The 1,153,433-nt window shown below is 41.9% G+C and overlaps 2 protein-coding genes across 8 annotated transcripts; both read right to left on the bottom strand.

Annotated features, from left to right (window-relative positions):
• Nucleotides 1-276,536: 276,536 nt before the first annotated feature.
• TAFA5 (TAFA chemokine like family member 5) lies at nt 276,537-931,442 on the bottom strand. Of its 7 annotated transcripts, none has more exons than XR_007772060.1 (6): nt 930,301-931,442; nt 568,057-568,206; nt 391,225-391,352; nt 295,606-295,739; nt 281,346-281,438; nt 276,537-280,031 (listed from the first exon to the last, which is right to left on the bottom strand). XR_007772060.1 is itself a non-coding variant. In XM_050936406.1 (4 exons), exons 1-4 carry the CDS (start codon nt 930,410-930,412, stop codon nt 280,023-280,025), a joined length of 399 nt encoding a protein of 132 aa, XP_050792363.1. In that variant the 5' UTR covers nt 930,413-931,442; the 3' UTR covers nt 276,537-280,022. The 7 variants fall into 7 exon arrangements, 1 of the variants encoding a protein (XP_050792363.1); XR_007772062.1 differs by lacking the exon at nt 930,301-931,442 and adding an exon at nt 732,414-733,620; XR_007772063.1 differs by lacking the exons at nt 281,346-281,438; nt 295,606-295,739 and adding an exon at nt 385,970-386,089.
• On the bottom strand, nt 440,352-443,360 carry LOC127042861 (uncharacterized). Its single transcript, XM_050936345.1, has 2 exons — nt 442,615-443,360; nt 440,352-441,601 (listed from the first exon to the last, which is right to left on the bottom strand). The coding sequence occupies exons 1-2, from the start codon at nt 443,168-443,170 to the stop codon at nt 441,126-441,128; spliced, it is 1,032 nt and encodes a 343-aa protein (XP_050792302.1). The 5' UTR covers nt 443,171-443,360; the 3' UTR covers nt 440,352-441,125.
• Nucleotides 931,443-1,153,433: the final 221,991 nt, after the last annotated feature.

Genomic DNA, 1,153,433 nt, shown 5'->3' with positions numbered 1-1,153,433 from the left:
GCCCGTTCAGTCCGTCCTGGGGTGGCTGAGAACAATGGGGTGAAGCTAGTGCACAGCTTCTTGATCTGTTGCCGCTGCAGACGTTCCAAGATTGTGGAGAGGTTCATCTCTTCCACGGGACCGTCACTTTTTCCTTCGTAGTAGACACCTTCAGGCCACTCAGCGTCATCTTCTCCCTGGGCTGAAAACTGACAAACCTTTAAGTGTCTGGAATAAAAGGGCTTGAGAGAATTAACATGGTACACTTCAGGCTTTAGCGTGGAGGTGGGAAATGCTATGAGATAGTTAACAGCTCCCAGGCGCTCCTGGACCGTGAATGGCCCTTCCCGTGACACTTCCATCTTATGGGCCTGTTGCGCCTTCAGGACCATAACCTAGTCTCCTACTTTGAAGGAACGCTTTCTGGTGTGTTTATCATACCAGGCCTTTTGCTCTTTCTGAGCATCCTTTAGGTTTTCTTTAGCAAGGGCTAAAGAGTGTCGGAGGGTGCTTTGTAGGTTGCTTACATAGTCTAGAATGTTAGTTCCTGGAGAAGGCATAAACCCCTCCCATTGCTGCTTCACCAACTGCAATGGCCCCTTAAGCTCATGGCCATACACAATTTCAAATGGTGAAAACCCTAAACTGGGATGTGGTACAGCCCTGTAGGCAAAAAGCAACTACTGCAACACTAGGTCCCAATTATTGGAGTGTTCACTGACGAATTTTCATATCATGGCCCCCAAAGTTTCATTAAACCGCTCCACCAGGCCATTGGTTTGATGATGGTAAGGGGTGGCAACCAAGTGATTCACCCTATGAGCTTCCCACAGATCTTTCATGGTCCCTGCCAGGAAATTAGTTCCTGAATTTGTAAGGATGTCGGAGGGCCAACCTATCCTGGCAAAAATGTCTGTTAAGGCCTGGCACACAGTTTTAGCCCTAGTGTTGCTCAGAGCTACTGCTTCCAGCCATTGGGTAGCAAAGTCCACGAAAGTCAGTATGTACTGCTTTCCTCTGAGCGTCTTTTTTGGGAAAGGACCCAGAATATCCACTGCTACTCACTGAAATGGGACCTCAATTATGGGGAGTGGCTGGAGAGGGGCTTTGACCTGGTCTTGGGACTTTCCCACTTTTTGGCACACCTCACAAGACCGGACATAATTAGCAATGTCCTTGCCCATGCCCTCCCAATGGAAAGACTTCCCCAACCTGTCTTTGGTTCTGTTCACCCCAGAATGGCCACTGGGATGATCATGGGCTAAGCTTAAGAGCTTTCCCCAGTATTTAGCTGGAATTACCAACTGTCTTTGAGGACGCCAGTCTTCCTGGTGTCCACCAGAAAGAGCCTCCTTGTATAAAAGTCCTTGTTCTACTAACCGGGATTGGTTAGAAGAGCTGAGAGGCAGTGGGGTGCTCTGTACTGCCGCCCAAGCTTTTTGAAGGCTGTCATCTGCTTCCTGCTCAGTCTGGAATTGTTCCCTTGAGGCTGGAGACATCAGTTCCTCCTTAGACTGTGGACTTGGGCTTGGTCCCTCTGGAAGCGATGTAGGTGATGGGGTTGTTTTCATTGATGGTGAACCGCTTTCCGCTGGTGCACTATGCGATATTTCAGGCTCTGGCTGAGCCTTTTGGGTAGGGTTGTCTGCTGCTTCTGCCAGTTTAGGCCCGCTGATGCCCTCTGGCGTTGGGGTTGGAAATGGGTTTGCAAGCGCTGGCATCAGTGCTGGCAATGGTTCTGGTGCTGTTTGCTTTTCCAGTTCTGGTTCTGGGACTGGATGCACTGTGGCTGTTGCTGTCGTTGGCAGGGGATCCAGGTCCACCACCTCTGTCTGGGTCTCTGGTAACACAGATGGGGCCCTTGTGGACGTCTCAGGAACAGGGATGGGTCTGGAAGCTTGCCTGGCTTGGCTGCGTGTAACCGTTCCCACCCTCTTGGCCCACTTCACCTGATTGGCCAAGTCTTCCCCCATAGCATGAGGATGGGATAATTGTCATAGACTGCAAAAGTCCACATTCCTGACCAGCCTTCGTACTGGACAGGCAGTTCAGCTGTAGGCAAGTTTACAGATTTTGACATGAATGGGTAAATTGTCACTTGGGCCTCTGGGTTGATGAATTTGGGGTCCACTAAGGATTGGTGGATAGCTGACACTTGTGCCCCCGTGTCTCTCCACGCGATAACCTTCTTTCCGTCCACTCTCAAAGTTTCCCTTCGCTCCGAGGGTATTTGAGAGGCATCTTGGCCTGGGGATCTTTGGTGTGATGGTGGTGTAATGAACTGCACTCGGTTGAGGTTTTGGGGGCAGTTGGCCTTTATATGTCCCAGTTCATTACATTTAAAGCACCGACCAACTGACTGGTCACTGGGCTGAGGTGGGTTGCTGGAGACTGGTGAGGTGGGACAATAGGGTGTCTGGGGCTTTCCTTGGGTTGTAGGTGGGGTCTTGGGTTGCTCCCAGTGATAGGGTTTATTTTCTGTTTTCCCCCTGTGATATTTGCTCCTCTTGCTAGTAGCTTTTTTCTTTTCTGCCACTTCCACCCATTTGGCTCCAATCTCCCCCTCCTCAGTTACAGTTTTGGGCTTCCCATCTAGGATGGACCTTTCTATTTTCTCAGGAGCACCCTCTAAGAACTGCTCCGTTTGCATTAGGAGGAGCAGCTCGTCCAGAGATTTAACATTTGCTTCTGATATCCAGGCATTCCAATTCTTTCCAATCTGATAGGCGTGTCGGGTGAATGACACATCTGGTTTTCACCTTAGGGATCTGAACCGCCGACGGGCATGCTCAGGTGTTAGCCCCATTCTGATTCTGAAAAAGTTCATAATCGTTCATGTGTTCCTTAGGCATTTCAGCCGCCACCTCTGCTAAGAGTCCACTGAGCTGTGGCCTCAGCTTTATCATGTACTGGTCTGTAGAGATGTTGTACCCATGGCAGGTCCTTTCAAAATTTTTTAAGAAGGCCTCAGTGTTATCACCCGCCTTGTAGGTGGGGAATTTTCTGGGATGGGAAACAGTACTGGAGAAGGGTTGTTAGGGTTGGCTGGAACATCTGGCTTAGTCTTTGCTAATTCCATGGCCTGCTGGTGGACCTCCCTGTGGATCTCCAGCCCTTTGTGTTTCATCTCCAGCTCTTTTTCTTTCATTTTCAGCTCTTTTTCTTTCATTTCTATAGCTCTTCTCTGGGCAGCCTATTTGGCTTTTTCTTTTGCGTCCAGCCTAGCCATTTGCTGTTTAACTGCTTTCCTGGCACTAATTTTTCTGCTTTCTTGTGCTGCCCGCACCCCTCTGCAGCTCAGGCTGCTTGGTTAACAGAGATTTTCTAACTAGCTATACCCGAGAGCTAGAAAGAAAGAAAACAATTCACTTGTAAATGCCTTTTGCTGGCTGTCTGCTGGCTCACAGCTTGAAGCCTCCTCTTAACAAAGACCCTTGTTAAAAAACGTAACCTCTGCCCTCAGGCTGCTTTCCAAGCAGCTAGAAAGGAGAAAAAATATTCTACTGGCTTTTGGGTCCTAGAAATCCCACTTCTGCTCACCATGTCAAGGTTTTTTTCCCCACTTTGAACTTTAGCGTCCAAAAAGTGGGGACCTGCATGATTACTTTTAAGCTTAATCGCTAGCTTAAATTTGGTACGCTGGCACCAGCCAAAAATATAGTGTTGGTACAGTTCCTGTTCCCCCAAAACCTTTCCTGGGGAACCCAAGACCCAAACCCCTTCGATCTGAACACAAGGAGAAATTAACCTTCTTCCTTTTTTCCCCCCCAGACCTTCCCCTCCCTGGGTTACCCTCAGAGGCTACACTGATCCAAACTCCTTGGATCTTAAAACAAAGAGGAATTAAGCTTTCCCCATCTCCTTTCCCCCCACCAATCCCTGGTGAGTTCAGACCCAATCCCTTGGATTTTAAAACAAGGAAAAAATCAATGAGGTTCTTAAAAAAGAAAGCTTTCAATTAAAAAAAGAAAAAGTAAAAAATTATCTCTGTAAAATCAGGATGGAAAATGCTTAGAGGGTATTCAGATTCATATAGACTAGAGGGACTCCCTGCCCCAGCCTTAGATTCAAAGTTACAGCAAATGGAGGTAAAAATCCTTCCAGAAAAAGGAAAAGCATTCATAAGTTGAAAGAAAAACAAACATAAGACTAATCTGCCTTGCCTGGCTACTTACAAGTTTGAAACATGAAAAACTGATTCAGAAAGATTTGGAGAGTCTGGTTGTACGTCTGGTCCCTTTTTGTCCCAAGAGCGAACAACCTCCAAAACAAAAAGCACAAACAAAGACTTCCCTCCACCGAGATTTGAAAATATCTTGTCCCCCGATTGGTCCTCTGGTCAGGTGTCAGCCAGGTTCACTGAACTTCTTAACCCTTTACAGGTAAAAGAGACATTAACCCTTAACTATCTGTTTATGACAGGGGCATGAAAACTAGGACAAGACTTCTGAGTTTTACATGAAGCACAATGGGGAGCCAATGCTTTTTTACTATGTGTTTACTGGATTCACACAAGACACAAAGCACATAGCTAACAATTTTCTCTTCCCACAGATTCTAAATATACTTTCAATATGTTGGATTTTCCTAGTTTTCTAAGGTTATTAAATATGCAGAAGTAGTTTATTCATATTTGAGCTTTGCAGTCTACATAAGACAAATATAAAAAAAAAGTATCATGTGAATTAAAAGCACCTTGGAGCAGGGAGCAGGCCTTTTTGTGTCTAAAAGACCCTGCATACCTACAGCAAGGTGCTATACAAATGGTAATAATTAATGCAGATAATGCTTATTTAATGTAATGCCTTTACAGGCACACTTTATTGATGTAAAAAGCAGACCACACCTGAAGAATTATGGTGAGTTAAAAGTCTCCATCCTCTCATTAAGAAGTAGACATTTTATTCCGGTTATAGCTCTTCTTGTTACTGATGATCTCATGAAATCACAGTTTGAAAACATGGTGGATTTTGTCACTGAGTGTGATATACACATTTGCATTGTTATGTCATACTTATGGGCTAGACTGTAACTTTGACTATGCAACTATGCAGAGTCGCAGAGTAAGAACCACTTTATACTTTTGTGTGAACCAGCCAGACTTTGAGGTCATTACCTTCTTTCCACCCTGAACAAAGCCCTAGTTCCATACCATCCACCATGCAGCCATCACAACTGAGCCACAAGGAGTCCCATAATTTGCTGCTTTTATACCTTACTATCAGATTACTAATGACAGGGAAATGGGTAGGATTTTTTTTAAATCCTCACAACACACCTGTGAGGTAGGGAAGTGCTATTTTCTTCATTGTACAGATGGGGATTTGAGACACAGAGAAAAACTAAGTGATTTGCCCACGATCATATAGGAAGTGTATGGTAGAGCAGGGAATTTAACCTGAATCTACACCTAATCATAACCATTGAAGAACTCTTCCTTCCAATATGGATTCATAGATTCAAAGGCCAGGAGGGACCATTGTCATCCTCTACTCTGACCTCAGGTAGAACAGAGACTATAGAACTTCTCCAAAACAATTCTTAGAACATATTTTTTTGAAAAACAACCAATCTTGATATAAAAAGTCCTGTTGATGGACAATGAACTGTTTCAATAGTTTATTAACCTCACTGTAAAAATATTTACTCTTTATTTCCAGCCTGAATTTGTCTAGCTTCAGCTTCCAGCCGTTGGATTGTGTTATACCTTTCTCTGCTAGATTGAAGACCCCAATATTAAATATTTGTTCCCCATATACCTGAGTCACAACTGTAAACAGCTATGTGAAGTCCCTGATTCTACTGTCTTTGACTCAGATGTAAGACAGGAGTAATTTCACTGAAGTCTATGGATTTTTCATAGGAGCAAAGCCACTCCAAGTACAACCAGGCCTGAAATGCATAGATGTGCAAAGTCCGCCAATATTATTCTGAGCAGGAGAAAAATTTGACTGCCTGCTGTTTGGTGGGTAGCAGGATAATTTGCTATTCACAATCTGCCCTAGCAAAAAGAGTATTTATTATAAACTATGTATTTTGTGAGATTCTCAGGAAAGGGCAGTGCTGGAGTAAATAACATTCTGGAATAATCCTCATTATAAGCTTGTGTCACTGGAAGGCAGGTATACAATATAATTTAGTTTCTTGCATTAGGATGTCACTCATAAAATTGCTTTCTGCTTTGTACTTAGGAATGTAAGAACTGCCTTACGAGAACTGCCTAACAGCCCATTGAACAAGACCGAAGGACAGAAAAATTATGCAAAACATGTTTGTGAAATTTGATTTATGAGTTGTTCCGACCACCTTTGTTCCCTCTCATTCACTTTTCCACAAATATTTGCAAAGCTCCTCTTGACTTCAGCGGTACTAGGACTTGGCCCTAAAAGCAACAAAGCAGAATGACCCCAATACCCAAAACAAATAGTTTCATGTTCTATACATGAACCAGTGCACTTCGTTTATTACATTCGGTTTGTGAAACACTAAGGTATTTTACTCATTGCAACATTAAGTCCTTAATTTTAGGGCCTTTCTTTGCTTGAGATGTGCATGATTATCATGGAGCCTTAGGAAAGCTGTTTGCTTTACTTCTATGCATCATTAACACACAAATAATTCTAATTAGAAATCACTTAGTGCAAAATATGAATAAATCTTTATGATTTAGGGATTATGCAGTGGCAGAATTTATTTTATTTGATATGCTTGACAGCATTATGCCCAGATCGATTAGTGTTCCAATGCCATCCTGTCCCTAAAGAATTCATGCCACTTGCTGATGCTGCAGTACTTTTGGAAAGAAACCAATTGTTTTTTATTATTAGAGGCCTAAGACCAGAACACCTAGGTATCCCTCAGATAAGGCCTATTCCAGAACATTTCCAAGAGGTTGCTTTGTGTAGCTGCTGCTTCCATAACTAGCTCCTTTACTACACAAAATTTACCATCCTGGCTTATCCATGTGCCAGATCTCATACAGTGACCACCCTAAAAAGGATCCCAGCAAATTACTCTGGAAAAAGACCTGAGCATCAGTGCGGACAGCTCAGTGAAGATCTCCAGATAATGTGCAGCAGCAGTCAAAACAGCGAATAAAATGTTAGAAAGAAAGAGGAATGGGATGCAGAATAATACTGTATTAGCATGCCATTACATAAATCAGTGGTATACCTTCACCTGGAAGTCTGTGTTCTATCACAAAAATGATTTAGCAGGAACGTAGGGGGTTTAGAGCTGTGTGAAAAGAACGATTTGAGGCATGAGAACACTTCTGATTAAGGAGACATTGAAAAGATTAGGACTCTTTACATGAGATTAATAAAATAAGACATGATAAAGGTACATAAATTAATGAATGGTACAGAGAATAGGACTGATTGGAAATTTTCCATCAAAATATTTTTTAATGAAAATGCTGTACAGACGCCCTCTGGGTTATGCAAACCTGACTTTGCAAATCTGCTTACTTATGGAAAAAAGTTCCGTAAGCTAGAAATAGGAGGGGGTTGGTTTTTTGTTTTGTTTTGTTTTTTGGTGTGTAATGTTTGGGTATACGTTTCCAACTTATGCAAAATTAGAGTTACGCAAGGTGTTCTGGAATGGAACACTTGCGTTAGTTGGGGAGCATCTGTATCTGCAAAATTGAAATTCCATAGGAAAGTTTCAATTTTGCAACATTTTTCCCTTTGGCTTTGGGAATCAAATAAAATTGACCCAAATCAAAACATTTTCCTTTGTTGAATTGAAACCTCTGTGTTTGCTAGAACTGACATGGTGTCTTATAGAAAATGTATTTCAGGTGCCTCTTGCTCCCATTCTCCTTTATGGGCTAGTCTTCCTGGCTGGATTGTATCTACCATGATACACCATAGTCTGCCCTCTAGATGAACTGGGAGTCACATGACCATGATGTATCACAGTAGATGTAGTCCAGCAGGGAAGAATGAGGGTATGATTCATCCTAATTACAACACTTATGACATACCACAGCAGCTCAGGGGGACACAGATTAATGTCAAACCAAGCCAAATTTACGTATAATAACTAAAACGTATTATTGTATCACCAATATGACTTTTGTGAATGAGATTCCTCTGCTAAAATTTTGGTGAGATCCACTAAGTTGTTCAAAAGTTCATTACAATACTTATTGCAAATATAATATCCCATAAAGAATGTGTGTGTTTCACTAGACTAGAATAGAAATGACTTAGCCAGTGTCAGGAGCCTGTTCTTTGAGTCTCATTACTATGTTACCACTACACTTTGTAGTACTTTTAATCTTCAATGAGCTTTACAAACATGAACTAGTCAATCCTCGCAAGGGAGGAAAATAATTATTATCCCACATAGGAGAGAAGAAACTGTGATAGGGAAGGCAAGAGACTTTTGTAGGTTACAGAGGGAATCAGGATCAGAGCCAGGACAGAATATCAAAGTGCATATTCCAAGTCTCCTGCTTTAACCACCAGACCACACCTCTGTTCATCTAATTTGAAGGACTGACAGCTTTTTCTTTCCTTCTATCCATCTTCTCTTATTTGATTCCTTGTCTACCATAAATTTCCAACAAACATTAAATATTCAATAACATGGATATATAGTCTGCTTATACCTGTTAGGAAATTCATATATTGTAGTAGTTATGCAGCATGATCATACAGTTTGCAGAATGTCTGATGCCATAACAGGTCACTCCAAAATATTTATATCTACAGGCCATTTTGAGTTTAATGACACAATCTTGAGTTTAATGAAAGTAGATGGTCAGTAATTTTCCTATATTCTGCTGAGATGAGACATTTCAGAAAAGATAAACTGACTCAATTTCCACAGCAAAAGTAACTCAAAAATAAGTATTTTTAAATATGTTTCAAAACTCTTCCCTTCTGAAATAAACATATCAGCAGGATAAGTTCTAATTTACCACTTGGCCAATCACTACCAGCAGCATCTCACTGGCACCACAGAGAACATGTGTCTTGAGTAGGTATTTGAAGGAAAACAGGTAGAATCATAGAATCATGGAATATCAGGGTTGGAAAGGACCTCAGGAGGTCATCTAGTCCAACCCCCTGCTCAAAGCAGTGCCTAATCCCCAACTAAATCATCCCAGCCAGGACTTTGTCAGACCTGACCTTAAAAACGTCTAAGGAAGGAGATTCCACCACCTCCCAAGGTAACCTCTTCCAGTGCTTCACCACCCTCCTAGTGAGCAAGTTTTTTTAATATCCAATCTAAACCTCCCACACATACAACCTCCCCAGTAGTGGCTGTGTGGATGAGTTCAGTGGAGTTGTTCCATGTATAAGGGCAAGACAGGAGAAAACACAAAGAGACTTATGAGAGAAAGGGATAAATAGATAGTGAAGAATAACATTAATGGCAGTAAGATGTAAACACTGCCTCGATGAGTGCATCTAGAGAAAGAGCTGAAAGACGATTCCCACATTACAGGTTTGAGTGATTATGAGGATGGTGGGCTTGTCCACAATGACAAAGAAGTAGGAGAAAAGTAAGTGTTTGAGCAGAGATAGGAAACTCAACTTTGGCAATATTAAGTTTAAGTTGATGGAAGGGCATACACATGATGTCAAAGAGAGGCCAACATGCCAGTTGAATGAGGGTGAGAGGTCAGGAGCAGACAAATAATATATAATATATTATAATATATTATTATATAATAATATTTATTATTGTATAAATAATAATGTTGTTTCCTCCCAGGGAAATAAGCAAATTCTCAATCCCATTGCAAGGATGGGTGCAACCTTAAAACTGTCACTATTGTAGGAAGGAATATTGCTCATTCTGGACCTTGGGCTGCTGTAAAATCTGGGAGAAAATTCTGAATTTGGGGGATGGGACAAAGGAATCTCTGGAAGGTAAGACATTTAAGATGTATACATAGCTAATCCCACTGAGGTCATTGGGAAACTCCTTTGAGTTCAATGGGCTCAGGATTGGGCACCCAAAGTCAGTCACTGTGCCAGCTGAATGAAATGGGAAAATACTTTTTAAAACCTCAGATAAATAGTGGAAAGTAATTTAGGTTTAATGTTTATCTTTAATGTAATAATCTAGTATAATTCAGATACAGAAAGTTTGTGGGGGTGGTGGATTAATAAAAAATGATGGGATCAAATTCTGCATTCATTGTGGTGGGGTTAATAAAAACCTGGGTTCAAAATCTGCATTCATTGTCTGGCCTCCAGCTCTTACTCACAGGAATTGGCTTCAATGAGACTACTTACTTAGGGTAAGTCTACACTGCAATAAAAGACACGTGGCATGGCCGTGGCTGGCCTGGCCCAGGCTGCTGAGCTATAAAATTTCAGTGTAGATGATCAGGTTTGGTCTGATCAGGTTTGGAGCCTGAGCTCTGAGACCCCACATAGGCAAGGTTGGCCTCAGAGCCTAGACTCCAGCCCAAGCCCAAATGGTTATTTTTAGCCCCGCAGCCCGAGCTCCACGAGCCTGAGTCAGCTGACCCTGGGTCTAAGACTTAGATCTAAGACTTAGATCCTGGATCTAGGTGCTGCAGGTTTTTATTGCAGTGTACACTTACTCTTAAGAGCTGCAGAATGAAACTTTTGTACACACATGTAATAACAATATCTAGTTCTTCTGTGGTATTTTTCATTTGTATGTCTCAAAGCACTTTAACAAAGGATGTAACATGCAATACGTTTGTACCCAAGTTACTCAATATTAAGAATTTGTACCATGCTTTTTATTTGGGCAAACTTGAAAACTGATTGGACTAAATTTTTCAGTGGTCTGTGGTCAGGGAGCGAAAACTAAGGGAACCAATAAAATGACAAAGTATCACTGGCTCTTACACACAGTACATAGCTATTTCAGAGGGATAAATACCAGGGAGGGAAAGAAGATATTTAAGCTGAGTACCAATGTGGACACAAAACAAATGGATATAAACTGGCCATCAGGAAGTTTAGACAGAAAATTAAACAAAGGTTTCTAACCATTAGAGGAGTGAAGTTCTGGAACAGCCTTCCAAGGGGAGACATAATTGGCTTTAAGACTAAGCTTGATAAGTTTATGGAAGGGATGGTATGATGGAATAGCCTTGTCTGTTACAGCTATCCCCCTATTCCATTTTGTTTCTTACAGCTGTTCTCATACTCCATTTTGTTTTTGTTCTCTTCCTGTGGCCGCCCTTCCCTGGCTGTTAAGTTGGTTACCAGGGCCACTGCCCTTCTCAAAGGGAGGGCCCCTTAAGTTGTTAACCAAGAGCCATTGCCCTTCTCAAAAGGATGGCCACTTGTGCTGCGTGCTAAGTGGGACCACTGCCCTGTTCAAAGGGTTAGTCCTGTTATCACCTTGTTGAACCTGGGCTTGGTGTAGGGCAGGCAATGTCCAGAGCTGCATGACCTATTGTGTTTTTAAGATCTTGGGCATGAGTCATAGGCCTCATGTGCTTTTGAGTAACCTATTGCACAGGACTCTGCCCAGGCATGTTTCTGTGCTTAACCTGCAGTTTTTCCCTGTGTCTCCTCCCCTGTGACAGAGGGAGCCTATCAGGATTACTGGCGGGAAACTGCCTAAGTTTGCCTTTAAAAACAGACATTTTTGAAACAATCAGAAAGGTTCCTGCATTGCTGCCTCGTCTGATCAGCCAGGGGTTTTGGGGGGTCCTTTCTCCACTCTCGTTTTATTTTTGAGTGTACCCCCAGTTTTAAAAAAAAAAAACCCACAAAGAACGAATTGCTGCCTGAGAGATCTCCTGATTATCAAGACCCTACCGAGCCCTCCTTTCTTCTGCTGATGTTACTGCTGCGTCTGCCTTTGCTGCTGCCTTGGGGACTGGTAAGAATCCCTCTGTGAAACTTTCCATACTTTTATTTTATTACTTTAGCTGCTAGCTCTGTTTCCCCAGCACACAGACTCAAGCTAAACCTTGGTCTGTGTCTTAAAACCTCTCTTAAACTCAGCGGCGCTTTGCTGCTAAAAATAAGCTTGTGCCAGCTGCTAAGCTCTGCTCCCTGCTTTCAGCTGTATCCACTGCTGCAGCCGCCATCCCTTGGCTTCCTTGGGGGCTGCCTTGGGAGCTGGATCCTGGGCACATACCACTCTGCCCTCTGTGACTTCCCCATAGCATAAGGTGCACTGTAGGTTTTGCTTTTTAGTTTAATAAGTCATAGTTTGCTAAGATTGTAGAGCTTGTAAGTTTCACCTGCATTGTTATAGTTTGCTGCTTTGTTGCTCTGTATAGTTGCTTGTTATAGTTTGCTTAGAATTGTGATACTTGTTGTTTTGCCTAGTCGTTGATTAAGATAGATTTTTAAAAAACCATTGCCTGGTTGTATTCTGTACCTGTTTTGTTACTTTGTATAAGCTGCTTGTAATTTATATAAGTTTAATTAAGTTAGAGGATAGATACGGTTTTTACTGCTTGAATTCGTCTTCCCACTGTCCCAATCTCTCCCTGAACTTTCCTGTGTCTGTTTTTCCCCCGCTCCAATCTCCCCCTCTGTGTACTTCTCCGTGTCTCCCTGTGGTAACCCCTTGCTGCTCCCCCACCCCCGTGTAACTTCCCAAACCCTTTGCCGCTTCTTTCCCTTTTTTGGGGGGTGTCCCTCTAGCCCTTCTTTACACCTCTCTGCTGCCTCTCCCTGTATCCCCTGTGTTCGTGCCCCCGCTCCTCTGCTGCCCCTCCCCTACCGAAGATCACCATCACATTGCTCCGTTTGTCTTCACCCCACTGCTCCGCAACTTCCCTGAAGTGCTCTTCGCTGCTGCAACCTGCTTCTTCCCTCAGCCGTCTCCCCCATTCTCCACGTGCCTTCCCATCGCTTGCATGTTCAGCGCCCTCCCCTCTTGCTGCTCCCAGACTCCCCTTAAGTGCGCTCCAGCTGCTCGTGTCTCCCGTACCTCCAGCCGGCAGGCTCCTGAAGACTGCTCTGGGCTTCACCCCACAGGGCTTCAGTCTCTCGCTGCTTGCAGCTGCACTCTCCTCTCGTTAGTTACCACTAATCACTCACTCCCCTCCCCCTCCCGCTTCTTGACCCAGCTTTTAGGTACACTCTTACTATCACAGCCTCACAAATTAAGTCAGTAATTTTCTACATTGCATAATTTTACTTATCACCCATATTGTATTATTGCACTGTGACTCACATTTTACTTGTGGTTATAACACCCCATTAGTTGCCTCCATTTTTCTAATATACTTTGTATACCATTTTTATATAGAAGCTACCATTTTATTTTGCATTCCACACTGTATCTAGAGTTGTTCCTATATAAAGTTGAGTTGTTTATTAACTGTACTGTATCCCATTGTGCTGAACCCCACTTACTGTACCCCACTGTTAAAACTCCCTACACTGTTCAGTAAGAACCCCCCCTTATCATTGTCTATTGTAAACACCTTATATACCCCATCCCATCGCATTTCATTGTTAAATTCCTACCACTTCCTTTTTCCTTTAATAAAGAAATTAATTGGCACCCCACCTGTGTGGTAATTGCTCCCCAAGATCCCATATACCTGCAGGCAGGGACAAGCCTAATTATGGCAATTAATTGATCTTTGACTATTAGTGGTAAATATGTCCAATGGCCTGTGATAGGGCACTAGATAGGGTGGGATCTGAGTTACTACAGCGAATTCTTTCCTTGGTGTTTGTCTGATGAGTGTTGCCCACATGCTCAGGGTTTAGCTGATTGTCATATATGGGGTCGGGAAGGAATTTTCCTCCAGGGCAGATTGGCAGAGGCCCTGGGGGGGGGTTCACCTTCCCCTGCAGCTTGGGGCATGAGCCACTTGCTGGAGGATTCTCTGCACCCTGAAGTCTTTAGAGGACTTCAAAAGCTCAGACATAGGTCAGGAGTTTGTCACAGGAGTTGGTGGGTGAGATTCTGTGGCCTGCATTCTGCAAGAGGTAAGACTAGAAGATTATAATGGTCCCTTCTGAATTTAAAGTCTATGAGTCTATGAGCTAGATGAAACGACCTACTTTTAATGGTCCACGTAGCAACAGATTAAACCCTCATTAATTTCAGTCAAATCAATAAGATTGGAAGTGAGGAAATTCTTTCTGGTGGACACCGGGAAGAATGGCAGCCGCAAAAACAGTTGGTGGTTCCAACTAAGTACCGGGGGAAGCTCTTAAGCTTAGCCCATGATCATCCCAGTGGCCATGCTGGGGTGAACAGAACCAAGGACCGGTTGGGGAAGTCCTTCCACTGGGAAGGGATGGGCAAGGACGTTGCCAAGTATGTCCGGTCTTGTGAGGTATGCCAAAGAGTGGGAAAGCCTCAAGACCAGGTCAAGGCCCCTCTCCAGCCACTCCCCATAATTGAGGTCCCATTTCAGCGAGTAGCTGTGGATATTCTGGGCCCTTTCCCAAAAAAGACGCCCAGAGGAAAGCAGTACGTACTGACTTTAGTGGACTTTGCTACCCGATGGCCGGAAGCAGTAGCTCTAGGCAACACCAGGGCTAACACTGTGTGCCTGGCCTTAACAGACATCTTTGCCAGGGTAGGTTGGCCCTCCGACATCCTTACAGATTCAGGGTCTAATTTCCTGGCAGGGACCATGGAAAAACTGTGGGAAACTCATGGGGTGAATCACTTGGTTGCCACCCCATACCACCATCAAACCAATGGCCTGGTGGAAAGGTTCAATGGAACTTTGGGGGCCATGATACGAAAATTCATCAACGAATTCTCCAATAATTGGGACCTAGTGTTGCAGCAGTTGCTGTTTGCCTACAGGGCTGTACCACATCCCAGTTTAGGGTTTTCACCATTTGAACTTGTGTATGGTCACGAGGTTAAGGGGCCATTACAGTTGGTGAAGCAGCAATGGGAGGGGTTTACGCCTTCTCCAGGAACTAACATTCTGGACTTTGTAAGCAACCTACAAAGCACCCTCCGACACTCTTTAGCCCTTGCTAGAGAGAACCTAAAGGATGCTCAAGAAGAGCAAAAGGCCTGGTATGACAGACATGCCAGAGAACGTTCCTTCAAGGTAGGAGACCAGGTTATGGTCTTGAAGGTGCAACAGGCCCATAAGATGGAAGCATCATGGGAAGGGCCATTCACGGTCCAAGAGCGCCTGGGAGCTGTAAACTACCTCATAGCATTTCCCAATTCCTCACTAAAGCCTAAAGTGTACCATGTTAATTCTCTCAAGCCTTTCTATTCCAGAGACTTACAGGTTTGTCAGTTTACAGTCCAAGGAGAGGATGCTGAGTGGCCTGACGGTGTCTACTACGACGGGAAAAAAGACGGTGGCGTGGAAGAGGTGAACCTCTCAACCACCCTGGAACGTCTGCAGCGGCAACAAATCAAGGAGCTGTGCACTAGCTTCGCCCCATTGTTCTCAGCCACCCCAGGACGGACTGAACGGGCATACCACTCCATTGATACAGGTAATGCTCACCCAATCAGAACCCCACCCTACCGAGTGTCTCCTCATGCCCAAGCTGCTATAGAACGGGAGATCCAGAACATGCTACAGATGGGTATAATCCGCTCATCTACCAGTGCATGGGCATCTCCAGTGGTTCTGGTACGCAAACCAGATGGGGAAATACGCTTTTGCGTGGACTACCGTAAGCTAAATGCTGTAAATCGTCCGGACAACTATCCAATGCCACGTACCGATGAGCTATTGGAAAAGTTGGGACGTGCCCAGTTCATCTCTACAATAGACTTAACCAAGGGGTACTGGCAAGTACAGCTAGATGAACCTGCCAAGGAGAGGTCAGCATTCGTCACCCATGCGGGGGTGTATGAATTCAATGTCCTTCCTTTCGGCCTTCGAAATGCACCCGCCACCTTCCAGAGGCTGGTAGATGGTCTACTAGCTGGACTGGGAGAATTTGCAGTTGCCTACCTCGATGATGTGGCCATTTTTTCAGACTCCTGGCCCGAACACCTACTACACCTGGAAAAGGTCTTTGAGCGCATCAGGCAGGCAGGACTAACTGTTAAGGCCAAAAAGTGTCAAATAGGCCAAAACAGAGTGACTTACCTGGGGCACCAGGTGGGTCGAGGAACCATAAACCCCCTACAGGCCAAGGTGGATGCTATCCAAAAGTGGCCTGTCCCAAAGTCAAAGAAGCAGGTCCAATCCTTCTTAGGCTTGGCCGGATACTACAGGCGATTTGTACCACACTACAGCCAAATCGCTGCCCCATTGACCGACCTGACCAAAAAGACCCAGCCAAATGCCGTTAAGTGGACTGATGAGTGTCAAAAGGCCTTTACCCAGCTTAAGGCGATGCTCATGTCTGACCCTGTGCTCAGGGCCCCGGACTTTGACAAGCCATTCCTAGTAACCACGGATGCATCTGAGCGTGGTATAGGAGCAGTGCTCATGCAGGAAGCAACAGATCACAACTTCCATCCTGTCGTGTTTCTCAGCAAGAAACTGTCTGAGAGGGAAAGTCACTGGTCAGTCAGTGAAAAGGAATGCTATGCCATTGTGTACGCCCTGGAAAAGCTACGCCCATATGTTTGGGGACGGCGGTTCCAACTACAAACTGACCATGCTGCACTAAAGTAGCTTCATACTGCCAAGGGGAACAACAAGAAACTTCTTCGTTGGAGTTTAGCTCTCCAAGATTTTGATTTTGAAATTCAACACATCACAGGAGCTTCTAATAAAGTTGCTGATGCACTCTCCCGTGAGAGTTTCCCAGAATTCAGTAGTTAAAAAGTGTTCTTAAAATGTAGAAGTCTGTTAGTTATATACTTAGTAGTATGTGTAAAGGTGCATGTGTTGTATTAATCTGTTTATTTTCAAGTTCTAGAAGGAAATCGCCGCCAGTGAGCTTCCCCACTGTCTGCAATTTGGGGGGCGTGTCATAAACAGATAGCTAAGGGTTAATGTCTCTTTCACCTGAAGCACCTGACCAGAGGACCAATCAGAAAACCGGATTTTTTCAACTCTGGGTGGAGGGAAGTTGGTGTCTGAGTCTTTTGTCTGTCTGCCTGCTTTCTCTGAGCTTTGGAGAAGTAGTTTCTACTTTCTAGTCTTCTGTTTCTAAGTGTAAGGACAAAGAGATCAGAGAGTAAGTTATATGGTTTCTTTTCTTTGGTATTTGCATGAATATAAGTGCTGGAGTGCTTTGATTTGTATTCTTTTTGAATAAGGCTGTTTATTCAATATTCTTTTAAGCAATCGACCCTGTATTGTATCATCTTAATACAGAGAGACCATTTGTATGTATTTTTCTTTCTTTTTATATAAAGCTTTCTTTTAAGACCTGTTGGAGTTTTTCTTTACTTCAGGAAAATTGAGTCTGTACTCACCAGGGAATTGGTGGGAGGAAGAAATCAGGGGAGATCTGTGTGTGTTGAAGTGGCTAGCCTGATTTTGCATTCCCTCTGGGGGAATAGGAAAGTACTTTTTGTTTCCAGGATTGGGAACAGAGAGGGGGAATCACTCTGTTTGGATTCACAGAGCTTGTGTCTGTGTATCTCTCCAGGAGCACCTGGAGGGGGGAAGGGAAAAAGGATTATTTCCCTTTGTTGTGAGACTCAAGGGATTTGGGTCTTGGGGTCCCCAGGGAAGGTTTTTCAGAGGGACCAGAGTGCCCCAAAACACTCTGGGTGGTGGCAGCAAGTACCAGGTCCAAGCTGGTAACTAAGCTTGGAGGTTTTCATGCTAACCCCCATATTTTGGACGCTAAGGTCCAAATCTGGGACTAAGGTTATGACAAATGGTTTAATCACATGCCATGTTGGCTTGATGTCATGGCAGGCTTAATTTCTACAGGCAAGGAAAAACCTCCAAAGAAGCTATTGAATTTGGTGTATAATAAGAGCAGTGGTGTCTTGCTAAGTGTTACTTGTTACAGCCAAGTCAATTGCTCCCTTGGAAGAAATGTTCTTTAATCTTTTTTCTAAATAGTTTTCTAAACAAATTACTGCAACAAAAACTGTACTGTTATAAATGTAGATCTAAAGCTAAATCCTAGCAAATGCTTCCTTGAGTATTTGGGATACCTGCTAAAATCATGGGAATGGTAGGTACAAGGACCTTTTCTATCTCCGTAATGAGATATGTGGTGCCAAAATGTGACCCTTTTAGCACATAAAGAGAATGTAAAGGTTAAAATGCAAAAGATAAGAAAAGAGAAAATTGGACTCTAGAAATAAAATAAGTATCACTTATTTGTGGGAAGAGACATCTCTTTCCATTGATGAAAATTAACAACCTCTGCTGTTCATGAATTACAGCCTATTCATTAGTTGAATACATTAAAAATCATTATTTTTTTCTTCACACCTACAGTGAATTACGAAAAGCCATTCTTATTAGCTAAAATATTCAATTTTATATTGGGTTTCTCTTTGGGGCTTAACTTTGAACATAAATACTAATTTCCATTTTGTTTACTTTTGGGGGGCGGATGCATGTCTTTATTAGGCTTTGCAAAGATGCATAAAAATGCTTGTAGTAAACTGCCTGTAAAGTGTCATTGTAACTGGTTGAAAAGGTCATACAATATGTTGTCATAAAATAAACTGAAGCCACAGTAAATATTAACCATGATCTTTTTTCAAGGGCTCAGCTTGCAGTAAATTCAAGATTTTGGGGCCTAAACCTGCAAATCTTACTGAGTCAAAACACTGGTTGAAATGAATACTGCTAGGTCATGGGGATTTTTAGCTAATTTTAATTAACAGCATTAAAAAAAAATTCAGTGGATGAAATCCTGACCCTATTGACGTCAATAGGAGTTTTGCCATTGACTTTAACGGGGCCAGGATTTCATATAAAATGAAGTCTACTGACATTTTCATTTTCTCTGACATCCCCCTTTCATTCTTTCTCCTTTGAAAATGTTGCACTGTGAATCTCAATTTCTGGTAGAATCCCTCAAATTCCTCTCTATGGGGATTTCCCTTTTCAATTGTCTCTGCTGTACTGGAATTTTTGGTTGTAAGGTTAAAATAATATATTTTTAATATTTACTCAAGTTATGGCCAAAATCATGAAGGCTTAGTTTATTGAATAACCACTGGGACTACATGTGTGCTTAAAGTTAGGCTCATGCTTATGTACCTTGCTGAATCATGTCCTGCATGAAAGAATATGGAACCAAACAACTCAAGTCTTTTCTTTTACTGTGATATGAAATATTGAAAAACAGAAGGCCTTTCCTTTGACTATTATATAAAAGTGAATGGTGAAGGAAGCAAAAACACTGTTGAGATTTTTGTTTTCTGCTTCTGTCCTAGTGAAACATACATTCTCTCTCTTAGGTGGGGACTTTGAACCAAACTTTCTGGGGAACACTTTGATATGGAGGAGATGCAACATTAAAAAATAAAGGAAGGTTTACCCATCTTCTGTAGGAAAAATAACTGATTTATAAGTATGATTAATAATGTAGGATTCTGGATGAGGAGCATAGACACAAAAACCTTTTCATTCAACAAGAATATTAAATCAAGTAGTGTGAGTAAACTTGAGAACAAATGAAGTGCAATAGCATATATATAAAAAACCAGTGGTGTTTTTCAACACAAATTTTAGACTCTGGAGGATAGTTGAAGAATCCATAACCACTTTTAACTCTCTCTGTAGGCCCAGGAGGATGGCGACATTAGGATGTTTTTGTCTCTCTGTTTACCAGCCTATTCAATGTACATAGCAGTTGTTTTTTAATCTCGTTCTCAAGCATTTAGAATTCTCTCTCATGTCCCAAAACAAGAACAAACTGAACAAGTAAAGACATTTAAAGTGTGAAATTCACTGTCTGATCAAGACATTTTCAAAATGTAGGTCTATGTTTAAGGAGGGAAATAAGCAGACTCTCACTATACAGGTCCTGATCCTGCAATCAAATCCAAGTGGAGCCTAGGGGCTCCATGTTGAATCCATGCAGGGGACCTCCTGCACAGGTTCAATTTTGTGATTGGCCATACGCTCGTTCAAATTCAACCTTGCAATTGTCCAGTCAAGTGACAAATAAGAAGGTGACATAGTAAGGTTTATCAAGTAGAAAATATTTGTCACTTGTAAGAAGATAAACTTTCCTTTTTTAATATTAAGGACTTGTTTTTGCTCCCTTATATTCTGTGACAAAATGGAACTGGAGAAAATACATTTCTTTGGTCAACTGAAAAAAGCCAGTTACTTGGACGAGATACTGGTCTAGACCAGCTGTAGTAAACAGTAATAGAATACAGCATTCTAAACAATCAAAAATCTGCCATGAATGAACAGGTACCCTCAACAGAAACATCATTCATATCAAGAATGGAGAAAAATGCTCATATAGTGCCTGATTGTCAGCTGACTTACGTACTCACATAAAGAGATCTCTCAGTAGTGTTCAGCCACCTCAGTTCCTCCTGTATCTTCTTCCTTTCAGCCAATGCAGGTTGGGTAGTTAGGAGACAGGGGACATGTCTGGGAACATGTCTGATATCCCTTAGACCCCTTTTGATTCCTGAAAGCCAGAACAACCTCTTGGAGTCAGACAGCCAGTGCAACTTACAGCAGTCTCCAGGATGCCTAAGCTGTACCAGGAATGGAGTACAAGCACACGCAGGTCAGCCCAGTATTGAGGAGAGCCAAAACGTGGTTTAAGGCCTCCTTTTCATCCCTAGCCTGAACTGTTGTGAGCACTCTTCATCTATAATTCAAGATCAGACCCTTATGGTTTCATTCAGCTATCATATACACCAGTACACCCCCATCAGCTGTAGTGGGTCTGTCCTGTTGCAGTTGACATCAGAATGTGGCCCACAAAGTAGAACAAACCTGGAACATTTAAAAACCCCAGAGTAGCTGCAGTGAGTCAATAAGGAATGTAGATTTGTCCTGTGGCTTGCATTGTTTTAGTCTTGTTATAACATAGGTAAAGGGAAGTGATCTATAGCCTAGTTAGTAGTTTAAGTGATCAGATTAAAAAAGGAAGCAAAGAAAAAATATTGGACCATTATAAGGTTTTTTATTAACTTTTTAATTATTCTTCCTTATAGCCTGATTTTCAGAACTCACTTTCAATTTAGTGAGCACAGTTGTGTGCCACAAACTACTCAACTCAAGTTTCTGGTGAAAATTATAACACATTGACAGACCTATTTACCTGATCTGCAGGCCCAATCAGGCAGTTAGATGTGTGAATGTTTTCTTTACACCCACTGTTTGTTGGGGCAATAATGAATACAGTTGTTTATGGGTGCAAATTTGGCAACAAAATTGGAGGCTGATTTAAAGCCCTCTAAATAAAGTTAGATATATAATCTATTAAATATTTCCACATAATATTGAACAATAAAAGAGATAGTTGCCTCATCCAATACCCTAGAGCTACACATGGATCCCTGGATTCTATCACGCCTGATGTTAAAACATGGAGATTGAAAACCCATCATAATTAAAATTGACACTTCCTTTCAAGAGAGGTTATCACCAAGGGAAAAAAAACAAAAAACATTTACAGCTTGCTCTGATTACATCTTGTTCTAATTTTCCATTTGTTCAGTCTCTATCCAGTGGACAAACAGCACTTATTGCTCACAAAAGCTCTGCGGAGTCTCTTGGGTTATATAACCAGAGATTGCATCTGTTTCCTAAAGATTTCTTAGAGGATTGGGCCTTCCTCACAAGTTCAGGTCATACCAGTTTCAGCATTGTTCTTCATCTTTTTCACTCTTCAGACTCTAGCAACAGCATTAACAGCTTCACCATACACAGAGAATCCTTGGCAGCCCCAAAACTCACATACCTACCTCTAAAATATGTTCCTTGCGAAACATATGGTAGATAACTTGGGTGACTTAAGTGCTGGCTGTAAGGCTGGTTTTGCTACTTGTAGGATTCTGGGACTCACTCCTGTAGGGTTGATGCCTCCACTGAAAATCACCTCTTTTATGACTCAGCTTTATAATTTTGAAGAAGTGGGGGGGGGGTTACAAGTTTCTCCAGGGAGAATTCATCGAATCATAGAATAGCAGGACTGGCGGGGACCTCGAGAGGTCATCTAGTTCAGTTTCCTGCAAGAAGAAATGTACAAGAAGAGCCTTTCATTCTAAAAATAAAAGTAGTTTTCAGTAGTCACACACACACACACACACACACACACACACACACACACGAGGGGTTCTTGTTGCTGCTGATACCTTTGGGAAATTATGTACAGTCCTTTTGGATCACTACCATCTCCATAAAGAGAGACTATCTGAGTTCCTATTTCTTTTGTGGAAGCCAGACTAAAAACTACAGCCTTCTCTTTGTTTTACTGCTACCTCTTCTGGTGACATCTTTATCTTGGCTGCCTTCAAAACCTGTACTTGCTCAATTAGTAGTCTTGTTGCAAAGCTCTCCAGAATAAACTAACAATATTTCTGTTACAATAACAGTAATAAACAGCTAAGAAAATTAAGGCATGTGCGGCTTTGTCCTGGGTTATCCTTCTTGCTGTTGAATAAACATGATGTTTTTAAAAAATAAATGAAAAATACATTTTTTTTATTTCCCAAACTACATCCTGCTGAGAGAAGCAAGGAAATGTTGTGCTTGGTAAAGTGAGCCAATGTACATGAAGACACAGCTAGCATCAGGCTTTATGAAGTCCTATGTGACACCAAATGGGCAGGGTGAGAAGAAGATTTCAATAAGCCACTGTGGTGGGAGAGGGTTTGGCAGGGAATCAAGGCACTTGTGATTGAAGATCTGGGAGAGGCCATCACCCAACCCATGTAGTGATGGCACTCAATGGAGATCGAAGGATCATTTGATGATTGCCTGTTCTGTTCATGTCCTCTAGGGCACCTGGCATTGGCCGCTGTCAGAAGACAGGATATGCGAGCAGATGGACCTTTGGTCTGACCCAGTATGGCTGTCCTTATGTTCTTACATTGCCACCTCAAGCAACAACAGCAGAGCAGGTTTCCTACCTTCACACACACCCTCCCAATGTGTGTGGCATTTTTGTTCTCTTGTGTTGAAAGGGAGCATGAACCTGATTTTAATGTTTTACTTACAACAAATATAAACTATATATTTTAAATAGTTTAACATAACTGTTAGATAACCAAATGCCACCAAAATATTCATGCTGCTAATGGAACCTATGACAGAACATCAGGATTTCACACAGGAATCAAAACTCATCCTCATAAAATTAAATGGGAAGTCAAGTCTAATCATACAATTTAATTGTAGTTCTGAGATTCAAAAGGGGGGGAAATTAAAATTCTTTAATTCCTGCAAGAAACTATCTTTGGATTCAGGATTTTTTTTTAAATGAAATAAAACTATTGTAGAATTATGTGATGGGAATTTCACAGTTTTTTAAGCAGTTTTCAAACATAAAGGTCAAATCCTGCTTAATGTTCTATAAGAATGTTTGCATTGTAACAAATATTCTCACAACAGATTATAGAACCATGTGGGCAGCAAACTGCAGTGGCTTTCATATAGTGTGATATATTAATATCCAAACTATACCTATTTTAAACAATTTTACTCTATATGCATACATTTATGAAATGCAGTTCCTTACATATTAATAGACTACAGAAAACATAATATATTCTACATTTTGAATGATTAAGTTAAAAAAAATTCATCTTGCTCAGTTTTGGAGGCCAGAACTTGTCCCTTAGTATCTACCTGCTGCCTGGGGAATCTCCTGAAGGAACAAGGGTTTTTTTTGGAATATAAAGCAGTGATTCAGTTCAAGACTTCAGTGTACCTGGGAGGCTTGCCCTAAACAAGCAAAAAAAAACAATGGAATATATTTTGCAGCACTTAAGATTTAGGTCTATGCATATAAATATAAACATAGAATGAAATGTCCGTACAGCTCTCTATACAATGGATCCTACATAATATGCAGGTAGCACAATCAACCTAATCTCTTTCAGAGACCAGAGAGGTTTATTGCTGAATTCCAGGGCTGGTATACACTAAAAAGTTAGGAATGACAAATTCACACTTCTGAGAGACATAGTTAAGCTGACGTAAGCCCAAGTGAAGACATTGCTAATCAAAAGAAGAATTTTTCTGTCAATCTAGCTACCAACCCTCAGAGACTTGGATTTATTACAGTGATCTAAGAACCCCTTCATCGCTGTAGTAAGCATCTACATTACTTCTGTAGTAGTTCCGATGTGGACGTAGCCCCACTCCGAGCTTTGTGGTCCCAAAACAAAATTCCAAATGCATTGCATATGTTTAATGGCCTGTCCTCACAATTTTCCTTGTCTGTTCAACCTGTAAGCTAAAATAAAGGTTAATTGGGTATCCCAACAGTCTACTGTTCTTGATCATGAATTTTGAAGATCGTTACTCACCTATGTGTCCTTACTAAGCAGGAGGGGCATGCTCTCCGAAACAATACAGCCTGTCCCTGTGAAAGGAATCAGGTCCTCTGAAGGGAGACTTACATCTAGGTGTGTAGCGAGGTGCGACTCACTGATGTGGCACCTCCTGCTGGCCATTGTCCCTGCCCGCAGGTATATGGGATCTTAGGGAGCAATTACCACACAGGTGGGGTGCCAATTAATTTCTTTATTAAAGGAAAAGGGAAATGGTGGGGATTTAACAATGAAATACGATGGGATGGGGTGTATAGGGTGTTTAAAATAGATAATGATGGAGGGGTTCTTCTTATTGAACAGTGTAAGGAGTTCTAACAATGGGGTGCAGTAAGTGGGGTTCAGCACAATGGGATACAGTACAGTCAATAAGCAACTCAACTTTATATAGGAACAACTCTAGATACAGTGTGGAATGCAAAATATACCAAAAAGAAATGCAAAGTAAAATGGTAGCTTCTATATGAAATGGTCAACAATCTCAGATAGAATGTATTAAGTGGTTAATAGCTATATATATAATGTAACACAGTGGCATCAATGCAAATACAAAGTATATCAGAAAAGTGGAGGCGACCAATGGGGTGTTATAACCACAAGTAAGATGTGAATCACAGTGCAATGATACAATATAGGTGATAAGTGAAATTATGCAATGTAACAGCATAGAAGAAAATTAATGACTTAATTTGTGAGGTTGTAATAGCAGATAATCTGCAAGAGTGTACCTAAAGGCTGAGTCAAGAAACAGGAGTGGGGAGGGGAGTGAATGATCAGTGGCAACTGATGAGAGGAGAGTGTAGCTTAAAGCAGCGAGAGACTCTGAAGCCCTGTGGGGTGAAGCCCAGAGTAGCAGTCTTCAGGAGCCTGCGGGCTGGATGTATGGGAGACAAGAGCAGTTGGAGCGCACTTAAGGAGAGTCTGGGAGCAGCAAGAGGGGAGGGCGTGTAAGCGATGGGAAGACACGTGGAGAATGGGGGAGACGGCTGAGGGAAGAAACAGGTTGCAACAGCGGATAGCGCTTCAAGGAAGTTGCGGAGCAGCGGGGTGAAGACAAACGGAGCAGTGTGATGGTGATCTTCGGTAGGGGAGAGGCAGCGGAGAAGCGGGAGCACGAACACAGGGGATACAGGGAGAGGCAGCAGAGAGGTGTAAAGGAGGGCTGGAGGGACACCCAAAAAAAAGGGAGAGAAGCGGCAAAGGGTTTGAGAGGTTACACAGGGGGAGAAGCAGCAAGGGGTTACAAAAGGGAGACACGGGGAAATACATAGAGGGGGAGTTTGGAGGGGGGATAAACAAACACAGGAAAGTTCAGGGAGAGATTGGGACAGCGGGAAGACGAATTCGAACATCAAAAACCTTATCTATTGTCTAACTTAATCAAATTTATATAAAATGACAAGCAGCTTATACAAAGTAACAAAACAGGTACAGAATACGACCAGGCAATGGCTTTTTAAAATCTGTCTTAACCAACGACTAGGCAAAACAACAAATATCACAATTCTAAGCAAACTATAACAAGCAACTATACGGAGCAACAAAACAGCAACTACAGCAAGGCAGGCGAAACTTACAAGCGCTACATCTTAGCAAACTATGACTTATTAAACTAAAAAGCAAAACCTATGGTGCACCTTATGCTATGGGGAAGTCATAGAGGGCAGAGTAGTATGTGCCCAGGATACAGCTCCCAAGGCAGCCCCCCAAGGAAGCCAAGGGATGGTGGCTGCAGAAGTGGATATGGCTGAAAGCATTGAGCCCCGAAGCAAGGCCCCCAGGAGCAGAGCTTAGCGGCGGCACAAGCTTATTTTTAGCGGCAAAGCGCCGTGGAGTTTAAGAGAGGTTTTAAGACACAGACCAAGGTTTAGCTTGAGTTTGTGTGCTGGGGAAACAGAGCCAGCAGCTAAAATAATAAAATAAAAGTGTAGAAAGTTTCACAGAGGGATTCTTACCAGTCCCCAAGGTAGCAGCAAAGGCAGAAGCAGCAACAACATCAGAAGAAGCAAGGAGGGCTCGGTACGGTCTTGATAATCAGGAGATCTCTCAGGCAGCAATTCGTTCTTCGTGAAGGGGGGTTAAAAAATGGGGGACCGCTCAAAAATAAAATGAGAGCGGAGAAAGGACCCCCCAGAACCCCTGGCTGGTCAGACTAGGCAGCAATGCAGGAACCTTTCCGATGTTTGTTTTAAAAATGCCTGTTTTTAAAGGCAGACTCAGGCAGTTTCCCGCCAGTAACCCTGATAGGCTCCCTCTGTCACAGGGGAGGAGACACATGGAAAAACTGCAGGTGAGCACAGAGACGTGCCTGGGCAGAGTCCTGAACAATAGATGTGAGTTCACACCTCAGGACTCAAAAGCACATGAGGCCTATAACTCATGCCCAGGATCTTAAAAACACATTAGGTCTTGCAGCTCTGGACATTGCCTACCCTACACAAAGCCCAGGTTTAACAAGGTGATAACAGGACCAACCCTTTGAACAGGGCAGTGGTCCCACTTAGCACGCAGCACAAGTGGCCATCCCTTTGAGAAGGGCAATGGCTCTTGGTAAACAACTTAAGGGGCCCTCCCTTTGAGAAGGGCAGCGGCCCTGGTAAACAACTGAACAGCCAGGGAGGGGCAGCCACAGGAGGAGAACAAAAACAAAATGGAGTATGGGGACAGCTGTAAGAAACAAAATAGAGTAGGGGGATAGCTGTAACAGACAGCCATCTTGGGAATTAGCTTTTTCCAGCTCTGAGTGCCCTCTGCAGGCTGGCTCGGGTCTTACCGGCCGCTGGCCTCATGTCCCTCTATGTCAGGGTCCTGCCCCCCGCAGTAACCCACTCACTCTGGGTCTCCCCTCCCAGGAGAACCTCCAACCCCCTATCCCCACCTTGCCTCAGTGATTACTGCCTGTCATCATCTAGCCCCTGCTCCCTGGGGCTGACTGCAGTCTGTAAACCACTCATCATCAGCAAGGAGGGTTTGGACCTGCTGCCTCTGCCTACCCTTGGGCTGCTTCTCTGCAACCCCCAGTACCCTTCTTGGCCTTTAACAAGGCCTGCAGCCTGGGGGGTTTCCAGGCCAGAGCTCCTCAGCTCCTCTGGCCTTTCCCCAGCCCTGCTCCACTTTAGGTACCCTGCTCAGCTCCCAGCAACCAGGCCCATCCCTCTCAACAGATAAATAGAGACTGTCTTTTGGCTTTTGGCCCCAGCCCTCTTATAAGGGCCAGCTGGGCCCTGATTAAGCTGGCCACAGCTGTAATCAGCTACCCCCTCGGCTTCCCCAGCCATTCTTAATCCCTCTGACCCTGCTGCAGCCCTCTTCAGGGCTGCTTTCACCCTTCCAGGGTTGGAGCAGGGTGATCACCCTGCTACAGGGTGTACTACTCCCCTTAGGCTGGGGGGGATCCTTTATCAGTGGGCAGGCTTCCGCCCGCCCACTTCCCGGAAACCCAATAGATACGGGGTGTACTAAGACTTTTTTTCCCTCTCCACTGTTAATAAATATTAACTCTTTATGATTTTTATATGTTAAACTCATAATTCTTTTATAGGCTAACCAATATCCTTTTTAAGTTGTGTATGTGTATATTTAGTGTCTTATACCTTTTGAAACCTTCAGTTGAACCTAGTGGGTGAAGGGGAAATGAACTCAGTGATAGAATATGTGTAATCTTTTACCCTGCTTTTTGTCCTGACCTCACTAATATAGCCCAGATATCCAAGGGACTCCTCATAATTAAAAAAGGGACCTTATAGAAGAATAGTATAATAGACAAGACTCAGTAACTGATAAGGGGGTGCTTATAATTCAAATACATTCTGTAATTGGAAAGAGATATTGGCTATTGAACATGTATTCTGTGATTTATGAAATTATGAAATAATGGCCTATTGAATTATGTTTTTAACTCATTAGGAAGTGCTTGTTACAAGAGATGTTCCTAATAATAATTGAATTAGAAATCCCTTTAGCTTATCAGTATCATAAACTAAGGTATCATAAATGTCATTCTATGAATAATAAAAGTAAATTAAGATATTGAAGACAGTACACATGGTGGGATCAATTGTGGTAAAGTTAGTTTTCCCTTTAGAAGGAATTTCTTTGCTTCACATTGTATAAAATGAAAGAGTTTTAAGGAGTTAAATTGGGACTGAATACTTCCAGAATTCCACCAGTTACAGAGAAAGGAAACCAGGGTGCCACCTCTTCACCGTTCTCAAAGAGTGAGATAGTAAGTATTCTGTCTAGTGCTGTATGAATGTTTGATTGATAATCTTTGATTACATAATTCCATTTGAGCCTATTTTGACAATCTTGCATTAATATTAATAAATTCAAACATACACCACAACCATCCTTTACCACCAGCTGTTGCCTGATATAATTTCCAGTTGTGAGTACAGTTCCTGGATAATTGGTCACCCACTACTCCAGCCATTACAATGACTTTGCCAGCCCTGTGACAAATAATCTCACACAACATCCCAGTTCTTTAATGTTGGATCCCAACTCCTAACTAACCAAAATATATCTTCCAAAAAAGAGGCTAACAACATTGCACTATCAAAAGCATAAACATCCTTCAGCTGGAGCCAGTCTTCCAAAGAGGGAAAGTTCCTTCCCAACCCCAAAGATGACTGTGTAATCCAGAGCACAAGATAGAAAGCACAGAACCCCAAAAAATCAGTGAGTTTAACACAGTAAGACTGCAGTAGGTCATTGTCTGCCCTGTTACATTCTTATAACTGTAATAGCATTGCATGAGTGTAACACAGCAGAATTTGGCCCAATATTTTTAATACATAGAATAATCTGAGGAACAAAATATCTTGATGGAATCAACAAACATCTACATTAAAGTGACATTTTTAAAACATGTCATATTTGCAAATTGCTAAGTGACAATCCAATGTCACTAATCTGATAAGGTCAGATTTAATACAGAGTGACTTTATATGCTACAAAGTGATATTTTGTTATCTTGAACATTAAACCTTATTTAGACACTATCATTCATATATTCGCCATTGTTGTGAAACAGGTGAGAATTATATCTCTATGGGTTGGGTTAAATCTCATTGAAACTCTCCCATCGACATAATAAATCCATCTCCCACCAGCATAGCACTGTTCACACCACCACTTAGGTCAATGTAACTTATGTCGCTGAAGGGGGTGGTTTATTCACTGACTAAGTTATACCGAAGTAAGTAGTAGTGTAGACCTGGCCTAAGAGCACTTTCAAGTTAAGTGCTAGCTGAAAGAGGTTTAGGGCCATGAGAAAAGAAACAATCTCCTGTTGTTTGATTCAAGGAAACTGGACTTTGTACACGTTTTGTAAATGATCAGGATTGCATCAAGGGGCTATTATCCATTACTCCTCCTAACGGAAACAAACCACAGTATCCTGAAAATTGGCTACCTGCTCAGGTCAAAATGGGTAACATTATTATTTAAAAGTAGATGCTATAGTTATATTAGAAATTACAGGATTATAGGTGCTAGAATGATGAGTCCATTTGAAATGGAGAGATATTGTTCAGATTCTTCTCTGTTTATTCAAAATAATAAATACTGATTGCTGGGCTGGGCTGAAATTGGCAGTGGACATTTTTAATCTCAGAGCTCCTCCTGCTCTTGCAGTACACTGGCCAAATACAGACCTCATACACACAGATGAAACTCCCAAGGAAATCTCTGAGCCACATTCTGCAGCGATGTAAATGATGGTGTAGGTTACATGCCAGATTTAAACTCATTTGGAAATTGCTAGACTGTGTTAAGTGTGGAGCTGGCATGCAGCTCTGCTGGACAATGTCAAGGATAAAAGACCCATATCCCCACTCCTTGCATTCACCCTAACTTACACAGCCAGTGGAGACCAGCTACAATTTGGTCCAGAAGTGGGCATACAAAATGAGCATAATTTGCACTTCAGAAGAGTATACAACAAAAAAGCAACTAACATGGGGATGAAAGATAAGGAAAGTTGATAGCGTAACTGCAGCAAAAATGTATATGTAATTTCTGAATCCTTGGAGATATAAATCCAGTTTCGGCATGGTGGGAGATAACTGGGAGCAGCATCTCTAAACAACATTCTGCCTTAGAAATTGGAATAATTCAATAAAAGGAAAAGTAAGGAAGAGCATTAGCCTCCGTTGTACATTCCATCTCAGGTAATGGTGGGAACTCTTGATAAATATTGATTTTTACTGGCAATCACAGTAGATTATTGTTAATTAGCTTAATTTTAAAAAGCATTAAAAGGCTGTAGGATCCTGAAAATCTTGAAACTCGCAGTGCAAACTAACTGCCCCAAAAGTTTCAGCCTCAGTCTCAGATCTTTGCATTTTTTGCACTGACAAACAATCCTGGAATCATGTTCAACCTAGACAAAATGCACCCTTTATAAAGCCTGGCTGTGTGTACATTATAAAGTACTTTATAATTGTTAAATTGTTTAAAAAAAGCTCCCACAGACAGTTCAGAAGGATGAATCATTAGAGAAAGTCTGCAACATTCTCCTGCCTTTCAAATCTTCGAAGTGTCCACTGCAAAAGCTTTCAGCAAACAGAAACTGGCAATTTCTTTTTTAAATATAGCCACCTAGCTGAAAGTAGATTTAAAAGGTTATTTTTCTGAAATACCCTATTTGTTTTGCTGAAAATGGCTCCAGCTTCAGACTATACCACAAAGACCATAAACCCCACAAGTGGAACTGAAGGCCCCAGTTCTTCAAGATGTTTCACAAGGATTCCTACACCAGCACATAAATGGAGCTTCATGACAGCACAGGGTGTCTATCCACACCAAATAGCTCACATGATTGTGGCCCATGATGCCAGTTTAGGCTCTCACTGGAGTTGTTTAGTATCTTGCACCCACTTGCACACAGTGAGTATTATCAGGCACAAAATCCCAGCTTTTTTTCCCCTTTGCACCTGGAGCCACAATCCAGACAGGTCTAATATCTTACTTCCCGCTGCATTACTGTGCAAGAAAGCATCATGATTTACCTCTTGGTAACTTGTCACAATATAAAGGTTTTTTTTAATCGCTTTCTATAATTATTGTTAAGGCTAATATTTTCAGGGCCAACTCTATTCCATTTTGGGACCGGCTTTACATATCATAGACACATATGCAGAAAACCAAAGCCATGTACATATTCCTGAATTCTATCCATATTTAAGAACCTAAACAACCAGTGACCTGATCTTCAAACATTCTGATTACCCAACAACTCTGAATAACATCAACTGGAGATGCTGAAGGCTCAACACTTTGGAAAAATCAGGTTCCTGAAGGGACTAAGTGTGGATTTCAGAAACCCCACCTTAAGCACAATGTTTTTAAAAAATCTTGGCCTCGCTTATTGTGGAATTGTAAGCAGGGCATTATTGGGTGTGCATTGCCATACTTGGCTTCAGTGAGTAAAGTGTTTGGTTGGCTGGTTTTTGCCTTATTCTACATTTTCTCTCTGTTTTTATCTTTTGACTAATTCAAGGACCTTTGTCTATTTTGTAGTCACAATCTTGCAAAGATCTGGCCTCTTTTCAATCATTTAACATATTCAAAATGGTGCTGCTTTTTGGCCATGTTGCTACGATGGACAAAAACATCCCAGCACACCACGCTCCTAACCTTTCCATCAACATGTGCAGGGATGAATACCCTGACCCGACCTGACACCACCTGTGGGACCTCCCCAGATTTTCATAGATTCATAGCATTGAGCCAGCTCTGAGAACTTTGCTACGCAATGCCAGAAGTAATGCCATCTCCTGTGGTTGCTCTGGCCGGTGCAATGATCCTTAGTAGACTTGGGGGGGGGGTGTGTGTGTGTTACAAAATATGTTGACGGATTGAATTGTTTGCTATTTTGTTTGTTTATGTCATGCACAATTATCTTTTAATTAAAATTTGGAGCAATTTTTTAAAAGAAAAAGTAATTTAAATCTCTATGTTATATTTAGAATAGCATAAGGCAGGCTATGTGGATGTTCTGATATACTAGTACAACTTGAGCGCTGGGTACACAGCTTCATGTAGTATCAGAGGTCTGTAATTAATACACATGAACATGCCTTGTCATGTGCTATTTCTTACTTATCTTCTGCCATAGGTAGAAATAGCAAAGAAGACATGTCTCCCCAGAGTTTTACTATCATTGTTAATGCCCCCACCCACTCACCAACCCACAACAGCTGCAGGACTAATATAGTCTCAGCTTCTGGTTACTCTCAATATTTCTTGTTCTGTGGCAACTTTTCAACTATTTGTGGTAACGTTGCAACTAAACAATTTTATAAAGTCATATGAAGTCATTGCTTTAAACACTCTTGTGTGTTGCTATAGCATAAACCGGACAAAACACAAATGCAAGCCAAGAAATATTTCAGCATGCATTTTCCTAGCTAAAAGAAAGGGGCTCTGTAGCAAGGAAAAAACATTTAAACTGTGGGCTATGACCATTGCAAGTCAGAATGAAATGTCTGAACAAACTGTTTTTAAACAAGTAATTTCTATAAAAACAAAGGAAGAAGACTTTCTACTTATGTTAATTAGACATTTTAGCTAAAGTTATATAAATGGTTGTTCACAATTTTATGTGCATTTAAAAATCTTAAACAGAATAAAGTTGCATTAATTTCATTGTCAGCAATAAAGGTAAAAAGAAAATAAACTCAAAACTTCCTTAGTGGAAGCAACTTAGAGAATACTTTTAAGTATAGATCAGGGAAAGGTCAATCTTTACACATGAATAACTTGAATTTGTATTTTAGATTCATATGCTGTAGTCCCTGCAGCAAAACTTTCAACTAAGCAGAAAATATTTTTCCAATGAGCCATTTACTAAAACAATCACATAAATGTAGTTCTAACACTGCCTGAACTACCACTGTGACAATTTGCCATGATTTAACTTTCAAATTTGAAATCACTGACATGATGGCAAAAATGACAAATAACAAGAGCAAGCACATTTCAGCAAAGGGCAACATTCTTTTTTGTAACTGTCACAGAATTTTGTCAAATGGACATATAGCTCCTGTTGTGGATAATTGTCTTATACCTTTGTTCAATCCTCGTTTCACACTCTGTATAATAATTTACAGCTCTTTGAAAATGTGTTTCACCCCTTTAAAATGGTGCATTTCCAATCCTATTTATTCCCTCCTGTTATTGCTTAAAGGTTTCATTCCCAAGGATTTGTTTTTTTTCACATCAGTTACTTTTTCTATTATGCCCTCCCTTATAGAGTTGCAGCATATCTAGAAATGATGCAACCTCTGCTAACCTCAAATCACTTTCAAATTTCTTTTGCATATTAAAATGTTCTTTTGAAAATGAGTTAATAAGGCATTTTATGGAAGCTAAAATTTTCAGATTGTACTACAATACAAACTGCCTTAAAATAGAAGGACCCATGTCATTTAATTTGTGGTACAGAACAAAGATCCAGTAGACAAGACATCTGAGAGACCATCAGCTGACCTTTAAAATATAAATCTTATTGACTCACAGAGCATCAACTTGGTAGGTCACGTGAACTATGGAACTATATAGATTGCCCTGGAAACTATCATTCTTTCTATAGCAAGGTATAAAACTTCCTATATAAATAAAGGAGAATGCATCTGATTAACTGCACATAACCTAATTCATTTTAGAACCACATGTATGTGATCAAAGTACTTAGATAAGAAACACAATAGAAGCCATTAAACAGTCATTTGCCTAATATTACCTCAAACACCCTCTGTTCTATGTAGAATGAAAACCTACAGTGATCTCATAGGTCATTGTGGTTGATCCACTGGCAAATGTTGACTTTTTAATGACAATTGCTGAGTTACTTCAGAAGTATTTACAGCATGATTTATTAGTTGACATTAAGATACATGTAATTTCTGTTAGGAATGGTCAAAACGTTTCCACCAAAACCTATTTTTTGACAGAAAATTGGGTTTCTGACAAAGCAAGATTAGTAAAAAATGTCTGCTGTGTGGAAAATTTTGATTTTTCATCAGAAACATAAATGCCAAATAACCAAAATATTTTTATCTGTATATGCTGCCATGATACCTCATGGGAGCTGTAGTTCCATTACTTTATGTCTCCATTGTCTCTCCAGAGTGACTCTACAGGCTCTCAGCAGAATTACATCTACTCTGATGCATTAATTGGGTGTATATAGGAAATGTAGTCTAAACCGGGCAACACAGCCCATAGAAGAGAATGGGAACATGAAGTAGCCCAAACTACAATTGCTATGACACACCACAGAGGCATATCAAAATCTAAATAGTTCATTTTTCATTTTAATATTGAAAAATGAAAATATGAATTTCTTTTAATTTACATTGACATTTTCCATTAAAGAACCCACTACTTTTCCAGTCACCTCTACCTTGGAGAAAAAAGAAACATAGTGATATTTGTTCATCTTGACTTAGTAGTGGACATGTTATTCCACAGAGAAATATTTGTTTGAAAAATTGATAGTAACTATTAAAAATTAAATTCATACAGATGGTATGAAAATTGAATTAATTGGGTTTTTCCCCACTATCCATTGTTTTACTTATCTGTATTTAAGGTAAATAATAACCCATTCTTCACTCATCCAATATACTAAATATTAGGCAAATAAAATATGTTTTTTTCATGTGTTGAAGACTAGCAGGAAATAAACTTTTAAAGAAATGAATCTTACTGTGATATTCACCTTTTTTGCAGTTTATGACAATATAATGATGAATTGTCTTGCAGTAACACTCACTGAAGTCATGAAAGGTTAATAACTCATTTAAACATTCATTACATGTCCCTATCAAAGTCATCTTAATTTCACAAAGACGTCTAAGTTTCTCTTTAGGGAAACACTCTCTCAGGATTTGAGTGTGATTCTTTATTAACAAAATGGCAAGTGCAAAGTTACATGTCAAAACCCTGACTGATGATGCTGCAAATTGGTTCTTCCACCAAAGCAGACTTTAAATTACTGCTTTTTAAAGGTGTGCTCCCTCAAAGGCAATTAATGTGTCAGTTGTCAGTCAGGATTATTTAATTTCCCAGTGAGGACTAAGAAAATGGGCATAGCGGATTGATGAACAGAACATGGTGCTACCCACAAGAGAATTCTAATAATGTTGCTGTTTTTGTACCTTTATCTTGTCTAAAATTTAAGGATTGAAGGTTCAGCATGGCTGTAATTCTTGACATGTTCTTTAGTACAAAACATATCCCTAGCTTACTAGCAGCATTTTTTTCCCTGCCATTATTAAATTTTCTAAGCCCAGGTCTAGGTTGAATTTAGCCGCTTTAGGTTGATTTTATAATGAATGCATCTACACGACCAACTCCATTCTGTTGACCTAAAGGGCTCTTAAAATCAAATTCTGTACTCCTCCCCGGCTAGGGGAGTAGTGCTAATATCAACCTTGCTGGGTCGAATTTGGGGTATTGCAGACGCAATTCGATGTTATTGGCCTCTGGGAGCTATCCCAGAGTGTTCTAATGTAACCACTCTGAACAGCACTTTCAATTCTGATGCACTAGCCAGGTACACAGGAAAAGCCCCTGGAAATTTTGAATTTCATTTTCTGTTTGGTCAGCATGGCTAGCTCCTCAGCACAGGTGACCATGCAGTCCCCCAGAATCGCAAACGAGCTCCAGCATGGAGTGAATGGGAGACACTGGATATGATTGCTGTATGGGGAGAAGAATCCATGCAGGCAGAACTCTCATAAAAAAGAAGAAATGCTAATATATATGCCAAAATTGCACAGGGCATGATGGAAAGAGGCTACAACAGGGACACACAGCAGTGCCGCATGAAAGTTAAGGAGCTCAGGCAAGCCTACCAAAAGACAAAGGAGGCAAAAGGTCACTCTGGGTCAGAGCCCTATACATGCCACTTCTATGATCAGCTGCATGGCATTCTAGGGAGAAACCCTACCACACAGCAAGCAGTAATAACAATGGGAATATTGGTTGCGCTGAGGTCTGACCTAGACAGCAAACAGCACCAGCGAGTTTTTAAACATCCCAATGTACATTCTACCACCGTTCTGCACTTGCTCAACCTATAGTTGAACTGCTCCTTACTACTGTTCAGGCTGCCTGTGTATGGCTTCATGAGCCATGGAAACAAGGGGTAGCCTGGGTCCCCGAGGATAACTATTGGCATTTCAACATCCCCAACAGTAATTTTCTGGTCTGGGAAGTAAGTCCCTTCTTGCAGCTGATCAAACAGCCCAGAGGTCCTACAGATGTGAGCATCATGCACCTTTCCCAGCCATCCTACGTTGATGTCGGTGAAACGTCCCTTATGATCCACCAGTGCTTGCAGCACCATTGAGAAGTATCCCTGTGGTTTAGGTAGTGGTTGGCAAGGTGGTCCGGTGCCAAGATAAGGATATGGGTTCCATCTATCACAACACCACAGTTAGGGAACCCCATTGCAGCAAAGCCATCCACTGAGACCTGCACATTTCCCGGAGTCACTACCTTGATAGCAGAACATCAGTGATTGCACTGGCTGCTTGAATAACAGCAGTCCCCACAGTAGATTTGCCCACTCCAAACTGATTCCCAACTGATCGGTAGCAGTCAGGCATTGCAAGCTTCCACAGGGCTATCTCCACTTGCTTCTCAACTGTCAGTGCAACTCTCATCTTAGTATTCCTGTGCTTCAGGGCAGGGGAAAGCAACTCACAGAGTTCCAGGAAAGTGACCTTAAGCATGCGAAAGTTTCGCAGCCACTGGGAATCATCCCAGACCTGCAACACTATGCGGTCCCACCAGTCTGTGCTTATTTGCTGGGCCCAGAATCAGCGTTCCACTGTATCAACCAGCCCCACTACTGCCATGATGTCCCAATTGCCACATCCCGTGCTTTCAGAAATGTCTGTGTCCATGTCCTCCTCAAACTCATCCGCTTGCTGCTGTCTCTTAGCCAGGTTCTGCACATACTGCAGGACAATGCTCATAACAGCAGCAGTGAGCTGAGTAGGCTCCATGCTTGCCATGCTATGGCATCTGCACAGGTAACCCAGAAAAAAAGTGTGAAATGATTGTCTGCAATTGCTTTCATGGAGGGAGGTAGGGAGGGGAGACTGACGACATGTACCCCAAACCACCCGTGACAATGTTTTTGCCCCATCATGCATTGGGAGCTTAACCCAGTATTCCAATGGACAGCAGAGACTGCACCCACAGTGCACCACTCCGTGAGTCGATGCTAGCCATGCTAGTGAGGACACACTCTGCTGACTTAATGAGCTTAGTAGGCAGATACCCAATCGACTGTATAAAATCAATTTCTAAAATTCGACTTCTATAAAATTGACCTAATTTCATAGTGTAGACATACTCTAAGAGGATGGCAAGAGGCAATTTTAAATTTGTGTATGTACTATGATCTGATTTGATATTTATTTTTCTGACAGGCTATATCTCCTGTTAAGACAGATGCTGACTCAAATTTTCTTTTTAGTCAGTGTATTACCAATGCATTGCTAAAAGTTGAATATTCCATGAAAAGGTCTGATCCTTCATTGACCTGTAATGTGGTCAAAGTGATGCACAAAAGTCAAACTCTAGATGAGTAACTGTGGAGTACATCATCTTGACATTATTTCTGCATCACAGAAACATTCCCTGTGTGTCCACGATATATCCCTAGTTTGCTAGTTCAACAAGAGAGAAAGGGAAACAGATGCTGATGAATATGATGTCCTATCTTTTAAATGTTATGGGGGCTCTGTACTCTCCCTGCTCCCCAGTGCAAAGCCTCATTTTCATGTTGGTTTCAGTCTTGCATTCGGAACAATAAAGCCACCACAACAGATAAGCTGTGTTTCCATTAGCTCCCTCTGCGTCTGCGTGTTTATCTTCTTCTCCACTGGTTCCAGAAATGTAACAATGAGGAAGACTGGAAACACGGTAGCACCTGTACATGGGAGCAGCCCCACTGCATCCTGCACTTTTCCCTAATGCAGGCCCCTGAGAGCTTAAAAATGAAAGAGCAGCACACTTGGAGCATATTCTTTAATAAACCTATTTAGTGTTGTGTACTCTCTTAGACTCTGATTCAGCAAAACACTTCAACATATTCTTAAATCCTAATGGATTATATTACAGTTAATCATTTTGCAGAATCAGGGCCATGTATTTATTGTAGATATATCCATCAACTCTGAAATCAACATACCATCTCACCTTTGCCAAGATCAAAAATTTAATGTGATATTATTTGCTTTTATTATTTCAGTTTAAAAGAACAGCCTGTGATGAATAAAGGGATCATTTTAATAACTGAACCTTTATTCATTAAAATGCAAGTTTGCAGCCTTCTGATAACACCAGTTCACAATTATTCTATGTATAATAAAAAAGAACTAAAAAAATTCAGTTCTTAGAGAAGCTATACTAATATCACAAGAATATGCACTTCTGTAGAATTTATAGGAGTTCTATATTGGCAATGCAGGTAAGGTTTCTTTCATTATATCCGTATTTTCTAACTAGATTCCCATATCAGGATATGATGGAAGTCACCATAGATACAATTTTCCATGTAAAAACATATCACTTGCTAGTAAGTGACATGTAAAATTGACATTAATATTAATTTTGTAGTTACCTACCCAATAAGGCTATGTAAATAAATTGTTTTGGCTACAAACTAATAAATAAAATAGATTTCCTTACATGACCTTCATTTCTTTATATTAAAGCTTCCAACCCAACTGAACCTTTTAACTGAAGAAATAAATACAATCTTTTTTGTAAATTGTTTCTCCTAATATGCACATAAGGGCACTTGGATGCTTGAAATCTGATTAAAATGCCTGATATCCCAAATTTGAAAGTTTTTTTTCCTGTACTCAGCAACTCATAAGGAATGAGTATATCCAATTTTAAGACTAGCTCAAAAAGAATATAGACATTAATGGTCCAATCCTGTGACCTAATCCACACCTGTAAAGTCCCTGTACCTTGCAGAGCCAGACTTCAAGGGCTCCATATGCATAGATCAGATTGAAAACTCTGAGCCTAAGCATGTAAGTCAATGAGTGACTGACCTGTTACAAGCATCTGTTTATCTATCTAATACATGCACTGATCACACTTCAAGTTTCTTCCAATTTAAAATGATGTCCTGTACTAGATTGAGAAATAATTCACAGACTTAAAATAGGGAATGTCAGTAGAATTGAGAGTATATTTCACAAATGAATGGTAATTTTTTAGGTGTGACTGGTGTGTGTGTGTGTGTGTGTGTGTGTGTGTATACAATTCTTCATAAATAAGTCATTTTTTGCATATTGACTGTAGGTGATTATGATGTGTATTTAGTGAATGCTTCCACAAGAAATATGGTTTATTTTTGTACAAACTTCTCTTTATTTTCAACTTTGATTAAATGGTTCCTTTTTCATTGATGAAATCACCAAATGAAAGCCAATTATGCATCCTCTTAAAATGTTAAGAGTTGTGCCCACAAAAAGTTCATTAGTTGTGCCCAGGAACATTTTAACGATCTTTATCAGTATTTCATCCCTGACAAAGACTGAAGGCCAATAACAATATGCTCCAGCATTTGTTTTAAAATAAGCTTTTTTCCTTTTTAAAGAAAGAAAACATTTTAAGTTGTTTATTTGACATCTGAAACTTGAGGATGGCAGTTACTCTGGATCATCTTTACTGTGACAATTGTTCATCTCAGAAATCTTTTGGTTTTTTTGTAACTTGAGGGAACATCCGTCAGCACAATTATAACTTAAAAAACATAAATATAGTTTTCATCATTTTTCCATCTGAAAACCATCTTTGCTCAAGGAAGGCATTTTTCTTTTATATCAAAACTAGATAATGCTCTTGTTTATACTTGTAATATTCCCATACATTAGAGATATTTTCCACATGAATGGCTGGGTTTCATATTTGTAAGAAAAGACAAACATTTCTCAATAATTCTGCACCTTGTTATAAATATTTTCCACTTTTCTAGTAGTTACCCAGGTTCCACTCACTTTCTGAAAAGCAAATTTGACTTCATCAGTCAAAAGGGAGAAAAAAGATTATTTGCATAGAGCTGGAGCTGAAGTTGACAGCCATTGTACTCTGAAATCAGATGAATGGAAGGATTGTTCATTTCATGACCATATAAGAGACTTGCATGTCATTTAGAGTGGAAATTATTAACAATCAGCCAAGCAGTTTTGGAAAAACTAGCTTTCTCCTAAGAGGGTTATCTGAGGTGCTTAGGTAGGAGAAGTATTTTGTCAATCAGTGTCTCTCCTGGGTAACATGAGCTCTGCCAACATGTCTTGCATCCGACAAAGTGGGTATTCACCCATGAAAGCTCATGCTCCAATATGTCTGTTAGTCTATAAGGTGCCACAGGACTCTTTGCTGTTTTTATGGATCCAGACTAACACAGTTACCCCTCTGATACATGCCCTAGTAGTTCATTATCTCCATAAATTTGTCATAATAGTAGGGAGACTGAGTGAGGACAGTGCAGTTAATCAGAAAAAGTGAAATTTATTCTCACCTCAGAAAACCCAAGTAATCAGGCATTGTAACAAGGGTTCACTGATGGTGTTGTGGGCTAATGGAATCAGTTCACCATCCCAATAGCAGGAGGGTACTGGAACTGCAGCATAGCTCCAAAGGCCCAGTTCAGCTCCCAAGAAGGCCAATGAACATTTTGTCACCAGTTTCCGTGGGAAAGATATCAGGCATTTGAATATGTGGCAAGGCAATGACTCACCAGCACAGCACCTCCTGCTGGCCGTCTTGGAAATTAGCTCTTTCCAGCCTGCAGCCCACTCTGCAGGCCAGTGTCTCACCTGCTGCTGGCCCCTGTGTCCCTCCCAGACCCCAGTGCCCTTCAAATCAGTGTTCTTCCCCCACTCTGGGGAACCCCCCACCCTCTATCCCCACCTTGCCTCGGTGGCTACTACCAGTCCCCTTTTACCCCGCTCACTGGGGAAGACTACAATCTGTACCACTCATCATCAGCAAGGGGGGTTAGGACCTGTTGCCATTACCTATCTCTGGGCTCTGCCTCTGCAGCCCCAGTGCCTTTCCATAGGCCCTTTTTCAGGCCTGCAGCCTGGGGCTTTACTAGGCTGAAGCTTCCCAGCTCCCTCTGCCCTTCCTCAGCACTGCTTTACCTCAGGTACCTTTCTCAGCTCCCAGGCAGCCTGGTCTTTCTCTCTCAGGAAGCTAGAGAGAGAGCGTGTCAGCTGGGCCCTGATTAAGCTGACCACAGCTGTGGCTATTTTCCCAATCAGGGTATGGCTACACTTACATTTGTGCAGCGCTGGGAGTTACAGCTGTCTTCATACAGCTGTGTAGGGAAAGCGCTGCAGTGTGGCCACACTGACAGCTACCAGCGCTGCAGTGTGGCCACATTTGCAGCGCTGTTGGGAGTGGTGCATTGTGGGCAGCTATCCCACAGAGCACCTCATCCCATTTTGGCGCTGTGGGTTGTGGGAAGGGGACAGAAGGGTGCGGGTCATACCACTTCCTGTCCCAATGCCCCGTGGTGCATCGCTACACACCCCAGCAGTTTGGTGCCATTTTGAGTCTGCAGCACGATTTCTGTTAGAAATGGAGCCCGAGCTACTGAGGACTTTGCTGATGAATGTCGCCAGCACATCACGTTTGGCAGTTGAGCTATTCCTTCAGCTCTAAAGGGACAGTGAGGAGTCCAACGATGATATCGATTCGCCTGACGCGCGTGACAATAAATTGCTTGTGGCAGTAACGGACATGCTCAGCACTGTGGAACGCTGCCTTTGGGCTCGGGAAACAAGCACTGAGTGGTGGGATCACATCATCCTGCAAGTCTGGGATGATGAGCAGTGGCTGCAGAACTTTCAGATGAGAAAAGCCACTTTCATGGGACTGTGTGCTGAGCTCGCCCCGACCCTGCAGCAGAAGGATACGAGATTGAGAGCTGCCCTGTCAGTGGAGAAGTGAGCGGCTATTGTAATCTGGAAGATGGCAACTCCAGACAGCTACCGATCGGTCGCGAACCAGTTTGGAGTGGGAAAGTTGACCGTTGGAATAGTGTTGATGCAAGTTTGCAGGGCCATTAATCGCATCCTGCTAAGAAGAACAGTGACTCTGGGGAACATGCAGGACATTCTGGATGGCTTTGCACAAATGGGTTTCCCTAACTGTGGAGGGGCGATAGATGGGACGCATATTCCTATTCTGGCACCACTCCACCTGGCATCCAAGTACATTAATTGGAAGGGGTATTTCTCTGTGGTTCTCCAAGCGCTTGTGGATCACTGTGGGCGTTTCATTGACATTTACACAGGATGGCCTGGAAAGGTGCATGATGCATGCATCTTTCGGAACAGTGCCCTGTTCAGGAAGCTGCAGGCCGGGGCTTTTTTCCCAGACCGCAAGATCACAGTAGTGGACCTCAAAATGCCCATTGTGATCCTTGGAGACCCCACTTACCTGTTAATGCCTTGGCTCATGAAACCGTATACAGGGAAGCTTGGCAGGACCAAGGACCGGTTCAGCTACAGGCTGAGCCGGTGCAGAATGACTGTGGAGTGTGCTTTTGGCCATTTAAAAGGGCGCTGGAGATGTCTTTATGGGAAGCTAGACTTGGAGGAAAGCAGCATCCCTGCGGTTATATCCGCTTGCTGTACCCTCCATAATATTTGTGAATGGAAGGGTGAAACATTCAGTGAGGAATGGACCTCTGAGGTTCAACACCTGGAGGCTGAATTTGCACAGCCAGAGAGCAGGGCTACTAGAGAGGCCCAGCACAGGGCTACAAGGATTAGGGATGCCTTAAAGGAGCAATTTGAGCCTGAAAGCCAACAGTAATGTTTGGTGCCTTGCACGGGAGTAAAGTGCAGTGGTTACAATGATTTACAGTGCCTGTTTTTCCCTTGGGGTACAGTATGTTTCACTTTCTGCAATAATAAAAACTTTTTAAAAGCCAAGAAATCATTTATTCAAAATACAGTACATAAAAGGGCAGGGGGGTAGGGTGCTGAACTGTACAGTCAGAGGTTTGAATATGTCCTGCCTGGAGTGCTGTGCAATGCCTGTGCACTTCAGGATTAATATGCTGCATGGCGATGGGGGTTGAGTGCATAGGGTAAGGGTCATAGTTCTCAGGGCTGGTAGGTGAACGTACAGGTGTTGGAGGCAGCTGGTGGTGGTAAGAACCAGGATGCTGGAGAAGGGGGTTTTGAGCAAACAGTGGGGCACAAGGGAGAGAGCTTTGGGATGGGGGTGGGGGTTAGCATGGTAGTGATCTGCCTGCATGGCTACGAGTGACTGCATACAGTCCGTTTGGCGTGCCAGGAGGCTTATCAGCTGCTTTGTGCTTTTCTTGGTAGCCAATTCCTTTCTCCTGATTTGTGTTTCCCTCCACTGATGCATTTTCTCTCTCCAGTCCTGCAGCCTCTTATTCTCTCTGGCATACTGATTCATAACTGCTTTCACCAAATCTTCTTTGCTTTTTCTTGGTTTCCTCCTCAAGTTCTGTAGTCTTTCAGCAGGCTGTGATAGGGCCCGAGGATTCAAGGACACTTAAAAAAAAACAGAAATAGAAACATTTATTACAGAGGCTGCATTGTTTATAATCACAGTGAAGGAGTTTGTAGACTATTTGTAGCATCATTTACACATAGCAAACATAGCACAGAGAGGCCACAGCAGCAAAGACATGGTGAGTAATGGGGAATGAATGATTAATTAATCTATGTTTCTGCCGCTACTCACCTGGGAAGGGGAGCTGCTTGAGTCAGGGCTCACTGGGATTTCTGTGCATTGGAGAAAGCAGAGAGCAGCTGAGGGAAAGTGCACTGAACACCACCCCCACAATTACCACAGCAGTTACTCCTGGAATCAATGTTTCTGCCGCGACTCACCTCAGAAGGGGAGCTGCTTGAATCAGGGCTCACTGGGGTTTCTGTGCATTGGGGAAAGCAGAGAGCAGCTGGGGGGGGACCTGCACCTATCACTATCCCTACATTTTTCACAGGATTTTATCCTGCCAGATATCTCGCTGCTGTGGGTTACCTGGGAAGAGCGGGAGGGTCTTCTACAGCAATGTGGATTCCGCCCTGGTCCCTGTGCAGCTTGCCTGTGTGCAGCAATGGTCCCCCCACCCCTCGCGGCACAGTGGTGTGGATGCATTAGCCTGACTGGGACAAGGACCACAATGGCTCTCCCTATAAACTTGCGCAAGCACATTGCTCACGCTCTGGCTGAAACTTTTGAAGAGATTACAGAGGCCGATTACCGCGACGTGATAGACCAAATCAATGGGCTATTCCACATCTAGGCATGCATGCAGCCATAACCCTCCCCCAAAACATTTCCATCCTTAAAATAAAAGCTGCTTACCGGGAACCCGCTCCTCTGCTTCTTCTTCACCAACAAGTTCTAGCTGCTGCGACTGGCTAGCTTCCTCCTGGCTTGAGAAGAGCTCCTGGCTGCATGCCTCCTGGGACTCCGGGGTGTCTCCCACCACCTCAGTAGCCTCACTTTCGGTTTCTTCTACACCCTCCCCCTTCTCTCCCTGCTCTGAACTGTCCATCATGGTCCTCGGATTGGCAGTGGGGTCACCCCCAAGTATCGCATCCAGGTCCTTGTACAAACGGCAGGTTGCAGGGGCAGCTCCTGATCGGCGGTTTCCCTCACGGGCTTTGCAATAGGCACTCCGCAGCCTTTACTTTAATCCTGCACTGCACCGCATCCTGTTCATGGCCCCTTTCCAGCATGGACTTTGATATCTGCCCATAGGTATCATAATTTCTATTGCTGGAGCGCAGCTGACTGCACAGCTTCCTCACCCCAAACACTGATGAGGTCCTGCAGCTCACAAGTGTTCCATGCTGGGTCTTGTTTGGGGCGTGGAGGCATGGTCACTGATTGATTGATTGATTGCACTCCACACCTGGCTGAGCAAACAGGAAGGAGATTTTTAAAATTCCCGGGGCATTTAAAGGGCAGGTCAGCTGAGGCCAGGGCAGTGGAGTGCGAAACGATGAGCAGAGTGGCTGAAAAGGTATGCTGGGATACCTCTTAATACCCTGGAGGCCAATTACAGCGCTTTTGATGGCCACACTTGATGAGCAGCGCTGCATCACCAGCGCTGGAATCATTACACCCCAAGCAGATCAGGTGTACAGCCAGCGCTGCAGTCAGGGAGTTGCAGCGCTGGCCGTGCTTTGCAAGTGTGGCCACAGAGTAAGTTGCAGCACTGTAACCCCATCACCAGCGCTGCAACTCTCAAGTGCAGCCAAGCCCTCAGCCTAGCTTTCCCTGCTACAGTCCTCTCCACGGCTGCTTTATCCCCTTCAGGCAGGAGCAGGGTGACCACCCCTCTACAGAACAGGAAAAAGAAAAAATTTATTGCCTAAGATTACTTTGACATTGACAAAGCTAAGGGACAGATCTCAGCTGGTGTAAATCAGTGTAGCACCATTAAGGTCAATGCTTCAAATACCCCCTCACTTAACAGTCATTTTACATCAATGGAAGTCAACTTACTCCAACTTACTCCAGCTTAGTTACCCCTGATTTAAAGCAATATAAGGATTTGGCTACACTTGCAGCTGAACAGTGCTGGGAGTTAAAGCTGTCTTCGTACAGCTGTGAAGGGAAAGCGCTGCAGTGTGGCCACACTGACAGCTACCAGAGCTGCAGTGTGGCCACATTTGCAGCATTTGCAGTGGTGTTGGGAGTGGTCCATTATGGGCAGCTATCCCAGCGTTCAAGTGGCTGCAACGTGCTTTTCAAAAGAGGGGCATGGGGTGGAGTGTGACAGGGAGCGTGGGGGAGAGAGAGAGAGTGGATTTTTGGAGCTGACACTGTGTCATCTCCCTGCCTTGCAAGTTCCAACCCCTTCCCCCACCCCTCTGTCATTCACTAAATGCAAATAGCCTTCTTTGTTTTTTTCCTCACAGACCAGATAAGCAGCTGCTCCGAAACGGACCCTCCCTCCTCCCGCCCACCCGCAGTGCTGCTTCTTTCCTCAAGCAAACACTAGCTGTGGACATTCCAAAGGGATCCCCTTGCCTGCCTCTGCTCATTCACTGCAAACAGTAGCTGTGTTTGTTTTTTAGATAAGCAGCTCCGGGAGCCCTGAGCTCACAACAAAGCGAAGAGAGGCATCACAACAAAACAGAGAGTGTTATCTTTACTTAAAAGCATTATGGGAAAGTTCTGGAGTTCAGTTACAGCGTAGTAAGATTAATCACTGTTTACACTGGCACCACAGCGCTGCAACAGCAGCGCTGTTCTCTTTATTCCTCTTCTTGAGGTGGAGTACATGCAGTGCTGTAGCCAGGGAGATACAGCGCTATATGTGCCTTGCCAGTGTGGACGGGGAATAAGTTACAGAGCTGTAAAGCCACCACCAGCACTGTAAGTCTCAAGTGTAGCCAAGCCCTAAGAGGAGCAATATCAAGAGCATGGTTTAATCCGAATATAGCTGCCCAATCCCCAGCCATATGCTTTTGCATGGCATCTAATAGGCACAAAACATTTTTGGCATAGTTTAGACACAAATGTAAAATTAAAATTAAAACTGTGAAAATTCCAAATGGAAGTCACTTCAGGGAAATCACACAATATGTATGCATATTAAAATGCATTCTGTTAAATTGCTTAATGTTCATGACAAATTTTTAAAACAAAGATTTGCCTTATATGCAAACACAAAAAAAAGAGAGGCAAACCTTTGAGGATTTAATAATGATGCACATTTTCCCCTCAAACATTTGATTTAATCCATTAAAAATTTACTATAATAAAAATTATCTTCATATATGTTTTAACAAAATGCAAAGAAGAAGAACAGTGAAGCTGACATTTCTAAAGGAGACGCAAGAGAACGTTCCATTACAGCAGCAATTTCTCTGTGAGCCAAGAGATGATGAAAATAATGAGGCTGGGAACCAGACTCTACTCTTTCCATCATTGTTACCAATGCCACAGAAAGAGAACACTTGTAAGAAAACACATACACTTTCCTCCAGTCTCCCATCTTTAGAAACTATAGCCACTGGCAAAAGGAACATCAACTTTAGCAATCACAGGATACAGCTGCTAACCTAATTATTATGTCCATTTCATCAACATAGTAGTTCTGCTGCCCCTGCTCAGATTAAATAGCACCTTACCGTGCAAGTAGACTCATTAATTTCAATGGACTACGCATGGAAGAAGGTACTGCTCAAATAAAGGTGACAAAATCAGCCCTTACATACAGTAGTACCATAGATAGAGATGGCTAGGGAATGACAATTCCCTTTCATGGCAACTTTTGAGGTGTCCCATTTTAAATTTGTTTTCCTTTCCTCAAGAAACAAAAACAATACTTTTTGACTGGAATTTTGTTTTCACAAATTGGAATTGTGTTGAAACATCCATTTTCAGATTGAAAAGGTTAAGTTTTCACGTCATCTCTGTCTCTCTCTCCTCGCCCCCTGTCTCTCTCTCTCTCCTTCACCACTCCCCCTAGAAGTGACAAGAGAGTCTACCCTGGACTTCAGAAACATTCCTGTTGAAAACTTTGTTTAAAATGATACATTTCTGTGAAAGATTTCAGCTCCTATGAAACAGCATATTTAGATGAAAAAGTGCTTTGTCAAAAATGTTCCAACCAGCTCTAGCCAGAGATTAAATGGCACCTCACAAACATGACTGTGTAAGGTATTTATAAGGCTCACCACCCTGCACTTAAGCAGGGAGGAGTTTGTCTGACTGGCCAGGAGAAGAAGGCAATGCTTTCTGGCTTGGGGAAGGAGGGGAGATGTAAAGCTGCTGAAAGACCAGTCAGTGTGGGGGATGACTCACCACCTAGGAATGAGGGGGTTAAAAAGGTCAGCTGGGGCTGGTCCCTCCCCTCTCCACTCAGAACAGGCAGGGCCACTCAGGGGGCAAGTGGGGCAATTTGCCCCAGGCTCCTCAGGGCCCCCCCATGGGTCTTCGGCCGGCATTTCGGCGGCGGGGGGGCCCTTCAGTGATGCTGAAGACATAGAGTAACTGAAGGGCCCCCCGCCGCTGAAATGCCCTGCAAGCCCTAGCCTGGTGGCGGTCCGCCCCCGGGTGAGTACAAGCACCGCAGATCCCCTACTTTGCCCCAGGCCTCCATAACCCTTTGGGCAGTCCTGAGAACAGGCTAGGCAGCAGGCATGGAGGCTCCCATGCATGGCTTGCTGCCTGACCACGTGGAAGCCAGCATGTGAAGCAGCACGTGAAGCAGCATGGCTCCAGAAAAGCAGCAAGCAGCACTGGAAGCAGCATGAATCCAGTGGCACGGAGAGGTGAGCTCAGGGAAACAGGGACCTATTACCTCTTTCGCCCCAGTGTGGTGTTTAGATGTTGCTTGAAATTATTAGAACTGGGAGCACTGGTTGTTGGGAGTCTGAAAGGACAGGAAACAGGAAGGAGGGGGGAAGAGTTGAGGCAGAGTGAAGTTACAGAGGTTGCAGCAGCAGCTTGGTAAAGAGGTTTCCACGTTAAAAATAAAGTTCTGTTGAAGTTTGTTAGTACCTTGTCTGGTTGATACAACACCCAGAGACGGGGAAGGGCAGGCAGAGGTAAATTACACAGAAAAGGGACAGTGGAAAGAAGGGCATCCCCCTGCCCCAGGTACTTCCACACAGGCAGGCTGCAAGCTTGGAGGGTGAATTTGCAATGCAAGCGAGGCTAGTCAGCATCTGAAACAATCAAGGTGCTTTGGTTGGGAGGGGGTGGGGAGAGGAAAGGCAAGGGAATTTAACTGTTCCATGTACTAGCAGTGCTGCAAGTGGCTCTATCAGGCTTCAATTCTTTTTGCTGCTCAGGTGCCCGTACCTTTGCTTAAAACAGAACAAGCAGAGGCAGCAGCGGCAGTGCAGGGCAGTCCTAATGGAGACCAAGGGTTGGAAGGGGACCCAAGGCAGACAGTATTGCAGCAAGGGCAAGGGGTCTCACAAGTACTTGGGCTGTTAATGCCCAGGGTGGTGTATTTAATAACCCAAGGCATAACCCAGGGCAGCCTCATGGACTGAGGAAGGGGAGTGACTGAAAGGAAGCATCCACACATGCAGGTGGGCAGCCTGTGTGTGCATTAATGGGGTAGCCAGTGGAGTTGTGCAGCAAATGGTCAGTGAAGTTGTTTCTGAGGTTTTCTCCACAGCATTACAGCACTTCCAAAGGGCACAAGATCACCCATAACCAGGATGTTCTCTTCCACCGAATATAAGGGATAGCAGTAATGCTGATCCCGGGGTGAGTATGATCTGAACCATACAGAGGTTTGGGGCATGGGTGGCAGAGGTGGTATCCAGCCTGGCAAGGGGTGGCAGTTGCAGGAGTCACTGCCAGGTGCAGGGACCATGCTGAATCAGTCACTCAGTGACTTCACCTGAGGGGACAGCAGTCAGCCTATTGGGGTAGTAAATACTCTGGGCCCAGGAGTGGGAGGTCCAGAAGCTGCACCTTCAGTGTGGGCACTGATGGTATTACAAAGCTGCTGCATGATAATTTGCATTTACTACAGCAGCTTCAGGCAGTTAGGAGTTCGGGGTCTGCACGGGGTCAAGTTTGGGCAGCAGGACAGGGGCAGCCCACCGGCAAAGGTAGTGAAGCCCATGTTGGAAACGAAGCTCCTGGGCACATGGGGACTCATTGGCCATCAGGGCATGTAACCTCATGGGACAGAGTAGAGACTCCAGGGGGGATCTCTGTGGAACATCCTCCATGCAGTCCTGAGTACGGTTATGCCGGCATGGCTAATCCAATGGGAGTTCACCTACTCAGGATAACTAAATATAAAATCCTGAGAGGAAAATACATAAATATATTATCCCTAATGCACAAGAAGGCGTGACAGACAGTAAACATGGGCAAGGCAAGCAAAATGGCAAACTGCCCAATAGGCCAAGGGTCCCTAAAACATGAGAAAACTGGGAGGCTGCCTTCCTCATCTACGTGGGTGTTACAGTACAGGCCTACCCACACCGGAGCCCTGCCTTGGTTAAGTATACAAATATAATTAGGCGGGCACACAGTATGTTTGGGGGCATGTCCTGGTTTAATTATAATTAGCAGTTTGAATTAAGGGCAGCAACACAAACTGGTATAACGTGGCATCACACACTATGGTTACAGTGGATGACATCAAGGGCACAAGGGGTTTGTTCATACTGCAACAAGCTCGGGAGGGTCCCCAGGTACATAATAGTATTTGCTGAGCATTTAATGATAGTGGTTGTTTTCGCAACCCCTGTAGATACAGGCATATTTGCGAGATGACTACTGCTGGCAATTATATTTTGACAAGGCTATGCCTATGGGTTGTTCAGTATCCTGTGCAGCTTTCCAGAAATTCAGTACAATGTTGCACTGAGCAGTGGTGTGGTCAGTAGGACTAAACCAAGCAGTGCATTATTTGCTTAATTTTTGTTGCAGATGGACACATTTCAGGCCCTGGCTAAATAGTTGGGGGAACCCCTAGCGAAGGAGAAAACAAGGCCCTAGCACTACATTGACCTACATGGGCATTCAGCTAAACACCAGGGAGTGCGTGTCTCTGCTCCCTCAGGATAAACTGCAGGAGCTATCATTGTTGATCCAGAAAGCACTGGGGGCTTAAAATAAAAATACTCAGGCTACAAGAACTGCAATCTATTCTGGGGCACCTGAACTTTGCTTGCAGGGTTGTTGCCCTGTTTTGTGCCCAGCTGGCAATGGCTGGCTTAGCCAGGCCACACCATTACATACCTGTCACTAGGCATGTGAAGGAACACATGAGGGTGTGGAAAAAATTTCTGAGTCAACTTAGTGGGGTATCATTGTTGAGGAAGCAATGGTTATTACAAAGGGGGTTAAAAATCCACTCAGATGTGGCAGGGGGTGCAGATTTTGGGCAAGGCAAATGATGTGCACAAAATGGCCCTCCATCTTGACGCAAAATGGGGTTGTGCGTGACATGACCTTCTTGGAATTTTTTCCCCATTTTAGTTGCAGTGCTCATTTGAGGATCGGAGCTGGCTAATATAATGGTCTGGCGCGACAACATGGCAGTGGTACAGATTATCAATCATCAAACTTCCAGATCGCACAGGGTTATGAAGTTGGTAAGGGCATTTGTTCTACAATGCTTAACCTTCAACATCTGTTTTTCTTCCAAGCACGTGCTGGGCATGGATAATGGCATAGCAGATGCCTTGTCTCATTTCCAGTTTTGTAGATTTCATGCAACAAGAGCTAGCATGAACCCCAGCACATGCTGTGGGCTTTCTGGAACCTCGGAATGTGATGTGGTCTGTAGAATGGAGATTTTTGGCTCCACCTTACAAGTTATTTATTTTGTTTTCTTTTAAGGAATCTTGTCAATTCAAGTATCCAGAGAATGGGTCGCCTATGCAGCCTTCCGTGGAGGGTGGTTGTTGCAGTATTGGGGCAAGGATGATGCAGCTGCTGGTGCCCCTCAATGATCACATATGGAACAATGGGTCCTTTATCCCCAGTAGGGCTGCTAGGCAAAAGGCCATTTGGAGATGTCTGGGAACCCAGCTGGGTGTGGGGAGGAGGCAGCCAAGCTAATGGCTGGCACCTCCTTGTGGCAGATGTTCAGTGCAGGTACTCCATAAATTAAGGCACAAAAGAATGAAAAAATGACTTGGAAAAAGAATTAAGGAGAGGTGCTTGGTAATTGAGCAAGCTGGGGACAGTTGGGGACTCCTGTGATTGATTCAGCAGGGAGCCAACTCCCCTCCCCCATCATTATAGTCCACCTTAATCCCTCCTATGACTGGGCATGGATGGTAATGTCCTGGCAAGGGAATTGCTGGAGGGACCTGGATGAAGGGGGGGGGAAGCTGGTGAAAGCCCTCTCCCACCCAATATTGGCTTGAAGTGGTAAGGTCCTGGCAAAGGAATTGCTGGAGGGGCCTGGATAAATAGGGGAGAGCTGTGGAAGGTCCCTCCGCCCCACCCCGCTCCCAAAATGGCTGGAATTGGTAGGGTCCCAGCAGGGAATCTGCTGGAGGGACATAAATTTTGCACCTGCACTGCACACATTTTATCCGGGTTAGTCCCCAGACATCTGTCTAATAATAAAATTGCAGCCTAATTAAACCCATATCTAATGTCTCCTGTCATTCTCTCAGCATAGCCAAACAACCACGTCATTGTCATACCTTATCACCTCACAATGTTTATTCATCCTCATAACGTTCCTGTGAGGCTGTGAGGTAAGGAAGTTATTAGATCCCTTTTACAGAGGAGGCACTGAGGCACAAAGAGAATAGGTGACCCAAATCCCAGGCTAGCACTCTAACCACACAATTTTAAGGATCTTACAGTGTAATAGGTAGTCATGGGTGGTATGGTACAAGCCTTCCCTCTGCCTCTCTCCCAATTTATCTCCTTCACAATCTATGTTCTTGCACTAACAGGGTGAAATTTACCCAAGCAGCACAAAACTTGTGAATCACTTAAGCCTCCAAAATAGGATGATTTAAGTGAATCATCTTGTGCTATTCTGCCCTAGCAGTAAATTTCACCCACACCGTGGAAGGACCAGGACAGGCTAAAGTGGACATCTGGACTAGAAATCATATGTAGTGAAGTGGAGCTTGGCAAGGACAGGGGGAGCATATCCTGCACCTCACACATTAATTCAGTGATCCCAGTTACCCCATTGTGCCTGGCTCAGGCTTGATGACTCTAGGACTTGCTGTCTGTATAGAGCCTTTCTTCATACACACCACCTCTCAATACAGGTGGTCACTTAAAGTTACAGTCTTTATACACATCAGAAAAACCTGGTTCTATTCATCTAGAGCATGGATTCTTAACCTGGGGATCACAGCTCACTAGTTGGGGGTCTCAAACAGGTGTCAGAGGGTGTTGACTGTATTCCCACATTGCTAAATTAGGCTTATGATGGGATGGAATGCTTTCAAGCATGGAATATTCAAAGACTATTATACTGAGAGGTTACAGATGTTTTGGACACATGGAATATACAGAGACCTTTGTATCAATATTATAAATGTTAAATGTATCTATATACGCTAGTTAGTGATTGAATTCTTGGCTCCACAGGGAAATAAAAGATTTTCTGCAGGAACTAAAACCATTGCAGAGGAGGCATAACTAATGCATATCCCTAGTGCAGGTAACAAGTCTGGGGGAGTTTCACCTCTGGAGAAAATAGAACATGCTGGTTTGACCTGGTTCAAGAGGCAAAGAAAGAATTGTAGATCAAATAAAGAAACTGCCCAGATTTGAGAGAGATCATTCACCACAGATACAAGAACAGACATGAGACTGTGGCCAAAAGGGATGAGTTCTGCAGAGGAACCAAAGTCCTTTGGAATCTACCAGGGTTTCCATGGGAACATGAGTGACACCTGGTAAGCTAGGCATGCTGTTTACTGTTCTTTTTGCTGTATGTTTTCTCTGTAACTTTTTTCCTAATCAAATAGAACTTTGTTTTATGAAGATTGGCTCATCACTGGTTGACTTAGTCATTGTCCCTTAAAGAACAATACTGCAGGTACTTAACTAAAGTCACAGTGGTCTGCAGCAATCTGCAGCCTAAACTCCTGTTCTGGGGGAATGGATTGCATGATCCTGCCAAGAAAAAAAAAGATGCTAGAGGCCTGAGTGGGGTGTCTCAAGGAATCCACAAAGAGGTTCAGTTGTTTCAACTACTGTGACGGACAGTGTCACAGCTGGATCCCAGCTACATGGGAGTCATTCCCAGTATGGAATACCTTGAGGACCCCTAATCTAGCACTTCAACTCTAAATTTAAAGATGAGACAAAGCACAGTGCAATGTTTCAGGGGAAAGAAAATGTGGGAATTAAGGCTGAATAGAAGAGGGATGGCTTCAAGAAGTGGGTTTAAAATTCTGGTGTGAAGAGGAGACTTGGTACTTGGCAAATGAAAAATAGTTCAGGTCTGAAATTGGGAGCAGACCAGGCTAAAGAAGAGATCAGAGATAGAAGGCAAACTGAGAGGCATGAGCCTTCAGGAGAGAACTAAAAAATTGGGTTATTTGCCTAAACTTGGGTGGTTGCAATCACTGATGGAAGTAATCAGTCAAAAAGGCAGGTACTCTACAGTTGTAGGTACTCTATACTGTTCTGCTACAAGTAGCATTGCAGTCTATTAGTGGTTTCTATTGCTTTGTGCAGTCAACCCAATGCCACTTAATTGTAAATATTGTCCTTCACACAGATGGTTTCCCAAAACTTTTCGTAATATTAAAATTACAAGACAGTGAACAGTATATGAAACATAAAGCAGTTATGTAAAGATATGGTAATTATTTTTCTTTCATTGTGACATGTACTGCTTCTAAGAAGTGTGCTTCTAAAATGTTAATATATTATGGCCACAGTTCAGAAAAGTACTTGAGTACGTGCTTAGTTTTAGGTGCATGAGTAGTTCCACTGAAGTCATTTGGAAAACTCAGACCCCAAGTCAGTTAGAAAAATCTGGGCATAGTGAAGTATACTGCCTCTCCACCACTTCTCAACACCCTGGACTTTAGAGGTGCTTAACATTTGCCTATCAATGTCACTTCATATCTACAATAAGCCTTTTCCCCATTGCAGTAATAAGTCTTGCATAAGTGCAGCTGAATGCATTTTTTCTGAAAGTGTAACACATGGTTTTGCTTATAATTTAGTGTTAAAGAGGTAGAAACTTAATTAAACTGGAAAACAATGTGGACAAATGAAATCCCTTCTCCATATGTGTGATTACTTATTTCTTCTGCCTGCATAATGAAATGGAGATGACACCAATTGTGCAAAGTTTATATGCATCATTTATAGGAAACAACACACAACTTCTCTGTAATAAATTTTTAGGATGCTTGAGACAACAAGATTATCCACAGTTGTACGCAAGGGAAGCATAATACATGGAAGAAAAGATATCATTAATGTTAGATAAATTATGTCAAAGCAGCAAGTAGCATGGTGTAATGATGTTAAAATGTTATTTTATTTTATGAAAATGGATTCTTATCTTCTGATGCTCAAGCAGATCAAATGAAAATCAGGGATAATCAAAAAGGAAGTGAGACATTTCATAACAAAGAATGGATTAAGAATCAGTTTAAATAACTCATTCAAGTTTGTTTGTTATGAATGTGAAACAAAATCATTAGAACACAAATGCAAAGTAGTTTTCCTTGGCTGATGTTCTAGATTGACAGATTTGCTTGGCTGAGGTATGTAATATCACATGGATATTACAAGTTTAAATGGCCTAGTAATTAGGGTTTTTCCATGCACAGGCATATAAACCAACCAAGGGAACCCATGTGGAACCTGTTTTGGAACCTACGTGGTTTCTATCTATTTAACCAAGATGACTAAAACTCTTAATTTCATAAGGCAGCCCTACGATTTAAAAGCACCAGAAGCTAGTTGTCATTGAAACTTAGGAAATTCTGAAACGTACATCTATAAGACTCAAAAATGTGAATAAAAATCATTCCCTTCCCCATATACAATATTATTACTGCCCCCTACAGAACATGGGCCTCTCTATCAGACTCTACTGAAGAATCAGCTGATACCATTACAGGGTGATAGTTCTTTGAGACTAATTGACAGCTACTCTATCTTTTCAAGTTAATTATCCACAGAGCTCTTTAACCCCTTGATGTCAGGAGGCTGGGTTTCCTCAGTGTAATGGGATGTGCTGCAAGCTTCAGTAATGGGAGATTAAAGGAGCCTCTCTGTTAAAAGAAAAAAGCAAATTGGCCGTCAACAGACTGCTAACCTCAAGCAAAGATGCTAGAAAAGATTCAGGAAAAAGCTGATATTTGTAGAAAAGATCTCTAATTTTACTGGACAGGGACAGTGACAGCAATGAATTAGTGAGGAGAGTCTTCTAGGGCAGATTCTGGGTAAATCGATATTCAGGTGTAAAACAAATAAGGGATTTGGCTCTTGCAAATCAGGCAGAATCAATCATATGAAGAGTTCTCTTTGTATAAAATGTCCATTGACTTCACTGGGAGTTCCACATACACAGAGCTGGGTCCTAAAGCATCTAGTCATAGAAAAGCTAAGCCAAAACAAAATGATGAGCCTGATCCCGCACTTAAATCAATGGGAGCATTATCTGGATAAAGACTAAATCAGACCTGTACTGTTTAGTCAATATCTTCAAAAGGCAAAAAAACTAAACTTTCTCTAGTCAGCCTAATAATTCCCTTTTAGGAAGTTCTTGCCAGCAAGAGCATTGCTTTCCACTTCATAAAACCATCACCATTAGTGCTGTGAGGCTGGTAGGATGCCTGCTCTTGAATTCATTTAAAAATAAATAGTTAACTTGCACTCCTGTTGAACCTTGAATTGTGTTTCTTATGCACTCACTGAAGTCAACAGTAGTTTTGGAAGGAATGTAGTATTGTGCTGCAAGTGCTGTTGTGTTCTTCACCCCAATCCCATCTAGAGGTCAAATCCTATTTGCTTTATTCACATGACAATGAAAGGAGAATCAGGCTAACATTCTCTATTATACCTCATATTATGCTATAATAAAATACATAATCTCTGAATTGGAGGTTGATAACATAGAGAATAACAAAGAAATAAAGCAGGGCAGCATAAGGATCATTGAAAAGGATAAAGAGTGTCTGAACAACAGGATAGCAAACAAAAGAGCTGTAAACTTAGTACATTACACAAGATGGCAGAATCTGAGAAATAAAAATAGAAGCCTGATTGTGTGATTAGGGAAACAGATGTTGGTTAAGAATGGGAGTCAACTTATTCTCTAGCTATGGATTGAAGCTAGCACACTTCTTCCCATCCAGATTTAATCAGTAGAAGTCAGCTGGGTGTAAACTGTGTTGATTAGGGTTAGCTGAAAATCTTGAACTAAAAGCAACAGCCCCAAGCACTCTCTCAACATGCATAAGATCAAAGGCTCATGAGTACAAAGTGAACAACAACCAATATGAACACAAAGATTACTGGTCTTCTCTGGCAGGTACTTATTTTAACTCTGTGACCTATGAGTAAATACTATCTGTATGATCTGTCTGTCAAGAGCAACCAAATAGCAGTATCTGTGGACTGCAGGGCAGAAAAAATCAATAGGGAAAAAAGAAAAAACATTTTAACCTTGTTTTCCAAAATGTCTTGCTCTCAGTTTACTTTTGTGAAACCACAAACACTGAGAAATTAATTTCTTAAAAAGAAGTTAAGGAATGGAAAATCCTTAGTGAAAATCATTATTAATGGTTTTATATTCAAAATAATTAACTGAATGTGTGCATAAAATAATATTTTAATATTAAAATATAATGCTTTAAAGGAGGAAGTGGTATCAATGAAGTTTATTTTACTGACTTATTAAGCCCCGAGTTCATTGTTTTCTTTTTTCTCTGTGAAAATTGATGGTAATCCCCAACTACCTACATCATGGCAGAGAGTGTTGTAATATAGTCAGCTCTGGCAAAACAAGCATGGAATTCAGAAATCATGTTCTGAGAGGGAAGTAAAAGAGGAAACGATTTTCAGTGGTTTCATCTTTAATTCTTAAATCTTATTTACAATGGACTCAAAGGATTCTGTAACTTTAGGATGAAAAACAGTATAATGGGCAATATATTCAGCAAAGACCACGAGCAAGACAGAGGGTAATGGTGGTAGGAGGACATGCCTTTGAGTTCTGCAAATTTCATTGCCTTCTTGTATTACTGTTTCTGAATGACCCTTCTCACCTTCACTTTCAAGGACCTGCACAACCTGCATCTTTCCTCTAATTTTGTTCTATTCTCCTTTGTCCCTTCCCTCTTTCTTTATTTCTCCATTAATATGCTCCCACTCCTCACTTCAAACTTTCTTCCGTGTTTGTTAGCCCAATAGCCAGAAGCTCAGGAAAAGAGATCTCTACTCCCTCTATCGGTGAAAAGGGAAAAGTGCTGCAATAGAGAGCTGGTAGCATACCTCTTCACAACTTGAGGACACTTTGCCCTGGTCTACACTACGAGTTTAAGTAGCTTTTTGCAGCATTAGGTCGATTTAAACCTGCACCCGTCCACATGACCAAGCCTGTTTTGTCAACTTAAAGGGCTCTTAAAATCGATTTCTGTACTCCTCCCCGGTGAGGGGTTTAGTGCTAAAGTCGACCTCGCTGGGTCGAATTTGCGTTAGTGTGGGTGCAATTCGACAGTATTGGCCTCCGGGAGCTATCCCAGAGTGCTCCATTGTGACCACTCTGGACAGCAATCTGAACTCAGATGTACTGGCCAGGTAGACAGGAAAAGCCCTGGGAACTTTTGAATTTTATTTCCTATTTGTCCAGCATGGCAAGCTAATCAGCACAGGTGACCATGCAGAGCTCATCAGCACAGGTGAACATGCAGTCCCAGAATCACAAAAGAGTTCCAGCATGGACCAAATGGGAGGTACTGGATTTGATTAGTGTAGGGGGAGAAGAATCCATGCAGGCAGAACTCCGTTCCAAAAGACGAAATACCAATATATATGCCAAAATCTCCAAGGGCATGATGGACAGAGGCTACAACGTGGACACACAGCAGTGCCGTGTTAAAATTAAGGAGCTTAGGCAAGCCTATCAAAAAACAAAGGAGGCAAATGGTCGCTCTGGGTCAGAGCCCCAGACATGCCGTTTCTATGCTGAGCTGCATGCAAATCTAGGAGGGGCCCTACCACTGTCCATGGACACCTGCAAATGGGGAGTCTCATGCAACACAGATTTTGTGGGATAAGGAAGATGAGGAGGATAGTGCACAGCAGGCAAGTGGAGAATCCCTTTTCTTGAGCAGCCAGGAATTGTTCATCACCCTGGAGCCAATACCCGCCCAACCCTCCCAAGGCGGGCTGTCAGACCATGAAGCCAGAGAAGGCACCTCTGGTGAGTGTACCTTTGTAAATATAAAATCAGCAAAGAATCCTGTGGCACTTTATAGACTAACAGTCATTTTGGAGCATGAGCTTTCGTGGGTGAATACCCACTTCTTCAGATGCATGTGGTGGAAATTTCCAGGGGCAGGTATATATATGCTAGCAAGCAAGCTAGAGATAACGAGGTCAGTTCAATCAGGGAGGATGAGGCCCTGTTCTAGCAGTTGAGGCCTGAAAACCAAGAGAGGAGAAACTGGTTCTGTAGTTGGCAAGCCATTCACAGTCTTTGTTCAATCCTGAGCTGATGGTGTCAAATTTGCAGATGAATTGAAGCTCAGCAGTTTCTCTTTGAAGTCTGGTCCTGAAGTTTTTTTGCTGCAGGATGGCCACCTTAAGATCTGCAATAGTGTGGCCAGGGAGGTTAAAGTGTTCTCCTACAGGTTTTTGTATATTGCCATTCCTAATGTCTGATTTATGTCCATTTATCCTTTTCCGTAGAGACTGTCCAGTTTGGCCGATGTACATAGCAGAGGGGCATTGCTGGCATATGATGGCGTATATTACATTGGTGGATGTGCAGGTGAATGAACCAGTGATGGTGTGGCTGATCTGGTTAGGTCCTGTGATGGTGTCGCTGGTGTAGATATGTGGGCAGAGTTGGCATCGAGGTTTGTTGCATGGATTGGTTCCTGAGCTAGAGTTATTATGGTGCGGTGTGCAGTTACTGGTGAGAATATGTTTCAGGTTGGCAGGTTGTCTGTGGGCAAGGACTGGCCTGCCTCCCAAGGCCTGTGAAAGTGTGGGATCATTGTCCAGGATTTGTTGATGATGATGCGTTGGAGGGGTTTTAGCTGGGGGCTGTATGTGATGGCCAGTGGAGTCCTGTTGGTTTCTTTCTTGGGTTTGTCTTGCAGTAGGAGGCTTCTGGGTACACGTCTGGCTCTGTTGATCTGTTTCCTTATTTCCTCATGCGGGTATTGTAGTTTTGAGAATGCTTGGTGGAGATTTTGTAGGTGTTGGTCTCTGTCTGAGGGGTTAGAGCAGATGCGGTTGTACCTCAGTGCTTGGCTGTAGACAATGGATCGTGTGATGCGTCCGGGATGGAAGCTGTAGGCATGAAGGTAGGCATAGCGGTCGGTAGGTTTTTGATATAGGGTGGTGTTAATGTGACCATCACTTATTTGCACCATGGTGTCAAGAAAGTGGGCCTCCCATGTAGATTGGTCCAGGCTGAGGTTGATGGTGGGGTGGAAGCTGTTGAAATCGTGGTGGAATTTTTCCAGAGTCTCCTTCCCATGGGTCCAGATGATGAAGATGTCATCAATGTAGCGCAGGTAGAGAAGGGGCGTGAGTGGACGAGAGCTGAGGAAGCGTTGTTCCAGGTCGGCCATAAAGATATTGGCATATTGTGGGGCCATGCGGGTGCCCATAGCAGTGCCACTGATCTGGAGATATATATTGTCATCAAATTTGAAATAGTTGTGTGTAAGTATAAAGGCACAGAGCTCAGCAGCCAGTTGTGCTGTGGCATCGTAAGGGATAGTGTTCCTGACAGCTTGTATTCCATCTGTGTGTGGGATGTTTGTGTAGAGAGGCTCTACATCCATGGTGGCTAGGATGGTGTTTTCTGGGAGGTGACCAATGCATTGTAGTTTCCTCAGGAAATCAGTGGTGTCACGGAGATAGCTGGGAGTGCTGTTGGCATAGGGTCTGAGTAGAGAGTCCATATATCCAGACAGTCCTTCAGTGAGAGTGCCAATGCCTGAGATGATGGGGCGTCCAGGATTTCCAGGTTTGTGGATCTTGGGTAGTAGATAGAATAACCCTGGTCAGGGCTCTAGGGGTATGTTGATTTCTTCTGATGTTAGTGTAGGGAGTGTCCTGAGTAGATGCTGTAGTTTCTAAGTGTATTCCTCAGTGGGATCTGGCCTCCAGACAACTCTCCAATACCAAATTCTACAGGCCAAATTCTACTTCCCATCATCATCAACAAATCCTGGACAATGATCCCACACTTTCACAGGCCTTGGGTGGCAGGCCAGTCCTTGCCCACAGACAACCTGCCAACCTGAAACATATTCTCACCAGTAACTGCACACCGCACCATAATAACTCTAGCTCAGGAACCAATCCATGCAACAAACCTCGATGCCAACTCTGCCCACATATCTACACCAGCGACACCATCACAGGACCTAACCAGATCAGCCACACCATCACTGGTTCATTCACCTGCACATCCACCAATGTAATATACGCCATCATATGCCAGCAATGCCCCTCTGCTATGTACATCGGCCAAACTGGACAGTCTCTACGGAAAAGGATAAATGGACATAAATCAGACATTAGGAATGGCAATATACAAAAACCTGTAGGAGAGCACTTCAACCTCCCTGGCCACACTATTGCAGACCTTAAGGTGGCCATCCTGCAGCAAAAAACTTCAGGACCAGACTTCAAAGAGAAACTGCTGAGCTTCAGTTCATCTGCAAATTTGACACCATCAGCTCAGGATTGAACAAAGACTGTGAATGGCTTGCCAACTACAGAACCAGTTTCTCCTCTCTTGGTTTTCACACCTCAACTGCTAGAACAGGGCCTCATCCTCCCTGATTGAACTGACCTCGTTATCTCTAGCTTGCTTGCTAGCATATATATACTTGCCCCTGGAAATTTCCACCACATGCATCTGAAGAAGTGGGTATTCACCCATGAAAGCTCATGCTCCAAAACGTCTGTTAGTCTATAAGGTGCCACAGGATTCTTTGCTGCTTTTACAGATCCAGACTAACACGGCTACCCCTCTGATATTTGTAAATATAATACAGGGTTTAAAAGCAAGCATGTTTAATGATTAATTTGCCGTGAAGACTTGGGATGCATTCGCAGCCAGTATAGCTACTGGAAAAGTCTGTTAACATGTCTGGAGATGGAGCAGAAATCCTTCATGGAGGGACATCTCCATGAAGCTCTCCTGGAGGTACTCTAAAAGCCTTTACAGGTTTCTGGGGAGGCCTGCCTTATTCCATCTTCCATGGTAGGACACAAGCCAGTAGCAAGTAGTCTGGAATCATTGCAGAGCAAAGCATTGCAGCAAATCGGCCCAGGCTTTGGTGGCATTCAAGTAGCATCCGTTCTTTCTCTCTGTGTGTTAGCTTCAGGAGAGTGATATCATTCATGGTCACCTGGTTGAAATACAGGAAATTTGTTTAAGGGACCATTCAGAGGTGTCGGTTCCTGCTGGGTTGTTTGCCTTTGGCTGAAAAGAAATCATCCCTGCTGTTAGCCACACAGTGCGGGGAGGCCCATTCATGCTGAGCTGTTCGGTTTGGCTGACAGGGATCTTCCCTGATACTAGCCACTTGGTTGGGGGGGGACAATCATCCCAGAGAATTGTGGAGGGGATTGTACTGCACATTCACCCTAAAACCGCAGCTCCTCCTTTTAAATGGCCAACCATTAGGCTTTGCTTGGTATGGGAAAGGAGGGTGCTGCTGTTTGAAACCATTCCCACATGTTATGAAGATTGAAGAAGCCGAAACCCTTCGCTTTATCATGGCTGCCTGCAAGACGAATTCTGTTGCCCAGCTGAGCATGTGTGATCTCTCACACCAAACTGGCACGCACTCAATATAAGAGACAAAATGTGACCTGGTACCAAAAGCACACGTGCTATGTAATGTGAATCACTTGATTCAGTGTGAAATAGCCTTCCCTTTGTTCTCTAAAATGTATCTTTTTAAATACTACTCTCCCTTTTTTCCTTCCACAGCTGCAGATATTTCTACGTCTTCCTATCATCTCCGTCCCAGAGGCTAGCGCAGAAAAAACGCACTCGCAACGACATGTTCTCAGAGCTCATGCAGTCCTCCACTGAAAGAGCTCAGCAGAATGCATGGAGGCAAACAATGGCAGAGTCCAGGAAAGTGTAAATGAATGTGATGAGACGATGGAGAAGCACGATGAGAGGAGGCAGGATGCAGTGCTGAGGCTAATGGGGGAGCAACCAGACATGCTCAGGTGCCCAGTAGAACTACAGGAAAGGCAGCAGGAACACAGAAGGCCGCTGCAGTCCCTGCAATCGCCTGCCCTCTTCCCCAAGTTCCATATCCTCCTCACCCAGATGCCCAAGAACACGGCGGAGGAGGCTACAGGCACTCAGTCAGACACTCCACCCCAGAGGATTACCCAAGCAAGAGAAGGTTGGCATTCAATAAGTTTTGAACTGTAGTGTGGCCTTGTATTTCCCTCCTCCTATCATCCACCACCCCACCCAGTACTTCCCTCCTCACCCACCCGTCCCTGGCTATGTTGTGAGTTTTCCCCCTATTTGTGAGTTGAATTAATAAAGAATGCATGATTTTGAAACAATAAAGGCTTAATTGCCTCCGCAAGTGGTGATCAAAGGGGGGAGGTCGGTTGGCTTACAGGGAAGTAGAGTCAACCAAGGGAGTGGGTTTTCATCAAGGAGAAACAAGCAGAACAGTCACACCATAGCCTGGCCAGTCATGAAACTGGTTTTCAAAGCTTCTCTGATGTGCAGGGTGCGCACAGTGGTGAGCTGGAGCTGGTTTGCACCAGTTAGCGGGAACCTGTTGTTAAATTTAGAAGCCCTTTTAGAACTGTTTGTCCTGCGTGGGCTTCTAAATTTAACAAACAATAAGTTGAAGTGACCCAGGAGCATAGTTGTGGGGGAGCAGAAGGAGCAGCCATTCCCCCTGAACACATTATCCTAAAGTGGTGCCTTTGACACTAATCCCGTGAGTGCTCCAGCTCTCCCCCCCACCATCCGGCACCAGCTCACCTCCACCTCCTCCCCTGAACACTCCACTCCCAGCTCACCTCCACTCTGCCTCTGCCTCCCTGGGCCTGAGCACAAAGCTGCCACTTGCTTCTCAGCCCTCTCAGGCTTCCCACACAAACAGCCGATTCGCAGGAAGCAGGGGGGCTGTGAGCTCGGCCTGACCCGGTGCTCCAGGCTCTGTACAGCGGCGGCATGGCCCAGCTCCAGCTGAGCAGCGTGGCTGTAGCAGTAAGGGGGCAGGGAGTGGGGATGAATAGGGGTCGGGGAAGTCAGAGGGTGGGGAACAGGGGGCTTGAATGGGGGCAAGGGTCCCGGGGGAACAGTCAGGAAGGAGGTGGGGTTGGATAGGGCAGTCAGGAGTTCCAGGGGTGGTTAGGAGACAGGGAGAAGGTGTGGTTGGATGGGGCAGGGGTCCCGGGCGGCCATCAGGAATGAGAGGAGGGGTTGGATGGGGCAGAGGGGGTCAGTCAGAGAACAGGGAAGGGGGGTATGATGGGGCAGGAGTCTGGGGGGGCAACAAGGAACGCAGGGGGGTTGATGGGGCAGGAGTCCCGGGGGTGGGGTTGGGCCACGACCCCCTTGTGGGGTGAGGAGGGAACCAGTTGTTAAGAAGTTGGCAGCTTATCACTGGGCACGCAGCTGTGCTCTTCTAATAGCACTGGTGTCTGGTTGCATGTAATCGGCAGCCAGGCTATTTGCCTCAACCTCTCACTCCACCATAAATGTCTCCCCCTTACTCTCACAGATATTGTGGAGCACACAGCAAGCAGTAATAACTATGGGAATATTGGTTTTGCTGAGGTCTACCCTAGTCAGTAAACTGTGCCAGCGAGCTTTTAAACTTCCAAATGTACATTCTACCACCATTCTGCACTTGCTCAGCCTATAGTTGAACTGCTCCTTACTACTGTCCAGGCTGCCTGTGTATGGATCCCCAATGATAACTATAGGCATTTCAACATCCCCAATGGTAATTTTATGGTCTGGGAAGTAAGTTCCTTCCTGCAGCTGTTCAAACAAACCAGAGTTTCTGAAGATGCGAGCATCATGTACCTTTCCCAGACATCCCATGTTGATGTTTGTGAACCTTGTGATCCACCAGTGCTTGCATCACCATTGAAAAGTACCCCTTGCAGTTTAAGTAGTGGCTGTCAAGGTGATCCAGTCCCAAGATAGGGATATGCATTCCGTCTATCACCCCACCACAGTTAGGAAACCCCAATGCAGCAAAGCCATCCGCTATGACCTGCACATTTCCCAGAAACACTACCCTTGATAGCAGTAGCTCAATAATCACATTGGCTACTTGGATCACAGCAGCCCCCACAGTAGATTTACCCACTCCAAATTGATTTCCAACTGACTGGTAGCTGTCTGGCGCTGCAAGCTTCCAGAGGGCTATCACCACTTGCTTCTCGACTATGAAAGCTGCTCTCATCTTGATATTCCCATGCTTCAGGGCAGGGGAAAGCAAGTCACAAAGTTCCATGAAAGTGCCCTTACACATGCGAAAGTTTCGCAGCCACTGAGAATCATCCCAGACCTGCAACTATGCAATCCCATCAGTCTGTGCTTGTTTTCCGGGCCCAGAATCAGTGTTCCACAGCATGAGCCTGCCCCATTGCCACCAGGATGTCCACAATGCCAGGGCCTGTACCTTGAGAGAAGTCTGTGTCAATGTCCTCATCACTATCGTGATCGCGCTGTAGTTGCCTCCTCACCTGCTTTTGCAGGTTCTGCACATACTGCAGGATAATTCACGAGGTATTTACAATGCTCACAGCAGCAGTGGTGAGCTGAGTGGGCTCTATGCTTGCCGTGGTATGGCATCTGCAGGAGAACAGAGTTGCAGCGGAAGTGGTGACTGATGATGGATGCCAAGAGAATTGATATTTATACAGAATGATGAGAGAACCTGCGAGGTGGATTCATGGCACCAGGAAAGCGGTGGATGATGACAGTTTAGCAGTCCTACTGCACTGTCTGCTGACAGCAGCAGACAGGACACAACAGCAGTGGTGATGGTGAGCTGAACTGAGCGGGCTTCATGCTTGCCGTGGTACAGCATCTGCATGGAAAAAAGGCGCGAAACGATTGCCTGCCATTGCTTTCATGGAGGGAGGGTTGACTGACGACATGTACCCCAAGCCACCTGCAACAATGTTTTTGCCCCATCAGGCACTGAGAACTTAACCTAGAATTCCAATGGGCAATGAAGACTTCGGGAACTGTGGGATAGCTACCCACAGTGCACTGCTCCGTAAGTCGATGATAGCCATGGTAGTGAGGACGCACTCTGCCGACTTAAGGTACTTAGTGGAGATATGCGCAATTGATTGTGTAAAATCGAATTCTATTAAATAGACCTAATTTCACAGTGTAGACATACCCTTAGGAAGTCACCATAACTATACATGTAATTTGATTTTGGGTGGTTGTGAGTTCCCAGAGAGGCTCAGTGAGGGGAAAGAACTCTGATCTTGTGGCAAGAGTTCATTTCCAAGGAGCCAAGACTCTGCTTATGTGTCCTAAGTATTTTTGAATCCCCTCTTGTGGGGACTTCAATGCAAGAGACAATGCAGACCAATGATTTTGCTGTAAGAGACAACTCAAAGGACTTCTCAGCAATTGACAGTACAGACTGAGGACTCCACAACAAGAGATGATGCAGAAACAGGCATTCACTGTGAGAGATGGTCCAGAGAATGCCACAGCAAGAGACAATGCCAACTCAGGGCTTTGCTGAGAGAGCCATCTCAAACAAGTTCCTAGCAAGAGACAGTATAGAAGATAGCGGCAGAGCTAAGTGGAATCCAGAGAGTTCCTACCAGCACAGCACCTTAATAAAGCTGAATCACTAAGCGGTGGTAAGCTGGGGAAAGACCCACAAAGAGACACGTAGGACCACCGCTAGTCACTGAGCCAAATGTGAGTAGTGTTGGTGGATGAGTGAAATGGTGAGGTAAAAGGACAATTCTGCAGGCTATTCTCACTAGTGGAAAGAGTTAGATGGACTACTGCCCAAGTTACTGGAAATGGGGAGATACTTAATTCTTATTTGCATATATATTCTACTGTTGTGTTTTCCCAAGTTTCTGACTGAGTTTCCTTTCCCCTAATAGAGATTTCCTGGTTTTTACAGTCTCAAGTGCGGGCGAATGGGGAAGTTCTGCCTGTTAAGGACACCTAGAGAGTGTTTTTTCCCAAAATTTACCCAGGATTGTGAGTGGATGCATGGTTTAGTTATTCAGGGTGGACTGTAGATATACTGAACCCAGCCCTTTTTGCTGTTAACCTTCTGGCTGAAGAGTTACCTGTTCTCCCCACCCCCACCCTCTATGCTTGCAGTAGTCTGCTTCCTATGCCAAGTACCCTCTCTTTGCTTCCAAAATGCTTGTTAAAACCCATTTATTTCAAATATTGTATCTTATTTTCCCCATCAGTAATCTTTGCTGAATCCTCCCTTACCTTCAGTGTTTTCTGAGGTCTTAACTTTGTTTGTCTTGACCGAGCTTGCAGTTGTTTAAACAATATGATCTTCAAAGCAGGTAGAGTGTCTAGTTCTATGTTTTATAGAGCATCGTATATGTTTCTTACACTACAATAGATGGTACTAAAAATTAGACATTTTTCATGGTGTTTGCACTAATTCCCAATCTATTCACAGGGGTAATACTGCAGATTCCACAGTAAAGGTATATACCATAGTGTGGTGAACATCCATTTTTAGAGGCCTTACCTTTATATAAATATAATTATAAATAATTTTATATAAACATTATAATTAATGCTAGCAGTAAAAAGATATTGGAAAACAAGGTAGTCTTTTAAAAATACATAGTATCCTGCTTTCTTCATCTTATTGGCCAAGTTGTCTGACATCAGCATTCTAAGCCCTGGTCTACACTACAAGTTTATCTCGAATTTAGCAACGTTAAACCGAATTAACCCTGCACCCATCCACACAATGAAACCCTTTATTTCAATATAAAGGGCTCTTAATATCGATATCTGTACTCCTCCTCGACGAGGGGAGTAGCACTGAAATCGGTATTGCCATTTTGAATTAGTGTGGCCACAATTCGACGGTATTGGCCTCCAGGAGCTATCCCACAGTGCATCATTGTAACCATTCTGGACAGCAATCTGAAGTCAGATGCACTGGCCAGGTAGACAGGAAAAGCTCCGTGAACTTCTGAATTTCATTTCCTGTTTGCCCAGCCTGGAGAGCTGATCAGCACAGGTCACCATGCAGTTCCAGAATCAAAAAAGAACTCCAGCATGGACCGTATGGGAGATACTGAATCTGATCTCTGTATGGGGAGATGAATCTGTTCTATCAGAACTCCGTTCCAATAGATGAAATGCCAAAACATTTGAAAAAATCTCCAAGGCTATAATGGACAGAGGCCATAACAGGGACTCAACACAGTGCTGTGTGAAACTTAAGAAGCTGAGACAAGCGCACCAGAAAGTCAAAGAATCAAATGGATACTCATGGAGGGAGGGGCGACTGACGACTGTAGCTATCCCACAGTTCCCGCACTCTCCGAAAACCATTTGAATTCTTGGCTGAGCTCCCAAAGCCTGAAGGGTCAAAAATATTGTTGTGGATGGCTCAGGGCACATGTTGTCAGCCCCCCTACTCCCTCCCTCTGTGAAAGCAAAGGGAAAAAATCATTTCTCACCTTTTTTCAGTGTCACTGTAGGTCTAATGGATGCTGCAGCGCTACACAGCAACATCCCCTTGCCTTCCCTTCCCTTCCCTTCCCTTCCCTTGTGGACAGCAGATGGTACAGTAGGTCTGGTATCCGGCATCGTCATCCCGTGAGTGCTCCTGGCTGGCCTCGGTGAGGTCGGCCGGGGGTGCCTGGACAAAAATGGGAATGGCTCGAGGTCATTCTCTTCTTTAAGTTTTGTCTAACGGAGATTCACTCCTGCCTGGAATATCATGGTAGCTGGAGGCTGCTCTCCCCTCCCCCCTTTGATCTCTGCTTGCAGAGGCAATAAAGTCAGTGTTGTTTCTTATTCATGCATTCTTTATTACTTCATCACACAAATGGGAGGTAGCCCAGAAGAGGTGCGGGAGGAGGGAAGCAACGGGTGGCGTTGTTGCAGGGGCACCCCCTAGAATGGCATGCAGCTCATCATTTCTGCGGGATGTCTGGGGCTCTGACCTAGAGCAGCCATTTGCCTCTCTGGTTCTTTAGTAGGCTTGCCTGATATTCTAGGCAGGACTGACTCTCCATTAGACAAAATTTAAAGAAGAGAATGACCTGGGGAGTCATTCCCATTTTCATCCATGCGCCCCCGACCGACCTCACCAAGGCCGGCCAGGAGCACCCATGACAGCAGCAGACGGTACAGTATGACTGGTAACCATCATTGTCAACTTGCAAAGCAGCAGATGGTATAGTAGAGCTGGTAACCGTCTTTGCTAACTTGCAAAGGCAAGAGGATGTTGCTGTGTAGTGCTGCGGTACCGCATCTGTTAGCAACATCTAGTAGACATACGGTGACAGTGAAAATAGGCTGAATGGGCTCCATGGTTGCTGTGCTATGGCATCTGCCCAGAGAATCCAGGGAAAAAGGCGCGAAATGATTGTCTGCCATTGCTTTCACGGAGGGAGGACTGACATTTACCCATAACCACCCATGACAAATTTTTGGCCCCATCAGGCACTGGGATCTCAACCCAGAATTCCAATGGGAGGGGGAGACTGTGGGAACTATGGGATAGCTTTGGGATAGCTACCCACAGTGCAACGCTCCAGAAGTCGACGCTAGCCTCGGTACATGAACACACACCACCGAATTAATGTGCTTAGTGTGGCCGCGGGCACTGGACTTTGTATAATCTGTTTCCAAAAACTGGTTTCTGTAAAATCGGAATAATCCCATAGTGTAGACATACCCTAAGCCAATGCAATTGCTGTCTGCCTGGGGCCTTTGCAGTAAAAGTCATCTACACATGTAGTGCCCGCACATGCATTACCTTGAAGGAACTCAAGGTAATGCCTATGCTGGGTACAATATTGTTTCCCACCTTGGCGGTGATACTTTCAGGTGACTCTGCATGTATATCTGGATCTGCACACAGCAAGCTTTTATTGCAGAATAAAACTCAGCTGCTAGTGAGAAGGTTTCTGAATATGACCTGTTTAACTCAAAGCTGTGGTAGCTTTTGATACCGAGAAGACTTGGTTTCTCAAGAAATTTTCAGAGATGATCACTATAATTAGGTCACATGTTTACCCTCAGTTAGAATTAAGAGCTATCTTTAGCAGAAATTCAGTGTATTCAGTAGAAATAGACACATCTCCTGTCTTTCATCTTTTTGTAGCAAAAAGATAACTATTAGCAAACAATTTTAAAACATGTACATAGGATTGTAGTTGGTGACTGGACATAGAAGATCTTTCTCAGTTAGTCAACAATATTCTCCTTCATTCAGTTGTCACCAACCAGTGACAGGGTGGGGACATGAGAAAATGTTGGGCTAATAAAGGATTACTTTTGGAAAACAAAACATGTATGACTTTCACACTTCAAATGGACAAGATTAGACACTTTAATCACAGGGTTGGAGCCAAGATTTTTCAGAATTATGGATTCTGTGGTTTTCTAAGAATGAGATATTTAGGAATTAATGTTTCACAAAACTTTCCTGTCTTGTACTGGCCTAACTTTCCTAAAATAATTAGTGGTATTAAATCAGGCACAACTAAATAGCAGTTTCTCCTTTTTCTTTTCTTATACCTGGCAGAATACTCTTTTCAAGATAAATTCTTGCCAAAGGCTTTGTATCTTTTCCAGACAATTTCTGTACTGTCCCAGCTGCTAGTCATTAAAGAGTAAAATCAAATGTTCAGGAAGTTTGTTTGGAATAAAAAGTCCAGATTGTGGCTGCCAATTTTATGGGCACAAAGGAAATTGATGTTTGAGGGGGACAATGACTCATTCTTTCTTATCTGGATCTATTGATTTTTTACTTCAGTGATTAATTTCAACAGGTGGGTAAAGAATTAATCAAGCATCATATGATGCCAGATGGAAAATAAACTAAGGCTATGTCACAACTACATTTAGGCACTTTGCCTTTGGATTCTGCCATTGCATTGTCTAAGGTTTTTAAGACGCACATTCTACAAAGTATTTTAAAATCTTGTGCCAATCAGAGTGATTGTGAGGTCTACAGACATCACTGAGTTATCTCAGTTAATGCTAATCATTAGAAATCCTGGTTGAGCACTATTCATTATTGTCAAGGTTTTTTCCCCCACTTTGAACTTTAGAGTAAAAATGTGGGGGACCTGCATGGACACTTCTAAGCTTAATTCCTAGCTTAGATCTGGTAATGCTGCCAACAGCCAAAAATATAGTGTTTGGTACACTTCCTGTTCCCCCAAAACCTTCCCTGGGGAACACAAATCCAAACCTCTTGAGTCTTAAAACAAGGAGAAATAAACCATCCTCCCTCCTTTCCCCCCCACAGACTTTCCCCTCCCTGAGTTGCCCTGGGAAGCTTCACACCGATCCAAACTCGTTGGATCTTAAACGAGGAATTAACACTCCTCCCTTCCTTTTCCCCCCACCAATCTCTGGTGAGTCCAGACTCAATCCCTTGGATTTTAAAACAAGGAAAAAATCAATCCGGTTCTTAAAAAGAAAAGCTTTTAATTAAAGAAAGAAAAAGTAAAAATTATCTCTGTAAAATCAGGATGGAAAATGCTTTACAGGGTATTCAGATTCATACAGACTAAAGGGACCTCCCCCCCAGCCTTAGATTCAAAGTTACAGCAAAAATCCTTCCAGCAAAAGGAAAAGCATTCACAAGTTGAAAGAAAACAAACATAAGACTAATCTGCCTTGCCTGGCTATACCTACAATTTTGAAACATGAAAGACTGATTCAGAAAGATTTGGAGAGCCTGGTTGTACGTCTGGTTCCTCTTTGTCCCAAGAGCGAAAAATGAACAAAACAAACAACACAGACTTCCCTCCACCAAGATCTGAAAGTATCTTGTCCCCCCCATTGGTCCTCTGGTCAGGTGTCAGCCAGGTTCACTGAGCTTCTTAACCCTTTACAGTAAAAGAGACATTAACCCTTAACCATCTGTTTATGACAATTATACATACAGAATTAGAGGAATACCATATTAAAGTGTTCACTCTATTTCCACATTGTTTGTAAATTACACTCTGCAATCTCTCTCTCTCTCTCTTTCCTGGTACAGAATTTGGACATATCAAGCATATCTTGGCTGAGACATTCCCAAGTGTGATATTATACAAGCACAACATCTGAAAGTACATTGACATTTTTTCCAGAGTAGAGATCTTGTTTTTTTATCTTGTCTGAAAAGTGCCTAGCTCATTATAGGCACTATATAAATAATACAAATAGTAACGATTTATAAAATTCCATTTCAGAAACATAATGTGACCACTCACTCCATGGAAACATAATGTAATATTGGACTTTGAGATACATTCTGAAATATTAAGATTGTTATATATTAACCCTAAATTATGGTTCTAGAATGGTTCTACTTGAAGTACCAGAATGGTTATACTTAAAGGCACAAATTTGCTCCATCAATCTAATATAACATTTGTCCAGTTTTGTGTCTATATTGGAATCAGTCACAGAAATTCAATGGCATAAGAGCAGAATAACACAGTGGTCAGCCAGACCCATTATGCATATTCTTGTATGTAACACTGCTGTTTTTCCTTAAAAATAAAATAAACTAAATAAATAAATTCCTGTGCTAGTGGCCTCAGCACTCAGGAACAACTTTACAGTAACAAAATAGGGAGAAGACTATTCAGAAAGGGAACAAATTTCAGTTTTAAAAATCTCCAAGTGCTAATATAAACACAGTGAACAAATTAAATATTGAAGTAGGAAAATACCTCCACATGATAATTTATTATTATTGTTCAGTAATAACTGTACTTGGGTACATATCCAAATCCACAGTCCTTGTAAACTTCATTTAATGAGCTCCAATGGAGCATAGCCTCCTCTATCCTGTAATAGAGCAAATAACATTTATGTTACAACAAAGCCTACTTGGAATTTTAGGAGCACTGTGGCATGGCACCTCCTGCTGAACGTCTGGGGAATTAGCTCTTCCAGCACAGAGCATCCTCTGCAGGCCAGTGTCTCTCCTGCCGCTGGCCCCCGTGTCCCTCACAGACCCTAGTGCCCTTTGTCAGGGTTCTGCCTCTGCAGCAACTCACAATCTGGGTCTCCCCATCCAGGGGAACCCCCAATCCCCACCTTGCCTCAGTGGCTACTGCCAGTCATCATCTAGCCCCCGCTTCCTGGGGCAGACTGCAGTCTGTAAAACACTCATCATTGGCAAGGGGGGTTGGACCAGCTGCCTCTGCCTATATCTGGGCTTCCCCTCTGCAGCCATGATACCCTCTTGTAGGCCCTTAGCTTGGCCTGCAGCCTGGGGCTTTGCTACAATAAAGCTCCCCAGCTCCCTCTGCCCTTCTCCAGCACTGTTCCACCCTAGGTACCCTCCTCAGTTTCCCAGGCAGCCAAGTCCTTCTCTCTCATAAGCTAGAGAGAAACTGTGTCTTTTCTCTGGCCCTCAGCCCTCTTATAGGGCCAGCTGTGGCCTCAGCTGTGTCTGTTTCCCCAATCAGCCTTTCTTTTCCCCAACTGAAGCCCTCTTCAGGGCTGTTTTAACCCCTCTGGGCAGAAGCGGGGTGAGGACCCCGCTACAAGCACCAATATGAATTTAAAAAAAAAATTGCCATTTTTGTCAATCAGCAGAGCTGCACTGAAGTCCACACATCTTTGCTAACTTACCACGTGAGGCTATGGCCCATGGTTTTGGGGTTTTGTTTTATTTATTAAAATGGCTAACTATATGTTGGCTTTGGAATATAAAGGTCTTGGAACCTCTGCCTCTCTCCCCAAGCCCTACTGTCAGAGAGAGCAGACGCTCTCAAGCCAGAACAGTGTCCGTTTTATAGGGAAAGAATGGAATGATGCCAGAATGTTCTTTGAGGGCTCAGGACTTGGAAGCGACTACCTTTGTTGGTCTGAAATAGTCTGATTCTGTTGCTCTTCAAGCCATGTTTCAAGGCCTGTTCCTTTTCTCAGGCTTTTGTGCAGGGAGGAAGCAGCTAAGTGCTGGGCATTGTACTGTGTGACTGCGATTAGTGGTTACATTGAGGGATTTTGAATCTTTTAAAAAAAAATTACTGCACTTATTTTTGTGGTTTAGGGTTGGGATTCTTAAAGGGGCTTACAAGAGTTAGGTCCCTGACTCCCATTAAAAGTCAGTGAGAGTAGAGGTTGTGCTCCTAAATTCCCTAGGCTACTTTCAGTCTCTCAGCCTTATAGGTTTTGAACCATTAAAGATTGTTAAATGGAAAGACCTTTTAGAAAGGCACTTTTTATGTTTTAAGAATTGAAATAAATAAAATGGTGAACTAACCTAAAATGGGATAGAATGATCAGCACTGAGACTAGAGACCTTGATCCAGACTCCACATCCTCTCTGGGCATGAAACTTCCATTATCCTCCAAGAGAATTCATGGAATTCATGGACCAGTCTTTCCATTAACTTCAGTTGGGGGGAGGTTGGATCTGGCCCTTGAATGTGCTTTATTTCAACACAAAGAAAATTTTTACAGCTAAGTTATGGCGCTCAACACAGCAATATAATTACAGCTGCAACATAAGCAGAAACAGTAGCCAAGGAATTAGCTAGTGCTTCCTGAGAAGTGCTGAGTAGAGCAAGGCAAAACGTCACAATTTTTTTTTTATTTTCCAGCATAAGATGAAGATTCAACAACACCAAAATATTTTGAAAATGTATTTCAAAAAAATTAATCCTTTCAAGTTTTTCTAAATAAAATGTTTACAATTTTTGATACAAAATGACTTTTTTTCAAAATTCTTTAAATTTTGTTTTAACAGTAACCAAAAATGTTTAAAAAACAAACTGAAACATTTAATTTTCGGTCAACTAAAACATTTCATTTGACCTAAAATTATTTTTTTCTCTTTGAATTGCTGAAATTTTTGAAAAATTTTGTTTTCAATTTCACCTGAAATGATTTTTTTCCCCAATTTTTCAGAATTGCCAATAAACCACAGTGTCCATTATTCACATTGCTCTAGTACTGAGCTTCCCGACTCCTGTTGATTTCAGAGGAACTGGGGCACTTAACATCTATAGAGTTCTAATCTATGTAAAGAGCAGTAAAAAAAAGTCTAATATTTGGAGAGAGGAAGAGTTGGAGAAAACTTTAGTGGCTATTTTGTGAGGTCAGTCTAACTGTTTTACATTTCAAAACCCAAGCTGTTTAACAAGATGTTGGCACATATAGAATGCAAGCAGGAAGAATTTTTATTCCCTTCTTTTTTGTTTGTATGTTTGTTTGTGGAGGAGGCATAGGGTAAACACAGCAGGATTACTGATAGCACATAGAAGGTAGCATACTATCTCCACAGCAATCTACCACTGAAATGTACAGGGAGTACCAAAATGCAATTTTTAATTGGGTTTGACAGACTCCTGAGAATAGGAAGCATCAGCAAATTATCTGTCACAGTGTTCAGGAACCATAGCCAGAAAAGAAAGTCTCTGTAAGCACATTAGCATTTTCTGAAGTTCTGCAGTCTTGTGATTTTATTTATTTCTTTATTGATATTGCTCATTATTTTGAGGAGCACTCTTTAGTTGGCTATGTAATCTTAAAAAAAGACATTTGGGATGCTACTCAGGGATATGCTTGGAAACTTTTCCACTAGAGCAGGGAGATAATTGCTTGCTACAGAGAGTTAGTATTAGGTTCAGAGGGGACTGTATTCAGCATTTGAGGTCAAGGTCCCTTTAGCCCAACAAGCTTCACATTCATGAAAGGAGTAACCTGGAGTCCACTTATATCAAAACAGTGCTGTGATGGGAATGTATTCATAATTCACTGCTGGTGAAATTCACCCCATATGCGGAAGGCTAGTAGAAGTGTTATGTACCACTTTGTCCCATTTAACCCCTTGATGGCTTAAGTGAGACTTAGGTGATACACAGGCCTTAAGTTGGACTTCTGTACAGGAATAAGTCTCTCAGACTATGATCAATGACACACTAATGCATTTAAGAGAAACCACATTATTCCTAGAGTCATGAGAGTGATATTAGTAAAGTGGAATACACAAATGGATTTCAGAATGACTGAGTCCACCAAATCAACAAGTCAACTTCAGAAGACTGGGACACAGATATGCCACTTCCAGCTAGTTAGTTATATGAAAAACCATAATAATCACCAAATCAAAGATGAGGCGGTCAATCATCATTTCATCACCATATACCAAATTTTGAATCCTTATTCACTCATTTCTACTCAGTGACTAAAGCAATCTAATACTCGGGGTTTTGTAACTTGCACAAGGTAGCTAGTATCATCCAAGCTGAGTTATATTGAGGTACTGTACCTCATCAGAGAGTTGGTTCTGCTGATGTATTTGAAACTGTAGAAAATTGGTACTGCTGCACCTGTAAAGCCTCCACAGCTATCTGTGTTGATACATCTATAAAATTCTCAAAATGTGGCATATGCTCTGGCCTTTCATATCTAAGCATTTAAGTAGCTACCTGGCTCTCTTTAAAAATCTGACATTGCACATCAATACTGCAGTTCGTTAGCCAATAACTTTGATATTTTTATATCTGAGTTTCAAGCACAAGGCCATGGAATCTTTGCTGATGCATGGCTGTCCACAAAAATACAATCTAGCTGAAGTGAGATAAGAACATAAAAATATAAGATTGCTCACATTGGGTCAGACCAATGGTCTATCCAGTCAAGTAGCCTCTCTTCCAACAGTGGCCAGTGACAGATGCTTCGAAGGCAATTAACAGAACAGGGCAATTATCAACTGATCCATCCAGTCATCCAGTCCCAGCTTCTGACAGTTAGAAGTTGCATCCATTAGCATATTGGCTAACAGCCATAAATAGACCTATCTTCCATGAATTTATCTAATTCTTTTTTGAACCCAGTTATACTTTTGGCCTTCAAAAGATCCTCTTGCAATGAGTTCCACAGATTGATTATCTGTTGTGTGAAGAACATATTTCCTTATGTTTGTTTTGAACTTGCAGTATATTAATTTCATTGTGTGACCCCTGGATCTTGTATTATGTGAAGAGGTAAATAACACTTCCGTATTCCCTTTCTCTACACCATTCATGATTTTTAGACCTCTCTCATATCCCCCCTTAGTTGTCTCTTTTCTAAGATGATCAGTACCAGTCTTTTTAATCTCTCCTCATTTGGAAGCTGTTCCATACCATAAATCATTTTCATTGGCCTTCTCTATATTTTTTCCAATTCAAATATATCTTTTTTGAGATGTGATGACCAGAACTGCACAAAGGACCCAGAATATGCACAGCTACTTGCTGAAATGGGACCTCAATTATGGGGAGTGCCTGGAGAGGGGCCTTGACCTGGTCTTGAGGCTTACCCACTCTTTGGCATACCTCACAAGACCGGACATACTTGGCAACATGTTTGCCCATCCCCTCCCAGTGGAAGGACTTCCCCAACCGGTCCTTGGTTTTGTTTACCCCAGCATGGCCACTGGGATGATCATGGGCTAAGCTTAAGAGCCTTTCCCGGTACTTAGTTGGAACCACCAACTGTTTTTGTGGCTGCCATTTTTTCCGGTGTCCACCAGAAAGAATTTCCTTGTATAAAAATCCTTGGTTTATAACAAACCGGGATTGATTAGAAGAGCTGAGAGGCGGTGGGGTGCTTCGTGCCGCCGCCCACGCTTTTTGAAGGTTGTTATCTGCTTCCTGCTCAGTTTGGAACTGTTCCCTTGAGGCTGGGGTCACCAGTTCTTCCTTAGACTGTGGACTTGGGCTTGGTCCTTCTGGAAGCGATGTAGGTGATGGGGTTGTTTTCGTTGCTGGTGAACCACTCTTCGCTGGTGCACCTGAGGGTATTTCAGGCTCTGGCTGAGCCTTTTGGGTATGGCTGTCTGTTGCTTCTGCCAGTTGTGGCTCGCTGGCGCCCTCTGGCGTTGAGTTTGAAGATGTGGTTGCACTTGCTGGTGCTGGTTGCTGTTCCAGTTCCGGGCCTGGGACTGGAGATGCTGTGGCTGTTTCAGTGGTAGGCATGGAATCCGGGTCCACTACCTCTGTCTGGGTCTCTGGTAACACAGACGGGGCCTCTGTGGACGGCTCAGGAACAGGAATGGGTCTGGAAGCTTGCCTGGTTTGGCTACGTGTAACCATTCCCACTCTCTTGGCCCGCCTCACCTGGTTGGCCAAGTCTTCCCCCAGTAGCATGGGGATAGGATAATTGTTATAGACTGCAAAAGTCCACATTCCTGACTAGCCTTTGTACTGGACAGGCAGTTGAGCTGTAGGCAAGTCTACAGCTTGTGACATGAAGGGGTAAATTGTAACTTTGGCCTTTGGGTTGATGAATTTGGGGTCAACGAAGGATTGGTGGATAGCTGACACTTGTGCCCCCGTGTCTCTCCACGCAGTAACCTTCTTTCCGCCCACTCTCAAATTTTCCCTTCGCTCCAAGGGTATTTGAGAGGCATCTGGGCCTGGGGATCTTTGGTGTGATGGTGGTGTAATGAATTGCACTCACATGGTGTTCTTTGGACAGTTGGCCTTGATATGTCCCAGTTCATTACACTTAAAGCATCTTCCATCTGATGGGTCACTGGGCCGAGGTGAGTTACTGGAGACTGGTGAGGTGGAAGAGTAGGGTGTCTGTGGCTTTACTTGGGTGGTATGTGGGGTCTTTGGCTGTCCTCGGTTGTAGGGTTTATGGTCTGTGTGTCCCCTGGGGTAATCGTTCCCCTTGACAGTAGCTTTCTTGCTTTCTGCCACTTCCATCCATTTGGCTCCAATCTCCCCCGCCTCAGCGAGATCTTTGGGTTTTCCATCTTGTATGTACCGTGTGATGTCTTCAGGAACACCATCCAAGAACTGCTCCATTTGTATGAGGAGGTGCAGTTCTTCCAAGGTTTGAACATTGTTTCCTGTTATCCAGGCCTCATAGTTTTTTGCAACGTAGTAGGCGTGTTTGGGAAATGACACCTCTGGTTTCCACTTTTGGGTTCTGAAGCGCCGACGGGCATGATCTGGGGTTATCCCCATTCTGTATCTGGCCTTGGTTTGAAAAAGTTTATAGTCATTCATTTGCTGCTTAGGCATTTCAGCTGCCACCTCTGCTAAAGGTCCACTGAGCTGTGACCTTAATTCTACCATGTACTGGTCTTCGGGGATGCTGTACCCAAGACAGGCTCTTTCAAAATTTTCCAAGAAGGCCTCGGTGTCATCACCTGCCTTGTAGGTGGGAAATTTTCTGTGCTGTGGAGCAATAATTGGCGCCGGGTTGTTAGGGTTGGCTGGCACATGCAGCCCAGCTTTTGCCAAGTCCAGTTTATGTTTTCTCTGTTTTTCCCTCTCTTCATTCTCTTTTTGTTGTTTTTCCATTTTTTTTGTTGTTTTTTCATTTCTTGGCGGTGGTCCGCCTCTTTGGCTGCCTGTTCTCTTTGGTAGGCTGCCTCTCTTTCTCTCTCTCTTATTTCCATCTCTGTTTGTTTTATTTCCATTTGTCGCCTGTGTTCAGCTTCTTTGATTTGTTCTTCGGCCTCAATTTTTGCCTTAGAAGTCATGGTTCCTGTTTCCTTGGGTTGGGGTGCCCTCCGGTGTTTATCTTCTGCACTGCAGGCTCTGTTGCCTCCTAGAGTCTGCCTAGCAACAATGCTTTTTTTCCTTTCTTTCTCTAGCTAATGTTCAATGAAAGGAAACCAGAAAAACCACTTTATTTGCATATATATAGTGCTGGTAATGACTCTTAATGGGAGTGCTATTGTGTGACAAAAGACTTTTAATAGCACCTTAATGGTTTCTTGCTTATTATGCAAGCCACAAACTGCCAGAGAGAGCAGAAAAAAAAATTCTCTCTGGTTCCCTTTTAAAACCAAACTGTTTCTCTCTGCTAAAAAGCCCTTAGCAGAGAAGAGAAAAATATAATATTCCTACTGGCTTCTGGATTCTGTCTATATCCCACCGCTACCACCATATCATAACCTTAGTCCCAGATTTGGACCTTAGCGTCCAAAATATGGGGGTTAGCATGAAAACCTCCAAGCTTAGTTACCAGCTTGGACCTGGTACTTGCTGCCACCACCCAAAAAATTAGAGTGTTTTGGGGCACTCTGGTCCCCCTGAAAAACCTTCCCTGGGGACCCCAAGACCCAAATCCCTTGAGTCTCACAACAAAGGGAAATAATCCTTTTTCCCTTCCCCCCTCCAGGTGCTCCTGGAGAGATACACAGACACAAGCTCTGTGAATCCAAACAGAGTGACTCCCCCTCTCCGTTCCCAGTCCTGGAAACAAAAAGCACTTTCCTCTTCACCCAGAGGGAATGCAAAATCAGGCTAAAAAATCCAACACACACAGATCTCCCCTGATTTCTTCCTCCCACCAATTCCCTGGTGAGTACAGACTCAATTTCCCTGAAGTAAAGAAAAACTCCAACAGGTCTTAAAAGAAAGCTTTATATAAAAAGAAAGAAAAATACATACAAATGGTCTTTCTGTATTAAGGTGATGAAATACAGGGTCAATTGCTTAAAGAATATTGAATAAACAGCCTTATTCAAAAAGGATACAAATCAAAGCACTCCAGCACTTATATTCATGCAAATACCAAAGAAAAGAAACCATATAATTTACTATCTGATCTCTTTGTCCTTACACTTAGAAACAGAAGATTAGAAAGCAGAACTACTTCTCCAAAGCTCAGAGAAAGCAGGCAGACAGAAAACAAAAACCTAGACACAAAATTCCCTCCACCCAAAGTTGAAAAAATCCGGTTTCCTGATTGGTCCGCTGGTCAGGTGCTTCAGGTGAAAGAGACATTAACCCTTAGCTATCTGTTTATGACACCCCTGGATCTTGTATTATGTGAAGAGGTAAATAACACTTCCGTATTCCCTTTCTCTACACCATTCATGATTTTTAGACCTCTCTCATATCCCCCCTTAGTTGTCTCTTTTCTAAGATGATCAGTACCAGTCTTTTTAATCTCTCCTCATTTGGAAGCTGTTCCATACCATAAATCATTTTCATTGGCCTTCTCTATATTTTTTCCAATTCAAATATATCTTTTTTGAGATGTGATGACCAGAACTGCACACACTATTCAAAATGTGCGTGTACCATAGATTTATGTAGTGGCATTATGATGTTTTTTGTCTTACTGTCTGTCCCTGCCTGCAGATGTATGGGATCTTGGGGAGCAATTACCACAAAGGTGGGGTGCCAATTAATTTCTTTATTAAAGGAAAAAGGAAGTGGTGGGAATTTTACGATGGGATGGGGTGTATAGGGTGTTTACAATAGACAATGATGGGGGAGTTCTTCTTATTGAACAATGTAGGGAGTTCTAACAGGGGGGTACAGTAAGTGGGGTTCAGCACAATGAGATACAGTACAGTCAATAAGCGTATCAAAAGAAATGCAAAATAAAATGGTAGCTTCCATATAAAATGGTCAACAATCTTAGATAGAATGTATTAAGTGGTTAGCGGCCTTATACACAATGTAACACAATGGTATCAATGCAAATACAAAGTATATCAGAAAAGTGGAAGCAACCAATGGGGTGTTATAATTACAAGTAAAATGCGAATCACAGTGCAATAATACAATATGGGTGATAAGTGAAATTATGCAATGAAACGGTATAAAAGAAAATTAATGACTTAATTTGTGAGGCTAGGATAGCAGATAATCTGCAAGAGTGTACCCAAAGGCTGGGTCAAGGAACAGGAGAGGGGAGGGGAGTGAATGATTAGTGGCAACTGATGAGAGGAGAGTGCGGCTGGAAGCAGCGAGAGACTCTGAAGCCCTGCAGGGTAAGGACAATGGAGCAGTGTGATGGTGATCTTCGGTAGGGGAGGGGCAGCAGAGAAGTGTAAAGAAGGGCTAGAGAGAGGTTTAAGCAACAAGCGGACACCAAAAACAAAGGAAAAAAATGGCAAAGGGTTTGGGAAGTTTCACGGGGGAGAAGCAGCAAGGGGTTTGGGAAGTTCGGAGGGTAATACAGATGCGGGGGGGGAGCAGCAAGGAGTTGGGAAGTTCGGAGAGTGCAGATGCAGGGGAAAAAGCAGCAAAGGGTTATAACGGAGACACGGAGAAGCACACAGAGGGGGAGATTGGAGCGGGGGAAAAACAGACACGGGAAAGTTCAGGGAGGGATCGGGACAGCGGGAAGATGAATTTAAGCAGCAAAAACCTTATCTATCTTAACCAATGACTAGGCAAAACAACAAATATCACAATTCTAAGCAAAACTATAACAAGCAACTATACGGAGCAACAAAACAGTAAACTATAACAAGGCGGGTGAACTTACAAGCTCTACAATCTTAACAAACTATGACTTATTAAACTAAAAAAACAAAACCTATGGTGCACCATATGCTATGGGGAAGTTACAGAGGGCAAAGTGGTATGTGCCCAGGATCCAGCTCCCAAGGAAGCCAAGGGATGGTGGCTACAGTAATGGATACAGCTGAAAGCAGGGAGCCCCGAGGCAAAGCCCACAGGAGCAGAGCTTAGCAGCGGCACAAACTTATTTTTAGCAGCAAAGCGCCACGGAGTTTAAGAGAGGTTTTAAGACACAGACCAAGGTTTAGCTTGAGTCTGTGTGCTGGGGAAACCGAGCCAGCAGCTAAAAGAATAAAATAAAAGTAGGGAAAGTTTCACAGAGGGATTCTTACCAGTCCCCAAGGCAGCAGCAAAGGCAGAAGCAGCAGCAACATCAGAAGAAGCAAGGAGGGCTCAGTACAGTCTCAATAATCAGGAGATCTCTCAGGTAGCAATTCGTTCTTTGTGGGGGGGGCTTAAAAAACCAGGCGTACGCTCAAAAATAAAACAAGAATGGAGAAAGGATCCCCCAAAACCCTTGGCTGATCAGACCAGGCAGCAATGCAGGAACCTTTCTGATGTTTGTTTCAAAAATGTCTGTTTTTAAAGGCAAACTCAGGCAATTTCCAGCCAGTAATCCTGATAGGCTCCCTCTCTCACAGGGTAGGAGGCACAGGGAAAAACTGCAGGTTAAGCACAGAAACATGTCTGGGCAGAGTCCTGTGCAATAGGTGACTCAAAAGCATATGAGGCCTATGACTCATGCCCAGGATCTTAAAAACACAATAGGTCTTGCAGCTCTGGACATTGCCTGCCCTACACCAAGCCCAGGTACAACGAGGTGATAACAGGACTAACCCTTTGAACAGGGCAGTGGTCCCTTTTAGCACGCAGCACAAGTGGCCATCCCTTTGAGAAGGGCAATGGCTCTTGTTAAACAACTTAAGGGCCCTCCCTTTGAGAAGGGCAGTGGCCCTGGTAAACAACTTAACGGCCAGGGAAGGGCAGCCACAGGAGGAGAACAAAAACAAAATGGAGTATGGGGACAGCTGTAAGAAACAAAATGGAATAGGGGGATAACTGTAACAGACACTGTCTATCTCTTTCCTATGATTTCTAACTTCTGATAGCTTTTTTGACCGCAGTTGCACACTGAGCAGATGTTTTCAGAGAACTATGATGACACTAAGATCTCTTTCTTGAGTAATAACACCTAATTCAGATTCCATCATTTTCTATGTGTACTTAGGATTATGTTTTTCAATGTGCACTACAATGTATTTATCAACATTGAATTTCATCTGCCATTTTGTTGGTCAGTCATCCAGTTTTGTGAGATCCCTGTGTAACTCTTCGCTGTCTGCTTTGGACTTACGTATCCTGGGTAATTTTGTATCATCTGCAAACTTTGCTACCTCACTGTTGAAGCCTTTTTCAAATAATTTGTGAGTATGTCAAACAGGAATGGTTCCAGTACAGATTCTTGGGGGACTCTGCTATTTAACCATCTTAACTGTGAAAGCTGTCCATTTAGTCCTACTCTTTGTTTCCTATCTTTTAACCAGCTAGTGATCCATGAGAAGACCTTCTGTCTTATCTCATGACTTCTTACTTTGCATAAGAGCCTCCGGTGAGGGACCTTGTCAAAGGCTTTCTGAAAATCCAAGTACACTATATCCACTAGATCATTTTTGTCCACATATTTGTTGGTACCCTCAAAGAATGCTCACAAATTGATGAGGCATGACTTCCCTTTACAAAAGTCTTTTGATTCTTCCCCAACATATTGTGTTCATCTAAGTGTCTGATAATTCTGTTCTTTATTACAGTTTCAACTAATTTATCTGGTACTGAAGTTAGGCTTACTGGCATGTAATTGCCAGGATTGCCTCTGGTGCTCTTTTTAAAAATCAACATTACATTAGCTATCCACCATTCATCTGTTACAGAGGCTGATTTAAGAAACAGATTACACACCATTATTAGTAGTTCTGCAATTTCATATTTGCTTTCAGAACTCTTGGATGAATACCATCTGGTTCTGGTGACTTCTTATAGTTTAATTTATCAATTTGTTCCAAAACTCCTCTCCAGAGCAGTTTCTCAGATTTGTCATCTAAAAAGAATGGTTCAGATGAGGGATACTCACTCACATCCTCTGCAGTGAAGACCAATACAAAAAATTCATTTAGTTTCTCTGCAATGGCCTTGTCTTCCTTGAGTGCTCCTTTACCATCTCATTCATCCCTGCCCTTCACTGACTGTTTGGCAGACATCCTGTTTCTGATGTACTTAAAAAATTGCTGTTAATTTTGTATCTTTTGCTAGTTGCTCTTCCAAACCTTTTTTGGCTGCCTAATTATACTTTTACACTTGACATGTCAGAGTTTATGTTCCTTTCTATTTTTCCTCAATAGGATTTGACTTCCCTTTTTAAAAAGATGTCTTTATATCTCTAACCATCTCTTTTACTTTGTTGTTTAGCCATGCCATCATTTTTGATCCTCCTGCTGTTTTGTTTATTATTATTATTATCTGGGGTATACATATTGTTTGAACCTCTATTATGGTGGGGGGTTTTAAGTTTCCATGCAGTTTGCAGGCATTTCACTCTTGTGACCTTTTCCTTTTAATTTTTGCTTAACTCACCTCCTCCTTTTTGTATAGTTCCCATTTTTAAAGTTAATGCATGCTACTGTGGTAAGTTTCTTTGTATTCCCGCCCCTACAATAATGTTAAATTTAATTAAACTTTGGTGCTATTATTGAGAGGCTCAGCTATATTGCCCTCTTAGACCAGATCCTGTGCACCATGCAGGACTAAATCAAGAATTGCATCTCCACTTGGGGGTTCCACAAATAGATGCTCCAAGAAGCAGTCATTAGTGGAGTCTGCATGCCATCCTGAGGTGACATGATCCCTGTCAATATGGGGCTCATTGAAATTGCCCATTATTTCTGGGTTTTCTGTTTCTGTAGTCTCTCTAATCTCCCTGAGCATTTCAGAATCACTGTCACCATTCTGGTTGAGTGATCATTAGTATATTCCTACTGCTAAATTCATTATTCAAGCAAGAAATTTCTATCCATAGAGATTCTGTGATACTGTTAGATTCATTTAAGATTTTTATTATATTTGACTTTATGCTTTCTTCCACACATAGTGCCACACCATCCCCATTAATGTGACCTACTCTGTCATCCTTATATATTTTACACTCTGGTACTACCATGTCCCATTAATTATCATTGTTCTGTGATGCTCATTATATCAATATTCCCATTTAATACCAAGCATTCATGTTAAACCATTTTAGTATTTAGTCTTCTTGATTTGTTTATAAGCACTTATAAAATGTGTGTACAAACACTTACAAAATTATAGGAAAGACAAGGTGCTACAGTATGTAGGTGTTAATTGATGCATTACACTGGTGATATTCAGAGGGAGGCTAGTGAGCCAAAGCAGACCTTTATTGTGTCTCCTGTGGCTCTTTGCAGCACATGATATTAAAACAGGCTCTGATCTAATTGTTAACCAATCTAAGTTATTAACCAAACAGGATGCTTTTACTACATTATTAACCAATTGTAGTTGATAAAATAATAATGATAATGATAAAATAATAATACTTGGTCAGTCATTTAGTTGTGATAATTATATATATATTATATATTATTATATATATTATTATAATTATCACAGCAAAATGACTGACTAAGTATTATATATATATATAAATACACACACACAAAATATTTCCTGTCATACTGTTTAAATATGAATATATAGTACTATAGCAAATGTGTGGCTGTTTTAGGTAATGTTAATCACTAATTTGGCTCCTGAACCACTGAGGTCTGAGTACATAAATTTTAGTCATTATTATTTATTTCTTTATTGATATTGTGGTAGCAGCTAGAGGCCCCATCCCAATTGTTCTAGGTGCTATACAAAACCATAATGAAATAATGGTCCCTGCCCCAAAGAGCTTACTGTCTATGTATAAAACAAAAGCTGGATACAACTCAGGGTACGTCTTCACTACCCATCGCATCGGCGGGTAGCAATCGATTGCTCGGGGATCGATATATCGCGTCCCATCTAGATGCGATTTATCGATCCCCGAACGCGCTTATATCGATTCCGTAACTTCACCAACCCAAACGGAGTTGCGGAATCGACAGGGGGAGCCGCGGACATCGATCTCGCGCCGTGAGGACGGTGAGTAATTCGATCTTAGATACTTCGACTTCAGCTACATTATTCAAGTAGCTGAAGTTGCGTATCTAAGATCGATTTTCCGCCGTAGTGTAGACCAGCCCAAAGAGATAGAAGGAACACAAGGTTTTACCCCAAATGAACAGATATTGATCCAGAAATGCATTTATTCATACCTTAACCTTAGAGAGCAACTGGCATCTTCACGTTAATCTTGCCTACATTTTTGCAAGGAAGAATAAGCAGCTTTGTTCAGAATTTTCAATATTTCCTTTCACATTTTGCATGCTTTCTCCCTGTTTCTTCCTGTTTCCATTCCTCTGAGGGAGAGAGGGTGTGTTGAATAACTGACCCCAATTCAAACTCTAAAAACATAAATGGAGGCGTCGAAGGGAAATAAAACCAAGTGCAGGGCATTCTTTATTAAAGGATCAAAAGTTAATACCTTCTGTCTTCCTGCATTCAGCATACCTTTTACATGATTTATTTCTTAAGACACAATTGAAAATAGCCTGTGATATTGGGGCTCGCTAAGTCAAGCGTTAGGAAGTTCCCTTAACAGTTTAAAATTTGTATTCCGTTAAATGTCTGGAAACTTAAAATTCCTCCTTGTCAATGTTATAACCATTTTACAGGCCTCACTAAGCTACCTCAACATTTCCTGATCTGCCTCCTTATTCTTCCCTCAAGGTCTATATTAAGTTATCTATGGACTTTTTTTTATAAGGTTAACATTCACCTCAGGTCAAACTGCCTGTGCTGTAGTAACCATGATGCAAGTATGATTTCTTTTTTTTCAGACACAAAGTCCTTTATCACTTATATTATTGTACTCCCACTTCTTGTATAAAGGTTCACCTCTTTGCGTATGTCTATCCTGGCAATTGATATTTTTCTGTTAGCTTTGTAATTCAGCTGAATCTCCATTGCTGAAATAGATCACATTTCTCTTTAAAGTTATATACCTGTACTTACAGTTGTGCTATTTTGTTCCTTATCTGAAGTTTCTTTTCTTTTTCCTTTAGGGAAAATTATTTTCAACTCATTTTTTTTAACACCCTACATTGGGGATTGGCAACCTTTGGCACGCGGCCCATCAGGAAAATCCACTGGCAGGCCAGGACTGTTCGTTTACCTGCAGAGTATGCAGGTTCAGCTGATCACAGCTCCGACTGGCTGCGGTTCACTGTGCCAGGCCAATGGGGGCTGCAGGAATCGGCGTGGACTGAGGGATATGCTGGCCGCCACTTCCTGCAGCCTCCATTGGCCTGGCATGGTGAACCACGGCCAGCGGGAGCTGCTATCAGCCAAACCTGTGGATGCTGCAGGTAAACAAACCATGCCGGCCCACCAGCGGCTTTCCCTAATGGGCTGTGTGCCAAAGGTTGCTGATCCATACCCTACATTATTTGCCAGCATTATCCCTTGCATCATTTTTTCCCCCAGATGTCTTGTTTCTCTTATCACAGCCTCTAAAAGTATTCATCCTCACTTCATCTAGCTTCACCTACTTTTGAGTGAGTAATACCTAGCATATAATACTGGAAGAGAAATACAAATTTGTCTATGTGGAAATCTAACATTAATTTTACTTTCTTCATTCCTTTATGTCTCTTCTCTGGCTAACTTCTCTACGCAGATTGTATTTGTTATGATACTAGTGGACTTGTAATGTATTTTGCTGCTTTTAGTAATCACAGCTGTTGGCTTTGTAAACTGGGTCAATTATCTCACTTGTCACAGGTTATTTTGAGGAGTAATGAATAAAAATTGTAATGTACTTTGAGGGTACATCCAGACTACTCACCGTATCTGAGGGTAGCGATCGATTTTTCAGGAATCGATATATCGCGTCTCATCTAGACGCGATATATCGATCCCCAAACACACTCCCGTCGGCTTCGGAACTCCACTGGAGTGAGTGGCAGTAGCAGAGTTGAGCCACGGACGTTGATCCTATGCCATGAGGACCCGAGGTAAATCGATCTAAGATACGTCGACTTCAGTTACGTTATTCACATAGCTGAAGTTGCGTATCTTACATTGATACCCCCGCCCAGGGTAGACCAGCCCTAAGAGTCTCAGAAACAAGGTACTAGCAAGGTATATTTATTAGTATATTAAATAACTTCCACACTGCCCAAGTCGGAAGACATGAATGTTAAGAATTAGCGCTTTCATCATTTTCATGCACTTCCTACTATGATGTCACAACTGAAGGTGCCGTGATTTCAGAAATGATCTTCCCATGAGTAAAATTAAACATAGCCGGTATCTAACATAGATGAATTAGGCAGATATTTAAGGATGAGGAGAACAGCACCTGAGGCTAAACCAGATATTGGAATATTTTGCTAGTTTTGTTTTTAGGTCTCTATTCTAATCTCATTTATACCGGTGTAATTTTTAAATAACTCCACTGATTTCAGTGCAATTATTTTTTCTTACACTAGTGAAACTGAGATCATATTTTGGCCCTTAGAAAACCAAAGTCTGGATTTCCTTTCTGTTTCTTGGCTGTTGAAATAAAAAGATATCATGACAAGAGAAATGAGATAGCATCTCTTGGATAACAGAAGCCATAGATGCTAATTATTTATCTTCATTTTCTTTATTTTCTTGGTTTAGTTTGTGTATATTGTAAATTTAGGTATGTGTTATCATGTTTGTTTAAAAATCTGTGTGAAAAGGAAAGTAGCTAAATCTGAAATTAATTTTTGCAGGTAAGTATATAGTGTCATTTATCAACAAACCTCAAAGTGCTTGAAATACATGAATTAAGTCTCAAAAAATGTCAGTGAAGTAGTTCAAGTATATATGGGCACTGAAGTTTCAATGTTTTTACAGTGCAGAGCAATACCGCATAATAATTCAGGACAGGAAATGAAGAAAAATACTGTGTCCATTTGAAAGCAATGTGGGAATTTCAGTAAGCACAACACAATTTAGCTATAAGTTAGCCAGAACACTCAGGCTAACTCACCTATTATTATGAAAAATCTCATTAAATATATAATGATCACAGGTGATAATTATGTTCCTTTTATGTCTGAAAACAACACCTCCTGCGGCACACTGTCCTTAATACCATGCTGGCACATTGATGCAAAAATGCCCCAGAGGAAAAAGTGCCACCTACTAAATCCCTAAAACCTGAATCATTTAGATGTTCCCTGGAGGCCTTCCAACAAAATTACTGCTCACCAAACTCTGCTTAACTTGCAATATCTAAGCTGATCACATCAAAAGATAGCATAGCCGCAGTGCATAAAGCTGTACACACAGCACTGATAAAGAAATCCACATATGATCCAAACAGAAAAACAAACGCATTAATGGTTTTAGTTATAATAGAGATAATGTATAAATAATGGGAAACAGAATACACATAAAAAAGAGCTACACTGTCCTTTAAGAATCCAAGTGTGATGGGGTGTACCAATCCCACACTGGTGAGATGAGGGTTAAGGAGTTGCTCTGGGCCAAAAGGCCACACCCCTTCCCCTCTGCTGGGCATGCTTACGGTAGAAAGAGCATTTAAAAGGGAACGACTCGGCTCAGTCTGGGTAGACCACAGAGGAGAGAAGTCGGGTACAGCAGACTCCTGCTGAGGAGTAAGGTTGCCAGCTGTCTAATCACAGCAACCCAAACACCCTTGCCCAGTCCCCTACTCCACCCCTTCTCCAAGGCCCTATGCCTTCTCTAAGACCCCACCTCACTCCCTCCATTCTCCCCCCCCCCCATTACTCACTCTCCCTTACCCTCACTAATTTTCACTGGCAAGTTGGCTGGAGCCAAGGGGTCCGGAGTGTGGGAGGGGGCTCCAGGCTGAGCCTGGGGCCGGGGACTGGAGGTGTAGGAGGAGTGCAGGGTGAAAGCTCTGGGAGGGATTTTAGGTAATGGAGAGGACTCAGGGCAGGGGGAAGAGAGGATGGATGTGAGCTCCGGGAAGGTGCTCAGGGCTGGGGCAGAGGATTGAGGTGCAGGAGGTGGTGAGGTGTGCGAGCTCTGGGAGGGATTTTGAATGAGGAGGGTGCTCAGGGCTGGAGGATGGGGTTGGGGTGCACAAGGGAGTGTGGGGTGCAGGTTCTGGGAGGTAGTTTGGGTGCAGGTAGGGGCTCAGGACTGGGTCTAGGGATTGGAGGTGAGAGGAGGTGCAGGCTCTGGGAAGGAGTTTAGGTGTGGGAGAGGCCTCAGAGCTGGGGCAGGGACTTGGGGTGCAAGAAGAGATGTATGGGCTCCAGCGAGGCAGCGCTTACTTTCAGCAGCTCCTGGGCAGCAGTGCAGTGGGGCTAAAGCAGGCTCCCTGCCTGCCCTTACACCACGCTGGTCCCAGAAATGGCCAGAACATCCCCACGGACGCAGGGACATGCTGTCCACTTCCAGGAGTGCCACAGAGACAGGGCAGACAGGGAGCCTGCCTTAGCCCCGCTGTGCCGTCGGACTTTTAGTCGCCTAAAATCTCCCAGTTTGACTTCAGTAGCCTCCAGGAGATAAAGCCTGGTTCCGGAAGATTCCTAGCAAAACCAGGAGGGTTGGCAAACCTACTGGGAAGTTACCAGAGCTCCACACTGCTAGGACTGAGACTCATAACACAGCTGCTGGGAGCCAGCTGACTGTAAGAGCCGAGGGTGATGACTAACAGGGGCCCTGCAGGAGAGAATGTGGAGATGGGTTGGAGGAGCATAGGAAGGATCCCACGCCTGACCAACAATGGGTTTAGAGCAACTGTAGCAAATAACCCTGTTTTTTAAGGCCCTGAGTTAGAACCCAGTAGAGTAGGGTAAGCCCTGATCCCCCTACCCCACCAATTCTTGCCAGTAGGCAACACTACCCCATAACTGTAACCAGTAGGCAGAGCAGCCTTTGGACTCTCATCAGTGAGTGACACTACCTTGGGCTGTAACAGCCAGAAAAATAAACCCTTGGACTCTCACCCTTAAGTTTCATGCCTCGGAGTACCACAAGTAGGCAGTAGTGTCAGCCTGGAGCACACAGCCAACTCCCTGACAACAGGGCACTATCTGGTATTCCCCACTTGTGGAGTTTCTATCTGATCAGACTGTCAGGGAAGAAGTGTTTCCCACTGCCAGAGAGAGACCCACAGTTTAAAAGAGAGACAAAGAAGCCAGGTCCACTCACTTCCTGGTGCTTAGTTGATCCCATGGTACCACATTCAGGAATTATGTAGCCTGCCTTCCATATCTGCCAAATCTACCTTAGCACAGTGGGGTCCTGACCCATGACTAGGTCTCTTACATGACACAGTAATACATATAATAAAGAAATAATAATAATGTGTGTGTGTGGTGTGATGGAGGGACTGGTTGCTTGAGTCATAATTAACATGGATCAGAATGTCCTAGGGATTTAATGGGGTATGCGAAGGTGATGGTGAAATGATGCAACAGAGAATGGCTATTACCTAACCTGAGCCCTTGCCCATTCTTTCCTGGATTCAATCCCAATTCTCATGGAACGCCCACAGAAGTGCTTCCAGGGGGTAGGGGTAATGGGAGTAGAAGAATTTTCGATGACCTTCATGTCCCCTTTTTCCAGACATGGTGGCTGCTTTATGCTCCTCTCAATTGCATATGCAGAGGGAACCATTTGGTACCAAATATTTATTGTTATAGCAAACACAGTGGAAGCTTTGTTTTATACTTTAACAAAGGAAGCCACCATAAAAAACAGTCTGAACACAATACCTCACATCCTTATCTATTCTAGTGCTAAATTTGCTAGAATTACTGTCCAGATGAACAGATATGGTAAGCTGTTCTTGCCAGGAATTTTCCTGAGTAAATCAAGTGGGGTTTGCTAACTAACCTCCTCCTCAACAAAGTTTCAGTACTATTTGAAGTTCATTAATTTGTTAAAGGGCATTGATTTTTATTCTAAAATACATAAAAAGGCAACTAAAGCTTTTTTTAGGTTGAAACTCTTTTCTATGTATTACACTTGACTGAGAGTAGTCTTTATAACCTGACAAATGTCTGCTTTACTGCACAGACTTATCTCTGCTTTTATCTGAATGCATAGCATTCATATTTAATGATAATAGAGCTCCTCTAGAAACATCACTAGTATGCAATGACAACTTTCTTCTGGTTTAAACATAGCCTTCATGGACATGGAGTGAAGTCAGAAGAAAAAAGTTTCTATTTATTTGGACTTTTTCTGTCTTTTATTATCTTAATAAGCAACAGCATGAACAAAATGCCTTATACATTTTTTAAATGGTGCATGCATAATTTAGATGAAATACATGTGAATTGTATCTCATTAATAACAAAAAATGGTTTAAGGAGACTAAGTGCAAGATTAGCTCTATAAGAAAGCTTCCATACCAGAGGCAAGATAACGGAAAGTGTCACTTTTGCCAAGCTACTTTGTGAATTTCACAGTATTAAAATCTTTTATCCCTGACAAAAAAAAGAGCTTTTTAAAAAATAAAATAAAATAAAAGTACCAAAAATGTCCTCTGTCACACAGTCAAAGAGATGAAGGTCAACTTTTAAATTCAGCTTGGAATATTATGAATTGTTGAATCTGAATCTAATACATATGATTAAAAAGTGGCCGGTGTCACAACACAATTTCAAAAGGACCAGGAGACAGTAATCCATTTGTTCAAATCAGAGGAAAAGGATCAATAGTTCTTCTTCTTATTATTATTATTATTATAGGCTCCAGTTGTTCATTTTTTGTATTATTATGTCTTTGAGAAAAGGGTGCCATGCGCATTGAATGGTTCTGAGAGAAAAGATAGGGGGTGGATTAAGCAGAATAAAAATAAAATTTTATACTTCTATCACATCTTTCACAGGAGAGCAAAGAGTTTTTTTATAAACATAAATTAGGTAAACTTCACAACATGCCAGACCCTAGAATGAATGGTAAATAAGGGTGCAGTTTTCATTGTGTTGCATAGGCTTATGGTGTGGAACACAGAATATAGTCCCACCTACAGTGTCAGCAGACCTTAGGTAAGTGGCATCATACTCTATAAATCTGAGTGACCTGGCTAGCTAGCCCACATATCTGTCCTGGGGGGCTGGAAAGTTTGGATGGAATTTTCAAAAGCGCTCAGCATTAGCCTTGCCCTCCTCCCTTTGAAATCAATCCCATCAGTGGGAGCAGAGTTGGGCCAATGCTGTGTGCTTTAGAAAATCTTCCCTTTATGTGTATATCTTACCAGGAAAAAGGCTATGACCTCTCAGTTTGCTTTTGAGAATCTGCCAGGATAGCTGAGATTCTGCTAACAGCATCACTGTGTGGTGAAATATCTGCAGACTCAAATGCGGCTTTCTTCAAGAGGCTTGTTAACAAAATGGAAATCTGCCCCTTTGACCCAGGTGGGTTACATAGATATAAATACAAAATTATTGTTTAAATTACTTATCTGCTGTTTGAGTTATGATCTTTTATTAATGTGTTTGTGTAAAGCTAGTTGTTTGAAGAAAAAATGTAAGAGTAAAGAAACATGAGGAACGTCAAGGGAGAGCACACTGTTTTTGTTGGGGTTTGCAGATGAATGTCTAGATGCTTGATTAATAAAAGTGTGTCTCACAGAATATTTAAAAAATATCGAAGGCTATACACTGGAAAAGGGTAAATAAGTAAGCACTGGAAAAAAATCAGTGATTTATTTCCATTTTCATTATTAAAATTCAAATTTGAGCCATTTACTTTAGCAGTTATTTCTGTAACTCCTTTGCAAACATCTCCTGCTGTGTACTGCCAAGCAAACCTAGCCTGGCATAATGGGCTTAATCAACTTCTTATATGTCTTCCAAAATAAAGAAACATCTGGGACTATGCACAATGTAAAATGTCACAGACACTGTTTCTCCTATTATTCCTTAGGAATACACTGAAAAAAGTCATGTGCCAGACTCTACATAGCAGTCAGCCAAAATCAGCATAGTACAGAGACTCAAGGAAACCCACTTCTTGGCCCATGAGATGGGTAATGTGATAGGTGACAGTACACCGAATGACTGATAATGATGACAGAGACTGTAAAGAGGGATAATGACAATTCTCAAGACTCTTCTCACCTAAATTAAAAAAAAATGATTTACAACTTATTAGATTATATACCATTGATTTCTGTTTGTACCAAGTTGTCTCAAAGTTAATAAGATACTCCATGTCACTAAGAGCAACTGCATGGCATGGCATGCAGAAAGTAGTTCTGTCTTGTCTGTATTAGAAAACAGAAGTAAAGGCTTGAGCCAGCAAGATCCTGAGCTCTCTGGCCCAATCCTGTAAAGCATTTAAGGACGTGCTTCATTTTAAACATGTATATACTCCCACTGACTTCAATGGGATTATGCACCCGCTTAAAGTTCTAAGTGTTTTGTGTGATCAGATGCTGAATGCTCAGCACTTTAAAGGATCAAGCCCTAAAATGAGATATTACCACATACTTTTTAACTGAAAAGAAAATGAAGGCAAAACATTCCTTTTTGATTTTCTAAAAAGCTTTCTTTTCAGAATACTCTTCCTCTCTGCTTCTAGGTTAAATTTTTCTCATACTGGTTTGAAAACATAGTGCAGGCTGCCTATTATCTTCTGAGGCTGAGCATTAAAAACATTTGCAGGATGGAAAATTAGGGTAGGATAAAAGGATGATAACACTTCAGTGGTGAAAATGAATAAAGACAAACTATAGGCAATAGGAAAAGAACACTAATAACCATCACTGGCAAATGACATTATGCATTAATAAAGTTCCATTCTTTTTACTTTGAAATACCATTTTCTCAGCATTAGTAACAATAATAATGGGCTTCTTCACTGCCTTACAATGTACACCACATTTTTACAAGGGCAATCACATGGTTTTATGAGGATGTCCTGCTGTTCTTCTGCTGCTATATTAAACCCAATGGACCTGTTTTTAAGAGGCTTGGCCTAGCATATGAGGTACAAAGTATTGATTAAAAATAAAGGATATATGCTCAACCAGAGAAATGAGATGTACATCACATTCATATTTTGTGGGGGTTTTCAAAAGAACAGACAAGCAGATTTTTTTCACAGTTTTCTTGTGCTTTAGCCATTTTAGTTTCTTCTTTCCAATGAATGGACTGTGATTCAAAGTTTGAGTGTGTAAAAGCTTGGGATCAGGTTTGCCTACGTAGCAGGGTAGTCCCCTGCTCCTGCCTGGGAGGGCTGCAGTGGTAAAAGCAGCCCTGGAGAGGGCTGCAGCTCTAGAAGCTGAGCTGATTGGGGAAGTGGCCTCAGCTGGGCCACACCCCAATCAGGCCATAGTTGGCCTATATAAAAAGGCTGGGAGCCAAGAGCTCAGCAGTCTTTCTCTGTTTGTAGAGGGAGATGAGCCTGGCTGTAGGGAGCTAGAGACAGGGTACCTGAGTGAAGCAGGGCTGGGGAAAGGCAGAAGAGCCAGGGAGCTCCAGCCTGGAAACTCCCTGGCTGCTGCCTAGCAGAAGGCAAATAGGTACTGGGGGTTGCAGAGGGCAGCCCAGGGGTAGGCAAAGGCAGCAGGTCCAAACCCAACCTTGCCAGTGATGAGTAGGCTGATACTGCAGTCTGCTCCAGGGCATGGGGGCTAGACAATGACTGGCAGTAACTGTATACTGAAGTGAGGTGGGAATAGTGAGTGGGGGTTCCCTGAGGAGGGAGACCCTAAGAATGAGGGCTTACTGCCGGGGACAGCACCCCAGATAAAGGGGCACTAGGTCCTGGGAGGGACACGGGGGCCAAAAGGCAACAGGACACCAGCCTGCAGAGGGGACTCCGGAGGCTGGAGAGCTAATTCCCAGAAGAGACCAGGAGGAGGCGCTGCAGGGGTGCGTCCCACTTCTTTACAGCCTATAAGAAGTAGTTTATATGTCTAAACTGCCACAAAGTCTCAAAGATTCAGAACATTAGTTATGTCGGAACAGCTAGATTGTTTACCACATTGTGGGCAATGTGATAAACTAGATGACTCGTGGAGAAAGGTGATCCAGTGGATACAGTGTACTTGGACTTTCAGAAAGCCTTTAACATGGCTCTCATGGATCAGTAACTGGTTAAAAGACAGAGGGGAAAGGGTGGGAATAAATGGTTAGTTTGCACAGTGTATAGAGGCAAATAGCAGGCTCTCCCAAGGATCGGTACTATGACCGGTGTTTTTCAATATAGTCATAAATGATCTGGAAAAAGGGGTAAAAAGTTTGCAGATTATACAAAATTACTCAAGATAGCTACATCCAAAAATGAATGTGATGAGTTACAAAGGGATCTCACAAAACTGGGTGACTGACCAACAAAATGGCAGATGAAATTGGGTAATGCAAAACATTTGAACATTGGAAAACATAATCTTAATTATACATACAAAATGATGGAGTCTAAATTATCTGTTACCACTCAAGAAAATGTGCAGTGGTAGTCAAAAAAGCTATTAGAATGTTATGAACCATTAGGATGGGATTGATAATAAGACAGAATATATCATAATGCCCTATATAAACCCATGGCACACCCACACCTTGAGTACTGTGTGCAATTCTGGTCACCACATCCCAAAAAAAGATACACTGGAAAAAGTAAAGAGAAGGGCAACAAAAATGTTTAGTGTTATAGAACAACTTCCAAATGTGGAGTGGTTAAAAAGATTGGGACTAGTCATCTTAGAAAAGAAACAACTAAGGGGGAATATGATAGAGGACTAAAAAAATCATGAATAATGTAGAGAAAGTGAATAAAGAATTGTTATTTACCCCTTCACATAACACAAGAACCAGATGTCACCCAATAAAATTAATATGCCCCTGGTTTAAAACAAACATAAGGAAGTATTTCTTCACACAATGCACAGTCAATCTGTGGAACACATTGCCAGGGGATGATGTGAAAGCCAAAAGTATAACCTAGTTCAAAAAAGATTTAGGTAAGTTCATGGAGGATAGATCCACCAATGTCTATTAGCCAAGATGGTCATAGATGCAACCCTATACTCTGGGTGTCCCTAAATTTTTGACTGCTAGAAGCTGGGACTGGAAGACAGAGGGTGGATCACTTGATAAATTGCCCCACTCTGTTCATTCCCTCTGACACATTTGGCACTGGCCACTGTTGGAAGACAGGATATTTGGTTAAATGGGCCATTGGTTTGAGCCAGTATGACTATTCTTGTATCCTTATGTTCTGATGGATCTTATGTTGAGCTTAACTGGTGTGTTAGGGACTTAAAAGGGCCTATACTCTAGCATGAATCCTGCCTATAGTATGTGAAGAAACTGGATTTGCAGAAGCATTGTAATTAGAGATGTGCCGATAACTGATTTTTCAGTTTCCTGGCTTTACTGAGAAACTAGGGGAAAAATCTTTTCAGTCTGATGTGAAAGAAATTTTAAAAAAATCAAAAAGGCAAAAAATATATTTTGGGGTCCTGTGATTTCATGAATTTTTATGTTTTTAATTTTTTTAAAGGAAATTAAATGAAATTTTGAAATAAAGTCATTCCAAATTAAAAAACACAAACCTTTAGTCATTTTGGAATTTGGCTTGGTTTGTTTTTTACCAAAAAAAAAGGGCAAATGCAACACAAATTTGTGAAATATTTTTCTTAACACATCTTCATTTTTTGGTGAAAAAACATTTTTTGGTTGAAAATTTCACCCAGCTTTAACTGTACGAGCCTTCACATATTCCCAAAGAGCACCACTTCAAATAAAACCCTGAGACCTTAACGTTGCATTCTTTTGGATTGAATGAGATGTGTGTATATGAGATCTGAACAGACATAATTAACTTACCTATTCTCACTCTCTCATTGCTAGCAGATATTCTCTTATGCTTATGAGTAGGTGGATCCTCTGTAAAGCCCCTCTTTGGGAACTATTTCCCCAGGGGAAATTCCTGTACACAGCAGAAATCTGAAAGGCAGTGAATAGTGCTTAAGTTAACTGAAATGAATGTAAACTGCTTAATTGTGATGTTAGCATAGTGGAATTCAGGTGGATGATTACAAAATGATGGACCTCATTAAGAGCCAGGCATTAAGTGATGACTAACTCATCTTAATGTGGGGGAAACTAATGTTCAGGTCAGTTCATTAGTGAGATGTGCGGGGAAAGGGTATGCTTCAGTTCTGAATAGGTCATGAACCACCAAGAAATTAATTGTTCCACAGCCTAGGAGTAATGTTCCCTGCTGTTATTGATTCTTTTCTGTTATGAGTCTGATAGCCTGTCAATAAATCCAGCAATTATCTCTCTATCTATCTAGCCACACAAAATTTATATTAAAATAAATAAAAAAAATTATGAAGGTTACAAACTCAGAAGTTAGGAAATGCCAGTATTGAGGTTGCCTGTACAAACTTAATTCAGTCCCCCTTGTGCATATGAATTATGAAACAGTCTTTAATTACATGATACCATAGTGTTTTTTCCACAGGATCCTGCCTCATACAGTGCAGAGACTGGATAGTGTTCACTAACTGAGCAGCTACGAAATATGTTTTCTCCTCATTGTACAATGTGTCTCCCCATGCATTATTCTGTGCACACTATTCAAACCCTGCTCTGCAAGCAGAATTGTTAATTTTCACACAAGCTTTTCTATGGTGCTTATCAGTATAGCGTTTGCATGTTTCACAAATATTAATGAATTTATTTTCACAAAAAACACTGAGGGGTGGTTTTATCCTCACTTTACAGATGGGAAACTGAGGCAAAGAGATTAAGGTCAAAAGTATCCATTAATTTTGGATGCTGAAATTGAGATGATGAGGACCAGATTTTAAAAAGTAGCACTATGATCTTCTTTCTCCCCCCACCAGCCCTGAAAGGATCAAGGAAGCTGAGAAAGGGCCTCTTAGTTTGATCATGGAAGATTAGGTTTGGAAGAGACTTCAGGAGGTCATCTAGTCCAACCCTCTACTCAAAGCAGGACCAACACCATCTAAATCATCCCAGCCAAGGTTTTCTCAAACCTGGCCTTAAAAACCTGTATGGATGGAGATCCCTCCACCTCCCTAGGTAACCCATTCCAGAGCTTCACCACGGTCCTAGTAAAATAGTTTTTCCTAATATCAAACCTAGACCTCCCCCACTCCAACTTGCATTAGACCTGGTCCTATGGACTTGTGCATGTACAGCTTTTCTAAATAGTCCTTAACCTATTTTTTTCATCACTGAGGGCTGCTCACCTCCTCCCCATACTGTGCTATCCAGTGCAGCAGTCTGGGAGCTGACCTTGTCTGTGAAGAGTGAGGCAAAAAAAGCATAGAGTTCTTCAGCTTTTTCCACATCATCTGTCACTAGGTTGCCTCCCTCATTCAGTAAGGGTCCCACACTTTCTCTGACCTCCTTCTTGTTGCTAACATACCTGTAGAAACTCTTCTTGTTACCCTTCACATCCCCTGCTAGTTACAACTCCAGTTGTGCTTTGGCCTTCCTGATTACACCCCTGCATGCTCAAGTAATATCTTTAAACTCCTCCCTAGTTATCTGTCCAAGTTTCCACTCTTGTAAGCTTCCTTTTTGAGTTTAGGCTCACCAAAGATTTCTCTGTTAAGCCAAGCTGATCACCTGCCATATTTGCTATTCTTTCTGCCCATTGGGATGGTTTGTTCCTATGACCTCAATAAGTCTTCTTTAAAATACAGCCAACTCTCCTACATTCCTTTTGCCTCATATTAGCCTCCCAGAGATCCTGCCCATCAGTTCCCTAAGGGAGTCAAAGTCTGCTTTTCTCAAGTCCAGGGTCTATATTCTGCTGCTCTCCTTTCTTCCTTTTGTCAGGATCCTGAACTCAATCATCATGTGGTCATAGCTGCCCAGGTTGCCACCCACTTCTACTTCCCCTACTAATTCTTCCCTGTTTGTGAGCAGCAGGTCAAGAGGAGCATGGCCCCTAGTTGGTTCCTCCAGCACTTGTACCAGGAAGTTGCCCCCTACACTTTCCAAAAACTTCCTGGATTGTCTGTGCACTGCTGTATTGTTCTCTCACAGATGTCAGGGTGATTAAAGTCCCCCATGAGAACCAGGGCCTATGATCTGGAAACTTCTGTTAGCTGTCTGAAGAAAGCCTCGTCTACCTCATCATCCTGGTCCGGTGGTCTATAGCAGATGCCCACCACAACATCACCCTTGTTGCTTTCACCTCTAAACATAACCCAAAGACTCTTGACAGGCTTTTCTCCAGTTTCATACTGGAGCTCTGAGCAAACATGCTGCTCTCCTACATACAGTGTAACTCCTCTACCCTCTCCCCCCAGGTCTCTCCTTCTTGAACAATTTACACCCATCTATGACAGTACTCCTGTCATGTGAGTTATCCCACCAAGTCTCTGTTATTCCAATCACATCATAGTTCCTTGACTATGCCAGGACTTCCAATTCTTTTTGTTTGTTTCCCAGGCTTCTTGCATTCATGTACAGGCATCTAAGATAACGAGCCAATTGCCCTGCTTTCTCAGGCCTCCCCTGCTGCACTCTCCTCCTTATATTTCCTCTTGGGATCCCATTTCCCCACTTACCTCATGGGAGATCACCATCCCATGGCAAACCTAGTTTAAAGCCCTCCTCACTAGGTTAGCAAGCCTGCCTGAGAAGATGCTCTTCCCTCTCTTTGTTACGTGGTCCCATATCTTCCTAGAAATCCTTCTTCCTGGAACAACATCCTATGGCCTAAGAATCCAAAGCCCTCTCTCCAACACCACCTGCATAACCATGCATTTACTTCCACAATTTGATGGTCCCTACCTGGGCCTTTTCCTTCAACAGAGAGGATGAACGAGAACATGACTTGTGCCTCAAACTCAAACTGTGATGGGCCACAAATGAGGGGCTTAGGCTGGAGAAGCAACCCCTGATTGGAAGATGGAGCTGAACTGAACAAGTGTGGGCTGGGCTAGTATAAATCCAGGAAGCTGGCAACAGAAACTACTGAAAGAAAGTTTTCAGCCATTCTCTGTGCATTAGAGAGGGAAGAAGGGAATTCTGGGAAAGAGTAGGACCCTGAGAGCCTGGCCCTGAGGGAAGGGTCTCCCCAGAAGATAGACGTATGGAGAAGAAACCCTGCGGGAGGTGGAGTAGCAACCCAAGGAGTGAGCAGCAAAGTTAGGGACTCAGCTGACCTTGGTTGCGTGTTGCAGAGTCCCTGGGCTGGACCCCAGAGTAGTGGGACCCCAGGTTTCCCTCCAGCCACTGATGATGTGGCATTGCCTGCACAGTGATACCCCCAGAAGGGGAAACTACATAGTAACCTAGCCAGAGGGCTGAGTCATGAAGAGGAAGCTGCAGCTCCTCATGTGAGGGAGAGGACAAGAAATTGAGAGACTTCAGGGGGGCGTGTTGGACCTATAAAGAGCTAATCCCCAGAGTAACTAGGAGGAGGCACCCCGTGAAGTGAGTGAGTACTCTGTGACAAGCAGTTTATATGTTCAAAGCATAGTTTCCACTGATTTCAGTTGAAATGTCTCCTCTGCTCTGTTCTGGGTCAAGGGGTGGGGGAGGGTGGCCCTTGCTGGACCCCATTTTACTCTCGTTGCCCCTCAGTACACCAGTACCTGCCCACTCAGAAGTTATTTGTTCAAGAAGCTGTGTTTAAGAAGATTTAGCAGTAATGAGCAACTGAATTTAATCAAGGTAGAGATCACTGTCAGGGTGAAGGATAGCACAATGTGTGGATGTGTTCCAAGGAGAATCCTTTTAGTATGCAGCCACAATAACCTCTTTTAGTAGCAGTTTGCATTCATATTGCAGTCCTCATCATGCGCATAAACTCATACTTGATCATTTTCAATTTGCACCGTTGCTATTATACCATTCATATTAACAGAGCTATGAAGATATAGTCAATGCCTTTTTATGACATTCTGCATTTTTACCAATCTAGATGTTTTGCTAAGGTTGCGCAAAACTCAACATGAGAGAAGTTTTCTTCTCATGTTAGTTTTTTCTTCAGTTTTCAGTCCTTGGGGGCTTGCAAATCTCAGAGTTGCACTTTGATTGTTGGCTTTGAACAAAGTCAAAATTTCAAAAGGAAACTCCATTGAAACCATCAAGTTTCCCACCAAAACAGGAAATACCACAAATTTTACATAATTCTGATGCTAAATTATACCTGGGTTATACTATTAGATTCCAGATTAGTAAAAAGATATAGTGTGTGCAATCTTGAGGGGCTTAAAGAGGCAATGAACTCTAATAAATCAATAATAATGAGTCACTTAAACTACTCAAATTTAAAATGGTCATAGATCACATTAGGACATTTGCTTAAAGAAGCAAATTCCTTGCCACCTTATATGACAGCTTTATGGAATACCTGGTCTGAGAGAACATGAAGCAGGAAAGACCTAAGTAGTACACAGGAGTCATTTCAAGAAGTAACAATAGTTGAAATACTAAGTAAGAATGGCCACAATGTAATTAAGTATAATGTCCTTAGAGAATGATCATGCAAAAACTAGCAATATGATATTAACCTTAGAAAATGAGATTTAAAAAAAATTGTGGAAGCTAAAAATACGTAGGCTCAATATAAAGGCTTCATAAACAGCAAACCACATTGAAGTCACAGAACATGCATGATGCTGAAGAAAAAAGAAAGGAAAGTAGAAAAGGCCCAGTTTGATTAAATAGCAAATCACAAGAAGTTATTGAGTCAAAAGAGGTAGCCTCTAAAAAATGAAAATCCACTCCTAGCGAGGCCAGTACAAAACAACATGAGCCAGGTAAAACATATTATGAAAATTAGGAATTCAAAGAAGGAATGTGAAGAGGAATCAGTCAAAGGCAACAGGGTTAAAACCAGTAAAAGCATTTTTTTTTCTGAACAGAAACTCTTTAGTCACTGAGAAACTCCCATGTTTCTACAAATTGTTGGAATGGATACAGCACATTAAGCCTTTTCTTTTGCATATTCAACAGTGGCACATGTGATAAAGTGAATGACCTTCATTAGTATAGATTTCCAATTACCGGCATGCCAAATCATCACTACCATATACTGCCAGTCCAAATGCACATCCTTCCAGTGATGGATTCAGTCCACACTGACAGCTGAAATATATTGAATGGCATGATTACCCTTCGGCTATGTAAGAGAACAACTGTGAAATAACAAGCAGAAATAGCAGGAATGAACTCTGGTAGGCAGCACTTAGACTGGAAATGTGTAGGCCTCTATATATAGCATGTGTGAGACACCACAAAGTTCATGTTATTATGTGTACATACCAGAAAACTGTAATGAAAAAAGCATAAGGAGTACAAGCAAGAGAACAGTAGTGCCAGGACAATCTAGCCTGCAGAACCAATAGGCTAGCAGATGTCCAATCTGGCTACTGGATCCGATGAGGACTGAAAATATAAATGCTTTTATCCCAATCTATCTCTCATTCTTACTGCACTGGATCTCACAACTGTAGATTTTTTTTCCCCTGGAAAGCCAGGAATTACATGAAACTGTGTGCTATGAGAGTGAGGTGATGGAGATGTATGAAAGAAGTGAAACGGCACATGTGTTCTGATGGGAATGAGTCTGTAACAAGGTTTGAGGAGCATACAATGTACTTATTCTTTCCCTCTCAGATAATTTACTGAAAAACCTCACCTTTAAACAACCCAGCCGCCCACCTCAGAAAACCAAACAACAACAAATCTGCCACTCTTATCACATCAAAATGTTGCCATGCAAACTCAGAATTTATTGATGGTCCCCTCAGATATAAACATATATTAAAAGGCACTACAACTCCCAAAAAATATGCCAATTAGCCCCATCCTAACACGCCCTGTGGCTCACAGGAGTCAGGGTTGTGGCTAATAAGGCAATCTATGCAATCCCTAGGGAGAGAGAGCACCCAGGAACTATCCCTCTGAGAAATTTAGGAAGTTCATTGAGAGGTTCTGGATGAAGTAAGGAAGTTGAGTCCAGCTCTCCTCAGCTGGTAGTGGGTAGTTATAATATAAAGATTTGTTTGAGGAATCAAATGTTAACATCTATGTTGTGTTAAGCAAACCATAAAAGCCTGCATCTTGGCTAAAATAACACTTATTCAAAGGTATCCTAGAAATTGGTCCAGAATTCTAATGGAAAGAGGTAAGTTTTCTGGCAGTTCCTATCCTGAATATGAAAATATCTTTTTGTAGTTTTATCTCCTGTCCAGGATGAAACCTGGAGAGATGTATAAAAGGGGTGGGAGAGAATCTCTTATCTTTCTGAAATCCAAAATTCTAGTTCTGGCTTGATCTAAAATTCAGCTGAAGATTCAGGTTGCTCCTTACTTTGTCCTAGAGCAGATTCTTGGGGTGGAGCAATAAAAACATATCCTCTAGATGGATAGAATATTTTTATATATATTTCAACTTGAAAGTGCCATTTGTATTTGCATGAATGTGTACAATACCATAGTGCAATTGGCAGGGGAGTTCTCCTTATTTTTTAATCTTTACAGCATTGCTTGCTAACTCTAGAAAAAACATCCTAGAAATGCAGCGAGAGGGCAATTATACCTTAGGCCCTAAATCAGCAAAGCACATAAGTAGATGTTTAACTTCAAACATGTGCTTACATCATTTTTCAGCAAAGCATTTAGCCATTCATACTGCATCAGTCAATGGCAGCTTTACCACTGATTTCAGTGGGAACAGGATTGGGCTTTCAGAGCCCAAGCTATAGCCCACTGGGAGACTTTCCATTGAATTTAACAGGCGTTAGACTTAGGTTATTGCTGCACTACAGCTTATGTCAGCTTAACTTATGTCGCTCTCCCTGAGGTGGTTTTATTATGCCGATAGGAGAGTTCTTTGCCATCAGCATAGAGAGTCTTCACGAGACTACCGCTGCAGAGCTGTATGTATAGACAAGCCCTTAAACATCTGACTTCAGTGGGACTTAGCGCATGCTTTATGGACAGCTTTTATGAACAAACAATGAATATGTCTCTCCTGTTCCTTCAGCAAAACAATATCTCTTTCACCTTTCTACAATAAAATGGAAAGATGGACATTTGTGAAAAAAAGGAAAATAGTTAAAAGAAACTGAAAAATATGAACTGATGCTAAAATGCAGTTCATTCCATATGAATTCCATTCCGTTGTGAAAACTCCACATCAATGTAGCAAAAAGAACTTAGTGCCTGACACTGAGTAGCTTTTTATACATTAATTTGAGGATGAGGGATTCTTTTAGCTTGCTCAGTAACATGCAGAAGATTCTTCTTTTGCACTTATTTACACTGAAAGATTTTCACTACCACTCCAGCGGGGAAAAACTGTTAAGGACTCAGGCCCAGATTTCAACTGGTTTCCCTTTGTGTAGTCATTTACTACTGTCAAAAATGGACATAAAATGTTACCATTGGTTTCAGGGGAGAGTTCTTATTTGATAACGTTTTACACTCAATTTACATAGGTGTAAATAACTGCCCAAAATACAAAATAATGGAAAATCAGGTCCTTGGTTAATACAGCTGCAAAAATTATAAAACAATAGTAATGTTACTTTTTGCACTCTGGTATTGTTGCTCACCAGACGTCTTCTGAATTTGATTTGAGATTTGTATAAATTAATTTAATGGAACCAATTTCCTTCAACCCATCTCTGACAGGAAGTGCCTCCGTTTTCTTCTGAGAAAAAAGCGATTTGTCTCTAGGGAGTTAAGTGTATGCACCCATGATGCACATTCTGAAATGAAATGGGCATAGTGTAGAAAGTCAGATGTGTTTCTCTTTCGAGCTCTTTCAGTTTTCCATGGGTAATTTCAGTTTAAAAATACTCTGTAATACATCATGGGGCAAACAACCTCTGAGCTGAAAACCAGCAAAGAGATATTAATGGGCCTGCTATTTAGTAACAGCAAGAACGCGTCCTATTCCATTTTTCCCCCTGTAAATTGAGTCCTCAATATGTCCTTGGCAAATGAAAAATACCTCTGGCATGAGGAGACCAACAGGCATCTCCTCAGATATTTTAAATGATAATCGTCACAGCAGGTCTTTTTGGCTACAGAGTGATGACTAAAATCTGAAAACAGTCTTATAAACACAATTGGACAAGGGTACTTGACAACTTCTTTTACTTTACTACTTCACAAGAGCCATTTACCTTTATTAGACAGCTACCTCCATGGGGGGGAAAAGGAATGTCCAAGCCTAGGACTCCATCATTCTTCTTTTGAAGCCATTTTAGATGAATAGGACCCTGGTGGTTTCAAATAATTTACCAGCCAGCCACTGTTAACTTCATCAGAATTTTTCCCTGAGGGACTGTAAGATGCTGGACTGCTGAGTTGAAGCACTGATGCTACATTTTTAAGTGGATGAAAGTAGTAGAATTAGGTGAGAGCATTTTCAAACATCATTTGGTCCTTGCTGTTTTGCAACAAGGATCCCTGTTGTGCCTAGTATGTTAGCTTGTGGAGAGAGGACATACATATTTACAAAGTTACCTGCTCAGTCATGAACCAGTGCAATTGCCTGCATTTCAATCTGATGAAAAAGCAGTTGTGTATCATAGCTTTTAGGTATGTAAACACTTACAAAAATGGCAAAAAGACATGATGGATTTAACCTCCTGCCTTTCATGGCAGGGAAGATACTAAAAAATTTGTTCTAACCTACGTGCATCTTTAGATCTGTGAATATAATAACTCAAAAGGAAATTGAAAGTCTTTAGTGCGAGGTAATGGGCATTTGAAGGAGAATCTTGTGTGACCCCTGGGATTAATTATTTTTTAACTGCCATTTATTGTTTGAGTTGTAGCAAGAGAAAGCTTAGATATGCCATCAATTTAATACATACTGTGCTATCAAAAAGCAATTGAGCCGTAATCTTAGCAACAGGGAAAGTCTTTTGGATTTACAAACCCCCAAATTAAGTTAAAGGATTTTTTTTTCTTTGTGTTATTGATGAAAACAAATATGAACTGATTTATTTCTGTTAGGAATTCACTGAAAGAGGTGCTGTTGTAACACCAACAGATCCCGGTCCTTGGGATCAAACCTGGGACTTCTGGAGCTTAGTGCCTGAGCCTCTACAGCATGAGCTAAAAATCATCTGACTGTTAGCTAGGGCTGTAGAACAGACTCATTTAACTCTCTGTAAGTGGTGATTGGAAAGAACCCCACTCCCAGGAGGTGTGTGGGTTACATACTGCCCCTAGCTGAGGACGCCTGTCCTGAGCTTCAGAGACTTCCCAGTTGAAATCCCAGATGAGCCCCCACTTGTAACACCGACAGACCCCAGTCATCAATGGGCAGGATCAAATGGAGAACCTCTGGAGCTGAGTGCATTAGCCTCTACTGCATGATCTAAAAGCCAACTGGCTCTGAGCTAAGGCTGTAGAACAGACTCATTTAATTCTCTCTCTCTAAGTGGTCTCAGTACCACTAGATGGGACAGAACACCACACCCAGGAGGTGTGTGAGTTACACTGTCACATATTGTTAGAAGGAATTGTCATGTGTTTAAGTATTTCTTAAAATATAATCACGGCCCAAAGTAATACCATAGTGTTTTTCTGCCTGTTCAGATAATAGAACATTATCCATGGCACTTTATGTCAAAACTATTTACATGTATCCTATCCATTTTAATGCATGGCACATCCATGCACGCAGAGCTATATGATTGAAATGTCAGATATATTTTGTACATTCATAAGGTATGGAAAGGATAAAAAACAGACCATAATCTAATGTAATGAATTGTGAGTAGACAAAGTGTGAGATAAGTCTCTGTCCCTATTAGGTGAGTAGTAGAAAGCAGATTTCTCTTCCATCTCTGATATACTCTGATACAATAGGACCAAACACATTTATTGTTTAAAAGCTACTGGTAAATTATTTTGACCATTTTCTGTAAGCTAGAATATTGATTGGAGTCATTTTGGTCTATATTTATAGGTGTCAGCTAATTACATTATTACTGTGAAAGAAAAACCCTTTGATAATCTTCAGTAATATTCAAAAATAATGCCACAGGTCAAATTTTTTTAAATGTGTGCCTAAAATTAGGCTCCTTTATCTTTATTAAGGTATATAAATAGGTGGCCTGATTTTCAGAAGTTTTGAACATCTAGCATTTCCCACTGAAGTTACAGTAACTGCAAAAAAATGCTATTGGAATTCCCTATGATAACTCTTATTAATGCTATCTCATCTCCTCATAATAGTAGAACTGACTCACAATACCATCTTTGCTTGGCATCTGTTGTGCAAATTATATTAAATGTGACAGTTAGGCTAAAACTTTGCTCTTGTGTCTATAACAGGCTACTGTTGAAGAACATTGAGTTGGGAGAAATAAAATATTTTCCCCCCGAATTTGGATGCTTTTTGGGTACCGCTATGAATAGATAGTAATGGAAACAAATTGACATGAGCTTATTGACTAGAAGTCTCTGCTAACATGGTTTATAGTTTGGATGCTGAATAGATCATTTGAATGTCTGTAACTGTGAAGTTCAAAGTTTTTCAAGTCTCTTGTGGAAAGAATGTAAGACATAACCCTTCAGGTCTTCACAGCAGAGACATTGATAAGTTTCTCATTAAGACAAATGACCCTGGGACACTAATGAAAATGAAGCATAACTGTGCACATCAAGAAGTTACCCCAATGCCTACAGTGTGAACCAGAATTTTGAAAAGATGCATTCGATTAAGAAATAGGTTAATTTTTGGAAGAGCTGTGTGTAAGATTGAAAGCTTGTCTCTTTCATCAACAGAAGTTCATTCCAATAAAAAAAATAACTATCTCATCCACCTTGTCTCTCTAATAGGTTAATTAAGTAGTGGGTATATTTAAGGCAACTTAAATCTGACCCAAAATAAATTATTTGTTTAAAATAATGTCAGGTCAGTCATATGTGGGGATGAGATCTTCACTCCTGCTGCAGCCCCATTATTCCACATAGAAGGGTCTGACTGGTATAAAGGAACCCTGGTTCTAAATGGGGGTAGATTACATAAGAATATAAGAACATAAGAATGGCCATACTGGATCAGACCAAAGGTCCATCTAGCCTAGTATCCTGTCTACTGACAGTGGCCAATGAGAGGTGCCCCAGAGGGAGTGATCCCAACAGGCAATGATCAAGTGATCTCTCTCCTGCCACCCCTCTGACAGACAGAGGCTAGAGACACCCTTCCTTACCCATCCTGGCTAATATCCATTAACAGACTTAACCTCCATGAATGTATCCAGTTCTCTTTTAAACGCTGTTATAGTCCTAGCCTTCACAACCTCCTCAGGCAAGGAGTTCCACAAGTTGACTGTGCCCTTTGTGAAGAAGAACTTCCTTTTATTTGTTTTAAACCTGCTGCCCATTAATTTCATTTGGTGGCCCCTAGTTCTTGTATTCCTCTGCTGCAGGCACTATGGAAGACAAGCATATGGCTGCTGTCTGAGGATCTGTGACAGGGCTGAGCGGCCCTGCACTGGTACTACAGGGGTTAACCCTTCCTTCCTAGCAAAGCAAGCCATGCCCCGGAAGCTCTGCTGGGCATGCTCCAACTGGAGAAGAGGTACAGTAACTCCTCACTTAATGTTGTAGTTATGTTCCAGAAAAATGCAACTTTAAGCAAAATTATGTGTATTTCCCAGGGAATGCCTTACTGCTAAATGATGAACTAGCAATTGGCTGAGCCCTCAAGGGTTAACTCTCACACTCTACAAGGCAGCAAGAATGGAGGGAGGAGAGACAGCATTGCAGACAGAGGCAGAGACAGAGACACACATCCTGTGTGTGAGAGAGATGCACATTTCCCCTTTAAGTACACTGCTTTGTTAATTAGATCAGCTTGCTGAGACAGCAGTTGCTGCCAGCAAGCTCCCTCGGTCCTGAGCCCTGTCATGTGTCCCCCTTGCACTATGGAAAATGGGGTAAGTGGGGTGCAGGAGCAGGGGGAGGGGAACACCCTGACATTAGCCCTCCTCATCCTCTCCCCCCCCCGGAAGCATGAGTCTTGGGGAGCAGCTCAAGGCAGAGGGCAGGAGCAGCACATGGCAGTGTGGGAGTGACAGCTGCAATTGCTAACCTGCTGGGCAGCTGCTGCACAGGGAACTTAGGGGAGCGAGCAACTGATAGGGGGAGCTGATGGAAGGGCTGCCAGTCCACCTTGGTTCCAAGCCCCCACCAGCTAGCTGCAACAGGCTGCTCTTCCTGCAAGCAGTGGACAAAGCAGGCAGATGCCAAACAAAGTTAGAAGGGAGCATTGCATAACTTTAAATGAGCATGTTCCCTAACTGATCAGCAAAGTAACAACAAAACAATGTTAACCAGGACAACTTTAAGTGAGGAGTTACTGTAAAAAAGCTTGCAGAGCACTCAATCTGGGCTGACCTCCAGAGGGGAAGGAGGTATGCTGCCAGCTCCTGAGGAGGGACAAACAGATCCGTGCGCCAGGATCCAGAGGCCAGCCAAACTGGGACGCACCTTGATGTCTGGACAGAGCACATTGCAGCAGAGGAACAGACTGGAGGATCCTCCGAAGTGGAGAACCCAGCATTTATGGTAGGAAGTGACCCAGGGAAACTTTAAAAGCAAATGGTGTTGAGCCACACCGTCACTCAGCATGTTGTGGGCGGATCCCCACTGAGCTGGTGGTGAGGGGAATTTGCCACTACCAGGGTCCTGAGTCAGGACCCAGTGGAGTGGGCGAGTCTGGGTCCCCCTACCGCCTCCCCATATGCACCCCGGGAATCCCACAAACTCTGGCCATTAGGCCACACTGCTCCAAAATGGTGAGTGGTTTATATGGTTGCTGGCCATTGGGCCACACTGCCCTGCTACTCGGGGCAAGTTGCAAGGACTCCAGCCACTAGGCCGCACAACCCAGCTTGCGAGGGGGATTGCATGGACTCTGGCCACTAGCCTGCACTGCTCCAACATGATGAGCTGTTTATATGGATGCTGGCCATTGGGGCACACTGATACGTGAGGCGAGTTGCTAGGACTCCGGCCACTAGGTCACCCTACCCCACCTGCAAGTGGGGTGTTATATGGACTATGGCCATTGGGCCACTCTGCCCTGACTGTTGGGGTGAGACACATGAATGCTGGCCACTAGGCTGCACTACCCCACCTGTGAGGGAGGGTTTTATGGACTCTGACCATTGGGCCATACTGCTCCAATGCTGGGAGCAATTTACAGGGACTCTACCTGTTAGGGCCCCCTGTCCTGGCCAAGGGCTGATTGTGGAGAGGCAGGCGTTTAGGCCGCATCAGGCCAACCACAGGGAGGCGAGCATGAGAACTTGTGAGTGGCGAGGTTCCGACACTCCATCCCACCCCTGCCACAAAGGGGCGGTGTGGTGCCAGGCCTGCTACAGGATTCCATCACAACTCTGGTGTAAGGGGAATGTCTAGAGCAGGATAGAGTGAGAGGGAAGTGTGAGATAGGGCTGCAGTGGTATGGAGATTCTGGACAGTGCTACGGCCCATAAGGCAGCCTCAGGAGTCTGCCATAACTTGGGCCTCTAGGCCTTTCTAAATTATGCTGAGGGCCTCTCCAGGCCCCAAAGCAGCCCAAGACTGAGAGGACATAAATGACTTAAAGCCATCTTCGTTCCTACTCCCCCTGCGCTATGAATTCTGTGCTGCACCTCTAAGAGCTACAGCACAGAATCTCACCCTGAAAGGAATTGGTCCCCGACACCCACTGAAAGTGGGAGCTGGGTGCCTGACTGCCCTTTGTGCTTCTGAATATTTCTTCAGTGTTAGTTGTACCAACAGGTATGATAAAAGAACATCTGTCCATTTGAGTAATCAATTTCAAAACCCCATTAAGGCTTTATCTCACCTCCCAGTTTAAAGTTGTTGTTATATGTATTATGTACTCTACAACACAAACCAAATTAACCTTCATTATGTTTTGCTTAAATTGACCCTTTTCTTTTTTCAGCTTCTGAGTTATTTTTTTAATTTTAAAAACACAACTACAGATGGAGAAAAGTATCCTTACTAATTTTCCTAATTTAGGCCAGTACATAACACAAGCAATTTCCTGATGTAGCACTTAAGCCGGGGATCGGCAACCTTTGGCACACGGCCCACTGGGCCTGGACCGGTGCCCACTGGCCTGAACTGGCGAGCCGCAGCTAGTGGGAGCTGCGATCGGCTGAACCTGCGGACGTGGCAGGTAAACCGGCCCGGCCCTCCAGGGTGCTTACCCTGGCGGTCCTTGTGCCAAAGGTTGCTGGTCCCTGACTTAAGCACATGTGTAACTTTAAGCATATGAATAGTCCCTTGAAGTCAATTGGCACTACTCATGGGCTTAAAGTTACACACATGCTAAAGCTAGATCTGGATATTACTGCCTTATATGAAATGAAACATAAGATACCAGTCCAGCACCATATGTAATATAAATACAATTTTTAGACTGTATCTGAAAGATTTTCTATAAAAATCTCCCCCATGCTGTTATTTTTACAGACGCATATTTTCAAATATTACATCCAAGGAGAATGAATCCAATCATCCACATACAAATTAGAAAAACTGCATGTTGAAAGCTGTTGATTTCAGCTGCTGTTCTGTAAGCTATTTTGTGCTCTTATTAATTTGTTATGGTTATGGATTTGTCTATTAGCATGTTCTATCTTGATTTTATATTAAGGATTCTTTAAGAATAGTTTAAGTACCCAATCCTGCAAGGCCTTACTCATGAGAAGGAATAGTCAAGTAAGGGCATACTTACACACAGAAGCTGCACTAGATTAATTTAAATTGGTTTTAAAAACTGATTTAGCTAAACTACAGCAAGCCTCTGGGTAGACAACATTCCTATTTGTTAAAATAATTGATTATATCAGTTTAGTTTGTTTCTGTAAATTTACCACGACAGGTTCACATCAATTAAGCATCCACACTCAGAGTTGTACCAGTTTAAGTCAGTCTGAAACTGTTTGCTAAACCAGTGCAACTTTGTGTTTAGATCCCATCTGAGTAAGAATAGGCAGAAATGGACCTAGTACTTTAACATAGAATAAATGTGTGAAAGGATATCAGAGAAGTATATTTGTTAAAATACCTACAGTTGTCTAACATGATGAGCATAAGTCAGCTTGATAAGCTGTGTGCATTTACAGTGAGTTTGCAACCCATGCTCATGTGACTACTCACATAAACTTCACTAAATAATGCAGTATTGGGCCATTATGGAACAAGTGGAATGAGGATGACTGCGTATTATTATTTTTTTTCACCAGATGTGAGCTATGCTTACCATGAGACCAATTCTGCCCTCTGTGGCATCTGTACAAATCCCACTAACTTTACTATAGTTTTATGGGTGTAACTGAGGGCAGAATTTAGCCCACGAAGGCTCTTCACAGACAGATGCCTGCACCAGCATGAAGCTGCACTAAAATCAACTGAAGTCTGTGCCCAGGAACAAAGTCTGTGCACTTAGAGTTCACTGCAGCACTGTGGCACAAATTTGCAGACTTTATCTATTGTGTTTTGTTTCTTCAATAAAAATACAACAATGAGAAGTTTACTATTTGGAGGGATACATTTCCCCAGGAACGTGATGGATATGACTGATATTTGGTATGTAATAAAATATTTTTCCAAAGACTTTGCCTTTAAAGTACATTTTTTTCTACAAAAAAATCTCACAAAATCAAATCGTCTCTGATTAATCTTGTTAGGAGGACATGAATTACTCTGTCCAGTCATTAGATACTACATAATTCTATATACCCATCTTCTATTAACTTTCAAGTGGCTGCAGAAATTTGGATATGAAAGGTCACAGACCTGGATCTGGGTGTAGATTTCAAATGAGTCCCCAAACAGATTTATGTTAATGCTTAAATTTCTGACTGTGTATAGTTCCATCGATTTTCATTAGGGTCATTTATACAAATTCAGAATTAAAAGAACTGCAAAGCATTACCTTGTACAATACATAGTTATTTGGTCCAATCCCAGTGAAGTGAATGTGCATATTTTCAGTGGGAGGAAGACTAGCCTCATTAATTGTATTTTCGAGGCCCTAAAATCTCCTTCCAAGGCTGCAGTAAAGTAAGCTCCTGTTGTACTGTGGCTGATTAATTCTGTCAGAATTATCCCCCGAGTAGCACTACATTGCAAACATTTATTTTTTTTCATTTCAATTCCTTTTTATACCATGTTACTGCTTTTAAACTATTCCATTTTCTTTATCTCTCACAATCAATTTCAATGCTCTCCTTAAGCAAGCAAACAAATAAGCAGAGAAACCAGGCAGCAGACAAAGAAACAAGGACAAGCAGAAGTGGGAAAGAAGGGAAAGGGGAAGGGAGATGCTATTTCAAAACACTTATTGAAAAGTATTCACGTGTTTTTTGCTTTTATCTTTACTTTTAAAAAAGGTGTATGACCCTAAATATCTAAGCAAGCAGGGGCCTAAACTTGCATAAGCCTTCAGCAGCTGAACAGCGTTTTGAGAAGACAATCTGGATAAAAATACTGCCCAGGGCATGCTTTTTGGTTCTTTTGTCATAGAAGGTGCTAATCCTTTCTGGATTAGCCAGATCAGTTGCCCCAAATAAATTATAAATAGCTCACTTTTAAAACAGTCAAGTGCTATAGTATACAAATCTTGTTATTAATAGGCACCAAAGAGTCTTGTATACTTTTGGCCATTATAAAAGGTTGTCACTTGTCAAAATGTGATTAATATGGAGAGTATTTCATGGGATACAGGATTTTGCTTTGCTCTTAAGAAGGTGACTGGGGTTAGCAGGTGCATATCAGCACTGACTTCATTTATAATTTGTCACAGCCATCCTATCAGCTGATATTAGTACTGAAATCTATTCTAAGCTCATGAGTATATTAGCCAATCAGCAAGAACAGATCAGTCAGCCTCTCACAGAGAGCCATTTAGCATCCAATGAAACAGACCGGAACAGAATGCCCCATAAGGGAAATGCTCTGTGAAGAACTATAGTGGTCTTGGAAGGCATTTTCCTTACAGAGAAAGACCCTTGGAAAAATATTTCACTTTACCTATGTTATAGCACTCAGATTCTCCACTAAGTTAATCTTCTGTAGCTATTATCTGTAGAATTAATTTTTTATTTGACTCAAGTTATTAGTATGACACAAGAATATCTAAAAATCCAGTTCCTACTGAAACCTCTGGCAAAACTGATTGACATCAAAGGGAACACTGTATATATACATATATATATAATTTCTATCTTTTGTTCTTTCTTTTGCAATTCACAGCATCGTCTGTAAATTGTCCTCCAAATATACAGTATGTAACATGACATAGCTGTCAATTCCTTTTTCCACCTGCTCTGAAAAGGGCAATGACTACTAGAGAGAGAGCTAACTTGAAACACCTAAATTCCTTTGAAAGAGAGTAACTGAAAGAAATTGACAGTTCATTCCTGATTAGGCCTCTTCACCTGAGCCCATTTTTCATTCTCTTTCTGTTGGCTTTGCCTTTTTGTTGTAGGGGGAAGGGAAGGTTTGTGCAAACTACTTTGTAAAGTCATTGGATAACTAAGGCAAGCTGTGCAGCTACTGTGAAGTGTACAAAATTACACTCCACTAATGAAATCAAACTATGTCTCCTTATGGGATTAGCCAGATGATAATTAAGCCCTCCCTGCTTCTTAATGACATAGTCCTGTCAGCTATTCCAGTTCACCATTCTTAAAGTGACAGTCTTCCCAATCGGCAAATTTGCAGCGCTCAATCCTCCTGTGATAAGCATTGTTTTCTTGTCCATAAAAGGAACCATGACCTGAATCTCGTAAACTGGAATGCACAGTGTATTGACAATTGCATTAATTTTGCCAGTGACAGGATAAGCCCTGGAAGAGTTGGTTAGTAACAGACAGCACAAAACAAAACCACCCAGCAGGAGCATCACTAAATAGAGTTCAACAGAATGAAATATGGCTGTGCTTATAATGATGTAGTCCAGCAAACTGGGACTATGCTTAGCAATGAAAGAATTTCAGAAATCTTTTTATCTGTTTCATGACCTTAGATCATCCACACTTTTAGTCAATGTACTATGCTCCATTAAAATACACTCTAAACTGTGAGTTGTAGCTTTTTCAACACACCTGCATATAGCTACAAAAGATGTTCATGGTACTTTTCTCTGTGCAGTATTGTTGCCACAGAGGCACTTGAGCTGGCACCAACTTGATAGAGGAGACAGGAGGTTGTTAACGTGACATCATTCACACAGTACTGAAACTTTTTCATCTTATTAGCCACCAGAGCCTGGTTTTGTTTAAGGTTCTGAGCATACAAATCATATTTTCTTGGGCATTCAGGACATGATGTGAAGAGTCTGGGAATCTTTGCATTGACTTCACTAGACATTGCTTGAGGTCCTTGAGGAGAAGAAGAGTTGATAGTTTGGGATATGATTGGTACATGGATGGGCTATTGTTATGAAGGGGTTGTTTATTAGCTCTGATATTCATAGTCTATTAAGTGTATAATACATTTTATCTGACTTTACACAAAATATTGTCAATGTATTTGTTGTATCGTGCCTGTTTCTTGTGATGGGAGTCTAAATAAATGAAACATTCTGTTCTGTTTTGTTGCATATCATATGCTTCAGAATAATTTCTCATATATAAGACAAATTTTCCATTTGCCAGATAGCCGTGATATCATTCATTTACATCACTAAGGCCTGGTCTACACTACGCGTTTAAACCGATGTTAGCAGCGTTAAACCTATTTAACGCTGTACCCGTCCACACAATGAGGCCCTTTATATTGATATAAAGGGCTCTTTAAATCGGTTTCTGTACTCCTCCCCAACGAGAGGAGTAGCGCTAAAATCGGTATTACCATATCGGATTAGGATTAGTGTGGCCGCAAATTGACGGTATTGGCCTCCGGGCGGTATCCCACAGTGTACCATTGTGACCGCTCTGGACAGCAATCCGAACTCGGATGCACTGGCCAGGTAAACAGGAAAAGCGCCACGAACTTTTGAATTGCATTGCCTGTTTGCCCAGCGTGGAGCTCTGATCAGCACGGGTGGCCATGCAGTCCCAAATCCAAAAAGAGCTCCAGCGTGGACCATACGGGAGACACTGGATCTGATCGCTGTATGAGGAGACAAATCTGTTCTATCAGAGCTCTGTTACAGAAGACAAAATAACAAAGCATTTGAAAAAAATCTCCAGGCTATGATACAGAGTTCACAGCACAGTGCTGTGTGACAAGCGTAATGGAAAGCCAAAGAATCAAATGGACGCTCATGGAGGGACGGAGGGGGAACTGACGACTTCAGCTATCCCACAGTCCCCAGCAGTCTCCGAAAAGTATTTGCATTCTTAGCTGAGCTCCCAATGCCTGTAGGGTCAAACACATTGTCCGGGGTGGCTCAGGGTATAGCTCGTCAATGTACCCCCTCCCCCCCGTGAAAGAAAAGGGAAAAAAATCATTTTTTGACTTTTTTCAATGTCACCCTATGTCTACTGCATGCTGCTGGTAGATGCGATGCTGTGGCAGTGAAGAGCAGTATCCGCCCCCCTCCCCTCCCCGGTGGCAGACAGTACAACATGATCCGTTGTCATCATCACCCCGTGAGTGCTCCTGGCTGGCCTCAGGTGAGGCTAGCCGGCAGCGCCTGGGTAAAAATAGGAATGATACCCAGTCATTCCCAGTAGATGGTACAGAACGGCTGGTAACTGTCCTCATCATAGCAACTGGAGCTGAGCTCCATCAGCCCCCCCACCCCCTTCATGTGTAAAGAAAAGATTCTGTACTGCCTGGACTATCATAGCAGCGGGATGCTGGGCTCCTCTCCCCTTCACCGCTTAATGTCCTGCCTGGACTATCATAGCAGCTGGAGGCTGCCTCCCCCCGCATTTTATCTCACTAACAAGTCAGTGTTTCTTATTCCTGCATTCTTTATTACTTCATCACACAAATGAGGGGACACTGCAACGGTAGCCCAGGAAGGTTGGGGAGGAGGGAAGCAACGGGTGGGGTTGCTACAGGGACACCCCCTAGAATGCCATGCAGCTCATCATTTCTGCAGGATCTGACATGAAGCGGCTGTGCTCTCTGGTTCTCTGATACACTGGTTCTCTAGTACACTTGCCCCATATTCTAGGCAAGACTGACTCTATTTTTAGATACTATAAAGGAGGGAATGACCCGGGGGGTCATTTGCATTTTTGTCTTCCTGCCCCCGGTCAACTTCAGCCAGGGGCACCCATGACAGCGGCAGACAGTACAGAATGACAGATAACCGTCATCTCATTGCCAATTTACAATGGCGCAGCAGACGGTACAGAAAGACTGATAACCGTCTCTGCTGTCATGCAAAAGCAAATGAATGCTGCTGTGTAGAGCTGCAGTATCGCCTCTGTCAGCAGCATCCAGTACACATACGGTGACAGTAAAAAAAAAACTGAACGGGCTCCATGGTTGCCATGCTATGGCGTCTGCCAGGGAAATCCTAGGAAAAAGGGCACGAAATGATTATCTGCCGTTGCTTTCCCAGAGGAAGGAATGACTGACGACATTTACCCAGAACCACCCGCTACAATAATTTTTGCCCCATCGGGCACTGGGATCTCAACCCAGAATTCCAAGGGGCAGGGGAGACTGCGGGAACTATGGGATAGCTACAGAATAGCTACCCACAGTGCAACGCTCCAGAAATCGACGCTAGCCTCGGACCATGGACGCACACTGCCGAATTAATGTGCCTAGTGTGGCCGCGTGCACTTGACTTTATATAATCTGTTTTACAAAACTGGTTTATGTAAAATCGGAATAATCCCATAGTGTAGATGTACCCTTATATGTAGTGACAACTGACCTCTGGAAAAAAATCGCATGGAGGTTGAAAAGAAAAATTAAGAGATCCCTGCAGCAGATGTCAATGATCCACATTTTAAAAGTTCACCTTTACTTCCCCAAAATCCATAGGCATGAAGACCTCCTAATATCTTATGAAAGACCAATCGTTGGGTTGGGAGGGTTTATCTTTATTTACAAGAACACTGTGATTTATTGCAAACTGTCTGAATTCTTTAACTAATTCATAGCAAGTTGAGATCACTTGCAAACAGGAATTTATCCAATCCATTTCATATCTCTAAAAACCCAAACAGAAAATGCACTCTTGTTATTGTGATTTTTATTTTACTGCAAATGAAAAATCAAGTGATGTCACTGCTGCTGCTGCAAAGCACATGAAAGTATAGTGTAAAAAATAAAATCGTGCCTCTTTCTGGCATTTATCAAGTGATAATTGCACCTGCCTCAATTCTCAATTACATGAAATCCTCTCAGCCACTCCAGTTCACCTTCCTGACTGAGCTAGTACATTTAGTCTTCAAGGTTCCAAAGCTCAATGCTCTGTGATTAGCATTGGTTCCTTTCCCATTTAAAGGGAGTAAACACTTGAATCATTTGCAGCAAAATACAAGAGTATTGACAAATGCATTAATTGTTACCCATGACAGGTTTGGCCCTAGCCGCAATGATCAATAATAGGCAGCACACTACAAAACTGCATAACATAAACCTCACTAAACTGAATGTAGTGTTAGAATTCAAATCTTTTTAATGCAATAAAACTACATCTGCACTAGTGGCTGTATAGCCCATCTTTTGGAATGCTAGCAATGACAGGGATTTCAGCAATCATATACTTTATGTAGCCTTCGATCTGCCCACATTCATACTACCACTCAATGTGATATGTCCAAATAAATAGGCTTTACACCCTGACTTGCTACTGGCACTTGAGGGAAACTTAGAAAACTGTATGTTGTTAAGATGAAAGCAATATCAAACCAACATTGAAATGCTGCACAGCAAAGCTTCATGCTGTACAGTTAATTTCATGGTCATTTCTTTTTATACATATTATTTTTTTCAAATACAACAAATATACCAAAATACTAGATTCATCATAATGCACATAGTAAATAAAGAGGGGTAGAATATTCATGGTAACTTCTGACAAGATGCGGAACCAGAAGGAATGGAAGATGCACCACAGACAGAAGGATAGAGAATGAGTTCTTCTTCTCCATACAACTACGCCACTGGGTACTGGGGACAGATGGGAACATTTTCCCAGCCAAGATTCAGGCTGAGCACTTCTTTCAAGTTGCTGCTTGCAGTGTCTGCAAATAACATGAGGCCTCCGGCTCTTCTTGAAGTCAGGCTCCTCCAAGTGTTTGTCTCTCCATTACTGACCCATGGGAGAGACAGGTGGGAGAACCAGCACAGACTGCTGTATAGCCAGTAGATCTCAAATGCTGGCTGAATCCCCAGGCACCCCTCTCCCTCCATAGGCAGAGAGAGAAGAGGGTGAAAAATAGCCTGCTTGCTAGGAGAAAATAAGGAGGAATGTTGTGCATGGATCAGTGTTCATGTCGCACTCCCTGGCAGTACCCTGCCCTAGCGGGGGAGACTAATGATCCAACAACAGATCAAATTCAGTGATGAACCCTGGTCAGGTGTCACCTGAGGCAAATTGTGCATACACCAAGAAGGCTGAAGACTGTTCTGCAACCCATTTCTGCTCCCCCTATCTGGCTTGCAGAGAGAGGGAGAGTAGACCGCTTAACACAAGCTGAGTTTGAGGTGCATGTTGTGGGGGGGATGGAGGAGGAAAGTGGCTACGAGTGCAGGGCAGAGCAGTGAGTGTGTGTGGAGGGAAATAGTGATGGGTGGAGAAGTGAGGAAATGACTGGGAGAGGGTAAGTAATTGTGTTGAGAGGGTTATCTGAGGGGGCTTGCAGTAATTTAAGGAGAATTTAGGGATCTGTGTGAGTGAGGTGAAGAGTTTCTGTGTGGGGCAGTTGTGTGGATGGAGTCACTGTGTAGGAGAAGTTGTGCAGAAGGCACTGTGGGAGACGGTGGTGCATTGGCTGGGTGTGACTCTGACCCTGCCAATATTTTAGGAACACTTTCTAAACAGTTCCCAACATGGATAGCACATGGTCAGCTCCACCACTAATAGCAGCACTGTGATACCTGGTTCAGACATCATGCCTGCTGCTGAACGTGTTCTTAGTACCATGTTGATTAGACCTGACCTGAGCAGGTTTGTACTACACAGTAATTAAAAAAATTGGCAGCTGGCAGCCATATACAGTAGAGCTCCTGACATTGCTTACATCAATGACATTAGGAGTCAAGGTCAATTTTCAGAATATGTCCTTAGACAGGCAGCTGTGTTTGGAGTGTAGGATTGTGAGTAGGACTTCCCTTGTCCAGCTAATGCCACATCTCTACCTATCCCACCTCCACTCTTTTGTTTTCTCCCTCTATACTGTCAAACTCACCTATGAGCTCTGGTGCACTGTAATTTGAGCTCAACACTGCCACCGTTTATCAGTTGCCTGAGGAGTCAGTTCTGCACCACTGCTTTGCTATGAAGTCAACTGTGCTGCTGGTGGTGGTTTGGTCAAGTGTCCCTGAAAAGTCTGCTCTGCAGTCCTGCACATTCACATCACAGAGGACACAGAATTGCTAGGTGGGAAACCCAGGAGAAAGCAGGATCTTTACTCCTTGGAATGGCCTTTAGTACATAGCTTTTTCTCCACAGGGCTTGAATTTTGTTGCCAATACAAAGTTCACTACCCATAAAGGCACAGTGAACTACTCACTCCAGGACATATTCTGTACAATTCCTGTGCCCCTTCATGAGTACAATAATAATGAGCTATTATAATCAGAACTTCAACAAATTCCAACCAAAGTAACCAAGCTCAGTAGGCAGAGTCATGAGTGTGTATCATTATAATTTATGTAAAAGATGCTGGCAAGAGCTGGCTTTCTCCCTTCTCCCTTATAGAGGGCCAGACAATTTCATCCCTTTAAATCTGATTCTGGGTTTCACATTGATTTTTAAAAGGTACATACAGTTTACCTTAGATTCCCCTTTCTTAAAATCAAGGCTGCAGGCAGCTTGTCTTCACAGACTGGAGGACACAAGAGCATATATCTGCACTCCTCAGATACACCAGAGACCTTTGATCTTCCCTTGAAAACAACAGAGTCCTGTGACACCTTATAGACTAACAAATATATTGGAGCATAAGCTTTCATGGGTGAATACCCACTTCGTCAGATGTATGGTGGGTTACATGCATCTGCGGAAGTGGGTATTTACCAACGAAAGCTTACGTTCCAATACATTTGTTAGTCCATAAGGTGCCACAGGATTCTTTGTTGCTTTTCACAGATCCAGACTAACACGGCTACCCCTCTGATCCTTGAAAACAGTTTCTCCCTCCACCACCTGCATTATTTACTTGTTCCTGTTAATTTCCTTCTGAAGTCTCTGTAAGCGCTTCATTAGCATTTGACCCAGTATGTCAATATTCTATTATAAGATACACAATGGTCCACCAGGGAGATAAGTGTCTCCCTCCTATGTGGAGAAGTTTGTCCCAAGGCACACACTACCTTGAGTGACCTGCCTTTAACTATAATGCCTAGAGAACATAATTTTCAATATATATACATAATTCCTCAAATATTTTTAATATATACATGTTGCAATGGTTATGATGACCAGTATGACACAGGCTTTCATTTGAGACCTTATATAACATTCTTTTGGTGAACCCATGGGAATCCCTGTATCCTGTGCCCTCTTACAGTTTGCATCAAGATATCATTGGGTCACAATAGTCTGTATAAAACAGAGTTTACTTGGATAAAAATTACTATGGGAAAAGATGTAAAAAAGATTCTATTGGGATAGTCTGGGGGTCTGCTATTGACCTCCAGGGTCAGATTGGATATGGATAGAGATACCTTTAATATTATTAGAGAGAGAAATACTGTGGGGAATTGTGTCATAATGGGAGACTTTGACTGCTCAAATATACATTGGAGATTAGATGCTGCTAATATTGGTAAGGTCCAGCTATTCCTGGATATGATAGATGGCAGTTTTCTTTATCAAACAGTCACTGAACCAAAAAGAGGTGATGTAATTTTATACTTGGTTTTGATAAATAGTGAGGACATCATAGAAGAGCTGAATCTAGGAAATAACCTTGGATCAAGTGATCGTGAGTTGATTCAGTTTGCATTAAATGGAAAGATAACAAAACCAGGTAGTTAGTTATGACTTTTTTATTTTAAAGGGCAGATTTTGGGAAATTATAGGAATTATCCAATGAACTAAGATAGACTGAAGAGCTCAAGTACTTAAGTGTGGAGAAGGGTTGGAATTTCTTTAAATCAAGAATACAAAAATTACCTGCAATTTGCACTCCAAGCAAAACTTGTAGGGAAAGGCTCCAGACCCACATGGCTGAATAGTTGCCTCAAAAATATTATTAGGAATAAGCAGAAAGCCTTCAGGAAATGGAAAAAAGGATCCAAGAAAATTACATTTTGGAGGTCAGAAAATGTAGGAATAAAGTGAGAATTGCTAAAAGTCAAGCTGAATTACAATTTCCCCAGGAGATTAAAATAAATAATGAGTGTTTTTATTTATATAAATAAAGGAGAATAAGGAAGGATGATACTTGGGTGCTATTCAGTGTGGTTGGGGATGAGATAAAAGATAATTTATGAGTGGGATTGTATGACAGGACTGCTTATGATGGTGTGAAACAGGACTCAGAAATCCTGTGAGTCCCTTCTGGTTTATGTCAGATCTTCCTAAAATCTCATGCGTCAGGGCTTCAGTGGGTGATTCTTTTCTCCTTCCCCAATATATTTTGGTTTATTTGTTTATGTCACCTTCCTCTGGAGCATCAGAGATAGGCAGAGATTGACAGGGTGGGCCAGTGCTCTGAGGCGGCACTGAGCATTCTCTCTCTCGGTTGCTTTGCTAGTTGGTTCTTGCTCACATATTCAGGGTCTAACTGATCACCATATGTGGGATCAGAAAGGAATTTTCTCCCAGGTCAGATTGGCAGTGTCCTTGGAGGTTTTCACCTTGCTCTGCAGCGTGGGGTGTGGGTGGCTTGCCAGGATCATCTGGGTATATCTCAATCAATTTCCTGCCATTGCATGTGCCTCAAGCATTGTTGCACTTCAGTATTGCCTGGTCTCTCCTCTGGCACATAATAGTTTAGTCTCATGAGGGCTGTAATACCTTGGTCTAATTTTAGTTGTTGGGTTGAGTGTGCTGATGCTGGGATTTGTTGGTGGTCTGTGGTCTGCAGAATGTCAGACTAGATGATCTGCATGTCCCTTGTGGCCTTAAATTCTATGACTAAATTCTAGAAGATCAGATTTTCACTCAAAAATGTGCTCAGTGTAAGAAACAATCATTCTCTCCCAGGCAGTGCAAGATTCATAAACTGCTCTGAGCATTACCAAGGAATAGTTGTGGAAGCAGCAGGGCTTCCACATGTTAATATTTGTGGACACTGGCTGAACTGAATAGTTTAGTTGGGAAAGGTAAAGACAAATATTTGAATCTGTGCAGCCTAAGAATTAGCACCATAGTTCAATACTTGTTCCTTGAGCCACTAGATCCAATATAAATACTCATCCCTTGTAATTTAGTGGCAATGCAAGAGATATATATGCCCATCCCTCACCCAAAATATATATATATATATATATATATATATCCTTGGAACTATTTGTCCTGCATACCCACTGGTATTAATTCCAATTATGATTGTATTATGGATAATATCATAAACCTATGCCCATTTTGCCCTAAACCAAAATTAGAAGAGGAAGCTGTTTTAATTGTGATCAGTCGACCATGAACAAATTATAAATATATCTGGGCTTACCATTTTCAGATAATGTGAAGCTTCTGACTGAAGTCAAGTATCAGAGGGGTAGCTGTGTTAGTCTGGATCTGTAAAAGCAGCAATTCCTAATATCTGATTTATATCCATTCATCCTTTTCTGTAGGGACTGTCCAGTTTGGCCGATGTACATAGCAGAGGGGCATTGCTGGCATATGATGGCGTATATTACATTGGTGGACGTGCAGTTGAATGAACCAGTGATGGTGTGGCTGATCTGGTTAGATCCTGTGATGGTGTCGCTGGCGTACAATATCCGCACGAGGAAATAAAGAAACAGATCAACAGAGCCAGACGTGTACCCAGAAGCCTCCTACTGCAAGACAAACCCAAGAAAGAAACCAACAGAACTCCACTGGCCATCACATACAGTCCTCAGCTAAAACCCCTCCAATGCATCATCAGGAATCTACAACCCATCCTGCCAACCTGAAGTATATTCTCACCAGTAACTGCACACTGCACCATAGTAACTCTAACTCAGGAACCAACCCATGCAACAAACCTCGATGCCAACTCTGCCCACATATCTACACCAGCAACACCATCACAGGACCTAGCCAGATCAGACACACCATCACCGGTTCATTCACCTGCATGTCCACCAATGTAATATACGCCATCATATGCCAGCAATGCCTCTCTGCTATGTACATCGGCCAGACTGGACAGTCCCTACGGAAAAGGATGAATGGACATAAATCAGATATTAGTGTCAAAGTTAGAATCAAGACTCACAATTTGTCAGACCACTCTGTTTATTAGCGCTGCGCTAATAAACAGAGTGGTCTGACAAATTGTGAGTCTTGATTCTAACTTTGACAATTTGGAGGTCCCACCGAGATGGCAACCGTCTTCACTGGGGCTGTGTGATTCCTGACTGTTTTTGTGGGATAACCGTGGCAGCCGGCACCTGGGCATTTGGCCCAAGCGGTCCCCCACTAGAGCGGAAAGGCGCACAGCCACAATGAGGTCTACGCCATCGAACCTGTTGGTTCCCACTCTGTTCTGGTAGGGATCCTGGGATCTGACATCAGGAATCTGGTCAGGTAATTATTTCTGTGTTTTGTCTGGACTGAGGACTGTCCTGTCTCTGTGTCTATCTGTCCTCTTGTGGAGTGTTTGAGTCTGGGTGCCGTCTCTGTCTGGGGATCGGCTGACCAAGGGGTTCCTGTCCCCGCGGTCTGAGTGAGTGGAATCTGCACAATTGCAGCCGCACCGCACTTTGGGTAAAAACCCTGGTGTGAAAGCAAAGGCAATTGAGGCAGTAGCCTGTGGGCTCCTTTTGTGTGTTGCACTGGGCATCGCTCTGACGAACCCCAATTTCCTTCTTGTGTAATTGGTGTGTGAAGTCCTCTTATATTGGTAAACAGACGTCTAAGTCGGGACAGTTCCCTAAATGAACGCCGGCTCATTTTATGTATTTAGGATGGGTCCAGACTCCTGTAAAAAGGGTCCAGACTCCTGTAAATTTCTGGGAAAATGGTCTAGGCTAACTCAGGGGGATCCCAAAACTCAGTGGCCACTGAGTAATCAAGCAGCTGGTAATCAAGCAGCTGGTAATCAAGTGTAGACACTTACTAGCGCTTTTCTTGACCTCCGTGGAATAAGCAGATATCGCAGCATACCTGAGGAAGCCTCTCTGGTAATCAAGCAGGTCTCCTTCCCCGGTTTGCTCTCGCGTTCCCCGAACCCCCGTGCAAGCAGGTCTCCTTCCCTGCGGTTTGCAGGGGGGTTCGGGGAACGCGAGATCAAACCACGGGGAAGCAGGTCTCCTTCCCCGGTTTGCTCTCGCGTTCCCCGAACCCCCGTGCAAGCAGGTCTCCTTCCCTGCGGTTTGCAGAGGTTGCTACAGAACTTTTACTGGTCGTTGGGGTTCTCCAGGATATCGGCTGGGAGGCCCTTTTGGGGGGTGACTGTCTCCCCATGGGACAGGATCCAGGCCCCGCTCCTGTAACGGCCGAGGGTTTGAATTCAAATCCAGGGAACCAATTGGCTAGGATGGAAATGGTCAGAGAAAATGCAAATGACCTGGCTGGCAGGGGGGAGGGGCTGCAGGGCTCAGGATACCTGCCCGTGACCTCGCTCAGTTCGGTCTCGAAGGGGGGAAAATGTGACAAACTGGGAAAGTTCTTAATGTTTTCTCTGAGTACTGTGTTGGTGCCTCAGTGTCCCCATGGCAGTTCTTAAGTATCTGGCAGAGCAAAGGGCCAGTGCACTTAAATGCCTGGCACTCTGTCTCCTAGCAACTGATGGCCTGGGCCCCTCCTCTGCAAAGGTGCCAGCTGAAGGTGTTGGAGACAAAGGGATCAGGTGACCTCCTGGCCCGGGAAAGGGGCTGAGGAGAGAGGAGGGGCTGGGAGGGGTGGTTAGTCTGGAGCTGGCTGGGATCAAGGGTGGAGGGCAGACCTGGGGGTCTGGCTCACTGCCCTCCAGAATGGACCCAGCCGAGGGGTCCGGTTCGCTGTATCTACAAGCTCTGTTTTAGACCTTGTTCCTGTCATCGAATAAACCTCTGTTTTACTGGCTGGCTGAGAGTCACGTCTGACTGCAAAGTGGGGGTGCAGAACCCGGTGGCTTCCCCAGGACCCCGCTGGGGTGGGCTCGCTGTGGAAAGTGCACGGAGGGGCAGAGGATGCTGAATGCTCCAAGGAGAGACCCAGGAGGTGAAGCTGTGTAAGCTTCTTGCCCTGAACAAGTCTGCTCCAAGGGAGAGGAGGCTCCCCAAAGTCCTGACTGGCTAAAAATTAAAGTATAATTTGATTTCATCCTGCTAGCCACTTTTTTTTAAATTGCAAAAAGAACTGACCCCCTGGGACTATAAAATTCTGTTTTCCCATATGCATTACAAATTGGGCCCTCTCTAACTCTTTGTTTTAAAAATTAGGTAGTAAGAGACAGGATTCTCTATTCTGTCTGTGTTAAGTAAATTAGAAAAACATTGAAGGCCTGGGTCTCAATGAAAATTGTCTTAGTTATCAATTGTAAAACTTAGCAAGGTTTAATTTGCAATGCTTTTTTGTTCTATATAAAATACTACTGTTTGTATTCTCAATCTATTTGTGTAAATAAGGAATGTATGCATCAGGAAAAGACAAGGTGTGAAGGCCATTGTTACAGCCAGAGTTAAGGGACAGCTGTTAAACTGTCTGGCATCTCAGAGTGGATATATGCTTCGCAGTGTAAGAATGCACCACCCCCAGTGAACCAACCACCACCTCAGGACCACGCAAAGTCAATTTTTTTGACTCCAGAAGAAGTCGTAGAGAAACAGCCTGCAATAACTTACAATCTACGCTCTTGTAAGGGTTGCCAGAAGCAGATGACTACATAAAGCAAGGCCCTAGAAGAAGCAGTAGTGAGCTTAGCGCCTGCTGCCTGGTGGACATAAAACTGTGACTGCAGTTCCCTCAGTTGAGGTTGTCAGAACCAGAAGAGCCCTGCCTCCAACATGCGCCTCAGGCTGCTGGTGTCTTAAGGTCTGCGGAGTCCACAATGACAATTCTTTTATCCAGCAGCAAGTGTGGATAGCTCAGACCCTTATTGTTTCTAAATGCTGGGTCTGCAGCCACATCCCAGCCCACTCTCAAACTGGTGTTCCTGTCCTGGCTATCCTACTCAATTCCCCAGACCTCACTGGAGGACCTTGTCCATTTAACACAATATAGAACAGTAATGACACCTGGGAAGAGGCTATTGGCAGTTCCTTTATCCCACTTGGGGGAGCAATACACCAGGCAAAAAAAAGGCTCCTAAGTAGTTAAATAATGGCAAATAAAACCAGAGAAAGTTTAAGAGCCCTGGCCAAAGAAGCAGGGGCGATCGGACAGGTGGCCCTCCAGAACCGTCAGGCATTGGAAATAGTGCTGGCGGCCAAAGGAGGGACCTGTGCTCTCACTGGAAAACAATGTTGTGTGTTTATACAATACCAATGAGGTAATAGATCGCTATAGCCACTTAGAACAAATCGCATATCTTCCTCATGAAGAGCTGAATTCTTTATGGAAGTGGCTAAGTAACCTGTTCAATTTCTCTGGCATAGGAAACTGGTTATTTCAGGGAGCCCTAACTATCCTGTTTAGAATCTTAGTGATTTTTGTATGCTTTCAGTTAATCTCCTGTTGTATACAGAATTGTGTCACCCAGATGACTGCCCCAAAACAGAGTGCTAACATGATAATTTTAAATATCACTGATGAACTAAGAGATAAGGAACGGTTAATTTGTGGAACCCAGTAAGAGTTGGTCATGGCGTACGCCTGACCAAAAGAAGGAATTGTGAAAGTAAAATGAATTATATATTAAAATAAAAAGAATTAAAGAAATGTTGTCTGTATCTTTAAGCAAAAATGTTGGAATGTTGCAACCAGGTGTCAGGAATACAGATATTAACATAGAACAATTGCACCGTTTAAGGGCAATTGGTGAAGCATTAGCCTGAGATCGATAACAGTTAGTAAGGAAATAGGATATGCATGCTGTGCCCCAGGTAAATTTTCCTGTTTTGCTTTCTTTGTTCCTTTGTCTAATTCCCGCTCTTTTATCTGTATAAATAAGACTGTTTGGGCCTTGCATGGCCACTCACATATTCTGAATGTTATTGGCAAAGCGCTGTGCTAATAAACAGAGTGGTCTGACAAATTGTGAGTCTTGATTCTAACTTTGACATTAGGAATGACAATATACAAAAACCTGTAGGTGAAAACTTCAATGTCCCTGGACACACAATAGCAGATTTAAAGGTAGCCATCCTGCAGCAAAAAAATTTCAGGACCAGACTCCAAAGAGAAACTGCTGAGCTTCAGTTCATCTGCAAATTTGATGCCATCAGCTCAGGATTAAACAAAGACTGTGAATGGCTAGCCAACTACAAAACCAGTTTCTCCTCCCTTGGTTTTCACACCTCAACTGCTAGAAGAGGGCATCATCCTCCCTGATTGAACTAACCTCATTATCTCTAGCCTGCTTCTTGCTTGCATATATATACCTGCCCCTGGAAATTTCCACTACATGCATCCGACGAAGTGGGTATTCACCCACAAAAGTTCATGCTCCAATACATCTGTTAGTCTATAAGGTGCCACACAACTCATTGCTGCTTTGATTGAAGTCAGTGGAACTGTTCTTGTGCATTTCCAGGCCCTTAATGCAGGGTATTAGCAGGTCTGGCAGCGGCAGCAGCTGATTTTTGTTCTCCACAGACTGTCTAATCTGCTATTATCACCATCAAAATTGTCGTTCTTAAAGTATTTCTTTAATATATATTCTTCTGAAGGAAAAATGTTTGTGGCAAGGCATGACAAAAATATGTTAAATTGCTTTTATTGCATTTGGTTGCAGCACACATAAGGTGTGCTTTACCTCTCCTTTAGAAATGAAAAGGCCCTGGAAAAGCATTTTTGAAATAAACCACTAATAAAAGTACAAAAAAACAAAGCCAATTGGGACACAAATACAAGGAAACCTGTCTTAAGCACCACACAAGCAATTGAAAAGAATTGGTAGCTTGATGAAGATGATCTTTTAATCAAAGTGGAGCAGAACTGCACTTGGTATGTTTGGGGATATCATTGGGTTTTAAGAGAAGATATTGTCCAAAAAGGGGGGCTATTATACAGCTTTCACTGGCGCTTATGTATACTCTTAACATCATTTATCCTTACTGTTGGAATGCTCAGGTCTGCTGCTTACATTTCCGAATTCTTCCAGTAATTCACAGACGGTGCAGCAGAAGCCACTGGCAAAAAATAACTCACCTCAAGTAATTCCAAAGTGTATACAATCAAAGCTATATGTATGTAAATGCACTGTACTTTATTATAGGAAATAGTCAAATGCTCTAAGATCACTGTACACTAAAACATCTTAAGAGTTAGGAGTGATTTTCTGGGATTCAATACCAAGAGGCAATTGTTATGTTTTCCAAACAAAAGAAGCAACCATGTAGTTTTAGTGTCACTACTAGGGCTGTCAAACAAGTAAAACAAATAATCATGATTAATCTTGTGATTAATTGCACTGTTAAACAATAATAGAATACCATTTATTTAAATAGTTTTGGATATTTTCTACATTTTCAAATATATTGATTTCAATTACAACACAGTATACGAAGTGTAGAGTGCTTACTTTATATTTATTTTATTACAAATATTTGCACTGTAAAAAAACAAAAGAAATAGTATTTTTCAATTCACCTAATAAAAGTACTGTAGTGCAATCTCTTTATCATGAAAGCTGAACTTACAAGTGTAGAATTATATACAAAAAAAAACTGCATTCAAAAATAAAACAAAGTAAAACTTTCAAGCCTAGAAGTCCACTCAGTAGCTTCCACCTACTTGTTGTTCAGCCAATTGCACTGACAAACAAGTTTATTTACATTTGCAGGAGATAATGCTGCCTGTTTCTTGTTCACAATATCCCTTGAAAGTGAGACCAGGCATTCGCATGGCCCTGTTGTAGCTGGCATTGCAAGATATTTATGCACTAAAGATTCATATGTCCCTTCATGCTTCAACCACCATTGCAGAGGACATGCTGATAATGAGTTCTGCTCAATAACCATCCAAAGCAATGCCGACTGATGCATGTTTATCTTCATCATCTGAGTCACATGCCACCAGCAGAAAAGTTGATTTTCTTTTTAGGTAGTTCGGGTTCTGTAGTTTCCGTATCAGAGTGTTGCTCTTTTAAGACTTCTGAAAGCATGCTCCACACCTCATCCCTCTCAGATTTTGGAAGGCACTTCAGATTCTAAAACCTTGGGTCAAGTGCTATAGCTATCTTCAGAAATCTCACATTGGTACCTTCTTTGAGTTTTGTCAAATCTGCAATGAAAGTGTTCTTAAACAAACAACATGTGCTGGGTCTTCATCTGAGACTGCTGTAACATGAATTATATGGCAGAATGTGGGTAAAACAGAGTAGGAGACATACAATTCTCCCCCAAGGAGCTCAGTCATAAATTTAATTAACACATTTTTTTTAATGAGCATCATCAGCATAGAAACATGTCCTCTGGAATGGTGGCCAAACATGAAGGGGCATATGTTTAGCATAACTGGCATGTAAATACCTGGTAATGGTGGCTACAAAAGTACTATGTGAATGCCTGTTCTCACTTTCAGGTGACATTGTAAATAAGAAGCAGGTATCATTATCACCCGTAAATATAAACAAACTTGTTTGTTTGAGTGATTGTCTGAAGAAGAAGTAGGACTGAGTGGACTTCTAGACTCTAAAGTTTTACATTGTTTTGTTTTTGACTGCAGTTACATAACAAACAAAAAATCTACATTTGTAAGTTGCATTTTCCCGATAAAGAGATTGCACTACAGTACTTATATGAGGTGAATTGAAAAAAATTATTTCTTTTGTTTGCCATTTTTACAGTGCAAATATTTGTAATAAAAATAATAATAATATAAAGTGAGCACTGTCAGCTTTGTATACTGTGTTGTAATTGAAATCAATATGTTGAAAAATGTAGAAAAACATCCAAAAATATGTAATATGTTTCAATTTGTATTCTATTATTTAAGTGTGATTAATCATGAGATTAATCATGATTAATTTTTTAAGTTAATCACATGAGTTAACTGCAATTAATCAACAGCCCTAATCAATACTATTTGTTTTGGATTACAGAGGGACTACAAAACAAACAAAAGTCAGAGTAATCACATGATCTGTGTCTCATCCATAACATTTGGCTTCTGAACACAAAATGGCAGCTACCTTCTGCAGCAGTAGAACTTCCAGAAATATAATGGTGCTCCTGTGTGAGATAGTGAGAACACAGCCTGACCTCCACATTCAATGGTCAGTTTCCAGGAGCGTTAGTTAATAAAAAAAAGAAGAAGAAATCCTTTACATGCACACTGAGAAAATTTGCCCTGGAGACACAATACATACAGAACCTCTGCAATTTGATTTTTACAGAATCACTTTTCAGAGCAGAGCTACATTTTAAGGTCAAATTAGCCATGAATATGCAGCTGACTGGAGATTTTGGTATCACTGTATGATGTGCAGCCACACATAAGGCTAGATTGCAAGGGCATAAGAGGAATAAGAGCACCCTCCCCTGATATGCCGCAACAAAACTTTCCCAGACCTTTCCTCTGGGTGCACAACTTCCATTGACCAACCACCCAGACCCTGCTCTCCCCCCTTACCCACCCACCCCTGCATTCTCCCCTTCATAGACAGCATCAAATGACTTGTCCCTAGAACAAGGGGGCAGGAAGGAAGGAATTGTGCCTTTCTGAGATACAACATAAGGGACTGGGGGTGTAGGTGGTCTGGCCTAGTGGTCATGGCTGGGCTGGATTCTGCATGCCAACAATGTAAACCAGAGAGCGGGAGTTGGAAGAATCACAAGAGCCAGGTTCAGTAAGCAATTATTGGGGTTGGAGTCAGGGCAGAGTCTCAGAGGCATAACCAGGCTAGAATCAGGAGGCAGAAATCAGGATGAGAGTCAGGCTGGAGTTAGAGAACAGAGATCAGATATAGAACAAGGCTGAAGTCAGAAGGCAAGAGTCAGGGTCAGAATCATGCTGGGATCCAAGGCTGGAGATCAGGAGACAAGGCAAAGTCTGGAGTTGCAGCAGGCCAAATTCTGTGTGATTGCCCACATAACTTCTTGGGGCAAATCCCAGTGTTTGGCCAATCAGGGGGCCACAGGGTACTATCACACTGGCTCCCTGGGGTGGCACTTTCTGCAGCACCTACTCTCCACAGTGCTCCCGGGCTGCAGTTCTACATGGCCTCCTGGTGGTACTGTGAGGCCATCAGCGGTGAATGGAATGCCCTGTATGCAAGGCTGGTGGATAAAAGCCACTATATAGGAAGTCAATGTGAAACATATTCGCAGCTGAAAGAATGTGGAAAAATATTTGCAGGTGAAAGATGTAAAAAGCCACAGCTTGTGTGCCACAGTTGTCTTCCCTTCTACTTTTAGCAGCCACCCGTTTCACATCGAATATGGCTTTCAGACAAAGGCACTAGTTATTTCATCATAAGCTATGGCTTTTTCCATCTAGTCACAAATTTTGCTTCTCTATTTTCTGTGTAATTTCACAATTAAAAAAGAAAATGTTTTTCTTCCCCATCTCTCATATCTCTGTCTCTTTTTCATCCCACCATCCAGTTGCCTGCGAGGCTTTAAACAATTCTCCCTGGGGCAGCTTCTCTGCAAATGTACATTGTCACAGTTCCATGGAAGTCAATGGAGATCTGACAGTTTACACAAATTGAGGAACTGTGTCCCTATGTCTAGCTGTAGTTATAGTTGTGCTGCATTTGCAAGTTTCATACCAGACATGGAATTTGTGTTGCAACAGAATTTTGGTGGTGTTTCAGAGATAGTCCGCTATGTCAATAAGGGCAGGCACAAACCATGACACATTGTGGAGGACTGCAAAATGACTCAACTTCCTGGAGGTTTTCATGCCTGGAACATCGTTGATTAGAACGTGATGGCTTGGCTTAACTGGACTGCATATGCCAAATAAATAAAATTTGAAAGATCTCTTCCTGCTTGCTTTTTCAGTTCTTTTTAGATTATGGCAATTTTATGCACACTGAGTAATCGCTACAGTGACTAGACTCACATGGGGATGCATCGCCATAACTCCCTCCTGGTTTTAGATTTAGACAACAGAAACAATTGCTCAAAACAGTTCATAAACAGCAGGCTTGAGAAAACTGCCTCACATTAGAGATGGAAAAGAGAGAATGGAAGAAAAAGCTGTGCTAAAAGTATTCCCATTGATGGAATTACTAATGAATGGCCTTGTTTTCTCCCCTCTTTACATAGATATATGGAGGCTTTTTCTCCTTGCTTGGTAACATTTGAAATGTGATGGCTTTGTCAATGGATTGCACATTTAATAAGCTCCCTCATTCTATAACATCTGGAAAGAGTCCATGAGTAAGGTGACAAGGTCAGGTATTGTTGGTGAAGCAGAGATTATTATTAAGTATCCCATGCATGCCCCATTATTCTTCCTAACAGGAACATCTATTTCAGTGAGTAGGACTATTGGATCAGGGAGCTAGGGAATATGAGAGAGCAACTAAAAAAAAAAATAAATCTGGATAGGATATACTTCTTATATGCTTACGTATGAAATGGGGGAAGACTCTACCATTAAAACAAAGTGATTTATTACATTGATATGGAATGCAGGTGAATGTATTTCTTCCTGTTTCAATAACACCATTAAGAAGCATTGCTTCATTTATCTTACATATTCTATAATATTCTACCTTCAACACTGGTTAGTAGCCTGCAATAAAAACTTTTTGAAAAAAACTTCCGATATTCAGATAACAAGATCCCTTTGTATAATAGACTACAGAATCAGGAAACTTTTGATCATCTTTTTCACTCTTTAGGTGGACTATAACAAGTCTATGTTATAGTTCAAAAGGACAGCCACAAGAAACTGTTTTACATACAAGCTGGCCTCCAATTCAAATGAACAAAACCTTTTTATATATGTAGGGTAAATATAGTGAAGATATCCTTTCTGGTACACAGACTTTTAGTTGGAGATTAATATAATTAACTATGTACCATGGGGAGACTGTTGAATTTTTAGTTCTAGGCCCACAGAGTGGTTAACGAACCAGAGGAAAGACAATCCAGTCATCTATAAGGAGGAGATGATATTGGGAACATGAGAAATGACAGCTAATAGGGAAGATTTGAGCAAATGATCATGAACTAATAACATTTTAAATATTAAAGAGCAATCTTGTTCCCCTTCAAACTGCAGGGGCATGGAGGGCCCTAGAAAAAGCACAGTGGGACAGGATTTCAAGAAGCAGTGCATAGAGTGGGTTTGAGGATGGAGTGCAGGGAAGCTAGAGATGCGTGTTGGCTGTTGGATCCGCAACTATGCAGTTGTAAGTTCTTTTACTTTAATATAGGATTCTTATCCCCTTATTATCCATGTACCTCCCAAAAGCTAGAAGGTAATAACAGAAGTGTCTCTCATACACTTCCTATCTTTTCTGAGAGGCAAACCTGCATAAATAGATTTTTTTTCATTTGGGTGTGGTGGGTGTCTTTTTGTGGGTTTGGAAAACTTACTGTGAGGACAGTAAGTCAAAGACATGAGTTTTGCATTTTATTCCAAATATGGTTAAGGGCTTGCCTCTTCATGCCAGATCACCACCAAGTTCATTTTCATTATCTGAGTCAGATGCCACCAGCAGAAGTTTGATTTTCTTTTTTCGTGGTTCAGGTTCTGTTGTTTCCACATTGGAGTGCTGCTCTTTTAAGACTTTTGAAAGCATGCTCCACACCTCGTCCCTCTCAGATTTTGGAAGCCACTTCAGATCCTTAAAGCTTGGGTCGAGTACTATAGCTATTTTTTGAAATCTCACATTGGTACCTTCTTTGCATTTTGTCAAATGAACAATATGTGCTGGGTCATCATCTGAAACTGCTATAACATGAAATACACCTCTACCTCGATATAATGCAACACAACATAACACGAATTCGGATATAACGTGGTAAAGCAGTGCTCTGGGGGGAGAGGGGTCTGCGCACACTGGTGGATCAAAGCAGATTCAATATAACGCGGCTTCACCTATAACACAGTAAGATTTTTTGGCTCCTGAGGACAGCATTATATTGAGGTAGAGGTGTATATGGCAAAATGTGGGTAAAACAGAGCAGGGAACATAAAATTCTCCCCCAAGGAGTTCAGTCACAAATTTAATTAATGCATTATTCTTTTAATGAGCATCATCAGCATGGAAGCATGTCCTCTGGAATGGTGGCTGAAGCATGAAGGGCATATGAATGTTTAACATATCTGGCACGTAAATACCTTGCAATACTGGCTACAAAAGTGCCATGCAAATGACTATTCTCACTTTCTGCTGATATTGTAAATAGGAAGAGGACTGGCATTATCTCCTGTAAATGTTGAAAACAAACTTGTTTGTCTTAGCGATTGGCTGAACAAGAAGTAGGACTGAGTGGACTTGTAGGCTCTGATGTTTCACATTGTTTTGTTTTTGGGTGCATTAAAACACAAAATACAATACATATAAAAACGTAGAAAAACATCCAAAATATTTAATAAATTTCAATTTGAATTCTATTGTTTAACAGCGCAATTAATCGTGATTAATTTTTTGAGTTAATCGTGTGAGTTAACTGTAATTAATTAACAGCCCTAGTAACTACCACACACACACACACACACACACACACACACAAATAATGTTATAGAAGAATTCAGTCCAGAAGAAATCCTTGGCTTTTCAAGCTTCAGTTCAAAAAAGACATTCTCCCTAACTATGGCCTGGTTTACAATGCGGGTCCCGGGGGTGAGGGGGCAGGATCTATCTAAGATACGCAACTTCAGCTATGAGAATAGCATAGTTGAAGTCAACGTATCTTAGATCAGCTTAGAATCACTTACTTCGCGTCCTTATGGCGTGGGATTGATGGCCACCGCTCCCCCGTCAACTCCGTTTCCGCCTCACCCTGGTGGAGTTTCAGAATTGATGGAGAGCGCGTTCGGGGATCAATGTATCATGTCTAGATGAGACGCGATACATCAATCCCCAATAGATCAATCACTACCTACCAATCCAGCAGGTAGTGTAGACATACCCTAAGGACCAATTTCTGTTCTATACTAACTTATATTTGTCATCCAGTAAGAAGCTTTTTTTTTTTTAGTAATGAAGCACAGCCTCAGTAGTAAATTGATCTTTTATATACAATATACATCAGCAATAAATTTAGTTTTTTGAAGTGCAAGTAACATTAATGTCCTCTATTCCCAAATCCTGAATGCAGAATTTAGTACAAAATATGGGCTATAGAATACCTATTGGAAAACCAGTAAAAAGAAAACTAACATTTCTTTATTGCACACACAGCCAAGGAGAGAACTTGTATAAAATACAGTAGAAATGTACCCTACACCATGAATTTAATGCAGATCTGGGACTACCCAGATTAAAAACTTCTGCAACTTCACTCCAGAGAAATTGCAGTTTGGCTGCAGGTTAATGTGTGTCTGTGTCTGTGTGTTAGTGCAGGACAGAGATGGAAAAAGAATGCATAGAAAATGTACACGACCTGTTACCTCTGTGCATCTGGCACTGGCCACTATCAGAAGACAGGATACTGGGCTAGATGGACCATTGATCTGATCCAGTATAGCTATTCTTATCTTCTTATGTTGTTCTTATTTTCTGTTCAAATTTGTAGTTACCAAAAACATTCTTCGTTAATCATAAGGTTTTGATGCAGTTGTATTGTAGTTATTATTTATAAAGCTCCCAAAACTTGCTAGGTGCTTTAATTCACTTAGTTTTTAATCCCTTTCCCTCTCTGATAACAGTACATTCGTTTCAGGCCCAAGCCTGGAAAACGTTACTCCCAAATGTACTTTTAGTGATCTCAATGGTCCAATTATGCTTGAGTAATCACACACACTGCAGGAAGTATTTTCAAAATTAGACCAGAATAAAGACATTTATTTAAACACAACTTAAATTTTCTAATCAGCACATCTACTTTTTAAATATTTGTGTTCTCTCCTTAATAATCAGATGTCACCCCGTTTTGGAAGAACCCACCTGCTGAGATATTTTTCATTCCTTTTGTCTCCTTTTGTCTTTTGAGTTGTAAACCCCTTAGGATGGGGTCATTTGCATGCACTAAATTCAGTACATATTTTTCCATGTTCCTAACCTGAGCAGACACAACTAATGGTGTATACCTGAAAACCTGATTAACATACATATATTCCTATTTGCCCATCCAAATCATGGTAGTCTGTGGCAGTCGAGTATGAACAAAAGATTGCGTGCAATTTAGAGGGTGCACTTTTAAATATTAGGACATGTATCTTTATCTATTTCTTACATCTATCTATTACATAGTGCTCTACCAAATTCACGGCCGTGAAAAGCACATCACAGATCATAAAGTCTGATCTCCCCTTTGAAATCTGGCACCCAGCCACAGGCTCCTACCCTGTGCAGGGCTCTAGCTACTAGTCCAGGATGGAGATGGGGAGGGATGAAACATCCTCTTCTCTTGAAGTGGCTGCTCCTGGGTGGGTCATATCCAGCCCCGGATCACCCGTGGTTGGGGGAGACTGCGGCTCTACCTGTCACCTCCCTGCAGGGAGACGCTATGGCTCCAGACATCACCTCCCTCCAGGGGCGGATCCAGGCCCCAGCACGCCAAGTGCGTGCTTGAGGTGGCAAGCCACGGGGGGCACTCTGCCTGTCTCCGGGAGGGCGGCAGGCAGGCTGCCTTTGGCGGCATGCCTGCGGAAGGTCCGCTGGTCCCACGGCTCCGGTGGACCTCTCACAGGTGGGCCTGTGGAGGGTCCTCTGGTCCCGCGGCTTTGATGGGGCCGCAGGACCAGCGGACCCTCCGCAAACATTCCTGCGGGAGGTCCACCGGAGCAGTGGGACCGGCAACCGGCAGAGCGCCCCCCCAAGGCATGCTGCTGTGCTTGGGGCAGCAAAATATCTAGAGCCGCCCCTGCTTCCCTCCCACACAGAGAGACCGCAGTTCCAGCTGTAAGCCCCTCACTCAGTTAGGATACTGCTGGGAAAACCAGATATGGTAACCCATCCCCATCACTTCTGCACTGCTGCTGGCCATGACACTGGCTTTAGAGCTGGGTGTCTGGCTGGCAGCCTTCCTCTCTGGCTGCCCAGCTCTGAAGGCAGTTCCCTTTGAAGCAGCAGCCAAAAGTAAGGGTGGAAATCCCATGACCCATCTACAACAGGCTTGCGAGCCCCCCTCCTTGACTGCCTTTTGGGTTGGGACCCCCACGTTTAGAACACAGTGAAATTTCAGATGTAAACATCTGAAAATGTGAAATTGACTAATTTTAAAACCCTCTGGCCATGAAATTGACCAAAATGTATTATACAGATCTGAGCATATCAACATCAGTGAGTAGAAAACAATAAATAAAACCATCCTATCCTGCATTCAGAAGACACACTGAGTATTGCCTGTGGGTTCCCCATTATTGTCCTTATGAGTATACTATGATGGTATATATGACTATTGAACTTGGTGGGAGCTGTGGTTAAATTTTGCTCTGAGTTACAATAGTGTGTATATGGAACGACTTGGTGTAACTGAAAAGATTTTGCTCTAATACATGGTGACTAGGAAGGGGAATTAGCCTGAGATGTTCACAGAGCTTGTGTGTAACAAAAGGTACGGAGGCTATTATTCAGCTGGAAATAGCCACTTCACTTAGGTCCTGATCCTGCAAACACTAATATATGTGAAAACTGATAAGAGAAGCAAAGGGACACAACAAGAAATCTATGGCTAGCAGAGTTAACGACAATAAGAAGGAGTTTTTAAAAATGTTAGAAACAAAAAGAATCCTAACAATGTTATTAGTCAGTCACTAGATGGACTAGATAGATTTGTCAATAATGCAGAAAAGGCAGAAATGTTCAATAAATATTTCTGGTTTGTATTTGGGAAAAAACAGATGATATAGTCATATCATATGATAACTATGAAACACTTTCCATTCCAATGGTAACCAAGGAGGATTTTAAACAGCTGTACTTCTAGAGAAATTCCTTCTAAGAGTTTTAAAAGAGCTGGCTGAGGAGCATGCTGGAACATGATTTTTGATTTTCAATAACTCTGGGGAACTTCCAGAAGACTGCAAGAAAACTAATGTTGTGCCAATATTTAAAAAGTGTAAATGGGATGACCTGGGTAATTATAGGCCTGTCATCTGAAATCAGACCTGGGCAAGGTAATGGAGCAACTAATACAGGACTTGATTTATAAAGAATTAAAGGAGGGAATGATGATTAATGTCAATCAACATGGGTTTATGGAAAATATGTCCTGTCAAACTAACTTCATATCTTTTTCTGAGGTGAATACAAGTTTGATTAATAAAGGTAATGGTGCTGATGTAAATACTTAGACTTCTGCGAAGCTTTTGACTTAGCACCACACAACATTTTCATTAAAAAAAAATAGAATGATACAAAATTAATATGACTCACATTAAAAGCATTAAAACTGGCTAACTCATGGGTCTCAAAATGCAATTGTACCCAGGGATCACAATCAAGCAGGTATGTTTCTAGTGGGGTGACACAGGGATCGGTTCTCCTACCTGTGCTATTTAACATTTTTATCTAATACCTGGACAAAAAACATAAAATCAACACTGATAAAATCTGCAGATAACACAACAATTTGGGGAGTAGTAAAAGATGATGAGGAAAAGTCACAGATACAGAGTGATCTGGATCACTTGTTATGCTGTGTGCAAGCAAACAGTAAGTGTTTTAATACACTTGTAAGGGAATGGATTCATCCCTGTGGCACCTCTTGCTGGTTATCCATGGGAATTAGCTCTTCCAGCATCCTGGAGCGCCCCCAGCAGGCTAGTGATCTGTCTTACTGCTGGTCCCCGTGTCCTCCCAGGACCCCAGTGCCCCTTTCTCTGGGTTGCTGCCCCCCTGGCAGTACCCCCACACTTCTGGCTGCCCTGCCCTTCTTATACAGCCTGGTTAGTCTGTTTGGGGCATGGGCCCCAGCTGCAGCCACTTCCCCCAATCAGCCAGGGTTTTGCTCCCTTCTGTAGGGCTTTTCCAACTCCTTCAGGGCTGGAGCAGGTGCTCACCCCACTACACACACACACCCTCAAGATCACCACCCCTGAGAGTAGGGGTGTCTCCTGGCCTGTACCAGCTGCCCATGCACCTCCAGCGCTTCCCGCTTCTTTTCTGACTCCTCCAGTTGCCTATGCAAACAGGTCTCCTGCTCAACAATGGACGCATACTCTTGCACGAGGCCCAGGGATTTCGCTTCAGCATCACAGCGGGCCTCCTCCTCCAGCTGTGGGCACTGGCCAGACTTTCCTGGACCCTCTTCCTTCAGGGTCTGGGTGCCTACCGTGACCCATTCCACTACCACCTGGGTTCCAGCCTCTTGCAGGGACCACTGTCCCAGTCTCCTTGTCCACCATCCCTCATGGGTGCCACCTCTGCAGCAGCTACCTGGCCAGTCCTTGACCCCCTCCACTGGAGTTTGCCCTTCTCCAAGGGGGCAATTCCATCTTATGTGGCCCAGTTCACGGCAGACCCAGCAGGCTTTCCACCTCTTGGCTACCTTGGACCTTTCGAGGTCCTTCTGGGGTCCCACCCCTTTACCATGGCTGACCTGGACCCACTGCCTCGGGCCTGGGCATGCCCACTGCAGGTACCCTTGTCTCCTACAGGCTCAACTTGTCCTCAGCCACTTGGGTCCCCTCACTCAGCAAATTAGCTATGACACTTATCCCTGTCTTTCTTTGGGGAGAGGCATCCTGCCCCCGTCCCAATAGGGACAATCCTTCTTTACATGTCCCCACCTTCTGCAGGTATAACAAGTCTTTCTCCTCTGCCACTCCTGCCAGAGGATCTTTGTCAAGACCTGCTGCTTGTCCACCAGCTGGCCCAACTGCTGTGGAAGGCCCACTGCATAATCTCTGTGGGTCATCAGCCCCCTTTGTCCAAGGCGCAGATGCCAGTTCCCAGCTGGAGTTACCCCCGGGGCCTCTGCAAAATACACCCCAGTATACCAAGGTTCCATTGTCCTCTTCCAAAGTCTCTGGGTGATAATCCCACTGTCCATGCTCTAGCCCCTTGTAGTATTGAAGATGCTGCTCCAGGATCTGGTTGGTTCTCTCCAGCTTACTATTTGTCTGAAGATGGTAGACAGAAACAGATGCCCAAAATCTGGACAGCTTGGCTGAAGTGGGGGATAAACTGCACACTACAGTCAGAGATGATTCACTCTGGGAGGCCGTGGAAAAAGACAAGATGGTCCACCCCAGAGCTGGGCATTTTCCTGGGAGAAGGGTAGGACAGTGCAGGGGATAAGGCAATATCTTCCAGGGGCTAAGTGGAGTCCTAAGGAGTTGCAGGAGTCCAAGGGGGTTACCCTTGGAGAGGGTGCATACATTGTAAGAGGCTGCACAGGTCTGCATGCAAGGCCACCAGAAGACACAAGAGATGAGGTGCTGAGTTTTAAAGTGGACAAAATGTCCTGCTAGGGGGAGTCATGACATACATGTAGGACTGTAGTTATTAAGAGCCCAGAGGGAACATATATATGACCTTTTATGTAGATTACCCCATTGGGATTCATTACGGGATTCATTATGGCTTCCTGCCTGACTGAAGGGATTCCAATGGCCAAGACTGATCATATGAGGGTGAGGAGATCTTGACGCAGAGTGGTGCCCAGAAAGTTATGAGGCTTAAGGATGCAGGAGGTTTTTGGATTCAAATCATTTAGTTCTATACTAAAACTGTATTTGTCCTCCTGGGTCAAAGCGTCACCCTTGCTACTTTTGGTTCCTGGATGATAGGAGATTATGAAATCAAAGTGTGAAAAGAATAAGGTCCACTGAAGTTGTCGTTCTTGAGGACCTTATCCCTGGGCAGATATTCAAGATTCTTATGGTTAGTATACAACTGGAAGGGATACGCTTCTAGATAGTGGCACCAGTTTTCAAAGGCAGTATTAATTGCCAGGAATTCCTTGTCCGAAATTTCACAATTTTGCTTTGTGGGGGTGAGTTTCCTGGAATAGAAGGCACATGGATGTAGCAGTTGTTGAGGACCATGCCTTTGAGATAGCACCACTCTGATCATCAACTTGGAAGCATCCACTTTGATGATAAAGGCATGTGAGATGTTAGAGTGGACCAATATCAGAGCTGTGATAAATGTGAAGTTTCATTGCTTCAAGTGCCTTGGGAAACCACAGGAACCTGGTGATTTTGCAGAGAAGGGCAGCGAGGAGGCAATCCGCGCCAAGAACTTCAGGGTAAACCACCAACTGAAGTTTGCAAACCTCAGGAAACAGTATTGTTCATGAACATTCCATGCTGCAGCTCACTCAGGGACTGCATTTACCTTGCATGTGTCCATTTCTATAGCAACAGGAGATAAAATGAACCCTAGGAATTCTACGACAGATTGATCAAAGTCACATTTTTTTCTAGCTTAGTATAGAAGCCATGTTGCCATAGCCTATTCAGGACAGAACTGAACTGCATGGTGTGGTGTTCGGTGTTGTCTGAAAAAATAAGTATCATCCAGGTATGCTACCACATATTGGTCCAGAATGTCCCAAAGTACATTATTAATAAAATGCTGGAACATCGCAGGCTCATTTGTCAAACCAAATGGCATCACAAAATGTTCAAAGTGACTGTAACCTGTTCAAAAGGTAGTCTTGCATTCATACCCACTCTAACACATACTAGGTTGTATGGAACCCGAAAGTGTAGCTTTGTGTACACCAGGACAGTGCTTACATTGTCCATTAGATTATGGATTAGTGGTAAAGGGTATTTAGTTTCTAAAGGTGATCTGATTTAGGGCCTGATAGTCCAAACATAGTTGGAGGCTTCCATCCTTTTTATCTTTTTTAACAAAGATGACTGTTGCTCTGGTAAGCAAAGTGAATTTATGAATAAAGCCCTTGGCTAGGTTCTTCTGCAGGCAGATGCACAGCACAGCTAGTTTGAGCTCTGACTTGGCATGTATATAATATGCCAAAATGGAATGTTTGCTCTTGGTTGTAGCTCAATAGGGCAATCTTAGTTCCTGCATGGGGCAAGGTCTGCATTCTTTTTTTCAAAGATATCTTTGTAGTTACTATAATTGGAAGGAACTGCTGGGCCAGATACCCCAGCATGTGACTGCTGTGGAATTACTGTGTGAATTTCTTTGGGTGAAGTAGTGCTACTGCCAGAATTCTAAAAGAAATTCAACTTTTAATACATGCCAGCTGATAAAGGAGTTGTGGAGGGCCAGTCATGAGATATTCAGGATCAGAAGGAAGTGTGGAGAATGGATAGTACTGAACTGTAGAGTGTCACAATATCCTTGAATAGTATCTTCATGGGGGACAGTTTCCATAGCCACTGGCCCAGAGGATAAGAAGGACCTATCAATTGTCTCTGCAAGGCCTGAAGTGGGTTTGGGCCACAGGAGAATTGGTAGTGCCCAGGCGTCCTCTACATCAAAAAAGTTGTCTGCTGCACCTGAATCAATAAGGGCCTGCCTCAGAAGGCATTCCCTGGGATTCGTAACTTGACTGGTACTTGTTGATGCAGTGACAGGTGACAGGAGCCAGTGCACATTCCTTTCAGGACCTCAGTTCAGGTTTCAGGGGGGCCCTCTGTCAGGACACCCAAGCTAGCTCCCTTCACCAAACCTGGGCTGGCTCATTTCCCAGATTCCTTCAGAATAGGTTCCCCATAGGGCAATTGGAGGTAGTGTGGCCCAGTTCACCACAGAACTAACACAGATTAAGGCATTGCCAGCACTCTTTTTCTTCAGTGGTGAGTTGCTTGTGGGTCAGGTCAATATGCCTTGACTCAGGTGGTAGGGCAGAATGCAATAGCAGGGGGCACGGTTGTGATGCCTCTACAGATAACAAGATCTATGAAGGCATCTAGACCCACTAGGGTCTCTACTCAGTCCATTTCATCCTTAACCTCATCCTGTATGCTCCATTGAAACTAACATAACTGGGCTGCCTCATTCCATTCCATGTCTGATATGAGACAGTGGAAGTGAAAGTGGCTGTGCCCATCCCCTGTCAAGAGTTTCTGCAGGGCAGCCTCAGAAAAGGAGGCATAGTTGGGATTGCCAGAGATATTTGATATCACCCACTGGAAGGCATCTCGGTTGGACAAATCTGTACTGTTGGTTTCCAGCCGGGGAGAAGCCCAGTCCAACACCTCTCCTGTTAGCAGACTGAATACCAGGCCTACCTTGTTATGGTCAGATGCTTACATCTGTGATGGAAGAAAAAAACAAGAAGTGGCACTGATTCTTGAATCCAGAATTTGGAGGAGCTCCCCACAAAGCTCTCAGGCAGAGGGATAGCAGGTCCCAGCTCAGGTGTCAGTGCAGCCGGATAGGCCCAGAGCATAGCATTTTCTGCATGAAGTTAATGACTTGCTCCAACAATGCCTCGGTCTCAGCGGCCAGCTGTGTGTTCTGCTGCACCTGAAATGCTCAGTTGTCTGCCAGGAGGTGGATCACCTGCTCATACAGTGCAGATGATCCTTTTTATATGAGGAACTTCACTGGATCCATCCTCAGCTAGACCCACCCAAGAAGTTGATAGTGTCCAAGAAAGCTGTAGGGACCAGGACATAGGCAATCAGACCTAATAGTTAGAATCAGGAGCCTGGAACCACAACTGAGGTCAGAGCCAGAGATAAAATTGGGTGCCAGACCAAAGGTCTGAACCAGAGACAGGCTCAGGAATCAAGCCAGGAGTCAAAGCAAGAGTCAGTGTCAGGAGTAGGGCATAGGAGCAGGGACCTAGAGTGAGCCAGGAGAGTAGGAACCGGGAACAGAGAGGAGTCTGGGATAAGGAAGACAGGAACCAGAAACAGGCTGGGAGGCAGGACTCAGGTATCAGGCAAGTAGGCAGGGTTCATAGTAGCAGCCAGTCAAGGATTTCTCAAGTTGTCCAGACAATTTCCTGTGCCTCTTTTTTGTTTAAGTAGAGTTTTCCAGCCAGTCAGTGGGGCTGGATGTGTCCCCCAATCAGGAAAGTTGTGGGCAAGGCCTTTTGTGAGTTAGAGCTTCATTGGCCCCCCTTCTCCAGTCCCAGGTGAGCTGCCATGTAGCTGGCAGTTGTGATCTGAGCACTACCTGGGAACCTGCAGGCCCTCACAGTGGGAAAGCCGGTGGGGAACCTCACCACTGACATGGAGGTTTTGCTTATAACTCAGTTCTCTTTTAGGCAACACACTCTAATTCACAAAATTGTTCAGATGTGAGCCTTGCTGTGCCAGCCCAGAGATATAAGGGGCTGTAGAAAGTCTCTTTTTCCCCTGTGTGAGCTACCCACATTACAAGAGCTTGCGCAATGGAGAGGGCAGCTGTCATCATCCAGCTACTATTCCCCTTCTCTCACAGATGGAGTGGAATCTTAGCTATTGTCATAAACAGATAGCTAAGGGTTAATGTCTCTTTCACCTGGAAAGAAGTAACCTGAAACACCTGACCAGAGGACCAATCAGGAAACAAGACTTTTTCAAATCTGGAAGGAGGGAAGTTTGTGTGTGAGTCCTTTGTTCTTGGTCTTGTGCCTGTACTCTCTCTCTCGGCTATGAGAGGATTTCTGTTTCCTGCCTTTCTAAGCTCCTGGTTCCCAGTTGTAAGTACAAAAAGATATGTTTGTTTTTTTGTATTTACATGTGTGTAGTTGCTGGAGTGTTTTGAATTGTATTCTTTTTGAATAAGGCTGTTTATTCATATTTCTTTTAAGCAATTGACCCTGTATTTGTCACCTTAATACAGAGAGACCATTTTTATGTATTTTTCTTTCTTTTTACATAAAGCTTTCTTTTTAAGACCTGTTGGAGTTTTTCTTTAGTGGGGAACTCCAGGGAATTGAGTCTGTGCTCACCAGGGAATTGGTGGGAGGAAGAAGTCGGGGGAAATCTGTGTGTGTTAGATTTACTAGCCTGACTTTGCATTCCCTCTGGGTGAGGGGGGAAGAGAGATTAGCTCTCGGTACTCCTGTTTTCCAAGGCTGGAAACAGGGAGGGTGGAATCCCTCTGTTTAGATTCACGGAGCTTGCTTCTGTGTATCTCTCCAGGAACACCTGGAGGGGGGAAGGGAAAAGGTTTATTTCCCTTTGTTGTGAGACTCAAGGGATTTGGGTCTTGGGGTCCCCAGGGAAGGTTTTTGGGGGGACCAGAGTGCCCCAAAACACTCTAATTTTTTGGGTGGTGGCAGCTTTACCAGGTCCAAGCTGGTAACTAAGCTTGGAGGTTTTCATGCTAACCCCCATATTTTGGACGCTAAGGTCCAAATCTGGGACTAGGTTATGACAGCTATGATACCCAAATCTCCCCCATTTTCCTTGTGAATCAAGGAAGGCAGAAAGTGGGAAATAATCTGCAACAGCAAAAGAGATAGTACAGATTTCTTCAATGGAGCAAGGGTGAAGCAGGAACCAGATTCTGACTCCTAAAATCACAATCTGATTCCTGTTCTGCTCCTGCAGAGAGTAGATATGGTCTGCCTCTTTCATGGTCTAGATTGCTAGGGTACAAGCCAACCTGTCGTGAATTAGCAATTTTGGGAGGATTAGAACTTGCCCTCCAGATCTTTGTTGTAGTTTCTATAATTCATCAGATTTCTTCTCAGGATTATCAAACATAAACTGCTCTTTTAAATGTATGTTTCAAGAATTCATGCATTGAAATGCTGCCATTTGAGCCCGTTGATTATGCAGTAGTCTATTTTGCTAGTCCACGGGAGTTTTGTTTAGACTGTTAAATTGTTAGTCTACAATATAATGTAGGACTATTTGATTGCTCCCCTCTCTCCTATAAAGGGGTTTGTGAGAGTCAGGAGTGAGTGATTAGGCCCTTAGGGTTTGATCTTGTTAGGTGCTGAACATCTCAGTTCCTATTGAATTCAATACCATGCTAGACAGGGCCTTAAAAGCAATGTTATCAAGAAAAGACGTAATTATATCGTGCTGATTGAGTCAGAACTCTTCTGAGAAGCAGACGAAAGAGTATTTGAAGAGTTGTTTATTTCAGCACTGAAGAGTTCAGCTGCTTCTTCTCTTCTGAGAAGAATGGAAAACTTGTCATTCCAATTGACTCAATCTTGCCAAAAAAAAAAAGTTTAAAAGCATTTTGAAGACTAAGGTTAGTAACACCTCTACTTTGTCATCTTATCACAAATACTACTGCATTACAAACAATGAGACAAAATCAGACACATATGTACAAATAGATTGTGGTCTTCTGAGTTAGGAATAACATCCTTGAAAGAGAATGACTCTCTGAATTTTACTTTGAGAAAATATGTATTAGAAAATATTAGAAACCCACCTTTGAAATACATCTGAGCACTTCTCTCCTGAAGAGTGTAACTCTGCATACAATAGAGTTTTCCAGAAATACAATGCCAGAGTTAAGAGTTCACCAAGAACACGTCGTAACAAGCTGAAAATGCCTGATCTCTGCTATTAACTGACAAGAAGCAGTAAAATCCCTGTAGGTAAATTGTATGTCTTAGGTATTTCTATGACACCCACAACCAGGGTATCAAAGTATAAAATAAATGAAGCACTCATGTAATATGCTGGCTTCTTGGACGTGATCCTGTTTAATGGCTGATCCCAGTGATTATAACAGCCTGCTGCTTACTCAGAGCTAAAGGCTCAAAAGGACCTAAGTCCCAGTTCTGGGACCCCGGTGATGCACAAAACTTCTGTTGAACCTGTAAGTGCCTAAACTCACTCAGCACCTACGCTTTTTCCGTAAAAGCTACCTATTTTTCTTCCTCTGAACACATGCACTGCTGCCTCACTATATGCACCCAGGCACCTAAGCCACAGAGTGATTCACAAACTGGAAGACCCAATCAGCTGCCTAAATTGTATGTGGGGCCCAATCTGGAGCTCAGGGGGCACTTACCAGATGAGGCCTCTCAGGTCCATGCACACAAAACAGCCAGAAGAAGACGCTCCCTCATAACTTTTTGCCCCGTGGTTATGATACTCACTTGGGATGTGGGAGAGCCTTGGTTCAAGTCCCTACCCCTCCACCAGAGGGTGAGAAGGGATTTGAGCATGGTTCTACCACCTCTCACATGAGGGCTCTAACCACTTGGCTATAGGATAGTCTGATGTGGGACTCTCTCATTCTGTCCTGTTGATGCTTTGCACATGGATAAATAATTAAAGCATCATTAGAGCAGGGAGACAGGGTCTCCCACCTCCCAGGTGAGTGCTCAGACTACCACATTCTAGAGTCACTCACGCTTGTGCTCTCTTTCACACATGTGTGCTCTCTCTCAAAGAGTCACTTGGGCCAGAGAGAGGGTGCACAACCATGAGAATGACTCTACAGTCTGCTGGGTAGTGCACTCATCCGAAAAATGATAGAGACCTCTTCAAATCCTTCCTCTCCCAACCCCCATCAAGTGCAGCAGTAATTTGAAAGGGGGGATCTTCCACATCCTAGGAGAGTATTGTAACTAGAGGCTAAAAGTTCCAAGGGACGTCTAGGTTCCTTCCCCACAGTTTCAGTTGCATAACACCATAGGCACCTACCTGCAAGAAGCTGCAAGGAAGTTACAATTCTTGCAAGCAGAAATTGTAACTTCCTTCCAAACCAGATGTAGACGTTGATCTCTGAGACAGAGATGGGAGTTAGTACTTGCTTGTTGCCATCTCATATTGGCTAACTTAGGTGGCTCCCTGCCTAGTATGTTGACTTTTGTGAATTGCAGTGTCAGGTGCCTATCTCTCCCCATTCATTGTATAGAAGCTTATGCCTAACTCAGGCTTTGTGAATAGCAGTGTTGTTCTTGGCACTTAACATCTTTTGTACATTCAGACCTTACTTCTTTACCTCATGTGACAGCGACACATTGTTTTGTTGCTGAAGATCACTAGTCTGATCCCTCCAAAATCATGGTGTCTGAATAAATGCAGCCATTTGTAAAGGTAAAATGTCAGTCTAAAATTTTCCAGATAAAACTTACTACATTAATGTGACAAGTGAATAGCTGAAGGAGTTTTCATTCTAGTCATAGACAGGACACTAAGGGCTTGTCTTCACTACCAGGTACGTCGACCTAAGTTACGCTACTCCAGCTACATGAATAAAGTAGCTTAGGTTGACTTACCCCAGTGTCTTCACTGAACTGCGTCGATGGATGAAGCTCTTCAGTCGACTTACCTTACTCTTCTCAGGGATCTGGAGTACCATAGTCAACTGGAGAGCACCTTGCCATTGATTTAGTGGGTCTTCACTAGACCTGCTAAATCAACACCCGCTGTATCAATCGCAGCAGCGTCAATCTCCCAGTAGTGAAGACAAGCCCTAAGCCACACAACTGTTTTAAATGGTGTATTGTTCCCTTCACACATTTTATAGGCCTAAAACCCATTGTTCTACAGATTTGATCACTACTATCCAACATGCCTTGTGAAAGAAGGTGACGGAACAATTGTTAAAGGTAGGCACGACTGATGAAGATGCAAATATTGTCAAAGCAGTAAGTATTATGCAGTGGAAGAGAAATCCAAGTTTGGGCACTGTTTATGTCTGTCTTTGGGGAGCTACTCACTGTCAACTATAGAAAGGCTGTGTCCACATTTAGCACTTTATGGGAATGTCAACAGGGATTAATAACAACACAAATGGAGACATTATCTGAAAGGAATATCAACGGAAATTGTAAAACCATAGGACAACTTAAAAGAGGATCTCTAGAATCTCTTACTAGAATAATGTTGGAGGCATTTTAGACAGAATTAGCCAAAACAGCCTGTCTCAGGCTTAAATGAGCAGAACATTGTGTCCTATGCCTGTCACTTGTGAAAGAGTTGCGTTTTCTAGTTGACACTCAGAATAGGAAGGAGGCAGTGAATCTGCTGTCCTGATGGCACTTTGCACAATCTTTGCAGTTTGATGAATAAAACTGATACAGACAAGAGACTAGCATTAAATAAAAGACAGACTGAAGTGCAGCAGTCCAGATGTGAAAATACTCCTTGAATTGTGCACAGTCTTGGACCTTTACTATAAACTCTAGTTCAGCTCTAATCCATTTATACAAAGTTGTGTGTTCAAGGTGAACTGACAGCTTCCTTTGAAATTGAGCATACCATCATTCCTTGCTGGAACTCCTAGCTAGCAATAAAAAGTATCCTATCCATTTGAAAACTCTAACTTATGATACAGCACAAGCCCAGTATTTCAAGTTGTTTCCATACAGCCAGCTGAGTTGAAATCATCTGTTCCTCTGTCACTAAACCCAATTAACGCCGAACTGCTCAAGGGTTGGGAGGCTGAAAGAAAAAGTACTGGCTCTTCAGGCAACTGCAATTGCAAACGAATGTAGGTGGCCTTCATGGGCATCTTTAACTTAGTACTGCTTCACATTGATATCCCCAAGCAAGAATGCTTAATTTGGGTTTTGGACACTCAGAAACTGAATTATAATTCTGGAAACACTGTTAAAGCTGGCCTGGAGTGAACTCATTTTAATATAGTTTGAAATTTTGTTTTGGATCTTAACTTTCTCCTGTGATAGGATAATCACTAAGGTAGTTAAGGTGGTTAGCTGGAAATCTGTCTTAATACTGGTCATGTATTGGTAAAATCTCCACATTGTTTTATTTTGTTACTTTGGAAACTGGCCAAGGTTACTGAAATTAGTTGACTTTTCTTAATATATTTGCAAATGAAATTGGGAAAAGTGTTTTCATGTTGAACCTAAAGATCAAGGAATGGGCAGCATTACTATATGTAAACAAAATGTTGGGGAACTGGATAGCTCTAAGTATTAGTGGTACCTTTCCTCTTCACTTAAGGTCACTGGTTTTAATGTGGCCAGGATCAGCAGTGAGAAACATATTACCGTATGGTGATTGTTCACTGATCCATGTAAAATGAATTGATGGTCTTAGTCCATCAACACACAAAATTGTTGGTTTTCTCAGTAGAAAGAACTTTAATTAAATGGCTTTGAGGATAACCAGTTCCTTCATTGTAAAAAACGACCTTGATTAGCTCACAGTTGGAGAGGTCTTGTTGGAAGCTTGTACTACCACCACTCATGCTGTAACCGTTTACCTGCAAAATGGCTAACATCAGTGGAATTTTAAGACAACAGGGCATCTTTCATGAGCATTAATGTTATACAGCATATAACATAAGACTAAACTGCCTTCAACCAAACTTCTTCAGGATAATTAGACAGGACCCATCTATGAATTTTAGGCTGTAACTAATTTCTGTTTGTTTGCCTAGAGAAGAGTGTCTCCTACAGGAAGTGGGGACATAGTCTTTATCAGAAGCTTTCCACAAGATATAAACCACAGATGCTGAGTGTGACTAAGAAACACAATATTTTTGGTTAACTTCTTTGTAGAACAAATTATTGATTATTAAAAATGTCGGGTCAAATTGTGATTCAGGCTACACATCTGTGCAGCGAAATAACTCCACCCATACCCCGCTGTGGGCTATTTATACTTTGGGGTCTGGTCATGTCAGAGTAAATAAGTGATGTGTACTTCCTCACTTCCCCTACAGGGTAGTCTGGGAGGAACAAGGAATGGGTGGAACCTTGGCTTCATTCCCACACTTGCTGACCTGTGCAGCTGAGCTGGTTTAGGAACTGTTGAAATTTGATGGTGCTACAGTTCAAAGCAAGGGGGAAGAGAATGGTGACTCTGTGGTAGAAGAAAGGATAGTCTAGTGGATAGGTCATTGGACATGGACTCCAGAGACCTAGGTGCAATTCCTGGCCCGTCTGCAGACCTCCTGTCTGACCTTAGGTAAATCTACTCAGTCCTTCACTCCCCCCTTTGTGAAAACGGGAATAATAGTAATCCACAATAGTACTGTGAGGCTAAAATCCATTACTGATTGGGAGTTGCTCAGGTACTATGGTGATCAGTAACATATAAGTACAGACACTCAGTGACATATGAGTCTTGGTGCTTCCTATAGCTGTGCTTCATGGCTGGGTGCAGCTTCTGCATCACTCCTTGCTTAGCTCTGTACCTAACACCACAACCATGCCTTTAGAGTTCTCTTACTTGTGTAAGTCAATGGCATGCCTTAAGTGAAGAAGAATCTTTGTGACCAATAGTAGGAAAGTAATTTGTTAAAACCAAACAATAAACAGAATAATGAGCTATTAATTTAAAAAATATACTGCCCAAGTGACATGATGGAGGTACCATCTCTACAGTAAACTGTCACAGTTAGTTCTCTAATGTGGTGTTTTTAGAGAAATGCTGCTCAAGTGACTGTATAGATTCCATACAAATCTTCCAGTTTTTCACCAAGTGATTAAACCAATGTAATTTATTATTGTTGTACCAGAGTATTTTTGCTTAGATCTTAAAAAATTTGCTGCCTCAACTATGGCCTTTTGCTGCTATTTATCAGTATTGATTTTACTTTATTATCTTATTTGGCAATCTATTTCTTTGTTTTTTGTAAGTTTTGCATCTTAATATTTCTCCCAAAATATGTAATTGTATCTGTAAAATAGAATTAATTCACTCCTTCTAAAGCTAATTATGTTTATATTATATTGGAAACACTTATTTTTTAAATGTATTCTACTTATTTTATGGAAGAATTATTTTATTTATTTCTTGCACTGTCAAAGGGGACAGAAGACTTGCCTGGGAATTCCTAGAAGTCCCATGATAAGACAAGTAACATATAACTGCTGCAAGAATAATTATTCTTCAAAGAAGTGAGATGCATGATTGCATCTGCACGTTGTGGCCTCATTTCTGCATGTCATTGTGTTTTTGTGGCGACTTTGAAGAGTCACCTAAACAGAATGGGTCAAATTGGCGCAGGGTACAGCTCCATTGATTTCAAAATCATTACACTGAGGAGGAATGGAATCTCTAAATGAAACAAAGTTGCAAGGTAGAATGTACAAAGCAGTCCCTGACACTTCTATGTGCCCCAGAGAAATTAGAAGACTCTGGCCCAGTGATTAAAAAATTTTTCAACAAGACATTTTCTGTTGGAAAATACCAATTCATTAAAATCAAACTGTTCCCTGAGAATGTGTCAATTCCATCTCCCAAACTCGCAGTTTCTCAGCAGCTTGAGCTCCTGGAGTTTCCCAGCTCCTGGCCCTAGCTACCAGGGTCCCCAGTTCCAGGGCAGGCTACCATGGAATTGAGGATCCTGGGGTTTCCAGGGTGCCTGGCTCTAGGGCCACTCCAGGGCTTCTAGGCTTCATGATGCCCCCTGCATTCCATGGGGCTCTGGGATCTCAGGGAACCTTGGAAACATTTCTAAATATGAAAATGAACTTTTGTGAATCTGTGCCCTAAATACCTTTAAAAAAAATCTCCCCTGTAGTGCTTGACCCATAGCCTACTGAAATAGCTTATGAATGAGGCTTCTGGTTTCTAATGATGCCCCAACTCTCACTCCTATGCTCTAGTATTACCCGCAATATACCAGTCACCTATTTCATCAACAAATGTATCTGGCATCATTCTATGCTGCCCTCTACATATGGAATGACTTTCCACTACTGGTCCACCAAGCTACCAGTTTGTCATGATTCAAGACCCTCCTTTACTCACTTTTTCACAATGCCCACGCTAAGTGAGTCAGCAATCATAACTTTATATACATATGAAACAATAGCACAATTTATGAACCAAGTGCTCTAACCTTAACAGAGTCACATGATTGCCTTGCTGTGACCATTATCCTTCTTCACACTATTCACTCACTACAGTTAGTTACAGTCATAGCATTGCATCTTAACTTGGGTCAATGTGACTAGTCATGAGCACAAAGTTACTCACATGGATGTTTGCAGGACTAGTCCTTGAACTCTCCGGAACATGGGCTTAGTCTCTCTTGCTCTCTTTTTTTTTTTCCCTAAACTTTAGTTCTTGTGACACTTTCTCAGGGTAGTTGGAAACATAAACCACTGTTTTACCTCTCTACCTCAGCGAGAGAGTTGTTGGAGTTTAAATTGTGTCAGCTCCTAGCCACACTAATCTGTCTACCTCACCAACAAACTCCTCAAGACTCTGCCAATATTAATCTGGCCTTGAAAGTGACATTCCGTGAAGTCCAGTTCCTGAACCACCTGGTAAAGCATTCCTCTGCACTATCCAGCCCCTATCTCTTAACAGTCACAGCAAGTACACACCTCAGCCTGCTGTTAGTTTAGCTGAGGACCGCACTTTACTACACAGTACTGAGATGATTTAATAGTAAAACCAAAAAGAAGTGTATTAATAACAAACAGATTTAAGTGATAGCAAGCAAGGATAATATACACAGAAAATGGTTACAAATAGAACAAAGTATAATGTTTTTATCATATAATGTTTAACAGATTGCATTCCTGATCTCAGGCAATTTCTCACTCACAGTCAGTTCTGAGCATCCTCAACGTACACGGCTGGGGATTCACCTTTAAGAAATTCCAAGTGTACTAGCCTCTTTGTCTTTTAAGAGATGGATAACCGTGATGTCTTTTCCCCCCATATTTCAGAAAACCTTTTAAAAATACATTTAAAGTAACCCCAAATTTCTTCTCCCTCATTGCTTGTTCTTTAGGGTATATGTGCCATGTCCCTTTTTCGCCCTCTTGTTAATTAGCTCCTCGTATTGGTTTAATTAATTTGTTCACCCTATATGCAAATGTACTTTCATTGTCTCTGGTTTACATAGCTTGACCCAGGCAGACTGGCAAATCCACATTTCTTTGTCTAGGACCATCCTGTTTATCCTCTCTATTCAGATTGCCTTTTCTGAACATATTTCAGGAACATATTTCCAGCACACATACATGATTTTTTACACACTAACCAAACATATGCCATGCAATAATCTTAATGACCAGAAGGTAACCAATTTTTATTTGATACCTTACAAGGTACTTTTTGGATAAATACTATGACAACAGTGCGTCAGGTATAGTGAGTTTATCAGAGTTGGTAACACTTGTATTTATGAAACAGTGAACTTTTTACCATTTACCTTTTTACCATTTGACACTGAAGGGTTCCCAAGCACAATTCTCATGAAAGTCAAGAAATAATACCATATTCTGTGCAGATTTACCCCACAATTCTGCTAATTATGTCAGATGCTTCAACACCTCCACTACGCTGGGGCTGAGCCTTGCATTAGCACAGATTGTCAATTGTTCTGTTACATGATGCTTGCTAAAGAGGCCAGGATAGCACACTCAGTCCACTTTGACCGTTTCCATGTCTGGATAAGGCAAGGTGTGTACAGAGGGCTTCAGACTTATTACTGATCAGTCAAAGGACAAAGCTTAGTGATTTACCTTATCAGAGTCCATGTATAGCCTCTGCTCACGCTTCTGCTACAGTTCAACAGCACTGGACACTCTGCTGGGCAGTGTGCAAGTGCTGCCAGCAAGAAGGTCTGCGTGCAAAAGCAGATGATTAATCTAAGGCATCCGCATGTCTGAACTGAAAATGCTATTTCATGATAAATTACCAATTCTGATAGACAAAAAAGTAAGTATGGTACCAAAATATAATAGTTCCAAGTTTAAAGCTACACTAGATACTAAATAATATCTAAGTGAATATCAAGAAAATGTTTTCCCCTTGCATCAATTTGTTGTAACACAAAATAAATACATACTTTTTCTTTTTTTAAAAATGTTTTCGATATCACAGTTTTGGGGTAATTTGATCTATGGATATGTTGTTTGCTCTTTCATGACACACTTTAACTGTCTGTTCACTGCAAAATATGTCTGATTATCCATGGAGACTGCACCTGATGTGCTACTGATTATCCTAAATTTGTCCTGATTAAAATGTTCAAAATTGAAACCTTTTATGCTCACTCCGCTTTCATTCTAGTGATTTGGATATAATGGGACACAGATCTAAACAACCTCTGCTTTTAGTTTTGCAAAACCAAAACCCAACCAACTAGCTTTTGGAAAAACAAAGATATAAAGGAAGTATAGCCTCCTCAGTGTATCTGTGGTCATAACACTCCAAAAATCTCCACGGAATGATAAAACCAGCATGTGCTTAACCTAAGAATAGTCATACTGGCTCAGTCCAAAGGTCTATCTAGCCAAGTATCCTGTCTTCCAACAGTGGCCAATGCCAGGTGCCCCAGGGGGAAGGAACAGAACAGGTAATCACCAAGTGATCCATCCTCAGTCACCCATTCCCAGCTTCTGGCAAATAGAGACTAGGGACACCATCCCTGCCCATCCTGGCTAATAGCCACTGACGGACCTATCCTCCATGAATTTATCTAGTTTTTTTTTTAACCCTGTTATAGTCTTGGACTTCAGAATATCCTCAGGGAAGGAGTTCCACAGGTTGACTTTGCATTGTGTGAAAAAAAACTTCCTTTTCTTTGTTTTAAACCTACTGCCTATTAATTTCATTTGGTGGCCCCTAGTTCTTGTGTTATGAGAAGGAGTAAATAACATTTCCTTATTTACTTTCTACACACGTCATGATTTTATTGATCTTTATCATATCCACTCTTAGTAGTCTCTTTTCCAAACTGAAAAGTCCCAGATTTATTATTCTCTCCTCATACTGCAGCCGTTCTATACCCCTAATCATTTTTGTTGCCCTTTTCTGAACCTTTTCAAAGTCCATTATATCTTTTTTGAGATGGGGCAACCACATATGCATGCAGTATTCAAGATGTGGGCATGCCATGGATTTATATATAGGCTTCTGATTTCCTAGAATATTCTGTAAAAGCAGCAAAGAGTCCTGTGGCACCTTATAGACTAACAAACGTATTGGAACACAAGCACGCATCCGACGAAGTGGGTATTCACCCACGAAAGCTCATGCTCCAATATGGCTGTTAGTCTATGAGGTGCCACAGGATTCTTTGCTGCTTTTACAGATCCAGACTAACATGGCTACCCCTCTGATACTAGACTATTCTGAAAGCTGAAAATCAAACTCAAAGCAATACCAAATATTCATGGCAATGGGGCAGATGAAACTAATAATGAAGTTGTGAGGCTTTCACCATGAAGATCTTAAAGAATAGCATTTGCCCTTATATTTTGGCCACTGTTCCTTCTCATAATGAGAGAAAATAATTGATTGTGCTTATTGGTGTTGTACATCACTTGGGACATGTATACAATATACACTTTTTTCCTATCAGATTGCTCTACTGGATGCAAACTCATTCTAGTTCATCCTAAATTATTTGATTCACACTGATGTAATAGGTATGAAAAGTTATAATTAGGATATTTTATGATACTAAAAAAATAATTTAGCTGGCTTACACACAAGTGAGAAGCTATTCAAACCATGGGGAAATATTAAGCTCTATATCAATTATATTAATATATATCAGAGCAACAGGCTTCACATTGCAGAAACTTTGACAAACTCTCTCTGTCACACACACATACACATTGGTGCTGGAACTAGGGGTGCTGCCACACACCTTGTCTTGGAAAGGTTTCCATTATATAAAGGGTTTACAGTTTGGTTCAATGGCTTTTAGCACTCCCACTATACACATTGTTCCAGTACCACTGCACGCAGAAGGGGGATAATATGCAGCATGGTGTTGCTAATTGTTTTAAGTAGAGAGGTATGAGCTTTCTATCAGTTTCATGGGATGTGATGCATTCTTTTTATTAAGAAGAATCAAGAATTTAATAGATGCATGAAAGTGTTTCTTTCTTCATAGATTCACTCTGTGCTAAGAACAGTGCAGATTTGACCCCTGAATGAAGAGTTCCTTTAATGAACTCTTCACCCTGTAGATAATTAAGAGGAACGCTCTCTTGAATTTTAAAAGATATTGATTCTGAATTTTGTAGACATTCAAAAGCTTTCAAGAGCATTCATAAGATCTCTCACTGGAATTCCCTATGGACAGCATTCACACAGCTTCTCACTGGAATGTCCTATAAGATAAATGGCATTTTATTGAACACTATGAACATTATCAAAGACTCTTTATAAAGATACCAAATGCTGTGTAATAATAGAGAGCATGAGTGCACAGAAGTTTTGTTCTTTTATTCATTCTTTCTGTCACTGACGTGTCTTCCAAGCTCACAAGAGGACATTAATACTGGGATCAAATGAAAACAAACCTTAACACCAGGATTGGAATTTTGGATTTATGACATATTCCTATTAAAAAAAACCACTGAGAACAAGGAAGTGTTTGGTAATATTTGGTGAAGTTCACAGTGACAAGATGTTGAATACCACCACAAAGGCAAAAGAGTTAAATGCTAAGGAGGATTTAGTCTATGAAAAGTGGATTCCTTCACCTATATGGGACATCCTGGTAATGATCAATCAAAGCTGTTACTTAAAATGTAGAAGCTATGAAACACTGTCATAAACACTCACCTAAAGTGCTGTAAAGAGTTTGGTCTCATCTATACATATGTATAAATGATATCAGTGAGAATTAGCAGTTCATGTAGCAAGATGAGAAAAAAGATTGGGCACAGCAATAAAGGAGAACAGCTTCTGTATGGTGAAGAAAGATAAAAGAGGTGATAGATGTTACCAGATACATGGTGACTAGTCTAAAGGGAAATAAGGACAGATGACAAAATGAGATGGTGGGGTGAATTTCTCTTTAGGTGATCAGTAGCAGAACAGTATTCTGTAAAGATTTTGTTTAGGAAATGTTTCTTCTGAAGTTGAGCAAGATCTGAGTTAAAATAATGGCAATGCCATAACTAAGCCTGCAGGGAAATATAATGGACTTTCACTTTGGCATTTCTGGCTGGGAATTATTCCCATAACAAATACCTCAGATTCTCCTAATTGGTATTTTGGCAGTCTAAATTAATCCCCATCTGTAACACTACACCTGTGCCCACTCAAGGGGTGATAACTTCATTAGGGTTAGGAGCCAGCCAAGAATGGTTGTAGATGAGAACCCTGCAGAATGTGGCAAATGTCATCTCTTCCAAAAGAAGCCCCTACAGTATGACAGCAGTGACCCATTAGTGTCATAAGCCTCTCAAACCTGTTCCCATCTGTATTCCAAATTAGAGTCTGGCTTTGTATGCTAATTATTCAAAGGCACATTCTGACTGGGCCATTTTGATGGTGTCACAGCTGTGTGTGAACTCCCAGTGGTGCATAGTTGGGACCCCCAACACCAGAAAAAAGAAACAAGCATTCCCAATCTCACTGAACCAAATTTAGCTGTAGTATGAGAAGGACTTAAGTGAGTATGACTTCCATTCATGTGTGTATGCACTGAATTTGACCAATCATGGGTGGGATGCTGGTTGGGAAATAAATGAATATCGGGTGGGGAAAATAATTAAGGAGGGGAACAAGTTCAATACATTTAAGTAGTGCACTTCTTAAGGGGTTGAGGTACACCTAAGGGGTGTACCAATACCCTATTAACCCCCATCCTCTTGTGTCTTTAACAGTCACCATAAGAATGGTGGAGATGAAGATGTAGGGGCTGAGTCTGAAATTATTTACTCTAATTTAACACTCATGCAACTCTTGGTAATGGAGATGATGTGTAACTGTTGAGGGGCAATGTAAAAGTTCTGGTGGTATGTAGCAGGATTCAAGGCACGGCATATAAACCCTGGCAGAAATCTGCTTGGTAAATAAGGGTAAATTGATGTGAGATCAGAATCATGCCCGTGAAGTTTGTGGTACTTGTGGCTAGTGTTATATAGTACCTTTTACTTTTTAAGAACAATTGTCATATTAGCATTGTTTATAAATACAAGTTAGAAACCCTCTGTTTGGCATCCAATATCATGCAAGGATTAAGCTGAATTGCAATGAGTCAAGGAAAAAACATAAAACAAAACCCCAAAAAATATGGCTAAATATTTGGAAGTTCATGCTCATTGCTGGCCTAACCACTGATGCACTGAGATGATACAGAAGGAGAAAAAAAGATTCCATAAATGTTGATTCTTCATCTTTGTGTATTTCATTGTGAGCTAGCTGTAGCTGAAATCGCTTCTTTGTACTTACAGTCAAGTAATAACTAGAAGCACACTGAGAGTACGAGTTGTAAAGACCAGGGATATAGTGTTTTTTTCTTTTAAGGTATTGTAATTGTTGTGGTAGATTTCCACATCCCTCATATTTGACATCACTGTTTCTTGTCACATGCTCAGCTGTTTTTTTTAATAGATGTTATGTTTATTTTAATTCATTTTTTATATATATGTTACAGAAATTGCCATTAAACAGTCAACATTTACCAGAGATTACCACATTGTGGTATCCAAGTCATCCCCATTATCCCCCTATACATGGAATAGTTAATAACTTTAGTGCGTAACATGAAGTGGTCTGGCTACACTTGCTCAATGTTGATCTTTTAATGGTCACCATTGTATTAGGACAAAATTCTGATGATACAATATATTTGTAAGTAAATGTATCCATGCTGTCAAGTACATTAACAATACGTGAGTGACTGAGAACATGATTGCACTTATCATTCAAGTGCAATTATGCATGTGGGTTTTAATTATTAAAAAGCCTTTATTCCATTGATAATTATAATGGAAATATGAGCTCATGATATAAAAATGTTGTTCATATACATTACATGACTAACTGTAAATGAAGAAAATTGCTAACATATAGCCAACATAATTTGATTTACGTTTTACTTTAATTTTCCCCTTGATTAAATTTTGTGCAAGTGGTATGATAAGCTCTGTAATGAGAAGGTATACAGTTCACATCTAAGTAGTTCATTGAGAATTATAAAACAGAGTGCTGAGATAATTAAATAAGTATTAAGTGGATTAGTTGGTCAGATCCCAAAGCTCTGATATGGCTTTTAAGTGGGAAAGAATGCAAAATGACTACAAAATCTGCTGACGTGATTTCAATAACAGTTTTAGCTGTCATCATGGGTGTGATCTCTTATATCCTGCGATACATGGCATCTGCCATCCTACGAAATTATTAGAAAAATGCTCACTTGCTGCTGAGTGCTTTAATTTTTAGTTTAGGTGCTGAAAAGAAAGAAGAAAAGTCTGTAGCAGAAACTGGATTCACATTTCCTGACTGGTCACATGAAATACTGGGAAACATAATTATAGGTGCTAAATATAGAACCTCAGAAATGGTATTTTTCTTCAACTGTTTCTCTGTTATGGGTGTCATGCTGAATCTTAGTTTTATGCTGATCTTATGCAGCACAGAAATCATAGGTCCTTATACTCAAAAGAAATTCAGTAGTGGATATTTAACGTCCACAAAGGCATATCCCACTGCAGAATTGGGGCAACAGATTACTAGATTGTAAAACTAGAAGGGACCTTCATAATCATCTAGTCTGACCTCCTGCATAACACAGGCCAGAGAATTTAATGCAGTAATTCCTGCTTCAAGCCTATGGGTGGAATCCTGGCTCCATTGAAATCAATGGCAAAACTCCCATTAACTTAAATGGAGACTGGATTTCAACCCCCATCTTCTAAAGAGACATCCAATCTTTGTTTAAAGTCTTCAGGTGATGGAGTATTTGCCACATCCATTAGTAAGTTGTTTCAGTGGTTATTGTCCTCATTAAAATGTTTGTCATCCAATCAGGGGGCAGAAAAAATATTATATGATTTAGATGATCAGTAACAAATCATGAATGATAAAGAGCAAATAGTCACAATGAACAGTTCACAAACAGCCCACTGCACATGAAAATTCTATTATTTGTCCATATGATTCAGTTAATACAAAGCATTTTAAAATATAGGAATTGTTTTCCTGTAAAAATGTCATTTAAGAGGCTTGAAAAGTTTTCACATCCTTTCTATTTTAGGATGTTTATTGAAATGTTCTTATTTTTGGTCTGAGGAAAGGTGCTCAAGAAGAAACATACGTGGATAGTTCTATTAAAAAAGATTATATTTAAATGTTTGTTAATAAATCAGAATCTAAATAATAATTCTTCACACTGAATCTCTGTGGGAAATGTTTCCCTACCTTTGGGATTTACAATGTCAAAAAACCTGCCAGATATCTTGATTTGCCTTTCATCTCTTACTCTCTGCAAAACTACCTCTTTGAGTCCTTGGCTTGATATTTTCCTCAGTCTTCTCTCATGCTTGCTCTGTTGTACTTTTTCTTTTGGCATTGTGTATATTTTACAATGCCCTTTCAGGTCAAACTCTACTTTGTCTAATTGTGCCCTCACATTTTGTTTTAGGTATCTTGTTTTGGATCTCTGGAGAAAAGTTTTTTTTTGTGACCCAATTTCCAAACCCTCCAACAAAATCACAGTTGCAAACTTTCCCCAAGCTATTTCACTGGAGATTATTTCTACATCTGTTGCCAGGATTTTATATATTACGAACAGGTATTGTTTTGTAGAAAGACACCAATTTAAAAAGTTGTTAAGCCTTTGATTATCTTTTAGTTACTGTTTCTTTCTAAAAAAAAAAAGCTAAAAAAGAAGATCCCAGTTCTATAATTAACAGACATGAGTCAGCAAAGAGAAAGACCATATATTAATCATAATTAATCAGTTATCTACTTCTACACTTTCCAGACTCCGGGCAAACAAAAGTGTTAGTAACACATTAATTTGCATTTTCATGCCTTTGAATATAATGATAAAATATTACAGCTAAAGCTGGTAGTTCTGCTTGTTATTTGTTGTTCAATAAATATCACTATAATATGTTGTTGTGAATTGTTTATAACTTTGTGAAACTTTAACCTTTGAAATTTTCTATGCTAGGTATCTAGCCCAGGCTAACTTTGTTTCAAAAATGTCAGCCAATATAATTCAGCCATTTCCAAGACCAAGGCTAGGGGAAACTACACTGTTTTGCCCATGTTAAAAGAAGCGTGAAGTTTTTTGTTGTTGTTTGTTTTGAAAAGTAGTAGGTGCTTTGAATCAGGGACTTGAACTTGGCAAAAGGATGACTTAGCCTTTCTGTAAGGAATGTGTTTTTTACCACACTCCCTGATAATTCACCCAAATTTGGCTGAATTATAAGCCTTAAAAATCACAGTTCATACATGTTCAGCAGACACATCTTTGATTTTTAGCACTAAAATCTCTGAAGATTCTGTCCTCACTGAGCACATTAAATCTCCCATAGTTCCCAGTGCTGACCAGACTGCACATGCACCATTCACTTGGAATGACTAAGCATGATCCATCATAGCTCCTATGTGTGATTGTTGTGTACATCTGCCATCTCCGCAGAGAAACTGAACATGCTCCAGCCACAGCTATGGGGGTTCAGAAGACTTTCTTTGAAATGGCTTCTTTTAGCTGCTCTGGACAAGGCATCAGAACTACGAGTAGGAAACCTGTATTCTTCTATACCGTGGGTCGGCAACCTTTGGCACATGGCCCATCAGGGTAATCCGCTGGCAGGTCACCAGACATTTTGTTTACATTGACTGTCTGCAGGCACGGCCGGTCCCCTGCAGCCCCCAGTAGCTGCAGTTTGCCAGTCCCGGCCAATGGGAGCTGCGGGAAGTGGTGGGCCACAGGGGCAAGCTGGCCACCGCTTCCCACAGCTCCAATTGGCCAGGAACAGCAAACCGCGGACACTGGGAGTTGCAGGGGGCAGTGCCCGAGGACAGTCAACATCAGCAACATGTCTCGTGGCCCACAATTAGATTACCCTGATGGGCCTCGTGCCAAAGGTTACCAATCCGTGTTCTATACTCTCAGTGACACCTGCTGCCATCCAGGCAGTAAAGAAGAAGAAGCCATTGAATTTGAACAAAGAAGAGACAAAAGCTGGACCAGAGGGAGGCAAAGGGATAGACTGAGAAAAGGATTTTCATGAGGCTGGGACTGGAGGAGGGGAGAGAAATTGGAACTGGGGTTGAGGGGAAGAGAAAGCTGGAACTAGAAGCTGGGTGGACATTGAGGATGTAATTGCTGGGGTAAGGAGACTAGGGGGCTGAATTATAGTTGCATTTCCTAAGTTTTGAGTGCCTGACTTTGCAACCTCTTTTTTGTGTGCAATACAACTTTATACTAGTGTATCGGATAGCCTGATTCTAGCCTTTCTCAGTTTGATATGATCATCAGTTTAAAACTGATTTCCTTCAAATTTAGCTGCATTTTTACATTGAAACAATAACTAGAAAACAACTCAGATTAGAAGAAAATTAGTTCAGTGAATATGAAATATTTGTGATATCATCTTGAAAGATGGTAAATATGTTTTCCTGCAAAAAATTAACATTTTATTTTGGAGAAGAGAAAAAAGGAGATAAATGGGGAAAAAAACAAAAAACATTCTAATTTCAAAAAATGATTTTTTTTTCATGGTTTCAGTTTTCATTTTTTCAGAAAAAAATCAAAAAAATTTGAAAAATTAATTTCAACAAAACAATCATTTTCAAGTAACCCAGTATTTCATTGAAAAAATTTTTTGACCAGATCTTGTGCAAAGTGCATTCCTGGATAAAGGAATTTTTTACATGGATTCATAATTTTGGTAAAAACTAACATTTTTTTTCAAATCAAGCCAAGGACCTAGTCCTCCATGAGGACTATGTGTCAAGTTTCAGCTTAGAAATTCAGCTCTTTAGACATAAAGGCCCAGAGTCACCAGTCTAATAAGGTCAATTTTCCCAACATAACCAGTGCAAAGTGGCCTTAAATAGGCTAAAGATAGCTGGTGGAGAATTGCCCCTCCAGGGCAGCAGTCTGCAGACACAAAAACAATGGAAGTAGCTCTACTGTCTCTTCTGCCAATTGCCTCTCCCCCTACCATAAGGAAAGGAGTGTGCGTGTGGCGGGGGGTGGTGGGGGGATGTGAATCAGGGCAGAATATTGGCAGGATTAGTGGGAAAGGGATATTGTACTCCCAATCTTCCACAAGTGTAAATTAGACTTGCTCTTGTGCAATCACCTTGCTGAGACATCCCTTCTCTGTTAGTGTTGTAAACTCCTTATCGGCTAAGACATTTGGCAAATATTGTCTAAAGTCTCTTACTTAAGTTAGCCTATGCAAATTACTTATTAATGTATTTGGAAGCTTGCAGAGCCTTTTAACCCTTTTCTTAAGTAGATGTGTTACCCGAGGTTCTTTCAACCCAAAGCTCTTGGGAACTTTTACTCTGTGCAAGGTGGTGTCAGGAAATAAATAGGGGCAGACATGGCTGTCCAACGGATAGATGGCTGGCACAAACAGGACAAAACAAAAGTGCTTTCACTTAAAGCTAAACTTTACTTAGTCTCAAGCACTTACACATGTCCACAACAGGTTTAGTAAAACATCCCAAACCCTTGATCTTTACCAAAGCTGAGTGTGGCTCTCGAGTGACTCAGTGGCAGGCTTCCGGTGCCCAAATCTTCCGTCTGCTGGTGGGGACCGCAAGATGTATCCAGAGGGAGAGTCCAAAAAGAGTCCAAGTATCTCAAACTTTTTCCCCTTATTTATACATTAGTAATAGAATGACATGTCCCTTAAAGAAAACTTGCTAAGTAAGCAGTTTCAGTGGTCAAGCAAGAGGTTCCTTCTGATTACACTGCTCTACAGCCAAAATGCTTCTGAAATAAATGTAGTCCAGCTTTACTAATTCTGGGTCACTGAGAACGAAAATGATGCTTAAAATTGTTAATTGGCTCTGGTTTTCAAGATATGCTATTGGATCAGTATATACGACCCTTGACTTAGGAATGGCGGAGGATAAGTGAGTTATAAAGGGAAGGGATCTCAATTTAAACCAGAAATGACTAAAATACATCTTTGACTAGATCTATGAAAAAAACTGTGACTGGGTTTGGACAGTACTTGCTTTTGAGGCAAAACAATGAATGCTGCAATCTGAAGCTGGTATTGCATCATACATGATATGAATTGCATCATGTTATTCCTAGAAGTCATGGATGATGCAATCATAAGGAAGCTTACATCACTCTGCTGAACAAATTGCCCTATATCAGCTCTAGAAATCATATAGTGTCGTGCTCTCTTATTTGTCAGTGTTTGATTTTGCAAAGGGACACATTTCTGTTTAGCCAAAGTGAGCAGAGATTCCTCGTACTTGTGTGAACAGTGCAGATAACTTCTGCTATGTTTGTGGTGAAGTGACTTTTGCATCACAAAAGTGCAGTATAACCACTATGGTTAAGAAAGCCTCTCACCTTTCTTTTGGCTGCAAACTTGGAGATCAGGACAAGAGGTGGGCCCCACACATATGCTGCAACACTTGTGCAACAAATCTTGGCCAGTGGTTGAACAGGAAAAGGAAATCTATGCCTTTTGCAGTGTCAATGATTTGGAGAGAGCCAACAGATCATAGCAGCAATTGTTACTTCTGCATGGTGCCTCCAGTTGGGAAAGGTGTGTCAAAGAAGAAAAAGTGGACTGTGCATTATCCAAACATTCCATCAGCTATAAGCCCAGTACCCCACGGAGAAGGACTGCCGGTTCCTGATGCACCAGAATCATTCTCACTTGAGTCAGACGAGGAAGAGGAAGAGGATGAAACTTCTGGTCCTGAACCATCATTGTCACAGGACCCACATTTTCTCCCATCCTCCTCCTCTGAACCACACCTCATAACACAAGGTGAACTGAATGACCTTGTCAGGGATTTGGAACTACCCAAGAGTAAGGCAGAGCTGTTGGGCTCCAGACTCCAGCAGTGGAATCTCCTGGCAGGCTATCAGGGCAAATGGAGCCCATCAATGCTTGCAGACTATTGCTGGACAGTGACAAGAGATGCTCCATTTAATGAATACAAGAGACAAGCCAAGAAGCGCCAAGCAGACACTGACTAGGACTAAACTATGTACAGAATAGTTTTTTGCCTTTTGTTTCATAATAAATTTTATTTCTATAACCCTTTTGCTGATTTTTAAAGTGTTACATAAACAGGACAGGTGAAATATTATCATGTAAAGCAACCATAAACACATGAAAAGACCTAGGTCTACAATTTATGATTAAAACTCTACTATCTACACAATATACATAGACATAAAATGTAAAAACTTAAATATCTCAGAAACAGTAGCCAATCAATTGTTTTAATTGTCATATTTGAATTCAGCACATCAAAATACATAATATATATCACATTTTATCTCTGAAGCAGACGACTTCTCAAAAATTGTAGACTAGTGTTGTAGATTAACCAGGTATGGGTTTTTCCAGAGTTTGCAGCCTTGAAACCCCAATAGACATACCTGGGGCACATCCTGCTCTTTTAAAATGCACATATCAGCAACCTCGACACAATTCTTATCAGGAAGGACAAGGGGTCCAGCTGCCCTTTCTGTGACACTCCAATCCCCCTCCCTTTCTGCCTTGATGAAGCTGAGATTGCTGAATAGGCTGCTTTTAACAATAAGCCATAGTGGTTTCAGGCACTTTACTGGCTTGCCAAAATCTCCCCACACAGATGGACAACTGAACTATAACCTATTTCAAATTATATTTATATATTTACTATTTTTGGCATAACAATAAAATACACTTAGGTTCTCATTTTAGAAAACCTTTTCTACCACCTTATTAATTATTCTTTTTGAATAGCCATAGAGTCTTTGAGCGCTAGGTTCACAAAGGCACGTAGAAAATTACTGGGATTCACAAACCCTGAGTGAGATGCTCAGGTTCCTATACAGTGAATGGGGAAAGACAAACACCTAAGAATGAGATTCACAAAAGCCAACATACTGAGCAAGGAGCCACCTAAGCTCGCCAAAGGGAGATGGCAAGATTGGGGTGCATCCTAAGCCCCTTCTCTCTGCAGGAGGTGAGCACATCCATCCAGGTTCTAAGGAGGCACCTATTTCTGCTTGTGATTTACAGCCAAGAACCCTCTCCTGGAATCATACAGCTAAGATGTTTGACAGTTCCTTACTGTTGCTTGTTGGAGTAGAGAGATTGCATCATGGATCTCTCACTGTCTAGGGGCATGCCCTGACCACTAGGCTATAGAGTCATTCTCTGTCTTTCTCTCTGGCCCAATGACTTTAATTATTTATTCAAAGTAGAACTGCTTGAACAACAAAGATTGAGAGAACGCCCCTTTAAGAGACTATGTCAGAGTCCACTAGTTAAGGCACTCACCTAAAATCTGGCAGGTCCCTGTTCAAATCCCTTGTCCTCATCAGGCAGATGGGAGATTTGAATGGGAGCTGTCCTACACTCCAGGTGAATATCCTAACCACTGGGCTAAAAGTTACGAAGGAGGTCCTCCCCTCCCTGTTCTTTTGTGTGGAGCCTCTGAGCACAGCTGCCGGATAGGACCCCATAGATGAGTTAGGTGGAGGAGGGCCTCTCTTTCATAGATTGCACAGGGGCTTAGGTCTCTGGATGCCCAAAGTGTGGCAGCAACGCACAAGCCCAAAGGCAGAAACTTAGGTGCCTAGGGAACTTTTACTGCAAAAATATCAGGACTGAAATAATTTAGGTGCCTACAATGCTAGGCAGCAGTTATGTGTGTGTGTGTGGGGGGGGTGAATGCCATTGGCACCTAAATCTGGAACGTCAGCATCAAACACCTTTTGTGAATCTAGCCCCATGTAACTTATTTCATTTCAGAGGAGAACTAAGATACACGGTTGGGCCCGGGTATCTGCAGGTCTAATGGGTGCTGTATGGTAACATACTGGCCCTATGGGGTATATAGATGTAGATCAGCAAAAATCCTTCAGCAATCTTCCCTTGTGACACAGTTTCAATAGACAGTGAAATATAAGGTCCACTGTGGATTTGAGGAGCAGATTTTCTAGACATTACCCACTTGGCAATCATCAGCATGTGGTCAGTCGCAATCTGTTTCTAGCTTAATGTTATCTTCACAACATATGTTTGCACCTTATTAGTAAGATTGGAACCACTTCCCCAAAAGTAAACCTGAACTTGGGTCAAACATTTTTGAGTAGTATAAACTTAGTATACAATACATGTCTCTGGTGTGATCCTTTTAAAAAATCCATTAAAGCATTTTTCAGAAGGAAAGAACAAATCACTTAAATACATTTTTCTTTTGAAGGATTACAGAAGAAAAGGCTACATTGATTGTAACCATGCCACATTCTGATGTATTGCTTTACACTGTGCCATATTGTAATGTGTCACTTTTGGTGACTTTCTTACTTTATTTCCTTGGCACTTCAGATATGACATGATGTTATGCAATGTGACTAATGTAACCTCATAGAACCTAAAGCAACATGATGCTTTGGAATAGAAATTTGCTAAAAGGGCTATTATTGTGGTGTTTTACAAGATTTACTTTCTTTGATACTTAATCCAGAATCTCTTTGTGTTAATCAATAATTATCATAATGAATTCCTTTACAAAAATATCAGTATCTTTCAAAATCTGAATCATTCTAAAAATTATCCACACATTTTGCTGTGTTGAAGTTCTTTAAAAATATATATATTGTGTTCTTATCATGATGTACAGTGATTTATGAATGTAAATACTCAATACCAAGTTGAGAATATGTCCCCTATGCTCCTATTGAAATACAAAACCTAAAACCAGAATAGCTTCATTTCTCTGGGCTATTTTTTCTTTTGCATTTTGCTTTAAAGTTTGAAATCTAAGATGCAATCTCATTTATTTTTGCACATTTGTAATCTTTACAAACCCATCTTTCTTTGAAGACAAACATCAATTTTCAAACATGAGTGCCTAAAGTTAGCCATGTAAATATCCATTATTGGCATCTAAGCCAAAGGCACAAATGGGAGGTAGGCCCTCAACGCCATTTTCTTTCAATGTGGGATGGGCATCTAATTGCCCTTAGTGCCTTTGATAATCTCCCCACTAAGTACTGGTTTAAGGCATCAAATTCCCTATTTAGTCAGTACATATATGCCTAATTATCGATCTATGTACCTACAGTATTGTTTGACACTGAAAGCTGAAAACTGTTCCTAGGATGTCATAGTACTTAAAGTTAGACTCATTTTGCAAATCTCCTTTTCTCGTCTATCCACTGATGGCCCGAAACCAACTTCAGGAAATGATAACTGTTCAGACATTTTGTAAATGTTCCCTTACACCCATGAAGGAGTTGTAAACTATGCATGCTGACTCTCATCGTTGTTGTTGTCACTATGATAGAAAAGTGAAGTGGGGACAACTTTATTCATAGGCAGGATAGTCAGCCACAAGGGGTACTTCCTGAAGACATACATTGTGGTTCCAGGAGTAGTTTCACACAGAAAAAAGCTATCTGGACAGAGGACTCTGTGTTTCTAAAGTTCAAGCTGTTGGGGAAAATAGGCAGTGAGAAGATGAGTCTCAGTCCCAGACTTAGGGGTGAGGAGAAGGGAGATGAGATTAGAAAAAATGACAGAGAAGTTAACGAAGGGACAGAGAGAAAGGGATGGGTTGAGGGGACAACTTGGATAAAGGAGAAGACAATAAATAGCAATTCCACTTTGCTGATTTGGGACACAGGGAGCTCATCTTGTTTGCCGATATATTTACAGTAGGCGCTAATCTGAATGATGACTGATTTTTTAAGTTATGTGACCCCATCACCTCCTTGGTAAGCTTTAATTGATATACAAGCCTAAGAAATGCAACTGATTTGGTCATGAAATTTTTCTGATAACTTTTGCAAAGACAATGTTTTTCAAGTGTTCATAACTCCAGGAAGGAACTGAATCCTTCTTCTGCGCTGAAAAACCAAGTTGTTGTTTTTTTTACTGACCAAAGAAGTAGCTTTGAAAATAAACTATTAGAAAGCTTAGATAGCTGAGGTATTACCCAAAATACAAGCAGAGATGCAAGGAGCTATTTCAGGATTTTCAATTAAATTAATTATTTCTAGGGGCTTTGCCCAAAACTGAGCTTAAATGAGTTTGACACTGGTATAACCAAAATCAAAATCTGCTCATGAGACAGTGGCCAGACTGCTCTGTCACCAAATTTCACTGATTTTAGATATAACTGAGAGCATAGTTTTAGCCTACATATGATATGGGTTGACTGGGGTCTTTGTCCAAAAATGGCGGTAAAGTTGGGCTAGGCTTCAGGGGGGCTATTCAACAGTTTGCATGCATGAGAAAGAATGATGGCATTTGTCAAGGCTGATTTCCCACATGAGTGCAGAAGGTGGGGGCCTGCAAGGATTTTAAAAAGTAATACTGGCCACTCCAGACTGGTATTAAACTCCTAAGGTCACAGCTTCTCTCTGACCTTGGATGGGTAGATGCTGCCAGCACCCAAGTACAACCCCACCACCCCTTGAGAACCCAGGAAGGAAAACTTGGGAATTTCTTCCTGTGGGATACCCTCAAGCCCTTTCACCTCCCTTTCTGGGAAGAGCTCAGAAAAAAAACAAAGAAAATCAGCTGTTGCCACTAGCTAATTAAGCAACATGTGCACAAACCTCTTAGAGACACAAAAATCCAATCCTGTTCTTAAAAAAGGTAAATTTTATTAAACCCAAAAATAAATGGAATACATTTGGAACTTAGGCTTTTTGCCGGATCTTAAAAGAAACATATCTCTCTTGAGGTTCAGCTTAAAGGTTACGAACAAAACAAAAGCATCTGAGGTTAGCACAGAAGAGTCCACAAGCCAATAAGAAATAAAAGAAATAACCCTAATTGCATCTTCCTAGATATCCACTGATTACTTACATATTTGGGGTTCAGATAAGTAGGGCTGAGGAATGATTTGATGCTTTTACATACCTGGTTTTAAAGTTTTTTACAGCATGGTTTTAGCCCTGAGCTGCTCAGTGTCCTCTCTCCAGAAAACAACAGCACACAAAGGGAAAGCTTTTTTCACAATTTAAAAAAGTTCTAGCCTTCCCGTTGGCTCTTTTGGTCAAGTGCCCACTCCCTTTCCTTTTATCTGTGGGCTTGTTAACCCTTTACAGGTAAAGCAAGTAGAAAACAGCACCAAGAGGGATTTTATAGCTAACTGACTGGCTGGGTGTCCATAAAATTATGATGCTCCTCCAGTCACACAACGCTTCTGCCCTAGATATGGGCAGGCTAATTCAAATGAGTTTCATAAATAGATATCTCTATCAATACCACTTCCTCTTTTTGTTTTCCCCTGCCCTGTCTTCCTGATTTGTGTCTTTTATTTTTTTTACTCTCACTCTCTTGTCAGATTGTACTTACCTTCCAATGAAGAGTCTCATCTAGTTGAAAGTAACATGCATGTTGTAATAGAGAATTTCCTTTCTATTTTTGGATAACAAGTGCTTGCACAGTCTACAAGACTGCATTCATATGCTTTTCTTTATGCTTGAATGTCTACAATTCAATAGAAGTTTCATTAACAGAATCTATAAATGTCAAGGATGCTGAAATACTCACCATTTAGTTTCTTTATTAAATAGAAACCTACTAAAAGATGGGAGAGAATTAAGCTCATGTATTAAGTTAAAAATGGTATTATATCCTCCTCTCTTGCTTTTATTGGTTCTCAAAGAATAGTTATTGTGCACAGAACATTATAGATGTGTGTGTGCCAGTTCACTGTATTGTGTTATGATATGCATCGCAATGATGTGACTTTCCCCAGTGGTAAACTACTGATTCTTCACTAAAATATAAAGTGGTAAACCCCTCTTTGCAGCTGGGAAATCATTAACAATTCTAGTCATGACTTTAATAGCTGTAATAACATGAGAAGAGACAAACAAAATAACTGTAGGATTCACAGACTGAGAACCAAAACCAGTGTCATGACTATTCTTCAAAATTACCAGTAAATCAAATATCAGAGGGGTAGCCGTGTTAGTCTGGATCTGTAAAAAGCAACAAAGAGTCCTGTGGCACCTTATAGACTAACAGATGTATTGGAGCATAAGCTTTTGTGGGGGAATATCCACTTCGTCAGATGCATGCATCTGACGAAGTGGGTATTCCCCCATGAAAGCTTATGCTTATGCTCCAATACATCTGTTAGTCTACAAGGTGCCATGGGACCCTTTGCTGCTTTTTACAATAAATCAAAGTAACAATTTCTTCTTAAAATAAGAATGCTTCCATCGTTTCTGTTTAAAATAAATACAAAAATCATTTCTATGAATTTAAAGTAGACACAACCCAAGTGTAAGGTTCATATTCTGAGTTCAAGATCAAATCAGCAAGAGAGTTTGAGCTTGGTATTAATGGTGCCACAATCTTGTGAGTTGTTCCTGTCAAACTTCAGCCGCATCTGATGGAAATCCACAGGATATGTTCTCTTTGTGTGACTTCCACTATCTTGCAACAAAATCTTCCAAAAAATATTGTTCTTAAGAGCATCAAGGGGACTATCTTACACTTATTGAAGTCAGCAGGAACTTTTCCATGATCAAACCACCATAGATGTAAAAAAAAGCTTCCTTTCAGGTTAAGGATATAATCATAATCACAGACTAAGATCCAGAGATTTGGACTTGAACCCTCCTGATGCCCTTCAAACTTCAAAGATATTCTAACTTCAGGTTCTAGCTTTGGAGCACCTCTACTTTAAAGTAAGATCTCAGTGATGCACACTGCTTCAATAGATGATTGCAACTGCAAGAAATTCATCTACCTTCCCCTTTGTTTTCTGCCTGGAACTTCAGAATAATGGGTATATTTTAGCTAAACTGTCTAGAATTGTAAAACCTCATGTGTGAAAGATCAAACATGTAAGAGTTTGCAGGATTGAGATCTAAATAACATATATGGACTGAGCTTCCCTCTCTGGTAGTTAGTTCCAAACTCTCACTGTTGTCTATAGGTGAGGAACCTTTCTATAGCCAGGGCCAGCCCTAGACCAAATGGTGCCCCCTCTCCCCACCAGCCTCCCCATTTGTTAAACTTTTGAATATCTTATTTTTTATTTTACAATTGTAGCCCATTTCACAAATTTGATGCATGATTTGCATGCATGATTTATCCCTGTCATATAAGACGATAAATTCTCATGCTAAGATTTGTACATTTGTATTTATTCATGACAACATTCTAGGAGGTACAAGGAAAATTTAGTTCTCAGAAAGTTTGGAAGGTTCCACAAGGTTCTTCAAAGATCCAGAACATTCTAAGAGGTTAATGAAAAATTAATCCACATATGGAATACCAGTAACATGTTACTTGAAATTATTGTTGCTAACACCAAAAACACCCCAAGCCTGGCACCCCCCCAAGCCCAGCACCCCAGGCAGACCTCAGGGCAGCAAAATAGCCCCAAATACCACAACCCACTGCCACTGAAAGACCCCAGCAACTTATAGCTAAAAATAGCCCAATTGGGCAACCAGCTGGGGACAGAGGGATGGCCCTTCCATATTGTTGATAGTGTGGGGGGGAGCATTTCAACATAGCTCAAGCCTGTGACAGGGAGTTCTCTAGATACAGCAAAGGACGTAGAAACATAATGTATAAGATGCCAAATCACCAATATAACAAAAAGTCTAGTATTTGTGATTCAAAAAAATTCAAAAAGAGAACGAGCCAGAATTTCTCTGCTCCTAGCCCAGAAATGAAATGGAGGAAAGGGCAAAGAGTGGTTCTACATCTCATTTGAGCCTCCTGAATTCTAGCCCCAATCCCAGAGCCAATTTACACAAGCCAACATAGTGTTCTCTGACCTTCTCTCATTTTCTCTCCAGCTCTTGGCTTGGCCACAACATACTCTCTACAGCAGGAGAAAGGAGGGGGCAGTATAACACTATTACCACAGCTCTATACCACCCAGTAAAGGCTATTCTGCCATTGGTGCCTCCTTTGCTGCCACTTTTCACTATCAGAGAAGTGCAAAGGGGCTCTGTCATAAGAACTGGGGCCCCTGACCTTTTCAATTTAGGTATGAACACATAAAATGATGCCAACTCATGAAATGCTGTACTTCGTGTGGAATAACATTTTAAAATCAGCATGATGACCAAGGAGCTGAGCCAGTGCAACAAAAGCATTTCAGGGAAAATGTGATCAATAAATTGCAGCCTATGTCAGGAGTCTGATTACCGTATCCTAGATTCTGTGAAAAGGACATATGGGGCATCATCAGAAAGGTCAGAATGCAGGGCATTGTTATAATAAAGTCTACTACTCATGAAGCATGGCTATAGGATTTCGATCAGCTTTAGAGAGACACATTTTTTAGGTTATAAAGAAAATAAAAGCTGAAATTGTTGTGACAGTCCATATACTTGGGAAAAGAAAAACACAAAATTTGATGACAATTCCAAGAGATTCTTAGTTTCTAACAGATCTAAACTTCAGCCAAGGCCAAAGCAAAATATGCTTGGATATGAGACAGTTTCCAGACCTGGGTTTGGATCTGAATTCGCAGTTTGACCTTATCTCTATGATGAACCAAATCCAAATGCAGAATCAGAACACCACATAACCTGGGAAAGTTTGGACTCTCATTTATCTTACTCTCTGAGTACTTCCATTGGTTTCAATGGGATAATCTAGGATTCAGCCTAAGTAAAGGTGGTGCAATTTAGCCGACAGCTCTTTTTTTACTAGGGTGACCAGAGACCAAGTGTGAAAAATCGGGACAGAGTGTGGGGGGTAATAGGAGCCAATATAAGAAAAAGCCCCAAATATCGGGACTGTCCCTACAAAATCAGGATATCTGGTCACCCTAGTTTTTACTACTCTTGAAAATAAACAGAAACTGCATTTGAAGATTTAAACTGAAAGTGAAAGAGGGCAAAGTGACTGATGTTACTAATATCCTCTGGATACTAAACTAAGAAGGCCAGATTCTGCAGTCCTTACTCATGTGGAATAGAACTTAATCATAGTACCAATAATAATACTTAGCTCTTACCTAGCACTTTTTATCTGCAGACCTGAAAACACTTTACACAGGCAGCAAGTATTATCATTATTAGAGCTATGCACAGGGTGCAAGTTCCATGTCATGAAGAATTTTGAAATTTCTAAATATAGCTTCATCCCAAACTGAACCAAAAACTGGAGTTTCTGAAATTCTTCATGAAGGAAAAATCTGAAAAGAAAATCATTTTTGTCAAAATGTTAGTGGCCCTAGTCACCAGCTGGAAATAGATGATCAAACATGTCCAGGTCTGACGTCTGCGGCTGACAAAGTGGGTATTCACCCACGAAAGCTTATGCTCCAATGCATCTGTTAGTCTTAAAGGTGCCACAGGACTCTCTGTTGCTATGTCCAGGTTAGTTTTCTGTCCCTTTTTTCAAGGCTCTATTCATTGTCTTCATAAAAAGAAAAGTGATCAAAAAGTAACAAAAACAACAGTCTGTTTAGGGGTTCAGACTATAGTCCTCTGGTAGCTACCAGGTAAAGCCCTCTCTGATTCTGCAGTAGCGAAGAAGGGGGTGCTCCATAGGGTCAGCATGCCTGCCTGCAGCATCCTGCTGTGGTGACAAGCCCCTTTCTCCTGATAATACCTTTTTTTGTCCAGCTGAGAGTGTGGGCCAAATATGTGATGCTGATCAGCTGTGTCAGCTGATTCCCAGAATCTGCCTGCTGGGCTTCTCTCTGGATCAGGGTTGGCTGCTGCCTGTCTCCTCACTCCCGCCACACACACCACCCCTTCCCGCCTCTGCCACCTCAGGCTATTAAAGGGGCAGATCACCTTGTTACAGCATTATTCAAAATGCTTTGTGTTGACAAACGTTTTGTTTCAATTTAACTTTTTGTTATTATAGTATAATATACAATACAAATTTTTTTAAAAATCAAAAGAAAAAGTTATTTCTAATGAAAAATCAAAACATTTAATTCAGAAAACATTACAATGGGATGTTTCAACATTGTCAGAACTTTTCCCCCATCTTTCTCCTGAAACAAAATTCCTGTGAAATTGACTTAATTTCATGAAGCATTCAATAGAATGGCATATTCCTAGAGAAATTTTCATGGAACCATATTCTATAACCCACTCTAATCATACTCCTCTTGGGGAAACAGGCACAGAAAGGCAAAGTTGGGAATGGACTCCTGGACTCTTGAGTCCAATTTAACATGCTCTATCTAGTATCTGCACGAATAAGTTTCTGACCCTGAAACACGTGGCACCTAATGTCAGTATCAGTGAAGCCCTGATCAGTTTCTAATCTTAGTGTAAAGCACACTTAAGCAAAACTGAAAAGGAATCTAATTTAAGGAAAATACAACAGCTTTTCTTGCCATCTGTGCAATACCTATTGGGCCAGATTCTCAGCTGATGTAAACTGGCATTCACTGATGTCAATAGAGTTACAGCAGCAAAGAATCCTGTGGCACCTTATAGACTAACAGACGTTTTGGAGCATGAGCTTTCGTGGGTGAATACCCACTTCCTCAGATGCAGACATGCATCTGAGGAAGTGGGTATTCACCCACGAAAGCTCATGCTCCAAAACGTCTGTTAGTCTATAAGGTGCCACAGGATTCTTTGCTGCTTTTACAGATCCAGACTAACACGGCTACCCTCTGATAATAGAGTTACACTGAATTATATTAGCTAAGAGTCTGGTTCCATCTGTCTATACATATTTCTAAAGCTTTTATCACTGATAGCAAGATACTGCACAGTATCTGCAGCACAATGGAACAGTCCATTGTTACTCACTGGATCCTAATGTCTTCAGAATTAGAGGATTAGGAATCTTAAGCCAGTCACATGATTACCTGTTCTGGACACTCTTCCAATGATTTATAAAAATGATGATTTCTACTTTTTGGTTATTCTATTATTTTATTTTTCCTACTATTTTATTAAATACTTTCTTTATAAACAAACTATTAGTTAAAGCAAAAGACATGATGGATGAAGAATGGCGAATATTCATTGCAATTCTACAAATGAAAATATCTAGCCATTATGTTTAATGAATTCCTCTCAATTGATTCTAAAGAAGTTCTTTTGGTCTACCTCCATCAGATCTCATACATTTCTTGGATCAGCGTGTAACTCTTCTTGCCATTTATACTATTTGAATTAGGCAAAGTGAGGCAAGGTAAGGATTCATTATCTGCCTTGAAGGTGAACTGAAAGACTTTGAGTCTGCCAGGACCAGAGTTAAAGTTTTGTATTTCTCCTGTCACTGTTGATTACTAGCTGATGGATCAGAGCCGGGAACTGCACTTCTCATCATATTTTTTTGCTTTTTATTTTTAAATTATTTTAATGTATTTATTTGTAAAAGGTGCATTATTTATCAGCAATGGGCTTTTACATATAAAGCAAAATCCAACCCTGTTCAGCCCAGCAGTGGAGACCAGAGATTTGTCGTCTGTCACTGAGATTCTGCCGCTCAGGGTATTCTGAAGAGCAGACTGTAGGGTTCATTTTGCTGCATTCTCTAAGAAATAGCAACATGCTCTTCCACCCCTCTGCTGACAACATATGTACTAGCTGGCTTGGGGGCGGGTGCTTATGGTGCCTAACCAACAGAGCGTACGTCCTAAGTTGAGTGTAGCATATCAGCTACTGCATTGGTATGATCCAGCTCCTAGAGCACTTGGATGTGCTATGGAAAGAACCTTTCCTGCTCATTGTGAGGAAGAAAGGTGAGTTCCTAAACACTTTTCCTTCCCACTTGTGCTCAAGATCAGCATGTCCCCTCATTTCCTCACACACAGACACCTACCCTCTGAATTGCTAGTCAGACCCTGGATTCGCCAATTGCCTCCTTCACTGCCTTTCCCCACTTTCAGTCTGGGAAGGTTTGCTTCAGTTGGGAAGGTTTGCTTCAGTTCCACCTCCTGGTCCATGTTAGAGTGCAGTGTGTTCTGAACCTCATGAACACTGGCAGCCGGGAGGGAGGAAGGAGCAGCAAGGTTGGGGGTGGCTACCAAGAAAGCAGTAGGAACAAATCTTGTTAGAGATAGCGCTGAATAGGGCCTCATCTGGAATGGGGTAAGATGCTACATCAGGATCTTTGTATTCCCCTCATGTGGCCAAAGGGGCTCTCACTTTGTGAGACAAGTCTATATAATCGTAATTGCACTTTGGATTTTAACCACCTCTCTATCCTGAACCACACCAGTCCTCTTTAGTGAATCTGTTTTCTTCCTCCTGACCAATCATGGCAATCCACCTGACACATGAGTCTTACTGTCTCCTAGAGAGGGATCCAAGCCACTTAATAAAGTGTGTTATGATCAAGGTTACATGTCTCGGTCTCCCCTATCTTAAAACCTCAGTGTTTAATTCACTGCTATTACCCAAGCAGCCTGGCAAACCAGATGAATGAGATGGGGAAAAGAGTTTAAACTGTTTGACTTTCTAGCCTCATATACTTCTTTATAAGACACATCTTTCTATATTTTTCAGGATGCCTTCCCTTTCATACTCAGTACTTCTGCATTCTGAAGGGCAACTCTCATTTTAAAATATGTATGGACCTCATTTAAAATAAATGACTCTTAAACCCTCCAGGACAAACCCATTCATGGTATATCTCCACTGACTTCAAAGGAGTTACACAAAGAATGAATCTATCATTGTGTCCTTTTTTATTTTTCATCCTTCTAGAAGAAAATTAAGAAATTCCTTGAAAGATTTGGGTTATTTTACACTCACTTTCTTTCTCTCACGTTTTCTATATGTTGTTATACAGTCTTAATAAACTCCTACATTCTAGACAAGACTCCTACATTTATCTTTACATTTGATAACATTTTTGAGTATTGAGGTAAAACCAGAGGAAGTGAATATAATTGTTTCCAGCCAGATTCAGTAACTCTAATTACCAGAATTTCTAGTCCAAGCATATAATACACTTAGCAATTCAGTAAACTGAAGGAGATTTAAATACAGTTGATTCAGTGGTCTTTTATGTTTGTGTAAAGAGAATAATCAGAAGAGTAAATAAGGAAAAATGTATTTGTAAATTTTCATTGGTCACACAGCTAAGGATATTGCAGAGCTCCATTGAAATGAGTAAGAAAGCCAATCAAGACTCTTTTGTCCTAGTCTCTTATAATAAGAGAAAATTGTTCCACATATTGTATAAGGAAATGTGACAGTACAGTGCATTTTTACTTGGAAAAATAAGCCTGGTATACTGCAACGTGGATTTTATTAATCAGTGTGATATTCATTATTATATGCTGCTAGTTCTTTATTTTAATTCTTTTGTTAAAGCATTATGATTTTTATATTCTACTTCACTGAAAATGTCCACAATGGTTCTACATCCCAAAAGTCTCAGAAACCAAAATGTGAAAAGTATGATGTTTTTTGTTATAGTGATCAAGGAAAGTCTAGTGATAATACTGGCATACTCCAAATGTTCCAATCCAGAAGCATTTAAAATACACACAAATAAATATTAATGTGTTGTTAAAATACAAAATAAGTCACTTGATTCATATTGTCAGTGGCTGATGGAAATTGATGCTTAAGTAGATGTCTGAATATAGATAGATAGTAAAACAGATCCTCATAAGCATGAAATAAGGAAAATGACAATATTCCATAGGTTAACCCAGCCAGCTTGTGCAACTTTCAGCAACATGCTCCATACAAACTTGCCTTTATGTTTCACTCACTACCAACACTGATCATGATACCCAGAAAGAAACAATTTGAGATAATACACATTCAAGAATGACATCATTAAAGCTAATCAAGATTACTAACTTTTCCCTAAGCCTTTAAACATGTATATGGTCCAAGGTACTCAGAGTTCAGCAACTGATTCTGACCCATCTATCCAAGTTTCTTTTGGATGATGATTAATTCATTTCAAGGCTGCAAATTAAATAAAGACAGTGATTCATTGAACTTATTACTTCTAGCTCAACAAACCATGAGATTTAAATATATAGATCATACTCTAGATCGTTTAAAATAAATATTAGTCTGTCATTAGCTAATTCACATGAAGTACAAATGATTTTTTTCTGGCATTCCATTCTCATTCTTTAGAACAGATGGCATCTCTTCTGTTCTAAGACTTTAATTTTAGAAATCGAGTTCCCTGTCTTATTGCAGATAGCATGCTTATTTAATAGTATATTCATACAACTCAAGCTATGCTCAGTAAGGGGCCAATATTAATGTGTGGCTGTCTTAACTGTACCCATAATAATATGTTGATACATGCAAACACAGGTGAATAGATACCAGGGGCACACAAACACATTTTGAAAGTGCAACACACATGCCCATATGGACATGTATCCCCAAAGGTCTAATTTGAAATGGTTACGGCCAGGGAATTCATTGTAAGTGCTGAAATGCTGATTTAACCAATCTCTTTTCCTTTACAGGTGACATTCATCTATGCGTAGAGGGCCATCATACAATCTCAGCCTAATAAAGTATCCCTCTTCAGAAGGGTCCATTGGTATTGCAGGGATCTTTGAACAAATAGTGATTCTGACTGGCTGCCCTTTCTAGTCAGTATTCTTTGTTCATACTAGCAGTTTGCTATTGCTGAGTTTACTCTTTGTCTCCTTCTTCCATTTGTGGATAACTTGGTGTAATGGTGCTGCTCCTCACCGCTGTGGCGCCTCCTGCTGGTCGTCATGGGAATTAGCTCTTCCACTCAGGAGTGCCCTCTGTCCGCCAGTGTCTCACCTGTCGCTGGCCCCTGTGTCCCTCTCAGACCTTTATCTTGGGTGCTGTCCCCTAGCAGTATCCTCACAGTCTCTGGGTCTCCCCTCCCTGGGGAACTCCCAACCCCCATCCCCACCTCGCCTCAGTATATGGCTACTGCCAGTGACTGTCTAGCCCCCGCTCACTGGGTTAGACTGCAGTATACATGCCATTCATCACTGGCAAAGGGGGGTTTGGACCTGCTGCCTTTGCCTACCCCAGGCTACCCCTCTGTAGCCTCAGTACCTGTTCTGGCTTTTATTAAGGCCTGCAGCCTGGGGGTTCTCCAGGCTGGAGCTCCCCAGCTCCTCTAGTCTTTTCCCAGCACTGCTCCACTCTAGGTACCTCTGTCAGCTCCCAGGCAGCCTAACTCCACACAAAATGGGTAGGGGCGCGGAGGAAGAGGAACTCTCTTATAACCTAGGAAAATTTTAAATCAGAAATTTAGATACTAAGTGAATTTAGGCACCTACAGGGTTAGACAGCAACCAAGTGGGAACTTTGTGGATCCCAGTTATGCCTAAAACTTGGGTTTACGCATAGAATCATAGAATATCAGGGTTGGAAGGGACCTCAGGAGGTCATCTAGTTCAACCCCCTGCTCAAAGCAGGACCATTTCCCAACTAAATCATCCCAGCCAGGGCTTTGTCAAGTCTGACCTTAAAAACCTCTAAGGAAGGAGATTCCACCACCTCCTGAGGTAACCCATTCCAGTGCTTCACCACCTCCTAGTGAAAAAGTTTTTCCTAATATCCAGTCTAAACCTCCCCCACTGCAACTTGAGACCATTGCTCCTTGTTCTGTCATCTGGTACCATTGAGAACAGTCTAGATCCATCCTCTTTGGAACCTCCTTTCAGTTAGTTGAAGGCTGCTATCAAATCCCCCCTCATTCTTCTCTTCTGCAGACTAAACAATCACAGTTCCCTCAGCCTCTCATGATAAGTCATGTGCCCCAGCCCTCTAAGCAACTAAGGCCTTTTGTGGATTTGGCCCAAAGTTCTTCAGGAAGACTTCATATTTATTTTAAACCAACTAACATACCTTATAGAACTAGATAAATAACCAATAATACTAATAATTCATGGATGCACTACATATATATATGATGAGGAATGACATTCCTCATCATCTTGGTTTGGAGGAAAATATTTTTATGGGATTTCTGTTACAAACTCTTAAGATTTGACTGTAATTAAGAGATGTTTTGCTGCTGACTTCCAAATCAAGAAGAAAAAGTGATGGAGAAAATCAGGATGATATTTAAGGCTTGTGGAGGAAACCTCGTATGCTGCTGATGTTCCTACTTAAAATAAAATATTACCAGGATTTTCTAAACAATAGAGCTATCACAAGTTATGGGGTTTTGTTTTGTTTTGTTTTTTAAAAAAAAGAAGAAGAAAAAAATAAGCCCGTTAATTATCAATAGAGCAATCGGGTATATAATTCTCGGAGAGACAGCATGGCACTTAAACCTAAAATGGCTGAATTTTCTACAAGATCTAATGATCCTCAGCCTACCTTTTGGGGGCGGGGGAATTTCAAAGATAAACCCAGAAGAGCTGTCTTTATCACTGTTCAAGTCCCTGGCACACTCCTCTGTGCTCCTCTAGCTTTGACACTAAGGGCAGCCAAAGTCAGAAGTATTTCCAGAAGACTAAGAAACATAATAAGCTTCAGGGATTTCTGGATGATGGATTTTAAAGTGCAACCTAACAAGAGGATATGTGATTAAAAATACAAGCGGTAAAAGCTATCTCCAGATTGCAAAAGAAGCTATGTGAAATTAGCTCTCCCATACGTCATGGCTAATGACTCAAACATTTCTATACAAATGAATCATAAACGTTAAAGGTGGGATCAACATGTTTTGTCATTTGTTCCATCCCTCTGCAAATATAATATTGTTCAATATAGTGCTTTTTTTCTAGCATTTTCTGCAGTTTAGTTTCAAATGTCTCCAAATAGGTGTGGCTTCATGCAGAACATTAATGTCAAATGCCTGTTCACCTATCAGTTTTGAATTGTTCATTTCCTAGGGTCCACTGAAAATGTTGTCATTGCACTTTTTTTAAAAAGGAATATAAAAAAACCTCAAGAATTTATGCTTCAACCTGGCACAGTTTAATCAGGAAAGTTACTTTGGGCCAGATTCTGCCACCATTGCTTATATCAAGTAGTTCCTTACTCCATGAATTGTCCCACTGAAATCCATAGGACAATTTGGGGCATTAGGTGCTATTCAAAGTAAGGATATCAGAATCTTGTCCCTGACATTTATTGTAAGTGAAATCTGTATATCACAGAGAGGTCTGAATGGCAGTTTGGAGAAAATGGTTAGGCTCAGTATCACTGTACCCATGACAACCATGTCACACACCCTGAAGATGAGTTTTGTAAGTAATCCAAGTATTAGAGCCTCATGGGTACATAATACTCAGCAGGTTCACCCAGGATTGACAATCACATGCAGAGGGCAAAGAAATAAACAAGGAACTTTACTTCCAATCTGGCTGGAAGTTATTTCAACAAAGTAACAATAAACAGTATTAAATAAGTCAAACATAAACAAAATGTACAGAACATAATAACAGTTAGTAACAATGAGACCTTGTGTTCTAGGCTAGTGCAAATGTCCATGAGTCCCATGAGACTCGGGAGCAAATACACCCTGAGACAAAGCCCTTCTCAACCGGGGATTCTTATATCCAGTCAGAGCTCCCTATCTCCTATGTCAGAAGCACCTAACACACCTTTTCTTGATTGTGCCAGATTGTTGGAGGTTTCCCTGATCCTCTCATAACCACAAAGGTGCTGCTTTCCCACACCAGCCTTACAAGATGACTCCTATCTCTAGTTCTCCCTCAAAGTGATCTGACTGGCTGAGGGGAAGATGTCCATCAAAACAGCAGTCTCATATAAATCCCAGTGCTGGAAGCCTTCCACCCCCATAGAGGAGAAACAGTAAAATTTCTCTGTAGGTCATTCTAATACATTAGATTGTGCTTTGGTCTGTGTTTTAATTTTTGAACTCGCTCTGCCCTCCCCCAGTGTGGATGAAATAAAGACAGAGACAATGAATGTTGGCTGATCTTCCAAATGTATTAAGGAGATTTTTGTCCCCATTGCTGGTGCTCTCACCCACACATCTGTTCATCCTCCTGACCAGCAATTACTTCTGACCCTTGCCAGCCTCTGTATCAGTTCTGCACCCCATCAATTTTGCATCCATATCTGCCCAGCCTCCCTAGCACTGCCTATATCAGGAATCGGCAACCTATGGCACGCAGCTCACCAAGGTAAGCACCCTGGCAGGCCGGGCCAATTTATTTACCTGCCGTGTCTGCAACTTTGGCCGATCGCAGATCCCACTGGCCATGGTTAGCTGGAAGCAGCGGCCAACACATCCCTCAGCCCAGGCTACTTCCCGCAGCCCCCATTGGCCTCGAGCAGCGAACCGTGGCCAGTGGAAGCTGCAATCAGCCAAACCTGTGGACACGGCAGGTAAACAAACCAGCCTGGCCCACCAGGGTGCTTACCCTGGTCAGTCGTGTGCCAAAGGTTGCCAATCCCTGGCCTATATGATCTGCACATGCACACACTCTGCCTCAAATCTGCTGTTCCTGAAGCTCTTCATCCCCCTCGCCAAGACTTGGCAGGGCTTCAGTGGGAGCACCCTCTCCTCCATCCGGGCTGTAGGAGCCACTCCAGGGGTTCTTCATACTCCCCCACCCCCACCCCGTCGTTCTTCCTGTCATAAACAGATAGCTAAGGGTTAACGTCTCTTTCACCTGAAAGAAGTAATCTGAAACACCTGACCAGAGGAACAATCAGGAAACAAGACTTTTTCAAATCTGGGTGGAGGGAAATTTGTGTGTGGGTCCTTTGTTTTTGGTCTTCTGTCTGATTCTCTCTCGGCTATGAGAGGATTTCTGTTTCCTGCTTTCTAATCTTCTATTTCCAAGTTGTAAGTACAAATATAGTAAGGCAGTAAGGTTTCTATTGTTTTCTTTTGTATTTACATGGGTATAGTTGCTGGAATGTTTTGAATTGTATTCTTTTTGAATAAGGCTGTTTATTCATATTTCTTTTAAGCAATTGACCCTGTATTTGTCACCTTAATACAGAGAGACCATTTTTATGTATTTTTCTTTCTTCTTATAAAGCTTTCTTTTTAAGACCTGTTAGAGTTTTTCTTTAGGGGGGGAACTCCAGGGAATTGAGTCTGTGCTCAGCAGGGAATTGGTGGGAGGAAGAAGTCAGGGGAAAATCTGTGTGTGTTAGATTTACTAGCCTGACTTTGCATTCCCTCTGGGTGAGGAGGGAAGAGAGATTAGCGCTCGGTACTTCTGTTTTCCAAGGCTGGAAACGGGGAGGGTGGAATCCCTCTGTTTAGATTCATGGAGCTTGCTTCTGTGCATCTCTCCAGGAACACCTGGAGGGGGGAAGGGAAAAGGTTTATTTCCCTTTGTTGTGAGACTCAAGGGATTTGGGTCTTGGGGTCCCCAGGGAAGGTTTGGGGGGACCAGAGTGTCCCAAAACACTCTAATTTTTTGGGTGGTGGTAGCTTTACCAGGTCCAAGCTGGTAACTAAGCTTGGAGGTTTTCATGCTAACCCCCATATTTTGGACGCTAAGGTCCAAATCTGGGACTAGGTTATGATACTTCCCAGGCCAGGTGTTGCAGGAAGGGAAAGGAGTGGGGGTACAGAGGGGGAAGAAGTGATCCTAAGTTGGACTCTTTCTGATTCCTCCACCCCCCCGGCCCCGCCGCTTCCTGTGAGAATGGTGCGAGCTCCTGGTGAGAGTGGGGGCCATGACAGAGCTATGCCTGCTTCCTGCAGTAGCTCGGATTGGCTGCTCATCTCTAGCAGAAACGCAGTGAGGAACATAGCCAATCAGAGGGGTTTTCCCCCAGGCAGGACTGAAATTTGTGAGAGGGCTGCAGTTTCTGTTATCTCATTGCTTGCTGGGCTTGGGCTCTGGTTCTAGCCCCAGATCTAGCTGACCTCATGTGATTCCCAGAGAAATTACAAGAGTTAGCAATAGCGCAGTATACTGAAAATATATATACTCTGGGCAACAATTTACAATAAATCAATGGATTGTGCAGTTCTTATGTTGTTCTAACAATGGTTTCAGGCTTTATTTTTAATTTCACTTTTTGTGTTTTCTACTTCTCCTTTCTGCAAGTTCCCTCCCAATGCAGCTATCCTGCAGGACCAAGGTTCTCCAGGGCTGGGTTTCTCCAGCCCCACAATCAGACGAACACAAACACTTGTTAACAGAGCCCATCTGAGAGGAATCCCTAGCTGACCCCTTATATGTCTCTAGTTTAGCATATCCCTATCCCCACTTTCACATTACAATTGTTCTGATAGTAACCCACTTGATGAGCAAACCCCACAGGATATTTGAGAGCTGCAGGTATCTTTAGCTTAGGTATGAGGACTGTTGCTTCAGAGAAAATGGGGAAGCCAAAAAACACCCGCGGGGGTGGTGGGGGGAGAGAGAGAGAGAAGCAACCAGCTTAACCATGTAAGTTATTTATTGCCAGGTAATAATCATAGGGGAGCCAAACAAACAAAACAGTTATAATATAAAATCTAACTTAAATTTAATTATAAAAGTCAGGTTTAGAAAACTATAACTGATCACACAAGCCAGGGTCAGAAGGCTATACCTAGAGAGAGAGAGAGAGCGTGCTGGGTTCTCACCACTCCGTGAAGCTTGAATCAATCAGAGGTCCCAGGTGGTGGTGGTAGCTGACAGTCCGGAGTGCTGGAGACAGGCAGAGCCACCAGCATGATCAGGCAGGAGAAGATGAAGTCCCAATGGAACTGATGCAGAGGTTGGATACAGGTATAGAACACTTGAGTGTGGGTAGGGTTTTTTGTAGGGAAACAACAGTGATTCAAGAGAGAACACTAGATTTGTTTATGGGTAAACTGATGGCTGAAGGGAGTATACCAAAGTTGTTTTGTTCATGTTAGACAATTGGAAATGATCATTCCTGGCTATGGGGGGTGTTCCTTCGAAGGAGCTTACAATGCAATTAGGCAGCTTCAGTATTTTGATACCAATAAAGGATTTATTACTAGAATTGGTCCAATAACTGCTGAGCTGGGTGTGTGCAGGTGGGTTCATTAGCATCTGGAGCAGAGGTCCCCCATCATGCAGTGCTTCCCTGCTTTTCTGGTCCCAGAGTTCCATACAGTTCTTGCCTTGGAATCTCTGTTCTCCATTCTTTATGCTAACAGAGATGCCTCCCTGTCCCATCTTCAATGCAAAGGAGGCTAGAGGAGTTTCCTTAATACTGTCACCCTTGTCCAGAGGGGTTTCGGTGAGTCTCCCACTGCCTTTTCATTGCTTTTTGTAAGTCTTTCTTCTGATCGGCTTTGGTTCAAGCAGAAGTTGGCAGGGGGGAGGACTTTCGTGAGTCAAACAGGCTGGGTACGGTATCCTGGTTCCCCAAGAACAGAGATGATAGGTAACAGCTTTAAAAAAAATAGGGAAGAAACAGATAAACTGTAGATGTGGACAAATGGGAAGAGATGAAGACAGCAAGGAGAGGAAAAAAATGAAAATGGTGAACAAATAGAGGGTGGGAGACCAGAAAGAAGGAAAACAATGGAATTTAAAATAAGGATGGAGAAGAGTGAGAGAAAAGGTGTCAGAGAAGAGGGAGACAGATAGAAATCTACTATAGGGAACATTCTATTTTAGAGTAGGCATCAAGCTCAGAAAATCCTTTGTGCACGGGAACTGACATTTCTCACCAGCCAATGAGAATAGGTCATTCATTATATACTTTAAATCAAACAACTGTTGCCCATGCATCACATGACTGACAATAGACAAATTACATAATATTATTTCTATAAGAAATAAAATTTGGCAGCTACAATATAGTGTTAAGCCACCACCCACAGTAGAGAATGGGAGAAAAATCTCATAGTCCCAGGGGAAAATCTCAGAGGCAGGCACAATATCATTTGGAATGCAAAGGGACAAAGGCAGCTGGGCCTTCCACTGACAGAATGCGGTATGTACTAACACCTGGATTTTTCCTGTATATGGGAGTGATGGGGCCCTGGCATCTCACTGTTCAATTTGGGACATATAGCAAAAGCAGTAACAGTAGTCTCCTCTTGAGTGAAATCCTGGCCTCCCACTGAAGTCAGTGGAAGTTTTGCCACTAACTTCAGTGAGGCTAGAAATTTGCACCTGGAAGCCTTGCATTCAGGGGAATACAAAGGCGGCGACTGTGCATGTTTCTAGTAGAGGGAGTCAAAGTGGAAAGGACCTTTGCACACTCTTTCTTCCCATGTGACCTTATGCAAGGCCAAGCACCATCCTGCCTTAGTTCAGTTCAACTCCGTGTAACATGTAAGCTGCATTTGTTTCATTTACTTGTCTTGTTACTTAGAAGGGCGTGTTACTAAAATAACTCCAGCATATAATTTATGCCCATTATAAAGTTTATTCCTTCCCCCTTAAATTATCTCATATTCAATCTTTTCTGTGAAGAGGTATCTCTTCAATTAATTTGAGGCGGGAGTAGAGGGCAAAAGTTCTTTAAAAATTCTGTCTTTCCCTAACTGCTGCTACTTAGAGCCATTGACTTCAGTTGGCTTGGATCAGGCCCTTTGGTAAGGAATATTTGACTGGCCCAGTTAAACTGTTGCCATGTAGAAAATAATAATGTTCAAGTTATTTTGAATTCCGTATGTCCTATGGGGTATCGCAAATACAGCCAATACGCATAGATTCACACAAATTGGAAATCCTTTTTAAGTCAATACAAGAAGACTGGGATCTGGAAGATGCTTACATAAATTACATCAGCATGAAAGTTGATGTGATTTCAAGTGAGAAATAAAAATAGGTGTCTGAGATAAGAGTGATTGAAAAGTTGATGTAAAACTGATGTGATTTAAGCCCAGAAATTGAAGCAGAAAGGAAAAATAAAAGCAATTCAAAAAACCGATGCAGTTCTAAGTGAACAATGGAAATGGTGAACTCAAATAAGATCGATGTAAAACTTGAAGTGATTTTAAAATAAGAAATGGAAGAGGAGAGCTAAAATAGGTGCGGTTGAAAAACTGATGTGATTTAAAGGGAAGACTGGAAGCGACAACCTGAGGTAGAATTAACTGAAAAGTTGATACAGTTCAAAGTGAGAAATGGAAATGGAAGGTCAAATCAGAATTGATACATTTCAAGGAGGGAGTTATGATATTATTTTATTTGCATGAGAAGGAACAGATAGTTTTGTGGTTTGTGTCCTTTCCTGATGGAGATATTGTGTTAGGCCAAATCTTATCTCCAATGGAAAATCCTTGTGCTTTACACGGGAGTGCTCCTGAGTGGTATGGGAGGAAGAGACAGAATTATCTGCCCAGTCCCAACTTTTCTGTGGCCACTACTGCAGCCTATAAGTTGAAGTGGCCTCAACAGTTGCTGTGTTCCTTAATCAACATGTGGAGTTTGGCCAGTGATTCTGCATTGTTGTTTATCTCCTAGCCATGGTTCCATTCCCCCCGTCAAATTTCCTCTATGGATCTTTCCTGAGCTATTTTTCATAGCACCCAATGTGTGCAGAAACCCCACATGAGGCTGTCCCACTCCGATATATCCTCTTACTGCAGAACTATGTTGGTTCCACTTTCTGTGTCAAGGGCTTCCATAGTTCAGTAGGGATGAGTATGTTCTAGCGCAGGGGTAGTCAATAGGCAGACCGTGGAACAAATCTGGACTGTCAGACACTTTTGAGTGGACCCCAAAATCTAACTCTGGCTCTGACTGCCTTGTGGCTCTGGGGAAGTAACTTAAGTGTTCTATAGGGTTGGCCAGAAAAATGCCAACAAAACATATTTTTATAAAAAATTGCTGATTCATTGAAATGTTCCTTGAAGGTAGTTTAGTTTCATTGAAATTCCAGTGGAACCCAGGCAGGAATGCTCCCTGGTTTCCTGTCAACTTGTTCACCCAGCTCATCTGCAGCCTTCCTGGAGGGCTTCTGGTACAGACCGCCAGGCAGACTGCTTCAAAATCAGGGACCCCAGGGTTCCCAGGGTCCGCAAGTCTTGGGTAGACTACCAGACAGATTGCCTCAGAGTTGGAGATCCATTCCCTTTGAAGTAGAATTTCTAAATTCTTGCTTTTCATTTTGAATTGGAATTAAACCAAATTTTGAAATACCAAAATCATCACTGAAATGGAGTTACCTTTCACTACCCAGCTCTACGGTTCTGCCTCATTTTCCCCCTCAGAAAAACTTTGATAAGAATTATTCTCTTCTTGTCTCGGTGAGATGCTACAATGCTTAATTAGACAATGTGTATACAGTGATTTCAGCCTGAAAAGTATGATGAAAGGGATAAGTGTTACTATAGCAGTGAATGTGTCCATGTATAATAGAATGCACACCTTTCCTTAGATTGAGCTAATATCCATACACTTTGAAGGTCTAGTCCCGTATCTTCTAAAATTTCATTTACTGTAGATATCAGCTTATGCAGGAGTTCATCTCTGCAACTGTAATTTGTGTAGTCCATCCTAACATGTGCAGTGCTATACGCAGCCACAGATCTGCCTTACAAGAAAGTTAGATCCCTGCACATTTTACTACTGAATAGAAATATGGCCTGAGGAAATGCTAGTTCTTTCCCTGACATGACTTTAACATATAGACTCATAGACTCATAGACTCTAGGACTGGAAGGGACCTTGAGAGGTCATCGAGTCCAGTCTCCTGCCCTCCTGGCAGGACCAAATACTGTCTAGACCATCCCTAATAGACATTTATCTAACCTACTCTTAAATATATCCAGAGATGGAGATTCCACAACTTCCCTAGGCAATCTATTCCAGTGTTTAACTACCCTGACAGTTAGGAACTTTTTCCTTATGTCCAACCTAAATCTCCCTTGCTGCAGTTTAAGCCCACTGCTTCTTGTTCTATCATTGGAGGCTAAGGTGAACAAGTTCTCTCCCTCCTCCTGATGACACCCTTTTAGATACCTGAAAACTGCTATCATGACCCCTCTCAGTCTTCTCTTTTCCAAACTAAACAAACCCAGTTCCTTCAGCCTTCCTTCATAGGTCATGTTCTCAAGACCTTTAATCATTCTTGTTGCTCTTCTCTGGACCCTCTCCAATTTCTCCACATCTTTCTTGAAATGCGGTGCCCAGAACTGGACACAATACTCCAGTTGAGGTCTAACCAGCGCAGTGTAAAGCAGAAGAATGACTTCTCGTGTCTTGTTTACAACACACCTGTTAATGCATCCCAGAATCATGTTTGCTTTTTTTGCAACAGTATCACACTGTTGACTCATATTAAGCTTGTGGTCTACTATGACCCCTAGATCTCTTTCTGCCATACTCCTTCCTAGACAGTCTCTTCCCATTCTGTATGTGTGAAACTGATTGTTCCTTCCTAAGTGGAGCACTTTGCATTTATCTTTATTGAACTTCAACCTGTTTACCTCAGACCATTTCTCCAATTTGTCCAGATCATTTTGAATTTTGACCCTGTCCTCCAAAGCAGTTGCAATCCCTCTCAGTTTGGTATCGTCCGCAAACTTAATAAGCGTACTTTCTATGCCAACATCTAAATCGTTGATGAAGATATTGAACAAAGCCAGTCCCAAAACAGACTCCTGCGGAACCTCACTTGTTATACCTTTCCAGCAGGATTGAGAGCCATTAATAACTACTCTCTGAGTATGGTTATCCAGCCAGTTATGCACCCACCTTATAGTAGCCCCATCTAAATTGTACTTTCCTAGTTTATCTATAAGAATATCATGCAAGACCATATCAAATGCCTTACTAAAGTCTAGGTATATCACATCCACCGCTTCTCCCTTATCCACAAGGCTCGTTATCCTATCAAAGAATGTTATCAGTTTAGTTTGACACGATTTGTTCTTTACAAATCCATGCTGGCTATTCCCTATCACCTTACCACCTTCCAAGTGTTTGCAGATGATTTCTTTAATTACCTGCTCCATTATCTTCCCTGGCACAGAAGTTAAACTAACTGGTCTGTAGTTTCCTGGGTTGTTTTTATTTCCCTTTTTATAGATGGGCACTATATTTGCCCCCTTCCAGTCTTCTGGAATCTCCCCCGTCTCCCATGATTTCCCAAAGATAATAGCTAGAGGCTCAGATACCTCCTCTATTAACTCCTTGAGTATTCTAGGATGCATTTCATCAGGCCCTGGTGACTTGCAGGCATCTAACTTTTCTAAGTGATTTTTTACTTGCTCTTTTTTTATTTTATCTTCTAAACCTACCCTCTTCCCGTAAGCATTCACTATATTAGACATTCCTTCAGACTTCTCAGTGAAGACCGAAACAAAGAAGTCATTAAGCATCTCTGCCATTTCCAAGTCTCCTGTTACTGTTTTCCCCTCCTCACTGAGCAGTGGGCCTACCCTGTCCTTGGTCTTCCTCTTGCTTCTAATGTATTGATAAAAAGTCTTCTTGTTTCCCTTTATCCCCATAGCTAGTTTGAGCTCATTTTGTGCCTTTGCCTTTCTAATCTTGCCTCTGCATTCCTGTGTTATTTGCCTATATTCGTCCTTTGTAATCTGACCTAGTTTCCATTTTTTATATGACGCCTTTTTATTTTGTAGGTCACGCAAGATCTCGTGGTTAAGCCAAGGTTGTCTTTTGCCACATTTTCTATCTTTCCTAACCATCGGAATAGCTTGCTTTTGGGCCCTTAATAGCGTCCCTTTGAAAAACTGCCAACTCTCCTCAGTTGTTTTTCCCCTCAGTCTTGATTCTCATGGGACCTTACCTATCAGCTCTCTGAGCTTACCAAAATCCACCTTCCTGAAATCCATTGTCTCTGTTTTGCTGTACTCCCTTCTACCCTTCCTTAGAATTGCAAACTGTATGATTTCATGATCACTTTCACCCAAGCTTCCTTCTACTTTCAAATTCTCAACAAGTTCCGCCCTATTTGTTAAAATCAAATCTAGAACAGCTTCCCCCCTGGTAGCTTTTTCAACTTTCTGAAATAAAAAGTTGTCTGCAAGGCAGTCCAGGAACTTATTGGATAGTCTGTACCCCGCGGTGTTATTTTCCCAACATATATCTGGATAGTTGAAGTCCCCAATCACCACCAAATCTTGGGCTTTGGATGATTTTGTTAGTTGTTTGAAAAAAGCCTCATCCACCTCTTCCACCTGATTAGGTGGCCTGTAGTAGACTCCCAGCACGACATCACCCGTGTTTTTTATCCCTTTTAGCCTAACCCAGAGACTCTCAACACTTCCATCTCCTATGTCCATCTCCATCTCAGTCCAAGTGTGTACATTTTTAATATATAAGGCAACACCTCCTCCCTTTTTCCCCTGTCTATCCTTCCTGAGCAAACTATACCCATCCACACCAACATTCCAGTCATGTGTATTATCCCACCAAGTTTCAGTAATGCCAACAATGTCATAGTTGTATTTATTTATTGAACTTCCAGTTCTTCCTGCTTATTACCCATACTTCTTGCATTTGTATATAGGCATCTAAGATACTGGTTTGATCTTGCCTCCCAGCTTTGCCCTGACCCTCCTTTCTCTCTGCCATTATAACCCGTGCTCCCTCCTGTTTCCAACCCATCTCCCAGGTCTTGTTCCCCACTTACTTGTGGGGTTTGCTCACCTGTCCCCGTCGAACCTAGTTTAAAGCCCTCCTTACTAGGTTAGCCAGTCTGTGCACAAATAAGGCCTTTCCCCTCCTCAAAAGGTGAACACCATCTGTGCCTAGCAGTCCTTCCTTGAATAGCATCCCGTGGTCAAGGAAGCCAAAGCCCTCCTGGGGACACCATCTTCGCAGCCAGGCATTCACCTCCACGATGCATCTGTCTCTGCCTGGGCCCCTACCTTCAACAAGAATCGAAGAGAATACCACCTGCGCTCCAAACTCCTTAACCCGTACTCCCAGAGCCCTGTAGTCACTCTTGATCTGCTCAGTGTCACACCTCACAGTATCATTTGTGCCCACATGGATGAGTAGCATGGGGTAGTAGTCAGAAGACCGGACAATCCTCGACAATGCCTCTGTAACATCTCGGATACGGGCCCCTGGCAGGCAGCATACCTCCCGGGATGAACGGTCAGGGCGACAGATGGGTGTCTCCGTCCCCCTCAGCAGAGAGTCTCCAACCACCACTACCCTACGTTTCTTATTATCAGTGGTGGCAGCAGACCTCCCAGCCTTAGGGGTACGAGGCTTCACCTCCTTAACTGTTGGGGGTGATTCCTTCTCTCCTGTATCAAGAAGAGCATAACGGTTATCTATTACCACAGCAGGAGGGTTCGCAGCAGGGTGGAGCACTGCCTGCTGCCAGAAGTAACCAGCTGCCAGTGTCCACCCTGAGCCATCTCCTCCTCCACTGGTGTGTCAGTAGTCCTGTGATCTGGGACAGCTACATCAGCTGTCTCCACATGGATACTGTCCAGGAATTGCTCATGGATACGGATGTTCCTCAGCCTAGCCACCTCCTCCTGTAGCTCTCCCACCTGCTGCCTGAGAGATTCCACCAGTAGGCACCTTTCACATTGAATGCCACCCCCAGCCTGGATATCAGTAAGTGGAAATTGCAAGTTACAGTCTTTGCAAGCCCACACCAGAATCTGGGTAAAAGGATCCATGCTTTGGTGCTCTGTCTGGCTACAGGCGCAGGTGGAGGAGACAGAAGCAGTGCTGCCACAGGTGTTGCAGGTCCTCCTCACCATAGTAAGCCTCCCTCTGTCGAACTCGCTCAAATTCCCATCTGCAGCTCCCTGTCCGCTCTGCTCTGCTTTAAACAGAAAGGTTTAGGATGTGGCTTGGTTTATAGGTTTAGGGGACCAATGGGTCACAGATGAGACCGACAAGGGACCCCCACTCCCTTCCTACTCCCCTTCCAAACTCCGTTGCGAAACTCCCAGTTAACAGCTCCTGTTCGCTAAGCTCCCTGGTCGCTTGTGCGCAGCTTTATAAAGCCATGGCCTGAGTGAATGCCCCGCCCACTGGTTAAGGCTCAGCCAATTACCAGAGGCTTCTAGCTTTCAAACCTTCCTTGGTAGCTCCGCCTCCAACTGCCAGCTACAGCACACGGTCCTTCAAACAAACAAACCACCACAACCACCAAACAGACTGACAAGCACAAGCTCAGCACACAGCAAGTAACCCCCAAACACAAACACACACACTGCAGACAGTCACTTACCCCACACACTGTATTACTATTAAAAGTGTCAATGAAATTAAAATGCACCACTCTTACCTTTGCAGTAAGTGTGAGACCAGCCCTTATGTGGATACAAATGCAGAATTAACTCCAGTTCAGATTTCTTCCTTGGAATCTACTGTGTCAACAGATGATGACACTGTGGGTCCTCTGCTTCACTCTGTTCTGTGGAATGGGGGCTCTGCTGTCTCTGGCCCTACCACAGAGTACCCATTCCATAGATCAGCTTCTGCAGGGTCCCATGGGGGATGATGCCACAAAGCCAACTTTGTCCCCAGTCCATGACCTCTAGAGAGATTCATTGTATCCAAGTCCTTTCTGCATGTTTAAACAGATGTGATAACGCATTCATAGTGTTTAGAACTGTACTTCACGGCAATGTTACCATTATATTACTATGTGACCACTACCTTATATTTCATTCCTCGCAAAGTCCCTCACTCCAAGGATGACTCCATGCTTTTGCAGATTAATGACTTTGGCTATAGGGATCATACTGAATCCAGTTTGGTTTGTCTTTAAAGAGATAATGTTCTATGAGAACAGAAGTTCTTCAGTTCAAGAAAACCCAGAAGATATGCAAATGATCGTCAACAATTCCATTTATTGTTAATCAAAAATAGTAACTAAATAGACATTCCTATCATGCTGATCAATATTGTCTCATTGTCTCCTTCTAGTCACTGATCTCTTGTCTGATACTTAGACTGTAAGCTCTTTGGAGCAGGTACTGTCATTTTTTTCTTGGTTTATACAACAGCAACTAGCATAATAGGGTCATCGTCTATGACTAGGGCTTCTTGGTGCTATGATGCTACTACTGTACTACTACTAATAATAATATTAAGTTTCCCTTATGATTATCTCTACATGCATTTCATCCACACTAGTAAAATAAACAGACAGTTAAACCAATAACTTAAACACATGTTGCTAAACACCACCACTGAGAGAATAAATTAAACAATCGCTTGGGGCTTTTTGATTCAAAAATGTAACTCTGTATATATTCACAAGAAATTTGCTCAACAAGGGAGCCTGTGAGGGGACCACAAATCAGATAAGGCTCCCAGGCAAAGCCTTTCCTAGCCACCATCTCCTTTGAGAACTCACAAGTCCGGCAGGATGCTGCTCCTTTAGGGTCTTTTGTTGTGAAGTGATTGACTGTTTGGACTATAAGGGCTATGCCCCAAACTGAAGGGATCTATAGGTAAAAAGTAGCCCAGGGAAGCAACTTAGACTCAGTGCAGGGAGGACCCTGTTGGTGTTGCTTCCCACAGTGCCTTGGGCTAGGATATGGTGGAGAGGACGGGCCTGAGTTCCCCTACAACACCCCCTAAATGGCTACACCCAAATGATCCCCAGCGTCAGGTCAGAAACAAGTACCCCTACTCTCCAGATAGAGAGTCAATTGACTGGAAGTCATGTGGGCTAACTACTAGGTTGCTTGGCCCTCCAAGCTCCCTATCATAGAAAGATTATGTAAACAAATAATATAATGAAATTGGTAAAACAAACTGTTTGATAATATTATTTGACTAGCTAAATATTTAAAGAACTAAAAACCATGGGGATGCAAACTGCAACATGTGCAGATCTTTGGTGCTGATCCTGCAAATAGTTATGTATGTTGTTAGTTTTACTCACGAGTGGTCCCATTGACTTCAGTGCGAGTTCTCACATATTTAAATGTAACTATGTGCATAAGCATCCTTAAGATCAGGGCCTATAATAGCAGTACTTATTCAAGGTTCCATTTTTTAACCAGAGGTATTACACAATTGGTTGTTTTATTTGTAAATAGTGAAGGTTGCTGTGAATCTAAAGCATGTTATTAGTGAATCAAAATTTAAATTCCATTAATCTTTGGGCCATTTTTTGTACTGCTTTGAAGAATCTGTTACAGTAGTAAAATGATGATTAGCCTTTGATATTTGTCCAAGCATAAGTTAAGATTCATGAATGGGGCAGAGGAGAAGGGATTTAATTTGAATCCAAGGGCTTGCTTGCTGACTTCTTTTCACTGCTGGAAAGTTTTGATGGTAGTTTAGGCTTTTACTTGATACTTACTTACACATCCAGATATACAAGTAGACTAATTAGAAAAGTAAGGCTCCAATCCTTAGTGCTCCTATACATGTATAGCTGTACTCATGTGGGTCCAACGGGATTATTTATATGCTATGACATTCCAGGGTGCAATCGAAACCAGTGAGAGGCTGTGTCACCCCTACTTGCAAACTTGGATGACTCACAATACTTTGCTGCTGTGGCTCCCATCTGGGCCACTCACAAACAGCCTTCCAGTATGCAAGAAGTGTCTGAGTATAGCTGCAGCCTGCCAGCTACACATCAGTCATACTCTGGCTTCCACCAGCCTTGGTTACCACCTGTCAAGGATTTTCCCCAAAAACTTGTGATCTGCACTATCCAGCCCTCTTCTGGACAGTCTAGATATATTAGGTACGTTGCCTCTCTAAGACAATCAATATACAACAGTCTGCTATCTTAAATGAAGTTGCCCAAACAATTCACAGGAGACAGGTTTTAAGTGAGCACAAGTATAAAGCATTAAAGTCAGAAATGGTTACAAGAGAAATAAAGATAAAACACTTCATAGTACTAAACTTAACAAACAAGACTTGGTTCAAGATGAAGTCCCTTACCATATATTACCAGAAATATTGCTGACCAAACACTCAGGCCAGGATCTGCTCCCAAAGGACAACAGGACAGAGATGGCTAGGGAGAGAGAACTTGGGGAGTTTTTGCCCCTCACTTTTACAGATCAGTCGTCCCTTGAAATGTATTTTCCCAAGGGTTTCCCCTAGATAAAGTTCATACCTACTATGAGGTTGGAGTCCAGGAGTTTGGTGGTGAAAGAGGTTTCATGCTGTGGTTTACTAAGATGCAGATCTGTTTGTTCCTGCCCAACTTCCTTGCCAAGGAATGGCCACTTGATAGATGATTGCCCATCCACTTTGATGACACCTGGCTAGCGGTGTCAGCTTGTCCTTTGTCTTTGAGAAACAGGTTTACCCACTTCCCAGACTTGTCTGGAAAACAAACTTCAGTCATGATTTCATCTTATGTTAATAAAATTGCATACAATGTTGCTACATACTTTTCACCATGATATTATTGACTTCAGAGGGAATGAACAAAACAGGGCAATCCGGAGTGATCCCTCCCCTGGCATCCAGTGTCATCTTCTGGCAGTTGGAGATTAAGAGACACCTGGAGCATGGGTTTGCATCCCTGATCATCTTGGCCAGTAGCCATTGATGGACCTCTCCTCCATGAACTTTCTATTCCCATCTCTGCTGCTGGCCTTTTGGATGACCTTGCACAAACCACATCCCCTCTCTGTGCCTCAATTTCCTCATCTTTAAAATAGGGATAATGATACTAACCTTCTGTAAAGAGCTTTTGAAACCTACTGACTGAAAGTGCTGATAGCTTTATATTTTAATTATTAATAATAATTTTGAGACTTCCTGAAGCAGCAACTTCATCTGTATTTACTTGCCAGAGAAAACTAAATAATATTACAGAGGAAGAAATGATAATGGTGTAAATATGTTAATCCTCCTGTAGAATAATATATAGGGCCCATTCTGCTGTACATGTGTATAACCCAGATGAGAGTGGGACTCTGTGAGTTTGCACTCATGGCATTTCCTCCTGATTCTTCTTTTGGAAGGACAGAGTTTGTCACAGTCAAGGAAGAAGTTGGCAGTCCAGCTCCTTCAACTAATTCCCACAGTTTTCAGAAGATTTGCTGGTAGCAGAAGCCATACACATGTGTCTCCATTGGTAGCCACCAGGGACTCATCAGTTCCTGAATAGTATGTTCCTTCAGGGATGTTCAATGATGCAGGTGGAGATCTTGTAGAGTAGGTAGTAGCTGGCTCCAGTTGGCCTTATGGGTTTTTTTTTGGGGGGGTGTCTTGGGGGAGGCTGCCTGGCACCCCTCCCCATCACCACTCTATCCACAAATTTAGATCCCTACAGAGTTGCTGCTAAGGCATTTCCATAGTTTTGAGGGGAAGGTGCTCTGCCCACTTCAGCACTACCATTCACAGAAATGGAGTAGTTCTTGAGGCATTTAATTTGTACATTTACTAATATAAAATGGAAACAGCCAGCCATCAAACGATCATTAATAAAGGCTAAGGGCCTGATTCAAAACCCATTGAACTGAGTGAAAAAAGCTCCATTGACTTCAACAGAAGGGAAATAATTAAACACAGGAACATGACATGACAAACCAGTATAAAGAAAAGTACAAAGATAAAAACTGAATGGAAGGAAAGAGAAATCAGACAATTAAATTAATAAGGATGATAGCTTAATGAGCAAGGAGATAATGAAAGGAAAGAAGAGCTGAAGAATGTGAGATTCATAGCCAATAAAGGGAATAATATGAAAATTAGCTGGAAGCAGTAAAGAGAAAATTGCTTTTTAAACAGAAATACAAAAAGTGCAAGAAAACTGGGAAGGACGAAGAGTCTGAAGGCTAAATGCTTTCTAAAGACCTCCCGCTTCTTCATTTACCATTACTACAGCTTTTTTCATAATATTTATTCTTCTGCTGCTTTCCAACAAATTGACGCTTCCCTGCAGCCATCATCACCCTATGCTTAGGAAAGTCCCAGATGTGCTATCTAGATGCTAAGTGTCACAGGCAACTTGTTATGCCAGGGGTCAATTAATCAGCTGGCAAAGTTTGCAAATGTCCCAGAGGTGACGTCTTCCAAATGAGCCAGGTGAAAGGAGAAGAGAGGTATCCACAGCAGGACATTGTATAGAGAGGAAGACAAGAGGGAGAAAAGTAAAATATCACCAACTACTCATTATTATAAAAGGGAAGAACTTTCTATAATGTATATGCGTTATGCTTTCAATGCTCATTTTAGGGAGGGAAAAATCATTGCATACTGTGAGGGACTGTGAGTGCTTTTTATTGTTAGATTTAAATAAATAATTACAAGAAAAATAGTACAGATTTTTGATAAAGATCCAAAATGTTAATTTAACATAAATGGAGTGTGTGTCCTTCCAGGCCAAGCCTAATATTTCATAATCATCTGCCCCCAGTTCCCCAGCCTGTTACGTAGGATAAAATGCTGTATATATCACCCCAAATTAGGGAGAATCAAATTACATCTTGGAAGGAAAGATGGTTTTGTGTTTAAAACACTGGCCTGGGAGTCAGGAGATGTAGGTACATTCTGACCTTTGGCAAATCACAATCTCTTTGTGCTTCAGGTACACACCAGAAAAGTGGAGATAATGCTTGCTTAATTTCTCTTTGTTTACTTAGTCTGTAAACTGTTTGTGGCAGGGACTGTGTCATCATCAGGCACACCGATGCCCTGAACTCAGTTGAGGCTTCAACATGCTACTGTAATACAAACAAATAAAATAATAATAGCAGAGGTGCATTCTATTCATTTTTGCCAGAAAGCTAAATATACTTTATCTGAGAGGCTAGAAAGATCATAAAATGTTAGATTAGGTATATTTAGCTACTTGCTTAATATGTACAGGATTTACAGATGTAATCTGATTATCCTTAATTTTCAGAAGACATATAGTACCTATTTCTAGATGGTGGGAGGGTTCATTGGATGTCTGATAGACCATCACCACTGAGATGGTTAATCCTGATCTCAAAATGAACTAAAAATCTTCTGGAGCAGATTATTACACTTCAAGTGTTTTTCATCCCCTTTATGGACAAAAGGCATTGAGAATTAGCATCACAAAAAAGCTGTATGTAACAATAACACTCACTTTTGTGACAAGCCCACAAAAGCACTTACATTTGCTTTTGAGTCAATTTTGCTAAACTGAATGATCATTGACATTTGAAGTTACCCTTCAGTGAGCCTTATTCATTCTACAGATTAGAGTGGTATTTAACATGGAAGAAAACAGGGTCAGCACCTCAACTGTTGTACTTCAGTGTAGCTCCATTGAAGCCTGTGAACCTACAGGGATTTATGCCATCTGAGGATCTGGTCTTTGGTTTCTCATTTCTCCAAAGTACAGACTCAGTGCTATTTCAATGTCTCAGGTGACTAAGTCTCCATGCATTTGAAGAAGTGGCTTTTTTACCCATGAAAGCTTATGCCCAAATAAATCTGTTAGTCTTTAAGGTGCTACCAGACTCCTCATTGCTTTTAAGTAGACTTTAAGTTCTGGGAGTTCAGAGAGCTTTTTCTGATCCAGTAAAGATTTTTTTGAGGGGAGAGGTGAAGGATTGTCTGATTCAATATTTGGACTGAAGTTTAAGATCTTTTTCTAAGATACTTTGAGATGTTGCTTGTTCATGACCATGCGGGTCTGGGAACATTTGAAATCTCATACCCAAAATGTGGGCAGAAGGAAGAGGTTAGATTTCAGTCTAAATACTACAGCATGGCTGAATTTTGTGACATCCAAATGCACATGTATTTTTTTTACTGGAAATTGTGAGTAACAGAACATGTGTAAAAATACTGAATGGAACTAAGGGGATGATAGCATAAACTAATATTTAACTACAGCAGCATCATAGAACTTCATGGCACATTCCTATGAAAACAGAATGATTACATCAAGTGGCACAGCATATATAGGCACTAAGCTTCTCTCTCCCTTCTTTAAAACATAGTATTTTGTTTCAAGCATTCCCAGTTTTAATAATAACAGAGATTTTTTTCCAATGGCTGAATAGTAACATATAGGCAACTTGTATAGTTGGTGATATTCAGACGGCCTTTGACCCACTTCCTCTTAAAGGTATTTATTATGTTACAAAATAGCTTTTTATTTCATTCACCTCTCTTGGGTAAATAGCTAATTTTCTTATTGTGAAAGATTGGTTAATAGTACATCTATAGTGTTATGCTATTATGTATCTGTCTTTCTTTCTTGATTTAGAATCGAGAGGGTGACCTCTCAATATAGCTAATTTAATCTGCAAAAATAACCTTGCAAATTGACTTGCCAGAAACTGATATTAGATGAAATCTTTGTTCTATTGAACCTGACTGTCATCAGTGATTCCTCGTGAAAGGCTTAATCTCCAATTGTAAAAAACCTCCAGTAATGTTGTCAGGTTTCATAAAATATCTATTTTATTAAAGAATTAGTGATGCAAATTCTGGAGGATTTGCAATATTTGGGAGATAGCCTGGATCTGATTGAAATTCAGACTGCCTTTTGTATTAAAGTTTGGTAGTGCTAAAGAAATACTGCAGGAGGAAGCTGCGTGGATGATAAAGTTAATGAAATATGTTGATTCCCTTTGGAAAGTGTAATGTTTTGTTTCTTAGGAAAAACAGAGTTATAACTGGAGCCTCACTGGCTAGTCACAACTGAAAATGGTTACGGTATAATAATGGTTACACACACCTAGGGCTAGGTTGTCTATCTCATAAATAAACATGGAGATCTGGCTTGAGAGTCAGGAAAATTTCTGCTACACCTCCCTTGGAGAGCTACCTACAAATTGTCTCATCAAGAGGGAGGAGTCTGTGGTCCAACAGAGGTTTGCCCACCTACAGATCCTTGGGATCCACAGGGAAGGGAATCCAGGAATCCACAGAGGCAGGAACCATCCACACACATGACTCTTGCCTCCTCTATGCCCCCTCTTCCTTGGCAGCATGGCTCTAATAGAGGCAGTACTGCCTTTTCTTAAATCCCCTGCACATGATCGGTGGCAAATGGCCCAAGGGAGATAATGATGCCTCAAGCAGCACTAAGTCCCAATAGACATATTTATGACATACACAACACATACAGAGAGCCTCTTTGCTCAGAGTCTAATACAATGGCCCTTCCATTTAACCATGTACAGCACAAGAGAGTACAGATCTTACAAAACATAGCAAACATCCTGAATGCAAAGCCCCTCATTAATTTGCCCTTCTACGTGTCCTTGGGGGACCATCGGTTTCCAGGAAGGTGAGCAGAATTGCCTGCCTTAGGATCCTGCTATATGTTGGGTAGTTTTTCCCTCATGGAGGTTTCTTCCCCATCTCCTGAGACCTTCCTGTCTGCTGGCCAATGCTTCCTATTCCTGAGTGGATCTCCCCCAGTTTCCCTTTGTGGCTTCTTATTTAAACACCTATCTGGTCACCTGGCTTTCTTTGTCCCGTTTTTGGTAACTTGCAATTGTTCCATCCTCCCTTCAGACCAGAGGAGGAAGAATCTCTTCTTAGATTGAGAAAACCCACTATTGCCCAATCACAGCACCCTGGTGAACCTTAAGTACCTCCTTATTGTCTAAGTCTGAGGAAAAAAATGCTTTTCAGTGTGGTAAAGATACACATATACAGGCATCCATGTTACAGCAGTTTTCATAGTAACTCTTCATAATGACATTGCAATGCCAACCAGAATTCATAAATTGAGCCCTGAGAGTCTCAAAGCATCAAAAATTCTTCAGGAGCTAACGGGTCTGAGGAAAGGGCAAAAAACCAAATATATAGCATTTGAATAAATAACAACTAAATGGAGAAAGGACAACTAACTACAAATAGCTGAAAGATATAAATGCTGAGGAAAGAATGGAACTGTTTAGGATAGTCTAAGAGACTACCATTAATTATGACATTATGAAATCATACAAAGATAAGTAGATGAATACAAAGAAAATTCCAGATTTTTGAGACTGAACTCTAGTTCAGTCTCCCATTTGAAATAATAGAATGACACCATTGAAATCACAGAAAACTGAACTGAATGATTCACTTGAAGATACACAAGAGGGAAAATCATTCACTCGCAGAGGTGCAGTATGGAGAAGATAAATAATTTAATCTCTAATTTCTATGATGCTATGATTCACTTTCCACTTACAAATAATGCGAGGAAATGAAAGGGGTGTTTCTGATTAAAGGCAATAGAAAAGATTCAAACAGTTCAAAAATAATAATAGTTACAGTTATGCTGGTGAACTAGAAAATCTTTTCAGCTAACAAAAGAACACAAAACGCTTCATTTGCATGCACAGGGGATACAGACACATTTTTACTGGGTCATGATTAGAGCCAGATTAAAAGTTTAGAAACCAATCTAAGTTCCCTTGAACATCACTCACAAATTTGTAAAGGCAAATTCAGTTCAAAATGTAGAAGCTAGAGATCAGGATTCTCCATTCTAATGGCCCAGTCGTAGTACCATCAAACCCTAAACCCTTTCCTTTTGGGAGTATAGGAGTTACTCTGCATTGGAAACAACTTTTTTTAAAGAAGTAATTTGTATCCATCAGCAGATTTTACCAGGTTCAGCCAGGCAATTAATTCAGACTGTGTACAATGCTTGGTTGAACAATATTTTCAGCGTTGTTCTGTGGAGTTCTTGACACTCATGTTGAGACTTGAACAGACATAAACAATGCAAACATGTTGCTCAATGTTTGTGATGCTCTTGACTTAATCGGGGTTATGATGAGGTATAAAGTATCAGTGTTTTAGTCTGCCTCTTTGTCTTGCCTCCATTAAAACCTTTGCAGAAGGAGGGTGTGATCTTGCAAATCTGTACTCACATCACTGAGTCATACAGTGCCATCGTTTTTTGTTTGTTTGTTTATTTGGACTGAACTCATTGAAATCAAAGGTGCCTCCTGTATAAAACGGATGACACAATATGGCCTAATGGGATTACTGAAATGAGGAAGTGTTCTGTGATTAACACTAATAATGATGTTGGTGACACACAGAGTAAAAAATTTACTGGACACCAAGTCCAAATGGCTGAAATACTGTAACTAATAATGCATTGTAAATAAAATAAGTATGTATTGTAATAACATGGAAATAAATATTACAGTAATATAATAAAAAACCAAAAGACTGTTACAGTTTGCACTGACACTTTGCTATATTCCTGTTGATCGGAATTACTAAAACTATTTCTTTAAAGTTTTTGGGTGGCTTTTTTCCCTTAAAGAAGAAAATCAACAGAAGTAGGTGGTTTATCGAACAGTGCATAATCTCATACTATTAATGCTATGATTATGGTGAACATGGCACTTCCTTATTTGCCCTTAATGCTAGCTAGAGTTCAGCAAAATTTTTCATCTGAAACTTTTTTCAATAAGCAATTCAGGTTTAGGGACTTTTAAACACGTGAATTTGACTCAACTTCACTGAATTGTTAATTTCAAGAAAAAAATTCAGAAAAAAAATCTAAATGTTTCATTTCAACATTTTGAAGTGAACAGTTGATATTTTGAATTTTATTTTAAAAAATCAAAAATATTTTTAAATGGTTGAAAACAAAACATTTCAATTTTGTCAATATGAAATATTTCAATTAACCTGAAATTAATTCTTTTTCTATTTTATTTATTTATTTATTTTTACTTTTCAATTCACTGTAATTCTTTTTTTACTTTTCAAAATAGCCATTGAACCAACAAAAATCTGTTATTCACCTAGCTGAACCAGTGATGCCCTGGAAGAAAGCATATCTGCATTTCGTGCAATTCTCATCTAAGTTTGCTGAGACTGAGCAGCTCCTGACAAGGCAGGCTCAGGATAACTGCAGGAAGAAGGAACCGATGTCAATAAATTTGCTCTGTTCTATATTTCTATAATTTCTTCAGCCTTGCCTAGCTCTGGACCATCCCTGTTGGTTACAAGCAGCTGCTGTCCTCCCATCATGAATCTTAGTCTTCAATCCACATCTCTGCTTTGCTGTGAGAGTACTGGCTTTCATCTGCTCTGTGATCAGCAGCTCCCATGGCTGCAGCACTGTCTGGTGTATGCACTGCAGCCTTGGTGATCTTTGGTGGCTCTGATTTACCGAAGGTACAATACAGACTAGTTAGTAATTGTGTCACCCTTGCCCTGTAACCTGGGGTGCCCTTTACAATGCCTTGTTGCTGTGGACACCAGCCTGGACTGGTCACAAACAGCCTCCAATAGGCAAGACACACCCAGCCATGTCTGTGTGTTTGCTACAGCCACCCAGCCACACCTTGGCTCTTAGGTTATACTGCAGGGTGACTGCAACACACTCCCAATCTTAGTTTTCTCCCTTGAAATGTATGTCTTCTATCGCCCAGCTCTCTCCGAGACAATACAAATTCATATAATTTCTGTATTTCCTTAACAGAAATAATATACATATACCTGGTTAACCCAAATGGAGTTTCACAGACTCTTCAGTTTAAACACACTGGATTAGATAAAACAATAAAATTAATGTATTAACTATGAAGAGAGATATTTTAAGTGAGTGCAAGTAATGAGGCATAAAAGTCAGAAATGGATGCAAGAAAATAAATTTAAAATGCTACTGGTGTCAATAACCTAGTCCCAGATTTGGACCTTAGCGTCCAAAATATGGGGGTTAGCATGAAAACCTTCAAGCTTAGTTACCAGCTTGGACCTGGTAAGCTGCCACCACCCAAAAAATTAGAGTGTTTTGGGGCACTCCCAAAAAACCTTCCCTGGGGACCCCAAGACCCAAATCCCTTGAGTCTCACAACAAAGGGAAATAAACCTTTTCCCTCCCCCCCTCCAGGTGCTCCTGGAGAGATACACAGAAGCAACCTCTGTGGATCTAAGCAGAGGGAGTCCACCCTCTCTAATTCCAGTCCTGGAAACAAATGCACTTCCCTCTTCACCCAGAGGGAATGCAAAGTCAGGCTAGTAAATCTAACACACACAGATTTCCCCCTGACTTCTTCCTCCCACCAATTCCCTGGTGAGCTGCAGACTCAATTCCCTGGAGTTCCTCACTAAAGAAAAACTCCAACAGGTCTTAAAGAAAGCTTTATATAAAAAAGAAAGAAAAATACATAAAAATGGTCTCTCTGTATTAAGGTGACAAATACAGGGTCAATTGCTTAAAAGAATATTGAATAAACAGCCTTATTCAAAAAGAATACAATTTAAAGCACTCCAGCAACTATAGACATGTAAATACAAAAGAAAAAAACCATATAACTCACTATCTGATCTCTTTGTACTTACAACTGGGACACAGAAGATTAGAAAGCAGGAAATAGAAAAATCCTTCTCATAGCTGAGAGAGAGTCAGGCAGAAGACAAAGAACTCAGACACAAACTTCCTTTCACCCAAAGTTGAAAAAATCCTGTTTCCTGATTGGTCCTCTGGTCAGGTGCTTCAGGTTACTTTTTTTTTTCAGGTGAAAGAGACATTAACCCTTAGCTTTCTGTTTATGACAACTGGTGCCTATCTTAACAAGCTATCAGATTCAGGCAAAAATTTTCTCAACACATGCTCTCAGCAGTCTTACTGACCAAAGATCTTAGGTGAGCACTCTTTCCTCAGTTCACTGGCTGCTTCATTTGTTCCTTCTGGTTGAGTGTACTGATGGGCAGAGAGAGAGAGAGAAAGAGAGGACAGGTGCCTTGGGCTGTTGTCCCTCATTTTTATAGTGCCTTGGAAAACATTTCCAGCTGAGATTCAGGAGACAGAGAGTCTATAGGAAAGGATGTTCCCTGCTATTTTTCCTCACATGTTTGAGGTTTCTTTGTCTACCCTTCTTACTTGATGACTCTTTTTGCTGCTTTGATGCAAATTAAGCAGAGCATACATTCCTTGGTTTGAGACAGTCACCTGTTTGCCAACCTCAGTTTGGAACATATATTACTAACACCATACAGTGGAATCGTATCACTTGATATACAATGTTGCCACACACATTTTATCAGTACAGTAAGGATAAGCAAATTATGCTTTTTCAAATGATACCTTACGACCTGTACTTTGTACAAAGATTATTACAATAGTGTGTAGGGTGTGGACACAGGTGCTTTCTGTTGAAGTGGCCATGAGAGAGTAGCAACCTTTTAGCCCCTTATGTGTCTCCCCACAGGGAGAGAACCAAGTTATCTTGAAAACTTCCATCTCCATCCAACTCCCGTCCTTGTCCAGCCCTGTCTGCTCCCCTGTGCAATTTCACATAGGAAACACTCAAGAAGAAGTGCTCTGTATGGTATACAGGGTGCATTCTCACCATGAGTCATCGCTAAATCCTTGCTTCTGTCATGGCGGCTATTTTAACTGATACATCATGGATTCAACTGGGGACCTCTAGAAATAAAAGAATCAGTCTCCACAGCTTCAGCTGAAGAACAAGGATTGGTAGCTTATTCCTGTAACATATTCACATTCCTTGCATGACAGCACTGCCCTGAATACCATCTAGGTATTCCATCTGGCCATGGAAGCAGGGGCAAGATTTAAGAACATATAATCCTCAGCAGGTGTTAGAAATATAGGAGATGTCTTTTATAGACATACCTTTTTTCGTAGAACAATTTCATGGTAAGATAGAGGTGATGCTGATGGGCAGAGGAAAATACTTTGTGGGGTTATCAGCCACAATGCTCTCTCTTTGGCTGAAGGTACACACCCACAATTCATTCCTTCTTTTATGAGACATCTTGAATTCCTTTCTGACACCAAGTTTTTGCATAGCAGCACTCACAAGTAATGCTTTCTACCATCTCCGGTTGTCTAGGAGATTCTGTCCCATCCTGGCAGACAATGACCTGGCCTTGGTTTTATACACCTTCATCATCTTCTGTCTGAACTACAGCAGTGCAATATGCCGGGCCAATCTATCATCAGCTCTTAGGAAACTCCAAGTAGCTCTGAACAATACAGGGTGTCTACTCGGAAACATGGGATACCGTGAGTATCTTAAAGCTGTTCTCCATACTCTACACTGTCTTCTCATAGACCAGAGAATCAAGTTCGAGATCTTGGCCCTTATCTTCAAGGTGTTCAATGGCTGGGGCCCAGCATATCTAAAAGATCATCTAAAGCTCCAGCATGAAGTCTGTGGTCAACAACTTCATTCCGCAGGAATTTCTACCACAAAGGTAAAGCATGTCTGTGAAGGAGACACAGCTTTTTGAGAGCTGCTTTAAGAGTATAAAATGAACTCCCTCAGGATGTAAGGACCATCCCAAACCTCATCACCAAGGCGTACTTCTTCTACCTACCTTCTCCAATGTAAACACACAGCAATAAATACTTTTAAGACACCTTATCAAAATAAAACAGTCCACTGCACACAAAATGTTCACCCTGGGGAGAGGAAGAGAGAGAGAAAGAGAAAGAGAGAGTGAGAGAGAGAGAATGAATCATATATGACAGATATTAGACAAGTTGCTTAATGTACTACTGGAAGGCATTCAGATGCTACAGTAATGAGGGCAATGGAAGAGCCTATACAGAATATAATAAGCAATGATTCACTAACTGGAACTGCACTTTACATGTTTTGATTTACTGAAATCATTCAAGTCTGCAGGGAACAATTCCATACAGGCAGAAGGATGAACTAACCTAAAAGGTATTTTCCATCTATACTTTTTACAGGCTTGTACCTGCTCCCATTTAAGTCTATAACTTTACTCCTATTGATATCAGTAGAATTAGGATCAAGCCCTGTGAATCTATGGCTATGTCTACACTGCCTCACAGTGCAGACTACAAATAGAAGTGTGGTCCAAAGTGCTGCGTTGTAATTCCCCTGTGTGTGGACACTGCAGGCACAAAGTAACAGGTACCTAATTCACATTAGTGTGGTCCTGTTTAAAGAGAATTACATTAAAGTGAATTAGGACCTTTTAGTTCATGCCTGTCTGTACAGTGAAAATTATCTTAGTGTATACTTAAAAATAATGTAGGTACCTTTTAATAAAAAACAATAAGTCAATAATATTAACTGACTTTTTAAATCATTTCACTGTAAAAATATGATTCTTCAAGTTATAAAAAGTAAGACTATATTTACAATTCTTCATTGGTTATCTTGTATTACCACATCAAATTACATTTTCAAAAATATGAAAATATTCAATACTGACTCCAATTCCATTAAAATATTAATTCACTTTTGCATGCCATTCCACTATTAAAATTCAAACTTAGCTGATCAATGCATACATAGGCCTTCCATCCTGCAAACATAAGGCAGCTGCCTTACATGCTCACAAATATTGTCTGATTGTTTCCTTGTACTCACACATCTGTCTGTCTGTCTTCATCTGCTCTCTTGTCCTGAATTTAGATAGTAATTTCTTGGCACAGAGACCATGTTTTTGCTCTGTATTTGTATAGTCCATGGCACAGTGAGGTCCTAGTGCATGAGTAGGCATCTTAGGCTTTAATGAATAACCTTACACACATTTCAGTAGTCCTTTTAATTTCAATAGGACTCTGCATGTGTATAAAGTCACTTGTGTGTGTAAGTATTTGCAGGATCTAGTCCACAGTTACTTATTAAAAACAGTAAAACAACAGTGAATAAATGAGTAAAAAATCAATCAGATAACACTGGTCTACAATTTTTGAGAAGTCATCTGCTTCAGAGATAAAATGTGATATATATTATGTATTTTGATGTGCTGAATTCAAATATGACAATTAAAACAACTGATTGGCTACTGTTTCTAAGATATTTAAGTTTTTACATTTTATGTCTATGTATATTGTGTAGATAGTAGAGTTTTAATCATAAATTGTAAACCTAGGTCTTTTCATGTGTTTATGGTTGCTTTACATGATAATATTTCACCTGTCCTGTTTATGTAACACTTTAAAAATCAGCAAAAGGGTTGTAGAAATAAAAATTATTATGAAACAAAAGGCAAAAAACTATTCTGTACATAGTTTAGTCCTAGTCAGTGTCTACTCGGCGCTTCTTGGCTTGTCTCTTGTATTCATTAAATGGAGCATCTCTTGTCACTGTCCAGCAATAGTCTGCAAGCATTGATGGGCTCCATTTGCCCTGATAGCCTGCCAGGAGATTCCACTGCTGGAGTCTGGAGCCCAACAGCTCTGCCTTACTCTTGGGTAGTTCCAAATCCCTGACTAGGTCATTCAGTTCACCTTATGTTAGGAGGTGTAGTTCAGAGGAGGAGGATGGGAGAAAATGTGGGTCCTGTGACATTGATGGTTCAGGACCAGAAGCTTCATCCTCTTCCTCTTCCTCGTCTGACTCAAGTGAGAATGATTCTGGTGCATCAGGAACCGTCAGTCCTTCTCTGTGGGGTACTGGGCGTATAGCTGATGGAATGTTTGGATAATGCACAGTCCACTTTTTCTTCTTTGACACACCTTTCCCAACTGGAGGCACCATGCAGAAGTAACAATTGCTGCTATGATCTGTTGGCTCTCTCCAAATCATTGGCACTGCAAAAGGCATAGATTTCCATTTCCTGTTCAACCACTGGCCAAGATTTGTTGCACAAGTGTTGCAGCATATGTGTGGGGCCCACCTCTTGTCCTGATCTCCAAGTTTGCAGCCAAAAGAAAGGTGAGAGGCTTTCTTAACCATAGTGGTTATACTGCACCTTTGTGATGCAAAAGTCACTTCACCACAAACATAGCAGAAGTTATCTGCACTCTTCACACAAGTACGAGGCATCTCTGCTCACTTTGGCTAAACAGAAATGTGTCCCTTTGCAAAATCAAACACTGACAAATAAGAGAGCACGACACTGTATGATTTCTAGAGCTGATATAGGGCAATTTGTTCAGCAGAGTGATGTAAGCTTCCTTATGATTGCATCATCCATGACTTCTAGGAATAACATGATGCAATTCATATCATGTATGACGCAATACCAGCTTCAGATTGCAGCATTCATTGTTTTGCCTAAAAAGCAAGTACTGTCCAAACCCAGTCATAGATTTATTCATAGATCCAGTCAAAGATATATTTTAGTCATTTCTGGTTTAAATTGAGATCCCTTCCCTTTATAACTCTTTTATCCTTCACCATTCCCAAGTCAAGGGTCGTATATACTGACCCAATAGCATATCTTGAAAACTAGAGCCAATCAACAATTTTAAGCATCACTTTCATTCTCAGTGACCCAGAATTAGTAAAGTTGGACTACATTTATTTCAGAAGCGTTTTGGCTGTAGAGCAATGAATAGGAACATATGGAGAAATGCTAGCCTCTCCATGTTTAACCCGGAAGCTAGCTTTCCATTGTAAATGGTTTATGTGCACACGATGACTACCTCCCTTACCTTCACCAAGACTAAATCAAGCCAGCTGTAGTTTTTCCATGTGTGATCAGATGTCAGAGTAAATATTTTGGAAAGCTTGAGGCAAGGCAGCCTCTGAAGTAGCTAGTTTCCAATTCATTGTCAAATAGACAGTATGCTGTTAAATACATGAGAGTGGATTACCCTTCCCAGAGACAAGTCTGTGGTTCTTTTATTAAAGGGATGTGGTTTTCCCCACCCACACATGAAGAAAGAATCCAGGTTTCTATCCCACAAAAATCCTAAGGCTCCACCGAGTTTCTCACAGATTTCGGGGCTCTACCAGTGAGCCGTTCTGATGCCCCTGCCATCCCTTCCAATGGAACCACATTGCCATGGAGTGCCATAGAGGCATTGCCCTAGAACCTAACTGGGTTCTGCAGCAGAGAGGGGCTCAGCACAAAGTGAATACAGTTGGGGCTGGGGGTTTTTTGGAGTATTTACCACAGGAGTTTGTAGTATGGTAGGGCACAACAATGTGCGCTTCATGCCCCATGCTGTCATTGTGCGTAAGATCTGGGGCCAGTGGTGGCTGATCACTGAGAGGGAAGTGTGACATATGTACATACAGGCATGCTCAGAACATGGATCTCAAGGGGAAAACAGGGCCTATGAATATTATTTTTCTTAATTATCTTTCTGGAGTGTCACTCCCATCACTGAGGATCTTTGGCTACTGACCAATGTAACACAACCAAACATTACCATAAACTTAACTTTACAAACTTCCCCTTAAATTTCACGATCAATAAAACAAATTATGTAATGGGCAGTAAGTGATGCTGAGAAAGATAATAAATAGGGGGACAGCTCTGAGTCAAATCATCAAAATATCTTTGAGGTCTGGGAGAAATGTAAGGCATTTTTCTGGTGACAGAATATGCAACAGTTCAAGCTGTAGACACTTTAAATCACCAAGCAATGAAGACAGGAATTAAAGAGCATGATTTAGGGAGTAAAGAAATTTAAAACAATTTTGTGCATCCATTTTTACCATGAAGGACAATGGGAAAATTCTTGATCCAAAGATAACTTTCACGAGAAATAAACAGGTGGCCTTAAGAAAGGCTGAAGTCTCTAAGAATGATGTTATTGAGCAAGTTGAGAAACTCAAGGGCAGTAAATCACTAGGACCAGATGGTGCTGATGCGAGAGTTCTGAAGGAAATGAAGTGTGAAATAGCAGAGATAACGATGAAGATATGCAATCAACCAGACACCGTTCCCAAAGATTGGAAAGTTGCTATCTTTGATCTAAAACAAAAAAAAAAGCCATAGATGATCCTGGGAATTACAGACCAGTGAGCTTCACTGCTGCTCCAGAGAAACTAGTTGAGTATCTAATTAAGAACTGAGCAGTACAATACTTGTATAACTATAGCTCAGTAGGTTTTAATCAGTATGGCTTCTGAAAACAAAAACCTCTCAATACTATTACAAGTCTTAGAAGACAGTGGGAAGAGGAATGGTGTTCCTATACTGCCCATGCTAATAATGTTTTATATGTTTTATCACCTCAGCCATCCAAATACAGATTCTTTTTATACATTCTAAGAAATGCTATTGCAGAGAAGTACTTATCCCTTCTCTGCAGGGTGGTGTTTCTCAACTGATGGGTCACAACCTTTAAGGGGGGGGTCAGAAAAGGCAATCAGGGAGTTTTGTGGCATTGCAAATTTTACTACAACCTAAATTAAAGAAAACCTTGTTCCCCTACTTCCAGCACACTCTTACCATTCAAGCTCAAGTATTCTTGGTCAACTTTTCAGAACACACGCAAACAAATAAATTGTGTGAGCCGATAATTTTTATCGATTTTTTTCATCTCTTTCTTTTCTAGCAAATGGATTGAGCTCACAAAAAGTTTTGACTTGGAATAATTAGGACCGTGTATAAATCATGACTTCATGGAGAGTGCAAAAATCATGAAAATGCTCCCAAACTGTCATTTTAAAAATATTTTTATGTTAAAAGAAAATGTCTACAACAAAGTCTTTAATACAAAAATTACCTTAGCTCATCAATTTCCAGGACAGAATGAATTTTACAAGGAAATTTAATCCATTTCAAAGATGAAATGAGTTTTACAAGTATTAGTCAAAATTGATTATGGTCAGTAGTAAAGTTAATTCCATCCTTTAAAATGAATAACATCACTTGTGAAATTCATTCTATCCTTGAGACTGACTAAATCTAGTTGTAAAGTTCATTCCATGCAAACTCTGAGAAATTCAGTACTGTTTATACTGTTCTGAATTGTCTTTAAAAAACTGTGATTTATACAGGGTCCTGTGAATAAGGGATCACCATCCTGAAAAGGTTGAGAAATACTGTTCTAGGGAAACTACCATTTATACTATCTTTATAGCTTCTTTTCCAGTTACCAAGATTAACATTCTATTCCTCATTGTTTGAACTGAGAGCAGAACTATCACAACACTTGTACAAGGCCCTTGAGATAGTGAGCATACATCATTGCTCCTCCTTTCACTTCATCCTTCACATCTATCTATTGCTGTGCAGAGAAAGGTAATTCAACTTCACAGAGCATTTTTATATTTTAGAATTTGTTTAATTCCTATTAGGAATGTAAAGTAGAAGTTTCAAAATTGTCCATGAAAGGGAATGCAGGCCCAATTCTGGGGCAGTCTGCCTTGCTTATGCCCTGGACCCTGGAAGCCCTCTTGTCCCTGGCCCCAGGGCAGTCCATGTGGCAGGGTTGCCCCAGAGTCATGAACCCTCGAGGCTAAGGATCAGGGCCAGACCAGGCAGGTGAACTGGTAGAAAACTAGGAATTTCCATCAGAATTTCAGTGGAATCAGGCCATCTCCACAAAACATTCTGATTTTTGGCAAATTCTGACAAAACAATGATTCACTGGGATTTTTCCAAATAGCTCTACATCTGACCCATATGAATCATGCCAGTTGCCCAAGATCTATAATCTTTTTCTGTTTCCCTGTCTTCTTACAGGCTTTCCTTCCTCCAACTCTCTGTTTCTCTCTTTCACTCTTTTCACTCTTACAAGTAAATACTTGGAATTTTCTATATCTCGATGCAGCATCTGGCAAAATGAGGCCCAGGCATTACCTTGATATAAATGTTAAATACCAATAACAATAATTCCATGTGAAATTCAGTTATGTCAGCTCAGGTCTGAGTTGTCATTTGAGAGAGCGTAATGTATCTGTCTGTGCTATGACAAAATGAATTTTCTCCTGTATAATGGTTATATTGTGCAAATGATCAATAAACTTTTGCATTCTTATTGGCTTCTTTTGTAGATAGATAATACATTTATAAATGTTTATTCTTAACAATGCATTGAAATACTTCTGCCTGTGTTCAAAATAAATTATCTCACAGCATGGTATGATAGTGCAAAGAACTTTAGTTGTGAAGGCTGTTAAGTTTCACAATAATCACACATCTGTCTTCATATCACTTTTCTGACTGTACGACACTCTTTTGTAATGCAAATATCATGGAGAAATGCAAACATAATGTTGAGTTTAATTGCTTTATGAAATCTTTATTCATTTTTCAACATGCATTTTACTCACTCAACTATTCATTAGCAGATAGTTTGCAGTGTAGAGATAATATTTCTAATATGTAATGCATTTTATAGACTGTAAAAGTGCTTACAGTACAGAGCTGTTATATAGGTCATTGACCTATATGGAAATTTATGAAGAAAGCTTTACAGCATAAAAGTGCCAGCAAAAAGTGAGACGTGCCAACAATGCAAATAGATCATGTTTATCTGTGTAAATGTCTTCTTTATAAATCAAAGACAAGCAAAAATCAATGAATTTACAGCTTTTGCGTCTCAAGCACCCCATTACATGTACCAAACAAGAAAACAAACAAACAAAAAAAGCCTATTGATGTTATTTATTACCCATCACTTGGGGTGACATTCAAAAACTGAAGTCCTACCAATGACTTCAATTGTCTAAAAGAACATTTCTATGCTAATTTTAAAGAATAATTAACACCAATGTCAGCTCTTAACTCTGGTGGCCAACTTAATTACGTCTTTGCTTGCTACACCTAAACAGAGAGAAAAACAGTAACAAGTTAAAACCAAATGGAAAGACCAAACATGATATAAACAATCTAACTTTTTGAAATATAGATTGACCATTTTATCAAAATTATTTAAAGTTACATTATACATAAACGCATATGTATGGATATAGAATACATGATGCGGTGCTGTTTTATCAACATTTTATCAGCATGAATCTGGGAGCATCACACTACTCTTGACTTGCGAGTCATGAATGACTCATTCAGTTCATCCCAAAGCAATATCAATACAATTTTCAAATCACACACTGCCATCCTATGTATTAATGCCACATATTGACCCCAAAAAACAGACATATTTTAAAGTGTATTCAAAAATTTATTGGAATTTATTTTCTTTAAACAAATGTATAAACCTTAAGGCCAGAAAAGATCATGAGGCTCATCTAAACTGACATCCTGTATAACACAGGCCATAAAATTTCAACCAGTAATTCTTGAGTCTGGTGATTGAAATAGAGTATATTTTTTTTACAAAGACTCATCCAGTCTTGATTTAAAGACTTCAGATGATGAAAAATCCACTACTATCCTTGGTATATTGTTTCAATGGTTAATTAACTTCACTTTTTAAAATATGCATCTTTTCTCTAACCTGAGTACATCTAGCTTCAGCTTCCAGCCATTGGATCTTATTATGCCTTTGTATGTTAGAATAAAAAGGCCACTACTATCAGAACATTTCCCACATACATATCAGTCGTGATCAAGACACGTCTTAACATTCTTTTTGATAAGTTCCCTCAGCCTCTCCTCATAAGTCATGTGTTCCAGCCCCCTAATCATTTTTGTTGCCCTCCACTGGACTCTTTCCAATTTTTCCACATCCTTCTTGTAGTGTGGGGCCCAAAATGACACAGTACTCCAGATTAGGCCTCACCAATGCCGAATAGAGGGGAATGATCACGTCCCTCAATCTGCTGGCAATGCCCCTACTTATACATCCCAAAATGCCATTAGCCTTCTTGGCAACAAGGGCACACTGTTGACTCATATCAAGCTTCTCACCCACTGTAACCTCTAGGTCCTTTTCTGCAGAACTGCTGTCCAGCCACTCGGTCCCTAGTCTGTAGCAGTGCATGGGATTCTTCCACCCTAAGTGCAGGACTCAGCACTTGTCCTTGTTGAACCTTATCAGATTTCTTTTGGCCCAATCCTCTAAATTGTGTAGGTCATTCTGTATCCTATCCCTATCCTCTAGCATATCTACCTCTCCCCCCAGCTTAGTGTCATCTGCAAACTTGCTGAGGGTGCAATCCACGCCATCCTCCAGATCATTAATGAAGATATTGGACAAAACCGGCCCCAGCACTAACTCTTGGGACACTCCTCTTGATACCGGCTGCCAACTAGACATGGAGCTATTAATCAATACCCATTGAGCACGACGATCTAGCCAGCTTTCTTTCCACCTTATAGTCCATTCATCTAGCCCAAACTTCTTTAATTTGCTGGCAAGAATAGTGTGGGAGACCATATCAAAAGCTTTGCTAAAGTCAAGGAATAATACCTCCACTGCTTTCCCCTCATCCACAGAGCCAGTTATCTCATCACAGAAGTTTTTCAACACTCTTTAGAAGTGTGGACACCAGGGACCAGATATTCAGCTGATGTAAATTGTCTGTCAATGGAGTGATGACAGTCTTTTACACCATCTGATGATTTGCACCCAGAACTGGACACAGTATTCCAATATTGGTCTCATCAGTCCTGAATACAGAGCTAGCACCATCTCCCTACTAATACTTGATATTCCTTTGCTTATCCACAGAATTGCATCACATTAGGAGCCAGTATTGAGTTGGTGATCTATCGTGAGCCCTAAGTCTCTTTCAGAATCACTTCCTCCCAGTGTACAGTCCCCCGCACCTTAGCAAGGAACCCAGATTGCTTTGTAGAACTCACCTTTCCTTATTATTATCTAACAGTTCAATGGTTGTGGTGTCATCTGCAGACTGATAATTCCTTATTTACAATGACCTTATTTACAATTACCTGAGATCTATCAGTAATATTTGTTAAGAAAAATCAACATCAGTGGTTCTGTAGCCAATTCTTTTGAAACTCTTGTACAGAAGTTATCCTGTCCCACAAATTTAAAAATGTTTAACATTTGTTGCTGCTATTTAACATCCTTTCTAGTTACTGCTGGGGGGAAAACATATTTAATTATCACTGGAAGCTGCGGCTATATCAACCAGTTTCTTTCCAAATATAGAATATAAATGTTTGTTGAACATTTCTGCCTTTTCTGCCAATCAAAATTACTGACAATTTTAACTTCTTTATTTAAATTAAATTAAATGGAAACAATTTGTAGCAATACAGCAAAAAAAAATTTAGTTTAGAATCCACCAAAATGTTTTGGTCAACGAGAAATATTTTTTTTCTCTAAGTTTTCAATTTCAGTTAGGCTGTTTCAGGTGTTTTCACCCTTTTGTCTGTGTTGGGTCGGGGGAGGGTTAAATTGGCCAAATTTAAAATCAACATGCCATTTTGAGTAGAAAAGTACAAATAAAATATTTTGACTCTTTTAAAACCTTTTCCCCACCTGACGCAATCCGTCAAATTGAAATCCAACAAATAGTTATAGAGCTCCCAAAATGCAGTTTTTTTGGCAACAAAAAAATTGTTTAAAAAATTCACTTGATTCTACTTAACAAATTGCTCTTATCTGTTTGATTCAACTCAGCCTGAAGTCAATAGAAAGGATTCCAAAGAAGTTGATGGGAGCTCAGTTAGCCTCTGAACTATTTAAACCTCAATCCTACAAATGACTGTATGTGGGCAGACCTCGGAGACAGCCATTTGCAGGATCACGGCCTAAAAATATACCATAACGCATGCAAGATGTGCAAAACAGTTGAATTAAAGCTATTGCTGGAACTAGAATTTTTTCCTTTCATGACTTTGTGTTATTTCACATTTTAAACTGAAACCTTAATATTGCATGAACACAGTTTTTGGCAGAGGTTTTAATTGTGTGTATGTTTGTGTGCATGTGTGTGCACACACATACTGCTTTTCCCTGAAATGAGACAAAGAATTCTATCCAGGGCCTCAACAACATTATCCCTGTGCCTTGGAGATTAAATATTATCCTCTGTTTGCCTTGTTGTACTGTGTAGAAGTTCTTTGGATTGTATTAAATTCAAAATGTTAGGTGACAATTCAAGGCAAGCAGATTATCAGCTACCATTTCCAGAAGGAATAACTACATAAAGTCTTCTGGCAGCTTTGTAAGCAAGAAGGAACTGATTCTGATTGGCCAGCTCACTGCAGAATTCATGCATATTTTCCTCAATATTCGCAGTTCCTATTCCTAATGGAAGCTGACAGAATGTAAATGAGTTTCTAAAGGAACCAGCAAAAGTGGCAATTTTTCTCATTTAATCTTCAGATGAGCTGTCTATCTCCCAGCTGCTGAGCTTCATTAGAATTCTGAAACTAATTTCACCTATCAACACATGATTATTGGTTTGAGTGAGGATTTTGGGATACTCTTGAGTAAAAAATCACTCTAGAATAAGAGTTGGCTCAATAAAAAAGGGGGGGAAGAAGAAAGAATGAAAGAAAGAAAGAAAATTGGCAGACTTCAGAGCAATCTGCTCTTACAGTGAAAAAACCTTAAATCTCCCTTTTGGCTCTTTCCCAAGAATTTCATCCTTTAGAAGATATTGCTGCAATAAAAGTGTGACACACAAGAGAGCTATTATGAGACTAAACTTTCTTTCTTGGCACAGATCAGGGTTACAAACATCTAATACCCCTGTCACATTACAGAAGTCAGTATGCTAGTAGCTACTGTTACATCTTCCCACAACAAATGCATATACATATATATATATCAAATAGTAGTTACAACTACAGACTATTAATTGTATTTGCTATATGAAATAAACATGGTTTTCGATTTTAACATTGGACGGTCATTTTTTTGTACTCCTGCTGTGAATGCTCTACTTCTTGTTCATTTATTTTCAGTGAAGCAACTTGCTTATTACTTTTACTAAGAGACCTCTCATCAGAGCTTCATTCTCCAGCTGTATGTATATTCATTAAGGGCTTTTGCTTTTGTACTTTTTGCAATGAGTACTGAAAATGACTTGTTTCTGAAAAGTGGTTACTTTTATTGTAATCGTGACACTACTCCCCTTGCACTGGACAATTGCACTGTGTTGAGATTGCCTCCAAATTTATTACAAACAAATCTATTCTCTGTCATTCATTTACCTTTGATTTTCTCTTTATGACTCACTGTGTGTTCATAATGAGATGTGCTTCAGTTCTTTCTCTTCTAGCTAAAATTTCCATTTGGGAAGTGGAATTTAAACTAATCTTGCACATATCTACTGCTCTTTTGAAGTCAAGTCAATTATTCAAACAAACTTGCTTTCAGCTGGATATCATAAATGTGTCTCTAGTTAATCCATCTGTTAACTGTTCGGATTTATATTATTTAGCTTTATTACATAGGTCTGTAACAGCATGGCTAATAGTCTCACTGGCAGCTTGTTTCTTGTAAAGAAATAGTGCCTTCCCCATTGTCATTCCTTCATGGTTTTCTTGAAATTTTTCAAGTGACTTTGTATGGCAGTTTTCAGTCCCCTTTATGTTCCCACTGGAGAGTATAGTAGTTCTCCAATGACTCTGGACCTGACACATATAACATTGTGGAGGATTTCAACCTCTCTGGTTTCTCCTCAATACCATTTACTCCCACTTATTCTAATCCCCTGTGAAGTTCCCTTTCAGGAATGTGAGGGATTCAGGTGGTTTCATTTGCTCCATTTCTGCCACAGATTTCATGTTCTTCTATCATCCTGTAATAAGAGTCCAGGAAAAGGATTGACCTTTACTTCTGTTGTGTGTCTGAGTTAATTACGACTCAATTGGAATTATTTTGTCAAAAATCATCAGTTAGATTTTAGTGCAGCGGGATATAGAGTACAGGAAGAATAGATACATTGCAGCCCTTTGTTATCAGAACAAGAGCTGGCTCCTGCTCTCTCTTTCACTGTATCTAGAGGGACGTGGCAGATTTCATTCCTCAACTAAGTTCCCACACCAGTTTCATTATATAGGGATTTCAAACAAAGAAAACCTCTTTTGCCAAAAGAAACATGTTTTTATGTCATTTCTATACATTCACAGCTTACTGATTTAAGTGCAAAAGCACAGTTATTTACAGCTGAGAGGAGTAACAAAGTAATATATTTCAGTGGGTCTTTCTTCCCTTATAATTATTCTTTCTCATCTGCTGTAACAATTATCCCTTCTCAGTTTCCCAGGTTTACATATGCTTAAGTAAGCTATTTATATAAAGGGAATGGTTTCCCAGACTATCTGGTGTTCTATGCACATAGATGTGCCCAAGATCATTAAATACAGTAACACATAGAATTTCTGAATAGGGTTACTTATCTGTCAAAGGTCAGAGTTCTGTGCCTTAGAATTCAACATGAATTTTGTTAACATCCTAAAGATTCTCAAGAAAAGTTGATATATAAATCAAATGTACAGAAAGTACTACTACCCAGTAGTAACACTTCCTAGACCTCAGTCATCTGATATGGATCAGGATTGCAAAAGGTTAACTCACTTTTACATGAAGAGGTCAGAACTGCACTGACTCCTATGACTACAATACAGCTGATGCAAAAGAAAAAGGTCAAAATGCTCCCCTGGGGAGTGGGGAAGGTCATTCTCAAAGAGTTGAATCCTGCTTGTTTTACTCATGTGAGTAGTCCACTGAAGTTCATAGAATATCTTGAATAAGGAAGAATTTGCCCCCAAAATAGCTCTATAAACCCAGTCCAGGTCTGTTATCAGTGAGGACAGGAGTTTTGAGGGGGAAAGGTAATCTCAAAGGCCTGGTCTACACTAAGGGGCAGGGTCAATGAAAGATACACAACTTCAGCTACAGGAATAGCGTAGCTGAAGTCGAAATATCTTATTTCGACTTACCTCCCGTCCTCACAGCGCGGGATCAACATCCTCGTCTCCCCCTGTCGACTCCGCTCCTGCTGCTCTCCCTAGTCGAGTTCCGGAGTCAATGGGTGCGCGTTCGGGGATTGATATATCGCGTCTATATATCGATCCCCAATAAACCGATCGCTACCCGCTGATCCGGCAGGTAGTGTAGACATACCCAAAGAGTTTGAGGACTAAATCACTCAGAAATTCATGTAGATGCCACTTACCATGTTTCCTCTTTTAATCTCAAGAGACGACTTGTAAGAAAGGTGCTTACTAAGAATGAAACGTAAATCTGAAGCAGGTTCCAGTTCAAGCATCCGGTTTATACCGGAGTGAATGGTGACAAATTCTAACTATAGCACATTCATTTACTAGAGATGCGTGCAGTTAGGTAAACCTGGTCAGGAAATTTTTGACAAAACATTTTGTTGTTGTTTGTTTGTTTTGCCTTGTCTTTTGGGAAAAGAGATTTGTCATTACCAAAACTTTCTGTGGCAAAGTGCTAGTTTCAACACAACTTTCAACAGGAAATGTTCCTCAGGTCCAGGATGGAATTTATCACCAAAACCAGAGAGAGAGAGAAACCATGCTATTCCATGGTGTTGCTTTCTCTCATTTTTCATTGCAATCTTTGAAAAGTTTCAGTTTCATCGCAATGTAAAATGTGAAAAATGTTACTATTCTAAAAAGTTTCATGAGATGATAAAACCATTTCCTCTATGCACCATTTATATTTCAACACAATACTCATATTATGAAACTGGTAAACGTTCTTTAAAATGTATTGTAATATATTTCAATATTCTAATCCATAGCGTCTCTGAAAACTTGTAACTGTTTCAGGGATCCTGTCTATATTGTTACAAACTATCATAATGAAAATTAGTTTTGTACATGACTTTATAAATTATTGTTATTACTTTATACAATGTTCTGCAAGCTAAGTACAGAAAGTCATTATAATTCCATTCTTAGCAAGTGACTTTAAGCAGGACAGTTTTTCATTTCCCATGTTCATGCACTCAGTATAGTTTATAATCCATAAAGCATTTTAACAGTCACTGTAACTTGTTTAAAATTATATTTGCCAATCATACAACAAGCTCCACTGGCAGCAAATGTTTCAACACGTCACTCTGTATTGAACATTTTCAACAGATGTTAGTGGGGAAAAAGATTTGACATATGATGAGAGTGAAGAAATATTCACACTTTATTGATAACCACTATATAACAAAGTTTGAGCATCCTTTCCAGTGGTGAAATGTACGCGATGGACAGGGGATGGCAAAAAAGCAAGGAAACTCCTCCAAGTTTTACATCCCTGCAGGTAACTATCATGACAAATTGAGAATTGTCATCATATATAGATAGATTAGGTATATAGGTATAGATTATATAGATATAGAACTAACAAAATTATTATATAAACTGATGCACTATGTGCTATCACAAATGTCAAAGAGAATTCAGTGCATAATCTACTACACAAGTGTCTCCGATCATTTTTAATTTGTATATTCATAATGCCCCGGATTGCCAATAACAATTGGCATCCCTTTTTCCTTAAGCCAGTTTGAAATAAAGGCCATTTATAATAATCAGACTGAATTACAATGAATCTGGTGCTTGAATGTGGTACACAAAGAAAAGGACATTTTTGGTTTCTTTTTTAAGTCTTTCTTTATTATAGTTCCCACCCAAATACACACACTTCAGTGGTCACCCTTAGGAATATAACACTTTAGACTCCTTAGAAAAACAGATAAGGGTATTTGCAGTATTCCCTTCCCCTCTCCTTTTTTTTTTTTTTTTTTTGCATATTTCCCCAAATATAAGATTATTTGCTTTACTCGGATGATCATAGGATATACAGAGCTTAATAGTGACTGGATCTATTCTTTGCAGAAATCTTCACAACAGGTTTGAAAACAGGGGTAAATATTGTGAACATTTTCATGATTTTTTTACTCTCTTTTTGGATCAAAATTCCATTTTGATGGAAATTTTCCAACTAGTGCTGCACAGAGCTGTCTGCACATGGAAGCTCTCACTCCATATGCTAATGTGGTTGACTGATAACTTGCTAGCAGGTCACAACCCAGTCAGCAAAAGAGAGAAGTACTGCTGGGAACACAAAGCCACAGGCCTCCGTGTTTTTCCTAAAGCCAGAGGACTCATTTTTACAGCAATTTGTTGAGCTATGCTGATTAAGTTAGAAAGAGCAACAGTGTTACAGTTAAAGGAAGAGAAAGGCCTGAGGTTCCGTTAGCACCTAGAGGATTATGCAACCATGATTAATATACAGAATGGGTTTACAGCAATACAAATTAATTCCATTTTTCAATTCCAGTAACAATCTCTTATCTCCCTGTATGAGTGCAGTTACCTGATTGATTGTTTCTTCTTGACTTAACTATCATGTCTAAGGTACACAACATTTTTCTATATATTCATTAACGTCTTCTGCTATAATGATTTGTCTTTTCCTGGCTGTGACTCATGAACATAATCTTCATTTTTCTTAAAACACTTTTTTCTCTCCATTGTGGCTATCACCCTCGTGTTGCACCATTGATTGGTGTGGGGCATAATTTAAAAAAACCCACATTGTCAAGGTTTCCATAGCATTGAGGTTGTACTTTGCAGGCAAATAATTGAATCTGGTCATTAAGACAGCAGTCCTGTAGTGAGTTTCACATCCATGCATCCACCCAGAGCCCATTGCAGCATCAGAGCATTAAAGTCTTGTCCAACTCCCCCTGAAAGCAAAGAGAAGACTTCCATTGACTTCCAAAGGAATTAGGTCATGCCCATAGACACCGACTAAAGGAAGCTGTAAATGCATAGCCCTGGTTGCATAGTACCTTTCTCGATGTTGAGTCCTTTTAATTTCAGATCCATGTTGCAGCATACAGCCAGCGGAGCCAGACAAATCAAACCCATATTTGTGTGAGTAAAGGAAAGACGAGGAATACAGGTTTTATGGTATCACACCACATTTAGCAGAAGTTAGTATTGGCAGAGCACAAGAGTCACTGCCATTTTCTGGAGTATCTGAAATAGCTGATGTTATGAAAAATTCTTAAGTAGAAGTCTTTTCACTTTTTTCCTCATCCTTATCATCTGTACACATGCTCGGCATACATTATGCTGTACCACACATCCGTTGTTAAATTTCATTTACATAAATGTGTCTCATGAACTGAAATTGTATTTTCCCCCATATTCTTCAGCTTCATAGAACTCTTAATAAGGATTTGAAGCTTTTTCATAGTTGATAAATGTCATTCACAGTGGTAGGCTATAGTTGTCCATCTGCTTAATTAGTTCATTTATCAAATGGATGTGTTCCATTGTGGGGAAGCCTGATTAAAAGTCTGCCTTTTCTGTAGTTGGTTGGAGTCCAGCTCTACTGTTGATTTTTCAGTTACAAGCCAAAAACTTTATAGAATGAAGACATGAGACTGATAGATCTCCAGTCCCTCCTGTTGTGTGCACAAGAGTGCTACTAACAAGTAACTTTTCTAATATTATAGAAAATGAGGACATTTCTTATGCCTTTGTCTGTCTAGGGAAGCCTTTCAATTGGCCACTCACCAGACTGCTGTGAGGGGATCCAACCACTAGATAACATGAGTTTTAAGCCTCTGCAGCCTCAGCAATACCCAGACATTGCAGCTGTCTTGGGGCCTCTAGGCACACTCTTGGAGTGCAGACCTTTTGTGTAGAACCCATCCTGAGGTCTGAGCACACACAGCTCATTGCCTAGCCCCTGGAACCAGTGGTGAACCCTCAAACTTCCTCATAGCTTAAATACACCCTTTTCCAGAATTCCAGCCAGGCGGGAGTTCTGGGTCCACAGGTTAATTCTTCAAGGGCATGTGGTAGGTGAAACACATAAAAGCACAGACACTTTTCACAGGATTCTAAACAACCTTGTTCTTTACTTAATCACATGATAAATACACAGATGTATACACAATTATAAACCCTATATTGATTTCTCTGCCTCCATTTCCTCACCATTCCAGAGCTTTGTTTTTCCAGGGTCCAGAGTTGCCTGCGGGGAGCGTGGTATCCAGGATCCTTCTGCCGTGGCTCATGATTTGTCTTTGGAAAAATGGAGCTTCCTGTCCCCAGCTAACCTCCTCTGACCTTGGCTGGTCTATACCCTTCCTTTCTCCTACCCACAAGTTCATGTTTCTTTTTCAGTGAGTCTTTCTAGTTTATGTCCCACCAACACACTTGGTTCCTTTGTTCTCCTGCTGATGATTCTCCACTTTTCAAACCCCAGCCCTCTACAGATAAGCTGGAGGAAGTGGCTTCACTCAGCTTCAGCCAACCTCCTTAGCATACCTGTTCTAACTGGTAAAAGGACAGTAATTAAGGTTAATTAATTGTTCTCTTGTATATTTACTTTGGTAATTCACATAAATAAAGATAATTGCATCTGTGCTAATATCAGATGTGTGCTGCAACACACTGCACGCAAGAATGAACCCATCCTCAAAGAAGCACCAGATGATTCAGTATGCTACAGCCAGAGGCGTAGCGAGCGCCCTCCGTACCTTCCGACCGGAGGGGGCCCCACAAGGAAGGGGGCTCCTAAAAGTGGCAACAAAAATGTAAAGTATAACTAGGTAAGTGACATTTATTGACGCTATTGCACAATCCATGTCAGTTTTACTGACAAAACCGTGAAGTCATTATGATACATAATAATGCTATTGGCTACATCAGTTGTCTGTCAGTCAGTTTCGAATTTTAGTTGGACCCATTCAAAGAATGTGTATTTGCGTTCATAATGGTGGTCGGCAGATAAATGTTATTAATTTAGTTGTTTAGTTTTTTATCGTTTCCAATGCAGAAGCGTGCTTTGTGATGTCTAAGAGAATGTATAAGAGCGGAGCTAGTAAACGAAAGGCAGCAAAAGATGCCGAGAAGGAACTTGAGAAAATTCCAAAGTTGTCAACGTATTTTGCGCTGAAATCCAACGTACAGGTACAGGCACATGAAACGGACAGTGCTAGCAGCAACTAATCGTACCCAGAAGTATCCAGAAATGCTTCAAGTGAGGTCGAAGGTGAAGCCAGTTGATCTACCAAACAAACTGTGACAGATATTCCAGCTGCTGCCGGGAAAGAAGTATCTGAATCTGAACCAGTGACTGATGATCCAGGAGATTGGCCATCTATAATATTGGACAGGCAAGTGTGTGACATTGTTGCACGTGGCCCACCGCAGCAGAATGAAAGTTAAGAATTTCCATTTAACGAGGAAAGACGGAGGTTCACAAGTACTCATTTCTATCGAACCATGGCAAATGGCGAGAAAATAAGACGTTCATGGTTAATGTACTCAGTTCAGAAAGATGCCATTTTTTGTTTTTGTTGTAAATTATTTGGCACTGGCGACATACCGCTATGTCGTGGAACATCTGCTTGGAAAGCACTGTCAAAAAGACTTTAGCAGCATGAAACAGGCAAAGGTCATCAAGACTGTATGGTGAAATGGTTTGACCTTTGGTCAGGCATAGTAAACCGTACATCTATTGACCAACTCGAATTGCAGGCTTTTCTGAAAGAAAGAGGTTTCTGGAGAAATGTTGTCAAACGCATGGTTGAGGTCATTATTTTCTTGTCCGAAAGAAACTTGGCATTTCGAGGAAGTAATGAAAAGCTCGGCGATCCTTTGAATGGCAACTTTTTGGAACTGTTTGAATTGCTTGCAAAGTATGATACTGTCCTCAGCGAACTTTTACAGAGGATTAAGAAGGCAGAGACACATGTTCAGTACCTCAGTCCACAGATCCAAAATGAGCTGATTCAACTTGTTGCCAGTAACATTCAAGAGGCCAACATAGTGCAGCTTAAAAAAGCAAAATATTATTCAGTTATTTTGAACTGTACTCCCGACGTGTCACATGAAGAACAGATGTCTGTGGTGTTACGCTTTGTTGAATGCAACGGTGAAGATGGTGTCAATATTCGTGAAGCGTTTGTTGGTTTTCTTAATGTTCATGATACAACTGGCGAGGGCTTATTGGAAGCGTTTCTTGAAAAGGCAAACAACTTAGGAATAGACATTGCTGACATGAGAGGCCAAGCTTATGATAAAGGCGCAAATATGAGAGGAAAGAATGAAGGAGTTCAAGCCCGCATGCTAGAAATAAATGACCGTGCCTTGTATGTACCATCTGGAGCTCACACTTGGAATCTTGTGATCTCAGACGCAGCAGAGTTATCGAAATATGCCGTTGACTTTTTCGGTCTGATTAACAGAATATACGTTATCTTTTCTTCTTCACCTTCACGTTGGAATATACTTCAAGAACATATGCCAATATCTGTTAAAGGGTTATCGGACACTTGTTGGGAGTCGAGAATTGATGCTGTGAAGCCATTGCATTATCACCTTGAAGAATTGTGCAATGCTTTGTCATCTTTGCGAGAATATGCGCTCGAAAAGAAAGATGGCAATACAGCAACAGAAGCCGGTGCGCTTTTAGACCATGTTACTACATGGCCTTTTGTTCTGACTGTGTACACGTGGTACGATATACTATTTCACGTCAATAAAATCAGCAAATTAATTCAGTCACCAGATGTGTCAATTGACGTACTGCAGGCAGAAGTCGGTGCTACAATGAAGTTTTTGGAAGACTATCGAAATACAGGATGTAACTCTGTAGTCACAAATGCACCTGAAATAGCAGAGCATATGGGTATTGAGCAGGTGTTTCCAGAAACCAGGGTGCGACGTAAGAAGAGAATGTTTGATTACAAATGTGCTGATGATTCGAGTCGTCTTTCTGCCGAAGAAAAATTCAAATAGCAGTTCCTTCTTGTTCTCACTGATCAGGCCATATCTTCTGTTTCATCGCGATTTGACCAACTCGTGGAGTGGTATAAGTTGTTTGGATTTCTGTACAACGCTAACAGCCTGAAGCAGTGTCACAGAGAAAATGAACTGGAGAATCACAGCAAAAATTTTGAAAGAAAAATGGGAGACATTGATGCCAACGAACTCAGAATGGAATTTAATCGTTTTATTTATGTCATCGAGAAAGAGAGAGGACTTGTCACGGCAAACAATTTTTTAACGTACATATACAAGAACAGCCTTCAGGAGATATATCCGAATCTTTGCATTTGCATCAGAATTCTTCTGACCACACCAGTTACTGTCGCTGGTGCTGAAAGGAGCTTCAGCAGAATGAAACTGATCAAGAATATCCTGCGCTCAACCATGACAGATGACAGGCTTTCTGAGCTTGCAGTTATCTCAATCGAAAACAAGATTGCCAGATCTCTGGACTATGACGCATTGATTAACCAATTTGCGGAGAACAAGGTTCGAAAGAAGTGATTTGCGTAAATACAGAATACATGTACACTGTAGGCCTATGTATACATAATATGAACCCTGTATATTGTATAAAATAAATACCGCATTCCAGTTGCTGCATTGTAAGGGGCCCCGGACATATGTTCGGAGGGGGCCACGTTCTTTGTTGCTACGGCCCTGGCTACAGCAGAATTGCCAAGCAACTCAACACAAACAAACCTTGGTGATTCACTCACTGTATGGACTCCTATCTGAGATCCTGGTACTGGTTTTCAAGTGAGAGACACCCACACTATGCTCAAGGGCCAACTCTGCTGCAACCATGACATAGAACAGTGAGCTCCTTCGAATCCCTGGAATTATCTCGAAATGGTCTGCAACTCACTGGAGTTGGGTCAGAACATTCTCATGAATTGGTTGGCCAAAAGCAATGGACCTGTCTCCCAGAAGAGACTAGCTCAACCATGAATTTCACAGAATTCGAGACTAAGGTTTCAAATCAACAAGGTGGTTGGATCAATAGGACTCTCCATCTTCTTTAAAATAAGGCACATGTTTGAGTACATGGCTGCATGGCACCCTTATAAAATTAATACCTTTCATTTCCCTACAATAGCACCCATTCCTCAGAAAGCAGAATAAGTCTTAGTCAGTGAGCGTGATAGGGCAGGATGGGAAAGAGGGAAAAGAAGTGGTGCTTAAATCCTGCAGTAAACCTTCAGGATGCCAATCCAGCACTGAGAGCTGGAACAGTGTCTTACAGCACTTCCGGTACTTGCATTCTAGTACTTCTCAAGGACAGTTCTCACCTTCTGAAGAGAAGGATAAGGGAAAGGGAAGGAGAAAGATGAAAAAATAAATAAGATTATAAAGATTAGTCATGTTCCTGGAAGCTGGGAGAGAAAACCAAATCTTGGTAAGGCTTCTTGGTTGTTCTTTTTTGTTTGTTTGTTTGTTCTGGAGGGGAAAGAGTTTGTAATTTACTTCAGTGCTGAGATCCCACAATGACAAACATGGTTGACATGATCAGATAAGTAGCAAAGATACTAATCTTAAAAATAAGTGAATACATTGTAATGCAGTTACAACTGAACAGTTATTTTATTCAAAATGAGCCATCTGATCGCAAATCAGTGTTGCATTTGGAAAGTCATCTAAAACCAGAATAAATTTAACTGCATAATACTAAGGAAGTGTTGATTCAGTCTTAGGACTCACCCAAAATCCCACATGATGGAATCTGAATCAGTAATATAAGTTTAGCAACATACATTTTATTGTATAAAGAAAGTCCAGAGCAAGTTTTTTTATCAGTACTTCACTGACTCCAAGAAAAGAATTATGAAAGTTATTTTTCCCTACCGGACTCTTGCCTCACTTACTTTAGAGTAACTCAAGACTTACTCCAGTGAAGTCGATGGGAGTAGCCCAGTGTACTATAGGTATAAGTGAAAGGAGAATCAGGCCAGCTAACTGTATCTGTGACACATTTAGAAAAGAATAAAAGTATAGTGGATTAGAAAGCTTGGAAAGAAGAAATAAAAGTACTGAATTAATGAGCACATTGCTGGAATACAATAGAGTTAAGCAGGTACAGTATCAAATAATTTAGAATAAAGAATACTTTCAAGTATTTCCCCCTCACTTTCTGACCTGCGATTATCCATAAGCAATGAAAAAAGCTTCCATTTTATTTGATGTTCAAAATTATTTACAAATTTCTTTAGTCAATATTTCTTGGTCTGCAGATCATTCCATTTACTAATTACGAATATATAATTGATGTAGAAATGATAAATTATGCTTTAGTTTTACTAATTCCTTCAATTATTACAACACAAATGTTAAAAGCAGCAAAGAATCCTGTGGCACCTTATAGACTAACAGACGTTTTGGAGCTCATGCTCCAAAACGTCTGTTAGTCTATAAGGTGCCACAGGATTCTTTGCTGCTTTTACAGATCCAGACTAACACGGCTACCCCTCTGATACTTAACACAAATGTTGAATTCCATATTACATTGTAATATAAATCATTTGTTTTTCTAGTTAATTAACTAAACTGTCCAGCCAGGGATTAGAAGCAACATCACGTGAGTAACTGACTAAGGCCCTGCTCCTGCAAAGAGAACTGTGCACCCATCCCCTGCTGTCTGATGCTTGGAGCCTACTGAAGTCAATGGGGCTCTATATAAGTCATCCACCCACACCATTCTCTTTGCAAGACTTCATGCCAGCACAGCATAGATTAGAACACTGTAATCAAATATACTCTCTGAAATTTGCTTTTGGCAAGTATTCAAGGTCTGTCTGTGGGACTTATCTGGCCCCATTACTGTAATATCTCAGGATCTCACAATCTCAGTCTTGTGAGTTAGGGAAGAGCTCTTATACCCATTTTAAAGATGCAGAACTGAGGTACAGAAAAACTAAGGCCTAGAGTCACAAAAGTACTTAGGTGCCATTACCCCAGATTTAGGAACCAAAATCTGGGTTTAGCCACCTGAATCCCAGTTTTAGGCTCCAGTGTGATTCACAGAACTCACTAAAATCACTCAGTGCCTAAGTTTTTGCAGAAAAAAATTCTGCTCAAGTGAGTGCCCTAACCCCTGGGCTATGAGCTATTCTGATGGGGGAGGTGAACTCAGTCTCTCCTGTTGGAGCTGTTCCATTGTGCATAAATAATTAAAGAGTCATCTGGCCCAGAAAGAGAGTGTGAAAGTGCACAAGAATGAGAATGACTCAATAGCCTGATGGTTACTGCCTCACACAGGAGGTAGGAGAATCAGGGTCCAGTCCCCCTGCTTCAGGGACACTCTAATTGTTATCCAAAGTACAACAGCTTCAACAGGGAAGAGTGAGAGAGCACTATATCAGCATATCCTATAGCTCACTGGGTAGGGCACTCATGAGAGATGGCAGATCCCTGTTCAAATCCCTTCTCATCAGGCAGAGGGGGAACTTGAACTGCGAGTCTCCCACATTGCATGTGATTATCCAAGCCACTGGGCTGAAGGTTATAAAAGAGGTCTTTCCCTCTCTCCCCCCCCACATGTTTTTTTTTCCCCAAAAGCCTTAGACACCTGTCTTCAAAGAAGGTTCAAAGAATCGCTAGGAGCCATAGGCACACTCCTCCAGCCTGGACTTAGGTACCTATCTTCATGATGGGGTCACACTTAGTACCCCTCGATCAGCATTTCTCCTTGGCTACCTTAAGTGGCTCCCCATCTAGCCTCCTGGCTTTCGTGAATCACACTCTAAGGTACCTATATCTCTCCTCATTCATTGTATAGGAAGCCTAGGCTTCGAACTCAGGCTTTGTGAATTGCAGTGCATTCCTATGATTTTTCTAGGCATCAGAACTTAGGCACTTTGATGCTGAGCATCACAACAGCAAGACACCTTTGAGAACCTTGACCTAAGTGACTAGATCACACAGGAAGTCTGTGATAGCTTAGGGACATCTCTCAAGTCCTAGGCTAGTGCTCTAACTGCTAAACTTATTAGGTACCTCCCTGCCTCTCCCTAGGTGAGTATTCCTGTCAGTAGCATCCAATCACGCAAATGTTCATGGAGAGCAAAGGTAAAACATTTGCAAATACAGCTGAGTCAAAATGGACTTTGGAACAGAATAGATATTCAAGTAATGTTATCTATGATTCTCCCAATTCTGTAACACAGGTAAAACTCTTTAATGGAGGAAATACTTTTTCCCGTATCTTCTAGTATCTCACTTCAGCTTAAGGTAAAAAGCTCGAACCAGACATGTTGCCCCAAGACTAGAGCAGGAGAAGGCATCGGCAAAAAAAACCCTGGACTTTGTACCCAGATTGATGTTGTTTTGATGGCATGAGAAGCCAAATTCAATGAAAATCTTTTGGTTGAGAAGGGAATGGGGACATTTTTTATTTCATCAAAGGCCCTTAGAAATTGGTGAAACATGAACTCCATGATAATGTAAGGTTGCAATATAAAGAGTGTGTAAAACCAGTATTGCTTCCCATTTAATAATGGTCCCAGGTAAACAAAACACTGTGTAAAAAATTAGGAATCTTCTCTTCACCATGACCGTGTTAAACTCCTATTAATATTAAACAGAGCTGGACCTACAGATTCAAAGAATATGTATCCCTGTATTTCCATACATACGCTTATAAATCTTCCCATGATTTATGTCCATTAAGAGTTCAAGTTTATAATATGAATAGTGTACTACACCTCTACCCGGTTATAACGCCACCAGATATAACACAAATTCAGAGATAACGTGATAAAGCAGCCCTCGGGGGCGGGGGGCTGTGTGCTCCAGCAGATCAAATCAAGTTTGATATAATGTGGTTTCACCTATAATGCGGTAAGATTTTTTTGGTTCTCGAGGACAGCGTTATATCAAAGTAGAGGTGTATAAAATATGGCCAGGTTGCAAAATACCTCACATGCCCCACACAAAGTTAGTCTATGGAAAAACATTTAAAACTCTACACTCAAATTATTCTGGGATAATGAATTATTAATATATTGTTTGGCAAATATATTCTAATTATTTGCAATGGACATTAGTTGTATGTGTCTTGCATATTCTACTAAAATATGTTTTATTATATATTAACTATGGTTTTATAAGATATATATATATTACAGAATAAGTATACTGTAATGTCTGTATAACTGTAAGTCAGTCAGATACTCTTAATTATAAATAAGGTTTTTTCAGGCTTAGTAAAGGGTTTGAGGCATTGCTCATGGTATGGGCCATTATAACATTGTGCCTGGGTGGCAATTACAAAGATTATATGTCACAGGACCCTTTAGGCTGTACAATTGCCCACTTGCAGTTAGTTCCTCAGTCTCTGAGAGGTCTTTTCTTTCATTGGTATCACTGTGCAAATGAATTTAAGGTACTACTAAAGACTTAACTCTCATAGGGAGCTTGGAAAAGGACAGATTTCAAGGCCAGTGATCCTAGTTGATGGGGCAATTGGTTGGGAATCACTGTTTGTCTTTCCACATTAGAGCAGGTCTGAAGTTGCTCTAACTTGTGCCAGGGGTCAGTTTGGGCCACTTCAACTCTAGGCTTGCCAGGAGTTCAGTTTTCAACCTGAAAGTCGGTTGAAAGGGGATCTGTGCAGTGTCCAGTCAGTACTGCTGACTGGACTTCAAAACTTCAGTTACTATGGTAACCACAATCGGCCTCCGCTTCCAGGAGGGCAGAAAGAGCAGCTGCTGCTGGAGGAGGAGGGATCTTGATGGTGCGCAGAGTTTGAGGAGCAGGGTCAACACCCAGGCTCACCATCCATGACAGCTGTCATAAACAGATAGCTAAGGGTTAATGTCTCTCTCACCTATAAAGGTTAACAAACAGTGACCTGCAAACACCTGACCAGAGGACCAATCAGGAGACAAGATACTTTCAAATCTCATGGAGGGAAGCCTTTGTTTGTGGGTTTGGGGTTTGGCTTTGTTCTCTCTGGGTCCTGGATGGGACTAGAGGTGCAACCAGGTTTCTGCCAATCTCCTTGCTACAGTCTCTTATCTATTCAGAACTGTGAGTAAGAGAAGGCAGTCATAGTCTTTTAAGTTTTTTTTTTTTTCATTTACATATGTGTACTTGCTGGAAGTAGCTTAAATTGTGTTTCTGCTGGAGAAAGTTTCTTTCTATTGTTTATAAGTTGAAAGACCCTGTAACTGTTTACCATCTGAAGTGCAGAGATAAACCTTTTACTTTTTTCTTTCTTTTTTATTAAAAGTTTTGCTTTTTAAGACCTGTTTGATTTTTTTTCTCCTAGTTAAGCTTCAAGGGAATTGTGTCTGTACTCACCAGGAAATTGGTAGGGAGAAGGGAAGGATAAATTTTCTCTTTGTGTTATATTCACGCAGCTTGTATTGCCTCTGGGTGAGGGGGAAGGTAACACTCCTCTCGGTGTGGTGATTCAAGAAGTTGAATCAGGTGATCTCCTAGTGTTCCCAGGGCAGGAAGAAGCTGGGAGGATGAAGGGAGGGGGAAGGGAATGGTTTATTTCCCTTTGTTGTGAGACTCAAGGAATCTGGGTCTTGGGGTCCCCTGGGAAGGTTTTGGGGGGACCAGAGGGTATCAGGCCCTAAAAAAATTCCTGATTGGTGGCAGTGCTACAGAATCTAAGCTGGTAATTAAGCTTAGAGGACTTTATGCTAGTACCCATATCCTGGACGCTAAGGTCCAGATTTGGGAATTATACTTGACAACAGCCCATCTCACCTTCTCAGCCTCCCGGGGCCCTGACACACTCCAGCCCCAGACTCCAGGAACTGACCCCTACAGATTGCAAATTGGGCAGACAGGCAGGCTCTGCATCAGCTCCTCCCACCCCAGCTCTACAGGCAGCATGTGAGTTCTGGGGCAGGAGACACTGAATGACTTTGCGGGGAGTGAGCGACGGAGGTGGAGGGAAGCGAATGATGGGGGAAGGGCCTGTAGTGTCTGTTTTGAAAAATTGGCAAGTCCTATCTCTAAAGATGGATCCATGGTACAGTAGGGTATAACCACCCTATGCGCACACACACCCCTGGATCATCTGAGAATTCAGCTTTATGTGCATGCAAGAAAGCATGCTTGCACACTCAATTATCTGGTTTTACAATAGGTTGCAGGCATAGCTTAGCTGCCCAGAGTTTAAGAATTTGGCCCTCTCTGCTTTGTACAGCTGATTACACATATATATACTTTGCCAGTGAGTACAAAATGCTAAGGACTGTTAGTTGGCAAATATTCTGGTCTGTTTGTGTATTTGCACATGATTATGAATGCATAGATCAATTGTACTGCTTCACTTTTTCTTTTGCTATTTTTCAGATAGCATATGCAAATTTTTTTTCATTCAAATGCTTTTTTTTTTAATATAACCTGATTTCCAAATATGTTTCTTCTTCAGAATAATAGAATCATAGAATATTAGAGTTGGAAGAGACCTCAGGAGCTTATCTAGTCCAATCCCCTGCTCAAAGCAGGACCAATACCATCTAAATCATCCCAGCCAGGGCTTTGTCAAGCTGGACCTTAAAAACCTCTAAGGATGGAGATTCCACTACCTCCCTAGGTAACCCATTCTACCCTCCTAGTGAAATAGTTTTTCCTAATATCCAACCTAGACCTCCCCCACTGCAACTTGACACCACTACTCCTTGTTGTGTCATCTGCCACCACTGAGAACAGCCTAGCTCCATCCTCTTTGGAACCCCCCTTCAGGTAGTTGAAAGCTGCTATCAAATCCCCCCCCCTCACTCTTCTCTTCTGCAGACTAAATCAGCCTAGTTCCCTCAGCCTCTCCTCATAAGTCACGTGCCCCAGCCCCCTAATCATTTTTGTTGCCCTCTGCTGGACTCTCCCCTATTTGTTCACATCCCTTCTGTGGTGGGGAGACTAAAACTAGATGCAAACTCTAGGTGTGGCCTCACCACTGCCGACTAAAGGGGAAAAATCACTTCCCTTGATCTGCTAGCAATGCTTCTGCTAAGAAAGGAGAGCAGCAGAATACGGACCCTGGACTTCAGAAAAGCAGATTTTGACTCCCTCAGGGAACTGATGGGCAGAATCCCCTGAAAGAATAACATGAGGGGGAAAGGAGTCCAGAAGAGCTGGCTGTATTTTAAAGAATCCTTATTGAGGTTGCAGGAACAAACTATCCCGATGTGTAGAAAGAATAGTAAATATGGCAGGCGACGAGCTTGACATAACAGTGAAATCCTTGCTGATCTTAAACACAAAAAAAAAATCTTACAAGAAGTGGAAGCTTGGACAAATGATCAGGGAGGAGTATAAGAATATTGCTCAGGCATGCAGGAGTGAAATCAGGAAGGCCAAATCACAATTGGAGTTGCAGCTAGCAAGGGATTTTAAGAGTAACAAGAAGGGCTTCTACACGCATGTTAGCGACAAGAAGAAGGTCAGGGAAAGTGTGTGCCCCTTATTGAAAGGGTGAGGCAACCTAGGGACAGAGGATATGGAAAAAGCTAATGCACTTAATGGTCTTTTTGCCTCTGTCTTCACAAACAAGCTCAGCTCCCAGACAGCTGCACTGGACAGCACAGTATGGGGAGGAGGTGACCAGCCCTCTGCGGAGAAAGAGGTTCAGGACTATTTGGAAAAGCTGGATGAGCACAAGTCCATGGGGCCAGATGCACTGCATCTGAGGCGTGCTAAAGGAGCTGGCTGATGTGATTGCAGAGCCATTGGCCATTTTCTCTGAAAACTCATGGCAATCGGTGGAGGTCCCAGATGACTGGAAAAAGGATAATGTAGTACCCATCTTTAAAAAAGGGAAGAAGAAGAATCCGGGGAAGTACAGGCTGGTCAGCTTCACTGCAGTCCCTGGAAAAATCATGGAGCAGGTCCTCAAGGAATCAATTTTGAAGCACTTTGAGGAGAAGAAAGTGATCAGGAACAGTCAGCATGGATTCACCAAGGGCTGACTAATCTGACTGCCTTCTATGATGAGATACCTGGCTCTGTGGATGAGGGGAAAGCAGTGGACTTGTTATTCCTTGACTTTAGCAAAGCTTTTGATATGATTTCCCACAGTATTCTTGTCAGCAAGTTAAAGAAGCATGGGCTGGATGAATGGACTATAAGGTGGATAGAAAGCTGGCTAGATCATCGGGCTCAACGATCAATGGTGCTATGTCTAGTTGGCAGCCAGTATCAAGCGGAGTGCCACAAGGATCGGTCTTGGGGCCAGTTTTGTTCAATGTCTTCATTAATGATCTGGAGGATGGCATGGACTGCACCCTCAGCAAGTTTGCAGATGACACTAAACTGGGAAATTTATCGCTGGCACGTATATGCTGTCATGTGCCAGCAATGCCCCTCTCCCATGTACATTGGCTAAACCGGACAGTCCCTACGTAAAAGAATAAATGGACACAAATCAGACATCAGGAATGGTAACATATAAAAGCTAGTAGGTGAACACTTCATTCTGGACATTTTATAACAGATTGAAAAGTCACTATTCTTGAACAAAAAAACTTCAGAAACAGACTTCAAAGAGAAACAGCAGAACTAAAATTCATTTGCAAATTTAACACCATTAATTTGGGCTTGAATAGGGACTGGGAGTGGCTGGCTCATTACAGAAGCAGCTTTGCCTATCCTGGAATTGACACCTCCTCATCTATTATTGGAAGTAGGCTACATCCACCCTGATTGAATTGGCCCTGTCAACACTGGTTCTCCACTTGTGAGGTGCTCCGTTCTCTTCATGTGTCATTATATAATGCCTGCACCTGTAACTTCACTCCATGCATCTGAAGAAGTGGATTTTTTACCCACAAAAGCTTATGCCCAAATAAATCTGTTAGTCTTTAAAGTGCCACCGGACTCCTTGTTGTGTTAAACTGGGAAGAGTGGTGGATACGCAGGAGGGGAGGGATAGGATACAGTGGGACCTAGACAAATTAGAGGATTGAGCCAAAATAAATCCGATGAGGTTCAACAAGGACAAGTGCAGAGTCCTGCACTTAGGATGGAAGAATCCCATGCACTGCTACAGACTAGGGACTGTGTGGCTAGGCAGCAGTTTATATATATATATATATATTACATTGTTGGGGGTGTTGAATATATTACATTGTTGGGGGTGTTCAGATACAGGCTTCTGATTCAGGATCATATCTGAATAAATAAATAAATATTCATCAATTAAAGGCCTAAAAGCATGAGAACTTGAGTAAAAACCCAGTATTCACTGTGATCCTGCCAGTAAAGAGAACCTGCCTCAAAGATCATTGTATGGGCTCAGGAGAGGGTCTAACTAAGCAGAGGCATAGTATTTGAATGCCAAGTCCTATATCAATGCAAAGCAATGCTCACTCTGGGCTTTTGATTCAGCTCTTTTACTCTTAGCCTTCTGAGAGGAACTGGTTAAATAATAAATCTAGTAACCTGATAGCATCTAGAATTTCACACTGATTTTATTTATATAGGTTATCATTTTGGAACTACATGATACTAAAATTAGAGCTGCATAAAAGGATTCTGCTGTATCATGCAGATTTTGAGAAAACAGGTTTAAAGGGCAAAGCTTGGGAGGAAACATGACTAATTGACTGAATAATATCTTCCTCTGCAAGGAGCCCCAATTGTTTAAATGGGACTGAGTAGAGGACTGATGAATGTGAATAAGAGTGACCAATCTGGCCCATGATGAGCACCTTCCATCTTGCATCATGCAGGCGTACCAAGAGAGAGAAACTCTGCTCAGTACATCCTTGGAAACTCCTTGTGTGTCCCCAAGATAAGATTAGAAAGAGACTAGAAAATGCATGACTTAAGATAATAGACTTTATAGAGTTAATATACCACCTTCCCGCACCCTTCATTGAAAGAAGAAATCACTAGTATCTTAGTTTTGTTTTTATTGGACACTCAAGAGATCTTAAAGAAAATATATTCCCGACTTAAAAATAAGTGAGTATTATGAGAGTCAGAAGTTTACTTTAAAGTCATTCTTCAAAGTATCACCTAAACAAAGGATAATCTATTTATCTCCTTAAAAGGACATTATTGTTCTAAGGACAGTGGCAAAACTGAAGGACCCAATAAAATAAAGTCTGAACCAGAAATCGTGAAGAAACTCAGCCATGAGTCCTATAGATTATGGATTTTAATAAACATGGCTTTCATTTGGCTTTAACTTAATGTCTTATAGTGATACTCCAGCATGTTGATTATCCCAAAGAAATGCAACTTCTAGAATACATGACATTTCCAAACATTTCATCCTTTTTTAAAGGAATTTAACCATTTACTTGAGAAAAGAATTGATAGGAGGAGAAGGAATTGTTTAACCAACTTGGGGGGAAAAAATCTCTTAGGAGCCTTTCGTATTATTTAAATTGTTAACAAGAAGAAAACATCCATATTAGAGGACAAGACTGTTTGGAGGCAGCTAGATATAGCGAGATAGGAAAAGAAAGACTGAGATGAGCATGAGATGAGTCCATTTGAAAGGTTGATATAAAATTGACAAACTTGAGACAATTTGGAAGACAGCACAGACATATCTCAGAAAAGGAGATTTTTCAAGACAGATCTTTGGCTGCTGTAAACCAGCATAGCTCCATTGACGTTCAGTGGAGCAACACTGATTTCAGTAATATGAGCTGTGAATATGGTCCTTCATATTTCAGAAAAACAGATCTTTAGGAAAAAGTTATACCGTCACACATTCACACAGAGCTGTGTGATTAATTGTGATAGATAATTTATTCAACAAACTTGGCCTCTGTTTCTGCTTGCAAATTGTCCATGGGCAGATCATGATTTGCTCAATTTAATATATTATTGCAAAATTATTTGCTGAATAATGGCTGCTACTAATGCTTGGTCTGGTTGTGTTCATGAACATTTTGTCACTGTTGAGTCTAAATAAAAGATATTTTACTTGACCACTCAGCAAGTCAATGCCAGAACAAAGAATAGAACCCAGATGTCTTTGCATTTTTCGCAGTGCTCCAAGACACTTCCTCTCAATGGCAATTTCTACCACACAGCAGTCAACTTTTTCTCTTTTAACTTCCTTCTACAATTCCAAACATCTCTGTTTATTGCAATTCAACAGAGACAAACTATGATGGTAGACTTTATTAGTAAATTGTCTAGCTACACACAGATTAGCTCTTTTCTAGCCTCTCTCCCTGCATTGCAGATGGTCTAATAAAGAATTGTTACAACGGATTTCCCAAAATGAGCAGCCAAAGCTCAGGAAGGATCACCTGAATCCCTCATTTTATACCACATGAAATGGACAAACTAACTTTTACTATAGATATATTTGTAGTAAAAGATCCTGGAACCATTGTTAAACATACAAATATTCAACTTTGAATTTATTGTTGTAGAAAATACCGACATTTGAGAACTTGAATCCTTTACCGAAGCTGTTGACAACTGGGTTACGCAGCAAATGCTATAATGGGTAACTTTAAAAAGAAGTATTTAGAAAACAGATACAACTCAACATGGGATCTTGATGGGTCAATTTCTTACTAAGGTTCACAAGGCTACTTGAAATGTTTTTATTAATTAAGAGCCTTATAAAACACCTTTACTCCAGTGCTATGTGAATAATCCTTTGTATGAGAATAATCTCTTTGCAATTATATGGCCACTTACTAATAGAGTGTGTCAAATCCTTAATCCTGGTATTGTAAGTGAATACAGTGGGCACCTCATTGAAAAAGAATGGCAATCAACTGGCTTGAATAGCTTTAAAAAACATGAACTTTCATTGAATTCAAGTAGCTCAAAAGGAAATTCATACTATTTAGAGAGTAAATCAGAGACTCAAAGGTTTATTTTGTTATGGCATCAATGTTCCTCTAAAACATTGTAGATTCTCTGCAAGCCAGTAAACGTGTAAGAGATGCTTAACAGCCATTTTTTTGTTTTTAATTTAGTCTTCAAAAAGCAGTGAGGCACATTTCAAAGGTACTAGTGTGTATCATTAAAAAGGCTCAGCTTTTGACATTGCAACATTTTCAAAAATGCTGTAGTCTGTGTGTACAGGAATGTATGTACGTTAGGTAAAGATGGATCCAGGTTGCAAAATAGTCATGAAAGGGAGTGTCATAAACAGATAGTTAAGGGTTAATGTCTCTTTTACCTGTAAAGGATTAACAAACAGGGAACCAAAAACACCTGACCAGAGGACCAATCAGGAAATAAGATACTTTCAAATCTCGGTGGAGGGAAGCCTTTGTTTGTGTTTTCTGGGTTTGACTTTGTTCTCTCTGGGTCCTGAAAGGGACTAGACGTGCAACCAGGTTTCTTGCCAATCTCCCTGCTACAGTCTCTTATATATTCGGAATAGTGAGTATTAAGTAGGAAAGGCGGTTATAGTCTTTTGATTGTTTTCTGTATTTGCAAATGTGTATTTTGCTGGAAGTATTTTAAATTGTATTTTGCTGGGGGGAGGCTTCTTTCTAGTGTTTATAAGCTGAAAGACCCTGCAACTTTTACCATCTAAATTACAGAGAAAACTTTTACTTTTTTTCTTTCTTTTTATTAAAAGTTTTGCTTTTTAAGACCTGTTTGATTTTTTCCCCTTGTTGAGGCTCAAGGGAATTGAGTCTGTACTTACCAGGGAATTGGTGAGGAGGGGGGGGAAACAAACCTGATTTCTCTGTGTTGTGATTCAAGGAGTTTGAATCACAGTAATCTTCCAGGGTAACCCAGGGAGGGGAAGCCTGGGAGAGGCAACGGTGAGGGAAAGGGGGAATCCCTTTGTTTTAGATTCATGGGGCTTGAATCTGTCTATCTCTCCAGGATAGCCCAGGGAGGTAAAGCCTGAGAAGGAGAGAGAAGGGGGGAAACAAACCTGATTTCTCTGTGTTGTGATTCAAGGAGTTGAATCGCGGTGATCTCCTACTGTACCCAGGGCGGGAAAGATCTGGGAGGAAGAAAGGAGAAGGGGGGGAAATGGTTTATTCCCCTTTGTTGTAAGACTCAAGAAATTTGGGTCTAGGGGTCCCCAGGGAAGGTTTTTGGGGGGACCAGAGTGCCCCAAAACACTATATATTTTTGGGTGGTGGCAGCTTATCAGATCTAAGCTGGTAATTAAGCTTAGAGGAATTCATGCTGGTACCCCTACTTTTGGACTCTAAGGTTCAGATTGGGGATAGAATACCATGAGGTGGCCATCCTGCAGCAAAAAAACTTCAGGACCAGACTTCAAAGAGAAACTGCTGAGCTTCAGTTCATCTGCAAATTTGACACCATCAGCTCAGGATTGAACAAAGACTGTGAATGGCTTGCCAATTACAGAACCAGTTTCTCCTCTCTTGGTTTTCACACCTCAACTGCTAGAACAGGGCCTCATCCTCCCTGATTGAACTGACCTCGTTATCTCTAGCTTGCTTGCTAGCACACATATATATACCTGCCCCTGGATATTTCCATTACATGCATCTGAGGAAGTGGGTATTCACCCACGAAAGCTCATGCTCCAAAACGTCTATTAGTCTATAAGGTGCCACAGGATTCTTTGCTGCTTTTACAGATCCAGACTAACACGGCTACCCTCTGATACTTAATACCATGACAGGGAGACTAGGCCCAAAACTTAAAATTTGGGACTCTATCTGAGTGTCCCTAGTTTCAAAGGGTAGGAAGGAGCTCAGAATTGATATTCTGCTTCATGACCATCTTTCTGATTAAGGTACATCTTCTATATTCATTTCAATTATCCTTTCCGGATCAAAGAAAGCCTGTGATTCAATTACTGTAGACACTACAATGAAAGTCAGAAATTTCTGGGGGGAAATATGCCATTGGTGTAGTGAATAACTTGAGATATGCTCTCCTCAATAGTCTTCACTCTTACATGAAGGGAAAAACAAATAATTGAACAACTTCACAAAGCAAAAAAAAAAGACAATGATAATTAATGGCTTAATCATTCTTTTAAAAAAGATATTCTCTGAAATTTGTCCTAATGTGCCACTTCAAATGCAACATATTTAGTAATTAAAATACATTATTGATTATTTATTTACTTTGCTTTGTTTGTTTGTAGACATTTTATCATGCTTCTCATTCTATATCTGAATGCTTATATTTAACATATGTTATTTGTTTTCTCTTAAGAAGCAGGGGCACTAAATAACTCTGTTGCTGGGGAATGACGTACATTTTTTTCCTCTGGGTTTTTCATTTGAATCCATCCCAAGCTGGCCAATTTGTATGACTTAGTGATTCAGTGATGTGGGTAGCTGGTGGTTAGTCTGTCTATGGCCATGTGTTTGAAGTTAGTTTGGTGCGGTTGATAAAGTGTGGGTGAAAGAGAGAATGAATGAATAGGTAAGATGACAAGAGACAGTGAGCAGGCAAGGGAGTGAGAGCAAACTTATAACAAGTGAGTGGGAATGTGGAGTGGTGTGGGTGAGAGAGAGAGCATGAATTAGTGTGCAACAGAATGAATACATTATAGATGTGAAGAAGGGAGAAAAGGAGAGTGGGGATGGAAAGAAGGAATAGAATGTGGAGAGAAATAAAAGTAAAATAAGCAAAGTTTAAAGTGATTACAATTAATAAGATTAAATAGAAGCAACGCACCCCTGTCCTGCCATACACTCCATAGGACAGGCAATCCAGCAGGTGGGAGAACAGGACAGAAGTAAAGAGCAAGAAATAATGTAGGGCTCAGAACAAGGAAGATTTTTAAAGTTTTAAAAGAGTTGAACTAGCTTTAACAGTATAGATTAATACATTAAAATGGCGACATATACACACAGCATACATGAATTTTGTGAGTTGTGTGTATTCAAAATGATTTTAAAAAACACAACAGCAAGTTGAGTACAAAATTTGAGTCCATTTATAATAGGTTGTAAGAATATCAACATTTCAAATATAATGACAAAATTGCACAATTTTTATTACTCTCTGAATGATATAGGTCTTGTTAAAAAAAAAAGGTACTTAAAATACTCCCATTCCTCTGCTGAATAGGAAAGTGGCCCTTGATTGTGGAGACATGCAACTATTAAACACAGTTAATTTATTCAGGCTATTTAAGATGTTAAATGAACCATAAAGGCCAGATGACAGAGACAAATAATGCTCTTCCCTGAATGCAGAGTTTCAGGCCCTGGATCTCCCTTTCCCATTGGCACATTGTGTGATACTCTGTAGGGCCTGGCTGTCGCTTTCTCTAAATGGCTTAACCTTCAGCTCTGTGTGGTCTGTGTAGTACCACAGCCTGTCAATTAAAGAAAATCAATATCTGGCACTTTTCTGCCAAAAACGTGGAGTCCCCTTTGGGGGTAAATAATTAGCTCAGAAATGCTTTGGGCAATAATTAACCAAACTAGACTTATTAAGAAAACTGCCTGCAGCATTTTTCCTTCTCAGAGGTGCTTAATATCTTTCACATCACTTCTAAATTATTTTGATTTAAGCATTCGGGGGGTTATAATTAACATAGTTTGACTGGACATCCTCCTATGAAATAAATTATGTTTAACTGCAAGACCTCAGTGCACTTTTAGACTTCATCTTCATCTATCTGAATGTGCAGAGAAGGTGTATGAATGACTTGACTGAAAAGCCCCTGATTTATATTGTTATTCGACGGAGGAGGGGATGACTGCATTAGATACAGTTTGTTTAGATCACAGATTATGGACCCAATCCTACCATGCCTCTGAACACAAATATCAGAATGAAGCCAATGAGAGTTCAGCATATGGAGTAAAATACTGGTTCTGTTGAAGTTAATGGAAGCTTTACCACTGACTTCAATGGGGCCAGGATTTTATTCACGGAAAGTGTTCAGGATGAGATCCAAAGACTACAGGTTGACTTGATTAGACTAAATGCTGGTTAAAATTCAATAGTAAAAGTTCCTTGGTGGTTGGTCATCAGCTGCGTATGTTATGGGCTAAACAGAGGCTGTTGGAAAGGGGGAGACGTTCATGAAATTTTTGTTTTAAAATTTTGTTTCTCTTTTTTTCCCCTCAAAATTTTACAACCAGCTGTAGAACTGAGGCTCTGCTCCAGCAAAGTACTTCAGCAACTATTTCAAGTCTAATCTCTTTCCTGTTACTGAAAGGACTAATTGGCCCTTCCACCCTGTTCTCCTTGTGAGTGCTGTGAGGGTCTTGCTCTTGGTTGAGTTGGAGACATATCACATTCTTCTGGTTGCTGTTATTTTTCTCAAACGGTTTATAGTCCTCTCACATGATCTAGCATACTGTGCTCTCCTAAAAAAAATGGGGGAGGGGGACTGAAATTTCCAAACAATCACAAAAATTCTTCCCCATGTGCTCTGAGTGCCATGCAACTCAACAGCTTTTATAGATTCATTAAAATACATGGAGCTGGCAATCTGGGAATTGGCCTGTTATGACGTATGCATGGAAAAGGCTTATACATTGTAACCATAATATTAAGCACTAAAGTTAGTATGTGTCAAAAATCTGAGAAATATTTTATCAATGAAAATATCCATTGGAAGGAAAATTCAAATTTTCAAACAGTTCTCCTAAACAAAACCTATATACATGAAAAAGAGCAAAATATGAAATCATATAATACCTTTCCACCACCAGTAGTGAATTTTAAAGCTGGTGCTTCAAAACTGTAATAGATAAACCCAACAAATACCAAATGATAAAACAAATAAGAATAGAGGCATAGGGAGGATAGACGCTCCAGTCCCATCATAAGTATACAATTAATGGCCATTTTTATTGTCTCCAAAACCTGACCTTACTCCATCACATTATTCTGTTGAATAATTGTCTTCAATGGAATTATTCTAGTTTAACTGAGAGCAGAATCAGGCCAATTATATGTAGTTATGTGGGCCATCAAGAAGTTAATTACTTACAGAAACCAACTTCAGTTGAGATTGTAGCAATCCATCTTATCTTGGCATAAAAGAAACCTTCCACATTTAGCAATGACTGATAAAACATTAATTCATTCGTCCATACAGGGATGGTTGGCTTGCATTTCCAGTGTATCAGAATGATTCATTTAGCAGCAACTTTGGATCATTCCTTTTCCCACCGATTGATGAGATATAGAGAAATAAGATTACCCAAAAAGAAATGCAGATAAATCATTGTTCATAATAATCCTGGGCATGCAAACAATTTGCCTTAACTCTCCAAAGTCTTGTTGCTATTTGTAATTGCCGGACATTCTCTGATGGAATATTTTTTCTATTGGGGAATGCTGGTTCATTAAAATTGAGTTACTTTGTGGAGTTGGAGCAATTTTGACAAAGTTGCTGTGGAACCCAGGCAGCTTTTCTTTGCAAACCTAGCTTTTGTAAAGGGAAATCATGCCTCACCAGTCTACTAGAAATCTTTAAGGGGTCAACAAGCATGTGGACAGAGGAGATCTAGTGGATATAGTATATTTAGATTTTCAGAAAGCCTTTGACAAGGTCCCTCACCAAAGTCTCTTAAGCAAAACAAGCAGTCATGGGATAAGAAGGAAGGTTCTCTCGTGGATCTGTAACTGGTTAAAAGATAGGAAACAAAGGGTAGGAATAAATGGTCAGTTTTCAGAATGGAGAGAGGTAAATAATGGTGTTCCTCAGAGATCTGCACTGGGCCCACTCCTATTTAACATATTCATAAACAATCTGGAAAAGGGGGTAAACAGTGAGGTGGCAAAATTTGCTGATGATACAAAACTACTCAAGATAGTTAAGTCCCAGGCAGAATGCAAAGAGCTACAAAAGGATCTCACAAAACTGTGTGACTAGGCAAGAAAAATGCTGATGATGGCTTCCGTATGAGGAGAGATTAATAAGACTGAAACTTTTCAGCTTGGAAAAGAGGTGACTAAGGGGGGATATGATAGAGGTCTATAAAATCATGAGTGGTATAGATAAAGAAAATAAGGAAGTGTTATTTACTCTGTCTCATAATACAAGAAGGGGCCACCAAATGAAATTATTAGGTAGCAGGTTTAAAACAAATACAAGGAAGTATTTTTTTCAAGCAACACTGTCAACCTGTGGAACTCCTTTCCAGAGGGTGCTGTTACCGAAATGTCGGGTCCGCCTAGCTGAGAGCAATGACAGCCACACAGGGATAAGGAAAGGTTGCTTTATTCTGCAGAAGAAAGGAGAGTTCTGTACCTTGGTACAAAAAAACTCTACTCTATACAAAAACTAAGAATCTTTTATACACACTTACACACAGGCTTTGGTCGTGTTAGCATTTGATTGGTGGTTAACAAACCCTGCACTTCTGAAATCTGCTCAGCAAAAACCGGCTTAGGACCAGCTTCAATTGCCTCAAGACCAATAAGGGGAGACAGTTCAAAAGTTCAGGCTACTGTGTCTGTGAGGTGTCCAATTTCCCCTAATGGTTGCCAGCTATTATAAGGCTACTAGCTGTTCAGAGGTTGCTGCTGACTGTCACAGTCCCCCCTTCGGGCCTGATAACCCAAATTGTCAGGCCCGTTACACAATTTGCGATCAAGCTGGAGGGAGAGATATTGTGTTCTCCTACAGACAGTAGAGCCCTTTGTAACAGCACTACACAAACATTTTGCACATTGCAACATTACCCAAACGACACGTAGAAAGAAAAGAAAGAAAATAATGCATTTGACAATTTTACGGAAAAGGCCAGTAAACCATGACCCAAGGTCTAGGAGGAGGTCCTCAAAATTAAGGGTATGATCAAGAGATACAGTGTGGAAAACAACTGCTGCATCCTTGATGGCCTGCAAATCCTCCTCAATTAAACCAGAGCGATTAATATAAAAACAGCATCTTTCCCCAATGTGAGCACAGGCCCCCCTTACTTCAGCATTCATGACATCTAGCACAGGCCTATTTTGCAGTGTTACTTCTGCTATATCATCAATTTCTCGTTGTAACTTTTGGAACTCGTCCAAGGAAGCATTAGCTGCTTTTTCAAGTTCTGCAGAAATGTTTACCACTGCCCTTTCCAGCTTCGCTACCCCCAGTCCAGGAATAAGTCCACGTATAAAGGAATGAAATCTCATTTGCCTGATTACGAGGGGGTTTTCGGCATGTTTAACCAGAGCCCCTTTCAAGGGTGTGAAGAGCTTGTGAGAATAAGTCCCCAGGTTGAGGTTTTGGCGTGAGTCTAGTGTGGTGTTTACTTGAACGTCTGGTAATACTCTGGCCATACCACACCGGTCATGCCAACCCAGCAGGAGAGCTTTATAAGCATTATGGCCACAAATAAAATACAGACTGGGGCTCTGTAAATAAAGGGTGAGGGAGCTTCCTGCTCCTCGGTGGCGCCAATCTACCCTAACATCTCGATGTTTGGAGTTGCCAAATACCCAGCCCCGGCACTGCCAATGGGATGCATTCAAATGTCCCATTGCGTGGATATTGTTTAAGATACCCTGCAGTATGTAACAGCAAACAAGTGTGATGTAAAGCTTACTAGTGCCCCCTGGCATTCAGAAATTTTTACAAAGGATGAGTGAGGTGATAAAATGTCAGAGGAGATGTCCATATAATATGCATGGGTCTCATTTATGGGACCCAAGGGAAGGAATGAAGGAAACTACTCTTTCTGATAACGTTCACCTGTCAATTTTGCAATATAGGCCTTTTGAAACTGGCAGGGAGGTCTCTGGGTGTTTACACCAATTTTTAAGGGGTAAAAGTTTCCATTTCTAACACTAAACCTAGGGGTTTGATCACAGGCTTCTAAGGAGACGTAACTCAGTCATTTCCCGGTCCCATCAACAGCTTCAAAACATAGTCAGCTTATACCCAAACCCAAGGATATCGAAGAGAGGGACCCCTTGGGTCTCCCAACTATGATGCCAAACCTCAGACGTTTTCTCATACTTATCGGACTGGTAGTCTCCTTTCCACCACCACTCAGCTTTCCACACCACTTGTAGGGAGAGAGTTTCAGAGAGGTTTAAAGGTACCGCCCACAGTCCTATTCCTTCCTCAGAATGAGTTTGGTGACACAACCAACAGTCAGACAAGTGTCCCAATGTGGCCAGTTGCTTAAGAGGTTTAGCCACTGGGTGCGGGTTAGCTTGTACAAAGAGCAGGCTCAGAAATAATAGCCACCGCAGCACTGTCTGAGAACCCATAGTCACAAAGTCTCAGGATTTTGTTCGTCGGAACAAAAGCTTTAGTCCCTTGAGAGGTTCAGCTTTCCAGGTATTGTCTGCTTCTGGCTTTTCCATGTCACGGTGGGAAGAGCTGGCAGTGCTCCCTCGAAGTCTGATGTCGTCTGCTTCTGGCCCCGGCCTAGGGGCTAGCTTGATTCGGGTGTGGTGGATCCAGGTATCCCGTTCCCTTACTTGAATTGCAATGAGGGAGGTAAGAAGGACTTGAAAAGGGCCAGCCCACCAGGGTTGGAAAGGCTTGATTTTCCACTCTTTTACATGGACCCAATTCCCTGGCTGGATCCGGTGAGCAGGTACATCAGCAGGTAAGGACTGAAATTGGCTGCATACCTGTGAAGAGACATGAGAGTATTTTGGAGGGAAACAACATATCTGGTCAACTCCTCGTCCCACCAAGTGGCTAAATCAGTCACAGGTCCTGGGTCAGTAAATCCAATGTATGGCCTGCCGAATAAAAGTTCAAAAGGTGAGAGACAAAGCCGACCCCTAGGGGCAGTTCAAACTGCCAAGAGGGCCAAAGGCAGAGCCTGAAGCCATTTTAACCCGGTCTGTGCACATATTTTGGAGAGCTTAAGCTTTAAAGTTTGGTTCATTCTTTCCACTTGCCCAGAAGATGGTGGTCTCCAAGGAGTATGTAGAAGCCAGGTGATAACCTGGGCAGTGAAATGAGTCCCCTGATCAGAGTCAATAGACCTAGGAGGATCAAACCTAGGAATAACATGGTTCAATAAGGTTTTCCCCACTTCCAAGGCAGTTGCTCGTCTAGTCAGGAATGCTTTGGTCCAGCCAGTCAGTTGGCATACAGTTACAAGAAGATACTTGTAGCCTTGGTACTTGGACATCTCTGAGTAGTCGATTTGGAGCCATTCAAAGGGCATATATGCCCATAACCTTGCTCCAGGGGGGTCTTTTGGTTCCCCCCTTGGATTGAATTTTGCACATATGTCACAGCTGGAAAAGACTCTTTTGGCTTCGTGGAATACCCCAGGGGCATGCCAAAGTCTGTTCACAATAGCTGCCATGGCCTCTGCTCCGCCATGTGTTTCTTGGTGTAGTTTAAATAGGGCAGGCCGCAGAGCAGCCCGGGGCAAGGCTCTTCTTCCATCAGGTAGCTGCCACTCCTCCCTCGGTGTCTTAGTGGCCCCCACGTCCTCCCAGCAACTAACCTCTGATGATTCAGGGACAAATGGGCCCGGTGTTAATGGGGGAGAGGGTGTGAGCACCATTTGGTTGGTAATATAAGGTTGTAGGGAGGCCGCTTTTGATGCTGCATCAGCCAATCGGTTCCCACGGACGGTGGGATCATTTCCCTTCTGGTGGGCATGAACATGAATAATGGCAATCTCGGATGGCAGGTGCACGGCCTTTAATTAAGGGCCCATGTGCTACTTTAGTGCCACCGGAGGTACTAAAACCAGGCTCTGCCCAAAGTTGGCTTGTGGCATGGCAAACACCAAAAGCATATTTCGAATCAGTATAGATGTTTACAGACTGATCTGCTGCCAGCTCACATGCTCGGGTGAGGGCTACCAATTCTGTTGCCTGGGCTGAGGTGGAAGGTCCCAGGGGTGCAGTCTGTAATACTCAGACTGGGTAGATACTGCAAATCCAGATATTCGTTGGCCCTCCACAACCTGTGCTGAGTCAACTGTATACAGTTCCAAGTCAGCATTTGGAATGGGCACATCTGAAAGATCTGGTCAAGGTTTTTCCTGATAATGCACTACTTGAAGACAGTCATGTGAAGGCTTATGATCGTTGTCCGGAAAAAGTAAAAGGGTCGCAGGGGTCAAGGTATGGCATTGCACAATCTTTAAATTGGTTCTGGACAATAAAGAAACTTCCAAATGGGTTAGTCTCTGAGAGGTTAAATGCTGAGTGCCCTTTTGGATTAGCAGTAGTTGGACTGCATGTGGGGTCCGTAGGACCATCGGATGGCCTAAAGTAACCTTCTCTGCTTGGGGTACCAGAGGGCCAGCAGCAGCCACCGCCTGAAGGCAACCAGGAAAGTCTTGTGCCACCGGATCCAATTTTTGGGAATAGTAGGCCACAGGTTGTTCCTTGAGCCCAAAAGTCTGGGTCAGGACACTCGAGGCCACCCCTAGTCACTCATGCACATAGAGAATGAAGGGCTTCTGATAATCAGGGAGCCCAAGGGCTGGGGCTGAGGCCAAGGCTGTTTTAACCTCCTGAAAGGCTTTGATAGCCCCAGAATTCCAGTGCAGGGGCTCCTTGGCATCATGGGTTATCTGCTCATAAAGGACAGATTTCTCATTTCTCCAAAACCTGGAATCCAAGAAAGGCAAAATCCTACAAGGCCTAAAAATCCCCGCATTTTACATTTAGTCTCTGGCCATGGGATGTTAAGGATTGACTGGATACGGGCACTAGATAGAGCTCGATGTTCCAGGGTCAGTACGTGACCGAGGTAGGTTACCTGGTCCTTGGCAAACTGAAGCTTAGAAGGGGACACTTTATGTCCCTTATCTGCCAAGCAATTTAGCAAGTAAATAGTGTCTGTTTCGCATGTCACCTGGTCAGGAGAACAAACCAGGATGTCATCCACATACAAGAGATAAGTGGACCCACCAGGTAGCTTAATATCAGCTAAATAGCGTGTCAGGATAGAGGAGAAAATGGTTGGTAATTCAACATATCCTTGTGGTAGCCGAGTCCAGGTCAGCTGTTCTGCCCTCCGGTCTCTGGATCCGTCCATGTAAATGCAAAGATATCCCAGCTGTCTTGATCTAGGGGAATACTGAAAAAGGCATTACACAAGTCTATTACCGAATAGCAAGCAGTACCTGCTGGAATGGCAGTCAGGATAGTGTGAGGGTTAAGTACCACGATGTGTCTAGCCTGAACGACTCTATTCACCGCACGCAAGTCCTGGACAAATCGGTATACCGGTTTTCCCTCTGGATCTGTGTCAGGTTTTCTGACTGGCAGAATGGGGGTGTTGGAAGGAGACTTGGTGCAAACTAGCACTCCCAACCGCAGGAATGTGGTGATAAGGTTCTGGAGGCCTAGCAGAGCTTCTTGGGGGATGGGATACTGACGAATTCGAGGAATTACAATGCCAGGCTTCAAGGTTATACGCACTGGTTCTGTCCAGAGAGTGCCCAAGTCTGTTTTTAAAGTGCCCCATAGGGAGGCTTTTACCTCCTGTCTGAGTCGCTCAGGTAGGATCGAGTCCGGAGGCAGGATCGAGTCCTCTGAAGCCTGGGTCAGAACAGCACACAGCTGGGGAAGTTGGTTTTGTGGTAACTGGAGGACGATCCTGTCATCTGAAAAAAAGGTCTGAGCATGCAATTTACACAACAGGTCTCTGCCCAAGAGGTTAACTGGGGAATCTGGAGCTAGCAAAAAAGCATGGGAAGCGGAGACACCAGAAATTTCCACAGTAGCCTCCTGCAACACAGAACAGTCAAATGGCTTTCCTTAGCGGGTTTCCGCTGAGACCCACCAATCCCCTTTTCTGGCACTCAAATAGAGAATTAAACAGAAAGAAGGAGGGAATAATGGTCTAATCCAAAAAATCCAAGCCAGCAATCTCTGCTTACACTGACTGCTACAGGAGATGGAACAGAAGGATCTTAATACGACCTCAGGGCTTCCTCACATGCTATTGCTTCCACCTTGAGGAATTACGAACAAGAAGCTCAGTTCTGCCCACACACTTAACACTCAAAGGTATAAGACAGAAACACAGTAACCAAGTAACCAGAATATAACTAGAACCCGGGAAGTGTTTCCTTATCCTATTAGGGCTCACCTTATCCAAGCACGAACCCCAGGGGCCACGGTGAAGTGAGGAAAAGGGGCTAAGCACCCTGGTGGCACAGCTCCTAGTTTGCCACAGCCATCCGGAGTCTGATATCCGAGCTAGGAGGGTCCCATCTGGGGTCGCCAGAAACTGTTACCGAAATGTCGAGTCCGCCTAGCTGAAAGCCAATGACAGCCACACAGGGATAAGGAAAGGTTGCTTTATTCTGCAGAAGAAAGGAGAGTTCTGTACCTTGGTGCAAAAAAAACTCTACTCTATACAAAAACTAAGAATCATTTATACACACTTACACACAGGCTTTGGTCGTGTTAGCATTTGATTGGTGGTTAGCAAACCCTGCACTTCTGAAATCTGCTCAGCAAAAACCGGTTTAGGACCAGCTTCAACTGCTTCAAGACCGATAAGGGAAGGCAGTTCAAAAGTTCAGGCTACTGTGTCCATGAGGTGTCCAATTTCCCCTAATGGTTGCCAGCTATTATAAGGCTACTAGCTGTTCGGGGGTCGCTGCTGACTGTCACAATGCTGTGAAGACCAATACTATAATGGGGTTCAAAAGGGAGCTAGATAGATTCATGGAAGATAGCTCTATCAATGCCTATTAACCAGGATAGGCAGGAATGGAGTCCCTAGCCTCTGTTTGCCAGAAGCTGGGATTGGATGACAGGGCATGGATCACTTGATGATAACCTGTCTGTTCATTCCCTTTGGGGCACCAGCAATTGGCCACTGTCAGAGGACAGAATACTGGGCTTGATGGACCTTTGGTCTGACCCAGTATGGCCGTCCTTATGTTCATCTGTCCAACACTTCAGCATTCCACCTGCAGGCTGGTGAGGAGCTAAGAGCCTGGAAGCCCCATCTTCCAACCTCCTAATCTCCTAGACTCTTCTGCTCCTTCACAGCTCACCTGGAAGCTGCCAGACAGTATGGCTCCCAGGGTTTCCACATGTAAATAAGGCTCCCAGGTGTTACCCTCCCCACTGTGAGGCATTAATCTGTGAGCTCCCATTCTCTTATCATAAATGTGGAAGGTAACAAAGAGACGGGGCAAGGCAGAGAAGAGATATAAATGGAATTGATTTAAATGCAATCCACGTTATAATAATGAGATACTTGGCTATCTTCTCAGGACTTCTTGAGTAAAAGTAACTTGATGGCTGCACAGCAATGCTTTCATGAAACAATGGCAGCATCCCCCAAAGATCTCATCATAATATGCTTGCATTAATATGTGTAAATTAGTACACAGTGGAGATATGCAAACTTTAACCTGTGGAGAATGAGCAGGTGGAGGTCCAATATACACCATGGACCATATTTTTCCAGATAGCCCTACTCCTTGTTGATTTATTTGTGACTTTCTAGAAGAAAGGTTTGTTTGACTGGATTTCCTCATTTTCTTTAATCATTTACAGAGAATTTTGGTTCTATGAAATCTGTTGAGCACCTCAGTATTGGTTTCTGAGAAAGCAATGCATAAATGCAGTTTTGACCCTTCCTGGATATACCCAAACTTGCAAGGAACCTCACTACCACCTGTCCTTTGCTTGAGGCAGCCTTGTCTGCGCATGCCAGGTGTCAGTTCCCCAACTCCACCAGCCTGTGAAAACAGAAGCACTGCTTTCTACTGCCTTTCACAGGCCTCTTTGTCTCTTTGCAGGTTCATGATAGACTCACTCCAACTCCCAAGTCCTCTGAGTGTCCCCGGAAAGTGCCCAATCCTTGAGCCACTGGACAATCACAGAATTCCCAGATCCTGTGCTCCCAAAGGAACAGAACACACCAGCTTACCAGTTACACCTAAATGCTCAACACACAGCATTTAGTTATGTTCTAAAATGCCAAACCTGTCCTGGCTGGAGTAATTATCCCTATGGTAACCCTTTAAAAATATATATTATATTTAGGTTTTTTGTTTCTACTGGGGGCGCACATCTGCATATTACCTTGATATTGGTGCCCATAACAAAATTCATTCTGTATATGGATGGAAAAATATAGAGGGACCATTGAAAGTTGCCCTCTCTATCAGAGCCGTGTAGCTTAGCAGCCAGAGTCAGTAGGGTTGCCCTCATGAGTAGGGCTGGGCGGCCCAGCAGCCAGCATCAATATGGTTGGTTAGGTGGGCCGCCACCTCAGGATGGACAGTGTCCAGGATAAGAGGACCTGGGACCTGCCTCTCCATCAGGTCCCAACCCATGGCCACCAGCTCGGTGGGGATCCAGCCAAAACACATTGAGCTAGTCTCTGGTTCTCCAACCACCTTCCTGCAAAGATTCCCTGGGCTGCTTCCTACCTGCTTCTCCGTGGCTTGTAGTCTCAGGGTTCCCCCAGTCTCTCCTTCTTCCGTGGCATCGAGGGCCTGGGGGGCATAGGCCACTGCCATCTGGCTGACCTCTGCATTGTGCTGTGCCAGTGGTCCTTCAGCAGAAGCCTGCAGCACACCTCCTTCCTCTCCAGCAGAATGAGCCCTGAATGAGCTGGGCTCCAGCCAGATCATGTCCAGCAGGGTCGAGAGGGTGTGGCCTCCTTGGCCCAAAGAAAGGAATTAACCCCTACAGTACCCAGTGTGGGGCATGCAAGCCCTGTCACAGTTATATGTAAAATAACATCATAACACACATTCTAGAACCTCGACTTACTTAACTGGACTCCCACTGGCTTAACAAAGTTTATCTGACCCCCAAAGCCTTTGCAATGTTTTTCAGCCAATCCTGGGTGTGATCCCTTTTTCAATCAACCACACTGTAAGCTTTCTTCCTAGGTGAAGGATGCAGAATGAGTTCCTGTACTTACAGTTATAGTCCAAAAATCCATTGTCTTCAACTGTAAACAGGATTCCCACCTGCTAGTCTATTTCTTCCTGTCCATTTGCATGCTGGAAGTTTCTACTATCCCTTCATTAGCATTTGGTTCAGACTGTAAATGGGCATCCAGTGTGAACCATACATACGATACTGAATTTACATATAGATAGATGGATAGATAAACATCACATATCTGAAAGAAACTTGTTCATCACCTTTTGGTAACCAGGCCCACTTCACAGATCTTAAGAGCACATTTCTTAGTTTAAATACATAATGCCTTTCATACTATCCATCCATACATTTCATAACAATTATGATAATCAGTGTGACACAGGATTGCAATATAGACCTCCCCTCTGATGAACTATTATGCAGAGACAAGTCCCAGAGGATACCTCTCACCCTATGCACCTCTTGCCCTCTGCCAGCTGGCACCAAAGAGGTCCCTGGATCACAGCAGTGCAGATGTATCAATACAGAAGAGTAGATGCAGAAGCAAAAGTAAGACCACTAGGAAGATTTTTTGAAACACACTGAGAAAAATTATCAAAAAGAAAGGATGACAAATAGAGCATGGGGCAGGGTAAAATGCTTGCATACTATGCTGAAAGGTCTTCATAAGAAGATCATGGTATATTATGCTGTGTCACATTTGCTCAAGCAAGTTTGGAGACAGTACATGACCATTAAATAAATACACCTGCTAAAGGCTAGTGCTAAGTATACCTGAAAGTTTGCATAAAAATTAATCCCAGGTTATGGTCTCAGTAGTAATAACTGGCTCATATTTTGATGCACCAATGAACAGCCACCTAGATAATGGTGCCTTGTACTGGGAAATGTGAATGAGTAAGAAAGCATGACAGGGCCGCCCAGAGGATTCAGGGGCCCTGGGGTCTTCGGCGGTAGGGGTGGTAATTTGGCAGCGGGGGGTCCTTCCGCTCCGGGATCCGCAGCTGAAGTGCCCCGAAGACCCGCGGCGGGAGCCCCCCGCTGCCGAATTACTATCGAAGACCCGAGACTTTGGCGGCAGATCCCGCTTCGGCAGTAATTTGGTGGGGGGAGGGTCCTTCCACTCCAGTGGAAGGACCCCCCGCTGCCTAAGACCTGGAACAGAAGAAGCTCCGGGGGCCCGGGCCCTGCAAGAGTTTTCCAGGGCCCCTGGAGAGAATGAAGGACCCCACTCCAGGGTCCCCGAAAAACTCTCGTGGGGACTCCTGCCGGGCTCGGGGCAAATTGCCCCACTTGCCCACGCCCCCTGGGGCGGCCCTGAAGCATGAAGAATCCTGAAAATAGTGACATCCTATTTTATAAAAAAATAATGGAAATGCTCTGGAGTTAAGTTACTTTCTCTGCTCACACAATTTCAGTGCAGCTATGTCAAATTATACCATTTGAGAATCTGGCCCAAATGGATGGCCCACAATAACTGAATAAACAGAGGAGTCTCTCTGATGTACTTAAATGCTAATGAAATAGAAAGACACTAGGAGAATATTCACTTGAAGGAACAGTAGCAATCACTCCAGATAGAAAATAAACTTTCTTTCTCCATCAGCTTATTTGCTTGATTGATAAAATGAGTAGTTAGGAGACTCATCTCTTCAGATGCCTCATGAATTTGATGAATGGAAAAGTATATTTTATCTCACCGCCTTTTCTTAAATATAGAAATTAACAATCCCAGTTTGCTTTCCATATTTTACAGGAAATATATCATCCATATGCCAGTGAAGGCGTGGGCCACCAAGAAAATCAAATATAAAAATCACAGTGATTTAGCTTGTGAAGCAAAGAATAAACCTACAGGAATTGAGATGTCACAAATTAAAGCAAAAGAGAATTGCCTTACTTTTATGTGCACATCTACCCTGAAACATTCAAATATGAATAGTAATGATGGATAAAATAAGTGAGAGCAGAAAGAATTTCTGTATGTAATGAACAGAAAAATAAGAGCGGGAAATTACTGAAAACCAAGGATGACAAATAAATACTGAAATACAATAAACCCTTCCTTTACATCCAGACATAACTTTGCAGCTGTAGATGGGAGAGTTCATTTATTCTTTTTTCACTTAACCCCACTGTCATACCGTACCCAATAGTGCAGAAGTTGACCGCCTCAGTGTAGGCATCGATTTCACTGGGCATGAATAAACTTGCATATATATTGATTTGAGTGCCAGGTTAAACTGTAAACAAGGGTGTGAAAGGCTGTGTGCTAGACATGGTGTTTTCAGGCTAGTGAGATAAGTGGAGCACCATGAACTGATAAACTTGAAATGTAAATAAATGAAGGACATAAGTGATTGGTCCTTATATGAGCTGTATGATGTCCAAACCATTAGATTCAAGAAGTATAGATGTTAATAGTAAGGGAAAATGTATCTAAACTGTGTATGTGTAACATGATTTGGAATTGTGGTATCACCTCGGTACCTAAATCTTGTGTGTCTGGGCCCAGCCAATGCGGGCATAGAGCTGTTACATGCTGAATAAAGTAACCTAAATCATGAGCTGGAGTCAAACTGAGTTTATGGATCCCAGTGAACTGGGTGAAGTATTGCCCCAGAATTGGACATAGTGTGATGGAGAAGCTGAATGGAAAAGGTCTTGGTGGGAATCTCAAGAACCTGCCCAGGCCTGGCCAGTTTTGCTTTTATGAATTTTGAAATGTCAGTGGTTCGAATTATCTCAATTACATTGATACTGATATTCTCCGTAGTTATAATAGTTTGTCAAGACATACTGTTTATTGCTCATTTTTATATTAGTCCTTCCTCTGCCAATAATCTTAAATATGTTCTCCCACATAACTGCACCTTGTGTGAGTTATGAGTGATACAAACCATTGTGTTTCTCTAGTTTTCTGCCAGTGAAACTCCACTGAAATCAGTAGAATTACACTGACATAAAACTGGACTAAACCCAGTGGTGAATCAGCCCCACAGTATCTTCTTTGTACAATGTGTCAGGTTATTAAACATGTAGTATCTGGTATAATATACTGTGGTCTTCTAAGTATGACATCATGGTACTGCGTGCAGGCTTTTACCTACAACATATTTTATGTGTCAAATTAGGCTTAAAAACCAATACACTGGGCTGGAGCCTCAGCTGGTGTAAAAAAATGCAACTTCACAGACTTCAGTAGAATGGTAAAAATTACTTTTCTGCTCATTATAGTGAATGGAGCTGAATCCAATCAAACCCTTGAGGATCTGGCTCAATAAATTAAAACATAACATGACTTAGTTTGAATTATAAAATGCTGCCAAGAAGCTTAGCATTCCTCAGGTCGGGATACGTGTATACACTTATTTCAGAGACAGAAGTACTTACCTGCTTTAAAGCAGATGGCAATAGAGAAAATACTGAAAAAGCAGAAGCAATTTATCCCTTTTTCTTCTCCCAGATAATATGCTTGACTTGGACATCAAAGTAAATGACAATATTTGACAGAGAGAAAATAACGAAAAGTCAACTAATAATTCATTAGAATACTTTACTGATGATCACCTAAGTGTCCAAAGATTTTTACTGAAGTCTAAATTACAAGAAAATAAAGTCAAATGAGCCATTTTATTATTTCACATGAGTTACAATGAGAAAATGGTTTCCTTACTATGGAAACAGACTGATTAATTTTCTGCATGCTCCCAACATTTTATATCCTTTTGATTGATCGTTACCTTATTTTAGCTCTTTTGCCTTTCATGGACTGTTTGCCACAAGTCTAAAGGAAGTTACCGGTGGGGTCAGATTGTGAATGCTGGGCAGCAGAGATATACCAAAGCCCAGTCCCTGTGGTCTTTGGTCACTGTCTGATGTCTTTGCAAGATGGTTTGACATAATGGTTGAGATCTTGGCTTAACTGAAGTCAAGAGCAAACCTCCCACTGACTTCAGAGAAACCAAGTTTTCACCCAAAGTCCTTTCTAATATTGTGGAGGTCTGCAGTTTAATACTCCTCCTTCTACTATACAGTTCACTGACTTATCTGAGCGTAAATAAGAAGTATGAGCCAGATGTTGAAAGGTTTCCTGCACCTAAAGATGCAGATACACGTCTAGAAGTATTTGCAAAAGCATTTAGGCACTTGAGGTCAGATTTTTAAAGATATTTAGGCACCTAATTACCATGAAATTTAAGTGCCTAAATACCTTTAAAAACCAGTCAGAGCACTTTTGAAAAATCTCACTAGGCACATATCTGCAGCTTTTGGTGCAGAAATACTTTTAAAATGAGTAAATGAGACCCATCAGTTTTCCTCTGTAACATTATGCTGTAATCATCTTCTATTGACATCTAACAACACTTAATATGCATTCAATTAATTATAGTCCAAGCTAAAAAAGCAAACAAGGTAATATTTCTTTTAATAATGTGCTGCTTGCCAAGGATTCACTGAAACCACTAGTTCTGGATAATCCTTTTTCTAATTCTATGGATACTAAAAAATTGACTTAATAATTCAAAATTAATAGCCTAAAAGTGAGAAACATATCTGTCCACTTGACAAAGTCCGAAGATAGGACACAATTTGAGCTGGAGCCCCAATGTAAGAATGTAATGTAAAATATCACTTTTTGTAATCTTCACTTCATGAGTCAGTGTTTCTCAGTGTTAATAATCTACTGTGATAATATCAGATTGGTGTGGGATAGAGGACAAATTGGATCTAGTGTGAGCACAATGGAAAACCATGCCAGGAAAAGGTTCACCAGCTTTGTCAAGATTCTTCTCTCTCAGCTTTGTGACAAGGAAAATTGCAACCTTATGTTTTCACTCAATTGCCTGGTTTATGGAGAGATGCTTACTACTAGAAACTCCCTTGATTTATTGCAAAATCACATTAACAAAATTATTTATAAAATGAACAGTACACTGTATTTGGATAGCTCTTTCACCACAAAAAAAATACAACAACTATTTAACCTGTGAACTGTTAAGGCTCTTACAGATAATCAGCTGATGGTTCTATGGTTAAAATTAAAGATATATTTATGATCAAAGAGATCCTGCAGTTAGCATTTGTCACTGATATTTGCCTGCAGACTTTGACTAAGCTGTTTGATAACCCAGTTATTCATTGAAGAACTTGTTAGTGATTTGCAGCATATTCTGTAACAACTGACCTTGTCGCTATCATTGTAAATGCAACAAAACACGTGTATGAGTTCAGTGTATTGGCATTTTCTGTGACATATTAGCAGTGATGAGGAAAACAACTGGAAAAAATATTAGACATTGATTTCCTTCTCATTCCTGAATACTCTTTAATTAGATTTAGACAATAAACAATGCTTCTGTATCTTATCACAACTGTGAGTTGAAAGGTGGATTTGACAATATCTGTGTATATTTCTCAATGTTTGTTGAACAGAATTGTTGGTGTTTGTGTGACATATATATCTGTAATCATGCTGTAAAGTTCTTTAAAGTTGCCCAATGTATCACTTCTTTTGCTTAAAACCCCTACAGAATTCAAGAGGATGGAAATCTACTAGCATATCTTCTAAGAAAGGAAGGCAAGGAGAATGCATTGGACAACAATGATACATTTTAATGTCTATGCTGCAGATCAATGTTGTCTGTGTCCATGAACTAATGACGGATAGTTACATTCCATGAGTTACTCTTTTGTTATTCCATGGCCACCAGTTTAGCTTAGCTACCGGAACACCCTACCAAGTTGGTATCAAACAAATGACTAAGCAGATCACTAGCATTCTCTCTCTCTCTATTTTTTAGACTGTTTCATTTCATCATTCTCATTCTATACAATTGCCTACTTTGGGAGTGGATCTTAGACTAAATTTTACAATGAAAAAACAGAACAGTGTAAAAGCAGGAGAAGGAAGAATTGCAAATATTTGTAACCTAATACAATTTCATTATTTCTATAGGAGTTAATAGGCAAAATTGTCCTCTATTACTCCCAGTGGGTGGAATAGTTTCTGCTTTTGTGAAGCTTCATGGGTGATATTGTCCACCATGCCTACTCAGGGAAGAAATCTACAACATCTGAAAATTACAAAATCAAATAACTTCCCTGTTAGACATGCACAGCTGGATGTTTGCACCACTGCTACTCTCTTCAACCTGATTTTCTTCCTACTGTTGTCCTTTTATCTCCTTCCCTTATGTTTCTTTGCTTTTCCCTATTTCATGCTGTCACTGTGGTGCTGAATCCCAATGAACCAATGCTTAGGGTAAGCCCTTTAAAATGTGAGTATTATTATTTGTATCGCATTGCCATCCACAATGTACTAGGCATTAGCCAGACACATAGGAAGACATGGTCCCTGGCTGAACAATTTGAAGTTTTAAGACAAGAAATGTAGGGAAGGGAAGGAAAAAGGATACAAGCAAAACAGGAAGCACTTTATATACATTATATCTGCATATATACCATTGTAAAATATAGATTAATAGATTATAAGGCCGGAAGGGCCATTGTAATCATCTAGCCTGACCTCCTGAATATCATAGGCAACAGAACTTACATTAAATTAATTTCTGTTTGAACTAAAGCACAATTTTTAGAAAAACATCCACTCTAGATTTAAAATTACCAGCAGTGGAGAATCCACCACAACCCTGGTATATTTTTCCAATGATTAATAGCCATCACTGCTAAAAATTTGCACCCTACTTGTAGTTTGAACTTCCACCTGTTGGATCTTGTTATATCTTTGCCTATTAGATTGAAGATATCATTATCAAAGTTTTGTTACCCAGGTAGGTACTTATAAACTGATGAAGTGAGCCGTTAACATTCACTTGGGTAAGCTAACCTTAAGTCATTCTCATGGCTCTTCTCTGAGCCATATTCAGAGGTAATATAACCTCCCTACTCCTACTTGAGTTTTCCATTTTGGCCACAGCATTGTACTGGAGCTCATGGTCATCAACTTATCTTCCATAACCCCCGAAGTCTATTTCAGAGTTACTGCTTCCCAGGATAAAGTCCCCTCATTGTGTAAGTAAGGCCTATATTCTTTGTTCCTAGATGTCTGCCCTTAAATTTGGCGATATGGAAATGCATATTGTTTGCTTGCACCCAATTTACTAAGTGATCCAGATCACTTTGTAACAGTGATCTATTCTTTTTCTTTGCCATTGCCCCGAACTTTATGTCATCAGCAGACTTTAACATTTTTATCAGTGACCTGGAAGAAAAATATAAAATCAAATAGCATAAGACTAAGAACTCTACCCTGCAGGATTCCACTAGAAACACGTCTGCTCTTTGGTGATTATAAGGTTATGATTCTGTCACTAGTATTTTTAGTAAAAGTCAGGGACAGGTCATGGGCAATAAACAAAAATTCATGGATGCCTATGACCTGTCCCTGACTTTTACTAAAAATATCCTGGGGGCCGGGGGACAAACAGAGCGCTGCCAGGGGTTGCAGCTGCACCAGCCTCAGCTCCAAGTAGGGCTGACCCAACCCTGGCCACTGCTCCAGTAGGCCAGGGACTGCAGTTCTGGTTGGCCCAGGGCTGGCTGCCAGTCAGCTGTTTGATGGCCCTGGGTCTGACTGCTGGTCAACTGTTCTGGTTGCTGCTGCCCCAGAGCTGGCTGCTGTTCCAGTCGTCCTGGGTCTGCTGCAGGCCAGCTGTTCCAGGGTCCACTGCTTCAAAGCTGGCTGCTGCTCTGGCGGCCCCAAAGCTGACTGCGGCCATTGTTCTGGTGGCTGCTGCTATACAGCCCCGCGGCTGGCCACTAGTCAGCTGTTCAGCAGCCCCAAGGCTGACAGCTGCTCCGCCCTGCCCCAGAAAACACCATGAAGGTCCCAGAAGGTCACGGAATTGGTGTCCTCCATGACAGAATTCTATCCTTCATGATTACCCATTTACAATGACATTTTGTGACCTGTCAGTTAGCTAATTTAATCCATTTAATGTCTGCCATGTTGATATAGTATCATTCTAGTTACTTAAACATGTTGTGTGGCACAAAGTCAGATGCCTTGCAGAAGTTTAAGTATATGACATCAACACTATTACCTTTATCAACCAAACTTGGAATCTCATCAAAAAAGGCACCTAATTAGTTTCACGGGATCTATTTTCCATAAACTCACCTTGATTGGCAGTAAATATATTACCCTTCTTTAATTCCATTATTTTTCCTGGGATTGATGGCAAGCTGACAGGCCTATATTACCCACATCATTCCATTTACACTTTTTAAACACTGGTACATTAGTTTCTTCTAGTCTTCTGCAATATATATAAATATACATTAACTGTGCCAGATTGCCCCTCAGCCTATCCATTATTAATCAACCAGCTTCCTGTAGGTGTTACCAAAGAAGTGGGTCTTAATGAGGGATTTGAAGTAGGAGAGGATAATGGTCTTACAGCTCAGTATGATATGTTAATAAAATCTTACCACATTTTCAAGTACCAGGCAGGTCAAGTTATTTCATTACCTAAGGGTATTTTGGTGTTCTCAATTGTAGCTATAAGCTGAGTAGTTCCTTACTTATACACTTCTCATTCACATACATTTAAGCTCTTCTAATGGGATTATAGCCCTATGATGATTCATAACAGGTAAATAAGTATATTCTCCTTTTGCATCTTGCAGCACCCCCATTAGCATTAAAGGGAGTTATGCAAAAGTGTCAAGAGGAAACTATACCCCACAGTCTATTAATACAAATGGCATCTTCCACAAACAGTCTTCTAAACAGCAATTTGGGTGTTCTGAAGCTTTCAAGTCATTCAGGAGAAATGACTCTGATGTCAACAGTTGAGCAGCACAGATTCATCAGTTCCCCCCAAAGCACTCACAAGAGACTCTCAACAAGGCCTTTTTTTGTTTTAGTTAGTGGAAATGTCTTCTATTCTCAAGCCTATTAACTTGTAACAATAGAAATAATAGCAGCTGAGACAGGTGCAGAAAGTTTAATTCTCTTCTTGTGAGCTTAGAATTTAAAAAGGGAGTTAAAAAAACTCATGATAAAAAAAGGTATTAAAATTCATGAATGCCAGTATAATATAATTTTGTTCTGCACAGTTTTTCAGGGATTGTTGTCAGGTTCTATTCCACTGTTAGCCATCATTAACAGCAAATATGACAGATACACTAATGAAATCGATTTGGTCGTGTTATCAATTTAATTCAAAAAATGTAACCCCATTTTATCATCATGTAGGTTACAAAGTCAGAGAGGCTAAATGTCATCTGTCACTGTGAGAGTGTATTCTTTTAGAGTAGCTAGTAATTAAATGTAGGTGCACTAGTGTTTTGGTTTTTAGCCTCTCAACTCACAAACTTTGGTTTAATTACTCCAGCCATAAGCACTGTTTGAAATCATCCAGGGGGCTGAAATGTTGGATTGTAAAATCTGGAAAATAATCAGTGCAACTAACTTGATACTGTCTTGAAATCTGATATATTCTAAAGATGAAATATGGCTTAGTGTGCAATATATTCTATATTCACCTACTAAGGAACTGATCTATTCTTGACATACCTAAAACTCCCCTTGGCACTAAGGAAGTTTGGAGGGTATGAATAATGCAGTGTGGGCCTTTAAGGTGTAAATAGTTCTCCTATTAACAATAGGAGAGCTACACATGCATAGAATCTTATCAGACTGTAATACACCAATACTGGTTTCCTTAAATGGGCCCTCAGTAAATTCTTGCTAGGGAAAGAAACACCTGATGAAACAATTGCAATTTATTGTGATATTGTTTTAAAAGTCTTATTGTAAAATTTACACATTAAACGATATACTGTTATTGCAGATGTCATCAAGTGCTGTCGTTACACACAGCCTTTCAGGTTCTATTCTGAGCATGTGAGCAAACACTCAGTCCTGGCAGAACTGTGTGCGTTTGTTAGTGTACAAGATTCGGTGTGAGGGAAGGAGAATTTTGTCCTCTGCCGTGGGCTCTGCTTAGTGTCAGTTCTTGAGGCAGACTTGCTCTCAGTGAAGCAGACTGTGGTGTTGGGTGAAGCTTCCTGAAAGAAGGAATAGCCCTGCAACCTGTGGTGACTACCTGTATTCCAGGACTGACACATACATGTGAAGATGAAAGAAATTTCACTTAGACTATACCTAGACTCCACACCACTGATTCTTCTTCATCTACAAGGCCCCTGTTGTTAGTAGCTACCGGTGTAGTGCTGTGCTCTTGTTCAGTGATGATAACAGTCGGCTGAGTGCATGTTCCCTCTGCGTGCTGTCCCGGCTCTGCGCAGATAGCTGACACAGCAAACCCCGCGAGAACCCCCAAAGACCACAGACTCTAGTAAGGTACGAAGGAACAGTAATAGTTTCCTATAGACTCTACAGGACATACTACGAATATGTGCCCCCTGGCAATGGACACAGCTCAGTCAGTGGCGGGACTTTCCACTGACCCCTAGGCTGGCCAAAGATATGCACTCCGGGACCTATTTTAATATAGTTACAGGACAGATTACTCATCCCTGCTGATGTATTGAGGTACAGCCCCTTGGCTCATTAGATGCTGTCTCCCCTTTGATCATGTTGTTCCAGACAAGCAGATCTATCCATCATGCTGTCCTGATTTTAAGATGCACCAGCCTGTTCCTTGTTATGTCTATGGAGTGTCCTGATGCCATCTTGGCACAAGTTCCTCTTCTCGCCAATTCTGTGAGACCTGCCTCTGGCTCACAGCCCAGCTTTTGCTTAGCAGTGCCTGGAAGTACTTTGGTTCAGGCTACAGGCCTCAGACTAGGCCTCTGACACAAGAGTTTTTGTTTCAGGGCCTCATCTTACTACAGCCCAGACACATTAACCCTGGACAATTAAGATTTGAGGAATGTCATTTTTCAAGGGATGAGGCCCTTTAAAGAAGACCCACAATTCTCCAGGCAGGAAAGATGTAGTGGTAGCGGCAACCACTTCAGGGGTTAGGGCAAGAAGATAGCCAAGTCCCCTCTTATCTCTACAGAATTTTAACTTCAGAGACATATAGCTGCAGTGGTCTCCCCTCTCTGTTGTCCTCCCAGGAGCACTGGGAGCAGTATTTTTACAGGCTCAGACACTCTGGTGATGTCAGCAGTTCCAGATTCTGTGAGCTATTCTGTGGGGTTGGTGGGGTTGCCAACCCTCTGGGATTGTCCTGGAGTCTCCAGGAATTAAAGATGTCATCTGATGAAATCTCCAGGAATTTGTTGAGAGAGTGACTCCAAGATGGGGGTAAGTTACTGAGTATTGGGTTATATAAGAGGCAAGCCCTAGTGGCACATCCCTGGCTCTGGATTTCCAGGCCATGAGTGTACACTTCATAACAGATTATTGGACTGTCTGCTCTCTTACACCTGAAAGCTGCAGGGACCCAATCCTTCTTCTGAACTGCAGCAGTGAGAGTGGACAAGCCCTTGGGGGGGCATAGACTTCAGGGGATTTATGCTGCTATAGAGGGAGGTGCCTGATCATCTGAGGAGTTAGGGGGATGGTTTACACTTTAAAACTGAACTCATGGTAGAAGTGGGGTGATAGTCTGTGTAAGAAAGGAGGAAAAACAAGTACATCAGTGCAGTGATATAAAAATAATATGCAGTAAACCAATGATGACTTTTTCTGGGAGCTTGAGGGAGATGTAAATATAGAGGGAGCCCAAAACATCAGGGTTTGACAGGGTATTTAAAATACAGTCAAACTTTGCAATAACGCGCCCTGCCATAACGCAAAATCGCATATAATGCGATCATAAGTTGGCTCCCCTTTAAGGCCTAATACCAGTGGTCTCCAATGCCATGGCGCCTGCTGAGACATTGATGTGCCCCCACCTAGTGCCCAGCAGGGAGAGAAGCTGCGGCCCTGCACCGGCTGGGGACAGAGAACTCCGAGGCTGCGGGCGCCGGTGCTCACTATCCCTGGCAGACGCGGGGCCGCGGCTTCTCTCCGGCTTCAAGAGGATCTGCGGCTCCTCACCTGCCAGGCACAGAGAACTCCAGGGCTGTGGGTGCCGGTGCTCTCTGTCCCCAGCAGGCACGGGGCCACGACTCCTCTTGAAGCCGGAGAGAACCCACGGCCCCACACCTGCCAGGGACAGAGAGCACCGGCACCTGCAGCCTTGGAGTTCTCTGTCCCCAGCAGGCGTCGGCCGTGGCTTCTCTCTCCTGCTGGGCAATAGGCACTAGGTGGCACACATCAATGCACTGAGTTGGGGACCACTGACTTAAACTGACCGGCTTGAAACCCCGCTATACCACGACCCTGCATTTAATGTGATGGAATTTTTTGGACCCAAACATCGCATTATAGTGGGGTTTCACTTTACTATAAACAAACACATGAGCAAATGTTTTGGAACCACTGACTTATGGACCTTGTTAGCCTATGATATTATATTATAGTACAGGTTCCAAGGATTTTAGTGATTAGAGCAGGAAAGAGGGAGTGAGGACATATGGGTCCTGTTGCTGGTTCTTTGTGCCTCAGTTTACCAATCCGTAAAGTGAGGTTACCACTATTTACTTATTGTTAACTCAGCTAGAATTCTCCCATGGACAACTGCTCTGGCACAGGTCACCCTCACATGCCTTGTTTTGCACGTGTTAGAAGTTTTGAGTTATATTGTGTCTAGTTCTGGTATTCACAGTTCAAGAAGGATGTTGATAAATTGGAGAGGGTTCAGAGAAGAGCCATGAGAATGATTAATGGATTAGCAAATGTGCCTTACAGTGATAGACTCAAGAAGCTCAATCTCTTTAGCTTAACAAAGAGAAGTTTAAGGTGTGACTTGATTGCAATCTGTAAGCACCTACATGGGGAACGAATATTTGATAATGGTCTCTTCAATCTAGCAGACAAAGGCGTAACAGAATCCAATGGCTAGAAGTTGAAGATAGTCAAATTCACACTGGAGATAAGACATCAATTCTTAACACCAAGGGTAATGAACTATTAGACCCGGGACTGGCAACCTTTGGCACACGGCCCATCAGGGAAATCCGCTGGTGGTATGGGATGGTTTGTTTACCTGCAGTTCGCCGTTCCAGGCAAATGGGAGCTGCGGGAAGCAGTGTGGGTCGAGGGATGTGCTGGCTGCTGCTTCCCGCAGCCCCCATTGTCCTGCAATGGCGAACTGCGGCCAGTGGGAGCTGCGATCAGCTGAACGAGTGGACACTGCAGGAAAACAAACAGTCCCAGCCCACCAGCAGATTTCCCTGATGGGTCACGTGCCAAAGGTTGCCGATCCCTGTATTAGACCAAATCATCGTCATGGTAGATTCTCCATCACTGGCAATTTTTAAATAAGTTTTTTTTCTAAAAGACATCCTCTAGAAATTATTTTGGGGAAGTTCTATGACATGTGTATACGGGAGATTAGATTAGATGATCATAATGGTCCCTTCCAGCTTTGAAATCTATGAATTTGTGCACACTATCACTATACCTTCTTTTTGGCATAGCTTAAACCCATTCTCAAATCAGGGCCGTAAACGCTACTATCAGTCATTTCTGAGCACTTTCACAGGTCAAGTGTTAATCTCAAATGACCAAAACCAAAAATAAAACATTTGTCTGTCATTAAACTCTCAGTAGTACAGTGTCTCATCTCATAGTGGCTTAGAAGATGCCTTCTATTGTTGAATACATTTTTTATAATTTACCTTTATTTCTTTTACTCCATTTCACTTTCTACCTTTGTTTTTCTTACCTTGTTTGCATTCATAGTTCTTTGAACCTGGTCTTTTAATATTTCTTATATGCATTTTCTTGTTTGATTACACTTTACATTCCCTTGTTCATCCATATGGCTCCTTTTGGCACAGTGCTGCCTTCTGACACATGGATGTGTTTCACTATGGGTGAGATCTGATCCAGCTGCATAGAGCCAAAGTAATCAGGCTCTATGTGGGCAAAATGCTGAGGGACTGGGGAAATGAAATCCAGCGCTCAACCAGGGCCAGGACATAGGGTTGCTGCATAGTCCTATGTAATCTTCCCTCCACGCTTCACCCCACCATCTGCTTTTTCAAGTCTATGTAGCTGCAATCCTTCCATGCCAGTTGCACAAGTTGATGCCATTGGATTCACATAAATATGGATCTCATTGCTCCTCCCCTTGGCCTACCTGAGGCCAGCTGGAGACTCCTTATGAGTGCATAGGAACCCTGGTACAGATGCTTCACTCTAGGTGCAGTGACCATACTAGTGCAACAGTCAGCTTGACAACATAGATATCAAAGTGCACCACATTTCCAAGAGCAGAACTGAACAAATAGTACAGCCAGTTTCTATCCTTAATGCACCAGTCCCAGTAGAGTAGGAACATAGTAAGGGCTCTGCTGGAAAAGATCAAACATTTTTTTATTTGTGCTATGTATGTTGGTACATGAGGTGCCCAGAGCTGAACATACATTAAGGTGAAGGCTTTGATTAATACACTGTGGTCCTAATATCTATCATATTAGTCACTATTCTCTTCTTAAAAATGCTTAACATCTTATTTACCTGGTTGACCCACGAAGTGGGCAAGCACATTCACTGAGAAGTCCATAATGATGCCTTGAGGTTACAAGTAGCTGAGAACCCAGTTGAATAAACACGCAGTTTGAATTGTTCCTTGCGTTCCACCACCTTGCACTTGTTTGTAGTCAACTTCATTTGCCATTGTGTTGCACAGTTTCTCCTCTGCAGTTCCTCACACTCATCCCTCATTTTAACTAACCTATATAATTTAATAGTGCCAGCAAACTACACAATCTCAGCGGTCACCCTATCATCCAGGATGTTAATACATATATTGAACAGCAAGGGCCCTTGTGTTGATCCACCCCCAAAGCAGCCCCTCATTAATCTCTGTCTCTGGAGAGTATTGACCATTTATTTTTACTTATTTTCTATCGTTAACTAGTTTTTTGTCCATGATGGAACTTTATTGCTCACCTCATGGCTGTCAAGTTTCATGGAGCTTATACACATGAATCAAGAGATGAATATACTTTATTAGCAGCAGTACAGAAGGCAGATGAAATAGCATCCTTTTCACTTTCTCTTTCCCTTTGGTGTTTTTACTCTTTTTGGCTCCCCTAGCACTTAGACATCAAAAATTAGCTCGCTGAAATGGTGAATCCCTGCTATTGTTTTCCTGACTCTTTTGTTCTTCTTTTAATAATTCCAATGGGAAATCTAATTGGCCTAAGGGCTTGTCTTCACTGCTCAGTGAAGCTTGAGTTAGTACACCCGAGTTACTGCTTTTGAGCTAACCTAGCTTTAGTGAGTGTGACAACATTGCAAAACAACAGTGAAGCGACACAGAGAGATTAGATTAGCAGTTGTAACTCAGGCTGCTGCATCCTCCCTGCATTACTAGTTTGAGCATTTGGAGCATTAGTGCTTCAGCCTGCCCAGTCTGTCAGGCCAGCCAGTTCAAGCTTAAAGCTAGGACCACTTAACTCAATCCAGAGATGAGTGTGTGTGCACAGAAATCTAGTTAGGGCTAACACTTGAATTGTGGCTTAAGCTAACAATGCAGTGAAGATAATCCCTAAAGTCTCTTCAGTTTAGATTTACACTCACATTCTCATCTCCAGTGCTGTAATGTTTCCCCCTAAACAGTCAGAATTGTCCCCTTTTTGTGTCCATGACTTGGCCTGGATTGTTTCATGAATCTTTAGGAGGCATGCCTCCTTTTTTACACAAAGCAAATTTAACCTGTGGAATTCATTGCCCCAATTTATCATTACGGCTTTGAATTTAGCAGAATGAAAAACAAAAACAAAACAAAAATGGATAATACGATTGCATGGATAATGATAACACCAACAGTTACATCAGGCAGAATAAAAATGTATAAGGAATAAAGCTCCCTCCCCGCCATCATGCTTCAGTGCATAAGTCAAGTTCTAACTGATTGAAGTTCAGAAGAAACTTGGATGGGTTATTCCATACTTGGTCACCTTTTATCTGCAGGATGGTGGACTAGATGGACCATGGCGATGGTCTGATATGGCGATGTCTGTGTTCCACTGGTGTCAGTCCTCTAAAAATGAGGCCTTGTGTAAAGACGCATTCATGTAACATGCCAACAAAAGTAGTGCCTGAGTTATATCCATCATCATATGCACGTACTACTAACTCATCCCTTTTAATTAACCTCTATGCTTTTTGCTGTCATCTTCACCTGTAATTATTTTTTCCTATAAGCAAATTCCTACTATCAGCTTACTGCCATTATTTAAAACGATTCCTTGGTATAGTCAAGTACGCTTCAGCATCAGTCTGCAAAGGAGGATGAAAAGACGACTATAAATCACCTTTGCACTGACTCAATCCTGAGGCCACCTGGATGTCAAACTGGTCCACTGCATAAATCAGAGCAGCCTGAAGACTGCTCTAATTTTTACTGGTTGCCAAAGGCCCTTTAAGTGCTAGCAGGTATGAGCTATTTCCCATGCTCCCAATATCAGTGTTTAGGAGCGAGGGTGATGTTACAGGAACTCTGCACTTCCTGAGGATTTCCCTGCATGCAGAAATCCTCTTCTGGCTACACCTGTTGTGTTTTGGACTGCACTGCAGGAATTTCCAGGCAATTCTACCTAATTTTCCAAAGGTCCATTCCAAACTTTTCTAATGGAGAAAGCTATTGTACATCTGACTGATTCAACCTTTCCCTTGATCACAAAGGCCAAAATGCTTAATCACAAAGGCCAATGACTTCTATTTCCCTGCCAAATTTCAGTTCCTCCCTTAAATGGTGTGGGAATATTTATGCTCATACTTTCAAGTCTATCTTTGCCCACTTTTTCATGGAACTTTCTTTGCATTTGTGACATACAGACATTTAAGAATACCCTTCCAGCTAGCCCCAAATATTCTCTTTCTGATATTATTTCTATGTGGAGGGAGCAATTATGTTCTTGACCTCAAGTGTTTTTCTATTTTTCTCCTTGAATTTTAGTTGCAAATGCTTCTGTCTTCCCTTCCTAGATATCAGTATCCAATTTTGCCATGCACTTGTTCTGTCCACCTGTTCATTAGTTTAGACTATCAGAGCTGTGTTTATCCTTTAAGCCAACTCATTTATTCCCTTTTGGTTCAGACATAGCTAATGCTGCCTGTACAATTCTTCAGTCATGGTACGGCATTCTTTATTTTCTTATGGAACTCTAATTAATACTCAAGATGATGATTACTAGGCCATATTACATAGAAAATGTGAGGGTTAAAGATTTACACAAAAACATGTGGGTACACTTTCAGTAAACAAGCAGCTGACCAAAGAACATTGTGTGCATAAAACCTATACAGCAAGAAAAAGATTTGTTCACAATAAAAGAGCATGTTAGAAATGTAATTATGAAATCAGAGAAATTGCTATGTGGATTGCTACAGTGTGTTAATATTTACTTCAATAATGGTCTTGTGAAATCTCAGTTGTCTGAAGCATTAGTTGGATCTGTCCCTGCACGGGCTGACAGAAAGCTATAGCAGCAGTTTTTCTGAAAATTATACGAAAGGTCTTCTGTATTTTTCTGTATTTTTGTTTTTGTTTTGGGTGACCTTTTTCTCTAACTCTACCCTTTTCATATTTTATCATCCTTTCTGTGTGTTTTGGAAAGTTACCCATTTGAAAACTGAGAAAAGGAGGATATTTAACAGCATTCAAATCAGATATGCCTCTCCTAAGCCTTACATTTCTTTGTGGAAGAGGCACATAAAATACCCACATAAACCAATCAGAATTCTTTGTGAAATCAAGTTCTGTAAGGTTTGAAGCCCACAACATTGTAAAAGTGTAACGTCACTGAAAGATAAAGGTTTCAGCATAGCATTGAGGACACTAATTTATATTTACAAAAACAGTCAGTATATTTCATTCATTTGAAAATGTACATTCTGAAAAGTCCTCTTCTGAAGTGACTTGAGATTTCTGTCACACAAACTAGGCTCATCCCCATTTCTAGCTAGAATGTACACTTGTCTCCGACCAATAATCTAAACTTTTCGTGCTTTGTTGCTTCTGAGCAGACCTTAAAAACAAGGACATATTTCTCTTTTGTTGAGCATTCAAAGTAATGAAACATAGAGATATTAGATGAAATTTTCAAAAGTGACTACTGATTTTGAGTGTCCAATCTGAGATATGATAAAGGGGCCTAATTTCCAGAGAATGGGCACTCGGCGCTTGTCTCATACTGGGCACCCAAAAATGTCAGCGCCCAAAACTGTTAGCAATTTTACAAATGTAGGGTATTATTTCAATTTCCAATACTGAATATTTTCACCTATTTCATTGTGAGAATCTACTTCCCTGTTCCCCTACCCGCAAGCGCCCTCTACTGAAATTCTCTGTGTGACATCATGATCAGGGAACAAAAGTCTCACTTATAAAAGGATTTTCTTTATTTCCATAATTTAGCTGAACCAACACAAAACTGAGTACTGTAAAGCAACAAAAATGTAACATCTTTAGTTTTTCTGTGTTTACTAAATAAGGCTACTACACTCCCTTTAAAAATAAACTGAAACAAAAAAGAAAATTGGTAGAGTGAGGGATCTGGCTCTTGAGTTCTAGTAGTACAGTAAATGTATTTACCATCGTTTATTGCATGACATTTTAAACCAGACATTGGTCATTTATAGTGCAGTCAGTTCATAACACTCTTCAAGTGACTGGCATTGAATTGCTACTTTGATACTGGTCGAAAACCTTAAGATTAAATAAGAAATTCTTATATGTTTATTTTACTCAAAAGACACAGTCACCTATAATTCATGGTTTCTGCAACCTGCGTATTAAATAAGCCTGAATAGTGGAACAGGCCTTACCAAAAAAAATAACCTTTTGTTTTTGTATTTTTTTATCTATGGTTGCTTGAACAGTCTCTATATATTTTTCTTCAGTAGCATAGAACTAGCATAGTACTAAAAGTTAATTGGAGTATTAGGTAGTATACTACAGTGGAAACTTGGAGAAATAGTTAAAACTGGAATACATTTGCCAGGAAGAAGTTAAGCTCATTTGTTGATTTCATCATATCAATATGTACCAGACATATATAGAAAGGTACAGTAATAGGGAGTGAGGGATCTTTTTATCTTTATTTCCCCTCTTTTTTATGCTGTCTTTGCATTAACTTTTCACTACCTGATCATGCCAAAAAAGAGGGTTTTTTAACGATGAAGTAAAACATTGAATCTGGGTCAAGGAACAGGCCGCAAATTGACCTTTATACTGTATTATGTAGTGGAGGGTGGGGAGAAGGAGAGAGAGAGAGAAAAAAGAAACCTCGGTATGGAAAGCCATGATTAAAATATTTTACACTCTATTTTTACCAGTACATAAAGACAAAAAAAAAATGCCTTCCAACAGTGCAATGGTTGAATGCATTTATGTAATAGAAACAACATTATTCTTTGCTTTTTCTACAGAGTCCTCTCTTGTCATGCTTTACATCCAGAATATCCTAATGGAAGAAAGCAAATGACACCTGTCACTTCAGAGACAACTGAAGTAATAAAACACAACTTAACTCTGAACCATTTGTCATGACCGTCAGAGTTATCACGTTAATTGTTAAATAGGATTTTCTACAAATATACAACATATAAAAACTGTTAAATATATAACTTTAGGCTTTTCAAAATACATTTAATGATCTCTTTCAAACAAGTGTTACTTTTTTTCCCTTTAATTTGCTTTCTGGTTCTAAATGGTGTATCAGATGAGACATAGGCCACAGATGACCAAACATGCTCTTTGCAAATACTGTATTATCCAATTTTAACTATCAAAAAATGGAACTGTAGAAGAGGCATGTTTAACTGGTTAAAACTGAAAATGATTTTAGTACGAGAAAGTCAATCTAAGTACAGAGGAATAAAGGTGCCATGTAGACAGTTTGTAGTTTTTCAAACATACGCTGTTTTCTCTCCATGCTCCATTTCATTGTTTATAATGTGGTTTTCAAGAGTAATTTTCTAGTTTAGTTTTTACTGCAGTGTTCCATAAAGACTTCTGCTGTACAGGAACATCTCAGCTTTGTGAGAGTTGAAATCATGTCTTTGTGGAGACCACCCTACAATTTAACCCAGATAGCTCTCTTAACAGCAAGATTGTGTCCACTTTAAAATAGATTTTGCTCTTTGGTCTATTGTATATACTGAAAGAATAAGAAAATAAAAGCAATTCAGACAGTCCAGGGCACAAGAAGAGATTCTCTTTTGCACCTCAGTGTCCTCCCATAGACAAAACAGTCTTCTCTAAGGCTGATTGGGATGAATACTCTTCAGTGCAGTAGACCCTTCAGATCAAAACATGTAGGTAACATCGAGTCCAGCAGTGGTGTATAACGCAGATGAAACGTTAACCATGAACTTTTTGTATTGCTAATGCCCAAGCATATCTCTTATATCTATATTCCTTAGTCCAGTGCTCCTTAGAATGGTAGAACAGACTTTTAGCTCATAATGTAGAGAAATTATGCTGTCTTTTATGAGATATAGAGAAACAGACAGTTGAATTGATGACATATAATGGATGATGATCCACAGCAGTGAAATTTGACTAAGGTAAGTAGCTCACACAGAACCTAGACCACTCATACGAGAATTCTTTGCTGCTGCATTTGTCAGGAGACCTGTAAATCAATAAGAAAAAATGAGTCAACATCTTACTCCATGCTTTTGGTTATCTTTGCTGCCCATTATTTCAAAATATACTGTACTATATATTCCAAGGAACAAATTAATGAATTGGAAAATATTTATTTGTTACTGAAAACATTTTCTCTGGGAAACAATACTGAGATAATGTATATATTTTATATGCTATATGAAATTTTAACCATGATGTCTAGTTAAAGATTAAAGTTCTGACAATATTATGAATTAATAGTTTACAACAGCTTAACTGTTACTGTCTACTGAGCCCCCTGCCCATCCATTTTTCTAATAATTTTACAGACTGCTCTTCCTCTTGTATTAAGTTACATATAAAATGATCCAATAAATACTTTATTATGAAGTTTATGATTCATTCCATCCTGTCCAAAGGGAATTTGATAAAAACTGAAATCCAAAAGTATTTATATTTAATAAAAAAATGCAAGTATTTTTCTACTAAGGGCTTTTCTGCTTCTAATTTCTCATAGCATTGTTCAGCACACTAATTTATTCAATACTGCCCTCTAGTGATGCCATTACAAGTACAAATTAAAACAAAAGTATATTTATGATCAATGTAGTTAGAAACTTGTTTTAATTATAGAGGTATAAAAAAATGAAATTGCAAAAACCATTGCCTTATGAACCTCAAGAAAGAAGAATGGATTAGAAACCATTGTAAAATGAAAGGAAAGAAAAAAGATAGTAGCTTGAAAGAGAAACAACAGAACAAAATAGTGCACACAAAAGATAAAATGAGAACAATGAAAGACAGCATAATCACAAAAGATAAAGAAATGAAGTATTTCTATGACAAGAAGCCTGTTGGACAAGCTTACCAAAAAGTATCAGTTTATAAATTGTTTCTAAATTACACAGGCATTGTTCAGAGAAAAATGTTTTGAGGTGTATTAAGGAAATATGAGTACTACAAAATGCTGTTTGACTGTTCAAACACTACCTTCTTTGTTTCCGGACATTTCTCAATAGTTAAAATTCTCATTTTTGATAGAAATACCAAACATAACTCCAGAAAATAGTAAAAGTGTATGCGAATGAGCAAAATAAATAAGAAAATCCAATTTCCTTGGTACAAGTCGTGTATGAAATTTAGATTTATTTTTTTAACCTACCCCTTGGAGAGATAAATGAAAGAAATACCCGCCTCCAAATCAGTTTAGCAACAGCTTGAAACATTTCTCTCTCTCTCTCTCTCTCTCTCTCTCTGTATATATTTGCCCTATAAGGCACAAAGTGTATTTCACAGATTTCTGCTTTTATCCTCTCACCTTTTCCAGGAAAAAACACCCCAGAAATCTTGAAAACAGCCTTTTCTTTTCGGACTAGTGATCAGATCTCCAAACCACATGGCCTCAGACAGGCTGAAGGCAAAAAATCTGGATGATTATTGAGGTATATTCTCTTGTTTTATATATACATTCAGCAAGAAAAAATTATGTTAAAGTTCTGCTTCAGTTAAATGTTTTGTTTCCCATTTACATTCCTTCTTTCCTCCCATTGCAAAGATTTAGCATCAGTACAAAATTCTGCAGTCTAGGAATATTTTTGATGCAGGATGGCACATGAAGCTAGAGCTCTCTGACTTATTAGGTGAAAGTAAGATACTATTCTGTGAAGAATAAGGCTGACCTTGCTCAGGGTTTTATGAATTATACTGGAATGACCCAAAGTTAAAAGCAACAGCATAAACTGCTGATAGATTGGCATGTTCACTTTTTCATAGTGATCTTCCATATTGTGTGTCTCAGTATGGAGAAAGATTCAGATCCAACCACACTCATTTGCAGAAACCTGCTGCTTTGTTATTTCATTGATTTAAAAGTCTCCTGGCTTGCTATCCCTGCCTCCACTTTGAACGTTCAGATTTGCTGTGTGAATATGGTATCAATGCTTTAAGAAATAAAATGAGAGGAGCGGGAAGGATACTCCATTGTAAAATGCTAGGGTGCAGTGGAGAGAGTAAGTTGAAAGGATGTAGAGAGCATAAGGAGGAGAAGAGAGATTGCATCTCCATGCTATCCTCCCTTCTCTTCATTCTTCATGCTTTACAAATAATCACCGCACCCTCTACACATTAATAAAGAGAAAAAAGTAGGCCCCTGAATGACTGGAATAAATGGAATTCTTATACCATATACCCTGGTAGCTCAACTTTGCAACCAGACCCCTGGTGTTGGGAAATTAATTTAAAGGGAAAAAGAGATACTCTAAAGTTGTTCAGAATGCCCACCTGACTTATCTTCAATTCCTCATACAGCTACTAATTAGTTTGACAGAGATTGCAATACAAGTTATAAACTAAGTAACAAAGATTGTAAAAGCTTTTAGCAGTAGAGTATGCTTTTGGTTTCCTAATCTGAAACCTTGCAGCTGAAGTAATAAAATCCTGGGCTCCAATTCCCTGGCCCAAGCTTCAACCCTGGATCTGCTTACGTGTTCACAGGTCCAAGTTAGGAATGCACAATGAAATCCTGACCCTGGTAAAGTCAGTGCGAATTTTGCATTGACTTCAGTGGAACAAGAATTCACTCCAAGTTTTCACAAAGTAGGTTTTAAATCCTAAAATAGACTATTTTGCTTTGCTTGATACACTTCAGCCAAAGAGTGCTGGCAGGGATAACCTTACCTTTCTGTTATTCCTTTCCCTAATATAGTTTGTCTGTGTTGCTGCAGAGATCGCATTTTCTGAATGGCATACTGGAAATATTTGCACCCAATGTTAGGATATTGATAAAATTATTATAATCTGCATTAGCAGCATACTTCCCAGCCAACTATTGATAAAACATCACCCAGCAGCCCACTAGACAGAAGAATCCCACTCCCCATCAATATGTAGAATGTAAAGTGAAGGGAATATGGGAAGGTTGTCTCCCCTCCTCTGTCTAGTCTTCTTCCTGTCTGCAGAAAAGAGGCTCTGGTACATCTCAGCCTCCTGCAGAGTTTCCAAGGTCCCTCCCCAGCTGAGGCAGAGCTGCCGCAGTACTTACACTCCTCACAAGGGCTAAGCCCACGTTCCTGTGCTTTGTAAATACTTCTCTGCCAGATCACTCACCATCCTTGATTTAAATTGTAAAATGCAAGTGGGTGAATGGATTTGACAAGAATTGTCTCAACTCTTCCCCATCACTAGGGAATCCCTAAATTTTACACCTTTTCCTACGCTATGCACGTGATCTTATCCTACTGTTAGCACTGTGATTTACAAAATCCTATACTATGAGTCCTTACTCCACCCTGCCTTACATTTCGGTTTTAGCTAATACTAGCAGGTTGTCCCGAAAGATACCTCCCCACAGATTATTGAAGCAGTGTGCTTCACAATGGTTTTTTTATTGTATTACATATCTATGTATTTATGTGCATATGCATGTATGTAAACTCCATAACATATAAAGGGACCACATTTCGTCTCTGCAGTCAACTGAGGGGGCAATTATCTAATAATATTTAGATACCTACAGCCTGATCCCAAAGCAACTGAAGTTAATGGGAATTTTTCCATTGACATTAAAGGAAGTTTTTAGATAGTTTTAATGGATCAGTCACCATCTGCACTTGCAAGTAACTGACACTCCAGTGGGCTCAAAATTAGAGGCTATTTTTAAAAAATGGCCCAGCACATCTGCCTCTATACTACTCACAGTAACAAGATCATAATTTGGGGAACCCTTGAACTTATCGGTCAGATACATTGAACTGACAAATGTCTATCATTTTTTAATTGAATCTAACCACCATTGTACTGTATCTAAGCTCTGTGTGTTTATATGTAGCTACATCCAAATCACCCTGGTGGCAAACAGACAATATCCTGTGAGCAAACCTTATGGAATTAAGATAAGCTTTAGTGAGTTCAGTTAAACCTTACTGAATTAGCATTAATATTTTTGACATGCATTGAATTAAAAACACATGTATGTACATGTTGTTGTGGCATTGCATGTACCTTCTCTAGAAAGAAGGAGGGATGCTAATGTACTTCTTCCATGATCAGCCCTTTGAAATCACTCCCCCCCGGGAGAAATGAACAGTTCAAACTGGATTCTTCAGAGAGCATCAGACAAAGAAAATACTTTTGATAAAAGACGGGGGTTAATCTGCCCCAGGGGCTTCTTCCTGTTCCAGCAAATAGACAGGACCCCTGGTCCACAGAGGGCCCAAATCCTTAGGGGAGGATTGGAAGAAGTTGTCTGCTGGGGCCTCATAAGACTCTGTGCTTGTTCTGTGCTGAAGCTCTGATGAACTTGCAACCACGACGATGCCCCTAGGGTTGGGTATTAAAAGAGTGCATTTGTCAGAGCCCATGTAAGTATTGGGATGAACTCTGGTAAGCTTATTAGCATGTGTGCAAGTTCTTTTATTATTATTAATATGTTTTCTCTGTAATGCTTGTAGGCTTGCTTAGAAAGAGCTGTGTGGTAATTTATATCTGTAGCAATTACACTGTTATCAGTCTCTGAAGAGAAAGCAAGCAGGTGTCCTAGGGCAACCTGTCTGTGCTGGGAATGACACAGCGAAGGAAAGGCAACTGTCCAGCCTGGAAATACACCAGTCAAAAGAGAAAGAGACACATGTCTCCAACCAAAAGAGGCAACAGTTGGGGAGCTGTAAGCTGAGAGTGGATGCCCTTGTGTATCACTTCAGGGGAAATAAAGCATGCAATTGCCATGAACTATGACAACTCTCATCTACAGTATGTCCCATGGCATGTCAGAGAGAAAGTAGTTAATAACTTAGTAGCCTTTTTCCTGACTGTCTTTTAAAACATTTACAGTATAGGAAAGACCAAACCAAACCATTCACATAGCGACAAAAGTGTTGTTATAGTTCTTAGATGGTTTAACCATTTCTGTTTTATTAAAGCAATTCTAACACACTGAACTTGATTCTTCTTACATACTTCCATGGGGAGGAGGGATGAGTGGGGAGAAATGCATGACTAAGTGAAGTATAAAACTAAGAAAAGTTAATGCTTCATTCTTGATAGCAAAGATAGATATTCAAGAAAAGTGAGCTATCTACAGAGGTTGGAAATGTGTTGTGCATTTCTTACCTAAAGTAACAAGATGAGCTTTCCACCAAAGTAGCCATCTCCCACCATAGTAACTATGCTCTGAACTAATGACAACATGTCTGGGACTCTGATTACAAACCAGCAAAGGAGGTTTGCAAGAGATTTCTGAGCTAGGGCTGAATTTTCAAGCATGTGTGGACTGAGCTTTTATTTCACATGGAATCCATACACATACCAAAAATTCCACCCAAATCTTGCCAAAGATTTGGCAATTTCACATGGGTTGCACTCTCAGTTTTCAGAAAGAAAGTGAAAGTCAGGGAGTGTGCAGTTTTCTACTGTGACAGCCAAGTGCCCAATTTATATGAGATCAGTTGGATGGCTAGCGGAAGTAAGGACTAATCCACCTTCCTGTTGTCTTTGCATTCCAAAATGCCAGGTCTAAACTGACTACTATTTGTCCAGCACTACTTTTTGGACCTTCTCCAGAGTCCAAACAGTTATAAGCGGTCATTGGGGGGGGGTTACGTTGGGTAACAGATAAAATGTTTGTCCTGCCCACACGTTTTACAGTTTCAATTGCCTTTTAAAACAGTCTTGCTCCATCTACGTATTTTAGGATTTTATACAGAACCCATCACTGTAGTTTCTAAGCACTGGCTCCTCTTGTTTCTTGCTTGGATTACAATCTGAAAAAAAAAGCCTAATAAGAAGATAATTTACAAAGATGAATACAAGTATCTGGCCAGTCCCTGCCTCAGAAAACGTATTCATAACGGAAACAGTTCCAGTGCTTTGTAGCAATTGACTACAAGACAGATAAATAGCATGCCTTTGCCCTCTGCTGCTGCAGCTGTCTGTTCTAGGACTCAGAATAACCATGCATGAATAATACCACAACAGAGATGGAAACCATTAAACTCCCAAGAAAAACCTGACACTGCCCTGTAAGGCACCTCACTCTTCACAGGAATAAAAATGTAAATTTCTTGTGATGATCCCAGCAGCAATACCAGTCTGTTGCATTTACGTGAACTGCCACAGTCCCTGGTGACCATTTATTCAGTATTGCTCCTTCCCTCCACTTTCTTCCATGCTATTCATTTATGCAAATTGATTTTTCAATGTTCACAAAAGGACAAGTTAATCTAACTTTAAAGTGACTATAGCTATTAGAACAAAAAAAAAAAAGCAAAAAAAAAAAAAGCCCCAACATGAAGTGGTTTATTTGGAAAAGATTTACATTTATTATATGTCACTGAACTAGCCACCAGGCAGGCCATTTTAAAGAATTCAACAGCTTTTCGCTTCCACTGTATTCAGAGTGTAATAGGGTAGGTCATACCTACTGAATGTGTTTGTGGATGAATGTTTATAGAGACCAGCCTCACACATTATGTAGTCCATATCCAGCCATGCTTTCCATACATATATATTGCTTTTTCATAAGTTAGAATTCTGGAGATATCTGTATCTGTTAGTATTCTTCCAAGAAGATTTTTCTTTATCATGGATTGTTTGCTTATTTTACATCCCCTGTTCAAATCAGTGACAGAAAGAAAAAATGATTTTCCTGTGGGAATAGACTAATAGCAATTGGCTGTGGCTCGTATCACTCTTAGTACATATATTCTCTCCCCCACCCCGCCACAACCATTTTCCTAATATCAATAATTTTACCAGAATTCAAATAATAGATGTGCCCAATATTTTTCTTAAACATCATTCCCGCTTCCCCCATCACGTTTTTTTCCTTCCTTTTGTATAAAAGTTATGGTTCTATTTCTCTTCACCTTTTGGGGATTTGTTCTTATGAAAACTTTAAATGCATTGGGTGTTAGAGTCTGATACCTTTACTCAGGCTGTATTGGACCTTACTCTTTGAAATTAATGGGACTACTCACAGAATAAGGTGAATAAGGGTATTAGAACCAATTCTGCAGCATGAGTAAGGTTAATAGAACCTACCCCACAGTTGATTGGTGGCATAGCTGACACAACCAAGTGCCAGTGTGGGAATCCTAGATTTAGAAGGAACTTTGGTATTCCTGACTCAGGCATATCTTGGTGATGCTATATCGTATTTTCTATAGAAAAAAGGGGAAAGAGGGAGATTATATTTCATACTACATGACTCCATAGGATAGCCAGATAATGGAGCAGCATTAATGGATGGTCTTATTAAGACTTATTAAGACTATTCACTGAATGTCCTTGCTGGGTGTGAATGTGAAAAGCTGTAATTCAGGAGAAGAACTGAGGTCTAATTGAGAAAAAAACAAACAAACAAACAGGGAAAGGATGTGTGGGGCTGTACATGAAGTACAGTGCTGGCCCAGTACAGAAGCATGAGGGTTCTGATCAAAAAAGATTCCCAAACAGCTTCCCTCTAACATACTCTTTGGCTTTCCTGGTCAATGACAAAAAAATCCTGCCTCTGAAGAAACAACTTAAACAGACACTGTCAACATGAGAAGTTCTTTTAAACTGACTAATTTAAAATAAAGACTGTAGCTTCTAAGCAGTGCAACCTGATTTTATTTTTAAAATTCTTAAAGGGATTTTAATAAAAGGTTTCCTGCTCCTCTGCTGATGTTTAAAAGTGTCTTTTACTAAGATACAGGGAAAATTCAGCAGGTACCCTTAAAAAAGTCCACTCGGTTGAAAGATTAGACTAAAATTCCCTATTTTAAGGATAGAGAACTGGTACATTCTTCCATTCCAGTGAAACTTTCTAAGTAGTGCTGTCAAATGCACAGAGTAGACTGGGGAAAAAAATGAGGAATATTCTCCTATTATATTCCTTCAGTTACAGTAATCTTACGTCTCATGTGTAACTATACTGGGTATAGAATTTTCAGGCACAATGTGATATGCAAGTTGATCGTGTCCCTTTAAATGGAAAAATTATCTACAATAGTAGAATAATATTTCACTGATTTTGTACATAAAGAGCCTCTTGTTTAATCACATAATGATACTCAGCAGTGGGGAGAAGCCCAAACTGGAAACTTGAATCAGAACCCTTTTTAACTCATCAAAGGAGGTAGTGTTTGAATTAAAACCCACCATCCAGCTCTCCCTGTGTGGTCTGCTTAGATTGGAAGTTCTTTAGGTCAGCAATCTGTTCTATCCTGTAAAGCACTAGTTCACTCTGGAGTGCTGAACAGCTAATAACATTAATGTTACCTCAAATGTGGCTGAAATCTCATGAGAATTTCTCAAAAGATGTAGCTGAATTTGAATCATAGCCCTGATTAAACATCAGATCCAAACCCTAAACCCTTGCTTGAACATAATCTGGACTGCAATCCAAATACTGCTTCCTTGGTGGTTCTGCCTGAAACAGTCACAAAGTAATTCCCTATAATATTTGCTCCATTGAGTGGCTAACCAAGTGGAAATTGTTTTGGGCAGAAAAGTGGTCTTGTGATTAAGACACAAAAATGGGAATTGGGAGACCTTTGTTTTGGACCCTTGGCTTTCCACAGACTTCCTGCAAGACCTTGATCAAGTCAGTTAATTTCTCTGTGCCTCTGATTCTCGATATGTAAAATAGAGATACTTACCTACCTAAAAGGGCTGTTGCATTGTAAAGCATGTCGAGCTCCTTGCCAGGAAACTCAATACAAGTTCTTGTATTATTGTAAACTATGTTCTCACCTGAAGCTCTACTTTGTAAGGAATTTATCAAGCTATCCTAAAAAGCAAAGGGCTTCTTAGCAGGTACCTGATAAAACAGGTTCTGCATTTTATTGGTTTACTAAAAAAGCACATTGGTAATGAGTGTCTTTCATTAGGAAATCGGTCTGAAAAGAAACAGACATCTCAGAAAGGACCTAAAGGTTTAGAGACCAAATCAGCCTCTTGGGGGCAAAACAACTCTGTTTTAGAAAGACTCTGATGACCTATAAGATACACATTTTTTTTTCTTATCTGAAGCCTAGAGAAGATCACTAAGATTAGGAACATCCACAGATGGAAGGGTGAAGTTTAGGTACCAGAGCGGATAAATCGGTACATTTCAATGCACCACATTGAGACATCAGCATCAAACAGATGGGATAAATAAACGTCACTTGTAATCTAAAATGGAGTAGCAATGGGAAATGGTGTAGCTACATTTCTCCTAGAGGCCACTCTAACGATCTGGGTAAGAATCAAATACATTAAAAATAACCGATCCCTAAAGGCCTAGAGCAACTAACTGGATTGTATCTATTTCCTCTTGTTCTTTACAACTGTATTAGGCATGAAGCTTTATAGAAAGTGAAAATAAGGAAGATATGTCACTGGTATGTGATTTGAAGTATGAAAAATGACCACTTCTCTGCTTTTCTTACTGCTCAGATACAAGCAATTCTGATATTAATGTGATTGAAAATATACAAGAGTAGCCAGAGACTTTCTTCTAGGTAGCAAAAAAAATAATCAGGGATTATAATTCTTGTGATTACTTTTTTTTTTTTTGAGGAGGCAAGATCAAGTTAACAATGTGTCTAAGGGTTACTTTTAATATAGTTTATTATATATCCATATCTATATCTATATACACACAGAGACATCTAAATATCCAGATCTATATTGCAAGGACTGTTGTTTATCTCTGACAAGATCTACTGCAGATTTAACCTGCAATTGTATCACATCCTCTCTCAAAAAAAAAAGTAGGAATAGTGTGTTAACAGTGAAGTATTTATTAAAGATAATAGTCTTTCATGGAGATAAAGTAAAGCTTCCATTGCTGCAATACTGCATCATTATCAAAGAAAGCATTGAATGGAAGGTGACATGAGATTTAATTGTAAGCTTTAAAAACAATCTTAGGTATAAAGTACACTGAACATACACAGATCTGGCATCAACTGAACTTAACAGACAGTCTTAAACAGCTACTTTTCCTTCTCTAATTAGAGCAAAGAATTGTGCAGGGGCATTCAAGAAGTGACAACTGATTGACAAGCAGCTGGTCTGGAGCAAGGTTGGGCTCACACTTGCAGTAAAAAAAATGGGAACAGCCATGTCCTGAGATTGATTGTGAAAACAGTTCAACTTTAATGAATAATACATCAGAAAAACAGTAGTGTTCTATTAGGTGGGATATTTAGGCTATTTCACCCATTAAAGGAGAGAATTCAGACTCATAATACGTGGGCTTTAGATAGGATGCTTTCCTGCCAGTGAAGGAATTGAATAATCAGTGCTTCCCAGTGAGATATTATGTCTGGTTTATGTATTCCACATGGCAATTTCTTTTTAAAAAAAAAGTCTTATTTGGCCTCATTCCAAAAATACAGTGTGGTACAGTAGGTCACTTGAAATCAGCAATCTTTACTAGCATGCCAGATATAGGAAAGAATCACTGGCATTCATAATTCAATGTGCAGAATTCTTGCCTATGCTTTGAGGATGGAGTCTGAGAGGTTATGGGGGCAGGTGAAGAGGAATGCAAGAAATTTCTTCTTTTAATGAATTTATATAGCTCTGATTGTGGCAAGAGAAAGAGCATGCTCTGAACTCACATAAGTGGGACTATACAGCCACCCAAAGCATACGCAGAAAAGACAGATAGTGGCCTTGAATGAAGTTCATGAGGATGTGAACAGATACAAATCTGCAAATGAAAGGAAGCACTCTCCTACCATCCTAGAAGCAGGGCCGGCCTTAGGATTTATGGTGCCCTAGGCGAGATTATTAAACTGGTGCCCCTGTGCCTGATCTGCTCTTAGCAACACAAACATAAGCTTACAGTATTGGAAAACTTGCCACATTCACGTTATTAAAACCAGTTTAACTTAATTAAGCACACTGTAATGCTGATGGACTAGCACTAAAGAAGCAGCACTATAGAAAAAATTCTGATATGACAGAATGATGCAAATAATATATTTTTTTTAATTTATCAAAAATTTATTGGAAATTTATATGCAGAGGTATTGAAACAAAGATTTGTTTTTAATTAAAAGCAATCTTTCTGGCTTTTTTGGCTGCAAAATCAGTAATAATGTCATCATATGACAAAGACAAAGTCGTGTCTTGTTCGATTGCAAGAATAGCAAGACCAGTTAAGCGTTCCTGACTCATGGTAGAGCGGAGATAGTTTTTAATGAGCTTTAGTTTTGAGAAACTCCGTTCTCCTGATGCTACTGTTACAGGAATTGTCAGTAGAATACGAGTGGCAATGTACACATTAGGATATATGTCAACAAGTTTGCGGGTATGAATAAACTGTACAATGTCCATCACCGATTTTGCATGTGGCAACATTGATGACAGTGTACTCAATTCTTCGTACATTTCAAGTCCATTTAAATCAAAACTATCACCGTGCTTAAGGAGGCTCTCTAGGTTCTTGCACTTTGTCATTAGTTGCTCTTGTTTTCCTATTTCGTTGTATTTAGTTATGTCATACAAAAATCCAAACTGTTCATGGTGTACTTGCAAGGTATTAAACCTTTCATCAACAGCAGATACTCCTTTATCCATCACAACATTAAAAAATTCAACCTCAAATTTCTTTTCTGGATCGTCTATGGGCATGATCTGCTGTACAGATTCTTCACAAAGAAGTGTCCCTGGCCTTTTTAACTCATATTAACTATGTATTTACTTTATGAAAGTTGGAGAAAACATTGTGAAAACGTAAAACATTGGCTGCCCAAATTCTGGGCTGGCAAAAGTTATACTGACTCACAGGGAAAAAAAAAAGCAGGAGAATCTTAGTACAACATATGGTCACTCTATACCAGGGGTCGGCAACCTTTCAGAAGTGGTGTGCCAAGTTCACTGTAATTTAAGGTTTCTCGTGCGAGTAATACATTTTAATGTTTGTAGAAGGTTTCTCTCTATGTCTATATTATATAAATAAATTATTGTTATTATCTGAGGTCTTGGCCACTGGTCCTGCTCAGGCCACTGCCAGCTGAGTAAATGAAACCCCAAACCGGCAGCGGGCTGGTGGCTGGAACCCTAGACAAGGATCCCAGGCCCTGCTCAGCCTGCTGCTGGTCTGGGGTTCTGACCACCAACTCCTGCCAGCCAGGATCCCGGCCGCCAACCCCCCCTCAGCCCGCTACCAGCCTGGGATTCTGCTCACCCAGGCTGGCAGGAGGCAGAGTGGGGCTTGCGGCTGAGCTCCTGACTGGCAAGGGGCCGGCAGCCGGAACCCCGGAGTAGCAGTAGGCTGAGTGCTGCTGGCACCCCAGACTGGCAGCAGACTGAGCCACTCAACCCCCCACCGGCCCTGCTCAGCCCGCCACCAGCCCACTCAGCCCGCTGCCAGCTGAGTGAATGGAACCCCAGGCTGACAGCAGGTTGAGTGGTTCAGCTGGCCTGCTCAGTCCACTGCCAGCCTGGGGTTCCTTGGGGGTCCCCAGGCCAGCAGCAGGTGCTGAGTGGGGCCGATGGCTGGTATCCCAGCTGGCAATAGGGCAGCAGCTGGAACCCCAGAGCAGTGATGGGCTGAGCCGCTCAGCCTGCTGCTGCATACCATCAAAAATCAGCTCACCTGCCACCTTTGACACGTGTGCCGTAGGTTGCCGACCCCTGCTTTATACACTAGTAAGGAGATGAGCATATTACAGTTGTTGGAGGGTTCTTATCAGGAGTAACAGGCTATAGGAAAGTCAGTCAACATTTTTTGTTTCTCTGATGAAAACTGGCCCACTCCCTGCCTCAAACCAAACCTGTCACTAATAATTGTCAACAACTTAATTTTCTGTTTTTGGCTAAGATATTGATTTTTTTTTTAAAAAAAATATTGAAATTGGATTCAGGATTGTTAGCAAGAATTTTTGGCAAACAAAGTTGTTAAATGACAATCTAAATGGCAACACAGTACCATGCTTTCATGCTTGGCTCACCCCCCAGCCTGCTGGTCCAACAGCTGCAATAGACCCCAAAATCCACCTCCTGGGGTGCAGAGTGGCAACAGCAGCAGCAAACCCTCAGGTGCAATCACACTCCAATGGGCACCACCACCAGCCTTACGGACCATGGTGAAGTTAGCACAGCATCTGATCTCAGACAGGTCACCCATGGAGCCACAGCAGCTCATCTAGCCCTGTGCAGCTCCCCCCGGATGAGACGAATCACTGGCAGCTGCCAGCCCAGGGAGAGGCGCTCCCCAGCTAGGGTGGTCAGATCCAGATGTCCTGACTTTATAGGGCCAGTCCTGATATTTGGGGCTTTGTCTTATATAGGCACCAACTACCCCCACTTAGAGTGACAAGACAGCAAGTGTGAAAAATCAGGACAAGCCGTGGGGGGGGGGAGGTAAAAGGAGCCTATATAAGAAAAAGACCCCAAATATCAGGAATGGCCCTATAAAATAGGGGTATCTACCCCAACCCCTTGTCCTGATTTTTCACACATCTGGCTAACCCCAGCCCAGCCCTGTGCGACATTCCAATCCTGGCTCACCGCCCAGGAAGTGAGTTACTTTCACTTTCATTCCTCAGCAGGTAGCCAGCCTCCCCTCCCCCACAGCACCTCACTGTCACGGAGTCCCCGGGCGATGCTCTGGAACTGCTCCCCACCAAGCCAGTCAGGACTTTGGGGAGCCTCCTCTCCCTTGGAGCAGACTTGTTCAGGGCAAGAAGCTCACACGTCTTCACCTCCTGGGTCTCTCCTTGGAGCATTCAGCATCCTCTGCCCCTCCATGCGCTTCCCACAGCGAGCCCACCCAGGCGGGGTCCTGGGGAAGCCACAGGGTCCTGCACCCCCACTTCGCAGTCAGATGTGACTCAGCCAGCCAGTAAAACAGAGGTTTATTCAATGACAGGAACAGGGTCTAAAACAGAGCTTGTAGGTACAGAGAACCGGACCCCTCGGCCAGGTCCATTCTGGGGGCAGTGAGCCAGACCCCTACGTCTCCCCTCAGCCAGCTCCAGCCTAACAACCCCTCCCAGCCCCTCCTCTCTGCTCAGCTCCTTTCCCGGGCCAGGAGGTCACCTGACCTCTTTGTCTCCAACACCTTCAGCTGGCATCTTTGCAGGGGAGGGGCCCAGGCCATCAGTTGCTAGGAGACAGAGTGTCAGGCATTTAGGTGCACTGGCCATTTGCTCTGCCAGATACTTAAGAACTGCCTAGGGTACACTGAGGCACCAACACAGTATTCAGAGAAAACATTAGGAACATTCCCAGTTCATCACACTCACCCAACCCAGCCCTGACGGAGGGGAGGGAGGAGAGAGAGAGGGCTGCTCCTGGGGAGGAGGGAGAAAGGAGGGGGTGCTCCGTGGGGCCGTGGGGAGAAGAATTGATGTTATGGGGGACAACAAAGGATACTGGTTCCAGAGCCTCAGAGCCTGCTTCACCTCACCTCAGCCAGGGGAAAAGAGTCACACTCACAGGTGAGCTCCTTCCCCAACCCTACCCCCTCCTCTTACCAGAGACCCCAGCAGCCAATCCCATTCCTCAGACCGTGCTGCATTCGGCTCTCTCTAGGACCCAGCAGCCCTGCTTCTACACTGTCTGGGCTGCCTGCAGAGTGGTGCCCCCAGGCAGAGTGAGGCCCTACGCGGCTGCCTATTCTGCCTATGCCTAAGGACGGCCCTGCCTAGAAGACTGCCTGTTGCTGATAATAATCCTCACATTTAATATGGAGACTGGCAGGAGAGTTTGCTAAAACAGCAGTGTCCTTTGTTTGATGAGCCAGTCTCCAGCACAGATTTCCAGAATAGCTCGGTGTCAGCACAAAGTAGTTCAGCAGTTAACCCTCAGTTCCATTCAGGAGAACTTTTTCTGGATAGCAGCCCAATCTCAAAACTCTCCAGTCTAAGAAATGGGATCTTACAGTTAACATTTTAATAATGTTTGGATCCTGGTTCCAGAGGCTTTAGAACTTTGGGCAAGTGCACCAGTTGTGTGCACACTGAACCCCCATCCTCTTGATAATGGAATTATTTGACTAAAGTGACATCTACTCCCATGCTTTTTTGAAAAAAGTTCACCTCTGTTAATTTGCATTGGAATAATACCTGTCATCTACAAAGAATCTTCATATTATATGGGATAGTGGGGGAAATGGCAAAGGAACCAATATCTATCTGTAGAATTATTAGATTTCTCTAAACTAAAGAATACATAAACACAGAAGGCCAAATTCTGCCCTCAGACATGTATGTTCAGCTCCTGTTCAATACAATGGCATACACATATGTACATCTACAGGGAGTATTTGGCCCTTATGCATTCTTTGTGTTATATTCCTATAATCACAGAGATGATTCCTGTTTTGTAATATCTACATACAGTCATGTCACAGAGTTCTGACTTGTGTCTGAGTGAGAGGAATGGAAGGGGATGGGGACAAGACATGCAGGGCTGAGGAGAGGAGGAGAAGGTATACATTCATCCCCAAAATTAGCCAGTGAAAACATTTTTAGTCTCCCAACAGCAAAGCAGACACGTGGAGGGATTACAGTCTATGTAAACTTCTAACATTTTAATTACATTTAAACCTAAACACAAATTTTGGACGCATACAGTACAGTAGTTCAAAAACCAACCAGTGTGTCGCTGTCTATCAGAGGCAGAGCCCTGTGTATTGTGCAGCATATTGGATCTAAATTCTTTGGCAAGATCCCCAATACCCCCTGGTTTCTGTTGAATTTTGGCAAGGAGTTCTGTGGTGATCAGATTTCTGCAGCAGAATGGAAACAAATAGAAAAACAGCAAAAAATAAATAAATAAAACAAACTGGCAAACTGCAAGGAAATGTTAACTCTATAATTTATAACAAATTTTACATGAACACTACACATATGAGGGAAAAGACTGTAAGAAAGCAAACACAGTACAACTTTGGGGGGTAGGGGGGAAGAGAAGCGACCTCCATCCCCCTACACACAGAACTATTTGGTGTTTGAAGAGTCATATCTCCTTCATCTAGTTCCATCTGTATCATAGTTAAAATGGGACGTGAGTCTTGCCTTCCCCACCTTTAAGGCAATTCTCTGTCATGCAAAGTAGGAATTCACACTCCCTCTCTCTCCCCAGCATATCTTCCAAGGGACTCCTCTGGCTCCCCATAGAACAGTTTCTCTGATAACCTTTCTCAGGCTGGAGGAGAAGTCCAAGTAGCTGCACCTCTCCTCAGTGGGGCACAGCAAGTCCCATGCTACCATCAGTTGCATACTAATTCCCACTGTCACTCCATATGAATCATCGTCAAAAGCATCACCCTCTGGCTGAGCATTTTCTCAGGGATAAGCCACGCTGATAGAGGAAGAAAGGGATAAGAAACAGTTTTTGTGACTGGTGCCCTCCTGTTTGTCTGATCAATACAGCACACCACTACTGTTCTGCCAGGTGAGACTACCTAACAGAACAGGTAACAGTTTCTGTGGGTCCCTTATCAAGGAGGAAATTCCACTGCTATTTCTGTGACAACAAATCCCAGGAGTCAATAAGCCCTGATCATAGTTAAGTATCATACTATATAAACAGTTTCATTACATTTGTGTTATAGTAAGTACTGCCAACTTGATTTTTAGAAACAACTACTCAGCCCTTGTTTTCACATTAAGAAACTGAAAAAAACAGCAAAAACTGGAAAATAAAGTAAAAATTATTGAAAATTATTCAAAAATATATTGGTGTTAAATCAGAGTACTCTATGCTGCACTTTGCTCATCCTAATGGTAGATATGGAACCGACCATACTGTGTCATAAAACAGCTAAACAGATGAAATGTAATGAACCTGAAAAGCAAATGAGCTTCAGGTGAAGACAGGAAGCAGGATATTGTAGTGACAATCTCATTAGTCAAATCTGGTGTGGTACACGCTCTGCTATTTATCACAGTGCTATTTCTGAGCACCTACACTCAACCCCAAGAACCCATTTAGCATGAAACTTGTTCTCTACTTTAGAACTTAAAGTTTTCTTTTTAATGGGAGCTTTAGTACTGCATTCCCCTAACCCCACTGTTCTTGACAAATTAAAGGAAAAATACAAGGGATTTGAAAGACCTCGGTGGCAATTTCAATTGCATTGATTCCTTGGACTTGTTGGGACTATAAGCAAAACTGTAGCAGGATCTCAAGGTAGAAGGGAGAGATAGCTAGCACTGTGTCTTAGCAATTACAAGAGAATGCAGCCAAAAGAAAGAGATAGGGCCTGAAGATTTAATAAGAGCTCAGATTATATGATTGGTGAAAACCCAACATCTCACCATTCCAATCACCCTGATGTGCTACATTTTTGCCTTGTGGGAAAACACATGCTCAGATGCCTGGGGCCTCAGATCTGTATTTGATTCTCATTCCCAGGCTCTCAGTCCAAAAAACTGGCACAGGCTAGGATTACTGTGGATGATATCAGGGCTGATGGGGAGGGAGTGTCTTATGTTGCTTACCACTGACTGGTCTAGCTGATTAGTGTGAAAGGTACAGAAAGAAGCCTCATTCAGGCAGAGGAGAGATGTAAAAAAAGGGAGAAATGATGCAAGGGTCTTGAGCGTGGAAGACAACATGGGTGCGATCTCAGGATTCTTACAAGCACCATGCTTTGTACAGTGAATGATTCAAGAGGCTAGACTGTACCTTAAGGCACAGCCCTGCTGTGAAGGTGAGGGAAAGAATGCTGCTGAGTAGGAGCTCCTCAAGGCATTGCACTTGAGGTCCATATTACAATTACTTACAGCATCCAGCATGAATTCTCCCCTCCTCATGCGGAGCCCGCTCTGCTCACCTTGTGGAGATGAAGGGCTGCTGTTGGTGCTGCCCTCAAGCAGTCGTTACACATACTGCTGATTCTGACTTCTACACAGGGAGTTTGAAAGCTCCTTGTACCTTCTCTCCCACCTTGTACAACTGCCAGGGCCAGACACAATCTGACCCAAAGTGTTTTTCGTATTACAGTATGTCCACTCATCTAACTACTTATCTAACTACTGTGCAAATATAATAATATTACATAGCTCTTACATAGCGTTTTTCATCAGTATAGCTCAAGAAACTTTATAAAGGGAGTTAAGCATCATTAGCACCATTTTATGGCTGGTGAAACTGAGCCACAGGAAGACAATATATAATACCCTACAAAGTGACTGCATTCTTCATCGTTCATACACAAATCCCAAAAAGCAGAACAGTCACATCAATGGTTAATGTTAAATGTTTCGAAAATGATAATTCCATTTTAAGGTGAGCTTTTGCCAAAATAATATTAAACTGGCTCTCTCCTGAACGGCAGTGTGAGGTAGATACTCCACCAATAAAACCCACTCTGATCCTGGGAACCTTCGTTCTAAAACTGGCACTTTGATGAGCCAGAACTCTGACATCTGGAACTTCCTGGGCCGTCTCCAGATGGGAAACAATAATCCCGAGGTCATCTTTCTCTAGGATGGGCCAGGTGTTTTAGAGCCAAAAACACTGACTTCAGCCGAGCAGTTTGCTAGCCAAATTCAGAAAGACAGTATCCTGAAAATGATTGTAACATTCTTAGTGATGGCAATGTCATATTCACATATGGGATATACTGTTGTCTAGCAGGCCAGAAGCAGCACAAACAACATTTAAATGTGAAAAAATTAAGATGGCTCCTTTATGGATCATAAGTAAACATAATTCAGAAGATGGAGTTTGAGATTGATATTAATGCCAACAAGGAGATAAATATATTTTGATTTAAAGCCTGGTATGTGATTTGATCTGAAATCAGTGCCAAGATGCATCAGAAACTGTCAATTGCCATTTGCTGTGATAATTTGAGACATTTGTGTATTTAAATATAAGTATATTCCTATGCCACTCTGTAACTCTGAAAATACTCCTTCCTAAAGCCACTGAAGCTGGCTTATTTCCCAGACATCTTGTTAGCAAATCCTGATTCTGTATGTATGTATGTATGTATGTATGTGTGTGTGTGTGTGTATATATGTATATACATATATATACACACAGAGACTATCATAAAATGTAAAGGTACAAAAAGGGCCAGGGGCCTCGCAGGTCTATGAGTTTGGGGAAAATGTACTGCTATCTCAAATTATATTCCCAGCTAAACTCTTAAAGACAATATTACAGAGATAACTGAGATTAAATGTTTTTTGAGTCTTTTGTCATTTTGAAATGAAGTTGTCCATTTGTTGATTGAAGTTTCCACTACTTAATGTATTTTTTTCTGTGTCATAACCCATAATTATTCATCTGTGTAAAATACAGCTCTAGCTCTCACAATTAACTATGTCCTGGAGTTTGGCTAACTGGTCTAGTGAAGGGTATCCAAAGTATAGACAAAGGGCCAAATCAGGCTCATTGAATCTTAAAATAAAGTCTGTAGTTTCTCTAAGTTGATCAAAAGTCAATTTATTGTTGGTGTCCTGTGCTTGGGGGTCAAAAAGGTTGAAGTTCTGGAGTAGATTAAATCCTTGGTGGGTGAGAAATAAATTAACACAGATCCAAGTTTATTTTTATCTAGATTATGCACATTGAACAAAGTGGAATAAAACCGTAGCAATATGTACACAAATAGACCTGTCTACAGGATTTTAGCAAAACATAGCTCTGTGTCCAAGGTCTCAGGCTTACCTGTTTCCCTGTGTGCTCCTTCCAAGATTCTGTTCCCATTTGCTCTATTATGTTCTAAACCCACACCAGACATAATAAATGGTCTTTTGAAAGAATGTGTGTTTGGTCTGCCACTAGGGGGGAGGGAGGTAGGGGGGTGTTAGTTTAGTGGTTCTAGAGAAGACCCACTAAATCAACCACTGATCACTCTCCCGTTGACTCCAGTACTCCACTAGAAGGAGAAGCATAAGGTAAGTCAATGGGAGAGTTTCTCCCATCAACCCAGCATGGTGTAGACACCACAATAAATTGACCTAAGATACGTAGACTCCAGCTACATAATTCATGGAGCTGGAGTTGCATGACTTAGGTCGATTTAGCCCCACAGTGTAGACTTGCCCTATGTCTCACTGACTTTCAGTGAGATTTAAGCTCCTAAAGACCACATCCACAAAGGGGTCTTAGGCTCAGTATTGCAGCATCTACCTTTAGGTCCAGTGAAATCCCCCAGCTCCATATTTGGTGCCTACGGTCCCTATACAGTGCATGGGGAGAGTTAGGTACCCAGGCTCCCTATATAATCATGGGGAAAGTTAGACATGTGAGAATGGGATTCACAGAAGTCAGCAAGTTAGTGGGGATCCACTAAGCTAGCAGAGTGAATGAGAGAACAACTCCATAGCTGAGTGGTTAAGGTGCTCTAGTGGGATGTGGGAGAGGCAGATACAAATCTCAGCTCCAAAAACTATTTCAGCATGTCATACAAAGTAGGACAACTTCAAAAGGAAAAATTGAGAAAGCCCCAACTCAGACTACCCCACAGCCCAGTAATTAGAGCATTAAGATGGGAGATGTGGGTTCAAGTCCTTGCTTTAGGGATTTGAACCTGGGTCTCCATAGCCTGGGTGAGTGCTCCAACCACCTGGCTATAAGAAATAAGGGAACCATCACCACCATTATTTTGTATGGGCCCTGATCTGGTAGATGTGGTTTTGGGTGTTCTCAAAGCACATTTACTGGGTTGGACCTCACAGGCAAGACAGGCAGGGGAATGCCTCCTTTGTGAACTCCCACTGGGTCTTAGGCATGAGTCAGGTAAGACGCAGCTCAGTGGTGTCAGGACTCAGACAGCTTTGCATATGTCCACCAGCAGAAACTCAGGGGACTTCACTGGCAGAAATGAAGGTGCCTAAGGATTTTAGGCTACTACCAGGTTAGGCAGCAGCTGGGCATGGGTTCTGATCATCTAAATTGTGGACATAGGCACCTAAAGTGGCAGTTAGGTGTCTATGTCACTTCTGAAAATGGAACGGAAGCACTTGAGGCACATAAGGCCTTTTGAAAATTGTTCCCATAATGGAGTAATTACTGTGTAAATATTACTCAGGTTCATTACAGGGCAGGTCTGCTCTGAAAGTGATGGCAAGGATGAAATCATCCATGTTTTGTCTCAAAGAGATCCATATAGAAGGCTGCTTTTTTCCAGGGCTGGAAGTTGGAAAATCATCCTTTTTTTATGACCTGACCTAATTGGATATGGAATTAGTGAGACACAATAAACACAGAACCCTACAATGCTGTTTTTACAGAAGCTTTTCATAGCAAAAACACACTAAGCACTGAGGATTGAGTGTACACCTTAGGCTAGATTGAGCCCTGGTTTTAATTAGCCCAGAATAAGGCCCTCCTTCTCTGGTGTGGAACTGGAAGCCTCCTTCACATCACAGCTCCACTGAGAAATCAGGAGAACAAAACAGGCGGGTGATGTGGGAGAAAGAGGCTGGAATCTATCAAAAACATCTCCGATAATTACTGTAAGCACTCATAAGAGGTCATTCACTGATTAACAGCCAGTAAACTTCCAGGTTCCTGCTGAGCTAGACTCATGCCATTTGGTACATTCATGTAATATGAGTAATTAAATAAAGAAATATGAGTTTTCCATCTGAGGTCACCAAAAAGGCATCAGTCATTCTCATCAGGTTGCATGCATGCATATTTGGGGTAACAATGTGTACAAGTTACACTAATTGTTTCCCCTGAGCTGGTTGTGTTAGGAATTAAGCCTTTGGTTTGGAGCAAAGAAGATCATCTGAAGTCATCGGTGTAGAAATTTTCAAAAGTGACTGCTGATTTTGGGTAGCTCAACTTCAGACTCTGGAACTGGGGCTGAGGAACTGGCTCATTATGTGTCTGAGATAGCAAGGTAGCCTTTCTATCAGTTTTACAAGAGTTTTACAGTTCTATTAAATTACTTCATTCCATTTTTACCATACACATAACAACAAACAGTGTCAGTAGAAGGGCACATTTACGAACAAAAGGTCAATGTTAAAAGCAGCACTTTAGCGATCACAAGGACTTCTCTTCATTTAAAATAATGAAACTAAATGACATCACATTTAAAAACTGGAGCTCTCTAAAGGCAAGCAAGTTCACTGCAGATGCCAGTGTTGATAGTCGGGTCTGCTGAAACTGTTATAATTTCATGGGCTATCAGAAAATATAGCACAGATTATCTTCCAGGAAAATATAGTATCTCTATTCATTGCAGGTTAAAATACTTCACATAACTTCTTCAGATTTAAGATAAAATAACTTTTACTTGTATTTTGTTTTTGCAATTTTTGGTCCAATTAGTGGCCTCAAGTAAATTTTAATACACCTCTACCTTTACCTCAATATAACGCAACCTGATATAACACAAATTTGGATATAACATGGTAAAGCAGTGCTCCGGGGAGAGTGGGGGCTGGGGCTGCACTCTGTTGGATCAAAGCAAGTTCGATATAGCGCAGTTTCACCTGCAGTTTGATAAGATTTTTTGGCTCCCGAGGACAGTGTTATATCGAGGTTGAGGTGTAGTTGTGTTACAAGCTCCTGAAATGTAAGGTTTACAGAAAAGAGTGTATCAACTTTAGCTAACTGCTACCAGAAATTTCCTGGGGTTACAAAAAATTCTTGCCTTATTCCAGGAGCCCAGATTAGGTTTCACAGAAACAAAGAAAGATCATTAAAAAAATCAAAAACATATTTGAAGCATGTATATAAGTTACTTGATGAAAGAATTAATGAATTCTGCCAATACAGTGTATCTTCTAGGTTGATAACCTGGGTTTTATTTTTTCAAAATCACAGAATCATAGAATTTCAGGGTTGGAAGGGACCTCTAGAGGTCAGCTAGTCCAACCCCCTGCTCAAAGCAGGACCAATCCCCAACTAAATCATCACAGCGAGGGCTTTGTCAAGCCTAACCTTAAAAAGCTCTAAGGAAGGAGATTCCACCACCTCCCTAGGTAACCCATTCCAGTGCTTCACCACTCTCCAAGTGAAAAAGCTTTTCCTGATATCCAACCTAAACCTCCCCCACTTCAACTTGCGACCATTATTCATAGTTCTTTCATCTGGTATCACTGAGAACTGTCTAGATTCATCCTCTCTGGAACTCCCTTTCAGATAGTTGAAAGCAGCTATTAAATCCCCCCTCATTCTTCTCTTCTGCAGACTAAATAATCCTAGTTCCCTCAGCCTCTCCTCATAAGTCATCTGCTCCAGCCCCCTAATCATTTTTGTTGCCCTCCGCTGGACTCTCTTCAATTTTTCCATATCCTTCTTGTAGTGTGGTGCCCAAAACTGGACACATTCTCCAGATGAGGCCTCACCAGTGCTAAATAGAGTGGAATGATCACGTCCCTCAATCTGCTGACAATGCTCCTACTTACACAGCTCAAAATGCTGTTAGCCTTCTTGGCAACAAGGGCACACAGTTGACTCATATCCAGCTTCTCGTCCACTGCAACCCCTAGGTCCTTTTCTACAGAACTGCTGCCTAACCACTTGGTCCTTAGTCTGTAGCAGTGCACAGGATTCTTCCGTCCTAAGTGTAGGACTCTACACTTGTCCTTGCTGAACCTCACCAGATTATTTCTGGCCCAATGCTCTAATTTGTCTAAGTCCCTCTGTATCCTATCCCTCCCCTCCCCTCCTCCCAGTTTAGTGTCATCTGCAAACCTGCTGAGGGTGCAATCCATCCCATCATCCAGATCATTAATGAAAATATTGAACAAAACAGGCCCTAGGACCGACCCTTGGGGCACTCTGCTTGATAAATATACCATATAACAGGGGTCAGCAATCATTCAGAAGTGGTGTGCCAAGTTTTCATTTATTCACTCTAATTTTAGGTTTCGTGTGCTAGTAATACATTTTAACGTTTTTAGAAGGTCTCTCTATAAATCTACAATATATAACTAAACTATTGTTGTATGTCAAGTAAATAAGGTTTTTAAAATGTTTAAGAAGCTTCATTTAAAATTAAATTAAAATGCAGAGCCCCTTGGACTGGTGGACAGGACCCGGGCTGTGTGAGTACCAGTGAAAATCAGCTCGTGTGCCGCCTTCGGCACGTGTGCCATAGGTTGCCTATCCCTGCGATATAATATTTTCAGGGGTTCCGCCCTCTTACTTTGTGTTTTTATTTTTTTTAACTTACCAGCTTGAAGTATTTATTGCATATATTGAACTCAAAAAAGACTGATACCAAGAATGATGTTTCACAAGTACAATAATAGACTCATAGACTCATAGACTTTAGGGTCAGAAGGAACCAATGTGATCATCTAGTCTGACCCCCTGCACAAAGCAGGCCACAGAACCCTACCCATCCACTTCTATAACAAACCCCTAACCTATGTCCGAGTTATTGAAGTCTTCATATTGTGGTTTGAAGACCTCAAGCTGCAGATAATCCACCAGCAAGTGACCCATGCCCCATGCTGCAGAGGAAGGCGAAAAACCTCCAGGGCCTCTGCCAATCTGCCCCGGAGGAAAATTCCCTCCTGACCCCAAATATGGCGATCAGCTAAACCCTGGGCATGTGGGCAAGACTCACCAGCCAGCACTCAGGAAAGAATTCTCTGCAGTAACTCAGATCCCATCCCATCCAACATCCCATCACCGACCACTGGGCATACTTATCTGCTGATAATCAAAGATCAATTGACAAAGTTAAGCTATCCCATCATACCATCCCTTCCATAAACTTATCAAGCTTAGTCTTAAAGCCAGATATGTCTTTTACCCCCACTACTCCCCTTGGAAGGCTGTTCCAGAACTTCACTCCTCTAATGGTTAGAAACCTTCATCTAATTTCAAGTCTAAACTTCCTAGTGTCCAGTTTATACCCATTTGTTCTTGTGTCTACATTGGTAGTAAGCTTAAATAATTCCACTCCCTCCCTAATATTAATCCCTCTGATATATTTATAAAGAGCAAGCATATCCCCCCTCAGCCTTCTTTTGGCTAGACTAAACAAGCCAAGCTCTTTGAGTCTCCTTTCATATGACAGGTTTTCCATTCCTCGGATCATCCTAGTAGCCCGTCTCTGAACCTGTTCCAGTTTGAATTCATCCTTCTTAAACATGGGAGACCAGAACTGCACAAAGTATTCCAGGTGAGGTCTCACCAGTGCCTTATATAACGGTACTAACACCTCCTTATCTTTGCTGGAAATACCTCGCCTGATGCATCCTAAAACCGCATTAGCTTTTTTAACGGCCATATCACATGGGCGGCTCATAGTCATCCTGCGATCAACCAATACTCCAAAGTCCTTCTCCTCCTCTGTTGCTTCCAACTGATGCGTCCCCAATGTATATCTAAAATTCTTATTATTAATCCCTAAGTGCATGACCTTGCACTTTTCACTATTAAATTTCATCCTATTACTATTACTCCAGTTTACAAGGTCATCCAGATCTTCCTGTATGATATTCCGGTCCTTCTCTGTGTTAGCAATACCCCCCAGCTTTGTGTCATCCGCAAACTTTATTAGCACATTCCCGCTTTTTGTGCCAAGGTCAGTAATAAAAAGGTTAAATAAGATTGGTCCCAAAACCGATCCTTGAGAAACTCCACTAGTAACCTCCTTCCAGCCTGACAGTTCACCCTTCAGTACGACCCGTTGTAGTCTCCCCTTTAACCAGTTCCTTATCCACCTTTCAGTTTTCATATTGATCCCCATCTTTTCCAATTTAACTAATAATTCCCCATGTGGAACTGTGTCAAATGCCTTACTGAAATCGAGGTAAATTAGGTCTACTGCATTTCCTTTGTCTAAATTGTCACCTTCTCAAGAAGGAGATCAGGTTGGTTTGGCACGATCTACCCTTAGTAAAACCATGTTGTAATTTGTCCCAATTACCATTGACCTCAATGTCCTTAACTACTTTCTCTTTCAAAAATTTTTCCAAGACCTTACATACTACAGATGTCAAACTAACAGGCCTATAGTTACTAAGATCACTTTTCTTCCCTTTCTTAAAGATAGGAACTACGTTAGCAATTCTCCAGTCGTACGGTACAACCCCTGAGTTTACCGATTCATTAAAAATTCTCGCTAACGGGCTTGCAATTTCTTGCGCCAGTTCCTTTAATATTCTTGGATGAAGATTGTCTGGGCCCTCCGATTTTGTCCCATTAAGCTGTTCAAGTTTGGCTTCTACCTCAGATGTGGTAATATCCACCTCCATATCCTCATTCTCATTTGTCATCCTTCCATTATCCCTAGTTCCTCATTAGCCTTATTAAAGACTGAGGCAAAGTACTTATTTAGATATTGGGCCATGCCTAGGTTATCCTTAACCTCCTTTCCATCCTCAGTATTTAGTGGTCCCACTTCTTCTTTCTTTGTTTTCTTCTTATTTATATGGTTATAGAACCTTTTACTATTGGTTTTAATTCCCTTTGAAAGGTCCAACTCTACTTGGCTTTTAGCCTTTCTCACTTTATAATCAATTCCACAATATAATCCTATTGAATAATCAGATATAACACATGTTTTAAGTTTCAGTGGAACATACAGGGCAGCAGAAGGTAAAAGGCACAGTAGGTTACCTCCATACACTGATGAATGAACCCATGACCCACTAATGCACATCCCTGAGCGGCTTTATTGCTGGTATAATTTGGATTTTTTTCTGATTTAAGAACACTATATTTTTGCGGGCTTTACTGAATATTCCCTGCAGTTATGAAAAATAATTAAGTTAAGAATACATGAGAAAGAATTGATAAGAAAGGAGGTAGTACCCTTTTTACAGTAATTTGGTTCTGACTTTTAAATTAATTTCATTTTTAAATCACCACTGACTTAACATATATTTCCTTTTTTTCTTAGGACTGGACCATTTACTTGCCACATGTGGCTTTCAACATGGTTTTCACAGTAGTGCTGCTTCAAAATGGCTATATTGAGTCCAGGTTGTATGTGGCCTGCACTAAGGACCTCTCATATGTATGTGGCCCACTAGGGGTTTCTCGTATAGCAGCTCCAGGCAGGGGCGGCTCTATGTATTTTTCTGCCCCAAGCACGGCAGCCAGGCGGCTTTCGGCGGCATGCCTGCAGGAGGTCCGATGGTCCCGCGCCTTAGGCGTACCCGCTACCGAATGGCTGCCGAAATCACAGGACCGGTGGACCTCGCACAGGCATGCCGCTGAAGGCAGACTGACTGCCACCCTGACGGCGACTGGCAGGCTGCCCTCTGTGGCTTGCCGCTCCAGGCACGCACTTAGTGCGCGGGTGGCTGGAGCCGTCCCTGGCTCCAGGTATGGGGAGCAGCTCTGCATACAGTATCATCCCCACAAAAAATAAATGGGGAAAGATGGAGCCATGGTTCTGCCTGCCTCCCTCCCCACATTAACCAAGAGGTCAGTTCACTGTGCACAAACAGGCAAGCGTGCTTTGCCCTGTAAAAAGCTGTCCCACATTACTCCCTCCGCATATTGCACCAGAGGGGTATGGGAGTGTTGTTTGTGGCACAATGCTTCCTAGGGCTCCTGCTGGAGTTGTGCAGTTAACACTGAGGGCTGTGTCTTATCTAGGGCACATTCTAGCCCCAGATTACCACTTTTTATTGAAAGCTAATTTGGGGGTTGTCATAACATTTCTTCCCAGATCTGGACCTTAGCGTCCAAAATATGGGGGGGCGTGTCATAAACAGATAGCTAAGGATTAATGTCTCTTTCACCTGGAAAGGGGTAACAAAAAATACCTGACCAGAAGATCAATCAGGAAACAAAACTTTTTCAAATCTGGGTGGAGGAAAGTTTTGGGTGTGGGTTCTTTGTTCTTTGTCTTGGGTCTGTGCCCTCTCGGCTCTAAGAGTGATTCTTCTATCTCCATGTTTTCTAATCTTCTGTTTCCAAGTTGTAAGTACAAGGATAGTAAGACAATCGGTTTATATTGTTTTTTTGTATTTACATGTGTGTAGTTGCTGGAATGTGTTAAATTGTATTCTGTTTGGATAAGGCTGTTTATTCATTTTTTTTCCTTTAAGCAATTGACCCTGTATATTGTCACCTTAATACAAAGACTATTTTATGTCCTTTTTCTTTCTTTTTATATAAAGCTTTCTTTTTAAGACCTGTTTGAGTGTTTTTCACTGGTTAAGGCTGAGAAACGAAGGGAGGGGGAAAGTCTCTTTGTGTTAGATTTACTAAGCCTGACTTTGCATACCCTCTGGGTGAGGGGGGAGAGAGGTTAAATCTCTCGGTACTTGTGTTTCAAAGACTTGAAGCAGGGAGGGTGGAACCCCTTTGTTTAGATTCATGGAGCTTGAATCTATATATCTCTCCAGGAACCCAGGGAGGGAACACCTGGAGGGGAAGAGGGAGAAGGGAAGTGGGTTATTTCCCTTTGTGGTGAGACTCAAAGAATCTGGGTCTTGGGGTCCCCTGGGAAGGTTTTGGGGGACCACAGTGAGCTAGGCACTGTATAATTCCTGGCTGGTGGCAGCAATTACCAGGTCCAAGCTGGTAACTAAGCTTGGAGGTTTTCATGCTAACACCCATATTTTGGACGCTAAGGTCCAGATCTGGGAAGAAATGTTATGACAGGGGTCCCGCCAGCCTGGCAATCTAGTGGCAGAGAATGCAAGGCTTTCGCATGCTAGGCTGGCAGTGGATGGGAGGGCTGTGCAGAGATGTCCAACTCTGATCCAGGAAAACATTCCTACTCAGTCCAGCACTGCAGCATGTACTTAACTTCAAGCATAGGCTTTAATCCTGGTGAAATCAATAGGAACTAAGTACCTGCTTAAAGTTATGCATATGCTGAAGTACTGTCCTGAATGGGGATGGTGAATGGGAAGATCAGGTGATCTCTTGAAACAGGGCCTCAGGGAGAAAAGGGCAACTGATGATACTCTACAGCCCACCTCTGATGACACAGAGAGTTGCCCAGCTCAGGGAGGAGCAGTGCCAGACTCCAGCCAATGCTTGTATATTCTTCCTTGGCTGAGGTATTTAAAGTGGCAAGAAGAGAAAGATCAGCTCTTAAAAACACTCTTCTCTTCTTCCCTAATGAAGGAGATGGCAGATGACTCACATCTTTCAGTTTTGTTTCCTCTTGGAAAAAGTGGAATTTCAAAGAATTCAGACATGGGCAAGGAGCTATCAAGTGCAGGAGCACGACCATCAATTTCATTGTGGCTTTCAAAAGGACTTTCATCCACAGCACCGCCGCTTTTTAACTTCCCTGCTGTATTAAAAAATATCCCAAGTCTGGTGGCATTTCATTTCCCTCATATATCTTATTTAATTAAAGAAGAAAGCTAAAAGCATCCGAGCTGCAGGTTTCAGTTTTTAGTGAGAGCTGTAGTTAGGCTGATGACAGAGATGATGGGGAAGATGCAGGAATTAAATAATTATTTTTAAAACCAACCAGACAGAGCCCAGTAGTTTAGTGGCAAATACTCTGTGCTGCCATGTGGGAGACAGGTTCATTTTCTGCTCTAAACCTTTCATTCACAAGTAAGGCAGGACTTGACAGGATTTCCCAGGGGGTAAGGAGATGTTTGGCATTGGCCAGTAGAAACCCTTCTAGCCAATTAAGGAGCATGCTGACTGGTTCTCAGGAACCCCTTGTACTCCTCAGACAGATGGATGGTGATTGCCACATGCTGTCTCAAAGGGAAGTGGAATAAATAAGGAGAGAAACAATGGCAGATTCTTCAGTGTGTCATAAAAGATATAAAGGCCTTTCAGTGAGGGAATAAAACCCGCACTAGAAACTTTAGGTTACATACTGTTGCTTGTTGAATATTAGTTGTATTTTAAAACTGCACCATCAAAGATTATTACAAGTAATAGTAACATTGTTTAATGTTGATTATTAGGTAATAATTCAGGTTAATGCAGGGACAATGGCATAACTCCCCTCTCCTAATCACAACAGGCAACTGTATACACAGCCATAACAGCTTAATATGAATCTATACTCTGCCTAAACCAGCCCTATTTCTGCTAAGAGATGGCTGTCTTCAGAAAATGCCCTGACTGCACTGCCCAAATGCTCATATATTTGGGCTAATATAAAAAGCATCCCAGATGATCACAATGATTGTGACAGCACATAGAGAAAGAAGCAATATTTCTGATAGCTGGGAACCAAACCACATAGTTTACAAAACAATACTACACCAGCAGAAGCAAATGAGAAGCCAGGAAAATATCCTGGGAACATTGGCTCACAATGCAGTGACAATTGCAATTCTATACTTGCTGAAGTTTCTAAGGCCCTGATCCTGCAGTGTGTAGTGTATGGGTAGATTGCTGTGCCTATGTGGGACCATCATTGACTTCAAAGGCTCTCTGTGCCAGCAAAACAGTGCACCTACATGCAACGCATTGGAGGATGGGGGACTAAGTGATCTTCAGTAATTTCCACCAATATGCAATTTGGAGGTCACAAAAGAATAGTCTGGAATCTGCAGTGGGCTGGGCTGATGACTGCATCAGGGAAAAACAGCCACAGCTGTCAACCAAGCACACAAGCTTCCGGGCATGAAGCTAACTGAAAATTCAGGAGAAGGTAGGGGATTGAGAAGTGCCCCTCCCCTCAAATTGTGAAACGCATATAAGAAAAGCAGAAACTAAAACTGCCACATCTTCTAGGTATGCAGTGTTGTTGTAACGGTGTGGTCCCAGGCTATTAAAGAGACAAATTGGATGAGGTAATATCTTTTATTAAACCAACTTCCCTTGATAAGAAAGAGAAGCTTCAAAGCTACAGAGAATTCTTCGTGCCTGGGAAAGGTACTCAAAGTGTCACAGCTAAATGCAAGATCAAACAGATAGTTTAGCATAAGTAGTAAGGGACATATTCTAAGTGGCCACTTCACCTTGAATGGTCCCTTAGAATATGTGCCAACTACTTATGCTAAACTATCTGTTTGATCTTGTATTTAGCTGTGATACTCTGAGTACCTCTACCAGACCTGAGGAAGAGCTGTATGTAGCTCGAAAGCTTGTCTCTCTCATCAACAGAAGCTGGTCCAATAAAAGATATTACAACCCACCCCAGAAACAGCTGTCCTTTTGTCTGGATGGAGCTTCAAGATCATATTTTCCCCTATCTCAGACAAGCATCATTGTCACTGGCACTAAAGGGTAAGGACAGAATAGGTACAAATCCTTAATGACCCTCTTGCTCCTAGCAACAGTGTCATCAGAATGTTGAAGTACTTTAGAGGGAAAATATTGGGGAAATCTGCAATGCAGCTGCCTATGATGTACTCATTCTGTAGCTAAACAGAGGACTTCAGTGTCCAAGGCAGTCTGACACCTTTCACACATACGTAAGTCACTTTAAAACAAACTCCGTAATACAATCGAACTGTATATTACTTATACAAGTTTAAGTTTGGAATGAAAGCCTTTAATTGGGCTCCTTGCATCTTATGTTAATAAAATGTTTGAAAACGATCAAAAATCTAAAATGAGTATCTTTGTAGATCTAAATATCATTAGCATACAATCAATTAATCATTTTACATCGGTTGACTCCATCTCTCTCCCTCCTTTCAGTTATATGCTTTGTCGCACAAGTGGAACAGCAAGATAAATCAACCACTCATTTATTTGCTTTATTGCATAAATCACACTGCAACAAAATGAAATAAATCAAATAAAGAAGTTCAAGATGGGTTTCGGTGAATTCCTGAGATGCTGCAAATTAATCACGCAAATTAATATTATATCTCCTCATGGGAACACATTTTAATAGATTTTTCAACATTTGCTATTCCTAACCTTTTTCCTCCTTTAATCTATTCCCAAATGTTGCCACCATTTTTAGAAGAAAAGATGATGAAATCAGTAATCTGCATTGGGGTTATCTGTTGCAAAAACAAATACACACATGCACACACATGCAAAAGTCTCTTGTAAGAATATTAAACTTGTGAAAAAATTGCTAAAAAAATCAAAATTAAGGCTTGACTCTTCAGCCACAATTCATATCCCAAACCCTAAACTTTGAATAAAACAGAAGAGATACAATTGCACCAGGATCAGTAAAATTGGGTAGCTAGCACCTAGTAGTAAAACGTAATGTGGTCATTGGATAAGGCTGCAGAGACATAACATTGGGGTAGCTAAGTGGTCCTCTTCTTCTAATTGAACACTATGTATAATAAGATATTTTAAATCCATTAAAAGTCTACTTAATACTTTTGAAAGTTGCCTGATTGATAGTATAACCCATGCCTGCTTGGTGTGGCACTCTGTCCCCCTCCAGTGGCACCTAGCCCAGCTAGAGATTGATGAGTCTGCTACAGCCTTGTCTAAGAGCCATGTGGCTTTTAGCTCCTGCATTTAGTTCCAGGGGTCCCAGGTTCGAGCCCAATGATGACCATGATCTGTTGGCATTACAATAGCACTGGAAATTATAGGCAAATTTGCCTCTCAAATACCCAGGTGACATCAACTTTGCTGAGACAGGTGTAATTTAAGACGGGATTTGGCTCTGACTCATAACATGGTCAAATGAGCAGTGTGAGTACAAACTCCCCCACATTGCCTTCCTAATGTGACTCTTCTGGAGAAATCAGAGCAACAAGTTCAATCTCCCTGTCTGCTCACTCCCCTGCAGAGGCTGCTAAAAAAATCTCTTCCTTTGTGTAAATTGTAACAATCATTTTGTGATGTGGACATTACTCTCCAGCAAAAGGAAGTGAGATCAGACCCATTTTCACAGAGGCCACCAAAATGCAGTTGTACAATAACAGCAATACAGACACTACTGTGTTGTTTTAAACTACTGACCTAAAGGTAAAAGGCTCAGTACACTTCCACCGAAAATCCAGTCTGTAGTGATCTATCAAACCTAAACAGTTTCATGCACAAATATATAGGAAACTCTACCAGTGACTGCCCAGATTATTACAAAGTCAGTTCCCTGATGCAGTAGTACATCATGATAGCAGCTTGTTTTAATACTATTACCAATGCAATGACAACTGTCAAATTTTAGTGACTCCTAACCACAAAGCCTTTTAAAGAAAGTGGAAGAAAACAGGATATATTTTTGTCTCCTCAGGAACAGCTGGCTGGCTTTTCCAGGTTGGAACCCATGGTTTTCAGATAATCAAAGTAATCATGAGCCTGATTCACCATAAAGTGGTTTATGTGAATGGAAATAGGCGTCTTTTTCTTGCTTGGCAGAAAGCCAGCAAATTTTATTTCTAATTTAGAGTACAAACTCAGGGGCACTTGTGTATAGTGATATGGACAGAATGAAATCTACAGCACATTTATGAGACAAACTGGTAGCAGCATGGGGGAAACACTGCTCTTTGTTACACAGGCCAAATGTTAACAGTGGTGCACAAATAATATGATTTGTGTGTGAGCCTCCAACATGATATGTACCCTGTAAGGTGCCCTATGCAAGATGTGCTTGGAATGTCATGTGCAGATACAACTATGGACTGAACAGGCTCTCCAGTATTATAACCAGTTTGATGTCACACATAAGCATATATACTAAATAGAGTGATATTGCGATCACTGTTCTGTAGGTCTGAGAGATGTATGTTTGCCATCTCTTCTTTAGGAAAAGGAAAGAGTGTGTCAAAAAGATCAGGATGGCCTGAACCGCTTCCATCAAATACACCAGATATGAAACGGAGAAATAAAAGGGAAAGATCAGCTAACAAGGTTTGAGCAAAGATTTGTGCTCAAAATACCTGCTTACATTGGCCTAATAATTGTGGGCTTAGTCACACAGTCTTTACACAAGAAAACTTCCCACTGCTTTGAACAGAAATTAAAAACATAGACTGCAGGATTGGGATTTAGAGCACTTCTCTATAACCACGTTTGGGAATTGGCTTTTCTTTAAACCATAAACTTAATCAGAAGGTTACAAGATTTAAAATCTTTATCAAGATAAAAATACAAGGTCTTTATCAGTGGTCATCCCCTCTGGTAAGAATGATAAGAGATCCTGTCTGCCTTAGGTTTTCTAAGTTTTGGGAGCTAATGAGCCACTTCCAGATGAAGAACACCTCGTCCCTGGAGAGCTCTAAACTTAATGATACACAGCTGAAATTTTGTAACTATAATCATATGTAGCGAGGGGGCCCCACTCCCCTACGCTCCTGAGGGACATATGCCAGAGAAGGTGTGGCCACGGGCGGAGGCCGCGCCGCCTGTCCCCGCCCCCTGGAAGTCAAGGGGCGGGACAGGAAGTCCAAGGCCACTGCCGCCTGTCCCCGCCCCCCGGAAGTCAAGGGGTGGGACAGGAAATACAAAAGCCCGGTCCCAGGGCTCAGTTAGAGGGAGGCGGCCAGAGAGAACAGACGCTAGGGCCCGAGCTCCTGCTGGGCCCAGCCTACCCCGTGCCAGGTACCCGGATGGGTACTGGCCTGACCTCCCCTGGGGCCAGCACTCAGAGGAGCCGACTGAGCGGTCCGACGCTCGGCCTGTGGAGGAGCTGCCTGGACCTCCCGATGTCCGGTACCCCGAGGAGTGGATCGGACCTCCTGACGCCCGGTACCCCGAGGAGTGGATCAGACCTCCCGAACCCCAGTACCCCGAGGAGTGGACTGGACCTCCCGACGCCGGACACCCTGAGGAACCCATGGTCTGGGACGCCCCGGACGACGCTGGCAGAGGGCAGGTACCCAGTGAGGGGGAGGTTGGAGGTGGCCCGGGGGCAGCCGACCCCAGTCAGGCTGCAGGCTCGCCTGAGCCAATGGCAGTGTGTTTCGGTCAGGATCCCCACTGACCGTCAGCAGCGTTAACTGCTGCTAGGGCACCGGGCTGGGACGCAGTGGAGTGGGAGGGCCTGCGTTCCCCCTGCCACCCCTCCAAGGGTGACAAACTCCCCCTCCTTGACCTGAGGAGGCCGTCTCCCCTCGCTTGTTGCTCAGCCCCTGCTGAAAGGCCTGAGCATAGACTGTGTGCTGCCCCGCCCTGCCTAAGGGCCTGGGCTTATATATATACACTGCTACCTTGTTGCTCAGCCCCTTCTGAAAGACCTGAGCATAGACTGTGTGCTGCCTCGCCCTGCCTGAGGGCCTGGGCTTATATATATACTATTCCCTTGTGCTCAACCCTGCAGCAAGGGATGGGCCCGAGGCAGAAGGAGTGAGGTGAGCCGGTGTGGCTCCCCTTCCCCCTCAAGGAGGGTCGAGCCCCGGCAGCACTCTACTACACATACTAGAAGCAGTTCATTATTGTCTCATTATTACCTTGGGCTCCTTCTGGCCCTTTTTTTAATCCACCTGTTTCTACTTGTCATATATTTTGATTGTAAGCTTTCCAGAACAGGGGACATCTTGTTATGTATATGGGAATTGGCAAGAATAATAGGACCCTGATCTTGGGCTACATGGTCCATACATAAGGCCTATGTTGTCCACAATTAACTTGAGAAAATCCAGATTCCCACCTGGAATGCACTAACCCCAAATGAGATCAGGTACTAGGCTTTATTAGACTGAGAGTTGAAAAGATACAACTTTGGAGTTGCTGGGATAAGTGGCCCCTGTTCCTGTGTCTTTCTTTCTTTCTTTCTGTAAGCCCCTCCTAGTCACCTGGCCTTTTTAGTTCTCCTTCTGGTAACTTTCTACTGCTCCAACCTTCTCCCTCACTTCAGATGAACCAGTTAAACTGTTTTCCCCCCTTAAGGATGTAACTTCTTTCTAAAATATTTTTGGTGAGGTTTAAGTACCATCATTAACCTTAAGCACTTCCTTTTGTATTTGTCTAAGGTGTACATGCTACTGGCCTAGTCAGCAATACTGGATTCACATACATATAGGCATTAATAATACAGCAATTTCCATAACATAACTTTAATGTCAATCAGAATTGGTAAATTGCACAGATATAGCCCAATTCATCACAATAAGTAACATCTAATGATGAAGTTTCAGAAAGGAAAACTTAAGTTTAAAAGAGGTACAACATACTCCCACATTTCTGGTTGATGAGATGGGGCTTGATTTGCTGATGAATGATGTCCCAGATAAGACTGAATTGGGGAGAACAGAGTCTCAAATCCTTTTCATTCAAAAAGCCATAAAATGCTGCCACTGAAAGAAACTTGATTCACAGAGATATGAGGATGAAAATAGAAAGAGACATTTAAAGGCTTTTAAAGCTCTAGTTTGGCAGCCCTCTTTCAGAAACAAAGTATATTGAGTTCCTGGTTGGACAAAGTTGGATGTGTCGTCTTATCAGAAGACAAGCCTTTCAGTTCTTCTTGTAGTAGGTCAAACAGTGCTGCAGAGTCAATAGCATCTGGGATGAAACAATTAGTAAGTCACCTCTTTCCACTATGTGGATCATTAGCAAAACGGACCCTCAGATGGGTCTGAAGTTCTCTCAAATTCTAATTTATGAGTTCCTGATGAATCTTGAGTTACTCCTCAGTTCCCTTAAAGAAAACTGAAGCAAAAGGAAATGACTTCATATTTCCTCTTTACTCACGAATTTCCAATTTTTCTGATGTATATTTCTACCCTGTTTATAAATTCCAAGGCCAAGGGACAACTGTGATCTTCCAGTTCTTCTATCATTTGCAGTGCTTGCCAAGCCACCTGACAGCAGCTTCATCAGCAGAATGAAAGGACCTAGAGCCATTATGAACTCTGGTAAGCTGACACTCATCAACAACATGTTCCACTGACTGATGGAGATCACACTGACAAAGTGGGTCATTGCACAGACCCCACGTATAGAGGTTGGCTGCACATATTCCTTGGCCAGTTCTTAACCTATTCAGCAGAGCTCAAAGGTGACATGGCAGGTCAAATCCTGGTGGTCAAATGGTTGGATCAGTGACAAGGAAACCATTCTAAATGTCTAGTCAACAACTCATCATGCTATAGGGTTGCTGCTGACAGATTGGATGATTTGACATATGTCATGCTCTGGGGTGACTGAAGATGTCTGTGTACTGTGGGAGACCTGAATTAGCATGTCGTTTTTTTCACCTGTCTCTAGAGTCTGTGCAATGAATGTGTGGAGGAGCCATGTTGCAAAGGACCAGTAGCCATGGAATAGGTGTGTGGCGCTGGGTGTCTGTAATGATGCAGATGGTCAAATTCAATCTGATGTTGAGCAATTTAGTGTGAGCCAAATGACACCACACATGAGCAGAGTATTCTGCCGAGGAATAGTGCAATGCTAGAGCTGATGTGCTAAGTGTCTGTGTCCTGTGCCCCATATCAAACCAGATAATATGCTGATTACTTATTCCTGGTCCTGAGTTTTGCAGCTGTCTGTTTTAGGTGGTCACAGTAAGTCAAAGAGCAGTCCAGTGTGGCACGATGATTTTGCTTCGTGTTTCAGTTGTTTGCCATTGAGGAAGATGTCAAACTCATACTTAACACTTGCATTGTAGAGGTGAAAGATGTTCAAAACCGTCTTGGTCATACTTGCTTTGAGGTACCAACTGCTACACTCGTCTGCCATCTTGGCCAGGTCAGCGTGCAAGATGTGGAAAAAAAAACCACCACCATCATCTAGTCAGATATCATGTATAACACAGGCCATAAAACTTCCGCAAAATAGCTCCTAGGGCATATATTTTAGAAGAACAGATAATCTTGATTTAACATTTGTCAGTGATGAAGAATCCACCAAGACCCTTGGTAAATTTTTCCATGGTTGATTATCACCATTAAAAATATATGCCTTATTTCCAGTCTGAATTTGTCCATCTTCAACTTCCAGTCATTGCACTGTATTATATTTTTCTCTGCTAGATTGAAGAACTGATTGTTAAGTCTTTCTTCCACATATATACGTATAGACTTTAATTAAGTCACCTATTAACTGTCTCTGATTCTGACCAGTGTATGAGAAGCAGAATCTTGGGCACAACGCATGCTCATCCCCTTTTGGGTGTCAGGTGCCACAGTGGAATAAGAAGGGAGAAGTCCCTGAGCTCCAAAGAGTATAGGGACTGCAACTTGTTGTTGATGGGGCCATACAAGTTGAGGAAAGACTCTTTAAGGCCTCTCCTACAACTGTGAGCCCACTGAAGGTTCTGAGTCACACCTATAGCTATTATTTCAAAATTCTCTAAAAGCAGTGGTTTGCCTATCATTTATGGGTGTGCAGAGCAAGACAGGTATCTGGCAGTCAAATATTTCTTTGCACTCATTTTTTACATGCAGCACTTCTGGACTTTAATGCAAACAACTCATCTCCATGCATTCTTTGTAGGTTACGTGGCTTTGTTGGGCTGTACTGTAAGCATTTTGATGCAGAATTATGTTCCTATTCAGGCTTTGCACTCTGGGTCAGACAGTTTGCTTCTTGTACCATCTGCATCTCATGCAATCTCCATACACAGCAAATACACAGAATACTTTTTTCCATTTGTCTCCAAGGATTGAATGCCCTTCCAACTGATACCTACTCAAGTGATTCTCTCAGAATTTTAAGATTAAGCTTAAAACATGTCTGTTTTCCAGTTATTTCTCAATTGCTGCTGTACACATGGCTACATTTGATATACGTACTTATACTCCTTGATATTTGAAGGACAGATGATAAATCAAGAGCTAGATTGTGGCTATCCTTGCATGGGTTTGCAAGAGGTTGAGGAAAAGGGTTCAAAATGCCCTTTCCCACTCTCCTTGAGCATCTAAGCAAGCAGCAGATGCAATCTTGGTTCACTTGAACTCCAAGCATGCACGGATTTGAATGTTTAGTACTTACAGCAACACTCAGCACCAAAAAGGGGGCTAGACCATGACCTTCTATATTAGTCAGCAGAGCAAGGCTGGCCCTGGGGACTGGAAATTTCACCCTTTCAAAGCGGGTGGCAGCTAGATGACCAGATAGCGAGTGTGAAAAATCCGGACAGGGGTGGGGGGTAATAGGAATGGCTTATCAAAATCCGGGGCCCTGAGCACAGGGTCAGACATGAGCATCGCCTTAAGCTGGGTAAAGGCCTTTTGACACTCATCAGTCCACTTAACTGCATTTGGCTGGGTCTTTTTGGTCAGGTCGGTCAGTGGGGCAGCGATTTGGCTGTAGTGTGGTACAAATCGCCTGTAGTATCCGGCCAAGCCTAAGAAGGATTGGACCTGCTTCTTGGACCGTGGGACAGGCCACTTTTGGATAGCATCCACCTTGGCCTGTAGGGGGTTTATGGTTCCTCGACCCACCTGGTGCCCCAGGTAAGTCACTCTGTTTTGGCCTATTTGACACTTTTTGGCCTTAACAGTTAGTCCTGCCTGCCTGATGCGCTCAAAGACCTTTTCCAGGTGTAGTAGGTGTTCGGGCCAGGAGTCTGAAAAAATGGCCACATCATCGAGGTAGGCAACTGCAAATTCTCCCAGTCCAGCTAGTAGACCATCTACCAGCCTCTGGAAGGTGGCGGGTGCATTTCGAAGGCCGAAAGGAAGGACATTGAATTCATACACCCCCGCATGGGTGACGAATGCTGACCTCTCCTTGGCAGGTTCATCTAGCGGTACTTGCCAGTACCCCTTGGTTAAGTCTATTGTAGAGATGAATTGGGCACGTCCCAACTTTTCCAATAGCTCATCGGTACGTGGCATTGGATAGTTGTCCGGACGAGTTACAGCATTTAGCTTACGGTAGTCCACGCAAAAGCGTATTTCCCCATCTGGTTTGGGTACCAGAACCACTGGAGATGCCCATGCACTGGTAGATGGGCGGATTATACCCATCTGTAGCATGTTCTGGATCTCCCGTTCTATAGCAGCTTGGGCATGAGGAGACACTCGGTAGGGTGGGGTTCTGATTGGGTGAGCATTACCTGTATCAATGGAGTGGTATGCCCGTTCAGTCCGTCCTGGGGTGGCTGAGAACAATGGGGCGAAGCTAGTGCACAGCTCCTTGATTTGTTGCCGCTGCAGACGTTCCAGGGTGGTTGAGAGGTTCACCTCTTCCACGCCACCGTCTTTTTTTCCGTCGTAGTAGACACCGTCAGGCCACTCAGCATCATCTCCCTGGACTGTAAACTGACAAACCTGTAAGTCTCTGGAATAGAAAGGCTTGAGAGAATTAACATGGTACACTTTAGGCTTTAGTGAGGAATTGGGAAATGCTATGAGGTAGTTTACAGCTCCCAGGCGCTCTTGGACCGTGAAGGGCCCTTCCCATGATGCTTCCATCTTATGGGCCTGTTGCGCCTTCAAGACCATAACCTGGTCTCCTACCTTGAAGGAACGTTCTCTGGCATGTCTGTCATACCAGGCCTTTTGCTCTTCTTGAGCATCCTTTAGGTTCTCTCTAGCAAGGGCTAAAGAGTGTCGGAGGGTGCTTTGTGGGTTGCTTACAAAGTCCAGAATGTTAGTTCCTGGAGAAGGCGTAAACCCCTCCCATTGCTGCTTCACCAACTGTAATGGCCCCTTAACCTCATGACCATACACAAGTTCAAATGGTGAAAACCCTAAACTGGGATGTGGTACAGCCCTGTAGGCAAACAGCAACTGCTGCAACACTAGGTCCCAATTATTGGAGAATTCGTTGATGAATTTTCGTATCATGGCCCCCAAAGTTCCATTGAACCTTTCCACCAGGCCATTGGTTTGATGGTGGTACGGGGTGGCAACCAAGTGATTCACCCCATGAGTTTCCCACAGTTTTTCCATGATCCCTGCCAGGAAATTAGACCCTGAATCTGTAAGGATGTCAGAGGGCCAACCTACCCTGGCAAAGATGTCTGTTAGGGCCAGGCACACAGTGTTAGCCCTGGTGTTGCCTAGAGCTACTGCTTCTGGCCATCGGGTAGCAAAGTCAACTAAAGTCAGTACATACTGCTTTCCTCTGGGCGTCTTTTTTGGGAAAGGGCCCAGAATATCCACAGCTACTCGCTGAAATGGGACCTCAATTATGGGGAGTGGCTGGAGAGGGGCCTTGACCTGGTCTTGAGGCTTTCCCACTCTTTGGCATACCTCACAAGACCGGACATACTTGGCAACGTCCTTGCCCATCCCCTCCCAGTGGAAGGACTTCCCCAACCGGTCCTTGGTTCTGTTCACCCCAGCATGGCCGCTGGGATGATCATGGGCTAAGCTTAAGAGCTTCTCCCGGTACTTAGTTGGAACCACCAACTGTTTTTGCGGCTGCCATTCTTCCCGGTGTCCACCAGAAAGAATTTCCTTGTATAAAAGTCCTTGGTCTATAACAAACCGGGATCGATTAGAAGAGCTGAGAGGCGGTGGGGTGCTCCGTGCCGCCGCCCAAGCTTTCTGAAGGCTGTCATCCGCTTCCTGCTCAGCCTGGAACTGTTCCCTTGAGGCTGGGGTCACCAGTTCTTCCTCAGACTGTGGACTTGGGCTTGGTCCCTCTGGAAGCGATGTAGGTGATGGGGTTGTTTCCGTTGCTGGTGTACCGCTCTCCGCTGGTGCACCTGAGGGTATTTCAGGCTCTGGCTGAGCCTTTTGGGTATGGCTGTCTTTTGCTTCTGCCAGTTCTGGCTCGCTGGCGCCCTCTGGCGTTGAGTTTGAAGATGTGGTTGCACTTGCTGGTGCTGGTTGCTGTTCCAGTTCCGGGCCTGGGACTGGAGATGCTGTGGCTGTTTCAGTGGTAGGCATGGAATCCGGGTCCACTACCTCTGTCTGGGTCTCTGGTAACACAGACGGGGCCTCTGTGGACGGCTCAGGAACAGGAATGGGTCTGGAAGCGTGCCTGGTTTGGCTACGTGTAACCATTCCCACTCTCTTGGCCCGCCTCACCTGGTTGGCCAAGTCTTCCCCCAGTAGCATGGGGATAGGATAATTGTCATAGACTGCAAAAGTCCACATTCCTGACCAGCCTTTGTACTGGACAGGCAGTTGAGCTGTAGGCAAGTCTACAGCTTGTGACATGAAGGGGTAAATTGTAACTTTGGCCTTTGGGTTGATGAATTTGGGGTCAACGAAGGATTGGTGGATAGCTGACACTTGTGCCCCCGTGTCTCTCCACGCAGTAACCTTCTTTCCGCCCACTCTCAAATTTTCCCTTCGCTCCAAGGGTATTTGAGAGGCATCCGGGCCTGGGGATCTTTGGTGTGATGGTGGTGTAATGAATTGCACTCGCATGGTTTTCTTGGGACAGTTGGCCTTGATATGTCCCAGTTCATTACACTTAAAGCATCTTCCATCTGATGGGTCACTGGGCCGAGGTGAGTTACTGGAGACTGGTGAGGTTGAAGGGTAGGGTATCTGTGGCTTTACTTGGGTGGTATGTGGGGTCTTTGGCTGTCCTCGGTTGTAGGGTTTATGGTCTGTGTGCCCCCTGGGGTAATCGTTCCCCTTGACAGTAGCTTTCTTGCTTTCTGCCAGTTCCATCCATTTGGCTCCAATCTCCCCTGCCTCAGCGATATCTTTGGGATTTCCATCTTGTATGTACCGTGTGATGTCTTCAGGAACACCATCCAAGAACTGCTCCATTTGTATGAGGAGGTTCAGTTCTTCCAAGGTTTGAATGTTGTTTCCTGTTATCCAGGCCTCATAGTTTTTTGCAATGTAGTAGGCGTGTTTGGGAAATGACACCTCGGGTTTCCACTTTTGGGTTCTGAAGCGCCGACGGGCATGATCTGGGGTTATCCCCATTCTGTATCTGGCCTTGGTTTGAAAAAGTTTATAGTCATTCATTTGCTGCTTAGGCATTTCAGCTGCCACCTCTGCTAAAGGTCCACTGAGCTGTGACCTTAATTCTACCATGTACTGGTCTTCGGGAATGCTGTACCCAAGACAGGCTCTTTCAAAATTTTCCAAGAAGGCCTCGGTGTCATCACCTGCCTTGTAGGTGGGAAATTTCCTGTGCTGTGGAGCAATATTTGGCGCCGGGTTGTTAGGGTTGGCTGGCACATGCAGCCCAGCTTTTGCCAAGTCCAGTTCATGTTTTCTCTGTTTTTCCTTCTCTTCATGTTGTTTTTCCATTTCTTTTTGTTGTTTTTCCATTTCTTTTTGGTGTTTTTCCATGTCTCGGCGGTGGGCCGCCTCTTCTTCTTCTTGCTTCCTTCTGTGGGCCAACTCTTCTTCTGCTTGTTTCCTTCGGTAGGCCACCTCTTCTTCTTCTAGTTTTCTTTTGTGTGCTGCCTCTTGGGCTGCCTGTTCTCTTTGGAAGGCTGCCAGTTTCATGCTTTCTTCCTTTTCTTTCATCTCCATCTCTTTTTGTTTTATTTCCAGTTGTCGCCTGTGTTCAGCTTCTTTGATTTGTTCTTCGGCGTCGATTTTTGCCTTAGAAGTCATGGTTCCTGTTTTCTTGTGTTGGGGTGCCCTCCGGTGTTTATCTTCTGAACTGCAGGTTCTGTTGCCTCCTGAAGTCTGCCTAGCAACAGTGCTTTTTCCTTTTCTCTCTCTAGCTAATGTTCAATGAAGGGAAACCAGAAAAACCACTTTATTTGCATGCCTATAAGTGCTGGTACTTGCCTCCTAATGGGAGGGCTATTGCATGACAAAAGACCCTCAACAGTCTCTTAATGGCTTCTCGCTTAACATGCAAGCCACAAACTGCCAGAGAGAGCAGAAAAAAAAATTCTCTCTGGTTCCCTTTTAAAACCAACTGTTTCTCTCTGCTAAAAAGCCCTTAGCAGAGAAAAGAAAAATATAATATTTCTACTGGCTTCTGGATTCTGTCTATATCCCACCACTGCTACACCATGTCATAACCTTAGTCCCAGATTTGGACCTTAGCGTCCAAAATATGGGGGTTAGCATGAAATCCTCCAAGCTTAGTTACCTGCTTGGACCTGGTACCTGCTGCCACCACCCAAAAAATTAGAGTGTTTTGGGGCACTCTGGTCCCCCTGAAAAACCTTTCCTGGGGACCCCAAGACCCAAATCCCTTGAGTCTCACAACAAAGGGAAATAATCCTTTTTCCCTTCCCCCCTCCAGGTGCTCCTGGAGAGATACACAGACACAAGCTCTGTGAATCCAAACAGAGTGAATCTCCCTCTCTGTTCCCAATCCTGGAAACAAAAAGTACTTTCCTATTCCCCCAGAGGGAATGCAAAGTCAGGCTAGCAATCCAACACACAGATCTCCCCTTGACTTCTTCCTCCCACCAATTCCCTGGTGAGTACAGACTCAATTTCCCTGAAGTAAAGAAAAACTCCAACAGGTCTTAAAAGAAAGCTTTATATAAAAAGAACGAAAAATACATACAAATGTTCTCTCTGTATTAGATGATACAACACAGGGTCAATTGCTTAAAAGAATATTGAATAAACAGCCTTATTCAAAAAGAATACAAATCAAAGCACTCCAGCACTTATATTCATGCAAATACCAAAGAAAAGAAACCATAGAACTTACTATCTGATCTCTTTGTCCTTACACTTAGAAACAGAAGACTAGAAAGTAGAACTACTTCTCCAAAGCTCAGAGAAAGCAGGCAGGCAGACAAAAGACAAAAGACTCAGACACAAACTTCCCTCCACCCAAAGTTGAAAAAATCCGGTTTCCTGATTGGTCCTCTGGTCAGGTGCTTCAGGTGAAAGAGACATTAACCCTTAGCTATCTGTTTATGACAGCACATATTAACAATTAAGAATATACTAAAGAAATAAGGTAATTGTTTATAGTTTAAAAGTTTTATAATTAAGTATGCATACAATGTTAGCACACAGCCCAGGGCAGTGAGTTGGCTGTGTAAGCAGGTTAGGCTATGGCTAGTGTGTTGGTAGGCAGAGTATGGACTGAGGTTAGGTAAAGATCACTCCAAAACTGAAAGGGGGGAATCAGTCAGGCATAATGAGTCCAAAAGAGGGTGAGGGTCCCCAGATCATCATAGTAAGCATTTCATAATACTAAGACTTGTTGTGTAACAGTTTTGATTGACAGTTATACTTAGCAGTTATGATTATTTTAAAAGTGTGGACCAAAAAGAGACGGTCTGAAGGTGATTGGAGGATAGGTATGCTAACCAAGCCAATCAGAACAGGCCAAAAATTGTATAAAAGTCAGAGAGCAAGCAAGCAAAAGTCAGCCATGTCAGGAGCAGGAGAACCAGAAGGAGAACCAGAAGAAACCTAAAAAACCAAAGGAATCAAAAGAAGTAGCAGAAACAACCACAGGGTGACAGCAGTAGCAGTGTGTGTAGGTTTATGAAACTACAAGTTTATTAGGATTGCTGTCAGTGTCTTACATATGACTGGTCACATGTGCAGAACATAATCACTTTAACATGTATACCTGTGCTAAGGGATTTATGATTTAGATTAATTGTATTAGGAAAGGTTGGTTACACTAAATAAAGAAAACATTTTGTTTTGGGAAAGTTCTGCCTGGCTGTATCCATGTCCTCCCAGGGTGAACAGATCTAGTCTGTTCTGGGGACGTTCCTGAAGGGCATAGGGAGAGCCTTGGTAAACCCTGGCAATTCTCTTAGGGCGAGCCTCCTCCTTTTACCTTGGAGGAACAGATTAATAGGTCAACATCTTGGGAAGTAAGCAATAGAAGGGCTACTCTGGGATCCCTGAGTCTGTTCTTGGGGTGACAGGAGACCTTGGCTTGCTTGAATTACATGTGGTACATCGTGGTGGCTGTAATGTAGCCTGAACCTGCGTAGTCAGCTTTTCTAGAATTATTACTACACATGGTAAAAAAAAAGTTGTATGAAGTTTTGGTTTGTTTCTCCTTTTTAAAAAACCAGCATTCCTGCAGCCCTGTCTAATGGAGGCCTGCTGCCAAACAGAATATGACTAGTTGTCTTTGAGTGTTAACTTTCCAGTCAGTGCTCTTGCCCCCATGCCACTTGACAAGTGCTGTACTACTCAGGAAAGATCGCATTAATTACCACTTGACTGTTAGTTATCTCTTCATTTCTTGCAACACTATTCAATCATATACTAATATTCATTGTACAGAGTGAATATGAAATGAATATTCATGACACAGCTAATTGTCATTGACATCTTTGATTTCATTATAATTTCTGCTTAGCTTAGCACTTCTTGATACTTACAATATGCCCATGCCTGTGCTACATAACTATTAACCGCATGAGAAGCTCAGCCCCAATTACATAAACATAGGTGTTCACATCTAGTAATATTGAGGATATTTGGAGAAATTTGTTTCTTATGCATGTATAGATGGATTCAACTAGCTTCTATAGTATTTTTCACATGTTTATAGCAGACTATGTACTGTATGTTTTAATTACCAGTCAAGCTCTTAATAATTCAGTACTTCTAAAACCTTTAGCAGAACTCATGTAAGCATTTTCCTTCTACTGGGATTCTATAGCAGACAACTGGAATGATGTATTTACTCTGTGCATTTCATCACAGCTTTATGAATGCAGTAGGGAAAATACTGCAAGCAAACTAAACAGAAAATTCTTGCATATGAGCCAATATAACATTTATCAAAACACTTGTTTTTCTTGCAAATTTGGCAAGCTCTTGAAATCTACCTGAATCAGTCTCATTTAAACCAATATATTTTGTGAAACATCATCTACTTGGGACCTTGTAGGTACTCAGGGAATTTAATTTAATTGACTACTGTTGTAGTGTTAGACAGCAAAATGCCATGGAGGGTTTACTTCATTTTTTTAAAGTGAATAGAGGGAAAGAACAAAATAAAAGTGACATACCAAATACCATATCCTTAATCCTGTAGTGATTTTGTTACAAAGATAAATATAGGGCAAAAATGGATTCAACAAAAATAATCATGTTTAAAATTTTGGGCTGTATTTGAAACTATATATCTTTACAGTCTGATTTGCAAAGTCAAGATGCATTTAAAAATTACATTGGAAGACTGCTAAATTTAAAATGTAGGCAATTTTGCATTAGAAATTGTGAGAAGGGAACCTGTCAAAGTGAGGAAGGCAGTGGATTGGGGAAAAGTTATGATGGTTTGTTAGCAGCCTGATCATGTTTTTGTCAGGCTATATTTAGCAGAGTTCATGTGGCAAGATGAATAGCTTCCCCTTTCCTCAACTAGGAAGAAAGCTGACCCTAAATGTTGTGATCAGACCATACTGAACTATCTGCCTGGCTGCAGAGTGTCTACCGATTCTTGTTTGTTATAAATGTCAGCCTTTGGAGCTGTTATTTACAAGCACTCTCTATGGTAGCCCGGAGATTCCCAAGGCATGGCTGGTTGCAGTAGTGTGTACACTAAGTTATTTCATTGAGGGCAATCAAGGAGACAGAGGTTCAAACTGACAGCTCACAACCTCACTACATTTTATAGTGACCAGCATTCTTTCCATTTAATTGACTTTTTAAAGAAGTCTGAAATTATTTAATTTTCTGAAGGAATACCTTCAGTTTCACTTACCTATAAACAAATAGTTCCACTCAATTTTCCTTTAGCATTGCTATCCCTTTTTTTTTCTTTATAGCATGCCAGATAAATGTACACAGACATACATGATACAGAAACTACTAATGGGATAGATGAATAAATGTGACACAGTTGCAGCCTAATTGTACATTTTCATCTTGACAGAAAGGTAACAAAAAGAGTATAAAACTGCTAAATAAATAAAACCCTGTGTATAGCTTCAGCTTAACAGTGTTGCAGCTTCTGGAAAGTTTAACAGCCCAGGAAGTGCTGTTAAATAAACCATCCATGAAGATTCCAAGTCAGATAAGTAATAGAAAGAGCAAACTATTTGAGAAACACGTTAAGAACAAAAGGAAGTACCGCAGGCTTCCTGAAGAAGATGGACAAAGGGTCATCCTCTGACATGCATGGACCCAGTTAGCTAGTCCCCTGCTGATGGGAAGTAACAGCAAATCATACTCGCTGACAGAAGTTTTCCTGGAGGTCACATGTGATGTTGGTGACATTTATAAAAAGAATTTAGTTTTGTAAGAAGAGAAGTGTAGAAGATAGGATAATGGGTGAGTGAAATGGAAAAGGGGGCATGCTTCCAGCAAGAGTAAATTACTTCAAATCCTTCCATCTCTTACCATAAAGTAACAGTCCTAGAATGTAAAATGAAAAACTTACATGTGTTGGAACCTGATTCAGGGAAGTACCCTTATTCAGGACATCACTTACGAATGCAGGTAAGGTCCACTTAAGCAAGTGACATTGAAGGACATGTTAAGAAAGTTTAAGCACTTAAAGCTTTAAGCATGTGCTTAAGGGCTGTGTTAAGTAGGGATGAACTTAAGCAAATAGTTTCCTGAATCAGAGCCTTGATCAGCAATTTAGTAAGCTGGGCACACAGAACATCTGTATTGCGGAGATGCCCAAGTATGTGAAATTGGGCAATAAGGTAAAATTCATGGCTTAAGTGCTTCCAGAAATGGACCCATTGGAAGGTGTGAACACTGACGTGGAGTGAGTAAACAGAACTCAAAGTCTCCAACTGGATTGGATAGCAGGGCTCATCACATTCTGATGCACTTCCTCTGATTCATGGCAAAGGAAACAATTTTAAAAAAGAGAAATACAGACAGTATCTTGCAAACCTTTAATGGTCTGGATTTTTCTAAGAAATCTAAGAAAAGAGAAATGTAAACCCAAGTAAACCTGTAGAACTTAAACTTTCATTAAAAAAAACAACAACCCATTTTTAATCTCTGTGTTTTGGAGACAACTTTCCAGATGTTAACCACATGTAAACAAGTTGCATACTCATTTAGTCAAGCAGATATAGAACTAGAAGAAGCTTGCTTTGGTCTGTGTCTACAAGATATTCTAACACACATGGGGAAATATCATGTTACCTGTTTTTATGCACTCCATCTACTGACTTAAAAGCCAGGGACTGACCTTTGTAGTAAATAATTACCATCAGCTATGTTGTTTTTAACCTAGTTGTAACACACTTTGATCCCATCCACATGGAGATGACCCTACTGAGTTGTAACAACCTTACTTTAAACAATGTGTACGTGGACACTATTTTTAATAAGCCAATATCATTAGATGAAATCCCAGCAAAAATGTATTTATTCAATTACTTGGAATACATATCCCCAACTGTAAAATGAGGATAATGGTACTCATCTGTAACTTAGAGATCTATGGATGAAAAGCACTACTACTACTAGTAGTAATAGTATAAAACAGGGGTCAGCAACCTTTCAGAAGTGGTGTGCCAAGTCTTCATTTATTCACTCTAATTTAAGGTTTTGTGTGCCAGTAATACATTTTAACGTTTTTAGAAGGTCTCTTTCTATAAGTCTATAATATGTAACTAAACTATTGTTGTATGTAAAGTAAAGAAGGTTTTTATAATGTTTAAGTAGTTTCATTTAAAATTAAATTAAAATGCAGAGCCCCCCGGATTGGTGGCCAGGACCCGGGCAGTGTGAGTGCCACTGAAAATCAGCTTGCACGCCGCCTTTGGCACACATGCCAGAAGTTGCCTACCCTGGTATAAAATCTAGCTCTGGAGTGGTACAGGGTGAACCTCTCTCGTGCAGCACTCTGGTCAGGCAATATCCGTGGTCCTGCATGATTTTATTTTATGTTTTTTATGCTTTATCTACTTATTTCCTTGTGCCAATACAGTAAAATTGTGTAACAACACCAACTCTTTGTTATGAAGAGAGCTGGTAAGCCTTGTCTAGGCAGAAAGCATTGTTCCATTTATTCGCCTCGGTGAGATAAAATAAAAAGAGATCCACTCACTACAATATTGCCTCCGGTGGTTTGGCAAATTCTCAGTTCAGCCCCAGTCAGGTCCTGAGGGTGCTGGATTAGAGAGGTTCAACCTGTACTTATAACTCCAGCTTCATTTGAAGAACAGTGGTGAGGGGCCCAGCCCCATCAGGATCTGTGAATATCAAAGATGGAGTGCAGCTGTTGTGTCTCTCTTGGAGAGCATACAGAATATGCTCTCTGTATGCTGAACAGGCAACTCTTCTGAGTGCTGCAGAAGGGTAGTGGGAGTGCAAGGACTGCCACTGTACTCTTCCCCTGCAGGTGCCCTCTTTCTCCTTTGCACGTCTATGAAGGGGCTGGGCACAGCCTTGTACCTAGTGAATGCAATTCTAAAATGCAAAATTATCTTCCTGCCAACATAGTGACCTTCTACAGAAAGTAGTTTGGAGTCTGCTAGATATCACATCATGGAGTGGAGAGCTAATGGTCATTACAGCTCTGGTGACACTACACTTGGAATATTGCATTCCATTGAGGGCACCACATTGCCAGAAATACATTGACAAACTGGAAGGAGTTCAGCAAAGAGCAAAACTGATCCGGGGTTTGGAATGACTGATGTGTCAGACATGATTGAAAGAGCTGACTAGGTATAGCATGGCTAAGCAGTGACTAAGAGGGCAAAGTGATAACCACCTACAAATATTTGAACCCCACCAAGAAGGGAGAAGAATTATTTTGTGCATTAGGGTATAACTGGCAGCCACTGAGTGAAAATAAAACAGAAATAATCGGGAGAAACAGTGAGATGCACCAGGCCTGAAACAACCTCCCGAGGAGTCATGGAAACCCCATTGCATGTGACAGTAACATCCAGGCTGGACAAAGTACTAGAATATGTACTTTAGAGAACTATCTTGCATTGACAGGGAGAAGGATGGGATTATCTAAAAGGACTCATCTATCTCAAACTCCTGTGGGTCTATCCAAACATTAGGCTAGACATTTTGTCAGAGGCTCTGAGAAATGCCTTCCCAATAAAGTAGCAAACCTGGTAAAGAGAGCATTCACCCAGCAATCCTTACTCAGAAGTCCATTCTGTGAGGCCTTTAACTATATTGCTTCAAACCACATCTACCTTTCACTGTTTCTGTTTAGCAGATGCTCATTTGCTAGTACTTAATTTTGTACTGGATTTAAAGTAATAGATTCAAGGCATTGAGTATTGATGACTAAATTAAAAAGGCTGGCTGCCAATAGCTATAACAGTAAGTAATAAATAAAGAGCATTGGCTGCCTTTGTGTCCTCTTGACCATGCAGAACAATCATTAAGAATTAAATGCTGTGATTCAGTTCCCCTCTTCCCCAAGGGGCAGTGCCTGACACATTACCAAGTATGCAATGCTCTGGGAACTGCGCCAAAAGTACAAACTTGTTCTTTGAATAAGAACAGTTCAAAGATAGTTCTTGCCTAAGGGGGAGGGGGAAGTAACACTTTCTTTTTTTCCTACTCAGGCTCATAATTAACAAATGTTTTTAAAATGGTAATGGGAAGTCCTGTAGACATATCTGTTTACTGTGTTGCAGAAATGAAACCCAGGATTCCATCTGAAATAGGGTGCATTTAAGGCATGTGATTAAGATGCATACAGAAAATGTATTATTTTCTTTATTCATCTACCTTTGTCACTATAAACATACATGAAACATTGGAAAGACATGTATGATAATGACACAAGCATAAGCCATTGTCAACCTTTTACGGTGAGGGTGAATTCAAAGAAATTGGACTTCTGAGAAAAATAAAATGCAAATAAAAATGGATATTATCTGAGAATGATTTCCCAATTATGGGTCTGATTCTGCTTTCTTTTATCTGTGTTTTACACCATTCTAACTCTACTGACTTCAGTTACTCCAGATTTACACCAGGGTAACTGATAGCAGTATTAGGCTGTATTATTCTTAGCAAATCACAACAAAAAAATCACAATACTGTAACACTTACGTGCTTCTTTAGTTAAATTGCTCATTTTGGTATTCGTAGATTGCAACACTCTACATTTAAATTACACTGTGAATTGCATTTTAATAGTTTTAATTTTTTTCTACTCTCCATTGCCTGCAATAACCTCTTAGATGTTTTAAAAACATTTTATTTTCCATTTGGCAAACTTTTTTTTTTGGTTGTTGTTGGCTTTCATTTCTAATGATGCTTGACATTAATGTCCCTTTTCTATTTACTCTTTTGCATACTGCTTTTTATGTCAGTGCAGCACTGGAGCTGAGTTTGGTTAAAATGAGTTTCCTCTGCTTGGTGTGCATCAGCAGAGCATAAAACAGAGATTATGTCTAAGCCCTCCAGAAACAGTACCTATTTAATTGTTTTTAAATGTTACTCCCTTATTGATGTTGACAAGATAGAGTGGGCCAAACTCATGCCTCTACTGAAGTCAATGGTATTACACCAGGGATTAATTTGTTCCAGTATGTCCAATGTAAACAACACTTGAAACACAGGGCCAAATCACGGCCGGCTATGCATGAGTGAGCAAAATGGCTGAAAAGGCATAAGTCACCCCTCCTCCCAAAATCCTAATGCAGGGACAGCCACAATCACAATTAGGAGGGCAGACGAAGCTCCTGGTTAGCAACATCAGTAGAACTGGCCTGGTAGAGGGATGAATGTACACCAAGCCCTTTCAAGATGTGGTTGAACATCTTCTCCAGCATGTGCCCTCCACAAGTTCTGACATCTTTTAAAAGGCTTCTGCATGCGGTGGATGTATCAGACAGAATTCCCTGAAGAATTCCATTGCTGCATAGCCCCTCTGTAGCGAGAGGCCTAGACTTGACATGACCCACAGCCTTGTGTACGGACTTAGCATAACCCACAGCCATCTTGTATGCTCAGCAACCATAAGTTGGAAACAAAAACTATAGAGTCAGAAAAATTTGGCCTTGATGTAGGCAGACAGATAGAAAAGTAGTAACTGCAGCATTTCTAATAGAGATAGATACATATTCTCAAAATCATGAGAATGGGAGAGAATGCACAAGCTAACCTTGAGTTTCTGCATCTTCTTCCTGATAATAAAAAAGAGTAGGTTTTGCTGTTGCCAGTGTATCCCACTAACGAAGCATAAAGATAAGTAGACCTTGAGAACTTTGAAAAATACAAAATCTAATGAATAGGTGGTCCTAGGCATGTGAACCCTGTATAGTGAAAACAATTGGTTAATAAAGAGATTGGCAACCTTTGGCTTGCAGCTCGCCAGGGTAAGCACTTGGCAGGCCAGGCCAGTTTGTTTACCTGCCGCGTCCACAGGTTTGGCCGATCGTGGCTCCCAGGGGCGGCTCTAGACATTTCACCACCCCAAGCACAGCGGCATACCGAGGGGGGGTGCTCTGCCGGTCGCCGGTTCCGCGGCTCCGGTGGACCTCCAGCAGGCGTGCCTACGGAGGGTACGCTGGTCCTGCGGCTCCACCAAAGCAGCAGGACCAGTGGACCCTCCGCAGGCACTCCTGCGGGAGGTCCACTGGAGCCGCAGGACCAGAGGACCCTCCACAGGCATGCCGCCGAAGGCTGGCTGCCTGTCGCCCTCTCAGCGACCGGCAGAGCACCCCCCGCGGCATGCCGCCCCAAGCACGTGCTTGGCGTGCTGGGACCTGGAGCCACCCCTGGTGGCTCCCACTGGCCGTGGTTCACCGCTCCAGACCAATGGGGGCTGCGGGAAGATGTTTAGCATGTGTATTCTGTTGATTGGTTGCTAATTGTTAATAAATATGTGTACATGTTTAAAGATATTCACTGTGTGAAGGCTCTTTCACTGGAAAAAAGACCTTTCAGACCTGTAGAGACCTGAGTCTAATGGGAATGGGTGTTAGTCTTGAACCCATGAAGGAATAGAGACATGAGACCATGGAGAGGTAAAGTTGGGTCCCTTACGCTCTGAGTACCCATGAGGACACGTAGGAGTGGGAGCCCTATATTATGACCTGAGTACCTATGAGGTATTGTAGGAGTGGAGTCCTAAATTGTGTGGGTAAAATTACAACACAGGTAAAACAAGGTAACTGTGTACTTGCAATTATCGTAGGTGTACGCGCAAATCCTGTCTGTGCACACAAATGTGTGTGTGTGCAACAGAGGCACCTTCATTTCTGATGGCCCGTTTCCTGCCTACAACAGAAATTTTGTCCCTCAATGCTTGATTAAACTAAGAGAACATGTCTCATCACGACTTTATGCAAACTTCACAGAGTAATTCTGGATCAATAGATTAACAATGTTTTTTAACTGCTTCATTGCTGGTGCCTCACTCTAGCTGTTGGTCTATTGCAGTTTACTTTTTTTATCAAAAATTACTAGGGGCCCATCTGAACAGGACATACCTTGTACATTTGTGATCACTGTGACATACCATCTACTAGATATACAGTACCTGATATGTTGGACAGCAGACTCATAGGTTCATAGATTTCAAGGCCAGAAAGGACCACTGTGCAATTTAGTCAGACTTCCTGTATAACACAGACCAAAAAACTTCCCCAAAATAATTCCTAGAACATATATTTTAGAAAAACATCCAAACTTGATTTAGAAATTGTCAGTGATGGCAGCAAGCTGTTTCAGCAAATAGATTTTAAAAAGTTTAGATAAATAGAATATTTTTCTTTGGTACTACCAGAAATATGACTAATCTTTTCCAATAGGTGGTTATTTAGGTTGTGTAAAAGAAAAGGTTTTACAAAATCTAATATTAATAAAAATGTTTTTATTACATTCAAATGTCAAGCAATGAACTTTTTAAAAAGAATTATTTATGGCCTGACATATCTTTGCAGGGGGAAATATTATTTTTCTTATATAATAACTACAATAAAAAGGTCAGAAATGACTACTCAGAGAGTGGACAAACTCAAACCTTGACAGAGGGAAGATTTTCAATGGCACAAAGGGGAATTATGGCCCAATTCCAAAATCTCCCCTCCCAACAGGGCCTTTTCACAAAGGCAGAGCAGAACTGAACTCTGTATACTTGGAGATGCTTTGGAACAAACTCCTCAACTAGACATTTTGAGCTGTCTCCACCCCACCTGAGGTAAACAGGGCTTTGAACCATGAGAACACAGACACAACCTTGAAAACTATGGGCAAGTCTACAATACAGCCTAAGTTCATATAATTTACATTGCTCAGAGGTGTGAAAAAGCCCCCCTCGCCACCTCGCAACGCAGGTTTTGCGCTGTCCACAATTCCAGTTCTTGCCGAGGTGGAGTAATTATGGGAGAGCGCTCTGCTGTTGGCATAGCATGTCTTCACCAGACATTGATGTAGCGCTGTAGTATAGACTTGCCAAGTGACATTCCTGGTTTTCAGGAAAACATGATCTCCCTACATTAGAATCAGTCTGATTTTTTATCATCTCTCAGACAGTTCCCATTAAAGTCAATGGATGCTTTTATGATGAATATCCATGTTAAAATGAGTGAGAACCTCACTATTTGGCCCAATGGAACTATTCATGTAATGACCTCTTGCATGAGTAAGGACTCTGTAATCAGACCAAAATATATAGGACTTGATCCTAAAACCCCTTATTTAAACAAGTACCCCTTGACATGAGTAATATGGGACTTGAATGAGTAATGGATTCAAGAGCAGGCTAGTTCCAAACTCTAATTTTTCTATATAATTCTTTTTCAATTTTCCTAGGTGTGCCTTTAACTAGTACAGAAATATCTTCTATACCCAGCTACTGAAACAAACTCCAGCTGTACTACAAAAGGACAAAGGAGACAAGATGACAAATGCCACATTGTATCACTTGAACTTGTATGATGCCTTTAATCTGCTTTTTTAGGAATCAAGTTGAGAAAATAAATGGTTATAAAGTCACAAGTAAAATTGATTCCATCTATAATGGAAACATTAACTAGAAGAGTGTGCTGGACAAAATGTAATATTTAGATCTACTGTATATGAAGAGATTAACATACACACAACAATATTTCTGCTATGAACACATGTCCATACTCCCATATTCACAACAGCTCCTTGGGTAAAAGTCTCAGAAGATCCTAAGTGACATGGGACTAAAGTCCCATTTTCAAAAGTGACTTAGGCATGTAGTGCCAGATTTGTATAGGTATTTAGGCACCTAAAGATGTACCTAGGCCCCACTTGATTTCAAGTCACTAAAGCACCTTTTGAAAATGTTACCCATAATCTTTATACTAAACAATCTTATCTTAGAAGCAGCTTCTCACATTCTGTGCAGGGTCAGAATCCCAATAACTGCACAACAAGCAATGCAGCAGTGCAATTGTATATCATATTTACATCTGTTTAGCACCGACAGTATGTGCATTAAGTAGTCCATTCACTTTCTATATTATTGCACATAATAAAAATTGTATTTCCCACACAAGAGAAAGGCTTCTGACATTTACTATTGCAACAATCCTTTGATGAGAGATCATTGTACAGTACACATTTCTACTGAGATCAAAATTGAGTGTTACGACCCCCTTTAGAGAAAACATCAGATTTATGTTCACACTTTTACAGCTGATCAATATCCTGGGGCATGACTGCCATGTTGCATGCTGAGGCAGGCCATCCAGCACCCATACAAACCAGCAGACACGGATAAAATGACAGTCAGTAGATGCTAGCACTGTAAATCCCTTCTTGAAAACAGCAACTCTCTCCCTACATCACACTTCCTTTGCTTGCAATATATATTAAAGACTCATCCGCAAGACGTTTTTCAGATGCCTCCCCTTGTAGCTGCAATCCTACAGGTTTTTTTTAAGGTTGTTCTTTCTCTGCTTAACACAGCTTTTCTACAGCAGTCTGTCAGAACCATTTATTGGCAGTGAGATTTCCCTCACTAAATCTAAGCTGCCACGGAAAAATGCAACAAAAGCTGTAAAAAGATTCTGCATGAAAGACGTCATATTATCTTCCATTTCTAGCCTTCTGCTAGAAATCACCATACTGTAGTTTTCTACAGCGTGTTAACAAATAATCAGACAGCCTGTTAACAAATAATCCTTTAAAGGGACAATTCTTTAAAAAAAAATCATACTTCTGCCTGAGCAGTTTTTACCCATTGTCACAAGGAACATTTAGGATAATGAAAGTGAAAAAGACTTGATGACATATTTTATTCTAGATTTTTAGTGTTTATTTTTGATATTTGATGGTGCTTTCTGTATAGTCAGTGTCATTGTTTCCCTGTATAATCAGTCAGTCACTTCCCAGTTTTGTTTGAATGGAATGGGAAACATTATGAAATAGGGGAAACTATGTTTGTAAAACTGAAAAACGCAGGAGACTTCAAGGAGAAGTGTCATATTGTACACTACTTTTAATTGCGTTTTTGGACTTTACTATATGTCTTTTTACATACTATGATCTTGGGTTAAATTCTCATTCAGGAAAATCTTCTCTTGGTTTCAATGGTAGTGTATGCTAAGTGAGAATTGGAATGAAAGAGCTATAGCAGATCACCTTTTTGTCCGTGCCAGGGAAGGTGTTTGCACATACTCTGCTGTTGTGTTTGGAGCCCCTGCTACATCAGAAGCGTTGCCTCCAACAGTCAGGTGTTACGAGGAACAGGCCCATGTTAGATGCCATTTTGGCCCCCCTGCTTGTTGTTGGAGATACAGCACGAATTCAAGAAGTCCCTGCACATGGTGTATGTCGATCTTAAGGCTGCATTTGATTCAGTTGACCGAGTCATGCTATGGAAGGCCTGAAAGGGCACAGGTGTCCCAACCACTCTGCTGGACTTGGTTAGCAAGCTGCATAATGGAACCATTGCCCATGTACGTCTTGGGAATCAGACGTCGGCACCTTTTAAATCAGTATCTGGTATCAGGCAGGGCTGTGTCTTGGCCCCGGCATTCTTTGGTTGGGCAATGCATTTCATAATGCAGCATTTTGTCAGATCCATAGTTAGGATTGGTGATCTCTCACTCTCAGACCTTGACTATGCAGATGACCATTGTTCTTCTAATACAGAGCACTGACAGGTTTCACAAGGTACTCCAGCAAATGGGGGAGAAGTCAGCTTAGGTTGGCCTCCATGTTTCACAGTCAAAGACAAAGCTTCAAAATCTAGAACCAAGTCCACCCACGACCCCAATCTGTTTGAATAATGAAACTATCAAAGCAGCCTCCAACTTTTTCTATTTGGGTTCTATACTCACCAGTTCCTCAAACTCTCACATGGAGGTTCTCCACCGGATTGGCATCATGGCATCTGCCATAGGTCGTTTACAATGAATATGGAATCATCATTTTGACATGGCAACTAAATTCAGGACCTATTCAGTCTGTAACCTCTCCATACTGCTGTACACTTGTGAAACATGGACACTATGCTGCTCAGACTGGACAAAGATGGAGGCTTTCTATAGAAAATGCCAACATTGTATATTGGGAATAAAGTGGAACGATTTCATTTGTAATGCAGATGTTTATGGTCATTCTAATCTACAGACTACAGGGGCCATTGTCCGCTGATGGCAACTTACTCTTTTTGGAGATGTCACGAGAATGCCACAAGATGTTCCAGTGAATGCCGTTCTCTGGGTGGACTGTAACATCTAGGATAAAATTCCACCAACCGGGGTGTGGGAGAAGCCCAGAGACAGATCCTTATTATGTGGGTGCATCAAGTCTGTTCCAACATTGGACTCTCGGCCCATCAAGTTCTTGCAGCCACTCAAGAATGGACCAAATTGCTATGGCTGACTGTTCAGCTTAACGTTGAAGAAGAAAAAGAATAGGATCCTGTTTCTTTTAAACACACAACATAGCAGATGTTGCAAGTTCTTTGTGACATCGGCGGAATTGTAGGTATTTTTAAACTATCTGGCTATTTAACACTGATTCTCTACATGGTAGAATCTGGTAGATCCTTGAGTTTATCAAGATCAAAGTCTCCTAAGGTATGTGTGACACAGAGGCCTACTGGTGCTTCACTACTCTGTGTCAGCAAATTGTCAGACCTGACTCTCACACTGCCTAACATACTATTGACATGATATATACCCAAAAGATGGCATGTAATATATCACTGAAAAACTAGGAACTCAGTGATCATTAAATTATTACGTGATATATGTATGGGGGGTGTAAAAAGAGTTATAAACATGTGGTAGATTCATGTTCTTAAAATGTGTTTGGCAAACAATGCATAAGCACATTCCACCTTATAGAAAGGATTGTGTATTTACTTGTCTGACCAGCCTGATCACCAGGCAGAAACAATGAAGGTACATTTACATATAAGGTAAACAAAGCTAACAAGCGGGACAGAAGACCCTAACAGGAGAGACAAACTTTATCTGGGAATACACTTAGATTTCAAAGGTTTATTGGGCTATAAAGATGGGGGTCTGAACCTCAAATAACAAGCAATTGAATCAACTCATTGTATAAAATATTATTGTATTATAAAAGTGTATTGAATAAGGTCTTCTATGAAAAGCTATGACACACTGGTAATTAATATTTTTGGGAAATGTATGCATTAACATCATATGAGGAATTATGGATACTGACTGATACTATGCTTTAAAGTCTGTGAAAAAACACAGTGAGAAAGAGGCCTTCTCCCAAGCAGGAGGGAAGACAGCTATCTACCTGTTTCCAATGCAAATTATGCAGTATGGAATCAAAACAATGGAAGCTCCATTTACATGCAAAGCTGGGGGGCGGGAAATGGGAAATCCACAGGAATGGAAGAACAGCAAGAAGCCTTCCTGGCTTTTGAAACAGAGACAATGAACTTTGGAGTGCAAAAGGGGAGCAAAAAGACATTTTTGAGTTGACATTTGAGTTCTCTATCACTTGGGGGACTCAAGGGGCCAGAGCTCTTGAAATCACAGACTGTTGGATCCTTCAGCCTAGGGGGTTAAAGTCTCTGGGAACTGAATGTACATGAGAAACCTGCTTTAGCAAAGGTTGTAACTTACTAAAGTTTAAGTTTTAGTCTTAGAGGTGTATTTTTACTTTGTTTGTGACCCCTTCTATTTTTATTCCTTATATGTGGTATCACTTAAACCTCTGATTTTTGTTTAATAAACTTGTTTTATCTTCACTATAAACCAGTTGAGTGCTATGGTTGAATCATAAAATCATAGACTATAAGGGTTGGAAGGGACCTCAGGAGGTCATCTAATTCAACCCCCTGCTCAAAGCAGGACCAATCCGCAACTAAATCATCCCAGCCATGGCTTCGTCAAGCCTGGGACCTTAAAAATCTTGAAATAAGAACATATCCCAATTAAATTAATTAACTGCAGTATACTGTCTCTTTAAAGGAGAAACTTAACGATGTCTGCAAGTGTTCCAGGAAAGGCTGGACACTGCAAGGAGCTGTCTCTGGGGAACTCGGGAGTTGGGGTTCACTATTTATTATCTGCAAGGCAAGGTTTGGACTGGCAGAGTCCTGAAGAGTTTGCTGGCAAGACAGACAAGCAGGTGTGCCGGGGAGTTTTCACGCAGCTGAGCAGTAGCAAAACTCTCACAGGCTGATGCTAAAAGTAGTAACACAGTAACTGACAATTCTGGGAACCTCAGCAGATTGTCACATTGGTAGATGATTTGGGGAAAATTCAGGAATGGGATGGAATTGGGGTCACTCTGCAAAAAGTGACTATGTGGGGGAAGCCTTGATATGACCTGCACGTTGTATGCTTGTTGGTGTCAGGGTCCTGAGCTTCAGCAATGCAGCATTAAAAGCACCCGGAGTTGCTAGGCAGGGGGTGACCCAGCCCCTTACTGGTCAGGGTTGAACCCCAAAGTGTCACAGTATGTCTACACATTTTGGAGCAAGCCTCCCAACACGGGTCAACAGACTTAGGCTAACAGGGCTCGCACACAGCACTTTGATGTTGTGGCTCTAGCTGGAGCTCAGATTCTGAAGCTTAAGGAGGGAGGGGAATTGGCTTTAAAGCCCAAGATTCAGTATGAGCTACAACTTCAAAGTGATGGCTGTACAGATGTTTTTATAACTCTAGCATGAGCATCACTAGCCTGAGTCTGTCAACCCAGGGTGGGTGACTCTCTCCAAAATGCTGCCTAGACGTACCCTTAAAGGCTTAGAATCATTAATATCCATGACCTCCAGAACAAGTAGTTAAACCTTCTTACCCCTGTGCTTTGACCCAAACAAAAATGTATAGAGCTCCTGTTCTGAAGATGTATTGTGGGAACTATTTTTAAGACTTCTTCAACAGAAAGATCAAAATGGTGGCAAACACATTATAGACAGACTAATTATAGTCCTAATTATGAAGCTCAGATGTTTTGGACCTGGATTTATTATTTGGGTCCAACTTTAATGCTTTTTAGAAGTGTCTGTACCAATACAGTAATTAGTGTAATTTGAGGAAATAAGAAACATCACACACTATGCACTATGTTCTACAGTCAACTCTCACAAGAAACTCGCGCTGATGTAACTGAATTCCCCACGCAATATGTAGCTTTGCTGCACATGTGGACATATCTCCCCATGAAATTCTTATGGCTCACTGTTCTTCTCAAGCAGGGCAACCAGCCTGTAGTTCTCTGCCCAACAAGCACATATTAGTACTGCCAGATGAATGATATCCCAACCAAAACAGCTGATCAATGACAGCACCTTCAATACTTTTGAGTCTACTCTAGGAAGGGGGAAAAATCATGCAAGAACAAAAATTCTCAGAAAACTAAAAGAAACTCTATGAAGAAATGTCTTGTGTAAATTTAACCTTGCAGAAATACTAGTGAAACAACAATTGTTATATCATCAGTTAGTTCCTTCTAAGAAATGTCTCTGGTTTTCCAACAGCTGACCTACTCTTTTCATGAGCCAGTTTATCAATTTAAATGTGGGTATTACTGGTATGCAATCCAGTTGGGTATTTCAAGCCATGTAATTACTAAAAATATGGACTGTTTTATTTTACCCATCTTGTATATGAAAACCATAATTTGGACCTTTCAAGCCTTATCTAACTATGTTCAGCTGTCAAATAATTTCCTTTTGTTTAGGAGCTGCATGATTGACTTATTCTTAATAAGTGCAAAAATTGCTGTAGGCGACCAACAATACTAAGTCTGTAGTGCACAGAAGTGAGCTAAAACACAGATGTCAGCTCTCAGCTATTCCTGTATAATTTGTACACTGTAGAGATAGTAAAGTGATTCCTTAAGCATTTTTCTAGCTTATTATTCACTGCACTCTCATTTCATGTGACACTTCAAAATGCTCTTTTATACCTGGATTGTAGGAATAGGGTATCAACAGAGTTGTTTTACTGCAAATAATTGAAAAGCTGTTACTTAAGAGCAGCCACCATTAAAGAGTCTTCATTTGCCAATAGTTATTCTGTACCCCCCATATGAAGGATCTATGGTACACTACCATGTTTCAAAATGTTGGCAAATGTTGACCTTTTAATGGTAACTACTCTGGACAGTAAGAAACATATATTTTAGGGCTCTATCCATAGTCTCTTTATATATACAGTAATGCTAATAGCGTTAAAATAGGTGAGGAGTATTTTATCAGGAGTTAAACATTAACCATCAAAGGGCCTGATCCTGAAAACATTCCTTCACATAATATTTAAAATAGTGTAGCTTTATTAATTTCAATGGTGCTACTCTGGTTTTACACTGCCACACATGAGATTAGAATCAGGTCCTGATTATCTAACTTCTGAAACACTCCCAGCATTAGATATTTGGCAATAGCAGGCTGCACTTGGTACTGTTTTTCACCTTTAAAATGAATAACACACTAATGTTCCCTGATAGAACATGGCACCCAAGGGATACAATTTGTGTGGTTTTAGACTGGAATTTTGCATCCAGGATGAAATCCTGCAGCCTCAAGTGAGCTCAGAATATTCTCTCATTATATAGTATACAATATATAATGCATGTGTTCTCCAGCAACAGATGTGTCCTAATGACAGTTCATATTGTGCAGCATGTTAATTATGCTTACCGTCTGACAGCCAGCATATTTTGTTAAAACAGGGATATACCTATCATTTCTGAGGCAGCGTTAAGAGTTAGCCAGTTAAAATTATTAAATCCAGTGCCTTTTGACTACTGAAAATAGTCTCACATCTGAAGGCATCAACGAGCCGCACTCATTTTTATATTGTTGTACATAAGCTGGATTTGCACTAATAGTATAGTACTGATTATACCTTCAAGCAAGATTTACTTTCTTGTAGAAGATCATCCTTCTTTATTTACTGAGTTAAGCATTTCATGGGCTTTGCTCTGTCTAGCATAAAATAAAATGGCTTGTATTTAAAAAGTCTGTTGGTGAATGAACAGTTACGTAAGTCTTCATTTATTTCAGTTATTTGCCATTTATGTATTTAAAATAATTCTCTGAAATACTGCCTTAAGGAAAATTGAGACTAATATTGCACAATTACTATAAATAACCCCTGGGAATGTAATGGCAATGCTTTTTACGACTGCATGATTCCAGATTACTGCCTGAAAGAATGTGAATTTGGTCAATACAATTTTTATTTTTTATTTCCGCCCAAAAAGTAAATGCATGCTTTTAAAGTCCTCAGTGCTCTGATAAAGGAGATATATAATAATTTATTTACACATAGAAGCAATTAACACATTCATGCCGCATATACAGTAAAGAATGACAACACACAGACATAGAAATATGAGCTTCAGGAAGAAAGACAGAAATAATTATACAGTATTTCCAATTGTCAAATGTGAGAAGAATGATATTATGTCATATCCTCGTATATGGTCATCACGTGTAGATTAGATGGATATCCCAGCTTTTTTTAAACCAGGACTTCTGGACATATTTTAGCAGCACAAATTTACATGACAAGATTACTGCGTTTTTGTTTTAAACGCTCCATTATAATATCATATTATCATTGATATAATAAATTGCCTGTATTCAACAGATATCATGTTTACATTCCAAATATAGTTAAGGTCAGTTAAGGAAGACTCATCGAGCAAAGATAAAAGATTTTATAGCACTTATAAAAATTAGTTGTTAAACAGTACTTTTGACTCAGCCTTAAATGTAGTGGTGCTATAACCCCACCATTATGTTTCTACATTACGTGTGTCTGTTCATTGGGGGCAGGAACATTGGGAAGTCAGGAGGTTGGAGGAGTGAGGAGGAGGGAAATCACATTAGGAGCAAGGACCATGCATAAGTATCTGGACAAAATGACTTCCAACCATAATGAAAATGATATAAGTTCATTCAATTTAATTCATTTAGTGAGGGCCAAATCCTGAGGAGTTTAAGACCTTCTGCAGGACAGTTCTCATGGATTTCAAAGCATGAGTTAGACTAACACATTTGGATTTGACTTAGAATAATTTATAACAGAAATTAGGTTTTGTCAGAGAGGTCCATTTGTCTGACTAATGTCTTTCTCTCTATCTGAACACCTTAGTCTCTTATTAGTGAGGTATTCTACAATAACTAAGTAGAATGCTAATTCCGTTTCTCACTGTGCTTGTTTCACTGGGCAACTTCTTTTAAAAAGAAAACTGCCAAACACTTTGCACAGTTTTTTAAATTATTTTTTTCAAACATGTCTAGAAGCTATAGATTAATGTTATCCACCAATGACTTTAATCTTTTCTACTTGGGAAAGGATAGATTTCTTCTCCATCCCTGCACATGTTAAACTGAGGTTCAGTCCAGCCTCCCTCTTTCACTTACTTCCTGGCTTGCATATCACTATCAATAATGTCACAGCAGCGAGAACAGGGTTGGAATCCATTTGCTGTAACCAGAGTAAACCCATCGTATGTCCTACATAAACACTGGCTAGCGATGGTGGTGAGTTTTTGTGTTAAAGTTCAGGAATAGAGGGATGAATTCCTGCCACTTTCATGATCACAGGAGACAAAAATCAAATACCGTAGCTTTATTTAGAAGTGGGCCAGATGAATATGACTGGTAACCACTGTAATGCTACTTGAGAGGTGCTTAGATGCTCTGCTGATCAGCAAAATATAAGCATCTAAAAGATAGGTAAAGACATAAAGCAAATGTCATACTTTGAGCTGTAAATAGTCAGCAGTATCGGGAAAGAATCCTCTGTGTTTTTACACCATTACACCAGTGAGGCTGGAGATGCTGATCACTCTCAATTCCCATTAATTTAACTGTACACTGAGTACCTCATAGGATCTAGGGTGTGATTAGATGAACTATGTTGTCATTGTCATCACGGGGTGGCTAAAGGTTATGAATATTTTCATAATAAAATGAAAAACTCTTCAAAAAAGTACGTATTTTCACAGATGCTTAAAAACACAAAAATTAATTTTCTCCAAACATTTCTCTATTGTGCTGAAGTAGCCCTTCCTGAGGCAGTTGCACTGCTGCTCCACTACTGGGCGGGGAAGGATTCCTTCCCTTCTGCCTCCTGGAGATACTTGGCACACAGGTTTATCCCAGAGTCTGGTCTATGCTGCACTTGGACCTAGTCCTGCAAAGACTTAAGCAAGTAGATGACTCGACTCATTGACTTTAAGGTCAGAAGGAACTATCATGATCATCTAGTCTGACCTCCTGCAAAACTTTCATAAAAATAGTCTCTTTATGTACTGTTCTACTCTCACTCATGTAAATAGTCTGCTAAATTGGAACAGTATCCCGCAGCCATGGCATACTTCAATAGTAAAAGTAAATCTGAACTGATTCAGCAGAGTTTACAACAGAGGTCTACACATCAGTTTGTAAATTTAAAATAAATAAATAGCCCCAATAATTTAGGAAAGTAAAAATGAGGGGTGTTTTTAGAATAATCTATTTTCAGAATAGTACATCGCTCCACAATTATGAGAAACAATCTCCATATATGTATATAGACACACAGAGTATAATTCCAGTGATCTGAATTTCCTTTATCCAAAAATTCTAGTTATCTGAAGCCACAATGTGTCCCCCACATAGCCCATTGTTATTTAATAGCACTTCCATTTAACCCAACAACCAGATCTCCAAAACTTTCAGATGACCCTCAGGCCTTTCAGATAAACGGGATTGCACTGTACATATTTCAGATGATAAAGCAAGAGATAAAAATCTAATTAGCAGCAGCTGGAATCTAAATCTCATTCTCTCAAAGTTCTTAGACACCTGAAATTATACAATGTTTTTTTCTTTTATAACATTAAAAAAAACCAAAAAAACCCTTCCTTCTATGGCGTCTGAAAAAGCAGAAGGCACAAAATTTGCAATGTAGCATAAAGAGTTAGGCTTTATTGCATTTTGCCTCTATCAGCCATATCTCAAACCAGAGAATCACAACAGAAAAATCCATAGTATATGCTAACACTTGCTTCATAGTATTTGTAATTTCTCTATGAAAATAAAAGGCAATGTCTCTGATGTATAAGAAAGTCATGCTAAACTAGAGACAAGGTGTGACAAAGTGTCTCTCTAACATCCTGGAACTGACATGGCTATAATAACACTGCATATTCTAAATTGAATGCAGACTAGTATTAGCTTCCAAGCTGTGCTTACTTGAGAAATAAACCATGTCAATTAATTAGCATTTCTGTTGTTATAGAAGAATGAGTAATTCTAAGAATGATGTAGAGAAAACAAAGTAAAAGACAGGACCCTCAGTAACCTAATGTTCACAAAATATCCTGTGCTAGAAACCCCTGAAGCACAGAACCTTTTGGCTAATATACAGACCTATGATTTAAAACCATTTTTGCAAAAAACGACAACCACCAACCAACCAAAAAAAAAACCCAAACAACAAAAAAAAAACCTAAAACCCAACAACAACCAAGACTGAAGATTTCTTTTCTGTTCAGCAGAAAGTGGCACAAACTTTAATTTCATCCTCTCAGAAAGCAATATTTCTGAGCTTTCATCTAAGAGGTTTTGTAAGATTTTAAGTTGCATTGCTGTCTTTTTAGGCTTCCTTTTGAATACTATGTAACATAATGTGCGTTTACAGACAGCCTAATATAGACAACACCACAAAAATTATTCCCAGGAAAGTACTCAGTTCACTTTCCAACACTGTGTTTGGAATATTATTGTAACAGTGTTACTGTACTGGCTGTGTCTCAGTGTGTGGCACATCTACAGGGTCAAGCAGCACTTGAGCGGGAGGACTCTTGTGATCCAGGGAGTAACCCTGGGAGGAAGATCAAACAAAGGGGTTGCTGCCTGCCTGGGGAGGTGGAGTCAGAAGTACCACCAGAGCAGGAGGGGGCTGCCTCTGAACCCTCTTCTAACAATAAATACACATTCTGTTATTACTGAGCAAGTGCCAGTGTCTTCATGCCAGCGACTTTGCTTGCTGTGCTAACCTACAAGAAAGGGAAGAATGAGACCATGAGGTCACACAACAATATAGTAAAGCAGCATAAATTAAAACACTGAATGCTGGGTATATTTCATAGATTTCATTAATTTTGCTGGTTAAAGATCAAGATCAACAGACAGAGTCTTTAAAAACACTATAGGACGAGGTGCTTAAATGGGAAAAGCACTGCAGATTGAAGTAAGCCCTACCGGGGGTTTAACAAGCACCTGCTACTGCCATGTGGTGAGAGATCAATCAGTCTCTGTATGAAGCAAGGTGACCTGTCAACAGCTAACTCACAAGGGGAAGAGATGAAAAATGATCAATTGCCCCAATATTGTGCTCTGCAGTAATACAATTACAATACACTAAAAAACTGATATTGTCTTTCCCATTGTGATACCCTAGTAAAGCAGAAACTCAACTCTGAGTCAGTAGAACAACTGCAGCTTGATACACAGAAAGAAAGATAAACTGGAACCCTAAATATTTAGAAAATGAAATTTCTTTATACTTATTTACAAATTCTGCAACATTGCAATGAAAAAATAAGTTTGTGATGGTTTGCTGAAAGTTAGGGTTGCTAAAAACAAATGTTCAGGTTCCTGTTCTCAACTACAGAGCCGTAATTTACTTATGGGGGCTTCAGTTCCTTGCTTATTTGATTTCTCTTTGCAGCAGAAGTGAGCAGGCCATCTGAGTATCAATATACATACACCCTACTCTATTGGCCAGCTCACTATTCCTGCTGCAAATATTTACAAAATCTGTACCCAGATGCAGTACTGGCTACAAGGCCAGGAAGAAGGTAAACTGACCAATTTACCAAGTAAACATGGGGGAGAAGATTCTTCTACTATTGGCTAGAAATAGTAATTCTTAAAAATATCTATATATTGCACTTTACAGTACAATATATTCCTATACAGAAGTGGAGCATAGCAGAATGCAAAGGTTGGTTTCATAACTTGGGCTCTGATCCTGCAAACACATACTTTATTTTATTACCATGAAATCAGTTCAACTACATATGATAGTAAAGTTAAGCACAGGCATAACATCAGGACCATAATGTGTAAGAACTTAGATTTCTATTTCTTTTTTGCATTCCAGCCCCTTTTGTTTTTTTTGTCTCTTTACATTGTAAACTCTGTAGAACAGAGCCTGTTTTTATTCAGCTAGATGTTGTACCAATGCCTATGAAGCCCTGATCCCGACTGTACTCCAGTAGCACTTAAAGATGCAAAAGAATAAATAATAATTAGAGTTGTGTACATAATTGTACATGCTCTAAAAATTGTGAATCCCTCTAAAACCAGATTGGGTGAGTAACCAGGTTTGGACACAGTGGCAAAAGGCTACTCCCTGCAGCGTGATGTGCTTAGGTGAGGAAAATCAATCTTATTCCACAAAGGTGAAAAATAACAAGGCAGAACTCTAGATACTTTCTAACTGTAAGGGTAGTTGAGCCCTGGAATAGGCTTGCAAGGGTTGTCATGGAGTCTTTATCACTGGAAGCATTTAAAAAGAAGTTGGACAAACACCTGTCAGGGATGGTCTAGGTTTACTTATCCTGCCACAGTGCTCGGGCCGGCCTTGATGAATTATCAAGGTCCCTTCAAGCCTTACATTTCTATGATACTACTAGTCTTCCTGTTAGGGTCTGAAACAATGACAGAAGAATTCTACAAAAATGATGTGATTATAGAACAATATCTTCGTATATAGGAAACAGAACTGTGAAAGTAAGTAGCCTTTATACCAACAGCCTAATAGTTTTCATACTATATCCCCCCCTCAAAATGACGAGCTTTAAAACCAATTCCCACATATTATAAAGTGTTATGCTTCATCCTCCAGTGTAAGAAGAAAGGCCGTAGTTTTCATGTTCTTGATTGATTGATAATTTCATGCTACTGCTAAAAATGCCAAAGAAATAAGTAAAAAGCCCATACTTCTTCCTTCAACGGTGAAAACAGGACTTGGGGAACTGATATACATAAAGAGTGGAGAAGGACAGACAGCACTTATGTAAGTGGAGCGTGGAAATTTTCTTTAGTTGGGCACAACACCACCTTTGTTCCACACTAAAGAGTAGAAATGATAAGACTTACATGACTGATGCTGACAAAAGCTTGTTTGTGCCTAATTCATTGAAGAAATTGTTCAAGAACAGTTCATCCGTGTGAAAATATTATCCCTGAAATGCTGTCAAGGTCACTATCTGCATGAGTTATCTGCTGAGCATGTGCCTGTAGCATTCGTACAGTAAGTATCCAAAGGCAGCTTTAACTTTGGCATTAAACTTTTTAAAAGAAGGGATATAAGCTTTGCCTTCACCAGTCAATGTACGGTAACTAACTTGTTTGTTCTGCTAGCTCCCTCTTTGCTTTATTTTCTCTAAAGCCAAAAAGCATGTGCACAGCCCATGACTGTATTCATCAAATTACCAAGGTGAAATATACTTGTTTTTGTGACAAGTCTGTTTTTCCATATAACCTACATGCAGTGGGGAATGTAATTTCAGAATGAATCCATTAATGTGATAAAAACGAATTATGAAAAAAAGAAAAAAGAAGAAAGCAAATTCACATACAATATACAGATAAACATATGCATTTCACCCAAAGGCAGGGAACGTTTCAGGGGCTGTGTGAAGTGTCTGCCCTACACAAGGCCTCAAGGGGTTAAAGTGGCCAGGTGGGTCAATTAACTGACCAGGCTTCACCTGGAGGAGGAGCCAGGGTGCAAGGACTAATTAGAGACGAGGCTCAACTAGACAGGAACAGGAAGGAAGGGCCTGTATAATGTCCAGTAGCTGACAGCAGCAAGAGGCTGCAGAGAGTGCAACTGCAGTTGCTCTCAGGTAGGAAGTAGGACAGGGACACAGTACAGACATTGACCACTTGCTGGAGGATCTCTGGGTTGGATCCCAGTGTAGAGGGTGGGCCTGGTCCTACCAGCCACTGTTACGGAGCAGTGGATGGGAAGACTGCCTGGGACAGTGGTTCTTGAGACACTTTGATACCCTGGAAAGAGAGGACTACAGTGACCTGATCAGAGGGCCAAGCCGTGAAGAGGGGAGCAGCTGAGTTCCAAGAGTGTGAGACCACAATGAGTGATGGAGTGTAATCACAGGAAGATACTTTGGCCTGGCACAGTTAACTCCCAGATGTGGCCAGAAGGAGGCACTCCAGCGGTGAGTAGAGCACCCCGTGCCAGGAGCTCACATCAGACCATGTGTTAATTTATGGCAATAAGAATTTCACACTAAGCAAGCTCTGTATGATTTCTACAACTGCATTGAACAATCTCCACAATAGTGCATGGTTTGAGTAAAAGTGGGAGGACATAACTCTGTTTGAGCTGTCTTATTGTCTCAGACAGGCATACAGCGGATAAATATCTTAAGCATAAGTTATCTCATACATACAAAGGAGTAAACAGGAACCTCAAGCCTGCTCAGATGAATCTGTATACACAGAGTCATTACTTCATGATCACTTTTCATATTAATACTACACTTTCAGGTAACTCATAGACACAAATGCCGAATCTAGCTCTCTTTCACATCACGTGTATTGTGCGGCTTTCTAAATGAGGTGAAATCATGGCTCCAGTGAAGTCAATAGCAAAATTCCCATTGACTTCATTGGTTTCACACATGGTACCCTAACCTAATATCCAGGGTCTACACCCAAGTCCTGTTATTCATTCATTCATTCATTCATTCATTCATATATATTCACTTCATGAATGAACTAATTAAAACAAGTGGCTGTTTCAAGTTAGAAATTTGAACATTTTAACTGATTGAGAATGACGTGAGGAGATAACTTGAAAAGGAAACTGTCACACAAAACGTGGTAGGGTATGCAGCATTTTATAATGTGTAGCATGCTTGTCTATTAAGTAAAAGGCATGGCACTCAATGTCAGTTTAGCTGTAGAATGTCATTGCCACGTATAACCTGCATTTCCACAAATAAGATACATATGCTATGTACCACAAATGCAGCAATCCTTGCAACTTGCTTTCTTTTGGAGACTAACTTCATGATGACAGTAAACATGGTCTGCTAACAGGTCCAGCACATAAATTCGTAATTATTTGGACTCACTGTGATATCTTGATGAGGTTTGTGGAAGAGAATCAAAGGGATGATCTATCATGCAATAATGTGCAGAAAATCATAATTTTTCTGAAAATCGTCCTTCACTTAATGCTATTTCTATTTACTTAGAGGGGCCTTATCAATGTTGAGGGAAAGGTGAGACAGTGAATCAAACGCTACTCCACTTATACCACTAAAATTAGGCATAAATCCCACAGTCCTAAGAATGCACTCACTTGTTCTAAAATATTTCTCTTGGACTTCGTCTACATGAAAACATTTTACCAGACAATTATATCAGTAAACAAATATCCAGAACCCCCTAGAGTAGTTATAATACATATTTATCAAGTGTTTTAATTAAAATGCATCTCAATAGCTTGAAAACTATATTTAAATCTGGCTGGTTTACTATGATTCCGTAGTTTTCTGTATCTTCTATACATCTTGAAACATAAACATAAATAAAATGTGACAGAATAAACACTTATTACAACATTTTGGAATATCATTAACACACACAATTTACATAACATAAATCTGCTAACATCTGCAGTGATTAAAAAGCATTTTTCACGCTGTTAAAATGAAAAACACCCTGTTTGGTTTTTTCCTTGGTACAATAAACAAAACAGTGGGTTTTCTTTTATTTCCCATACAATTACAATTCACCAAATGTCATTACAATTTCCTAATACAAAACATTCAAAGGAGAAAAGCTGGGGAATATGAAATGGAAAATTTAAAGTCTTCTCTTAACCCAATGCCCAGAAGAACAAATTACCTCTATCAGACAGTAATTCTGTGGTCTGGGAGGCTCCAAGATAAATAACTAGGGATATAGAATCATCTCCCTTGGGGTTTTTCATGTCTCCTGATTTCCATCACCCAAACACACACTGTGGAAATTCAAATAAAAAACAATATAGTAAAGCTGGAAGAACACAAAGCTATGAAAAATGGAATTCAGAAGGTTACAAGAAAACTAGCTATCGCTGCTGTGCATCAGTTTTTCATGTTAAATCCAAATCTACTATGACACATTAGGGTTTTTGTTTATTTGATTGATTGATTGATGCAAGAAATGATTTTGGAAGTTACACGAGAAAATTGTAAACTTCCAGAAGTATTAAGAAGATTTAAAATCAATCTACGGCAGTTGTGAATTTTAAAGATGCTAACCACTAAGGTAAAATATAATTCTACTACGATTATATTTACAATTTTGCCTGCACTATGAAGGTGTAACTAATAAAATGTATGAATCATGCATTTTAGGTCATTAGAGCTAAGGATGAAATCCTGGCTCCACTGAAGACACTGGGAGTTTCACCGTTGACTAATGGAGCCAGGATTTCACTCTGTATGTGTGATGTGTTCAGAGGTCTCAACTCCCGTTAAAGTGAATATGCCAGAAACGGAGGTCCTTCCTCAGGCTGAAAGAGGACCTAAAGATTTGGCCTACTGAGAGTGTAGGGCACACAGAATTTAACAATTGCAGATTTGAGTTCTTAGATATCATCTGAATTAGAGAACAAGAGTGTATCTATAGGAAAGCCTGTACAGCAGACAACTAAGACCCATTTCAGGTTTGCAGAAGCTAAAGCCAAAAAATGCCAAACTATATAAGCCCTATTACTTTGAGCAGTTTTAAAGGCACATAATTCTTGATATCCTCTCTACGTCAAGTCAAAGTTGCTGTTCACTCTCTCATCATAGACTTGCTGCAGCAGTAACCTATCATCAATTAAGAATAGTTTTGCCCCTTCAAATAGTCTCCTCTTTTAACGATGTTCTTTGTTCTGGATGTTTTTCTGCTTCTCAGTAAAGATAGTTACAGCCATTCCTGTTGGCATTAGGACAAGAAAAGACACCCCTCAGACACCCGCACACTAAGCTAAATAAGAAATAAGGGCAAATACATATCCATTTGAAGGCTTCCAACAATAGTGGGACCCATATGCTTCAACTGTGCCAAAAGCGATTTGTCAGCTCAAAGGGATCAGCAGCAGAGTAGCTAGGAACTTCAGCTACCATCTTGCTTAGTAAGCCAGTTTTGACAAAAGAAGAAAATCAGGTAGACACTCCACATCACACCCACCCAAGCAACTGCTAATAGCCAGTCTGACAGACAATCCTTCAGTGGCCCAGAGTTCTGTTTAGGTCTTTGTCTCTGTAGCCCTGCCTCAATTGCCTGTAGCTTTGCACAAGGCTTTATGTGATAGCTCTTCTTCAGGCCATAGCTAATGTGTGCTCCATTACTGTAGCACTGTCATTACAGTTGCTGTAATTGGTCACTATTGAGTCACCACTTCTCACTCTGACAGAACCTCCAAGTGCAGCGTTTGTACCATTCTGTTCCATACCATTATAGACATATTCAGCTTTCTTTTACTGGTGATATTTCAGTAACATGTTGCCATCTAGGGGTAGCAAAGATTTCCTTGGTCCTGAAAGTGTGAAGATTTTCAATTCCCTTACTATTTTAGGACCCTAGAAAAAGGGAAATGGATGAGGGCTATAAATCACAGTGACCCACAGGCTAACAGTCTGGTCCTCAGGCCTCTCTGAAAACATTGCTCATTACTCAACTCTTCTAATTCTGGGACAGTCTGAACAATTGTCTTCAAGAAGAAGACTGCTAATCCTTGATAACCAAGAACTTCCTTTTCTAGAAGGCAAAGTTTCAAATAATGTCACAAATGTCTCATCCATTTTTTTAGGGACATAGAGGAAATGTGTATGTGGTATTTCAAAATGGATTGTCATTCTTCACATCGATAAATCCGTGTGAGTTCCCGACACTGATGCATGTCCAGGGATGACTGTTTAATTACTCTGATCACTGAATGTCACCAACAATGCTCCTGGGGTCCTACCTCACCAAGAAATTTTATCAAGATGATGGTGATGATAGAACCCTCATATGTATGATTGATTAATTTGGGCTTTTCATGTCAAGCAGCATTAGTAGCCATACAAGCTGTTCAAAGCATATATCAGCAATTGAGATGCGATCAACAACTTAGAGAGTTCTCTTATCACAAGGCAAGATAATGATGGCTTCAATACACTTCAATATAGCCAGGGAAAAGTATGCATGTTCGCAGACAGCAAACATAAATAGATGAGATTTATTCCCTTAAGAGAGATTTGAGTCTCTTTGGCCTTTTGGTTTCTTGTCTGGAATCTATTCCTTGCACCTCCTGCATTCCTCAAGCCCCTTTTACCGTAACAGTGGCTCAGTTTCTAGAGAACTTACAAAGATAAATCAGTCTTCCAGAAAGATGAACAACTGCCTACAATAGTTGATTCAAGGTGTCAACAGGCACAGGGGAGAAGATCTAGGAGGCAGAGCAAAAATGCTAACGCATGATGCCAGGAACTCAGCCTGGGTAGCTCATCAAAAGAACTGCTCCTTTCTTAGCATCTTCTTATAAAATCTAAATCAAGTCTCTGCATAGACACATTGGGCATTAAGTCAGTGAAAAGACCAGTTCACCACAAAGCAAGAGACTTTTTCTCTAGGGACATTGTCTTTACCCAGGCTCCAAGGCCCTAATGCTGTCATCCTGCTTTCTAAGGGGAACATATTAATGTTTCTGGGTTTCTACTTTCTGTACCTGTCCCCAATCTGATTTGGAAAGAAAATGACACCAGCTTGATGTCTGTTGGCTTCTACCTAGATAGCACTGCAGAATTTTGGCAGTCAGAACTCATGTACTTTCTATTTGAAGGACCCAGTGTTCAGTCTCCAGCCTCAAAATACACTACAGTTACTCCCCAAAAAAGTCCTCTCGCTTAACGTTGTTTTGATCTTATGTTAGTGCTCAATTACAGAACATGCTCCATTTAAAGTTGTGCAATGCTTCGCTATACCGTCGTTTGTCCACAGCTGGTAGCCACATATCAGCTCCCCTACGCCCCCCTCCTCCCCCCAGCGCCTCCCATCTGCCGGCAGACCCCGCAGATCAGTGCCTTCCCCCTCCTTCACCACCTCCTGCCCACGGCAATCAGCTGGCTTGCAGCATTCAGGAAGGAGGGGGGAGGAGCGAGGACTCGGTGCGCAGGCTCCCCCTCCGTCCCCTGCCTCTCGAATGTCACAAGCCAGCTGATTGCCATGGGCAGGAGGCAGGGGAGGGAGCGGGTAGCCTGCACACTGAGTCCTCGCTCCTTCCTCCTGCCCCCTGAATATCGCAAGCCAGCTGATTGCCGCAGGCAGGAGGCAGAGGAGGAAGGGGGGATGAGTGAGGACATGGTGTGCAGAGTAAAGAGGGAAGAGGGGGAGAAGAAGAGGTAGGTTAAGGGTGGGGGCTTGAGGGAAGAGGTGGAGTGGGCGGGTCGAGGGTTGAGTCCTCCACCCTTGGTGCTTGCAGAGTAGGGGAAGCTGCCACTGCTGCTGCACAAGGTGCTTCTCCTAGCCTACAGCACTTTCAGCCTCCTTGCCTGCCTCATTGTCTGCAGTGCCAGTGGGCTGTGCCTGTGTGGGGTAAGGCGGGGGCACCTCCCAACTATAGTACTGTACTGTATGACAAAAAAAATTTCCCTGGAACCTAGCCCCCCCATTTACATTCATTCTTATGGGGAAACTGGATTTGCTTAACATTGTTTCACTTAAACATACATTCTTAAGGCCTACAGACAAATGAACTTCCCATGATCTCTAGGAATCAAAGCACACACAAGGGTTGTGGTGACTTCCTGGGGTGAAGAAGCCTTTGAGTGTAGGAGAGCTATTTGGTATTCCCTACATGCTTTTTCAAAAGACTACAGACTAAAGTTGCTATGTAGACAAAGCTCTTTGGGCAGGGACTTTGGCTATGCCTCACACACTGTTGGTGCTATAAAGACAGCAATTAATAAGAAATAAAAATGAAATAATGAGCCTAGTTGCCTTTATGTGGGAAAAAAAAATGGAGTGTGGTTCTAGGAGTAAATCTCTGCAAAGTTCTCTGTGTGTAGTTTTCTCCAATTCATTCCTTTGTGAGGTGGAGTTTGGTACTTCACAAAACGAAAAAAAAGGGTTCTCGCCCCCCAGGATGCACAGATCTCTGGGTTCCATATGAAGCTATGGCTATCACCACAGATGCTCCCTAACCTCCACACCACTGCCAGGAACTGGTGTAGGGCCAGTCCTGAAGCTTCACTGGAGTTCACTCCACCACAAACTACGCCTAGAAGTCTACATGAAGTAAGTACATGGCGGAGGGCACAGAAATGTAATTGTAACGTGAGATTTTTTTCAACAGATTCTCAATGGAACTTCAGGGTCAGTGTAGCAGGAATGTGTTTTGAACCTTCTCTTACCATTCACTCCCTTGTCCAACTATCTGCCCTCAAACTGCACGGAGGGCTCTCTTCAAGGATCAGAATTGGGGATACGGTGCTATGGATACCCTTCTGCCAAGCCAATGGTGTGATAAATTACATGATGTACATGTACAGATCCCCCTGAGGATCTGAGAAAGACAACAAGACTAAAAAATTTTTAGTGACACAGGTGCCTCTACAAACCAAACTTTACTAGTCCTGTACTATAGGTTTTGTTGGTATTTTCTGCTCTTGTGATCTACAACTCATCTTGTTCATTCTTTCTCACTTCCCTCTCCCCCATCTGTATACTATTTTTATAACAGATTGCTATAAAGATCACAGCCATTCAGAGATGGTGTAATATAAGATGCAGAAATATAAGTTACTAGTTATCATTTTGCACTGTATTAAACCACTTCTAAATAATATTCTTTGAAAGAATTTGGGAGCTGCGTTGACTCTTTCTTATAGTATATCTCTTACAGCACTTCATTTTATTTTTATGGATATTGTTCATTTATTGAAAAGGTTAAAGTTGGCAACATTTGTAGATGATACAAAACTGCTCAAGATACTTAAGTCCAAAGGGATTTCACAAAACTGGGTGACTGGGCAACAAAATGGCAGACAAAATTCAGTGTTGATAAATGCAAAGTTATGCACATTGGAAAATATAATCCCAACTATACATATAAAATGATGGGATTTATATTAGCTGTTACAACTCAAGAGAGAGATCTTGGAGTCACTGTGGATAGTGGATAGTTCTCTGAAAATATTCACTCAATGTGCAGCAGCAATCAAAAAAAGCTAACAGAATGTTAGTAATCATGAGTAAAGGGATAGATAATAATACAGAAAATATCATATTGCCTGTATATGAATCCATGGTCACCCACATCTTGAATACTGCGTGCAGATGTGGTTGTCCCATCTCAAACAAGATATATTGGAATTGGAAAAGGTTCAGAAAGGAGCAACAAAAATGATAAGGGGTAGGGAACAATTTCCATATGAGGAGAGATTAATAAGACAGGGACTTTTCAGCTTGGAAAAGAGACTACTAGGGGGGATATGATAGAGCTCTATAAAATCATGACTCGTGGAGGAAGTAAATAAGGAAGTGTTCTCATATTACAAGAACTAGGCAGCAGGTTTAAAACAAACAAAAGGAAGTATTTTTTTTGCACACAGTCAACCTGTGGAACTCTTTGCCAGAGGATGTTGTGAAGGCCAAGACTATAAAAGGGTTCAAAAAAGAACTATATAAATTCATGGAGGATAGGGCCATCAATGGCAATTAGCCAGGATGGGCAGAGACGGTGCCCCTAGCTTCTGTTTGCCAGAAGTTGGGAATGGGCAACAGAGGATGGATCACTTGATGTTTGCCTGTTCTGTTCATTCCCTCTGAGAAACCTGGCATTGGCAACTGTCAGAAGACAGGATACTGGGCTAGATGGACCTTTGGCTGTTCTTATGTTCTTTAAGTTCTTATGCTGTGGTTAATGAACTATTAACAGTGTAAGTTTGGTACATATGCATCAAGAAAAAAAACAAACAAACCCTGGAACACGGGCATGAAAGAAGAGAAAAAAGTGCCAGAAATCTTCACTGGTGATTGGTTATTGGTGCAGTAATACCACTGGTCAGTGAAATTCCTAGATTTTTCTTGTATAACTGGATACATTGTGAAGTCATATGCTAGTTACAGATCTTCGCTCCTGGTAAAACAATGGGATGTCCCTACATCTTCGTTGAATAAGCACTAAATAAAGGTTAGAAAGGAAACCATGTCTTATGGGAGAAGTTCGGAATAATTTTGTTCTGGACACAGATTTATTTTTGGACTAATGCATACACAACTCACTGCTATTCTATTAATGCAGGATGCCAACAATTTAGAAATCTGCCCTGAACACCCATGTTTAGTACTGTACTCAATACAGTTCAAGTCCTGTTGATGCTGACAAAAAAAAAATCTCACAATCTGTGTGTGATCTGTTTTTAGTCTGAGTACAAAAAGCCTCCAATGTAGGAATATTTAATAACGATCCTTTGAGTCCCATGATATACAGTGCTTTATTTGTAAGAGATGCCAGGTATTAAGCGTTAAGGCGCCGGGGCTCAAGCAATTTTTTTACTTTCATAATTGACGCGGCAAGCCCAGAGGTACCAGAACTATGAACTGCCACGCCTAGAGGTGCCGGGGCTCAGCCCTGGCTAGCCCTGGCACAAATTAAGCACTGATTATACACCCTAAAAGAAATTACTAGACCCTTTCTTGATCTAGCAATGACAACTTGGGATTTCAAAAATGTGTATTCTTGTATTTGTAAATTAGTTTAATCAATTACACCTTCTGAAAAACGTTTACGATGACACAAACTAAACCAATTTACATTATCAGATTGTTAAACCAATACTGCATGACAAAATTATTTTACATGTGGTAACTGCAAAGAAGTGCAGGTTTTCTGTTGGATTCTGAGAAGATCTCACTATGAAGTTTAAAATTATACAGCATCATAATGCAGATTGCCTTAATTCCTCATAAACTCTTGCAGAATCCTATAAACCCTATGTCATAAACAGATTGTTAAGGGTTAATGTCTCTTGTACCTGTAAAGGGTTACAAGCAGGGAACTGGACACCTGACCAGAAGACCAATCAGAAGACAAGATACTTTTAAATTTGGGCGGAGGGAAGCTTTTGTGTGTGTTCTTTGTCCGTTGTGGGTTCTTCTCTCGGAGGGTCTGAGAGAGACCAGACATTACTACAGGCTCTCTAAGTTTCTTTTCTAATAGTAAGTAAAAACAGGCAGTTTAGGTTTTTTAATTGTTTTACTCTATTTGCAATTGTGGATCTGGCTGGTTAACTTTTATATGTGTAGTTGCTGGGAATATTTTGATTTGTACTGGTACTGGGGGGAAAGTCTCTTTCTGGTGTCTGTAAGCTATAGGACCCTGTAATATTTACATCTTGAAGTTACAGAGATAATTCTTTACTTTTTCCTTTCTTTTATTAAAAGATTTCTTTTTTAGAGAACCTGATTGATTTTTTTCCCCTTGTTTCCCTTGTGTTATTCCAGGGGATTGGGATAACTCACCAGGATGGGTGGGGGGGGAGACGGGAGGGGGAGAGAGAGAATCTCTCTTTGTTTTCCTTGAATCTGTTTGCCTCTTGGTAGAAGGGAAGGGAGATGCTTCTCTATATGGTGATTTAAGAGGTTGGATCAGTATCTCTCAGGATAGCCCAGGGAGGGAAATTCTGAGAGGGGGAAAGGGGGGGGGAATGGTTTATTTCTCCTTGTTTTAAGAACCCAAGGGATCTGGGTTCTTGGGGTCCCCAGGGAAGGTTGGGGAAGTCAGAGTGCCCCAAAACACTATATTTTTGGGTGGTGGCAGTGCTAGCAGATCCAAGCTGGTAATTAAGCTTAGAGGATTCAGGTGCTAGTATCTCATTTTCTGAACTCTAAGGTTCAGATCTGAGAGAGAATGCTATGACACCCTAATCTCCAGGTATTGCACTTTTCAGAACCAGTAGGTGTAATTCTCTCAAGAGATGGTGCCAGGTTGTATGCAGGACTTGGTATCATGGCGAAATTCTTCAGTGTAATGAATACAGCCCTGTCTATAGCATTCTATGGATATGTCTGTTTTGTTTTCAGTAAATCGTGCTTTTATTACACAAATTCAGTACTTTATGGTTCATTATTATTACCTGCTAAGAATTAACTGTGTGCTCAGTGCTATATCTGCAGATAGTGATTATGCTCAAATGCACGTTGACATTTCAGTGATTACCACAATTTTATAGAAAACTGAATTAAAAGGGACATGTCTTGATTTTAAAGATCATTTATTTGACCAACCCCTCCCCACCACCAAACCCTATGATATAGTAGTAGACTTATAGACTTCTGTGCCTTTGAAAGTGCTAAAATAAAAGGAATGCGATTTTACTCTTAAATTCTCTTCTTTCCATTTCTTGGTGCAATTAAAAAGTAGGAGATAACACAACTGCTCATTTCTTAAAGTTATATATTAATTTTGTTTGCCAACTATCCAGTCAGAACCTGTAAGGCACAAGATATAAAAAAAGGAGGAAATTTTGGTCCAGCCTTCTTCTGATCCCCCTAAAATAAAATTAAAATATTATCTGGATACAGGAAACCATGCAATGGTTTTCTGCATTACCTAGCCACTGTACCAATCTCACTGCATTTAGATAGCAACATATTAGACAGCATGACCATCTGAACGTGGGAGGTAAGGATATTTTCGCATCACTTAGAATATAACAGCTGGACAGTGTGCAACCAACATTTTCTTAGCTTGCCTCACTAGTACTAATTTTAAACATCTGCCAGGAGGTTTAGTCACATCTTTTTTTAAGGAGGATGAAGAGATTAATGATGGAGATGAGTGTGGAGACATAGACATAGCAGTTCAGCAAAACACATACATCACACTTAGAGGTCCTAATAGTTAGTATTACATATTGGGCCAAATTCATCCCTGATGTAACTCTATTAAATTTAGTGGAGTTATACCAGGGATGTAGTTGGCCATAATTATTTTATATATAAAATGCATACACTTACAGAGGGAGAAGCCTATATGTGTGTGTATATACATGTGTGTCTGTGTGTAACTACATTACAAACAGTAAGGCTGCAAAGTCAAACAAGAGTTAGGAAATGCCAGAATGAAGGTTAATTAATAAGGTACATTTAGCATACTGACATAAGTGTTACAAACTCATATTCAGTATGGTATATAACCTGTGTATGGTGAGCTACAAAAATTAATAAAAATCTAGTATATTTTGAATTAATACAATATAAAATAAGAGGTGTGTGACTAGTAGCAGACCGTTGTACATCTGATAAACAGAACAAGAGGATGCCAGGGAGGGAATTCAAGTGGTGGGGGTGACATGCATGGGGGAGCAGCAACTAAGATGATTTTTGCTATGATGGTTTAATTAGATGGGAAAATCAGTGCTGGGGTTTGTGTGGAAAGGAGGCTACTGTAGTCAAGACAGTAAGGAAAGGATGGATTTTTAGAGCTATTATAGAAGGAGAAAGAACAGTGATGGGCTGTAGTAAGTGAATGACAGAGACGCTGAAGAACGCAGTGAGGTTATGAGTGAGGGTGATGGGAGGACAGTGCCATTATTTAAAATGATAGGTAAAAAAGGGGGAGAAAAGAAAGATTAGGAGAGAAATGTGGATTGTGACACAATGAGTTTGGGACAGAGTTGGGACACCTAGAAGGAGATGCTGGAGAGACAGTTGCAGATGTATGACTGGACAGTTGGAGCCCATGCACACTACAGCTAAAAATAAGTCACAAAACCACAATATAGTGGCAAAGTGCAGTCTGACAGGTAGGGTTGCCAGGCATCCAGTTTTCAACCAGAATGCCTAGTTGAAAAGAGACCCCGGTGGCTCTGGTAAGCACCACAGACCCGGCTGTTAAAAGTCTGGTTGGCCACCTGCAGCAGGGCAGGCCTGGCTCTGTGCAGCTTCCGGGAAGCTGCCAGCATCTCCCTCTGGCTCCTAGGCACAGGGTGGCCACAGGGGCTCTGTGCACTGCCCCCAGTCCGAGTGCTGGCTCTGCAACTTCCATTGGCCAGGAACCATGGCCAATGGGAGCTGTGGGGGAGGCACCTGCAGGCAGGGACAGTGCGCAGAGCCACCTGGCCACGCCTCCACCTAGGAGCCAAAAAGAAATGCTGGCCACTTCCTGGGAGCTGCCTGAGGTAGGTGCCACCCACAGCTCACATCCTGAAACCCCTCCCGCACTCCAACCCCCTGCCCCACCCCTGAGCCTCCTCTTGCACCCAAACCGCTCATCTCTGGCCCCACTCCAGTGCCCGCATCCCCAGTCAGAGCCCTCATCCCTTCTCGTACCCCAACTCTCTGCCCCAGCGTGGTGAAAGTGAGCGAGTGTGGGAAAGAGTGAGCGACAGGAAGGGGGATAGAGTGAGCTTGATTGGGGCCTTGGAGAAGGAGTGTGGTCTTGGGGGTAAAGGTGTGGCAGGGGCGTGGTGTCAGGAGCAGGGATAGGGCAGGGCAAAGGTCTTCAGTTTTCTGCAGATAGAAAGTTGCCAACCCTACTGAGAGGACCAAAACCATTTTTTTGGAACACACCTAAAGAGCTGGACTTGGAGAAGGTTGCCAGTGACTGTGGTGAGGGCTCTGTCAGTAAAGCTGAATTAAAGCAGAAAAACAGATAGCAGGAAAAGAAAAAATCAGATGTAGAGGGCATATAAAGCATGCTTGAGGATGCCAGAGGGTAAATGGGAGAAGGAAGGGGGGTATAGTTGGAGAAACAGGTAGCTATGAGGGACAATTTCTTTAGCATAGGAAAAGAAGAATGTGCCTGAAGGCAGCAGGGAAACAGGCAGAAAAGAGAGAGAGCAGTTAAGGAAAAGGAAGTACATGGATACTGGAATGGAAAGGGTCAAGGGTGCAGGCTGTAGGGTTCTGGAATCTCTGGAAAAGGAGGACAGAGCTGAAGGCATGGGAGCGAGCAGTGAAAGGAAAAGTGGATAGCACTAAACTTGTCTTTAATGTACTTGCCATCTCCTGAGAAGAGAGGAAGGATAAGGAGGAGGAGTGGGATGCAGTGTTAAAGATACACAGGCCTGGAGAAGATCTGATATACGTAGGAAGCGTGGGAGTTAATCTAGGAGGAGAAGCAGAGCACTTCAGGAAGAAACAGAACAGAGCTGAAGGCAATTATGCTTAATGTAACACAAACTAATGAAAACGTAGGTGATGGGGCTGTTTTCGTTGCTGGTGAGCCACTCTCCGCTGATGCACCAGGTGGTATTTCAGGCTGAGGCTTAGCCCCTTGGGTGTGGTTGTCTGCTGCTTCTGCCAGTTCAGGCTCGCTGGCACCCTCTGGCATTGGGGTTGAAGATGGGTTTGCAAGCACTGGCGTCAGTGCTGGCAACGGTTCTGGTGCTGTTTGCTTTTCCAGTTCCTGGTCTGGGACTGGAGACACTGTGGCTGTTTCAGTCGTTGGTTGGGGATCCGGGTCCACTACCTCTGTCTGGGTCTCCAGTAACCCAGACGGGGCCCCTGTGGACGGCTCAGGAACAGGAATGGGTCTGGAAGCTTGCCTGCTTTGGCTACGTGTAACCATTCCCACTCTCTTGGCCTGCTTCACCTGGTTGGCCAAGTCTTCCCCCAGCAGCATGGGGATGGGACAATTGTCATAGACTGCAAAAGTCCACATTCCTGACCAGCCTTTGTACTGGACAGGCAGTTTAGCTGTAGGCAAGTCTACAGCTTGTGACATGAAGGGGTACATTGTCACTTGGGCCTTTGGGTTGATGAATTTGGGGTCCACCAAGGATTGGTGGATAGCTGACACTTGTGCCCCCGTGTCTCTCCATGCGGTAACCTTCTTTCCGTCTACTCTCAAACTTTCCCTTTGCTCCAAGGGTATTTGAGAGGCATCTGGGCCTGGGGATCTTTGGTGTGATGGTGGTGTAATGACTTGCACTCGGTTGGGGTTCTTTGGGGAGTTAGCCTTTATATGTCCCAGTTCATTACATTTAAAGCATCGCCCAGCTGACTGGTCACTGGGCCGAGGTGGGTTACTGGAGACTGGTGAGGTGGGAGGATAGGGCGTCTGTGGCTTTCCTTGGGTTGTAGGTGGGGTCTTGGGCTGCCCTCGGTTATAGGGTTTATTGTCGGTGTGCCTCCTGGGGTATTCGCTCCCCTTGACAGTAGCTTTTTTCTTTTCTGTTACTTCTATTCATCTGGCTCTAATCTCCCCTGCCTCAGTTACAGTTTTGGGTTTCCCATCTAGGATGTACCTTTCTATTTCCTCAGGAACACCCTCTAAGAACTGCTCCATTTGTATGAGGATGTGCAGCTCATCCATATTGTTAACCTTTGTTCCTGATATCCAGGCCTCATAATTTTTTGCAATGTGGTAGGCGTGTCGGGGGAATGACACATCTGGTTTCCATCTTACGGTTCTGAACCGCCAAAGGGCATGCTCAGGTGTTATTCTCATTCTGAATCTTGCCTTGGTTTGAAAAAGTTTATAATCGTTCATGTTCTCCTTAGGTATTTCAGCTGTCACCTCTGCTAAGGGTCCACTGAGCAGTGGCCTCAGCTCTATCATGTACTGGTCTTCAGAGATGCTGTATCCATGGCAGGTCCTTTCAAAATTTTCTAAGGCTTCAGTGTCATCACCTGCCTTGTAGCCTTGTAGGGAAATTTTTCGGGATGTGGAACAACTACTGGCGAAGTGTTGTTAGGATTGGCTGTGTTCTGTTGCTTAGCCTGTTCTAATGCCAGGGCCTGCTGGTAGGCCTCCCTCTGGAGTTTCATTTGTCTTCGGTGGTCTGCCTCTTTTGCTTCTTGTTCTCTTTTGTGGGCCTCTTCTTTGGCTGCTTGTTCTCTTTTGTGGACCGCCTCTTCCTTGGCTATTTCTGCATTAATTAGTTCTATCCGTCTCCTATGTTCGTTTTCTTTTTCTATGGCTTGTTGTCTTGCCCGTTCCTGTTTCAGGGCGTCCTTGGTACTCATGGTTTCTGATGTCTTGTGTTGGGGTGTCCTCTGGTGTTTATTGCCTGAAATGCTGTTCCTCTGCTGCCTTCTTAGGGTTGCTTAACAACAGAGTCTTTTTTAACTTTTTCTAAGTAGCCTTTCCTGCTAAAGTTAGAAACAAAAAAACCCTTTCATTTGCATATGTGTTTTACTGGAGTTCCTGTTGACTCACAGTTGGAGTCCCTTTTGTTTAACAAAAGACCCTTGTTAAACTTAATGGCCCTGCCTTCAGGCAATCTTTCTGCACAACCAGAAAGGAGAAAAGGAAAAAAAATTGTTCTGGCTGTAGTTTTAAAAAACCCCTTCTCTCTGCTTATAAGTAGCTAACAGAGAAAAAAGAAAAATAATAATCTTACTGGCTTTTTGGGTCCTACTTTATCCACACCGCTGCCAACATGTCATGGTATATTTCCGCAATCTGAACCTTAGAGTCCAAAAAAATGGGGTACCAGCATGAATTCCCCTAAGCTTAATTACCAGCTTAGATCTGATAGCTGCCACCAATCAGGACTTGGAGTGCCTGATACACTCTGGTCCCCCGAAAACCTTCCCTGGGGACCCCCAAAACCCAGACTCCTTGGATCTTAACACAAGGAAAGTAAACTCTTTCCCTCCCCAGTGCCTCTCCTAGGCTTTCCCTCCCTGGGTTACCCTGGAAGATCACTGTGATTCAAACCCCTTCTCTCTCCTTCTCAGGCTTTCCCTCTCTGGGCTATTCTGGAGAGATAGTCAGATTCAAGCTCCATGAATCTAAAACGAAGGGATTCCACCCTTCTCCCCTCCCTTCTCCTTCCCTGTTAAGTACAGACTCAATTCCCTTTAGCCTCAACAAGGGGAAAAAATCAAACAGGTCTTAAAAAGCAAAACTTAATAAAAAGAAAGAAAAAAAGTAAAAGTTGTCTCTGTAATTTAGATGGTAAAAGTTACAGGGTCTTTCAGCTTATAGACACTAGAAAGAAGCCTCCCCCCAGCAAAATACAATTTAAAATACTTCCAGCAAACTACACATTTGCAAATACAAAAAACAATTAAAAGAGAATAACCGCCTTTCCTACTCAATACTCACTATTCTGAATATATAAGAGACTGTAGCAGGGAGATTGGCAAGAAACCTGTTTGCACGTCTAGTCCCTTTCAGGACCCAGAGAGAACAAAGCAAAACCCAAAAAACCACAAACAAAGGCTTCCCTCCACCGAGATTTGAAAGTATCTTGTTTTCTGATTGGTCCTCTGGTCAGGTGTTTTTGGTTCCCTGTTTGTTAACCCTTTACAGGTAAAAGAGACATTAACCCTTAACTATCTGTTTATGACACCCACACCTTAAAAGAGCAGGTACACAAGCGCTACTAGCACTAATCAATCAATCAAATGAATTAAGGCAGAACTGAGACTGTCCTCCCCAAGGCCAAATTGCTCCCTGGGATGTGAGCACCTGGGGATGACAGTGACTTAAAAAAATGAAATGGCAAACAAAGGGTCTGTGGAGGTCCAGGAAAATGTATTTGAGAGAGTATAGTGTGGGAAGTAAGTGTCCATTCCCACTAATGGATTCCAGCCCTCCTAGGCAACCCACAAACCATACCTTACAATGGGACATAAGTCCAAAAGCCTAAGTAAAGAAAGAGTCCTTCAGTGCTGGACAAGCAGCACAATATTATCCACATTAATGGCCCTGTGAAATAACCTTTGACTTTGTAAACAGATCACATAATTTAGTCCTCCTCAACCCACCCCTTCAAAAACATCCACAATAGAAATTCAGGAACCAATCAGCATAATAAACAACTCATTTCAATCTTATCCAACTTGAGTCAGAGTCTGTTTTCTAACATGAGATGCTTTTTCTCTCTTTCTCTTTAGATAAAGTAATTGCAACTTCTGTATTTTGGGAATACAGCAAGGCTGGGGCAATCTTAGTGGGAGTGTCTGGAGGGAAACATAGGGGCACAGAAGCCACAGCCTGCTAATGACATCCTGCCTTGCTCTGAAGTCGTGCACCATTAGTCTCCCCAGAATCCCAAAGGCTCCATTAATCCTATTTTGGCAGAACTGGCATATAACCTGAGAAACAGGCATTCCAGCATCCCATAAAACTCCAAATTCCTTCCTTGCTTGAACAGTTGTAAGAGTTATTTTGACTTCCAGAGGCGACCAGGAATGAAAGTATCTTTCCATGAATTCTCCTGACAGCAGAAGGAAGAAAAGAGGGAAGAACAAATGACAAAGGAACAGCCAAATAACAAAACAAAACTAACCCAACAGTCCCTCTCCTTCCCCAACCCCAGATGCATTCATAAAAATCTTTGTGATGCTGACTCTATGTGGAGCTTTAGTAATTTTCACTTTATTTTCAAAATGATCAATTGGCGGCACTGTTACCTTTAATGATTGCTGGGGGAATCACTCACTCTGAATTTTGTTACCTGTAATTTGTTGGAGACAGCCTCAATTTTTCTTTTCAGTGGTAGTTAACAAGGCTCAACACCACACATTTTGTACTGCTACAAATCCAAACTTTTTGTGATCTCAGAATTAACTCTCTGAATGCCTAATTCTGGCCATAAAATGGAAAAGACTGACATAACTCCAAAAAGAACCATATCAACACTTTCCAAAGACCTCAGTCATTAAAACAATAAAATAAAATAATTCTCTTAGAAGCTGAAGTATTATTGTGGGGCATGATTCATCCAGTGTCAGCTTCTAAAACCAGAGAGGTGTCTGGCTTACCAGACTGACTAAACACTATAAGGAAGATAATAAAAAATGTGTGTGGAAACTAAGCTCAGCAGGGTGCATCAACACTTCACTTTGCATGGGGCATGCACAGCCTTGGAATGGTATTTAAAAAAAAACACTTTAAAAAAAATCAAAGATACTAGAATTGGTAAAGACCTTTTAGTTCATGTAGCCTGTATGTCCCTGGCAATAAAAGATTGATCCCCACAGTATACCTTGTAGGTCTTTGTCCAGTTTTGCTTTGGATAAAACTATCACTGGAGCTTCTAATGCATTCTGTGGAAAACTATTCCACAGCATAATAGACCAATATGTTATAATTTATTTTTCCTGATGTTCAGCCTGTTTTTTCCAGTGCTCAGTGCCATCTCATTATTTCTAGTTCATATCTCTGTGGACACCTTAAACCATTCCTCTTCCTCCATGTTTATGGCTTTGAATTTCTCAGAGACTGCTGTTACTGGATTTATTCCTGTTCATCACCACTTAGTCAAATTAAACATATTTTGTTCTTTCCAGCTACATTTATTTTGTTTCTCTTTTCGGACTTTCCTTCAAGTTCTGGAATTGGGGAGTCCAGAAGTATATACCTTACCCAGACACTCACAGCATCTATATTCACTAAGAGTCTAACTTATTTAGGGATTTTTCTATTTTTTTTTCTGGCCTCATTGGTGTTTGCACCATGTTACATTAGTATGACTGATGGGGTGTACTGGCCCCGCACTGGAGCAGAAAGGGTTAAAGCAGCACTCTTAGAAGCAGAAGCCAGGGCCCCTCAACCCAGCTGGGCATGCTCAAACTGCTGCTACAGTATAAAAGGGAGCAGCCTAACTCAGTCTCTAGTGGCTGCCAAGGAGGAAGGATGCATCTTGCTGGCTGTAGCTGAGAAGCAGCAACTGCCAGGATCCCAGACTGTGGGTGCAGGAGATGTCAAGGCCTAGGGACTTGCGGGCCCCAAGGAGATTGCAGTCATCACCTGAGGAACTCAGAGACTTTGAAGACACCCTGACTTCAGCTGCAGGAGTCATGGCAAGAAGTAGTCTGGAGAGGGGCTAGATAGTGTCCTGGCAGCAGTTGGTGGGTTGTGGGTAGATTCCTTGCTGACTTAGTGGTGAATCCATTTGCCACTACCAGGGCCCTGTAGTGGAAACTGGAGGAGCAGGGAACCTGGGTCCCCTTATCTGGCTTCCCCCTTAGGGAGGTGGCCCACTGGCCAGAGTCAGTGGGCCCTGCTTCCCTGCAGTCTGGGGGAGACCTATTAGCTTTAACTGCGGGCCTACCACTCCCTTGTCCCACCCCAGGGGGATGGGGTGTACTGGTGCTGTGACAATGACTATCAGTTAATTTTTTCAATATGGCATCTACCCCTTTGTGATGAAGTGGGACAGTTCTTAATGTTTCCTCTGAATACTGTAAGGGTGCCTCAGTTTCCCCTATGTATTTCTTAAGTCTCTAGGTGGTGGGATAAGGGGGTGTAATTGTTGCAGAGCAAAGGGCCAGTGTGAATGGCCAATACTCTGTCTCCTGGCAACTAATGGTCTGGGCCCTTCCCCTCTGCAAGGTGATAGCTAAAGGTATTGGAGAACAAAGGAATCAGGGGACCTCCTGGGCTGGGAAAGGGACAAAGCCTAGAGGAGGAGGGGTGGAGAGTGAGTCAGTTTGGGGCTGGCTGGGAAAATGGAGGGGAGCCCAGATAGGGCTTGGGCCTCCCTGGGGCCCCCCAAGATGGACCTAACTGAGGGGGTCCTGTGGTCTGTACCTGCAAGACCTGTCTTGGACTGTGTTCCTGTTGTCTAAAGCCTTCTGTTTTGCTGGCTGGCTGAGAGTCATGGTGAATTGCAGGAAGCCAGGGGTGCAGGGTCTTGTCTCCCCCAAAATCTGTGACACCCTCGTAACACTAAGATGCCTCAGGTGTGGCAGCTGACTCAGTGCCTATGCAGACTGCAGTCAGCTTCTTCACAGCCCTTTTGGGGAGGAAATAATTAAGATTCACTGACAGGGTTTTCTGACTGTTTCATTATGCCTGCTTCCATTTCCCTTTAAGGCTACATTTTTTGTGACTCAAAAGCTGTCTCTCTTCATTCTGGACATCCTTAGCCAAATTATCTCTCAGCTGTTCAACTCAAGGCTATAATCCCAGCCAGGTCTCAAGGATGTTTTTTCCAAGGAAGTCTCTCACCATAGCAGCATCCTGTCTGTCTTTCAACATACAAAACCTCCCGAAGAGAGAGAGGTTGATATCATGTCCTTCTTTCCAAGGGAATTTCATTATGCTTTATGGGATACCCAAGTTTCCCTGTTCTCTCTAATGATGTCCAATATCCAGCAGTGGGAATAAGAGTCTGTACAAATTTAGCTAGGCCACCTTTGGGGTCAGTTTGTTGACAATCCCAAGAGTAAAAGTTCTTCACCCAGAAATTACAGAAAGGTTCAGAAGTGTAATATGAAATTGTATACTTTATAAACTAGGTATTCACAAGCAACACTTAGACTCCTATACCTTAGCTGAGGGATGGGCCCAGCACACAACTGGATCAAGATCAGGAGGCCTCCTGCTCCAGAACTGCACTTTGTGTTCCTCAGCCATAGCCTAAGACATGGGCTTTTCATCCCCCAGGTAGAGTACACTGAAGTATTTCAATATGAGTGGCAAAGTCATGGATAATTATTGTAAAGTCTGTATCCAGCAGGAAAATTTGCAACCTATATAGGTGCCACATGCAGCCAAGAATTTTTTCCCTCAACAGTTATATGGACATCCAGCAGCAGTCCAAGGCCTAATAGTTCCACAACAACTGGGGAGGAGGGATAGCTCAGTGGTTTGAGTATTGGCCTGCTAAACCTAGGGTGAGTTCAGTCCTTGAGGGGGCCATTTAGGGATGTGGGGCAAAAATCTGTCTGGGGATTGGTCCTGCTTTGAGCAGGGGTTGGACTAGATGACCTCCTGAGGTCCCTTCCAACCCTGATATTCTATGAATCTAGGACTGTTCCATAAATAAGAGAGAAAATGCCCCCTCAGGTGAAGGGACAGATTCTATTTCTGTTATTCTCTTAAACTGATTACCCTGTCCCACCACCATCACCTTAGTGTTACTTAGAATGAGCCTTAAACCAGCTGGCTGTCTTCCAAGCTCCAGTCTCAGCCAAAATATGGGATTGACCAGCTTCATTTCATGAAAGAGGTACAGACTTGAGATTCAACAAACAAACTGGCTATGCTGCAAGCCAAACTGTCTTGCCATCCATCCTAGTGGCTTCCTGGGCACACTGAACAGGTGAGGCAGAAGAAAAGAACTGTACAAATGCCCCACAACAGAGACCACCTGGGGCAGATCAGTATCAACTGATATTACCATTTTAGGTTTTCTCTCCTCCAAGAGAGGAAGTGCTAACCATCCCAAACCATTTCAGATAACCATATAAAGTTGCTAACCATCCCAAACCTATTCCAGATAACTAATAAATATATTGAGGGAGATTTTCAAAGGTACAAATGGCAGTTAGGTACCTAACTTCCACTGACTTGCGAGGTGACAAGAGCCACAACAGATGCAGCAAACAGTAAGGTTTGAGTGGGAGTTCAGAGAGGCAATATGAGAGGCTGTCCTTCCAGGTTCAGCTTTACATGGAATTTCAAGATGGCCAGGGATGGAACAGTGGTGGTAATGTGCAATGGTTGTGCCAAGTTCTCTTTTCTGCCTGAACACTGAAGGGATTTCATGTGCATGAAATGCAAGTTGGTTGCTCTGCTGGAAAAGAAGATTCTTTGATTGGAGAGGCAAGTAAAGATAACACTGAGAATTAGAGAAACTGATGAGTTACTGAATAGTCAAATTCAGGACACATCAGTACCCCACATTCAAGGAAGGAAGAAGCTGGCCACCAAGGAGTCAGAGGGAGAGAGGCAGTCAGAGCGGAGGCCTTGGAGTTTGTAACCACCAGAGGCAGGATGTCACAGTGGCATTCTACTCAGCTGGAGATAGACACGTACAGGCAGGCTATGGCCACCAGAGAAAAGAGGCAGGGGAGGAATTGCACATAGCTAGAAGTTTCCAATTGATACCCAGGTTCTCAATGTGAAAAGTGTGGAAGATTCCACTTAAGATACAGCTGGTTGACAGGAACAGAGAGGTATACAGGACATACTTGTGGATGGCAGCTTGGCCCAGCGAGCCAGAAAATCAAGCTTGTCTGCAAAGAGTTCTCCAGTAATCCAAGGAAGATATGATTCTTGCTGAGATTCAATACACAGAAGAACTGAAAGAACATTCTGCAAGATTAAGGCAGAGAACACAATGGTATGCTGTCTTCCACAAGATATCAGTCTAAAATTAGACTTTTGAAGTGGATGTAATGGATCCACTGGTGATAGTTCATACTGGCATTAATAACATTGCATCATGGGATATCTCACAGATAGCAGTTGACTTTAGGGAACTCAGAAATGTGCGGAAGAATGACTTCATGGAGATCCTTCTTGTCCCATGGGCAAAAAAAAAAAGAAGGCAGAAAATTCTGAAAGTGAACCACTGGTTAGGTAAGTGGTGGAGAGTTTTTTGGTGCTGTAGACCATTGATCCACCTTCTATGGGGAGAGGGTTGTAAGATTTGAATAACCTTCATTTCAGTAGAAGAGGGACCAATCTTCTTGGGAACAAACTGGCTAAAATAGTCAGGAGGGCATTAAACTAATAACAAAAGGGACCGGTTAAAAGAGAAGATATGAGCATTCAGCACAAGAACAGAATTAATCAAGCTACCAAAGACATGAAGAGAATACATAATGTAAATGCCTATACTCAGGCTCCTAGCACTGGTGTAACAAACAAAAGGAATTGTAATTGCTCATTTATTAGCATAAATTTGATCTAGTTGGTATTAATGAAACCTGGTGGGATGATTCCCGTGACTGGAACATCAAAATCAATAGTTATAACCTATTCAGGATAGATTGAGTAGGCAAAAGGGGAGGGGGAGTGGCACTCTGTCAAAAATGGCAATGCCTCTTTTGGACTCTCTGACAACTTGCAAGAAAATGAACTTCAATGTGTATGGATCAATGTCTTAACAGATAACATCTGATGGGGCATTACTTGGGGTCTGCTACAGATAAACAAATCACAGTAGAGAACAGGATGACTGCTTCCTAATGTACTGGTCTATAATATGTGTGTGTGTGGGGGGGGGGAGTGTGTGATTATGGGGAATTTCATTTAAGAAACATGCTGACAGTCTCAAACTGCCAGTACTAAAACATCCTTGGAATTTGTAAATGTTATATATGACAATTTCCTAACGCAAAAAGTGGTGCAAGCAACATGGGAGCATTTTTACAATTTGACCTCATCTTGTCAAATAAAGAGGAACTGATCATAGAACTAAAAATTAATGGTAACTTAGGTACAGGTAATCGTGATTTGATCACATTTATAATGTGCAAACAGAATAAAGGCCAGATCAGTGATACATACATACTTGGTGCTATGAAAGGGCCAATTTCACAAAGTTGAAAACAGTTACGAACCTGATCAGCTGGGAGTAAAAATTTAATCAGAAAAATGTGAATGGTAATTAGGAACTGTTTAAGAACGCTTTACTAGATGCCTAAAAAGCCACAATTCCGCAGATGAGGAAGGATGCCATACAGGTTAAAAAAATGACCTAGTTTAGAGGAGGAGTGAAGCTATAAAAACGTATAACAAGTGGAAGAAAGAGGAAGTTGATAGTAATGAATATAAATGAGAAGCTAAGAATTTTAGAAAATTGACAAGGGAAGCAAAGAAAGACAAGGCAAAATCTACTGCCAGCAGTCAGAGGACAATTAGGAGTTTTTTAAGGACAGGAAGAAAAACAACAAGAACAATGCTATTGGTCCATTACTAGATGGAAATGGTAGAACTAGCAATAATAATGCAGAAAAAGCAGAAGTGTTCAATAAATATTTCTGTTCTAGATTTGGGAAAAAAACAGATGAAGTAGTCATCATATTAGTTTCATCATATGATATAACACTTTTTCTATTCCACTAGTATCTCGAGGATGATTTGGTGGAGACAGTTAGACGCTCATGTAATCTCCATGCCTGAGTTCAATATTGAGCTGAAGGATAATTAAGTAAGAGGAACCAGCAATGGAGAAAAGAACAATAGAGGGAAGGAGAATGGACAACAAGAGGAAAGAGAGTGCCAGTAGCAATGACATTAACAGTCAGATAAGTGATATTGACAGTAGAATGAGTGTACCTAAATCAGGCAAGGAATCTGAGTCAAGCCAAGCAGAAACAAATAAGATGCCTGAACACCAGTGCAAGGAGCCTGGATAACAAAATGGAGGAACTAGACCTAGTGCAGGAAGTGAAATCAGATATTCTAGAAATAATAGAAACATGGTGGAATGGTAGTCATGACTGGAGTACCAGTATTGAAGGCTATGTGCTGTTCAAAAAAAGTCAGAAGTAAAGGTGGTGGAGTAGCATTGTATATTAATGATGAGGTAGACTGTTAAAAAAAAAACACCACCAAAACCTGAAGTGATGGAATGGATAAAACAATCTGTTTCAGTCAAAAATCACTTTAGCGAAGAAGGTAACAGTTATCACTACCACTGGGTTAGTGCTTGGGGTATGCTACAAACCCTGAGGATTCAATCAGGATATGGATAGAAACCTCTAATATTTTAACAATCACACAATTTCCAGTAATATTTATTTTATGTGAAACTTTAATTTCCTATACATAGATTGGAGGACAAGTGCTAATAATCATGGCAGGGCCCAGATATTCCCAAATGATAGAGCCAACAGATTTCTTCAACAAATAGTCACCAAACCAACAAAGAGGTGATGCCATTTTAGATTTAGTACTGGTAAGTAGCGAGGACCTCGCAGATGTTCCAGTGATCATGAACTAATTCAATATAAACTGAATGGAAGGATAAACAAAAGTAGGTCTCTAACTAGGGTCCTTGATTCAAAAGGGCAAACTTTACAAAATTAAGGGAATTAGTTAAGAACTGAACTCAAAGATCTGAATGCGGAGGAGACTTGGAAATATTTTAAGTGAAAGATGCAAAGCTATCTAAACCCTGTATCCCAAGCAAGGGGGGGTGGGGGGGAAATCATAGGAAAAGGGTTGCAGGCTAAACTGGATGAACAAGCATCCCAAACAGGTTATTAAGAGAGAAAAAAGCCTACAAAGAATGGAAGATGGGATGAATCAGCAAGGAGAGCTACTCTTTGGAGGTTAGAAAGTGTACGGGGGGGGGGGGACGGGAGGGGGAACTGATAACTGCTAAAGGCCAAGCAGAGTTGGGTCTTGCACAGGAAATTAAAGTCAATAATAAAGGGTTCTTTAAGAATATAACTGATTTTCTAGACAAAGAAAATGCAATAGATCTAATCTACGTGGATTTTAGTAAGGCATTTGATACAGTTCCCCATGGGAAATTATTAGTTAAACAGGACAAGATGCGGATTAATACAAGAATTGAAAGGTGTGTAAGGAATTGGTTTAAGGGGAGACTACAACAGGTCATACTGAAAAATGAACTGTCAAGCTGGAGGAAAGTTTCTACCAGAGTTTCTCAGGGATCAATCTTGGGACCAGTCTTATTTAACATTTTCTTTCATGACTTTAGCACAAAAAGTGGGAGTGCACTAATAAAATTTGTGGATGACACAAATTTGGGAGGAATTGTCAATATGGAAGGAGGACTGGAATATCCTAATCCAGTTTTTTGTAATAGAAATGGAACGATTTAATAGTGCAAAGCTCAAGGTTATGTACTTTGGAACTAACAAGAAGAATTTTTGCAATAAACTGGGGATGTATCAATTGGAAGCGACAAAGGAGAAGGAAGACCTGGGCGTATTGGTTGATCACAGGATGACTATCAGCTGCCGAAGTGATACAGCCATAAAAAAGTCTAATGCAATCCTAGGGTGCCTTCAGCAAGGTATTTCCAGTAGAGAGAGGGAAGAGTTACCATATTACGAGGCATTGGTGAGACCTCATTTGGAATAGTGTGCGCAATTCTGATTTACCATCTTTAAGAAAGATAAACTTGAACAGCAACAGGTGCAGAGAAGGGCTATAGGATAATCCGAAGAATGGAGAACTTACCTTATGAGAGAAGATTTAAGGAGCCTGGCTTGTTTAGCCTAACAAAATGAAGGCTGAGGGGAGACGGATAAATACCAGGGAGGGAAAGGAGTTACCTAAGTTAAGCACCAGTGCCTGCATAAGAACAAAGGGATATAAACGGGGCAGCAACAAGTTTAGGCTTGAAATTAGATGAAAGATTCTAACCACCACAGGCGTGAAGTTGTGCAACAGCCTCCCAAGGGGCGTAGTTGAGGCAAAACACCTAACTGGCTTCAGGACTGAGATAAATTTATGGAGGGGATAGTAGGCATGGCATGGCATGTGGCTCATCTGTGACTGATAGTAGCAAATATCCCCAACAGACAGAGATGGGACACTAGATGGGGAGGTCTCTGAGTTAGTAACGTGAATTCTTTCCCAGATGTCTGGCTTGTGGGTCTCAATGACATGCTCAGGGTCTAACTGACTATCTTATTTTGGGTTGGGAAGGAATTTCCCCCTTTATCAGGTTGGCAGAGACCCTGGTGGGGTTTTCACCTACTCTGCAGCATGGGGCACAGGTCACTTGTTTTAAACCGAAGTAAATGGTGGATTTTCTGTAATTTGAAGTCTTTAAATCATGATTTGAGGTCTTTGGTAACTCAGTCAGAGGTTATAGATCTATTACAGGAGCGGATGGGTGAGGTTCTGTGGCCTCTGATGTGCAGGAAGTCAGACTAGATAATAACGACAGTCCCTTCTGGTCATAAAGCCTATGAGGATGTTCAGCAGCAACTACGACTTTAAATCAGCATGTCTGGATAGCTTGTCAGGGATATAAAAAACTCCTCAGCAAACTCTATCGGAACATTCATTTTGAATTTCAATAAGTCTTGGGGCAATGGGGATATTCCAGAAAACTGGAAGAAAGCTAAGGGTGTGCCAACAGTTTAAAAAGGGAAACAGAATGATCTGGGTAGTTATAGGCCTGTCAGCCTGATATTGATCCTAGGCAAGATAACGGAGTGGCTGATATAGTATTCAATAAAGAAATAAAAGAAGGTAATACAAATGAATGCCAGTCAACATGGGTATATGGAAAATTAAAATGCATCTTCTTGGGAGGAGATTCAACGTTTGTTTGATAAAGATAAGTAGTAATGTATTATACTTAGACTTCTGGAAGCATTTGACTTAGTATCACATGTTGTTTTCATTTAAAAACTAAAATGATATAAAATTAAAATGGCACATATTAAATGGCCTAACTGCTGGCTAATCGAAAGGTCTTAAAAATGTAATTTTAAGCTGGGAATCACCAGAGATGTTTTTCTAGTGGGGTTCCACAGGGATTGTTTCCTGGCCCTACACTACTAAACATTTTTATTAATGACCTGGAAAAAAAAATCATCACTCTCACTGTGGGGGAGTGGTAAATAATAAGGAGGAGATGTCACTGATACACAGTGATCTGGTCTTGGTAAGCTGGGTGGAAGCAAACAATATGCATTTTAAAATAGCTAAATGTCAAGCCATATATCTAGGAACAAAGAATGTAGGCCATACTTACAGAATAGGGAGACTCTAACCTGGGAAGCAGTGACTGAATAAGATTTGTGGGATGTGGTGGATAATCAGCTGAATTTGAGCTTCCAGAGCAATGCTGTGGCCAAAAGAGTTAATGTGATCCTTGGATGCTTAAACAGGAATATAAAGTAAGAGAGTGCTATTTTACCTCTGCATTTTGGTACTGGTGTAATTGCTGCTGGAATATGGTGTCCAGTTGCAGTGTCCACAATTCAAGAAGAATGTTGATAAATTGGAGAGGGTTCAGAAAAGAGCCACATTAAAGGATTTTAAAAAATGCCTTATAGTGATAGGCTCAAGGACCCCAATCTATGTAGAGAAAGGAAATTGAGGAATAATTTGATTAGTCTACAAATACTTATGTGGGGAACAAATAATTATGAATATGCTCTTCAATCCAGTTGTGACAGATATAACATGATCTAATGATTGCAAGGTGAAGCTAGACAAATTCAGATTGGAAATAAGGTATATATTTTTAACGGTGAGAGTATTTAACCTTTGGAACAACTTGCCAAGAGTCATGGTGGAGATGCCATCACTGACAAATTTAAAATCAAGGTTGGATGTTTTTCTAACAGCTATGCTCTAGGAATTAATTTTGGGAAGTTCTATGTTCTGTGACTTACAGGTCAGACTGGATGATCACAGTAGTCCCTCCTGGCCTTGGAATCTATGAATATGGGAGTTAGGAGCTTACAGGCTCCTGTGACTTTGAAAATATCCCTAATAAAGTAAAACTGGACCTTTCACACATCTGTCACTCCATAGTCTATCTCACCCTAGTTCAATGTATTCCGTTAATTATTGTTTATGGTTTCTCAGCCTTCCAGTTGAAATGACAGTGCTCCATGTGATGAGCCAATTAGAATTTTTCAGGTAATGTTTTGACAGGCACTTTGTCTAATACGTTACTAAAATCCCTGTACTATGACACCTACTGCATTTCCTCTATATATGTAATAGTTTTGTCACAAAGTCCAAGAAGTGATCCAGGTTACCTCACATGATTTAATAAGCTTTTGATTTGTTTTGGATTCAGAAAATGGGGAAGGGGGGGGGAAAGGGTTCAAACGAGATATGTATGTGTAATAGCTTCATTTCATAACATTTTTACCATGAAGACTTCCTCTCTGTGAAATGAGTGTAATATTTTTAGCACACATTTTAAACTCTTGATGCTAACATGACATTCAAGTTTCCAAACTCTATACTTTTGTATTACAATGCCCTCCCCCCCCAATTGGCTATATGCCCCACTTTGATTTATACAGTGTCAAAAAACAACATCCCACAGGGTTATTTCCTTTCTTAAGGTTTCACTTGCTTTTCTCCTACTCTAAAGGTGAAGATCAGTCATGAAAACTTTAATTCTATAAAGCAGGGGTCGGCAACCTTTCAGAAGTGCTGTGCCGAGTCTTCATTTATTCACTCTAATTTAAGGTTTCGCGTGCTGGTAATACATTTTAACGTTTTTAGATGGTCTCTCTCTAGAAGTCTATAAACTACTGTTGTATGTAAAGTAAACAAGTTTTTTTAAATGTGTAAGAAGCTTCATTTAAAATTAAATTAAAATGCAGATCTTATCAGTTTAGTGCAGTGGTTCTTAACCTGGGGTGCGCACACCCCCTGGGGCAGGGCCGGTGCAAGGATATTTTGTGCCTAGGCGAAACTTCCCCCTTGCACATCAGTTCATTGAGGGGCAAATCCCAACGAGCCTTTTATAGACCCCAGGGGCCAGCCTGCCCATGCACCCAGCTCCCCCCTCACCTAGGGTTACTGTATTTCAACAATCAAAAAAGAGGGGAAAGCCCTGCCCCCATCCACTCCCTTCTACTTCCTACCCCAACTTCCCCTGTCAGAACCCCCAACCCCCTACTCCTTGTCCTCTGACTGCCCCCTCCTGAGACCCCTGCCACCCTAACGGCCCCCCTAGAATCCTACCCCCTACCTGTTCCCTGACTGCCCCAACCCTTATCCACACCCTCACCCCCAGACAGACCCCCCAGGACTCCCATGCCCCATCCAACCACTCTCCACCCCGACAGGACCCCCAGAACTCCCAACCCATCCAACCCTCCCTCTGCTCCCTGACTGCCCTCCGGGACTCCCCTTACCATGTCCATGCTGGTCAGACGCTGCCTCCACATGGCAGTGGGAGGGGGGGAGCTGTGGGAGGGGTAGCAGCAACGGCAGCTCACGCTTCCGGGAGCCGCAGAACCTTAGCGTGGTGAGGGGGGAACCTGGGGGCATGCCTGCCCAGGCTGTGGCCTGGTGCCCTCCCCGGAGGGCTCCTGCAGCAGATGCATACGGGCAGTGGTCCCCGTGTGCCCCCCAGCTCCCCCCTTGCTGCACTCAGGCTCTGTGGCTCCCGGGAGTGTGAGCTGCCAGCCCTTCTGCAGCAGGCTCAGGGCCCCATGCCCCAGAGGCTCACACTCCCGGGAGCCACAGAACCTGAGTGCAGTGAGGGGGGAGCTGGAGGGCACGCCTGCCGCCTGTCTGGGGTCCCAGCTGCCGGCCCCGCTCAGCCTCCTGCCGGTCTGGGGTTTCATTCGCTCAGCCAGCAGTTGGCTGAGCAGAGCCGGCGGCCAGGACCTCAGCAGGCAGCCGCATGCCAGGCAAAATCAGCTCGTGTGCCACCTTTGGCACGCATGCCGTAGGTTGCCAACTCCTGCTATAAAGGAAAGAAAGAAAATCTGCAGTCCATTTGTCCTAGGGTCACAGATATGAATCCCACAACGTGTTTGTGTTTGATCTTGAACTTCAGCTGGAGTCAGCTGCACTCCCATAAGAGTCCATAAGATATTCAATGGTGGATAGAGAACTTGGCCACATCAATTGCCCACAATGCTAGAAAACAAAATCAAGACACAAATCTTCTTTTGTCAAGCTTTGTGTTGGCTCGGTCTCCTCTATTCCACCAAATTTTCCTATCTTTGTTCATCCATTTTGCAAGACATTGAGAAATCACCTCCATGCTTTATTCCACATGCACTAATTAGTACGCATGATGCAAAATATGGACAGGATACAGTCCTCATCTATAAGAACTGTATCCTGTCGATATGTTAAGCCCTTTTTAAAGACCTAGCAATTCTGTGCTACTTACAGTGAATAAAGACCCTGGGCAAGTGTCTTTACTGCTCTGTGACTGTTTCTTCTCCTATTCTGTATCTGTCTTGTCTACTTAGAGCAGGGGTCCTGAAACTTGGGGTCAGGACCCCTCAGGTGGTCACAGGGCTATTGCATAGGAGGGGGTCGTGAGCAGCCAACCTCCACCCCAAACCTTGCTTTGCCTCCAGCATTTATAATAGTGTTAAATATATAAAAACGTGTTTTTTATTTATGGGGGGGCGGGGTTGTTGCACTCAGAGTCTTTCTATGTGAAAGGAGTCATCACTAATAAACAGTTTGAAAACCCCCACTTTGGCTGTAAACACTTTGGGACTGTCTCTCATATGTTAGGCACTGTACAAACGCAACATGGCCCTGATGTCACAAATGGGATATGGACGGTCTCACTCAATGGTTGACATGGGAGACAGGCTGGGTCAAATACCAGGAGATCAGGGTCTGAGCTATGCCAGAGGGCAGCTGGAGAGTCAGGTGGCAGGAGGCAGACAAGGTCTGGGAGATCACTGTCCAGCAGTAGGTGTAGGTAGAACAAGGGAAGCAGCCCTCAGCAGGGGAAACTCAGTTGCATGGACAACTTCCTGTTCCTGTGCTCGGTTTAAATACAAGCAGGGAACCAATCAGATTCCCCAGAGTTCTGGCAACTCTGGAATTCAGCTTCCAGTCCTGGCAACGGTTAGCAGGTTACTGGGTGGTTGGCTAGCATTTGTAAGGCCCTAATAGCCCTATGGCCCAGGTTTGAGACTGTGATCCCTGACAGGTGAAGCCTGTAGGTGCTAGAGCACGGATTGGCAACCATTGGCACGCGGCCCATCAGGGAAATCTGCTGGCGGGCCAGGACAATTTGTTTACCTGCAGCGTCCACAGGTTTGGCTGATCTGCACTCCCACTGGCCGCGGTTCGCTGTTCCAGGCCAATGGGGGCTGCGGGAAGTGGCGTGGGATGAGGCCACCGCTTCCCACAGCCCCCATTGGCCTGGAACAGTGAACCATGGCCAGTGGGAGTGCGGATCAGCCAAATCTGCAGAGGTTGCAGGTAAACAAACCGTCCCGGCCCACTAACGGATTTCCCTGACTGGCCGTATCGTAGTATAATTCCCAATTCTGGACCTTAGCATCCAAAATATGAGTACTAGCATGAATTCCCCTAAGCTTAATTACCAGCTTAGATCTGATAGGCTGCCAGCAATCAGGATTTAGAGTAGAGCGCCTGATAGACTCTGGTTTCCCCCAAAAATCTTACCTGGGTGTCCCAAGACCCAAATTCCTTGAGTCTTACAACAAAGGGAAATAAACCATTCCCTTCCCCCTCTCTTCTTCCTCCCAGCTTCTTCCCGCCCTGGGAACACTAGGAGATCGCCTGATTCAACTTCTTGAATCACCACACCGAGAGGAGTGTTACCTTCCCCCTCACCCAGAGACCGTACAGATTCAAGCTGCGTGAATCTAACACAAAGAGAAAATTTATCCTTCCCTTCTCCCCACCAATTCCCTTGAACCTTAACTAGGAGAAAAAAATCACACAGGTCTTAAAAGCAAAACTTTTAATAAAAAAGAAAGAAAAAAGTAAAAGGTTTATCTCTGCACTTTAGATGGTAAAAAGTTATAGGGTCTTTTAACTATAAACAATAGAAAGAAACTTTCTCCAGCAGAAACACAATTTAAGCTACTTCCAGCAAGTACACATATGCAAATGAAAAAAAAAATTAAAAGACTATGACCGCCTTTTCTTACTTACAATTCTGAATAGGTAAGAGACTGTAGCAGGGAGATTGGCAGAAACCTGGTTGCACCTCTAGTCCCATCCAGGACCCAGAGAGAACAAAGCCAAACCCAAACCCCACAAACAAAGGCTTCCCTCCACGAGATTTGAAAGTATCTTGTCTCCTGATTGGTCCTCTGGTCAGGTGTTTGCAGGTCACTGTTTGTTAACCCTTTATAGGTGAAAGAGACATTAACCCTTAGCTATCTGTTTATGACAGGCCGCGTGCCAAAGGTTGCCGATCCCTGTGCTAGAGTAACACAGATTATTACTAAGATAAATTGTCTTGTTTTCTTCCACTAATCCCTACCTACTTGTGTATTTGTCCTTTAATTATAAATTCTTCAGAGCAGGAAATATATCTGAAGTGTTTGTGGTGATCCTACTACATACATACATAGAGTACATAAATAATAATGATAAAAACATCTCATCTTCTTGCTGGGCCTATATTTTCCTAAAAATTCATGAGATAGAATCACCCATTACTGATCTGAAGCTTCCATATCCTGGGCACTCCATTCAAAAATGGTTTCCTTTAGTTTGGGGATGGATGTGAACCTCACTTCCGCATGATTATATATATTTTTAAGTTGTCTTATTCTTACAGAAGCATGAAACCTGGAAAGAATGTCAAACTGAAGTAATTTTCATTAGGGCCAATTTAACAATGTAGGCACTCCCACAAGACCAGCTATTAAGGTTGTTCATGCATTTGAACAATTTCAGACAACACAACTTATTGGCTGGGTTGATAGTATGCCACATTACATTAGCGTCAGTGACTAGCCAAAGTTACAGATGTGTTTTATGTACATTTCAGAATTCTGCTTTCAAAGTACAAAAAGAAAAACAAAATTACTATTCAGGTCATTTCCTTTTAGCAGAAGCAAAGTCTATTCTACACAAACATGAAATTGATGACTAGCTGGGAATCCAGCCACTGGTGCCTAGGGTAAAATCTGCTTTTTTTATTTACTTTATTCAAAAGGACAGTGCAGACCTGAAATGGATCAGATATGTATAGTTTATTTTACATTAAACTAGCAAGTTTCATGAGTAAATCAACACAACAGGAGTAAATCACTGATTCCTAAGAACCAGTAGGTGGGCAAATTACAAAAACCAATTGCTATGTAGGTTTTAGTCGTCTAAGCCTAATTCTTTTCTCACTTACAGCAGTGTGGTGAGATCAGATTCAGGCCCATACTATTTAAGAAGGTAGCCTCTATCATAAATGGCAGTTACAAGTAAGAATTCAGAGAGGACAGACATGCAGAAATGAGCATCCCTTTTCTTTGAGGTTAGCTATGAGACATGAATATGTGGCTAGCATGGTTCTCCATCAATATCTGAAAATGCCTCCTCTGAAAGGGAACAGTGGTGCTAGGTTTCCCAATATTCTTGAAAGGAAGTGTTTGAAATGCTAATAGTCCACATTTTAAAATCAGATACTTCACTCCTAGTGATGCACACTCATGGGGCAAAACGTGTGCTCATTTCAAACAATGGGAGTTTTGTCATCAGTTGAAATGGAACCTGGATTTGGCACTCTATGAGAAGGGCTAATCCTCTTAAAATACTCCCTAAGCAATTTTAATTTTCTCAACATAAAACTCCCCACTGTCACCCCTCTTCAACTTGGAGCCCTTAGGGTATGGGGAAAACTCTCAATCTTTGCTAGCATTCTGGATTTGGGGATTAGAGATCTTCATTTTCTGAAAATACTGAGTTCCAATAATATTTTATAGGATAATTGAGTCAAATTTAGCTGAAAATTTAGGTTTTAGAAAATAAGCGTTAAAAATATTATATTAGTTCTAATGGAAGCATGGAGTAAATCATTCAACCTTTACTTAAGCAAAGGTCTTTTTAGTGTCAAACTGAGATTCCAGTGAGTTTTGTCCAATTAAGAAATCCAGGATTTGGCCAAGTTATCAAAAGCAAATGTTCTGTAGAGTTGGAACCCTCAAGTGTTGCTATCAGTGTATTAAATCCTAAAATGGACTCAGCCCAGCCTGAAGGTGATGCAAAAAGGAAATATCATACTAAATGGTGAAGCGTAAGTTCTAATCCCTTCACGTTTAATAATCAGAGATCTTATCTGTAATACAGATATGGAGATCTGATTTTTACTTTTTTTATTGGCCAGTGTTGAGGCCCCGCTCCTCTTTCAAATGCAGTGTGGCTGGTTTGCACTGCAATGGTGGTATAAAGCAGCCCTAAAACTATGCATCCAGCCCCAGATGGATCACCTCAGTGTAAAGGGTCCTCCAGTTGCACTGAGCTAGCACCGTAGATCCTAGCCTGCGTCAGTGTAGAAGAGTGTTCAGGAGAAAATAGGCAAGTCTGCAGATTCTGTTTGCCCCTCAGATATCTGCAGATTGGTTTGGATCCCCAGGACTATTAGCATCCAGTATAAATTAGAGTAAGCTTTAGAGCTGCTTTAAGCTACACCTGGGGGACCAGACCAATGTACACCTTATTTAGGATATGCAGAGAGCAAAAGCCATCTCTTCAATCACCTTCTGGACTCTGTAATTTGACCCATGATGTTTGACCCAACTATGCATTAGTGGCAGCCGCCAATCAGATACAGAATGGAAGCCAGTCCCAGGACAGAGAAATCAAGATACAACAAATTCATGCTGTGAAACACTCAGTGGGAACTCTGCTGGGAGCTGGTGAATCTTGTGAGACCATGGAAATGAATAACAACTTGAATTCACAAGCACCAACAGCATGAATCTACAGAGTATACAAAACTGAAACACATGCTACCCATCAAGAGAAAAGCTTTCCCCCCGAATACAAAAACACCCACCAATTCAGAAAATTAGTGTCAAGAGATACATCTCTTTCTAACTTTAGAGCATCTAGAAAGAATGGCAGGATTTCTATCTCTGCCTTACTCTCCTTGATGTACAGGCATGTTTAAGCCACGGCCCAGTTCTTGGCATAGTGCAATTACACCAGAATCTCAGCTTCCATTAAAAACTTAAGCAAACTTCTAGCCCTAATGGTTGTGCAAATATCTGCATGAGTTTGTAGGCTGCCTGAAATAATAGCTGTGACAGGCTTAAACTGCATCACACATCTCAATAGGGCATTACCAACAAGACCCACAGCTCTGGGGGACCCTGCCAATAACAGATGGCTGTGAATGTAGCAGCACAAAGAAGGGGATTACAGTAGTCCCAGCCTACACATACAAGTAGGTACATCCTTGGCTGTTGGAATAAGTATTGGAGGCCCCTCTGGTACCACTTCAGGGTTTGGGACAGGGATTCCTACTGACACCCTAAGCTCCTAAGGAGGAGGACCCTGCTGCAACTCCTATGGGAAGATGAGAGCCTCATGCCGCTGCCCCGTCTCTATGGGAAGTCCCCTTAACATCACCACTACCAAAAGGGAGAGGTGGTCAGGGCTATTGTGTTCACAAAGGGTCTCAGGGAACCCCAAAACTGTGGTGTGCCTACAGCCTGCAATCACCTTCACCTGGCCTTGCATTACATCCTAGAATCACATGTGAACCAACATGTGGAGGTGGAGCTGGGAGGGTGACATAAATATATATCAGCTGCCCTGTGGAAATGTGAAGTATGTTTAGCAAAACTCAGAACTGGAACCCGATCTAGGCTAGCTATATGAATGCCAGAGAAATTAGTATAATTCCAGAGCCTAAAAATTATATTAATAATACTTGTATAGCACCCTGAATTTCCTAATTAATTACAGGTATTATTTAAGGAAACCTCACAATCCACCTTTGATGTAGGGAAAATTGACTAGGGAAATTGAGGCAGAGAGGTTTAGTGACTTACCCAAGGCCACAGAGGCAGTGACTGTCAGAGCCGGGATTAGAGCTCAGGAGTTTCTGGCTCCCAGTCCCATGCTCAGACCACTAGACCATGGCCTCAGGATATTTCCAGCTGGTCTTCAGTCTAAAAAAAAGTAAATTCTCAAATCCAATATGCAATATGTATTTATATTTTTACTCTGAAAATAGAATGTAATGGTATGAGTAACACCGCATTGCTGGTAAATCAATGATGAAAACAAGCCAGTACATTTTGTCCAATTTACCTTAATCATACATTTGTGTATGATAAAGATTTGCAGAAAATTCTTCATTTAAATTTCAGCCGATACAAACAACTTTAGTGTTTCTCAGGGTAAGGAACAAATTACCTTTCCAAGCCAGCCAGCATGTCATTTGTATTAATGGTGAGTAATGCTAAGTTGCTCTGTGCGTAAGAAAACTCTATTAAGAAAGTCACATCCCTTGGCGAAGCTAGATCCTTAGTAAATTTTACTAGCTAAGCAGTGAGCTCCATGTCAAAGTAATTACACCTTTTATCCACTGCGAGCTCTCTTTTAGCTTCTTCATACTCCTTAATTTCCCACTTCAGCTAATGTAGCAGTAAAATCACAGAGGTTTTAAAAGGTCAGCTACTGGCGCATGAATGTTCTGTTGAGCTCCATGCATTGAAAGCACATCATGTAAAAGAAGGAATTAATTAAGTAACAATTAAGTAGTGATGGATCATTGACAACATATATACACTTCGGTGCTAAAATTAATCTCCCCTGTAAAGCCAATAGATTTGTGTATCTCCTCATTTATACACTGGCAAGATTCATGCTTGAAATATAAAAGGGCCACGTTTCTAAGCAGTATCTGGTGAAATCATGACACATCTTCTGGCACTGATGAGATTATACAGTCTTTCTCACACAAGAGAGTCAGGTAAATTCATTTTAAAAATCAGATTTGGGAGATTAATGAAAATATAAAAAGCAGAACATTTCTGCATGGCTGGTGATTTGAAGATAACCATAGAGGCATTTTTAAATAGAGGCATTTTAAAAATAAAAGTACTTAGCATGAATCACTTTGTTAAAAGCATCAGAGGGGTACCTGTGCTAGTCTGGGTCTGTAAAAAATGACAAAGAGTCCTGTGGCACCTTATAGACTAATAGACTTATTGGAGCATAAGCTTTCGTGGGTGAATACCCACTTCATCAGACGCATGTGGTGGAAATTTCCAGAGGCAAGTATAAATATGCAGGCAAGAATCAGTCTAGAGATAACGAGGTTAGTTCAATCAGGGAGGATGAGGCCCTCTTCTAGCAGTTGAAGTGTGAACACCAAGGGAGGAGAAACTGCTTTTGTAGTTGGCAAGCCATTCACAGTCTTCGTTAAAAGTGTTAACAGCTAAGAAGTGTTCTGTTCCTACAGCATCTCCTCTAGTAAGCTGCCATATTGTTTCCTTGTATTGACAATCAGATGCTTAGTACATAGATTGGCAGTTGGCCCAGTCAATCTTCAATTCTAAAAGCCTCTTATGGAATGAAAAATCCTTGGTTCATTCACACCTTGTAGAAAGGATGACAGGGCAGATCCATTTAGAATATATGTTGAATCTGATTCTCCCTTACCTGGCACGTTGTGTAGTCATTTACAGCTGTGCAAAGTGAGTAAAAAATGGGCATAAAAGGCTGCCACCAGTGTGAGTAGAGAATTGCGATTTCGTTGCATTACTTTGCACAGGCATAAATGCTTACACAAAGTGCAGGCAGGCAATGAAAAAATCAGGCCTTGACTATCTAGGTTAAACTATTTTGACACAAAACTATTTTGACACTAGCCAAGCCCTTCCTAGGAAACACAATTCACTGAAACAGAGCCGGCTTTAGGCCAATTCCACCAATTCCCCCGAATCGGGCCCAGCGCCCAGTGAGAATCTCTTCCCTGGCTAGAGGCATCTTTTTAATTTTTACTCACCTGGCAGAGCTCCGGGTCTTCGGCGGCACTTTGGCGGCGGGTTCTTCAGTGCCACCGAAGACCTGGAGCAGGTGAAGGACCCGACACCGAAGCGCAGCCGAAGACTCGGAGCACTGGCCAGTAAGTATAAGGCCCACGTGCTTTTTTTACATTTTTTTTTTTAATAGTCATCCCTGCCGGGGCCCCGTTGAAACTGTTTGAATTGGGCCCCGCACTTCCTAAAGCCAGCCCTGCACTGAAACATGTAGGTGCAAAGTGTATTTACTAGATAAGCTTGCAGTTTCCTGGATATTTGGCACATAAAATATTAAGCATTATTACATACTGTGATGCTGTTCACATTAGTAAAACTCATCCAAGCAAGAGTTCTATTTCTGCCTCATTTTAATGGGAAAAAAATGGGTTCTAGCATCCATATTCTCATGAGAGGAAACTTATCACCTCCCTTCACTTAGCTTCATGTTTCACACACTTCTTCTATGCCCAAGCCCGGACATCATATTATTTACACAAGTGCCTATAATGCTGTAACACTAACAACAGACATCAGTGCAAGAGTCACTACAAATGTAAGTCCTCAAGTGTTCAATTCTATTCCTCCTTACCTGTTATAGTACATATAGTGCAGCATATAATTACTGATATGACATCAGTAATATGATATTTTGTGTTACAGAAATTTATCCCTGCTATGGTAGTGAAAGGTACAGTACTAGTACCGCTTTCCCTTTCAGATACAACCTAATATTACTTGCAAACACCTGCATAAATTTTGTAGCTTAAATAATTTAGGCCTCAATCCCGCTCCCATTAGAGTGTATGGCAGAATATTCACTTATTTCCACAGGAGGATTAGACCCCTAATAGGCTGTATATTCTCTGTGTATTTGGAGGTTAATTCCACAGTGTTCCTCATCACCCCATCTCAGGCTGCACGTTGCTGTACTTATATTTTCAACAAGGAGCAGTATGGGTCTAGCAGAAGGCTGATGAGGAAAAATCTTACTTTCTTTATTCCTTCAAGCAGTATTGCTACAAAGAAAAGTGTTTGTGCTTCCATTATAAATTCTCTTTTCTTAAGGGTTTATTATTAGTCATTATGAAGCCCATATGAACCAAGTTTCCACCTCTTTTGATATTTTCTGACTCCTCCCCTGCACACCAAATCAAGTGCCCTATGAACAATTGGATTTTTTTTTTAGTACTATTTTTTTTTTGTCATTTATGCTGGACCCAGTGTTCCTTGGAACATCCTGAACTGTTAGCTTGGCTCAATAAACAATTAATGTATGTGTGCACACCCTCGCACCTGCCCATTACACTTCAGCTTAGCGGTTACTAAGGTGGTGGGAGAAGATGTAGTGGGAGGGATACAGAAGGGCTACAGTAGAATTGCACTTCACTCTGGCAATTCTCCAATGCTGTATGGTCTCTTAGGGCTTTGAGCCAGCTGTTCTAGACTGTTCTAAATTAGGTAAGGGCCTGGGCTGTGACAGGGTTGGACAGAAGTCCTTCTCTCTTCTCCATTGAGCGTATCTTGTCACAGAAGAGATTCTTCTTAATAAGACTTTGCTCAGCATTGCCATAATTTCCCCAGAATGTGTCCTGATTCTGATCTCATTTATTGTGGTAGAAAACAAGAGTAATTCTGTTTAGGTCAGTAGAGTTAAACAGTTGTAAAGCAGGTGTGAGATCAGAATCAGGCCCTGGTGTCAAATCTAAAAGATCCACTGAACCAATCTGATAGCTATCTAACATTAATTCCTCAGGGTAGGCATTGTGCTTACTTTTTATCTTTCATAGCACCAAGCATATCACTGGTGTATCCTGATAAAACAAACAATAATAATGATAGATGCAAATGTCTCAGGGTACATAGGTAATTTGCTTTCGCTGAGGTACAGAAAATATCACTGAATTAATGAGATTTTGAATAATACTGTGAGCGTTCCAAAGATACCCTGTTAGGTCTGCCTGCCCTTGGGAGCTGATGATATTGTTTCCCTCTATTATATTTTTATATCACCATTACATAAATTACACTCATATAACCTAAAGGAAATGAAGATAAAAGTTCTGATTTGGAGACTGAGAGGTAAGTTTGCAACACTATCCATAATGTACCTTGCTATGTCTAGCAACTACAGGGATGTCAGGATGGCATGGAATCTTACATTAGAACAATACCAAATTCACAGATTGTGCTTGGAAATGTCACTTGACAATAAATGTTATTCTCAAAGACTGATAAAAAAAAATTAAAAAGTGAAGGTCATGTTGATTTTGTGTCAAAATACTGACACTGTAAAAACACTACAAAATATGCAATAGTGTCTCCTAACCTCTCTCCAGAGAAAGAATCTATGCAGGAGATCCTGCTTGATAGGCTTGTGCCCTAACTCTGCTAAACCTCACTAATTTGAAGCATACTGAGGTTAATATATAAAGCAGGTTTTGAAGTAAATCTTTATGATGAAACATTCTTGAAATGTCAGTTATTTAAGTGTAGCTCGAGAGTCCTCTAAACCTATAGAAAAAAATATCCCCGATGGCATAGCAACCTATCAGGATATTATTCTACCATATTTCCTGGGACCTTTTAAATTTTTGAAGCACAAGAGTCTTCAGTTGGTTTGGAGAATGTCCCACAGACTGATGCTTGATGCTAAAAGTCCTGGGGGCCATCATTGTTGCAGGCATATTCAACCTCAATATAACGTCTTCAAACAAATCCAAAATACTACAGGAGACGACACCAAGGAGTTGAAAAGTACAGTATGGACATGTTACCGCCAAAGCTCTGATTATCCCCCAAAATGGGTTTTATTGTTTTGTTTTCTTTAGGCCTCACGTAAATTTTCCTCTGGGAAGATGGAGATTTGTCTTTGAAAACTGCCTTTTTATTATAGTGAAAAGCCAAAACTACTTTTATTTAAAAAAATACAAACTAATTTTCCCCCCATTAAATCAGTAGTATGAAGTTTTATATCCTTGCTCTACCCGCAGTTCAGAATACACACTAGGGTGAAATAAAGGTGAAGAGACAATTTTTACTAGCTGAATTTATGGACCCTTTTAAGTCAAAGTTTGGCATTTTACATCCTTTTAGTAATCTGCTACACTTTCCCTGTCTGTGATCACAGGTATGTGTGTGCCTCAGTATGGGTCTTTGTGAGCATGGGCTACTAACTGGTGTCTAACTTTAAAACCCTATGCTGCATCTAATTTGAAGTCTCAGCCTTTGCTCTCTGGAAGTTACAGATGAGGAGGAACAAAAGGGACATAGCTTACCGTGGTTGTCTTTATTCGCCCACCTGGTTGTGTACAGGTCCAGCCTGATTTATTGATTAGCAAATCACAGCCTTCTCCTTCTAAACATGGAAGCATTTCACACCACTGTTTTGTTTTGATAATTCGTGCTGTGGAAGAGGAAAAAAACAAAAACAGTTGGCAGGTGGGTTTGAGTTTCACTTCCCTCTGAACTCTGACTCATTAGAGGTGCCAATTTTCATAATCAGATAATGCAATCATAGGCTATGCCATAGGTAGCCCAAGCAATTTACAAACTTATTTACATCGCCTGCTGTTCCAACCAATTATATAATAAAAACAAAATTTAAATAACAATAAAACAAAACATAGTACTGATTTAACAAAAGAAGATAAAAGAATAGGCAGAGGTAAGTTTTCAATGGCATGAATTTCTGGTGTATATGAAATATAATGGGGGCACCAATGGTTAAAATTAATAATAATGTTGTTTGCAGTGTTGTAATTGTGTCAGTCCCAGGATATTAGAGAGTCATGCTGGGTCAGGTAATATCTTTTATTGGCCCAACTTCCACTGGTGAAAGAGTCAAGCTTTTCAGCTTATGCCAATCTCTGAATCATAGACTATTAGGGTTGGAAGGGACCTCAGGAGGTCATCTAGTCCAACCCCCTGCTCCAAGCAGGACCAATCCCCAGATTTTTAACCCCAGTTCCCTTAATGGCCCCCTCAGGGATTGAACTCACAACCCTGGGTTTAGTAGGCCAATGCTCAAACCCCTGAGCTATCCCTCCCCCCAGAAGAGTTCTGTGTAACACTGAGTTACACCCAGAAATATATGCTAAACTGTCTCCATTCATGGGGCTGTCGAGGAGTGCCAGGAAACAAATAAGTTTTTATTTTATTTTATTTTAATTGGTTAGCCCATCTGCTAATTTCTCTTTGTGTTCTTTGGTGGGATCTCAGAATGCATCGATCTGTGACATTATAAATACTGTGGACTGGCAGCCTATTAGTGATGTCATATTCTATGATAGTGGCAGCAAATTGAAACATACCAAAAATATTTCACAAAATGGAAAGAAAACCAAAAGGTTTGTTAAAACAGATTATTATGCTAAACACATATGGTTAGCAGGATCATTTAGGCCCTGATGCTGAAAATGATTACAAACATACTTAACTTTAGGCATTCAAATAGTCCCATGGAGCATGTATTAGAGTTTGCAGGATCAGGGCCATAGCACATATCTATGGTATGAACTTAGTTTCCCCTTTTACTTTGCCATTCCCTGTTACAGCAGAGTGCTGCGAGGAGGTCTCATATTATTAAGACTTCACTATTTTCACAGTATGTTTACATGCATAATACCAACTACTATCAATAATTAAAATTGAATTACAGTTGTCAGAACAAATAAAGCGTATTTCCTGATGCAATATCTTTGCATTTTATTGTGTTTATTCACTGAGGGTGAAATTCATCCCCATGCAGAAAGTCAGCAGAAAGCCTACGACTTTCTTAAATCCCACTCAGGCCCAGTTTTGAGGACTTAAATGACACTTATATGATGCATAGACCTTCGGATACCTCTCTGCAAAGGGGTGAATTTCATCCTAAGGGCCTGATCCTGTGAGCTGCTTTGCACCTTCTAACAAGTGCTGAGCCTCTTCAGCTGCATTGAAGTCAATGGGGATTGTGCACACACAGCACCTAGTAGAATTGTGTCTTTAGATAGTGATCATTTCAATTAGAGAACATGAGTGTTCAACCAACAGCTTTCAAGAAGATAATTCAGAACAGTTCCAGGCAGTGTTACAAGTAAAGTAAAATATTCTTAACTGATCTGCAGCATTCAGCAGTTTTCAGTGGGTTTTCCAGTTATTAAAGAGAAAGGTTAATATTGTTCAACTGTATATTCTAGGACTGGGATCGGCAACCTTTCGCACATGGCTCGCCAGGGTAAGCACCCTGGCAGGCCGGGCCGATTTGTTTACCTGCTGCATCCACAGGTTCAGCTGATTGTGGCTCCTACTGGCAGTGGTTTGCCGCTCCAGGCTAATGGGGGCTGTGGAGCAGCAAACCGTGGCCAGTGGGAGCCACAATCAGCTGAACCTGCGGATGCAGCAGGTAAACAAACCGGCCCGGCCCGCCAGGGTGCTTACTCTGGCGAGCCGCGTGCCAAAGGTTGCCGATCCTTGTTCTAGGATAAGATAGCTTGAACAAAAATGCATTTAGTGACTTTTTACTCATAAATTAACCTTCTAAACTAGCTTAACAGGATATCTATATTTCTCAGTAAAACAGCAGCACTGTTTTCTGTATTTCCTTTTTACATATGTTCGTTATTCATTCACGCAGTTACCCACTGCTGCATCTCTGGTAAATCTCCCAAATAGAAAGCATCATCTTTTTGTGACAGCAAAAAAAAGTGAGATAAACCTTGTCCAACAGCAATAAATACAACAAGTTATATCCATCTTAGAAGATGTAGGACTGAAATACACACGTCTGCTGAAATTTTATTTACAATGTCTGAAGAAGGAACTTAGAAATAAAGAGAGGAAAAAAACATTTTTACTTTTTCCTCAAATAAGAATATCAGTAATAAATAATGAAAATAACACTGGGATATAGAGATTGCCATTCCAGAGCACAGCAGTGGCCCTAGACAAGAAGTAAGTGGTATATGTAATGGGTGTTCAGACACCACAATGAGAGGCATGGTGTTAGAACCCAACATAGTAAGTAGAAGATAAGGCTGTCCAATATCCTATTTCAGAGTCACCAATACTATGTGCTTTAGAGAAGAGTGCAAAAATCCCTGCAATGGACAATAATGGAAAAACCCACCCACAGGAAAAGCTTTTTGAAAATGCCAGGTAGTTAGTGGTTGGCTTAAGCCCTGAAGTATTAGTGTTTATATCACTCATACTTCTTATCCAATGTAAAGTTACCGTGGATGTTGCCATTATCCCCATACATGTCTGATCCTCATGGTTTCAATGATAATTTGTGGGAATTAGTCCCATAGGTTAATTATAAATTGTGTAAAAAGTATTTCCTTTGATCAGTTTTCCAATTGCTGCTTCTCAGTGTCATTGTCCTTGACCTTTGGAAAAAGTGTAACTAGATTAATAATAAGAGTGATAGATAATTATTAACAATCATGGGCCAAGTATTGCTAAGCATCTGCAACTTTTATTGAGTCTAGGATTCTTCCCCTCCGTCTACCCACACGGCAGAAGCAGGATCAACAGCTACAAAGAGTTTGCAAAGGGCACGCTAAAGCTATCCTAGTGTTTTCTTTCTCAAAGTAGCTAAAAGTGCAGGGAGGAGGGTTACATTAGTGCCTCTGAGGACCCTGTCTTCCCCATTGGTTCTAGAGAGACCAGCTCAGCTCATCAGACATGCTTGATAAATTTTGTGACTTGATAAATTCCTAATGGTTGTTGGTTTCATCATCTTCTCAACCCCTCTTACCAGTCTCTCTCTCCTCATCATTTGTGTTTGTCTCACTTCTTTTCTCTTTCTTCTTCTATCCCCTTCCATTTCATTCTCCTTTTACACACTCCCTTTTTTTATTTTCACAGTCTGTTCCCACCAATTCTTCCTCAGTCCTTTTGGATAATATAAATAACCAATTTTTTATAGTATAAATAAACAAAAATACAAAAAAATTATAAACTCTTGGAACGAACAAAAAGGTTACAAGTCACTGGCATGACATCTAGACCAACTTGCATTTGTAAAATGTCTGCTTACCAAGAATCTCAAAACACTCTGCAAACTTCAAAGCATATAGCTAGCTTTACAACACCCATGAGTGGCAGGTAACTTTTATTGTCCGCATTTTGTATAGAGGTTAATTGACATGCCCCAAGGTCACACAGGACGTTTGTAGCATAGCTGGGAATAAAACCTCCAGGTCGCCTGATTCCCAGTCTTGTACCTTACCCATAAGATATATCCTTTTCCCTTATGGAAATATGGTATATACAAAATAAGATCCTACTGTGCTTCTAAAAACATGAGAGTTTAAACCAAAAATATTTATGCAAAGTAATAGACTTTTAAAATATATTTTCTACTGGGTAAACTGCAGTGGCAGTAAAGAGGCAGATAAAAGAGCACAAAATGGATCACAGTAGTTTAATAAGCCGCTGCAGTCATGAGTGTCTTCAGAGTAGTAATTTGGTTGCGCTAGCTCATGAACCTCAAGCATTAATCCACTTTACTATGAAACAAGGAAATTGCAGAAGCCTTGGCTACCTTTCCAACAGACGGTCATTCTGTTCCAGGCAGAAAATTAGAAATGGCTAATTCATGAAGAGTTAGCCAGAGACTATTTAAATTAATAAAAAGAACATTGCTATATTTACTACAGCAATGTCTAGCACCCCCATTTTAGTATTTTGCTCTTGCTGTCGTCACAAGGTAGGGCCTGATCCTGGAGCTGAGGTGGGCAGATACATAGAAGAGTTGGGGAAAGGAATCCTCTCCAGCAGGCTTGGAGTGGCTGCATATTGGCTGAAATGCTCCCTGGGCAGCCCTGACGCAGGGTGGAGGACCGCATAATCCATGCAGAGGCACTGCCCTTAATCCAACTCCCCCTTCTCTGTCTCCTCCACACACGTACACTTTGTGTGGGAATCCAAACCCTATCCTCCCCATCCAGATAGCAGAACCATACCAGTCCCCGTGCCAGGGGAATCTCCTCAGCCACAAAGGAATGGATAGGATTTACCTCTTAGCAGCTAAAGACTTGCTCCTGCAAATACTTGAGCATGTGAGAAACTTGATTCATAAGTAGTTCCTAAGAAGTCAACTTACATACTTAAGTGTTTGCAGGGTCATCCCTACGGATATGGGACCCTGTTCAGCAAAACCCATAAGCACACACTTAACTTTACATCCATCTTTATAGAGCTCTTTAAATAAAGATGTACTGACAATCTAGAAAGGCGTGAAACCAGAGACACCCTGCAAACCACAATGACAGATGATAATAATACAGAAAAACCTAGCAACAGAAAATCAAGGAAAAATAATATTCAAGTGAAAGCCTGACTAACTGAAATAGCTATGCAGCATGACTGGAACTCAGGCTTTGATGAAGAGTCACAGAGCAGGCTGGGGTGATGAAAACTTTCAAAACCCTTCCAGAAAGTTTCTGATAACATGTAGTCCAGAAATCTTCTGTTGAAGCTCGGAGAAGCATTTATACTATGCAAACAGAATAAAGTCAAAACCAGTAGTATATATACTTGGTGTTTTAAAATTAAAGTCAATTTTACAAAGTTGAAACCAATCATGAGCTAAAACAGCTGGGAGGAAGAATTTAGTCAGAAAAATGTAAATGATAATTGGTAATTATTTAAGAATGCTTTCTTAGACACCCCAAAAGCCACAATCCCACAAGGAAGAAGGCCTTACTGGTTGGAAAAAAAATGGCCCAGTTTAGAGAGTAAATGAAGGCAGATACATAAAATAACAAAAGAAAGAAAAGAGAAGTTGATATTATTGAAAATAAATCAGACGCTAGGAATTGTAGAAAATAGATAAGGGAAACACACAAGGAGAAATCTATGATCAGCAATATATTTTTAAGGACAATACAGAGTTTTTAAAGTATGATAGGAACAAAAATAATCACAATGGTATTGCATAACTAGAAATAGCAGAATTATTAATATTGATGTAGAAAAGGCAAGAGAGTCCAATAAATATTTTTGTTCTGTATTTAGGAAAAAAACAGATATAGTGATAGCATAAGATGATGATAATGATAATGATGACAATGAAATACCTTACACTCCAGTAGAACTAGCAATGATGCTAAGCAGCAGCTACTAAAGTTAGACATTTATAAATGAGCTGGTCCAGATATCTTGCACCCAAGAGTTTTAAAAGAGCTGTCTGAAGAGCTTTTTGGACCATTAATGTTGATTTTAAATAAGTCTTGGAACACTGGAGAATTTCCAGGAGACTGGAAGAAAGCTAATTTTCTACCAATATTTAAAAAGGGTAAATTGAAATGTTTGGATAATTATAGGCCTGTCAGTTTGACACTGATCCTAGGAAAGATAACGGAGCAGCTGATATGGGATTTGGTACCATATGACATTCTGATTAAAAAAAGAAAAACTAGAAAGATATAAAATTACCATGGCACACATTAAATTGATTAAAAACTGGCTGACAGGTCTTAAAATGTAATTATCGTTGGAGAAGGATCATCTAGCAGGTGTGTTTTTACTGGTGAGCCATAGAGATCAGACCTTTCTACACTATTTCTTATTTTTATCAATGTCCCGAAAGAAAACAAAATCATCACTAGTGCATCTCAGTTCCCTCTATTCTTTGTTTGTGAATAGTCCAGTCTGCTCTGGGCTGTAATACTTTGGTCTAATTCTGGCTGTTGGCTTTAGTGTGCAGGTACAGGGTGGGCGTTGGTGGACGCACTAGATGATCTGGTAGTTCTTTCAGGCCTTAAACTCTATAAAGTTTACAGATGACACAAAAATTGGGGCAATCAAGAAGAAAGAAGAGAAAGGGTCACTGATAAGGAACAATTTAGATCACTTGGTAAGCTAGGTGCAAACAAACAATATGTGTTTTAATATGACTAAATGTAATTGGATACATCTATGAATGCGTGCCATACTTACAGAATGGGGGACTCTATCCTTGGAAGCATTGACACTAAAAAAAGATTTGGAAGTCATGGTCCATAATCAGCTGAACATGAGCTCCCAGTGTGACAATGTAGCCAAAAGAGTTAATGCGATCTTTGGATGCATAAGCAGGAGAGTATCCGGCAAGTGTAGGAAGGTTCTATTATCTCTCTATTTTGCTCTGGTGCAACCTCTGCAGGAATAGTGTGTCCAGTTATGGTGTTCACAATTCACAAAGGATGTTGATAAATTGGAGAAGGTTCAGAGAAGAATCATGAGAATGATTAAAGATTGGACAACATACCTTAGAGTAATGAAGTCAAGGAACTTAATCCTTTTATCTTAAAAAGAGAAGGTTAAAAGGTGACTTGATTAATCACAGTCCATAACAGTGATCAGCAACCTTTAGAACGCAGCCTGCCAGGGTAAGCACCTTGGCGAGCTAGTCTGGTTTGTTTACCTGCTGCATCAACAGGTTCGGCCGATCGTGCGTCCCAGTGGACGCGGTTCACCGCTCCAGGCCAATGGGGGTGGCAGGAAGAGGTGTGGGCCGAGGAATGTGCTGGCCGCTGCTTCCCGCCGTTCCCATTGGCCTGGTAAGGCGAACTGCAGCCAGTGGGAACAGCGATCGGTTGAATCTGTGGACGTGGCACATAAACAAACCAGCCTGGCCCACCAGCGTGCTTACCCTGGCGGGCAGCGTGCCAAAGGTTGCCGATCCCTGGTCTTTGAGTATCTACATGGGAAACAAATATTTCATAATGGACTCTTCAGTCTAGCAGAGAAAGGTATAACATGATCCAAAGGCTGGAAATTGAAGCTTGACAAACTGAGACTGGAAATAAGGAGTAAATTTTTAACAGTAAGGGCAATTAACCATTAGAACAATTTACCAAGGGTCATGGTGGATTCTCCATCACTGGCACTTTTTAACTCAAAACTGAATGTGTTTCTAAAAAGATATGCTCTAGGAATTAATTCTGGGAATTCCTATGTCTTGCTCTATGTTCAGTCTAGATGATCACAGTGGTCCCTTCTGGCCTTGGAATCTATAAATCTATTAACTTTATTTTATTCTTCTTTTCCATTTTGTCACCAAACTATATTACAGCTTCTTTATTACATCCCAAACATTAAAAAACCAAACTGCTGAGGCAGTCTGACTTGCGGAGAAATTGACAATGTAGGCAAGGAGCTGTGCAGCATGGGAAAAACCCAGTCAGGAGGGAGAGGATCACAGACCTCAACCCAAAAGAAGTGACAGCTGAGGAGCCTGGAGTCTAGAGTGGGGGCCCTTGCTATACCACAGGGGGAGGAATGCAGGTGCAGTTGCCCTGAACTGCGACACCAACTATTTGCAATCACTCCCATTTGAGATTGTGCTATCGCCTTCTCATTTGTAATCCAAAAGCATCCCTTCAGCAACTACCAAATTTGCTTAGCTGTAAAAGTAATACTACTAATATATGTCATGTATTTTCAGCATCCCATAAAGCAGTTAGAAACAAAGAAAAAAATCAGTGCCAGCTCTCAGAGAGCCAGGAGTATTTGTAACCCATCAGTGCAGTGTAACATCTGGGTTAGATTATGCAGGAACAATCTATACATTTTAGGGATTTCTGCTGATACATATACACTACTGGTCTGTTCCAATTTGGTACTTCCTATCTATATGTCAAAACAGATCATTGCTTAATATGAGCAACCTAACTCACAATAGCTTATTCAGGAGAGTAGTTTGACCCTAAACTGAATGCCCAAAGTCCTAGGTATCTAACAGTTTTCAGAATGTGAATGATCCAGAGTCGTATTGTCTGGGGATAGTTACTTTTCGCTGTCTAACAAGAGATGTTAATTGAACACTTGCCCTTATAGAAAGTCTTTGTCAGGACTCACTGTCTTCTGTTTCTGTCCCCTGATGCTTTCTGCTCTGCTGTATTCAATTAGTGTGCTGGAAGCAAAGTAAAATTTATTTAAAAAAACCCTGATCTCTGATGTGCCAGCACAAAACACTTCAGAGATTAGGTTTTGAGCACATTTCACTTTGCTGCCAATAAACTGAGCATAGCAGATTTAAGTGGAGATGGAGAGCAACACCAGACCAGAGGAGAGGGGATGTGAAGACAATACTGAGAGCAGAGATGCAGAAACGTGGGATGAGTGGAGAGAAGGAAATAACAAGAAAACAGAGTAGTGAAGAGTAATACAAGAGTGAGAGGGAAAGAGGAAGGGAAGAAAGTTGCTCAAGTACCATGGCTATAAGTGTAGGACAGTGATTGAGGCAATTAGATAAAACCCAGTTCTGCAGTACTTGTTCACCTGAGTCAAATGGAAAACGCCAGTGAGTAATGTCGAGCTGGAAAACACCACTTTCATTTTGTGGAAAAAGACCCTGAGGTTTTAGAATTTGTTTTCGTTCAAGTGTGTACGAAAAGAGAGCTTTCAAAATGTGTCATGAAAAAACACAAATAGAGAAAGGAGAGATCCACCCCAGAATAACCAGTAGGTTGGTGGTTGGGACACTCCCCTAGAATCTGGGACACCCAGCTCAAGTCTCTGTTCCAAAATCACTCACAGCAAGAATCTGTGGATTGGCTCAGCTGTCTCACCCGCTTACTCGGTCCCAATGCCATAGAGGCATACAACTAGATGGACGGAGTAGATACTGGGGACTATGAACTGTTCGCAAAAGCTTTGCTGCTTACATTTGAATTGACCCCTAAAGCATATAGCAAAAGGTTTCAGGGTGTACAAAAGACTTTGGGTGTGACCACCCTGATGGGAGAATATCTCTGCAAATGGGGTAAGGGTGCAGAGGTCACTACCCTGGAGGATTTATATAACCTGCTTCGGTTGGAGCAGCTGTATAAGGTCTCTCCTCAGGACTTTAAAATGTGCTTAGTGGACAGGAAGCCTAAAGACCTGTGGAGTTCAGGCAGGTTGGCCAATGTGTTTGTGGACAGTAGGTCCAAGTATGAAAAGAGACCCTAAAGGTACTGGCCTAATTATAGGTCTGGGGGTAGGGAACCCATGGAGGAACCTCAGAACTGGGACTTAGGCAAACCCAGAGTTAGGGGCATGGCCGCGGGGGGAGGGCATGGGAAGGATGGGGGGTGGCTGGTAGTTGGGATTCTCCAAGATATCAGCTTTGAGGTCCTTTTGGGAAATGATTCTCTCTTTAAGGCAGGAAGCAGGCCCTGCTTCTGTAACAGCGAAGGACTTGAATCCAGGGAGTCAAAAGGCTGAGAATGCAGGTGTCAGTGAACATGCAAATAGCCTGGACGAAGGAGGGGCTGGTAGCACAAAGGAAGAGCTGGTAAGTTTATGATACCTTCCAGTCTCTAATTGGACCTGTGGATCAGATTGAAACAGAGGGATGGTCCCTGCACATCTCCACATAGGAGATGTGATGCTCACTGGCTCTAATGCTGTGGAGCTCACTGACTGCCTTCACTGGGAAAGCAAAGGAAAAGCCAAGCATGGTGGTAGCTGAGACCCCAGCTGAGCATGCGGAGAAACAGACAGGGAAGGATGATTGCCACACGTTTGCCTTGTCCAGGGATGAAAGAGTTCCCAGGGAAGGGAAAGCAGCTGGAAGAATGCTGCTGGTAACAGAGACACCTGGTCAGAGGGTGGCTATGGCATGATAGATTCTCTTAACCATGAGAGACTAAAGAACCATCCCGAAAGGGGTCTGGGAGAGGACTCAGTCCTGGAGGTTAGGGCAACAAGTTGACCCCAAGAGGGGAGATGGGCTCCTTGCATATGCACAGCCCTGGGGATGGGACACAACTCCAGAAAAGGCCTGCCATATTTCAGATGACTGTGTGTGCCTCAGTTTCCCCACTGTGGTGTGTGGTTAACTAGGTGGTGGGAAAAGGGTTGTTTACTCTTTGCAGAGACCCAGAGATACAGGCATGACCGATGCCTAGCTGCTGGGAGTCTGGGGGGCCCATGCCCATGGAGAGCCTGAGAAGACAAGGGCCATTCCAATTGTCTGGACATTTTGTACCTAGCAACTAATGGCCACAGACAGCCCGCCTCTCTGCAGGAAGCCATTCAGGTGTGACCAGTTGGAGAACAAAGGACTGAGGAGGGATCAAGTGGGGTTGTTAATTGTGGGGCTGTCGGAAGGAGAAGCTGGCGACAACCAGGCTACAATTATTGGCTATTTTGGGATCTCTGGTCTCTCCCCAGCCTTTCTGAAAGTTTTGTCAAAACAGGTATGTTTCTGTTTCAACAAATGAGCATTTTCCCCACAAAAAAGTTTTTCGAAAAATTCCCCACCACTTCTACTCCTGATGTGAACGGAATAGCTAGCTTATTTAAAATGTGCAGGGAAGGGGAGGTGCAAATACTCATGCCAATACCTCTTGGAAAGCATGCCAGTAGACAAGTGTTCAGGCAAATCTGGGGGAACACCAACAACCAGGCCCATCATTCCCATAACATATATATAGGTGTATTGAGCTAACCATTGCAAAGGAAGCAAACCATATGGTTGAAGAAGGCAATCATTGTAGCTTTAGTTACTATTCTAGGACCTGATCCACAGGTGCTGACTCCATGGGTGCTCTGGGGCTGGAGCACCCAGGGAAAAAAATAGTGAGTGTTCAGCACCCACAAGCCACAGCTATTTGGCGTCTCAGGGAACAGGTTGGGGGAGGGCAGAGAGCAGCGAGTGGTGGGCAGGCAAGGGCCTCAGGAAGGGGGTGGAGCAAGGGTGGGAAAAGGCAGAGTGAGGGCGGGACATTGGGGGATATGGTGGCGCAATGGTCGGGCACTCAGGAGAGGGGGCAGAAAGAGTTGGTGTGAGGATGGGGCCTTAAGGGAGGGGGCAGAATGAGGGCAGGACCTTGGGGGAGGAGTGGCGGTCGGAAGAGGCAGAGTGAGGGTGGGACCTTGGGGGAAGGGGCAGAGTGGGGGTGGAGCATCCCCAGTGAAAAATAAAAGTCAGCACATATGGCATGATCAGTGCCACAGGGAAAAGTCGGGGAAGGAAGGTAGGAGATATTTTTGGATAAGAGGAAAAGCGTAAGAATTGTCAATGCAACAAAGCACTATGTCATGTCGAAATATGCATCGAAATGAACCTGTCTTCCATGTTAACTTCTGCAATGTAACATATGATGGGTGGGAAGGAGCCCATCAAAATGCACCATCCTCAGGGATATGGTGAAAAGTTGAGGGTGGATGGGTTACATTTTATTGAGCTCCCCATACTAGTCAAAATGTGTCTTCCTATGTACCTCCCTTTTTGTATAATCACCCTTTCATAGCAAGAGCCCAGATACAGTCTGTGTTTCATGATATGTACACAAAGGGATCTGTATGGGAGGAGCTTCCTAGAGGTTTCACTATTCCATCCAGAAGAAATCTAAGTCACAAATTATTGCTGAATCCCTACAATGATTCAGTGTACTTGGGAGAGCAAAACACATCCTGAAACTGAGGGGAAAGGCAGGATCCTCACTGAGATACCAGTCCTACAGTGTACATGCCCACATCCTGCATGTGCTTATTAGGTATGTGAAGAGAAGAATGCATATACCCGCCAGCAAAAAGGGCTTCACATGACACCACCACATCCATTGGAACCCAGGGCTTTGAGCACCTGATGTACAGAGACCAGACATCCTTTAACTCTTTAAAGCTACATCTGGAAGTCTTAGCTTATGCACACCTTGGGCACTTTCAAGGGAGCACACACAGCTCTGTGGCTTTTCCTCTAGCCCAGTGATACTCAGAGACCTGAGTGGTTCAGGAGCCAAATTAGCCAACAAAAGAGCTACAGTAGTGTGAATTCATTCAAACTCCTGCTTCATATAAGCACAGTGGAAGCATCACTAAGGATTTATTTTGTCCAGCAAAGCACACAGTACTCAAGCTTGCTGTGCTGACTCGGATAAAATTTCCAGTGACTTCAGTGGGACTGCTACTTGACTAAGGATTGAGCTCACAGACTGGAAGTGGCCCTTGTGCAGATGAAGAAGCCTAAAAGTGCTAGTACTCTATTTCTCTTTGCAATAATGCTGAAATTTCTATGTGTGCACATTGTATTGAAACTTTACACAGCAAAATAAAGTTAGCTTGAACAATTCTTCTGAGCCAATCATAAAAATATTTCCTACTATTTAAAGTCATTGTATGTCAGCTTGTATATTACCTCACGTGAAAATGGTCAATCACTGGTCAATAAGGGCTTGTCTACACACAGAAATCACACTAGTTTAAGTTAAAGTTGCACTTGTATAACAAAACCAATTTGCGTGTGGACTATCAGCTTAAAACTGGCTAAAATCAGTTCAGCTTGTGTCAGTACATTTACGGGCGCAAGCTGTCATGGTATAATTCCCCACTCTGAACCTTAGCGTCCAAAAGATGGGGTACCAGCATGAATTCCTCTAAGCTCAATTACCAGCTTAGAACCTGTAGCGCTGCCACCAACCAGGAATTCCAGTGCCTGGTACACTCTGGTCCCCCCAAAACCTTGCCTGGGGACCCCAAGACCCAGTCCCTTTGGATCTTAACACAAGGAAAGTAAACCCTTTCCCTCACTGTTGCCTCTCCCAGGCTTCCCCTCCCTGGGTTACTCTGGAAGATCACTGTGATACAAACTCCTTGAATCTTAAAACAGAAATGAAAATCCACCTTCCCTCCTCCTTCTCTTTCCTCCTCCCAGACTCTCCCTGAGAGAAAAAGTATTCCTAACACAAAGAGAAAATTAACCTTTCTCTCCCCCTTCCCTCCTTTCTCCCCATCAATTCCCTGGTGAGTCCAGATCCAGTCCCCTGGGGTCTCACCAGAATAAAAAAAAACAATTAGGTTCTTAAACAAGAAAAGCTTTTAATTAAAGAAAGAAAAACAGTAAAAATTGTCTTTGTAAATTTAAGACGGAATATGTTACAGAGTCTTGCAGCTATAGACACTGGGAATACCCTCCCAGCCTAAGTATACAAGTACAAATTAAAATTGTTTCAGCAAAATACAAATTTGAACTCCTTCCAGCCAAATACACATTTGCAAATAAAGAAAACAAACATAAGCCTGCCTCGCCTTATCACCTAGTATTTACTATTCTGAATCTATAAGAACCTGTATCAGGGAGATTGGAGAGAAATCTGGTTGCACGTTTGGTCACTCTCAGAACCCCAGAGAGAACAACCAAATTCTAACAGCACACACAAAAACTTCCCTCCCTCAAGATTTGAAAGTATCCTGTCCCCTGACTAGTCCTCTGGTCAGGTGACAGCCAGGCTTACTGAACTTGTTAACCCTTTACAGGCAAAAGAGACATGAGGTATTTCTGTTCTATTAACTCTTAACTATCTGTTTATGACACAAGCTAAACTCACATAAGCCAAGCTTAGACACAGAAAGAATCCATGTGCAAATTTGCACTCGTTTAACTCAATTCGTATAAAGTTTAACACCATTGGTTAAACTGGTACAACCATTTGTGTAGACCTGGCTTCATATACTTAGCTGGGGCTATGAACTACAGCAAATGTAGCCTACCTGTAAAGCTGGGACACACATAACACACTTCCCAATGTCCTGCCTGCTGGCTGGCGGAGCATTTCAAGGTACACAACAAGTGGCAGGGAGGATTTGTACTACTACTGAACCTCAAAGGTGAATGCTTACTGGCATCCCAAATAGTTAAGGGTTAATGTCTCTTTTACCTGTAAAGGGTTAACAAACAGGGAACCAAACACCTGACCAGGGGACCAATCAAGAGACAAGATACTTTCAAATCTCAGTGGAGGGAAACCTTTGTTTGTGTTTTTGGGGTTTTGCTTTGTTCTCTCTGGGCTCTGAGAGTGACCACACGTACCTACAGGCTCTCTAATCTTCTATTCCAATTTTGTAAGTACAAAGGTAGAAACGCGGTATAGTCTTTTTATTTGTTTTTCTTTATTTGCAAATGTGTATTTGGCTGAAAGTAATTTAAATTGTATTTCTGCTGGAGGAGGCTGTTTCTCCAATTTCTAGAAGCTGACAGACCCTGTAATATTCCATCTTGAATTTACAGTGATTTTCTTTATTCTTTTTTTTCTTTTATTTAAAAGTTTTGCTTTTAAAGACCTGTCTGATTTTTCCCCTTGTTAAGGCTCAAGGGAATTGAGTCTGTGCTTAACAGGAAAGGAGAAGGGAGGGGGAGAGAAAGGCGGGGGGAACCCACCTGATTTCTCTGTGTTGTGATTCAAGGAGTTTGAATCACGGTGATCTCCTAGTGTACCCAGGGCGGGAAAGATCTGGGAAGAAGAAAGGAGAAGGGGGAATCCCTTTGTTTAGATTCACGGAGCTTGAATCTGTATCTCTCTCCAGGAGCCCAGGGAGGGAACACCTGGAGGGGAGGAGAAGGGAGGAGGGGGAAGGAAAATGGTTTATTCCCCTTTGTTGTGAGACTCAAGGAATTTGGGTCTTGGGGGTCCCCAGGGAAGGTTTTGGGGGAGACCAGAGTTTATCAGGCACTCTACTCTAAGTCCTGATTGGTGGCAGCACTACAGGATCTAAGCTGGTAATTAAGCTTAGGGGAATTCATGCTAGTACCCATATTTTGGACACTAAGGTTCAGAATTGGGAATTATACTATGACATGGTAGGCAGTGGTGGGATAAAGTAGAATCTAAAAGCCAGTAAGATTATTATTTTTCTCTTTTCTCTGCTAGCTGCTTATAAGCAGAGATAGGGTTTTTAAAACTACAGCCAGAATTTTTTTTCCTTGCTCCTTTCTGGTTGTGCAGAGGCTGCCTCAGGGCAAAGACATTAAGGTTTAACAAGGGTCTTTTGTTAAATAAAGCAGGCTTAAGTGAGCAGCAACAGACTCCAGCAGAACATATTTGCAAATGAAAGGTTTTTTTTTAATTCCTTTTTACCTTACCATGAGTAGCTAGGGGAAAAAGTAGAAAGACTCTGTTGCTAAGCAAAAACCCAAGCAGTTCAGGCAGTAAACCAGCGCCCCAACACACACACACACACACACACACACACACACACACACACACACACACACACACACACACACACACACACACACACACAGCAGGAAACATGACTTCCAGGGCAAAACTGAAATCAAAGATGCAGACCACAGGCGAGACATGGAAAAAAAACTACAAGAGATGGAGCCAAGAGAAAGAGAAACTGCCCACAGGAGAGAGCTGGAAATAAAAGAGAAAGAGTTGGAACTCCAGAGGGAGGCCCACCGGCAGGCCCTGGAATTAGCGCAGGCTAGGCAGCATGCTCCAGTCAACCCTAACAATCCTTCTCCAGTTATTGTTCCACATCCCAAGAAATTTCCCACCTACAAGGCAGGTGATGACACTGAGGCCTTCTTAGAAAATTTTGAAAGAGCCTGCCTTGGGTACAACATCTCTGAAGACCAGTACATGATAGAACTGAGGCCACAGCTTAGTGGACCTTTAGCAGAGGTGGCGGCTGAAAATGCCTAAGGAGAACATGAACGATTATAAACTTTTTTAAACCAAGGCCAGATACAGAATGGGAATAACACCTGAGCATGCCCGTCGGCGGTTCAGAGCCTAAAATGGAAACCAGATATGTGTTGGAAGTTATAAGCATGTGTTGGAAGTTATAAGCATGTAAAAACAGTATAGTAACTATACTTAATTATAGAAAGAGCAATTGGCTTGACCACTGTATTATCTATGACTTTTTAACCACTATACAACTTTTTTCAGCTGGAGAGTCTCCTGCAGAAAGTTGATATTATATATTTCTAAACTATCTAACAGAGATTTTTAAGTTCACTAACAATAATATAAACAGGACTCACTGAAGAATCCTGATTAAGAAACATAGATAATAGTTTGATTTCTCTGTACCATCTTGGAGATTTCATGAATACTTATTCTCTACCAGACAGACTAGCAGGGAGTCTTTACCCCTTGTCATGGAAAACATGATTCAAAATGTGTCAGCCTGCTGAGAAAACATGTCTCCTTTTTTCACTTAAAAGACACACACACTGGGAAGGACGGCCATGAATAAACAGACAGAACAAAGTTTCTGCCAGCAAATCCTTCATCAATTCTTCTGTGGTGCAAATGAAATGATGCCAACTTTCTAATGGACACTATAGCTTAAGCATTGTGTTTATTATATGTAATAGTTTGACTATTGAATCTGCACAGACCATCCTAGCATGGATTAATGAATGCAAACTCAATGCTTCTTTTTATTTTCTCTCATCTAGGTTTAAGTTTTCTTAATGTTCTGCTTAGCTGAATCATTGCCTACTTCCTGCCTGCAAACAATTCATATTCAAAGCACCATTAGCACAATGGCAATTAACAAAAGAGCCTTTTAAGCAAATGTGTTACAATTTCATTTCACACAGTCTCTTTCCAGGAAAAGATCTTTTCTCTCATTCCCAATATCAGTGAAGCACTCATGCTATGTGAAAAAATTCCCTCTTTCTGTGCAGATGTTACATGATTGTGCTGTGCATGAATGACAGAGAATCAATTGTATGTACAACTGAGGGTTAGACTAGGTGACCTGAACAGTCTTTTACAGTTCTGACATCTATGAAAGTTTACAATATGCGGAACTTCATATTAGGGGCCAGATACTGGCCTTTATATTGCAATAAGAGTGCCTGAACTGAAAATGTTGGTGAATTTTTCTGTTTACTCTAAAGGGTAGGAATTATCTTGTCCTGTCACAGTCTTAATTCACAAAATAGGTCTTCCAGTAATACTCTTAAAATGAAAGCACAGTGGTTACAACTGCCGGTAACTAAATAACATTGTCTCAGCATTTATTAAGTATAGGGAACTATGAGGAATACGGCAGATACTAAGATAACTAGATAATATTACCTACGGCAAAATTTGTATGTTTTTAAGCGCATCCAGTGTACACTTCTACCAATAGATAATTTGAAAGGTGGTTTCGCAATGCACTATCCTGGACAGTATTTAGCCAAAATGTAACTTAGCACAATTATTGGCAAAATTTAGGAAGGTTGCTTATGGCAGTGTAATATTAGCAGCATCAAAACACTGTGCATCTGAGCTGCCATAAAAGACTTGGCCAGATACTGTCCCAAAAACATCCTAGTGCCTCATCAGTATTTTCAGTGTCAGATAATTAAAATGTTTCCAAATGCTTGAATGACACAGCCTTGCAGTATGATAATATACAGTAAAAGCTTTGTATCCAGCACACTGGGAGAACAGGGGGTGCCGGTAAGTCAAAAATTCCAGTTAACTAAAAGAGAAAGAATTTGGGTGCAGGAGGGGGCCCAGGGCTGGGGTGTGGGAAGAATTGCAGGGCATGAGCTCTGGTAGGGGTTGTGGCATGGGAGGGGTTTCGGGGTGCCAGATCCAGGTGGCGCTTACCTTGAGCGGCTCCCTGGAAGTGGCGACATGTCCCTGCTGCTCCTAGGTGGAGGCACAGCCAGGCGTCTCTGCATGCTGTAGTTCCCAGCCATTAGGAGCTGCAGAGCTAGCACTAAGGCCTGGGTGGGTTGGGGCACAATACACAGCTCCTTTGGCCGTTCCTCTGCCTAGGAGCAGCATGGACATGTCACCGCTCCCAGGGAGCCACACAGAGCCAGGTAAGGAGCCTTCTGGCCCTGAGCCAACTGGACCCAATTGAAGATTAGAAATACCAGATTATAGAGCTTTCTGGTTGGTCAACTCCCGGATAACACAGCTTTTACTGTACATGCATTGTAAGATTATTTACTACAAGCTATAGCATTGTCTAGAATGTTATGTGTGATAGCAAAATGAAATTGGAGTAAGACCCCCTTCTTATGTTCCTTTGTGGCCTCCCTGGACTTCGGGCCCAGGCTGTATGAGTAAATGGTCACGGGGCAACCCACTGCTAGCTCCTTCTCAGCAGGTGGGTCAAGAGTGGAGGGAGCTTTGGATCCAAAATGCTGGCCAGCTGTCTTGGAGGTCCATAGTAATTTGCAACTGGAGTAAGGGAGATAGGAATTGCTATACTGCATCAGACTGAGGCCAGTTTAATCCAGGATCTCATCTCTGACAATGGCCAAAAACACTGGCTTCAGAGGAAGGTAGAAGAACCTCACAACAGGCAGATGTAGGATAATTCGTCTGCCATACATACCAATCTCTCGTGGTTAGAAATTTGCTTAAACTCTTATGCATGGGGATTAATACTCCTTCCACAAAATTTTAGTTTTCATTAATTATAATAATTCCAGATATTCTTGATAGCCACATACATTCTAATCCCTTTTTAATCTTAGTAAGTTCTTGGCCTCAACAAAAACGTTCCATGGCAGAGTTGCATAGTTTAATTCACATTATGTGAAAATCTGTTACCAGTTTCAAATTTCCTAACCTTTTAGTTTCAATGAATTTTCCCATTTTCTTGTGTTATGAGAAAGGGAGAACCACAGTTCCTAATCTACCTATTTTTGAGATGAGGCAATCAGTACTGTAGCTAGTTTTCCAGATGAGGCCACTTCATTGATTTATATAAAGACCATATTATATTTTCCATTTTTTTCACCATACCATTCCATATGCAACCTAACATTGTACTTGCGTTTTCAAACACAATTGCCTATTGAGCAGAGTTATCCATAGAGCTCTCTACAGAGATGTCCATGTCTCTTTCCTAATTTGATACAGTTAAATTAGAACCCTGCAAGGTGTACTTGTAATTCAAGGTTTTTCCCTTCAACGTGCGATACTTTGCATTTACCAATATTTAATTAGGTCTCTCTGAAGCTCCTCACAGTCCTCTCTGTTCTTGAGTAAATTAAACCGATTGTATTGTCTGCAAATTTTACTCCCCCACTAAGCATCCCCTTTCCAGACCATTGATAAATATATTCAACAACAAAAGACTTAGGTACCCATTAGGAACCCCAAGACACCCACTGTTAACCTTTTGCCAAGATGAAAGCAGACCACTTAATCTTACTCTTTACTTTGTCTACACACTAGATTTTGATCCATGATAGTATTTTGCCTCTCATCCTATGACCTCCTTCACTTGTTTAGCAATTTCTCGTGTGGGACCTTGTCAAAGGCCTTTTAGAAGCCTAATAAATCATGTCAACCAGTTCTGTATTCATTATTTTATTGACAGGTTCAAAGAATTCTAAGAGGTTAGTGAGATATACATTTCCCTAGCAGAAACAATGCTGGTTATACACCTACTGTATTATGATCTTCCAAGTGTTCTGTTATTCTGTTATTAATTATTGTTTCAGCCAATTTCCCAAGTACAGATGTAAGGTTTACTGGGCAATAATTCCTCAGATCACCCCTTGAGCCTTATTTAAATATTAGTACAACATTTGCCATCCTCCAATCCTCTGGAACAGTGACTGCTTTTAATGGGAAATTACAATTTTTTGTTAACAGCTCAGCCAGTTCATACTTAAACACCTCCAGATCTCTTGGCTATGCCATCTGGACTCAGTGACTTACTGCATCTTAAATGATCAGTTTCCTCTAGCACTTCTTATTCTGAGTTCTTCGTCTCTGATAGTACCTCGCCTTTGTTCCCAGAAAAGAATACTTGGGGGGTAGGTATCTCCCCAATAGCCTTGGTGGTGATGCAAAGAAATCATTTAGCTTCTCGATGCTTGGTGACCCCGCAGAGGAATTGATTCTTTCATATGCTATCTGCTTCGGATATAATTAATCTCTTTTTATTTGTTTTTATATCCTTATCTATTTGTTCTTCAAAATCTATTTTGGACCTTCTAAGTTCCCTCTTAGTTAATACCTGCTTTAATTTATGTTCTTGTTGTTGGCTTCACTAGGGAAGATTTCCAAACTTTGACTTGAATAGCCTCCAGAACTTTTCCATTTAGCTGTATTGATTTACTCTTTTCCTTGGTTCAGCAGCAAGAATGTCTTCTGAGACTCTATTATTGGTTGTGCATTTATTTTTTAAGTAACGTCCATGCCACCTCTTAAGGGTTTTACTTCTTTTACTTTTAGCTTTAGGTCTTTTTTAGCCAGTCTTCTCATTTTATTGAAATCTTGCTTTCTAAAGTTAAGTGTCACTTTCAGGTACTCCCCTTGAGGCTTAGATATTGTTGAACAAAATTCTATTCTGGTTACTACTACTTAGTGGCTCAGCTACTGTCACTTCTTAAATTAGTGACTGTATGTTCTTTAAGACTAAATCAAGAATAGCCTCTCTTCTTGTATGCTCTAGAACAGTGTTTCTCAAACTGGGGTCGCCACTTACATAGGGAAAGCCCCTGGTGGGCTAGGCCAGATTGTTTACCTACCCTGTCTGCAGGTCTGGCTGATTGCGGCTCCCACTGGCTGCAGTTCACCGCTGTAGGCTAATGGAAGCCGCTGAAAGCGGCAGCCAGTATGTCCCTCAGCGTATACCACTTCCAGCAGCCCCCATTGGCCCGGAGCAGTGTTCCGGGGCCATTGGGAGCCACAATTGGCCAGATCTGCAGAGGAGGAAGGTAAACAAACCAGCCCGGCCGGCCAGGAGCTTTCCCTACACAAGTGGTGACTCCAGTTTGAGAAACACTGCTCTAGAACTAGGTATTCTAAGAAGCAATCACTTTAAAAGTGACAAGAATTTGTTTCTCTATATTTTGTCCCATTGTGCCATGCAACCAATTTATATGCTGATGAGGGAAAGCAGAGAAGAAATTGTGCCTCTCTGAGTTATTCTTTCCTTGTGTTGCTCTTGAGACGGTATACCTACCCAGGGTCCCAATACACAGGGCTTGTGGCAAAGCCACAGATTAGCCCAGCATGAATCTCACAATGAATATAAATTAATAATTTTAAAAATGAACATGTGTGAATTTTAAATTAGAGGTGCTTCTTTTCTTCTGGTACTTTGTAATGCTGATTTGAGGATAATGGATATATTTTATCTTTAAATAATGTGGAAAGTATTGGCACTGAATTATACGTGGAACATGGGGAGGTGGAATACGTATATAAATGAAAATTATAAATTATATTTTCCTTTATCCCAGTTATAATTCAACACCAATACTGTTCAGATCATTAAAAGTAAAATGTATCTTTATATGACTAGCACTTCATTTAAATATGTCAAGACACATCCCCTACCTAAAGAAGGTTATAAGAAAAAAAAATACAGTATTTAGTTTTTCCTAGTCCCCTCAGTATATTATAGGAAAAACATGCATACTATCTACCGTTCCTTATTTAAAGGTTCCTGTAGTAATGTGGCCACTTATTGTGCATTCCCTTGTGGTCAGAGGTCACTTTGTAGGCACTCATCTCTGGGTTCGTTAAACAAACCAGTCAGCCTCTGTTGTGGTGCACAGAAACCTTTTCTGGGGCTGGTTCAATATCGAATACAGTTCACCCAGATCCTAGAGTTCTAACCAAAAAATAATGCAAACAATTCTCAACGAGTCCTCACCATAAAGCCCAAATTCATAATTCATCAGTTCATACTTAGCTCTGGTTCTTCAGTCACATCCAGAGGTCTGTCTTTGTCAGTCTGCTTCACCTGAAGCCACCATCCCCTGCCCTTTCTGACTGGAGCTCATCCCTCTGGTCCTGCTTCTTTCTCCTGTTAGTACCTACTGATTCCTCAATTCTCAAGCCCCCACCCACGTCCCCTCTGCAGCTTTCTGCTGCCTTTTGTATTTGAATTACCTGATTCCCCTCAGTTTGAGCTCATCTTGTAATAAGGGATCACTCAGTCCCCGGCTCTCCAGCCCAGAGGCAAGCCACCCTGTTACAGTGTATACAAAAGATGCTCTTAGATTTCCTTTTATACATGCAAACTCTGAAAGAAGGGTACTGTACTAATTTTTAATAAGTAAAAATATCTATCATTTCAAAAAGAATTAGTTCTGAGTAAGTCTGCCACGCTTGATAAATCTGCATGCTTAAGAAACAAATGAATCACATTTTCCCCATGAAATACAAAATCAGTAATAATCTCTAATCCTGAATTCCTAACGTTCTTTCTTGTTCTGTTCAGATTCTTCCACTGTAGCCATCACCATAGTATCTATGCACCTTTCTGTGGGGCACTAAGCAACGTGACTAACATGTCTCACGTATCTGTTCTCCAACCTCTCTCCAGGGGACGAAGTGTGTGTGCAGTGGAATATTGTTTTTGCACATTAGCATATTAGAGACACACACAGAGCTAAATGTTTATGTTAGAGAAGGCAGAACAATGAAATGCACCTTGCCCGTAGGGCAGAAGGTGATGAGATTTGTGATCACCTTTAGTTCCTGGGGGAGTTCATTCCACAGTCTTGGGCCAGCCCCCAAAAAAGTTCTGTCTCCTACAGAGACAAGCTTACCCTTGTGGTAGAAAGTTACACTGAGACAGAGGAGCAAAGTTGCTGACCAATCTTCATCCTGGAGCTTTAGGTGATCTTTTAGCTAAACTGAGCCCAGGCCATTGAGTGCCCTGAAGATAAGGACTGAAACCCTGAACTTGATTTGATATTCTACAGGACACCAGTGTAGAGAGCAGAGGACAGGTGTGATGAGATCATGACAGCCCGTGTTGCTGAGGTAAGGAGACATGTTGCAGCACTCTGTACCAGTTGGAGCTTCCTAAGCGCTGAGGTGTTCATGCTATAGTCCAGCTGAGAAGCAATAAAGGTGTGGATAACTGAGGCCACGTCATTGTTTTTCAGGATAGGATAGAGTGTCCTAGCCAAGTGAAGATAGTAGAAAGCCTTACTTGTGGATGCTGCTATGTGAGAATTTAGATTCAGTGAATAATCCAGGAGCACTCTTAAATTACAGAATAAATTGACCAGTTGTGGATGTGGAAGTTCAATCCAAGGAGATAGCACTGCAGCTGCATGACTAAGATCTGGGCCTAGATCAAATAGAATTAGGAGGTCTAGATTACAAAAACTGCTGTTAAAAGTAGTGGTTCAGGGGTAAAGTGGAGGGAAGACCTTGAAAGACGAACTATAGCACAATTTAAGGTGAAGTACCTAAATGTCACACCACGTAAAAATTAACAAAAATTGGCAACAATCTGTTCATGTTCTTACTTGATCTTATTTAAAATCAAATGTGTAACCCAAACATAATTTTAGGGCTAGCCCATGGTAGTGATCATAAAAGTATAGTTCTTGACTTTCCAAAACATTTTTAAGGTCTCAGCTTTGGTACTCTCCCTATGATTTCTTCTAACAAGACATCAGAAAAGCAAGTTACAACTTTAACATATAACATTACAAATATAAGGATTAAGAGCCATGTTCTGAGCTGGTGTAAACAGGCATAACTCCACTGAAATCAATGCAATGACACCAGTTTACATCACCTATGGATCTGGTGCTGGCCTAGAACTTTTTTATGTATTAATAACTATGTGATTTTTTTCATTTAGTAAGATTTTATATGTTTATAAACACACAAACATGCCCTCTTAAAATTAACAAAATTGCAAATAATTCTCAGAAATGACAACATAGTCAAAATATGCGTGCATGACTTGAAGGGAAATGCAACACCTGAAAATTGCATTTTAACTGCCACAGTCAATACAAATCCAACCAATACAAACAGAAGTAAATTTCCCTCAAAACTATGTAAATAAAAACTCGGTTATTAAATTTGTGCACTCCATAGGTCTCTACTATACAAAAACAAAAAAAATGAAGCTAATGGAAAATCAAAGGACAGCACGTGCACAATATACTACAGCACAAAGAGCAGAGGAGGCACTCAGATTTTCAGGCCAAAAGGAACATGATAAATTGATCTAATGTGATGTCCTGCATAACACAGGCAATAAGACTTCCCTGCTTCAAGTCCAATAGCTGTGGCTGACTTAGAGCACATCTTTTAGAAAAAAAACTAACCAGTCTGGATATAAATGTTTCCAGTTTTTTGTCAGAAGCTGGGAATGGGCAATAGAGGATGGATCACTTGATGATTACCTATTCTGTTCATTCCCTCTAGTGCACCTGGCATTGGCCACTGTTGGAAGACAGGATACTGTGCTAGATGGACCATTGGCCATTCTTATGTGCTTTTGTTCAGTTGTGGAGAATCCACGACAATCCTTTGTAAGATGTTCAGTGGTTAATTACTTTCACTGTTAAAAATGTGCACCTTATTTCTAATCTGAATATGTCCAGCTTCAAATGCAAGACATTTGATCTTATTATATTTTGTCTCCTAAATTGAAGGGCTCTAGGTTATCAAATGTCTGTTCTTCATGCCGATACTTCTAGATTGTGATCAAGTCACCCCAGAATCATCTCTTTGATAAGCTAAATATGTGGAATTATTTGAATTGGTCACCTAAAGACATGTTTTCCAATCCTTTAATCATTCTCATAAACCTTTTCATTTTTCAATCTCCTTCTTGAATTGTGGATACCAAAACCAGAGACTACATTACCACAGGGACCCCACTAGAAACACACACACACACAGTGATTATTCCCAATTTACAGTTATACTTTGAGACCTATCAGTTAACCAGTTTTTAATCCTTTTAATATGTGACAGACTGATTTTCTATTGTTATAATTTCTCAGTCAAAATATTGGATGATACCAAGTCAAATGCCTTCCAGAAGTCCAAGTATATTGTATTAACACTATTTCCTTTATCAACTAAACTTTAATTTCATACAAAAACATATCAAGTTAGTTTAATATGATCTATTTTCTATAAACCCATGTCAACCAGCATTAATTATATTGCTCTCTTTTAATTCTTTATTATTTGAGTCTTGTATTAGCCATTCTATTATTTTGACCAGGATCGATATACAGCTGTCAGCCTGATAACTACCTAGGTCATCCCATTTACCCTTTTAAAATATTGGCATAATATGAGCTTTCTTCCAGTCCTCTGGAGCTTTCACCATGTCCTAAGATTTATTAAAAATCATCATTAATAGCCCAGAATGCTCCTCAGGCAACTCTTTTTAAATACATGGCTGCAACCTGGGGTGCAGACCTGCAGATTTAAAAATGTCCAACTTTAGTACTTATTGTTTAACATCCTTCTCAGTTACTGCTGGAATAGAAAGTGTTTCATTATCTGATATGAATATATCATCTGTATTTTTGCCAAACACAGAACAGAAATATTTGTTGAAAGAAAATAAATGTTATGAAGTAGAAATATTTGCTAAAAAAAATATCAATGAACACTCTGAAAATGCATATTGTTATTGACATGGCTGTTATAATTTATATTAAGTCTTCACAAATTAGACTTGTAAACACAGAGTGAAGACAACTTGACCAAGAACAGTGATAAGTGCCCAAATATCATTTTTATTTGACCACAAAGCAAAATATTTATCTGTCATTCTTTGCTGCTGTATGTGCAAATTTTATCGTACTAATCAACACGTAGAGCAAAATGAAAGACAAAAGTCTCATATCCCAGTTAATATGTGCCTTTGAAGAAGAAAGTTCTGTAAACAATGTTTTTTCTTTTATATGGAATCAAGCAGATCAGTGCATGCAAATCTTCTATCTCAGTCTCTGAGATAAACCTTTGTAAAACTCTGAGATTATTAGAAGGATTTTACTTAATTATTGTTCAATATCATTTTACTTTCAAATTAATCAACAAAGTACTTTTTCAAGCTAGTGAAGTAATAATTTATCTCATTACTTGATATCAACAGAACAAAGCTCGGGGGGGAGGTTGCTTTTAAAGATTGATAATCTTTAGTATAGCAGGCTCATAGCAGATTGGGAAACAGAGGATTATATTAACAAGGGACCAAAAGATCAAGTGTTGAAAAGAATGCAATGAAGAGTAAAGTCCCTACTGAGGAGGGGTGGCATCGTATATAAAAACAGGTAAATACAGAGAAATGAATGCACTTTCTCATTACTACTAAAATAGTTTTATTATAGTTGAAAGGTTTTTTAAAAAAAAGATTTCTAAATAGCATTACTGATGGTCAGGATTATCCAATGGTACCACAGATTTGTTGCCTCGCTGTCTGAATGAGACAAGGACATGGACAAGAGTGAGCTGACCAATGCTTAATCTGGGTAAGGCTCAAGAGATACTAGTAAATGTGAGGAAGAAAATGAAAGCTATAGCCAGGATCCCTCCCCCTTTGATTGACAGTGTTTGCCCACCATTTGCAACCTGAAGGTGGTGTTGGATGCCCAGTTGTTATTAGATGATCATACAGAAAAGCAGTGCTCAGGAACACATCTTACTATGCGCACCTCACTAGGTGAGTGAATCTATTTCTTCCAGATGCAGACCTTGCTTCTGTGATCTATGACTTAGGCTACATCTTCATGGCAAAAAAGGGATGGCTATCTCAATATAAAATCCTACTGGAGACATTGTAGCTAGTGGAGGAAAATCTCTGATGAAGAGTATAGTATTGGCCTTGGCTAGCTACCTTGTGGTTAAAAACTACTTATGCCTTTGCTCCAGTTGGATTTTACATATCTTGAGTTAGCTACTTAGATGTAAAAACACACCTCTTTGCTGTGAAAACGTAGCCTTTGTCACCTCAGGATTGAATTACTTCAGTGCACTCAACCTTTGGACAATCTGAAAATTAAACTTGATGCTGTGTGGTGACAACTTGTGACCCCTGTATCCCTGGATCTGCAATGGCTTCTGGTTTTAATTTAAGGGCCATTTTTGATCTATAAAGCTCTAAATGGCCTGGGACCTTCCACCTCTCTCCTCATACTTCACTGTCACAGTTCTGATCAAGAGAGGGGCTTGAGCAGATCCCTCTCCATATAAGAGATAAGGGTCTGGCAGTACAGGGTTTTCTGGGAAGCCCTCAGCTCTAGAACAGGCTCCCCCATTTCTGGTTTGAAATAGCTGAAGTCTGTTGACCTTTATGCTATGTTGCAAGATGCATTTATTTGTGCAGACTGCTCTAGAAGGCAGGGTTTGATCTTCATGAGGAAGGGGAGCACTGTGTTTTGAAGGCAGGGCCAGTGCAACCTATTAGGCGACCTAGGCAGTCTTTTCTTCGGCAGTGACCGCGGAGGCCGGATCTTTGGCCGCTGACATTTAGGCAGAGGGAACTGGGGTAGAAAGGCACGGGGAGGGCTGCCTGCAGCAAGAGTGGGGGGGGAATGGCATGCAGGGGAACTCCCCGTTTCAACTCACCCCTGCTCCACCTCTTCCCCGAGCACATCTTGGCTGCTTCACTTCTCCCGCCTACCAGGTTTGCAGCGCTTAAGCTGATTGGCACCGCACGCCTGGTAGGCGGAAGAAGTGAAGCAGTGACGGTGTGCTTGGGGAGGAGGTGGAGCAGGGGTCAACTGCTTCACTTCTCCTGCCTCCCAGGCTTGCGGCGCCAATCAGCTTAGGCGCCACAAGCCTGGTGGCCGGGAGAAGTGAAGCAGCCACGGCGTGCTTGGGGTGGAGGCAGAGAAGGGGTGAGCTGGGGATGCCTCAGGGCGGGATAGGGCGCAAGGTGGGGGCGCGAAACATCCTTGCAGCAGCCCTTTTGTAGGGTGTTGAGTTCTGCTGGCTGTCAGGGGTTGAGCTGCAATTTTAGTTTTATTGTTCTTGTCTGGAGTCTTTGACAGGTGCTTCTTTTTATTACTACTGCAGAAATCCAAATAATAAATAGAGATTTTGGTGCCTTGTTTTATGAAATTGAGGCTATTCATGTTTTTCTTTTGTAGCTTCCCTGATCTAAACTGCAACACTGATCCCAGGGGGAATGGAGTAGGCATAATTGTCTGTACATTGTAGTGGGAATTTGCTCTTTTGTTTACTTAGAATGTTGCCATTGTTATGGTTAAAATAAATCTATAAAGCACTGTTAATTTACTTAATGGTTTACAAACACAAATAGTCAGTTTCCCAGCCCTTCTGAAACAACTGGGTCTCTAGTGGATACATTTTGCAGTGTACACCTGACCTGTGAGTGAAAACATCTAATCTTTCTCTCTGGATGCTCACACACCCAAAAATTGCTGAAACCATAATATGATTTCAATTAATTACTTCTACAACTCAATGAGGACAGCTATGCAAGTAATAACACTGATGATAAAACTTTAAAATGGGGTGCCCATTTCCTACTCCCACCAAATATTAAAAAAAAAGCTCAATTGCTGAACTGATTTAAAGCTTTTCATCCACATTCTAATTAATCTTAAATGTACATGCCACATCCATTCCTTTCAATGGAAACCCATATATGTACTGGGCTTCAGAGTTTGGTGGAATTTAGAATGTTTCTTTCAAAATTGTTATTATAAGCCTAATAGATTAAAAGTTATATTGCCAATGAGGGAAAAAAAAGACATGTATCACATTTCAATGCTTTTATCAGTTGAAGTAGTCTCTGCTTCCTTAAATGGGGGAAGTAGATATCTACTGCTCCTTTGTGAAAAGCCGGCTTTTCTGATTAATTCAATTTAGCAGAAAACTCTACCTTGAATTACACGTGGTTCATTAGGGAATGCTACACTTAATTCAGTACTAACGTAAGCAATACAATTTCAGTAGACTGCAGAGTCTCTTGAATATTTGTTCCCTCATTTTTTATTATAATAATATCCTGTAAATACCAACATGGCGTGCTTTTTTATTTCCACACATCTTGCAAACATTAAAGTAACCCCACATTAGGTTGGTTTATGGCCAAAATGTATAACATAATCAGTAGTCTGTTGTTGTTTTAATTTCAGTGAAAAGTTCTCTTTCTTAATATAAATACTTCCTTTAAGTGTTTGCAGTTCAAACACTGCAGTATTATGACAATCCATTAAAACATTGTTCTGACAGCGTCTCTTTAGTTAATAAACATAGCACTCCTCTGAGAACAAAAATATTTTAACACCATTTTACTGAAAGGCAGCGATGTTAAGTGACATGCTGAACACCCATGAGTGAACCAGGATCAGATTTTAGTAGTCCTCTCTCCTTCTCTTTGATGATACAGTGCCCCTTTCCAACTTCCTTTATTTATCCAGTCAGTATATTTAGACAGATCCACCCACCTTTTTGTAGAGTGGGGGTAAATGTCTTCATGATATGGCTAGCAACAGTTTACGTTTCTCACAAGGGGCAATAATTGAACTATTCAGACAGTCTGGGAGCTGCCAAATTTTAGATTAATTTTAAGGGAATAGCATAATTATCAAGGACTCAAAACCATTTTTTTTTCAGGCTGCTCTTAAAGATGGCTTCTTCAAAAAAAATCCACCAAATCTTACATTCTTTGTCTCATAATTTGCACTATGATCTTTTATCAACGTACAGTGAGTTTTTATCATAGTGACATAGAGTAGAAATAATTAACAGTGCCTGTTTGGGTCTTGAGAAGTGTAAGGTCAGAACCCAATATTACCTATACTGTCCAGGCACAAATGCTTCCACTGAAGAGGCACTACTCAGGTGTGAAATCTACAACCAGGAAAGGAAGCAGAATGTGGGACCAAGAACTAAAGACCAGTCAGTCTCTTACAAGCACTGCCGTAAGGAGAAGCATATTTATTCCAGGGAGAAGCAGCTCAGCCAAAGTGTGTGATGCTGCAGCTTCTCATCACAGCCGCCTTCTTCACCCTTTCCCTGTTCCACTAGGTAGCATGCCACTCCTTCACTGTACAGAGGAAGCTCCTCTCCCACAGATTGCCAGATCACACTCAACTTTGTGGCACCTGCCTGCCTTTCCTATTCCGGCCTCACTCCTCTGGCTTAGACTCCACTTCTCCCACCACAGTTACACACAACACACTTGATATCCTTTTATCAACCCTTCCCATCCAATTGCCACTAACTCTACCACCATTCCAGTTTTAAAACTCCAGTGCTGAAAAGGGTTTATCCTCTTTTAAAAATCTTTTTATGTACGGTATATCCAACACAGCTAACACAATGTATGCCTTAAAAGCATCAGAACATATCGGACTTTTTGAATAAAAAGAAAACAGTTGTTTAAAATAATATAATTATATTAGAGTCTGGAGAGATGGAAAGATTAAAATCCTCCTGTGAGTTCAATCCTTGAGGGTGCCACTTAGGGATCTGGGGCAAAAATTGGTCCTGCTAGTGAAGGCAGGAGGCTGGACCCGATGACCTTTCAAGGTCCCTTCCAGTTCTAGGAGATTGGTATATCTCCAATTATTATTTATTTATTTAATTTTGAAGACTTATACCTTTCAACCTAATGCCATACTTCACTGATGTTTACAAATGCAATAGTTCCCGTTGGAGTTCGCTATCTCTTAATTTCCATGAACACATGGATCGGCTTATTTTATCCAGCAGTTGGAAAAGATGAATCATCTTGAACAAGACCAGTGGGATTCCATGTTAAAGCCCTGTCCATGTTATCACACAATCATAATTTCATCAAATCCATGAGCTGCAGGAGATCACACAACTTTACAATTATTTCTTTTCTAAAGAACAGGAAGCATGATGCACAGAAAGCTGGTTCTCCCTGTCATACACTATTATGTTCTGTGTATACTTCAGATATATGCAGATATTTTTCTTTTTTAACATTTGATTTTTTTTCTTAGAAAAGGATAATGTGTAAGGGTGGAACATTCATTATCCATACTTCAAACCATGCACAGTCCACCAGATAAGAATACACAAGATAACATTGATTTTTCTCCCCAAGGTGTTAGACAAACAGAACATAAAACTGAGATGGTGTAATAAGTGCAATATGATCTGTGATTTCTGGAATTGTTGTTCCAAAGTTGCCAGACACTTCAGTTCTTTCTTTCTTTACATAGCCTGGTTACAACTAGTAGTGACCAAAGGCATTTTATTTAACTTAAATTTCAGTCTTCCACTCTTTGTCAGTCTCTAAAGTGATCTCTGTAGTGTCTTGAAACAAATCCAGGCTCACACACAGGTAGTCCAGTGCACAAGATCTTAGATCAAGAAGCAGACTGCTTAAACTCTGAGAATTCATTTGATCTAGGGTATCACATTGTGGCTGGGTCTATAAACAAATGTTTGTTCAATAGGAGACAGGGTTCAGCAACAGAGCTTGTCCAAACTCCAGAGTTAACGTTCACAAGAAATTTTAGTATTTTGCAATTTGTTTTCCTTCTGATTTTTTCCAGCTGGGGCACCAGGGCTCCCTGGTGGAGCTGTCAACCCTGGAACACCAGCAGATTTCCAACAAAAACCTGCCTGTGTTTGACAGAAGTTTCATTGAATCTGTTACAGATTCTGCCAAAGTTCACTTTAGTGAAATCAGCACCTTCCAGCTAAAAAGTTTTGTTGTAACATTTCCAACCAGCTCTATTGAGGAAGGCTTTTTACACTACCCCACAAACAGAAGCCATAGTTAAGCTGTTTATATTCCCAGACTGTAATGAACTGGAGATAGAGTGGGTAGCAGCCAGCATTACCATTAAGTAGCCAATGGCCATGTCTGGTGGGGGTGCTGCCCCATTGCCAACTGCACACATCAGCTACTGCAAGAAGGGTACGCAAGCTCCTCCTTTTAAAAGTGTAACAGCTGCTGCAAGTAAGAGTGCTCCCCTAGTTTCACAGGAGCATGCTGTGTTAGATCTGTGCAGAAAAAGGTCATTCTGATTTGCAGAGGATTTTGCTATTTTGAATTTTTTTTTCTAATTAGTAACAACTCTCCAAAAGGGAACGGAACGCAGGGACGTTGGCCTTTGGGGCTGCCCCAGAGCCACAAACCCTGGGGAATAATCCACATGGCTGGTTGGTCCAGGATTATGGATCCTGGAAACACAGGCTCCCCAGAAGTTCACCAGGAGGATGGCTGAGAAGCAGGGCGGGTGAGCTCATAAGTTTATGATTACTTAGGCCAAATCAGTCCATCTTGGCCAACCATTCCAATTTCACTGAATTTTTCAAACCAGCTCTATTCAGTGTGTTCTTGATCATCCAGGTCAGGTTTCACTGCACTGCAATTTACCACTCAGGCAGCTCTCCACTGTTCAAGACCTGCTCAGGCTTCATGAGCTGTCATTCACAGACCACTTAGCATTTGTTTGATTGTCTCTCACACTTTGGGCCTGATTCTCATTTACACTAAGGCCTCTCTGTACCACTCTAGCAGGATACAGATTTCACAGAGTGGGTGCAATTGATGCCCACTTTAAAATAACTTTACACTGTCAAGTAGTATAAATGGGCCTTAGTGTAAATGAGAGTTAGGGCCTTCTTGTTTCTCACCACTGCAAGGATCAGTTTTAAAGAAGCTTATCAGGGCAAATCCAGGACTTAAGAGCTACAATAAAATAGTCAGTTCTGAAGCCGAACAATACTGACACTTTCTGTTGTAACTGCTTTTTATGGGCTCTATAGAATAAAGGAACACACAAAAAACCTAGCTATTTTGAGCAAATACACTCCACAGATAATATGAGCAAGCCGCATTATATTATACAGCATGAGGCACGTACTATGACAGGATTCCTTTCCAAGGAAGGGGTGGTTATATCCTGGGACAGCCTATGGATCTCATCTGGCAGCAGTCAATTCAAACAAAAACACAAGAACTAGAGCAAAAGAATCTGTCTTGGCTTACGAGCACCTTGCTAAACAATAGCCCCTTCTGACTTGTCTCTCAGGCTCCCTTTAACTGGCTTTTTGTCCCCTGTAATCCATCAGTATATGATACCACATCAGAGCTGAATCCGAGCCTCTTAAATTACTATTGAAAAGACCACAAATGTTTTGGTTTGACTGCATGGGAAGGCTTTTTATTTAACAAATGGAAGCCAGACCTCAAGATATTTGTCTGGTATTTTTATTGGTTCACCATTTACACCACTTCCCTGATTTTACTACACCAGGAGACCACAGTTGTAGTAAGGGGTGTTTTTCTCCTTCCAATAGAAAGCCAACAGTCAATTCCCAGAGACCAGTAAATATTAAATAAGGATTCTGTAGGTTGAAAACTGGCAGCTGTTCCCAGTGAGTCCCAACAGCAGTGCTCTTATCTAATCATTTTTACTAGACTAGGGAATTTTTAAATGGGAACAAAATTCTTGACTCACAGGGCAGAACCACCAGGCACATTAGAACAACCTTCATGCAGTCAACAGCATAAATCACTGCTCCTTTTGTTGAATTTCTTGAGCCTCAATGGGCTGAGATACCACTAACAGCATAACCTGCAATCATTTTATCTAATAACATTTCAGAGAATATCACAGCTCCTTTTCCACATCTGGCTCATTTCCACTTAAATATGTCCTGGAAGAAAATAAAGAAAAGAATAAAGGCAGACACAGACACAGATCTAATTTGCAATCCAGATCTGGCATATACTCAAACATCTCTTTCTCAGAGTATGCATACGTATATAATTGCCACTACTACTTCTTATGAAGATGATGGGTATGTAAAATATATAAGAATATATGTAAAATGTATAAGAATTTGGGAATAAAGGGGTAATAGTTATGAAGTAGGTAACACATTCCCTATCAGAGTCCCAATTACATATTCACATCTGGAGGAATACTGTACATTTATTTACTCTATGGTAGACGTGGACTACTTTTCCCAGCACTGACAAATATATTCCTCATTGAGATTAATATGTGGGCAAACCTGGCTATCTGAAATGAGGCTGCGATAAGTCTATATCAGTAAACCATACTGCATACAGTTTTAGTGTTTTTCTTGTACACAGAAAGCAAGTTTAATAAAATTAAGGTAGCTAATAGTGCTGGTCAAAATATGGAATTCATACCCTGCAGGAAATTCCAAAATTTTGTTTCTTCCTGAATGGGGATGAAAGGTAGAAATCTCAATTTTTTTCATGAAACAAAATATTCTGAAAAATTTTGTTTTGACCTTATTGAAAAATTTAGTTTCAACTTAATCATTTCATTTTTTATATTATATTTGATGTTGAATATAAATAATATAATATTGACATAAATCAAAACAAAGTCAAAACAAAACATTTTGATCTCAAATCAAAACACTTTAATCATTTCCCATTAAATTTCAACAAAATCAGTATATTCCCCAAAAAAGTTTCAATTTTGTTCGATCAGCATTTTCTGATGGAAACCTGTTCTTTCAGAAAATTTCTGACCTGCCCTAATAATTAATTAATTCAAGTTTATCGGGACCAAACATGAGTTTTACATTAAATATCTATTAAAGGATTAAAAAAAACAAAACAAGGGTGATGTCATGGTAGGAGTCTACTACACACAACCTAATAAGGAAGAAGAGGTGGATGAGTCTTTTTTTAAACAACTAACAAAATCATCCAAAGCACAGGACTCAGTTGTGATGGGGGACTTCAACTAACTAGACATGTGTTGGGAAAATAATACAGGAAGGCATGGATTATCCACCAAGTTCTCGGAATGTATTGGAGACAATTTCAGATGGTAGAGAAAACTACTAGGGGAGAGGTTGTTCTAATTTGATTTTGACAAATAGGGAGGAACTGGTTGATAATTTGAAAGTGGAAGGGCAGCTTAAGTGTGAGTGATCATGAAACGATACAGTTCATGATTCTAAGGAATAGTAGGAGAGAAAACAGCATAATAAAGATAATGGATTTCAAGAAAGCAAACTTGAGCAAATTCAGGGAGTTTGTAGGTAAGATCCCATGGGAAGCAAGTCTAAGGGGAAAAACAGTTAAAGAGCTGGCGGTTTTTCAAAAAGACATTATTAAGGGCACAAGAGCAAACTATCACACTGCGTAGGAAAGACAGGAAGTATGTCAAGAGACCACTCTGACTTAACTAGGAGATCTTCAATGATCTGAAACTAAAAAAAAAAAAAAAAGAGTTCTACAAAAAGTGGAAACTAGGTCAAATTATGAAGAATGAATATAAACAAATAACATAAGTATGTAGGGACAAAATTAGGAAGACCAAGATTAAACTAGCTAGAGACATAAAAGGTAACAAGAAAACATTTTATAAATACATTAGAGGCAAGAGGAAGACCAAGGACAGAGTGGACCCATTACTCAAGGAGAGAGGAAAAACAATAACAGAAAATGTGGAAATGGCCGAAGTGTTAAGTGAGTTTTTTGTTTCTGTTTTCACCAAAAAGTTTATTAGTGATTGGACATCTAACATAGTGAATGACAGTGAAAATGAGTAGGATCAGAGGATAAAATAGGGAAAGAACAAGTTAAAAATTACTTAGACAAATTAGATGTCTTCAAGTCACCAGGGCCTGATGAAATATATCCCAGAATATTCAAGCAGCTGACTGAAGAGATATCTGAGATATTAGTGATTATTTTCAAAAAGTCATAGAAGACAGAAGAGATTCCAGAGGAGAGGAAAAGGGCAAATATAGTGCCCATCTATAAAAAAAAAAGGAATAAGGACAACCTGGGGAATTACAGACCAATTAGCTGAACTTTAATACCCAGAAAGATAATGGAACAAATAATTAAGCAATCAATTTGCAAACACCTAGAAGATAATAAGGTGTTAAGTAACAGTCAGCATGGATTTGTCAAGAACAAATCGTATCAAACCAACCTAATAGCTTTCTCTGACAGGTTAACAAGCCTTGTGGATTGGGGGAAGTGGTATTGTTGGTATATCTTGACTTTAGTAAGGCTTTTGATATGGTCTCACATGACCTTCTCATAAACAAAATAGGGCAATACAACCTAGATGGAGCTACTATAAGGTGGATGCCTAACTGGTTGGAAAACTGTTTCTAGACCGTAATTACCAATGGTTCAGTCAGGCTGGAACTGCATATCAAGTCAGGTCCCACCTGGATCACTTCTGGGTCTGCTTCTGTTCAGTATCTTCAATGTCTTCATAGAATCATAGAATATGAGGGTTAGAAGGGGCCTCAGGAGGTCATCTAGTCCAACCCCGTACTCAAAGCAGGACCAATCCCCAACTAAATCTTCTGTGTGTATAACATTTAAAAATATATATGATTAAAAAGACCCTGGGGGAAAAAGAAAAACTAGTGATTTTCCTTTGAACACATTCCACATCTCTTTAATATTACTGGTAGGGAACATACGGTATCTGTCTGTAATATCAGATAAACACACTTAATTACTGATGTCTAAGTATCCAGGAAAGCAACAACAATAATCACCACTTAAGCTCCCATCCTGTAAGAATTTGCTTGGCTTTACACAAGTTGTCCCACTGACATAAACCTTGTATACACTGGGTGGGTTTTGCTCACATAGTTACACAAACACAATCCTCCAACATGTGGGTGCAATTATAGCAATAAAAAAAATGCTTATAATGTAAAAAAAGTCTACACTAGGCTTTTTATAGGCATACCTATGTCGGTAAAAAGCAGCAAATAATAATAATAATTAATAATTAATAACAACAACAACACTTCTAAGAACGTCAAACATTGTGTAAACATTAAGACTACATACTCTTGAATTTGGTAAAGGAGGAGGGGAAATATCAGTGTTACCTGTACAAAATCCAGTGATACTACTCAACAACTCTAGTATCAACCTACACCTACCTATAAATATAGAAGACACTATTAACAGATCAAGAAAAGATAAGATAGAGCCTACAAGTCCTCTCAGTCCTACTTCTTGTTCAGCCAGTCACTCAGACAAACAGGTTTATTTACATTTATGGTAGATAATGCTGCCGGCTTCCTATTTATATCACCTGAAACTGAGAACACGTGTTCGCATAGGACTTTTGTAGCTGACATTGCAAGGTATTTATGTGCCAGATATGCTAAACATTCGTATGTCCCTTCATGCTTTGGCCACCATTCCAGAGGATATGCTTTCATGCTGATGACACTCGTTAAAAAATAATGCACTAAATTGCATTTTGACTGAACTCCTTGTGGGAGGATAGTATGTCTCCTGCTCTGTTTTACCCGCATTCTGCCTTGTATATCCTATTATAGCACATGTGGATGATGACCCAGCACACGTTGTTCATTTTAAAAACACTTTCACAGCAGATTTGACAAAACACAAAGAAGGGACCAATGTGAGATTTTTAAAGATAGCTACAGCACTCAACTCAAGGTTTAAGAACCTGAAGTGCCTTCCAAAATCTGAGAGGGATGAGGTTTGGAGCATGCTTTCAGAAGCCTTAAAAGAGCAACACTCTGATGCAGAAACTACAGAACCTGAACCACTAAAAAAGAAAATCTTCTGCTGGTGGCATCTGACTCAGATAACAAAAGTGAACATGTGTTGGTCTTCACTGCTTTGGATAGTTATCAAGCAGAACCTGTCATCAGTATGGACACATCCTCTGGAATGGTCGTTGAAGATGAAGGGACATATGAATCTTTGGCACATCTGGCACATAATGATCTTGTGATGCTGGCTATAACAGTGCCATGCAAATTCCCATTCTCACAGCCCTAATTTCTGCTTACTCTGGACAGACGATAGAAACATTGGATAGTCTTCAAATTTACCCCATTCCTGAGATTTACCTTTATAGTTAAATTGAAAAAAATATATAGAAAACAAACATCAACCTAAGCTTTCCCCCACAAACACGCCTCATCTTGGGGTTTTCCCTGGAGGACCCATTCAGTCCGACTCGAAACCTGTCTCAGAGGAAGCGCCCATCACCTTTCATACCTTTGTGCTTTGGAGCAGGAACTTGAAATTTGGTAAAGGGAAAATGCCCAAACGTGGCCAAGTTACAAGTTTGGAAAAATCTGAGACTGTCCATGCTCAGGAGATGTATGCAGTGTAGTTGCAGCCCTACAGACAACCATATGCAAGAAACCCATGGATCACCACACCTACCTTCATAGATCCAGTATGTGGCATTTAGTTCACTGGAGGAGGTACACCACATGTTGAGATAAGCATGTGTAGGACCCATTAATCTTGAAAGGTGCTTTCTGAGGAGTGTAGATCATTTTAGCAGTGGAGATATATCTGCAGGTTTTGAATTTGTTGTTCTGGCAGGGTCTTGTGCCTCTGAGTTGGTGTGTCCTGGTCTGTGGGGAGTTTGTTTCTGATGATAAGTTTGGAGAGGCTGGGACATTATTCAAAGGCCTGAAGAGTTATTTCAGAAAGCACCTTTCAAGATCCATGGGTCCTACACATGCCTATCTCAACATGTGGTGTACCGCCTCCAGTGAACTAAGTACCACAATAACAACTATGTGGGTGAAATGAGACAATCACTACTCTTTCAAATGAACTCACAGAGGAAAATGATTAAAATCAAAAACACATATCACCTGTGAGTGAACACTTTCACAAAGCAGTCACACTATATCTGACCTATCAGTTCTGATCCTCAAAGGAAACCTGAACAATATTTTCTAAAGACGAGCCGAGGAGCTTAAATTCATAACTCTACTAGACACTAAAAATCATGGACTGAACAGAGACTCTGGATTTATGGCTTATTACAACAATCTGTTACCCACTAAAGCCCTCTTTTTGTCCTATGATGCACAGGTGTTAACGGGCCTCTCTACCTTGGCCTAAGGTATTCTACTTTAGAATATATCCTCACTACTTACGCTAAACAATCTGTGCCACCTTGCATTTAGCTGTGATGCTGAGAGTACCTTTGCCAGACCTGAAGATGAGCTCTGTGAGACTCTAAAACTTGTCTCTCTCACCAACGGAAGTTGGTCCAACAAAAGATATTATTTCATGCCCAGCAGAAATTTGTTTGGCAGCTAAATTCTCCTAAGAGTCCTCACAATTTGGTCATGTCAGGTGGACTGCACATGCCAAGTGGACTGCTCACAAACAAACTGAGCATGTTCCATCATGAGGCTGCAGGGGTTGAGCAGGATTTTTCCTGCCACTGCAGCTACTGGCTATCGCAGGCCACAAGAGACAGAAGTGGCACAGAACAGGATAGGGGGACAGGGTCCAAAGGGGTCAGACAGTCTATGACCACTACAATACACTCCCCTCTAGAAACATGTTTTTGAGGAGGGATAGCTCAGTGGTTTGAGCATTAGTCTACTAAACTCAGGGTTGTGAGTTCAATTCTTGATAGGGCTACTTAGGGATCTGGGGCAAAATTAGCAGTTGATCCTGCTAGTGAAGGCACAGGGGGCTAGAATTGATGACCTTTCAAGGTCCCTTCCAGTTGTATGAGATAGGTATATCTCTATATTAAAAAAAGCCTGGAATGGTACCTCAGACTCCTGAACCTTTCTATTCCTCTGCTGTTGGCAAAACACTATGCATTAAAGGTGATGAAAATGTGTGTCTCAAGCACCTGTGAAAAACCTTGTTTAAGTGACTTACTCAGCATTACATAAGAACTCTGTGGCAGAGACAGGGATAGAATCCAAGTCTCCAGTGACATGCCTTACCCACTACACTGTACTTTTTCTTCCTGGAGTCCCCTACCTCATTTATTACACACCTTCCAAATTCAGCAACTAATGAGGCCAGGATTTTAGACAACTTCTTTCAATACACAATCCTGATTCATGACCAGGGTAGGTCCAACCCATACAATGAATAAGGCAGGGGTCCTGTGGAAACAAAGGGTATGTGATTATGTCAAAGACTGTATCTTAATACATACACACAATGGGACCAAAATGAGATTGCACAGGGATTCTGGGATTTCCTAAAGTCTGAGTGCTTAACTCTGCAACCTTGGCATTCTTCAATGTAGTTTTGGGCATATAATGCACTGTAATTTCTTAAGTGTCAAAGTCACTTATGAAGGTGGGTCTTTCAGACTCCTGCAACGCTTAGGGTATGTCTATACTACAGAGACTATACTGGCATACAGGACTAGATTTCCAATTAGGAACAGGAGGCAGGTGCCTAGGGGCGCTGGCATTCTAGGGGCGCCTAAAAGTTAAATGTGGGTTAAAAAGTTAAAAATTTAATGCATATGTGGTTAAAAGTGGTTAGCATAGGCTACTTATGTGGTTGTTTTAATTACATGTATTTTTTGATATTGCATTGAATAAATATTTAAATTATCATTTATATTTCTTTTTGTTTCATTTTTTACAGAAAACACAAAGTTCAGCTATAGGTGGGGGGAGGGGTGTTGTAGGAGCACAAAAGATGTAAATCCAATTCCGCTGGCATAGCTATGTCACTGTTAAAAAAAATTACATCTAGTCCATTTGTTTTAGTGTGTTTTCCCTGGAATAATGGAATACATAGACCAAGAAGAATTCATAGACTCATAGACTCATATATTCTAGGGTCAGAAGGGACCAATGTGATCATCCAGTCCGACCCCCTGCACAAAGCAGGCTACAGAACCCTACCCATCCACTTCTATAACAAACCCCTAACCTATGTCTGAGTTATTGAAGTCTTCAAATTGTGGTTTGAAGACCTCAAGCTGCAGAGAATCCACCAGCAAGAAGATTACTTCACTGTGTAGGCAATGACACTTGAAAAAAACCAACAACCTTTTGCCTAAGCTTTTTATTTACAACACTGAAGTCCTTGAGAAGTTCCAAATCCCAGGCATTAAGAGCATGCCCATGAGGGCTCAACTTTGCTGAATCAGACATTTGAGCTGCGTGGAGGTTTCCCATATACCCAAATCAGTTGAACATGGGAACCTACTCTAAGAGTTGACCCATCCTCACATACAAAGACACCTTGAAAGGTAGCCACAAAACATCCAAGATAGTCATTAAAACCTGGAAACTTGTTGCACTGGACAGACCCTGATGGAGAGGTCTGTGCCATGAGGCTATGTCAGCTTTTGAGGAGTGGCATCTCTGCAGGAGAATCATAAAAATTGTAGGACTGGAAGGGACCTTGAGACATCATTTAGCCCAGTTCTCTGCACTGATGGCAGGACAAAGGTGTTTGTCTAACCTGCTCTTAAAAATCTCCAGTGATGGAGATTCCACAGTCTCCCTAGCCTATTTATTCCAGTACTTAACTCCCTTGACAGTTAGGAAGTTTTTCCTAATGTCCAACGTAAACCGCTTTTTCTGCAATTTAAGTCCATGGCTTCTTGTGGTATCCTCAGAGGCTAACCAGAACAATTTTTCTCCCTTCTCCTTGGAACCATCTTTTATGTATTTGAAAACTCTTATTGTGTCTCTACTCGGTCTTCTCTTCTCCAGCCTAAACAAACCCACTTTTTCAATCTTCCCTCATCAGTTATGTGTCCTAGATCTTTAATCATTTTTGTTGTTCTTTTCTGGACTTTCTTCAATTTGTCCACATCTTTCCTGAAATGTGGTGCCTAGGCCTGGACACAATAGTCCAGTTGAGGCCTAATAGCGCAAAGTAGAGTGGAAGAATTACTTTTCATATCTTGCTTACAACACTCCTGCTAATACATCATGTTGTAAGGCTGATGCTCAAATCCTCCTTGCAGCAACAACTACACTTGCAAGACATGTAACTTCATGCATAAAATCGAGGATCAGACTTGCTTCCCATGTGAGAAGCCATATAAACAAACAAAGAAACCCAAAACGCATGTTAACACTAGCTGAACACACATCCATTGAAGCAGCAGGAGAATACAGATTTACATACATAAAATTCAAGACAGTGAAAGTTTACAATTGTTATGGGAAACGTTTTAATTTCCTGACCCTTCTGTCTATATATACACATATGCAGGAACTGAATTTTCCCCATTATCTGCTGGAAAGGAGAAGGAGTTTTCTGTCTCTTCTTCATTTCCTTCAGAGGCAGAGTCACCTAAAAGCTGCAAAGCAGCTAGGTCTCCATGGTTCTACCCATTATCTATATGAGGATGTTTCTGCTACCCTGCTTTTACTCAGCATCCATTTTTTGGGTCCTGCTCCCTTCCAGTGACTCACAGCTTTGCCAAGTCAATCAACTAAATTGACATAATTCTTGATTATTTTCTGAACAGCAGCAGTGAGACCAATCAGGCTTCTTAATTTCCCTCTGCTGCTGTTTGGCAATACTGTAAGCAGTACCACAGACACTGGAAGTATCAGTCTGACTGAGAAAGATAGCAGATACTCAGATACCACAATGATGAGCACGGCCCAAATACAACAGAAAAGAACGCTGCATCTGGGTACATTTGATTCACGTTTTTGTAGACTATTTTAGTAATGATAAGGCCTTGAAGATTCTTTTAAATCAAACCATAAATTGTGCATAAATTCTCTCAACCACTAGGAAACGCATGGCAATTATCACTGGCAGTTGGGTGAGTTGATATTCCAAACCATGTATTTACTCACATCTATTTAAACTCCATTAGTTTTACCAAAGTATTGCTTTCCCTCTTTTCCACCACACATTCTGTGCTACACATATTGTTGTGTTTTACATATTAGGGCTTGATTTAGAAACAATGTAGGCATGTAACTTCGTGCATAAAATGCACTTGCAAATGATCATCTGCACAACTACAATTGCACATGCAATTGACTAATTATGCTTCTGACCAGCCTATTATACACCCAAGTTCCTGATTTCCCCATGTAAATATAGTAAATCTTCATGCACATTTTTGAAATTGTACAAGCATTTGCACACTACAGTTTATGAAATTAAGTCAGTTAAATTGAATATGGTGCATCTGAGCAGTCAGTCGTCCCTAGAGGCTAATACCCTCCATTTACACATACTCCAACGCTCACTGAAGTCAGGTTCTTTATCCATAGAAAAGGTGGGGTATAATCAGTGACAATACCAGCTTCCCCATAAGTCAGACTAATGCATCTCCACCTTGATCTCAAAGTGACCACTTATACAGATGAAAGGGAAGTTTGGTCTCCAATTGCCCATTCAGGACTTTGCAGCAAGTGTGCCAATGTGTGTCAACGGTGATGGTGGATTTTTGTGATGTTGGCTTTTATTAAGAGCTAGGCTGAACCCCCACCCCCAATCATAACATGTAAGATACTGAACAGCTTTTATAATGTAATGGCTTTTGAGTCATACCCATAATGGACTATATTTGAATTGAACCTGGTGACTTATGCAAGGCTCTATTAGTGTTAATTATCTTTTAAAGCCAGAGTCTCTAAGTCATCCAGTCCTTGATGGTATTTTTTCTTTTACAAGTACAGTAACTCTTCACTTAAAGTCATCCTGGATAACGTTGTTTCGTTGCTGATCAATTAGGGAACATGCTCATTTAAAGTCATAAAATGCTCCCTTCTAATGTTGTTTGGCAGCTGCCTGCTTTGTCCACTACTTGCAGGAAGAGCAGCCTGTTGCAGCTAGCTGGTGGGGGCTTGTAACCAGGGTGGACCGGCAGCCCCTTTATCAGCTCCCCACTCCCCTATGTTCCCTGTGTTGCAGCTGCCCACAGGCTATCTATAGGCAGTTCAGCAGTCCCTCCTTCCCCTGCCCTTTGCCTCAGAGCTGCTCCCAGAGACACCTGCTTGCTGTGCAGGCAGGGGAGGGGGGAGCTAATGTCAGCGTGTCCCCCTCCCACCTGCTCCTGCATCCTACTTACCCCTTCTCCATATAGAGCAGGGAGGGGACACAGATGGAGAGACAGACAGAGAAAGCCTGGAGCAGCAGCTGCTGTCTTAACTTCCTGATCTACTTAAAAAGACAATGCACTTAAGAGTGAGTCAGCTTACTTAAAGGGGCTGTGTGCATCTCTCTCTCTCTCTCTCCCACACACAAGGTGTGTGTGTGTCTCTGTTTGTTAAGCTTTGTCTCCTCCCTTGTGTCCATGCTGCCTTGTGTAAGAGGCTACCTTAACACCAATGTGTTAACCCTTGCGGGCTCAGCTGAGTGCTAATTCATCATTTAGCAGTAAGGCATTCCCTAGGAAATATCCCTCCCTCTTCCACCCTCTAACTTCCATCACCTCAACCAAGCTTCACAATCATCATAGCTGTGAACAGTATTAAATTGTTTGCTTAAAAGGTATACTATGTGTATATCTATATAATATAATTTTTTTTGTCTGGTGAAAAAAAATTCCCTGGAACCTAACCGCCCCCCCATTTACATTAATTCTTATGGGGAAATTGGATTCACTTAACATTGTTTCGTTTAAAGTCGCATTTTTCAGGAACATAACTACAACGTTAAGCGAGGAGTTACTGTACCAAAAGTACCTGTTCGGGCACTGGAAAATTATACAGAATTACATGTAATTTTAAAACAGAGAAGAATAAAAAACAAGAATGGTCAAGCATCCCTTTAACCACTCCTTACAATGCCAAAAGAAATCTGATTCAATTTCTTGAGACCTGTTTGATCCTGACATTTGCTGAAGGCAAATCTTTTATTAAAAACAGGCATTAGCATTTATTTAGGTAGGATAGTAATTAAAAGACATATCACTGAAATATTTATTTAATTGGTTTGAGGGGCTGTGAAATAAAGTAAGGATACAAAAGAAGTTTAGGTCTTAACATGCGGTAAAAGAAACAAGAGTTAGAAGGATTTATTTGCTCATTATATTGATTCTAACCTGGAATTTGGGAAATTACAATGTATCAATATTTTCCCCTCTCTCCTTAAATTTGGAGCTGTCCAAGATGAAAATGACCTACATCAGTTCCAGTACAGTACATCAAATAATCCATTATTTAACAAATCAGTGAAGCACCTCTATAGAATGAAAGCAACCTATAGCTTTAATCCTACTTCGATTAACTTCCTCCCTCACAGAAAGCAGACCTTAATTTATATCAATTTGCAGTAATCTTTTCAAGAGAATGCTACTTCACTTACACATGCTGTTTGACAGCAAAATGAATTTCTCATCCATGTGGGCACCCTATCATGCTTCCAATAAAAATTGCCCATGGTAACAGTGAGGAAGCTGAACACTTTCTGTATGCTTAAGTGATCTCTGTGGTTAGATAGATGATGAGGGTTAATGATGTATGTTGGGAATTCTCTCCACTAACATATGCAAGCAACACTCTGGTTACTGAAAAAACCTCAAGGACATTTGCTACAGCCATCTGAAGTTTCTGTTATATCTTTATATATAGATATTTTGTGATTGTTTCAAATGGATAATTGTAGTATATTACAGTGAAAGATGTCTACTACTATTTGGTCTCTCCGAATACTCAATTAAATAAGTCTCACAACCTTGAGGGACTGTGAAACATCAAACTCCATTCACAAAAGGGGGAAACTAAAGAAGATTGTGTTACACACAAACATGGGTACTTGAAGTTAGTTAGCTAATTTCACATTTGGGCACTTAAGTAAGTAGCCTGATTTTACAGAGGTACTGAGTACCTATTGCTGTCAATGAGTTCATTAAGGCTAGACACATACATCAACATTTAGACAGTTCAATAAGTGACCTAACTTTAAAAAGGTCTGATATTAATGGAAACCATTTGTATCTTATTCAGATGTCTAATCATGTCTTTATATGCTTGGCCCAAGTGTTTGCCCAAGATCACACATATTAACTCTGTTTGCAAAGCCAGACAGAGAGTCAAAGTCTTCTGGCTCCAAGCCCTGTTATTCTGCCATATATTTTTAAACTCTCTGATGAATCTAACACTAAGCCACAGACTCATGAGTGGCATTTCACACAGACTGTTTCTTACAGGAGTAGAGATTAGGATTTGGATGTTTCTCACCAAAGACTTACACTCTAAAGCCTGAGATTTATATTTTTCTGTATCATCTTAAATTATTTCTCATTGTGTTATGCTATGATCCTTTCCATAACTAATAATGCATCAACAAATCCAAACATATGGATTTTTGTTTCATGTTCATCTTTGTTAAATGGACAACATTCTGTACAAATATGAACATACCCTGGTGGCCATTATAATTTCCTCTCCCTGGGTTTAGCATTGCCCTACAGTAAAGGCAAGCAGTTTATGAAGCTGTGTGATGATTAAATACACAGATATCTAGGCAAATGTCACAATTTTGCTGTAAAGTGCACTGTCTAAACACACTTTTACTGATGCCACATGGTGTATTAATTGAAATGTGGGCCTCTGACATAAGCTTACAAAGAAACACTACTGGAAGTGATGGCAGGAAAGGCAGGATTTATAAACATCTCCACATATTTCTGCATATGGTTAGAAAAGAGATATTGAATTTGGGTAGTATGACAAGAAATAATAATACTATTTTAAACTTCTTCTTGCACTTTCCAGGTACTGATTAACTTAGCTATATGACACCCCTGTGAGACAGTTATTATATGAAGCACAGAGAGGTGATATTTATTCAAGATTGCACAGGAAGATAGCCATAGAGCCGGGAATAACACACAGTTCATCTGACACCCAAGGCCTGGATTTCAACCAGAAGTCCATCTTTACTCTCAGAAGAAACAGGCAGCAGTTTTAGGCAGCACAGTTTTCATGTACAAAGTCCACTCCAGGGCTGAAGCATGTTGGCAGTTAAATTAGAAATGCACCCAAGCAAATTAAAGATTTTCTGAAGCGGAAAAAAAAAAAAAAAAGAAGCATGTGTTTAAAATTAGAAACTGTTCTCAAAGCTGATGATTACAGTTAAATATAAATGAGGGAATCTAACCTATGACTGTCAAACAGAAACAGCTCAATAGCTCTTAGAGCCTTTCTTAAAACCATCCAAGCTTCCAGCCCACTATGTTAAAAAAGATGATCTGTCACATATCCCACAATCATATAGGGGAAAAAATGTAATAAGTCTCTTAACCTATCTGACCAAACCCCTTGATCTAATATTCTTTATATAATATAAGTTTATCTTGCTTCATTTCAACAGGAAACCCTGAGGAGTGATTCCATAGTAACTTCTAGTGTGTTTTGTTAACTGGCCATTCTTTCCTTAAATGAACCTTGCTTGAGATGCCAGTTCATCTCAGATCTGAAAAAAAGTCATTTTGGATTCTGATGACAAAGAGGAAATACAAAAATATTGATATTCTATAGCCAGATTTCACAATTTATCCAAGGTGTTTGGTGTGCTGTTCCCCACCCTCTCGATTTGGTCTTTTCCCCTGGTTTTGCCTCAAACTCACTTTGTGCATAGACATTTAAGGGAGAAAAAAATCACCTCATAGATGCTTTTCTGTTTGAACAAATTAATGAAGTAGTAATCGGCCAGGATACAGCTATATTAGAAACACAAAGGAACACTAAGCCCACGTCCAGACTACAGCCTAAAATCGATGTGCTTAAAATCGATTTTATAAAGCAGGTTTTATAAAATCGATTTTGTGCATCCACACTAGAGGTACTTACATCGATGTTGAGCGTCCATTTTCCCTGGCGTCCATCTTTTGCTTGAGCGTTGCACTCTGGGTACCTATCCCACAGTTCCTGCACGGGTCCCTGCCCTTTGGAATTATGGGTTACTAGCCCAGTGCATGATGGGATCAAAGTCCCCGTCGTGGGTGGTTCTGGGACAGGAGAAAGCGTTTACAGAAAGTGCCTTGCTGTAAACGGCACACAGTCAGTTCGCGCTGTTTTTACTGGCTGCAGTGAGGAAAACGCCATTTTGCAGCAAGCATGGATCCAGGTCTGCTCTTGTCCTTGATCGCAAATACTGTAAATACTTCACGCATTCTCGTTCTATCAATGCTGACCCATGATGCAGAAATGCAAGAGAGAATGCTTGAATGCGGGGACGACAGCGATGACGAACTGGAGAACGAGTTTTCTGACACCCCGGGCCCCTGCACGTTGGAGCTCCTGACGGTTATGGGTGAGGTTCTACCCGTTCCGCGCCGCTTTTGGGCACGGGAAACAAGCACTGACTGGTGGGACCGCATAGTCCTGCAGGTGTGGGACGATTCGCAGTGGCTGCGGAACTTTCGCATGCGTAAGAGCACTTTCTTTGAACTTTGTGACTCGCTTTCTCCTGTCCTGAAGCGGCATAATACCAGGATGAGACCAGCCCTCACAGTGGAAAAGCGAGTGGCAATAGCCATATGGAAGCTTGCAACGGCAGACAGCTACCGGTCAGTCGGTAATCAATTTGGAGTGGGCAAATCTACTGTGGGGGCTGCTGTGCTGGAAGTATCCAAAGCAATCATTAAGCTGCTGCTTCGAAAGGTTGTGACTCTGGGAAACGTGCAGGCCATTGTGGATGGCTTTGCTGCAATGGGATTCCCTAACTGTGAGGGGGCCATAGATGGAACCCATATCCCTATTTTGGCACCGGAACACCAGGGTGCCCATTACATAAACCGCAAGGGGTACTTTTCGATGGTTCTGCAAGCCCTGGTGGATCACAAGGGACGTTTCACCAACATCTACGTGGGATGGCCAGGAAGGGTTCACGACGCACGTGTCTTCAGGAGCACTACACTGTTTAAACGGCTGCAGCAAGGGACCTACTTCCCTGACCAGAGAATAACAGTTGGAGATGTCCAAATGCCTATAGTTATCCTTGGGGACCCAGCCTACTCCTTGATGCCCTGGCTAATGAAGCCATACACAGGCAGCCTTGACAGTGCTCAGGAGTTGTTTAATTACAGGCTGAGCAAGTGCAGAATGGTGGTAGAATGTGCATTTGGCAGGCTTAAGGCGAGATGGCGAACGCTTCTTACTCGCTCAGATCTTAGCCAAACCAATATCCCCTTTGTCATTGCTGCTTGCTGTGTGCTCCACAATCTCTGTGAGAGCAAGGGGGAGGCCTTTATAGCGGGGTGGGAGACTGAGGTAAACCACCTGGCGGCTGATTATGCGCAGTCAGACACCAGGGCAATTAGAAGATCACACCAGGATGCTGTGCGCATCAGAGAAGCACTGAAAAGTAGCTTCCTCATGGGCCAGGGTACAGTTTGAATGCTGATTTTCCTTTCAATTGATTGCTGCCCTCCCCATCTATGCAGTCTTGCTGCTGCAAGATACTTTCCCTGCAGCATTCCTCAACTGCTTGCTTAGGTTACTTGCAAGAGCTGTCCATTGAAAAACATATAATTCTGTATTTCCCAATTATTACCTACCTCCACCATTAGCTGCTTCCGTCTGCTGCAAGGCACCGTACCTGCAACCTTCCTTAACTGCTTTTTTATTGAAAATAAAGTTACTATTATTTGTTAAAAGAATTGTGTTCTTTATTTAAAATCAGACCCTTTCAGCAATCAAGCATCATGCTTGTTGTTACAATACTGTGCATGAAATTTCATAACTCAGCGTTCTATGGGGGACGGAGCGAGGGAGGTTTGGAGGAATGGGGAGGGAGGTTGGAAAGAAGAAAGTGCATCAGAGAAGACAGAACAAGAATTCTCATGGACCAGGGTACGGTATGGCTGCTTTCTTTGTTTTCCCTTTATTACCCATATCCCCAATTGTCAAATCCTGATGCTGATAACTAGCTTCCGTGCAGCTTTCCAAAGCTGCTTGCTTTACTTCATTACCAAACTACAGTCACACTGCCTTAATAGCATGACCTGAGAGTAAAAATAGGCAAAGGTGCCATGGGAGAAGTTTGGAGCATTAGAGGAGGGAAAAAACAGGACACAAAGGGCTTTTCAATTTAATGAAAGCCTTCTGGTTGGAGTGTCCGCAGCGGTGGAGGGGGCTGGTGCAGAGAGCCTTCCCCCACGCGTTCTTACACGCCTGGTTCTGGAAGGTGTGGGACAGGGTGAGTACTGAGGGAGGTTATACACGGGCTGTAGGGGCATTCTGAAACCACGGAGCTCTTGCAGCATATCGCGGAGGATGTCAGTCTGATCACGAAGAAGATCCACAGTTGCTGCTCGCCAGCGCTGATCTTCCTGCCACCTGACATCATTTTTGGCGTCCCTCCTGTCTTCGCGTTGACTGGCAGCCTCCCTGTACTTTGCGACCAATTGTTTCCAGTCCCCCTGCTGAGCTCTCTCTGTACGGGTTACTGCCATAATTTCGGTGAACATGTCCTCACGCGTCCTCCTTTTCCTCAGTCTTCTTATGATACCCCCCCCCCCACGTAGAGGAGAAGGGAGAGGGAGGCTGGAGAAATGTGCAGCTGTGTGTGGGGGGGGGGGGGATAGGAAAGAGTGATAAAAGAATCATAAGAGTCACATTTCACACAACAAGGCATACAGTCTTTCTCCTCACTGACCTGTGCCTGTTACCGAACCTTGAACATGTTACTTTACCACAAGGTCGCCTTAGGATTCCTTTAATACTTATTGCTTGTGGCTGAGGACAGAGATTTCTGCTCAGACGCAGGTCAGGGGAGCACACAGACCGTGTCCGGAGAAAATGGTAAGTTAATGGCTAGTAATCCCTGTAGTCGATTGTACTGTCAGGTAGCATGAACGGAGCAAAGTGCCTTAAGGAACAACATTGCTTTCTTTTCTTAAGCCATGGACAGGGACATGCTACCACTTCCCTCCCACTTGTGCTGCACTTCACAGCACGCATGAAATCCATGTACCTCACCCCATCCCCCCTCTACCATGGCAACAAATTGCCCTGAGTCATGATGGCCAAGTGCAGGAGGAATCCGCCCTGTTACAATGGAGACTTTTCTAAAAACCACCTCATGGGTCACTGTTTTAGGAAAGGTTTTTTATCTACTTGGTCAGCACAGAAGGACCGACTGTATGCGCATCTCTGTTCCCTTTTACTAAAAGTACGTTAATCTCTAACAGGTGACCCTGGAGGATATCACTCTCCTGAGGATAACAGACAGAGAAAGAGAAATCATGCTTCTTGAATGTCAGCAGCCACCAGGGCAATTCGCAGCTAGAATTTGTCATGCAATGATTCCTGAGTATGTGCTGCAGGCATGGCGTGGTAAAGTTTCCTTTTATGGAGGACGGAACAAGGCCGCCCTACCCAGAAACCTTCTGCAAAGGCTTTCGGGGTACCTCCAGGAGTGCTTCATAGAGATGTCCCTGGAGGATTTTCGCTCCATCCCCAGACATGTTAACAGGCTGTTCCAGTGACTCTAAGTACAGGTAGTGATTTGAAGCACCCAGTAAAAAAGGCTTACATTAAACCGAAGCTTTTATTAAAAGAAATTACACTCACCAGAGGACGGTTCCTCAGCTTCATTTTCTGGAGTACTGCCTTGAGATGGCTGGCAGGGAACCTCAGTAAGGGTGAGGAAAAGATTCTGGCTGTTTGGGGGGATAAAATGCTCTGTGCTCTCTGCTGGAGCCTCCTCCTCTTGGTCCTCATCATACTGATCATCGCCGTCAAATAAATCTTCCGTAGTGGCAGGAATCACGACGCCCACCTCTGAATCCACAGACAAGGGGGGGTTCGTCGTTGCGCTGTTCCCCAATATTGCGTTAAGCTCGTCGTAGAACCGGCATGTTTTGGGGGCAGAGCCTGACCTGCCCTTTGCTGCTTTGGTCTTCTGATACGCCTGTCTGAGCTCTTTCACTTTCACTCGGCACTGTAACGAGTCCCTGGTATCTCCCCTCTCCCGCATGGCATTAGAAATTTTTTCAAAGGTTTTCTCATTTCGTCTGCTCAAGCGCAGTTCTGAAAGCACTGACTCTTCTCCCCATACAGCTATCAGATCGAGTAACTCCTGTGTGCTCCATGCTGGAGCTCTTTTCCTATTTTCAGGAGACTGCATTCTTCTCTCTGCTGCTGAGAGCTCCACGCTGTGCAAGCAGGAAATGGAATTTCAAAGTTCCCGGGGCTTTTCCTGTTTACCTGGCCAGCAGTAGAGTTCCTTTACCTGTGTAGAGCGGCCACTAGAGCACTGTGGGATACGTCCCGGAGGCCATTAACTTCGATGTCCGTCCACACTATCATAAAATCGATTTTAAAAAATCGATTTTGGGGTTACTCTTCTCATTTAGATGGAGTTCCAAAATCGATTTTAGGGACCCTTAAAATCGATTTTATGCACTCTGTAGTGTGGACGGTTACAGCTTTAAATCGATTTAGAGCTCTTAAAATCGATTTAAAGCTCTAGTCTGGACCTGCCCTAAGTCAGCTTCCTTATCTAACAGGCACAAGGACCATTTTTCTTAATATGCTGAAACTGTAGCCACCAAAAGAGATCCTGCCAGCAGCACTGCTGTATTCACCGGGAATTCATTCGTTCACGATAAAACGCATCCCAGCCTATTCTGAAGCTAAAGAAGATATAAAATCTTAAGTGATCTGAACAAACAATAGAACAAGAGTTGGGAAACTACAGACCTGATTCTCTACTTATTTAAATCTGTTTTACCCTATCAACTTCAAATTAGTTACTCCTGATGTATGCCACTGTAAATAAGTATAGGTTTTGGCCCAGTCTCATTCATTTCTCTAAAAGTCTATATGAACTCATTCCAACTATTGCTCTCTCACATCTGTACTAATTTGAGTTTAAAAAGGAGGGAGATTAAATTCTTAATCAGTTCATTGTATCTGCCTAACATTTGAAGATGACAGATGCTTAGTGTTATTTTCATCCTTCTTAACACAAGTGAGTAGACTCTCCAATGTAACAAATTACATTTGTTTTCTCTTTCCAACCGTATTAAAACACATCAGGTCTTTGGTGGAAGCCTCTATGGCTGTGTGTGTTATGCCTTTGGCTTTAGTTTGTAAATGTCCAGAATCCTTTGATGACACGAAGGGACATGATATATGAATAATATTTCCCCTTTATAGTTGTGGGTTTTGTTTTTTTTTAAACTTACAGTAGCTGTTGGTGATAGTGAAAGCTATAGTTAAACTTGAAAACTAGTGAATTTTTCAAACTTGAATTAACAGGAATTTCAGATACTTTATCTGTTCCTGAGTTCCCATGCCATGTGGTTTTACAAGCACACACTCTTATGTGTATATGTTTTTCTTTCCCTTGTTGCTGTGTGAAGCTTGATCCCACAAACACAAATAGGAAAGAAAGTGGTATTACACAAAATGTTGTCAGATATCCAAAGTAAACACACTGAAGAAACAGACTTTTTGCTCTGATCTCTTGCAGTTAGACTAGTCTTAGGCATTACTTATAAGAACAGCAGCTAAAATATTTTTCAGAGGGAAGTATGATTTTAAGTCACTGGTGACTTTTGAAAATTGCTAAAGGGTTTCCATTTGTTGTCAGCTGTTCATGACTGAAAAATTAATCTTGCACTCAAACTGTCCCTGTTTATTCTCAGCAAACAGCACTTGAAAAAAAATCAGAAATGTTTTTCTGACCCTTTTTAAGTTGACATCATTGATCAAATACCCTTTTCCTATTTAAAAACACACACACACACCTTTTCAGACAAGACTTCAGCAAAAATAACAGTAGTCTGAAACTTGACACTCTGCACCATTATCCTTAAGGAGGAGTGCTGCTTTCACCCTTTCCTAATGTTGGGAATGGAGAAAATTAAGAATAACAAATAAATAAATTAAATAAAGTAATGAGTGACTGAAATATCACTTCTAGGTATGCTCAATCAGCATCTGCTAAGATTTTAGCAGGGCATAATGAAGGCCCACCTTCTCTGTAACCTCACTGCCCATTTTCTTGGCCCAGCTTGGCAGGCACATCTGTTCCTGGAACAATTTGTATGAAGGAGATTTTAATTGACTCACTGAAACACATAGCAGTACCCTCCGAAAAACAAACCAACCAACTCTGCCTCAGCATCACAGACAGAGAAATTGCAATAATGAAAAAAAGTCAGTTAGACCTAATGATATTAAGGTGTTTCTCAATTTTTGTTGCATTCAGCATTTTTTTTTCAAATTCTAAGCTTCCCTGGCCTTTTTGAATTTAGTCCCTCTTTCTTTCCATTGCAAAGATACAGCTATGACAATGTAGAATAATAAGATGCTGCCCTTTTAATTTAACCTTCCAAAAACCACTGGGCTTAGGCAACTGGGTCAGCCTGGTTAAATTCTAGCAAAATAACAGTGCTAGCAGCTAAGGTGGAAAACATATTCCTTTCTAACTTAAACAACTTCCTTAATATATATATATATATATATATATATATATATATATATATATATATATATATATATATATATATAATTTATTTATTTATTTATTTTACCACTGGATGTATTCTGGATTTTTAAAAATAGTATGTTAAAGTGTGTGGGGTGAGGGTGGGGGGGGGAATCTAAACCCAGAAATGTGATAATTTCTCAGTTAATAAGAAAAACAGGACTATTAAAGCCTATATTTGTGAAATCAAGCAATTTAATATTGCTGTAGTAGTTGTAATTTTTGCATTTTTTTAACTGTACAGTTTTAACAATGTATTTGTAAAGTGCTTTGCAAGTCATGTTTATAGTTTGAGTGCTGCACTCTTTCCTGAGGTCAGCTATGAATTTCTCCATAAAATAAGATTACACACAGAAAAATAGCTACACATTTTCAGCTTGCTTTCATTAAGTGTTGTGACTGCTCATTGAAATGTTGCAGTGTGTAGCAGGGCTCTCATGCAGCAGTGACTGTGGACCCATTAGCAATAGAAAATTGAGTCAAGAAAGCATGCAGGTATACACAATGTTTTCTAAACACAGAGATCAGGCCAAAAGCCAGCACACTGTAAAATGGGAAAACATCCAAAAGTGAGCTTTCTGCTCTTCTTGGGCATAAATATTTATCATCCGGAGCAAGGGAATGTGTCATTGCTCTGCAAGCAAAGAATTTACTCAGAAAGCATTCCAGAAAGAGGGGACAGAGAGGAACAGACAAAAATAACCCCAAAACTGTTGCCTTTATGAAATCAATCTAGGCTGCAGTGTAGAGCCCCAACTAAGCAGCTGAATTAATCACTATTCTTCCTCTTGTCAAAGAGAATGAAGCCTCTTCCAGAACACCAGCCACCACCCTGACCTACCAGCCACTGGGTAAGGCACAATCAAAATGACAAAAAGATCATCCTACCTACCACATGAAAGCTAAAGATACTCTACAAGCTGATGCATGTGCTAAATGAACACAAGCAGGCTTTGAGCACGCACCCACATTCATCTCATCAAAGCATTACACATCTTTTCTACCTTTCATTTATTTTTCTCCCAGAGAAACACAATTAGCTTGCTTAGTTTCCTAATGAGTGTAATAGACAATCATGTAAAGTAGACTGTTGCTTGGCAAAAAATGCAGTGGAAAACTGCAGGCAGTCTATTACAGGTAAACTCACTTAATTCTTTAATTATGTCTCTTTGATCAAAAACAGCTCACTTGGAAAGAAATTGGGTGGGGGGGAGAAAAAGCTAAGTATTGAGCATTCACTTTCCATACTCTGCATTGAAAGTTTTGTCTGCTTGACATGACTGGGGGAAGAAATGTGGTACCGAGATATTACTGATTGAGCATGTGTGCACATGCACAACCAAAATTCAAGATAATAAATGTTACTTATAGATTTGTAGGAGAGTGGAAGCCTGAACAACTGTTCTCTACTTTTAACCTCCCTTTCCATCTCTGCCTAGTATCTCACTGAATTTTTAAGACAGACAGTTGAGGCCATCCATCAAAACTGTTCTTCATTTCCTACTCTCTCTGCTCCCTGTCTCCATCCTCTCCTCATTCAGCCCGGTCTCTGCGCTGAAGATCTCTCTCTCACTACTTCAAGTACCTCAAAATTGTTTCCTTGTACAATGTGGGGAAGAGTAGAAGAGTGGAATTTTAATCTGCTCCTCAAGGATTAGGAAACTAAAAGGAAGAGGGAAAGGGACACTGATAGGAGGAAGAGGGATGGATGAAGAAGATGTAGCCACAGGAAGGCAGGCAGGCAGGCAGGAGCAAACAACCAATTAGGAGAGAGAGTTAAAAAATGTCCAGAGTCTAATTTGAAAAAAAAATAAAAAGAAAAAAAAATAACATCACTAGCATAAGTGTTCTGCACAAGGGCTATTATTTTGTTCTGGGATCATAGATTTTTTTAGCATTTTACTGGCTATAAGAAATTGATATAATTAATACACAGGATTAATAGATTACAGTGTCTGTTCCATATTGCACAACCTCTCCTTAAGATTGCCCAGTCCGTTTCATTATAAGATACTCTTTTCCATTTCTTATAACTTTGCCAAACTGTTTGGTCAGAAATTTTCCATGCCAGATATCAGCCTCACACTGATTTCTTTTGGAAAGATTCAGCTATGGTTCAACTGTGATTAGGGGAAAATATGTTTTTGAGTGGGGTGGGACTGGGGTTCCCCCATGTTAAAAGATCCTTACAAGTGTTTAGCTGAGAAGCTCTAGCATTCCCATGCTTTGACACAGTGTCTTGAAATTTGGCAGTGGAGTGTCCCTGGAGGAAGGTGTGTGCCTTTTTCTATCTCTGTGAAAAACTGCCCAGTTTTGGCCAAGTTACAAGTGACCAAAAATAACAATTTTCACATGTGCAGTAAAGTTTTGTTAGAGCTGGGCTACAAAATTCTCCAAAGATTACACTGCATTGAGTATACTCCAGCCCAGTCCTGTTGCAACTGAGTGGGACTTCTGCAATTGCTCCTCCCAGTCGCTGGGAGCCACTGTGAACACAGATTTAATAACTGAGATCAGGAAGACACTCCCTTGTGTGCTCTCAGTGCTCCCTCTGCTGATGCTAGGGTTGCCAGGCGTCCTGTTTTTGACCGGAATGCTCAGTCAAAAAGGGACCTTGGCAACTCCAGTCAGCTGTCAAAAGTCCAGCTGGCAGCGGAGCGGGGGCCCAGGGCTAAGGCAAGCTCCCTGCATGTCCTAGCTCCACACCGCCCCCGGAACTGGCCATCAGGTCCCTGCAGCTCCTATGTGCATGGGTAATTAGGGAGGCTCTGAATGCTGCCCTCGTGCCTGCAGGCATCGCCCCCACAGCTCCCATTGGCTGGGAACCAGAACCAATGGGAACTGTGGGGGCGGTGCCTGTGGGCCCAAGGGCAGCACACAGAGCCTTCCTGGCTGCGTAGGGGCTGCAGGGACCTGGTGGCAGCTTCCTGGGAGCCATGGTAAGTGCCACTGGGACCCTGCACCTCAACCCCCCCATCCCCAGCCCCCTCCTGCACCCCAAACCCTTTGCCCCCAGGCCCACCCCAGAACCCATGCCCCAGCTAGAGACCTCACACCCTTCCCAAGCCCGGAACCCCCTCCTTCACCCTAAACCCCTCATCCCTGGCCCCACTCCAGAGTCTACAGTCCCTCCTGCACTCCAAACCCCTTGGTCCCAGCCTGGAGTCCCTTCCTGCACCCCAAGCCCCTCATCTCCGGCCCCACCCCAGAGGGTGCACCCCCAGCCAGAGTCCTCCCCCCCACACCCTAACTCCCTGCTCCATCCCAGAGCCCTCTCCCGCACTCTGAACCCCTCATTTCTGGCCCTACCCAGAGTCCACAACCTCATCCCAAAGCCCATACCTCCCACACACCCCAACCCTCTGCCCCAGCCCACTGCCCTGTCTTGCACCCCAAAACCTTCATCCCTTGCCCCACCCCAGAGCCTGCCCCCCCAACTGGAGCTCTCACCCTCCTCCCGCAACCCAGCCCTCTGCCCCAGCCTGGTGAAAGTGAGTGAGGGTGGGGAAGAGCAAGCGACAGAGGGAAAGGGTATGGCGCAAGCAAGGGTAGGGCCTCTGAGAAGGTGTGGGGCACAGGATAGGGCCTCAGGGAAGGGGCAGGACAGGAGTGTTCGGTTTTGTGTGATTAGAAAGTTGGCAACCCTAGCTGATGCCCAGGGCCCACGCAACATGGAAAAAAAGAAGAAAGCCATCTGACTTGAATGCATAGGAGTTAAGAGCAGGGGCAGGGCCTTCAGGAGAGGGTGGGTAGCAGGAGCAAAGGGAGCAGGGAGGACAGGAACAGATGGAGTATGGAGATGCTGAAAGGGTGGATGGGGGACAGGTAAAGGACTGCTGTGCCATGGTAGATAACAGCAGCATGAAGGAAAAGGCTGGTGTCGGGCGGGAGGGTGGACAGGTGAAGAAGGGAATAGGAACAGGATCAAGGACATGGGGAAGGGGATATAGGAGCAGAAATAGGCTTGGTAGGGGGGATTGGGTCAGAAGAATCTATAGCTAAGGCTAAGATTTAGTCATGGGTAATTTTAGTAAAAGTCATGGACAAGTCACAGGCAATAAATAAAAATTCACAGTCCCATCACCTGTCCATGACTTGTACTATACACTCCTGATTAAATCCTGGGTGTTCTGGGGGATTCTGGAGGCATAGCTGCTTCTCTGTAGGTGGAGGGGGGCTCAGGGGCATCCGCTGGTGCTCCGGGGTGAGGGAGGGAGAGATTTAACAGACACGGAACTGAGAATTGCACCTGCCACACCTCTCACTAAAATTAAAGGAGGGGAAATGCAGTAATCTCTTTGTCTTTAAAAATAAAGAAGTAAAAGTGAGGCATTTCACAGATTGTTTTTTTAGAGGACTCACCAAACATACAATGCACAGTGCAACCACAAAAGGAAAAGAAAAAAAATGTGATTACAAATAAAGTAGCCAGGGTATTAGTTGAAACAATGAAAGCTACTCATTTATTAGAATTGTATAGTCTAGAAGCTATTCCAGCATCCAGATCACATAGAGTTGCAAACAGAGGCAACTAACATGGGAGTTTTGGAGGGAGTAGCTGCAGACTCCGTGCTTGGAGGAAGTGGGACTTGGTGAGTGCTGCATTTGGTCCATGAGTGGATTGTTTGGTTGACTGTGTTTGACCTCTGTGTATGGTGTGCATAGCTGTGCCATGGGCTCCTGAGTAAGCAGGATGTCTTGCTAAAGGCCAACAGACTCTAGCCTTTAGAGTTTTGATCAGCCTACTTGTTTGAAGTCCCTGAGTGGTTAATCGCCTTCTGGTAGTGATAGATGGAGCTGAGCTGAGCTAATCAGGGAAGACTTGGTATAAAAAGTCACTTGCTGTGAATAGAAGCAGCTAAAAAAGGAGTTTTGTAGGGAGTGCGAGGGGCTTTCCTTCCAGCTTCAGCACTACATGTGATATCAAGATAGCCAGTGCTGGAACAGAGATGGTGATCTGCAATGAATGTGACATATTTTCTTTCCTGTCAGAAGACAGAAGGGACTTCATGTGCATGAAGTGCAAGTTGGTGGCTTTGCTTCAGGAAAAGATTTTGGATTGGAGAGGCAAGTTGTGATGCTACTGGGAATCAGAAGTGTTGAGTAGTTCCTAGACAGGCAGTTTGGGAAACACCAATAATCCAGGCTCAAGGAAGAACAGAGCTGGCCACCAAGGAATCAGAGAGAGAAGTCTAAGAAGGCTTGACGGCTCACAGTGATGAGAGACAGGAGGTCACAGAGTCATTCTGTGTGGCTGGAGACACATGAGAATAGGCAGGCTGTGGACAACAGAGAGATGACTACGAGGAATTCCACACAGCTAGAGGTTTCAAGTCAATACCCACCCCATAACGTGGATGACACCTCTAAAAATCCAGCTGCTACAAGGAAAAGGAGAGATGTGTGACACACATGTAGATGGGAGTTTGGCCCAAGCTTGCCCGTAAAGACTTCTCCAACTGTCCAAGGAAGAAAGACAATACTTGTTGGAGAATCAATATTCAGGCAAATCAAAAGAACATTTTGCAAGGGACAGGTAGATTACAGGATGTTATGCTGCCTTCCTAGAGCTAAGACATGCAATGTCACTTTCAGATTGGCAAGGCTTCTGAAGTAGATGTCAAATGATTTATCAGTGATGGTTCATATCATCACTAATGCAGTGCATTGTTGATATCTCAGAGATACTAGATGACTTCAGGGAACTCAAAGTGTGCTAAGAAGCAGCATGTCCAATCCATCTTTTCTGAGATCCTTTCTGTCCCATGAGCACAGACAGAAGACAGAAGATTCTGGGAGTGAATCATTGACTAGGTAAGTGGTGTAGGGTTTTGGTTTTGTGGAACATTGGCCCAGCTTCCATGGGGAAAGAAGGCTGCATAGTTTGGATGCCTCCATCTCAGTAACAGTGGGGATGTAATCTCCTTGGGGACAGATGGGCTAGAGTAGTCAGGAGGGGGTTAAACTAAATGCAAAAGGTAAATGAAAGATATGAGCACCCAGCACAAAACCAAGATGTGGAGAATAAAAACAAACAGGGTATCAAAGGCAGGGCCGGCTTTAGGCCGATTTGCCCGATTCCCCCGAATTGGGCCCCGCACCTGAGGGGGCCCCGCGCCGCAGCGTCTCTCCCGGAAGCAAAGCTCTGTGTCTCCTGGAAGCAGCAGCTATTGCTGCTAGGCACCGAGAGACGCTAGCTGGCATAGGGCTGAGCAGAGGCAGCCGCATGGGTGTTGCAGGTCAGGAGGGGGGAGAAGGCACATGTGCTTTGCAGCCTCCCCTCCCCTCCCCCCAACACTCACCTGGAGGAGACGCCGAGGTAGCTTCTGGTCCAGTGGGAGACAGGAATCTCTGAAGTGGACCTCACTCACCTGAGCAGCTGCTGGGGCTTCCAACGGTGAGTGTTTGACCCTGTGATTCCCCCTAGGTTTGTAATATTGGGTTGGTTTTGTGGTTTTCGGGGTGTTGCTGTTTGAGGGTGAGTTTGTGCGTACCTGTGTCTGTTTCAAAACTAAAGTCGGGATCATGTAACCCAGGAAAAAAGCCCCGAGCCGGTACTTAGTGCTGTGAACTCCAGGTGAAAAAGAGAGGGAGGTTTGTAGGAGGAAATCAAATACATCAGGAGAGGAGAATGTGAAAGGTCTGCAACAAGACAAGCTGAGATTTATGGCCCCCCCGAGGGGAAACTGAGGCACAGAGTGATCTGATTCCCCTCTCCAAATTATTTTGCAAAGGAAGGGGACTGGGGCTCCTATCCAAACCAGTTCCCTTCCTATCAACTCTGCTTTCCCTGCTGCAAGACCGCTGTAGGGGCTGAATATTTCCATTAAACTATGGCTCCTTCGTATGCCCTACAACAATAAATTAGACCGGCTTTGGTGGGGGCTATTCCCCCCCAAAGCTGTGTGGATATTAAGGTTTTTTTGAGGGGGGGCATGATAATATTCCAGATCAATCAAATGCCCAGCTCAGCTTTCTAGCCATCCAGCAGCTCTAGGGCAGGGAAGGAAGGTGCTCTTGGTGCACAGTGGTTGCAAAACACAGGTGAATTTAGCGAGGGGGGGCCCGGTTGAAATCCCACCTGATGCAGCCATACAGAATCACTGGCAGCGCTGGGAGAGGCCAGGAGTGGAAACAGGTGGCCTGGGGATGGGGGGACTTTTGCCCTCAGTCCTGGGCTCTGGGATGGACTAGGCTGGGTGGTGGGTTCAGTCTAGTCTTCCAGCCTGTTGCTCTCACTGGGGTTTGTGGTTTTCATCTGGCTCCATCGAAAAGATCAAACGAGCCCAGTAGAAAAGGGGGGTGAAAGAGGCGGGAAAGGGTGTGTAAGGGGTTAAAGTGACCCATCAACGAAAGAGTAAAACCAGAGTTTGACTGGGTTTCCCCCCAGCCACCACTCCTGCAAACACTAGGCAAGGGGCAGCCCCATTCCCCACCGAGGCTATGGTGAGGGGCAGCAGAAGAGGAAGGAAGCCACATGTGATGGCAGTCCCCTCCTCTCCCCCCCCAGCACCACCACCACACCCTCTCTGGCCCCCAAACTCTATCCCAGAGCCTGCACCCACCCATCTGCACTCCCTCCCAGGGCCTGCACCCCACCCCGTGCCCCAGCCTGGAGCCTGCACCCAGCACTCAAACTCCGTCCCACTCAGCCTGGGCAAAGCTCTCTTTGGTCTGGCTCCCAGCCCCTCTCCAAGGGTTTCAGCTGTCTGGAGTTGCTGCCTTCCACACCTTCCTAATTCACACCTCATTCATTCAACAGGGCAATTGATTACAAAGTGGGGGGAAGATCTTATTCTACTCCTAGCAAAAAAAAACACTTTTCTTTTACCTTAATTACACTACCTTTGGGGCCTGCTATAACATATTACCAAGGTTCAATACAAAGTCATATAAAAGTTATACAAAAATGCATAATGCAGAGATTTATCTACAACTGCATTGATTGACTGCTGTGTGCAGTAATATAGTAACCCCTGGGTCTTTGAATAAGGCTTTATACTTGGGGAGGAGGTGAGGGGGCAAGTGGCGGGTGGGCAAAGAGGCAAGCACTGAGCCAGCAGGAGTTCTAGGGGCGGGCATGGGGGTTTCTGGCAGGGGAGGGAGAAGGTGAAAGGAGGCGAGTGATGGGTAGGGGACCGACTAGGAGGGATGCAGCTAGCCAGCAGGGGGTTAGGGGGTGAAGAGGGGTGTGATGGTGGGGCTGAGCATGGAGGAGGCAGGTCCTATTTTACTGCTGTGATCTGGTCACCCCATGTGTGCTATTTCTTCCCGACCCCCCCAGCCTTGTTTCGACGGGGCAGAGCTGGGGAAGGAGGGTTTGTTTCCACGGGGCCAGGCGGCGCTGGGGGGGGAAGGAGGGGGCAATTTTATATTAATAAGGAAATATTTTATAAATTTTAATAAAATAAACATTAGTGAAGGAAATCAGTTGTACAGCTATCAAAACAAATTATTTTCCTAATATGAAAGTGCAAATCAGCTACTTAATACTTAATATGTAATATATAATTTTGTTATTATTTATATAGTCATGGAAAGTAAATAACACATGGAAGAAATGAAAGGGGTTTTTTTAAGTGTTTTTTTGTTTTAGTCATCCCTGCCGGGGCCCCATCAAAAATGTTCGAATTGGGCCCTGCACTTCTTAAAGCCTGCCCTGATCAAAGGGCATGAAGAGAAGAAACTATTTAACTGCCTGTACACCTATTGTAGAGGCCTGGGTAGTAAATAAGAGGAATTGTAATTGCTCATTTATGAGCATAAATTCAATCTAGTTGTTATTATGGAAACCTGATGGAATGATTCACACTACTGGAATATTAAAATCAATGGCTATAACTTGTTTAGAAACAACTGAGTAGGCAAAAGGGGAGAGGAAATGGCAGTCTGTGTCAAAAATGGTGTTACCTCTTTTTGAGTCATGGATAAATAAGACCATAATGATCTTGAACACTTAAGCATTAATGTCCTTACAGATAAAGCAAAAGATGGGGAAATAGTTGGTGTCTGCTATAGATCATCAAATCACTCTAGGAAACAGGATGACCCTCCTTACATATGTATCTATAATATTTAGGAAAACATCTGTGTGCTTATGGAGGACTACAATGCTGAAGGTCTCATGCTGCCAGTAGTAAAAAATCCTTGTAATTTCTAAATATTATGGATTACAATTTCCTAATTCAAAAAGTATTACTGCCAGTACAGAGGAATTCTTTATTAGACCTTGTCCTAACAGATAAAGAGGAACTGATCACAGAACTAAAAAATAATGTTAGTGTAGCGGGGTGACCACCCACTCCAGCCCGGAAGGGGTTAGAAAAGCCCTGCAGAGGGCGGGGGCTGGGCCAGGTAAAACCCTGTCTGACTTGGGGAAGTGGCTGCAGCTGGCGTCACACCCCAAAGTAAGTAACTGAGCCTTATAAGAAGGCCAGGGATGCCCGAAGCAGCAGTCTCTCTCTGACTAGAGAGGGAGACAGGCCTGGCTGCTGGGGAACTCACCTAGGAGACCTAGAGGGAGGCTGGGCTGAGGAAATGCTTTAGAAGCTGGGAAGTCCTAGGCCAGCCACTCCCCAGGCTGCAGGGCCTAGTTCTAGGCTCACCTAGGTATTGGGTTTGCAGAGGGGTAGCCTGAGGGTGGGTAAAGGCAGCCAGTCCAGACCTCTTTGCCTATGATGAATGGCTGATACTGCAGTCTGCCCCAGGACAGGGTGGCTAGATGGAGACTGGGCAGGAGCCAAAACTGAGGTGAAGTAGAGATAGTGGGTTGGGGGTTCCCCAGGGAAGGGAGACCCAGATTGGTGGGGTACTGCCAGGGGCCAGCACTCCAGTTAAAGGGGCACCAAGGTCCAGAAGGGACATAAAGGGGCAGAGGACAGGTGGATCACTGGCCTGCAGAGGGTTCTCTGGAGTTGGAATGAGCTAATTCCTTGAAGTCACCAGCAGGAGGTGCCGCAGGGGTGAGTCCACTCCTCTACAGGTAGTTTAGGTACAAGTGATTATATCTTGATCACATTTTATAATGAACAAGCACAGTAAAACCCAGAACAGTAATGTAGATACTTGGTACTTTTGTGAAATTAAGCCAATTAAAGCACCAAGTATCAGAGGGGTAGCTGTGTTAGTCTGTATCCACAAAAACAACAAGGAGTCTGGTGGCATCTTAAAGACTAACAGATTTATTTGGGCATAAGCTTTTGTGGGTAAAAAACCCACTTCAGATGCATGGAGTGAAAACTACAGATACAGGCATAAATATTCTGGCACATGAAGAGAAGGGAGTTACTTTACAAGTGGAGAACCAGTGTTGACAAGGCTCATTCAGTCAGGGTGGATGTGGTCCACTCCCAATAATTGATGAAGAGATTCAATTCCAAGAGAGGAATTGAACTCCTCATTGTTTTCACAAAACTGAAAATAATTATGAGCCAAATCAGCTGGAAGGAAAAATTTAATCAGGAAAAATGTGAATCAGTAATTGTTTAATTTATTATAGGCCCCAAAAGCCAGCATATCTACACATTTATAGTGGTTTTCACTTCTTCTTTAAAGCAGGTTTATTGTTTTTAAACCAATATGACCTTCTTCTTTGATTGTGGCTTTTTTTTTTTTTAAACCAATATGACCTTCTTTGTGGCTTTTTCGGCATCTAGTAAAGTGTTCTTAAACAACTCGCAAGTGTCATTCCCATTTTTTGATTAAGTTCTTCCTCCCAGTTGACTTGGCTCATACGTGTGTGTGTGTGTGTGTAATAAAAAAATACACGCGCACACACACACACAAGAAGAAAAAAGGAAGTTGATAGTAATGAATGTAAACCAGAAGTTATTAATTAATTTCTGACATTAGTATCGGTCTTTCAATAGACAGAAATGGTAAAACTAATAACAAGAAAAGGCAGAAGTGTTCAATAAAGATTTCTGTTATCTGTTGGGGGGGAAAAAGATGATATAGTCTCATCATATGGAGAAGGTAACACTCTTTCCATTTCACTAATATTTCTGGAGAATGTTAAACAGAAGCAACTACAGTTAAACATTTTAAAATCAGCAGGTCCAGATAACCAGCATTCAGGAGATTTAAAAGAGTTGGCTGAGGAGCTTGCTGGACCATTAATGTTGATTTTCAGTGACTTGCGGAGCATAGGGGAAGTTCCAGAAGACTGCAAGACAGTTAACATTGTGCCAATATTTAAAAAGGCTAAATGGGATGATGTGAGTAGTTATAGGCCTGATATCAATTTTGGGCAAGATAATCAAGTGGTTAATATGGGACTTGATTATTAAAGAATTATAAGAGGAGTAATGTAATTAATGCAAATCAACATGGGTTTATGGAAAATAGATCCTGTCAAACTAACTAGATTTTTTTTTTTTTTAGGAGATTACAAGTTTGGTTGATAAAGATAATAGTGTTGACATAATGCACTTAGATGTCTGTAAGGTGTTTGACTTGGTACCGCACAATATTTTGATTAAAAAATTAGATGATATAAAATTAACAGGGCACACATTAAATGGATTAAAGGTTTTTTTTATGAGAGGTTATTTTACCTTTATATTTGGTACTGGAGTCACTGCTTCTGGAGCATTGTGTCTAGTTCTGGTTCCCATAAATCAACAAAGATGTTGATAAACTGGAGAGGGTTCAGAGAAGAGCCACAAGAATGACATGCCTCATAGTGATAGACTCAAGGAGCTCAGTCTCTTTTGCTTAACAAAGAGAAGGCTAAGGGGTGGCTTGATTAGTTTATACAGTCTGTTAGAAGTTTAGATGATCTGATGATTTTTCTTCTGTGAAGGGATGTTCAAATTCCACATTATTTGCATAAACACATACAGGACACTTGTCTTTTGAAGCTGTAGATTAGAATGGTAGAAAATCCATTTTCATCATCATCTTCTATGTTATAGTTAATGATCATAATTTCCATTAAAAGAAACAAAGACATTTTTAAAAAGAGGCTCTATCTCAGATATACTTCTAATTCCAATTCTACTTGGTTCTCAAAATCATAAATCAGATAATTAAAGAGCTGTAATTATATGCATTTATAGAGCAATTGTATCTATGCAATTAAAAAAGTAAAATTTATTATTGCAGAAAAGTAATAGAATTCAAAAAGCAAAAGACTTTAGTTTCATAGAATTTCTAACCCACTGTAACTGGCAACTCTAGGCAAAGACTCTTTTATTTATTTATTTTAAAGCGCTCTGGTTATGTAAAAATAGCACTTCCTTACCCTGTATGTGTTCAATCTCATACATCTACTTTAGTAACTAAAATCAGTTTGCAGTGACCTTTACTCCTTCCAGCACTGGAAAGCTCATGCTGCTAAGACTGAGTGAGCTAGATTCTTTTCCATCTGGTGCACCACTGACAGGAATGTTTACTAAGTACCAATCATTGACACCTGTGCAAATCCATTGAAGGCAGCAGGAGTTGCACAGGTGACACTGGCATAAAAAATTGAAGGCAGTGGAGTTGCACAGGTGTCACTGAGGGCTACAGAACATTTATTGCTAGTGATGATGAGTGAGATGGAAAGAACCCAGCTTGATTCTCAGAACCCAGGCTGAGTTTGCAAGGCTGGCTGCTAGAAAAATATCTGTTTTTACTTGTAAAGTGAGTAAATTTGATTACAAAAACACTGAGAGATAAGCAATTGCAATTGAGTTTAAAGGTTATATTGAAGTGATATATAGAAAAACACTGATATTATAGAGTATTTTTACTCTGAAAAGTGACTGTAAAACTGATAATGTGTGGTTAGTCACTTTTCCGAACAAACATACTTCAGTATTTTCATTGTCTCACTAATGTAACCTATAAATCTAATTACACCTCTACCTTGATATAACGCTGTCCTCGGGAACCAAAAATCTTAGTGTTATAGGTGAAACTTGTATATTGAACTTGCTTTGATCCATCAGAGTAAGCAGCCCTGCCCGCCTCCATCCCCCTGGAGCACTGCTTTACCATGTTATATCCAAATTCATGTTCTATCGGGTTGCATTATATCGAGGTAGAGGTGTACTGTGTCTTAGCACATTCAGAGAAAATTGATGATTTCCCTTACTTGCTGGCTCACTCACATGCTCTTTCCCACTTCACTTGTCTGTTCCACTTTGTGGGCAAGCACCCTGTTGTGTCTGTACAGGAGAGTAGGAACATCATAAGAATGGCCGTACTGGATCAGACCAAAGGTCCATCTAGCCCAGTATCTGTCTACCGACAGTGGCCAATCCTGCTATCGAACTCTTCTTTTCATAAAGAGAAGACCCATGATGTACTAAAGGGAAGGGACACAAGAGCAGGGTCTGTGACTCTGCAGATCCACACTCTACTTTACTCTGAAAGCACAAATGTGACCCAACTAATGCCACTTTCTTACCTTCTTGTGATCAAACTACTATCTGAATTAGCTATAACTCCTGCTTTTCACTTCATAACTTGCCCAGAGAGAGCACCTCAAGTGGTGAATGGGAAGTTTAGTCTGAACATTCATTCAACATTTAGCACTAACTGGCAACATTGCTGATGGGTTAACAGGGTGCTGTGTTTGGGTGAAATGGACACCTGTCTACTGGGAACTGCAGGAACTTCACAAAACTCTTAACACACCTCACCCACTAACCTTGTGTAAGCAGAGTCAGGATAAGCTCTACCCTGACATCTGGTGGAAAGAATGTCAGAGAGTGTATTTGCATAGGCACACCTACCCTATCCCAGACTGCTGAGCGGTGGGACTGCTTGGTGACAAATGACTCACCCTCAGTTGGGTGGTACTTGCTAGACAAGGGACATGGGTTCCAAAACCCAGTGAAGTGAGAGAGAGGCTGGGGACAGGTATCTGTGCCTGGTGGTGCAGTCTCCTTGTGGAGCTAGAAGCACCAGTTGCACCCCCTCCTCTCTCCACTGTGGAATGTCAGAGTTGATTTTTTTATTCCCTCAAGAATCTAAATACAGGTTACTGAGCTGAACGCACTTTGGGCTAATGGTGCACTAGCACTGGGGCTCCCCCACTAAGAGCTGAGATCACTAAGAGTTGAAATCACAAAAAAGCTGAAATAACTGAGCTGAGAGCACTGAGCATTGTGCTAACTAGTGGGGGAGCCTGAAGATATGCTGTGGAACAGAGCAGCTGGCGGAGTGGAGCAGTTGCAGGGACGGCTGGAGCGAATCACGGGACAGCTGGTGGCAGCAGAGCGGCTGGCAGAGCGGAGTAGCTGTGGGACGGGTGGAGCGGCCCACAGAGTGAGCGGAGCCGAGCAGTTTTGCAGAGCAGCTCATGGAGCAGAGCAGCTGGTGGAGCGGAGCAGTTCCTGAGGATGGCTGGAGGAGCAGAGTGGAGCAGCTGGTAAAGCGGAGCAGTTTGTGGAGAAGGCGGAAGCAGAACCCACGTAGAGGCAGGGCAGTTGGCCCTGGACCACGTAAGGTGCCCCTTTCTACCCAGGCTGGGGGGAGGGACCTCTACAGATAGACTCTCGAACTCTGGGGTGGCATTGACCAGAGACTTTTGGGTTGTTGGACTTTGGGGTGATTGGACTTAAAACCCTAAGCGGAAAAAGGACAGTGCCAAACGTACTTGGAGGTGGGTTTTTGTTTATGGTTTGTGTTATAACCCTGTTTGTGGTGTTTCTCCAATGGGATGCCGCATTGATTCCTTCCTCTATTAAAAAAGATTTTGCTACACTCAGACTCTGTGCTTGCGAGAGGGGAAGTATTGCCTCCTAGAGGCGCCCAGGGGGGTGTGGTATGTGAGTGTCCCAGGTCACTGGGGGGGGCCTCGAGCCGGTTATGCATTGTGTTACTGAAACGGAACCCCTGGATACTGAACCCAGCCCTTGTTGCTGCCAATTAGAGGGGCAGAAGGGTTACACTTGAAAGGCTTTATACCCCATTCCCAGCCCCCGCAGTCCTTCACCCCCCTCACACCTCCTAAGAAAACACTGGAAAACAAAACAAACCACACAAAGGAAATGTTATTCACACACTGAATTAGTAGACAATTATAATCGATGATGATGATCATCATCATTTGCATTTATATAATCTTTCTTCCTGAAGTTTCTCTAACACTTTCTAAATTGCTTTGTCTAAGGATCACTTACCCTGGCTTCTGCTCCCCCGCTCTCTGCAAGTGGATTTTAGAGGAAGGAGTGAGTTGCTCTTTTCCTGGTCTTACTCTTGCTGGCTCTTAGTGCCAGCGGGCTTTTTGGTTTTAATTGTTTAGGGTTTTTCTTATCTAACCCAGTGATTACAGCAGATTGATATACAAGGGGAAGTCCAGCCACTGAAACACAGGAACTGTAGGTGGCTCTCCCAATGCTTTTGCAGAGGATTGGGTGCTGTGCTCCTCCTGCTCCCCACATAGGAACTAGAGGTGCTGGGGGTGCTGCTGTATCCCCTGCTTGAAATGGTTTCCATCATATATGGGGTTTACTGTTTGGTTCAATGGGTCTCAATACCCCCACTATAAAAATGGTTCCTGCACCACTGACTCTCCCTCACTTTAATTCCTGAGTAAGATCCAGTAGTTGTTCACTATGACTACTTTTAGGTTGCACTCCGTGGCCAAGGAATACTAGTCTAATGGTTAAAGCACCCGACTAGGAATAAGGTATGATGGGGTCTGTTCCCTTTCCTACTCATAATATCTTGTTTGACCTTGACAAGCCATTTAATTTCTTGGTGCCTCTGTTTCCCTGTCTGTGAAATAAGGAAATTCTTCACAGGGTTACTAGCACGTTTAATTCATTAATGTGTGTAAAATACAGAGAGATTGTTGGGTGGAACGGAGCTATAGAAATGCAAAGTATTCTTAAATTGTCAGTTATTTTCCTCTGAAATTAGACCCTTTTGTCTAAGTAAAATTAATTGGTATGACAAGATGATTGAAAACCTGCAAGTACAACATAAAGACTACCTATTATGTGGAAGTTGTCATCTGACACTGTGTACCGAAGATACTGTGGCTCAGCAGCATTCTGGAATTGCAATAAAGTCTTGTTTGCGATAGTTTGGCTCTTCTTAATACCTATTCCAGTATGATTATCAGAAAAAAAATGTGGAAGTCCAGGAGACAAGGAAGCGCCCAGATGTACCTCATAGAAATCATTACCACTTGTCAGCTAGAAGTATACAGCTTGAGTGCTGGGGTTTCGATATGGGTTGCAGTACTTTGTTTGAAATTTTTCAGCAGACATCCAAAACTTTTAAAGTTTAGGTTTTAAATAACTGCACCCAGAGAGATGAACTGATCTGAATTGTAGAAGGTTATGAAAAATATTTGAACAACTGTGAAAGAGGCTCAGGAATTATCTCATGGGAATTCTGCTATAATAAGAAAAGAAATATCGGAAATGCAGCATGCTGGTAATAAGTAGAAAGAAAACCAAGATGAAGACAGACAAATCTTGAAAAAATACTTTATAATTCATACCAGGTCTACAATGTCACAGGTCCTGGGGAGCAGAAACTATTATTTGAGGAAGACAGACACAGTGCTCAAGAGTGGCAACGCTGGAAAATGGCCAGGATAAGCAGAGGATGTGCTAGTTTCACCCACTGTTTTAGCCACGTAGCCAAGAAATTGAGCCATTGTAGAAATTCAGGCTGCCTCTTGGCCTAACTAAAACCCCAAAACACGGTAGACACACCACTTTGTGTGAATATCCTTGAGCACAGAGGGATTAGCTGGTGTAGGGAGGTATAGTTTAAGTTCCTCCACATCATTCGTCATGCTTTCGATGATTCCGGACAGGAAAGACTGGGCATTGCCTTTTAATGGCAATGCCCAGTAGATGTGCTGCTACTGTGTCACAGCCATTGATTAGTTCTCCAACTCCCAAATCAGCACAACTGTCATCAAGTTCTGATTATCTGATTGGAGGAAAAGAAACAATTATTTGAAAGACTGAACATCAAAGTAATGGGACAATTCTACACTAACCCTGATATAGTTATGCATCCTTATATATGGACATTGCTAAAAACCCAGTAGAGAACACTGTGGTTGTAATGGAGGGGTGCAAGAAACATCTTGAAGTACACAGAACAATGCATGATGGAATAAATACTATCAAATATAGTATTTGCTCTCATATCAGATTTAGATAGGATGGTGATGAGTATGCCGTAAAAACTACAGCTCGATTGATAGAAAAGAGAACTGAATGATTTTGAAGCCAGGTGATCCTATCTACAAGCAAAAATTTGTAAAAAAGAAGAAATGGAATTCCTGTATAAGATGCTCAAGTTATATTTTGTGATCATACTAAAGAGCAGGCACAGTGACAACACATGGAGGATAATACATGGTTGCAAAACTAAATTCCGGACTGTAATTCAGCTGAGGTCTGATGATCTCATAAAGCACAAAACAATTCCTGAATGACAATGAATAACCGAATTCTAGCTTTACTACTCCAGCTAGAATCAGAATGCAACATACAACAGCAGAACAGGATTCTTAATTCTGTATTTTACAATCTGCAGGTGAAAAATGTCAAAAAGCTAAAATGGCAGCAGTTACTGACTGTGAATTTTAAATTGATAATTAAACCAAGGAAAGGCTGCTATACAAAAATAGGAGATTTAAAAGGTTAATGAAGCTGTAATAAAGATGGAGAGTCGACTGTGCATCTTAGAGTGACTTGGACAAAGAATGTAAATGACACCAGAAAAGGAGGCTGATTAAAACTGTTCAGATTGAACTTTAATATTAGGCAACATATTCCACAATTCAGCAGAAAACCCAGTCTAAGAATGGATATTTTTCACAAGTACTATGGGTGGGGGATCTCAAGCTGCAGTCAAGTCTGAGCACCCTTCCTGAATCACTCAGGTCACTAATTGACCATAGTCATGGTTACTGGACAATGACAAGCACCTTCTACATCAACAAATCACCTTACCATTCGGCCTCATTTTAAAGCTTTTCCAAAGTCCTCTTTCTAAATACATGGATGATAAAAGTAGACTTCTCATCTATTGCCACTTACTATCTGTTAAGCAGTGGCAGTGTGCTCAGTGCTATACATGGCACAAATTATTAATGATAGTCTACATGAAGTAACTCAAATACACAGAATCATTAATATACAAGGCCAGCACTTAATAGCATGTTGGTGCTGTCCTGCTTCCCTGACTTCTTCCCTGCCTCACCTCATGGAAAGTGAGTGATGGGGTTTAACTTGAAGCCACTAGTATCATTCCAAAGTAAGACATGGTACATTCAGAGGGAGCTCCTGGAAGGAACTGTACCTCTGAGTTACGGATGGGAGTAAATTACTTGCTCCCCTTCCTGTGCCTGGACACTTTATCTGGCTGGTGAGTAGGGAGGCATATCTAAATATTACATTCACTGTCTCATTGCTCAAAGGGGTGTAAGAAAGGAGGGTATCAGGCAAAGAGCCTCTGCTCTCCCCTCTCCATGGCAGAACTCACAATAGTAATGGTTAGGGGCAATGTTTGGGTTAACACAGTAAAGGTTAGGACTGATCTTTATCTTCTTAGCTATTTCTATAGTCCCTAGTCTCCACTTCTAGGACTCTACAATCAAATAAATATATTTTATTGGGTCACTCTCCAGCCTTCCTCACTTGGCCAAAGATGCCATCCTTCTCTGCACGTCTGTCAGTGTTCACACAAACTTATTTGTGCCTGACTCTGTCCTGTTGTATTTTTGGAAAACCCACACTGAACGGATCTGTAAGGTAGAGGCCTGTGCGGGACTAGTGTAGTGCCCAAAAGCAGGACTGGGATCCTGCAGGTTCCGCAGGACCCACTGACATAATAACGGGAGCGGAATTAAAGAATAACTCCATGCAGGGCTCTGCTGTAAGGTCACTAGCCTCTTCTCAGGACCCATATCTGCCCTAGTGCCTATAAGAAATGAATTAATTGTTTTGACGGGCAGTTAGGGATTCTTACGAACATATACAATCAGGAAAAAAAATACAAATATATCTTTCTGTAGAAAAACTGTATCTTTGATTGTCTCTCTTCCTCTCCCCTTTTCATATCACTTATTTTCTCAGATTGCGAACTCCGTACATTTCCTAACATTTTTGTACAGCATCTAGTACAATGCGACTTGAACACCATCGACACCTCTGAATGCTAGTGTAATATTACTGTTAAATTATAACAATAGCTGTTTAATTCTGTTTTTCTGCTATTGTGCCTAACACAGAGACCTCAACAACATGTGTAGAGAAAAAGGGGGAGGTGGTCGGTGCTAAAGAACCGTTGCTTGCCAAAGCTCTGGGTTTATTACAGCTTTTCCATCTATAAATTAAAGGAATTGCACTATCTCAGAAGACTTTAAAGACCTGACACGTGGTGTGATGATGACATTCCTAAAACACAACTGGATACAGTTCAGCAAACATTACCTGGAACTGATGTACCAGCCCAGAACCTGGAAGGTGGCCAAGTTGTGCTCAGGGCAGGTTGGTGTGTGTGCAGATGCAAAGAAGAAGTCACCTGTGCACATCCTATCCATTCTTGGAGTTTTCCCCGTCTATTCTGGAAGTGCCCAGTCTCCAGGTTGATACCTAATATATATCAAGATGACTCTCATCTAAGCTAGTTGCTAGTGGCCTTAGGGGGCTATTCCAACTACTAGAGATTGCCTGGGAATAGGTATGCATTCAAAATACCTCCTTTTCCTAGTCATGCTCCTGCAGCACAAGGTGGGATAGGCAGTGGTGCTGGAGCCACTACACTGGCTCTCCACCACCAGAGGGTTCCCTTTGTTATTTAATAGTAATATCACAGTAGCATCCACAGTCAGGTCCCAGTCAGGTACAAGGTCCATTATGCACAGAGTTATACAAAGATATTAGGAAACTTCTGCCCCAATGTAAATGCAGAATTTTCCCCAGTGTCCGCTGGAGATGTTTTTAGGGCTGGTTTGCACTCCAGGGATGAACAATATCCTTAATATAACCCCATGTCTTTAAGAATTTTGTCACTTACTCCATTATTACAGACAGTCCCCTGCAGGGACTGTCCTGAGTTCTGAGGAGGTTGGAGATATGGGTAGGTGAAGGAGCAGTGGGAGTTACGAGAAAGGTAAAGAAGGGGGAGTTCTGGGGACAAGCATCGAAACCGATCAAGATAAGAAAGGGAGGGCTTGCAATATTGCATCATCTTGTGGTGTGAGAAGAGAAGAAAATGGGAACAAGAAAAGAAATGCATACGAAAGGAGCTCTTGTCCTCAACCTAGGCCCCAAGCCACCCAGACAATGTACAATGCATATATGTAATGTATAGAACAGTGGGGCAGAGAAGGGGGGCAGGAATCTATCTGGCATTCCTCGTCTCCCTTTCTATAAATGTCCTCCTTATACAGGGGGAATATATTCCTCAGAGAGAAGCTATGTATGATCTTCATGCTGTACCATTCTAGAGGAAACTGAAGCACGAGACCCTAAAATATATTTTGCCCGATGGACAAGAGATTTATTTAGACATCTTTGATGTTTATTAATGTCATGGATTACTTGCTAACTTAGGCAGAAAGGACAGAAGTAGTCTGAATGGACCCACAACCATTTTTTTTCCTTGCACTGCAACATGCTTGATGGAAGGATGTGTCATTTAAAATCCAGACATCTTCAAGTGAGATTCTGTTTCCAGATAATAAGTTCTGAACACATGGTCTACACCTCAAAAATGGTCTCTTTGTCCTTAAGACTTGCTTCATGGTGAGATGTATTGGCATTACTATACCAGTATAATTATACCACTATGGTAATACTGCCATAACTCCTTGCATAGACATTCTTATTTGGAATGACAGTCCAATTTTTTCAGTTTAGCATATGTCATTTAAACCAAAAAAGGCCACTGTTATTCCAAATAATGCCAGTAAATTTGCCCCTGTAGACAAGCCCTTACTGTTATTCTGCCCGCTATAAAAGGAATCAAATCACTCAACCTGCAGCAACAAATTTTGCCAGGGTTTTCATATCCGCAGGTCACAGTGGCCATTCAAGGGGTGAAGCTGTCACAGCTGGGTGCCCTAGTAGACACCTCCAGGGAACGCTTCCTAGGAACATAATTTTTATCTCTATTTTAGATGCTTCTGAGATCTCTGTACCTTGCTTCCATCTCTGCCATATCACAGTCTTTCCATGGATATTTATAGTACACTGAACAAATAATTTAATGGAAATAAACAAATGGCACAAACATGGATAGTATGACACAATTCTGGAAGATTTTTTTTGTAGTTTTCACAGTAAAGCTCTTACTTAAACCCCCATTCAAAGGATTTCACTGTAAATAGAATAGAATTAAGTAAATCACTTTCAAACTTCTCATGGGAAGGTTTTTTTAAACAGTACATGTATGTTTATTTCAAACTTAGTTTTTTTCCATTTTGGACATGCTTACGGATGAATGCTTATCTGAGCTTGGAAAAGCATTTGTGGAGGTGGCAGTAACCATATCTGTCAATCATTATATCACTGCTGGACTGTTACAGTACTCAACATTAAATCCAAATGCTTTATGTTTTATGTAGCACTAAACAATTAAGCTTAGCAAGCTGTAAACAAAGAGATTGCAGTTTCATGCAAGGCACATTGAGCCAGAGACTCACTGGTACAAATCAGCATAGCTCCACTGACTCCAATGGAGATATGACAATTTACACCTGCTGAGGATCTGCCTTTTATTTCTTCAGGAATGGATATTATCCAAGATTTCTTTCTGCATACCCTGAAATGCAGTATGCAGTGAAAAAAGAAATCAGTAATATCTTATCATATCACAAAGTGCCCAAAATAAAGAAAGGATACACCCATTTTTCTAACCGCTTAAGGACAATATTGACACTACATTGTTTGAAATCACTACTCTGTATAAAATTGTTTTCATTTGTAAACAAACATCAACTCCATGTCCTATTAAAGTCACAATTGTTATTAAGCGAACATCAGAAAGCTCTGGTGCATTCAAAAAAATGTTAATTGGAAGCCAATGGAAATACAGTAATTAAAAATTAAACATACACAGAAAAATCTCTTCAATCCAACAAGGATACAAGAAAGAGAAATATCGTTACACACAGTCAGATGCCATCTTAACAAGACAAAAGAGCTTTACTTAATGAGAACAATCCTAATAATTACTTTTCTCTTAAGCAACTACAGTGAAAATGTATTAATTTTCAAGATTTAGTTGTGTCATTAGATTGATTCACGTGCTGCTTACCACCAAGCCTACATATGCTTAATATAGAATTTAGGATTGGTACAGAATAACATAACCATGTGAAACACTAAAGATTTGTGTAATCACATTAGAATGAAGAAAGAACACTTCGTAATTTGCTACCTGTTATAAATGGAGGGGGGACCTCAAACCTTTGATCATTTTTCTTTGGCACATTTGTACAATTTGACAGTGGCAGTTTAAAAATGAAGACAGATGAGGGATTTACTTTTTTTTAATTATGGAAATGTAATCTTCTCCACATCTAGTTTCAGAATGATGGCTAGAGGCTATTTGCTTAAGTGAGTGGTGAGCACTACGAGGGGTGGATAATCGCATTTACTGCAGGTACTGTATATATTTATAAGATTATTCTAAAAGGCCTCTAGCTTTGCATAAATACACAGAATATACTCCCTTTTCATAAAAAATAAGCTGCAATGATATGAAAGAAATCAGGTGCCTGACAACATAAAATTACCAAATGTGTTTGCAAGCAGAGATGATATTTTGCTACAAATATACTGGCTACATGCTACCAAGAAAGAACAATGCTAGATTTTCATTAGTATGCTGTGTTCCAAGTTTTGGAAAGGTGCTTAAAGATTGGAATAAACACTGAAATAAATAAAATAAGTTTAACTCTAAATGAGACCAGAACTAGCAACAATCCCACCAATATGAATCCTGCTTTGTCTATGGACATGCAACAAATCCACCATGACAGTTATCACCCTGTTGGAAGACAGAGAAAATAAATCCAAGATTGTATGAGCATCGGGTCAAGGTAGAAACTCACTGGTACGGAAAGCAAATCTATGGAGTACTGAACTACCAACATCTATGCTTTTTCAAGAGTGAAATGTTGGCCTCGTTGAAGTCATTGGGAAAACTCTGATTGGCTTCAGTGGGGCCAGGATTTCACTTCAGGCATTTTGGATAAAAGCAGTTCTTAAATTTCCAACTCTGTTAATCTGGCACCTTTTACCAGCACTTTAAAAACTAACTGTTGGATTTTACTCATAATCTCAATATCCCTTTCACTTGACTGTCCCTTGTTAATTTTCCCCTCATAGTCTTGGAGGAGGAAAAGTGTTCATCTGAGAATCTATTTATTAATTTGTTAATCAAAATAAATCATTTAGTGTAAATGCACAAGTGCATATGGAAATTAATCCATAGAAGCATCTTCACACATATTTTAAACCTTGACTCATTGAGTATAGATCCAGTTCACCTGTTCACTATTCTAGTTTCAGTATTAGCCTTGAAACACAACCAGCCAACTAGGATTTAGTCAGTCAATCAATATCATAGAGAAAACATAATCAGCCATTGATTAGAGGAGTTGCATGGGTTTTTGAAGAGGAAAAGAAAAATAGTCCCTACATTCTTCTCGGTACATTCTTGGACATTAGCTTTATTTTGTGATTCAGTAGCAATTTCTCTCAGACATTTCAGGTTGGCAGCCCATTATTGAATGTCAAAAATTTTCACACACACTCCTTACATTTCTCATAAAAGAGTAAATGTATCAATGAGACCAGACATAACCCTATATAGTTTATTTGTGTGTGTGTTTCAAGAAGTTAACAGAGAATACTTGACCTTAAAGGGTAAGGAGATTCAGGAAGTGAGATTTTCTTTGCTGTAGATTATACTTTGCCTTTTGTGACCTCCCTGGTGGTTGCGACCCACCAGTTGAGAAACCGTATTCTAGAGACTAGGCTTACCATGTGTCCCTGAAAGCCCAGAATGTCCTTTTTTCAGAACCTGAATCCCTCTAGGTTTTGACAAAAACTACTGTTCTCTCTGTGGTTTTATAAACCCCTGAAAATTGGTCAACTGCTAGCCAGCTGAGCTAGTGTATGGCTAGCACCAAAAACATACACACACACGACATGTTGCCACTCTGCTCTTCTTCCCTTCTCACAAGGCCTCTCAGTGGTTCCCCTGCTTTCAAGCATAGGACAACTCTCATGAGTGACAATGGAATTTAAAACTGAGGGCACTAAGTGACATAATGTATTCCAGTTTCGTGCCAATACAGGTATATGATGAGAAAGTCTGGATAATATGTCAGCTCTTGATAATATATTCAAATGCAGTAACACGGTTCAATTTTTTAAACTATGCTCAGTGTTTATATTAATCTATTTGTTATATATAACATTGATCTAGATCAGGGTTTCTCAAACGGGTGGCCGCTTGTATAGGGAAAGCTCCTGGCAGGCCGGGCTGCTGTGTTTACCTGCCCCATCCACAGGTTCAGCCTATCACGGCTCCCACTGGCTGCGGATCGCTGCTCTCGGCCAATGGGAGCTGCTGAAAGTGGCGCGGGCCAAGGGACTTACTGGCCGCCGCTTCCAGCAGCTTCCATTGGCCTGGAGCAACGATATGCCACCAGTGGGAGCCGCGACGGGCTGGACCTGCAGACGGGGCAGGTAAACACACGGGCCCGGCCCGCCAGGGGCTTTCCCTACACAAGCGTCGACCCCCGTTTGAGAAATCCTGCTCTATTTCATCATTTAAAACATGTAATAAAGAAAAACACTTTGCAACCATGTGCTGGTCACAAGAATAATACCTTCTAACTTATCACACAAAGAATTATCTACAGAAGCTAATCTTTTAAATGACATATTTGGTTGAATGCTATACAGAGGGTGCCTGTAATGAGAATCAATGTAGCAGGCAAAGCAGTTTTATAAGAGAATGCCTTCAAATTGAGAATATAATCAATGTCAAGCAGCCAGGAGCAATCATCATTGATGGACACTGGATCTTACAGTGCCTGTTGAATGCTGTGATTCATATATGTATTGAGAATTACAGTACCATTATCTGAGAGATTAATTCCTTCTTTGACATGAAATTGGGGAGGGGGAAGTAAAAATGAGCCAAACTTATCTAATTCCCTCTGTTTTAGTATCAGACAAGGCTTATTAGATTCAGACGATAAAATCTGTTTGGATAAGCCCTCCAAAGCATGAATGCTTGTTTGACTCTTATCATGACACTTCTTCACATACATGCCATCCCTCTTTTCAATCCAACATAAACTTTCTCCATTAGTATAGGCCCTCCTCTTTTTTCAGCTCCCCCATCCTGCTGTGCTGTTGCCAAATGAATCAGCTCTTTAGATTGATCTCAAGACATAGATTCAGCTATTCTTTTTCTCATTTTCCTCTGCTTCCCTTCTGCCCTGATCCAGTGTTCATGCTCTTTCTTGGCATCCTTATCCTTTGTTGATGTTCTAAATCTACTGAGGGTCTTAGCAGTTCTGGCCTTTCCATTCATTTAATATTTTGAGGTAAAAGTATAAGAAAGAAATAGGCCCTTATCACATTAAAATATATATGTACTGTATTAATCTATACTAAGCTAATCAAATATAGACCATGTTCACAAGGAGGCATAAATCAATCCTTGAAGATGATGGGATATCTAGATTTAGTCACTTTTGCTATTATTTATTTTATCTATCTTAGGTACTCCTACGGAACCCAATACAGTAGTATCTGCATGCCTCACGATCTTTAATGCATTTATGTTCACAACACCAGTGAGGCAGGGAAGTCCTATTGTTCCCATCTGTAAAATGGGGAACTGAGGTATCGTGTGCTCAGTATCCTGGAAGGAAGTCTGGGTGGACCAGACACTTGAACCCATGTTTCTCAAGTCCTAAATTAATGACTTAAGCACTGAAACATTCATGAGACAGACACAATAAAAGAGCTGTGTTTTATCTAAAAAACTGAAAAAGATTCATTGGGTGTATCAATATTCATATGACTTACAAGTTTCAAGCTTATGGATGTTATAATTCAGAGGGGCAAAAGGACTCTATCTTTGGAATCACGTTTGATATAAATTAGTTTGGGATTTTTAAAGAAATACAGTTTGTTATTCCTTCAGACTTGTTAAAAAATCAAATCCTCTTCAAACAAAACAGAAACTAAGTTTTTTAGATCCTTAGATCTCTCTCACATCTTACAGCCCTTTGTTAGCTTAAATATATACAATATGAAACAGTCAAGTTATGACTATCTGAATGTTCCTATTATCCACTGAATGTAAAATACTGAATCTAAAGGCCATGGGAGTCAATGGACCATCAAAGGCTCTGGATCAAGCTCTATATGCATAGGTACATCAGACTTTTCACTATTATGTCAAATACTACATAGTCTAATGACTCATGTAATTATGTATTATGGAACACCCCATCTCCCCCGCAAAAAATACCCTGCATGTTAATAGTTCCATACTAAGTGCTAGTATGATACACTGTAATGGAGTTAAGGACTTATTATTATTAACATTTTTAGGGGGTCTCCATTTAAATCAGTGCTCTGATCCTTGAAAATAAATCAAATTGTACATGTGAACGCACCAAAGAATGGATGAAAAGAGAGAAAGCTACAAGTGAACAAAAAGCATGGTTGATATTCCTCGTTTAATCTACCCTATTATTTTGAGGTGTTGAATCCATAGCAGATATCATAGCACATATCATCATTCCTGAGTTAGGAACTGAATTCATGGGGTAGGACTGGCGTTTCAGCTCCAAGAATGAAATTATCTTTTCTGTGTTAAGAATCCACATAAGGAAAAATAATAGAAAGATGCCAAACTGTAACATATAATTTTTTTCTGGGAGAGTAATAAACATTAAAAAGCAAATACTGAAGACTGAAGAATTGGGTAAAGTTTTACAGTAAAACATATTTTATATTAAATGTGCAGATTTAAGTGTGTGACTAAATACAAAATGCCACATCGAACTACAACACTTGTCTCTCTCATTAGGAGGCCTCCTTATTATTACTGTTTAATTTCGACATTAAAGAATCATCTATTCAACTATTTTGCCAACTTGACTTACTGGACGCCTACTTCAGCTTCACATCTGGCTTAAAATAATCCCCCTTCACTTAGCAGTTAAGTTTGTGATGTCAGCCTGGTTCATATTAGGCAAAAACAAATAAATAACAACAGCAACAACAACATAAAAAACAAACAAGCAAACAACCCACCACCTCTCACAGTTTATCCACTTTCTCAGCCTGCTCTGGCAAGGTCCTAGAATGGAGAGGTAGGGACGGTTACTCTTCTTCTCTGACCCACAGAAAGGATCTCTTGTTGTCAGCATCGTTGATCTCTTTTCAACCCTCTTCCAAGCATGGAATTCCATTGCTATGACTGGGATTTATACACATGCAATGAAATCAGAATATGGAGATCTGGGGCAAAGATTTACATCTCCTGAAACATAATCTACTTTAATGGGGTTGCCTAGGGGATATAAGTCAGGGTAGAAATTGGTCCCCATGGGAAGATCAAAGGGGATTTTGTTCCGAGTCCAATAATTCTGTTATGTGAACAATGTTCTTCATTTAATATTAAGGGCCAGATTATTCCAATCCTGAGTAGGAGCTGATGTGCAGCCACCCTGAGCAGGGAAAGCTCTAGCAGCCATTCTAGACAGCGCTTTAACATTGCCAGTGTAGGCAAGCCCTTGTATGCACACTAATTTCATCCCAAGTTGAACTGCCATCTGAAGCATCCTCTTCATCTCACTCATTTTAATTCACTCTCAGACTCAGTTTGAGGACTACAAATTATAGCAGTCCTTTACAAGGATTAAAAGCACAAAGGGAGCAGTTTAAGAAACACATTTAGAAATATTAAACACTGTGTACATATTGTGCGGATGCGGCCCACATAACACCTAGAGAGCTGCATATGCAGCCTACAATGATAAATAGGTTGAAGACAACTGCAAAGTTCCATAAACAAAAACCTCTGCCTGAAATGGAAAAGCTAAACTTTAATTTTCTGATTGCTTTGACAAGATAAACATGTGTGCGCGTGTTATTTTTAATACTTCAGGAAGATGGATAATAAACTAGGACTTTAAAACTATTTCTATAAATCCTTACCTAAAATGGAAATGTAAACCTTTCCCCTCCTTTATACTGACACCCTTTGACCCATTTTTGCCAAACTGTCCCCCCCCAAAAAAAAAAAAGAAAAAGAAAAAATTCTCAGAATGAACATTCACTATAATGACTGTAGCTCTGGCAGAAGCATTCAGATTGTCCTCCTGTTTTTCCTCTCCCTCATCCAATCAAGATAGTCTCTTGATTTATATCATATATGTTTAAGAATAAACAGGTTTGAACCCAGAGTTTTCATGAACAAAGTTTTACCTGCCCTGACTTTTTCATGCATGAAACTGAGCTGGAATATTCATTGGCATGATGATGGACAACCATATTGGATCACCGCATCCTATGTGATGAAATCTGAGATGAGAAGACTTCACATTTGGATAGCTGCTCTTGCTCTGGTGTGAGGACTTCAAATGAATCATAAACTTACAACTAAAATGGCCCACCAGCTCTAAGAGTAAAGCTTTCTGCTGCTTGGTCATTTAGCTGGTAGCAGGGTCCTCCTTTTTTTTTTTTATACAAATAACTAGTTATCAACATCTTGAAATTATCCATATGCACAAAGCTAGTACTGTTGACTGTTTAGGGCTTATTATGTTTGCAGATTTTTATTGTACTGGTTTTTAAATCAAGGCACCCAGCGGCTTCACCCATGGCCACCCATACAGATTCAAACTTATTATTATATTACTCTATTATTCATGAATTTACCCTTAATTTAGTTATGTTTGCTAGTCATTAAATAGAACCTGAATATATTAAAATGAGTGAAAGGAACTGTTTGTTACTTTCAGTAATAGACTGAATGGATGTAGTGCTACAGAACTCCATGATGCTGACATGTACAGAAGTTGACAGAGTTAGTTGAGTACGTTAACCATTCTTGGGGGAAAGGGTGAATGCTTGCCTTAGTCTATGATATGCTACGTAACAGTGGGTCATACATGCCCAGTGAAATTAAAAACATTCTTACCTTCTCTCTTTCTCTTGAGAATGTAGACAAATAATACACTGGCTTATGAGCCTCTGAGGAAGAGGACTGGAAACTACGTGTCTGATCCTGCCAAGCCTCTGGGAATTTTTTGCCTAAAATTTCCCATTGTTGCTATTGCCATTCACTTCCACTGGTGGTAGCAATGCTGGGTGAACTTGTGTACACAAAGCACCAGGCAGCAGCCACCAGGATTTGAAAGCAACATCTAATCAAATCTTGCTCAGAGAAAGCCTGCACAGAAGGGTGCCTAAAATGCCACTAGCTGAAAAGCATCTTGTCTACATCAGCACAGCCACAGCTGCTGTCACTAGTGGAGCAGAAACAGTGGTAACAACGGTGGGAAATCTGGGGAGGAAGTGGGGAATCTAATCTAGACAAGTCGTATGGGAGTAGTCACATTGGGAAGAACTACTGTAAAGGATGCAGGGTTGGTCACTATGGGCAGGCTTTTCAAAAGCACCTAAATGATTGAGAGAACAAGTACTATTAACTTTTAATGGGACTTACACACTAAATCAGGGGTTGGCAACCTTTCAGAAATGGTGTGACGAGTCTTCATTTATTCACTCTAATTTAAGGTTTCATGTGCCAGTAATACATTTTAAGGTTTTTAGAAGATCTCTTTCTATAAGTCTATAATATATAACTAAACTATTGTTGTATGTAAAGTAAAGAAGGTTTTTAAAATGTTCAAGAAGCTTCATTAAAATTAAATTAAAATGCAGAGCCCCCCAGACCGGTGGCCAGGATCCGGGCAGCATGAGTGCCACTGAAAATCAGCTCGTGTGCCGCCTTCGGCATACATGCCATAGGTTGCCTATCCCTGCCCTAAATCATGTAGGTACTTTCAAACATCCCACCCCATGTGTCCAAACGACGTAACTGAGTAGAAATGTGCCAAACATGGAGGACAGGAGTATTAGCCTGTACAGAATGCCCTTTACCCGTATTGTTTTCTTAGACAGTATCAAAAATATTCAGCTCAATCGTATGTTTTATTTAAAATTGTGTTTGCTCTAACTTTTTTTTTAAAATAAATCTATGTAGTCAGGTGTTGCAACTGCATATAAAGTGACATCAATGCACTAATCTTTCACTATAGGAGGCTAACTTTAGGTTCAAATCTGATTTAATACATCTCTGAACCAAGTTTGGTAATTAAATCTGGTCTTAGACATGGCCCTGCTTGTCCATGATCTGACTCATGTAATTAACACTAAGAGTAGGGATTCAGTTAATAAGAACATCCAAAGTGGTAAATGCTTGGCATTATTGCAAATGCTTATGGCAGGGTTTCTCAAACAGGGGTCGTCGCTTGTGTAGGGAAAGCCCCTGGCGGGCCGGGCCAGTGTGTTTACCTGCCAGGAGCGGTGGCCAGTAAGTCCCTCAGCCTGCACCACTTCTAGCAGCTCCCATTGGCCCAGAGCAGTGATCCGCGGCCAGTGGAAGCCGCGATCAGCTGGACCTGCAGACGGGGCAGGTAAACACACCAGCCCGGCCTACACAAGCGGCAACCCCTGTTTGAGAAACCCTGGCTTATGGTCTATGAACCCCACATTTACATTTCTGGATATTAAAGAAAAAAAGCATTGTAAAAGTTGTAACAAGAACAAGAAGTTCCCAATTATTCTGGTAATTTTGAAGTACTATAAAGTGTATTAATTAAACCTGATTTCTTTTACTCTGAATTACTAACTTTCCAATAATGATGTTAAAAAAATGAGGATTATGTCCTTACAATACTAATAAATTTGGCTAGAATTTTGCCTCAAAGTTCAGCAGTGAACTACATACATACTGTGGACTTCCATCTAATAGCTTTTTTCCAGATGTAAAGTAAACCACAGTATTGAATTACAATTGCTTCTAAGTTACGGCTCTACAGTAAGTGCCAATCACTACTAATATAATGGAAAGTACATTAATATATGCTGCCAATACTCTCTGAGCACCTGCAAGTACATTAAGATGACTTTGCAATGCATCATTCCTGCCTACCATGTAATTAAGTTACACGTTGCAGTATATAATTTCATTAAAATGGATTAGCACAAATATCAATGCTCAAGCAAATGCAGACTTGCAAAATGTGTAAGTCAATAAAATAAATACAGTGTCCTGGTAATAGCACAGATCAACTACCAGAAAGGGCCTCTTCAATACTGTCATTTAATTGCCATGCATAGTGGGGTAACTGAGGTTATTTTTGTAACAAGGCACATTCATAGATGGGGCTGCCCCCTTGTTATAATTCCTCATATACTAACATATCCTGAGCTACATTTTGCTACTTTTCTGAAATTGCATTCTTCTGTGTATGGGCACCAATTTCCAGAGATGACACGTTACATAAAGGCAAAGATGAAAAGGAGCACTATACAAGATGAATTAGCTAAGATAAGGTAATTCACAAATGGACTAGCAGTCCATTGCAACAGAGCACTAGGGTGACCAGATGTCCCGATATTATTTGGACAGTCCCAATTTTGGGGTCTTTTTTTATATAGGCTCCTATATACCCTACTCCATCCCAATTTTTCACATTTGCTCTCTGGTCACCCTACAGACCACAGAGTCAGCAAAGAAGCTGTCACATCTATAGTCAGGAAGAAAATGAGATTTGAGGGGAAGATAAAAGAAACCCTGATTGTCTACTTGGTGAGAAATTATTTGTCTAAAATTAGTGTGGTTTTCATAAAGGATTTGGTCATGTACCTTTCAATACCAAAATATTAATTTAGCCCCAAACACTGTGACCTTTACTCTCTGCGCCCCTTCCAATCCCCGATGTCTTACTCATGGGAGTTTGCCTGAGTAACCACTGAGTAACACACACTTACTAGTGGGTTACATAAGGACCTCTGCATTTGGCTTGTAGTCTATGATATGAAGCAATTTCTTTCTTTAAAAGAGAAATCAATGACTCTGTAGTTTTCCCTTTTGGAAAATGAATGAAAAGTTCCCCTTGTATGCACAGTTCTCTCTGTGTTCTTTCATAGTGAGGCTAACACAATATGGTGCAGGAAATAAACACTGCATATGAATACTATTCATTTTCTCCATATTTTCACAGCCTTTGAGATGCCAGCACTGCCATAAACTAATCAAGAAAAGGTAAGAGCTTTTGATTTACTGATCTTTAGTTTATTATTATAGTTAATGTCATGGCAATAAATAAAAAAGCAAAACCATAAATGCTGCATAATGCAAGATGCTTTTAGTTCCCTCAGAAAACAAGATATAGACTCATCTCAAGTATTTTTACTTTCAAATATTAATATCTGTATTTTCTCAGCCTACGTCTATACAGAGGAATGAGAACTTTCTTTCTTTGGCTCAGTCATGTTTGCAGATTAGTGCTGTTGGAGTAGCAACTGTGAAAAATCAGGACTCTTTTTTTTTTCTTTTTTTTTCTTTTTTCTTTTTTCAGGGGGAGGGAACAGAAATAGTTCCCTATATAATATAAAGCCCCTAACACTGGGACAGTCCTGATAATATCACAGTGTCTAGTAACCCTATGTTGGAGTCAAAGAATGAAGCTTTTCCACCTCACACAGAAAAGTTGCAGGTAGCCAGTTTCTATTAATAAACAGAATAAACTCTCAGACTGCAGGAGACTAAACAAAATTATGCATTTCCAGCATCAAACATTAAGATTTTGTAGATTAAAACCAAATTAATTCAAATAAAAATGGCTCAAAACTGCAAAGCCATAAAAATTTACAGCATCACTCCACAACAGAACAAAATGGCTTACAATGCTGTACAGCAGAGATCGGCAACCTTTGGCACGCGGCTCACCCGGGTAAGCACCCTGGTGGTCCAGGCCAGTTTGTTTACCTGCCATGTCCACAGGTTTGGCCGATCACGGCTCCCACTGGCCGTGGTTCGCCGCTCCAGCCAAATGGGGGCAGCGGGAAGTGGCGGCCAGCACATCCGTCGGCCCGCCCCGCTTCCTGCAGCCCCCATTGGCCTGGAGCGGCGAACCGTGGCCAGTGGGAGCTGCGATCGGCTGAACCTGCGGACGCGTCAGGTAAGCAAACTGGCCCAGCCTGCCAGGGTGCTTACCCTGGCAAGCTGCGTGCCAAGGGTTGCCAATCCCTGCTGTACAGAGATGTTTAACAAACAAGTAAACAAAACACAGCAAACTGATATACTTCGAATGAGTTGGAGACTAACACGTTCTTCACATAAGATTTATGTTCTTAGTTATGAGGATCCATAGGACTTGATTTTCCAAAGAGCTGTTAGCTTCTCAGAAATTTTGAAAATCAGGCCAATAATGTATAGTCTTCACATATTAAAAAGTCACATATAAAGAGTGAATTTGAAAAAAAGGCAACGTACGTAGTAAATTTTTAAAAAAGTGCCTAAGCTCTGTTTACATTAACATGTGAAGTCAACAGGAGCTAGGCCTCTATGGGTATGGCTACACTTAGAGCTGCACAGTGCTGCCACGGGAGTGCTCCCACGGCAGCGCTTTGAAGTGTGAGTGTGGTCGCAGCGCCAGCACTGAGAGAGAGTTCTCTCAGCGCTGCACGTACTCCACCTCCCTGTGGGGATTAGCTTACAGCGCTGGCAGCCCAGCGCTGGGGCAGTGTTTACACTGGTGCTTTGCAGCACTGTAACTTGCTGCGCTCAGGGGGGTGTTTTTTCACACCCGAGCGAGAAAGTTGCAGCGCTGTAAAGTGCCAGTGTAGCCAAGCCCTAAGTGACTTAGATGCTTTTGAAAATTTTACCCCATGTTCTCATCTTTTTATAAGTATTGTGGTCCTAATGTAACCCACACAACTCCTGGGTGTGGTATTGTGTCCCATATAATGGCACCAAGACCACTTAGAGAGAGAGAGATAAAATGAGTCTGCTCTACAGCCTTAGGACATGTCTTCACTGGCAATGTTAAAGTGCTGTTGCAGCAGCACTTTAACGTGGCTTGTATTGTCACGGCGCAGCGCTGGGAGAGAGCTCTAAAAAACCACCCCGCAAGGGGAGTAGTTCCCAGCGCTGGAGCACTGTCAACACTGGCACTTTTCAGCGCTGAAATGTGCATCACTTAAGGGTGTGTTTTTTCACACCCTGGAGTGAGAAAGTTGCAGTGCTGTAAAGTGCCAGTGTAGACAAGCCCTGAGGTAACAACCACTGCTGCAACAGCACTTTAACATTGCCAGTGAAGACATGTCCTAAGGCTGTAGAGCAGACTCATTTTATCTCTCTCTCTCTAAGTGGTCTTGGTGCCATTATATGGGACACAATACCACACCCAGGAGTTGTGTGGGTTACATTAGGACCACAATACTTATAAAAAGATGAGAACATGGGGATAGCTCAGGGGTTTGAGCATTAGCCTACTAAACCCAGGGTTGTGAGTTCAATCCCTGAGGGGGCCATTAAGGGAACTGGGTTAAAAATCTGGGGATTGGTCCTGCTTGGAGCAGGGGGTTGGACTAGATGACCTCCTGAGGTCCCTTCCAACCCTAATAGTCTATGATTCTATGTTGTAGAGAGGCTCATGCACTAAGTTTCAGAGGTCCCAGGTTTGATCCTGACCACCAGGGTCTGTTGGCATTACACTAAAACAGAGAGACTTGTAAATGAAGTGAGGTATGAAAATCATGTTCTGATAAAATTTTACTGAATTATCCTAACTAATGTATGGCCAAATTGCAGTGCCCTTAATGATGCACTGTAGTATCTTTCTCACTGGGTAAGGGCTACTTGTGAAATAAGGTGCTATTTCTAGAGATGTATTTGTACAAGATTATAATTTAGAGACACTCCCTCATAAGGGACAGTATTATGAACACAGGAATTTGGAGATGTGCCCTGGATGCAGGGCTTGGAAACTTTGCATGTCTGTGTGCAGCGGATGCTGTCCAGTTTGTTTTATTAAAGTTTTTTTCTCTCTTTTTTCTTTTATTCCTTTCTCATTCACTGGTTTGTAATTTAATGAATCCCAAGATTCTTACATGGTGTCAGAAGTGCTGAATGAGAAGGAAACTGCAGTCATTTTGAAGTTAACTCCTGTGTTTGCAACAGAAAGCAGAGACAAAGGGAGGTACCAGAGAAGCACATGGAGCACAAGGCACAGAGGCTTCTGAACAGGGTTTCTCAAACAGGGGGGCGCCACTTATGTAGGGAAAGCCCCTGGTGGACCAGGCCAATGTGTTTACCTGCCCCGTCCGCAGGTCTGGCTGATCGTGGCTCCCACTGGCCGCAGATCGCTGCTCTGGGCCAAAAGGAGCTGCTGGGACTTACTGGCCTCTGCTTCCGGCAGCTCCCATTGGCCCGGAGCAGCAATCTGCGGCCAGTGGGAGCCCCAATCAGCTGGACCTGTGGACGGGGCAGGTAAACACATTGGCCCGGCCCACCAGGGGCTTTCCCTACACAAGTGGCGCCCCCTGTTTGAGAAACGCTGCTTTTGAATGTATTTGGTGAGCACAATAGTAGCTTGACTAGCTTAAGAAGGGACGGGCGAATCAAAAATGGATGTGTTGCAACTTCCATCCAGTCTGCAGTTGTCAGGCAACGTTGTAGAGAACTAGAAAAAACATCAGACAGAGATTTGAATTTATTTAGCAGCCAAAGAGGCAGAGGAGAAAAATGATAAAGTGAAATCATCTATCTTTTTACATGTTTGGGTGGAAGTATTGGATATTTATAACAACTTTAAGTTTGAAGAAGGTGAAAGCCTGAAATTAAGTAAAATACTGACTAAATTTGAGGAACACTGCATACCAAAAAGGTATGAAACCTTTAAGAGGGACAGTTTTTTACATGCATGCAAAAAAGTGATAACACCATAGAGAACAATATGCCAGAAAATGAAGGAAACCCAGGAAAACCTGTGACTTTGGTGAGCTGACAGAGTCTCTGGTCAGAGACAGAATTATTTGTGGCATTAAAGCCAATATGTAAAGAGAGAGATTGCTCTGTGAAAAAGACTTAACTTCAGAAAAAGCTCGCCAAATATGCAGGGCAGCAGAACTGTGAAAGCATAAGCCAAAGAGCTAAATTCACTAAAAAGGGTTATCCATGCACTGAGTACAAAAGAATATAGCCAGAATAGGTCACATCAAAGAGTGGAATCCCTCGCTATGAAAACTAGGGGGAAGACTGGGTACGGACAGTCATGCGGAAGATGTGGATCACAGCATGGCCCTTAACAGAGTGTTGCCTTTGAGAAACAGTCATAAATGTGGGGAAAACAATCCTTTTTCAAAATTCTGCAGATCCCAAATGCAGAAAAGTCAAGTGCAATCAGTTAAAGACAATCTGGTTGAGGAGTTTTTAATAGACATACTGGATCTAGCAAACCTGATGAGGGGGACTGGATACTGCCTATGACAGTGAAAGGAACAATTATTCCACTAAAACTGGATGCAGGAACTCAGATTAATATTCTCTCTGAACAAGATTATGAGAGACTGATAATAAGACCAAACTGGGACCAACAGAAGTAACTGGTTATTCTGGAACAAATATAACAGTGAAAGGGAGGTGCATTGCTAGCATCAACCATAAAAACACCACACACAGGCTCCCGTTTATTGTAGTGCCAAAGGAGGTCACACTAATTTTAGGCCTGGTTGCATGTGAGAAACTCAGTCTGGTAAAATGGGTGCTCTCAATACAAGATCATATTGAACGTGGCTATGAGGCACTCTTTTGGGAATATTATGACTTGTTTCCAGGGTTGAGTTGCTTGCGTTGTGAACGTACAATCTGGATAAAAAAGCAGGTCCCTACAGTCATCATCCATATAGAAGGTACCATTTGCTCTGTGTGATAAACTCAAGGCTGAGCTTGCAAGGATAGGAGCAATGCAAGTACAGTAATACAAAAATTTCAGGAGCCAACAGAATGGGTGAGCTCCCTTGTCATTGTGGAGAAAAGTAATGGCCAGCTACACACATGCTTAGATCACAGAGATCTCAATAAGATTATCAAAAGAGAACATTTCAAATGACCAACCAGAGAAGACATTATGGCTCAATTTGCAAACACTCAATATATCAGTAAATTGGAAGCATTCTCAGGTTTTTGGCAACCAAAATTAACAGAAGAATGCTTAAAGCTATGCACGTATAATACCCCATTTGGAAGATATAGATTCTTACGCTTACCCTTGGACATAGCTTCAGCACCAGAAGTGTACCACAAAACCATACATGTGATCTATGAACATATTGATGGTGTTGACACCTCAGTAGATGACATCATCATATGGGGCTCAATAAAAGAGGAACATGATTGTAGACTTCAGAGAGTCCTGGATGCAACTAGAGTTGCAAAGCTCAAACTAAATAGGGAGAAATGTGTTTTAGGGATTACAGAACTGACTTCTGTTGCGGACATTAATTCCAATGAAGATGTAAAACTCAATAAGAGGGAGATTTCAGCAATTAAAATGATGCCATGTCCCCAGTCAAAGAAAGATGTCCAACGGTTCCTGGGAATGGTTACTTATCTTGGAAAATTCATACCTAATCTATCTACCAAAGCAGTGGCCTTAAGAAAACTCCTACAGAATAAAAATGAATGGTATTGTGGTGCAGAACAGGAGGAATCATGGGATGGTTTACAACAACAGCTGACATGTGTTGAAGATCTATGCACCAGGAAGGACTATTAAAATTTCAGCAGATGCTTCACAATCTGGGTTAGGTGCAGGGATTTTACAGAAGCACGGTCGTTGCAACTAGTGGCATATACATTCAAAGCACTGACTGAAGCAGAAACCAGGTACACACAGATTGAAAAGGAGGTTTTCAAACTAGTGTTTGTCTGTAAGAGATTCAATCAGTATAGTTATGGACAGACAGTGGAAGCTGAAGCAGACCACCAGTCCCTTGATAGCGTTATTTAGCAAACTGCTTGATGACTGTACTTTAGGGATTCAAAGAATTATGATAAAGCTACAAAAGTATGACTTGGCTGTGACCTACATGCCCAGTTAATTCATGTTCGCTGAAGATGCACTTTCCAGAGCAGTGGCTCCATGAAACCAGAAAACACTTTAGAGACAGAGATGCAAGTCTATGCAGATTTGATTGTAAAGTCAATTCCCATAGCTAACAGGAAACTGCAACAAATAAGAGAGGAAACGAAAACAGATGAATCATTGGGAATCCTTAAAGAAGTGATCATTAAAGGATGGCCTGAAAAAATAAGAAGTTGTTGTCCAAGTATAAGAGACTATTGGAACTGCAGATACAAACTTACTGTGATAGATGGAGTGATTTTCAAAGGCAGTAAGGTTGTAATTCCAATGAGCCTCTGAAAAGAAATACTACAGAAGTTCATGAGGGTCATTTGGGAATTGAGAAGTATAAACATGAGAGGTGCTGTATTGGCTGTGGATCAATCATGATATTACTACATGATTAAGAAACTGCTTTTCATGCTTGAAATACAGGCCACGCCAACAGGCAGAGCCACTGAGACCTCATCCAGTTCCACAAAGGCCTTAGGAGAAGGTTGGCACTGATTTATTTACCTGGCAATCAAAGAAATATTTAATAGTCACAGATTATTATTCTCTGTATCCAGAAATCTGTACACTGCACAGTACTAGTAGAAACTCTGTGATAGCCAGTATGAAGGGAATCTCCTCTAGACATGGAATTCCACGTGAAGTCTTCAGCGATAATGGGCTGTAATTTTCCAGTGCAGATTCTGGCAATTTGCCATTGATTGGGATTTTCATCACAAAACATCAATCTTAAATTACCCCCAATCAAATGGATTTGTGCAAGGTCTATACAGACAATAAATAGCCTTATGAAAAAGATTTTTCACAGTGGGGGTGATTTGTGTAAGGTGTGTCAAGGTTCCTTCCCCACTCTGAATTTTAGGGTACAGATGTGGGGACCTGCACTTCTAAGCTTAATTACCATCTTAGATCTGGTATCACTGCCACCATCCCCAAGCACTACTTTTCTTCCCTGGGTAGCCTTGAGAGACTTCACCAATTTCCTGGTGAACACAAATCCAAACCCATTGGATCTTAAAACAAGGAGAAATTAACCATCCCCCCTCCTTTCTCCCACCAACTCCTGGTGGATCCAGATCCAACCCCTTGGATCTAAAAACAAGGAAAAAATCAATCAGGTATTAAGAAAAAGGTTTTAATTAAACAAAAGAAAGGTAAAAGAAAACCCTCTGGGAGAGATTAGCATACCAGCTACTCTCACAGACAACAGATCAAAACACAGAGGATGTTCCCCTGGGCAAAAATCTTAATACACACAAGAATACCCAAATTTGATAATTCCCTTAATGGTACCAGGACAAGTTACAAAGAAAATAAACATAAACCTATTTATCCCTTTCTAAAACTTACTACTCTGATAAGAGGCTGGTTTCTTGATCTTTTTCACTCCAGCTGAAACTGAAACTGACTAAACAAAGGAAACTTCCCTCCTTCCTTTTGAAACATCTTGTTTCTCTATTGGTTCCTCTGGTCAGGTGTCAGCTAGGCAAGGTGAACTTCTTAACCCTTTACAGGTAAAAGAAGCATTAACCGTTAACTATTTGTTTATGACAAGGTGTTACTGGTTTACCAAAGTACACCATTAGAGAATGGCTTTTCTCCAGCTCAGCTGTTAATGGGAAGAACGATGAGATCTAATTTACTAATTACTGATAACTTTGGTGAAATCTCATAACAATGCAACCATATGGAAGATGAAAGAAAATCAGAAGTGGAAACAGAAATATTATTTTGAAAAAAGGGCCCATGATCTCCCATCTCTTAATCCAGGTGATATAGAGTGTGCCTGTGGAACTCTAATACTTGGGGCCAAAGGGGTGCCATTAAAGAACAGTTGCATCTAAGGTCTTATGTAGTCCAGACAGACCGGAGGGACACATTTATGTAATTGAAAGGATCCCAGAAAGTTCCAACACATTGACAGTAGATGTGGACTCTAGCATTTCCCATTTGGCTGATCCCTTATCATCAACGCACAAAGGAGAAACTGTCAAGGAACATGAGAACAACTCACACTCTAATGAAAGGCTGATACTGAGAAGATCAGAGCGGGAGATTAAACATCCTGAAAGACTCAGATACTTGCTAACCTGCTTGCAGAAGGAGTATTTTAGGAAAGTGAGAGGTAAAGAAGCACTCAGGAGTGATGTTGTGATAATCCCCTTCTCTCTACGTAGTTGACACAGTGTTTATGGAAATGTACTACATGGGCTGAGAATTTAATGCATGTGCTATTAGACAGCTATTAAGATTTCATTTGTTTTTCTTCACAGGGAAGATGTAGAGCAGGGATCGGCAACCTTTGGCCTGCGGCCTGCCAGAGTAAGCACTCTGGCGGGCCAGGCTGGTTTGTTTACCTGGTGCATCCGCAGGTTCGGCCTATCATGGCTCTCACTGGCCGCAGTTCGCCGCTCCAGGCCAGTGGGGGTGGTGGGAAGTGGCGGCCAGCACATCCCTCAGCCTGAACTGCTTTCCGCAGACCCCATTGGCCTGGGATGGTGAACCACGGCCAGTGGGAGCCACGATCAGCCGAACCTGCGGACGTGGCAGGTAAACAAAATGGCCCGGCCTGCCAGGGTGCTTACCCTGGCAGGCCGCGGGCCAAAGGTTGCCGATCCGTGATGTAGGTATATGTTTGTAGAAGTTTATAATTTAGAGATGCTCCTTCATAAGGAACAGTATTATGAACATAGGAATTTGGAGATGGGGCCGCATGGCCGTGTGCAGCAGGTCACCAGAAATGCTCCCCAGTTTGTTTTATTAAAGTTTTATTCCTTTCTTATTCACTGGTTTGTTATTTAATGAACCCCAAGATTGTTACGCTACTCAGCATGAGGAAGGGTATTAAAATCTGGTCTTTAAATGTTTAATTAGACAACTGAATAGATAATTGCAGAAAGACTCTGACTTAAAAAGGTGAGCAACTAAGTAGCTATTGTCTCCAGTTTATCAGGTCTGTATTACTACAGTATAGACAGCATATAAAACAGGTCATTGTTAATGTTCCTCTCCACCATGTAAAATTACCCTTATCCAGCAGACGAGGTCTTTAGTAGGCCTCCTATACTTAAAATGTAGACCCAGCATTTTCCTATTTCCTGATGAAGTGGCAAAACTGCTCAGTCATTAAATATAAGATTCTAAACCATTCTCACTGTTGCAGAAGAGTGGCAACCTTGAGTCTGACACTTCAAATGTTCTGGTTTCCCCTCCTTTAATAACAGAATAATATTCGGTTCAGTTTCGGGCTCTAGTAATTGACATGACCACTCCTAAATCCTTGGTTCATTCTATAAGCATGTTTTAGATCACCTAATTTTGTCAATAAGCAATGGATGGTAGTAAATGAAAAGACTGGTTTATTTTAAATACTAAATGTCTAACAGATCAGGAACGAATATTGGTCAAGCTAATGGCTACTGAGGTTATAACAACAAAACAGGAAAAATTTTTAGAAGGATATGGAAATCAGAGTAAGTCAGGAAAAGGGATACACATTTACACTACACCCACCATATTCATTTACAAAGTCTCCACCGTGCTACCAACAATTTATTAACTCTTTAATGCTATACTTAAATATCCTATTTGGTATCCCTTGTTATACAGTTTGGCTCTTCATCTTCCTATGAAAAGCAATTCATATAAATACAAACCTGAGACACTCTTGTGCAAGCTGTTAGGCTGAGTTATAAATAGTTAAAACATCCATAGCCTATATGCTTCCCAAACAGGAACTGCTGATCAAGACATGCAGCATCTATAGCCTGGCTCTGACATTGCCCTTCGCCCTATTCACCTGTGCTACAGAGGAAATAGAATCCCATTTCCCTATACCACTTATAATGCACTTGGACAAATGTACATTTTGTCAAAGAAAGATCTTTCTTCCTGACCCTGGAGGGTCATCCATTTATGCTCTGAAGCATGGGATTGATAACCAGAAAAGGATAACCATCTGTCCACACAAATGATGTACATTTAAAAATCATGGCAATCAGAGATGAGAACATCCTTCTAGACTATTAAGGAAAATATAGATTAAAAAATAAAGAAATTTATACTAGGGTTAAACAATTTTTAAAACCCACAACAATCTCTCTTCTGTTACATGTGGTGTTTTAATTAATTAATTAAACAAAACTAACCATGGCATCAGACTTTGGGCAGGGGAAAGTGACACTTGTTTGATACAGTATTGGTATGTTAATAATGTGATAAATTTACCTAATGCTTAGCACTAATCCTAGAAACTATTGAGATGAACTTGATAAAATCTGCCCTTAGAGAAATGACTTTCCACTTGTTTGAGGAACACGTCTAATTGGGTTTGAAAATGGTTTCTGATCCACTAATCTATAAATGTATTTTTAGAATGAATTGGTCTCAGGTTTTATATACTGATAAGTCTACATCTGCTGGGCTTTTGGTAGCACTCTCATTTTTAAGTGTTTTGGAGATGAATCAATGCACATTTGGACACATCAGTCTCTCTCTTTCATCTTGATTAATCCATTAAAGTTAATGCTTCAGACCTCATTTGCAGCAGAATCTCCTTGAAAACCTGGAAAGATAAGTTAATCATGGAAACAAGGTGATGCCACATCGCAGTGTATGAAATATCCATTCTGATAACTTGATTAGTGGATCTAATATGTTAGGGAATTATTTTAAAACGAAAGATCTGAATTTACAATTTAAACTTTGCATTACCAACTGCCAGACTTTGTCAGCAAAATCAGAATATGAAAGAAATTGAATTAAACGAGTGGCAAATTTTAATGCAGTGCAGAGACTGCTGAAGACCATCAATATTCAAGTAAACACTGTAAGATAAATATATATTAATGAGATACAGCAAGTACACAGACAGAGAGGAGTATTAATGTTGAAGACTTTCACTAATATGCAATACCCACATCAAAACAAATAACACTGCAAATATATCAGGACCACAGTTTTAGTTACTCCAGGAAATGTTTCTTTCCCTCTCTTTCTGCACACGCCTCTGCTACTCATGTAAACAGCTATTTAGTACTGCACTATGCTTTCTTCTATTGAATGAAAGATAAAATGACAAATAATTAAGTAATTAGGGATTGTAATTAAATATAGAACGTGTAATCATTAGTTAAAATGTAGTCAATTTGTTTGTTATCTGGGGGGCTGTCGCAACACAAAAGCCATCTGTACATATCTGACAAAGGCTGGTGCATCCCCTTTCTTGAACAAATAGCTTTTTAAATTTAGTGCACCAAGAAACACATTGCATTTAGCCTCTAGAGAGCCCTCCACTGAAAACAGGCCCCACACTTTTATAAGTAGCTATTTGAAACAAATATTTCAAGTTCCTGGGAAACGCCACCTACTCTTACAAAACCAATGATGCACACAGTTGTGTTTACTACTCCTTGAGAGACAAAGTGGGTGAAGTAATATCTTTTATTGGACCAGGTTTTTTTTGGTTAGAGAGACAAACTTACAAGCTAATGCAGACCTCCAGACCTGACACGCAATTTTTATTTCCTCGCCTAGCCTTTCCAAGAGAAAATTCTGGTTTGAATAAATACGTATAAACTTGTAACTTGCTAACAAATGCTAATCTCAAAGGTACAATGTGGAAAAGGCAGATTCTTCAAATTCCCACAAACGGATTACCTGAGAAAGTGTATACAATGTTTTCTTTACCCAATATTGCTGTAAGACACATAACACTTGAAGAAATCTCAAGAAGCTCTCCTTACACAGACGCCCAAATGTACATAAGGTATCTGTGTTTTTTATCAGAATGAGGTCTCTATCTCTGAACAAAAGTGAAAATATGAATTTACACTGTATCCGTACGCAAATATGAACTGACAGACTGAAGTACTAAGAAAGGGAACAAGGTATTGCATCTAGGCAACATTCAGAAAATGAAGGAATTTAGCAATTTTTAACTTAAAAAAACATTTAGGGTAAAGTCCTGTTCCCACTGAAGTCAATAGCAAAACTCCCATTGACTTCAACGCATCCAGGATTTCACTGCTAACCTCTGAAAAGATAGGGATTGATCCTGCTCCGATTTAAGCTGAGGGAAGCATTCCCATTTACTTCACAGGAGCAGAATTGCTTCCTGTGATGGTATGGAATAGTAGGTGAGACTTCTTAATTCAGCAGTAGTTACAGAGTTAAGAACACGTTATTAGCCTTTTTTTATGTCCCTCTTTCCCCTACCCTCCAAAAAAACAAAGAAAGAAATGATAACAACCAACCAAAACCAAAAGTCATATTGGACTCAAAATTGATAGGTCAATTCTGGGGCTGTGGTTAATTTTGCTACAAAATTTGAAGTGGACTAGAGATGGAATTTTGAATATGACATAAAATTAAATACAGCTGGGAAACAGTTTAAAAACATTTTAAACATTTTTTTTTGCCACTTTGTAGCAAAAAATAAAAGAAAGAAGAGAGGAAAGGGAGAGAAATAAAGCTGGCTTATCAGAATCTCCTGGCTGAGACCAGGACCAAAATTAAATTGATTAAAGACTGACTGCAAGGTTAATGGCATCTAATTTAGGCATGTCTCCAGGCAATGTAGACTCTTGTGACCTTAGTGCAGCACATCAAAGGACTGGTGGACACTGATGCTGGTAAACCAAGGCCCAGCCCTTGCCAAGGCTACAGGCATTAGCTAAGAACTGAAACTCACAGCTGGAGACCAGATCAGTTTACTTATGTGTCAGTGTTAGGTTAGTCTTATAAGAATGCATTTAGTATTCAGATTCTACAGAATGTTTGTAAGTTGCTGCATGCATAAATTTTATTTATAATGTCTGTATTCCAGGCTATAAGGAAATATGTATGTTTTGCTTTATCACTTTAAAAATGTTTACTCTAAACTCGTAAAATCAGATGGGAAGATGTTTCCTACACCTGTCCAGAAGAACTATCAAAATCAGATAGGCCATCAAAGAATGAATGCAGCGTCTGCAGGTTCAGCTGATTGCGGCTCCCACTGGCCGTGGTTTGCTGCTCCAGGTCAATGGGGGTGGCGGGGAGCGGCAGCCAGCACAGTGGGAGCCACAATCAGCCAAACCTGCGGACGCGGCAGGTAAACAAAGTGGCCCAGCCCGCCAGGGTGCTTACCCTTGTGAGCCGCATGCCAAAGGTTGCCGATTCGTGATGTAGAGATATGTTGGAAATGATATGTGCAAGGAAGCTTGTTCTATGGACTTGGTGACTAAATGAAGGAAATAAAACAGAGGAAAATTTGTCATCTCTTTGCTGTTTGAACTCTCATAGGGCCAGGGACACTAAACTGAATCAGAAATCCCCATGGGTTACCCTTGATTGTGCCCTAAAAGACATTTTGAATTGACAGGTCTCTACAACTCAGTCACTCTTAGAACTTACATTACAACTCATCTGGGTATATATACTTGCTTGCTTTAACCTGTAAATAACTCCCTCATTTCTCTTAGTTAGTAAACCTTTAGATAGTTTAGTGCAGGATTGGCTACAGGTGTTGTCTTTGGTGTAAGATCTAGGGTACAACTGATCTGGGGTAAGTGATTGGTCTCTTGGGATTGGAAACAACTTGAATGTTTTGTGATTTTTGCTGTAAGTGACTCTATTTATCACTAAGTCCAATTATCCTGGGTGGCAAGATAGACTGTGACTGCAATTTAAGACTGTTATAGTGATCCAGTTCACATTTGTCACTGGCTTGGTGAAATCTTATTATAGAACATACTACCAGTTTGAGATATCTGCCCTGTTTTTGAAGAGCCTGCCCTGAGGCAGGCGTTCATGGTCATAAGCCGCTCCAGATAGCACGACAGAGACCTAAGCTTTCTTTTTTTGGGAAAAATAAATAAAAACTAAGTCTCTAGACCTCTTCCCAGGAGTGCTAGAGCTCAGGCAGGAGCTCAATTGCTATGGCGAATTATCAATGAGAACAAGAGATCTTTTGCCATCAAAAGGCTCATGAAAAGGTTTTCCCTCCTTCAGGCCTCAAGGGTACATTTCCTCCCCTGCAGGCTCTCTGCTGTCACCCAGGGTATGTCTTCACTACAGAGTTAATTCAGGTGAGCAACATCAGGGTCCTGAGCTTCCAGGGTAGCCTACCTCAGTTGTGAGTGGCCAAACTGCAAAGCACTATTTGAATGTGTACACTCAACTGCATCCACACTGGTGTTGCATTCAATCATGGAAGTAGCTAGTTTTTCTGGGGTTATACCCTACAGTTCTTTGTGCTGCAGTAAACTGATCCACTCTATAATTCTTTCCCAGTGAATTGTGGGAGAACTTGTCTGTCCTTCTGGGTAGGAGAATCATGGGAAGGCATTGGAGGACTATCAAAACTGGAATGGGTTAGCCACTGCAAAGTGGCAGGTTATCAGCCCAAGTGTAACCCGCACAGACCTATACCTTTGCAAAGGCCAACTAGTTTGGGTGTAAAGTACCATTACACCCAGGCAAGAGGCTTGTGTGTGGGAACAGGAGCTGGGTTAAGGGCAACACCGAAGTAAGAGCCCAAGTTAAATCTGCAGTGAAAACAGCCCCTTAAAGCAGGTAGGGAGAGGCAGATGAGAAGACCAAGGGAGGAAGTCCCCTTCCTCTAGACGTACTGAGGACTGTAGGAGGGGAACCCCCCAGAGAGACTCTTTGGAATTTCTCAGCTACAAAGCCTTAGGAGGCTCAGTTGGATCCACCTCCCCGTAACTTTTTAGGTTATCTTCCCTATGCTTCACAAGGCTTACCTGGGGCTACTCCTAAGCCCCCATTAGGCTTCGTACTTTTGGGGCTATAGCATCTTCTCTGTATCTTGATAGACTTATTGGGAACAACCACTTGCACGCACACCATAGGCTCACCCAAAAGAACAAAGAATATATAATAAGTAACCACCACATAGGAACTTCATGGCAGAGGCAGGGAGAGAATTCAGTTATCCAGAGCAGCATTCAATTGCCTTAACTATGAGACCATCCTTTCTCTTTCTGTAATCCCCTGCTTCCTTCACCACCTGACTTCCAACCTTTGCAAGAAATGAAGCAGAAGGAACTAGGAAGATAATCTAGTTCAAACAGCTCCTTTACTGCACAACTCTGATTCAGCCACAGAGCACGGTCCACCCTGTGCACTGAATGAGGTAGGGGTCCTGTGGAAAAAAACAGTGATCATGAAATTAAAGGCTCTGAAAAATTAACATTAATATCAGCATTTTCTAATTCTCGGTGCTTGACATTGCAACCTTAATTATGTTATTTTAGCTCAGTTTTTGTATGTGTAACTTCCAAAGTTATTAAAAAAGCAAACTGAAAAAACCCAGAAATTCCATCATATGACATCATATCGACTGACACCCACATGGTTCATCAGCAGGGTTAGAATCTTTATTTCCACCACACAGACCTCCACAACTTGAGCTAATGAAAGAAGTGATAGCACTAACAGTAGATTTCACAGCTGTTTGCTGATGGCTGACAGCAGAGGAAGGGTGAGAGTCAGGAATTTTGGGTTTCATTCCAGGCTGTGGATGTGAATATGCTCTATTAGGCACCAACTCTTCTGCGCATTCCCCCACAAGTATGTCTCCACTCCCTCCAGATTATCTTTATCCTAGGCCCGTCTTTTCCTCATCCTTGCTCTTTGTCCCAGTCCTTGGCTTCTCACCATGCCAGTCCCCACCCCTCTGTCTTCTCTTCCTAGTCCTAGTCTCCTTTTCCATAAATCCTAAACTCAGTCCTCTGGACTCCCCCTCCTAGTCTCCTTACCCAACCAGACCCCGACCCAATTGTTCCCCTCCTGACTCCTTATTTGATCTTTCTCCACCATCCTGGCCTCCAGTTTTTCCATCTGCCCCCATTCCCACTGGCCCCCAGCCCCAATCTCTCAGACTCCTCATCCAATCTCAGTATCCCCACCAATCCCAGTTATTTGTTCCAGGCACTTTGCCCAGAGATAAACCCATGTGTATTGGGGTGCCTTTGTACCCTGTCCAACCTACTGTCTCAGCAACCATAATACTAAAAGGAAAAGCAAAAATGGTTAGTTGTGTGGCAGGCTTTACATATGAACTACGACAAATTATCATAGAATAGAGAAGAGATAGAGGAGATGTGATTGAAGTGTTTAAGATTGTGAAAACTAGTTAAAGCTGATCAATCTTTACATTTTAGCTTATTTATTTTTACAGTATCTACTAATATCGTACAGGAATAAGGACAATTAATAGCATATACATTCAGAACAAGTGAAAAGGCACTCTTCATCACACAGTGTGAAGGCCAACTGTAAAATTGAATACCATAGGAGGTCAGAGTAAAACATAGCACATGAAATTTTATAAAGTCTGGAAAAATTTATGAAAAATGGAAACTTTTATACCTACATAGGTTAAGATAAGATTTAACTGAATTTGAAGCTAGAGACCATAGGATGATCACTATAGAGGTAAGGAAAGAGGTCACATCACCACTCACATATATAACAATGAACAATTGAGTTAGTGTCACCCTTTTGAGCACCAGGCATTCTGGTATTACCAGAGGTAGGAAAGTGGACTAGAGAAGCAATAGTCTGATCAGATAGGACAAATACTATGTTCCTGTGCTCAAAAATGTTTACAGAAAATGGAGAATTGAGTGTTAAGATTAAATATTTCATAGATAAAACTGTCAAATTAATGGAACAGTGCAATTCACTTAGCCCTGGTCTACACTACGAATTTAGGTCAAATTTAGCGGCATTAGATTGATTTAACCCTGCACTCGTCCACATGATGAAGCCATTTTTGTCAATTTAAAGGGCTCTTAAAATCGATTTCTGTACTCCCCCCCCGGTGAGGGGATTAGCACTGAAATCGACCCTGCTGAGTCGAATTTGGGGTAGTGTGGACACAATTTGACCATTACGACCACTCTGGACAGCACTCTCAACTCTGATGCACTGGCCTAGTAGACAGGAAAAGCCCCACAAACTTTTGAATGAGCTCCAGCATGGACTGAACGAGAGGTTCTGCATCTGATTGCTGTATGAGGAGACGAATCCATGCAGGCAGAATTCCATTCCCAAAGATGAAATGCTGAAATATTTGAAAAAATCTCCAAGGGCATGAAGGACAGAGGTTATAACAGGGACCCACAGCATTGCTGCATGAAACTTATGGAGCTCAGGCAAGCCTACCAAAGAACCAGAGAAGCAAATGACTGCTCCTGGTCAGAACCCCAGACATGCCGCTTCTATGATGAGCTGCATGCCATTCTAGGGGGTGCCCCTACAACCACCCTACCCCTGTACTTCTTCCTTCCGCATCCCTCCTGGGCTACCTTGGCAGTTATCCCCACATTTGTGTGACGAATTAATAAAGAATGAATGAATTTGAAACAACAATGACTTTATTGCCTCTGCAAGCGGAGATCAAAGTGGGGAGGGGAGGGCGGCTTGCTCACAGGGAAGTAGAGTGAACCAAGGAGGCGGGTTTTCATCAAAGAGAAACAAATAGAACTGTCACACCGTAGCCTGGCCAGTCATGAAACTGGTTTTGAATGCTTCTCTGATGCACAGCGTGTCCTGCTGTGCTCTTCTAACCCCCCCGGTGTCTGGCTGTGTGTAATCAGTGGCCAGGCGATTTGCCTCAACCTCCCACCCTGCCATGAACATCTCCCCTTTACTCTCACAGATACTGTGGAGCACACAGCAAGCAGTAATAACAATGGGAATATTAGTTTCGCTGAGGTCTAACTGAGTCAGTAAACTGTGTCAGCGAGCTTTTAAATGTCCAAATGTACATTCTACCACCATTCTGTACTTGCTCAGTCTATAGTTGAACTGTTCCTTACTACTGTCCAGGCTTCATGAGCCATGGGAACAAGGGGTAGGGTGGGGTAGGTGCGACCGCAAGGTGTTGCTGACTGGGAGAGCAGCCTGAGGCAGAAGCCTCCAGTGGCATGATATTCCAGGCAGGACTGAATCTCCATTAGATGAAACTGAAAGAAGAGAATGACCTGGAGTCATTCCCATTTTTGTCCAGGTGCCCCCGACCGACCTCACTGAGGCCAGCCAGGAGCACCCCTGGGACAATGACGACGGTTAGCAGTCGTATTGCACCGTCTGCCGTCCGCAAGGCAAAGCTAGGGGATGCTGCTGTGTAGCACTGCAGTACCACGTCTGCCAGCAGCACCCAGGAGATATATGGTGACAGTGAGCTGAGCGGGCTCCATGCTTGCTGTGGTATGTTGTGTACATGGGTAACCCAGGAAAAAAGATGAGAAACGATTTTTTGCCGTTGCTTTCATGGAGGGAGGGAGTGAGGGGAGCCTGACGACATGTACCCAGAACCACCCGCGGCAAAGTTTTTGCCCTATCAGGCATTGGGAGCTCAACCCAGAATTCCAATGGGTGGCGGAGACTGTGGGATAGCTACCACAGTGCAACACTCTGAAAGTCGACACTAGCCTCGGTACTGTGGACGTACACCAACGACTTAATGCGCTTAGTGGGGATATACACAATCAACTGTATCAAATCAATTTCTAAAAAAATCAACTTCTATTAAATCGACCTAATTTTGTAGTATAGACATACCCTTGGAGGACCATGAAGTTAAAGTCCTTCAATAAATGTGATAAATTTATACTGATCATTCCAAATGCTAGATTCAACATCTGGATCCCTAAACCACCTAAAAGAATTTCATTGCAGCACATGTGAACACAACTGCATTAAACAAGTGAGAAAAATTGCTGAGTCTATTATCCATCGGATCCATAAAGAAAATGGGTTCTACAAATATTGCTGAAATTATATTATAAATCAATTAAATATTTCAAAAAAATGTCTCTCTTATTTTTCGCTGTATGGCCATAAGATATATCTTGCAACATGGATTATATGTTCAGCTTTCATTGTCTGCATTACAATCTGCAGTTCCATGAATGAAGCAAGATTACCCTATAAAGAGAACAGCATTACATAATCACATACTTTTGATAAACTAAATTTAAGGTAAAAATACTAGCAGACTAAGAGGCAGGAAATTGCAACAATGAATGAATTAATATAGGACAAATGTTAATATTTGGGAAATTCCAACTATTTTATGTCAAAATACACCCCTCTTTGAAGATCTGGCAGTTCAATCAAAAACTACACAAGGCTCAAATTGGGAGGTGAGATGTGACAGAACGGATATTTGTGCTGAGATATAGCATTCTTTACCTATTCCAAGGTGCCTGAATGTGCTCCATAATTTCAGCTTCCATTCAAAAAAACTGAAGTCTCTAATCCTTATGGTGTGAACCAAGCGTAATTCATGCAACATCTGCCTGAGGGCTTGTCTACATCGAGACATTCAGAAAAATTAATCCAAATTAATTAAATATATGAATATAAAGTGGATTAGTTAAACTTCATTAAACCCCGGTTTGAACACCTTCATCCAGGGTTAAAGTGGATGGTCTTAGGCCAAGGCTATACTACAGACCTGTACCAGTATAACTGCCTGGCTCAGGGCACCCCTGAGCAACACTGTTATACCAGCCTAATCCCCGTGTAGAAAGCTCTATGTCAACGAGAGATCTTCTCCTGTTGACATAGCCACCACCTCTTGGAGGCTAGATAAAGAGGTGAATTTGATGACAGGAAAAGCTCTCCTGTCCAACATAACACTGCATGGTGGGGAAGAAGCTCTCCTGTCAGTGTAGAAGCATCTTCACTTAATTGCCACAGTGGTGCATCTGTGCTGATACAGCGTTTTAAGTGTAGATGTGCCCTTAGTTCAGTTTAGTTTAATTCATTTCCAAAGTGAAAAAACTAAACTGCAATAAGGCCACTATAATTCTAAAAAACAACGTCCACACAAGAATTTAATGTGGTTTAACTAATTCACTTCAAATTCACATTTTTAGTTAATTCAGATTAATTTTTCTTCATGTTCCCATGAAGACAAACCCTGAGTCTGCAGAGAACATGAAACAATAGCTCTGAAACTAGTGAACTCCCCCATTCATCTCACTTAGGCCAGGTCTACACTCAGAAGTTACAGTCAACCCAGCTATGTCGTTCTGGGATGTGAAAAATCCACACCCCGGAGCAACACAATTAAGCCGACCTAACCCCTGGTGTAGACTGCGCTAGGTCAACTGAACAGTTATTCCATTGACCTAGCTACCGACTCTCAGAGAGGTGGATTAACTACACTGACGGGAGAATCCCTCTCATTGTTATACTGAGTGTCTACACTGCAATGCTCCAGAGGCATAGCTGTAGCATTTCAAGTGTAGACAAGCCCTTAGGCACTAACTCAGGCACTCCATGATGACAATATTAATATTTAAATAACTTCTCTGCTGGTCAGAGCAGAGAAGATAGGAGAAGTACAATCACAGATCTTCACAGTTTATTGTAAGTGGCAGATGATTTTGGCACTCAAAGTGAATGGTATGTGGGAAAGTACTGAGACACTCTGTACTCCTGAGGGAATTCTGCGCCACCGTGCATGCGCAGAATTAATGTCCACTTCAGATTTCTTTGCTTCCCCACAGAAAAAAATTACTTTCTGACAGGGAAGCAAAGGGAAACTGCAAGAACAGTCACACACCACTCCCTAGCAATGCAGGTACAGCGTTTCAGGCACCCAGGGCAGCCGGCAGAGAGGTAAATCACTGCAGGGCTGGGGACACCCCAGTCAGTGGCTCCTACCCTGAGCTGCAATCAGCTGCTAGTCCCAGCTGGGTTGGAAGCAGGAGAGGACAGAACTTCCTTTTCCCCTGCAAGGAGTGGCTGGGCTGTGTTAGACCCACTCCCAGAAACTCCCCCAGATGCAGGAAGCTCAGCATCCTCCCCTGCTTCCTGCCCCCATCACTCCTCATCTGTGGGGGAAGGGGTCACTGTATGGGGTGCTGCTCCACCATCCACCCAACCCCCGTGCATCCAGACCTCCCATACACAGACATCCCTGCCAAGCCTCACCCAGTATATCCAGAACCCCCTAGACCTCCATACCCAAACCCCACGCCACTGAACCTTAATCTCTGCATCTGGAGCTCCCCCTGTACCAACCCGCTACCTCCAAACCTCCACCCCTGCACCCAGACCATCCCCCACTGAGCTCTCTGCACTCAAACCCCACTCTGATGCCCCACCCCCACACTACCCTGAGCCACGACATCCAGACACCCATTCCATTGTCTGCCAATTAGCTGCACATAGACCCCCCAACCCAGACTCCTCTGATGAGCCCCAACAGCCTTCACCTGGAAGCCCCTGCAGAGTTCCATTGCCCCTGCACTTGGAACCCCCCACCACGAGTCTCTGTGCATCCAGATCCTCTCCCCCCGCCCGACTGGGCTGCCTGTACCCAGATTGTTCCACATAGAGTCCTCTCACCCCACAACTGGATCCCTCCACACTGAGCCCCTCCACCCTTGGATCCTGCCTGGTTGAGCTTACCTGCCCCACACCTGGTGCACCTGGTGCAGAGGGGCATAGCCCCAGGGTGTTTCTGGGACAGTCCTAGGCCTTGTGCTGTGTCAGGTGCAGCCTCACCTCTGAGTCCGCGTCCTGGGGGTGGGGCTGCAGAGTGATCTTCCACCTTCTTGCAGCCAGTGGCCTGTGCTCCCCATGCTGGAGCCTCTGCATTTATTTATTGACAAATAAAACTTGTAGAATTTTAAAATATTGTGCGCAGAATTTTTAATTTTTTGGTGCAGAATGGCTTGAGAAGTAACTCTGTGCCCCAAAGCAACACCCTGGCACCTCATATTCACCACAGTGATACGATTATGATGCATCTTGTACAAGATATATCATGTGAGGTATCTATGGAAAAGTTATGGCTCACTGCATATGGTTATCCTATTTGTATGAATGAATCATTTTGTATATGGAGTTATAAGTATTGATAATGTATTTGTATTTCAAATGTGCTTACACTTAGGGCTTTGTCCACACTGGACTTTCATTGGCAAAACTTTTGTCATTCGGGGTGTGAAAAACACACACCCCCCAAATGACAAAAGTTTTGCCGATAAAAAGTGCCGGTGTGAACAGCGGTTTGTCGGCAGAAGAGCTTTCCTGCTGACAAACAGTTCTTACACTGCGTATCTTTTAGCAGCACAGCTGTGTGTCTAAAAGGTGCATAGTGTAGACACAGGCGAGGTAACACCCACAAAGCCTTACATACCGTCTGCCAGCACACTGTGAATGGACTATTCAAGTTGAATGGCCCATCAACAATGAAAATGGACCATGGGGAAAGCTTATCTTCGCCTGATGAACTGTCCTGGGGACACTTCATCAGCCTATGGATAATGGCTGCCAAGACTCACTAAAGCAGGGAAAGGCATGTGACTATATCACATGATATGGAACTCCATTTTGGTACCTGTATTTTTCCACAAACTGAGCAGGGAACTTGGCTTGAAACAAAGGGGTTCCCACCATATGGAAGAAGCTATAAAAGGAGGATGTGACATCACCAACTGGCCTCACTCCCCACACAAGAGAACACCTGGAAACATCTGAGGAAAAAAACATGGAAAGAGGGGAAGTGCTGGTCCCAGGCAGGAAAGAAGAAAGCCTATTTGTGTATGAAACTTTGGTGGACTGTTTACTATCTAACAGAGTGAAACACTGCTTACTTCAAATCCTATCTAATATATTAGGCTTAGTTTTTGTTTTTGTTTATTTGCTAGATAATCTACTTTGATCTGTTTGCTATCACTTATAATCACTTAAAATCTATTTTTCTGTAGTTAAAAAAATCTGTTATATATTTTACCTGAAACTGTGTGGTTTGAGTGAAGTGCTTGGGGACAAATCTCAGTTCAGGAACAAGGGTTGGTGCACGTCCACTCTCCTTTGTAGAAGTGGTGGACTGAATAATAACTCCTTTACTGGCCAGGCTTTTGACGAGGGCAGGATAGTATAGCTCTGGGGTCATAGGCTGGTGAGCTGGGGGTATTTTGGCTAGAGCCATTCTATTGTTAGTTCATGAGTGGCTGAGAAGAAGCCTTCATGTAGCTGCAGCTGGTTGTGTCCCTGCCTGTGTGAATGCTGGTGGGACTGCAGGATTGGGAGCGGTCTGCAGCTTGTCACAGCAACACAGAGTGAGAGGGAGCCAAGGCTGGTGAGTCAGAAGGCTCAGTGGTAGCCCAGTTCCAGGTTACATCCGGGGGGGCGGGGGGACGGGGTAGGGGACCTGTCACAAATACCACCACTTATTTTCTCCCCCATCAAGGAAGAATAAAGCACAGAAACTATGAGTGTAATAAAATCCTACTGAGGAGGACCTATCCCTGAGGAACCCCCATTATCATTTATTCTGAACATCAGTACACAGCATTGATGTCTCCTTGCATCTCAAATGGGTGGAGTGAGGAAAAAATGTTGATGACTCCTGCCCCACCCCACCCACACTCGAGCCATGTAGACAAAGTTAATATAACTATTGCGCACACTAGCTGGCATGTAATGGCTGCTGCTTTCTATCACCGCAGTGTTTGCACTTCAAAGCTCTTTGGGGCATGGACTATCTTTTTCCTATGTGCTTGCACTGTGCCTAGCACAAGATTCAAGACTGGGGTTCATAGGCACCAGCACAATTCGTATAACGTATAAAGATATAGGGTGACATAGAAGTTTCATTTCACTTCGGGACTTGTAGTGAATTTCATACTAAATTGCTGTTATCATCTGCATTCTGTAGTTGACAAGCCAAATGAACATATGGCTTAAAAAATATGTATAGGAAAGGTCAGCTAAAGAAACACCTTAAAGAGCATTAAATGAAAAATCACCAGCCAAGCGTTAGCAAAATCTTAGGAATATAATTGAGAAATCAAAGAGGTAAAGAAAAGGGTTTTGAGGAGAGGAAACAAGATATAGACTATACTGAAGAAACCCAGTGCAAAAAGAAACTCACACAGTCCAAGCTATTTGGAAAACTTTCTGTTAGGTCCCTCACAAATCATTGGCTCTTTTGAATTCTCAGTCAGAAATATACCAAAGTCTTATAAATAACATTTCTAGGAAACTATGCATGCTTTTGGATCATAACCTGAAGGCAATTGATAAATGAACCTTTTCATGTGGTTACAGGACTGACTGAGAATAAATAATGACTGAAAAACTTCATAAGTACTTGTTCACATATCTGAAGTGGTTTGATACAGAACAGTAGTAGTAAACTCATCTCTGTGTGCCTCATCGGTATTTTATGTTTATTTGCTGCAGTTGCCTTATAGAATCATAGAATCAAAGAATATTAGGGTTAGAAGAGATTTCAGGAGATCATCTAGTCCAATCCCCTTCTCAAATCAGGACCAACACCAACTAAATCATCCCAGCCAAGGCTTTGTCAAGCCAGGCCTTAAAAACCTCTAAGATTCTACCACTTCCCTAGGTAACCCATTCCCATGCTTCACCACCCTCCTAGTGAAATAGTGTTTCCTAATATCCAACCTAGACCTCCTCCACTGCAACTTAACACCACTGCTTCTTGTTCTGTCAACAAAGACAGTTTATATTTTTCTTTTATCGAGAACATTTTTAAAAAAATACAAATTCTAACTTTCAAATAGCTTATGTTTTAAAGGGACATTGCTAGGATATTCTCAATGCTTCTGGAAATACATTTTCTTTATTTGAAATACACTCTTCAAAGCTTAAAAACTAAATCATTTTTCCCCCCTCCCTCTTCCATCATACATACAGGTTGTTACTTTCAAGATGTCCTTTATCTATTTAACAAGAGAGAACAAGGACACATTTGTTTTGAAATAATATTACAAAAGGAATTAAGAAAAGAAAACAAGATTGGGTCAGATCTGGTGCATGTCAGTGTCTCTTTAAATAGAAACTTTTTTTTCCCCACAGGGCTGTGGATATCTCTGTTTTGAAAGCTTATTTGTCTCAAAGATCAGAAAGAAAATAAAGGATTTAAACTAGGGATTCTGAATGGCAAAAACATTTTACCAGTATAAGCTGGAACAGATTGTGTTTTTGCTAGTAAATATTCAATTGGTGCTCTGGAATCAAAAGTCATTTTATAAACATTTCCTGTTAAAATTTTGTTATCTGCTATACAGATTTCTATGCTTGGATGTGCCAATACATATGGATAGTTATCAGCCAGTAGTACACATTTGCTTAATGGATCCAACATCAGCTTTTGTGACCCACAAAATATCTGTCTGTCATCCTTCCCCTCCCATCCTCTTTGTGTTATCTCCTGCTGTTTGTCTTATTTTAGGACACAATCCTGTTAGCATGAGTAAAGTTGCACATGTCTTTTCAGATTTGGGGTCTAAGGCCCTGACCCTGCTAGGCTAGGCACACAGTCACATGAAATGGTTTATTTATTAATTGTTTTCAAGTTATGACCCAAAAACATGTATAAGTTGCCATACAGGCAAGGATTTTGGTTCTGATTTTCAGAAGTGCTGAGCACCCTGACTACAGCTGAAGTGAGAGAGGGCTGAAGAAGCTCAACATACAAGGCGCCAATTAGGGGACATATCTGACAAAGACCCAAAATAAGGACACTGAAAAGTTAATCATGGAGGAAACTCAAAATGACAGGGACCCTTTCCTTTAGTGTAAACAGCTCTTTCTCAGTTTAACGATTCTCTATTTGGGATTAACACCATTTTCAGGAATAAAAGTGAAGGGACGGCACATTTCTAGGTGACACTGGGACTAAAATGAGGGACATCTTGCAACACAAGGGACGTTCCAGAGCTATTGTGCACAGTATCAGGTCCTTTGCCATTACCTGTTTTGTAACAGTCATGCATACCTATTGTGGCATACATAAGCAACAAGTAACTGATGTGAAACATTGTGAAGAAAAAGCAATAGCCTGCAATGCAGCACAGCTCATTTAGAAGTGAAATACTGTACTTCATATGATACATTTTCTGCTTCCTCTTATTAGATCTATTGTATGTCAGTAGAACTGAGCCTTTGTTTTTCTCTTAGCAGAGAGATTTATATAACAAGAGTCACCAAAGGAATGTTTTCTGGTTTGTGCCCATCTTACAGGAAAAAAAAAAGTTCACAATGAATAAAAGCTATTGCAGGGACCATTGTTTTGTTCCCTGATTGTACAGTGTCTTGCACAATGGGGCCTTCATCCATGATTTGGGCTCCTAGGGGCTACCACAAAACAAGTAATAAATAAAACAAAATAATGTTTAGGACCTGAATCTTGCTAAAAAATAATAGCCAACATTTTCAACTAGTGATTCTGGGTACCCAATATGAGTCACCGTAAAGGGTCCCAATTTTTCAGAGTGTTTTTTCAGCAATTTTTCAGCAATTTCTGAAAATCAGGCTCAGGTGACCAACGCTTCTAGCTGGGCACCTGAAGTTGCAAGTAACTTTGGAAAATGCTGGGCAATCTTTTATGGGCCACATTGTGTCCATCAAATTATTGTGCTGGGGTAATGAAGAGCTGAGTGAGCATGGCCCAGGGCTGATGAGAGGGGGGGAAAGCTGGTACAAATTACTGGGGCCCGGCGGTCTGGAAGGGGGCCCGGGGCCCGGCTTCATCAGTCTTGTTTAGCTGGTCTGCCCTTGCTGGTGGGCCCGGACATTTTTTTTCACTGGGGCCCAAACCCGCTCTTGACAGCCCTGGTGTGGCCATATTGTGACACTTATTGGGTGAGAGTGACACAATGCTCAGCTGGCTAGTTGTAGATCAGAAACTATGGCCATGCCCCTTCTCACCCTCTTTGAAGAGTGTGGTCCAAAGGGGCAAAATCAAGGATAGTGCCCACATCTTGAAGGAGCACAAAAGGAGGGGAGGGCTACTCACATTCTTCCTCCTCCCCACTGCCCTGCACAGGAACAATCTGCCCATGCTCAGTCTGCTGTAACTTATATATCAGGAAAATGTATATAACTGAGTTCATACAGTTTATCTATAACTCAATATTTTATGAATAACTGCACTTTGCACTCTGTCCTTTCTCTGGGCACACACACAGCATGTACCTGTCTGATAGGTCTCAGGTTGTTTAGCAGGTGTTGCAAGTCATCTGCAGTATGGTCGACCTCTCTAGAGTCTTTGTTCATAACAACCAGCCATCTGCTTTTTGGCCTCTCCCATCTCCCTGTTCTTTTAAGGGTACCTCTAAAGGGAATGTTGGCAGTAGTGGTCTGTCATCCAGTGAACATGGACCACACTACCTCCTTTTGTTTCCTTTTCCGTTGATGAAAGTGGATTATTTTAATTGTAAGTCACCTTGTGTCTTTTAAGATCTGCTTAATCTAGAAAAGTTCTTAAAGTGGTCTGATATTTTGAGATTACGTAAGTATATCAGTTTTGCAATTACAGATATTCATTTGGCAAATAAAAAAAAATGACATGTCCAGCTCTCCCTAAGCGATAGAACAGTAATAGCCTCTAGCCATTTCACCTGTGCTGTAATCCGTCAGATCTCACAAAGCTCAGCAGAGTGAGACCTGATCCATAATAGCAGTTAGGTTATAACTATTATCAAGCATCCAAAAGTGTGACAGGCATCTCAGGCAGTCCCTGCCCCCATGAGTTTACACTCTTTCACAGCAAAAAGGGTCAATGAAAGAAAGAATAAACCAAGTTATGGGAAAATATCTAAAATAACTTTTTAATAAGATACTGACCAACCTTGGGAAGTATAGTATTTATTTATAAACATATTTTTTTCCTGAAAAGCCTGAAAAGCGCAGAAATATGTATGAACAATGTTGATGTATGTGAAGGTTTGTTCAGTTTAACAAAGTCTCTATAGAGAGTACCACATTCTTTTATGACAAGGAAGCATTAAAGCTCACTTGTGCTATACCACTAGCACATACCATACAACTGCTTACTAGTATCCTTGAGCTCTAGTGATGTACATATTTTCCCTAAATGCAACATGTTTCCCTTTAAAGCATTGATCTGTGATGAAGGTAAGCTGACCATGAACCTCCACACAGTGCCAGCATTTATCTCAGAATTCCCTTTAATTTTGGTTCTTTGTATCCATGTAAGGCCCTTGAGTGAAGACTAAGCTTTCCACTCACCACATCCTTACTTGGCATTTTCTTTTTGTTTACCTAGGAAGTTAAGACTGAACAGATAACTTAAGGGGGTTTCTATTCAAGCTGAAGGATAGGCAACAATGAAGTTTGGAGGTCTTGGTAAGCCCAGAAGACAAATCAAGAATCAAAATACTTTAATCTTCTTGTATGACCACTCTCATCATAATACCTGATTACTTTACAGCAATGCCATAAAAGAAGAAACAAAATGAAAAAGACTCTGGCTTTTTTTCCCCCCAGAATCAGATTTTAGTGTGCAGGAAGGGAAGAAAAGCCACCGAAAACCATCCTCAATTCTGTGTTATATTATTGCAGAGGAAGAGGAAGGTATAGTTTTCCTTTGCAAAATAACTCAACATTGGTGGCAATTAACTAAAGGTAAGTCACTGGATTTAGTAAATAAATGACTGAAAGAGAAAATAAATTATGGTCTGTAGTGATAACAAAAAACAAAAAACATACAATTCAAATAATACCAGACTCTCATATGGGGTTGTACTTAACATATTCAAACTACTGGGTATAGTTTTAGGTACAATACTGTGTTTGGGCCAGTGTGCAGATAATGTACTGATAACGAAACAATCATTCATTTATTATCAAAGATAAAGATTTAAGAGTTTTTGAGAAAGAATAATGGAAACAGAAATGGTTACATGCAAAACAAAAAGGTATAACATGCTCCTTAGAGTTCACACTGTAATATGCTAAAATCCTTGTGTAAAGGGGTTTCTCACTCCACTGCAGCATTTCTAATCAGGGCACTTTGAGATCCCATTTTCATTAATATAATTGCTGACTTCCTCAAATGCAGGAAAAAACAGAGGCCCTTTTGTCTCCCTTTTATACTCCAAAGTTTATGGTCTTTGCACCCCACAGACAGGATAGGTTTAGAATCCAGGTATCTTCCCAGGTTGATCTGGAATGCACATGTAGCTCCTATTATGTTTGGCTCACAATGTGTAATTTACATCAGAGACAGGGACAGGTGAATAGATATGCACTGTCTGGCAGAAAATCTATCTGTCAATCCTGCCTGGTTACACAGTTTAAAACGTTATTGATAAGTACACATAGCTCATTTAAATTCACCCGTTCATACATTTCACAATGATATTATTGACCACCATGACCGCAGCTTTCAGTTGAGCCCTCACCAGGTACTATTTATGGATAAATTTCATGAAAGTGGTGTGTTCGCTGTAGTGAGTTTCTCAGTCCTGTGAGGAGTTGCTGACACAGAGCAGTGAAACCTTTGCCAACTGATACCAATGGGCCTCTGTGTCACATTTGCCAATTTCCATTTTACACTTCATTCCTGGTTTGTCTTTTTGGTTTTGATCTGAAATTTTGAAAAGTATTTATTGTTTTGTAAAACAGAAAACAAACAAAAAGTCCTGAGCCTGCAACTGGATCAGTGTGACTGGATCCCTGTACAGCATCCTGTTTAAGTCTTAATGGTTTGGGTGCAAGTGTCTCCCTATGCAGATTGGATTGCAAGGTTGGGGAGGGAGAACAGGAGGGAGGGAGGGATAAAGAAAAGAAAACCTCTGCATGATGAGAAAAAAAGACATCAGAGAGGAACATACTTTATAATTAGCTCCCAGCATATTCTGTCCACTAGACCACGCTTCTCTTGTTGGAAAAGTCAAATCTTCAGCATCAATTAGTATTAGGAGTAAAACTGAGATCCTCCAGGCTGTAATACATTAGTATTACATTTGCATGACTGCATGCTACTGGATGGAGTATCAAACCTGCTCCAGTGTGTGTTAGACAGGTTCCTTTCTAGTGTTTGAGACACAAAGACACACAACCCGTAGAGTACTACCACAATTGGAAATTCTCCATTAGCTGAAGTGTCAGCTGTTACAGAAAAATTCTACTGATAGAAATAAGGATGAAACCAACAGGGTTCAATAGCAATTTAATATGGTTCTATAGAAATCATTAAAAAACTTTATGGCATTTAGCAGAGAATATCATTTCTATAAGTTTTTAACCCTCCTACAGAATTCTATAGTAGGGATGACTCTGGTTCCTCTGCTGACACTGCTTAGCTACAGCAAGGCGACAGTGCTTCTCAAGCACAGTTTTGCGAAGCAGGTGAATATAATACATGCAAGGGGTTGGCCATTATATGGGGACACTAAGTGAGAAAGGAAAATATGCTAGACTAGTTTAATTGAGTTAGTAGTGCTGGCTGAATAACACTCAACAAATACATAAATCAAGGAACGTCACCATTTATCTCTGTTGTATTTGTCTAGTCCCAGAAGTTTGTTAAATTCTGTAATACTTTTAGCCAACATAATCTTATGGAAACAATGGAAATGATTCTAGAAGACACTTAAGAAACCCCACTCCAGCCTGCTTAATGGCATCCTGATCCTGCAAATCCTTACTCACCCGAGTAGCAAGGAGTCCCAAAGCCTGTCCTTATGAGTAAAGGTTTGCAGGTTTGTACCCTATAGAACATGTTTATTACTCTTCAGATTCTTATTTCTCAGTGCTTATGGGATTGGGGTTAGGCCACGGGGAACCTGGCTAATAATATATATTCATCTTAGACTATGAAAAATAAGTGATTGCTTAAAAATACTGAAATTCCCCTGAGTCTATGGATTTCTTGACAAATTTTATTATACCTACAATTATTTATCTGGAAGTTTTATGATATTTCTGTATTTTCTTTACTCCTTTGCATCACTTCTAAACTGTGGACTTTATGGCAATGAGTTGATCAAGGCCTATTACAGGCTATAATCTATTCTCAATAGCTCACAGTTTAAGAGCAAAGGATAAAGAAAGAAAAAAGGGTAAGGATAGCAGAAGGTATTAATAAAAGATCAATTTTTAAGAGATCTAGGAATACAACTGGTTTCTTTTTTTTAATCATACTCGTTTTTTAGTGGTATCTTTTGTCACAGCTACTCGATGAACTATACCTCTGACTCCACCTGAGTGTTTTAAAATAGACTTCACCCCTACAGGAGTTGCACATCTTTATAGTATTAGTGCCATAAATGAGAAGTTATCATTTACCACACAGAGGAGAAGACATCCAATGAACTATCTAGCTTCACATTTTATGAAGGTTAAAGAACTCAGAATACTGGAAACTGCAACTCCCTATTTATCTGTATTCTACCTCTGTATATGGGGAGGGGTGAACTCTCTCAATACATTTAATATCATTACCCTACAGGTGTCCTGAATGCACCTATAAAATAAATCAGCCTGTCTGCTGGCTGGGACCTAGCCTCTCCTGCCCAAAGTCTGCCAGTTTAGCTGAATAATTCATGTGGGCTATTGTCCACAAGAGACAAGCAGACTCATTTTTCTTACATCCAGAAATTAGACTCAAAATGTGAGCCAACAGAAGAAAAATAAATGGTTTTACTCCACAATCCAAATGAGCATCTCACCCAGCTGGTAATGAAAGATGTTGGTATTCATGTGGAGCTGAGTCTGACAGCTCAGATGGAGCTGGTGAGAGTCAATGAATGTGAAATTGGGGAGGTTTTTTTTTAATTTCAGTCTTTTCAGGAAGAGGAAGTAAAGTTAAAGGTGAGAGGAGAAGGATCAAGGAGTTTTGTAATCCACTTTAATTCACATTACGGTACAGTGGAGTTGCATCATGGGCACATTTAATTTACGCAATTTTAACTATGCACTCGGCAAAAAAAAAGAAAAAAAAAGAAAGAAAAATAACAATTTAAATACTGAACCTGTAGTGTGGGCGATTCCACCCGCCATTCCATGTAATGAGCATTTGACTATACGCGATTTTCAGCTTACGTGCTGACTTCAGAACCTAACCCCGCGTAAGATGTGACTCCCCTGTATGTGTCTAGTGTGATTGCATTACCCTTTACTAAACTTGTCAGATCCTTTAACAGGACTGAAATGAATATGAAGATTACTTACAGGCCAATAGGTCTGTGGCAATGACCTATCTTGGCTGAGAATTAGATCTGATTATTAGTGTATTATTGCTCTATATGCTTATGCAAGCTTCTTTTTTGTTGTATTACAACATTTGGTTCCCCAGACAATTGGAGTCTTTTGTACATGGTTAAATTTGGTAATGAGCGTATGTGGTAAGGTGGAGTAGCGTAATGTCACCAGGAATATCAGTGTAGACAGGACTGAAAAACTCAGTGTTTAAGGTGGTAGGCTGTGACTTTGGAGACACATTCCATGATCTGCCACAGACTTCTTGTATGACCTAGGGCAAGTCCAGATCCACAAAACTTTTTAGGCTCCTAACTTCTTCCACTGACTTCAGTGGTCATTGGATCAGGCCCCAATACAGAATTTTGCTGATGAAACAGAAGCATGCAGAGTTCTTGCGGGACAACCACTGTGCCCAGTTTTGAAACTGTGTTCTTACAACCCTTTTTGTTTTAAAATGCAAAAGAAAATTATAATAAGTAATAGAAATACCATGTATTAGTTAAAAGGCTTCCAAGTTAAAATATCCATTCTATGTATTCCTTTCATGTTCTCAGATCCAAGTTTCAAATGATTAAAAAGCAAGATATGATTAGTTAATTAGATATACAGCAATCAAGGCTTAAACATCTGTCTCCACATTTCCTCCTCAAGAATATTTTTATGCTACATAAAAAGGTATTAAGAAGAGCATACTTTAGATCACTGTACTGAGTGTTCAATCTATTTTTGTTTTCTTTGCCTCTATAATAAACTGGTGTTTGACAGCACACTTTTTATCACTGTTTGACTTTACACCTGTCAGAGTTAATGTCATCTACCATAAGGTGGTGCAATATTAAAGAAAAAATAATGACAAACACTTTAATCATGGGTGATGTACTACACTGTCTGGGATCAGCCATGTGCCTTCCGGGGAAGTGTGAGCTTTTCCACAACCATTCTGATAGCTCTATCAGGAGCACTGTCAACATCAGTGGTTCACAAGTGGCAATTATCAAAGAGCTCCCTTCTTTGATAGGAGCACAATACATTCAATTAATATAGGATTTTCTTGGGCAAACCTCGTTGAATACATAACCATTTATTGTTATCCTGTGATTGCAGTTTAAGAGATTTTGGGACTATCCTGCCCCTAAAATGAGACTGGCTGAGCCTTTTGCTGAGTTACTAGATCCAAGTGAATAAGCCTCTCACCAGCCTAGAAGAAAGAGCATCCTTTTTTCCCTCCCTTTCACATGTGCTAGAAATTCTGATTTTAAGACACAAAAAAGCCTGATGAATTTCCTTACTGTCAGAGCTACTATATTTTCCTCTCTCTTCTCATTGATCATCTCTTTCCACTCTTCAAACTTATCTCCTTTTTTCTTCTGTACACAACCTATTTTACAGTTATTCCCATTCACTGTTCATATTCCACAGGTTTTCTCACCCTTTCCCTCCTCTCTCTGCTGATTCCCTTTTCTACTTTTCTTTCCAATTTCCCCTTCCCTTACCTACCTTCTTCATCCCTCACTTTTTCACTACTCTTTTTATTCCTCTCCTCATCCTGCCCCCTCTTTCAAAACACTGCCAGAGGGACAGTTTGGAAACAGCCAAAGGATGCTCATAGAATAGCCTACAAATATTTGACACATCAGTTGAACTCTGTATCCTTTTAATAAATGTCAATAGACGGGATAGAGTGCAGTCAATCTCCATGCTAAAATGTTTCACCTGTGGTGACCTAGGAATGATCCTGATTGGACAATTTGATAGATTAACAGCACCACCAGCAACTTAATTCACTATCTCTTCCTTTTCCTCTCATTTCTAGTGTTACATCCTTCAAAGAATACTCAGCCACATCATAAATTCCTGAGCTTTTCAGGGACTCCTGCTTCCAAATACTTGGTGTCATACTTCAGCTCCAGCAAGTCAGGCCAACGTATCAATGATTCAAATACACATTTTTCACAATGAACCTTAATCAGGCTTCCCACCCACACAAGTGGGTAATGTAACTGGATTTAATCCACTATTGAATACCTGCTCAAACCATGAAATTCTACTCAGTTGAAAAACTTATTAATGCAACTTTGCTAAGAGGTGATTTTCAAATTGTTATGGAGGTAAGAGATTCAAGATGAAACACTTAAAATAAAAGCTGAGCTCTGTGCAACATTTCTGTAATTATCTGGTTAAGAAAAAAAATTGGCATTATGATAAGAGCAACTAATTCAATGGAGAATATGTAAAGAGAGCATTATTATAAATATTTCGTTGTCTCTTCTTAACTATCCCTCGATGTGACAATGATGTCTGCCAAGGGGGTTCATTGGTGGATTTTTAAGTGGCTGAGGAACCCAGTTCATGCCCTGCAGATTTTCCCACAGAAGTAACAGGTGTAATCTTGGAGGAGACAGTTGTTGACTGGACTGTTGTGCCCTTTCTTTCCTCCTTTGTCACTTCTCTGTCTCATGAGCATGTCTGTTCTCCTCAAAGTAAATGCAGTGGTCCCACATCATACACCAAGCCACAGCTCACTTTGATTTTACTGTAGCCAGCTAGACAAATGTGGAGGGAATGAAAATTGTAATAATCTGATCTGTTTTCCACACAAATATCTGAATGAAAATTACCTATGCCACTTCCACTATGCGGGACATTACAACACATAGTTCAGATTGTAATAACAGAAATTCTAACTTTAGCTGTATGTTGTATCTGATTAAAAGAGTTAAATAGCCATATTATGGAATTTATATTATATGAGAAAACAGTTCAAATGGTTTTGTTTTCAATCAGATGATTCAGATTTTAGGCATTTGCATTAAATTAAATAGACTCAGTATTAGAATGAGTAAAGATGGTGCTGTATCAACTCCAGTGAAATTGCTGCTTTCTGACACAATGCATAGTAATCTCGTCCTCAACGAGAAGCTTGGAAACGTTAACATTCATGCCTTGTAGCCAGTGTCATCAGTGTTGTGGTAAAAATAATAGCATTTCTGCAGACTTCAAAAAGAAATTGGTTAAATAGGATTTTGTACTCTCTTTTTTCTTCACAATTCAACTCCATTTATGTGGCACCTCTGGCAAAGGTTAGATGAGACGTAGATTTGATTAAATGGCTCCAGCTGCTTTGCTGACTTTGTTTGTGTTACAGCCCTTGATGATAAAAGAAACAGGGTGCATTCCATATCACATTCAAGCACTGTAAGAGGTTACATGTGTGTTGATCTGGACAATGCGAAGGGGGCAATAACATGTTGTGCAGAGGGACCTCCTTATGCTGGATTTATAGCAAATTCCTTCCTCCTTCTCTGAACTCCCCAGAGTCCTTTCTTAAATAACCCGAGTGACATTTCTGAAAATCATTGCAGTTTCAGAATGACACTTCACTCTGACCGATGATTGAATTGACTAAGTAAATTCTCCCCAAATCATGACTAAAATCCAGCCATATTAACAAATGTATTAAACCTTAAGAAAACATTTTTATTCACTCCTGACTGACTGGCTGTAACAATTTAAAGTTCACTGTGCTTGCAGCCACCGGCTTTCACAAGCACAGTAAGTGTAGATGCTTTAAATGGACTTTAGAAAACTAAAGACAGCATGACTGGACATGAAACAGATATTTTCCATGGGGTGCAAAAATGAGTAGTGCAGGCAGAAAGTGTGCTAGAGCTCTATTGAGAACAGATGCTGTATATACGGCCACTGCATTTTCAAAATTAGTCAGGTCTACGTCTTTCTTTTACAATGGCACTGACAATTGATATATGTCTATTCATAATTTTTATTTCCTCACTCTTCTCAGTATGTTATAACACCTTAGAGGATTTGAAAAGAAATGTATGACATTTACCAAGTGTTTTATTTTACTGTTCCTTCTTTCTCATGCTTCAGAAGCAAAATGTCTGGTTTTGTCAAGTTCTTGACTGTGCACCAGTATCACGTTATCAATACCAGTAATGCTACAAGAATGTGAATGGGACAGGAAACCCAGCTCCATCCCAGTAGAATCCTGATAAAAGATACAGTTGTAATCAACTAAAGATAGACAGGAACTATAACAGCCATCATCTACAGTGGCATATTCAGTAAATAGTGATCAGTTCTAATGGTTATATGTTGCTTTATGGGTTTCTGTTCTGTGCTGTGGCAGGACAAATAAACCTAGACCATTCCTGACAGGTGTTTGTCCGACTTCTTTTCAAACTGTTTCAATGATGGGGACTCCATGACCTCCCTTGGAAGCCTATTCCAGAACTTAACTACCCTTATAGTTAGGAAGTTTTCCCTAATATCTAACCTAAGTCTCCCTTGTTGCAGATTGAGCCCACTGCTTTTTGTCCTACCTTCAGTGGACATGGACAACAATTGATCACCATCCTCTTGATAACAGCCCTTCAAATATTGGAAGAGTGTTATCAGACCATCCCTTTGTCATCTTTTCTCTAAACACGCCCAGTTTTTTCAACCTTTCCACATAGGTCAAGTTTTCTAAACTTTTTATCACTTTTGCTGCTCTCCTCTAGAAAGGATGTGGACAAATTGGAAAAAGTCTGAATTGTGGTGCTCAGAACTGGACACAGTACTCCAGCTGGGGCCCCAACAGTGCCACATAGAGAGGGGCAATTACCTCCTTTGTCTTACATACAACATGCTCGTTCATACATCAGTATGTGGTTGCACAGTTTGTATTCCCATGTTTTGGTAGAAGTGCAATCTCCTGCTTTGCACAGCTGTCTCACAATGAAATAATATTTATTTTGTTATTTTCTCATGTCCTACATTACTTTGACAAACCTGAAAACAAACTATAATAAAACATTTTAAGAATATGATGCAGCTGATGCATATGTCGTATTCTAATTAGCATGAATAGGCGCTGAACACACATATCCGGGAGGAAATAAAATGTATGAGTAATAGCTGTGCTCTATATTAAATGCATAATTAATTCTTCACAGAAATAATCAAGAAAGTAAAAAAGTCTTTAAAAACGGTGGAGAACAAAAGAAATGAGAAAATAATGCTAAGTGGTGGGTCTTTTTCCCTTTCAAATAAAACAACACAGGTACCAGTATAACCTCCTCCATCAAAAACTCCTGCTTATTTTGACTGCTGAACACTGATAACTCATTGATAAATGGCTATAATCTCCCAGGTAGTGACCTGCTGTAATCAGATTTCAGTAATAATCAATATTATCAGCAAATCACAACTTCGAATGATCATTCTATGCCTAGATTTATGGCAATATGATAACATTCCAGCAACTGATAGCTATGCAGATCATTCCATTTTTTTCAAAGGACACCATTTATCCATCATTAACAACATTACAGTGACCTTGTCTACCAGAAAACCTCTACAAACTGAAAAAAAAAATGCTGAGAGACTTCAAATCTTTATTTTATGGGTGATATTTCTGCATAGTTTTTGAATAATTTCTCTTTGCTGTGGTGTTTTGCTATTTTTTTTTACACTCATAAGAGGAAGAGAGGTAGCCCTGCCAAAACAATCAACAACCAGCAAAGTCTAACAACACAGCCATGGGCTAAATCACTCCATCCTGCAGCAAAAACCATGAAAAGGAATTAGGTAGCCAGACCCTCCTTCTTCCCACACATGGATTTAGTCTCTCTCAGAGAATCTGAGGACCTGAAAGGACAACATCAAGGCTTTCTCCTCCCACCACTCTGCCTGGAAAGGGAAGATGTGTGCACAAAGGGTCTCCTCAGTGTGTAGATCTAATCATATAAAGGATCTGCTCCTGTTCTCAAAGGCAATGGCAAACTCCCATTTACTTCAGTGGGAGTAAGATCTGACCTGTAATCACAGCCTATCACATATTTAGGATACTGTTCAGTACCTTCAACATCGATGACTGTTTTATCGAGGCAGCCCAAGATTCCAAGGTCACCATGATCAACCATGGGACTAGCCATAAGGTTGGTCACATGTTTTATCTAATGTTTGGGTTAGAACTGGAAGTAGCGTAAGTGAATTTTTTTCTCATTCCACAAACTAGTCGTTACTTCTAGAGATACAAGACGGAAGTGAAGTTCCACTTATCTTGTTGGGGCAAGGAACATGTTTTGTTTTCCCTCAGATGTTAATGGCAGACTAGCACTTCCACATGGAACTGAGAAACAATAATGTTCTGACAAACCACTCCATCAATTGCTTGGTAGAACTTCAACATGATTGTTTCTCCTCAGCTGTTCATTATCATTATTATTTATTTATATTATTGTGGCACATAGGAGCTGTAGTCATAGCCCAGGAGTCCAGTGTGCTAGGTATAGTACAAATCACAGACTATCTGGGTTGGAAGGGATCTCAGGAGGTCATCTAGTCCAACAGTCTGCTCAAAGCAGGACCAATTCTCAGACAGATTTTTGCCCAAGATCCCTAAATTGCCCCCTCAAGGACTGAACTCACAATCCTGGGTTTAGCAGGCCAATGCTCAAACCACTGAGCTATCCCTGCCCCTTAAAAATCCTTTAAAAAGTCATTACAATCCTCTCTCCCAGCTTTGTCCTCACAGTTCATCACGGTTTACAGATTAGCTGTGAGAACAGAAGTGGAAAGATGAGCTGGAGCAGAAGTCTACAGCTGACTCTGACTAGTTTTTTTCAAATCTCAAGACACGGTTGTGTGTGGGAGGCAAAAAAATGTTTTGTTTTTTTTTCTCTAACACAAGCACCCAAACAAATCTCAAACACTGAATTTTTCTTAGTAGTGAACAACCTGTTTAATGCAAGCTCTCACTCTTCAGTGGCAAAGTCCATCCCACTGTGAGACAATTTCTGGTCTTGGGGAAGGTACTGAATTTTTATTTTTAAATTGGAAATGTCTTTAAAAATCTCTTCTTCTTCTTCTTCTTTGGTTTTAATAGCTGAAGTGGAGTTTGGGTTTTTATCTTTTTTCCCCTTCCTAAGTAATCATAATAAACAACAACAACAATAATATTGATAGAGACAACCTTCCAGATGGTAGGTGGGATGAGCAATAAAGAAATGGAAGGAGGAGGTGTTGCACCAGATTTCTGCACTGATGATTACATTTTGACACAGACCAGACATCTGGTGCATATATTTGTCCCAGGTCTGGAGTGTGGAAAGCAAAGACTTGGGGATCTGTGAGAGATCACAGAATTGTTGATTCTGAAAATTGCAAAGTAGTCCTGATTGTCCTTCAGTATATTTTCTTAAAAGACAGAAGCACTAAGGTAGTGACATAAATCTGGGAGTACAGGCTTCAGTCAAATAGATTGAAATCAAATTAGTTATCCAGCTATACAGTCAGAAAGGTAACAGCCTCAATTTAGAAATACAGGCCTGAAGCACAAACAGGAGACATCGTGGTGGCACAGATTCTTACAGCGTGGTTTTCTTAGGAAACAGGACATTGTTGTGTAATAGAGACAGGGCTTGAAATATTTACCCATGATCTAATCATCAGAGGACTAAATAACTAGTCAAAGGTGCAAATAATGGATCTATCACTCCCCTGTGGCCATACCTCCAAAACACACACTGTACAATTAAAGCAACAGAACATATGCAACATATCATGAGCACTGATTGACAATGTCAATCAATGTCTTATTTTTAGATATGCTGAGCAACCACATGCCCAATGGAAGTTATTGGGTGCAGCAGGTGCTCAAAGCCTCTGAAAATTAGGCTCCAGTTTTCTATATATTTTTTCCAAAATGTTTCTTATTACATTTCTCTTGCTTTTATGATAACATTTCCATTCCTGCCTTCAGTGACTCATTCTTTTCTTTCCTAAAATAGATCACAGCACCTCTTTTCCTGCATTGTGTAGAATGTATGTTGCCTCTGCTCCTTGTGGCTGCTTCTAACCTATGTTCTCTCTACATTTCTTTCCCTACATTGTGTTCTCTGCCACCTCCCCTATGCTTCCTCTCTCTTTTCTTCTCTCAGTTATCCTCCAAAATTTGCATCTCTCAAAACCAGGCAGCACTCTTAAAAGTTCTTTCCAACCTCAACTTTTCTTTCTGCCATACTCACTAATACACATTCAGCCTACTAATCACCATCTCACAAACAGCACACTGTACCTGGAGCTGCCTCAGGGGGCCCATCTTTCAGCTTCACAAAGTAATTTTGGTAATGATTTAAGACACCCATATGCTCTAATATCACATGTAAAATTAAGATCAGTTTATCCAAATGCACGACTACTTTGCTTTGTTAATATGTATAGAAAATCTAAAGTTATCTAGTGGCAAATGATATATTAGATACATTTTACATACCTACCTAAACTCTTCCTAATAGCAACTTGAACGTGACTGAAACAAAGGGCTCGTCCAGACTAGGGGAGGAAAATCGATCTTAGATACGCAACTTCAGCTACGTGAATAACGTAGCTGAAGTCGAATATCTAAGATCGAATTACTCACCCATCCTCACCGCACGGGATAGATGTTCGTGGCTCCCCCTGTCGATTCCGCAACTCCGTTGGGGTTGATGGAGTTCCGGAATCGATATAAGCACGCTCGGGGATCGATATATCGTGTCTAGATTAGACGCGATATATCGATCCCCGAGCAATCGATTTTAACCCGCTGATACGGCGGGGTAGTCTGGACGTGGGCAAAGTAACTGCATATGATGATTGACATACCAATGATTCTTCTCCTGAAGGAGTTTGTACTTGGGCATACAAATGTGAAATAAATCAAATTAGCATACTAAGGAAATTAATACTAATATAAATAGACTGCTGAGTAGTCCCAGAGAGCTAATTCCCAGCTAGGGTAACTTTAATTCTGTTTTTATTTATGAAAATGAATTCTATCAGAGCTCCATTTGCTAAAAATGCCCACAGCCCTAGGCTATGCCTAAAGACAGAGACATTATATATGTTGCAAATGCTAACTATTTCAAGTATTGTTGCTGATAGTTACTGTAAAGGTAGCAAGACTACAATATAATGAGAATGTAGTGGGGTGGTCCCCCACTCCTGCCCGGAAGGACTTAAAACAGCCCTGGCAGAGGGCTGGGACAGGGGGAAAGCTAGGCTCAATGGGGAAGTAAGCACAGCTGGGAGCCACACCCTGAAACAGACCACAGCCGGCCCCTATAAAAAGGCTTCTGAGAGGGAGGGACGTGGCTGCAGGGACCTGAGCAGAGTACCTGAGTGGAGCAGAGCTGAGGAAAGGCAGAGGAGCTGGAGAGGCTCCAGCTTGGCATAAGGCCAAGAGGTACTGGGGTTTGCAGAGGGCAGCCCAGGGGTAGGCAAAGGCAGCAGGTCCAAACCCAACCTTGCTATGATGAGTGGCTTTTACACTGCAGTCTGCCCAGGGAGTGAAGGCTAGATGAGGACTGGCAGTAGCCCAGACTGAAGCAAGGTGGGGATAGTGGGTGAGGGTTCCCTGGGGAGGGGATACCCTGAGACTGAGGGGTGTACAGCCAGGGGGCTGCACCCCAGATAATGGGGCACCAGGTCTGGGAGGGACATGGGGGCCAAGCAGCAGTGGGACACCAGCCTGCAGAGGGCGCTCCAAGGCTGGAAATGAGCTAATGCCTGGAGATGACCAGCAAGAGGCACTGCAGGGGTGAGTCTTGCATTGCTACAGAGAACAATTTGGAATTTAATTTGATTAAATGTATACTTTACATAATATTTAACCCCATTTTTTCCAGATATTATTTCATTAGAGCTTCTCATCTTGTTCTTTGCTAATCAGCAGCTGTGGCTGATGTTCATAACAAATTAACAGTTCTGTATCACCTTTCAAAGAATTTGTACCAAACCACATTATTGTACCACTAATTAAGTAAAACATGCCCTTAGGCATAAAAATAAAATGAAAAATGAGTGCCATAACAGTTCCAGTAGTAATTGGATATGGCAACATCTACAATGACTACACAAAGGCATTTCTTTCTCTTGCTCTTAGAATCACAATTCTGTGTCTCTAAAATATAGTTGGAGAAGCAAGATAATTAATGGTAAAAAATAAAAAAAAATTAAAATGCCTTAGGAACTAAGGAAATGAAGGTTTTCTAAAGAACTCCAACAACTAGCCATCTTTTGTTGCAGAATATGTTTCAATGTTCCATTAATCCAAAAGCCTCATTTCTTTAGTCACAGTCAGTCTCTGGAGTGTTGTTTTAAACCCCTTCACAAAAAAACCTCACATTAATTCCTTTTCATTCCCATCAGCTTGCCTGAGATATGACAGTGTGCCACATTAGAGAGCTTAGGTCTGAAATCATTCAGGCTAGGAGCACAAATGTACAGAGTCTATAATTTACACAGGATTCCAAGACTGAAAGGTGCTATATACCTCTGCCGCTGGCTGAAAATCCTACATTATCAGCCTACTCTAGTATGATTTAAAACATAAGAAATACTCCCTGCTTGAAAATATCAGCGCTATGATGATTCCACTTTTTGAGAAATGATCAGATACCAAATTCTTGGATAATGGGTCTGGATCCTGATAGCCAGGCTGGTCACAATCTCACATTAACTTGCTATCTCATACGCAGTAATGTGAGGCCTCACAGATAGCCTGATATATTTTCCCAGACCACCTGCAAGACTTTTAAGGCTAATAACAATTTAAAGCCTTACTCAAGTAATCCTGTTGTGAAAAGCAAACAGGTAAAATGGCAATTAGCGTGTACAACTTTTAATTCTATACCTTGGTATTGTCTTATTATTACTGATTACTCTTCTGTTCCCCCAAATAGGAACAGGATGCCAGAACTGGGAAAAAAAGATCAAGAGGACCTGATGCTAGAGTTGAGGATGAAATCCTGACAAAAATGCAAGCAAATCTATCCCCCTTCAATCAAAGGGAGCTGATATTACCTCTGGATATAGCACTGGCAAGACCATAAATAGAATACTTTGTCCCGCGTGGGGGTTCAAACATCAAAAATGAAGTTGAAAAATTATAAAGATGTGAGAAAAGAATTACAAAAATGAATTGAGGTGTGGAAAGATTGTCCTACAATGAGAGGCTTATAGAGTTTGGTTTTTCTTGCCAAAGAGAAGGTTAAGAAGTACAATGAAACAGAAACTGGAATTTCCACCCTTTAAACTCATCCGAAATCAAGCTAAAAATGGAAATATGGATTTTTTCCATAACAAGGACAGTTCTAAATAATAAACACATTTGGAAATGCTGAAACTTGTTTTGGCATTTTCGATTGAAATGAGACATGTCATGTTCCCAAATCAAAATACTTCATTATGGATTGCTGAACTGACCCAAAAAGCTTTATTTCAAGTCAGGTCAACATCGGATTACATTGACCTATGGTGCTGCAGTTCCTTATGGGAGCTGCAGTTTGAGGATCTCTTGACCCCATTTTCCTCTATGGTTTGAGCTCCCTACAACTCCCATGATGCACCTGCAGCCATATGACTCCCATGCTGATCTGCACTGTTCATGGACAAGATAGTCTGGTCAAGGAGACAAACCCCTAGGAGAGAATGGGCCCATCAGGAATCCGAACTACAACTCCCATGAAACAATGCACTATCATAGGGAAATACAGTTTAATGTTAAAGAATCTACGAGTGGAAAGGACCTCTTCTTGGTTATTAGCCAACTACAGCTTTCCTGCCTCGCTAAAAAAAATACTTCAAAGAGAATGGGGAGCAAAGAGAGAACAAAGAACGACAGCATGCCGAGCCTCAGTCTGATTTACCTGGAGCACAACTACCAGCACTCACCACCATCAATCTGAAAAAAAGATCGGATTAAGGGAGTCATGTTCATATGCAAACAGGCCTGTGCTTAAAAAAAAAAAAAGTGGGGAGGGTGCATTTTTTTCAGAGTGTCCACAAATAAGGCTGGTTGAAACTGTATCTTTAAAAATGATGGTTATTTTGTTCCCTCCAAACAAACAGGGATAAGGCCATACTACTTCTTTGGGAGGAGGGCAGGAATCCTCTTGGTTTTTGGTTTTTTTTTTAAACCAGCTCTACCTACAACCTTCCCTTCTCACTGCCATTCCCCAAGTAAAATATCTTGTGGATAGGAAAGGGTGAAGGGACTCCATTAAGCCATTTTGGATCATTTGCCACATCCCCATCCTACTGCAATGAATAACCACGGAATGGGAAGGAGGAGATTCATTCACAGAACCTTCCTTAGCCGTGCTTATATTATTAATATATAGTATTTACAGTAATGCACTCTGCATGATATACAAAAGGAGGGACAAAGTCCTTTACCCTGAGAAGTGTACCAGTTATATAAATTCCAGTCAGCTAAAACAAAGGGAGAATGTGAAAGGAACCCACCTACAGAAATTCCATCCTAATGAGAAGATTAAATAGGAAAAGGGAATAAAAAAAAAATTAGTGTCTCACTAAATACTGTATGTAGTCACACAGTGGAAATCATATATAGACATGTATTTGAAGTACATTAAATATGTTTTTCAAATGTAAACTCTGACTCACTAGTCAAATACCTATAGGTAAGTCAGAATTACCTTTCATCAGAGGGGTAGCCATGATAGTCTGGATCTGTAAAAGCAGCAAAGAGTCCTGTGGCACTTTATAGACTAACAGACGTATTGAGGCATGAGCTTTCGTGGGCGAATACCCACTTCGTCGGATGCGCATGCAGCATCCAAAGAAGTGGGTATTCGCCCACGAAAGCTCATGCTCCAATACGTCTGTTAGTCTATAAGGTGCCACAGGACTCTTTGCTGCTTTTACAGAATTACCTTTGGTCATCTTTGTAAAATAAGATACCATGAAAATATATGTAAAAAGAAAGTCATTAAAGCACTTAGTAATTGGCATAGAAAATGGTCATAAAAATTCTAGTCCTGTAGCAGTAGTACTGGTCAATTGCTGAAGCTCTATAGTCAAACTACGCTAGCATAAGACCATGAAGCTTATAAATTAGCTTAGGAGAAGTAGTTAGTCCAAGTAATGACTGGAGAGCTACATGATAGGTACCAGACATGGTTAATTCACTATGAAATAAAACATATTGGCATAAGGAAAAATAAAGGATATATTTAGAGAAAGGCACAATACTGACAGGCACTGTTAGATTTCCACTGTTTCGCCTTGTTGGTTAACAGCCTCATACCAACCACAAACTCAGAATCTGAATGAACTCGGTGCAAAATGAATGGTAATTACTATCTACAGGTGAACCAATGTTGGTTCTTTTTACTTTAGTTGGTAAGATAGAAGTCTAATTGCTGAACTGCTTTTATTCTCCTGGAATTTTATACTATCAATATTACAATTATTCAGTTCCTCTGTATTCCGTTTAGATTCACCTTATTAATCACCCACTGATTCTATTTAACCAGGACACCTGTGCTCATCTTTTTTGGTCCTAGTCTCACCCTTTCCCCAGTCTCCATAATCTCCCTTTCTCCCACCTCCTCAATATCCAGATACCTCTAAAAAATGTTAGCAAGAACGTAAGACTATAAGAACATAAGAATGGCCATACTAGGTCAGACCAAAGGCCCATCCAGCCCAGTATCCTGTCTACCAATGCCAGGTGCCCCAGAGGGAGTGAACCTAACAAGTAATGATCATGTGATCTCTCTCCTGCCATCCATCTCCATCCTCTGACAAACAGAGGATAGGAACACCATTATTTACCCATCCTGGCTAATAGCCATTGATGGACTTAACCTCCATGAATTTATCTAGTTCTCTTTTAAACCCTGTTATAGTCCTAGCCTTCACAACCTCCTCAGGCAAGGAGTTCCACAGGTTGTGCGCTGTGTGAAGAACTTCCTTTTATTTGTTTTAAACCTGCTGCCAATTAATTTCATTTGTTGGCTCCTAGTTCTTATATTATGGGAAAAAGTATATAACTTTTCCTTATTCACTTTCTCCACACCACTCATGATTTTATATACCTCTATCATATCCCCCCTTAGTCTCCTCTTTTCCAAGCTGAAAAGTCCTAGCCTCTTTAATCTCTCTTCATATGGGACCCTCTCCAAACCCCTAATCATTTTAGTTGCCCTTTTCTGAACTTTTTCTAATGCCAGTATATCTTTTTTGAGATGAGGAGACCACATCTGTATGCAGGATTCAAGATGTGGGCGTACCATGGATTTATATAAGGGCAATACGATATTCTTTATCTTATTCTCTATCCCTTGTTTAATGATTCCTAACATCCTGTTTGCTTTTTTGACTGCCACCGCACACTGCATGGACATCTTCAGAGAATTATTCACGATGACTCTAAGTTCTCTTTCCTGATTAGTTGTAGCTAAATTAGCCCCCATCATACTGTATGTATAGTTGGGGTTATTTTTTCCAATGTGCATTAGTTTACATTTATCCACATTAAATTTCATTTGCCATTTTGTTGCCCAATCACTTAGTTTTGTGAGATCTTTTTGAAGTTCTTCACAGTCTGCTTTGGTCTTAACCATCTTGAGCAGTTTAGTATTGCCTGCAAACTTTGCCACCTCACTGTTTACCCCTTTCTCCAGATCATTTATGAATAAGTTGAATAGGACTGGTCCTAGGACTGACCCTTAGGGAACACTACTAGTTACCCCTTTCCATTCTAAAAATTTACCATTTATTCCTACCCTTGGTTTCCTGTCTTTTAACCAGTTCTCAGTCCATGAAAGGATCTTCCCTCTTATCCCATGACAACTTAATTTACGCAAGAGCTTTTGGAGAGGGACCTTGTCAAAAGCTTTCTGGAAATCTAAGCACACTATGTCCACTGGATCCCCCTCATTCTCATGTTTGTTGACCCCTTCAAAGAACTCTAATAGATTAGTAAGACATGATTTCCCTTTACGGAAACCATGTTGACTTTTGCCAAACAAGTTATGTTCTTCTATGTGTCTGACAATTTTATTCTTTACTATTGTTTCAATTAATTTGCCCAATACTGATGTTAGATTGTCAGGATCACCTCTAGAGCCCCTTTTAAATATTGGCATTACATTAGATATCTTCCAGTCATTGTGTACAGAAGCTGATTTAAAGGACAGGCTACAAACCATAATTAATAGTTCCCCAAATTCACATTTGAGTTCTTTCAGAACTTTTGGGTGAATGCCATCTAGTCCTGGTGTGTAGACGTCCGCTGTTGGGGTTCGCCCCTCTCTGGGGCGGTTGGGAGCCAGGCCACCTCACTACCTGGGCAACAAACGACAGCTCAGGACTCAGATCCTCAGGCAGGGGCTGAGCAAATAGTTCAGTCTATTCAGCCCAGGCCTTAGGTCAGGGTGGGGCAACAAACAACAGTGCAGGGCTCAAACCCTCAGACAGGGGCTGAGCAACCAGTGCAGTAATGTAAGCCCAGGCTCCTGGGCCTGAGCGTCGGGCGAGGGAGAGACTGCCACCCGTGAGTGGGGTGGCAGGGGGGACGCAGGCCCGCCCACTCCTCTGTGTCCCAGCCCGGGGCCCTAACAGCAGCAGGCAGCCTGCTGCTGTGCCAGTGGAGATCCTGGCCACAACACATTGACATTGGCTTTGGGTGTGCTGCAGCCAGACTAGGGTCGGCTGCCCCTGGGCTACTTCCAGACTCCTCCTCGGGGCCTACCTGGATCCTGGGGTCGTCCTCCACAGGGTCCAGGTGCATGGGTTCGTCACGGCCCTGGGGGGGGGTAAGTCCGGTAACGCCTCCGGAAAGTTGGCCCAGGGTAGCTCCGGTGGCTCCTCCGGGTAGCAGGCACGGGGGAGCTCCGGCGGCTCTTCCAGGTAGCTGGCATGGGGGAGCTCCCGGTGGCTTCTCCAGGTGGTGGGCGTGGGGAAGCTCTGAGGGCTTCTCCAGGTAGCGGGCGCGGGGGAGCTCGGGCTACTCTGGGCAGCTGCCCTGGGTCGCTGGAGTCTCCCAGTCCTGAGCTCCCTAAGGGACGTCAGCTCGCTCCAGCTGCTGGAGCTTAACTGAGCTCTGAGGGCCTGCCTTTATAGTTCCGGGTTGGCGCCTGACCCTTTGTGGGGCGGGCTCAGAGCTCTTTAGCTCCGCCCAGTCTGGCCTCCGGCTGGGCTCTTCCTCCTCCGGGTGGCTGGGAGCCAGGCCGCCTCACTACACACACCCCTCTCAAGTCTGGCTCCCGTGCGGCGGGGCCAGATTCTTCCAGGCCTCCCAAGCGGGAAAGAAAGTCTGCATTAGCATGATCCTTCCCAGCTCTGTGGGGAACTGTAAAGGCATAGGGCTGTAACGTCAGGTACCACTGCTGTAGTCTCATATTATGGTCTTTCATTCGGGCCAGCCACTGGAGTGCGGCATGATCGGTGAACATCATGAATGGGACTCCGAGGAAATAATATCGCAATGCATCACAAGCCCACTTCATGGTGAGGGCCTCCTTTTCCACTACTGCCTAGTTCTTCTCCCGGGGGAACAGCTTCCAGCTGATATAGATGACTGGATGCTCTTCCCCATCGACCTCTTGGGAGAGGACAGCCCCGAGTCCTACCTCCACGGCATCTGTCTGAAGGATGAATGCCTGGTCAAAATTGGGGCTATATAGGACTGGTTCATGGCAGAGGCTTGCCTTGAGTGTCTGGAATGCATGATCGCACTCTCGGGTCCATACTACTTGCCATGGGCTGTCCTTAGTCAACAGTCAAGTCAAGGGGGCTGCGATCGCTGCAAATTGGGGAATGAACCGCCGGTAATACCCGGCCAGTCCCAGGAACTGACGTACCTGGCGTTTTGTGGCCGGCGGTGGGCAGGTTGCAATGGCCTGAACTTTTCCTACGAGGGGTTTTACTTGTCCATTCCATATGGTATACCCCAGATGGGTCGTTTCTTGCCAGCCAATGCGGCACTTCTTTGGGTTGGCGGTTAACCCAGCTGCCCACAGGGACTTCAGGACTGCGGCTACCCACTCTAGGTGGTTCTCCCATTGGCGACTATAAATAACCACATCATCCAGGTAGGCGGCAGCGTAGTCCTGGTGGGGCTGGAGGAGGCGGTCCATCAGCTGCTGAAACGTGGCTGGGGCCCCATGGAGGCCGAAGGGCATCCGTGTAAACTGATACAGACCCGTAGGGGTGGCAAAAGCGGTCTTTTCCTTGGAGGCCGGCGCTAGGGGGATCTGCCAATATCCCTTGCTCAGATCAAGGGTGGTGATGTAGCAGGCCTCTCCCAATCGGCCGAGAAGCTTATCTACCCGGGGCATCAGATACGCGTCAAACTTTGAGATGGCATTGACGCATCTAAAATCGATGCAGAACCGTTGGGTGCCATCAGGCTTCGGTACCAGCAGTACTGGGCTGCGCCATTCACTTTGGGACGGTTCGATGACGCCCAAGTCCAGCATGGCCTGTACTTCCTCTTCGACAATCTGTCACTTGTGATATGGCAAGGGCCTGGTCGTGCCCCGGATTACCACTCTAGGCTCTGTCTGAACGGTGTGCTGGACGAGGGTGGTGTATCCCAGTTGGATTGTGAAGATGCTGGGGAACGCTTGTAGGAGACACTGGGTCTGTTTGACTTGTTCCTCAGTCAGCGTCTCTCCAAGCTGGGGCCCTCCGGGGTCCTCTGAACGTGTTACCTGGGGACCCAGCTCGGGTTCCGGCGGTTATGGGTTAATTAAGAGTCCCTCTCGCTCCTGCCAAAGTTTGAGAAGGTTCACATAATAGTGTTGCCTTTTCTTGCACCGGTTGGGCTGGTGGATCTCATATGTGACAGGCCTGATCTTTCGGAGCACCTCATAAGGCCCTTGCCACCGGGCCAGAATCTTTGATTCGCTTGAGGGGAGGAGGAGTAGAACCCGATCTCTGGGTTGGAAGTCGCGAATCCGCACATCCTGGTTGTAGGCCTGGGTCTGAGCTTCTTGGGCGGCCTTCAAATTCTCGCGCGCCAGGGCTCCAGCCTGTGTAAGGTGCTCCTGGAGCTGGAGTATGTATTTTAAGAGGCCCTGGGCGGGTGACGGGGCTTGCTCCCATGTCTCCCTCATTAGGTCCAATAGGCCCCATGGGTGACGACTGTACAGTAGTTCAAACAGGGAAAATTTTGTGGATGTCTGAGGAAACTCTCGAACTGCCAGGAGTAGAGGTGGAAGTAACTGGTCCCATCGGCGGAGATCTTCTTGGGGGAACTTGCGCAGCATGTCCTTAAGGGTCCAGTTAAAGCATTCAACCAACTTGTCGGTCTGGGGATGGTAGACCGACGTACGTAGTTGCTTGATACCCAGGAGCGTACACACCTGCTGTAACAGTTGAGAGGTAAAGTTGGTGCCCTGGTCCGTGAGAATCTCCCGGGGCAGGCCTACGCAGGCGAAGATCTTCACGAGCTCACCTGCGATGCTGCGGGCCGTGATGTTTCAGAGCAGTATGGCCTCGGGGAACCGGGTAGCATAATCCACCATGACCAGTATATACTGAAACCCGGCAATGCTTTTGGGGAGAGGCCCCACCAGGTCCATGGCCACACGCTCAAAGGGGGTTTCGATCAAGAGCATGGGGACCAGGGGCGCGTTGGGGGCCTGTGCAGGCATAGCCAACTGGCAGCCTGGGCAGGACTTGCAGTAGTTCCTTATCTCCTGGTGTATGCTCGGCCAGAAGAAGCACGTCAATCCGGGACAGAGTCTTCTCGTGGCCCAGGTGTCCAGCCGCCGGGACGTCTGGGCTAGTTTCATGATGGTTTGCCGATGGCACTGGGGCACGAGGAGTTGGGTCTGGGACGCCCCCGTGCAGGGGTCCCTCTCCACCCGATAAAGGCGTTCCTGCCGCAGTTCAAAGTGTGGCCACTGGGCCGCCCAGAATGGATCAATGACGGTGCCATCGACAGTGGCCAATTGCTCGTAAGCCTGCTTGAGCGTGGGATCGGCCCTTTGATCATGGCAAAAGTCAGTGTGAAGTGAGGGCTCCTCAACAGCTTCCGTGGGAGAGTCCTCTGATTCTCGCGTCAGCTCGGAACGTTCGAGCTGTCATAAACAGATGGTTAAGGCTTAATGTCTCTTTTACCTATAAAAGGGTTAAGAAGCTCAGTGAACCTGGCTGACACCTGACCAGAGGACCAATGTGGGGACAAGATACTTTCAAATCTTGGTGGAGGGAAGTCTTTGTTTGTGCTGTTTGTTTTGTTCTTTGTTCGCTCTTGGGGCTAAGAGGGACCAGACGTGCACCCCAGGTTTCTCCAATCTTTCTGAAACAGTCTCTCATGTTCAAAATAGTAAGTACTAGCTAGAAAAGGCGGATTAGTCTTATGTTTGTTTTCTTAACTTGTGAATGTGTATTTTGCTGGAAGTATTTTTACCTCTGTTTGCTGTAACTTGAATTTCAGGCTGGGAGGGGGGGAGTCTCTCTAGTCTATATGAGCTGAATACCCTGTAAAAATTTTCCATCCTAATTTTACAGAGATAATTTTTACTTTTTCTTTCTTTAATTAAAAGCTCTCTTTTTGAAGAACCAGATGGATTTTTCCCCCCTTGTTTAAGACCCAAGGGGATTGGGCCTGAACTCACCAGAGATTGGTGGGGGGAAAGGAGGAGGGAAAGGTTAATTCCTCTCTGTTTTTAAGGTCCAAGGAGTTTGGATCAGTGTAGTCTCTCAGGGTAGCCCAGGGAGGGGAAAGTCTGGGAAGGGGAAAGGAGAGGGGATGGTTTATTTCTCCTTGTTTTAAGACCCAAGGGGTTTGGGTCTTGGGTTCCCCAGGGAAGGTTTTGGGGGAACAGAAAGTGTGCCAAACACTATATTTTGGCTGGTGGCGGCACTATCAGATCTAAGCTAGGAATTAAGCTTAGAAGGGTACATGCAAGTCCCCACTTTTTGGACGCTAAAGTTCAAAGTGGGAAAAATACCTTGACATGGTGTACAGAGGTGGGATTTCTAGGAACAAAAGCCAGTAGGATATTTTTTTCTTTCTCTCCTTTCTAGCTGCTTGAAAGCAGGATGAGAGGATTGGGATTTAAAAACCAAAGCCATTGAGGTTTTTTTTCTCTCCTTTCTGGCTGTTCAGAAGGCAGACGGAGGGCAGAGGTGTTAAGTTTTTTTAACAAAGGTCTTTGTTAAGAGGAGGCTCAAGCTGAGAGCCAGCACACAACCAGCAAAAGGCATTTACAAGTGAATTGTTTTTTTTTTTTCTTTCTAGCTCTCGAGCGTAGCTAGTTAGAAAATCTCTGTTAACCAAGCAGTTGGTAAGCTGCAGAGGTAGTGTGGCCAGCACAAAAAAAAAAATGAGCACCAAGAAGCAGTTAAACAGGAATGGACAAGACTGGATGCAGAAGAACAAGCCAAAGAAGCTGACCACAGGAGAGCTATGGAGAGGAATCAAAAAGAGCTAGAAATGAGAGAAAGTGAAGAAAAACCCAAAGAGGCGGCCCACAAAAGAGAAGAACAAGCCAAAATGGCTGCCCACAGGAGAGAGATAGAGATGAAACAAAAAGAGCTGGAGCTCCAGAGGGAGGACCACCAGCAGGCCATGGAATTAGCAAAGGCTAAGCAGAATGACACAGCCAACCCTAACAACCCTTCTCCAGGTACTGTTCCCCATCCCAGGAAATTCCCCACCTACAAGGCAGGTGATGATACTGAGGCCGTCTTAGAAAATTTTGAAAGGACCTGCCATGGGTACAACATCTCTACAGACCAGTACATGACAGAGCTGAGGCCACAGCTCAGTGGACCCTTAGCAGAGGTGGCGGCTGAAATGCCTAAGGAGAACATGAACGATTATGAACTTTTTCAAACCAAGGCCAGAATCAGAATGGGGCTAACACCTGAGCAGGCGGTTCAGAGCCCTAAGGTGGAAACCAGATGTGTCATTTACCCGACACGCCTACCAGATTGGAAAGAATTGGGATGCCTGGATATCAGGAGCAAATTTTAAATCTCTACCAGAGCTGTCCCTCCTAATGCAAAAGGAGCAATTCTTGGAGAGTGTTTCTAAAGAAATAGAAAGGTACATCCTAGATGGGAAGCCCAAAACTGTAATCGAGGCAGGGGAGATTGCAGCCAGATGGGTGGAAGTGACAGAAAAGAAAAAAGCTACTACCAAGGGGAGCGAATATCACAGGGGGCAAACAGACAATAAACTCTATCACCGAGGGCAACCTAAGACCCCACCTACAACCCAAGGAAAGCCCCAGACTCTCTATTGTCCCACCTCACCAGTCTCCAGCAACCCACCTCGGCCCAGTGACTAGTCAGCTGGGTGCTGTTTTAAATGTAATGAACTGGGACATATAAAGGCCAACTGCTCCAAGAACCCCAACCGAGTGCAGTTCATTACACCACCATCACACCAAAGATCCCCAGGCCCAGATGCCTCTCAAATACCCTCGGAGAGAAGGGAAACTTTGAGAGTGGGCGGAAAGAAGGTTATCGCATGGACAAAAACGGGGGCACAAGTGTCAGTTATCCACCAATCCATAGTGGACCCCAGATTCATCAACTCAGGGGCCCAAGTGACAATTTACCCATTCATGTCACAAGCTGTAGACTTGCCTACAGCTGAACTGCCTGTCCAGTACAAAGGCTGGTCAGGAATGTGGACTTTTGCAGTTTATGACAATTATCTCATCCCCATGCTACTGGGGGAAGACTTGGCCAACCAGGTGAAGTGGGCCAAGAGGGTGGGAATGGTTACATGCAGCCAAGCCAGGCAAGCTTCCAGACCCATCCCTGTCCTGAGCCATCCACAAGGGCCCCGTCTGTGTTACCAGAGACCCAGACAGAGGTGGTGGACTCGGATCCCCTACCAACGACTGCAACAGCCACAGTGCATCCAGTCCCAGAACTGGAACTGGAAAAGCAACCAGCACCAGAACCATTGCCAGCACTGACGCCAGCACTTGCAAACCCATCTCCAACCCCAACACCAGAGGGCGCCAGCAGGCCTGAATTGGGAGAAGCAGCAGACAACCCTACCCAAAAGGCTCAGCCAGAGCCTAAAATATCGCACAGTGCACCAGCGGAGAGCGGTTCACCATCAACGAAAACAATCCCATCACCTGCATCGCTTCAAGAGGGACCAAGCCCAAGTCCACTGTCTAAGGAGGAACTGGTGTCTCCAGCCTCAATGAAACAGTTCCAGACTGAGCAGGAAGCAGATGACAGCCTTCAGAAAGCTTGGGTGGCGGCACGGAGCACCCCACCACGTCTCAGCTCTTCTAACCGATCCCGGTTTGTTGTAGAACAAGGACTTTTATACAAGGAGACTCTTTCTGGTGGACACCAGGAAGACTGGCATCCTCAAAAACAGTTGGTAGTTCCAGCTAAGTACCGGTGAAAGCTCTTAAGCTTAGCCCATGATCATCCCAGTGGCCATTTTAGGGTGAACAGAACCAAAGACAGGTTGGGGAAGTCCTTCCACTGGGAGAGGATGGGCAAGGACGTTGCCAAGTATGTCCGGTCTTGTGAGGTGTGCCAAAGAGTGGGAAAGCCCCAAGACCAGGTCAAGGCCCCTCTCCAGCCACTCCCCATAATAGAGGTCCCATTTCAGCAAGTAGCTGTGGATATTCTGGGTCCTTTCCCAAAAAAGACACCCAGAGGAAAGCAGAACATACTGACTTTCGTGGACTTTGCTCCCCGATGGCCGGAAGCAGTAGCTCTAAGCAACACCAGGGCTAAAACTGTGTGCCAGGCCCTAACCGACATTTTTGCCAGGGTAGGTTGGCCCTGCGACATCCTTACAAATTCAGGAACTAATTTCCTGGCAGGGACCATGAAAGATCTGTGGGAAGCTCATAGGGTGAATCACTTGGTTGCCACCCTTTACCACCATCAAACCAATGGCCTGGTGGAGAGGTTTAATGGAACTTTGGGGGCCATGATACGTAAATTCGTAAATGAACACTCCAGTGATTGGAACCTAGTGTTGCAGCAGTTGCTTTTTGCCTACAGGGCTGTACCACATCCCAGTTTAGGGTTTTCACTGTTTGAACTCGTGTACGGTCACAAGGTTAAGTGGCCATTACAGTTGGTAAAGCAGCAATGGGAGAGGTTTACGCCTTCTCCAGGAACTAACATTCTAGACTTTGTAAGCAACCTACAAAGCACCCTCCAACACTCTTTAGCCCTTGCTAAAGAAAACCCTAAGGATGCTCAAAAAGAGCAAAAGGCCTGGTATGATAGACATACCAGAGAGCGTTCCTTCAAGGTAGGAGACCAGGTTATGGTCTTGAAGGCGCAACAGACCCATAAGATGGAAGCATCATGGGAAGGGCCATTCACGGTCCAAGAGCACCTGGAAACTGTTCACTATCTCATAGCATTTCCCACCTCCTCCCTAAAGCCTAAAGTGTACCATGTTAATTCTCTCAAGCCCTTTTTTTCCAGAGACTTAAAGGTTTGTCAGTTTAAAGCCCAGGGAGAAGATGACGCTGAGTGGCCTGAAGGTGTCTACTACAAGGGAAAAAGTGACGGTGGCATGGAAGAGGTGACCCTCTCCACAACCTTGGAATGTCTGCAGCGGCAACAGATCAAGAAGCTGTGCACTAGCTTCATCCCATTGTTCTCAGCCACCCCAGCACGGACTGAACGGGCATACCACTCCATTGACACAGGTAATGCTCACCCAATTAGAATCCCACCCTACCAGGTGTCTCCTCATACCCAAGCTGCTATAGAACGGGGAGATCCAAAACATGCTACAGATGGGTATAATCCACTCCTCTACCAGTGCATGGGCATCTCCAGTGGTTCTAGCACCCAAACCAGATGGGGAAATACACTTTTGCGTGGACTACCCTAAGCTAAATGCTGTAGCTCGTCCTGACAACTATCCAATGCCACATACCGATGAGCTATTGGAGAAATTGGGACGTGCCCAGTTCATCTCTACAATAGACCTAACCAAGGGGTACTGGAAAGTACCGCTAGATGAACCCGCCAAAGAAAGGTCAGCCTTCATCACCCAAGCAGGGGTGTATGAATTTAATGTGCTTCCTTTCGGGCTGCGAAATGCACCCACCATCTTCCAAAGACTGGAAGATGGTCTCCTGTTGGGAGATGCCCTTGCTCCCCGCCGGGCCTGAGAGGGACGGGTCAGAACTCGCGCCGGAGAGGACCCCCCGGAAGTCCATGGCTCCAGTCTGCCCCCCCCTGGAATTCCAGGGCTCCAGCGCTCAGTTAGGTGCAGGCTGCCTGAGAGGACAGACACTGGTGCTCGAGCTCCCGCCGGGCCCAGCCTGCCCCGGGCTCACTACCCTGAGGAGCACTGGCCGAGCCTGCCCCGTGCCCGGTATCCAGAGGAGTTGCCTCAGCTTCCCTACGCCCGGTATCCAGAGGAGCTGCCTCATCTTCCCTATGCCCGGTATCCAGAGAAACAGCCTGAGCTTCCCTACGCCTGGTATCCAGAGGAGCTGCCTCAGCTTCCCTATGCCCGGTATCCAGAGGAACGGCCTGAGCTTCCCTATGCCCGGTATCCAGAGGAGCGGCCTCAGCTTCCCTACGCCCGGTACCCAGAGGAGCGGCCTGAGCTTCCCTACGCCCGGTATCCAGAGGAGCGGCCTCAGCTTCCCTACACCCGGTACCCAGAGGAGCGGCCTGAGCTTCCCTACACCCGGTATCCAGAGGAGCTGCCTCATCTTCCCTATGCCCGGTACCCAGAGGAGCGGCCTGAGCTTCCCTACGCCCGGTACCCAGAGGAGTTGCCTGACCTTTCCTACGACCGGTACCCTGAGGAGCCCATGGTCTGGGACCCACCCGATGACACCGGCAAGAGACAGGTACCAATGGGGAGGGGGAGATTGGAAGTGGCCCAAGGGAAGCTGACCCCAGTCTGGCTCCAGAGGACCCCGAACCGTTGTCAGTGTGTTGCGGCCAGGATCCCCACTGACTGCAGCGAATCTTTGCTGCAGCTAGGGCCCCGGGCTGGAAAGCAGTGGAGTGGGAGGGCCTGCGTTCCCCCTGCCACCCTTCCAAGGGTGGCAGACTCCCGCTCCCCTCTGGCCTGAGAAGACCCTTTATACTGTTTAACTCGTTGTTCAGCCCCTGTCCGAGGGACTGACCCTTACCGGTGTTTGTTGCCCCGCCCTGAGCCAGGGCCTGGGGCTTTACAGACTGCTACTGTTTAACTCGTTGCTCAGCCCTGCTGAAAGGTCTGAGCTTGAACTGTTTGTTGTCCTGCCCTGCTCCAGGGCCAGGCTTATAGACTCTGTATTTGCTCAGCCCTGCTGAAAGGCCTGAGCCTGAACTGCTTACTGCCCCGCCCTGCCCAAGGGCCTGGACTTATATACTGTGCTTGCTCAGCCCTGCTGAAAGGACTGAGCCTGACTGCTTAGTGCCCCGCCCTGCTTCAGGGCCAGGCTTACAGACTCCGTGGTTACCTGGCCCCTGCTGAAGGGCCGGGACTCTGCCTTGTTTAGAGACTATTTGTTTGCTCAGCTCCTGCTGAGGGGTCTAGGCCCTGGATGGACTGCTGCCTGTAGGAAGGCGCCCTGGCTCCCCGCTGCACCTGAGAGGGACGAGCCCCAGCACCGGACCCTTACATCTCCTAGCAGGATTGGGAGAATATGCAGTTGCCTACCTTGATGATGTGGCCATTTTTTCTGATTCATGGCCCGAACACCTAGAACACCTAGAAAAAGTCTTTGAGCGCATCCGGCAGGCAGGACTATCTGTTAAGGCTAAAAAGTGTCAAATAGGCCAAAACAGAGTGACTTACCTGGGACACCAGGTGGGTCAAGGAACCATAAACCCCTACAGGCCAAGGTAGATGCTATCCAAAAGTAGCCTGTCCCAAGGTCAAAGAAACAGGTCCAATCCTTCTTAGGCTTGGCCGGGTATTACAGGCGATTTGTACCACACTACAGCTAAATCACTGCCCCACTAACAGATCTGACCAAAAAGACCCAGCCGAATGCAGTTAAGTGGACTAATGAGTGTCAGAAGGCCTTTACCCAGCTTAAGGCGATACTCATGTCTGACCCTGTGCTAAGGGCCCCAGACTTTGACAAACCATTCCTAGTAACCACAGATGCATCTGAGCGTGGTGTGGGAGCAGTTTTAATGCAGGAAGGACCGGATCAAAACTTCCATCCTGGAGTGTTTCTCAGCAAGAAACTGTCTGAGAGGGAAAGCCACTGGTCAATCAGTGAAAAAGAATGCTACGCCATTGTGTATGCCCTGGAAAAGCTACGCCCATACGTTTGGGGACGGCGGTTCCAGCTACAAACCGACCATGCTGCACTGAAATGGCTTCATACTGCCAAGGGAAACAAAAAAGAACTTCTTCAATGGAGTTTAGCTCTCCAAGATTTTGATTTTGAAATTCAACACATTTCAGGAGTTTCTAACAAAGTAGATGATGCACTCTCTCGTGAAAGTTTCCCAGAATCAACTGGTTAGAAATTGTCCTTGAAATGTGGAAAATCTTGTAGTTTTACATAATTAGTAGTATATGTAAAGGTGCATGTGTTTTATTAATCTGTTTATTCTAAAGTTCTAGGAAGAAATCACCGCCAGTGTGGTTCCACACTGTCTGAGATTTCGGGGGCGTATCATAAACAGATGGTTAAGGGTTAATGTCTCTTTTACCTGTAAAGGGTTAAGAAGCTCAGTGAACCTGGCTGACACCAGAGGACCAATGGGGGGACAAGATACTTTCAAATCTTGGTGGAGGGAAGTCTTTGTTTGTGCTGTTTGTTTTGTTCTTTGTTCGCTCTTGGGCTAAGAGGGACCAGATGAGCACCCCAGGTTTCTCCAATCTTTCTAAAACAGTCTCTCATGTTCAAAATAGTAAGTACTAGCTAGAAAAGGCGGATTAGTCTTATGTTTGTTTTCTTAACTTGTGAATGTGTATTTTGCTGGAAGTATTTTTACCTCTGTTTACTGTAACTTGAATTTCAGGCTGGGAGGGGGGAGTCCCTCTAGTCTATATGAGCTGAATACCCTGTAAACATTTTCCATCCTAATTTTACAGAGATAATTTTTACTTTTTCTTTCTTTAATTAAAAGCTTTCTTTTTGAAGAACCTGATTCATTTTTTTCCTCTTGTTTAAGACCCAAGGGGATTGGGTCTGAACTCACCAGGGATTGGTGGGGGGAAAGGAAGGGGGAAAGGTTAATTCCTCTCTGTTTTTAAGGTCCAAGGAGTTTGGATCAGTGTAGTCTCTCAGGGTAACCCAGGGAAGGGAAAGTCTGGGAGGGGGAAAGGAGGGGGGATGGTTTATTTCTCCTTGTTTTAAGACTCAAGGGGTTTGGGTCTTGGGTTCCCCAGGGAAGGTTTTGGGGGAACAGAAAGTGTGCCAAACACTATATTTTGGCTGGTGGCAGCGCTATAAGATCTAAGCTAGGAATTAAGCTTAGAAGGGTACATGCAGGTCCCCATTTTTTGGACACTAAAGTTCAAAGTGGGAAAAATACCTTGACACGAGCGCTTCCCCTTCCTCGGTCTTGGTGAGGTCTCTTTCCAAGACTGGTGTGACCCTCAGGCATTCCGTGGTGTTGCAGCGGAGGACTTCTGGGAACTCTGGCCAGTCCCGCCCCAGGATCACTAGATATGCAAGGCGCGGGGCGAGACCCACTACCATTGCTTGGGTAACCCCATCGACTGTTAGCTGGGCTTGAGTACTGGGGTAGGGCCATATGTCCCTGTGGAGGCACTGCAGCCGGATCATCCCCAGACGGGCGTCGGCCTGGGGGCCTAAGTTTTGGTGGATCAGCATCTGGCCACAGCCTGAATCAATGAGAGCCACCGTTGGTTAACCCTCAACGACCACAGGCATTGTGATCTTGGCGGCTTGTGGACGTCGTGCTCAGGCTTCCCCTGAGCAGACCTGGCCAAAGTTGCACTCCATCGCTGTGCAGTCCCGTCGTAAATGGCCATACTCCCCACAGGAAAAACAGGGCCCAAGGTCTGCCCATCCCGGCCGTGGACGTTCCTGCAGCTCCCCAGGGAGGGCACCGGTTGATCCCTCGAGCGACTGGAGAAGGTGCTGGAGCTTGTCGCCCAGGGGCCTCTGCTGGACGGGGTCGGGGCTCTGGATCCCAGTAGAAAACTCGTGAGTCAGCCCGAGCGGAAGCCCCCCTCCTCTCTGGGTTAGGGCGCCCCAACCCGGATGGAGCTGCTCGAATAGTCGCACCCATCGATGCCTTAGCGGCCAGAAAGTCCTCCATCAGGGTGATGGCAGCGGCTAGCGTCGCAGGCCAATGGCGGAGGACCCAGGCCTTTCCTTGTGGCGGGAGTATGTGGATGAATTGTTCCAGCACGATTTGTTCAGTGAGCTCCTCTGGGGTTCATCTTTCGGGCTGCAGCCACCACTTGCACGCATCCCTTAGCTCCTGGGCCACCATCCAGGGCCGAGCCCCTGTGGGGTAGGCCAGGCTCCGAAACCGCTGTCGGAAGGTCTCCAGACTCACGTCCAGGGCATCTAAAATTGCCGCCTTTACCTGGCTGTAGTCCCATGCCGCATCTGTGGACAGGCCTCGATAGACCATCTGAGCGGTCCCAGTCAGGTACGGGGCCAGGAGGGTAGCCCATTGGTCCAGTGCCCACCCAGCAACGACCGCCACCCATTCAAATGTTACGAGGAAGGCTTCTGGGTCATCGTTGAGGCTCATCTTCGTTAGCCGGATAGGAGGGGCATTGACAGGTGAAGCTGGGGGCCCCCCCGACTGGGACTCGGCGGGACGGGGCAACAATGTCGCCAGCTGCTGCAGGCATTGCTGCTGGTGCTCCCAGTTCTGGCGTTCCAGCTCCAGGAGCAGCTGCTGCTGCTGCATCCCAAGGTGCTGGACCAGTTGCTGCTGCTGCTGGAGCTGGGCCGCCTACTGCTGCTCTTTGTTCTCGGCCAAAAAGTTCATCAGCTTGTCCAGGTCCATGGCTGCCTCAGACAAGGCTCCTCAGATCCCTTCTCACAGGGATTAGGGTTCAGGACGGAGGATCCCCACTTCCGGTACCATGTGTAGATGTCCGCTGTTGGGGTTCGCCCCTCTCTGGGGCGGCTGGGAGCCAGGCCACCTCACTACCTGAGCAACAAACTACAGCTCAGGACTCAGACCCTCAGGCAGAGGCTGAGTAAATAGTTCAGTCTATTAAGCCCAGGCCCTAGGTCAGGGCAGGGCAACAAACAACAGTTCAGGGGCTCAGGCCCTCAAGCAGGGGTTGAGCAACCAGTGCAGTAATGTAAGCCCAGGCTCCTGGGCCTGAGCGTCGGGCGAGGGGGAGACTGCCACCCGTGAGTAAGGTGGCAGGGGGGACACAGGCCTGCCCACTCCTCTGCGTCCCAGCCCGGGGCCCTAACAGCGGCAGGCAGCCTGCTGCTGGGTCAGTGGGGATCCTGGCCGCAACACACTGACATTGGCTCTGGGTGTGCTGCAGCCAGACTAGTGTCGGCTGTCCCCGGGCTACTTCCAGACTCCCCATCGGGGCCTACCTGGATCCCGAGGTCATCCTCCACGGGGTCCAGGTGCATGGGTTCATCACGGCCCCGGGGTGGTAGGTCCAGTAACGCCTCCGGAAAGTCGGCCCAGGGTAGCTCCGGCGACTCCTCCGGGTTGCAGGCACAGGGGAGCTCCGGCGACTCCTCTGGGTAGTAGGCGCGGGGGAGCTCCAGTGGTTCCTCTGAGTGGTGGGCACAGGGAAGCTCTGGCAGCTCCTCCAGGTAGCAGGCGCGGGGGAGCTCTGGCAGCTCCTCCAGGTAGCGGGCATGGGGGAGCTCGGGCCACTCTGGGTGGCTGCCCTGGGTCACAGGAATCTCCCAGTCCTGAGCTCCCTGAGGAACATCAGCTCGCTCCAGCTGCTAGGGCTTAACTGAGCTCTGAGGGCCCACCTTTATAGTTCCGGGTCGGCACCTGACCCTTTGCGGGGCGGGCTCAGAGCTCTTTAGCTCCGCCCAGTCCGGCCTCCGGCTGGGCTCTTCCTCCTCCAGGGTGGCTGGGAGCCAGGCCGCCTCACTACACGGTGACTTGTTTCTGTTAAATTTATCAATTAATTCCAAAACCTCCTCTAGTGACACTTCAATCTGTGACAATTCCTCAAAAGATTGCTCAGGTTTGGGAATCTCCCTAACACCCTCAGCCGTGAAGACTGAAGCAAAGAAGAACAGAAGACCAGAAGAAAAGGAAGAAGGAATATAAGCACAGTGGGAGCATGTAGCAGCATATAATCACAATTCAAAACTAATACAATCTTACCCTTGTATCCTTTGTCTTCCATTTCCTTAGCCATACCCTCTGTTTCTTACTTATCTCACTCATTTTACCCATCTAAACTGTGACTCTAAACCCATTAAGACAGAGCCTAGTCTTATTTGTTTGTAAAGCACCGAGCACGCACTGGATGTTATGAAATTAAAAAAAAAAATTAAATAAACCAAACTACTAGTACAACATGCAATTCTTAGAATACACATAAACAATGTTTTTTTAAGTGGGACTAGAAGCCTGCAGATGACCAATACTTTTACTGCAATGTTAAAAGCCTTGTAACCCAGAGCTCCATGTTTTTCTGATTAAAGACACAGAAGTATATTTTAAGGTCTGAAAGTATTATTAGTTATTTGCATTAAGAGGATGCAAAAGCTTCAATTTCCAATAAGTCCTCTATTCACAATTAGACTTGCACTTGCACCAATCAAAGCTACCATATAATGGCAACCATGTATTCTACACCTGAAATAGAAATCAATATTGCACTGCAAGACTGAAGCCAATGATAAAAGGCTCTGGTACATAAAGAACCCTTCTCAAACATAAAACATAAAGAATTGGATTCAATAGTTACTGAATATCTCAACGGAAATAGAAAAGGTCTTTGAAGATAGTTACAGCTTATTTTCCTTGACATGTGTATAGCTACCATTAATGGAACTCTTATAAGCTACTAGTTATCTGTACTTACTCAGTCAGTCTGTCTCTGTAGTATAATAAAATTGTGGCATGACTGTTGAAGTCCTACTAATGGACGTATTGTGGCTACAGACGGTTATCAAAACTATACATTGCTGAATATTAGGGCCCATTTTCCAGCTGTTATCATACACTATTGAGATTCAACAAATCTGGGACATACAAAAAAGATTTGGAAAGTCTGATCTAGCATTCCACAGAAGTCTCTGTACAGAACAAAGAGTGTACAGGGGAAAAAAGCTTCTCAATTTCTGTTGCAAATTAGATACTACTTTTGCTTCACAGCCAGTTAAGAAAATGATTTGTGAAATAACTGTAATTTCAAAAAGTAATTTAAGATTTTTTTTAAACATTTTATGTCAATTTCCTATGAGGAGAGAATGAACAAAGAAATGGCTTTACTGCACTGCTGAAAATGTGTGCTATAGCAATATAGGTTTTATTTATATATATTCACATGAATATTAACATTCTCATATAGACAACCTTTGTGTATTCAGAAACAACATGGCTATCCCATATTCATGCCAATTCAAATCATTACACTACATTGTTGTGTATCTGTATAGATACACTTATATAATCATTTATAGTAGATATTTACCAACATTATAATAATTAAATTTGCTTATAACTTTTTTTGCACATTTATCTTTTGGGCTGAAATATTATGTCCTCTGTGTCCCCAAAGATGATTTTTTTTTAATGTGAGTAAAATCCCTTTAGCTTTCTTTACAATATGGACAAATGAAAAAAAAATGTCCATGGTAAAACTAAATTCTAAACACACTTTTCTGAATAAGGGAAATCTGAAAACTTGAAACATTACATAGTGTCATGGTATAATTCCCCACTCTGAACCTTAGCGTCCAAAAGATGGAGTACCAGCATGAATTCCTCTAAGCTCAATTACCAGCTTAGTACTTGTAGCGCTGCCACCAACCAGGAACTCCAGTGCCTGGTACACTCTAGTCCCCCCAAAACCTTGCCCGGGGACCCCCAAGACCTAGACCCTCTGGATCTTAACACAAGGAAAGTAAACCCTTTCCCTCACCATTGCCTCTCCCAGGCTTCCCCTCTCTGGGTTACCCTGGAAAATTACTGTGATTCAAACTCCTTGAATCTTAAAACAGAGAGGAAAATTCACCTTTCCTCCTCCTTCTCTCTCCCACTCCCAGACTCTCCCTGAGAGAGAAAGTAATCCTAACACAGAGAGGAAATTAACCTTTTTCTCCCCCTTCCCTCCTTTCTCCCCACCAATTCCCTGGGGTCTCACCAGAATTAAAAAAAAAACAATCAGGTTCTTAAACAAGAAAAGCTTTTAATTAAAGAAAGAAAAAACAGTAAAAAATTATGTTTGTAAATTTAAGATGGAATATGTTACAGGGTCTTTCAGCTATAGATACTGGGAATACCCTCCCAGCCTAAGTATACAAGTACAAATTAAAATCCTTTCAACAAAATACAAATTTGAATTCCTTCCAGCCAAATACACATTTGCAAATAAAGAAAACAAACATAGGCCTAACTCACCTTATCTACCTAGTACTCACTATTCTGGACATATAAAAGACTGTATCAAAGAGATTGGAGAGAAACCTGGTTGCACGTCTGATCACTCTCAGAACCCAGAGAGAACAACAACCAAAAACTAACAGCACACACAAAAACTTCACTCCCTCAAGATTTGAAAGTATTCTGTCCTCTGATTGGTCCTCTGGTCAGGTGACAGCCAGGCTCACTGATCTTGTTAACCCTTTCCAGGCAAAAGAGATATGAAGTACTTCTGTTCTATTAACTCTTACTTATCTGTTTATGACACATAGACTCAGTCCTCAACAAGGGCTAGGGCATTTCTTAGGTATGGGAAAATAAATAAAGGTTGTAGTGGTTGAAATGAAAAAGCAACAGCAAAGATGAACTACAGGTCTGTCACATCTTACGTTGGGGTTACGTTCCGCGGTCAGCGTGTAAAGCGAAAACTGCGTATAATCAAAATGACACTTGAAAATCCATTAAAGCACCATAAAGTACAATTTTGTGTATACAACCCTGTACAATACTATGTATTGTATACAGCAATGTACAGTACAGTATAATAAAGACTACATATGCAAAATATAATTTTACATTATTTTAATAACAGAGACAGAAGAATGAAAAAATAAAAAATGAAAACAGTGCAGTACAGTAAACCTGAACAGTCACCAGTCATCCTGTATATTCTTGCTAGTCTTGTACTTTACACACTCCAATGATTAGTCTTCCTTTTCCCCTGACAACACTATTATTGAGTCATCTGGGCTTGATGTTGATCCAAGAGATGTTCTTGGATGGGCCAGGTTTGGGTGACGGAGAGCGAGTTGTAGAATAAATGGATGGCTCTGGTTCAGCTTGAGAAGTTGATTGTGTAGGCTCTGCTGCTGCTGGTTGTTTTTTTCTTTAAAAACATGGTGATTGGCAACTGTCGCTGTGGTCTCTTGAGGTCCTCAAAGATTTCTTGGTACGGTCTCAAATCATCTGTAATACTACGTGTGATTTTGAGGCTTCGTTCCATAGAGGGATCATATTCAGAAATTAAATCATTCAAGTGTTTCGCTGCTTGGAACACTTCAGAAAATTTATGAAGATTCCAAGTTGCTGGTTCTTCCTGTTCGTCATCATCTTTGTCTTCTGCAGACGATTTTATCAGTTCCTCTAACTCTTCGTTAGTCAATGTTTCTCTAAGGCCCTCAATTAATTCGTCAATTTCTTCCTCGAGGATGTCGACAAAGCCATCACCACCCACTTGCCTGGCCACCTGAACAATGAGTTGCACTTCTTTATCAGTGGTCGGGAAACCCTTAAAATCATTCACACAGTCTTCCCATAGGTTTCGCCAACATGCATTGACTGTTTCAGGCTTGATTGCATCCATTGCCTGTTTAATATAAGTGATGCAATCAGCAATGTTGAAGGATTTCCAACACTCCATAACATTAACATTGGGATCAGCATCCATAGTGGTAAGGATTCATGAGAATGTAAGCCTCGTGTACGTGGCCTTGAAATAGCTAATGATGCCTTGGTTGAGAGGCTGGAGGATGGAGGTGGTATTGGGGTGGGGGGAGAAAGACAACCTGAACGTCCTTATGTGCAAACTGGAGTGCCACAGGGTGGCCAGGAGCATTGTCTATGATCAGCAACACTTTAAAGTCAAGTCCTTTTTCTTCAAGGTACTGCTTGACCTCCAGAATGAAACACTTGTGGAACCAATCCAGAAATAATGCTGCCATCACCCAAGACTTTTTATTTGATTGCCAGAACACAGGCAGGATATTTTTGTTCTTGCCTTTTAGGGCACAGGGATTTGCAGCCCTGTAGAGCAAGCCCGGCTTTATTAAATGCCCTGCCACATTGCCACAAAGCAACACAGTCACACGGTCTTTAGCTGTTTTGAAGCCAGGGGCTTGTCTTTCTGATTTTGAAATGTAAGTGTGGGTGGGCATTTTTTTCCAGAAGAGCCCAGTCTCGTCAGCATTAAAACTTGTTCTGGAAGATAGCCCCTTTCCTCTATGATTTTCTTTAATTGTTCGGGGTAGACTTTTGCTGCGTCCTCATTGGCAGATGCAGCTTCACCAGTAGTCTGCACGTTTTTGAGGTTGAAGTGGTTCCTAAAACTGTTAAGCCAACCTTGGCTGGTTTTGAATTCCTTCTTATCAGAAGGCTGTCCCTCTTTGGTGGGAGGTTTGAACAGTTCATAGATGCTAAGAGCCTTCTCGCAACATGTTGCCATTGATAAGCACATGTTTACAGTTCATGTCTTCCAGCAATAAGTTTAATGCCTTTTCAGTCTTCACTAAAGTCTTATCATGCACTTGGCTCGTCACCTTAGCAGTTACTGGAGCACTTGATGCCACGGCTTGACAAATTTCTGTCTCTCGAATCTTGATAGCACGGATGCTAGATAAGTTGCGGCCGTATTTACGCAACACGTTGGCGATGGACATACTGTCTCTCAATAAGTCCAACACAGCCAGCTTTTCCTCCAGCGTTGGAACACATCGCTGTTTCTTCGGTTGAGCACCAGATGAAGTAGGTGCCTTGCATTTAGGGGTCGTGTTATACAGTACAAAAAAAACATACTGTCTCTTTAAACTGTACAGGCACAATGGAGTCTCACTCAGTGTGGCGAGATGCGCACAGTCTGAGAGGCACAGAGGGACTGAGTACTGTAGTGGGAACAGCAGATTCGCTTCTCCCATCTCACATTCACTCCAGGGCAGATGCACTATTTATTTAAACTTTTTTTTTTTTTGCCAACCCTTCAGGGTTATTGTAGGGGGAACCTTATCATAGGCCTAAAGACATGCTGTTGCTGTCAAGTCCCCCCAAAAAAAATTTTTGTGGGAACAGCAAATTCGCATCTCACGCTGGTGGAATTGCCCTTTTGTTGCTGTTGTTTTTTCTTTCTCCCAACCGCGGAAAGCGGAAATTGCACATGTTAAATACGCGTAAGATGCGACAGACCTGTATCACTTTATTCCCATATTATTTATCACGATACAATGCAAATATCAAAGGCTAGTTAGGTAATAAAAATATCAGGCAATGTATTTTTCACTCTTGCATTTTAATTTTGTTGTTTAAAAATATAAAAAGAACATTAACGTAATATTAAGGTTTCACAGTAAAAATCACAATGCAAAAGTTAAGATTGCAACAGCAACTAAACCTCAGGAGTATTGCACATGCTACCTACTTCAAGCATTGTGAATAGTCTCATTGACCTCAGTGAAACTACTCAGGAATTTGTAGTTAAGCATGTGTATAAGTCTTTCCAGAACTGGATCTTGTAGCATTTTTGTGGTTAAATGCTTAGTACAATGCTGAGTTTAATATGAATGTAAGCATACAAGATGTGAAACAAAGCAGAGTAATTATTGCTCTTGAAACTTTAGCTTTCACATTTCTTGACTTTAGCAGTGATTTTAACTGCATAGTTTTAAAGAGAAACAGTTAATTTGAAAAAAAAATCACACATCTCTAGGTTTCTTTTTTATACCTAACTACAAAATATTGATTGATCCCAGTGTCACATGGGGCTCACTAGGTATGTCTACATAACAAAGAAAAATCCAAGCTCTCGAACTCTGTCACACTGCAGGGTCCTAGAGCCCAGGCTCCAGCCCAATCCCGGAAGTCTACACAGCAATGAAACAGTCCCGCAGCCCAACCCCCACAGGCACAGGTTGGTTGGCACAGGCCAGCCATGGGTGTCTAATTGCTGTGTAGACATAACTACTGATTCCAGTGAGGGTCCACCCATGTTGGGACCATAGTTAGTTAAGCCTGTTATTTGTCTGCTTTTACAGAGCAAGAAGGAAGTGGTCTGACTTTATTTGAAATGAAAATATGATAGTAAAAGCTAATAGAATTGGCCTGGGAAGCTGGAAAGGAATAGTTCCTTAAACTATTTTGAACCAATTTTGTAACTGATTAGATTTCATATTAACAACATCCTTTTAACATCATGTTAATGTATGTTTTTGGGGAGGGTTGAATTTAATATTTATAGCTACTAGAAAATCTTGTATGTGAACTTGTGCATGCAAGAGAGAGTCAGAAGCTATCTCTTGGGCTCTTGCACTTTCAACTGTGTTAGTTTTTAAAATTAGCTATTAAATCCTAAAATTAGTTGGAGAATGGGGTAAATGAGCTGGCTATCCTGAACAAATAACAGATATAAAACTGATGCCAATGTTTAACGGGTATGGAAATATTTAACATTTAAAGAAGCTTCCCAATTCCAGTTTCAAATAAATAGCTACAATTGATTATTTCTATTAAGTGGAAAACATCAACTATCATGAAAAAAGTTATTGACTGCAAAACTTGAACACTAGAAAAATAACTGCACTGTGCCATATTTAAAATTATGTCTATTAGGAATGTGTTCAGATCCCTCCTCAAAATGCACTTCTTTCATAAAGCCAGTCAATGCTACTTCATTGATTGCATCACTTTCTGTACTGGAGAACAAAAATATTTACACTGTCTACAGTGCTCTTTCTGTCCAGCACAGGGCCTGATCCTGTAAACAGAGTATCAGTCCTTGGCATCTGCATAGGAAATGAGCACCAACATAGTAAAAATATTATGCTACGTGATGCTGAAACCTTAAGAGGCTTGGAGTTTGTTTTGAATAAAAAGTCAAAAGTTCAAATACTTATCCACAACATTCATATGGGCTGAAGCCTCCAACAATAGTTGCATGTGCAGTTTTGCATACAGAATCTAGGGGAAATTTTAGAAAAATTTGGCATTAAAAGCACAATAGCACTTTTCCTAATAATAATGTCAATCTCATTATTCTAACCCAAAAATCTTCAGTCAGAGTCGGCAACCTTTGGCAGGCGGCCCATCAGGAATATCCACTGGTGGGCTAGGACCGTTTGTTTACCTGCAGCATCCACATGTTCGGCCGATCGCAGCTCCCACTGTCCGCGGTTTGCTGTTCCAGGCCAATGGGGGCTGCAGGAATTGGCGGCCAGCATGTCCCTTGGCCTGCACTGCTTCCTGCAGCCCCCATTGACCTGGAACGATGAACTGAGGCCAGTGGGAGCTGCGATTGGCCAAACCTGCGGATGCTGCAGGTAAACAAACTGTCCCGGCCCGCCAGCGGATTTCCTTGACAGGCCATGTGCCAAAATAAAGACTGAGGGCGGGGGATGTGATAACATCTTCAAATATGTTAACGGCTCTTATAAAGGGTACAGTGATCAATCCTCCCTATGTCCATGGAAGGTAGGAAAAGAAGTAATATTTTTAAACTGCAGCAAGGGAGATTAAGGTTAGATACTAGCAAAAACTTTCCAACTATAAGGATAGTTAAACTCTGGAATAGATTTCCATTTGTGGAGGTTGTGGAACCCCCATCACTGGAGACTTTTATGAATATGTTAGACAGAACACCTGTTAGGGATGGTTATGGTTTACTTGGTCTTGCCTCACCACAGACGTCTAAATTAGATGATCTCTCAAGGCCCCTTTCAGCTATTTCTGGGATTCTATGAAAAGCGCATACAAAACATTATTATTACTATTACTATTACTGTTATAGCAAGTAAAATTGTCACCGAATTCAGACTTCCACTGATTTAGATGGGGTGAAAAACTGTATTACTTTTGCATTATCTTTGGGCAAGATGAACTAAGGAAATGTTATGATTTCTGTTTCATCTTGACTCCATTTAGAACTGCAAAAGCCTGAGGCTGAAACTTACTGGCTTCTAGTTACTGAAGTTTCTTATTAGATTTTGTATTGTGTCACTACAGTGCAGTGGAAAATCATAATGCATATAAGGATCTATGTAGATCTCTACAAAATATTTCACACGCAAATGACTCCAGCGAAATCTTTATTTTTTGTTCTTGCCCTTATTGCAACTAGATTAAAAAATCTACTTTACAAAACTGATGTGCTGCTGACACTGCAATGAGGGACTCCCACAAAAACAAAATAAAAATCCACCTCCCATGGGTCGGATAAACACTGCATAAAATATGAGGGATGAATATGTTAATAGCAGAGGAGTATTTATTTGGATTCCCATTCAAACATTTTCTCATAAGGTGAGGGAGGAGCTACAAACTTAATTTAAGTATCAGAGGGATAGCCGTGTTAGTCTGGATCTGTAAAAAGCAACTGAGGGCTGGTCCAGACTAGGGGAGGAAAATCAATCGTAGATACGCAACTTCAGCTACGTGAATAACGTAGCTGAAGTCGAATATCTAAGATCGAATTACTCACCCGTCCAGACGGCGCGGGATCGATGTCCGCAGCTCTCCGTGTCAATTCCGGAACTCCGTTGGGGTTGATGGAGTTCCGGAATCGATATAAGCGCGCTCGGGGATCGATATATCGCGTCTAGATTAGACACGATATATCGATCCCCGAGCAATCGATTTTAACCCGCCGATACGGCGGGGTAGTCTGGATGTGGGCAGAGAGACTAACAGATGGCACCTTTAAGACTAATAGATGTATTGGAGCATAAGCTTTCGTGGGTGAATACGCATGCGTCTGACAAAGTGGTATTCACCCTCGAAAGCCTATGCTCCAATACATCTGTTAGTCTTAAAGGTGCCACAAAACTTAATTTAAAGTGCAATTGATAGTTTGCTCCTGACAAAGAGGTTAGGATAACACGGTGTTTACCCGACATTTTAAAATAGGAAGCAGAGATGAAGATATTGTACGGAAGTCTAGGCATTGCCCCACTTTCCCCAGGACATATTTATTTATGGATCCACAGGATTTCTGCTGTACCCCAGCTCTGAAACCATGCCTTGGAAGAACCACTTCAGTGTGCCAGATTCCCATGGGGTTCCACTCTTCCTTAAGTATAGGCCACAACAATGCCTCGGAGACTGAGCCGCTGGGCTCCAGAACTCCTGTTTCAACCCGCGAGATAAACCCAGCATTTCCTTTTTGACCTCTTCAGTGATCCATGAACTTCTGCAAGTATTTGCAGTGACACCAGCCAGCCTTTCCAAAACAGACCACGGTTTATTAGTCAACTGAAACATTGCATTAGGAAGTACTTAGATTAGCACAGAGAAGCAAAGGCTAAGACATCATTCAAGCTGACCAACCCACAGCTACCCGGAGCGACAGTGCTGTGGCACCATCTTGGTTTGCTTTCTGTCTCTGTGCCTGAGTCTCCTAGTCCCAGGTGTGCCTCTTTGTCTTTCCAAAGGCTAACTCTTAACCTAGCATCCTGTTACCTCTTGATCCATTGTCCTCCTCCTGCTGACCATGCTGAGTTCACACGTTCTACCTGCTGGAGTTTCCCCTGGACAGATGTCAGCTGTTCAGTAATGAGATCCCATTGTTTTTTCAGATCCTCCATTGATATGGGTCAGATTCAGCCAGACTCTTAATGATCTATTCATATCACCCTGGATAGTTACATGACACAAACACCTTAAGTCTCTTGCTCTGTCCCAAGAGAAACTTTTAAACCCTTTTGCAATAACTGGACATCAATCCCTAGTCAAGTAAAACATTCCCATGCATACCATTCATAAAAATATTACAGAAAATACTCACTTTGTCAGAACCTGATTCAATCCTGGTGCAATCCAAAGGCAAAATCGTGCTTATGAAAACCATTTGTAAGAACCCCGGGCGTAAGTCCTCTCTGGAGGGGTGATTTACTAGGAGGGAAGTATGCTCTACCAGTAGGAAAATACCACAATCTTCCCTTCAGAATGGTGGTAGAATTGTTAAACGTTTCCTTCAGGACAGCACGATAACACGACACTGGTCAGTCTTTAAAAAGAAAAAAAAGCCATCTAACTCAGATAACTCAGTGATTGTAGCTCAGTAGTTGCAATATTGTAAGCATTCCCTACAACAACTATAGGGATGTTTAAGGAATAGTACAAATACTGAGGTAACTGTATCTGTTTATGTAAAACAAGATTGGTGGAATATAAGGGTGGATCGTGGTATCCAGCCAGCAATTACTGCTTTATACTTTGGAAAACTAAAAATTCTGCAAAGGACAAAGTTTCAACTGTGCTTGCTGCAGACTGTGGTTTTCACTAGGTGGTTTGCAGTACAGGCCATCTGTTTTTAAAATCTTGTACTTTGCATTGTGTATCCTAAGTAGTGAAATTAAAAACTAATCTGTTTTTAAAAAAGGAAAAAAAGATTATTTTTGTCATGGTTAGTAGGAGTGTATGGGGAATTACGTGGGACTCTTTATGAGGGAAACTGTAAACAACAACAAAACTCAACAGGAAGTAAAAGGATAAGCAAAGAAAATAAGAATTGGGGAAAATCAAAACATAATTCAGCTCAGGTTGAATCAAATCTGAATTGTTTTTTAATTTATTTTTTAATTAAAAAAGTCAATTGTGGGTCTTATCCAGAGAAGGCATTTGAACATCCCAGGAGAGTGTCCTAACCATTGGACTAAAGGTGGCAGCACCACCACTCTCACCTCCTGCTCCTCGTCCTCTGGCTGTTTTGTGAATGGCCAAAACAATTTGTATCAAATTTGCAAAGAGTTTTGGATCAACAAACTGAATTTTTTGTCTGAAAAACTTTCCTGGCTCCAATCCCAACTCTTCCAAAACAATACATTTCCAGGACTATTGTTTCTCCTCTTGGCCATCTGTTGAAAATTTAACAAAACACTGGTATTTTCTTCCACTACAACATCTCAAAAATCCACCCCTTCTTCTCCATTCCGACTGAGAAAACCTTTCTTCACACCCTGGTTATCATTCAAAACTCCCATCGGAGGTTTGCGTATGGGTGGGGAGTTTTGTATTAAAGGAGTTTAGAGTGATGGGCACAGGACAAGAACCAAACAGGATTACACCTTTTTTTTTTAAATATATAAATGGAATAATACATGGAAAGAATAATAATTAAAACAAGTACTACTTTCTAGACTACCTAACTCCTGTCTTGCACCTCTACTCTCTATCCAAAATGTTGCTGTTAATCTCATCTCTCTCCTCCACATCACCATCCTCACAATTCCAAGTCCATTCTACAACACCACATCTCCTTCTGCATTAAATTCAAACTACTCAGTTCCCTTTCAAGGCCCTGCACCGATCTGCTCTGCCTACACATTAGCTCTAGTTTCCCATCATTCCCTTGCGCTGCCAGTGCCAATTCCTTTTGTATTTTTCTCCCCCAGCTATCCTTGGAGTCCCACCTACCCTGTCCATTATCACATCTCCTATTTCATCTCATTTAAGACTCAATCTTGGCCTTACCACCAGACTTGAACAAGGGGCAGAAGATCACTGACCTTCCTTGGAGCAGACCAGAAGGTAGAATGTGACTGCATCAGGGCTATACCTGGCACAGAATAGTTCTTCCTGTGTAGCAATGTTAAACAGTGCATCGGGGGAGAAGGGGGTGTTCGGAGTCCATCCACTCCCCACATTGCTCTGCCCACTTTCACCAGAGAAGGTATGGACTTGCTTCATCAAAACTGTTCTCCTCCCTGTGCTGCCACAATGACCAACGCAAGGAAGCATCTTAGACACCCTTACTCCCTTGCACTACTGCACAAATCAGGTTATAATCTTGCCCTTGGGACACGGATTGTGTTTTACTGGTTTGCAGAGCTGTGACTGAATGCACTCCTGTATTCCCATCCTACAAACTACTGTAATAATCTTTGTACAAAATATGCCTTGTGAGATATCATAAAAAATGAATAACTCAATAACTCATGATAAGTAATATCATGGTGAAATGTATGTAGCAACATGTAAAGTTATGATTTCCCCCTATGTGATGTTGTAGCACATGTTCAATTCCACATAGCCCTGACTATGCAGAAGTTGTTAAACAGGTCTAGCCTAAACCAGGAAATGTATCTTCACCTCAATTTATATATAAGTAGGAAATGGGGTCCTTGGGATAGCAAGATGGGGTAAACTGGTTTCTCAAGAACAAAAGATTAGCCAGGTATCAAAGTTAATGCTGGTCAAGTTGCCATTTTTGGCAACCAAGAGGGGAGGAATAGAGTGATCGGCATTTTAGCAAACAACATGGAACCTCTTTTACCATGAAATGCCATGTCTCCACCATCACAGTGGGAGGGAACTTTATCTTGGGGTAACTCTAGGAAAATGCATTTCAAAGGGTGACTGGACTATACAAGTGAGGGGCAACAGCACCCCAGGTTCTCTCTCTCTCTCTCTTTCACCTAAGAAGACAAAGGAACCAGCCTTTTGACTTTGGGAGGGATCCTGACTGGAAAATTAGGTCAGCAATGTTGCTGAGAACATGTGGTAAGGATTTTACTTCAAACCAAGTCTACTTCGTTAAGTTTTACTTACTAGAAAGTGCTTTATTTTATTTCTCTTGTAACCATTTCTAATTTTAATACTTTATATTTGTATTCAAAATCTCTCTTGGTAATTAAATAAACTTGTCTTATTTTTAACATAAACAAATCCAGTGTTGCATTTTCACTGAACAGTTTGGTAACTTCAGTTAAATTAGTAAACTGTTGCATATTGATTTCTTACAGGGACAATGGACCTCTAAGATCTGAACTGCCCAGGAGAGGGCTGAACAGTGCAGAACATACATTTTGCAGAAATTTCAGGACTGGTAGTATATTGGGATCACCTGCAGGTAGTAACTGAGGCTTCTGGAAGCCATAGTGTAGCTGATGTGTTGCTGACAGGCTGCTAGGTCAGTTGAAGGACCAGGGCTGTAATTATACACAGATACTCGGAGTGTGATCTGTACTCTGTCTGGCTGTTTGTGGGAAGCCCAGGTTGGGAGCAACAACAGCAAAGTATTATGAAGCACTCAAAGTTGCAGGGCAAGTGGTGACACAACCCCTTACTGCTCTGGATTGCACACCAGAATGTGACAACAGCACAGACAACCAAGTCCCCTGCTAAACATGCTACTCAAATTGAATGAGCCAGAGAATTAATAAGAGCCCTTACCATGATGTTTATTTAGGGATGGAAAACAACTATGTTAATGCAACAGCATCTTTGTCCAACTATGATGCCATCCCAATCTCTAGGGACAGACATCTTATCTCCTCTGAGTCAGCCCTAAGAATGCAGTTTTTGGAGGGTTCTCCTTCGAAAAGGACATCTTTTCTGAGTCAGCCCTGTGCAGAGAGCCATGACAGGGGAAAGTGAAGATGTACAGCAATAACTGTGCTGCCACGTGGATGCTAAGTGTAGTGACATTACTAACTCCATCAGTAATTTGTTTAGCACTCAGTTTTAGAGTTTATTTAGGGTTATTCTGACACATCATCCATCACCACACACTAGACATAAAAGAAGTTAAAAATAAAGCTCTAGTAATGTATCTCTAGTGATGCTATTTCTAACCATAGATCTTTGCCCCTCTCAATTCACTTCCACATACTGACGCAATTTTCTTTTCATGCTTAGTCAGTCTACTTGGTAAGGATGAAAAATATTTAATGTAACTGCATCTTTCTAACTAGTTTTGTCACCCCCCAAAGAGTCACCAGTCAACTTTGTCATGACTGTTAAAACTGTAACCCAGCTAGTATTAGCAAGTCATAGAACTCAAAGGTAGAAAAACTGTGAGGTCATGTAGTACATCCCTCTGCTAATGCAGGATTTTGTTTCCCAGAATAGATTGTCTAACCTTTATCCATTTCACTTTTAAATGTTCTCAGCGATGAGACTTCTAGCCATTTCCTTCGAAAACTAGTCCACAGTCCAATACCACATAACTTCTGCTCATAGCACCTTGTACTGAAATTCCTATCTGAACACATAGACAAGACTGGATTAGCTTCTGTAGGTGACTGCTAAGGACTATCCAGCAAATAAAGGAAGTGAAGCTGTTGGCACTATGTAAATAGTGAACTAATGTTCCCACTGAGGCACTGAGCTTCTCAAGGTGTCATCTTTCAAATAATATGTAAAAGCAAGGTACTAACTTTTGAGGTAATTAAAGTGTTAACCCCTGGTTCTGGCCGACCACCAAATCAGGTAACCAAATTCTGCTTTCCTAAATATTTCCTTGCACTGTCAATTTGAAAACTTTCCTATCATACAAGGATGAGCTTTTTCCAGGTTTGAAGTCAAAGGAGGCTGCATACCAGCGAGAAATGACTATGACCACAGGAAAAACCATGAGGGGTCTTTGTGGCACCTTAGAAGCTAACAAATTTTTTGGGTATAAGCTTTTCTGGGCTATAACCCACTTCATCAGATGCAGGGAGTTAAAAATACAGTAGTCACCCGCACATAAATACACAGCACATGAAAAGATGTGAGTTGTCTTACCAAGTATGGGGGTCAGTGCTAACGAGGTCAATTCAGTCAGGGTGGATGTGGCCCATTCACAACAGTTGACAAGAAGGTGTGAGTATCAACAGAGGGAAAATTACTTTTTGTAGTGACCCCGCCACTCCCAGTCTTTATTCAGGCCTAATTTGATGGTGTCAAGTTTGCAAATTAATTCCAGCTCAGCAGTTTCTTGTTGAAGTCTGTTTTTGAAGGTTTTTTGTTGAACAATGGCCATTTTTAAGTCGCTTATTGAGTGTCCAGGGAGATTGAAGTGCTTTCCTACTGGTTTTTGAATGTTATGATTCCTGATGTCAGATTTGTGTCCATTTATTCTTTTGTGTAGAGACCATCCTCTTGTCAACTGTCTGAAATGGGCCATCTTGATTATCACTACAAAAGGTTTTCTTTCTCCTGCTGATAACAGCTCATCTTAATTAATTAGCCCCTTAGAGTTGATATGACTACTTCCACCTTTTCATGTTCTGTATGTATATATATCTCCTTACTATATGTTCCATTCTATGCATCTGAAGAAGTGGGCTATAGCCCATGAAAGCTTATGCTCAAATAAATTTGTTAGTCTCTAACGTGCCACAAAAGTACTCCTGTTCTTTGAACAAGCTCTGGTTTTCAGCAAGTGTTGAGGACTCATAGTCTGAAATTCTGGCACCATTTAAGGTATCAAGTTGAGTACCCCAAATTCCAGGCAATTAAATCACTAGTCACTTTGGAAAATTTTGGACTGCCTCTTTATGCATGGTTCCATTATGTGAATTTAGGTAATTCCATCATAAACAATTCTCTGTTCTTTGTGTTTATACATTCACACACTCACAGAAAAACTGTAGCCCTTACTTCTTGCCCAAGAAAGAATTTCCCTGGGGCAGCTACAGTTCTGTTTACAGAACTGTTTGTTCTCCTCTTTGCACACTTTCTCTTTCTTTCATTTCTGCATTTCTTCCTGTTGTGTATCTAAAATCAAGAGTGGTATTCTCGCTTCACTAGACTGCACATACATTGATGTTGCTGTGGGTGCAACAGCCACTGACGTTGTGCTGTTTACTTTCTCCCCTAGATTTTAGCCAGTAACACTGATTTCTTGCATGCTTACATTCCACTAGATTTCAGCCAATAACACTGACTTCTTCCATGCTTACATTTTTCTTTCATAACCGAACAGAATAAATACATTATTGTTTCCCTTGACTCTACATTTTACAAGAATTTACCACCCCTTAGTTTGGTCAAGCTGTTTGGATAAGATATTATTGCTAAAATACACATAAAATTCCAAATAATTTCTCTAACAGTCCATTTCGGGGAGCAAAACAGAAGCGTAGTAAAAAAAAAAAATCTGCTTTTCATGTACTTCTAAATGAACTGTGATTCACAAGGTGGAAACTGTCATAATGTGCCAGGATCAGACATTTGTGCATGGTAATGGGTACTTGGTGAGTCACAGTAACTTACCCCCCGCCCCCAGATTTCAGTTATCAGGGATATCTATTATTCTGACTATATTGGCTAGAGGCATGTGCAAGAAAATTAAGTGCTATGCATGTGGATCTGATGTAAAGTTGATTCTGAAGGCAAAAGATCTTCCACAGAAATTGTGTTTTAGGTGGGGCAGAGTTGAGAGAGAGGTTTAGGGTAGGAGGTGCTGGGCCTTGGATAGTTTTTTCACACAGGTGTGAATGCATGTTTATTGAGTAAGAAAACTGCCTTTAAAAAAAAATATAACTTGTTTGCATGTAGAACTGAATAGAAGCAGCTAATGTTTTCTGTTGCAATGTGGGGTAGGAAAGGGCATTTTAACATAATGAACATAAAATCATAGAAGATTAGGGTTGGAAGAGACCTCAGGAGGTCCAATCCCCTGTTCAAAGCAGGACCAACCCCAGCTAAATCATCCCACCCAGGGCTTTGTCAAGCTGGGCCTTAAAAACCTCTATGGATGAAGATTCCACTCCCTCCCTAGGTAACCCATTCCAGTGCTTCACCACCCTCTAGTGAAATCATTTTTCCAAATATCCAGCCTAGACCTCCCCCTCTGCTCTTGCTTCTTGTTCTGCCAACAGACACCACTGAGAACAGCCTAGCTCCATCCTCTTTGGAACCCCCCTCCAGGTAGTTGAAGGCTGCAACCAAATCCCCCATCGCTCTTCTCTTCCGCAGACTAAACAAGTCCAGTTTCCTCAGCCTCTCCTCGTAAATCATGTGCCCCAGACCTCTGATCATTTTCATTGCCATCAGCTGGACTCTCTCTAATTTGTCACCACCCTTTCAGGGGGGAGATGAGGAGGGATTGGACGCAATACTCCAGATGTGGCCTCACCAGTGCCGAACAGAGCGGAATAATCACTTCCCTCAATCTGCTGGCAATGCTTCTACTAATACAGCCCAATATGACACTGGCCTTCTTGGCAACAAGGGCACATTGCTGACTCATATCCAGCTTCTCATCAACTGTAATCCCCAGGTTCTTTTCTGCAGAACTGCAGCTTAGCCAGTCAGTCCCCAGCCTGTAGCGGTGCTTGGGATTCTTCCGTCCTAAGTGCAGGACTGTGCACTTGTCCATGTTAAACCTCATCAGATTTCTTTTGGTCAAATCCTCCAATTTGTCTAGGTCACTCTGGACCCTATCCCTACCCTCCAGCGTATCTACTTCTCCCTCCAGTTTAGTAGTACTTCTACATCCAAAGTAGTAGTAAATTTCGGATACATTCACCTCACCAAAAGGTAGTCAAGCTAGACAGCCAAGCTACCAGTTTAAAAAGCATGTACATGCAATGGCCAAAACATTAATACTTCCTTTCATTCCTCAAAAGACATCTCCTCCCCTGCACACAATATGCTTTTCCTCTCCTAACATAGGCATCAGGGCACAAGAAGTGAGCATTCACATTGTGCGTGCAGTTGGCGAGTCCTTGTAATGTTTAAAAGGCCTGACGAAGAAGTGGAAAACTACTCTTGGGAAATTAAAATGGCATGATCTATGACAGCCTACACACCTGCAAATATTCAAACCACTCATTGAACCCATCTTATATATATATTCCTTTTATTTTCCCACATGGTCTATAACACAATCTAGTATCAGGTAATTTAAAAGTTAATGGTCTGATCCTGCAAGGTGCTGAGCATAGTTTAAGAGGTGCTGAAAACCTTCAACTCTCATTTATTTCACTGGGAGCTGAGGGTGCTCATCACTGGAATCAGGCTTTAAACATTACATGAAACTGCATCTTTCAAAAACAGTAGAAATATTGAAGCCTTGGTCAAACTAATGAATCTCTCTCAGCATCACAACTGAAATGCTGGTCTTGAACATATTTCATGATATCTGGGCTCTCATCATACTGAAAATAAAAAACTATCATGGCATCCAAGTAAAATTCTCTGCTCAGATACAATAAATCCTTACTAATCACAGGTTGCCAAACTGCATTAGCCTCCACATAGCAGACCTGTTGTTAGAATATACTCTTCCAGTATGGGGAGAGAATGATCTCAATGTCTACTGAATTCTGGGAGGTGTCAATCTATCCAACATGATCCACCTGTATTTTGATGAAAGGAAGAAAAAGCTACTGCAACTGTCCTTCAGTGCTCAGAGAGCATGCAGAGCATTAGAGCAGAGCTAGTTTTTCCAACTCACCCATAATTTTCCTCAGTTTCATATAACCATTTTCAGAACTTCTTTCCAACCTACCCAACATGATAAAAAAGGCAAGCAGCTTTAAAAACATGCTCCCACCTGTTTAACTCTCTAACTAGTCTCCAGGATAAGCAGTTGCCCTTCTACCACTGTTACCTCTGCAATATACCTGTCTAGAACCTGTCTAGAACCAAATAGCCCTGGTCACCTCCTAAACCCACATCTCCCACATGATCACACAGAGCACTGTTTGTGTTCCAGCCACCCAACACCTGTCTACTCACTTTTATTCAACCTCCTATTAGTGTTAAATCTATCCAGTGCTGCCTTTTTGTTTCGCTTGCATTGGATTTACTTAGCATAAATGCAGCTAAACTTACTCCATGTGCTGCATTTACAATGATAAGAAACTTCATATCTTAGTTGGCACTACAACAATAACAGTGTATGCAACTTAAATATGAAAGACTCATATTACATTACTAGAGATTGTAATATTTGCAATACTTTTTGGTTGTGCAAATTGGAATATCTTGAGAAGCCTGAAACCCTTTAGGTATTGAATAGAGTTCTGTTTCAGTGGGTATGTTAGGAGTCAATTAGTAATCAATTTTGACCCTAACATCTCCCTATCGACCCTCAAAGCTAATGAGGAGAGAAGAGCAGGAACTTATTAAATGAGTCTAATACAGCCTCCTTAGAGATCCTGAGTTTCTGTGTTAAACAAAATCAGTCACTGCCAACTGAAAAGAATGCTAAATATCATATGTGAACTTTGTGTCACATAAAGATGCAGTAGAGAATAATGCAATTAGAAATGATTATTGCCAAAAAGGTACTAGTATTTAATTATCATAAAGTATGTCTATTCCTGGAGCTTATGTCAAGGAGCTCTTTAAAAAGTAGGAGGAAAAAATCTAATAAGAATGGAGGGAAAAAAAAAAGAGGAAAGTGAGTATCAAAATACCAAATATTAGTGTTTTATTTTCAGTTGTTTTAAAGTAGTCAAAATAATAATACACAGTAGCATAGGGGTTCCCAGACTTGGTTTGCGGCTTGTTCAGGGTTAACCTTTTGGCTTGCCACAAGACGCTTTGTTTACCTGAGCATCCGCAGCTACGGCTGCTTGGAGCTCTCAGTGGCTGCAGTTCGCCATTCTCGGTCAATGGGAGCTGCGAGAAGCAGTGCAGGCTGGGCAACTGCTTCCTGCAGCTCCCATTGGCTGGGAATGGCGAATCTTGGCCACTGGGAGCTGCAAGTGGCCGTACCTGCGGACCCTCAGGTAAACGAAGTGTCTCGCAGTCCGCCAGGGCTTACTCTGAACAAGCCACGAACCAAGTTTGGGAACCCCTGCAGCAGTATCATGCAGAAGATCATTCTTTTAAACAAGATTTCAAGACTGGAATCACATTTCAGTACTGCACTGTAACGTATTGCAATAGATCATATTGTAGATGTAAACACATACGTAATCTTAACTTCAATTATTGACTTAACAATGTCCATCTTCTAAATGGAAATTAAAACCAGGGATAGTTTGATATGTTCTTAGCTGCATTCAACAGCAAGAGGGCAGCCCAACTCTTATTGCAATTGTCCTCTTTGAAACAGAATTAGATCACCATCAATTCTTAATGCCCCACAGCAGGGTGCACCTGGACAGTTAATTTGTGTCAGGTTAGTGCAGGGTAGATTCACAACCCAGTTAGTGCAACCTTTTGTGTACACATGCCTTTAGAGTCACAGGGTTAGATTGTAGTGGACCAGGGCACAGAATTTCAGTGCTAGGAGTTGCTGTCTGTGGAGTGCTGAGCCAAGAAGAATGCCTCCTGACACTTTAGTAGTCTCTTGCTGAGCTAAACATGACACCTTTTTTTGAAGAAGATCAAAAACCTCGTCCTTCAGAGCTTAAACCAGTCTCCTGCTATCGAGGCTAGAAGGTGACGTTGCACATCTGCTCACTGTGGAGATTCTTGTACCTTCTTCTGAGACATGCGGTACTGGCCAATGCTGGAGACAGAATACTGGACTAGGCGACCACAGGTCTGATCCACTATGGTAATTCTCAGGTTCATATCAGAGAATCCCTATGTCCCTTTTTGAAACTGGTATTTTAGGACATGAATGTGAGTAGCAAAAATATATCCCAAGTATTTCTACTATTTTGCCCACTTAGAGCACAGTTCATTGCTGCACAGTATGAATGTCAACTGGGCAGAACATCTGCTTTAAACAAAGAATAGCCCTGTCCCTGATCAATACACCTGTCCTTACTACACATCACTGAGTGGAGCACCAAGAGAAGAGAGGAAAACATTAATGTAAATCAATGAGAGAGCCATCATAGCATCTCACATGACTCACTACTAATCTGGGCACTGCAAATTTCATCTCCAGATTGATATTGCATTTGTGGAAGAATTCTAATACAATCATACATGTGTGTGTGAGTAGGTTTCTCTCTCTCAGGTGAGCACCCGAAAACATACACAGTATTACTTGAGTAAGACTGTACTGGTCAAGATTGCTTTTAGAACAAGAACTAAATTCACTACAATACTGTACATATATATCCAGTCAACCTCTTTCCTCTAGTCAATCTCTTATACCCTCCAACTTAAAATGGTGCTGAAGAATGAGTCATACATAGACCAGTTACTCTGTTGACAATCCAAATGGCTATATTGAATTGGCATATATTGTTAAAGCAATGCTAATAAACACTTCATTACAGAATTTGATCTAAAAAGAGGGTCTACAGACCTCCAGAATGGTAAAAACAGAAAATGATGAGGCAGATTCTAAGTTATAGCACCACGACTCCTACGTTATAGGTATGACATTACATCATACCCATTACATACAGTTACACTGTTGTCTTTTTCAGCAGAGAAGTAATACACATCAACTCAAGCTAGAAAACAGAGAACACTGAGGCTTTTTTCAAGGTACATTAGTAGTCTGTCATATTTAGAGAAGAATGATTAGAAATGAGTAAATCAGAGCGCCTCATGCTAGCCAAATATCTAAACATAAAACTTTGTTCTTTATACTGTACTGAAACACAGTGCAGAGTTGTGCCTGTTTATATTTAAGACTGCTTCCAGTTTTCTAGGATCTGAAGCACACACTTCCATTTCTTAGGAAACGACACTAGTTAATATACCCGTAGAAATCAGAACTGACTTTGGTAATCAACTCAAAACTTGTAGAGATTGCTCTTGGTACAAGTACTTTTAAAGTGGAAGAGCCCTTAAATTTCCTTTTCGTCTTGCCAAATAACTGACATCAGAATTCAGTCCTTCAGAAAATATATAGCATAACAGAATACACTCTAGAATAACATTTAACACAAAACAATGAGTAAATGGTAGTCTGATACCACTACCAGAATGTGCTCTGAATGCATTTTGCTAAATTTGATACCGAAGTCTGTCAGTGGAGATGGACACTGCCTCATGCAAAGTCCTAATTTGAGCATTTAGGACTGGTCCTTGGCTCAGGTAGCAGTTGTTTAAATCAAACCAATAAAATTCAGCGTTCAGAAACTCACACAAGTCAAAAAGCCCTCGGCCCACAGTGCTTCCAGCTACAGCTCCCTCCCTTGTACTCCATGACATTCTAAGTTTTTTAGAGGCACTGTGGAAGGGAGTTGTTGGCATTGAAGTTCCAAGCTCTTTCAACCCATCTCTTCCTGTCTCTCTTTACACTTCTGCCTGCCTTCATTCCCTGCAACAGCAGGGGAGGGGGGTGTCTGTCCATAACTGACGCTTCTCATACTTGGGTGCGGGGGAAGGCTGTTTTTGCTGTTTGCAGTTCTTAACCCCTTCCTGCTGTGTTTGTAGACTCTATCACAAAGCCAAACAGTGCTCCTCTATCAGAGGTTCTCGTAGTACTAACTAGTGTTTCTTAACTACAGCTTTTGTTTAGTCTTCATCGACAAGGGTTTTGTGCTAATTATTAAAGATCTGAGGTACAATTCTGACACTCGTACTCACAAAGCAGTCCCAGTAAAACCAATGGGACTACTCACAGAGTATAAAATGGGAGAATCAGGACATTAGTTCACAGCAAATTAGCTAAATGATATTCTTATTCAAAAAAATCTTACCATTAGAGTATCTTCATCCTGGAGTAGGAGATTGTGATGGGGCTTACTCCCATCACCTGTTAGACAAGGGGCTAAGAGCCAATTAGTGCAGCTGTGATTGATTGATTCCTGATTAGAGGGGGTGGAGCTAGATAAGGATCATTAGGCACTTGGGCCTTATAGGGAACCTGAAAGAACTCAGTAGGAGAGAGACTGAAGAGAAGGTGGGACTCTCCTGCAGACAGAAACTCACAGAGAGCAAGCCAGCCTCCTGTAAGGAGGGAGCCCTGAAATAGGATTAGTGAAAGTACTTCAGTGAAGCCCAAAAGGAGAGGAGAGTGTTTAGTTCAGCACATAGACACCAACTCCATGGGTACTCTGGGCTGAAGCACCCATGGAAAAAATATATTGGGTGCTTAGTACCACCACTCTCAGCTGTTTGGGCAGGGCCCTGCCCAAACAGCTGATTGGTGGGGCTACCAATCAGCTGTTTGGTGGATGTGGGAGGGGCTTGGGGGAGGATGGAGAGCAGCATGTGTCAGGTGGGTGGGGCTTGGGGGAGGAAAGAGGCAGATCAAGGGTGGAGCCTCAGGGGAGGGAGTGGAGGGGTGGTGGAGCACCCTGAGGAAAAATAAAAGTGCCTATGGTTCAGCAGAGGAAGCAGAAGCTTGGAGGACCTAGGGACGACCCAGAGATCCGAGAACCAAAGGGAGGCTGTGTAAAGCATAGCTGTAGTTCCGCACCACAAAGAGGCTTACAGGTAGGAAGGGACTCAGGGAAACAGGAGCATGTCTGAAGAAACAAACCAAGTTTCTTCCCAGAGGGTCCCTGGGTCAGAATACAGAGTTGAGGAAGGGTATGGGTTCCCCCACCAGCCCCCTGAGGAAGAGGCATCCAAGCCCAATGGAAGGAATCTTGAGCCTAAGGTGGGGTTGAAGACTGATCTGAAAGGACAGGCTGAGGAATACCCCAAAGGGTGGGGGTTTGGAGGGGAGGCTTTTTTGTGATGGGATGTTTATGAACTTTCTCTTCAACCTCCTTGTTACCCCAGAAGAGGACCAAACTGTATATGACTTGGCACCAAATCCAAGCCATAAAATGCCCGGTGAGAGGCAGATGGCCTGCAGGAGGTACCGAAGACAAGGATATCTTGTAGCATCACATCTTGACACAAAGCGGTACAATGGGTGGTGAATACATTACATTTCACAGTCAAAGAGTCAAGCAGATGAATAAAGATCAGTTATGAAGGCCAAACTTTCCAGTAACAAAAACGTCAAAAAGACATGTTGTGTGTCCTTAGTGAGAAAGCTGGGTTTGTTTTTAATTTTGGCATTGACCACTATGTGATCAAGAGTGAACAGAAGTCTTTAGTGGACAAAAAATAATAATAATAAAAAAATCTATAACTGCAGATGTTCTCTCTCAGTGTAAGAAAAAAACATCCTACCTTATGTTTGGTTGTCACATTCCTAAAACAATGGTACTTTGCTGAAAACCAGAAGGATTAACAGCTCCCTGTGAAGATTACTTCTCTGAACTGGCCAGCAAAAAGCATTCAATAGCAACTTCCCCAACACTTTTCCTAGAAACTAAATATGCTAGCACCTTTAGAAAATTCTACCTCTACCTGCCCGGGCAGCAAGAATTGTTTGTGTTCTTAAGACCGAGCCATCTCACCAACTCAGAGAACCATTTTTTATTTTTATTTTTATTGGTATTAGTTGTCAGAATTAAATATATTCATAAGCAGGAAACTATGGACAGGAGACAATGCTTGGATTACCTTTCATATTTTTCTACTTTAAGGGGAAATTATACTTGTGTTGACAGAGAGTGTCCATCTGGTTTCATAGTGCTGGGGCAGTCTCTCTGTTTTCATGAGATCATGTCTGAATGAGCATTGTAGAAACTATATTATCTTTTTTTTACAATAAATTATTTAGAATTTGTTACCTGGTTCTAGCAGGTTATGAGTCTACTTGAACCCTGATTTCAAAGCACCTGTGGAAGTTCAGTGTTCTTAACTACATGCTGGAACCAAAATAAATGTATCTTAAAAGTATTTGCAAATGCAGCACTTAATAGAGGGCATAAAGTTTCCCGTTTATACCTTTTAGGATAATCTATGCAACCGACTCCATTAGAGCTACAAAGGAACAGCATTCCAAGAGGAGCTGTGGAGGCTGAGCTTGATAAGTTTACGAAGGGGATGGTATGATGAGAGTGCCTACAATGGCGTGTAGCCAATATGCAACTAGTAGCAGCAAATATCACCAATGGCTGGTGATAGGACACCAGATGAGGAGGGCTCTGAGTTACTACAGAGAACTCTTTCCCAGATGTCTGGCTGATGGGTCTTGCCCATGAGGTCTGGGTCTGATTGACTGTCACATTTGGGGTCGGGAAGGAATTTTCCCCCTGGTCAGACTGGCAGAGACCCTGGGGGTTTTCACCTGCCTCTGCCGTATGGGATATGGGTCACTTTCAGGTTAACGCTAGTGTAAATGGTGGACTCTCTGTAACTTGAAGTCTTAAAATCATTATTTGAGGACTTCAGTAACTCAGCTAGAGGTTATGGGTTTATTACAGGAGTAGGTGGTTGAGGTTTGGTGGCATGTAACATGCAGAAAGTCAGAGTAGGTGATCAAGATGGTCCCTTTTTGCCTTAAAGTCTATGAAATTACAGGAATTGTAAGAAAGTGCAAACTGCAGAATAATCCATAGTCACAGTAGTCTGCTTGTAGCTTTTGCTTTTAGCTGATGATTTCACCACTTATTTCAAATGTGAGGGATTACAGGATGTACACACCATCTTTGGCTGTCTGAAAATTTTCAACCTTCTACAGTAATCAGGTGGAGAGATTATTTTGCTACTCTGTATGTCTCACCAGAGCCACTCATAATATAGGATGACAGAAAAGAGAGTACGGAGCCAGAGCCATCAATCCTGTGAAAGGAAGTGGTGTGTGCTATTATGAAAATGAAGACTGGGAAATCACCAGGGGTAGATAACATGCCTGCAGAATTGTTAAAAGGAATCGGCAATCACAATACTGAAATTATGTGAAAAAATTGTAGTGATATATGGATGACTAAAAATTGGCAGAACGACTGGACAAAGGAAATTTTTCTGCCTTTCTCCAAGAAGGCAGATATGACAGTTGTAGTATCTATCATAACATCACTCTGGTGATGCATGCGAGCAAAGTTCTTCTCTGCATAATTCAGAATAGCATGAAACAAAGGATAGAAGCAGAACTACCACCACAACAATCTGTTTTCAAGGCACATGTGACCAAATGGTGAATATTAGTCATATTACTGGAAAAATGCAGAGAGTACAATCGCCCACTGATCACATGCTTCACTGACTACTTAAAAGTGTTTGATTCTCTCTGACATGGCCATCTTTGTACTATATTGGCAGATATGGGGAGTCTAGAGCATTCCAAACTGGCAGATATGGGGAGTCCAAAGCATGAACTCATTGCAAGTCTCTTTCACCAACATCAGCCATGGTGCAAACAGTGGGCAGTCTACGACACAAGAGTGTGTTTTATTGCAAGCCTTTAACACATACACAGAATTTATGATGAAACAAGGCTTGGAAGGTTTTGACAAAGTAGAATGAACGTAGGTGTCCACCAATGGAAATCCAACTGACCTCACAAATGCTGATGATATTACACTCTTTGTAACGACTATGATGCAAATGTTGGAGTCCGTAAAAAACAAGTTAGTGAGGAATATGGACTATTCCTGAATGTGATGAAAACAAAATGCACATACTTTGACTCAGCTAACAGAAATAGGATGCAAGCAGAAATCATAATTAACAGACAAGCTAGAGAGACAGCAGATGAATTTAATGTCTGGGATCACATATAGCCAATCAGTGAAGCTGTTTCAAAAAATCAGAAAAGACAAGGGATGGCTTGCTCAGGTATTGCCTCCCTTAAGAAAGTGTGGAAAAAACATTCTGTCTCAGAAGAGGCAACTGGTGAAAAGACTAATTGTTTTTCCATACAGATTTATGGATGTGAATAAAGTTTCTGCTGACAAGAAGAAAACTGAAGCTTTTGTAATGTGCTCCTGGCAAAGACTCTTGCGTATTTCATGGACAGAAAAAAAAGATGAATGTCTATGTTAGAAAAAAAAATATTGAACAGAAGCAGACCTTGATGTCAAAAACCAATAGAAGCAAACTTAAGTACTTTGGTCACTTTAGGCATAGGAAATAACCTTGAGAAAGTATGGAAAGAATGGTGGAGGGTCATCGTAGTAGGGAATGATCAGTGAGGAGATGAATGGATGGTGCAGCAAATCACTTGAAGGTCAGATGCTGCATGCTTGAAGATAGTGATGGATCATGAAGGCTTCTGAAAATTCTGCTCATATAATTGTTATGCAGACATGAATAAATAGATTTATTTGCAATAATCTACTCGCTTTAGTTGTATAAAGATGATTACCAAGGATGTTGGCAGCAAAACCAGAGTCATACTAACCTCTCCCACCCATCCTACAGATAAGTAGAGACATTTTTCTTTTCATCAAATGAAAATGAGATGGGACCTCCATCAGTCTGAAAGTTGAGTCCAGTTAATATGTGACCTAGCAAAATTTGTGAGTGCATCTGGTCTGTTCATGCAAAACCCATATTTGCCCTCACAAAACCTACCTTCTGACTATCACACTGGGTAATTGCACATAATGTTGAATTACCGAATTTACTAACAAACGGGCTTGCAAAATTTGCATTAATAGATAAGGTGGCCCACTAAAAATTTGTCCCTTAGGTACCCAATGAAACCATATAATGTTACTGCAAACAGGGAGGAACAAAATTATTGGAGATGGAGTCCCACAATCTATGATGGAGATCACCGAGAAAATGAACTGATCTCCAGAGTACCAACCATAGTGAAAGCAAACTATGGAAACAGAATGTATATGAGGTTCTATGCTTAGCTCTGTGGGTAGGTACTGAAATCCCCATTGAGTTGTTTTCTTTGACAGTCAATGGGTGAGATCAAATTCTGATGTAATGGCATGCAACATTTTTATTTAAGGACTCGAGCTGGTATGTGAGTCATTTTTCAAAGGCAATCTTTATTGTCTCCATAAAGAAGCATCTTTCTTTTGTTGTTCTTAACAGAGTTTAGATCAAAATATGCCATTTTACATCAACTATTTTTAACATATACTTAACATCATATTTTATTTCTTCTAATTGCAATATGAATGCTTTCTAAGAAGGTTACTTCAGCAAGCTTACAATGAAGACTGCACCACTGCTAATGTTTTACTTAGCTGTAACATAGCAGTTCATTTGCTTCACAAAATGATTTCAAAGTGAAATATTTTCATACCTCCCTCTACATCAGCATTTTTGCAGGCTGCAGGCTCTACTCAGCTACTGCATCTGCAGTGAATCATATATAATGATCATTTCAATGAAAGAAGAAATACTATGCATGTAAGGTACGTACATATTTTCTTTTCCAATAACATCACTAATGCTTTTTTCAAGAACAACCCATTTTTCATGCAGGAGTGGTCACTTTAGCCTCAATGGTATTAACCCTTTGAGTCGAGATTAGAGTAAGTGCATTTTTGGTGTCATAAAGAACTTAAACAAACAAAAATTCTAGAGAGCTCATGGGTTTCAGCGTCATTCAAATTAAAATACAGAATATATTAGTCCAACTCTGTTAACATCTCACCTGCATTACCAAACTAAATCAGAAATGAAGATGCTAAAGAAGAAAAATAGCACTGATTTACTGCCCTTTGGAAAAAAAATATGCTATTAATGAGTAATTCTTGGTTTTGAGGATTTCGACCATATTATCACAAAACTAACCAATTAGTAGGTTAGCTCACACATATAATAATGTCAGATACATATAACCTTTTTTATTAGGATAAACAATTAAACGTGATGATTTTTGTGCTGGAAGATACTGATTGAATGGATCTTTGCCTCTTACCATCCACGCAGGCTGGCCTTGCTCTTGTTGTACCGGCAATCTGTCCTTTTTTACATGCACAGCGAGCTGTTTGTCGGGCTATAGTCCTTCGGGGCTGGCTGCTATCTTTGTCCAAAGTAACAATCTCACATGTACCTGCAGCCAGTTGACCTGGAAAAAGAACCAGCAACAGGTACCAGAGTCACTGAATGCACTACAGGCAATCTATTACAGTTGAATAGAGTCATGGTGCAATGTCACAGCAGACACTCCACAACAAATGGGAAGCCAGCTGATGGATATAATAAAAGTGAGATGCCATACAATTTTTCTTTGTGGTGGATATGTGAAAACCTTGCAAACTGGTTCTGTCAGAAAATGGTTATTGTTTTATAAAAGCAGGAAAGCTAGGGTCAAACAGATTACTTTTATATTAGTTGGTGTAAAGGAACAATCCATTTTTGCAGCAATGAAATTAAATGTGGCTCTGTCTATACGTGTGGAAAACAAATGTTTGAAAATATCAAAGGCAAATTTCAGAAAATATCTGCAAACGGTGCTCTTTCCATGAACGTAAATCTTAATTACAGGATTTTTTTCTTTGAAAATCCAGTTTTATAACAAAGTATTTGAGTTTGAGCAGATTTTTCAATCCCTTAATTTAGCTTCCATCCCATCACACTAAAATACAAAAGCACTTACATACATATTTCCTGTTAGATATTAGCCTGTGATCCCCTTGTATACACTAATCATGCCATCAACTTGCAAACGACATCAAGGTGACACTATTTAATAGCATATATGTATAAGTTCCTCTGATCTATGCTGTTTTCTCCAAAGATACTAAGAAAGCCCATTCACTTTGATTCTGGATTTCATACATGCTCTAGGATAGATAGAGAAAGTAACAGAAAATGTTTTTGGTGGAAGTTGTGCTAAAAGTGAATCTTGAAAGTTTGAAATGTCACATTCCTTTTGAAGATGTTGATAACATGACACTAGTAAAGGCAAATGTTAACTTTTGCAAGCAAGACAGATTTATTATTGATAATACAGTGGTTAATAAGGTATGAAAACAGACTATCACTTTTTACCGGTAAGTGTATTATTTATCTCTTCTAGGTTTTATGTTACAGTGCAAGATAACGCTTTTATTTGGTCTTGTACTTGCATGCAATCAATTACAACCATTTATGTGAACATGTGCAAAAATGTGCCTGAAATTCATAAGCTAACTACATCTAGTTCTCAGAATACTTGAGATGGAATAAATGCCAATCTGGAGATGACAAACCGGGCTGTGCAATTTCAACAATATTTCTAGTAAATGTTTTCAGGTCTATTGAAAACTTTAATGTTTCTTGTCAGGTGAGTCTTATGATGTAAGGTGCACATTTGAGCAAGCAGTTAAAGACTGTGATATCTGATCTTTTACTACCATAGTCCATAAAAATAAATCCTCTTATTTCACAAAAAGCTACCTAAAAAGAAAGGTAAATTCAAATGAAGTAAAGTCTAAATGATTAAAATAATATTGCTGTTTTAGTAGATTCTCATCCTTAATGTTTCTCGGCTTATATTTCATGACCACTCCCCCTGGGAAACATGAATAAGATTTTTGAAATTATCAGAGGAGCAAAATATTGATGGGCCTCATCCAGCTACTGGGATTGATTCACCAATGAGTTGATCTACTTTTATGTTGGTAGAACTCCATTACATCAGTGAATTATACCAGGGTAAAACTAAAATAACGCAGTGATGAATCAGGAGCACAGCTTTCTACAGACTACTACACATATTTACATATCTATATTAATCTATCTAAATGTTTTCCAAAGCACCCAACACCATGTTATCTAGGGCCTACTAGTTAAATTAGATTTGCATAGTGAGATTTTTAGAGAACTTCATGAACCTTCTTCTCTTCTGCCTTCCCTGGTTAAGACGTGTTTATCTTAAGCAGGGACTATTGATTTTTTATTTTGTTTGTTTGCTTCTCCTCTCTTCTTCCTTTCTCCCATTAATCTGGTTATAGTGGGGAAGATTTACAAAAGAGGAGGACTTTGCAGCTTGCTCAGACTCTGTATTTAGACCTCCTTCGGAAAATTGTTCCAAAGTTGACACCCCTTAAACTGAAGGGGTAAGAAAAAGAAAGAAAGAAAGAAAGAAAGATTTTCCACATCTCTCATACATCTTGTCCTGCACTTTGGGAGCTGCATTGTTCCAAAGGAATGTAAATACATTAATGAGTCATGTGGTGATGCAGTCATTGATGTGGCTAGACCAGGAGTGGGCAAACTATGGCCTGCAGACCAGATCCGGCCCACGGGATTGCCCCCAGTGGTGCTGCAGGCCCTGTGCCACACTCAGAAGTGGCCGGCACCAAGTACCTGTGGCCCCTGGCGGCGGGGGATGGGGGGCAGAGGGCTCCGTGTGTTGCCCTCACTTTCAGGCACCGCCCCCCACAGCTCCCATTGGCCGGGAATGGGCAACCACGGCCAATAGGAGCTTCGGGGCAGGTACCTGGAGGTGCGGCAAGGGCAGCACGCACAGAGCCCTCTGCCCCCTCTCCCCTAGGGGCTGCAGCGCTTCCTGGAGTGGCAGGGGGCCGAGGACAAGGCAGGCATGCAGGGAGCCTGCCCTGGCCCTGGAGCGTGCCATTGCCACCCCGGAGTCGCTTTAGGTAAGCGGTGTGGGCTGGAGCCCAAACCCCTCCTGCACCCTGCCCCCCAACTCCCTGCCCTAAGCCCCCTGCCTGCACCTCGCACCCCTCTTGCACTCCAACTCCCTGCCCTGAGGCCCCTCGTACACCCTGAACCCCTCCTGCACCCCAACCCTCTGCCCTGAGCCCCCTGCTGCACCCCATACCCCTCCTGCACCCCAACCCCCTGCCCTGAGCCCCCGATGCACCCTGTATCCCTCCCTTCACTCCAAACCCCTGCCCTGAGCCCCCTCCTGAACTCCGCACCCCTCCTGCACCCTTACCCCCTGCCCTGAGCCCCCTCATATGCCTCACACCCCTCCTCTGCCCCAATCCTTTGACCTGACCCCCTTTCTGCACACTGCACCCCCTCCCACTCCTGCACCGGTCCTGCATACAATTTCCCCACCCAGATGTGGCCCTTGGCCCAAAAAGTTTTCCTACCCCTGGGCTAGATCTTGACCCTTCATTAATTTAAATGAGACTGTGGAGTGGTAACAGAAATAGAATGGAAACCAGTGGAGGGATAGAAGCACAGAGGTGATGAGCTCACAGTGGCCCTGACCACTCAGGAGGTGGGCTGCAGTATTCTGGACAAGCTGGAGTTTCTCCATGCTTGCGACCATCAGTCCAAAATGCAGTAAGTACAGTAATCCAGCCTGGGGGATGACTGTATGAATCACTGTGGGAAAAACCTCATATGGAAGGAAAGGGACAAGTTTCCTAGCAAGGTGCAGATGGCCACCTGGTTTTCTAGACTAAGCACAGGGTATGATAAATGGGGGTAGTGGCCTTCAATAAGCCAGCTCAATCAGTGAATCAGTTCTCCCTTTGGACCCATTTCTGAGCTAGAAATACAGATATCAAAATCCAAAACTGATCCAAATTAAAAAAAAAATGGCAGTACTTCTGTAATTTGTATTTTTAATTTTGGGCCACAGAAATTATAAATATCCACAACTTCTTTAGTCAATGGGAATTGTGGGCAATCAACACTTTTTTTTAAGAGAGAAAAATAATGTTTATTGTTCAATTCTGCAACTGTTCTGTGTGAGAATCCTATCAAGGTCATTGACAGTTCTGTGAATACATGCATACAAGCTGCATAGCATGGGAGGAAAAACGAGGCTCCAGGTGAAACGATCAAATCTTAAAACGTGTCTTAAAATAGAGTCTATATTCTTGAAAAAATAAAATAAAATGCCAGTTTGCTAATGAAACAAAGATTTCTTCCCAGGTTATTTTTAGGCATACTGGTTTGCAATCTCATCAAGACAGACATGTATTCCAAAGAGCCTTGAAAATAAAACTGCATGTCATATGAGAAAGAGACAACTTTCGTAAGATGTTTGATGTCCTTCTTACCACATCCCCAACATGCAGTACAGTAATTGCTCATGAAGGAGGGTCTGCATGATGATCTATTTAATGTTAGTTCTCGGTAGGAAATAATGTTTCTGTTCTCTACCACAGAATAAAATAATCCATTTAAAAGAAAATCTGTTGTGATTATAACAAACATGATATAGTTATGAATTTCTCTCTTACACACATTGAAAAGCAGAAGACTTCATTTTTCCCCAACATAGAAATTCAGATGGAGACACCACCTTCTCCATCTTCTAATACAATACAAACAGAACCTGATGTAAAATGATGGTTTTACTAAGGGTTTTAGCTTCCATATTCATCCAGGAACTTTAATTCTAAATTGCACATGTAGGCTTATATTGCAGTTTCACTGAATAATTTTCCATGCACCACCAATTTGATGCCTAGCAACACAAGCTCTTTTTAGTTCAAAATGCATAAAGGTAGATGTTATTAATAATCTCAGCTCTGTTTGTGATTGAACACAATGCCAGCAGTTGTTTCAAATCAGATCATCGTAATAAATTCCGCAGTTATTGAAATACTGAAGTCTTCTTGATGGCCAAGTCCTGAGTGATGCTGAGCAACCACTGAAATAAGTGGGAGTTTAAGTGGCTTAGCATTTCTCAGGATTTGCAACAGATATTAACCCGTAAGTGTCCAATGAGTTTATAGATATTTTGCTTAGAAGAAAAATGACAATGTTTTAGGGAAAGCTTGAAAATATTAATTCCATATTTCTTTCTTCCAATTAAATATTCCAGAATAACATCTCTTTACTTGACAATAATCTGAACAGTATGATTGCATTTAAAATGTCTACTTTCGGACATAGCCCTTTAAGCTTTTATTTTAAAATACAATTGAAAACAATAGCACTAGGCAATTAGAGGGAATTAATATAACCTAGAGTAACAAATTCTATTCTCAGCATTACAACAGTGTAAATTCAGGGTAACTCCAAATTTACATTGGTGCAACTGAGAAGTCACTGAAACAACTTTATAATTACTGTCGCAGAGTAGAATTTGGTTCATACTCTATAACTGAATCTAGGGAAAGGACAATCACTGAAACAGAATTATTTCAAGATAGCTCTCAACTGAGAGTACAATTTCAAACCTAATTTATGCTACAAATGCATTCCAATTTCTCAAGAAACATATACATTAAAATGAACTAAATCCCTTTTCCATCACTAAAATATCTGATACTGAAAACATTTGTCTCAAAGATGTTCAGTCTGTCATTGAGGATCACCTAGAACCCAAATATTTTATTAAAACATATAAATTATTTAGGTAAAGCAGTGCAAACTGGAATTCTTCAAGCATACTACTCTAGGACAGCAACTCTCTTTAAATGTCCGTAACTGTGTCCTACTGGGTATGACTGTGCTGATGATCAAAGAACCTAAGGATTAATCTGTCAATGTTACTGAACGAAAAAGGAATTACTTTGGATAATTCCTTCATTACAAATTTATCCTGCAGAGGTGCCATGAGCTAAAAAGCATTGGATGCCTGTGACTCAGTTTTGGGGAATTTCTGGACTCTTGCAGAATCTTCTGTATGATCTTTGTTGAGTTGCATCTACAGAGCCAAATTCTGCTCTCATTTACATCAGTGTAAAAGTGGAGTAACTCCAATTTCAACAGCATTATTCTGGATTTACACTAGTGTAAAAGAGCATAACTTGGCCCATTTTTTGCAGTGCCTACATTAAAAAGTTTTTCAGCTAAAAGCCTTCTATGATTCATAAGTAAATATTATGAATTAACAAGTGAAAAATCTGATGAAGGTCTGCACTTTTTAAGAGTCTGATTGAAATATTTTCAAAATAATGCAGCCATGAAACAGTACAGTATGTCCCTAAACTAACAACTAATCTTGTTGTCATTTTCAGACTACTACTTCTTAACCACTTCACACATAAAAGCAGTATGGATGCTAGGTGGATAGGGAAAAAAAGTTATCCTTTTCATTCTGAAATAAGCAGTTTTAATTAAAGGAATGATCCCCCACAGCTGGGTAATTGTATAGGCAAAGTCTATAGTGTAATAGGCCCTCAAGATTCATTCAATACATTCGTTTATCCTATTGTGGAATTATTTTTAAAGTAAGTGTAATAATATTATGCTAACACTGAACATGGTGTTGCCAGTTTACATTATTTGCTTAGAGTCACAGCTTTGAAACTCAACTCTATTTATTTTTGTATAAATATATATTGTATTGTTCTCTGTTCACTGCCTTCAAAAACACAATTAAAAGGAAAATAAATACAGATAGTGTCTCCACCAAAAACTTCAGATCAAAAGACCTGATTCTGCAGCCATTCCACAGCCTGAACTTTTTGCTGATGTCAAAAATGAGCTCACAGCCAGGAGAGGCTCAAAAATCAAGACATTAATGCAGAAGGCATGTAGAAACATTGCATATATTATGATGTTTACCATTTTCAATTTGCTTCCTGTTCAGTACATTATTTCCAAAAGTGATTCACAATGGTGAACAAATGCAGGGCACAGCAGTGTTAATTCTCAGACACCTGCACAGTCACATGTCCAAATTAACACATTTGGCAGTACATTATATTTCTCTGAAAATAACAGTTTGGAATACTGTGTTGAGGAAGAAACTTGTTCACCATCGTGGCAGAGGACAGAGGCATAATAACTGTCCAAATGATAAAGCCATCAGAGTACACAGGATAAGTGTTTCTGATCGGTGGTATGTCACCATGAGTCAGATTCATTAGAGTGATGCATATCCAAAAGCAGTGCAACTATTTATGTTTGTAAGGAACATGTAACTAGGTCTCCCACACCAGCATTTCCTGATGAGTGGACTAGGACAGGCCAAGTATTGGCAACACCCTGCACTCCCCATTACTATCAGGCAAATTATAGCTGCTTCTTTTGTGAGTCTACTCAGGGGCAAAGGGCTTCTCTCTGCAGAACACCCACAGCAGGCCAGATATGATTTGCCCTACCTGCCCTCACATAAATCTTATGAATATTATGGAAAACTAAGGGAAACTTAGTCTGCAGAATAATGTACAGTTTCTTTAAATTTCCCTCAGTGATGATTCCTCAAGTAATTGTTCTTTTTAAGTTCCCTTAATTCTGTTTAGATAGTGAGTCTAAAACATCCCTCTAAATGTGGAAGTCATGTAACCACTGCTGTCAGCAATAAACACAAGTGACAGAGAATACCTGGGTTCTTTTCCTTACAGAAATACTGCATCCATGCAAAACACTATGGATTCCAAATATCTGCACAAAGCTGCTGTGAAGAAGAATCTAGAGAAGGGAAGCACAAAATGTTGATGCTAGATTTCAATTAATCTGTTCCCAAGGTCTCTATCAGTACCAAAAAGAAAACAAATGCAGGAATCCAGGCTTTAACATATCTATGCTGATATATCAATTGAGGATTTGGGCAACCATATGTTATCCTTCTAAAAACGATGAGAAACAGCATTAACTATCCCGTTCACCTATCTTTATTACTCTGTACATATTAAAACAAATCCATCTTGTTTACAAAGCAAATAGCCACAAGAGAAGAACAAAAGGTGCTTTCATAAAGGTGAGGCTTTTCCTCTGGGGAAAGGCGGAGAGCAAGAAGTATTAATTTTCCTGAACATCTAGTAATATCTGTTGAACCCAGCAGGAGCATGTTGTGAAGGAACAAGTCTGCTGTCTTCAGTAGATGTCACTGCAGGGAATATGAAACTGGTTTGAGGGAACATGCACATGAAGTCAACTATCCAAAACAAATATTATAAAACAGCAGAAATGAAAGTAGATTTTAACCTGTCAGATCCATCCTCCTTTTCACTCTGGAAAGTGAATGCCATTCCAATATTGCAAACAAACTATACGGATACAGAACACAGACTCTAAAAGGTCATGTGAAGGCACTCCGTACTAAGTAAATGTTGCAATGTTCTTGGATCTACAACAGTAATGAGATTAAACTGTTCTGATCCAGTAGTGATCACATGAGAAAAGAAAAATTCAATAGGACAGAATTTTTATTTCATTAAATTTTGCATGTAAAGGCCTGAAAAAACAGTAACACTAGATTTCTGATTATCATCAGCGAGGTAGAAAGTTACATCCTATCCAGGAAGAGCTGTGTAATCACTCAGTGTCCATAACATGCTCTGGAAAATGGGGAAATCAGAAGGCTAAACTGTGCAGTTGAAAACAGTTGCTGCCTAATAGTGTTTTGTCTTGGTAAGTTACCATGGTCTAACTAATAACTAAGAATGCAACAAAAATTCAAATGACCTGATTATTTAGCTATTGCAGTAGCAAGAATGTGGCCACATTAAATCATCCACAGTGCAACCCCTAACACATCTAATAAGTAATGTCTTCAAATAAACACATTTATTATGAGGTATAAATAAGGCACTGTTTTCCACGCCATTTCTCCACAAAAACTGGGATTCATTGGGCAGTAAGATAAAGAATTCTAGGAGGTGGGGAAGCCAGTGAAATTGGCTACTCTGTGTGTCATTATTTCCTGACTGCCCCACTCACTGCATGGAGAGTTTCTGTCTAAATTAATCCTATCAGCTTCAAAACTTTGTGAGCTGAACCACCCTCAGTTAGGGACAGATTAGCAGCTGACAAGGAAAACCCTGAAAGCACAGCCCCACCAGGGTGTATGTCTACACTGCAGCTGGAAGGTTTGACTTCCGGCTTGGGTAGATGTACACACACTAGCTCTGCTCAAGCGAGGGCACTAAGGGTATGTTTACACTGCAATTAAAAACCCATGTCTGGCTAATGCCAGCTGACTAAGACTCATGGGCTCAGGTTAAGGGGCTGTTAAACTGCAAAATAAATGTTTGGGCTCCGTTGGGAGCCTGGACACTAGGACCTTGAGATGGGGAAGGGTCCTGAACATCTACACTGCAATTAAACAGCCTCTTAGCCTGAGCCCCCCAAGCCCAAGCCAGCTGGTGTGGGCCAGCCACAGGTGTCTAATTACAGTATAGACATACCCCAAAAAGTAGAAGCCTGGCCCCCATGGCACAGGTTATGGCTCAAGCTAGCTACCCAAGTATAACCCTGTCTGAGATCCTAGGAACATATTCAGGTGGCTAACTTAAGCCAGTGGTTCTCAGCCAGGTGTACGTGTACCCATGAGTGTACGCAGAGGTCTTCCAGGGAGTATATAAACTCATTTAGATATTTGCCTAGTTTTACAACAGGCTACATAAAAAGCACTAGCTAGGTACGTACTAGCTAAAATTTTGTATAATTATTTGTTTATACTGCTCTGTATACTATGCACTGAAATGTAAGTACAATATTTATATTCCAATTGATTCATTTGATAATTAGATGGTAAATATTAGAAAGTCAGCAATTTTTCAGTCATACTGTGCTGTGACACTTTTGTATTTTAGGTCCGATTTTATAAGCAAGTAATTTTAAGGTATTCAAAACAAATCAGACTACTGAAAGGGGTACAGTAGTTTGAAAAGGTTGAGAGTCACTGACTTAAGACACTGCCCATGCCACAGTGACCACTGTGCTATTTTTAGTGCACTAGCTTTGAGCAGAGTTAGCGTGTGTACTCCTACCCACGCCAGGAATTACACCTCCCACTTGCAGTGTAAATGTACCCTTACTAGTACCCCAGCAGCTGGTGAGAACCAGAGGCCCTATGGAGGAATGATGCCTTCAAACAGATGGCATGGCCTTCAGCAGATGTTGGCCCTCCTGCCGTTTCTGAAAAGAACTTATATTGAACCATGTAAACGAAACTCAATTAGTAGAGATCCAAAGTTTCCTGTTCATAAACAATCAGTACCGCATTGGATCAAAGGGAAAAATTCATTTAAAATGTAATAAATTAAAAAGGGACCCCTTTTCATCAAGCCATGGAACCCCAGATATGTTTGCATTAACTTGGGGTGATTTTAACTGACTGTTCGAGTGTTTGAGTGATGGCTTAACTATCTTCCCTTTCAAAGGATTGTGTGCACACGGGGAGACGCTTTACACACACGAGTCACACAGAGGTGCAAGCATTCTGGCTATATAACTCAGCTATTTTGCTAGCATTCAGAGACTGTTGCTATGTCTGGGCAAGCTTTGCTGCTGCTTTGGTCATTTTTATCCTTCCTGTTCAAAGCAAAAATGTGAAATAGATGCACAGTGAAAATCAAAACAGAGCTCGATCTTTGTTGCCTCATTTCTATTCTGCCATTCAGAGGGCGAGATCCCCAGCTGCACCGGAGCTGTGCTCAGCATCACTCAGAAGGTGACAGGCAAAGGTAACTTTAAGCTATCTTTGTTCTCCTCTTATGCTCAAGGCCACCAGGACACAGTTTAGTCATTAAGGAAACGTATAGGCCTCTAGATTGCTCTAAGTTGCACTGACTTGTAAGATCCTCAACAGAGTTTGATAGAATGTACTGCACACCAGTCATGCCTCCTTCTGCACGGGCACAGCCCCGGTACCTGGGATGTTAGAAGCAGTGGCATACAACAAACATATCTGACTCTATGCCAGCCATGGAGGGCAGCCATTAGCGCAGTACTCTAGCCCCTTAGCACCAAAAAGGGGCTTCAGTGGAGGGCCAGTGTCTAGTCCCAGAAATCCAAACCCCTTTTTGAGCACTCAGGAGGTAGGATAATACAGGTTGGTACACAAGGGTTTGCAGTAAAAATATGTGCTCAGCGTCAGTCTGTTTCATTTTTCAATCTGTACACCAAAGCATTTCTCTTCTGTTCAAAGAGCCCAATCTTTGCATACTCACAGCTCCCACTGATTCTATGTAATATTCACTAAATAAGAATGAGTTTCTACATTAAGAAAAAAGACTTATACACACTCACTCCACAAAGTTAGTCTTAAGTTACTGAAAAACTAAAAGCCTTTTCAGTCTACAGTAGAAGAGATAAATGGCACAAATCCACTCAACCATACAACTGTAAGATAGAAGCAAACAAAAAAAAGTATTATCCATAGGTATGAAAGAAGCAAGACTTCAAGTTATCAATTTATGTTAGTGAAAATAATGTTAAGAATTCATTAAATTCCTGACATTGTGTTCAAAAGTTTAAATTAACATTTTTATTTTTTAACTATTCCCTGTCTAATGAGGGACATCTTTAAATGTACTAATCATTTTTGGTACCCAATTAAAACTTAAACTGTGCTATCAATTTCATCACAAACACCTAATACATAATACTGTTCAGACCAAGCTCCTTAGTAACAAATGAAGACTCATTTGTTTGCTCAGCTATCTGAAGAAATATTCTTACCAGTACTCATGAATTACCATTGAGAAAGATGCTACCCATGGCATGAAGTAGTAGCACGTCTTGTAAAGAGACTATATATATATAGAGAGAGAGGTTTGTTTTGAAGTATCTTCGGTTTTAGAGTCCATATATATATATGGGTTGTACCGTAGGACTCTAAAACCGAAGATACTTCAAAACAAACCTCTATAGAACATTTAGAAATAAGCAACTTGTGAAGTCCCCTTCATACTAGTAACGGAGAATGAATCAGTCACCATATTCTTTGAAAACCCCAATTTAAGCCTGCTACTATGAATCCTTTAATCGAACCCTATGAAAAATAGCACTATATAAGGCCCTAATCTACGCTCTATGGAAAATTCCCATCGACTTCAATGGGAACCCTACAAGCAAAAGATCCACAGGATTATGTCCTGAGTTGGCAACATTTTGTGTCTCCTATTTTCACCTAACCTATAGCTCTTTCAGATTTTATGATAGAATATTGGCTGTGATCAAAATTTCAGTATACTGGGTAAGTGTTTCTGATTAGTGGCACTTTGCTAGAAAACCTCCCCATTCATACTCTGAACCAAGCTAAACACATGTATATAGGCCAGCTCTGTCACCATAGACCCTGGTGGAGAGTCATCAAGGAGGAACATCTGCCCAGGTTGGAGGTTGTAGCAATGGATACTCTGGACATGTTATGTAAGGAGCAAGTACAGCCCAAAAAGTAAATGGTGGAAAGCCAGAAAAGCTAGGATATGCCAATTCATAATTTTCTACCAGCAACCTTGTTGTGAAGTGTTTAGCTGAAAGCTATTACCACCACCGGAAACCCTGGGAGGATGATGGCTCTATTACTAGCTGCTCTTCTTTGGGATAAATCTCTGCTGGAGTCCAGAGGAACAGATCAATCTTGTTTCAGTGGTTCTCAACCTAGCTTTCAAAAGTATGAACACAAGACATGTGCACAAGAGAGTACAAAAGATACAGACAGAAAGTTGGAGTGCACAGAGGCAGATGGGAACAAACACAGCAAGAAAGAGACGTCTGACCCATCAAACTCTAAGGTCAGGTACACATGGATATCACACACTCTACATATGTATATCAGATATACATTTACCAAAAGTCGACCTGCCTTTGTTATTAAAATAACTTAATTCTACCTATAGCCATAAAATAGGTTGAATGAAAACTGAGGATAAGCTGATATCAGAGGTGAAAAGCTGAAAATAAATGTTGCAATAAAAAACGCTTTTCTGCAAAAGGCCATACAATCTTTCATCTAACTGCTCTAAATCCAAAATGTGTAAGATTTAAACAAAAATATTTTAATAAGATAATTTTAATCTGTACTTATAATATACAGCAACCTTTAAATTATCACTTCTTATGACACTGAGATAAATCCAATCATTCAAGAGCTTGGGTTGAGTATGTCTGGACAAAAGAGGCAGACAGAAGCATATATTATCTAAAAGACAGCTAAGAGATGTGAACTAAATGATTAATCACCACTGTAAATGGTTCTCATGCATCAGGCCATTTTTCCATGTTATGTGTATATGTATATTTTTGTCTTTAATTTGGGAGGGTGGGGAAGAAGGGAAGGAAACAGAGATTTTGAAATAAATAACTGAATCTCATTTAATCTTAAAGTTGGAAAAATATTCTTCAAGGAAGTCAGTCTATTTTACAGAAAGAAGAAAGAAAGATAATTATTCAACAGGCAGAAATTTATTACATGAGAATCAAGATCTATTGTAAATATACAGGACTGAAGGTCAAAATGTTTGCATTATATTCCTGACTCTACTACGCAGTTGCTGTAGTAATTAGCAGGACTACTTTCATGAGTGAAGAGAGCAGGATTTGGCAGAACATAGTCCAGATTCAGGAAGCACTTAAGCACATTAGTAACTTTAGGGATAGCCCTTAATTGGACTACTTCTGGGTTTAAGTGTTTGCAGATATTAAATAAACATTGTCACAGTCTGTCAGAATCCATTGTAGTGATCTATTAAAAATGAGTCAGGAAGAAAAGTTTCTCCCCCTACACATTCTGATGCTGTTCTTATGCTATATTTCTAAGAAAAAAATAGTTTCCGTTTCAATTTTTTCGGTTCTTTCTACTTTCTCAAAATCTTGCATGAATGTTTAACTTTTTTGATATCCAGTTTTAAATAGTGCTAGCAGCCCTTGCTAACTTCAGAAGATATTACTCATGTGAATTGTCCTACTGAAATTAATGGACTGCTGGTGAGTAAAGGTTGCAGGACTCATCCCTAATCTAATATATAATATCAATAACAACAGAAAATAAATGGTGGCCCAGTAGTTAACTTTCAGAGTTTGATCTGTCACTGATTTTAACAGAATTACACTAGCATAAAACAGGAATGACACAGAGGCAAATAAGATTCTGAGACTTTAAAAGTACTTATCAAATGTAGTCTGGTCTTCCATTCTGCTGAAACAAATGGATTAAACAAATCTAGCCCTTCACTAGTCTTTAGTGAAGATGGCTCCAGCTCTTTAGAAGATCAGTTGTATTATTTGTTATGCAGTGTCCAATGCTGCTCCCATTAAAAGTTTTGGCACAGACTTCCCAGCAGAACATTTGACACTCTGATGAGAAAATCTTCAGAACTATCCCCTTAGTGAATTTGTGTTATATCTTCAATAGCTGTGGTTCTAACCAAGGACATTTGTCAAATAAAGTCTTAGCAAAGTGGGAGATCTAGTCCAAGAGCCATTCATTTTATATGAAGGGACTGGGCCATCACTGCTAAAATTTGGAGATTTGTTTAAATGTTTATATTCCACTGTATCAGTTTTCAAGACTGTGTTCATAGAGTGTTATGAAAGCTCATAAACGTGAATAAAAGGCTCAAGAAAGTCCACATAAGGTTCAGTATTCTGATTTGATACTTACTGTATGTTTATATTGTTTACTTAGATTGTAAGCTATTCAGTGCAGGGACTGTCTCTTTTAGATTTGTACAGCACCCAGTACATTGGGTTGATAGAGGCATGTAGACACACTACCATAATATGTATATTTAATAATATCTGCATTTGTTACATATTATGGAGAATTAAGAAAGAACGGCACTATTGTTAAGGCCTGGGATTGGGAGTCAGGCAATTCTAGTTCTATTCCCAGTACTGCTACAGGTTTCCTGAGTGACCTTTGACAAGTCACTTAACTTCCTGATTTCTCTGTTAAATGGGGGACAATAATAGTCATCTGCCTCCACAAGGTGCTGTGAAGCTTTACTCATCATCATTAGCAGAGAACTTTAAGATCTTCAGGTGGAGGGCATTATGTACAACTGTACAGTATCACTTATCAAACAGTAAGACTCACCCAGATCTTCCGCTGTGGTGCAGTCACTTTATGCTGTGCCACCAGAGCAAAATGGCGCCAGCTTAACCAGCCATGACATATTCATCCTAACACAAAATGCCACCTCTGAAGCTCTTACATCAAAACTCACTTAATCTCTGCTAGTGTATGGGGTATGGCTAGAAAAAGTGGTGGGACCCCAACTCTGTGCCTAAGCAATCCCCAGGTGCGGCACTAGCCCTTTGGTAAATCAGAATATCAATCAGACTGCTGTATACCAAAGGACTAGTCCAGAGCAAAGGTGGCCAAGGATTGGGGAGCACAAAGGTGACTTAAAACTAGTGTTGGGCACATCCCTCTGCGCTGCACTGTGCTAGCTGCTCTCTGACTGCATCCAAGGATGAGGTCTTGTAGTTTTTTTCCCTTTACAAACAACATATTAAGGATCCAGTTCCATAACCATTACTACAGTAAGATTTGCAAGTGTAAATATTATCATCACATGTAAAGGTTACAGGATCAGGCTCCAAATTTCATAAATATTCACTTTTCAAATTGGAATTTAGCCTTCGTATAGAGACATACCTCTTCATTATTGCTGATGTTGGATTTTTTTAAGCATTAGAGCTCCGTTCTCTTCCTTTGCAATTTCAGGTAGGCAGCTCCTGTTTACTATAACTCCTGATTTCATATATTAATATAAGTTTGACATAACAGAACTGCTCTGCTGATGTGAGATAAGCATATTCCATCTCCATTCCATTTAATACTTGAATTCTGATATCTTTAATCAAGCAAGACTGACCGCTGTCAGAACTACACTAGGAAAGCAGACGTAGACATATAAGTTCCCAAGAATTCATTAACAGTAAAGTGTGTGTGAGACATTTTTGAGTCTGTAAAATCCTTTAACTGAATGTAAAATAGGTGTGTGTATTTTACACACACACAATTGTATCAAGGGTTTTTTACACACTCAAAAATTGCAGAGATAGCCTAAAATTGTTTGATAACATACGTGAGGTCTCCAGCAGTACCTAATTAGAACATGTATGGCAAACAGATGACAAAATAAGAAAAATAAATAAATAAAAGGAGGTCAAATCCAGATACAAAGCAACTTATATATTAAGTATAAAATATACACAAGAGAGATGTGCTTTGATGTGTATAAAATGAATACCATTGGCCTGATTCTCTATAATCTCACACTTCATGTAGTCCTCTAAATGGTATAAAATGCTCCCAAATCAGAAATTTTCGACTCATATGAGCAGTAATTTTTTACATCTATTTGGCACAGACGTAAATGACTACACAAACACAATACGATGGAGACTCAGGCCCATATGCTGCAAGACATTTGGTTCTATCTTCAGTAGTGTATGTTAAATGGTTTCCCAGTTGCATTTAAATCTACCTATCCACTCTATCAATTACCTGTTGAATCAGTTTAATATGAAGACTAAAAGAAAAGGTCAAGAATGGAGTGGCTCATCAGCCATCTGGGTAAACCTTTGCACTGTTAGGTGAGAGCTAGATATTTAGAATTAGCATCCTCTCTCCTCTTGTTTTACATGGGACTTTGGAAATATCACTCTGCACCCTGCTCTAGAGGGTGATTGTTTATTGTGATTTTACATACACAGACACACTAATCAGTAGAACAACAACTTCTTTGGTTCGTACTTGCCTTCCCATTCAGTGGGGGAATTTGTGACAGTAGCTACTATGAGATTGAAAGACACAATGCCTCAGATTAAGAAGAGAACTGGGATCTCCAAGCAACCAGTCACTTCTACAGCATATTCACTATCTTGAGTTGAGAGTAGCCCTTGGCATTTGCGGACATTAACACCCTTCTCAAAGTCAGATTGCTGAAAAAGAACACACACTTTGGTTTAGACTCCAAAACAAACAGGTGAACAACCCCCTACAACTCCAAAATCAGATTATTGAATAGATTTAGTTATCTTTTTTCTTCCCCAATGATGGAATTGTATTCAGTGACAGTGTAAACATTTTACTTTGAACAATACAAGAACCACAATAAAAGAGTGTAATTAGCACTGTAAAGACATTCTCAAGGAAGTACTTTGATTTCAAAAGACTGTTGGAGTGATTGTCACCCCTGCTGTGCTTGGATTCTGTCTTGATGTGCATAAAGTGTAAATGCAGAGTGCGTTATTATGGAACCCATTCTGCCTTGTGTTTGTGTGCTCATTGCTTTTGCCATCTTGTGGTGACCAAAAATAGAAACCTACATAGCAGCTTATAATTCACAGTAGAATCATGCTGCTGCATTTTTTAATGATTTCCTCTGTGCATAAACTGAAGATCTACAACCTGAATCATACTTGTGTTTTGTCATTTATTTTTAAAATATAAATGTATTTATTTTTAAGATTAAGCCCAATGAAAAGCACAAACTTATATATAAGCATTTAAAATATACTTGAATGTAAAATGTCTTAATATTCCATAAATATATTTCTAACATTTTATATTAACCAAAATATGCTATAAGAAATTTTATAGGAGGTGGAATGCTACTTGCACTCTCTCAGTACAAATAAAGGCAATCTCTGGTCCCCTAGTCAGCTGAAGGACAGTTTACTGCATGATAAAAACATGAGGTTTGGATTTTACAAACAAGATAATTATTTATGAAACAGCATTGCTTGTGGGTTTTAGTTTGTTATTCATTATTTTAAATGATCAAGGAAAGCAATGAGTATAAACTATATCTCCTTCCTACAGTTAAATTCTATAAGAAGTAACCCATTTTGAGTTAGCAGTCCCAAGAGAGATAAGACTAGGCCTTCTGTTGCTAAGCAAGACGTTGCCATTTATTTCAAGCTTTAGCCGAGTACAAGCAATAATCACTACTGCCTGAAATATATTGGAATGAAAGTACATGGGACCATTCATGACACTTCATCAGCATGCAGGAAGCAAACAGAGTGACTGCAGTGATTGAATACAGGCTCAGACTACTGGCTTTAATCTCCATCTCATTCATTCAGCCTTTACTTTTGGCACAGCTGTATGATAAACACTGACATTCTTTCTTGCCCACCCTCCCTTGGAATCCCATGATTGTGTTCATGTTTGTTACGTATTTAAGGGTGGCAGTGGTGACAGGGGACAGATGGGGGTAGGAGAGAGGGGTGGAAATGTATAAAAACAGTGCAAAATGCTTTAGGCAAAGATAACATCATGGTTTTATTAATAAGAATTCAAAGGAATCTTTATATGAATAAAGTAAAAACCAAGCAACTTTAATTTCGTCTTTGCAGATACCTTAAAACAAAGAAGATAAATTTACAGCTAATGCTATGCTTTGTTTTATATTCCCATCGGTTCAATACTCCAAATATATGGTGCAGTTATAGTCAGCAAATGTATCAGTTTATTATACATAAACCCTGACTGTTCTGCTACTGTATAGCAAGGATTTTTTTTTTTAAGCAGAACCTATCACTTATAAGTCATTTATTTAGTATTTCAACACTGGGTATTAAATTTTATTTATTTTAAAAGAAAATCACATTAGTCTGTTGACCTAAAAGAACCACTGTGCACTTCCATTTGGCAGACCCAGATTCACTCCATGTGTTGTCACTTTTCAGGCTAGCACGGGCTAGGAATATGGAGAAGTACTGGGCCTGACTGACTGCTTAAACACTTTAACGCAAAACAAGAGTAACTATGTACAAGTCAACAGAGTTACAAAATCGATAAGAAGCAGCCTTCACAAGTGTTAGTGTAATGCAGAGAGTAGTGCTTGTGTCACAGCTGTGACTTTTGTGCCAAAAACTATAAAGTTCTATTCCATCCCCTCACTCCCTTGTCTTTAAAAAATACACACATATATATATATATATATATATATATATATATAATATACACACTTTTTGTCGATCCTGGCTGGCTGCTCCCAGAAGGTAACACTCCAGGTTCCCAAACTCAGAATGCATGGAGACAGTGCCAGCCATCCAATCTCAGAGGCCATCAGCCCACTGCAATGAACTGTGTCTCAGCGTCCCACCCACAGAGTGCAGTGAAGACAACGGTGCTTGCCCAAGGCATCCCTCAAATTCAGTAAAGATTATTTTTGAAACACTTTACAGAGGGCGGTGGTGGATTCTCCATCTCTGGAAATGTTTAAATCAAGATTGGATGTTTTCCTAAAATATATGCTCTAGTTCAAACAGGTGTTAATTAGGGAAGTTCTGTGAACTGTGCCCGATGGGAAATTCAGATGAGATGGTCACAATGGCCATTCTGGGTTTATCATCTATGAATTAATGACAGCAGCCAATCCAAAACTGACTGGTGCAATGCACAGCTAGATATTTAGAATTAGCATCCTTTCTCCTCTTGTTTTACATGGGACTATGGAAATATCACTCTGCACCTTGCCCCAGAGGGTGATTGTTTATTGTGATTTTATATACACCGACGCACTAATCAGTAGATCTACAGCTTCTTTGGTGCATACTTGCCTTCCCACTCAGTGGGGGAATTAATAACAGTAGCTACTATGAGACTGAAAGACACAATGGCTCAGATTAAGAAGAGAACTGGGATTGTTACCCTGATAGTTGCCCATGTTTATAGGAAAATTGGCTGACTTTGCACAGGAGCCCACTCTGGCTTCCCCTGAAGTTCAGTGATAAGTAACAGCCAGTCTGTAGAGGTGGCTGTTTTTTACAGGAGCCAGACTTCCTAGCAGTGTTAAGATGCCACCACTCTTTCATGGTAATGACACATCTGTGATTTTACTGAAAGCCACAGCAATTAAAACACTGCCCTTCTCAAATGGCATTCAACATTGTCTCCTTCAGACAAATAAGGAGCATCACGATAAACTGAACAGAGATCTGATGGTCGCAACTTGGAGCACAGAGGGTGGGAGATGTAAAGAAGTGGAAATAATGGTCAGACCATCTCTCTAAAAGATCACAGAGGATGGATAGAAGAAAATGGTTAGGAAAAACTACTCATCTGAACCAACTATAGTACTACCTAAACGAAAGGGAATTAAACAAGCTGTCTTCAGAGAACAAAATGAACCCCACATGATCTATTCTCCTCATTTGTCACACATATAGATTACATGTAGATTGCATCCAACGAAGTGGGTATTCACCCACGAAAGCTCATGCTCCAATACGTCTGTTAGTCTATAAGGTGCCACAGGACTCTTTGCTGCTTTTACAGATCCAGACTAACACGGCTACCCCTCTGATACATGTAGATTACCGTAACCTCCATTGAACTAGCTGAGCACCTGAAACATTCTCTGATCTGTCTGTTCCAAGAGTCAAAAACTGAAAAGTGGGAAGACAAGAAAATTATTCCTTTTGAGGTTTTGTGGCCTGGGATAGCAGCAAATTCTCCAGCACCTCCCACTTCCAATCACCGTCATTTAATATGGGCTATTAAGGAGCCATGCTACTCACAAAGCGATCTGAACCAAAAAATGTTCTATGAGGTCTGCATCTGAGAAAGGAGATCAAAATCTCCTGGTCAGTGGCAGAGGGAAAAAGGCATGACAGGCCATGATTACTGTATCTTCTGTACAATAATGCAAATGCACTGGGCTATCAGCTAAAGATGTAGGCACAGTTATCCTACATGAATTCCCCAGCCTATAATCAGTTCTGTCTTCTTTGGAACCAACTCAGACAGTTTACTAGTGGCAGCTGATCACCAGCATTGAATTTTGTGGCTACAACATTCCAATCGTATTTTTTTGTAAATTGTTGTTCATTGCACATCCCCATGACGTCACAAAAACACTGCAGATTCCACAGCCCACTCTAGCACACTCATAATTCTAGAGGTCTAGATTCCAGAGATTTCTATGAGGCTTAATTCAAGGTAAGCCTTTAAGATGGGCATTTTTCATTCAGCTTCTAAGTGCACTGGCAAAACAGCTGCAGCCCTACAAGACACCACATGACCAGGTATACTTAACTGAGAGAGTTGTGATGCTTTGTCTATAAAGCATCCATGTCCTACAGTATGCCGCTCAATTACACATTTATATGATTTACTTTATTTATTTATTGTTGGAAATAATTTGGGATTTATTTCAACTGGTGGACATCTAAAACTAACAAACCACAAGAGAGGGAGGCTGACAAGTGTACATAACAGAACCAGCTGACTGCAAATATAACAAATATTACAGGGGAGAGCACCAGTGCTTTGTGACCTGCTTTTAAAAAAACAGTCTTCTTTCTTTGATCCCCCACCTCCAGCAGCACTTTTTTTTTTTTTTAAAGTCTTCATTAAATGGACTGGGATACTCTGGAACTCATCAAGAGTAACCTTGGTTCTAATGACAGAATTTAAGAATCCTCACGCATGGTGTCCTCAAATTCGCAAGAAAAGAAATCCACTTTGGAATGAATTTACTGAGGATTTGAAGGAATGGCTCTGGAGGTGTACATTGAATAAAAATGTAATTGCCTCTAATTTTTGTGTTGTGCTTTATAAGGCGGCATGGAACAAATTATGTGCAGCATTTTGTATCACCCACTTCCAGTCTGATACATCAGAATAGTTAATGAAAATAATTGCTTGAATGGCTTGTTAATCCTTTCATCGGCAGTATTTCATTCCAGTGGTTTCCTTGTCTCTAGAAATAATAGGTCAAGACAACAAAATAATAAGTCAAAATAAGTGTGTTTAAACTTAAGTTCTAAGTTATCAACCCCCAGTGTTCACACTTGTCTGAGGCATTTATTCTGGTTTTGGTTGGAAAGGTTTCCTAATGCTCCACTGATAAATCCAACTAAATCTGATTTTAAAAAAAATGTATTAGGTGGAATCTGCTATATTTTATTTACTTGTGGCTTCTCATTGTATTCCAGTGTGACTTCATAGGCGTTAACAAATAAAACTAAAAGTGTCTGGAGTGTGTTCTAGTAACTTTTCTAAAATCAGACATGGGGCCCTATTCTCCATTGCCTTGCACCTTGTGCTATTTACACCTGTGCAACGTGGGTGAAGAGTGCTACCAATCTGCACTTTGCACCGATGTAAATGACTACAGAAGATACAAGATACAGTGGGGAATCAGGTTCTCGGAATTTAATTCTGTCTCTCTCTCTCTGTATGTATATATATACACACACCCACAACATCTATTCCTTAGAGCTCAATCTAGATCTCAGGGAAGAAGATATATGTTGCTATGTATGTTGCAAATTCACTTGCTACGTTTATGTATGCAGCTAATTAATTTTACAAGATATTCAACAACATGTCTGCCTGTATTTCAGAGGATAGAACTGGACTTTTAAGAGAATGTGTGCCAAAATTATTGATGAAAGTGTCATATGTATTAATCAGAGTTTGTGAGCAATTCCCTTGAGCGTCAGAGGGATAATAGAATTTTTAGCATAGGCAATGCCATTGAGATATGCATTGTGGGCTTGATCCAGCATCTGTAAAAGCCGATGGGAGTTTTTCGACTGACTTCAGTGAGTCTGGACGGGGCCCTGTATGGCCCAATTTCATCATTATTGTATACGAGTTCAAATTCTGTGACTTCTGCTGAAGTCAGTTAAGATATGCCTGCTTACATCAGATGTTAACTTCGTCCTATACCATACCTTCACATTGTGTTAATGTATGCATTTAAGGATATAACAGTACCAGATTTGTGCCCAACTGGTAGAATACAATTTAAAAAAAAAAAAAGCAGAATCAAGCTCTACAAATGTTTGAATAGTACCCAAAATGATTCATAGTCTGTCTAAAATCTGTGTGAAACAAAAAAAAAAAAAAAGACTACACTAATCTATTCTGCAAGTACGCATTAAAGAGCTATTCCAGGAGAAGTACTCTTGAACATAAGTTAATACCAAACTTAGCTAGAGTAATTTGTGTTCTTTAGCATTCACGGCTGGTCACTTGAGAGTTCTCTGGCAACATACCCTTTTCAACATCTGTCAGCTAAATCAGAGATCCAAGAGTACTGAGTGGATTTGTGACACCCCTTGGAGGCTTTCAGGTCCAAAAATCAATGGCTAAGTTTCATGGAATCATAAATATAGTATAATATAAACTTGCTTAATCTACTCTCATTAACTGAAGATAAGTCAGGTTGCCTAACATCCATGCACACCATGAATATCCTGTTTATTTGAGAAATCTCTTCTTTTGAGACCCTTTGGATGACTGAAATTTTACCATATTTATATCTCAGGTATCTGTCTAGCTTGTTCTACTGTTGTTTACATCATGTAAAGCCAAACTCTATCCATTGATCTCAGATCAGCACTCTGAAATGTCTAAAGGAAAGAATGGCTGGTAGGCATCAATAAACTGAGGTATGTGGCAAAGTGGGACTACTTTTCAGAACTTTGTAACTCAAAATAGGTACTGTGGCCTTCATTATTTTACAGCATCACATATGTATGAACACAAAACTATGGAAACGTTTTACCCAAAATATGAGACAAGGTTCCAGTATTCTGTGTAAGTGGCATGTGTGATACTGAAATGGAAAACAACACACATACCTGATTTTTACAGATGATTTCTTAGAACACAGCACGCCTACACATCATACCAGTTCCATGGCATAGCTTATGTGACTTACCACAACCATAAGGACATATGAAACATGCCTCTTATTTCAATGTCATTTATGTCACAGGCTACACAATGTTATGCCACCCCTACTGCATACTGCTTCAGTGCATTAACAATCAAGCATATTGTATTGCTAAGTTGTTATTTTTGGTGTTCATAGGAATACAAATTATCCAATGTTGAAAAAATTGATGAAACAAGGGATTGATAACACAACACCATTTGTACAAGCTTCTTACAGCCATAAGTATGATGTGATGAACAGGGAAAAATATGTATTAATTTTAGGGAATATGGTACAGGCATCTGTGGGTATGTCTTCACAGCAACAAAAAACAAAACAAAGCAAACACAACTAGTCTCAGAGCTTGGGCTAAGCCTGGGACCAAAGGACATCTAATTCCTCAAAGATCCTAAAAAAGGAAAGCAGGAAGGGAGCAGGTTAGGTGAAGTAAGAAAGGTTGCCCAGTGTGTGTCATTGATAAGCTGACAGGAAGGCAAGGGGTTACTCGGAGGAACAGAAAGACATTGATGCTGTGGGAGTAGGTGCAATCGGCCTCACCCAACCCAGAGATAGAGTTAGCTGGGCTGAGAGGAATTTACAAAGGTTGAGGTAATATCCATGCATGCTCTTTTGCTCTATGTTCTTTGTCCACTTTGCTCTATGTTCTTTGTATATTTGAGGAATGAATAAATAATTTTCTGTGCGGAAGAAGCTGTTTCTAAGTCACTTTAATCAGCTTCTGTCACAGGTTCTGGGATTTAAAGAGCTTACAGGTGCCAAATGTAGTTGGGCCTATCGTGTTGACACAGTTGGGAACCAGGGTCTGCAGCCCAGAGAGCCAGTCTGATATTAGTTGGACTACCTGGTTCCACCCAAAGCCAGGTAAAGGGAACCAGACCTATTATCTAAGGAGCATATTAAATAGGGACTAAAAAGGTCTAAGGCATAATTCCCCTGGAAACCATGACATACATAAAAAAATTAATGCCTCTAATAACATGCTACCTTAGGCAGGCTTCCTATTATACATTGTCGGCCCATATTTGTGATAGTTCAATGATCCTAATAGGAACAAAACCTATTCTTCAGATTATACAGTGAGACTTGCTTTCCAGCACAAACACAAATGTGCTACAGAGTGATCATCTTTCTAACACTAAATACCATCAATATGCAGCACTGCTACCCAAGAAAATTACTAAGCACCATAGGTTGGCTGGCCCTTTAAAGATAGTGCCAGATTAGATACCCACCTCCCTCCCATACTGTCCCTGTTCAGCTGGGTGATTTCTTACAAAATGGCTAAGAAAACTCAGTTTGAGAGGAAACAGAGACCAGACTGGTTTCTGTGGAAGGTCCTGAGTGAGGGTCTGCTGGAGACTGAGGGTTTATCTACACTGCAAAGAAAAAATGTTCCCACTTGGGTTGGAGCCCGAGCTCTGAAACCTGGTGACCAGGGCGGAAAAAGCTACATTGCTGTTTTTAGCCCTGCAGCCTGGACTGACTGAGCTGGGCTCTGAGACTCAATGTGATAGGTTTTTCATTGGAGGGTAGACATACCCTATGAGAAGGGAAGCAGCCTGGGATTAAGGATATCCAAAAGTCAGAGACTGACGGATACCCTGAAGGGACTGAGAACTAGGTCCAAGGCAGACTGAAGAGAATGTTAAGTGGAGAGAAAGTACTTTTAATTGGTTTTGGACTTTTGGTTGAACTCATTATCCTGAAAGGGGATTGAAATTGGAGTGACTCAGCCAGAGGGTGGCATCCTGTGAACCCCTGGGAGACAGAAAACCTAGCGGGGGGACTTACTCAGGTGGGAGTGCCTGATGCACCACACTCAGCCAGCAGGGGGTGATACAGGACAGGCACACCTCATGTCAGAGCCCCAATATGCTTTGAGACCAGGGAAAAAACCTTTGAATATTAGAAAAATTAATAAACAAAGCCACAGATAAAAGCTCAGCTATTTGCTTAATACTAACCATGAGCTCCTGAAGTGCAGCTCAGTAAAGCTCTTGCAAAGCCAGATCCAAAGGATAAGAAAATCAACAGTCTAGTAGAAAATTTGCAGTTCTTCTAACACGCTGAGAAATGTGACCTTTTTGGCTTAGCCACTTTTTCTTCCCAATGGCATCTTAGAAACATTTTGTAATGGCCCTTAGGGTACAAGTCTCTGTCTGTTGCTGCTGTATAGTTCAAACACAGAAAATAGAAATATTACGTCGAATGTAAGTAGGTGTTATTCTGTTGACTCTTAGCCAAGCTCACAGAAAAACAGATGTTGGCATTCAGGTCACTGTGATGGGGTGTAAAACCCCACCACTGGGCTGGAAGGGGTTAAATGACAATATTGGGCCCCAGCAGCCCTGCTCCTCCACAAATGGAGAGTATGCTTCGACTGGAGAGTAAGCTTAAAATGGAGCGACTCAGCTCAGTCGGGGGAGGAAGACAAACTTATCCTGAGGGTTCTTGGACACGGATACCGAAGAAGCCTCCCTGTGGGGAGTAGGACTGTATGCTGAGCGCAGTTGCGGCTGAAGGTTTAGTTGTCTTTTCTTTTTCTTTTGTTACCTTACCTTGGACTTGGAGACATGGAAAGAGACAGATGGTAGAAAGTGACACTGGGAGAGTAATTCATAGGGCACCCCAGGGTGTCAGAGACTGTTGAATCTCATAGGGTCCTGAGACAGAGCCCAGTGGAATGGGAGGGCCCAAACTACCCTACCAGCTGCCGCTTCTGCAGGTAAGGCAAAAACCACATTCCCCTCTGACTTCCCCTCTGATAAGATGAGGGCCAGGACATTGTAACCGAAGGAAAGCTAAGCCTGTCCTTCAGTGAGGAATTGGACAGAAAGGCATTCCTGCTGAGAGGTGATACTGGGTGAACTACCCACTAGACTACCTAGTCTTCTGAGGGCTCTATTCCACTTATATTTGAGACATAATCTGAACTAAATTAATCTAATCTTAACTCTGGTCTCTTTTTATTGCTCCCTGGCATTAGGCTTTAATTCACGGGTCTCTCCCTTATTACTTTATTAAACAAAATCTAAAGCACTTTTTTGATAAAACAATTAAAATGAAGATGTGATATGTTAATCTAATCCCTCTGTATAAGGCATTTATAAAGGTACTTGTCCCCAGAGCATCAAGGTCTGTAACGTGTGGATACAGAAATGTATTGTATCATGTACTTTACTAACTTTAATCTTTCTTCTCTGGAGCTGCAACTTAGACAAGGATTTTTTAAAAAATGATATACCACTCCTTGCTTGTCCACAACTTTGTTATTGTGAGAAGACGTACGTGAATACATGGGTTTTGCAACGGGATCTGAAGATACTTCCAACACTCTGGGGCAGACAGTCATTTAGTATAAATCAGCACAGTTCCACTGAAGCCAAAGGAGATACTATGATTTACAACACCTGAGAAGATGGCGCTGTAACACTCTGTACCTCGAGGGGAAACATCCTGCACCCCCATATTGATCCTTATAATATGATTATGTGGTATCCAATGCAAAGTTTGTCATTCAGGTGTCTTCTGAAGGCTCGTGATGCACTGGGCATTGCTATAGTAATGTTATAGGTTGTAATTTCATGTATATAATTATGATGCCGAAAATGTGTCCTCATGACTTAAAACAGGCAAAACACTCTCCAGGAGCAGAGGGCCAGGCAGAGGGCCAGGCAAAACTCTCCAGAAGCAGAGGGACAGTTCATACCTCATCAGGGCATGTATGGGACAAACCCAGCCCAGCCCAGGAACAAAGGACACTGGCCTAGGCAACAATGAAGGACACTGGCCTAGGCAACAACGAAGGATCTGTTAGACTTTTGAGTCACTCCTTCCCTTGGTCAGTTTGGGAGTATGCTGAGGTAATACTCACCTGACTCTGAAAGGGGGGGGGCACAAAACCACAAGGGAAGAAAGGACATAATAAAGGGAGAGATATTTGCCATGTTCGCTCTCTCTTCCACCTCCATCTACAGATACCACCACCAAGTAACTGAAGCACTGATCAAAGGGGAGAGCCTGACTGAAGGGCAACCAGACAGTCTGTGGTGAGAAACATCTAAGTTTGTAAAGGCAGTGAAAGGGTTAAAATCAGCTTAGAATGTGTTTTGCTTTTATTTCATTTGACTAAATCTGACTTCTTGTTCTTCTTGGTAGTCCATCGATCTGATGATGACAAATCTGAGCAAATCATCTATTGTTGATCTCATGGTGTGACCTCTGATGGCTATACAAGCCAATTCTAAAGGAGCACATTTGGCTGCAGATGGTGCATGGGAAGTTCGCAGTCAGTGGGTTATGCGCTGCTGGTGCTCTGTGACGTCGTTCGCGTGCCTCTTGTAGATGCCAGCAGTGGTCTTCCTCAAAGGTGATGCAGGTATTTCTGGCTGTTGCACGCCACTGTGTTCTGTTGCTGGCGGCGTCCTCAAGGTCCCTGGGTCTGATACAGCTATACTGCAGATTGGCTTTGATGGTGTCCTTGTTTTCGTGGACGACCTATATGCCGGATGCCCTGGGAGAGCTCACCATAGAGAAGCTGGCAGGGGATTCTGTTGGCATCCATGCGGCTAACATGACCGGTCCAACTTAGCTGTGACTTCATGATCATCATTTCAATGCTTGTCATCTGGGCTCTCTCGAGGACCTCAAGATTGGGCACTTTGTTTTGCCAGCGGATCTTCATGATGTTGCGGAGGCAACGCATGTGGAATGCTTCGAGCTGCTTGATGTGACGCCTATATAGTGTCCATGTTTCACACTCATACAAAAGAGATGAAAGAACAGCAGCTCTGTACACAAGCAGTTTTGTTGACATCCGGATGTTGTGGTGGTTTAAAACTTTGACATGCAGATAGCCAAGTGCCTGGCTTGCTTTGGATATTCGTGCGTTGATCTCATTATCCAGTGATCCATCACTGGATATGACACTACCCAGGTATTTAAAGTTCTCCACTACTTTAAGCTGAGTGCCATCAATGGAGATACTTGGGACAGAAGCATTTGATCCAGGTACAGGCTGATGGAGAACTTCTGTCTTTCCGAGGCTGATAGTTAGTCTGAAGAGTTGCGAGGCCTCGGCAAACTTGTTGACAATGTGTTAAAGATCATTTTCAGTGTTAGCCATGAGGGCACAGTTATCAGCAAAGAGTGCCTCAAGAAGGAGTTTCTGCACTGTCTTAGTCTTTGCATTCAGGCGACAGAGATCAAAAAGTGAACCATCTTGCCGGTATTTCAAATATATACCTCGATCCAGATCTTTCATTGCATGGTTGAGGACGCACGCAAAGAACAGGTTAAATAAGACAGGAGCGAGAACACATCCTTGTTTCATGCCCTTGGTGATGCTGAAGAGGGCAGATGTGGCTCCATCAGACAATACTTCACCTGTCATGCTGTCATGAAAAAGGCATATAATTTGGACAAATTTTCTTGCGCAGCCAAGTTGTGTCAGAATAGTCCAAAGGGCTTCCCTATTGACAGTATCGAACGCCTTTGTCAGATCTATGAAGACAGCATACAGGTGCATGTTCTGTTCAATGCACTTCTCTTGTATTTGTCTGACAGCAAACACCATGTCGACTGTGCTCCGGCCAGTCGAAAACCACATTGACTTTCAGGTAGATTTGCCTCGGAAATACTGGCTATTAGGTGGTTCAAGATGATGTGGGCGATGATCTTCCTACCAACAGAGAGGAGGGATATGCCTCTATAGTTTCCACATTCTGCTTTGCTGCCTTTGTTCTTGAAAAGAGAGACAATAGTAGCACCACGGAGTTCCTGTGGGATGTTTTCATCCTCCCAGATGCTGATGATCACGCTGTGTAACGCTGCTAGTGCTGCTGGACCTGCTGCTTTGTCTATCTCTGCTGGTATCCCATCTTTCCCAGGAGCTTTTCCTGAACTCATCTGGCTAACAGCTTTCTTAATCTCATCTATAGCGGGCAGAGAGTCAAGATCTGTCAGAGCAGGTTGCTGTGGAATTTCATTGAGGACGTTATTATTCCCGGCTGATGGTCTATTGAGATGGTTGCTAAAGTGCTCTCGCCATCTTTCGTTGATGCCTTCTTTAATCTGCGTTGTGTTGTCTGATGAGAGCAGTGGGATGGTCCTTAGTTTAGAAGGTCCACAGACAGTCTTAATAGCACTGAAGAACATCTTTGAGTTGTGGGTCTCAGCTTAGTGCTCAATTTCTTTGGCTTTGCTCTCCCACCAGTTGTCTTGTATCTGACAAAGGTCTTTCTGTGTTTTGCTCTGAAGGTACTTGAAATGGTCCCGTTTGGAGACTGAGGAGGGATCATTCTGCCATTCGATAAAGGCTTTTCTCTTGTTGTGACTTCTTGTGTTTTGACTTCTAATCACTTAAAATCTATCTTTTATAGTTGATGTGTTTGTTTATTCTACCTGAAGCAGTGTGTTTGCTTTGAAGCATGTCAGAGACACCCCTTGGAATAACAAACCTAGTACATATCAATTTCTTTCTTAAATTGGTGAACCCATATAAGTTTGCAGCATCCAGCAGGCATAACTGGACACTGCAAGGCAGAGGTTCCCAGGGTTGTGTCTGGGACCAGAGATATTGGCTAGCGTCATTCAGTAGCACAATTCAAGCAGCTTACATGCCAGAGGCTGTGCATGAACAGCCCGGGGATGGAGGTTCTCACAGTGGAGCAGGGAAAGGCTGGGTCCCAGAGTCGAGGATTGGGGTGAACTAGCGGATTACCATCCAGATAACACCAAGGGAACGTCATAGGCCCTTTGACTGTAGTAACGTGCAATCCTCTGACAAGAAACTCTTTATGTTCTAAAGCATCAATTCTACAGGTTTGCTCTATATATGCTGGGGAATCTTCTTCCTCAATACCTTCTACACATTTACAGTGTCAATTACTTTTTTACTAGAAATAACCAAACTTCAATACATCAATTAATTCCACTGTAAATAAGAATCTCTTTTCAACTCTAACCCTTGGATAATGGCTATTGTGTTACACTGTCATAATCTTCTAATAATAAATTATTTGAAAGGAATAATTCAAACTAGCATCCTATTTTCTTTTTTTCATCTACTCCTTTGCTTACTTTTCTCTGCTGTGCCCACTATTCTCTTTTCTGATGATGTTTTCTTTAGAGACTCTAGGGCATTTATTATGAGATTTAGTTCTCTAATTTGCCTTGACCATGTTTATTTTTTTTCTTATTTTATATCACTTCAATGCATCTCCTAGGATGCTGCTTACCATTTTTATTATTATTATTATTATTTTTTACTTTTTAGTCCCTCTCATTCACTTATTCGAACATTTGCAAATGAAGGAACAGAGACTCATATCTCCATAAAGAGTGTGATTTGTATCACTTCATTAAATTTTAAATATTCCTCTGGGCTTTCACTGTTTTTCTGTGTTGCCCAGGCCAAAAAAAGAAAGTGGAAAGGAAACATTTTGACTACAAATTTACTACTGATGTATTAACCATGATGAATAAATATCTCCTAGTAGCTGTGCTGTTCTATATTTAGTCTTCCTCTGAGAATTAAGACAATTTGCATTTTTTTCTGCCTGACTGAATAATTCCCAAGATAGGATTTGAGTGCCAACTAAAGTTAAAGAATTCATGGACATAATCAAATAGTGATTAATGCAAGTGTCATGATTACCAGGTTAGCTGCACCTAACATCTCTTTTTGTCTCTTTCAAGTGTGCACCCCTTTGGGGACAAGGTTCACTACCTTCCCACACAGTCCTACCACTCTGAGACTTGACCTCTGAAGAAAAACTCCCCCATTTACCAAATATGTTGATCCAACAGGCCCAGTGGATTTGTCACCTCTGAACCCTTTATCTTAGGATAGCTGACAGTAGCTGAATAAAATGAATAAAGTGACTCAAAAACGGTTTCTTCAAAACAAAGCTGTATTTATTTGCCAAGCAGAAGAGCATCTAGGGAAATGGGTTAAAACCACAGAGTCCATTCCTTACCTAAGCATACCTTCGTTATCCATAGCACAGGTAGGTCCAGCTTATTCAGATTTCTGGGTAGGGAGAACTGTTTGCTGCAGTTCCTGTTCTCTCTGTCAGCTTGCTGACAATCCACTTCCCCTGGGATCTCAATCCAGAATTCCAAGGGGCAGGGGAGACTGCGGGAACTATGGGATAGCTACGGAATAGCTACCCACAGTGCAACGCTCCGGAAATCGATGCTAGCCTCGGACCATGGACGCACACCGCCGAAGTAATGTGCCTAGTGTGGCCGCGTGCAATCGACTTTATAATATCTGTTTTATAAAACCGGTTTATGTTAGTTCGAAATTACCCTTTAGTGTAGACGTACCCCCATTGTAGAAGAAGCCCTGTGGCCATTGTAGACGATATGTTGTCATCAGCATAAAGGGTATGCTGGAGCTCAGGTGAGAGTGGAGGACACAGGAGGGGGCTGAGCCAGCATGCACAGTGTTCCAGCTAGTAGTTGCTTTCATAAGTGCCTGATGGGGCAAAAATCATTGTCACGGGTGGTTCTGGGTACAGCCTCACCCCTTCCTTCCTGAAAGCAGCAGACAACCATTTCGCGCCTTTTTTCCTGGGTGAACTAAAAGCAAACGCCATAGCACAGCAAGCATGGACCCTGCTCAGATCAACAGCGCAATCGTGGATGTTGTAAACACCTCGCGCATTCTCGTGCAGTCTATGGTGAACCATGAACTGCAAAGGCAGGCGAGGAGGAGATAGCTACGGCAGTGCGGCGACGAGAGTGATGAGGACATGGACACTGATTTCTCCCTAACCACGGGCCCCTGCGCTTTGGAGCGCCTGCTGGTAATGGGGGAGGTTCTACCCATTGAACGCCAATTTTGGGCCCGGGAAACAAGCACAGACTGGTGGGACCGCATAGTTTTGCAGGTGTGGGACGATTCGCAGTGGCTGCGAAACTTTTGCATGCATAAGAGCACTTTCTTTGAACGTTGTGACTTGCTTTCCCCGCCCTGAAACGCCATAATACCAAGATGAGAGCAGCCCTCACAGTGGAGAAGCGAGTGGCAATAGCCCTCTGGAAGCTTGCAACGCCAGACAGCTACCGGTCAGTCGGGAATCAATTTGGAGTGGGAAAATCTACTGTGGGGGCTGCTGATTTGCAAGCAGCCAAAGCAATCATTAAGCTACTGCTACGAAAGGTTGTGACTCTGGGAAACGTGCAGGTCATAGTGGATGGCTTTGCTGCAATGGGTTTCCCTAACTGTGGGGGGGTGACAGATGGAACCCATATCCCTATCTTGGCACCGGAGCACCAGGGCACCCAGTACATAAACCACAAGGGGTACTTTTCAATGGTGCTGCAAGCACTGGTGGATCACAAGGGACGTTTCACCAACATCCACGTGGGATGGCCAGGAAGGGTTCATGACACTCGCGTCTTCAGAAGCACTGTTCTGTTTAAACAGCTGCAGCAAGGGACTTACTTCCCGGACCAGAAAATAACAGTTGGGGATGTTGAAATGCCTGTTGTTATCCTGGGTGACCCAGCCTACCCCTTGATACCATGGCTCATGAAGCCATACACAGGCAGCCTGGACAGTGGTCAGGAGCTGTTCAACTACAGGCTGAGCAAGTGCAGGATGGTGGTAGAATGTGCATTTGGCCTTTTAAAAACCCACTGGCGCACATTATTCACTCGCTCAGACCTCAGCCAAACCAATGTCCCCTTTGTTATTGCTGCTTGCTGTGTGCTCCACAATCTCTGTGAAAGTAAGGGGGAGACCTTTATGGCGGGGTGGGAGGCTGAGGCAAATCACCTGGCCGCTGATTACGCGCAGCTAGACACCAGGGCAATTAGAAGAGCTCACCAGGAAGCGGTGCGCATCAGAGAAGCCTTGAAAACGAGTTTCATCATGGGCCAGGGTACGGTGTGACTGCTGTGTTTGTTTCCCCTTCCTGAACCTCGCCCCCTTTATTGACTCCTCCTGTAAGCAACCCACCCTCCCCCTTCAATTACAGCTTGCTTAAGGAAATAAAGTCACTATCGTTTAAAAAGCATGTATTCTTTATTAAAAGTCATTCCCTGTAAGCAACCCACCCTCCCCCTTCGATTACAGCTTGCCTAAGGAAATAAAGTCACTATCATTTAAAAAGCATGTATTCTTTATTAAAAGTCATTCCCTGTACGCAACCCACCCTCCCCCTTCGTTTAAAAAGCATGTAATTATAAAAAGAGGAAGTTAATTAACAAGGTATCCCGGGAGTGGTCTGGGAGGAGGATAGGAGGGAAGGAAAAGGCCATTAAGCACATTTCAATGTAATGACAGCCTTTTGGTTGGACTGTCCATGGGGGTGGAGTGGGCTGGTGCACAAAGCCTTCCCCCACGCGTTCTTACACATCTGGGTGAGGAAGATATGGAACATGGTGAGTACTGAGGGTGGTTAAACATGGGCTGCAGCGGCACTCTGTGACCCCGCTGCTCCTCCTGAAGATCCACCAGACGTCGGAGGATGTCAGTTTGATCATGCAGCAGCTCCAGCGTTGCATCCCGCCACCGCTGATCTTCCTGCCTACACCTCTCATCTCGAGCGTCTCTCCTATCCTCACGTTTGTCCCTCCTATCCTCACGTTGGTCTCTCCTGTCCTCACTCCCTCGGATGAGCTCTTTCATTGCGGGTTACTTCCATGATTTCTGAGAACATTTCATCTCGCGTCCTCTTCTTCCTCCGCCTTATCTGAGCTAGCCTTCGGGACGGAGTAGGGAGGCTTGAAAAATGTGCAGCTGCATGAGGGAGGGGAAATAGGGAGAGAAGTATTTAAAAAGAAACATTTTACAGAACAATGGTTATACTCTTTCACAGTGAACAACACTATTCACCTTACATAGCACATGTGATTTCACTACAAGGTCGCATTTTGCATCTTAATATTGAGTGCTTGCGGCTCTGGTGTTACAGATCTCACAGACGCAGGTCCGGGCATCACAATTCAGCTTGCATGTGGTCATGGTAAGGCATAGCTTCTCCAGCCTTCATAAACACAGTTCCCTTTGCTACTTCTTTCCTGTTAACAAGGAGCAGCAGACGCCAACCCCTCCCCTCCCCAATCCAATTCTCTAGAATTGCTTTACCCCTCCTCCCACCGCATGGCTGGTATCATGGAAGATCACTGCTAATCAGTCCCCGTTTCTCCCCCCCGCACCGCGTGGCTGGTAGCTGGGAAGATTACTGCTGGCCAAACGCTAAAAAGCTCAGCACTATCCTTCCTCACCTCCTCCATCTCTCTGTCCCCTTACTTAAATTCCTTAATTTCAACCAGGTTACCATGAACGATATCACTCTGCTGAGGATAACAGAGCGAGATAAAGAACAGATGTTTCTTGAATGCCAGCAATCACCGGGACCATACGCAGCTATGCTTTGTCATGCAATGATACCTGATTACTTGCTACATGCATGGCGTGGTAAAGTGTCCTACCATGGTGGACGGAACAAGGCTGCCTTGCCCAGAAACCTTCTGCAAAGGCTTTTGGAGTACCTCCAGGAGCGCTTCATGGAGATGTCCCTGGAGGATTTCCGCTCCATCCCCAAACATGTTAACAAACTTTTCCAGTAACTTTACTGGCTGCGAATGCATCCAAAGCCCTCATGGCAAATCAATCATTAAAAAATGCTTGCTTTTAAACCATGTTTTATATTTACAAAGGTACACTCACCAGAGGTTGCTTCCATGGCTTCACTGTCTGGGCTAGTGGCTTGGGAGGGCTGGGAGGGTAATTCCATCTGGGTCACAAAAAGCTCCTGGCTGTTGGGGAGAATGGAGTGCTGTGTGCTCTCTGCAAGCTCTTCCTCCTCTTCCTCTTCCTCATCTTCCCCCTCTGCTGACTCCTCATCCATGGTTGAGATTATAACCCCCACCTCGGAATCCACGGACAAGGGGGGGAGGTAGTGGTGGCGCAGCCCCCTAAAATTGCATGCAGCTCAGCGTAGAAGCGGCATGTTTTTGGCCCTGACCCTGATCTTCCCTTTGGTGCTTTGGTTTTCTGGTAGACTTGTCTGAGCTCCTTCACTTTCACTCTGCACTGCACTGAGTCCCTGCTGTGGCCTCTCTCCATCATGGTCTTGGAAATTTTTTCAAAAGTTTTTTCATTTCGTCTTTTGGAACGCAGTTCTGTTAGCACTGAATCCTCTCCCCATATAGCGATAAGATCCAGTACCTCTCGTGCGGTCCATGCTGGTGCTCTTTTTCTATTCTCAGGAGACTGCATTGTTACCGGTGCTGATGAGCTCCGCGTGGTCACCTGTGCTGATGAAAGCTCCACGCTGGCCAAACAGGAAATGCAATTCAAAAGTCCGCTGGGCTTTTCCTGTATACCTGGCCAGTGCACTAGAGTTCAGATTCCTGTCCAGAGTGGCCAGTGGTACACTGTGGGATACCGCCTGGAGGCCAATAACTTCGATTTGCGGCCACACTAACCCTAAATCGATATGTTAATATCGATTTTAGCATTACTCCTCTCGTTGGGGAGGAGTACAGAAATCGATTTAAAGAGCCCTTTAAATCGATATAAAGTGCATTGTAGTGTGGATGGGTACAGCATTAAATCGATTTAACACTGTTAAAATCGGTTTAACTGCATAGTGTGGACCAGGCCTGGGTTACTGGATGGCTATCCATGTCTCTTTTCTGTCTCTATTACTCGAGCAGAGGAAAGCAGAATTGGAGTGAATGGGTCAGAATCAGACCTGACATCACTCCTGCACCTACCTAGGTCCATCCAGGAGCCAGTCAAGGACCCTGGGACCTTGATCCAGCTACATCACAGCAGCAGCCAGACAAGAGTAATGAAACTAAGTGGCAAGATTCTTCAGATTCAGCTTAGTATAATTAGAATGAATTTTCAGTTCTGCTAGTTTGCTGATCTCCCATTGGATATTGGTTCTAACAGCCTGCCACTAGTCTTCAGCCACCCTAACCTCACTGTTGCTCAGCCTCAGCTTCATCAAGCATCTTGCTCTTCTTTTCTCCCTCTCCTTCTGTTTCTCCCCTTCCTTCTTCTGTATCCCCCCTTCAGCCTAGGATGAACCACATGCAGGAACAAACAGTGTACTAATAAAAACATAAGCGTAGTGTTTACCTTAGTATTTACAATCATGTTAGCTTTTTCACACTAACGGGTAATCAATTCACTCAAATTACAACACTACCAAAATCTACTCTAGACAGATCCTTTGACTGTAAATTTGAGAAAACGACTCTCTTTTTATATTGTCTATAATGCAGCAGTCAAACTTTTGATGCTAAATAAATAGCAGCCACTCCCACTAACAAAAACTATTGGTGATCCACTGGATAAGGACACTCAGAATTCATTGGCATGATAAATAATCATCTTTTCAAAATCATTGTGCTTCATCTCCATTCAAAATATGTGAATAAATTGCCCCACTTTGTAAACTGCTCAGTGCTTTTCATCTGTAGATGTCAGTGTCATAGTCCTCATATTAAACACCTTTAGGATTCTAAGTTTCTACCCCACTCTCATCACCATTGATTGTGATTGCATGTCACTGGAATAATCCTAAAAATGTCATTGAAACTGGTTTTCTAATATACATTTTGAATAATATTTTCTGTTTAAAATCTGTCATGAAGGGCATTTTAGCATTTATTTTGAACTTTATTTAAGCAATCATGACTGGTTGAGAATGCAGGATATTTTCTGGTAGTTAACGACCACTTTCAAGAGTTGAGAGATCCTTTATATCAAAACCAGTCATTAACCTACAAGTCATTTCTTGCTATTAATAATGACGGAAAATATAGGCTCTAAGAGAAACATACGGTAACTGCTGGTTTTCCTTTGACTGCTGAGGTTCACATGAAGAGTGATGCCTTTTTTTGGTCTATAATGTTACTTGAAAAAAACATCTATTTGTCATATCTATTGGTCTCTTGTCAAGGTTTTGGAGAACAGAGGTCATCTTTTAATTTTTATATATATTTGTGTGTATATTGCCTAATGCAACAGACAATGGGCCCTACTAGAATATAAATAAATTATAACAGGATAAAGGTTTGGAGAAAATGCAATAAATATACAACCCATTTTCAAACATCAGTGAACCTGTAATAAAAACTGTGGTACAGTTTGATGAGATAATTAGTGAAATCAACTCTGAGGAGATTTAAAATTAGAAAATATGTTCTAGAAAGTGCACTTTTCCATCTCTCATTTCTATAGGGGAAAATCTAGGCTCAGTTACACCAGTGTAAATCCCAAAAAGAGGATTGCAAATTCAAATCTTCAGTTAGATCTTACGTACACTGGTTAATGTAATACAGACCACTTATGAAAGTTAATGTCTAAAGTAAATACCATTGTAGGCATGTTTACTGTCTCTTGCCTCTTTGCAGAGAGCGGATACCCCCAAGATGCAAGGAGTTCTTTCATATTTACACCAGTGTAACAGAGCAGAATATGGGTCCATGATAATACTAAAATTAATAACCTTTCATAGTCTTATGGCAAAACTCGTGCAGTTTAGTCACTATTTTAGCTATGAAGTAAAAGAAAGAGCTACACATAGTTCCCTGCTCTCTCTCTCTCATTGGTCAGCTAGCTATGAATAGGTTCTCTCTTGAATTACTAATATCTTTTGGCACGTCATTTTCTAACAAGAGGCTGAAACTCCACAAATTTAAACTTGCAGAGCTTTCCAGGAAATCTTCTGGAGGGGAGTAGATGGCAGCAGATTTTGCTCTCTTTCCATAGAAGGGCCAGGAAAGGGATCTGATAACTAAACCTGCACATTATAGTACATCTGCCCTACATATAGAGAGGGAAAAAATATCAAACACACCAATAACATGCATCAGGTGGTGAATACTTCAGACAGTCACTTCCATAACTGAACTGTACTACATTAACCAGTGTACTTACAAAAAGCTAACAGAAGTTTTTAATTTGAAATTCTGTTCCCTTTTTCCCCCATTTCTGTATAACTGGTAATTTCTAACAAATAGATCGGAGGAGTTGGTACTCATGAGTAAAGCAGGCATTTCTGTCCAGTATTATTATCATTACTGGCAAGTACCACTTTATAAAGCTAAGACGACAGCAATATTTGAAACATCTTTGAATTATGGAGCAAAAAGTCTAGAAACTCTCTGTGGTGGTGATCTGTCTCTCTGTGATACTACAGATAGTGAGGTGATCTCAACAGGCCCCATCAATGAGGGATTATATTCTTAAAACCACCTACAGTATAGTTCTTACTCTTTGAGAGTATAATCATGGCAAATGTTGTGATTCCATCTCTCATCACTGAGATGAGCAGTATCACCATAAAGCAAAGGTAAAATCACTAAAACTGACAGACAGGATAGCTTCTGCACACTTGTTTCAGCCCTTGGTGTACAGCTAAGTGCCTTCATTTCAGCACTTCTTTCAAGAGGTTGTGTGTGTCTGTGCATGTAATTATGGTGTAAAGTCTACAACACCAAGACCAGACAGAATTAATAACCCTTACTAATTGTACAATACAAATAGCAATGTAAATATCATTCAGCTTCAAAATTTATGTTTGATGGTGTCCTGCAAACTCATCCATTAATTCAAAGAGTGAATTTATTAATATTTTTGAACAGCTTGGAAAGCACTGCTAAGGCCTAAAAGACAGCAGACTAGAATGCAATTCACTTTGCATGACTTTTATGTTTCTCTTCAACACAATGTGGTAATACTTCATCTCCAAAACATGTCAAAATTGTATTTGAAATGTTGCATGAGTTTTAGGTGGCTTAACTCCTGAAATAACCTCCAATGTGAATTGAAGCCATTGTTATTAAAAGCCCTTGCTTGGAAACTTCAAATCAATTCAACGTTTTCCAGTTTTACACCGTCAACCGGGTATCTCTAAGAAACTGATGCTGTAGCTGCTCCATGTATGGCACTCCCATTAAAGTCAACAGGGGTTGCAAGCATAAGGCATTTACTAAGGCTTGGTTGACACTACCAACTTATATCAGCATAACAACATCACTCAGGGGTGTGGAAAATCCACACCCCTGAGCAATGTAGTTATATCGACCTAACTTGCAGTGTAGACTGGGCTAGGTCAATGGGAGGGCTTCTCCTGTCAACATAGCTACCACCTCTCGGGGAGGTAGAGTACCTATGGCAACAGGAGAAGCTCTCCTGTCAGTGTAGATAGTGTCTTCACTAGTGCTATAGTCGCTCAGTAAGTGTAGACAAGCCCTCAATCTCTCCCTTTTGACCAGAAAGAAACCTATTCAATTTTGAATCTCCCCATGTCACTATCAATGCAACATCACCTCCCATTCACTCACATTTTCTCATGAATTTTAGGCATTCTTCCTCACTGAGTTCATCATTAGCTTTAGATACCTAATACATATAGTCGTTTGATTTTTCCCAAATATTGATATAATGATCATCCCTTAAGTGCAATTATACTCTGAAAAAGGACTATACGAATGGCATTATAAGGTTTTCATGATCATTATCTCACAATGATTTCTGTATCAAGTGTTTCTGTACTAGAAATAGTGCCCAGAGTGTGCTTAGTTTGCCAGTAAAAGATGTTTTCCTAATTACCAGCCCTGCCAACTCAGCCTGGGCTCTAAAATGAAAGGCATCTCACCCATCATCACCAGTAATTAATGTTCTGAAGGCTGTCAGTGGCATCAGTTCAACCAAACAGCCTTCAATGATTATAAACCATCTCCATCTAGTAATGGGCCTACACCATTATTAGAATTTCCTTTGTTTCAAATATACTTTAAAAACATATTACTTCACCACTGAACCAGGATGTCCTTTTCCAAGGCCTGATTCTGCAGTCACTTACACAGGTACTAATCAAGAACAGCCCCAGTTAAGTCAATGCAATTACATTGCTGTAAAACCTGAATATGTGATTTCAGATTCAGGCCCCTAGTTCAGAGTGGGCATGCACAAAGGCTTAAAATCAGTCAACAGCATAGTAACTTCAGGCCAGATTTTCAAAAATAGTTAGGATCCTAAATCTGGGGCTGCCATACTAACACAAATTATCTCATTAGTACAGTCACTCCCATACTAATAACATCATAGCTATCCTTCCAAATGATTTTTTCGTACTGTAACCCTTCTAAGCCAGGTGGAATTAGCAGCAACAAGGGCTGGGTTCAGTACCCAGGGGTTCCTTTTAACAATACAAAACAGATCCCACACCCAGAAACCTCTGAAAACTTAACACCACACCTGGGCATCTGTAAGAGGCAATAATTCCCCACTCACAAGCACTGAGTAATGTGTATAACAAAAGAAAACTTTCAGTAAACGAGAAAGGGAACCCAGCATTAATTTAGGAAAACACCACAACCACATTCAAAACCATCTGACCACAAGCAAAGCCAACCTCACATTGCTTTGAGCAGGGTCCATTGTCTCAGTTTTCCATCTGGCAATAGGAAAGTCGGATGACTGAATGTCCTTTTAGCATGCCACTCCCTTCTCCCTCTGCTGCACTCCATTCACAGTTGGCAGTCCTTGGTTAGTGAAGACCAAGAGTTCAGAGGTGTGTCATGGGGTTCACCTCCCACCTTTGGGAGAGGTGCATTGAGCAAAGTCTCTCCTACTACTACCTCTGCAAGTGGCTCACCGTTTCTTTGCACGTTATGTTCTGAGGTTCCACCACTTAATCTAGTTCTTAGCGATTTAAGCAAGTAGTGGGGAACCTCACTGCAAGTGCACTTTCTGTGTTGTCTTTCACTGTACACTGTCCCCACACAAAGTGTAAGGCTGAGCCCTTAGACCTGCTCAGCAGTGATGTCAACTTCAGGAATCACCAACCAGAAACAAAGACTCTCACTTGATTCTAATCAACTCTGTCTTTAAATATTGGAGAAGGGCAGGTCAAATGTTGTCTAGGACTCTTCAGGCAGAGTCTGCACCACCAGGTAGAAACACCTGTACCCACCCACTCTCATTTTCACTGAGATTTGGCATCCCCACCCCCTGCTTAGCAAGTGAGGCTCAGTTTATGGTGACCCTCTCAATCAGGGTATGCTAAGCACAGCTTTGTTTCTCTTTACTCATACAACAAAGTTAACAATATTTCATTACTCCTGCATTCAAATACTGAGTGATTTGTAACCCCAAACCAGCCAAAATTAATCATTTTGGCTTAGCAGCTCCACCATGCTGAGCATCAAGGCAGAGTAGGCACATCTATGCAAACACAGTCCGCTCCTGAAATCTCTTCCCCCAGTGTGTCGCTAGACGTTAGAGAAGAGCTCATTCTGACCCTGCTTACGTTATCATTGATGCAGTTGAGCAAGTGTTTCCCACTGTGTATCTGACCCAAAAGTAGTGCTGAGCACCTGGATCAGACCCAGTACTGTTAAAGCCTCCACTCTGTTGGACTTTAGTATTTGAAATCAGTATTTTTTTTTTTAAATGTATAAATAAGCAATGAAAAACAACACGAGTGCATATGCCTTTAAGGCAACCAGTCCTTAACTATGCTTTTTTACCACACAGAGTTTAAAACAACAAATGTATAGGGGGTTGAAACATTGCAGATTCACTCTAGGTTACTCATACTTGAATCACACACCCACACAAAGGAGTACAACTGAATAAGGACCATTCCATTACCCAGCCCACACAGGTCTTGGGTCCAGTACATATGAGTATTGAAGCTTTTTCATCTCCCAGTGCTGCATCAAGCCAGCAATTGGTAGAAAGGCTGAGCATAAGTGGAGCAAAATTTCTCATTTCACATAGGTCTCCAGGCCCAATAGCCTTAAGTAGGGGTGAAATTATTCTAGGACTAGAATTAAATTGATTGCCTTTCAATTTAAAACTGATAAAAAGAAAAATCTTTTTTTTTTAAATACGCACTGCATATCTGACAATGGAATTCGTTGCCAGAAGATATTGAGGCTCAAAACTTAGCCACATACATGGAGATGTTTAAACAATGCTGTCAGAAAGGACAGTGGATGGGATGGACCTCTGGCATGATCTGGTATGGCATTTTGCATATTCTATGAATGATTGGGGTCTCTGAAAAGCTATGTGATCACAATAGTTCATATCTGAAAGCAGTGGCAGTGTTAGCCTATTGGGGGCCCTAAGTGATAATATTCTGGGGGTTTTCCCCACGCAATACATACTAATAATTAATAGTGGGGGCCGGAGCTGTTTAGGGTGCTAAGCAATTGCTTAGTCTGCTTATGCCTAGCGCCGGTTCTGTCTGAAGGTAAAGCCATACATGTGAGATCTGTCTAAATAAGCTGTCTGCAACGTTATTAAACAGATATGCTTCCTCAAGCTAGGAGTGGTATGTGTGCATTTCCATCATATATATTCTATCCCACTATATTTGAAACCAAATTTTGTAATTTAAACTCTCTCTCAGCTAGATTAGCTGAGACACAAAGATCTGAGGCGGACCTGCAAGTTCAACCCCCACCCCCACCCCCACCCCCGGGGAAATATGAAATAAAACAAACAGGTAATTCTATGTTAAATAAATAATGGGTTCTCTAGTCTAACAGAGGAAGGCATAACAGTGCAATGGCTTGAAGTTGAAGCTAGACAAATTCAGACTGGAAATCAGCTGTAAATTTTTAATGGTGAGAGTAATTAACCATTGGAAAAATTTGCTAAGGGTCATGGTAGATTCTCCATCACTGACAACTTTTAAATCAAGATTGGATGTTATTCTAAAAGCTATGATCTAAGAATTATGCTGGGAAAGTTTTATGGTCTGTGTTATACAAGAGATTGGATTAGATCAGGGGTTCTCTCTCTCTTTTTTTTTTTCCTTTCTGACCCCTCTCTCCCCCAAGACACTAGAAAAATTCCAGGGCCTAGTCGGGGGGTGGGGGCACCTCAGGCCTCTGGGCTTCAGCCGCCAGGTTGGGGAAGGAGGTGATCAGGGCTTTAGCCCTGTAGGGCACCGAGCAGGGAGGGGCCCTCCACAGGCATAGTTTGACTTCTATTTTGACTTCTGTATGGCAAGGCCTAGGGAGGGAGTGAAACCTCCACCTCCAGACTCACTTCAGCAGGTCACCCAGCCTGTCTAGGTTTGGGAGAGGAGGGGTGGGTGCAATCAAAAATTATAACTAAAGGGGGTGGGAGAAGGTTCAGCTCAAAAAGTTTGAAAATCACTCAGGGTGCAAGGACAGGGGTAGCTGGGAGCTGTGTCAGGCAGAGGGGACTAGCTCAGGGTGGTTTGCTGAGGGAGGACCCCCCTGTGGTCACTGCTCCCCAAGGGCTCTTACCAGCAGTCAAAGGGAGCTGTAAGCTCAGGAGCACCCGCAGCCTGGAGCCCCGAGCACCAGCAGCACACAGGACAGTGCCATGGCCAACTGCTTCATGACACCAACCAGAGTGGCAACCGCCCCACACTGCCCGTCTCTGGCTTCTGGCCTCCGACCTGGCAAGGGGATGGAAAGTGAAGCTGCCCACGGGACTGCCCCACTCTGGTTAAGGTACTGCAGTTTGTTTTTTGTTGTTGGTTTTTTTTTTTTGGGTGGGGGAGAGGGGCAACGTCCCTGGTGCCTCCCTCCAACTCCATTCATGGGCTTGAGGCTTCTGTCCTGCAAGGCGCTGGGATTCGTGACACACACAGCCCCGCCCCAAACCAGCTTGGCCTCCACCAGGGGCCATGAACCTCTGCTTGAGAACTGCTGGACTAGATGATCGCAATGATGCCTTTTTGGCTTTGGAATCTATGAGTGTGCAGCATCAGAGCTCTGAGACCTCATATAGGGGCAAGGGGTGTAAGATATGCATCCCCACAAACACAGAGTAATAAGATTGAAGACCAAGGGAAAGAACACACTTGAACAACAGGTATTAGGCTTTTTCTCTTCCATTTAGCTAGACATTCAGTCAACTGTTTGGTATAAGTAGGTGCAATACCAATGACTTCAATAAAATTGCAGCTGCTTATGCCAGATCTATATATGATCTTTTATATTTAACTTTAAGGCTTCATGCCAGTGAAACTGTTAAGTCTGTCTATTTAAATCTGTACATGCACCTTGCAGTATTCCATATTGAAACTTTGTTTATATTGAAAAAGTGGAATTTTTGCACCTATGCTGTAAGAATACGTACTAGCTATGAGTGTTTCTACTGAATTAAAATTTGATGTTGAAAAGAATAAGAGTAAACAGCCAAAGGGGAAAAACAAATATGTGGCGATTCGTTTATTATTTCTGACGTTATATTTTCTAGGAGTGTCTGCAATCAAAGAGTCATTTGTTTTCTTTGTAACCCTATGGTTTGGAAGAACTGAATTAAAAATACAAACAAATATTCTCACACAAAGACAGTATCTGGATAAACTAAACACCTCTGTGTTCAAGCTGAAGGAGGAGTCCCACATAGTCTCCGGTAATTTTTATAATCACAAAAAGTTTCAGGATCATAGTATTTTTGGAAAACTTAATTATTCTATAAAATGTATTTGCTGTCCTACAGTAAAATATGTAATTTTAAACAAAAAAAAGAAAGGCAACAAGAAATAGAATGTTAAACTTATTTTAGTGTTCACGATTATAATGCCAGCCACATGTTAATCTGATTGCTTCATCTACGTTTGTTACGTTGTACAGAGCAGTTGTGCTCATTTTCATAGGGAAAGAGAGTGGAAAAGAAATTATACAATAATTAATTCACAGATCATAGATTCCAAGCACAGAAGGAACCATTATGATAATCTAATCTGATCTCCTATATAACACAGGTCATAGAACTTCCCCAAAATAATTCCTAGAGCATAGCTTTTAGAAAAAATCTAATCTTTATTTTAAAATTTTCATCATGATCCAATAAATTAAAGCTGGGTGCTACGGCTAAACTCTCACTGAAAAATGTACGTCCCCTTTCCACTCTGAGTTTGTCTAGCTTCATCCGTCAGCTGTTGGATCATGTTACACCTTTCTCTCTTAACCTGAAGCGCCCATGATCAAATACTTTTTCCCCATGTAGGTACTTATAATTGAGTCATTCAGCTTTCTTTTTGTTAACGTAAGACCAAAAGCTAACTAGACTGAGCTCTTTGAGTCTATCACTATAAGGCATGTTTTCTAATTCTGTAATCATTCTCGTGGCTTTTTCCAAACCCGCTCCAGCATGCTTCTCTGAACTGCGGACACCAGAACTGGACAAAGTATTCCAGCAGTGGTCACACGAGTGCCAAATATAGCAATAAATTAACCTCTCTGCTCCTACCTGAAATTCCTGTTTATGCATCACATTAACTCTTTTAGATACATCATTATACTGGAAGCTCATATTCAGCTGATTATCCACCATGACCCTAAATTTTTTTTCAGAGTCACTGCTTCCCAGAAGAGCATCCCCCATCCTCTAAGTATGGCATACATCTAGAAAAAAAGAACGTAGGCATTTACAATTTGCTGTATTAAAATACACATTGTTTGCTTGGCTAAGATCACCTTGAACAGGTGACCTCTCCTCTTCATTATTTACCACTCTCCCAATTAAAGTTGGATCCAGTAATAATTACTTTGATCATTCACTGAGGTCTTTGACACATACTACCTATGACAAGAAAAAAGGCTGCTTCCTCTATAAACTCTGCCTTGCAGAAGCACAGAGTGCAAAGAACAGGTATACGGAACTCAGGTGAAATCAATTTTCCAATGACAAAAAGATTTTCTTCCTAGGACAAAAGGGTCTACAATTTTAGGCAAGTAGGAATGGTTTTAATTTGTTGGTTTAATTGGTTGTGTGCCACTGCATGGGTACACTTAGTGATGTGTGTTGTACTATATAAATTCATTGGTAATGAATGGCAATTGGCAATAGCAGATAAACGTGTACAAAAAGACACACGCTTCATAAAGAGATTCTATGTATAATTGTGTAATGGTTTGCATGATATGTATTTGCTTGCTTGTGTGGTTATATCCTAGAGGCAGCAGCTCTGTACCTGACAAATAATTCACATCAGAAGAATTCTCAAGCAATGAATCAACTTGAGTGAGGAGTTTCACACCTTCTCAGAAAACTGCACCACAACTAACAAATAGCATTTTCCCAATATTTATCTATATACTCATTTAAACAGAACTTGTGAGACCGTTTGTAATAGACTTGTCTTGTGAATCCCTGCAATATAAAGCCCTTTCTTCTTATAAAGGAGGTCTTATCAAATTTACTATTAACAGACACAGAGTTTGCTACATAGCAATTTTCTGAAATGTAGGCTATTTAACTTGAAACTACACTATTCAAATACAAAATAAAAAATCACATTATTAAAATATGCCTATATAATATATACTTACACACAAGTATAACACATACATATATTTCTTCTTCCATAAGTTCTGTTTAGGAGGGTTCTTCTACAAAGAAGATTTTAGAGGTATGAAACAAGATTCATTTTTAGGTTCCTTTTATTAGCCTGGAATGTCTCAAGCTCTTATTTTTGTGTGTGCATTTTATACCATGTTGGGAATGATCCTGGACACCTTCAAATCAACAAGAATTTTGTACGAGCAACAGCAGTCTTTAAACAGTTTTTCTAGGTTGATAGATTGAATATTTGTCCATAGGCTGTTTTATTCTTTCCCAAACAAATCTTTCAGTGTTCTTTATTAATAAATAAAATAATGAATGAATGAATAAATAAATAACAATAATACATAATTATAAACAGAAACAAAAAACATCAACACAAGGCTCAGGAGAAACCCAGTAACAACAAATAAGTGTGTCTGAGGGAGGGTGTGCAGGTGGGGGAGAAGGCAGGAGTGTGTGGTAGACAGACAGACAAACCTACAAAAATAACATGGCAAAAAGATTTCTGGTCTGATTTTCTTCGCTGTGAGTGACTAAATGCTAGGTACTTTGAAAATCAGGTCATTCAGATTCAAGCATTTAGGGTACATCTACACTTGTATCTAGGAATGTGATTCCCAACTTGTATACACATATGAGCTGACATGCTAAAAATAGTAGTGAACACAATAGCATGGGCAGTGGTGAGTGGTGGCAGAGGCTATCCACCCAGAGTATGTACCCATGCTACTAATTTCAGTGTTGTAGCTCAGTGAGAGCTACCATGAGTACGTCTATGTGAACTGGGAATCACACCTCTAGTTATCAGTGTAGATGTAGCCTTAGAGGACTGTTACTACAACACAGGTGCTATGCAAACATTTGAAATTCTGTACAATGCCTTAATACTGTCAAAGCAGCAAAGAATCTTGTGGCACCTTATAGACTAACAGACATTTTGGAGCATGAGCTTTCGTGGGTGAATACCCACTTTGTCAGATGCATGCAGTGGAAATTTCCAGGGGCAGGTATATATATGCAGGCAAGTTAGAGATAATGAGGTTAGTTCAATCAGGGAGGATGAGGCCCTGTTCTAACAGTTGAGGTGTGAAAACCAAGGGAGGAGAAACTGGTTTTGTAGTTGGCAAGCCATTCACAGTCTTTGTTTAATCCTGAGCTGATGGTGTCAAATTTGCAGATGAACTGAAGCTCAGCAGTTTCTCTTTGAAGGCTGGTACTGAAGTTTTTTTGCTGCAGGATGGCCACCTTAAGGTTTGCTATAGTGTGGCCAGGGAGGTTGAAGTGTTCTCCTACAGGTTTTTGTATATTGCCATTCCTAATATCTGATTTGTGTCCGTTTATCCTTTTCCGTAGTGACTGTCCAGTTTGGCCGACGTACATAGCAGAGGGGCATTGCTGGCATATGATGGCGTATATTACATTGGTGGACATGCAGGTAAATGAACCGGTGATGGTGTGGCTGATCTGGTTGGGTCCTGTGATGGTGTCGCTGGTGTAGATATGTGGGCAGAGTTAGCATCGAGGTTTGTTGCATGGATTGGTTCCTGAGCTAGAGTTACTAGGGTGCGGTGTGCAGTTACTGGTGAAAATATGTTTCAGGTTGGCAGGTTGCCTGTGGGCGAAGACTGGCCTGCCACCCCAGGCCTATGAAAGTGTGGGATCATTGTCCAGGATGGGTTGTAGATCCCTGATGATGCGTTGGAGAGGTTTTAGCTGGGACTGTATGTGATGGCCAGTGGAGTCCTGTTGGTTTCTTTCTTGGGTTTGTCTTGCAGTAGGAGGCTTCTAGGTAATGCTGTCCTAACCCTATGGGGAGTTTCAGGGTCATTTATTTGGTTTTCTTTGGGTGAGGGAACTGGGTGATTTTTTTTTCTGATGAGAGAAAGAACAATCTTTTTCAACATTAGATTTTAGATAGTTAAGCTGGGGGTGGGGGGGACGTAAGCAGGGAACCAAAAAGCCTACATCTTCCTACTTGCTATAGGAAGAAGACCTTTACTCACTTCTAATGAGATTATGAACAGGATTGCCAAGAACAGAGACCTACGGCAGGGCAAGGTGCAGGACAGAAGAGACACGAGGCCTGCAGCCCCTACATTCACTACACAAATGCTTTACAGGAGGAAACCATGAACTCGACACAGAGGACTTAATTGTGCTTTGGAAGGGGCTTAATTATTTTAGAATAAGATCATTTTTATTACAGAAGAGAATGTCCACACAGAGATCTATTACAGAAAAGCTATTGTAGAATATTTATTCCAGAATAGTTATGATGGTCAACTTCCATCCAACCTGTGTAGGCAAGTGTCATAAACAGACAGCTAAGGGTTAATGTCTCTTTCACCTGGAAAGAAGTAATCTGAACCACCTGACCAGAGGACCAATCAGGAAACCGGATTTTTTCAACTCTGGGTGGAGGGAAGGTTGTGTCTGAGTTCTTTGTTGTCTGTCTGCCTGTATGCTCTCTCAGAGGAGGAGTGATTTCTATTTCCTGCTTTCTAATCTTCTGTTTCCAAGTTGTGAGTGCAAAAAGGGTTTGTTGTTTTTGTATCTACATGTCTATAGTTGCTGGAGTGCTTTGAATTGTATTATTTTTGAATAAGGCTGTTTATTTAATATTTTTTAAGCAATTGACCCTGTATTTGTCACCTTAATACAGAGAGACCATTTGTATGTATTTTTCTTTCTTTTTTATATAAATCTTTCTTTTAAGACCTGTTGGAGTTTTTCTTTAGTGGGAAACTTCAGGGAAATTGAGTCTGTACTCACCAGGGAATTGGTGGGAGGAAGAAGTCAGAGGGAGATCTGTGTGTGTTAGATTAACTAGCCTGAATTTGCATTCCCTCTGGGGGAAGAGGGAGGTAATTCTGTTTTCCGGGACTGGGAACGGGGAGGGGGAGTCCCTCTGTTTAGACTCACGGAGTTTGCTTCTGTGTAGCTCTCCAGGAGCACCTGGAGGGGGGAAAGGAAAAAGGATTATTGCCCTTTGTTGTGAGACTCAAGGGATTTGGGTCTTGGGGTCCCCAGGGAAGGTTTTCGGGGGGACCAGAGTGCCCCAAAACACTCTAATTTATTGGGTGGTGGCAGCAGTACCAGGTCCAAGCTGGTAGCTAAGCTTGGAGGGTTTCATGCTAACTCCCATATTTTGGACGCTAAGGTCCAAATCTAGGACTAAGGTTTGACATGGTGGCAGCCATGGGATAGACAGAAGCCAGTAGGAATATTATATTTTTCTTTTCTCTGCTAGGGGCTTTTTAGCAGAGAGAAACAGTTTGGGTTTAAAAGGGAACCAGAGAAAATTTTTTTTTCTGCTCTCTCTGGCAGTTGTGGCTTGCATATTAAGCAAGAAACCATTAAGCTGTGACAAAGGGTCTTTTGTCACAATAGCACTCCCATTAGGAGGCAGATACCAGCACTATATACATGCAAATAAAGTGGTTTTTCTGGTTTACTTTACATTGAAAACAAAGGGAAAAAGGCACTGTTGCTAGGCAGACCCCAGGAGGCAACAGAGCCTGCAGTTCAGAAGATAAACACCGGAGGGCACCCCAACACAAAAAAACAGGAACCATGCCTACCACAACAAAAATGGAGGCCGAAGAACAAATCAAAGAAGCTGAACACAGGTGAGAACTGGAAAAAAGACTACAAGACATGGAGCTGAGGGAAAGAGAAAAAGAGGCTACCCACAGGAGAGAGTTGGAACTCCTGAGAGAAACCCACCAACAGGCCATGAAATTAAAAATGGCTAAGCAAAACACAGCCAACCCTAGCAGCCCTGCGCCAATGATATAATATAATATTCCTACTGGCTTCTGGATTCTGTCTATCCCACCACTGCCACCATGTCAAACCTTAGTCCTAGATTTGGACCTTAGCGTCCAAAATATGGGGGTTAGCATGAAACCCTCCAAGCTTAGCTACCAGCTTGGACCTGGTACTGCTGCCACCACCCAAAAAATTAGAGTGTTTTGGGGCACTCTGGTCCCCCCGAAAACCTTCCCTGGGGACCCCAAGACCCAAATCCCTTGAGTCTCGCAACAAAGGGAAATAATCCTTTTTCCCTTCCCCCCTCCAGGTGCTCCTGGAGAGCTACACAGAAGCAAACTCCGTGAGTCTAAACAGAGGGACTCCCACTCCCCGTTCCCAGTCCTGGAAAACAGAATTACCTCCCTCTTCCCCCAGAGGGAATGCAAATTCAGGCTAGTTAATCTAACACACACAGATCTCCCTCTGACTTCTTCCTCCCACCAATTCCCTGGTGAGTACAGACTCAATTTCCCTGAAGTTTCCCACTAAAGAAAAACTCCAACAGGTCTTAAAAGAAAGATTTATATAAAAAAGAAAGAAAAATACATACAAATGGTCTCTCTGTATTAAGGTGACAAATACAGGGTCAATTGCTTAAAAAATATTAAATAAACAGCCTTATTCAAAAAGAATACAATTCAAAGCACTCCAGCAACTATAAACATGTAAATACAAAAACAACAAACCCTTTTTGGACTCACAACTTGGAAACAGAAGATTAGAAAGCAGGAAATAGAAATCACTCCTCCTCTGAGAGAGCATACAGGCAGACAGACAACAAAGAACTCAGACACAACCTTCCCTCCACCCAGAGTTGAAAAAATCCGGTTTCCTGATTGGTCCTCTGGTCAGGTGGTTCAGATTACTTCTTTCCAGGTGAAAGAGACATTAACCCTTAGCTAGCTGTTTATGACAGCAAGGCTGTGTAACTGCTGGGAACAAGGTAGCTGATGCAAAGTAACATTCAAGGCAAGTAGTAGGAACTTTTGTCCTCAGTGACCCTTAGTCACTCTAAGTATAAGTGAAACTTTGCATCCAGAAGCATAGGCAAGTGAACTAGAGGTGCGGGGGGTGCTGCAGCATCCCCGGACTCACAGCAGCCAGCACCGTGACCCCAGGCTCCCAGCGGCCAGCCTCGCACCCAGGGCTTTGCTCCCAGCCTCAGCTCTGGGGGATGGGGGTGAACAAAGATAAGGGGGCTGGCTTTCAGCATCCTGACTATGTTCCAACGCCACTGTTCAGAAGTAGGCAATAAGCCAGTAATTATGGGTAACCAGGAGAGGCACAAAGAGGAATTATTCAAAAAGCAAACAGTTTTTTAAAATACTTAAAGGAAGCAAATAGTTACAAACCCCCCTACCAACGCGTTTGTGCAGCACTTCTACAAGTGGCTTATTCATCAGATGTAATGCAAGGCACTAAAAATAAATAAATAAATGTAAGCATAGCTGGCTTTATACCCGGTGGCTATAAGTTACTTGGACTTTCTGAAGAATTTTATTCAAAGCCTGTTGAAAATGCTATTAAGGAAACTTGATTACTATGGAATGAGAGATCATGGCTTAAAACTTAGGAACATTCTTCTCATGTAAAATAGTTATCAGCCGAGTGCTCTAGTAGTGGACCAAATATTATTAAATATGGAGCAAAATGTGAGGTGGCAAAATGCACTGAGAACATAACCATATAAGGTGAGTCAAGACTATGGAGGATTATAAGATGAAACTTCTAAAAGACCTAACAAAACTAGGTAACTGGGCAACATGATGAAGATGAAATTCAACACAGACCAATGCAAGATAATGTACTATGGGGCAGGAACAATTCAAATTACTTGTACAAACTTGTACACACTGATGGCTTCTGAAAAAAAGATGTCAGAAAAAAAGACGCAGGTGTCATTGTGGACAGTTCAGTGAAGATATCAGCTGACAGCAGTATCAATTACATAATGAATAAAATTGTACAGATAATATTTAGATGCCATTAAATAAATCAGTGGTATGGCCTTACCTTGAATACTGTTTTTTAAACCATCTCATCTACAAAAAATATACGTAAATCAGGTATAGTAAAAGGTATATAGAAGGATAATAATGAGTAGAGGCCACAAAGGCATTCCAAGCAAAATGTAAGGGCTACATTGTCCTTTTAAGGCAGTTCTGTGAGGGCTTTGGAGGGATATTAGAAGGGGTGGGATCTGAGTTACTACAGAGAATTCTTTCCTGGGTGCTGGCTCATGAGTCTTGCCCACATGCTCAGCGTTTAGCTGATCGCCATATTTGGAGTCGAGAAGGAATTTTCCTCCAGGGCAGATTGGCAGAGGTCCTGGGAGTTTTTCACCTTCTTCTGCAGTGTGAGGCACTGGTCACTTGCTTCAGGATTCTCTGTACCTTGAAGTTTTTAAGCCACGATTTGAGGACTTCAGTAGCTCAGACATAGATTAGGGGTTTGATACAGGAATGAGTGGGTGAGATTCTGTGGCCTGCATTGTGCAGGAGGTCAGACTAGAGGATCATAATTGTCCCTTCTGACCTAAGAGTTTATAATTCTATGATTCTATGAACCATCTATGCAGCAGCCTCTGTCCAGTTTAGCCAATGTATATGGCAGAGGGGCCTTGCTGGCACATGATGGCATATATCGTATGATATATGCCATCATGTGAATATATATATGCAAACGTTGGCCAAACCAGACGTTCTCTACACAAAAGAATAAATAGACACAAATTTGACATCAGGAATCATAACATTCAAAAAAAGTGGGAGAACACTTCAACCTCTCTAACCACTCAGTGACAGACTTGAAGGGGGAAATTTTATAACCAAAAAACTTCAAAACAGACTCCAAAGAGAGACTGCTGAACTTGAATTAATATGCTACTTCCACCTTTTCACGTTCTCTGTATGTATAAATATCTTCTTGCTGTATGTTCCATTCTATGCAGCCGATGAAGTGGGCTGTAGCCCATGAAAGCTTATGCTCAAATAAATTTGTTAGTCTCTAAGGTGCCATTTAACATTGTACATTTTATGTTTATTATGTTTCTTCCTCTTCCTTCCCTCTCTGCCCATCATGGTCTGTTGTCAATATCCATTACATTATCCATTTAGAGAGTATACTGTTGGGACAAAGATCTTGTTACCCTCTGTAAAAAGTGTTTTTTTATGTTCATGGCATAATACAAATAATAATGCAGCAGTCCTACCATACAAAACAATTTTGGGAAAAATACATATGGTAAAGTATGTAAATTTTTCTTAAATATGTTAATATCAAAGAAAGTCAGGAGTCTGTGCAGTCTAAATATCAACACAAAGAAGATTCTGTGTTTAATGCCACTGACTCAGTGTGTGACCTGGGACAAATCACCTGACCTTTTCCAGCAAACAAACCCAGCTGTAAAATTGAGTAAAACGCAGAATCCCACAGAAAACCAGCTCCTGCATCTGAGCCAAAGCTAGCTGGGTGAATAAACCAGGCAGCTTTATATGGAACTTTTTTTTGTATATTTGTCCTTCCTATTGATTTTTTTTTTCCTGATGTGGACTATTTACATCAGATTGCATGCACCCTCAGGGCAGACCATTTTCAGGGGATTATTCCCAATACAAACTCTGAAAAATCTAAACTTAAAGGAAGCCACATTTCTTTTCTGAAGCTTTATAACACAGCTCAAAGAATAAAAAATACATTGCTGTTGATAGTCTGCTATATCTCCAAGAATAAATTTTCTGACCAAATTTTAAAATGTAAACTACCTCAAGAGGGCACAGTGTTAAACTATTTGCTTCTAAAACACTACAGTGAAATTAATTTGTTCTTTATGTAACACAGAAATGTTACAGACCTGCGTGAAACCAAGGCCTCAATAGTTCTGTATAATGAGAACTTAAGAGGCAATAACATCAAATACTTTAAGAGAATATGACTGCTCTGATACTTTACTATATTATGTAGATAAGACTGTATAATAAAAGTACATAAGGGAGATTATGGTGGAAATTGGCCATAATAAACACAACACTATTATGCCGTTTCCCATTTGTTGCAACAGATTTTTTATGTGCAATTATGTAATTATGACCTTCAGAGAAAACTGAGCTCTTCAATGCTTTGTTGCAGGGAGGTTTAATTCTTATGTAATCCAAATGCCACTAAGTATAGATTTGTTACCTCTGCCTAATTTAATATATTCCACAGCTATGATCTATGAAATATGTGTGGAGAACAGCTTACAAAAAGGCACAGTTAAGGAAAACAGTATCTTAGCTGTATTAAAGATGGAAAACTAAGCACAAGACAGGACACCATCAGAAAGTGGCTAAAATGTTGTTATGCCATCCACTATGTTTGTAAAATTTAAATAAAACTAAATAAAAATATTATAAGATATATTCCCTGTGATTCTATATCATGGTTTTCCAATTATGCTGAAATGATTAATTTATTTATTTACAAGCAGTTATATCTTAAAAATATACATCATTACTCAGTTAACTGGAAACTGCTGTTTGAGCCCAAATTTCTGAAGGAGGGAAGATTTTTATTTTGTTTTGTTTGTTTTTTAGTTTGGGTTACAGAAAAGAAGTGGGTAGAGTCAAGAGACAACAGCCTTGATAGTTTGCTCTCTTACCTCATAAGCTCTCACAGTCTTAGAATTTATTACCTCAATGATCTGGAGAAGCAGAATCTGTAAAGACCTCACATGACAGTATAATTTTGCTTGCTAATATGCCAGTATTTTATTGAAGGATATTAAAGGAAATATGGACACCTTTATTGTTCTTGAGGCAGCAAATGCTGCACTGAAGTGGTTCATTATTAAGTATTTTACCACTGTCCAGCTGGCTTACAGTCAATTATGTTCAGTTAATGTGCATATTAATGAAGATCCTGACATACAGTAGTAGTCACAAAATGCCCACTCCAATGTCAGTCTTTAGCTTATGATTGGTACTTTGTTGGCATAATATAATAAACACTTTGTAATTATGTTGCAGTTGATTACTATTCAAACAGAGTTCAATAAAAGCAACTTACAACATCTTATTTTACCCAAGCTAAAAGACAACTCTATTCTGGAGATGAGCATTCACAAGGGTGATATTTTTTGAGGTAAAAAACTAAACTAAAAACATTAAGCATGTTAATGACCAGTAATAAGAAAACTATCCAGTTTGTTAATAGTGATATTTAAGCAGTTGTCACAGACATGCTGTCTTCAACACAAACACCCCTGCACACTGCTGCATATTCACATATAAAATACTATGTTCTGGAGAGGAAGTGATGTGGAAAGACAGCCCCTCAAACACAAAGAGGCTGGAAAATGATGCCCCTGTAGCAGTCCCCTCCTGCACTGCCTTCTCTGAAGAACAGAACAGAGTGGCTGCAAAACTTGCACACATCCCTACAAATCTATTCCCATTTTTAAGGTCACTCGGGTTCCAAAAAAGCCATTGTATAATTAACGAGACAGCTCAAACATATAATAATGAAATGGGAAAAATTAATGTAAATACATTATTAAAATTGCACTGTTAAATTCACAAAAAAGAAGAAAATTTAAAACTCTCCAACAATTTGATCATGTGCTTATCATTCTATATTTTACAGTGCTGGAGCCAGAGGCATGGCTGAAAGTATCAACCAAAGTAAGGCTGAAAACCAAAGCTACCCTTGTCAAAATAGTAATACTAGGTATCAGCTAACCAAGTAACACATTCCTGCCCTGACAGGTTGGTACAGGGAACATACAGAGTTCTCAAGTAACTACATAAGTATGTTCTTAAGAGGATGTTACAGTAACACAGAGATCCCTTGTAAAGATAAAGATGGGATGACAGGATAATGAATCAGTATGTTTTCTTTGAAGTACAAGATACATGGGTGGTAACAGACATATGGAATGTAATACATAATTTGTTTGTATCAATCTATAAAAAGGACAGAGGAAGCAGGGCTGGCCTTACCATGAGGCAAACTGAGGTAGCCACCTCAGGTGCCAGACTGTGGGGGGGCACCACTAGGAGCCAGAGTGTAGAAAAGTGTGTCTGCTGCTCGTGCATATGTATTATCTCTTCTCTAGATGCACAGAGATGGTGGAGTGCTGTGCTGGAGAAAGAAGGGCACAAGAGACGTAACAGGCAGGCAGGAGAAAAAGAGAGGGAACAACAGAAAGCAGCAGGAGCTGCAGGGAGAAAGAGGAGGAGGAGCCTCTTATGTGCCTCTCTAGCACCCCCAGGAGCCTGCACCGATTAACACCAGCTTCTCAGGGAGCTTCCTGTTTCCTGCTGCTTTCCTGAAGCCACTTGAGGAGAACAGGCAGTCAACTGAAGTAGTAGGAGCCAGTTAGGTCCTTAAGACACTGATATGTTCCCTCACTCAGGCCCTGCTACCAGCCTGCTTATTTGTGCCCTTCAACTGAGTGTTGTGAGCTGGCACAGAACAGCAGTCATGAGTGAAGGAAGGAAATGCCCCTCTGGGGCAGCATTCAGAAAAAGAAAGCAAAGGAAGCTTTTCTATCTAAGCAGGAAGGAGCTCTCCCACAATACATTGACACAAATGTTCACGGTGAGCCTTCCGGCCTCAATGAGAATGTGAGTGGTGAGGAGATGCCTGATCTTCCAGTTAGTCAGAGTGCAGGTGACCTGGCAGCTACTGCAGTATCCATATCTCCATCTCAAATGGATGTAACCATGCACATTCCTGAAGAAACATGTATGTCAGAGAAGGGTATAGTGAAGGTGCAAGAAACAGCTGCTGCTGACTTTAGTTCCTTAAGTTTAGATGATCCAGGACTGTGGACCCACTTGAGCAGTAGCCTGAGGGACTTCCTAGTACTGCATGAGCCACAGCAAGTGAAAAAACCTTCATGTTCCCCAAAGACAATGAAAATAGAAGTTTCCATCCAACACATTACTAGCGTAAAATCCCCAATGGTGACAAAGTGGAGAGGCCATGGCTTATGTACTCAAAAACCCAGAATGCTGCATACTGTTTTTGTTGCAAACTCTTCCAGTCTAATGTTCCAGCCACACTGGGTTCTACAGGAACAAAGGACTGGAAAAATCTGACATGCCATGACAAGGCAGCAAATCACCAAAGAACATTTCATAGGTGGAAAGAGCTTGAGATGAGACGAAGGTTTAAAGACCACCACAGATGATCAGCATCAAGAGACGATTGCATCAGAGTCTCTTTACTGGCAAAATGTTCTGAAAAGGTTCATTGCCATTGTGAGAATGCTTGCTATCCAAAACCTAGCACTGCATGGCACTTCAGATTAGCTGTGTGTGCCAAACAATGGAAACATCCTTACAATTGTGGTGCTGATGGCTGAGTTTGATGCTGTACTCCAGGAGCACCTGATGCTGTTCTCCAGGAGCTCCTAAGAAGAGTCACCACCCAAGAAATGTACACACACCACTACCTTGGAAAAACAATTCAAAATGAGATCATACAGTTACTGGCAACAAAATTCAAACAGAAGACTGTGGCAGATCTGAAGTAGGCAAGAGATTACTCTGTTATTCTGAATTGCGCACCTGACACCAGCCATACGGAACAAATTACTTTAATGGTGTGTTTTGTTTCAACAACAGAACCAAGTGAAAATGTCCCTGCAATGGTAACTGTCAGAGAGCATTTCCAAGAATTTATTGACATTGATGATACTACAGGAGCTGGTATGACAAATGTGCTTCTTAAAAAGCTGGAAAATATGGGAATTGCAATAGCAAACATGGGAGGTCAGGGCTACGATAATGGTGCCAACATGAAAGGAAAGAACAGAGGAGTGCAGACAGGGATCTGAGAGTTAAACCCTCAAGCTTTTTTTGTCTCATGCAGTTCTCATTCATTGAACTTGGTGGTCAGTGATGCAGCATCAGCTTCTAGTGAGGCTGCTGAATTTAATGTAATTCAAAGTATCTATGTATTTGTCTCTGCATCAACTCATCGATGGCAAATTTTGAAGCAAGATATGCGAACATCCTCTCTGACACTGAAACCACTGAGTGCCACACGATGGGAAAGTCGAGTGGAGGTGATAACGCCTATCGAACACAAAATTGGGATGCTAGATGATGTCATAGTTGCCATTATGGAGGATAATGCTATGACAGGAACTGTTCATGGGAGGACAGTAGCAGAGGGAAATGGAATCACCAGAAACATACATAACTTCAAATTTCTGTGTGGCTTAGTGTTGTGGTATGACATACTGTTTGAAATAAATGTTGTAAGCAAGAGACTCCAAGGTGTTGACCTTGATATATCTGGAGCAATGGAACAACTGGACAAAGCAAAGTCATACCTACAGTCTTACCAGTCAGATGAGGGATTTCAAAGCTTTCTGAAGAGTGCACAGAAGTTGGCAGAGGAATTTCACACTGAAGGTATTTTCCCACCCATTTAAGAATACAAGAGTCACCGAAGAAGATGACATTTTGATTATAAGGCATGGGATAATCCCATAAGAGACCTCAAACAACAATTCAAAATTGAATTCTTAAACCAGGTGCTAGATTGTGCAATACAGTCAATAGAAGAACCTTTCGTGCAGCTCAAGGAATACAGCAGTATATTTGGGATGTTGTATGATATTCCAAATCTCCTCACTATAGCTGAAGAAGACCACCACACCAGCAATGCAGGGCCCTAGAGACAGTGTTGACAAATGATGACATGCACAGTATTGATACGACTGATTTAGGTGATGAACTGAAAGCCCTTTCAAGGTACATTTCAGCAGGATGAACTCCAAAGGCCGTTCTGAAATATATATACATGCACAAATAAGCTGACCACCCTTTTTCCAAATGCTTTTGTTGCTCTGCACACACTTCGAACACTTCCTGTAACAGTTGCCAGTGGAGAACGCAGCTTCTCCAAGCTGAAGTTAATAAAAACACATCTACGCTCCACAATGACACAAGAGAGGCTGGGTGGCCTTGCAATCATCTCAACAGAGCATAAGCTGGCCCAGACTGTGGACCTTCAGGAAGCAGTTCAGATCTTTGCAATCAAGAAGGCACGGAAAGCACCGCTTTGATTATTCAAACAGATAAAAATGCCAGTGTTTACTATGCAAACAAGAAAAGTTACATTTGCTGTTCAGGCATTTGAAAGTTAAGTGTTACTTCAAATTTTTGAACAAGGCATTTTAAGTTGTTAGTTCTCCTTTATTGGGGTAGGTAGCAGAGCAGTACCATGAAAGGAGTAGGACAGGAAGAAGGCATAATTGAGACCTTTCAAAGTTTTGGCCCAAGTGAGGGAGTATGGGGGCGTCATTTGAGCTCCCCGCCTCAGGTGCCAAAATGTTGTGGGCCAGCCCTGAGCAGAAAGGGGAGACTCTTTTTACTGGCCTAAGGGACAACACCAGGTCAAGTGAGCCACTGATACCAAAAAAAAAAATTGAGCTGCTCTATTTTGTTTCTTAAGCACAGCACTGAAAACACCGCTTTGCCACCAGCTGAACTGAACCAAAATACAATTAACAAATTGGTAAGAAATGGGGTGGCAACACTATAACATTAAGATGCATAACTTAACAAATAAGTATATATGAAAGAAATCAGGTAATTGTTTTGCATTGGTTCTCAAAATTTTGTATTGGTAACCCTTTTCACACAGCAAGTCTCTGAGTGTGACCTCCCTTATAAATTAAAAACATTTTTTAAATATATTTAACATCATTATAAATGCTGGTGAAGTGAAGTGGGTTCGGGCTGGAGGCTGATACTTTGTGACCCCCACATAATAACCTTGTGACCCGCTGAGGGGTCATGACCCCCAGTTTGACAACCCTTGGTTTATAGTTTAAAATATTGGTAATTTAAGTCTGTGTACAATGTTGGCACAAGGTCAGTGAGTTGGCAGTTTTAAGCAGTTTGGCCTATGGCTAGTGTGTTGATAAGTAGATGTGGAGTGAGATCAGGTAAAGGTCACTCCAAAACTGAAAGGAGGAATCAGTCAGGTATACTAAGTCCAAAACTAGGTGAGGATCCCCAGACCATAATAGTAAACACCCCATTGTGCTAAAACAGGAGTCGGCAACCTTTCAGAAGTGGAGTGCCGAGTCTTCATTTATTCACTCTAATTTAAGGTTTTGCGTGCCAGTAACACATGTTAACGTTTTTAGAAGATTTCTTTCTAGAAGTCTATAATATATAACTAAACTATTGTTGTATGTAAAATAAATAAGTTTTTTTAAAATTTAAGAAGCTTTATTTAAAATGAAATTAAAATGCAGAGCCCCCCAGACCAATGGCCAGGACCCGGGCAGTGTGAGTACCACTGAAAATCAGCTTGCGTGCCGCCTTCGGCATGCGTGCCATAGGTTGCCTACCCCTGTGCTAAAACTTGTTGAGTAACTGCTTTGATTGACAGCCAGATTTAGCAGTTGTGATTGGTCTATAAGTATGGACCAATCAGAGAGGGGGTAAAGGTGATTGGAGGTTAGGTATGCTAATACTAGGACTGGGAAACAAGCCAATCAGAACAGGCCAAAAATTGTATAAAAGACAGCAAGCAGGCAAAAGTCAGTCAAGTTAGAAGCAGAAGAAGGTAGAAGGAGGAAGCAGCAGTAGCAACTGCAGAATAGCAGCAACAGCAATGGACTGCTGGGACAGAGCGGAGGGCAAGAAGACTACAGAGCGTAAGCATGCTAGCTATAGTACAGGATATGAAGTAGATGTAGGGTAAATGAATGTGCATGCTTGGGATAATAAAGCTGGATGTCTGTGGAGTGTGTGTGTCTGTCTATATTACTATATATAAAGTTTAGAGTTTGATTGCTGTCAGTGTCCTCCATATGATTGATCACCATGTGCAGAACATAATCACTTAATTCATAACTGTATGGCATAACAGTATTGGGTACTTTGGGTTGTATGCCTGTTCTAAGGGGGTTTTGTTTTTAATTTAGGTTTAGATTAATTGTATTAGGAAAGGTTGGTTAAATAAAGAAAAATAGTTTGTTTTGGAGAAGTACTGTGTGGGTGTCAATTCTGTGAGCAAAAGCTGTATCTACATCCTCCCTGGCTGAATAGATCTAGTCTGTTCTGGGGGATTTTCCTGAAGGGCACAGGGAAGTCCTGGGTAAACCCTGTCAATTCTACTAGGGTAGGTCCCCTCCTTTCACCTTAAAGCAGGTGTGGGCAAACTACGGCTCGCAGGCTGGATCTGGCTCACCAGCTATTTTAATCCGGCCCCTGAGCTCCCACTGGGGAGCAGGGTCTGGGGCTTGCTGTGCTCCAACCAGGGAGCAGGGTTGGGCGGTGCTACACGCAGCTCCCAGAAACAGTGGCATGGGCCCCCTCTGGCTCCTACATGTAGGGGCTGATAGGGGGCTCTGCTCTGCACCCTGCTCCCATCCCAAGTGCTGCCCCCACAGTTCCCATTGGTCTGGAACTGCAGTGAATGGGGGATGCAGGGGCGGTGCCCACAGACAGGGCAGCGTGTAGAGCCTCCGAATAGAAGCCAGAGAAGAGATATGCCGCTGCTTCCAGAAGCCACCTGAAGTAAGCGCTGTCTGGAGCCTGCACCCCTGAGCCTCTAATCACACCCCAACCCCAATCTCGATCTCAGCCCAGAGCACCCTTCTACACTCCAAACCCCTCATCCCCAGACCCATCTCAAAGCCTGTACCCCCAGCCAGAGCCTGCACCTCTCCACATGCCCCAACCCCCTGCCCCAGCCATGATCCCTCTCCCACCCTCCAACCCCCTCGATCCCAGCCCAGAGCACCCTCCTGCACCCCAAACCTCTCATCCCCAGCCTCAGCTCCCCTCCTGCCCTCCGAACTCCTCAATCCCAGCCTTGAGCACTCTGCTACACCCCAAACTCCTTATCCCAAGGCCCACCCCAGAGCCCACTACTCCAGCTGGAGCCCTACCCCCCCGCACCCCACTCCCCTGCCCCAGCCCAGACCCCCTCCTGAACCATGAACTCCTCATTTCTGGCCCCACCCTGGAGCCCACACCCCTATCCAGCATGCTCCCACACTCCAACCCCAATTTGTGAGCATTCATGACCCACCATACAATTTCTATTCCCAGACATGGCCCTTGGACCAAAAAGTTTGTTCACCTCTGCCTTTCAGGAACAGTCATAGGTTAACGTCTGGGGAACCTGGAAGTAAGCAACAGGCTACTATTGGACCCCAGGTCTGTTCTTGGGGTAACACCACTACCTTGTTATGGGCATCCATGTGTTAGTGTACCTATAAATAGACAGCCAGGACACTGCTACAGTGCTTTGCTGACAATAAACCTGGCCGAGCTTTTGACACTGAACTAAGAATTTGGTCTTTCTTTATGAGTAAAATCGAGGTCTGCTGAATCAATAAGCTGCACTCTCTCCTGGTAGAGAATACACAGGAGCTCCAGAAACAGCAGCACTAACAACATACATTTTAAAAAACAGTATACACAAACTTTTTTTGTTATATAGGCACAATAGATCCAAATTATCACTGCTTATTGATCCTAGTCTTTTGGATACCCTGATGTCTATCATTTTATTCACCTATCTTTAATTCTTAATTATAATTTTCTCTCTCTTTATATTAAAACTGCTATTATTTAATGAAGTTAGTATTTAAAGGGTCCCAACTCATCTTTGAATTTCACACCTCACTAATAGAAATGAGACTAGAGGAAGGGGACTTCCCACCTTTGCCACTGTTTTGGTTGGAAACAGTTTTCTTCAAGGTTGGTTTAACAGGACAAGCAGAATAACATTTCACTTTATCACTGTGTCCTCGCAACTGAGAAATAGAGAAACTTCTTTTTATCTGAAAGCTCAGAATTTGGCCACTACTGTAGAATACAACAAAAATTGCAAACACTAAAAATACAGGTTTCATGGCTTTGTGTTTGTTTTGCTACGGTTTTGCTATTAACTAGCTTAGTGGAGAATTTTGCAGTGTTCTTCAACTAGACAATATTCCTAATATTAAATTGTCCCAGCATCAGCCAAAGAACAATGGCTCTTTTGTAGACCAGGTAGGCAGAATGGACAGGAACCAGATCATAAGGCAGGTGGGGCTTCTTGCCTTCACTGCAAAGAATAGGTGCCTTTTTACATTGAAATAGTTAATTCAAGTTAGCTATCTCATTGTGAAACTCTAGTAGTAGCAAGGCCCTTTAATTTTTCTCTCAATGGAGTAGTAAAGGTAAACCTCGAGGTGATAGAAGGTTGACCTCAACTAGTTGTACTGAGGTAAAAACTATTTGTGCCTTTCTCCACTAGAATTTCATTGTGACACCACTCCCCATAGTGATATTATGATGATATGATTATGGCATAATTATGATGCATCTTCTATAAGATAGGTCATGGAAAAGTTATGGTTTGTTCAACATGGTTATCCTATTTGTATCACTGTATCATTTTTGTATCCAAAGTTATAAATAATGAATTTGAATATCTATTTCAAATGGACTTACTCTGGAAAAACCCAAAGCCAACCTTTCAAATACACTGCTACCTCGATATAACGCCACCCAATATAATATGAATTTGGATATAACGCGGTAAAGCAGTGCTTGGGGGCCGGGTTGCGCATTCCGGTGGATCAAAGCAGGTTCAATATAACATGGTTTCACCTATAATGCAGTAAGATTTTTTGGCTCCCAAGGGCAGTGTTATATCGAGGTAGAGGTGTACAACAATGAAGAAGCCAGACAGTGCTAATGGCTCATCAGCAAAGACAATGGGCTGTGGAATAGCTTAGCCTTCCCGTAAACATTTTGGCCAGCCTGTAAGTAAGGGCTGCTATGACTCTGCAAGACATGTGACCAGACCACATGACTCTGAACTTCATTCTGGGTATCTGAATTTTTCCACAGACTGGTCTGGGAACCAAGTTAGAAACAAAAGGTTCTCGCCCTGTGGAAAAGCTATACAAGGCAGGGAGTGACATCATCTGTTGTTCTTCTGTCCCCCACAACCCAACACCTGAGAGAAGCTCCAAAAGAAAAGGACTTGGAACGGGGGTGGGGAGCCCAAGCTGCAAAGAAGTGCAGCTTGTGCCTTGAGAATCTGCAAGCCTGCTTGTATCATCAGTCAGGGTGAGAAATAGCTTATTCATATCCAGTCTCTCAAGTATCTTAGGTTTAGTTTGCAGTTTTGTTTTATTGACTAGGTAATCTGTTTTGATCTGTTTGCTATTATTTATAATCACATAACCTTTTTGTAGTTAATACACTTGTTTTTGCTTTATCTAAACCAGTGTACCTTTGAGAGAAGTATCTGGGGGGTGTGGAAATGTCAGCTTCGTTAACACAAGTTTGTTGCATATTCCTCTCCACAATGAGGGAGAGGCATACTGAGTAATAAATTCATATTGGTCTAAGTTTTGACCAGGGAAGGACGTTACAGCACTGGAGTCTTAGGCTGGGAAGCTGGGCTTATTTTGGCTGCAGCATCTCTATTGTGCATGCCAAAGCCTGCATGCAACTTCAGTTGGGTATGTTCCTGGCTGTTTGAATGCTGGTGGGAGTGTAGGACCGGGAGTGGTCTACAGTTTGTCACAGCAGCATAGCGTAACAAGCTGGTGAGTAAGAGAGCTCAGTGGTACCCCAGTTCCAGGTGGCACCCCGGCAGGAACCCATTACAGTAAAGGTAAACCTCGGGGTGATGTAACGTTGACTTCACCTAGTTGCACTGAGGTAAAAACTATTTGTGCCTTGTCTCCACTAGGATTTCACATCAACAGAGCTAACTTGACTCACCTTTTGGGGAGTGAACACATAGCCTCAAACCCTGGTAAAAATTTTGGCAGAGGTCTACTGAGAATCCTCAGGAAAAATTTTTGAACTGGTTAAAACAATTTTCAAAGTCCAGCAAAGCACATGTTCTTCAATGGAGAGTGTCCTGCTAAGTTTCAAACTTTCAGCAATTTTTTGCTGTAGTTCTTTAACTACAGAATTAGAAATCTAAAACAGCTGAAAGGTTTTGCTCCAACTTCAAATCATCTAGGCACAGAAATCAAGCATGGGCAATTTCAGTGCTAAAGGTGAATGGAAAATTACAAGCTTATGAAAACAACACTGGCACTTGCTTTGCAATCTAGATATAGTACATAAAAATGTTTAGACACTGAGAAATCAGTTAATGACATAAAATTACTTTGCCTCTGAAAATTGCCTTTGTATATGGAATGTGTACCCACAGTGCTGCTGAGCTTTGGGAACCTTCTGAAAAGCAATGCCCGTTGCAGTTACAAAATCACTTTCTCATGGCGCAAAGTGGTCAGAGTTAAGATCATATAAAAAGTGTTATTTGATCTCAGTCTCCTTTGTTCCCTCTTCTAAAGCACAAGCAGTGCCAGGACAGTAGATAATTTTGTTCTCTACATGGCTAGCCAAACATATGTGGTTATGTTTATACTCATGTGTTCACTTTATAATTTGGGCTCTCCAAAAGTTTAAGTCCGAGGCTCAGTTTTGTGGCTTTTATTGTTTATGGTAGGATATGGAGGGGGTTCTTTTAATGGATTTTTGTAGTGGAAAAAACAGCCACCAGCATGTTACAATTCCATGGAGGGCTGGGGGTAGAAAATCATATGTAAGTTACTGGAAAGTACTACTTGCTCTCTCCTAATGTGGAATAGAGATTTTTTTACCCCGTTTTGAAATGATACATTATGTTTAAGAAAAAGGTGCATTTGATGTGAACATAACAAACCTTTGTACCTGTTGTTTCTTTACAACACTAGAAGATAAAAGATATGAAAATTAGGGCTGTCAAACGATTTTAAAAATTGAGTAATTGCACTGCTAAACAATAGAATATCATTTATTTAAATATTTTGGATGTTTTCTACATTTTCATATATTGATTTCATTTACAACACAGAATACAAAGTGTACAGTGCTCACTTTATATTTTATTTCTGATTACAAATATTTGCACTGTAAAAAACAGAAGAAATAGTATTTTCAAGTACTGTAGTGCAATCTCTTTATCACAAAAGTTGAAATTACAAATGTAGAATTATGTACAAAAAATAACTGCATTCAAATATAAAACAAACAATGTAAAACTTTAGAGCCTACAAGTCCACTCAGTCCTATTTCTTGGTCAGCCAATTGCTTAGACAAACAAGTTTGTTTACATTTGCAGGAGATAATGCTGCCCGCTTCCTGTTCACAATGTCACCTGAAAGTGGGAACAGGCATTCATATGGCACTGTTGTAGCTGGTGTTGCAAGATGTTCACATGCCAGACGCACTAAAGATTCATGTGTTCCTTGACACTTCAACCACCATTCCAGAGGACATGCGTCCCTGCTGATTACAGGTTCTCCTTGATAATGATCCAAACCAGTATGGACCGATTCATGTTCATTTTCATCCTCTGAGTCAGATGCCACCAGCGGATGGTTGATTTTCTTATTTGGTAGTTCAGGTTCTGTAGTTTCCACATCGCAGTGTTGCTTTTTTAAGACTTTTGAAAGCATGCTCCACACCTTGTCCCTCTAAGATTTTGGAAGGTACTTCAGATTCTTAAACCTTGGGTTGAGTGCTGCAGCTATCTTTAGAAATCTCACACTGGTACCTTCTTTGCATTTTGTCAAATCTGCAGTGAAAGTGTTCTTAAAACGAACAACATGTGCTGAATCATCATCCAAGACTGCTTATAACATGAAATATATGGCAGAATGCGGGTAAAACAGAGCTGGAGACATATATTTCTCCCTCAGGAATTCAGTCACAAATTTAATTAACACATTATTTTTTAACAAGCGGCATCAGCACGGAAGCATGTCCTCTGAATAGGTGGCCGAAGGGGCATATGAATGTTTAGCATATCTGGAGCGTAAATACCTTGCAATGCCAGCTACAAAAGTCCCTTGCGAACTTCTGTTCTCACTTTCTGGTGACATTGTAACCAAGGGCATGGTTATACTTGCAGAAATAGAGCTCTGGGAGTTAAACCAGCCTTCGGAGACCGCAGCAGTGAAAACGCTGCTGAGTGTTTACACTCTCAGCTGGAAGCACACTGCCGTGGCCACATTAGTTGCTCTTGCAATGCCACAAAGAGCAGAGCATTGTGGTAGCTATCCCAGCATTCAAGTGGCTGTAACGTGCTTTTCAAATGCGGGGGGTGGGGTGGTGTATGACAGGGAATGTGTTCTGTGTATGTGGGGGGAGAGAGAGTGGGTTTTTGGGGTGCTGAAACTGTGTCAGCATGCTGTCTTGTAAGTTCAGACCCCTCTGCCCCTCTCTCACACACTCACAGCAAACAACATTCCACACTAACGGCTTGCTTTGTCCCAGAGCCTGCTGGTTGTCAGAGACGGGGCATTGAAAGGGCATATCCGTATTCCTACAGCCGATTCCAAAACAATGACAAGAATGGCCACTTGATTTAAGGGGATTATGGGACATTTCCGATCAAAGTGCAGAAATGCAACACCTCATTCACACTGATGGTGGGGTGTTTCAGCCGAGGTGCAACAAGCATTATGCTTCTCATGGAGGTGGATTACCAGGAGCCCTAAAGCTGCAGAGTCCAGGCGCTCTTAAGTGCCTTGCCAGAATGAACCGGTAGGGAGTTAGGCTGACTGGGGCTGCTTGAATGCACTCTAACTTGCAAGTGTAGCCAAGCCCTAAGAAGTGGGCAGCATTTACTCCACAAACATAAACAAACAGTGATTGGCTGAACAAGAAGTAGGACTACGTGGACTTGTAGGCTCTAAAGTTTTACTTTGTTTTGTTTGAGTGCAGTTATGTAACCAACCCCCCCCAAAAATCGACATTTGCACTTTCACATTAAAGAGATTGTACTACAAAACTTGTATGAAATGAATTGACAAATACTATTTCTTTTGTTTACAAATATTTGCACTGTAAAAAGATAATCAAAAATAAGTATATAAAGTGAGCAGTGTACACTTTGCATTCTGTGTTGTAATAGAAATCAATATATTTGAAAATGTAGAAAAACATCCAAAAATATTTAATACATTTCAATTGGTATTCTATTGTTTAACAGTGTGACTAAAACTGAAATGAATCATGATTTTTTTTTGTGATTAATTTTTTTTAGTCACGTGTGTTAACTGCGATTAATCAATAGCCCTAATGAAAATATTATCACTATATTGGTGAAAAATAAAAGTATAAAATATCAGATAATTCATGCTCTATACATACTATATTATGTTTCATATTTCAATACAGAGTCTGTGATAAGAACCTTTTAGTTACCCAAATATATATTGATTATTAAAAAAATCAGTCAACAAAATGCCATGCTTAAAAGAAGTCTATTTTTATATAACAACAAGATAGCATGACAAAAGTTCTACCTCTGCTAGTATAGAACGAAAATGGAACCTTTATGAAAAAGCTGAGATGTGTGATAATGGCAAGTAAGGAAGTCAGGGGAGAGTTTTCACAAACCACCTAAAAATATTTTTGCAAAGCCTTCAAGTATTTCATTAAGAATGTTAAAAACTCTTTCCTTTGTGCCTATGATGTATTAAAAATTCTATTTGGTAAGTAATTGAACCATCCTTTATTATGCAGACTATTTTCTCCTCTTAGCACAGTTTTAGAGGTTTTAAAATAAATTATTTTAAAGCAACTTATCTCCCAAAGAAACAATGGTATGGATCACTTAGATACTTAGCTTCATTTGAACAAAAGGAATTTGACTTAATAATGAAATCCACAACTATAGGCTTGCACTTGTTGAAATAAAATTTGTAGCAGCACCCACTGTCTTTAAAAAGTTACTTTTTAAAATCCAAACCATACATGCATACCAGTTCACTTTGGTCAAGACTTGCATATAACCAGAATACAACTAATGGTCTCTGCGTGGCTTTTTGTCATGGCAATCTTCCTTCTTCCTTCGGGGCGGGGGAGGGGGTGTGTGTGGAATTCCATAGCAACCCCAGGGGCTGGTTTTTTTGTTGTTGTTGTTTTTCATTTTGTCCCCCCATCTTTTTCAAGCTTCTAGGTCTTCATTTCATTCACTCGCTATTTTATTGGCACAATTGTTAGACCAGCCTATCAAGGATTTAGACATACTCTTGCATCAGTGATGAATGTTCCTAGTATTCCATATGTTTTGTGACATTTTGTGCTCCCATGTACTACATTTAATCAGTGCAATATGCTTCAGTGTTTCTCTTGCTCACAAAAAGTCAAGAAACAACAAAACAAAATGTGTGACTTTATCACTTTTGCCAGCATACATTTTTCCCTCACTGACAGCTAGGTCTCCTGTTTTTTCAAATCTGTGTCCATACTACTTTCAAAATTCATTCTATTAATGGAACATACAGCACTATGTATTGAGCTTTACTATGTGAATACGCACACCCAGAATTCAAATATGTGAATGGATTTCATAGAGAACTCTGGAAAAAACTCTTTAAACACACACACACACACACAGGCTGTCAATTAATCACAGTTAATGAGTGTGATTAAATGTAAAACAAATTAACTAGATTAAAAATAAGTCATGATTAACCACAGTTTTAATTGTGCTGCTAATAGAATACCAATTTAATTTTATTATAAGTATTTTGGATTTTTTTCTATATTTTCAAATATATTTCAACTACAACACAGAATACAAAGTGTACAGTGCTCATTTTATATCATTTTTCATTACAAATATTTGCACTGTAAAAAAGATAAAAGTAATAGTATTTTTCAATTCACCTCATACAAGTCCACTCAGTCCTACTTCTTCAGTTACTTGGTAAGAGAAAGAAGTTTGTTTACATTTCAGGAGATAATGCTGCCCTCTTCTCATTTACAATGCCACCTGCAAGTGAGAACAGGCATTCCCAAGACACTGGCGTAGCCAGCATTGCAGGTATTACATGCCAGATATGTTAAACATGGATATGCCCCTTCATGCTTCGAAGCATAGGCGCTAAAGTTTTATTTTGCTTTGGTTTTGAGCACAGTTACGTAAAAAAAAAATCTACATTTGTAAGTTGCACTTTCACAATATAGATATTACACTGCAATATTGTAACCAAAAACAATAATATAAATTGAGCACTGTACACTTTGTATTCTGTGCTGCAATTGAAATCAGTGTTTGAAAATGTAGAAAAGCATCCAAAATATGTATAATATATTTACATTGGTATTTTATTATTGTTTAATCAGTTAGAATTAGAGCTGGCAGGAAAATGTAAATCCCTTCTGACAAAACTCTTTGCTTTGTTTGTTTGTTTTATTGTCCTGAATTGTGAGGGGAAAAAAAATTCTCAATTAAAACTGATTAATCGCAACTATTTTTTTAATTGCACAATTAATTGTGATTTTCTTTTAATAGTTTGACAGCCCTCATACATACATACACACACACGATTCAAAGATGGTATACTTTGGATACTGTCATTAAATTCAATTCTAATCAGCTGACCAGGAAATGTATTTCAATCTAATTCATCATTTCCATTTCTGTTGAAAGATTGTTTTACTAATTCCATTTATATACATTTTCCACCTTACAGATAGTTACTCCGTATTTATATGCATTTGCTTCCATGTCACTGACTGCAGATCTTTCATTACAAATGAACGTTTTAGGTTCTTCTACAATATCTCCACAAGATATAAATCACAAGACAGTTTGGAAAAAACGAAAAGCACGGCTTCCTCTCTGGCATATCTGCTTGAATTCCCATGGTGCACAAAAGTCAGGTGGCTGGAAATTTTCTGTCAGAACAGATTTCCATTGGAAAATCCTGAATCAACAGAATTATATGGGAATGTGCAGATTCTGTCAAAACTTTTGACAGAAAACAGGCTGGTTTCTTGTCTGGATTCAAAAGCAGCCAGGCTCTGCAGTTCCCCAGGTCTCCAAGCTCCTCCAGCAGCTCATCAGGTGGATTGCCACAGAGCCAGGAGACTCGGGTTTCCAGTCTCCCTGGGTGGTTAATTGCCTGGGCAGATAGCTCCCCAACTCTGATTGCTACATGCACAGGCGCCAACTCCATGGGTGTTCTGGGGCAGCAGCACCCATGAAAAAAAGTTGGTGTGTGCTCAGCTCCTACTGGCAGCTCCCCATGGCCCCACCCCACCCCCCTGCTCCAGCTCCCCTCCGCCTCCTCCACAAGCGCACTACCGCATCCTGCTTCGCCTCCCTCCCTCCCAGCGCTTGACTGCGAAACAGCTGATTTGTGGGGGGGAAGGAGGGGAGGAGGGGGAATGCGGCACGCTGCGGGAAGAGGCGGGACCAGGGTGGGGATTTGGGGAAGGAATCCAATAGGGGCAGGGAGGGGCCGGAGTTAGGGCGGGGGCTTTGGGGATGGGGTTGGAATGGGGGCGGGGCCAAGGGTGGGGATAGGGAAGGGAAAGGGCGGGGGAGCACAGGGACCCACTGGCGCCGGAGAAAGTTGGCGCCTATGGCTACATGGAAAGCTGGGCCACATGCTAGCTGGATCCACAGGCTACTCAGGGAGCTGGGCACCCAGCTCCTTAGATGGTCAACACCCCAGTAGCCTACCTAGCCAGCTTCCAAAACAGCCAGCTTCTGGGTTTCCCAGCTCCCAGGCTCGCCGTCCCCAGGCTCCAAGGTAACCCAGGAAGCCAGGCATTGAGCCAGCAAGCAGAAAAACTCCATTTCAGTTCTTTCAAAACAGAATTTTTTTCAGGAAATCCCATCTTGAGAATTTTTTTTCCCCTCACAATTCAGGACAATAAAACAAACAAACAAAGCAAAGAGTTTTGTCAGAAGGGATTTACATTTTCCTGCCAGCTCTAATTCTAACTTCCTTCATAACATAGAATAGACAATTTCACCCAGCAATTCCTGCAGTGGAGTGAATTATTCTTCCCTAATATGTAAGTGAATCTTATGCATCCCAAGCAGTTTTATTAATATTTGTTCATACAGTAGAAGGTTTGAGTTAGGAACACCAGAGTTACAAACTGACCAGTCAACCAGGCTCCTCATTTGGAACTAGAAGTAGGCAATCAGGCAGGAGCAGAGACCAAAACAAACAAACAAACAATATAGTAGAGTACTACTACTAAAAAAAAGGGAAAGTTTAAAAAAAATTTGACGAGGTAAGGAAACTGTTTCTGTGGGAGTTTTTTCTATTTAAAATAACATGGTTAAAAAGCAGCATTTTTCTTCGGCATAGTGAAGTTTCAAGCTGCATTAAGTCAATGTTCAGTTGTAAACTTTTGAAAGAACAACTATAACGTTTTGTTCAGAGCGACAAACATTCCAGAGTTACAAACAATCTCCACTGTTCAACAATCTCCACGTGTTCATAATTCTGATGTTCTATTGTACAAGGGGAAAAGAAATATAGATACTAAATCAAAAGTGTAGTTTACAAGGGTAGGCAACCTATGGCATGCATGCCAAAGGCAGCATGCAAGCTGATTTTCAGTGGCACTCACGCTGCCCAGGTCCTGGCCACTGGTCCAGAGGGCTCTGCATTTTAATTTAATTTTACATGAAGCTTCTTAAACATTTAAAAAACCGTACTTACTTTACATACAACAATAGTTTAGTAATATATTATAGAAAAAGAGACCTTCTAAAAAAATTAAAATGTATTACTGGCACGCGAAACCTTAAATTACAGTGAATAAATGAAGACTTGGCACCCTACTTCTGAAAGGTTGCCGACGCCTGGTGTAGTACTTTTTCCTGTGCTCCCCATTTCCTTATGAGCTTGGAGCCTGATCCAGAGCCTATTGAAGCCAGTGGAAAGAATCCTACTGACTTCAGCAGTCTTTGGATCAGATCCTACTTAATCCACTTCTGAATGTATCAGGCCACTTACTATAATTGTTTTTATTAGTCCTTTATTAATAGCAAGAATCTCATCACGGGGAAGGCAAAATTTCTAAAGTAAAATAATCATCATCTTTATCATATCATTTGTCATACAAGTTTAAGCTTCCTCTTCCACACAAATAAAAGACTTGCATTGAATATAAAACTGTGGTGACTGCCTCAAGCAGTTTGTCAAAGCAGATTATTAAACAGATAATATTTTTGTAAACTTAAGCACCAATATAACTTGTATCCAGATGTCCTAAGGCCACCACCCTGTTGTCTCTAATTGCATTCTCTTCAGGGCCTGCTCCAGGAGTAAGGCACTACTCAATATGAAAGAAAAAGGCCTATACAGTCAGACATGACAAGTGTTGTAAACATCTCTAAAAACCAAAATAATGGATATAAGAATGATCTAGACAAGCAGTTCTCAAACTATGGGTCAGGACCCCAACATGGGTCAGGGCTCCATTTTAATGGGGTTGCCAGGGCTGGTATTAGACTTGCTGGGGCCTGGGGCTGAAGCCAAAGCCTGAGCCCCACCACCCAGGGCCGAAGCCCAAGCACTTCAGCCCTGGGTGGTGGGACTCAGGTTATAGACTCCCTGCCTGGGGCTGAAGACCTTGGGCTCTGGCCCACCAGCACAGGGTGAAGGGGCTCAGGCTTTGGTCCCCCCTCCTGGGGTCCTGTAGTAATTTGTGTTATCAGAGGAGGGTTGCGGTACAATGAACTTTGAGAACCCCTGATCTAGACGATTTAGATCATTCTTGTGCAGCGATGTAATAAGTGACGTAATGAGATAGACAACTGGAAAATTTCAAGTTCATACATCTAGAGATAAAATAATCTGGAACTCAGTATTACAAGTGACTCTCTTCCACTCAACAACAATATTGGGGGGGAAAAAGACAAGAGGTAACAGCAGACCATGCATGCAATATGAATATTCTATGTAACATGATGACAAAGCCAAGATGATTATTAGTACTATTACTAAAGGCAGCACAACAGACACCTTAGAGGTGATAATCCATGGGTGGTCTAAGTATAGGTGTAATTCTGTCAAGAATACTGCAATCAGTCAGGACACTTGACCTCAAAAAAAGAAAGATGGCGAGAAATTGGGGGCAATTTGGAGAACAGCAACTAAAATAATGAAGGAGTTAAAGGGATTGATTTTTGTAAAAAGCTCAGATGCATTAAATAGCTAGAAGATGTGATGTGCCCTAGTAGAGAAGACCCTGGACTGGGACTCCACAGACCTTGGTTCTGTTCTTGGCTCTGCCATTGACCTATGTGAAACCTTAAGAGAGTTATTTCACCTCTCTATGCTTGTTTCCTCTCCCACTTTTTGTCTGTATTGTCTATTTAGACGTGTGTACAGTACCTAGCATGATGGAGTCTCTAGTTATTTACATTACAGTATCAACAAGTAGTAATATTAGATAGGTAGACAGATGTTGGTTAAATGGTTAGCTGATATAATCACCACCAGCGGTATATGTAATTGAAGGTGTATATTGAGGGTGTATATTCCAACATATGGAAAGAAATTATGCTGCCGCCCTGGTTACCATAAACATGTGATCTTTCCACCAATCTCCTTTTGTCTCATGAAAATACTTCCCTGGGACACACCTGACCACATTGACCCACCTGAGATTATATGTAGAGATTAGTAACTGCTGCCCCACCACCTATTCTGGGCATCAACTGCCACAGCATCCAGCCGACAAGGAATAGTGGAGTGTAATTTCAAAAGAATCACCAAGTCACCAATCCCTCAAAATCCGTGTTTTCATTAGACACACCTATTCTAGCTAGTCAACTACATATTACACAGTACCCCCAATACACAGAACACAAGGACAGGGCTTTGCAGCGGAGCCCGGAGCTGGAGCGTGGCGCAGCTCTGGAGCAGTGGAGCTGCAAGTTTTTGCCTGGAGCTGGAGCGGAGCCAAGCACAGCTCCAAAGTCCTGCACAAGGAGAGTTTCTCTTTCCTCTTAATACCTAGAGCAGTGGCTCTCAACCTTTCCAGAATACTGTAACCTTTTCAGGAGTTTGATTTGTCTTGTGTACCCCCAAATTTCACCTTACTTAAAAACTACTTGCTTACAAATCAGACATAAAAACACAAAAGTGTCACAGCACACTATGAATGAAAAATTGCTGACTTTCTCATTTTTACCATAATTATAAAATAAATCACATGGAATATAAATATTGTATTTACATTTCAGTGTATATTATAAAGAACAGTATAAACCGGGGTAGGCAACCTACGGCACGAGTGCCAAAGGCGGCATGCAAGCTGATTTTCAGTGGCACTCACGCTGCCCAGGTCCTGGCCACTGGTCCAGAGGACTCTGCATTTTAATTTAATTTTACATGAAGCTTCTTAAACATTTTAAAACACTTATTTACTTTACACACAACAATAGTTTCTTTATATATTATAGAAAGAGACGTTCTAAAAACGTTAAAATACATTACTGGCACGCGAAACCTTAAATTAGAGTGAATAAATGAAGACTCGGCACACCACTTCTGAAAGGTTGCCCACCTCTGGTATAAACAAACCATTGTCTGTATGAAATTTTAGTTTATACAGACTTTGGTACTGCTTTTTATGTAGCCTGGTGTAAAACTAGGCAAATACCTACATGAGTTGCTGTGCCCCTGGAAGACCTCTGAGTACCACCAGAGTCCATGTACCCACTTATCTAGAGAACCCCATGGGTTATTTCTGCAAGTATGGTTTTTGGAATGCATTGCTTATCTAATAAATTATATAGGAACAGCTATTTTGCTAATTATCACAAACCGGATGGCTTGGCAAATACTAATAGACTGCATGCAAAGCCTTTGCATTACGGCAATTATGATAATGTTCCATGATTTATTTCTTTTATGACTTTCTTTTTTTAATTGTGAGGACATGAAATGTGATCCTGTGAAGATCTGAAACTGGTATTTCTACCTAATTACCAAATGTGCTAAGTAGGCACTATGCAATCTCCTGTCCAACTTCTATCTGCATTTTATGCTCCTATTAATAACAGCTAAAATATTTCTCGATATCCAAGAGACCACAAGACGTGAGATTCTGAGCAGTATGCAAGGAGGCATTATGTCTGGAATAATGGCACTTAGGTGCAAGGAGAATATCCTGATTTAGAGCACTTGGATAGGCCTTCAAAAAGGCATAACCAACACTCACTCCCACAGACACTCACTGGTGTGTATGGGAGGGTACCATGACTCATGGAGCACTTCAGGCTGAGCTGGCCATCCTTTTGTCCACAGTACTCAGCAGAACTTTGTACTCAGAACTTTGGCTGCCACCTGACCAGTGGACATGAAGAGCAGAGAGAAGGGATGAAAGGTCCCATCTACCATACTTGAGCCCACCAGCATAGGCACAGCCACAAATTAAATGCCCATATATGAAATTAATGTTAAAGTACATTGTTGGTATACAGCCTAAGGAACAAAATCTGAAAAAATAAGACAAGAAGTGTCCTTTTTACCCACAGAAACATGGATCACATAACCTCAGCAGATATTTTCCCTATGAATTGTTAATTACAGTACACTGCATTGTAATAGTACCCCTTCCTTCACAATTGTCTCAGTTATGGGGGTGTTTGCACCTATGTACCCTTTCTGGTCCCTCTGAGTACATCCTCACAGGTGTTAAGCCTCATGCTCTGACCTCTCTTAGGATGGGATTTCCAATTCTCCTATTCTTAGGGCTTGTCTTCACTGAAGAGTTAACTTGGGGTCTTACTCGTGCTGCACCTAACCTAGCTCCCTTCTACACACCAAACCCTCTGGCCTAAATATAGTGGTGCTTTACACCAAAGCCAGCTAGCCCATCTTGGGGTATGGGTAAAAGCCTGAATGCTACTTACACTTGGGTTGGTAACTCACTCACTTTCTAGCGAGGACACAGGCTAAACCATTCAAGAATCCTCCAGTGCCTTCTCACAATTCCCAGCTATGTGCCCAGGATGAACAGGTACCCATACAATTCACTGGGAAAGAATCATGGGACACCTCATCTTACTGTAGTGCTAAAGATCATGGGATATGACTCTAGAAGTCCTAAAACATCACAGAACTGCACATAGCTGCAGATGAGTGTTCACACTTAAGTAAGACTCTGCAGGGCAGCCACTCACACAGGTAGACTAATCTGGATGCTCAAACCCCATGCCAAACACCAGATTCACTCTCCAAGGAAGACATACCCTTAGACTGAGATTGGAGTACAGCACCATCAAGTCTATGTCAACCTCTTATTATTGTCTAGGTCTGACTGGAAAGTGACAGCCTCGTGACACTTGTTTGCCATACCCAGATTAAACTCCTGCACTATGAATAGAAGAGCCACACAATGGGCTGTTGCAGTTTGTTCAAACCTGTAAATCTAGCGTCAGTTTTATATTTGTCATTTTCGAAAAATAATCAATAAACAGAAGTTCATTCATACAACTATTAAAACTGGCATATTATTTTAGAAGATGAAAAGGATTAAACAGATTTATTTACTTAAACCACTGTGATAACTACTACAGATTGTCTTCTAATAACCACTAATATTGATTTAAAGATTTCCTGTCTATGGCTTAAGGATGAGAATTTCAAAAGGAAAGTTGAAAGTCAATGGATCCTATGTTTCTAAGTCACTTAGTCACTTTTTTAAAAAAATCTCATCTTTACTGCTGATGTTTCATCCTCTAAACACTGGACATTTAATTAAGGGAGTACGGAGTGACAGAAGATGCACCCAGCATTTAAAATGTTCATTAGTGGCATGTGCTTAAACTAGTAGGTCGAGACTAGAATATGTAGTTATCAAAAATTATTGCATTTAAGCATCATAATACAGAGTTCATAGAATATATTTAGCTTTGAGTATAGCTACACAGACTGACACACTGTAGCGCATAATTAAAAATGTTTACACAGCGCTGTAAAAGTAACCCAAAGTAAAATGCTTTACGAATAAAGACATGTCACTGCATCACAGACAAGACAAACAAATAGAAAGCAAAACAGAGAGCAATACGCCAGGAGATACATGGCAATGAGGTATATCAATGACAATAGAAGGGGGATGGATGCCATTTTCTCAGCCTGAACACGGGCAAAATAACCAATACAGATTATATGAAATAATACCAAAAACATATTCTGTTCACCTTGTGAACATATTTAGATCTTCAAACAATAGAAAACACACATTGTCCAAAAGGAATAGCATCCAATTTTATAGGCAAGCCATAATAATCAAGTTCTAAAATTAGCCTCCCCTACCACTCTTCTATAGCTGCCTGTAGGTACAATTACACTATTACCAACTCATTTGCTTCCACAGCACCTAATCTATTGCAAAATTTAACAACCCTTAATTTTGATTCCTGTCATCCATGATTGTATTTCCTCTTTTCCACCATTCTGAGGCAACAAATTGTGACATAGTCCCCTGTACAAACATAGGTATGGAGTAGAAAGCTGGATCTTTTAAATGCTAGAACAAAGCAATCTGCAGGATTACATTCCATCACCCACATTTCATCCTCTTCTTACAGTTCTGGGCTCAATAATACAACTTTTCCGTAGGAGATCAGCCATGTTGTTTAAGTAGTGAAAAGGTTCCACAACAAGAATTATTCTTCTTTCAATGTTTTCCTTGTACAAATCCAGTTCTTTGTTGGGGCAAGATACATTGTCCCATCAGATCGCGACAGTAGTAAAATCAGCCTCTAATCTGTCAAATTCTCGGAAACCTCCTTCAGTTGTTTTTGCAAGGTTAGTGCCTCTCACTAGAGTCCCATTTGGAATATGTTCCAATCAAAGTCTCCTTGCAGTCAGATGCAAGTATAAAGGGTCCATCCCTGCTTTAATTCCACTGAGTCTCCCAGAGGAGCTGGTCTCCAATTTCAAGTTATCAACTACCAAGCTAATGGTTGTTAGAGAAAAAACAATTGAACTCAGTTTTAGGATTGAATTCAATGTTCCATTTTGTATTAGTTTGAGCAAAAAAGGTGACTGCCAGTGCTCAAGTTTAAGAACTATGAGTACAGTCTCATCTACCCCACTCACTCAGTCAACCTCTTCATTCACTCATTTCCTCTCTCTCCATCCTCTACAATGCTCATTCATTCTATGCCCCTTATTCATTACCATCACCTCTTCATCACCCAGTTTCCTCTACCTTGTATTTTCCATTCTCCTCTCTTTCTCTCTCCAACCCCAAAACTATAATATTCACTTTCAGTGTGAGAGGGCAGAAGGGAGAAGTATGTTGACTCAGACAAAATCAGTCATGATCATCAAACACTAAATCTCCATCCACAGTATTGATCAGCAGATTTCACATTTACTACCACTGAAATGAGAAACAATCATCCACTGAATGAAAAACAACTTCCTAGTAAACATATCAAGGACCCTGATGCCCAAAATGACTTTTAAAAACAGTAAAATTTTCATTCAGAAACATATTAATAGAACCACAGGGTTAGGAGGGACCACAAAGGTTATCTAGTCTAACCCTCTGCCAAGATGCAGGATTTAAAAAAAATTAAAGTTCAAAGTTTCTAGACACAAAACACTTTCAAACTTGTTCATGTGAGTACACAAAAGTGACAGATGTTAAAAAAAAGAATCACAAACACCCATCCTGGAAGACAACTTGCTAAGCCAGAAAAAAACCCTAAAAAATAGCCACTGAGCTAGGTAGGATCTTTCTCTTCTCCTGAAAGTCAAACAAAGAAAAAACAATTTTCCTAATCCTGAGGCAGGATCGGTATGAGAGGGGGAACTGAAACAAGAGGGAGAGAGAGTCAGAACAGATGAGAAAAAGGATACTGTTCCATGAACGTGGGCAGGATATGAACGAAACAGACTAGGAAAGGAGAGGCACTGTAAGAGGCTTTTCAAGAGGAGAGGAAGCAGGAGGGAGAGCAGATGTATAGATGGGGCAATAAAACAAGACACAGATACAATCACAAATGCTTTGTTTCCAGGGAAGGTGTAATATTTACAGTGTACTATAACTAAATCCTTCAGAAAATACTAGCTTAAAATAAAGCATAGCCATCTTCTATCCAAATCTCTCTAAACACTTTACAAATATGAATTCATTTGGCTTCACTAAACCTCTGTAAGGTAGGTATTATTTTCACCATTTTACAGATAGGTTAACAGAGGCACAGAAGTAGTGTGGTTTGTTCACACTCCCACAGGATGTGTGTGGAGGATCTAGGAATGATTAAACTAGTGAGATTCCCAGTCCTGTATCTCATCCGCAATATCACCCTTCCTCCCTACTTCTTCACCAAATGTTCCCTAATGTGCAGCACTACTAACAGCACTGTACATATTGCAGGAAAAATATTTCCTACGATTTCTCACAACATATATCACAATGAAAATTTTAACTGTGTAATTAGAAATGCAAACAGAATGATGAAAACCATCTCTTTTGGGATAAAAGCCATGCTGAGAAAATGCATTCAGAGATACAAAACTAGAGCTTACATTCACAGCAAAGCACCATTTCACTCATTCAGCAGCAGAAAGAATTGCTTAAGAGCTGATCATCTATGCCACTGTTTCTCAACCTTTTTTTATGCTGGCGACTCTCTTTGGACTTAAAAAAAACCCATGACCCCTGACTTGAAAAAAAATGTGACCCTCCCCCTACTTTTGGCTTCAGTCCCGGGCGGTGGGCTCAGGCTTGGACTTGAGCCCCAGGCAACGGGACTCGGGTTTCAGCCCCGAGTGGTGGGGCTCAAGCCAAAGCCTAAGTCCAGCCGCCCAGCGCTGAAATATGTAAATTAACTTTGTGGGGCCTCTTGTGGCATGGGGCCCCAGGCAACCGTCCTGCTTCTTGCTCCCTAACGCCAGCCCTGCTTGCGACCCCCTTAAATCCATTTTGCAACTCCTACCCCCAGACTGAGAAACACCGTGGCAGTCATCTTCAAACACTTTCTCCAGCTTGCTCCAAGTTGATTTCCTTAATAATGTGAAGTAGAGAAAGTCCTGGGTTCATAAACTCAGCACTTCAAAGTTGATTGTAAATCATGTTTTCCGTAATCATTGAATGAACACTTGTAAAAGAAGTATTCAAATACAATTCATCTGTGTATTAACAACTACAGAATAGAAGCCGGTTCATGTTTTTGTATTGATTTTCAAAATAAAGAAAGCCCTGAACTTCACTGTACGTTAGGTGACTGTAAAACAGCTGAATATTGTAAAGCTTCAATACAGAGAAATCTATCAGTTGAAGAGCCAAAGAAAGAATCTTCTGTGAAATGGAGATTTTGTGTTTGATGGATTACATATTCTGAATGCCTCTTCACAGCACAGCACTCACTAATAAAGCATAGGGGATTAACCTTTGGTCTCGGAATTAGACACACTGGTTCTGCTCTTGACTTTTGCTACTGAGAAGGGGTTTGATTCTCCACTGCCATGCACCACGTGTAGTTGAGATTCAAACCCCACACTGGGCAACACAAGGTTAATGAGCTAATGTGGGCGCAGGTGGTCCTACCCTGCCACACCTGGGAGACATGACAGATCTGCAGGGAAGCTTTCACAATGGTACAGTTGTAACAGACCAGACCATTAATCCGCACTCAGCTCTTGTAGAGAGGGATGACTGAAGGCAAATGCTGCTTGGATGGCTGACACCCAGTGGACTGCCATGAAGGGAGGATGGAGGACAGATGGACCTGAACCAGTTCGAGATCCACATCCACCTTTTGAGGGACTATTTTGCCACATCAGCTAGCGAGCCTAGTTGGAGGCCACAGCTTAACAGAAATCTCTCTGAAGGAAGAGAGCTTTACCACACTTGTGGGACAATTCGTGTCTCTTTTTGCATGTGACAACCCTGGAAAGTGTGGACTGTCTGGGGTGCAGTCAGAGTGCTGAGCCTCTTACAACCAGACTGGTGCTGTAGAACGTCCGGACATTGCAGAGCAGAAACCAATGGCTTAGGCGGCGTACTGGTCAAGGAATCCAGTGCCCGTAGTCATTTATTCCTGTGTAGCATAAGGCTGTTCCAGCGCCACCACTGGAATTTTACAGAGGCCAGGGGTCAGCAGCAGTCAGGAGTCTGGCTGCCACTACTGTTAGGCTATGGCTAAAGGACACAGCCGTGCCGCTAAAAGGCACATAGTGTAGCTTCTGTTTGTCTTTCACCTCCAACGAGCGGCTTAGCATTGTCAGCAGGAGAGCTCTCCTAGTGACAAAACACTGCTCACACCAGTGCTCGTCACCAACGAAACGTTTGTCTTTCGGGGGTGTGTGGTTTTTTTTAAAACACCTCTGAACGACAAAAGTTTTGTCTTCTTTTGTCAATGTAAACAAAGCCTTAGAGTTCCCTAAAGGGAGACTGCCACTTCCATATCCTGCGGGCAGGACAGGATTAAGACAAGATACTCCCATGGCTAGGCTCCAGCTCCGGAGTCACATGATGGGAACAGTCTCAGCTTTCATTTCCAAAAGTGTATTCTAGTCTTCATGGTTGCAAAGGAAAATGTTAACTTAGTGTAATGGATGAAGCACCGTCAGGCTAAGACTGCAGACAGCCTGAAGCAGCTGTTCCAAGAAATGAGAATTATTCCTCTTAATCCTAAAACCAGCTTGCAGGGAGTGGGGATAGCAGGATCATCCCTGCACAGAACACTTGTGGAGGAAGCAGGAGAGAGAAGCTCTCTGCTGCTTTCTAATATAGTAGTCCTAGGTTGGTGTCAACAGAGCTTCCCCACTTTTGACAGACTCTTCTCTCTCTCAGGCAACACCAAGCCTGGTCTGAGGACAGGAAGTGGTGGTTCAGGCAGGTCTGGCTTGTTTGGGTGGCCCCTGTCATCCAATTAACAGCTAGGACCATGTTGAACCACAGCTTGGGTTACCACTCGCCCAGTATTTGAGTGGCCTGGCAGTTTTTTTTTAAATAGATTTGCTCGTTGCCAAAAAGTAAATTTAATATGCCCTTTTCTTTTTTTACATGGCTCTAAAGATTTGCATTATTATCATAATACACTGGGATATCCACTGTTAAAAGTTTCTGTGTCCAGATAAAGATGCTACAGCTGGGGTAGGCGACCTATGGCATGCGTGCCGAAGGCAGCACGTGAGCTGATTTTCAGTGCACTCACACTGCCCGGGTCCTGGTCACCGGTCCGGGGGGCTCTGCATTTTAATTTAAATTGTAAATGAAGCTTGTTAAATATTTTTAAAAATGTATTTACTTTACATATACCAATAGTTTAGTTATATATTACAGACCTATAGAATGAGACCTTCTAACACGTTAACATGTATTACTGGCACACGAAACCTTAAATTAAAGAAGACTCAGCACACCACTTCTGAAAGACTGCCGACTCCTGTGCTACAGTATTACCATATCCACAGTTTAAGTGATAGCGGATACAATTGTTGAAAATACAGCAGCTGTCTGCCTGCAACACGCAAGTGCACCACGCAGGTGTGACTGAGAGGGTTTGAGTCATGTGACCCAGAGTGAAGAGGGGGTTGCAAAGTTCCCTTGTGGTCAGACGTTGGGATTGCAGTGGGCTTGCCTTGTGAAGGGGGTGCCACATTTTTTGCATTTCAAAGCTGATAACCCTAACCAACGTTCCCTCTATTTTTTTCCTTCCATATGTGGAATGAATTTTGTTATGTGCATCAATATCGAGGTAATGTGCAGATGTGTGCCAGCAGTAGAAACAAAGTCTACATATGGTAACTTTTTACAAATATATATTATAAGGATAATTACTCCAACAAGGACAGGTTAGGCATTTTAGAACTTCCTACTCGAAAAATTAAATTTAAGCATAAGAGAGAAATAAAATTATGAAATGCATAGACCAGTCAAAAAACTAAAATAACACCACTTTGAAAGAATAAAATTACAGAGAATATATGTGCATTGCATGAAGTACCAAGAAGTAACAACAACAATACAAGTATATGTTGGGAGGTGAGTGTGAAAGAGACGGTGTGTGTGTGAGAGAAAGAGTGTGCTAGGGAAGTGTATAAGAGTCCATGCACTCTGTTCAGACACAGCAGCAACAGCCAGCAGCTCTATCTCACTCCCCCGAGCCCTGTCCCTCCTCCCTGCCCCTCCCCCCCCATTGCTCTCTGGAGATGGGGTATATTAGTGGAGGGAGGGGAACATCCTGACATCAGTGCCATCCCTTCCCCTCACTCTGCATAGCAAACAGGAGGGTCCTGAGACAGCTGGCCAGGGGCTCCAAGGCAAAGACCAGGAGCAGGGTGATAAGAGAGCAGGGTGGGGAGGAGCACCTGAACACTGAGGATGTGCATAGCTATAAAAATCAAGTGTGTGGCACTTGATGGATTGTTATGTGGCCATGCATGGTGCACAGCTTAGAGGAAACACTGACCCTAAGTCCAGCTGGGGTGCAACTAAATCCCTGGAGTGCCTTAATCTGGCTCTTCCAGGGTGGCAGGGGAGAACCACCCCAGCAGAGGGCTCAGCAAGTGTTCGAGGCCCCAACCATCACTATCTTTCCACCTCAGCAGATGGCTCTGTGCAGAGATGAATTTACAAAACCCAAGAAGGGATTCTTGCAGAGAGTCCATCTGCCACCACTATCCCAGCAGAGGGCTCTGCTCTTCTACTGGCAGAACCCTCCCTGACCTCCCTGCACAGCTCTCTGCTGGCATGACAGGAGGAGCCACTCCACAGAGCTCACTACTTCGTGAGGTGATGTTGAGTGTAGCCCCCTATACAACCACAGCCTGGGTGACATGTCAGGATCCTGAAACCTCTGGTCTTCAGGCTGGTGAGGCCTTCCTGCTCCTCAGTCATTTTTTGGGGGGAGGGGCAAATGGGGAGGAATTACAGCAGCTTACTATTAGTTAGCTAATCTGTGGTGTATGTGGTGGGTCTTCAGATTTCAGCCAACAATAGACTGAGGTCTTTAAATACAAGAAGTGGGGGCTACCAAACCAGGAGAAGACTGGGCAGAAGGCAGCTTGGCTCGAGCCACAGCTGTTTCAGCTTTGGCAAATAGGTAACTTGCAAACCCTGATTACTACTTTGCAGAATGTGCTCCAATCAAAATTAGTGGAGATGACATCTCCTATACTGTGTGATTCATTAACAATAAAAAAGATCTAACCCATATTAAGAGTGTCTCTAATGGGATTCCTTTTCTAATTCAAAATATTTCAGAATTCTTGAAGTCTGGGCGATAAAGCATATCATAAATATCTATAAAACCTAAGAAATATAGTTTAGATAACTGGAAAGGTTAAAGTACACAGAATAAACAATTTCTGTTCTTACATGAAATTTCGTATTAATTTTTGATGAAAAACTGGGTATAGTCTGGATTTAAAAAAAGTCTCCTTTAAAAGGAGAGAGACATTCAAAATCATTAGACTTGCTGGCCTTTTTTGTAGAACAAAGAGCCATGAGAAACATAATATCAAGGTAAAATAAAAAAAACAAAAAAAAACCAATGCTAAATATAGCTGAAGTTAGTGTCTTCACTAACATAGGTCTGAGTTCAAACACCTTGCAATAAAGGTGTCCTAACTCTTGGACGTTCTAATGATACCGCTATGAAGTGTCCTGATATTCTGGATTAAACTTTTAATTAAAGATAGTGTGGTGTGCTTTTTGGGGTGTTTGTGTCTGCCAACTCATTAAAAGAAAAATCTAAGACCTGGTCTACACGGTGGGGTAGGGGGGAGGGAAATCCATGTAAGTTACGCAACTTCAGTTACATGAATAACGGTGTCTTCACTGTGGTAAGTCAACAGCTGATGCTCCCCAGTTGACTCCGTCTGTGCTTCTCACCCTGGTGGAGTACCGGAATCGACAGGAGAGTGCTGGCGGTCAATTTATCGCGTCTAGACTAGACTAGATGTGATAAATCGATTCCCATTGGATCGATCACTGCCCATCAGTCCAGCAGGTAATGTAGACAAGCCCTAAGTTAATTGGAAGAGAGGTTCTAAATGATTCTTTCTATAGATTCCAATTTTCAGCTACCTCCAGGTTTCTCTACAGCAAGATTTGTTATCCCAAATACAGGCACTGACTTCTATTGGGGCCGCTGGGTCCTCAACCTCCCTCCACCCCTGCTTCTCCCCCTCCCTGCTCTGCCTCACCCTCATTCTAACCCCTTCCCAACCCCCTCCCTGCCCCTATTCCAACTCCTTCCCCAACTCCCCACCCTGGCCCCACCTCTTCCCTGCCTCCTCCCCTGAGCATGCCACATTCCTGTTCTTCCCTCCTCCCACCCAGACCTGGCTACACAGCCAAACAGCTGTTTGGTGGCAGCAAGTGCTGGGAGGTAGGCGGAGGAAGTGAAATGCGACAGAGGGGGAGCAGGAAGGGGAGCTTGACTGCCGGTGGGTGCAGAGCACCCACTAATTTTTCTCTGTGGGTTCTTCAGCCCCAGGAGCACCCACAGAGTCAGTGCCTATGATCGCAAACATCTACTGCATGAGTCTCTGGTGTACATAGCAATTTTGATACTTGTGCATGCTGGGTGTAAAATACTATCAAACCACAGTGGTGTTTTACACCCTTTGTGCACAGGTATAAATGACTGCACAAGGTGCCAGGCAGTGGAGAATCAGACCCACTGTAACTTCCAGTTTTGAATAACACTCAGGTTTAAGGAGGTATCTACTTTTATATCCATAATATGTCAGTATGACTACCATTTTCTTCATACTCTACAAACACATGGGCCTGGTTTGAAAGTTGATACTCAAGAAGTTACTGCCTCCGTAGGTACGTGAGAGGTATGTGTTTGACTTAAGCCTATTCTGTAGCTAGAGGAAGGTTCTGTGTAGGTGTGAGGATATAAACCCCTTCCTGAGAAAAGTATAGGTACTGAGTCAGTTCTGCTTCTGTACAGCCAAATTGCAAATGCTCCATAAAATTAGAGGGAAAGGTCTCCCTACCCAAACAAAGCAAGGAGCGATGCTAACTCCTGCAGTGTGGATTACTCGTAATTCCATTTTCTTCCTCTCTTATTTGTAGATCTGAGAATATTTATCTATTTTGGAAGGTGCATGTTTGCAGAGATTCCTTCACCTGGCTCACATTTCTCTGAGGGTAAGGGAAGATGTATCCTGAGAAATTAAGTCTTAAATATAGATGGTCTTAGTAAGGCAGAGTCTTCATTAGGCATGAAAAACTTCTGAAGTGAAGGGGTACTTACATCTGGGATTTTGGTGTGAGATGCTATCTGATCTTAAAATGAAAGCTAGTCAATGAGAAATAACTTCCCTATAAAGGGAATGGGATTTTCCAGTCAATCCTAGTGTGACTGAAGGCAACAGCTATTGTCAGGGCCAGATGTTGAACTGTGCAAATGCTATGCTCAATTTTATCACTTATTTTACTGTTTTGCTTGTTTTCCCACTTGTCAGGTGTCTTTCTATGCCACCTACTTTTAGAATAAACTGACTGACTGATCAAAATGTTGAGACAATTTCTTCATGAATTTCTCACAGTGGGAATAGCCTGACAGTTGATGCATTTTAGTAGTTGCACCCTGGAATCCAGAAAACATTTTTGGTCCTGAGTTTTCTCTTTCATTTCTTCAGTAAAACAGGAGCTAAGTAGCAGAAACATTGGGGGAAGGAAAAAAAAAAAAGATTCAAATAGGCTCTTTTTGTCCCCAGAGCTGAACCAGAAAAGGAACAGAAATCCCTAGACTCAACCCCTGAAAAGTATAAAGCAGGAAAAGGTAAAATCTTCTGCTTTTCTGCTCTTACTACTTAATTTACTTGATATTATTATGGTTTCTAATAAAGAGCAGAGAGCAAGACTAAGTTAAAAATCAGCACTGCTAACTCCTACGGATGTCAGCCCCAGCAATGCACATGAAACGCTTACCATGCTGGACATTTTTAATCTATCTGAGGATATTAAGAGACAATGACAAAAAAGAGGCAGACCATGACCCACAGTAAGAATGGGAGTCTGCAGGTCATTTCGTGAATGCTATATCTTCTAGGCCCACCGTCTGTGTCTTGCTGGAAATGTATCTATTCTTTTCAATCCAAACTAGGGTGAAACGTAAAGATGGAGAGAACAATTTATTTCTGGTATGTGCCAAGTGTCATACAAACAAAAATGAAGGCATGGTACACACAAAATGTGTATATCACATGGTTTGCAATTTATCACAATTTATATATGGTGTGTGTATATATTAATGATAAAAAATTACCTTCACCTTGCTGTTTTGACCATTTCTCCAGTACTCTAACCACTAATCCATAACTTCTGCTTCTACTATTTCAGAATAGAAAGCAGCTTGCAAAACATGCCTTTTAAAAAATAAACAGAAAAAAAATTCTCCCACCTTAACTCCCTTCCTCTCCCAAGCCAAAAGTTACACTAGACCAGGGATCGGCAACCTTTGGCTCATGGCCCAACACATCCCTCGGCTCGTGCCACTTCCTGCAGCCCTCATTGGCCTGGAACGGCGAACTGCAGCCAGTGGGAGCTGTGACTGGCCAACTTGCGGACTCTCCAGGTAAACAAACCGTCCCGACCTGACAGCAGATTTCCATGATGGGCCGCATGCCAAAGGTTACCGATCCCTGCATTAGACCAAGGTTCAAGAACAATATTTTAGTAAAACCAAAACAATTCTGCCTGTAAGGAGGCGCCCTGGCTCCCCGCCGCGCCTGAGGGGGACGAGCCAGAGCAGGTGCCTCAGTGGGCGGAGTGAGCACGGCCTGTCCCCGCCCCCCGGAAGTCAAGGGGCGGGACAGGAAGTATAAAAGCCCGGCCCCAGCGCTCAGTTGGAAGCAGGCTGCCGGAGAGGACAGACGCTGGTGCCCGGGCTCCCGCCGGGCCGGACCTGCCCCGCGCCCACTACCCAGAGGAACGCTGGCTGGACCTGCCTCGCGCCCACTACCCAGAGGAGCGCTGGCTGGACTTGCCTCAGACCCGGTACCCGGAGGAACGTCGGCCTGACCTGCCGTGTGCCCGATACCCCGAGGAGTGGCCTGAGCTTCCCCACGACCGGTACCCGGAGGAACCTATGGTCTGGGACCCACCAGACGATGCCGGCAAGGACCAGGTACCCAGAGAGGGGGAGGTTGGAAGTAGCCCGGGGATAGCCGACCCTGGTTTGGCTCCGGAAGAGCCCAAACCCATGTCAGTGTGTTGCGGCCAGGATCCCCACTGACCGCAGCGGGTCTTGACCGCTGCTAGGGCCCCGGGCTGGAACGCAGTGGAGTGGGAGGGTCTGCGTTCCCCCTGCCACCCGTAACCGGGTGGCAGACTCCCCCTCTTCCCGCATATTGCCACTGCTCTGCCGTGACCCAAAGGGCCAGAGCTAATTAGACTTGTGTTTGGTGCCCCGCCCGGACTAAGGGCTGGGCCCCTTTGACTTTGCCACTGCGCTGCCCTGACCCAGAGGGCCAGAGCGAACTAGACTTGTGTTTGGTGCCCCGCCCGAGCCAAAGGCCCGGGCTGATACTGTGTTTGCTCAGCCCTCCTAGGGGCCTGAGCCTGAACTATTACTGCCCGGCCTGTCCAAGGGCCTGGGCTGATACTGTGTTTGCTCAGCCCCGCTGGAGGCCTGAGCCTGAACTATTGCTGCCCGCCCTGTCCACGGGCCGGGGCTTATTGACTTTGAGAGCCCCGACCCCGGCTAGAGGGCCGGGGCTGTACCCTGTTTACAGACCGTATACCCCGCTCAACACCTGCCGAGGGGCTAAGCCGACCCAGACTGCAGTGCGTAAGGAGGCGCCCTGGCTCCCCGCCGTGCCTGAGGGGGACAAGCCCCGACACAACCGGCTTACACCGCCCCTCTAAGAAAAGGCTGTAGCAAAAACAAGAGATTTACTTATTTCAGCTTTATGCTTTCTTTAAAAGGTCTTATGTGTTTCTTTTATAAAAAGGAGATCAGCTTTCACAGTAAAATTGATCTGAGATTTTTTTTAAAGTAACTGACTACATGACATATTTTTTATTAAATTATTAACTGTAAATGTACTCCTGAATGGTCTTCCCTATAGTCTCCCTTAGTAATGTTTCCATGATACTTAATTTTAGAAATTGTTATGCCTTAGTAGTATTTGTAAAAAAGTATGCTCATTATTCAACAGTGTTATTTTTTTTTCAATAGTAAGTTCAACACAGGATCAGATTTCTGAGCAGTACAAAGTAGTTTTCCATTTTATTGTAACATATCACAGGGTTTTTTTAGAATTTAAATACTTTATAAAACATTTGTACCATAGGACACAACTAGAATGGGAATGTCAAAGAAACAGTGTGGTAAATTAAGACTGCGGTTGCACTTCCATTCTAAACCCAAATTTGAATAATAACTTTCAAGTTCTCTCTTTTGGACTGAAATCTCATGGTTGGACCCAATCCAGATTCTTTTTTAAAAAATATTTTCCTAAAAAAAAATCCATTTGAGCATTTTTGAGTTACTTCAGCATTCAGCTTCAGCTTCAGTAAAGCTTCCGAATCTTTTGCTTGTGGGTAGCTCAAAAAGTGTTAACCTTCTGAATGAAGGTTAGGTGAAACAAAGAGATGCAACATACCAATGGCGACCTGTGGGGGGCACGAGGGGGGATGACCAAGTGTCACATGACCGTCTCCAAAACACGGTCATGGGGGGGAAGAGACAAGGCCAGCAGCCAAGGAGATAAAGGAGAAGGGCCAGAGCCAGAAGGAAAGAGGCCTCTCCTCTTCCACCATGTTGCCTGGTGCAGCACACTCTCCTAGACAGCCTCTGTGTAACGCACCGGGCAGCATCCCAGGCAGGCAGCATAGTAGGAGGCTGCCTGGGAGAGTGCATTATTTTTCTATTAAAGATAGAGGCCTTTTTTAAAAATTCAGTGAATACAGCCAATAGTCGTATTTCATCTCTATAGTTACAAAAATATACTATCTATAGAAATGTACATAACCAGGATAAAATAATATAGAGAAATGAATGACTTATTGTCTGTGTTATCTGAATAATTTGAGAAGAATGTGTCAAATGGGAGGAACTTAGAAGTTATATAGATAATTTCATCTTATATCATAAATATAACTTGCACTGCCTCGACTGTGCTCTGTTGCCTTATCTTTTATATCTGCCATGCTAATACTTGTGTAAGAAAATTACTTGTACTGTCAACAGTTCTTTATCTTTAATAAAAATTCAGCAACCAAACAAAGTTGAGGTTGAAAGTTGGAATCCAATGACAAGCACTACCATCTGTAAACGATAATACAATTTTCTTTGCAAGAGCACTACACTCCCCATTAACAAACAAAATGAAACAAAAACAAAACAAAAAACACACCCCCAGGCTGCGATCTTCCACAGCCATCTAAGGAATCTGGATGTACAATTCCTAATAAAATTAATGAGAATTGGGCCCCTACTCTATTAGGCTGTACTGCAAATCTCAATCCCAAACAGTAAAGTGTCTGGGAACGATCCAGCCTATTCTCCAATACAATACAATCCACCACACAATACAGGCTATGTCTAAACTAAGGATGAGTCCCAGCTCATGCTCGTCCTAGGAATCATCTGAGCTAGCATGTACAAATAGTAGTGTAGACATGTAGCGGTGGAATGGGCTAGCATCCCCGAAAACATACTCCTAGGGTTCAGATGGGTTTGTAGGCAGGGTAGCAAGCCTGTGCCACTGCTGTCCATGCTACCACAGCTACAAAACTAATTTTCAGTGTGCTAGCTCAGACAAGAGCTAATGTGAGTATGGCTACGAAAGCTGGGACTTGCCACCCCTAGCTCATGGTGTAGACGTAGCCTTATGGTGCTCACTCAATCTTAACCTGGCCCTCTAAAATCTATCCAAAAATATTTTAAAAGGTCAAAAATGTCACTGAGTGGTTATTTTTTAACTTGACAGTATTTTTTACCTTACCAATTGGACTCTCTGATTCCTTGAGAGTCAAGCTGATGTGCCCCATACATAAAGTGTCAGTTAATTCCTTTAGATATCAGTACTGGAGCAGAAACAAATTAATACATTAATAAAATCATAGATTAGGGTTGGAAGTGACATCAGGGGTCATCTAGTCCAACCCCCTGCTCAAAGCAGGTCCAACACCAACTAAATCATCTCAGCCAGGGCTTTGTCAAGCCCATCCTTAAAAACTTCTAAGGATGGAGATTCCACCACCTCCCTAGGTAACCCATTCCAGTGCTTCACCACAGTCATAGCGAAATAGTGTTTCCAAATATCCAGCCTGGATCTCCTCCACTGCAACTTGAGACCACTGCTTCTTGTTCTGTCATCTGCCACCACTGAGAACAGCTGAGCTCCAAGCTCTTTGGAACCCCTCTTCAGGTAGTTGAAAGCTGCTATCAAATCTCCCATCACTCTTCTGCAGATTAAATAAGCCCAGTTCCCTCATCCTCTCCTCGTAAGTCATGTGCCCAGCCCCCTGATCATTTCCATTTCCCTCCGCTGGACTATCTGCAATTTGTCCACATCCTTTCTGTAGTGGAGGGTTCAAAACTGGACACAATATTCCAGATGTGGCCTCACCAGTGCTGAATAGAGGGGCATAATCACTTCTCTCGATCTGCTGGCAATGCTAATGCAGCCCAATATGCCATTAGCCTTCTTGGCTACAAGGGAACATTGCTGACTCATATCCAGCTTCTCATCCAGATCCTTTTCTGCAGAACTGCTGCTTAGCCAGTCGGTCTCCAGACTGTAGCAGTGCATGGGATTCTTCCGTCCTAAGTGCAGGACTCTGCACTTGTCCTTGTTGAACCTCAAATTTCTTTTGGTCCAATCCTCCAATTTGTCTATGTCACTCTGGTCTCTATCCCTACTCTCCAGAGTATCTACCTCTTCCCCTCAGCTTCGTGTCATCCGTGAATTTGCTGATGGTGCAATCTATCCCATCGTCCAGATCATTAATAAAGATGTTGAACAAAATTAGTCCCAGGACCGACCCCTGGGGCACTCTGCTTGATACCTGCTGCTAAGTAGACATTGAGCCGTTGATCATTCTTTAAAATATCTATCGACCACAATATGTTTTGAATTTAAATAACCTAATCACTATAAAATGTATTATATTTGTTACACATTTTTCAGAGATCGTATCTTCAAGGGACAGAGAGCTTTATGGAAATAGCATGCTCATTCCCAGAAGTGGGAGTGAGAAAAGATTACCTTGTGCCACAACCAAGGAAGACTGGCCAGCTCTCAGTAGAATTGACAAGCTCCCTAGAAAGTTGTTCCTGACCTTGTAAAAAGCCTGAGGTCAGTTGTGTTCAGTCATTTCAGAGCAGCAAAGCAGGTTGTCATATCATAGGGCTTTTGAAGATGGTGACTGCAAAGGAGAAAAAACTGGGGATCTCAGAGAATAACTTATTCTATATAACTTCTTATCCCACCCTCATCACTGTAGTTTCTGAGCATCTTCCAGCAGTGAAGTAAGTGACAGGACTACCATCTGTAAAGTGAGGTTCATGCTTTCTCTCATCATCTTTCTCTGCCCTCAAAAAAAGTACCCCTCCCCAGTGAAACAAAGGATGGAGTGACACAAAAATCCAGCAACTGAGATGTGACAGATCTTCTATGCCTCACATAGACCCCAGTTCAAAAAGAATCCTTCTTTAGGATAACATTTAAGTACATTCTTAACTTTAAGCATGGTCTGTTCTGAATGGGGACTGACTTAAGCACGTGCTTAAGTGCTTTCCTAGAGCAGGGTCGTAAGTAGTACCAACAGCATTGCAAAACTTTTGGGTCCTTCATATTAAACTTGATTTCTTTCTTCCATATTACCAAAGAGATTCTCCTATGGTGTATATGAGTCACAGAAACTTGATCTCCAGATAGGAAATAATAAATGCATTCAATCCAGACTTAAAGCTAGGTAGAACAGTTCCTCATCCTCATATTGGAAAGAGAGTGATTAAAAATAAATATGTTTATTCCAGGTGACTATTTACAACAAGTTTCACTAAGGAGTTTTCTGGGCAAAGACAGAGCACCACATGAGTATAGCAGGCTACTGAGTAGCATTTGGAAATAACTGCATTTCATGTCCAGTTTAAACCCAAGAGGCAAGCAGTAAGGTGTTAGCAGTTTTTGTGCAAAGCTTTGCAGGGCTTCTCATGGGTAGAGAAAGGAGGAAAGTAAAAGTTAGTGACAAAGTTCAGCTTCCTGGGATGGGGAAAAGAATTTTACTGGCACAACTTATAATTGAACACAGAAGGGGAAATAAATTAAAACAGTTAATAGAAGATGGATTAAGATCAGCCTCAACTCCAAATTCAAGTCAGTGGGTTAGTGGCACATTTCAAATGGTGTATGGTAGGGTAAGGTAAGGTGAGAAGACTCCCATTATTAGGGGCTTGGTCTTATACATGCAACTGTATTGCACACACCCCCAACCCCCCCCCCAAAAAAAGTGTTCCACTTTTTCACACTTGCTATTTGGTCACCCTACTTTGAGGTGGGAAATCACATCATCTATTTAATGTAAGGCAAAAATAAGAATAGTTCAGTTTTGTTCCATACATAGTTTTGTAAGAAGAATGAGATAGACACCAATGTTTGGGGACTTAGGGCTTTTGCCAATATGTTCCTGACCTTGTAAAAAGGCTAAGGTCCAAAATATTGGTAGTGGCTTTACGCTTCCTTTAAATCTTATTAGTTGAGTTGTGTTTAATGAATATTCTTTTAACTCACTTGAAATAGTTGGTATCCTTTTTTTTTTCTTTTTCGGAAGAAAGTTTGGAGGTTTATTAGTGTATCTATGGTGTTGCTGACACTTCAAACCAGCTTGTAGCAAGAATGCTTATTAACCGACAACAAAGTTTACTACTCTAGGTGAAAAATACATAGGCCACCACACATACCCAAAGCCATATTTAATTGTCACTAACCCTTCTTCACTTCCCCAACCCCATCAGTAAATCATTTCTCCTTACTAACACTTGGCAGGACTGTCAGCTCCTCCCGTAAATCTGAACATTCTATTCCCGGGATGTGCTCCCCACTCTCCACCTCCTCTCATGAGAAACTGGCAGTAGCATTCTGGCTGCTCCTTCCCTCTGATTCCTCCTTCCCCTCCCGTGAACGAGACTATGAATTCCAAGCCCTCATTAAGAACTTACCTATCAAAATTTTACCTACTCTGGGAAAGCAAGTTTTTTTTGTTTGTTTTTTCCCCAAGCTGTGCTTGACAAACCACCTTCATACTGTGGTTATTATATGTAAAAGGTTCCCATACCATTAATCTATCATAAGATATTACAGTAATTCAGATGCCATTTTGTGGTAAATCTTGGGAAATGCTGACTTCATAACATTAACCACTGTGCTATACTATAAATATTGACTTTATAGTAGCAACCATTTTATGCATTTGGGGTTTTTACTGAGCCCATTTATTACAGCTTCATCTCTAAAGAGATAAACACGATGTCACAGCAAGGACAATAGCTGCATAATACTTCTTTGTATTTGCTACAATTGCAGTCCTTATGTTTCTCCTTTTAACTGTACATCTCAGATGGGGAGGCTGTGGAAATAGATATTTTGAACAGTAAGTTAAAGATCATTCATTTTCAAACTTTTTTTGTTGTTATTTAAAATGTCAGATTATTAAAACTGAGTGTTTAAAAAGATTAGGAATTAATGATGAAAATTAAATTGTGATTACCTTTTTTATTTTATTCAGTTTAAATAATGAAATTAGGCTAGTAAATTTTACTTTTGATTCTAGTAATTTTTACATTATTAATGTCAGACACTATCCCAATACTATGAATATTGCAGGTAAAATTTTAAATCCAAAGTAAAAAATGATTCATATTTGAATTGAGAAATTATGGCAACATTTCTAAAACCTTGGTTGTATAAAAATAATTACATTTTGATCCTGAATCAAGGTGACCCTGTCCTTTTAAAGTGTGACTGACTGTCAAGATTCCATTGTTTGCAGAATTGTTGTTATGTTGGTCCCAGGATATTAGAGAGACAAGGTGGGTGAGGTAATATCTTATTGGACCAACTTCTGTTGGTGAAAGAGACAAGATTGTGAGCCTACACAGAGCACTTCTTCAGGTCTGGGAAAGGTACTCAGAGTGTCACAGTTAAATACAAGAAGTTTTTGTCATTTATCATATTTCTCTGTGAGTTAATTCGAGAGCATAATGATTGTCTCATTTCACCCACAAAGTTGTTATTGGGACATTTGGTGCACTGGTTGAGGTACACCACGGATTGTGATAGACACACGTAGGTCCCACGGATCTTGAAAAGTGTGTTGGGGGGTGGTTTTTAATCACTACAGCAGTGGAGATACATCTACAGATTTTGCATCTGTCATTCTGGCAAGGCCTGGTGCCGCTTTGAGTTTGTGTGTTCTGATCTGTGGTGAGATTGGTTCTGCTGATGAGCTTGGGAAGATTGGGAGGATGTCTGAAGGCCAAAAGAGGGTGTTCAGGAAAGATTTATTCCAGGATATGGTCCCCATTGAGCATGGGCTATAATTGTTTAACTATACCCCATATCGGTTCCAGCATGAGAAAGTAGGTGACAATAGGAGTATGCAGTCGAAGACATTTGTTTTCCTCTCTCTGGCCACTCCATATCTCAGGTTATCATCCTGAAAGGAAACCCACCCAACACCTCAAAAGACAAGCTTGGGTTCTGAAATTCATAATTTTTCTAGACACAAAAATCAACCATCTGTAACTTATTAACCCTTCCCCAACTCCATTTTTTGTCCAATGACTGCAAAGGTGGTGTTGACAAGCTCACTTCAACTTCGGTTGTCTCTTACAATATGTGTTAACTATTTATGCCAAACAATGTGCTCCGTTTTGTATTTAGCTGTGACATTCTGTATACCTTTCTCAGACCTGAAGAGCTCCGTGTAAGCTTGAAAGCTCATCCTCTTTCACCAACAGAATTCGGTCCAATAAAATATATTTCTTCATCCACCTTTCAAGATTCTAAACAGATATTGATGTGGTCTGACAGAAAACAGATCCAACAGAGTCTGAAAATTAAAAGGTTATATATTTTCACTGGACTATCAAAAGGATACATGACAGATTACCCCTCATATCTAGACTGATGGGTCTTAGATTAACAGAAACAATTAGTTTACAGTGGAACGAAGAATAGCCTTGCTTTCTATCTTCTTAATTAAGACTATTGACATTTTACCCTACCAGAGACCATTTTATCCAAAAATGACGTGTCTTCTGGCAGAGAAAGCCAGTCTCAATATCTCATGACAACTAGGACATCCATGTACCACATCCATCTAATATTAAACTTGGTGGGCTTTTTTAACAGAATATTTTAAACATTAATAAGTGCGAACTCTGTTTAAGCCACAAACATATAAATCAAAATAAAGTGTTACTGAGAATATGACAACCATAATTTGAGATGACTAGCAAATCCACCCAAAAGGATCTACAGAAAGGAAACATTTTGAGTACTAAATTCAGAAATTACATTATCTTAATAGCTACTTATGAAATGCAGACCCAATTAACTTTTTTTTCTATTTCAAATTCTCCTAATGTTGAAGGCACAATATGTCAGTTTTTAAATAATTCTCTAACAGTAGCAGGTTTATTGATGGTCATTTTCTATCCACTTATTCTGAGGCAGAACAAAAATGAAGTATAGTATTATTTTCTAATTATTAGAATAATGCCAAGGTAACATTAAGAAAATGTTTCAGCACCATGTGCAAAGTAAATTGAAGTGATATTTTAACTCTATATGAGATACTATGTCAATGCAAGTCATAGCTATCATTTGTCACTAAAGAAAGTATATAACTGTTCTAAATGATTGATAATTCTCCAGACAGGTTTTTTTTTTTTGTTCTGTTCAGCGACTTTAAGTTTACTATTCAACAAGGCTTCAGACATCCCATAAATAACTAACAGGACACAAGATATATTGGAAAACTAAATTATGTTAAAAAGAAATCACATCAAAACAGCTGTTTACAGTAGATAAGGAACAAAATGTGTATTTTGGGGAAAGGTATATTAGACAGGCTTTAATTTTCTTTTCAATATTACAGAAAAGCAAAGCCATAACTCATTCAACTGAAATTAATAATTTATTTTATCAGTGTTCTAGATCATTTTATGCACAACAGGAACTATCACCTGCCTACCTACAAATTAAGTGCTTCAGTGCAAGCTTAAACACTAAATTGTCCCTCAAAGCAGTTAAAACCACATCGTCGCTATCAGCTAGAGGACACAATATTCCTTGCCAGTTCCTAAACCAAATGTTCTTTTAGTTAAAATGACACAATGTTATATGGCTAGTTACAAAACCAGATCTTGACTATCAGCTGTAAAACACAGTAATGTTCTGCCAGTTAGGAAACCAGGTCTTTACTCTTCGCTATCAGCTAGAGGACACAGTAATGCTACACCAGCTAAGAAACCAAATCTCCACAAGGGCACAGTACTTTTCTGGAAGTTTGGAAATTGGATCTTCATGGTGAGCTAGCTGCCAGAGACTGTGTCCTCTGAGAACCCACACCTTCACTATCACCTAGAGGACAAAGCACTGCTATGTCATCAGGAGAGCAATCTTTGCTGCCAGTAAAACAAAGTGTCTATGACACATTCCCGACAGCAGCAAAGATGTAGTTGTCAGTCTGCAATCAAGAATTCTAGTACTACTGAAGAATTTAGGCATCCCAAAAAAAGCCTCTAGCTGTGTTTGAAGTCATCAAGGCTATGCCTACACTGCATACTTCTTTTGAAGGTATGTAAAGTATGTACTTGGATAGCCCCCACTTCCCTCCCCAACACACACACACAGAGCACAGGTTAAAGCAACAGTGTACATAGTGAGGCATGACATTCACAAGTAGAGAACAGACATGGCAGAAGGGTGGGAGTGTGTACACAGGCACACACCCTATACAGCTCTTCACTTGCCCAAGCCATACCTTCCCATCTACACTGCTATTTTTAGCAGTATAGTATACCACTGCCTCCTTGCTGCTGCTGCAGTCTTTCCCCACTGCAAGAAAAGGCTATGGCAGGGAGCAAGCAGCAGGGAAAGGCTTCACTGCCAGAGCCTTTCCTGGCTGCATTAGTCTTTTCCCCTGGGGCTCTAGCTGCGGAGCTACTGGAGTCTCTCTCTGCAGTAGGGAAGGCCTTCAGCAGTGGGCGCTGGCAGAGCCTTTCCCCAAGGGCAGAACCTCTCCCCTGCCAGGATCTTTCACTGACACATGTAATTAGACACCGCCAGGTGGACACAGCTTGCTTTTCACTGCAGCATGCAGCTACACATATCCTACCTGCTGCCAAAAGTAGTGTGGAGTGCAGACACACCTTATGTGGATTAATCTCTGGTGACAAAAGGATCTTTGGTATGAAAAACCCAGATTAAAAAAAGTATCCTAGTGGGACTTAAACTTAAAGTCCTGAACTGGAGCACGTCACTTCTCCTCTGATGCAGTTCGCAAATTGGACAATGCAACACATTATTTTATTACAGAGTAGCAGCCATGTTAGCCTGTATCCACAAAAAGAACAGAACTACTTGTGGTACCTTTGAGACTAACACATTTATTTGAGCATAAGCTTTTGTGGGCTACAGCCCACTTCATCGGATGCATGTAGTGGAAAATACAGAAGGAAGATTTTATTTTTTTATATAATATATATATAGATATAGATATATATATACACACACACACACACCATGAAACAATGGGTGTTACCATACATACTGTAAGGAGAGTGATCAGTTAAGGTGAGCTATTATCAGCAGGAAAGAAAAAGAACTGTCTGGAGTGGTAATGAAAATGGCGCATTTTCCAGCAATTGACAAGGAGATGTGAGGAACCGTGGCGGCGGGGGGGGCGGTGAGGGGGGGCAGAATAAGCATGGGGAAATAGTTTTACTTTCTGTAATGGCCCATCCACTCCCAGCCTTTATTCAAGCCTGTTCTTTTTCTCTCCTGCTGATAATAGTGCACCTTAACTGATCACTCTCCTTATAGTGTGTATGGTAACACCCATTGTTTCATGTTCTCTGTGTACATACCTTCCTACTGTATTTTCCACTACATGCCTCCGATGAAGTGGGCTGTAGCCCACGAAAACTTATGCTCAAATAAATGTGTTAGTCTCTAAGGTGTCACAAGTACTCCTATTATTTGTTAGTGATCTTCCACATACACAGTAACAGTTTATGCATGCAAGAACACTAAGAGCCAAAAGAATTCCTATTTTCCAACAAGATACAGCCCAGTACAAAACAAGCAAAAACAATGGTGTCTCAAGGGGTAATTTTGCAGGAAGGTTTTCACAGTGTGTGAAACTCAAAAAAGAAGAAAAACCCCACAAATGTCTTGGGGTGACTAAGATAACACTTATGAGATTGATAATATAAAGGACAAAGTTTTTTTCAAGGCGATAAAAATGTAGATCTATTCCAAGACCAGGACTCCCTTTCTTAGAACTCATCATTCTTTTAATGTTTAATGTCATGAAGAGTCAAATTCAAAAAAAGCTAGTCTGGTCCCCTTATTTTCCTAGATTATCTGTATTTATATTATTATATTGAGCCAAATCCTGCTAGCAACTTTTAAGCAGAATTCCTCAGTGAAATCTTCTACAAGCGGGAAGTGAGCCATTTTATTTATGCCCCCACAAACCCCACACTGGGGTCCAAAGGGGTTAAAGGACAATACAGTACTGGGCCAGAGAACCCTGCTCCATGTCTGTAGAGTATGCTCCCACTGGAGAGGAAGCTTAAAAGGGAGCCATTCAACCCAAAAGGGCGAAGGACGACAGACCAACTCTGAGGACACTTTAACAAGAGCACCAAATAAGCCCCCCGTGAGGAAGAGGACTACCTGCTGAGCCCAGTTGGGGCTGAAGGTTTAGTTTGCCTTTTCTTTTGCTATCATACTGCTCTTGGAGGCTTTGGGGAGACAGATGGTAGGAAGTGACCCAGGAGGCAGCTCTGGAGCACTCCAGAGTGCCTGACATTATTGTCTCTCATTGGGCCATGGATCCAAGCCCTATGCAGTGGGATGGTTCAGGTTCCCCTACCAACTGCCTTTGTTGCAGAAGGGCCATAACTCTCATTTCCACCACCATGTTCTTCTGCAGTAAGGAGAGGGTAGGGACATTGAAAGCCATGAGGCAAAGATAAGCCACATATAAGGGTTGGGAACTGGACTGAAGGCCCTTCCTGCTGGGAGGTAAAAGACTAGAAACCAGGCGTGCTAACCAATAGGTCAACTGGCCCACCAAGGACTATTATAGTCCTGTTTCTCCTTATGCCAGGCAACAAACTAGTACAGCATATGGATATTAAAAACAAAACAGTTGATCTAACTTATAAAAAGCCAACAAACAAGAAAGGAAAAAGCTGTGGAAAGCTATATTTGAATGTAGAGTTAAATAAGTATATGAGATGCCTGCTACATCTAGCAGAAGATGAATTTTACAAATATAGACTACAATTTTTACAAATATAGACTACAATCCTGTATCGAGATATACAGTAGAACCTCAGAGTTATGAACACCTCGGGAACTGAGGTTGTTCAGAACTCTGAAATGTTTGTAACTCTGAACAAAACGGTTATGGTTAAGGCTGTTTTAGTCACAGGTATTTTTAGTAAAAATCATGGACGGGTTATGGGCAGTAAACAAAAATTCATGGCCAGTGACCTGTCCATGACTTGTACTATATACCTCTAACTAAAACTTAGGTGCTCTGGGGAAGAGGGGCAGCCCACGGACACTGCAGATGCTTGGGGGGGGTGGGCGGCCTGGATCCCCCACTGGTGCCTGGAGAAGTAGGGGTGGCATGCTCCCTACCCGACTTCGCACAGCTCCTGGAAGCAGACATCATGTCCCTGCAGCCCCTAGGAAGAGGCATGGCCAAGGGCCTCCGCACACTCCCCATACCCTGAGTGCCCACTCTGCAGTTTCCATTAGCCAGGAACCACGGCCAATGGGAGCTACGGGGGCAGTGTTTACAGGTGGAGGCAGTGTGCAGAGCCGCCTGGCTGTGCCTCTGCCTAGGAGAGGAAGAACGGACATGTTGCCACTTCCAGGGAGCCCCCTCCCCAAGGTAAGCACTGCCCAGAGTCCTCACCACCTCAAACCCCTCCTCGGCCCTGAGCCCTCTCCCACACCCGAACTCCTGCTGCTGCTGGGGGGTGACCCGAGACTGTCCGAGCAGCGGGCAATGCAGCTGGCCTTGGGTGGCCCGAGTTGCTCAGACAGCCCCTAGGCCAGCCACACCAGCCACTGCAGAAGTCCCAGATGTCCTGGAAAGTAACGGAATCCATGACCTCTGTGACAGACTCACAGCCTTAGTTATGGTTGTTCTTTCAAAAGTCTACAACTGAACACTGACTTCATACCACTTTGACACTTTACTATATGGAAGGGAAATGCTGCTTTCCTTTTTTTTTTTTTTTTTTTTAGTAGTTTACATTGAAGATAGTACTGTACCGTATTTTTTTTCTCAATCTCTGCTGCTACCCGATTGTGTACTTCTTGTTCCAAATGCGGTGTGTGGTTGATTGGTCAGTTTGTAATTCCGAGGATCTACTGTACTACTGTTGACTCTTTTCTGTGTAATGCCTCACAGACCTTAGGTGAGTATCTTTGAGAAACTCTCTCTAACATCTGCTGAGCAAAAGCTGTTCGGCTTTCCTAGAAAAATTGCTAAGATGCACCCTTCACTGATTTCAATGAAGATATTAAACAGAGTGCTTTCAAGGTGCTTTGGGAACTTTCAATTCCTCTTTGTCTCTAATGATAGGAAGCACTAGAGCAAGTAACCGGTGGGCAAATGGTTTGCTTCAGTGTACAGCTTCTTTCACACATGCTGGGTTTTAGCCCTTAGGAGTTAATATGAAATATGTGGAACTGTACACAGAAAGCCAGATTCTCTGCTGAGCCCAACATCTGTTGGATGCAGCATAGCTGGGGTGAAGGTGAAGTCATGGAGTTTTCTCTGACCTAGCTTTGGTGCAGGTTAGAGCAGCAGCAAAGTGCTCTAACTTGCATTATCTGACTACGAGCCCCATTCCTCTCTCATATGCCAGCTGGGATAGCCAGAATGCATTGCGCTCCAGCCACTCTTCTGCTCCAACATGCCCTCTGGAGGGAGAAATACAGGTACTGACTCTGCCAGCTCTACAACTGTAGGAGACATCCCCAGACTGCAAGAATATCCTATCAGGAATTTGTGGGTGGTTTTCCATTCTCATTGCACAAGAGCAGTGCAAATGGAACATAAAAGAATGGAGAATCTCCCTCTACAACTTTGATCTTGAGGGAAGCTGATTAAGGTAGTTTCCCTGAGTGTCTTGGGGAATATGTTCAGGTCTCCCTTTGGCAACACAAGAGTTGACCTCAAGATGGTAACTTAGGGGAGTCACTCTTTATGGCAAATTTCAGAGACAATTGCCTCTGCCAGAGAGTACCGTGAACAATGATGCCATACTCCTGGCTTTGGACATATGAAGTCATAGGCAAAGTGTGCCAGAAAGGAGGAATTGAAGCAGCCAAAAAATACTGTCCAGCTTCAAAATGATCTGAAGCCGCAAATGACTTGTTCAGTTGCTGCAGTCGCTGGACCGTGTCCAAAAGGAAAGTAAATAGCATAGATGGCTGTTTACAGTAACATCAAAAGCCTTTAAGTATTTCTTAAGAGACTGTCTTGTTTCTTCTTATTCACCACTCCCATTATGCTATGCCCCCTTCCAGGTGGTTAGCTCTGCTTTTGGTAAGCCTGCCAACAGTTACAAGATGTTCCATCTTTGAAACTACAGCAGATATAGTCACTTACTAATCAAAGTCCTTTCTCCTTAGCAGTCTATTTATCAGCTCTACCAATTATTGAACCAAAAGAGAGAAAAAAATAAAAAAGGTTCCTAGGAAAACTTCAGAAGCCAAGAAATAAGGGTCCACAAAAGTTTTCAGAGGTTGTAGTAATATTCTCAAATCTTCCTGTCTGATACATGTTCTTCAGACTGAATTCCCTTTGATGTGTAAAAAAAAAAAATTAGAGGATATTACTGCTTCTAATGCAGAAATGTCAAGAGGAGGAGGAGGAGGGGACAGTGAAACTGACTCATCTTGAGTTAGAATCGACAAACTCCTGATATTCTCCTGAAAGCAGCCTGTACTCCAGGGATCTGAATAGAAGATTCTGCCCTAGGCGTCTTTAAAGGAAAAAAAGCACAAATCTGAATGAGAGGGTTGGACCCATGTCTCTTAAAAGCACTGGGCTGCTAAGAAAAGCCACATATACATCTGTCACTTTGATGTGTCTGGAGATGCAGGAAAAATATGGCAGCTCAGTCAGCAGCTACGTTCTGTGAACAACTGCAAAGAAAAGAAGGAATGTTGTTGAAAATTCATCAGGAAAGGAAAGTTTAACAGAGAGGAAAAAAAAAGAATTCTTCCATTCTTCCTACCAGCAACTTAGTATTGTGAAGAAATGTCAGTACCTGGCAATATCCAGGAATGATGCCAGTGTGAGCTGGCAGCCACATTCTAGAGCAGTGGGACTCTGCTGGCTATCATTCTACTATAAAGAGAAGGAGATCAGATCTCAATATTACTCAAAAAGACCTGAAAATGGTGGAGGCCAACAGCCTGGCAGAAGCTGGGACACAGTGGGGCAACCTGCACTCTACTCAGGAGCCCCACAGTCAGCTAAAGCTAATGAATTGGGGTAGGAAAGGGGCTGGGCTAGGACAACCACAGGATCCTTTGATACAAAGTATTTCCCAGGCACATCCTGCTTTTGGGGCACCTCTGAGTCTCTGTCCAGAGTTTAAAGCTACTTCCCTGTAGTGGAGGTGTGGTTCCAGTGACTCTACCCTGAGGGTGACTCCCTCATAGGTACAGCTGCCTTTAAGCTCAGGAGTAAATAAAACACAGTACATATATAAAGCAATGCAATCACAACTACCATCACTAAACTTACCAGTATTTTCTTTACTGTCAATCAAAAATAAACAACACACAGTAAGGATCAAAGGGAAGCTGGTGGAAAGTATCTATCAAACATAAAATTAGCATTTTATAAAGTGAAGAGTTCTAATGCAAGAGTTCACCTCATAATGAATTTAATATGAGCCTGACAGACTCACTACATCTGTAAACTCATTTGTATTTCATTTCATAAACTAATCATAAAACTGTATTTCATCTTATTATTCTTTTACTCTTTGCACTAAAACAATCTGTTAGGATTATGCCCTTTACTTGTCACCACATTCAAAAAGAAGTAATTTTAATCAGTTCTGTTGGCACTAATTTATAGCCTGTAGATTCTTGCTAATTAAGAACTCTAATCACTGTTTCAAACTTCTCCATCACACCACTGTCACCTGTGGTGATTCATACCTGCTGATTCCCTTGAGGCTTTATAACCATATATCAGATTGACATTTCCTAGGATTAAAGAAATGTTTTTAACTATGTAAGAGCTAAAGGAGAACTTTTACACCACCTCTTTATCTCTACAAACTTGTAAAAAGCTTCACAATTACACACTTAGTTTGAAAACAAAAACAGTTTTGGAGAAAGTTTACAAATTACTTGCAAAATGTTTCAACACCTCCTGCAACACAAAAATAGAAAAAATTTTCAACAGATGTATCAAGTTGTGTTTTCCTACTAGACATACCACTCATGAACTGAAGGAGTCAGAAGAGACTTTAGTTTTTCAAAAAATACTCAACTGGTGATCACCTGGCATAATTTGTTCTGTATACTTATTAACTTGAAGGCATTTAGCTCCAACTACTTTCTTGAGCAGGGATTTCTTTAGCAAAGGAACAAAATGATGGCTAATATTGTCTTTGGTCTATTCACTCACTCCATTTTCTCTCTCTGGTGAGAACGAAAATGAATGATTTCTTTTTACGACTCAAGAATAACTACTCTTAAATTGGAACTGAGAAGGTAGAAAAGTGCAACAGTCACAGAAACGTACACAATCACTATCAGTCCGGACACTAATAAGTGGAAATAAGACTAGACATGCATAATCACAACTGGCAGAAGACGTACTAGTTACAGTCTCTTGAGTTACACGTTCCCAGCTAGGTAAAATAAACCTACAATATAGTATCTTAATGGGCAGTATTATTATGGATGAACACCTATAATCTGCAAACATGTAATTTAATCACCTTTTTCATAACAGTAGTCAAGTTTAAGCTAAAGAGTAACCTCAATTTAAATAAACATTGTCAAGGTTAGTAGAACTGGTCTTATTTTCTCAATATACAAAATCTACATAATTCTATGTGTGTGTGTGGGTGGAGTAGGAGTTCAAAACAAATGAGTCAATATTTTTCTTCGGGGGGGGGGGGAAACCCAGCACTCATGAGCAATCATATAATCACAAGTGAATGTGCTGGAGTGTAACACAAACTGATTTTTTTCTTTAAAAAAAAAAAAAAAAAGCTAGTAAGGAGAGGTTTATTTTTGTTATTTAGACTAATACCCTGAAATTGCCAAAGAATTTAAAAAAAAAGAAAAAAAAACATGGACAATGTTCTTATACAAAAAATGTTGCATTTAATTCTCCATCTGTAAACTGATAGACTGAAAGTATTCCCATTCTTTTGACTCTCTCATCTACTTATATTTTGAGCTTTTAGTGTAAAGACTGCCTCTTATTCTGTATCTGTACAGAACCTAGCAAAATGGGGCACCATTATTGGCTGGGGCCTCTAGGTGACACCATCATACAAATAACATACAAAAATAGCACAGGAACAATAAATGCAAACATTCCCTACCATAATTCATTATTGCTTCTGATACTTAGTATTAGTTAGCAAAGGAAGACTTGCATCGATTTAAATTAATTGGTCACAATCAATTACTTACTCTTGCCTATCTCTTGTTTATAAATCTTCTCCTGATTAATAACCCAGATTGTGTGTCTGTAGAACACAGATGGAAAGGAGGAAAGGGAGGGCGAAAGTTAAACAAATTAGTTTATTCAATAAAAGAAGAAGAGGATAGAATGAAACAGCTACAGAATATTATATACAGCTTTTGTACTTTTCAGTTCACTTTGTGCTGCATAAATTTAGTTCAGGAAACTGTCATATTGAAAACACCAGAAATTTAAAAATCATGATTTCCAATAAACTGTTTTATAATCCGACACAACATGTGCACTAAATAATTATTACCAAGCAAATCCTTAAAATAAAATCACACTGTAAAAGCAGACCTGGTTTTAGTTGTTCTGCTGGAGCATGCTTTATAAACACAGCTTAAACAGTTTACTGCTGCGTTCATACAAACAAACTGAAAATATTCTCAACACAAACAGACCTGTAATAATTTGCTGCAATATGATGCAAAAACAGGCATTTCCTTGCTTCCTGTTGCCAATGCTACCCGTTTCCTCTCCCTTCTTGAATCCATCCTTAACCCTCTTTTTTCTGCTTCCTCTCACTCCCCAGTCTTGTACCTGGGACTTCAACCTGTCAGCCTTTCCACAGTTTGCTTTCTACATCTCGTACCCCATTCATCAAGCTCCCCACCCCCCAAGATAAATACAATGAACAACTGGAAACCAACTGCTAGTAAGTTTGCACACACTACCAGAGTAAGCACACAATCTAATTTGTGTCACCCATATCTTCCCATCCTCTTATCCCCTATTGTCTGTCAGCTCTATTTCAGATTGTAAGTTCTTTAAGGCAGCAATCATGGGTGGGATTCTGGCCCCACTGAAGTGAATGGCAAAGGTCCCACTGACTTCAACCGGGCAGAGATTTCAACCTATGTCTTCACGAGAACCTGAGAGACACCTACCACACTTTTGGATGCTAAACAAACAATAATTTATCATCCAATAGGTAATAGCTAAGGCTAAGATTATGTCACAGGGGTCCATGACTTCCAGAGACCTCTGTGATATTTTCCTCTTCAGCCGTGGGAGGTAGGGCTGGAGCTCCCAGCTGCCACAGGCGAGCCCTCCCCCCAAAGCTTCCAGCCACCACCAGTGTGTGATGATGGGGACCCTGGAGATCCAGAGTGGTGGGGGCTGGACCCCCCTTCCTCCCCATTCTGTCACAGTTATTTTTAGTAAAAGTCAGGGACAGGTCAGGGGCTTCCATGAATTTTTGTTTATTGCCTGTGACCTGTGCCTGACTTATACTAAAAATAACTGTGACAAAATCTTAGTAATCTTTCTCTGAAAATACTATTAGCCTGTGGTTCTCTGCCTCAGCGGAAGCATTAAATTAGAGCCACAAAACTGACAATGCAACCTGTTCTACTGAACAGAAGTAGAGTGCTACCAGTTATGTGTACGTGCCCTGATACCTTGCCACACACATCATTGTCTAATATGTCTTTCATACGTTTCATGATTATGACGGTGCACCTCATGACCTAGGTGGTTGCTTCTCTCCAAAGGTAGAGATGGAAACCCGTATGTTACCAATCTGACAACTGTCATTAGAAGTTACCTCTAAAACTCCCTCACACAAAGGTTGCAGATACAGATCCCATTTAGCCCATCATTAGACTTCTGTTTGTGCTTGAAACAGCTTCCCCTGAACTTCAGCTCCTGTCCTCACTCTTCCCACCTGTCAAGGTTTTTTTCCCCACTTTGAACTTTGGAGTACAAAAAGTGGGGACCTGCATGAACACTTTTAAGCTTAAGTACTAGCTTTAATTAGCTTAATTAGATCTGGTACACTGCCACCAGCCAGAATTTAGTGTCTGGCACATTTTTTGTTCCCCCAAAACCTTCCCTGGGGAACACAGATCCAAACCCCTTGGATCTTAAAACAAGGAGAAATTAACCATTCCCCTCTTCTTTCCCCCCAGACTTTCCCCTCCCTGGGTTGCCTTGACAGGCTTCACACAGATCCAAACTCCTTGGATCTTAAAACAAGGAGGAGTTAACCATCCACCCTCCTTTCCCCCTACCAATCCCTGGTGAGTTCAGACCCAATCCCCTTGGATCTTAAAACAAGGAAAATCAATCAGATTCTTAAAAAGAAAGCTTTTAATTAAAGAAAGAGAAAAAAGTAAAAATTATCTCTGTAAAATATGGATGGAAAATGCTTTACAGGTTACTCAGAATCATATAGACCAGGGGGACCCTGCCCCCCAAGCCTTAGATTCAAAGTTACAGCAAACAGAGGTAAAAATCCTTCCAGCAAAACAAAACATTTACAAGTTGAGAAAACAAAAATAAGACTAATCCGCCTTGCCTGGCTATTACTTACAATTTCGAAACATGAAAGACTGATTCAGAAACATTTGGAGAGCTTGGGTGTACGTCTGGTCCCTCTTAGTCCCAAGAGTGAACAATGAACAAAACAAAAAGCACAATCAAAGACTTCCTTCCACCAAGATTTGAAAGTATCTTGTCCCCCTAGTGGTCCTCTGGTCAGGTGTCAGCCAGGTTTACTGAGCTTCTTAACCCTTTACAGATAAGAGACATTAACCCTTAACCATCTGTTTATGACAACACCACTCTCCTGTCTGCCAGACTCAGATGATAAGATCTAACTACCTAAGGGAGACAGCACAACAAGCTAGAGGGGAGAAATGTATTGGGAAGAGGAGAAAAGCCAGAGTGCAACTACAAAATGAGACTCACAACCAAGAGACAAGATGCCAAATTTAACTGTTTGTAAGAAGGCGCACTACTTGTTTCTTGTGAAATTTAGCCAACATTTTTAAGCTTAGGGGCCTAAATGTAGTGACATGATTTTCAGAGGGTCTGAGTATCCACATCTTCCAGTGAAGTCCCTGAAATCAATGAGAGCTGCATGTCTTCAGTACCTATAAAAATAAGGCCCTTTGCTTTGGCATCCATTTATAGATATAGGGTCTCTTTAAGAACCCACTTGTGAGAACTTCGGCCATCATTTGTGAGATTTGTGTCTCTAAGATATTTGAATACTCAAGTCTCTCCCTGTGGAAGGGAAAGGGAGCTTTCTGAAACTTCTTCACCCACTGCAGAGCCTCTTGGCTACTAAAAAGGACTCTCCAATTCTCTACCCATCTCCTAGACATTTTTTTTCCCCCACACACTTCAATCAAGGTGAGGGGAGTGAGTGTCTTATTTCACCTCTTTGGCAAAGACCCCTGTCTCTTTAAGCATTAACTTGTGAGAACTTTGGTCATCATTTTGTGCACACAGAAAAACTTCATAATGAAATAATTTCTTGATTTATTTAAAACTTTAAAAGTAACTTCTCTAGGTCAAACCATTCTTCACAAGAAGTGAGAATTCAAAATTCTGTCCAAATTAACATGGAATTACACCAAATTTATTAGTACACAAAGTGACAGCGTAATTCAAAGGGTACAAATTAAAACAAAGTACTTTATGCCAACAAGGCATGGTAACTTTTCAATTAGCTAACTGCCAACAATGCTATGTATTTGACAGACAGGGAGAGGAGCAGTTTTGGATTTTAATTATATGAGTTGGTTCTAAACAATAACTATTCCCCTCCCCCAAATTTGCTCTGTTATTGCAGGCATAAGGAAATAGTTTATGCCGTCACATCTGCACTTCAGCGCCTTATTATAGTAGGATTTGCAGAGCCACACTGAGACATCTCTTGCATCTGTACAGATTTGGCTTGTACATCCAATTCCCAATTAGACAGTATAAATGAAAGTGATGGGTAAATCTGTGTTTATGATTTACTGACTTGTGTGTGTGTTAAGGATTTAACTAGAAACAAATGATGGAGTCACTCAGCTGGTTTTGTTGATAGACACCTGGTATCCGAATCTTATTAAAAAAACTAAATCTCCGTAATTGAAAACTGCACATGCAGTATATAAATAATGTTCAGCATAATGCATAATTTACCAATAGGCAGAAGATGGGTAACTTGGTCAAATTTATACTTATTTTAGATAGGGAGGATCTATAGCTCACAGTAAACTGATCTTCCCCACAGCATTAGGGAAATAATTTCAAATATCAGTTGGTAACTCAATGGATTAACACATTTGTCTCTGAAGTGACCCAGGCATGGTACTATCAGCAGGGGCGGCTCTAGGTATTTTGCCGCTCCAAGCATGGCAGGCAGGCTGCCTTTGGCGGCTTGCCTGTGAGAGGTCCCCGATCCCGGGGATTCGGCGGCGCACCTGCGGAAGGTCCGCCGAAGCCGCAGGACCAGTGGACCCTCCGCAGGCATTCCGCCGAAGGCAGCCTGCTTGCTGCCCTTGCAGCGACCAGCATGCTGGTGCCTGGAGCCGTCCTTGACTATCAGAACTACACTGATCATAATTCTAGGCTATTAATTTTGTTCAACAAATAAATGATAACCTGATTCAATGTTTATATACTTTTGAAAGTAAACTAATAGTTCTAATTCTAAGTTACTGAATTTCTGTACTACTAGGAAAACCACTTATCAATTATGTCATAGTCTCACATGTATAACATTGTGGTAATTGTCACCAGATCTGTGTGTTGGAAAGATCACATGAGAAAATGCTGCACATTTGTCAATTAAAAGAAATCTCACTAGATATTTTTATGAATCTTCACCCAGTTGCAATCAGCTGACTTTAAAGCTTGTTGTTTTTAGAAAAGCATATCCATTTGAAGTGATTTTTTTTTTGTTAGGGCTAGCTAAGTGGTAGAGTCCTTCCTTCCTCATCTCCCAAATAGTTGCAAGCATACTCTGCAAAAATATTGCCTGCATTCTGCCTTAGATCAGCATTAATGTGAGCCTGTACTCTCTGCCTCACTGCTAAAACTAGAAATAAACTGCATGGAAGTCTTGGAGGGCAGAGGGGGGGAAATTGCTTCTTCTAACTTATACAAATACCTAGCCAATATGAATTCGCCTCGATGGCAATATTCCACTATTCCTCCTCAGTAGCACCAGTGGCAGGGGACTTGCACAACATTCTCAACATGATTTCCCAGCTAAAGCAGCACCGGGGTAGTTTGCTGATGTGCCTTTCCACAGCTGCTCTCATAAGTTTTCTGGTATGTATGAATGCCAGTCCCAAAAAATACACCAGTTACCTGCTAGGCAGCGGTCATATACTGGAGATGAGGGTGAGGTCCCCAGCAGCGAGAGCCTGGGCCAATACCATAGTAAGAGTCCCATCTCTACTTAGCTGCCAAGAAAGCGAAGATATTAGGATTTCTAATTGGGTACTGTCTCTAGATCTTGCTTGGGGAGCCATAAAGCTATCGATCAGCATCCTAATGGGAGGCATGTTTTCCAACTTGAATACCCAGTCTGTGTCTATGGGACAGAGACGGTGCTTTCTGTATTCTCTTTCCCCACTCCAGAACCTCTTGGCTAGAACAAGAGTCTCCAAGTTTCTGCCTCTCCCCTAGAGACTTTTTTTTAACTGTAGTTGAGGTAGGAAGAGCAGGTTTTTGTTACACCACCTCTCCCACAAATACTCCTGGCTGCTTTGATTGGTGAAGGGGAAAATACTCTTTCCCATCATAAACTCTGCCCTTTTGAGTCTCTTCCTCAACAAGTAACTCCTGTTGCTGCTTATAGTTTTCAGTAGCATTAACAGCACCACCATGAATTGATGCAACTCCTGGTGGTTTCAATGTTGCCAGGGGTTTTAGAATCACAACAGAGAAAACTGATCATAGTTGTTAATTTCACTCTGGGGCAGCATGGGAGCTGCAAGTGCAAAATCAGGAAGACAAAACAGCAATAATAAGCATTCAGTTCCCACTGGGCACTTGAAACTATAAGAACTAGAAGTTATAGTAAAACACAAAAACCAAAAAGAAACCCACCTTAAAACTGAATCAATCATTTGCAGGTTTCAACTGGAAGTCTTTAAACCATGATTTGAGGACTTCAGTAACTCAGCCAGAGGTTAGGAGTCTATTTCATGAGTGGGTGGGTAAGGTTTTGTAGCCTGCAATGGGCAGGAGGTCAGACTAGATCAGTGATTCCCAAACTTTAACAACCTGTGAACTCCTTTCACTAAAATGTCAAGTCTCATGAACCTCCTCCTAAAAATGAGTATTTCCAGGGATTTTCTCTTTTACTTGAATATAAATTACAAAAGCAGTGATATTGGAAATATAAAATTTGTTTTATGACATGCTTATTACACACTATTTATTATTATTAATCGTTAGAGTATTTTTAATTACATTATGAAAACGGCAAGATCTCACTTTCGTAGGTTGTATCACTTTGAATAAGCCTGTTACAAAACAAGACTCCTATGTTTCATCAAGGAGTATAGATGTGAAACAGCATGAAGGCATTTAAGAAGGCAACTCAAAGAGTTCCTCCTACACAAGCATTCAGGTCTTGAGCAGTCCAGACAAACAATGCATGTTACAACAAAGTTTAAACTTGTTCTTCATAATAATTTTTAAAACAATACTGCCTATTTAATTTTAAAAACAGCAAAAAAATATCCACCTTCCTTTCCATTTCTTATAAGGAGTCTTGAAGTGTAAATCTCAGTGTGATATATATGCTTGCTGTGATCTGCTTAGCTCAGGGGTCGGCAACCTTTCAGAAGTGGTGTGCCGGGTCTTCATTTATTCACTCAAATTTAATGTTATGCATGCCAGTAATACATTTTAATGTTTTTAGAAGCTCTCCTTCTATAAGCCTATAATATATAACTAAAGTATTATTGTATGTAAAGTAAATACGGTTTTTAAAATGTTTAAGAAGCTTCATTTAAAATTAAATTAAAATGCAGAGCCCCCTGGACTGGTGGCCAGGAACCAGGCAGTGTCATTGAAAATTAGCTCACGTGCAGCTTTGGTTGCCTGGCTTAACTCTTGGAAGTCCAGGGGCTCCAAGGCCCTGTGCTGCCCAGAGTCCCTAGGAACATCTCTGTCTGCCATTAGCGAATTTTTTTCCTGAGAACTCCGTCACATTTCACGAACCTCACTTTAGGGACCACTAGACTAGATCATGATGGTCCCCTCTGACCTTAAAGTCTATGAGTCAATCTTCAGAAACTTTTGGTCCCAGACACTCAGCATGACGAACTTCAAACCAGCTGAAGTGAGTGGATTGCTTGGGTCTCTATGCACATCAATAAACAAAAATTTTATATTATAGATATTTTTACCTTTTATTCTGTATAAGAAATGTCCAATTTCTAAGAATAAATCCCCTACCACTTTTGTCCTTTATTTCACAGATATATTTAACAGTCTTTAGAGTTATAGGAGGAAATACATCTCATAACCCTTCTGTATATTTCCCTGTCTATTTATCAACATCATAACCAGAGAGCAAAGTTCTGGGAACAGAGGGCCTAATCCTGAAAAGCAATTTCATGTGCTCAGTCATTCCCAGACTCTTGGCTGACTCCTATCTGTTGCTGCTGAGCAAGATGGAAAGCTCATACATTTCACAGTGTGGAACAACAAAACAGTTCATTGCACAAAAGAAAATTTTTTAAAAAAAAAAGTTATTTAGAAACGAGGCAGAGCTTTGCCTTTCACGTAAAGATACTATTGTGATCCACTCTTATGATGTTTTTGTTTTTAAAGAACAAACAGGTTATTGATTTAGTAAAGGTATTAGTTTAACAGGCCTATGATTCTCCATAACATAATGTGTCGTCTTTGATTTCCTGATTTTTCTTTTCTTTTGACAAAGTATTATGATAATAATAATAACATGGTAAGTCTCAACTCAGAGCTCAGTCTCCTAATGATATTCCTTTCCCTCTATAGTACATACTGTCAATATTAGATATGTGTGGATTATAAAGACCCCCCCAAATCAATTACAGTTCAAATGAATGATGTTATGGGGGACTTTTGCACAGTTTCCCTATGTACGTGTTCCTTACATTTCAGTGCACTTATCTATGTCATAGAGCAGCCCTGCCCGGTAGCTTCCCCCGCTGGCCAAGTCTGGCACTGCCAGCTTCCTTCCTCAAGGTGAATGTTCTCAGCTCTCGACATACTGGTCTATGTCGGAGAGATGGCTTAGCTTCCCCACTCAGCCAAGTCAGAAGCAGAACTTCACCCCTTCTGGTAGCAAAAGTTCATCTAAAAAGCTCAAATGAAAACATAAGTTCTTCTGCCCTGCAGGGGTTTCCCTTCAGCACACTCTGCAATGCCTATTTGCAGCCCCTTTCTGAGCTACCTTTGAGAATCTTTCAGGCTCTGGGATAGAGCACTCATCCCCCAGGCTGGTTCCCCAGAAACATCTGGCCTCCTGCAGGTCTTTATAGAATATCAGGGTTAGAAGGGACCTCAGGAGGTCATCTAGTTCAACCCCCTGCTCAAAGCAGGACCAATTCCCAACTAAATCATTCCAGCCAGGGCTTTGTCAAGCCTGACTTTAAAAACCTCTGAAGAAGGAGATTCCACCACCTCCCTAGGTAACCCCTTCCAGGGCTTCACTACCCTCCTAGTGAAAAAGGTTTTTCCTGATATCCAACCTAAACCTCCCCCACTGCAACTTGAGACCATTACTCCTTGTTCTGTCATCTGCTACCACTGAGAACAGTCTAGATCCATCCTCTTTGGAATCCCCTTTCAGGTACTTGAAAGCAAATCCCCCCTCATTCTTCTCTTCTGCAGACTAAACAATCACAGTTCCCTCAGCCTCTCCTCATAAATCCTGTGTTCCAATCCCCTAATCATTTTTGCTGCCCTCCCCTGGACTCTTTCCAATTTTTCCACATCCTTCCTGTAGTGTGGGGCCCAAAACTGGACACAGTACTCCAGATGAGGCCTCACCAATGTTGATTAGAGGGGAATGATCACGTCCCTGAATCTGCTGGGAATGCCCCTACTTATACAGTCCAAAATGCCATTAGCCTTCTTGGCAACAAGGGCACAATGCTGACTCATATCTAGCTTCTCATCCACTGTAATCCCCAGGTCCTTTTCTGCAGAACTGCTGGTTAGCCAGGTGGTCCACTGTAGCAGTGCATGGGATTCTTCCATCCTAAGTGCAGAACTCTGCACTTGTCCTTGTTGAACCTCATCAGGTTTCTTTTGGCCCAATCCTCTAACTTGTCTAGGTGCCTCTGTAACCTATCCCTACCCTCCAGCATATCTACCTCTCCTCCCAGTTTAGTGTCATCTGCAAACTTGCTGAGAGTGGACTCCACACCATCCTCCAGATCATTAATGAAGATATTGAACAAAACCGGCCTCAGGACCGACCCTTGGGGCACTCTGCTTGATACCGGCTGCCAACTAGACATGGAGCCATTGATCACTGCCCATTGATCACGACGATCTAGCCAGCTTTCTATCCACCTTATAGTCCATCCAGCCCATACTTCTTTAACTTGCCGGTCAGAATACTGTGGGAGACCATATCAAAAACTTTGCTAAAGTCAAGGAATAACACATCCACTGCTTTCCCCTCATCCACAGACCCACTTATCTCCTCATAGAAGGCAATTAGGTTAGTCAGGCATGACATGCCCTTGGTGAATCCATGCTGACTGTTCCTGATCACTTTCCTCTCCTCTAAGCGCTTCAGAATTGATTCCTTGAGGACCTGCTCCATGATTTTATCAGAGACTTGTATCACAGCCTTCCACAGGAGTCTACCCACTCCTTCCTGGTCCATACAAATCTCTCTCTGACCTTTTATAAGGCCCTGGTGTCCATTAAGCTGTAATTTTGACCCCTTTATACTGCCCCCTAAGAGTAGGAAGCAGCTAATTAATTATAAGATAGGTGTAGCTGACTCCAACTCCCCTTAAAAGAGATCAGTCCTACTGTGACAGTCCTATACATTATTTGGTTTCCTCTTACAACACAAACAGTGCTCATAGCAGTAAGAAAAAGAGGTTCACTTATTCCATACACTTCATAGACTTTTGTTAGCTAACCACAGATGTGATAAGTTGCTGAATATCTTCTGACAAGCCCTCCCGAATGGATTCTGACTTTATAAATACATATTTCATTTTAGCAATGTAATGTCTATGCAACTACAACAAATGAGAATCAAGTGCTCACATCATACCACACTAAAACTTTAATCTGCTGCTCTATGCAATTGTGCCTAACAAAAAAGAGAGGTAGAAGGCAAGTAAAAACAGCAAGAACTGGTTTCTGCCAGCTGCCTTGCCCCGTTCATACACAGATCTTGGGCTGAGAATGAAAGGCAATAAGCTAGAATGAGGACTATCTGGAACTATTAAAGGAAAGTCTTTTTGTTATGATTACGTCAATGAGAAAGATATGGGTGTCAAACAGGACAGCATTTTGTCCAGTAGTTTAAAAAAATACAGCTCTGAAATATTAGTTATGTAAAGAAAGTCACAGGATAAATGCTGATGATAAATGTTAGAGATCTCTGTGGAGAAAACTCACTTTTTTACTTAGCTCCCTGGAGAGAATGTGTATCTTTCTTTGGAACTCACTTTTTTTCTCCCTGTGATTCTGAAAGGGTTTACACGCCAGTGACTCATGCTTTGTTTTCTCAATATCACTGCATATAGTTCATTATATCTCAGCTACTTTAATTTTGTATCATTCCAAAACCTTAATAGTAGCTTTTAAAAATATGAAACAAACAAAAAAAAACAGCTTTTTTCCCCCATAAAGTTATGAGTTGAGGGCTTTTGGGGGTGAGAGGGCAACAAATATTTAAAAAAATTACATGTGGAAGTTCTGAGATTAGTTTAAAAACATTATTAAATAAGTAAACTGTAAAACATTATTACTGTTAGAAACAGCATTATTTAACTCACAGTTTACTAGCAGTGATAAATAAAATTATCAATGAAATTTCTCAGTACAGAAGCTTCTTTTCCCCACACACACTATCCTAACCTTCCAGTTATTAATTGTCAACTAAGAAAAGTTAATATACAGTTAAGAATAATCAGCTTTAGTTAATTATTTGGGAAGAGCAACATTCTGGAATTCCATTTAAAATGGTTTAACCCCAATATTCAAAACCCAAAATCTTTAAGACTTTACCAATACACGTTTCCAAGATTTCCATCAGGCAAGTACAGTTAAGTATCTCATGAAAAAGGCTTCGAAACTGAAGAATTCAACACTGGTTAAAATTATGTGTTCTGGCAAAGAAGAAACATCAACTCTAACATAATACATCACATGTAATCAAGAGAACATTTTTCACACATCCACTCCAAAATTCAATAACTGTCACTATATTTCTATCATTACAATCAATAGTTGATATGCTGGTTATTTAAAATCATGCATGTGTATACAATCCATTATATCTCCTAACAAAACTGTCCTAAAATACACTGACATTAAAACAGAGCTATAGTGAAAGTCAAATACAGTTATAAAAAACAGGATACCAAGTCTGTAATGTTTTACTAGACAGCTTATGATATCTTGAAACTTGATTCCCACATACTGAAGCAATGCAGGGAAGTTATAGAAAACATTTTGAAAAATGGGGGCGGGGGAGGAGAAACAAATAGATGGCATTGTCAGATGGCAAAAAAGCCTGATCAATCAAAGAAAGACAGCAATTGCAGATATGAGGCATCTAGACTATCTCCTTGTCACTTGAGGATTGCAACTAAACAATACAGCAATTAGAACTTGTGTTTTAAAAGTAACTATGTAGTCTCCTTAACTACATCACCTTCTACCAATTGTTTTAAAGTTTCTTCCTGGAAGTTCAGCTTCCTTCAATTTACTGTTCAGGCACATATGGAGTTTAAGTTGATAATTTACAACGTCTATAACGTAAGTTGTAGACCTCACTCAATAATATCTATTGATTGTTATGTATTCATAAACCATGATGTATTTTTGTCTCAACAGAATCTAATAACTTTTCAGTAATGCATTATCAGCAGAAGAATACATATGTCCCCGGATGCCTTACAAGAAAAATTATGAAAAACGAGTTTCTAAAAAAAAGTTCAGTGTTTTTAAAATATATAGACAAAGTGATGGAAGCAAAGTTTGCCCATGTTAATTTGACCTTCTGTTTCCTTTAGGGATATTGTACTTCTTTCGCAGAGATGTAAACGTAGCCACCTCAGCTGCTCACTAGGGTCATCTATTTATGTTGTGACAGGCATTGATTATACTGTTTTGATAAGCCAACTAATGAATAGCAGCATAAACTAGCATGCAGTGGAAGTCTGCCAACACTGTATCTAGGAAACGACATCCAGATAGATCAAAAACTCTTTACAGATGAATGAAAGGTCTAAAAGATATTGGCAATGTATTAATTATGCTTCAAAATTAAATTTTCTAATTAAATGCAAACAAATGTAATTTGCTTCCCCATATAATCTCATATTTTGCTTTAAAAATGATATCATTGCCTGTTCACACAGAGAATTAGATATTCCATCTGACGTAAAGTACTAAGTCCTATATTTAGAAGCTAGCCTGGTGACCCACAACTATTTATTATGACTCATTAGTACATTGTGAGCGTTTCAAGTAAAACGCGACTGTGAAAAAAGGTTCTTTTCCTGAAGCCAAAATGATACCCACATTACTTGTTATGCCCCAAATCCAAACAATAGCAAACATCCTCCACAAAATGAGAGTTAATTTAAATGGGAGTTAGAGAGACTATACTTACATGTAAATAGTAGCCCAAGCAACCACAGGAATAGAACAAGTCATTTACTTGAGTTCATTATAATCTAGTTCCTAAAAAGTTAGATGTTACTTTAAAGTTCGGTTTTCAAATACAGAAGAGTCAATATAGAGTATATTATTTTCATATTCTTCAAAGAGCTCTCATGTCTTTTCCAGTTTAGACTTCACTGAATACAGAGAAAAAAAACAATCACAGATCCTGAATGGATGAGGATAAACTACACATAGTGCACTGATCGGGTTTACATCCGTCATAACATTTTTTCCCAGATCTGGACCTTAGCGTCCGAAATATGGGTGTTAGCATGAAAACCTCCAAGCTTAGTTACCAGCTTGGACCTGGTATTTGCTGCCACCAGCCAGGAATTATACAGTGCCTAGCTCACTGTGGTCTCCCCAAAACCTTCCTTGGGGGACCCCAAGACTCAGATGCCTTGAGTCTTACAACAAGGGAAATAACCCCCTCCCCTTGTTTCCTTGATACTTCCTCCCAGGCTCCCCTCCCTGGACGACCCTAGGAGATTCCCTGCTTCCAGTCCTGGAAACACAAGTACCGAGAGATCTAATCTCCCCCCTCACCCAGAGGGTATGCAAACTCAGGCTTAGTAACTCTAACACAAAGAGATTTTCCCCCTGACTTCTTCCTCCCACCAATTCCCTGGTGAGCTGCAGACTCAATTCCCTGGAGTCCCCACTAAAGAAAAAACTCCAACAGGTCTTAAAAAGAAAGCTTTATATAAAAAGAAAGAAAAAGGACATTAAAAATAGGCTCTGTATCATGGTGACAATGTACAGGGTCAATTGCTTAAGAGAAAAAAGTGAATAAACAGCCTTATTCAAAAAGAATACAATTTAACACATTCCAGCAACTACACACATGTAAATACAAGAAAAACAATATAAACCTATTGTCTTACTATCCTTGTACTTACAACTTGGAAACAGAAGATTAGAAAGCTTGGAGATAGAGAGAGATCACTCTCAGAGCTGAGAGGGTCACCGAACCAAGACAAAAAACAAAGAACTCACACCCAAAACTTCCCTCCACCCAGATTTGAAAAAGTCTTGTTTCCTGATTGGTCCTCTGGTCAGGTGTTTCAGGTTCCCTGTGTTAACCCTTTTACAGGTAAAAGAACATTAACCCTTAGCTATCTGTTTATGACATCATCACTACACCAACACTACAGTCCAAAGTTACACATAGCCCCTAGCACAGAGCCTAACCCACCTAATAGGAAGATACCTCTTTACGAGATCTGTTGAGGGGTGAGAAGGAATAAGTTGTGTCCGGGTCATTGTTGCTAGGCATATTTAACATTCGACATCCAGAAGTTTTTGGAATTGCGTGTGGTAGTTTGGGGTATGCTTCAGTAGGTTCCCCGTTGCTGAGGTCAGCCTCCATGAGGGTGGAGCCGTCAGGGCAGCTGCTATACAAAAGGCCATGTGCATTGTGTGGGCTCGGAGAAGCTGAGCCCAGGAAGAGAAAGCAAGCTGTTTTCCCTAACTCTGAAGCATTTTGCAGCAGGTTATTGGTATTGTTAACCCTCTAATAGGGAAGCCCTTGCAATGTTAATTATAGAAAGGGGAAAATAATGTATTTTATTTTAAATTGTATACTTTGAATGTTGGTTGATTTTAGCCAATTAAATTGTCTTAACTAGCATGATTCACCAACTTTTCTTTTATTTAAATATGATGATGGGGAAAGTGGTTTTGCTATTTTCAGTTTTTGTATTTGTCTTCTAACATTTTTTTTTAAATCAGTACACTCAACTGAGCGATTGGTTAATCAGTTAGCTGACTGGCTGGCAGTGAGTTCAACAGAGGAAGAGTCTGCATGGATTCCAACTGAAGATTCCTACAAGGAAGTGACAGAAGATGTTGCTTTTGACTCAGCAAACTGTATAGATTTGGTGATCAAAAGACTAACTGAGACTCAGGTAAACTCAGCCTAAGCTTTTCAGAACTCTGAGTTCCTTCTGACTGTTTCTATGGGGACTGAACTGTTTAATTTGTTTTCTTTATTTATGTTTATGTATACCTGTGAAGATAATGTCCGTGGATAATAAACAACCCATGTGGTGTGATGAAAATTAAATTATTTATTATGTTCCTCTATTATAAGATTTTATAAAGTTATTAATTAAATTCATTCCCTTTGTTCTCTTTCAGACTTGAATGAGGGGAGGTTGACCCTGTGAAATATTTGCCGAAAATTCCTTAGAGACTGAATCCTGGGTCACCAAGTGCTTTTCTGTGGGAGTTGGGTTATTTTTAGGTATTGGAGAAAGGCAATGAAGTGAACCCTAGCCCACCCAAAGGATACATATGCATGGCATCAGATACGTGCAGATGCGTATTTACTTATTTAATAATGCAGTTTATATGCTCTCCTCTATAATCACATGAAAATGTTACCAATAATGCCACTACTTAAAAGCACATGATGCCACATGAAAAATGTGAAGGACAGTCTGTTATAAAATAGTCTTTACATTAATGGTGGTGCTTTTTACTCTCAACTGCCACAGAAATAAAACTGTGATTGACAAAGCCTTGAAAACCAAGTAGAAACATTATCTCCCTAGTTCTATCCCTTAACTTTTTCCCTATTGTATTAACTCCTACTTTACTTCTTTCCTCACTGAACATCCCTGGCTCAGATACCTTATGTTCGTGGTTCCTTCTCTAATCCTTCTTCTCCATGAGATGGTCCTCTCTTAACAGGCTCTTGGTACATTAGGAGTCTATCTGCATCTTAACAGAAGTCTGTGTGAGCAAGGAATGACTGTCTTCTAGTTAAAGCACAGGGCTGGGAGTTAGGAGGCCTTAGTTCTTTTCATAGCTCTGCCCACAAACCTCCCAGAGGAAACTTATTTACATATGCACTGCTTTGGTCTCTCAGCTTCTAAAATGAGGATAATAATATGCACCTGCTTCACTGGAGTGTTTGGAGATTGATTAATCAATGTATGGAAACAGTTTTGAGTTCTTCGAATGTGAGGTACTATGAAAATGTGCCACATCGCGCTGAAATCATAATAGGACATATACTGACAAGGCAAAACACAGGATTGTGACCTCCTACTAAAGTGTTTTTTTCCCCCAATCTATAGATATTTCTATGGATCTTATGGATACAGTGTCTGAACACCTCACAGTCATTAATGAACTAAGCAACCTAACACCTGTTTTATTGTTCTTCCTACTTACATAGGGGAATCCCTAGCTATAGCTTGCTCTAGGCTACCCAACTCCCGTCTTTTCTCCAGCATGTTGGCATGCAAATACATTCAGCAGAAGGAGGTGTTCTGTGCCTTGGTGACTTTTACAGACTTTATGCACCCTTGGGGGCCTTTACAAGCTGGTGCAAGTCAGGGCAGCCACCAACATGCAGGAGAGCAGCATGGACCCCAGGTAGCAAGGTGTGGCAAAAAGGTGGCTCCGAGTTCTAGCATAGTTGAAGATTTAGCCCACTAAGTTTTAGATTTAATTATCATAATCAGTTTTTCATCCTTGTACAGAATGGCAAAAGTATCATCTCAAGAGGAGTCCATTCCCATTCAGGTAAGAGGCATAGGATGCCTGAACAAAGCCACTGAAACTGCACTGATATAATTAAGGGCAGAATTTTACCCCAAAATAGTTTAAAATTAGGTGCTCTTCCTAACTAAAAGTATTATTTTCCCTGCTTTTCTTCCTAGACTTAGGAGGCAAAATTACTAGTAATTAAAAAGTTTACTGCATTACTGAAACCACTATCTTTCCCCTCCCCGTTCTGTTGCCCTTTCATGGGGTCATCATGCGTGAAATGTACGCTCCTCAAGGGAGGGACCTCGTGCAACAATACTGTGGGGTTACTTATGTACTTGTTGGGCTATAAAATAACAGAACTTATAAAACAAATATACAAGTCTCAATTGTCGATAGCCAGCCCATTGCTCAGACTCAAATATTTCTTAAGATATTTGAAATAAATAGCAGTGATTGCAAGTTACTATGATTATAAATGCACCCATCTGAGCAAATTATTAATATACATGTCCTGCTGGTCTGGTAATAGCAATATTATTACTACATTGCCAGTCTGATTTCTTCTCTTAAATTCCCTAAAACAGCACATTGGACCACTGTGACACTGAAATGCACGTGGAAGTGTATATAATATGAACATTATTTATTTCAGTAGCACCTAGCGTCCCTGCTCCAACCCCACTGCACTAGGTATTGCATAAACATGTAGCAAAAAGATTCCAAAGAACCTACCACCTAATAGTTTCTCTTTCTTTAGTGGACATCATATTATTTATGACCAAAGTCTGGGGAATTTACTCAAACCTCAAAGGCATCATCAAGTAAAATCAGACTTCAATGTGAAAACACGTTTGATTACTATAAAAGAGAAAAGCATATCTTCTCTCCCCCCCGCAGTTTCTTTACTTTTTGCATTTGACAGCATTTTGTGTATAGTTAATTTCACTGTCTTCTCTTGTCTTGTAAGTCAGGGAGCAGTTCTGCAAATATTTATGCATATAACTTTAACACTGTGAGTAGTCCTATTGATTTCAAAACAATGACTGAAATGCATAAAGTTGGTCACATGCTTAAGTGTTTGCAGCTCTTAATTACGCAAATTTCCCCAGTTCTCTATCTGAGGCTTCCAAACAACATACAACAGAAAAACAAATTAAAAATAGTGAACTGTGACTAGGAATAAAAAAAATTCACAAAAAATTTGTCAGGGGAGTCAGGGGCAGGTGAAAGTGACTCCACCTACTTTTCACTTAAAATAAACAAAAAACAACACAAACACACACCTTCCTTCCAAGTTGACAGTGTCCTTTTAATATTCTTCTTACTAAGCAACTTCAGGGAAATGTAAATATGGAATTCAATAATTATCAGACTAAGCAATACAATATATTTAGAATCCCAATCAGTAAATACTTATTTCAATTTCAGCATAAAACAACATATATTTCGAAGTGCTAGCAGCCCTTGACTGATAAATAATGATACAGCTCAAAGATAAACATAGCAGTAGGAAACCAAAAGCTGGGAGGAAGCCACTCCATGAAACCAAAAATGTCACTATGCCAGCAGCCACAAAACTGCAGCCCACCCCCACCCCCAAATAAAAATCCACACTTACAGCTAAATCTCAAAAACTATCACCCTCCACAAAGGAAAACGGAAAAAGATCACTTTACTGCACCACACCTCTAAGACTCTTCGGGCCTGATTGTGGGATGCATTCAAACTAGAAACCAGATGGATCTCCTCACACTACTCTCCAAACAGCAAATCCCCCAATGCAGGGAGGTTCCCTGGGTGATTTAGGGGTAGGGTATGAAGCTGACACCCCTCCTCATACTTCCCAGCATACGACATGATCGGATTGGACCCGGGAGCAGAAGGGGATGTTACCAGATCACATCACATTTCAGCTATTCTGGGCTGCTCTAAATTAAGCGGGGGGATGGACAAGCTGCCATCCCCTATTATAATTTTGAGCGTCCAAAGGTGACTATTACACCCACAGCCCTACTGGGCTGTCTCCTGAGATGCACCATTCAGGAGACGTAGCTCTGTGAGTCTACTCTATGAGTCTATGGGGCTGTTATCTTCTCTATTACTCTAGCCTCAAGAATACTTCTCAGTAGTAATAATAATGTTCCAGATATGTTTTTAATTCTCAGTAAAGCCCGTCTTACTTCTTCCAGCCCAACAAATTTTCCATTAGATCATCTGTTTTCCCAAAAGGGCCATGTAAATACAATTTATCTTTTAGGGGCCAGTCCTGCAAAGACTTGAAAGCATGCTTACATTACTCAAAGTTGTGCACATGTGAAGCAAATCTTTAAAGGTTCAGAGTCTTCAAGATTTTTAACCCTTTAAAAGTAAGGATTGGTTGATTTGTTTTTAAATTAAATCCAAATAAATAAGAGACCACTATAAATGCACACTTGTTCTTGCTTCAATTCCACCACAAGTTTAAATCTCATCATATCATGGGTACATGGAGAGGAGTTGACTCTTACCCGTCAATTGGAAGAAATGAGGATGAATTCTGCCCCTGCTTTCTCCATTGAGTCACAAAAAGTTTAAATTAGGACAGAATTATACCCATTAGTATTCAGAAACAACACTAACCAATTACATCTTGCTGACAGATAATATTAATATCTTCTATATACTTTCTGACATTGAATATCCTTGGTTACAATAACTGACAAGGGAAGGGGAACTAAAATGAAGTTAACGTCTATCTTCCTGACAGGTCTGCAACACACGTGCACTGGTAATCATACTTTGTGCACATGTGGCACGCTGGCGTGACACTATAATACTAATTAAATTTCAGTGCAATCATCATGGATTAAGGGTCTGTGCATGCATAGCTGTAGCCTGAAAACAGCTGTTAGTGAAGGTATCATTCTACTATCATGGTCACAGATATCCAAGCAGACAGGTTATCACAATAACAATACATAGTCCTCACCCAAAAGTTCTTCTGGTCTGGGCCTCTCTGAACTCCCTTCCTTGAAGAAAAGAAAATGTAGACAGAATGCACAGATCATTCTCCATGAGCCCCACATGTAAGGAACCCTCCACATATCTCCCTCCTCCATGGAATGAAGGGGAGCTCCAGTGATACTGTGATACTGTCCCCCACCCTGCTCTGACTTTTTCCATGGATCCACTTTTCACTTCCACACCCTCATCCAGGTCCCTGAAAGCTACCACAGCCAGCCAGACAAACACAGAGCAGGAGACCTGCCAACTGGGATCAAATGGTCATGGGCTATTGATGCAGACACAGCTGTGAAATGAGGACAGACATATGGATGGATTTTAAGTGGCAGGCCACAACTTTTATTAAACTTAAACACAGAGGAGGGGCACCATCCGCCCATCACCCATACCAAGCATTTAACTGGCGCCAGCGTGGGGGCTACAGGGCTCCTACTATACAACCTGTAATTTGGTGGAGGATCTACTCAGCCTATCCCCCAAGACTCCATTCTCTCTAAGACCTAGCACCCTCCCTCCCACTCGCAGAAGGGTGGAGACCTCAGCCCACAAGGTGTCACCCTAACCCATGAGCCCAAAGTCCACCACTGACATCCCACGGTTTTTAACTTTGGGAACCATTCCTTTTGTCCTTTCAATCGCACTGGAAACCAGCCACAAGTTGCGACAACAACTAAACCAAGTACCTTATTTGGGTACCAAGCACATTCCTACATAACCTACCGTAGCTTGAAGATGCTGTGAGGAAGGGGAAAACTCCCCAGGATCCTCTGCCAATTGGTCTGTGAGAGAAAAAAAATTCCTTCCTTCCCTCCAGCTGGGCAATTGGCTAGATATGCCGCATCTGTCAGGCTGGATTCTCATTCCTAGTTCATGGTGGGTAGGACAGGATGATTGAAATGGAGCCAAAACAGGCTCCATACGGTCTCCCCCCTCCCCCTAGGTTAAATCCTGGGAACTGGGGAATGTGGCACATCAGCACCCTTCCCCCACCCAACTGGCCAATGGGTGCCAGAGACTCTGGGGAGGAGAAAGGGAGATGCAACCAGCATCACTGATAGCAGTGCTGGAATGGAAGTAACTAGAGTGATCAGATGTCCCGACTTTATAGGGACACTCCCGATATTTGGGGCTCTCATAGACTCTAGGACTGGAAGGGACCTCGAGAGGTCATCGAGTCCAATCCCCTGCCCTCATGGCAGGACCAAATACTGTCTAGACCATCCCTAATAGACATTTATCTAACCTACTCTTAAATATCTCCAGAGATGGAAATTCCACAACTTCCTTAGGCAATCTATTCCAGTGTTTAACTACCCTGACAGTTAGGAACTTTTTCCTAATGTCCAACCTAAATCTCCCTTGCTGCAGTTTAAGCCCATTGCTTCTTGTTCTATCATTGGAGGCTAAGGTGAACAAGTTTTCTCCCTCCTCCTGATGACACCCTTTTAGATACCTGAAAACTGCTATCATGTCCCCTCTCAGTCTTCTCTTTTCCAAACTAAACAAACCCAATTCCTTCAGCCTTCCTTCATAGGTCATGTTCTCAAGACCTTTAATCATTCTTGTTGCTCTTCTCTGGACCCTCTCCAATTTCTCCACATCTTTCTTGAAATGCGGTGCCCAGAACTGGCCACAATACTCCAGTTGAGGCCTAACCAGCGCAGAGTAAAGCGGAAGAATGACTTCTCGTGTCTTGTTTACAACACACCTGTTAATGCATCCCAGAATCACGTTTGCTTTTTTTGCAACAGTATCACACTGTTGACTCATATTAAGCTTGTGGTCTACCATGACCCCTAGATCTCTTTCTGCCATACTCCTTCCTAGACAGTCTCTTCCCATTCTGTATGTGTGAAACTGATTGTTCCTTCCTAGGTGGAGCACTTTGCATTTATCTTTATTGAACTTCATCCTGTTTACCTCAGACCATTTGTCCAATTTGTCCAGATCATTTTGAATTTTGAATCTCTCTTATATAGGAGCCTATGACCCCCAATCCCGATTTGTCACACCTGATGTCTGGTCACCCTAGAAGCAACATCTGAAAATCTTCCACCCCACCATAGATGAGTTAGAGGGGGGCAGAGCAGGGTGGGGAATAAGTAACGCCTTAGCTGCAGCCTTTCAATGAGCCAGATGGTGAGCAGCACTGAGGTGTCAGGCAGCATACACTGCATCAGGTACAGTTTACTTTTTCCCCAAACTGCTATGTGATTGTGTCACAATATCCCTGCTGGTCTGCTCAAGAGGCAGCATAACAATATTTTCTCATGGTCCTGTGCCATATAGATAGTGGTAGCTAATCATTAACAAAAGAACAGTGTGGAGAAGTTGTAATAACTATACACATATAGTTTCTGTATATAAAAAGTAGATGTATAAACTATGTGTGTGTAAAGAGGAATTTAAATTTTAAATAAATAATAATACAATTGTTTTATCATATACCACATGAGTTAATATTGTCCTATCCTACCCTGAAATTATTTTCAGCCAATACCTTTGGTGGGTAAAGAATAATTCTACTAACCTATGACTACAATGAATTCTGAAGATTAATTACATAGTGAAATTTCCGGCTTTTCTCCTTGTTAAGCTTGCTAAATTCAAAAAATGCTTTCAAGATGTATTACACAAGCTGTGGAACATGCTTTTCTTAACAAAGAATCGGTAAGAGATTTTAACACTAATACCACTAATTCTAAGTAGAACTGAGACTTAAAGAAAAATAGAGAAGAACCGCACAGTAACAAATTATACAGACATTCCTATTTTCATACCTAACTATTCTTGCATAATTGTGCCACTTAATAAGACTCTGAGAAAGATACCGTGTACCACAAGTTTTAATTTATGCGGCATGTAATTCAACTGTAGTTTGAGACACTCTTACTTCTTAAAGGATTAAAAGATAGTATTATTTTAATGTTGCACCACAAAGACATTAATTAAACAGTAGAGAGAGAAGTTCAAAGCTGGTTGAATTTCAGGCCAAGAAAGCTTTCTAGCTATCCTTCTAAATGTCTTAGATTTTACATAGATTTATCAAATTTTCCAGGTTTGGTTGCTGATAAATCATATTTACATTCAAGGATATTTAACCCAGTCTGCATTGCAAATCAAATGTGCAGCATTCAGATCAACTGTACAGCTCTCCAACCCCTGTTAAGTTCTGTCTTTGCTAGCCAGATCAGATTGATTGTACCTTTAAGCTATAAAGATCTCAATACTGTGCCCAGTGTTAACCTACCTGTGAAATGTATCCATTTTCCAGGAGCTGTTTTTGCACCATAGAAACACAAGCCAAAATGTTAGCTGAATTTACTACTAGCTGTCTAAGCGCTGCTGCAGCACTGACAGACCAAAATAATTTTAGTTTCAAAGATAAGAATTATAGCAACTCAAGTTAGCAAAAAAAAGGAGGGGGAGGAATTACAAATCATGTTACATTAGATTCATATTTTCAGATTTTTAGTTCCATAATTTTACTTTTTTCTGGAAAGAGCTAGAAAGTATAGGGAAGACTTGCTACTGAGAAACATAAAAGCAAACTGGTAACATCTGTCTTGCTTCACTGTTTGCAAAACATACATGGTCAAAATCATAATCTAAAACAGAATACTTAACCATCAATGATTGTGATGTGATGTAAACACTGATGTATTTCAGCTGAAAAGAGGTCATACAGCTCAGACAAAAGCCTTCATTTTCAGAATTTCCAAATTCTAGGTTGTTTGTCAGATTACAAGCAGCTGGGGAGAACAGCCTACTGCAGGAAAATATGTACTTCCATATACATCAAGTTTATGCTTTGCACTGCACGTGTTAAGACTGTTCCTTTTGATAGTTTATTAACAATTTTTGAAAGAAGATAGATGTCATTTAGATAGAGCACACCTATGAGATCCCCCTGAGGCCATATACTACCAATAAAGGGCAAAAGCAGGAGATACCATATTTAATCACTCTCTCTGACACAAGAGACCAGGACAGAATTTTGAAAGCAGCCCATGGCATGAAGGACATACCACACAAGAGATTAAAAGTAAAGCGGAAAAATAGCGTACAATATAGGAACATAATTTGTCTCTTTCTTTGTTTCAGTTCACAGCCCTAAATTCTGCAGTGAGTATTATGATTAGGCATTCCAAGATCTCAGACTAACATATTTATCCTGGTTTTGGATGAAATAAAAAATGCCCCCCCCAATGCACAGCATAGTTCAAAACTGAGATGTGGTTTGGTTAAAAAGTTCATGAACTTCTGTTAACCTTTCAGTGAACCTGAACCACAAATCTGACCCATAAGTTTCACATGACATAACTGTACAAGCCTTCCCTTTGTAAACTTGTAAGTCATTATTTTCCCAGCCACTCAAGGCATAGTGAGATAGCTATGCCCTACCAAATTCACAGTCCATTTTAGTAAATTTCACTGTCAGAGAATTTAAAAAAAACCACCAAACCTTAAATTTCACAGTTTCAGATATTTTAATCTGAAATTCAGTGTTGTAATTGTGGGGATTCCGCCCCAAAAAGAGGTGAGCGGATCCACAAGGCTATTGTAGTGGGGTAACAGCATTGCTTCCCTTACTTCTGTGCTGCTTCTGCTGGTGGTGGCACTGCCTTCAAAGATGGGTGGCTGGAGAGGGACTGCTGCTGGCTGGGGACCCACCTCTGAAGGCAGCACCACTGCCAGCAGCAGTGCAGAAGTGAGGCTGGCATACTATGGTATTGCTACTCTTTCTTCTACAGTGCTGGAGAGATGGGTCTGACCCAACACAAGGAGTAGCCACTGCAGGGAAAAACAAAGTTCTCTCTCTCTGTAGCCCAGCCAGGACTAGCAGCTAGAGCTCGGTGCATAGAAGGCGTCCCTAGCCATGGCGCCCCCAGCTCTAAGCATTCATGTGGTAAAGGGGCCTTGGGCTGGCTCTGCAGCGGTGATGATCACAACCTCCCCACAACCATAGCATCCTGGGCAATCACCCACATATAAGACCAGCCCTATCACCCCAAAAAGTGACAACCTCCTCATACTATGCCACGCTGCTGCTGGTGCTGTCTTCAGAGCTGCATACCCAGCCAGCAGCCACTGCTCTCTGGCCGTCCAGCTCTGACGCCTGCACAAAAATAAGGGTGGCTATACCACAAACCCCACTACAATAGCCATATTTCACAAAGGAAACCAGATTTTTCATGGCCATGAATCTGATAGAGCCCTAGAGATATCCAGCCTGGGAAGGTTTCAGAGTGGTACCCATGTTAGTCTGTATCACCAAACAATGAGGAGTGCTTGTGGCACCTTACAGGCTAACAAATGATGAAGTGGGTTTTAGCCCACAAAAGCTTATGTCCAAATACATTTGTTAGTCTCTTAGGTGTCACAAGGACTCCAAGGTGGGAAGGCTCTTTCATTGACATAAGAGCAGAGTCTTTCGGAGCCACACACACCTGGAAGTAGCATGTATTTGGGGATCAAATTTAATCTATTTACTTAGTAAACAAGCTAGCAAAACAAAACGTCAGACCAGATTTTCTGAGTGAGAATATTGGGGGAAAATACAGGCAAAGTTCTGTCCCCTGAATTACTTTTAGTAAGTTACATTTTCTTGAATGGGTGTACTCACAAGGTAGAAGAAAACGTTCAAGTACGGTGAATTTCACAACATTTCAGACCAAATGCTTCATAGACATTGGCACAATTTCTAACCCCAAGGCCTGACTGGTCCTTGAATCCAAACCCTAGCCTAAGGCTAAGCCAGGACTGAACACTGCCTCACTAGACCAAAGTTTATTTTTATATGGAAAATATGATGTTGCTGCTAATTTTGTTAATAACTATGTTCTTATAAGAGCCGTTAAAATTTGTACTAGCTGTCTTCCTCTTATTGTGCACATACATAAACAGTTCCAGTGAGAGAAGACGACACATTGTGCAATAAGGCCTTGTCTGGGTTTTACAATATACTGTGAAGGAGAACCCTTTTAAAATATAAATTTGTGACTTTTTATTGGTTTAAACTTGAAAAACAAACAGAAGAGGAGGAGAGGTGGTCAGGAAACAACAAAATGGTTGCAGGGCTGACCGACAGTTAGATAGACATTCTTATGGCAGCGTATGCACTGAAGTCTCACGTCTGTATACACACATTCCATGCTGAATTGCCAAGAGGTGTCTAAGTCTACAAGTGCAGGGCTTACTGTTGAGACTGACAGGGAACAGTTGTCTTTGGCTGACTGATACTTGACAGTTAAAAGACTACTTTTCATCCTCCCACCACCTGTTTGAAGCCTTCTTTAGAAAAAAAATTAAATACATGACACGTGCTGCTCAGATAAGCAGTCAAAGTGAAAGTTGAATATGCAACTTTAGCTTTTTTGCCTTGCACTTCAGCATCATGAGACAGTTTTTACATTCATAGTCACAGTAGACGCACATGTATTTAAGATCCGAGTACACATTTCTATTACGGTATGTTACATTTCATTGATTTAAATAATTGAACTATAGTGATGACTTGCAGCAGTGGTGAATTTGGGCTTGTATTGCAATACTTATACACATGAGAGAAGATGTAGGGTTAAGAATTCAATCTTAATGTTGCCTGTAGCGAGGCGGTGTGGCTCCCCTCCCCCTCAGGGAGGGTCGAGCCCCGTCAGTCATCCACGGGGGCGGGGCCGCTGGGCGGAAGTCACGCCGCTCAAAGGGTCAGGCAGCGACCCGGAAGAATAAAAACCGGGCCCCAGCCTTCAGTTGCGGCTCGGACACCGGTAGGAGCAGACGTGCCCGCCGCCGCTCGTGACTGGGAGGCTACCCAAGCCAGAGGTCGAGACCAGGAGCCGCCAGAGCAGCCTCGCCCCTCCTACGACGAGGAGCCGCCAGAGCTGCCTCGCCCCTACTACGGCCCTGAGGAGCCCCCAGACCAGGCGTGGCCCGAATTCCCCGAAACCCTACCGGACCTGCTGCCCAGCCCGGATTGGGAGGAACCGATGGTCCTGGACGTCTCCGGAACAGAGGCCCCGGACCAGGTAGGAATAGAGGGGGAATGAGGAAGTAGCCCGGGGGGCAGCTGACTCCAGTCAGGCTGCAGAGCTACCGTTGCCCATGTCAGTGTGTTGCGGTCAGGACCCCACTGACCACCGGTAGAGGTGACAACCGCTACCAGGGCCCCGGGCTGGAACGCAGAGGAGGGGTGGGCCTGCGTTCCCCCTGCCACCAGTAACCGGGTGGCAGATTCCCCCTCTTCCCAGTCGGAGAGGCCTGTATCTGTTTAAACTGTGTTTGGTGCCCCGCCCGAACCAAGGGCTGGGCCCTCGCTGACTTTGCCACTGCTCTGCCCTGCTCCAAAGGGCCAGGGCTGTGTAGAACTGTGTTTGGTGCCCGCCCGAACCAAGGGCTGGGCCCCTTTTGGCTTTGTCACTGCTCTGACCTGCCAAAAGGCCAGAGCAGACTGTAATTGCAGGGAAGACATCGAGGCTGGTGTGGCTCCCCTCCCCCTCAGGGAAGGTTGAGCCCCGGCGGAACCCATCTACAACTGGCACCTGACCAGGGACTTTCTGAACCCGTGCCCCTGTGAGAAGGGACTGGTAGAAGGACGCTAGCGCCTCCGGTGTCCCCAGGGCAGGGAAAATGGATGTCGAACGGCTAGTCCAGCTGCTGACGGAGAGCCAGGAGTGGCAGCAGGTGGCGCAACTGCTGCAGCAGCAACAGCAGCAGGCCGCCCACCTCGAGCAGCAGCAACAGCGAGATGCCGCCCACCTCCAGCAGCAATGACAGCAACATGCCGCTATCATACCTTTAGTCCCAGATTTGGACCTTAGCGTCCAAAATATGGGGGTTAGCATGAAAACCTCCAAGCTTAGCTACCAGCTTGGACCTGGTACTTGCTGCCACCACCCAAAAAATTAGAGTGTTTTGGGGCACTCTGGTCCCCCTGAAAAACCTTCCCTGGGGACCCCAAGACCCAAATCCCTTGAGTCTCACAACAAAGGGAAATAATCCTTTTTCCCTTCCCCCCTCCAGGTGCTCCTGGAGAGATACACAGACACAAGCTCTGTGAATCCAAACAGAGTGACTCCCCCTCTCCATTCCCAGTCCTGGAAACAAAAGCACTTTCCTCTTCACCCAGAGGGAATGCAAAATCAGGCTAGCAAATCCAACACACACAGATCTCCCCCTGATTTCTTCCTCCCACCAATTCCCTGGTGAGTACAGACTCAATTTCCCTGAAATTTCCCAGTAAAGAAAACTTTAACAGGTTTTAAAAAGAAAGCTTTATATAAAAAAGAAAGAAAAATACATACAAATGGTCTCTCTGTATTAAGGTAACAAATACAGGGTCAATTGCTTAAAAGAATATTGAATAAACAGCCTTATTCAAAAAGAATACAAATCAAAGCACTCCAGCAACTATAGACATGTAAATACCAAAGAAAAGAAATCCTATAACTCACTATTTGATCTTTGTCCTTACAACTTGGAAACAGAAGATTAGAAAGCAGAAACTACTTCTCCAAAGCTCAGAGAAAGCAGGCAGACAGAAAACAAAGACTTAGACACAAACTTCCCTCCACCCAGAGTTGAAAAAATCCAGTTTCCTGATTGGTCCTCTGGTCAGGTGCTTCAGGTGAAAGAGACATTAACCCTTAGCTATCTGTTTATGACAGCCGCTCAGCTGGAGCACCAGCAACAACTCATCCAGCAACTTGGGGCCCAGCTACAGACGCTTCTCGGGCCCGCCACCCGAGTCCCCGAAGGGGCCACGGAGGACCCCGCGGGACCCCGGCCACCGGCGCCTTTGCGCCTGACCAAGATGGGCCCGGGGGATGACCCTGAGGCCTTCTTGGTTACCTTTGAGCGTGTGGCCCTGGTCGCTGGATGGGCCCGAGCCCAATGGGCCACCCTTTTAGCCTCGTATTTAACCGGGTCTGTCCAGCTGGCCTACCGCGGGTTGGCCACGGAGGACGCCAAGGACTATGATCGGGTGAAGGCCGTGATCCTCGACGCCTTGGATGTCAGCCCCGAAACCTTCCGACAACGGTTCCGGGGCCAAACCTATCCGACCGGCGCCCGTCCCCACTTAACCGCACAAGGCCTGAAAGAGGCCTGCCGCCGCTGGCTGCAGCCAGAGACCCGGACGGCGGAGGAAGTGACCGAGCAGGTGGTCCTCAAACAATTCGTACATATCCTGCCAGTTCAAGGAAGGGCCTGGGTGCTCCGCCACCGGCCTACCATCCTAGCTGCAGCAGTCTCCCTGATGGAGGATTTCCTCGCGGCGGAGGCTTCTGTGGGGCTGGCCTCCGGCCACCCGCCCCGGGGCCGACCAAACTCGTGGAAGCAGGAGAGGATCCGGCCCGCCGGGACAGCGGTGGCTGAGTCATGGACTAGGCCCGGAACCGGCGCCGCGGACCCAACGCGCAGAGCCTGGCCCGCACACAGCTTCGGCGACCTCCCCTGCGGGTCCGTCGGAGCCCCGCCGAAGCCCTCAGGCCACCGGTCCCCGGCACGGACACTCTGAAGTAGGACCTTGCTTTAGATGCGGGAGGATCAGCCACTTACAGTGGGACTGCCCGGAGATAGAGTGTGACTTCGGGAAGGTCTGCGCAAGAGAGGGCCGGGCCCGGCGGCCTCAGCCCCCGAAGCTCACGGTCCCGGTACTCGTGGGGGACCAAGCCACCACGGCCTTGGTCGACTCAGGCTGTCGTCAAATCCTGGTCCGTCAGGCTCTAGGGCCCCCAATTGATCCTAGTCTGGGGCCCATTCACCTACAATGTATCCACGGGGATGTTCGGTCCTATCCCAGTGCTCAGGCCCGCCTGACTGTTAACGGCCTCACTTGGTCGCTGATCGTCGGCGTGGCCCCTCGACTGGCCTATCCTGTCATCCTGGGATGTGACCGGCCCGCCTTTGATGGGCTCCTTCAGTCTATACCAGCCCTAGCGGCCGAGTCCCCGGAAACCCCTGTGGAAGCCGAGACAGATGCTGAGGGGGCCGAACTAGAAACCCCAGAGGCCAAGGAGTTAATCGAGGGAGCGCCCCCTGCACCCCGTCTTGACATGGACTTCTGTCGGGACCAGCGGGCCGGCCCCACTCTCCGACGGGCCTACGAACAGCTGGCCGCAATTGATGGGTCCATTATCGACCCTGGCCGGGCTACGCACTTTGAGCTCCGCCGGGACCGGCTTTATCGGGTGGAGCGGGACCCCCACACACAAGAACCACGGACGCAGCTCCTTGTGCCCCGATGCCATCGGCGGTCCGTCATGAGCTTGGCCCATGATGTACCAGCCGCGGGCCACCTGGGGTATGAAAAGACCCTGGCACGAATTAGGGCACGGTTGTTCTGGCCAGGGCTGGACGGAGAGGTAAAACAATACTGCAGCTCCTGCCCGGAGTGTCAGTTGGCCGCACCAGCCCGACACCCAAAGCGCCCTTGGTTCCCATGCCATTGATTGACACTCCGTTTGAGAGCGTCGCAATGGACTTGGTAGGCCCACTTCCCCGGAGCGCAGCCGGCTTTCAATACATTCTGGTCCTAGTCGACTATGCCACCCGGTTTCCAGAGGCCATTCGCTTGCGGAGCATCACGGCCTGGACCATCATGGGCGAATTAGTGAAGGTCTTCGCCCGTGTGGGGCTGCCTAAGAAGATCCTGACGGACCAGGGCACTAATTTTACATCCCGGTTGCTAAACCAAGTCTGCTGACTCCTGGGGGTAAAACAACTGCGGACCTCTGTCTACCACCCCCAAACAGACGGATTGGTAGAGCGGTTCAACCGGACCCTCAAGGACATGATGAGAAGGTTCCTGCCAGACGAGCTACGCCATTGGGACCAACTCCTCCCGCCGCTGCTCCTGGCTGTCCGAGAGGTCCCCCAGGCATCGACCAACTTCTCCCCCTTTGAGCTCCTATACGGGTGGAGGCCTCGGGGCCTGCTGGACCTGATGAAGGAGACGTGGGAGCAGTCGGCCTCCTCGACCCAGGGACTCCTCCAGTACGTCCTCCGGCTACGGGAACGCCTAACTCAAGCGGGGTCCCTAGTGCGGGAAAACCTAAAAGCGGCCCAGGAGAGGCAGGAGTGAAGCTATAATCAAGGCACGCGCGCACACGGGAATTTGGCCCCGGAGACCACGTCCTACTGCTCCTGCCCTCCAGTGAATCGAAATTGTTGGCCCGGTGGCAGGGCCCCTACAAAGTACTCAGGAAAGTGGGGCCCGTCAACTATGAGATCTGCCAACCCGGTCGCCAGAGGGAGAAGCAAATATACCATGTTAATCTGCTGAAACCGTGGCGTGACCAAGAGGGCCTGTTAATCGACCCATGCCCGCCAGAGCTGGAACTAAGTCCAGAGGTGGCCCAGACGGAGGAGGTGATGGAACCCGCGCTGGGGAGCGCCCTGACGGTCGAGCAACAGCGACAGGCCAAATGTCTCATGCGGGCCTTCCGACAGACCTTCACTGCCCTACCGGGCTGCACGACTGTCACCTGTCATAGGATCCAGACCGAACCAGGGAAGGTCGTGCGGGAGACCGCCCGGCCGATACCATACCGAATGCGCCAGGCGGTGGAGGAAGAGGTTCAAGCCATGCTCGCCCTGGAGGTCGTTGAACCGTCCCAGAGCGAGTGGCGCAGCCCGGTGGTCCTGGTACCCAAGCCTGACGGCTCTTGACGCTTCTGCATAGATTTCCGGAAAGTTAATGCCCTATCCCGTTTCAATGCCTACCCGATGCCCCGAGTCGACGAGCTGCTCGGCCGCCTTGGGGAGGCCCGGTACATCACCACACTGGACCTCAGCAGGGGGTACTGGCAAATCCCGCTGGAAGAGACGTCCAAAGAGAAGACCGCCTTTGCCACTCCGTCCGGACTGTACCAGTTCACCCGGATGCCTTTCGGTCTCCATGGGGGCCCCACAACCTTTCAGCGGCTCATGGATCACCTCTTGCGGCCACACCAGGAGTATGTCGCTGCCTACCTGGATGATGTGGTGATCTACAGCTGCTGCTGGGATGACCACCTAACCCAGGTTGCAGCGGTTCTCCGGACCCTTCGACAGGCGGGGTTGACTGCAAACCCCAAAAAGTGCCGGATAGCCTGGGAAGAGACGACATACCTGGGCTATGCCGTCGGACAGAGACAGGTGAAGCCCCTCGTGGGGAAAGTGCAGACCCTTGCGGAGTGCCCCACCCCGACAACAAAGCGGCAGGTGCGGCGCTTCCTCGGGCTCGTGGGGTATTATCGGCGGTTTATTCCCCATTTCGCGTCCACAGCAGCCCCCCTGACCGAGCTACTAAAGAAGAGCAGCCCTCGGACGGTACAATGGAACCCCGAGTGTGAGGCAGCCTTCAGCACGCTCCGTAGCTGCTTGTGTCGAGAACCAGTTCTATACAGCCCCGACTTCGACAAGCCCTTCGTCCTCCAGACGGATGCGTCTGACGTTGGCTTGGGGGCCGTCTTGTCCCAAGAAGGAGACGGAGGTGATCACCCTGTGCTGTATATCAGTCGGAAACTATTTCCCCGAGAGTGGAATTATGCCACGATTGAGAAGGAGGCCCTCGCGGTCAAGTGGGCCTGCGAGGCCCTCCGCTTCTTCCTCTTGGGTGGCCCGTTCACCCTCATTACGGACCACGCCCCCCTTCAATGGCTTATGAGAATGAAGCACAACAAATGCCTGCATCATGCGCTGGTATTTGGCCTTACAGCCCTATGCGTTCACCATCCAGCATAGGGCAGGCAAGGACCATGCCAATGCGGATTTTCTGTCCCGCGTCGAGGAGATGGGACAGCCCGGCCCCGACAGGCGGGGGCCGGACTTGGGGGGGGCGGTGTGTAGCGAGGCGATGTGGCTCCCCAACCCCTCAGGGAGGGTCGAGCCCAGTCAGTAATCCACAGGGGCGGGGCCACTGGGCGGAAGTCCCGCCCCTCAAAGGGTCAGGCAGCGACCCGGAAGAATAAAAGCTGGGCCCCAGCCTTCAGTTGTGGCTCGGACACCGGTAGGAACAGACGTGCCTGCTGCCGCTCGTGACTGGGAGGCTACCCAAGCCAGAGGTCGAGACCAGGAGCCGCCAGAGCTGCCTCGCCCCTCTAACAACAAGGAGGTGCCAGAGTTGCCTCGCCCCTCCTACGACGAGGAGCCGCCAGAGCTGCCTCGCCCCTACTACGGCCCCGAGGAGCCCCCAGACCAGGCGTGGCCCGAATTCCCCGAAACCCTACCGGACCTGCCGCCCAGCCCGGATTGGGAGGAACCAATGGTCTCGGATGTCTCCGGAACAGAGGCCCCGGACCAGGTAGGAAAAGAGGGGGAATGAGGAAGTAGCCCTGGGGGCAGCTGACTCCAGTCAGGCTGCAGAGCTACCGTTGCCCATGTCAGTGTGTTGCGGTCAGGACCCCACTGACCACCGGTAGAGGTGACAACCGCTACCAGGGCCCCGGGCTGGAAGGCAGAGGAGTGGGTGGGCCTGCGTTCCCCCTGCCACCAGTAACCGGGTGGCAGATTCCCCCTCTTCCCAGTCGGAAAGGCCTGTATCTGTTTAAACTGTGTTTGGTGCCCCGCCCGAATCAAGGGCTGGGCCCTCGCTGACTTTGCCACTGCTCTGCCCTGCTCCAAAGGGCCAGAGCAGACTGTAATTGCAGGGAAGACATCGAGGCCGGTGTGGCTCCTCTCCCCCTTAGGGAGGGTCGAGCCCTGGCGGAACCCGTCTACATTGCAAAACATATGTTTGGGCATTTTTTAAATTCACATTTCAAATATGTAAATTCATATCAAATTCATGAAGCTGGAGGAAGATAAACTTAAGAATATTTTAGAATATGGACAGGGAAAAAACATTGCAAAACGTTTAGCTAAAATGTAAGTGCCTTCCATGTCAACAGCAAAACTAACGTTATAACAAATGTACCATTTATTTGGTTCTATTTTCACCCAGAAATCAAATACATACTCCCATCTTACATCTACACAAACCAAAATGGCATTCTGGATATTGAGATGCAAACAAACACACATGCAGTACCACTTCATTTCTAGTAGTAGCGACTTTTCCAGCTAGAACAAAATTCCAGCAGGCTACCTGGATATGTATTTAAGTCTCTCATGGCACAAAATTATATATAAGCTTAGCAAAGCTTTAGTATAGCTGGGATTGTGATCCAACTTAAATACAAAATAAAGTCTGGTAACTGAAGAGTGAGGGAAAAACAACCACTGTTTCTCCCACATATCTGTACACATAGGCTTTAAATTATTGACAAAAATGTAAAAACAGTACAACCTAACACAGCTATACCAGCTGGAAAAGAATTCTAGGTACTGACATACATCAATGAGCACACCAACTATGCTATTGACTGTTAACGTAAAAGATAAAGCATAATTGTAAACTATGGAAACTACCCTTGTGGAAAGATCATGTGTCTTTCACAGCTTGTCGTTTCTGTTTAGATTATCTATGTATGTATGTTACAATGTATGAAAGGGCCCACTTTTGTATTAGTTTATATCTGAATTGATGAGTGATCTCATGCAAACATTTTAAATACGCTACCTTAGCACATTCACGTCTTTTCATTCATGTAGAAAAACAAGTAATGTTTGAACAACACTTGAAAGAGGAACTTGTACACAGTATAAACTGGGGGAGGAGAGAAGTGTTTAGATAAAGTTAACACACCAACTTCTGCTACCTTTTTGCTGCTTATATTAAACTTGTGTTTGAACAAGAGAGCTTACTCACTACTCAGATTCTCCTCCTATTGCAGGGGTGGGCAAACTACAGCCCGTGGGCCAGATCTAGCCCACAAGCCATTTTAAGCTAGCCCGCAAGCTCCCACTGGAGAGCGGGATCTAGGTCTTGCCCCACTCCAGGCGGGGCGCTGGGTTGGGGGCCACACCACACAGCTCAGCCCCACTCCGATGCTCCAGCCAGAGTGCAGAGTTGGGGACCACACCACGTGGCTCCCAGAAGCAGCCGCATGGCCCTGCTTTGGCTCCTAAACATTCCAATGGGAGCTGCAGGAGTGGTGCCTGCAGATGGGGCAGTGTACAGAACCGCCTGGCCATGCCTCCGTGTAGGAGCCGGAGAAGAGACATACCACAGCTTCTGGGAGCTGCTTGAGGTAAGCACTACTTAGAGCTTGCACCCCTGAGCCTGTCCTCACACCTCAACCCCCTGCTCTGATCCCTCTCTCACTCTCCAAACCCCTCAATCCCAGCCTGGAGCACCCTCCTGCACCCCAAACCGCTCATCTCCAGGCCCACCCCAGAGCCCGCACCCCCAACAGAGCCCTCACCCTCTCCAATGCCAATTTTGTGAGCATTCACAGCCCACCATACAATTTCTATTCCCAGATGTGGCCTCAGGCCAAAAAGTTTGCCCACCCCTGTTCTATTGTGTGCAGCAGTGAAATTTTCATTCTATGTCTTTGATATCATAGTTGACTGACATCAAATTCAGAATTATGGCTTCACTGCTGGGTTAAGTAGGAGAAACAAGATAGGAAAGGAGACAAAAAAACCACACTTGTTTAAAAGTATTTTACGTTCGTATAATAGCTCTTTCACCTGGAAGGGTCCCAAAGTGCTTTACAAATTCATGAACATGATATATAAACCGGACTGAGGGAGCACTTCACTCACTTCGAAAATGTCTTGCCATCACTGGAATTCAAAAAAAACAAAAAAACAACTTTTCTCCATAACAGTTTAGGACAGGAAATGACGAGAGCTAATATTTCTAATTTACTCTTGGGGAAATTCTGTGCCACTGCGCAATGCAGAATTTAGCAGAAATTAATGTGTGTGCAGAATTTCCTTCCCCCCACAGAAATAGGCTGCAGGCCGCCACTTGGGGCTACTGGACCCTGCAGAGACCAACTCACACATAGAAGACACTGCCGGGGAGAGGGAGAGGGAGTGGAGGGTTCCCAGCAGCTGCAATTCTCAGCATGCCCTGGGGCAAGGAGACAGAAGTGCACAGGAAATTCCACACAAGCCTGGGACCAAGCATCAGGCTGTTTTTCCCTCTGGATCCCTGGGATCTGAGGGGTAGGGGTGCAATTATCTGGGCTGGGGGGGGCAGGGCTCCAGGGAGCAAAGAGGGGCGGGGGGCCCTACAGCTGGACTCTGAGGGGTAGGGTGTTTGGGTGTATTGGTTGGGGGGGGGTGCAGCTGGGCTCTTGGGGAGGAGGGGCCAGGGGCCAGAGAAACAGGAACTGGGTTGTCATAGGTATTTCTTTAACTCTCTACTCCTGGGGGAATTTTTGTGTGTGTCTGTGTATGGTTTCAGGAATACTTGATGACAGGTATTTTTAAATAAATTACCAACATAATTGAAACTGGCATGATTATGTAGTGTTATTTTGACAAATAAAATTTGCAGAGTTTTAAAATATTGTGTGCAGAATTTTTTTGGTGCAGAATTCCCCCAGGAGTACTAATTGAAACAGCAGAGATTATTTAAATAGTTATTAATTCTATCTATGTTGCAATTTAGCTAGCACCTGTACTCCTGCTAGCTAGTATCTCTTTTTCAGCTTGCCTGAAAGATGGCATCTCCAGCAGCTCCCATTGCCATCAGCTAAGCCATGATATGAAGTGCCACCAACACCACTTTCTGAAGAATCCGTGTGCTCCTTAAAAGTCTCGTATATAAATACTGATGCAGCCCAACTGCACTTCGCTTGTACAATATACCTAGCAAGATGAATAATCTTGAGTCACGTTTTCAAATGATACATAATCTGGTATGCAACTGTCCACGTGCACTTTTCCATACCTGCAGCTGAAAAACTTTACATATGCAAAACCTTGTGCATATACCAAGGGAGGCTATTTCTTGAAAATGGCTCACTTATTTGATGTACTGTATTTAAAATGTTTTTACTAGCATAGGGGCAGTCACATGTACACAGAAGCTGGATTTTAATTATTTCAACATGCATGACAATGTTATATTTTAATTAACAGTTTAACCAATCGTTTGTCATACAGCAAAGGGCTTCCTGCTCAGAGATCGTCTTGTGATGTGATCTAGGGAAGAAATGTAAGGGCGCTGCAAAAGACACTGGCCAAGCCTTTAAAAAAAAAATGAATGCATAAAGTTAGGCTCTAAAGTCTGTATTTATATACCTGGCTGAGTTTCAAAAGTGCTGAGCATGGACCATGAAATCTGTTGCATTGAAATCTATTGCATGCTCTGTGCTTTAAACATAAGCCAGGTGCCTGGAAATGGACTTGGAACCTAACTTTTGGCTCCTGCTTTTGAAAATTTTGGCCACTGAGTTCTCCTGTGGATATTGGAACCATTGCAAAGGCTGGCCAGAAAAAGCAAGAAAAGATCTGTACAATGAACTCCACCTACCCCACTCCACCCTCAGAAACTAAGAAGCATCACAAACCCTAACCACTTTCCACTCCAAATGCAAGTGTGTTTCTTTCACCATATCTTCTCTAGCACAGAGAGTAACTTTAAAAAAAAAAACAAAAACATACCAAATGAAACCACTCCACTGCACACACTCCTCCCTCTTGGGAGAAGATGAGAGAACAAACATGGGACAAATATTAGTCATGTCACTGAATACATTACTAGGTATTCAGATGCTATGGTGGTTAGCACAGTATAAGAAACTCTATGGAACAGAAGAGGAGTTACCATCAAAATATTTAATAACTAAAACTGAGCTGGGAGAGGAAACCCTGCAGTACACCTACAACTAGAGGAGGGAGGGACATAACAGCCTTATAATTGTTCTCTGGCAATTAGGATAAGCTCCTGTGTATAATTTTATTACTGTTAAAATACCTAGTAACGAGGACAGTCCCGTCACTCTTAAACACACATATGGAGGCGAGTAAGGCTATGTCTGCACTATGGACCTTACAGTGGCACAGCTGCACCACTGCAGCTGCACTGCTTTAAGGTCTCCTGCAGAGCTGCTCTATGCCAGAAGGAGAGAGCTCTCTTGCTGGTATAATTAAACCACCCCCCAATGAGCAGCAACAACTATAACAGCGAGAGCATCTCCTGCCGACATAGCCCTGTCCACATCGGCACATTTGTTGGTGCAATTTATGTCGGTCAGGGGTGTGTTTTTTTTCACACCCCTGACCAACAAAGGTGCTAGTGTAGAAAAAGTCTTACTCAAGCCTAAAATACTCTCACCTACTGAAAGGTTGGGAAATGTTTTCTCTTGAGACATTTATGGCAGCCCAAGCTGACCCTTAATAGCTCAGACACATCATGGCTCAGAAGCCATGGGATGTGAGCAAAATTAGAGACTGTAATATAATAATATTTATAAAGTATTGCAGAGTGCACTTTTATAGTAAAGAAATATGTAAAAAACAAATTATTCATGGTGCTCCCAATCACTTAAACAAGAATCCCATCTGTTGATGGCCAGACTGTTTAGTGGTAGCTGAGGCACATTTTAAATGCAGTAAATTGACTGTTTCATTATCAAATGAGGCCTTGATCCTGCAAACTGCTCAGTACATGGAGGCTTACTGACTTAAGTCATGCTTCACATGGGTATAGAGGGTTGTCTGTACAAAGCCATGTGCAGAATTGGGATCAGAGTTTGTAATCTTCACAGTAACTTGTATGTGTTAATATTGGTCTTTCAATATGGTAACTAAGGGCATGTCTACACTACATAATTAAGCTGACTTAAGTTGACATGCAGCCACTGCAGTAATTAATTCCAGGGCTTTGGAGCAGAGCCCGGAGCTGCTCCAGAGCAGTGGAGCTGCAGGTTTTTGCCTGGAGATGGAGCAGAGCCGGAGCACAGCTCCAAAGCCCTGATTAACTCAATTTTTAACATCCACGCTAATGTTCCTTCTGTTGGCGGTGTTCATCCTCACTAGGAGTGCTTGCACCGATTTAACTGACAGTGTGGGGCACTGATAGCTGGAGCCCTGTCCCCCTGAGCTGACAGACATCAACCTAACTCTGTAGCATAAATACATGTTAATATGGCAATTCTTTGTTTACCCCAATTTAAATGAATTGTGGGGCCACACTGTAAACTTCTTACTCACGGTGGGTTAGTCCACACTAGAAAAGAGGTTGGGTTGTGTTGCTAACCAGAATCTGTTCCCTACCACTAAATGCTTTTTTTTTTTCCTTCTATTCAGCTGGTCAAGGTCTGCAATAGGATTAAAGTGTTAACCACATTCCCACGAAGGAAAAGGTCACAGTGATATAGTTAGCTAGCATACCCCCACCTAACCTCCATCTCTGTTCTAGTACAAAGAGGCCCAGGAATGAGCAATTTATCACATAAACACTTCTATTGGACAGGAGTTCAATTGCTAAGCTATTCAACAAAATAAAAATAGAAGTATGTTGTATAGTACAACAGTTTTTTCGTTAATTCTATTGAAATTTTACAGTGTTCTTTTCTGTTATTCTAAAATAATTTCAGAGAACAAAAATATATGCTCTGTATTTTGATACATGCTATCAGGTCTCAATCTCCTATGGGATTGCTTTCATTTAGTTAAAAAGTCTACTTTCCCCACAGATATATGTGCGCCAGCAGCTCCCATTACAGTTAATGGGCATCCTACAGACAGCAGAATAGACACCTTAGGCCACCTATTAGTAAGTGATAGCATTAGAAATAATCTTATAGAGATGATATATTTTCTAATTTGACTTTCATCATCTTAATGCGTGTTGAAGAGGAGAGGCTTACAAACCCCATCCTCTCATGAAACTAAAACCATTTTTTAAACTACTTGTTAAAATAACCATAACAAATACTGATTTTTTTCACTAATTTTTTAAACCATAATTGTTACACACAATTTTAGGAGATGCAATTGTTCACAAAATTCATTATCAATCTTCATCTTGAAGAGACTGCCAGTGAGAGTTCAGCAAAGCAACAAAAGCCAATAAAACAAATACAACGGAGTAAGACTATACGAAAAATAAAAAGGCAGGATTGTGTTTGGCCCTGTCTGGATGCACAAGGAAAGGGGAAAAGGCACAAGGAGCTTTTCCCTTGTTGCACTCCCATGCAAGGAACAGGCACAATCCCAGGCTTTACACTTTCTGGGACAGACACTGCTTCTATTTAAATCAATAGCAAAAACTTCCACTAATTTCAATAGGGCCGGAGCAAGCCCTGAGTGCAAGGGCCCCAATGGCAGTGCTAGAAAGCTGAAAAAGGGAGGGATGAAGATGTGGAGGAAAGGAGAGCACGGATATGTCACCCCCACCACCCTGCGTACACCAGCCAAGAAAGATGATACAACACACATGCTGCACAGCACCTTTTTAAAGATGGCAGCAGCCATGTTCTCCCAGTGCTTACTGAGGCTGCCTCACAATGCTTCTGAGAGCTCTCCAAACTGACTTGTTCACATGTGGCTGGTACTAGTTTCCCCCAAGCCCTTGTGAGACAGCATACATATATACGGTTCTCTTAAGCAGCCAGTTGTCTGGTAACCTGCAAATGTCAGCATTCTAAAGGGACAAGGTGGGTAAGGTAATATCTTTTATTAGACTTTAACTTCTGTTGGTTAAAGAGACCTTGCGCAGAGGTTCTCGCAACAAATCTTCTGCTGGCCTCAGAATGTGGCCATCAACTCTTGCTGTCTATACCAAGTAAGGAATTTACAGATATTTTTCTAGACAGAACAAAGAAACAAGAACAGGCAAAGTTCAGTCAGGAGAAACCATGTTTGATTTGTGTTTGGATCACACAAGAATCCTAGGTATCATCACAGAACTGTCAATCAAATGCACAGTCACCACTCTATATAAAATGTTATAGATTTCAAAAAAAGCCTTGGATATAGGGGATAGAAGAGTTTTACAGAAGCTGCCACACACCACCATGGAATTCCTCAGAAATTTGAAAGCACTATTCAGAACTTATGACATACCAATACATAAGAGCGAACTGACTAAGCCATTCAAGATTAAGCCAGGCAACAGACAAGGATGTCTTGCACTCAGCCATGATATTTTTACTGGTAGTACACTGGATAATGAGAAAGGCCACAGAACAACCAAAGGGAATACAATGATGAACTTTCACACAGAAGTAAGAGGAGCTTGACTGTGCAGATGACTTTAACTTGCTATCTCACATCCACAGAGACTTGCAAACTAAAACAAATAGTTTCCAGGCCTATGCACAATTAGAGTTGAAAATCAACACCAGGAAAACTAAAACCATGAATATCATCAGACAACAACAACAACAACAAACCTTCTGAAAACTCTCTGGGACTGTCATAGAAGAGGTTTGACCTTTCACATATCTTGTACTTACAATGCTGCCTGCCAACAGATGGAACAGAAAAAGACTAAGACCAGAATAGCAAAAGCCAGACAAGCCTTTGCAACTCTAAAGCCCAGCGGAGAAACAGAAATCTTGCCCTCGAAACCAAACTTTGAATATTTAACACCATTATAAAAATCAATCTTACTACATGGTGCTGAAACTTGGAGATTTAAGACTACTATCTGAAATCCAAGTTTTCATGAACAACTGTCTTAAAACAAATCCTCAATATCAGATGAGCAGGGGGTGGGGGGAAACCACCCACAACCCACTAGTGAAGAACTCTGAAGGACAAAACAGAAACCAATAGGACAGGAAAGTACAGAACAAAAAATGGAGATGGCTAAGACATATATGGAGGAAAGACCCAAACAACATAGCATAGACTGGAACTCCCAAAGAGGCAATAAGAAAGACCAAAGATAACATGGAAACACTCAACAGAAGGAGAATTGAAAGCTATCAAAACGACACCAGAAGAAGCCAAGAATGCAGCAGAAGACCAGCAAAGATGAAAGCCAGTGGTGAAGGCCCAATGTTCCAATAGAATAGAGAGGCATAAGAGAGGAAGAATAGACACTGGTATGTGGGCTGCCAGCCCCCTACTGCCAAGGCTCAGCAGGGACCTCTCTCCATCTTTGCAAGAGATTGGTGGGTAGGCAAGAAAAAGAAGTGAGCATAACTTCAGGGACTTTGCTTGCTCTGAGTCTCCCCCTTCCCAGCAGAATGAGGTTGCATGTTCTCTTATATAGGTGATGCAGGGCAGAAGGAAAGCACTTCAAGTAGGCAAGGGCTGTGAAGGAGTTGGATTGTGGAAACTGGACGGACGGAAGAGGGTAGGGGGTGCAGCCAGTGACTTCCCTACACCCCCCATGAATTTCCCCAACACCTCCCTCAGTTTTGTGAGCTAGTTACATACCAATTTAGTGACTGTTTGGAAATCTGAATTTAAACTGAAACATTAATACACACTTTAAGCTTTTACAGTGTATGATAAAATGCGTATCTGAAAAAGTATAATAGATTTGAAAAGTATGAACATACACTAGCTTCCTTGCTTCCTTATACAGCTGTTGTTTTTCATGATGTCAGTGCATTCATTTCGGTGATGTTGGCCAGCCTAATAATTTCAAATGATGATTTGTAAGCAAAGTCTAAATGAGTTCTCCCTGACAGCTGTTGATGAGCTGGGGCTGTGGGGAAAGGCTTCAGGGCCAGATTAAATTTACATTCACACCTAATCTACCTAGGTATCCAGCAAACTGAGCTATGTTGTCCAAGTGATAGATTTTGGCTGGGGTTGGGGGATGAAATGTTGTTCTTATTGCATGAGTAAAGGGCAGTAGAACTGTACTTAGCCTGTGATGATTTGAAGGCATCAAGAGAGAGGGTGGGGACCTGTCCCTCTCCACTGTTTAAAGACAGAGCTGATTCAGCTCCATAGTCTTTAGTTCTGTTAAGTGACCACTGCAGCTGAAATTACTGACAATCAGGTCTAAGTGCTTAGTCCTGTTGTGGGGAAAGTGTTTTTGTGTAAGAGACAGCCCAGACTGCACTAGCAGCGAGCGAGGTTCCCGCACTGAGAGCTCAGCTGAAATCACTGAGAGCTGGTGGAACCTCAAGAGACCAACTCGCAGAGGTCACAGTGGCAGGTGGCAGCAGAAGGTGACTGAGCAGGGCCACTGGCAACAGAGCGGTGGAGTGAATGGTGGCACAATGAACAGACATGGCCAAAGCGAACAGTGAGCAGCCGGAGGAACAAGCAAGGTGCCTTCTTGTCCCCCACCTGGAAGGTGTATTCATGTGAAAGCACCTCTGAACTCTGAGTCTCCACTGACCAAGGACAACACCAGTGAGTGGAGTGCAGTGGAGGGAAAAGTGAGGGGCATGTTAAATAAACATTTGTTTGTTGGACTATATTTTAGTCACTTTGCTCCAGAATGCTAGATTTGTGACTGGGAATGAAAACTTCTATGAATATGTTTCCTAGTAGGCCAATATTTTTAAAATGCATTATTTGCCAAGGTTGTAATCTCACATTGTTGCTATCTTGGGAGGTCATTATGTTGGGGAGTTTCTGTACTAAACATTTTTATTATAATTAATTTTTACATAAGAATAGTCATACTGGGTCAGACCAATGATCCATATAGCCCAGTACCCTGTCTTACAACAGTGATCAAGGCCAGGTGCTTCAGAGGGAATGAACAGAACAGGTAATCATCAAGTGACCATCCCCTGTTGCCCATTCCCAGCTTCTGGCAAATAGGCTAGGGATACTCAGAGCATGGTGTTGCATCCCTCCCCATCCTGGCTAATAGCCACAGATGGACCTGTTCTCCAGGAATTTATCTAGTTCTTTTTATAATCCTGTTATAGTTTTGGTCTTCACAGCATCCCCTGGCAAAGAGTTCCCTGGGTTGAATTTATATTGTGTGAAGAAGTACTTTCTTTTGTTTTTTTTAAAACCTGCTGCCTATTAATTTCATTGGGTGACTGCTAGTTCTTGTGTTATGTGAAGGATTAAATAAAATTTCCTTATTCACTTTCTTCACACCAGTCAAGATTTTGTAGACCTCTATCATATCCCCATTAGTCATCTCTTTTCTAAACTGAAAATTCCCAGTCACTTAAATCTCTCCTCCTGTTTCATATCCCTGATCATCTTAGTTGCCCATCTCTGTACCTTTTCCAATTCCAATATATATATTTTTAGGATGGGTGACCAGATCTGCACACATTATTCAATGTGTGCACATACCATGGATTTATATAGAGGCAATATGATATTTACTGTCTTATTATCGATCCCTTTCTTAATGATTCCCAACATTGTTTGCTTTTGTGACTGCTGCTGCACACTGAGCGGATGTTTTCAGAGAACTATCCACAATGACTCCAAGATCTCTTTCATGAGTCTTAACAGCTAATTCAGATGCCATCATTTTATATGTATAATTGAGATTGCTTTCCAATGTGCATTACTTTGCATTTATCAACACTGAATTTCACTTGCCATTTTGTTGCCCAGTCACCCAGTTTTGTGAGATCCCTTTGTACCTCTTCGCAGTCTGCCTGGGACTTAACTATCTTGAATAGTTTTGTATTTGCAAATTTTGCCATCTCACTGTTTACCCATTTTTCCAGATGAATATGTTGAACAGTACTGTTCCCAGTACTGACCCCTCAAGGATACCACTATTTATCTCTCTCCATTCTGAAAACTGATAATTTATTCCTACCCTTTGTTTCCCATCTTTTAACCAGTTACTGATCCATGAGAGGACTGGCGTCTTATCCCATGATGGCTTACTTTTCAAAAGTCAATTTAAATTAAATACATTTTTTAAACTTTTTTTTTTTTTTTTTAGAAATCTAGACCTGCTGTGTGTTTTGGTGTAACTTGCATTTTCCTTATGTTAAATATGCGTTATCCTAACAAAACATTTACTTTATTCACTTTCTTCACACCAGTCAAGATTTTATAGACCTCTAGCATATCCCCACTTAGTCATCTCTTTTCTAAGCTTAAAATTCCCAGTCATTTTAATTGCTCTTCCTGTTTCATACTCCTAATCATTTTAGTTGCCCATCTCTGTACCTTTTGCATTTCCAGTATGTCTTTTTTGGGATAGGGTAACCAGATCTGCACACAGTATTCAAGGTGTACATGTACCATGGATTTATATAGAGAGACAATATGATATTTTCTGTCTTATTATCTATCCCTTTCTTTAAAAAGCAAAGGTTTCAGAGTAGCACCCGTGTTAGTCTGTATCTGCAAAAAGAACATAAGCTTTCGTTGGCTACATTCGATGAAGTGGACTGTAGCCCACGAAAGCTTATGCTCAAATAAATTTGTTAGGCTCTAAGGCGCCACAAGTACTCCTGTTCTTTTTAAAAAAGCAAACAGAATGTTGAGAATCATTGACTCCCGCTGCACACTGAGTGGATGTTTTCAGAGAACTATCCACAATGACTCCAAGATCTTTCTTGAGTGTTAACAGCTAATTCAGACTCCTTCATTTTGTATGTATAGTTGAGATTGCTTTCCAATGTGCATTACATTGCATTTATCAACATTAAATTTCATCTGCCATTTTTGTTTCCTGGTCACTCAGTTTTATGAGATCCCTTTGTAATTCTTCACAGTCTGCCTGGGACTTAACTATCTTGAGTAGTTTAGTATCATCTGCAAATTTTGCCACCTCACTGTTTACCCATTTTTCCAGATTATTTATGAATATGTTGAACAGTAATAGTCCCAGTACCGACCCCTCAGGGATACCACTATTTATCTCACTCCATTCTGAAAACTGATAATTTATTTCTACCCTTTGTTTCCCCATCTTTTAACCAGTTACTGATCGATGAGAGGACTTTCCTCTTACCCCATGATGGCTTACTTTTCAAACGTCAATTTAAATTAAATACTTTTTTTTAAAATGTATATTTTTTTAGAAATCTAGACCTGTTATGTGTTTTGGTGTAACTTGCATTATTCTTATGTTAAATTTGCATAATCTTAACAGAACATTTACTTCATTCATCTCTCTTTTATATTTCTCATTGGTCCTGACACACACCCCCCTCATAAATTCAAACACCTCCCCCCTTTCAATTCCTTGGGAAACCACTGGGTGCAGCTTATGTAGAAGGGACACTGGGCAGAAATTGTAACTCACAACTTCTGTTTTTCTATTTGTTTACCTGATTATCTATTTCTGTTTGTCTGTATTGTCTTTTAAACGGTAAACTCTTTGGAGCAATAACCTAGTCTAGATCTACACAGTGCCTTTTTCTCCTGTCAATGAAGATGCTTAACAGTTATTAACATTAATGGCATAATTTTTCCATTATTTGGGTTTTACCATAATTGATACATTTATACTCTGTCAGTAAATCATAAAAAGGCAAACAAGATGCAGAAAAAAAACCAGGCATCCTATTCTATACAACAGAAAACAAATGACAATCAATACACATTAAAGCAATTTCTATCTTTCAAAAACTGACTTGCCTTAATATTCATAAGAATCCATCATCATTTCATAAAGTAAGTTAAAGCAGCCTCTGGTACAATCTATATATTTATAGCCAAACATGCAAAAATGCTTACAACAACAAACAACAACAACCACCACCACCACCACTACAGGATCTTTACACAATATATGAAGCCAAAAAGCCTTCACTTTATCTAACACCAAAAAACTCAGTCCATTTTTCCCCTAGCGATGGAATAAAATGTTAAGCATGAACAGATAATTAATAGGAGATGAAGATGAAGATGCACAGCAAGAGAAAATACCCTCACAATTATTTGAGTCCAACATCATTTAGTTAATAGGTGTAAACAAGAGGATATTCAAGCAGCAGCCATTTCAAAACAAAACAACTGTTCAGTATTCTTGTGGTCATGCTGTAGTCTCAAATCCACTACAAACATCTCTAAAATGTATATTAAGTTAAACAACTGAAGGGCTAACAATAGGTTCTTCCTTTAGGGCTGTAAGATCCAACAGCAAGCACAGAGCAGAGAGAATTAGATTGTGATAATTTATTACTGTAAAAACTCTAGCACAAAGCGAAAAAGGACTACACAGAGACTATATCATACCACATCAGTGTCCTGATTTATCACTACCTTTAGGAGAGCAACAGGACTCCGAAATGTGAGTAGTCTTTGATAAAGTGAAAGGCAACAGGTACAAAATATTACTCATTTACTTTTAAAAACATTACAACTTCCTGTATTTTTTAAAAAAAAAAAAATCTGCTTCCTTGTGGCAGCAATAACTAGCACCCAGATACCTCCACACTTTGAAATACAATTATATCAATTAGTGGCTTTAGCACATTTAAATATACCAACAACAAATGGATGCGTGGCCTTCACTGAGGAAAAGGTTCCAGATTTCAGCTTTTCTCTTGTTGCAAGGACTTGCAGTGGACTCTGGTGCTACTAAGTGGTAGCTACTGTTTTCCAGCAGGTCACCTGGAAGCACAAGTTTCTAATCCTTTTAGCATACTCTTTATTGCTTTTTAAATCTCTACACACTTTATGTGAAAGTAGATGGCATTGTTATAATGTTTTTTTAATACAGCATCAGGGTGCCACATACTTTACTGACAGCTATAAAGAGGTCAGTCATTAGCTAATCCAGTTTAGGGAGAAGCATCAAGTCAGCTGTTCACCTCTCTCCTCTTGTCCTGGGACTTGTTATGTCCTAGATCCAGTATACTTTAGAGCAGCCATAAGGCTGCCCTAAAGTAGGCTGGCTATGGCCTTAAAGAGCTGGTATGTAGGCAGGGATTGCCAAAATGCAGCCTTCCTCCCTGGCAGTAAGAAATCCCAGTCAATTACACTTTTTTCTGGTTCCAATACATGAAAAGGAAAGGGGATGAAGCAAGGCTGAGGATATGTGCTAAAGTCTCTATCCCAAAGACTGAACAAACTAAATGGTTCTTAACACAAGGTCCCTTATCTTATCTTATGACACACTTTAAAAAAAAGCATGAAACACCATATGTATACTTCCTCTGCTTGTTATCCCAGAGACCACAAAAGTAGTATAAGTTATTTATAACAAAATATTGAAGATGTTTTGCTTGTTCTTATATGGTATGCTCTCTCCTGGAGCTCTGGACTCCGTTTTGGCAAAATAACATTAATTAAAAACTGACTTCAGATGGAATGAATCACAAAAAGAACTGATCCATTCTCAGTACAACGTTTTCATCTGACAAATACTATCTTGATCGTACACCTTTCACGTTATGATAAAAAATTCAAAATGCACATGAGCACATATCAGCATGACAACTGCTTGTACAGAACATTTCAATACATCCATAATTTTTTTCCATTATACATATGTGGGATTAGCTTCTTGATGTTGCCGCTTCAAACAAGTATTGTTCCTCCCTCTTCAGAATGTTAGCAAGAATTAATATGAAGATCTATGTTGTGTCCAGTAAAGAAATTAGTTATGTTTATAAAATGCCAAAGATAATATGAAATGAATAGGCAGATCAATCTGTGTTGGCTTTCCAGGACAAGACACAGGATAGACACAAACATGCTTAAACAGAAATCCATATATAGACAAATATGATTTTGCATTTCAAATGGTATCTTAGCATCACCAAATCTTCACAGGATAAGGGTACTTTTTAAGCAAAATTGATTTTTGTCTTCTTGCCAAAGGCAGGCAATGTACCAGACTAGAGGGATCATTGCTCTGATCCTGTATAGAAAATCATATGCAGATGTACAGTTAAAACTAGGGCTGTCAAGCGATTAAAAAAATTAACCGCACAGTTAAACAATAGAATACCATTTAAATATTTTTTGATGTTTTCTACATTTAAAAATATATTGATTTCAATTACAACACAAAATCAAAGTGTACAGTGTTCAATTTATATTTTTATTACAAGTATTTGCACTGTAAAAAATTTTTTCAATTTACCTAATACAAGTACTGTAGTGCAATCTCTTTATTAGAAAAGTTGAACTTACAAATGTAGAATTAAGTACAAAACACCTACATTCAAAAAAAAAAAAATTTTAGAGCAAGGGTCAGCAACCTTTCAGAAGTAATGTGCCGAGGCTTCATTTATTCACTCTAATTTAAGGTTTCGTGTGCTGGTAATACATTTTAACATTTTAGAAGGTTTCTTTCTATAAGTCTAAAATATATAACTAAACTATTGTTGTATGTAAAATAAATAAGGTTTTTTAAAATGTTTAAGAAGCTTCATTTAAAATTAAATTAAAATGCAGAGCCCTCCGGACTGGTGGCCAGGACCCCGGCAGTATGAGTGCCACTGAAAATCAGCTCGTGTGCCGCGTTCGGCACGCAGGCTATAGGTTGCCTACTCCTGTTTTAGAGCCTACAAGTCCACTCAATCCTACTTCTTGTTCAGCCAATCACTCAGACAAACAAGTTTGTTTACATTTACAGGACATAATGCTGCCCTCTTCTTATTTACAATGTCACCATAACGTGAGAACAGGCATTCTTGTGGCACCATTGTAGCTGGCATTGCAAGATATTTACGTGCCAGATGTGCTAAAAATTCATATGTCCCTTCATGCTTCAACCATCGTTTCAGGGGACATGAATCCATGCTGATGATGGGTTCTGCTCGATAACAATCCAAAGCAGTGTGAATTGATGCACGTTCATTTTCATTTCTGACTCAGATGCCACCAACAGAAGGTTGATATTCTTTTTTGGTGGTTCAGCTTCTATAGTTTCTGCATTGGAGTGTTGCTCTTTTAAGACTTCTGAAAGCATGCTCCACACCTCATCCCTCTCAAATTTTGAAAGACAGATCAGATTCCTAAACCTTGGGTTGAGTGCTGTAGGTAGCTTTAGAAATCTCACATTGGTATCTTCTTTACATTTTGTTAAATCTGCAGTGAAAGTGTTCTTAAAATGAACAACATGTGCTGGGTCATCATCTGAGACTGCTATAACATGAAATATATAGCAGAATGCAGGTACAACAGACCAGGGGACACGCAATTCTCCCCAGGGAGTTCAGTCACAAATTTAATTAACACATTATTTTTTTAAACAAGCTTCATCAGTATGGAAGCACGTCCTCTGGAATGGTGATCAAAGCATGAAGGGGCCTATGGATGTTCAACATTTCTGGTATGTAAATACCTTGCAATGCCAGCTACAGAAGTGCCAAGCAAATGCCTATTCTCACTTTCTGGTGACATTGTAAATAAGAAGAGGGCAGCATTATCTCCTGAAAACGTTAACAAACTTGTTTGTCTGAGCAATTGGCTGAACAAGAAGTAGGACTGAGTGGACTTGTAGGCTTTAAAGTTTGACATTATTTTTTATTACAAATATTTGCAATGTAAAAATAAAAAATATATTTCAATTCACTTCATACAAATACTGTAGTGCAGTCTTTGTTGTGAAAGTGCAACTTACAAATGTAGATGATGTTGTTGTTAAATAACTGCACTCAAAAAATAAAACAATGTACTCTGATTTCAATTACAGCACAGAATATAATATATTGTAACAAAGTTCCTCCTCTACCTTGGTGGGTCCTGCGCTTATTGGTGGATTTGCTCAGCTCAGTGATCTTCCCCTCTGGTGGAACCCACAGTCTGGGTCAACTCCTCCTGTGTCTGATCAGGAGTTGGAAGGTTTGGGGGGAACCCAGGCCCACCCTCTACTCCGGGTTCCAGCCCAGGACCCTGTGGATTGCAGCAGTCTATAGTGCCTCTTGTAACAGCTGCATGACAGCTTCAACTCCCTGGGCTACTTCCCCATGGCCTCCTCCAAACACCTTCTTTATCCTCACCACAGGATCTTCCTCCTGGTGTCTGATAACGCTTGTATTCCTCAGTACTCCAGCAGCTCACCCTCTCATCTCCTTGCACCCCTTGCTCCCAGCAACTCACATCCGCACGACAAACTGAAGTGAGCTCCTTTTTAAACTCAGGTGCCCTGATTAGCCTGCCTTAATTGATTCTAGCAGCTTCTTGATTGGCTGCAGGTGTTCTAATCAGCCTTTCTGCCTTAATTGTGAAGACTTTTTATTCTGCATTTGTACAGTACCTAGCACAATGGGGTCCTACCTCTAACTGGGTGTGTAGATACTACAGTATGAATAACAACCACCACCACCAGACTGTGCCATCTTTTTGGTCACAGAGGTATGAAATTTTAATATTAAGCATACAAGCCATCAAAAAAGCAGAATGAATCCCAAAGATTTTAGCTCTACAACCACCTAGCATTTTTGCAAATATTTTCTTAGCTGCTATAGGTCTAAAGTGTATGGATGGCATTTTCTTGGTGTCCTCTTTTATATTATATTAAAGGTCTCAATAAGCATAAACCGTAAATGACTTCCAATTTCATCCTTTTAATAATCAAAGTCATGATCAAATGTGTACACCAAAAAAAAAAAATCAAATAATATTCTTCCTAGATTTGTGCAACATAATATTATTAGGAGGAAATCAGACAGTAGGTGCAGGGGATGGTAGAAATCTGATGGCGCTAGATCACGAGAAGTAGCCCTTTGCACCATATATAGCGTGCTTCTTCTGCGTCTAGACACAAATACTTTTCATTTTAAATAATCTATTAACAATATTACAAGACTGTGTTTCATTACTGTTTCAACAGATAATTATTTTTTGGGTAAAGAAAAGACAGACTCCCCGTCTTGGTATATTCTGGCACACGTAAATCAAGTGTAAAACCCATGGTGAAAGGAAATTAAAGGACATTATATAGTATCTTGTCTGGGTAGCATCTTTTAACAACTGTACATTTTCCTTCTCTTCCTTTTTTTTGTTTTGTTTGTTATTTAGAAACTTGGACACTATACTTAAAATTGTATCTTGTTTCTAAGCAGGCTCTTCTATTTTCAGTCATACTGGGCTAACTGTCAAACATGCAAGAGATTGGGTTTCTGTTAGTTTTATTTAGCTAATTTCTCATACATGTAACTATAGTAAATCTTAAAAGTTATTTTGATTGCCTTTCAAAATTTCTTTCCCACTCTAACACTCATTCAAGCACAATTTGTTCTAAGGATGAAGCCTGTTGCCTGGCTAAGAAGCTTAATACTCCTCTTACTTTACATGTCACACTGTAATCTGGTAAATTCATCTGTGCTTCTCTGCATACAATGCAGACTTTGTATACACACAAGCATGACACAAGAGACCCCAAGCAATTATAATTCAACATGTTAAATGTGACAAAACCCAGAAAGGCAAGAAATATATATAGCTAAGACATGTCCTTAACTCAAGTTCATTATACATACGTAACATAGCTTCTATATCAGACGTGTTGCCTATCTTACTGTTTGGAGACCCAGGTACCTCCCAAGCACAAAAGGGGAAAGTGAAGAGAGTTTTCACTGCATATCCAAATTTCTTTCATATCCCTTTTCTTCAATTGTTTATAAACATGTATATGTTAATTTTCGAAGGCTAAAGGGGAAAACTCTCAGAGAAGGGCAAGATAGTTGACACAATGGACCATAATGGCTTGTTCATAGTATATATAGTCTATTGGGCCATTTAAGTGCTTCTCATTGTAGCAGCTATATGATGTATACAGATAATCTTAAATGTGTTACTTATTCCATTGTAACAGCATCTGAAATTACAATCTGTCATATAAAACACATTTCAACTCATTCCAACAAACTTTTAGGGTTAATACACCCAAAGCTCTTTGGAAATTGATACATAGATCTTTTCCCTAAACTTTTTTTTACAGTATTTACCAGTCTCACTTACTGTATGAGACTATGGGTTTATATGAGCTGCAATTTAAAAAACTATGAAAAATCTAAGAAGTGTGTAGATATTTAACTGTTAATGTTTTAACTCTCAAAATAACAAGACATCGTCTTCATTTTTGAGAAGTTTGCAAAAAAAAAAAAAAGATCAGAACACAAAAAATAAACTATTTTTGCATAGCTGTATAATTTCAAATGTTAAACACTGTTTGTAAAAAGCGATAAAATTAGGACATATATGTCAAACTTCTGCCCAAAGCAAATTATTATGGTAGTTATAAACACAGACAATTGCAACATAATTTAAGTGCTAACAGTCCCTTAAACAACAGCATTGATTATTAAAATTCAGTTTGTATTTGACAGAAAAATGTCTACATCAATTTAACCAATAATAGTTAGCTCTTCATAAGAAAAAAGGAAGTAGTAATAGTCACAGAAGAAATGCTGAAAAGAAGAAGATTTTCTACACGTACAAATGGGGTATATTTATAGTATATAATGAAACAGATATGTCCCATTGACACTACAATTTTGTATTACAGCCACAAAAACAGGAATTGGCCACTAAAATGTCTTCCTTAACTTATCTTGTTCTGTTTAGGTGCTGCAGCATATATGCAAAATCCCCTCATTCTATACAGATTCCTATAATATCTAAGCACAACAGGTTAAGAATGGAGTTTCAGACTCTGAATTCCATTGCTTTTTGTGGTTTAAGCGACACTGTATGAGTCTGCGCAGTTTAAGCACCCAAAACACAGTGTCATACCATTCTAATCTGTCAAACCATTCACAATCCTTAATATAGGAAATATTTTCCAAAAGGAAACACTATTTTATAAATCTAGGTCTTAATTAGATCTGATATTCTTTGGTTAAACAAAAACATCAAAATAAAGAAATTACTGTGCAAACACATACTGCTTTGTGCATATAACTGTAGTTACCCACTAAGTAGGCTACTTTTTATGAATTATACAAAGGCACATTCTGAAAATGTATTCTCTACTTTTACTCATAATTAACATCATAATTGTGAATAGTTAAAATTCATTACTAAATGAAAGGGTTATTTCTTTTTGGAAGGGGAGACAGCTTCTTCCCAATTCATTCGTACAATATTCCTCAACTTGTGACATTATGCAGCTTTGCTTCTCATTGAAAAAAAATCTTAAATGATTATAAAGAGAAGATTAACCATTTAAAAAGTAGACACACATAGTCAACATCATTCCCTACTTTTAGTCCTCTATACTGACTGTACAATGTTTTAAATTTTAACTCCCCTTCAGACTGACTAGAATATGTTAAACTGATTTGTACGAAGATCAGACAGGCATGGGACTGCAATTATATATCACAATACCCTTTTCTTGGTTCACAGCTCTATTCATCTTTTTGAAACACTGACAGATAGATTGGACATAGGGGAACGGATTAGCCACAGGATGACCTGTATTTCCACACAAAAGCCTAAGTGTGGAAAAATGGCACCCTGTATCACCCATTCTTCACTTCCTGAAAAAAACATATTCATGAAAATGGCCATTTAAAGAGCTCTTTCCCACTCATCTCAGAACAAAATGTTCACTGGGTTTTGTTTTTTTTTACATCATGTTGACTGTACAACAGTGTAAACTACTATTAAATAGCTTTAATTATGTAACCTACATAAAAATAATTTAAGCTGAAATGGGATATTTTTAAGTGGCATGGAGTTCAGCAAAGCACAACAGAAAATTTACAGTTTGCAAACTCTACAATACATAGGAGGGTGCTATATTTCAACTATCAATGTGACAATGTTTATTTGCTGTTAAAAATAATCTTAGCTGGATACTATCTGTTTATTTTCATCAAAGTTCTGAATTCTATATGCTATGTTTTCAAATTGAAATTATAAAAATATTTGGTACTAATATGTACTATACGGTTACCATGAATCGGTAAAAATCACTAATTCAAAGTGAGTAGCAGGAAGATAAATACAGAAAAAAGATGTGATGACTGTAAAAACTAGGCAAGTTTAATCCTGAGAAGAAAAGACTGAGGGATGACCTGATAACAGTTTTCAAATATGTTATAGGCTGTTATAAAGGGACTGGTGACCAATTGTTCTCTATGTCAATGGACAGTAAGACAATAAGAAACAAACAGACTTCATCTGCAGCAAAAGAGATTTAAGTTAGATATTAGGAAAAACTTTCTATCTATAATGGTACTTAAGTTCTGGAATAGCCTTCCAAGGGATGTTGTGGAATTCCCATTTCTGAAGTTTTTTAACAACAGTTTGGACAAACACCCATCAGGGATAATCTAGCCTCAGCACCAGAGGCTAGAGCAGAGGACTTCTTGAGGTCCTTTCCAGCCTTCTATTTCTATGATCCTACGCAGCATTTTCAAGGGACTGTTATATGTAAATTTTATGATCAGTTCCATCACCAGTGGTCTTTAGAAATGACAATAAAAACTAAGTATAACTTGTCTAATTTTTCTGATATGGTAGATGTATGTTTATGTACCTTTACTTAATTTTATATAACTTTTTTTTAATTCAGGTATCTTCTTACACACAATATAGACAACTGGAGTATGTGTCGTTTGTACTGTCAGACTGTTTCAGATATATGTTATCAAGTAGTTTGATCAGGCTAGACAAACTGGCAACCTACTTGGTTGCTGTTCTGAGGAGAGATTAATTTGACAACCCATAAAAAAAATGATCAAATGAAGATACCTTAGCATTTAACTGATGATTTGGGCTATAGACCTGGGCCACAAACAATGGACCTGAGCTGTCCACAGGGCTCTGATGTGCAATAAACAAATTCACCTGTTGCCAATAAAATCAGTTTTTCAATACTATTTTTTGGATTCAGACAGACATTCTATTCTGTAACAGCTCAGACTTTTTTTTTTTTTAATTAAAAACAACTGCACTATCAGAAGCAAGTCTCAGATGTTCTGAAGACAGGCAGAAGTAATCTGTCAAATGTATTCCATTTATGTATGTTCAGTAAACAAGCATACTAGTATGGTAGGGAAAAGATGAATATTCTGAAGGGGGCGTTTGTTTTCCTCACTTTTTCCATGCTAACAAATGTTTTTTTTCTCCCACCCATTTAAAACAAAAAAGTTAATTTTCCAATAAAAAAGAAAAGGGAATTTTAATTCCTTTAGGTAAAATGAACACAACATGTAGGTGTTTTTTTAATAGAAACCCAAAACACCATGTAATGTTTCTCCTTCCCCTAAATAAATTCATCTCAATACATCTACACATAAAAACAGATCAGTTGATTAGTGATGGGGGGTGAGTGGAAGCTGTGCAAGACATGGAGAAACTATATGGAGTTTTACCCAATCCTGTTAAACTGTACAATGTTATCACTCAAACAGGCAGTGCAGAACACATACAGTGCTGAATGTGAATGTTATAAAAAAAAAAGTCAAAATGCCAATATTAAGATTAACCAAAATAAATGCATTCAGGCTGAGAGCTAATATGATACAAACAATCCAGACTTACACTCTTTATACAGCTCTCTCTGTGTGTCTATTCAAAAAATGGGATGAAAATACATTTGTCCACAGAAATACACAGACAGACACAGTTAATAAATTACCCTACAGGCTCGGAAGCACATCAGTTTCATCTAGTCAATTCACAACAAAAGGACCATAAATATTGGTGGGAAAAATAATGCAAAATGTGCTAAAATACTTGGTTGAGTGGTCACTGATTCCTTCATTAAAAAAAGAAAGTTAATCTTTCTGGCTAACAATGCTAAAGAATACTTTTTTTTAAACTGTTATAAAAGTCCTCCTTCCTACCGGATTATTTACAGTAATGAAGGTGTCAAAAGATAGTAGTGAAAGACAGCATAAAATTGCAAAACATGAAGGCAAATACTAACAAAATTAGCCTGAAATGAATGGCAATATATTCTTTTTTCCACAATGTCCTTAAAAGAGTCACCTAATTAGGCATAAAATATATGAATCTGCTATTATGCTAATTTGTATGAATATTAAATTAATTAATATCAGGGAGGCACATAACAATTAAAGCATCTGTAGACCTCTTAAAAAAGAAATATTTGGCTAACTTCTTAGTGTAGGTAGCTATACAAATAGCTCTTCTCCCACAACTAACCAAATCAGCCCTGATGCTTTCTTAGTTTACAAATGTTTTACCAAATGTACAGTACTTCCTGGACTGACTCATGTAAATAACACACCAGTAGAGATCTTCCAGCGGCTGCAACACTGTCACTCTGACCAATCTTGAGTGAAACTTTGTCCCAGTCACACAAGACTTGCTTCACATTTGGTACAGCAAAGACCCTAACCTACGCTGGTTATCACTGTTCAGTCAAGTACTGAGATATTTAGTCATGTGAAGGAAAAAAACCCAGCTCGGATCCCAAAACACAACCAAGTAAATTGCAAGCGTTTTGACAACGCTGCAGTAGTTTACAAAGCAGCAGCAGGTCGCATTCCCCCTCTTCCCCCCAAAAAAAAATTGTATGCGCCCCTTCAAACTGCATTTGTATCAGAATAATCAACTGAATCATTATTTCAGCAGAAAAAATGGGTTAGTTTCCTTGGGGGTGGGGCGGTTTGAACCGAAGGTTTCCTTCGCCGGAAAACGTCCTGTATCCACTTAACCAGAATGCATCTTACATTTTTTTGTTTCCTTAAGGAAACAAAACATTTTCTCCGCCGATTTGTGATGGTGATTTTCTGAACACAGCAATGGAAAAAACAAGAACCCTGGAACCATGCAAAAGGCCTCTGCCAGTTTTAGGGCACCGAGGAGGAAAAGGAAGGAGCCGAATGCCCAGAATTTGCTCTGCTCTGCCCTTTCCACAGAACTTTAGTGCCATCTATTGAAAATATGTTGAATTTAAAAAGAAAAAAGCCACCTATTGATTTGATATAAAAATAAGACATCTACTTGTGGGGTTTTTTGGTTTATTAATACCCAAACGATGACTAGTGATCCTCGGTCTTCGTAACAGCGGAAAATCTTGTCCATGCGCTGAAATATCTCATTAAAGCCAGGAGACACTAAAGCTCAGAGAATGCACACATTATGTGTGTGTGTGTATATATAAAAATATAAAAATTAGGAATGCAAGCCTATATCTAGCTACCTTCTAAATAAAAACGAGCGGTTTTAAAGGGAGGTGGGGGAGAATACAGTAGAGCCAATGCTGTAGCTAGAACATACTGGAAACAATAAAAAAAATTAAGGCACCTAGTAAGAGACCTTCGCGTTGAAAGAACAGGGTACGTAGACATGCAGACATAATTACCTTCTTTAAGGAACTGTGAGTGGATGACAAATATAAGAAAACAGCAGATAGCTGCTCCTGCTAATGCCCATAAAGCTTTCAAGAGCTGCATCTCGGTTTGAAACTCAGTAAATACCCAGAAAGTCACACAATGAATCTCCACAGCGATGCATCAACGTTTCCCCTTTTGCGCCAGGCTCGGCTGCTCCCCAAGCAGTAACCACACTTCCGAGAGCGAGAGAGAGCGCGCTCAGGGTTTGGGGAGGAGGAGTGAGTGGATTTACAGCAAAGTCTCAAGCAGCAGCAGCACCATGATCTTCTTATGGACAGCAGCACAGAGGAAGCTGGGTCTGGAATCCATGAATCAGCTTTCTGTTTCCTCGTGAGTTGAGCAGCATTGACGGTTGGGAAGGAGGGAGGAAGCAAATCTGGGCAGAATTGCGCAATAGCTCCCACACTGCTCCGGTGGGGGTTGTTGCTGCTGCTGCTCCTGGTGGTGGTTCAGTGACTGCTCCGGCTCAGCAGTGCTGGGAATGCGGGAGCCAGGCTGATCTTTCTGGGGCTCCGGGGAAGCCAGTGCACCATCGCCCGGCTTGCTGGGTTACCTGTCCGGTGTCTGTGGAGAAGGGGGAGCGTGGGAATGGGAGGGGAAAATCTCTCTTTACTGCAACTTCTCTAAGCTGATGGTCACAATCTGAGCCACCTACCAGGCTTGGAGAGCTTATCCCATTCAGAGCAACTCTATGTACCCTGATATCCCGGGGAAGTGTAGGTACTAGCGGGCCGCGGTGCAGCTCCTGGTTTGTGCTGCCTTGCAAAGCCGCTTGCCTTCACTTGGGCTCTCACCTCCCGCTGCCTGATTCCCTCTTCGTCCGAATCCAGCCAGCAGCCGGGATGGGGAGCCCTCCCCCAGAAAGGTTGCTCTGAGCCGGGGCCGGAGACCTAGTTCACTTGGCTGCCTCCGGATTGAGGAGGGGTTGCGTAAGTCTCTGTGCGCTTTTCCTGCTGCACCCGCAAAGCGCTTTCCAAACAGGTAGCTGCCGCAAAAGAAATCTCAGCCTACAGGTTGATGCCTCCGTAGCAATCTCTCTCCTGCGCGCGCACACATACAGCCCGCAACAATGCAATTCCCAAGCTTGGGGTGCTGCTGCTGCCGCCGAGGGGGGACAAGCGGGCGCCGAATGATCGCAGCGGGTCGTTGGCGAGGAGCAGCTCCCGGGCTGCTGGTTTTGGGTAGTTGCTGGCTGGCTGGCGGCAGAGAGGAGCTGATTTGTGAGCTTCTGCCCGATCGGCGCTCAGAGAGGTTGGAGCTGCAGACTGGGTGTCTGGATTGGCTGCACGCCGTAGATCTTCCACTCCGTCTCGGGTGGAGTTGGGTTTAGGCACAGCCCGGGGCTCGCTCACTCGCTGGAGCGCTTCCTTTCGGGGTCGCGTTAGTCCTCTCGGCTGGGCGTCTTGGTGGAGACAAGCTCCCAGGGAGTATCGGGGCTTGTCGGCTAAGTCTGGCTGGGCGCACGCAGCGGCTCTCGGTGTCTCTCCGTGTGCGCGGGGAGCGGAGGGCTGGGTGCCTGGAAGGTACAACCTCCCAGGGTGTAGCTGGGTGGCTGGACGGCCGCACGCTGAAGATCCCCCTTTCTGGGTGTATTTGGGTTGCCGCAGGCTGGGTGCCTGTAGAGACGCAAGCTGCCTGCCTGAGCTGGGGCTGTGAACCGGGCACCTGCCTGCATACAAGCTCCCTGGAGGTACTTCGGCCGGGGGAGATCGGCGGCGGTAGCGCCTCAACGCGCCCAGTCCCGGCCCCGCTCCGTCGCATTTAAACCCTGCCGGCTTCCCCTCGCAACTTTCCCCGATTTCGCTCCCCGGGTGGCAGTGAGCATGCCCGAGAGCTGAGCCTGCGCAGCGCTCAGCCGGCGCTCGCCGTCCGGATCCGCTCCCCGCCGGGCAGAAGAGGGGCAAGGTCAGGCAGGGAGGTGTCGAGAGGCGGAGGCGGGCAATGAGCAACCCTGTGGGCAAAGGAACCAAAGCAGGGGGAGAGAAGCGAAAATGTGGGAGAGGAAAAGGCTAAAGGAGCAAAGACCGGGGTGCCGGGGGCAAAGTGGGTCCAGAAGTGGGGCAGCTAAACAAGATGGGAGGAGGGAGCAGAGACGAGGGAGGGGATCAGAGCAGTCAACATGGAGGAGAAGGGTTGGATCTGTGATGATCGCACTTGTCCTTCCCTTTTCTTCCTCCCCACGCCGCTTCCTTGCCCGTGGAGATAATCTTCCAGCCCACTACTGAGAAACAGGGGACAAGCCCGTCCTCAACTCTTTTTTTTCTGGGGGCGGGGGTAAGGACGGGACCGATTATTTCAAGTGCTGATTCTAGACCGACCCTGTTGATGCTGGCAGCTGGGGGAAAGACGCCGCATCGGCCTTTCACTGGTCACCCTTTGCCCCTTAGAGGACCTGTGATTCAATCTCATTATTTGACACCTGTAACGTACTGTGAGAGCGCGGGCTAAAGGCAGCACTAATAGGAAGCCGCATTGTATAAAACAACCCAAACCCTGCAAGCATATGAGCAATGTGAGTCCTCTTCTCTGCTAACTCTATAGATTAAACTGACCCTTTAATTACCAGTAGAATGCCATGCCCGTTCAATAAGCAACAGTTATTTTAGTTAGACTATTTGTCTCTGCTTTTGTACAGTTTTATTGTAATATGTCAGTGATTAATATTTTCACAGGGATTTAGCGCGGACTGAGAATAAAACTCATCCAATGATTTTTAAGGTAGAATTAAACTAAGAAAATAATCTTAACAATTAGTCAGTGGTGTTTTGATCTTTTTGTTAAATGTTTAAAATGTAGCCTGTAATAGGTGCTTCCATATATTTACAAGCCCGTGGAAAGAAAGATTAACTCCATCTTAAATTAGAGATAAATTAAGTGTTGGTGAGCAGCTGTCTCTTGTTGTTGACGGTGCTTGGGATACAGTCTGTTCTCTAAGCTTTTTGGTTCTTCAGTGACAAACAGTGGAGAAACATTAAAAATGTCTAGCCTTTCTTTTTTTTTTTTACTTCATACAACTGCTATATCCCTATAAACCCATTTGCTACCCTCGTTTAAGATATTCAAAGATTGTAGTTTCACAGCAGCATTATAATTAAATTTGAAATGTTCCATTTGTAAAACCTTTCATTCAGAACTGTACCTACAGATCTGAAATATACCACATCTGTTTTCAGTTCAGTTTGTGGTGTTTTTTTAATGTACGAAGAAAATCCATGAATTTGTGTTGTAACAGTATGAATAAAATTGAAATAACTTTTGAGTTTTAGTAATTGGATAAAAATAGCTCAGAAATGTTTTTTAAAATGCATCAAACTTGGAATGTCTGAGATCCAGAAAGAGCAATGTGGTCCACATATTTGAAAATAATGGGTTTGGAGATAAATGTTTTGAAAAATTATGTGCAATACATTTCTTTCCTTATTAGAAAGTTTATACAAGGACATACTCCAAGAGGGTCAAAATCTCCTCTTAGTTGCACCTGTGTAAACCCACTGAAATCAATGGGCCTAATTCATCTTGCTTTTACACTGGTTTAAACTGGTGTGACTATTTAAGGGCTACTCCTCATTTAGGGGCTAATCCAAAGCCTACTGAAGGTTGTAAAGAGACTCCTATGTACTTCAGTGAACTTTGGAGTGTATCCTTACGCTATTAAGAGATCAGAATTCAAACTCAGTGAGAGCAAAATTTGTATAGAACTCACATTGTAGAAAGCTATTAAGTCTCCTTTCTGTAGGAAATCCTATTTGGGAGGAAAGTGGTATCTGGCATGCTGTACTAAATATGGTTCAGCAAGTTTATATATTTTCTAAGTATCTTGGACCTTTCAAGCAGAGTGAGTCCTACTCAAAAATAGCCCTGACCTTTCAACATGTCATCTGCATAGAGGTATATAAAATTTTAAAGATAATGGTATAGCTAACTCAAATAACAATATTGCAAATGCCCAGTGTAGCCGTATATGAATAAATCCCCCTTTTAGAAATTTTCCTGTGGTGGTCTATCAAGGGCAGGGAGAAGGTGGGGGGCAAGATTTGGTGTGTCACACACGTGGAACAGGCCATAAGAACGACTACGCAGAGCTATCTATACAGATGTCCAAAGCTTCCGTTGTAGTGCTGCCCCAGGTAGCATAGATGCAATGGAGCAATGTGTTCTGGGGATATGCCCAAGCTGTGGCTGCTATCAGGGACCCTAACCTCAGCCTGTATTTACTTTTCCAATTAAACTCTACAGAATTTATGGGGAGATGATGATGAATCCCAATCCCCTCCCCTACAAAGATGAGCGAAGGAGATAGTGTTGCAGAAACATCTCAACTGCACTTTCATAGAAGTGAGAGATCCCCAAGCAGAAGGTACTCTCTAACCACAGAGCTGGTGGGGGTGGAAATGTTTCCCCTGGCTGTTGTCAGGGAGCAATCCAAATGAGTATTTGACGTGTGTTTATCTAGCTGCATGGAAGGTAATAGATCCATATAAAATTTCCAATTTTTCTTTTCCTTTTTTTTTAAGAAACACAAAGGCCTTGTAAAAATTGTATCCAGATCAGCTCATTTTTTTTTTTCATACATCCCATACAATTTGGTAGTGATCATCCCACTACAGTATTATAAAACCACCATAAAAAACTCAGGAGCAAGTTTTTTTTTCTGTTTAATTCTATAGGCTCATAGACTATGAGTAAGGCTACATTTTAGTGATGGGTATTTTTAGTAAAAGTCATGGACAGGAAACGGGCAGTAAACAAAAATTCACAGCCCATGACCTGTATTATACCCCTTACTAAATCTTGGGAGTGCCGCAGGTGCTCGTGGGGATGCCACAAGTGCTGGGGAGGTGGCCCAGGGGGTGCTGCAAGTGCTCGGGGGAAGGGGGGCGGTTAGCGAGGCTGGCAGCCTCCTTACCCAGCTTCTCAGAAGCAGTGACATGTTCTTCCCTAAGCTCCTAGCTCCGTGTGCTGCCAGCTCTGCAGCTCCCATTGGCCGGGAACAGCGGACAATGAGAGCTGTGGGGGAGGTGCCTGTGGGCAGAGGCAGCATATGGAGCTAGGAGCTGAGGGAAACGGAGAGACATGATGTCAATTCCAGGGAGCCCCCCTAAGATAAGCACTGCCCAGAGGTCTCACCCCCTCCCATGCCCCAGCCCCCCACCCTAAGCCCCCCACCTCCTCCTGCTGCTGGTGGGGGGGGGCAGGGGCTAGAGATTGCCCCAGCAGTGGCCAGTGCAACTGGCCCAGGGGCTGTCTGAGCTGCTCAGGAGTCTGAGGCCCAAGGGCTGTCTGAGCTCACTTCAGAACTCACGGAGGTCACAGATTCCGTGACACAGACACAAATTACTGTTTAAAATGTGTACTTTATTTCCAGTCTCTATTTGTCTTCAACTTCCAGCCATTGGATCTTGCTATAGTTTTGTCTGCTAGACAGAAGAGCAAATATTCCCCTCCCCGTGCAGGTACTCTATAGACTTATAGTCCTTAATCTTCTCTTTGTTAATTAGATATACTCAAGGAGCTCAAAAACTAAGGCATGTTTTCTAATCCTTTAATCATTCTTATGGTTCTTCTCTGAACCTCTCCCATTTACCAGCTATACCAGGGTGTAATGCCTAGTTAGTACATGTATGAAAGGAGCCCCATGTAATTCTTTACAGATGTCTAGGTGGTACACCCTTAAGAGAAATGAAAGAGGTAGCTTGAGCACTGGTAGAATGGGCCCTAACTCCATGAAGAGGGGAAGTTCTTCTTTGTTCACATCAAAACAGGATGCAGCTCAAAATCTCTTACAACAATTTTTGTGAGGAGATTGCCTCCCCTTTCTTCTGCTCAGTGATGAAAATGCTTGGCGGTTTTCCTAAAGAAGGACTTTTTCCTCTGCAGGTAAAACACCAGTGTTCTACAGGCATCCAGAGAATGGAGCTTCTTGTCTTCTCTAGTATGAAGTTTAAGATGGAAAATGGGAAGATGCATGGGTTAATTCAAATCGAAATCGGAAATATCCTAAGATGAACGTGGGCTGCAAACTCAAAGACATCTTATATTTGTGGAATGTAATGTATGGAGGGGATGCCATAAGTGAGGTAGTGGAGGTAATTGCTGTCAGGAAATCTGCCTTTATGGAAAGATGTAGAAGAGAGCGTGAAGCTAACAGCTCAAATGGTGGATTCATAAGCTCTGACAGTACCAGATTAAGGTCCCAATTCAGTGATGCAGTTGATACTGGAAGAAAGGTTCTGAGAAGGTCTTTCAAAAACCTCATAGTCATAGGATGGGTGAATGAGCAATTTTCTATTGGAGGATGAAAGGCATTAATCATTGCCAAATATACATACAGTGTGCTGATAGATAAACCAGATGTCTTTAATGCTAACAGATGCTCCAGGATAATAGGGAAGTCTGCCTCCCGTGGAGGTTCGTGATGGTGCTAGCATCAGATAGAGAACTACTTCCATTTGGCCATATAATATTTACTTACAAAGAATTTCCTACTGTTATTGTGGATGGACTGGATCTCCTGAGCATGACTTCTCTACATTAGTCATCCATCCAAATACCAAGCTGTGAGATGGAAAAGCACTGGGTTGGATGGATGGTCACTCTTATCCTAGATCAGAAGATTTGGCAGCAGTTGTAAATGTATGCCTTGGGGGCAGGGAGGGGTCAACTGGAAGATGGAGGTGAACTAAAATGAACTTGGTCATCAAGGCACCATTAGAATTAGTGTCATTTTATCTTGCTGAGGACCCAGTAAGAAGGGTATAGGTGAGAATGCGAACAGTGGTTCCAACCACTGCACCAAGAATGTCTCCTCTTGAGCTGCATATGAGAAGACTAGATACTTGTTTATTTGTGATGCCAAGGAGTTCCACTGTCAGAAGATGCTCAGTACTACTGAGTTACGGAGTTCGCAGTTGTGGTCTCTGTAGAGGTGTCTGCTGAGATTGTCCAATGAGGTGTTTGTTATCCCTGGAAGGTTAAAGCAGGTTAAAGCCTAATCAACTGCACCAGTTCAAGAGTTTGACCACTTCTATGCTAAGAGGGGTGGACCTCATACCCCTCTACTTGTTTATGTTGTCACGTTATCCAACATGACCGGAACATGTAGATTATGTATGAAAGGGGAAAAAAAAACCCAGGGGATTTATCCGTAATTACTGTAGTTGAGGTGAAACAAAGGGAACTCCTATAACACACAGGTTTTTCCACCAGGTGAGAGCTGTAAGGATGGTCTAGGGAATTGATACTCCTTTGCCTAGAGAATCTCAATTTGGGATGTAGACTGTCTTTAACCAATTCCTGAAGACACTAAAGATGTTCAGGCATGACTAAGCTGTTGTCTGTGTGCTCAGGCAAAATTGGATGTTGAAGTCTGTGAGGAATCTGCCCTGAGGTAAGAAAGCTCTAGCTAAAAGAGAATCCAGAGTCCAATAAAATCTATAACTTGGGGAGAGGGGAGGATTAAAGTGGACTTTTTTAGGTTTACCTGGAATCCTAAAGATTACAGGAGGCTGAGGAAGGTGAGAATTCTCTACTGAACTTCCCAAGATGGACCTCCATGTAAGCAGGCAGTCATCAAGGTAAGGAAACCAGCTGCCATGGCAACAGAACTACATTGATACTATGGAGAGTATCTTTGTGAAAAAACTTGTGGCCCTTGAGAGAGCAAAAGGGAGAACTCTATCCTGGTAATGATTTAGGCCCACCATGAACTCAGGAATTTCATGTGCACTGGGTGAATATCTGTGAAAGTAGGAATCTTTTAAATCAAGAGCTGCATACCAGTCACCTTATTGGTGAAACTGGTGTACAGGGGTCAGTGTGTTCAGGAGTGGCTTGGGGCCTTGTGAAGAGTTCCATGAGGTCTCTTCAGAGCCAGAATTCATTGGAATGCTGCATTTGAGAAGGGTAGGCACAACAGATCTCTCACTTAGAAGCAAAGTGAGACTCCCTGAGACAATACAAGCAGTAGTGTAGATGGCTAATCAGAAAGACCATAGGGCAGGCCACACAGGAATTGAAGTCCAGGATCTTAGGCATACTAAATGCCTGGACAGGAAAGAGGGGAAAGTGGGGGGAAGGGCTCTTTAGCCCCCAAAACACTATCAACTAACTAATTTTAGTGTCTGGGTTTAAAAGGGAAAAAAATCAACTATTTTCATAGCAGGAAAGTCGATGCTAGCAAAGCTGTGAACACTGAGGAGATCCATCTCGGACCAGAGTGGCTGAAAGGAACTGGAAGTGTAGTTGGTCCGCAGCACATTGAGATGCACACTGCAAATGTGGACCAACAGATGCTGCTGTTGAAGAATCTTCTGGTCTCAGGTACATGGAGTGCTTGTGCACACACAGGGAACACCCAGCAGGATCACCACTCAAAGAACTGTGGTATTTTGCAATTTAAAAAGGTGTTTCAGTTCTTTGAAATTACTGCAGGGCCATTTTAAGATCCCCCTACTCATACCTGTAACACTGGTCTACAATTTTTGAGAAGTCGTCTGCTTCAGAGATAAAATGTGCTATTTATTATGTATTTTGATGTGCTGAATTCAAATATGACAATTAAAACAACTGATTGGCTACTGTTTCTGAGATATTTAAGTTTTTACATTTTATGTCTATGTATATTGTGTAGATAGTAGAGTTTTAATCATAAATTGTAAACCTAGGTCTTTTCATGTGTTTATGGTTGCTTTACATGATATTTCACCTGTCCTGTTTATGTAACACTTTAAAAATCAGCAAAAGGGTTATAGAAATAAAATTTATTATGAAACAAAAGGCAAAAAACTTATGTACATAGTTTAGTCCTATTCAGTGTCTGCTCGGCGCTTCTTGGCTTATCTATTGTATTCATTAAATGGAGCATCTCTTGTCACTGTCCAGCAATAGTCTGCAAGCATTGATGGACTCCATTTGCCCTGATAGCCTGCCAGGAGATTCCACTGCTGGAGTCTGGAGCCCAACAGCTCTGCCTTACTCTTGGGTAGTTCCAAATCCCTGACAAGGTCATTCAGTTCACCTTGTGTTAGGAGGTGTGGCTCAGAGGAGGAGGATGGGAGAAAATGTGGGTCCTGTGACATTGATGGTTCAGGACCAGAAGTTTCATCCTCTTTGTCGTCTGACTCAAATGAGAATGATTCTGGTGCATTAGGAACCGGCAGTCCTTCTCCATGGGGTACTGGGCGTATAGCTGATGGAATACTTGGATAATGCACAGTCCACTTTTTCTTCTTTGACACACCTTTCCCAACTGGAGGCACCATGCAGAAGTAACAATTGCTGGTATGATCTGTTGGTTCTCTCCAAATCATTGGCACTGCAAAAGGCATAGATTTCCTTTTCCTGTTCAACCACTGGCGAAGATTTGTTGCACAAGTGTTGCAGCATATGTGTGGGGCCCACCTCTTGTCCTGATCTCCAAGTTTGCAGCCAAAAGAAAGGTGAGAGGCTTTCTTAACCATAGTGGTTATACTGCGCTTTTGTGATGCAAAAGTCACTTCACTACAAATATAGCAGAAGTTATCTGCACTGTTCACACAAGTACGAGGCATCTCTGCTCACTTTGGCTAAACAGAAATGTGTCCCTTTGCAAAATCAAACACTGACAAGAGAGCACCACACTGTATGATTTTTAGAGCTGATATAGGGCAATTTGTTCAGCAGAGTGATGGGTTCGAGCCTTCATATACTTTGGTATGAGCATTAGATTATCCTTTCCCACCTTTTACTGTAATCTGGCCAATTTGGATATCATAGTATAAAAAATGGAGAGAGAGTGTGAATGTGTGTGTGAAAATTCTTCTAATTACTCTGCATAAATTAATTCGTCCACCCCTTAAGTAATTTTTGTTTCTGTCCTCAGAATCCCTTACAATTTTTAAACATCTGTCTGCTACTGAGATACTCAGAACTATATAGGGTGATCTGAAGATTGGGCTAGATCTCCAGCTAGTGCAGTGGTCCCCAACCTTTTTCATCTGGCGGGTGCCAGACGACGAGCAACAGAGGACCGTGGCCATGGACAAGCATCCGCCGAAATGCCGCAGACAAGCGGCAATGTCAATAGGCATCGCCACCAAAATGCCGACAAGCAGTGTCATCCAGAGGCGTCACCGCCGAAATGCTGCCGAATCGGTGGCATTTCAGCAGTGACACCTCTGGATGACGCTGCTTGTCGGTGGCATTTCGGCGGATGCTCATCCACTGGCCAGTATGTGGGCACACTTAGATGCCCTGGCAGGTGCCATGGCACCCACGGGCACCATGTTAGGGACCTCTGAGCTAGTGAATATCAGGATGGAGGGGGGCATGGATCAGCATTCACATTGCATTCCCCATCAGTACCTGGCCCAAATCCGGAAGCTAATGATTAAACCAGCAGACCAAATTCGGTGATGAATCCTAGACACGTGCCACCTGAGGCACATTGCGTGTATGCTAAGAAGATGAAGAAGCATATCAACATAGTTTTACTGAAAAAATACCTTAAAGAAGCTCTGTCAGATTTCCCTGATCTATGACATGATATACATGCATCTACCATATCAGATTACAAGTTCACAGGTTTCACCATTCTATGTCTATTTGACAATTTTTTCTCTCTGTGGCTTCCTAAACATTCCTCCCATTTTCCCTTCACTTCACTTAAGTGGGTGCTACATTAATAAGCTCTATGTTATTTCCTGACAGTCCAGACCACTTGTATTTATTTATTCTTGCAAAGTACATATTCTTAAAGGGGATTCTGTAGCTCAAATTCTAGAATAGTCAATATAATCACCTACTCCTTTATTAAAGGGACAACTTTTTATCTAGTGTTAATTCTTTCTGAGACATTTGTAAAATCTCTTCTTGTTCTTCTTACTCCTTTTGGATAGCATAAACTCATTGTGCTGTTTTGCTGCTCTTCTCTTGTCCCTACGATATTTAACTGACTTTCTATTCTGGGTTAAATCTCATTCCTTCTCTTTATTTATAGAGAAAGAACTGTGCCAGCAGATTTTTGTCAGGGGGACTGTTGCCTACTAGGATCTCATTTGACTTTTTCACACATAACAGCCATCAGTTAGAAATAATTTTTGTCCACTATTGATGAAGGATGTATTTGAGCTGGCTAAGAATAGGTGAAAGGGTCTATAGCCCATAATGAGCCTTTGAGACATACATTGAGAGAGAGGGATAGCTGAGTGGTTTGAGCATTGGCCTGCTAAATCCCAGGTTGTGAGTTAAATCCTTGAGTGAACCATTTAGGGATCTGGGGCAAAAAAGTCTGTCAGGGATAGTACTTGGTCCTGCTAGTAAAGACAGGGGATGGGACTCAATGACCTTTCAAGGTCCCTTCCAGTTCTATGAGATAAGTATATCTCCATTTATTATTATTAAATTACAAAGCAATGAAAACCAGGACATGACCAAGATGCCAGGCAAACTTACTACGATGTTGTAGTAAAACTACACTACCATATGTCTTCCTCTTCTATGTTGTAACCATAGAACACCTTCCACCCAGCCACCTCTCTTACAATCATTCAAATCCTTAATTCCTCACTTCTGTCACATTGCCTATTTATTTTTATTATTTTGTAATATTTTTATGCTTATTCTATAAAACATCATCTACCCTTTCCACTAGGTACTCTGCAACCTACTTAAAACAGTTATAAAAACATATTACTATGCCTAATAGACATAAATAATAACTTAGCAGCTGAAGACATACTTAGATATTTACAGTCTCCTACAGGAGTCCTCCACATCCCTCCCCACCTAGGGGAAACAAATGGGCCTCACAGAATACAGTGAAGGTTGCTGAACTAGGAATACTTCAGACTGTGAGGGGATGGGGAGTGAACTGCACAGCTAAGGGGCCATCTCTTATACAAATGGGGCTCCAGCTTAGTCTACCTTGTGATTTTAAGGTGGCACTATGACATAAGAAGAGATGCAATATTTAAGGTAAGCTATCTAACCCCTTTAGGGCTTTATACATCAGCAATACAAACATCTTACATTTTAGCCAATACTTAAAAGGCAGTCAGTTCAGATCCAAAAGCACTGGTGTCATACTCCCAGTGAGTTTATGGGTATGTCTACACTATGGGGTTATTCCAATTTTACATAAACTGGTTTTGTAAAACAGATTGTATAAGGTCGAGTGCATGCGGCCACACTAAGCACATTAATTCGGTGGTGTGCTTCCATGTACCGAGGCTAGCGTCGATTTCTGGAGCGTTGCACTGTGCGTAGCTATCCCATAGTTCCCACAGTCTCCCCTGCCCATTGGAATTCTGGGTTAAGATCTCAATGCATGATAGTGCAAAAACAGTGTCACGGGTGATTCTGGGTAAATGTCGTCACTCAATCCTTCCTCCATGAAAGCAACGGCAGACAATCATTTCGCACCCTTTTTCCCTGGATTGCGCTGGCAGACCCCATAGCATGGCAACCATGGAGCCTGTTTTGCTTTTTGTCACTGTCACTGTCACAGAATGTGTACTGGATGCTGCTGACAGAGGCGGTACTGCAGTGCTACACAGCAGAATTCATTTGCCTTTGCAAGGTAGCAGAGATGGTTACCATCCCTACTGCACCATCTGCCATTGTAAACTGGCAATGAGATGACAGTTATCAACCATTTTGTACTGTTTGCAATTGGAAATTGGCGATGATGGTTATCAATCATTTTGTACCGTCTGCTGCTGTCATGGGTACTCCTGGCTGGCCTCGCTGAGGTTGGCCGGGAGCGCATGGACAAAAATGGGAATGACTCCCCGGGCCATTCCCTTCTTTATGTTTTGTCTAAAAATAGAGTCAGTCCCGCCTAGAGTATGGGGCAAGTCTACTAGAGAGCCAGAGAGCACAGCCGCTCTGGGTCAGAGCCCCAGAGATCCCGCAGAAATGATGAGCTGCATGCCATTCTAGGGGGTGCCCCTGCAACAACCCCACCCGATGCTTCCCTCCTCCCCCAACCCTCCTGGGCTACCATGGCAGTGTCCCCTCATTTGTGTGATGAAGTAATAAAGAATGCAGGAATAAGAAACACTGACTTTTTAGTGAGATAAAATGAGGGAGAGGCAGCCTCCAGCTGCTATGATAGTCCAGGCAGGACATTAAAGGGTGCGGGGGAGAGAAGCACAGCCTCCCGCTGCTATGATAGTCCAGGGAGTACAGAATCTTTTCTTTAGACATGAAAGGGGGGGGGGCTGATGGAGCTCAGGCTCCAGCTGCTATGATGAAGATGGTTACCCAGCATTTTGTACCGTCTGCCAGGAATGACAGGGAGTCATTCTCATTTTCACCGAGGCCAGCCAGGAGCACTCATGGGCTGATGACTGTTTTCCACCATTTTGTACTATCTGCCATCAGGAAAGGAAGGGGAGGGGATGCTGCTGTTCAGCGCCGCAGCACCGTGTCCACCAGCAGCATGCAGTAGACATACGGTGACACTGAAAAATGGCAAGAAACGATTTTTTTCCCTTTTCTTTCATGGTGGGGGAGGGGTGGTAAATTGACAAGATATATTCTGAACCACCCCAGACAATGTTTTTAACCCTTTTAACAAATGCTTTTTAGAGACTGCAGGGACTGTGGGATAGCTGGAGTCCTCAATCCCGCCTCCCTCCCTCCATGAGTGTCCATTTGATTCTTTGGCTTTCCGTTACGCTTGTCATGCAGCACTGTGCTGAGTTCCTGCTGTGGCCTCTGTCTATCATAGCCTGGAGATTTTTTCAAATGCGTTGTCATTTCGTCTTCTGTAACGGAGCTGTGATAGAATGGATTTGTCTCCTCATACAGCGATCAGATCCAGTATCTCCTGTATGGTCCATGCTGGAGCTCTTTTTGGTTTGGGATTGCATGGCCACCCATGCTGATCGGAGCTCCATGCTGGGCAAACAGGAAATGAAATTCAAAAGTTCGCGGGGCTTTTCCTGTCTACCTGGCCAGTGCATCCGAGTTCAGATTGCTTTCCAGAGCGGTCACAATGGTGCACTGTGGGATAATGCCCAGAGACCAATACCGTCGATTTGCGGCCACACTAACCCTAATCCGACATGGCAATACCGATTTCAGCGCTACTCCTCTCATCAGGGAGGAGTACAGAAACCGGTTTAAAGAGCCCTTTATATCAATATAAAGGGCCTCGTTGTGTGGACGGGTGCAGGGTTAAATCGGTTTAACGCTGCTAAATTTGTTTAAACGCGTAGTGTAGATCAGGCCTATAGTAGTGAGCTGCTCCTTGACTTTGGAACTCATTCCCCTGTGCCTTGTACACCAGGTGGCAGATTTGTTAACTTTTGGGGCATGCCAAAAAAACCCCATTTTCTACTCGGGCTTTGGAGGAAGGGGTGGTCAGAGAATGAGGGGAAAGTGGTTGATGGATGTTTATGGGCAGTCCTTTATATGATGTGTTTTAATTTATGGGCTAGGTACCAAAACCATAGAATGGATCCCTGGAGATACCAGTGTACATTTGAAGATATAAAAAAAATATTAATTTGACAGAACCATCCAAAAGGGTGAATCCCTTACTGAGTAATTTTTGATATTATAGTGGCCTTTTGTCCTTCCCGTCCCCTCCCCCCACTTTTTTTTTTTCATTTGTTTATGTCCTTCACTTGTGTCATGGGATGGGTGATCGCTTACATCCAAGAGGAGCCTACTGAAGCCGAAGCGGGGCTGTGAGTCTGTAAGAGGCTGCCCAGGTGGCTCCAGTTGCAAGATCCGGGCCTAGTTTGAGACTGTATTCAGGGTAGAAAATCATTACCAATCAGCTCTTCAGGGAAGAGGCCATGGTTGAGATTTTCAGGGATGACTAAGGGGAGTTAGCCACACAAATCCCATTAGAAATTAAAGGAAGTTGAGTGGGTAAATCGAGCTAGCTTTGAAAAATATCAACCCATATCTTTACTGCGACACAGCACTCCTTTGGAGTGCTCAAAATAATAAGTGTCAACAACTAAGCCATCAGAGGTGTAAAAAATTAATCCAGTGCTAGGTCTCATTAATCAAAGAAAAAGAGTGGTTTCCACCATTTCAACTGACTTGTCTGCATAAGTTAAGATAAATCTTTTTAAGGCTTCTTCAGAATTAAAATATAATGGTTTAATTTGTATTAGTCCAACTTGTGATGAGAATTCCATGGCACCAAACATATTACTAATTAAAATGGTATTTGAAACCAAGTTATAACCTGGGGAATGCCATGCAGAATAAGCAATGAGTAAGAGATGGCAAAGTTTTAAGGTGCCTGCAGTGCCTAATGATACACACAATAAAGTAGCGCAGCATAGGAAAGGTCTGAAGGTAGGTAGGGAAAGTAAAGTGGAGAGAGCAGGAAAAGCACGGTTCCACATAAGGATGCTCCTTATATGCCCCGGCATGCCACAGGATGGTAAAACTGTGATGAATGAACTGCAGGATCTGTGACTAAAACCTTGTGGCTATGTTCAAACCACTGACTTCCCTGCACACCACAAGGGTTAATGATAAGGGACAGCCGTCCGGCCCCTGTAGATTCTTTTGACTCCTTCCCCCAGCTCTTCATACTCTGCTGTGTGGGAAAGGGAGCTGCTGCACAAATATGGCATACCTAGGATGGACCCCAGATGCACTGCCACAGTTCTACTGCAATTGAGGTGTGCTGTGCACAACTGCAGCTGTGGGAGTGACTGTCCTAGTAAAATGTGAAGCATGCTGGATGGTATTAATGCTGGGTGAGGAAATCTCTTATACAAATCCCTTAGGAACAGTCAAAAAATAGATCCCAAACAATGCTCCCCCACACTCTTCTGCCACCAAAAAGCAGTTTGAAATTTCTTTGGATTCTTGTAAACTAAAAGGGAAAATACAAATGTTTTCAGAATCACTTTGATTAAAATGTTAAGTGCAAAGCTTTAAAAGAGTTAGTTCAAATCCCCCCCAAAAACCCTAAAAGTAGACCCAAAAATTAACAATAATTAAAATTTAACAAAGAAAAAAGACCTGATTTATCACTGTGTTACTCCAGGTTTATGCCTGTTCAGTTTCACAGGTTTCAGAAGAGCTACACCTGCACAAAATGAGTAATACATCAGTAAATAGACCCCAGAAGTTTTAAAATATTAAGTTACTGTTGAGCCTGGGTTCAGGATTTCATTCTATGCCACAACCTTAAATAAGAAAAGGAGGGAGTGGTCTTCAAGTATCTCATTTTAAAATGCAAAAATTTTGTAATTCTATAATATAAAACATTATATTATACATGAATGGCTTATAAAATGTAATCTATCTTTGGGATATTAAAAAAAGTAAAGTACTAATCCAGTCTCACTGGCTAAATATTACCAAGTAGTATGAGACGACTTTTGTCAAGGAAGAGGAAATAGATTACTAGAAAATAATCGGGGGTCAGTTCGGGACTCTGTGCTATAAGGAATTTATTAAATGAAGGTCCACACACATATGTTCGTAGTGGGGGTAATGTCTGAATTTGAAGGTTAGCATCACTACACACACACACACACACACACACACACACACACACACACACACACACCCTTCCTCCCGCTCCCCAACCACACTTTTTCCCCATAGAGTTTGTTTTTGTATGTATCACAGTACCAGCATAGTGAGAGATAAATCACTAGAGTTAATGAAGATCTATTGTCCTCTTACATTTAGTTTTGGATTTTACAGTTCTAACAGGAGCATTTTCAATGCATGCATACACTATTTTAAAATAGCAAACTTTAATTACAACAAGAAATGAAGCATCTAAGTTACTGGCATTTAACAAACAACAACAAAAACCAGTTACTGAAATGGTAATGGCCACCATAGTAGAGCAATATTGTGTGTATTAAGCCACAGCCTGCATTGATGAGCAGCACACGGAAGGCATCAACACCAGTGAAAGTTTCACAAGGCATTCTGGTCACTCGGTCAGATTATTGGTGTCTAAAGCATATCCCAAAATAAAGGCTAAGATAGCCCTTAACATGGTGCAACATGCTGGGATTGCTCAACTCTAAATAGGGTAGAAGTCAGGGGGCAGAATCATGGCCCTGCTTTTATTCCACTCTCTTTGGAAGTCTAGTATCATACTATCCAACATAGACTCTCTGGATTTTTGTACTCAACAGCAGAGATTGTGGCTGGTCTCTGAGCAAGGGAGAGGAAGCTTCTTGGGTCCTCTTCACCTCACTTGCATACCCAGGCAGGGACAGACACAGAATGCCCCACAGAGACTGTTAGCATTGCTGTTTTGTGAGCCATTGCAAAATGATTATCATATTTCCCAACAACAGTAATATTATACTTTGAATGGTTTTATACAAAAGACAATTTAAATAAATATTAAAGTATGCAAATAATACATCGTAGTTTTCATGCATCCATTGTAGCATGTGGATTAGATTATTAATTTTATTTTTGCAAGTACAACATATTTTTATGTAAATATTTCATGTGGGCTTCAGCCTAAATAATTTGTTGATTAAGATTCCTTTAGAGCTCCAAGTTATAGCCTATTGTCTGAATGATCCATGGATAATGGGGTTATCGAGAGATTTTTAAAGTGTATATTTTAAATCCATAACACAGTGCTTGGAGGATGTGTCAAGGCTCAATGTTTTCCTTACCCAGCTCAAAAGCATCCTGGAAACACCTCAGGCCATTGAGATTTATCCATTCAAAAATATTGTTACAATCTGAATGGAAGATCTATAAATGATTCAAGTGAAATCACTTCTGAAAGTGAAAAAGGAAATGAAACAAAATAAATTATGTTCAAATAATATTAGGGATCTAACAGCCTACAAATCTGAACATTTAGAAATAAGATTTGCATAGTCTTTCCTTATTTTGTGTGTGTGTGTTGCAAGAGGCTGGGAATAGTGTGTATAAACTTGGCTGTTTTTGTGATCACTTTAATTTAATAAAATACACACTCACATTTATACCTAGTACAACTGAAACTAGGAGAAGGCTCTCGCTTTCTTTTTGGAAAGGGATTAACTATTCACATCTGTCTCAAAAGAACAAAAGACAGTACAAATTAACCGTCTAGTTATTGCCTTTTAGTAGTACTCAACCTGTATTAAGTAAAAACTAATTTGTAGGGCCAAGAAAAGTGAGATCCAGGAACAACTTTGGTTTGTTACCATGAGGAAACAGTGAGAGGAAAATATTGTTTCACAATATATTAGTGGAACATCAGGGAATTCTTTAAAAAAGAGAAAACAGCAGTTAAACTGCTATCAGTAATGGCAATTTACTCCTAGCATTTAGAGCAGAGGAAATGCCAAAAATCATCTAACCAGTATCAATTTTCTGTTCCAGCTGAAAAAAGAGGATATTTTAAATATTAAAATGTAATTACCAAGATTTTAAATATCAACCACCTTTTAGATTGTTTTCTATTTTTTTCTCTTAAACATCATGCAAAAAAGTTGTTTCTCTCTCTCTTTCTTTCTCACTCTCACCCTCCACACACACACACACACACACACACACACACACACACACACACACACACACACACACACACACACTTTCCTTATCATTAGACCTTTCAATCTGACATTTATCTGGGATTTCACTTTTCTTTGGCTCTGATTTTATCTTTCAAGAATACAGAAAAGTTACTGAAGTGGGTGTGTATGTCAGGTAGTAAACTGAAATATTAGATAGTATTGGCATGACTATGATTAATTGGACATCGAAGACTATTGCCTGAGACTTAAGTTTAGTCAGGAGATTAGCAAGGGAGAAGTAGTTTTGTAAGAATGTACGACTGGCATCAAACTGAAACCATAGGAACCAAGGTGCTTATTGATAAGGTTGTCCTATCAGAGTAAGAGGCTGAGATCAGTATTTGAGCCCTTGACCCTCCTACTATGAAAAATTATTGCAATGTACTTTGCCATAAGGAAATTGTTCTCATCCTTTTGATAAATATCTAATGTATTTTCTCTGTTGCTTCTCACATAAAGATGGCACCAAGAAGTCATCTGAATTTGATACAGAAGCCATCAAAATAATAATATATATGTAAAATTCTGAATGGGATTAACTTTTTCCCTTTGCAGATGAAATTTAAGATCAAAACTTTAGAAACAAACATTTACATTTGCATTTCTTTGTGGTGGATCATTTCTGATTGGCTGATTATCTGAGCTGAATTTTGTAGACTGGTGCTCTCTGGTAAACTTCTTGTTCAAACTACATTAATATTCTGTTTATATCACTATCTATTTGTGTGAATGAATACAATGTTATCAAAGAGGATTACCCTGCCACAAAATGTGAAATATCTACCATCTTTGAAGAAGATAAAAATAACCAGGGAAGATACATGATTGTTGGTTTGAATGTTTTTCTGGTGTTTTCTGTTGTTTTACCATAAAATATATATTTTTTTTACACAGGAGGATTAAATTATTACATAGTAAAAAGAAAAGAATGATTACCTAGAAAGTTGGCAGGAGAAGAACGGATCCTGTGAGTTTTATATTTTTTAAATTATTGTTTTTGAATAGAAGTTTAGTAGTGAGTACATAATTATTGTTAATTGTGTTTCCTACACAACTGATTTAAGAGTCAAATTATCTTAGACTTTTGTATGGCTTTCTATGCATCTCTGCATCAAAACTACTACAGAAATTGCATCTTCTGTAATGTAGATACCAAACTGGTTGACAGAATGTAAAAAAGATGGCTTGATTAAGCCTTTAGGGTCAGCCCTGGCTATAGGATAGCACCTACATTTTCTCCCAGGAGCAACCTGAGAAAGTGAACGTGAAAGAGAGAAAGTGCATTCCTGCCCTGCTTTTGTATTACTCCCCCCACAGTAAGTTACTGCAGCCTTGAACAGGTTTAACTTAATTTCTTCTTGCACTTGACCAGCTATTCTATCCAGAGTGCATGGCAGAGCAGGGACTGTCATACATTCACTTTCCACTCCTCTCCTCCCACTTGCTGAAGATGAGTGTGTCTAGAAAGCAGGGTTATGTTCCACACTAGACCTGGACCCAAAGATACCAGTAGATCAAACAAGAACTAGGAGGACTTTTTCCCCCTTATTCCCCTGCTCAGCCAAGGAACCCAGAAGTCTACCCCACAGAGATAATTACAGGTATATCATCAGTCTGGGAAGATATATCCAGTGAATTCCATATGGGTCAGTGTTAGGACCAATACTATTAAATAAATAGTATTATTAATGATCTCTAGGATTCACTTAAATGCACATTTGTGCAAAATTTCAAAGGAAGTCCACAGATGCTTGCGATTGCATAACAACCTGGAGGATGTAGAGAGATGAGTGCACTTAAAGAGAATGAGATTTAATTTAGATAAAAGTGTACCATTGCATACTTGTGGGCTAGGTGGGGGAAATATCCAGTAAAATGTACAAGGTGAGATTATGCTGCTAACAGTAGCAGCAAGAGTAGACTTGAAAAGTTTTACAAACCAGTTATGCACTCGCCTTATTGTGAGCTTTCATCCAGTTTGTTATTCAAGAGAGTAGTTATCAGCAGCTCACAGTCAAGCTGCAAGGGGATATCAAGTGGGGTCCCACAGGGATCAGTTCTGGGTCTGGTTCTGTTCAATATCTTCATCAATGAGAGTTAGATAATGGCATAGAGAGCACACTGTAATAAACTCAGGACAGACAGCTACAAGGGAGGGGTAGAAACCAGTCTCAGAGGGTTAAAAGACCCTCCTCCCTATTAACTGGGGGGTAACTATGGGTCAATCAGGTTCAGCCGAGAAGGGGTTGCCAAGGTATCAATTAGAATCAGCTAAGAGGGAGCTACTTGAAGTTAATTAGGATCGGCTGATTCCAACTAAGGGCTGCCTGAGACGTTTTTAAACCCTCCCGGGGGGAGGGGGAGAGAGAAGAAGCCCTGCTGCCAGGAGGGTAGGAGCAGCAAGACAGCGAGCCAAGATGCAGTATTCTCTCCCATAAGGGAGACATATACTCCAAAAATGACTGGTGGAGGAAAGGAACAGACTTCCCCTGTGTCCCAAGGGGGACCAGATTACCCAAGCCTCTCTCACCAGGGCTAAAAGCAGCGGAGTCTGGGGAGACTGAGAAGGTGCCTTGCCACAACACTTACAAAGTTTGTGAACGATACCAAGCTGGGAGGGGTTGCAAGTGGTTTGGAGGATAGGATTAAAATTCAAAATGACTTGGACAAACTGGAGAAATGATTTGCTGAACCAGACAGCAAATGTGAAAAATTGGAATGGGGTGGGGGATAATAGGAGTCTATATAAGAAAAAGACCCAAAAATCGGGACTGTCTCTATAAAATCGGGACATCTGGTCACCCTAGGTTTGAAGTAAATAGGATTAAATTCAATAAGGACAAATGCAAACTATTTCACTTAGGAAGGCACAATCAGTTGCACACATACAAAATGGGCAATAAGGGCCTTGGAAGGAGTACCGCAGAAAGGGATTTGGGGGTCAGTGCATCACAAGCTAAGTATGACTCAACAGAATAACACTGTTGCAAAAAAAAAATCAAACATAATTATGGGATGTATTCACAGGATTGTTGTAAGCAAGACACGAGAAGTAATTCTCATGCTCTATTCCATGCTGATTAGGTCTCAGCTGGAGTATAGTGTCCATTTCTGGGCACCACATTTCACGAAAGATGTGCACAAATTGAGAAAATCTAGAGAAGAGCAACAAAAATGATTAAAGGTCTAGAAAATGTGCTATAAGAGAATATTGAAAAATTGGGTTTGTTTAGTCTAGAGAAGAGAAGACAGAAGTCACATAACAATTTTCAAGTATATAAAAGGCTGTTACATGGAGGGGGGAGAAAAAAAATTCTCCTTAGCCTCTGAGGCTAGGACAAGAAGCAATGGGCTTAAACTGCAGCAAAGATGGTTTAGGTTGGACATTAGGTAAAACTTCTTAACTGTCAGGGTGGTTAAACACTGGAATAAATTCTCTAGGGAGGTTGTGAAATCTCCATCATTGGAGATTTTTAAGAACAAGTTACACAAACACCTGTCAGGGTTGGTCGAGATAATACTTAGTCCTGCCATGAGTGCAGGGGACTGGACTATATGACCTCTCAAGGTCCCTTCCTGTGCTACAATTCTATTATTCCAATATGTGCATCAAACAAACAAATACCATTTTGGGATGCAGATGGTAAGGGGCCACATTTATCCTGGTGTTACTCCACTGAATTTAATGGTGTAGCCTCTGAGCTAGCACAACCATCCACTGGAAACTGTGTGAGCCAGCATGCCTACCCTGTTCATATCACTTCTTCCATCTTCTCTCTTCCCTGGGGGGCTGGCAGCGGCAAAAAGACTCTGGGCTGTTTGGGTACAGTAAGATCAGTAACTGCCTTCTGTTTATTTGGCTAGGAGGACAGAATTTACCAGCTTTCCAATCTGCATGCCTCCTCAGCCTCCCTTATTTCTCCAGCTTTCCAAGGATTCCAAGCCTTTCTCACACAGCAATGTTTTTGTCTGGGATTCCTGGCATTCTCCACACCCTTCCAAATCCCTTAGGGAAGTAAGTTTAGCTGCTGCCATTGGTTTGTACTACTTCCTAAGAGACAACATAAATTTAGAAAGCTACAATCCTTTGACTAACACAGTTTCTCACCCTCAGAGTCCTTTTGCAGAGTTTGCTGATTTTCAGTCAAATCAGGATCCAGATTTTTTGTGAATCACACCCCTCCACCAAGAGTGTTCCTCAGTGATGGATTTCAAAATGTCTTTTTCATTCTTCATATATTTGCTCAATGTCTTCACCCCAGTGACAAGAGAACCCGCTGTGGCTTTAGTCTTTGGCGTCTTCCCATATTGATTTTAGATTGTCCTGGCCTTTCCTGTTGACTTGTATGAAAATGCAGCTTCCTTTGTGTTGGTTTCCCAATACTTAATTTACATTAAAGGCAAGGAGATATCTAGATTCCCTCCTGTCTGGAAGAAAATCTGTTTATCCCTACATTTGGTTACAGTCTTTAAAGCATAATATCAGTAAGTATTCATAATTCCATTAACACATTCATTTCACAATATTAGTGACCAATGTGTCACTAGCTTTCATTCAATCCCTTGTAAGACAGTTTTTGGATAAGCACCATGAAAACCGTGTGTTAGGTGTAGTGAGTTTGTGAGGCATGAAAGGAGTTGCTGATACATATTAGTGAACCAGCAGTTGGCCTCTTCATCACAATCGCCATCCCAGCACACCTACTCTACCCTTTTTAGCTCAAGGTATGCTATGACACATTCCATGTTTATGTTTATTTTATAGAATGTTTACTCCAAAATGATAAATAATATGAAAGATTATATGTAAACATATAGTAGAGAAGCAGTAGACTACATCATTTTGTAAGAAGTTTGCTTATCACTTTTCTGGTGTCATGACCCATCATTAGTCAAGGGACAGTATTCTGCCCTTGCTGGAAGACAAATGTAAAGATCTTTTCCATATCTAGCTGCTGTGTCCTTATGACAATGATAAAGGTTTACAAATAATTCAGAGTTAAGAGACAGAAAAACAGAGGGGCTTGTAATCGCAGAGCAAGAACTCACAGCATAAAACTAAAAATGGAAAAAAGTGTAGGCGAGACATTTGAACAAACTGTTTAGTTGTGCAGGCAATTAGGCAATGGAATGATTTGCCTAAGAAGGTAGTGGAGGCAATGTAGTGAGAAGTGTTTAAAAGTAGGGTAGATATAACATTGGGGAGACAAATACAGATGCAAATCTTCTTCCATGTTTTGAATTAGATGACCCAGAGGGTCTTCTCCATTCAAATCTGTGAATGTGGAACTAATTAGTCTTTGCTTTGGAAATTGCTCTTCAACTCATGTCTGTTTACACCTATACTTAATATTAAAGCCAAAGTGCACACCAAAAGGCAGTTTAACCTAACTCTATCATTATAAAAAAAAAGATTTATTTGCAAGCAGCTATGAAAAACTTCCAGAAATAAAGGTTTACTTAGAGAGATGCACATGGTTACAAAATGGACTGCATTACTTTCTAAGTGCTTATATGGACCCCATCACAAAAAAAGACTCTTCACAAACATTAATTAATACAGTCTCACAACGGTAGAGAGGTATTATTAGCTAATACACAGAGATATTAAGTGACTTGTCCAAAGTCACACTGCAAGTCTGTGGCATAGCCAAGACCCAAATCCCTGAGTGTCAGTACACTGCCTTACCCGCACCTTTCTTCTTCTTCTCTTTTAAAAAAAAAGATTTTAAAATAGGCTTCAGATGAAGAATCCCCACTCTCATCTCTTTATGTAATGTGAATGCCTGCTGTGCTGAAGATCAGACTGCTGACTTAATGACTGAGAAAAAAATCTTTGTTAACCTATTCAGTTCTGAGTCTCTTTGTGATAGCACAAGGTGGCAACACTAATTGTAGGGCCACAGGTCATTGAAACAATGGCACCTCAAATGGGACACACCTGGTACTGAATATGGGGGCAGCAATGGAGGAGCTTGTTGTTCGTCATGCACAGAAGATGAGGATGCACCCATGTGCTTATGTCCTATTGGGGCTCTGAATGATTTCTGACATCAGGATATTTTTCTCCTGCTGACACATTTTTAAATTCTACAGAAAAAATGTCCTATTGGCATGTACTATGATGTACCTCCTGATTTTTGTCTTTACAGCAAGAGGCTGGCTGTTTGCCCTTCATGACTTGTTAAGAATAATGGTGTAATTTAATGAGGGACAAACTAAGCTCTCAGTTAAACTGAGAGAACTGTGAGTTTATAATCAGTAGGTTTACCTTTGTATTTCAGACAGCAGAATTTGGCTCATAAACTGAAATTTATCATCATGCAGACATATTAACCGGAAAGCATTAAATGATCCAGAATAGTGCTTATATATAATGGACACATTTTCAGTCCTTAACAGAGCCAACACTTTAATGAACCTAGAGATTTGATGAAATGATAACAATTCCTCAGAGCACAGATATTTTTAACAAATAATCTTTCTTCTGGGAAAAAAAAACATGCATTGCTCAAGACTCAGGAGTTTTAGAAACCTGATCTAGTTACTAGAACTTTGTAGTTACATGAAATCATTTAGATTTCAAAGAAACAATAAAAAGTGTAATTAGTAAATAAGTGCAAGTTTAGCTCAGCAAGATGTGTTCTTTTAGTGTCACACCACTAGAGTTTGAATTAGAGTACAGATATATAAATCTACAAAATGGCCACAAAATTAGTGCATTTCAATAAGTAAGCCAATAGTGTGGGGGGGGGGGGGACAGTTGAAGAGGGGAGGGTTAAGACATGAACTTGCAGTATAATTTAAATTTGGAAAGAGAAAGCAATTAAGCTCTTCAACGAAGGGCTTGCAACTTTCTCGGTCAGGGGTGTGAAAAAATACCCCCCTGAGCGCAGCAAGTTACAGCACTGCAAAGCGCCACTGTAATCACTGTAAGCTAATCCCCACGGGGAGGTGGAGTACGTGCAGCGCTGGGAGAGCTGTCTCTCAGTGCTGGCGCTGCGACCACACTCACACTTCAAAGCGCTGCTGCGGGAGCACTCCCGCGGCAGCGCTGTGCAGCTCTAAGTGTAGCCATACCCTTAGAAGGTTATAACTATGGTATATGAGAGACAACAAGCTATTACAGACATTTCAATAGTTAAACCTTAATAAGGCCATGGCTACACTGGCGCTTTACAGCGCTGCAACTTTCACACTCAGGGGTGTGAAAAAAAACACCTCCCTGAGCGCTGCAAGATACAGCGCTGTAAAGCCTCAGTGTAAACAGTGCCGCAGCGCTGGGAGCGCGGCTCCCAGCGCTGCAAGCTACACCCGTAGAGGATGTGGAGTACGTGCAGCGCTGGGAGAGCTCTCTCCCAGCGCTGGTGCTGTGACCACACTCGAAACTTCACAGCGCTGCCGCGGCAGCGCTTTGAAGTGCAAGTGTAGCCATACCCTAAGCAGTGATGTTAATAGTATTGCAGTTTTCATTCAGGGACTTCAAAGCACTTTATAAGCTTACAAGGGGTATGGCTACACTTGGAGATGTGCAGCGCTGGGAGTTACAGCTGTGTTTGTACAGCTGTGTAGGGAAAGCGCTGCAGCGTGGCCACACTGACAGCTACCAGCGCTGCAGTGTGGCCACATTTGCAGCATTTGCAGCGCTGTTGGGAGTGATGCATTGTGGGCAGCTATCCCAGCATTCAAGTGGCTGCAACGTGCTTTTCAAAAGAGGGGGGTGGGGTGGAGTGTGACAGGGAGCGTGGGGGAGACAGAGAGAGTGGATTTTTGGAGCTGACACTGTTCTCAGCTCCCTGCCTTGCAAGTTCTAAGGACTGGAAGATACACAGTGCCTATCTTCAATCATTTTAAAAGTTTTGACCTTTCCCCCACCTGTCTCTTATTCACTAAATGCAAATTATGCACTCCTAAATAGTCTTTAGACCATATAAGCAGCTGCTCAACACTACCCCTCCCCTCTCTCCTCAAGCAAACAGCTGTGAACATTCCAAAGCAATTCCCCTGCCTCCGCTCGCTCACTCGCTGGAGCAAAGAGCAGCTGTGTTTGTTTTTTAGCTAAATAGCTACGGGGAGATCGGAGTTCAGCCATTCTTCCGGTTTGTTGTGGACAGGAATTCTGGGATACCTCCTAATACCCTGGAGGCCAATAACAGCGCTTTTGGTGGCTACACTTGATGACCAGTGCTGCATCACCAGCGCTGGAATTACTACACCCCAAGCAAACCAGATGTACAGCCAGCCCTGCAACCAGGGAGTTGCAGCGCTGGCCGTGCTTTGCAAGTGTGGACACAGAGTGAGTTGCAGCGCTGTAACCCCATCACCAGCGCTGCAACTCTCCAGTGTAGCCATGCCCAAGGTCAAACTCCGCTCACAGATATGCAATTCTGCCAGCTCCCACTGGAGTTGTGTCCATGTATCTAAGGTCCAAATTTGATCACAAACAGTACGGTACATACATAATATTTTAAACATTTTCAATATACATGTTAAACTGAGGCACCAAAAGGGTCAGTGAGTTACCTAAAGTCATACAGTGAGTCAGTGGGAGAGCCAGGAATAGAACTCAGGAGTCCTAATTCCCAGTCCCAGCTCCCTTGCTCCAGGTACTAGATATCACTTCATTGTCATTAGTTTTAACTTTAAGCAAAGAATTCCCATTGAGAAAATGCTTACTCTCAATACTAATCACGTGCTTATAGTTAAAAACTCATGTTTACATGCTTTGCTGGATTGGGGGACTAATGTTTTGAAATGTAAAGGCTATAAGATGTGAAAAATGAGTATATGAAGAGTCTTTTTTCAAGCTTTTTTTAAAATACCAGAGCAACAAGCTGAAATTCTTACTCACTAGGTAAAGTTGTTGCGAAAAGTATGGCAACATATTAATTGCCTCACTGTAATTCAGCTACCTTATTTTGTCCAATTCAAGATTAGTTAATTTGGACTTCTCAGCGAGTGACAGGATAAGATCATTTTATATGATGAAGCTAGACAAGTGATTTGAAGGGAAACTGAGTGACAGTGACCTGCCAAGCCATTAATTGGTGCTATCACTGAAAAAGGGAGATTTTCTAGTGTTTTAATTTGCTCACTGGACTAAAACACCAAAGCAGGAATCCCTTACAGAAAAACTCACTGTCCTCATGAAGTCCACTGCTGTAAGATCTGAGATGATGTAATATGTTTCACAAGATTTAAATCAGAAAAATTGCAAGTAATCACTTAAGATTTCTTATTAATTTCTTGTTAATACTTGAATACAAGGATAAATATGTAAATTATGATAAATTCAACATCTCAGGTACTTAAGCTTTTACATTTTATAGTAAAATAATAAATTCTGAGGAGACACTAATTTGATAATAGTTCTGCTGTGAGCTGTCCTTTCAGCACCACGCTGATGCAAGTCTAGCTGTAATCACAGAAAAGAGTTATTTCTAAATCCTTGACTATGACTAATAGTTAAGTGGTTGATTAAACAACTCAAAAGTTAAGGTAATGCATTCATTTTCAGTATCAAAAATTCATAATAGATTAAAGATGCAAAAGCAAAATTATTCAAATTCAGGTTATGCACATGTAATAAAGTAGTACTTCACAATGGATTGAAAATACTGATGGTATTATTAAACTTTCTGTTTATGGTGGTGAAAACAGATTCTCTTTTACAAAAATACAAGTGTTAAATTGGTATTCAGGTGCTTGAAGTTGCTGGCACATGAAACTGTAAGTCATAAAGACAGTCAGTTCTACTGCAAAAACTAAAAGAGTTCTTACCATTTGTGCACACAAAATAAGTTTTTTGTGCAAATCAGCTAATTAAACAATTTTTATAGAGAGAGGGCACTGTTTAAATAGATAGTACATGTTGCTCAGCATTTTCACTCAAAACTTTAAACTTCTTTGTGTTGAAATGCTTCCTCTCTTATAAGCACAGTAAAGGAAGGTCTGCAGCAGAATGTCTGATGCACTGCAGTGCCTCAGCTTAAATGGGCTAGGGAATAGGAGCAGATGCAGAAATGATACCTAGAGAGCAAAACTAAATCAAAATCTACTCTGCTTTTTTAGGTTGGCCAGGCCAACACTTGACAAGAGAAAGATGAAAAGTCCAGGCTTAATGCCAAGACTAAATATGTGTAAGACTCTAGGCTGACTTTTAAAAATGGTCCAGAAGTTACTGTCCACTTGGTTTATTGAATGTTTATGTTGAGCAGCACCCTTGTGAAATTTAAAGATGTGAAAAATAACAGCTAAACAGAATTAATATTTGCTCCTTTTGATATTACAAAGGAACTACATATACTGGAAATATCATAACTCCCTCTTGTGGTGATAATTTGAGCCATCTATAGGAAACAATAGGAGAGAAAGGGTTGATTTTACCTGAGTGTGCTCAGGAAAACTGCAGACATCTGAAATCTGGTATGTGGTGATAAAAGCCCATCAAGGCTACCTTGGAAAACGTTGCAAATCCACTGTAGATTTTTTATGGCAATCCAGCCTGAAGTATATTTGCTTATTTTGGAACAAATCCTCAAGGGTATCAGAGCAGCATAACATGCACCTGTCGGGGAACAGTGGTATAAAGATGGGTAGCTTTCCATCAGCTCCCCTCCAATTCTGGTGGTTGGAAGTCACTTCAGCCCAAGCACAAATCAGAGCAGCTTCAGGGCTATCCAAATTCCAGCAGCAGTAAAAGCTGCTAGGGGCCATTATGCTTGCTTCTGATTATAATAATAATAATAATATATGGAGATATACCTATCTCATAGAACTGGAAGGGATCCTGAAAGGTCATTGAGTCCAGCCCCCTGCCTTCACTAGCAGGGCCAAGTACTGATTTTACCCTAGATCCCTAAGTGCCCCCATCAAGGATTGAACTCCCAATGCTGGGTTTAGCAGGCCAATGCTCAAACCACTGAGCTATCCCTCCCCCCTAGTACAAAGTGGTCTGGCCAGGCGCCTAACCCCACACACCTATCTGGTGGATCAAGAGCTGGTGGCATATTGCCAGCGACCCCAGCTTTGCCACCTAGGTTTCCTCTGTGCAAGGTAAATCCTCAGCTACCTCTTTAAGCTAGGATTTTGTCCTGGGGTACCAGCAAAGCAGCACAAAGAGGACAATAAAACTGAGTATCTGATTTTTAAGCAGACAGGAAAAGAAAGCCATTGTGAACCCACAAGAAGTTGGTTTTGCCAAAGATTACTGTGATTAAAAATAAGTTGATTGTGGAAAGAGACTGACGCATAAAGAATGAAAATGCTCATGTGCATAGGTAGCAATGACAGCAATAAGTAGTCCTTGGCTCTTCAGCTTTCACTCCAGAAGGACATATGTGCATACGCAAAACACATGTAAATATGTTGAATAGCTTAATTTAAATCCATGTTACAGGAGACTTTGAGGATGGTGACGGGCTCTGTTAAGCAGGTTCTTTGACAAAATGTCTCCAAAATGTCTTCTCATTTATGAGCAGCACAATGAATGCAGTATGTAGTGGATCCAACTACAGTCTCAACTGTCCATCTAGTACACAACTGGCTTGCATCACATTGCCATAAGCCCCATGTGTTTCCACTGCAGATACATCACCATGTAAAAAAACAACTGAGAGGGGAAGAAGCAGGAAAGCTTGTGTTCCTCTTCCCGTCTATGAATAAAAACTAAGTGTGAGAGAATAAGATATATTAGTTCTACAATCTCGAAGGACATGGTGACCAAAAACTATCAGTTCAATTAATTAATCACAGATAATACTTAATTTGTTTAATAAATCATTCAGTTTTAAATGGAAATAATGTTTTGATAATTTTTTTCTATCAAAACATTTACATATCCAGAACTTAATTCTTTTATTAAATAAACCACCAAAACCACTGTTTTGTGCATTTTTAACTGAATTTGAACTTTCATACAAATAAAACTTGATACAAATCACAAGAAAAAACAAACAAACCAGTCATCATCTAGTAAATAAGAAATGCATCATTTGTTATTTTCTATGTAGTAAAAATGTAAAAATTAAGTATCTGAATAAATGTAAATTAATATAAACAATTGTTTAAATTAAGTATGTATAGATATAGCATATTATCCTGGTTAGCAAAAGGAATTACCAAATGTAGTGTAAAGCTTATATTTTTTTACAAATAAATATATTTTTCATGTTTACCAACTAATGAGAATCACCTTCTCTTAAGGAAAATAACTAAAAAGTACAAATACAAACTACAATAAAAATTAATTATTTAAATCAAGGTTTCCTTGCTTGCTCTTTTAAATCATGATTAAAAGGTGATTTAAATCAATCCATCATGGCAATAAGTACTCCTGTGTATGCATGACAGGTTTCAAATAATTTGTTTCACTACCACAGTCTTATCTGCATATTATTACAAAGACCAGAGAAACCAAAAGACGGGTTAATAAAAATTCTAATCTTTGTATTATTTCAAAACCCCCTATACACCTCTTTTGATCATTACATATATGGACATCTAATTTAACATAAAGTTTTCTTTAACATAAATTCTAAGAATCTGCATTTGTGATGTCAATAACTAATAGTCATAAACCATGAGATGACACCAGGTTTGTGTACTCAGAACAACAGTAAATTTTGGTCTAAAATTAGTGCTCTAAATTATACACAAATACAATTGAGGGACAGGCTCTTGAACCAATGTCAGATTGAATGCAAGCTGAATCCTAATCTGAGAATCAGATTACTCCTTTGATAAAGCTTTTGATAACAAGTATAGGTCAAAAATAATTTTAGAAAATATTTATTTTAGAGACAATATTTTGGTTGTGACTGATATGCTTTGGTCATTACAAATTAAAAGCACTAATTGGACTCGCACTGAATTTCTTAATACAAATTTAAACAAATTGTTCTGAAGAACATTATATAGGTTTCAATGTAAATTCACTTGTTTCAATAAAATACATTGTTTTGTGTCTATACCTATTGGTTTGGTTGAATATATATCATTGAAAAAGAACAGGCATAAGAAAGTGTGTCAGTATGAATTAAAATACATTGAGTGACAGAAAAATACTGAACTTAGCTAGGAACCTGAAAACCATTGACAGTACACCCTCATGCCCTCCTGTAACTCAAAATTTTAAAGATGAAAATGCTTTAAGACATCTAATGCATAAAAAATGAAATTACTTCAAAGAAAGAAGAGGCAGTTGGGTGGGGAGAATCATCGGAAATTGTCCTGGGAAAGCATAGTGCCGATTGTGGTGTGTATAGTTATTATAATTAAGGGAAGTGGGGAAAAAAAAGTCAACTATACTCAATTTAATGAATAGAAAATCTGAATCAGAAAAGCTATTCACTGACTTCTCCGCATTTTTTTTAAATAAGTGGGACAAATTTCTATAATTTTCCAAAATTATTTCCCACTCCCCAACATTCTATCATCTTACTTCTAAAACTAGCCAAGATTTGCTGCATATGATTTTCTCTGCAGTAAAAAATAATGAGGCAAAACAATGTATTCCCCAAGGGTGGTTACCTCCAGGGTTTCTAAAGACATGAGGTAATCAAGACAACTGTTCCTAACTAGGCACATGGTTCAAAACTGATAGCAACACTCCATATATGTCCAGCAGCAGGAATAGAATAATAGACCCAGTCTAACTTCTCTAGTTGCTAGTGGTGGGTGGATGCAGAATTCTTCCATGTTGAAGTTATCATCTGCAAAAGCAGACAGCAAGAGAAACTATGCTACTAGGAAAACACTGTGCATCTGTGATTCACAAAATCTATGTACCCATTAAGTATCTTCTGATTGTGGGGTGCATATTTGGTAATAAGTTCACAGCTAAAATTTCAAATCGTATCTCAATTATAAGTAAAAAGGCAGCAGCCTATGTCACTCAGGTGCTTTAATAGTATTGACATCCCATGGTACATCCAGAAGCCACTGCTGTGGACATCACAACATGGCAATTTCTGTCCAAAATTCCTTCTACAGTGTTATACCATGCTAACAATCCTGGGAGAAAGTGGAGTATTTTAGGTCAGTGGCCTATTAATAGAATATTGCCTGTGAAATTGCTTCCTTGCCCTACCCATTGCTACCCTGTCCCGACCAGATTGTTTAGAACAGTATATTAATGAGAGAAACTTTACGGACAATCTTTATTATTTTTTGCTAACAAAAACTCAGTGAGACCATGCAGGTTAATTCCTTCTTGACCATTTATTGATATGGCAGAGAGGAATCAACAACAATAGTACCAATGGCAATTAATTGTACTTCAATTATTAAAATGAGCTGCTTGATTTGGCGCACGACATATACCTTAACAGGATTTATATTTCCACTTTGCTGAAGTCTGACATCAGCTCACAAGCAGAGGGAGTCAGCAAGCTAGTTAATGAGGTGTTGGCATCTGAAGTCATTTCCCATGATGAAGGAGCTCTGCTCACATACAGAGGCATTGGCACTTGAAGTTATTTCCCTATCAAGTAACTAAGGGAATTTCTATATCCAGGTCTGTCAAACAGAGCCCAAGCAAGCAGAGATCTCAGTCTTGATGTAATCAAATAAATACCAATTCCTTCAAGAACATTCAGGATTTGGTGGTTTTGAGGCTGCTATTCTGAGTAGCACAGCTTGGTTGAAATCTTGGACATTGTAGGAGTTAGATGGCTAATGCAAGAGACGTCTTGCGAAGGTCATGGTTGATATAAACTAACCATCAATGTCCAATCAAATGAAAATTTTCATTAGTGTCAACACAAATAAAAAGTCTCTGAATAGTGAAGTTTACTTGAAATGACTCTCAAAACTAGCCTTCAAATTGAGCTGCTCATTGTAATTTGATTATGTTCCCACATAGACCCATTCATAACCTCCAAAGAGCCCTTATTTCTTTTATATCTTTCAGAGAGTTTGTGAACAATGTCAGAAGAAAACTATTGGATAAAGATTTGTTTGACTGTGGAGAAGCTATTCCAAACAAGGCATATCCCCTAAAGATCCGTAAAGATAGAGATCTAAGGGGGCACATCAAATTCATACATCAAATTTGTAATAGTAACACATAATTAAAAGCATTCAGAAAGATTGTTAAAAGTAACCTAGCACCATGAAATTTCTAATTAATTGATAGGTGACAAAATAGTGTTTGAACAACACAAATAAGTTCCTAAGAAAGCAGAACAGCATCCAACTTGGCCACTGCTAAAAAGGAAGGAAACTATTCTGAGCGCTGCATCTCACAAAGGGACCATTCTGAAAAATGTAGAAAAACCTCTGCTGGTATGTTTTACTTTCACCTTCAGTAATCAGGACAGTAAGCAGTTTGTCACAAGTGTGAGAAAAACATGCTCTGTCTACTAATATGCCTAGAGTACAGTTTCTTGTATTAATATTTTATCTTCACCTCTGCAGGTGAAACCGTCTGGGAGATGTTTCTTCCACAGTGAAGAAGATCAAGTCATGACCCCTATACTGAAGCTGGAAATATCATTAGAAGTTAATCTGCCAGTCCCGTTTATGGAGCTTGATTCATCTCAGGAACCCTTGCTGCATGTGGCAGCTGTTGAGTTCATCTCAGTGGCAATGCTGATCAAAGAGCCTTTTGACTCAAGAAAGAACAGTTAGTTAGGTATATGTGCCAGGTACAACTGTGCACTCTTTGTACTTGCAGACTGATATAGGCTCCATGTCATGTAATGGCAGCTCTCAATGAACACAGTTTGCTGAAGTGATGGCAGATGGTTTGCTGAGCAGCGTATCTACCATGGCGGCACATAGTAAAAATTTAGAGTTCTCCATCTGAGGCCTTTCCAAGGCAATTATAGCAATAGTTCAAGGTGATACTAGAAGTGTAAACATGTTATGTCAGCTTCCAATGAGCTCACAGAGATATTTGCCCTAACAATTGAAGTGCACTATCACTGAGGATGTTGCTGATGTACCAGTATTGCCATTGCCTATAGACAGGAGCACAATCCAGTGGATGCTGATTAGTCTGCAAGGTATGGGTTAGTAACTACTACCCCAGTGGTGCAAACCCTGGAGACTACAACCTGACAAATATTTCATGGAAGTCTCTCAGTGTAGTTTGCAAGCAGCACCTCTGATACCAAAGAAATTCTTAACCCCCATTTTGTGTCTCTGGCTTCTCTCTTGAATATGCAGGAGTCACTTCACCAACTGAAAAATGCAGGTCATTTGCCAATGGATAATATAGGTCACATGACCAGAACTGAGAAATCTCTGGGCTGAGCATGCCCAACAGTGAAAACAACATAAAATAAGGTATGGCCATGAAAGGGTCCAAATCTGGAGCGTGAGCTGTAGGGACAGACAAACGAATCATGGCTCTGAGGTCAACAACGGCAATGAGCATGTACATGGATACCATTAGGTAGCTACTGAGCATGTGCAGTACGGGGTGAGAGAATGATCAGCTAGCTGGCTACCACAGCTCATCCATACTGGTCACAACTTGTTCTAAAGGTCAGAGCGGTCAATCATAATTCTGAGGTAATGGCTGTTACTGAACATGTGTGAATGAGGTAATTGCTTAAGGGTATATAAGGAAGTCCCGATAGGACAGTGTAAAGGTCAGCTGCCAACAGGCAGAAGTCAGTCAAGAGCCAGAAAGAATTGCTGCTGGAAGGACTGCTGGGAAGAGATCGGAAGGCTGGCTAAGAGGACAGAAGAGCTCCAAAGAGTTCTCGGAAAGACTCCGACAAAAGCGCTGCTAAAGAAAACAGCTACAGCAGCTTCAGACAAAGTAATATCCACAGCAGCCACAACATTTGCAACATTGAAACAAAAGGACGGAGCAAGAGAAATTGACAGAAGTGAGCTGCAACTGTAACAACAAAGAGAGAAAGGGAGCAGACTGGGAACAAAAAGCTACAGTAGCAGCAGCAAGCTGCAACATTTGTAAAAACTCCCTGAATCAATGGATAGCGTGAGCGTGTCAGTTTTTAAACTATAAGTTTTAATGTATACTATTGTATAGTACAGTAGATGTGTGTATGCCTGAAATGTGTGTATTTTAATTGTATTTTACCTAAGAAGAATTTAAAGTATAAATTAAGAATTGCTGTCAGTGCTTTACAGATTGGCCACCTGTAGCAAAGTGCATTGCTTAGAATCATTTAAACTGAACATTATTGTGGTTTGGATCTCTTTAACTTGCAGTAAGGGATTTGTGTCTGATTTTTAATTTTTTATTTTTACTGTACTAGGGATTATTAGTTACATTAATAAAAAATATTTTGTTTTGAAAAAAATACTGTTTGTGTCAATCATTTTATGAGGTCATATCTGTGTCCTTTAGTGTTTCCTTAACAACCTCACAAACTGAAACCTCAAAAAGGACAGCTTAAGGGAGCAACAGGCAGGTCATTCTAGGAATGCCCATGAATCAATTTTTGGGATAACACCTCCACATGTTATGTAAAGAACAACCAGGAAAATATTTTGCTCGCATATTGAAGGCAATTCTGCCCACCACCATCTCCCACTCCCTTAGTGTGTGGAGGACTTTGGTGGAATGACAAATCACAAGGAGTAAGATGAAATAAAAAAAGAATACCCTACCGGGATTCTGGTCCATGATTAGGGCTCCTAGGTGCTATGGTAATACAAACAACAACATCCACCTGTGGGTTATTATCATGGATGATGTTGCCAAATGTTTTAGACCATTAATGAGAAATCATGCCAAATGAATAAAGACAAACATTTTATTTCTACCCTATTGAATTTACTGTCAGTTTAAGACATCAAATAGGAAGTATAATTAAGTCATGCAAAACAAAGCAGGAGTAGATACCTCCTGAAATTTAAAGTGATAGCTTGTAATTTTCAAACAGTTTTCAATACACCACACACCCAAACCAATTTCCCCCATTACCACTTCCACTTTTTTGGCAAAAAAATGGAGAAGATTAACAGAGACCTTATGGTGGCCTGGTGTCAGACCACTGGAATGTAGACTCCATTGTAAATTATGTTTACTTCTATTTATATAAAGGACTTGTGGCTGTGATTGCAGTGTAAATGTATGTGCATTTCTAAACACTAGAGTTGTGTATTTCAGAATAAAGAAGCTTGCAAAACAGTTCTGCAGCAGCTGGAGAAATATTTGTCAAATAATTAGAGGTACAAAACATTGCAAAATTGCAATGTTTAACATTGCAGATGTCTTTTCTCTGATTTGTTGTCTCTTCTCTATTTTCATCTCTACAGAAAGACGACTCTTCTGTGGAAAATCAGCTCTTTAAACAATGTCACTTTTGCAGCTAGACTGGTGGATTACCTACATTCCTTTTTCTCAGCTTTCGTTGAATTTAATTGCACGTTTCCCAGGAAAGAAAAATGTTTTCACTCACCATATTCACTTTGTAGTTCTCAACAAGAGAAACTTATTTTTAGTACTCCTGTTTAATGCAATGTGAGTTTGGAATTAGTCAAAAGTTAGCTGACCGTTGATCCTGTATCTAAGGTGTTTCAGATTCAACATGCTGTTTGCATCACAGTTGACTGTGTGTAGTCCTTTAAAAAAACAACCTGTGAAATTAAAATTTATACACCATTTCTAATATACTAAAATATCTTTGAGGTTTTTACAAGGACAAAACTAAGTTTGTGATTGAAACAAATGTACTGCATTTAAATAACAGTTCCAGTTCTGCTTTCCGTATTGGTGGAATTCAATATGATATAAATGTTGTTTACTGAAATCAAAACAAAGATATGTTTGATGCAATATATTGCACTTACAGGAAATGTGTATTGTAACGATATATATGTGGAGAATTTTCTTTCACAGAAAGTTATTTCTAATTGAGCAAACAATGTCAATCATTGCCTTATGTGGTATTTGGCATGTTTCTCTAGATTCATTACAGAGGTTTTTCTAAAGGGAAATGAGAAATGGAAAACTACTTACTACTGTTGATACAGATAGATCTACATTTTGTAGTTTACACTCGATGACATGGCCTGTATAAAGGTGTGCATGTGAAAAAAATTTTTTTTTCATATTACAGTGTCACTTTTGTGTAACAATGTCAGATGTAGATGTAAAATGCTTCTAAAACTTGATGTGACTGAATGTTTGGTCAAGGCATTTGAAAACCTTATTTTTTCCTCTGGTGAAGTTTAATTAAAGAGTTATATTAAAACTTCCATGTTAAAGTACAAAGAACTCTATTATTTCTCTATTATTAGAAAATTATGTATAAAGAGTTTTCTGCAAGTATTGCATACAGATATGGTTTACTTATGAAAAAATTATTTTTAAAACAGACCATGAGAATGCCTACCATATACAGATAATGATGAATATATGTGCTAAAGCTTTTTTAAACAAATCTAATATTTTACTTGGTGTTACTGTGTTCATTTCTCCACAGTGCAGTGAGGATCACAGGCTCGCTTTCCCCAGCTCAAACATGTGCGTAGGAGGAAGCTGCAAGAATTGCTGACATTCTGATCAGATCTGTCTGAGAGAGTCTCTGGGAACTGTTGATTGCAATCCAGGCTGTCCAACTGGAGAGTATGTAGGTGTGTGTGTGATGAGGGAGGGGGGCAGGTACTAAGGAAATTGACAAGTGCCGCTCAAGCTATTTAAAGGAGGGAAAGAAGTCGTGAAAGAAAATTGAAGGATTAAATAAACTTGCACCTTATTTGTAAGAACAACAAAAACTTTTTTTTTTAAAAATTGCAATTACCTTAGGACTTCAACAGATTATTAGAATCGCCATGAATAACCCACACAAAAATCATCTAAAATGCTAATTTACATAAATTTCAAATGAAAGAAGATAACAATATCCACATAGATAACCACTGGATCTGTGGATAAGAAAAAAATCAGCTTAAACTGAATCACAATGTATAAAGCTGTATTACCATAGAATAACCTTGTATAGCAGAAATACATAGAGCAGCACCTCTGCATGGGTCATAGAAGTACTCTGTGAATATGGCACAACATGCCTCAGTATCTGGACAAAGACAGAAAATGTACCATGGCATAGCAATTCAATTAAAGTGTCCAAGAGATACATTAGGGGTGGAAGGCAATGCTTGTTAGCCTTTATAACTTAAGTGATAAGTCTTAGACATGTGGGCAAACTCTAGAGCAATCACAATGGTGTGGTCTAATCTGTTACGATAAACGTTTTCATTAATACTCATTTTTTAACTCGTGAGTAGTTGCTGACATAAATTGATGATGAAGCTGCTATGACCTTCTCTGAACCTTAGCAATTCTCATTTGCATTCTCATTAAAACTGTGGTTTTGGTCTCGTTTTTTCAAATCTATAATACCATCTTAGTCGTGTCTTTAAAAAGCCTCTTTCAAGAGCAATTAATTCATGTCATTAAAAAGTTGTGTTTTATATATGTTCTTATTAAAGAAAACATTTTACATCATGGAGGTACCAGATTAAAATGTATAATGTATGTGGTATTAATAATATAACATTTTGATAAAGTATTTTGTTCTAGGCCAAAAGGAATTAATGGGAAAACCTCATAAAACATAGGATGGTGATGATTTCATTACTGTTAGGGATGCCTGGAAGCTTTTCAGCAAATTTTCTCAAACTGTAGCACTCTTAAGTTAATATGTATGAATGTTAGAGTATTTTAACATGAACATGAATTTATTTAAAACCTGGACGGCATACCCTGTCCTGGTTAAAGGCTTGGAGCTCTCCTCATGAGATCAAAGGGAAGACAGCTCTGGTGAGCAGGGCTAGTCCTAGAAGAGTGTGGAGTGCTGCAGAGATATTCAGCAGTGATAGGAATTGTGCAGGCTACACTGGTTTGGTTTTAAGATACAGAGTTTAATACAGCTCCAGTTTTAAAACATTCCCTGGTCTGCGAGTGTAACATAATTCCAAAAGCTTAAATAAAAAGTACATTGTCACATGTCCATATTATCACTTTTGGAGTCTGAACAGGATCTTTGTGTCATTTAGAAATCTAGAGTCGAAATCCAGAACCAGTATGCATAAATATCAGAGGGGTAGCCATGTTAGTCTGGATCTGTAAAAGAAGGAAGGAGTCCTGTGGCACCTTATAGACTAACAGATGTATTGGAGCATGAGCTTTTGTGGGTGAATACCCACTTTGTCGGATGCATGTAGTATGCATAAAGACACATTTTCAAAATAAATCTATTGCAACATGCTGCATCCATTCTTAGAGGAAAGAAAACATTTTCAAAAAAGAGCACACATCTCTCCCATCTCCATCCTTACATTCTCAGTAATTTCTTGTCCCAGGTCCCTCACTGTACATTAATCATTCTGAAACTTGTCTGACCTATGCCAAATCTTTTAAAAAACATTGCTGCCCTGATGCCTGGTTGTGACATTCCCCTCTGGTGTTACCCAGACCGGTGATCTGCTAGGTCACTCCAGTTCTTGACTCTAGGAGTTAGTCCTACCCTGCTCTGCTGTGAGAACTCCCACTCCTGGGCTGTTCATGCACAATCTCTGACATGTAAGCTACTCCTTGGATTGTGCAACCGAATGACACTAGCCAATATCTCTGGTCCCAGACACAACCCTAGGAACCGCCGTCTTGCAGTGTCCAGTTATGCCCACTGGATGCTGCAAGTTTATATGAGTTTGTCAATTTAACAAAGAAATGAGGAGGTTACTCACCTTGTGCAGTAACTGACATTCTTTGAGACGAGTGTCCCTGTGGGTGCTCCACTCTAGGTGTTGGTGCACCCCTGTGCCTTTGATCAGAGATTTCTGCAGCAGTACTCGTAGCGGCCACGCATGCTCAGAGCCTGGCCCCCACTCTGAGTATACCTCTAGTGAGCATGCACGGCTGATTCCCTCAGTTCCTTCTCTACAATGGAGGCTACCCCAACTCCGAAGTAGAGGGGAGGAGGGTGGGTAGTGGAGCACCCAAAGGGACACTCATCTCGAAGAACGTCAGTTACTGCACAAGGTGAGTAACCTCCTCTTCTTCTTCGAGAGATGTCCCTGTGGGTGCTCCACTCTAGGTGACTTCGAAGCAGTGTATCTCAAGGAGGTAGGGACTTCGGGTCTGGCAGGAATGCAGTAGATAATACTGCCCTGCCTAATCGAGTGTCAGAAAGAGGGCCCTGAGTAAGGGCATAGTGTTTGACAAATGTGTGCTTGGAGGACCAAGTGGCTGCTCTACAAAAGTTGGGCAATGGTACTTTACATAAGAAGGCTACAGAGGTAGATACAGATCCAGTGGAATGTTTCTGATCAATGCTGGAGGTGTAACGTTTTTTATCTGATAGCAGAGTCATATGCAATCGGAGATCCAGTTCGAAAGTCTCTGGGTAGAGATAGCCATGCCTTTGGAGTGCTCCGCGATGGAGACAAAGAGTCTAGGAGAGTTTCTGAAGGGTTTGGTTCTGTCCAAATAGAAAGATAAGGCCCTGCGCACATCAAGTGTGTGTATTGTGGCTTCGAAGGAGTTTGCATGTGGTTTCGGAAAGAAAGTTGGTAGATGTATTGGTTCATTGATGTGAAATGAAGTGTGAACTTTTGGAAGGAATTTTGGGTGTAGGCGTAGAGTAACTTTGTCCTTGAAGAAGAGCGTATATGGTGGATCTGCCATAAGGGCTGCTATCTTGCCTGCCCGTCAGGCGGAGGTAATGGCCACCAAAAAGGCTGTTTTCATCGAGAGGTGCAAGAGGGAGCAGGTGGCTAAGGGCTCAAAGAGTTGACAAGTTAAACAGGACAATACTAGGTGAAGATCCCATGGAGGGGTAGGTGGCTTAATGTCTGGATATAGGGTTTGGAGTCCCTTCAGGAAACGCTTGGTGATGGAATGAGCGAAGACCAAGGTATTGTCAGTTGTACCATGAAGGTTGTGATGGCAGCTAAGTGGACTCTGATGGAGATGAAGGAAAGGCCGGATTGCTTAATGTCCAACAGATAGTCGAGTATGCAGGGAAGAGGTGCCGAGATAGGAGACAGTTGTTTAGTTGAGCACCATTTTGTGAATCGTTTCCACTTTCGGAGATAGGTGGTATGGGTGGATTGTGTTCTGCTGTATAGAAGTACCCTCTGAACTTGGTCGGAACAGTCTAGTTCTCGTTGGGAGAACCACGCAGGTACCCAGCTTTGAGATGAAGCATGGAGAGATTGGGGTGAAGAAGCCAGCCGAGTTGCTGTGATAAGAGGTTCGGGACGAGAGGCAGGGAGATCGGTGATTGAACTGACATTCTGGTGAGGAAAGGGAACCACGGTTGTCTCAGCCATGAAGGTGCGATCAAGATCACCCTAGCAAGATCCGTTCATATCTTTATGAGGACCCTGTTGAGCAATGGTATTGGGGGAAATGCATAAGCTAAGTCCCAGTGCCATGAGATCATGCATGCATCTCCAAGGGAGTGTTTGGCCAGTCCCGCTCTGGAGCAGAAATTGAGGCATTTCGTGTTTTTCGCGGTTGTGAAGAGATCTATGGTTGGGTGACCCCAAGTTCGAAACATGTAAATGATTCCCTCGTCTATCTCCCATTCGTGCTCCGAAGGGAAACATCTGCTTAACTCGTCGGCGGTGGTGTTCATCACCCCTGGGAAATAAGCAGCTGATATGCGGATGTGGTTCGCAAGGCACCAATTCCAGAGTTTTATGGCCTCTGAGCAAAGAGAGTGGGAACGAGCCCCTCCTTGTCTGTTTACGTAGAACATGCAGGCAATGTTGTCTGTCATTATGTGTACATGCTGATTCTTGATTAGTGGAAGGAAGCAGCGGCAGGCATTCCGTATAGCTCGAAGTTCTAGAACGTTTATGTGCAGAGAGGTCTCGGAATGAGACCATAGCCCATGGACTGTTTGGTGAGAGATATGGGCCCCCCAACCCATGAGGGATGCATCGGTCGCCATCATCAGAGTTGGGGGGGTCTGGAGGAAGGGGACTCCAGAGCAGAGGTTGTAGGGGACTGTCCACCATATGAGAGTCTTTGACTCGGTAAGGTATGGCCAATTGTTTGTTTAGTGAGTGCACGTTTGGTTTGTAAACTGTGGCCAGCCAAGCTTGGAAGCATCTCATGTGGAGACGTGTGTTCTGGACCATAAAAGTGCATGAGGACATGTTCCCTAGTAGTTGGAGGCAGTCTGGGGCGGTGACCCGGGGGCTGTTGCGAAGTATTGAAGCCAGCAGTTTTATGGTATTGAATCGGTCGGGTGGGAGAGATGTCAGTGCGGTTGTGGAGTCAAGGCTCACTCCTATAAACTCCAAGTGCTGGGTAGGACTTAATGTGGATTTACTTTCATTTATTTTCAGGCCCAGGGATTGGAAACACTCGATGGTGATTTGTGTGAAGCGGAGGGCCTCGTCGAACGTGGAGGCCTCCAGGAGGCAATCGTCGAGGTAAGGGAATATTATGACTCCTTTTTTCCTGAGGTAGGCAGTGACTACCGCTAGGAGCTTGGAGAAAACTCGAGGGGCAGTGGAAAGGCCGAATGGTAGAACTCTGTATTGGAAATGCATTGAGCCGAGGGTAAAACAAAGAAAACGTCTGTGGGCCGGGTGGATAGTGACGTTAAAGTAGCTGTCTTGTGGGTCGAGGGCTGAAAACCAATCACCCTGCTCCAGGGCTGGAATTATGGTGGTGAGAGTAACCATCTTGAACTTTTTCTTTTTGACAAATTTGTTGAGCCTCCTGAGGTCGAGGATCGGTCGCCATCCTCCAGTTTTCTTTTCTGTTAAGAAATAAGGGGAGTAGAACCCTTTCCCCTTGTGGCATTCGGGCACAAGTTCGATAGCACCCAGGTGAAGGAGATGTTGTACTTCTTGCTGGAGGTGTGGCTCGTGAGAGGTGTCCCTGAAGAGGGATGGGGAGGGTGGGAGGGTGGGAAGAAAGGAGAGGAAGGGGATAGAATACCCAGTTGTGATGACCTCTAGAACCCACTTGTCAGTGGTAATATTCTGCCATTGGTGCAAAAATGGCTGTAGGCGGTGTCCAAAGATAGTTGTAGGCAGTGCATACGCTGAAGTTGGGATGATGTTTACGAGACCCTCTGTCATAAACAGATAGCTAAGGGTTAATGTTCTTTTACCTGTAAAGGGGTAACAACAGTAACCTGAAACACCTGACCAGAGGACCAATCAGGAAACAAGACTTTTTCAAATCTGGGTGGAGGGAAGTTTTGGGTGTGAGTCCTTTGTTCTTGGTCTGCTCTTTTCTCGGCTCTGAGAGTGACCACAGGAATCTCCAGGCTTTCTAATCTTCTGTTTCCAAGTTGTAAGTACAAGGATAGTAAGACAATAGGTTTATATTGTTTTCTTTTGTATTTACATGTGTGTAGTTGCTGGAATGTTTTAAATTGTATTCTTTTTGGATAAGGCTGTTTATTCATTTTTTTCCTTTAAGCAATTGACCCTGTATATTGTCACCTAATTACAGAGACCATTTTTACTGTCCTTTTTCATTCTTTTTATATAAAGCTTTCTTTTTAAGACCTGTTGGATTTTTTCTTTAGTGGGGACTCCAGGGAATTGAGTCTGCAGCTCACCAGGGAATTGGTGGGAGGAAGAAGTCAGGGGGAAAATCTCTTTGTGTTAGATTTACTAAGCCTGACTTTGCATACCCTCTGGGTGAGGGGGAAGAGAGATTAGATCTCTCGGTACTTGTGTTTCCAGGACTGGAAGCAGGGAATCTCCTAGGGTCATCCAGGGAGGGGAGCCTGGGAGGAAGTAACAAGGAAACAAGGGGAGGGGGTTATTTCCCTTTGTTGTAAGACTCAAGGCATCTGAGTCTGGAGGTCCCCCAGGGAAGGTTTTGGGGAGACCACAGTGAGCTAGGCACTGTATAATTCCTGGCTGGTGGCAGCAATTACCAGGTCCAAGCTGGTAACTAAGCTTGGAGGTTTTCATGCTAACACCCATATTTTGGACACTAAGGTCCAGATCTGGGAAAAAATGTTATGGCACCCTCGACCAAAGGTTCAAATCTGCTTATTAGTTGGAGGAAGTTGGGGCATCCTGGAAGAATTGGGGCGACGCCGCTGGTATCTGGATCTCTGGCACTGGTGTTGTCGTTATTGATCCTGAGATCTTGGGAAATGCTGAGTATATGGGGGTTAGCGTGGATGGTGGTAAGGTTGATATCTGTACTGTCGCCTTCTGGTTGTACGGGTTTGGAGGCCTAAGGATCGAAGAGTTGCCCTTGAGTCCTTCATTGAGTGGAGCACCTCATTAGTGGTGGAAGCAAAGAGTTTATCACCATCAAAAGGGAGATCCTCTATGGTGCTCTGAACCTCGAGAGGAAAGAGAGAAGAGGAGAGCCATGAACCTCGGCGCATGACCACCCCCGTAGCGGTGGATCTTGCTGCAGTATTGGCTGAATCCAGAGCTGCTTGAAGAGCCATGCGTGATATGATTTGGCCCTCGGAAACTAAAGCTGTAAACTGTTGTTTCCTGTAGTCTGGAATGTGTTCAATAAAGTCCATGAACTTGTTATAGTTTCTATGGTCGTACTTTGCCAGAATTGCGGTATAATTGGCAATTCAAAATTGTAAGGTTGAAGAGGCATACACTTTGCGACCCAGCAGGTCTAAGTGTTTGCTTTCCTTGTTGGCCGGGGTATGGCGGAAATACTGTCGTTTGTTCCATTGATTGGCTGCATCCACTACCAGTGAGTTTGGCGCCGGATGTGAGAAAAGGAATTCAGAGCCCTTAGAGGGAATGAAGTATTTACGGTCTGCTTGTTTGCAGGTAGGCTGGCTTGTGGTTGGAGCCTGCCAGATGGACTTAGCAGGTTCCAGAAGGGCTGCATTAATTGGTAATGCCAGTCTGGATGAAGAAGAGGGTTACAGGATGTCCGTTAACTTATGTTGTTGGTCTGGTACTTCCTCTAGATTGATTCTAAGCTCACTGGCAACCTTTTTAAAAAGATCCTGGAATTTCAAAATATCGTCTGAGGGTAGTAGAAGGGAGGGAAGTAAAGCTTCTTCAGGCATTGCTTCAGTTGGTACTTCAGTTAGTAGAGCAGGAGTTAATTGATCCTGAGAATGGGAGGGTGCCACCAAGTGAGTCATATGATTTGGACGTTCGCGTCTCGTCGGATTGGAATAGCGGGTGTGCTGCCGAGGGAAAGATGCCCATGGGGCCCAATACTGCCGTGGTGGTGGAAAAGGCATAGGTGGTGCCATCCAGGGGTTAACACACCAGGAGGCAGGGTCTTGACGGTGGTCTGAGACAATTTTCCTGTGCCCGCGGGTGACAGGACTCCAAGGGTGGAATTCTGATTGTATTGAAACATCACCCTGTAGTTCAGACTCCTCCTCACTGGAGGAAGTCTGTTCGGACCCTGAATCATTCGTAAGGGAGAAGCAGTCTTTAAGGAAGGGTGATTGCAGCGTAGGTGACACTAGGAGGTCACTTGACTGGGTAAACAGCAGCGCTGAGGCAGCTGAAGGTGAAGGCTGATAGAATTGCTGTGAGGGAACCCGGGCTTGCACCGGAGTTCTTAGTCTTGGCTCCGTGCCAAGTAGCGCTGTTAATGCCGGTGCTGTAGTTGGTGCCGCGCTATTAATAGCAGGCTGCAGTGCCTCAGGAAGGGCCTGATTTGTCGGCACCACATTCATCGCGGTGCCAATAGGTGCCATAATCGAGGCAGGCAACTGAAAGCCTGTCGCCTCGGCACCGGAGCCTCGCGCTGCCGCCAAAAGCACAGGCGGGTTTAACGTGGTGCCGGAGGAGCCCGGCTCGTCGAAAGTGCTCAGGCGGGGGAGCACCGGTAAGGAGACTGTGGATCTGACCAGAGAAAGTTTGTGTCTAAGGGCTTCTTTTGAATTTGACAGAAGGTGTCCTCGTTTTGCTGCTTTCTTCTGCTTTTTAGATGTGGGAGAGCTGTGTCGGTGAGCGGAGGCAGAGTCCGCGCCAGGGTTTGAGGCGGACCCTAGGGATTTTTGAAGTAAAATAAGTTTAAGTTTATCTCCCTGTCCTTTCTCGCTCTGGAGCTTAGTTTAGTGCAGTGAGCACATTTTTGGGGAATATGGGTCTCCCCCAAACATTTTATGCACTGTGAATGTCCATCGGAGAGAGGGATAGCGTCCTTACAGGAAGAGCAGCGCTTAAAGCCTGTGGAGCCAGGCATATTTGAAGCGGCTGAGAGAACAATTTTTTTTTAAACAGTAGAAAAAAGATAGGTAACACTAACTAATAACTAACTAACAAGAAACTGTCTAACTACAAGTTATTTTAAGATGAGAAAAGAAATTCTTTAAGGTGTCTGCTGAGCTCCGTCTCAAGCCGGGGACAGTAGAGAAGGAACTGAGGGAATCGGCCGTGCATGCTCACTAGAGGTATACTCAGAGCGGGGGTCAGGCTCTGAGCGTGCGTGGCCACTACGAGTACTGCTGCAGAAATCTCCGATCAAAGGCGCAGGGGCGCACCGACACCTAGAGTGGAGCACCCACAGGGACATCTCTTGAAGAAGAATGATATGTACCAGGCTTGTTATCCCAAGGGGAGTCTCTAACACGCTTCAAACCAAACGCACTGCTTCAGGTAGAATAAACAAACAGATTTATTAACTACAAACATAAATTTCCAGTGATTATAAGTCAAAGGGTAAGTCAGATTTGGTCAAATGAAATAAAAGCAAAACATATTCTAAGCTGATCTTAACACTTGCAATTCCCTTACAAACTTGGATGCTTCTCACCACAGGCTGGCTGGTTGCCCTTCAGCCAGGCTCTCCACTTTGATCAGCACTTCAGTCACTGGGTATGGTGTCTGCAGATGGAGGTGGAAGAGAGAGGAAAAGCATGGCAAATGTCTATCCCTTTCATCATGTCCTTTCTCCCTTCTTGGCTTTGCCCCCCGCCCTTCGGAGTCAGATGAGCATTACCTCATTGCAGTCCCAAACTGACCAAAGGAATGGGGGTGACTCACTTGAGAGTCTAACAGATCCTTTTGTTGTTGCCTAGGTCAGTGTCCTTTGTTCCTGTGAGGCTGGGCTGGGTTTGTCTGATACATGCCCTGATGAGGTGTGAACTGCCTCTCTGCTCTTGGAGAGTTTTTTCCTGGCTTGCTTTAAGCCATGAGGATACATACATGAAATTATAACCTATAATATTACTATAATGTGACTGTAATAATTACTATAACATCACTATAACAACCATGCTCAGCGCATCATGAGCCTTCCGAAGACACCCAACATGACAAACTTTGCATTGGATACCACACAATCATTCTATAAAGATGAGCATGGAGGTGTAGGGTGTTCCCCGAAGGTACAGAGTGTCACACTGGTAATGAAGTATTTGTTTGGTAGAAGGCACATATGTTATCGCTGGTGAAATCATAAATGCTAATATTCTGATTTCTGATACTGTGATATTATTTCCAAAGGGAATGAAAATCAGCCGTATGATAAATCCAGTGCCATTATTTTGGAGGTATTCTCAAGTAGCAGCTGTTTGTCAGATTTTTTTTTTAAATATTCATTCTCTTATGCAGTGAGTAATCCAGAGGGTTCTTTCTATAACTTTGGAAGTACTTAAATATACCTAAACCCCACACTTTTAATCTGATTCTTATATTACCACAAGAAGAGTCAGCTGACAAAAATCTTTTAAAGATTTTTTTATTTTAGCTGTCAATTCCTGCAATAAACTGAACATTGACAAAAATCAATAAACCAAGATCAGTTAATCTATACCAGAACATCCTGCAACTATTTTAAGCAGACTCTGTAATGCAAAAGTGCTGATAGAGTGTTTAAAATTATTGACCCAATTAAGCACATATTACACAATCAATAAATCCTAGTACAAGATCCAAGGCTGGGGAAAGGGGAAGGGGGAAGCTATATGATCCATGCAAGGGAAAAGTGTGTGTAAGTGGTAATAGAATTGGAGTACACTGAAAAATATTTTCTTACAGCCAATAAAAGATCACTCTGAGGATGGTCATTAGGCTTAAACACTGACCTTCTTTGACACTGTTACCTCAATTGCCAAATAAGAAGAGGTAGCAATGTGAGACACATGGACAGTGATTCTTGGCATGGGTGTTCCCAAGTAGCAATGGAAGGAGCAACAGTTGGGAGCTGGAGAGTTAGCGACTGGAGGAAAGAGAGTGAGCAGGACTAATGGGGCAGAAGTGGATAGACAAGAGTTAGCTAGATCTCTGCGGCCAGGCAGTGGAGAACAAAGAGAAGCAGCTAGAGGAAGAACAGATGTGGGTCTTGCGGGGAAGATACAATAGCTGAACCTGCACTGGAGGAACACGGGCCAGCTGGGAGCAGCTTCAACCATGTGCCAGTCGTGGAGAGTAAGAGCTTGAGAGCACATATCCCAGCCAGCTGGAAGAAGCTGCATGACAGCTGGTGGAAGAAGAGGAAGTTTGGAGAAGTGTCAGGCCAAGGGGAGTAGCTGAGAAAAATTCGAGGAGAAGCTTCTTCCTGAGTGGTTTTGTATAATGACAAAACAAGCATTGGCCTCAATTTTCCCCAGCCAACTGGTATTTGTTGCAATAGGAAATGAAACAAGCAAATTCCCAACTCTTTTGGGTGACTCACTTTAAACAGAGCTCTATGCACGCGCACGCACTATGCATCAGCCTTGAGTGCAATTCTCAGCTTTAGTTTTCTTAAGAACCAAAATAGCTGATGGATGGCAAATACAAACTCACTGTTTCCAATTAGGTACAGACATCTGTTTATTCCTTTACTGCAGACAGATAATCTTGTTTCATTAACTATACAAATGGTTATTTGTGGAGGTGTACCATCTCAGAGTCTACCAAAACAGGAACGACAGGTCAGCTCCTCACTCTCTCCAGCTGACACCCACAACTTTTCTCCAGTTGACTTCAACTACCCCAACACAGTCTGCATTGGAATATCTCCCCAGACACCTAGGGATTTCTCACTAGCTTCTCCTACCAAAGTTAACCCACTGTGTCTTTCTGAGCAGTCCTATTTTCTTAGCACAGGTTCAACACATGCACTAGAAGTCAAACATTGCTATATTTCAATCAAATACATATTATAGAAAGGATGATTTTTTAAAGTGCCTGTGTTTGCTATCCTTACGGTAAGGCACAGAACACCATCAAGGTGACACATTTCAGATGCCTACAAGGTTTTGTTGAGAACAGATTTACATTTCTACATACAGAACTAACTATCTAGCCATTAATATCAGACCCATCACTGAGGTATCCAAGTACTCCCCATATTCCTACTTTTTTCCCGTCTGGTTTAGATTAGCACTCTTTCACACCTACAGTCTATGGAACACATGTACAGGAAAGAAGGGAAATGAGGATGAATGGCTAATAAGAGATTTGTAATGGGGTTTGCAAACCCCAAACTTTGGGTACCTGGGTGTCTGGTTTTCAACAGGAACACCCAGTCAAAAAGGGACACTGGTGGCTCTGGTCAGCACCGCTGACTGGGCTGTCAAAAGTCCAGTCAGTAGTGCAGTGGGGCTGGTAGGATCCCTGCCTGCTGTGACTCCGCGCAGCTCCCGGAAGCAGCGGCACGTCCCCTTTCTGGCTCCTACACATAGGGGCAGTCAAGTGGCTCCGCGCAGTGCCCCCGCCCCAAGTGTTGGCTCTGCAACTCCCATTGACCAGAAACCACAGCCAATGGGAGTTGCGGGGGCAGCGCTTGCTGGTGGGGCAGCGCGTAGAACCACCTGGCCGCACCTTCGCATAGGAGCTGGAGGGGGCACATGCCGCTGCTTTCGGGTACTGCTGGAGGTAAGTATCACTCAAAGCCTGCACCTCTGACCCCTCCCCATCCCCCTGTCCCAGCCCTGATCCCTCTCCCTCCCTCTGCACCCCTTGGTCCCAGCCTGGAGCACCCTTCTGCACCCCAACCACCTCATCCCCAGCTCCACCCCAGAGCCCTCACCCCCTGTACCCCAACTCCCTTCTCCAGCCCAGAGCCCTCTCCTGTACCCTGAATCCCTCATTTCTGGCCCCCCCCCCCTGGAACCCACACCCCCATCCCAGAGCCTGTATCCCCTCCCACACCCCAACCCCTGCCTCAGCCCAGAGCCTCCTTCATACCCCAAACCCCTTGTCTCCACCCCCCAAGCCCAGAGCTCCCTTCTGCACCCTCATCCCTGGCCCCACCCCAGAGCCCACACTCTCCAGCCAGAGACCTCACCATCTCCTGCATCCCAACTCCCTGAGCCAGCCGGATGAAAATGAGCAAGTGAGTGAGAGTGGGAAGAGCAAGCAACAGAGAGAGGAGGGGATGGAGTAAGCACGGGGCAGAGCTTCAGTGAAGGGGCGAGGTTGGGGCAGGGCTTCAGAGGAGGGGCAGGGCAGGGTTGTTCGGTTCTGTGTGAGTAAAAAGTTGGCAACCCTATCCATACTGCGCATAGGCAGAAAGGAGACGAAAGTCTTTCCTGCTTAAAGGCATTCAGGCTGAATTCCCTCCTCTCTCCCCCATGCAGTTGACAGTCATGGAGACGTGCATCCACAGTGTGACCAATTAAAAAATAAAAGCTATAAAGCAGGGAGAGCAGAGAGGGAGAATAAGGCAGAAAGGCCTGGAATAGCAAAGGGGTGACAGCTCCACCCCAGGCTACCTCTGACAAACCAACATGGAAACAAAAGGAGACTAAGCCTTGGAGTTAAGGGCCTTAAGACTCAGTTTAAGATACGAATTTATGGACTGCTCTGACTGCAGATGAATTGAAGGGGACCAGACCAGATAGGAAAAGGCTGGGACTCCATGAAGAGAGACTGCACCAAGACGTGACAAGGCTCCTCAGAGTTAGCACCCTGGACAGAAACAGGAAGTAGGCAAGAAGGTGACTAGACTTCAAAGAATAAAATAAAACCCATAGTGGTGAGAATGAGTTCCCTTTTTCACATCACAATATAAACACAAAGAACTAAAATAAATTAACAAAACAAACTTGGCTTCGATAACATGATCTCTCAAACTTTTTGCTTTTCTGCTGCATCTCTTCCCTCAACCATAATCTTCAGTTGCACTGTGTCTGGTCTATGGTGCAGTCTTTGGGGTAGCGACCTGTCTCCTAACATGTCAGCTACACATAAAAATATGATTAGCTAATGAACAGCTAAGTCTATGTTTTATAGAAAATAATGCTAATTGCACTCACTGTGCATCAGGATCAGAGACTTGTGTAAACTTAATCAACTTCATTTCTTCCTAGCCATATGACAGCCCAGGCTTTGGGTTGAAAATTAAAATAAAATTTTGAAAAACTTGCATCCAAAGAATTAAAATCTGTCACAGGATCTGGGGCTGTAACAAAAATGTCATTTTCTTCACAGTTTAGTTTAAAACAACAACAAACAACAACAAAAAGTATTGAAGCTTTGGGTAATCAGACCACCACTACAGGCCAGTTTTTTCTAACTGCTGCATGTCACCTGCACAGTGAACAGATTTTTCCAGAAATAATAGTTCCATAAAAGTTAATGAAACAATAAGAATTAGTGGTCAAAGTGCTTCTTAAGCACCTAAGCAGAAAAGTTTTGTCTCTCCTCCCTCCCAATGATAACATACATGAAACTGGGAAACTGGGTACACATTTCCATCAACTGCATGTGTTGAATTTTATATTCTTTTGCTTGTTTGAAGTGTTTTGTTCTTTTTTAATATAGCTGTGCATGAAGCCAATATATTCTACAAACAGAAACTACTTCTCACATACCAATGCACTAGAAATGTGTCTGTTCCACATGTGTCATTTGCACCTGTGAGGCAACTCAGGACTGCCTGGCCCTACTCTAGCTGACAAGAACATCTCTGAGCTATAGGGGAGCCATCAACATGAGCAGATGTAGAAGCAAATAATTCTAATAGATATATTTTTCCAGCCTGACCTCAAGGAATGCACTTCTATACTTCAGCTTCCCCTTTCAAAACTTCTAGAACTAACATCAATTTCTCAGAATAATAAGCATCTTTGCCTTAAATATTATTTATTGATCACCACCAGAGTGTTTAATGCTCTACAAACATAAGACATTTCCCGTGCCAAAAAGCTTCCACAGTCTTATTCAGGCATATTTTTCTGAGGTGGAAAATTTCCAAACAGTATTAATATTAAAGTGTGTTCCCAATGTCACAGCCAAAATCATTTAAACATAAAGCTCAGTTACAAGGATAATTTTAACACAAAATTGAGCATAGTCATTTTGGTTCTGAATGATTGCTCTCCAACATGGAAATAAGACATCTTAATATTTAGGTCATTACCCATGTAATATTTTAAGTGACACATTCACCTTGACTAAATAACCTTATTTTTTGTCTGACCTGTGGGAAATTTGTTTGTCAGATTAGAGGAGTTTTAATTCAATGTATCTGTTTGCCAATTAGAGTGGGCACTGTAAAGGTATATATCTTACTATTTTTATTCCATTTGTGAGCATTGACTTGACATTTCATAAAAATTACATCATGATAATAAGGTGAAATAACAAATATTTTGTACAGTATCTTAGAAAACAAAAATGCTAAATGAGAGATAGGAAGCATTATCAACATATAAGTTTCCCTACTTGCTTTGGGTGCTTCATGTTAGGTTGCTTAACTTGGTTTTTTTAGAAGTGCTGGGCACCTACCACTCCAAGTGAATTCAATGGGAATTGAATTCTGACCAGCTGTGGAATCCAATTTTATATTTCTCAGACTGGATACTCAAAGTTAGAGTTTCTGTACACACATGACTGTGATATTTATAATACCTCTGGACTTCAGGTTGTAGGTGTCAATAGGAAAGTAAGAATTGAGAGAGGAAGAGATTAAGAAATCTACTTTGGTGTTAGAAACTGAATGTTCTACAATTACATGCTTTTGATATATGTCCGTATAGCAATGGTTAAATCATTTTCTGTATTGAGCCAAGATTCTACATAATCAATCACCTTTAATGAAAGTAAGCCATTTAAGTTAGTATAAGCAGAGGGCTGATAATACTAAAGGCAACTTGGAAAAATGAGTCTGCTTTTTATCTTGAACAATATTCATAGTGGTTTTACTTAAGTGTTCACAGGTAGTGTAAGGGATCTTCATTGATAATATTCCCATTAAACATGTAAGTGTGGGACACAGAATTGAAATTACCATGGTGAATATCAGTATTTGCAGTATCTAGACAAGTCATATTAGGTTGGCATATAACTTTACTCCTAAATATGAGACTGCTTGCATGTTGGAATCATGATATATGTATATAAGATGATCTTAATTCAGAAAAGGACAGAACATTAATCACACGAATAAGTTGCATGGGACTGAAGTTAAGCATGTGTTGTCCTATAGTGCTCTCCTGAATCACAGTCTCAGGACACAGTCTTTTGAATACATCCCTGAGATTAGATTCGGTCCAGTGAATGTTTTATTTTGAACCCCTTTATATTTCATGATTAGGTTTGCAAGCATAGGTATAGAGGTGGCAGATATTTTGATCATCAAGTTATCATGTGCCTACAACATTTAAGGTATGTCTCCACTCATGGTGGCATGTATAGTACAGACAGTGCATGCCCAGCTAGCATGGGTAGCAGGGTGGACAGTGAGGTGACTGGAGAGCCTTACAAGCCTGAGTGCTAGGATATATACCCTACACAGCTCTTTACATGCCCAAGCAGTGCCTCCCATGTCTACACTGCTAATTTTAACAGTGTAGGATCACGCGGCCTTCCCACTGCTGTGAAATGCTCCAGCTGCGGGGAAAGCCTCTGGCAGCTCCTCACGGCCAGAATCATTTCCTGCTGCTGGAGCCTTTCACTGTGGTATGTGGCCAGAGGCGGCTCCAGGCACCAGCGCAGCAAGCGCATGCCTGGGGCAGCAAGTCGCAGGGGGCGGCATACCGGTCGCCGTGAGGCAGCCTTCGGTGGCATTTCTGCGGGAGGTCCTCTGGTCCCACAGTTTCAGCGGTAATTCGGTGGTACACTGAAGGCGTGGGACCGGCAGATCACTCACAGAAACGCCGCCGAATCTGTGTGACTGGCGGACCTCCTACAGAAATGCCGCCGAAGGCTCCCTGACTGCTGTGCCTGTGGTGGAAAAAAAAACAGAGAACCGCCCTGCGTATAGCTATACACGGCTGTGATAAGTGTGAACACAGCTTGCTTTCACTGCAGTGTGTAGCTACACACGTAGTGCCTGTACTCTATATGCTGTCATAAGTTAGCGCACGTCCAGACTAACCCGCGGCATCGGCGGGTTAAAATAGATTGCTCGGGGATCGATATATCGCGTCTAGTCTGGACGCGATGTATCGATCCCCGAGCGCGCTTACATCGATTCCGGAACTCCATCAACCCGAACGGAGTTCCGGAATCGACACGGAGAGCCGCGAACATCGATCCCGCGCCGTCCAGACGGGTGAGTACCTCGATTTTAGAAATTCGACTTCAGCTACGTTATTCCCGTAGCTGAAGTTGCGTATCTAAAATCGATTTTAATACCTAGTCTGGACGTGGCCTTAGAATAGGTCTTACTTTACATGTAGTAAATATTTAGGACCGCTATGACAGGACGTTGCTTATTAAAGTGGTTCTAATGACCAATTAAATAGGGAGAATGGGAGCATCTTTGTCTCATGTCTCTGCCTAGATGAAGTAAGTTAGACATTAATCCATTCTGTTATTACAGATGCTAATAGTAAATAATATAACAGTCATTTCTTTGAAAAAGGCTTGTACAATTTTTTTAACATAGTGAGTGAATAGGGCCACTCAACCCTATAATGTGCTTTTTTTCTGTCCTTTACTACTAGGGAAATTGTAACACAATCTGTCATCAGATTTTAATATATAAAGAGATTGATTTTATTAGTGTTGTCTGTTATAAGTATTGCTTTATGCATCCCAATAATCGTAGTATATAAGGGTACGCAAAATTTCATGAAATCCAGTACGCAATAGCTTTTTGCTTGTATTTTGGATAATCTTCAGGATGAAAATATTCATAATTCAGAACCCGGTATGAATACTAGTTTAACTGGTATAAATAGTATGGTAATTAATGCAGTTATTTTGACTTTGAGAAAAAGATACATACTTTTCATGATAGCAGTGAGAGTATTGCCTCTGCATATTCACCCTTGTAGGATGCACTTTCCAGCTCCAGCATTTCAGTAGCCTTCTGGAAAGCAGTAACTCTTGCTTCCTTGTGGAAATGAAAGTTTGGAGCAGAGGTTATAAAAGGCACTTATGACCCAAAATGCCTCTGTTTCTTCTGCTAAACCCAAGAGTCCTATGAGACAAATGTGAATATGCAGATGCACAACTCTCAGAGAACCAGTTACTATGGTAACAATTTCTTCTTCAAGGTATCCTCTACATATTTGCACTTGGGGCAGTCTAGCAAGCAGTAGAACCTGTGAGAAAGTGGGCTGCTGAGCTCATTTAACAAAGACTACTCTCTCAAGGTAAGCATCACATCTAGATTCCAAATAGAGAGTGGCATTGGATAAATGATTGTACATAAACACCAGGCAGTAGTTCTGCCAATTTCTATGATGGAAACTTCATGAAGACATGCCTTAGGCCTATTAGTGCAAGCTTCAAGACCCTGACACCTAAGCTAATATATCATAAAACATGGCTCAATGCACAGCCTAATCCAATTAGACAAACTCTGAAAGGCAAGGACATTTCCTTTACACTGATTCCCAAAGGCTACAAAAAGTCCTATTAACCTCCTAAACACGTTAATATTACCAAAATAAAAATCTCAAAGCCCTCTTGATATCTAATGTACAAAATCTAGTTTTCTGCCAGAGGAGAATTTAGATTTGGAAAGAACACAGGGAGATTAATGGTCTGACTGAGGTGGATCTAAGACACTACTTTGGGTATAAATTTGGAATGAAGATACAGGATAACTCTGTCCCTATGGAATACAATGAAAGGAGGATCAGCCATTAAAGTCTGCAATTCCTTCGCTCTTCTTGCAGATATAATTGTAATTTGAAGTGCTACCCTTAGCAACAGGGGGAATCTGAAGCACCCTCCCAAGGACTCAAGCAGAGAGTCCATTAACTTGATCAGCACTACGTTAAGGTCTCGTGATGGAACTGGTCTTCTGACTGGTGAGATGTTAACTGGGCCTCCGAGTAATGGAATGGTGAGATGTCTGAAAAAAGAACACTGTCTGTTGACAGATATGCTAAAATATCAGACAATTGCACCCTTGTGGGAAACAAGGAAAAGCTGATATTTTAAATACAATAAATGGTTTAATATAGATACAGAACATAAAAACATATTGTTATCTGCTTCCCAGAGAAAATGAGAACAATTTTTAGTAATATTTCAACTAATTAAGGCTATCTAAACTTCAGCAGAATCTCTTACACTTCCATAGATCACATTAAGTCTGAAGCACTCAAGGTATGTCTACACTGCAGTTTAAAAACCCATGTCTGGCACATGCCAGCTGACTCAGGTTTGCAGAGCTTAGGCTAAGGGACTGTTTAATTGTGGAGTAGATGTTTGGGCTCAGGCTGCATCCTGATCTCCATGATCTTCCCACCTTGCAGAGTCCTAGAGCTCAGGCTCCAGTCCAAGCCCAAACATCTACAACATAATTAAACAGACACTTATCCCAAGCCCCATGAGCTTGAGTCAGCTGGCAAGGGACAGCCCATGTTTTTAATTGCACTGTAGACTTACCCTCTGTGTCCTGGGAGCCAAGTCATGGGTAGAGCACCTCCGGATAAGAATGCAGGATCAAGCTGTCTTTCTGAGATAGCAGATTTGATGATTGCAGTACAAGAAACAGACTCTCATGAGAAAGTTGATCCCTACAATAATACTACATGGCCAATGCTGGAGCAACCAGTAACGCTCAGGCTCTCTTATCTTTTTTTGCTCATTAGTATGTTTAAACAAAGTGGTGGGAAAGTATAAGCTGACTCTTTGCTCTTGTGCAATAGGAACATGTCTTCAGTGATGTCTCTGTCCAACTGCTCTGGAGAAGAACAGAAGGAACTTCATACTGCTGCTTGTTACAAAGAGGACAAGGGACAAGCACCACAGAAAACCCCTCAGCTTCTTCTTTTCTTGCCCTCATGCCTGAAAGCAGCTGAAAGCTTCACCAAAGCATCCTTGAAGAGAAGATCCATTTGACGTTGAGGAGATTGCATTGTGTTGAACTGATTTTCTTGGAACCAGGTAAGCTCCTCTGAGGAGGAAGTACCCAACACTGACTAGTTCTGGTGAAACAAATCTCTCTACAGAGGAAGTTTCTGGCACCAGCACATCGATAGTTACTTGTGTAGAATGACAAGGTTCGACTCACCACTGCGGCGCCTCCTGCTGGCTGTCGTGAGGATTAGCTCTGTATGCTAGTGTGCCCTCTTCTGGTGATGTCTTACCACCATCACTTCTGCTCCAGGGACTCATGTCACTCCCAGGACTGTGGTGTCCTCTTCATCACATAGCCCTCCAGCTGTGTCACACTCCGTGTTACTCCTGGGGGACAGTATTGCAGTCCCTCAGTCCAGCCACTTCCTCAATGGTGAGTGGGGCGAGGGGAACCCGGTCCCGCCCACTACTCCAGGTCTCGGCCCAGGAACCCTGTAGATGGCTGCCACTTGTGGCATCGCCTTTAACGCCTCTCCCTCGGTCACTTCCCTGCAGCCCCAGCAGCCTCTTTGCCCTTGCCTCAGGGCCTCAGCCTGCATAACCCTGCAGCTCACCAGGAGCTGCCTTTAGCAACCAGGGTCTCTGCCTGCATTACTGCTATGTCCAGGGTGCTTGCTGCCTTCACCTGTAAGGCAACCAGCCTTCCCCCCTCCTCAAGCTCCAGGGAGTGACAAGCTGTTTTGTTCCCCAGCCCTTCTTATATGGGCAAGCTCGGCCCCGATTAGCTGCTCTTTGCAGGCCCTCTCTAATTGGGATATTAGGAGTTCCCAGAACTGATGGTTCTTTACAGGCAATTACCCTAGACATTACTGAAACTGTGGGACCAGAAGGCTCACTCCTCAGAGCAGATGTTCTTTATGACAGTGAAGTCTCAAGGCCCATAGAAGATCTAGGCACCACAAGCATCAACCTCAGTCTTCGTGTCCGAGTTCCTGCCTTTGAAACCAAAGGCTTTTGGCTCAGGCCCTTCGCTGCCAGATGGTTGATCAGGTATCTGATTCAGGGACCAGGTTTCTAATGCCTCTTTGATGAGGAAGGTATGGCACATGTACCAGTGCAACTGTATGGGTGAAGCAGAGCCACAATCTGGAGAATATGCTTTCTCTCAGCAGAATAAAGACCAGCTATGGGCATCCACCTTCAGCAATACATAGGGACATGATGCACTCCCCATAAGTCCATGGTTCTGAGCAAAAGTCTCTGCAGACACATGACCAAGATGTCCAAGGAAACCTAGACCCAGATTTTAAAAAAGATTTAAAATTCATAATGACATGATTACCTAATTCTAAAGTTTTGAATGAAAATCCACAGAAAATATTTTCTCCCCTGAAAGTTTATGCCATACCATACGTTGAATGTTTAAAACATATGACTATACATTAAAACATTATTCAAAATGTATCAATGTTAAAGTTAAAATTCTTATATATGTCTACATAGAGCTGTTGTTACTGCAATTCTGATTTGCACAGTCAACTATCCATGGACAGTAAGTCTTGCAGACTTGCTGTGCTTGAGTACACACACATTATTACTGAAATTCAATTTTTTTTTCTTACTTGACAATCACCTCATGGTTTTGTAAAAAATGGGCTATACAATTTTGGTATTTATGTATTTCAGATGCTTCCTATTATAGCTTCTGCTGAAAATTGCTGAATTATTTATTTCACTCAAAAACTGTTGACAACTTTTAATCATGCAGTGTCAATTTCCACTTTCCCTCTCAAAAGGCTGAATTCTGTAGGCAGGGCTATTCTCTCATTTTACATCTAGCCGCTTTCAAATTCTCAACAAATGAGTTTTACACAGCTACTAATTGATAAAAATACAAAATCCAGAAACTCTGTCAGCTGTTTCTCAGTTCCTACATAATTTTTTATATGTTCATTCTTATGAGGTTGCTCAGAAGTGCCATCTTTAAGAGCTGGTGCCAAGCCTGCAACAACAAAGGAAGCAGCATTGGCTAATTGCATGGGTGAAGATTTACCACACAGTTGTTTGGATCACACTGATTCCTTTGAATAACATAACTGTGAGTTTTGGTGGTGGATACTGGCAACAAGAGTAAATCAGCCCCACTCCACTGTTGACTAAGCGTAAAATCAGTGTGGAAGGAAGGGTAAAGTTTGCATTCTACCCACAGGGTTGTTGGGAGATTGAGGTTATGCAGCATCCTGTAAATCAGACATCAACCCACTCCATACCCTATACTGATAAGGTGGGAACATTAGTCTGTGGGAGTGCATATGCTATAGTATCCCAGCTAACAGACTGAGTGGAACTGCATTTCTGTTCAGGCCATAATCCAGTTATAACCCTGCAGTTGAATTAGTACTAAAAGGAGAGAACGAATCAACATTAAAGGCCTACCATTACATCTCTTCTCCAAGTGCTCTTGGCGCTATCTTGTTTAAGTTTCAGTTGACATTTCAGCCTTCCCAAATAACATTTGTTTGTCCTCAGTAGGGATATACTTCTATTTTGAATTATTTTTAAATTGTTAGAACATTTACTATGTTGACAGATGCATTTAGCGAGGTTTATAAATTAAAATGAGCATTTAATTTTCAATGTTTCACAAGCTCATGTTTAATATTTGGTATGAGAGCTTCACTTTTTAAAATTAATTTATCATACAAAAGATTGCAGTAGTAACGATATGTTGAATACAGAATAAAATTTTAAAAGAAGATTTCTCTGCTCAAATATATACTGTGATGGGGTGTGTACCCCACACATGCTCCAAAAAAGAGTTAGTGTGGGCCTGACAAGCCAATTAAAATACCTAACTGCATCTGAGGGTGCTGCGAGGTGTGGGGGGAGAGGAAGGGAAGGAGAAACAGGCTGGTTTAACTGAAGATGAAGCCCAGTTTGAGGGCGCTGGGAAAGGACTATAAACCGAGGAAGTTCAGGGAAGAAAGGAAGAGAATTTGCAGTCACTTTCTGGGACTAGGGAAAGATAGCAGGAGGAATCCCGGGGGAGTAGAGTAAGCCCCAGATAAAGACAGACCAGGAGAGAAGCAAAGCAGCTACTGGGAGTGGAGCAGACTCCAGTGGTAAACCCTGATAAAAGGGCATGATCCGGACCTCCAGACAAAGAGCCTTGGGAGGTGTTCAGTGGAGGAACAGCAAAGGTTGTTTAAGAGTCATGAAAAGCCAACCTAAAGAGGACAGAAGTTGGTTTAAGTTTGTATCTTCAGTTTGGGTCTGTTAGGGGATTTCAGGAAGGGGTGAACCTAGAGGGGCTGAAAAAAGGCCTCAGAAAGGTTGAATAAAAAGAGAACCCAAAGAGGCAGCACCAGCAAGGAGCTGGATGAAGTAGTCCTTAGCTGCTGTTTATAGGTCTCTGGGCTGGAACCCAGTGTAATAGGAGGGTCTGGGTTCCTCTACCAGCCACGGATTTGGCAGCATGAGATTGGGGAATGGGACAAAGATGACAGAGTCCTGAGAAAAGAGAGAGAGCACCATGGGGCTCAAAGGCAGGGCCAAAGACTTGATGTGAGTTCTTGGACTTTGGTTTATTGGACTTTCTGTTCTTCCGAAAGGGTGGACTTAAAATCGTGACCTGGTGAAAGGCCCAATTATAGGAAGAGATGGCCCACCAGAGGATGAGAGTGGCTTTTGACAAAGGGTGCCAGATGAGGACAGAATTTCTATGCCATACCTGGCCACGAGGAGGCACTCCAGCAGTGACTCAACCCCTTCACAAAACTTATCACGTTATAGAATAGTTGGGGAAAATGTATCATGGATCTGTAACCAATGTTTTGTTATGCATAAATATAGAGCTCTAAATTGCATTTTGTTGACAGCTTTGCAGTCTACATTTTTAAATAGTATTTATAGCTTTGGGCAATCATTTACATCGTTAAAACTGGCAAATGACAAAACTGTTACATGAGCAGGTATTTTCTGAGATCACCAATACTGAGTGCGAGCTCAAAAAGTGAGAATACTTCTGGATTAGAGACTTCCAGGCAAATAGTCTTTGGTAAAAGCCAAAAATAAACTTGCACAAATAATTGGTTGGAATCTGTTCACAATACCTACAAAGTATCCCACCCACTCAGAAAAGTGAATTGAGTGTAATTACTGTAGAATAACATTTTCATTCAAAGAAAAACTCAAGACTCAGACTTTAAGGTCAGGAGGGACCATCATGATCATCTAGTCTGACCTCCTCCACATTGCAGGCCACAAAACCTCACCCACCCACTCCTGTAATAGACCCATAACCTCTTTTACTGAAGTCCTGAAATCATGGTATAAAGACTTCAAGTTAGAGAGAATCCACCATTTACACTAGTTTCAACCTGCAAGTGACCCATGCCCCAAGCTGAAGAGGAAGGCAAAAAAAAAAAAAAAAAAAAAAACCACCAAAAAAACAGGGTCTCTGCCAATTCACCATGGGGGAAAATTCCTTCCCAACCACAAGTATGATGATCAGTTAGACCCTGAGCATGTCAGCAAGACCCACCAGCCAGACACCTGGGAAAGAATTTTCTGTAGTAAATCAGAGCCCTCCCCATCTAGTGTCCCGTCACCCACCAATGGAGATATTTGCTACTAGCAGTCGCAGATCAGCTACATGTCATTGTAGGCAGTCTCATCATACCATCCCCTACGTAAACTTATCAAGATCAGTCTTGAAGCCAGTTAGATTTTTTGCCCCCACTGCTCCACTCCAGAACTTCATTCCTCTGATGATTAGAAACCATAGTCTAATTTCAAGCCTAAACTTGTAGACTAGTAAACTCAATAACGATTAGTTTCCTCCTGTGCATACTACACAATGTGATATTTTAAAATTAAAAGGTTGAGATAAATAGTATGCTCACTTAAACCCAGGTAACCTTAGTGAGCTGAATTGTTATGTAGCCGCTCTTCAGCTACACAGGCTACTACAAGCACATCACACCTTTCCTCCACTCTCTACACTGGGTTCCCATAGAATTTTGAATGAAATTCAAAGTCTTGGTTCTCATCTTCAAAGACTTCCTTGGTCTGAGCCCAGAATATTGAAAAGACTGTCTAATGCTCAGAGACAAAGACAGTGGTCGACAGCTACAATCCTCTGGCACAATGGAACCCTCAACAATAAGAGTAAAGCTCACCTGTGAGCGACAGAATTTGCTCCAGGGCCAGTCCTGAGGAACTAAGAACCACCACAAACCTCACCACTTTCTGTCCCAAGTGCAAGGCACATTTCTTTGACCCTGCCTTCTCTGACACACAGATAGCAACAGGTATTTTAATTAAAAAAAAATAAAATAAAATCCCTACCAAAAATAAATTCTACTGCACATGCTTCTCCCTCAGCAGAGAGGATGTGAGAACACGACAGATGCATCGTCACGTTGCTTAATGCACTACTAGAGGAAGGCACAGAGATACTACAGTGATGGGCGCAGTAGAAGAAGCTATATAAAATAAAATAGATTTGAGGCTGCCTGCTTGTGAGCACTTGAGAGATATGCGGCATCCTCAACTTCCACACACTTTCAGGACACTTAAGGGTACTCTGCACCTCACAGGAGTGCTCAGCACATTGCAGGATGAATGGTTAAGGGCCCACCAGATTTTCTGGGGATGGGCCCAATTTTCCCTGCTCTCATAGTCAGTGGAAGTCAGGAGTAATTCCACTGAAGTCAAAACCAGGATGACAGAGAGTATTACAGAAATGAGAATTTACTAAGGGATCCAAACAACTTTCATATGAGGATGTTTTTAGAGGAAAGTATTAGGAGTCAGCAAACTAATCATACTAAGTCTTTGTTATACTGAGGAAAAAGTCATAAAAGTGAGGACTTTAGTTAATAAATCAACCATCATGTTGGCAAAAGTAAAACTAAAGCTTATAAAGTAAGTATTGTTTTTACATAATACATCTATTCTGCCACTAAATAGATTTATCTTACTGGATTTAATGATCTGCTGCAATATATTCTTCTAATATTTTTTACTCAGGGCTGAGTTTTAATGGCCTGTGGAAGACAGCATAGTAGTCAATGACCCAAAGTACCACAGGCTCATTTTCTGCTTAAGGACTGTTAGGGTACACTTCACATAGCACAAGCATGTTGGTCGTGCAACACTTAGGTATCCCCTGTCTGTGTCATCCTCAAAGACAGACCTTGACACTTAAGGACATTTCAGTTTCTGAGGAAATAATAAATAAATAAATAAATAAATAAATAAATAATCAATCAATCCTAATAGAAATTGCAGGGATCTAGTCTAATCCTGAACTTCCTCATATACCCTATGCATTAATGTAGCTAATCCAGCAGTTTGAAAATGTCACTAATATTTATTTAACTAATTTAATTGCCTACTAAGAGATAACACACTCTAAGAAGCTTATTTAAAGTAATAATTTCTGTACAAAAATTCTTATTAGAGAAGGGTCAGAATGGGAATCTTAAATCTAAACAGAGGGGGAGAGACATATTAGACCCAAGATCCCTTGAACCAAACCTGTCCCTTTAATTCTGGTTCTGTGTTACCCCCTAAGAGTATAACTTCCTAATGTCTGTTCATTCAGTTTGTAGAAATCTCATGAGAAAATCTACCAAGGTTTCAGTATTGTCTAACCTGAAGATAATCACTGGATTTGATTCAATGTCAAACCCTAAATCTAATCTCGGCAGGAATATTGTTATGAGGTGGGTAAAACATTGTTATGGGTTGAGTTAAACCTCATTCAAACTGATATGTGAAAGCACTCGTAACTCAACATAGTTGTAAGAAATACTTTAGGGGCCACACCTAGAACAAGGCCTAATAGTTTGCCCAGAAATTAGCACCATGTGGGTGGGAGGTGTGATGGGTTCAGTCACAGAGACCCCGTTGGGACTGACACCTGATGTGCTGAGACTACCTCTGAGCCCATTTTCCCTGCCAGCTTGGGACTTCAGTATCCTGTTTTGTTGAGCCAGACATGCTAGCCTGCTGCAAACACAGACCCAGAGGTTGGGCCACATCCCCCAAAAGCTGAAAACTTAACTGAAAACAGGTTAAGAAGTGCTCCTGTCTCTAGCACCCAGACACCCTGCTCCCAATGGGCTCCAAACCCCAAATAAATCTGTTTTACTCTGTATAAAGCTTATACAGGGTAAACTCATAAATTGTCCACCCTCTATAACACTGATAGAGAGATATGCACAGCTGTTTGCTCCCCCAGAAATTACTTACTTACTCTGGGTTAATTTATAAGCAAAAGTGATTTTATTAAATGTAAAAAGTAGGATTTAAGTGGTTCCAAGTAATAACAGACAGAACAAAGTAAGCCACCAAGCAAAATAAAACAAAATCACACAGTTCTAAACCTAATACAGTAGGAAACTGAATACAGATGAACTCTCATTCCCAGAGATGTTCCAATAAACTTCTTTCATAAACTCCTTCCTAGTCTGGATCCAGCAATCACTCACACAACCGTAGTTACTGTCCTTTGTTCCAGTTTCTTTCAGGCATCTCTTTGGGGTAGAGAGGCCATCTCTTAAGCCAGCTGAAGACAAAATGGAGAGGCTTCCAGGGCCTTTTATATTCTCTCTCTTGTGGGTAGAAACCTCTTTGTTCTTCTGTGCAAAGTCACAGCAATAAGATGGAGTTTGTAGCCACCAGGCAAGTCACACGTTCATGAATGATTCAGCTTTTTGCAGGCCGACGCCATTGTTTACATCAGTGTTTCTCCAGCTGAGGTCACAGCCTGTGAGGGGAAAGCCCCTGGCGGGCCGGGCCGGTTTGTTTACCTGCCCCATCCGCAAGTCCGGCCAGGGCCAGCTCCAGGGGTTTTGCCGCCCCAAGCAGCCAAAAAAATAAAAAAAAAAACATGATCACCATCTGCGGCAATTCAGCGGGAGGTCCTTCACTCCGAGCAGGAGTGAGGGACCCGCCGCCGAATAGCTGAAAATGCTACCCCACTCTGGAGTGGACGCCCCAAGCACCTGCTTGATAAGCTGGTGCCTGGAGCTGGCCCTGGGTCCGGCCGATCGTGACTTCCATTGGCCGTGGTTCACAGCTGCAGGCCAATGGAAGCTGCTGGAAGTGGCACGGGCCGAGGGACTTGCCGCCGCTTCCAGCAGCTCCCATTGGCCTGCAGTGGTGAACCGCAGCCAGTGGGAACCGTGATCGGCCGGACCTGCAGACGGGGCAGGTAAACAAACTAGCCTGGCTCGCCAGAGGCTTTCCCTACACAAGCAGCGACCCCTGTTTGAGAAACACTGGTTTACATGTTAGTTTGAACATTCCCAGGAAAGCTCAGATGTTAGTTAAGTCCTTTGTCTGTTAAGTGTTTCTTGATTGGGCACTTACTGAGAATAGTCCTTTCTCATGAAGCTGACCAAATCCTTCACTGGGCATATTTAGAATCAAACACATTGAGATACAAGTACATCACCAATATTCATAACTTCAAATACAAAAGTGATACACACATACAGACAGTATAATCATAACCAGCAAACTACAACCTTTCCATAGGCACCCCACTTGACCTCCTCTTTACAAGACCTGGTGCAACCATAGGACCCTGGTTGCAACAATGATCTATACGGTCACTCTTCATATCAATAACATCACAGAAGGTTCCACTGGGTATCGTGCCTAGAGGCTGGTTGGGGGTGTGTGCATGTAAGAGAAAACACATACAAACTGAAAACAGACGAGAGAGAGAGAGAGCGCTAGAGAAAGTGCTTTTGGGTCTGCTGGCTAAAGAAGCTTGAGGTTCTACGCTAAGAAACTGCTCCTTTTGTTTTTGGTTCCTCCTGCGTTCAGAATAAGCAGGACTTTGTACATTGCCTGTAAAAAAACAAGATTGCATCAGGGAATATGCAATTTCTCTGACAATTTCTACTTCCAAATAAAAAATCAGCAGGGCCCTGAAATTTTACTAGCTGCTTGGGTCTAAAGGGTCTCACTATCATCTCCTCAGACCAAACCTAATTTTTATGAAAGACTTGACTACCATTGAATATTTTGAAAGGCCACTTTGCTTTTATAGTTCAGTTGAATATTAACTTTATTTAGATGTATTATAGTAATTTGAATGTTCCTTATTTTAATAAATGTAGAGAGAGAAATATAGCAATTAATAAGGTCTTCTTTAAAATAACATTTTAAAAAGAGTTGAAACTAAGCTAATTTCCAGCAGTTCATACCAAATATGGAAAAGATATTTCTGTCTGTAGCACTAAAAATCAGTACAACCTCTAGCAATTGGTGGGGGGCGGGAATGAGAAGGGGGTGGGGAGGGTAAAATAAAGATAATGGATTTCAGGAAGGCAGACTTTAGCAAACTCGGGGAGTTGGTAGGTAAGATCCCATGGGAAGCAGTCTAAGGGGAAAAACAGTTCAAGAGAGTTAGCAGTTTTTCAAAGAGACATTAAGGGCACAAAAGCAAACTATCCCACTGTGTAGGAAAGATAGGAAGTAGGGCAAGAGTCCACCCTGGCTTAACCAGGAGATCTTCAATGATCTGAAGAAGGAAAAAAAAAAAAGAGTTCCACAAAAACATGGAATCTAGGTCAAATTACAAAGGATGAATAAGCGGCAAAGAGTTCTGTGGCACCTTACAGACTAACAAACGTATTGGAGCATGAGCTTTCGTGGGTGCATACCCACTTCATTGGATGCATGTAGTGGGCAATTAGTGGGAAATTTTTCTTTGCAGTATTTTGTGTACTGAAACCAAGAGTTCTGCTTTGGGATATTAATGGCCGCATAACTATTTTGGGATATTAATGGCCGCATAACAATTTTATATGGATACTGTAATTAACTGGATGGCACATACAGTACCACTAAGTTAATCACTGCTCTCTACTGGATGTAATGAGAATTCTTCAGGTATGTATTATGAGTCCTTACAATGCTATCAGTGGACTCCGCCATCTTCTTGTTGCTTCCTGGGTGGGCTTTTTGGGGTCTTTGAGGCTTGTGAAAGTCCCTGTTAGGAGGGAGTGTAGTAGGCAGAGACACCACCTCCTCCAGGTTCTCATGAACATTGTGGTGACATCAGCAATTGGCTTGACTCATGATACACAGAGGGCAATGGAATATAGAAATCCTTCACCTCCCCTCTGCAGTTGGCTCTGTAACAGCAAGTAGCTCTCCAACATTTTGCATAGTTCTTAGGGCACTGGGAGGTTTAGATTTTTGTTGTTTGAAGCAGACACATGTTTGAATCTTCTTTCCCTCTCAAACCATTGCTCCATCATCTCAAATGCACTGAACTTGTTGTGTACACCTGCTACTTTAAGGACTCCTCTAATTTTGTTCTAGAGCCTGATTTACAGCCCCTACACTGCTCTAACACTGTTCTTCCCAAGATCACTAATGATTCATAGATAATCAGGCCAGAAGGGACCACTGTCTGACTAATCTGATTTTCTGTACAACATAGGCCATAGAACTTCCCTGAATTAATTGCTATTTGAACAAGAGCATATTTTTTAGAAAATGATGACTACAGACCTCAGGGCCTGAAATGGGGTCTACAAAGTCCATACTGACCTGAGACAGAGGGGGAAAGAGAACCTCTCCTGTTTATAAGCAAGCAGCTTGATTGCATCCCCATGCTGCTGCCAGAGCTGCCAACCATGGAGACAGGAATACACAGCTACAACCAAGCGAGGAAATAAGGTCAGCTATAAAGGAGGGAGTACAGAGATGGAAGAGAAGGCAGACAGACCTGGGACAGTAAAGGGGAGACAGCCCTGCACCCGGCTGCCTCCAAGAAAGTAACCAAGAGACTGAAGCAGACTGAAAGCCCTAAAATTAAAGAACTACTAACCTTCACTCAGGTCAATAGCTAGGCTTTCACCTCTAATTAAGACAAGTTAAGGAAGGTCAGCCAATAGATGCTCAGGCCTCTCGAAAGATCACACCAAGGGACCATGACAATGCCCATAATTCATCTTCATCTTCCATGTCCAATCAACTGCCCTTCAACCATCTACCATTCTTAAAAACTTTAATTCCTTGTCTCTTATGAACCATATTCTCTTGGTTCTCCACCTACTTCTCAGATCAACCCCTTCAGTGGCTCGTCCTCCTCTTCATCTTCTGGAAGGCATCTCTATAATACTTTCTTTGGCTCATTTTTTCTTCTTCATCTAAACCCTATCTCTATGGGATCTTATCAGTGATGGCTTTGACTCCCATCTTTATACTAAGGATTCACAAACTATAAAACTCAGTTTGTCTTTTTTGCATATCCTCATGGATGTCCAACCATTAACTAAAACATAACATGCCTAAACCAGGTCTTGATCTTTCCTCCCCATTTCTCTATCATGGCGGACAACCTTAGTGTTGCTCAAGCCTATAATCTTGGCTTCTCCTGTGACTTGGCTCTCCGTTGAGCCACATATCTAGATAGTATCTCTATCTTGCCATGTCTTCTTGACCTTTCCTTTCTATCCACAATGGATTAATGTCCAATCCTTTTCATTTGCTTATTACCAACACTGATGCCTGCAACTTCAGCTGCCTCCCCCACTGCATGAGTCCATTCAAAATGCTGCTATTAAAAATAGATCAGCATGCCTGATAGACTATGTCATTCCCTTCTTTAAGTATACCTCTTCCACTGCTGTTTGAAACAGCAGTATGCAAAGCGCACTATGGAACTTTCAGTGTAAAGCAACAGGGTCAGTTAGTGAGCAACACAATAGAGTTCTGTAGATTGATACCACAGCTGGTCATACACTAACTCTCCATATAGGTAAGTCCCATGTCTCATTGTAGGTCAATGAGACATGGTCTCCAAGATGGCTAAGTAGGCCAAAATGGGACATAGGGTGCTAAGTCACTTAGGCACTTTGGAAAACTTTACTTTGAGCTGATAAGCTCCCAGATTTGCAAATCCATTGCAGAGCTACTGTTAGAGTTATGGCTACTTGCCTTTCTCTCTCATTATAACTAAACTCACTTATTTTGGCTAAATTCACCACCATGCCTGCCTAACGCACCCTTCCTGAGCAGTCCAGTCTATTGCATTGAAGCAGTTGATGAAATTGGTGCTAAGGTGTGGCAGCCAGGTTGGAAGCAGTGTCTCATAAATTTAAGATTTGATATTGCTAGATGAAATATTACTATGGACTGCAGCAAAAAAAGAAATTGGGGTTGAGATTTCTGAAATGAGAGGATAAATAAACATTGATTTCATTTTAAATAAATCAGTTCTTTGTAATGATGGGACTGGGTGGGGTCATTTTCATTTTAAATGAGTGTGTTAATCATTGGGGGATTTGTCTGCTAGGGCAGGGAGGCAGTTTATGTTTTTTAGAGATGTAACTAAGATGTTCCTAGTCGCTCTTTGAGGCTGCTCTCATGCAGCCTTGAAGCAAACAGCTCTTTGAGCAGGATTAACACATAAGTGGTTATATTTTAAAGTAAAAGTCACTAATGTGAATGATACACTTAAGACTTTTGAGTCCAGCAGCTTTCTTGGGGGTTTTTCATCCAGAAAAGCATATTAAGCAAATGTAATTTTCCAAGTACTCACAATTCAAAATTATGGTGTCTCAGATATCAACTCCCCAACACAATCATCACATTCAAAGGAAATCATTAAAGTATGTTCATTTTAGGGCCTGCCAATACATGATTTCCAAGTTAGAGATGTTCATGAAAGCATTATAGCTACACCAAGCAGAATATAAACAACTGGAAGACGTACATAGGAGGATGTAAAAGGTTACAAAATTATGAAGGATTATAATCAGATAGTTAAGAAGTGTCACACTCCATGAAGATTACAAACACTTAAACAAGCTTCAAGTACAAGGCTCCATAATTTTCAAATCATCTTATGCAAATAAGTGTGGTTGTTTTCATGAGGAAAACACAGACATATGTGGTGGGAAGATGGGGATAAAAAACACAATCTCTCCTGGTGTATGCACTTCAGAGATAATGACATCTGAAATGTTGGAGAATTTATGACCAGAATAATGGTGGTTATGACCTAGGCAGCCAGTGATTTGTTTAGCTTTTCCGTTCCTTATCTCCAAAAGGACATATGCTACCAGTTTCAAATCTGGTGCTTTTCTTAGTCCACAAGTAAATATTTTATACACCATCAGTGTGTGACTCATTTCAATCATTTTTATTTCAGCTTTTTTATGTAGTTGCAGTAATAAAATACACTCCACGTTCCTAGTGATCTGATACATGCAGGGAACAGGGCCGTATCACATCCTGCTGGCTACAAACTCATCATGTCAAGTCTCCATCCTACCCAGAGTTGCAACTTGAAAATATGAGTTGCAAAGACAAGATTTATTTAGTGCATTCCTAGCATTCACTATCATTATATACAGCAATCATTGATATCCTGAGGCAATGGAAAACCTCAGTCACCAACTCTTTGTACTGCTGTTGCACCATGCACTGAAATACACAATGAACTTCTGATTCTCCTTAGCCCCAGGCAAGGCTCATTACAAAGGTTGTTCTTTCTCTGCCCTACTTTCAGTTCCTTTTATCATGCAGAGCTTAAAACCCTTCTTCTAATTTATTTATTGGTCTGAACACCAAGGAAGCTTTCTATTATGATCTGCTGCCATAGCTGCTTTTGAAACAGTTTTTAACCTTAATATCCTGCTGAAACTAGCAGACATAATGCTTAAGTGTGTGTCTGAAAAATACTGACCAAGCCTAAGAGTGATTTAAAATATATTCACTAGCAAAAGGTAAAAGTTAATGAAAAGCTACTGGCATAGACAATTCTCTGATTGAATAATGCATTCCATTTCTTTTATTTAGGTCAGTCTGGGTCAAATAATAAGTAAACTAATGCAGACCAAAGTGTAATAAAAATGAAATTTAAATTTCCTGACTCCACTAGCCCTGTAAAGCATTCTAAAACAACAATTAGCAGGTTCTCTCGCTGCAATCCCATTGGCGTTCCCAGAAAAATAGTTAAACCAAATGAAAAGGGGGCCGACTGCATTACTGATCCCACACATGCCTCTGGAAACAAACATTCTGCTGTAGGAAGACTGGACAGTGATGCAGTTCTGCAAATGCCAGTAAGTGCCTATAACCACACAAGAACAAGAAAGAGTAAATTGCACTGGCCTCTTTGATAAAACAGATTTACCTATACACTTTTTTTACCTATACACTTTACCTATACACTTGGGGCTGCCTTGCAAAACAAGTCACTTTGGGAAAATTAAAAAGGTCAGAATTTTCAAGTGATATTACACACAAAACAAAAGTGTTTGAAAATGAAACTCTGTAAAAACATGTTACTTTATGGCAAAGTCCATAGTACTCACTATTATCTCAATTTATCTATTAATTTGATTTATATTGCAATATGTGAACTATGGAAAATGTAGAAAAACAATATTTCTATGTTCCATATAATTGTATTTACATTTAAATATAATTGCTTAAAGAAAATGCACACAAATACACATTACATTTAAAATATAATAACGCATATGCACCAAAATCACAAAATACCAAGATTGCAATTTCTCCCTTAAAATAATATTTTAAAAATGGTATTAAACAGCAGAAATCTAAGAAATAAAATATTGTTCTAGAAGGGACCTCTAGAACTGAGAGCCTTAATAATCTATCCAGTGTATAGAACAACATGAATCTTTTCTAACCTAACTACCAACATTTATGTAAACTTAACTCCAGCTTCCATTGTTATAAGGTATTTGTAGTAAAGTTTCCTAAGAGACTACTGTAATCATACAGAATTTGTTGGCATATATCAAAATCAATGTTCTAACATAAAGAGTAGCAGCATCACAAACTGCCTGTTCTCATCCATCCTTGAGGAACAATAAAAAATGTAAAATTAGTAAAAGCCCAAATTTAAGTGTCTACATCATTCCAACATCACAGCACTTTGTTAAAAATGTATGTCTGTAAATCAAAATCTAGGTGACATTTGAAAACACATTAGTTGCTAAATTCTAAATAGAATATCACTTTGCAAATCAGCAATAATTACTGAATTACCAGGTTGTAATAAGCAATATGATAAGAAAGGTTTGGAGGAGGAGGGTAATCTATAGGTTTGACTAGCTAAGCCACAAAGACAGATTTTTATTAGGGCTGACAATTAATCGCAGTTAACTCACGCGATTAACTAAAAAATAAAATCAAGATTAATCACAGTGTTAAACAACATAATACCAATTGAAATGTATTAAATATTTTGGATGTTTTTCAACATTTTCAAATATATTGATTTCAGTTACATCATAGAATACAAAAGTGTGCAGTACTCATTTTATATTATTTTTATTACAAATATAGCACTGTAGAAATAATGAAAAGAAATTGTATGAGGTGAAATGAAAAAAACGAATTAATATTTGTCATGAAATCTCTTTATCATGGAAGTGCAACCTACAAATGTCGAATTTTTTTTGTTACATAACTGCACTCAAAAACATAACAATGTAAAACTTTAGCCTCTACAAATCCACTTAGTCCTACTTCTTTTTCAGCCAATCGCTAAGAGAAACAAGTTGGTTTACATTTACAGGAGGTTATGCTGCCTGCTTCTTATTTACAATGTCACCTGCAACTGAGAACAGGTGTTCGCATGACACTGCTGTAGCTGGCATCAGAAGATATTTACGTGCTAGATGCACTAAATATTCATATGCCTCTTCATGCTTCGGCCATCATTCCAGAGGACATGCCTCTATGCTGATTACACTCATTAAAAAAATAATGCTTTAATTAAACTCCTTGCTCTTTTTTATACTCATTCTGCCATATATTTCATGTTACAGTAGTCTCGGATGATGACCCAGCACATGTCGTTCATTTTAAGAACACTTTCACTGCAGATTTGACAAAATGCAAAGAAGATATCAATGTGAAATTTCTAAAGATAGTTACAGCATCTGACCCAAGATTTAAGAATCTGAAGTGTCTTCCAGAACCGGAAAGGGATGAGGTGTGGAACATGATTTCAGAAGTCTTAAAAGAGCAATACTCAGATGTGGAAACTACAGAACCTTAACCAACAAAAATGAAACGCAGGTGGCATCTGATTCAGATTATGATTATTCAGTCCACACTGCTTTGGGTCGTTATTGAGCAGAACCTGTCATCAGCATGGACGCATGTCCTCTGGAATGGTGGTGGAAGTTATCAAGAGACATATGAATCTTTAGTGCATCTGACATATAAATATCTTCTGATGCCAGCTACAGCAGTGCCATGTGAATGTCTGTTCTCACTTTCAGGTGACATTGTAAATAAGAGGTGGGCAGCATTATCTCCTGCAAATGTAAACAAACTTCCTTGTCTGAGCGAGTGACTGAACAAGAAGTAGGACTGATTGGACTTGTAGACTCTAACATTAGACATTGTAGAAAACATCCAAAAATAAGTAAATAAATGGTATTCTATTATTTTAACAGTGCGATTAATCGCATGATTCATTATTTTTAATCACATAATTATGATTTTAATCACCATTAAATGTTTTAATCACTTGACAACTCTAATTTTTATATACGCAAACAGGGTACCTTTTGTCATCATTAATGGGATTTCAAGTGAAAAATTGGGCTGTTTTAGGTCTGTTTAATCCAGCTGACGTGATAGCTGAACTGTTGTGATTGCAGTTTGCTTGAAAACACCTTACTCATAGACAGATTTTGCTTTGACTTACAATGGTGTAAATCTAGCCATAGCTGCCAAGGTTTGCCCAGTTCCATATGCATCATTTTATGCCCTTTATATATTGGCAAATAATCCTAAACTTCAGTTTCTTGTCAATACACCCTTCTGCAGGCAACAGCAGGGACAGGAAATTGATTGAAACCTGGCATCTATGACTGGGGCACATAGTGTAATGGGATGTCTCAGAGCACTAGAGTAGGTGCTCTTGTGTGTCTGGAGTTGCTGACAGATGTGAGTGGTGTCCAGGGATTGCTGAGATATGAACGCTGGATGCTGTCTGGGTTGGCTGTGGTTGCGGGAACTGGTAGCTGGGTTCTACCTGCAGTCTCTCTGGGGGTAATATCTTTGAGGGTATCTGTGGTATCTAGGAGTGGGTGGTCTCTCTAGGGCTGTGGCTGAAGGAGGCTAAACTAGTAACAATCTGCCTCAGTTTTTGTCTCTGCCAACCATGCCATCTGCTGCTGCTTTCATTCCTGCCACTTCTTTCCCCATCCAGAGCCAGTAGGGGGAGTCAGCAAAAGAGAGGCCTACAGGCTACCTGAACCCAGGTTCAAGAAAGACAGCTAGTAATCAGCTGGAAGAACTGCAGCTTCTGCCCACTTCTGGAGAAATGACATTCAGCAGCAGGCAGGTTTGACAGTGCTGATAAATGCATGAATATCATGCAAGATGTGAAACACTTGGCAGCCTTGTGGAGTAACTCCCCCAATGTCAATTTGCCTGATTTCCAGCCACTTGCACCTTGTCTTGTCATATTCACCTATGCAAAGTGGTGTCATGCTACCATCCAGATCTGGTAGCATTTTTCAGTTGCTTTGCTTGGGTGTAAATGACAACACAAAGTGCAAAGCAGTAGAGAATCAGGCCTGATCAATTAACTGAGCAGGCGCTGGGAAATTGATTGTATTAATTTAAATATTTAAAACTAATGGCTAAGGATGGCAAGCTTGAAAAGCCCCCTCCCCCCCCCCCCACACACCTACCTTTTTTATTAAAATAATATCCTTTCAAGAAAGTGTTGTGAATGTCAAAGGGTAGCTGAAACAGGCCATACCTTGAAGTGCTTGGATGACCACAGAACTCAAGCTTTTCTCCAGTTTTTTTTTCTTTTTGTATAATACAGGATATGGATGGTCATTTGAGCTTGTACAGTAGCAACTGAAATCCAAACAGCTAGAACAGTGGTTCTCAAACTTTTATTCTGGTGACCCTTTTCACATAGCAAGCCTCTGAGTGTGACCACCCCTTTATAAATTAAAATTTTTTATATATTTAACACCATTATAAATGCTGCAGGCAAAGCGGGGTTTGGGGTGTAGGCTGACAGCTCACGACCTCCATGTAATAACCTCACAACCCTCTGAGGGGTCCCGAACCCCAGTCTGAGAACCCCTGAGCTAGAATGACAGAATACAAGGTCAAACAGAACCACAGCCACAAGTCACTTCTGATTTGCCAAAGCTGGATTTATAATAAATAAAGTGGAGGTTAACACAAGAATTGTCAAGCAATATGCATCCAGGACATGGCATAATGAGGCCATATTTTTGGTACTGGTGTGAATTTGCATAGAATATAACAAGACCCTAATCCTATCAGCATTTTTAAGACTATATTAAAATGAATGTTTTTTTACTCTCTCATTTTAACTTTCCACATATACTTCCAAATCAGATCACTGGGAAGTATAAGGGTTCAGATTCAAAGACTCCTATTGACTTCAAGAAACTCTAGATCAGATCTTTAGAAAAAGGGCACCACTGAAGTGGGAGAGGGTGGACTGTCACTGTCACAGCTTCAGGGCAATTGCACCTGTATTCCCCTCCATGATTCAGCAAGGGCACTGACTCTAGGTTTCCGTATCCCACCATCACTTCTCTTAGGCAGAGATTTGTGTCTCACTGCCTCCTGACCAGGGATTTTAAGGCTGCACAGCTCCCTGGCTTGCACTGTGATATTCCCAGCAAGTCAGACTGCCTAAAAGGCCAGCACTTGTGCCTGGCTTTCTCTCTGAGGGCTATGACCCCTATATTTCCCGCCATTATATGTTACTACACAACTCCTTCTAAGCAAGCTCATTTATTCTTAAGGTAAAAGCATTAACGAGAAAAAATATTAAAACAATAGAAGAACCTACACATGTGCTAAAAAGGTTACCGGAGATCACCCCCAACGGCTCTAGTAGGTCACAGTCCTTCAGAACCCGCAACTGGGTTGTCCCCATGGTTACAAGTTCATCCATCTTAGATCCACAGTCAGAACGGTTACTGGGCAGATCAGCCATTTCTTTATATAGCTTGAGCCTTTGATCGTGGCCTTCTATAACAAATAATCAGCAGACAGTGACTCCCTCCTCAGAGCAAAGCTTCAAAAGGCTGTGTTTTTGTACAATGGGAGTTGGGTAATTTGCATTAATCTCTCCCTAGGGATTCCGCAAGGAAATCAACTTAACACTTATTATCCCAAAGAGTCTATTCTTAATTGGCACATTTTCAATATGGTCTTTTGAACTCCCAGGTCTTACGTCTGCCACATCTCTTCCTAGAGGGTGATATCCTGGCCCACAAGAATACATAAATTTAATACAATAATACGATTGCCATATCTGTCACAGTTGCTACTCCTTTAAGTGACCAACCATAACTCTGTTTAACCAGCACTGATCACAGTTCCCTGGTCAGGAAGGATCCTCTCCATCGGAGAAAACATAGCCACCATTCAAAAGTGATGCAAAATTTGCTTGCATTGCCTTCTTGGGCAACTGTGAACGAAAACCAAGTGGCAGGCATAAACATAGAAGAAGCTATAGCCTTAAAACCACAAATACAGCAACATAAGATATCAGATGTTCCAAAGGAACATCAAGATCAGGGGTTCTCAAACTGGGGGTCGGGACCCCTCAGGGGGTTGTGAGGTTATTACATGGGGGGGGTTGCGAGCTGTCATCCTCCACCCCAAACCTCGCTTTGCCTCCAGCATTTATAATGGTGTTAAATATATAAACAAATGTTTTTAATATATAAGGGGGGGTCACACTCAGAGCTTGTTGTGTGAAAGGGGTCACCAGTATAGAAGTCTGAGAACCCCTGATCAAGATTGTTGGACAAACTGAAGAACCAGTTGAAAGAGATCAGTTCAGCTAAAGTATCCTTGAGCACTGCATCAAGACTACAAAAAAGAGAGTTAAACAGAGATTGAGCTATAAGGATTATAAACCCAGGACTGAAACTGTATTTGTTTAGAAGGAATACACATAATCAGCCTCATCCTCCTGTGGCAGATTTGGAGAACCCATTATGTAGTGATTTATATCAGTATTTGACCAGAGTGATACAGAAGCCCGGAGAAATCTTTTGGACTGTTCCATTTGCCTGATAAATCTGAGGCACTGTATTTACCTCTGCATCTAACTGAGCCAAGAAAGGTTTGAAGTATCATCAAAAGCTTGTTGAGCCAATTTTCACAGGCAAACATAATGGGGTAATAGCGTATTTGGGATTAAATTAAGCAATATTTGGAAGATCTCAAAGTTAGTGACAAAACCTTGTGAGAGCGGACGAACCTTGTGCTTATCTTAATTTGATGGATCTTTAATTGAAGATATGGAAAGACACCTTATCAAACATGCCTTACCTAATGCAATACAGAAAATTGAAAGTGCAAAATAAAATGAAGGCTGTTTGAGGGAGGAGTCTGCAATACTTGCCATCTCAAGAGAATGTCAAGAAAACCAAATCTAGCTGAATATTTCCCAGATATGGAAACCATTTCTTTCCTGCATGGAATATATTTAATCATCATTCACAATATATATCTTTAAGGTTTTGTCTGCTTTAGCTATAAAATCCCACTAATATGGACATTGTTATAACAATATAAAAGGGGCTTATAAAAGTACTGCTTCTTTCTGTAAGGGAACAGTAATAAGGAAAGAGGCTCTTTTATACAGGTATAACTGGTTCCACATTAGAGTTTGTACCAATTTAACTATTTTGGTAGGAAAAAATCACAGGTATAACCAAACAGTAAATCAGTACAAAAACTGTATGTAAACTACACCTCACAAGCTAGAAATATTAAAAATAAAGCAATGCCTGATATTCTGGGGAACAGTTGATGTGAAGGAGGCAATTTAGGCATTATATATTTATGGTAATATCAGAAGATTCTTTTATTTCATTGGTTTTTTTTCCATGGGTAAAAATATTTAGTATCTGGTTCATTGAGCCAGCACCTTGTCATCATTCAAACTCTGCCAAAGATTCTCATATTCCATCATGCCTACATGAATTGAGAACTCTCTTTAAATATTATTCTCTTCTTTGGGTTGCCCAGTACATCCCGTCTTCAGAACCAATTCTTCAGATACTTACTATCGAGCATAGTGCTTCCTACTGTGAGCTTTATCACTGACATCAATACCATTACCCACAATATTAAACATTAGACCTGGTAGAAAGCATTTGCAAGACACGGTACTTCCACTGTAAGCTCTTTGAGCCAGGGAGTCTCTATTTTGGGGTCATATCCAGAGCTGAGAACCCTGTCAGCACTTATATATTTAAAAGTTAATACATAATACAATAGCTGCCACGTCAATTAATTTTATGACTTCTTGGACATATAACATTCATTTTGCAATTCATAGTTACAAACGCTTTTTTTTAATTTCTTAAAGTGAAGAAAATTTTAAAGTGAATTCATTAATACTTTTTAAAAATAGCAATAAAAGTCTCCTTCTAATCACTGATTGTTCCCCACACAATCAGTTCTTGATGTTTCCATCTATTAGACTGTAATTTATTTTAGGTAGAGGCTGTCTTCATTTCTGCATATTATTTAGCACTAACGAAAAAGAAAACGTGAAGCATAATTATAAATAAAAAAACAATTTTGTCACAACGTATGGACTTCATCTATTGTGATGATAATATTGGACAACAATGTAAAATGTGAAATTTTAGCAAGTATTTAATCAGTAATTATACTGCAGATGTTGAAAGTCGTTTTTAATGTCCCCATCACTTTTCAAGGACTTACTGATAAGCATGTTGCATACAAAATTGACATAATTCTGCCAAACTATACACTATAACCACAGAAAATAACCACAATTTTAAATATTTTAATTTTGCAAGGTCTTGCAATGTCTTTAGTGCACAAAAGTTGAACAAGGCCCTTTGACTTTCAATATGCTATAGCAAGTCATCTGCACATTAAATTTCTTGAAAACTATGTAAAGCCCACTATAAAAAATGAAAATTGCCTTTTTAAAATCACATTTGTATGCAGATGTGTCCCTATGGCTTCCTCATATCAGCTGCCAGTGACAGAATGCATACCAAAGCTAAATGGAACTGAGCTTCCCATCTGTGTGCTTTAAATACAATTGTCTGCCAACAAGTTTAAACAATCATAAAAGCTTCTTCATTTTGGAAAATCTAATTTGAAAAGGAAAAGCATGGTCGTGCTCCATGGTTGTCATCTATGTTAAGAATACATCAGTTATACCATAGTTTACAACCTTACGACAGAAAATATTACCATCACAGAGCCATCAAAGCACGACTAAGAAAATGTGTTGTCAGGGTAGGCGGTACTGGAGAACAGAGCTTGACAAGCAGGCACCAATTCCTTCTTCCTGGTGAGAATCAGTCGCCAATTATGAGGCATCGGTCAATGGAATTTCTGAATTACACATATTAATTGTTCAATGAGTAAAGAAAAAAGAAATCCATTCTCTTATCTGTCATTTCCTCCTTCTGGCTTCAAGAGTTAGCCTTTTCTTTCACTAGTTACACTAACACATGTGGAAGTATGGTCATAGAATAGCTAGATGATGCATCGTTTTTCTTTGTATTCTCTACTAGAACAGTATTTTTTCAATCTACCCATATCGTAATTGCTTGGAATATTTACAATTAGAGAGTATGTTTTTGCCTAAACTATACTTTTATAAACTATTAAAACCATTTTCCGATACCCCCAGATGAATATAGCATGCACCTAAAAAAATGTCCACCTTCAAAAAAGCAAAATGATCAAGTTTGAAATATGTTCATTACCTATAGCTTGCTTCCACCTCATTCTCCTATTGGATCTGTCCTTATGATTTGCCTGCCTTTGACCTTTTACAACACAGTTCCCTGGAAGACAACTCTTCTGTCTGTGTCCTTGGGCCAAGACAAGAATGGGGTGCCCCAAGTTTCAAAATTCTTTTACTTACAAGCCCCCTTTTAGAAGTAACCTGCATGTTTTTCCCTTCAAAGATGGAACTAGATGAACATTCCATCCAAACAACCATATTATTTTATAAAACAAGTTTTATTAAATGAGAGAAAATGACATAGAATGAAAGGATTTGAAATAATGATGTAGTTATTGAAGCTGCTCAGTACCAAATCACACCAAACCCCTAGGTGCCAGTAGCGTGCCAGGTTTCTTAGAGGAAAGCAGTGTAGGTACTTCGGCAACTAGGCCTTGTAGGATCTAGTCCTGGTGGGGATAAGACTCATGGCTAAATGAAAGGATATTTTACTAAGTCTGTCAGAAAAGGGAAAGCTTGCAAATACCCTAGATACAAAGGCTTAAACTGTTACAGTTCAAAGTGAGCAATAGCTGCTCCCCAATAAACCTTTATACTCAGCTGTAATATATGGCAGTCATGTGACTCTGGGAATTCTTCTAGCTTCGTTTCAGCTCCTGGCTTGTCATGTGGCTGCTGCCTCCCAACCAAGCCCAGCCACTACCTTGTTCAGGACCTTTCCCTTTATCTGGCTAGGAGGAAGGGGATGTGCAGTGGGGAGGAAAGTTGTAATCCCTTGCTTAGCAGATCCATCACAATTGTATTAACATACTTAGATTTAAATTTTTCCCCAACACTAAGGTACATAAAGCTTTCTTAGTCTAAGTTTAAAAAATTACTTTTAAAATTTTTATTATTTGTTATTTATTATCAAGAGAGCAGATTTTAGAGTCTGACCTTCCTGTCTGCATTCAGCCCCATGTCGGAAAGTCAACCTGTAACAAAAGATTTTGCTTTTAGCTGCTCTGAAAAACCATGCAGCACCTTGGATAAAGACTTGAAGAGAAAAACTGAAAAAGGGATTTAAATATTGTAAAATTGCCCTTCTCGAGATTGGCATAACAATGGTGGTGACAATATCATAATGCTTTGGCTTGCACAAAGCAGTAGTTAGTTTTAGGATTAAGGTTTTCGATAAGTAGGAATTAATGATAGTTTAGAGCAGGAGTCGGCAACCTCTGACACGCCGCTCACCAGGGTAAGCACCCTGGTAGACCGGGACAGTTTGTTTATCTGCTGCGTCAGCAAGTTCGGTGGACCGTGGCTCCCACTGGCTGCGGTTCGCAGTCCCAGGCCAATGGGGATGGTGGGAAGATCCATGGGCCGAGGGATGTGCTGGCCGCAGCTTCCCGCTACCCCCATTGGCCTGGGATGGCGAACCGCAGCCAGTGCGGTCACCTGCCGATGCAGCAGGTAAACAAACTGGCCTGGCCCGCCAAAGTGCTTACCCTGGCAAGCCGCATGCCAGAGGTTGCCAACCCGTTTAGAGTAAAAAATGGTGGCTGCAATGATTCTCTGGAGAGGACACAGGACCTCAAAGGGATGATCTATGCTAATGATGACCTCAAGGCGAAGTTATGTGCAGGAAGGGGAGGATCTAGACAGGATGAGAGTCTATTTTAATAACTGGAAGCTCACTGGCTGAGCCAGTCTAATTGGTGGGAAAGACCTATGCTAATAAGCTCCACTTGAGAGTGCAACCAGTATATAAGGCTGAGAACCAGCAGGCTTAAAGTGTGGGTGTGCATGGTACCTGAGCTTCCAGAGGCAGCCGCTTTAGAACACAGTAACAACGCAATCCTCAAGGCAATGGACCACTGCAGCAGCCCCAACAGCAGCACCCAAGGCAACAATAGCAGTAAGCCCAAAAATATCAGGACCAACCTCTTTTTAGACAGAACAGAAGGAGCAAAACACAAAACTAAGGGATTGTGAAAGGAATGTAAGTTTGAATTTCTGTCTAATTTTAAGGAACGATTGAATGTATTGTCACTGTTTATTTCCTTTAAATATTATTTTGTTTTCGATGAAATTATTGCTTTAATGTCAATCCTTTGAGCAGAGGGCTGTATCTGTGTCCTTCCAAGGGTTAGCAGGATTCGCCTGCTCTGGGGAGTCCTCTGTGGGTTGGAGATAAGTCTCTGGTAATACCCTGGCAATTCCTCTAAGGCAGGCTACCTCTTCTCTCCTCATTTGGGCAGAGTAAACTGAGGATCAGGCAAGCCAGTATTGGAGTGCCTTAGGTCCAAGTTCTGGAGTAACAAACCCCTAGCTGAATTTCCCCAGCCATGTATTTTAGGCTTTATCAATCCCACATTATGAGATTATTATTATTAGCATCTTCTGGAGATTCACTTCCTCCCTACTCCAAACTTGTTTGCTCAAACCCAGGGAAAAAAATCTAGAACTATCAACAGATTGCTTCGTGTGATGGCTCTGCTATTGTGCTTTAATGGTTGTCTTCATTGTCCTTGGTGGTGCATTTAGTACAGCCAAAGAAGGTGTGGTTTCCTCTCTACATCTTGTCTCTGATAGATTTATTTTTTTTAATAAAGCAGATTCACCCCATCTCTCCAGTTCCCTGCACAAATTAGGAAATATAGCTTTGAAATCAGGGGCAGAGGTATTCAGCTCCTGTAACACATCAAAAATACAATAAGATAATTTGTCACAGTGTTGTAATTCTCGTGGTATACACAAGATTTAGGATTATCATAGGTAAAATATTCCTACTTTTGGAACGAGATTATCTCTCTTAATAAAAGCTATTAAGAGATCAAAGTGGGATCCGTGCCAATTTAAATGCAAATCACTTTCATAGAATCAAACCCACCTAGTTTGGGTTTGTTAGTAAATGTTAACCCTTTTAGTTCTCTTTTTCTTGCATATTAAATTCATTTGCATATCAAATCTTAAAGATTCTAGGAGAAGAGATTAGCAAAGAATGTGTTTGAGTTCTAAGTCCAGAGTGTTGGTTCTTAACCTGTGAGTGACCTGTATTCAGGAATTTCATGTGATTGAATATTGGGCTGTACCTCACTATTCCTGGTGCCTCAACGTCTGTAGGAATCTAGATGTCTATGGTAAAGACTCTTCACACTAATAGAAAGTGTGTTGTAAATGAGACTGTGTCATTGATAAGGGATGCCTATGATCTAATTATGTTCTATGATTGATAAGAGACACTTTGATTGTAGATGTCTTCTGTAATGTCAGAAATAAGGATCATTCAAAGATGATTTTTAACTCATTAAGAGCTGCCGGTTGTCACAGCTGTCAGTAATAATGACCAGATTAAAATTCCATTTAGCTTATCAATCACGTAACTTAAAGATACCACAAAAAAAATTCTTTAAGTAATTAGGTAAAATAAAATTTAAAAAAACAGTTATTCACCTCATAACTGTTGTTCTTCAAGATGTTTTGTTCATGTCCATTCCAATCAGGTGTGGGTGCGTGCACGCAGTAGCCAGAAGATTTTTCTCCTAGCAGCAGCCATAGAGTCGGCCTGGAAGCCCCCAGAGTTGTGCCTTCCTGGCACCCAGTATAGGGCCCTGCCAACCCGCCACCCCCTCAGTTTCTTCTTGCCATCTGCGATGGAGCAGGGCAGATTTGACCTGGGAATGTTGTCAGGGAGTTACATTGGGGATGAGAAGGAATCTACCTGAACCGTAACCTGAACCAGGAGCGGGGTGGGGAGAAATCACACCTTCTGCCTGGGAGACTGAACAATGGAGAGGAAGAGCAGAGGGGAGGTGGGAGAAAGCTGAGGGAGGGATTTTTAGTTTCAGTTTCGGCGGGGTGGTGCAATGCAGGGAACCCCAAGCTGGGGTCTAAGCTCCCTGAACCCCCCAGAAGAACTTGATTGAGGGGTTCTGGTTGTACCTACACGCTCTGCTTGGGACTGTGTTCCTGTCGTCTAATAAACCTTCTGTTTTACTGGCTGGCTGAGAGTCACAGTGAATCTCAGGAAGAGGGGTGCAGGGCCCTGACTCCCCCACCACTCCGTGACACCATCTACTCCAACAGAGGGGAAGGAGGGTGGGTATTGGAATGGACATGAACAACACATCTCAAAGAACAACAGGAGAATATGAGTAACCATTCCATCTTCTTCAAATGCTTGTTCATGTTGATTCGAATCAGGTGACTCACAAGCCCAAGTTCAGGAGGCGGATTCGGAGTTGTCCACCGATTAAAGGCCACATCATTTCTGGCCTGCTGAGTAATCGCATAGGGCATGGTGAAAGTGTGAACAGAGGACCATGTCACTGCTCTGCAGACCTGCACCAGGAATTCGGTTGACGAAACTTGCACCGTAGAGGAGCGTGCAGTTATCGGGGGTGTGGGACTCCCACCAGGTTGCAGCATTCCCAAATACAGGATGTGATCTATGATGAAATGCGTTGTGATGAAACCGGCAGACTTTTCATTCTGTCCGCCACTGCCACGAATAACTGGGCCGATTTTCTGAATGTCTTCGTTCTCTCAATATAAAAGGCTAGCACCCTGCAGACATCCAGAGAATGGAGTCACTGCTCCCTGCCACTAGAATGCGGCTTAGGGTAGAATACAGGGAGAAAGATGTCCTGGTTGATGTGAAACTGCGACACCACCTTTGGAAGGAAAGCAGGATGAGGTCTGAGCTGCATCTTGTCCTTACAGAATACAGTATAAAGGGGATCTGAGGCTAGGGCCCTCAGTTCAGACACCCTCCTGGTCAAGGTTATTGCCACCAGGAACGCCACCTTATAAGAAAGGTAGAGGAGGGAGCATGTTGCCAAGGGCTCAAAAAAGGTGGTCCCATTAGTCTAGAAAAGGACCAGGGTGAGGTCCCAGGCTGGGACCAGTTGCCAGACATGAAGATATAGCCTGTTGAGCCTTTTAAAAACCAGCTGACCATAGGGTTAGCAAACACCAAGCGTCCCTCCCTGCAAGGGTGAAAGGCCGAGATGGCAGGTAAGTGTACCCTTATTGATGACAACAAAGGACCCTGCTGCTTCAGATGGAGGAGGTAGTCCAGAATAAGCAGCACTGGGGCCAGTGTCAGGGACGAATGGCACTGCGCCAACCAGACTGAAAATCCCTTCCACTTGGAAAGGTAGCTGGCTCTCATGGAGGGTTTTCTACTGTGAAGGAAGGAAACATCTGAACTTGGTGCCTGTGCAGAAACGCAGCAACAACTGCCATGCACTTGGTGAAAATTCGAGATGCTGCTGATAGGCCGAATAGGAGGAGTGTAAATTGGTAGTGGGTGTTGTTCACCATGAACCTGAGGTACTTCCTGTGGGACTGAGTAATCGTGATCTGAAAGAATGCATCCTTCAAGTTGAGGGCGGCACACCAGTCTGCTGGATCTAATAAGGGAATGATGGAGGTCAGAGAGACCATGAGGAACCTAATTTTCTTTATAAACTTGTTGAGTTCCCGCAGGTCCAGGATGGGCCTGAGGCCACCTTTGGCTTTCGGTATTAGGAAATACCGAGAATAAAAGTCTTCGCCCCTGTGCTCCTGAGGAACCTCCTCCACTGCCCCTAAAGATAGGAGTGACTGCACCTCCTGGATAAAGAGTTGCTCATGAGTCCCTGAAGAGGGATGCGGAAGGGGTGTGGAAGGGTGGAAGGGCACAGAATTGGATGGAGTATTCCCTTTCTACCATGCGGAGCACCCATCATCAGTCCAAGGTGATACTGGATCATGCACGGTAGAAGGGGAATAGTCGGGACATGAAGGTAAGGTGGGGTGGATCCATTGCCAGGTGTGGTATACCATTCTTGACCATGCCTTCAAAAGGCAGACTTGGGACCCGAAGATGGCTTTGGTTGTCCCGAACTCTGGCCAGAAGGTTGACACAACCTTCTCCTGCCACTTCTGTTATGCCTTCTGAATCCATCTTGGTGGTTCTAATGACCATACCTCTGGGTAGGCTGAGAGTGGAAGTGTCTCCGCTGATTGTAGGGCGTATAGAGGCCCAGGGACCTGAGGATGGCTCTGGAGTCCTACAGGCTATTTAGCCTTTTGTCTGTTTTCTCAGAAGATAGTCTCACCCTCAAAAGGCAGGTCCTGTCTCATTTGTTGGACCTCAAAGTGGAGACCTGATACCCGGAGCCATGAGCCCCTTCTCATGGCTACACCCATGGCCACGATTCTAGTAGCAGTGTCTGCCAAGTCCAGTGCTGCTTGCAGGGATACCCTGGAGATCAACCTTCCCTCATCGACCAAAACCGAGAACTCGGCCCGGGAGTCCAAGTGGAGCAACTCCGTAAACTTAGCCATCGCCAAGCAGATGTTGTAGGTGTACCTGCTGATAGTGGTCTGTTGGTTGGAGATATGACGTTGTAGTCCTCCCATGGAGTATATCTTCCACCCGAATAGGTCAACCTTTTTCACATCTCTATTCTTGGGGGAAGGGCCTTGGAAACCCTGTCTCTCTGTCTGGTTTGCAGCATCCACACCAGAAAGTCAGGATGTGGGTGGGTGTATAAATATTCATAGCACTTGGAAGGCACAAAGTACTGCCACTCGTTGTGCTTGGCAGTAGGTGGCAGGGAGGCTGGGGTCTGCCACAGGGTCTTGGTCATGTCCGTGATGGTTTTAATTAGTGGTAAGGTGATATGGTAAGGGCCTGAAGGGGCCAGGATGTCTACCATAGGGTCTGCATCATCCATAACTTCGTCCGCCTTAATGCCCAGACCCTGTGCGACCCAGCGCAGAAACTGCTGCCACACCCTGGCGTCTTCCAGGGCTGGGGCAATGGTAGTGCCTGTGAGCGCCTCATCGAGGACGATGAGGAAGAGGCCACTAAGGGAGATGGTTGTTCCCTTCCAACCCCGCCAGAGGCATCACGTGAGCCGATGGGAACTACAATGGTCTAGTCTGGTATTGGTGCTGAGAAGAGCGCCACCCCCCACATTAGTGCCGGAAATGGTGTCAGGTGGTGTGTCTGCGCCGTGGTGATCATCAATGTCGGGGCAGGCAGTGTCAATGATGCCAGTGCCAGTGCCGTCACAGGAGCCAGTGCTGCTGCAGGAGCCTGTGCCACAGTCAGTGCCGAGGGCACTGTGGGCATCGTGGCCTGAGCCACTGGCTGAGGGCACTGCCGAAGAGAGTGCCAACGTTGGTGCCGACGTTGGCAACACCAGAAGTAGTTGCTCAGCTGCTGGATATGGTGGGACAAAGGTAGCAGACACGACTGAAGCGGCACCCAAGCAAGAGCCTTGGCACCGACCCTGGGCTTGGTGAAAAGCCCATGGAGTGTACAAGCTGGGTTCTGCCACTGAGGGGCCCACTGCCTCGGTCAAGACCTCCTGTGGTGCCTGGAATATGACCTTCTGCTCCTGCTATAGTTGGAGCAGAATGAGTCCGACTCGGAAGCCTCAGAATACAAGGACCAAAGCAGAGCTGCACCTCTTGACGTGGAACATCAGGAGTCCGAGGACCGACTTCGTTCCCTAATGGTGGTGCTGGAGTCTTTGGTTTCCGAGGCGACTGGGCACAGCGCAGTATCATATCCGGCTTTCCTTTAGACTGCACAGGACAGGATGGAGCCTGCAGTGCCGATGTCATCTCCTACCTGCGGGACAGGGAGAACAGCGCCGTGAGTCTGAACAGGACCTGCGCTACCCCAAATGCTTCAGGAGTAGACGGAAGTGGCAGGCTCTCAGAGTAGTTCACAATTGGCCTGGATTCGACTTCCTCACCTGGGCAGGAGTCAACAAGGCCACTCCTTCCATCTCAAAACCATGGACTGACTGTGGTGCCACTGATGGCTGGTCTCTGGGTCTAGGTAGTGGGGATCAACCCCTTATAACCCTCTTCTTCTTCTGCACTGGCGACTGGGACTGGTGCCGAAGGCTGGAGTGTCCTCGAGATGCTCCATGCCGGTGCTGAGGCTCCTTGGGCACTTCTTTCTTTGGCGCCTGATCCGTCAAAGAGGTTGCCACGCTCCACACCAAAGATGACATGCTGGTGGTAGGGTCCCTGGCACTGGGGTCCAATTGTGGTAAAAAAAGCTACCTCCATGAGGAGGATTTTAAGCCGGTGCTCACTCTCTCTCTTTCAGGGTTCTTGGTCAGAATTCCTGACATATTTTACAGCAGTCTTTTTGGTGATCTTCATCCGGACACACTGAACAAGAGGTGTGGGGGTCACTTTTAGGCATGCACTTTGTGCAGCCCTTGCAGGTCTTGAAACCCAGAGATCACGGGATGCCCAGGGAGCAGCAAGAGGTGGGGGGGGGGGAAATGGGGAGGATGGAAAACCCCATAATGGAACCTATGACTAATTAACTAGGTAACAAACTATACTAACTGACTAAAGAAGAAGAATAAAATGAGCTGCTATGCCATTTGATGCAGCAAGAGCCAGGGAAGTTCCAGCTACCATCACTGGCGGTAAGAAGGAACTGAGGGGGTGGCAGGTTGGCAGGGCTCTATATTGGGTGCCCTGAAGGCGCGACTCCAGGGGGTGCCCAGGCCGACCCTACAGCTGCTGCTAGGGAAAAAAATCTTCCAGCTACTGTGCATGGAATGGAAATGAACAAGCACTGAAAGAAGAATGCCTAAAACACAACACAGTGAAATTAATTGTAAGAAAGGAATTTCTTTGTCTCATCCCCTATAAAAAGACAGAGGGTTTGGAAGTTAGACTGGGAATGAACACCATCATCATTCCATCAAGTCCAGAGAAAGAGATCAATCTACCTTCTCTTCAACATCTGCAATAGGTAGTAAAGTATGTTTTTGTTTCTGTATTTTGTACAGTGCTGCATCAATCTTTGATTAAAATTATTCTATTTGAGCTGGTTATTTGACAATCTCAAATTGTTATGAAATTCAAAAATATAACAGGTTCTTCTCAAGAAGCCTTTTTCCATTATTAAAACTATTAAACAAATCCTACCCAGATGTGTGCACCCAATTCTGTTGATCAGTGGAAGATGCAGAGATATACATGAGGGCAGAATTTGGCTTTCAATTCATGTAAAAGGGGCCTGACAGCACAGAGAAGACATTTCTGTTTATAAAAAGAATATGTTCAGGCAGTTATTACATGTTATTCCTCACATTGTTTTAGGGCAAGATCCTCACACCTCTACTGGCCCCATTATGCCACATAAAAGGGCTGGAGCAAAGCAAAGGGTGCCCCAAAAGCCATCCATCCACAGTCAATTCCCCCACAGCAGATGCAACAGAAGACTCAGCTAACACTACCTCCATAGGACCCTCTCACAAGCTTGGCATAGCAGACATACCACGGACAGAGCTGGGGCTAGGCAACTCATGTTGGAGGCAGAATATCCCGCAGTGATGTGGAGATCCCAGACCAGGGATCAGCAACCTTTGGCCCACGGCCCACCAGGGAAATCCGCTGGTGGGCCAGGATGGTTTGTTTACCTGCAGCGTCTGCAGGTTTGGCTGATCACAACTCCCACTGGTCGCGGTTTGCCATGCCAGGCCAATGGGGGCTGCGGGAAGCAGCGTGGGCCGAGGGATGTGCTGGCCACATGCCAAAGGTTGCCAATCCCGGTTCCAGACAATGCTGCAGCCTATATGGCAGCATAGGGAGACTGCTGTATCTCAGATGACCCCAAAGTTAAGTTGCACCAGTGTCCCCTTCAGCCCCAAAAGCAGCCCAAGATTAGGAGGGCACAAAAGGTGGCTTTAAGCCCCCTCCTTTCTCTGGGCTGTAAGTGCTGTGTACAAGTCTTCACTGCCAAATAAAAGGTATTATTTTTATTATACCGTTGAATTTGCCTATTTACTTTTTGGTAAAAACTAGTGTCTTGTCTTGTCAAGTATAATTCCCAATTCTGGACCTTAGCGTCCAAAATATGGGTACTAGCATGAATTCCCCTAAGCTTAATTACCAGCTTAGATCTGATAGGCTGCCACCAATCAGGAATTTTTAGGGCCTGATACCCTCTGGTTCCCCCAAAACCTTCCCAGGGGACCCCAAGGCCCAGATTCCTTGAGTCTCACAACAAAGGGAAATAAGCCATTCCCTCCCCCCTCCCTTCTTCCTCCCAGCTCCTTCCCATCCTGGGAACACTAGGAGATCGCCTGATTCAACTTTTTGAATCACCACACGAGAAGAGTGTTACCTTCCCCCTCACCCAGAGGCAATACAAGCTGCGTGAATATAACACAAAGAGAAAATGTATCCTTCCCTTCTCCCCACTGTTGGACCCCCAAGTTGGGCCCTAGGGCCAGGCAGCTAGTGCCCCGGCCTCCACCCCCAACGGATTTTTCCCCCAGCCCCCATAGCTGCCACTGATCATGTAGCTGCTTGGAAAGCAGAACTTGTAACAGGAAAAGCAGCCTTGTGGTCAGCCGGTCTGAAGGGACGAAGTTCCCCTCACGACGGTTGCTACCTGGGTAAGGATGTAGGGGCCCGACTGCCTCCCTTGTATGGGCATAAGCCACTCGCGACCCCACAATTGGCTTATCACAAATTATGACGAAAAATTCGCTATATATTCCTGACCCCCTCCTGGGGACGGGGGGAGAGAGAACTCGAATTCCCGTCGAACCGTATCCAGGATTGATCAACCTGGCTCTCTCCTGGCTCACGCATTCCCCAGAGCCTGACTGCTTGCCGGCCGTAATGAAACTTTTGTGGTTTGTATGTGTAAGTATAATTAGTTGTTAAGGATATCTGTACATCTGTATTGTTAGATAAGAGGCAGAGACTGGTTCCAGCCGCCCCAAGGCTCCTGCTAGGGGAAACCCGTTGACCAGGAAACCTTGAACGCAAGGGGGACCAGTTGAGCCTAGCAATTTGTGTCTACTAAGATTAGTTGCTGCATTTATGAGTACTAACAGCACCAATATCACTTTTATTAACCCCTGGGACGACCTGAATAATTACTGGGACTTAGAAAAATACCAGGGCCAACTTCTATTTGTAATTGTAGTGTTTGTGTTATTTGTTCTAGTATTATATTGTAAGCCCAAGCTGTAACTAATTGTGTTATCCCCTATCCTTATCTGTGACTCCTTTAATAAATCTTTAATTTTTAACACTACGCCTGATTGCTTGCGTTATCCCCGTCACTGCCCTTGGGCACTTGTCACCCCCCCCCGGGGCATCCAGTGATCGAACCTCCGCCCTATTCCAACGCTCATTACCCGGTAGATAACGGGCACCTGGTGGCCATATCGGTGGAGCAAGGGGCGAGAGCAATCTGTAATCAACATGGCGTCACGAACAGGATGCCTTCGGGAGGGTCAGTGCCCGTGGTGTAGTGGGGACCGTGAGCAATCTGAGCTCGAGCAATTTCAACACCTGCAATTTCACCAAGTGGCCAGCAGACAGTCTGCGAAGCCCACCCTAGACTGGGTTTGTATTATAGAGTCAGGGTCAGGGTCAAAAAGCTATACGACCTCATTAACCCTGCCCGCCGTAGGATGTCTCCTCCACTGCCATCCCACCTTTAAATGTCAGCCGGCCGATAGCTCCCTGCAGCCCCAGTGCACGGGGGTTGCGGAGACTAGTCGGACCGAGACACCGTTGGGCATTTGGAAGGAGTGTAGCCGTATCATAAAAAGATCCGGGGCCACCGTTTCCAAACTCATACCCCCGCCCCGGGTACAGCCGGGTGATCCTGCCCATGGGTTGCTAGCCCAGTTAGTGCAGGAATTAGAACAGACCAGGCGAACAAAGAAACTTAGACCAGACGAGTATAAGTCAGAGGACGTGTCCACGGTCTTGTTCAGCGCACTGAATAAGGCGCTGGACCTCTGCGCGGTCCTTCATGGAAGCACTATGTTTGCTGCTAAACAAGCCGCTGCTAACAGCACTGACAGCGCAGAATGTGAGATAAGTGAAAAAGAGCAGGAGGACGGGAGTCAGACTAGTAAAAGCCCACCCCCCTATGAAGACCCCCCTTCCCCTTTAATTTACCCCGCACTCCCCTCAGCCCCACCTGCGCCTGAGAAGGAGGGGCAGATAGAGGCAATGCCCGTTGTTCTCACCAAAAGTAAGTTGGATTCTAATACAGGCCAGACGGTTACGACCACCGAGCTTCGAACTCGCACTAAGGCGGAGTTGAAGGAATTCTTAGCAGACACGAGGCGCAGGGAGGGCGAGGCACCCCTAATATGGCTGGGTCGTCTGGCTCTGGATTATGGGGCGGAGGTAGTGGATAAGGAGGAGGCCGCTGTTCTGGCCAAAACGTCTAATTGGTCGTCGGGGTTCCCGGGTCATCACCTCTTAGGAAATGGGGTCTGGCCGCTTACTATACCAGCCGCGGCTGCCCTAACAATGAAGGGAAGTTTTAAGGGCATGTATATTCCCCCTGGCAGCATAAACACCCCCCACGAAGTTATATGGGCCATTGCCGGAGCGTCCATCTTAACGTGGGACCCACAAGCGACGCCGTTAAATTTAAACCCGCAACAGCTCCAGTCGGGCTTCCCCTTTATTTTTGTCGCAGACCCCACTCAAATTCCGGTCAACCGGGACGCAGTGGACATGGCCGTAGAAGGCGCCCCACCGATTGACACAGGGGGGACCCTGCTGCTCCATGGTTGGGTTGGGCAACCCCTTATTACCTTATATGAAGTCATGTCCCGGCTTCGAATGCCACCAGCCTCGAAGGACCCCATTTCAGCCCTTCCAGCTGAGAGCCCTGTTAACAAGGGTCAGTCTAAACACCCTGAACGAACTAAGGCTGAAAGAGCACTTTTTGGGTTCCTGTTACATAAGGGGATCCCCAAGGAGGCACTGCGGAAAATGTCTGATACCCAGCAGCTAGATTTGGGGAGACAGTTAGGATGGAGGGACTGGGACGACTATTTGAGAACAAAAAACGAGTAGAGGCCGGGTGCGCCCCGGCCTCCACAGAGACTTGGGATGATCGACCATATCACACCCTATTGGTAGCCGGTCCCAAACCCCCTTATACCCCTGTATCTTTTTTGTTGGACACCGGAGCTCAAATCTCCGTTATAAAATCCGATGTATCCCATGTACCCACAAGTTCTACTATGTTTATTCAGGGTCTTAACAGTATTGAAGAAAAGCCTGTAGTCACCTTTACTCTGATTCATAAGGGGTATAAGCGAAAAGTTAAGGCTTTGTTGGGGGGAACAAATTTGCTGGGGGTTGGGGATATAAAACGACTGCGATTACAAAAACAAGTCTGTCAGGCTCTGCCTGTCACCCTGTCGCCCGAAGCCCCCCCCCCCTTATTGCCCCGAGCTTGTTAATGACAGTTCATGGAAATTTTCCCCCATTCCCACGAAGCCTGAAGGCATCCCCCTCATTAAGCAACTGCTCGCCCAGTTGTTAAAGGAGGGACGGATATCACAGGCGATCGCGTCAAACTATCTATCTCCCGGCTGGGGTATCCCCAAGCCCGGCAACCCCTCTGAATTTCGATTGGTAATTGACTATAGGCAGGCAAATAGCCGAGTCCGACACCTCCCATTCGCAGGCCCAGCCACCATTCCAGAAATACGGCAACAGCTAAGCGATGCCAGTGGAAGGTGGGCCTGCACCCTAGATTTAAAGGATATGTTCTATCAAATCCCATTGGAGGACAAACCCCAAATCCTAAATTTCGCTTTTCAGGGCGCACAGTACCAGTGGAAGGTGTGCCCTCAAGGATTCTGTAATTCCCCCACCTTGGCCACGTCCGCTCTTGCAAAAACCTTAAAGGGGGTAGAAGCCACTGGGGGCACCACCATTTTGGCCTATGTGGACGACATAATTATAATTGGACCCAACGACCACATAGTCCAACACGTAACTAATACCGTGGTAGCCGAACTAAAGGCCAATGGGTGGCGAATTAATGAGGCAAAAAGCCACCTCGTGCCCTCTCAAAGCTTCTCCTTCTTAGGCCAACATTATGACCCTTATAACTGTGGCCAACCCACCTCGGGAATTTTAGACCCTTGGGTTAAAGACCCACCCGAGAATAAAAAGCAACTGCAGAGACTTTTAGGCCTGATTAATTATCACCGACACTTCATCCCAGATAAACACCTTGTAGACCTGGAAACGATCCAGGAACCCCTCTCGTCCAAACGGAAACGGGAAATATGGAGTCCTGAGGCCCAAAAAAGCTTGGAACACATAGCCACCTGGTTTGCCTCCAACCCACGGCTAGCGCGATATAAAAGGGATTCACCTTTTACCATTACCCTTTTCTTTACACAACATCACTATGGGTACTCGGTATCACAAGATGGGCAACCGGTTTATAACTGGGCCCGACGGCTCAAGGGTCCTCAGTATCGATATGGACCCATAGGACTTATGTTACTAGCCGCAGGCGAGGCACGCATTTGGGCCCCGCTATCTAGTAAAGGGACCCTGATAGGCCCCGAGGTACACCTTATTCCTTGGCTCACGCGCCTGCCCCCCCCCAGTTTTCACGGGACCAGCCTAACTTGGCAACAGCTGTGTTATTTGGGGGAAATCACGTGGCGGGAATGGACGCTTAAATCGCTGCCAAACGATGTCCGATTCCCAGCAGCCTCGGAGCCCTTGTGTATAGAAACAAAATATGACCCCTGGATTGTGTCCGACGGGGGCACTTCCCCGACCCCCCGGGCAGGAGTCCTCTGTGCTAAATGCGACCACTTTCAGGTTGATCTCCTTCCCCCGGGTTCATCGGCCCAGCAGAGCGAAGTTCATGGGGTCCTTCTCGCTGCCCAGCATGTTACCCAGGCCCATTCTGTTTCTGATCAGGTTGTATTGGGTATAGACTCACAATTTTGTCTCAGCATCCTCACGGGAGAGGCTAACCCCACAGCGTTTATGCCCCTGTGGGAGATTATTTTTGACCTCATACGTAAGTTCTCCCGGCCCTGGTTTATAACCCATTGCCCATCACATCGTCCTGACTCTAACCCCCTCCACTCTGAATTGGATCACAAAATGAGGGAAATTCAAGCACCCCAAGTGTGCCTGGGGCAGCAGCCCCAGCTTAACACCGACCCATTCCTCCAATGGCTTCATGAGGATTGGGGGCATTTGCCTAGCGGCCGCCTATATAATCAGTTAGCCCTAGGTGCTCAGGGAAAACCTGAGGTACGGCGGCAGGACTGTGAAAGAATCGTGCAGTCCTGCCTTAAGTGTGCACAAATCAAGTCCCAAAACCGCCCACGTTATGAGCGGTGGGCGTACGCTGCGGAGTATTTCCCTCCTGGCGCGGTGTGGCAAATAGATTTAATGGGACCCCTGCCTGGAGCCCGTCGCCACCCAAAGGCTCTGGTAGTGGTAGATTTGGGCTCCCGTCAAACTCACTGTATCCCTCTAAATACCACCACGGCTGCGGCTGTGGCTGGGGCACTGCAACAGGTAGCCGCAGCATGGGGTGTGCCCTCCGAAGTTCAAGCAGATGGAGGACCCCCGTTTACCAGCAAACGTTTTGAAGCATTAGTGCTGGGATGGGGGGCTTCCCTCCATATTCACTTAAAGTATCACCCCGAAAGTAATGGTGTTGTAGAGCGGAAAATCGGGGTTCTGAAAACCATGATTCGTTCAGTTAATCCCAACGCTGACTATAAGGGTTGGAGTGCACTATTATCACAGGTTCTAATCTCTCTCAATGCAAACTATTCTCGTTGGCCTGAAATCAGCCCCAGACCTAGAGGCCCCTGGACACCCGTATATCAGCCTGACCAACTAGTCTGGGTGGCTGAGCCACAGGCCTCAGGTCACCGAGAACCCTATGCTGCACAAATTGTAAGTATAGGTAAATATCCTAATACCTACACGATTGTGGATGCCCGGGGCACCCACACCTTGGTCCATCATAACTGGATAAGCAAGCGTTCCGAGTCAGGAACGAACTAACGGGGGCCAATAAGGCCGCCTTCTGTTTGTCTTGCAGCTCGCAATGGCAGCAGGAAAACGGGACGACAACCAGAAGGGCCCCGATCCGCGGAACCTAGGACAGCCGTATCCTGTAGATGAGAACGCCCATAAGCTTATGTTCGTGGCCTATTGGATCCAAGAAGTCCTGGGAGGAAACATCGACTTATCCTCACTGACACCTGACAACTGTCTTGCATGTTCCAATAGGCTGTCTGTAAATAGGCCTTTGTTTGATTTATTGCCATTAGTGTTTAACTTTAGTAGTATTAATAGTCCCCTTAATTGTTCTTCCTCCTTTGCTCAGTGGCTCCCTATCGTGCAGTGGACAGGTTGTATAAATGATTATTTTAACCCCATCTCCCCCCGTGTCTTTCCTATTTTTAATAAAACTTCGGCACGTTATCTAGGCCCACTCCCCTTGTCACCCGGACAGAGACCCATGGCGTCCCACTGTTGGGTGTTTTATGGCAATAAGGGACGACGAGGCCGGTCAAACTCACCCTACTGGGTAGGCACGTATCCAAACTGTTCCCAAACCCTTATCTATGACAACGTATCCCACGGCAACGCTGTTATGAATCGGGACACCCCCCTGCCGATAACCAATAAAACTGTCGTGGAAATAAATGTCATGGACCCACCCTTTAGTGACTTCTTTAACCCTCTTAGGCACACCTATTTTTATTTTAGTTGGGTTTTAAATAAGTTAAGACCCGGTCACTTTTGGCTATGTGGCGAGACGGCCTTTGCAGCACTCCCCCCCAATCCCAAAGGTATATGTACCATCGGGTCTATCCTAATAAAAGGGGGTGGTCTTTATGTCAAGACCCGGCAGCCCAGTTCGGCCGGGCGGGTTCGACGTTCTTGGGGATGGTGGGAGAGGGCAAAGGGTGCGTTATCCTCTGTAGTATCTTCAGCGGTTTCATTCAACCCCGTGGGATATATGTTATTGCGTGAGCAAGTATTATTCCAATCATTGGCTATTGAAACGCTAGCTAACACCACTGCACGGGGCTTCAGCTTAGTTAATCAGCGGTTAGATGAATTAGCAGAGTATTCTTTTCAAAATCGCTTAATGATACAATTTTTGTTACAATCACGAGATTTTTGTGAAACCCTCATATCTATGTATCCGCAGTTTAAAGATAAGTGCTGTATCTCTCTTTCTTCTATCTCTGGAAACTTAAGTGAAGTGATTGATGACCTTCAGGCCTTGGGAACTGCTGTGCGTGAGTCCAGAGAGACCTTCCGCTTCTGGTCATGGCTGGAGTGGCTGGGCCTTGGTGCCTATAAGGCTTATTTTCAGTCCCTTTTGGTGTCGCTCGTGGTGGGCCTCTGCCTCCTCTGCCTCGGGTGTGCTTTTGTTAAGGCCTGTGTTCGGCGGATGGTGGGAAGTGCCCTTATTGCCTCGGCCACTGAGACGCATCCGCTCGTAGGAGTGGACGCTGACTCGGACACTGAGGTTTAGGTACGTTGGGTGTTGTCGGCCGGAGCATGGGGGCATGTTGGACCCCCAAGTTGGGCCCTAGGGCCAGGCAGCTAGTGCCCCGGCCTCCACCCCCAACGGATTTTTCCCCCAGCCCCCATAGCTGCCACTGATCATGTAGCTGCTTGGAAAGCAGAACTTGTAACAGGAAAAGCAGCCTTGTGGTCAGCCGGTCTGAAGGGACGAAGTTCCCCTCACGACGGTTGCTACCTGGGTAAGGATGTAGGGGCCCGACTGCCTCCCTTGTATGGGCATAAGCCACTCGCGACCCCACAATTGGCTTATCACAAATTATGACGAAAAATTCGCTATATATTCCTGACCCCCTCCTGGGGACGGGGGGAGAGAGAACTCGAATTCCCGTCGAACCGTATCCAGGATTGATCAACCTGGCTCTCTCCTGGCTCACGCATTCCCCAGAGCCTGACTGCTTGCCGGCCGTAATGAAACTTTTGTGGTTTGTATGTGTAAGTATAATTAGTTGTTAAGGATATCTGTACATCTGTATTGTTAGATAAGAGGCAGAGACTGGTTCCAGCCGCCCCAAGGCTCCTGCTAGGGGAAACCCGTTGACCAGGAAACCTTGAACGCAAGGGGGACCAGTTGAGCCTAGCAATTTGTGTCTACTAAGATTAGTTGCTGCATTTATGAGTACTAACAGCACCAATATCACTTTTATTAACCCCTGGGACGACCTGAATAATTACTGGGACTTAGAAAAATACCAGGGCCAACTTCTATTTGTAATTGTAGTGTTTGTGTTATTTGTTCTAGTATTATATTGTAAGCCCAAGCTGTAACTAATTGTGTTATCCCCTATCCTTATCTGTGACTCCTTTAATAAATCTTTAATTTTTAACACTACGCCTGATTGCTTGCGTTATCCCCGTCACTGCCCTTGGGCACTTGTCACCCCCCCCCGGGGCATCCAGTGATCGAACCTCCGCCCTATTCCAACGCTCATTACCCGGTAGATAACGGGCACCTGGTGGCCATATCGGTGGAGCAAGGGGCGAGAGCAATCTGTAATCAACACCCACCAATTCCCTTGAACCTTAACTAGGAGAAAAAAAATTAAACAGGTCTTAAAAGCAAAACTTTTAATAAGAAAGAAAGAAAAAGTAAAAGGTTTATCTCTGCACTTCAGATGGTAAACAGTTACAGGGTCTTTCAACTTATAAACAATAGAAAGAAACTTTCTCCAGCAGAAACACAATTGAAGCTACTTCCAGCAAGTAGACATATGTAAATGAAAAAAACACAACTTAAAAGACTATGACCACCTTTTCTGAGTCACAATTCTGAATAGATAAGAGACTGTAGCAGGGAGATTGGCAGAAACCTGGTTGCACCTCTAGTCCCGTCCAGGACCCAGAGAGAACAAAGCCAAACCCAAAACCCACAAACAAAGGCTTCCCTCCACGAGATTTGAAAGTATCTTGTCTCCTGATTGGTCCTCTGGTCAGGTGTTTGCAGGTCACTGTTTGTTAACCCTTTATAGGTGAAAGAGACATTAACCCTTAGCTATCTGTTTATGACATGTCTCCACTAGGATTTTACAGCAGGTTAGCGAATACATGTTAATTATCCTGCAGTAAAAAAAAATCCCTTTTTGGCAGTGAAGAGGAAACTTGAATCTTTTATTACCCTCTTGAAACAAACTGCCAACAAATATGCTAAGGAAGTTTCTACTCAAACAGCTAGCCCAAGTGGAGCTGAGATATGAATCTACCCCACAACTAGCCTGCTGTGCACTAAGTGTTGACCCTGCTGATATGCATTAACAGTTCCTTAGTGAGCTTTAATCTTTTCAAATTGGGGTAAATCAAAGTGCACTAAGGAACCACTAATGCATTTTAGTAGTGTCCATACCAACACTCAGTGCACAGCAGTCTAACTGTGGCCAAGATTCATACCCCAGTTTGCTGCCGACATGAGCAGTTCATCTGCAAGCTCTAAATGTGCTGGTAGTTTTTGTGATTTGGACACAGGAACTTGACTGAGCCCACAAATTCATTTCAGAATGGGAATCAAACTCCTGCTTACCACATGTAAACTAGAATCAAATCATTGACGTAGAGGTCAAAGGCTGTAGATCTCATTACCAGTCTCTTGAGACATGCAGTCTCCTAACACTTAGAAACCAATTCTAATCTCACTAAGGTCTTGTCTATATGGGGAAACTGACTGTAGCAGAATCAGCTAATAAAGCTGAGTAATTATTCCTGATGAAGACACTTTTATGGCAGAATACAGCGTCCACATAGGGAACTATTCTGGAATAGCAAGAGTGGAATAGCTCATCCTTGTTAATTTCCCTGTGTAAACAAGCTCTTACATTAGGGTAACTTCAATATCTCAAAAGAGCTACTCCTAGTTTCCCCTAGCGTGAGTTGACTCAAGCTCTTAATGTTCTGAATACCTTCATCCTCTTCAAACTATACACCAGTATTTTGTTATTCTTTTATTGTCTGTACACTTTAAAGATTCCATCCATCTCACTAAATCCTCCAAAGTGCTGAAATTTTCAAACACAAGGGCTAAGACCAGTACATGGCTTTATCCCTTATCTCTCTCTAGTTGTATTCAATATTAAATAATTTGATGCATCACGCACAGCAGCATGTGCTCTACATTCTTCAATGTCCGATGGAACTCTAAATATCATCATACCTTTTATCCAAGAAAAATAGCAATAAATAGATGGATGCCATCTCAGGAAGAATGTACATTTTTACAAGAAGAAAAAAAAAACTAATATGCTCTAAGGAACTATTTTATGTGTATAATTTAGGTAGACACAGCTTCTCAAAACTTGCATACATCCATCTTCCCTCTGAAGTGCCTTGGGCAAATCTGTTGTTTTAAATCTTTTAAAATAAAGTAGCCTAGTAAATAAATTTGCTGTGATTATTTGTTCTTGAATGAGGCAGCATAGCTTACTACACATATTCAAAGACTTGTGACCACATGTAAATTGTGTGTAAATTCAAGGACTATTTCTTAGCCCACGTACTTCCCACCCTACCCACTTTCAAGTCACTCGTAGAATGTTTTCCCCTTACAGAGAAGAACAAAGCCAAGGGAAGAAAGTATTTTATCTGTGTAAGAACTGTTTTGTTGAAGAGATCCTCAGCCTTTAATCAGCATAAGAGAAGTCTGATATAATACCTTTCAGAGTTAAAAATAAAACAGTCCAATTACATACAGGAGAGTTCAGAAGATCAGTCGCATGAGAAATGTATTTTCCTCTCAGGAAAGAATCCAGTTAAATTAACAGCTGTAATGTGGATGTCACAGTGCAAGCTGCAGCAGATTCATAAATGCTAGGGTTGGTCGAAACAGTTAAAAGAGTGCTAACAAGTGCCTTTACCCAGCGATTGTGGTTGTGGCATTTCAGTGGATTTTTAATAATTTGTACCTCCAATTTAAAAAATGCAACAGCCGGTGATAAACTAAGGTTCAGGAAAAGAAGGGGGCTGTTTGGTTTTTTTTTTGCAAAAACAACTAAATTGAGTATTTAATTCAGAGATTTTAAATGCAAGACTCATTGGCACACCATGTAATTGATTTAAAAAAAAAAACCCACCACATTTGTATCAGGTTGAGCTTACAAAAAGACAGGCTCATTTCTGCCTTTCCAACTCACTGTACATGTTCCAATCTTTCTTGCTACCACCCCATGTTTTATATAACTGGATGTGTGTGGTTTCAGCACAAAACCTGCCACATCTTCTGACAATTCTCTCTTTAAACTGTGTGTAAAATCAGACATTCATTCAGAATAGAGAGCTCAATTCTCATACCAGTTTTATACAGACTCTGCTGACTTATACTACATACTGGAGCTATACTGACAGTATACTGGAGTTATACTGCAACTCCATGGACTTCAATGGAATGATTGCTAATTTAGACTAATGTAAGCAAGAGCAGAATCAGGCCTGATCAATGGCTATTAATCTTTCTCAATCTTCCACAAACCAGTTGCAGAGAGATTCTTCTAAAGGAAATTGCTACTAATGGCTTTTTCCCTATGAGGACCAGGATTCATTATTTTGAGTTAATTCTGCAGGGACAACTTCACTACACACCTAAAATATACACAGCGAACTGCATTCTGTACAATTATATAGTAATGCATACTCTTTATAATTTTATTAGTTGTAGTAGAAAAAAAACTACTAATTTCCTGTCTTGACAAATAATAATGAAGAAAAAGATTTTCCAGTATTTTAAAAAGGTAAAGATATCTAAATTTGAAGTGTATATATATATATTGCAAAGGACAAATAGTTCTTTCCACCATCTTTCAAGAAAGAGAGCTTGGAGTCATTTTGGATAGTTCTCTGAAAACATCCAATCAATGTGCAGCAGGAGTGAAAAAAAAACTAACAGAATGTTGGGAATCATTAGGAAAGGGACAGAAAATATGCCTCTATATAAATCCATGATATGTCCACATTTTGGATACTGTGTGCAGATCTGATAACCCCATCCCAAAAAAAAATATTGGAATTGGAAAAGGTACAGAAAAGGACAACAAAAATATTATGGGTATGGAACAGCTACCATATGAGGAAAGATTAAGAAGACTGGGACTTTTCAGCTTGATAGAGGTCTATAAAATCATGATTGGTGTGGAGAAAGTACGCAGGAAAGTGTTATTTACTCCTTCTCATAACACAAAAACTAAGGGTCACCAAATGAAATTAATAGGCAGCGGGTTTAAAACAAAAGGAAGTATTTATTCACACAATGCACAGTCAACCTATGGAACTCTTTGCTGGAGGATGTTGTGAAGGCCAAGATTATAACAGGATTCAAAAAAGAACTAGACAAGTTCATGGAGGATAGGTCCTTCAATGTCTATTAGCCAGGATGGGCAGGGATGGTGTCCCTAGCCTCTGTTTGTCAGAAGCTGGGAATGGGAGACAGGGAATGGATCACTTGTTGATTACCTGTTCTGTTCATTCCCTCTGAAGCACCTGGCATTGCCTCCCTGTCGGAAGACAGGATACTGGGCTAGATGGATCATTAGTCTGAATCAGTATGGCCGTTCTTATGTTTACCCTCAAGTTTCTCAGGGGTGGAAGGTTTTGAACTCAGCAGAAGTGCTCTGCTGTGTTTCTGCAAAGCTGATATGGGGTGGCTAAGCTAGAGATTAATCCTTTACATACTTCTCTGCAAGACAGAAGTGGTTGAGGGCTGGGTAGTGAATACCTAGCTATACAGATCCATCAAATTCCCTCTCTCATAGAAGAGTGCAACACACCTAGAATCTACTGCAGCCCTGAGGCTACAACAGTGACTGAAGTGAGAAATAATGACCATATTCTTCCTCTATTTTCCTTTCTTCCCAGGCTGAAGATGAAACAGATTGATCTGTTTAGAGAGAGGGAGAGAGAAAAAGAGTGTGTACGTACATATGTGTTCGCATGCACATACCACCTAAAGTGAAAGGCACTTGAGGGTGTTCAGCACCCAAAAGATCTTTAGGACACTTTCAGTGAAGTTGGGCACCCAAAAAACTGAGGCACCCAGAAATAGAGATTACTTCTGAAAACCTGGGAAAAAGAAACTTAGGGTACGTCTATACTACAGGATTATTCCGATTGTACATAAACCGGTTTTGTAAAACAGATTGTATAAAGTCGAGTGCACGCGGCCACACAAAACACAATAATTCGGTGGTGAGCGTCCATGTACCGAGGCTAGCGTTGATTTCTGGAGCGTTGCACTGTGGGTAGCTATCCAGACTAACACGGCTACCCCTCTGAAAAATGGGAATGACTCCCCGGGTCATTCTCTTCTTTATGTTTTGTCTAAAAATAGAGTCAGTCCTGCCTAGAATATGGGGCAAGTCTACTAGAGAGCCAGAGAGCACAGCCGCTCCGGGTCAGAACCCCCGAGATCCCGCAGAAATGATGAGCTGCATGCCATTCTAGAGGGTGCCCCTGCAACAATCCCACCCGTTGCTTCCCTGCTCCCCCAATACTCCTGGGCTACCGTTGCAGGGTCCCCCATTTGTGTGATGAAGTAATAAAGAATGCAGGAATAAGAAACACTGACTTTTTAGTGAGATAAAATGAGGGGGAGGCAGCCTCCAGCTGCTATGATAATCCAGGCAGGACATTAAACGGTGGGGGGGAGAGGAGCCCAGCATCCCGCTGCTATGATAGTCCAGGGAGTACAGAAGCTTTTCTTTGGACATGAAAAGGGGGGGGCTGATGGAGCTCAGCCCCCAGTTGCTATGATGAGGACGGTTACCAGCTGTTCTGTACCATCTGCCGGGAATAACCAGGAGTCATTCCTATTTTTAGCCAGGCGCCCCCGGCCAACCTCACCTGAGGCCAGCCAGGAGCACTCACGGCATGATAACAAGGATGGCTACCAGTCCTTCTGCACTGTACCGTCTGCCACCAGGGAGGAAAGGGGAGAGGATGCTGCTGTGCAGTGCCGCAACACCCCGTCTACCAGCAGCATGCAATAGACATAGAGTGACACTGAAAAAAGTCAAGAAACAATTTTTTCCCCTTTTCTTTCATGGGGGGGTGAAGGGGGGTAAATTGACGAGATATACTCTGAGCCACCCCGGACAATGTGTTTGACCCTACAGGCATTGGGAGCTCAGCCAAGAATGCAAATATTTTTTGGAGACTGCGGGGAGTGTGGGATAGCTGGAGTCCTCAGTCCCCCCTCCCTTCCTCCATGAGCATCCATTTGATTCTTTGGCTTTCCGTTACGCTTGTCACACAGCACCGTGCTGTGGACTCTGTATCATAGCCTGGAGATTTTTTTCAAATGCTTTGGCATTTCGTTTTCTCTAATGGAGCTCTGATAGAACAGATTGGTCTCCCCATACAGCGATCAGATCCAGTATCTCTCATACGATCCATGCTGGAGCTCTTTTTGGATTTGGGACTGCATCGCCACCCACACTGATCAGAGCTCCACGCTGGGCAAACAGGAAATGCAATTCAAAAGTTCGCGGGGCTTTTCCTGTCTACCTGGCCAGTGCATCCAAGTTCAGATTGCTTTCCAGAGCGGTCACAGTGGTGCACTGTGGGATACCGCCCGGAGGCCAATACTGTCGATTTGCGGCCACACTAACCCTAATCCAACATGGTAATACCTATATTAGCGCTACTCCTCTTGTTGGGTAGGAGTACAGAAACTGATTTGAAGAGCCCTTTATATCGATATAAAGGGCCTCGTTGTGTGGACGGGTGCAGGGTTAAATCAGTTTAACGCTACTAAAATCAGTTTAAATGTGTAGTGTAGACCAGGCCTTACTTAAGATCACATAGGAAGTCATGCACAATAGAGAACAGAACTTTGATCTCCTGCTCCCAATTACAGCACAGGATTCAGTCTTTATTCATTTGTGAATTGAAGCTCAATTATCATTTACTCACGCTGATTATATCAGATTACATACAGTGGACACTAGTTCAAAACAATTTATGTGCTATGCAATTTATGTAGACCATAAAGGTCTCATCTTCATTGCTGAAAATTCATTCAATTATAAATATATCTATTAATTGCTAAACACAAGCCAATCTGATATATAATTTGGCATTTGGGGGTTGGGGGAGAATAGAAATCATGGAGACATAACTGTAAATGGAGAGAGACAAAACTGTTGACATGGAAACCTAAAAATTCCTCATGCTGACTCAAACTGTCAAATTTTGATAGCCAGGTTGGATTCCTTGTTCCTCCTAGTAAAATGTTTGGCAAAACAAGTGCTGGCATGAAATTTTGACAACACATCATCTTCAATACTTGAACAAAGTCATAAGTCTACACTGCATTACAGTAGAAATGCACAAGTTACACAAGCACTTTGGACTGCATACAGAAAAAAAATCAACATTATTTACAAGACTCACAAATCTGGACATCCTGTCATTTTAGAATAGCGATTTTTTTCATGTGTCTCTTGCAGAAGCTCATTTTGCCGCAGAGTGCTGACACATAAATTAAATTCATCTCTTGGTTTGCATATACAATAATGACCATTATTAACACATTTCAATGTAACATCCTTAGCAGTGAAACTTTGCACTATTTACAATATTTTCTAACAAGCAGTGACAGTATGTCTTGAGGCCTTGACTAATTGGGAAAAAACAAAGCATTCAAGCACCTATACATAAAGATGTGCCAGTATTTTGAGATTTCAAGAGAAAAAAAATGGAGAGGGAGGCCTAAATAGCCTGCCAGCACTGTATCAAACAGTCTTCTATTGCATTCAGCTACTTCACCTGGTTTTGTAGTTCTCCAGGGCCAGTTCAAACAAATCTAGGGTTCCCTGTGAAACTATTCAACACAGCCCATCTGCAAGATTCAATCTAGGACTTCCTACCCACCTACCATGAACAGCTCTGTCATGCCAAAAATAGAGAATTATTTAGATTCCAAAGATAGGGGCCAGGAAGAAACATGTCCAAAACTAGTGCATGCATCTTCCCCTGTTATATCCAGAGAGAAGTCAGTGTGGAGTACATTGAATTGTACACCAGCTGGAACTAGATCATATGTGGTAGTCATCCCACTATCATTGTCCCTGGTGGAATGGGACCCCAGTGATCTAGCAGACGAGGAATGAGGGCCTTCTGCAACTGCAGATTTGGCAGCTTTGTCTAATATGAAAAGGCAAACTTCAAATATTGTTGATTTTCAGAAACTGGAATAAGGCTCCAGAATTTACATTTACAGATTATTTAATTTCTGGCTAGTTATCCCCAGTTTTATTTCAGTCCCAGAGTCCTCAAAGTTGTTTGTACAGTGGGAGACACTGAATACTGGAACAATAGCTTTGTCTGTTCTAAAACAAAATACAGGAAGCTTCCTAAGCCCACTGGTTGAATAATGGTCCTCGCAGCAGAGCCGCCTGGGCCCGGGGGAGGGTTGGGGTGGCAAATGAGGTAATTTGCACCAGGCCCTGGGCCCCACAGGGGCCCCCACGAAAATGCTATGGTCCCGTCTTCCCCCATTCCCTGGCACTTCAGCGCACTGCATCCAGGAGCAGCCCTGGACAGAGCTAAAACAGCATGACTCAGGCAGGGCCTGAGCTACTCCCTACTCAGAACCGCATGGTAAGAGAGCAGGGCTGCAAGCTCCGGTCCCGCCGGAGCCAGGCCACTGCAGCACTGTCCAGGGGCCAGGGCAGCTCCTGGACGTGGCATGCTGAGGCTCTGAGAGAGAGGAGAGGCGGAGATAACCCGGGAGCAGCCCTGGATAGAGCTTAAGCACTGTGGCTCCAGCGGGCCTGAGCTCCTCCCCGCTCGGAGCCATGTGCTAAGGGGGCGGGGCTGAGAGCTCAGGCCCCACTGGAGTCAGGCCGCTAGAGCGCTGTCCAGGTCCACTCCTGCACACGGTGCGCTGAAGCTCAGGGGGCGGCTGGGGTAAGCAGCATGGCAGGGGGCCGGGGCCAAGGGGGTTGGATAAGGGTCAGGGAGTCCCGGGGACAGTCAGGGCACAAGGAGGGGGCAGAGGTTCTAGGAGGGTCAGTCAGGGGACAGGGAACGGGGGGTTGGATCGTGGGCATTCCAGGGGTCTGTCAGGACTCTGCGGGGGGTGGGAGAGGGGAGTGGATAGGGGTCGGGGTAGTCAGGGAACGGGGGGGGTTGGTGGGAGTGGTGTCCCGGGGTGGTGGTTGGGAAGGGTTTGGGGGGGGGCGATGACGGGACAAGGAGCAGGATGGAGTCAGGGATTCTGAAGGGGGCTGTCATAAATAGATGGTTACGGGTTAATATCTCTTTTACCTGTAAAGGGTTAAGAAGCTCAGTGAACCTGGCTGACACCTGACCAGAGGACCATTCGGGGGGACAAGATACTTTCAAATCTTGGTGGAGGGAAGTCTTTGTTTGTGCTGCTTGTTTTGTTCATTGTTCGCTCTTGGGGCTAAGAGGGACCAGACGTACATCCAGGTTTTCTCCAATCTTTCTGAATCAGTCTCTCATGTTTCAAAATAGTAAGTACTAGCCAGGAAAGGCGGATTAGTCTTATGTTTGTTTTCTTAACTTGTAAATGTGTATTTTGCTGGAAGAATTTTTACCTCTGTTTGCTGTAACTTTGAATCTCAGGCTAGGGAGGGAGAGGTCCCTCTAGTCTATATGAATCTGAATACCCTGTAAGCATGTACCATCCTGATTTTACAGAGATAGCTTTTAATTAAAGAAAGAAAAAAGTAAAAATTTTCTTTTTAAAAACCTGATTGATTTTTCCTTGTTTTGGAATCCAAGGGATTGAGTCTAAACGCACCAGGGATTGGTGGGGGGAAAAAAGAAGGGAATGGTTAATTCCTCTTTGTTTTAAGATCCAACGAGTTTGGATCTGTATAGCTTCCCAAGGCAGCCCATGGAGGGGAAAGTCGGGGGGGGGAAAGGAGGGAGAATGGTTTATTTCTCCTTGTTTTAAGACCCAAGGAGTTTGGGTCTTGGGTTCCCCAGGGAAGGTTTTGGGGGAATAGCAAGTATGCCAAACACTATATTTTGGCTGGTGGCAGTGTACTAAATTTAAGCTAGTAATTAAGCTTAAAAGTGATCATACAGGTCTCCACTTTTTGGATGCTAAAGTTCAAAGTGTGGAAAAAACCTTGACAGGGGCAGTCGGGGGGCAGGAAGTGGATGGAGGCTGGATAGGGGGCAAGGCCAGGTTGTTTGGGGAGGCTCAGCCTTTCCTACCCTTAAGCTCATTCAGCAGTTTGAGGCTTGCAGACAGCTATTTAACACAAAGAGCCAATCTGTTATTTTTTCCGTGGGGGAGGGATCATGTGAGAAGAGCCATATCCTACACCACCTACTTCCTTCCCAACCCTACCAAGGGAGACCCCCACCCTCCATTCCTTGAGGCTCCAGCAGTTCTTCAGGTAATTCAGTGATTCTCAAACGTTGGTACTGGTACTGGACCCTTTTCACACAGCAAACCTCTGAGTGTGACCCTCCCTCCCCTTATAAATTAAAAACACTTTTAAAATATATTTAACATTATAAATGCTGGAGGCAAAGCAGGGGCTGAGGTGGAGGCTGAGAGCTCACGACCCCCAGTAATAACCTCGTGACCCCCTGAGGGGTCCTGACCCCCTAGTTTGAGAGCCCCTGGGTTAAATTTAATTTTAGCACCATGTCCATTCACATACATGTGCTATTTTGAGCATTTCAGTTTTCACAACATAGGCTCATCCCAGATTCTGCAACAAGCTCAAATGCTCAGTTCGTGGAGTATGTACATAAGCTATACTAAAGACAAACCCACAGTAACCGACTCCAGTTTGTGAGGGACCCCGTGGAGCCAGTCTCTAGGAAACAGATACATTTATGGAGGTTAAGTCCACTAACGGCTATTAGCCAGGATGGGTAAGGAATGATGTCCCTAGCCTGTGTTTGTCAGAGGGTGGAGATGGATGGCAGGAGAGAGATCACTTGATCATTACCTGTTAGATCCACTCCCTCTGGGGCACTTGGCCACTGCCGGCTGGATGGACCTTTGGTCTGACCCAGTATGGCCATTCTTATGTTCTAAGCTAAATGAACCAAAGTTATGGAGACAGATATGAGTCAAGGAAGCCAGCAGAGTTATCAGAAACCTGGAAAAATCTCTGACTGGATAGACTCAGGTATTTGGTCACGAGCTGAGCTGGTTCAAAAGTTCTGGATTTTTTTTTAATCAGAATTTTTTTTTATTGTTTCTTTAAACAAACAGAGCATGCATCAAATGTTTGGCCACACACTTCTGAAACCCCAAACCATGTTCAGGTTTTGGCAGACTACTTTAGCTTTTCAATTAAAAAAACAACAACAAATTTTGAAGGAAAGCAGACATTGTCCGTGATTTTTTTTCTGCTTTTTAAAAACCCCTAGTTTTTGAGCCAAAAAAAGTTTTGACAGAAAATATTTGTCCAACCCTTTTAATGAGCTTTAGTGCCTTTTAGCACTAGCTGATGCTGAGAACCAGTGATACCTTGTAAAGGTGACTTGAAAAGAAGTTTCCTCAAAACTGGGTTTGTGCCAAAGGGGCCCCCACAAGAATATAGTATTCTATAGTATTGCAACTTTTTTTTTTATGGAAGGGTCCCCTGAATCCTCTGGGCAGCCCTGCCTTGTAGTGGCTTATGGCTTAAGAGTCCAGGATGTCAGGCTCAGGGAGCTAGGGCCAGTTTCCTTCAGTAAGACCAAGAGTGTACCACCCTTATGCACACAGAGTAGTACCTTATTCCACAAGTAGTTCCATGGAGATCAACATGAGTAAGCGTGGCATGAGTAAGGAGTCTGCCTTTAGGATTGGGGAAGCAGAGTCCAAGTATATTCTAGAACTGGGAGGTCTAGTGACTGCCGATTATGCAGTAAAACTTGGCATGTAGGCACTAGCTGTGGAAGTAAACATTCCTCATAGCGATCACTTCTCCCAGGCTGGGTTCATGAACAGCACTGTGATATTGTAATTGAACTGTAGTATCATTTCTTTTTCAATCTCTATCTCTAACAAAGGCAATACTACCAATCATTTTCTTTGTCTGGACCAGACAAAGAGAAAACAACTCCAGCACTTAATGTAAACAACATCAGAACAATACTTATCTTTCCAGCTCAAGGTCCATGTATTGACATACTTATAACTAAGGACAATTGAAATCTATGAACAAAGACTGGAGAGTAATTCCTGTTCTAATCTGAAATCACATCAGAAAGCTATTTTAGAACAAATTTCTTCATGCTCCTGTAGGATTTTATTTTTTTCTTCAAATGAACATGTAATTCAATCAAGAGAAGAAATGCATGTGTCCTGTTAGTAGGAGAAAATAGACTCCTCAGTTGTTACGACAGATCTTTTACTCTAGGAATGAAGGATCATTTTGTGTTAGCCTGGACACTTCACATTTAAATGTAGTGTTCCCAAAATGGATTTTGTCTTTAGAAGAATAAAATGTCACCATAACTATATGAAATTACAGTAAACATTAGTATACAATTAAAATGACTGTCAACATATCTTATTTCTATAGACTATTTTTTCTACTATGGATATTAACTCTGTGAAAACTGAAAGCTGTATATTACTGAAGTTTTCCTATTTTGCAGTGCATGTTAGTTTGTTATTGACAGCTTGCTAATAAGTACTAGGCTGCTGGAATTTCTCATCTATATTTAAAAGAAGAGCACTGCAATACTTTTTCCCAAAAAAGAAAAATAATTGGGCCAAATCCTCAGTTGGTGTCAAATCAGCAGGGCTCCACTGATATCAAGAGGGCTATTCTGGTTTACAACAACTGAAGTTTTGTCCATATGTAATACATGGACTATCTAATCCTGCCCCTCCAACAGAGCTTATGTTGAAAGACTGGAAAAATCAGTGTGACACTACTTCTATCACATCTTACATAACTGTGCGTGCATCACCACTGTGATGCCCGTGACAAGTGCATGTCTCATGATGATTGCGCAGCCCAGAAAAAAAATCATAGTGGATAAAATATACAGCAAATCAAACTTGGCAATGTCCTGTTTAGGAGCTCAGATACCACAATGAAGGGCTCAGTGTGAGAAGGCAAACACCCCAAAATACCTTACAACACTAGAATTATACAGTAATTTGGTGTTGCCCATTTAAAAATATGATAATTATCCAAACACACAGCTAGGTTTATATTGCTAGAAAAAGCAAGCAAAACTTCACTGATGTAAGTGAAGTTGCTCCCATTTATATCAGCGACAAATTTGGCCCACAGAAATAGTTTCCTCTGACATTATTGAAACTTGCAAAATTAAAGTTCTGTGGAGGGAAGAGTCAATATTAAGAAGCCAGCACTCGTTGTAAAATTAGGGAAGGGATCATATATTGGGAAAGCAGAGATGTATGTTTATCAACATATATACAATGATGTGATACTACTCTACTAAAGAGAAATCAGTTGAGAGCATTTTTAAAAAGTATCCTAAATTATAATGCTGTCCATGAGAAATCTCCTTGTTGAAGATTATACTGTTTATGATTCCTCGATTCTGGTATGATAAACTGAATATATTAGCTCTTTAAACTCTGCTTACTGCACTAAAAACAACGATAACTGTTTAGAAAGTTGGTTGCATGCTACTTTGAAAGTGGGACATGTGAGTGTAAGCTTCTGCTTCTTGCATGTTGGCAAAACAAGCTGAGGGGTTAGAGGGCAACTACTGAGACAGGGAGGAATGACTGACCATCTATGCACTGGGAATCATTAGAAAAGGAGATGCCACATCAGTGAATTGCAAGACACTTACCCCATGATAATGGAGATAAACTCATACAACTCAACTTTTCAGTGTCATTTAACTCTCTTGGTTGTGAGCAGGAGAACTATCACATCACCTTATCTTAATTTTCAATAAATCTTTAGATCTTAGCTTATTTATTCTCTCTTTTAAGAATGAGAGAGAATTTAAAATAGCGAAACATGACTAAAGATAACTGAAAAGACACCAGCTAGTTCATTGCTAGGCAAAATGATGAGGAAACAGGGTAAAAAGGAGAGGACTGTGCACAGAAAAGTCAGGGTCTGTACCTTTAAATTATGACATGTCTCAATCTCCAGCATAATCCAGAAGAGACTTCACAAACAGTTTTCCAGCATCTGTACTGTATTCTCTAAAAGCTTTTTGTAAGCAACATAGGCTAAATGATTTAGATTAGCTCAGATTAAAGTCTACTTTTATATGATCTCACATAAAACTTTAACCAGCAAGTGATCACTTCTGGAACAACACTTTAGGAAATCTCCACAGAGAAATCTTCAGCACTAAATGCAGAATATTCCTGACAAAAACAAAAAATCCCAAAGTCTATGCAAGCAATCTTGTTTCATCTGTTTAAAAAATTGCTAAAAGGAAATATTAGATCTTTACTTTAAAAAATTAAAAGATTACCATTTTGTTAACAATAATTAACAAGAAAGTATTAAAAGGTAGAAAGAAAGACTATGTACAATCACTAATACTTGACAGAATAGAAGGCATGTTGCACTGAAGTACATACCACGTTAAGAGAAAGAAAAACAGAAGTTTGAAAGTACTCACTCAAGCCTCATTCAGAGAAAACACCCACTGAACTCCTTGGCATGCATAGGGCAGGGCACCAGAATCAGAACCTGAACACCTGATCTTATGTTCAGTTCTTAGCTCTGCCATTAACTTTGACCTTGGAGAAAGTTACTTAAATTTCTTAGCATCTGAGTTTCCACATTTGCAAAATGGGGATAATACTTTTGTAAAGCTCTTTGGGGGCTACGAATGAAGTGTGAGATAGGTAAAACAGAGGAGAGTAATAATAGCTAAGTAAGAGCTAAGGCCCAAGATTTTTAAAGACATTTAGGCATTGCATTGTTGACTGGAGCAATGCCTATCTGACTTGACTTAAGAGTCTAAATCTCACTGAAAGTCAGTGAGATAAGTCAGTCAGTGAGACTTAGGCTCCTAAGTCAGTTAAACATTGCAACACTGGTGGAGCAACACCTAAATGCTTTTAAAAATCTGGGCCCAATCCTTATATTTCTGCTACTCCATCCCTTGCCAATAGCAGGGTGTCTTGTTGGGGTTGGTGATGTGCCTGGCACTTTCCATCACATACAGCACAGAGGAGAGTCCCAATTTTTTCCTTACTGCAGTCTCTATTGTCAACTGCACTACTGTGGTCTCTGAAGATCCCTCACACGACACTTAGAACGAGCAACTAACCTGACTGTATCTTTGAAGCCAATGGGGTGGAGGAAAGGCAGCCAGTGTTCTATGAAGATGTCAAGAAGAGAGGAAGGCCTAGAAGTTTGAAACTTCATACATACAGACGATTTCTAATAGGAGACTTGGGCAGGGGAGTGATAGAGCTCTGTGGTTCAAGTGAGAGGGAGGAATAGAGGCATCATGAAGATAATTATTCTTGTAAGATTTGCACCTATTTTGCTTGCATGTTCTGGTCCAAAATGTTTTCAGGGGTGGACAAAAATCCTAACTCCAAATTATAATATAGAAGGGGTCCCAATCAGGATCTAAATCCCACTGTCTTGGCCCATCTCTGCTCAAAAGATCACTATGTAACAACAGATGCAAGACAAAAAGAGTGTCAGTTATACAGACGATGATGGTTGGTTTCTTATGAAGTGAATATTTAAAGCAAATTCAAATCTTATGCTCCAGAGTTAAATGCTGAACTGGAAAGAGAGCTTATCCTCAGAATTCTTAATGATTTTTCAAACATTATATATCTTTATACATATACTTCTGAGCATCAAAATGTGTCCTGACAACTATGGCGAACTTTTGTCCATTAATTATGCATTTATGTTAACTCATCTTGCCACCTCTGCCAGATTGGAAATAGCCTTAGCTGATCACCATGGTTAAAACTTCGCACAAAAAAGAATAAAATAGTAATACTTGGCACTTTTCACCAATAGATCTCAAAGCACTTTACAAAGGTGGTCAGCAGTCATGTTACAGATGGGGAAACTGAGATACAGAGCAGCAAACTGACTTGCCCATGATCACCCAGCAGGCCAGTGTCAGTAATAGAACCCAAGTCTCCTGACTTTCAGTCCAGTGAGCTGCTCACTAAGTAATACTGCCTCCCATAATATAAGGATTTTTGGAAAGTGTTATGGTTACTGGACTCATTATACATGTTCTTTCCAGTTCTCATATTCATAACTGATCCTTCTATTTTTTAAAATAATTTCTATTTAAAAAAAACTCTATTCAGGGCAGCATCACTGCACTGCAGTGCTTAGCTTAAATTAAGTCTTGATGCACCAGTCTAGCTTGTTGCTGAAAATTTAGATGAGGTAATTAACTTGCAGTGCTTGGGGCAAGATAAAGTACTAAAGGGAGTGAATCTTGTGTTGAAAGAAGACTCCTTTCAACTGATCAAGATGGCATCATATCCTCTGACACTCTTTCAGCAATTATTTCACAGGGAAAGAAGATAGAGACAAGCATTGCTGAACTGCAAATTGTAATGTCTGCCAGCATGGAATTATTGTAAAAATAAATAAAATAGAAGTGTTTAGACAGTAAACAGGACTCCCTATTGATCACAATGGGAGAAAATATGAAAGTACAAATATTAGGAAGGCAGGAAGAGGACTTAAGAGTTTCTGCGCTGAAATCCTCTTCTCCAGGTCAGGAGGCTATAGTTTCAATTATGATAAAAGATAAAGCCCTACAGAATAAGATGTAGGAAGGAGAACCAGGCATGAATCTGAAGCCTTCCAACAATAAGTATTTGTGTACAAATTGAGAGTTTGGACTCTGAAGGTTTCTTCAGAGGCTGATATCTGATCTGTTCTTTCAGGCTAATTTATGTGCCATGGTGAATGTGGCATATACCCCTGAGGTCCCTGCAAAACAATTGCCTATTTCTTAGTTACACATGCTGTTTTGGCAGTGTGGCACAAATCTGAAGAGACAATATTCCTGTGATGCAAAGGCCCATTGGTGCCAACTGGCAAAGTTCAGTACTCTGTGTCAGCAACTCCTAAAAGGCCTGAGAAACTCATTACAGCTAATATACTGTTTTCATGGTAATTAACCATGAATAAGGTCTTGCATGGAATCAAAATGAAAGCTGGAGTCACACTGTTCATTCATATCATTGAGAGACGCATGTACAGATGGTATGTTCAGCATTATGTGTACCTGCTAATAATATTTTAAACTACGTAACCAGGGAGAGCTGACAAACAGGTTTTCTGCCAGATAAAGCTGTGTATTCAACCATCCCCATCTTTGATGTAAATTATACATTGTAAGTCAAACATAATGGGAGCTATGTGTTAATTCCAAGTCAATATGAGGATGTGAAGTCAACATGGGAAAACGCTGGAGATTCAACCACAGCAGGTTGTCCTGTCTCCAGAGTGCAACAACAACGAACTTTGGGGTATAGGAGGAATGCCAAAGGACCCCTGTTTTACCCTGCACCTGGGGAGTAATCAAACAGTACAGTTACATTCATGAAAAGGGATCTCATCCAGGGTTTTGTTGAGAGTACTGTAAAGGACATTTGGATAGACATTACCACAGACTTTTTTAGACAAGGGCTTAGCTAGTTAAAGTTAAGTTTAGGCTATAAAAAGCATGTTACATCTTTTATCTGTAACCTGTTGCTTGTGTGTGTATTGTCCCTTTGGGGACAGCTTACCTGGTAATTTCTGTGAGTGTTCAGTGAATAGGGGCTGGACACTACAGGAGGACACTTTAGGAGAACTTGGAAACTGGGGTGCACCTAGTGTAACCTTTATGGTGAACTCAGGGCTAGCATAAATCCAGAGGAAAGTGCTTGAGTGTCAGAAAGGCTGGCAGTGTCACAGAACAGATACCCGGCTCCAACAAGAAAGACTCTTTGCTGGAGGCAGGGGGTAACACATTGACTCTCAGTCCTAGGTACCCTGAGGAAAATGTCAATTCCCAAACTGGAAGAAATCCAGGTGATACAGTTTACATTCTGAAGAGAAGACAAGCTATGGACAGTTATGTTGACATTGTGAGATCTGGAATTGTACTGTGCTTGTTTGTTTGTTTTTTAATAAAAAAAAAAAAGACAGCCAGAGGCAGTACATGGTACTGATGTATGTATATTACTTCTTTAAAATACCAAAATGAAGCACTGACATTTGTGCAGAATCAACCGAAATTTAATCAAGTACAAGGCAAAACAATGCATTTGAAGAACAGCAGTTATTCTTGTCCAATGTAATATTATGTTAAGTATTTTCTTTCTGCTCCTAATAAGGTGATGTGATATATATAAAGTTACAAAATTTTAAGAGACAAATAGAAACTAGACTGCATTATTTAATATGAGTAAAGTGTTCTGTTAAAAAAATTATATCAGCTGTTCTTTTCTTAATATCGTTTTAACTGTTCTATAGACATTAATAAGTTGCTAGATAAATATTCAATATTAAGACTTGCATGGACCTAAACTTGCAGCAGTAGAGATAATATTAACATGACTAGATTGCTCCTTATACTTTATTACCACAGCCTTCACTTCAATACTCTTGTAAATGTCCTCTGCTTCTTATGCTTTGGAAAAACTGTTGAGCAGAGCTGGTGAAAAAAAATCATAGAAATACATTTTTGGCAAAAAAAAATGTTTTGCAACAAAATACAAATTATTATTTTTGTTTTCAATCAAAATTTTTCAGATTTTGTTTAAAAGTATCTTGACTTGATTTTTTTTAACTGAACAAACAGGAAATTGATTCAAAGATTTATTTTCCATAAAACACTACTTTTTTGATCAGCCTTATTTGTTGAGATATTAAGTACTGCCAACTATGTTGACAAAAAGCTGTTGATGGCTTGAACAAAAAAAAATTGGTTACTCCAGCTACACAATACATGCCTCAAATTACAAGGCATTTACAATCTCTTATATCTGATTACAGTCCTACAGAGGGCTTTGATATTCCCCTTCATTTCACGTTACCACTTCTGCCCCATCTAGACCTTTTAATTTTTCTGCAGTGGTTTACTTCATGGTCTCTGAAGATGAAACCAGCTGGAGCACAAGCATTTCTTCTTTTTGTACCCAAGATTTTTATATAAGAGATATATATTTCCCTTCTAAACAGCTATTGAACTGCTGGGTCTCTAGAAGATTTTAAAAGATAAACTGAACACTTCAGGCCTGATTGCCCACTGCTTTGCACTTAGAGCAATTTACATCTGTGCAAGGTGGCTGTAAAATGCTATCAAATTTGAATAGAGCATTTTATAGCAACTGTGCACAGGTGTAAATGACTCCACAAGATGAAAGGCGCATATTAAAAGTTGAAAACTTTGGAGTGCTTTAGGGAGTTTTTTTTTAAAAACTGACTTTCACACTAGCTCTGTCCAGAAATGCTGACTCAATGTTTTTCTTTACCATCCGCAGCTGCCAAGGGCCTCGGTGGTGTAGAAAGACAAAGATCAGGTTGCAGGAAGAGAAACCATTATAGATTTCAAAGCCAAAAGGGACCATTGCGCACAATGTTAAGTGTTGAAAGATGTAATGTTGTTGCCTCAGTAACGCTGTTTAGGCTGCTCAGTGCTTCTGTTCTTGGAGCTCCAGAGTTACCAGTACGAATAGCAAATAATACAGCTTCCTAATTTGGCAGACCTTGATGCTACTCATAAAGAAAGACCACAGGGACAGTTTGGTGACAGAGGCACACAACCAGGTTTATTGCCCTCAAGGTACAGGCCTGGTGCCCTGGGCTCCATGATTACAGGTACAGTAACACGTGAGTGCCCAATTGCAAAGAGTGGCTCAGTCAGCAGAAGGAGACTCTGCTGTCCCCTAGGCCACACAAAGGGTTAAGGCAAAGCACCTTGACATTTATAGACTAAGAAAAAGAACTGGGATAAACAACTTATGTACCACCTCACGTGTTTCATGACGTTTGCTACCTTGCCTTGTTCCTGATATCCCGGAAACAACATCCCTATTCATTATTTTGTCAAACCATCTTATCTTGTACTAAACTGCAATGTATCTATACTAGCTGAAATATATTTACATAAATATCTAGTGCCTAGTACACTAGCAACAACTTTGCCAAGGTCATGTACTGGGCAGTGAACTTGTAAGAATCTGATTTAATGCATGACCTGACTTCAGTTCACTGCCTCTGGTTCACGCCTCCAGTCTCTCTCTCTCTCTCTACCATATACAACTTAGAACTTCCCCAAAATAATTCCTATAGCATCTCTCTTAGGAAAAACATCCAATCTTGATTTAAAAATTACCACTGTTGGAAAGTGCCCCATAACCCTTGATAAATTGTTAATTACTCTCGCAGTTAAAAATTTATGCATTATTTCCAGTCTGAATTGGTCTATCTCCAAACTTTAGCCATTGGATCATGATATACCATTGTCTGCTACAGTGAATAACCCATTATTAAAATATTTGATCCCTCTGCAGGTATTTATAAGCTGTGATCAAGTCACCCCTTAAACTAAATAGACAAACACCAGGAGTTCAATCACTATAAGGCACGTTTTCTAATCCTTTAATCATTCTCATGGCTCTTCTCTGAACCCTCTCCAATTTATCAACACCTTTCTTGAATTGTGGACACCAGAACTGGACGCAGTATTCCAGCAATCACTGACCCAGCAGGGCCAAATACAGAGGTAAAATAACCTCACTACTCCTATTTGATGTTCCAAGAATCCCTTCAATGCCTTTAAAACCAGCAAAGAATCCTGTGGCATCTTATAGACTAACAGACATTTTGCAGCATGAGATTTCGTGGCTGAATACCCACTTCGTCAGATGCATGTAGTGGGAATTTCCAGGGGCAGGTATATATATGCAAGCAAGCTAGAGATAACGAGGTTAGTTCAATCAGGGAGGATGAGGCACTGTTCTACCAGTTGAGGTGTGAAAACCAAGGAAGGAGAAACTGGTTTTGTAGTTGGCAAGCCATTCACAGTCTTTGTTTAATCCTGAGCTTATGGTGTCAAATTTGTAGATGAACTGAAGCTCAGCAGTTCCTCTTTGAAGTCTGGTCCTGAAGTTTTTTTGCTGCAGGATGGCCACCTTAAGATCTGCTACAGTGTGGCCAGGCAGGTTGAAGTGTTCTCCTACAGGTTTTTGTATATTGCCATTCCTAATATCTGATTTGTGTCCATTTATCCTTTTCCGTAGAGTCTGTCCAGTTTGGAATGTCTTTGGCCACAGTGTCACACTGGGATTTCATGTTCAGCTGATTATTCCAGAAAGCAGTGGTGCTAAAAAAGATGTGTTGGGTGGGGGTGGATAGAATCCCCCATCCTGTAAGTATGGTTTACAATTTTTGTTCCTAGATGTATACATTTACATTTAGCTATATTAAAACACATTGTTTGCTTCAGCTCAGCTTACCAAGCAATTCAGATTGCTCTGTATCAGTGAGCAAGCCATTTCATTACTTACCATTCCCCCAATATTTTGTGTCATCTGCAAACTTTATCAGTGATGATTTTATGTTTTATTCCAGATCATTGATAAAAATGTTAAGTAATATAGGCCAAAAAACCAATCCCTGCAGTAACCCCCTGGAAACACACTCACTTAATGATGATTCCACATTTACAATTATATTTTATGACCTATCAGGTAGCTAGCTTTTACTCCTTTTAAGTGTGCCATGTTAATTTTATATCATTTTAGTTTTTTAATCAAAATGTCACGCAGTACCGAGTGAAATGCCTTACAGAAGTCTAAGTGTATCATATCAACCAAACTGGCAATCTCATTAAAAAGAGAGAGAGACCTAATTAGTCTGACAGGCTCTATTTCCATAAACCCATGTTGATTGTCATTAATTATTTTACTCTCCTTTAAATCTTGATTAATTAAAACCTGTATAAACTGCTCCATTATCTTGCCCAGATTTAATGTCAGAGAGCGTACAGTTACCCAGGTCATCCTGTTTACCCTTTTAAAATATTGACACATTACTTTGTTTGAGTTTTCTGGAACTTCCCCACATTGTCCTAGACTTATTGGAAATCACCATTAACAGTCACACAAGGTCCTCAGCCAGTTCTGTTAAAACTCTTGGAGGCAAGTTATCCAGACCTACAATGACTGCTGTGATCCTGAAAAACTGTTTAAACAACTAAAAACAGTGGTTAGATCAGGGGTCAGCAACTGTTGGCACATGTGCCAAAGATGGCACGCCGGAGCAGCGTGCCATTAAAAATCCTGCCTGACCCGGCCCACTCTTCTCCACCCCCCGCACTGTGGGGGCAGGGGGGTAGAAGCATAAGCATGCGCAAGGGGTGTGCCCAGGCACACCCTGCCAAATGGCCCCACTCTTCCAGAGCAGCAAGCCGCAGGGTCTGCACTCCCGGGCTGGAGCACCTGGACAAGCACAGCAAGCCACCAGCCCCTCCCCGGCCTTCCCCCCTCCCCTGGAGCCCTACTGCTGCAAGCGCAGCACTCTGGAGGCTGGGGTTGTGCGCTCCCATGGGGCAGTGTTTGGCTCCGTGGGGAGCAGAACATGCTGCTAGGAGCCTCATCATAAGGGGTCCAGGGCCGAGGGGGTTGGAAAAGGAGGGGCAGTCAGGGGACAGAGAGAAGGGAGCGTTGGATAGGGGGTGGGATCCCGGGTGGAATGGTTAGGGGCGGGGTGGTTAGGGGCAGGGGGATCTCTGGAGGGGCAGTCAGGGAGCAGAGAGAGTTGGATAGGGCATGGGAGTCCCAGGGTCTGCAGAGATGAAGCAGGGACAAGGCCTTGGGGAAGGGGAGGGTGGGTGGAATAGGGGCACACACACACACCCTAGCCCTCTGCCCTGAGCCCCCACCCCACATACAGCCCTCTGCCCTGAGCCCCGCACACCCCCCAGGTCCCTGCCCTGAGCCCTGTATTCCTCTCATACACACCCAGCCCTCTGCTTGACTCCTTCACCCCACCCCACGACCCCATCCCTGACTCCGGCACCCCTACACGTATCCAGCCTCTCCTGCCCTGACAACTGCATCCCCCCTCACGTGCCCCCAGGTCTCTGCCCTGATTCTTGTACCCCCTTCACATGCCCAGCCCCCCATGAACGTCCACATCCTGACTCTTGCACCCCCCACATCCTCACCCCCATCCTGAGCATCAAATGAGAGCTCCTGCACACACACACACACACACACACACACACACACACACACACACACACCACATTCCCACCTGCACCCCTCGCACCAAATGGGAGCTGCCCAGGTAAGTGCCCCACACCCAAACCTCCTGCCCCAACCCTGAGCCCTGTCCCTCATTCTAGCTCCTGGCCAGACCCTTCACCCCAAGCCCTGTGCTCAGTGCACTCCCACCCTCAGCTCAGTGCAGAGAGGAAAAGAATGGGCCAGAACCAGGGAGAAGGTAGGTACCCACTGTATGTGGGCAGGGCCGGGACCCCAGACCGGCAGTGGGCTGAGCGGGTCCAGCAGCTGGGATCCCAGCTGGCAGGAGCCGGCAGATGGAACCCCTGAGCGGGAGTAGGTTGAGCCGATCAGCCCACTGCCGGCCCGGGGTCCCAGCCGCCGGCCCCGCACAGCCCGCTGCCGGTCTGGTGTTCTGGTTGCCGGACCCTTGCCAGCCCGGGTCCCGGCTGCAGACCCCGCTCAGCCCGCTGCTGGCCTAGGTGAACAGAACCCCAGACCAGCAGCAGGCTGAGCAGGCCGGGAGCGTAAGATCAATATTTTAATTAAATTTTAAATGAAGCTTCTTAAACATTTTGAAAACCTTGTTTATTTTACAATACAACACTAGTTTAGTTATATAATATATACATTTATAGAGAGAGAGACCTTCTAAAAAACATTAAAATGTATTACCAGCACATGAAACCTTAAATTAAAGTGAATAAATGAAGACTCGGCACAGCACTTCTCAAAGGTTGCCGACCCCTGGATTAGATTCTGTTCAGCAACAGAATAAGAAAAAATATTTAAGGACAGAAAACTCTGAGGGTTAAGAAATACCAAATGATGGAGGGGGGAAAAAAGCAGCAATATATTGCCATGTAGAAAATTGTTTTCCTTCAGATACATAGAACTCTCTTGACATAGAAAAATGCAGATTAGTGCATAGTTGATATTTTAATTAGAAAAGATTTAGTTCATGGGAAATTTTCCAGTCAAAGAAATATACAAAGCTTTGCAGGACAAGCCTTTTGCTTTCTATATCTGAAAGCTCACTCACCCACAACTATCAGTAAAAGGAAAAAAAATGCCCCCTACAAATGTCAGAAGCATCTCTGAATATTCTTCTATTATTGATGAACATGGTAAACACTGATGGGTTAAGAACAGTCAGTAAAGTTGGTTTTCACCTAAACAAAATGTTCAAAATATACTACAGTTTAGATTTTGTTCGATATATTTTGTAATACTGGTCATTTCTCCTCCAACTTCCAAAAGCTGAGCCTGTTTACACTTGTTCAGTGCTTAAACAAGCACAGGAGACTGAACAATGAATAGTACAGAGAGCCTAATCTTATTCAAAAATGAACCTTAACCAAAGAAATCTAAAATTGTAATATTCCATTTGCAATTGCCACTCAGGCAATCTAGATACAGTAATTAAACTCAAAGCCCATGTCTCATGCTAGAATGCTGATCAGCAACTGACCGACCAACTCGTGATATTAAAGTGTTACTCTGACCACAAATGAACCTTCCCAAATATTCATGAATTAGTAAATGAAGTAATATTAACATCAGCACTTCCTGTTTTTCCCTGTTTTAAAAGGAAAGTTGAAATGGCTTTGTTTAGATCTAAATACAGATGGTTTCACTTGCTCCCTGAATGATATAATCCCATCTCAATTTCTTCTAGATTGATATTCTACTCCATGTGTTTTCTGGCATCCTACAAAATGTTTCATTTCCTAAACATTTGCAGAATAAATCCAATGATTATTCACAAATCCCTTTCATATGCAGTGCTCTGTAGTTCAGTTCCTCTTGCCTAGTTTATTTAATTATTCTTTGGTATTCATAGACATGGTATGTTACATTTTCTAGATTTCTAAAAATATTCTAAATGACTAGGCCTTTTCTGTTGAAAGGTTATGAAAAGTTCATTGTATAAAAGAAACTAATAGAATGAGAAGAGAACATGCAAATGAAATATCCCAAATTGTAAAGAGAAATCCAAGTGACAGAAGAGGAATATGAGGTCTGGGGAAAAACTCCCATGTAAAATTTTTAAGTTTTCTAAACTAGGAGAAAGATGGTTGAGATAATAGACCATTAATCAGGATATCTGGTGTTAATTCCCACTTCTGCCAGAGACTTCCTGTGTGGCCTTGGGCCAGTTACTTGATCCGTTTTTTTGCCTCAGTTTCTGTGAAACAGGGATAATATTACTTGCATATTCATTTGTAAGCTGTTAAGGCAGGGACTCTATTTTATATAGTACCTGGCACCACAGCACTCTAATCTCAATTGGAGCCTCTAGCTGCTACCATAATACGAATGAACAGCAGCAAACAAACAAAATGATAATAGCCTTGCAAATAAAACCATAGTGTCAAACTCTGCTCTCAGTCATCCAGTGAACATCCCATTGTTTCCAGTATGAAGGCTGTCTTCTCAGTACACAGGTTCAATTTGTGTCTTGATGTTTTGAAGAAACATGCATTCTGAAGCAGAACTGTTACAATGGCTCCTCTCTCACACACACACTCACACTGAGTGTATGTGATTAGAGACAATTACATGTTATACCTGTCATTAAGTACCAGCAAGATAGAGGTGATCAAGTCTCTTCCACAGGGTAAGTGCTGATTTTAGACAACAGGTGTTAAAACAGAGAACGGACCATTCATGTCATAGGAGAAGCTTAGGAGATATACAGCATCTCAGAGTGAAACCAAGAATATCAGCAACTTCTAGAACGTAACATCTCTTCATTTTATTGTCCTGCCACAAGTCAAAGGACTGCACTGAGTAGGCCTTCTAGAATGCTAACATTGTAACTGGTCTATCTGTAGAGTTCATAGGCTGCACCTAGGGTATCATATCTTAATCTAGTTAGAAATAAACTGAGGTGGGTCATTTCTACTAGCCTGCTACAGAGTTAATTAACACAATGAGGTGCTTTATATAAAGCAACAGTCATCACATTGCTAACCATACTTTAGACCCGTGGTTCTCAAACTGTGGGTCAGGACCCCAAAGTGGGTCACGACCCCATTTTAATGGGCTCACCAGGGCTGGCTTAAAACTTGCTGGGGCCCAGGGCCAAAGCCCAAGCCTGCGGTGGCAGGGCTTGGGCAGGCTCAGCCTTTGGGGTCCTATAGTCAGAAAGAGGTTGTGGTGCAATGAAATTTGAGAACCCCCGCTTTAGACACAACCTATCATAAGGTTAGAGAGAAGAGGCTCAAATATTCTGTTCCTATATAGTTATATAGTCAAATTTTCAACCACTTTCCAAAGTAAATGCAAACTCTACCCAGCATTGTCTAATGATGGCATATATGGACAGATGTTCAGAAATGCTCATCACAATCTCCTTGTGGCATTTATGGCCAGATTTTAAAGCGAGATTAGCACTTGATATTCAAAGATCTTCTACATATTTAACCAATAATGATTAAATTGGCTTGCTGACTTAGTTATTGTCTTCACCATTTTAGTCTTGTCAAAAAGAGGTGGAAATAGCTTCTAAATTAAGTCAAACCATCTGATTTGTGGTGGGCAACCTGCAGCCCGTCACAGTAATCCACTGGCAGGCCACCAGACAGTTTGTTTACATTTGTATGGCCACCTGCAGCTCCCAGTGGCCACAGTTCACCGTTCCCGGCCAATGGGAGCTGCAGAAAGCAGCATGGGCCGCAGGGACGTGTTGGCCACTGCTTCCCACAGCTCCCATTGGCTGGGAATGGCAAATCATGGCCACTGGGAGCTATGGACGGCCATGCAAATGTAAACAAACTGTCTGGTGGCCTGCCAGCGGATTACCCTGATGGGCCACGTGGCCCACCACTGATCTAATCTATAGATCTAGATACTTTATAAAACAATTTAAAAAGAAATATGAATGCACATGAAAATAATTTCCTTATATCTTAATCCCCCTTCCAGAAGGTTTACAAAAACAAAACAAAAATAATAATAAAAAAAACTGAATTGAAAAATACGTATACTGATTTTTTAAGGTGTATTCACAGGGAACACTGAAATACCTGAAGTCAAATTTTGCCGTCACACCTGTGCATATCCCAAGAAAGTTCATGGAGTCCAGGGGCTTACTCTAGATGTATAAGAAATGGAGAACAAACCCTAGCTCTTAAAGCTCTCCAAGTTATTGCCTGAAACAAACATTATATTCAAAAATATATGTAGTGATTTGGGAGAAAAGAAAAAAAGGATCTACTTTTTCTGGAGCTATGACAGACATCATCCAGCCAATCTATTTTATTAACCTTTTATTAAATAGGTACACTGAATAAATAGTGTTCTTTATCTATGTTTCTCAAAGATGTATTTCCCTATTTTGAGGGAAACATATGGTCTATGAAAAGGTTCCTCCTCCATCTGCATTGTAATTAAGTACTACTAAACGTGTTGTACGGAGACCCTTTTTTGCCAACCCTAGAACTGAGTGGCTGCAGTCTGAAGTGTCACAATTTGGCCCTTAGATTTGGCACTGCATGACAACTGCAGAAAATTGACCACTGGAAATTTAAGCCAGCTGGATTGGATATTTGATCCTGAGGTTTTTTAATGAACATCTATTCATAATCTACCTCAAATTGCTTTTCACAGAACTCATACCCATTTAACTCCAACCTTACATTCATAAAAGAGATATTTTATGAAAGTTAAATATTCAAGATACAAAGTACCAACATAAACAGTGAAAGAAATCATGAAAGACAAAAAAAAAAAAATCACTACAACTCCTCAGACATTTCAGTATCAGACAAACTAATTCCAGAAAACAGCAGCTCTCTTTAATTTTTCTAAATGACACATTCGGGAAACAGACCAAAATAAAAAGAATCATCAGCTCAGCATTTAGAACAACATGTTTTGACAGTATATTTTCATACTAATTCCACTCCTCCAATAAAAATGCCACCTTGCAATCTTTTAAGTCTATTCAGAGTATACCAACTTGATCATCTCATTCTTCTCCTGCATAAAACACACAGCACACACAATGACAGCGTAATCAACATTGAAATGAATTCACAAGACATTGTGTAATCTTGTAAAGACCAGGAAAGCTATAACAATGAGAAGCCTATTCACCACCTGGTATGGATCAGTTTCATAAAACTGATACTCTCTAAGCTTCCAATGAAATTAATGAACAGAGAGAAGAAGAGAGATAACATCTAGGGACTAATTCTATAAGATGCTGAGCCCCCTCATCTTCACTGACTTCCCCCGAAGCTGAGTGTACTCATCACCATGCAGGATTGGAGCGTACGATGCATTCTAAACTTCGGCGAGGCATCCAAATGCATTTATCTGCCTTCTGCAGGAGGTTTACTTCTACCTCTTTTATTCATGGTAAGTGCATTTCTAGAGGCCTCTGGCAACACACGTACCTTCAGTTGGAAACTGTATTTTATTTCTTTAGATTTATAAAGGTGTGTATTCTGTACTCTAGGTGCAAACACAGCAGCTTTATACAAAATAATGAAATAAATTCATGTACCAGAATCAGAAATGAATTGCCTCAATGGCCATACAGAACCTTATCTAACAAGCCCACCCACCACAACTGATAACTTCCCTTCTTAACTCTCCTCTGAACACTAAGAAACATAAGTACACATTGCATTGAAGCTCTGAAGTCTAACAGACCCCACTTTGTTGGACCAAGGCCAGGGACTGCAGATTCCAGCATACAATATCCCTCCCTGAAAACATCCTGCCACTAGCTTCACCATACAAAGTAAATAGATGCTAGTTTGATTGCTTCAGCTGCTTGCAAATGTCACATCAGCATATAGCAGATGAGGTAATATAATTTATTAAACTCACTTCTGTTGGTGAGAGACAAGCTTTTAAGCCACAGAGCTCTCTTTTTTGTCTCTCCCTCATGAACAGAAGTTGGTTCAATAAAAGGTAATACCTCACCCACCTTGTCAAATAGCCTGGGAATGACACAGGTACAGCTACATGGTGTACGTTATCAAAAACAGAGAAGCAGTTTCTAGGTTGACTTGCTCCAACCATTTTCAGGATTCAAATGAAAACTAGTAGCTTAGATTGCACCAAGAAAGAAACTGGAAATCATTGCCAATCTCACTGTTAACATCTGCAAAGCCACTTCATTATCATTCGCATCCCTCCTTAAAATTCTTCTTTGCTGTGATGCCTGCAAAACAGTAGTTCGGCAGTTGGTTTGCTGTGACCACTGTTTTTTATGCTCACTAACATCTCATTGTTTCCTTGTGTTTCCACAAATGTTTAAGGCACTAGACAACGGGTGGATAAAAGTTCAATTGTAACCTCCCTGGGACAGGGACTGTCTTTGCTAAAGGTTTGTACAGTGCCTAGCATAATGTAGCTTTGGTTTCCACCAATTACCTTCAGTATTGTAACATAAATTATAAATAAGTGAGACTGAGCTTCTTGCAGGAAGCACCTCCCAGCAAGCAGGTACCAACAATCTCTGCTAACTGAAGTTTCTGAATCTTCTTAATCTATTATGCTGTGCTGGTTATAAAATATGGACACCATGTACCTTTAATAATTTTATTAGTTTGAATGTTCAGGTATTTTTAGTAAGTTTGTATTTAAAAAAAATTACTTTTTTAAAAAGTACACACACACACACAATATTCTGCACTTGAGATGGGTTAGACTTTTTGCTTATATAAAAATACTACTGTTACATAAAGTAGCAATTCATACAGGTATTGCAAATAGAACAAGGTTTTGGGAAGGAAAAAAAACATCCTCTCTTGGGGACAGCAGGAAATAGAGGACAATTTTTCAACACAATGCATTATTGAAAAATATATTTTATAAAGATTTGCATTTAAACATGGGAATTTCCCAAAGCCAATCAAGTTCATACCATTAGGGCATTCCACATGAATGCGCCAGGGCCTTATTTAGATTAGACACACTTGTGCATCTGTTATTGTTTATTTGTCATGTTAGTGATAGAGTATCCTTCTCCTTTCATCACCACAAAAGCAGCAAAAGTTAACAAGGCTCTGTGAGGTGGCACAACAAACACATGCCCATGACTAAGTGAGGTATGCATTGTAGGAGCTATTGTCATAAATACTTTCTTGTTAAATAATTGATTTCTGAGACATCAGGTCATCAAGCCTGGTTTGATTTATTCAGGTCAAGCTGCCCTAACTAAAGGCATGACACCATGTTACAGAAAGGCCAGGGGTCACCAAGCTATCAGCTTGCACTGAGCCAAGTGGTTTACAATCTACAGGTCTTTTATAACCCCTATTCTTTGTTTATTTGTATCACAATTTGCAACTAAATGTGTAACTTATTAATTGTATAATTGCTATTGAATGTCTACCTTGCAGTTAGTCATCTGGATAGTTACATTTAATGCACTCCACATTTCCAGTGTAAAAAAGGCCACAAAAATTTTGGCCAACAGAGACAATAACACTTCTTAATTAATCATTTATTTTTCCCTTTGTAGTTGAACTTTTGACACTTACTCCTCACAATCTTATAACTTATCATTCAAGTAGTTTAGAGCTAATTACAAATATATATATTTAAACAGCTGCAAAAATTAGTCCGAAAAATAGGTATATTTTAGGTATATTTTCACTCTATAAGCAATGTAAAATCTGCTTGCTAACATTTTTATTATCTCTCTTTCTTTGCAAATTTTCATGGACATCTTGATTAACAATTCTTTAGCATAAATTTAGAGTTTCAGGCCCATTATGTTAACATGATGTAAATGGACTGAAAGCTGCATTAAAGGTTAAAACAGGGTTAGAAGTCACCCTCTTCCTAAAAATATCTACACTGAAGTTGATATCCTCAGTTTTTCTCCCAACGAGGTATTTGTTTCAGCCACTGAAAATATATATTACATGATTTCAACATCCCAAGCAAGCTGGGTTACTACATTACTTGCAGTTATTTTGACAGTACCCATAGTTGGCTACTACTATACCTGGTGTTCCTGACAAAGTCCATCTTTAGCAACATCTTATATCTGGGTCTTATAGTTTTAGAGGAGCACTCAGCCATGTCCCAGGAATACAAATAGATTTAGCTCATTAACTCTCTTTGTTTAAATTTTGTAAGTCTTCCCTTTCTAAACCTTCATCTGGTTTTGGAGAACTCTTGCTTGAAACTGTTCTAACTTTAAGCTACTAGTTTAAACCAGCTTGCATATTTTGTATTTTTTGGAATGAATGCTTTTAGAATGAAAACCCAGTAACATTAAATGCCTTATTGATCCAGCCCAGTTTGTTAGAACAAGAGTAACACGTGTTACTGAAGACCCATATTCTGGAGCATCATGTCTATATGACTGCAGTTTACTTTTGTATAGTCTAGTGGCTTTCCTGAGTGCTGCTAAGACCCTTAAAAGGTGAATGCTTAACCAGCCAAAGGGTGACTGAAACAAACAATTGCTTATAATGCCATGGAAGAAGAGAGGCAAAGGGATTACACTGTAATGTCATGAATCAAGATAAAGTGGGTTAGGGAAAACCTATGATTCCCTTTGTAGGGAGGCTAATATCAGAGTCACTGACATGGGGAGGTAATGGACCGTTGCTCAGGCTTGATGGGGATGCATTCCCATTCATATGGGTCCTCTGTGCCCAAAAACACAGGTCATCTCATCCTTGAAAAATTTCTAACCACATAATAATATATAAATATACTTGTATATATTTATATATTATTGGCTTTGGGAAATTCCCATGTTTAAATGCAAATCTTTATAAAATATATTTTTCAATAATGCATTGTGTTGAAAAATTGTCCTCTATTTCCTGCTGTCCCCAAGAGAGGATGTTTTTTTTCCTTCCCAAAACCTTGTTCTATTTGCGATACCTGTATGAATTGCTACTTTATGTAACAGTAGTATTTTTATATAAGCAAAAAGTCTAACCCATCTCAAGTGCAGAATATTGTGTGTGTGTGTACTTTTTAAAAAAGTAATTTTTTTTAACTACAAACTTACTAAAAATACCTGAACATTCAAACTAATAAAATTATTAAAGGTACATGGTGTCCATATTTAAATAACCAGCACAGCATAATAGATTAAGAAGATTCAGAAACTTCAGTTAGCAGAGATTGTTGGTACCTGCTTGCTGGGAGGTGCTTCCTGCAAGAAGCTCAGTCTCACTTATTTATAATTTATGTTACAATACTGAAGGTAATTGGTGGAAACCAAAGCTACATTATGCTAGGCACTGTACAAACCTTTAGCAAAGACAGTCCCTGTCCCAGGGAGGTTACAATTGAACTTGAATTGTACAATATATTGTACAATTGAACAAATATACTTGAAATTGTATAAAGATGTATGTTCGTTCACTAGATGATTGCTCAGGTAGCTGCTCATGTTTTGTATAACAGATGCAGACAAAGAATGTAAACATTTTAGGTAGAGATCTCCTGTTGAGAAAATAATGCTAAATACTGCCTCATGGTCCCCTACTAAAATCCCCTCTGCAGGTCAAAGGGCCTAAACCCTGACCACAAGACAACGCTCCCCATGAGCAAAGACCACCACTGGTCCACATTACAATTTTAAGTTGTGGCATCTCCCCATTTCTTGACCTGATCACCACATCCTGTAAGCAGAGGTCCTCCCACCTGGAAGATGGGCAAATTGAATTGCTCTCCCCCAAGAGATTCAGGGTTCCACTTATGTCTACACTAGAGCTGGAAGGTGTAAAATTCAAACTTGAGGAGACATACCCATAACAGCTCTGATCAAGCTAGCATGCTAAAAAATAGAAATGGAACTGCCATAGCACAAGCAGTGGGAAGGGTTTGCCTGCACACAATACATACCTATGGAGTTTGACTGGATCCTACTCAGGGCAGCTAGACTTTCTTACCACTGCCATGAGTTAACCCTCTATTTTTAGCATGCTAGTTTGATCAGAGCTGGCATGGGTATGTTTCCTTGAGTTGGAATTTATACCTTCCAGCTCCAGGGTAGACATATCCTTATTTCCATAATCCCTGGAGAAAAGCACTGCCCTGACATAGGAGCAGTGAGCTGATGTTTGGTAAAACTACAACCATAGGAGATCTACAGACACTAAATACGCAGGCTAACAAGGGTTGGCTTGCCCCATTGCTAAATATTGCCTTGATACACTGATAACCTACATTAGATAAAAAACAAAAACAGCTGCACTTTAGCAGTAGAATAAGAACATAAGAACTGCCATACTGGGTCAGACCAAAGGTCCATCTAGCCCAGTATCTGTCTACCGACAGTGGCCAATGCCAGGTGCCCCAGAGGGAGTGAAGCTAACAGGCAATGATCAAGTGATCTCTCTCCTGCCACCCATCTCCATCCTCTGATGAACAGAGGCTAGGGACACCATTCTTTACCCTTCCTGGCTAATAGCCATTTATGGACTTAGCCACCATGAATTTATCCAGTTCCCTTTTAAACATTGTTATAGTCCCAGCCTTCACAAGCTCCTCAGGTAAGGAGTTCCACAAGTTGACTGTGCGCTGTGTGAAGAACTTCCTTTTATTTCTTTTAAACCTGCTACCTATTAATTTCTTTTGGTGACCCCTAGTTCTTGTATTATGGGAATAAGTAAATAACTTTCCCTTATCCACTTTCTCAACATCACTCATGATTTTATATACCTCTATCATATTCCCCCTTAGTCTCCTCTTTTCCAAGCTGAAGAGGCCTGGCCTCTTTAATCTTTCCTCATATGGGAACCTCTCCAAACCCCTAATCATTTTAGTTCCGTTTTCTGAACCTTTTCTAGTGCTAGAATATCTTTTTTGAGGTGAGGAGACCACATCTGTACACAGTATTCGAGATGTGGGTGTACCATGGATTTATATAAGGGCAATAATATATTCTCAGTCTTATTCTCTATTCCCTTTTTAATGATTCCTAACATCTTGTTTGCTTTTTTGACTGCCTCTGCACACTGTGTGAACATCTTCAGAGAACTATCCACGATGACGCCAAGATCTTTTTCCTGACTCATTGTAGCTAAATTAGCCCCCAACATATTGTATGTATAGTTGGGGTTATTTTTTCCAATGTGCATTACTTTACATTTATCCACATTAAATTTCATTTGCCATTTTGTTGCCCAATCACTCAGTTTAGTGAGATCTTTTTGAAGTTCTTCACAATCTGCTTTGGTCTTAACTATCTTGAGTAGTTTAGTATCATCTGCAAACTTTGCCACCTCACTGTTTACCCCTTTCTCCAGATCATTTATGAATAAATTGAATAGGATTGGTCCTAGGACTGACCCTTGGGGAACACCACTAGTTACCCGTCTCCATTCTGAGAATTTACCATTAATTCCTACCCTTTGTTTCCCGTCTTTTAGCCAGTTCTCAGTCCATGAAAGGACCTTCCCTTTTATCCCATGACAGCTTAATTTACGTAAGAGCCTTTGGTGAGGGACCTTGTCAAAGGCTTTCTGGAAATCTAAGTACACTATGTCCACTGGATCCCCCTTGTCCACATGTTTGTTGACCCCTTCAAAGAACTCTAATAGATTAGTAAGACACAATTTCCCTTTACAGAAACCATGTTGACTTTTGCTCAACAGTTTATGTTTTTCTATGTGTCTGACAATTTTATTCTTAACTATTGTTTCGACTAATTTGCCCGGTACCGATGTTAGACTTACCGGTCTGTAATTGCCGGGATCACCTCTAGAGCCCTTTTTAAATATTGGCATTACATTAGCTAACTTCCAGTCATTGGGTACCAAAGCCGATTTAAAGGACAGGTTACAAACCTTATTTAATAGTTCCGCAACTTCATATTTGAGTTCTTTCAGAACTCTTGGGTGAATGCCATCGGGTCCCGGTGACTTGTTAATGTTGAGTTTATCAATTAATTCCAAAACCTCCTCTAGTGACACTTCAATCTGTGACAGTTCCTCAGATTTGTCACCTACAAAAGCCAGTTCAGGTTTGGGAATCTCTCAAACATCCTCAGCCGTGAAGACTGAAGCAAAGAATCCATTTAGTTTCTCCGCAATGACTTTATCATCTTTAAGTGCACCTTTTGTATTTTGATCGTCAAGAGGCCCCACTGGTTGCTTAGCAGGCTTCCTGCTTCTGATGTACTTAAACATTTTGTTATTGCCTTTGGAGTTTTTGGCTAGGCATTCTTCAAACTCCTCTTTGGCTTTTCTTATTATTCTTGCACTTAAGCTGGCAGTGTTTGTGCTCCTTTCTATTTGCCTCACTAGGATTTGACTTCCATTTTTAAATGAAGTCTTTTTATCTCTCACTGCTTCTTTTACATGGCTGTTAAGCCACGGTGGCTCTTGTTTAGTTCTTTTACTGTGTTTCTTAATTTGGGGTATACATTAAAGTTGGGCCTCTATTATGGTGTCTTTAAAAAGGGCCCATGCAACTTGCAGGGATTTCACTTTAGTCACTGTACCTTTTAACTTTTGTTTAACTAATCCCCTCATTTTTGTATAGTTCCCCCTTTTGAAATTAAATGCCACAGTGTTGGGCTTCTGAGATGTTCTTCCCACCCCAGGGATGTTGAATGTTTTTGTATTATGGTCACTATTTCCAAGCGGTCCTGCTATAGTTACCTCTTGGACCAGCTCCTGCGCTCCACTCAGGATTAAATCTAGAGTTGCCTCTCCCCTTGTGGGTTCCCGTACCAGCTGCTCCATAAAGCAGTCATTTAAAGTATCGAGAAATTTTATCTCTGCATTTTGTCCTGAAGTGAAATGTTCCCAGTCAATATGGGGATAATTGACATCCCCCACTATTATTGGGTTCTTAATTTTGATAGCCTCTCTAATTTCCCTTAGCATTTCATCATCACTATTACTGTCCTGGTCAGGTGGTCGATAATAGATCCCTAATGTTATATTTTTATTACAGAATGAAATTTCTATCCATAGCGATTCTATGGAACACGTGGATTCGCTTAAGATTTTTACTTCATTTGAATATACATTTTCTTTCACATATAGTGCCACTCCTCCCCCTGCACGACCTGTTCTGTCCTTCCGATATATTTTGTACCCCGGAATGATTGTGTCCCATTGATTGCTCTCAGTTCACGAGGTTTCTGTGATGCCTATTATATCAATATCCTCCTTTATCACAAGGCACTCTAGTTCACCCATATTAGTATTTAGACTTCTAGTATTTGAGTACAAGCACTTTAAAAACTTGTCCTTGTTTATTTTTCTGTCCTTTTCTGATGTGCCAGATTCTTTTTTATGTGACTGTTTATCATCTGATCCGGCCCTTACATTATCCTCTTCCATCCTTTGTTCCTGACTATAACCTGGAGATTCTCTATCATCAGACTCTCCCCTAAGAGAAGTCTGTGTCCGATACACATGCTCCTCTGCAGCAGTCGGCTTTCCCCCATCTCCTAGTTTAAAAACTGCTCTACAACCTTTTTAATGTTTAGTGTCAGCAGCCTGGTTCCACTTTGGTTTACGTGGAGCCCATCTCTCCTGTACAGGCTCCTCCCATCCCAAAAGTTTCCCCAGTTCCTAATGAACATAAACCCCTCCTCTCTACACCATCATCTCATCCACACATTGAGACTCTGAAGCTCTGCCTGCCTACCTGGCCCTGCGCATGGAACTGGGAGCATTTCTGAGAATGCCACCATAGAAGTCCTGGATTTCAGTCTCTTCCCTAGCAGCTTAAATTTGGCCTCCAGGACATCTCTCCTACCCTTCCCTATGTCATTGGTATCTACATGTACCATGACCACCGGCTCCTCCCCAGCACTGCACATAAGTCTGTCTAGATGCCTCGAGAGATCCGCAACCTTCGCACCAGGCAGGCAAGTCACTATACGGTTCTCCCGATCATCACAAACCCAGTTATCTACGTTTCTAATGATCGAATCTCCCATTACTAACACCTGCCTTTTCCTAGCAACTGGAGTTCCCTCCCCCAGAGAGGTAACCTCAGTGCGAGAGGCAACCCCAGCACCATCTGGAAGGAGGGTGCCAACTATGGGAAGGTTTACCTCTGCTCCCATTGACTGCTCTGCTTCCCTGGGCCTTTCTTCCTCTTCAACAGCACACAGACTATCTGAGCGGAGGTGGGACAATTCTACAGTGTCCCAGAAAGCCTCATCAACATACCTCTCTGCCTGTCTTAGCTCCTCCAGTTCCGCCACCCTGGCCTCCAAAGTCCATACGTGGTCTCTGAGGGCCAGGAGCTCCTTGCACTGACCACATACGCCACCCGGCCACAAGGCAGGTAATCATACATGCTACACTCAGTGCAATAAACTGAATAGCCCCCACTCTGCTGCTGGGCTTCTGTCTGCATTGTCTCCTAGTTAATGAAAGGGTGGGTTTAAAGAAAGGGGTTTTGGAATATGGTTTGGAGTATAGGTTTAAAGGGGCCTACAGGGAAACAGGTAGGACCGACAAGGGACCCCCGTCCCCTCCCACTCCCCCTCCAAACTCAATGGCGAAACTCCCTGTTAGCAGCCCCTGGTCGCTTGTGCGCAGTTTTATAAAGCCCTGGCCTGAGTGCATGCCCGCTCACTGATTAAGGTTCAGCCAATTACCAGAGGCTTTGAGCTTTCAAACCTTCCTTTGAATCATAGATTATTAGGGTTGGAAGGGACCTCAGGAGATCATCTAGTCCAACCCCCTGCTCAAAGCAGGACCAATCCCCAAATGGCCCCCTCAAGGATCCAAACAAAAGAACAAACAGACTGACAAACACAAGCTCAGCACACAGCAAGTAACCCCCAAACACAAACACACACACACTACAGACAGTCACTTATCCCACGGATGCTGTAGTTGCTCCTCCTTCACCTGGAGAACTCCCTTGCAAAACTCCCTGTTAGCAGCCCCTCTACCAGAGATCAAGATGTATCAGAGTATTAATACTTTCAGGACACAATGCAAACTTACTTTGTTTGCACAAACGGACAGAGCAATCTAGGCTGTATTCTGCTATGAGGCAAACCACCACCAATGATCCTAGTGTAGATGGCAGTGTGATCAGATGAAGGTTAGGGAATCTGGAACTTCAGACAGAAATGTTTCAAGTAATTACAGTACATTTATGACACGTACTACCCTGATGGGATGCATAAACACATAATTAGATCAGATCAAGAGCTATTAAACTGTTTGACATTGACACTTCATTAGAATTAGCAATTTACACCATTACTCCCTTTCATGATCAGGTAATACAAGTGTCATACAGCATTTTTAACCGTCTTTAGTGTGGTAAATTAATCATGCTGTTTATTTTTCCCTTTCATTTCATTACATTTGTTATGTTGCTTTAACTAGACAGAATACTACCTAGCATTTACCACGTGCTTTTCATCAGGTGATCTCAATGTGCTTTACAATGGAGTTCAGCATCACGATCCTGATTTTAGATGGGGAAACTGAGGCGGGGTGCACAGGGTCACGCAACCTGCCAATGGCAGTGTTAGGAACAAAACTCAGGTTCCTGAGTCCTTGTCCAATGCTTCATCCATTAGGTCACACTTCCTTCCCTTGCAGCATGAAGTTCCAGATTATATGATCAGCAGCCTATGAACCACTGTTTGGGGAATCCCTGGATTATTAGATTCTTAAACCCCTTCTCAGCCTCTGAAATAACAGACTGCTGACGAAGAAGCCAAGTGATCTTAGGTCAAAGAATACAAGTAATTTAGTTTGCTGCCATAATTTATATCTGCTATTAATTTATTATTTTATTGCAGAAGTAACCAGAATAATTTAACAAACTTGTTCCCAAATCCTGGGTCACACATATTAGCCTCAACACCATTTCATCCAACCTGGAGAAGATTTAGTCAGGTATGAGAAAGCCCCAAGAAGTGTGATTTCCCTCTGACAACAGCAGTAATAACATGAGAATTTAACTGGTAATTATAAAGAAAAAAAAAGAAAAAAAGACAGACAGATACTTGTTCCTTTAAGGCTAAAGCCTCCTGCAAGTTTGCAATTGCTTCCCTGAAAGGAGGAATTAAGTGCTGCATGGTGAGGACAGCTCAGCAAGAGGAACATGTCTTGTTAGTCCTCCAGTACGGTAATGGCCTTGAGACTGATTCTCCATTATCCAGAGGAGAAACCTCAATTTCAACTCTGCTAATCTTTTTTTACTATTATATATTTTGTAAGGGTTTAACATGGGATATTCCCTCCTTCCTTCTGGCTGTAATGTTTCAAAATTATATAAAGTAAGTTTAGGACCAGATTCAACTTCCCTTGAAGTCAATGAGTGTCTTTCCATTGACTTTCAAGAAAGTTGGGACCAGGCGCTTTGTCCTTATGAGACAGGGCATATTGAAAAAAAAAAAATCATTGAGTACATTTAAACAAACAGGTCTAACGTGTGTAGAGAGCAGACAGCTGAAGTAAATAGACCAGCACCCTTCTGTGGGGACCACCTATATCTAGGGTGACCAGACAGCAAATGTGAAAAATCGAGACGGGGTGGGGCGTAATAGGAGCCTATATAAGAAAAAGACCCAAAAATCGGGACTGTCCCTATAAAATCAGGACATCTGGTCATCCTACCTATATTTGTGCTCATCCGACTCTTAGTATTAGGTCTCAGTGGAAATGCCTTTGTTGGGTTTTCTAATGTTTTCTAACAAACAAATAAACAAACACTGCTGAATAGCCATCATAATGGCTCTTTTCCTGTAGTGGCAACAGCTGCTGGATTTGATCTAGTGATCTAGAGGAGAGCCTCAATATTGGATTGGCAATTCCCTGAACCATTTAGTTCACCCCAACAAGGGTTTGAATTTGATGCAATGGAAGGCAGGAAGCGTGTATGCCTTCTTTCCATAGTCTTGTTTCCCCTTTTATTGTGTCTCTTTGCTGTGTGTTTTCACAGAACATCTGGGGCAGGAGCAAAAGCATAAGAAACTGCTAGGAGTTCCCTCCAATGCACAGACCACACTTCACATGGCTATAGGCCTTAGAATAGCCAGCCCTATAGTAGGGCTTCTCACACCCCTTCCACCTTAGTCTCCTTTGTCTCCCGACATGACCCCAAGTCAAAGTTCCCTCAGCAGGGGGTTCAGGGCCCACAGCAAGAGTAAGGAACAGTATAAATTACTAACTGCAATACATGCAGGTGGTGCCAAAAAGGCTTGTCTACCGGCATCACTGGCTGTGCACGCTCTCTCCTTTTACCTCTCCTTCTTTCCTGCCCTCCGCCCTGCAGACCCTGCTGCCTCAAGCTTGGAATCCCTTCTCCAGCCAACCATAAAGGTCTGATGCCAGGTGGAATCAGCAGGTCTCATCTCCTCTCTGTTGGCTCCAGGAGGAGAAACACAGCCCATGAAAAGGGTATCAGAGCAGGAGACCAACCCTGACAAGTTCAAGTTCTGGTGCTTACTCTTCCTCCTGGTGGGAAAGAGGTGGTGAAAGAAAATGTGAATAGGGAGGGAGAGAGAGAATGCAAAGTGAGACAAAGGAAATCAAAGCATGTGATAAATATAGGCAGTGCAGAAAGATAAGGGAGAGGGAATGTGTGTGAAAGAAGATGGGGTGCTTTTTCTGCCACTGAAGGATACCAGTAGCTTCCACTGTCTCCAGCAGGAGTTACTCTCATCCAACAACGGAATAAGGCCCCACAGAGAGGGAGTGTATGTGAAAGGAGAGGGGAGGTCAAAGTAAATAGTGGGGAAAGAAAGAAGAGAGGTTGAGATACACTAGGTACTTCTATTAGGCCTGAATAAAAAGATATAGCAGACAAAACCAGGTATGCCAACCTGACCAAAGTCAGGCTAACAGAGGTTTGTGGGTAATCCCTGAGTGGAAAAGAACTGAGAAGCGGCATGTCTCACGAAGCGCTGGGAAAAAGTGAGATAAGGGAGGGGCTGCATTCCTGGTATAGTACCAACTGTGCTGTGTTAGGAACAGTTCCTTTGAAGAACTGATAAGAAATCCCAGCCTCCCTGTTTTCACTACTTGGTTCAGTTCTCTGTCTGTTTTAACTCCCCTACATTCCTAACTTCTGGTGCTTGCTAAGATATTGTTAATCACCTAATGCAGTAAAACATGTATACTAAAAGTTTCTAGTTGTTAGAAGAAGGGGGTGGGTTGCTCCAGTGAATAATTTATGATGTGACGGAACTGTCTATATAGGCTTATACTAAGATGTAAAGAGAAGGCTGGTTCTCTCTGGAGACGAGCTGCTCTCTATTGATGCGTGCACTTGTCAATAAAGAGCTTTTGATCGGACCTTGCTGGTGTTGCCTGTCTCTCTCGCGGTCAGACAACGAACTATGCCGTCTGGGTTAGAGTCCCTGACACTTCCTTTGTTCAGTAGCTGAAATATCCTACCAAAAAAGGGACACTCTTTGTCCTTACTATTCACCAGCCTGCTGTCTCTCTTCCTCAGGCCTTACCCCTGAGGATCATTAGGTGAGATGAATGAAAACTGGATAAAAATACAAATACTGTTCTGCAATAACATAGACTAGCTTTGAGGGAAATCCACTTAAAACTAGTTAGAAAAAGATTGGCAGAAGGTGGAGCCCCAAGTTCACATAGTGATTCCAGATGGTCTTATATCTTCTCTATTCTATTCATTATCTTTATAAACATAAGAACATAAAAATGGCCATACTGGGTCAGACCAAAGGTCCATCCAGTCCAGTATCCTGTTTACTGACAATGGCCAATACCAGGTGCCCCAGAGGGAGGGAACTTAACAGGCAATGATCAAGTGATCTCTCTCCTGCCATCCATCTCCACCCTCTGACAAACTGGCTAGGGACATCATCCCTTACCCAAACTGGCTAATAGCCATTAATGGACTTAATCTCCACAAATTTATCCAGTTCTCTTTTAAATCCTGTTATAGTTCTAGCCATCACAACCTCCTCAGACAAGGAGTTCCACAAGTTGACTGTGCACTGTGTGAAGAAGAACTTCCTTTTATTTCTTTTAAACCTGCTGCCCATTAATTTCATTTTGTTGGCCCCTGGTTCTTATATTATGGGAATAAGTAAATAACTTTTCCTTATGCACTTTCTCCACACCACTCATGATTTTACATATCTCTATCATATCTCCCCTTAGTCTACTCTTTTCTAAGCTGAAAAGTCCTAGCCTCTAATCTCTCCTCATATGGGACCCATTCCAAACCCCTAGTCAGTTTAGTTAGCCTTCTCTGAACCTTTTCTAATGCCAGTATCATTTTTGAGATGAGGAGACCACATCTGTACACAGTATTCAAGATGTGGGCGTACCATGGATTTATATAATGGCAATAAGATATTCTCTTTCTTATTCTCTATCCCTTTTTTAATGATTCCTACCATCCTGTTTGCTTTTTTGACTGCCGCTGCACACAGCATGGACGTCTTCAGAGAACTATCCACAATGACTTGAAGATCTCTTTCCTGATTAGCTGTAGCTAAATTAGCTCCCATCATATTGTATGTATAGTTGGGGTTATTTTTTCCAATGTGCATTACTTTACATTTATCCACATTAAATTTCATTTGCCATTTTGTTGCCCAATTACTTAGTTTTATGAGATCTTTTTGAAGTTCTTCACAGTCTGCTTTGGTCTTAATTATCTTGAGCAGTTTAGTATCATCTGCAAATTTTGCCACCTCGTTGTTTACCCTTTCTCCAAATAATTTATGAATAAGTTGAAAAGGATTGGTCCTAGGATTGACCCTTGGGGAACACCACTAGTTACCCCTCTCCATTCTAAAAATTTACGGTTTATTCCTACCCTTTGCTCCCTGCCTTTTAAGCAGTTCTCAACCCATGAAAGGATCTTCCCTCTTATCCAGGGAAGTGATCCTTTTGTATCTCAATCATCCAGGGGCCCCACTGGTTGTTAGCAGGTTTCCTACTTCTGATGTACTTAAAAAACATTTTGTTATTACCTTTTGAGTTTTTGGCTAGCTGTTCTTCAAACCTATCATATCTTCTCATCTCTAACCCAAACAGTCCCAAACTTTTCAGTCTCTCCATCCAGAGCTCCAACAAGTATATGGTAATTCTCAGTAACATTGGGACTATCCATGTATTGATATGCATAGAGTTACTCTGAGCAATTAAAGAGAAAAAAATAATCTCATTTTGAAGTAGGCTTCTAAACATACAATGCAAAAATGTTGTAGCTTAAATTTAAAAGTTCTAAACCCCATTTCAATCATCATAACTGTTCAAAGAGTTCTTCATTTCCTATTTCAGAGACCAGCATTTTTGCTCTAATAGTGATGCCCTGAAAGTATGCAAGTGATGAAATGTTTCTAAATCTCCATTAGAAGCTTAGATCACAGTGACATTTTAATGAAAGGCTAGAATTAACCTCACTCAAATGCAAAATTGTACCAGGAGACTTTTTATACTAGACTAACAATGAGGTGAGGTTATAAAAGCTACTGAGAGAGCCTACTGTTAGATCCAACTTTTCAGCTCTGATTTGCAAACCTGAGAAGTAAAATCCCAGCTATTATAACTGTGCTGTGCTGTTAAGTGTAGCACACGAAGAGTTAAAGTAAAAAGGAACAATAAAGTATGGTGGAACCCATAAAAATGAGTTAAAGTGTTGTAAGGTCTACAATAAATATATAATTATATACATCATCCCTGAACTGGTCTTCAGATACATGCCTTACATTTAAAAAAAATAATGATCAGATCTTTAGCACAGAACCAGAGCAGCACAAAAGAACAGACTCTCCAACCGCATTAATCTGAATCAAATACTGGAATGCTTCAAAGGTTCCAAGAAAAAACAGTTACTCACTTCTCATAACTGTTGTTCTTCGAGATATGCTGTTCATGTCCATTCCAATCGGGTGTGTGCACATGCACGTGCATGGTGGCCAGACGATTCTTCCCCTAACAGCCATCGGGCTGGCCTGGGCACCCCCTGGAGTTGCACCTTCATAGCACTTAATATAGAGCCCTGCCGACCCACCACCTCTTCAGTTCCTTCTTGCCAGCTACTCTGACAATTTTGTTCTTTATGATAGTTTCAACCAATTTGCCCAGTACTGAAGTGAGACTTACTGGCCTGTAGTTGCCAGGGTCACTTCTGGAGCCCTTTTTAAAAATTGGCATCACATTAGCTATCCTTCAGTCATTTGGTACAAAAGCTGATTTAAATGATAGGTTACAGATGACAGTTAGCAGTTCTGCAATTTCACATTTGAGTTCCTTCAGAACTCTTGGGTGAATACCATCAGGTCCTGGAGACTTATTACTGTTTAGTTTATCAATTTGTTCCAAAATCTCCTCTAATGACAGCTCAATCTGGGACAGTTCCTCAGATCTGTCACCCAAAAAGAGTGGCTCAGGTTTGGGAATCTCCCTCTCATCCTCAACAGTGAAGACTAATGCAAATAATTTGTTTAGTTTCTCCACAATAGCCTTATTGTCTTTGAGTGCTTCTTCAGCATTTCGATCGTTCAGTGACCCCACTGGTAGTTTAGTATGCTTTCTGCTTCTGGTGTATTTTAAAAAAAAATTGCTATTATTTTTGGAGTCTTTGGCTAGCTGTTCTTCAAATTCTTTTTCAGTATTTCTAATGATTTTTACTCTTCATTTGCCAGAGTTTATGCTCTTTTCTATTCTCCTCATTAGGATTTATCGTCCACTTTTTAAAGGATGCCTTTTTGCTTCTCACTGCTTCTTTTACTTTGTTGTTTAACCACGGTGTCTCTTTTTTGGTTCTCTTACTATGTTTTCTAAATTGGTGTATACATTTAAGTTGAGCCTCTACTTGTGTCTTTAAAAAGTTTCCATGCAGCTTGCAAAGATTTTATTTTTTGGTACTGTATCTTTTAATTTCTGTTTCACTAACCTCCTCATTTTTGTGTCGTTCCCTTTTCTGAAATTAAATACTACAGTGTTGGGCCACTGTGGAGTTTTCCCCACCACAGGGATGTTAAATTTAATTATATTATGGTCACTATTACCAAACAGTCCAGCTATATTCACCTTTTGGACCTGATCCTGTTCTCCACTTAGGACTAAATCAAGAATTGCCTCTCCTCTTGTGTGTTCCAGGACTAGCTGCTCTAAGAAGCAGTCATTTAAGGTGTCAAGAAACTTTATCGCTGCATCCCATCCTAAGATGACATGTACCCAGTCAATATGAGGATAGTTGAAATCCCCCATTATTAATTATTAATAGCCTCTCCCTGAGCATTTCAGAGTCACTAACACCATCCTGGTCAGGTGGTCTGTAATATAGCTGTTGTGGAAAAATTAACCATGTGTTGTGTTTGGATCAGAACAGCCTGAGGCTACTTTATTGACGAGTGTGCCTGGGGTCACTATCAATGGACAGTGCACTCAAATTCAGATAGACAGAGGCTTAAATAGCTTACAACCACAATTAGTCAAGCACATTTCTTCATTAGCAAAACTCCACAAGGCCGAGAAAAACAATCCCTTATTTGGAATACAGAAGCACCCTAAATCAGAAAACACAACCCCTTAAAAGGAATACTGAATGCAAGCTTTTCCTGTTAATTAAGGATCAGTTTATTTGCGGTTAACTGTTTTCCTAACACTTGCATATGTGAAAACACATGTCCTTACAGTTGAGGGCGGCATACCAATCTGCTGGATCTAGTGAGGGGATGATGGAGGCCAAGGAGACCATGCAGAACTTGGGTTTCTTTATTAACTTGTTGAGTTCTCGCAGGTCCAGGATATTTGCAAATAACGAAAGCCAAAGGCAGCCTTTGGCTTTTGGAAATACTGGGAATAGAAGCACTTGCCCCTGTGCCCTAAGGAATCTCCTCCACTGCCCATAGCAATAGGAGCAATTGCACCTCCTGGATGAAGAGTTGCTTGTGAGAAGGGTCCCTGAAGAGGGACAGGGAAAGGGGATGGAAGGGCGGGAGGGCGCAGAATTAGATTGAGTATCCCCTCTCTACCATGCAGAGCACCCAGTGATACGGGACCAAGCACAGTAGAATGGGGATAGTTGGCAGGAAAAAGTAAGGCAGGTAGATCCAGTCTCTGATCTGGTGCACCCTCCTTGACCACACCTTCAAAACGCTGGTTTAGGGCTAGAGGCAGCTTGGGATGGCCAGACCCCTGGCTTGAGGATGGCTGTTGCCTCCTCCTGCCTCTTCTGTTCCTTCTCTGAGAACTGTCCTATCAGTTCTGCTGATGGAATCTTGGAGGAGGTTGCGGTCAGAAGTGTCTCCACTGTGTGGTGGGAGCGTGCAGGCTCAACTACTCGAGGGTGGCTCAGGAGTCTTTCAAGCTGTGCAGCCTCTTGTCTGTCTTTTCAGAAAACAGAGTCACACCCTCAAATGAGAGGTTCTAAATAGTCTGCTGGACCTTGTAAGGCAGTCTCAAGACTTGGAGCCAGGATCCCCTCCTCATGGCTACCCCAGTCACCTTGATCCTAATTGTGGCATCTACAGCATCCAATGCAACCTAGAGGAAAGGCTGGGAGACTAGCTTCCCCTCCTCCACCAAGGCCAAGAACTTGATTCGAGAGTTCAGCGGGAGGAGCTCCGTAAATTTGGCCATCGCCGCATAGGAATTATACGAGTATGTGCTGAAGATGGCCCCTTGGTTCAAGATACAGAGTTGCAGACCCCCATGGAACAGACCTTTCTCCCAAGAAGGTCTAGGTGCTTATCCTCCCTGTTTTTGGGGGAGGGCCCTTGGAAACCCTTTCTCTCACACTGGCTAGCAGCATCCACAACAAGAGAGTCAGGGGGTGGGTGAGAGCATAAATGTTTGAATCCTCTAGAGGGCACAAAATAACGCCTCTCATTGTGCTTGGCCATGGGTGGCAAGGAAGCTGGTGTCTGCCACAGGGTCTTAGTATCCACAATGGTTTTAATGAGTGCAAGGGCAATACAGGAAGTTCCTGAGAGGGCTAGGATGTCCAGCATGGGATCAGCCTCCTTGGCCTTAAAGTCCAGACACTGAGCAGCTCTGCACAGCAACTGCTGCAGCACCCTGTTGTCCTCGAGCACCAAGGCTATGACTGTACCCGCCAATGCTTCATCAGGTGACAAAAAAGAGGAAGTGCTTATAAGGAGCAGATGCTCCCTGCCATCCGCCCTCAGGGGATCCCTAGACTCTCCGGGCAGTATCAGTGCTAGTGGTGCACTCGATGGTGCTGGAGGTGAAGACACTGGACCAAGTGATGGTGCCACCAGTAGTACGATGGGAGGAACCATCGATGGAACCGGTGCTGATCCGCTTGTCTGTGCTGATGAAGGTGGAGGGCCCGTAGGCACCTGCACCATAGCTGACATCGACAATGGTGCTGGCATGGAACTTGGGCATGTCAGCGGTGCTGAGGACATTGCCAAGGGCAGTGCACAGGTTGGTGCTAAATCCAGTGCTGCAGTCAACAATGGTGCCACTGTCAGAGATGGTTGGTGTGTGGGCAGATGCCAAGGGATTATTTGTAGCTGATGGCGGAATAAAGGTGGCTGAGGCCACAGAAGACACAGCAGAGTGTGACCTTTGGTCCTTTCCTGTCCTTGGTGAAAGGCCCAGGGGATCCAGAAGGGCCACTGTGGTGGGTTCTGCCACTGCAGAGGCCATGCCTTGGGCTCCCTACTGTCTCTCTCAGACCTTGATCAGCAGCTCCTGCTTCTCCTGGAGCAATAGGAGTTGGATTCTGAATCCGAGGTCTCCGAGACTGAAGACTACAGAGGATCCGAGCCTCAGTGCCTCAAGCGTCGAGAGCTCGGGGAGTGGGTAGGCTCTCCATCCAAGAGGTCCGGTGTCGAGGGACACGGAGAGGGGGAGTGCCTGGACATCACAGCCAGGTTCTCTCTTGACTGCACCAGGGGGTGGGGTGGGTCTGCCAGCACTGGAGGTTCTTCCCTCCTTGGGGGCGAGAATGGTGCCGTAAGGTGCATGAAGTCCTGAGTGGTTTGGTAAGCTTCCGGCATTGAAGGGAGCTGTAGCTGCTGTGTAGAGAGACTGGCGACCAAGGGCGGCGGGAAGAGGGGGCAGACTGAACTGCCTCACCTGGGCAGGAGTCAACATGGCCCCAGTAGGGGATCTGGAGCTGTGGCCCACCTGGGGTCTCACTTCTCCGAATTTTGCCTAAGGTGAGCAGCTGTCCGGCTTCTTTTTCTTCTGAGGCACCAGCTAGTGGGATCAGTGCTGCTCTCCGTTGGTGCCGAGTGTCCTAGGATGAGTCCTTTCTCAGTGCCAAGTTTTCCAATGGTGCCGGGGCTCTCCACATCGAGGACAAAGTGTTAGGAGCCGGGTCTCCTGAGCCCGGGTCAGAGTGGGGACATAGGGCTGCCTCCATGAAGATCACCTTAAGCTGCTATTCCCTTTCTTTAAGAGTTCTAAGGCAGAACTCATGGCAGGTCTTACAGCGATCCTTTTGGTGGCCCACCCCTAGGCACTGTAAACACAAAGAGTGTGGATTGCTCTTCAGCATGCGCTTTGGGCAGGCCACACAGTTTTTAAACCTCAGGGACCGCAGCATACCACAGCATCAGGGAGGTTGAAGCGGGGGGAACCCCCAACAGCTCCATAGTAAGACCTCTAATATAAGAACAGATATTAAAGTAACTATATTCAGTAACGACAGAATGCGCTTGCTAAGCAAGGACTAAGGGAAGTTCCAGCCAACTGTCACTGGTGATAAGATGGAACTGAAGAGGTGCCAGGTCAGCAGGGCTCTATATTGAGCGCCATGAAGGCACAACTCCAGGGGGTGCCCAGGCCAGCCCTATGGATGCTGCTAGGGGAAAAAAATCTTCTGGACACCATGCACGTGCACATGTATACACTTGATTAGAATGGACATGAACAAGCATTCGAAGAAGAACTACATTTCCCAGAACTTTATTGCAGAAATTCAGCAATAATTTGACATCTGCCTCTTTCTTCTGGGACTCACTGTTATATCCTCAGATGCATGTCCCATATTTTGGACTGACACTAAGATGATGAGAAGGGATTTAAGCCAAGTGAATCCCTGTGATAGGGAACACACTGAGGAACCAAGAGATAATGAGGAGCTCTGGGCCTAGGAGGTCCCATTCAGCCTGCTGGGCATGCTCATAGTAGAGGCATAGCTCAAAAGGGAACGCAGGTCTTGGTCAAGGTGGACAGAGTAAGGGAGCAGTCCTATGCTGTTAGCTCCTGCAGGAACTCCTCACCACCTGGACCACACCTCTCTGCTGAACCACTGAAGGCCCTCACGGAGATCGTGAATGACAGGCTGTCATTGAAGAGGAGAATCTGGATCGCTTCCTAGGAGAATCCTCACCCCTCTACCATCCACGAGTCCATAAGAAGAACTTATTGTGTGAGCAGAGGCTGTGGTAGGAAAAGACTTAGGGAGCAGGCTTGGTGGCATTTGCCCCCCCAGCTGCATACCAGACCTGCCAGTCACAGGGCCCTGAGTCGGAACCTGGTGGAGCAGGGAGGGCCCAAGATCTACTACTGCCAACCCCACAGACTCTTGCCATTGGGTGACAGCTGTAGGCTCTTGCCACTGGATGACATAGCTGGACTTAGATGCACCTGGCCCCGACGCTCCCACAGACCACAAAGATTCCTAATTAAGTCCTCCTACTCCCTTGCAGCCTAGCAACACAGGTTTCAGAGTGGTAGCTGTGTTAGTCTGTATCACCAAAAAGAACGAGGAGTACTTGTGGCACCTTAGAGACTAAACACATTTATTTGAGCATAAGCTTTCGTGGGCTAAAGCCCACTTCATCAGATGCCTGCAGTGGAAAATACAATAGGATAGATATACACATATATATACACATACACAGAGAGAGAGAGAGAACACGAACATGGGACATCCTGATTATCATTACAAAAGTTTTTTTTTTTGTACTGGTAACAGCCCACCTTTATTGATTAGTCTTATTAGAGTTGGTATGGCAACCCCCATTTTTTCATGTGTGTATGTGTGTGTGTGTCCTCCTACTGTATCTTCCACTGCATGCATCTGATGAAGTGGGTTTTAGCCCACGAAAGCTTATGCTCAAATAAATGTGTTTAGTCTCTAAGGTGCCACAAGTACTCCAAGCAACACAGTATGTTTGAAGTGTCCTAGGAAAAATGCAGACATTATGGATGTTTGCAGCACAAGAACGAACATTAGCACACCAGATGAGACCAATGGTCCATCTAGTTAGTTTCCTACCTCTGACAAAGGTCACTTCCACCTGCGTCAGAGGAAATCCCACGTAAGAAACTCCATAGTGGACAACTACAGAAGGGGAAGTTTGCATGGATTAATTATGAGCTGTAGAAGAAAAAAGCATTTTATCAATTTAAGGTGGTTCTCTTTCACTTTAATTAAATATCCCCTTGTTCTTGCATTATGTGAAATGGGTAAGTAGGAGGGTCAAACTGACCTTTTCTATACTATTGATTGTCTTTATATCTCTATCATGCTTTCTCTTGTCTTGTTTCTAACCCAAGTCCCAGTCTTCTCAGCCTCTTCTCCATATGGAGGTCTTTTCATGACTGATCAGTTTCTTGCCCTTCTCTGCTCCCCTTCTATTTCTTTTCCATCTTTATTTGAAAAATACAAAAATATATGGTGCTGGTCATGTTAAGAGTCACTTAGAAAAACGAAGTTCTTAAGTGAGCAACCAAATCTGGGCTTGGTCTTACAGCTATGCAATTCCAACAAGTATCTGAGAATAAAATGTAAATTCACAGAAATAAAAACAGCCCAATGAAAACTAGCATTTACTACTAAGGATGCAGAACCCAAAGTAATGTGTTGTTTTAATGACCTATACAATAAATCTGACTACAATTTTAATAGACAATTTAGTCCTTGTGTCATAATTAATAGATTCGATACCATTTGTGCCTGTTATTTGGTTGCAGCTCTGAAGATATATTAGCATATGACAGATCCAAGAAACCACATTTTTAAATAGAATCTATTCATGCTGGACAGTGTGTTCATCCCATAAATAGTTTTTACAAATTTTGCTTTTAATCACCAGTTTAATGAGGTCTAATGAATCCAGATTATCCTCTGCTTTTTAATGTGGCACTGAGAACAAAAAATATCAAAGGGAAAAGGAAATAAATGAGTAAAAACTAAAGTTAAAAAAAAAGAGAGGGGTAAAAATTGCCAGACAAATTGCAGATGGCTTGTCAACAGACAGTAGTCCAAAACATACTGATTTAATGAACACTAGTGTTTATTATGGGCATAGCGCTTATTAATAAACCTGCAACATCCTAAACCTGTTATCCAAACCTCTAACACCTTATTTTGTGATTAGAACCAAAGACTTGATTTTTGTACATCTAAGTCTTTTTTTTTTAAAGTCAGGGATTTTTCACAATATATCTTAATATACTAGTTGCCAGCATAATTCTAACAGTATTTTGTATATATATTTATTGGAAGTTTATATAATAGCCATTTAAGAAAGATATGGCTATTTTGGTATTATTCCTATTAAAGTACAAGTCCATCCATCCAAACTGTTTTAGGGAATCTAGAATATGGAGGCCACTGATGAGGAGAGTATTTCCGTCCTTCGGTGTACTAAGGTTAAAGTTTATCTTTTTTTCAGGTGACTGCATTAGCAAAACTAAGCTCGATTAGTTTGCAACAACAGATGTGTATTGTACAACTCTCTCTTAGAAGCTCCTCCTGTACACCAACCAGGATTTTCTCACCTTATTATTCTTCTAAGTGGTCAGAGACCTAATGGAGACTAGAAGAAGCCTGAATTTCAAGAGCAAGTGTGAATGGATTCATAAGGATGCCAGCACAAAGATAGATATTTTGTAACCATTAAAAAAAATAAATAAAAAGAGAGAGAGAGAGAGAGAGAGAGAGAGAGAGAACAATCTTTTGTATAACCAGTCTTTCATCTAGATACTAATGAAAAACTCAAGGTTTTCTCATCACAATTTTCAACAAGCCAAATAAAAATATTTTCTCCCATTATAAGCAGTGTTTTTAATTTAAACATTAGTTTGCATTTCTAGTGCAAACAGAAAAGCTAATTTCTCACTTTTTTTAATCAAAAAACATGCCAAATACAATTATTTAAGTCTTTAATAAAAACTCTTCACTTTTATTTTTTTTTTAAATATGGGCATGACACCAGAAAATGTATTCTATTTATTACACTATACATTGCTCAGCAATAACAAATTTTAAAAATATAAATCATTTACATCTTAATCTTAACCCTAAAATTTCCTGTCAACATGGTTCTGAGGAAGATGGCTTGAAACTTCATGCTGGATTCTAATTTCTAGGTTCTTTTCTCTTACAACCATTTTTGTATCATCTTTAGAGTCTGATTAACATCACATTGTTATAAACATCTATTTGCTATGTCTCCACGATTTACTGCAAAATGTTGTGGGTTTGGAAGCTGTAGGTAAGGAAGAGGAACAATTGGAAGAAGGTGATTCAGGTTAGGCCATTTTAGAGGTGATGGTAACATTTTCAGTAATTCAGTGGGAAGACCTGGTCTGGGTACGATTGGTAACTAAAGTAGTACAGACTGGGCTGGATAGTTTATTAAGTGGGAGAAGTGTTTGGCAGCTGTAAGGTAGATTTAGTATGGGCCATTTTGTTGCTGTTATGTTTGGCAACTGGTATCACTGAAATGCACAGGGAATTAAACACTGATTTTTATATATTGTCATAAGAACCAAGTTTTATATATATATATTGCAGTTCATCACTGAAACACACACTAAACCCACTTCCCTCTTAAATTTTTGAGAAACTGGCAACTCTTCTCATTGATGTCCCACATTTTCCACTATAACACAGAGGACCTGAACACCCTCTGAAGCCAAAAGGGATTTTGCCAATGACTTCACTCAGAGGAAATGAAAATTTAAAATAAGACGTTTAACAGAATTTAAATATCTGTTTCATCATATATATTTCTTCATATATATTCATTTGCATTGTATTTAAAATAATTTTCTCCAATAAACTTGTGATGATTAATGTAATATTTCTCATTAAAACATCCCTAGGATAACTAGGATTTTGAATATGCTAATAGTTTAATGTACTAATTTGACTAGGTGTTTGACTAGCTTGCCTCGTTACCAAGGGTGAAACAGGTTTCACAATGATTATTCCATTATGAAACTATGTAGTATTCAAAGCACTCTATTTTTCCCCTCCTCCCCTTTAAAGAAGAAACATTATAAATGGAATGCATCAGGGTAGACAATTATGAATGTGTAACTTTATAACTCATTCAAGTCTTCCTAGCTCCTAAGAGTGTTGAGCACATTGCCTCACACCACAATTCACAGGATGATCCTGTGCATGTGAGGATGACCGTAATTAGACATTTTAAGTGGGGGAGGGAAATTATGCAACCCCCCCCTCCATTCTTCCTTCCACACTACAGTTGGAGCCAACTGGTTTTTCAAGCCTGTTATGTGCAATTCTGCTGTTAAAAGGGGAACTACTCTGTAAGAAGATTAGATATTAGCTTAAGCTGCCTTAGTACAACTGAATAAGCACAAGCCTGAAGATATACAAATGCTAAATCCATTGGCATTATCATTTCTTAAGCATTCAGAAACCTCAGAGAGCTTTTGTAGATGCTAAAGCATCATACTACGGGTAAGTCTATTTCACAGACATACCAAATCTGTTTATTTTTAACAGAAGCAGCATTATTCATGTAACGTTATAGTGCAATAAATAGATTAGGGCATTAGGCAACAGAATTATTAAAAGATCCTCAAACTGAAGGAAAAAAAGGAATGTCAAAGCTTCTATTCCCAGCAAATACGTAATGAAATTTAAATTCAATCTAGCTCAAAATCATTTACCTTTTGGCATTGTACATCAGTATACTAAGCATCAAGACAGAAAGTAAATAGCCTTCCAAGTTGAATGAAAAATTATTCTGTCTCTTTTGATTTAATGTTAATTTCCAAATTTCTACTAACCTGTAGTCATTTATTTAGGGCACTGTGCTAACATACTGCTTATTACACAAACCTAGAGATAGGCATGTCATAGTATAATTCCCAATTCTGAACCTTAGCGTCCAAAATATGGGTACTAGCATGAATTCCCCTAAGCTTAATTACCAGCTTAGATCCTGTAGTGCTGCCACCAATCAGGACTTAGAGTAGAGTGCCTGATAAACTCTGGTCTCCCTCAAAACCTTCCCTGGGGACCCCCAAGACCCAAATTCCTTGAGTCTCACAACAAAGGGGAATAAACCATTTCCCTTCCCCCTCCTCCCTTCCAGGTGTTCCCTCCCTGGGCTCCTGGAGAGATATACAGATTCAAGCTCCATGAATCTAAACAAAGGGTTCCCCCTTCTCCTTTCTTCCTCCCAGATCTTTCCCGCCCTGGGTACACTAGGAGATCACCGTGATTCAAACTCCTTGAATCACAACACAGAGAAATCAGGTGGATTCCCCTCCTTTTCTCTCCCCCTCCCTTCTCCTTCCCTGTTAAGTACAGACTCAATTCCTTGAGCCTCAACAAGGGAAAAAATCAGACAGGTCTTAAAAGCAAAACTTTTAAGAAAAAAAGAATAAAGAAAATCACTGTAAATTCAAGATGGAATTTTACAGGGTCTGTCAGCTTATAGACACTAGAAAGAAGCCTCCCCCCAGCAAAATACAATTTAAAATACTTCCAGCAAACTACACATTTGCAAATACAGAAACAATTAAAAGACTATAATCGCCTTTTTTACTAAACTACTCACTATTCTGAATATATAAGAGACTGTAGCAGGGAGATTGGCAAGAAACCTGGTTGCCCATCTAGTCCCTTCCAGGACCCAGAGAGAACAAAGCAAAACCCAAAAAACACAAACAAAGGCTTCCCTCCACCGAGATTTGAAAGTATCTTGTTTCCTGATTGGTTCCCTGGTCAGGTGTTCGGTTCCCTGTTTGTTAACCCTTTACAGGTAAAAGAGACATTAACCCTTAACTATCTGTTTATAACAAGGCACTTCCAAGATTTTAATTTGTACCCAATACCTTGTGCATCTCGTTTTAGTCTATCATGCTCTAGGTCTTCTGGCAGACTTGAGCAAAACAAACAGAATGCATATACCATTTAATTCACCTAGGAAAATGAAACCTGCCCCTGTGCAGAAGGCTCATCCACCACTTACATTTCTCTGTGAAAGTTTAAGCCGGACTTATATTGTGCATAGCCTCATGCTGGCACTATGTAAATGGGTATCAACTCTACTGCAGGATAATATTAAGTAAGGAATAGGATGGCATAGAGAGTATGCTTATAAAATTTGCACACAACACCAAGCTGGGACACACTGTAAACATTTTGAAGGCCAGGATTAGAACTCCACATGATCTTGACAAATTGGAGAACTGGTCTGAAAACAATAAGATAAAATTCAGTAAAGACAAGTGCCAAGACCACACTTAAGAAGGGGAAAAAAAACAAATGCAGTTACAAAATGGGAAATAACTAGCTATGCAGCAGTACAGCAGAAAAGGATCTGGGGATTATATAGGATCACAAATTGAGTATGAGCCAAGAATGTGCATTTGATAAAAGGTGAATATCATTTGGAGGGTGTATTAACAGGAGTGTTGTTTGTAAGACACAGGAAGCCATTTTCCTGAGCTATGAGGAAAGGTTGAAAGAATTGGCATGTCTAATCTTAAGAAGGCTGAGGGGGAACCTGATAAAAAAAATCTCCAAATATATCAGAGGTTGTCATAATGAGGGTGGGGATCAATTGTTCTCCATTTGATGTCCACTGCATTAAGGAGAAATAGTTATCTGTTTACGTTGCAGCAAGAGAGATTTAGGTTAGATATTAAGGGGAAAAACCTATAAAGGATTGTTATCATTGGAATAGTTTGCCAAGTGACGTTGTGGAACTCCTGTCATCGGAAATTTTTAAGAACAGGTTTGACAAATACCTGTCAGGGATGTTCTAGATGAGAGGTCGGCAACCTTTCAGAATTAGTGTGCCAAGTCTTCATTAATTTACTCTAAAATAAGGTTCCGCATGCCAGTAATACATTTTAACATTTTTATAAGGTCTCTCTCTACAAGTCTAAACTATTATTGTATGTAAAGTAAACAAGTTTTTAAAATGTTTAAGAAGCTTCATTTAAAATGAAATTTAAATGCAGATCTTATCTGTTTAGTGCAGTGATTCTTAACCTGGGGTGCACACACCCCCTGGGGCAGGACTGGTGCAAGGATATTTTGCAGCCTAGGTGAAACTTCCACCTTACACATCAGTTCATTGAGGGGCAAATCCTCAACAAGTCTTTATAGACCCCAGGGGCCAGCCCCCAGACGAGATTCCCCCCTCCCCACCCTCTAAACTCCCCTGGAGGGTGCACAGCCCCTCCCAACCCAACCCAACCCAACCCAGGTGGCCCCCATCCCAAGTCCATTCAGTGGCTTTGCCGAGCTTGGGCTGCTGCAGCAGCTCGGCAGGGAGAAGCCACCTTCCGGAGGCAACAGAGAGCCAGAGCATCCTGCTTGCGGCAGCAGTGATCCCCGGCCATGGAGGAGCCGGTGCGGTGCATGGGGGCAGCAGCCCTGCAAAGGCAGCGGCAGCACTGCTAGCGGAGAGCTGCGGAGCCCCCCATACCCCTCCTGCTCAGGCTGCGGCCCGGCACCCCCCCGGAGGCTCCTGCAGGTTTCAGTGGATGTATGTGGGCGCCAGCCCCCATGCGCCCCATGGCTCCCCTCCTGAGACCCTCCCACCCTAACTGCCTCTCTAGGGCCCTACCCCCTACCAGTCCCCTGACTGCCTCAACCCTTATGAATATCCCTGCCCCCAGACAGACCCCTGGGAGACTCCCACACCCCATTCAACCACTCCCCTCCCCCAGACCGGACCCCCAGAACTCCTGACCCATCCAACCCTCCCCCTGCTCCCTGACTGCCCCCCGAGACTCCCCTTACCATGCCAATGCTGGTCAGATGCTGGCTTCATGTGGAGTTTTGCCTCCACGCGGAGTGCTGAGGCAGCGGGGGGGAGGGGAAGAGCTGTGGGAGGCACAGCGGCAGCGGCTCATACTTCCAGGAGTTGCAGAACCCAAGTGCGGCGAGAAGGGAGTGGGGGGCACACCTGCCCAGGCTGCGGCCTGGTGCCCCTCCTGGGGGGGATCCTGAAGTGGATGCATGCTGGTGGCAGGCCCCCGTGTGCCCCCTGGCTCTTCCCTCACCGCACTCAGGCTCTGCAGCTCCCGAGAGCGTGAACTGCCACTGCCCTTCCCGCAGCAGGCTCAGGGCCCCGTGCCCCAGCGGCTCACACTCCCAGGAGCTGCAGAACAAGCATGGTGAGGTGGAAACAGGGGGGCGGGGTGTGCCCAGACACCGGCCCTGCTTCACTCAGCCGGCCTTGTGCGCTGAGTGGGGCCAGCAGCCTGGACCCTGGCTGGCAGCCACGTGTCAAGCAAAAATCAGCTCGCATGCCAATGGTGGCACGCGTGCTGTAGGCTCCTGACCCCTGTTCTAGATAGACTTAATCTTGCCTCTCCATGGAGAGGATGGACTAGATGACCTCTTTAGGTTCCTTTCAGCTCTACATTTCCACAATGCTATATACAGCAAAATGAGACAAAACAATTTTGGAGACTTTGGATGAATGGAAAGTTATTTTGCTATTATAATGAAGACAGATGGCACCGGCTGTGTTTGTACCAGTGCATATCAACAATAGAAAAATCTAAATTTCCAAAATGTAATTATCTAGTCTGATCTTCTGTATAACACAGGCCATAAAATTTCCCAAAAATAATTCCTAAAGCATATATTTTAGAAAAACATCCAATATTGATTTAAAATGATCAGTGATGGCAAATCCACCACAACCCTGAGTAAATTGTTCCAATGGTTTATTACTCTTAGTTAAAAAATTATGCATTATTTCCAGTCTGAATTTTTCTAGCATCAACTTCCAGTCACTGGCTTGTGTTATACATTCTCTGCTAGAGTGAGGAGCCCATTATTAATATTTGGTCCCTATGTAGATACTTATAGACTAATCAAGTAACCCCTTAACCTTCCCTTTGTTAAGCTAAATAGATTGAGCTATTTTAGTCTATCACTATAAGGCATATTTTATCATCCTTTAATCATTCTTTTGGCTCTTCTCTGAATCCTCTCCAGTTTATCAACATTCTTCTTGAACTGGACACAGTATTCCAACTGTGGTCACAACAGTGCCAAATACAGTAAAATAACCTCTTTACTCCTACTTGAGATTCCCCTGTTCACGTATCCAAGGACACCTGTTTGGTCACAGTGTCACACTGGGAATTAATGATCGACTGATTATCCACCTTTATCCTCAGTAACCTTTTTCAGAGTCACTGCGTCCCAGGATAGAGTCCCCCATCCTGAAGTAAGTCAGGTCTGCAGTCTTTGTTCCTTCACATTTAGCTGTATTAAAGCACATACCATTTGCTTAAACCCACCTTACCAAGCAATCCAGATTGTGCTGTATCAGTGACTGTCCTCTTCATTATTTACCACTCCTCTAATTTTTGTCATATGCAAACTATATCAAGTTAGTTTTACAGGATGTATTTTCCATAAACTCATGTCAACAGACAATTGTATTACCCTCCTTTAATTCTTTATTAATTGAGTCCTGTATCAGCTGCTCCATTATCTTGCCTGGGATCACTATCACACTGACAGGCCTATAGACACCCGAGTCATCCCATTTACCCTGTTTAAACAAAATAAGAAAACGAATATTGTTCCACTCTTCCTGAGCTTCTCTGGCTTTCCAAGACTGATAGAAAATCAACATTAACAGTCCAGAGAATTCTTCAGCCTGCTCTTTTAAAACTTTTGGGAGCAAGTTATCCGGACCTAGTCTTTAAAAATATCTGACTTTAGTAGCTTTTTTTTTTCCCCATTCCAGTAGCATCTCAGGAGGATGCTAGAGTGCTGTCATATGAGATAACTACATCATGTTTTTCCCCCAAATACAGAACAGAAATATTTACTGAACACTTCTTCCTTTTCTGCATTATTGATAATTCTACCACTTCCATACAGTAATGGACCAATACAATTGTTAGGATTCTTTTTGTTCCTAATATATTTTAAAAATTCCTTTTGATTGTCCTTAACTTTGCTGGCCAGAGATTTCTCCTTATGTCAAGTTGCTTCCCTTATCAGTTTTCCTTCAATTCTTAGCCTCTGATTTATATTTGTTACACATTTTCTTATTTTTATAGCTGTCTTCATTTCCCCTCTTAACAATGTCATTGTTTTAACTAACAGCCTTCTTCTTCAATTGTGGCATTGCGGCTTTTTGTTCTTATACAAATTCCCAATCATGAGTCTCATTTTTCTAATTAAATTCCTCCTCCCAGATGATTTAACCCATAATTGTTTTCAACTTTGTGAAAATGGTGCTTTAAAAGGGTCTAGACTTTAGTCTGTTTGCACATTGTAAGTGTGATCAACTCATGATTATTTGTACCTAAGTTATCATTACTTTTTAGATCTGGGATCAGTTCCTCTATCTGTCAAGATGTGATATAATACAGAATTTCCATGTGTTGGGTACGACACTTTTTTAGTTAGCAAATTGTCATCTAAAATATTTAGAAATTCTGAAGATGTTTCGGTACTGGCAGCATAAGATTGCCAGTAAATGTAACTTGGATTAAAGTCCTCCATGATCACCCAACCTTCTTTCCTACACATGCAACTGCTCAGATTTGTTTCAGAATGCAGAGTTATTGTTAGAAAATGAACACCATATCTCTCATATCTTCTCATATCTATGTAACACACTGAATCAGTTTTCATCAAAAAATTTTAACTCAGGTCCCTTTCAGTTGCCAGTCTTTGAGCAGTGCTGAAAATTGAGTTAAACCCCAAGAGGCAATATGGTTTAGGGTTCACAATGAAAGAAGAGACAGGATGTTCTGAATCAACTATGGGCCAGTCTTCCTTCTAATGTTTGTGTTCAGACCACAGCTCCCTCTCTAGTTAACCAAAAGCAGAATTAAATCTTTGTATCCTATAGGAGAATCAGACTCTAAGAAGTCCATGGGAGCTTTGTAATAAACTTCAGTGGGAACAAAACTGGTCCCTTATTCTTCTTAGGTGAAATTCAGACCTATATAAATGGTCTCCACAAGGTTTATTAACTTCTCTAGTCCCACTTAAACCTCAAAATAGTGTCTAAGTAGCATTGTGTGGGCCCTCTGCACAGGGGATGAATTTCACACGGTGCACTTTAGTTAGTTCAGGAGTAAAAAGAAGTACTGCACAGAAAGCCGAGTGATTTATTGGTGAACTATCAGGAGAAGTAATAAAAGCTTATTGCACTGGGTTATCCACCATGCACAAAGCTGTTCTGAATACATAAATCAGGCCAACTACAAGGTTACAGGTGCACTTTTGAAAAGTTTCTATTCAAATTATATGCCCATATCCCATTGACAGTGTATGGGGGTGAGACACCTAACTCATTTAGGGATTTTTAAAAATCCCACTCCAGAAGGAGCAGAGAAATGAACAGCCTGACTAGGTGATTTAGAGTCCTCAGTAAAATCGGGGGAGGGGGGGAGGGGGGATTTACCAAATATCTTTACATTACGATTTAGGATGGGAAATATCCTGCAGAAAAAAAAAGTATTCCTTTTTGTTAGAATCTTCCTTGAATGCACCCAGTTATATCAAGAAGCCCAGCGGATGTATTTATCCAAGATTTATCATATGCAGTTGCAGGCCCCTCTATGCCATGTTGCCAAGAGCCAGATTTGATACTCCATCTGCCATCTCTAACATCATTCTGGATGTTAAACGCAGCAGTCAGAAATAAGAGGAGAATACAATCTCTCTGAAATAAGAGCTGTGCACCTTCAACTGGTGCTAACATCATGGCACTACTCTGTTCAGGCTCTTCTCCATGCCCTGCTATTTTACCAGAGAAAGAAACTTGCTTCCACTGCTTGTGGTGCAGGAGGCACTGGTATCTGGGGAAAGCACCCCCTATCCAAAACCAGCATCCACTCTTTATCTCAGTCCCCAAAAATGGAGTCAGGGTAAGAGTCAAAATGGACACACACCACCCACTAGGACTTTGCTCCCCTTAATAGGACATTGCTAACAGGAAAGGGAACCAGTCATGGATGCTTATGTCAGTATAAGAATCATTTGGGACTAAATTTTTCCTGCAATAATTCTACTTGCTAGGCCCTGGTACAATGGAACTAAATTGATATGTGTCTTCCCCCCGATGCAAGACCACCACACTTCTTTTGAAAATATGAACAACAGGTCAGAGTTTCTACAAAGATTGATTACAGTTACTGTCAAGCATTTTGGAAGGAAGTTTATAGATCTGTACATTGTTCAGCATGTGGAAGGCAATTTTACTATTTTGTGTAATAAGGCTCATTAGTTTTCAGTAGCTGGTAGGCATATTTCATACAGTTGTATTCCCAGTACAAATCTTTTTTAAATTCAGGTCTGAATTGTAGGGAGAAGGTGATGTGTGCGCGAAAATGGCTGTTTTCTAAGATGAAAACAGGTGTTTTACTGGTTCATTTTTGGAAGAGAGTCAGTATTTTACCATGTATGTACATCACCTCATTACACTATTTAATGAAATGTAACAACATATAGTACAAAGACTCAGTTGGTATGCAGGCTTGGGCATAGACACCGCTATCTGAATATAGTGTCCAAGTTATCTCCAGACTTGCTTCTAAAGTTCAGCTTTTTGTGTTTAAGTTATTATCCATGACTATTCATCTGGTCTCGTGTTTACACGTCTATTATATTATTTTTTAAAAGCTATCTTGTTTTTTTCATAAATCAGATTGGTCTGCTTGTTTATGAAGAATTAAATTTGTATACAGAGTATTGGTTTACATATAAATTTCCTTGGGCAGCTTAAAGGCAGAATTTGACAGTATATAGTTCAACTTCATTTTGTACTGTATATCAGCCTTATCCCAAACCACTTTACAGGGAAATAATAGCGGTAGAAAGGGTACAATAAAAAAGGGACAGAAGCGAAAGAAATTTTAAAAAGGCTAAGGAGAAGAAATATGCTTGGAAGTACAGAGACCTATTTCAATATGGAGGGTGTGAATTAATGATGGAAAAATACTTTTGGGGGTTAATTTTAATTACATATTCTGTTATTTTAAAGGTATTGGTTGTGTTTTAGTTTTTGTGCTCTTAGCAGAAACATATTGATAGGTCTAACTGCTATAGTGTAGCCTGGCAAGGATCACATGTAACATGGCGTTCAGATTTTAAACAACCAGGGAAGAAAAGGGGCAACATTTCCCATAATGCACTGATGGCTGATAAGATGGGTCAGGCACTTATGGAAAAATCCTATAGAATATAATAGACAGAATTGTACAGGATGGCAATATAGCATTATGAACACATTTTAATTCTAGTAGGTTAAGAGAAACTTCTGTAGGATATCACTGGATTCATCACAATTAAACTCAACAGGGCTTTTCCACAAGGGATGGTAACTGCATTTGTAATCTCTTCCTGAAATTAAATTCACTTTACTGATTTTCTGTGGAAATTTTTTAGTTTTTGCATTTCTCAGTGGCAGCAGCTTTGATTTAGTGAAACTCACAGAAGAGAAATGGTTCTGTGACACTGCTAGAGAAAAGAAGTGGCAGGCAAAGAAAGAACTTACTACAGGATAGCAATTACAAAGGAAGTAATCAGAATAAATGTCTTGCTATTCACTGCTTAAATTCATATGGCTCTGCAACTTATCTTAGGGCTGTGGTTCTCAACCAAGCTCTGGGGTCCCCTAGGGGGTGTTGAGCATGTTTTAGGGGGTCTGCAAACCATGGCTGGCATTAGACTTGCTAGGGCCCAAGGCAGAAAGCTGAAATCTCACCATGCAGGACTACAGCCTGGAGCCCCAAGCCCCAATACCCAGGGCTGAAGCTAAAGCCTGAGCAACTTAGCTTCATGATACCCCCTATGTGGTGTAGGGCCCTGGGCATCTGCCCTCCTTACTACCCCCTAACACTGGCCCTGGCTTTTATATGCAGAAAAACAGTTGTGGCACAGCTGGGCCGTGGAGTTTTTATAGCAAAGTGTGGGGGAAGGGTCAGAAAAAGGTTGAGAACCCTGTCCTAGGGTGTTATATAGCAGCTGCCACTGTATTTAAGTGTTGCATAGGTAAGTAAGGCAGAATCTAAAAGAGGCTTGATAAAAAGCAGAATCTTGTTAGGAAGCCCTGCTTTGCATATATAAATTTTATGTTTAAAAACATCCTGAAACGTAAGGTGGAAAACTTTGCTAAAAAGGTAGGATCTTGGTTAGTCTAATCCCATTGGTAACTCACTCTACAGCCAGGCCCCTTGATCAGAAACACTTCACCTCCATCTCATGTGCTTTATTTGGAGTTTTGTAAGCTGCATTCTCCAAAAGTGTGTAAAATGCAGCTTTTTGTTTGTTTGTTAATTGGTAGGCACAGAGAATAAGACATTCGTAAACAGAAATGTGATGGTTAGTCTCAAGGGCCAAGAACTTGCACTGGTAACAGAAACGGAAGCAGCTAGGATGGAGCACAGCAGGTGATATGTTCAACCACTAGTACATTCCATCAGCAGACAGCTGCACTGTATGCAAGTCAGAGCCTTTGCCTTGCTTCTACCTCTTCAAACAGCAGGCATACTCTAGAGGTGAATACTGAACAAGTTACTGTGGCCACATCCTCCTCTAATAAGGATGTGCACCAAGAGAGAGGTGTCATGGGTATACTGTTCAGCAGAGTCCATGGTGACACAGTTTCTTTCCAGGTGGCTTCATGAAGATTTTAAAGAGAAGGGACAGAATAGAACCTGTGGTGATCTAGAAAGCAAGTGCTTCAGAACTGGAAGAGCAATTGCCCATTCACCACCACTCTCTGGATTCTGCTGGAAAGGCATGACTGGAGCCATTGTACTTGCGCACAGTTACTCCATCTAGATCATGCAAATGAGTTAGCAATACCTTATGGCAGACTGTATTGCAAGCTGCAGATTGAACAGTACAAGGATTGAAACATGGCCTCTGTTCGTTGACATGAGGAGGTCATCCACTAATGCAACTAGTCAGTCTCCATGCTACAACCTGGGCTGAAGTCTGATTACAAGTCATTGAGAATATTAGAAGATATCATGTATTGTTGAGTCATAGTTGTCACTACTTTCTTAATTAATTTGCCTGGGAACAAGAATATTGAGATGGGATGGATTTGGAAGGAGGTTTCTGTATTAAGTGTCAACTTTCAGGATTGGTTGAACTACCACACTTTCTAATTGGGTGATAGGTTTGTTTTTTTCTGAAGGAAGTATGCAACGTCTGCTCAGTGGAGGTGCAGGATTGGTAAGGCAGGAATATTCACAAGTGAGAATTAAAACTACACTGGAACTTTGTATACAGAACTCCAACGAAAAATGCATGCCTTTTGTAAATGCTGTTAGTCCTTTACTTCCAAAAGCATTAATCCATTCACAAACTCAAAATGAAAGTAGTTCTCCAGCTCCTCTCAAATCCAATGTATAATGTTTACTTCTTTCACGTGCTACGCGCAAATAGTATTATTTACATGCATATGCCTGGGAAGTGCATTAGTTTTCTTCTAACTACATTGGTTCCTCATTTAGATGGAAACAAGAGATCAAGGGTCCTTTCTATTTAAGTTATTCCCTGTGCTTGAACTCATGAATATTATCGGATTGGAAGACAACTGACGCTATTGCTAGAGAGATTTCATTACAGCTATATGAGGTTTGGGTGCGGGCAAAGGGGAAATCATGCCAGGTAAAATAAGCTCCAATTCCCATCCTAACCTTGCCTTCCCTCTCCCCCCACAAAAAAATAAAGCCCTCACAGCTCAAATTCAACAGGTAGTTGTGAATAAATAATTGTTTAATTTAGCAAGAAATTCAAGCAATAGGACACTATTTCCATAAGCTACACCCTGTTTTTAAGACCACCTTCAGAACAGAAAAAACAAAAATGTTGCAGAGAGTTACTGAAATGACTAGGGTAGTTATATTAGTGCTCTGTGCTATATTGCTCTGGATCATGGAGAGCAGAAAGACTTAAGTTGTAATGTATGTGGTGTGCTTTGTTATTTTGTATTATTAACCCTGCATGGCACTGCTAAAGAGAAATGGTAACAAGTTAGGTACTAATGAAACAGGAAATAGCATATTTGTAATTCCCTTTTCAACATCTGTTGCATAAAATGTAATTTGCTCCTTTGTGCAAGCTGTGCTCCTTTAGAGGTAACCTCTAAATCCCTTTTCTGATGCACCTGCCCCGATTTGTTTAATTTGAATGTGGCCCAAAATGGCCCACATTTTAATTTCATGTAATTTGAGAAAGCTGCAGTGAGCATCCCGCTTGTTAAATTACACCAAGAGCAGAGCAACAGAGTGGCACAAGTGGCTGAAGAATAGGAAAGGAAGAATTTAAAGAGGTTGGAGTTGCGGGGTTTTCTTTGGTAAATTAAAGAAAGCATAGTTCTCAGATCACCAAGAAGAATATTAAGGAAAGCAGTTAATGTGTAGTTAAAGGAATCTTAATTTACATGAACATATGTTGTTTTACCTAATTTTGATAAAATTAAAAGCAAAAATGTCTATATTCTTTCAGTTGGGTTTAACACACCATCTGGTTTAATTATTCCCTAGGTAGTGTGCTATAAAGTTAATAGTAACAGTATCACTAAGTCAATCAGTAAGAACATTTCCATTGTAATTTTTCACTGAGGATGTTTCTCTTAAATCCACTAACTGTCGGGTCAATGTAATAAGCTTGTGCATAAGTGTTATATTAGTAGTAGTAGTTAGCAGATGTTAGCTTCGAATTGCCAACTAGGTATTGAATAAAATGTTCTGCCTATCCATGACATGACTTTAGCACCTTCATATACAGCAGCATGCTAAATTACAGCATTGCAGTGAACCTACAGAAATACTATATAAAGCACTTTAATCTTAAAATGCCTTCTAAATAATTTTGGATCTACAGAGGGGATGACAAACTGGTGACAAAAACATCCAAATTTTATAGGAAAATCTTTTAAAGAGAAAAATCTATTGTATTTAATAACTTGCACGTTGCTTAAAGAATTAAAGAATCTGAAGAGCAATGAACAGAAGACACAAAAACTAACAGCATTTTTTTAAATTACATCAGAAGCAGGAAGCTTGCCAAGCAATCAGTGGGACCACTGGATGATCAAGGTGCTGAAGGAACACTCAAGGAAGACAGACCATTGCAGAGAAGTTAAATGAATACTTTGCATCAGTCTTCATTGAAGATGTGAGGAAGGTTCCAACACCTGAACCGATGTTTTTTAGGTGACAAGTTTGAGGAACTATCCCAGATTGAGGTGTCAATAGATAAGGTTTTGGAACAAACTGATAAATTAAACAGTAATATATCACAGAACCATACAGTATTCACCCAAGAGTTCTTATGGAACTCAAATATGAAATTGAACTGCTAATGGTGGCATATAACCTATCACTTAAATCCGGCTCTGTAATGTATGACTGTATGATAACTAATGTAATTCTGATTGTTAAAGGCTCCAGAGGCGATCCTGGCAATTATAGACCTGTAAGCCTAATTTCAATATCAGGTAAATTGGTTGAAACTATAGTAAAGAAAAGAATGAGACACAAAAATTAACATACTATTTTGGGATAGAGTCAACATGGCTTTTGCTAAGGGCAATCATGACTCAGCATGGTAATTCAGTGGATATAGTGTACTTGGACTTTCAGAAAGCCTTTCACAAGGTCCCTCACCAAAGGCTCTTAAGCAAAGTAAACAATCATGGGATAAGGAGGGAAGATCCTCTCATGGATCAGTAACTAGTTAAAAACCAGGAAACAAATGGTACGAATAAACAGTTAGTTTTCAGAATAGAGAGAGGTAAATACCCGGGTCCCCTAAGGATCTGTACTCAGACGTGTGCTATTCAACATATTCATAAGTGATCTGGAAAATGGATTAAACAGTGACGTGGCAAAGATTGCAGGTGATACTAAATTACTCAAGATTGTTAAATTCTAAACTGACTATGAACAGTTGCAAAGAGATCTCACAAAACTGGGTGACTGTGCAATAAAATGGCAAATGAAATTCAATGTTCATCAGTGCCAAGTAATGGAAAACATAATCCCAACTATACAAACAAAATGATGGGGTCTAAATTAATTGCCATCATTCAAGAAAGACCTTAGAGTCATCATAGATAGTTCTCTGAAAACATATTCTCAGTGTGCAGTGGCAGTCAAATAAACACAAAAAAAAGCTCAAAACCATTAGGAAAGGAATAGGTAAGACAACAGAAAATAGCATAATGTCACTAAATAAAGCCATCATACACCCACACCTTGAATACTGCATGCAGTTCTGGTCACTGCATCTCAGAATAGATATTGGAATTGGAGAAAGTACAGAGAAGAGGAACAAAAATGATTAGGAGTATGGAACAGCTTCCATACGAGGCAGTTCATCTTAGAAAAGATGCAGTTCAGGAGGGATATGACAGAGATCTATAAAATCATGAATGGTGTGGAGAAAATAAAAAGTGTTATCTACCCTTACACATAACCCAAGAATCAGGATTTACCCATGAAATTAAAAGGCAGCAGATTTTAAAAAAACATAAGGAACTACTGGGGGGAGGGATAACTCAGTGGTTTGAGCATTGGCCTGCTAAACCCAGGGTTGTGAGCTCAATCCTTGAGGGGGCGCGTAAGGAGGCGCCCTGGCTCCCCGCCGCGCCTGAAGGGGACGAGCCAGAGCAGGCGCCTCAGTGGGCGGAGTCAGCACGGCCTGTCCCCGCCCCCCGGAAGTCAAGGAGCGGGACAGGAAGTATAAAAGCCCGGCCCCAGCACTCAATTGGGCGCAGGCTGCCGGAGAGGACAGACGCTGGTGCCCAAGCTCCCGCCGGGCCAGACCTGCCCCGAGCCCACTACCCAGAGGAGCACTGGCCTGACCTGCCCCACGCCCATTACCCGGAGGAGCGCTGCCCGGACCTGCCTCGTGCCCACTACCCAGAGGAACGCTGGCCGGACCTGCCCCGCGCCCACTACCCAGAGGAGCGCTGGCTGGACTTGCCTCAGACCTGGTACCCGGAGGAACGTCGGCCTGACTTGCCGTGTGCCCGATACCCCGAGGAGTGGCCTGAGCTTCCCCACGACTGGTACCCGGAGGAGCCCATGGTGTGGGACCCCCAAGACGACGCCAGCAAGGACCAGGTACCCAGAGAGGGGGAGGCTGGAAGTAGCCCGGGGATAGCCGACCCTGGTTTGGCTCCGGAAGAGCCCGAACCCATGTCAGTGTGTTGCGGCCAGGATCCCCACTGACCGCAGCGGGTCTTGACCGCTGCTAGGGCCCCGGGCTGGAACGCAGTGGAGTGGGAGGGCCTGCGTTCCCCCTGCCACCCGTAATCGGGTGGCAGACTCCCCCTCTTCCCACCTATTGCCACTGCTCTGCCCTGACCCAGAGGGCCAGAGCCAATTAGATTTGTGTTTGGTGCCCCGCCTGGACCAAGGGCTGGGCCCCGTTGACTTTGCCATTGCTCTGTCCGGACCCAGAGGCCAGAGCTAAACTAGACTTGTGTTTGGTGCCCCGCCCGAGCCAAGGGCCCGGGCTGATACTGTGTTTGCTCAGCCCCTGCTAGGGGCCTGAGCCTGAACTATTGCTGCCCGCCCTGTCCAAGGGCCGGGGCTTATTGACTTTGAGAGCCCCGACCCCGGCTAGAGGGCCGGGGCTCTACCCTGTTTACAGACCCTGTACCCTGCCGATTGCTAAGCCTACCCAGACTGCAGCGCGTAAGGAGGCGCCCTGGCTCCCCGCCGCGCCTGAGGGGGACGAGCCCCAACACAACCGGCTTACAGGGCCATTTAAGGAACTGGGGTAAAAATCTGTCTAGGGATTGGTCCTGCTTTGGACTAGATGACCTCCTGAGGTCCCTTCCAACCTTGATATTCTATGATTCTACTTCACACAATGCACAGTCAAGCTGTAGAACTCATTGCAAGAAGACGTTGTGAAAGCCAGAAGTATAACTGGGTTCTCAGTCCTGAAGTCTCCCAAAACCATCTGCTTCTGTAGCATTCAGCCCTCTCCTGAACACTAAGAAGTTAAGTTCATTGCTTCTTTAAAAAGAGTCAATAGACTACAGCTCATTAATTTAACTAGTGTTTGACAAAAACCTCATTTCAATCACAGCACTGAATTGGTTTATAGTAAACCAAGTTTATTAAACAAAAATTCATAGGTTTAAGTGGTACCAAGTACGAGTAGCAAGGATAGAAATAGTTACAAACAAGAATTTTTTAAAAAGTGCTTCTCAGACAATCTTAACTTCAGCAAGTTTCAATCTTAGCCTAAGGAGGTTTGGTTTCTCACTTATATCCAGTTCCCTGAGACTTCAACCCCTTTGGTTGAAGGATCAACTTTTCTCAGATGCACAAAAGCAGTGGCCTCTATCTGCCCAGTAATGGACAACTATGAGATTCTCTCCCCTTTCTTTTTATCATCCAGCAAACCTTGAAAATTAATTATTTGAAAAGTAAGCACAGACAAAGCTCTTCTTCCACGCTGGCTGTGGATGCCATGGTGTCTGGTGCAGGCTCCCTGCTGGTGATTTTTACAATGAAAGTGGTCTCTTCCTGCAACCTCCAATACAAAAGAATAGCCCATTGGATGTGGCCATGCCTGCTTTGCGGTGTTGGCCTCTTCCTTTGTCTAAACAAAACCTGTTTTATCAACTCTCCAGACATACCTAGTTTAAACATGTTAGTCATATATTTCCAGCATATATTTATAAAGCCCTTTGTGGGTTTACTGTACATTAATCATGCAAGAATATTAATGATCAGTCAACTACTAGTTTTCCAGTGATATATGATGTGCCACCTTTTGGATAAATATCATGACATGTTCAGTGTAGTATGTCAAGCCTGACAAGAGTTGCTGAAACAAAATAGTGAGCCACCAATGGGCCTCTATCACATGGGTTTCCTTGTGATCGTAGGGGGCAGGGCTCAGCAGCCCCCAAGCTCACTTCCAATTTATATCTTATGTTTCTAAAAGCACATGCTTCAGAGTTTCAGCTGGCCACCTGCATGCATCAGGAAGGGACCTCCTTCCTCTGAAGCCTCAGTGATGTCCACAGCTGGAGATGGAATACTGGACTGGAAGGATCAGTGGTCTGAGCTGGCACCAAGTATTCTCTCTTGCAGGCAAATAGCTGGCTAGTTCTTGCTCACATACTCAAGACCTAACTTGTCATCATGTACTTTCCTACAAACCGTGTAAGTGAAGTTTGGAAATATTTTCCCCCCAAGGTCAGATTAGCAGTAAATGTAGGTGGTTTCCACCTTGTTCTGCAGCATGTGGTCACTTGCCAGGATTATCTGGATATGTATTTCATCTAATCACTTCCGTACTATTGCAGGGGCCTTAGGCACTGGTGCACCTGGGACCTTCTTAACTTTTGTTTTCGGCACATAATAGTCTCAACTCCTGTGAGATGTAATACTTTGCTCTAATTTCAAGTGTTGGGTTTAGTGGGTGGATTATGGGTGGTTCTGGTGGCCTGTGCTATACAGGAAGTCACACTGGCTGTTCCCTTCTGGCCTTAACTCCATAACTCTGACTTTTGAAAATCTTAGCTTAAAACTACTGTAAGTATTCTTTAGCTTTGAGCCTCTTAGAGGGCTTTTCCTTTACCCTCTCCCCTGATTCTCACACCAACAGAAAGCAGAAGACCAGAAGTCCAAAGTGCAGGCAATGCCATGTTTATTGTGGTTAGTTTCCAGCAAGCATGTACATCATCATTCTGATGCCGCAGTCTTGTTTCCCAGTGTCTCCACCCCCTGCAGGCATAATTATTCCTGAAATGCACTCCCACAGTCCCACCTGACAACTTATGGTCATATTCTGTTTTGGGGGGTTGTGGGTCTTCATCCCACCTCTTTGGTACCCTATGGGAAGAGTAAGGAGTGAGGTTGTGCTATGGTCAGGGACAGGCATGTCTTTGGCCTTTTAGCATTTTATATCTGCCCCCTAATTCCCCCTTGCTCCTCCCAACTTGTTGCTTGACCTTGCCTTGAGATAGGAGTTGAGGCAGTCTTAAAGTGTATGCTCATATATTACAGTTCTCCCAGGCCCAGGAACACTAACTGTTCTTATCTGTTCCCATTATATAAATAAACCCATCTGGATAGGCAGAAGCAACATACTAATACGTGTAAACAAAGGACAAAGACTATGTAAGTATCCCTTTGTTCACACACATTAATTAACAATATTAGTGTATCAAGAATCAAATGGGCAAGCAAGACCCAAAACTCTACGTCAGGCGAAAATACAGGCCTGAATCTCACATTGTCACTAGCACTCCTAACAAGGCCACTATATTAATAAAACAGGATTCTACCGCATGGTCTTGAGGAACTGGAGTTTTTAAATAACTCAATAGAAAAATACCAAATAAATTGAGATCTGAGCAGGAAATGAATATCCGTAAAGTTTGTTGTGGAAATGGAATTGAAAGAACAAAAAACTTTCAGATTTCCATTCCAAGACGGACCTTTTAAAGCAGAAAATTTAGTAATTACCCACTTTCTGTATCTCTTCCAAGAATATCTAATTTACACATACTTCACATAAAATAATAAAACAGAGGCCTGCTCAGTTAATTAAAAAGTACTGGTTTTTACTGGCGATACTTATGGAGTGCAAGAAGAAGAATAGCAGTGCAGTCAATGATCAGAAATAGTACAGATGCCAAAATACCAGATATTTGTGTGTGTGTAGGAGTACATTAGGAGCTTCTTGAACTTTGTATGTTCCATTTCAGAATAGCATAAAATTCTGAATATAGCCAGAGAACACTATAAAAGTTACATTACAGCTAAGTGGTTTCAATATTCAGATTGTCATCAAGCATACACACATGCATGAACTGAGTTACTTAGTTTTATGCAGTATCTTTCACATTCCAGGTTTCATCAAAGTACTTTAGAAAGCACAAGGAGTATAGATCCGGGGCCACCCAGAGGTGGGTGGGTAAGTGGGGCAATTTGCCCCAGGCCCCGGGCTCCGCAGGGCCCCCATGAGAATGGCTGAGGCTTCCTCTCCAGCCTCAGCCCGACCCCGTCTCTGCCCCTCACCTGGAGCCTCAGCCCATCCAGGAGCTGGACAGCCGAGCAGCGTGGCTCTGGCGGGGCCCCTGAGCTCCGCCTCGCTCAGAGCCGCGTGGTAAGGGGGCAGGGCTGCAAGCTCCAGGCTGAGGAGCTGAGCTCAGGCCCCACTGGAGCTCGCAGCCCCACCCCCTTACCACATGGCTCTGAGCAGGGTGGAGCTCAGGGGCCCTGCCGGAGCCACACTGCCACTGTCGAGGGATGCTGCTGGATGGGCTGAGGCTCTGGGTGAGGGGCAGAGATGGGGGTATGGGGCTGGGGCCGTGGCCAGGGAGGGGTTGGCTAAGGGGCAGGAAGTCCCAGGGACAGTCAGGGCACAGGGAGGGGGCAAGGAATGGGGGAGGGTTGGATCATGGGCGTTCCGGGGGCCTGTCAGGACTCAGCGGGGGGTGGACATGGGTCGGGGCAGTCAGGGGACAGTGAGCAGGGGTGGGGTCCCGGAGTGGTGGCGGGGGGTGGGGTCTCTGGGAGACAATGAGGGGACAAGGAGCAGGATGGGTCAGGGATTCTGAGGGGGGCAGGCAGTCGGGGGGCAGGAAGTGGGTGGGGGTCGGATAGGGGGCAGGGCCAGGCTGTTTGGGAGGCACAGCACTCCCTACCCTAACGCTCATTCTGCAGTTTGAGGCTTGCAGAAGAGCCAAGCTGTTAGCTTTTCCATTAGGGCTACCATCCCTTTCCACTTCTCAAATGCCAAATTATAGTCTATATTTAATGTCAGTGCCATAGGGAGATTCATGTCAGGGGAGGGTAGCTTCATTTAAAATTAGCCACTGGGGGAGGGATCACATGAGAAGAGCAATATCCTTCCCAACCCTACCAAGGAAGGCCTCCCTCCCCTGCATTTCCTGAGGCTCCAGAGGGGTAAATTCAGTGGTTCTCAAACTTTTATACTGGTGACCCCTTTCACATAGCAAACCTCTGAGTGTGACCCCCCACCTTATAAATTAAAAAAACTTTTAAAATATATTTAACACTATTATAAATGCTGGAGGCAAAGCAGGGTTTGAGGTGGAAGCTGACAGCTCACGACCCCCAGTAATAACCTCGTGACCCCCTTAGGGGTCCTGACCCCCAGTTTGAGGCCCCCTGGGTTAATTTAATTTTAGCACCCTGTGTCCATTCATATGCATGTGCTATTTTGAGCATTTCAGTTTTCACAATATAGGCTCATCTCAGTTTCTGGAACAAGCTCAAATGCTCAGTTCGTGGAGTATGTTCATAAGCTATATTAAAGACAAACCCACAGTAACCGTCTCCAGTTTGTGAGGGACCTCATGGAGCCAGTCTCTAGGAAATAGATAAATGCATGGAGGTTAAGTCCACTAATGGCTGTTAAGCAGGATGGGTAAGAAATGGAGTCCCTAGCCTGTGTTTGTCAGAGGGTGGAGATGGATGGCAGGAGAGAGATCACTTGATCATTACCTGTTAGGTTTACTCCCTCTGGGGCACTTGGCATTGGCCGTTGTCGGTAGACAGGATACTGGGCTGGATGGACCTTTGGTTTGACCTAGTATGGCTGTTCTTATGTTCTAAGCTAAATGAACCCAAAGTTATGGAGACAGATATGAGTCAAGGAAGCCAGCAGAGTATCACAAACCTGGAAAAATCTCTGACTGGATGGGCTTAGGCGTTTGGTCACAAACTGAGGTGGTTCAAAAGTTTTGGATTTTTTTTAATCAGAATTTTTTTTATTGTTTCTTTAAACAATCAAACACAGCAAGCAGCAAATATTTGGCCACACATTTCTGAAACCCCAAACCATATTCAGGTTTTGGAAGACTAATTTCAGCTTTTCAATTAAAAAAACACAACAAAATTTTGAAGGAAGGCAGACATTGTCCGTGATTTTTTTTCTGCTTTTTAAAAACCCCAAGTTTTTGATCCAGAAAAAGTTTTGAAGGAAAAATATTTGTCCAAACCTTTTAATGAGCTTTAGTGCCTTTTAGCACTAGCTGATGCTGAGAACCAGTGATACCTTGTAAAGAAGTTCTCTCAAAGCTGGGCTTGTGCTGAGATGCAGAAGGTTTATTTTTCCCAGGGTCGCCCGTGGAGGGGAGCAAGATATATAGTATTGTATAATATTGCAATATTTTTATGGAAGGGGCCTGTCAAGGTTTTTTCCCCCACTTTGAACTTTAGCGTCCAAAAAGTGGGGACCTGCATGGACCCTTCTAAGCTTAATTCCTAGCTTAGATCTGATAACGCTGCCACCAGCCAAAATATAGTGTCTGGCACACTTTCTGTTCCCCCAAAAACCTTCCCTGGGGAACCCAAGACCCAAACCCCTTGGGTCTTAAAACAAGGAGAAATAAACCATCCCCCGTCCTTTCCCCTCCCTGGGTTATCCTGAGAGGCTACACTGATCCAAACTCCTTGGATCTTAAAACAAAGAAGAATCAACCTTTCCCCCCCACCAATCTCTGGTGAGTTCAGACCCAATCCCTGGGGTCTTAAAACAAGGAAAAAAATCAATCAGGTTCTTAAAAAAGAAAGCTTATAATTAAAGAAAGCAAAAGTAAAAATTATCTCTGTAAAATCAGGATGGTACATGCTTACAGGGTATTCAGATTCATATAAACTAGAGGGACTTCCCCCCACAGCCTGAGATTCAAAGTTACAGCAAACAGAGGTAAAAATCCTTCCAGCAAAATACACATTTACAAGTTAAGAAAACAAACGTAAGACTAATCCGCCTTTCCTGGCTATACTTACTATTTTGAAACATGAGAAACTGATTCAGAAAGATTGGAGAAAACCTGGGTGCGCGTCTGGTCCCTCTTAGCCCCAAGAGCGAACAACGAACAAAACAAACAGCACAAACAAAGACTTCCCTCCACCAAGATTTGAAAGTATCTTGTCCCCCGATTGGTCCTCTGGTCAGCCAGGTTCACTGAGCTTCTTAACCCTTTACAGGTAAAAGAGACATTAACCCTTAACCATCTGTTTATGACAGGGCCCCTGAAATTGCTTTGTCCCAGGCCCCCTGAATCCTCTGGGTGGCCTGGTATAGATCAGAGATCGGCAACCTTTGGCCTGCGGCCCGCCAGGGTAAGCATCCTAGCGGGCCAGGCCGGTTTGTTTACCTGCTCCGTCTGCAGATTCATCTGATCGCACCTCCCACTGGCCGCAGTTCACCGTTCCAGGCGAACGGGGGCTGCAGGAAGTGGGGCAGGCCGAGGGATGTGCTGGACACAGCTTCCCGCTGCCCACATTGGCCTGGAGTGGCGAACCGCGGCCAGTGGGAGCCGCGATCGGCTGAACCTGCGGATGCAACAGATAAACAAACCGGCCTGGCCTGCCAGGGTATTTACCCTGGTGGACCACGTGTAAAAGGTTGCCAATCCCTGGTATAAATGATGGTACTGTTGTAACACAGTAGGCAAGGAATTAGAACCCTGCTCATACTATAGCTGTGTAAAGAGGCCATAAAGCCGCCTTAAGTGGGCAGCTAAGGATTCTAAGTCCCTGTGATAGAGGAGGTCCTTGCAGCTGAGTAGAATTATGAGCACCCTACAGCTGTTCTAAATTACACCAGCAGCCAGAGTCGCCTTTGAAAGCCCTGGGGAATCATGGCAGAGCAAAAAAAAAAAAAAAGAAAAAAAAAAAGAAAAAATCACTTAGCCACCTTTGCCTATTCCCACCTAAATCTACACCAAGCGGAGCACTGGCACAGCTGAATAATTGAGCTCACGGTTTGAGATGAGATACTGTGTACTCAGCAACAGCTCTCACAGTCACACAACTTTTGGGAATAGAAAGTGTTTTATTAAAATAGAGCATGAATAAAACTCTTCTTTTTTAGAGAGTTCTGGTGGAAGGGGTTTAAAATTCCACTGGGCAGCAAGCACAAATGAACAAAGGGGTCCTCAGTTTCAGGTCTATGCTGAAATGACTATAGCTCTAATAGTGCAATACATCCTCAGACAAAGCAGCAAAGAGTCCTGTGGCACCTTATAGACTAATAGACGTTTTGGAGCATGAGCTTTCGTGGGTGAATACCCACTTTGTCAGATGCATGTAGTGGAAATTTCCAGGGGCAGGTACATATATGCAGGCAAGCTAGAGATAATGAGGTAGTTCAATCAGGGAGGATGAGGCCCTCTTCTAGCAGTTGAGGTGTGAAAACCAAGGGAGGAGAAACTGGTTCTGTAATTGGCAAGCCATTCACAGTCTTTGTTTAATCCTGAGCTGATGGTGTCAAATTTGCAGATGAACTGAAGCTCAGCAGTTTCTCTTTGAAGTCTGGTCCTGAAGTTTTTTTGCTGCAGGATGGCCACCTTAAGGTCTACTATAGTGTGGCCAGGCAGGTTGAAGTGTTCTCCTACAGGTTTTTGTATATTTCCATTCCTAAGATCTGATTTGTGTCCGTTTATCCTTTTCCATAGAGACTGTCCAGTTTGGCCGATGTACACAGCAGAGCGGCATTGCTGGCATATGATGGCGTATATTACATTGGTGGACGTGCAGGTGAATGAACCGGTGATGGTGTGGCTGATCTGGTTAGGTCCTGTGATGGTGTCGCTGGTGTAGATATGTGGGCAGAGTTGGCATCAAGGTTTGTTGCATGGATTGGTTCCTGAGCTAGAGTTACTATGGTGCAGTGTGCAGTTACTGGTGAGAATATGTTTCAGGTTGGCAGGTTGCCTGTGGGCGAGGACTGGCCTGCCACCTAAGGCCTGTGAAAGTGTGGGATCATTGTCCAGGATGGGTTGTAGGTCCCTGATGATGCATTGGAGAGGTTTTAGCTGGGGACTGTATGTGATGGCCAGTGGAGTCCTGTTGGTTTCTTTCTTGGGTTTGTCTTGCAGTAGGAGGCTTCTGGGTACACATCTGGCTCTGTTGATCTGTTTCCTTATTTCCTCATGCAGGTATTGTAGTTTTGAGAATGCTTGGTGGATATTTTGTAGGTGTTGGTCTCTGTCTGAGGGGTTAGAGCTGATGCGGTTGTACCTCAGTGCTTGGCTGTAGACAATGGATCGTGTGATGTGCCCGGGATGGAAGCTGGAGGCATGAAGGTAGGCATAGTGGTCGGTCGGTTTTCGGTATAGGGTGGTGGTAATGTGACCATCATTTATTTGCACCGTGGTGTCTAGGAAGTGGACCTCCCATGTAGATTGGTGCAGGCTGTAGTTGATGATGGGGTGGAAGCTGTTGAAATCGTGGTGGCATTTTTCCAGACTCCTTCCCATGGGTCCTCAGACAAGCATTGCAACTGAGCCACACAAATGAAGTGGTTTGTTGAAAAGTTACTGCACATAATTGGACATCACCAGATCATGTGTATCTAGTGATAACGTCAGTTCACACTTTGTCCAGTTCTGTAATAGCAACCTTGCCTCATTACACTTCATATCACTGATTTGCTATATGAGTCAGCATAACATAGCAGTGGCACAAATGAAGTGGCATATTTAAAACACATCCCAAGCAAATCCCTCTCAATGGAATATCCAGTTAGCATTCATCACCAGCTTGTATATCTGATTCTGAGACATGCTATACAAGATCCAGGTTGTACCAATAATACAGTAATCATGCGTTTTGGGAAAAAAAGACAAAAACAACCTACACAAACCAACTGCAGCAACTATTCTGATTTCATATTTAAAAGTAAATTAATTAGTGCTTTTCACTTTGTAGGGAAACAACTGCACTCCTAGATTTACTATCTGGAAAGCAAGAGGAAGAGTAGCAGTTTTAAAAAGCATACCATTTTTAGTGAAATATTGTTTCTACTATGGGAATAATTGCTGTTGTTGGAAAGTTTCTAGTCAACTATTAAAATAAGATTTTAAAATCCTCTAAAGTTTAATATAATTTATTAAATCAATTTGAAAGTAAAGAAAATATTCTAATATAAAAACTATCAGGCTGCTCACAGCTATTTGCCACCAAGAAATGCATAATATAATGTCAGAACTAGCTCTCTGGCCCCTCAAACTTGGGCATCTAGCTAAATTTATAAATAGAGCTTAAAGAAATGGAACCTCAAAGTAACAGTGGAAACCAGGCAATTCTCTCCTTCCAAGATCTACTGACAGAACCATGAAAACACTTTCAGAATTCAATAGCTGCTAAGCTTTTTCTGTCCCTTTTGTAGGTAGATCTACAGAACAAAGAATAACAGATTTACTAAATATAGTTGAGGCATTTCTCCCCACTCAGTCGTGTAAAACAAAATATTAACTGTCCCCCCTGCCCCATTTTTTAAAAAAATGGTACTTAAAAATGGCACCTATAAACGGCATTAGTCTGGAGAATTTGACCCAAATATTTTCAGACAGACAATCCTTTTTTAAAAAATGCATACTGAATATTCATCTACAGAGATGCACATTTATATGTGGTTTAGCTCATTACAGAGCAGTTTGAAAACTAGCACTTAGTGTCCACAACCCAAAGCTTCCATCCAATTTGGCACACTAAAAGCCTCAGCCAATGTCTTTAACTTCAACAGAAGTCATCAGGCCCTTAGAACTGAGATGAAGAAACTCTGCACTAAAAACAGAAAGAGTGTTGCAGGTCAATAATATGGGCCAGGATGTTTTCTACCTTCGGGTTTTACTAAAAACATCTGTGTAATGGCACTGAAATTATCCATTGAAAATGTCGAGGAAATGACATAGCTCATACTGAGTGATAGAATACAGGTAACAGAACTCTTCTTGCCAGCTGCTTTCCTTACCTCCTGTCACCCAGTGATCAGTGGGTTGGTCTTCTAGCTATCAAAATATTGCAACACAAGAATCTTCATAGAATACTATTCTTAAAACAAAAGTACTTCACACTATCAGTACTTTAAGACTTCAGAACATAATAATCTGCCAAAATCAAATCCACTATGTTGGTGAACTTGAATTGACCAACATAAGCAATTCATCTTTTTTTCCCCCTTTGAACCTTCAACTCACCACTAAACATGGACCTGCAAAGCAGGCAGAGTGCACACCAATGCCATTTGGCTTAAGTCAGTACTATAATTCTCATATTTTCATGAAAGACAGACACTAAACATCAAGTTCTGGTCACACATTAGGGAGAAATGAAAAATTCTGTTCTGGATCAATGTATTAGAACTATAAGTCCCTAGCAATAAAATAAATAAAACATACAGACTTACAAATACAGATAAACTCACTTCTTCTGAACATTTCCTTCAGTGTAGCATAGACATATTGGTGACTGTCATAACTATAAAGGGAAGGGTAACAACCCTCCTGTGTACATTATAATAAAATCCCTCCAGGCCAGATACCAAAATCCTTTTACCTGTAAAGCATTAAGAAGCTCAGGTAACCTGGCTGACACCTGACCCAAAGGCCCAATAAGGGGACAAGATACTTTTAAATCTTGGGAGGGGGAGCTTTTGTTTGTGCTCTTTGTTTGGTGTTGTTCGCTCTTGGGCAGGGCCGGCTCCAGGCACCAGCAAAACAAGCAGGTGCTTGGGGCAGCACATTTCTAGGGGCGGCTCTCTGGCGCGCACTCTGGCACTGGCCATCAGAGGTGCCGACTCCAGGGCATCAGGAAAAAGTGCCACCACCACCCCCAGCTCACCTCCGCTCCGCCTGATCCCCTGAATGCGCCACCACTCTGCTTCTCCCCCCTCCCTCCCAGGCTTGCCACACACAAAACAGCTGTTTCACGCAGCAAGGCTGGGAGGGAGGAAGGAGAAGCCAAGCGGTGGGCACTCGGGGGAGGCGGCGGTGGTGAAGCGGAGGTGAGCTGGAGCGGGGAGCGGTTCCTCTACATCCCATTACTTCCTGTGCCCCACCACCCTAGCTCACCTCCACTCTGCCTGCACCCCTGATTTTGCCTCCGTTCCACTTCTCCGCCCTCTCTCGCCTGAGAGGGAGGGGGGGAGAAGCGGAGTGGTGGCGCACCCGGGAGAGCAGGTGGAGCAGAGGTGAGTTGGGGGGGAGGTCGGGGGGGGCCAAAAGCAATGAGGTGGGGTGGAAATGTGGCATGCCCGGGGGAGGAGGCGGGGCTGGGGATTTGGGGAAGGGATTTGGAAGAGGTGGGGTGGGACAGGCCCGAGGCAGGGGGGCATGAAAAAAAAAGTGGGGGCAGCCAAATTTTTTTTTGCTTGGGGCACCAAAAATCCTAGAGCCGGCCCTGCTCTTGGGACTAAAAGGGACCGGACATCAATCCATGCTCTCTAAATCTTTCTGAAAAAGTCTCTCATATTTCAAACTTGTAAGTAACAGTCAGGCAAGGCCTGTTAGTTTTATCTTTTTTTTCTCAACTTGTAAATGTTCCTTTTGCTAGAGTGTTTACCTCTGTTTGCTATAACTTTGAACCTAAGGCTAGAGGGGGGGTTCCTCTGGGCTCCTTGAATCTGATTACCCTGTAAAGTGATTTTCCATCCTGATTTTACAGAAATGATTTTTACCTTTTTCTTTAATTAAAATTCTTCTTTAAGAACCTGATAGATCTTAAAACAATGAAAAATCAAGGTTTTTGGATCTGTGTTCACCAGGACTAATTGGTGAGGATATACTCTCAAGCCTCCCCAGGAAAATAGGGGTAAGGACTTGGCGGGGAGGAATTAGTCTCAAATCTGCCCAGGAAAGGGCGGGGGGGTAGAGACTTGGGAAATATTTGGGGGAAGGCAGAGTTCCAAGTGGCTCTCCCCTAAGATTTGGAACACGCTTGGTGGTGGCAGCTTAGGGGGCTTTCATGCAGGTCCCCACATCTGTACCCTAAAGTTCAGAGTGGGGAGGGAACCTTGGCAGTGACAGTTTGCACCAACACTTGGAACTCCAATTCTTGTCCTTCCTGAATGAAAGGTAACAGTAGAGAGTGGGTCAGACTCCTCTACTAACGAGGTTGTCAACACCTCCTTTGTTGGCAGGAATCTATCAGCCACCTTATAATATACACTAGTGTGACCAGTGCAGGAGATTTCCCATATGCTGCTGCCTGGTGTCTAAATCCCTTTTGCTAAGCAAGCTATTTGACAAGCTAGCTTTAAAAAAAAATAAAAATGAAGTCCAGCATCAATCCATCAGGTGAGCACACAGTTTTAAGACAGCACATATTGCTCTTGTAGATGATCTCCTGCTTATAGGCAAGGGATTCATACTCATTCTAATGCTCCTTTTAGAAGCTTTGATTACCAAATACTCCCATTCCCTCCTCAAAGACAGTCGCAAGATATGAACAGTATTAACTTCAAATGGCTCAAGTCATTCCTCTCAGGCTAGGCTCAAAGGGAAAAATTTTGAGCAATTACTTCTTCACCCTCAAAGCCCCCTGCTACCTGCCGCATAGCACCTCAGCTGTGGGGGAAGAGGTCACTGTAACGTAAAACAGACAGACATAGCAGAGTATTTTAAACCATCCCTGCTCTTTACTTGCTAGCATGAGAAATACACAGATCAATACAAAAATAATAAACTGTACATGCATTTCTCTGCCTCTGCTTCCCAGCACTCCAGAGCATTTTTTAAGCTGGGATCAGAGTCCTTCTGCTATAGGTCATGGTTTGTCTTCTCAACCATGGAGTCTCTCTAGGCCACTAGCCTTCTCTGATCACAGCTCATCCATGCCCTCCCTCTCTCCTATCCAAAGCTTCCCATGTAACTCTATGGCTAGGTCTACACTACACATCACAGTTGCATCCACAATGCACTACACAGGTTAGTGAAAGGCTCTGGCAGGTGGAGGCAACAGGAAAAGACTGTGGCAGCGCCTTGTGGCAAGGGAAAACTCAGGCAGTGGGGAGTCATCTTGACACTGAACTCCTAAAAATAGCAGCCTAGATGAGGGAGGCACTACTTGGACACATATAGGGTATGTGCCTTGCACGTCTCTCTATGTGCAGATGTGTCTGTACACTACTCACCTAAGCAGTGCCTCACTGTCTACACTGCTGTTTATACCCATGCTAGGGGTGTGCAGTGTTTGTACTCTACACGCCACCCTAAGGAATATGCAGTGTAGATGTACCCTTTCCTTTATACGTCCCAACAACATGATGAGACAACTAAGGGGGATAGGATAGAGATCTATAAAATCATGACTGGTGTGAAGAAAGCAATTAAGGAAGTATCATTTACTTGTTCTCATGACACAAGGTTTCATTTGGGGTCACCAAATGAAATTAATGGGCAGCAGGTTTAAAATAAACAAAAGGAAATATTTCTTCACACAACACACAGTTGTTGCCAGAGGATGTTGTGAAGGCCAAGACTATATCAGGGTTCAAAAAAGAACTAGATAAATTCATGGAGGATAGGTTCCTGAATGGCTATTAGTTAGGATGAACAGGGATGGTGTCCCTAGATCTTTGTTTGCCAGAAGCTGGGATTAGGTGACAGAGGATGGATCACTTGATGATTGCCTGTTCTGTTCATTCCCTCTGGAGCACCTGGCATTGGCCACTGTAGGAAGACAGGACACTGGGCTAGATGGACCTTTGGTCTGGCCCAGTATGGCCGTTCTTATGTTCTTAACATCTGGTTCCTTTGTTCTTCTTCTGATAATTTTCTACTCTCACACTTTCCCAGCCCCTGAGAGGGAAGTTGCGAAGAACTGGTTTCCCCTCAGTTTCAGCTAACCCATTGTCCAAGATACTCCACCCTGAATAGATGGTTGTTGAGTTCTAGATGAGCCACTTCACACCTGTTCTGGGAGGAACATGCTTAAAGCCTTGTCAGCCCATGGTGGATACACATAGACATAGAGGCTTTCCAGGATACCACAGTTTTCATAATAATTACTTCACAATATTAACTAGAATTCATAAATTATATGGACACATTGCCCAAATTGTCACCATATAAAATACTGGTTAAAAGAGTACATGAATGACATTGAAACTGCCAGACAAACAGAACCACATTTTAAAAGTGGTACCCTGGAATTACCAACATAAATATTATCGCTTGCAAACAGAATTTTGCACAGCAGATCTGGTTGTCAACCGTTATATAAAAATGGATGGAACAGAGACTCTTGCAAAGTAGACAGGGTGCAGAATGGATGGGAAAGATTGAATAATACAAATACTCTAGAAAAGAAAGAGAAGCCAAGTTTAATCCCAGAATAATCAGAACCTCTGACCAATTTTTAGGAAAATCAAACTCTAAATACTTGCCTAAGGGAGGTATTTTACCCCAAGTTTGTTAAAGCTTGTAGTAGTCAAAAAGACAAATAATTGTTCCAATATCTTTATGTGATATTTTAGCAGGATGTGCAAAGAATTCACGTTCTGATGTTGTCTTATCTTTGTTATCTTTGCAGATGCATATACTCACACAAATTTCAAATGTGTGGCTTCACCATTAGTTATCATAAATCAGTGTTCAGAAACAAAACTGAACATATCCTCTCTTCACTATTAAGTGTCTTTCATTATCTGTAATTGAGTTAAAGGGAGCCTATTGAATTGTTTACAGACAATTCATCATGCTTCATCTTGGAGATGTGAAACCTTTCAAAGGTATTGTTCTTTCTTAGGAAATCAGCCTTATGCCCATTTTTGTGCAATCAAAAGCAAATACAATTATATAAAGGTTTTAAACATATCTAGCAATATTATTACTTGCTTTGCAAGTTGTTTCACAGATCTTCCACAGCAAGAGGAGATTTGCTGTTTTTAGAAACTACAGGATATTTGTTACCGCCATGACTCTATTTTTATAGAGCAAACTATTTTATCAGAGGTTCCAGCTATGCAAGTCTAGGCTGTAACTGAACTAGCTAGCCTGGGCCTTCCAAGAAATCCTTGGACAGACACAATGATGTTTTTCCTACCGTCTTCCTCAAATGTGAAATACTACAGATGCTAGGAACCAGAAGTTTTTAAAATCTCTAACTGGTTTTTAATATCCAGGATAAGTCAGTTTTGGCTGTAGGCTGTCTCCAGAGAGCAACAAGTGGGAGTTCTCAGTTTCACCCACACGTTGCCTCTGGATTATCCACTTCTTGGGGCGGGGTGGGGCGAGAGAGGGGGAGGAGGGAAGGAGAGAGACAGACACAGACACACACATCCCCAGAGGAAATAAGAATGGCCACCGGACATGCAGCTTTCAAAACAAGGGCTGAACTACTTTCTTAGCTTTCTCACAATAATTTCTTTCCAGACATATTCCAAAATCTTATAAAAACTCATTAAGCTCTTTCTCCTACAGCCAGGAAAGGAGGAGACAAAATTAATATTATCCCACTTCTGAAGATTAAGGAGGTGGTCAGATACAACAACGAGGGGGATCACAGAAAAAAAAAAGTTTATCAACCCCATAAACCCTCTCAAACATGTATGTGCATGCACGCGCGCGCACACACACACATAGCATTTTAAAAGATAGTATATCAGTTTCCATGGAAGCAAAAGTGAATCTGAGCAAGCAGAGCTGGTGACAAAGTGGGATATTCTGGATTTGCTTACCTACAAAGGAAAACACAGCATTTCCATATAGAGGAAATTAATAACCAGTACATGGTCATTCACTGACACACAAGTCCAAATGCCAGTTGGTTTGACTTAGATTCCCTTGACATCCCTAAGATTAAGATTTACTGTCAAGATGTGGGATTTTCTCCTCTGGCAATTTGTCACACAGATAGCTACACATTCTTTAAGGAGGTGTTTGCCAACTTCTTAAAGTTAAGGGTTACCGTAATGCTTGGTAAATCCAAAATTTAACCCACCTTCCGATTCCCGCCAACATGTCAACTGACAGGCAGAAAGATCATACCAGTTATATGGATGTTTTTCCAAAATGAAAGTATTATCACGATTCCCCCTTCCACCTACAAAGCCAAAAACTAGGGCAGCATCTCAGCCCTTGAACAAAACAAATCTGTGAGTTTAAGAAAGGAAACAATATTCTGGTAATCATTTTATTGCAGGGTACAATCTTATATTTTGAGAATAAAGCTGTAAAAATGCAACAACAATGTGCATTGTCCATGAAGGAAGCACTATGGGCATTACCACTACCTTGCACCTGAAGTTAGAAATGGGGAGAGAGAATGGCAGTCAAAGGAACCCTGGGTTGAGAATGTGAATAGGAGATAAGAGTAGAGCTAAAAAAGAATCCTCCAGAGAAGGAAGAGAAAGTCAGAAGAAAAGTCAAAACAGGACAGGAATATAAAAAGGGACAGAAGTGCATTTCAGAGATATTCCCTCCTTAATAGAGCAATGATAAACTTGGCAATTTAAAGCACCAGTCTACTCTAAATCTCTACTTCAAGTGTCCACTAAGAGTCTGATCTGCTGCTTTAACATGTTTTTACTGATTTTAAATCCTGCTAGCTATGGGAGAGGAAGATGGATTCTGTTCTATGTGCATTATCAACTGAATGGTTACTGAGTTCCAATCAGTTGCAGCCATGCAAACCCTTCGCGTAACATATTTGCACAGACACAGCAGGGCAGAATTTGGTCTGCAAAATCCTTTATTACTGATGCACAAGAAGGAAGACAAAACAGCTCAGTCTGACTCTCAGTTCTCGATTTGAGACTGGGATGCGAGGGATGGGGAGAAGTCCCCTCTCTCCACATATATGCCAACCACATTTGTCCTGAAATCACTAGCAAACACTATGCAGCTCTGCTTGTCAGAGACAACAACAAAGTACTTTTAAAAGTGGCAGAAACAGAGCAGGACCAAGTCACTTGACCTTAGCCAAGAAAACACACACCAAAAAAAAAAGATTAAAAATTTGACCCACTTTATTATAATTGGGAGTCTGTCCCAGTTGCAAATTTTTTTTAGAAGCAGCACTAGGTAACAAAATGGATTTCAATTATTATAAGTAGTTGAGTACCTTTCACTGTTCTTACTCAGAGTGCTGTTTTAAAAAGCTGATGGATGAAACATTTTGTTCTGATTTGAAAATTCTGTTTTTCTTTAACATTCCTTACGGTTTCTGTCAGAATAGAAAGTCTCACTGCTAAAGTCTGAAAATGACAGTGTGATAAGTCTATCATTAAACACCAAGACTAAAACATATTACTTTGACTCTGTTCAATTAAAGATTCCAAAGCCTGTATCATTATTTATTTATTTATTAGTAAAGAGAGCCTTTTATGAAAAGACATTAAATGATAGTTCTTAATCTTACAGAAATTTAACATAGTTTTAGCCCCTTTTGTTTAGTTTCATCAAACTCTATACTTTACACTTGGTTACATGTATTCCTACCAAATTTTTTACATAATTATGATCCTTTTGAAAATGAAAAAAGCTAAGTATTTAGCTAATACGTAAGAGTTGCTTTTGAAATGCCACTGACTCAGAGTTTAAGCTAATCCCTATAATTTTTTCCACAATACTTGAAAAGTAGTTACTGTAATTATAAAAGTAGCAATACCTGAATTGCTATATTGCAGTTCACAATACTTGATAGCAAATTTACAGCTCACAAGAGCACTTTATACTTGCCTAAAAGCACAGGAAGAGAAGTCCATATAATATTACACAAATTTAAAAAAAAAAGCATATTGAGTATTATGTTCTAAAAATTAATAAAATTACAGAATAACATTCAGACAAGATTAACAGATGGGGGTGCCTGACTGTATAGGTAGCACAACCAAATTTGACTATGCAGCTGTTGGGAGTGAAACATCCGTGAACAAGCAATCAGTAATAAGGAGAGCCATCACAGAGAAAGATGAAAAAAGACCTAAGAATACACTGGATGTAGTCTATCACTATTATCTTTGTAGAGCCAAAGCTTTGGAGAACATACAGATAAAGGAATGGGGGTAGGAAGACAGCGAAGTATCTCTATGAGAGCAGCAACATTTATATAATACTTCAAATTTCCCAGGAGAAATTCAACTCCTGAATATCAGAACAAGTAAGGTAGATGTTTCCAACTCCTTTCTCTTCACAAGTGCTTCATGTAATACTATATCTAGTAGAGCACTTTCACCCTGCCTCTCTCCAAGTTACCCACTGATTACACAAAGTAATTTAACTTCAGTGAAAATGGAATACAAAGACAGTCTCGTAGAAGTGAGATTCTGTGGCACTACATAACGTTCTTGTTTTCTCCAGAAGAGATCTCATGGGGGAAAGGAAAGAGATAGCCATGAGGGCCACTGTTCTAAAACTCATCTTGTCCCCCAACCCCCTTTTGGGGAAAGTAACATCTATGTAGTGATTAAGCCTGGTGAAAACAGTGGTGAGGCAAATGGAGACTTGCAATTAAGAAACAAAAAGTAGTACAAGAAGCTTCAGACTGAAAGTCAATTGCAAAATATTGCTGTCAGTTGATCAACATTTATGCCAAGAACAGCCTCCTATCTATATATATTTGCTGTAATGGTTTGACACATCTTGACAAGTTTATCAAGAATCTCGCATTGTTGATCAACAACATCACTTGCCACTAAAGTGCCTGTTTTGCATCCTGACTTATAGTGTTAGTCTTAACCTTAAGCATTCTTATATATCTGAGCACTATCAGACAAATGGTTCAGAAGGTGAGTGTTAATCATTTTATTTTATGAGATCACAAAGGCTAAACTAAAGGCTTGAAAATAAAATACAAAGCTATTTAAGATCCTATTATGGAAAAATTGGATTATATTTTTAAAACTACCTGCAAGTCATCTCTTCATACCTGCCAGGCGTGGGCTCAAGGCAGGGTGTGTGCGCATGTTTTTATTCTTACCTGCCAGGCATGGGTTCAAGGTAGGGGGTGGATGTGGGGGTGTGGGTGGTTCCTCCTACTGGAGTTGATGATAAACAGCTAAATAACTGTAAGGATTACTGATCATCTTTGGATGCCTGAGCTGAAAATCAACTCAACTCAAGAAAAATAAATTATGGTCATAACATCTAGTCTTATGGAGAAAGTGAGAGAAAATTGGTTCTAAAATTTATTCAAATAATTCTCAGTGTTGTAACTTTCATTCCCCTTTAGAATGAGGACCTGGGGGTGGTCAGGGAAGGCTAAGAAAAGGGGAAGTATTGATGCAAAAGGGGCATATGGTTGCCAGGTATCCAGTTTTCAACCAAACACGCGATCAAAAAGAGACCCTCCCCAGCCCTGTGAAAATGAGTGAATGAGTGAGGGTGGGGGAGAGTGACTGATGGAAGGAAGAGGGATGGAGGGAACGGGGCGAGGCCTCGTAGAAGGGATGGGGCAAGGGTGTTCAATTTTGTTCATGTCAGAAATTATATTCCAGGAATACAATTATTATGGGTGGAGGACCTAAAGTGGAAAACAAATGTATTTACCAAAACACTGTACTTAAACTACTCCAAATTCACATTCAGAAAAATCTTCTGAACAGTTATCTACAGTTCTTTTAAACAGAGCAACATCAGACAAAATCTATTATCAGCTTTACTGGATAAGCATTAACTAAAGAACACATAAGAAGAAGAGAAATTTGAAACTGAAGTAACGGCAGTAGTTGTAAACAGTTTGGGTTCAGTTCTCCATTGCCTTGCACTTTGTGTAGTAGTTTTAGATTGTTAGAAGTCGGTTTAAAATGCTACCAGAATAGCACAGAATTAAAGTGATTAAACAAGATTTAGGCTTAGTCTGTTATTCTATGACAGTGTTAGAGGTGTTATCTTTGTAACTAGCTTACAAGACTAGCAAGATGATGTGGTCAAAACATTCTAAACAAAAATCGGGGGAGGGGGACTGAGGTTTCTGGAACCTTTAATTTTTTTACTGAATGCACACACACAAAAAAAGCCATTTCTTTCCCATAATAGATTTTCAATGCAGCATCTTTTACTTTAGTACAGCCTTAAATTAATCTGTGTATGTTGGAAAAGCACTAGAATACTATGAACTGTCTTTACAACAAAATAATTTTTGTCAAGATTAACTCTGCATGCTGTACTGGTTAATTTCAGTTATAGATTTTTGCAACTACAGTGGATAAAGCCACTTGGTATTATAGACAAAAGACAGTAATGAATGAACAGATAATATAATGCCTTAAAGAAATTCAGCGAAGTCACACTTCTATCAAGAGTAGCAAAGAAAAAGTGGCTGTTCAAGCTCTAACTCAATACAAAGAATATTTTGTTTTTAGAAGAGCAACCTGTCACTTTAGTAGCACTAGAGAATGCACCAAGTGATCTCTCATATCTGTTAAACATATATTTACTATTTTCTGCAGGAAGTAAGATTAACGAGAAGGACAGGAAGAACAGTCACATCTGTATTTATAAAAAATAGTAACTGATATTTACTAGCCTGGTGATGCTGAATAGTAGTAAGTCACTTAGCACCAATCCTGAACATCACGCAGCTTGACCATTTACCTTGCCCAGTAATTCCTACACTCTGTCATTTAAAGTTACTGAGAGATAGCATTGAAGAAAAGGGGTTAAAGTTAAAGCCATTTTTAAAAAAACCATTAAAAATATTATCTACTGTATAATACAGTAATATTCCAGTTAGTGGTTGCAGGTTGAACTCAGTTCAGCTCAGTATGACCTCACTAGTTTCATGAAGTGGCTACAGAATTTACAAATCAAGTTAAATCTTGTTAATTTCAGATCTGTCAGTTCTACATTTTTGCAAGTTTGAAAAAATAATGTTGGTTCCTTTAAATGGATATTACTTTATTAGTTTATGAAATCAGATTTCCATCCTCCCCCTTCACATAGTTCATCTGGTCAATGTAACCATATTCCAGACATATGAAAATAAACGGGTGGACCCAAACCACAGAGTACGTATTTAAAAATTCACAAATTTCTTGGGTGTTTTGATCTGGGCATTTGGTTTAATGCTATCTGGAAAGCACATCATGCATGTAGAAAGCATTTGTAATGATGCTGTGGAGGAGAAACCTTCTCTTAATTAAGGTGAATTTAGGGATCTGCACAAGCCAATATTGTGCCCTTATCTATGTATAGTTTCCATATCAACCATGGATAATAGAATCAAGTATTTTCAAACATAGATCCAGTCCTGTAATTGAAGCTTTGTGCCCCAAGCAGAACTCTGTTAAAATGAATGAATTTCCACATGGACACAAGCCTTCACTTTCACATATCCAATTGCAGTACTAGGCCCATTGGGACTACCTGTCAAGATAGGCAATGCAAATTAGAAAAAACAACCAAGAGAAATACATTGCACTACTACACTATTAGCTGAAACATTTTATTTATATTCTATGCACAAAAACATTAAATCCACGATTCACTAGACAAAATATAAAGTTTCCCATTTTTAAAAAAGCAAATAGTGCATAAAAAGCTGTGTATTGGACAATAGACAGTCAATACTTCTTACAAGTCCATTTATTAAAAGACATATCAAGAAACCTTTGGAATAACCCAGTCAACCAGAAAAGCTTTACAAATAATTGTAGAATTTGGTGAAATGAACATAAGCCTGAAAATCTGATCTAACCATCTCTTTTGAATTCAGCAATATAATAAATAAATAAAAAGAGATTGACCAAGACTCCTAGTCTCATGATCAATACCACCTATATCTGTTCACAGGTTTTGTACATCTGAGCATCACCCAGGATATCCAAATGCTTTCTGTGCTAATTAGATTGGCAACAGCAAAGACTCTAGTAGGCTTCTGGAAAAGGAGACAAGCCAGAGGTTCCATGGTATAAAGAAGTCCACTTAAGGGAAATTTTTGTTTTTAAAGTTTGATTTCCCCCCAGCCAATTGATATTATGCCATCAAATTTGTAGTACATGGGGTCCCTGGACACTAGGGGACTCACCACATGCTGGATAGGTTTAAGTGTTACCATGGTATTTCCTGATCATGCTCTAGTGCTGCATGGTGTGTAATACAAGTCTTGCAGTTTCAGCTCTTTGGTGGTACTACATTGAGCCCAGAGGGTTGAGAAGAAGAGATGGCAGCTCAAGGGCCTCCCCTTTCTCACACTGGCTGGAGTGCATCACTGATTTCCCCTCCCCCTCCTGTTTATCATCCATTCATGCCCTTAACTACCAATACAAGTTCATGAATCAGTGATGGCTATATTCCTGCTGTCCTCCACTACATTCTCCAGAACCTCTTCAGCTTCTATAAATCAGTGCACGGACTGGCTGGTGGAACAGAGAAGCTCCCACAAATGATTTTTGGGGTCTTGCAGAAAGGTCATCTGATGGAACAGCTTTGCAGGAGTCACCAGATTTGCATGAACTGTCCCACTTCCATCAGCTGATTTTACTACCATTGGCAATACAATATGTGCTTTGAAAGATGGAGAAATTAACAAACAGTGAAGAAGCTACTGTAAGCTCTTCTCTATTCAATAGGTTTGAAAATTAGAAAAGTTGTAAGAGGTATAGAAAATGTCCTCTTGCCTTCATTATTGTATTTCTATCTATTCAAATAAATGCATATATGAAAGCAGTCACAGCATATTAATATCAGAAAAATATATAGCTCTCAGTGATGCTGGAAAACAGAATGAGTTGCTTTAAGTGTGAACCTGACCCACCTGGAAAAAAAAAACCAAAACTAAAAACAAACAATCTGATTAATCAATTTTCATACACACACAGCACTAGTTACTGTGTCATCCCACAACAAATGTCACACACATGTAGATGATCAAAAGGAGCATCACTGTCCTTCAGTCATTTAGAGAAACTACTCCTTAGCACAGACATCAGTAATATGCCTGACTGGAAAGGAAAGCCTCATTCCATGTCTTCAGCTCATGAAACTCAGGCAGTAGCAGTCAGTTAATGGAGCAGTTCTACAGACAGGATACTCTTAGGAACTCCAAGTCCAGGAACTGAAAGCTCTTACACCACAGTGGATCAATCAAACTGACAGTACACACTGTTGAAGAACTTACTTCAGCACTGAGAGGAAGGAAGGTCCAGTGATTAGGGCACAAGCCTGAGACTTGGGAGATTGGGTTCAAGTTTATGCTATGCCACAGACTTCCTGTGAGACCTTGGGCAAGTCACTTAGCCTCACACTGCCATAATTCCCCATACGTAAAACGGAGATACTACTTCTCTACCGCACAGGGGTGTTTGCGAAGATAAAGATTGTGATGTGTCAGATTCTATGATAATGTGGCTATATGAGACCACGAGATAGACAGGGAATACCGTAGCTGAAGTCGAAGTGTCTTATTCCGACTTACCTCCCGTCCTTGCTGCACGGGATCAACATCCACAGCTCCCCCGCTGACTCCGCTACTGCCGCTCACTCCGGTGGAGTTCCGGAGTCAACAGGGAGCGCGTTCGGGGATTGATCTATCGCATCTAGATGAGACATGATATATTGATCCCCGATAAATCCATCGCTACCCGCCGATATGGCGGGTAGTCTGGACTTACCTATACTGAGCAGAAAATCCTTCATTATTAAACAACTGTCAAGGCTGGCGACTTTTAGGTCTTCCCCAACCTTCACAATAATCCTTTGCAAAATGATTTAGTGATCCAAGAGAAGAATTCCTGTTGAATTTGACAAGTAGTTGGAAAAAGTCTGATCCTGAGTGCCTAATAAGCAGGGGGAGGAACCCTTTTGTTTGGCTGTGAAATCCTTACATGTTGCCACCTCTTCAATCCTGGGGCCAATTCTATTTTCTGCTTAATTTTGGTGGCTCTAAATCAGTGGTTTTCAAACTTTTTTCCTGATGACCCAGCCGAAGAAAATTGTTGATGCCTGGGATCAGCAGACCTGGGGGATGAGGGGTTTGGGGTGTGGGAGGGGCTCTGGGCTGGGGCAGACGGTTAGGGTGTGCAGGTGAAGGCTGTGGGGTGGGACTAGGAATGAGGGGTTCAGGTGTGGAAGGGAGATCTGGGCTGGGGTAGGGGGTTGAGGTGTGGGAGGGGGTCAGGGCTCGGGGCTAGGATTGCAGGCTCTGGAGTGAGGCCAGGGGTGACGGGTTTGTGGAGGAGGAAGGGGCTCCAGGTTTGAGGGGAGAGCTCAGGGCTGTGGCAAGCGCTTACCTCAGGTGGCTCCTGGTCAGCGGCACAGCCAGGATGCAGAGACAGGCCGCCCACCTGTCCTGGCACCACGGACCACGCTGCTCCCCAGAAGCGGCCAGCAGCAGGTCCGGCTTCTAGGTGGAGGTGCACAAGCAGCTCCGCACGGCTCTTCCCCGCAGGTACCATCTCCTCTGCTCCCATTGGCCTGGAGCCATGTGGCATCCCCACCTAGGAGCCGGACCTTCTGTTAGCCGCTTCTGCGGCACAGTGCAGTGTCAGAACAGGTAGGGACTAGTCTGTCTTAGCCAGGCAGCACCATCGATGGGACTTTTAACGGCCCAGTCAGCAGTGCTGACCAATGCTGCCACAACCTAGTGCTTTACATTCCACGACCCAGTCCTGGGTCATGACCCACAGTTTGAAAACCACTGCTCTAAACTGTGACTGGCTACAACAGGACATTGTGGCAGCTGGAGATTGCTGGAGCTCAGTAATATTCCAGCCACAACCCCTTTGCCTTGGGCCCTGATGCTGGTAAGGATGATGCAGAGTTGGCTATACCTAGGCCATGCCACTGAAATATTTCCCCTGGGCTAACTGAAATGTTCAACTGTCTTCTTAAACCAACCTTGTGCCACGAAGTGCATAACACACATTTAACAGAGCTGAATCCTAGATTGATTGAATACTAGCATTCAACATTTAACTTCAGTCCATAAATGCTTGCCAAACTGTACCATGAGCTGGCTTTCCAGCAGCCATATTGGACTCTTTGCTACTTTTATCCTGTTTCTGTGGCTCATATGGACAAAACTTAATTAAAAAAACATTGTGTGTTCAATAATCCTTAAGAATCATTATGACTACCCTTTACCTCCCCCTCTATTTACAATAGGGATGCAATGGATAATAGGAGCAGGTCAGTGGAAGACCTTTATACCCCTTTTAACGGATTGCTTTCCTATGAAGCTAATGTCAGCCATCAAACAGAAGTTCTAAATAACAGAATTCAAGTTGTTTGTTTAAAGTCATTTGGAGGCATTTAAATGATCACGAGACAAAAAAAAAAAATCAGAAAAAAGGAAAAAGAAAAAAATACTTTTGCAGATCCTGATTGCAGAAGATTCTGATGCTAGTACACTCCAATAAAATCCATGTAACAGATCACCTTGTACTTTCTCCAGATAATTGGTCATATGACATTCTCAGTGTCAATTTTGGTGCTCTGGCTGACAGGTGGTATTTTGTAGAGGTCATTAACTGTAAAGTATCATTTTTTAATTCAAAAATGAACCCTCTTAAAAAGGAGCAGCTGGGATGCCATATAAAGAGATGGAAATTTTAATGTTTTGCTTTTCATGTTTTAATGTCACAAAATCATCATAATAATTTCTCATTTCCATACATAAACATGACAGAGAGCAGGTTCAGTAATGCAAGTTGATCTATATTTTGCATCTATTCAAAATTCAGAGTTTGGGAAAGAAACAAACACAGTAATGCTTATAGTAAACAATGATTTTACAGATTGATTCCACAGATTAACAGATTTTTTTTTCTCCTTTTGATTTTTAGATGACGACAGAACTGGATGACAAGGGTTTGGTAATGTGAGATGGAAGCCGTACATTCCCAGGTCACTTGTTTATGTTTGACGTAGGTCAGAGGTGACCTCTCTCATCTGACAATTGTTCAGTGGCCTGCGTGAAATGAGTTGGTAGTCTCAGTCCACTGCTTAGTGGAGTTCTTCAGTTAGAACTAATTGGTATCTCTGCTGGCTGTTTCAGAAGACATGCCAAGGAATGGATAGGCCTAAAAGCCGTACTGCCCTCTTCCTCCTAGAAGCAGGATACCTCCAGAGCAGGCTTGACAGGATAGCAAGCAACTCATATTGGATGGATGGTGGCAGTGTCTATTCTGTGCATAAACAGAGAACTTGAGTTTCAGAGGAGGTCAATCTAGCACCTTTCATGAGCATTAATGTTTTGTTTTGTTTTTCAATAGTTGGCATTTGGCAATATATCTGAAACTCTCCTGCTTTAAACTTTAGCTCTGAAAGTTGTTTTGTGCTGTTATTGAAATTGTTTGTGTCATGTACATATGTAATGTTATTCAAACATAACTAAAAAAACAAGGAAAAATTAAAGGTCTGATCCTCCAGTGCTGCTGCACACACAACTTCCATTGACTGAAATGGAGGGGCTTCAGGATCAGGCCCTTAAATGTATGCCTACTCTCCAACTTTTCTAGCACTATTTTTTTTATATTGCATTCAACAAAGGAAAAATAATGAGTCAGAAGAAATGTTTCCACTTGTCCCAAGTTGAAATAAATTGTACTTATATTTACGAACACAAAAGGATTGTGCAGTTACAGTAAACTTACATGACTATAGGATTTTGTGTTACAAGTCAGTGATATGATGTCTGGCTTATGATACCTCTTCAAACCATGCTATATGAACTAGAAAGGTGAACTTTCAAAATAGAACTCAATTTTGGTAGTGCTTTTTTAAAGATCCATATCTAATGCACTTCAGAGTATTACTTCAATAAAGAAAAGAAAAACATCTAAAAAGGGATATGCCGCTATTATCCTTTTGCTTACATAATAGTACTGAACAGGGGAAATTAAGGAGTCTTAACTGCAACAACATAACTAATGCCAAAGTGCACTTTGTTTCAACAGCTATTATTTAAATATAAGAGTCATATCAAACACATAACTTAATATTTACAATGAAGTGAGCTGAAGTAGATCCATACAGAATTCATGCTATGGTGGTCAAGAATATGCCTCCTGCATTTCTAATGTGGCATCCTGTTTTAAAGTCAAAGGAAGTTCAGATGAATTATTTTACCTAACACATAGGAAAAAGGAGATCCAGCCTTCTAACACGTATCTGTACATTTTTACTGACTGCTTTCAATACAACTTCACAGAACACAATGTTAAACTTGGGGCAAGTAGTTCTCTCCAGTCTGTTATGGATCATTAAGTTTGTAAAATTAGAGTTTGAGAGCACTACCCAACTCTGATCCCTTCAATGGCAATTGAAGGTGCTCAGCAGCAGGGAGGATAGTGATATTCAAGATTTCTTTACATTTACTTTATTTCTTGTAAATAAGTAAGCTCCTTGGTAATCGTTATCATACAGTCTTAGACAGTCTACTTTTTAACCATCTCATATGTGTCTCACTTCTTCCCCCCATTAAGGGCCTACAATCACAATTCAGAATATTTTCCTCAGGATGAAAGAATTAAAAAAGACTTCATCACTATAGCAACTAACCTAATTGCTACAGTGCAGGTCTGTCTTCAACCATAGGATGGAGCCACTATCCCTAAATACAATCTAAACATTTAGGGAAGAAAAATGGCCAGGTTACCATCTTTACCACTACAAAGAGAAAATAATAGTGCTTCAGAAAATAAAGAATAAATAAAAATCTTGTTGACTGTACATGCATTTCCTGAAAGCTCTCTAAGTTTCCACAAATGTGCTAAATTCAATCCAAAGTGTAACATCAGCTGCTCTTATTAACAGCTGTCCTGCACAACAGAAACATATTCCTAATAATAAAAATCTAAAGTAATAGGGAAGGGATACAAGCCGCCGTCATACACTGCAATGTGAATACGCTGTCAGCATGAACAGACTGATAAAGCAAATGAGCAATACAGACAGAACAGTTTAATTTGCATTTTTGATTTGCTTTTACAACACTATAAAAGTTCTGTCTTCACTGGAACCACAGCTCCAGGGTTTCACACAGTTATATAAAAAGGATACAGTTAGGGATATAAATTCTTACTGGATATTTTTAATTGTTTTAATGAGTATAATATATAAACATTTACTACTTTATATTTAGCAAAGCTGTGTGTGTCTGTGTGTCAGAGAGAGAGAGAGATTGAAATCTAGAGTCATAGTGTAATTACTACTTGAAGCCATAAGTGTGTGAAAATGTTGGTGATGTTTTGTGAATATTTTTAAAACATTTTGATAAAAGCAATTCAAGATTCTTATTTCTCTTTAAAGAAAGCAAAAAGACTCTCCCCTTTAACAAACAATACATCTTATGATGAATGGATGACTAGACCTATATGAATCTGAAGAGATTAGGTGTAATACTATAAACTATGAGCTAGTATATGTACTCTTCTCCCTAAAATTTTTAAGGATCTTCACCCTTTCCTTCAGGAAAGGAATATTATTAACAATTCTTCAAGTACTATAATACTCAGATAGTATGTAAATGATACTTCATTAACATTTGGAATTTCACCTTCAGTCATTAAATTAGTGAAATTCCACATAAATGGTGAAGTGACACGACGCTACATGTTTTAGGCTGCCTGGTGTTTATTCCTCACTATATAGTACAAATAATATGGTATGTTTGATCAACACCATCTAGTATAAAATTTGCTGGCAAAATAAATTGGTGGTTGTTCACTTAAACACACCAAGATATTGTCTGCATATACCAGTTAACATTTAATTGTTCAGCACCCATAAGCAATACTAAAAATATGCTGAACAATAATTAACAATAGAATTGAAGGCAAAAAATCCTCCCCTTTCACAGAACAATACAAACTCTCTCATCCTTAAACACTAATATATATAGATTCTAAAAAAAACTCCTGATACTTATTGGGATTTACAGTTAACCCCTTACTGAACTGTGACCATCGAAGGTATATTCAGAGGAGAATTCTTGTCATTTTCATCTAGGAAACCTGTGATTCTGGAGATATGCACTTTCTGGAGAAAATTTGTATAGAAGTTAATACAGATTTAATAAAATAAAATGCAGCTTAATCCTCATTGCACTTTAGCTAATCACTCTCTAACATGCATTTATTGATTAGCAGAACACTTATCTCCCAATGCACTGAATTCTGTTAAATCTTAGTAATTTGTTTAGGATATCCTCAGTGTTCATGAACAAACTGAATACTACATCATGTACAACATAGAACTGATTAAAAGGGAAGCATATTTTACATTATTTTAATGAGCCATTTAATTCAGAATGTATTAAATTAAAATAAATGCTTACAAAAATTCTACATTAAAGTGGAATTATGTTTTAGATACAAAGCGGTGAATGAAGATTGTCAGTGTCATCAGCCACTATAACATGTAAAGCAGTGAAGGAAAAGTTCTCATGGCTAGTTGCAATCTCATTTCAGAAAATGCTGAGAGATGGTAAATTTGATAAGGGTTGGAGAGAATAGAATGGAGGGGTTAGGAAATGCCTTAGGCACACTCTTTAAAACCAGAATCCATTTCTTTTCCAACATCCCCTACCACCACAACAGCTCATCATGACAAGCTTTCCGCAGAATGTCTACTTTACATTTATGAAAGGAATATCCATGTCACATAAATTACAGATCCCAGCCAAGTCAAGTGATCAATATATGGAGAATACAGCATGGGTTAAAATTCATATTTGACAGTTAAAGTTGTATACTTACTTGTCCCTATATTGATATGGTTTATTATAAACAAACTATTTTTATTTTTACTTTTGCCGTTGAATGCTCAGTCTAATACTGTGGACAATTTTGTCTTTTTGCAAGAAGATGGTCAAACTATACCTATATTACATAACTGTTTGAGAATTAAACTTACTGGGAGCAATAACACTGACTGGCATTATCAGTGTTAATATCTGATTTTTCAGCCAAAAAAAAAAAAGTACATTTTTTTAATTGTAATACTTAGGATATCCATTCCTACCAATAATTTATATCCCTAAAATCTGTAGTGTTACATTTCTGCCCTTCAGTACCTCAGCCCTGCAAGAAACTAATATACAATCATCAACTGATTATCTATCAAACAGCTGTAAACTCCTGATGTGGCTTTAGTATACTGCTGAGGGAGTGCTAAGGAAATTCCAGGGTTTGTTCCAATGCAATTTCACAGTCAGAGAATCACATATGATCGTGGCAATATTAAGACATCTGTCATAACTAAGTATGTGCTCTCCCTAAGAAAAAAAATCTACCAAGCAAAATAACTCTTGCTCATGAAGTGTGTGAGTGAATGACTGGGGGGAGGGGGAAGCACTCCTACTCAAAGTTGATTACATTTAATAAACATTGGAACTAATCACTATGGAATATTCAATTGGATTAAGTTTAGTAAACTTAAAGTTCTCTCTTTGATTTTTAATAACAATACTCTATCCATGTTTGAAACACCACAACTACAATCTAGGAGTATCTCAAATGTTCATCTGTAATAGTAATATTAAAGCCTCGGGTCTTATGTGCTTTTTAATTGGCAGGGAGGGAAAGAGAGAGAATCTAGAGCATAGACTACGCGTGTTGGTTTGAAACCTTGGCCTTGAAGATATGCGTTACCTCGGCTGGAAAGGGCGTGGATTTGTGTCCAGTGGAAGCATCACAACAAATGTACTTACTGCAGTAGGCGATTAGAAGACTAGCCAGGATCATGATTGCCCAGAAAGTTGAGGACATGCTTGGCAAGGCGTTGGCATCTTTTCTACTGCTTGTCCTGGGAGATGGAGCCATTGAAGCCACTTCCCCAGAGCAAGAATATCAGTTAGTTTTACCAGCCTGTTCTCCCCTTGACGGATCGCCTTTCTCCACGTGTAATCCCAAAGAAAAACATCTTCACAAGACCCAAGGGTTGAGCATCGGCAACCCTGCAGGAAGTATCTTTCAGCGAGAAAGCAAAATAATTCTCAAGCATCGAAAACCTCTGTGCGGGGCGGGGGGGGGGCGCTTCGATGGGTTTCCTCCAGTATCGTGGCACCGATTCACTAGGGTTTTAGATGTTGCTGGGCTTAATATGCCTAGTGCTACTGAGCCACAAATTAGGCTTTTTATTAGAAAAAGTTTTTGGTTGGCTTCCTCGTTTCCGCCCCCTCCCCGCTGGAAAAAAACAAAACAAAACACCACCTCCTGATTTTTCTTAAATCAATTACAGTCACAAGGAGACTCGGATGGAAACCTCCCCACTCTGCAGCCCAAAGGCAGCTTTAGGGTAATTCCCTGCCCAACTGCGACCACTTCACAGTCCAATCCAGCATTGGGGCGCAGCACACGGGGTGCGGGCCGATTCACGGGCCGCCCCAGGCTGGCCAGGTGACTGCAGGTAACTCCGCAGCGCCAGGAACTCAGGCAGATCCGCTCCAAATGCCGGCGGGGGCTGGGCTAGGGTGGCAGGGAGGGAGCTGCGCCTGCCAACAGCTAGGAACGGCGGCAGAGCCAGGCAGACACGCCGGCCGGGGAGCCCCGGAGCAGGCGCTGCCAGCCGAACCAGATCTCCCCTCCCGCCGGCTGCTCGGGGCTTGGATGGAGAAGGGGCAGCAAGAATCCCTGGCTCACGGGACACTTTACACAGAGGCGCTGAGGCCGCCGCCGCCGCAGCTCCCCTCGGCCGCTTCGCTCCAAGCACCCGCTCCGCTCTCAGCCCCTTGGCGCCTCTGCTGCTGCAGCCGCGGCGGCGGCGGCCCTGGCAATAAAAGGAGGGAGGGGGAAGCGGGTCACGCCCACAGGTGCAGGGCGCTCCGGAGCTGCCCCGGTCAAGCCCAGCCTGGCCGCGCCACGCCAGGCAGCTGTCACAGCGGGTGGGCGCACAGGGCACTTTCCCCCTGCTGGCCCATGCCGGCTCCTTGGGCGCCTCTCGCTGCCTTGCACCGCAGCTTCTCGCAGGTCCCCGCTTCTCGGCTCTCGCTCCGCGCTCGTTCCGACACCGAAACCGCGTCGGAAGCGTTTAACCCCTTGCGGGTGGGAGAGTCTCACGGAATCCAGGCTCCAGGGCGGCCGCTTCCCGCTAGAGGACGCCTGAGCTGGGCTGCAGGTGCTCAGCAGCCGGCGGGGAGCGAGCGGATAGAAGCAAAGGGGGTGAGCCCTCCCTCCGGCTCTATGGCAGCAGCGCGGGCTCCTACCTGCCCATCTCAGAGCAAAGGCGGGTTGTCTTCACTGGTTCGCAGCCGGGAGGGATCTGCCCCCGCCCCGCCGCCTTCCCACCTGCTGATTGATGCAGAGCCGCGCACCTCCAGGGAACTCCGGGGCACACTTGTCCCTCTCCTTGGGAGGCTTGCCTAGAGCTAAGAGCTTTTCCGCAGCGCGTTCCCCCCACCTCTCGAGTCTCCATGTTAGCAAAATTCACTGCCCTGCTGAGCAGGGTGGGTAGGACAGGTAGCCACACCAGCACCATCAGTGAGGGGGACTCTTTCCCAGCTGTTCTCACTCTTTTGTGAGAGATTTTTTTTTTTTTGAATAAAGCTGATGCTCAATTTAAAGGAGCTAAAGAAAAGATTGGTAATTCCTCTCCTCTAGGCATCTCTTGCCATGGCCACCCACTGTAAATATCCTACAACCTGTGATCTTCCTTGTAGGCCAGCTTACAAGCAGGTTAATGGAAACATCCCTTCTGTATCCAAGTGTGGTCCCTAGCCAGACTACTTGAAAGTACTACAGACTATTTCTGTCACTGTGGTGAAACATGTCACCCTTCAAGTGGTGAAATTCCAACATGCGAACAGAGCGCAGTTTAGGATTCACACAGGCTTCGGGAGAATTTTTGATCAAACTAAACACTTTAAAAGGTTCCTTGCAGAAGAACCTTTCATCTGGTACCTCCTTAGCAATATCCTCAGATTAAATTTTTAGATTCTACTTTAAGTAACCAAGCTCTGTGCAACTCTGAGGAAAGTGTTGAATCAGGGTTGGCAGGCCGGAAAGGGCTATGAGAGGATCTCTGCTCACGCTATGCAAATATTGTGAAAACACACAGCACAGTATACTTCAAACATTGCTTTCCTTGCTTCTCAGTCACTTAACGTACCTAAAAACTGATCATTGTAAATGGGACATATGTTATTTTCAAGAAAGGGTTTTGGAGGAAATGTTCATACAAATACACATAGTTAAAGCACTTTGTTGGCTTGATCTGCCTCATGCAGCAGCAACAACATGCACACATTTGCACTATGAAAATAAGGTTGGTTCAGATTCCTTGACTTGAAATCTACTCTTTGAACAGTATTTTGCACCCTGAGCTGCTAGGGCAATAAGCTTTATGTGCTCAGTTGTACTACACAGATGGCTCTAGAGCTGTCATATTATAATGGTTTATGTACAACCTTCCCTTCCAAGATGCCATTTCCCATTTTTCAGTGCTAAAGTCCTTTCTGTTATGTTTGAGAATAGACTATAAAGAAGATCTACCATTAAAGCAATGGGCTAAGCGTTTCTTCCCCTCATTGTGAAGAGGAGCATTTAATTCTCATTATTTAGTGTACAGTGAATAAATCTTTGTGAACCCTCCTAATCACTGAGATTCCACATTTTCTTTATAAATCAGTATAAATTCCACATCCATTGAAATATACTATTTTAAAAGCAGCGAAGAATCCTGTGGCACCTTATAGACTAACAGACGTTTTGGAGCATGAGATTTCATGGCTGAATACCCACTTCGTCGGATGCATGTAGTGGAAATTTCCAGGGGCAGGTATATATATGCAAGCAAGCTAGAGATGACGAGGTTAGTTCAATCAGGGAGGATGAGGCCCTGTTCTAGCAGTTGACGTGTGAAAACCAAGGAAGGAGAAACTGGTTTTGTAGTTGGCAAGCCATTCACAGTCTTTGTTTATTCTTGAGCTGATGGTGTCGAATTTGCAGATGAACTGAAGCTCAGCAGTTTCTCTTTGAAGTCTGATCCTGAAGTTTTTTTGCTGCAAGATGGCCACCTTAAGATTTGCTATAGTGTGGCCAGGCAGGTTGAAGTGTTCTCTTACAGGTTTTTGTATATTGCCATTCCTAATATCTGATTTGTGTCAATTTATCCTTTTCCGTAGAAACTGTCCAGTTTGGTCGATGTACATAGCAGAGGGGCATTGCTGGCATATGATGGCGTATATTACATTGGTGGACGTGCAGGTGAATGAACCGATGATGGTGTGGCTGATATGGTTAGGTCCTGTGATGGTGTCGCTGGTGTAGATATGTGGGCAGAGTTAGCATCGAGGTTTGTTGCATGGTTTGGTTCCTGAGCTAGAGTTACTATGGTGCGGTGTGCAGTTACTGGTGAGAATATGTTTCAGGTTGGCAGGTTGTCTGTGGACGAGGACTGGCCTGCCACTCAAGGCCTGTGAAAGTGAGATCATTGTCCAGGATGGGTTGTAGATCCCTGATGATGCGTTGGAGGGGTTTTAGCTAGGGATTGTATGTGGTGGCCAGTAGACTCCTGTTGGTTTCTTTCTTGGATTTGTCTTTGTCAAGTTTCCTTCCCCACTCTGAACTTTAGGGTACAAATGTGGGGACCTGCATGGACACTTCTAAGCTTAATTATTAGCTTAGATCTGGTAACTCTGCCACCATCCAGAAATTTCAGTGTCTGGAGCACTTTTTGTTCCCCCAAAACCTTCCCCTCCCTGGGCAGCCTTGAGAGGCTTTACCAGTTCCCTGGTGAACACAGATCCAAACCCCTTGGATCTTAAAACAAGAAGAAATTAACCATCCCCTCTCCTTTCCCCCACCAATCCCTGGTGAGTCCAGATCCAATCCCCTTGGATCTTAAAACAAGGAAAAATCAATCGGGTTCTTAAAAAGAAACCTTTTAATTAAAGAAGAAAGGTAAAAATCATCTCTGTAAAATCAAGATGGAAAATACTTTATAAGCTAATCAAATTCGTATAGCCTAGAGGAACCCCCTCTAGCCTTAAGTTCAAAGTTACAGCAAACAGAGGTAAAATCCTCTCAGCAAAAAAAAAAGGACATTTACAAGTTGAGAAAACAAAAATAAAACTAATCCGCCTTGCCTGGCTGTTACTTAAAATTCTGAAACATGAAAGAGTGATTCAGAAAGATTTGGAGAGCCTGGATTGACGTCTGGTCCCTCTTAGCCCTAAGAGCGAAAAACACCCAAAACAAAGAGCACAAACAAAGACTTCCCTCCACCAAGATTTGAAAGTATCTTGTCCCCTTAGTGGTCCTCTGGTCAGGTGTTAGCCAGGTTTACTGAGCTTCTTAACCCTTTACAGGCAAAAGAGGCATTAACCTTTAACTATCGGTTTATGACAGTCTTGCAGTAGGAGGCTTCTGGGTACACGTCTGGCTCTGTTGATCTGTTTCCTTATTTCCTAGTGTGGGTATTGTAGTTTTGAGAATGCTTGGAGGAGATTTTGTAGGTGTTGGTCTCTGTCTGAGGGGTTAGAGCAGATGCGGTTGCACCTCAGTGCTTGGCTGTAGACAATGGATCGTATGATGTGCCCGGGATGGAAGCTGGAGGCATGAAGGTAGGCGTAGCGGTTGGTAGCTTTTCAGTATAGGGTGGTGTTAGTGTGACCATAACTTATTTGCACCGTGGTGTCTAGGAAGTGGACCTCCCGTGTAGATTGGTCCAGGCTGAGGTTGATGGTGGGGCGGAAGCTGTTGAAATCATGATGGAATTTTTCCAGAGTCTCCTTCCCAGGGGTCCAGATGATGAAGATGTCATCAATGTAGCATAGGTAGAGAAGGGGTGTGAGTGGACGAGAGCTGAGGAAGCGTTGTTCCAGGTCGGCCATAAAAATATTGGCATATTGTGGGGCCATGCGGGTGCCCATAGCAGTGCCACTGATCTGAAGATATATATTGTCATCAAATTTGAAATAGTTGTGTGTGAGGATAAAGGCGCAGAGCTCAGCAGCCAATTGTGCTGTGGCATCATCAGGGATACTGTTCCTAACAGCTTGTATTCCATCTGTGTGTGGGATGTTTGTGTAGAGAGCCTCTACATCCATGGTGGCTAGGATGGTGTTTTCTGGAAGGTCACCAATGCATTGTAGTTTCCTCAGGAAATCAGTGGTGTCACGGAGATAGCTGGGAGTGTTGGTGGCATAGGGTCTGAGTAGAGAGTCCACATATCCAGACAGTCCTTCAGTGAGAGTGCCAATGCCCGAGATGATGGGGGGGTCCAGGATTTCCGGGTTTGTGGATCTTGGGTAGTAGGTAGAATAACCCTGGTCTGGGCTCTAAGGGTATGTTGATTTGTTCAGGTGTTAGTGTAGGGAGTGTCCTAAATAGATGGTGCAGTTTCTTAGTGTATTCCTCAGTGGGATCTGAGGGAAGTGGCCTGTAGAATTTGGTGTTGGAGAGTTGTCTGGTGGCCTCCTTTTGGTAGTCAGACCTGTTCATGATGACAACAGCGCCTCCTTTATCAGCCTCTTTGATGATAATGTCAGAGTGGTTTCTGAGGCTGTGGATGGCATTGCATTCTGCACAACTCAGGTTATGAGGCAAGCGTTGTTGTTTTTCCACAATTTCTGCCTGTGCACGTCGGCGGAAGCATTCAATGTATAGGTCCAGACTGTCATTTCGACCCTCAGGAGGAGTCCATGTGGAGTTCTTCTTGTGCTGTTGGTGGGAGGGTACCTGTGTATCAGTGCGCTGTTCAGTGTTGTCCTGAAAGTATTCTTTGAGTTGGAGACGGCGAAAGTAGGCTTCCAGATCACTGCAGAACTGTATCATGTTGGTGGGGGTGGCAGGGCAGAAAGAGTCCCCGAGATAGGACAGACTTTTCTTCTGGGCTGAGTGTGTAGTTGGATAGATTGACAATATTGCTGGGTGGGTTAGGGGTACCATGGTTGTGGCCCCATGTGGCAGGTAGGAGTTTAGACAGCTTACAGTCCTTTATCCTTTGTAGAGAGGTGAAGTGAGTAATGTAGAACTCCGTTCTTATTTTAATGAAGTCTGTTTGTATGGAAGTTTGGTTATTAATGAGAGTATCCAGGTTGGATAGCTCTTTTTTGATGTTTTCCTGTTTGCTGTATAGGATGCTGATTAGGTGGTTCCTCAGTTTCTTGGGTAGCAGGCCCACAGACAACCTGCCAACCTGAAACATATTCTCATCAGTAACGCACACCGCACCATAGGAACTCTAGCTCAGGAACCAATCCATGCTCGATGCTAACTCTGCCCACATATTTACACCAGCGACACCATCACAGGACCTAGGTCACAGTCTGTCCTAGTATATAACAAGCCACAAAATTTCACCTAGCAATTGCCGCAAATTGTCTAGTAATTTTTGTTCAACCAGAGTCTCTCTCTTAAAGAATCTATGCTAAAAGTTAGAAGGGATGGGGGTGCAGCCAACTCAACTGTTTTAGATGGATTTTGGTTTAGACAGCCACCTTTCTTGAAAGAATGGCTTAGGCACCTGGCTCCAGGACAAGAGTTTCCTGAGAGGGGTGGGGCCTAGGACATACCCCTCTGATTGTCATAATCTATTGGCTAATTTATGCAGCCCCTCCCCCCACCTCCTATGGACCCCATTACCAGGCCCCTTCGTCTCACAATGCATACAAAGCCAAAGTGCCTAAATCAGGGTTTGTGGATTTTCAAGGTGTCTAAAAATTACGAATTGCGATGCCAGTCCCTTTGTGAATCTGGGCCTTACTCCACAAAAGGTCCTATTGATTTCAGTGAGACTACTCACAAAGAGATCCTGCTCAGTATGAGTAAGGGTGGCAAAATCTGGTCCTAAATGTTTTTTCTAGTCCCCCCCCCTGTAATAACCTTAGTCCCAGATTTGGACCTTAGCGTCCAAGATATGGGGGTTAGCATGAAAACCTCCAAGCTTAGTTACCAGCTTGGACCTGGTACTTGCTGCCACCACCCAAAAAATTCGAGTGTTTTGGGGCACTCTGGTCCCCCTGAAAAACCTTCCCTGGGGACCCCAAGACCCAAATCCCTTGAGTCTCACAACAAAGGGAAATAATCCTTTTTCCCTTCCCCCCTCCAGGTGCTCCTGGAGAGATACACAGACACAAGCTCTGTGAACCCAAACAGAGTGAATCTCCCTCTCTGTTCCCAATCCTGGAAACAAAAAGTACTTTCCTATTCCCCCAGAGGGAATGCAAAATCAGGCTAGCGATCCAACACACAAATCTCCCCCTGATTTCTTCCTCCCACCAATTCCCTGGTGAGTACAGACTCAATTTCCCTGAAGTAAAGAAAAACTCCAACAGGTCTTAAAAGAAAGCTTTATATAAAAAGAAAGAAAAATAAGTACAAATGTTCTCTCTGTATTAAGATGATACAACACAGGGTCAATTGCTTAAAAGAATATTGAATAAACAGCCTTATTCCAAAAGAATACAAATCAAAGCACTCCAGCACTTATATTCATGCAAATACCAAAGAAAAGAAACCATATAACTTACTATCTGATCTCTTTGTCCTTACACTTGGAAACAGAAGACTAGAAAAAAGAAACTACTTCTCCAAAGCTCAGAGAAAGCAGGCAGCCAGAAAACAAAGACAAAAGACTCAGACACTCAATTCCCTCCACCCAAAGTTGAAAAAATCCGGTTTCCTGATTGGTCCTCTGGTCAGGTGCTTCAGGTGAAAGAGACATTAACCCTTAGCTATCTGTTTATGACACCCCCCATTCCAATTATAAAGTTGCTTTTGCTATCATTAAGTAGCATGAGCTCCCCGAAAGGGGAGACAATTAAATCCACTGCTTGGTTTCTGAAGAGAACATGTTGTGAATAGTTTATACAACAAACATCTTCTCATCTTAACACTAACACACACTTTGATCTAGAGTTATCTAATTACAAGATATATATAATATATATATAATATCAAACAACCAATTACAGATAAGTGAATACAATAACATTAGTATCTTTTTTTATCTCTATTAGCATACATGTGAATTAGCTTCAATACACACTAATACAATTAACATGACTTTAATATTCAGATAGAATTGAATTGGCCTGTGGCTCTGACCTGACCTTCTGTGACACTGTCACAATTTTATTACTGATAAAAATTGGTTTTCTTAAACAACAACTTTAAAAAATACCCACTGAAGTAATTGCAATGAGGGCTGTATAACTTCATCTCCTGATGTCATACTAGCCAGATTCCAAAAGGGGAAGAGTTGTGAAGCTTAATACTAAAATATGAAGTAATGTTAATATTACATAAATATTTACATCTATAATATTTCATTAACAAGGCTTTTCAATGATTTGCAGTGTCTATTTTCTTTGTGCCTGATGAACATCAGGAAAAATGCAAGTGGGCTGCAGTTGACTTGGTTCTCCCAGAAGAGAGCAGGGACCATTGGGGGTTCATTGATGGTATAGACTGAAATAGGTTAGGGTACAAGTTGGTTTAGGTTAGGAAGAATTTGTAGGAGCCCTTCTGTCATTACATTTACAAGTGCAGTTAGCTTTCAGACTCTATTTGAAGAGAGGTTTTAATTAAGCAAATATTTTAATGATTGTTATTATGTTTAGTTTGGGGCCTACACTTTTCCCATATATCTCACCAAAATTGAAAACCAAAAAAAAAATGAAAATAAAATCATTTGGGGCAAATGAAACATTTCAAGTGTCATTTTTGAATGACTTTTCAAAGCAAAATGGTTAGTGTCATGGTATAATTCCCCCTTCTGAACCTTAGAGTCCAAAAGATGGGGTACCAGCATGAATTCCTCTACGCTTAATTACCAGCTTAGATCTGATAAGCTGCCACCACCCAAAAATATAGTGTTTTGGGGCACTCTGGTCCCCCCCAAAACCTTCGCTGGGGACCACAAGACCCAAATTCCTTGAGTCTCACAACAAAGGGGAAAAACCATTTCCCCTCCTTTCTTCCTCCCAGATCTTTCCCGCCCTGGATACACTAGGAGATCACTGTGATTCAAACTCCTTGAATCACAACACAGAGAAATCAGGTTTTTTCTTCCCCTTCATTCCCCCTCCCAGGCTTTCCCTCCCTGGGCTATCCTGGATAGATAGATTCAAGCTCCGTGAATCTAAAACAAAGGGATTCCACCTTTTCCCCCTCCCTTCTCTCTCCCTGTCTCCCACCAATTCCCTGGTAAGTACAGACTCAATTCCCTTGAGCCTCAACAAGGGGAAAAAAATCAAACAGGTCTTAAAAAGCAAAACTTTTAATAAAAAGAAAGAAAAAAAGTAAAAGTTGTCTCTGTAATTTAGATGGTAAAAGTTACAGGGCCTTTCAGCTTATAGACACTAGAGAGAAGCCTCCCCACAGCAAAAATTACAATTTAAAATACTTCCAGCAAAATACACATTTGCAAATACAGAAAACAATCAAAAGACTATAACTACCTTTCCTACTTAATACTCACTATTCTGAATATATAAGAGACTGTAGCAGGGAGACTGGCAAGAAACCTGGCTGCACATCGAGTTCCTTTCAGGACCCAGAGAGAACAAAGCAAAACCCAAAAACACAAAACAAAGGCTTCCCTCCACCGAGATTTGAAAGTATCTTGTCTCCTGATTGGTCCTCTGGTCATGTGTCTCAGGTTTACTGTTTGTTAACCCTTTACAGGTAAAAGAGACATTAACCCTTAACTATCTGTTTATGACACGCCCCCCAAATCGCAGACAGTGGGGAACTTCACTAGTGATGATAGAACTTTAGAATAATCAGATTAATAAAACACATGCACCTTTACATATACTACTAAGCATGTAAACTACAAGACTTTCTACATTTTAAGGACAATTTTTAACCAGTGGATTCTGGGAAACTTTCACGAGAGAGTGCATCAGCTACTTTGTTAGAAGCTCCTGAAATGTGTTGAATTTCAAAATCAAAATCTTGGAGAGCTAAACTCCATTGAAGCAGTTTTTTGTTGTTCCCCTTGGCAGTATGAAGCCACTTTAGCGCAGCATGGTCGGTTTGTAGCTGGAACCGCCGTCCCCAAACGTATGGGCGTAGCTTTTCCAGGGCATACGCAATGGCGTAGCATTCCTTTTCATTGATTGACCAGTGACTTTCCCTCTCAGACAGTTTCTTGCTGAGAAACACGACAGGATGGAAGTTGTGATCCAGTCCTTCCTGCATGAGAACTGCTACTATACCATGCTCAGATGCATCTGTGGTTATTAAGAATGGTTTGTCAAAGTCCGGGGCCCTTAGCACAGGGTCAGACATGAGCGCCACCTTAAGCTGGGTAAAGCCCTTTTGACACTCATCAGTCCACTTAATTGCATTCGGCTGGATCTTTTTGGTCAGGTCGGTCAGTGGGGCAGCGATTTGGCTGTAGTGTGGTACAAATCGCCTGTAATACCCAGCCAAGCCTAAGAAGGATTGAACCTGTTTCTTTGACTTTGGGACAGGCCACTTGTGGATAGCATCCACCTTGGCCTGTAGGGGGTTTATGGTTCCTCGACCCACCTGGTGTCCCAGGTAAGTAACTCTGTTTTGGCCTATTTGACACTTTTTGGCCTTATCAGTTAGTCCTGCCTGCCTGATGTGCTCAAAGACCTTTTCCAGGTGTTCTAGGTGTTCGGGCCAGGAGTCAGAAAAAATGGCCACATCATCGAGGTAGGCAACTGCAGATTCTCCCAATCCTGCTAGTAGACCATTTACCAGCCTTTGGAAGGTGGCGGGTGCATTTCGCAGCCCGAAAGGAAGCACATTAAATTCATACACCCCTGTGTGAGTGATGAATGTTGACCTTTCCTTAGCAGGTTCATCTAGCGGTACTTGCCAGTACCCCTTGGTTAAATCTATTGTAGAGATGAATTGGGCATGTCCCAACTTCTCCAATAGCTCTTCGGTGCATGGCATTGGATAGTTTTCTGGACGAGTTACTGCATTTAGCTTACGGTAGTCCACACAAAAGCGTATTTCCCCATCTGGTTTGGGTACCAGAACCACTGGAGATGCCCATGCACTGGTAGATGAGTGTATTATACCCATCTGTAGCATGTTCTGGATCTCCCGTTCTATAGCAACTTGGGCATGAGGAGACACTCGGTAGGGTGGGGTTCTAATTGGGTGAGCATTACCTGTGTCAATGGAGTAGTATGCCCGTTCAGTCCGTCCTCGAGTGGCTGAGAACAATGGGGTGAAGCTAGTGCACAGCTCCCTGATCTGTTGCCGCTGCAGACGTTCCAGGGTTGTGGAGAGGTTCGCCTCTTCCACGCCCCCGTCACTTCTTCCTTCGTAGTAGACACCTTCAGGCCACTCAGCGTCATCTCCTCCCTGGGCTGTAAACTGACAAACCTGTAAGTTTCTGGAATAAATTGGCTTGAGAGAATTAACATAGTACACTCTGGGATTTAGGGAGGAATGGGGAAATGCTATGAGGTAGTTAACAGCTCCCAGGTGCTCTGGGACCATGAATGGCCCTTCCCATGATGCTTCCATCTTATAGGCCTGTTGCACCTTCAAGACCATAACCTAGTCTCCTACCTTGAAGGAACGCTCCCTGGTATGTTTATCATACCAGGCCTTTTGTTCTTTTTGAGCATTCTTTAGGTTTTGTTTAGCACAGGCTAAATAGTGTCGGAGGGTGCTTTGAAGGTTGCTTACAAAGTCCAGAATGTTAGTCTCTGGAGAGGGCATAAACCCCTCCCATTGCTGCTTCACCAACTGTAATAGCCCCTTAACCTCGTGGCCATACACAAGTTCAAACGGTGAAAACCCTAAACTAGGATGCGGTACTGCCCTGTAGGCAAAAAGGAACTGCTCCTAGGTCCCAGTCATTGGAGTGGTCATTGATGAAGTTATGTACCATGGCCCCCAAAGTTCCATAAACCTTTCGACCAGGCCATTGGTTTGATGGTGGTAAGGAGTGGCAACCAAGTGATTCACCCCACAAGTTTCCCACAGTTCTTTCATGGTTCCTGCCAGGAAATTAGATCCTGAATCTGTAAGGATGTCGGAGGGCCAACCTACCCTGGCAAAAATGTCTGTTAGGGCCTGGCACACAGCTTTAGCCCTGGTGTTGTCTAGAGCTACTGCTTCAGGCCATCGGGTAGCAAAGTCCACGAAAGTCAGTACATACTGCTTTCCTCTGGGGGTCTTTTTTGGGAAAGGACCCAGAATATCCACAGCTATTCGCTGAAATGGGACCTCAATTATGGGGAGTGGCTGGAGAGGGGCCTTGACCTGGTCTTGGGGCTTTCCCACTCTTTGGCACACCTCACAAGACCGGACATACTTGGCAACGTCCTTGCCCATCCTCTCCCAGTGGAAGGACTTCCCCAACCGGTCTTTGGTTCTTTTCACCCCAGCATGGCCACTGGAATGATCATGGGCTAAGCTTAAGACCTTTTCCCGGTACTTAGTTGGAACCACCAACTGTTTTTGCGGATGCCAGTCTTCCTGGTGTTCACCAGAAAGAGTTTCCTTGTATAAAAGTCCTTGTTCTATAACAAACCGGGATTGGTTAGAAGAGCTGAGAGGCGGTGGGGTGCTCCGTGCCACCGCCCAAGCTTGCTGAAGGCTGTCATCTGCTTCCTGGTCAGTCTGGAACTGTTCCCTTGAGGCTGGAGACACCAGTTCTTTCTTAGACTGTGGACTTGGGCTTGGTCCCTCTGGAAGCGATGTAAGTGATGGGGTTGTTTTCGTTGCCGGTGAACCGCTCTCCGCTGGTATTTCAGGCTCCGGCTGAGCCTCTTGGGTATGGTTGTCTGCTGCTTCTTCCAGTTTAGGCTCGCTGGTGCCCTCTGGCATTGGGATTGAAGATGAGTTTGCAAGCGCAGGCGTCAGTGCTGGCAATAGTTCTGGTGCTGGTTGCTTTTTCAGTTCCTGGTTTGGGACCGGAGGCACTGTGGCTGTTTCAGTCGTTGGTAGGGGATCCAGGTCCAGTACCTCTGTCTGGGTCTCTGGTAACACAGACGGGGCCCTTGTGGACGGCTCAGGAACAGGAATGGGTTTGGAAGTTTGCTTGGTTTGGCTGCGTGTAACCATTCCCACTCTCTTGGCCTGCTTCACCTGGTTGGCCAAGTCTTCCCCCAGTAGCATGGGGATGGAATAATTGTCATAGACAAAAGTCCACATTCCTGACCAGCCTTTGTACTGGACAGGCAGTTCAGCTGTAGGCAAGTCTACAGCTTGTGACATGAAGGAGTAAATTGTCACTTGGGCCTTTGGGTTGACGAATTTGGGGTCCACCAAGGATTGGTGGATAGCTGACACTTGTGCCCCTGTGTCTCTCCACGCGATAACCTTCTTTCTGCCCACTCTCAAAATTTCCCTTCGCTCCAAAGGTATTTGAGAGGCATCTGGGCCTGGGGATCGTTAGTGTGATGGTGGTGTATTGAACTGCACTCGGTTGGGGTTCTTTGGGCAGTTGGCCTTTATATGTCCCAGTTCATTACACTTAAAGCATCGCCCAGCTGACTGGTCACTGGGCCGAGGTGGGTTACTGGAGACTGGTGAGGTGGGAGGATAGGGCGTCTGTGGCTTTCCTTGGGTTGTAGGTGGGGTCTTGGGCTGCCCTCGGTTATAGGGTTTATTGTTGGTGTGCCCCCTGGGGTATTCGCTCCCCTTGACAGTAGCTTTTTTCTTTTCTGTCACTTCCATCCATTTGGCTCCAATCTCCCCTGCCTCGGTTATAGTTTTGGGTTTCCCATCTAGGATGTACCTTTCTATTTCCTCAGGAACACCCTCTAAGAACTGCTCCCTTTGTATTAGGAGGTGTAGCTCGTCCATATTGTTAACCTTTGTTCCTGATATCCAGGCCTCATAATTCTTCCCAATGTGGTAGGCGTGTCGGGGGAATGACACATCTGGTTTCCATTTTAGGGCTCTGAACCACCAACGGGCATGCTCAGGTGTTATCTCCATTCTGATTCTGGCCTTGGTTTGAAAAAGTTTATAATTGTTCATGTTCTCCTTAGGCATTTCAGCCGCCACCTCTGCTAAGGGTCCACTGAGCTGTGGCCTCAGCTCTGTCATGTACTGGTCTTCAGAGACGTTGTACCCAAGGCAGGCTCTTTCAACATTTTCTAAGAAGGCCTCAGTGTCATCACCTGCCTTGTAGGTGGGAAATTTCTTGGGATGTGGAACAATAACTGGCGAAGGGTTGGTAGGGTTGGCTGGAGAATGCTGCCTGGCCTGCAGTAATTCCAGTTCATGCTTTCTCTCTTATTCCCTCTCTTCCCACTCTTTTTGTTGCTTTTCCATCTCTTTTTGTTGCTTCTCCATGTCTCTCCTGTGGGCAGCCTCTTCCCTGGCCATTTCTGCCTGAATTAATTCCATTCGTCTTTTATGTTCGTTTTGTTTGTTTATTGCTTTTAGTTTAGCTATTTTTAGTTTGGCTGTTGCTGCACTGGTGCTCATTGTTCCTGCTTTCTTGTGCTGGTGCACCCTCTTCTGTTTACTGCCTGAAATGCTGTTCCTCTGCTCCCTTCTTAGGGTTGCTTAGCAACAGAGCCTTTTCTAACTCCTTCTAACTGTCTTTCCCTACAAGGTTAGAAACAAGAAAAAGCCTTTCATTTGCAGATGTGTTTTGCTGGAGTTCCTTTTGACTCACAGTTGGAGTCCCATTATTTAACAAAAGACCCTTGTTAAACCTTAATGTCTCTGCCTTCAGGCAGTCTCTCTGCACAACCAGAAAGGAGAAAAGAAAAAAAATTTTTCTGGCTGTAGTTTTAAAAACCCTCTCCTCTGCTTACAAACAGCTAGCAGAGAGAAAAGAAGAAAAATAATAATCCTACTGGCTTTTGGATTCTTATCCCAACGATGCTCACCATGTCATGGTATAATTCCCCCTTCTGAACCTTAGAGTCCAAAAGATGGGGTACCAGCTAATTTCCTCTAAGCTTAATTACCAGCTTAGATCTGATAAGCTGCCACCACCCAAAAATATAGTGTTTTGGGGCACTCTAGTCCCCCCAGAAACCTTCCCTGGGGACCCCAAGACCTAAATTCCTTGCGTCTCACAACAAAGGGGAAAATCCATTTCCCCTCCTTTCTTCCTCCCAGATCTTTCCCATCCTGGGTACACTAGGAGATCACCTATCAGAGGGGTAGCCTTGTTAGTCTGGATCTGTAAAAGCAGCAAAGAATCCTGTGGCACCTTATAGACTAACAGACGTTTTGGAGCATGAGCTTTCGTGGGTGAATACCCACTTCGTCAGGAGATTACTGTGATTCAAACTCCTTGAATCACAACACAGAGAAATCAGGTTTTTTCTCCCTCTTCTTTCCCCCTCCCAGGCTTTCCCTCCCTGGGCTATCCTGGATAGATAGATTCAAGCTCCGTGAATCTAAAACAAAGGGATTCCACCTTTCCCCCCTCCCTTCTCTCTCCCTGTCTCCCACCAATTCCCTGGTAAGTACAGACTCAATTCCCTTGAGCCTCAACAAGGGGAAAAAAATCAAACAGGTCTTAAAAAGCAAAACTTTTAATAAAAAGAAAGAAAAAAAGTAAAAGTTGTCTCTGTAATTTAGATGGTAAAAGTTACAGGGTCTTTCAGCTTATAGACACTAGAGAGAAGCCTCCCCCCAGCAAAAATACAATTTAAAATACTTCCAGCAAAATACACATTTGCAAATACAGAAAACAATCAAAAGACTATAACCGCCTTTTCTACTTAATACTCACTATTCTGAATATATAAGAGACTGTAGCAGGGAGATTGGCAAGAAACCTGGTTGCACGTCTAGTCCCTTTCAGGACCCAGGGAGAACAAAGCAAAACCCAAAAGCACAAAACAAAGGCTTCCCTCCACCGAGATTTGAAAGTATCTTGTCTCCTGATTGGTCCTCTGGTCAGGTGTCTCAGGTTTACTGTTTGTTAACCCTTTACAGGTAAAAGAGACATTAACCCTTAACTATCTGTTTATGACAGTTAGTTTTAAAATGAAATGTAGAAAGAGTTTAGACTGTTTAGACTTTCTAGTAATGTCTTCTTCTTTTGCTATATGGTTGAAACCATTTGCTGAATTCAGCCCAAATTTATGAATAGTTTTGAATGCCCCAAAACTATATTTTTTTGCCAATTTACTATTGGACTGAAAAATTTAACACAGCTCCAAATTAAGAGAGACTCACCTAATGAAACCCAGTATCCCACAGGTTAGGACACTAACCTGAGAAATGCCAGAGCTGAGTTCATCTAACTACCTCACTTCTGCAAAGGAGGAATTTGAACCTGGGGCTCATACAGCATGGGTGAGTGCTCTAGCCACTGGACTACAAGCTGGCAAAAGTGGCAGCTCGTGCCCAGTTTTTCAGCAGAAAGGCCTCGTATATCAGGTCAGTCCTAACTCCATAAGAGTTATCTCCATAAGAGATATGAATCCCCAACAGAGAAAGGTGTCTCCTTTAGATTAAATCCCTTTGAGGGGCAGGGCTTAGGACTCACCCCTCTCCTCAGCATTTAATATTGGCTAATTTTGGCAACTCCTCATTCAGCTTGCTGACTTCTTTAGGTGCCCAGCTCTCACCATACATTGTTTAGAAAAACTGGGTCCCTATCTCAGAGATGTGGATTCCTGGAAGGGTGCCTAAAAATCAAGCACCCAAATGCTGAGCCTTTACTTTCTACTCTGTACTTTATAGACACATTTATTTATTCAAGCACACATGCCTGGAAACAGATTTTGACACTGGTTCTTGGAAAAGGTATTTTTTCAAGGTCAGGAACAGTAAAGTTGTTCAAGAACTAGTCAGGATTCTCTAACACTTAAGATGGAGAAAAGAAAAAAGCTGACAAATTCGGAGAAAGGCTGTTGACAGTTAATTATTTCAATGACCAACACAAAGCACGGCTTGGCATGGCATTATATTTCTTGTATGTAGGATGCTCTCACTTATGAGTGCTTTTCATGGCTGTTGCAGAGATAAAGTTATGATGTATTACTTTCAGGCAGTGCATTTTCATTGACATTCTTTCCATTACAATTTCAAAACTACTAGGGTAATGTGGGTATTTTTTCAAGGCATTATTAACTTGTTGAGTGTTGCTTATTTCTTTATTTTAATTATCTAGTAATAGTCTCTCTCCTGTTTCAAAAACTTGATTTTCAATGAACTGTCTACTTAAAAGGAAGAAGCTCCTCCAAAACAAACAAACAAGACCTACACACTTTATGTTGCTAACCAACAGCAATGTAGCAACCTACCGAATTGTTTGCAAAATCCAGACACTTAAAGGAAAGGAAATGATATGTGAAGGGAAAAAAATCTTATACTGCCCACATGCATTCATAGGCATAATCAATGTGTCATCACAACACTGCTTAACATAACTCTTACACAATGCTATTTATAAAATAAGAAAATCCATCTGAAAGAGAAATAAGTTTTTTATGCTTGCTTATTAGTGTCAAATACAAGCCCGCATACAAGCATAGTTTTACTAGAAATTGGCAGTGATATACATTGTTCATGTTAAAATGCATACAAAATATTGTTCTCAAGAAAGCAATTATAAATATATTACTAAGAATTTCAACTGCCAATTTATAAGTGTTAAATGATACTCCTCAGTGTAGAGTAAACCTTAAAAAGAAAATAGTCAGATGCCAAAAATCAAGATAAATCATAATGCATAAAAATAAACTGATCCATGGGTCAGAGTTAAGGTGGTGTTGTAATGAACTCTGCTTCTCTTTGTGGCAGACAAAAGCAACATATTCATTTTTCTGATGCAATGGTGCAAGATTTAGAATAGCAATAACTTTGCATTTCTTTGCACTAAAGTGCATGGAATTAGTAAGTGATGTGGTAGGAAAGTATGTTTTTGTCACTTAGCAACCTTAACTGGTTTGGGAAATGAAGTTTTTCTGAATGTAGAATGCCATTATGAAAGTGTCTCAAGTTTAGCAAATTACCAACTTATTCAGAAGTGAGTCATCACCTCAGGTAGGATGATAAAATATACTAGATTTGACAGCAAGAACAAAAATAACTAACTCAGATACACTGATAACTTAGAAAGGTGAGCTTTTTCCTAAAATTCGGAAGCAATTAAGTCTTCACAGACTAAGAAACAGCAAACAAGACTGAAAGAAATTATAACACAGTACAATGTCTTCATATCACTGAATGAATAAGGACTGACGAGAATATAAAAGTCTTAGCAAAATGAGGGCAAAATTCTATCTTGAAGATTATCTACATCAAATTCCTGGCATTTTAGGTCTAATTTCCAGTAGCCTGCTTAAGATATTGAACTGAAAGAAGTAACAAATTAAGTATCTAGCTCTGAATTTTAACACATTACTCAGTAATCAGCTGCATTTGTGTATAGACATTGGCCATTTAAAATCTTAAAGCCAGCATATTTATACCAAGCAAATAAAGAACATTGGTAATTTCCACCATATTGTCAGTCTTTGACATGATGTCCCCTTTTTTTAAGTCTTCCCTGGAGGGAATGCTTTAGTTAGATAGGTGAGAGCAGTGAAATACAAGCATGTTTTCAGTCATGAAGAGGCATTTTTACTTCATCCACTCCCCAGTTCTCTTTCAGTCTTTGTAGTGGGTTGTTTCCCTTCACTTAGGCAGAAACTGGTTCTTGGGATTGATATTGCTATCCAACATTAAAAAGCTAGTATGTGGTAACCAACCAGTAAGTCCACAAAATATGAATCCATCAGTTTTCTGTCAACTACTTTGAAAACCACTAACTTACTGTAAATCACAGTGAACCAGCTGTGGCCTATGGGCCTAAAAGTCTTCCGCTGTAATGGTGAACCATTTGTCCTTAAGTGATATTTTCTGGAAATTGTAGTTCAGACCAAGAATTGGGAGTTTCCAAAGATTTCTCTGATCTGCTAGAATACAGATAGAGCATTTTATGATGATGAGTTTTTCTCACTTCTTCTAAAACAAAGGTTAGCTGTAAGTAGTAGAAAAAGACTGACTCTTGAGAAGTAGAGTTAGTGGAAAGTATAATAATGAGGTAAAAGAGGACAGAAGATGGACTTTCCTAGATGTACTCTGTGGAGCTCCAAAATATGGAGCTATTGAATCAGTATAGAACCTTGCAGCCACATTATTAATTTGCCTTGATTTTTCCAAAAAGCCCTGCAAAGTAATAGTCTGGGAGCACTATGGAAAGTAGGTGCTGCAGGAAATAGCACCCAGAGGAGCCAGCATGACAATACCCTGCAGCCCGCTGACCAACCATCCTCTTTAAGCCTGTCTGTTACAGCTATCCCCCTATTTCTCCATACTCCATTTTGTTTTTGTTCTCCTGTGGCTGCCCTGCCCTGGCTGTTAAGTTGCTTACCAGGGCCACTGCCCTTCTCAAAGGGAGGGCCCCTTAAGTTGTTTAACAAAAGCCATTGCCCTTCTCAAAGGGATGGCCACTTGTGCTGCGTGCTAAATGGGACCACTGCCCTGTTCAAAGGGTTAGTCCTGTTATCACCTCGTTGAACCTGGGGTCGGTGTAGGGCAGGCAATGTCCAGAGCTGCAAGACGTATTGTGTTTTTAAGATCCTGGGCATGAGTCATAGGCCTCATGTGCTTTTGAGTCACCTATTGCACAGGACTCTGCCCAGACATGTTTCTGTGCTCACCTGCCTGGTTTTTCCCTGTGCCTCCTCCCCTGTGACAGAGGGAGCCTATCAGAATTACTGGCTGGAAACTGCCTGAGTTTGCCTTTAAAAACAGACATTTTTGGAACAAACATCAGAAAGGTTCCTGCATTGCTGCCTGGTCTGATCAGCCAGGGGTTTTGGGGGGGGGGGTCCTTTCTCCACTCTCGTTTTATTTTTGAGCGTACCCCCGGTTTTTTAACCCCCCCCAAAGAACGAATTGCTACCTGAGAGATCTCCTGATTATTGAGACTGTACTGAGCCCTCCTTGCTTCTTCTGATGTTGCTGCTGCTTCTGCCTTTGCTGCTGCCTTGAGGACGGGTAAGAATCCCTCTGTGAAACTTTCCCTACTTTTATTTTATTATTTTAGCTGCTGGCTCTGTTTCCCCAGCACACAGACTCAAGCTAAACCTTGGTCTGTGTCTTAAAACCTCTCTTAAACTCCGCAGCGCTTTGCTGCTAAAAATAAGTTTGTGCCGCTGCTAAGCTCTGCTCCTGTGGGCTTTGCCTCGGGGCTCCCTGCTTTCAGCTGTATCCCTTGGCTTCAGCCACCATCCCTTGGCTTCCTTGGGAGCTGGATCCTGGGCACATACCACTCTGCCCTCTGTGACTTCCCATAGCATAAGGTGCACCATAGGTTATGGTTTTTTTAGTTAAGATTGTAGAGCTTGTAAATTTCACCTGCCTTGTTATAGTTTACTGTTTTGTTGCTCCATATAGTTGCTTGTTATAGTTTTGCTTAGAATTGTGATATTTGTTGTTTTGCCTAGTCGTTGGTTAAGATAGATAAGGTTTTTGCTGATTCAAATTCATCTTCCCGCTGTCCCGATCTCTCCCTGAACTTTCCCGTGTCTGTTTTTTCCCCCGCTCCAATCTCCCCCTCTGTGTACTTCTCCGTGTCTCCCTGTTATAACTCTTTGCTGCCTCCACCCCACGTCTGCATCACCCTCCTAACCTCCCAAACCCCTTGCTGCTTCTCCCCCTGTGAAACTTCCCAAACCCTTTTCCGTTTTTTTTCCTTTGTTTTTGGTGTCCACTTGTTGCTTAAACCTCTCTCTAGCCCTTCTTTACACTTCTCCGCTGGCCCTCCCCTACCGAAGATCACCATCACGCTGCTCCATTGTCCTTACCTTGCAGGGCTTCAGAGTCTCTCGCTGCTTCTATCCGCACTCTCCTCTCATCAGTTGCCACTAATCATTCACTCCCCTCCCCCCTCCTGTTCCTTGACAGATTATCTGCTATCCTAGCCTCACAAATTAAGTCATTACTTTTCTTTTATACCGCTCCATTGCATAAATTCACTTATATTCACATTTTACTTGTAATTATAACACCCCATTGGTTGCTTCCACTTTTCTAATATACGTTGTATTTGCATTGATACCATTGTGTACAAGGCCACCAACCACTTAATACATTCTATCTAAGACTGTTGACCATTTTATATAGAAGCTACCATTTTATTTTGCATTTCTTTTTGATACGCTTATTGACTGTACTGTACCCTATTGTGCTGAGCCCCACTTACTGTACCCCACTGTTAGAACTTCCTACACTGTTCAATAAGAACGTCCCCATCATTGTCTATTGTAAACACCCTATACACCCTATCCCATCGTATTTCATTGTTAAATTCCTACCACTTCCTTTTTCCTTTAATAAAGAAATTAATTTGCACCCCAGCTGTGTGGTAATTGCTCCTCAAGATCCCATATACCTGCAGGCAGGGACAAAGCTGAGGGGTTGCTCCAGGAAATTATTTGGGCAACAAGGTCTGCTGTGATTCCAGCCTTGCCTCTGGTCTGAGTCTGACCCTGATTCCAGTCTCGTACTGCCTTTGACCCTAGACTGACTCTGAATTCCTTGCAATTCCTCTAACTGCTGCTCAGCAGCTACTGTCCCTGACAAGCAGAGCCCAGCCCAGCTGTGACTGCTGGACAAGACTGCTTAGTCCCTTACACCATGCTTTGGATGGGGCATTTATTCATGTGCCATGCTGTTACCAGATGTGCCCATTATTTTAGGGGTATGCTCATTTATTAGGGTTACTCTTCTGGGTGGCGTGTTCTGTAATTCTGTTAATGTACTGCTTGTGTGTTCATATGGAGCTCTACTTCTCCCTTCTGCAAGTCCCCTCCCAATGGAGCTATCCTGCAGGACCAAGGTTCCCCAGAGCAGGGGTGGACCAGGTCAATCAGCACTCCAAAGCTGACCCCCTTATATGTCCCTGTACTCAATGGGCTGGGTCAAGCAGCGCTTTCAAGCTGCCACCCTTATATGTCACAGGTTCAGCACATCCCTATCCCCACTTTCACATTACAATTGTACTACTGGTAGTAATCCACTTGATGAGCAAACCCCACAGTATTTTTGGGCGCTGTGACTAAGTCAGACTGTTCTTAATGTTTCCTCTGAATACTGTGTGGGTGCCTCAGTTTCTAGCCGACCCTCTGTCGCTTAGTAACTAACGGCCAGGCCCTTCCTCCCTGCAGGGAGATGCTAAAGGTGTGGGAGAACAAAGAGATCAGGTGACCTCTTGGCCCAGGAAAGGAACTCAGCAGAGGAGGAAGGGTTGGAGGGGTTTGGCAGTTTGGGGCTGGCTGGGGACGAGGAGTGAGGGCAGACATGGGGGTCTGCCTCGCTGAGCCCCAGAATGGACCTGGCTGAGGGATCTGGTTCTCTGTACCTGCAAGCTCTGTTTTAAACTGTGTTCCTGTCATCGAATAAACCTCTGTTTTACTGGCTGGCTAAGAGTCACGTCTGACTGCGAAGTGGGGGTGCAGGACCCTGTGGCTTCCCCAGGACTCCGCCTGGGTGAACTCGCTATGGGAAGTGCATGGAGGGGCAGAGGATGCTGAATGCTCCAAGGAGAGACCCAGGAGGGTGAAGCAGTGTGAGCTTTTTGCCCTGGAGACAGTCTGCTCCAAAGGAGAGGAGGCTCCCCAAAGTCCTGACTGGCTTTGTGGGGAGCAGCTCCAGAGCATCGCCTGGGGACTCCGTGACAGGCACTACAGGAATCTTTACCTTAGGTAAAAGAAGTGTTGCTGCAGAGTAAACGGGCACACTAAAAACACAAAAGAGTAAAGTTCAGAGAGAGCGAGAGAGAAGCAACCAGCTTAACCATAAAAATTATTTATTGAATAATAGTGATAACTACACAAGGAGAGCCTAAACCAACATAAGAGTTACATTATTAAAGGTTAATACTTGAGGTAGAAAAGAAAACAGAGAGAGAGAGGGGATCTCACCCACTCCACGAGGCTTGAACTGGTCAGGGTTACCAGGTGATGATGGTAGCTCAGGATCCCAAGTGCTGGGGACAGACAGAGCCCTCAGCACGATCAGTCAGAAATCGAGTCCCAGCGTAACTTATGCAGAGTTTGGGTCCATGCATCAGAACACTTACTTGGGCATAGGTAGAGGTTTTTGTAGAGAAAATACAATGGTTGAAGGGAGAACGCTAGATTTGTTTATGAGTAAATGATGACTCAAGGGTTTTCTTTAGGCTAGACAATGGGAGCTGATCACTCTTGACTATGGGTAGTGTTTTTTTACCAGGGAGCTCACAATGCAATTAGGCTGCTTCTGTATTTTGCATATCAATCAAGGATTCATTACTAGAATTTGTCTGATAACTGCTGAGCTGGGTATGTGCAGGTGTAGGTTCATTAACATCTGGGGCAGAGATCCCCTATGATGCAGTGCTTCCCTGCTTTTCTAGTCCCAGAGTTCAGTGCAGTTCTCTATTCTCCATTCTGTATGCTAATGGAGATGGCTCCATGTCCCATCTTTCATGCAGATAAGGCTAGTGGAGTGGCCTCTATTCTCCATTCTGTATACTAACAGAGATGCCTTAATCTTGTCACCCTTGTCAGGAGGGGTTTAGGTGTGTCTCCAATCCGCCCTTCATTGCTCTCTGCAAGTCTTTTCTCTGATCATTTTTGGTTCAAGCAGAGGCTGGTGTGTGTGGGGGGATGTCTTTCATGAGTCAGACAGGCTGGATACTGTGCCCTGGTTCCCCAGGAACACAAAGCTGACTGGCATCAGTGGGACCAATGTTGCCCTTCAGGTGCATCTCCTATTCTGGGATTGAACACCATGTTCTCTATGCATGTGATATTGGGACTGGTTTGGGAAAAAATAGTAGTAGACTCAGTCAAACAAGTCGTTCATGTGCTCATGTTTGAAAGAAGAGGCCAATAAGGAACATAGGTTTCTATAAATTGTCTTTCAGTTGGTCTTTGTGTCTACCTTTTGCCTGTGAATTAGATATTGCCTAGCTTGAATGTGTAACATTCATGAGCAATTTGGTATGATCTTTTATAAACCCATGATTTGTGTGTCTAATGAATCACTTTCCTACCAACCCGGTGCTAATTTTCCAGTGTAGTCATATCTAGGACAGATTTCATTAAACAAAATAATTTGATACATTAATATTCACAACAATATAATTCTGACAAGATCAAAGGGATGTAACAATTAATACTGCAGTATTATTCTCTCCTCTCAATCCTCCCTCACTTTATTCACATTTTTCTGTGGCTCACCTAAACCGAATGTATCTCCCTTTATAAATGAGGTTCAAATAGGAAAATGAGGTTACTGAAAACGGGAATTACCTTACAGAAATCAATTCTACTTTGTGCAAAGCTTCCTTGTGTTACCCTGCCACACTCTCCCGTTCTTGTCTTTTCAGGCTTTGGAAGTTTAATTTATACACTATGTCTACACTACTGGATTATACCGATTTTATAGAAACTGATTTTTGGAAACAGATTGTATAAAGTCGAGTGCACACGGCCAACTAAGCACATTAATTTGGCGATGTGCATCCATGTACCAAGGCTAGCATCGATTTCTGGAGCATTGTACTGTGGGTAGCTATCCCATAGTTCCCACAGTCTCCCCTGCCCATTGGAATTCTGGGTTGAGATACCAATGCATGATGGGGCAAAAACAGTGTCGCGGGTGATTCTGGGTAAATGTTGTCAGTCAATCCTCCCTCCATGAAAGCAATGGCAGACAATCATTTCATGCCCTTTTCCCTGGATTGCCCGGACAGACGTCATAGCATGGCAACCGTGGAGCCCATTCAGCCTTTTTTCACTATGACTGTATGTCTACTAGATGTTGCTAACAGACACAGTACTGCAGCACTACACAGCAACATCCCCTTGCCTTTTGCAAGTTAGCAAAGATGGTTACCAGCTCAATTCAATGTTAAATTCAATGTTAAAAATATGTTTAAGCTTAAACAGTGAGGCTCAGTTTAATTCTCCTCTCTACAGCTGTAAGGGAGCAAAGAAGGGCAGCAGCTGGCTTTGTCCAGTTTTATCAGGACTGGGTCCATTTGTGTAACTTTCAGGCTGTATTCAAAGGAAAATGCCAGACACCTTAGATTGGTAACCTCTCAGCCTCACCTCTTTAAAGCAGAGCCACTTTGGATGCAGATTGACTTGTAAGGGTTCCAGTGTTGATCTGACTTCAAGCTATAAGCTGCTGAACTGAGTTTACTGGGATAATGAATATTGGGCTTACTCTGTAATTCAGCAGAGCTGATAGGGGGGTCTTTTTGTCATGGTAATCAGCATTGCATTCCTTACCAGTCAATTTATGGCTAAAAAGAGCTGGAAATCATAATATGCTTTAAATCATACTGTATCTAAACTGCCTAGAATTCAGAGCTGGCAAACTGTATCCCATTGTCAGAGGCTATTTCTTTCAGAGTGCAAAGAAGATTGAATGTGCCTTTAAAAATAGTCTCACCAAATGCATAAATCAACAAGTAATAGACATAGAATTTTACAAGTTAGAAAAATAAAATGGTTGCCAGGTCTAGCATAATTCTTTTCAAAGCATAATAGGTAATGCTGTGGCTATGACAGGTTTTGAATTGTCTTTATCTGGTCATTCTTCATGACTTGTGTGATTCTATTTTACAGATTCAATCTTGACATATGCTAGACCGCTGCACTGATATTTGGGCTCACTTCTAGCATTTTGTGAGGTCCTGGTGTTCTTCAGACACTTTCCCCATGTGGTCTATGTTGGGACTTCAAATGGTTGCCATACATAATTCGATGTTCAGTTTCCAATAATTCTCTTTTCACTGCATAGATGTTACAGGCTTGATATGGGACCTCTGAAAATAACTGAGCTGGCTGTGTCTTATCACCTTGAAAGGTTCCTCAGTAAGGTGCCAGCTATCATCACTAGGGACTTCTCTGATGCATATTCTACAGTAGAGTTTTGAATCTCATCAAATGCATGAGCTATCTTTAGCATCTCAGAACCACCATGTTTAGAAGCACATGAGCCCAGCTTGTGGGTTCAAACACAGAAGGCCGATGAGAGTCCAGCCTGTAAAGAATTGACTATGCCTGTGACAGAGACAACTTGCAGCTAGTCCCCTGACATCACTTGCATAGCCCAGTTTGCATAGATGGTAAATAGATAGATGAGCCAAGGTCTCTGAAATCCACAGAATGCATAGACAGCGATTCTGTAGCTGCTATCAAAGTAGAAGTTTCTCCTATGAAATGGGAGCAGCTCCCATTCTTTCTTATTCCAAGAGCTCCTTAGCAGGGGCAAGTCCTGTAGATCCCATCACAGTGAGCATGAACCAAGTTTCATGAAGGCATCAAACCTTGAGCTCAAGGGTAAGTGTGACATTTAATGCAAACATTTTGCTCTGAATTACAAGAAGGCTATTTGGGGTTGGTAAGGGATCATGCATGTTGTTATTTCGTGTATGTTATTCAAAAGGCATAGTAGAATAATTTTAGGTCAGTAATTGTACTGACCTGGGTATGCATTAATGGTTAGGAAAATGACTATGCCCATCATCTAGCCAATTACTAGGCTTATTAGGTTGTAAATTCATTCACAATCATTTGTTTTCCCTAACTATAGATCTCATTTTAAAAGAATCTATTCATGACATAAATAACAATCAACACAAGGTCCAAAAGCTACTACATGCTACTGAAATCTCTCCCAGATTATGATGTTAAAACACTTTGGTTTAAGTCATCTCTTCCTTCTATTTGTACTGATTTGTATTGTTTCTTGGTGTACCTAGTTATAAAACAAAACAAAGACCCATTTTGAATGTAAGGCCTACGTTTAATAGCAAACCTCACTTGTGCCTACCTTTCTTTAATATAAGGCACCTTTCACCTTGATAATCAAAATGCTGGTAGCACTTGTGTTGCAAATCTGTGTGCATGGTCCATGGAACGCTATTATTTGCATACATAGTTACAGAAATTGCACGAGCAATGTGGATAGTTGGCAAAATTCGCAGGGTCACCTCTGTGTTTTGTTTCAATTTTTGTGTTTATTTTTCTTTCTGTGATAGTTGTTGACTTTTATCCCATCTCAAGAAAAAGAAACCTGCTTTGGGGCTTAAAAATTAGCCATGGGCTCTGTGACAGAATGCTAGCTGGACTCTCTGGTTACCAAAGTAAAGTTGCTGCAGCATAGAGAAGGCTGCAGACTTAACTGGACTCAGTTAGCCTGTTTCTAGTGGGCATTAGTGACATTTGATGGTAATTGTTGGGCTAATGAGGTAATTAGCTCAATAACTGGGGGGAGATATAATTGGGAGGAACAGGAAGTATAAGGAGCTCAGATGGTGAGTTGGGGAGGGCAGAGAAGGTGTGTGGAAATCTCCTTCTGTTGTATATGTGTATATAACATGTATATCCTCTGTTATATGTTGAAACTGAAGATTAAATGCATATGGGGTAAAAGGAAACAGCCTGAGAGGACAGTCATTTTTTAAAGTGGTGCTTCTCTTAGTAGAGAAGGCCATCGCACTGCCAGAAGCAAAGCAGCCAGGCTAACCAGGCCAGAGGGAATTGCACCAAATCCATAACTCTCAAGGAGCTGGTGAGATCGGAACAGAGGCATTTTGCATTTAGAAGTCCATTGTTTTCCACAGAACAACTCTCATGGTTTCTTTTTGAGAGCGAAGTGTGTGTGGCTAAGAAATTCCTTTGCTAAGCTTGTGTACATGATTTAATGCCACATGGCACTGCAAGTGTCTAACCAGGAAACCAGAGCTTCCATAGCCACCAGAACTTTAGGGGGAGGGCTAAATATGCCTAAGAAACTAAGGGCTTGGGAAAATTGGGTCATTAATGCCAGGGTTTAGGCAGCCGGAGCGTGAGGTCTTGCTGGCTAAGAAGGGCATTAGACAGGGGGTCTGCATGTGGGAATATGCCATAGGATGCCATGCCATATCTAACACTGATTTAAAAAAGCCTGTGGCACTGAGTCTCAGAGCCTGGGTCAGCTAATTGGGGCTCAAGCTGTGGGGATAAAAATAACTGTGTAGATGTTCAGGCTCTATCTGGAGCCTGGGCTCTGAGACCTGTCGAGGGTGGAGTGTCTCAGACCCGAGGCTCCAGCCAAAACCCTAACATCTATATTGCAATTTTATAGTCCTGCAGTGTGAGCCTGGGTCAGCTGTGACCATGCTGTAGCTGTTTTGTTGCAGTGTAGATGTACCCTGAGATTCCCAGAGCTAGGAGCACTGACCAGTCACGGCTCAGACCCAGGGGTCTTAGGGTATGTCTACAATACAATTAATCACATGCAGCTTGCCCATGCTAGCTGGCTCGGGCTTTGGGCTTTTTAATTGTGATGCAGACATTCTGGCTCAGGCTGCAGCCGAGTCATGGGAACCCTCCAACGATGTAGGGTCCTAGTGCCCAGGCTCTGCCTAAGCCCATATGTCTACACTGTAATTAACCCCCCCACAGCCCGAGACCCATGAGCACAAGTCAGCTGGCATGGGCCAGCCACAGGTTTTTAACTGCAGAGTAGACATGCCCTTAGAAGCACATGAGAGTTGTAGTAGGAACCCATCAAAACAAATAGCTGTCCAATCAGAGTGCATCTGGGCCAGGTTGTGACACCATCACCAAAGAAAACTGGTGATTATTCTAAAAAGTTTGCCTCGATTTTCTGCAGTCACAAAAATCCATCTCTGAAGGGATTTCACTTTTCAGTAGTCTTCACTGTTCCAATATGATATTCACTACTGTCTCGTATGTTAGAAACAGAGTGTTTGCCTTTGACTTTGTCTGTGACACCAAGGGTGGCAGCAAATGGCCCACTGCTATTATCCAATGAATTGAATAGGAAGCTGCAGGGTACTGGCATACCACAGCTTGTGGCAATGCTGACAAAGAAACGACAGGCGCGGTAGCTGTCTTGGAAAATGCACAAATGAGAGAGAAAGAAATGACCCAGAGACACATTTTACAATAGAGGTTGTATTGTAAGATGCTCATTTTCTTGTGTAACAAAATAGCAAACCTGCCATTAAAACCTGCTTCGATATTCTAGTTCTGCAATGCTCAATTTTAAATGCTAACATCATGAGCCAGTGGTTCAAACGAGGGTTCTTCATGTTACATATTCACATTTTGAACCCACATCTGCACATGCAAATAACCAGTTATTCATACCAGAAGGCTGACTATATGCCAAAGCTCCCCAACAGAATAATTATCTAATACACCAGCTGTCCACAATAGTTTGTAGATCATAAGTGGTATGCAGAGAATTGCTAGATTACATGGTGCTGGTGCCCCACTCTTTTCTTCCAGCTACTTCTGCATGTGTCCATGCTTTTCACTGTGAAGAAGAGCCTGGATGGTCCCAAGAGCAGCTGGAAGGAGGGTGGAATCTATCTGATTCTAACAGTAGCAGTTGCTATGTAAGAGGAAGGAATGATGAAACAGGAGCCACCTATGCAACAATTTCATGCATAACTTTCCAGATATTTTTTTCCAGCTGTGCTATTGCTGTGATTGTTGTACAATAATGAATGGAGGTGGTGGCCACTGTGGGACTGCCTCCATCAAACAGAGCTCTCCACTGTGAAAAAGTGTAAGAACTCTTGATCTCTTATTTAAAACAAAGAAATGAGAATCAAGCAGTGAGAAAGAAGCATAAGAAATAAAACAGACAAAAAAGAAAGAGTGTTATGCAATGGAGTAGACTCAATTAGCACTGGAAAGAGAGAAGAGGGGATTAAGAAAATGATGACAACAGGTGAAAGCAAAAAGAGCATTTTTAGGTTAGTGGATTTAATTTAAGCTCCTTTATTTCATACTTCCATGACAGACAGCCTATATGTGAAATCCTGGCTCTATCAAAGTCAATGGCAAGAATCCCATGGACTTCAATGGGACCAGGAGCTCACCCTACATCATTAAGGGGTATTTTTTGGTGTGGGAGGGAAGAGTTTGGGTCGCTATTTGGATCACTTATATTATATTACTACTAATACTAGCCACTCTTGATACCAGAGTTAAATAATTGTAGAAAAATGAGCGTGAAAACAACTAGATACTCCTTCTGAGGTTGCAGCCCAACACTGTTTAGGATTCCATCTTAATACTGATCCCTTTGTCTGATTTGTTAAATGCTGTCTTTATGTACCTAAGCATAAGCAGCTAGGCTCAACATCTCCTGTAGAAAAGAGGCTGAAAGTAGCCTAACAACTTCCTCTCATTTATATTGTTTCTCTTTTGGATGAGCTGCTAGCCAATATTTGGAGCCTTGCAGGATTGTTTCCATTAGGAGGAAAAATCAGTGACATGAGTTGGGTATATTCTTTGGTGTAAACCTGTGTATTTATAAAAATAAACAGAATGTCCTGTTTTTGTGAGCCCAATAGAGACATACAGCAGGCAGTTTCCTTCCTCTGAAATGCCCATGCCAGCTGCTCCAGTGAGCTTTGTGCCCAAGAAGTGCTCTTTCTCTCTGCTTCTTCTCAGGTTAAGGGCCACACTTACCTCTGTCAGGCTCTCTCTTTTTCCCAACACATACAGGAGGCATCTAGTATCCTAGCCAGTGCATTTGCAATCATCGAAATACTACTTTATCTACCTGGGTTAGCTCTGCTTAGGCCTAGCCATGCACCGGAGTGCCAGCTTCCACATGTCTGCAGATGTTTGACAACACAAAGGGGTTAATTGCTCCTTCCATTGAGCCTGAAAGAAAGTGCTTTGCCTGCTCACTGGTCTGTGATTGTCTGAGGATCAATGACCCTCCCCCTGCTGGCAGCCACTGGCACCTTTCAGCATAACAATATAAAGGAGGTCAGATAAATTGAGAGTAAGGAAGGGCAAAGAATAATTTTTGTGAGATATTGTTTAAATGTATGAGTGGGGGAACCAAACCCCTGTTTTTCAGGCATATCCCAAAATTCTCAGGCTGCTTTTGCTCCCAACTGACATAGACTTCCTGCAAGTAAAAGATATTTTAGTCAGGCTTTGTCTACAAGCTGAAAATTTGACCCCTAGTGATGACTGAACATCAAAAGGTTTGGCTTTTGGACTTAAATCAAATGATTATCTGAATTACTCAAGGTTTCTTGAGTCTGCAAGCTATGGCTAGCAATATTATGCAAATAGGGTTTCTTGGAGAATTTCAGGTTCTTGTTTCAGTTGAAATCTGGAAGTGTAAATGCTGCGTGCAGAAATTATTTAAAAAAAATTAAATATGTCAAAACCTCAAAAGATTGGCATTTGAGAGCAATCCTAAACTAAGGAAGAGAAAATCCAGTGGGGAACAGTGATTGAAAGGTTAATCCAGAAAAGTACTAAGCTCTTTTCTGAAGCCTAATATGAAGCCCTGAGAAAAAGGTATATATGAGGAGAAACTGTTGCTGGGTGCACCCTGCATAGCTAGTCTCCTCCATTCTCCTTCTCACTACCCAACTAAAATAATGATGAGGTTCTAGTCTTGTTCTAGGGCAGAATTCTCTTAAAAATTAATCCTCTCATCTTCTGGGAATTTTCTGGAGTGAAGCACAAAGGATCAGCTGCAATGGCTACTTATTTTGGGAAAAATCCAGTGTTGCTGATTGAGCCCCATAGAACAGCCCCACACAGTGGCCAAAATGTAGTATTTTGCCCCACTGCTCAGATGAATGGGCATCTGAGTTTAAAGTTTAAAGTTTAAAGTTGTGCTATTCCAATATTGTTCTTCTGGTTTCTTGCCTATCTCCTCTTCATTTTTTTTAATAATTGTAACTATGCCAATTTCCTAGAACTGGAAGGGACCTTAAAAAGTCTTTGAGTCCAGCCCCCTGCCTTCATTAGCAGGACCAAGTACTGATTTTTGCCCCAGATCTAAGTGGCCCCTTCAAGGATTGAACTCACAACCCCCCCAGGTTTAGAAAGCCAATGCTCAAACCACTGAGCTATCCCTCCCCTTCTGTGTGAGTGTGGTATAATCTTGGTTCCTGCTGGCCAGAGGAGGCTAACAGGGAAAGTTGTTTGAATGATTATCAAACAGTGTGTTTGAGGTTGTTTTTAAAAGATATGAAATACAAAGCATGTAAAGCTGGAGGGGGCTAATTAATTGAAGTGAAAGGAAAGCGTGGTCAAAGGCCTATAAAACTGGTCTTCAAGTAGTAGATAAGCCATGAGGCTTTTGACCACCCTTTCCTTTGGTTTCAGTTCTTACTCCAAACTGGGAAGGGCTAATTATTAGCTGAACTTGTATGTAATGGTTCCATCAATTGTCTGGGTCTGCCTTCTTCCTCTGCATTGGACTAATGGGAATCTACAGTATATGGTTCCATCTATTTAGCCATAATTTTATGTTGAATCTCTCCTTTAAATTGTAAGGCTTGGCCAATGGTGATCACAGAGGATAAGAGTTTCATATAGTAGGTGAGTGAGGTTGGCTTACTTCACCAAATTCCTAGATTCCAAGGCCCAATGGGCCATTGTGAACATCTAATCTGATCTCCTGTATAATAAACTGAATTTGTCCAAACTATTTTCTTTTGAACTAGAGCAGGGATCGGTAACCTTTGGCACGCGGCCCACCAGGGAAAGCCGCTCCGGGGTCCGGACAGTTTGTTTACTTCCAGCATCCGCAGGTTTGGCTGATCGCAGCTCCCACCGGCCGTGGTTTGCTGTTCCAGGCCAATGGGGGCTGCAGGAAGTGGCTGCCAGCACATCCCTCGGTCACTTCCTGCAGTCCCCATTGGCCTGGAATAGCGAACTGCGGCCAATGGGAGCTGTGTGATCGGCCGAACCTGCAGACACTGCAGGTAAACAAACCGTCATGGCCCACCAGCAGCTTTCCCTGACGGTCCGTGTGCCAAAGGTTGCCGATTTCTAAACTAGAGCATATCTTTTAAAAAAAATCCAATCTTGATTTTAAAATTGCCCATGATAGAGAATCCGCCACAACCCTTTCTCTGCTAGATTGAAGAGCCCATTATCAAATATTTGTTCCCATGCAGATGGATAGATAACTCAAGTCACCCCTTAACTATCTCTTTTTAAGCTAAATAGACCAAGCTCCTGGAATCTATCAGTATAAGGCATGTTTTTAACACTTTAATCAGTCTCATAGATCTCCTTTAAACCCTCTCTAATTTATCAATTATCTTGAATGGTGAACATCAGAATCGGACACAGTATTCTGGCCGTGGTCACATTAGTGCTCAATGGAGAGGTGAAATAACCTTTCTACTCCTACTTGATTCCCTTGTTTATGCATTCAAGGATCACATAAGCCTTTGTGGCCACAGTGTTGCATCTGGGAGCTCGTGTTCAGCTGACTGTCTCCCATGACTCCCAAATCTCATTCAGAGTCACTTACTTCTTCCCAACATAGAGTTTGCCATCATGTAAGCATGGACTGCAGACTTTGTTCTAGATGTATAACTTCACATTTGGTTGTATTGAAATGCATATAATTTGCTAACATCTAGTTTACTAAGCAATTCAGATTGCTCTGTATCAGTGACCAGGCATCTTCCTTAATTACCACGCCTCCATTTTGTGTTGACAGCAAACTTTATCAGTGACGATTTTCTTCCAGGTCATTGATAACAATGTTAAATAGCGCAGGGCCAAGATCTCATCCCTGTTGAACCCCACTATGAACACACCTACCCAACGATGATTCCCCATCTACAATTACATTTTGAGATCTGTCAGTCAGTTTTTAATTTAATGTGTGCCATTTTAATTTTGTGTTCTCATTTTTTTAATCAAAATGTCACGTGGTACCAAGTCAAATGCCTTACAGAAGTCTATTACATCAGCATAGTTACCTTTATCAACCAACTTGTAAGCTCATTTAAAAAAGTTAGTTTTACAGAATCTGTTTTCCATAAACCCATGACAATGGGCATTAATTATTTTACCCTTCTTTAATTATTTATTGAGTCCCATATCAGCCATTCTATTCTTTTGCCTGGGATCCTGACTACACACCTATTTCTGGTTTAGGATTTGCTGAAGGTGCACATTTACCCTTTGTTAACAAAAATAGTTCTCAGTTAGTAAGTTTGTACCTTAAGCCTGAACTTTCCTAACTGGTGTAGAGCCAAAAGTAAAACTGATGGACACGGAGTTCCAGATCAAGATATTTCACCTGGAATACAAGGGAATTTATTCAGATGTCACTAAGTCCCTGACTGACACACAGTTTGAATATTTCCAGAATAAGCCTAGGAAAGGAACAACTTAGAGTTGCTGGAAACCAAACCAAGACATGATACAGCCCATGTTGTTCCAGGGTTAGCTTCACAAGACTTTAATCCATTTCCTTTACAGACTGAAGGCCAAATTTTGTGTAAGGTGGTGTTAGATCTTCTTTTGCTCACTTTGACTCCTAGACCCACTCTACTGATATGTAAGGGAATCTAAGTAGATCTAATTTACAAGCCAAGGAGCCAGAGAAGGTATGAGTAAAAGCAGTGTGTGGACTAGGTGTTAGGCAGCTGTGTTGCTTTATCTGGGTCTTTTGCTAGGTGACTAATGGATATAAATAGTTCTTTCTACTCCTCCATTGGTGTGAGCCTCTTATTACATTACATGGAAATAACTGACATTGAGAATAGCAGTTTATGTAGGTGAGTTGCTTGAAATCTTTGCTTTGAGGGCTTTAGTTCTGTGGAAAATGTGGGAACATCAACCTTCATGAGATGGGCAATTGCATGCATAGATGGATAACCCATAATTACAATATGATGCATCATTTCCCCTTTATCAAAGAGAATGTATAGCTACAATGGTGCTTGATCCTTTGGGCTGATGACCCTTCCTTTTACATTATTTTCACAAAGACGGAACTAATCAAGTAAAACCAAAGAAATGAATCTCTCTCTTTGTATATATGTGTATGTATGTATATGTGTGTGTGTGTGTGTATATATATAATATATATGCACACACATGCACACACACACATATATATAAATGAAGTAGAACAAATGGGAAGATAATAGTCATGAATGTAAATCAAAAGCTTGGAATTGTAGAAAATTGATAAGGGAAGCAAAGGGACACAAGGCAAACTCTATGGTCAGCAGAGTTAAGGACCACAAGAAGGAGTTCAATTATATTGAGAACAAAAAGAATTCTAACAATTGTATTGGTCTATTACTAGATGGAAATAGTAGAATTATCAATAATGCAGAACATGCAGAAGTATTCAATAGATATTTGTCCTCTATTTGGGGGTGGATGGAAGAACCGAAGTAGTTATATCATCTGATAACATTCTTTCCATTCCACTTGTATCTCAGGAGGATGTTTACCAGCAGATAATAAAGTTAGACATTTTTAAATCAGCAGGAGTGGATAACTTGCTTCTAGGGTTTCAAAAGAGCTGTCTGAGGAGCTCATTGGACCATTAATGTTGATTTTCAAGAATTCTTGGAACACCAGGGAAGTTCCAGAAGACTGAGATAAAGCTAATACTGTGCCAATATTTAAAAAGGGTAAACTGGATGACCTGGGTAATTATAGGCTTGTCAGTCTCATGTTGATCCCAGGCAATATAATGGAGTGATTGTTATGGGACTTGATTAAAAAATAATTAAAGGAGGAGAATGTAATTAAAGCCAGTTAACATAGGTATATGGAAAACCGATCCTGTTAAACTAACTTGATTTTTTAATGAGATTACAAGTTGGGTTGATAAAGGTAATAGGGTTAGAGTTCTGCAAGGCATTTGATTTGGTACCACACAACATTTTGATTAAAAATTAGAATGTTGTGAAATTAAAATAACTAGCTTTTAATCTATTTAATGTGTGCTAACTGATAGGTTTCTAAATTTAACTGTAAATGGGGAATCACCAAGCAGGTGTGATTCTAGTGGGATCCACCAGGGATAGGTTCTTGGCTGTATGCTATTTTACATTTTTATCAATTATCTGGAAGAAAACGTAAAATCAGCACTGATAAAGTTGGCAGGTGACCCCAACATTGGGGTAATGTTAAATAATGAAGAGGCCTGTTCACTGAAACAGTGGGATCTGAATTGTCTGGTAAGATGGACAAAAACAAACAGTATGCATGTTTAGTATGGGTAAATGTGAAATTATATACTAGGAACACAATGTATTCAATAACAACAGAATGAGAGACCCTATCCTGGGAACAAGTGACTCTGAAAAAGATTTGGGGGGGGGGATAATCAGCTGAACATGAGCTTCCCATCTGCCACTATTGTCAAAAGGGCTAATATGAGCCTTGGAATCATAAAGGAAGAACCTCAAGTTGGATTACAGAGTTTATTTTACCTCTCTGTTTGGCACTGGTGTGACCGCTGCTCAAATGATAAATTAGAGAGGGTTCAGAGAAGAGTCACAAGAATGAGTAAATGATTAGAAACATGTATAATAGTGATAGACTCAAGAAACTCAATCTATTTAGCTTAACTAAAAGAAAGTTAGGGGGTTACCTTATTACAGTGTATAAGTACCTACCTGGGAAACAAATGCTCTTCAATCTAGCAGAGAAAGGCATAACAATCTCCAGGGAGCTTGAAGAAAGACAAATTCAGACAGGACAGAAGGTGCACATTTTTAAGAGTGAGAGTAATTAATCACTAGACCAGTTTACCAAAGGTTGTAGTGGATTGCCCATCAGTGGCAATTTTAGAATCAAGATTGGATGTCTTTCTTTCCGAAAGAGATGCTTTAAGAATTATTGTGGGGAAGTTCTTTAATCTCTGTTATACTGGAGGTCAGTCTAGATCAATGTTCTCAAACTTTTGTACAGCTGACTCCTTTCACATAGCAAGCCTCTGAGTGCGATCCCCCTAATGAATTAAAAACACTTTTTTATATATTTAACACCATTATAAATGCTGGAGGCAAAGCAGGGTTCGGGGTGGAGGCTGACAGCTCATCACCACCCATGTAATAACCTCGCGACTGGTCTCGACTGCCGGTTTGAGAACTCTTGGTCTAGATGATCACAATGGTCCTTTCTGGCCATGTAATCTATGAAACAAATGTGATTTTGAGAGGCCTTTTTTCAACCTCTCTAACATTAGATCAGAGAAAAAGGGGTAGAGAACATACATGATACTTTCCTTTAGCAAACAAGACTAGTTGTTTTAAAATGAAGGACTTTTTATAGTGGCTGGTAACTTCAAAAGTGGTAATATTATACTTATTTCTTATCTCTGTATTCTAGATTCTAATAATCACCTTTTCCTTTCAATATGGAGTTCTGCTGTTCATGAATTGTATTGCAAATCGCTTAAAATAATGGGAAGTATGGCCCTGTGAATTATCTGTTCCTTACCTTTTCTTTCAGAAGTTCATTGCTCCAGAAATACTTTTCTTGTCTGAAATAATATTATACAGTGTCAAAAAAGACAGACTACATCTAATTTGTGTGACAGTTATTAGAATACATCTTTAAAATCCAACTAATAAAAATCCCCATCTTCTGAACCTATACTTCAGAGTGCATGGCATTACTTTTTGGAATTGTTTACAAATATAACAAATATGTAACTTTTTGATAAATTAAAATTGACTTATAGATAAATAAAATAATTTCTCTACTTCAGCTTGCATACATGACATATACAAATGCAATCAACACATTTAAAGTGAGATACGAACTTATTATGCTCAAGTGGCAAAGTATATGAGAACAGATAAATTTGACTTGTGATCTGAGCATTAAACGAATCTCTTTTAATAAGGAATTACATATCTTTGGAGTTTAATTGCAAAAAGGCCTGTCACTATAAGATTAATGAGGAGCACTTTTTCACTTCAAATGATTGCAATTGAATCAAGATAGTACCATTATTCTTCAAGAGATAAAGATAAGCAAAGGAGGAAAGAGTGGAAATCTGAACTGTATTGAAATGAGAGACTTTCTCCCTGTAAAGGCTCTACAATGCAATATAAAAAAGTTGAAATGAAATCAAAGAGGTTTCCATTTTAAAAAAAGTGCAAGATCAGATTGTGTTTCCCAGAATTGAGCTTAGAGGGAAACTTTCACAACTGCATCTCTTCCTCTTCTGTGGAAAAGGGATACAGCAGCATACGTGGCTTCCCGGTGTCCCCCACCTTTCCTCAGACTTCACAGAGACTGTACGCATGCACAAGTCAGGAGGTTCGGACAATAGGTGGGGTAAAGTCGGAATAGTTGGGAAATCCAAGCCACACCAGGTGACCAGTTTCACCTCCAGCAACTTTGGAACACAATATTCTATGTTACATAATTCTTAAAATATTTTCCATACATACATCCTGCTATAACCATTACAACCAGTGAGTTTTTAGTTTTAGGCAGAGACCATACATGGTCCCCTTCAGTGAAATATTGTGAAGACGACAATCACAGGAGAAATAGGCCTGTCTGGACATGTCTAGGCAAATCCCTGGATATATGCTCATAACTGTGTACTCCCTGTCTGTTGCCAACATGGGGCACCTGGCTTACAGACTCCTAATTTCAGATGCTCTTTCATGGGCTCATGACTGAGAATCTAAATTTTGCAGGAAAACAAGGATTATTAAACTGGAAGTGGTTGTGAGGTGTTCTACCCACAAACTTATTATAGTTTTTATGGTGTCAGCTGAGTTGATCCCACCACAGACTGGTGCAACCTAGCTGAGACCATGGAGAGTACACATGTGTGTATAGAGTATCACACCTCCTTAACTTCATAATAGCCACATGTCATTCTCCCTGCTGAGAATCTAAAACACCTTCTCCAAAGTGTATGATAGTTGTTATAACCTCTAGTTAGATATAGTGTGATAATCCCCCCCCCCAGGTGCATTTTTTCAAAGCTAAACTTGTTCAGTTCAGAAATGTTTCCTAAGAAATTCATTCCCGGCAGAATTAATCCTTGTTGTCATCTTCTTTACCCTTTCCAGGGTCAGATTATTTTCTTCTGGACTTGGTACCCAATTCTGCACGTGATACTATTAATACAATTTAACAAAGTCCTTATATAAGAAAATAATTACCTCTGATATGTAGTTACATTCCTTTGTTTATATTATTTATGTTTCCATTTTCCCTTTTTTGGTGTCCCCAGAGCTCCAACTTTCTCATTATTATTGCTGCCCCAAAAGTCTTTTTTTTTTCCTGCTGTCATTTACTGGGCACAATACCATCTAAATAATAGACTGCTTTTTTCTGTGTCTCTCTGTTGCTATCATTGGATTCCAAATTCCAGTCTTGTGCCCATCCTCCTAGCCTGTTTTGATTGTCTTAAAGATGACTGACATTATCTTTGGTATCAACAAACATTCTTAACCTTATAGACTATGGGAGCAATTCTGCTATTGTTCTGGCTTTGGAAATAATATTGCTGTGAATGAGAATTCTCAGTGAAGATCATGCTCTTTATTTAATGAAGACACCCTATGGAATGATAGTGTAAAGACTGTATTAAATATTGAGAAATATGTACTCTCTCTTTTGTCTTCCTTTTGAAAAAGAAAATTCCCTAGAGATAAAGAAATCTAGCTCACTGTCAGCTCTAACTGTATCCAGAAACAAGCTTATATAATAAAATATTAACATCCCATCCTGTTCACTCCTGCTCACTAGTTGAATTCAGCACATAACCTCACACTTGGTTTAGTCTATGAGCTAAAGAAGCTACTCTATCATCTTGATTACAGACAGCATAAATTAATTACATAAACCTGATTTCAGGTCTTAATTAAATTAATATAATGTGGTGTAATCTCTCAGAAAATAATAGGGATAATTTTCCACCCCAGTTCTTGCATAAATTAGTTTACCTAAGAATTAGTGTTTATTTTCTGTTTTTGGAATGTGAAATACTTATACAAAATTTTAACACAGACTCTTTTTTAAAATTCTCATTACTTGGGAATAGCTATTCCCATTATTATTGAACATAACACATACACCTTTCTACATGTATCTGCATATCAGGAGAACACACACCTTTCCTATTTGTTAGTGTAATCTCCCAGAAAAAACATTCTGTATCTGTTCACAAACATTACATGAAATCAAAATGTTTCCTTTTATATAAACCTAATTCATTAGTAGGTAGACATAGCATTTGGTAATTTTTATTTTGTTTTGATTTATATTCTTTATAATTTGTATTATCAAGGTACTTAGGAGCCCCAGTTACGGACTGGGACTCCATTATGCCAGGTACTGACAAACACCAAATAAAAAGATGGCCTCTGCCCCAAAGAGCTTACAATTTAAGTATATGATAAGAGAGAACATATGGATAGAGACAGAGTGACTGGGGAGTACAAGAAAACAATGAGTCAATATTGGTCAGCATGATAGTCAATTACTTTAAACTGAACATAATGTATAAAAGTCAGTGGATTTAAGGCAAAATTGCTACCCATCAAAGCATATTATGCACTGCATAGCTGAGGACTTGTGAGCTATAAACAATGAACATAAATCACAGGAACAAGGAAAAGCCACTTGATCCTTATTGATTTTCCCAATTGTCTATGTACTCCCCAGACAGTTCCATCTTCTCTTGTTTGGTACTCATCTACCTGTCTTCTGAACATATTGATTTTTCTTGCTCCATTGCTTTAATGGCTTCTCTTGGTATATTATTCCATATGTTAGGTTTTCCAATGTTTACATAATATACTGTTGAGACCCCCGTTTGAGAAACACTGCTGTAAAATGCAGTACTCTTGGTATGGAATCTGCAATATGGCTGCAGCCTGGTGCCCAACATTTTGTTTTCTGTCTCCTTGTCCTTCTGAGACTTGCTGCTCCTGACTTCTGCTCTCCAGCTTTCCCCACAATGGGGAATCAGTTGAAATACACTGTGTGGTCTGCAGCATTTCATGGAGTCAGAGCTGGATTCCAACATGCAGCCAAGGAGAACCACAAGCATATGCTGGAAAGCTGGACTGTCTGGGGAACAGTGCAACAACTGAGGCCTCAGGAGATGGGGAGATGAGCCACTCAAGTAAACTCAAGACCTCCTCTTCCCTGGAACATATTCAGGGAAGAAGCTTTTGAGGTAGGATATCACAAGAGTGAAGGCTCAGGGGGAGTACAGTCAGGCCACCTAGACCACACAAAAGAGACCATCCTCTAATATAGTCAACAATGAGTTTTACACTAGAGCAATGTTTCTCAAACTGGGATCGCCGCTTGTGCAGGGAAAGCGCCTGGCAGGCCGGGCCGGTTTGTTTACCTATCCAATCCACAGGTCCGTCTGATTGCAGCTCCCACTGGCCGCCAGGGCCGGCTTCAGGCCCCAGCACGCCAAGCACGTGCTTGGGGTGGCATGCCGCGGGGGGCGCTCTGCCGGGGGGCGTGCCTGCGGAGGGTCCGCTGGTCCCGCAGCTCCGGGGGAGCATCCAAAGGCACACCTGCGGGAGGTCCACAGGAGCCACGGGACTACCAGACCCCCCGCAGGGAAGCCTGCGGGAGGTCCATCGGAGCCGCGGGACCGGCGAGCGGCAGAGCGCCCCCCGCGGAGTGCCACTGTGCTTGGGGTGGCGAAATTGCTAGAACCGGCCCTGCTGGCTGCAGTTTGCTGCTCTGGGCCAATGGGTGCTGCTATTAATCCACACTGTCAAGAAGAGTTTGGCACTAAGAGACCTCATCACCCCAGTGACCCCAGGGGAACATGCACATAGCCAAATAGGAAGAAATTGCACTCTGGGAGCACATCCACATAGGGTAGGAAGGCCTCCTGCTCCCACACGTCAGCCTTAGAAGAGTCATTTTCTTTTTTGAACTCATGGAGGAGGAGGGAGCCACATTCAGGTTCTTCAAGTTCCACAAACTTTGTGATCAACAAAAGACTCCAAACTTCTCTGTGTTTGAACCAGTTCTAGATTGCAGATTAAACAATGGAAAGCCAGACTTGTCCCTCCACTCATAAAAGCATATAGTTTGTTGTCTCTAGCCTGAAAAGTTTGTGTTTGTTAATGTTTTTTTCTTATCTGCCCTCCAGCCAGTTTTATTTTGTTTTTAATCAGTTACCCAACTTTTCTCACCTCCAATGACACTTCACTTTAGACATTAATCTCCATGTGGAACTTTGTCAGATGGTTTTCAAAAATCTAATTCCCCTCTTTTGCTCTTCAGAGGGCTGATCTTTTGCCTTCTGATTTGTTACCTCTATCCTATTGCTCTTGGCGATATATATTTTTACAACCTAAGTAGACTGTTTTATCCTCATTTTCGTTTTGACTCCTGTAAGTATTTTTGTCATCATTTTTTCATATTGTTCCCAATTAAATATGTAAATATGCTCACTAAAATTTTGAATCACATCTTTATCTATGCTTAATGTAATTAGTGTCTGTTGTCATTTTTTCTGACAGTACAGTATTTACTGAAATGCACATACAGTAGAATCCATCATCGTTACATGTTCCCTAAGTGTTTTTCATTTTCACCTGTGCATTTTGCAGTTCTGTTAGTTTACTTCCTCTTTTTTTTAAAGTCCATTGCAAGTGTTGTCTTACATCATTGGAATGATCTTACAGTTTAAGATCAGTGATTTCTAGAGTGTTTGCTAACATCTCATAACATAGCATATTCATTTCCTGGGATAACAACCTTTAATATTTTTTTGCATAACAAAAATTTTATGCTACTTTTTATTTTAATGATGTATCATAACTTGGTTTCTTGAATATTTTGAACTAATTTCTGCACACAGAGCCTGATCCTGTATAGTGCTGAGTATCCTCAATTTCCAGTGAAGCCGGTGCAGCTAATCCAGATTCCCACTGGTATTCTTGAGACCAGACTACAGCCCTTTATCTGTTTCATGTTTGCTTTATGGCTTTAATTTGATTTTGTTTTTCACTAGTTTATTTAGTAGTAAAGATTTGGGAACAGAATGGTTTATAAATAAAGGGAAAGACTGTTATGGACCTTACACACCCATGCAGTGGAGTAAGGGGATATATGTATTCCTCTGCACAAGCTACCCATAGCTTATAGAGCAGGAGATGGAGAAGCTTCCATGGGGCCACTACACTCCCTCCTACTTAGATGGGTGGGGAGTGGGCAGACAGGAGTGGGGTGTGCATAGAGTTGTCCACCCCGCAGTTTCCTGGTCAGTGCAGCTGAGCCAGTGCAGAGGGGGAAGTAAGATACATAAGGTATAGAGCTGGCACATATTATTTTCCTTTGGAGTTAGTTGGGGAACCAAGGACCATATTGTGACTTTGAGCTACTCCTAGGGTAGGATAACCATGCATTGGCGCTTATGACGGGTTTGTAGGAAAGCCAAAATTTAGCCTATTATTCTAGCATCATCTATAGAAATATAAAACCTTTCTTGTCCCTTGCACATTTTCTATCAGGAAAAGTATAGTGGTTTACAAACTAATTAAAAGGCAAGAGGCCACATTGTGCCCTCATGCATATTTCCTGCATGCATATCCACTGTTGTCCTCTGCATTTTTATATACAGAGGCCCAATTATTCCCTTTTTATTAGAGTTGTTTCTCTGTTATTCAAGTTCACAACTTAGAAAGCTTGCTGTTGCAATGACAAGGATAACTTTTTTCCATTTGTTCCTACCATGAGTTTGCAGCCTTCTCTACTAGATGCAGACCTTATTATAATTATCTATAAGAACATAAGAATGGCCGTACCGGGTCAGACCAAAGGTCCATCTAGCCCAGTATCTGTCTACCGACAGTGGCCAATGCCAGGTGCCCCAGAGGGAGTGAAGCTAACAGGCAATGATCAAGTGATCTCTCTCCTGCCATCCATCTCCATCCTCTGATGAACAGAGGCTAGGGACACCATTCTTTACCCTTCCCGGCTAATAGACATTTATGGACTTAGCCACCATGAATTTATCCAGTTCCCTTTTAAACATTGTTATAGTCCCAGCCTTCACAAGCTCCTCAGGTAAGGAGTTCCACAAGTTGACTGTGCGCTGTGTGAAGAAGAACTTCCTTTTATTTGTTTTAAACCTGCTACCTATTAATTTCATTTGGTGACCCCTAGTTCTTGTATTATGGGAATAAGTAAATAACTTTCCCTTATCTACTTTCTCAACATCACTCATGATTTTATATACCTCTATCATATCCCCCCTTATTCTCCTCTTTTCCAAGCTGAAGAGGCCTGACCTCTTTAATCTTTCCTCATATGGGACCCTCTCCAAACCCCTAATCATTTTAGTTGCCCTTTTCTGAACCTTTTCTAGTGCTAGAATATCTTTTTTGAGGTGAGGAGACCACATCTGTAAACAGTATTCGAGATGTGGGCTACCATGGATTTATATAAGGGCAATAATATATTCTCAGTCTTATTCTCTATCCCCTTTTTAATGATTCCTAACATCTTGTTTGCTTCTTTGACCGCCTCTGCACACTGCGTGGACATCTTCAGAGAACTATCCACGATGACGCCAAGATCTTTTTCCTGACTCGTTGTAGCTAAATTAGCCCCCATCATATTGTATGTATAGTTGGGGTTATTTTTTCCAGTGTGCTTTACTTTACATTTATACACATTAAATTTCATTTGCCATTTTGTTGCCCAATCATTTAGTTTTGTGAGATCTTTTTGAAGTTCTTCACAATCTGCTTTGGTTTTAACTATCTTGAGTAGTTTAGTATCATCTGTAAACTTTGCCACCTCACTGTTTACCCCTTTCTCCAGATCATTTATGAATAAATTGAATAGGATTGGTCCTAGGACTGACCCTTGGGGAACACCACTAGTTACCTGTCTCCATTCTGAGAATTTACCATTAATTCCTACCCTTTGTTCCCTGTCTTTTAGTCAGTTCGCAATCCATGAAAGGACATTCCCTTTTATCCTATGACAGCTTAATTTATGTAAGAGCCTTTGGTGAGGGACCTTGTCAAAGGCTTTCTGGAAATCTAAGTACACTGTGTCCACTGGATCCCCCCTGTCCACATGTTTGTTGACCCCTTCAGAGAACTCTAATAGATTAGTAAGACACAACTTCCCTTTACAGAAACCATGTTGACTATTGCTCAACAGTTTATGCTTTTCTATGTTGAGTAATAGTCAACATGGTTTCTGTAAAGGGAAATTGTGTCTTACTAATCTATTAGAGTTCTTTGAAGGGGTCAACAAACATGTGGACAGGGGGGATCCAGTGGACGTAGTGTACTTAGATTTCCAGAAAGCCTTTGTTATTTCAAGATTCACTAATACGATACACTCAACATGGCATTACTTTAAATCCATCTGGAAACTGAAGCTAGTGTCAAATGCCTGTGTGTTATGAGGTGGACATGACATCAGTGCTCTGTGATCAGCACTAGTTGCTTTGCTTATTGGTTTCTGGGCAAAGTTTAGACTAGAGCAGTGTTTCTCAAACTGGGGTCGCCGCTTGTGTAGGGAGAGCCACTGGCGGGCTGGGCTGGTTTGTTTACCTGCCCCGTCCGCAGGTCCATCTAATCGCACCTCCCACTGGCCGCAGTTCACTGCTCCAGGTCAGTGGGGGCTGCTGGAAGCGGCGCAGGCTGAGAGACATACTGGCCGCCGCTTCCAGCAGCTCCCATTTGCCTGACCCCAGTTTGAGAAACACTGGACTAAAGTATTGGTTTTGGTCAACAGTTTTAATCCCTAAATGGCTTGAGACCATGTCTACCCCATGTGATACCGCCACAGCTATGGTTACTGGTGGCACTGAGGCAAGAGCTGGCGATATGTGTCTTGTTACATTTAAATAAATAATATATTTGAACCAGACATTTTTTCTTGCCTACTCCTGCCTCATTAAAAATGATTTTGCTCTTTGATTTCTAAGTACACTGTTTCCCAAGGATCTATATCACCTCCCTTTCTTAGTAGAGTTACACAATTAACAATATAAATTATTTTACTTATAACATTACAGTTTGTGCATGATGTGTACCAAAGCATGGGTGAAGGTGACATTAATCACAATGGCTTGGAGGAAGAAAGCCTATAAATCAGAAAGCCTCATTTGGTAATATATAGTAAAGTATTTTTTCCTCACATACATTGCATTTCTAATGCACAGAAGCCACATACTTTCTTTGTCTGGTGTAGTGTAAAACTCTGATGGCAATAAATCTGGATATATAGGTTGTACTATTCTCTTTAGCCCATAAATTTAGTAAACAGCAGAGATTCTGAAAATATATAAAATAGAAATAGAACTCCCTCTAGACAGAAAAGCAATGTAGTAAAAATGAAGTTCTCCCTTTGCATAGTCTTTTGTGGGGAAGTATATAGCTGTTCTGGCTCAATATATTCAAAACTGCAACTTTAACTCTAAATAATTTGCAATGGTGAGACCTATATGAATATTATTTTGATACAATGTTCAATGAAATGTAAAATATATGATGATCATTATTTTGATGTAACTGAGGCACTGATGGTCAAATCAAGATATTTCAAGAAGTCGGTTCCAAAGTCAAAACATATCCAAACTGTTTAAAGAACAAGACTGATGGATACAAAGAGTGATATAAATAGTGGGCTTTAAATAATGGGTACTCTTAAACCTACTAAATGGAGAATATGGAAATAAAATATACATATACACCATATATATAGTCATTAATTTCTACTTTCCCAGTGATATAATTGACACCAAACATCAGAACTGTATTTAACCCAACCAAATAGCATCTCTTTCATATTCTTGCCCTCAGTCAAAATCATAAAACAATACAAACACAAAATACGGTGTAGTGCAGGGATCGGCAATCTTTGGCACATGGCCTGCCAGGGTAAGCACCCTGGTGGGCTGGGCCGGTTTGTTTATCTGCTGTGTTTGCAGGTTCAGCCAATTGTGGCTCCCACTGGCCGCGGTTCACGGCTCCAGGCCAATGGGGGCTGCGGGAAGCATTGCAGGCTGAGGGATGTACTGGCCGTTGCTTCCCGCTGTCCCCATTGGCCTGGAGTGGCAAACCACAGCCAGTCGGAGCCTCGATCGTCTGAACCTGCGGACGTGGCAGGTAAACAAACTGGCCCGGCCTGCCAGGGTGCTTACCCTGGTGGGCTGTGTGCCAAAGGTTGCCAATCCCTGGTGTAGTGCATATAAATTGCATAGAATTCTAATGAATTATATTTGTTACTGTATGAAGTAGCATTTATCTTGAAGCAGGAGTTCCTTATCTCTCTCCTCAGTTTCAGCATTTTTCTTTTCGGCTTTATGAAAGATGACTTGGATGTATACTAATAATACAGTTCTGGAAATACAGTGGGCCAATTTCAGTAATTTTGGGTGCTCAACTTGAGGCCTGATTTTCAGAAGTGCTGAGCCTCTACATCTTCAACTGAAGTCAATGGAAGTTGCAGGTGCTCCAAAACTTAGTGGCTCCATCCTTAGAAGGGCTAAGCAGTCACAGTTTCTGCAGAAGTCAATAACAAATGTGAATACTCTGCACCTCTGAAAATCAGGCAAACCGTCTCTATTTGGGTATCCACAGAGACTTAGGGCACTAAAAATTAGAAACAACGTATGACAATATTGGCTTGCCTCTTGCCATAAGTAGCACTGTAGCCAGTAGTAGAGCTGGAAAAAGAGACGCCTAGATTCCTGGGATTAAATGCTGCCTCTATTGAAAACAATGATGAAAGTCCAATTGAGTTCAACAAACTCAGGATTTTGCCTTGGACTCCCTCTTTTGTACTTAGGTCACTATAACATTGCATTGCTATTAAAGCTGTAGTGCAGTTAGGGAAACATTTTATGGAACACTTTCAAAAATTAACATGATTTCATTTTATTTTTGCTTCTTCTCTAACTTCTGAGTGTACCTGCTAATGGGTCTGACCATCCCACCCTTTCCTTTCCTGTCAGCTGCTTGTGCTTCTTCCTTTCATGTTCACTGAAGCACTGCCTTTGGCAAAGTTCCATCTCCATTCTTCCCACAAAGCTAAATAACTTTCATTTTCTTACCACTGCTATGAATCATGTTTCTTGTTCCACTGATAGCTCTTATGTTCACACAGTTCCTGACCTCATCATTTGTTAAAAGATATGCAACATGCTCTTCTAACTTCTCATTCCAAAATATAATCTATCTTCATTTTGGCAAATAGACCAGATTTAACAACACTGGTAGGCCCTTGAGCATCTTGTTTATTGTTTTCATTGCCAAACTAATCTTCAGATTTACCAAACTGTACGCACTGAAGTTTTCAATGACTAAAGGAGGTAGTGAAAGCTTGGTATCTCATCACAGGGGTGCAAACAGTGAAATGTTTGTGCAAAGAATTTTGTCTCTAGTGCTACCTATCTTTTCACTGAAAGCCAAGGTAGTTTTTTTTTAAATTTTCCACCCTTCGTTTATTTACTACAGAGCTTGCTTAGAGATCTTGCTTAATGCTGGAACTCTTTTTGTTGGTTTCTTTTATCTTTTATCATCTCTTATACTGCAATCTAGTCATATTGCCTGGGGATGGATGCAAGTGCTCTAGTGAAAACTCAGTTTGCTAGAAAAAGTGGCATTGATGCCCATCTTCTTTCTGACTCAGTGCTAAATCAGTACACCAGCATGGTGTTGAGTGGTATTATACTGCTGGAGTTATCGTCTTTCAGAAGGAGCGTAAAACCAGGGTCCCGAATACCTACGTCAGTAAGAGAGAACATTTTTATTTTGCATTAATAGTAGTGCACACAAATGATAAAATTTACACAGTCAAGATTCAGCGAAATATGCAAATTTTGAGCTAATATGCACAATATTTTAAACTGGAGTGATGCTCTTAGATATATAATAATTTGACAAGACAGCAGCCAAATCATAGACACAGAAAATCTCCAAACCATTAGAAGAACTGCATATCTCAGAAGCAGACTTCTCAGGTCAGTGGGAATAAAAGCTCTGGAGACCTTATTGACTTTATTGCTTATATGTCCCATTTTAGACTTGATTGCCTTAATATAATTCATATTAGCTAAGGGCACTGTGTAATCCATTAAAGAGACACCCTGCATGTAACCAACTGGTACTAGTATAAATAAATACAAGCCTTAGCTTTCATTACATGTCCTCATCCATTTTATTTCTAATAGAAAAGTACTTGGTCTTCTATTTTACTTTCCCAACAGCATAGCGCTCTCTAAATGGAAAGTAGTTGCAATATTTCAGCTTTTTTTCATCTCTGCTCCTTCAAACACATTTTTATGAGTCTAATTTCAGCTGCATATTTGACACCACTTGCAAAAGTGAGCTAACAAATGGCATTATTAATGTCTCCCACAGGTGTCCTACCACTAGAGCTGTTGAAAATGTACAGTTTTTTCTTACGGTTTAAAACTGATCTTAACATTATCATTAACTCCAAATTCCAAGGAAGACAGTCACTGAAGCCTGACATGAAGAGAACAGTGAGATGCCTTTATTGAATTCCATCTCAGCAAGTATTTTCGTTCTGCACTGACAGCTGAAGCAGCATCCACAATCCTCCTAATGCATGAGCCTAATAATAGGCTGATGATAACCTGTGCCACTGAGTGGTGCCTTAATGGTACCACTCAGTGGCACAGTCTCCAAATCCATGTGAATGCCTTTATGAAACGTGATTGAAGATTATATTTTTGTTTGCTTTCTTTATGTGTATGGCATGTCAGATTTTTTTTTTGTTTTAATTTGGAATGCTTCTTGCTGTTGGTTTGTGGTTCCAATTGTTAAGTGCACAGTTATAGTTCACATTGCACAGTGAATCTCTCTGAACATAGACTATTAATATCAGTGGTACTTGAGGACTGATCATAATATTTGGGGCCCTAACTAGCAGCACCAGATATCAGTGTAAAGTCCAAATTCACAAAGATAATGGGTATGCAGTGGGCCAACATATTCAGGAGAAATATAATGCCAAAAGGATAGACGTGCCTGCCCCCTAAAACCATCCAAGTCTCCAACTGAAGCTGGCAGTTCTGTAGCTGGTCAAGGTGTGGGGAGCCAGTGGGAAGCTTGGGAAATGACCTTCTCATGTACTGCTTCTTCCTATTTTGGGCCAATGTATGTCTTTCTCATGAAGATACAGAGCCCTCTGAAGCTATTTCATCCCTAGTGCTTATGTAGTCATCATGTAATTCATTTGTCCCTTAATCCTACAAAGGGAAGGGACAAATGGATCCAGGGCCTGACCAAACTAACAAAATCCTCTTGTTTGAGGTGTCTAGGATTTCCAAACCCAATTACTGGAGAGGGAACATTGATGAAGGTAAAAGGATCCGTTCCTTTGATCACTGGTAGAGAAGGTGATAGATATCCCTTGTAGCAATCAGCCAAAGAATGACTTGACCTTCAGTTAGTGTTATGATATTTAATGCACTAACTGCATGTCCTAACATCACCTGGGTTGCAATGTGAACTATAATGCCATACTCAGGAAGGGAACAGACTTGGGTAACAGGACTATGATGAAACAACTACTGAGGCAAAATTATCCAGTGGCTGCATAACTTCACAAGCCCATGAAGGTTCCAAAGGCCAGGAGCATTGTACCTCAAAGTAGTGCCCTGTAGCCCCCATATTCATCATTCATATATATGGTTGTGATATTTCATTCAAAGCAGGCCATGTAAAATAGCATAGGAAAGGTCATGATCTGCTAAAACCCATTGTTCTGTCAAAATATGTATATTGTTATTGTGTATGAAGTTATGAGATTTTGCTGTATGGTTGTTATTGAAATATGTTGTGAGTTGCCCACTGCTAGTTCTCTAGTGACAACAAAGGGCTTGACCCACATCCAGGTGGGCATTAAATGACCACTAATCAGCAGCAGAGTTGTAAACAAGGGATTTACAATTCTGTAAGAGAGTTGCACAAGCACCACACAATGGGGGTTGCTCAACACTATGACTCAGCTGCATAAACCCACACCAGGGTGGAGGGAGGGGAGATTGCTCAACTCTATGACTGAGCAAGGCCCACCATGATATGTCTGGGCTTGTCTTTTCCAGGAACATGGACTGAGGGTATAAAATAGGGGACAGAGGTATCGTGCAATTACCTCTCTCTTCCCCCACCTATGCTGAAGAATGCTGGGAAGACAAAGACTTAAACTGAGGAGACTGGTCCTGGGCTGAGAAGGAAAGTCAGGACTGTAACATGGCTGCAACATCCAGAGGGGTGATAAAAACTGCTTAATACAAATACTGCTTGGTCTAATAAGGTTTAGGATTTAGATGGCATGATGACTTCTTATTTTCTTTGGTAACTATTTCTGACCTTTATGCCCACCATTTATAGTCACTTACAATCTATCTTTCTGTAATTAATAATTTTATTTAATGTTTTATCCTTACCAGGGAGTTTGTGTAAAGTGCTTGGGAAATCTGCTCATGTCCACTTTCCTTTGACAAAGTGGTGAAATAATTAATAAGTGTGTACTGTTCAAGAGTATATTTCTGGGGTGTAAAGCAGGGGGCTTAGGAGATTTGTACATGTTTCCCTGTGTTTGGTTCATGAGTGGTTTAGGGAGCCTTCAGGAAACTTAGCTGGGTGTGCCTCTGCATGCTGCTGGTTATGGGATAACAGCGCCTAGAGGGCTTCACTGCTTGTCACTGGCAAAGCATTATGAGAGTCAGCCCAGGCTGCAGAGTTAAGAGGAACAATGGTCCCACAGTTCTGGGTTGTACCCCGGGCTTCCAGTCACAGAGGAAAAGAGTGAATGGGGGTTAGATAGAACTCTAATCAATAAACATTCCTTACACAGAAAATCAATACCACAATTGTTTTCTATTAGCACTCCTGCATAAAAACTCCATTATCAGTAGTAAAATTTACTTACTTCAGCTAAACCAAATATTTCCCATCTTTTAGCTAGCAGCCTTTGACAAGGCTGATTGTCAACTGGAAAAATGGATACTTATTTTCATATTTATGTAATATAAAACAAAATAAAAGAGAATGTATGCACAGTAAGTACCTTAAGTGTATGTATTTATATTACAGGCAGGGGCGATGGAATTTCCTATTATAAGACTTTGTTTTCAGTTGCTTATAACTTTGCCAAAGTACAACAACTCAGGCTGACAATTTCATAGTTGGGTGTCTGCTTCAGGTTGAATTTTTCTGGAAATTTTAAGCCAAAATGTCCAAGAACGAGGGTAAGGAAAAATACATTATTTTGCCCAGGTGAAAAAAATCCTGTTTCCCTTTACTTTGAAAAGCTCTAGTGCTCCCCCATGCTTTGGAGCAGGGACTTAAAATTTGGCCTGTATCACAGAGTTCCTATGTGACGCTAAGCAAGTCATTTAAACCAAACTTTCCACCGGTGGTCTCCAACTGTGTTCTTATTTTCTGGGTGCCTGACTTGAGATGGGTTGTATTAATTTAGATGTACCTAAAGAGTCAAAGGTGTTAAGATAACACAGTCACTATCCAACATTAAACAATTTTAAATAAGGTTTGGGGTTTGGTACACAGAGACCTCAGACACACCATTACAAAATCCCTTTAACCTTTTATTGAAGATACAGAAAAGAAGGAAAATAGTCAAAGCATTTGAAATGTAAGGTATTAAGTAAGGCTTTTCATTTTAACAACACCCCTTTCACTTTAACTGGGGATAGTCTTTAAATGAAAAAACCCTGGTTCAACAGTTTCTTATATGGTATTAAAGATAACTTGGGGCGGGGGAAGGAGAAAAAGTTTGCTGAAATGGGCTAAAACTGTTGCTGTTGTTGTTGCTAAAGTATGGTCCCATTTCCCAGAAGAAAAACAAGACAAACACACAAGAGGGAAGAGAAAAGAACATCAAAGATAGAAAATGCAGTTTCTGACTCTAGTGTTGACTTTCACTTGGAACCTCTCTGCAGAAAAAAACACAGGCAATGCACAGCGTCTTCTCAGCCACTCTGAGACCTGGCAGACTTGTACCAGTAAGGCATTGCACTTAGCTGCCTCTTTCTGGTATTTTATGGCAGTGTTGCAATAATATACAGTCTTGGCAAACTGAGACAGACTGTTATTAAACAGAAATAAAATGAAGAGAGATAGGGGAGAAAAAGGACACCCTGGAAGGTGGAGGCCTCAAACAAAATCTCACATCCCAGGTAGTGTTTGGGATTTAGCTGAAACCAGTGGAGGTGGTGGTATCATCTGGGTCACTCTCTCATCTCTCAAAATTAGGATAAAGGAGGTATTGGGTTCCAGGAGATGGTGGAGGTGATAGCCATGATGGTAAAGTTTACTCTATGCAATTTCCCCCCCCCCAAGGCTCCTTCTGTGTTAGTATGGTATCAAGCACTAGAGGCTGTGATTCTAGTGGATTGGTCAGTAGTCTGGGGCTCAGGACACCTGGATTCTATTCCAAGCTCTGCCACTAGCTTGTTGGGTGACTTGGACAAGTCACTTTCTCTCCTAGTACCTTAGTTTCACGATCTGTAACATGTCGATAATTATATGGACCTCCTTTGTAAAATGCTTTGAGATTTATGAATTAAAAGTCCTATACAAGAGCTGGCTATCCATTATTAGGGCCCTGAGGTGGCTGCCATAATACAAATATTCAGTAATATATTTTAAAATATATGTTAAAATGATATTCCCATTTATTTATTCTGATGCAGAAGAACATAGGTACCTAATCTATCTTCATGATGAGATGATGAATGCAAAAAGTATTCATTTTACATTCATTGATCCATATCACAATCAGCTGCCTTTACGAATACAGTCCTGTGAGATATGGAATGTCTCCTGAGAGATGTTGACTACTCCAAATGCAGGGGCTGGGCCCCTACCATAATTATTGTCAAGGCAGCTGAATTTGCTGAGCAGTCTTAGTATGGTCATTTTATAGGTCAGAATAAGATTCCCGCTTTCAGGTCTATGCTCACCAATTTTTTTCTTTTTGAAATGTAGGTCTGATATAACATATCCTAATGCTAAAGAGGATTATGAGAATAATTTGTCCTCACATCTATGTCCCTCTTTCGGTTTTTCTTTTTCTGGGAAATATGATTATTTTCTTTTGGTCACAGGCTGATGGATTGAACAACTGTCCTCACCTTTGTAAGCTTCTACTATTAACCAACGGAGTGAATCTCCAGAATCTGCCAAGTTTCATCTCTAACTTCCCTGACATTTTCTCACTAAAGATTATTGGAAATGAAACTGAAAATATGAGGTAAAAAGAAGAAGAAAATAGTAAATTGCACATATTCTGTCAGGCTACAAGAGAAGACACTGCATGGAATATAGAGAGATGTTGCAAGCAAGCTGATGGACTAATTTACAGGTCAGGAATTCTCTATAAATGCCACATATATAACAAAATGTACAATAAATCACTTATTAAAATAATGCATTATATAATACAGTAAAAATGACCACCATACAAGATACTTTCTGAGAATTACTGACCAACTAGTGTTAAAGCCCTTGTCTCAACACCTATCAAATGGTCACTATTGATTAGGGAATAACCTATAATAATTTATCAATAAAACATAGTACACATTTGAAAAAAGCTAATGAATTTATGTCAAGTATCAGTCTCTGTCTCCCTTACACAGAACCAGCGCTTCTGTTGAGGAGAAGAACCTGTTTTGATGGTCCTCTCATGGAGTCTAAAATAGCTGTAGGTCCATCATAGCCCTCTGAAAACCCACTTAACTGATGTTTTACTAAGGCTGTATCACAATATTTTGCCTTTCACTATGATCCACTTTTTCCTCAGCCATCCTTTTCCAAAGCTTCATTCTCACAGGTCAGTTTTCAGCTGCCCTGTGACATATGAAGCAAGACAACTCAGCACTGGTGGCAGAAGTTGAATGTAACTAGTTGCATCATAAAGAGACATTTCTTTGCCCATACTACAGGATCCGTAGGATATAGGCCAGCAGATTAGTTTATAGTGATATTAGCATGACTGATCCAAGCTGTCCCCATACAACAACTGACTTGAGAAATTTCCAAATATTTTGTGGAGAAAATCATCCTATTTGAATACCCATTTCTGGGATAGCGGAGCAGGATCTTTAGGTGACAAATGAAAGATATTTCTTGGTAATGAGAGTTAATGTGAATGTTATAGGACTGTCAATTACAGGGCCGGCTCCAGGGTTTTTGCCACCCCAAGCGGCTGAAAAAAAAAAGCAGCTGCGACCACGATCGGCGCCAGTTCCACCTCACCGCTTTCTTCTTCAATGGCAATTTGGTGGCGGGTCTCTAGGTCCCTCTTGTAGCGAAGGACCCGCCGTCAAATTGCTGTCAAAGAGCCCGATGTGACGCCCCCTCTCCTTGGCCGCCCCAAGCACCTGCTTGCTGGGCTGGTGCCTGGAGCCGACCCTGGTCAATTAATTGCAGTTAACACATGCAATTAACTCAAAACAAAGTAATGCTTCTTTTTTTTTTTAAAAAAAAAACAAGTGTTAATAGCACACGTCTGGAGATGGAATTCGGTGGCGACTTGGTAGGGAGGTAGGTACTAGCTGTGGCAGTGAGTAGGAGGTGGCCAGGAACAAGTGACTGTGGGCAATTTGGCAAAGCCTGTTAAACATCTTCTGGGGGGATAGAGGAGCCCAATCCCCTACTGACTGCACCATCCCCTTTCCACTGGACAGGGCCAGCCTTAGGGGTGGGTGAGGAGGGCCACTGCCTGGGCACTGTGCTCAGGGGGGCACCTTTGTATTCCTCCAGGGCTGAGTGCTCCTTCTCTCGCTGCCCTGCTTCACTGCTGCTTCTGCCTTCCCCTCCTGCCATGGAGCCTGCCTCCTGTTTGCTGTGGAGAGTGGGGGCATGGTGAGGGTTGATGTCTGTGTATCCCCTTCCCCCCGCCTATGTACCTAGTCCCTGACCCCAGCTCAGCGGTGAACAGGGGGAACCTGTCTGCTGCTGGCTCAGGAGTGAGTGCTGCCGACAGCAGCTGTTGCTGGCTGAAAGAGCGTTCAGGTTCCTGAGTGCTCTGCGTAAAGAAACAGTGCTCTTGCAACACAAACACACACACACATGCACACACACTTCCCCAACACACACACAAATGTAACTATTTGTAATAAAAATAATAATATGAAGTGAGTATTGTATACTTTGTATTTGTGTTGTAATTGAATTCAGTCTATTTGAAAATGTAGAAAACATCCAAAAATGTTTAAATAAATGGTATTTTATCATTGTTCAACAGTGGGATTAAAACTGTGATTGATCGTGATTATTTTTTAATCATTTGAGAGCCCTAGAATGTTATAGTTTAAAAATGAAAATCCATAACCTATTATTTTACCACATCAACAAAGATAAGCAGTCACTGATAGGCAGATATGTATAAAACTAATCTATATACCAGCTCACTAACAGAAGACTCAATATGAGTGGAATATGAGGGCATTTCCTAAGTAAACTGAAAGGGTGGTTATAGTACACATTGTAGATTATGAATATTTTATTTATAATCTAATTACACATTATATGTTTACTAGTGTTTATTATTATTTTGTGGTGTTCAGAATTAGAGGACAAAAAAATCTAATACCAATTACCCAGGTTGTCATACCAATTATAGTAATAAATTCTTTATCTGTGCTTATTAAAAAAGTTGGCACAAAAACTAACAAATACATCAAAATGGCTGGAATTTGCCTTTTCATGATTTTTTTTAAAAAGCCTGGTTTAGGAGCGTGATTTGATTTAGTGTAGGATACTGTTTATTCAAACTACTTCGGATTGTTCAGATAATCAGGAGTTTGCATAGTCAAGAGTCAATCAAAAAATCAGTAAAGGGACATAAGTATTGTAAAAATTAGTATTATATCTTTATTATACACTGTATGGCTATAAAATTAATGAAAATAGTTTAGAAAAAGTAGAACATTATATATTTTGTGATACATAAAGTTAAATCCCATAACAATATAGTTCATTTTCATGGGGGGAGGGGGATAGTGAGACTGAAGACTGGATGTTGAAATGTCTGTAGGAGAGTAATTCAAATTGGATGACAGCCACTCTGCCTACTATCCATATACAGAATAAGTGTTTTCATACAATCAGAAATCTCCTGGGGCTAAACTCAGAGGTGATTCATATAGCTGTATAAACTGGATCCCCTTAAATTAACGTAGATTCCCTTATACTGTGTTAGGCCTGCTTATACCCCCTAAACCTGTATGTGAGGGAGTTTTAAATGTATTAAGTATCAGAGGAGTAGTTATGTTAGTCTGGATCTGTAAAAGCAGCAAAGAGTCCTGTGGCACCTTATAGACTAACAGACTTTTAAATTTATTACTATTTTTATTACGGCAGTGCCCAGTCAAGATTGACGCTAGATGCGAAAGAGCCAGAAGAAAGTCTAAGTTAAAGTAGGATGGAGTTAACCATCTTCTTGTTCCTCACTGTGTAAGTTTAAGATATCAGACTGACCTCACCACATTCAGAGTGAGAGGACAGGCATATCCTTTTGCATAGCTTTCGCTCACTAATAACACTGCTCTACAGCCAAAATGCTTCTGAAATAAATGTAGTCCAACTTTACTAATTCTGGGTCACTGAGAACGAAAATGATGCTCTAGTTTTCAAGATATGCTATTGGGTCAGTATATACGACCCTTGACTTGGGAATGGTGGAGGATAAGTGAGTTATAAAGGGAAGGATCTCAATTTAAACCAGAAATGACTATAATACATCTTTGGCTGGATCTATGAATAAATCTATGACTGGGTTTGGACAGTACTTGCTTTTTAGGCAAAACAATGAATGATGCAATCTGAAGCTGGTATTGCGTCATACATGATATGAATTGCATCATGTTATTCCTAGAAGTCATGGATGATGCAATCATAAGGAAGCTTACATCACTCTGCTGAACAAATTGCCCTATATCAGCTTTAGAGATCATACAGTGTCGTGCTCTCTTATTTGTCAGTGTTTGATTTTGCAAAGGGACACATTTCTGTTTAGCCAAAGTGAGCAGAGATGCCTCATACTTGTGTGAACAGTGCAGATAACTTCTGCTATATTTGTGGTGAAGTGACTTTTGCATCACAAAAGCGCAGTATAACCACTATGGTTAAGAAAGCCTATCACCTTTCTTTTGGCTGCAAAATTGGAGATCAGGACAAGAGGTGGGCCCCACACATATGCTGCAACACTTGTGCAACAAATCTTGGCCAGTGGTTGAACAGGAAAAGGAAATCTATGCCTTTTGCAGTGCCAATGATTTGGAGAGAGTCAACAGATCATAGCAGGAATTGTTACTTCTGCATGGTGCCTCCAGTTGGGAAAGGTGTGTCAAAGAAGACAAAGTGGACTGCGCATTATCCAAACATTCCATCAGCTATACGCTCAGTACCCCACGGAGAAGGCCTGCCGGTTCCTGATGCACCAGAATCATTTTCACTTGAGTCAGACGAGGAAGAGGAAGAGGATGAAACTTCTGGTCCTGAACCATCAATGTCACAGGACCCACATTTTCTCCCATCCTCCTCCTCTGAACCACACCTCCTAACACAAGGTGAACTGAATGACCTTGTCAGGGATTTGGAACTACCCAAGAGTAAGGCAGAGCTGTTGGGCTCCAGTCTACAGCCGTGGAATCTCTTGGCAGGCTATCAGGGCAAATGGAGCCCATTAATGCTTGCAGACTATTGCTGGACAGTGACAAGAGATGCTCCATTTAATGAATACAAGAGACAAGCCAAGAAGCGCCGAGTAGACACTGAATAGGACTAAACTATGTACAGAATAGTTTTTTGCCTTTTGTTTCATAATACATTTTATTTCTATAACCCTTTTGCTGATTTTTAAAGTGTTACATACACAGGACAGGTGAAATATTATCATGTAAAGCAACCATAAACACATGAAAAGACCTAGGTTTACAATTTATGATTAAAACTTTACTATCTACACAATATACATAGACATAAAATGTAAAAACTTAAATATCTTAGAAACAGTAGCCAATCAGTTGTTTTAATTGTCATATTTGAATTTAGCACATCAAAATACATAATAAATATCACATTTTATCTCTGAAGCAGACGACTTCTCAAAAATTGTAGACCAGTGTAACTGCCCTGTTCTGTTAATTTCCTCCGAAGCATTGAGCACTAGCCACTGTCAGAAGACAGAACACTGGGCTACATGGACCTTTGGTCTGACCCAGCATGGCCATTCTTATGTAGTTAGAACTCAAAAGCATATCTTGGCCCTTTTAATTCAGCAAAGGATAATTTGGCCCAATGAGACTCCTGAATTTCACTAATTTTGATCAACACAACTAGTGGAAATATTACCAGTGGCAATGAGTAGGTACTCACTGTACATTTGAAGCATACACAGGGGTTTAGTCTTGACTCTTAAAAACATCAAATTTCTCAAGAAGTCATTAAAATCATAGAATACCGGAGTTGGAAGGGACCTCAGGAGGTAATCTAGTCTAACCCTTTGTTCAAAGCAGGACCAATCCCTAGACAGATTTTTGCCCCAGCTCCCTAAATGGCCCCCTCAAGGATTAAACTCACAACCCTGGGTTTATTAGGCCAATGCTCAAAACACTGAGCTATCCCTCCCCCAGCCCTGAATGAAGTATAAGGGAGCCACACACTCAATTGCCATTGACTTTCAATTAGAGCTGTCCAGTAGAACTAGACAAATTTATAACTGTTACTGTATTACGAGATGAGACTTTTTTGGGTTCAACCCTGACCAGTCATGGGATGTCTCATCACCTACCATGCAACTGTGGGGTCTTCAATGCTATGCTACTGTGACTCACAGCCTGTATACCAACAGCCAGCATACAAATCAGACCCTGGTCTCCAGTTACTTTTTGCAGTGTGACTCCCCTCCCCAAATATTCTCTCAGTCCTGAAGTCCCCCAAAACTATCTGCTTCTGTAGCATTCAGCCCTCTCCTGAACACTAAGACGTTAAGTTCATTGCTTCTTTAAAAAGAGTCAATAGACTACAGCTCATTAATTTAACTAATGTTTGACAAAAACCTCATTTCAATCACAGCACTGAATTGGTTTATAGTAAACCAAGTTTATTAAACAAAAATTCATAGGTTTAAGTGGTACCAAGTACAAGCAGCAAGGATAGAAATGGTTACAAACAAGAATTTTAAAAAAAGTGCTTCTCAGACAATCTTAACTTAAGAAAGTTTCAATCTTAGCTTAAGGAGGTTTCTCACCTATATCCAGTTCCCTGAGACTTCAACCCCTTTGGTTGAAGGATCAACTTTTCTCAGATGCACAATGGCCTCTATCTTCCCAGTAATGGACAACTATGAGATTCTCTCCCCTTTCTTTTTATCATCTAGCAAACCTTGAAAATTAATTATTTGAAAAGTAAGCACAGACAAAGCTTCTCTTGCACGCTGGCTGTGGATGCCATGGTGTCTGGTGCAAGCTCCCTACTGCCTTCGCCCCTGCTGGTGATCTTTACAACGAAAGTGGTCTCTTCCTGCAACCTGCAATACAAAAGAATAGCCCATTGGATGTGGCCATGCCGGCTTTGAGGTGTTGGCCTCTTCCTTTGTCTAAACAAAACCTGTTTTATCAACTCTCCCGACATACCTAGTTTAAACATGTTAGTCACATATTTCCAGCATATATTTATAAAGCCCTTTGTGGGTTTACCATACATTAATCATGCAAGAATATTAATGATCAGTCAACTACTAGTTTTCCAGTGATATATGATGTGCCATCTTTTGGATAAATATCATGACATGTTCGGTGTAGTATGTCAAGCCTGACAAGAGTTGCTGAAACAAAATAGTGAGCCACTAATGGGCCTCTATCACATGGGTTTCCTTGTGATGGTAGGGGGCAGGGCTCAGCAGCCCCGGAGCTCACTTCCAATTTATATCTTATGTTTTTAAAAGCACATGCTTCAGAGTTTCAGCTGGCCACCTGCATGCATCAGGAAGGGACCTCCTTCCTCTGAAGCCTCAGTGATGTCCACGGCTGGAGATGGAATACTGGACTGGAAGGATCAGTGGTCTGAGCTGGCACCAAGTATTCTCTCTTGCAGGCAAATAGCTGGCTAGGTCTTGCTCACATACTCAAGACCTAACTGGTCATCATGTGTGAAGTTTGGAAATATTTTCCCCCCAGGTCAGATTAGCAGTAAACGTAGGTGGTTTCCACCTTATTCTGCAGCATGTGATCACTTGCCAGGATTATCTGGATATATATTTCATCTAATAATTTCTGTACTATTGCAGGGGCCTTGGGCACTGGTGCATCTGGGGCCTTCCTAACTTTTGTTTCCGGCACATAATAGTCTCAACTCCTGTGAGATGTAATACTTTGCTCTAATTTCAAGTGTTGGGTTTAGTGGGTGGATTATGGGTGGTGCTGGTGGCCTGTGCTATACAGGAAGTCACACTGGCCGTTCCCTTCCGGCCTTAACTCCATAACTCTGACTTTTGAAAATCTTAGCTTAAAACTACTGTAAGTATTCTTTAGCTTTGAGCCTCTTAGAGGGCTTTTCCTTTACCCTCTCCCCTGATTCTCACACCAACAGAAAGCAGAAGACCAGAAGTCCAAAGTGCAGGCAATGCCATGTTTATTGTGGTTAGTTTCCAGCAAGCATGTACATCATCATTCTGATGCCGCAGTCTTGTTTCCCAGTGTCCCCACCCCCTGCAGGCATAATTATTCCTGAAATGCACTCCCACAGTCCCACCTGACAACTTATGGTCATGTTCTGTTTTGGGGGGTCGTTGGTCTTCATCCCACCTCTTTGGTACCCTATGGGAAGAGTAAGGAGTGAGGTTGTGCTATGGTCAGGGACAGGCATGTCTTTGGCCTTTTAGCATTTTATATCTTCCCTCTAATTCCCCGTTGTTCCTCCCAACTTGTTGCTTGACCTTGCCTTGAGATAGGAGTTGAGGCAGTCTTAAAGTGTATGCTCATATATTACAGTCCTCCCAGGCCCAGGAACACTAACTGTTCTTATCTGTTCCCATTATACAAATAAACCCATCTGGATAGGTAGAAGCAACATACTAATATGTGTAAACAAAGGACAAAGACTATGTAAGTATCCCTTTGTTCACACACATTAATTAACAATCAAATCAAATGGGCAAGCAAGACCCAAAACTCTACCTCAGGCGAAAATACAGGCCTGAATCTCACATTGTCACTATCACTCCTAACAAGGCCACTATATTAATATAAAAGGACAAAAACCTAACCTAGGTGTGGCTGATTGTGTACTCCCTGCTGGTGCCTAGTGCCAACAGCGTACAAATAGGAAGGAGAAGAAACTACAAGCATACATCACAACAGCACTTATTAGGAGGAGCTGAAGAATGTAGTTCTTTTATCGCAAAATTACATAAGCATATTAACACTCAAAACCCTCTTCGCAACTTCTGGCTGAAACCTAAGGTAAATCTATCTTATCACGGTGGCATGAGTTTATGTTCTTGCAGTTGAGGACCTTCAGTGCATTCTCTGCTGACTTGGCAAAGCCTATGTTTTGTTTAGCCTCGATGTTTAGAATTTGGACTTCCCAAATCATGTACCCTGGCATGAACTATCTGTCCATTTTAGGCATTTATATGGCCCCCATTACCGTAGCATCTGGTCATCTCTCAATCTTTAATGTATTTATCCTCACAACAGCCTGGTGAGGTAGGGAAATGCAATTATCCCATTTTACAGATTGGAAACGGAGGCTCAGAAAGACTAAGATCCAAATTCTCAAAGGTATTTAGGCACCTAACTCCCGCTGGTTGCTTTTGAAAACCCCACTAGGTGCTTAAATACCTTTAAAAATCCAGCATTAAGTGACTTGCCCAAGGTCACTCAGGAAGTCTGTGATGGAGCAGGAAATTGAACTCACATCCTTTGATCTTTAAGTTCCCAGCCTGGGCAAAACAGCTGTGTAACATGGGCTGGAGCCAAGGAAGTGAGATCTCAACAGTAAATAGCTGTTTACAAGGAAGTGTGTTACCTGGATCCTTTATATGAACTCCCTGTTAGTTTCCTAACAACCTCCTATTAAACTAAATCAGCCTATGCATACAATAAACATTTCAATAAACCAGGTCACATAGTTCCTAAATCATTACAGAGCAATATTCCTAAATTATTACATATCATCCCTATGTCTTTCACACTAGTATTCTAAGTTTTTGTGGTAAAGTGAAAATTCATTTTCTCACTGCAACAGCTAGAAGGAAGAAATGAACGTAATGGATAAATACCTTAAAAGCAGCATGCAATTAACAAATTGACAATGAACAAATTAACAAACAAAACTGACAAATTAACAAATTGGAAAACTGATAGACAAATTGGCAGATTGCTTGGTAGACATGGAGACATGCTGGTTGTTCGTTAAAAAGGGATTTCAGATACTAAAGGTTGGGATAATTGATTCAGGATCCCTGTAGCTACAGATAATTTTTGCCATCTGAATGGAATGTTAAGAAAGGAGTGTGGCCTAATAGTTTGAGAAAGGGATTGGGAATCAAAACCATGGGATTCTATTTACAGCTCTGTCATTGGACAAGTTGCTCAGTTTTCCAGTACCTCTGTGTACTGACCTGTGAAATGGATATAATAATAAACTATATTTGTTTCCCAGTCATGAAGTAGAAATGTAAAAATGTTAAGCTACTCTGAAAGTCTGACAATTGAGACATGTACAGAGAGAGTATAATTACTTGTTTATTGGTACACAGTAGAATCCTGTTAATTGAGACTCTTTCCCTATATTGGCTCCTCATAGTAGTACCTGCAGCTGTAAGTGTGGGGGGCAGCCATTATCAAAGGTACAGAAGCTCATGTACCAAGGTTCAAATAGTACAGGGTAATAGTGAACTCGTCGATATACTATATACCTACCTACATCATGTGCAAGAATTAAATTAATATTAGTAAAAAACTTGAATATTCTTGGGTAAAATATTACTACTACAACTTTACACATACTATATACATAGCGTTTGTCATCCAGGAATATGAACAAGCTTTATAAAGGTGCATAATTATTATTATCCCTCTTTTAGAAATGGGAAAACTAACCCACAAACAGGATATCATGCCTGGCCCTTACATGGCTGTGCAGTGGTGTACAGTGCAAGACTGCACTGCTAGGCATGCTCTCTCTGTGCTAGGAAACTGTGGAAGGCAATCTACATCCTTGGAAGAGAAAGCCTTCCTCTTGCAGTGGTGTGGCTTCCCTCCACCCCTCATGATGGGCTAAAGTCAAGATTGATCCTTACATTATTTGTCCAAAGTCACACAGCAAATCAGTGACAGCATTGGGAACAGAATGCATGTTTCCTAATTTCTAGTCCTCAGTTCTAACCGGGATGCCCACCAGATCAATGTGAGCCCAATTCTCAGGTGGTATAAATTGGCTCAGTGATTCAAAGGAAGACTGTTACTTTACATCAGCTGAGAATTAGGTCTGTCTCTGCAAAGGAGATGCTATGTAAGTGCAAAGTACTACTAATGACTCATACTTGTTCTTAAAATGTATTCTATACAACTGATCAGGGGATGTTGTCAAGAGAGAGAGTTTAGAAACTAGAATAAACATTCCTTTTTTTAAAGAAAAGGGTGAAATTACTTAAAATTACTGGTTTATAAAATTCTTCAGTTTTTGTTGATCAAGCCTAATTTTCTCTTTTCTTCAGGGAAAAAAAGCTGTTGAGAAGGAAATAGGGACTGTGGGATGGAGATATAGGATATATATATATAGGAAAAATAGATTACGGGATGAAAAACATCAAGAGAAGCAACATGTTTTTTAAAAAAGAGGATTACTCATGAGAGAAAAGAAAATATTCCAAGGACTGTATCCACAAAGGGATTTAAGTACTTAACTGCCTGTATAGGTGTCAAAGGCCATATCTACACTGCGGGAGCTACAGTAGCACAACTAGGACATCATAACTATGCCACGTTAGCAACCATAATGTAGATACAACCTACAAAGAAGGAAGGGGGTTTTCTGTCACTAATAATAACTCGGCCTCCACGAGTGATGATAGCGAGGCTGGCGGAAGTATTCTTTAGTTGACCTAGTTGCATCTATGCAAGGGGTTTAGATTGGCATAGATAGCTGCAGTGCTCAGGGATGTGGATTTTTTGAAGTAATTTTTAAATGTGGAACAGGTCTAAATCCAAAATTGAAATCCTCAAAACTGCCAGTGGGTATGCTCACAGCTGTCTAAATTCTGATGGCCAACACCTAACTCCTGGCAGGATTCAACAAACTACGCATTCTCCACTTATCTCACCTGTGGGGCCGGGCCTGGTAGGCATGCTCAGATGTCACTTTGAGTCTGTCTACTAGACTGGGTCCTACACAAAATGATGTTGGTGGTGACAACAGCCCAGTGGTTAGACCACTTACTCATGAAATAGGATATCCAGGTTCAGTTCCCCTATTGTGGGTGTAGGTGGTAGGAACTTGATCCTAGGTCTCTCATCTGCCAGGTGAGTGCCCTGACCACTGGATATTGTAGGTTAGAGCTTTCTAGTCTCTCCTGCTGAAGCTGTTCTTTAGTTGTATAAAATATTTAAATATTCATTGGGGCACAGATCATGAGAATTACTCAATAACCCAGTAGTTATGCTAGTCCCTTGGGATATGGGAGAGCCAGTTTCAAGTCCTGGATCCAGTGAATATTGATTTATACAAAGTGAATCAGCTTCAATAAGAGAGCTTGAGAAAGTCCCATCCAGAATACCCTGTAGCTCAATGGTTAGGGCACTCACATGAGATACCTGGGTTCAAGTCCATCGTCACAGCAGACAGAGTGGAGATTTGAGCCTCAATCTCCCATATCTTGGGGAGTGCTCCGACCACTGGGCTATAGGATAAAGTGGAGAGGGCATACCCCCTCTCCTTGTATCAGAAAGGACTGACATGGAATAAGCACCCAACTCCAAGAGAGAGTTGATGCCTAGAATGTCAAGTGGAAAGAAGTCCCTTCCTCTGGTCTGGAGTTATGGGCTTAACTCCCTTTGAGGGGTGGAACTACATCCCTCTCCCTGGCATTTTGCAATTAGCTAGCTTAGGTGGTTCCTTACTCAGCAGGCTGTTTTTTGTGAATCCCATTCTTAGTCACCTAACACTCATTTGATGTAGTGCTGGCCAAATGGGTATGTTCCTGATATCACTGAAATCAATGTGTTTTGCCTTTAATTTCTATGAGAGAAAAAGGAGATTCTGGTCAATAATGATATCCCTGATTAACAAGAACACACTGTCATTTGGCTAAATTGTTTCCCTGGGAGATGTCCCAATTAAGCAGGTTCTCCAATTAAGTGCATCCAGTTTAAATGGAGACCATTTTGTTTTATTCTACAAATAAAGTATGCAGTATAACAAATGTAACACAGAAATATCAAAGAAACCAGTTAGTCTTTTAGTTGAATACGAAGTTTAATTCAATGATTTAAACCTATTGTTCAATTATCTTTTTCAGGGTAATTGGTTCACAACTGAAGAACCATTCCCTGCAGAAACTTGAAAATTCTGTTCATTGTTTCACTGGCTGTAGGAGCATGTTTTTTGCCTTCTTTGCTAACTCTTTTGTATTAACTGCCAAGTAGTTATTGATGATTTTTTTTGAAGCTGCCATGGCAAGAACTGTAATACATTGCTCTTTTGCAAGGTCATATATCAGTTCAAAGATCTCCAGTTATAAAGACTGCTTAAATCTGTCATTAACATACTAGGTTGCTTAAGAATCTTGCCCTCTGTGCATTTCTTTCCCTCTCTCCTTTAAGTTATGAGCTTTCATTATTGTCAAAAGCCATAGGAAAACACATTTTGAAAAATCAGTTCTGATAAATCTTGTAGATAAAAAAGGCCAACAGGTCACAAAAGAAAAGTATATGGGAACCTCAGTTTGCATTATCGACTGCCACTATCTCAGAAGACTCACTTTAAAGTGCCTGACAGCTTTTTCCCTGGTAACAATATGTAAATGAGAAAAGTATTGAGGTTATGCACTCATTTCACCTCACACAAAGCCAAATGTCTTTGTACAGCCATTGGGTGTCAGGAAGAGCAGACAGGAACAAGTTGTCCTTTTCACCTATATACAGTCCTTCAGGAGTTATAATTACAGTGAGAAAATATAACTTTTCAGGTTGCCCATGACCATCAGTGTATCTACAAGGCTTCCCTTGTGATATGCTTCACCAACAGGAAAAGTGATAGATTTTATTATCACCATCTTGTGGAGCTTCCCTGACATCTCAAATAAAAGAAAAATCAGAGAAGTCAAATGAACACATTGTGAGGAAATTGCCAATACTCTTACCTCACCACAGGCTGAGGGCACAAACTATGGATTCATCATTGTGATATGAAGCCTTTCTGTTCTCCAGGCTACACCTATACATACAGATCACTACAGTTGGGGTTAGGGTGCCAGGGCTCGTAGAATTGGGACAGGGAAGAGTATGGAACTGGGGAATTTTGGGAGGGAAGGCATGAGGGAAGAAAAGGATAGGAGTGATCAATTTCTTTGAGGGTAGAGTATCTTAGGTACTGTATGTTACATGTATTTCTGATGGAGGTGGAATACGTTTAAAGGAATCTCTTGTTACAATTTTCTCAGCACATCACTGATTCAGTTGATGACCTGGGAGGACACTGTACACATCCTTTTTTTATTCATTAATGGAAAAGTGTCTCCTAAATGACCTCTTCCCCTTTTTTTGTCCTCATAGTTTACCATACTATTCAGATGGCCTGCAGCAGATAAAGTGGGAAGGAAAATGGTTAGAATGCTAAAAGGGAAAGCTTGCATTCTGAGCCTCACAAACATAATTTTCCTCCTTCTTCATATATCTTGTGCTGTGGCTCTGCAAGAGGAAACTTTTCTGTGTCTCCTGCATGTCCAAAGAAGCAGGTAAGATTTCTGGAGCTTAAGAGAAGAGGAAAAAAATGAAATGGCTTTCTTTACTTGGATCATAGTTCCTATTCCTGCCCTATTCTGTAAATGCTCTGTTTAAGTCAATACTATGCTGATATTCTAACTTATACCGTGGCCTCTTCAAATCTCATGGGCTAATGGTTTAATACTTGGATGAGGGAGCATCAAGAACAGTTTACTACTGAAAGTGATCATTTAGAACATGTATCAGAGGAGTAGAATACACTAAGAAACTGCACCATCTACTCATGACACTCCCTACACTAACACAGGAACAAATCAACGTACCCTTAGAGCCCCAGCCGGAGTTATTCTACCTTCTACCCAAGATCCACAAACCCGGAAATCCTGGATACCGCATCATCTCTGGAATTGGCACTCTCACTGAAGGACTTTCTCGATATGTGGACTCTTTACTCAGACTCTATGCCAGCAGCACTCCCAGCTATCTCCATGACACCACTGATTTCCTGAGAAAACTACAATGCATTGATGATCTTCCAGAAAACACCATCCTAGCCACCATGGATGTGGAGGCTCTCTACATGAACATCCCACACACAGATGGAATTCAAGCTGTCAGGAACAGTATCCTTGATGATGCCATAGCACAACTGGTTGCTGAGCTCTGTGACTTTATCCTCACGCACAATTATTTCAAATTTGGTGACAATATATACCTCCAGACCAGTGGCACCGCTATGGGCACCAGCATGACACCACAATATGCCAACATTTTTACGGCTGACCTGGAACAATGCTTCCTCAGCTCTCGTCCACTCACGCCCCTTCTCTACCTATGCTACACTGATGACATCTTCATCATCTGGACCCATGGGAAAGAGACTCTGGAAGAATTCCACCACGATTTCAACAGCTTCCATCCCACCATCAACCTCAGCCTAAACCAATGTACATGGGAGGTCCACTTCCTAGACACCACAGTACAAATAAGTGATGGTCATGTTAACACCACCCTATACTAAAAACCCACCGACCGCTATGCCTACCTTCATGCCTCCAGCTTCCATCCCGGGCACACCACACGATCCATTGTCTACAGCCAAGCACTGAGGTACAACTGCATTTGCTCCAACCTCTCAGACAGAGATTAACACCTATAAGATCTTCACCAAGCATTCTCAAAACTACAATACCCACACGAAGAAATAAGGAAACAGAGTGTGTACCCAGAAGCCTCCTGCTGCAAGACAAGCCCAAGAAAAAAACCAACAAAACTCCATTGGCCATCACCTACAGTCCTCAGCTAAAACCTCTCCAATGCATCATCAGTGATCTACAACCCAATCTGGACAATGATCCCTCACTTTCACAGGCGTTGGGAGACAGGCCAGTCCTCGCTCACAGACAACCCACCAACCTTAAGCACATTCTCACCATCAACCACACACCGCACCATAGTAACTCTAACTCAGGAACCAGTCCATGCAACAAACCTTGATGCCAGCTCTGCCCACATATCTACACCGGCGACACCATCACAGGACCTAACCAGATCAGCCACAACATCACCAGTTCATTCACCTGCACGTCCACCAATGTAATATATGCCATCGTGTGCCAGCAATGCCCCTCTGCTATGTATATCGGCAAAACTGGACAGCCCCTATGTAAAATGATAAATGGACACAAGTCAGATATTAGGAATGGCAATATACAAAAACCAGTAGGAGAACACTTCAACCTGCCTGGCCACACTATAGCAGACCTTAAGGTGGCCATCCTGCAGCAAAAAAACTTCAGGACCAGACTTCAAAGAGAAACTGCTGAGCTTCAGTTCATTTGCAAATTTGATGCCATCAGCTCAGGATTAAACAAAGACTGTGAATGGCTAGCCAACTACAAGAGCAGTTTCTCCTCCCTTGGTGTTCACACCACAACTGCTAGAAGAGGGCCTCATCCTCCCTGATTGAACTAACCTTGTTATCTCTAGACTGATTCTTGCCTGCATATTTATACTTGCCTCTGGAAATTTCCACTACATGCATCTGACGAAGTGAGTATTCACCCATGAAAGCTTATGCTCCAAAACGTCTGTTAGTCTATAAGGTGACACAGGACTCTGTCGCATTTAGAACATGTCACTTGTTACTCCAAGTCAGTTCTGAACTAGTTGGAGGACAGTGTCTGATGGAGGCACCATTTTTCAGATGAGATGCAAAATCAATATCTGAATCCTTTATAGTTATTAAAGCTCTCAGGACACCTTTCAGAAGGCTATTAACTGGGGTTTCTTGGTGACATTCCTAGCTGAGTAATTATATCTTTCTTACATAAATTCTTCCTGTGATTTCATTTGATTTGGAACATTCTCAGGACTTAGCAATTAGGACGGAAGAATCCCAGGTACTGCTATAGGCTGTGAACTGACTAGCTAAGCGGCAGTTCTGCAGAAAAGAACCTGGAGATTATAGTGGATGAGAAACTGGATGTGTGTCAACAGTGTGCCCTTGTCATCAAGAAGGCTAGCCCCATATTTGGCTGCATTAGTAGGAGCATTGCCAGCAGATCAAGGGAAGTGATTATTCCCCTCTATGCAGCACTGGTGAGGCCACATCTGGAATATTGCATCCAGTTTTGGGCCCCCACTACAAAAAGGATGTGGACAAATTGAAAAGATACCAGCGGAGGGCAATGAAAATGATCAGGGGGCTGGGCCATATGATTTATGAAGAGAGGCTGCAGTAACTGGGCTTATTTAGTCTGCAGAAGAGAAGAGTGAGGGGGATTTGATAGCAGCCTTCAACTACCTGAAGGGGGGTTGCAAAGAGGATGGAGCTAGGCTGTTCTCGGTGGTGGCAGATGACAGAACCAGAGCAATGGTCTCAAGTTGTAGTGGGGGATATCTCCTGGATATTAGGAAAACTATTTCACTAGGAGGGTGATGAAGCAAGGGAATGGGTTACCTATGGAGGTGATGGAATCTCCATTCTTAGAGGTTTTTAAGGCCCGGCTTGACAAAGCCCTGGCTGGCATGATTTAGTTGGGGTTGGTCCTGGTGCTGGGGGTGGACTAGATGATCTTCTGATATCTCTTCCAACCCTAATTTTCCATGATTCTATGACCTAAAATACAGCGTAAGGTTGTTCAGCACAGTTTAAGGGTTCCTGTTCGCCACAAAGCTGCCTACTTTTCAGAGATGGAAGAAATTATCCCTGTGCAGAGTTTATATTTCAGATTGGGGGCCTCAGCCTGTATCTTTAGAATTCAGTCAGAGTATTGTCATTGACTGCAGTGGGGCCAACTCGGGCCCTAACTTTGAAAATCATATTGGTGTTCAAGGAATTATTTAAATATAGGATAATAAAATATCAATAGAGACAGCATTTAAAGGAGCTTCATATCCTTTTGAACTTTAAAATTTGGGTACATTTAGTTAAATGCTAATATATAGTCCTCTGCCTATTGAAGCATATAGAGCTCTGAGGATTTACGCCAGCTGAGGATCTGACCCATTAAATGTTATTTAAAATTGCAATAACTCTGATTAAGTTAACAGTGTGATATTATTTTCATTATTTATCCCTCTGATTTGGCTGACAAAATTTAATTTTGATCTGAAATTTGTTCTACATGTTAAAAAGCTATAAGCAGAGTCATAATTTAAAAAAATATGATTGGTATAGTTTACAGTGATTGGATTGTGGGAAAAGTGACAACAATATAAATGGGTACAATTTCAGAAGGGTTGAGGTCCAATCTCATTTCTGTGAACAAAAATTTGGGACTGCCAAATAAATTGTTGTTGTAAATCTAAATACTTAGACCTCTAGCTTCCTGATTTGTGCAATCAAAGTATCAAGCAATTAAAATTGTGGAGACACAAATTTTTCTGGTGCAATTTGTACTCTAAAATTATGGTCCAAAGCATTTAGGGTGAAAATATCAAAAGTACCTGAGGGAGTTGGAGCCCTGATTCTTTGCAGAAGTCAATGGGAGAAGGATTGAGCGATAAGTACCCAACTCCCATTGAATTTTCTAATTCCCGTTGTTTTTGAAAATCCTACCCTTGAATATTGATAATAATTTTAAAAAGAAACTAAAGGAAAAAAGTTTACTGCTAATAGAATGTTAAGGCTGCAGACTGAAGCACTCAAAAGTAATGAAATCCAAAAGTGAAGGAGTTAAGTTTAGACCCACCAGTGATGGAGATAGACACAGGAGGAGCTGGATTCAAAGAGCCTTCTGCTGTGGTGTCATTATTGTTCTGGCAACAAACAGGAACAAATGGAAATGAGGCTCTGTTCTGTGTACAGAGTGCCTAATCTTTTAAGGAACAGGCCAGCACATTCCCCCATCCTACTTTAAAGTATTTTCCAAATATATACATACATTTTCATTTACATGGCTTACACTGCATAACCTAACTAAAACTTGCGGATGGACTACTATCACAGACTTTCATGCTGGAATCATTCTGCCCTGGAGTGGCAACTCACTACCTAAACAACTTACAAGTTTAGGTGCAGCATGGGTCTCCACACTCTCTTGGGATGACATTGTGATGGTGGTGTGGCATTGTTGTGGACAAGAGGAACCGCTGGTGGTAAGGAATCAGCTGGTTCTGATATGAAAGTTTCTTCCAATAAGTCATTGACAGTAGGAGTTGTAACACAAAAAGGAACAGAAAATCCAACTGAACATCCCCAGACTCTGGTACTTGTTGAGGCTGCAACTTCTTTCTATGTTGGTTACATAAAGTATCATTGGATAGTTTCACTGTGAACAAAACAGGTCCTCTGACTTTTATAAGGTCTCCAAGTACCCATTACACTCCTCAACCACAGTTGCGAGTCCACACTAAGTCTTCTACTTGAAAAGAACACTGACAAATTTCATGTGGAACAATTTGAAAAGACTGGGATTTGGCTACCTATGAGGCAACACCAGTATGTAGAAGGTCCAAACAGGTATGCAAAGATTGCTTCAATAGAAGACTTGCAGGTGACTCTTGGGTAGTAGCATGTGGTGTATTCCTGCAGACAAGCAAGAAATTATCCAATTTCCACTGATGACTCAAAATAGACTTGTCAACTCTTAAGATGATTTAGAATCATAGAATATCAGGGTTGGGAGGGACCTCAGGAGGTCATCTAGTCCAACCCCTGCTCAAAGCAGGACCAATCCCCAACTAAATCATCCCAGCCAGGGCTTTGTCAAGCCTGACCTTAAAAACCTCCAAGGAAGGAGATTCCACCACCTCCCTAGGTAATCCATTCCAGTGCTTCACCACCCTCCTAGTGAAAAAGGTTTTCCTAATATCCAACCTAAACCTCCCCCACACTGCAACTTGAGACCATTACTCCTTGTTCTGTCATCTGCTACCACTGAGAACAGTCTAGATCCATCCTCTTTGGAACCCCCTTTCAGCTAGTTGAAAGTAGCTATCAAATCCCCCCTCATTCTCTTGTGCAGACTAAACAATCCCAGTTCCCTCATCCTCTCCTTATAAGTCATGAGCTCCAGACCCCTAATCATTTTTGTTGCCCTCCACTGGACTCTTTCCAATTTTTCCACATCCTTTTTGTAGCGTGGGGCCCAAAACTGGACACAGTACTCTAGATGAAGCCTCACCAATGTTTAGTTGGTGCTGGTCCTGCTTTGAGCAGGGTTTGGACTAGATGACCTCCTGAGGTCTCTTCCAACCCCAGTCTTCTATGATTCTAAGACAGGCTTGAGTGTCTACACAAAGCATTATGCTAGCTGATTTGTAGTAGGATGGTGTGGAGAAGAATGAATGTGCTGAACTGAATGTGAAGCTAGGAACATACATGGGACACGTAGTTTGGTTAGGGCATCCAATTCTTAAAGAAGAATTAGGACACCAGACACCCGGACTGCAACTTCCATAAGGCACTACAGCATCTGAGGCTGACATAATACTGAAATATTCCAAAATGAAAAGCTTTTTCCATGTGGTTTGCCAAATTTAAGGGAAACATTTCAATGCAGGAATGTTAACGTTTTGTTTAAAATTTTTCCAGAACCTTTGTTCTGAGAATTATTTTGATATTTCAACTTTCTGTTCTAATTAAGGATGAAAGTAAATGTCAAAATATCAGAATTTCCCACAGGAAGGAAATTCCGATTGTGTACCTTCTCTAATATTTACATTCAGTTATCTACCTACCCACTGGCCTTTACAACATGGACCACCACTTGAGAAATCTCAAAATAAGAATCATAATAAAATGTTTGAGACATGTGAAACATACAATTCTAGAAAATGGTTTGGGGCCTGATTAGTGCCCATAAAATCAAGAAGAGTAATCCTATTTACTTCAGTAGGCACTGACATTTTTGTAACAGAAATATCTGTCACAAATAAATTTCTAGTTAAAAGCACATACTGTACACTGTGTCACAATACTGTCAACACATCTAGGTTTGTATAACAAATTTAACTGTATTTAATCACTACAGGATATATTAATTCATAATTAGATATTTATTTTATGATGGAAGAATGACTGACTCCTTCCTTCCAACAGGTTCATACATAACAAACAAGTTTTTAACACATATAGTGTTACATATTTTTCAAAACTATGAGCCTGATTCTCATTTACACCAAGGTCCCTTTGTGGCTGTAAGACTCATCCCCTGCAACCAAGCAGTGACACCATGGTGTATCATGGGAGAGGCAGTCCAACCAGGGAACCTGGCCTATGGAAAACAATGGGAGCACAAGGTACCATGGTAGCATTTCAAAAAAAGAAAACATTTCATCGAAACCTTCTGTGCAAAATTTTCACTGGGATTTTTTTTTCCATTGACATTTTCCCTGGACCTCTGCCTCCATTTTCTGACCAACTATCCTGCTGGACACTTTCTACTCCCTACTCCCCACTCCCTTACCCCAAACCTCCCCTGGGCTCCTGAGGGATGCAGGGAGAGCTCTGCCGTCCCTGCAGGCAGCTTTGATTGGCTGCTCTTCCCCTGGAGCCTGAGAGTGAAGAAAGTAGCCAGTCAGATTTCGAATGGGCACAATTAAAAATCCTATGAGGACTGGAGGTTCTCATGCTATCAAAAAACTGAGTCTACGAGGGGCTAAAAAATTTACGATTAAATTGCGAGAGTTGGCAACATTGCTAAGCAGGGCCAGCTCCAGGCCCCAGAGGAGGAAGCGTGTGCCTAGGGCGGCACATGTTAAGGGGCAGCATTCTGTCCATTCTTGGGGCGGCACAGTCTGAGCAGCTTATTATTATTATTTTTTTTTTGCTTGGGGTGGCAAAAATGGTAGAGCTGGCCTTGCTGCTAAGAACCTTGCACCGAGTATGGTGAGCCAGCCAGGAAGGCTGGGTGGAAGATTTATGTTGCTTTGAAACTTATGCTAACAAATGAGTCTCCTGAAAAGGGAGAATCATTGAGAAAACACTTGCAGCATGAAGCGAGGAAGAAGAGGAAACTGAGGCAATAGATGGGCCAGAAGCCAGAGTAGGTAAGTCCCTGCTTCAGGGTCCATACTATCTCATTAATTTAACAGTGGTGTGCAACTGATAACTTTTGTAATTAAATTACTAGATGAAAAACTGGTTATTTATGACTAATAAGCCATCACATATTTACTTTTTTTACTCCTTGTGAAACATTCTTTTCCCACTCTGAACAGAAATAACTGCTGAATCTGCTAGATAAAAACATAAGAACAGCCATACTGGGTCAGAACAAAGGTCCATCCGCCTAGTATCCTGTCTTCTGACAGTGGTCAATGCCAGGTACCCCAGAGGGAATAGACAGAACAGGTAATCAAATGATCCATGCCCTGTCATCCATTCCCAGTTTCTGGCAAACAGAAGAACAGAAGCTGTGATAAGTTCTTCAATTGTTAAACTTTTAATGGAACCAAACCATGATTATTCCTTAAGATTTACTACAGTCACTTATCTTTTGAGTGAATAAAGTGCTATTAATTGCATTTATATGCTTTAAATGAAGTATGTTCGATGCTTTTAGCTGATGACTTTCCAGCTAATTTGCATTATAATAAATAAAATCCTAAAGATCTAAAATATGGAGGAGAACTAATGTGGTCAATTTGCAAATATATATATAAATTAGATATTGTATAATTTCACTTTAAAAGGCAGACAAAGGAGAAAACTGTAAAACTTAATTAAAATTAACATTTTATTGCCCTGAATTCCAGCAAATCCAACATCAATTAACATACCCTTTGCAGTACAAAGTTTACTTTTCCTTGGCTGTTATATTAGGAGTATTTAAACTGTGATGAGTACCACACAGGCTAAATTCCAAATCACTTGCATTCCCATTTTAATTGAATAATGTCCAAAAGTTATCAGGTAGCAGCATTTCTTCCCTGACATATCTTGTTTAGTCTGTCTTACACAGCTTTTGTAAAAATTTAAGGTGTAAGTCAATGATTCAAATTAAAGTAAGAAATGCTATGATTTGTAAACTGTTATATACATGCTGTAATATCAAAACTGATGTTATTGCTAAAGAGTTGGCTGTCTTAGATGCTATTTGCCATGGAAATGCAAACATTTATTAAAATCACTCTTGGATGGTGCATTCTTGTGAAGGAAAGCAATGTCAAGTTGCAAAATGTCATTTGTTTTGAGCAGTTGTTAATAGGAACAGTTATATCAAGACCCTTGAATTAAATATTGATAGAACAACCTTGATAGATGAATTTATAAAAGCAGCATGGTGTCTTTTTAATAACACTGGTCTACAATTTTTGAGAAGTCGTCTGCTTCAGAGATAAAATGTGATATTTATTATGTATTTTGATGTGCTGAATTCAAATATGACAATTAAAACAACTGATTGGCTACTGTTTCTAAGATATTTAAGTTTTTACATTTTATGTCTATGTATATTGTGTAGATAGTAGAATTTTAATCATAAATTGTAAACCTAGGTCTTTTCATGTGTTTATGGTTGCTTTACATGATAATATTTCACCTGTCCTGTTTATGAAACACTTTAAAAATCAGCAAAAGGGTTATAGAAATAAAATGTATTATGAAACAAAAGGCAAAAAACTATTCTGTACATAGTTTAGTCCTATTCAGTGTCTACTCGGCGCTTCTTGGCTTGTCTCTTGTATTCATTAAATGGAGCATCTCTTGTCACTGTCCAGCAATAGTCTGCAAGCATTGATGGGCTCCATTTGCCCTGATAGCCTGCCAGGAGATTCCACTGCTGTAGTCTGGAGCCCAACAGCTCTGCCTTACTCTTGGGTAGTTCCAAATCCCTGACAAGGTCATTCAGTTCACCTTGTGTTAGGAGGTGTGGTTCAGAGGAGGAGGATGGGAGGAAAATGTGGGTCCTGTGACATTGATGGTTCAGGACCAGAAGTTTCATCCTTTTCCTCATCTGACTCAAGTGAGAATGATTCTGGTGCATCAGGAACCGGCAGTCCTTCTCCGTGGGGTACTGGGCGTATAGCTGATGGAATATTTGGATAATGCACAGTCCACTTTTTCTTCTTTGACACACCTTTCCCAACTGGAGGCACCATGCAGAAGTAACAATTGCTGGTATGATCTATTGGCTCTCTCCAAATCATTGGCACTGCAAAAGGCATAGATTTCCTTTTCTTGTTCAACCACTGGCCAAGATTTGTTGCACAAGTGTTGCAGCATATGTGTGGGGCCCACCTCTTGTCCTGATCTCCAATTTTGCAGCCAAAAGAAAGGTGATAGGCTTTCTTAACCATAGTGGTTATACTGCGCTTTTGTGATGCAAAAGTCACTTCACCACAAATATAGCAGAAGTTATCTGCACTGTTCACACAAGTATGAGGCATCTCTGCTCACTTTGGCTAAACAGAAATGTGTCCCTTTGCAAAATCAAACACTGACAAATAAGAGAGCACGACACTGTATGATCTCTAAAGCTGATATAGGGCAATTTGTTCAGCAGAGTGATGTAAGCTTCCTTATGATTGCATCATCCATGACTTCTAGGAATAACATGATGCAATTCATATCATGTATGACGCAATACCAGCTTCAGATTGCAGCATTCATTGTTTTGCCTAAAAAGCAAGTACTGTCCAAACCCAGTCATAGATTTATTCATAGATCCAGTCAAAGATGTATTATAGTCATTTCTGGTTTAAATTGAGATCCCTTCGCTTTATAACTCACTTATCCTCTGCCATTCCCAAGTCAAGGGTCATATATACTGACCCAATAGCATATCTTGAAAACTAGAGCCAATCAACAATTTTAAGCATCATTTTCGTTCTCAGTGACCCAGAATTAGTAAAGTTGGACTACATTTATTTCAGAAGCATTTTGGCTGTAGAGCAGTGTAATTAGCAGATTGATGTAGTCATGTTTCTTTGTATATGACAGCAAACAGACTATCAAGTTTATTTCCCTCATTTTAATTCATGTTATTTCCTAACGTTTGGACCAGGACATTTCTCACTGAATTAGCAAACTGAGTTAATGCCTCTCTTAAGCAGTTCAAACGTTCAGGTTTGCTCTTATTTTGTTATTGAAGCCTGCTGCAACTAATTCTGTCAGCACCAACATTCCTACGAAACCAACTCTTCTGAAGCCAGGTAACGATGCTATCTAGAAATCAAGCTTTTGGAAGAACACGAAGCAATAGCACATGAGTGACTCTACCTGCTACAAAACAGGAAAGCATGTTAGTCAAAGCAAAACAGGATTCCTTTAATACAAGGAGATATCGTTCCTTTAGCAAAAGAAAATTGGCACATCTACACAGTTCTCTTTCCTTTTAATAACTTTAACCTTTCATAAGAAGATTGAGAGTTTTCTAAATGGTGCTAGCTGTGTTCATAATAAAAATAATTAGACACTAGCTGTTGCATTGATTTCAAGAAGGTAAGTAGTCTTAACATATTGTTTCTTTGGGGAAAAAACCTTGTTTCTTCTACTTAAAATGTCTCTGAGAGCAAATAATTATCCACTCTCTTTAGCTTTACTTTGATGCCTCCTAAGTTTAATAATTCAGTTCTGGGTTATAGAAAAGAACAGTACAAGCCTGTGATTATGTTAAGCAAAACTTTTAAATAGCTTTTGTTGTTCTTATATTCATGCCTCACATTTTTCCTTGTCTTATTTGTCTCCCACCTTCACGTCTGCTCCCCAGCATATAAAGCAACCATTGCATACAGACACTGTACATCAGAGGAGTCAATTCACATATCAATAGTTGCTTGAGCTCCATAAAAATTTCTTAACCTGGAAGATATATTCAGTAGAAAGGCTGACCTGCTGCAGAGTCCCATAACCAAAATCAATAGTAGCTCTGCAATGCCAAGCTGAGAAGCCAACGGAAAAGAGGACAGCACATACAGATAAGCACCACTCTTCTGAAAGTGCATTCTTCCTGATTCTCAGAACCTTTTACCTGACTAGCAGCAAAAGCTCTGGACCATGATAATGCTCTTGTGCAGCTCAGTGTGATGGAGTTTGAAGGGCTCAAGGCTTGTCTTCTGGGCTGGGTTTAAAAATACTTCCAGGAATTGATAGTAGGAAAAGCCTTGTTGGCTTGATCAAAGATAATGTCATTTGGTAGCGGTAAAATGTTGTTACCATAAGAAAATTGTTTCGTTTATGTGAAATGAACAGAAGATTTCAGTCTATTTCATCATGAACACCATGATAACTTACCTTAATGATACCATTGTTAGCACACACATCAGAGAGGGAAAGATACTCAGGATGAGCTACTCTTTCATCCCCTATAGCTGACCCCTCCTGAAGAAGAGCTTTCTGTAAGCTCAAAACGTATTGCCTCACACACTTTGGCCCCTTCCAAAAGTCACTTTTGTGGGGGATGGCAGAGTCAGCAATAACAGGCGTTTAACTTTGGACTGTCCAACACATGGTGCCACACATAGTGGCTGCCCACCAACCCTACTATTTCTATGCCCCAACAGATACTTCCTCATTTTCAACTGATTTTCTGTTTCTTTCATCCTTTCTACAACTGAAATCAGATGGGAGGATCTCATAGACTCATAGACTCTAGGACTGGAAGGGACCTCGAGAGGTCATCGAGTCCAGTCCCCTGCCCTCATGGCAGGACCAAATACTGTCTAGACCATCCCTGATAGACATTTATCTAACCTACTCTTAAATATCTCCAGAGATGGAGATTCCACAACTTCCCTAGGCAATCTATTCCAGTGTTTAACTACCCTGACAGTTAGGAACTTTTTCCTAATGTCCAACCTAAATCTCCCTTGCTGCAGTTTAAGCCCATTGCTTCTTGTTCTATCATTGGAGGCTAAGGTGAACAAGTTTTCTCCCTCCTCCTGATGACACCCTTTTAGATACCTGAAAACTGCTATCATGTCCCCTCTCAGTCTTCTCTTTTCCAAACTAAACAAACCCAATTCCTTCAGCCTTCCTTCATAGGTCATGTTCTCAAGACCTTTAATCATTCTTGTTGCTCTTCTCTGGACCCTCTCCAATTTCTCCACATCTTTCTTGAAATGCGGTGCCCAGAACTGGACACAATACTCCAGTTGGGGCCTAACCAGCGCAGAGTAAAGCGGAAGAATGACTTCTCGTGTCTTGTTTACAACACACCTGTTAATGCATCCCAGAATCACGTTTGCTTTTTTTGCAACAGTATCACACTGTTGACTCATATTAAGCTTGTGGTCCACTATGACCCCTAGATCTCTTTCTGCCATACTCCTTCCTAGACAGTCTCCTCCCATTCTGTATGTGTGAAACTGATTGTTCCTTCCTAAGTGGAGCACTTTGCATTTATCTTTATTGAACTTCATCCTGTTTACCTCAGACCATTTCTCCAACTTGTCCAGATCATTTTGAATTTTGACCCTGTCCTCCAAAGCAGTTGCAATCCCTCCCAGTTTGGTATCATCTGCAAACTTAATAAGCGTACTTTCTATGCCAACATCTAAATCGTTGATGAAGATATTGAACAGAACCGGTCCCAAAAACAGAACCCTGCGGAACCCCACTTGTTATACCTTTCCAGCAGGATTGGGAGCCATTAACAACTACTCTCTGAGTACGGTTATCCAGCCAGTTATGCACCCACCTTATAGTAGCCCCATCTAAATTGTACTTTCCTAGCTTATCTATAAGAATATCATGCGAGACTGTATCAAATGCCTTACTGAAGTCTAGATATATCACATCCACCGCTTCTCCCTTATCCACAAGGCTCGTTATCCTATCAAAGAACGTTATCAGATTAGTTTGACATGATTTGTTCTTTACAAATCCATGCTGGCTATTCCCGATCACCTTACCACCTTCCAAGTGTTTGCAGATGATTTCTTTGATTACCTGCTCCATTATCTTCCCTGGCACAGAAGTTAAACTAACTGGTCTGTAGTTTCCTGGGTTGTTTTTATTTCCCTTTTTATAGATGGGCACTATATTTGCCCCCTTCCAGTCTTCTGGAATCTCCCCCGTCTCCCATGATTTCCCAAAGATAATAGCTAGAGGCTCAGATACCTCTTCTATTAACTCCTTCAGTATTCTAGGATGCATTTCATCAGGCCCTGGTGACTTGCAGGCATCTAACTTTTCTAAGTGATTTTTTACTTGCTCTTTGCTTATTTTCTCTTCTAAATCAACCCTCTTCCCGTAAGCATTCACTATACTAGACATTCCTTCAGACTTCTCAGTGAAGACCGAAACAAAGAAGTCATTAAGCATCTCTGCCATTTCCAAGTCTCCCGTTACTGTTACCCCCTCCTCATTGAGCAGTGGGCCTACCCTGTCCTTAGTCTTCCTCTTGCTTCGAATGTATTGATAAAAAGTCTTCTTGTTTCCCTTTATTCCCATAGCTAGTTTGAGTTCATTTTGTGCTTTTGCTTTTCTAATCTTACCTCTGCATTCCTGTGTTATTTGCCTATATTCATCCTTCGTGATCTGCCCTAGTTTCCATTTTTTATATGACGCCTTTTTATTTTGTAGGTCACGCAAGATCTCAAGGGTAAGCCAAGGTGGTCTTTTGCCACATTTTCTATCTTTCCTAACCATTGGAATAACTTGCTTTTGGGCCCTTAATAGCGTCCCTTTGAAAAACTGCCAACTTTCCTCAGTTGTTTTTCCCCTCAGTCTTAATTCCCATGGGACCTTGCCTATCAGCTCTCTGAGCTTACCAAAATCCGCCTTCCTGAAATCCATTGTCTCTATTCTGCTGTACTCCCTTCTACCCTTCCTTAGAATTGCAAATTCTATGATTTCATGATCACTTTCACCCAAGCTTCCTTCTACTTTCAAATTCTCAACAAGTTCCTCCCTATTTGTTAAAATCAAGTCTAGAACAGCTTCCCCCCTAGTAGCTTTTTCAACTTTCTGAAATAAAAAGTTGTCTGCAATGCAGTCCAGGAACTTATTGGATAGTCTGTGCCCCGCGGTGTTATTGTCCCAACATATATCTGGATAGTTGAAGTCCCCCATCACCACCAAATCTTGGGCTTTGGATGATTTTGTTAGTTGTTTGAAAAAAGCCTCATCCACCTCTTCCGCCTGATTAGGTGGCCTGTAGTAGACTCCCAGCACGACATCACCTGTGTTTTTTACCCCTTTTAGCCTAACCCAGAGACTCTCCACCCTTCCGTCTCCTATGTCCATCTCCACCTCAGTCCAAGTGTGTACATTTTTAATATATAAGGCAACACCTCCTCCCTTTTTCCCCTGTCTATCCTTCCTGAGCAAACTATACCCATCCACACCAACATTCCAGTCGTGTGTATTATCCCACCAAGTTTCAGTAATGCCAATTATGTCATAGTTGTATTTGTTTATTAGCACTTCCAGTTCTTCCTGCTTATTACCCATACTTCTTGCATTTGTATAAAGGCATCTAAGATACTTGTTTGATTTTGCCTCCCAGCTTTGCCCTGACCCTCCTTCCTCTCTGCCATTATAGCCCGTGCTCCCTCCTGCTTCCAACCCATCTCCCAGGTCTTGTTCCCCACTTTCCTGTGGGCTTTGCTCACCTGTCCCCGTCGAACCTAGTTTAAAGCCCTCCTTACCAGGTTAGCCAGTCTGTGCGCGAATAAGGCCTTTCCTCTCTTCGAAAGGTGAACGCCATCTGTTCCTAGCAGTCCTTCCTCAAGTAGCATCCCGTGGTCGAGGAAGCCAAAGCCCTCCTGGCGACACCATCTTCGCAGCCAGGCATTCACCTCCACAATGCATCTGTCTCTGCCCGGACCCCTACCTTCAACAGGAAGAATCGAAGAGAATACCACCTGCGCTCCAAACTCCTTAACCCGTACTCCCAGAGCCCTGTAGTCACTCTTGATCTGCTCAGCATCACACCTCGCAGTATCATTTGTGCCCACATGGATGAGTAGCATGGGATAGTAGTCAGAAGGCCGGATAATCCTCAACAAAGCCTCTGTAACGTCTCGGATACGGGCCCCTGGCAGGCAGCATACCTCCCGGGATGAACGGTCAGGGCGACAGATGGGTGTCTCCGTCCCCCTCAGCAGAGAGTCTCCAACCACCACTACCCTACGTTTCTTATCAGTGGTGGCAGCAGACCTCCCAGCCTTAGGGGTACGAGACTTCACCCCCTTAACTGTTGGGGGTGATTTCTTCTCTGCTGTATCTTTTACCACAACAGGAGGGTTCGCAGCAGCGGTGGAGCACTGCCCGCTGCTAGAAGTAACCAGCTGGCCGTGTCCACCCTGAGCCTCCTCCTCCACTGGTGTGTCAGGTACACCCTGAGGCATCTCCTCTTCCACTGCAGTGTCAGTAGTCCCGTCAACTGGGATAGCACCATCAGCTGTCTCCACATGGATACTGTCCAGGAATTGCTCATGGACATAGATGTTCCTCAGCCAGGCCACCTCCTCCTGTAGCTCTCCCACCTGCTGCCTGAGAGATTCCACCAGTAGGCACCTTTCACATTGGATGCCACCCCCAGCCTGGATATCAGTAAGTGGAAATTGCAAATTACAGTCTTTGCAAGCCCACACCAGAATCTGGGTAAAAGCATCCATGCTTTGGTGCTCTGTCTGGCTACAGGCGCAGGTGGAGGAGACAGAAGCAGTGCTGGCACAGGTGTTACGGGTCCTCCTCACCATTTTAAGCCTCCCTCTGTCAAAGTCTCAAATTCCTGTCTACAGCTCTCTGTCCGCTCCTCTTTGCTGTGAACAGAAGGGTTTTCGATGTGGCTCAGGTTATGGGTTCAAGGGACCAATGGGTCACAGATGAGACCAACAAGGGAGCCCCCTCCCTTCCTACTCCCCTTCCAAACTCCCTTGCAAAACTCCCTGTTAGCAGCTCCTGTTCGCTAAGCTCCCTGGTCGCTTGTGCGCAGCTTTATAAAGCCCTGGCCTGAGTGAATGCCCCGCCCACTGGTTAAGGCTCAGCCAATTACCAGAGGCTTCTAGCTTTCAAACCTTCCTAGTAGCTCCACCTCCAACTGCCAGCTACAGCACACGGTCCTTCAAACAAACAGACCAAACAGACTGACAAACACAAGCTCAGCACACAGCAAGTAACCCCCAAACACACACACAAACCCAAACACTGCAGACAGTCACTTACCCCACAGATGCTGTCTGTGCTCCTCCTTCACCTGGAGAACTCCCTTGCAAAACTCCCTGTTAGCAGCTCCTGTTCGCTAAGCTCCCTGGTCGCTTGTGCGCAGCTTTATAAAGCCCTGGCCTGAGTGAATGCCCCGCCCACTGGTTAAGGCTCAGCCAATTACCAGAGGCTTCTAGCTTTCAAACCTTCCTAGTAGCTCCACCTCCAACTGCCAGCTACAGCACACGGTCCTTCAAACAAACAGACCAAACAGACTGACAAACACAAGCTCAGCACACAGCAAGTAACCCCCAAACACACACACAAACCCAAACACTGCAGACAGTCACTTACCCCACAGATGCTGTCTGTGCTCCTCCTTCACCTGGAGAACTCCCTTGCAAAACTCCCTGTTAGCAGCTCCTGTTCGCTAAGCTCCCTGGTCGCTTGTGCGCAGCTTTATAAAGCCCTGGCCTGAGTGAATGCCCCGCCCACTGGTTAAGGCTCAGCCAATTACCAGAGGCTTCTAGCTTTCAAACCTTCCTAGTAGCTCCACCTCCAACTGCCAGCTACAGCACACGGTCCTTCAAACAAACAGACCAAACAGACTGACAAACACAAGCTCAGCACACAGCAAGTAACCCCCAAACACACACACAAACCCAAACACTGCAGACAGTCACTTACCCCACAGATGCTGTCTGTGCTCCTCCTTCACCTGGAGAACTCCCTTGCAAAACTCCCTGTTAGCAGCTCCTGTTCGCTAAGCTCCCTGGTCGCTTGTGCGCAGCTTTATAAAGCCCTGGCCTGAGTGAATGCCCCGCCCACTGGTTAAGGCTCAGCCAATTACCAGAGGCTTCTAGCTTTCAAACCTTCCTAGTAGCTCCACCTCCAACTGCCAGCTACAGCACACGGTCCTTCAAACAAACAGACCAAACAGACTGACAAACACAAGCTCAGCACACAGCAAGTAACCCCCAAACACACACACAAACCCAAACACTGCAGACAGTCACTTACCCCACAGATGCTGTCTGTGCTCCTCCTTCACCTGGAGAACTCCCTTGCAAAACTCCCTGTTAGCAGCTCCTGTTCGCTAAGCTCCCTGGTCGCTTGTGCGCAGCTTTATAAAGCCCTGGCCTGAGTGAATGCCCCGCCCACTGGTTAAGGCTCAGCCAATTACCAGAGGCTTCTAGCTTTCAAACCTTCCTAGTAGCTCCACCTCCAACTGCCAGCTACAGCACACGGTCCTTCAAACAAACAGACCAAACAGACTGACAAACACAAGCTCAGCACACAGCAAGTAACCCCCAAACACACACACAAACCCAAACACTGCAGACAGTCACTTACCCCACAGATGCTGTCTGTGCTCCTCCTTCACCTGGAGAACTCCCTTGCAAAACTCCCTGTTAGCAGCTCCTGTTCGCTAAGCTCCCTGGTCGCTTGTGCGCAGCTTTATAAAGCCCTGGCCTGAGTGAATGCCCCGCCCACTGGTTAAGGCTCAGCCAATTACCAGAGGCTTCTAGCTTTCAAACCTTCCTAGTAGCTCCACCTCCAACTGCCAGCTACAGCACACGGTCCTTCAAACAAACAGACCAAACAGACTGACAAACACAAGCTCAGCACACAGCAAGTAACCCCCAAACACACACACAAACCCAAACACTGCAGACAGTCACTTACCCCACAGATGCTGTCTGTGCTCCTCCTTCACCTGGAGAACTCCCTTGCAAAACTCCCTGGTCACTTGTGCGCAGCTTTATAAAGCCCTGGCCTGAGTGAATGCCCCGCCCACTGGTTAAGGCTCAGCCAATTACCAGAGGCTTCTAGCTTTCAAACCTTCCTAGTAGCTCCACCTCCAACTGCCAGCTACAGCACACGGTCCTTCAAACAAACAGACCAAACAGACTGACAAACACAAGCTCAGCACACAGCAAGTAACCCCCAAACACACACACAAACCCAAACACTGCAGACAGTCACTTACCCCACAGATGCTGTCTGTGCTCCTCCTTCACCTGGAGAACTCCCTTGCAAAACTCCCTGTTAGCAGCTCCTGTTCGCTAAGCTCCCTGGTCGCTTGTGCGCAGCTTTATAAAGCCCTGGCCTGAGTGAATGCCCCGCCCACTGGTTAAGGCTCAGCCAATTACCAGAGGCTTCTAGCTTTCAAACCTTCCTAGTAGCTCCACCTCCAACTGCCAGCTACAGCACACGGTCCTTCAAACAAACAGACCAAACAGACTGACAAACACAAGCTCAGCACACAGCAAGTAACCCCCAAACACACACACAAACCCAAACACTGCAGACAGTCACTAACCCCACAGATGCTGTCTGTGCTCCTCCTTCACCTGGAGAACTCCCTTGCAAAACTCCCTGTTAGCAGCTCCTGTTCGCTAAGCTCCCTGGTCGCTTGTGCGCAGCTTTATAAAGCCCTGGCCTGAGTGAATGCCCCGCCCACTGGTTAAGGCTCAGCCAATTACCAGAGGCTTCTAGCTTTCAAACCTTCCTAGTAGCTCCACCTCCAACTGCCAGCTACAGCACACGGTCCTTCAAACAAACAGACCAAACAGACTGACAAACACAAGCTCAGCACACAGCAAGTAACCCCCAAACACACACACAAACCCAAACACTGCAGACAGTCACTTACCCCACAGATGCTGTCTGTGCTCCTCCTTCACCTGGAGAACTCCCTTGCAAAACTCCCTGTTAGCAGCTCCTGTTCGCTAAGCTCCCTGGTCGCTTGTGCGCAGCTTTATAAAGCCCTGGCCTGAGTGAATGCCCCGCCCACTGGTTAAGGCTCAGCCAATTACCAGAGGCTTCTAGCTTTCAAACCTTCCTAGTAGCTCCACCTCCAACTGCCAGCTACAGCACACGGTCCTTCAAACAAACAGACCAAACAGACTGACAAACACAAGCTCAGCACACAGCAAGTAACCCCCAAACACACACACAAACCCAAACACTGCAGACAGTCACTTACCCCACAGATGCTGTCTGTGCTCCTCCTTCACCTGGAGAACTCCCTTGCAAAACTCCCTGTTAGCAGCTCCTGTTCGCTAAGCTCCCTGGTCGCTTGTGCGCAGCTTTATAAAGCCCTGGCCTGAGTGAATGCCCCGCCCACTGGTTAAGGCTCAGCCAATTACCAGAGGCTTCTAGCTTTCAAACCTTCCTAGTAGCTCCACCTCCAACTGCCAGCTACAGCACACGGTCCTTCAAACAAACAGACCAAACAGACTGACAAACACAAGCTCAGCACACAGCAAGTAACCCCCAAACACACACACAAACCCAAACACTGCAGACAGTCACTTACCCCACAGATGCTGTCTGTGCTCCTCCTTCACCTGGAGAACTCCCTTGCTAAGCTCCCTGGTCGCTTGTGCGCAGCTTTATAAAGCCCTGGCCTGAGTGAATGCCCCGCCCACTGGTTAAGGCTCAGCCAATTACCAGAGGCTTCTAGCTTTCAAACCTTCCTAGTAGCTCCACCTCCAACTGCCAGCTACAGCACACGGTCCTTCAAACAAACAGACCAAACAGACTGACAAACACAAGCTCAGCACACAGCAAGTAACCCCCAAACACACACACAAACCCAAACACTGCAGACAGTCACTTACCCCACAGATGCTGTCTGTGCTCCTCCTTCACCTGGAGAACTCCCTTGCAAAACTCCCTGTTAGCAGCTCCTGTTCGCTAAGCTCCCTGGTCGCTTGTGCGCAGCTTTATAAAGCCCTGGCCTGAGTGAATGCCCCGCCCACTGGTTAAGGCTCAGCCAATTACCAGAGGCTTCTAGCTTTCAAACCTTCCTAGTAGCTCCACCTCCAACTGCCAGCTACAGCACACGGTCCTTCAAACAAACAGACCAAACAGACTGACAAACACAAGCTCAGCACACAGCAAGTAACCCCCAAACACACACACAAACCCAAACACTGCAGACAGTCACTTACCCCACAGATGCTGTCTGTGCTCCTCCTTCACCTGGAGAACTCCCTTGCAAAACTCCCTGTTAGCAGCTCCTGTTCGCTAAGCTCCCTGGTCGCTTGTGCGCAGCTTTATAAAGCCCTGGCCTGAGTGAATGCCCCGCCCACTGGTTAAGGCTCAGCCAATTACCAGAGGCTTCTAGCTTTCAAACCTTCCTAGTAGCTCCACCTCCAACTGCCAGCTACAGCACACGGTCCTTCAAACAAACAGACCAAACAGACTGACAAACACAAGCTCAGCACACAGCAAGTAACCCCCAAACACACACACAAACCCAAACACTGCAGACAGTCACTTACCCCACAGATGCTGTCTGTGCTCCTCCTTCACCTGGAGAACTCCCTTGCAAAACTCCCTGTTAGCAGCTCCTGTTCGCTAAGCTCCCTGGTCGCTTGTGCGCAGCTTTATAAAGCCCTGGCCTGAGTGAATGCCCCGCCCACTGGTTAAGGCTCAGCCAATTACCAGAGGCTTCTAGCTTTCAAACCTTCCTAGTAGCTCCACCTCCAACTGCCAGCTACAGCACACGGTCCTTCAAACAAACAGACCAAACAGACTGACAAACACAAGCTCAGCACACAGCAAGTAACCCCCAAACACACACACAAACCCAAACACTGCAGACAGTCACTTACCCCACAGATGCTGTCTGTGCTCCTCCTTCACCTGGAGAACTCCCTTGCAAAACTCCCTGTTAGCAGCTCCTGTTCGCTAAGCTCCCTGGTCGCTTGTGCGCAGCTTTATAAAGCCCTGGCCTGAGTGAATGCCCCGCCCACTGGTTAAGGCTCAGCCAATTACCAGAGGCTTCTAGCTTTCAAACCTTCCTAGTAGCTCCACCTCCAACTGCCAGCTACAGCACACGGTCCTTCAAACAAACAGACCAAACAGACTGACAAACACAAGCTCAGCACACAGCAAGTAACCCCCAAACACACACACAAACCCAAACACTGCAGACAGTCACTTACCCCACAGATGCTGTCTGTGCTCCTCCTTCACCTGGAGAACTCCCTTGCAAAACTCCCTGTTAGCAGCTCCTGTTCGCTAAGCTCCCTGGTCGCTTGTGCGCAGCTTTATAAAGCCCTGGCCTGAGTGAATGCCCCGCCCACTGGTTAAGGCTCAGCCAATTACCAGAGGCTTCTAGCTTTCAAACCTTCCTAGTAGCTCCACCTCCAACTGCCAGCTACAGCACACGGTCCTTCAAACAAACAGACCAAACAGACTGACAAACACAAGCTCAGCACACAGCAAGTAACCCCCAAACACACACACAAACCCAAACACTGCAGACAGTCACTTACCCCACAGATGCTGTCTGTGCTCCTCCTTCACCTGGAGAACTCCCTTGCAAAACTCCCTGTTAGCAGCTCCTGTTCGCTAAGCTCCCTGGTCGCTTGTGCGCAGCTTTATAAAGCCCTGGCCTGAGTGAATGCCCCGCCCACTGGTTAAGGCTCAGCCAATTACCAGAGGCTTCTAGCTTTCAAACCTTCCTAGTAGCTCCACCTCCAACTGCCAGCTACAGCACACGGTCCTTCAAACAAACAGACCAAACAGACTGACAAACACAAGCTCAGCACACAGCAAGTAACCCCCAAACACACACACAAACCCAAACACTGCAGACAGTCACTTACCCCACAGATGCTGTCTGTGCTCCTCCTTCACCTGGAGAACTCCCTTGCAAAACTCCCTGTTAGCAGCTCCTGTTCGCTAAGCTCCCTGGTCGCTTGTGCGCAGCTTTATAAAGCCCTGGCCTGAGTGAATGCCCCGCCCACTGGTTAAGGCTCAGCCAATTACCAGAGGCTTCTAGCTTTCAAACCTTCCTAGTAGCTCCACCTCCAACTGCCAGCTACAGCACACGGTCCTTCAAACAAACAGACCAAACAGACTGACAAACACAAGCTCAGCACACAGCAAGTAACCCCCAAACACACACACAAACCCAAACACTGCAGACAGTCACTTACCCCACAGATGCTGTCTGTGCTCCTCCTTCACCTGGACCTGCAAAACTCCCTGTTAGCAGCTCCTGTTCGCTAAGCTCCCTGGTCGCTTGTGCGCAGCTTTATAAAGCCCTGGCCTGAGTGAATGCCCCACCCACTGGTTAAGGCTCAGCCAATTACCAGAGGCTTCTAGCTTTCAAACCTTCCTAGTAGCTCCACCTCCAACTGCCAGCTACAGCACACGGTCCTTCAAACAAACAGACCAAACAGACTGACAAACACAAGCTCAGCACACAGCAAGTAACCCCCAAACACACACACAAACCCAAACACTGCAGACAGTCACTTACCCCACAGATGCTGTCTGTGCTCCTCCTTCACCTGGAGAACTCCCTTGCAAAACTCCCTGTTAGCAGCTCCTGTTCGCTAAGCTCCCTGGTCGCTTGTGCGCAGCTTTATAAAGCCCTGGCCTGAGTGAATGCCCCGCCCACTGGTTAAGGCTCAGCCAATTACCAGAGGCTTCTAGCTTTCAAACCTTCCTAGTAGCTCCACCTCCAACTGCCAGCTACAGCACACGGTCCTTCAAACAAACAGACCAAACAGACTGACAAACACAAGCTCAGCACACAGCAAGTAACCCCCAAACACACACACAAACCCAAACACTGCAGACAGTCACTTACCCCACAGATGCTGTCTGTGCTCCTCCTTCACCTGGAGAACTCCCTTGCAAAACTCCCTGTTAGCAGCTCCTGTTCGCTAAGCTCCCTGGTCGCTTGTGCGCAGCTTTATAAAGCCCTGGCCTGAGTGAATGCCCCGCCCACTGGTTAAGGCTCAGCCAATTACCAGAGGCTTCTAGCTTTCAAACCTTCCTAGTAGCTCCACCTCCAACTGCCAGCTACAGCACACGGTCCTTCAAACAAACAGACCAAACAGACTGACAAACACAAGCTCAGCACACAGCAAGTAACCCCCAAACACACACACAAACCCAAACACTGCAGACAGTCACTTACCCCACAGATGCTGTCTGTGCTCCTCCTTCACCTGGAGAACTCCCTTGCAAAACTCCCTGTTAGCAGCTCCTGTTCGCTAAGCTCCCTGGTCGCTTGTGCGCAGCTTTATAAAGCCCTGGCCTGAGTGAATGCCCCGCCCACTGGTTAAGGCTCAGCCAATTACCAGAGGCTTCTAGCTTTCAAACCTTCCTAGTAGCTCCACCTCCAACTGCCAGCTACAGCACACGGTCCTTCAAACAAACAGACCAAACAGACTGACAAACACAAGCTCAGCACACAGCAAGTAACCCCCAAACACACACACAAACCCAAACACTGCAGACAGTCACTTACCCCACAGATGCTGTCTGTGCTCCTCCTTCACCTGGAGAACTCCCTTGCAAAACTCCCTGTTAGCAGCTCCTGTTCGCTAAGCTCCCTGGTCGCTTGTGCGCAGCTTTATAAAGCCCTGGCCTGAGTGAATGCCCCGCCCACTGGTTAAGGCTCAGCCAATTACCAGAGGCTTCTAGCTTTCAAACCTTCCTAGTAGCTCCACCTCCAACTGCCAGCTACAGCACACGGTCCTTCAAACAAACAGACCAAACAGACTGACAAACACAAGCTCAGCACACAGCAAGTAACCCCCAAACACACACACAAACCCAAACACTGCAGACAGTCACTTACCCCACAGATGCTGTCTGTGCTCCTCCTTCACCTGGAGAACTCCCTTGCAAAACTCCCTGTTAGCAGCTCCTGTTCGCTAAGCTCCCTGGTCGCTTGTGCGCAGCTTTATAAAGCCCTGGCCTGAGTGAATGCCCCGCCCACTGGTTAAGGCTCAGCCAATTACCAGAGGCTTCTAGCTTTCAAACCTTCCTAGTAGCTCCACCTCCAACTGCCAGCTACAGCACACGGTCCTTCAAACAAACAGACCAAACAGACTGACAAACACAAGCTCAGCACACAGCAAGTAACCCCCAAACACACACACAAACCCAAACACTGCAGACAGTCACTTACCCCACAGATGCTGTCTGTGCTCCTCCTTCACCTGGAGAACTCCCTTGCAAAACTCCCTGTTAGCAGCTCCTGTTCGCTAAGCTCCCTGGTCGCTTGTGCGCAGCTTTATAAAGCCCTGGCCTGAGTGAATGCCCCGCCCACTGGTTAAGGCTCAGCCAATTACCAGAGGCTTCTAGCTTTCAAACCTTCCTAGTAGCTCCACCTCCAACTGCCAGCTACAGCACACGGTCCTTCAAACAAACAGACCAAACAGACTGACAAACACAAGCTCAGCACACAGCAAGTAACCCCCAAACACACACACAAACCCAAACACTGCAGACAGTCACTTACCCCACAGATGCTGTCTGTGCTCCTCCTTCACCTGGAGAACTCCCTTGCAAAACTCCCTGTTAGCAGCTCCTGTTCGCTAAGCTCCCTGGTCGCTTGTGCGCAGCTTTATAAAGCCCTGGCCTGAGTGAATGCCCCGCCCACTGGTTAAGGCTCAGCCAATTACCAGAGGCTTCTAGCTTTCAAACCTTCCTAGTAGCTCCACCTCCAACTGCCAGCTACAGCACACGGTCCTTCAAACAAACAGACCAAACAGACTGACAAACACAAGCTCAGCACACAGCAAGTAACCCCCAAACACACACACAAACCCAAACACTGCAGACAGTCACTTACCCCACAGATGCTGTCTGTGCTCCTCCTTCACCTGGAGAACTCCCTTGCAAAACTCCCTGTTAGCAGCTCCTGTTCGCTAAGCTCCCTGGTCGCTTGTGCGCAGCTTTATAAAGCCCTGGCCTGAGTGAATGCCCCGCCCACTGGTTAAGGCTCAGCCAATTACCAGAGGCTTCTAGCTTTCAAACCTTCCTAGTAGCTCCACCTCCAACTGCCAGCTACAGCACACGGTCCTTCAAACAAACAGACCAAACAGACTGACAAACACAAGCTCAGCACACAGCAAGTAACCCCCAAACACACACACAAACCCAAACACTGCAGACAGTCACTTACCCCACAGATGCTGTCTGTGCTCCTCCTTCACCTGGAGAACTCCCTTGCAAAACTCCCTGTTAGCAGCTCCTGTTCGCTAAGCTCCCTGGTCGCTTGTGCGCAGCTTTATAAAGCCCTGGCCTGAGTGAATGCCCCGCCCACTGGTTAAGGCTCAGCCAATTACCAGAGGCTTCTAGCTTTCAAACCTTCCTAGTAGCTCCACCTCCAACTGCCAGCTACAGCACACGGTCCTTCAAACAAACAGACCAAACAGACTGACAAACACAAGCTCAGCACACAGCAAGTAACCCCCAAACACACACACAAACCCAAACACTGCAGACAGTCACTTACCCCACAGATGCTGTCTGTGCTCCTCCTTCACCTGGAGAACTCCCTTGCAAAACTCCCTGTTAGCAGCTCCTGTTCGCTAAGCTCCCTGGTCGCTTGTGCGCAGCTTTATAAAGCCCTGGCCTGAGTGAATGCCCCGCCCACTGGTTAAGGCTCAGCCAATTACCAGAGGCTTCTAGCTTTCAAACCTTCCTAGTAGCTCCACCTCCAACTGCCAGCTACAGCACACGGTCCTTCAAACAAACAGACCAAACAGACTGACAAACACAAGCTCAGCACACAGCAAGTAACCCCCAAACACACACACAAACCCAAACACTGCAGACAGTCACTTACCCCACAGATGCTGTCTGTGCTCCTCCTTCACCTGGAGAACTCCCTTGCAAAACTCCCTGTTAGCAGCTCCTGTTCGCTAAGCTCCCTGGTCGCTTGTGCGCAGCTTTATAAAGCCCTGGCCTGAGTGAATGCCCCGCCCACTGGTTAAGGCTCAGCCAATTACCAGAGGCTTCTAGCTTTCAAACCTTCCTAGTAGCTCCACCTCCAACTGCCAGCTACAGCACACGGTCCTTCAAACAAACAGACCAAACAGACTGACAAACACAAGCTCAGCACACAGCAAGTAACCCCCAAACACACACACAAACCCAAACACTGCAGACAGTCACTTACCCCACAGATGCTGTCTGTGCTCCTCCTTCACCTGGAGAACTCCCTTGCAAAACTCCCTGTTAGCAGCTCCTGTTCGCTAAGCTCCCTGGTCGCTTGTGCGCAGCTTTATAAAGCCCTGGCCTGAGTGAATGCCCCGCCCACTGGTTAAGGCTCAGCCAATTACCAGAGGCTTCTAGCTTTCAAACCTTCCTAGTAGCTCCACCTCCAACTGCCAGCTACAGCACACGGTCCTTCAAACAAACAGACCAAACAGACTGACAAACACAAGCTCAGCACACAGCAAGTAACCCCCAAACACACACACAAACCCAAACACTGCAGACAGTCACTTACCCCACAGATGCTGTCTGTGCTCCTCCTTCACCTGGAGAACTCCCTTGCAAAACTCCCTGTTAGCAGCTCCTGTTCGCTAAGCTCCCTGGTCGCTTGTGCGCAGCTTTATAAAGCCCTGGCCTGAGTGAATGCCCCGCCCACTGGTTAAGGCTCAGCCAATTACCAGAGGCTTCTAGCTTTCAAACCTTCCTAGTAGCTCCACCTCCAACTGCCAGCTACAGCACACGGTCCTTCAAACAAACAGACCAAACAGACTGACAAACACAAGCTCAGCACACAGCAAGTAACCCCCAAACACACACACAAACCCAAACACTGCAGACAGTCACTTACCCCACAGATGCTGTCTGTGCTCCTCCTTCACCTGGAGAACTCCCTTGCAAAACTCCCTGTTAGCAGCTCCTGTTCGCTAAGCTCCCTGGTCGCTTGTGCGCAGCTTTATAAAGCCCTGGCCTGAGTGAATGCCCCGCCCACTGGTTAAGGCTCAGCCAATTACCAGAGGCTTCTAGCTTTCAAACCTTCCTAGTAGCTCCACCTCCAACTGCCAGCTACAGCACACGGTCCTTCAAACAAACAGACCAAACAGACTGACAAACACAAGCTCAGCACACAGCAAGTAACCCCCAAACACACACACAAACCCAAACACTGCAGACAGTCACTTACCCCACAGATGCTGTCTGTGCTCCTCCTTCACCTGGAGAACTCCCTTGCAAAACTCCCTGGTCGCTTGTGCGCAGCTTTATAAAGCCCTGGCCTGAGTGAATGCCCCGCCCACTGGTTAAGGCTCAGCCAATTACCAGAGGCTTCTAGCTTTCAAACCTTCCTAGTAGCTCCACCTCCAACTGCCAGCTACAGCACACGGTCCTTCAAACAAACAGACCAAACAGACTGACAAACACAAGCTCAGCACACAGCAAGTAACCCCCAAACACACACACAAACCCAAACACTGCAGACAGTCACTTACCCCACAGATGCTGTCTGTGCTCCTCCTTCACCTGGAGAACTCCCTTGCAAAACTCCCTGTTAGCAGCTCCTGTTCGCTAAGCTCCCTGGTCGCTTGTGCGCAGCTTTATAAAGCCCTGGCCTGAGTGAATGCCCCGCCCACTGGTTAAGGCTCAGCCAATTACCAGAGGCTTCTAGCTTTCAAACCTTCCTAGTAGCTCCACCTCCAACTGCCAGCTACAGCACACGGTCCTTCAAACAAACAGACCAAACAGACTGACAAACACAAGCTCAGCACACAGCAAGTAACCCCCAAACACACACACAAACCCAAACACTGCAGACAGTCACTTACCCCACAGATGCTGTCTGTGCTCCTCCTTCACCTGGAGAACTCCCTTGCAAAACTCCCTGTTAGCAGCTCCTGTTCGCTAAGCTCCCTGGTCGCTTGTGCGCAGCTTTATAAAGCCCTGGCCTGAGTGAATGCCCCGCCCACTGGTTAAGGCTCAGCCAATTACCAGAGGCTTCTAGCTTTCAAACCTTCCTAGTAGCTCCACCTCCAACTGCCAGCTACAGCACACGGTCCTTCAAACAAACAGACCAAACAGACTGACAAACACAAGCTCAGCACACAGCAAGTAACCCCCAAACACACACACAAACCCAAACACTGCAGACAGTCACTTACCCCACAGATGCTGTCTGTGCTCCTCCTTCACCTGGAGAACTCCCTTGCTAAGCTCCCTGGTCGCTTGTGCGCAGCTTTATAAAGCCCTGGCCTGAGTGAATGCCCCGCCCACTGGTTAAGGCTCAGCCAATTACCAGAGGCTTCTAGCTTTCAAACCTTCCTAGTAGCTCCACCTCCAACTGCCAGCTACAGCACACGGTCCTTCAAACAAACAGACCAAACAGACTGACAAACACAAGCTCAGCACACAGCAAGTAACCCCCAAACACACACACAAACCCAAACACTGCAGACAGTCACTTACCCCACAGATGCTGTCTGTGCTCCTCCTTCACCTGGAGAACTCCCTTGCAAAACTCCCTGGTCGCTTGTGCGCAGCTTTATAAAGCCCTGGCCTGAGTGAATGCCCCGCCCACTGGTTAAGGCTCAGCCAATTACCAGAGGCTTCTAGCTTTCAAACCTTCCTAGTAGCTCCACCTCCAACTGCCAGCTACAGCACACGGTCCTTCAAACAAACAGACCAAACAGACTGACAAACACAAGCTCAGCACACAGCAAGTAACCCCCAAACACACACACAAACCCAAACACTGCAGACAGTCACTTACCCCACAGATGCTGTCTGTGCTCCTCCTTCACCTGGAGAACTCCCTTGCAAAACTCCCTGTTAGCAGCTCCTGTTCGCTAAGCTCCCTGGTCGCTTGTGCGCAGCTTTATAAAGCCCTGGCCTGAGTGAATGCCCCGCCCACTGGTTAAGGCTCAGCCAATTACCAGAGGCTTCTAGCTTTCAAACCTTCCTAGTAGCTCCACCTCCAACTGCCAGCTACAGCACACGGTCCTTCAAACAAACAGACCAAACAGACTGACAAACACAAGCTCAGCACACAGCAAGTAACCCCCAAACACACACACAAACCCAAACACTGCAGACAGTCACTTACCCCACAGATGCTGTCTGTGCTCCTCCTTCACCTGGAGAACTCCCTTGCAAAACTCCCTGTTAGCAGCTCCTGTTCGCTAAGCTCCCTGGTCGCTTGTGCGCAGCTTTATAAAGCCCTGGCCTGAGTGAATGCCCCGCCCACTGGTTAAGGCTCAGCCAATTACCAGAGGCTTCTAGCTTTCAAACCTTCCTAGTAGCTCCACCTCCAACTGCCAGCTACAGCACACGGTCCTTCAAACAAACAGACCAAACAGACTGACAAACACAAGCTCAGCACACAGCAAGTAACCCCCAAACACACACACAAACCCAAACACTGCAGACAGTCACTTACCCCACAGATGCTGTCTGTGCTCCTCCTTCACCTGGAGAACTCCCTTGCAAAACTCCCTGTTAGCAGCTCCTGTTCGCTAAGCTCCCTGGTCGCTTGTGCGCAGCTTTATAAAGCCCTGGCCTGAGTGAATGCCCCGCCCACTGGTTAAGGCTCAGCCAATTACCAGAGGCTTCTAGCTTTCAAACCTTCCTAGTAGCTCCACCTCCAACTGCCAGCTACAGCACACGGTCCTTCAAACAAACAGACCAAACAGACTGACAAACACAAGCTCAGCACACAGCAAGTAACCCCCAAACACACACACAAACCCAAACACTGCAGACAGTCACTTACCCCACAGATGCTGTCTGTGCTCCTCCTTCACCTGGAGAACTCCCTTGCAAAACTCCCTGTTCGCTAAGCTCCCTGGTCGCTTGTGCGCAGCTTTATAAAGCCCTGGCCTGAGTGAATGCCCCGCCCACTGGTTAAGGCTCAGCCAATTACCAGAGGCTTCTAGCTTTCAAACCTTCCTAGTAGCTCCACCTCCAACTGCCAGCTACAGCACACGGTCCTTCAAACAAACAGACCAAACAGACTGACAAACACAAGCTCAGCACACAGCAAGTAACCCCCAAACACACACACAAACCCAAACACTGCAGACAGTCACTTACCCCACAGATGCTGTCTGTGCTCCTCCTTCACCTGGAGAACTCCCTTGCAAAACTCCCTGTTAGCAGCTCCTGTTCGCTAAGCTCCCTGGTCGCTTGTGCGCAGCTTTATAAAGCCCTGGCCTGAGTGAATGCCCCGCCCACTGGTTAAGGCTCAGCCAATTACCAGAGGCTTCTAGCTTTCAAACCTTCCTAGTAGCTCCACCTCCAACTGCCAGCTACAGCACACGGTCCTTCAAACAAACAGACCAAACAGACTGACAAACACAAGCTCAGCACACAGCAAGTAACCCCCAAACACACACACAAACCCAAACACTGCAGACAGTCACTTACCCCACAGATGCTGTCTGTGCTCCTCCTTCACCTGGAGAACTCCCTTGCAAAACTCCCTGTTAGCAGCTCCTGTTCGCTAAGCTCCCTGGTCGCTTGTGCGCAGCTTTATAAAGCCCTGGCCTGAGTGAATGCCCCGCCCACTGGTTAAGGCTCAGCCAATTACCAGAGGCTTCTAGCTTTCAAACCTTCCTAGTAGCTCCACCTCCAACTGCCAGCTACAGCACACGGTCCTTCAAACAAACAGACCAAACAGACTGACAAACACAAGCTCAGCACACAGCAAGTAACCCCCAAACACACACACAAACCCAAACACTGCAGACAGTCACTTACCCCACAGATGCTGTCTGTGCTCCTCCTTCACCTGGAGAACTCCCTTGCAAAACTCCCTGTTAGCAGCTCCTGTTCGCTAAGCTCCCTGGTCGCTTGTGCGCAGCTTTATAAAGCCCTGGCCTGAGTGAATGCCCCGCCCACTGGTTAAGGCTCAGCCAATTACCAGAGGCTTCTAGCTTTCAAACCTTCCTAGTAGCTCCACCTCCAACTGCCAGCTACAGCACACGGTCCTTCAAACAAACAGACCAAACAGACTGACAAACACAAGCTCAGCACACAGCAAGTAACCCCCAAACACACACACAAACCCAAACACTGCAGACAGTCACTTACCCCACAGATGCTGTCTGTGCTCCTCCTTCACCTGGAGAACTCCCTTGCAAAACTCCCTGTTAGCAGCTCCTGTTCGCTAAGCTCCCTGGTCGCTTGTGCGCAGCTTTATAAAGCCCTGGCCTGAGTGAATGCCCCGCCCACTGGTTAAGGCTCAGCCAATTACCAGAGGCTTCTAGCTTTCAAACCTTCCTAGTAGCTCCACCTCCAACTGCCAGCTACAGCACACGGTCCTTCAAACAAACAGACCAAACAGACTGACAAACACAAGCTCAGCACACAGCAAGTAACCCCCAAACACACACACAAACCCAAACACTGCAGACAGTCACTTACCCCACAGATGCTGTCTGTGCTCCTCCTTCACCTGGAGAACTCCCTTGCAAAACTCCCTGTTAGCAGCTCCTGTTCGCTAAGCTCCCTGGTCGCTTGTGCGCAGCTTTATAAAGCCCTGGCCTGAGTGAATGCCCCGCCCACTGGTTAAGGCTCAGCCAATTACCAGAGGCTTCTAGCTTTCAAACCTTCCTAGTAGCTCCACCTCCAACTGCCAGCTACAGCACACGGTCCTTCAAACAAACAGACCAAACAGACTGACAAACACAAGCTCAGCACACAGCAAGTAACCCCCAAACACACACACAAACCCAAACACTGCAGACAGTCACTTACCCCACAGATGCTGTCTGTGCTCCTCCTTCACCTGGAGAACTCCCTTGCAAAACTCCCTGTTAGCAGCTCCTGTTCGCTAAGCTCCCTGGTCGCTTGTGCGCAGCTTTATAAAGCCCTGGCCTGAGTGAATGCCCCGCCCACTGGTTAAGGCTCAGCCAATTACCAGAGGCTTCTAGCTTTCAAACCTTCCTAGTAGCTCCACCTCCAACTGCCAGCTACAGCACACGGTCCTTCAAACAAACAGACCAAACAGACTGACAAACACAAGCTCAGCACACAGCAAGTAACCCCCAAACACACACACAAACCCAAACACTGCAGACAGTCACTTACCCCACAGATGCTGTCTGTGCTCCTCCTTCACCTGGAGAACTCCCTTGCAAAACTCCCTGTTAGCAGCTCCTGTTCGCTAAGCTCCCTGGTCGCTTGTGCGCAGCTTTATAAAGCCCTGGCCTGAGTGAATGCCCCGCCCACTGGTTAAGGCTCAGCCAATTACCAGAGGCTTCTAGCTTTCAAACCTTCCTAGTAGCTCCACCTCCAACTGCCAGCTACAGCACACGGTCCTTCAAACAAACAGACCAAACAGACTGACAAACACAAGCTCAGCACACAGCAAGTAACCCCCAAACACACACACAAACCCAAACACTGCAGACAGTCACTTACCCCACAGATGCTGTCTGTGCTCCTCCTTCACCTGGAGAACTCCCTTGCAAAACTCCCTGTTAGCAGCTCCTGTTCGCTAAGCTCCCTGGTCGCTTGTGCGCAGCTTTATAAAGCCCTGGCCTGAGTGAATGCCCCGCCCACTGGTTAAGGCTCAGCCAATTACCAGAGGCTTCTAGCTTTCAAACCTTCCTAGTAGCTCCACCTCCAACTGCCAGCTACAGCACACGGTCCTTCAAACAAACAGACCAAACAGACTGACAAACACAAGCTCAGCACACAGCAAGTAACCCCCAAACACACACACAAACCCAAACACTGCAGACAGTCACTTACCCCACAGATGCTGTCTGTGCTCCTCCTTCACCTGGAGAACTCCCTTGCAAAACTCCCTGTTAGCAGCTCCTGTTCGCTAAGCTCCCTGGTCGCTTGTGCGCAGCTTTATAAAGCCCTGGCCTGAGTGAATGCCCCGCCCACTGGTTAAGGCTCAGCCAATTACCAGAGGCTTCTAGCTTTCAAACCTTCCTAGTAGCTCCACCTCCAACTGCCAGCTACAGCACACGGTCCTTCAAACAAACAGACCAAACAGACTGACAAACACAAGCTCAGCACACAGCAAGTAACCCCCAAACACACACACAAACCCAAACACTGCAGACAGTCACTTACCCCACAGATGCTGTCTGTGCTCCTCCTTCACCTGGAGAACTCCCTTGCAAAACTCCCTGTTAGCAGCTCCTGTTCGCTAAGCTCCCTGGTCGCTTGTGCGCAGCTTTATAAAGCCCTGGCCTGAGTGAATGCCCCGCCCACTGGTTAAGGCTCAGCCAATTACCAGAGGCTTCTAGCTTTCAAACCTTCCTAGTAGCTCCACCTCCAACTGCCAGCTACAGCACACGGTCCTTCAAACAAACAGACCAAACAGACTGACAAACACAAGCTCAGCACACAGCAAGTAACCCCCAAACACACACACAAACCCAAACACTGCAGACAGTCACTTACCCCACAGATGCTGTCTGTGCTCCTCCTTCACCTGGAGAACTCCCTTGCAAAACTCCCTGTTAGCAGCTCCTGTTCGCTAAGCTCCCTGGTCGCTTGTGCGCAGCTTTATAAAGCCCTGGCCTGAGTGAATGCCCCGCCCACTGGTTAAGGCTCAGCCAATTACCAGAGGCTTCTAGCTTTCAAACCTTCCTAGTAGCTCCACCTCCAACTGCCAGCTACAGCACACGGTCCTTCAAACAAACAGACCAAACAGACTGACAAACACAAGCTCAGCACACAGCAAGTAACCCCCAAACACACACACAAACCCAAACACTGCAGACAGTCACTTACCCCACAGATGCTGTCTGTGCTCCTCCTTCACCTGGAGAACTCCCTTGCAAAACTCCCTGTTAGCAGCTCCTGTTCGCTAAGCTCCCTGGTCGCTTGTGCGCAGCTTTATAAAGCCCTGGCCTGAGTGAATGCCCCGCCCACTGGTTAAGGCTCAGCCAATTACCAGAGGCTTCTAGCTTTCAAACCTTCCTAGTAGCTCCACCTCCAACTGCCAGCTACAGCACACGGTCCTTCAAACAAACAGACCAAACAGACTGACAAACAAGCTCAGCACACAGCAAGTAACCCCCAAACACACACACAAACCCAAACACTGCAGACAGTCACTTACCCCACAGATGCTGTCTGTGCTCCTCCTTCACCTGGAGAACTCCCTTGCAAAACTCCCTGTTAGCAGCTCCTGTTCGCTAAGCTCCCTGGTCGCTTGTGCGCAGCTTTATAAAGCCCTGGCCTGAGTGAATGCCCCGCCCACTGGTTAAGGCTCAGCCAATTACCAGAGGCTTCTAGCTTTCAAACCTTCCTAGTAGCTCCACCTCCAACTGCCAGCTACAGCACACGGTCCTTCAAACAAACAGACCAAACAGACTGACAAACACAAGCTCAGCACACAGCAAGTAACCCCCAAACACACACACAAACCCAAACACTGCAGACAGTCACTTACCCCACAGATGCTGTCTGTGCTCCTCCTTCACCTGGAGAACTCCCTTGCAAAACTCCCTGTTAGCAGCTCCTGTTCGCTAAGCTCCCTGGTCGCTTGTGCGCAGCTTTATAAAGCCCTGGCCTGAGTGAATGCCCCGCCCACTGGTTAAGGCTCAGCCAATTACCAGAGGCTTCTAGCTTTCAAACCTTCCTAGTAGCTCCACCTCCAACTGCCAGCTACAGCACACGGTCCTTCAAACAAACAGACCAAACAGACTGACAAACACAAGCTCAGCACACAGCAAGTAACCCCCAAACACACACACAAACCCAAACACTGCAGACAGTCACTTACCCCACAGATGCTGTCTGTGCTCCTCCTTCACCTGGAGAACTCCCTTGCAAAACTCCCTGTTAGCAGCTCCTGTTCGCTAAGCTCCCTGGTCGCTTGTGCGCAGCTTTATAAAGCCCTGGCCTGAGTGAATGCCCCGCCCACTGGTTAAGGCTCAGCCAATTACCAGAGGCTTCTAGCTTTCAAACCTTCCTAGTAGCTCCACCTCCAACTGCCAGCTACAGCACACGGTCCTTCAAACAAACAGACCAAACAGACTGACAAACACAAGCTCAGCACACAGCAAGTAACCCCCAAACACACACACAAACCCAAACACTGCAGACAGTCACTTACCCCACAGATGCTGTCTGTGCTCCTCCTTCACCTGGAGAACTCCCTTGCAAAACTCCCTGTTAGCAGCTCCTGTTCGCTAAGCTCCCTGGTCGCTTGTGCGCAGCTTTATAAAGCCCTGGCCTGAGTGAATGCCCCGCCCACTGGTTAAGGCTCAGCCAATTACCAGAGGCTTCTAGCTTTCAAACCTTCCTAGTAGCTCCACCTCCAACTGCCAGCTACAGCACACGGTCCTTCAAACAAACAGACCAAACAGACTGACAAACACAAGCTCAGCACACAGCAAGTAACCCCCAAACACACACACAAACCCAAACACTGCAGACAGTCACTTACCCCACAGATGCTGTCTGTGCTCCTCCTTCACCTGGAGAACTCCCTTGCAAAACTCCCTGTTAGCAGCTCCTGTTCGCTAAGCTCCCTGGTCGCTTGTGCGCAGCTTTATAAAGCCCTGGCCTGAGTGAATGCCCCGCCCACTGGTTAAGGCTCAGCCAATTACCAGAGGCTTCTAGCTTTCAAACCTTCCTAGTAGCTCCACCTCCAACTGCCAGCTACAGCACACGGTCCTTCAAACAAACAGACCAAACAGACTGACAAACACAAGCTCAGCACACAGCAAGTAACCCCCAAACACACACACAAACCCAAACACTGCAGACAGTCACTTACCCCACAGATGCTGTCTGTGCTCCTCCTTCACCTGGAGAACTCCCTTGCAAAACTCCCTGTTAGCAGCTCCTGTTCGCTAAGCTCCCTGGTCGCTTGTGCGCAGCTTTATAAAGCCCTGGCCTGAGTGAATGCCCCGCCCACTGGTTAAGGCTCAGCCAATTACCAGAGGCTTCTAGCTTTCAAACCTTCCTAGTAGCTCCACCTCCAACTGCCAGCTACAGCACACGGTCCTTCAAACAAACAGACCAAACAGACTGACAAACACAAGCTCAGCACACAGCAAGTAACCCCCAAACACACACACAAACCCAAACACTGCAGACAGTCACTTACCCCACAGATGCTGTCTGTGCTCCTCCTTCACCTGGAGAACTCCCTTGCAAAACTCCCTGTTAGCAGCTCCTGTTCGCTAAGCTCCCTGGTCGCTTGTGCGCAGCTTTATAAAGCCCTGGCCTGAGTGAATGCCCCGCCCACTGGTTAAGGCTCAGCCAATTACCAGAGGCTTCTAGCTTTCAAACCTTCCTAGTAGCTCCACCTCCAACTGCCAGCTACAGCACACGGTCCTTCAAACAAACAGACCAAACAGACTGACAAACACAAGCTCAGCACACAGCAAGTAACCCCCAAACACACACACAAACCCAAACACTGCAGACAGTCACTTACCCCACAGATGCTGTCTGTGCTCCTCCTTCACCTGGAGAACTCCCTTGCAAAACTCCCTGTTAGCAGCTCCTGTTCGCTAAGCTCCCTGGTCGCTTGTGCGCAGCTTTATAAAGCCCTGGCCTGAGTGAATGCCCCGCCCACTGGTTAAGGCTCAGCCAATTACCAGAGGCTTCTAGCTTTCAAACCTTCCTAGTAGCTCCACCTCCAACTGCCAGCTACAGCACACGGTCCTTCAAACAAACAGACCAAACAGACTGACAAACACAAGCTCAGCACACAGCAAGTAACCCCCAAACACACACACATCTGTCACTCTGTGTGTGCAGTTTATGAGTCAGAACCGGCTCAGACTCTTTTTTGACTGTGGCAGCTTTTGGAAAAGCACCTTCGATATGTAGAATTGAAAGGCTTTTTTGTAAAAAAGAGGGTAGCCATGAAAAGGGTAATACCTCTAAATTAACAAGGAAAGGACATCTCCTCATTTACAGAGAATGACTCTTCAACAGGGAGTGATGACTTTCTAAAGACCAGGGCCCAAATCCTGTTTGCTTTATGCAGGCAAGGAGTCCCACTGATCAATGAACTACTCATCTGTATCAGGCTAGTAGGTTTTAGCCTACAGGTAATAATAATATAGCAGTTCAAATACTGTGAATTGGCCAGTGACTGCCACTACAATTCTTTGGAAGTTCTTAGATTCTAGGCAGTCCTGTAATAATTCCCTGTCTGAATAACATTTCTTAGTTGATTCCTCTAGTGCAGGGGTCGGCAACCTTTGGCACGTGTGCCAAAGGCGGCACACGGGCTGATTTCTAGTGGTATGCTGCTGCCAGCCGGGGTCCCAGCCACCAGCCTCGCTCAGCCTGCTGCTGGCCTGGATTATGGAACCCCAGACCAGCAGTGAGATGAGCTGCTCAGCCTGCTGCTGGTCTCGGGTCCCGGCTGCCGGCCGCTTGCCAGCTGGGTTCCCAGCCGCCAACACCGCTCAGACTGCTGCTAGCCTGGATGGACAGAACTCGAGCTGGCAGCGGGCTGAGCAGGGCAGGTGGCCAGGACCCCAGACTGGAAGCGGGCTGAGCGACTCTTCCTGGTGGTGGGCTGAGGTCCTGGCCAATGGCCCGCTCAGCCTGCTGCCAGCCTGGGTTCCATCCATCAAGGCCGGCAGTGGGCTGAGCGGGGCCGGCAGCTGGGATCCTGGCTGGCAGGGACCAGTGGATGGAACCCCAGACTGGCAGTGGGCTGAGCGGCTCAGCCTGCTGCCAGTCTGGGGTTCCGTCTGCTGCCCGCGCTGCCAGTCTGGCACGTGAAACCTTAAATTAATGAAGACTTGGTACACCACTTCCCAAAGGATGCCGACTCCTGCTCTAGTGTGATACACTCTTCAAACAAAAGCTGTTTTTGGCTTGGTTTGGGAGGTATTAGAGGTTCAATCCTCTAGATTGGAGGTGCCCACAGAAAACTAATTTTAGCTAAGAGTAAAGATAGATCCTTCGGGGGAAGGAGAATTCCATAATTATCCTCTGTTCCTAGGCCCTTATCCTACAAACACTCAGTCTTGCCCCAGAATTAAAAAATCATGAGTTAGTCCTAAAACACCCATCACATTGGCCCCAAAAAGAGATTTGAAAAAATTAAATTATGGTTCTTAGTCTGTCCTTCTGACTTGAACTCCCCCTGACCCACTCCCAGTGCATGTTTGCAGTGTTGCCAACTCATAAAGTTATGATGAGTAGGACAGTTTTTGATCCTTCTTCAGGAGCTCTCACTAGATGATCTAATTGAGATCTGGGCCCCATTGTGTTAAGAACTGTACAGTCACATCTTAAGAAACAGCTCTGCCTCGTCCAGTGCAAAGCAGAATGATGAGTTTGTGATATGGGACTAGCAGCTGGAATTGGGATGCACCAGACTCATCCTACCAAACATCCTTTAGATTACAACAATTTTTAATCCCTGCTGTGCTCAGCAGGAACCAAACTGGTGAACTACAGGTGAATAGCTCACTAATAGTACCCTGAAGTATCCAATCCCCCAAAACTGTTAATGTTACTCCTTCCCAGAATAAGTCTTGCTGCCTGGAAAGATAAGTTTATTAGATCAAGTTCTGACCTTTTCAGGGCTTAGGCAAGGTCTTCCACTCTGTAGACACACTCTCTAGGCAAAGCCTCCCCCATGTGATTCTCAGATTGAAGAACTCTTTGACTGCTGCACTCCATTCTTAAAGGGACAGCTCCAATTAAGCACATACAAATAATAAAAATGGATCACTTGAATAATTGCACAATATCCAATTTCACTTCTATATATGCTGTTTTATAACATAAAGTGCCTCCAACAATTATTCCATGGTCTTAACATAACTCACATGCTGCTACGTAATACACTTTTGACTCTATTTCTCTCAAAGAAAGGGAGAGACACAATGGGAAAGAGACATTGATTTTACCTTGAATCCACACCTCTGTCCATGTGTCGGATAGGACAACTCAGCTAGAAGGGTGAAGAAATAGGGCCTGGCAGTTATAAGACCTGCTCAAGCTGTTTCTGAAGCTCTATAGAAAGTTTTCACTGTGGGCAATCTGCTTGCAAGCTCACAGCTAGTCACCCTCTGAGAGATGAGCCAATCAGTGTGTATGGGCAGTGGAGGGAAGGTTATAAGTAGAGGCGTTAAAGACAGACTGTGGACTTAGTGGCTGATCCATGTAGGACCAAGAGATATGTCTTCTGTGAGGGACAGGGCTGCACCAATTTGGGATCCAGGTGAGAGTATTCCAGATTTATTTATTAGAGAATGTGGCAAATTGCCAGTACTGTTATGCTGGGTCTCGCACTTTCTCTTCTCTGGGGAAGGTTCAGGGTGCCATTGCTTGCCTCTGAATCAGTATTTTAATTACCCCACTATTGTTCTGGAGGAGGAGAGTGGAGAGGGGGGGAACTGGGCCCACCCTCTTCTCCAGGTCCCAATCCAGGGACCTTGAGGTTTGTGGTGAACCACTTGAACTAGCGGTTCCTTCCCCAGGCTACTTCTCTCTCCTGCCCTTCAGCTTGTGAAGGGGCTTCTTGCCCTCCTTCTACATAAGCCAGGTGCCCCTCACCTAGGGTTTTTTCGGATTTCTCAGCCCAGCGCAGCACTCCTCCAAACTTTCCTTTTAGTCTTTCTTCAAAACTGCTCTCTGCTCCAACCAAACCTTCCTGCTCCAACTCCCACACTGTCTGGCTGAAGCAGGAGTTTTTATCACATGACTGACTGCAGGTGCTCTAATTGGTTTCAGGTGCTCTAGTTAATCTATAGCAAACCTTCCTCCCCTTGCAGGGAATAAGGCTCCCTGCTAACACTCTCCTACTGCCCTCTGGCCATGCTGTATCACAAGAAGCTTTTTATTAGGATAGTGGTGGACCAGCCATCATGGTGTGTCTTATGACTTAGAGGGAGAGCTTGGAAAGGAACATTTGTTACCTCTAGAGCAGGGGGTCCCTGTCATAAACAGATAGCTAAGGGTTAATGTCTCTTTCACCTGGAAAGAAGTAAAATGAAACAGCTGACCAGAGGACCAATCAGGAAACAAGACTTTTTCAAATCTGGAAGGAGGGAAGTTTGTGTGTGAGTCCTTTGTTCTTGGTCTTGTGCCTGTCTCTCTCTCGGCTATGGGAGGATTTCTGTCTCTTGCTTTCTAATCTTCTGTTTCCCAGCTGTAAGTACAAAAAAGATAAGACAGTGATTTATATGTTTTTTTATTTTGTATTTACATGTGTGTAGTTGCTGGAATGTGTTTAAATTGTATTCTTTTGAATAAGGCTGTTTATTCATATTTCTTCTAAGCAATTGACCCTGTATTTGTCACCTTAATACAGAGAGACCATTTTTATGTATTTTTCTTTCTTTTTACATAAAGCTTTCTTTTAAGACCTGTTGGAGTTTTTCTTTAGTGGGGAACTCCAGGGAATTGAGTCTGTGCTCACCAGGGAATTGGTGGGAGGAAGAAGTCAGGGGGAAATCTGTGTGTGTTAGATTTACTAGCCTGACTTTGCATTCCCTCTGGGTGAAGAGGGAAGTACTTCTGTTTCCAGGACTGGAAATAGGGAGGGTGGAATTCCTCTGTTTAGATTCACGGAGCTTGCTTCTGTGTATCTCTCCAGGAACACCTGGAGGGGGGAAGGGAAATGGTTTATTCCCCTTTGTTGTGAGACTCAAGGAATTTGGGTCTTGGGGTCCCCAGGGAAGGTTTTTGGAGGGGACCTGAGTGCCCCAAAACACTCTAATTTTTTGGGTGGTGGCAGCTTTACCAGGTCCAAGCTGGTAACTAAGCTTGGAGGTTTTCATGCTAACCCCCATATTTTGGACGCTAAGGTCCAAATCTGGGACTAGGTTATGACAGTCCCAAACTTGATTCACAGCTTGTTCAGGGTTAGCCCCGGGCCGAGCGATGCTTTGTTTATTGAGTGTCCGCAAGTACTGCCCCTCGCAGCTTCCAGTGGCCATGGTTCACCATTCCTGGGTAATGGGAGCTGCGGAAAGTGGCATGGGCCGGGCCACTGCTTACCCTGAACAAGCTATGAACCAAGTTTGGGAACCCCTGCTCTAGATACTACAAAGCCAATGGAATTTATATTTAGCTATTAGTTAACTGCTTTAAACAGGAATTTTACTTCAGTTAAAGAGAGAACAGAGACAGAGATGAGTGAGGTAAAGGTTTCCGAATTCGTACCTGACTTAGCTGGGCTTATGAGGAGAAGATAGTGCCCTATAGAGTGAGAGCCTTTTGGAGATCCAGAAAATGGATATTTGATATGCTCAGCCCAGTACCGTTGTGGATACAGGCTACACATTTTTATTTCAGTGGTAATTAAGGACCAGTCAACTATTAATGCAAGGGCTGGAATGCTACTATCTGTGGAGAAACCAGACTGCTTGTTTTTTTAAGAGGGTTTTGAGGTGTTAAGAAAAGAATTGAGAGGCTGCCATTTTTCTCAAGATCTGAAGAGCCCAGGTGACACACACTACATATTTTAACCGCACTGTAAAGGCTGAGAAATCATCTCTGAAAGAAGATCAGAGGAGAATGTATTTATGTATGTGTGCCAAACAAGTATAGGAGTATAAATGTTATGTGGAACCCTACATTTAAATATTTAACAATAGCAAAGTTGGGGAGTCAGTATGGGGCAGTCTAGTAGACTTACTAACAGATTTTGTTTAAAAATTATTCATAGATTTTGAAATACTACTTACAATGCTTTCTCTGTGCATTAAATGCTTGCTTTATTAAGAGTATGTCTACACTACCTGCCGGATCGGCGGGCAGCGGTCAATCCAGCGGGGATCAATTTATCGCATCTATTCTAGATGTGATAAATCGACCTTGGAGCCCTCTCCCGTTGACTCCTGTACACCAGCACCGCAAGAGGCACAAGCAGAGTTGGCGGGGGAGTGGGATCAGTTGGCTCATCGCGGTGAAGACACCACAGTAAGTTGATCTAAGTATGTTGACTTCAGCTACATTATTCACTGAAGTTATGTAGTTTAGATTGATTCCCCCCTCTGCCCGCAGTGTAGACCAGGGCTTAGTGTATGTTTACACAGTAAAAACAGTGCATAGGTTAGCTAACTTGAGTTAGCTTGAAACCAGCTAGTATGGGTAGCAAGAGCAATGCTGTCCAGGCTTCAGCACAGGAAGTACAAGCCCAGAATAGAGCCTGGATATATGTTTGGCTTGCTAGCCTGCTTGCTGTGTAGACATACCCAAAGAAAATGTCTAGTATTCTCATTTTGAAATTTACAGGGAACTACTGACATATTCTTATCAGGGTTTTACATAAATAGTTCTGAAAAGTCCTCAAAAGACAGATTTCTGACCTGTGCTTCAACAAAGAGTTAAACAGAAGTGCTGGAAAAAAGGGAACTGTTAATAGAGTTGTATGTAATATTGCCTCAGCCTCCCCCATTAAATTTACACTAATTTTTAAACAGCTAAGAGTTTGTTTTTATCCCCTTTTAGGTCGTCAGTCGTGCTTGAACCCATAGCCTTCAAATCCCCTCCCCTTCTGTTATAGGAGTAGTTGATGTGAGGGAAAGCAAGCTGTTACTCTCTATATGGACCAGTGCATGCTGGGAGACAAAACAAATACATTGTCAGTGGGTAACACAAGTATTTGTGAGACAGCTACGGACTGCTTGGCACCAGAATTACTGGTTACTATTACAGACTCTGGGAGCAGGCTGTGATCTAGTGGTTACAGCAAAAAATAACAAAGCTTTTGATTGTGTCATCTGTGGAGAATGAAAGGATCTCTGAATGTGAGACTGACTCTACCACTTGAGTTGATGAACCAGAACTCTTAGCATGGAAATAGTAGAAGTCTATATATATGTTGTCTAGCATCTAGAGTGACAACGCCATACTGTGACAGTTTTGTTACGAGACACTTAATCTGGCATGCTCCTTCTGCAAGGCTGTGTGGCAGAGTCTGAGCTCTGTTATATTAGAGACCTGCAATCTCTTCCCATCTCTGAATGAAGTGAATTTGTTAAAGCTCTTACCTTATGTGTGAAATTAGTAAATATTAGTTACTTGCGAAGGTATAAGACCTGGACTTATAAGAAGGGCACAGAAATATTGGCATCAGTCATTAGAGGAGCAGGAGTGGAACTAGTGGTCTCTAGGCTTGAAGGTTAGCATATCTTCAATTAGGGTACAGGCCATTGCATGGAGGTGGGGAAGCAAAACGTGGGGGGTGGAGCTTTTTTTATCATTGTCAGATTGCCTGAAGCAGGGGCCAATATTATGATAAACTGGTAAGAGTCAGCATCACTGACAGGGCCGGCTCCAGGCCCCAGCACACCAAGCTTGTGCTTGGGGTGGCATGCCGTGGGGGGCGCTCTGCCAGTTGCCGGAGGGCGGCAGGCAGCTCCGGTGGACCTCCCGCAGGTGTGAGTTTATGGGAAATAGAGCCTATGAAACTTTTATATCTTTCTTTGATAAGATTAGCAGTTTGGTTGATAAAGGTAACAGTGTTGATGAAACGTTCTTTGATTTCTGTGAGGCATTTAACTTGGTATTGCGCAACAGTTTGATTAAAAAATGAGAACAATATAAAAACATGGCACACGTTAAATGGATTAAATACTGGCTAACTGATAGGTCTCAAAATGTAATTGTAAAGGGGGATTATAATAGTAAATGGAAATAAAGAATGTCAACCACTCCTAAAGGATGGGGGACTCTGTCCTGGGAAACAGTTACTGAAAAAGATTTGGGGGTTGTGGTGGATAATCAACTGAACACAAGCTCCCAGTGTTATGCTGTGACCAAAAGAGCTAATGCGATCCTAGAATGCACAAACAGAGAAATCTCAAACAGGAGTTAGAGAGTTTATTTTAGCTTTATATTTGGCACTGGTGTGACCGCCACTTGAATAATGTGTCCACTTCCTGTGCCCATAATTTGCCTGATAGAGAAAGGTATAACACAATCCAAGGGCTGGAAATTGAAGCTAGACAAATTGAGACTGGATATAAGGCATATATTTTAATAGTCAGAGTAATAGTGGTGGATTCTCCAACATTGACAACTTTTATATTAAGATTGGGTGTTTTTCTAAACATTTTGGGGAAGTTCTGTGGCCTGTGTTATATGGAAGGTCAGACTAGACGTTCACAATGGTTCCTTCTGGCCTTGGAATTTATGACTCTGAGTCACACAGGAAGCTTTCGGTGGGAGAGAGGAAGGGCATGGACCAGCCAAATTCAGAGAAGGCGATCTGGGAAAGAAAGCTCCATGTTTCAGCAGACAAGCCATGTGCTGCCACAGAAAGAACCTGAATGCTATCAGAGAACACCGACCCCAGCTCAAAGAATGCTCTGAAGTGGTGAGGAAAAGGAGGCAGGCCATACAGGGTTTATAATTTTTGAATACATCTGATTATTTTTCGTGTAATAAAGAGAAAAGGTAAGTTTATAATTCTGTGCAAAGTGTGTGTGTGTGTGTGTTATGTGTTACGTTTATGATATATGCCCCTAAAGAGCTGACCTGTGACCCCAGAACACCCACACAATTGCTAAGGTTACCACTCCCTGAGATGCAAAAAAATGGGATATCTTGGATGATCCTGAGCCAATAAAACTGGACAGCTGGGAGTGCGTACTGAGCACTTGTACAGATTTCTCGAGTATTTACCTCAAAAAAGAGATGATCCTGAGAACACCTGGCCAGGTGTCAACCTTAACCACCGGATATCTGGGAGAGAATATGTTTAAGCTACTGGGAGAGTTTGAGGGGGTCAGCACTGGTTCCAGGGGCTGGTTGCAGCTCTCAGGAAGGGTTGCTAAACAGTGGGTCTATATGCTGAGAGTGTGCTTAGAGCAGGGGTTCCCAAACTGGGATTCGTGAACCCCTGGGGGTTCCCAAAATGTTGCAGGGAGTTCTCAGGAAAAAATTCCCTAATGGCAGCCCAGAGCCCCTTCCAAGAGCTAAGCAGATCAAAGCAAACATATCTATCACACTGAGGAGATTTAAACTTCAAGACTCCTTATGGAAAGGGAAGTGGATATTTTTTGCTGTTTTTAAAATTAAATAGGTAGCTAGTATTTGTTTTTAAAATTATTATGAAGAACAAGTTTAAGCTTTGTTGTAACGTGAGTTGTTTGCCTAGACTGCTCAAGACCTTAATGCTTATATAGGAGGAACTCTTTGAGTTGACTTCTTAAATACCTTCATGCTGTTTCACATCTGATACTCCCTGATGAAACATAGGAGCCTTGTCTTATAACAGGCTTATTCAAAGTGATACAAGCTACGAAAGTGAGATCTTGAAAGAGTGTTGCTGTTTTCATAATGTAATAAAAATACTGTAATGATAAATGATAATTAATAATAAATAGTGTGTAATAAGCATGTCACAAAAACAAATTTTATATTTCCAAGATCACTGCTTTTATAATTTATACTCAGGTAAAGGAGAAAATCCCTGGAAATATTCATTTTTAAGAGAGGGGTTCACCTTTTAGTGAAAGGGGTTCACAGGTTGTTAAAGTTTGGGAACCACTGGCTTAGAGGTACCAAGACAGGGGCAGGGCCTGGACACCATTCCAGCTCCAGAGGCTTAAAACACACAGGACCCAGCAGCTGGATCCCATCACAGCAATCTGATTGCCCAAGAGAGGGAGGCAGCTTGACTAGGTCTGTGACATGGACTTTATTCTCTACTGGAATAACTTCTGTCACAGACCGAAAGAAACTAATCAGAGATAACTTGTCAGTGGCAGATTTTTTAAAGGCGTGATTATGATCAGAAAAGTGACAGTGTAGAAATGATACTTTCTTACTCAACATATTTGCTCCCTGTTTAGTTTTGAGTGACAGCTTTTTACTTTCCAAAACAAGTTTTCCTTGTTGCTAATATTACAAAGCCAGTAAATGCTATAGGACAGGGGTTCCCAAACTTGGTTCGCTGCTTGTTTAGGGTAAGCCCCTGGCAGGCCATGAGACGCTTTGTTTACCTGAACGTCCACATGTATGGTCGCTCGCAGCTTCCAGTGGCCGCGGTTCACCATTCCTGGCCAATGGGAGCTGCGGGAAGTGATGGCCTGGCCCGTGCTGCTTCCCACAGCTCCCATTGGCCAGGAACAGCGAACCGCAGCCACTGGGAGCTGCAAGCAGCCATACCTGTGGACACTCAGGTAAACAAAGTGTTTCATGGCCCGCCAGGGGCTTACCCTGAAAAGCCGCGAACCGAGTTTGGAACCACTGCAATAGGAGAAAGAACTACATTCTGTAATAGCTTATAAGTTAGAGCTGTCTGAAACTGGATATCTGGTTTGCAAGAAACTTTGAAACAAATTTCAGAACAATACCAAATTTTTTGAAATTTCCCATGAACTAGATATTCTAAAAAATTTTTTTTGTTTCAGAAACACCGACACATGGTGTTTTTAATTTGTAAACTGATTTGGGCTTGATTTATTAACTGATGACATTTTATGGAAATTTTGAGAAATGATAAATACTGCACCCAACCAGCTGCCATGGAAGTCAGATTTACTTTTGCAGTCAGTTTTAATGAAGTAAGCAGACTCTAAGCCCAGTAATATAGTTTTTATTCAGGCAAATCTCCCAGTGACTTCAGAGAAACTTTGCTGATATAAGAGCACAGAATTCTTGCCTGTAACCCTAACAAGAACTGCGGGTCCTTTTTATTTATTCTTTTTACTTTTAGCAACTCAGCAATACGTTAATGGCATACCTTTACCTCTTAGTCATCTTTCTGTCTGGAAAATCAGGGCTTTTAAGTGCTTCTGTAGTGCCATGGGATTCATGTTCAGAGGATTTCTTTTGACTTTGTAGTCTCTCATCTTGAACTACATTACAAACCACTCATCACTGTCAGTGTCAAAAGCTATATCGGTATCAGTAGCAGCAGTATCTTTCTGGAAGAAAATATTCCATCTTTACCCCTCCTATAGAAATTAACAGGGATCAATCTAATAGAGTCCCATAGAAATGAGAAAGTATTCTACAGAAATGACACTGGAAACCTATAGAATTTAACTAAAAATGATAATTTTTCTATGGAAAATGTAAACCACCCTATCAACCATTAAATTTAGAAATTTATTCTTGCTATCCCAGTGATTTAGATTAAAAAATCCACATGAAGTTTATCTATTTTTATTACATTCTATAGGAGATTTCTACATGGATGAAACTAAGTATCATCGGTCTTATATTCCCAGGATTAAAGAGTGTATGCCAGTCCTTAATGTGAACAATTCATTCTGAATAAACATGATTATTAGGATATAATAAATATTTGTCAGTAGTTAGAGCCAAGGGCACATTATTTGTTTCAAAACCAGTTATGTGAAGGGAATCTTCCAAGAGTATAATCATATTTTCTTGTCATTTCGGTAGGATTCCTCCATAGAAAATAGATTATTCAGAGCTGTACTGAAAGGGACCTTCTCTGTGTTTTTGCATGTGACTACAGCATCTCTGCACATGGTTCAGAGCCACAGCTTATAGGAGTAGCTGAGAGAAATCACATAGGAAGCAAGAGGAGGAGATGGAGGATGCTTCATTTCCAGCAAATGTCCCTTCTTATGTCTGTCTTCTACTGCAGCTCTAGAGGATTCCACATAGAAGAGAAAAGGGTCTGATCCACAAGATGCTAGCAGTTGGTATTTCATTTGCAAAATTTCCTTGACCCCATCAACTTCCCTAGGTCCTGACCATGGAACAGCTTCAGAGTTGCTCCAGGCTATTGTCCATACTGTCCTGATCATCTTCACATCCTTTACTTGAATGCAAAAAAGTATTTGGCCCGTAAAACCAGAATTATTAAAGAGTACCAGGGCTCAGTTTTCAGAAGAACTCAGCTCCTATTTGCCTTCCCTGGTTGCCTAGTTGTGATGGGATGACTTGTATTCTAATGATTCTAGAAGCGATGCCGGTTGTAGTTTAAACTTCTGATTGTGGTAGTTGGGAGACTGCCTATAAAGGTTGAGTTTTCCAGACAGGGAGTCTGGGTAGGGCATTGTGAAGCTCTTGTTGTGCACAGACAGTTGGAACTGGACACAGAATAAAGCAGAACTCAGGCAAGCACTTTAAGCACTGAGTGAATAATTATTGATCACCACACTGGGAGATCCACCCAAGCCAGACTCATCAAGGCGTAGGGACCAGATGAAAAGCAGTTCACTGGCCCTTGAGGTGGTGCAATTGACCAGCAACCAATCATCATAAAAATGTTGTTATGGAAAAACAACAGGGTAGCCATTCCGGCAAACAGCATGGGTGACTCAGTTTCTCAACTTCTACTTCCATCACTGCCTTTGAGTTCAATGGGCTTCTGATGCGGCCCTTAGGTACCAAGTTAAGTGGTTAGAACTTCAAAAGAGCTCAGCACACATTATACAGTGGATCTGAGCCATATGTATCATGATGGGAGCTTCTGGTTGCTGTACAATTTTGAAAAATTCACCCTTATTTAGGTGTCTAAATGGGATCTGAGGTGCCTTAAAAATCTGGCTCCAGTTGTGAGTGCTGAGCATTCAAAAAATGGCGCTGAGCATTCAAAAAATGGCCTTCAATAACTTGCTTGAGATCATGCCATAAACACGTAACAGAGCCCACTTTGGCAGATCCATAGTCCTGAGTTTCAAACACATGTATCTTCCTTCCATTCTCCCTTCCTAGGCAGGAGAAAGAGGTCAGTTGATTTAAACAGGGGACTGAGAATCAGGAACATTGGGGTTCAAATTCCATCTCTAATTGGAAGCAGCTGTGTGACACTGGTAAAATCACTCAAACTCCCTGCACTCAAACTCCCATTTTTAAAATGCTGATAGATAACAACGCTTCCCTACCTCACAGGACTGTTATGAGGGCTAATTAATTTTTGTAAAGTTCTTTGAGCATGAAAAGTGCCATGTGATTTCAAGATATTATTTTGTTAGAGTTTTTTTCATATAGTGAATTATGTCATAAATTATCAAATCTCACGCATAAATCCTCACAGCAGAAAATAATCTTTGTTTAAGGAATTCAGCACGTTTCTCAGAAGACTGATTGTGATGAAGACGGGAATGTTTGACTGATAGGCACTTTGTTGACTTCATTTGTGATACAATTATGCCATAAATTTCCGCTTCTTAGACAAATCTAAAATGGTGACTTGCTTTATGTTTAGTGAGCCATAGCACTTTACATGGTCTTTGAACGGCATTTCCCATCATGAGTGGGAGGGTGTAGATGGTCTGATGGATGAGATGAGTGAAGAGAGAATGATATGCAGTAGTAGGAGAAAAAGTCAGACATGTAAGACAAATCTACTGGTAGATGAATATAGTTAGAGCAGGACTGGATGACTATCTGTTCTTGGCCAATTCTTTGTTTCCTTCAGTATTAATTTAAGTGGCACCTAAATAAGTGGCTTCAATTTCCAAAATGCTAAGCATCTAGCAGCTCCCACTAACTTCAGTGGGCATTGCCAAGTACTGAGCGCTTTTGAAAATTGGACCATTTACTTAGGTATTTTAAATAGAGATTTATGAGATTAACTTCAGGCTCCTACTTTTGAAAATCTTGGCCTAAGATTAGGTTTCTTGATCATCATCATCATGTTCTTGTTATGCCTCTGGCATTTAGGGCAACGACAAAGCTCCTCCACTTCTGTCTGTTTCTGGCAATAGGTTTCTTGAGGTGAACTTTAATTTTTTTCTGTCATAATAGCTGACATACTAGTTACTCAATGCCGTGATGGTACCTAGATAACATTACCCTTTTCAGTGTATATCTGAAATGACAAGCAGGCTGTGAGCAGCCTGGCAACTGCCAATATCTGGTCATTGTATTTGGCAGACCAAAAAGATCAAAGTGCCGTAGAGGGCTTGCGCACATGCCAAAGGCAATTGTCTTAGGCTGTATGTAATGAACTTTTATTTTTTTGGTCAGGGCAGATGTATACAGTGGAGAAGCTTTCAGTACACATGACTATGTGTCTGGAAGCAGGGATGTGACACTGTACCTCATATTCTTCATAGTTATATTATTATGATATGATAATGGCATAATTATGATGCATTTTGTACAAAATAAGTTATGTGAGGTCATTGGAAAAGTTATGATTTGCTGAATATGATTATCCTAATTGTATGCATGTATAATTTTTGTATCTGAAGTTATGAATATTGACTATGTATTTGTATTTCAAATATAGTTACACCTGGGTAATACCCACTATACAAGATGCTTTCAGTCTAAATAGCTGGCTGGGAAGGGCCTATTCATAGCAGTGTGATGTTAGGAAAAAACAACAGGCCTTAGGAGAAGCTTATCCCCCTCCTGGTGAGCCTTTCTGAGAACGCTCCAGACAACCTGTAAGTAATGGCTGCTATGACTCTACAAGGCCATGTGACTCTGGACTCCATCTTGGGATGTCAGTATTTTCCCACAAACCGGTTGGAGAACCAAGTTTTGAAACAAAGGGTTCCTGCTATATGCTAAAGCAATATAAGTCAGGGAGTGACATCATCTGTGGTTCTTCACTCCTCACACAGGAAGACTCCTGGAGACACTGGAGGAACAAAGACTGAACTGGGGGAAGCGCTAGACCCAGGTTAACAGGATTTCTAGCCTGTGTATGAAAGACCTGGGGATTCCAAGCTGTAAAGCAAGTGCAGCTTTTCCCATAAGACTCTGCAGCCCACCTGTGTCATCAGCCAGGGTGAGAATTTGCTAGTTCTTATCCTATCTTTCTCGTATCTTAGGCCTAGTTTGTGTTTTGTTTATTTACTAGGGAATCTGCTTTGATCTGTTTGCTATCACTTATAATCACTTAAAATTAATCTTTTGCAGTTGATAAACTTATTTTATGTTTTAATCTAAACCAGTGAGCTGTGACTGGAGTGGTTGGGGGAAAATCTCTGCTTGGTTACCACAAGTGTGCATTTTTCTGTTCACATTCGAGGAGAGGCAGACTGGGTATTTAACCCACATACTGGCTAGATTTGACCAGGGCAGGACGGTACTGCTTTGGGGTGCTAGGATGGCAAGCTGGAGGTTAGAGAGCCTGCATGTAACTGCAGCTGGGTGTGTCCCTACCTGTGTGAATGCTGGTGAAAGTGCAGGATGGAGGGCATTGCAGCTTGTCACAGCAGCACAGTGTGAGAGGGAGCCAAGGCTGGTGAGTCAGAGGGCTCAGTGGTACTCCAGTTCCAGGTGGCACCCTGGGGGGAACCTATCAGAAAGAGGTTCATAGATTTGGGTGGGAGGGCTGAATTGGTGGCATATGACCTCAAATGGAAATGTTTAACTTCCTCTTTTGGTATTCAACTAGCTTGAAAAGTCCTAAAAGTTGCAGATAATCTGTTCAAAACTCTGCGAGGGTGGGATGTTTCAGCAATAGAAAGCCAATCTCATATGAAAATGACTTTTAATTCATTTCAATCCATTTGATCAGATGAAAGCTAGAATTTATTCTGGGAGTAAACCCACCAGGAAAGTTTGAAGTTAGAGAGAGAAAATGCCTGAGCATCCAAGAAAGAGAAAAAAAAAAACAAATAGGGACAGGGGAAACCAGCAAATTCATCAAAGGAATTTCATAAGTAGAGCTACTTTGAAGTAATTCATTTTCTAATGTCCAGATTTGAACCGAGGTTACAAAATGATTCAAAATCTTAAAAATCTCATAATTGCAAATATAACAAATGCCAGTTTGAGAAGTGCTTCAGGAATGTGGTTCTTATTTCAGCCATGATTGAATCATAGAATCATAGGACTGGAAAGGACCTCGAGAGGTCATCTAGTCCAGTCCTCTGCACTCATGGCAGAACTAAATATTATCTAGAGCTTTCCTGATAGGTGTTTGTTTAACCAGCTCTTAAAAATCTCCAGTGACAGAGATTCCACAACCTCCCTAGGCAATTTATTCCAGTGTTTAACAGTTAGGAGCTCTTTCCTAATGTCCAACCTAAACCTGATGATTGAGTAATCATCTGTCTCAAGCCAACAGTCAGCTTACAGAAACGTTATTGAAGTCATTTCAGAAATGTCTCGGTTTTGCTCAGGGAAATCGAATGCCAGCTTATTCTCCAAAGTGGTGAAGATGATAAAAATGATTTTGGTGGAACAGGCAACCAATGCTGCGAATATAATTTCAGTATTTTAAGTTGTATTAAATATGGCTTCAATCCACAATGGAACAATCACAACTTACCTGGTGTATGACTTTACATGTGCACCATGACAAAAAGGATAACTTGCAGCTTACAGATTTTCAGAAAAGTTCATTTCAAGCAACCAAGTGTGAAGATCATTGGTGGGAACTTTTCCAAATTTGAAAGTCATTCTTTTTAATCATATTTTACAAGTAATGCTTTAATGAGTAGTTTTGTACTATTATTAAATTTGTCCACTTTTAATAAAGCAAGCTAAATGAGCTTCTGTTCCAAACTCAGTGTTTTTTATTTATTAATGCAATTCCTTTTGGGGAAAGTTAAAGCCTCCCAAACTCCCAGTTAGAGCTGTGAAAACTCAACATTAATGGTCCAGAGAGCGATTTGGCTGCATCTTTTAAAAATCCTGGCTGCAAGTTATTTGAACCTGCTGCCTTTAAAAATGTTTAACTTAAATAGAGTTGTTTGACATCCTCCTTAATTACTGTTGGAAAGAAAAGTGTTTCATTATACAGAATGAATTCATCATCTACCTTTTTCCCAAAAAATAGTACAGATATATTTATTGTACCCGTCTGCTTTTTTACATTGGCAATTCTACTGTTTCCAACTAGTAATGGACTGTGACGAACTTATAAATTCTGGGTGATATCGTGGAGTTGTTATGAAATATTACTATGAAAAACTGTTGTGTCATGAATGCCTCTCTGTATGTGGATTCATCATTGCAGACAGAACATGCGCCAGCTACACTCCAGAGTGAGGACAAAGGAAGGTAGCTAAGGTTAAAGATGCTACTTTGTCCACACAAAAGTTATGCTGAAAAATAGCTGTATCCTCTAAAGGGACAGGAGAAGGGGAGAGCAATGGGAAAATGACCCAAAAGACAGAACAAAAGCACCCAGGTGGCCAGAAGGGATTGAAATAAGGATGTAGAGAAGAAGAGAAAATTTTGGGCAGGAGAGAGAGGTCACAGAAGCAGGGGGAGGAGCCTCTGGGGGGGAAGCAACCCAGCACGTAGCAGTCTTATGGAGCAAGACACCCTTCCAGCTTTCCTGAGCCCAGATAACCCCAAGGACTCTAGTCCAGAGGTTCTCAAACTGTAGTCCATACAGGTGGTTCATGGATAGTTCCCTCTAAGGTGCATGCCTGGGCGGCCACACACGAGAGAATGAAGGGAAATTTGGGATGTGCAGGGCTGCGGCGGCCAGAGAATGAGCTGCAGGACTGCGGTTGCTGGGGAGAGAAGGCCCTCCTTCCCAGCCCTAGCTTGGGGGCTGCCGCGGCGGGGGAGAGAGGAAGATACCCCCATCCTTCCCAGCCCCAGCTCATGGGCTGCTGCGGTGGGGAAGAGAGGGAGAGACCTTCTTCCTTCTCAGCCCCACCATGGTGGAGAGAGAGGGCACATCCATCACATTAGAAAGATACTAAATATGAGTTGTGTGCTTTTATTCAAAGTGCTTTACAAGAGTTAGCTAATGGTACAAACAACATTTGGAAAGATCATTAAGTAGTCCGCCGAGACCCTCAGCAATTTTCAAGTGGTCTTCCAAAAAAAAAAGTATGAGAACCACTTCTCTAGACAATCCAAAGGACCCTGATCCCCACCCAAAGCATGTCCTGAAATGGTGAGAAAACAGAGTCAGGTAAACACGTAGGGTTTAGTGCTTTGTTTGAGCTGTATTCTCTTGTGTTTTACATAATTAAGTAAATGAGCAATAATATGTTAGACTTTGGGCAAAGAGTTTGTATGTGTTATGTGCTATACAATTACCATGTTGTTCACTTGGAGAGTTAAACTGTAAACAAGAAGCTTCTCAAGTTGACTTCTGGGAAAGGGTGTTTTGAAATGCAGGGGTGCCTAAGGAGTCAGCATTGCACTTAAGGACTGGGCAGTTGGGCACGGATGTGTGTGTGTCTGTATATTACTGTTTGGAAATCTATTGCAGATTATAAATACAATCAAATTATGATCACCCGCACTAAGCAACCACTAATGTTTAGTTCTGTGAATGGTTCCTGTTTATGTGTCAAGATGAGGTCTAATATAGAATTTGCTATAATCTTTTGTGTTAGGACTTTGTCATCTAGAATTTTTAGGGATTCCAGGTATATTTTAGAATTCAAAGGCAGTGGCGTAGCTAGGAATGGAAATTTGGGTGGGCCCTGTTTTTTGGGTGGATGGGCAACGACAAACTATGCCTCTGCTCAGAGGATGATATCTTCAGCATATGTCACTCAGATTCAAGTCCTTTAGAAAAATGCAGTTTCCCCCTTACACTTTAAAGATATGGGCTTAAAGAGCCATTCATCCTGTTCCCTACTAGACTCCTATCTTGAGCTTTATTTGTTATAACATTGATCCATAAATATTCAAGATCATTTGCTTCTGAGTCATAAGCAACTCAGAAACAGGTAATGTCATTTTTGACATGAAGTGCCACTCCACCTCCACTTCTGGCCACTTGACCCTTCATAACATTCCAACTATGTGAATCTTCCCACTAGGCACAGTAATATCAACTAGATCAAATTTATGCTCAAGATTTGCAATTCCAATTCCACTTACGTATTACCCAGACTCCTGGCATTGAGTCTATATATGCAATTAAAGAATGTATTCTCTTCAATGTCCCTTGATGCCTTGATTAATTTTATTCTTGATGGCTCATTTTTTTCTTAAATGAATGATCATTTGTCCCCCCTCCCCTTTTGTTTTTGTTTAATATTCTGCTGACTTGTCTACTGAGCCTGTCCCCTAGAAGATTGGTTCCCATTCTATTGAGATGAAGGCCATTCAAATGATACAGCCCCCATTCCCCATAGAAGGTGGACGAATGTTCCACCCTGTACCACTTACCTTGCTAGTTGCTCTCTTCTAGAATCTTCTGCCTTCTGTCTTCCTTCATTTGCAGGACAGGAAGGATCACCGAGATCAGCTGAACATTCTTCTTCAGCACCCTTCCGAGTTCTCTGAAGTTGTCTGTAGTCTTTGAGGTAACCCTCGAAGTAGTGTTAGTGCCGATATGCACCTATCACAAGTGGATTCTTGCCAACTGACTTCAGAAGCTTATTTAGTCTTGAAGTTTCACATCTCAGATCTTGGTTTTAGGAAGGTAACACACAACCCAGTTATCTGTCCCTTCCTTGCAAAACATTCTTTCCATTCTTCTTAGTTTAGACTCCTTAGCTAGCATAATCTGTCTTCTTTGGATGGTTGGAGAGGTCTTCATGGGCATGCTTGATAATCCTCCATCTTGGACTAAGCAGCCATCTTCAGGCATATCCTTTACAGCTCTTTGTTTCATTAGACCAACTGGGTTATCAAAGATTTTCTACAGTTTCCACACTGAAGATGTGATAAGAATTGGATACTTCTAGTGTTGTGGAATGTCTCCTTGTCCTCTTCACCCACCCTGACTCCTACTGTGTAGAGTGCTGCCTAGTTCTCTTGCCTCTGATGATTATGAACTGCCAATCCTCCTTTCTGGCTGCCACTTTCCTTGATTCCTTGGTCACCAGTTCCTTTGTTCTTGAATCTGGGGTTGTGATACCTTCCAAATCTGTTTGTCCAAGTACTCCTTCGCCTCTCTGATGTGCCGCAGTGTCAATGCTCGTCTTTTCGAACCACAAATATTTTATTTCAGCATAGCCACCATCTTGTACTTCATGCAGGAAAAGTCCTTCTGGCTTCATGGCACATCTGTTGCAGGTCTACCACTGTTCTGTTGTTGGCCATCATGGTGCTGTACAACTATATCTAGAAAGAAAGCCTCATATATTTCCTCCAAAACTCGTCTGCTTACCACTTCCTGTTAACCTGGCAACTGGCTTCTATACTAAGTCTTCCTGCTTAGCTCCATCCCTACACTAACAGGGAGTGATTAACCACTCAAGAGAATTCAGACATTATATCTATCATGGGATGAGGAAAATGAAACACTCCCGGGCTGTTCAATTGGTAAGACAAAGCATCCAAGCCACCTAGTAGAAGACCAGTTAATATTTGTCATAAGGCTAGAGATCAACAATCCCCTTATTAATGAGGGATCTGTAACCAAGGAGAGAGTTTAGGCTTCTCCCAGTCACTCCCTTTCCACTTCCCATTGGTTATATAAATGACACATAGCAACCTCTAACAAGGAAGCAGAGAGTACTTTCCAAATAAAATGTTTACTGACCATTTGTTAAGCTGTTTTTTCTGTGTACACAGTTGGAATGCACTGTCATCATAGTCACACCTGTCTGCTGCTGCTGTCTGGCAGGACAGTGCTTGAATAGAGGTAGTGTCACAGGAGCTGTTTAAATTCTCAGAAAGTTGAGGCAATTATTTTTTTTCACATTAGTCCACACTACAGAGTGACATGAAGATCTTTCAGTTCATCAGGAAGAGCCCTCCTTGTCATGCCCCATTGAAGCTCACACTCTATGACGTTTGGCCATAATAGGACCTGGCATCATCTGCTTAAACAACTGGAGTTAATCTGTCTGGAGGTTCATTGCACATGTTATAGAGAACTATATGTCTAGAAGGAAGGGATTGCTGAACAGTTCTCTGGAAGTGGCATCTCTAGCTATTTTTCTGTTCCTTATGTGTCTGGCGCAAAGGGGAAGCATCCTCAGAGCATACCCAGTCAACACAGCATTCCCTCCCATTCTCCCCCAATCCCATATGCAGACCACAGAGCAGAATGTACCATAGCATGGGTGACTGTGTCCCATAGGTCAATTTGAGGCTCCTGGCAAAAGCAGAAGTTACTCTGTGGGCTGGACCACTGCCTGGCCAATCCTGGATTGGGGGAGCAGAAAATTGCCAGGACCTAAGATTCAGGCCCACAGAGTCAAACTAATAAAATGCTTTGCACCTATAAAGTATGTCCAACATCTATGAAGAAATGGATTCTATATTCTGGTACCTCTATCCCTTGTGCAGTAGTAACATTCTGTGATGATTAACTCAGTCTGTAATAGTCTGGGCCCTTTTCTTTATATGTTTCATGTTAGGATGTGAGGTGTTAAGATCTCCCTAATTATTATCAGTACCTAGAGTAGGTTCTGCAAAATGAGGTCTGAACCATTTCCTACTCTTGACTATTGAGCTCTACATGACTAAAGTCAGGGAAGCTGCACAAGGGACTAAACTGTGGAAATCAAATTTCAGCCTGAAGAGAGCTGTCTTTAACTTGCCAGCCCTCGTGAGAGATCTGCAAATCTGGTTAGTGTAACATAAACACTTCAGATTACATTCTCAATGGAAGGGAGAATTTGGCCCTTCCCATTCTGCTTGTGCTGCCCCTACCCTCAGCATCTGAAAACTAAGTGATAAAAATGATTTGCTTTGCAGCTCTATTTGTTTTGGTTTTTTCCCACTTTTTTTTCCCCCTGGGCTTTACTCCCATATCTCCTAAAGCATCATTGCAAGATCTGTTACTACACACCATCACAGGTCAGGCTCAATTTTCTCTTCACCTGATTCTGAATTCACAAATAAAAGACAAATATGTAGACTTCAGTCCTATAATGAGCCCCCATATGTGTGGACTCCATGAAGGCAATGAGCTGTCTGTGTGGACCAGCTTGTGTGGACTAGCTCACACGACTGGGGCTTTATTCTGTGAGCAAAATCCATATGAAAACTAAAGCTACATTGTGCAGAAAAAATATATTTGCATTGCTTTAGTTTCTCCACTCAGTCTCCATTGCACTGTTTAAACTGTTTAAATCAACACATTACTTTATTTATAATGTATCACTACAATATTTATTGTGCTAATCAAATCTGCAGCTGGCTTTTCTTAGCTGGGGATTCAGTACTGGCTTCTTCGGAAGCAACACTGAATCTTCTTAAATATAATGCTCAAGACAATATGCTCATCAGAAAAAAAAATAGAGACCCATTCTGTTTTCATTTTAAGGGATGTGTATGGTGCATGTTAATGCTGAATTCTATAATGTTTTCCCTAGAAATGTCATAAAAACTATATTTTGATAGAAAATATGTCATAATGTTTTCTGATATTTTTAGATGAGCTAAGGAGTATATCTGTTCTTAATCTATTCCTTCTGCTGAGGCAATGTACATCCTCAGCAGCATATTTAACCAAATGGATTTTTCCTAAGCAGATCAAACTGAGTTCTGCTGCAGGCACAGAACTTCCTGTTTAAATGACAAATGGCCCTGCTCACAGATTTGAAAAACTCACTTATTGACTCTTTCATCTCATGTAAACACATAATCAGCCCATTGCCACCCTGGGGAGGGGGGAAGTGGGGAATTGAGTTTTTGGGAGTGCTGCCAAACTTGCATTATTTGGATTGAAAAAAGACTTGTTTGTTGCTAATGTTGCCATTATACACAGATAGTAGACAGCAATGCTGAATAACAACAAAGAAAAATCTACAAAACTATAAAACCAAATGTTCTTTCTCATTTAGGAAACAATAAGGTGTCTATATTTATCCCCCGGAATGACAGGAATGAAGTCTTGATTTTATTTTTACAGTTTGGTTTAATATGCTTTTACATTCAGGTTTTGAGAGAACTATTTATTTAAGGGGTTTCCTAGTTGGTCTTTCAAATCATCAGTGGATTTAAATATATTCAGACCCGACGTAGTTGCATTTTGAAGCTTTTTTATTTTATTGTCAGTATTATTTCTAAAAAGTATTTACTTCTAGTTCTAGTTATCTGTATAAATGTGGTGCATGTGAGACATCCTAGAAAGCTTTGCCCCCCAGCACAATAAATTGCTGGAGGGGGGAAAAAAAAGAAAAAGTGCGACTGTCAATAACCTAGTCCCAGATTTGGACCTTAGCGTCCAAAATATGGGGGTTAGCATGTGTCATAAACAGATAGCTAAGGGTTAATGTCTCTTTCACCTGAAGCACCTGACCAGAGGACCAATCAGGAAACCGGATTTTTTCAACTTTGGGTGGAGGGATTTGAGTGTCTTTGTCTTTGTTTTCTGCCTGCCTGCTTTCTCTGAGCTTTGGAGAAGTAGTTTCTTTTTTCTAGTCTTCTGTTTCCAAGTGTAAGGACAAAGAGATCAGATAGTAAGTTATATGGTTTCTTTTCTTTGGTATTTGCATGAATATAAGTGCTGGAGTGCTTTGATTTGTATTCTTTTGGAATAAGGCTGTTTATTCAATATTCTTTTAAGCAATTGACCCTGTGTTGTATCATCTTAATACAGAGAGAACATTTGTACTTATTTTTCTTTCTTTTTATATAAAGCTTTCTTTTAAGACCTGTTGGAGTTTTTCTTTACTTCAGGGAAATTGAGTCTGTACTCACCAGGGAATTGGTGGGAGGAAGAAATCAGGGGAGATCTGTGTGTGTTGAAGTGGCTAGCCTGATTTTGCATTCCCTCTGGGTGAAGAGGAAAGTACTTTTTGTTTCCAGGATTGGGAACAGAGAGGGAGATTCACTCTGTTTGGATTCACAGAGCTTGTGTCTGTGTATCTCTCCAGGAGCACCTGGAGGGGGGAAGGGAAAAAGGTTTATTTCCCTTTGTTGTGAGACTCAAGGGATTTGGGTCTTGGGGTCCCCAGGGAAGGTTTTTCAGAGGGACCAGAGTGCCCCAAAACACTCTAATTTTTTGGGTGGTGGCAGCAAGTACCAGGTCCAAGCTGGTAACTAAGCTTGGAGGTTTTCATGCTAACCCCCATATCTTGGACGCTAAGGTCCAAATCTGGGACTAAGGTTATTACATGGTGGCAGTGGGTGGGAGATATCCAGAAGCCAGTAGGAATATTATATTTTTCTTTTCTCTGCTAAGGGCTTTTTAGCAGAGAGAAGCAGTTGGTTTTAAAAGGGAACCAGAGAGAATTTTTTTTTCTGCTCTCTCTCGCAGTTTGTGGCTTGCATGTTAAGGGTCTTTTGTCATGCAATAGCCCTCCCATTAGGAGGCAAGTACCAGCACTTATAGGCATGCAAATAAAGTGGTTTTTCTGGTTTCCCTTCATTGAACATTAGCTAGAAAGAGAAAAGGAAAATTAGCTAAAGGCACTGTTGCTAGGCAGACTTCAGGAGGCAACAGAGAACCTGCAGTTCAGAAGATAAACACCGGAGGGCACCCCAACACAAGAAAACAGGAACCATGACTTCTAAGGCAAAAATTGAGCCGAAGAACAAATCAAAGAAGCTGAACACAGGCGACAACTGGAAATAAAACAAAAAGAGATGGAGATGAAAGAAAGAGAAGAACAGATCAAAGAGGCAGCCTACCAAAGAGAACAGGCAGCCAAAGAGGCAGCCAAGGAGGCAGCACACAAAAGAAAACTAGAAGAAGAAGAGGTGGCCTACCGAAGGAAACAAGCAGAAGAAGAGTTGGCCCACAGAAGGAAGCAAGAAGAAGAAGAGGTGGCCTACCGAAGGAAACAAGCAGAAGAAGAGTCGGCCCACCACCGAGAAATGGAAAAACAACAAAAAGAGAATGAAGAGAAGGAAAAACAGAGAAAACATGAACTGGAGTTGGCAAAAGCTGGGCTGCCTGTGCCAGCCAACCCTAACAACCCGGCGCCAAATATTGCTCCACAGCCCAGGAAATTTCCCACCTACAAGGCAGGTGATGACACCGAGGCCTTCTTGGAAAATTTTGAAAGAGCCTGTCTTGGGTACAGCATTCCCGAAGACCAGTACATGGTAGAATTGAGGTCACAGCTCAGTGGACCTTTAGCAGAGGTGGCAGCTGAAATGCCTAAGCACCAAATGAATGACTATAAACTTTTTCTAACCAAGGCCAGATACAGGATGGGGATAACCCCAGATCATGCCCGTCGGTGCTTCAGAACCCAAAAGTGGAAACCAGAGGTGTCATTTCCCAAACACGCCTACTACATTGCAAAAAACTATGAGGCCTGGCTAACAGGAAACAACATTCAAACCTTGGAAGAACTGAACCTCCTCATACAAATGGAGCAGTTCTTGGATGGTGTTCCTGAAGACATCACGCGGTACATACAAGATGGAAACCCCAAGAATATCGCTGAGGCGGGGGAGATTGGAGCCAGATGGATGGAACTGGCAGAAAGCAAGAAAGCTACTGTCAAGGGGAACGATTACCCCAGGGGGCACACAGACCATAAACCCTACAACCGAGGACAGCCAAAGACCCCACATACCACCCAAGTAAAGCCACAGATACCCTACCCTTCAACCTCACCAGTCTCCAGTAACTCACCTCGGCCCAGTGACCCATCAGATGGAAGATGCTTTAAGTGTAATGAACTGGGACATATCAAGGCCAAGTGTCCCAAGAACACCATGCGAGTGCAATTCATTACACCACCATCACACCAAAGATCCCCAGGCCCGGATGCCTCTCAAATACCCTTGGAGCGAAGGGAAAATTTGAGAGTGGGCGGAAAGAAGGTTACTGCGTGGAGAGACACGGGGGCACAAGTGTCAGCTATCCACCAATCCTTCGTTGACCCCAAATTCATCAACCCAAAGGCCAAAGTTACAATTTACCCCTTCATGTCACAAGCTGTAGACTTGCCTACAGCTCAACTGCCTGTCCAGTACAAAGGCTGGTCAGGAATGTGGACTTTTGCAGTCTATGACAATTATCCTATCCCCATGCTACTGGGGGAAGACTTGGCCAACCAGGTGAGGCGGGCCAAGAGAGTGGGAATGGTTACACGTAGCCAAACCAGGCAAGCTTCCAGACCCATTCCTGTTCCTGAACCGTCCACAGAGGCCCCGTCTGTGTTACCAGAGACCCAGACAGAGGTAGTGGACCCGGATTCCATGCCTACCACTGAAACAGCCACAGCATCTCCAGTCCCAGGCCCGGAACTGGAACAGCAACCAGCACCAGCAAGTGCAACTACATCTTCAAACTCAACGCCAGAGGGCGCCAGCGAGCCAAAACTGGCAGAAGCAACAGACAGCCATACCCAAAAGGCTCAGCCAGAGCCTGAAATACCCTCAGGTGCACCAGCGGAGAGCGGTTCACCAGCACTGGAAACAACCCCATCACCTACATCGCTTCCAGAGGGACCAAGCCCAAGTCCACAGTCTGAGGAAGAACTGGTGACCCCAGACTCAAGGGAACAGTTCCAGACTGAGCAGGAAGCGGATGACAGCCTTCAGAAAGCTTGGGCGGCGGCACGGAGCACCCCACCGCCTCTCAGCTCTTCTAATCGATCCCGGTTTGTTATAGACCAAGGACTTTTGTACAAGGAAATTCTTTCTGGTGGACACCGGGAAGAATGGCAGCCGCAAAAACAGTTGGTGGTTCCAACTAAGTACCGGGGGAAGCTCTTAAGCTTAGCCCATGATCATCCCAGTGGCCATGCTGGGGTGAACCGAACCAAGGACCGGTTGGGGAAGTCCTTCCACTGGGAGGGGATGGGCAAGGACGTTGCCAAGTATGTCCAGTCTTGTGAGGTATGCCAAAGAGTGGGTAAGCCTCAAGACCAGGTCAAGGCCCCTCTCCAGCCACTCCCCATAATTGAGGTCCCATTTCAGCGAGTAGCTGTGGATATTCTGGGCCCTTTCCCAAAAAAGACGCCCAGAGGAAAGCAGTACGTACTGACTTTAGTGGACTTTGCTACCCGATGGCCAGAAGCAGTAGCTCTAGGCAACACCAGGGCTAACACTGTGTGCCTGGCCCTAACAGACATCTTTGCCAGGGTAGGTTGGCCCTCTGACATCCTTACAGATTCAGGGTCTAATTTCCTGGCAGGGACCATGGAAAAACTGTGGGAAACTCATGGGGTGAATCACTTGGTTGCCACCCCGTACCACCATCAAACCAATGGCCTGGTTGAAAGGTTCTCCAAGCTTAGTTACCAGCTTGGACCTGGTAAGCTGCCACCACCCAAAAAATTAGAGTGTTTTCGGGCACTGTGGTCCCCCCAAAAACCTTCCCTGGGGACCCCAAGACCCAAATCCCTTGAGTCTCACAACAAAGGGAAATAAACCTTTTCCCTTCCCCCCTCTCCAGGTGCTCCTGGAGAGATACACAGAAGCAACCTCCGTGAATCTAAGCAGAGGGAGTCCACCCTCTCTAATTCCAGTCCTGGAAACAAAATCACTTCCCTCTTCACCCAGAGGAAATGCAAAGTCAGGCTAGTAAATCTAACACCCACAGATCTCCCCCTGACTTCTTCCTCCCACCAATTCCCTGGTGAGCTGCAGACCCAATTCCCTGGAGTTCCTCACTAAAGAAAAACTCCAACAGGTCTTAAAAGAATGAAAAATACACACAAATGGTCTCTCTGTATTAAGGTGACAAATACAGGGTCAATTGCTTAAAAGAAATATGAATAAACAGCCTTATTCAAAAAGAATACAATTCAAAGCACTCCAGCAACTATAGACATGTAAATACAAAGAAAACAATAGAAACCTTACTGTCTTACTATATTTGTACTCACAACTTGGAAACAGAAGATTAGAAAGCAGGAAACAGAAATCCTCCCATAGCCGAGAGAGAGAGAGAGATTCAAGACAAAGGACTCACACCCAAAACTTCCCTCCACCCAGATCTGAAAAAAGTCTGGTTTCCTGATTGGTCCTCTGGTCAGGTGTTTCAGGAACTTCTTTCCAGATGTAAGAACATTAACCCTTAGCTATCTGTTTATGACAGCGACAAATTGTTTTCTTTTTCTTTTTCAGAGGACATCATTTTGAAAGATATTGTAATTGTCAAACACAGTAAACCAATGAAATCAATTGACTTGCTCAAGGAGGAAAGTACTACTGAAGTGTGAGTGAGGGTATTAAATCTGCCTCTGAGAAAGCTTCATGCAAAATAAGCATATACTGGAGATGGGGGGACCAATCCTCAGCCAGTGTAAATTTGCAGAGCCATTTTAAGTCAACTGGGCTCTCTCCAATGAAGCAAAAATGTGACAGAATTAACTTCAGTGGAATTACGCTGATGTACATCAGTTGAGGATCAGTATCAATATACCTTTCCTTCCCCCGCCAGGCTCCCTTCTTTTCTTCCAATATTTTTTATCCTATACAGTTCACTCCAAACATTAGGAGTGAGATTTTTGAAAGCAAAGAGTTACATGCTACATCAGTTCCTTTGCCATCCAGATTCAGTGAAATTGCTCTGTTCTAAATTCAGCTATTTCCTCTAGCTCTAATCAGAGTTGTTCAGAATGGCAAAGAGGCATACAAAATTTCAGTTATAAGTGAACTTTTCTCCCTTCTCTATATAAACTTTCAATACTTTTGAATTAAATCAATTTTACATTTTCAAACAGTGACCGTATTCTTCACAGCTAGTTTGTTCACTCCAAGGGACAAATGTAGGATAATAAAATAGATATTTGCCATAAAAGGAATAAACTCTAGGGAATACAAAAGCAATGCTATGATGTAATTCATTTATGATGCACAGGAAAACAAAACAAGAGAAAGCAAACATTATGTTGTCTGAATCCTATAGTAATGACATGTTTTCAGACTAGAAGCTGGCAATTTGTTAATCTTAGGCAGTGCTGGTCCGTCTGTATTTGAAATTAATTTGTCATTTCTGTATGAGAATCATGTAGACTAAGGTACCTCCATATTTAACACTAGTGAAACCTGCAAACTCATACTGGAGGAATATAATATTAAACACCTTTCTTTTAAGTCACACTGCAAGAGCTTCCTCAACAACATGAAAAATGAACATAACTGAGTCCATATGGAGAACTAAAATGTGTACACACAAGAAATGCAAGCCTGTATCTACTCACTGAGTTAAATTAATGCTGACAGAATGCTTTGTGTTACTCTTTTTGAATATCTTCATTTAAATGTAGATTTTGACTTTGACTTCACGACTAGATAGGAATACTAATTACAGTATGTATTGAAATAATTTTAAACCAAGATTTGCAGAGAAGACATTTTATTTCTGAGTTAAAAAAGCTTCATCTATTCTCCCTTAATGACTCTGATGTTTATAAAAATATCTTAAATCCCCATCATTCTTTATCTTTTGAATTTTCTTTTCTGTCTTTAATGGTGATTTTGCTACATATTTGCAACTGCATCAGTTAGGAGAGTGGGCTGTGTAAATTGACACACAGACTAACACAATGAAAGTAAAGATGGCAAATTAATTTTCTATTTTTGTAAAAGGAAAAAAAGATGCCCCAAATGAAAAGTGGAGTATACCTTTGTGCAAAGGTGTATTGTGTTATCTGTACTAATTTGTTAGCTGCTTCTAGTGAAGTCATTAGGAATTCTGACATTAGCTTTAGTGGGATCAGGATCATTCAAAAGGTAAAGCCAAGTATAATAAACTAAGGTTATATAATAAGCCTGTGGGCTAAATTTTGCTCTTTGCTACACTGGTGTAAATCCAGAATAATTCCACTGGTTTCATTGAATATATGCTGAATGATGCTGAGAGCAGTTTGGCCCATTGGTCTTGTTACATCGTTATAATTTAATTAATTTAAATTGAATTATTTCTGATTTATGCCATTATAAGTGAGGCCAGAATCTGGACCATTCTCTTTACTTTTGCTTGGATCATTTGTTGCTTCCAAGGAGAGACAGGCTAGCTAGCATGCTATTTCTGTGTTTTTGTAAATAATCACCATGTACAGCAGAAAGTCAAACCCAAAGAGGTCTTCCCAGTTAGCCAGTGCCAACCATCATCACCCCAGCATGGGTCTGCTATAGTTGTCTAATATTCATTGATTATTAATAAAACTGCTAGCTTCCTTCCTTCTGCTCCATGAATTAAGAAGCTAGTCAACAAATTCTCTCAGCTCTTGTAGTGGAGACAAGTGGTAACAAATGGAAACAAAGCTGTAGCCTAGAATGTTTAAGAACACAAAGAGAATAGTTTATCCAATGACAGACTATTCAAAATTGTCCTGACTCTATGGCAGGCACCTCTCTCTCTCCTAGAGCTTGATCAGATAAAATGAGGATACACAGCCAAGGTCAAATCTTGTTCATTTTACTCACAGGAAGTTGGCTGGGCTGCTTACATGAGTAAGGGGTGGAGGATTTGGCCCCAAATGAGCCTCTTGTTTCTAAAGGGGGTGAGTGTTAGAGTTGGGCAGCTAACTGATTTTCCTGTTTGCTGATGGTTCTGAAAAATCACGGGAAAAAATTAGTGTTCAGGCTGAACTGAAACATTCCATAATTTTTGGCAAATCAACAAAGTTCATGTCAGAGTGAAAGAAATGTTTTCTTTCTGGTTATTTTTAAAGGGCTAGATTCCCTAAACTGGTGGCAGTGCCATTGCTGCTGCTCTACCACCTCTTACAAGTTTTAGCTCAGTGGTTAAGGCATTACCTGGGATGTGGGAGACCCCTCATTCATTTCCCCCCCCCTTCCCTCAGTGCAGCAGGGCCTTGAATGCAAATCTCTCACCTCCTAGGTGAGCGCCCTAGCCATCAGCCTATAGGCTATTCTGAGCTGTGGCTCTCTCAGTCTCTTCTGTTAATGCTGTTCCACCTTGTGACTCTAGCCTGATTTGCTTTTTGTTTTGACCAAAACTGTTCGGTGGATTCCTGTCAAATTTGTGAATCGTTTTGGGTTGGCTGTAATTGCATTTATTGGTCAATAACCTGTTTGTTCAAAAAAATGTACCCAGTTCTAGTGACTATTATCAAAAAGCCTGATTCTTCAAAATCCTAACTCCTGTGTACACTGCAAGCAAGTAGTCCAAGTAAACTGAGTGGGATCATCTGTGATTAAGGGCTACCTGTGAGTATGGCCTATGCCTTCTGTTTTAATACCAGCATGAATTGTAGATAAATTTCCCTGGACTAATTGTCCAGTATTAGAATTTGAACAGTTGCTGCAAGTTCCACAGGTGTGAGAACTAGGGCAGCTGAGGGTGCAGTCGCACCCCACGGCTTGAAGCAGTTTTCATCATATACATGGTTTACAGTTTGGTTCAAAGGCTTTCAGCTCCCCCCACTATACAAATTGTTCCAGCACCACTGTCAAGATCTTGCTTTTACATAAAGAAAATATCCATTTCAGATTCTACGTTAGACTAGTCAGTCTGTCAATCAATACTTATAATTGGCATATTATGCCTGTTCGAATAAGCTATGCATTAGAAATGCTTATTTGCCATTGACTCTTTGGTCATTGAAAAGAATGCAAAGCTGCAGTAAAAAATAAAGAAAAAGATAGCTGAAAATGAAGAGTCTTCCTTCAAGAGTATTTCACAGCATAACTGAAAATTTTGCGTAAATTAGAAAAATAATCTATTGTAATAGGAGTCGGAAAGTCTTTGAAACTGAGTGATCTTCCACAAAATATAATATGCAAGCCATTTTGTCTGGGTTTTTCAGTGGAACATAACAAATTCCATGGGAGCAGGGTGCCTAACTCCCTACATCTACTTTGAAAACACCAGCCACAAGTCAGATAGTTATGCTGAAATCATGCTGAAAATAAGTTCAGCAGCATGCCTCAACTATGAGCCATAGTCCCAATTATGACAACATAATCCCAACTATACATACAAAATGATGGGGTCTAAATTAGCTGTTACCACTCAAGAAAGAGATTTTGGCGTCATTGTGGATAATTCTCTGAAAACATCCACTCTATATGCAGCGGCAGTCAAAAAAGCAAACAGAATGTTGGGAATCATAAGGAAAGGGATAGAGAATAAGACATAAAATATCATATTGCCTTTATATAAATCCATGGTACCCCCACATTTTGAATACTGTGTGCAGATGTGGTTGCCCCATCTCAAAATATATTTTGGAATTAGGAAAGGTCCAGAAAAGGGAAATGATTAGAGGTATGGAACAGCTTTCATATGAGGAGAGTTTAATGGAACTGCGACTTTTCAGCTTTGAAAAGAGACAACTAAGGAGGGATATGGTAGAGGTCTATAAAATCGTGACTGGTGAGGAAAAAGTAAATAAGGAAGTGTTATTTACTCCTTCTCATAACACAAGAATTAGAGGGTCTCCAAATGAAATTAATAGGCAGCAGGTTTAACACAAACTAAAGGAAGTATTTCTTCATACAGTGCACAGCCAACCTGTGGAATTCTTTGCCAGAGCATGCTGTGAAGGACAAGACTATAACAGGGTTAAAAAAAGAACTAGATAAGTTCATGGAGAATAGTTCCATCCATGACTATTAGCCAGGATGGGCATGTATGCAAAACCGTGCTCTGAAGTGTACCTAGCCTCTGTTTGCCAGATGCTGGAAATGGGTGACAGAGGGATGGATCATTTGATAATTACCTGTTCTGTTCATTCCCATAGATGGACCATTTATCTGACCCAGTATGGCTATTCTTATGTTCTTATAAAAAAGTGAAGTCTTTTGATCAGAATTTTATTCCTAACATTGTCTGTTCCCTGAGTGAGTTTAAAATAGTCATTTTAATGCTATTTGCAGCCACCATATTTCATGGTGTATTTTATGCATTCTCCATTGCACAGAGGCAGCTGAAAGCAGAATTTAGCACCCAGTAGTGTCAAAGGTATTCAGGTACTCACCATGTGCATTTGGCCATTTATTCTTTTAACATGGAGGTAGTGGAACTGGAACTATTATTTTGTTATCTATCTAATTTTTCTCCAGTGGTGATGTCTACCATTTCTTGGCCAGTTTGTACATATATTATCATATTGGCAGCAACCGAGAGGGATAACTGCTAGTTAAAAGATTGTTGCTAGATGTTTGCTGATGTTGTACAACCTGTTTATGTACACCTTCCAGTTGGATTTATGTTTTTCAGTGTCGCCCCTTCCTTTCTCCACAGCCTCTTTACTCTTTCTTGTGTATTGATAGGTGTTTCTATGGCATTCATTGCCATGGTATCCAAGTGACTCACACACATTAATGAATTTAGCCTAGTGACTCTTTTGTACAGAGTCTATCCAGAGTTGCCAAACCTGGAGTCTCCTCAGGTGAACTACATAAGACCTGGAGGGTCCCACACAATCAATGGCAAATTGAAATTCAAGTGTGGTGACTACTGCTCATATTCCACTGCTGTAGGTATGGTTTTTTGAGTAGAAGTGAGTTTGTACTGACAGAGCCAAGTGGTGATAAATTTTGCCGCCAAAGGAATTGAGATGTTTCCCCTGTCTCTTTGGCTCTCTCAGATTTCTCCCCTCCTCACGTTCAGCATGCAACTTTCATCCACTGTTCTAATTGTTTACAGAAATGCACCATTTCTGGGGATATATATCCTATTGTGTCTCCTTCCAAAACCCAGCAGTTAGGGAAGAGAAGTTTGGGACAAAGGCTGAGGAGAAGGTGTGCAAATAATCAAATAATTTGTAAAGGGCCCTGACTTTGTTTGAATTTTCCCCACTAGTGAGGTTTTTACTATCCCCACTCTACATATGAGGAACTGAAGCAGAATGGTGAATAGAGCTTTTATTACCTGAATAGTTTATTTGCTGAAAAATACAGTTTTGGTTGACCTAAAACTATTTCCAAACTTGACCCACTAGTTTTGGGTGGGGAAATGCTTTTCAGGGTCAGCTTCAGAAAACTATGTATCCTTTAATCCCTTAATACCCTTTAAGTGCTTATACAAAGTGTAACAGCTTCAACAAGAGAGGCTGAGAGCATTCCATCCTCAGAATAGCCTTTACCCTAGTGGTTAAAATGCTCACCTGGAAGGGGGAGACCTGAATTCAAGTCACTACTCCAGTGCAGGGATTCAAACCTAGACATATTGTATTTTGGAAAGTGCCCTAACCAATGGGCTAAAGGGCACACTCTCACACTTTGCTGGTCTGAAATGGACTTTTCCAGTTTACTGATAGATTCCAAAAATTTGGGGAACTGAAGAATCAATTATTTGCCCAGGTTTAGTGGTGAAAGCCCACCCATGCACTTGAGTGCATCTATCTCCATTCTTTAGACTCTTGAATAAAAGTGGTCTGATTTTTTTTCAATGGTGCTTTGCATATTCAACAACCATTGAAGTCAACAACAGCTGTGGGTACTTAGCATCTCTGAAAATCAGGCCATGTTTTATTTAGAGAACTAAATATGGATGTAAGTGCTCAGTTTGAAAATATCAGCCTACCACAAGTGATTTCGCTAAGGAAGTGACTACTCTTGGAACACCAGTGAAGTTCCAGAGGTTGGAAGAAAGCTAATGTGCTATCATTACAGTCCCAGGTAAATGGGATGACCTCGTTAATTATAGGCCTATCTGTCTGATATCAATCCCAGACATGATAATGGAGTGGCTGATATAGGACTTATTTAATAAAGATTTAAAAGAGGGTAATATAATTAATGCCAATCAACATGGCTTTATGGAAAACAAATCCTGTCAAACTAACTCGCTGTCTTTTTTTATGATATTACAAGTTAGGTTGATTAAGGTAATAGTATTGTTGTAATAAACTTAGACTTCTGTAAGGCATTTGACTTGGCACTGCACGACACTTTGATTAAAAAACTAGAATGATATAAAATTAATATGACACATATTAAAAGGATTCAAAACCGGCTAAATGACAGATCTGAAAATGTAATTGCAACCCGGGAACCATCTTTGAACAGATGTGTTTTGAGAGGGGTCATGTAGGGATTGGTTCTTGGCTCTATGCTATTTAACATTTCCTATTTATGGTGTGGAAGAAAACATTAAAATCATCACTGATAAAGTTTGAAGATGATATAAAAATTGGAGTAAAGGTAAATAATGAAGAGGACAGGCCACTGTTACAGAGCAAACTGGATTGAGTGGTAAGCTGGGCACAAGCAAACAATTTGTGTTTTAACATGACTAAATGTAAATGTATTAATTTAGGAACAATGAACATAGGTCATATTTACAGGATGGGGGACTCTATTCTAGGAAGCAGTAATTCTGAAAAAGATTTGGGGATCATGGTGAATAATCAGCTGAACCTGACTTTGGAGTGCAGGACAAAAAGGCTAATGCAAATCCTTGGGTGTATAAACAAGGGAATCTTGAGTAGGAGTAGATAGGTTATTTGGCATTGACATTTGGCGATCTTTGCATTTGGTACTGGTGCAACCACTGCTGGAATACTGTTTCCAACTCTGGTGACAACAATTCACAGATGTTGATGATAAATTGGAGAAGGTTCAGAAAAGAGCAATGAGAATGACCAAAGGAGTAGAAAACATGCCTTATAGTGATAGGCTCAAGGAGCTCAGTCTTTTCAGCTTAACAAAGAGAAGATTAAAGGTTGACTTGATTATAGTCTATAAATACCTATGTGGGGAGCAAATATTTAATAATGGACTTTTCAGTCTAGGAGAGCTCCAACTATTAGAAGTTGGTGCTGGATAATCTGAGACTGGTAATAAGAGGTAAATTTTTAACAGTGAGAATTAGTAACCATTGGAACAATTTATCAAAGATTGTGGTGGATTCTTCATCACTGACAATTTTAAAATCAAGATTGGATGTTTTTCTTAAAGATATACTCTAGGAGTTATCTGGGGGAAGTTCAATGAACTTATTTCATACAAGAGGTCAAACTTGATGATCACAATGAATCTTTGGCTTTGGAATATATGAATGTCACATAGGAAGTTTGGAGCAGAATTGGGAATAAAATCTAGAACTCCTGTTTGTTAGTGTCTTACTATAAAATCATCTTTCCTAGTCCTTTTGATATATTAGTGTGCTACTCGCTGATAGTAGTAGTTGTTTTCACCTGTTATTTGTCATGTGAGTTGTGAGAATTGTTGTTGTTCTTTGTATACTTTGCTTTCTTTGACTGATGCTCTTTATAATAATAAAATATTAATAAATAATAATTGGAGAAAAACCAATCTCCTAGAACTGGAAGGGACCTTAAAAGGTCATAGAGTCCAGCCCCCTGCCTTCACTAGCAGGACCAACTTTTGCTCCAGATCCCTAAGTGGCCCCCTCAAGGATTGAGCTCACAACCCTGGATTTAGCAGGCCAATGCTCAAACCACTGAGCTATCCCTCCCCTTTCCAACATAGAGTAAAATTGCTCCCAAAATAAGGATGTTTTGTTTTATTTTCCATCAACTAGAGAATATGTCAAATGCATGTCTTGCAACTGGACATCATATCTGCAGTTGATTGAAGCTTCTGATTTACAATTTGTGTGTGTGTAAGTTTAAAAAGAAAGAGGCAAGTCGCTGAAGAGAGTTAAATGGTCCAAATCTCTTGGAGGAGAATCAGAGGCAGCAGATAGAGAAGAAAAAGCGAATCAGAGTATGTTCCCGCACCACAGCCCTCCTGTCTCTAACCCCTCTGCAGTTGCTGTGAGGGAGCTAGAAGAAGTGAACTCTAACTTCCTAAGTAAGTCTCATAACAGAACTCTCAGTGCAATCTTAACTCTGGAGTCAGTGCTACACCTGCATAATTAACGTAACACAGGAAGGGATACTGGCCCAAACAGCTTGGCTGTAGGGAGTTGTCATAGTATCTTTCCCCAATCTGAACCTTAGAGTCCAAAAGTTGGGATACCAGCATTAATTCCTCTAAGCTTAATTACCTGCTTAGATCTGATAAGCTGCCACCAATCAGGAATTCCAGTCCCTGATACACTCTGGTCCCCCTAAAACCTTCCCTGGGGGCCCCCAAGACCCAGACCCCCTGGATCTTAACACAAGGAAAGTAAACCCCTTTCCTCACCATTGCCTCTCCTAGGATTTCCCTCCCTGGGTTACCCTGGAAGATTACCATGATTCAAACTCCTTGAATCTTAAAACAGGGAGGAATGTCCCTTCCCCCCCCTCCCCTTTCTCCCTCACCCAGAGGCAATACAGATTCAAGCTCCGTGAACCTAAAACAAAGGGATTCCCCCTTCTCCCCTCCCTTTCCCTTCCCTGGTAAGTACAGACTCAATTCCCTTGAGCCTCAACAAGGGGAAAAAATCAAATAGGTCTTAAAAACAAAACTTTTAATTAAAAAAAAAGAAAGAAAAAGGTAAAAGTTATCTCTGTAATTTAGATGGTAAAAGTTACAGGGTCTGTCAGCTTATAGAAACTGGAGAAAAAGCCTCCTCCAGCAGAAATACAAGTTAAAATACTTCCAGCAAACTACACATTTGCAAATACAGAAAACAATCAAAAGACTATAACAGCCTTTCTTACTAAATACTCATTATTCTGAATATATAAGAGACTGTAGCAGGGAGATTGGAAGAAACCTGGTTGCACGTCTAGTCCCTTCCAGGACCCAGAGAGAACAAAGCCAAACCCAAAAAACACAAACAAAGGCTTCCCTCCACCGAGATTTGAAAGTATCTTGTTTACTGATTTGTCCTCTGGTCAGGTGTTTGGTTCCCTGTTTGTTAACCCTTTACAGGTAAAAGAGACATTAACCCTTAACTATCTGTTTATGACAGGAGTAAGGAGAATGTGAATTACCACAGTGTGAGTTAATGGCATGTGATTCTTATGTACACAACTGATGACTCCTCTTTGCATTTTAAAATTTGTTAAGATTTGAGGACACTGGTGTGTGTGAGGGCTGGAATGGAGGACAGCAATAGAAGACTCGTAGACTCTAGGACTGGAAGGGACCTCGAGAGGTCATCGAGTCCAGTCCCCTGCCCTCACGGCAGGACCAAATACTGTCTAGACCATCCCTGATAGACATTTATCTAACCTACTCTTAAATATCTCCAGAGATGGAGATTCCACAACCTCCCTAGGCAATTTATTCCAGTGTTTAACTACCCTGACAGTTAGGAACTTTTTCCTAATGTCCAACCTAAATCTCCCTTGCTGCAGTTTAAACTCATTGCTTCTTGTTCTATCGTTAGAGGCTAAGGTGAACAAGTTTTCTCCCTCCTCCTGATGACACCCTTTTAGATACCTGAAAACTGCTCTCATGTCCCCTCTCAGTCTTCTCTTTTCCAAACTAAATAAACCCAATTCTTTCAGCCTTCCTTCATAGGTCATGTTCTCAAGACCTTTAATCATTCTTGTTGCTCTTCTCTGGACCCTCTCCAATTTCTCCACATCTTTCTTGAAATGCAATGCCCAGAACTGGACACAATACTCCAGTTGAGGCCTAACCAGTGCAGAGTAGAGCGGAAGAATGACTTCTCGTATCTTGTTTACAACACACCTGTTAATGCATCCCAGAATCATGTTTGCTTTTTTCGCAACAGTATCACACTGTTGACTCAAACTTAGCTTGTGGTCCACTATGACCCCTAGATCTCTTTCTGCCATACTCCTTCCTAGACAGTCTCTTCCCATTCTGTATGTGTGAAACTGATTGTTCCTTCCTAAGTGGAGCACTTTGCATTTGTCTTTATTGAACTTCATCCGGTTTACCTCAGACCATTTCTCCAATTTGTCCAGATCATTTTGAATTTTGACCCTATCCTCCAAAGCAGTTGCAATCCCTCCCAGTTTGGTATCGTCTGCAAACTTAATAAGCGTACTTTCTATGCCAACATCTAAGTTGTTGATGAAGATAGTGAACAGAGCTGGTCCCAAAACAGACCCCTGCGGAACCCTACTTGTTATACCTTTCCAGCAGGATTGGGAGCCATTAACAACTACTCTCTGAGTACAGTTATCCAGCCAGTTATGCATCCACTTTATAGTAGCCCCATCTAAATTGTATTTGCCTAGTTTATCGATAAGGATATCATGCGAAACCGTATCAAATGCCTTACTAAAGTCTAGGTATACCACATCCACCGCTTCTCCCTTATCCACAAGACTCGTTATCCTATCAAAGAAAGCTATCAGATTGGTTTGACCTGATTTGTTCTTTACAAATCCATGTTGGCTATTCCCTATCACCTTACCACCTTCCAAGCGTTTGCAGATGATTTATTTAATTACTTGCTCCATTAACTTCCCTGGCACAGAAGTTAAACTAACTGGTCTGTAGTTTCCTGGGTTGTTTTTATTTCCCTTTTTATAGATGGGCACTATATTTGCCCTTTTCCAGTCTTCTGGAATCTCTTCCGTCTCCCATGACTTGCCAAAGATAATAGTTAGAGGCTCAGATACCTCCTCTATTAACTCCTTGAGTATTCTAGGATGCGTTTCATCAGGGCCTGGTGACTTGCAGGCATCTAACTTTTCCAAGTGATTTTTAACTTGCTCTTTTTTTATTTTATCTTCTAAACCTACCCCCTTCCCATAAGCATTCACTATGTTAGACATTCCTTCAGACTTCTCAGTGAAGACCGAACTAACTGAAATAAATGCCATTTGAGAAGGGGAGTTTGTATGATGTTCTTTAGAGAGTGGCACGAGAAAGGGAGCAGCAATACTTGTGCGAGGGAGAAAAGGAAACCAAATTGCTAGAGCTTAAATTTCATGCAGTAAAGGGCAACTAGAGATGTTGCTAAGGCTCGATCTTTGCAATGCCTTGGAAGTGATACAGAAGATGACAAACCAATGCTGAGACACAATGGGCAAGTCATTTTTAGCAACACTGTGTTGAATAGACTTGAGAGGCACAATATGAGAGGTACCAGGGCTGAAAAGAGGAGGTTGTAATATCAAAAGTGAAGATGGCAAGGGCCACCTTTTTGGAAGTGGGAATGGATCTTTCGAATAGAGAGTAAACCCAGAGCATTTATCAATAGAGTTGATGTGAGGGGAAAGGAGAGAGAGGAGATGACATCAAAAAGTAATTTGCAAGTCAGAGTGTCTGGAAGAAAGGTGAAGTTGTTGATTGTGATTGCAACTGAAAGAATTAAAAAGGAAGATCTGTAACTAGCCATGTCAGTGATTAGAATATTGGTACATTGGAATATCTTTCCTGTCAGCAGATTGGTGTATTATGATGTTTGGAACTTAAAACTTTGCTACATGAAACTTAAAACTATGCTATATGAAATAATTTTTACACCATTTGTTTATGCATGGCAACATCTGTTCTTTCAAATTCATTTGTCACCAGGAAATTAAAATAGTACAAAACTTACAATGGTTATATTTTAACATGTAGCAAGCTCCTGGATACTTTTTGGAAACAATTCTGAGTCTTGATTGTAGGCTTGTATTGAAAATAAGGGCCTAATATCATTTTAGCTTTATTTCATGTTAGTCTATTTTCCAAAACACCCAGCATGCAGAAACTTATTTATGATACAAAACAAATAGACTGGAAAAACAAAATTGGCAGATGCCAGGATGAGTCCATTATCAATTTTTAAATCAATGTTGCCAAGTGATGTATGGAGTACTTTTACAAATCTGAAAAGTTCTTTATGGAACTGCTGGAAATTAAATAAAAAGAATATTAAGATTTTCAGCAATTCAGTCTATTGTATTTCGCTGCCTCTGGCATGAACAATAGTTGAATTCAATGGACATATTCTGTACCGTTCATCAGATATCACAGTTAGCCAGGCTTGTGTTGGATAGGGAAAAAGGAGACAGGAGACAGATATGGCCAATGAGAAGTGGCAAATGATAGTTCTTTCCCCAGTATGTACATCAGCAGACTTCACGTCACGTTACCAGAGACAATACCGCAATCTCTCCAATTACTCTTTATGTGACTTTTGGTGGTTGCCCTTTATTCCTCCTTTAATTGTTCAAGAAAATGTGACGACCTTCACTTAGATGAGGATCTGGACACTGAGTCATATGTTTTTATCCTTTCTGTGTTTTTAACTTTAATGTATTGAAATTTTGAGAGGCCGGATCCATCATGGGTGCTGGGGTAGAGGTCAGTGTTTGAAGCTTGCCAATGTTTTATTGTTTGACTTCCCAGTGCCCTAAAATGTTTTGGATGCTTCACAAATTCAAGCACAGAAATAGTCACTGCCTAGAGAAGTGTACAACCTAAATTCAAAGTGAGAATAAGTGCAGGTCATAGAGAGATGAGAAAGGAGAAGGGGAAGTGAATAAAGAAGGTTGACAATAGTAAGAATGTTTGATCACCCACCTCAGGGAATGATACAAACCTCAGAATAGCTGCATAACTTTTTATTCCTTTTTGCATTTCCTCCCACCTTACTCTTAAGTTAGAGAGCTGAAATGAATTTTTAGGAGGGATTTGAATGAGACAATGGGAGGTAGTTGGGTGTACAGATTTGGAAGGCAATTGTAAGTATAATGACAGCATGGAAGAAGCCATGGAGACAAGTGTCCTAGAAGAAGATGAAGGGGATATCAAGACTGGTGTCTCTGGCAGAGCAGAAAGGGCAGGTAAAATGTGAAAGGAAATCAGGTCAAAAACTGAGACAAGGGCTGATTTAAGGCAACGACACAGAGTTTAAATCTTTAAATTTTAATTTAAAGTTTAAAGATTTTACACATTGTAACCCTTCTGCCAGGTGGAGCCAGCAGCTACTAGGGATGGGTTCAGTATGTAGGGGTTCATTTTCAACAATACAACACAGAACTTGCTTGAGCTACATCCAGTAACCTGGGAAAATTATACACCACCCCAGGATGCCTCTAACAGGCAATACTTCCCCTCTTGCAAACACAGAGTCTGAGTGTAGAAAGGAAACTTTTCGTAAAAGGAGAGAAATAAACCAATATTAATTAGAGAAAATGCTGCAGGCAGGATTCATATACATGAAACCATGAGCAAAACGCCCACCCCAGTGTCTGGGCAGTGTCTTTTGTCTCAGGTTCTTGAGTCCTACAATCAAATTTTCATTTAAAATCTTTTCCTTCTCTGCTCCCTCACCACACACTCATCACAGTGGTTATCCTTGGTCAGTGCCAGAGTTCAGAGTTGCCTGTATGTGAGTTCTTCTCCTACCCTGGGTCAGGGGAGAAGATAAGGCACCTTGCTTACTCCACCATCCAAGATCTTGCTGTGGCATTGTTGCCCTGCCAGCCAGCATCTGCTCTGCTCTGCAAGCCAACCTGTCAGATGCTCATTGTTTTGTTGGTTGTCCTGCCAGCTGCTTGCCGCTGTGCACCATCACCTTCTGCTGCCACCTGCTTCTCTACTGTGACCTCTGCTGGTCAGTCTTTTGAGATTCCATCCAGTTCTTAGTGATTTTCAGTTCATGGGGGAACTTCATTGCTGAAGCAGGCTGGGCGGAAACACTGTACCACCATAAGTGATTTCAGCTCTAGTGATCACTTAAAACAAAATAATCCTAATGGAGCCTGTCTTCAAGTCAGCAGGGCCTGATAAAATATATCCTAGAATACTTAAGGAAATAGCTGAAGAGATTTCTCAGACTTTTGTGATTATCTTTGAGAACTCATAGAGGATGAGGGGATCCCAGAGGACTGGAAAAGAGCAAATATAGTACATATCTATAAAAAGGGATATAAGGACAACACAGGGAATTATAGACCAGTCAGCTTAATTTCAGCACTGGAAAAGAGCGAATAATCAAACAATAAATTTGTAAACACCTAGAAGAAAATAAGGTGATAAATAATGGTCAGCATGGATTTATCAAGAAGAAATCATGTCCAACCAATCTAATATCCTTCTCTAACAGGATAACAAGCCTGGTGGATAAGGGGAAGCAGTAGTTATCATATATCTTAGCTCCAATAAATCTTTTGATACTGTCTCATATGACTTTTTCATAAACAAATTAGAGAAATATCCCAGCTCTGGTTGGAAAAACATACCCAGAAAGTAGATATCAATAGTTCACAATCAAACTCTATTCTTCCCTGACACTGAGTGGAATTCACAGATTGGAATTGGGTGCCAAGGCTCCCATACGTTGAGTGGGGAGAGTTAGGAGCCTAAGAAAGAGATTCACAGAAGCCAGCAAGCTGAGGTGTCTAACTCCAGGCCAAAGGGAAACACTTCCCTTTGCTTGGGATGCTTAGCCAGGAGAGGTTCAGGAGTTTGGCACCTAAGACAGGTCAGCCACTTCAATAGCCTGTGTCCTAGCAGCCAGAACCCATATAGACACAGAGACCACATTATAGTCAGTATTTAGGGCACAAGCTGACATTTTCAAATCCCTGCTCAGCATGATTTAGCTCAGGGGTTTGAACCTAGATCACCCACATGCCATGTGAGTAATGCTCTAAGTCAGTGGTGGGCAACCCTCAGCCCGCGGGCTGCACGTGACCCATCAGGGTAATCTGATTGTGGGCCATGGGACATTTTGCTGACATTGATTGTCCGCAGGCATGGCCCCCTGTAGCTTCTGGTGGCTGTGGTTCACTGTTCCTGGCCAATGGGAGCTGCGGGAAGTGGCAGCCAGCATGTCCCTGCTCTAAGCACTGGACTGGGACACGCACCAGTCATCCCCTCAGTGTCATGATCTGCTCTACCAGGGCTATCTTTTGTGCAGGTTAGGTACGTGCTGAGCATGCCTGCTGGATTGGGTCTCCCCAGGAGAAAGAGCTGGGGGGAGCCCCTAAGTCTGTGAATCCAGCTATGGCCTAGGCATGACTGAGGATGCTGAACAGGTCAGACTTAGGCATCTTTGTGCATGTCCACTGATAGAAACTTAGGTGCCCAGGTAATTTAAATGTATGCAGGGTTAGGCAGAAACTGATATTCACTGATTTTGTGAATATCAGAGGCACTTAAATATTTGACTTAGGCACCTAAATAGGCAGTTAAGTACCTAACTCGCTTTGTGAATCTAGCCCTTAGATACCAATGCTTACAAACATCTAGGATAGATCCGACAGACAGATACTATACCCATCCAAGGATGTGTTTTGGGTATAGGACAGAAGACCTGATATGGTCAGAAAGAAATGGCAATTTGGTCTCAATGCAAGATTAGGCTCAGTGGTTCCTAAAAGTAAGAAAGAGTAGAATATCTTCAGTGAGCAAGCAAGGATTCAGATGAAGCATTTTAAAGTTCAGTTCATAATAAAATTAGCAGCTGTGTGTTCCACTAACTTGATCTTCAAGATGCTGTTTTGATTATTATAGGGATAGGTTTCATTTTCCAAATATTGTTCTACTTGTCTTCTTTGTTAGGTTGCTAACCCTGGAGCTCTTTTTCTGTCTATCAAAATGGTTCATATTGGCAGCATAATAAGAAAAGCTTTGAAATTATGATTGCACTGTGTTCATGGAAATATGCAAAGTCATGAGTTTAGGAATATTCAAATATAAACACAGGAAATTCTTATCTTAATAAACCCTAACAATATTGTTAGAATATTGATGTGCTTTGCATTTTTAAATGTTGTGGTCCTAATCTGAGAGAGACTTGTTTTGTATCTTGGAAATTTAGTGACTTCTGTTTGGAGTGGGGGATGAAATAACTATTTCCTCAATTCTTTTTTGCTGCACAAAAAATTGTAACCAATATTTACCTTTTAGCTGATCCTAGAAAAACAAATCCAGATGAGAAAAAGAAAAGAAAATGGGAAAATTTCCAACTATTTTTATTAATGTTCTATTCTCCTTTTATTTTTGACTTTCCTTCTTCTATATTTATAGACACTGGTAGTGCAGGGCATCATTATAGATAGAAATTTTGGTTTTCCCCTTTTCAGATTCTCACAGCAGGGCCAATAACAGGCAGCTGGGATAGTTTGGAACTATTCTTTTGAGCAATAACAAGCAGCTGTTTGCAAGTTCGAATATGGTGATCAAAGCTGATTCTTTGCTTCGTCCACTGAGTGTTTATAGTGGCATCACCAACAGAGGATGTAGAAGTTACTTACTGAAACTGACTGCCACAAGGACTGTCACAAGCAACATTTTGGACATTAATATTTCAGAATGTCATGAAGCCAATACAACATGTTACGATCTGTCATAACTTAGTCCCAGATTTGGACTTTAGCGTCCAAAATATGGGGGTTAGCATGAAACCCTCCAAGCTTAGTTACCAGCTTGGAGTTGGTACTTGCTGCCATCACCCAAAAAATTAGAGTGTTTTGGGGCACTCTGGTTCCCCCGAAACCCTTCCTTGGGGACCCCAAGACCCAAACCCTTGAGTCTCACAACAAAGGGAAATAAATCTTTTCCCTTCACCCCTCCAGGTGCTCCTGGAGAGATACACAGACACAAGCTCTGTGAATCTAAACAGAGAGAGCCCACCCTGTGTAATTCCAATCCTGGAAACAAAAGCACTTTCCTCTTCACCCAGAGGGAATGCAAAATCAGACTAGTAAATCTAACACACGCACAGATCTCCCTCTGACTTCTTCCTCCCACCAATTCCCTGGTGAGTACAGACTCAATTTCCCTGAAGTTTCCCAGAAAAGAAAACTCCAACAGGTCTCAAAAAGAAAGCTTTATATAACAAAGAAAGAAAAAATACATACAAATGGTCTCTCTGTATTAAGGTGACACATACAGGGTCAATTGCTTAAAAAAATATTGAATAAACAGCCTTATTCAAAAAGAATACAAATCAAAGCACTCCAGCCACTATAGACATGTAAATACCAAAGAAAAGAAATTATATAACTCACTATTTGATCTCTTTGTCCTTACAACTTGGAAACAGAAGATTAGAAAGCAGAAACTACTTCTCCAAAGCTCAGAGAAAGCAGGCAGACAGAAAACAAAGACTCAGACACAAACTTCCCTCCACCCAGAGTTGAAAAAATCCGGTTTTCTGATTGGTCCTCTGGTCAGGTGCTTCAGGTGAAAGAGACATTAACCCTTAGCTATCTGTTTATGACACGCCCCCCAAATTGCAGACAGTGGGGAAGCTCACTGGCGGCGATTTCCTTCTAGAACTTTAAAATAAACAGATTAATACAACACATGCACCTTTACATATACCACTAAGTATATAACTAACAGACTTCAACATTTTAAGAACACTTTTTAACTACTAGAGTCTGGGAAACTCTCACGGGAGAGTGCATCAGCTACTTTGTTAGAAGCTTCTGTGATGTGCTGAATTTCAAAATCAAAATCTTGGAGAGCTAAACTCCAACGAAGAAGTTTCTTGTTGTTTCCCTTGGCAGTATGAAGCCACTTTAGTGCAGCATGGTCAGTTTGTAGTTGGAGCCATTGGTTTGATGGTGGTACGAGGTGGCAACCAAGTGATTCACCCCATGAGTTTCCCACAGTTTTTCCATGGTCCCTGCCAGGAAAGTAGACCCTGAATCTGTAAGGATGTAGGAGGGCCAACCTACCCTGGCAAAGATGTCTGTTAAGGCCAGGCACACAGTGTTAGCCCTGGTGTTGCCTAGAGCGACTGCTTCCGGCCATCGGGTAGCAAAGTCCACTAAAGTCAGTACATACTGCTTTCCTCTGGGCGTCTTTTTTGGGAAAGGGCCCAGAATATCCACAGCTACTCGCTGAAATGGGACCTCAATTATGGGGAGTGGCTGGAGAGGGGCCTTGACCTGGTCTTGAGGCTTTCCCACTCTTTGGCACACCTCACAAGACCGGACATACTTGGCAACATCCTTGCCCATCCCCTCCCAGTGGAAGGACTTCCCCAACCGGTCCTTGGTTCTGTTCACCCCAGCATGGCCACTGGGATGATCATGGGCTAAGCTTAAGAGCTTCCCTCGGTACTTAGTTGGAACCACCAACTGTTTTTGCGGCTGCCATTCTTCCCGGTGTCCACCAGAAAGAATTTCCTTGTATAAAAGTCCTTGGTTTATAACAAACCGGGATCGATTAGAAGAGCTGAGAGGCGGTGGGGTGCTCCGTGCCGCCGCCCACGCTTTCTGAAGACTGTTACCTGCTTCCTGCTCAGTCTGGAACTGTTCCCTTGAGTCTGGGGTCACCAGTTCTTCCTCAGACTGTGGACTTGGGCTTGGTCCCTCTGGAAGCAATGTAGGTGATGGGGTTGTTTCCGTTGCTGGTGAACCGCTCTCCGCTGGTGCACCTGAGGTTATTTCAGGCTCTGGCTGAGCCTTTTGGGTATGGCTGTCTGTTGCTTCTGCCAGTTTTGGCTCGCTGGCGCCCTCTGGCTTTGAGTTTGAAGATGGGGTTGCAATTGCTGGTGCTGGTTGCTGTTCCAGTTCCAGGCCTGGGACTGGAGGTGCTGTGGCTGTTTCAGTGGTAGACATGGAATCTGGGTCCACTACCTCTGTCTGGGTCTCTGGTAACACAGACGGGGCCTCTGTGGACGGCTCAGGAACAGGAATGGGTCTGGAAGCTTGCCTGGTTTGGCTACGTGTAACCATTCCCACTCTCTTGGCCCGCTTCACCTGATTGGCCAAGTCTTCCCCCAGTAGCATGGGGATAGGATAATTGTCATAGACTGCAAAAGTCCACATTCCTGACCAGCCTTTGTACTGGACAGGCAGTTGAGCTGTAGGCAAGTCTACAGCTTGTGACATGAAGGGGTAAATTGTAACTTTGGCCTTTGGGTTGATGAATTTGGGGTCAACGAAGGATTGGTGGATAGCTGACACTTGTGCCCCCGTGTCTCTCCACGCAGTAACCTTCTTTCCGCCCACTCTCAAATTTTCCCTTCGCTCCAAGGGTATTTGAGAGGCATCCGGGCGTGGGGATCTTTGGTGTGATGGTGGTGTAATGAATTGAACTCGCATGGTGTTCTTTGGACAGTTGGCCTTGATATGTCCCAGTTCATTACATTTAAAGCATCTTCCATCTGATGGGTCACTGGGCCGAGGTGAGTTACTGGAGACTGGTGAGGTGGAAGAATAGGGCGTCTGTGGCTTTACTTGGGTTGTAGGTGGGGTCTTTGGCTGTCCTCGGTTGTAGGGTTTATGGTCGGTGTGCCCCCTGGGGTATTCGTTCCCCTTGACCGTAGCTTTCTTGCTTTCTGCCACTTCCATCCATCTGGCTCCAATCTCCCCCGCCTCAGCGAGATTTTTGGGTTTTCCATCTTGTATGTACCGTGTGATGTCTTCAGGAACACCATCCAAGAACTGCTCCATTTGTATGAGGAGGTGCAGTTCTTCCAAGGTTTTAACATTGTGCCCTGATATCCAGGCCTCATAATTTTTCCCAACGTAGTAGGCGTGTTTGGGAAATGACACATCTGGTTTCCACTTTTGGGTTCTGAAGCGCCGACGGGCATGATCCGGGGTGATCGCCATTCTGTATCTGGCCTTGGTTTGAAAAAGTTTATAGTCATTTATTTGCTGCTTAGGCATTTCAGCTGCCACCTCTGCTAAAGGTCCACTGAGCTGTGGCCTCAATTCTACCATGTACTGGTCTTCAGGGATGCTGTACCCAAGACAGGCTCTTTCAAAATTTTCCAAGAAGGCCTCGGTGTCGTCACCTGCCTTGTAGGTGGGAAATTTTCTGTGGTGTGGAACCATAATTGGCGAAGGGTTGTTAGGATTGGCTGGCACATGCAGCCCAGCTTGCGCTAAGTCCAGTTCATGTTTTCTCTGTTTTTCCTTTTCTTCATTTTCTTTTTGTTGTTTTTTCCATTTCTCGGCGGTGGGCCGCCTCTTCTTCTTCTTGTTTCCTTCTGTGGGCCACCTCTTCTTCTTCTGGTTTTCTTTTGTGTGCTGCCTCTTTGGCTGCCTGTTCTCTTTGGTAGGCTGCCAGTTTGATGCTTTCTTCCTTTTCTTTCAGCTCCACCTCTTTTTGTCTTTTTTCCAGTTGTCGCCTGTGTTCAGCTTCTTTGATTTGTCCTTCGGCCTTCATTTTTGTCTTGGTAGACATGGTTTCTGTTTTCTTGTGTTGGGGTGCCCTCCGGTATTTATCTTCAGAACTGCAGGTTCTCTGTTGCCTCCTGAAGTCTGCCTAGCAACAGTGCTTATTTCCTTTTCTTCCTCTAGCGTAAACTAGAAAAACCACTTTATTTGCATGTATATAGTGCTGGTATTTGCCTCCTAATGGGAGTGCTATTGCATGACAAAAGACCTGTAACAGCTCCTTAATGGCTTCTTGCTTAATATGCAAGCCACAAACTGCCAGAGAGAGCAGAAAAAAAAATTCTCTCTGGTTTTTTTGAAAACCAAACCCTCTCTGCTAAAAAGTCCCTAGCAGAGAAAAGAGAAATATAATATTCCTACTGGCTTCTGGATTCTATCCCACCACTGCCACCATGTCATAACTTAGTCCCAGATTTGGACCTTAGCGTCCAAAATATGGGGGTTAGCATGAAAACCTCCAAGCTTAGTTACCAGCTTGGAGTTGGTACTTGCTGCCACCACCCAAAAAATTAGAGTGTTTTGGGGCACTCTGGTCCCCCCGAAACCCTTCCCTGGGGACCCCAAGACCCAAACCCTTGAGTCTCACAACAAAGGGAAATAAATCTTTTCCCTTCCCCCCTCCAGGTGCTCCTGGAGAGATACACAGACACAAGCTCTGTGAATCTAAACAGAGGGAGCCCACCCTGTGTACTTCCAATCCTGGAAACAAAAGCACTTTCCTCTTCACCCAGAGGGAATGCAAAATCAGACTAGTAAATCTAACACACACACAGATCTCCCTCTGACTTCTTCCTCCCACCAATTCCCTGGTGAGTACAGACTCAATTTCCCTGAAGTTTCCCAGAAAAGAAAACTCCAACAGGTCTCAAAAAGAAAGCTTTATATAAAAAAGAAAGAAAAAATACATACAAATGGTCTCTCTGTATTAAAGTGACACATACAGGGTCAATTGCTTAAAAAATATTGAATAAACAGCCTTATTCAAAAAGAATACAAATCAAAGCACTCCAGCCACTATAGACATGTAAATACCAAAGAAAAGAAATTATATAACTCACTATTTGATCTCTTTGTCCTTACAACTTGGAAACAGAAGATTAGAAAGCAGAAACTACTTCTCCAAAGCTCAGAGAAAGCAGGCAGACAGAAAACAAAGACTCAGACACAAACTTCCCTCCACCCAGAGTTGAAAAAATCCGGTTTTCTGATTGGTCCTCTGGTCAGGTGCTTCAGGTGAAAGAGACATTAACCCTTAGCTATCTGTTTATGACACCATCTGGAAGATTCAAAGACGCGGAGGGGAAGGGAAGGGGCATAGGTAAGAAACACAAATCCGTAGGTTTAGAAATGTATAATAGTCTAAGAGCAGCCAGTGTTATAAAACATCGATTAGAAAAGTTCCTCAGTAATACATAACTTCTTAGTGTTTCAACTGGGGCTGTCAAATGATTAAAAAAATTAATCATGATTAATCGGGAGATTACAAAAAATAGTCACGATTAATCGTAGTTTTAATCACACTATTAAACAATAACAGAATACCGTTGCCTTGGCAACCATGGGCTCCCCACACCTCTATTGCCATTGGCTCCCACAGGCTCCCCTGGGTCACCTAACTCCCAGCACCTCCGGGCCCTGCTGTCTCCCCTCAGTGCTTAATTTGTATTGAAAGAGGTGCTGGGACTCTTTAAGGAGAGCACTCAGGAGGAGTGTAGGCAGCACTCACTCCTGAGCCAGCAGCAGCAGCTCAGGAGCAGGCAGGCTTCCCCTGTTCACTGACCCCAGCTCCTTGGCGATGGGGTACATGGGCAGACAAGCAGCAAGCTCCTGGTCTGGAGCACCCTGCCCCAGAGGCACACAGCACTGCCCCCCTGAGCATGGCACCCTGGGTGATGGCTCCCCTCACCACACTTAAGGCTGGCCCTGTCCAGCAGGGAGGGTATGGTGCTGGTGGCGGGGGGCCGGGCTCCTCTCTCATCCCTGGAAGGTGTTTAACCTGCTCCCCCAAATTGCCTGCAGACTACAGGAAAGGCTCATGATAGATTAGTGTCACAGCCGGTGCCTCCTTCCCCACCTGGTCGTCACCGAGTCCCATCTTCAGAGGTGTAGGATTAACACTCTTTTAAAAAAAAAAGGATTATTTTGTTGTCAGTTAATTGCATGTGTTAAACTGCTATTAGTTGACCGCCCTAGTTTTGACAGATGCATCCGTTTAAAGGAGGAGAGATTTGTGTGATTGTTTACTATTGTGTCAACAACAGTAGCGAATAGATCCGATGACCAGAAATCAGAGGGTAGCAACTGCAAAAATCTGTTCATCATAAAATAGAAAACAAAAGTTTCAAAGCATTTCTACTTTGCATGCAGAGCTAACTTTAAATTATCGGCTTTTCTCTCTTTTTCAAAAACAGGTCACAGTGCCATGCTGGTTTAAAACATTCTGGTTGCAAATTATCAGAGTATTCAAAGGTGTGAATTATTTTCTTAAAGCAGAAATTGTCTATGGGTATCAAGTACTTTCAATATGATGTTCAGGATAAGTTAAGTGGATAATAAGTGACAGAAACCTTTTGAAAACTTCAAATTATATTGAAAAATTAGTCTGCGTGTGCCTTGTCATTCAAATATATGTTGTGTCAAGATGGGGCAATACAATATGTTCCCATGGATGGAAAGTACCTTCAATATGGCAGTTGAAAAGAGTTGTAGAACAGGAACTCAGACTTTTTCATAGTGAAGACCCCAATCCAATAGAGATTGTCCCGTGGAAAACTCCCTTCCCCCTCTCAGTCACATGAATGGCTTCACTTCAAATTAGTGATCAAATAACATCCCAGTATGATTACAGCAATTGCTTACATAGAAAAGCAATACTGCAGATGTTTATTTTTAATGTGATTTAGCTCCTGGAAATGAAAGGGAAAGCCAGCACCTATGATTACCTGCAAGTTTTCTGGATTCATGAGCCATATTTTGGGAATCAGTGGTTTAGAAAAGAATAGCCGTAGGCCAGTCTGTTAGATAATGCTAGTTTACAGTTAACCTAAAAACAAAAAAACATTTATTTTATTACTATATTTTCCATATTGAGATGGATAAAAGAATCCTACAACTTTAAAGGGTATTAGTGTGCACTTAAATCTGTACCAGAGCTTCATTTATGTATTTTACAGTTGAACAGAACTTAACATTTTGATTTTTGCAGGCATATTATCTACTCAGTTTGAAATAAGTCATGTATTACAGTTTGTAACTGATTTCTAATCTCCCTAATTCTGATACTGAAAGATGGAATATAGCTCTCATGTAAATCTTCTTTGTTTAACAAACTAGTCTTAAAATACATATGAAAGGAACACTGTTAAGGTTGAAAAGCCTCATAATCGATCCAGATGGGTAAAAGTCACAGGCATGCATTTTTTTGCAAAGTCTATACATTTCCATATGTGTGAGTATATTCAATCAAGAAGTTTTTTTCTGTAATAAAATGAGTAGCTCCAGCTCAGCAAGAGAGCTGTACAAACCCCAGTAGTATAAGTTCCTAGGGGTTTCATGTGAATTTTTTTTTCACTTGCATGGACTCACTCTCTACCACGCTGAATTTCACTCTGCATTTGGGATTTGATCAAACAAATATCCAAGCTGAAGTCACAAGTATAGATTCTCAATTTTGCTACTTTGGATTTATGCCATTTATGTAATTTGTTGACTTTATTGTAGCAGAGCAGAAAATCAGACTCACTGAGTTTTGCCTAGTTTCCATTTCATCTTTTCCTGACACTTGGAACCTGGCCCAGGTAACTCCAAAATAAACCCAGAGTCACCTAAACATTTGCAAACTGTAGGAAAATTGTGGCCAAATATACTATGCATGGATTTGTTTCTGTCAATCATTGGTTTATTGTATTTAAAATACAAACTCTATAGATTGTTGAATAATGTATTTTTAATATTTTCCCCATAAATTATTGAATACATTATTTGCAAAATATTATGATTATAAATAGAATCGGGACAGGCCTCTTTCCTCTGTGACTGCAGAGGGCATTTTGGTAGCAGAAGCAGTACAAAGATGGGGAGAGCAAGGAGATACGTACCAGGGAGGATGGAAGGAAGGCATGCAAGCAGTGTGCTCTCATTGCACAGTATAGAACTCCGTTCTGCATAAGTCCCCTGTGCAACAATGAGTAGAAGCAGTGAGAAGGCTGGAGGTGCAAAACTGGAGGTTGGCGGGGCTAGAAGAGCTTCAAATCCTGAACAAATTCTTCCCACCACAGATTCCTCCCCACTCTGCTGCTGCCGTTCCACCAGAGGATTCAGCGGACCTGGGGTCCTCGGCGGTGGAGGACCCTCGCCGCCAAAGACCAGGCACTTCAGTGGCAGGTCCTGGAGCGGAAGGACCCCATGCTGCTGAATTGCTGCCAAAGACCCGGAGTGAAAGAAGCTCTGGGGGCCTAGGCCCCATGAGAGTTTTCCGGGGCCCCCAGAGCGAGTGAAGGACCCTGCTCCAGGGGCCCCGAAAAACTCTCTTGGGGGCCCCTGAGGGGCCCGGGGCTGGACAAATTGCCCCACTTGCCTCCCCCCCCTCTGGGCAGCCCTGCTTTCCACTCAGGCTGGGACTTGGAGACAGGATTTACTACATTATGCATTTATTGGTAACTCAGTGGTCCTATTTTCCCTTTCTCTATTGTCCTTTTTCTTCCAGCTTCCTTTTCATTTTGTTTCTTTGTTCACAGAGAACACATTTCATTTTCGCTGAGCACATTACAATTCCCTGCTTGCTGGACCCATTTAAGACTATATTCAGCAGCCACATGTTTAGTAGCCTTAATGTGAAAACTGAAGAGTATCTACAACTTTTGCAATACATTATAACCAGTTTTCCTTTTTTTGTCATTCAATCAAATATTCTTTGTATAGCTTTGTTCATACCAGGGTATCACAGGATGATTCACAATGGATTATAGTTTTTAGACTGTATGGATACACTCTACATTTAGTCTCTTTTGTCTGTGTGATGACTTTGCACAAGTTATCGCTTCTCTTCAGCATTTTATTACAAATGTAATAAGTTTAATTTAAAATCTTCTCCAGAGATCAGCTGGAGATCTTCAGTCCTGGAGAATGTTTTTTGTCATTCTGATTACTTCTGGCTGGACACTGCAAGGGCTTTCTTTTCTTAATGTCCGTTCCTCAAGAAGAGGTACATCCAATTTCACATCCTTTTGATTTACAATAAAGATCCTAGCATTTAAAACTAGAATCCTATTCACCTTTTTTAATTTCGGTGGCTGTCATGTGACAGTGGTAAAGAATCACACAGTCACTTGCTTTTAACAATGAACATGGAAAAAGGGAAACAAATTTTATCCATTAAAGCTATTTTTGTCTCTGTTCTTCAGTTTAGATCTCCCTCAGTCCTCTCTTCTCTGGCTTCCTGCTACAAATTTAAAGAAACAATACATATATCCATATATGCTTTTGGCAGTAATTTGCCTTCTTTTTCTGGTCATTCTGCTGTAGAATCTTTCTATTTGTATATGTTTTATCTTTTGCTTCACTGTTTGAAGTCTAATGCATCTACACTTATTTACTTCAAACTGCTTTCATCATGTATTACCCCACCTTTTTATGATCTAAATAATACTGTGCCAGACTGTATCATTCATTGTTATATTCTCTCTGTCTGCCAGTTTAGCATCTGCAAACTTGGAAACCTTATTTTTTATATTACATTTCCAGTAACTGAAATATATTATTTATAATTCATTCTTTCAGTGAACCTTGTAGCACCATTCTATCAGTTCTCTTCCAGCTTGAAATTTAAGTCATGCAGATAGTGCAAGAAAATTCAAAAGATTTCCCAGGAAATCTGGCCGACTAGTGATTTGTAATGTGTCATATGATGAAATCCAGAGTTTACATAGCAAGGCTCTGGGTTAAATGTATCTTAATGCCATAGCCTTGTTCATGCATTAAGCAAGCTCTTTTCTTGTATATACCGTAAATTCAAGTACCATTAAAAAAGATCTCAGTCCAGGTAGGTTGAAGAGAACATGTTGCAGTTTCCTGCTTAGTAGTAGTTTATTTGTTATTATCATTTTTACTCTCTTTGTTAACAAAAGATTAGAAACTCTACAAAGAAAACCTGGAGTGTGTCTATATTTTACATTATTCACATGATTCTTCAGGAGAGTTTCACCTAGCAGTCTGTGCCACTATCACCTATCGATATTGTTGTGTTGCATGAAATGCCTTAATTGATTAGGTGGACAACTTGCTGGTAACCTTGTAATTTTGTTGGGGCTTTGAATTGATCATAGAGAGGTAGTAATTTGGTGAGAAGTAATGGATAAGGCAGATTATGGCATTCTAGAAAAAATTAAAAAGTTTCCTTTCTGGGCCACAAAGGTCTTGCCTAGGCTACTCTATGAATTTTCTCGTCATCTAAAGTAACTATATATGTGCACATGCAGTCTTGTTGTATGTAGGACTCAGCTACTGGTAATGAGGGGCATATGAGTGATTAGATCCTAGTCTGGCTTGTTTAATTGCCTCTGTACCAAGGTCTGGTGAAGGATTTGGGGAATCCTGTTCCACTGCTATAGATTAGATATAAAATATATCACTATTGTGGCAAATACTTGTTTTCTGTGAGTTTAAAACTGCTGTTCACAAATGTTTGAGATTGCAACCTTAAATTTGGCATTATGGCAACATCCACAAGAGTAAAATTAAATTGCTCAAATATTCACAGAAATCAAACACAAAAGAGGCTCAAACATGGCTGAGTGATTGCATTTAAAAATCTGAGCAATTATTTGGGGAAATTTCTGCTAGCAGCATTCAACCAAGTCTTCTAAAGACTCAGTGAGACAGAAGCAACAGATAGATCTTGTATAAAATAGCCGGTAAATTCTTTAGTAAAAGAATGTTACCAGAGAAACAATGATAAAGAGCCAGCAAGATAGAGGAATGCAAAGTATTGAAATACTCTAGCCATGGTCCTGTGAGTTAAGGAGCACCACAAAACTGATTATACCTAATAATGAAACTGATGATTGTACACAGATGACCAAATTTATTCTCAGCAAGCCTTAGGCCATGTCTACACGTCGGGGACTATAGTAGCATACCTATGGTACCATAGCTAAACTGACATAACTGCATAGTGTAGATGCTGTCTACAGCAAAGGAGGGTTTTTTTCTATCACTAGAGGAACACCACCACCTTGCTGAGCAATGGTAGTTGGTTGCTGCACCTTCACCAGGGGTTAGGTTGGCAATAGCTACAGCACTGAACTGTGTGGATTTTTCATACCCCCTGAGCACTGTAGCTATGTTGATCTAAATTTTAAGTGTAGACTAGGCCTGACTCTGCAGTCCCCACTCTGCAGACCCAGCAAATATTCAGTCTCAACAGGAACTGTGCCAAGGTCCACTTCTTGGCTTTTTGTATTCATATCCACTTTCTTCTTGTTGCTATGGGAAAATGGCTCTCTTAAGAGTAGGAAACAAAACTTATGAAGGCAAAAATTGTTGCTGATATAGTATGCACGACACCACGGGGGAATGGAGCTGACTGGTTTAAAAATAATTTTAGTGCATTTCAGCTCAGGGTAATAAAGTAATGAGAGTCTTGTTTTTCATCTTTCCTTCCTTCCCCTCCCCACGTTGCCATGAAACGCCACTGGCAGGAAAAATGGAAGGTACTTTAGAACATGTCATCTGCAGTCTGCTTTGCTGATAAATTTGTTCAGGCAAATATGATAGGCCATAAAAAATAGATATTTTGAGCCAGGTCTATCTGGTAAAAGTAATTCTTTCCTTTTTCCCTATAGCTGGTTGTCAGAACATTTTATTATCTTGACTAGAAAACAGGTGAAACTGAACTTGATAATGTCTGATTCACCCCCGCCCCCTTTTTAGAGCACATAGCTTGCACGATAGTTTTTGTCTTGCATACATTTAAGAATAGCACCCCTATGATATTCTTTTTAAACTCCAGATGATTCTGAATGCCAGTCCCCACAATACTGGTAGTAGAGAAACTTCACCCTTCTGGATAACACTTCTTTAATGGGTTATACACTTGTGTAAAGGTTAACATAGAAAGCAATTTGAAGTGTGAGGAGTACAAATGGGTAAATGATGGCCTGTCAAGTCCCTTCAGCAGCAGCACAGAAGCTAACTACTAGCTCCCCTCACCACAAGCACATTACTCCAACCAGCAAGATCAATCCAACCTCATTGCAGAGGACACTTCACCAAGCCCATAAATATTGATTTTTAGATGTGAGTAATTCATAGATAAGGGTCTTCAGCAACAAGTCTCTTGAATGCAAATGAAGAAAAGAAACCTCAATGATTTTGGACCTATCTAGAATCTTAAGCAAAATCAGACAATGTATAGATTACAATGAACCCCAGAGAAACCCAACTGTCAAACAGTAAAACAAAAAACAAAAACACAAGAGATTAAGGCTTATGAGTAATTACTGAATTAATCTTTCTTGGAAAATAAGAATTAGAGTTGGAAATGTCGTCTTGTTCTGTGTAATACGTTGAGTTTCTAGGTTTTATATTTTTTTCTGAACAACTGGCTCACAAGCATAGCTGGGCCATCTAAATGGACTTAAAAATGTCACTCCAGCCCACCTTACGCACCACATACAGGGTGATTTGGATTATTTAGTACAGAAGAACTTCCCCATTTTATTAAGCAAGAAACCACTAAAGAAAAACATTAAAATAAGTTTTAAAAAGTGCTCCTTTCTTCCAGTATACTGCGTGGTGCTTGAAGCTGGAATGTAATGCTTTAGAAGAGGATGCATTCCAGATAGACATTTCATATTTGAAATTCAAAGAGCCTTGATTGGCATGACAAGCTATACAAGTGTTGCCAAAGTGTGGAAAAGAGACAGGTCATTTGGATGTCTGTCAGAGGTGGACCAGGACAGGGCTACAGCATATGGGGATACTGAAATACTCCCTATTGTAAAAAGAACAGGTGTACTTCTGGCACCTTAGAGACTAAGAAATTCTTTTTAGCATAAGCTTTCATGGGCTACATCTGATGAAGTGAACAGGAGCCCACAAAAGCTTACGCTCAAATAAATTTGTTAGTCTCTAAGGTGCCACAAGTACTCCTGTTCTTTTTGCAGATACAGACTAACACGACTGCTACTCTGAAACTCCCTATTGTGTAATAGACAGGCAGATTAAGACACCCTTTTATAATCTAAATCGCATTAGGTTTTTTAGAATAGTTTTGACTGGCAGCTGGTGGCTAGATACACAGACCTCACTGAGACTGATTTTTTTTTTTTTTTTTTTTTTTTAAGAATCAGTAGCTTCTGTTGTTTTCAAAGTGAGTTGTGGCTGATCAGAATTTTGAAGGTCAGTCCCATTCAGTAAAGTCTCTTATGTTGTGGGTTTACTTGTATGTATGGATGGCACATCACTTCTGTCACAAATTTAAAGTATGCTTCTTGTAGTTCACAGATAGAAATTCTGCCAAGCAAGCTAAACATAAACTTCCATTTGAATATACCAGGAGAAGATATGTAAGTATTCAAAAATACATGTCTATTTATTGGCTAGATGGATCTGAAACATTATGAAATGCAGAAGAATGATCCTATATTCAAAACAAAAGTCTGCACTATGAAATAATGTTGATTCAATGTTTTTGTTAGAATGCCTTTGCAGCCTGTAAAAGCTGGCTCTATATGTACTGTTGGATCTCTTTCTCTGATTTAAATAATATAGTGAAAGTATCACTTTAAAAATAACCAAAAATGTATCACAATGATTTGTTCTGGGCTGAAGAGGAAAGGAACCATATGACTTTTCGTTACTTGCAACTTGGCTTGACTTTACTGTATTTTCTGTTCTAGCTTAGTGGATGGCTGAATATTTATATGTATTATTATGACCTGAACATTGTGCTATACATTCTTTCAGAGACAAAGTTTTGTCTTTTGCATGGGGTTTGGGCAAGCGGGTTGATGCCAATTTTAGTTTTCACTAAGGGCAACAGAAAGAATTCATCCATCAGTGAGATAACACTAGAAAATAATTCCTCCTTCAAAAGCCAACCTCAGCCTGTTTGCTTTGTGACAGAGCAGATCTGGATATGGGCGCAACATTAACCTATTTGTGTCTTTGTTACTGGTGGTTCTCTCTTTACCCCAGCTATCTAAATAAATCTTAAATAATGCAGCACTTCTCTGCCCCTTCTATAGGCAGCTGAGCCAAGTGACTCATTCCACTCTGCATTTGGAATGTAGGGTCTATATTAAATGATTCTTGTTTCCAATCTTCTAATCAACATTTTAGAAAAGAGAATAATTAAAACAGTAAACCCAAACCCACAACCCTCCACCTCCCCCACAGTTCATAATTTTGCCAAGAAATGAATATAAAAAAACCCCAAATGTCATGAATCAGGCATTAGTTCAGTTACATCAAAGAATTCAAAGGTGTTAATCAAATCAATGGAATTATAGGAGTCTGGATTTACTGTGGTTTACCTGAGATAAAGTCTGGTCCCTTTTCTTTAAGGATAAACACAGAAGATTTAATTAATATTTAAAAAGCTTTTTAAAAAAGACCTCCTGATAGACACTGGAGACATTTACTATGTCTTGGAGAACTTTATTGGAAAATTCAGAATGTGGAAAAAGATGTGTTTTTGATAACCATAGAGTTAATTGCTAAGGAAAGGTAATGCCTGCATTCCATTTGGTAATATGCCTGTTACCATCATATCTGAGTTTTGAGTGAATGGATGTGCACACATACATACACACACACACATGCTTCACCAGTTAAACTTAGCTATCCATATTTGAAAATTTAGCTTTAAATGACAGATTGTGTACATGTGGAAATAGGTGTTCATAACTCAACTACAGCTCTTTGACAACCAACTCTAATTTGTGCTTTATTTCTGCCTTAAACAAAGAAAATAAACCCCATTCAGTGTGTTTTTTTAAGTTAGGTTTATTGGAGGGAAAGAATATATTTTGTAATGTTTACTTCTTATCTGATGTAACTGAGAGCAAGTGTTCTAGTGTGTGAGATACCAGGATACAAGCCAGACTAATGAGTAGTTGTGTCACTCCTGCCCTGTTATCTGGGGTGCTACTGCAGCCTTCAGCCTAAACTGCTCACAAACAGCCTCCAGCATGTAAGTCACTCCCAGCTACATCTCTGTGTGTACTACAGTTAGTCAGCCACACCTTGGTTCTGACCAGCTTTGGATATGCTGCATGGTGACCCTAACATACCCCGGTCCTGGATCTTGCCCCAGAAATGTATGTCCTGTAATGCCCAGCCCTCTCCTGGACAGTACAAATATGTCAAATCCTTTATATCTTTAATGGAATAATATGCACACAACTTGTTACCCCAAATGGAGTTACCCGGACATTAAACTTGAACATACTGGATCTGATAAAACAATAAAACCAAGTTTATTAACTACAAAGAGAGAGATTTTAAGTGAGCACAGGTAATGAGGCATAAAAGTCAGAAATGGTAACAAGAAAAATAAAGTGCTTACTGATAACTAACTTAACAAACTATATTAGAGTCAAAATAAAGTTTTCTCGCCACATGCTTTCAGCAGTCGTACTGACCAAACTCTAGTGTCCCTCTTTCCGACAATCCAATGGCTGCTTCCTTTGTCTCTTCAGGTGAAGTGAATGCAATGGGCAGGGAGAGCAAGTGAGCAATGTCTTGGGGTGTTTGCATGTTCTTTTTATAATCCTGTCCCCCCTTTGGAAGCAAACCCAGCTAGGAGAAAGGTAATGAGCAGTCCGTGTAAAGGAAACTCCAGGCTGTTTCTTTGCTAAGATGTAGATTTTTGCCCTTTTCCTTTTCCTGCCAAAGAATGGCCACTTAGTAGGTAATGGTCCATCAGCCTGGTTTATACTTGGCTGACGTGTCAGCTTGCCCTTTATCTCTGAAGTACTGGTTTGGCCACTGCTCATATTTAGGAGTCATGATTTCAGCTTGTGTTTATAACTTCACATATATTGCTGCTAAGCACCTTTTGCCATGATATTACTGATTAGCAAATTATGAGTTTTTAACTGGTATTTCACAAGGCACACCTTGTACAAACATCATTATAATAGCGTGCAGGGTGTGAACACGAGTATATTTTGTCATATAAGGTTATGAATACATTATTCTAATTACCTCATTTTAAATCATTACTTTATGTTATTTAAAAAAAGATTTTGGGGGGGTCAGAACCTGAACCCAGAAATAGCCAGATATGCAATTCACTAGTCCACATAGAGACATGCTCATGGCAATATTTAGAGTAGACAGTATGGTTTTACTTCTGGTAATTACTGATCTGGATGGTATTTGAAAGAGAACAATTTTCAAATACTGCAAATGTGCCTAAAAATGAGAAAACAGAATTCTACAGACCCTGACCACATTGCCTTCCTGGCCTCACCCTGAGTGACTGTCGCACTGGGATAAGCGGATCAGATATAGGTGTCCTTGGATCCCCTCCATCATAAAATCCTGAAGTTGTGCTTAGCATCACTTAAGAGCAATGAAGAACATCTCACTACTAGAACGAATAGGCTGGTCATTGAGGTTAAGATAGTGGAAGATGAGGATGAAAAATGCGAGAATAGAATAAAAGACATTTTTCAAAGAAAATAAAGATTGGTAGCCTGCAGTTTAAATTTGGAAAAGAATACAGTGATTATGAAGAATGGGATGAGGGCCAAGAGTACTAGGTATTCAGGTGTGGAGACTGGAGAAAAAGTCTTGGGTTGAGATGTTCATTGTGATATTTCTGGTACAAATTTGAGACAAAGATTAAAGGCTTTGTCTTCACTATGGTGCTAATTTGGCACTGCTGCCATCGATGCAGTGGCAGTGATTTAGTGAGTCTGGTGAAGATGTATTACACCGACAGGAGAGCACTCTCACGTCAATGCAATTACTCCACCTCAATGAGAGGCAGAAGCTATGTTGGTGGGAGAGGGTCTTCTGATGACATAATGTGTTCTAGACACTGCTTTTAGTCAATGAAATTTATGTCACTTGGGTTGTATTTTTTCATACCCCAAGTGAAGTAATTTACATCGACTTAAGCAGTAGAGTAGACCAGGCCTAAGAAAAAATACCTTTTCAGATTAAGTGTTAGTACAGAGTTTCCTTGAGGTCTCACCAGGGATTGAGACAGCACGATTGTGATGTTGGCAGGACAAGTGAAAAAGAAGAGTTCCTTATATCTGAAAACTCAGACATTCTATTTGGTAAAAAACAGATTTTATGTTTCCCTAGTCACAGCTGTGAAACCTAGAGAGTAGGAGGGAAACAGTGTTACCCAGGGTTCTTTCAACCCAAAGCTCTTGGTAACTTTTACTCTGTGCAAGGTGGTGTCAGGAAGTAAATCAAGGGAGACATGGCCGTCCGACTGACAGATGGTTGGCACAAACAGGACAACACAAGGGTGCTTTCACTTAAAGCTAAACTTTACTGAATCTCAAGCACTTACACACATCTGCAACAGGTTAATAAAACAACCCCAACCCTTGATAATTACCAAAGCTGAGTGTGGCTCTCGAGTGAAACAGCGGCAGGCTTCCAGTGGCCAAATCTTCCATCTGCTGGTGGGGATCACAAGATGTATCCAGAGGGAGATTCCAAAAAGAGTCCAAAAGAGTCCCCAAATGAGTCCAGCTATCTTAAGCTATTTCCCCTTATTTTTCCCCTTATTACATTAGTAATAGAATGACATGTCCCTTAAAGAAAACTTGTAAAGTAGGCAGTTTGAATGGTCAAGCAAGAGGTTATTGATTAACCAGGTGTGGGTTTTTCCAGAGTTTGCAGCCTTGAGACCCCAATAGACATTCCTGAAGCACATCTTGCTCTTTTAAAATGCATGTATCAGCAACTTCAACACAATTCTTATCAGGAAGGATGTGGGGCCAAGCTGCCCTTTCTGTGGCACCCCAAAACTCTCCCCCCCCCCGCCTTGGTCAAGCTGAGACTGCTGAATGGCCAGTTTACAGCTTGCTGACTAGGCTGCCTTTAACAATAAGCCATAGTGGTTTCAGGCACTTTACTGGTTTGCCAAAGTCTCCCCGTACAATAGGACAGCCAAAGGAGGTCTATATCAGCAAAGGGATTTACAGTCCTCTTCAGACACTATATCTGTTAACTGTCTGCATGAAAAAAACCTGCACAGAAGGACTCACAAGGGCATTGGAAGATGAAAAAGATGTTGATTAGTGGTAATTTTGGACAAAGTTTTCTGTGTTTCCACAGACAGATTGAGCTAGGGCCAAATTCTGCTCACAGTTGCACTAATACTAATCCAGAATTCCTTTGCTGACTTCAAGAGAGTTATTCCACATGTATATTAGTGTAATTAAGAACAGAATTTGGCTATTACTTTGTGTTCATTGGATTCCTAATTCAAATTCTCCCTTTGGATGGGTGGTTCTGTTTTCTTGGCATTGAGACAACAGTTCTGTGAGCTTTAATAATTTACCTTTGACAATTCTTTACAGATTCTTTCATTAACAAATAACTGTCCCTGTAAAGAGGGCTGGTATAATGTCTATGTGCTATTTAAGTACCACCTAAAGCCCTTCACACAAAGGTGAATGCACCAATGTTAGAAAAATGGCAATATATTCTCTATTGTTATATACATTTCCTCCTCCCCCAAAATGGAGAATGACATGTTGAAATATATGCAGGATATAATGTACTGATGTAGATTTTATATAAAATAAGATCCTGCTTAGGTCATTCCAGTAACAAGTTAACACCTGTAGGCCTTGTTCTGCACTCACTCACACCAGTGTAAAATGGGAACAAATCTATTGAAGTCTATTGGAGAATTGAGACTTGTATGCAATGTGAAAAGCTAATTTTAAAAATGCTAAACAAATAGTTTTTCTCTGTAAGTGAATTAACTTGTCAGTCTGTTGACAACGAAATTGCTATTGCAGAAAAAGGGACATTCTGTCTAGAAATGTTTAGAGATACTTTAAAATGTGAATGGAGATATTTGCTGCTTACAGCATTTAAGTCTTTTTGAAAAAGATCATCAAGGCCTGAGAGTCTAAGCAGTCTTAGAAAAATAATTGAATCTTGATTTCTAGTCAATGACATTCAATTGAATCTTAGGGCAACACTGTATATTCAATAAATGTTTTAAAATTAAATTGACAAATGTAACTTTTTATTCTAACATTCCAGAGCTATTTAATTAAAAGTTAAAGCTGAGCTTCACAGTATGAGTCTGAGTGAAAGAGAAGACACAAAAACTGACTTTGTGAATGAGGTAGACGTGTGCTGTATAGATATGTGTTGATTCTTTAAACTGAATCATGACTGAAGTGGAGAAAGTCTGAATGGATGCTTTGCAAAGACATCCTCATTTACCAGTGCTCTCTTGCTGTCTTTCTCCACTCTTTCTTCTTTGTCAGGGAGCAGGACAAATTATATTTAAAATTTGAGAAATACTGTAGTCCAGTAACATTTCCCCGCAGCATAAAAATGTTACACCACAAAATATATGAACCTTTAACATGCATTTATAAAATGACGTCTTAAAATTATAGTTGGCCAAATTCTGGCTCTTCTGAAGTCACTTGCAAAACACCCATTGACTTAAATGGAGCAGGATTTCACACAAGATAATCAAAGGGGCATTTTAAAACTAAGTTGTAGATTCTTAGCTACAGAGGCCTAGGCTGCTTCATGGCACAAACCCAAAATAATGATCGCATAGAGTGTGAATGTGTGCATTTGTGAATCCTTTGAAGTAAGCTCTTTGAAGACTTATAAAGCCACTGTATCGTCAGAAAGATGGCACTAAACAGTGTGCAGTAAAAACTGTTTTATCCGTCACTTCACCAACCAGAAAGCTCTATAAACCAACATTTCTGATCTTCATTGAAAGTCCGGTTTATAGTCCTGTTGGTATGGGGCCAGCAGTTGGTTGGGGTGTGGAAGGGGGTGTGTAGTGTGGGCTTTTGAAGGGAGTTTGGGTGCAGGAGGGGTCTTAGGGCATGGGAGGAGTGAGGGGTGCCAGATTTGGAGGCCGCTCACCTCCAGTGGCTCCCCGCAAGCGGTGACCTGTCCTGAAGGTTCCTAGGTGGAGGTGTGGCAGGAGGCTCTGCTCACTTCCTCTGCCCACAGGCGCCACCCCAAAAGCTCTCATTAGCTGCAATTCCCAGCCAATGAGAGCTGCAGAGCCAGAGCTCAGAGCAGTCTGTGGCAGGGGCAGAGTGCAGAGCTGCCTGCTGTGCATCTGCCTACGAGCAGCTGGGACAGGTCACCACTTGCAGGGAGCCTCCTGAGATGAGTGCCCCTGGATCCAGCACCCTACACACCTCCTGTGCCCCAAGTCCCCTCCCATACCCAAACTCCCTCTCAGATCCCGTGCCCCATACCCCAGCCCCACACCCTCTTCTGCACACAAACTCCCTCCCTCTTAGTTAACTGGCATTTTTTCACTTACCAGCACCCCCATGCCCCCAGCATGCTGGATAAAACAGCTTTTACTGTATATTGAATATTTCTATTTCAGGCAAGTAAGTAATTTTCATGGAGTGTGGAGGAGTCAAGGCTCTGCACCCCTGGCTTCCTGAGATTCACCATGACTCTCAGCCAGCCAGTAAAACAGAAGGTTTATTTAGATGACAGGAACATAGTCCAAAACAGGTCTTGCTGATACAGACAACAGGATCCCCTTTAGTTAGGTCCATCTGGAGGCCCCATGGAGGCCACAGCCCTGTTGGTCGGGGCGCCCCTCATTCTTTCCAGCCAACTCCAAACTTGAAAACTCCCTTCACCCTCTCACTCAGCCTCCCTCTGGCTCCTTCTCCAGCCTTTGTCTCCTTTGTCCAGTTTCCCAGGCAGAGGTGTTACGTGGCCTCCAATCCCCGCCTTGGGTTCTCATGTTACATGCTCAGGTATTCTCCCTTCCCCAAGGCAGGTCGTTCCAGCAAAACTCCCCTACAACCTTCCCAGGTTAATACTCCCCACTCAGCATTCAAATAACACATGAAGAACATTCCCACTTTGTCACAGCAATCCAACAAAGTTAAATTGCAAACCATTCCCAAACACAGTTTGGAATATGTTTCCTTCATGTCAACAAGCTGAGACCAATTGTAAATAGCAATAACTAAACAGCTATGGTAAGAAATAATTTATGATAGTAATCAATCAGCAGAAGATAGTTCAAAGTTATATTTTGAAATGGCCCAGAATATTGATGGACAATTTATGATAAGAGCTGGTAACAGGTAATTGTGTTGGCTAGAGTGGAGCAATATGAGTCATTGGAATTTTTCAGTCTCTTGCTATGACTGAGAGATTTTTGTGGTGTCAACCATGGTGTAAATTTTAGCCAGGGTAGGAGGAGAGGCCTATGATGGTTATAAATGGTCAGGTTCTTCCTCTCAAAAGGTTGCTGCAGCTTTGGAAGAGGAAGGTGGGAAACAGTAACTTTCTTCAGCCTCACATCTACAGTATCCACCAGCTACCCATATCATGGACTTCTTGTGCAGCTGCCAAGAGTAGAGTAGTGATACAAGGGGCACAGAACAGCACTGTGTCTCATTTGCTCCTTGTAGCTGTAGCCGGTTTAAAGAACAACATTTTTGGAATGAGGTTAGAATTCAGCTTAGCCTAATTTTATAGCAGTATTTTGGATGGGAATTGGAAACGTGATTGTTCTTGGGGATGTAACAAATCTGACCATGTTAGAAAAGCAATGATGCTTGGGCTGAGAAGTAGTTACTTTTGAGAAAGTTGCTTTTGTCTGGCTGACAATCTAATCCACCTTTACAAAACTGCACCTCAGAAGTCTGTTTTCCCTTTTATATGTGACTGGCTTGCACAGATGCATTGCCTGGTGTCTGAATTTGAATTGGAGTTCACAAACCTGTGTGTATGCAGAAATTCTTGTGTTCAGGCATGGACTATTATGCAGTTTCTTTTGCATTTGGTAATAATAATTCAGTAAAAGAATTTTAAAATAACTATAATTTATTATACAGCAAGTTACCTCTGAATAATACATATACACAAGGTTCGTTTGAAGATTATTTAAAAATTCTAGTAGTGGAAAAAAAATGAAGGACAAAATGCAGTTTGAACAAGTATGATGAAGAGTGTGTGGGAAGATAGTCTGGAAAGGGATTTTATGGTCTGCTCCAGGAGAATTTTACCATAGGAAAGATGTTCTAGTGGGCAGGACACTGGATTGAAGCTTGAGATCTGGATTTAATACCTGTCTCACCCCCAGACTTCCTCTGTGTCCTGGGTCAAATATCTTAAGCCTCCCCTGTGATTCAGTTTCCCAGTTATAAAACTGGCCTGGTATTGCCTGCCTCATAAGGATGTTGCAATGATGTAAGCCATAGAAGTGTACAGGCAAATGGAAGTCAGCTTAAGCATATACTTTCCATGCAGCTTTGAAGTTCTGCCTGTGAACGTTTATGTCAGTAAAACATGAATATTCATGAAAGTCAAAATACATAGAGTTCTAGCCTGGTCAAAGCAAAATCACTAAAACATTCCAATAAATAACTGTGAAACAATGTTTTCATTTTGTGCCCAATTCCATTGTTGACAAGCCCTTATTAGACACAAGTTTCCAGAGCCTTTGCAGTAACTGTGCTGCACATTAACTGGTAATAAGAATTTAGGCTGTGGTCTCCCTTGTGAATAGTTCTTTCCACTCACACTGAGGTGTAGCCCTACCATTTATTAATCAACAGTAACTTTCCTTGTTGACAATAAGGCCGTGTCTACACTACCATTTATATCAGCAAAACTTATGTCACCCAGGAATGTGTGAAAAACAGCCTCCTGAGTGACTTATGTTTCTCCATCATAAGTGGCAATGTACATAGTGCTAAGTCGGCAGGAGAGCTTCTGACATAGCTACCACCGCTCGTTAGGGGTGGTTTAATTATGTTGATGGGAAAGCTCTCTCCTGTCGGCATAAAGCGGCTATCAATCCACTATACGCAGCTCTTTCTAGATGGCTACCACATGCCCAGGTAACCTGAGTCTGTCGACCCAGGCTGGGAAGCTCGCTGCCATGGGCTCCAAAATTTGTGTAGACATATCCTATATGTAATTCTGTAGTGACTCTAATCCAGAGCCCAATCTAGTTTAAATGACAGCACAACCTCCATGCTGTTATCTCCTTGTCATTGGCAGGGGCAGCAATCAGGATACATGTGCTTGTAATGTATCATTTAACTGAGTCTGACAGGCTTGGAAGCCATCAAAAAGGATTAATTTTTCCAGAATTGCTTATTGAGTATATTAAGATCATTGACATGTATGTATTTAATACAAATCTAAAAAATTCTTCCTCCTCCTTCCCAATTCACAGTTTTGATAAGAAACCAAGGGAAAAAGAGGAGACAAGTTAGCCGTAACTGTGTCTTATTTGTGTGGTCAGTTAATTAACTAACCCTTTTCTCTTTTTAAGAGAGATCACATCTTAATATGACTAATGTGTTTAGGAATACAGGAATTCCAAGGTAGGGTCAGACTAATGATTCATCTAGTCCAATATCCTGCCTGCAACAATGACCACTATCAAGTGTTTGAGAAGAAGATATTAGAAACTCCAAAATGGACAATTATGGAATAACCTGTCCACAGGAGAGTGGTTGGAGTGTGCCTTAAAGTATGAGGGTTTATTTTATACACCCTTATTATAAAAATCTACATGTTAAAATATGGTTAATGTTTTTTATCCATATGAATGTAATTTTTCTGTACCTGAGGTTATTTTAACCTGTGAGACAGTTCTGATGATCATTAGATTAGATAGATATAATCTGTATGCTCACATACTGTATATCTGATGAAAAGCTGTGAAGTCTTTGTACTTTTGTTATTGAAAGGGACAAAAATGTCTTAATATAACTGCCATTTCTCTCATATAAGTGTCAGACTCCAATCCCCCTCTGTTTCTTTTTCTCTCTCTTTTACTTTTTAATAATAAGTGAGGAAGTTTTTAAAAGAGCTGCATATTCATCATCACAGATTAAAACTTCACATTTTTCTGGCTGTGGAGACTATAATTATGCGTTTGCATTTCTAATTGAAGTATTGATGAACTTGGCCCACGCTGCAGCAAATATAAAATAATTGTTAGTCAGTCTGTGTGAAGTAGTGGGTAGGGAAGAAAAAGAATCCCCCAGAAAACCAAAAAAACACTGAAGAAGATTTGAAAGAAGCAGCATGAATACTGATAATAACCAGCCCAATGGCTTATTGCCTAGTATTATTTACTACCATGACAAGTTAAACAGGTGGAGGCTGGAGGTTTTGCAGAAATGATGACCCACTAGGAATTCCATGCTGGCCGCAAGTTCTTCCCTAAAAAAGATACACTGTGCCTGACTCTTTAAAGTCAGAGTCTGCCACCCTAACTCACACTGAGGCCTGGTCTATACTACAGAGTTAGGTCAACATAAGGTAGCTTACACTGACCTAACTCTGTAAGTGTCTAAACTAAAATGTAGTTCCCACTGATGTAACTCACCCACTACACTGACTTAATAACACCACCTCAGTGAGAGGCATAGCACTTAAGTTGATGCAGTGTCAATGTAGACCAGGGGTCGGCAACCTTTCAAAAGTTCTGCGCCGAGTCTTCATTTATTCACTCTGATTTAAGGTTTTGCGTGCCAGTAATAATTATAACATTTTTAGAAGGTCTTTTTCTATAAGTCTATAATATATAACTAAACTATTGTTGTATGTAAAGTAAATAAGGTTTTTAAAATGTTTAAAAAGCTTCATTTAAAATTAAATTAATATGCAGAGCCCCCAGACGGGTGGCTAGGACCCAGGCAGTGTGAGTGCTGCTGAAAGTCAGCTTGCGTGCCGCCTTCGGCACCCATACCATCGGTTGCCTACCCCTGGTGTAAACTCTCTATTCCTTACATTGAATGTTGCTACCATCCCACAATGCCTCACACAGGCAGTTTTCCAAAATTGCCTGTTGAGTAGCTTATATATATATATACACAGAGAGAGAGAGAGAGATCGAGACAGATCATATATATATATATATATGATGGATAGATAGATATATTTGATAGAGATATATTGGCAAGAGCTCCTGGTGAGGACGTGCCCCATCAACACCAGGAGTGTGGTGAGGAAGTGTAAAAATGATCCAATTACTGTGGAGGTTTTACAAGACATAACTAAGAGCTGGTCTTCACTACAGGGAGATCAAAGCCGCTGCAATCGATAAGCAGGGATCGATTTAGGAGTTGAATTAAGACCTGCTAAATCGATGGCAGAGTGCTCTCTGGTCAATCCCAGTACTCCAGCTTCCTGAGAAGAGTAAGGGAAGTCGACTGGAGAGCATCTCCTGTTGATGCAGCACATAGCTGGAGTAGCGTAACTTAGGTCGACTTACCCTGGTAGTGAAGACAAACTCTTAGATTCACTTAATTTTGTAGTGTAGATTTGACCTTTATTATAGTACCTCACCCACTGGCACTACTTCTACAGAGCAAGATTCTGCCTTTAGGCACAGCCCTGAGAAAGGAGCAATATATAGGTGCACTGCCCCCAAAGACAGTATAAAGAGACATTATGCCTGAGACACCCCTGTTCTGCCGAGGTGGAGTACTATAAAATGCTATAGCTATTAAAAGATTGCAGCATACTTCTCCCCATCCAGCTCTGATGACTGATCCACAGGAGAGTGGAGCTGTGGCTTTCTTCATCTATTCCCCTCCAAAGGACTCTTATTCATGGGTGGAACATCTCTGGTAAAGTTCCCACTCACTGCCCACAACATTTGGAGCTAACATGGCCACGTAAGAAGGTGGGGCCTTACCCGCTGCTGCTTCTCTGTGTAATTGCAGTAGATGAATAAACTATTTTGTCCTGAATATGGTACTAGTCTATGTGAGTAAGAGAAGCAGGGTCTGACTCTCTGAAAGAATTAGGAGTCAGATCCTTAGTTGGTATAAACCATAATGGTTTCATTGCTTTTTATGGAATGGTAACAATTTATACCAGCTGAGGATGTGCACCCATGTCTTCTTTTTCTTCTCAGCCAGAAAGAAATGCTGGGTAATCAGGACATCTACATGGGTCCCTCAGGATTTGCTCGAGATGTGTCAAAATAATTTGTGTCATATACTGCCTTTGATATAGAGCAGAAAGTCCATCGATATCAGTGGGAATTGAGCAGGGACTGGGAAAAATGTTCGACCTTTAATATACTTTGATGCATTCTTATGTAACATTCCTGTTCCCAGTAGAAGGGGCAGCATTGCTAATCTCCAAGAAACAATTTATAAACCCACTTAGAGTTAACTGCATAAATTTAGCTGCTTGGCACTTATAAACTAGCTAATTGATATCAGAATTGTGTAGCAGGGAAGATGGAAGAGAAGTGAGTAATTTCTTATTCTCTGATTCAACAACCACTTATTTTTAAAAATAAAATTCTCTCACCACTCACCCTTCTGCTTCTACTTCTTGCCTGCCTAGTTTTCCTGTCACTGTGCTGCACTGAATAAACACAACCAGAAACAGGACTAAGGGTATGTCTTCTCTGCAACAGTTACCTTGATTTAGGCCTAGTCTACACTAAAAAGTTAGATCAACCCAGTTACTTCTCTCAGAGGTGTGAAAAATCCACACTCTTGAGCAATGTCATTAAATAGATTTAACTCACAGAGCAGAAGGTTGGTGGAAGAATTCTTCCATCAACCTACCTACCACCCCTCTGGGAGGTGGATTACCTACGCCAATGGGAAAATCCCTCCTGTCAGTGTGGTAGTGTCTATACTGAAGAGCTAGAATGGCACAGCTGCAGCAGCATTTCAAGTGTAGACAAGCTCTTAATTAATTCAAGTGACTCCATTTGAATTAGCTTAGTTTGAACATAACATAAGAATGGCCCTATTGGGTCAGACCAAAGGTCCATCTAGCCCAGTATCCTGTCCTCTGACAGTGGCCAGTGCCAAGTGCCACATAGGGAATGAACAGAACAGGTGATCCATCCAGGTGATCCATCCTCTGTTGTTCATTCCCAGCTTCTGGCAAACAGAGGCTAGGGACACATTCCTGCCCATCCTGGCTAATAGCCATTGATGGACCTATCCTCCATTAATTTATCTAGTACTTTTTTGAACCCTTTTATGGTCTTGGCCTTCACAACGTCCTCTGGCAAGGAGTTCCACAGGTTAAATGTGCATTGTGTGAAGAAATATTTCCTTTTATTTGTTTTAAATCTGCTGCCTATTAATTTCATTTGGTGACCCCTAGTTTTTGTGTTATGAAAAGTAGTAAACAACACTTCCTTATCTACTCTCTCTATACCAGTCATGATTTTATAGACCTCAATCATATCTCCCCTTAGCGTCTCTTTTCTAAGCTGAAAAGTCCCAGTCTTATTAATCTGTCCTCATATGGAAGCCATGCCATACCCCTATTCATTTTTATTGCACGTTTCTGAACCTTTTCCAATTCCAATATATCTTTCTTGAGATGGGGCGACCACATCTGCACACAGTATCCAAGATGTGGGTGTACCATGGATTTATTAAAAAGGCAACATGATATTTTCTATCCTATTATCCTGAATTATCTTGAATGGGAGTGACCACACTGTGAAGCAACACTGCAGCAACCTCCAGTGATGGGATCAGCAGCACAGAGTGATTGGATTAGCAATAGAGCTTTTATAATTCAAGATGCTGTTTCCCCATTGCAATATAAACTTCAACCAAACTTCAGCACCCAGGTACCAACCTGCCCCCCCCCCTTTCAGGCAGACAAGCTGCCTGTAGTTTAAGGCACTACTTAATTTAAGATAGTGGGGTTTGTGCCTGGATGCATTAGGGTCAAAACTGCAGTTAGAGATGGAGCTAACAATGCAGCAAACACAAGCCCTAAGAGGGTATGTCTACTCTGCAGCTGGGAGCAGTGAGATGTGCTGCCTGAGTAGAATTACATCTACCCCTCTGTGCATGTATTTGGGCAGCTACCCTGTGCCACTGCAGCCATGCTGCTACTTTTAGTACACGCCTAGTGTCTGTCTATATGTATGGGGGAACACCCTAAATAGAATAAGCCAATGAAAAAAATGAGGGGCAGTGCCAGCAGATTAATGGTGTTGGCTTTAGAGGGTCATGAAATTATTTTAGGCTTGGATTTTTAAAAGCAGAATTATGGGCCCAGCTTGCATTGTCTTTGAAAGGGAGCTGGGCACTAATTCTCAGATCCCTTTGAAAATTCCAGCCTAAACATTTAAAAAGTTTGTGTGTTTGTGTGGGAGAGTGATGAGGATTTGAAGAGGGAGGAAAACAAGAAAGGATACAAATGACTTTCCCTTTCCTCAAATAATCAGCATGTGTTTGTGCCATTGGCATATTTAGGAGCTGTTACTGTTTGACTAACGCTATGTAAAGTAGAGAAGCAAATCTGGTAAGGTTATTAAAGGCTCATTTTTAAATCATACTGAGTTGGAGAAAGAAAACATTTAAAGAGAGAAATATATGAGGAGCTTTTGGAAAAATATCAATTTAATAAAACCAGGCTTTTTCCAAGTAAATAACATAAAGAATTTATGCAAATAGTATCTTCCATTTATGTATAGCATGCTGTTCGGGCTCCAGGAGAGGGAACAAATAGCTGTATTTCATTCTGTGCAGGATATGCAGAGTTTGTCTCTTCCCCTCAGTGACCACACTAACTCAGATGCAAAGATCTAGCTCAGCAATAATGTTTATTTAATATGGTTTGGGCTGAGATAAATTATCCAACTTCTTCAACACAGTGTGAAAAAATATTACTTCCTGCAGATATGTAACATGTTTCTGGTCTGTGAAAAGTTTAATGTGAAGTTATATTTTCAAAGCATTGTTTGGGGTTCTAATCCTGAGACTCTCATTTAATGTAATCTGAATTGAGAAACTTGAAATTGGTTACTTATTCTTTAAAACAATCTATTTTAATTACAAACTGTAAGTGCACACTTTTAGGGCTCAGTTATGCCTCTGCTGAAAGGCAAAATGCCTCTTTAGGTTGAAACAGTCCAGTAAGAAGTGGTACTTGATACTGTTCAACACATCTAGCCAGAGTGGAAAGGGCATAAGCCAGTGCCTCATGTTTGAGGGTATAGATCAAACACTAACTGCCTGGGGTTAGCAAGAAACTTCGCTGCTTCCTTTAGATATGGGGTAAATGTCAGTTGCACCAGCTGATACAGATGGGATGAAGAGGCAGACCTGTGTGTCATCTGCATATTGAAGACATTATGGTCCATATTCCCTCACTAACCTTCCTATAATTCCACATATACATGGGTGTTACAATGGAACCCTATGGAATCCTATGTGGGACAGTCATGAGGGAAAATCAGCTCAACACTGCGCTCAGGGATATTTCAGAAAGAAAGAAAGAGACCCAACCAAGAGTGAATATGCTGGCCCCTCCTCCTGTCTGCTAAAGTGACAGGAACACTTGTTCACAAGTCATTATTTCACCTCCACAGAGATAAATACCCTAGTGCAGTGCATTATAATTTATCACATTATAATTTATTTGTAATATGTAAGTGGTGGTATGGTTACAATAATATTACTTTTCCAGTTGTTGCTAATGATATTAATTCTGTAACTACTGGCCTAGGGGATTGTTAGTTAGTAGCATTTTCTCATGATGCATCAGTCTTTAAAGAATGTGTCAAATCTGTGTATGCCTGTCAGTAAATACTGACTATAGTGTGATCTGAGAGTTCTTTTTCAGTCTATTTTGTCCATTATAATTCACATCACTAATTTGTATTATCCCAACCTGCTTCAGAGTTATTACTCCATCAGGACTATGACTATGTTCAAAATCATGGTAGGAGGAATAACAAATATGTGAATAATCCTTTGGATAATCTTATGGGAAAAGTTCACCAATTGGGAGATCTCTTGGAAAAATTAAACTAAAAAAGTTCATGGAATAAATATTAACTTTATGCTTTATAGAATTTTTGTCACTGGGAAGTCATAATAGACCACTTTTAAAAACCGTAATTTGTCACATTGGTAGGCTGCTTGAGTTGGTCACCTAATAGTCTTAAGGAAATATAATAACCACTTTGAAAATGTAACTCAGTATATTAAGTTATGGCACATTAAGTTTTGAGATTCAATGATTATGCATGAAGGTGGTATGCCTTGTGGTAATGGTATACAAGGAAGGTATTAATAGCTTTCTTCTTTTGCTTGTTCATCATATTAACATTTAGGATGCAAGGCAGGGTTTCACTCACAAAATTAGAAAGAAGAGTACTATGAAGCAGGTGTATGTGGAAAGTGGTTGAAGGGTTGGAGTGAAAGGGAGTAACCAGAGGGGTGGGGGTGTCTGAGAAGCACTTTCGCCAAACAAAAACCAGAAGCAAATAAAAGGGTAACCCAGGAGATGGCCTATATATGGGATCTAGGTTCTAAAAAACCTTGAAGAGGGAGTCCTGTTTCTCAGATCCTAGGACTGAGCATTTTTTTTACATTACATCTATGGAAACTCTGTGAACTGTCTGAGACAAAACCTTTTTAATGTGACATGGTATAGGATTCAGGTAGCATAGTGGAACATGCTTCTGTATGAATGGTACTCACCACTCAACAAATTCAGATAGGGCAGCACGTTTCCAAATCTAAAAATAAATAGTATCTTGAGTTTTGGCAACCTACTTATATGGATGGGGCAAAAAATGATTTTGTATTTAACTGAATTTTCCATCCTAGGTGTATGCACAATTGTGATGCTTCCCAGAGATATCCAGGGTTATGAGGTACCTAACCACTACCTGCCCTCAGCATGAATCAGTCTTGTTGGGCCTGCTGTAGGTCAGCTTCCTGAACCCAACAACCTCTGTCCACACACAAGCACTTACTTCCAGGTTTCTACAGACCTCACCCTCTCTGTGCAGTCTAGTGATAGACACAAGCCAACCCCTGAATCTGCAAAGTGCTCCCTGCAATATCCAGCACTGATCATTGGACACTCACAGAAATTACCAGGTAAGCTGTCCTCAGAGAGACAGAATACGCACAGCTTGACAGGTACAACTCAGGATCAGGTCCTTTATAAAACTACAGCACTGAAATATATGCATAGTGAAATACTCAAAAGTTTATTGTCAAATGTTTAGTTTCAAGAGATAGCGAGTAGGGATAATAAGTGGAAACAGAAGTGGTCACTTACAGCTTCTTAGACTGTAAACTTAACTTTAACGGGCTAAATCCTTGTATAAATTAGCTTCTCACCTGAAGCAACCTCCCAGCATCGCCAACCCACCTTGCTGGGATTCACAGTTCATGGATGCAAAAAACACTGCCCATTTTGCTTCCTCGGTGATGCATTAAAAGGTGTCCTTTGGCCTTCTTTTTATACTCTCAAAGTCCTTTGTTTTTGTTCCCAGATCCAGGATGATCCCCCTGGTTACTTGCTTTGGGTGCAGGCACCAAGCTGTCTTTAGATACTCCTGTTTACTATGTATACAGTTGAAGCTTCCAGTGTATTGACTTACAATGCTTAATTTACAACTGACAGAGAGAGACACACTTTATCTCCCATATGGAAGAATTCGGTTTGTCAGCATTGCCTGGGATGCAGTCTTAAAATCTATTTTCAGTTCATATATACAACTCCTTAAATATTCATCCATACATCTTGCAATGGTTATGAAGATCCGTATGATATAAGCTTTTATTAGTCACCTTACTTGACCTTGTTAAGAAAGTAGAGTGTGAGGTCTAATGAGTTGGCCAGCCAGATAGGAGTTGCTACTATAGAACAGTGAATCTTTTCCCAGTTGGCATGAAGGGATTCTTAGGGTCATAATGCTATTTTATTGTAAATATGGTACAGTTTATAAAACAATTGAAGATTTCAAGTTAAAATCACTTGTGGGACCAAGTATATTGTTAACAGGTTGAATTTATATGGAAAAGTCTTCAGATGAAGAAGGTGGTTAATAGGAGCCCTGTGATTAATATCTGCAAAGCCACTCACCCTCAGCAAATACAATGGGTAGGGTACTTCAGATTCAGGCTCTCCCACAAAAAATAACTCTGTTTTGCAGCAAATTTTGAGGCTTTGACATTTGTTTTCCTTCTGCATTGGAACAAAACCAAGATTTTTCACACATTTTTGTGAAAGTGGAATTGTGTTGAAATGTCTGTTTTTGGATCTAAATGCAAGGTTTTTGATTTGGGAAAAGTGTGTGGTTAGCCTGTTGATTAGGGTACTGGGCTAGGAGAGACCCAGGTTCAAGTCCCTGCCTTGCATCATCACTCTATCAAGTAGAGCAGAAACATCGCAGGCCAGTGGCCTAACCACCAGGCTGTAAAGTGTCAGAGAGACCCTCCAAAACCTTCCTGATGAAAACATCGGTGAAAACCAAACGTTTCTGGGAAACATTTTGGTTTTGATGAAATTTCATTAAGTTCAAAGTGTTCCAACCATCTCTTCTTCAGATTAGTGTCCCCGGGTAGCAATGGAGAGACATAGCATTTATTATTTATTTAAACATCAGCCTAAAACATGCACAGTTTAACTAAAAATATAGAAAGCCATAAACTGACAGATGTGATCTTCTGCCCCACTCTGGCTGCTTTGCGCTATTCTAGTGGTGCAAATGAGCCTGAGAGCCAGATGAACCAGCACCTTGAAGTTTCCCTATGCTTTGGGGAATCCCTGGGTGGCATATAGTCAATGCAGCTATTCATATACAATCCCTTCATTGCCCATGGCATACGAGGTATGTGTGAGAAAACAGGGCATACTCAGGGTGTCCCTATATCTTAACAGTGCCTGGCTAACCTAGCATAGGTTAGAGTACCACTCAGACTGCTCTAACTTGCACTGGAGGTCTAGGCTGGTGCTGTTCAGTCCCACAGGGCCACAAAGGAAACTTTAAGCCACCTTTGCTTGCCCCCACCTCTTGTCTTTCACCAAGATAGACTTGAGGATCTGGCTCTCCAAGAATAATGCTATGGAATAATAATGCATATTCTCAGGGAAATGATTATTTATGGGGAACATTTATGGGGAAAGTTTCTTTCATTTGAAACTGAAATTTAAGCACTCATAGATTCTCAAGACCAGAAAATCCCCAGACAGAGTGAAGCACTGACAGTATGATCACAGGAGAATTTGGACTGTGTAGGAGATTGGCACTGATGGGAAGTAGGCAGCTTAGTGAACTAAAGTAAAGAACAATGTGTTAAACAAATGACATAAATAAACAAAAGAAAAAGAAAACTCTTCACTTCTAACTAATAGGTAAAGATAAAACCTAATTCAAGAGAGTACCCTGGCACACAGTAACCCCCTACTTTAACTATGGTGGGAAAAGACAAATGGTGGGAGCAAATTAATCAGGGAGGGTTTATCCTGGTTACTGCACAAGGTGCAGATAGGATAACAATTTGCCTGGACGCCAAGTGCTATATACATGCATCTGGCACAAGTAGCTTGTGTCCCTCAGAGCCCCTGTAGTGCACTCTTGGGGGCCTGGGGGGGAGAGAGGAAAGGGAGAGAGGAAAGGAATGAGACTCTGACGTCTTGCAAGACAGATGCCCATATACAGATGCGGTTTATCTGGTTAACAGTCACCTTGTCTGGTGATTTCCATGTGAGCTTGTGAATTGTTTTGTGCTGAAGAGACTGCCTCCTATCTTGAGGGTATTTGAATCACAGAAATTCAAGAGCCATTCACCATTATCAGTTCAGATACCTTCTGCTACTCTGCCCATAACTCCTTCCTGGCCAGTACGGTTGTTGCCAATTTGTGCGCTGAAGTCACTTATCATCAGCTTGATGTCATGGATAGGCATGCCATTCAATATTTCCTGCACCTGCTCAGAGACTATATCCTTTTCACTGTTACCTGCTGTGTTAGGAAAGGCATGTGCTTGGATAATTGTTCTCTTGACATGTCTTGTTTGCAGCCTTGCTGTTGTTATTCTGCTATTCACTGGCTCCCAAGTCAGCAAGATTTCACTGTTATGTTATCCAGCGTAATTAATACATCTCTTTTGTGCATCCCTTCTTTTCTGTGTAAGATTATAGCATCACCAGATGTGTGGTCATCATCTTGCCATTCCCTGCCCATCTCATCTCACTGAAGCCAAATATGTGCAGATGGTATATTTTTTCATTTCTCATTTAACCTATGCTTACTTTCCCGTACTATACAAAGCATGTACATTCCACATGCCTACTCTTGTTACAGATTTGGTCATCGGGATTCAGTATCTTGAGATCTCAGTTTCCTTTTGGCTTTCATTGAGATCCATCTGCACCTAAAATCATCAGGTTTTGGTTTAATTGAACTGTTTCTGTTGCAGTAAGGATTATGGGTGCATGAATTATATCTGTAACATGGGCAGTAATTGATGAGTGGAAAGCTATGAAGGCAAAAAGTGGGAGACACAGCAGAACTCTTAGTGGTAGATGCAAGATATAGAGAAAAGGACAAAGCAATAAGAAGAAATGCTGGCAAGATAGAGATGCCTGGGGTCAGGAGAAGGCTGCAGAAAGGAGAATCCAGGCAGTTCAGCAGAACAGTGGAAGACCTATCAGGAAGAACCAGATTGTTACAGATGATGGCCATAAAGGACTCTGATGAACAGATGTTGAAAAGCATGAAAAGGAAGGCAGATGATGGAAAAAACATTTCCATTCCATATTAAACTATCCAGAGCCGACAATCATGCACAAGTTCAAGTGAAACGTCAATGCTAAATCAGAAACAAAACAGGGACTAATAACATTCAATGAAATTAAAGCAGCCATCAAAGGTCTCTCAAACAGGAAAAGCTTCTGGGATGGGCAGAATTCAAGCAAAGATACTAAAGGCAGGAGGCGGAAGTTTGAGCAGCTAACAAAACTCTGTAATGAAATATGGGTGAAAGAATAAGTCCTCAAGACTGGAAAAATGTTCTCATCATGGCATTGCCCGAAATGGTGCTCTCCTTGGTGCACAAACTTGAAAGGTATTGTACTGCTCTCAATCCCTGAGTCAAGTATTGGCCACCGTTATGCTGAATAGAATGAAAAAGGTAGTAGATGAAATACCATGAGAAGAACAGGCTGAGTTCTGTCCAGGTATGTCATGTTGTGAACAGATATTCACTTTTTGACAGATCACCAAAAAAGTTATTGCTTGGCAGCCCACATCTTAATCGACTTTACTGATATTAAGGAAGTGTTTGATAGTGTCCACAGAATATTGTGGAATATTGTTAGAAAGTAAGGGAGACCAGACAAATAAGGAGTTTCTATGATGGAAGTAGATGTGCTATAACATTGGATACAAACCTGGGTGGCTGGATCAATATTGTGACTGTAGTGAGAAAAGGGTGTGTGTTTTTCACTAATTCTTTTTTGCATTAACAGTAGCAAAACAGTGGCAATGAAACTGGGCAATGAGAATATAAAATGGTTTAGAGGAGATGAGTTACAAAACCTTGACATTGCCTTATTATGTATGATGTGGAACAGAATGATTGCCCTTACAGCGGTAGAACAGGAAGCAGCAAAAACTGGATTGAAAGTAAATGAGAGAAACCAATATTATGAAGGTAGGAGACTGGACAACAGGTGCAATGGTGTTTGTGGATCAGAAGAAATTGAACTGGTAGAAGAGTTCTGTTGTTTGGTGAAAGATATTCAGATGAGATTAAGAAACGCAAATGCCATTTTTGGAAGGATGAAGAACATTTAGTTAAACAGAGGTCTCCACACAAAACTAAAGGTCAGATTGTATGGAGCTTGCTACATTATGGAGCAGAGACTTGGCTGATGACCTTGGCTAACAAAGAGAGATTTCAGGCTGCCCATCACAGATGGCTGAGGAAGATACTGGAAAGACAAAATAACAAATGTGAGAATAAGGAACTTGACAGTGCTGGACATGTTAGAATATATAATCAAAGAAAGGCCTGGGCAGTTGGGCCATGTATATTGTATGGAAGATGGGAGACACGCTGAAGAAAGCATTGAATTAGATATCTGAGGCAGGAAAGAGAAAGCAAGGAAGGCCAAGGAAGAAATAGTAGAAGACAGTGACAGAATATTAAATGTGCTGGCAACACCTGGGAAGAAGTACCAAAACTTTCAGTGACCTTAATCAATGGAGGAACTGGACTGTCCACTGTGTCGGGGGCACAGAAAGAACTAAGGTATAGCCACACAAAATAATGAATGGCATAGAAAAGGTGAATTGGCAACTTGTGTTTATGAAGGAGCAGTGAGATGTTCAATGAAATGAAAAGGCAACACATAAATCAGAGAGAATGAAATATTTTTATTTACACTTCTGTAGACTTTATAATATCGATGGGTTGTTATTATCAATGTTATCTTAAACTATAGTAACCTGTGCCAAAGGTTTGCACTTCCCAAGAGCTACAGTATCAGAATTAGGACGGTGAGGACCACTATTAGAAATATGATTAGATCTAGAGACTATGAGGAATGATAGCAGTGATCATAACAACATTCACAAGTTATCAATCTTTCCTTTATTAAAAACAGATAATCAATGCCACAGTTATAGATATACACCCCTACCCTCAATATAATGCTGTCCTTGGGAGCCAAAAAATCTTACTGTGTTATAGGTGAAACTGTGTTATATTGAACTTGCTTTGATCCAACAGAGCACGCAGCCCCACCCCCCTGGAGTGCTGCTTTACCAAGTTATATCCGAATTCATGTTATATCGGGTCGTGTTATATTGGGGTAGAGGTGTATAAACAAAGAGGGAGCAATACCATAAAATGGCCAGCATCAATGTTTTCATATTCACATCCCCAAGGACACTATAAAGATCAGTGGATCTCTCAACAAGTGTTCACCTTTGAAGAGTCTCCTGATGGATTCTTCCTCTCTGTTCATGCTGGTGAACCCTTCTTATTCTGTGTTATACTCATGCCCATAATTCTAATGCATATGCCTGAGGGTTTCAACCCCTTTTCCCTTATCTGAACTTCCACCTCCTCGTAACATTTAGGGAGACTGCTTTTTGTAGGCTATTCTCTAAGTTCCCCTTATTTTCATTACCATTTACATCAATATGTCCCCATGGTAATCACTGGTTCCTGCAGAATTTCCCACGATGGTACAATCAGGGATCTTGCAGTATTGATGGGTACATTGTGGCATATTTTCCTGAACATCACCTATTAACACATATGTTAGACTAATCTAGTAACGTTACTCGTATGGGGTTACTCCTAGGTCACCTCCTAATATCAACCTATCTGTAGTCCTAAAATTTAATGTGGCTAAGCTAAAAGCTTACAAGCCTCAGCCTTCAGGCCTTGCATTACAACCTTACTTTTCTTATATACATAATAGTCACTCATCACTCATAAATGCTTTTCATCTTTATACCTCTATAGCTCTATCCTACTTATTCCTATACTTATATATACAATTTAAATCTATTAATCACACATTGATTACATATGAATTAACCACAACAACAGATAACACAATTAAATGATTATCTAAATTGATTAGCTACACATCACATAATTTAAATCTGTGGAACTCAATGCAACTACACCTGATTGAAAGAAAAAGAGCTTTGTAGGATTAAAAATGGATTACACATTTATGTGGATAATGAGAACACGAACAATTATATTGCATAGGACATTTATTTTATTATTTTAGAAAGTGCATTATTCATAGATTTTAAGGCCAGAAGGGACCATCGTGATCATCTAGTCCAGGGACCAGCAACCGTTGGCACACGGCCTATCAGGGAAATCTGCTGGCAGGCTGGGATGGTTTGTTTACCTGTAGTGTCCACTGGTTCGATCAATCAGAGCTTCCACTGGCCACAGTTCACCATTCTAGGCCAATGGGGGCTGCGGGAAGTGGCGGCCAGCACATCCCTCGGCCCATGCCACTTCCCACAGCCCCCATTGGCCTGGAACAGTGAACTGCAGTGAGTGGGAGCTGCAGTCAGCTGAACCTGTGGATGCTACAGGTAAACAAACTGTCCCGGCCAGGCAGCGGATTTTCCTGATGGGCTGCATGCCAAAGGTTGCCGATCCCTGATCTAGTCTGACCTCCTACACATTGCAGGCCACAGAACCTCACCCACCCACTCCAGTAAATAGACCCCTAACCTCTGGCTGAGTTACTGAAGTCCTCAAATCATGGTTTAAAGACTTCAAGTTACAGAGAAGCCACCATTTACACCATTTTAAACCTGAAACTACCATTCTTCAGATCATAATTCAATCACAAATGTAATTGGTTAAGAATAAAATTCTCCCTTGGGCAGGTTATTCCAAAGCTGCCCACTATGGGGTTTCTTGCAGCTTTCTCTGAAGAATTTGGTAGCAGTCATTGCTGGAGACAGGATACTAGACTACATGGTGAATTCTGGTACACCAATTCCCGTGCTTCTAAGCACAAGTTAGCTTGCTGCTTAGAGACCAAAGAATGTGAGCGAAACATAGAATTTGCCATATCTGATTAGACCAACGGTCTATCAGATCTAGCATTTTGCTTCTCAAAGTGTGCTATGCATGATGCTTTAGGGGAAAGTTAAAATTCATCATAATGCATCTGTCCTCTTGTGTGATACAATACATGTTGGTAATGGAGATGAATTCTGAGCCCTGCAGCTATCAACTCAAAGCAGGATATAAGAGCTCATGACATTGCAATGGGTTATTGATCATAAAATTATTCACTCTTTCTAAAAAATGCACAGAAACCACCAAAAATATGTTAATACCATTGGTCTGAACCTCATTTTGAGCCTGGTATGCTGTTCTGGTTGTCTCTAAGCTGCTTATCACTTTTCTATGCACACATTTATATAAGCTATGGATTAAATAACAGCATAGTAGTGACTGTATGGGTCTAGTCAGTTAGATAAGGTTTTTTCTTGTAATGTTCATTCATCATTCACAACTTGCTATATTGATTCAATTGCCATAAAACAATCTTAAAGTTAATTGTGAATTTAAAAGAGAGATACTGCCATGGATGCTGTTAATGTTTAAAAGTGTTATAATACTGAGTGTAGATTCTGAGTATTGGACTTTGCAACTAATTTTGTTTATGTTGCTCTGCATTGGCTCTCAGAGGTATATATCTTTTAAGTTATAACCACTTCACTGCTACCAAATGTACTGAACGTGTAAATAGAATACATACCTCGTGCAGATGGTGTCCTCTTATTCCACTGGTTTCAATTGATATTTGTCAATATACAGCAGAATGATCAAATGTGCATATGATGTAAATATTACAGACAATGCAGGTAGTAATTCCTATAGTTAAAGTTGCCTGATGCTTTTCATTATAAGACCCCATGTTTAGTTGCTTTTAACTTTACTAAACTGTAACCATTTGAACTGAAATTTTCTGTTTGTTGTCTGACTCAGGCTGAATTATTTTGGAAAATGTTGTCCAAAACTGTTTGACCATTGTTCAGAGTGAAGTTAAGGAAAAATTGTTTGTTTTGACCATGTTAAAAAAATTCTTAAAAAACCATTTTGTTGAGAAGCACTGGTTCCTCTGTGCTTTGGAGCAGGAACTTCAAATTTGGCAGGATAGTCATCCTGGTTTCAGTGATGTGTTTTTTTGGTCATCCTTGTGAAAATCTGCCAAAATTTGGTGAAGATATGAGCCTCTGAAAAATCTTAGTTTGTGCATGTTCAATAGAGACTTGTTAAGAATTTGGTAGCTAAATTCCCAGAAGAGTCTATCTGTACTGAGCCTTCAGAGGCTGAGCACGACTTTCCCTAAAATTGCTCCTCCCAGTGTCCAGATACTGCTGTGGTGCTTAGATGGAGTTGAGATCAAGAAGACTCCGCTATTGTCTCAATTCTTTCCCTATTACTGTTTCTCTGTTCCCAGTCAGGAGGAGAAAGAGGAAACAGCTTGACTGGAATGCAGAGGGGTGAGGATCTGAGTCTGGGATTGCAGAATGGAAGTTGGAGAAAAAAGCACAGGAGGGAGTTTTTAAAAGGCACCAGGAACCCAATCTGATGTGTGTGGCTGGAAAGCTAATTGCAGTTGCAGCATCTCTGTAAACAAACAAATAAACAAATAATAATAATAACAGAGTCAGTTAAAAGAGTCAGTTTAGTTTTAGAATATGAGGTCCTTCCATGAAACAGGGACAAGTAGTGGGGTGCAGCGATTGGCATAAAGGACCAGTGCTCTGGGATGGGAATGGGGAAAGAGACAGCGACTAGGATAGGCTGGGAGTGCCATGGAAAAAATTGGTTGGTGTGTGTGTATAGGGGGGAGTGACACATTAGCAGAAGGGTATCTAACCACTAAAGTACACTCCCCTATAGTAACTGAACTAGAACCCAGGATTCCCGAGGCTCAACATTTCTCTGCACTAGCAAATATCTGTAAAACACAACTGCAAAATGTGTGGTTCATTTCTCTCTAGGGGCTGGGCTACACAGTGCATGACAATGTCCTGCTGTTATCAAATTAGCTCAAGTGACAAAGGTCTGCATTGTGGAGCTAAGCATTCTAACTGGTTTTATCCCTGCTGATGAACCTTATGGCGGTCAATATGAATCCACAACCTGAAATTTCCATTTTTTCTATTTTCTCTTTTGAAAACCTAGTAAGTTACACACAAAACACTACATTAAAAGAATTGTAAGGCTTCAAAATCAAAAACAAGCACTCAGAAGTTAGGAGATGCCAGAAGTAAAGTCTGTGGAAATTAATCCATCCTTCTTGTGTGGATGCATTGTGACACAGTCTTTAATTACAAGACCACATACTTCTATTTCCACAGGACCTCACGCCTCATTCAGTATATAGGATGGACTATATGCGCTTAATGAGCAGCTATGCAGTATTTTGATTTATCCTCGTCATTCAATATGTGCCCCTCCCCTGCCTTATCTTATGCTCTGAATCCAAAATTATTAATTTCCTCATGGGTTTTCTTATGGTATTCATCACTGCAGAATCTGACTGCTTCACAGACATTAATGAGTTTATTTCACAACACCCTGTTAGGAAAGGGGAATTATTATTATTTCCATTTTAAAGATGGGGAACTGAGGCACAGACGTTACTGTCATAAAGTTTGTGTGCACAATTTGTCTCATGAAAATGAAGAAAGTCCAGCACATCAGATTGTGCTGCTTTTTGAGGACTTTTCCTAACAGGAATAAATGGTTTATGGCTCTTTCAATAGAGATTTTGTCTGTAATAGATATTAAATGGGTGGTTTCATGCTGTGTTTCTCTGGAGAACCACAGCACAGAAGACATAGTCCAGTGGGAGGAAGGTCAAAAGTAGCTTTATGTTATCGTTGTGCTGTCTAGATTCTGGGCCTGCTATAGGGGCCAATATGGCCCCTGGCATAGGTTAGAGCAGCTCTTCAGGGTTCCGTGTATTTTCCGCACCCACTCTACATTCGCCAATAGGGCTGCACTGCATCCCTGAATCCCTGTGTCCCTAGGCACTGTAGGCACACTTCCTTCCTGCTCCAGCCCCATCCAATCTTGCCTCAGTCCTGCCCTGCATCCTACCTCTATGCCGGGGCCTGTCAATGGGGACAGCCCTGATGCAAGCAGCCCTACACTATTCCTCCACCAGAGAAATCTGTCACAGCTGTTTTGCAACCCCTATATACATGGTGTCTAGTGGTTTACTGTGAATGCATCTAAATATTCATTAAAACTCTATCCAGGCTCCTTACACACATACCATATTTAATTTGAATATGTTATAGCACCATAAGCTACCTCAGGAACCTTAGCATTTCCATTTTTCACACATTTTCTTTCTCATTTATATTCAATATCTAGTGAAGCCTCATCTTTCTAATACATTGCTGGAGGATACTAGAACTATATGTAACAAAGACCAGTCTCATATTGAAGTTCAAGAAAAAAGTGGGTAGAGTTGGGGAGAAAAGAAACCTCCACTTCCTTGCCAAAAATAAAATAAAATGGAGTTACTGACCACTGTCAATAGTCCGTATTAACTAGGCTCCAGAGTGGTGCCCAGTGATAGATTCATTAGATCTATGGACAGATAAAAGCTCACCAAGCAAAGCTAAGTTAATAGAACATAATATCTATGCTCTGCTGCTGTTTAGGTCAGTGTCACTGGGATGACAATCAAGGAAACACCAGCACATTGTCAGTGCTAGATGAGAGTCTGAGTACTTCTCATACAAACAACCACTTGTGGCAGAATGTCCTCTCCTCCGCCTTTCTCTACTCCATTAAATACATCAACAAGAGGAGAACCAGACATAGGCTAGTGAAGGACCATGCTTTTGAGGTCTCCAAAGCAGGGGAGAGATAGAAAGTTGCAAAGGAACACATTTGAACAACACCCCCTTAACAAATACAAAGAGTGTATGTAGGTTGGACAATCCAGTTGTTAGGAAAAGTACCTAAAAGTCAGCAGTCTGATGTGCTGAAATGTTTCCATCTTTACATGACAAACCTCTTTATCCTAACCTGTTTGCTATTTCTGCAAGTAAACAGTGAGCACGGGCAATGGGACCCTCTTGGTCAAATCTGTACTTAAGCTTCAGCAGGCTACAAGCAGTTCATCATCATCTCTCAGGACCATGCTTCATTTACTGTTGTGTCTCCAGAAGTAACTAGCACTAGATACCTTAGAGGAAAGTGCAAGAGAACGATGAGGAGAAATGTGGAGCCCTCAATTCTGCAGATTTAGGATAGGCTTTCCCAAAGGCAAATCACATGCTAACCCCTAACATGGAGAGAGAGGCTTAAATCCTGGACCATGAGGTTGTATATCTTTGTCCTCAATGACATTCTGTGGTAATGAGTTCCACAGTCTAATTACCCATTGCGTGGAAAAGTATTTGCTTTGGTCAGTTTTTAATTTGCTGCCTTTTTAATTTCATTGACTGTTCCCTGGTTCTTCCATTATGAGACAGGAGAACAGAAGCACCTGATCAACGTTCCTTATCCTACTCAATATGCTGTATAATTTTATCTTTCTCTCTCCTACTCATCTCCAGATTGGCTGCTCACAATATGAGAAATATAATGACATCTAGAAATTTAAGTGACACAAACTCCTTCTTCCATTCCTCCTCTGAACTAAAGAGAGAAAAGGCTGAGATTGAAAGTGTTTGTAGAGCTTATACCAATGTAAAAATGTGCAGTAAATCTATGTCTCATAGTTCACCCCAGTATTAGAAATTGCAGAGATTTAGAGTTAGGAGGAACAAGACAGTGATGAGTGTGGCATAAGCCATCTTAAAGAAACTGAGGTTCTGACCCACTATGATGTACAAATCCCAAATCTTTGCAACATACTTGGCATGACTTGAACAGAAACAGCTCAACTGTCTTTATAATAAGACGTCTTAAAAAAAAATCACAAGCTATGTTTTATATTAAAAAGCCAAGCTTGAAAAATGCTCTTAGGACAGAAATAAGACTTTCAAAAGCTCTTTGAATTCACTTGTTATTGTTGGACTTTGACAAAATGCTCCTTTATAGTCAGCTTTCCCTTTACCCAGCCAGAAATAAAAATAATAAAGTATTTGGACAGCTGGTCTTTTTTAAAAAAAAGCTAGACTTGGACCCCAAATCCAATGTTCTACATATAGTTTAATAAAAAAAGAAAAGAAAAGAAAAGAAAAATAAGATTCCTCCAGCCACCCTTCAAGAACTTAATGGTTGAGAACTTAAATGTGTATTATGGTGTAAACACTGTGGAACAATTATATGTTTCGAAAGTTGCTTTTTGCCTTTCCATAGCTACAAACATTTTTCATCTCTCTGTTCAAAATACGTCTTGCAGATACAACTCATGAGAGTCGAATGCTTTTAAGAATCCTAAGGAAAAACACGAGTAACCACAGCTGGAGAATGCTCTCAAGAAACTTATAAATATGTCTACAGAGATCATGATTTTGAAATAAAGAATAAATTGAAAAATCTGTTGCTCAAGTGGTGAAAAGTAAACACAAAACCAAAAAAATATAATAATCTTGAATTAAAGTAGAATATAGGAGGAAAAGTGAGTTTTACAAAGCATCAGTGCTCTTGTACCATCTAAATATGAGACATAATATAATTTAGGCTGAGATAAGCCACTTGAAACGGAAATGAAATAGTTTATTCTCTGAACAGAGCAGTAGTAAATTAGTCTAAGTGTGTCATATTTGCATATGAAAGTCTGATTTCATTTTAATAGCTTGCAATTTTAATAGCTTGCAAGGGCACAGGAATGCAGTGAACTTAACCACATCTCGGATTGTTGTAAACAATTGATATTTAACTGTCCTACACATCAATATTAAATCCAAGTCATTTTATTTTAGAAATTGCTAAAATATTTAGTTTTAAAGAAAACAGAAATGGTAGGCCAGCTCTTAGTAATTGGTTCTCTTACTGCTAGCACAGGTGTGTGACTCCCACTTTTAGTTAAAGAGTTCGTTTATGCACTTTAGGGGATACCATAATTGAGACCAAGCAAAATAATCATAGTTATTAACCAGGGCCATTTTAGTATTAAAGGAAAAGAAAACATTAAACAAAACAACACAAATGACAGAACACAAATGATAAACTGGTTACTTCTGTTACTCTCTCTGTTCTGTATGTCTCTCTGTAGAGAGCTTTTAATAGATATTATACCCTTGATAGTGAACCTGCTTTTAGTGGGGCACTTTTCTCTTCGTAAATTGAGACCAAGGTCTTATTTCCCAAAATCATTGTGAAACCAGTCTTAGTCTAGCCTTAGATAATTAAGGCTATGTACACATTGCAGCTTACATCGGTGTAAGATATGTCACTTGGGTGTGAATAAGCCACTCCCCTGAGTGACATAAATTACGCTGACCTGAGCGGACAGCGCTATGTCGGCGGGAGACATGCTCCTGCCGACATGGCTACCGCTGCTCCTGTCGGCTTAGAGCGCCATTGGCTTAGAGTATCTGCACTAGCAGCGCTACAGCAGCACTATTGCATCGGTGCAGCTGTAAGCTCTGTAGTGTAGCCATAGCCTCAGAATGCTTATAAATGGGCAAAAGAATTTTACTTAAGGGCAGGTAGATCCCATTTCGTATGTCATTCATAACCTAAACTGCTAAAATCGGACAAAGTAAGCAATCATAACTAAATCCTATGAAATCAAAGAAAATATTTAAACCAGTTACCCAGAAGAAGCCATTTAAGGAGCTGTTTTGAGACAGGCCAATTAGGACTATTAAGAATCTGAAATCCAGTGAAGTCCCACTATTTCTCTTTTACTTGTCTCCTCTGCAGAAATACATAGTGTGACCATTTGGTGATTAACAGGAAAAACTATTAATCTTAAATTACAACAGTATTTCCATACCCAAATGAAATCATTACAAGACTTGGTAATCGAATCCTTTAGCAGTGTCTTAGTTAACTTTCTCTCATGAATCCATGTTGAAGTCTTGAGGAGGTTTTCCTCATATTGGTTTCTTCTTGAGTCTTCTCTGTTCTTCTTAGCTGTTTATCACTTGCTTGTAGAGAAGGACAGAAGGAGGTGTGAAACTCTTGCTGTTTAAGCAGGGTAGTATAAGGAATGTGTGTGAGAGGGGTGCCCACTCCAGAGTTCTATACCAGGAAAATAGGAAAACACACCCCTTTACACTTGTTTTGATTCAAAGTTGGTTGCTGTCATCTTTTCACTGCCTTCAGAAAGCATTTTACCATTGACATAGCAATGATATTAAGAGCTTTGTGTTTGGCTAACATATATGCAAGTATACATTTCACAAAGGTGTTTGCCATTTCAGCCTTTAAGAAATAAACAAAAGGTTTTAAAAAGATTTCCAACTATACATGTTTTTCCTAGAATTTTAAAGACACAAACTGAGATGCAAAAGGATGAGGGAATGAGTGGAGGCCCCATTTATCACCTAGATGTATTGCTTTGATAGCACATTTCTACATTCCTTTTCACTGTCAAGTCTTTATCTAAAACATTAATATTTTACATGATTTGTTTTATTTTGAGTCAAGATCCTTAAAGCTACAATCTATCTGTTATAGCAATTGGCGGGAAGTAGCGTCTAGCACATCCCTCACTCAAGCCGCTTCCTGCTGCCCCCATTGGCCTGGGACGGTGACGGTGAACCGCGGCCAGTGGGAGCTGTGGTCTGCCGAACCTGCCGATGTGGCAGGTAAACAAACTGACCCGGCCCGCCAAGTTGCTTACCCTGGCGAGCTGTGTGCCAGAGGTTGCCAACCCCTGTTTTAAATATTTTGCACAAAGCACAAATTTTAACAACCAATATATCTTTTAAACATAGCTACTATTGGTCTGGAATGGTGAACCACAGCCAGTGGGAGCTGCAATCGGCTGAACCTGCGGACCTGCAGGTAAGCAAACTGTCCCAGCCCGCCACCGGATTTCCCTGACAAGCCGCATGCCAAAGGTTACCAATCCCTGGTTTATTGGCTAAGGAGGTTATTTTCCTGATATTGGCTTGTCCTTGGGGACAGAAATAGGAACCTCCTGAAATTTTTTTGATTATCTTAAACAATTTGTAACATAACTAGCTAAACATAATATGTATTATTATATCCAGAAGGTGTGAAAATATAACATATTTGTAGCTATAGCTTAATATTCAATTAAGGCCTAAAGATTTGCAATTATAGAATATTAAACTAAGTTATAATAATGTTTATAAATAGAATATTTGCATCAATATTGAGGTCTCTCCCAAAAGTCTAAGGAATTCAGTAGGACTATGCATAATGGCAAGCACTAGCTATTTTCAGGATTGAACCCTAAGTGTGTAAGGGTCATGTCTATCAGACTGGTAGTCATATCCCCATCCATCATAGATATGGGATCAGGTGGATTAGACATATCAAGTAATTCCTAGCACTGGCAAAGGATTCAAATACTTAGGGTACGTCTACACTGCCTGCAGGATCGGTGGGTAGTGATCGATCTATCGGGGATCTATTTATCACGTCTAGTGTAGATGTGATAAAATCGATCCCCGATCGCTCTGCCATCAACTCTGGAACTCCACCAGAACTCCTCACGGTCAGGTAAATCGACCTAAGATACGCCGACTTCAGCTATGCGAATTGCGTATCTTAGGTCAACCCCTCCGTCCCCTGGGAGTAAGAGACTTGATGACAAGCACTACAAACAACTCTCCCCACCAAAACAGTAAAGATCTGGTAGTGATCTATGAAAGGCAACAGAGTAAAGGTTTCATTATAAAAAGGTTGGCAAGTTTATTAATGAGAGCCAATGAATCTGCATTAATTTTATTTATTGCAACTTTACATTTAATAAAATTATTTTGCTACAGATTAGTTTATCTTGTTCAGTAATTATAATTGTTTCACCTGCCTTGAAATGGGAGCTCAATGTTATTTGATTAATGGATTGAATAGCCAAAGAGTTTTACTTCAACTTCTATATCTCTGTATTTTTCTGTTTAACACTTTCTTGTCATAATTTCTTTCATCAATACTCAGTGAACCATAACTTGGCTTTGGTCATATCATATTTCCTAATGTAAGTAGATGCACTACTTGTGCACTTGGATGGGAGACTATGAAGTAAAATTCAGGATACTAGAAAAGTAGTGTTTGTGATTCAGCCAGTGGCACATTTTCCTCTGACTAGAACTAGCCCCCACACCTTAGCATAATGCCATTGACTTTGCAGTGAGTCTTGTGTCAGCAAGGATTGTGGAACTGGGCCTGTTACGAACTGCATATTTGGCAAATTTAACTGAAAGGTAAGAAGTGGTACAGCAGTCAATAACTATTATCACTGTGACAATTCTCTGCCTTGTGTAAACACTGAATAAATAACCTTGAAAAAGGAGCTCTGCTGGGGTCTGGGACAGCATGGATCCTTTCACCTACTGCAAGTTAAGCAGTTTCATCAGGAACCCAGCCTGTCCTAGAATCCACCTCCCTGGGAGGCCATGATTGATGGACCTGCCCCCTTTCCTGGCTTTGGCTCTGCCTCCAGGGCTGCCCGGGGGGGGGGGGGGGAAGTGGGGCAATTTGCCTCGGGCCCCAGGGGCCCCCACAAGAATATAGTATTGCAACTTTTTTTTATAGAAGGGGCCCCCAAAATTGCTTTGCCCTAGGCCCCCTGAATCCTCTGGGCGCCCCTGTCTGCCTCCTTTTGTGGATGCACACTGAGAGACTTCCCCTAAGCTCTGTAGAATGCAGGGGATGTGGGCCCATTTTACAGGCTAGTTTTGTTGCCTCAGTCATGTAGTTATTTCATGGCCGAGACCTTCCAGGAAGATGGAGCTGTGTGGTGAGGGCTTGGGAGAAATGGGATAGGAACAGTGTGGGGTTAGAATATGCCACAGTATTGTTAAGAAAGTAAAATATCAAATTACATTTAGAAGTCTCTCAATCCAGGCTCTAGGACAGATTTAGAAATGCAAGGGAATATTTTAAAACCAAACTATATAGAAATGTAGTGGAAATATTGTTCTTTTTAAAACTTTGGGTGATTAATATCCTGCCTTAAAGCAAAAACAAACACTTTATTCCAATCCCTGGGAGTATTAAGTCCATCTTATTTATCTTCCACACTAGTAACTAAATCATTCCTTTAGCTGAGACAGTGCAATTTGGTCCCTACTGCCATCACTTCTCCCCAGAAGGTTTGCATTGCTGCAGAGCTGATAATGTCTCAGCTCTGGTAAAGTGAATCATAAAAGCTGTTTCTTAATTAGCTGTAGGATGAATCTCCAAGAGAACTCTAGGGTCTGTGCCTAGAAAAATCTTTGAGCAAACAACTTGGATTAACCAAAGTTGAAAATACATAGTGGTGCTTAAGAACTAATGCAAAATGACTGACTGATTAACTGGCAAAGCAGATGTCTCAGGTGAGCAATAGAATAAACCATCTAGCAGCTGACAAACAAGATGGCTGTGCTTGTGCTGATAAATTGACACAAATAGAGGGTACTAACCTGTCTCTGCCTGCTTAATTGACTAATGATAAAGTGTAACTCAAAATGTAAATCGTTCATAGTTTAATCTAATCTAAGATTCTGGCATTCAGGAGGCCAACATTTTATCTTCTCTGCAGAGGTGTGTGCCAGTCAGCATGCAACTCCTATAGTGAATTTGCAGATTAGCAAAGGCTTGAATTGCAATCTTCACATGACAGTGGCAGTCAGGTTTATCATTACCTCCCTCCCCCAGCTTTGAGGCATATGCCTAGCTGGGGACAAGCTGCCATTAAGAAATTGGAACTCAGGATGTGGGCCAGAGCAATGAGGAACAGGATTGCCAACTGGCTATGGCAGGCTACTATATCAATATGTAAATATTTACGTTTGAGGCAAAATACAAGATCTGGCAATCCATGCATTATTTTTAATATGAACATAGGCATATTATAGGTATATGGCAGTTCATTATTTGCTACAACTGACCTATAAAATTTGACCTATAAAAATAGCCTCTTTGTTTCAGTGCAAAGTTTTTCCTTGCATGTTCTTAGAACTTAAACTCTGACTGTTTGTCATTACTTAAGCAGGTGGAAGTGGGCAATATGTAACCAGAGATCTTCCCCTGAGTCTGGCTTGCTCTAAATTACCCATTTCTCCACAATATGGGCTCCTGCTGCCTTGTCCACCTGCTTAGAATTTATTTCCAAAAAGCAGCATTTTTCACCATTTGCTCAAATCTTGTTCATGAGGAGACTCCAGCCTGGCCACCATTTGTTGTTCAGAGCATGCAGAATATGGGTCCTTGAACACACACCAGAGCACTCTGTATTAGCATAATTGTTATTAATAATAAAGCACCCAGAAGATGCTGAATGGTACACAGCTGAAATGCAGCAATAAGTAACATCAATTAAAACAATATAAATAGGCCATTTTACAAAATGTTGAAATCTTAAAATCAATGAAACCTCACATACAGACTAAAATGTACGTTGGTGAGCGCTTAACTATATGAGTGGGCCCATTGAAATCAGTGCCTCTACTCGGATCAGTCAAATGGGGCTACTCTTGTGAGTAAGTACTGACCAACATAAATAAAGTTTGCACAGTGTAGCTGTAAAATAAGGACACATGGGGAGCTAAACTGAATAATGGCATAGAGCAAAGATAAAAGGACTTAAGTTTAAATTGTCAGCTGAAACAGTAGTTGGTTTCTGCAAGTACTGAATTTTTTATTGGAACATTAAATTTACAGAGCTGTGCAATGCATTATAGTGTACTATTGAGAATAATATGTAGTAATTCGGGATGGTAATGCATTTCTCTATATTTTAAACCAGTCAAATATTACCCATTATGGTGCAGCAGAAATAAAGGCTGAGTTGCAGGAGTTCAATGTAAAAGGATCTGTAAACTATCATTTTGTAAAAATCTCCTTGAAATGGCAAAACAGAATATAAACTTTGAGTATGATTTGAATTTTTCATGCTGGTCTGGTGAAAAATAAATTGATAGAGAAAGAATAAAAATAATTAAAACTATTCCCATTTTGGCAGGTTTTCATTTGATTGCCTCACTTTTCTTTGTTTTCCTTTTTCAAAAATTCTAAAACACTCTGGGACCAGTCCTTTGGCCACATTCTTGCTTCTCATGTGCTGATTCCTACAAGTTCAGCTATATGTTGGTAGCCTTTATCTATAGAGGATTTTATAACATTTTAACCACAATGGCATGTATGTGCCCAAGCTGTACCCACCAAATTTTAATTTGAACAACAAATCTGTCATTTACTTCCAGGCATGCCAGAAAGAGACAGAGAGAGAGAGAGAGAGACTCCCACACAAAATATGCCTGCAGCCTAGAGAAAAGTTTCCTATGAGGGGAAAGAGGAGACCAGAATTTAAAATTTCACCTCTGACCTCTGTTTAAATTCCCATGTAATTCACTAAGGCCATGAATCGCAACATAGACGATGTTTAGGGAAAAGCTACTGAATGCTCAGTCTATTTTTTAAATAAGTTGGTAGAGATATCATGCAAGGCCACGGCTGCCCTAGAACCCAGCCCTCTATGCTGCCTAGGCACTTATAGTTTGCACTGCACAACACTGCCTGTCAAGGTAACTAAAGTAGTTTGGTTATCCTATCTCTACCCATTACATACCACAGTCCTCTTCCAGAGCCAGGGGTAGAATCTAGAATTCCTGCTCACCAAAATTCTATTGCTGACAAGTAAGTATTTGTGTAGGCCACTGGGAAAGTATGGCTAGTCTTTTTGCAGTAATTGGTCTACAAAGGGGGTTGCAATCAGAGTAGGTCAGGAATTTTTTGACTTGAGGTTTGAATGGTTTTTGGTCAGAAAATGCAGATTCATTGCAAACAAAACTGTGAAAAAGGGTTGGTGTTGATTCAAAACATTGATTTATTTAAATTTCTCAAAATGGTTTTGACATTTTCAGAATGAAAATTAATGTTTCTGATTCATTGAGAATTTTTTTTCTCTCTCTCTCAGAAAAGGTCAAAATCAAAACAAAATCTTTTAAATCACCTGAACTGAAAATGTGTTTTGGATTTTTGGTTCACAAAAATGTGAGATTTTTGAGACAGGAAATTTTTTTGATAGCGCATAACTTTTAATTGGATGGGTGAACTATTTCTTACAGAGCTCAGCTACTAATTACTCCTGAAGCTCAGGTAGTAAAAGTCTAAGATAGGAATATTCAGGTAAAGGATTTCAATCCTTCTTGGTGATGTTTGTGTGGGGATGATGTGGTTGCAGGTGATTCACATAGTGAAAAAGCATTTTTAAAATGGATTTTGTACTGAAAAACTATGACAATCAGTAAAATTATAGTCTAACCAGTGCCAGGAAGAGCAGTATTATCACCTTCCATAGTATGCAAGTCATGGGAGTAGTGATAGTACCGCCCTACTCAGCCCTCGTTAGGCCTCAGCTGGAGTTTGGAATCCACTTTGGTCACTGCTGTATAGAAAAGTTGTAGAGAAACTGGAAAGGATCCAGAGGTGAGTGACACAGGATGGAATGCAAGCCATTTGAGCAAAGGCTGAAGGAACTGGGTAGGTTTAGTTTGAAAAAGAGATTAAAAAGGGACATAATATTGGTCTTCAAATACTTGAAAGGCTGCCATAAAAAAGATGGAGAAAAGTTGTTCTCTCTTGCCACTGAGGGCAGGACAAGAGGCAATGGGTTCAAAATGCATTTGATTAAATCACAGGAAAAACTTCCTAACTGTAGAAACAGTAGGACAATGCACAAACTGCCTAAGGAAGTCATGGAATCTCTTCACTGGAGGTTTTCAAAAAGAGGCTGGATGGCCCTCTGTCTTGGATGGTGTGATGGGCTGGATCACAGAAACCCCCATGGGAACTGCCAACTGATGTGCCAAGACTACTTCTGCCCCTGCTTTCCTGCCCTGGCAGCTTGGGACTTCAGTTCCCTGTCTGATTTGAGCCAGACCCACTAGCCTGCTGCAAACCCAGACCCACTTCTGAACCACGTCCCCTAACAGCTGTAGACTTAATTGAAAGCAGTTTAAGAAGTGTTCCTGTCTTTAATACTCAGATGCCCAACTCTCAATGGGGTCCAAACCCCAAATAAATCCATTTTATCCTGTATAAAATGTATATAGCAAATCCTCACTTAAAGTCATCCTGGTTAACGTTGTTTTGTTGTTACATTGCTGATCAATGAGGGAACATGCTCATTTAAAATTGTGCAATGCTCCCCTCTAATGTCGTTTGGCAGCCGCCAAAGGCTAATGTCAGGTTGTCCCCCTCCCCCCTGCTCCTGCACCCCACTTACCCCTTCTCCATATAGAGCAAGGAGGGGACATGGATGGAGAGAGACAGAGAGAGCCTGGAGCAGCAGCTGCTGTCTCAACTTCCTGATCCACTTAAAAGGACAATGCACTTAAGAGTGTGTCAGTTTACTTAAAGGGGCAGTGTGCATCTCTCTCTCTGTCTCCCACACACAAGGTGTGTGTCTGTCTCTGTCTGTTATTCTGTCTCTCCCCTTGTGTCCGTGCTGCCTTGTGTGAGAGGCTACATTAACAACAATGTGTTAACCCTTGAGGGCTCAGCCGAGTGCTAGTTCATCATTTAACAGTGAGGCAATCCCTGGAAAATATCCCTCCCTCTTCCACCATCTAACTTTACCACCTCAACCAAGCTTCACAATCATCATAGCTGTGAACAGTATTAAATTGTTTGTTTAAAATGTATACTGTATATATATCTATATAATATATAGTTTTTTGTCTGGTAAAAAAAATTTCCCTGGAACCTAATCCCCTCTATTTGCATTAATTCTTATGGGGAAATTGGATTCACTTTACATTGTTTTGCTTAAAGTTGCATTTTTCAGGAACATAACTACAACGTTAAGTGAGTTACTGTACAGGGTAAACTCATAAATTGTTCGCTCTCTATAACACTGAAAGAGAGATATGCACAGCTGTTTGTGCCCCCCCCAGTATTAATACATACTCTGGGTTAATTAATAAGTAAAAAATGATTTTATTAAATACAGAAAGTAGAATTTAAGTGCTTCCAAGTAGTAACAGACAGAACAAAGTGAATTACCAAGTAAAATAAAATAAAACTTGTAAGTCTAAGCCTAATATAGTAATAAAACTGAATACAAATAAAATCTCACCCTCCGAGATGTTTCAATAAGTTTCTTTCACAGACTGGATGCCTTCCTAGTCTGGGCATAATCCTTTCCTCTGGTACAGCCCTTGTTCCAGCTCAGGTGGTAGGTAGGGGATTTCTCATTATTGCAGCCCCTTTAGTTATGTTCCATGCCCTTATATAGTTTTGGAACAAGGCGGGAATCTTTTGTCTCTCTGGGTCCCCACACTACCCTTCTAAATGGAAAAGCACCAGGTTAAAGATGGATTCCAGTTCAGGTGACATGATCACATGTCACTGTAAGATTTCATTACTCACTTGCCAGCACACAGGTATACAGGAAGACTTACAAGTAAAACAAAGCCATCTACAGACAATTGTTCTGGTTAATGTGAGCCATCAAGCTTCCAAACCACCACTAATGGCCCACACTTTGCATAATTACAATAGGCCCTCAGAGTTTTATTTCATATGTATAGTTTCAGATACAAGAATGATACATTCATACAAATAGGATGAACACACTTATTAGATTTTAAGCTTTGTAAGATACCTTACAAGATATCTTTTGCATGAAGCATATTCCAGTTACATTATATTCACACTCATTAGCATATTTTCATAAAATCATATAGAGTGCAATATCACAGATGCTTTAGACATAACAAATCCTGCATTTTGGCAGGGGGCTTGTGGTGCCTTCTAACTCTACTTTGATTCTATGATTCTATGGTGTGTATCACCAAAATATGAATTTTACATTTCATTTTTTGTTATACATTTTGATTGTGTAATCCACTGGGTTGTATTGCCCTCAGTGTCTGGTATGCAGAGGATGTAGTGCAATCATAATATAGTCCATCATAAAAGTTGAACTCACAAATATAGAATTATGCACAAAAAAACCTGCATTCAAAAATAAAACGCTGTAAAATTTTAGAGCCTGGCAGTCCACTCAGTCGTACTTCTTTTTCAGCCAGTCGCTCAGACAAACAAGTTTACATTTGCAGGAGATAATGCTGACTGCTTCTTGTTTACAATGTTACCTGAAAGTTAGAACAGGCATTTTCATGGCACTGTTGTAGCTGGTATTACAAGATATTTATATGCCAGATGTGCTAAAGATTCATATGTCCCTTCATGCTTCAACCACCATTCCATTGTGTCCATGCTGATGATGGGTTCTTCTCAATAACAATCCAAAGAAGTGCAGTGTTCATTTTCATGCCACCAGCAGAAGTTGATTTTCTTTTTTGGTGGTTTGGGTTCTGTAGTTTCCGCATTGGAGTGTTGCTCTTTTAAGACTTCTGAAAGCCCCTCCTTGCAATTTTTATCTGTTTAATTACTAAATGCATGTGCAATTCCCCAGTGCATGCAGACAACTACTTATTTTGCCTATGAAATGTAAGTGCACAATTTTCAAAATGTATCCATATGTGTTCAGAATATACCCAAGAAACCTAACCTGTGGAGAGGTTGAATATTGCAAGTCCTTAATATTGGTGTACTTACCTCATTAAAAAATATCATAATATTGAGTTGAACATTTCAGTAGGGAGTTTTCTTTGCCTCTGAATATGGATTTGGCATGGAAATGTTTAGTGGTCAAAGATGGATATTGGGAAGAAGCATAATTATCATGCATGTTGGATGATTGAGCAGGGAGGTCAGTATGCGCAAAGAGGTTTGGGGCCTGGAAGAAAGCTATAGGGAAGGTGGGAAAAGCTCGAGGGAATGAGACTGGACTTGGGAGGAAAGAGAGATAAGTGAAAGTGTGGTGCATGAAGTGGGACCACTGAGTCTTCAGAGCAGAGGGAAAGAAAGAGAAGCTTGTGATCAACAGAGAGCACTGATGTTCTGTGGTCTTCTCTCTGGCTGAATGGCTTTGGTGCATCATAGGAGACATAGTATGGATGCTCTAGTAAGGGGCAAAGCTAGATGGGCATAGAACTAGCCATGCTAGAACAGCTTCTAGAGTAGGGTGCCATTGGTTAGATGTTAGGTGGTTCATGGACAGCATGTGCCCAACAGCCTGAATCAGAACCCTATACCTGAACACCCATGAACTGTCGGAACATTCAGATTAGGACTCAAACTGGCTTGTGCCAGTGTCTATTTAGAATCATAGATGGTGCTGCCACCCCACAGGAGTGACTGTCCAACTCTTGTTATAAACTTCAGGGTTAGAACTAGGCAAGAGAGAAATAAATGGCAGATGGAGTCATGTCATTTTTACTGAACAGTGCACAGAAAGGCAGCCAGATCTCAGCCTCGCAAGAAAAAAAAATCCATTTTTGTTGCCAAGCAGAAGAAGAAAAAATAAATCACAGATAGAAAGGGATTAATTTCAGAGGGACCAACTATTAAATGTAGCATGGGAATTGGACTCTTTCAGATCTTTGCAGAGTTCAGCTTGACAAACGATGTCCAATAGTGAAATATTACTTTAAACTCATAACCCAAGGCTGCAACCCAGGGATATGGAAGGTAGAAATTAATTAATCAGCAATCTAAGCTGAGAGCAATACTTACTTTTAGATGCCTTGTGAACAAAACTAAGGACACCAAAGGACTTACATAAATTATAGGTCACTGGAAATAAAAGCACTGAAATCTGTGAAGGTCTCCATGTTAAAAGTAGAAGTAGTGTAACAAGGTAAATAACAAGTGTTAAATGATAGCAGAAAAACAATAATAACCTGCAATCAGATGGATAATAAATTATGGCCAGATAGTACTTGGACTCTACAGATATTTCATTGTCTCATATGCCTTCATCCACTGGTATCATTTTAGATTGGATTCCAAAAGAGCTGCTTGTTTGTTTTTTCTTTCAAAATTAATGATTAGCATCACATTGTGTTAGATTCATTGCTTCATGTCTTATTGTGATACATCACCAGCAGGACATCCTGCAATGTACTGCAGTAAGGCACTCTGGGAGGGTGCCTGGGAATTCAATGGTCAGACATTTTTGTGTTGGAAAGTTTCAAAAAGATCTTGCTCAGTAAAAAGGGGCAATTTTTGTTGCAGGAATATATACTGGATTTTTCACTTCAATAAGACAACTCTATGACTATAAAAGTAAAGCAGAGTATTTGCCAGTCCAAATAAATATATTGTATAAACATAGCAGATTAAATATTGTCCAAATCCAAAGTGTGTATTCAGACTAATTTAGTGAAATTGCTAAAAACATCAATGGATGTTTTACTTTCTTTGAATAGGGATTTGACTGATTCACATTTATTAACAAGACAATTTTCCCCTGAAGATAGAGGATCAAGCAGGATGTTCTAAAATGTCTATGAAAACACTGACAAAAGTCTTTTTTCCCATTTTTTTTGTTTCTATGTACAAAGTTGTGCCCAGCTAAATGGCATCAAAAAGTCTCACTTAGAATAAGGCCTTAACCCCCCCACCAACAAAACACCCTACCTAAAGCACTTTCCAAAAGTTTTTGCCAAGGGGACAAAACAGTAGGCGAGGACAATTTCTTTGTAACTATAATATCTCCAGCAAAAGGGAGGGGAAAGTGGAGGACTCCAGCTCATTTGAAGCAGGCTGTCTATCAAAGACACCTGCAGCTCCTTAGACATAGCCATTCACCACCATCATCCTGGCAGAAGAGGAAAAGGTTTTTTTAAGAGTTTAATGAGCTTAATTCCCAGATGTGGTAGAGCTTAGCCCCAGGTAGCTCATTTCTGAAATACTGTTCTCACATTTAACTGGTCTATGAAAAACTATCTTTTTACAAAAGGGGGTGTGTGTGTAAGGATGGAAAAAAGTGAAAGTTGCTAGGGCATCTATTTTGTTTTTCTATTGCTCCAGAATGGTAGGATAAAACAAAGGGTAATTTTCCTTTGATTTTGATCTATTGCAAGGCTAATATGCTAATATCTTATTTAAATCAGGGCAGATAAATTTGCATATTGTAGTGTTTCCATATCCCATTGAGATCTCCAGTGCCTCAAAGTTCTGTGCTCTCCTTGCTTTTCAATTTCAAGGTGTTTTTTTTCCACCTCTTAAAGAATTTATTATGTGCCTTCTGGCTGGAGAGAAAAAAACAGTTCATTAGAACATATTAGCTAAGAGAGTCATTAACCTTTCATGTGTGAGACACATGGTAAAATAGGTTGAGTTCATATCTCACAGAAACTTGGGGAGACTATACTGGACTGCTGCACAAGGAGTGAGATTTTATGTGCCTTCTAATATGCTAATAAGAGTCTTATAAACTTTCACAAGGTCATTAAATATTACAGAGTTGGGCCTATAGCACAGGGGACAAACAAGAAGGTTTCTGTGGAGTTTTGTGGGTCACTGCTAGGGATGGATGAATGAGTCTGGAGAAAATAATGTAGCATGGAGTGTGTGTAATAAACTTCCAATAGGTGGTGCTTCTGGGAAAGAAGTGGCCCTAACCAAAAATGTATTAATGCTTTGGTAGCGTTGACATGGCTTGGGTCCCAGAGTATATACAAGACCCAGTATACCAATTCTAAGCCAGGCTTTTTAAGGGAGTTGCTTCCCACATGGTGAGTTTGAGGGAACAGTAGTTTCACTTGAGGGACCATGGGCTAGATTTACAAGGGGGATTTAGGCTGAGCATTCTTTCACCTAACTTTCAGGTGGAAATTCACAGCAGGGAATTCCACAAGTTAACAATGTCACTTTCTATTGCCATTCTCTGTCAATATAGTGGAGGAAATCCTGCAAAGCAGGCTAAGTCCATTGGAAGGCTGTTGTTTCCTAAGTCTTGACTACAATAAGCTCCATAAGCAATGCATGGGAAGAGGTAGGTGACTAAAAGAGGGATTCATAAAAGCCAGAAAGCTGAGGAGGGAGCCACCTAAACTAGCCCTTAGGACACGTCAAGGAGAGGGCTGTGGTCTAAGCCCCTCCAAGGTAGGGAGGTGACTTTCTCCACTTGGGATTCACAGCCATGAACCCTTTCCTGGAGTTAAGCACCTAACCATGTTTGACATTTCTCAAGAAAGAGGCACAGTTCCCCTTATACTCAGTGGCTCCATGGTAAGAGCATTCACCCAGGCTGAGGGAGACCCAAGGTCAAATTACAACTCTGCCTGAGGCAGAACAGAGATTTGAACCCAAAGCTCCAATATCCTTGTTACGGCTCTTATAGTAGGAAATGGGTTTAAGTCTCACTCTGTATCAGGTGCCATGTGGCTAAAATGGCCTCCAGGGAAAGATAAGACTGTGTTCAATTAGGAAGAAAGACCAGAGTGGAGATGATTCTTTATCCTTCAGGGAGCAGTTGCCTTTGGGGACGGGTGGGTTCAGAAGTATCAGCTGAGACCTGGGAAATCCTTAGCTGGGAAAGGCTCTGAAGGGCTGGGAAGCCCTAGAGGGGAAGGGTTCTCGGGATACTGAAGCATGTGAAAAGTTGAAAAGATGAATGGAGCCTGGAGAAGAGGTCTGAGACACCTGCTTTTGAGGGTTTTAAAAAATCTTAATAAAGGAGACCTCAGAAGGGAAGAGTTGATTTTGAAGGACCCTGTTGTGTGGCATTTTGATTGGGGTGAGAAGGGAAAGTGAGGCAATGGGTGGGTCCAAAGCTGGATCGGTTAAGTCCTGAAACAGTGGATCTCAAGACTGTGAGTCAGGAACTCTGCTGTTGCCTGCATGTGTGGCCTTGGGCACTTAGGCTCCAGTAATAAAAAATGACTGAATTTAGGTTATCTCTGTTTCTGAGTGCCTGGCTTTAGCTAGGGCCTGCTTTTCATCGGGGCTGAGCACTTACAGTTTTCATTGAAGTAAAAAAAAAAAATGGAGTCCACTTTCCAAAGTTAACCCTTGATCTTTGTGTGTCAAACGGGGATAATATTTATTAATAAGAACTAGAATTGGAAATGCCTCTGGTATCATCTTGTCTATCCTCCTGCCAGCACACAATTATTCCCTATAGTACACAGGATTTTCTAGTGTTTTATTTCTGTATTTTTCAAAGTCCCTATAGTACCTCCTTCCTTCCCAAGAGCAACTAGAATCATGACGTGAAACTGCAACACTGACACCTGACAAGAAGAGGATTTCCGGATTCATGACACATTACAACATGTTGCAACCACACTGTACCACAAAGGTCCAGCTTCTGCAGCTTTTAATTCTGCCTGTTACATTTATTTGAACAATAGTTTTCACTGTAGATGTTTGGGAGTAAGTTGTCACCCTGAACTGCCTAATTAACATGCTGATCAATGCCTGCTTTGAAATTCTTGTTAACAATGAAAGGGAGTGGCTAATATACACGTGAATGACTTGGAAGGAATAAACATTTCCAGATAATGTAATTATCTTCTGAAATGGCTTATATACAACAGGAGGAAAAAATATTTTCCATCACAAATTGCTATCAGAAACTGAATATGTTTTTTGACTTAACATTGATTTGCAGGCATTATACCACAACAGTGACAGTTCTGTAGTAAAACAGGCAGACAGTTCCACAAAAAGAACAGAAGGGTTACATATGATAAATTTATGCACAGGATTATATGATGGCATTGCCTGTAATAGCAGGGGACTGGATGACCAAGGAGGTCCTTTCCATTCCTAGATCCGGTGTTGCTACAGACTGGTCTCTGAGCTCAGAAACCTCTCATGCTGATGACTTCTCTTACATGGAATGGATTTACTCCACACTTATGCTTACATTTTGAATGAGTAATTTTCATTCTTGAATGTTTTCTAATATTTCATGACCTGTAATAGTTAAATGAAGAGTAATATTAGTATTTTTGTTTGCATTACAACTCCTGGGTCCCTATCAAAAGTTGGAGTTCCTTCATGCTAGGTACTGTACACATATATAATAAAATAGAGAGTCTATGACTTCATCTGTCAAAAACATAAAAATAAATTTGCTTCTCACTAGTTCATAAAGATGTTTAGAAGATTAGTTTGTTAGTGTTTCTAAAGTGCTTTGAAGATTAAAAACATGCTTAGCAGTATTAGCTTTTCATTCATTTCTGAGCCAAATGCAGTTCAGATAATGCCACAACCAGTGTACATGATGTATCTGACCTTACGCATGAGAATTTATTTTTCTGGTTTTCACCAATATAAATTCAAACTAGAGCTGTCAAGCGATTAAAAAAATCAATCGTGATTAATCACACGATTAAAAAAATTAATTGTGATTAATTGTACTGTTAAACAATAATAGACTACCATTTATTTAAATATTTTGGATGTTTTCTACATTTTCAAATATATTGATTTCAATTACAACACAGAATGCAAAGTGTACAGTGCTCACTTTATATTTATTTTTGATTACAAGTATTTGCACTGTAAGTAAATGAAAGAAATAGTGTTTTTCAATTCACCTACTGTAGAGCAATCTCTATCATGAAAGCTGAACTCACAAATATAGAATTATGTACAAATAATAACTGCATTCAAAAATAAAACAATGTACAATTTTAGCGCCTGTAAGGCCACTCAGTCCTATTTCTTGTTCAGCTAATTGCTCAGACAACAAAGTTTGTTTACATTTGCAGGAGATAATGCTGCCCTCTTCTTGTGTAGAATGTCACCTGAAAGTGAGAACAGGCATTCTCATGGCATTGTTGTGGCTGGCGTCACAAGATATTTACATGCCAGATGTGCTAAAGATTCATATGTCCCTTCATGCTTCAACCACCATTCCAGTGGACATGTTTCCATGCTGATGATGGGTTCTGCTTGATAACAGTTTAAAGCATTGTGGAAAGAAGCATATTCATTTTCATTATCTGAGTCAGATGCCATCAGCAGAAAGCTGATTTTCTTTTTTGATTGTTCGGGTTCTGTAGTTTCCGCATTGGAATGTTGCTCTTTTAAGACTTCTGAAATTTTGCTTCACACCTCATCTCTCTCAGATTTTGGAAAGCACTGCATATTTTTAAACCATGGGTTGAGTGCTGTAGCTTATCTTTAGGAATCTCACATTGGTACCTTCTTTGTTTTTTGTCAAATATGCAGTGAAAGTGTTCTTAAAATGAACAGCATGTGCTGGCTCATCATCCGAGACTGCTTATAACATGAAATATATGACAGAATGTGGATAAAGCAGAGACAGGGACATATAATTCTCCCCCAAGGAGTTCAGTCACAAATTTAATTACATTTTTTTTTTAATGAGCGTCTTCAGCATGGAAGCATGTCCTCTGGAATGGTGGCCAAAGCATGAAGGGGCATATCAATGCTTAGCATACCTGGCATGTAAATACCTTGCAATGCCAGCTAAAAAAATGCCAGGCAAATGCCTGTTCTTATTTTCTGGTGACATTGTATATAAGAAGAGGGCAGCATTATCTCCTGTAAATGTAAACAAACTTGTTTGTCTTAGGAATTGGCTGAAGAAGTAGGACTGAGTGGACTTCTAGGCTCTGAAGTTTTACATTACATTTACATTTTGATTGTGAGTGCAGTTATGTAACAAAAAATAAATCTACATTTGTAATTTACACTTTTACGACAAAGAGATTGCACTACAGTACTTAAATGAGCTGAATTGAAAAATACTATTTCTTTTGTTTATCATTTTTACAGTGCAAATCTTTGTAATAAAATAATATATACACTTTGATTTCAATTACAGCACAGAATACTATCTATATGAAAATGTAGAAAAACATCCAAAATATTTAATACATTTAAATTGGTATTCTGTTGTTTAACAGTGTGATTAAAACTGTGATTAATTGTGATTACTTTTTTTAATCACACTTAATTTTTTTGAGTTAATCGTGTGTGTTAACTACGATTAATCGACAGCCCTTATTCAAACCCAATCTTTTATATCCAATGGATGCATAAATTGCAACTTCCATATGACATGGTCATTGCCAGTTGGAATGTGATTGCCCCTTTTAATTTATATAGACACACAAGTCAAGATTATCCACTCTCCAACCAAATTTTCATGTTGGCCGTGGAACTATTAGCAGGCTTTTTTCCCTCAATTTATCAGATTGTTTTACACATCAAAGAATGAAGTAGCAGATGGCATGGCTCTGTATACCATTGCTACTTTAATTTATCCTGCCATCTTTCAAATTTCTATAATCATTAGAACTGAAAGAACAATGCAAATTTGCTTCTGTGAAGAGTGGTTCGGTGAGGCCTAGATTGTGAGCCTCTCATTCACATTCACAAGCAGGTTGCATGGCAGCAAAAGGAAGTAACTGTTTATTAGTGTGAGTAAGCAGTTCACAACCAAACCTTCATTCATACATGCTGCTTTTAAAATTTGTTTTCTGCCAGCATTTGTAGCAATTAGGTTTTACTGGTAAAAATGTTAATAGAAAGTGAATTCACAAGTGAAATTACAAATGTGACTATTCTTGGCAACTTTATTTTAAATTTGCACATACAGGCATTTGTGCTAGAGATTGAAAATTCAAACATTATAAAAATGGAATAGAAAATAATAATGAAAATATTATGTCACTATATACTTTCTTGTCTGGAATACTCTATTCAATTCTGGTTGCTGGATGTTGCTGCTAATGTTGTACCAATTTTTAAAAGGGTAAATAGGATGACCCAGGTAATTATAGGCCTGTCAGCCTGACATAGATCCCAGGCAAGATAATGGAGCAGCTGATAGGGGACTTGATTAATAAAGAATTAAAAGCAATTAATTAATACAAATCCACATGGGTTTATAGAAAACAGACTAACTTGCTATCTTTTTTGATGAGATTACAAGTTTGGTTGATAAAGTTAATAGTGTTGATGTAATATACTTTGCCTTCTGTAAGAAAAAGTGTATTAAATGGTTATATCACTTGGTTTAACATAAAGAACGAGGAGTACTTGTGGCACCTTAGAGACTAACACATTTATTTGCCCATAATCTTTTGTGGGCTAAAACCCACTTCATCGGATGCATGCAGAGGAAAATATAGTAGGAAGATATATATACACAAAGAACATGAAAAAATGGTTGTTGCCATACCAGCTATAACGAGATTAATCAATTAAGGGGGCTATTATTAGCAGGAGAAAAAAAAGCTTTTGTAGTAATAATCAGGATGGCCCATTTCCAACAGTTGACAAGAAGGTGTGAGTAACAGTAGGAGAAAAATTAGCATGGGGAAATAGTTTTACTTTGTGTAATGACCCATCTACTCCCAGTCTTTATTCAAGCCTAATTTAACGGTGTCCAGTTTGCAAATTAATTCCAATTCAGCAGGTTCTCGTTGGAGTCTGTTTTTGAAGTTTTTTTGTTGGAGTATTATGTCTTTTAGGTCTGTAATTGAGTGACCAGGGAGGTTGAAGTGTTCTCTGACTGTTTTCTGAATGTTATAATTCTTGACGTCTGATCTGTGTCCATTTATTCTGTTGCATAGAGACTGTCCAGTTTGGCCAATGTACATGGCAGAGAGGCATTGCTGGCACATGATGGCATATATCACATTGGTAGATGTGCAGGTGAACGAGCCCCTGATAGCATGGTTGATGTGATTAGATCCTACAATGGTGTCCTTTGAATAGATATGTGGACAGAGTTGGCAATGGGTTTTGTTGCAAGGATAGGTTCCTGGGTTAGTGTTTTTGTTGTGTGGTGTATGGTTACTGGTGAGTATTTGCTTCAGGTTGACATTTTGATTTAAAAAAACTAGAACAATATACAATTAACATGGCACACATTAAATAGATTACAAATTGGCTAAAGATAGGTCTCAAAATATAACTGTAATTAGGGAGTCATCATGAGCAGGTGTGTTTCTAGTGGGCTCCTGCAGAGATCAGTTCTTGGCCCTACACTGTTTAATATTTTTAACAATGACCTGGAAGAATACACAAAATCATCACAGATAAATTTTGCAGATGATACAAACATTGGGGGAGGGTAAACAATGAAGAAGACAGTTCATTGATTCAGGGAGATCTGGATTGCTTTGTAAATATGCCTTATAGCAATAGACTCAAGGAGCTCAGTCTATTTAGCTAACAAAGAGAAGGCTAAGGGATGACTTGATTATAGTGTTTAAGTATTTACTTGGGGAACAAATATTTAATAATGGGCTCTTCAAACTAGCAGAGAAAGACATAACATTATCCGGTACCTGAAAGTTGAAGCTAGACAAACTGAGACTGGAAATAAGACATACATTTTTAACAAAGAGAGTAATTAACCAGTAGGACTATTTACTAAGGATTGCAGTGGATTCTCCACCACTGACCATTTTAAAATCAAGATTGGATGTTTTTCTGAAAGATATGCTCTGGGGATTATCTTGGGGAAGTTCTATGGCCTGGTGTTATGCAGGAGATCAGACTATATGATCACAATCGTCCCTTCTGGACTTGGAATCCATGAATCTCAAATAAAAAATAGCAAAAATAGAGAGGACCCAAAGATGGAGAACAAAAATATTTAGAGCTGGATAGAAACTCCTTAATGAAGAGAGACTCAAGTTTAGGACTGTTGAGTTTAGGGAGGTCATAATAGGAGTATATAAAATAAATTGTATGGAGAAGATACCTCAGCTCCCATTGGCTGGGAACGGCGAACCATGACCATTGGGAGCTGTGAGGGCCCATGCGTATGGATGGTCAATGTCAGGAAAATGTCTTGCATCCCATAATCAGCTTATTTTGATGGGCTGCATGCGGCCCACGGGCCGCAGGTTGCCCACTACTGCTCTACTAGGTCAAAAGGTCCTTCCAACTCTTCCACAATGGGAGGGGGAATACAGCTGCAGTTACATTGATACCTGTGACACTGTTCCTGCTGTGATTGTGACACACATATTTCATGGATGTTTAAAGGACTGTGAGGTTTGCAACAACTGTGGTATTATTGTCCCTCTCACTTTGTCTATTCTTTCTTTGTCTCCTACTCTTTGGAAAATGCAGCTTGTACCAGTATATGCAAACCATGTCAGAGAATAGTTGCTCTCTAGAGCTGTTAGTCTCAGCAATCCACCTTAATAAGAACGTAAGAACATAAGAATGGCCATACTGTTTCAGACCAAAGGTCCATCTAGCCCTGTCATCCGACAGTGGCGAATGTCAGGTGCCTCAGACAGAATTAACAGAACAGGTAATCATCAACTGATACATCTCCTGTTTCCCATTCCCAGCTTCTGGCAAACAGAGGTTAGGGACACCCTCCCTACCCATTCTGGCTAATAGCCATTGATGGACCTATCCTCCATGATCTTATCTAGCTCTTTTTTGAATCCTGTTATAGCCTCTAGTTTTTGTGTTATGATAAGGAGTAAAAATCACTTCCTTATTTACTTTCTCCACAACAGTCATGATTTTATAGACTTCTATCAACTCCCACTATTTTTAGTTCCTGTAGGAGCTGTGGTAATCCTCACCCATGGAGTAGAACACAATTCTACATCCACCATTCATAGACTTAATACAGTATGATCCCCAAAGATACTGCATGTGATTGTAGTGTCTGTCATACACAGGAACTCTAGAATCTCGATTTTCATTCCTTTTTTCCTTCACTCTATTAGAACTTGAAAAAACAAAACCAAAAACACAAACTTGTCCACACTTGCATTATCTCTGATTAAAAATTGAGTTTGATCAAAATGACAATTCTTTTTTTTTGTCATTACCTTTAAAAAATTCCTGTTAAAATTCCCAATCTATTTTTCTCCACAAGATACACTCTGTTATCTTATCCTTCCTGTGGTCAAATACAGGTCTATGGATTACTTTCAGAGTACAATGGGCATGATATTCAGAAAGCTGATGCCTGCGGTCTAGCTGCCTTAATGCTTATGCAAATTGCATTTGCAGACTAGGATTTTTTGTGAGCAAATGGATATTTAGCTCCATTTAAAAATGGATATTTAGCTCCTATGGCAATGTTTCAGCACAGGCAAATCCACCAAGATCCAGCTACATTCTGTAGTGAGGCAGCCAACAAATGAGAGCTTAGTGCCCTGCGGGGAACTGGTGGATTGGCCTGTCATTACTTCATTGGATTTATAGCTTATTACAACAAGATGTAACCCTCTAACCCCGTCTTTCTTGTCCTATGACTGCAGAGGTATTAATGGGCCACTCACCTTTGAATGGTCCCTTAGAATATGTGCTAATTCCTGATGCTAAACCATCTATTCCACTCCACGTTTTGCTGTGACACTGGGAGTGCCTTTCCTAGACCTGAAGGAAAGCTCTGTGTGTCTTGAAAGCTTGTTTCTTTCACCAACAGAAGTTGGTCCAGTAAAAGGTATTACCTGACCCACCTTGTCTCTCTAATATCTTGAGTCCAACGCAGCTACAACTACACTGCATGCATTACTTCATCAAGTAATTTTCCAGTGCTTGAAGTGTTTAAATCAATATTATATGTCTTTCCCAAAAAGACTGTCTACTTCAACCACAAATCATTGGGCTAGATGCAAATATTGATGTGTGTAATTCTATGGTCTGTGTTATGCACGAAGTCAGACTAGAAGATCATGATAATCTCGTCTGGCTTTAAAATCTATTATTCTAATCTTTAGGATTTAGAAATTCCTTATTCGCCCTCTCGCACCTTGAATAGTTATCACAGAATCATAGAAAAGTAGGGCTAGAAAGGATCCATCTAGTTCAGCGATTCTCAGATTGTGGGTTGAGATCCCAAAGTGTGTCGCAAGCCCGTTTTAATGCGGTCGCCAGGGCTGGTTTAGACTTGCTGGGGCCAGGGGCTGAAGCCAAAGCCCCAAAGCCCCAAGCCCCAAGCCATCTTTAAAAACACCGGTCTGTTCAGAAAACTGCAAGCAAATACTTTCTTTCCAGACTGGTGGACTACTATTGGGAATGTTGAAATGCCAATAGTGATCCTGGGGGACCCAGCCTACCCTTTATTTCTGTGGCTCATGAAGCCATACATCAGTACCTTGACAACACTAGGGAGCGTTTCAATTACAGGCTCAGCAGATGCAGAATGTCAGTTGAATGTGTCGTTGATTGGTTGAAGGGTCGCTTGGTGTTGTTTACTTATAAGAATGGAGCTCTGAGAGAAAAATATCCCAATGTTTATTGCTGCCTGCAGTGTCCTCCATAATATCTGTGCAGCAAAGAGGGAAAAGTTTCCACGGGTGTGGAGGGCGGAGGTGGAGAGTCTGTCTGCTGAATTTGACCAGTCATATACAAGAGCTATTAGAAGAACTCAGTGCAGAAGTATATGGCTCAGTAAGGTTTTGAAGGAACATTTTAATAGTGAACCAGAGTAGTGTGAGCTGCTGTAGTGTCCTCTACCTGGCCTTGCTCCTTTGCAGCCCAGTATAAATCTAGCAGTGATTGCTATGTATGTAGGTGTGACGGAGTGCATCAGACCCTTTGAGGCTGCCTTCTGGAGACCCCAGGGTCCTACCACATCCGATCCCATAAAGGAGCAGTGGAAGTGTGTCTTCCAAGTGGCCTAGAGAGGCTGCTTGGGATGCAGCCAATCAGAGAGGGGCTGCAGGGAGCAGCTAATCTGGGCCCAGCAGGCCCATATAAAAGGAGATGCAGGAGTGAAGATGGTGTTCCTGGCTGGCTGAAGGACCTCAGATAGAGCAGATGCTGGTAGGGACCAGGGGAGCAAGAAGGAGTTCCTGGCTGGCTGATGGGACTCAACCAGGACAAGGCCCTGAGGTATCGGTGAAGAATGTGCTGTGTCTGTGGGGAAGTGGCCCAGGGAACCATAACAACGATGCAGTTTAGTTAAAGGTATGTGGTGGACGGCTGCTATCTATGCAGTCCCTGGACTGGGACTCGGAGTAGCGGGTAGGCCTAGGTCCCTCCCATTAGACACTGGGGAAGTGGCTTGAATATTGAACTGTGATATACACCCGGAAGGGGAACTGAACTGTTTAGTGGCCCAACTAGAGAGTTGGGGCCAGAAAGGCCCAGACAGGGGGAAGAGTCTCTTTGGCGGGAGCTCTTGGGGCATGGCTCCACAGCAGAATGGCTGGGACTGTTTGAAGATTGAGGGACAATTTGAAGGCTAGCCCAGAAAGAGCTGCAGATTTTAAGATTGAGCCCAGGGAACTATGCAGGAAGGCACTAACCAATCAAGGGGTACTGGGATAGGCCTCTTGTGGACTTGTACCCTGGAAGGGGTTTATCTATTTGTTGTTTCACATACAGACTCTGTGTGACTCGGCCGGAGGGCTGAGTCCCTGAAGATTCACTGCATGGCAGAGAGAAAGTTCAGGCACATGCACTCGGCCAAAGGGGCACTCACGAGAAGTGAGTGCCGCCTCATTACAGTAGGAATATTACATTGTCAATGCACCTATTAATATTGTCTATGAATGATGTTATAGATTCAAGGACAAAGTAAAGTTCCAGGAAATTGGTGAGTGTCAGACCTGCTCAGCACCAGACAGCATATGTTGTGAACTAATAAGGATGAATTTTGTTCCAAAACATAGAATGTTATTCTGTAACATGAACCAGGAAATTTAAAAAAAGAACAATTTAAAGCTTAATAAATTAAGGGAACAGAACTTATGAAGGGGAAAGAACACCCATTTCTATTTCAGGTACACAGACACCAACTGTGGCTTTTGTGGGACAGTAATTGTTTTTAATTTACCCCAGGTGGAGTGGTAAGGATAGTGTGCTGACCCCTGATGCCACATGGAATATTGAGGGGAGGGCTATAGGGAGGTCCCAGTATTGAGTTCTCTATAGGCTGCAGAGGGAGACGAGTACAGGATTGTTGTACCTGCAGGTCTACCATACTATGCAGCATCTTTGTTTTCTATCTGAGAAGTGCAACCATCTCCTGCTGCATGTCCCTCTCTGTTTCCTGTGCCTATCACCTCTCCACTCTATCCTTCTTGCTGTCTGCAAGAGTGATCCTCCAGGCCCTGTGCTCGTTCTGTGATGTAGCACTGACTTGCAGGATCTCTTGATACATGGCATCCCGAGTCCTCTTCTTTCTCCTCCTTAACTGGCTCAGGTGTTCTGCGGTTGTGGAAGGAAAGACCCTAAAGGCCACATGGCAGCAATTGCAGATACAACACACAGAGGTATCATTATCAGTTTATTCCCAATATAAATCAAAACGTAAGATACTGAATTCACTCTCCTTGCTCCCCAAAAGTTGTAAGCACTGCATTCTCACTTCTGCTTTGGATTGATGGAGCACAGTACCAATCACAGCACCAGCCATGGTGAGTATGGCCCTCAGGGAAGGTGAGGTTGGGGAAATGAGCAGAGAAAAACTCACTGCCATGATTACAGTTGTATAAGGCAATGGATCTGAATACTGGCAGTGTTTTCCATGGGAGTAGTGATTTTAGCTGATATCTCACTCCTGAAGGTAACAGAGGGAGAGAGAGCACAGCAGCTCCTGTCATCCCAATGCTGCCCAGCCGCATATGCTGCCAGCTTGTGTACTGTAATGGTGCTTGCTGAAGCAATTCCTGAGTGGTGTGGGAAAGTGTCCTATTACAGTTTAAGAAACGAGGCAGTCCTCCCCAGAAACCCCCGGCAGAGGATTGCAGAATATCTCCATGAATGTTAAATTGGATGATTTACAGGGCATCCTGGTGCTCTGTGTTGCCTCCTCTGTCTAATTCTAGAGGGGAAAGAAAAGCAGATAGAAACTCTACCTCTCTTGGTTGTTCCACTACTTCTTCTAGCACAAGTAAAAAAGAGTAAATCAACAGATGTGTCCTGCTTCTTTGGGGGATCCATCTGTGTAGTTTCAAAGCAAATTGCATACTTACCAGAGGTTCCTTCCCCTGCATCAGGCTTGTATGTGCTTGACTGTCAGGACTGGCTGGACTGCGGTAGAGTCAAAAACAAGTCTGGGATCATTGAGCAACTAGATACCCCAGTTACCTGTCCCCCATACTTGTTCACCTTCCCCTCCTCTCTGTTCATGGCAGAGGCCTGTGACTCAGGCTTCTCAGAATTATTCTGAGTGGTCTTGGGGGTATGGTGTCCATTGGGGATGGCTTGCAGTTCTTTGTAAAAGTGGCAAGTCTGCTGCTCAGCACTGGTTTCATTGTTGGCCTTTGGGTGTGCTTGCTGCAGCTCCTTGGCTTTCATGCGGCACTGCTTCTGGTCCCTGTTGTAGCCCCTTCTCCTGCTTCCCCCAAGCAATCTGCTCATAGATGACTATGTTTCTACAGCTGGGTTGGAGCTATGCCTGCACAACCTCTTCTTCTCACAGGCTCTGGAGATGCAATACCTTCTATGCACTCCAGGCAGGAGCACGTCTGCAGCATGTATCCATCATAGTCACTTGGGCAGTTACATTCAAGAATGGTGAGCTGCTAGGTGTGCTCACCAAGCTAGACAAAGGAATTTCGAAAATTTGTAGGCTTTAAAGGGGAGAGGTGGCTTCCTGTCTACCTGATCTCTGGGCAACAGAGTTCACAACAGCGACCAGACTGGTCAGTGTGGGGCATTGTGGGACATCTTCTGGGGGCCAGTAACAGTCAATATAAGTAACTCAGTGACTACACTCTCACTGCATTGACCTAACTATGCTGACCATGACTCTACACTGCTCGGGTAGGTAGTGTTATTAAGTTGGCATAGCGAGGCACTTACATTGGTGGGACTCAAATTTAAGTGAAAACACATCCACAGCTAGGTTGAAGTAAGCTGCCTTACATTGATTTAAGCATGTACTGTAGACCAGAACTAAGTCGATTACTTCTTGTCCTACCCTTGGTGGACATGGGGAACAATTGGTCACCATGCTCTTGAAAACAAGTTTTTACATATTTGACAGGTGTCAGCCTGTTTTCTGCTCTGTACCCTAATGGCTTTCTACACTAAACATACTCAATATTTTTAACCTATAATACAAGAAGTTTGGATAGAGTAATAAAATCTTGAGATGCAATCACGGGCAAGATGTATTCTAGACACTTTAAAATAATATATATATTTGTCCCATGTGTTTCACTGCATGCCCAATTCTACAAGATGCTTCAGCCTTCTGTAGAATTGCTCTTGTTGGTTCAGTAGATTATTAATGCCTACATGGTAGCTCCTAGAGCAGTAACTCCCAAGCATTTGTTCTACTTCTTACTCAGTCTCCCTAACTCAGTGTCATTCCCCTGTTTGTGGCCCTAGTTTACTGCTGTTTCTGCCCTTTCATCTTTGCATGCCTTAAACTTCAGTGACAGCTGGTCTGATCCAGACCCCAACTGGTTGTTTGCCTGAAATAGAGTTAGATTATAACTCTCAGGGACAGCTTCAACATTAATAAAGATCGTAAACCACTTACGTATTGTGTGGGTATCACAACAGATGTACGTGAATCATGACACATTGATACTTTTTTTCCTGACTTATGAAGCTATCATTAAAGAGGAACAAAACCAATGAAACAAGAATCCTTGGTGCCTTATGGTAAACAACACTCCACCTTTTGTTCCTCGGCACAATGAAAATACAACTGAATTCCAGTCTTTCTCACTATTTTCTTTTATCACAGATCATTTCAGAAGAAATACTATTGATTAAGCTGCCATGGCTTGTCATAGAAAGTTGCATATATGCCAACTTGCAGATAAGTTGACCCAAGTGTTTCATCCAGAAAGAGTACACGCCTCTGGCTGCATCACAGACTTCTTCTAAAGTTGTATTGGTCTGTCAACTGGGAGGAAAAAAAGAAGGTGTAGTTTCTGCTGGTTAGTCCATCTGCCAGGTGGTAATGCTAAATTAACTTATTTAAGGAGCATCTTCCAGCCCCTTCCCCAAAAGCCTGCTGTGATTTTTTTTCTGAAAATGTGTAGCTTAATACTAGAGCTTATGCAGTACTTTGTTTTCTCATTTTATTTTGTATTCAAGGTTGGGCCAGATTTTTAAAAGGTATTTTGATGCTAACAGATGAAACAAATACCTAGTGTGATTTTCAAAAGCACCCAGCGGTTTTGAAAATCCCAGTAGGCACCTATCTGCATTTTTATTTGCCTAAACACCTTTAAAAATTGGCCCGTGCTCCCTAAGCAACTTACTCCTTGGCATTCTACCTGTATAAAATGCAGAGTATTGTAACTCAGGTATACAATGTGTGCTAATCAAAGCCTCATTTTTTCTTTAGTGAAAGTTGATCTCTGAGTTTTTTCCTATTAAAAAGGTATTCCTCCCTCTGTTCCACCTAAAGAAAACATTAGAGAAATGACTTCTGAGTTGTATTTACTAGCATGAACAGTCCTGCTTTATTTTTCTAAGGGGAAAAATTGAAACTTCCAGATATCTTGCTGCTCATAAAACTGCTAAAGCAAGATCAGATGTTTTCAATATGGAGATAAAATGTTAATAAAATGGTAGCCATTGTCCTACACTTGAAAATTTATGCACTGCATCTATATGGGTTCATTCTTTTCTTGGTTAAATTCAGTAAGTAATTTCTGACTATATTCATTGCCTAGGGATATATTTCTTTACAGTTAAATATCACTAGCTGTGCATTTTGATAGAAGAAATGCAGATTGCAATTTATCACCTACAAGATAGTATGTGAATAGAAAGCAGCCCCTTGGAAGAAGTGCATTAGAGTATATAAAAGTATAACAGTTGGTTTCAACCATTTCTTTTGAATGGTTTTGAAGGAAAAATCCCGACTGGAATTGTAATGCCTTTTTTTAAGCTTCCCACATTTTATTGCATTGATTGTCAGCAATAATAACAATGTGCTGACAATCAATGCAATAAAAGATTAATAGAGCCAGCACTGGACAAGGGGAAAAGAATATATAATGACCCAGGTGACAAAAATATCTTTTGGGTATACACACTCTAATAATAAACAATTAATTGTAAAGAATTTCTTTTGTGCACCAGCACTATACATTGAACATGAAGGCAAAATAGTCCCTGTCCCAATGATCTTACAGTTTATAATATGAATGCCATCAGGGATATATACTCTTCAGAAGTCAAATGTTATTTGTGTCTGGTGTAAAATTTTCATGATTTTTATTTTTACTTACTACTGTTTCACTAAAAAAACCCCAAAATATGTGTATGTGTTGTATGTATGTATTGTATCATAAAAAAGCAAAATCATCTTCTCCAAATGCATTCAACTTAATGCAGTTACACATCTAGAACCAAGGAATGCAGGCCATACCTACAAAACAGTGGATTGTATCTTGGAAAGCAGTGACTCTGAGAAGGATTTAGGGATCACAGCAGATGAGCAACTGAACATGAGCACCCAGTGCAATGCTATGGCAAAAGGGGCTAATGTGAATGTAACAAGAAGATGTGGCATCCCTCAGACATGGATGTGGAGCAAACGCCACAATCTGCCTGGTGAGTGGGGCCAGGAGGACCATGCCCTGCACTCTGGCAGCAGAGGGGCGGGACAGGAAGGGGAAGTATAAAAAGCCAGCCCAGCAGCTCAGTTGGGAGTGAGCTTCTGAAGGAGACAGGATGCTTCTTCCCCACTGCTGGAGTGGGATGCCAAGGAGAGCCATGGCTACTCTGGGGACCAGACTGAGCTTCCAGAGAGCCCTGCTACTCCCAACACTGAGGAACTGCTATCGCTACCCTTGGCAGAGAATCCCAGGGAGACTGAGGATGACCCTTGGACACAGATACACCTGAGTCGAGAGGGAGTAGGAAGCATCTCAGGGAAACCAGGCAACGGTCTTGTTGAGAGAGGGCCTGAAACAATGTCAGCGTGTTGCAGGCAGATCCCCGCTGAGCCAGTGTTGGACCACTCCACCACTGTTAGGGCCCTGAGCTAGGGCGCAGTGGAGCTGGGCAGGCCCGCATCCCCCCTACCACTCCAC

The sequence above is a fragment of the Gopherus flavomarginatus genome, chromosome 1 (assembly GCF_025201925.1).
Source record: "Gopherus flavomarginatus isolate rGopFla2 chromosome 1, rGopFla2.mat.asm, whole genome shotgun sequence".
Taxonomy (NCBI): domain Eukaryota; kingdom Metazoa; phylum Chordata; order Testudines; family Testudinidae; genus Gopherus; species Gopherus flavomarginatus.
Note: the sequence above shows the minus strand (reverse complement) of the source record. Positions and strands in the feature narration are given on the sequence as shown.

Coding starts and splice junctions, on each gene's coding strand:
- LOC127042861 (XM_050936345.1), bottom strand. CDS start 443,170: ATGCAGTCTCCTGAAAATAGGAAAAGAGCTCCAGCATGGAGCACACAG. Junction 441,602..442,614: donor AGCTGAGGAACCGTCCTCTG/GTGAGTGTAATT, acceptor CCCCACACACAG/CTGCACATTTCTCCAGCCTC.
- TAFA5 (XM_050936406.1), bottom strand. CDS start 930,412: ATGGCTCCATCTCCCAGGACAAGCAGTAGAAAAGATGCCAACGCCTTG. Junction 568,207..930,300: donor TCTTCTAATCGCCTACTGCA/GTAAGTACATTT, acceptor TTCTTTTTCCAG/GTCAACTGGCTGCAGGTACA. Junction 391,353..568,056: donor AAGGCCAGCCTGCGTGGATG/GTAAGAGGCAAA, acceptor CCTCTTCCACAG/CACGAATTATCAAAACAAAA.